The 1,153,433-nt window shown below is 37.6% G+C and overlaps 6 protein-coding genes, 2 long non-coding RNA genes, 2 other non-coding genes and 12 pseudogenes across 20 annotated transcripts; 7 read left to right on the forward strand and 15 right to left on the reverse strand.

Annotated features, from left to right (window-relative positions):
• Window positions 1–340: 340 nt before the first annotated feature.
• Window positions 341–87,666, reverse strand: LOC143674112 (uncharacterized; annotated as a pseudogene). The gene is made up of 6 exons (XR_013170874.1): window positions 87,553–87,666; window positions 7,778–7,863; window positions 6,008–6,134; window positions 4,440–4,535; window positions 3,839–3,921; window positions 341–3,405 (listed from the first exon to the last, which is right to left on the reverse strand). The product of XR_013170874.1 is annotated as an uncharacterized LOC143674112 (transcript).
• Window positions 42,405–44,465, reverse strand: LOC143674111 (T-complex protein 1 subunit delta pseudogene; annotated as a pseudogene).
• Window positions 81,834–187,135, reverse strand: LOC143674113 (uncharacterized). The gene is made up of 8 exons (XM_077149432.1): window positions 186,825–187,135; window positions 105,327–105,526; window positions 104,993–105,132; window positions 101,848–101,933; window positions 91,932–92,058; window positions 91,085–91,174; window positions 90,491–90,573; window positions 81,834–90,044 (listed from the first exon to the last, which is right to left on the reverse strand). Exons 4-8 carry the CDS (start codon window positions 101,857–101,859, stop codon window positions 88,986–88,988), a joined length of 1,371 nt encoding a protein of 456 aa, XP_077005547.1. The 5' UTR covers window positions 101,860–101,933; window positions 104,993–105,132; window positions 105,327–105,526; window positions 186,825–187,135; the 3' UTR covers window positions 81,834–88,985.
• Window positions 187,136–187,483: 348 nt separating this feature from the next.
• LOC143675315 (U6 spliceosomal RNA) lies at window positions 187,484–187,581 on the forward strand (annotated as a pseudogene).
• An 83,318-nt stretch (window positions 187,582–270,899) lies between these two features.
• Window positions 270,900–272,431, reverse strand: LOC143657731 (uncharacterized protein C9orf85 homolog pseudogene; annotated as a pseudogene).
• An 8,565-nt stretch (window positions 272,432–280,996) lies between these two features.
• LOC143657742 (forkhead box protein I3-like) lies at window positions 280,997–281,809 on the reverse strand (annotated as a pseudogene).
• Window positions 281,503–314,164, forward strand: LOC143674123 (uncharacterized). The gene is made up of 7 exons (XM_077149447.1): window positions 281,503–281,937; window positions 298,655–298,762; window positions 307,780–307,861; window positions 309,536–309,662; window positions 311,117–311,212; window positions 311,725–311,807; window positions 312,261–314,164. The coding sequence occupies exons 3-7, from the start codon at window positions 307,850–307,852 to the stop codon at window positions 313,626–313,628; spliced, it is 1,686 nt and encodes a 561-aa protein (XP_077005562.1). The 5' UTR covers window positions 281,503–281,937; window positions 298,655–298,762; window positions 307,780–307,849; the 3' UTR covers window positions 313,629–314,164.
• An 11-nt stretch (window positions 314,165–314,175) lies between these two features.
• Window positions 314,176–382,451, forward strand: LOC143674132 (uncharacterized). The gene is made up of 6 exons (XR_013170876.1): window positions 314,176–315,723; window positions 318,825–318,878; window positions 320,789–320,909; window positions 321,270–321,484; window positions 322,008–322,181; window positions 382,279–382,451. It is a non-coding gene; the product is annotated as an uncharacterized LOC143674132 (long non-coding RNA).
• Window positions 336,085–348,194, reverse strand: LOC143654383 (transcriptional coactivator YAP1 pseudogene; annotated as a pseudogene).
• LOC143675379 (U2 spliceosomal RNA) lies at window positions 354,011–354,201 on the reverse strand. Its single transcript, XR_013171605.1, has one exon. It is a non-coding gene; the product is annotated as a U2 spliceosomal RNA (small nuclear RNA).
• Window positions 382,452–382,663: 212 nt separating the features above from the next.
• Window positions 382,664–383,587, reverse strand: LOC143674130 (forkhead box protein I3 pseudogene; annotated as a pseudogene).
• Window positions 383,588–411,918: 28,331 nt separating this feature from the next.
• On the forward strand, window positions 411,919–494,209 carry LOC143674120 (uncharacterized). Its single transcript, XM_077149444.1, has 6 exons — window positions 411,919–431,581; window positions 487,810–487,895; window positions 489,440–489,566; window positions 491,238–491,330; window positions 491,846–491,928; window positions 492,377–494,209. The coding sequence occupies exons 2-6, from the start codon at window positions 487,884–487,886 to the stop codon at window positions 494,081–494,083; spliced, it is 2,022 nt and encodes a 673-aa protein (XP_077005559.1). The 5' UTR covers window positions 411,919–431,581; window positions 487,810–487,883; the 3' UTR covers window positions 494,084–494,209.
• Window positions 458,516–459,731, forward strand: LOC143674128 (glycerol-3-phosphate dehydrogenase 1-like protein pseudogene; annotated as a pseudogene).
• Window positions 494,210–500,097: 5,888 nt separating the features above from the next.
• On the reverse strand, window positions 500,098–514,872 carry LOC143674133 (uncharacterized). 2 transcript variants are annotated; one of them, XR_013170878.1, is made up of 4 exons: window positions 513,982–514,872; window positions 512,159–512,243; window positions 501,831–501,966; window positions 500,098–500,646 (listed from the first exon to the last, which is right to left on the reverse strand). It is a non-coding gene; the product is annotated as an uncharacterized LOC143674133 (long non-coding RNA). The 2 variants fall into 2 exon arrangements; XR_013170877.1 differs by lacking the exon at window positions 501,831–501,966 and having other exon boundaries at window positions 513,982–514,865.
• DOCK7 (dedicator of cytokinesis 7) lies at window positions 514,196–958,223 on the forward strand. 7 transcript variants are annotated; one of them, XM_077149435.1, is made up of 50 exons: window positions 514,196–514,647; window positions 580,995–581,100; window positions 631,324–631,499; window positions 631,684–631,752; window positions 635,593–635,722; window positions 635,822–636,034; window positions 638,289–638,374; window positions 638,999–639,065; window positions 640,018–640,167; window positions 656,659–656,739; window positions 658,425–658,590; window positions 682,265–682,407; window positions 702,409–702,502; window positions 703,215–703,377; window positions 735,584–735,701; window positions 738,926–738,996; window positions 742,585–742,723; window positions 743,245–743,346; window positions 747,784–747,870; window positions 751,615–751,846; window positions 755,145–755,309; window positions 757,066–757,235; window positions 765,842–765,934; window positions 767,130–767,219; window positions 768,170–768,265; window positions 769,998–770,138; window positions 770,221–770,334; window positions 771,820–771,990; window positions 774,036–774,175; window positions 783,081–783,250; window positions 784,215–784,369; window positions 818,395–818,577; window positions 818,687–818,822; window positions 830,850–830,946; window positions 832,219–832,315; window positions 839,253–839,387; window positions 840,311–840,463; window positions 877,011–877,169; window positions 877,841–877,941; window positions 878,852–879,044; window positions 887,996–888,139; window positions 890,451–890,582; window positions 892,075–892,089; window positions 905,057–905,191; window positions 909,940–910,029; window positions 910,146–910,382; window positions 911,229–911,372; window positions 926,629–926,735; window positions 950,520–950,687; window positions 953,867–958,222. In XM_077149435.1, exons 1-50 carry the CDS (start codon window positions 514,610–514,612, stop codon window positions 953,907–953,909), a joined length of 6,405 nt encoding a protein of 2,134 aa, XP_077005550.1. In that variant the 5' UTR covers window positions 514,196–514,609; the 3' UTR covers window positions 953,910–958,222. The 7 variants fall into 7 exon arrangements, with proteins under 7 accessions (XP_077005550.1, XP_077005551.1, XP_077005552.1 ...); XM_077149439.1 differs by lacking the exon at window positions 514,196–514,647 and adding an exon at window positions 550,056–550,150 and having other exon boundaries at window positions 953,867–958,223; XM_077149436.1 differs by lacking the exon at window positions 892,075–892,089.
• Window positions 607,001–608,659, reverse strand: LOC143674114 (asparagine--tRNA ligase, cytoplasmic pseudogene; annotated as a pseudogene).
• LOC143674115 (nuclear distribution protein nudE homolog 1 pseudogene) lies at window positions 613,233–614,305 on the reverse strand (annotated as a pseudogene).
• Window positions 719,122–727,251, reverse strand: ANGPTL3 (angiopoietin like 3). Its single transcript, XM_077149452.1, has 7 exons — window positions 726,663–727,251; window positions 725,917–726,027; window positions 724,085–724,199; window positions 723,046–723,159; window positions 722,509–722,604; window positions 719,676–719,942; window positions 719,122–719,344 (listed from the first exon to the last, which is right to left on the reverse strand). Exons 1-7 carry the CDS (start codon window positions 727,155–727,157, stop codon window positions 719,160–719,162), a joined length of 1,383 nt encoding a protein of 460 aa, XP_077005567.1. The 5' UTR covers window positions 727,158–727,251; the 3' UTR covers window positions 719,122–719,159.
• Window positions 873,684–874,784, reverse strand: LOC143674117 (heterogeneous nuclear ribonucleoprotein D-like pseudogene; annotated as a pseudogene).
• Window positions 905,277–910,033, forward strand: LOC143674129 (bifunctional methylenetetrahydrofolate dehydrogenase/cyclohydrolase, mitochondrial pseudogene; annotated as a pseudogene). Its single transcript, XR_013170875.1, has 2 exons — window positions 905,277–908,785; window positions 909,940–910,033. The product of XR_013170875.1 is annotated as a bifunctional methylenetetrahydrofolate dehydrogenase/cyclohydrolase, mitochondrial pseudogene (transcript).
• USP1 (ubiquitin specific peptidase 1) lies at window positions 955,830–969,972 on the reverse strand. 2 transcript variants are annotated; one of them, XM_077149443.1, is made up of 9 exons: window positions 969,822–969,972; window positions 966,627–966,861; window positions 965,020–965,140; window positions 964,422–964,529; window positions 963,448–963,608; window positions 961,802–962,499; window positions 960,890–961,060; window positions 959,159–959,360; window positions 955,830–958,087 (listed from the first exon to the last, which is right to left on the reverse strand). In XM_077149443.1, the coding sequence occupies exons 2-9, from the start codon at window positions 966,794–966,796 to the stop codon at window positions 957,352–957,354; spliced, it is 2,367 nt and encodes a 788-aa protein (XP_077005558.1). In that variant the 5' UTR covers window positions 966,797–966,861; window positions 969,822–969,972; the 3' UTR covers window positions 955,830–957,351. The 2 variants fall into 2 exon arrangements, with proteins under 2 accessions (XP_077005558.1, XP_077005557.1); XM_077149442.1 differs by having other exon boundaries at window positions 969,319–969,972.
• Window positions 969,973–1,036,035: 66,063 nt separating this feature from the next.
• TRNAG-GCC (transfer RNA glycine (anticodon GCC)) lies at window positions 1,036,036–1,036,106 on the reverse strand. The gene has a single exon. It is a non-coding gene; the product is annotated as a tRNA-Gly (tRNA).
• Between the last annotated feature and the right edge of the window lie 117,327 nt (window positions 1,036,107–1,153,433).

Below are 1,153,433 nucleotides of genomic sequence, written 5' to 3' on the forward strand. Positions count from 1 at the left end.
TAAGTCCTGAGATCTGTGGGATGGGTCGTCAGCTACCCCTTCTTCAGAACCCACACCCACCAAGCTATGTTTTTGTGGGTATACGACCAAGGGATCCCAAATGACAGCATATATGGGCTCTCCAATGGAGACCCTTGGGTACCATACAAATTAGGAGGATCCTTAGTTCAATAGGAAAAGTATCCTCCTTCCTATTGCTCTCCCCTCAATCTGAGATATGGACAGTAGAGGAGGTGGAGGAACTAATAGATCTCCTATCTCTCCATTTGTCTCTGATTGAGGAGTCAGGCCCTTGGGAGGGGCCTCTTCACCAAGACTTGACAAATTGAAAATGGTCTAAGGTGGGGCCAAAGACTCTGAACGTCCCCTAGGGACCACAGACTATATGCCCTACTGTGTATACTACTTGGGAGTATTGAAAAAAACCTCATAACACTTTTGGCTACAGGTACCAGGTCAGTTATCATTCAAGGAAATGCAGAGGGAAGAGGGTGGTGAGTAACATTTTGAGGTTTTGCACCTTCCACACAAGTATGTGGACAGAAGGCTACTGCAACCCTGTGTGTTAGTCTCTTCAGTCCTTTGACCACCTCTTTGGTCATGCTTTTCACCAAGGAATACATTGTAGGAATTGCACCATTCATGCACCATTGCACATCCCAATGTTGACTACAAGTACATGCTCCCCTATCCCAATAACTCTGGCTATCATGGATTGGGGAGTCAAAGACCATGCACCCACTGTGCTCCCACCTCCTTGCATTGCACAACAATGGCAACAGTATAATGGTGGGAAAAAGGACATTACTGACTTCATAAAAGAGATCCTATCTGCAGCTGTCCTCCACTCCACCATTTTTGCCTGTAATAGCCTTGTGTGGCCAGTGGAAAAGGCAAATGGAGTATGGTGGTTAATTAGACTATCAGTGCCTGAGTGAGAAGTGCCCCCTTTGGTACCTGCAGTCCCAGATATTTTGACCCTCATGAAAGCCACTATGGCCTCCACCAGGCAGTAACAATGATGTGGACCTCTGCTTGGCTCAGTGAACTACTGTATTCAAAATGCTCTCACACACCGAGAAAGATTCTAGTCACTGACATGAAGTATTTATTTCAACTAAATTAGAAACAAAGCAAACATATCTATTTCTACCTTTAGGATATTTGATCACTGACCCAGAAAATGTCCATCACTAACTTATTATAGGCAACCACAGGACCATATACATTTACTTTAGAAGGCTCCCAAATCACAGGCTTCATACTTACTATCCCCAAACCTATAGTATTTCCACTACTGGTCTCCATTTGCTCAAACACAATCCCTTTCAAAGACACAATAACTGATGATCATAGTCTTCCAAATATCTGAATAAATAATTACCCATGGAATACATTTTCAACCATCAATTTTCTGGAATCCCAAGGGGCATCATCTTCCAAGAAAGGATTTTTTCCCTCTTGTTTCATGTTTTCATGGTTAATCCTAAACTGAATTTTCTTTAGAACACCATAACCCGTGTTTAGCTATATGATAAAATACCCTAAACCCGTGTTTAGCTATATGATAAAACTCCCTAAAACTCCCTGTGGAGTTCATTCATTTTATTAAAGAATAAATTATAAATTAAGGCACTCACATTAAATAAAGACACAGAATTTCTCACATGCAATGTCTCAGTTTTGCTTATCAGAGTGGTAGAAGAGGACTCTCCAGTTCCCTTACATCTTGTGAGTTCTCTCATATGATATATCATTTGAACCATCTCCTATCAGGCTTTCATATATAGATGACATTCACATAAATTCTCTTCTGTGTGAATTTCCTTAGATTAACTGAAGTAGTACAGATGATTAAAGGGACTTCTATACCAATTAAAAATACACTGTTTCTTCAGTATGTGAGTTCTCTGGTGTGTTTAAAGATTAAAGCTATGGCTGAAGTCTCTTCCACATTAAAAACATTTATAATATGAGTACTGTCATTTCATCAAAGGCCAGAATATTGACTGAAGGCTTTCCCACATCTATGACACTTATAGGGTTGCTCTTCCAGTTTCAATAATCTCATGTCTCAGATTAGAAAAACTAATGTTTCTCCACATAGATGATATTCTTATGGTTTCTGTCCAGTGTCTTTTCTCTCATGTTGCCAGAAGGCAGAACCATGAGTGAAAGCTTTTCCACATGGATGACATTCATGGGGTTTCTCTCCAGTGTGAGTTCTCTTATGCCTTCTAAGACTAAAATTTTGACTAAAAGTTTTCCTATATACATGGCATGTATAGGGTTTTTCTCCAGTGTGAGTTCGCTGATGTTTTTGAAGATAAGAATTTTGAATGAAGGCTTTTCCACATACATGACATGTATGGGGCTTCTCTCCAGTGTTAATTTTCTCATGTTCTCTAAGACTTGAATATCACCCAAAGGCTTTCCCACAAAGATGGCATTCATGGGGTTTCTCTCCAGTGTGAGTTCTCTCATGTTTTCGAAGATAAGAACTTTGGCTGAAGGCTTTTCCACATAGATGACATTCATAGGGCCTCTCTCCAGTGTGAGTTCTCTCATGTCATCTGAGGATAAAATATTCACTGAAGGTTTTCCCACATAAATGACATTCATGGGGTTTCTCTCCAGTGTGAATTCTCTCATGTTGTCTCAGGCTACACTGTTTAAAGAAAGCTTTCCCACACAGATGATATTCATAGGGTTTCTCTCTAGTGTGGTATCTCTCATGTTGCTGAAGATAAGAACATTGACTGAAGGCTTTTCCACATACATGACACTGATAATATTTCTCTCCACTGTGAGTTCTCTTATGTTCTCTAAGATTAGAATATTGACTATAGGTTTCCCCACATAGATGACATTCATAGGATTTCTCTCCAGTGTGAGTTCTCTCATGTTCTCTAAGATAAGAATATTGATGGAAAGCTTTCCCACATAGATGACATTCAGGGGTTTAATCCCAGTGTGAGTTCTCCCATGTCATCTGAGGGAAGAGCACTGACTGAAAGCTTTCCCACATAGATGACATTCATAGGGTTTCTCTCCAGTGTGAGTTCTTTCATGTCATCTGAGGGTAGAGCATTGACTGAAGGTTTTTCCACAAAAATGGCATTCATATTGTTTCTTTCCAATGTACAGTCCATTGTATTGTCTGAGGCCAGAGCTTTTTAAAAAGCATTTAGGACTTTGATGACAATCATCTGATTTATATCTAGTGTGATTCTGCTTATATTCATTAAAAGATGACAGGGCACTGAGGACTTTTGCAAGTGGTTTGCTGAAATACAGTTTCTTTGTCATGTGAAATAATGCAGATTGAGTCACTGTGGGTCTGTGAGTGGTATCTTCTTGTAAATAATTACATTTAAAGCAATTCTTTTGAGTTTGAGATCTCTGCTGTAAGGAATAAGATGAGAAATTGTAAAACATTTGTCCGCATACAAAAATTTTCTCATTTTCCTACATAAGAAATCTGGATTAATCCTCCAGTCCTGGTCTCCAATTAAAATCTTTCCCATGTTAAGTTTACATAGAAATTATTCTCTTTTATGACCAGAGATTTTCTCTATTTCAGCACCGCAATAACTGAGTTATTCAATCACTTTCAAACATTATATACATGAACCTTGATTTTGCAATTATCTTTTAATAAACTCAGGTTAGAGTTTTGCATTCAGGTTAATTTTTCCTTAAATTCAAATTATCACACTTATTTGTTAGATTAGCATTTAATTCCAACATTAGTTAAACTTTTGTGATTGTTTTGAATTCCTAAATCATCCACTCCCAAGTGTCTATTTGGAAAACCAGGGTACACAGCAATATTTACCAATGATGTGATGTTAGTTGTGTCTTTCCTGCAGATAGGATACGTGAATTTCATTACTTCTTTTTTAAAGGTACTTTTCCTGCCTGTAAAAATTGGAAAAGAAACACAATAAATTTTTAGATTAGCATGAGGGTAATGAAAATGTTGGAAAGTCCCCAAAATCCCTGTCAGTATGTTCTAAGTATTGACACTTAGTTGGGAAAACAATCTATCTAATGAATACTCTGGGCAGAAAAAAGCATTACAGGATATTAGAAATCAGAAAAATTTTCAGAATTGAAATATAAGAAAAATTAAAAATTGGAATGTCAAGGAAGTAATAAGGGAAAATCTTCAGGAGAAGGATCAGGACAGGAAACTTATGTGAAAGTTTAACTCCAATAGTACATGAATATCCCTTTATCAAAGTCAAAGTCACATGAATAGAGCTTGATAAGTACAAGCAGTAATGACCACATATGAAGAAAATTTCCCCAATATCCTCACCTACATTTCATAAATCTTAATTCACTTACAGAAGCCTGAAATTAATATTTCCAACAGCTTATGAACTGACCAGGTCGCTTCTCTACTAACTGACCAGATTGCTCCTAGAGCTCACCTTGATTCTGGTCTTGGAGAAATCCTATTCCTTCTCTCCACACATGCACTTCTTGTGCCAACTGGGAAAGTGTATCCATTTTGGAGACCAGATATCCTGTTTGTAGGAAAGAAAATATCTTGCTTTTACTTGTATTAGTAACAGTGAAATAAATCAAGTCCATGGTAGGCTACCATAGAATAAGTTCAGCATTGAAGGTCAGCAAGGCAAAATTACTCTGAACACAGAACACTGACAATATTTTAGCAGCAAAGGGGTAATGTTTGACCCTGTGCTCATTATAGTGGGGACTTGTATTTGTTGTTGCTCATGCATAGTTTCAAAGAGATACTGCAGAATTCTCTAAATTCTAAATGGGGAGAACTGCTGTTTCTATAATGTTTGATAATTATATATATAATAATCCAATAAATGTAAAGTCTACCAGAACAATCTAAGTTCTGTGTGGAAAATGACATATGTGATGGTTTCACTGCTGTGTTTTAAAGATTCAGCAAAAGCCCTGGAATAGAGTAATTATTTTAAAATGTTTAGTGACATATTTATCCATACAAAAATTAACTCACTGAATTCCCAGCACTACTCCAACTATTGGACACTAAAATTTAAGAAAGATATTAAGTTGTACTCAAAAACATTAAATTCTGAACTAGGTTTTACTGAAGTAAAAATAAGGAAGGATAAATTCTATATAAATAGGAACTAACTCATATTCATTAGAAATTCACAGAGTTAGAATCTAGAATATAAGTTGGCAGGGGATGATTTAGGGGTAGAGAATGGGGAGTTGATAGTTAATTTATACAGAATTTCATTTTGGGTTGATTGTAAAGGTTTGGAAATGGATGATGATGATGGTAGCAAATTACTGCAACTGTAATTAATAGCACTGAATTGTATAAATATATGTGGTTAAAAGGGGAAATTTTAGGTCAGATACAACTATAATAAAAATTAATAGTTAAAAACAAGACTGCATAATACACTAATCATTATTATACATGATAGACTATCATTAATAGTATGAGTTTTTCATGAATTATAACAAATGTATGACACTAATACAAGGTATAAATAATAGGGTGGCATGTGGGAAAATACACTTAATGTCAACTATGCATGATATTTAATGATACTATTTTAGTAATATTTCATCAACTGTAACAAAGGTAGCTGCAATTTTAAAACTAGCACAATTATAAAGAAGTGCTGTCATCAGTTTTAATAAATGTTCCACACATCGCAAAATGGTGGTGATGGGGTGCTGTATGAGAATCCTGTATTTTATGCATGACTATTTTGTAAACCCACAATTACTCTAATAAGTTTTTTAACACATAAGGAAACAAATTTCATTTAAGCAGCTTTTTATGCTATAGAATAATAAAAATAACAACTATATTAAAAATATAAAGTGCAAAAATATAAAAGGATAAACAAAGATTATATAACAATATGGGGAAGCTGATCTCAATACTTGAATGAATAAATAGAAGATGATATATGATAAATACATAGGTATTTGCTAGATGATAGGTATTGAGGGTAGAAAATTGTGTGAGACTTACCCACTGAGAACAGATGATTAATATTCTCCAGCATCACTTCTCTAAACAGCTTTCTCTGGGATGTGTTTAGCAGGGCCCATTTTTCCTGGGTGAAGTGTACAGTTACATCTTTTAAGGTGACTAACTCCTAAATCACAGAAATTTGGGTTCACAAAGGGCCATCCGTACCAATGTCCTGAGTGTGTTGCTCAAAATGACAGCACTGAGGAAGGAGAGACTGTATATAAGGCTCAAAATGTACATGGAGTTACAGTATGATCACTTTCAATACTGAAGTGCCATCTGCCTTTCAAATATACTCAGACATATACACACTCTGAATATATAAAACTCCATTGTAAAGGAACATCACATAATATGTGGTATGATGTACAACTTGAAATTTCCTAATACCTGTAATTATGACTTCCTGGTGCTGATTAAAAACTTGTACTTGAGTATTCATAATAAAACACACTTTTCCACCAATTTCAAGTAAATCTACAGACTCAGCATAAGGCAAGAAATATCCATGATATGTCAATTCTCAACAATTACGATGGTTAGATTATTCCTTCATATAAATGTCCTCATCTGCCTCTAATTTACAAAATTGTTCAACAACACTTTAGGAGTTCTGACAGATCCAATGATCTAATGTATGAAGTGTTTCTATATAAACTCAATCCACAGATATATTATTCAGTAAAATGGCAGGGAATTTGAAGTAATATCCAGAATTCTTCAAAATTGAAGAGGTTTCATCAGAACTCTGGGTCAGTAAGTGCTAACTCTCTCAATTCTGTATAGCTCACATGTTCATTATAATACATAAGTACAAATGATTCAAGATAACAAATAGGGGCCACTTGTTTTACTGTTATACTGAAAGATGGCCCTAGCCTGATCATTCCTATGGAGGACACTCCCATTCTCAACTTTTTCTGGGGCTTATGAACACCAGTTTTCATTGTCTGTCTTGTATATTCATCTCATCTGTCTGTTCAAGATTAAATGAACCATTGCTCCTGGTCTCTCAAAATCTTGAAAACTTTTCACAATGGTATGAGTTTTTATTCTACCTAATATATTCCTCCTGAATGCACAAGCAAAATTGGAGAAATAATGCTTCCTATATATAGCATCCATTTATAAAATTTCTATAAAATTGATCTACAAAAATTGGAGTTGGGTAATTGGAAATAATAGTGGTAAGAATTTTAATTTTCCTTTTACTGAATCTTTCAAAATGTGCAAAAATATTATATCAAAACTTTAAGAAATTTAAAATTTGGGAAAATAAATAATGAGTCCTTCTTTCCTTTAATTTGCTAACCTTCTCTCTTGTGTTCCTGTTAACAATGCAAAACCCTACACCCCAGCTTCTATAATACTGGATTGATAGAATACAATTGCTGAAACATTAGCCTGCCTACTGATGGTTAACTTCTGGTCTTACTCATCTCTATCACTGTATATCTAAAACTATTTCAGGCACTAAAATGATTGAGTGCATGTTTCTACAATGAGGCCATGCATTGCATGAGAAAAAGGAAATATCTCTCATTTATTCACAATGAAGGTTGGAAAAACAATTTATTGTTGAGAAAAAAGATACTTGTTGATGAGTCCCAAATTTATCACAGCTATTCTAGAGTCCTGGGTAAACTTAAATGAAGCTCAGATACTTGAATAGCTGATTAAAGCACTTGGAATATCCATCCAATAGGAGAAAGCTTCCTATCTGCCAGCAATAGAGGTGTAATTTCAGCTAAAGGTTTCCCTACTCACCTGTGGTTGCATTGTCAAAAGCTCAGCTGACACCTGTCTTTCTCTGGGCTTTCTCTCACAACCAGACAAACAGTAGGTGAGCAAAGCTGAGAATGGAGAAAGAAGCCTTCAGATGCAAGTCTTGGCCACAATTTACAGAACCCCATGTTATGAATCCCAAACCCTTCATCTGGGAGTAACCCCACCCAATCAGCAAGAACAAGAAATGTGCTTCAAGAGAAACAGAGTGGACACTCCTCTCCCAGGCTCAAATGTAGGCATTCTTAGATTCTCTAGCTAAAAAAAGTTATGAATACCTCTATTTTATGGATAACAACATGAACATCATTGAATTGTATGTATCAATTAACCCATGGTCTTAAGAAAATTTCAATATCCTCCGTGGCTCTAACATAGGAATCCTTGACTCATGGCACACGTGGAATTAGGTCTCCACCAGAGAAAACAGCCTTGATTTCCTCATAAATAATTATTACTGGATTATGACTAGCATTGATTCTGTAACATACATCCTTGTCTTCTGGACTTTCACTCCTTTCCTGCTCTACCCTGTACCTGCCCTTCATGGTACACTTGTCCTAAATCATATTGGTTTTTCTACATGTGATGTCTAACTTTGTAATTCTCTCAACACTGAGTTCTAGATTGCACCCAAATGGACTTGGATATAAACCAAAAAGCTTAAGAATAAGTTATTTTAGAAGTGATTAATTCAAGTTTATGGTCAATTTAAGAGTGATATGTGGCTCTCATCATACAAATCTAGTCATGAAAATACCCTGCTTCATGTATGAAAAGCCCACAGCTAACACTTTTCTTAATGGTCATAGACTTAATGCTTTCCTTCTAAGATCAGGAACAATACAAGGGTGCCGACTGTCATAGCTGATATTCAAGATTGCACTGGAAGTTCCTGCAAGAGCAAGTAGCAAGAAAAAGAAATAAAAAGGTATGTAAACTGGAAAGGAAGAAGTGAATTTTTCCCTATTTGCAGAAATAATCCTTTATACAGAAAATCCTGAAAAATGGAGAACAAAGCTCCTAGAGCTAATAAATTAATTCAGCAAAGTGGTGGGGTACAAAATCTAAATCCAAAACCAGTAGTGTTTCTATACACAAGCAATGAACAACCAGAAGAAGAAATCAAGAAAACAATTTCATTATCAGAGCAACTGAAAATTCAAATAGCTAGGAATGAATCTACCAAGTATGTAAGGGTTTGTACACAGAAAACTACAAAGCGTTGCTAAAAGAAATCAAAGATGACATATATAAGTGGAAGGGCATTCTGTGTTCATTGAGGAAAAAGCTAAATATGATTAATATGTCAATACTACCCAAAGTTCTTCATAGAATCAAATTAATCCCAATTAAAATCCCACCACCTTAACTTGCAGAAATGGAAAAGCCAGCCATCAAATTGATATGGAAGGGTAAAAGAATATGTATAGCTAAAGCTCTCTTGAAAAAGAAGAATGAAGCTGGAGGACTGATACTTCTTAATCTCAAAATTTATTACAAAGCTACAGCAATCAAAACAGTACTGTACTAGCATAAGGACAGACAAACAGACAAACGAAATATAATTGAGAGTGCAGAAATTAACCCTCACATTTATGGCAAATTAAATTTTTGACAAGATAACAAAGACCATTTAATTGGGATAAATCTCCAACAATTAGTGCTTGGATAATTGGATCACCATTTGCAAAAAAGAAAAAAAGAAAGAAAGGAAGGAAAGAAGGAGGATACCTACCTCATGCCATACACAAAAATCAAGTAAGAAATTATCAAAGATATTTAATGTAAAGCTATGTCTATCAAACTACAGAAAATGTAGGAAAGCATGTTCAGGTCCTTTTTTTTAGGCAATGTTTTGTCAGACTTACTCCCAAGTACCAGCTACAAAAGAAAAAATAGTTAAATAGACAATAAAATTTTTTAAAACTTTGTTCCTCCAAGGACTTTATCATGAAAGTAAAATGGCAATCTACACAATGAAAGAAAATATTTGCAAATTGTATATATCCAACAAAGTGTTAATATTAAGCATATATAAACAAATCCTTCAACCTAATGATGAAAGGATAAAAACCCAACTGAAAAATGGTCAAAAGACTTGGTCAGATATCTCTCCAAAGAAGATATACAAACGTCAGGAAGCACTTGAAAAGATGCTCAACATCATTAGCCATCAGGGGTCTAAATTTAGAGTCAAAATTCCTAGTGCTTTCAAATATATTTAGTCACATGGCGGGCATCTGCTGGGCCTTTGCTCCTGGGCTCAGTTGTTTCCAGCAACCTGTGGTGGTTCCTCACTTTACTTCTCCGGGGTTGGCTTTCATTTCTTGGCTTTGCTTGGCTCTCTCCAAGGTTCTGGTTTGCTTAACATCACATGGCAATGTCTACTGGGATCCAAGCATCTCCAAACATCCATGTCTCTGTTCTCCACATGTCTGCATCCATGTCAGCTCTACTGTGAAGTTTCTGTCAGCTCTGAGACTTCCATCATTTCTCTAGGCTTTGTCATTTCTTTCAGCTCTGAGGCTTTTGTTGTTTCTCTAGGCTCTGCTCTGAAGTTTTTGTTGGCTCTGTCACTTCTGTTGCTTCCAACTCTCTCCAAAATGTTTCCTCTTTCAAAAGATTCCAATAAACTAATCAAGACACACCCAGAATGGGTGGGGTCACATCTACATCTAATCAAAAGCTTCTACATAGAAAAAAGAGGAGTGTCCGGCAGTTCACAAGGCAGCCATGATGGACTGAAGATGGAGAGAGTGGTCATAGTTCCGATGCAATAAAGATTTAGCCTCTTGTCTCCGGAGAAGATGGTGGCTTAGTAAGACGCGTGGATCTTAGTTCCTCCTCCAGAACAGCTACTAGGGGAGTAGAAATGATACAGAACAGCTCCCGGAGCCACAACAGAGATAAAAAAGACAGCATACGCCATCCTGGAATGGCTGACTGGTTGAGAGAACCCGCTCCGATGAGATCGCCGAGGGGCGCGGGCTTCTCCGGGCGGGGAGGCAAGTGGCTGGAGTCCCTCCCCTCCTCCTTCCCGGGCCAGCTGGAAGAATTGGGGAGGTGGTCCCCTCAAGCCACGGTGGTGGGCATCCCCACCACACGTGGCCCCCCAGACCAACTGAGAGAATAGGAGCAGAAATCCTTAGGCCATGGAGAACAGTGACCAGGGGGGTCCCTTCCAAACACGTGACTCCCTGGTCCGGCTGGGAATGGTGCACTCTCCTGGGCTGGGGCGGCTGGCGCTCTCCCGCCATGCCTGGCACCCCGGGCTGACTAGGAAATACGGACGGGCGCTCTCCCGGGCTGTGGCGGCCGGTGACTCTCCCCACGTTCGGATCCCCAGGCCGGCTGGCACTCTTCCAAGCCGCTTCAGCTGGTGAACCTTCCCCACGGAGAGAGTTTTCCAAAGTTAAAGGACCCACAGCACCTTTTACTGGTTGGACCCACAGACAAATGTGTGCCACGAGCGCCACCTACTGGGCAGGATAAGAAAAACAGAACCCAAAGATTTCACAGAAAAATCTTTCCACCTGTTGGGTCCAACACCCAGGGAAACCTGACTAAATGCTCAGATGCCAGTAGAAGATAATGGATCATGCTCAGAAAATTGAAAATATGGCCCAGTCAAAGGAACAAACCAAAAGTTCAAATGAGATACAGGAGCTGAGACAACTAATGCTGAATATACGAACAGAAATGGAAAACTTCTTCAAAAATGAAATCGATAAATTGAGGGAGGACATGAAGAAGACATGGGCTGAAAAAAGAAGAAATAGAAAAACTGAAAAAACAAATCACAGAACTTATGGAAGTGAAGGATAAAGTAGAAAAGATGGAAAAAACAATGGATACCTACAATGATAGATTTAAAGAGACAGAAGATAGAATTAGTGATTTGGAGGATGGAACATCTGAAATCCAAAAAGAAATAGAAACTATCGGGAAAAGAATGGAAAAATTTGAACGGGGATCAGGGAACTCAAGGACAATATGAACCGCACAAATATACGTGTTGTGGGTATCCCAGAAGGAGAAGAGAAGGGAAAAGGAGGAGAAAAACTAATGGAAGAAATTATCACTGAAAATTTCCCAACTCTTATAAAAGGCCTAAAATTACAAATCCAAGAAGTACAGCGCACCCCAAAGAGATTAGACCCAAATAGGCATTCTCCAAGACACTTACTAGTCAGAATGTCAGAGGTCAAAGAGAAAGAGAGGATCTTGAAAGCAGCAAGAGAAAAACAATCCATCACATACAAGGGAAACCCAATAAGACTATATGTAGATATCTCAGCAGAAACCATGGAAGCTAGAAGACAGTGGGATGATATATTTAAATTACTAAAAGAGAAAAACTGCCAAGCAAGACTCCTATATCCAGCAAAATTGTCCTTCAAAAATGAGGGAGAAATTAAAGCATGCTCAGACAAAAAGTCACTGAGAGAATTTGTGACCAAGAGACCAGCTCTGCAAGAAATACTAAAGGGAGCACTAGAGTCAGATACGAAAAGACAGAAGAGAGAGGTATGGAGAAGAGTGTAGAAAGAAGGAAAATCAGATATGATATATATAATACAAAAGGCAAAATGGTAGAGGAAAATATTATCCAAACAATAATAACACTAAATGTTAATGGACTGAATTTCCCAATCAAAAGACATAGACTGGCAGAATGGATTAAAAAAAAGGATCCTTCTATATGCTGTCTACAGGAAACACATCTTAGACCCAAAGATAAACATAGGTTGAAAGTGAAAGGTTGGGAAAAGATATTTCATGCAAATAACAACCAGAAAAGAGCAGGAGTGGCTATACTAATATCCAACAAATTAGACTTCAAATGTAAAACAGTTAAAAGAGACAAAGAAGGACACTACCTACTAATAAAAGGAACAATTAAACAAGAAGACATAACAATCATAAATATTTACGCACCATACCAGAATGCCCCAAAATACGTGAGGAATACACTGCAAACACTGAAAAGGGAAATAGACACATATACCATAATAGTTGGAGACTTCAATTCACCACTCTTATCAATGGACAGAACATCTAGAGAGAGGATCAATAAAGAAACAGAGAATCTGAATATTACAATAAATGAGCTACACATAACAGACATTTATGGACATTACATCCCACAACAGCAGGATACACCTTTTTCTCAAGTGCTCATGGATCATTCTCAAAGATAGACCATATGCTGGGTCACAAAGCAAGTCTTAACAAATTTAAAAAGATTGAAATCATACACAACAATTTCTCGGATCATAAAGGAATGAAGTTGGAAATCAATGATAGGCGGAGTGCCAGAAAAGTCACAAATACGTGGAGGCTCAACAACACACTCTTAAACAACGAGTGGGTCAAAGAAGAAATTGCAAGAGAAATTAGTAAATACCTCGAGGCAAATGAAAATGAAAACACAACATATCAAAACTTATGGGACGCAGCTAAGAGGGAAATTTATTGCCCTAAATGCCTATATCAGAAAAGAAGAAAAGGCAAAAATGCAGGAATTAACTGTCCACTTGGAAGAACTGGAGAAAGAACAGCAAACTAATCCCAAAGCAAGCAAAAGGAAAGAAATAACAAAGATTAGAGCAGAAATAAATGAAATTGAAAACATGAAAACAATAGAGAAAATCAATAAGACCAGAAGTTGGTTCTATGAGAAAATGAATAAGATTGATGGGCCCTTATCAAGATTGACAAAAAGAAGAAGAGAGAGGATGCAAATAAATAACATCAGAAATGGAAGAGGAGACATAACTACTGATCTCACAGAAATAAAGGAGGTAATAACAGGATACTATGAACAACTTTACACTAATAAATACAACAATTTAGATGAAATGGACGGGTTCCTGGAAAGACATGAACAACCACCTTTGACTCAAGAAGAAATAGATGACCTCAACAAACCAATCACAAGTAAAGAAATTGAATCAGTCATTCAAAACCTTCCTAAAAAGAAAAGTCCAGGACCAGACGGCTTCACATGTGAATTCTACCAAACATCCCAGAAAGAATTAGTACCAACTCTCCTCAAACTCTTCAAAAATATCGAAGTGGAGGGAAAACTACCTAATTCATTCTATGAAGCCAACATCACCCTCATACCAAAACCAGGCAAAGATATTACAAAAAAAGGAAACTACAGACCAATCCCTCTAATGAATATAGATGCAAAAATCCTCAATGAAATTCTAGCAAATCGTATTCAACAACACATTAAAAGAATTATACATCATGACCTAGTAGGATTCATCCCAGGTATGCAAGGATGGTTCAACATAAGAAAATCAATTAATGTAATACACCATATCAACAAATCAAAGTAGAAAAATCACATGATCATCTCAATTGATGAAGAGAAGGCACTTGACAAGATTCAACATCCTTTCCTGTTGAAAACACTTCAAAGGATAGGAATACAAGGGAACTTCCTTAAAATGATAAAGGGAATATATGAAAAACCCACAGCTAATATCATCCTCAATGGGGAAAAATTGAAAACTTTCCCCCTAATATCAGGAACAAGACAAGGATGTCCACTATCACCACTGTTATTCAACATCGTGTTGGAAGTTCTAGCCAGAGAAATTAGACAAGAAAAAGAAATACAAGGCATCAAAATTGGAAAGAAAGAAGTAAAACTATCACTGTTTGCAGATATGATACTATACGTCAAAGACCCTGAAAAATCCACAACAAAACTACTAGAGCTAATAAATGAGTACAGCAAGGTAGCAGATTACAAGATCAACATTCAAAAATCTGTAGCATTTCTATACACTAGTAATGAACAAACTGAGGGGGAAATCAAGAAATGAATCCCATTTACAATTGCAACTAAAAGAATAAAATACCTAGGAATAAATTTAACTAAAGAGACAAAAGACCTATTCAAAGAAAACTACAAGAAACTGTTAAAAGAAATCACAGAAGACCTAAATAGATGGAAGGGCATACCATATTCATGGATTACAAGACTAAATATAGTTAAGATGTCAATCCTACCTAAATTGATTTACAGATTCAATGCAATACCAATCAAAATCCCAACAACTTATTTTTCAGAAATAGAAAAACCAATAAGCAAATTTATCTGGAAGGGCAGGGTGCCCCGAATTGCTAAAAACATCTTGAGGAAAAAAAACGAAGCTGGAGGTCTCATGCTGCCTGACTTTAAGGCATATTATAAAGCCACAGTGGTCAAAACAGCATGATATTGGCATAAAGATAGATATATCGACCAATGGAATCGAATAGAGTGCTCAGATATAGACCCTCTCATCTATGGACATTTGATCTTTGATAAGGCAGTCAAGTCAACTCACCTGGGACAGAACAGTCTCTTCAATAAATGGTGCCTAGAGAACTGGATATCCATATGCAAAAGAATGAAAGAAGACCCATATCTCACACCCTATACAAAAGTTAACTCAAAATGGATCAAAGATCTAAACATTAAGTCTAAGACCATAAAACAGTTAGAGGAAAATGTTGGGAGATATTTTATGAAACTAACAATTGGAGGCAGTTTTATGGACCTTAAACCTAAAGCAAGAGCACTGAAGAAGGAAATAAATAAATGAGAGCTCCTCAAAATTAAACACTTTTGTGCATCAAAGAACTTCATCAAGAAAGTAGAAAGACAGCCTACACAATGGGAGACAATATTTGGAAATGACATATCAGATAAAGGTCTAGTATCCAGAATTTATAAAGAGATTGTTCAACTCAACAACAAAAAGACAGCCAACCCAATTACAAAATGGGAAAAAGACTTGAACAGACACCTCTCAGAAGAGGAAATACAAATGGCCAAAAGGCACATGAAGAGATGCTCAATGTCCCTGGCCATTAGAGAAATGCAAATCAAAACCACAATGAGATATCATCTCACACCCACCAGAATGGCCATTATCAACAAAACAGAAAATGACAAGTGCTGGAGAGGATGCGGAGAAAGAGGCACACTTATCCACTGTTGGTGGGAATGTCAAATGGTGCAACCACTATGGAAGGCAGTTTGGCGGTTCCTCAAAAAGCTGAATATAGAATTGCCATACGACCCAGCAATACCATTGCTAGGTATCTACTCAAAGGACTTAAGGGCAAAGACACAAACGGACATTTGCACACCAATGTTTATAGCAGTGTTATTTACAATTGCAAAGAGATGGAAACAGCCAAAATGTCCATTAACAGACGAGTGGCTAAACAAACTGTGGTATATACATATGATGGAATATTATGCAGCTTTAAGACAGGATAAACTTATGAAGCATGTAATAACATGGATGGACCTAGAGAACATTATGCTGAGTGAGTCTAGCCAAAAAATAAAGGACAAATACTGTATAGTCCCACTGATGTGAACCAACATTCGAGAATAAACTTGGAATATGTCTTTGGTAACAGAGACCAGCAGGAGTTAGAAACAGGGTAAGATAGTGGGTAATTGGAGCTGAAGGGATACAGACTGTGCAACAGGACTAGATACAAAAACTCAAAAATGGACAGCACAATAATACTTAATTGTAAAGTAATCATGTTAAAACACTGAATGAAGCTGCATCTGAGCTATAGGTTTTTGTTTTTGTTTTTGTTTGTTTTTGTCTGTCTGGTTGTTTGTCTTTTTTTTTTACTATTATTACTACTTTTATTTTTTTCTCTATATTAACATTCTATATCTTTTTCTGTTGTGTTGCTAGTTCTTCTAAACCGATGCAAATATACTAATAAATGATGATCATGCATCTATGTGATGATGTTTAGAATTACTGATTGCATATGTAGAATGGTATGATTTCTAAATGTTGGGTTAATTTCTGTTTTTCCGTTAACTAATTTTAAAAAAAGCTTCTACATACAATATGGAATCAGGATTAAAAGAAACAGCTGCTCCATGAGATTGAATCAGGATTAAAACATGGCTTTTCTGGGGTACATAATACTTTCAAACTGGCATAGTGGGGTTGGTCGCACAGTTTGAATGTAAGTATCAGCATGAATATGATTAAAAAGGAAAATGGTAGATTGTATACATGGTAACAGAATAAAATTTTTAAAAATCCATGGAACTACACTATGCAAACAGTGTAGTTTAAACTATGGACCTTAATAGTACAATTATAAAAATGTGGTACTATCAATTGCAACAAATGTTCCACATCATTGCATGGTATTGATGGGGAGGTGGTGTATGGGAATCCAGTATTTTATCCAGGATTGTGCTGTAAATCCACTTTTTCTAATAAAAAACTTATTTAATAAAACAAAAAAAATGGAAGTATTGACATAATGTTAGCACTCTATCCTGCATTCCCCAATGGATTAGACGTTTCAGAACCTCATAAGTTATAGAATGCAGTGATTTGAGAGAAAATTCATTTGCTTAGTCTGATTTTTAGTGATGTGGTAGCTGAAATCCTGTTCTGTGTTAATCATCATCAGCTGCAACATACCTACATCTTATTATTTATATATATAAAAGGATTTGTATGTTATAAATTCTCCTCTTAAACACCATTAATAATTACATGAATTGAACACACAAACACATAAATAATGATAATGTGTCATGAACAGTAGTAGGTTTAACTTACCCATTTCTACCTGAAGTCAGAAAAAAGGCCTCTATTACACATCCTTGGATATTTAAGGATTTTTAAAATTTAATCCTCACACTAACCTTGCCGATAAATGTTAATTTTATCCATTTAACAAATGACATAAGAAGAGGTTTAGACAAAATTATTAATGTAAGAAAAGTACATTTCTCAAAATAGACACAATTAGAGTTTGAATTTTTTCTTCCTGGCTCCCAGTCTCAAATTCTTAAGGGTTACCTGCCACATATAGGTTTTACATGCAATGTCACCTTTCATTTCAATCATCTGAGTCCTTAGTGTATTGTAAAAACTTCCTCTTCATATAGTTTGTTCACACAATTATACCCTATGGCCAGGTTTTCCTGTCACAAGGAACCCTCCATTACATTGAACATACTTCTCAAATATCACATTCCAGCACACCTAATTTTTACTACCTGGTGTAATCCACACTTCCTCATTTCATCTTATCCTTCCTGAGATCATTTCTCATGTCCTGGTGTGTACTTATAACTGTCAAAAAACACGTGAATATTTACCACATCTGTCCTGAGAGAAGGTGACTAATTAACTGTCTTTGTTTATTACTGAAACTGACACAGCCCAGTACTAAGCTATTGGTTCAGGTCTAAATGCAGAGTCAAAATTCCTAGTGCTTTCAAATATATCTAGCAAATCTACTACATCTTGATAATTAACTCATCTTTCCACATTCAACAAACACATCAAATCCAATAATTTGAATCACATATTCTCACATTTCATCTTACTTTCAGCAGGAGGGATTGTCTTATAATAATCAGATGAATGATGGAATTTGACAAGTCACTTCAGTTTTGTACCATAATCTGTACAATTCAGTATTCCAACATTCATACCCACTAGTTAGTCCTTCTCTGTTACTGAAGGGTCGTGTTGACCATGATTAAGTTCAATGTCTCCAATGGATTCCTATCTTTCCTCTCTTCAGAAACCATACCATTCCATCTGCTAAAACACACTCCACCCTCTGGACCTAAAAAGACATTTTCTTTCCATATGCAAAAAACATTAATTTCATCACAGTATCACAGAATGCTCAAATCATTCCAGTACCAGCACTAAGTAAAATCTCAATAAAATCAGTTACAGGTGTGGTTTGCCCTGAGGCAAAATTCCACTCCAGCGGTGGGCCTGTGAAACTGAGAACAAGTTATCTGCTTCCAATATACAAAGGAAGGATGGTCACAGAGTACACATTTCTATGGCCATAGAAAGACATTGGGAGGAAAAGTGAGATCACAGACACCAAACAGTCCTAAAACCTGCAAAACATACCACCCATTCCAACATCTTATGGAGAGGTCTTGTTTGGTCTAAATACTGAAAGCTCCAACATCTCCAAGCACTGGGGAGTGGCCATGCTCTAAGCCACGCCCTCCTGAAGCATCAGGGTAGTAGCCAGACTCTCCCCAATCTTCAGGGCAAAGTCAATCCCTTCAGAACTGTGAAGTGATGGCCACGCCTTCCTAATCTGTAGGGCATGTGCTCCACCTTCTCTGAAGCCAGGGGCAGCAGCACTCGTCACAACTGTTTGAGTTTGCTAGCTGTTGGAATGAAACACGCCAGAGATGGATTGGGTTTTAATAAAAGGGGATTTATTTCACTAGTTCTTCAGAGGAAAGGTAGCTAACTTTCAGCTGTGGTTCTTTCTTATGCAGGAAGGCACAGGGTGATCTCTGCTGGCCTTCTCTCCAGGCCTCTGGGTTCCAACAACTTTCTCTGGGGTGATTTCTTTCTGCATCTCCAAAGGCCTGGGCTGAGCTGTGAGTGCTGAGATGAGGCATGCTGAGCTGCTCTGGGCTGAGCTACATTGAGGTCTCTCATTTAAGCACCAGCCAATTAAATCAAATATCATTCATTGCAGCAGGCACACTCCTAGCTGACTGCAGATGTAATGAGCAACAGACGACATTCCCATACCATTGGCTTATGTCCACAGCAACAGAACTAGGCACCTTTACCTGGCAAAGCTGACACCTGAACCTAACTACCACAACAATGGGGCAGCTGAGCTCGCCTTAATCCCCCAGGCATCTGAGAGCTCTGGGGTGATAATACTTTTCCTGAACTATGGGACAGAAAGCCAATCCTCTCCAAGATCTGGGGCATACTCATACTTCCACACACATGGATGGTTCCATTCTACTGGCCTAAGGTATCTGAACTCCAGACCTCAGCTTCCATGGTTCTGCCTTTGAATTCATGTTTCCTTCAATCTGTCCCTTTTAGTCCAGACTGGCAGTTGTTTCATTCATACAGATCTTGCAAAAACTTTGTCAGTTTCACATGCAGCACACAGGGGTCTCAACCCATCAGACAACAGGACAAATTATAAATCTTTTCTGGCCAATTCTATCTTCAATCCTGACATGCACTGATATAGCTGATTGGCTTCATGTTCAGTTAAATCCTTACATGGGGCACAATTATCTGGGAACTCAACTTCTGGTTTCTTTGCACCCAAGAGCTCAGTTCTCAGCTTATCATTTTCCTCTCACACTTTACTATCTGCAAGGAGAAGCCAGGATGCATTTTTCACATTTGGTTTAGAAATTTTCTCAATTAAATATACAAGCTCATCACTTAAAAAATTTGCCATCCATGCAATACAGGGACTCAATTTTACTAAATTTTATGCCACTTTAAAACAAGGTCACCTTTCTTCAAGTTTGCAAAGACACATTTATCATTTCTGTCTAGGGCCTCATTGGAAGTTCCCTAAGCACCCATATTCCTACCAACAGTCTATTCAATGCAATCTAGTTCTTTTCTATCAATCTCCTCACAATTTTTCCAGAATCTTCTCCTTATCCATTTATAAAACTGTTCTAGCATTTTGACTATTTGCATCTTGCAGCACCCACTCTTCTGGTACCAAAATCTGTCTCAGATTGCTAAAGCTGCCAGAACACAACATAGCAGAAATGGATTGGCTTTTACAGTAAGGATTTTTAAACTTACAATTTGGAGTTCTTAGTCCATGAAAATGTCCAACTTAAGGCATCAAGAGGATGATACCTGAATACTAAAAACAGGCTGATGACACCTCTGTCACATGGGAAACACATGGCTAACATCTGTTGGTTTTTCTCTCCAGAATTTCATTCCTTTCAGTAACAGGCTTCAGTGGCTTCCTCTCTGAATTTCCATGGATCCTCTCTTAGCTTATTTTGGGCTCTTCTCTTTTTTGTGTGTCCTTTATCCTCTTATAAAGGACCCCAGCAAGTCCTTGAATGGGGTGTGGACATCTCAGTTAAAACAACCTAATCAAAAGTTCCTACCCACAATAGGTTGCACCCACAGAGATGTATTTAAAACACATGACCTTTTTGGGGAGTGCATAACAGCTTCACAATAGAACACACGTTATTGATTAAAATTGAAATCTTTACCAGTAAACTCTCCCTCTTATCACAAATGACATCATCATTTGAACTCATTATTTCCCTTCTGTTATGAAACAAAATGTCCTCTTTACCTATTTCCACTCTTGTGTTTGATCTCTCGTTCCTCTTTTCACAATCAAACAGGATAAGCTTTCCTCACAATGCCTCAGATGATGTCTTAGTAACACTGCTAATGACTTCCTTTTAAATAACTCATGCTACCATCCCCAATGAATTCCCAAAATATGAATCCAGTGTATGTTTCTGTCTATAATGTGGAACCAAAGAAGGATTGGGCCATGGTGTACTTTTGGAAACTTTATTTTTCCTAGACTTCTCTGACCACCACAGTCCCCTGACTATATTCAAACTATTCTAGTTAATCCTTCATCTTCTTCTCTGCATGGTACTTTTCACTCAGTATTACTGGGATCCTTGAAACTCAATCCTAGCTCCTCTCCATTCCCATTTCTATACAATTTCATGAAAATCTCATGCATTTATTCAGTTGCTTCAATTTATTCCATTATCATCTCTAAAATTACAGTGTAGATCTCTATATCCACATATAGAAGCACAAAAAAATGTATCAAAACATTCCTGTTGTTGTTGGGTATAATGTTCAGTAAATGTGAAGTCTAATTAATTTATCATATCATTCAAAATTGGTTTCTGTCTAGATGTTTTTTCCATTGGTGAGGGGGGGAATTGAAGTCTCCAACTATTATGGTAGAAGCATCTACTTCTCTATTCAGTGTTGTGTTTACCTCAGGTATTTTGAAGCACTCTGGCTCAGTGCATAAATACTTATGATTGTTATGTCTTCTTGTTGAATTGTTCCCTTTATTAATATATAATGTCCTTCTTTGTTTCTTTTAATCATTTTACATATGAAATCTAATTTGCCAGCAAAATAGCATAGCCACCTCTGCTCTTTTCTGATTGTTGTTTGCATGAAACATCTTTTTTCAACCTTTCACTTTCAGCCTACTTTTGTCCTTGTGTCTACAGTCTTCTGTAGACAGCACATATATGGGCCCTGTTTTTTAATCCATTCTGCCTGTCTATGTCTTTTGATTGGGAAGTCTAATCCATTAATATTTAATATTAACAATTGTAAAGGCAGTACTTCTACCATTTTGTCTTTGGGATTTTATATGTCATATCTACTTTTTTTCTCTCTTTTTACCTTTACTGATAGCCTGCATTTCTACACTCTTCTACAGACCTCTCTCTCTTGTCTTTTTCCTATCTGCTGGCAGTGCATTCTTTAATATTTCTTGTAGAGCCAATCTTTTAGTCACAAATTCTCTCCGTGAATATCTGAAAATACTTTAATCTCCCCTTCATTTTTGAAGGACAATTTCGCTGGGTATATAATTATTGGCTGGCAGTTTTTCTCTTTCAGAATTGTAAACATATCATACCACTGCCTTCTTGCCTCCATAGTTTCTTCTGAGAAATCCACACACAGTCTTACTGAGCTTCCTTTGTATATGATGTTTTCTTGCTGCTTTCAGAATTGTCTCTTTTTCTTTGACAAAGATCCAGAAATGGATAACTCAATACTAGCAAATGGTAGCACAACATTGTAAGTACACTGAATGAAGCTTGGCATGAGTATGGAGGGAGGAGTATGGGGGCATGTATGACAGCAGAAGGAAAGGCAGAAAAATGACAAGGATGGTATAACCTAGTGATGCCTAGAATGGGCAATAATGATGATTAAACATATAAATACAAGATGGTCTTGCATGAGTGAGAACAAATCAATGTCAAAATTGCAAGTGTTGAAAATGGGATAGTACAGAGGAAAAAATACAATAAATGCAAGCTAGGGTCTATAGTCAGCAGTACCATTGAAATATGCTTCCACTTAATGTAATGTTTGGCATTATGTCAAAACAAAATGTAAACAAGCAGAGGATATGGAGGAAGGGTATGGATTCTTTGCAGAAGAAAAGAAAATATCTTCATATAGATTATGATGGTGAAGGCATGGCTATTTAAATAGGTTACATTGTATAATGTACAAATAAAACTCTTTAAAAATTAACAGAGAGAAACAAATGCTAGAGAAAATGTAGAGAAAGAGATGTACCTATTTACTGTTGGTAGGGAAGCTGAGAGGTGCTGCCCCACCAGAATGCAGTGTGGTGGTTCCACAGGAGGCTAGAGGTGGGGTTAGCATATGATCCTACAACCCCGTTGCTTAGTATATACCTGGAAGAACTGAGAGTGGGGACACAAATGGACATTTGCATACTGGTGTTTATGGTAGCAGTGGGGGAGCCATGGTGTATCCATACAATGGACTATTGAGTGGCTGCAAGAAGGAATGAAGTTATAAGGTATGCAAATAAATAAACCTTGAGGTAAATAAACCTTGAGGACTGTATGTTGAACGAAATGACAGAAACAAAAAGATAAATATTATCATGCCTCACTCATATGGACTAACTATAATATCCAAACTTGGAGAACTGAAATCAAGATCATGAGTTATCAGGTTAGGGCCTATGGTAAATGTTACTAACTTTTAAGTTCTTACAGAAGTCACATCTATTCTGGAGTTGTAACTGTTATTTCTAAATCCTGAGATACTAAGTTATTTGTGTATAACCTGCTTGTTCCCGAAACCTGGGATACTTACGTGACACCTGAGACTCAAGAGTTGGACCTCTGAAGCTATGAAAGTCAGCATAACCCCATACAGCAACTGTTTGAAAAGCTGAAAAAGTGTTCTGACTTTGACTAAAGATATGAATGATGCTGATCTGGACAGGACAAAGGTAAATCAGAATACAGGGGAAAGGATGATATGGTCCATGTTTTAAAACTTCAACTTCTGCATGAGACCAAAGGGAAATATGTTCATTTAGTGCAAAATTTATACTTTGGGTAGTGCAACCTAATTTAACTTGTATGGTCAGTTTATTCAAATAGCATAATTATATGAAATCTTGAATAGAGTGTGAGGTGCTGCTGAGTTTGTACAGGTTAGTGTGATGTCTTGATATATTCCAGAGTAATTTGGACTGAGAATTAAAAAGTGCTTGCAAAGTCCCCCTGTGGGACTGGGGAGAAGGGAAGAAATATTAAACTTCCCCATCTGGGGAATTCCTGATATTCCCATGAGCCATGCAGACAACCAATAGATTGAGCCCTCAGTCATAATGTTCAACTCTATGAAACTTATTCTTGCACAGGGAAAACTAAGCCTATGTAAAATTATACCTAAGAGTCACCCCCAGAGAACTTCTTTCATGGCTTAAATATGGCCTCTTTCTCTAAGCCAACTCAGCAGGTCAAATCACTGCCCTTCCACATACATAGGACAAGACTCACAGGTGTGTAAATCTCCTTGGCAATGTAGGACAGGACTCCTAGGATGATCCGGAACTAGAATCATGGTATTGAGAATACCTTCTTGACCAAAAGGGGGAGGAGAGAAATGAGACAAAATAATTTCAGTGGCTGAGAGATTGCAAACAGAGTCGAGAGGTTATCTTAGAGATTATTCTCATGCATTATATAGATATCACCTTTTTAGTTTATGGCATATTAGTGTAGCTAGAGGGAAGTACGTGAAACTGTAGAGCTGTGTTCCAGTAGCCATGTTTCTTGAAGATGATCATATAATGATACAGCTTTTGCAATGTGATGGTGTGATTGTGAAAAACTTCTGTCTGATACTCCTTTTATCTATGGTATAGACAGATGAGCAAAATATATGGATAAGAAATAAATACTAGGGGGCAAAGGTTAAAATGAATTGAATAGATTGAAATACTAGTGGTCAATGAGAGGGAGGGGTAAGGGGTATGGCATGTATGAGTTTTTTCTTTTTTCTTTTTCATTTGCTAGAGAAATGCAAATGTTAAAAAAATTATCATAGCGATGAATACACAACTATATGATGATATTGTGAACAACTGATTGTACACCATGTACAAAATGTTTGTATGTCAAGAATGTTTCTATGTTTGTTTGTTGCTGACAATAAAAATATTTTTAAAAAAGTACCCAACCAGCAGTATTGAATGAGGATTAAAGGATATGGTTTTTCTGGGGTCCACCACACATACAAACTGGCACCCCTTCCCTCAGAAATCTAAAAATTTCTAATAATTTAGAAGTTACTCTGATTGTCCTGGATGTTAATTCTAAGGTAAGTAAAATCAAGGTATGCCATATTAGCAAAATATTTTCCTTCAATTTCAGTAAATTTTAGTTATGATTCCACCAGGCATCATAAGCAATGAACTTGAAATCACTGCTCAGAACTACACAAATTCATTTATGCCTAATTATTTCCACATTTACCATTATAATCAGTCTTCATTTCCACCATAATCCCCTCAAACACTTTCCCACATCATACTCAAGTTCCTTCAGTCTGTGTAGTATCATTTCCTCAAAGGCCCATTCCCTGAACTCCAACCTAAGTTGGCCTCCCCCTGCCAATTCCTGAAGCATTTATTCCTTCATCACTCATACAACTTTTCAGCATACATTTATTTGTTCATTTCTATCATTATGACTGGTCTAAGTGCATAAAACTATACCATGAATGATAATATTAGATGAGTTTCCTTTGAAAATTACTAAGGAATAAATGAGAAATTGTATTTTCACAATAACTTAACCTGATATCAGATGGCCTGGGTGCAATTGCCTGCAGTGCAATTTGCCAGTTTGTATGTGTGGTGGACCCCAGAAAAACCATATCATTTAATCCTCATTCAATACTGCTGGTTGGGTACTTTTTTAAAAATATTTTTATTGTCAGCAACAAAAAATTAAACAGCAGTTTCTGATTTAAAAAAAAAAAAAAAAGCCCTTTACAAAATGAATGAGGATCTACCTGCCTGGCTTAAATCTTTCCCTTACTCACCAGAACACAAACAGTCTGAAAAGGCAGGATCCAAGTGTTAATGAGTTAATGTGTCTTCACCACACCCTGGAGTTCAGAGCTTCTTTCGCTATATAAATAGCACGATTTTGATTAAGGGCTCTCTTTTTATGCAGTTGATAACCTCATTAGCCCTACAGTTTAAAAGACACATCTTGATTAACTCAGATGATAGTGAAGAAAATTTTAATCAAGGTATGCCTTCTTTAATGCAATATTTTTCCTCAGATTAGGTAATCCATGTAAATTCAATGAAAAAAAAAACAGGTTGTGTCATTCAATTCCTTCTAAAAGTCTCATAATTAACCTTCCTACCTTTCCCAAGTGGATTCAGTGTTTTGGATTTTGGTTATGCTGGATAGTACTCTAGAGCATTCACAGCAAGAAGATTCCCATGGATTTCTATTTCTAAGAGGAATTTAACTTCCCAGTATTCTTTCAGGCTGTAGGAATATGTTTAACTCTATTTAAGTAGGAACACTTCAGCTGAAAAAATATATTTAAGGGAAAACTTTGTTCTAGAGTGTGTATATTTTAGTACCAAGCAAGAGAAAGAACAGTATAGGTATTTTCATGTCAGATTTAGCTGATGTTTTAAGAACTGTAAAACCCTATAAGCTTCAGAATATTAGGGATTCCCAGAACAAATGATCTGATTTGATTCTCCTATGAACAAGATGGGCTTTAACTAATTTATAAAATAAAATTATGAGTCTTTAGATATATCTTGAGGTATGGAAGAATAAATTATTTCTGAAGCAATATCAAAGAACATATTTTTATTTTAGGCACAGGTATTTGATTCCAAATAAATATTTCTTCTTTTTAAATTCAGTCATCTGAAATTAAAAACTGCTGTAGTATTTACTACTTTAGTAGTATGCATTTTAGGTAACCAACTACAATATTTTCGTGGTTTTCTTCTATATTTCCATGTTTTCAACCTGGTTACCCTACAAACATTCTTGAGGTGAATGAAAATCTTTTTTTTATGTATGTTTGTATGTTGGAGGTCAATTCTGAGCTAGACCTCTCTAAGGGTATGGATTCATACTAGTAAATAAAACAGAGAGTCTTGCCCTATGTGGTTTATGAGATAATTTAAAGAAAATAATGCAAAGATTCTTTGCATATGTAATGCAGATATATCTTCTTTTTGGAAATGAAAAATCTCTTAGAAATACCAATACATTGCATGAAGAATTGCTCCAGGGTTTCTTTACTGAGCCACTGGGTGACAGATAAGTTCATTCAATCAGGTTTGGATTATTAAAAAAGAGCAAAATTTTCAAAAGGGGATGACTCCATTTAAGATTCTGATGAGGAAAGTCTGAGGCTCTCAGTGAAGAATTTATGTTCAGATCTGGAACTCAAATGTGAGGTTTGGACTACAAGGTATAAGTACTATAAGTGTGTAGGATAAATGATGTTAAAGGAATGGAAGATATGGCCCAAGTAGAAAGAAGTAAAGAAAAGGCTGGGACTGAGTCCTGAGGAGTCTTAGCATTTAATGTTTTGAAAAGACTTTGCCACTATGTAGAAAGTGGGGCCAAAATAATCCAAGAGAGTATTGTGATCTAGGAGTCCAGGACTGAGATGGAGTCTAGAAGGAAGAATCTTATAAGATGAGAGGCATTCAGTGGATTCACTGAGAAGGAGGTGAACTTCTCAAGGTAGTGGATTTAAATGGAGTATATATAAACTACATCACAGTGCCTTGAGGAGTAAGCAGGAGGTAAGGCTAAGTCCTTAATTGCTGTTCTTTGAAAAATGGTTGGCCTCAATTGGCAAGAGAGATGAAGTAACGGGGGAAGAATTACATACGAATAAAATTTAAATGTTTGAATATTTACTTTGATAAAATCAACATATGGAAATTAACAGTATTTATAAATGGTAATCGGGGTAAGACCAGCTCACATCCCATCATTCAGAGAAGTTCTCAAAATCCAAAAAATGAGAGGGAACATTGAGATCAATTCAATTCTGAGGCAAGTTCCACAGAAAAGAAACACTGTTTTTTTTTCCACAAAGTTCATAACTGTTTGGCATCTTTTTATATGGGAAAATGCAACCGCTATTTGTAGTCCTTTCGTGTAGGAAAAACTTTAAATAAATCTAATGAGTAATGCATTCCTGGGAACAAATCCTGATCATACAGTTTGCAGTTAGTGAGCCTAATCATGTTTTCATTCAATGAGATCATCCTGTTCACCATGATTGGATCTACAAGGTCAGGAAATACTTAAAATTCTCCTACGATATTGGAAAACAGTTAAAGCCACTGACAAGGATGCTTGAACAGCTAGTTGGGTAATTCAATAAAGACTTTACAGCTCATGCTATTTTATAAGTGTCAGGTCTCAGAAAAGGAGCTTTACATATAAAATGGACCCTGTAACCTGGAGGCCTCCCAGTTTCTCTCAACTTCTTTCCCTCAGTTTCTTTTGTAGAGCCTGATGTTTGAGAGACAGAGCAGTATGTCAGTAACAGAGCAGTGTGTCAGAACCCCAGCAACCAATCAAATCATAAATTAACAAGCCCCCATCCAATCAAGGGATGACACATCACCTAGGAGGCACTGTTCCCTCCCGACATCCCTGTACCTTTTAAACACAGCTCCCAGAACAAAGATCCAAAGTCATTTTCTCTTTCCTTTCACTGGGTCCCCAGGTGGGAGCCATTTTCAGGCTGCCATCTGCTTTCTCTCTTTCACTCTCTCACTTACCTTATCCCTGATTCCTCACCCCCAATAAACCTGTTAAGGTTTGACTCACTGTCCTGCATTAGTCTTTAATGACACCATGCCTAACATAATGGTGCTGAAACCCAGGACAGAAGTTAGACTGAGGCATAGCTTTCCAGTCCCTCAGGGTGATGGGACTATCTTCCATTTAACTCCATTCAGAGATCAGACTGAGGTTTGGGTGATAAGCCCCTCAGGATGATGGGACAACCTTTCAGTCAACCCCATCCCCTGAACCACACAGTGTTCAGGCTTCCACATGATTGATAGCTTGAGTTCACTGACTCAGACCATGTTGACATGACAATGGCCCACCTCAATGGCACTGAAACATCTACAATTAATTCGACCCTGGGTAAGTGATGTCTTTCTACCCAGATCCTCCCCTTGAGAGTTTTGTTTCCCATGGATGGCTGCCCTGCAGTGTTTGGGCCAACTTTAGTGCAGCACCCCAGTCTGAAATCTGAGTTCTCAGTCAAAACTTTTCAGCTCCAAGAGCAATTTTCCCCATTGTGGCACTCAAAAGTAGCCTGGGGAATGCCCTGAGGGAAAGACTGCATGCACTCTCCTGGTCCACAACAACAAACTGGTGATGCCTGCTTTGTTGTTATGACTGGATCATGGATCTGGGCAGTTAGTCTTGCTTAAAGCTATGCCTGCCCATAAGCCACCAATGGAGCTGGTAACTGTTAGACTTGAAGGAAGCCATTAAATGTAAGTCTCCACAAGTAAAACCTCCATAAGCCTCCTGTGTGCAGGGCCCCAAAAAGAGTCAGTGTGTCCCCAGACCCAAATCTCCAGGGAGACTGTAAGCCTTCAATGGAGATGGTAACTGTTAGCCTTGAAGGGAGCAATTAAACTTAAGTCTCCATGAGCAAACCTCTGTGATCCTCTTGCAAGCAAAATCCCTAGTACATAGCAAACTACCCCTCCATTTTATTTGAAATTTGGACTCTGCAATACAATTTGGCTTTAGAACAATAAAAACATTGGTCACAAGATTGCACTTTCAATTAGCACATTGTCTGATGCTCCCTGCACCCTACTCTCAAACTTAATATATTAAAATTTTGACCTTCCTCTACTGCTTCATCTCCTTCATGAAAAACCTTCTAAGCTTTCTGCCCCTCAGCAAATCTCTTTAACACTGAGGAGTCTTTCATAAAAAACCTTCTAAGCCTTCTGCCCCTCTCCGTATGGATGTATCCTTCAGTCAATTCTTCTTTGAACCTACTAACCATCCCCCCATCAAAGCCTAACAAAGTATTGGTTAATTATTAAGTTAGTGTGATAAGTGTTTTATGTCTGTTTAATTGTTAATTCATGTATTCAGTATGTGTTCTATACAGGATTTAAAGCCCTGGCCTAACTTTGTCTGCTAACTATACTCCTAAAAGATAAGTAATCTAACAATTAATTAATATTTAATGAAGTTAAATAAGCCTTTTAAAATACTAGCCAGTGTGTTACCTGGTTATAATAGGAATTAATATCTGTTTTAAGCAGTTAATGCATGAATATTAAGAAGTACACTCAGGGAGGGGGCCAAGATGGTGACTTAGCAATGTGCGTGTTTTAGTTCGTCCTCCAGAACAACTGCTAAATAACCAGAAACAGTACAGAACAGCTCCTGGAGCCATGATAGTGGCCAGACACACAGCATACTCCAGTCTGGACCAGCTGGACCGGCTGCGAGTCTCCAGAACCGTGAGTTCCCCAAGCCACAGTGCCTGGCACCCCTCCCGCACAGGCAGTTTCCCAGAGAGAAACAAAAGACACTCTAACAGTAGCAGGGACTGAGTCCAATCAAACACCAATTGTGGCATTAATAAACAAATTCTGACTACTAAAAATAGGCCCTAAGCTCAAGCAAAACCGGTCAAGGCGGAGGTCACTTATTGGGCTAACCAAAAAAGAGGAAAGGGGACAAAACAGAAGTTATTGTAGCTGTATCTATGGAGGCTTGGCTGCCTCTGGATTCAGCAGTGGGATTACTCAGGCTGCAACTGCCCCAGACACAGGCAGAAACAGACTGTTTCAGGGCTGTCTCCCACCAGTTCCCCAGGGGAGGGGTGAAGCCCAACTCAGGTGGAATCCCTCTTTCAAGGAATTCAGACCCCAGAGCTTGGAAATCTGAAACCATTAAAACCAGCCTACAACCTCTCCTCTGTCTCCACCATGCCCCCAGCAGGGAGAGCCTTCCAAAGTTAAAGGAGCTACAACATCTTTTGCTGGTGGTACCCGAAGACAGACAAGCACCACATACTGGGCAGGATAAGAAAAATGGAGCCCAGAGACTTCATAGGAAAGTCTTTCAACCTGCTGGGTCTCACCCTCAGGGAAAACTGACACAGGTGACTCCTTCCCCCTGATAGGAGGCCAGTTTAGTCCGGGAAAACCAGGCTGGAGTCTGTAATACCTATGTAGACCCTCCTAAGGGTGGGGACAGAAAAGGCACATTGAAAGCAGGACAAGAAACAAGAAAACAAAAACTGAAAAATTACCCACTGTTAAACAAAACTTAAGCTAGAGGCCCAGAAAAAGTTGAACTGAAGGTCAAAGAACAGATAGACAACAAACTCATCTAGCAAGAAAACCCTAGGTAAGATAAGTGAAAGCAATCTCCAGAATAAACTAATTAAGGTAATTAAATGTCCAGATGCCAGCAAAAAATAACAAATCACACCAGGAAAATTGAAGATATGCCTCAGTCAAAGGAACAAACCAATAGTTCAAATGAGATACAAGAGCTGAAACAACTAATTCAGAATATATGAACAGAAATGGAAAACCTCATTAAAAGCCAAATCAATGAATTGAGGGAGGACATGAAGAAGGCAAGGAAGGAACAAAAAGAAGGAATGGAAAGTCTGAAAAAACGAATCACAGAATTTATGGGAATGAAAGATACAGTAGAAGAGATGGAAAAAACAATGGAAACCTACAATGGTAGATTTCAAGAGACAGAGGTTAGGATTAGTGAACTGGAGGATGGAACATCTGAAATCCAAAAAGAAACAGAAACTATAGGGAAAAAATGGAAAAATATGAGCAAGGACTCAGGGAATTGAAAGACAATATGAAGCACACAAATATACGTGTTGTGGGTGTCCCAGAAGGAGAAGAGAAGGGAAAAGGAGGAGAAAAACTAATGGAAGAAATTATCACTGAAAATTTCCCAAGTCTTATGAAAGACCTAAAATTACAGATCCAAGAAGTGCAGTGCACCCCAAAGAGAATAGATCCAAATAGATGTTCTCCAAGACACTTACTAGTCAGAATGTCAGATGTCAAAGAGAAAGAGAGGATCTTGAAAGCAGCAAGAGAAAAGCAATCTATCACATACAAGGGAAACCCAATAAGACTATGTGTAGATTTCTCAGCAGACACCATGGAGGTGAGAAGACAGTGGGATGATATATTTACATTACTAAAAGAGAAAAACTGTCAACCAAGAATTCTATATCCAGCAAAATTGTCCTTCAAAAATGAGGGAGAAATTAAAGGATGCTCAGACAAAAAGTCACTGAGAGAATTTGTGACCAAGAGACCAGCTCTGCAAGAAATACTACAGGGAGCACTAGAGATAGATATGAAAAGATAGAAGAGAGAGGTATGGAAAGAGTGTAGAAAGAAGGAAAATTAGATATGGCATATAAAATACAAAAGGCAAAATGGTAGAGGAAAGTACTACACAAACAGTAATAACACTAAATATTAATGGACTGAATTCCCCAATCAAAAGACATAGATTGGCAGAATGGATTAAAAAACAGGATCCTTCTATATACTGACTACAGGAAACGCATCTTAGACCCAAAGATAAACATAGGTTGAAAGTGAAAGGTTGGGGAAAGATATTTCATGCAAATAACAACCAGAAAAGAGCAGGAGTAGCTATACTAATACACAACAAATTAGACTTCAATTGCAAAACAGTTAAAAGAGACAAAGAAGGATACTATCTACTAATAAAAGGAACAATTAAACAAGAAGACATAACAATCATAAATATTTATGCACTGAACCAGAATGCCCCAAAATATGTGAGGCAAACACTGCAAATACTGAAAAGGGAAATAGACACATCTACCATAACAGTTGGAGACTTCAATTCCCCACTCTCATCAATGGACAGAACATCTAGACAGAGGATCAATAAAGAAATAGAGAATTTGAATATGACAATAAATGAGCTAGATTTAACAGACATTTATAGGACATGAACCCCACAACAGCAGGATACACCTTTTTCTCAAGTGCTCATGGATCATTCTCAAAGATAGACCATATGCAGGGTCACAAAGCAAGTCTCAACAAATTTAAAAAGATTGAAATCATATACAACACTTTCTCAGATCATAAAGGAATGAAGTTGGAAATCAATAATAGGCAAAGTGCCAGAAAATTCACAAATATGTGCAGGCTCAACAACACACTCTTAAACAACCAGTGGGTCAAGGAAGAAATTACAAGAGAAATCAGTAAATATCTCGAGGCAAATGAAAATGAAAACACAACATATCAAAACTTATGGGATGCAGCAAAGGCAGTGCTAAGAGGGAAATTTATTGTCCTAAATGCCTATATCAAAAAAGAAGAAAGGGCAAAAATTCTGGAATTAACTGTCCACTTGGAAGAACTGGAGAAAGAACAGCAAACTAACCCCAAAGCAAGCAAAAGGAAAGAAATAACAAAGATTAGAGCAGAAATAAATGAAATTCAGAACATGAAAACAATTGAGAAAATCAATAAGACCAGAACTTGGTTCTATGAGAAAATCAATAAGATCGATGGGCCCTTAGCAAGATTGACAAAAAGAAGAAGAGAGAGGATGCAAATAAATAAGATCAGAAATGGAAGAGGAGACATAACCACTGACCTCACAGAAATAAAGGAGGTAATAACAGGATACTATGAACAACTTTATGCTAATAAATACAACAATGTAGATGAAATGAACAAGTTCCTAGAATGGCATGAACAACCAACTTTGACTCAATAAGAAATAGATGACCTCAACAAACCAATCACAAGTAAAGAAATTGAATCAGTCATTCAAAAGCTTACCAAAAGGAAAAGTCCAGGACCAGATGGCTTCACATGTGAATTCTACCAAACATTCCAGAAAGAATGAGTATCAACCCTGCTCAAACTCTTCAAAAAAATTGAAGTGGAGGGAAAGCTACCTAATTCATTCTATGAAGCCAACATCACCCTCATACCAAAACCAGGCAAAGACATTACAAAAAAAGGAAACTACAGACCAATCTCTCTAATGAATATAGACACAAAAATCCTCAACAAAATTCTAGCAAATCGAATCCAGCAACACATTAAAAGATTTATACATCATGACCAAGAAGGATTCATCCCAGGTATGCAAGGACGGTTCAACATAAGAAAATCAATTAATGTAATACACCATATCAACAAATCAAAGCAGAAAAATCACATGATCATCTCAATTGATGCAGAGAAGGCATTTGACAAGATTCAACATCCTTCCCTGTTGAAAACACTTCAAAGGATAGAATACAAGGGAACTTCCTTAAAATGATAAAGGGAATATATGAAAAATCCACAGCTAATATCATCCTCAATGGGGAAAAATTGAAAACTTTCCCCCTAATATCAGGAACAAGACAAGGATGTCCACTATCACCACTGTTATTCAACATCGTGTTGGAAGTTCTAGCCAGAGAAATTAGGCAAGAAAAAGAAATACAAGGCATCAAAATTGGAAAGGAAGAAGTAAAACTATCACTGTTTGTAGATATGATACTATACGTTGAAGACCCTGAAAAATGCACAGCAAAACTACTAGAGCTAATAAACGAGTACAGCAAAGTGACAGGTTAAAAGATCAGAATTCAAAAATCTGTAGTGTTTCTATACACTAGTAATGAACAAGCTGAGGGGGAAATCAAGAAACAAATTCCATTTACAATTGCAACTAAAAGAATAAAATACTTAGGAATAAATTTAACTAAAGAGACAAAAGACCTATTCAAAGAAAACTACAAGAAACTGTTAAAAGAAATCACAGAAGACCTAAATAGATGGAAGGGCATACCATATTCATGGATTAGAAGACTAAATATAGTTAAGATGTCAATTCTACCTAAATTGATTTACAGATTCAACCCAATACCAATCAAAATCCCAACAACTTATTTTTCAGAAATAGAAAAACCAATAAGCAAATTTATCTGGAAGGGTAGGGTGCACCGAATTGCTAAAAGTATCTTCAGGGAAAAAAACGAAGCTGGAGGTCTCATGCTGCCGGACTTTAAGGCATAGTACGAAGCCACAGTGGTCAAAACAGCATGGTACTGGCACAAAGATAGATATATTGAACAATGGAATTGAATAGAGTGCTCAGATATAGACTCTCTCATCTATGGACATTTGATCTTTGATAAGGCAGTCAAGCCAACACACCTGTGACAGAACAGTCTCTTCAATAAAGGGTGCCTAGAGAACTGGATATATATACGCAAAAGAATGAAAGAAGACCCATATCTCACACCCTATACAAAAGTTAACTCAAAATGGATCAAAGATCTAAACATTAGGTATAAGACCATAAAACAGTTAGAGGAAAATGTAGGGAGATATTTTATGAATCTTATCATTGGAGGCACGTTTATGGACCTTACACCTAAAGCAAGAGCACTGAAGAAAGAAAGAAAGAAATTGGAGCTCCTCAAAATTAAACACTTTTGTGCATCAAATAACTTCAACAAGAAAGTAAAAAGACAGCCTACACAATGGGAGACAATATTTGGAAACGACATATCAGATAAAGGTCTAGTATCCAGAATTTATAAAGAGATTGTTCAACTCAACAACAAAAAGACAGCCAATCCAATTACAAAATGGGAAAAAGACTTGAACAGACACCTCTCAGATGAGGAAATACAAATGGCCAAAAGGCACATGAAGAGATGCTCAATGTCCCTGGCCATTAGAGAAATGCAAATCAAAACCACAATGAGATATCATCTCACACCCACCAGAATGGCCATTATCAACAAAACAGAAAATGACAAGTGCTGGAGAGGATGTGGAGAAAGAGGCACACTTATTCACTGTTGGTGGGAATGTCAAATGGTGCAACCACTGTGGAAGGCAGTTTGGCGGTTCCTCAAAGAGCTGAATATAGAATTGCCATATGACCCAGCAATACCGTTGCTAGGTATCTACTTAAAGGACTTAAGGGCAAAGACACAAACGGACATTTGCACACCAATGTTTATAGCAGCATTATTTACAATTGCAAGGAGATGAAAACAGCCAAAATGTCCATCAACAGATGAGTGGCTAAACAAACTGTAGTATATACATACAATGGAATATTATGCAGCTCTAAGACAGAATAAACTTATGAAGTATGTAACAACATGGATGGACCTTGAGAACATTATGCTGAGTGAGACTAGCAAAAAACTAAAGGACAAATACTGTATGGTCTCACTGATATGAAATGACATTAATGAATAAACTTGGAATATGTCATGGGTAACAGAGACCATCAGGAGATAGAAATAGGGTAAGATAGTGGGTAATTGGAGCTGAAGGGATACAGACTGTGCAACAGGACTGGATACAAAAACTCAGAAATGGACAGCACAATACTACCTAACTGTAATTTAATTATGTTAAAACACTGAATGAAGCTGTATGTGAGAATGATAGAGGGAGGAGGGCTGGGGACATAAATGAAATCAGAAAGAAAGATAGATGTTAAAGATTGAGATGATATAATCTAGGAATGCCTAGAGTGTATAATAATAGTGAAATGTACAATGTACAAATTTTAAAAATGTTTTTGCATGAGGAAGAACAAAGGAATGTCATTATTGCAGGGTGTTGAAAATAGATGATAATTAATACTTAAAAATGTCACCTTATGTGTGAGACTAAAGCAAAAAATGTTTATTTGTTACAAAATTTAGATTTTGACTAGAGCATTTCCTAATATAACTGATGTAGATAGTTTGATTGAATGTCATAAGTACTTGGAATCTCAGGTAGCACATGAGATTTTGTTGGTTTGTCCAGAATGATTCCCCCGATGAATCCCAGAATGATGTGATCAGTGACTGGAAAAGTATTTGCAAGCCCCCTTCAGGGAATGGTGAGAGTGGGGAGAAATTCAACTTCCCCAACTTGAATTCTTGATATTCTCACAAGCAATGTGGACAACCAAAGCTATAGGCTTAGCCCCCAGTCTTGGAATTTGTTCATATGAAACTTAACCCCACAAAGGATAGGTCAAGTCTACTTAAAATTTAGGCCTAAGAGTCACCCCCAAGAGAGCCTCTTTTGTTGCTCAGACGTGGCCCCTCTCTCCAGCCAACATGACGAGCAGTCTCACCACCCTCCTCCTCTCTGCATGGGACATGACTCACAGGGGTGTGGACCTTCCTGGCAACGTGGGACAGAGATCCTGGAATGAGCTGAGACTCAGCATCAAGGGACTGAGAAAAACCCTAGAATGAGCTGAGAATTAATATCAAGGGATTGAGAGAAACTTCTCGACCAAAAGGGGGAAGAGTAAAATGAGACCAAGTGTCAATGGCTGAGAGATTCCAAACAGAGTTGAGAGGTTATCCTGGAGGTTATCCTTATGCACTGAGTAGATATCACCTTGTTGTTCAAGATGTAGTGGAGAGACTGGAGGGAACTGCCTGAAAATGTGGAGCTGTGTTCCAGTAGCCATGTTTCTTGATGATGATTGAACAATGATATAGCTTTCACAATGAGATTCTGTGAATGTGAAAACCCTGTGTCTGATGCTCCTTTTAGTTACTATATCAACAGAAGAGTAGAACATATGGAATAAAAATAAATAAGAGGAGGAACAAATGTTAAAATAAATTCTGTTTGAAATAGTGGTAAATGAAAGCGAGGGGTAAGGGGTATGGTATGTATAGTCTTTTTTTTTCTCTATTATCATTTCATTTCTTTTTCTGTTGTCTTTTTATTTCTTTTTCTTAATCGATGCAAATGTACTAAGAAATGATGAATATGCAACTATGTGATGAAATTAGGAATTACTGATTGTATATGTAGAATGGAATGATATCTAAATGTTTTGTTTGTTAATTTTTTTAATTAATAAAAAAGTTATAAAAAAAGAAGTATGCTCAGTCCTTTTATTAATAATATGTACTGCATTTATATTAGCCCAATGTTCATAACTGGTTATTAATTACAAAAATTCTTTTAAAAGAAAAACTTACGGCTGTATTAAAAAATTAAAAAGAATTTGGTTATGTCTATAAAAAAGGTTTCATTTCATAACATAATCTGACCTCACTATAATTTAAAATGAAAATACTACAATTATAATTAAAATTAAAGATATCACAGTTTAAAGCATTCTGCAAAAAATAAAAATTGTGTAAGATAACTTATTTAATGCTTTATTTGTCCCTGTCAAATGTATTTCTGAAGGGTGCATGGGTGGTTCAGTAGTAGAATGCTCATGTTCCATGTGGGAGACCTGGGTTCAATTCCTGGACCATGCACCACCACCAAAAAAAGTTTCTGTGTTTCTGTTGTCCTTAAAAAATAATGAATTTCCTATTTGTGTCTGTATGTATTTTCAATGTATAGTTTCATACTGCTGGATAGTAAAAGCAAATTAATATGAAAATTCTTAACAAGTTCTATTTAAACTACTTAAAAATAATTAGGTGGCTTCCGGGTCAAGATGGAAGCTTAACAATGTGCACATTTTCGTTCATCCTTCAGAACAACTACTAAATAACCAGAAACAGTATAGAATAGCTCCTGGGGCCACGTCAGTGACCGGACACACAGTGTACCCCAGTCGGGACCAGCAGGACCAGCTGCAAGCCTCCCCAGAACAATAAGTTCCCAATGCTGCAGCAGCTGGTGCCCCTACCACACAGGCTGCTTCCCAGAGGGGAAAGGAAAGAGACTTCACCAGCAGCAGGGACTGAGCACAATCAAACGCCAATTGTGGAATGAATTAAGAAATTCTGACTACTAAAAATAGGTCTACAGCTTAGGTGAACCTGGTCAAAGTGGAGGTTGCTCATTTTTGCCTCAGCACCAAGGGGGCAGTGCTGACAGAAAAAGGGGGAAAAGAAAAGAAGGAAACAGAGGTTTTTGTGGCTGTGTTTCCACAAAGGCTTGACTGCCTTTGCATATAGCATCATGACTTCTCAGGCTGCAAATGTCCCAGGCATAGGCAGAAGCAAACTTGTTTGGGTGGGGGCTTGTCTGCAGACTGTGCCTTCCCCAGGGGAGGGGTGAAGCCCAATTCAGGTGGAATCCCTCCCTCAAGGAATTCAGACACCACAGCTTGGTAATTTGAAGTCATTAAAACCAGCCTACAACCTACCCTCTGTCTCCACCACAGCCCCAGCAGGGAGAGTCCGTCAAAATTAAAGGTACTGCATCATCTTACGCTGGTGGGACCTGCAGGCAGACAAGCACCAAATACTGGGCAGGATAAGAAAAACAGAGCCCATAGACTTCACAGGAGAGTCTTTCAAACTGCTGGGTCTCACTCTCAGGGAAAACCAATGCAGGTGACTCTTTCTTCCTGATAGAAGGCCAGTTTGGTCTGGGAAAAATCTGGCTGGGGTCTATAATACCTAAGTAGACGCTCCTAAAGGTGGGGGTGGGGGGTAAAGGCACTATACAAGCAGGGCAAGAGACAAGGAAACGAGAACTGAAAAATCCTCCTCTGTTAAAACTTAAGCTAGAGGTCCAGATAAAGCTGAACTGAATGTTGAAGAACAGATAGACAACAAATTCATCCAGCAAGAAAACCTTAGGTAAAAGAAGTGAAAGCAATCTCCAGAATAAACTAATTAAGGTAATTAAATGCCTAGACTCCAGCAAAAAATAACAAATCACACTAGGAAAATAGAAGATATGGCCCAAAGGAACAAACCAACAATTCAAATGTCATACAGGAGCTGAAACAATTAATTCAGAATATACAAACAGACATGGGAAACCTCATCAAAAACCAAATCAATGAATTGAGTGAGGATATAAATAAGGCAAGGGATGAACAAAAAGAAGAAATTGAAAATCTGAAAAAACAAATCACAGAACTTATGGGAATTAAAAGCACGATAGAAGAGTTGAAAAACACAATGGAAACCTACAATGGTAGATTTCGAGAGGCAGAAGATAGGATTAGTGAACTGAATGATGGAACATCTGAAATCTGGTAAGGAAAAGAAAATATAGGGGAAAAAATGGAAAAATATGAGCAGGGACTCAGGTAACTGAAAGACAATATGAAGCGCACGAATATATGTGTTGTGGGTGTTCCGGAAGGAGAAGAGAAGGGAAAAGGAGGAGAAAAACTAATGGAGGAAATTATCACTGAAAATTTCCCAACTCTTATGAAAGGCTCAAAATTACAGATCCAAGAAGTGCAGTGTACCCCAAAGAGAATAGATCCAAATAGACATACTCCAAGACACTTACTAATCAGAATGTCAGAGGTCAAAGAGAAAGAGAGAATCTTGAAAACAGCAAGAGAAAGCAATCCATCACAAGGGAAGCCCAATAAGACTATGAGCAGATCTCTCAGCAGAAACCATGGAGGCAAGAAGACAGTGGGATGACATATTTAAATTACTAAAAGAGAAAAACTGCCAACCAAGAATTCTATATCCAGCAAAATTGTCCTTCAAAAATGAGGGAGAAATTAAAACATTTTCAGACAAAAAATCAATGAGAGAATTTGTGACCAAGAGACCACCTCTGCAAGAAATACTAAAGGGAGCACTAGAGACAGATATGAAGACAGAAGAGAAAAGAGTGTGGAGAAGAGCGCAGAAAGGAGACTATGAGTAAAGGTAAAAAGAAGGAAAATTAGATATGACATATAAAATCCAGAAGGCAAAATAGTAGAAGAAAGTACTACCCATGCAGTAATAACACTGAATGTTAATGGATTAAAATCCCCAATCAAAAGACATAGTCTGGCAGAATGGATTTAAAAACAGGACCCATCTATATGCTGTCTCTACTCAAAGAACATGAGGGCAAGGACACAAATGGACATTTGTACACCAATGTTTATAGCAGTATTATTTACAATTACCAAGAGATGGAACAGCCAAAATGTCCATTAAGAGATGGTTGGGTAAACAAACTGTGGCATATACATAAGATGGAATATTATGCAGCTTTAAGACAGAATAAAGTTATGAAGTATATAACAACATGGATGGACCTTAAGGACATTATGCTGAGTGAGATTAGCCAGAAACAAAAGGATGAAAACTGTATGGTCTCAGTGACATGAACTGACATTAGTGAATAAACTTGGAATATTTTGTTGGTAACAGAGACAATCAGGAGATAGAAATAGAGTAAGATATTGGGTAATTGGAACTGAAGGGATACAGATAGTGCTACAGGACTGAATATAAAAACTCATAAATGGACAGCATAATGTTACCTAACTGTAATACAATTATGTTAAAACACTGAATGAAGCTGCATGTGAGAATGATAGAGGAGGAGGGCTAGGGCATAAATAAAATCACAAAGAAAGATAGACAATAAAGATTGAGATGGTATAATCTAGGAATGCCTAGAGTGTATAATGATAGTGACTAAATGTACAAATTTAAAAAATGTTTTTGCATGAGGAAGAACAAAAGAATGTCATTACTGCAGGGTGCTGAAAATAGATGGTAATTAATATTTTAAAATTTCAACTTATGTGTGAGACTAAAGCAGAAAATGTTTATTTGGTACAAATTTATATTTTGATTAGTGCATCTCCTAATATAACTTATGTAGATAGTTAGTTGAACACCTTATGTACATGGAACTTCGTGTAGGATATGAGATTTTGCTGGTTTGTCCAGGTGATGCCCTGATGAATCCCAGAGTGATTTGATCAGTGAGTGGAAAAGTATTTGCAAAGTCCCCTTTGGGGAATGGTGAGAACAAGGGAAAGCTCAACTTCCCAAAGTTGAGTTCTTGATATTCTCACAAGCAGTGTGGACAACCAAAGCTATAGGCTGAGCTGTCAGTCCTGGGGTTTGTTCATGAAACAACCCCACAGGGAATAGGTCAAGACTACTTAAAATTAGGCCTAAGAGTCACCCCCAAGAGAACCTCTTTTGTTGCTCAGATGTGGCCTCTCTCTCCAGTGAACACAACAAGCAAACTCGACACCCTCCCCCATCTACATGGGACATGACTCACAGGGGTGTGGAACTTCCTGGCAACGTGGGACAGAAATCCTAGAATGAGCTGAGATTCAGATCAAGGGATTGAGAAAAACTCTAGAATGAGCTGAGACCCGGCATCAAGGGATTGAGAAAACCTTCTCAACCAAAAGGGGGAAGAGTGAAATGAGACAAAATGTCAATGGCTGAGAGATTCCAAACAGAGTCAAGAGGTTATCCTGGAGATCATTCTTACACATTAAGTAGATATCACCTTGTTATCCAAGATGTAATGGAGAGGCTGGAGGGAAATGCCTGAAAATGTAGAGCTGTGCTCCAGTAGCCATGTTTCTTGATGATGATTGTATAATGATATAGCTTTCACAATGTGACTGTGTGATTGGGAAAACCTTGTGTCTGATGCTCCTTTTATCTACCTTGTCAACAGATGAGTAGAACATATGGAATAAAAATAAATAACAGGGGGAAAAATGTTAAAATAAATTTAGTTTGAAATGCTAGTGACCGATGAAAGGGAGGGGTAAGGGGTATGGTATGTAAAAAAATTTTTTGTTTTTGTTTTATTTTTCTGTTGTCATTTTATTTTTTTTCTGAATTGATGCAAATGTTCTGGGAAATGATCATGATGATGAATATGCAACTATGTGATGATATTGTGAGTTGCTGAGTTTATGTTGTGGGAATGTTTGTGTTTTTTTTTTTTTATAAATCAACACGGTTTTTTTTTATTCCTCCATATATAGGTTTTTCAAGAGTATCAGGAAGAGCAGGATACTGAAGAGGGGCAATACGTTATTATGCTGTTTGAAACCAAATATTTAATATTTTCATTAAATGTGTCAATACAATTCCAAAACCAAATGTCAACTGGAAGCCCAAGCCCAGGATTTCATAGAGGAAACAGTCTTTCAAATAACAAGGAACATCAAGGTCATCTTCTTCCACTCCAGCTCTACTAACAGTGGCCAGTCAGCCAGTTTATCCAGATTATCGAGTGTTCACCACATCATCAATCTTCAGAATGCTCCGGACAGTTTCAGTTGGTAGGGTCAGGGCACTGACTGATACCAACAGAGGTTGGACAACCAGTTCCTCCAAAATGTTGGAGATTCCACCCTTTCGGACATTAATGCCTGTAGTTTTTTCTCCTTGAGCATGCTGGTTTCTTAGTTCTGTTACTGTAGAAATGGGATTCAGGCCTGCATTTTCAGCTAGTGTAGATGGAATGACCTCCATAGCATCTGCAAAAGCCTGAACACAGTAGGACTCCATACCACTCAAAGTTCGTGAATATTCAGTTAACCACAGGGCCAACTCTATTTCTGGAGCACCACCTCCTGCAATAAGAGCTCTCTTCTTCACTAAACCGTGAATAACACATAGGGCATCATGAATGGAGTGCTCAGCTTCTTCAATCACTAATTTGTTAGAACCACAAACAACAATCGTAACTGTTTTTCTGGGGCTTGCACAACCTGCAATCTTTAGCAGTTTGCCAGAATCATTTAAATTGACTTCCTCTGCTAGCTCAGCAGAACCCAGCATGTCAGTAGTGAACTGGTCAATATGAGCAACTGGCTTAGTTCCAATTGTCTTACAAATGAATTCAATGTCTTCTCTTTCAATATCTTTAACCACCATAATCTTCATTTTATTGAGGAAATGTAATGCAAGATCACTAAGCGCATCTCTGAGAATAGATTTCTATATGAGAAGAACATTACAGCTTGTTTTTTTAATTTGCTTCACTAAATTTAAAATATAGGATCTTTCCTCTCACAGTACTCGGTCCATCTGGGCATAGTCAGAAACCACTATTTGGTTGTCCATGTCTGTTTTTGGAGCAGATAAGCAAAACTGAATAAGCCCAATTTTAGCCTTTTCAACTCTAGTTATGCCAGAATTTGCCACTTTTTGGGTAAGAACCAGCCCTTCCACCAATTCACAGTCGTCAGTCGTTCCACCAAGTTTCTTAAGTATTTTAATATCTCTAAGATCTACACTAGAAGCTGTGGCTGGGTCAATCACTTTCATCACTGCATTTACACTCATTGGAGAAAGGAGAATTGAATACTGAGAGACAACCTTTGAGTTCAATGAAGTGGTTGCACTATTTAACAAAGTTTCTCTGTCACTCAGTTCCACAGGTCGAGACATGTCAGTCAGGATCTCAATACCCTTTTCCAAAGCCTTCTGGAATGACTCCGAAATGATGGTTGGATGAATCCCTTTCTGAAGAAGCTTGGTACAGGAATCCAAGAGAGAGCCAGCAATGATGACAACTGATGTGGTGCCATCTCCTGCTTCTATATCTTGAGCCTTAGACAGCTCCACCAGCATTCTGGCTGCTGGATGTAAAACTTGCATTTGTTTCAGAATCGTGGCACCATCATTTGAAATGGTCACATCACCTTTTCCATCTTGAATCATTTTATCCATTCCTTTTGGTCCAAGGCTTGTTCTAAGAGCATCAGCAACAGCTTTGGTCGCAGAAATGTTGCTGAAGCGTATCTGGGCCGGTTTGTCGCGGTCCTGATAGGTGCCCTTTCCGCGGCCGCCGGCAGCCCCAGCAGGCGCCCTGCTCCAGGGAGCCACGTTCTCCGGCATGGCAAGCTCGGTTGGATCTGTGCGGCTTCGGGAAGGTCGGATGGACGCGGAATCCGGCAGGCAGCGGAATCTGTGTTTCTTTCTTGTAATTTTTTATAATTAACAAAAAATTTTTAAAAATAATTAGGTGTCTGGTATAGATGTATAAACTGGTATTTCTGAAATTACAAAAAAAAAGACTTTAAATAGCAAGACAAAAATTTTAGTTTTATAATTACTGTAAACAAAATTGGGACATTACCAAAAAATCATCCCCCAAATTTCCTTAAGACAGCAGAAAAATGACAAAGAGCTTCCTCTGTAAAAAGCAAAGACCTTTTTTCCAATAGTGCTGGTCACAACTTTTACTAAAATGAATCTAATAATTAAAGGTAATTTAAAAACAGCACAGAAACTCTCAAAATCCCATGGCCCTTACCTAAAACTTTCAAACCCAAAAAGCTTGATATCTTTCTGTTGTGGGGTGCACCGAAAGAGAGACCATACAATTCAAAACTGCAAGCCAGTTTGGTGTCTTTATTAGTTGGCCAATGACTGCCTCAGAAACCTCCAAGAAAGAGGATTCAGAGAGCAGCCCCCAGAGGTTGTCAAGGTGTGCTTACAAAGGCTAAAATCATGCTGTGTTTTTTTTTTGCAGTTGCTAGCAAGCGAGCAGATCATAGAAGCAGAAGAATGCCATTAGCCATTGCCAAAACATATCCCATTCCCACAGTTCCTTAAGATTGGTTATTGTTTAACTCTCGGAGACATTCTGCCCCAATGGTGTGGGGACTTTTCCTGCTTGGGCCTGATTGATTGCTCCTGCTTGGGCCTGATTGATTGCTCCTGGCCCTCCACATTTCTGTCTATGCAACTGTCATGGTCAGGTTCATGTGTCAACTTGGCCACATGGTGGTACTTGTTTGTCCGTTTGGGCAATTGCTGGCCTATCTTTTGCTATGAAGACATTTCATAGAATTAAATCATGATCACATCAGCTACATCCACAGATGATTCCATTTGTAATCAGTCAAGGAGACTGTCTTCTTTAATGAGTGATGCTTAATCTAATCACTGGAAGCCTTTTCAGGAGGATTCAGAAGAGACATGTTCTCTTCCTACTTTGGCTGGCAAGCCTCTCCTGTAGAGTTCACCCGGACCCTCCATTGGAATCGTCAGCTTCACAGCCTGCCCTAAAGATTTTGGACTCTAGATTCCCATGGTTATGTGCACACTTTTATAAACATTATATTTATGAATATTTCCTTCTGATTCTGTTTCTCTAGAGAACCCTAACTAATTCAACTTGGTACCAGGAATGGTTCTTAAAAAATGGAATCTTAAAAATGGGATTTTATGAATGGTTTTCTACTCTGACTGAACTCAAAGGCACAAAGGACTCTGATTTGCATAATCAGGATAAAATTGCCAATCCATGGTGTGAGTTGGCAAAAGAAATAGTCAAAATATCACCATTCAATTATTCTAATGCTTCATTTGTACAAAGCCAGGCTCTGAGGGATAATGTTTTTAACACCTTTATGGAGTTTTGGGAAATAAGAAGTGTAGAGATGGTGCCTCACTGTTGATAGATACACTGTATACATTAATGAGTGACAGGGATGGGCTTAAGGCTTCCACGAGAAGCTTAAGCACTGTTTGACAAATGTAGAACTCTCTATGAGTGTCCTGAAGGAAAATCTTATTTCCTGTAGTTGTAGACTTGAGATCTCTGAAAATTAGACTCAGAATCTTACTGTTAGAACTTTACAATGTAAACTAAAATCTCAATCTCGCATGGTGTTTGCCGTTGAAGTGAGGGCATTGAATGGAAAGAAGTGGGGCCCTGGAAAATGGAATGGCAACATATGTATTGATAATGATGTCAGCAGTGAGGCTGAATCCCTAGGTCATGCTGAGTCTTCTCTAGATAACCCTATAATAGTCTGCCCTGAGGACATAGCTGCCCCACCTCCAGCTTGTCTTGAGGAGTTGGCCACTCAAACTCCACCTGAAGGTATTAGCCCTAGAGTGATTAATACTGTTTCACCAGATGAAACTGCAAATGGATGCCCTGAACCAAATGGCTTGGAAGAGACTTTTCATTCTTTTCATGACCCACTCTCACCACCCCTCATTTCTTCCAGACCTATAACTAGACTAAAGTCCCAACAGGCCCCTAAAGGTGAGGTACAAAGTATCACATGAGGAGGTACATTATACACCAAAAGAACTGTGTGAGTTTTCAAATTTATATAGACAGAAATCAGGTGAATATGTGCAGCAATGGATTTCAAGGGTTGGGATAATGGTGGGAGGGATATAAGGCTGGATCAGGCTGAATTTATTGATATGGGCCCACTAAGCAGAGATTCTGCATTCAGTGTTATAGCTCAACAGGATAGAAAAGGCGTTAACAGTTTGTTTGCATAGTTGGTTGAAACATGGATCAAAAGGTGGCCAACATTACCTGAGGATGAAATGCCAGAATTGCCCTGGTATAATGTAGATGAGGGGGTCCAGAGGTTTAGAGAGATTGGAATGTTAGAGTGGATTTATCATGCAAAGACATCCCAGGAATGTCTGGAGGATGCACCTTTTACCAGAACATTGAGAAATAAATTTCTGAGACCAGCACTATCATTCCTATAGAGCTCTGTAGTTGCACTTCTCTGTAGATCACATATTACTGTGGGGACTGCTGCCACTGAGCTGGAATCCTTAAACACAATGGGGATGACCAGATCCTGAGTTGGCAGAAGTCAGGTGACAGCACTTAGTTGCCAAAGACAGGGTGGATGTGGCTACTATAATAGACAGCAAACTCAAAGCAGGAGTCAAAATAATCTGACACACAGAGATTCATGGCATTGGCTAGTAAATTATGGGGTACCTAGAAATACAATGGATGGGCAGTCTACTAAACTATTGTTTGAGCTGTATAAAGAAAAGACTTCTAGGTCAAGTGAACAGAAGTCTAACCTGAATTACAAAAACACAGGGTCATGGCCCCTTAGTCAATTTCCAGACTTGAGACAGTTTACAAACCCAGAGTCCCTTGAATGAAGGGGAGGCCAGGTCCCTTTGGGGGGGAACGCTGTTACACTGTCACAAATCCATACTGTTAATCTTCCTCCAAGCCTTCCCCAAGGAGACCGATGGCCTTTTATCAGGGTAACTGTGAAATGCAGAAAAGGAAATGATCAGATATTTCAAGGATTATTAGACACTGGTTCAGAAGTATCATAATTCCAGGGGAACCAAAACGTCACTCTGGTCAACCAGTCAGAATGGGGGCTTATGGAGGTCAGGGGATTGATGGAGTTTTAGCTCAGGTCCATCTCACAGTGGGTCCAGTGCAGCTCCAGACCCATTCTGTACTTATTCCTCAGTTCCAGAATGCATAATTGGAATAGACATACTGAGCAACTGGCAGAATCCCCATATTGGCTCTCTAACTCATGCAGTGAGGGCTATTATGATAGGAAAAGCCAAGTTGAAGCCACTAGAATTGCCCCTACCTAGCAAAATAGTAAACCAGAAGCAATACCAGACTCTTGGAGTGATTGCAGAGATTACTGCCACTCTTAAGGACTTGAAGGATGCAGGGGTGGTGATTCCCACCACATTCCCATTCAACTCGATTTGGCCTGTGCAGAAAACAGGTAGGTTTTGGAGGATGACAGTGGATTATTGTAAACTCAACCAGGTGGTAACTCCAGTTGCAGCTGATGTTCCAGATGTGGTATCATTGCTTGAGCAAATCAATATATCCCCTGGTACCTGGTATGCAGCTATTGATCTGGCAACTGGATTTTTCTCAATAGCTGTTAGTAGGGACCACCAGAAAGTTTGCTTTCAGCTGGCAAGGTCAGCAATATACTATTCCTGTCCTATCTCAGGAGTATATCAACTCTCCAACCCTATGTCATAATCTTGTCTGTAAGACAAGATCATTTCTCCCTCCCACAAGACATCACACTGGTCCATTATATTGATGATAACATGTTGATTGGACCTAGTGAGCAAGAAATAGCAACTACTTGAGACTTACTGGGAATGCATTTGCATATCAGAGGATGTGAGATAAATCCAACAAAAATACAGGGGCCTTCCACCTAAGTGAAATTTCTAGGTGTCCAGTGGTGTGAGGCATGTCAAGATATCCCTTCTAAGGTGAAGGATAAGTTGCTGCATCTGGCCCCTCCTACAACCAAAAAAGAGGCATACCTAGGTGGTCTGTTCTGATTTTGGTGACAACATATTTCACATTTGGGTATGCGACATTGGCCCATTTATCAAGTGACCAGAAAAGTTGCTAATTTTGAGTGGGCACCTGAACAAGAGGAGGTTCTATGCCAGGTCAAGGCTGCTGTAGAAGCTGCTCTGACACTTGAACCATATGATCTGGCAGATCCAATGGTGCCGGAAGTCTCAGTGGCAAATAGAGATTTTGTTTGGAGCCTTTGGCAGGCCCCTACAGAAGAATCACATGTAGACCCTTAGGATTTTGGAGCAAAGCCTTACCATCTGCTGCAGATAACTACTCTCCTTTTGAGGAACAGCTCTTGGCCTGCTACTGGGCATTAGTAGAGACAAAACACTTAACCTTGGACCACCAAGTTACCATGAGACCTGAGCTGCCAATCATGAGTTGAGAGTTGCCTGACCCACCAAGCCATAAAGTTGGACATGTGCAGCAGCACTCCATCATAAAATGGAAGTGGTATATACGAGATAGGGCCAGTGCAGGTCCTGAAGGCACAAGTAAGTTACATGAGGAAGTAGTCTAAATGCCCATGGTCTCCACTCCTGCCACATTACCTTCTCTTTCCCAGACCAGAGCTATGACTTCATGGGGAGTTACTTACAGTGAATTGACTGAGGAAGAGAAAACTTGGGCCTGGTTTACAGATGGTTCAGCATGATATGCAGGTACCACCCAAAAGTGGACAGCTGCAGCACTACAACCCCTTTCTGGGGTGTCCTAAAAGGACAGTGGTGAGGGATAATCCTCCGAGTGGGCACAGCTTTGAGCAGTACACCAGGTTGTTCATTTTTGCTTGGAAGGAGAACTGGCCAGAGGTACATTTGTATACTGACTCATGGGCTGTTGCTAATGGTTTGGCTTGATGGTCAGGGACTTGGAAAGAACATAATTGGAAAACTGGTGACAAAGAGGCCTGGGGAAGAAGTATGTGGACAGACCTTTCTGAGTGGGCTAAAAACATGAATATATTTGTGTCCCATGTGAATGCTCACCAGAGGGTGACTTTAGCAGGGGAAGGCCTTAATAATCAAGTGGATAAGATGACCCATTCTGTGATACCAGTTAGCCTCTTTCCCTGGCAACTCCTTTGCCCAATGGGCTCATGAACAAAGTGGTCATGGTGATAGGGATGGAGGTTATGCATGGGTTCAGCAACATGGACTTCCACTCACCAAGGCTCACCTGGCTATAGCCACTGCTGAGTTCCCCATCTGCCAACAGCAAAGACCCACACTCAGCCCCTGATTGGCACCATTCCCCAAGGTGACCAGCAGGCGACATGGTGGCAGGTTGATTACATTGAATCACTCCCTTCATGGAAGGGGCATCTATTTGTTCTAACTGGAATAGACACATACTCTGGATATGGGTTTGCTTTCCCTGCATGCAATGTTTCTGCCAAAACTACCATCCATGGGCTTACAGAATCCCTTACCCATCGTCATGGTATTCCACACAGCTTTGCTTCTGATCAGAGAACACACTTCACAGCAAATGAAGTGCAGGAATGGGCACATGCTCATGGAATTCTGATTTTGCCATGTTCCCCATCTTGCAGAAGCGACTGGATTGACAGAATGGTGGAATGGCCTTTTGAAAATCCAATTACGGTGCCATCTATGTGGCAATACCTTGAACATCTGGGGTAATGTTCTCCAGGAAGCTGTGTGTGCTGTGAATCAGTGTCTGCTGTATGGTGCTGTTTCTCCCATAGCCAGGATCCATGAGTCCAGGAACCAAAGGGTGGAAATGGAAGTGGCACCACTCACTATTACCCCTAGTGATCCACTAGGAAAATTTTTACTTCCTGTCCCTGCAACCCTGAGCTCTGTTAATCTACAGGTTTTAGTTCTAAAAGGAGGAGTGCTTCCACCAGGAGAAACAATAATGATTCCATTAAACTGGGACCTGCTACCCGTTCCATTAAGACTGCCACCTGGTCACTTTGGGCTTCTCATGCCCCTGGATCAACAAGCCAAGAAGGGGATTACAATACTGGCTGGGGTGGTTGACCCTATCAGGAGGAAACAGGACTGCAACTACACAATAGAGGTAAAAAAAGAGTTATCCTGGAATATAGGAGATCCCCTAGGGTATCTTTTAGTACTACCATGCCCTGTAATTAAAATCAATGGAAAACTGCACAATCCAATCCAGATCGGGCTACCAATGGCTGTGAAACTTCAGGAATGAAGGTTTGGGTCACACCACCAGGCAAAGAACCACGGCCAGCTGAAATGCTTGCTGAGGGTAAAGGGAACATGGAATAGGTAGTGGAAGAAGGCAGTCATAAATATGAACTATGACCACGTGATCAGTTACAGAAACAAGGACTGTGATGCTGTTTTGTTCATGTTATACTATTTAAATTGTAAAATATCAAATTTTAGAATGAGTATTACCTGAGGACTTGCACCCTATTTTGGAGAGACTTAATGTGTTTCCAGTTACATGCAGGACAATTGAGTATTGTTAGGTGAGAAAAAATATGCCTTTTATTGTTTTCTATTTAGAAACTAGGTATGGTTTAAGGTGATGAGTATAGCTGCCAAGTAGACAAGGGGTGGACTATTATGGTCAGGTTCATATATCAACTTGTCCAAGTGGTGGTACCTATTTGTCTGGTTTTGCTATGAGGACATTTCATAGAATTAAATCATGATCATGTTGGCTGCATCCACAGCTGATTCCATTTCTAATAAGCCAAGGGGAGTGTCTTCTGCAATGACTGATGCTTAATCTAATAACTGAAAGACTTTTAAGGAGGATTCAGAAGAGACATGTTCTCTTCCTGCTTCAGCCGGCAAGCCTCTCCTGCAGAGTTCGTCCAGACCCTCCATTGGAATCATCAGTTTCACAGCCTGCCCTACAGATTTTGGATTCTATGTTCTCACAGTTATGTGAGACACTTTTATAAATTTTAAATTTACAAATATTTCCTGTTGATTCTGTTTCCCTAGAGAACCCTACCTAATACACTATGTTTCCAAAAATTTGTACATTTCATCTAAATTGTCCAGTTTGTGGGTATAGATGTTCATAGTATCATGGTATGACTTCTTTTATTTCTTCAGGGTCAGTGATAATGACCCCCCTCTCATTTCTGATTTTGTTTATTTGCATCCTCTCTCTTTACTTCATCAGTCTTGCTAGCGGCCCACCAATTTCATTGATTTTGTCAAAGAACCAGCTTTTGGTTTTATTGATTCTTTCAGTTGTTCTTTTGTTTTCCCATTCAGTTAACTCTCCTTTAATCCTTGTTATTTCTCTTCTTCTATTTGCTTTGGAGTTAGTTTGATGGTCTTTCTGAAGTTCCTCCAGGTGAGAAGTTAAGTCCTTGACTTTTGCTCTTTGTTGTTTATTAATATAGGCACTTAGAGCAATAAATGCCCCTCTCAGCACAGTCTTTGCTGCATCACATAAGATCTGACATGTTGTATTCTCATTTTCCTTCATCTCCAGATAACTACTGATTTCTCTAGCAATTTATTCTTTGACTCTTTGTTACTTGTGTGTTATTTAATCTCCACATATTTGTGAACATTCTCCTTCTTTGGTGGCTATAGAGATCCAGCTTCATTCCATTGTAACCAGAGAAAGTGCTTTGAATAATTTCAGTGTTTTAAAATTTATAAAGACCTGTTTTGTGCCCCAGCATATTATCTATCCTGGAGAATATTCCATGAGCACTAGAGAAGAATGTATATCCTTGTATTGGGGTGTAATGACATATATATATATATATATATATATATGTTAGCTTTTATTCATTTATCAAGTTGTTTAACATCTCTATTTCCTTGTTGATATTCTGTCTGGTTGTTCTATCTATAGAGGAGAGTGGTGTATTGAAGTCTCCTACTATTTTGTTGAAACATCTATTGCTCCCTCCACTTTTGCCAATATCTGACCCATGTACTTTGGAGCTCCTTGATTGGGAGCATAAACATTTATAATTGTTATTTCATCTTGGTGAATTGTCCCTTTAATTAATGTGTAGTATTGTTCTTTGTCTCTTATGGTATCTTTACATTTAAAGTCTATTTTGTCCAATAGCAGTGTAGCTACTCCTGCTTTCCTTTGGTTACAACTTGTGTGGAACATATTTTTCCATCCTTTCACTTTCAATCTATTTGTATCCTTGTGTCTATGATGAGTCTCTTATAAGCAGCATATAGCTGGATTATATTTCTTAATCTATTCTGCCAATCTGTATCTTTTAACTGGTAACTCTGCTAACATTCAAATTATTACTGAAAAGACGTTTCTTGAATCTACCACCTTATACTTTTTATTTTATTTGTCAGATCTATATATTATTTTCCCTCCTTCTCTTTTTATCCTTTAAGTTACCTTTACTGGTACTCTTCAATTCTGCACCCTCCTCCAGACCTCTCCCTCCTGTGTGATTTTTTCAACTAGTAGAGCTCCCTTTAGTATTTCTTGTAGGATCAGTCTCTTTTTGATGAACTCTTTCAGGATTTGTTTGTCTGTGAAAATTTTAATCTGTCCCATTCTCTGCTACTCTTCAACATTTGACAGACTGAATAGTATGTGTCTTGGGGAAGGCCTATTTGGATTTATTCTACTTGGAGTTCATTGACCTTCTGTGACTTGTATATTAGTGTCCTTTATAAGGGTTGAGATGTTTTCCCCCATTATATCCCGAACATCCCTTCTTAGCCCTTTACTCTTCTCTTCTCTTTCTGGGACAACCAATGATTCTTGTATTTGTACACTTTGCTTTGTCCATCATTTCCCTGAAATTCAATTCAAAATTTTCCATCTTTTTTACCATTTGTTCTTTTGAGTGTTCAAAATCATTTATTCTGCCACTAGTTTGCTTATTCTTTCTTCTACCTCTTCAAATCTGCTGTTGTGTGTCTATAGTATGTTTTTTTAATTTGGTCAACAGAATCTTTGATCTCTGTGATTATATGCTATTTTTCTATTTATTCTTTCAACTTCCTCTTTATGCTCTTCTACTGTCTTCTTGATTTCCTTTATGCCATTAGCCATCCTACTATTTTATTTAGTAGTTATATGAACATCTTTGATTAGTTGTTCCAGCATCTGTGACTCCTATGGTGTTTTAATTTGGTTATTAGATTGGGCTATATCTATCTGCATTGTGATATGCTTAGTGGTCATCTGTTGTTTTCATCGCATGTAAATATCTTGATTGATTTACTTTCAATGTTGATTTCCTTCAGTAGTCTAAAGCCTGGTGTTTGCAGGATGGATGGGTAACAGGATACAGGACAGAGGGCAGGGTAAAACAGTGCAGTGATGTATTGCAGCGCTAGGTGTAGGTTTTGGATGCTACACTGCTGTCTGTGAACATGGGCATCCAGTGGCCAGGGAGGATGTAGCTGTGTGGGTGCATGGGTCTGGAGGGGTGACCAGTTTGTGCTGGTTTCGGGCATAATCTTTGTACACATGTGCAGGGCTATGGCAGGGGGTAGTCATTATACCTGCATGGGCTGGAAGTGGATGTGACCCAGCTGTGCAGGTCAGCACTTTCCCAGACCTGGGGAGTGTACCTGGGGACTGTGTGCATGTGCAGGTCTAGGAGTGGCATAAACAGATGTTCCCAGAGCTGGGGAGTGTGACAGGGGTCTGTGAACATGCACAGGTCTAGGAGTGCCATAAACTGATATACTCATGTGCAGTGCTGGGGGGGAGGGGTTGCAGAGTGGGGCTGTGTGAGTGTATGGACTTGGGGTGGATGCAGCCTGGGTATAGAGGTAAGCGCTCATGGCCTTTATGCACTGGCAACAGCCTGTAGGGAGTAGGGAAGGAGAAATAGTGCTCAGGAAGGATTCTAGAGAGGTGGGTTGGGCTGCACTTGCTGTGGAGGTGTGGGGTGGGTACAGGCACAGGGGGTTGGTGGGGTGGGGGCACTTGGAGTTCAGGGAGTGGGGGAAGGTGATGGGGTTCAGATGCATGGGGTGTGAGGTGAGTAGTGGGTTATGGGGCTGCAGTGGTGAGGGTAGCGCATCCAAGGAACATGGCTTGGTTTACTTCCTTGTCCCTGTTTCTTCCTCTATGCACTCCTGTGGGCTCCAGGCTTTCACATTAGGCTCCAGTTATCTGCTTTTCAGTTCCTCAGCTTTTGCAACCAATACCGCCCTATGGGATGCAGAAGGCTACCCCAGGACAGTTGCACTCTGGAATCACCATCTCAGTCACCCTTCTATCCCTTCTCTTTTTCTTGGAGCAGGACTGAATGTTCTACCCTATTCTGCCATCTTCCAAGAACTAACTTCAGCACCATTTTTGAAAAATTTTCTTCTTTATTTTTCTTATTTTTATTAATAAAACCAATAAACATACAATATGAATGTTCTTTTTCAATGACATAGTTGTATATTCATAATCATGATCATTTCTTAGAAGATTTGCATCAATTCAGAAAAAGAAACAAAAAGAAAACAGAAAAAAACCCTTAGCCCTCTCTTTCATTGATCACTAACATTTCAATCTACTAAATTTATTTTAACATTTGTTCCCCTATTATTTATTTTTAATCCATACATTTCACTCATCTATCCATAAGGTAGATAAAAGCATCAGCCATAAGGTTTTCACAATCACAGTCACACTGCAAAAGCTATATCATTATACAATCACCATCAAAAACACGGTTACTGGAACACAGCTCTACATTTTCAGGCAGTTCTCTCCAGCCTTTCTGTTATGCCTTAACTAAAAAGATGATATCTATTTAATGCATAAAAATAACCTCCAGCATAACCTCTCAACTCTGTAATCTCTCAGTCATTGAAACTTTATTTCGTCTCATTTCTCTCTGCCCCCTTTCGGTTGAGAAGGTTTTCTCATTCCCCTGGTGCTGACTCCCAGCTCATTCTAGGATTTCTGTCCCACATTGCCAGGAAGGTCCACACCCCTGGGAGTCATGTCCCACGTAGACAGGGGGAGGGCATTGAGTTTGCTTGTCATGTTGGCTGAGAGAAAGAGGCCATATTTGAGCAACAAAAGAGGTTCTCTTGGGAGTGACTCTTAGGCCTAATTTGAAGTAGGCTTATCCTATCCTTTGCAGGGTTAAGTTTCACATAAACAAACCCCAAGACTGGGGGCTCAGCCTATTGCTTTGGTTGTCCCCACTGCTTGTGAGAATATCAAGAATTCTCAACTTGGGGAAGTTGAATTTTGCCCCTTTCTCACCATTCCCCCAAGGGGACTTTGCAAATGCTTTTTTATTTACTGTTTAAATCCTTCCAGGATTTATCAAGGCATCACTCTGGACAAACCTACAAAATCTCATGTGCTACTCAAGGTTCCATGTACTTATGGTGTTCAATTAAGCTGCCCACATAAGCTATATTAGGAAATGCACTAATTTATTTTGTACCAAATAAATATTTTTCACTTTAGTCTCATGCACAAGTTAAAGTTTTCAAATATTAACTACCATCTATTTTCAACACTGTGCATTATTGACATTCCTTTGTTCATCCTCATACAAAAACATTTTTAAATTTGTACATTTAGTCACTATCATCATACACTCTATGCATTCGTAGATTATACCATCTCTGTCTTTATCATATATCTTTCCTTCTGATTTCATTTGTGCCTCCAGCCCTCCTCCCTCTATCATTCTCACATTCAGCTCCATTCAGTGTTTTAACATTATTCTATTACAGTTCGGTAGTATTGTGCTATCCATTTCTGAATTTTTACAATCAGTTCTGTTGCACAATCTGTATCCTTTCAGTTCCAGTTACCCCATATCTACCCCATTTCTACCTCCTGATGACCTCTGTTCTTAACTGAAATTATCCAAGTTCATTCGTTAATGTTAGTTCATATCAGTGAGATCATACAGTATTTGCCTTTTTGTTTCTGGCTAATATCATTCAGCATAATGTCCTTAAAGTCCATATATGTTGTTACATAGTTCATAACTTTATTCTATCTTACAGCTGCATAATATTCCATCATATGTATATACCACAGCTTGTTTAGCCACTCATCTGTTGATGGACATTTTGGCTGTTTTCATCTCTTGGCAATTGTAAATAATGCTGCTATAAACATTGGGGTGCAAATGTCCATTTGTGTCTTTGCCCTCATGTCCTCTGAGTAGATACTTAGCAATGGTATTGCTGGGTCATATGGCAATTCTATACTTAGCTTCCTGAGGAACTGCCAAACTGCCTTCCACAGTGCTTGTACAATTTGACATTCCCACCAACAGTGGATAAGTGTGCCTCTTTCTCCACATCCTTTCCAGCACTTGTCACTTTCTGTTTTATTGATAAAATGGCCATTCTGGTGGGTATGAGATGATATCTCATTGTGGTTTTGATTTGTATTTCCCTAATAGTCAGGGAAGTTGAGCATCTTTTCATGTGCCTTTTGGCCATTTGTATTTCCTCTTCTGAGAAGTGCCTGTTCAAGTCTTTTGCCCATTTTGTAATTGGGTTGTTTGTCTTTTTGTTGTTGAGTTGAACAATCTCTTCATATATTCTGGATACTAGGCCTTTATCTGGTATATTGTTTCCAAATACTGTCTTCCTTTGTGTAGGCTGCCTTTTTACTTTGACGAAGTTCTTTGATGCACAAAAGTGTTTAATTTTGAGGAGTTCCAATTTCTTTCTTTCTTTCTTCAGTGCTCATGCTTTGGGTGTAAGGTCTAGGAAACCGCCTCCTATCTTAAGATTTATAAGGTATTTCCCTACATAAAATAGTCTTCTTTTTATTGTGAACTGTTACATATATACAAACAAGCAGTAAATTTCCAACTACATTTTAATGAGTAATTATAGAGCAAATTTTAAAGTTTGATATGGGTTACAGTTCTGTGATTTTTCATTTTTTCTTCTAGCTGCTCTGAGTCACTGGAAACCAACAGAAATATCAATATAATGATTCAGCAGTCATACTCATTTGTTAAATCCTGTCTTCTCTGAAATACTCCTCCTTCTCTTTAAATAACATTATATACATAAAAGCAATAAATTTCAAAGTACTTTGTAACAATTAGTTTTGAACAGGTTTCAGACTTTGGTATGGGTTACAATGCCACAATTTAAGGTCTTTACTCCTAGTTGCTCCGAGGTAGGAGACTAAAAGAACTATCAGTATAATGATTCAGCGATCATACTCATTTATTAAACCCAACCTCTGCATAACTCCACCAACACTTTTGATCTTTTTCCCACTTTTTAGGTGTATTTGGGTTATGCACACCTAACATTTTCATTTTGGAAGGGGATGTTGATAATATGGGATAGGAGGATGGAACTAGTTTATGCTCTAGAAAGGCTGGTTCCTCTGCATTTCAGGACTTATCTGATCAAGGGACCCGTCTGGAAGTTGCAGGTTTTGGAAAGTTATCTTAGTACATGAAATCTTTGTAGAAACTTATATAATGCTCTAGGTATCCTTTAGGATCAACTGGAATGGTTTTGGTTGGGGCTTGGCAATTAATAATAGGTAGCAATGTGTAACTGAATCATGCATAAAAGTGATCACCAGTGTAGCCTTCTGACTCTATTTGAACTCCATAGCCACTGATACCTTATTTGTTACACTTCTTTCTCCCCATTTTGTCAGAATGACATTGTTGATCCCACAGTGTCAGGGCCAGGCTCATCCCTGGGAGTCATCTTCCACTCTGCCAGAGACTTTCATCCTGGATTCCATGTCCCATATAGGGGGAAGGCAATGGTTTCACTTGCAGGGTTAGGCTTAGAGAGAGGCCACATCTGAGCAACAAAAGAGGTCCTCTGGAAGTAACCCTAAGGTATACCTATAGGTAGGCTAAACTTCTCTGCTACATACACAAGCTTCACAAGAACAAGCCTCAAGATCAAGGGTTTGGACAATTGATTTAGGTATCCATAATGTGTGGCACAGTATCCAGTGTTTTCCCAGTGGTAAAGTTTAATAGTTCCATATTTTTTCTCCCATCCCTCAAGGGACTTTGCCAATACTTTTTGATTATCTGCTTAATATCCTCTGGGATGTATCCAGGCATTATGTTAAGCCATATAGGATTAAAGGCTCTCATTCTTATTCTGGGTTTCCTATGTTTGGATTGTTTAAATGGTCTATACAGAAAGACTGAGTTAGATTATGTGCTATGAAAAATTTAGATTCTAGATCTGACAAACCTTTCTTCCTCTGGTTTCAAAGAGTAGGTGAAGTTCTAAAATATAGGCAATGTCTTCCTTACCCGCATATTATGAATTACCTTAATCTTGACCCAATCAGCTTCATTCTTATCTCTAAATACCAGGTTATACATGTATAAAACAGCCTCTCAAAATCCATAAACAACAAATACCACTCTAGACTAAATATGACTGCTAAGAGCTTACAATATAGGCCCCAGTTTTCTTATAGGTGTTTTCTGAATGAGATCACACAATATTCACTCTTTTGTTTCTGGCTTATTTTGCCTCACAAAATGTCTCACAAGTTCACTCACATCATTGCATGCCTCAACTTCATTTCTTTTTGTAGCAGCACCATGTTTGCTCATATATTTACACCATCATTCAACAATCTACTTCTCAGTCAGTCTATCTTTCAGCCACCTCCATCTACTGGGCCTTAGGTATAATGTCCAAAGTCAACAGTCCCCACCAACACTCTCAATTTTAGATAATTTCATTATTCCCAAGAGAAGCATAACCAATGAATACACCCTCACCAAATAGGGGGAGGTTTGGATTTTCTAACTGTTGTCCCTCTCCCTATTAGTTGAGTTGCCCTTTGACCTGGCAGTACCACTACTTGGCATATACCCAGAAGAGCTGAAAGCAGTGACACAGAGATTTGCACACCAATGTTCATATCAGCACTATTCACAATCACCAAAAGATGGAAACTATTCAGTCCCAGTTGAGTGAATTAAGCTATCTTGTCAAAATCAATTGACCATAGATGTGAGATTAGATTATCTCCACAGAGATGTGACACACCCAATTGTGGGTGTAATATTTTGATTAGATGGAAATGTGGCTCCACTGATTCTAGGTGGGTATTTACTAGATTACTGAGTCTTTAATAGGGGAAACATTTTGGAGAAACCTCAGAAATGACAGAAGCCTCAGAATTGACAGCAGAAATGACAGAGCCAACAGAAACTTCAGAGCAGAGCTGACACAGATACCAAAACTTGGAGAACAAAGACACAGATGTATGAATATGCTTGGAGCCCAGCAAACATCACCATGAGATGATAAGCAAGCCAGAGCCTGGAGAGAGCCAAGGGAAGCCAACAAATGAAAGCCAACCCTGGAGAAGCAAAGTGAGGAACCCCCCCATAGGAACAGAGGCTGAAAACAATGGAGCCCAGGATAAAGGGACCACCAGATGCCAGCCATATGACTTCCCAGTTGACAGAGGTTTTCCTGACCCATCAGCTTTCCTTAAAATTAGGTATCTTTCCCTGGATGCAATCATACAGTCACATTGTGAAAGCTATACCATTATACAATCATCTTCAAGAAACATGGCTATTGGAACATAACTTTACAGTTTCAGGCACTTCCCTCTAGCCTCTCTAATACACCTCAAACTAAAAAGGGGATAGCTATATAATGTGTAAGAATAACCTCCAGCATAAATTTTTGACTCTGTTTTAAATCTCTCAGACACTGATGCTTTGTTTTGTCTCATTTTGTTCTTCCCCCTTTCTGTCAAGAAGGTCTTTTCAATCCCTTGATGCTGAGTCCCAGCTCATTCTAGGATTTCTGTCCCACATTGCCAGGGAGATTTACACCCATGGGAGTCATGTCCCACAAAGAGAAAGGGAGGGCAGTGAGTTCGCTTGCCGTGTTGGCTGAGAGAGAGGACACACGTCATCTACGAAAGAGGTATTCTGGGGGTAACTCTTAGGCCTAATTTTTAGTAGGCTTAGACTATCTTTTGTGGGGATGAGTTTCATATGAATAAACCACAAGATTGAGGGCTTGGCCTGTTGATTTCGTTGTCCTGATGACCTCTGTTCTAAACTGAAATTCTCTAAGTTCATCATTAATGTAAATTCATATCAGTGAGTCCATGCAGTATTTGTCCTTTTGTTTCTGGCTAATCTCACTTAGCTTAATGTCCTCAAGGTCCATCCACATTGTTCCATGCTTCATGAATTTATTCTGTCTCATAGCTTTGTAATATTCCATTGTATGTATAAACCACAGCTTGTTTAGCCACTCATTTTTTGATGGACATTTGGGCTGTTTCCATCTCTTGACAATTGTAAATAATGCTACCATAAACATTGGGTGCAAGTGTCCATTTGTGTCCTTGCCCTCATGTCTTCTGAATAGATAGCTAGCAATGGTATTGTGGGTTCATATAACAATTCTATACTTAGTTTCCTCAGGAACCCCCAAACTGCCTTCCACAGTGGTTGTACCATTTTATATTCCCACTAATGGTGGATAAGTGTGTCTCTTTCTCCACATCCTCTCCAGCACTTGTCATATTTGTTTTATTAATAATGGCCATTCTGGTGAGTGTGAGATGATAACTCATTGTGGTTTTGATTTGAATTTCCCTAAAAGCCAGGGAAATTGAGCTTCTTTTCATGTACCTTTTATCTATTTGTATTTCCTCTTCTGAGAAGTGTCTGTTCATGTCTTTTGCCCATTTTGTAATTGGATTGTTTGTCTTTTTGTTGTTGAGTTGAACAATCTCTTTATATATTCTGGATACTAGACCTTTATCTGATATGTCATTTCCAAATCTCCCATTGTGTAGGTTTTTTACTTTCTTGACAAAGTTCTTTGATGCACAAAAGTGCTTAATTTTGAGGAGTTCCCATTTATCTATTTCTTTCTTCAGTGCTCATGCTTCAGGTGTCAGATCTAGAAAACCACCTCCTATTACAAGTTTTATATTTCCTTACATTTTCTTCTAAAAATGCTATGGTCTTAGCTCTAATGTTTAGGTCTTTGATCCATTTTGAGTTAATTTTTTATTAGGTTGTGAGATATGATCCTCTTTCATTCTTTTGCATATGGATATCCAGTTTTCCAAGCACCATTTATTGAAGAGACTGTTCTGTGCCTTATCAAAGATCAATTGTCCATAGATGAGAGGGTCAATATCTGAACACTATTTGATTCCATTGGTCTGTATGCCAGTACCATGCTGTTTTGACCACTGTAGCTTCATAATGTGCCTTAAAACCTCTAGGGAGGTTTTTAATGACTGATTCAATCTCTTTACTTGTGTTCGATTTGTTGAGATCTTCTATTTCTTCTTGAGTCAGTGTAGGTTGCTCGTGTGTTTCTTGGAAGTTGTCCATTTCATCTAAGTTGTCTTGTTTCTTAGCATGCAGTTGCTCATACTAGTCTTTTATGATCTTTCATTTCTGAGGGGTCAGCAGTAATGTTTCCCTTCCATTTCTGATTTTATTCATGTGCATCCTTTCTCTCTTTTTTCCTTTGTCAGTCTAGCTATGGCTCCATAAATTTTATTGATTTTCTCAATAAAAAAGTTCTTGTTTTGTTGATTCTATTTTTTTTTGTTGTTGTTGTTCTCAATTTCATTTACTTCTACTCTAATCATTGTTATGTCTTTCCTTCTGTTCACTTTGGAATTAGTTTGCTATTCTTTAGTTTAGCTTTATTTTTTGCCATTTTTTTGGTAATATAGTTGTACAATCATTATCAGAGATTAGGCCTACTGGAACACAGTTCAACAACTTCAATAGTTTCTTTCTGGGTAGTCTAAAACCGTTGGCTCTAAAAAGAAATATCTATATAATGAGTCAGTAGTCACAGTTATTTGTTAAATCTTAATGAAACCTCCTTCTTCTCATTTGATCTTTCTCTGAATCTTCAGGGATATCTGGACAATGACCATTTTAACTTCATGCTAGAAAGGGGTTGACCTTCTGGGGTAAAGCAATGAATCTCTTGTTGTTCCTGCAGAGCCTGGTACCTGTGTGTGCCAGAATTTATCTGGCCTAGGATCAATATGGAGGCCTTAAGTTTCTGAGAAATTCAACTTAGTAAGAACAACTTTTACGGAGACTGAGATAGAGACCAGGGCACAACCTACGGTTTTCAGGAATACTCTTTGTTGGGGCATGACATACCATGGTACTTCAAAATATCTCCCCAGAATGACTTGTTGACTCTATTTGAAATCTTAGGCACTGAAACTTTATTTTGCTTCATTTCTTTTTCCTTTTTTGGTTATCTTCAACCCCACAATCTCAGGTTAGGCTCAACGCTGGGAATTATATCCCATGTTTCTGGGGAGACTTACACCCTTGGGAGTCATGTCCCACATGGGGGAGGTTAGTGAGCTTTTTTATAGAGTGGGCATAGAGAGAGAAGCAACATCTGAGAAACAAAAGAGGCAGTGAAAATTTTACTTCTTCCTATATAATTTTGATACCTTTTATTACTTTTTCTTCCCTAATAGCTCTACCTAGAACTTCCAGCACAATGTTGAATAACAATGAGAACAGTGGGCATCTTTGTCTTGTTCCTGATCTTTAAGGGAAAGATTTCAGTTTTTCCCCATTGAGAATGATGCAAGCCTTGGGTTTTTCATATATTCTTTTTATCATGTTGAGGAAGTTTCCTTGTATTCCTATCCTTTGAAGCATTTTCATTAAGAATGCTGAATTTTGTCAAAGCCTTTTATGCATCAATCAAGATGATTATGTGTTTTTTAATCTTCAAGTTATTGATGTGATTAGTTGATGTGACATCAATTGATTTTCCTATGTTGAACCAGACTTGCATACATGAAATAAAAAACCCACTTCAACATGGTGCATAATTCTTTTAATGTGCTGCTGGATTTGATCTGCAAGTATCTGTTGAGGATTTTTGCATCTATATTCAGTAAAAAGATTAGTTTGTAATTTTATCTTGTAATATCTTTGTCTGGCTCTGGTATTAGAGTGATGTTGCCTTCACAAAATGAGTTAGGTAGCTTTCCCTCCTCTTCATTTTTTGAAGACTTTTGAGCAGGAATTTTACTAATTCTTTCTTGAATTCCTGGTAGAATTACCATGTGAAGTCTAACTGGTCTTGAATTTTCCTTCTTAGGAATTTATTAAATGAAAAATTCTATCTCCTTACTTGTGATTGGTTTGTGGAGGTCTATTCCTTTTTGAGTCAATGTTGGCTGTTCATGGTTTTCTAGGAAATTATCTTGTCCCAGTCATCTAGTTTGTTAGTACATAGTTGTGCATAGTATCCTCTCATTATCTGCTTTATATCTGTGGGGTCAGTAGTAATATCCTGCCTCCTATTTCTCATTTTATTTTTTTATATCTCATTTTATATATTTATGACAGTTTGTCTTTTTTATTAATACATAATGTCCTTCATTGTCTTGCTTAATTTCTCTTTACATTTGAAGTCTTATTTGACTGATATCAGTATAGCTACTTCTATATGGTAGGGGCTTTTGTTTGCAAATATCTTTTTCCAACCTTTCACTTGCAACCTGTTTTAGTTTTGGGGTCTCACATGAGTCTTTTGTAGACAGCATTCAGTTGGATCCTGTTTTTAATCTAACCTGACAATCTATAACTTTTGATTGGGAAGCTTAATCCATTAACATGTAATGTTATTAGTATAAAGGCAGTAATTTCTTCAACCATTGTTTATTTTGGATTTTATCTTTCATATCTTGTTTTTATCTCTCTTTTTACCGTATTAGTTACCCTTATTACTCATCTTTATTTCTGCATTCTCCTGCAAACTTCTCTCTCCAGTCTTTTCCTATCTGCCTATAGTGTTCCCTTTAGTATTTCTTGCAAAGCCAGTCTCTTATTCACAAATTCTCTCAATGACTGTTTGTCTGAAAATATTTTAAACACTCACCTTGTTTTTGAAGAACAGTTTTGTTGGATATGGAATTTTTGGTTGGCAATTTTTCTCTTTCAGAATCTTCAATATATCATACCACTGCCTTCTCACCTCCATGGTTTCTGCCGAGAGATGCATTTAGTCTTATGAGCTTTCCTCATATGTGATGGATAGATTTTTTTCTTGCTGATTTCAGAATTTCCTTTTTATCCTTGAAATTTGACAACTGGATTAGTAAGTGTCTTGGAGTAGGTAAATGTTGATATGTTCTGTTTGGGATACATGGCACTTCTTGGATATGTAATTTTATGTCTTTCATAAGAGTTAGTAAAAGTTCAGTGATTATTTCCTCTAATATTCTTTTTATATATTTACTGAGATATTGTGATACAAATACAGTCCATCCAAAGTACGCAACCAATGGTTCACAATATCATCACATAGTTGTGTATTCATCACCATCATCACTTTTTATAACATTTGCATCACTACAGAAAAAGAACTAAAAATACAAATGAAAAATCCATACATCCATACACATTACTCTACTCCTCATTGACTACTACTATTGTAATCTACCCAATTTTATTTACCCCTTATACTAACCTATTACTTACAAATTTTGTCCTTATTTTTTACTCATCTGCCATACCCTACATAAAGGGAGCATCAGAAACAAGATTTCCACAATCACAGGTCACACTGTAAATGCTGTATAGTTATACAATAATCTTCAAGAATCAAGGCTACAGCAACACAGTTTAACAGTTTCAGATACTTCCCTCTAGCCACTCCAATACACCATAAGCTAAAAAGGGATATGTATATAATGCAGACAAATACCCTTCAGGATAACGTTTAAACTCTGAAATTACTCAGCCACTAACATTAAATATCTTATGTCTTTCTTTCCCCATTTTGTCAGGAAGGCTTTCTCAATCTCATGATGCCAAGTTTCAGCTCATCTCCATGAATCATGTCCCATGTTGCCAGGGAGAGTTACACCCCCAGGAGTCATGTCCCATTGTAGGAGGGAGGGAGTGAGTTCACCTGCTGAGTTAGCTTAGAGAGAGAGGCCACGTCTGAGCAACAAAAGAGGTTCACTAGGGGTGACTCTTAGGCATAATCATAAGGAGGCTTAGCTTCTTCTTTTCAGGAATAAGTTTCATATGGGCAAGCCCCAATATTGATGGCTCAGACTATTGAATTGGTTGTCTCCACTGCTTGTGAGGATATCAGGAATTCCCCAGATGGAGAAATTTAATATTTCCTCCTTTCTCCCCAATCCCCCAAGGGAACTTTGCAAATACATTATTATTCTCTGCCCATATTACTCTGGGATGTATCAGGGCATCACAATAACCTTTAGAAACCAAAAGACCTCACTTCCTAGTCAAGAATCCATGTAATTATGGTGTTCAAATAAAGCTACCATAGAAATTAAATATATTGTGCCACTAAAAATATAAATTTTATACTAAATAAACATCCCTTCCTTTGGTCTCACAGAGAAGTTGAGGTTTTAAAATAACAATATCATTCTTTACCCTGTATTCTTACTTGCCTTAGTCCTATCCAGATCAGCTTCATTCATATCTCTAGTCAATGTCAGTTCATTTTTTTCAATTTTTTTGGCAGTTGCTGTATTGGTTAATGCTGGCTTTCATAGCTTCAGTGCTCTAACTCTGAGTCTCAGGTGCCACACAAATACCCAAAGTCCCAGTGAAAGACCAGATTATACACGAATAGCGCAGCATTTCAGAATTTAGAAATAACAGTTACAACTCTGAAATAGATGTGACTGCTGTAAGAGCTTACAATCTAGGAACCTTTACAATAGACCCCAACCTGATAACTCATGCTCTCAAACTCAATTCTAAGAGTTCATATATAATAGTTAGTCCAAGGAGTGAGCATATGATAATATGTCTTTTTTTAAAAATTCCATTCAACATACAATCCTCAAGGTTCATTCACCTAATTGCATGCCTCACAACTTCATTCCTTTTTGCAGCCCTCAGTGACCCATTTGTATGTAAACACCACTGTTTCCCCTACCATCCCTCATGTTGTATAATTCTTTTAATATGCTGCTGGATTCAATTTGCAAGTATCTTATTGAGTATTTTTGCACCTATATTCATTAAAGAGATTGCTCTATGTGGCAGTTTGAAGTGATTTTGTACCTCCTCCCTAAAAAAAAGCCATGCTCTTTAATCCTCATTCCATATTGATGGGTGGGATCTTTCTGATTGTTTCCATGGAGATGTGACCTACTCAGATGCAAGTGATAACTTTTGTTAGATGGTTTCCATGGAGATGCGCGATTGCTTACTGGAGCGCTTTAAGAGGGAACCATTTTGAAAAAGTTTTAGCACCAACACAGCCAACACAGCCAGACACAATTGGAGATGAAGAAAGTGTCCTTGGAAAGCTGTTGAAGAAAGCCTAGAGAGAAAGGTAGTAGATGACACCATGTGCCTTTTCACCTGCAATAGAAACCCCAAACATCATTGGCCTTCTTGAACTAAGGTATCTTTCCTTGGCTGCCTTAATTTGTACATTTTTATAGCCTTGCTTCAGTTTGGACATTTCATGGTCTTAGAACTGCAAACTTGAACCTTAATAAATTCCCCTTTTTAAAAGCTGCTCCGTTTGGGGTATATCACAATCTGGCAGCTTACAAACTAAAACAGTCTGTAATTTTCTTTTCTTGTAGTATTTTTGTTTGGATTTGCTATTAGGGTGATGTTGGTTTCACAGAATGAGTTAGGTAGTTTTCCATCCTCTCCAATTCTCTGAAGCAGGATTTGTACTAATTCCTTCTTGAATGCTTGATAGAATTCACATGTGAAGCCAACTGGTCCTGGGCTTTCCTTTTTTGGAGCTTCTTGATGACTGGTTCAAGCTCTTTACTTGTGATTGTTTTGTTGAGTAATCTATTTCTTCTAGAGTCAATGTTGGTTGTTCATGCTTTTACAGGGAGTTGTCCATTTCATCTATGGTTCCTAATTGGTTAGCATATAGTTGCCATAGTGTCCTCTTATTACCTTCTTTATTTCTGTGGGGTCAGTGGTTATGTTTCTTGTCCCATGTTTTATTTATTTGCATCCCCTCTTTTTTGTGAGCCCAACTCAGGGTATGCAGATTTTATTTTCAACCTCAAAGAACCAATTTCTCATTTTCTTAATTTTCCCTTGTTTTTCATATGCTCAGTTTCATTTATTTCTGCTCTCACATTGTTGTTTCTTTACTTTTCTTTGCTTTGGTGTTCATTTGCTATTCTTTCTCTAGTTCTTCCAGGTGAACAGGTAATTTCTCAATTTTGTCTCTTTTGTCTTTAATAATATAGGCATTTAGGACAATAAATTTACCTCTCAGCACTGCCTTTGCTGCATCCCATAAGTTTTGATATGCTGTTTTCATTTTCATTTGCCTCAAGATATTTACTTATTTCTCTTCTAATTTATTCCTTGTCTTACTGTTTGTTTAAGATTATGTTGTTTAGCCTCTATATGCTTGTGAATTTTCTGGCCCTCAACCTGTTATTGCTTTCCAACTTCATTCCATTATGATCCAAAAACTGGCTTTGTTTAATTTCTGTCTTTCAAAATTTATTGAGATTTGCTTTGTGACCCAGAATATTTCTATCCTTGAGAATGATCCATGAGCACTTGAGAAAAATGCGTATACTGTTGATGTGGATCATAATGTTCTATAAATGTCTGTTAAGTCTAGTTCATTTATCATATTATTCAAAATTTGTTTCCCAATGGATCCTCTGCCTAGATGTTCAGTTTATTAATGACAGTGGTGAACTGAAATCTACAACTATTACTGTAGAGGTGTCTAGTTCTCCCATCAGTGTGTCAGTGTATGCCTCACATATTTTGGGGGCACTCTGGCTTGGTGCATAAATATTCATAATTGTTAAGTCTTCTTGTTGAGCTGTTTCTTTTATTAATTTATAGTGTCCTTTTTTGTCTCTTTTATTTGTTTTACATATGAAGTCTAATTTGTCTGATATTAGTATAACTACCCCTGCTCCTTTTTGGCTGATGTTTGTAGCAAATACCTTTATCAAATCCGTCCATTTTGATGTTTTTTCCTTGGGTATAAAGTGAGTTTCCTGGAGACAGAAGATAGTTGGTTTCTGATTTTTAATTTGTTTTGCCAGTCTGAGTCTTCTGACTCAGTAGTTTAACCCATTAATCTTTAATATTACTGTAAAGGCAGTCCTTTATTCTACCATTTTGTCTTTGGGAATTTATATGTCATATTGTTTTTTCTCTTTTTACCCTTAATGATAACCTTCATATATATATATATATATATATATATATATATATAGATACACACACTCTTCATAAGACCTCTCTCTCCTGTCTTTTCCTATCTGCCTGTAGTGCTCCCTTTAGCACTTCTTGTAGAGCCTGTATCTTATTCATAAACTGTCTCAATGACTATTTGTCTGAAAATATTTAAAACTCTCCCCTCGATTTTTTCTCAGATGGTTCTGGGTCAAGATGGTGGCTTAACAACGTGCACGTTTTAGTTCATCCTCCAGAACAACTACTAAATAACCAGAAACAGTACAGAACAGCCCTGGGGCCACATCAGTGACCAGGCACACAGCATAGCCCAGTTTGGACCAGCTGGACCGGCTTTGAGCACCCCCCACAACCATGAGTTCCCAAAGCTGCGGTGGCCAGTGCCCCTCCCCCACAGGCTGCTTCCCAGAGGGGAAAGGAAAGGACTTTACCAGCAGCAGGGACTGGGAACAATCAAACACCAATTGTGGAACTAATTAACAAATTCTGACTACTAAAAATAGGTCCCCAGCTTAGGTGAACCTGATCAAAGCAGAGGTTGCTCATTTTTGCCCTGGCACCAAGGGGGCAGGACTGACAGAAAAAGGGGAAAAAGAAAAGAAGGAAACAGAGGTTTTTGTGGCTGTGTATCTAAAAAGGCTTGACTGCCTTTGGATACAGCGGCAGGCCTTTTCAGGCTGCAACTGCCCCAAGCATAGGCAGAAGTGAGCTCTTTTGGGTGCTTGCCTGGAGCCTGTGCCTTCCCCAGGGAAGGGGTGAAGCCCAACTCAGGTGGAATCCCTTCCTCAAGGAATTCAGACACCACAGCTTGGTAATTTGAAGCCATTAAAACCAGCCTACAATCTCTCCTCTCTCTCCACCATGCCCCCAGCTGGGAGAGTCTGCTAAAGTTAAAGGTACCACATCATCTTATGCTGGTGGGATCTGCAGTCAGACAAGCACCACACACAGGGCAGAATAAGAAAAACACAGTCCAGAGACTTCACAGGAAAGTCTTTCAACCTGCTGGGTCTCACCCTCAGAAAACTAACGCAGGTGACTCTTTCCTCTTGATAGGAGGCCACTTTTATCTGGGAAAATCTGGCTGGGGTCTATAATATCTAAGTAGACCCTCCTACGTGTGTGGGGGGGAAGGCACAACACAAGCAGGTCAAGAAACAAGAAAACAAGAACTAAAAAATTCTCCTCTGTTAAACAAAACTTAAGCTAAAGGTCCAGATAAAGCTGAATGGAATGTCAAAGAACAGAGAGACAACAAATTCATCCAGCAAGAAAAGCCTAGATAAAAGAAGTGAAAGCAATCTCTAGAATAAACTAATTAAGGTAATTAAATGCCTAGACACCAGCAAAAAATAACAAACCACACTAGGAAAATTGAAGATATAGCCCAGTCAAAGGAACAAACCAACAATTCAAATGACATACAGGAGCTGAAAGAATTAATTCAGAATGTACGAACAGACATGGAAAACCTCATCAAAAACCAAATCAATGAATTGAGGAAGGATATAAAGAAGGCAAGGAAAGAACAAAAAGAAGAACCTGAAAGTCTGAAAAAACAAATCACAGAACTTATGGGAATGAAAGACACAGTAGAAGAGATGAAAAAAACAATGGAAACCTACAATGGTAGATTTCGAGAGACAAAACATAGGATTTCAAAACTGGAGGACAGAACATCTGGAATCCGACAAGAAACAGAAACTATAGAAAAAAATGGAAAAATATGAGCAGGGACTCAGGGAATTGAAAGACAATATGAAGCTCATGAATATACGTGTTGTGGGTGTACCAGAAGGAGAAGAGAAGGGAAAAGGAGGAGAAAAACTAATGGGGGAAATTATCAATGAAAATTTCCCAACTCTTATGAAAGACTTAAGATTGCAGATCCAAGAGGTGCAGCGTACCCCAAAGAGAACAGATCCAAATAGACATACTCCAAGACATTTAATAATCAGAATGTCAGAGGTCAAAGAGAAAGAGAGGATCTTGAAAGCAGCAAGAGAAAAGCAATCCATCACATACAAGGGAAGCCCCATAAGACTATGTGCAGATCTCTCAGCAGAAACCATGGAGGCAAGAAGACAGTGGGATAATATATTTAAATTATTAAAAGAGAAAAACTGCTAACCAAGAATTCTATATCCAGCAAAACTGTCTTTCAAAAATGAGGGAGAAATTAAAACATTTTCAGACAAAAAATCACTGAGAGAATTTGTGACCAAGAGACCAGCTCTGCAAGAAATACTAAAGGGAACACTAGAGACAGATATGAAGACAGAAGGCAGAGGTGTGGAGAAGAGTGTAGAAAGGAAGATGATGAGCACAGGTAAAAAGAAGGAAAATTAGATATGACATATAAAATCCAGAAGGCAAAATAGTAGAAGAAAGTACTACCCATGCAGTAATGACATTGAATGTTAATGGATTAAACTCTCCAATCAAAAGACATAGTCTGGCAGAACGGATTAAAAAACAGGACCCATCTATATGCTGTCTCTACTCAAAGGACACGAGGCCAAGGACACAAATGGACATTTAGACATCAATGTTTATAGCAGCATTATTAACAATTACCAAGAGATGGCAACAGCCAAAATGTCCATCAACAGATAGTTGGCTAAACAAACTGTGACATTTACATAAGATGGAATATTATGCAGCGGTAAGACAGAATAAAATTATGAAGTACGTAACAACATGAATGGACCTTAAGGACAATATGCTGAGTGTGATTAGCCAGAAACAAAAGGACAAATACTGTATGGTCTCACTGATATGAACTGACATTAGTGAATAAACTTGGAATATTTCCTTGGTAACAGAGACCATCAGGAGATAGAAATACGGTGAGATATTGGGTAATTGGAGCTGAAGGGATACAGACTGTGCAACAGGACTGAATATAAAAACTCAGAAATGGACAGCACAATACTACCTAACTGTAATGTAATTATGTTAAAACACTGAATGAAGCTGTATGTGAGAATGATAGAGGGAGGAGGGCTGTGGACATAAATGAAATCAGAAAGGAAGATAGATGGTAAAGATCGAGATGGTATAATCTAGGAATGCCTAGAGTGTATAATAATAGTAAAATGTACAATGTGCAAATTTTAAAAATGTTTTTGCATGAGGAAGAACAAAGGAATGTCATTATTGCAGGGTGCTGAAAATAGATGATAATTAATACTTAAAAATGTCACCTTATGTGTGAGACTAAAGCAAAAAATGTTTATTTGTTACAAAATTTATATTTTGACTAGAGCATTTCCTAATATAACTCATGTAGATAGTTTGATTGAATGTCATAAGTACTTGGAATCTCAGGTAGGACATGAGATTTTGTCGGTTTGTCCAGAGTGATGCCCCGATGAATCCCAGAGTGATTTGGTCAGTAACTGGAAAAGTATTTGCAAGCCCTCTTCAGGGAATGGTGAGAGTGGGGAGAAATTCAACTTCCCCAAGTTGAATTCTTGATATTCCCACAAGCAGTGTGCACAACCAAAGCTATAGGCTGAGCCCCCAGTCTTGGGGTTTGTTCATATGAAACTTAACCCCACAAAGGATAGGTCAAGTCTACTTAAAATTTAGGCCTAAGAGTCACCCCCAAGAGAGCCTCTTTTGTTGCTCAGATGTGGCCTCTCTCTCCAGTCAACATGATGAGCAGTCTCACCACCCTCCCCCTCTCTGCATGAGACATGACTCCCAGGGATGTGGACTTTCCTGGAAACGTGGGACAGAGATCCTGGAATGAGCTGAGATTCAGCATCAAGGGACTGAGAAAAACCCTAGAATGAACTGAGAATTAACATCAAGGGATTGTGAGAACCTTCTCGACCAAAGCGGGAAGAGTGAAATGAGACTGTCAATGGCTGAGAGATTCCAAACAGAGTTGAGAGGTTATTCTGAAGGTTATTCTTATGCATTGAGTAGATATCACCCTGTTGTTCAAGATGTAGCGGAGAGGCTGGAGGGAACTGCCTGAACATGTAGAGCTGTGTTCCAGTAGCCATGTTTCTTGATGATGATTGAACAATGATATAGCTTTCACAATGAGACTCTGTGAATGTGAAAACCTTGTGTCTGATGCTCCTTTTAGCTATTACATCAACAGAAGAATAGAACATATGGAATAAAAATAAATTATAGGAGGAACACATGTTAAAATAAATTTAGTTCAAAGTGCTAGTGTTAAATGAAAGTGAGGGGTAAGGGGTATGGTATGTATAATATTTTTTTTCTCTGTTATTGTTCTATTTCTTTTTCTGTTGTCTTTTTATTTCTTTTTCTAAATCGATACAAATGTTCTAAGAAATGATGAATATGCATCTATGTGAAGATATTAAGAATTACTGATTGTATATGTAGAATGGAATGATATCTTAATGTTTTGTTTGTTAATTTTTAATTAATAAAAAAGTTAAATAACAACAACAACAAAAAAGACTCTCCCCTCATTTTTGAAGGAAAGTTTTGCTGTGTTAGAATTCTTGTTTGGCAATTTTCTCTTGCAGAATATTATACCACTGCCTTCTCACCTCCACAGTTTCTGCTGAGACATCGGCACAGTCTTATCAAGCTTCCCTTTTATGTGATGGATCACTTTTCTCTTGCTGCTTTCATAATTTTTTCCTGTGATATTGGACAATCTGATTAATAGGTGTCTTGGAGTATGTCTGTTTGGATCTATTATGTTTGGGGTACATTGCACTTCTTGGATCACAATTTTATGGGTTTTTTTCAGTGATTATTTCTTCCATTAGACTTTCTGCCCCTTTTTCCTTCTCTTCTCCTTCTGGGACATGTACAACACATATATTCATGCACTTCATGTTGTCATTCAATTCCCTGAGACCCTGCTCATATTATTCAATTATTTTCCCTATTTTTCCTTTTGTGCCTAAGAGTTCAGGTATCCCATCCTCTAGTTCACTCATCTTTTCTTCTGCCTCTTCAAATCTGCCATTTTTATTTTTAATCTCTTTTATTGTGCCTTTTGTACCCATATGTTCTGCAATTCATTTGTTCAAACTTTTGAGCTCTTGTTTACGTTCACCCAATGTCTTCTTTATTATCTTTCATCTCTTGCCATATCTTCCTTCAACTCATTGATTTGATTTGATGTGATTTCATGTCTGTTCAAATATCCTGAATTGTTTCAACTCCTGTGTCTCATTTAAAATGTTGGTTTCTTCCTTTGACTAGGCCGTATCTTCAATCTTCCTATTATGACTTATTTTTTGCTGGGGTCTAGGCATTTGATTTCCTTAATTAATTTATTCTGCAGGTTGTTTTCACTCTTTTACTTAGGGTTTTCTTGTTGGATGCTTTTGTTTCCTATATGCTCTTTGGCATTCAGTTCAACTTATTCTAGATGTCTAGCATAGGTTCCATTTAACTTATCAGAATTTTTCCTCAGGTGTGATTCATCCCAGCCCAAAGGAAAAAAGGTTTATTTTGTCCAGAACCTAAATTTTCTGTAGTGCATAATCTAACTCAACCTGTCTGGACACACCATTTGAACAATCCAAACACAGGGAAACCAGAATAAAAATGAGGGCCTTTAATCCTGTATAGCTTAATGTAATACCTGGGTAAATCCCAGAATATATTAAACAGATAATCAAAAAGTATTGAGGGGGCTGCAGAGGGGGAAAAAGTATTGGTAAAGTCCCTTAAGGGATGGGAGAAAAAAATATGGAACTATTAAACTTTACCATGGGGGAAACTCCTGATATTGTGTCAAACATTAGGGACACACAAATCAATAGGCCAAGACCTTGATCTTGAGGCCCATTCTTGTGGAGCTTATATATGCAGCAGAGGAGCTTAGCCTACCTATAGGTATGCCTAAGAGTTACTTCTGGAGGAGCTCTTATTCAGATATGGCCTCTATCTATAGAAGCCCAACTCTGCAAGTGAAATCATTGCCCTCTCCTCTACATGGGACATCCTGACAAAACATAGGGAAAAGAAGTGTAACAAATAAGGTATCAGTGACTGAGAGAGTTCAAATAGAGTTGAGACTACTCTGGAGGTCACTCTTATGCAAGCTTCAGTTAGACATGGCTATCATAACTTGTCAAAACAAAACCAAAACCATCTCTGACAATCCTAAAACACCAAGGGTATTACAGAAGATTCTACAAAGGTTCCATGCACTAGGGTAACTTTCCAGAACCTACCACCTCCAGCAGGGTCCCTGGACCAAAAAGAGATAGCCTCTCCAGAACATCAACTAGTTCTATCCCCCATCCCATATTACTGACAGCCCCTTCCAACATGAAAAATGTAGAATAGGCGTAACCCAAATACCCCTAAAGAGTGGGAGAAAGATCAAGGTGATGGTCAAATCAATATGACTGCTGAATCATTATCCTGAAATTCCTTTTAGTCTCCAGTATCTTAGAGCAGCTAGAAATAAAAATCTAAAATTGTGGAATTGTAGCCCATACCAAACTCTGAAATTTGTTCTACAACTTGTTGGGATGTGCTTTGAAATTTGATTTTTTGTATATGTTATTTTTCAAAAAAAGAAAAAAAAAGTCAATTGTTATGATAAGTGCACAGCTATATGATGATATAGTGAACCACTGATTATACACTTTGGAACATTATATGGAATGTGAATATATATGCCAATAAAAAATAAATATTAAAAAAAAGATGTGTTCTCTAAATAGAAGAAGTGTGAATATGGAACCATGGCCTTCCTATATTTTCCTCTGAGTTCCAATGTGCAGTTGAATGGGGCCTGTATTCAAAAAGATGAAATCTAATTTTTAAACTGTTTTTTTTAGATTGCTTGTTCTGCACTACCATCTTTATTACCAAATAGTACCACACAACTTAGAGTTATACTGCCCATTTTATTGCCTTTTAAAAACTTTCAAACTTCAGTGGCATATTTCAGCACCCTAGAATTGCTGAATATAAACTATATCTGAAGCTGAGATGGACAGAGTTGGAGACCACATACCTTGATCAATACCTTGATATCTGGGGCAATATTTGGCAAAATTCCAGCTCAGCCATCTAGTAGTGAAATGTCCTTGGAACAGTTATTTAACTTCTCCCTTCCTCCATTTGAGGGAAATAATAGAAACTAATTCATAAAGATTAAAAAGTTACATATAAAGTACTCAGGACTGTAATTAATACAAAATATCTTAAATTCTGTTAGCAAGGTAAGTGGCATTTTCTCACAAAATTGTAATACCAAACTCTGGATCTTGAAAATTAAGGAAGAATCCCAATCATTCTATTGCCTGAGGGACAGGGTTTCCATGGACAAACTGTCAAAAGGCAATGCAGCTGGTTGTGATGGTCTGAGACACAGCATGGAACAAAAATGCCACCCAACAGAAAAAGAGTCATCTGATCCCTGTCAATACAAATCCAAGTTTCACCAGACACAGATCCCCTGCTTTTAAGGAGGCCACCATCCAGTGTGTCCTACTAAATTAGGAACTCAAAGTTTCAAGATCTGAACTCAATGTAAAAACCCAGGGGTGCACACCTGTGTGGTAGGTTGAATTATGCACTGCAGAAAAAAAAATTTTATCTTAATCTATTCCTTTGGTGTGAACCAATTGTAAATTCAACTTGTTGAAGATACTATTTTTACATAAAATGTGACCCAGATAAATGCTGTTCTACCTTAATTCTATTAAAGGATGTTTTATAAAGAGGAAACCAGGTGGAGGAGAAACTAGATGGAAGTTGATGGAACTCAGAAAAGTAAAAAGATACCGACATGAGCATTGCCAGGTGATGGAAAATCCAAGGGCCCAAGTATAGCCAACATTTCACACCAGAATGTCATGGTTTTCAAAGAGAAAAACTGATTTCTTTGTTATCTTAATATTGAACTTCTCATAGCCCACAAACCATAAGCCAATAAATTTGCACTGTTTAAAATGAGCCATTTTGTGTTATTTGTGTCTATAGCTGGAAAGTAATACAACCCCTTATCTTATTTGAGGGCTCACTAAATACTTATTCAAGATGCTCAGTTATCCTCCAAATCTTGGGTATTTGGACTTTGCAATGTCTTGCTCAGAGTTACCATGTGTGCGAGTTGGATAGTATTATGTACCCCAGGAAAGCCATGTTTCAACCCTGACTCAGTCTTATGGGGGTAAGCCATTTCTTTTTGTTTTGCTTTGTTTTGTTTTGATCTTTTCTGAACCATTTCTTTTAATCTGATTCAATACTGTAGGATGGAAACTTTTGATAAAATTAGCTCTGTTGCCAATTAGCTCTATTCACACCCAAATGTGGGTGTGACTTTTGATTAGATGGAGATCTGACTCCACCCATTAGAGGTGGGCCTTGATTACTGGAATCTTTTAAAAGATGAAACATTTTGGAGAAATAACAAAAACCTCAGAGCTCAGAGAGACACTTGGAGAACAGAAACTTTACAGAGATAATCCAATCAGTTGAAAGCTTTTAAGGAAGAAGAGAAACTCATGGCTTCTTCAGCCAGCAAACCTCTCCGTGGTGTTCATCCAGACTCTTCATTAGAGCTGCCAGCTTCACAGCATGTCCTACAGATTTTGGACTCTTCCATTCCCACAGCTGTGTGAGACACCTTTATAAATCTCATATTTGTAGCTCTCTCTTATAAGTTCTCTTTCTTTAGAGAACCCTAACACATCATGTCTCTCAGATGTCTTCCCTGGTACTCTGTATTATTCGGATTAATATTTTTATGTAATGTAATGCACTGTTACTTTTTAATTGTTTAATCCCAAAACTAAAATGGTCTTTCAAACCACACTGTAATTGTAAGGGATGAAAATATATTTTTGTTTCCAATCTGCAACCCATCACTTTTGCTATATCCTGTTCCTGGGTCCCTTTGCATATGGCTATTTTTTCCTTTATTCTGAGGTGATTGCTGTTTACTCAATAAGTAAGAGGAGAAATTATTGACACTAAAGATATAATATGCCTCATACACTGAAAGCTATGATTGCATGGTTTAGGGACAACAAGCATTTTCTTCAGGAGCCTTTAAATGGGAAAGGTACCTGTTAACTAGCATTGTTTTTGAAAATGAATAAAAGGTATTGAAAAGGAAAGATTTCACTGGCTTCTAGCCATCTCACATAATGCAGAAAAAAATACATGACATATACTTTCCCACCTAAATACTTCATTAAATACTGAATTTATTGAATAGTAGAATGTGCCAAATGTAGAATGGTGAACTAAAAAAATGGAACTCATATGCATGAAGATAAAATTTCACATGAAGAAAAATACATCAAGATTCCATGGCTTTGGAAGACAGTTTGGCAGTTCCTCGGGAAGCTAAGTATAGAATTGCCATATCATCCAGTAATACCATTACTAGGTATTTATTCAGAGGACCTGAAGGCAAGGACACAAACAGATATTTTCACACCAGCATTATTTACAATTGCCAAGAGATGGAAACAACCCAAATGTCTATCAATTGATGAGTGGCTAAACAAGCTATGGTATATACATATAAGGAAATGTTATGCAGATGTAAGACAGAATAAAGTCATGAAGCATACAGCAATGTGGATGGACCTAGAGGACATTATATTGAGTGATATTAGCCAGAAACAAAAGGACAAATACTGTATGGTCTCACTAATATGAAGTAACATTCATGAGTGAACTTTGAGAGTTGAAGATAAGAATACAGTTTATCAGGAGATAGAAATAGGGTAGAGATTGGGATTTCATGCTGAAGGAATACAGATTGTGCAACACGGCTGATTGCAAACATTCAGAAATGGATAGCACAATACTACTTTATTGTACCACAATAATATAAATACACTGAACGAAGCTGAATGTGAGTTTGATTGAGGGAGAATGTCTAGGGGCATGTATGAAACCAGAAGGAGAGAGAGAGGATAAAGACTGAGATGGTATAATTTAGGAATATATAGAGTATACAGTGATGGTGATTAAATGTACAAATTAAAAAAATGCTTTTGCATGAGGGAGAACAAATGAGTGTCATTTCAACATTGCAAGGTGTTGAAAATGGATGGTATACAGGAAAAATTATAATCAATGTTACCTAGGGTCAATAGTCAACAGTAACATTTTAATAGGCTTCCACTGAATGTAACAAAGTCATTAGGTCAAAACTAAATGTCAACAGGTGGGAGGCATGGGGGAGGGGTATGGATTCTTTGTGGAAGGAAAGGAAATGTCTTCATATAGATTGTGGAGGTGAAGCTATGTCTCTTTACCTACATTGGTGTTCTAATTTGTTAGCTGCTGGAATGTGATATACCAGGAAAAAAAAGGAGGGAATTTATTAAGTTGCAAGTTTATAGTTCTAAGGCTGCTGAAATGTCCAAAGTAAAACAAGTCTGTAAAAATGTCCAAATTAAGGCACCAGAAAGAGGTTACCTTCACTCAAAGACTGATGAAGTTCACGGTTTGTCTTCCAGCTGGAAAGACACATGGCAAACATGGCAACATCTGCTAGCTTTCTCTCTAGGCTTCATGTTTCTTGAAGCTCACCCAGGAATGTTTTCCGAAGGTCTCTGCCTATGTGGGCCTTTGTGGTTCTCATAGCTCTAACAAGAGGACTCTCTCCAAAATGTTTCCTCTTTTAAAGGATTCCAGTAAACTTATCATGACCCACAACTGTATGGAAGCCAGCTAATCAAAAGTAACTATCCACAGTTGGGTGGACCACTTCTCCATTGAAACAATCAAAAAGCTCCCAGCCAGCAATATGGTATGAGGATTAAAGGACATGGCTAGGGTCCACCACAGATTCAAACCACCACAGTTGGATTGTATGTTGAAACTCTAAAAATTAAGAGATGGCAAGCCACAGTGGCTCAGCAGACAGAGTCCTCACTTACCATGCCAGACACCCAGGTTCAATTCCCAGTGCCTGCCCATGCAAAAAAAAAAAAAAAAAAAAAAAAGATTAACAGAGCTACAAGTGCTAGAGAAAAAGATACACTTATACATTGTTGTTGGTAGGGAAACTGAGAGGTGCAGCCCCTTGGAGGGCAGTGTGGGGGCTCCACAGGAGGCTAGGGATGGGGTTACCATATATTTCTGCAACCCCATTGCTCAGTATATATCTGGTGGAACTCCATATAGGGACAAAAATGGACATTTGCATCACTGCTGTTTATGACAGCAGTGCTCAAGATTCACAATGGACAATGGTGGCCTAAGAGTACAATGACTGAGGAATGGAAGGGGGAACTGGTATATACACACAATGGACTACTGAGTGGCCACAAAAAGGAATGAAGTTGTGAGTCATGCAACTAGGTGACTGAACCTTAAGGACAATATGTTGAATGAAATGCCAGAAACAAAAAGACAAATATTATCATGCCTCACTCAAATGTACTAACTATAATATAAAAACTTGGCAAACTGAAGTCAAGAGCATGAGTTATCAGGTTGGGCCCTATTGTAAAGGGTCCTAGATTGTAAGTTCTTATAGCAGTCACATATATTCAGGAGTTGTAACTGTTATTTCTAAATTCTGAGATACTGAGCTGTTTGTATATAACCTGGTCATTCCCAGAGACTTTGCATATTTACATGACACCTGAGACTCAGACTTAGAGCTCTGAAGCTATGAAAGTCAACAGTACCCCACATAGGAACTGTTTAAAAAGTTGGAAAGGTGATCAGATACGGAGTAGAAATATGAATGAAGCTAATCTGGATAGGGCTAAGGTAGAGCAGAACACAGGGTAAAGGATGATATTGACTATTGTAAAATTTTAACTTCTGTGTGAGACCAAAGGAAGAGATGTTTATTTGGTGCAAAATTTTATTTTGGGTAGCATATTACCTAACTTAACTTGTCTGGTCAGTTTATTTGAACACTGTAATTATATGAAATCTTTAATATGATGTAAGATCTTGTTGGTTTGTCTAGGTTAGTGTGATGCCCTGATGTATTCCAGAGTATCTTTGACAGTGAATTAAGAAGTATCTGCAAAGTCCCCTTGGGGGTCTAGGTAAAAAGGAGGAAATATTAAATTTCCCCATTTGGAGAATTTCTGATATTCTCACAAGGAGTAGAGACAATTGAATAGGCTGAGACCTCAATCTTGGAGTTCACCTCTATAAAACTCCTGGGACTCACTGGTACCCAGCATCATGGGATTGAGAAAGCCTTAACCAAAAGGGGCTAGAGAAAAATGAGATAAAATAAAGTTTCAGAGAATGAGAGATTTCAAGCAAAGTCAATAGGTTACTCTGGAAGTTATTCTTATGCATTCTATAGATATCACTTTTTAGTTTATGGTATATTGGAGTGGCTACAAGGAGTACCTGAAACTGTTGAGCTGTGTTCCAGTAACCTTGATTCCTGAAGATGATTGTATAATGACGTAACTTTTACAATGTGACTGTGTGATTGTGAAAACCTTGTGTCTGATGATCCCTTTATCCAGGGTATGGAAAAACGAGTTTAAAAAAAAGGATAAAAAATAGATGAATAAATATGGAGGATAAGGGATAAAATAAATTGGGTAGATTGAAACACTACTGGTCACAAAGAGGGAAGGGTAATGGGTATGGGATGTATGAGTGTTTTCTTTTATCTTCTTCTGGAGTGATGCAAATATTCTAAAAATGGTCATGGTAATGAATACACAACTACGTGATATTAATAGTGACTGATTGTACACTATGTATGGACTGTATGTGTGTGGATTATTTGCCAATAAGAATATTTTTAAAAAGAAAGGTTGTGGGCAGGCTGCAGTGGCTCAGCAGGCAGAGTTCTCACCTGCCATGTTGGAGACCCAGGTTCAATTCCCAGTGCCAGCCCATGCAAAAAAAAAAAAAGAAAGAAAGATTGCATGGCTTAGCCTAGAACAGACCAAGTCAATTTAATCTCCAGAAATTGCTATCTGAAGAGATTTCAGACACAAATCCATTCAATACTAAGTTTGTGTTCCTCGATGGATTTCCAGGAATGCTTGAAATTTTCCATTTATGAGAAATTATAAAACAGAATCTGTATGGATTATCCATTTCCTAAAGTATTAAAATGTATAAAATAGACAAAATATAAAAATATATATAAAAGAGACTATTCTTGTAGCAGCTCAGGAGGTGCAGAATTAGAAATTTGCAATGAGATAATTGTAGTTCTCAAGCAGCATAGGAGCGTCACAATTCAACATTTCTGAAAAATTATCAAATGAAACAAGTAGATTCTTTCTTCTTGCTTGCCTTGTTTTTTACTGTGGTAGGGGCAATCTAAAGACAACTAGCCACGTTTCCCTATGACCCATAAAAACACCCTGTGCTTGGGATGAGATGTCATCCTGACTCCTGGAATGGGATGATAAATGTGGGCAGGTTCCCTTGTTGGGGGTGCCTGGAGATAAAACACATCCAATTGCAGACTGGCCTCCTGGCTCAATCCAGCCCCTTTTGCTCAGTTCACATGCAAACATTCACCAGAGACTCCTTGGCTATGTATGTGCATTTTATGGCACTTGTCCCATCCCTAATGCTATATATGTCCCCAGGAGTAAGGTCCCTTACCTACAGCACATAGGAAAGAGGTAAGCATGGAAATTACCTGCATGTGGCTTCAGAGGGGATCTGCTGGCCATGGAGGCTGATACCCACTAGAAAAACTGATCTTGCTTTGTCTCTTCTGTATATGATTAACAAGTGTTCCATCCACTGCCTCTAAGTTGGTCTTTCGTTGGAAAATCCAACATCTGCATGGAATCAGTTGACATCCTTTAGGTAGGACTCCTAACCTGGAGGTGTAATAGGTGTCTCTTCCCCAAAAAAAGTTTGATGCAGTGAGCACACTCACCAACTAAGCACTGCATGGCATGGTGGAAGCATAAGGGCTGTTTAGTAATCATGGTGTGGTTAAGTCACCCTGCGTGATGCTAGGCTGACTGAGGTACTTGCCTCCTTCTAGCTGCATGGGGTACATGGGATGTGAGAAATACTAAGGATGAAATGGTGTGATGCTGAGAATGGAGATGTGAGACGTGGATCTTAGGAAGAGTAGGCCCACATTGTTTGTGGGCCTTCTATTAGAGCTGCATCTATTCAATAATGGGCCAATGCAGATTTGGGTGTCTAGAGAAAAATGGAATAGCCTTAGGTGCACACTTGCCCCCCTCCAAACAGTGGAGGCCCTGGGTCATGGCCAAGTTCTACATAACCCCTGGGGAATGTGTTTCACCTGCTGAGACTTGGGGCAGCAGCATTCTTCCAAAACAACAGGACAGCCATACTTCCCTCAATTTCCCAGGCATCTGAGAGCCCTGTGGTGGTAGCACTCTCCCTGAACAATGGAAGGGAAGGCCCACCCTCTACAAACTGTGGAAAACTCATCCTTTCCATGTACATAGTGGTTCTACAATTCTGGCCTGAGGTGTCTTACTCTGGGCTTCATCTTCTATTTTTTTTTTTTTTTTTGTCTTTAATCTCTCTCTCTTTTTTTAATCCCTTTTATTCCAGACTGGCAGTAGTTTCAAAAACTTGTCAATTTCATATACAGCACACAAGGTTCCCAACCATCAGACAATAATTGGATTTTCCACAAATCCCTTCTGGATAACTCCATCTCCAAGTCTGACATGCACTGAAATGGCTGACTGGTTAAACCCTTACATGTACTTCCATTCTTTGGAACTCATTTTCTGGAAACTCAGAATTTTCCAAACCATCAATGTCTGGCTTCTTTGTACTCAAGAGTTCAGCTCGCAGTTGATGCCTTTCCTCTCATATTTTACTATAACCTGCAAGGAGAAGTCAGGCTGCATTTTCTACATTTAGTTTGGGAATTTCCTCAGCTAGATAGCCAAGCTCATTGCTTTCAAATTTTCCCTTCCATCCAACACCAGGGCTCAATTTTGTCAAATTATCTGCACTTAAATACAAGGATTGTCTTTCTTCTAGCTGGCAGTTACCCTGCATAATTTCTAAGGCCTCAGTAGAAGTACTTTTAGTGTCCCTATTTCTATCAACAGTCTCTCCAAGGTAATCTAGGCCTTTTCTATCAAGTACTCAGAATTCTTCCAGAATCCTCCCCTTATCCATTTACAAAGTTGTTCCAGCACTTTTAGATTTGCAAACACATCAGAACACCACTCTCCTGGTATTACAATCTGTTTGTTTGCTAAAGCTGCCAGATTGCAGTGTACCAGAAATGGATTGTCTTTTACAATGGGGATATATTGGTTTACAAATTCACAGTCCTATGGCTATGAAAGCATCCAAATTAAGACATCATCGAGAGGAAACCTTCTCTGAAAAAAGGCTACTGGCATCTGGGAAACCTCAGCCACCTGTCAAGGCATATGGCCAGTGTCTGCTGGCCCTTCTCTCCCAGAGTTCATAGCTTTCAGGATCTGACTTCAATGGCTCTTTCAGTTTCTATGGGTTCTTGCTTGCTTACTTCTGGGCTTTTCTCTCTGAGCTGTCAGCTTTTCTCTTTTATCCTCATAAAGGACTGCAGTAAAGGTTTAAGACCAACCTTGAATTGGGTGGGTCACAACTCAATTCAAACAAATTAATCAAAAGATCCCATCTACAACAAGTCTGCATCCACAGGAATGGATTAAAGGAACATATTCTTTTTTGTGGTATATAAAAAGTTTCAAACCAGCACAGCCTGTATTCCATATTTCCTTTAAAAGAAAACTTTTAACAAAAAAAGTTTAAAAGAAAGCTTTTATGTGTACAGACAGAGTCTCACAGTCCCACTAGTGAGATTTATCCTTAGACCAATTTTAGGGAATAAGAGAGAAGTGAAAAATATAAACATTAGCAGTGCTTAGACACAGGTGGCCAAGTGACAGTAATCATGGGGCCCCACAGTGGGAATGGAAAGCTGGCAGCCCTGGACTGAAATTGGTAATCCATGGTAGGCAAATGAGTATGGGGTGGGCACATTTGGCTCACTTATGCTGCTGAGGATTGTGGGTCTCACTGGTGAATGTGTTATAGGGCTTGACGGTTTGGCCTTTTGCAGCATAAAACACCGCCATTCCTTGAGGGGGTTTGTGTACTCACAACAAAGTGTTCAAGCCAAATCCATGGGTTATAGTCTCTCTCTTTTGCCACTTGAATTACAAAAACCCTGCTGGGGTATTCCTGCTCAGGGGGAGAAAAAGAAATTACCCTATTGGTTCAGGATGTACTGCACACAGGAGTATTAAAAAACATCTCCTCACCATTTAAAAGCCTAGTATGCGCCTTTAAAAATAATCAGGAGACTAGAAATTAACAGAGCATTGCAGAAAAAATTTCTGAGGTGCTACCCTTGGGCCATACTTTATGTGACACCACTGTCACATAAGTATGTCAGTGAGGTGGTGGCAGCCCACGCAGGACTATTTTTAACCTGAATAATGAATTGTTATGAATCCCTTTGTGGGACAAAGATCAAGATCAAATAGCATTCATGTGGAATAGTCTACAGTATACACATCACTTGGTACCTCAGGGAAATTTCAATTCCTCTGCAGTATGTCACCAGTGGGTAGTGCTAGACTTGCAACAAGCATAATTACTGAAATAAGTACTTGTCATCCAATATATAATGAAATGGTTAGGCTTGCCTAATGAAAAGTTATTCACTTATGGTTAAAGTCCAGGAAAATGTTCCAATCAAGTCATCAGCTTTCCTCATGAAGACCAGCTGCCAGTGACCCTTGATTCCCCTGTTACATGGCAAAGCACATGGTGGTATCTGCTGGTCTTTCCCTCTTCAAGTTTTGTTGATCTCAACTTTTTGTTTATATGGATTTGTCTCAATTTCATTGTCTTATGTAGGACTTCAATAAGAGGATTAAAACCATTCAGATGGAGGTGTGTCACACTTTAACTGAAGTAGCCTCAATAAAGAATATACTTAAAATGAGTTTACACCAACAGGAATGGGTTAGGTTTAAGAACATGTTTTTCTGTGGTATATTCAGCTTCGAACCACCACAGCTTATAATCAGAGGCACAAACAAGGCAAAGTCAAACAGAAGACATTACTATTGGCAGCTCTACTACCAAAAGGGAGGTCCAGCAGCTGAAAAGTATGTTTCGGTAATAGAGAAAACATGTGCTACATCTAGACATTCATCTGGACTATCTAATTAATATCACCTACAATGTGGCTACCTTTGAATGGGGTCCCCAACAACAGCAGGTTATGCAAGCCATGAAACAGGTGGTGACACATTTTGCCACTGAGGCTAATGGAGCTTGTCTATGGAACTAAGGTGTTGATGACTCCTATACAGAGAAGGGAGTTTATAGCAAGAAGAAAATGCTAGCATAGTGTGCTGGCCCTTGGACTTTGGACATGAAAACTATCCTAGGTGACCACTAAATATCACCCACATCCCCTTAGAATGGCAGCTTTTAGGACTGTTATTGGGTCTTCATGGAATCTGAGCATTTAACCACTGATGTGCCCTCTGACTGTATGGCCAGAACTGTCCATCATCACATGGGCACTCACTAATATTACTAATAAAGTAGGACAGTTTCAACAAAGCATCATCAAATGGAAATAGTACATACAAGAACAAGCCCCAGCAGGACCTAAAGGAGTTAGCCAACTCCATGAATAAAGTTCTACATCGCTAGATGAGCCTAAAAGCCCACAGGGGATGGTCATGACCCTCCCCTGGCTAAGAAGAGTGGTCCAGATGATAGTAAGGGTTGGTTTGCAGAACAAACTGCCACTCATAGCTAAAGGGGTCCAATGGGCAAGTCACCATCTGTTACAAAGATGACCACATTTGATTAAGACTGGATGAGTGCAGCCAGTCTAATGGGTTAAACTCTACATGTTAGTGCTGGCTGTGAGGGTACTCCAACAAAAACTTTCTGCTACCTATGCATGGGCTCTTGGAAATGGAATACCCATATTGTCCAGTTACTGGAAAATGGAGTATAAGAAGCACCTCCACATGGGCACAGGGCCTATAGCAACAGCTTATTAGAAAGCAGATTAATCTGTTACCATTGTTGTCATCCATTGCAAAAGGCCATTTGAAGCAAAACACACAGAAGCCAGACTCAGGTGGAAGAATAAGCCAAATCATGAGAAATCACTCTAGAAGAGGCAAAGGCCAAAGGTACTGCAGTCATGTGACTCCTGACAATGAACTCAGACCAGACAGCATGGTGTGCTGAGCCTTACCATCTGAGGATTAGGTCCTGCATGAGGGTATCAAGTCAATCACCTTACACTGCTTATTTCTAGTCATGGGTTCCAAAGACAAAGGTGTCTCATGACATTAGACACATATTCTATATGTGGGACAGCAATTAACATGTAGCGTGTAGATGCCAGGACCACTGTTGCAGGTTTGGATAATATCTTGGCTATATGATCTGATATACAAAGACTCCAATCAGATCAAGATATCTCACTTATGCTCACATGCCAAGCAATGGACATGTTCCCATTGTGTAATATTGGCCTCTTATACTCCTTATGACCTTCAAGCAAATGGGGCAATAGAACATTGGAATTGTAACTCAAGTACCAATTATAGAAAGCCATGAGGAAGAACAGTTTATTGAGTGGTATCCCATTGTAATTAAGCTATCTGGACACTGGACACTGCATTCCAGTGTAAGGGGTATGTGACAATGGGTTCAAGGAAAGAAGAGCCATAAATTTTTAGACCTCAAAGTTCCCAAAGGCAGCCTAGTACAACTCCTTTGAAAGGCAACTTCTGGTATGCTATTGCACCTTGGTAATACTAAGAGATCTCATGTCATCCTGAGGCTAGGATTCCCCAAGATACCATAGGTACTAGAAAATCAGAACACTTACCAGGGTCCCCAGGAAGTTACATGGTTGCATGAGCAGTTGGCAGAAGTGCCCCACAACAGTGATCCTGTAGAAGGTCCTTCCCTACATGCATTGAAATCCAGAAGATACCAACTCACGGATGTCACATCAGACCCACCACATGCTCAGTGCTGGTTTACTGATGTATCAGCCAAGTGGAAGCCATCCAGCATCAATTGGGAGAAGGCCACTGTTTTCCTTGATTTTGGCAGATTATACACCACCTCTGGCACTGAAAAAAGTGCCCAATGGGCTTAATTAGTAGTTCTAAATTCTGACACCGTGAAATTGTGAGGTTAGGAATACATAGTACCTCTCATTAACTTTCTAACACATAGAAAACTTCATTTTTACTGTGGAAAATGTCACCTTACTAAATTACTAATTGCCTCCAATATTTTTGGAAATGTAATGGTGGCTCCTATATTTCCAATCATATCATCTTCAAACACAAGTAGTTTGCTTTTTCTTTAGTCTTTACTACACTACCTAAGCACTTGATCATATCTATTTATAGTGGAAGTGTTGAGAGAAAAACTTTTCATGATCTATATTTAGTGTTTCAATCACAAGGAGTTCATTCATTTTATTTAAAAGAGAAATTATAAACTAAGCACTCCCACATTGAGTAGAGACACAGGGTTTATCACATGTGATTTCTCAAGTTTTTCTTCAGTTAGGGTGGTAGATGAAGACTCTCCACTTTATAATGTGAACATAATATATTATAATGTGAATATTCATATAGCATATTACCAGACCATCTACTATGGGCCTTGATATATAGATGACACTCATATGGATTCTCTTCAGTATGAATTTCCTTAGATTAACTGAAATAGTACAGATGACTGAAGGCACTACCATACTGATTACAAACACTGATTACAAACATAGTGTTTCTTCAGTATGTGAGTTCTCTGGTGTGTATTAAGGTTAAATCTATAGCTGAAATCTCTTCATTATTCCAAACATTTATAGTGTGAACTCTCATTCTATCTAAGGTCAAAATATTGACTGAACACTTTTCCACACTGATGACTTTCACAGGATTTCTCTCAAGTTTGAAATAATTTCATGTTGTCTCAGTTTATAAAAAGTATTTTTTCCTATATAGATGGTATTCATATAGTTTCTGTCCACAGTGCATTCTCTCATGTTGCCTGAGATATATAAGGGCACACTTTTCTAGACAGATGGTTTTTCTATCCAGTGTGAGTACCCTCATGTTGTTGAAGATGAGACTATCAACTGAAGGCTTTCCCACACAGAGGACATTCATGTGATTTCTCTGCTGTATGAATTCTCTCATGCCGCTTAAGGTTAGAGGGATGAACGAAGGCTTTCCTACATAGACAGCATTCATAGTGTTTCTCCCCAGTGTGAATTCTCTCACGTTGTTTAAGATAGGAATATCAGCTGAAGGTTTTCCCACACTGGCAACATTCAGGAGGCTTCTGTTCAGAGTGAATTCTCTCATGTCGTTTAAAGGCAGAGCAACGAATGAAGGCTTTCCCACATGCATGGCATTCAAAGGATTTCTCTCCAGTGTGAGTTTTCTCATGTTTTTTGAGGGTTGACCAGTGACTGAAGGCATTCCCACACACACTGCATTCATATGGTTTCTCTCCAGTGTGAATTCTCTCATGTTTTCTAAGGTAGGAATATTGACTAAAGACTTTACCACACAGATGACATTTATGGGGTTTCTCTCCAATGTGTGATCTCTCATGTTGTCTAAGCTGAAAATATCGACTAAAAGATTTCTCACATACATGACATTTGTAGGGTTTCTTTCCAATGTGAGATCTCTCATGTTGTTTAAGTTGAGAATGTCGGCTGAAGGCTTTGCCACATAGAGGACATTCATAGGGTTTCTCCCCACTGTGCGTTCTCACATGTTGTCTAAGGTGAGAATATCGAATGAAAGCTTTCCCACACAGATGACATGCATAGGATTTCTCTCTAGTGTGAGTTCTTTCATGTTGTCGAAGATTAGAAGATTGACTGAAGGCTTTCCCACATACATGACACTCATAGGGTTTCTCTCCAGTGTGAGTTCTCTCATGTTTTATGAGATTACAAGATTGACTGAAGGCTTTTCCACATAGATGACATTCATATGGCTTCTCTCCAGTGTGAATTCTCTCATGCTGCCTAAGCTGAGAAATTTTAATGAAAGCTTTCCTACATACAAGGCATCCATATGGTTTATCTCCAATATGAATGCCATTGTATTGACTTTTCCTGGAGCTTGCATTAGCACTTTGATGACATTCATAAGATCTATTGCTAGTATGAATCTGCTTATGTTGATTAAAAGATGACTGTTCACTGAGGACTTCTCCATGTGACTTGCAGAAATGAGGTTTCTTTATCATGTGAATTAATGCATGTGGAGTCACTGTGGATCTGTGATCAGAATCTTCTTGCAAATCATTGCATTTAAAGGAATTATTTTGAGTATAAGAACTCTGCAATGGGGGAGTAAGATGAGAGACTGTAAAACATTTGTCCATACACATAAATTTCTTCATTTCCCTACATATGAATTCTAGACTAATCCTGTATTGACAGTCTCCAATTAAACTCTTCCCATTTTAGTTTCATATACACATTATTCTCCTTCATGACCAGAGATTTTCTCTATTACAGCATCCTAACTGAAAAGTTATATGATCAAGTTTGAACTTCATGTTTCAAAGTTTAAAATTGTGAATCATGTTTACACAATCATCTTTTTATAGTTAAGTTTTGTGTTCAGTTTACTATTTCCTGAAATTCAAATTATCACCAATTTTTGCTTGATTAGCATTTCATCCCAAAACTCATTAAAGTGAGATGATTGTACTGAATTCCTAGTTAATTCCATCCAGAGATATTTATTTGGAAAACTAGGATTCACATCAATGAAGCTTACCAATGACATGATGTTAGATGTGTCTTTCCTGCAGGTAGGTTGTACAAATAGCATTTCTTGTTTTTTAAAGGCACTTTTCCTGCCTGTAATTATTAGGAAAAAATACAATAAATTGTTAGAGTAGCAGCAGAATGAAAATTTTGGAAGGTCCCAAATATCCCTATCAGCATTTATCAAACGTTGTCATTTCATGGTTAAAGAATATTAAATTAATGAATATTCTAAGCAGAAGAAAACATTATAGAATATTAACAATCAGAATAGTCTCATGATTGAAATATGAGAAAAAAGAAGGTGGAATGTAAGGTAGGTGAAAAAAAGGAAAAATCTTCTAAGAATAGGACCAGGAAACATTCATTATGGGAAAACTAAATTTGAATAATACCTGAGTATTTTATTCCTAAAGTAAAGGATACATGAATAGAGCTTCATGAGAATGTGGAATAATGACATACAAAGAAAAATTCACCAATATCCTTGTCTATATTGCATAAATCATAACTCACTTAAGGAAACTGAAGGTGGCATTTCCAAGGACCTAATCACTAACTGATGAGGCCCCTCCTCTACTGAGGCAAGTTTCCGAGAGCTCACCTGGGATTTGGAGAAATCCTATTCCTTCTCTCCACACTTCCCCTCCTTGTATCAACTGAGAAAGTACATCTGATTTGAAGATCTGACATCCTGTGTGTAGGAAAAGATAAATAAATTTTGAGTTAAGTGTAAATAACGGTGCATTATCAAGTCCATGGCAAGCTACCAAAGAAAAGGATAAGCATTGAATGTCAGGAAGGCAAAAGTACTTTAAGCACAGAACGCTAAAAATATTTCACCAGCTATAGGATAAATTTTGACCTTGTTCCCATTACAGTGGGTATCTTAGGTTGTTGCTGCCCAGGCACAAGCACAAAGAGAAATGGCAGAATCCACTATATTCTATATGGTGAGAAATTCTGTTTCAAAAGTGGCTGATTATTTAAAAAAAATAATACAATAAACATAAACTCTGCTAAATCAACCCTAATTCTATATGGGAAATGATATACATGGTGTTCATTCTATTGTGTTCTGAAACCTCAGCATAACCCTTACAGCAGAATGTTTATTCACTTATTTATGCACTCAAACATTTTTAACTGACTTCTTAGCACTGTCCTTAGTGCTGGAGACAAAATTCAAGAATGATATTAACTTGTGCCAAAAAAAATTAACTTCTAGGAGGATGAAATACATATAAATAAAAAGTAAGGAAATACATTTCAGTTGTACATGTTATAAAATTAAATGATATAATCTATTAATAAAAATATAACAATATATATAAAAGGTTATACAACAATATGGAGAAGCTGACCTAGATACTTGAATAAATAAACAGAAGATGATATATGATAGATACACAGGTAGATTATCAATGATAGATAAATTTTGAGACACTCACCTACTGAGACAAGAAGCTTGATATTCTCCCGCATGACTTCTCTGAACAGCTTTCTCTGGGATGTGTCTAGCAGGGCCCACTCTTCCTGGGTGAAGTCCACAGCTACATCTTTGAAGGTCATTAACTTCTAAAATATCACAGAAATTTGGATTCAAACAGGGTCATCCTTACCAATGTCCTGAGTGCAATGCTCAAAATGAGAGCACTGAGGAAGTTGATGCTGTGTATATAGAGCTCAAAATGTTTTTGGAGTTCCAGTAAGATCACTCTCAATCTACTCTGGTTCCAAGATGGCGGTTTAGTGAGGTATGGAATTTAGTTCATCCCTCTGGAGCACCTATTAAATAGTCAGAAATGGTACAGAACAACTGTTGGAGCCACATTAATGACTGGACACAAAGCATACACCAGTCTGGAAAGCTGGACAAGCTGAAATCCCACCTAGAACTGAAGGTTCCCCAAGTTGTGGAGACTGGCATCCCTTCCCCACAGGTGGTTCCAAGAAGGGAAAGGAAAGAGACTTTAATAGCAGCAGGGGCTGAGCTCAAGCAAGCTCCAATTGTGGAATTAATTAATGAATTCTGACTACTGAAAATAGGTCCCAAAATCAGATAAACCATGAATAAGTGCTAAAGGTACTAGGAGTTTTTGCCCTGGCACAAAGTGGGCAGGGCTGGTGGGGGGCAAAAAACAGAGGTTTTCTTGGATCAGACAGCACAAAATAAATGAAAAGGGCTGGACCCTAAAAAGGTGGGGGGGGGGGCACACAGAACCTGGAGATACATAGAGCAACAAACCAACTCAAGCTATGGATGAACAAACCTGCGGAATGGGTGTCCTGCTCTGAAGAAGAATTTTTTTTTTGCTTTGTTTCTTCTGCTTAACTGCTCATTAGATAAAACTGCAATGATTCTCAGCTCCAACTGCCCAGGCAAGACAGAATTAAGCTTGTCTGAGAGACAAAGAGGCTGGTCAGGTGAAAGGAATTAATTCCCTGGAGGCTATGCCTTCCCCATGAGAGGGAAGGGGCCAAGCTCAGGTGGAATCCCTCCCTCAAGGAATTCAGACCCAAGGGACTGGAAAACTGAAGCAATTAAAGCCAGCCTACAACATCCCCTCTGCCTCAACCACAACCCTAGTAGGGAGAGTCTGCTGTAGTTAAAGGCACTGAATCATTTTATGATGGTTGGACCCGCAGACAGACAAACGCCACATATTGGGCAGGATAGGCAAAAAAGAGAGTCTAGAGGCTTCACAGGAAATTCTGTCAACCTGCTAGGTCTCACCCTCAGAGAAAATTGATGCAGATGAATGTTTCCTCTTGAGAGGAGGCCAGTCTGGTCTGGGAAAATCTGACTGGAGTCTACAATACATAAGTAGACCCTCCTAAGAAAAACAAAAAAAGACACCAGCTTATTCTAGACTTCCTAAAGGAAAAAAGTTTCCATACAGGCATGGCAAAAACCAGAAAAATAAGAACTGAAAAATTCTGATCCACTAAACAAAATCTATGCTAGAGGTCTAGAATGACAGGAACTGAATGTCAAAGAACAGATAAAAAACAAAGCTATCCAGTAAGAAAATCCTAGGTAAAAGTTTGAAAACAATACTCACAATAAACTAATTAAGGAAATTAAATGTCTACATGTCATCAAAAATAACGAGTCATACTAGGAAAATTGAAGATATGGCCCAGTTACAGGAACAAACCAACAATTCAAATGAGATACAGGAATTGAAACCATTAATTCAGGATGTTTGAACAGACATGGAAAACCTCATCAAAAATCAAATCAATGAATTGAGGGAGGATATAAAGAAGGCAAGCAATGAACAAAAAGAAGAAATAAAAAATCTGAAAAAATAATCACAGAACTTATGGGACTGAAAAGGTACAGTAGAAGAGATGAAAAAAATAAACAATGGAAACCCATAATGTTAGATTTCAAGAAGCAGAAGAAAGGATGGAACATCTGAAATCCAACAAACAAAAGAAATTATAGGGGAAAGAATGGGAAAATATGAGCAGGGAATTGAATAACAATATGAAATGCATGAAAATGTGTGGTGTGGGTGTCCAGAAAAAGAAGAGAAGGGAAAAGGAGGAGAAAGACCAATGGAGGAAATTATCACTGGAAATTTCCCAACTCTTATGAAAGACTTAAAATTAAAGATCCAAGAGTGCAGCATACCCCAAACAGAATAGATCCAAATAGACGTACCCCAAAGACACTTACTAACTAGAATGTCAGATGTCAAAGAGAAAGAAATTTGAAAGCAGCAAGAGTAAAACAATCCAGCACATAGAAAGGAAGCCTAATAAGACCCTGTGTAGATTTCTCAGCAGAAACCATGGAGGCAAGAAGACAGTATGATATATTTAAGATTCTAAAAGAGAAAAACTGCCAAACAAGAATTCTAAATCCAGCAAAACTGCCCTTCAAAAATGAGGGGAAAATTAAAATTTTTCAGACAAAAAATGACTGAGGGAATGTGTGACCAAGAGACTGGCTCTGCAAGGAATACTAAATGGAACACTAGAGGCAGATAAGAAAAGACAGGAAAAAGAGGCATGGAAAATAGTGTAGAAATAAAGATTATTGGTAAAGGTAAAAAGAGAAAAAAATTAGATATCAAATATAAAATCCAAAAGGCAAAATGGTAGAAGAAAGTACTGCCCTTACAGTAATGATACTAAGTTTTAATGGATTAAACTCCTAAATCAAAAGACAAAGAGTGGCAGAATGGATTAAAAAACAGGACCCATCTCTATGCTGACTACAGGAGATGTATTTTAGACACATGACTACAGGAGATGCATTTTAGACACATGGACAAACATAGGTTGAAAGTGAAAGCTTGGGAAAAGAGATTTCAAATCTCTTGTTATTTGCAAATAACAATCAGAAAAGAGCAGGAGTAGCTATACTAATATCTGACCAATTAGACTTCAAATGTAAAACAATTAAAAGAGACAAAGAAGGACACTATGTATTAATAAAAGGAACAATTCAACAAAACATAACAATCATAAATATTTATGCAGCAAGCCAGAGTGCTCTAAAATACATGAGGCAAACATTGACAACACTGAAAAGAGAAATAGACACGTCCACCATAATAGTTGGAGACTTAAATTCCCCGTTCTCATCAATGGATAGAATATCTAGACAGAGGATAAATAAAGAGACAGGGAATTTGAATAATACAATAAATGAACTAGACTTAAAAGACATTTATAGAATATTACACCCCACAACAGCAGGATATACCTTTCTATCAAGTGGTCATGGATCATTCTCAAGGACAGATCATATACTGGGTCACAAAGCAAGTCTGAATAAATTTAAAAAGACGGAAATCATACAAAAAACTTTCCCAGACCATAAAGGAATGAAGGTGGAAATCAATAATAGGCATAGGGCCAGCAAATTCACAAATACATGGAGGCTCAACAACACACTCTTAAACAACCAGTGGGTCAAGGAAGAAATTACAAGAGAAATCAGAAGATATCTTCAGGCAAATGAAAATGAAAACACGACATAAAAAATTTATGGGATACAGCAAAAGCAGTGCTAAGAGGGAAATTTATCACCTTAAATGACTATATCAAAAAAGAAAAAAGAGCAAAACTTGAGGAATTAACTGTTCATTTGGAAGAAAGAGCAGCAAACTAATACAAAAGCAAGCAAAGGAAAGAAACAACAAAGATTAGAGCAGAAATAAATGAAATTGAGACCAGAAAGACAATCAAGAAAACCAACAAAACCAGAAGTTCACTCTTTGAGAAAATCAATAAACTTGATGGACGTTTAGCAAGGTTGACAGAAAAAGAGAGAGGAGGCAAATAAATAAAATCAGAAATAGAAAAGGGGACATAACCACACAACTCATAGAAATAAAGGAGGTAATGAAAGGATACTATCAACAACTTTATGTTAATAAACTATACAATGTAGATGACATTAACAGCTTCCTAGAAAGGCATGAACAACGAACATTGACTTGAGAAGAAATAGACAACCTCAACAAGCCAATCACAAGTAAAGAAATTGAATCAGTCATTATGAAGCTCCCATAAAAGAAAAGTCCAGGACCAGATGGCTTCACATGTGAATTCTACCAAGCATTCAAGAAAGAATTAGTACCAAATTCTGCTCAAACTCTTCCAGAAAATTGAAGAGGAGGGAAAGCTACCTAACTCATACTATGAAGGCAACATCACCCTCATACCAAATCCAAACAAAGATACTACAAGAAAAGAAAATTACACACCAATCTTCTAATGAATATAGATGCAAAAATCCTCAACAGGGCAGGCCACGGTGGCTCAGCAGGCAAAGAGTTCTTGCCTGCCATGCCGGAGACCTGGGTTCGATTCCTGGTGCCTGCCCATGCAAAAAAAAAAAAAAAAAAAAAAAACCTCAACAAAGTTCTTGCAAATCAAATCCAGCAGCACATTACAAGAATTATACACCACGACCAAGTGGAATTTATCCCAGATATGCAAGGATGGTTCAATATAAGAAAATCAATTAGTGTAATACACCATACCAACAAATCAAAGCAGAAAAACCACATGATCATCTTAATTGATGCAGAAAAGGCTGACAGAGTTCAGTATCCTTTCTTAATGAAAATTTCAAAGGACAGGAATAGAAGGGAACCTTCTCAACATGATAAAGGGAATATATGAAAAACCCACAGCTAACATCATCCTCAATAGCAAAATACTGAAAGCTTTCCCCCTAAGATCAGGAACAAGACAAGGATGACCACTGTCACCATTGTTATTCAACATTGTGTTGGAAGTTCTAGCCAGAGCAATTAGACAAGAAAGAGAAATACAAGGCATCAAAATTGGAAAGGAAGAAGTAAAACTCTGTTTACAGATGATATGATACTATATGTTGAAACCAAAAAAAAATCCACAGCCAAATTACTAGAGCTAATAAATGAGTAAAGCAAAAGGGCAGGCTACAAGGATAACACTCAAAAATCTGCACTGGTTTTATATATTAGTAAGGAGCAATCTGAGGGTGAAATCAAGAAAAAAATTCCATTTACAATTGCAACAAAAAGAATGAAATATTTAGGAATAAATTTAACTAAGGGTACAAAAGACCTGCACAAAGAAAACTACAAGAAATTGCTTAAAAAAATCACAGAAGACCTAAATAAATGGAAGGGCATATCATGCTCATGGATTGGAAGACTAAATATAGTTAAGATGTCAATTCTACCTAAATTTATTTATACATTCAATTCAACACTAGTTAAAATCCCTAAAACTTACTTTGCAAAAATAGAAACACCAATAACCAAATTTATTTGGATGGGCTAAAAATATCTTGAGAAAGAAAAATGAAGTCAGAGGTCTCACATTCCCTGTCTTTAAGGCAAATTATGAAGCTACAGTGGTCAAAACAGCATGGTACTGTCATAGAGATAGATATATTGACCAATGGAATTGAATAGATTATTCAGATATAGACCCTCTCATCTATGGACAATTGATCTTTGATAAGGCAGTCAAGCCAACTCACCTGGGACAGAACAGTCATAAATGGTGCTTGGAGAACTGGATATCCATATGCAAAGCAATGAAAGAAGATCCATATTTCACACCTTATACAAAAATTAACTCAAAATGGATCAAGGACTTAAACACTCAAGATAAGACCATAAAACTTTTTAAAGAAAATGTAGGAAAATATCTTATAAAACTTGTGAAAGGAGGCAGTTCACTAGGTCTTATACCCAAAGCACAAACACTGAAGAAAGAAATAGATAAATGGGAATTCCTCAAAACTAAATACTTTTGTGCATCAAAGAACTTTGTCAAGAAAGTAAAAAGGCAGATTATACAATGGGAGACAATATTTGGAAATCACATACTAGATAAGGGTCTAGTATCCAGAATATAATAAAGAGATTGTTGAACTCAACAATAAAAAGACAAACAAACCAATTATAAAATGGGCAAAAGATATGAACAGACATTTCTCAGAAAATTAAATACAAATGGCTAAAAAGCACATGAAAAGATGCTCAACTTTCCTGGCTATTAGGAAAAAGCAAATCAAAACCACAATGAGATACCCAGAATGGCCATTATGAATAAAACAGAAAACAACAAGTGCTGGAGAGGATGTGGAGAAAAAGGCACACTTATCCACTGTTGGTTGTTGGTGGGAATGTAAAATGGTACACCAGCTATGGAAGGCAATTTGGCAGCTCCTCAGGAAGCTAAGTATAGAGTTGCCATATGATCCAGCAATACCATTGCTACATATCTATTCAGAGGACATGAGGGCAAGGAAACAAATGAACACTTGCACCCAAATGTTTATAGCAGCATTGTTTACAATTGCCAAGAGATGGAAACAGCCCAAATGTCCATCAACAAATGAGTGGCTAAACAAGCTGTGGTTTATACATATGATGGAATATTACACAGCTGACAGATAGAATAAAGTCATGAAGCATGTAACAACATGGATGGACCTTGAGGTCGTTATTCTGAGTGACATTAGCTAGAATCAAAAGGTCAAATACTGTACGGTCTCATTGATATGAACTAACATTAATGAGTGAACTTGGAGAATCTCAGTTAAGAACAGAAGTCCTCAGGAGATAGAAATAAGGTAGAGATTGGGTAATTGGAGCTGAAGGGATACAGTTTGTGCAACAGGAGTCATTGTAAAAATTCAGAAATTGATAGTGCAATACTACCTAACTGTAAGTACACTGAATGAAGTTGGATGTGAGAAAGATAGAGGGAGGAGGGCTGGGGGCACATATGAAACCAGAAGGAAAGATAGATGATAAAGACTGAGACAGTATAATCTAGGAATGCCTAGAATGTACAATGATAGTGACAAAATGTACAAATTAAAAAAATTTTTTGCATGAGGAAGAACAAAGGAATGTCAATACCACAGGGTGTTGAAAATAGATGGTCATTCATACTTTAAAACTTCAAGTTCCGTGTGAGACTAAAGCAAGAAATGTTTATTTGCTACAAAATTTATATTTCAACTAGTGCATTTTCTAATTTAACTTACATGGACAGTTTAATTGAACACCATAAGTACATGGTACCTTGAATAGGACATGAAATTTCATAGATTTGTCCAGATTAGTGTGATGCCCCAATAAATTTCAGAGGGATTTGAACAGTGAATAAAGAAGTATTTGCAAAGTCCCTTTGGGGGAATGGGGAGAAAGGGGGAAAAGTCAACTTCCTTTTTGGAGAATTTCTGATATTCTGGCAAGCAGTTGGGACAACCAAATCAATAGCCCAAGCCCTCAATCTTGGGGTTTGTTACCATGAAACTTATCCCCACAAAGGATAGGGTAAGCCTACTTAAAATTAGGCTTAAAGTCACCCCCAGAGAACCTCTTTTGTTGCTCAGATGTGGCCTCTCTCTCTCTCAGCCAACATGGCAAGTGAACTCACTGCCCTCCCTCTCTCTACATGGGACATGACTCCCAGGGGTGTTAACCTCCCTGACAAAGTGAGACAGAAATGCCAGAATGAGGTGGGACTCCACATCAAGGGATTGAGAAAATCTTTTTGACCAAATGAGGGAAGAAAGAAATGAGACAAAATAAAGTGTCAGTGCTGAGAGATTTAAAACTCAATTGATTTTAAATAACTTGATTTTAAATAACTCAAGAGGTTATTGGAGGCTATTCTTACTATATAGATAACCCATTTTTAGTTTAAGGTATATTTAGAGAGGCTAGAGGGAAATGCCTGTAACTGTAGAGCTGTGTTCCAGTAGCCATGGAAATTATTCTTATGCATTATATAAATATTCCTTTTCAATTTATTGTGTACTTGGCTAAAGGCAAGTACCTGAAACTGTAGAACTGTTCTTGAATAGCCTTGTTTCTTGAAGATGATTTTATAAAGATATTACATTTACAATGTGACTGTGTGATTGTGAATACTTTGTATCTGATGTTCCTTTTATCTAGGGCATGGACAGATGAGTAAAAAATATGAATAAAAAAATAAACAAATGGGGGGACAAAGGTTAAAACATATTGGGTAGAAAAAAATATATTGGGTAGATGAAATACTAGTGGTCAATGAGAGGGAGGGGTAAGGGGTACAGCATGTATGAGTTTTGCCTTTTTTTCTAGAGTGATGCAAATGTTCTGAAAAATGATCATGGTAAAGAATATACTACTCTGTGATGATGTTGTGAGCCACTGATTGTACACCATGTATGGACTGTTTGTACATTAAGAATGTTTGTGGTGGGCAGGCCACAGTGGCTCACTGGCAGAGTTCTCGCCTGCCATGCTGGAGACCCGGGTTCATTTCCCAGTGCCTGCCCATGTTACAAAAAAAAAAAAAAAGAATGTTTGTTATCTTGACTAGAAAAATATTTTTTAAAAAAATGATCACTCTCAATCCTGAACTGCCAACTGCCTTTCAGATACACTCACAGACACACGGAGACTCTGAATACACTCAATTCCAGTGTAAAGGAATATCACATGACATATATTGTGATCTACACCTAGAAAATCCCAACGGACTTGTAAGTATGACTTCCTGATGCTGATTATAATACTTGCTCTACAGCACGCATAATGAACACCCTCCTTTCCACCAATTTCAAGTAGATCTAAGACTCATCATAAGGCAAGCAATATCCATGATACATCACTTTTGAAAAATGACTGGTTAGATTATTCCTGTATATGGATGACCTCATTTTGTCTTATTTATAAAATTGTTTAACATTATGAGTTTGGACAGATCCAGTGAACTAATACATGTAGTGCTTTCTATCTAAATTCATTTCACTCGTCTATTATTCATTAAAATGGCAAGGAACGTTGAAGCAATATCTAGAATTCTGCAGAACTGAACAGGTTAGATAAAGAATTCTGTATCAATAAGTGCTGTCTTCCTAAATTCTATATAACTCAGTTGTACACTAAATGTGTAAGTACAGATAGTTCAAGATTCACAAGCCAGAGTCCCTTGAGACCGCTGAACTGAAAGATGGCCTAGGCACACCATTCCTGTGGTAGGAGACCTCCCATTCTAAACATTTTCTGGGGACTACAAATACCAGTTTTCACCTCCTCTATTGGTTAAAGATTAAAAGAGGCCCCTTCACTGTTTGTGGTCTCTCTCTTCAATCCTTCGCAAATTTTTACAGGGCTTTAAATTTTATTCTACCTAAGGAAACAACACTTCCTATTCATTGCATCTTTTTATAAAATTTGAATAAAGCTGACTTACAAAAATTGATTTTGGGCAATTGGGAACAACAGTTGTAAGGAGAATTTTAGATTTCTGTTTTGAAATCTTTCAAATTGGGCAGATACATTCTATCAACACTTTAAGAAATTTAAAATTGGGGGTAATAAATAAATGATTCTTCATTTATGTTTATTGCCTAACCTTCCCTTGTGCTCCTCTCAACAATGCACCATCCTACACCTCAGCACTTGTAATACTGGACTGATTGAATGCAGCTGCTAAATATTAGCCTCCTACTGACTGTTAACTTCTCTTATTCATCTCTATCAACTTTGTACATCCCTTGCCTAAGCCAATATCAGGAACTAACATGATCCATGACTGCATTACAGCTCCAAAGAATCTATGAGGTGGGTGAGAAAAAGAAAATATCTCTCAACTCTTCAGAGAATATGCAGACTTAATGGGGGCTGGAAAAAGCTATTTAATATTGGGAAGGAGATTACTGATTGATGAGCCCCAAATTTACCATAACTATTCTAGAGTTCAGATAACTTAACTGAAGCTCACATCCTTGAACAGCTTATGAATAGACTTGAAATACTTATACCAATAGGAGAAACATCCCCTTCTACTGGCAACAGAGGTGTAACTTCAGTAAAGGAAGAATACCCTACTCACCTGTGGTTGCATTGTCAATAGCTCAGCTGACAACTGTCTTCCTCTGGGTTTTCACTCATAACCAAACAAACAGTAGGTGAGGAAAGCTGAGAATGGAGAAAGAAGCCTTCAGGTTCATCTTGACCACAATTTCCAGACCCACCCATCATGAATTCCAAACTTTTCAGTGAGAGTAAACCCAGTCTAATCAACAGAGACATGAACTGCACACAAAGAGGAACAGGGAATGGTGTCTCCTCTCCCAGGGTAAAGATGTAGGAGGTGTTGGTTTCTCCGGCCTCGTTTTATGATAAGAACATGATAATCACAGAACTGTATGTATTATCTCACAGGGTTCAGAAACTCAATTCCCTCCCTACCTTAAAAACAGAGGAATCCCTGACACATATCACGTCTGGAATTAGATTGCCACTGCCAGACAAGGCAGTACGGAATTTTTCAGATATAATTATATCAGGTTTATGCACTACACTGGGTCTCTAACATCCATCACTGTCCTCTGGACTCTCACTGCCTCTCTGCTCTAACATGCACCTGCCTTTCTGGGTACACTAGTACTAAATTATCTCCGTTCTTTCACATGTGATGTTTAACAATGTAACTCCCTAAACATTGAGTTCTAAATCTCACATCAGTGGATTTGGATATTAACCAAGAAACAATGTATTTTATTATGGGGTTGATCTAGTCAAGGTCTTGATCAATTTTTAGCGATCAATGGCTACCATCATGGAAATTTAATCATGAAAATTGCATCAGAAAATAGCAGAAGTATATGGGTCATAATGTCACAATCTTCATAGAATTAGGAGGCTTAGAAGATATGGAAGGAAGGGAGATGAGAGAAAATTTGCTCAGTCTAATATTTTAGTGACACAGTAGCTGAAATCTTATCCTTTATTAATCATCATCAGCTGCAGCATCCCTACATTTCATTAACTATATATGTGAATGGATGTGTATACTGCAGCATCCCTACATTTCATTAACTATATATGTGAATGGATGTGTATACTGTCAATTCTCCTCTAAAACATCATTAATCATTACATGTATTTCATGCACAAATAATGATAATGTGTCATAAACAGACCAAGGATTTACTTACATATGTACCTAAAGTCCAATAAAAAAGTTGCATTAAATATGCTTGGAGAATTACATATTAAAAAAAATTTAATCCTCAAACTAACCCTGCCGATAAAAGTTAACTTAACCATTTAACAAATGACATAAAGAGAGACTCAGAAAGCTTTATTAATATGAGTAAATTAAATGGCTAGAAACCCACACACACCCACAGCTAGAGATTGAATTTTTTCTTCCTGCCTCTCAATCTCAAATTCCCAAAAGTGTACATGCCACACCCAGGCTTTACCTGGAAAGTCAGCACTCATTTCAATAATCAGAAGCCTAAACATGTTGTCAAAACCCTCCTGTTCTTATACATTGTGCACACAATTGCACACCAAACCCAGGTTCTCCTGACTCAAGAAAACCTGCATTGCATTGAACCCACTTCTCAAACATCAACTTTCACTTTATCTAATCTTTACTGCCCAGTGTAATTCACACTTACTCATTTCAGCATATACTTCCTGAGAACAATATTTCTGATGGCCCTGTGAGTATTTGCCCTAGCTGTGAATAAATATCTGGGTATTTACCAGATCTGCCCCCATGGTAGGTGACTCTAATTACCTGTCTTGTCCATTACTGCATTCATACCCATTAGTTATTCTTTCTCTATCACTGAAGGGGCAAGTTACCCCTTTTTGGAGTTGAATGTCTCCAACTGAATTCCTGTCTTTCCTGTTTCTTCAGAAACTGAATTATTCATTAAAATTGAAAACTTGAAGAGCAACCTCTCCCTTTTACCATAATCAATCCCCTCACTATTTAAACTCATTCTCTTATATCTTCAAACAAAATACTCTCTTGTATAGATTTCCGCTCTTATGACTGATATACTGTTCCTCCTTCCACAAACTACACAAGCAGTTTCACCTTTCCTCACACTGTTTTAAATGATGACTTCTAACATCACTATTGATTCCTCTCGAATAATCATGCTACCATCTCCTATGAGCTTCCCATAAACAAATCTGTGTCTCTCAGTATATAACTTAGAACTAAAGAAGAATTGGAACATGACCATTTTTGGTAACTTTCTTTTTCCTAGACTTCTTTGACATCTCAGTCCCCTGACTGTATTCAAGTTATTTTACTTACTCCTTCCTCCTGTGTTCTGCACGGTATTCCTCAAACAATATTATTAGAATATTTCAAGACTTGATACTATCCCCTCTTCATTCCCATTTCTATACACTGTCATGACCATCTCAGACATTTATATTCAATTGCTTTAAGGTATTCCACTATCATCTATAAAATGAAAGAATAGATCTCCATTTACAAAGGGAGAGACACAAAAAATCAAATATAACTTCATAATACCTGCCCCTGAAATCTAAAAATTTCTCCTCTTCTAGAGAATACTCTCTGCTTAACCTGGATGTAAATCAAGATGAATATAATAAAGGTATGCCACTTTAACAAACTATTTTCCTTGAATTTCAGGGAATTTTAGTTATGACTCAGCCAGCCAACTGAGGACTGAACTTGAAATCACTGCTCAGAACCACACAAATACATTTAAGTCTAGATAATATATCAACATCTTTCATTTCCACTACAATCCCCTCAAACACTCTGTCATATTTTACTCATATTCCTTCAGTCTGTTTTGTCATTTCTTCAGTGATCATTTCACTGAATCCCAACCTAAATTAGCCATTCCCCTCCCCTTCTTGTAGCTTGTATGACAACTCAAGTGTTCCTTCAGGTCATCGTTATTTTTCACTATACATTAATATGTCTGTTTGTTCACCTCTCTGTCTTTCCCTCCAGTTTAACTGCATAAAATATTCCTTGAACGATAATATTATCTGAGTTTCCCTTTGTAAATTACTAAAGAATTATAAATCCAGATAAATTATATTTCCACAGTAACTTAACCTGACTTCAGACAGCCTGGGCCTAACTACCTTTAGTCAAATTAAACAATAACTTCTGATTTTAATAGAATCAGTTACAATATAAATGAGGAATCTCCCACCTGGTCAAAATTCTCCCTCTTACTCACCAAAACCCGAATGGAAAAGCAAGGACCCAACTCTAAATGAGACTGCTTTCACCACACTGTGGAATTCAGCTTCTTTCTCTAGAAAAAGCACCATTTTGATAGGGGACTTTCTTTTTATGCAGTTGATAATGTCATCTGGCCTGTGATTTAAAAGACAAAGCATGATTAATTCAAATGGCTGTCTAGATAAAACTATTCAAAGCATGCCTTCTTTAATAAAATCTTTTCCTCAAATTAGGCAAATCATGTAGATGCAATTAAGGAAAGTGGACTGGGTCATTCAATTACTTCTAAAATTCTCAAAATCAACTGTGGTTTTAAAGGATGTACGTACCCTAGAAAAGCCATGTTGTAATTCTAATCCCATTTTGTAAAGGCAGCCATTTCTTCTAATCCCTGTTCAGTACTGTATGTTTGAAACTTTAATTTGATTGTCTCCCTGGAGATGTGGCTCAATCAAGAGTGGTTGTTAAAATGGATTAGAAGATGTGTCTCCGCACATTGCAGGTGGGTCTTGATTAGTTTACTGGAATCCTATAAAAGAGGAAGTATTTTGGAGAAACTCAGAGATTCTGAGAGCAGAGAATGACAGCTATGAGAAGCACAGAGTTCACCAGCCAGCGATGTTTGGAGATGAAGAAGGAAAATGCCTCCTGAGGAGCTTAATGAAGCAGGAAGTCAGGAGAGAAAGCTAGCAGATGATGCTGTGTTTGCCACGTGCCTTTCTAAATGAGAGAGAAACCCTGACTATGTTTGCCACATCCCATCTCACTTGAGAGAGAAACCCCGAACTTCATCAGCCTTCTTGAACGAAGGTATCTTTCCCTGGATGCCTTAGATTGGATTTCTATAGACTTGTTTTCATTGGGACATTATCTCAGCCTTAGAACTGTAAACTTGCAACTTATTAAATTCTGCTTTTTAAAAGTCATTCCATTTCTGGTATATTGCATTACAGCAGCTAGAAAACTAGAACATCAACCTTCCTGTCTTTTCCAAGAAGCCTCACAAATTTATGGATTTCGGCCATGGTAGGTAGTATTCCAGATATTCTACAGCAAAGAAGATTCCTGCTAATTTTATTTCCCGGAGGAATTGCAATCTACTAATATTCTCTCAGGCTGTAAGCATCAGTGTGATTCTATATACGTAAAAATATTTGTGCTGAAAAAATTATATACATGGAAAAACAATTTCACAGTACTAGAGTATGTGTACTTTACCACAAAGAAAGGGATAGACTGTAAGTTTCTTCATGTCAGATTTAGCTGATGTTCTAAGTGTAAAACACTAAAAGCATAAGTATTAGGGGTCCTAGAATAAATTAATTAGTGTATTTATTTTTCAATTAATATGGTCTTAACTAATTTTTTATATTAAAATTATGTCTTGAGAGCTATGTTGAGATGTACAAGAATAAATTAGTTCTAAAAGGAAATCAAGAATATTATGTTCACTTGAGGGGTACTTGTTTTCCAATAAATATTGTCTTTTCATCTTACCTTTCATATTCACGCTTCTAAAATTAAATAAAAATGTTTTGGTCTTTATTATTTTCACAGCATGCATTTAGATGATCAATTACTCCATGTTAATGGTTTTCTTATGTATTCCTATGTGTTTTCTGCCTAGTTACCCTACAATATTATGAAGGCAAGTGACAATTTCTTTCTTACATAAAGTGTACAGGTTGGAAGTCACCTCTGATACATATGTGTCCTAGGGCATGGGGTCATACTAGCAAGTAAAACAGAGTCTGGCCTTATGGAGTTTAAGAGCTACTTTAAAAGATCAATTCAAAGGGAAAAAATGCAAAAGTGTTTTGTGCACTTAATCTAGATACACTTCATTTTTAAAGATGGAAAAATCTCTCTAAGAAATACCAGTATTTTGTTGTGAAGAATTGCTCCAAACTTTCTTTTCTGAGCCACTGGGTGACAGGTAAGTTAGTCCTATCAGGTTTGTATTATGAAAGACAAGAAAGATATTCAAAAGACGGTGAATGCATCTAAGCTATTAATGAGAAAACTCTGAAATATCACTGTAAAATTTATGTTCAAGTCTGGAACTCAGATGTGATATTTGGACTTGAAAGTTTAAGCACCATAAATATAAAGATGATAAATGAACACAAAGGAATGGATGATACTGGCATAGTAGGAAAAGGAGAAGAAGGGCTGGAACTGAGTTCTAAGTTTCAATATTTAATGTTTCAGAAAGAACTTGCAAAATACATAGAAATGTGCCAGAAAAATCCATGTGCCTTGGGAGACCAGGACCGAGATGGATCCTAGGAGGAAATCCAGGAATTTGTTGGTGAATCTTGTAGGATTTATTGAGATATTCAGTGGATTTATTGAGATGGAAGTAACAAGCCCCAAAGGTGGTGGATTTAAGTGGAGATGGTACAAACTATACCAGACTGCATGGAGAAGTGAAATGAGGATAAACCCATCAATTGCTTTTCCTTGAAAAAGGTTGGCCTCAATTTCCAAGAGTTGAAGTAATTAGAGAAATTTAAAAATCATACCCCAATGAAGTTTGAATATTTTAATATACTACTTTGATAGAAAAAAATGTGTGGATATTTATAAAATAGCAATGGACTAAGGCCAGCTCACATCTTATTGTTTAGAAAATGCCCCATAATCCAAAAATAAGAGTGGACATTGAAGTCAACTCAAATCTGAAGCAAGTTCCAAAGAACATTAAAACTTGCCTACCAAAGTTCTGAACTATTCAGATTCTTCATCTATGAGAGAATTCACGCTCTATTTCTATTCTACTGAACAGGGAGAAACATTTCATAAATCTAGTGACTTATACATTCCAGGGAACTCACCTTGACTGAATTTACAAAATAAGCAAAAATTAAATCCTTGTATAATGTTGGAAGATGAAGATATAAAGCCATGGGGGATGATTTGAAAAACTAACTAATGAAATACTTTGCAGCTCATTCTTTGTGATAGAGATATACAAAGCGCTGGTGCTACAACAGGGAACTCTATATGCTGGGTCTATATGGACAAAGAGCTAGAACTCTCTGAAAGAATGCTGGAAGTAAAAAGAAATGGCATCACTGTCCTCCACCCTCACATGGGATATGACTCCAAGGGGTGTAAATCTCCCTGCCAACTTGGGACAGAATGAAGGGATGAGCTGGGACTCAACATCATATGATTGAGAAAGTCTTCTTGACCAAGAGGGGAAGGGAGAAATGAGACAAAGTTTCAGTGGCTGAGAGATTTCAAACAGAGTTAAGAGGTTATCCTGGAGGTTGTTCTTATGCATTATATAGATATCCCTTTCTAGTTTATGGTGTATTGGAGTGGCTGGAAGGAAGTACCTGAAACTGTTGAGCTGTGTTCCAGTAAACTTGATTTTTGAAGATGATTGTATAACGATATACTTTTTACAATGTGACTGTGTGGTTTGTGAAAATTTGTGTCTGATGCTCCTTTATCCAGGGTATGGACAGATGAGTAAAAATATATATGGATAAAAATAAATACTAGGGGGGATAAGAGGTAAAATAAATGGAGTAGATTGAAATACTAGTGGTCAACGAGAGGGAGGGTAAGGTATATGGGATGTATGAGTTTTTTCTTTTTTTTTTTATTTCTTTTCCTGGAGTGATGCAAATGTTCTAAAAATGATCATGAGATAAATACATAACTATGTGATGTACACCATGTATGAACTGTGTGTGTGTGTGAAGATTTGTCAATAAAGATAGTTTTTAAAAAATATCCCTTCTAGCCTCCAGTGTTTTGGAGCAACTAGAAGGAAAAACCTGAAATGTTGGAATGGAAGCACATGATAAACTCTGTATCTGTTCTGCAACCACTTGTTGAAGTGTGCTTTGAAAATTATTGCTTTTTCTTTCTTTGCTTTGTATTCATATTTTACAATGAAAACGTCAAAAAAAATTTTAAAAGGGTAAATGAAGAAATATGAAAATCTGTGATGGACATAAATGTTGTAATGAAAATAAAAACAGGTTACTGAGATGGAAGATGGGTGAGGGAAATGGTGGGTGAGAGAACATGCACCACTCACTAGGACATATTAAAGATGTTTACTAATTCTCCTAAGATGACAGAGGAAATCCATTTCATAAGTCTGCTTTTGCAGGGATAAAAATTAAAATTTAAGTACCTACCACAGTGTACTACATATCTTCATTGTTCACTTACTAACAATTTGATTTTATATTTGAGTGGAACCCAATTGTAGATGAATATTGTTGAAAGGTGTTATTGAGAGTCATGTATGTTACTAGAAGGAAAAACAGGTTAAAATATGGGATTGTACAGAATAGTGAAACTTGAGGTGGATGTTATTCAAGATAAACACTACAAATATAAATAAGTTTTTCATGAATTTATAGAATATATGACATTTACAAATAGTTAATTTTGGATTTTCTTTTTTTATGTGTTATTTTTCTTTCTGGAACAATGAAAATGGTCTAAAACTGGGAGTGAGGATTCCACAACTAGGTGATGAAACTGTGATATACCGTGATTCTATACTTTGGGTGAATGATATGGTATGTGGATATAGTTCAATAAACTTTCCAATTAATAAAGGGATGAAGAAATATGAAAATTTGTGATGGACAAATGAGGGAGGTAAGTGGTGGAGGAAAGGACATAGACAACACACTAGGACATGTTAAAGATGTTGTGCTGGTTTGAAATGATGTATGTATCCTAGAAAAGCCATGTTTTAAAACTAATCCCATTTTGTAAAGGCAGCAATTTCTTCTAATCCCTATTCAATATTGAATGCTTAAAACTGTAATTAGATCATCTCCCTGGAGATGTGATTTAATCAAGAGTGGTTGTTAAACTGGATTAGGTAGAGGCATGTCTCCACCCATTTGGGTGGGTCTTGATTAGTTTCTGAAGTCTATGAAAGAGGAAACATTTTGGAGAATGAGAGATTCAGAGAGAGCAGAGCAGAATGACATAGCCACAAGAAGCAGAGTCCACCAGCCAGCGACCTTTGGAGATGAAGAAGGAAAATGTCTCCTGGGGAGCTTCATAAAACAGGAAGCCAGGAGAAGAAGCTAGCAGATGATGCTGTGTTCACCATGTGCCCTTCCAGATGAGAGGAACCCTGTCTGTGTTCACCATATGCCTTTCCAGATGAGAGAGAAACTCTGACTGTGTTTGCCATGTGCCTTTTCACTTGAGAGAGAAATCCTGAACTTCACTGGCCTTCTTGAACCAAGGTATCTTTCCCTGGATGCCTTTGTTTGGACATTTCTACAGACTTGTTTTAATTAGGACATTTTCTCAGCCTTAGAACTGTAAACTAGTAACTTTAATTAAATTCCCCTTTTGTTCTACTTTGCTAGCTGCTGGAATGCGATATACCAGAATCAGAATGGCTTTTAAAAAGGGGAATTTAGTAAGTTGCCAGCTTGCAGTTCTAAGGCCAAGAAAATGGCCAATTAAAACAAGTCTATAGAAATGTCCAATCAAAGGCATCCAGTAAAATTTACCTTGGTTCAAGAAGGCCAATGATATTCAGGGTTTCTCTCTCATATGGAAAGGCACATGGCGAACACAGTCACAGTTTCTCCCTTGGCTGGAAGGGCACATGGTGAGCAAGGCATCATCTGCTACCTTCTCTCCTGGCTTCCTGTTTCATGAAGCTCCCCAGGAGGCATTTTCCTTCTTCATCTCCAAAGGTCACTGGCTTGTGGGCTCTCTGTTTCTCTTGGCTATGTCATTCTGCTCTGCTCTCTCTGAATCTCTCATTCTCCAAAATGTTTCCTCTTTTATAGGACTCCAGAAACTAAATGGGTGGAGATATGTCATCACCTAATCCAGCTTAACAACCATTCTTGACTAAATCACATCATCCACGGAGATGATCTGATTACAGTTTCAAACATACAGTATTGAATAGGGATTATTGTACCTTTACAAAATGGGATTTTGATTAAAACATGCTTTTCTAGGGTCCATACATCCTTTCAAACCAGAACATTCCACCCACTGGACCCTGAAAAGGACATGTTTTTCCCATATACAAAATTTATTAATTCCATTACAATATCAGAAAACTTTAAAGCATTTCAGTAACAATCAAATGCAATACAGGCTAAAACCAGTACAAAATCTCATCAAAGTTAGGTACAAGCATGTTCTGTACTCAGGCGAATTCTCCTCTGTCTCTGGGCCTTTGAAAACTCATAGCAAGTTCTTTGCTGCCAACATACAAAGGAAGAATAGTCATGGGATACATATACACATTTCCATAGGGAGGAAGGAACACTGGGGTCACCAGAACCATACAGTTTCAAAAACCTGCAAGGCAAAGTTCATTAGATTTCAAAGTCTGAGAGTCATTCATCTTCAGGGCTTTAGAAAGAGACAGCCCCACCCCTTCCAAAGGCCTATGCAGAGGCCTGCCTCTCTATGAATGCAACCTTGGGGGACATTGGGGAGACCACTTTTTTCTCGGCTCCACCCTCTCCAAGCATTAGGGCTGCACCCGGGCTCTCTACCATCTCCAGGGCACAGGCTCAACCCCACATGTGGTGGCAGCTAGGCTCTCCCCAAACCCCAAGGAATGTAAAAAACCATTCTGTTCCTAGTATATTGCATTCCGGCAGCTAGCAAACTACAGCAGATGTTCACTAACTTTTTAAGATAAAGTGGGAAATCCATCTCCTAAGTCTCTCCATGCAGGGGTAAAAATTTAAATTTAAGACTTTGTACAGTGTACTACATATCTTTGTTGTCTTACTAAGAATTTGAATTTATACTTGATTAGAATTCAAGGGTTTCACTTTTATTAACTCACTAATTTTAGTAGTTATAAATATAAATATGATTGCAAATATCACTAAAAAACATCATGGGATATGATAAGCTTATGGTGATGTATATAAGAAAATTTTCCTCTTATCGAAATATAGGCAATTGTTTTTATGATTATCTGCATATTTAATACAGAAGTTTCCCATATTGCACCACATACTTAGGGGAATGGACTTCAAAAGTCACCTGCACATTAAAATCTCCTGGGAACTTTAACAATTTCTGATATTTGGATCCTCTCATCAAACATTATCTCTGGGTGTGACTAGGAATAATTTCTGAGTTGGAATAGTCCATGTGTGATCACAATAGTCATCAATATTTGAGAACTTCTCTAAGGAACCTAACACCCTACAGAGGGCCTTAGTACTCACAATGTGTGACAAATGGATCTGTAGCATTAGCACGTCTGGGAACTTAGTAGAAAAACATAATCAAAGAATATACTCCAAACCTATGGAATCCAGATCTGCATTTTCATAAGATTCCAGCAGTTATATATACGTTGAAAACTGGCCAGTAATTGTTCACAATCCATATCTGGCCCAGAGGTGTATGGGAATCCTCTATTTTATGCATGATTATTCTCAAAAAAACACTTCTTTATTAAGAATATAAAACAAATTTTAAAACATTTTAATATGGGCAAAAAAATGAAGGGGAGTTAAGATATTCCCACATAAACAAAAGCTGAGAAAGTGTGTCACCACCATAACAGCTTTACAAGAAAGCCTACTTCAGGTTGAAATAAATGGACAGTAGATGAGATTGAACTTGGGTCACCAGTAAAGGAAATATCATGGAAATGTAATGTCATTACTGTTGTTTTGGGGGAGGGGTTTATAATCCATTTTTTATATTCAACATGATCTATAATATAAATGCCTGAAAATTAATGGCAAATAATGGTTTGAAATTTTATAAATAGCTAACTCATAAAAGACTTCATAATGGTGGGAGAGTGAAGGGGTATAACGATATAGAATGTTTTTGATATTGAAGTTAAGTTGATACAAAAAAAAAATTGTTACTAGGTTTGGGATGCTAAAGTCCCATCATAACCAGAGAAATGGTGGAAAAATATACACAGAATTCAGAAAGGTTTCTAGAGTGTTCACAATGCAATGGGTAAGAGACTATTTATTCAAGGAGGATGAATCATGAAAAGATGTTCAGTATCACTGGCCACTGGGGAAATGCAAATCAAAGCCATACTGAGACAGATACCAACTCACAGCCCTAAAAAGACAATTATCAAAAAATCGAAAGTAACTGGTATTGGTGAAGGCACAGACATATGGGAATCTTAATACACTGCTGGTGGAAATATAAAATAATGCAGCTGCTATGTGAGAAGTTTGGCAGTTTCTAAGGAAGTTGAGTATGGAAATACTATTTGACACAGCATTTACAATTCTAGGAATATACCAAAAGAATTGAAAGCAAAGACCAAGGCAAGTATTTGTAATTCAGAGTTAACAGCATGTTTTACAGTGGCCATGGTGTGGAAGCAACTCAAAAGTCCACTGCACATGAATGCATACACAAAATATGGTATATACAACTCATTGGAATATTGTTCAGCCTAGAGAGGAAGGATGTTAGGATACATACTGCTACAAGGAAACACAGAAGGACAGATATTTTATGATTCCACTTGTATGAAATAGCTATAGTGTGCAAATTTAGAGAGACAGAAAGTAGAGTACAGGTTGCAGGGGTAGGGGAGAAGGGAGAATAGGGAATTAATGCTGATGGGTACAGGGTTTTTTTGAGGTGATGAAAAATTTTAGGTAATGGGTGGTGATGAGGAATGCTGTGATTAATCCCACTAAACTGCATGTCTTCGAGTGGCTGAGATGTAAAAGTTCACCTTGAATATACATTTCTCAATCAATAAAGCAGTGAGAGAAAGAAAACAAAGGCAATACATGATCCGAGATTGGATTAAAAGACACTGGAGTAAATACCCAAAAAAGACATTATTGGGATATAAACAATACACATCAATTTAGCATTCACCCAGTTAACTAGATCCACTAACAGCTGAAGTTTTCCCACATTTTCTGTATTATTCTATCTACCTACCTATCTTCCTCTCAACATTGAGAGAATGCTTTCATACATTATTCTCCTTAAACACCTAATATTTCCATGTACATTTATTAACAAGAATATTTACTTATGTAACCACCTCACATGCAACTATCAAGTTCATGCATTTGTGTGGTACATCTCTTACAACTGATGAAAGCACATTTTTATACTTTTACTATTAACTATGACCCATGATTTAACTTAAGGTTCATTGTGCTGTGAATAAATTTTTTATTCTAGTCCCATATATACAACCTACAATTCACCTTTTTAATCATTCAAATCATGTGATGTTTATTACATTGACAATGATGTGCTACCATCACCACCACCCTTTATCAAATACTTTCCATCATCATATATAGAAACTCTACATTAAGCATTAACTTCCCATTCTCTACACCATCCTTATTCTAGATTCTGACTCTATGTGTCTGTTATTCTATTTATTTCAATCACTTCCTACATATCAGTGAGTACATAAAATATGTGTCCTTCTGTGTTGGGCTTATTTGATTCAACATGTCTTCAAGGTTCATCCATGTTTTCACATTTATAAGACCTTCATTCCATTTTATGACTGAGTAACATTCCATTGTGTATGTAGACAACATTTTGTTTATACATTCATCAGTTGATAGACTTGGGGTGCATCCATCTTTTGGTATTTGTGAATAATGCACTAGAATAACAGTGTTCAAGTATCTGTTCTAGTCCTTGTTCAAGATATCTGTTCATATCTTTTAGGTATATATGTAGAAGTGGGATTGAACAGGTCATGTGGTATTTCTATACATAACTTTTTGAGGAACAGCCAGTCTTCCACAGAGTCTGCACCATTTTAAATTCCCAACACAATGAATAACTAATCCTATTTCTCCATTCTCCCCAACACTTATAATATCCATTTTTTTCTTATAATAGCTTTTTCTGTGGATGTAAAGTGGCATTTAATTGTCATTTTGATTTGCATTTACCTAATGGCTAATGATGTTGGCATTTTTCCTTCAGTCCATCCTTGTTTTGTCCCTTTTAGTCCAGGCTGACAGTTATTTGATGCATACAGACCCAACAAAAAACTTATTGGTTTTCCATGTAGTGGACAGGTTTCAAAACCATCACACAGTAGGACTTTCCACTGGCCCTTTCTACATAACTGCACCTCCAACCTTGACATACATCAAAATAATTCAAGTTCAGCTAAACTCTCACATGGAGCACTATTCTCTGGGGCTTGCTTTCTAGAAACTCAAATTTTTCCAAGCCATCAATTCCTGGTTTCTTTGTGCCCAGAAGTTCAGATCTCAGCTTATCCCTCTCCTCTCACATTTTACTATAAGCTGCAAGGAGAAACAGGTTAACTTTCCATAGTTAGCTGGGAAATCTCCTTAGCTAAAGACTCAAGTTCATCACTTTTATGTTCAGCTTTCCATCAGACATCAAAACTCAATTTCACTAAGTTCTCTGCCAATTTTAAACAAGGACTTCATTTCCTCCAGTCTCCAATAACATATTCATCATTTTCTTCAAAGGCCTCATCAGAAGTACCTTTACATGCATTATTTCTAGTCTCTTCAAAGCAATCTAGGCCTTTTAAACTATCAAGCACCTCATAATTCTTCCAGCCTTTACTCATTATCCAAAATTCAAAGACATTTCCTCAATTTTGGTATTTATAGTAGCAGCACCCCCAACTACTGGTACCAGAATATAATTCAGTTTCCTATGCTACTCCTGCATATACCAGGAAATGGGCTGACTTAAATAATGGGAATTTATTTGCTCAGTGTTAGAATCAAGGAAAATGTCTGAAACATCATCAAGGTGATGCTTTCTTCTGGAAGACAAGCAATTGACAATCCTTGGCTCCTTTACCACATGGCATATTCTGCTGGTCTTTCTCTTCTCTTCTGCATTTTAGTGGTTTCAGCTTCTTGTTTCCAGATTTTCTCTCTGTCTTGCTTCTATGTATAAATGCCTTCAGTAATAGGATTAAGATGCATCCTGAATGAGATGAGTCACACCTTAACTGGAGTAGCCATATCAAACGTACTTACAATGTGTTCACACCCACAGGAATGGATTAACTTCAAGAACATGCTTATATGGAGAATACATAGATCAAAACCACAATTATAGAGTCTATACAGACTGTATTGCAGTTTAAATACTTGTTTTTAAAAAATATTTATACTTAAAATATGTCAGGGCGGGCCATGATGGTTCAGCAGACAGACTTCTTGCCTGCCATGCCAGAGACCCAGGTTCAATTGCTGGTGCTTGCCCATGCAAAAAAAAAGTATACATATGTTAGACTATCCTAATTTAATGGCCTCAATAACTTGAAGACACCACTCTATACATCTTGTCACCTGCTGGCATAATCTATTTCCCTCAAAATCCTTTGGAAGGATTAAAAATTAGCATTAAATATCCATCCTTTATCTTCGTGTTTTTTTTTTTTTTTTTTGCTCATCAAGCTTTAGTATAGTATCATAATTTCATGTAACTGATTTTCCATACTTGTGACTAAAAATTTCATCTGAGCACTACTGGTGAAATAAATATACCACTCCCCATTCTCATCTGCTGGTCTTCTATGTCCTGGGTCTATGGAGAAGAGATACGTCAGATTATTTCTCAGAAATGGATAATGAATGTATACTATGATTGATGCAATGCCAGAGGGAGGAAGTATTGATGTGACATAAAATTGGTAGTAAAGGAAATGGAAAGGTCTGTATACTATTATATTGCTTCTGGCTAGTTATGTTATATTTCCTAAGTTTTTAAAGTAACATTCACCCAGTCTCATACAGTCTTACATCCATGATGATTTAACTGGACCGTTGTAGGGGAGATGTTACTGGTGATTCATGATTACATAAGTATGGAATAATTCTGAAAGGCATCCCTGGACTGAATAAGAACAAATATATTTCATATGCAATATTTTCAATTATATTTAATGAAATGAATATTATTGGAGATTTTCACATTTTGAACTTCTTTAAAATAAAATAGTAGAAATAAAATATGATGGAGATGGAAACCAAGTAATAATTTTTCCTGTAGCACACAGTCAGAGAGAGAGCTCAGGTTTTAGGACAGCAGGATTCAATGATAGGTCAGTTGTGAACATGTCTGGAAATCTAAAGAAAAACCAGTGAGAAGATCTTGATAGAACACTGCTAAACCATTTAATATTATACTAGAAAGTTAACTTTAATGGATAATATAATAATTGCAATATTAATGGTAGAGTAATCAACTTTGAATTAAAATGTGCTATCTTAATGATTATCTTACAAATTTCCATTAACATCTTATGTTATCTAATATCCCTAATATTGTTATTAAATAAATTATTAAAATATAATAATTATGCATCATTACTATTAATATCCCAATAGTAATATCCCAATAATGTCTTTTTTGGGTATTTACTCCAGTGTCATTAAATCCAGTCTCAGATCGTGAGTGTGTGTGTACAAGTTTTTGTGATATGCTCACCTCAAAGACTATTACTATTAATTATAAGGTGTTATCTTGATGAATAGTATGATAAAAAAGTTAACCTTTGCAAAAGAATAGGTTATCTTTTATTTTTCACATAATAAAATCATTATCATTCACTCTATATTTATGAAGAAATTCACCATATTGGTTAATAACCTACACTGAAATCTGAAGTAATTTACACAAAGGTGTGCTATAATTATAATTATATACTATATTACAATTATAATTATAGTATTTGCTGTTAAAAGTGTCGTATTTGAATATTCAAATTATTGTCAACTCAACTATTTTAATCTAAAACTTCTAAACTGTGCCACAAAAGTATTGTCAAGTATTGATTATTTATTTTAAATTTCATAGTAACAGGTTACATTTCATTGTACACATTTCATTTTACATACAATTGTTTTAGAAAACTTTCCTCTGAATATTAACAATTTTGTTATATGTAAATGAATACAACATGAAATTTGCTGGATACTGGCCCCTAAGATAGAGTCTTAAATGAACATGAATCTATTCTTTATGTTCTCAGGATATGAGAAGACACAAATTATCATTAAAATTAATGATGCACATTATACAGAATTCCAGAAATATTATTTTTCCACTTCCTTAGCTCTTCTGAAAAGCTGTACACATTTCTATAAATAACCGGTTATATATTTTTTCAAATGTGATAATCTGGATTTAATAGTGATAACAAAAGATCACTATTGTCCTAAGACTGTGCTAGAAGGATGGTGCACTAGCATTTAGTATAACTGGTATCTTCCTGTGTTACTCTTTCTCTTTACTCACCTAAAAGAACTAAAGAAAGTCTGGGAAATAGACTGAAGATACAGCCTCCTGGAGAAGAAAAATCCCCACAGATCCCAGAAAAGTATCAGTAAAAATTGTTTCATCAAGGTAAACATTAAACAATTTAGAAAAGCTTACCCTATGAGAGTCAGTCCACTGTACTCAGATACGAGTGACTCCCATAGTCATTTTGGCACCCAGTCTTTGAGGTGAACATATCACAAAAACTTGTACACACACACTCTTCTTGGATCTGATGTGTAGTGTCATTTTACTCTATTACATGTGGTTTACAAATTTATTTGTAGAGTAAAAGGCAAAATTATTTTTTCTTTAAACTCTTTTATCAGTGTCATGAATGTTTTATACAAAATGATTTTCCTGATATAAATTTGTACTGCCTTTCCCTTACAATTTTGGATGTTCTCAAATATGCCATCTGGTAGATGCTGTGGCACATGAATATGGGTTGACTTTTCAGACTTTCCTGCTCCATCTCCCTCTCGAAGTAGGCAAAGGATAGGGGGAGGCTCAGCACTTCCCACTCAATCTCATGGGGTTGATATTTAAGCAGTTTCAGGGACTGAGCTGGGTGGTGTGGGGTGGGAGGGAGTGTCAGTGGGTAAACAAAATTTAAGGAGAGAGGAAGAAAGTGGTGTCTATTTGTGATGCAGGGAAGGGCCCTGGTAGGTAATCAGGAGAGACTGGGGCAGGGGCAGCCCTAACTGAATGGCCCAGGGCTCCCTAGTTGCATGGTCATGGGTTCATACCTTGCTGAATGTCAACAACCCAGGTTTCCCTCCTCCACCAGTTAGACTCACTGTGGACCCATTATTTTCTACAGCCTTTAATTTCCCTTATGTTTCTACCCTAGACCCAGACTCCAAAGAAGACACTCTCATTGCCCCAAGAGACAGGCTAATTTGTCAGCTCACCTCCCTGCCCCATGTCTCATTAAAACAGGTCAAAAGTTAAAAGTATGAGGGGACAAGATGGTGGTGAATGAAGTATGGAATATAGTCTGTCAGCAAGGGAAGCTAATAAATAGCTAGGAATGAACGAAATAACTGTTGGAGGGACATCAGTGACAGAAGACGCTTGTACCCAGTCTGCAACAGGTGGAACTGTTGAAATCCCATGCATGACAGTAAGTCTCCCAAGCCACAGAGGCTGGTGCCCCTATGGCAGATCATGGCAGGCTGGTTCCCCATGGAACTTTACTAGTTCCTTTAATAGTGGCAAAGAAGTTAGCTCAACCAAACTCCAACTGTGGAATTAAGTAACAAATTTAGACTGCAGAAAACAGATCCTGAGCACAGATAAAAATGGAGTAAGCACTAAAGGAACTGGGAGTGTTTGTCCCCACAGAGAGGGGGCAGGGCTGATGGGAAAAAAAGAAAAAACAAGCTTTTTGAGTTGGACAGTACAAAATACTAGAAAAGGGTTGAACACCAAGTAAAGGGGGCACATCGAGCCTGGGGACACAAATGCAGCATACCAACTCAGCTCTTGATTAGCAAACCTAGGGAACTGGCATCTGGCTCTGAAAAGACTCCTCCCCTCCCCATCCCTCGCTCTGCTTCTTTTTTTTTTTTTTTAATAACGTCTTAACAGCTCTTAAGCTAAGAACTACAGGCACACTCAGGCTTCAGCACTGTCCTAAACAAGGATGGAATTAAGGTATGTCTGAGAGACAAAGTAACTAGTCAGGTAAATGTGAATAATTACCTAATGGGTGGATCTTCTCACAGAAAAAGGGTTAGAGGCCTACCTCTAACATCTGTCTTTCTTGAGGGAATTCAGGCCCCAGGGACTGGAAAAACAGAAGCAACTTAATCCCACCTTCTACTTCAGCCTTTCTGAACCACACCAATGGCAGGGAGAGGCCAATTAGAATTAAAGGCATCACATCACTTTATGCTGGTGGGAATCTTCAGGCTGATAGGTGCCACAGGCTGGGAAGGTATAGGAAAAGCATGCACTTGAAAGGCTTATAGGAAAGTCTGACATGCTGGGTCTCACCCTCAGGGAAACACTGTCCTCCTGAGGCATGGCCTGGGTGGTCTGTGAAAATCTGACTGGGGTCAATCAGATCCGTGAAGACCCTCCTCAAAAAAATGTTCCATATAGGGAGGACAAGAACCAGAAAAATAAGAGCTGAAAACTTCTGATCAGTTAAATGGGAACTAGGGGTCTAGAGTAAGTTGAACTGAGTGGCAAAGAACAGATAGGGAACAAAGCCAATGAACAAGAAAACCCTAGGTAAAAGAGAGAAAATGACCTGCAGTATAAACTAATTGAGAACCAGCAAAAAAAAAAAGAGTGATACTAGGGAAATTGAAGATATGGCTCAGTCAAAGGAAAAGCTAACATTTCCAATGCTATACAGGAGTTGAAACAACTAATCCAAAATACTCAAAAACACATCAAATATCAAATCAGCAACTTGAGGGAAGATATGGCAAAAGAGATGAAGGATAAAAAGAAGACATTAAGCAAACATAAAAAAAAACTCAAAAGTGAAAAAAACAAATTACAGAACTTATTGGAATGAAAGTATAGAAGAGATAAAAAAAAAAAGAAGCAAAAAAGAGATAAAAAAAAAGATCTAAAATACAACAGATTTGAAGAGGCAGTAAAACGGATTAGTGAACTAGAGAACAGGACATCTGAAATCCTATACACAAAAGAACAGATAGGGAAAAGAATAGAAAAACATAAGCAAGTTTCAGGGCAATGAATGACAACATGAAGCACACGAATATATGTGTTATGGGTGTCTTAGAAGGAAAAGAAAATGGAAAAGGGGCAGAAAGACTTAGGGAAAAAACAATCACTGAAAATTTCCAATCTCATATGAAAGACATAAAATTACAAATCCAAGAAGTACAGAGTACCCCAAATAGAACAGATCCAAATAGACCTACACCAAGACACTTACTAATCAGATTGTCAAATGTCAAAGAGAAAGAGGATTCTGAAAACAGCAAGAGGAGAGCAATTCATCACATATGAGGGAAGCTCAATAAGACTATCTGTGAATTTCTCATCAGAAACCATGGAGGCAAGAAGACAGTGGTATGATATATAGATTCAAAAGAGATAAACTGCCAATCAACAATTCTATACCCAGGAAAACTGTTCTTCAAAAACAAGAGGGACAAATGAGTATGACTGCTGAACCAGTATACTGATATTTCTTTCTGTTTCTAGTGTCTCAGAGCAGCAAGAAGGAAAAACCTACAATTGTGAAAATGTAACCCAAAGCAAACTATGAAATCTGTTCTACAACTAATTGTTGCCATGTGCTTCGAAACTTACTTCTTCTGTATTTGTATTATTTTTCACAATAAAAAATTTTAGAAAAATACAAACAAAAAACCAAGGGGGAGTTTAAAATATTTTCAGACAAATAGTCACAGGGAGAGCTTGTAACTAAGAGACCAGCTCTATGAGAAATACTAGAGGAAGCACTACAGGGAAATAGGAAATGACAGGAGAACGAAGTCTGTAGAAAAGTACAGAAATGAAGACTATCATTAAAGGTGAAAAGAGGGAAAAAATTAGATATGACATATAAAATCCAAAAGGCAAAATGGTAAAAGAAAGTACTGCCTTAACAGTAAATAACATTAAATGATAATGTTATTTATTATTTAAACTCCCAACCAAAAGACAGATTGGCAGATGGGCTAAAAGCAAGACCCATCTATATGCTGTCTACAGGAGTCACTTTAGATTCAAGGACAAAAGCAGATTGAAAATGAAAGATTGGAAAAAGATATTTCATGCAAACCAGAAAAGAGCAGGGTAATATCCAACAAATTAGACTTCAAATGTAAAACAAATAAAAGAGACAAAGAAGGACACTATGTATTAATAAAAGAAACAGTTCAACAAGAAGAGATAAACAATTATAAATATATATGCACAGAGCCAGAGGGCCCCAAAATACGTGAGGCAAGCACTGACAATAACTGAAAGGAAAAGTCGACACACCACTACTATAATAATTGGAGACTTCAATTAACTAGTCTCATCAATGGATAGAACATCCAGACAGAGGAACCATAAAGAAACAGATTTTGAATAACACAATAAATGAACTAGATTTAAGAGACATTTACAAAACATTATATCATATAACAGCAGGACACACATTTTTCTGAAGTGCTCATGGATCATTCTCAAGGAGTGAGCATAGGCTGGGTCACAAAGCAAGTCTGAATAGATTTTAAAAGACTGAAATTATACAAAACACCTTCTCAGATCATAATAGAATGAAGTTAGAAATAAATAACAGGCAGAGGGACAGAAAATTCACAAATATATGGAGGCTAAACAACACACTCTTAAACAACCAGTGGATCAAGGAAGATATTACAAGATAAATCAGTAAGTATCTTGAAGCAAAGGAAAATGAAATAACACAACACTTACGGGGTGCAGAAAGGCAGTGCTAAGAGGGAAATTTATTGCTCTCAACACCTATATTATAAAAGAAGAGCAAACATTGAAGATCTAACTGCTGACCTGGAAGAACTAGCTAAGAAGAACAAACTAACCCCAAAGCAAACAGAAAGAAGGAAATAACAAAGATGCGAGGAGAAATAAACGAAATTGAGCATATGCAAACAATAGAGAAAATCAACAAAAGCAGACATTATTGGTTCTTTGATAAAATCAGTGAAATTCATGGACCCATACCTAGGCTGAACAAAAATAAAATAAGAAAAGGAAGATGCAAATACATAAAATCAGAAATGAGCAGGAGATGTAACCACTGAACCCCAGAAATAAAGGAGGTAGTGAGAGGATACTATGAGCAACTACATGCTAATGAACAAGACAATGCAAACATGAACAATTTCCCAGAAGAGCATGAACAACCAATAATGATTCGAGAAGAAATAGACAAACTCAACAAACCAATCATAAGTAAGGAGATTGATTCAGTCATCAGAAGCTCCCAAAAAAGAAAAGCTTGCAACCAGATGGCTTCATACATGAATTCTACCAAGCATTCAAGAATAAGTACCGATCCTGCTCAAACTCTTTTAAAAAACTGGAGGAAGTAAAGCTACCTTACTCATCCTATGAAATCAACCTCACCCTCATACCAAAGCCAAAGAAAATTACACACCAATTTATTTAATGGATATGGATGCAAAAATCCTCAACAAAATATTTGCAAATCAAATCCAGCAGCACATTAAAAGAATTATACAACATAACCAAGTATAATTAATTCCAGGTATGCAAGGCTGATTCAACACAAGAAAATTAATGTAATATACCATATCTAACAAGTCAAAGTGGAAAAACCATATGATCATTTCAATTGGTGTAGAAAAGGGATCTGACAAAATTCAACATCCTTTCTTGATGAAAATACTTCAAAGAGTAGGAACAGAAAAGAATCTCCTCAAAATGATATATAAAAAAGAATATATCATAAACTCACAGCTAACATCATACTCTATGGGGAAAGACTGAAAGGTTTCCAAGATAAGAAACAAGACAAGGATGCCCACTGTCACTATTGTTATGCAGCATTGTGCTGGAAGTTCTAGGCAAAATAATTAGACAAGAAAAAGAAGTAAAAGTCATCTAAATTGGAAAGGAAGAAGTAAATCCTTCACTGTCTGCAGATGGCATGATACTAAATATCAAACTTTCCAAAAGATCTATAGCAAAGCTACTAGAGCTAATAAATGAGTACAGCAAAGTGGCAGGGTACAAGATGAACCCCCCAAAATCAGTAGTATTTCTATACTCTAGTAATGAGTAATCTGATGAGAAAATCAAGAAAAAACATTCAATTCGCAGTAGCAACCAAAAGAACAAAAACTTAGAAGGAAATTTAACTAAAGACACAAAAGACCTATACCCAGAAAACTAGAATAACTAAAAGAAATCATGGAAGCCCCAAATGAATGGAAGGCCATACCATGTTCATGGATTGGAAGACTAAATATAGTTAAGATGTCAATTCTACCCAAATGATTTACAGATTCCATGCAATACCAATTAAAATGAAAACACCTTATTTTGCAAAAACAGAAAAAACAATAACCAAATTTATTTGGAAGGGTAGGGTACCTTGAATAGCTAAAAAAAATATCTTGAGAAAGAAAAATGAAGTGGGAGGTTTTACACTACCTGACTTTATAGCATGAGAGTTCAAACAGAGTGAAGAGGCGAATATGGAGGCTGCTCTTATGCAAGCTTCAGCTAGATATTGCTATTTATCATGATCTGCCAATCCCCAACCAGAATCACTCCCACTAACCCTAAAGAATACCTAGGACTTTATCTGAGATTCTACAAAGTTTCTATTCACTATGATATTTTCCAAAAACCTACAACCTCCAAATGTGTTCCTAGCCCAGATAAGTCCTGAAATCCAGAAGAGCCAGCCTCTCCAGAACATCAACTAGTTCCATCCCCTATCCCATATTCTTAACAGCCCCTTCTAACTTGAAAAATTTAGAATGGGCATAGCCCAAATACCCCTGAAGAGTTGGAGAAAGATAAAAAATGATGGTGCAGTCATACAGAGAACATAGGGCTTAACAAATAAGTATGACTGCTTGATCTTTGTATTGATATTTCTTTTAGTCTGCAGTATCTTGGAGCAGCTAGAAGTAAAAACCTAAAATTGTGGAATTGTAATCCTTACCAAAATTTCAAAAAATTTTTGAAATCTGTTCTAAAACTAATTGCTGCAATGTGCTTTCAAATTTATTATTTTGTATATATGTTCTCACACCAAAAAAGTCAATTGTGATGATAGATGCACAGCTATATGATGATAGTGTGAACCACTGACTGGACACTTTGGATGATTACATGGTATACGAATATATAATTGTGCTGGTTTGAAAGGATGTATGTACCCTAGAAAAGCCATGTTTTAATCCTAATCTCATTTTGTAAAGGCAACCATTTCTTCTAATCCCTTTTCAGTACTGTATGTTTGAAACTGTAATTACATCATCTCCCTGGTGTGATCTTGATGTGATTTTGAGTGATCAAGACTGGTTGTTAAAATGGATTAGGTGGAGATGTGTCTCTACCCATTTGGGTGGGTCTTGATTAGTTTGCTGGAATCCTATAAAAGAGGAAACATTTTGGAGAAAGGGAAATTCTGAGAGAGCAGAATGACATAGCCATGAGAAGCAGAGAGCCCACCAGTCAGTGATCTTTGAAAATGAAGGAGGAAAATGCTTCCAGGGGAGCTTCATGAAAGGAAGCTAGGAGATCAAGCTAGCAGATGATGCCATGTTCACCACATGCCTTTCCAGATGAGAAAGAAACCCTGACCCTGTTCACCATGTGCCTTCTCACTTGAGAGAGAGACACTGAACTTCAGCGGCCTTCTTGAACCAAGGTATCTTTCTCTGGATGCCTTTGATTGAACATTTCTATAGACTTGCTTTAATTGGGACATTATCTTGGCCTTAGAACTGTAATCTAGCAACTTATCAAATTCCCCTTTTAAAAATCCATTCTGTTTCTGGTATATTGAATTCTGGCAGCTAGCAAACTAAAACAATAGATATCTATAAAAAAATTTTAAATAGCATGATACTTGCATAATTATGGATATACTGACCAATGGAATTGAATTGAGTATTCAGAAATAGATCTTCTCATCCACAGACAATTGTTCTTTGACAAGGAGGTCAAGCCAATTCAACTGGGACATAGCCTCTTCAGTAAATAGTGTCTAGAGAACTGGAAATCTACATGAAAAGAATGAATGAGGACCCATGTCTCACACCCTATACAAAAATCAACTCAAAATGGATCAAAGACCTAAACATTAGAGTTAAGACCATAAAACTTTTAGAAGAAAATGAAGGGAAATATCTTAAAAATCTTGTGATAGATGGTTTACTAGGCCTTACACACAGAGCAATGAAGAAAGAAATAGATAAATGGGCTCTCATAAATATTAAACATGTTTGTGCATCAAAGAAAATTGTCAAGAAATTAAAATGGCAGCCTACACAATAGAAGACAATATTTGGAAACCACATATCATGTAAGGGTTTAATATCCAGAATATTTATAGATTCTACAATTCAACAACAAAAAGACAACCAACCCAATTAAAAATGGGCAAAAGAGGGAAGGACAAGAGTTAAAGGAAGGTTTAGATCTCCTATTTGGTGAGGCTGTGTTTATTGTTATTTTTCTCTTGAGAAAAATTAAATTATCTAAAATTGAGAGTTTTGAAGAGCTGCAGACTTGGGGCATAATACATGATGCCTAATGAATGTAGGTGGCTGAAGGATGCACTGACTGAGATAGATTGGCAAATGATGGTGTATACTTAAAATCAAATATTGTGAGTAAGTTGCTGGAGAGGATGTGAAGAAAGAGGCACACTTCATCAGTTGGTGGGAATGCTGAATGGTGCAACTGCCTTGGAAGGCAGTTTGGCAATTCCTCAGGAAACCAGTATAGATATGTGATATGATCCAGCAATCTGATTACTAGATATATATTCAGAGGAACTGAAGGCAAGAACACAAGTCAACGTTTGCACACCAATGTTTAATAGTGGTATTATTCACAACTGCCAAGAGACAGAAACAGCCCAAGTATTCATTAACAGATGAGTGGGTAAACAAAATATAGTATATACATATGATGGAATATTATGCAGCTGTAGGACAGAATAAAGTCATGAAGCATGTAACAATACGGATTAATCTTGAGGACATTAAGATGAATGAAATTAGCAAGAAATAAAAGGACAAATATCCTTTTATTGATATATGGGTCCTCATATTATGACTAATATGAACAAACATGAACATGAGTTAATTTTGAGAGTTAAAGTTAAGAACACATGTTATTATGACATAGAAAGAAGGTGGATTGGGGGCATTTAGGGCTAAAGAAGTACAGAACTTACAACAGGACTAATTGTAGAGATTCACAAATGGGTATCACAATACTATCTGATGGTAGCACAATAATATAAGTACATTGAATGCAGCTGATTATGAGTATGGTTCATGGAGAAGGACTTGGGGGCATGCATAACATGAGAAGGAAAGAGGATAAAGAAGATCAAGACTGAGATGGTATAACTTAGGAATGCCTAGAGTGGACAGTGATGGCAATTAAATGTAAAAATATAAGAATGCTTTTGCATGATGGGGAACAAATGAAAGTCAACATTGTAAGGTGCTGAAAATTGGACGGCACACATGAAAACATATAAATAAGGCAAACTAGGTTCTACAGTTTACACTGAAATAAGCTTCCACGGAATTTAACAAAGGCAATGTACAAAACTAAATAAGCAGAGAATTGGGGAGGACGTATGGGATTCCTTGTGGAAGGGAAGGAAACCTCATATAGATTGTGGTGGCAAAGGCATGGCTATATGATTTACACCAGGAACCACTGACTTTTTTACTTAGATTGGATTGTATGATGTGCAAACAAAACTGTTTCAAATGAATAGAGATAACATCTGCTGGAGAAAATGTAGAGAAAGGGAGGTAACCTAATTCACAGTTAGTAGGGAAGCAAAGTGTTGCAACCCCTCTAGTGGGCAGTGTGATTACAGAGGAGGCTGGGTGTGGGGTTGCCATAAGATCCTACAACCTCGTTGCTAGGTATATATACTTGGAGAAAATGAGTGGGGACAAGAACTGACATTTGCACACTGGTATTTATGGTGGCAGTAATAGCAATTCACAATGGATGGAGGTGGCCTAAAGCTACAATGATTGGGGAATGGAAGGAGGAATTGTGGTGTTCACGTACAACAGACTACTGAGCTGCTGCAAGAAGGAATGAAGTTGTGAAGCATGCAACTAGGTCAAAGAATCTTAAAGACAGTATGTTGAATGAAATGTCAGAAACAAAAAGACAATAATTATCATGCCTCGCTCATATGGACTATAATATACAAACTTGGAGAACTGAAGTCAAGAGCATGAGTTATCAGTTTGGGGCCTACTGTAAAAGTTCCTAGATTATAAACTCTTACAGCAGTCACACATATTCAGGAGTTGTAATTTTTAAATTCTGAAATGTCAAGTTTTTTGTGTATAACCTGAACATTCTCTGGGACTCTGGGTATTTGTGTGACACCTGAAACCCAGAGTAAGAGCTCTTAAGTTGTGATGGTCAGCACTATCCCACAGAGCAACTATTTAAAAAACTGAAAAAGTGATCAGACTTTGACTAGAGATATGAATGAAGCTGATACGGATAGGACTAAGGTAATTCAGAATATAAGGTTAAGGAAGACATTGACTATTTAAAACTTCAACTTCTTTGTGAGACCAAAAGAAGGGATATATCACTTGGTGCAAAATTTATGTTTTTGGTAGCACATAACTAATTAAGCTTATATGGACAAACTTATCAGGACAACATTACATGGAATCTTGAATGAGGAGTGTGACCTTGTTGCTTTGTACAAGTTAGTGCGATGCCTTGACACATCACAGAATAACTTGGCCAAGAAATAAAAAGGTATTTGCAAAGTCCCCTTGGGGAACTAGGGAAAAAGGAGGAAATACTAAACTTACCCATCTGGGGAATTCCTGATATTCTCACAAGTACTGGGAACAACCAACTCAATAGGCTGAGCCCCCCTCGATCTTGGGGCTTTCCCCTATGAATCTTATTCCAGGAAAGAAGCTAAGCCTACTTATAATTATGCATAAGACTGTGGCTTTGCCTGGGCCCTTAGCTCCTGGTCCACTACAGTGCTGATCAGTGAGGCTGTGTAGGTACCTAGTCTTTTCTGATGTTGTAACCCCTGCTCACTACCCAAATACAACCGTCCAATTATTATGTGTGCCTGATTCTAAGTAGATAGCAACCCCAACTGCACTCGCATGCAAGAAAGGGAACATAATGATCACTGAGAATTTAGGTCCCTTCCAATACTATTCCCTCCTTTCTTGCCAATACATTTAACTAAATATTTTTAATTCTTCCTCTGGTTACTTTTGAAAAATTTAAAATAATGTATGTTTAAACTTCTATTTCTTACTCCACTAACTTTAGAAACAAGATCACCCAACTCCCTACTTCAACCTCCTTAGCGCTTACATAATCATGATTAAATCTTCTTTGCTTTCACTATTTGATTCTAAAAGTTGACAGTCCTTAAAAAGTGTTTATATTATTGTGTTGAGTGAGCATTTTTCAATAAAGATTCAAGTAACTGTGCTATTAAAAAAAAGGGAACCTAGAAGTTGGAGCTCTTAGGCAAGGGTAACATATGGATGAGTGGTTCATTTATATCAAATCATCATGAAGATCTCTGTCTCATGTCCATTTTATAGATCTGCACCATTCCACATGCAACAGATGTTTTGAAATGTCTAGCTGAAGAGGTTTCTGACTACCTTTGTATTTTTAGCAAATCACATGCAAGATATACCAATGTTTGAAATTATAATGTATCTCCTTTTCTTTTCCAAAGTATCATATACTTCTCTCACTGGTGCTGTGGCTCTCTTCTAGCTGACAAGATGAAACAGGCCAGAGATAGATTCAGGGTATCTCCTATTTTACTCACTCCTCTACTTTCCCAGGAGGAGCCTCAAACAACCCAGAGAAAAGTAAGAATAACAGCTGGCATAACAAGAGAAATATGGCTTCAGGAAACACCTTGGACACAGTCCTAAAATTACAAGTCGGAAGGACTGGATGCAGAGGAATCTAATACTGTTGCCTGAAATTCCTGGTCCTAAATTCATGGGAATTCTCTGGATTACCCTGCTTTTGTACAGCTGAGGAGAATTTTAAAATAACTTAAGGTAAACAAACACACACACAAAACAGAATTAACCATTTTAAAGTCAGTAATTCAGTGGTCTTTTGTACATTCACGGCATTGTACAACACCAAATATTTCCATCACTACAAAGTAAATCCCCCAACCTATTAAGCAGTTTCTCTCAATTTCACTCTCTCCCTGGCCCTGGACAACCACCAATAGGCATGATGTTTCCACGTATTTATCAATTCTGGACATTCCATGTAAATGGAATTATACAATATATGAACTTTTTGTCAAGTTTCTTTCATCTAGCATGTCTTTGAGGTTCACTAATATAGCATGTATTAGTACTTTGTTTTTATGGCTTAATCACATTCCATTTTATATACACATTGTAATATGTTTAACTATTCACCATTAATGGACACATGAATTATCGCCAACTTTTGGCTTTTAAGCCTAACACGGCTATAAACATGCATGCACATGTATTTGTTTTGACTATCTGTTTTAAATTTGGGGGTATATGCCTATAGGTGAAACTGTTAATTTTTCTTTTGTATAATTGAGAAAGCCAAACTTTCCAAAGGGGCTGAACCATTTTATATTTCCATCAGCAATATGTGTTTCAATTTATTTACATCCTTCCAACACTTGTTATTTTCTATAGCTATCCTAATGTTTGTGAAGTGGAGCCACATTGTGGATTTTATTTGCCTTTCCCTGTTGATTAACAATGTTGAGCAACATTTTATGTTTTACTGGTCATGTCTATATCTCCTTTGAAGAAATGTCATTTAAGCCTTGCTCATTGAAAAAAAAAAAGACACTGAGTTGTCCTTGTATTGTTGAACGTAAGAATTCCTTTTATATTCTAGATCCAACACCTCCAACAGATATATAATTTGCAGACATTCTGTATCACAAAGTAAGTTGTCTTTTTCTTTTTTTATAGTCCTTCAATGCCCAAAGTTTATGTTTTGATGCAGTTCTATTTATGTAATTTTTTTTAGTTGTATTTTTGATGTCTTATCTAAGAATACATTGTATAATTCAAGGTCATGAAGATTTACTCCTATTTTCTTATGTATGCCTCTAAAACTTTTATGGATTTAGCTATTACATTTAGGTTATTGATCCTTTTTCAGTTAATTATTGTATATGGTGTGAAATAGTGGTCCAAATTCATTTCTTTGCATTTAGATATCCAGTTGTCCTAGCACAGTTGTTGAATAGACTCTTCTTTTCCCATTCAATGGTACTAGCATCTGGTGTCCTTGAAAAAAATCAACTGGCCATAGATCTATGAGTTTATTTTTGCATTCTCAATTTCATTGCATTAGTCTACATGTGTATGCTTACACCAGACCATTCTGTTAGTCATTATAACGTTGTAAAAAGATCTGAAATTAATAAGTGAAAGTCTTCTATCTTCTTTTCAAGATTGTTCTGGCTACTCAGGATGACCTGGAATTCTGTATGAATTCAAGGATTGGGTTTCCATTTCTGCAGAAAATGAAATAAGAATTTTAAAAGAAATTACACTGAAACTGTAAACTGCTTTGAGTAATACTACCATCTTAACAATACTAATTTTTAAAAAGTCTATCCATTTATTTAGGTTTTCTTTCATTTCTTTCAGCAATATTTTGTAACTTTGTGCCTATAAGTCTTTCACCCCCTTGGTTTACATTATTCATAGGTTTTAAAATTATTTACCACTTAAATTGAACTGTTTTCTTAATCTCCTTTTTGGGTTGTTCATTGCTAATGATAGCACAACTAATTTTTGTGTGCTGATCTGGTACTCCACTCTACTGAGTGTTATTAGCTTTAGTTATTTTATCTAGGAAAAAAAATGACAAGGAAGCATTATGTCTGATGGTGGTGTAAGGGAATAATTCAACACTGATCATGGGCAACCATCCCAGAACTTGTCCTCCATGCAGAAGGCAGCTCAGAGAACTCTCCTGCAAAACCCTGTGGGGAAATATTCACGTCTGATGACCTAGGGCAAAGGATAGCTGCCAACAGGACATAAAATGCAGTGTCCAGAATTGTGAGGAAACTGTTCATAGGGAAGATGGCACATTTTTATGCATGTCAACAGAGGAATTCCTAGGACCCAACACACACATCCAAGACAAGATGCATGTACCATGAGAATCAAGGAGGTCTCTTGGTTTTGTTTTGCGCTATCCTCTAAATTCTAAATTCACTGTATGGATAAGCGCTGAGGGAAAACATTCACACTGGTCTATCTGGAAACATTGGAAAGGATGTTTTATTCCCCCCCCCCACCTCTTTTTTTTTTAGCCCTTGGCATTCAAGGAAAGCTCTGCCATAAAACTAGCTGAACAACAACAACAAAAAACTAGCTGAACACAAGTTTACAGAACGTATCTTTCAAACTCAAAAGCCACCATAAGATAGCTACTGAAAACCTCTCCCCAGAGATTTAGCAAAAAAAGGGACAAATCTCACTTCTTCAGAACTCTGGAGGAAGGTGAAGATGGGAGAAGGACCCCATAAATGATGAGTCAAAGAGAAAAATATGTAGGAAATTTATGTCCCCTACTGTCTGGTTCTCTTCCCTTCCCCTCACAGTCCCATGCAACTCAGGAAATGTGCAGAGGTAGTGGCTGGGATTCTTCCCACTTCACTCTGGAGACACAGACTATAAATACAAAGCAGTGAGACAGATTCTCACCTGCATCCAGATACAGACCCAAGTCCATAGGGAACCACAGCAGGACTCAAGTCACAAGAGAAGGCAGAATACAAATGAGAACTGTGCTGGCTTGAAAGGATTATATACCCTAGAAAAGCCAAGTTTAAATCCTAATCAATCTTGTGAGAGCAACTTCTTTTTAATCACAATTCAATTATGTAGGTTGGAATCTTTTGATTAGATTATCTTCATAGAGATGTAGCTTGTGAGTATTAAATTGTGGTTATTAAACTTGGATTAGAGGGAGATGTGACTCCACCCATTCCAGGTGGGTCTTGATTGATTTTCTGGAATACTTCAAAAAAAGCAAGAATTTTGAAGTAAGCTTGAGAAAAGTAGAGCCACGAAGCAGAGAGCACATGCCACCAGAAACCTTTGGAAATGAAGAAGGAATATGCCCCCAGGGGAGTTTCATGAGAGAAGAAGCTGGGAGAGAAAGCAAGCAGACACCACCATGTTCACTGTGTGCACCACCATGTTCACTGTGTGCCTTTCCAGTTGAGAGAAACGTTGAACTTCATCGGTCTTCTTGAATCAAGGTATCTTTCCCTGGATGCCTTACATTGGACATTTCTATAGCCTTGTTTTAATTTGGACAATTTTATGGCCTAGGAATGGTAAACTAGCAACATTAAATTCCCCATTTTAAAAGCCATTCTGTTTCTGGTATATTACATTCCAGCAGCTAGCAAACTAGAACAAGCACCAAGGAGGAGTTTTCAAAATGGAGGATAAGGGAGGGAATGGCAAAATCTACTTCTTTTCCAAAAATAGCAAGTAGCCAGGCAGAACTTTGCAAATCAATTGTCTGGGGGTCCAGGGAACATGAGAGGACATTTCAAGGCCCAGGTCAGTGAGGCACAAAGAGCCTGAGAAAACATGGACAGAAACTGTAATTCCTGCTGTGGGTCCTTGTGCCCATCCTCTACCCTTGAGGGAAATAGCAGTGGGCAGCCCAATCTTTGCTGCAATAACAGCTGCTGACCTGGGTGGCCATGTGAGTTCTCTGCTGAAAGCAGAGAGGGGGACACAGCCCAATATTGAGCAAGATTTTGACCAGCAAAGTAAAAGCAAAGAAACCTGCAGTTTAAGCCCCACCCGGTGAGACACTGCAGAGCTCCAGGAGGTAAACAGTCGGGCTTTTCAGAGCTTTTCCAACCCTATTCCAAGCACACTGGAACTGATCTACACCCCATATTTGAGTATCTGGTGCTCTTTCAGCTGAGAAATACTGATGAACCAATGTCAAAGCAGTGCCCTAATACAAATCCAGACAAAAACTAATTCCTAGACAAAAGAAACAAACCAACCTTCAGAACAGGGCCCTCAAGATAATCAAATAACCAGATAGCAGCAAAAAGTCACAAGGTATACTAAAACTCAAAACAAAATGACCTACTTAAAGGAACAGACCAAAAAGTTGGAGAAGAACATAGAATCTGGAAAAACTAATCAAAGATGTGCAAACAAATCACTTAAATCAATTCAAAGAAATGAAAGAAAATGTGTATAAAGATATCAAGGACATTAAGAAGACACTATAAGAGCATAATGAACTTGAAAAAGAATTTATGAGAATATGTAACAGTACTGAATGGTGTGTGAATATGGTAGAAAAGGGAAGTTTGAAGTCATGTATGTCACCCATAGGAAAGTTAGAGGTTAAAACATGGAAATGTATAATACAATGAGCTTGCGACAGACAATGCTTGTCATTAACTGTACAAATATAAAAAGTTCTTTCACGAACTAGAACAAACATAAAACACTATTACAAGGAGTTAACAATAGAGTACATGGGAAAAACAGTACCTATTGCAAACTATGGACTATAGTTAACAATATTTTAATATTCTTTTTATCACCAGTAACGAATGCAACACTAATACTATGGGTTGACAATAGGGGTACATAAGAGATATGGGAGGATTTGGGTTTTCTTTATTTTTCTTTCTTTTCTGGAGTAATGAAAATTTTCTAAAATTGATCATGGGGATGTATGCATAACTATGTGATGATACTATAAGCTTGTGATGGTATACTTTAGATAGCTTGTATGGTGTGTGACTGTTTTGGAAGAAAATTGCATTAAAAAAAAAAAAGTCCTGTAGCTGCTCAGACAGTGAGGTAATCAACATGGCAAAACAAACTATCCTTTGGTAAAACCATCAGAGATTCAGTGAAAAATAGGTTAAATCTCACTTACTTAGAACTCTGGAAGAAGGAACAGACTGGAGAAGGATTCCACAAATAATGAACTGAGAGAGAATAATATCAGGTAGGAAAATTCTGTTCCAGTCCAGCCAGTCCTATTGCCAACAATCAGTCCCATGCAGTTTAGGAAGTGCCCAGAGGCAGTGGCCAGGATCCTTCCCACCTTCCCCTGGGGACATAAGATTATAAAAATACAAACAGCAGCGAGATAGATCCCCACGAATATCCAGACATAGGGAATCAAGTTTACAAAGACCCAGGGCAGAATACAAGATGCTGAGAAGTGTTAAATACAAAAGGTCCAAAAAAGGCGATTTGAAAATGGAGGATTTGGGAAGAAATGGCAGAACCTTCTTCTCTCCCAAAAGCAGTGAGTAAAAAGGCAGAAACTGCCCAAATCAACTGTTTTAAGATACAAGGAACAGGGGAAGACAATACAACACCCAGGGAAGTGCAGGATGAAGAGAATAAGAAACTGCAGTCAGAAACTGTAATTCCTTCCATGGTTCCTAATGCTGTTCTACCACTCTTGGGGGAAACAGCAACAAATTCTACCACTCTTGGGGGAAACAGCAACAAATGGCCCAGACCACGCCTGTTGGTGCTTTCACCCCAAGACTAGAAGGGGACAGAGCCGAACACTAAACCAGATAATGGTCAGTAAAGTGAAAGCATAGGATACCCACCTATGTTTTCAGCACTCCCATGTCAGAGGCTACTTGGTGCCACTGAGTCACATGAATTAGAGGTAAACTCAGAGACATAAAATCTAGAATATAAATTACTAGAATATAGAATGAGGCTAGAGAATGGGAAGCAGTTGCTTAATATGTGCAGAATTTTTAACTGTTGAATGCATGTTTGGAAGTGGATAAATGATGGTAGCACACTATTTTGAATGTAATTAACAGTGAAGTGTGGGTGAAAATGGTTGACAGGGGAAGGTTAGAGTAATGTATACAGAAGGAAAGTTAGAGGTTAAAACACAAAAATGTAAACATGGTGAATCCTGTGGCAGACAATGAGTGCAATTAACAATACAAATAGAAAACGTTCTTTCCTGATGCAGAATAAATTTGTATAACACTATTACAAGGAGCTAGTAAGAGTGGTATACGGGAAATGAACCTATTGCAAACTGTGGACTATAGAAACAGTAATATCTTAATATTCTTTCACCAACAATAACAAATATATACCATCGATGGTAGAGGCCAAGGATAGGGTGGGGATAAGGGGTATGGGATATTTTGGGTTTTCTTTTTCCTTTTTGTTGGAGTAATAAAAATGTCCTAAAATTGACTGTGGTGACAAATGCACAATTATGTGATGACACTATGAGCCATTGGTTGTATACTTTAAATTGTTTGTATGGTGTGTTAATAATCTCAATAAAATCACTTTTAAGCAAAAAATGATGAATGAGCTAGAGGAAAACATAGGCAAAAATGAAAGGAAATCAGGAAAATCACAGGTCAACACTTATTCAAGCAATTGGTCCTTGCTTGTTTATAAAAACACTATTAATTTTTGGATGCTGATCTTGGACCCTGCCACTTTGCTGAACTCATTTATTATCACCAGGAGCTTCATTATGTATTTTTCGTCGTGTTCTTCTATATAGAATCATATCATCTAAGTCTTGCTTCTTCCTTTCCAACTTGGATACCTTTTATTAAATTTCTTTTCTAACTGCTCAGGCAAGAACTTCTGATACAACATTGAATAACAGTGGTGGCACTGGCATATTTAGCTTCATTCTGATCTTAGAGAGAAAGCATTTGGTCTTTCACCATTAAGAAGGATGTTAGCTGTGGGTTTTTCATATATGCCCTTTACCATGTTAAAGAAGTTTCCTTCTATTCCTAGTATTCCAAGTGTTTCTATCATGAAGAGGTGCTGGATTTTGTCAAGTGCCTTTTCTGCAGCAATTGAGATTAGCACATATCTTTTTTAATTTCCTCCATTACATTAATGTGATGTTTTAGATTAATCAATTTTCTTATACTGAACCAAACTTGCATGCCAGGTTATGGCATGGATAAAATCCACTTTTTCGTGGTTGTTAGTCTGGAAGCTGCAGAATGTGATATACCAGAAATGGAATGGCCTTTTAAAAGGGAATTTAATAAGTTACAAGTTTACAGTTCTAAGAAAGTTAAAGTGTCCAAACTAAGGCATGAACAAGAGGTTACCTTCACTCAAGGAATGCTGATGGGTTTGCAATTTGTCAGCTGGGAAGTCACATGGCTGGCATCTGCTGGTCCCTTCCTCCTGGGCTCTGCTGCTATTAATTCTATTTTTTGGCATGGGCAGGCTCCAGGAATTGAACTCAAGTCTCTGGCATGGCAGGCGAGAACTCTGCCACTGAGCCACCATTGCCCAGCCCTGGGCTCTGCTGCTTTTAGCTTCTGTTCCTATGCGGGTTCCTCACTCTGCTTCTCTAGGACTGGTTTTCATCTCTTGGTTTCCCTTGGCTCTCCCACATTCTGGCTTGCTTAACATTTCATGGTGATGGCTGCTGGGCTTCAAGCATTTCCAAATGTCTGTGCCTCTATACTCTAAAGCAACTGTTCTCCAAGTGTCTAAATCTGTTCCCTCTGTTGGCTGAGGCTTCTGTCATTTCTGACTCCAAAACATTTCCACTTTTAAAGGATTCCAGTAAACTAATCAGGACCCACATGGAATATGTGGCATCAGAGTTCCAACTAATCAATGGCCACACCCACAACTGGACGCGCCACATCTCCGTGGAGATAATCTAATCAGGTTTCCACCCTACACTGCTGGATCAGGATTAAAAGAAACAGACGCCTCTACAAGACTGGATCAGGATTAAGACACGGCTTTTCTGGGGTACATAATACTTTCAAACTGGCACAATAGTGTTTAATTCTTTCATTAGGCAATTGGATTGGGTTTGCTAGTATTTATTGATGGTTCTTGCATCTATATTTATAAGAAACATTGGTCTGTAGTTTTCCTGTCTTAGGGTATCTTTATCTGACTTTGGTATGTGGTTCATGTTAGTCTCATAGAATGAATTAGGGAGTATTCCCTCTTCTTCAATATTTTTTGGGAGAGTTTGAGCAGAATTGGAGTTGTCTTAGAATGTTTGATAGAATTCCCTTCTGAAGCCATCTGGTCATGCCATATCTTTGTAAGGAGGTTTCTTATTACTGATCCATCTCTTTACTAGTAATTGCTTTGTTGAGATCTTCTATTTTTAATTGGTTAAGTGTAGGTAGTTTATGTGCTTCTATAAATTTGTGCACTTCAACTAGATTATCTTATTGGCATATAAATCTTCATAGTATTGTTCTATGCTTTTTATTTCAGCAGAGTAGGTAGTAATAGCCCCCTCTTCATTTATAATTTTCAGCATTTATATCCTCTTTCGGTCTTTGTCAGTCTACCAAAAGGTTTGTCAACTTTGTTGATCTTTTCAAAGAGCCAACATCTGGGTTTTTTTGTTGTTGTTCTTTCTTTTAATTTCTATTTCATTATTTTCTACTCTAATCTTTACTACTTCCTTCCTTCTGCTATGTTTATTTCCTCTTCTAATTTTAATTCTTCTAGTTTTCAGGTTAGAGCTCCAATTTGAAGTATTTCATTTTATTGTAAGCACTTAGAGCTATAAATTTGTCCCTCAGCATCGCCTGTGCCATTTCCAGATTTTTTTTTAAGAAAATAAACAATATACTTAGAATCACCAACAAAGGATATCTTAGTTAACCATAGGTATATTTAAATAAAGCATCCATATAATCATTGTAAACCCTGTGTTTGTGCAGCAAATTTCATGAACCAATTTAAGGCAACAAGGAAAAAAATCTACATATTTAGATAGCAAAGTTCTTAAATTCTAAGTATTAAAAACTAACAGACACAACTTTGATCAGCTGTCAAACCTGTGAATGTTCTCAAAATATCAAGTAGAGCTCTTACAAATATCTGCATTGCTATAGTAATTTCAGGAAAATATGAAGATATTTTTACAATTAATATATAGAAATCTTAACTACCTAAAATGGATAGTTAGCTTATCCACAGGCATCTGAAAAGAAAACCTAAGTTATCATCCTAAAGTCTGTGTGTACAATATGTTTCATACGCCAAATTAAAATTAAAGCAAGGAAAGAAAAAAATTTAAAAATATAGATATCAGAGTTACTTGACTTCTAAAATATTAAACTGTATCTTAATTACCATTTGATTAACTATCAAAACCATGTGCTTTCTCAAAATATCAAGTAAAATGTTATTACAAATATCAACTTTAACAGTAATGAGCTATGTTACTAAATATTTTCAAATTTTTTATTTCAGGAATTTGTTTTATCTAATATTACTATAAACTGCCTATAGATTTTTTTAAACCATTTTTAGTTGTAACAAAGAAAAGAAAGAAAAAAGCAGTAATTTTCAAAGCATACTTTAACAAGCAGCTACAGAACAGTTCCCACAGTTTGTCATGGGCTACCTAGGCCTAAACTCAGATTTTTCCTTCTAGCTGCTCCCAAACACTGGCAGCTTTAACAGAGTCATGATGGACTTCTACAGTATCTGTCTTTTTTTGTCTGACTTATTTCACTCAGCATAGGTCCTCAACGTTCATCCATGTTGTTATATTTCGGGACATCATTTTGTCTAAATGCTGCATAATATTCTATCGTATTTATATACCACATTGTTTATCCATTCTCTGTTGATGGGCACCTGGATTGTTTCCATCTCTTGGCAACTGTGAATAGTGCCACTATGAACAACAGTCTGAAAATGTCTGTTCGTGTCACAGCCCTGAACTCTTCTGGGTATATACCAAGTATCAGTATTTCCAGGTCATAGGGCACCTCAATATTTAGTTTTCTGAGGAATTCCCAAACTGATTTCCACAGTGGCTGAGCCACTTTACATTTCCATCAACAGTGAATAAGTCGTCCAATTTCTCCACATCTTCTCCAACACTTACAGTTTCTTGTTTGTTGAATAGTAGCCCTTCTTATAGGTGTGAGGTGATATCTCATTGTCATCTTAATTTGCATTCACTTATAGCCAATGAAGATGAGCAACTCTTCATATGTTTTTTAGCCATCTGTACTTGCTCTTCAGAAAAGTGCCTATTCATTTCCTCTGCCCATTTTATAACTGAGTTGTTTGTTCTTCTGCTGGTGAGCTGAGTAAGTAAATTCTTTATGTACAAATGATATCAAACATTTATCTGATATGTAGTTTCCAAATATTTTCTCCTATTGAGTTGGTTGCCTCTTCACCTTTCTAACAAAGTCTTTTGAGGCACAGAAGCTCTTGATCTTAAGGAGTATCTATTTGTCTATTTTTCCTTTCACTGCTTGTGCTTGAAATGTAAAGTTTAAGAAGCTACCTCCTATTACTAGATCTTGGAAATGTTCCTCTACATTTTTTTCAAGAATTTTTATGGTACTGGCTCTTACATTTAGATCTTTGATTCATTTTGAATTAATTTTTGTATAAGGTGTAAGGTAGGGATCCTCTTTCATTCCTTTGGCTATTGAAATCCAATTCTCCCATGCCCATTTATTTAAAACACTATTCTGTCCCAATTCAGTGGAAAAGGGGGCCTTAATGAAGATCAAATGTCCATAAATTTGGTGGTTAATCTCTGCACTCTCTGTTCTATTCAACAGGTCAGTCTTTCTGTCTTTGTGCCAGTACCAGGCAATTTTGACCACTGTGGCTTTATAGTGTAAAGCTTTAAAGCATACGTAAGCTTTAAAGTCAGGAAGTGATAGACCTCCCAGTTTACTCTTCTTTATTAGATATCTTTAGCTGTTCAAGGTCTCTTTCCCTTCAACACAAATTTGAATTTCTACAAATTTTTCCAAGTCTTCAGTGTAGGTTGTTGGGATTTTTATTTGTATTGCATTAACTCTGCAGATCAGTTTGGGTAGAACTGACACCCTGATGATATTCAACCTTCCCATCCAGAAGCATGAAATATCTTTCCATCTATTTAGGTCATTATTTTTCTTAGCAATTTTTTCATAATTTTCTGTGCATAAGTCCTTGACATACCTCATTAGGCTTATTCCTAGATAATTCTCCTGGTTGCTATTCCGAATGAATTCTTTCCTTAAATGTCACCTCAGATAGGTCATTGTTTGTGTATAAAAACACTACTGATTTTTCTACATTAATCTTGTATCCTGCCACTTCGCTGCATTTATTAGTTCAAGTAGTTTTACTGTAGATTTCTCAGGGTTTTCTAAGTATAGAATCGTGTCATCTGCAAACAATGCAAGTTTTACTTCTTCCCTTCCTATTTGGATGCCTTTTCTTTCTTTCTCCTGTCTAATTGCTCCAGCTAGTACTTCTAATACAATGTTGAATAACAGTGTTGACAATGGGCATCCTTGTCTCTTTTCCGATCTCAAGAGGAATGCTTTCAATTTCTCAACATTAAGTATGATGCTGGCTATGGGCTTATCATATATGCCCTTTATGATATCGAGACAGTTTCCTTCAATGCCTAATTTTTGAAGTGTTTTTGTGAAGAAAGAATGCTGGATTTTGTTGAATCCTTCTTCAGCATCAATAGTTATGATCATGTGATTTTTCCCTTTCAATTTGTTAATGTGCTGTATTACCTTGATCTTCTTATGTTGAACCACCCTTGCATTCCTGGTATGAATTGCACTTGATCTGATGTATGATTCTTTTAATGTGGTGCTGGATATGATTTGCTAGTATTTTGTTAAGAATTTTTGTATCTATGTTCATTAGGAAGACTGGTCTGTAGTTTTCTTTTCTTGAATCGTCTGTATCTGATTTTGGTATTAGAGTGATGTTAGCTTCATAAAATGAGTTAAGTAGCATTCCTTTTTCTTCAATTTTTTGGAAGAGTTTGAGAAGGATTGGTGCCAGTTCTTTTTGAAAAGTTTGATAAAATTCTCCTCTAAAGCCATCCCAGGTCCCATGTTTTTGTGTGGGAAGATTTTTGATGACTGATTTGATCTCTTTACTTGTAATTGATTCATTGAGATCTTCTATTTCTTGAGCCAGTATAGGTAATTCGTGTCTTTCTAGGAATTTGTCCATTTCATCTGTTATCTAACTTGTTGGCATATAGTTGTTCATAATATTCTCTCATGATTTTTTAAATTTCTTCATTCTCTGTGGTAACAACCCCCCTCTCATTTTTGATTTTGTTTGTGTCCTCTCTCTTCTTTTTAGTTGAGCTAGTGAACCATCAATTTCATTTATTTTCTCAGAGAACCAACTTTTAGTTTTGCTGATTCTTTCTATTATTTTATTGTTCTCCAGTTTATTTCTGCTTTATCTTTAAATTTCTCTTCCTTTATTTGCTTTGGGGTTTGTTTGCTGTCCTTCCTCTAAATTCTCCAGGTAAGCAGTTGAATCCTCAAGTTTTACTCATTCTTGTTTTCTAACATAGGCATTTATGGCAATAAATTTCCCTCTCAGCACTGCTTTGCCACATCCCATAAGTTTTGAAAAGTTGTATTCTCATTATCATTTGTCTCCAGATATTTACTGATTTCTCTAGCAATTTCCTTCTTGACCCACTGGCTATTTAAGTGTGTGTTGAATAATTTCCATATATTTTTTCAAGCTTTGGTTCTTTGATGATTACTAAGTGCCAACTTTATTTCACTGTGATCAGATAAAGTGCTTTGGATAATTTCAATCTTATTAAATTTATAGAGACTCCGTTTATGTCCCAATATATGATCTATCCTGGAGACTGTTTCATGTACAGTAGAGAAGAATGTGTATCCTGGTGTTTGGGGATATAATGATCTATATATGTCTATTAGATCTAATTCATTTATCTTATTGTTTAGGTTCTCTATTTCCTTGTTCAATCTCTGTGTGGTTGTTCTATCTATAGCAGACAGTGGTTGTACTGAAGTCTCCCACTATTACTGTTGATATATCTATAGCTCCCTTCAGTTTTTCCAATATGTGCCTCATGTACTTTGGAGCTCCTTGATTGGGAACATACACATTTATGATTGTTATTTCTTCCTGGTGAACTGTCCCTCTTATTAATATGTAGTGTCCTTCTTTATCTCTTATGACATCTTTACAATTAAAGTCTATTTTGTCTGCTATTAGTATAGCTACTCCTTTCTTTTGGTTACAGCTTGCATACAAGATCTTTTTCCATTCTTTCACTTTCAATCTAACTGTATCCTTGAGTCTAAGATGTGCCTCTTGTAAACAGCATATAGATGGATTATGTTTTTGATCAATCTATATCTTTTAATTGGTGATTTTAGTCCATTAACATTCAAAGTAATTACTGTAAGAGAAGTTCTTGATTCTACCACCTTGCCCTTTAGTTTTTATTTGTCAATCTGTATATTATTTTCCTTCTCTCTCTCTTCCTTTACTTATATTCTTCAATTCTGTGCCCTCTTCCAGACCTCCCTCTCCTGTCTTTATCAGCTGACAGGGCTCCCTTTAGTATTTCTTGTAGGGCTGGTCTCTTGTTGACTAGTTCTCTCAATCTTGCTTTATCTTTGGAGATTTTATTCTCTCCCTCAATTCTGAAGGATAACTTGGCTGGATAAAGAATTCTTGGTTGAAAACCTTTCCCCTACAGGATCTTAAAAATATACTACTGCCTTTTTGGTCCCATGGTGCCTATTGAGTAGTCTGAAGTCAGTCTTTTCCCTTGTATGTAGTAGATTGCTTTTCTCATGCTGCTTTCAGAACCTTCTGTTTCTCTTTAGCACCTGACAGTCTGATCAGTATGTGTCTTGGAGTGTGCTTGTTAAGATTTATTCTATTCGAAATTCGTAGGCTCTCTCTGATGTACATATTCCTCTCTTTTATAAGGGTTGTTAAGTTTTATCCAATTATATCTTCAAGTAATTTCCCCAACCCTTCTTCTCTTCTCCTTCTGGGACACTAATAATTCTTATATTTTTGTGCTTCTTGTTGTCCAACATTTCCCTAAGATCCAGTTGCATTTTTTCCATCTTTCTTGCCATTTGTTCTTTTGTGCACTCTAGTTCTATTGTCCCATTTTCTAGCTCACTTATTCTGCCTTCTGCTTCTTCGAATTTGCTATCATGTGCCTCCAGTATATTTTTTATTTGGTCTACTGTATCTTTCATTTCTGTAAGATTTGCCACTTTTCTATTTAACTTCCTGAATTCTTCTTTTGCTCTTCTAATGTCTCCCTAGTATCCTTTATTTCTTCATAAGTATTCTTGAGTAGTTGTTCCATATTCTGTGTGCCCTCTGAAATTTTGATTTGATCATTTGGCTGGGCCATTTCTGTTTGGATCTTCATGTGCTTTGTGGTTTTCTGTTGTTATTATGCTACTTTGAATGACTATCCAGTGTTCTTTCCTTTCAGTCTGAAGAATTCCATTTAGCGTTACAAGTAGGGCAGACCTAGTGACAAAGACCTTCCTCACTTTCTGTTTATCTTGGAATGTATTGATCTCACCCTCATTTTTTTTTTTCTTCACATTGGAAGGCACCAGGAATTGAACCCAGGTTTCTGACATGGCAGGTAAGAACTCTGCCACTGAGCCACTGTGCCACTGGTGCCTGCCCACGCCCTCATTTTTAAAATAAAACCTCACCATATATAAAATTCTTGATTGGCAGCTATTTCCTTTCTGCCCTTGAAGTATTTCAAACCACTATGTTCTTGCCTCCAGGGTTCTTGTGGCACATCAGCAATCTAATTGGGACTCCTTTGTATGCAACATGTTGCCCCTCTCTTGCAGCTTTCAGAATTCTCTCCCTGTCCTTTGCATTTGACAGTGTCATGAATATAGGTCTAGACGTATTCTCCTTCATGTTTAAACTGTTTGATGTTCTCTTAGCTTCTCTGATGTGCATTTTCCCATCCTTTTGTAGGTTTGGGAAGTTCTCCGTAATTATTTAACTGTTCCTTATGTACCTTTTTCTCTTTCTTCACCTTCTGAGATTCCCATAATGCATATATTCATACACTTGGCAGAGGTTTCTTACATTATCTAATTCTTATTATTTTTCTCTCAGCCTCATTCACTTCAAGTTTCTTCTCTGAATTCACTAATTCTTTCTTCTGTCAACTACAATCTGCTACCGAAAGCCCCCTGAATTTTTCACTTCAGTTACTGTGGTCTTAAACTCCAGTAGTTCTGCTTCGTGCCTTTTTAAAATTTTTCTCTTTACTAAGATTCTCATTTTGCTCATTTGCGTTATTACTGATATCCTTTAGTTGTTAATCTGTATTTCTCCTCATCTCCTTGATCATGTTTTACAAGTCTTTAGTATGTCCACATTCTAGTCTTATTCATTGCTGTTTTCTGGAATTGTATCATCTTCCTCTGAATGAAGCAACATTTGTTGCTCTGTCTCATTCTCTTGTTGCATACAGTATGTTTTTAACATTTTAAAATGTTAACTCTGGGAATATTCCCTGAGATGTCTTTTCATTGGCTTTGTAACCAGCTACTGTTAAGAAAGAGATATTCTTGAGCTTCAGCTCCCCTAACATGAAGCTCCACCCAAGCCATATGCAATGTGCAGTGTAAGTCAAGTGTTTTCTGGGTCTGTATCTCTTCCTGGGTTTTTGCTTGTTAGTTGTTTTGGAGTATCCCTGCTTAGAGGAGTTTGACTACCCACCCCCCACTCCTCCCACCCATTTCCCACTTTCCTTTCCCAGGTGTTTAGAGCATGTAAGCCTTTCCCCCAGGCTATCCACCACTAGTTTCTTAGACTCTTTTCATTGTTTCAAGCTGCTTTTCCTGGAGGACAATTTTGGTGGCAGTGGACATTCTAGAGAGATATTTCCCAAGTCAAACTTTCCCAACCAAAAGAGAGCCAGAGACCCATGGAGGGGGGGCAGACCAGTTCCAATTTGTTTTTGGGAGGCTATCAGGAAGGCACCAGGAGCCTCATCCACATAACCACAAAGCTTTCTTGACCTGCACATGTAGCCTTTGACTTTTTTCCCTACAGCCCTGAGGATGTATTGTATCTTCAATTTTCCTCCCCTGCCACCATTGTCTGGGGTGGGTCGGACCCCAGCAACTATCACAAGTTGCTAATCAAAAGCCAGGGTCAGCAAATGGCCATGCCCACCCCTTCTCTTGGGTAAAATGATTTCATGTACCTTTCTGCACCAGCGAAGTAGCCAGGGACTACACCACATGTTGGCCTGCAGCAAGACTGGGAGATGTGTTCCAGTAACCACCACACAGAGAGAGTACATTTTACTGCAATTTACCAGCCTTTTCCTCTTGTTCTTCCCTGCATGCTGTACAATGTTTTACAGGACTCTGGAGTCTCAAAATAGTTGCTCACAGGTCTTGCCTATTTAACAGATGTTATGGTGGGAGGACTGAATCCTAGAGCTCCCTACTCTGCCATTTTGCTACAGTCCTTCCCTTAGTATTAAGAGACAGTTTTGCTGGATATACAATTCTAGGTTGGCAATATTTTTCATTCAGCACTTTAATTTTGTCATACAACTGCCTTATAGCCACCATGGTTTCCTTTGAGAAAACAGCACTTAGTCTTGAGGCTCAAGAGATGCTGCTTCTCTCTTGTGACTTTCAGAATTCTCATCATCTTTGGCATTTGAAAGTTTATCATATGTCTTGCTGCTGGTCTACTTAATTTTAATCTGCTAGGAGTTTCTCGAGCACTCAAGTGCATGTATACGACTTGTTAAACTTGGGAACATTTAAACCATGTTTCTTTGAATATTCTGTCTGTCCCTGTCTCCCTTCCTTCTTCTGGGACTTCCACTGTGTATAGCGGCCTGACTAATGGTGTCCCACAGGTCTCCAAGGCTCTCTTCACTTTTATTATTGATTTCTTGTTCCTCAGAATTAAAAATTTCAATTGTCAAACCATCAAATTCAGTGATTCACTTTTCTGCCATCCCTGATCTGCTACTGGAATTAGTCTAGCAAATTTTGAATTTCTCTTATTGAGTTTTCAGCTGTTTGATTTCTTTCATGATTTTTATCTTTTTATTGACACTCTCTGTGTTCAACTATCACTTTCCTGATTTCCTTTATATCTTTGTCCACATTTCCCTTCAGTCTTTGAGCCTATTTAGGACCATTTTAAAAAGAACTTTGTCTGGTGTATATTATGTCAATCCTCCACTTGATCATTTCTAATGCTTTAATTTTTTCCTTTGCTTAGACCAACACTTTCTACTCCTTTGTATATTTTGTAGTCTTTTCTTGCAACCTAGATATTTTCATATCTTAAAGTACTATCTATGTGTAGAAGCCAAGAGCTTAAAGCAAGACCTACAGAATTTGTTGCAAGCTGCTGGCCTCAGGATGGTGGCAGTAAACTGTGGAGATTGTTATGTAGAGCAGTCTGGGAGGAACAGAATGTTTACCCAAAACAGTTATGTTAAGTATGAAGAAAACTGTGAGATAAGAATCTTGCTCCCTCGGGAAATGCCTGCATATCTATTGACATCCTGTGGTATATAACTAGGATCTGGTTGAGAATAAAATTGTCTGAAGTCTGTCTGAAGTAAACTCAAGCTTCAGACCCCCTGAGCCCGTCTGTGTCTTTCTTTCTTTCTTCATTTTTTTCTCATCATTCCTTAATATCCTTCGAGCTCCGTTTCAATAGGAAGCAACATTTAGCACCCAACATGGGGCTCGAAGAAGACTCCAAATCAATATTAAGGAACCAAGGAAAAGTCTCATTAGAGACATGTGTGTCCAGCCGATAGAAGAGGACTCGAGTCATATTGGTAAAGTATGCATTTTCCTTGGATCATCAGGGTAACGGGTAATCATAATAGGTGGCTGGAGGAGTATGTGTGTGTGTTAAAGCTACTGGGGTGCCTGTTAAAACATCTGAATTAGTAAGCTTATTTGATCTCATTCAAAAACATTGTTGTTGGTTTCAGCCTTAAGGCCATAATGTTTTAAATCTTAAGTAATGGAAATTCGTTATAAAGGCTTTGCAGTGAACATAAGACGGGGAAAATATTCCTGTTTCTATTTGGTTATTGTGTTCAGTCAGGCAATGAACTACCTGGCTCATGCTTTGTCTTAAACTCTAAGTTGTGTTTCTTCTCAACCTCCCACTACCACTTCTTACCCTGTTTTGACAGTTGCTTGAGCCAGACTCGGCAATTGGTGCCTGAACAGGGATCTAATAAGGGAACTCTTCAAGCATAAAGTGAGGAGATGCTCCAGGGACATCCACTACAAATACTACAGGCGGGCCTTTTTGGGTTGAGCAGTGGCCCTTATCTGTAGAGAGGTTTGAGGCTCTGACTCGGTTTATTTGGGAACAGTTTGGAGCAGGACGTTTAGAGGAGTGTTGTGGTTCTTGGAATTCTCCAATATTTATTGCAGGAGGGAGGTCAGGAAAATGGAGAATGTTGACTGATTTGATAAAAGTTGATACTGTGGTTCAGCCTATGGAGTCATTGCAGCCTGGCTTGCCCACACCAGTTGTAATTTCTAAGAACTGATTTATTATGATAGATTTTAAAAATTGCTCCTTTGCCATGCCTTTGGCAGAGCAGGATAAACAAAGATTGGTTTCTGGGCTTGTTCTTGATTGGCTGCCTTTATATAGGGATTCATGTACACCTAAGTCAGAAAGTGTTCAGTGAGAAAGGTGCCATATCAAACGGGGAACAGTGCTCATTGATGGTTCCTGTGGCAGGTTGGTCCCCAACAGGGTGTGCAGTTTGGGATTGTAGTTCTGACTCAAGGTATTCTGTTAGGTTACCTTTGTTTAGTCTGAATGATTATTCTATGAGATTTATACCAACACTACAGGTAAAGTCTTGTGACGGAGAGTGGGAAAGGTAGCCCCATCTTCTTTAGTTGGCTTAAATTCTTGGCAGGCAGTGGTTTGGAAACTGGCCATGAGTTTAGTTCCTATTCATATTTTAAAAAGAAATATATTTTAAGAACTTTAAAACTAAAAATTCTTGTTAAAAACTGTATATGGATACTTAATGCATATTTGAAACATTAACTAAAGTATTTTAAGTATTGAACATTCTAACAAATTTAATTTTGATGGTAATTACATATGTGGTAAAATATTTGTTCAAAGTAATGATTTAAGTATGAAAAATATGAAAGATGTATTTTTATTAATAGGAAAACAGAATAGTTTTATCCTAAAATGAATAACTGTTACTAAATGAGAAAAATATGGGACAGACTGGAAGATGGCAGCTTAGTAAGGTACGTGCGTCTTGGTTCCTCCTCCAGAGCAACTACTAAGTGAACAGAAACAGTGCAGAACAGCTCCCGGGGCCACGGCAGGGAATGGACACACAGCGTAAGCCAGTCTGGACTGGCTAGTCTGACTGCGAGACTCTGCTGCGGTGAGATCCCCGAGCGGCGCGTGATTCCCCGAGCCTCGGCAGCTGTGATGGCCGGAGTTCCTCCCTCCCTCCCTCCTTTCCGGGTCGGCTGAGAGTCTCGGAGAGGCAAGTTTCCCAAGCCGCGGCGGCCGGTGCCCCTCTTTTGCGGGCGGCTACCTGGACCAGCTACGAGTCTCGGATCAGAGGGCTACCCAAGCCACGGCGGCCGGCGCCCCTCTTTTGCGGGTGGCTTCCTGGACCAGCTACGAGTCTCGGATCAGAGAGCTACCAAAGCCGCGGTGGCCGGTAACCGGTGCCCCTTCCCTGCGGGCGGCTTCCTGGTCCGGTGGCGAATTCTCCAGGCCACGACTGCTGGCAACCGACGCCCCTCCCCGCGGGCGGCTTCCTGGTCCGGTGGTGAATTCCCTGGGCCGCTGCGGCCGGCGACCGACACCCCTTCCCCACGGGCGGCTTCCTGGTCCAGTGACGAATTCCCCGGGCCGCTGAGGCCAGTGACCGACACCCCTCCAGGGAGAGGGGGGAATTTCCAACAGTGGCAGAGACTGGGTCCAACCAAACACCAATAGGGGAATTAATAAAGGATCCACAGGGTCCCCTCAAGCCACGGCAGCTGACGCCACCACCACACGCGGCCCAACGGACCAACTGAGAGAACTGGATCGGAAATACCCCAGGCCGCGGAGAACGGTGACCGGGGCGATCCCTTCCAAACAAGTGAGACAAATGTGTGCCACGAGCGCCACCTACTGGGCAGGATAAGAAAAACAGAACCCAGAGATTTCACAGAAAAATCTTACAACCTTGTTGGGTCTGACACCCAGGGAAATCTGATTAAATGTCTAGATGCCAGCAGAAGATAACAGTCCATGCTCAGAAGACTGAGAATATGGCCCAGTCAAAGGAACAAACCAATAGTTCAAATGAGATACAGGAGCTGAGACAACTAATGTTGAATATACAAACAGAAATGGAAAACCTCTTCAAAAATGAAATTAATAAACTGAGGGAGGACACGAAGAAGATATGGGCTGAACAAAAAGAAGAAATAGAAAAACTGAAAAAACAAATCACAGAACTTATGGAAGTGAAGGATAAAGTAGAAAAGATGGAAAAAACAATGGATACCTACAATGATAGATTTAAAGAGACAGAAGATAGAATTAGTGATTTGGAGGATGGAACATCTGAATTCCAAAAAGAAACAGAAACTATAGGGAAAAGAATGGAAAAATTTGAACAGGGTATCAGGGAACTCAAGGACAATATGAACCGCACAAATATACGTGTTGTGGGTGTCCCAGAAGGAGAAGAGAAGGGAAAAGGAGGAGAAAAACTAATGGAAGAAATTATCACTGAAAATTTCCCAACTCTTATGAAAGACCTAAAATTACAGATCCAAGAAGTGCAGCGCACCCCAAAGAGATTAGACCCAAAGAGGCGTTCTCCAAGACACTTACCAGTTAGAATGTCAGAGGTCAAAGAGAAAGAGAGGATCTTGAAAGCAGCAAGAGAAAAACAATCCATCACACACAAGGGAAACCCAATAAGACTATGTGTAGATTTCTCAGCAGAAACCATGGAAGCTGGAAGACAGTGGGATGATATATTTAAATTCCTAAAAGAGAAAAACTGTCAACCAAGACTCCTATATCCAGCAAAATTGTCCTTCAAAACTGAGGGAGAAATTGAAACATTCTCAGACAAAAAGTCACTGAGAGAATTTGTGACCAAGAGACCAGCTCTGCAAGAAATACTAAAGGGAGCACTAGAGTCAGATACGAAAAGACAGAAGAGAGAGGTATGGAGAAGAGTGTAGAAAGAAGTAAAGTCAGATATGATATATATAATACAAAAGGCAAAATGGTAGAGGAAAATATTATCCAAACAGTAATAACACTAAATGTTAATGGACTGAATTCCCCAATCAAAAGACATAGACTGGCAGAATGGATTAAGAAACAGGATCCTTCTATATGCTGTCTACAGGAAACACATCTTAGACCCAAAGATAAACATAGGTTGAAAGTGAAAGGTTGGGAAAAGATATTTCATGCAAATAACAACCAGAAAACAGCAGGAGTGGCTATACTAATATCCAACAAATTAGACTTCAAATATAAAACAGTTAAAAGAGACAAAGAAGGACAATATATACTAATAAAAGGAACAATTAAACAAGAAGACATAACAATCATAAATATTTGCGCACCGAACTAGAATGCCTCAAAATACGTGAGGAATACATTGCAAACACTGAAAAGGGAAATAGATTCATATACCATAATAGTTGGAGACTTCAATTCACCACTGTCATCAATGGACAGAACATCTAGACAGAGGATCAATAAAGAAATAGAGAATCTGAATATTACTACAAATGAGCTAGACTTAACAGACATTTATAGGACATTACATCCCACAACAGCAGGATACACCTTTTTCTCAAGTGCTCATGGATCATTCTCAAAGATAGACCATATGTTGGGTCACAAAGCAAGTCTTAACAAATTTAAAAAGATTGAAATCATACACAACACTTTCTCGGATCATAAAGGAATGAAGTTGGAAATCAATAATAGGCCGAGTGCCAGAAAATTCACAAATAACGTGGAGGCTCAACAACACACTCTTAAACAATGAGAGGGTCAAAGTAGAAATTGCAAGAGAAATCAGTAAATACCTCGAGGCGAATGAAAATGAAAAGACAACATATCAAAACTTATGGGACGCAGCAAAGGAAGTGCTAAGAGGGAAATTTATTGCCCTAAATGCCTATCTCAGAAAAGAAGAACAGGCAAAAATGCAGGAATTAACTGTCCACTTGGAAGAACTGGAGAAAGAACAGCAAACTAATCCCAAAGCAAGCAAAAGGAAAGAAATAACAAAGATTAGAGTAGAAATAAATGAAATTGAAAACATGAAAACAATAGAGAAAATCAATAAGACCAGAAGTTGGTTCTATGAGAAAATGAATAAGATTGATGGGCCCTTAGCAAGATTGACAAAAAGAAGAAGAGAGAGGATGCAAATAAATAAGATCAGAAATGGAAGAGGAGACATAACTACTGACCTCACAGAAATAAAGGAGGTAATAACAGGATACTATGAACAACTTTACGCTAATAAATACAACAATTTAGAGGAAATGGACGGGTTCCTGGAAAGACATGAACAACCAACTCTGACTCAAGAAGACATAGATGACCTCAACAAACCAATCACAAGTAAAGAAATTGAATTAGTCATTCAAAAACTTCCTAAAAAGAAAAGTCCAGGACCAGACGGCTTCACATGTGAATTTTATCAAACATTCAAGAAAGAATTAGTACCAACTCTCCTCAAACTCTTCAAAAAAATTGAAGCAGAGGGAAAACTACCTAATTCATTCTATGAAGCCAACATCACCCTCATACCAAAACCAGGCAAAGATATTACAAAAAAAGAAAACTACAGGCCAATCTCTCTAATGAATATAGATGCAAAAATCCTCAATAAAATTCTAGCAAATCGTATCCAACAACACATGAAAGGAATTATACATCATGACCAAGTAGGATTCATCCCAGGTATGCAAGGATGGTTCAACATAAGAAAATCAATTAATGTAATACACCATATCAACAAATCAAAGCAGAAAAATCACATGATCATTTCAATTGATGAAGAGAAGGCACTTGACAAGATTCAACATCCTTTCCTGTTGAAAACACTTCAAAAGATAGGAATACAAGGAAACTTCCTTAAAATGATAGAGGGAATATATGAAAAACCCACAGCTAATATCATCCTCAATGGGGAAAAATTGAAAACTTTCCCCCTAAGATCAGGAACAAGACAAGGATGTCCACTATCACCACTATTATTCAACATTGTGTTGCAGGGCCTAGCCAGAGCAATTAGGCAAGAAAAAGAAATACAAGGCATCAAAATTGGAAAGGAAGAAGTAAAACTATCACTGTTTGCATATGATATGATACTCTACGTCGAAAACCCGGAAAAATCCACAACAAAACTACTAGAGCTAATAAATGAGTACAGCAAAGTAGCAGGTTACAAGATCAACGTTCAAAAATCTGTAGCTTTTCTATACACTAGTAATGAACAAGCTGAGGGGGAAATCAAGAAACGAATCCCATTTACAATTGCAACTAAAAGAATGAAATACCTAGGAATAAATTTAACTAAAGAGACAAAAAACCTATATAAAGAAAACTACAAAAAACTGTTAAAAGAAATCACAGAAGACCTAAATAGATGGAAGGGCATACCGTGTTCATGGATTGGAAGACTAAATATAGTTAAGAAATCAATCCTACTTAAATTGACTTACAGATTCAATGCAATACCAATCAAAATTCCTACAACTTATTTTTCAGAAATAGAAAACCAATAAGCAAATTTATCTGGAAGGGCAGGGTGCCCCGAATTGCTAAAAACATCTTGAGGGAAAAAAACGAAGCTGGAGGTCTCGCGTTGTGTGATTTTAAGGCATATTATGAAGCCACAGTGGTCAAAACAGCATGGTATTGGCATAAAGATAGATATATCGACCAATGGAATCGAATAGAGTGCTCAGATATAGACCCTCTCATCTACGGACATTTGATCTTTGATAAGGCAGTCAAGCCAACTCACCTGGGACAGAACAGTCTCTTCAATAAATGGTGCCAAGAGAACTGGATATTCATACGCAAAAGAATGAAAGAAGATCCATATCTCACACCCTATACAAAAGTTAACTCAAAATGGATCAAAGACCTAAACATTAGGTCTAAGACCATAAAACAGTTAGAGGAAAATGTAGGGAGATATCTTATGAATCTTACAATTGGAGGCGGTTTTATGGACCTTAAACATAAAGCAAGAGCATTGAAGAAGGAAAAAAAAAAAGGGAACTCCTCAAAATTAAACACTTTTGTGCATCAAAGAACTTCATCAAGAAAGTAGAAAGACAGCCTACACAATGGGAGACAATATTTGGAAATGACATATCAGATAAAGGTCTAGTATCCAGAATTTATAAAGAGATTGTTCAACTCAACAACAAAAAGACAGCCAACCCAATTACAAAATGGGAAAAAGACTTGAACAGACACCTCTCAGATGAGGAAATACAAATGGCCAAAAGGCACATGAAGAGATGCTCAATGTCCCTGGCCATTAGAGAAATGCAAATCAAAACCACAATGAGATATCATCTCACACCCACCAGAATGGCCATTATCAACAAAACAGAAAATGACAAGTGCTGGAGAGGATGTGGTGAAATAGGCACACTTATCCACTGTTGGTGGGAATGTTAAATGGTGCAACCACTGTGGAAGGCAGTTTGGCGGTTCCTCAAAAAGCTGAATATAGAATTGCCATACGACCCAGCAATACCATTGCTGGGAATCTACTCAAAGGACTTAAGGGCAAAAACTCAAACGGACATTTGCACACCAATGTTTATAGCAGCATTATTTACAATTGCAAAGAAATGGAAACAGCCAAAATGTCCATCAACCGACGAGTGGCTAAACAAACTGTGGTATATACATATGATGGAATATTATGCAGCTTTAAGACAGGATAAACTTATGAAGCATGTAATAACATGGATGGACCGAGAGAACATTATGCTGAGTGAGTCTAGCCAAAAACTAAAAGACAAATACTGTATGGTCCCAATGATGTGAATTGACATTCAAGAATAAACTTGGAATATGTCATTGGTAACAGAGTCCAGCAGGAGTTAGAAACAGGGTAAGATAATCGGTAATTGGAGCTGAAGGGATACAGACTGTACAACAGGACTAGATACAAAAACTCAAAAATGGACAGCACAATAAAACCTAATTGTAAAGTAATCATGTTAAAACACTGAATGAAGCTGCATTCGAGCTATAGGTTTTTGTTTTGTTTTGTTTTTACTACTATTACTTTTATTTTTTTCTCTATATTAACATCCTATATCTTTTTCGGTTGTGTTGCTAGTTCTTCTAAACCGATGCAAATGTACTAAGAAATGATGATCATGCATGTATGTGATGATGTTAAGAATTACTGATTGCATATGTAGAATGGTATGATTTCTAAATGTTGGGTTAATTTCTTTTTTTCCGTTAATTAATAAAAAAAAAAGTGGAAAAAAATATATATGGGACAAAGCTTAAACTAATATAATAAGTGCTGAGGGTTTATAAAAATGGAAATTCTGGTTAAAATCAAGAAAGATTTAATGAGTCTAAAATGACAATGTTTTCTTGGACTCTTAGGCTGTTCTAATGAAAAGATATAAAAAAAAATTTTTTTCTAAATAATTAGTTAAAAAGCAAAGAGTCTGTGTTTTATCAAAATAACTTATATTAACTTTTATCATGTTGTTATCTGTATAAAAAATACTGATTTTCTTCTGGGTATCATCATACTGGCAAAAACTGCTTCTTGCCCTAAACCAGGTGGCTTAATCTATTAATCTAAGTATTATTACTATAAATGAATCTATTACTGACTAAATAATATTCAAATCATTTAAATACCTAAATTCCTTTAAGCCAAAATACTTTAATGCTTTGTCCAGTGTTTATATAAACTATATATGTATAAACTAAATTTATCCCAAGATAACCATGGCTTATATTGGAAGCAGATCAGATTTGAGGGTTGAATGCAAGGAAAAAATATACTTGTGGAGTCTTTTTTGTTCACCTGATGTTGCCATTACATGCAACTGATATTGCTATCACATGACCTTGGTAAGAAATAGTTAAAATGTACACTCTACCTGGGAGGACTGACTATCCCCCCAGAAGGAGGTGTACTTTAATAAAGATATCTAGGTCCCAGGAAGCTCCTCTTGGTCCCTAGCCAGTTCCCAGAGGACCCAACTGGGCCCGGTCATGTAAGCAAATCGGAATTTGGCCACTATTATGAGAAAGTATCATAAAAACTGCATGAAATAAATTTAAAATTAGCAAAAATGCACAACCAATTATAAAGAATCCATATTCTTGCATTCTTTTTTAATCAATCCAATGAATTCAATTTTAAAAATCTGGTCATTTACTATGGGTACATGTCACTATTGACACTCTGCTTTCATTTTTGCTACCTGCCGCTTTAGGGATTCCTAATTATATGTTACAAAACTTGTTTGATATTTTACAAGGAGATTCTGATTTATTAAGCAAAAGGCAGTTAACAGCTGCAGCTGAATGAGAGTTACAATTAATTGAACAATGCATTCAAAAAGGACAGCTTGTTCAAATAGATCTAAAAAAGCCCGTTGATTTTATTATTTTCTTTACCTTGCAATCCCCCACAGGCCTATTTTAGCAAGATGGTGTTTTAAAATGGATTTTTTTACCAAACAATTGACAAAAATGTTTAAATACATATTTGCAAAAGATTATTTCTTTAATAGTCAAAGGTCACCAAAGATATTATCAATTAAGAGGTCATGATCCCTAATTGCATAGTGTGTGATCTCACAAAGGAAGAGGTTCAAAGTCTATATATTTTCAATACCTCTTGGCAAATAGCATTAAGTGACTTTAAAGGACAAATGAATAATCATTTGCTATGTCAAAACTTTTACAATTTTTAAAAAATGAACGCAATGGATTTTGCCTAAAATAGTTCCGGCTTCCCCGCTAGCTATTACTGTCTTTACTGATGATAATATTAATGGGAAGCCTGCATATGTCACCCCAGTGGAAAACAAGTTAGAAAATGCCTTATACCTCAGCCCAGGTACTGAATTAGCAGTTGTAATTCAAGTATTGCAAAGTTTTCCACAATCTCTTGATATTGTTTCTGATTTTGAATATGTTTACCAAACAGTTACTCACACTGAGACGGCTTCTTTGTTTAAAAGAAATGAATTGTCCTGAATGTTTTTACATTCACAAACATTAGTCAAAAGCTGAATTACTTCTCTTTTTATCATGCATATAAAGAGCTCAAACCAATCTTCCAGGTCCTTTATCATTACAAAATCAGCAAGCAGATACTCTTATGGGGGTAATGCAAAATCCCACAACATTTCACAAATTGACTCATATCAATAGCAAAGGGCTGTGAAAGAAATTTCCATCTTTTTTAAACAGCAAGCTCAGGACATTGTTAGGACTTGTCAAACCTGTGGGCCTTTAAATGCACTCCCATTTGCATCAGGGATTAATCCTAGAGGTCAAAAAGCAAATGAATTATAGCAAATGGATGTTACTCATATTTCACATTTTAGTAAAATGCAATATGTACATGTTATCATAGACACTTGTTCTCATTTCATGTGGGCTACCGCACAATCTGGAGATCGTTTTTGCCATGTTCAATCACATTTACTTAATGCTTTTGCTGTTGTGGGATGCCCTCAATCTATTAAAACGGACAATGGTCCTGCTTATACAGGAAAACAATTTCATAAATTTTGTACTACTTTTAATATTACTCATATTATAGGAATTCCACACAATCCCTCAGGGCAAGGAATTATTGAACGAGCAAACCGGACGCTAAAGTCTATGCTTTTAAAACAAAAAGGGGGAGACAATGATCAGGAGGATGATGTTATGAAAAGAAGTACTCCTAAAGATCAATTAGCAAAGGCATTGCTTACTCTAAATTTTTTAAACATTTATGATAATTCATCACAGACTCCAGCAGAACAACATTTTAGCAATTTGGAAAAGAAAAATGATATATCCCAAACAGAACTGCAGCTGCAGCCAATCTATTGGAAAGATGTTAAAGATGACTTCTGGAAACCAGGAATGGTAAAGGTGTGGGATAGGGGATTTGCTCTTGTCATTGCAGATGACGGAACTTCAGTTTGGATTCCCTCGAAGAGAATAAAACCCAGACATATCGACCTGGACAAAAAATAACTAAATGGGTAATGTATACTCTAGGACATACAATTTTGATTGCTGAAGGACAGGGACATATTTATACTTACTGGGATTATCTGTGAGCCCTAACATGGGCCAATCCAACTTTACCAAAATAACTTAAATACAAGTTTAGGATTCCCAGGTCCAGTAAGAAGAAAACTGGTGTCAAATTTAATTCCATTTTAAGAAGGACCTATATGCTTAACTCTATGGATACAAAGGATACTTGCCTGTTAGGTGGGAAAGAAAGTTGGAATGGATGGCAGTCATGTCATATGGATCGAGCAGTTATCATAATTAATGATTCCTATGGAATTGTAAGATTCCCCTGTGGGGTTGAAGATAACTGAGACTATATGGATAGGCAAGCTAAACCAGAGTTATTACATAGAGGATGATTTGTGCCATGATTTGGGATGATAAATACATTATTCAGAGAAATTTATGGGGAATTTTCCTAGGACTGGGGCCAATTTTCATAGTGAATTCTAGTAACTATAACTTCTCTTTAGCAGCCATAAACACTATATACAAATATGTATTAGAGATCCATATATACTTGTTAAAGTTCATATGCATATAAGAAATCAAACTTCTAATTGTGAAAATTATTCTCTATTCACTTGTCCCCAAGCATTTATGTTGCAGGAAAATGAGACGATTATAGCAGCAAGGAGAAGAGGTATTTGGCTGCCGGTGCAGATGTCAAGATCTTTGCAATCCTCTCCAGAAACACATATACTGATCCATTTGGCAAAAGAATATCTAAAAAAGACTAATAGACTAATTGGATTCATTATTGCATCTGTCATTGGAATCATTGGAAGCATCACAGTGGCTGCAGTCGCTGGAACAGCATTGCAACAAACTATACAGATGCAGCATTGTATAGTATAGATACATACTATCTATGTAGTATGTATACTACATACTATGTATACTATAGTGGCATAGACAATCTCATTGATGAGCAAACTAATAATAGACTAAATGATATAGAAATGACATTGGTTCATATTGAAGATCAAATGTATAATTTAAATTTTTTAAAAAGTTTAAAGTGTAAAAGGAAAGAGAGCAGTTTTTGTATTACCCTCTTTTAACATATGGCCTGTCTGAAATAGAATGCGAAAAGGGAAAAGGCATCTTTTAAGGCGTTCAGATAGTTTAAGTCCTGATAGCTTAGAATTACAAAAAAGGGGTATTAGAATGTAAATTAGAATAATCTACATGTAGCCTATGGAGGTAATGTTACACAATCACTTACCCAAGAGCTAAAAAATCTTAGGTTTGGGGCTGTTTATACTTCGCTTCCTCCTCAGCTGTGTTTAACAACAAAGAAAAAGGTGATTCTTGCAAAAACTCGCTGGCTCCCTCCTGAATCAAAGTCAGAGAGCTTGACTGGCAGCCAATGACGGGTAAGACCCTTCAGAGCCTAAGGGCAATCTAAGACAGGCGTGGTCACCTCTGCTTATAACAATGTGATTCTTGTGAATCAAAGTCAGAGAGCTTGACTGGCAGCCAATGACGGGTAAGACCCTTCAGAGCCTAAGGGCAACCTAAGACAGGTGCAGTCACCTCTGCTTATAGTCACCCTAAAAAGGTGATTCTTGTTTTCCTCGGCTTATAAAATAAAAGGGGGGAAATGTAGTAGCCAAGAGTTTAAAGCAAGACTTACAGAATTTGTTGCAAGCTGCTGGCCTCAGGATGGTGGCGGTAAACTGTGGAGATTGTTATGTAGAGCAGTCTGGGAGGAAGAGAATGTTTACCCAAAACAGTTATGTTAAGTATGAAGAACACTGTGAGATAAGAATCTTGCTCCCTCAGGAAATGCCTGCATATCTATTGACACCCTGTGGTATATAACTAGGATCTGGTTGAGAATAAAATTGTCCGAAGTCTGTCTGAAGTAAACTCAAGCTTCAGACCCCCTGAGCCCATCTGTGTCTTTCTTTCTTTCTTCCTTTCTTTTTTTCTCATCATTCCTTAATATCCTTCGAGCTCCGTTTCAATAGGAAGCAACATCTATGGAATTTAGACAAGGAGATATATGTTCCTTAAATTTGAATACAGCTAGTGCTATCACAGAGATTTCACTGCATTACAGGAGCTTACAAATGAAGAACAAGGAGAAGGAAACAAAAAAGCCACCTTTCTCAGTCTTGTCAGATTGATCTGTGCATGTACCTGCCTTCAAAACTTAGCTCTTTTAAAATAATTTTAGAGAATTGCCTGAGGCACAAGCATAACGTCCTCCCAGGTCTTTTCTGTACATGTGCCTTGTTCTGTGCTTATGTGCATAGCCCTGGGATTTTCCTGTTTACACAGACATGAATTTACCCTTTTCCTAAAAATCAATGTTTCCTTACATACCAGGAATTGCACTGTATGTCCCTACAGCCAGCAAATCTTTTCCCTATCTGCAAAACTACAGTTTTCTGCTAAAAAGCTATGTTAGATACCATTACATGCAGAACAAGTTCTGGGATGACAAGTCAGTAATAAGCTTGTGTGTGTGTATCCTTTCAGGTTGTCACCAAATAGACTGGCAAAAACATACATGCTCTCTGGATATGAACAATGGATACTCTGCTCACTTTGTAATTGGGAGCACTAATAGGCTACTGTGCTGGTTTGAAAGGAAGTATGCCCCCTAAGAAAAGTCATGTTTTAATATAAATCCCATTTCATAAAGGTAGAACAATCCCTATCCAATACTGTATATTTGAAACCGTAAAGAGATCATCTCCCTGGTTGATGTGATTTAATCAAGAATGGTTGTTAAGGGACTTCTGGAGAAGATGGCGGCTTAGTAAGACGCACGGGTCTTAGTTCCTCCTTCAGAACAGCTACTAGAGGAGTAGAAACGATACAGAACAGCTCCCAGAGCCACAACAGAGATCACGAAGACAGCGTACCCCATTCTGGAACGGCTGACTGTCTGGGAGAACCCGCTCCGGTGAGATTGCCGAGGGGCGTGGGCTTCCCTGGGCCGGGGCAGCAGGCGGCCGGAGTACCTTCCTCCCTCCTTCCCTGGCCAGCTGGGAGAATTGGACAGGTGGTCCCCTCAAGCAGCGGCGGCTGGCGCCCCCCCCACGTGCGGCCCCCCGGACCAGCTGGGAGAATTGGATCAGAGATCCCCAGGCCGCGAAGAACGGTGACCGGGGTCCCTTGCAAACACGTGGCTTCCCGGTCCGGCTGGGAATGGTGCACTCCCCCGGGCCGCGGCGGCTGGCACCCTCCCGCCACGCTTTGTGCCCCAGGCCAGCTAGGAGATTCGGACCGGTGCTCTCCCGCGCTGCGGCGGACGGCGACCCTCCCCACGTTCGGATCCACGGGCCAGCTGGGAGATTCAGATTGGCACTCTTCCAAGCCGCTTCGGCTGCCGAACCTCCCCCATGGCGAGAGTTTTCCAAAGTTAAAGGACCCACAGCACCTTTTACTGGTGGGACCCGCAGACAAACGAGTGCCACGAGCGCCACCTACTGGGCAGGATAAGAAAAAAAGAACCCAGAGATTTCACAAAAAATCTTTCAACCTGTTGGGTCCAACACCCAGGGAAATGTGACTAAATGCCCAGACGCCAGCAGAAGATAACGGATCACGCTCAGAAAATTGAAAATCTGGCCCAGTTAAAGGAACAAACCAATAGTTCAAATGAGATACAGGAGCTGAGACAACAAATGCTGAATATACGAACAGAAATGGAAAACCTCTTCAAAAATGAAATCGATAAATTGAGGGAGGACATGAGAAAGACATGGGCTGAACAAAAAGAAGAAATAGAAAAACTGAAAAAACAAATCACAGAACTTATGGAAGTGAAGGATAAAGTAGAAAAGATGGAAAAACAATGGATACCTACAATGATAGATTTAAAGAGACAGAAGATAGAATTAGTGATTTGGAGGATGGAACATCTGAATTCCAAAAAGAAACAGAAACTATAGGGAAAAGAATGGAAAAATTTGAACAGGGGATCAGGGAACTGAAGGACAATATGAAGCACACAAATATATGTGTGGTGGGTGTCCCAGAAGGAGAAGAGAAGGGAAAAGGAGGAGAAAAACTAATGGAAGAAATTATCACTGAAAATTTCCCAACTCTTATGAAAGACCTAAAATTACAGATCCAAGAAGTGCAGCGCACCCCAAAGAGATTAGACCCAAAGAGGCGTTCTCCAAGACACTTACCAGTTAGAATGTCAGAGGTCAAAGAGAAAGAGAGGATCTTGAAAGCAGCAAGAGAAAAACAATCCATCACACACAAGGGAAACCCAATAAGACTATGTGTAGATTTCTCAGCAGAAACCATGGAAGCTGGAAGACAGTGGGATGATATATTTAAATTCCTAAAAGAGAAAAACTGCCAACCAAGACTCCTATATCCAGCAAAATTGTCCTTCAAAACTGAGGGAGAAATTGAAACATTCTCAGACAAAAAGTCACTGAGAGAATTTGTGACCAAGAGACCAGCTCTGCAAGAAATACTAAAGGGAGCACTAGAGTCAGATACGAAAAGACAGAAGAGAGAGGTATGGAGAAGAGTGTAGAAAGAAGTAAAGTCAGATATGATATATATAATACAAAAGGCAAAATGGTAGAGGAAAATATTATCCAAACAGTAATAACACTAAATGTTAATGGACTGAATTCCCCAATCAAAAGACATAGACTGGCAGAATGGATTAAGAAACAGGATCCTTCTATATGCTGTCTACAGGAAACACATCTTAGACCCAAAGATAAACATAGGTTGAAAGTGAAAGGTTGGGAAAAGATATTTCATGCAAATAACAACCAGAAAACAGCAGGAGTGGCTATACTAATATCCAACAAATTAGACTTCAAATGTAAAACAGTTAAAAGAGACAAAGAAGGACAATATATACTAATAAAAGGAACAATTAAACAAGAAGACATAACAATCATAAATATTTGCGCACCGAACTGGAATGCCCATAAATACCCGAGGAATAAACTGAAAACACTGAAAAGGGAAATAGACACATATACCATAATAGTTGGAGACTTCAATTCACCACTCTCAAAAATGGACAGAACATCTAGACAGAAGATCAATAAAGAAATAGAGAATCTGAATATTACTATAAATGAGCTAGACTTAACAGACATTTATAGGACATTACATCCCACAACAGCAAGATACATCTTTTTCTCAAGTGCTCATGGATCATTCTCAAAGATAGACCATATGTTGGGTCACAAAGCAAGTCTTAACAAATTTAAAAAGATTGAAATCATACACAACACTTTCTCGGATCATAAAGGAATGAAGTTGGAAATCAATGATAGGCAGAGTGCCAGAAAATTCACAAATACCTGGAGGCTCAACAACACACTCTTAAACAACGAGGGGGTCAAAGAAGAAATTGCAAGAGAAATTAGTAAATACCTTGAAGCGAATGAAAACGAACAGACAACATATCAAAACCTATGGGACGCAGCAAAAGCAGTGCTAAGAGGGAAATTTATTGCCCTAAATGCCTATATCAGAAAAGAAGAAAAGGCAAAAATGCAGGAATTAACTGTCCACTTGGTAGAACTGGAGAAAGAACAGCAAACTAACCCAAAAGCAAGCAGAAGGAAAGAAATAACAAAGATTAGAGCAGAAATAAATGAAATTGAAAACATGGAAACAATAGAGAAAATCAATAAGACCAGAAGTTGGTTCTATGAGAAAATGAATAAGATTGATGGGCCCTTAGCAAGATTGACAAAAAGAAGAAGAGAGAGGATGCAAATAAATAAGATCAGAAATGGAAGAGGAGACATAACTACTGACCTCACAGAAATAAAGGAGGTAATAACAGGATACTATGAACACCTTTACGCTAATAAATACAACAATTTAGAGGAAATGGACAGGTTCCTGGAAAGACATGAACAACCAACTTTGACTCAAGAAGAAATAGACGACCTCAACAAACCAATCACAAGTAAAGAAATTGAATTAGTCATTCAAAAGCTTCCTAAAAAGAAAAGTCCAGGACCAGATGGTTTCACATGTGAATTCTACCAAACGTTCCAGAAAGAATTAGTATCAACTCTCTTCAAACTCTTCAAAAAAATCGAAGCAGAGGGAAAACTACCTAATTCATTCTATGAAGCCAACATCACCCTTATACCAAAACCAGGCAAAGATATTACAAAAAAAGAAAACTACAGACCAATCTCTCTAACGAATATAGATGCAAAAATCCTCAATAAAATTCTAGCAAATCGTATCCAACAACACATTAAAAGAATTATACATCATGACCAAGTAGGATTCATCCCAGGTATGCAAGGATGGTTCAACATAAGAAAATCAATTAATGTAATACACCATATCAACAAATCAAAGCAGAAAAATCACATGATCATCTCAATTGATGAAGAGAAGGCACTTGACAAGATTCAACATCCTATCCTGTTGAAAACACTTCAAAAGATAGGAATACAAGGGAACTTCCTTAAAATGATAGAGGGAATATATGAAAAACCCACAGCTAATATCATCCTCAATGGGGAAAAATTGAAAACTTTCCCCCTAAGATCAGGAACAAGACAAGGATGTCCACTATCACCACTATTATTCAACATTGTGTTGGAGGTTCTAGCCAGAGCAATTAGACAAGAAAAAGAAATACAAGGCATCAGAATTGGAAAGGAAGAAGTAAAACTATCACTGTTTGCAGACGATATGATACTATATGTCGAAAACCCAGAAAAATCCACAACAAAACTACTAGAGCTAATAAATGAGTACAGCAAAGTAGCAGGTTACAAGATCAACATTAAAAAATCTGTAGCATTTCTATACACTAGCAATGAACAAGCTGAGAGGGAAATCAAGAAACAAATCCCATTTACAATTGCAACTAAAAGAATAAAATACCTAGGAATAAATTTAACTAAAGAGACAAAAAACCTATACAAAGAAAACTTCAAAAAACTGTTAAAAGAAATCACAGAAGATCTAAATAGATGGAAGGGCATACCGTGTTCATGGATTGGAAGACTAAATATAGTTAAGATGTCAATCCTACCTAAATTGATTTACAGATTCAATGCAATACCAATCAAAATCCCAACAACTTATTTTTCAGAAATAGAAAAACCAATAAGCAAATTTATCTGGAAGGGCAGGGTGCTCCAAATTGCTAAAAACATCTTGAGGAAAAAAAACGAAGCTGGAGGTCTCGCGTTGCCTGACTTTAAGGCATATTATAAAGCCACAGTGGTCAAACAGCATGGTACTGGCATAAAGATAGATATATCGACCAATGGAATCGAATAGAGTGCTCAGATACAGACCCTCTCATCTACGGACATTTGATCTTTGATAAGGCAGTCAAGCCAACTCACCTGGGACAGAACAGTCTCTTCAATAAATGGTGCCTAGAGAACTGGATATCCATATGCAAAAGAATGAAAGAAGACCCGTATCTCACACCCTATACAAAAGTTAACTCAAAATGGATCAAAGATCTAAACATTAGGTCTAAGACCATAAAACAGTTAGAGGAAAATGTAGGGAGATATCTTATGAAACTTACAATTGGAGGCGGTTTTATGGACCTTAAACATAAAGCAAGAGCACTGAAGAAAGAAATAAATAAATGGGAGCTCCTCAAAATTAAACACTCTTGTGCATCAAAGAACTTCATCAAGAAAGTAGAAAGACAGCCTACCCAATGGGAGACAATATTTGGAAACGACATATCAGATAAAGGTCTAGTATCCAGAATTTATAAAGAGATTGTCCAACTCAACAACAAAAAGACAGCCAATCCAATTACAAAATGGGAAAAAGACTTGAACAGACACCTCTCAGATGAGGAAATACAAATGGCCAAAAGGCACATGAAGAGATGCTCAATATCCCTGGCCATTAGAGAAATGCAAATCAAAACCACAATGAGATATCATCTCACACCCACCAGAATGGCCATTATCAACAAAACAGAAAATGACAAGTGCTGGAGAGGATGCGGAGAAAGAGGCACACTTATCCACTGTTGGTGGAATGTCAAATGGTGCAACCACTGTGGAAGGCAGTTTGGCGGTTCCTCAAAAAGCTGAATATAGAATTGCCATACGACCCGGCAATACCATTGCTAGGTATCTACTCAAAGGACTTAAGGGCAAAGACACAAACGGACATTTGCACACCAATGTTTATAGCAGCGTTATTTACAATTGCAAAGAGATGGAAACAGCCAAAATGTCCATCAACAGACGAGTGGCTAAACAAACTGTGGTATATACATACGATGGAATATTATGCAGCTTTAAGACAGAATAAACTTATGAAGCATGTAATAACATGGATGGACCTAGAGAACATTATGCTGAGTGAGTCTAGCCAGAAACTAAAGGACAAATACTGTATGGTCCCACTGATGTGAACCGACATTCGAGAATAAACTTGGAATATGTCATTGGTAAGAGAGTCCAGCAGGAGTTAGAAACAGGGTAAGATAATGGGTAATTGGAGCTGAAGGGATACAGACTGTGCAACAGGACTAGATACAAAAACTCAAAAATGGACAGCACAATAATACCTAATTGTAAAGTAATCATGTTAAAACACTGAATGAAGCTGCATCTGAGCTATAGGTTTTTTTTTGTCTGTTTGTCTTTTTTTTCTTTTTCCTTTCGTTTTCTTTTTTTTACTATTATTATTTTTATTTTTGTTCTCTATATTAACATTCTATATCTTTTTCTGTTGTTTTGCTAGTTCTTTTCCTAAATCGATGCAAATGTACTAAGAAATGATGATCATGCATCTATGTGATGATGTTAAGAATTACTGATTGCATATGCAGAATGGAATGATTTCTAAATGTTGTGTTAATTTCTTTTTTTCTTTATTAAAAAAAAAAGAATGGTTGTTAAACTGGATTAGGGGATGACATCTCTCCACCCATTTGAGTGGGTCATGATTGGTTTATTGGAGTCCTATAAAAGAGGAAATATTTTGGAGAATGAGAGATTCAGAGAGAGCAGAACAACATAGCCACGAGAAGCAGAGTCCACAAGCCAGCGACCTTTGGAGATGAAGAAGGAAAATGCCTTCCGGGGAGCTTCATAAAACAGGAAGCTAGGAGAGAAAGTAGCAGATGATGCCTTGCTTGCCATGTGCCCTTCCAACCGAGAGAGAAACTGTGACTGTGTTCCCCATGTGCCTTTCCAGATGAGAGAGAAACCCTGAACTTCATTGGCCTTTTTGAACCAAGGTATCTTTCCCTGGGTGCCTTTGATTGGACATTTCTATAGACTTGTTTTAATTGGGACATTTTCTTGGCCTTAGAACTGTAAACTAGCAACTTATTAAATTCCCGTTTTAAAAAGCCATTCCATTTCTGGTATATTGCATTCCGGCAGCTAGCAAACTAGAACAGCTACTTTCTTAGCAAAGGGATTGGGGAGGGGCCAGCCAAGACACCATGAGAAATTACCATTTTTTCAAGTTGCCTTTTCTTTGATTGTTTACCTGTTACCATAATCTTTTAAGTCTTTTCTGGAGATTTGAGAAAGATAGTTCTGCCAGCTCATTTAATGTGTAAACTTCTTTGGGGGGACTGAGCCCTGGAACAGCTCGCTCCCCCATCTTGATTACCCTCAAAAGTGTTTTAAATCTTTACTCAAATTTCAGGACAGCAGATATTAGAACATGTTTAAATTCTAAGATGATGGGTCAGATTTTCAGGGAGTAATTTAAGATATAGTCTATAATTCATTACTGATATTGCAGGAAAAGTACAGAAATAAACACAAATTTATAAATGAAGAACATAACAGGATATGGATAATAACTCGCCTCTTATGGAAGAGATGATATAAGGAACAAATGCCAGTCTAGAAACATTTCAAATTTAATGGTCAAAATCACCTGCCTCTACAATTATCTTCTCATTTGAGAAATAGTTTCAAGCCATCTGCTTAATGTGAAAGGAAGGTGATTAATGTGAGGGGGCTGTGATCATGACAAAGTTTTAAAATCTAACAAAGGAGATGGAATTGATCTGTTAAGACTTATTTGGATTCACTGGAATTCTTGAGAAATGCACTAAACTGCCTGGCATAATAGCCTCAGATTCAGTGCAACACTTTCATGTACCCTGGTAGAAGGGTTTTCTCCTGGGAACCAGATATTTTAATCTAGTAGGACTTATCTCTTCAGGAACAATTGTTTCTACAGAGCCTTAAAAAACAGCTCTAAGAAATCTTCAATATACCATTTTGGTACCCACAGAAATAAGTAGCTGTTGCAGGTACATGAAGGACATCTAACCCTCAGAAGTACCAGAAAATGCCATACTTCAGAGACCAAAGAGATTTTAGAGTTCATAGCACCTGGAGGCTGGGGCTGGATATGATTCCTGATGCCAAGTATTACTGGTATTTGTAGAACCTAAGGACAAATTCAAGTACCATTTATATATGATCAACATATACCAGGTGTTTTAGTATCCTAGCTGCTAAAACAAATATCATACAGTGGGATGGATTTAACAATGTGAATTTATTGGCTCACAGTTTTGAGATTATAGAGCTTACTTCCTTCCTGCTGGAGTAAACTTTTGGCTGCTTGGCAAATTTGGGGTTTCCATGGAGTTTCTGTCACATGGCAATGTACGTAGTATCTTCTCCTTTTTCTTATGAGGTCCATTAATGTCCAGCTTGTGAATGCTCCCATGGCTTCTCCTTCTGTGCCAAATTTCTTTTCCTTTGAAGGTCTTTGGTCATATTGGATTAAGACCCACCCTCATTCATTCTGGTCACATCGTAACTAATGACATGTAATAGGAACTTTGAAGTTCCTATTACAAATGGGCTCACACCCACATGACCAGAGCAGGGACTTGAACGTGCCTTTTAGGCAGGACATGATTAAATCTCCAACATGAGGGAAGGTCAACTTCCTTCTCTCTCTTTTTACTTCTTCATCTGTAAAATGTGGATGATGTTTTAATCAACTCAAGTATTCTACATAATATAATCTGATACATGCAGAGTGCTTTGAAGTAGGCTTGATAAAAACTTATTAACATTGCTAGTTACAATAATAATAATAATAATAGTTGTTGTTGTTGCTGTTTTCACTCCCAGAAAACTCTGGGTTGTGCCATTCATGCCCTTGCTATGACAGCTATGAAATTTGAGCTCTAAGATTTTTTTATCAATTTAGAAAAATTCATATGCAAGTAGAACAGAATTTTGTAGAAATGTCTGATTAGTGATGAAAACATAGCAATCATAGAAAACAGGCCAATTCTTAGAGGGGGCGGGGTATAATCACAAATATTCAAATATTCTAAATATTACCAAACAATTCCAAGTCAATTATTTATTCCTGGAAGGAATAATTTTAACAAGATCAAAAACCTGACAGGACAAAGTAAGAAAACAGTCAATTTTGTGCAAATTCTTCCATTTTCAGCATTAGAAAATCTGAATTTGTTATGAAAATCGCTAAAAGGGATACTCATAATAGATGCCATAATTTAAACTAAGTAATCCAATCAATATTCTTAACAAATTAGATATGAAGCATGAAAACAATTCTGATAAAACATAAAAGGAAAACTTCTGAAATCATTAGATGGGTCCCTAAAGGGCACAGGACAAAAATATACTGTGTATATCTACAAAAAAATGACTTTCCTGATGAAAATTTACTGTCATTGCTGTGGCTTAATTGTTTTAAATGCTTTTGAGCCTAAAGTCAAGGTGTCCAAGAATTCATAAATTTAAACAGTTGGAATTTTTTGTCCCATTGTCACCCAACTCAACTAGTTAAGGTTTCTCTGGAAGGGTTTGGGTTAATGAACATCAATAGCTTTTATCTAATCATCTTTGAAGCTGACTCAGATAGCTGACTCCTTCACAGCTCTTCGAACACTTCCCTTAGGAGCGGTTTCCTTAGACATTAATCCCAAAACCTGGGCTTTACTAAATAACAAATGCCAAAACCAGTGTCTGTCATTCTGTTAATAAAGTTCCTGAACTTCTTCATATACCAGGTGAGACAGAGAGATCTGATACTGGACCTTTGGGAGTTTCCTGTTCGTGGGAGAAGGCAGTCAAGAAAAGTTTACTTTTAATAGTAAATGCTTTGATAAAGACAAGCATTGGTGAACTGTGGCTAGGCCCCAACACTGGACTTCGATATTCAATGAAGGCTTCCAGATTACTAACACCTAGGCCAGAATCTGAAAGAAGGCAATGCTGGAAGTTGCTCCAAAGCACTTCAACAAAAGACTGCATGGGATACATCACTAACAAAATTTTAGAGGTAGGAATCTCCCATTTGCATCACACACTATAAACCACTTAGACCTAGCAGACATATACAGAGCACTCCACACAACAGCAGCAGAATATACATTTGTCTTATGTGCACATGGGACCATTCTACAGGGTGGACCATAAGTCTGGTCATTCAATAAGTCCACATTTTTTAAAAAAAATAAACTCACACAAAACATCTTCTCTAACCATAATGCAATGAAACTCAAAATCAATAATAGAAGGAAAGTTGAAAAATTCACAAATATGGTGAAAATAAAGAACATATTTTTAAACAACCAGCAGGACGAATAATAAATCACAAGGGAAATTAGAAAATACTGTGAGCCGAATAAAAACTGTAACACAATATATCAAAACTTATGGGATGAAATAAAGGAGTGCTCAAAGAGAAATTATAGGTGGAAACATCTACTTTTATAAAGAAAACAAACCTAAGTTTATATCTTAAGGTATTAAAAAAAAGAAGAGTAAACTTAACTCAAAATAATGAGAAGGAAAGAAATAATAAAGATTTATACTGGACACAGATATAATAAAGAGAAAACGATAGAGAAAATCAACAAAATCAAAAGTTGGTACTTTGAAAGGATGCTGTGTTAGTTAGATTCAGTTGTCAACTTGGCCAGGTGAGCATACCTAGTCTTGTTGCTGCGGACATAAACCAATGGTACGTGAACCTCATCTGTTGCCAATTACATCTGTAGTCAGCTAGGAGGCGTGTCTGCTGTAATGAGTGACGTTTGACTTAATTGGCTGGTGCTTAAATGAGAGAACGCAATGTAGCACAGCCAAGCAGCTCGGCATTCCTCATCTCAGCACTCGCAGCTCAGCCCAGGCCCTTGGAGATGCAGAAAGCAGTCACCCCGGGGAAAGTTGTTGGAACCCAGGGGCCTGGAGAGAAGACCAGCAGAGACCATCCTGTGCCTTCCACATAAGAAAGAACCTCAGTGGAAAGTTAGCTGCCTTTCCTCTGAAGAACCAACAAAATAAATCCCCTTTTATTAAAAGCCAATCCGTCTCTGGTGTGTTGCATTCCGGCAGCTAGCAAACTAGAACAGATGCATACAATTTACAAATATTAACTAGATTGACAAGGGATAAAGAAAAATATGAATAACTAAAGTAAAAAACAAACTTAGACATTTCTACTGAATACAGAAATTAAAAGATTATAAAACAAGACTTTGGACAACTGAACACAAACAAATTTGATAACTCAGATGAAATGGAAATATTTCCAGAAATACACAAAATACAAAAACTGACTCAAGATGTATTAGAGTATCTTAACAGAGCTATAATGACCAAAATGAGTGAATCAGATATTGAAAACCTCCAATCAAAGAAAAATACAGAACAAGATGGCTTCATTGTTGAAATCTAAAATATTTAAAAGAAAAATTAACACCAATCCTTCTCAAACTATTCCAAAAAATAGAAGATAAGGGAATAATTCCTAACTAATTCTCCAGCAGTGACCTCAGGAATGCTAAGAGAAAGGCATCAAAACTACAGGCAGTTATCCCTCATGAATACAGATGCCAAAAACCTCAACAAAGAACCATCAAGCCAAGTCCAGCAGAACGTTAATAGGACTGTACATCATTAACAAGTGGGACTTATCTTTAGAATGCAAGGGATATGTCAACATATAGAAATCAAACAACATAATAAGCCACATTAATAGATGGAAAAAATAAGATCATCCATCTGGAGTCAGAAAAAAATTTTGACAAAATGCAACACCTTTCATGGTAAAAACAATAAACACACTAAGACTGGAAGGGAACTTCCTTAACCTGATAAAGGGGATTTGTGAAGAATCCACAGCTAGCATCATAAACAATGGAGAATGCATGAAAACTAGCCTCCTAATGTAAGGGATGGTGGACTCCTCCCACTCAAATAAGGAAGTATGGAAGCCCCTTTGTTTAAGTCTTGACCTCCTAACCTGGCCCACATTCTCCCCAAATCACATTAGTACTAGAATATGATAGGTGCTTAGGGTATAAAGCTTACTTGACTTGATTGATCCCCTCTACATAAGGGCAGTCAGATATGCAAATGAAGGATTCAACATACACTAATCTGTGACTGGTCAAAAACTAAATGAATAATTATGATAATAAGGTATAAAAACCTCACCTACTACTTTGCTAGTTTCCAAAACTAGATTGCAACTCCTAAGTAACCAGTCAATGGTGAACGGGGAGAAGGGACTCCTTTGCATTAGGAACCAAGACAAAAGGAGCCTGCACACTTCCATACTTTATACTCACTTGCTGCATGTTCCAGTGAGTACCCTTTCTCATGAGAAAGAAATAAAAGAGTTTCTGCCATAGTGTGTGAGCATCCGAAGAACTCACTTGAGCCCATAACAATGAGCTGGTAACACTGCTCCATACACTAAGATCAGGAAGAAGCCAAAGAAGCTAGATATTCTTGTCAGACCAATTTGGATATAAAGAGAAATAAAAGTCATACAAATTAGAAAGGAAGAAGTAAGCTTATCTCTATTGTGATATGACAAGATCTTATATAGAGAATACTATAGAAAACACATACACACTTGCACTTAAAACTCATGCAAGCACATGTTATACACACAGAGCTAATAAATGAATGCAGTAATGTTGTAAGGTACAAGAGTAAAATAATTATATCAGTTGCATTTATATATACAAATTATGAGGAGTCCAAAAAAGAAAATAAAAGAAAAAAAATTTAGTGTCATCAAAACTATTAAAATTCCTAGAATAAATTTAACCAAGGTATGCAAGAGTTGTATACTGATATCTATAAAATATTTTTGAAAGAAATTAAAGATGACCTAAATAAATAGAAAGACAACTCATTTCATGGACTGGGAGATTTAATACTTTCAGATGGCAAAACTCTCCTAAATGATTTAATTTTTTTTGAGGGGGGGGGTGCATTGTCTAGGAATCAAACCCGGGTCTCCCACAAGGAAGGCAAGCATTCTACCACTGAACTATTTGTGCACCCCTCCCCCAAATGATTTAGAGATACACTACAATACTTATAAAAATCCTAAAGGCCATTTTTAAAAGAAAATAACTGTAAAAGTTCACCCTTAAAATCATATGAAATTGGATTCCAGGAAGAAGGTGGGATAGGATAGGTCGAGTTCACCCCTGCTCCAAAGAACAGCTAGAGAAGGGACAGAAAATAGTCCAGGAGAGGGATTCCGGGATCTAAGTAACCTGGGAGGAACTTCTACATCACATAGAGAGGCCCTGGTTGAAAAGCAGAAAAACTGAGAAGTGCAGAACCAGAGACTGGCCAGCTAGTGCCAACAGCCTAGCTTGTCCATTTCAAAATGGAGGCCTGGAGACGTCAGGAGTACATGGACAGGGAGATGGGGACAAGTAAGTAAGCCAACCAGTGTTCCTTGCATCAGAACCCCATCACCCGCCCCTCCACCATAATCTAAGCACCCCCACCCCAAACCCCCTCTCCACGCATCCCTGCCCCACATCCCCATGCTGCGCTTGTGAATACAAGCCTGTTCAAGCCCAATCGACCACTCCTGCAGAAATGTATGGTCTTGCCCCACCCCTCTCAAGATCCGCAGACCCATGGTGAGCCCCTTGACACCCTCCTCCCCCTTCCAGCCCCCCTGCACGCACACACCTGCGCATCTGAGCTGCAGGCACTCACATTCGTACCTGGGCAATGCAGTCGCTCAATCCTGCCTGGCCCTCCCTGAGCTCTGCACACTCTCAAATAACCACCCAGCCCACCAGACATGTGCACACACATGCGCCCACTCACTTCACACTGCCTCAGCTCTGGGTAAGTGCTGACCTGCACAGCCGTCCTCAGCCCATGCAGACACATTCCCACCCCACTGCCCCTGAGCTCCGCACACATGCATACCAGGGTCCAGTCCCCCAGACCCACACACACCAGGGTCCTACCCCCCAGATCCACACACCAGGATAGCCACATCCTTCCTACTGGGCACCTATGTACCCGTGCACAGACCTCTTCACTCCTGCACCACTCCCCTGGCTTGCACATATACACACACTTGCCCCACCCACAGCACAAGTACCCTTCTCCCACACCTGGCAGGTGCTCTCAGCACATCTGCCCCACATATCCTCCACCTTACACAAGCAGGTACCCTCCCCACGCCCTGCAACCTACTCCACAACCGTCCTGCAAATACAGAACTTGAGACTACTGAAGGAAATTAACATCCAAAGTAACCCTGTCAAGATATTTACATGCAGCAAAGACAACAGAAGATCATTAACCATATAAAGATGCAGACAGATACAGTCCAGTCTTAATGACCAAATTAAAACACCACAGGAAACACAGACATGGAACAACTACTCAAAGATGTTCATAAAACTTTACTAAATAAAATCACTGGGATGGCTAATGATGTAGAGGAGATGAAGAAGACACAGAAGAGCATAAAGAGGAGTTTGAAAGAATAAGAGAAAAACAGTAGATATCACAGAGATTAAAGATGAAGTAGACCAAAACAAAATATACTAGAGACACACAACAGCAGATTTGAAGAGGCAGAAAAAGAATAAGTGAACTAGAGGACAGGACAGCTGATTTCAAACACATAAAAGAGCAAATGACAAAAAAGATAGAAAAATCTGATTGATAAGGGAAATGCAGATCTAGACTACAATGAGATGCCATCTCATGTCTATAGGAATGGCTGCTATTAAACAAACAGGAAACTACAACTGCTGCAAAGATGTGGAGAAATCGGGACGTTTATGCACTGCCGGTGGGAATGTATAATGGTACAGCCACTATAGAAGTGTGGCAGTTCCTTAGGAAACTAAATATTGAGTAGCCCTATGACACGGCAATAGCACTACTTGCTATATACACAGAAGAGCTGAAAGCAGTGACACAAACAGTGATTTGCACACTGATGTAGCAGCTCTATTCACAATCACCAAAAGATGGAAAGAATCCAAGTGCCCATCAACAGATGAATAGATCACCAAACTGTGGCATACATACAATGGAATATTCTGTAGCAGTAAGATAAAATGATGTCCTGAATCACATGACAAGATGGATGAGCTTGAGGATATAATGCTGAGTGAAATAAGCCAGACACAAAAGGATACCGTATGATTCCACCTTTATGACCATGGTAAAGATAAAATCACAGGCTTATAATACAGAATATAGGGGACCTAGAGGTACACAGAAGCTTGAAATGAGTGAACAGTTTGTTAATGAGGTTGAACTTAATTGTAAGGGAATAGATAGAAGTGAAGGTGGTAGACTAGTGAGTCTAGAAGTAATATTACCATACTGAACATAAACATAATTGAAAGGGGTTGTATAAACTCATGTGTCCCACAAATTAATACAACAAATATAAGTTCTTGCATGAACTACTGCAAAGGTATGAATCTTGCACAAAGAGTATATAATTTCTGGGTATAAGGTTAAAAATGCTATTGCATGCGATGTACTATGTTTAACAGGAAAACATCAACAGTACCACAGCAACACCAGGGGTAAATAATGGGGGAGGAACAACAGTTAAGGGGAGGTTTGGATTTTCTATTTGGTGAGAGTGTGTTATTGGCTATCATTCTCTTGGGAACAACGGAATTATCTAAAACTGAGAGTGTTGATGGCCTGTTGACTTTGGACACTGTACACAAGGCCAAGTATAAAGGAGGTGGCTGTAAGATGCACTGACTGAGAAGTAGACTGGCAAATGCTGATGTAAACATATGAACGAACATGGTGCTCCTACAAAAAGGAACGAAGTAATGAGTAATGCAACACTGTGAATGAAACTGTGGGACATTTAGTGAAGCAAAAAAAGCCAGAAACAAAACAGCAAATATTATATGATCTCATTTAGAAAATACTTATATGAAAACTGGGGCCTAGATTATAAATTCTTATAGCAGTCACATTTAGTCCAAAGTGGTAATTGTTACTTCTGGATTTGATGGGCTGTTTTATACATGTATAACCTAGTATTTAGAAAATGATGCCAATCAGTCAGGATTAAGGTAATTCAGAATACCAGGGTGTTCTAGCTTACTAGCTGCCAGAATGCAATATACCAGAAATGGAAAGGCTTTTAAAAAGGGGAATTATATTAAGTTGCTAATTCACAGTTCTAAGGTCATGAAAATGTCCAAATTAAGGTAACAACAAGAGTTTACAAGAAGGTAACAAAAGGTTACCTTCACTCAAGAAAGGCCGATGAAGCTCAAGGTTTCTCTCTCAACTAGAAAGGCACATGGGAAACATGGTGACCTCTGCTACTTTCTCTTCAGATTTCTTGTTTCATGAAGCTCTGCTGGGGGCATTCTTTTTCATCTCCAAAGGTCGCAGGCTGGTGGTCTCTGCAGTTCTCGTGGCTCTGTCATCATTCTAAAAGGGACTCTCTCCAAAATTCTTCATTTTTTAGAAGATTCCAGAAAACGAATCAAGACCCACCTGGAATGGGTAGAGTCATAACTCCATGGAAACCATCTAATCAAAAGTTACCACCCACAATTGGGTGGGTCACATCTTCATGGGGAAAATCTAAAAGCTCTCACCCAACAACACTGAACGAGATTAAAGAACATGGCTTTTCTGTGGTCCACAAATTCAAACCAGCACAAGGGATAAGGAAGACACTGACTGCATTTTAGAACTTCACCTACTCTTTGAGACCAAAGGAAAAAAGATCTATTATGTCCAGAACCTAAATTTTCTGTTGCACATAAACTAACTCAACATGGCTGGATAGATAATTTAAACAATCCAAATACAGGGAGCTCAAAATAAGAATGAGAGTTTTTAATCCTCTATAGCTTAAGGTAATGCCTGGATATATCCTAGAATATATTAAGCAGATAATCAAAAATTACTGGCAAAGTCATTTAAGGGATGGGGAGAAAAATTATGGAACTATTAAACTTCACTACTGGAGAAACCTGGGATACTGTGCCAAACATTAAAGACACCCAAATCAATAGGCCAAGCCTTTGATCCTGAGGCTTGTGCTTGTGAAGCTTATGTATGTAGTGAAGTTTAGCTTACCTATACATATGCCTATGAGTCACCTCCAGAGGACCTCTTTAGTTGCTCAGATGTGGCCTTTCTCTCTCTAAGCCCAACCCTGCAATTGAAACCACTGCCATCTCCCCTACATGGGACATCACATCCAGGGATAAAAGTCTCCCTAGCAGCATGGGAGCTGACCCCCCTGGGATAAGTCTCACCATGGCACCATGGGATCAACAATGATATCCTGACAAAAAGAGGGAAAAGAACTGTAGGAGCCAAGGGTTAAAACAAGACCTGCAGAATTTATTGGGAGCAGCTGGAGTCAGAGTGGTGGCAGGAAACTGAGGTGATTGTTATCTGCTTAATTGGAGGACAGTCTGAAAGGGAGAGAATGTTTATTTCTTCTTTAACCCCAAGGTCTTATTAGCTATCTCTTGTATGCAGGGAGTAATATACTGAAAAGTATGCACTCTGTTTTATCTCGAAATGTACATGCTTTTAGTCACATAAACCCTGCAGTATATAAGCAGGAATTAGTTAAGATAATTAGGATCTTTCTCCTAAAGAGTTGGAGAAAGATCAAATGCAATGGTGGAGTTACATAGAGAAGGTAGGGTTTAACAAATGAGTACTGAATAATTATACTGATATTTCTTTAGCCTCCAGTACCTTAGAGCAGTTAGAAATAAAAACCGAAATTGGAGAATCATAACCCATATCAAATTCTGAAACCTATTCTACAACTAACTGTTGCAATGCACTTTCAAATTTATTGCTTTTATGTATATATATTATTTAAAGAGGAGGAATATAACAAAGAAAATAGGATTTAACAAATGAGTACGATTGCTGAATCACTACACTGAATTTCTGTTAGTCTCCAGTGTTTTGGAGTAACTAGAAGAAAAAATGAAAAATTGTGGAACTGTAATCCTTACCAAACTTTATAATTTGTTCTATAAGTACTTGTTAAAACATACTTGAAAGTTTATTGCTTTTTTTTGGTATGTATTTCATGTAAAAAAAGTTGTAAAAAAAATCACTTGAAATTATAAAACTCTGAATAGTTAAAATGATATTGTAAAAAGGGGTGCATGGGCGGATCAGTGGTAGAATGCTAGCCTTTTAAGAGGGAGACTTGGGCTCAATTCCCAGACTATGCACCCAAAAAAAAAACAGCATGGTTCTGACATGAAGCTGGATATATTGACCAATGGAATCGAATAGAGTGTTCAGATATAGACCCTCTCATCTATGGACAACTGATCTTTGATAAGGCAATCAAGACAACTCACTTGGGACAGAACAGTCTCTTCAATAAATGGTGCCTAGAGAACTGGATATCCACATGCAAAAGAATGAAAGAGGATCCATATCTCATATCCTATACAAAAATTAACTCCAAATGGATCAAAGACCTAAACATTAGACCTAAGACCATAAAACTGTTAGAAGAAAATGTAGGGAAATATCTTATAAATCTTGTAACAGGAGGCGGTTTCCTAGACCTTACACCCCAAGCATGAGCACTGAAGAAAGAAAGAAAGAAATGGAAATTTCTCAAAATTAAACACTTTTGTGCATCAAAGAACTTCATCAAGAAAGTTAAAAGACAGTCTACACAATGGGACACAATATTTGGAAATGATATATCAGATAAAGGTCTAGTATCCAGAATATATAAAGAGATTGTTCAAGTCAACAACAAAAAGACAGACAACCCAATTACAAAATGGACAGACACTTCTCTCTCAGAAGAGAAAATACAAATGGCTAAAAGGCACATGAAAAGATGCTCAACTTCCCTAGCTGTTAGGCAATGCAATTCTAAACCACAATGAAATATCATCTCACACCCACCAGAATGGCCAATATCAATAAAACAGAAAATGACAAGTCCTGGAGAAGATGTGGAGAAAGAGGCACACTTATTCACTGTTGGTGGGAATGTCAAATGTGGAAGGCAGTTTGGCAGTTCCTCAGGAAGCTAAGTATAGAATTGCCATATGACCTGGCAATACCATTGCTAGGTATCTACTCAGAGGACATGAGGGCAAGGACACAAATGGACATTTGCACACCAATGTTTATAGCAGCATTATTTAAAACTGCCAAGAGATGGAAACAGCCAAAAAGCCCATCAACAGATAAGTGGCTAAACAAGCTGTGATATATACATATGATGGAATATGATGCAGCCATAAGACAGAATAAAGTTATGAAGTATGTAAGAATATGGATGAACCTTAAGGACATTATGTTGAGTGAGAGTGGCCAGAAACAAAAGGGCAAATACTGTATGGCCTCACTGATAAGAACTAACATTAATGAATGAACTTGGATAATTTCAGTTAAGAACAGAGGACATCAGGAGATAGAAATAGGGGAGATATTGGGTAATTGGAACTGAAGGGATACAGATTGTGCAATGGGTCTGATTATAAAAATTCAGAAATGGATAGCACAATACTATCTAACTGTAATACAAAAATGTTAGAACACTGAATGAGGCTGAATGTAAGAATGATAGAGGGAGGAGGGCTGGGGACACAAATGAAATCAGAAAGAAAGATATACAATAAAGACTAAGAGGGTATAATCTAGGAATGCCTAGAGTGTATAATGATAGTGACTAAATGTAAAAATTTAAAAATGTTTTTGTATGAGGAAGAACAAAGGAATGTCAATACTGTAGGGTGTTGAAAATAGATGGTAATTAATATTTTAAAACTTTAACTTACATGTGAGCCTAAAGCAAAAAATGTTTATTTGGTCAAAATTTATATTTTGACTAGTGCATTTCCTAATATAACTCATATGGACAGGTTAATTGAACACCGTCTAAGTACATGAAACCTTGAATAGGGCATGAGATTTTGTAGGTTTGTCAAGTGTGATGCCCCGATAAATCCCAGAGTGATTTGAACAGTGAGTAAAGAAGTATTTGCAAAGTCCCCTTGGGGAAATGGCGAGAAAGGGGGAAAATTCAACTTCCCCAATTGGAGAATTCCTGACATTCTCACAATCAGTGGGGACAACCAAATCAACATGCCAAGCCCTCAATCTTGTGGGAAACACAAGGATAGGCTAAGCCTAAGAGTCAACCCCAGAGAATTTCTTTTGTTGCTCCGATGTGGTCTATCTCTCTCTCAGTCAACACAGCAAGCAAACTCACTGCCCTCTCCCTCTCTACATGGGACATGACTCCCAGGGGTGTAAACTTCCCTGGCAACGTGGGACAGAAATCCTAGAATGAGCTGGGACTCAGCATCAAGGGATTGAGAAACCATCTCAACCAAAAAGGGGAAGAGAGAAATCAGACAAAGTAAAGTGTCAGTGGCTAAGAGATTTCAGAGTCGAGAGGTTATCCTGGAGGTGATTCTTACACATTATATAGATATCCCCTTTTTAGTTTAAGGTGTATTAGAGAGGCTAAGGCTAGACAAAAGTACCTAAAACTGTAAAGCTGTGTTCCAGTAGCCATGTTTCTTGAAGATGATTGTATAATGACATAGTTTTCGCAATGTGACTGTGCGATTGTGAAAACCTTGTGTCTGATGCTCTTTTTATCTATGGTACAGACAGATGAGTAAAAAATATGGATTAAAAATAAATAAGTAATAGGGGGAACAAATGTTAAAATAAATGGAGTGGTAAGGGGTATAGAAAAAAATAGGGGGAACAAAGGTTAAAATACATCAGGAGCTGGAAACATAAGCAGTCAATGAGAGGGAGGGGTAAAGGGTATGGTATGTTTGAGTTTTTTCTTTCTTCTTTTTATTTCTTTTTCTGAAGTGATGCAAATATTCTAAGAAATGATCATGGTGATGAATATACAACTATGTGATATTGTGCGTCACTGATTATATACCAAGAATGGAATGTTAAGAACGTTCGTGTTTGTATGCTGTTACGTTTCGTTAATAAAAATATTTTTTTAAAAAAATGGACATGTAAATACTGTCCTTTCTGCCATTTTACTGCCACCTCTGGTTCCCATCAAGACAAAAGCTCACATAAAAATAATTGAGGGGGGGACATGGTGGCTCAGCAGGCAGAGTTCTTGCCTGACATGCCAGAGCCCTGGGTTCAATTCCTGGTGCCTGCCCATGCAAAATAATAATAATAATGATAATAATAATTGAGACTGAATATTAAAAAAAAATGGTCTTGCAGATTTTCACACTGAAACAGCCTCAACTTTTATACATTAAAGTCTGTAATCTACAGCTGAGATTATAGACCTAAAGTAAAATTGTCTAAATTACCTGAAGTAAATAGCCTTCCCTGACTCAAAATTTTACCTCTGGCCATGATTAGTCACAGTATTTCTTGACATAAAATTGCTTCTGGAAGACCTATGTTTCTGTGAATAAAACTGAAACTGATCACTTAACTGTGATACCATAATATGACTCAATTTGTAATTCCTTAATGTACATGCCAAAGATTTTCTTCAATAGGTAAAGGACACCTTGCCTGACCCAAATGACCGATACCAATTAAGCATAACCTGGAACCAGGAGACTGGGTCTACTGAAAATGACTCCAACAAAAGACAGTCCAAGAACCTCATTAAAAGAGAACCTACCAATTGCTGCAAACTTCTGATGCTGCAACTAAATTACAGGGTGTTGAACCATGGGTCCACATATCTCAACTGAAAAAGGCTCCAGCAGAGTCCTGGACTTGTTTCAACTCTGGAGACTTACTAATCAAACTAGCCAGGAAGTAAAGTAGACCTTATCACGAGGTAGACTACTCATTCCCAAGATGATGGATCAAGTCCTCACATATTCTTTATGTTACTAATCCTTAAAATGAATAAAATATTTCGTATTCCCCTATGCTTTTTCCTTGCACTGGTCTAGAAAGGTAACCCATTGTCTACATCTCCTAAGCTATTTTAAAGGGAGGTAACCTCAGAGAATATTGGATTTTTTACTAAAGCCCTGATCCATGTACTATGCAGGGAATCCCATTTTTCTACCCATAACAAATTTATTTCTTGTCCCAAATGCTTCAGCTTTTGGAATCTAACTATACCATTTGTTTCATATCAAACACAAATACTAGACCCAAGGTCCTCTTTACCCTGCTTTAACCTTTCATGGCCCTATAACTTCACTATAGACACAACTAGTCTACAGAATTATACAGATATCATAGAAGAAATTGGAGACCTTAATATAATTGTGCACATGTCTCCATGAACTACAAATTACATTAAAAAATACATGTTCACTTTCAGGTTTGAGACCCTGACTATGTGAAAGATTAACAACACAGATAAACTTTTCACTGACTCCTTATCTGTACTACCAATATCACAGACTCTTGCTTAACTAAGGGCAAATTATAGTAATTGTAGTAATAGGTCTATAAACAATATCACCTTGGCTGGAGTTACATTGTTCTGCCAGGCTATCTTTTTTTACTTGAGGAGACTATAATAATGTATTTGCCTAGGTACTAAATTGCTTTAATAGCTTATAAATATCTAGGCAATGTGCACTTGGTCTCCTCACTGCTCCTTTAGGAATTTCATAATTAATCTGAGACTTCTCACTCAATTACTACTGAGACTGCTACACTCTCAGACAAAACAGGATTTACTCAGAGAGTTTACAATTCTGCATTTGTCTCTTTTGGCAAATAGTTTCTACCCTGGCTTTGTTAAGCATGAAAACATGATTAGAAATCTATCAATCTCAATAGGAGAACCTGCTGAATCAACTGATAGAGCTATAGCTACACATTACATACATTAGTTAATCTTGTTTTAGACAATAGCATTGTTGTCCTTCATTACTTATTACCTGAACAAGGAGGCATTTTTGTCATTGCCAACACCACCTGTTGTACTTGGATAAACACCTCTGGGAAAGTTAAGACACAATTGCATGAAATAACTAAATAAGTCACATGGCTCAAACATGTAAGGTTTTCCTCAGGGCCATTTTAAAATCACTTTCAGCTGGTTTAAGTCATGGGCTCTGAGCTTACACGCATAATAAGAGATGGGCATTTAGGCATTTTACTATTCACAGTACTCATTACAATCTCCCTGGTGCACTCTTCTCTCAAGAGTATTAAATAGGGGTACCCAGCTGCTTCTGGATCAGGAAATGCTTTCTTTATGCCTGGAATGAGAAAAAAATATATGAACAAAGGAAAAATGACATCATGACCACCTATTAGCCCAACACCAAAATAACCTGGATTACTACTACAAGACCTTGGGCAGCAAATAAGAGTGGTGCTCAATACCAAAAATTTTTAATCACAGCTCTCAATGGCTGAGGGCCAGATCAAAATGGTGGGAACTGTTATAAACTAAGTAGGCCCAAGATGGAGTCCTTCATGCTAAGCCCTGTGTCAGCAAACTGAAGTTTAACTAAATTCCTAGCTTTTATAAGTGCTTGTTCTCCTAGAACATGAAATCTGAGAACCACCTATCATAATCACCAGCTCCCTTTTCCTCTAACTCACGGTTAAGCCAAGGAAAATGTTCCTGTGCCAAGGAATAAGATTATTTTTCTTTAAGACTTCCTTATTCTGCCTGTGTAAACCTTGATCTTACTTTTCATCCCTCACCTTCATTTTATGGATTGGATGCTACTCAACGCTACTCAACTCATGAATTACTTAATAAAGCTCTGAGACACAAACAATTTCCTGTGGATTTTTTTTTTGGGGGGGGGCTCTGTTGTCAAATTAATTACTTGTTCTTCTCACTCTGGACTTCCAGATCTCTCTCTGGAAAGGACAGCTCTTTACATAGGCAAAATAATATCCAAAACATAAAACAGCAGGAATCTGAGATAGGATTCAAGACAACAACTGCATATGTTCACAGTGAAGAGAAATAAAAGGGCAGTTTTCCTCTTTCCTTTCATGAGAAAGTTATGAATGTTAATAAAGGCATGAGGCTCATTTCAGGGAAAAAGGTTTCCACATAGCAAAATCTTAATTTCCTCCACGTCCCAGAAAAAACAGTTTCCAGTACTGGTCTGTACAAGCAAATAAAAACACAGTGACACTAGTTTCACACAAATTTTAAGACTATAATTTAACTATTGTAACCGTCTTCTTTACTTCAAAAAAGTTTAACATCCTTTTATCTATAACAACCAGTACTCTGAAATTTCTCCCTTATGAAGTTTTAAAAAAACTTGGAGTTAAATTAATATGATTTCAAGGGCAAGAAAGGATATGCAAGACTTGTGTTTTCTCTATGTGTCACAAAAAAGGCAAGCATCCCTCCAACAGCACAGGTCCAAGCGTGCACAAAGCACTGGATATAGGACAGTGATTCATTAGGACTATCACAAAGGCAAGGAGTGTACAGCTTCAGCATAGGAAGACAGGTCCCTCTGAAGTCTGGCTTTTAATTGTACCAAGATCGCAGACAGATCTTAGGTCCCCAATACTGACAAGGTCAAAGCACTGTTTCAGAACAGTGTCAAGAGGGCAAATGTTGTTTAGTCAGTGAACACCACTACTCCATGATTTGTTAATGTCACGTTGCTAGTGGTAAAGGAATCAAGAAGCCTGGGTTTTGGAATCTCACAAACATTATTTACCCTATTATGTGCCCTATTTGTGTAGGGCAAATGATGTAAAATTAGGTAATAATGTCCCCAAACACCACTGTTGAGATTATCTAGTCTGACTTTAAAGCAGTACAAACTAGCTTCTTCCATGTAATAAGGCAGGTTTTACACTATTTCTCAAAAGTCAATTATATCTCTAACTCTAGCCTCAGTTTAACAGGTTTTTATAAAATAGACCTTTAGTATGTCAGAGTCAAGGTAAAATGAGATGAGGAGCAAGACACCCTCTAATCCAGAGTTCCTAGAATTGAAACTGCTTTAGAACCCAGCGGGCATACACATACTCAAGCCTTGGGGTCTGATATTATCAGTCTGTGCTGATTGTTTTTTCCCTTCCATTATATGTCCATCCTGTGTGGTTCAAGATTGCTGGATCCTCAGCTACTCAGATGGCCTGGGCATAGATCAGTTATATTGGAGAGGTTTTGTGAACTCCTGTACAGGCCTGGGTAGCACAGTCCCCTGAATCAGAGGAATCTTGGTCCAAAGATGCCCAATTTTTACAATGAGTTTCTGTCCTTATCCCCAAGTCCAGATTCGAAGGGGCTAGAATTTAGTTCAGATAAAGCTATGAAAAACCGAGAAGTGTACTGATTCCTTGTTTCTGGTTAAGGGAAAAGCAGGATGCCCTCCACATACTTAAGGTCAGCAGCCTAGAGACTGGAAATTTGTCCTAATTGATACATCAAGACAGTGAGGATGAGGTGAATGGTAGCTTAAATTAAATTTTCATTTTAAGTATGAGTGAAACCTATGGCCTAAAATAATGCATTAAAAAAACCTAAATTCATATGGCCCATACAAATTTAAAAAGGTTGCCAGATGACCAGTATCTGGAAGAATGATCCAGATATTTCTGTTCTTAATTACATAGTTATTTTTGTCATCAATAAGAAGGGAAATCCCCAATCCTAGGCAAGATCATACCCGATCTCAAATAAATTATGACAACCATGTCAGGATGTTTCAAAAAGGGCATTGGTGAGGTAAATGAATGCAAGTCCCAAATGTTAAACGCAAAGAGAGTGTTTGTGTACAAACTCCCTCAAAACCTATTCATTGCAAAACTTGAAGCTGTGTAATCTGCTGGAGAGTGGAGGGTTGAATGCACAGGTCAGAGTTCTGAGGTGGCCTGGCCTTTCTATGCTCTCATTTTCTACTCTGAAGTGCATTATAACCACTGATCCTTTGAGACTCCTTAAAGACGATTCTGAGTGACAACTTTTATAAGCTGTCACAGTTTGTCATGTTGCTTATCCTCTTTGCCTAAGATTTCTATCAATCTTATGTGAGAAATTACAAGTGAGTAAATTCAAAGTTCAAAGGATTTTGTCTGGTGTATAAAGTTAAAGCAGCATTTATTATAACCTGATAACCCTCTCCTTTGGGAAATTTTTTATCAAATTAGAAAAATGTTTGCAAATTGAGAAGAATCATAAGGAAGAACTTAAGTAGCAATCCAACAGACCAATACAAGTTTTCCCTACAATCACCCAGAATATGTGAGAGACAGCTCACAATTTTAATATGTCCAATCACCTAGAATCTGTGAGAGACTGCTCAAAATTTTAATACATATCATCCTCTTGAAATCTTAATGCATTATTACATCTCTATAAGTCGATTTTCATTGATTGAAGATAAAATAACATACTAAAAACTTTTACCTGGTATCAGCAAGCCGACCACCGGGGGCGACCAACCGCCCACGCCCCGTCTCCCTCCCCGACCAAGGACCGCCTGGAACCAAGCGGGCGGGATAGTGGCTTCCACGCTTCGGGGCGGCTCTCCGTGCCCCAGGCCAGGCCGACGACCCGCTCCCGCCAGCTTATGGGCAGCCTGCAGGTACGGTGCTTATGTTACCTAGGACCACACCATCGCCATCTTGGGCCACTCTCGGCCACCTCAAAGACCCAGGCTCCTTAAGCCGGCTCACTGGATGTGGGCACGGGCAGAAGCTCCCGGAAGTACCAAACTCTCGCGATAATAAATAGGTCTTTCTTCTAGCTCGTTGAAGGAGGAAGTCGTGGTATCGGGTTTTGCCCACACTCTGGTAGTGAAGCTGGGGAAAGAATTGCAGCCGACCTCCTGGGCGGATTAAACCAACGTAGTCGCAAGAAGCCATTTCCCCAACTAGCAAGAGGAGAAAAGTGACGACAGAACCGCCATATTTCATTGATTTTAAGAAGCATATTCTTTGCATTTTAACATCTCTAAAGTGTCAGGAGGCGAGTAACATGAATGATGTGTTCTGTTGAACTGGCAGCATTTTCTCTTTCGTACTGACTAAGGGAAGAATAGTGCATATTAAAACTGATGGCATCGTGCTCGCTTAGCAGCAGATAATAAAATTGAAACGATACGGAGATTAGTATGGCCCTGCTCAAAGATGACACGCAAATTCGTGAAGCATTCCATTTGTTATTATACCAAGAGCCATTGCTTGTGCAATTAGGATGGATTGTATGGTGTGTGAATAAAGTTGTTTAAAAAATAATAAATAATGGGGGGGAATAAGGGGTAAGGGATATTTTGGTTCTTTTTTAATTTTCATTTCTCTTTTTGGAGTAATGAGAATGTTTCGAAATTGTGATGATGAATGATTGTGATAATGAATGCACAACTATATGATGATAGTAAGCCATTGATTGTATACTTTGAATGGATTATACGGTGTGTGAATATATGTCAATTAGATTGTTAAGAATATATACTAATATACACTGAAAGCGAATACACATGTATGTGTATGCTTATATAGATATTAGTATCTAGTAAGTATTAGTGTATACTAATAAACACACACTTAAATATGCCCATGGATTATTTTATATTTTTATAGATATTTAATGTATTTTTATAGATATAAAGATATGAAATACATATATGTAAAGAGATCTTAAAACTGATGGCATCATAGATTTGATGAAAGAGTAGTAGAATTAAACCCAAGAGATGGGATGCTTAAAACCAATCTGTCTTGAAGGGTATGCAGCACAGCCCCCTTAGTCCAGGAACTATTTTTAAAAGGCTTAACATGGCCATCGGTGGTATTGGAAAAACTGCTTTAGACAGTTTCCATGTGCTGGACCCAATCCCAAACCTGAAATTCACTTAGGTGTCCCTGCCTTAGCAGACAGGGGAATTGAGGCCAGTGCCTGAGGTATTGTGTATAAGAATGCAGCTGGAAAAGGAGGAGACCCCAAACCTCTCTCCCTACCCATGCTGCTGGCAAGCATGGCGGCATGGCCCTCTGCCCCAGCAGTGACTGGGAAGTGAGCTCCAGGAGAGAAGCTCAGCACCCATCTGACTAGGGGAAGAGCCCTATTCTGAGGCTTCTCAGAGAGGAAGGTTCCTCTCTGAAGCAGCTCCCAGCTAAAAAGAAAAGCATAACCAGATCCTGATCCCCACCCTCCACCCCCAACAGAATCACATAGCCAGATCCTGACCTCAAAGCTCAGTAGCCCCAAGTACTAGGAGCATCTCACTGGTCATGCAAATGAAAATCCCATGGTCCTCAGACACCGAATAAGAGGGGGAAATGACAAAGGAAGAGGGTCTTAGAAGGAACAGAGAGAATAGGAAAAGCAAAGGAAAAGAAACTATAAACAATACCCACAAAGATATTAGAGATTTTTGCTTCCAAAAAACAAGAACAGGAGGCTATAAAGTAGCACTTGACAAAAAAGGAAGAGCTCTAACAATTAAAAATGTGAGAGGGAAATGAAGAATTCAATAGAAGGGTGAAAGATAAAGTTGAAATCCTCCCAACTGTATAACAACAACAAAACCAGAAAGCTAACCAACAGAAAATGTTACAGTAATCACTCTCCAGTGCTTAGAACCAACCTGGTGCATCCGATGGCTTCCACAATACTGAGCAATGAGGCTTGGACTCTCATTCAGCACGAGGGCAGCCACAGGCACCAACCTCTGGTCACAGACTACCCAGTGAAATTTGACGTTGATGTATAAATACGACACCCAGAATACTTGTGTGCTTGGCATTGTTCTTATTATTTTATGCATACTAACTCATGCAAAAACCCAGTGGAATGGGTACTGTTACTATTCCCCTTTTTACAAATGAGGAAATGTAGGCAGAGATGAGCATCACACAGCAAGAAGTGAAGGTGCACAAGCAAAATGGATCCAGAGCTCATGCCCTTCATATGCTAATCACTGCATTATTGCACCTCCCAAAAAATAAGTCCAAGACCTGATGATGAGAATTCCATAAAATAAGGAGAGAAGAGAAATCCACAAAGAAATACTTCAGGAAAATTTCCTAAATCTGAGGAGTGTGATCTTCAGGACTGAAAGGGCCCATGGAGAAAACAAGAGCAAGGATGAAAGGTATCGACACCAAGACATGTTGTTGCGAATTTCCAAAGCACTGAAGCAAAGAGGAGATACTATAAGTGTCCAAAGAAAGAAAAGAGAGTACAGACAAATGGTCAGAGTTCAAGAAGGCAGAAGACTGCTAGGGACTAGAAAATGGCACAATACCCTCGAAATTTGGGGGGACAATAATTTTCAACCTAGCCAAACGAACTTTGTACCTAGTTATACTTTTAAGCAAATGTGATGGTAGAATAAAGACAACCAGGAACCACACCACTAAATGTTGAAACTATGGAAAATAACAAGTATTGGAGAGAATGTGGAGAAATAGGAACACTCATTCCTTGTTGGTGGGAATATAAAATGTACAGCCATTGTGGAAGACAGTTTGCTGGATCTTCAGAAAGTGAAGTATAGAATTACCATATGATCCAGAAATCAAATTCTAGGTATTGAAACAGGGACTTGAACAGATATCTGCACATTGATGTTCATAGCAGTATTATTCATAACTGCCAAAAGGTAGAAGCAACCCAAGTGTCCATCAACTGAAGAATGAATAAACAAAATGCAGTAAATCCATATGTCTCAGCCCAATGGGACTTTTCCAGGTGATAGGCCAAAGAAAATGCCAGACACAGACTGATACATGAAATTTACTAAGGGAACTTTTGTACAGGAGAAATCAAACAGCTTCAAGGGCAGCAGTTTAGAGTGTGGAAGTCAGTGCTACACAAATAAGCAGAGTTTAACAGGGGCAGTTATATGGGACTGAGACAAAGACATTCCATTGAGTATGAGAGCATAGATATCCCAAGGGGTGTCTTGAGTGACATGGAGGGAGGGGAGAACAAAAAATTATAGGTTGCTTTGTAGATAATAGAACATCTTGAGGCTTTCCAGGAACATGCACTGCATAGATTAACATTCTATGCAAGGGGGGGGGGGGGTCTTGTGATTTAAGGGGCTTTGTTATTATAGCTTTAAGAATCTTTAGGGTATAGCTTCTGTTTAATGCATCTTGACCATTTATCCTCCCTCCAGAGACATTGTTTTTCTTCTGGCCTGTGCTTTGGTCATACTTGCTGCTGCATGCTTAAGACTTCATTTTCATCCTTTTTTTCTTTCCCTGGGCGGGGGGGGGGGGGGGGTCCTGATCCCTACGTTGCCACAATCCACCCCCACGCAACAGTTTGCATTGACCATAGGACAGACATTGCATTTATAATTCACAGTAACAGTACAGTAAACAACAGAATACAAGTAAACTACTACAGAACAAGAGTAATTATTATCCTGTTAATAATTATTATCCTATTAATAAATGGCATCTTGGCCGGATTAGAGAATTCTGCCATAGGGGCAGAGGATCATTAGACAAATTTCCAACATTTTGTATATGATTGGCAAATGTTTTAAAACTTGTGTGACACATTTTTTTTTGAAATATATATCTACAACATTGGATATTTATTAAAGCACAAGCACCACCTTGAGTTAACCTTCCTTCATTGTAAGTCTTAAAATTGTATAGATATCAACACTACTGGTCAATAAGAGGGAGGGGTAATGGGTATGGATATTTATTTTCTTCTCATTTTATTTTCCGGAGTAATACAAATGTTCTAAAAATGATCATGATGATGAATACACAGCTATGTGATGGTATTGTGAACCATGCACTGTCTACTTTGGATGGATTGTATGGTTACTGAAGTGATCTCAATAGAAATAATTTTTTTTTAGAAAATCCATTGTAGGGCATATCAGTCACACAATAAACATTAGATTCAAGTACAATTTAGCAAGAAATCTACTTAATCTCTGAAGAGTCCCAAAGGCTAAGAAAAATTATAGAGAAGGACAATGGGGCCATCTAGGAAGAAAGAGAAAAGTGAAAATTTTATCCATTCAGTCCTATCCTACAGTAAATGAGAACCTACATTAACGTCAACTTCCAAACATAGTCTCAAATTGTTTGCCAATGTTTGCAAAAATAAAGGGTAGGGAAATGAAGTCTTGTGACCCTGAAAGTTTGTGACCCTGAGAGACTACAGATTTCACTCCATGAATGACAAAGCTAAAGTTATTTCTACTCTTCCCCAACCTATCTAACTTGAGAACAGGGCATCCACTCATATAAGAAAGTGTTATGTATCAGAAATAGGATTTCAACCCTAGCACTGTGAAGTGCTATCGCTTATTGTGTGACCTGGGACAGACTACTTCCTCTCTTTCTGGATCTCAGTGCTCACATCTACTAAAGGAGTTTGGACCAATATCATCTCTCTGGACCTTTCCATTCTTAAGTATATTCTTTCCAAGACATTCCCAGGATATAAGAGAGATTGGAGGGGGGTTAAAAGGACCTGCCAAATGTGGAGCTTTTAGAAAATAGAAGAGACTTTCTTTCCAGATCATAGCTTGCAAGACACAGACAATTTATATATTAAAATTATTCTGCAAATTTTTCTCACCCTTAATTGTATATAAAGTTGCTGAAACATACTCAAATATACTTGAGAAGGGGCTGGATAAATCTTTTCTAGTTTGAAAAGTCAAGTTTTTCAACTTCTTCATTGAATGTAAAAGGCCCAAAGTGTTGTTGTGAATTTCCCAATAAGAAAAAAAACCTAGTTTATATATGAAAGTCTCAGCTAAGATGGACCCTACTCATAGCTTTTAGGCAAACATACTACTCAAAGCTTATAACTTGGGCCACGGTGGCTCAGCAGGTAGAGTTCTTGCCTGCCATGCCAGAGACCTGGGTTCAAATTCCTAGTGCCTGCCCATGCAAAAAAAAAAAAAAATCTTATAACTTAAGTTACCTCTCCAAGATGACTGAAATCTTATTTCCTTGTCACTAATTCCCAGCCTAAACCTGGTGTCATTTAGAGCAACATAATGCATTCCAACTCTGTGTAGCTAAGGGTAGGAAGATGTAAAAAAAAAAAGGGTGTGAGAATTAGGAACTTAAAGAGGAATAGGGAATAATGACAAGGTGACCAACATCTCTGCTCTCCTAGATCAAGTTCAATTGTGGGCAGTGGACTGAGGTAGCATAGAGAACTTGGAAAGGATAGTTAGGGAGTATTCTTTACTCATTACTTAGGTTATTACTTAGGTTAAAGAGTCCCTCACTAAGACTAGACAGGAGTCCTACCCTTACTTTCATTGCTTTAGTATGAGGAAGGGCCAGAGACTTACCCTGGAAGATCTTCACTCATGTTTTTTTAACAATTATATAATTGCTTAGTTCCTGACTTTGTGACCCCAGAGACTTCCATTACCTCTTTCCTCAGTCAAAATATAGGATATACTATGAATAATATAAAGAACACAGACCAAAAGGCAGGAGTTAAGATAACTGGGTTTAGGCTTAGTTCTACCAGTAATATCTCATGAGAGCTTAGATAAGTTGGCTGCAGTCTGGACATGTTTCCTCAGCTTTAAAAGGAGGGATCAGGACAAGTCATTCAATCACCAGAGCTCCTTATAGCCATAACAGACTATACATGTGTGACTCTACATGGACCCATCAGGGGCATGGGAAAGTAAGGATGAATTCCAGAAGGACTGCTCAGTAGTTTAGAGCATGTGACCTAGCTGTGAAATCTGAGTACCAGAGACTGTGTTCAGCAGCCTGACTTCTGTGGCAGGACTAGGGAGAGGGAGAGCCATGGCAGAGGAATAATGTGAAAGCGCCCTGGACTGGGAGTTAGGAGATCGCCATGGGCTTTAGTTTTACCATCTACAAGTGGTGACACTAATTTCTTCTCTGCCTATTTCATAAAGCTGATGTGAGACTCTAATAAGGTAATAAATAAAAAGTTGCTGAAAATGTTTGCATTGGTGGAGACTCCAGTGACTGCTATCCTCCATTTCCTCCACTCCCACTCCACTGCCTCTTTCACAAATGCCTACCTAGCCTGGCCAATTCCACTTTATTAAGAAATTCTCCTGCTCTAATTCTAAGTACTTTTCTGACCTAGTTCCTCCACCCCTTCTGCCTGTTCCAAGTGCTTCTTGGAACTGAACTCCAGGTGAAGTTGATACCTGTCCTCAAGAGGAATGGTTGGTTATAAGACTGAGTTTTTTCCTCCTTTTATGCAATTGTACTGATATATTCATATACCATATAATCACCCAAAGTCAGTGGTTCAAAGTATCATAATATAGTTGTACCTTCATCACCACAATCAATTTTTGAACATTTTCATTACTCAGAAAAATAAAAATAAAAAGAACACTCAAAGCATCCCAGATCCATTATTCGCCCCTATTCTCCATTTACTTATTTGAACTAACTTTTTAAATCTTCTGTCTATACTCTGGATAAAGGCAGTGTCAGCTACAAGGTTTTCACAATCGCATGGTCAAACTGTAAAAGCCATAGTTATACAATCATCTTCAAGAATCCAGGCTACTGGATTACAGTTCAACAGTTTCAGGTATTTCCTTCTATTTATTCTAATACACTTGTGCTGGTTTGAAAGGAAGCATGTCCCCTAAGAAAAGCCATGTTTTAATATAAGTCCCATTTCATAAAGGTAGAATAATCCCTATTTAATACTCTATATTTGAAACTGTAATGAGATCATCTCCCTGGTTGATGTGATTTAGTTAAGAATGGTTGTTAAACTGGATTAGGGGATGACATGTCTCCACCCATTTGAGTGGGTCTTGATTAGTTTCTGAAGTCCTATAAAAAGAGAATGAGAGATTCAGAGAGATTCAGAGAGAACAACACTACAAAGCAGAGAGTCCACCAGTCAGTGACCTTTGGAGATGAAGAAGGAAGACGCCTCCCAGGGAGCTTCATGAAATAGGAAGCCAGGAGACAAAGCCAGCAGATGATGCCGTATTCACCATGTGCCCTTCCAGCCGAGAGAGAAGCCCTGACTGTGTTCGCCATGTGCCATCTCACTTGAGAGAGAAACCCTGAACTTCATCGGCCTTCTTGAACCAAGGTATCTTTTCCCTGGATGCCTTTGATTGGACATTTCTATAGACTTGTTTTAATTGGGACATTTTCTTGGCCTTAGAACTGTAAACTAGCAACTCACTAAATTCCCCTTGTTAAAAGCCATTCCATTTCTGGTATATTGCATTCCAGCAGCTAGCAAACTAGAACAACACTAAAAACTAAAAATGGGTATCTATATAATCCATAAGAATAACCTACATATTGACCACTAGAATCTATTTGAAATCTCTCAGCCACTGAAACTTTATTTTGTTTCATTACTCTTCCCCATTTAGGTCAAGAAGGCTTTCTCAATCCCATAATGCCAGGACCAGGCTCATCCCAGGGAGTCATGCTCTACATTGTCAGGGAGATTTACACCTGGTAGTCATGTCCCACATAGTTGGGAGGCAGTGAGTTCACCTGTGGACTTGGCTTAGTGAAAGCAGCCACATCTGGGGAACAAAAGATGTTCTCTGGGGATAATCTTAGGCTTAGTCGTAAGTAGGATTAGCTTCTCCTTTGCAGGAATAAATTTCAAAAGGGCAAGCCCCAAGATTGAGGGCCTGCCCCCAAAAATGAGCACTCCCCAATATTTGCAAGAATATCACTTCTTCCTCAGGTGAGGAAGTTTAATATTTCCACCGTTTTCCCCAGTCCCTGAAGTGAACTTTGAAAATACTTTTTCATATTCTGCCCAGATTACTCTGGGTTGTTTCAGGGCATCACACCATTGCACCAAATAAACATCCCTTCCTTTGGTCTCACACAAAAATTGAAGCTTGGTATTGGCTTTTTTGTTGGTATTTTTTGTTTTTTGTTTTTTTGTTTTTATTTTTTTATTTTTGCATGGGCAGGCGTGGGAAAAGAACCTAGCTCTCCGGCATGGCAGGTGAGAAGTCTGCCACTGTGCCACCATTGCCATCCCAGAAGTTGAAGTTTTAAAACACAGTCAATATCATCCTTAACCCATTTGTCAAAGTTATCTTTGTCCTTACCAGATCAGCTTTATTCATAACTCTAATTGAAGTTTGATCACTTTTCTGCCTGTATGGGATAATTCTGACTTTCATAGCTGCAGAATTCTAACTCTGAATTTCAGATGTCACAAATACCCAAAGTTCCACGGAATGACCAGGTTATACAAAAAGAGCTCAGCATCTTAGAGTTTAGAAGTAACAGTTACAACTGTGGGATAGATGTCATTGTTAGGCCTGGAGGAGAGGACCCCTTCACCCCAGGATGTAACCTACCCCTGACAAATATTTCAGAAAGCCTCTCACACCCCAAACCGCTCCAGCCTGGCATCTCCTTCACCCTCCATCATCTCCTTCAACCTCCATCAGCTGCCTTCTTGTGATAACCTCCCACTACTCAGCCTCCACTCTTGGGCAAATGCACTCATGTAAACTCCCACATACACTGTCTGCCCTCCAACATTTACAACACTATGTGCCTAAGGCAGCATTTAAATTTTAAACTTTACCAATGGAAAGCTGCCAACTCCTAACTTAGCCCACTATTTCTGAAAACTAGCCAACAGAGGCCTGCCTAACCCTTGCTCCCCAACTCCTTAACCCTAAGCCTTAAACACCCTATCCCCCACCACCTTGGGGCAGTCGTTTCTCTCTTTCTCTCTTGAAATGCTGTACCAGTGGCTCTGCTTCTCCCTGAAATAAAGCCTTTGTCTGAACTCTTTATTCCTGCCTCATTCCTGGTGGGTTTGCTGAGTTTGCCTTTTATCTGGTGCTGAAACCTGGGACTCAGCGAGGCAGCCCCCAACCACATGGCCTTGCAACCTGGGAAGCAGTGGGCGGCAGCAGCTCATCCCAGACTCACTCCCATATCCTCGTTGGTGGGTCCTGGATGTAGTCCCCCTCTCAGTCTCTCCTAGCAATCTACAAGACAAGGGACTCCTAGACCCACTCCACCTTACAACTGGGGAAGTAGAGGGCAGCGGCATCTCACCCTGGGCTTACTCCCTAATCCTGATGGTCCAGTCAGGAACAAAAATCCCCAAATACCCCTCCAGACTCACCCTGCAAACTACACCTCTGTGGTTGTTAAGTTCAGGGGTCAACTTGGCCAGGTGAAGGTACCTAGTTCTATTGCTGTGGACATGAGCCAATGGTATGTGAACCATATTGTTGCTAATTACATCTGCAGTTGGCTAGGAGGCGTGCCTGCTGCAATGAATGATGCTTGATTTAATTGGCTGGTGTTTAAATGAGAGAGCTCAACATAGCACAGCCCAAGCAGCTCAGCATACCTCATCTCAGCACTCACAGCTCAGCCCAGGCCTTTGGAGAAGCAGAAATGAATCACTCTGGGGAAAGTTGTTGGAACTCAGAGGCCAGCAGAGATTGCCCTGTACCTTCCTATGTAAGAAGGAAGGTAACCTCAGTTAAAGTTAGCTGCCTTTCCTCTGAAGAGCTATACTTAACTAAATAAATCTCCTTTTATTTAAAGCCAATCCATCTCTGATGTGTTGCATTCCGGCAGCTAGCAAACTAGAATAGTCTCTGATGATGGCCAGGTCACCCATAAAAGGAAACTGGAACTTCACCCACCCCAGCTCACTAAACTGTAAGAACCAAAATATTAAGCCTACTTTGTCTATCCCTGTCACCATTCAGTCCCCATCTGGCTTGTCAAACTCTCTTCTGTTCTCAAAAGCCCTGGTACCAAGCTCTGACACAGCCCCAGCAATTCCTCTGGACAAAGGTATGCCTAGTCTCTAGATTGAACCCAGGATACTGGCTTCTCTCTATGAGACACTCTGATTTGTCATATTCCTTTTAAGCTTGGGGACACCCAGCTCTGGAGGAGACCTTTGCTGATTCCTTTTAAGTTGGAAAATGCCCGACTCCAAGGAAACTTTTCCTTCCCTTACATTGTAAAATGGATGCAAGACACTCCCTCAACAGCCACCGCCCTAGGGCGCAGACTTAAACAATACAAAACCTTAGGCTATCAATCAACTTAAGCATCTCATCTTCTATTGCAATACTGTCTGGCCATAATATAAACTATACAATAATTCACAGTGGCCGGAGAATGGGGCCTTTGATTATAAAATACTCCATAATCTTAACAATTACATTTATTGGACTGGAAAATGGAGTGCAGTTCCATATGTTCAGTCCTTCTTTTCTCTTCATTCTCACCTCTCTCTCTCTCTGTCTCTGTCTCTGTCTCTCTCTGTCTCTGTTTCTGTCTCTCTCTCTCTCTCTCTCTCTCTCCTCTTTCTGCATTTCCTGATCAACCTAACACATCCTTGTAGCCTGCACCCCCCTTCCCCCCCACACCTCCACCCAGCCACTGCTGACACTGGACACTGACACAAATCACAGTGCGGTAAGTTAGGGATTCTTCCACCAGAGGATCTTGCTCTTTCTCCCTCTCTCTCCTTTCTCCATTGTCCAGGTCCTCACCATCCCCAAGAGCCATGGCAGGCAGGATGCCCATGTCCTTGTGGGAAAAACCCCTTGGCTCTGGAAACATCCAGCTCCAAGCACAGTCCACCTTAAAGTTCCTTAGTCTTACCCACATCACCTAAAATGGGGAACTCAATTTCTGACCCCCTCAAAAAGAAACACCCTTAAGCTCTCTCCTCCATAACCTTAAAACTCTGTACCCAGAGGGAAACATCAGACCCAAAACTCATTTTCTATTCAGCCTCTGTATTGCCACAGTACAAATTAGATAATAAATTTTAATAGCATAAAAAATGACATTTCCAATTTTCAGACTCTCCAAAACTTAAAAAACTTCATCCAGTGCAGCAGTAGGTGGTCTGGAATTCCTTATGTTCATGTTTTCTTTTACCTTAGTAACCATACCTTTCTTTGCCAGTCCTGTTCCTCTTACCAAATTCTTCTCATACATCAAAAACCCTCTCAAAAACCTTCTTCTGGGCTTCCAAGAAGATGGCTGACTAGAGTAGCTCGAGATTAACTCTGCTCCATGGAAAAGTTAGACAGGAGGGCAACTGAGGTGGCAGTTCAGGAGTGCAGCTGAACTGGGAGAGCCTTCTGCACCACATGCAGCAGCCCTAGTTGCAAAGGCCAAGGAACTGAGAGACAGAAAGCTGCAGCCTGGCATGGAGGCACAAAGCCCACGGGAGTGCACAGATGGGAACATGGGACTAGGAAGTAAACCAGGCCACATTCCTTGGACGAGCTACCCTCACCAGTCAGCCCTATGACCAGCGACTTACCCCACACCCCACACATCTGAACCCCATGACCTGCTCCCATTCCCCATGGTCTGGGCACCCCCACCACACCAGCCCCCAGTTCATGTGACTGCCCCATACCCCACCCCAAGTGCAGCCCAACCCACCTCTCCTGCACCCTTCCCGAGCATTACCTCCCCCACCCCATTCTCTGCAGGCTGTTGCCAGTGCATATAGATTGTGGGTACTAACTTTCATACCTAGGATACCCTCACCCCCCACCCATAGTGTCGCACAACCTCACCCCACCCTCCGTGAGCTCAGCGCATCCATTTACAGTACTCCCAGACCCATGCATGCACACAGACCCCCAATCATTCAGCTCTGGGAACCACACTTCACAGCAGTCCTAGAGCCATACATGTGCACAGCTCTCAGCTTCACTTCCCAGCTCTGAGAAAGTGCCTACCAGCACAGCCAGGTCACATTTGCACCCAATCCATGAAAGTGTAATTCCAACCTGCTGCCACAGCTCTACACATGTGCACAAAGGGCCCCGTGCCTTAGACCAGCACACACCAGGGTTACGCACCCTGAGACTGGTGCACCAGCACAGCTACATCCTCCCTGGCCACTGGGTGCCCATGTTCACAATCATCAGTGTAACATCCCCAACCTGTGCCCATACCTGCCCTGAAAAAATCACCTTACTGAGTGGTCCACCCCATGTCCTGCTCCCTGCTATACTACCATTGTGCAAATACAAGGCCTTAGACTACTGAAAGAAATCAACTCCCAAAATAAATCAATCAAGATATTTACATGCAACAAAGGCAACAGAAGATTACTAAACATATCACAATGCAGACAGATATAGCCCTGCCTGATGACCAAATTAAAACGCCAGAGGGGATGCAGATGTTGGAACAACTAGTCAAAGATGTTCATACAACTCTACTTAATAAAATAAATGAGATAGCAAATGACATAAAGGAGATAAAAAAGACAGTAGAAGAGCACAAGGAGGAATTTGAAAGAATAAATAGAAAAAATAGCAGAAATTACAGAGATTAAAGACTCTGTTGACCAAATAAAAAACATACTAGAGGCATACAACGCCCGATTTGAAGAGACAGAAGAAAGAATAAGTGATATAGAGGACAGGATAAATGACTCCAAAGACTCAAAACAGCAAGTAGCAAAAAAGATGGAAAAAAATTGAATGGGAATTCAGGGAAATCATAGGCAAAACAAAGCACACAAATATAAGAATCATTGGTGTCCTGGAAGGAGAAGAGAGGAGCAAAGGGCTAGGAAGAGTAGTTGAGGATATAATGGAGGAAAACTTCCCAACACTCATAAAGTACATAAATATAAAAGTCAAAGAAGCCCAAAGAACTCCAAACAGAATAAATCCAAATAGGCCTTCCCCGAGGCACATACTAATCAATCTGTCAAATGTTGAAGAGAAGCAGAAAATGCTGAAAGTGGCAGGAGAAAAACAATGTACTACATACAAGGGAACTCAAATAAGATTGAGTTCAGACTATTCAACTAGCACCCTGGAGGCAAGAAGGCAGTGGTATGATATATTCAAAATATTGTGATGATAAAAAATATTTATTCTTTTTAACCTCTAATGTTCTGGAACAGCTAGAAAGAAAAATCTGATATGATGGTATGGTAGCCCATGACAAACTCTGGGCTCTCTCCTGTAACTACTTGTGGAAGAGTGCTTTGAAAACTGTTGCTTTTTTACTTCTTTGCCTTGTATATATGTTATATTATATAATTTAAAAAGTTAAAAAACAAAACAAACAACAACAACAAAAAAACTCTTCTTCTTCCTCCCTCCCCTCCCCTAAATCCTCTGAAAATTTTTACTTTGATCTGTTGGATTGTGCACCTCCTCTGTACATACCTCTTCTGTCTTCTCTGGACTCTGCCTCTACTCCACTTACTCCTCCCCATCCACTAATCTGCTTTCCACCCCACCATTCTCACCTCCTCATATCCACTCAAGAGGACTACGCCCTCCCCCTTCTTCATTGTCAACCCCTCTCTCTGCTGACACAAAGGCAGATCCTAATCCCCCACTTCTTAACTCTGCTACAGATGCTGCCTCCCCCCTCACCCCTCTGGGAAGCAGCAGAAGCTGAAGAAGTAATTAAAGTTCACGTTTTTTTTCACTCTCTGATTTCTTTCAAGATCATCTGTTGGTTTTGTTTTCTGAAGATTTAATATAAATTGACATTTTCTAGTTACTGTTCTGCTCAGTGGTCTCAGAGATTCCTGATTTTATAGTTTGATCTCAGTCATCAATTTTTAAAACTTTTTATAAATATTACAAATACTTCTTCTCTGTTCTCATTTTCTTCTTCTTCTGGTATCCCAATTTAATTAAAACAGCCTTTAAGATCTTTAACAATAGAGAGGAGGAAGCCAAATTAGAAAAGCACAAAACAGATCAGGCCAAAGCCTCCCTCCTAGCTGCTGCCCTCAGGCTCAAATCTCAGAAACCTAACCCCTCCTACCTCTATGCAAAGTAGCTGGTACTGAAGGCGTAGTCCACGTACAGGTCTCATTTTCTTAAGGAGATATGTCCCAAAATAGAGAAAAAGCTAGGTCTGTTTTCCACCAACCCTGCTCAATATATTAAAGAGTTGACATTCCTTTTACAATCTTGTGATCTTACCTGCCAAGATCTCCACATGATTCTTACCTCCACTTTACTTCCAGAGAAGGAAAGTGTCTGTCTGGCAAGTGGCATGACAACATGCAGACATGTTACACTCCACAGACAGCACCAAACCCTCCAAGGAACAAGCATACCCCAAATACATCCCAAATGACAATGTCAAATTAATCACCCTGACATACAAAAATGTAATCACGTCCAAACCTGTATCCTTGTAGGGCTTAAAAAGGCTTCCAAAAATGATTAATTTTGATAAACTTAAAGAAATCTTCCAGGGACCTGATAAAAACCCACCCCAATTTATGCCCAGGCTCACCGAAGCTCTGATCACACACCAGAAAGCCCTGAGGGGTGTCTGTGGTTAAATTCCTGTTTCATTTCCCAGCTACCTCAGATATAAGGTAAACACTTAAAAAATTTGAAGAGGGTCCCCTTACCCTACAACAAGATCTGATGGCTGCCACCTTTAAGGTTTTTAAAAACTGAGCAGAAACTATAAAAGAAGAAAAGAAAGTTAATCTTCAAGTGATAGCTATGGCCCATTCAGTCCACTGGCAAGCAAAAAACTTAGCCAGATTGGCCACCTGTTTCCCCCCCGGCCCCTGCATCAGATGTAACTCTATGGGACACTGGGCAAAGCAATGACCTAATCCCAAACTACCCACCAGGGCTTGCCCGCTATGCATACAAGCAGGTCACTGGAAAATGGACTGTCTCGGAACTCTTCCAAGTTTGCAGACACCCTCCCAAACTCCAGGGGCTAACTTGGGCATCCTCAACAAAGACAGACAGGGCCAAGGTCTTCACCAGCCCCCATGACCATGAACAACCAGGAGCCCTGGATAACTCTTCTTATCAAAGGTAAGTCTGTTACCTTTCTTTTGGACATGGGGGCCACATATTCAACTCCTAATGCTTATTCTGGCCAAACTAATATATCAGCCATTCAGGTCATGGGGGTGAACCCCCCCATGTGAAGAACCCCTTCACAACTTAGGTGCATCCCACCTTTAGCTTGCCAGCTCGAGGGCCACATCTTCACACATTCATTTCTAGTCATGCCACAGTGTCGTACACACCAACTTGACAGAGATATTCTCACCACCCTGTATACCACCACCAACATACTCCCATCACACACCCAGCTGCCAGCCAGTCTCTTCCTCCTCCTAGCTCTCATAGCCCCAGACCCTTCCCTGACAACCCTTCTTTCTCAGCCCATTCAAGCCTATGTATGGAAATCCTTTCCTTTTAAGCAACCTGCCTCACCCCTGAATTCCCCATGGGAAATTACTTTCTCACACTCTCTCAATGAAGAACACTTCTCCACCAAAACACAGAAAACAGGGCACAGATGAGGGATCTTAAAGATCTCATTATACAAAGGATAAAATTGGCTGTACATAAATCTCAGATCTTAGATAAAGCCTTTAAGGTGGCTCAAGGAAAAGACAAAATTCCCTCAGCTTACCTGCAAATGTTGAAGGACCAGGTAAGAAAATACTCAGAAATAAACCCTGATAGAACTGTGGCCCAAGGAATGCTAAAGGTCAGCTATGTGAAGGGGTCTTGGCCTGACATTCAGAAAAAGATCCAGAAAATAAATGGGTGGATGGGAAAAACACTGGAAGAGTTATTAAGAAAGTTTCAGAAAGTGTTTATGAAAGGGTAAGAGGAAAGAAGCAGAAAGCTAAAGTCATGATGAGTACAGTTGACCACATGGTCAAGAAGAGATTAGAGATAAAGTAGGCAGAAGCTAGCAGAGAAAGAGTCTGGGCCAAAGGGGATAAAGAAGTGAGAAGGGCACAGGACTCAGCAGGGTGTTATCACTGTGAGAAACTTTGTCATTTCAAAATACAACCATCTTACAGTGGCATTCAAATCAACATATACCAGAAAAACATTTCAACCCAACCCTTACTTGGAATGATTCAGACATTAACAAAACCCATGCTATGCACATAATTAGTAAAATTTACAGTGAAAATATCCTATTTTTTTAACAGCTTTTATAAACAAAGTGAACTATTTAATCTAGGAACCCAGTCAGGACCAATATATAACTTAACCAAATCAAAGCCTAAGAAAAAAACCCCAAGGTGTTTTCACTTTTCTTTTTTGTAATCTTCTCTGTCAAACAAAACTTACTTTTAGTGTCTCTACCCTCACTACTCTCCTCTATATTTAAATGTAGTTTATGACAGAACTCAAGCAGCCAAGATTTCTACCCACCCACATCTATATTTTATCCCCTCTGGACCTTCAACAACCCTAACACTTGTAGGTACTGGTGTTTATTTTCTATTTCATAACACTGTATATTTAATACTTCCTTGGGTATGTGCAGGAACCTGTACTATGATATCTATCATCCCTAATGTCACTATCTTAAAACTCTGAGAAATAGCCACTTATGGACAAATACCTAGCCTAGATTCCTTTCTCAAAAACTCACTCCAACCTCAAAAAATGGGGGAAAAAAAGCATTTCTGAGAAAATCTGGAATTTGGATTTCATGCTCATGACAATTCTATTTTAGAAAAACCTAGCATAGGACACATCATCTTTCATAGACTATTTTGGTTGGCAGGAATCCCACTATTAGAGCAGTCAATTTTAAGTATCTCCCTCTCACTACAACTATCCTGGAGTGCAACTGTCTAAGCCATTGATAACCAACAACAGAAAATATATAGTCTAGCTTCAGTTGTTCTACAAAACAGGAGAGCATAAGATGTTCTCACCATGGTTGCAGGAGGCACCTGTACAAGCATAAATGAAACCTGTTGCTTCTCTGTTAATAAAACTGGGCAGGTAAAAGAAAATCTTAAAAATTTAAAAGAAAGCATAAAAATCATTCAAAAAGCCCAGAATGCTAATTGTGGGAACCAGTCATGGCTATCTTCATTTCTCTCCTATTTCACTTCACCACTAAAATAATTTCTTGTATCCCTTATAACACCATTACTAATGTTTTTAGTTCTTCTCTTTGGCCCTTGTCTCTTACAGCTCTTTTTCCAGTTCGTACACTGGGTCATTTGGTTAATAAATCAAGAATACATGAATGATGTCTCCCAATATGAGAAGGAGCAGAAACAACTTTTCCCCTGTCCCATGGCACCTCTGGACATCCCCCCCCCAAATGCTCCCCTTAAGACAGCTGCACCCCATTTCAGCTGAAAGTAGTTACAGAAATTGGACTGACACCCCATTCCCCACCTAATACCAAAAAAGACTGGAATGTTAGGCCTGGAGGACAGGACCCCTTCCCCCCAGGATGTAACCTACCTCTGACAAATATTTCAGAAAACCTCTCTCACCCCAAACCGCACCAGCCTGGCATTTCCTTCACCCTCCATCAGCTGCCCTCTTGTGATAACCTCCCATTACTCAGCCTCCACTCTCCCACAAATGCACTCTTGTATAAACTCCCCTCCACACTGTCTGCCCTCTGGCATTTACAACCCTGAGTGCCTAAGGCAGCACTTAAATGTTAAACTTTACCAGTGGAAAACTGCCAACTCCTAACTTAGCCCACTATTTCTAAAAACTAGCCATTAGAAACCTGCCTAACCCTTGATCCCCAACTCCCTAACTCAAAGCTTTAAAAACCCTATCCCTCACCACCTCGGGACAGCCATTTATGTATCTCTCTTAAAATGCTGTACTGGTGGCTCTGTTTCTCCCTGAAATAAAGTCTTTGCCTAAACTCTTTGTCCCCACCTTATTCCTGGTGATTTTGCTGAGTTTGCCTTTCAGTCACTGCTGTAAGAGTTTACAATCTAGAAAACTTTACAATAGGCCTTCATCTGATAACCTGTGCTCTCAAATTCAATTCACAGAGTTTGTGCATTATAATTAGTACATATTAGTGAGTTGTTATATTTGTCTTTTCATTTCTGGCTTATTTCGTTCAACAGACTTCAAGGTTCATTCACATAGTTGCATGCCTCTCAACTTCATTTCTATTTGCAGCCACTCAATAGTCCACTGTAAGTATAACCACAGTTCTCCTTCCCATTTCTCATTCAATGTACCTTTAGGCCACAGCCATCCATTGCCAAAGGGGAGCACTGCAGTCATAAACACCAGTGTGTAAAATCCATTCATGTCCCAGTCCTCAGTTCTTCCAAGTATACATCTAACTATGGGGGTTACAGTATCATATGGCAACCCCACCTCTGGCCTCCTGTGGAGCCACCACTCTGCCCTTCAGAGGGATCGCACTACTCTACTTCCCTACCAACAGTGATTAGGTACATCTCTCTCTCCACATTTTCTCCAGTACTTGTATCTCTCTGCTCATTTTTAAACAGTTTATTCACACATCACACAATCCACTGAAAGTAAGAAATCAATGGATCCCAGTTAAACACATAGCCGTACTGTCACCATCAGAGTCTATATGGGGACATTTCCATTACTTCCAAAAAAGAATCCCTTCCCCTTCCTCCATATCCCCTCATTTTTTGACATTTAGCTTTGACATATTGCCTTTCTTACATTCAATGGAAGTGTATTACAATGTTACTGCTAATGATAGACACTAGTTTGCATTGATTGTATTTTTCCCCACATACCATCTCATTTTCAACATCTTGCAATGTTGACATTCATTTGTTCTCCCTCATACAAAAACATTCTTATATTTGCACACTTAATCATCATCATCTTCCACACTTGGCATCCCTAAATTGTATGATCCTTGTCATTATCCTGTCTTTCCTTCTGGTGTCATAGATGCCACCAGCCCTCCTTCCTCCACATTCATGTGTAGCTCCACTCAGTGTACTTACAATATTGTGATACTGTCAGATGATATTGTGATATCCATTTCTGGATCTTTACAATCAGTTCTGTTGAAAGTTTTGTACTCCATCAGCATCAAATGTCCAAGTCTCTGCCCTCTTTCTATTGCTTGATCACTTATGTTCTTAATGCAAACCCTCTAAGTTCACTCATTAATGTTATTTCACATTAGTGAGACCATACAATATTAGTCCTTTTATTTCTGGCTAAGTTCATTCACATAATCTCCTCAATGTTTATCCACATTGTTACATGCTACATGACTTTATTCTGTCTTAAAGCTGTGTAATATTCCATTGTTATTTATATACCAGTTTGTTTAGCCACTGGTCTATTGATGGGCATTTGAGTCATTTCCATCTCTTGGCAATTGTGAATAATGCCTCTGTAAACATTGGTGTGCAAATGTTTGTTTGTGTCCTGTCCTTCAGTTCCACCAAATATATACCTACTGATGGCAATATTCAATCATACGGCAATTCTATATATAGCTTCCTGAGGAACTACCAAACTGCCTTCCAGAGTGGTTGTACCTTCTACATTCCCACCAACAGTGCAAAAGTGTGCCTCTTTTTCCACATCCTCTCCAGCACATGTAGTTTCTTGGTTTGTTTTTAAATGACCATTCTAGTAGATGTGAGATAATATCTCATTTTGGTTTTTATTTATATTTCCCTGATAGCTGATAAAGTTCAACATCTTTTCATGTGTTTTGAGCCATTTGTATTTCCTCTTCTAAAAAACATCTGTCCGTGTCTTTCGCCCATTTTTAAATTGAGTTGTTTGTCTTTTTCTTGTTGAATTGTAGAATCAATTTATATATTCTGGATATTAAACCCTTATCTGGGCTATAGTTTCCAAATATTGTTTCCCATTACATAGGCTGCCTTTTTATTTTCCTGATCAAAATACTTTCATGCACAGAAGTGTTTAATTTTAAGGAGATCCCATTTGTCTATTTCCTTTTTCATTATTAGCACTTTGGGAGTAAGTTCTAAGAAACCAACACCTATCACAAGATCTGTAAAATATTTCTCTACATTTTCTTCTAAACTTTTATGGTCTTAGCTCTAATGTTTAGGTCTTTGATCCATTTTGAGTTAGTTTTTGTATAAGCTGTGAGACAGAGGTACTATTTTATTCTTTTGGATATGGATATCCAGTTCTTCAAACACCATTTGTTGCATTTGTTGAAGAGGTTATTCTATGTCCCAGTTGAGTTGACTTGACTGTCCTATCAAAGATAAATTGCTGTGGATATAAGGGTCCACCTCTGAATATTCAATTTTATTCTACTTGTCAGTACACCTATCTTTATGCCAGTATCATGCTGTTTTGACTACTGTAGCTCTGTGATATGCATTAAAATCCAGCAGTGCATTTATTTCAAAGCCATTCCTGCTTGAAGAAATTACCAGAGCAGAATTAAAAGAAAACCTTTTAACCCTCAAAGTTGCAAGTTTAACATCCCCCGGTACATCCTAAAAAAATTAAGTAGTTTCAAGAAAGTTCTTACTTATCTCATACAGGAGAAGATTCTTCACTTCTTGTCTACAAAAACTCTGATGGAATAGTTATAGGAGAGGATAAAATTTGCATAAAACACACTGCATTCCTACTGATATATCTTTCAGTCTCTAAGTTCCCTGGGTCCCTTTACATCTCCATGTCTATAATATCCATCATGGGAGAATACCTTGTTCTTTCCCACCCAAATCACTAGGTCCTACAACACAGCAAAAGGTTGGTGGAACAAGAATGCCTTGTTCCACAGCCAAGGGAATCCTGTTTCCATGAAAACCAAAAGCAGTTGCTTGCCTGCTCAGCAACTTGAAAATGAAAAGGAGCTTCCAAATAAAAGAAAAATAACCTAAGGATTGTACCATGGAAAATGAAGTTTCAAAAAGAACAGTTACAACAATATTTGGCTTAGAAAATTTTAAAAGGAAATATGCCTCAAAGATTAGTATGTGAGAAGAGTTTTTTTTCTTTAGTCTTAGAGTACCTTTAAAAAATATATTGGTACTGTAAAAGAGTGTTTGAACCATAATGAAATGTTTTACTCTTAACCCTTGATGTTTGAAGAGAATCTATATATATTTTAATATTATCGTGACAGGGAAATATATAAGAAAAAAATAATATTTTTGTGGTAGACCTTTTCTAAAAACTTTGTGAATAGGAAGCCAATTTGCCTTTTTCAGAGCATTTACCATTACATATTATGTTCACAATTTGAGTTTTATCTCTGTTGACACTGATTCAAATAGTTAAATCTAAGCATCATCAGAGATAATTTTGAACAATGTAATCTCAAATTTGAGGTAATTTTTTTATTAGACCGTGCTGGTTTGAAGCTATTATGTATCCCAGAAAAGCCATGTCCTTTAAACTTCATTCAATATTGCTGAGTGGGATATTTTTTATTATTTCCATGGAGATATGACCCACCTAATTGTGTGTGGTTACTTTTGATAAGATGATTTCCATGGAGATGTGTCTCCACCCATTCAAGGTGGGATTGCTTACTGGAGCTTTTAAGCAGGAACCATTTTGGAAAATGCTTTAGGGCCACCAGAGATAACAGAGCCCACACAGCCAGAGACCTTTGGAAGTGCATAAAGAAAACACCTCTGGGGAAGACATTGTAGAAGTCTGGAGAGAAAGCTAGCAGACATCGCCATGTATCTTTCCAGCTGAGAGAGAAACCCTTAATATCATCAGCCTTCTTGAGCCATGGTATCTTTCCCTGGATGCCTTAGTTTAGACATTTCTATAGCCTTGACTTAATTTGGACATTTTCACAGCCTTAAAACTGTAAACTTGCAACTTAATAAATTCCTTTTTAAAAGCTATTCCATTTCTGGTACATTGCATTCTGGCAATTTTGCAAACTAAAACATAGACACATTGAGATAATTTTATATTCTACTTTTTAAAGAAGGTTATTGCAGATCAATAAAGTTAACAACTGAGAAACCTTGGTGAAATTACATTGCCTAAGCCAAAAATAAAAATGAAAATAATAATAACCTGTATCTGAAATGTCACAAATTATATTTTCCTATTGGGAAGGCATGAGTTTTGTTTCAAAAAAAAAAAAACCTAACCAAAGCTACTTTGGGGGTAATAGTTTGGTGACAAATGCTGCTATCTCTTGGCACAATCCCAGCTGAGTGCTGGGATTGTGCCACTAGTTAAAGGAAAGAAATGAGTATTTTAACTAGAAATACACTAGTTAAAGGAAAGAAATGAGTATGTTCTCCAGAAAAATCTCACCATCACAATTGACAAAGTCAATGTATGATAAAACATAAGCTGTTGTTTTTTATTTTCTATTTTGATTGATTTAAATCTTCAAGGATCATATTTTGAACAAATGAATTTGTAAAAGGCCACGATCAGCTGATGTTACTAAAACCAATTTTGACTTAAGAAGGAACAGACTTGCTTAATTTTGTATACCTGTTATTTAATGTGCACTAAGATGTTCAGAAATATGTGTGTCATTCATAAAATACAAACTTTTCAGTCCAAAGAAATATGTGTTTTCTTTGAGGAAAATTTTTCAGGTGTTTAATATAAGTAGGTTGAAAAAATGCTCAATGATTTTAAATAGCAGTTAAAATAACAGTTGAGAATTTTTATTTTCAACTATCAAGTTCTGTTTCTTTTTTGGGGGGGTCTGTTATAAGATATTTTTACTTAATTAGCACTTATTAGAAAAGTTGTTTTTATGTATTTTAATGTATCATTTCCTTATCCTGCATTTCTTTTTTAAATAATTAAGCTTTTCTTTTATATTGAGTTCAATGATATTTTTATATCAATATCTAAGTCACTTTTCCACATATCCCAGAAATATTTCTGTTGTGAATAAATTGGCAGCAAAATGAGAGACTGCAAGGAGGAATTTCCTTGGAATTTGCTGTTTTTAAAAGGCTGGACAGTGATTGCTTCTGACTTCTGAATACCAGAAACTCCTGACTTTCTTTTTTTAATGTTTCTTTTAGTATAGTAAAATATGTGGTCTTGTGAGAAATTATTCTGAAATTACATTAATTGATATATATATATATAGTAAGTCAGTATTACTCCTTGTGTTTAGTCAAGCACATTTATAATATATATTTGATCATGAAAAACACTTCTACCTCCTTTCATAACCCTCTTCTCCCATGCTAACTTACTCTCACTCTGTTTCCATAGCACTCTCATCCTGTCATGCTTTAAATAACCTATTATTTATTTTGTATATCCCACTCCCACCTAGAATATAAGCTCCTTCATGGCTGGGATTATTTCATGTTTTCTCATATCTCCAATGTCAGCAACAGCAATTAAGCCTGGCACAAAGCAGGCCATCCATAAATACTGGCTGAATAAATAAATGAATGAACATAATTGGCAAAATCCCTACCATTCCTTCACTAGCAGAGCTCTGCCACTTGTTACCCCAGGCAGGTCAATGACAATACATCAAGGTGTAGTCAAAATTTATGTTAAAAGTTTTTTAAAATGTTACATGAAGCCTTGAATAGGGAATGAGATCTGGTGATTTGGTACAGCTTCAGTAATACTATGATGCATTCCAGAGTATTCTGGGCAAATAATAAAAAAGTATTGGCAAAGTCCCTTAAGGGATGGGAGAAAATATATGAAACTATTAAACTTCCCCTCCTGGGAATTTCCTGATATTCTCTGAAGCATTAGGGATTCCCAGTTTAATAAGCCAAGTCCTCATCTTGAGGCTGGCCCTTATGAAACTTATTTCTGTAATGGTGAAGCTAAGTCTACTTATTAACATGGCTAAGAGTCTATATCCAGAGAACCTCTTTTGTTACTCAGATGCGATTTCTATCTCTCTAAGCCAAACTCTGCAAATAAATGCATTACTCTTCCTCCTACATGGGACATGACTTTCAGGGATTAAGTCTCCCTGACAATTAGGAATATGACTCCCTGTGATGAGTCTGGTCTTACCATTGTGGGATTGAGAATACCTTCTGGCTAAAAAGGGGAAAAGAAATGGAACAAAATAAGATTTCAGTGGCTAAGAGATTTCAGATAGAGTTGAGAGGTCATTCTGGAGGTTACTCTTATGCAAACTTCAGTCAGATATTACAAATTGCCATGATACACCAAGCCCCAACCAATACTTTTCCTGAAAACCCAGGGCTCTGTCTAAGACTCCATAAAAATTTTATTTAAGTTTATTTTTCAGAAATTTAAAACCTCCAGATTGTTCCTATACCAGATAAACCCTGAAACTTAGAGGTACAAATCTCTCCCCCAGAACATCAACCACTTGCATTCCCCTACCCATAATGTTGACACTCCTTTTCAACATGAGGAAGTTAGAATGGCCATTTACCAACTATTCCTGAAGATTGAGAAAATGATCACACGAGAGGGAGGAGTTGAGCAGAGAGGTTAGGATTTAGCAAGTATCTGTCACTGCTAACTCATTGTGTAGATGTTTCTTTTTGGTGTCTAGTGTATTGGAATGGACAAAGAGCAATGCCTGAAATTGTGGAACTGTAATCCATATCATAGTTTGAAATTTGCTCTATTATTACTTGTTAAAGTGAGCTTTGAAATTTACCACCTTTCTGTATATGTGTTATATTTCACAAAAAAATTTTATAAAAAATATATTGAGGGTGGTGCGACAGTGGCTCAGTGGCTCAGTGGCAGAATTCTCGCTTGCCATGCCAGAGACCTGGGTTTGATTCCTGGAGCCTGCCCATGCAAAAAATATATACACATATTGAACCCTGTTTTTATCTCCTTGGCTGCTCAAGCAAATACCATGCAACAAATCTGCTTAAAAATGAAAATTTACTGGCTCACAGTTTTGAGAATAGGTAAAAATGTCCACATTGGGGCTTCATTGAGGCAATGCTTTCTCTCTGAAGACTAAGGCATTCACGGGCTGGCTGCTGACTATCCTTGCTCCTGGGCTTCTCTGTCTCATGGATATGCACATGACCCCTCTCTTCTGGGTCCTGTATATGTTCAGCTTCTGGCTTTCTCTCTCTCTCTCTGTTTGAATTTCATTCCACATATAAAAGACTCAAGTAATAGGATTAAGACCCATCCTGTTTGAGTTGGGCCTCACCTTAACTGAAGTAACTTTATCAAAAGGTACTACTTATAGTCAGATCATACCCATAGTAATAGATCAAGTTTAAGAATCTGTTTTTTCTGGAGTACACACAGCTCGTACTATGGACCAGGCACTGTGTTAAGTGTTATGTGTGAATTTTTCTTTTAATGGTCTTCACAACCCTGTCAGATGTCATCTTACCCTATTTTATAGATGGGAAAGCTGAGCTTTAGAATTGTCAGGGAAAGTCCCACTGGTGACATTGGGGCAATAGGACACAGGGAGCAATCGCCTCCTGGGGCAATTGGTGTCCTTAAGTACAGAGCTTCAGTGAATTAACCTCTCCAGAGAGTAAACCACCTGTTCTGGAAGGGAGATGTGATTTGAACTTCTGACCATTCTATATTCAGAATTCCAGTTAGTACTCTAATTTTCCACCCCACCTGTTCCACATGGATTACCTGATATATCCCGTTGTTCTAGGACACCAAAAGGGAGATTGCCACACAAGATAGTCACCTTGCTGCCAAAAGTGAATGGCTTTAGCACAAATATGCACTCTTGATGTTCAAATCCCCTCCAGTTGCAGCCTTTTGGCCTTTAAGACTTATGAACACAACACTTCTAGCAACTGTACTGCCCATCAGACACTATTGGAAGAATTTATCTCAGGCCTCCTTTTCTTTCATACTGTACTAAGTCATGACATAATCAAATGTCTCCCATACACTTGCATATACTCCAGGATAATGTACTGTTTTCCCACCAGCAGCATATGAGATCTGATTTCTCCATGTTCTCACCAACACATTATTTTCTTGTTTACTTTTTTCATGGTATTGACTCTAGTACTTGTGAAGTGATATGTTACTATAGTTTTGATTTGCATTTGCCTAACAACTAATGATGTCGAACATGTTACCAAGTGCCTATTGGTCATTTGTATATCTTGTATGTGGAAACATCTATTCAATTCCCTTGCCCTTTTTAACCTTGGGTTTTTTCTCTTTTAATTATTGCATTTTTGGAGTTCTTTATATATTCTTGGAACTAAACCCTTATCAGATATATGATTTAGAGTTACTTTTCAACAACTATTTAGCTTTATTTCTAGACTATCAGTCTATTCTATTCCTTTGGTCTATATGCCTGTCCTTAGGCCAGAGCAACACTGTTTTGATAATCATAGCTTTGTAGTAAGTTTTGAAATACAGAAGCATGAGTCCTCCTACTTGGTTCTTCTTTTGAAAAAGAGTCTTGGCTATGCAGAGCCTCTTGCAATTTCATACGAATTTGAGGATCTTCCTTTCCAGTTTTTAAAAAAAGTGGCTTTTGGAATTTTGATAGAGAATTCTATTGAATAAGTAGATTTCTTTGGGTAGTACAAACAATATAAAATAAGAAGCCTTCTTACCCATGAACAAAATTTGTTCTTCAATTTATTTAGGTCACCTTTAATATTATACAGCAATGTTTCTTAGAATTCAATGTTCAAGTCTTTAATCTCCTTGGTGAAATTTCTTCTCCAGCATTATATTTTTTCATATGATATGCTAAATGGAATTGTTTTCTTAATTTCCATTTTGAACTGTTCATTTCAGTTTTATAGAGACACAGTTGATTTCTGATTCCACTGCCATTTTACAGACCCACCGACCAGCACCAGGAATACAGGACAACTCGCAGCACAGCTCACAACAGATCATCGTGTTCTCTGGACAGCCCCAGAGAATTATTGGGGGAACTGTGGTCCAGCAATGCCTGCAACATGGCCCCATGTCCTTCCCTCCATCCACAACATCAACAGCATGGATGGAACCCTAAAGAAGACCAGTCTTTCCCGGGGCTACTTAAAACAGAGCTCTGTCCATGTTGGGAAGCTCCAAGAGGTAGATGACCAAGATAATTTTCCCTGCAAATGGGATGCTAGCTTATTGCTCTAGCAAAAGGTGGGGTCAGGGGGCAGGTGGAAGCTTCTTCAATGCTACAGGAAGATATATGCATATTTCCCAGAAGGAATCTCATTGAATCTCAAAGTAAATACCTAAGAGAGATACTCATTTCTCAGGAATTCAAGTAGGTTCACTGGAATTTGCACAGAGGATGAAGATCCTGAGTTCCACGAAGCCCAAAGAGATGATATGTGAAATCAGCAGCCATAAGGGAGACCTGAATGTATGGTGCCATGACATATCACACCAAGCTGTGGGATGTTTTGTAGGGCATGATGGAGGTGTACAGATGCCATGGTGAGGCATCAGTGGGGTTACACTGACAAGGACTCCACCACCTATATAGCCTTCAAAACACCAGCACCAAAACCACAAAGGAGTTTCTGATTTAGCAGAAATCCCAGAAATGTTTCAGATTCAAGATGATGGCCAGTATCCCTCACTAACTGGATATAAGAAGGACAGGAGGGAAGAAGAGGGCCCCAGGTGAAACATACCAGTCCAGTCTCTGGAGTTCCACCCAGAAGGCATGCAGAGTGGCCACTTCTTCTGGTTTCCTAGCCAGGTCCTGAGAGCCGTTTAAAACTGAATCTACTTTTCCAAATTGTTATCAATGGTTTTGAGGGCTCTGAAGGATCCAGATATCTTTTTACTTTTACCCCATGAGGACTCCACCATGGAAGTCTGCATACCCCCAAACTTCACTGAAGAAAGTCCTCCCAGATGAGTGTCCCACACATGTACAACAGCCCATAGTGCTTGGTCAGATCTCACTCATAGTCCAGTGCATCAAGCCTACTGCAGACCTCCAGGATCTTCTCTTGGAAATCCACAAAGCTTACAACTTTTATCCCACCTTTAAAGTTCCATGAGTGCAGCTAGGCCTCTCGAGGATTGAACATCTCTCATTGGTATTTGTTCTCCCATTCCTCTTGCTTCCGCTGGCACACCCCAAGCATATATTGCTGTAGATAATGTTCATAAACTAGCCCCTAACCAGCCCTGGCTGTTGCCAGAAGTATAGGCTGTTCTCACCACAGAGGGAAAATTCTGCTGGCCAACCATCAGGTGGTGTTGCTGCATATGGACAGAGTTTCTCTTACAAGCAGCTAGGGGGAAATTGGTTCCTTCAGGGTTTCCATCTCCACTGCAGCTGATGTAGACATAGGGTGAGGCCACAGGGCAAAGCTGGGGGTCTGTGCTGGGCTGTGGTTCCTCCAAGTAACTATCCATGAGGGACAGCCCCAAGACCTAGCTGGGCTACACCAAAGCTATTGGGGGTTCTTGGTAAAGTGGAACATAGCTGGGAAGCCTGTGGCTGAGTGGAAGTCTTGGAGGCTCCCGGCTTTGTTGTGCCTTGGCTTTCTCTGCCCTTCTCAATGAAGTTCTGAGCAAGGCAGATCATGAGAAGTGTGATACTATAGGGTTTCTGGGTGCAGATGAGGAGGTTGTTTGTAGAGGGGACTAGATAGGGCTTCTCCCACTCCTAGCTTGGCAAGGGGCTGGGTGGAACATTGTCTATGCCCCAGGCCTTCCTCCCTGAATTCTGGTTCTTCTCAGAGCACTTGAACTGCCTGTATTTTTAAATGTTTTTAGGTAAGGAACTGAGGGGAGAATTGTAGGTTCACTAAATCTCTACCACATTGGCTTGCAGACATACCATGCTATTCCACATAGTTTGGGGATGGAGTGCCACTGTGTTTCTGATTAGGTGAAGGCTGAGTCTATAGGGCAATGGTGGAATTGCTTCTATTTTGTGGCCAAGCAGTAGATAGGTTGCCATGACTTCTTCATGCTTTTCTTCACTCAGTAATTTCTTGATGTCTTCTCCAGTGTAATCCATGGATACCATTATTGCTGTGTGCAGGAGGTCCTGGTTATCTAGGAGGAGTTCCACATAGGGCTCTAGCTCTTGATTTTGTATTAGTTTGCTAATGCTGCTGGAATGTAATATACCAGAAATTGAGCAGCTTTTATAAAGGGAATTTATTATGTTACAAGTTTATAGTTCTAAGACCATGAAAATGTCTTAGAAATTAAGGCAACAAGAGGTTACCTTCACTCAAGAAAGGTTGATGCTGACCAGAACACTTCTGTCAGATAGGAAGACATGTCGGTGGCATCTGTTGGTCTTGTTCCTGGTTCTGTTGCTTCCAGTTACCGATGTCAGTGTGGTTTCCTCTCTAAGCATCTGTGGTTCCTTAGAGACACAACTCTTGGTTCCAGCTTGCTTAGCATCTCATGGGAAGGCACATGGTAACATCTGCTGGGCTATGCTTGTGTCTAGGTATCTTCTCTCTGTCAGCACTGCAAGCAACTCCAAACATCCATATTTCTGTCAGCTCTGAAGAAACTGTTCTCCAAGCATCTGCATCTGAGGTTTCTAAAAAATGTTTCCCCTTTTAAAGAACTCTAGTAAATTAACTAAGAACAACCCTGAATGGGTGAGTCACATCTCCATCTAATCAAAAGGTCACACCCACAACTGGGCATGCTATGTCTCCCTGGAAATAATCTAATCAGATGTTTCCAGCCTATAGTATCAATTCAGGATTAAAGGAAATGACTGCCCCCTCAAGATTGGATAAGAATTAAAACATGGCTTTTCTTGGGTACATAATAGTTTCAAATCAGCACAATGTTCATAGCCTGCATTTACCCATAGATCACTTGTGATGTACTGTAGCATTGCTCTCTTACAGGGGTCTTACAGGGTACAGTGGAGCATAGAACTCCCTACTCAATACCTGTTCACACACATCCTGGAAGCTGTGTAAATCGAGTGGTAGATACCCACTTACCACAGTGTAGTAGAATGGCTCTAATGCTCGAGACATCTGTGGTAGAGCCATCATGCATTTGTACCTGGAAAATGTAAGGGACAGTATATGGGAGAGTGCTACGTAAGCTTTCCAGCTTCTTGCTGCTGGTAAACTTATTGCTTCAGCCAAAATCTGCAAGTTTTATATTTCCATCCACACCCATAAGCAGATTTTCTGTCTTTAAGTCCCTGTGGGCAATACGCTTTGGGTTGGCAACATTACAGAGCAGATACTGCCTGTCAGAATTTGGCTCAGAAATTTCCATTGGGGAATTGGGGAGAAAGGAAGAAATATTCAACTTCCCCATTTGCACAATTCCTGATATTCTCACAAGCATTGGGGATAAAAAAAACCAATAGACTGAGCCCTCAATCTTGCTAAGCCTAGTTATAATTATGCCTAAGAGTCACCCTTGGAGAACCCCTTTTGTTGCTCAGAGGTGGCCTCTCTAAGTCAACTTAGCAGGTGAACTCACTGCCCTCCCCCATACATGGGACATGACTCCCACGTGTGTAAATCTCCCTGGCAATGGGGGACAGAACTCAGGATGAGCCAGGATCTGGCATCATGGGATTGACAAAGCCTTCTTGACCAAAAAGAGAAAGAGAGAAATGAGATAAAATAAAGTCTCAGTGGCTGAGAGATTTCAGACAGAGTGAGAGTTTATCCTGGAGGTTATTCTCATGCATTATATAGATATCCCTTTTTAGTTTATGGTGTATTGGAGTGGCTGGAGGGAAATACCTGAAACTGTTGAGCTATGTTCCAGTGGCCTTGATTATTGAAGAAGATTGTATAGTGATGTAGCTTTTACAATGTGACTGTGTTTGTGAAAACCTAGTGTTTGTTGCTCCTTTTATCTAGGGCTTGGAAAGATGAGCAAAGATATATGGATTAAAAAATAAATAAAGACTAGAGGAGATAAGGGATAAAATACATTTGGTAGATTGAAATACTAGTGGTCAATGAGAGGGAGGGGTAAAGGACATGGAATGTATGTGTTTTTCTTTTTTCTTTTTATTTCTTTTTCTGGAGTAATGCAAATGTTCTAAAACTGATCATGGTGATGAATATATGTTCTAGTTTGCTAGCTTCTGGGATGCAACACACCAGAGATGTATTGGTGTGTTAGTTAGTTTCAGTTGTCAACTTGCAAAGGTGAGCATACCTAGTCTTGTTGCTGCAGACATAAGCCAACGGTACGTGAACCTCATCTGTTGCCAATTACATCTTCAGTCAGCTAGGAGGCGTGTCTGCTGCAATGAGTGATGTTTGACTTAATTGGCTGGTGCTTAAATGAGAGATTGCAACGTAGCACTGCAAGCAGCTCGGCATTCCTCATCTCAGCACTTGCAGCTCAGCCCAGGCCTTTGGAGATACAGAAAGAAGTCACCCGGGGGAAAGTTGTTGGAACCCAGGGGCCTGGAGAGAAGACCAGCAGAGACCATCCTGTGCCTTCCACGTAAGAAAGAACCTCAGTGGAAAGTTAGCTGCCTTTCCTCTGAAGAACCAACAAAATAAATCCCCTTTTATTAAAAGCCAATCCATCTCTGGTGTGTTGCATTCCGGCAGCTAGTAAACTAGAACAATTGGCTTTCAATAAAAGGGTATTTATTTAATTAACAGATAGTTCTTCAGAGGAAAAGCAGCCAACTTTCAACTGAGGTTCTTTCTTACTTGGGAAGGCACAGGGTGATCTCTGCAGGCCTTCTCTCCAGGCCTCTGGGTTCCAACAACTTTCTCCGGGGTGATTCCTTTCTGCATCTCCAAAAGTTTGGGCTGAGCTGCGAGTGCTGAGATGAGGTATGCTGAGCTGTTTGGACTGTGCTACGTTGAGCTCTCTCATCTTAACACCAGCCAATTAAATCTAACATCATTCATTGCGGCAGGCACACCTCCTAGTCTACTGCATGTGTAATCAGCAACAAATGAGGTTCCCATGCCATTGGCTCATGTCCACAGCATTCGAACTAGGCACCTTCACCTGGCCAAGTTGACATCTGAACCTAACTACCACAATACACAACTACATGATGATATTGTGAGCCACTGATTGAACACCATGTACACCATGTATGGACTGTATATGTGTGAAGATGTGTCAATAAAAATATTTTTTAAAAAAAGAAATTAACAACAAACACAAAAAAAGAATTTGGATCGGGCTTCTTCTTCCATAGTGCCTTAAGCCACTAGATATAGAAAGAATTTTCCTACACTAGGATACTCCATGATGAGTATGATTTGTCATTCTTGATTATTTCAAATAATTTTATTATATTTGAATGTTTAAATGTCATCAATATGCTCACCTTGGGAGAGCCATACAGAGGTTAGTGGAGTTATCTTAATATTTTTGGATGATTTTTAAGGGTACCTCTTGTCATTGGACATAATACTGCCAGGTATGTTTCCTAACCAGAGGGAAATTTAGTTATGTCATCACCTTGAGCTCACTTGTCAAGTTCTTAAAATTAACATTGATACAAAGCTTTCAGTCTATATTTCAATTTCTTCATATTTCCCAATAATGTCCTTTTGAGCATTTCTCCACCTTTAATAAATTCTCTCCAGGATCACATATTTCATTTGTCATTGTCTCTCTTTCTTATTTTTCTTTTTTGGCATGGGCAGGCTCTGAGAACTAAACTTGGGTCTCTGGCATGGCAGGTGGGAATTGTCATTGTGTTTTTATTGCTCTTTCTTGATTTTGTTTTATTTTAAATTGGGGGATCACATATAAATTTTCCTTTCTCAACCACCCACTGGCATATCATTCATAGGGATTAGATCACATTCACAATATTGCAGTACCTTCTCCAGTATCTATTTTAAGGCTTTCCTATCTCCTAAACAGAAACCCATTATGCATAAAAATCTCTATTCCCTCTTTCTCCTGCCACTGGAAAGCTGTACTCTAATTTCTGTTTCTAAGACAGTGTACATTCTCAGATATAATATTTGCAGTTATCCTGGGGTTTCAATTTAAAAGTCTAAATCTATTTCAATCTCATTTGCTTTGATACCAAATCAATTCCAGTAGTATACACAAACTTTGTTCCTTCACCCCTCTGTCCCATCTTTATGTAGTTGTTGACATAAATTCCATCTTTATATGTTATGGTTCAAAACCAATAATTTGTCATTACATGTTTTGTATATGCCTTTTAAGTCCTATAGGAAATAAAAACTAGAGTTAAAAGCCAAAAACACAATAATATTGGCATTTATACATACCCATGTCATTACCCTAACTGGAATTTTATTTCTCCATGCAGTTTCACTATTTTGTTTATTGTTCTTTGAGTTCAACTTGAAGAATTCCTTTTAGCATCTCTTGTAGGGATTGATCTAGCAATTACCTCAGTTTTGTTTATCAAGAACATCTTAATTTCTCACTTTAAAAAACTTTTTTATTGTATAGTATAGCATATATACAAAGCAAAGAAATAAAAAAGCAATAGTTTTAGCACTCTTCAACAAATAGTTACAAGCAGATCTCAGAGTTCATCATGGACTACCATATGATCCTCTCATATTTTTCCTCCTAGCTGCTCCAGAATATAGGAGGCTAGAGGGCTTAAATATTTTTTTATCACCACAATCAACTTTTTTCCTTCTTTTTGTGAAAAATAACATATGTACAAAAAAGCTATAAATTTCAAAGCACAGCACCACAATTAGTTATAGAATGTACTTCAGAGTTTGACATGGGTTACAATCTCACCATTTTAGGTTTTTACTTCTAGCTGCTCTAAAATACTGGAGACTAAAAGAGATATCAATTTAATGATTCAGCATGCACATTCATTTGTTAAATCCTACCTTCTCTGTATAACTCCACCATCAGCTTCGATCTTTCCATCCTCTCTTTAGGGTTGTTTGGGCTATGATAATTCTAAATTTTTTATATTGGAAGGGTCTGTCACTAATATGTAGGGAGATGGAACTATCTGATGTTTTCTAGAGGCTGGTCTAGGCTTCAGGACTTATCTGGACCAGGGACCCATCTGGAACTTGTAGGTTTCTAGAAAGTTACTCTAGTGCCTGGAACCCTTGTGAAATCTTATAAATTGCCCTAGATGTTCTTTAGGATTGGCTGGAATGGTCCTGGTTGGAGGTTGGCAGGTAAAGATAAGTAGCAAGTTCTACCTGAAGCTTGCATAAGAGCAACCTTCAGACTAGCCTCTCGACTCTATTTGAACTCTCTTTGCCACTGATACTTCATTAATTACACTTCTTTCCCCCTTTTTGTCAGGGTGTAATTGTTGATCACATGGCACCAGGTCTGGATTCATCCCTGGGAGTCCTATACCATGTGGCCAGGGAGAATTTCACTCCTGAATATCATTACCCACATAGGGGGAAGGGCAATGGTTTCACTTGCAGAGTTGGGCTTAGAGAGACTGAGGCCACCTCTGAACAACAACAGAAGTCCTTCAGAAGTAACTCTTAGGCATGCCTATAGGTAGTTTAAGCTTCTATGTCACCTACATAAGCTTCACAAGAGTAAGTCTCATGATCAAGGGCATGGCCTATTGATTTGGGTGTCTGTAAAGTTTTACATAGTATCAGGGCATTCCCTGAAGATAAAGATTAATAGTTCCATAGTCTTTCTACCTGCTATCAGTTTTTCATATATTCCCTTTATCATATTTGTGGTAGTTACCTTTGATTCCTACCTTTTGGAGTCTCTTTATCAGAAAAAGATGCTGAATTTTATCAAATGCTTTTTCGGCATCAATTGAGATGATCATGTTATTTTTCCATTTTGATTTGTTAATGTGCAGTATTGCATGAATTGATTTTCTTGTGTTGAGCCATCCTTACATTCCTGGTATAAACCCCACTTGGTCTTGGTGTATAATCTTTTACTGTGTTGTTGGATTTGATTTGCTAATATCTGATTGAGAATTTTTGCATCTATGTTCATTAGGGAGATTGGCCTGTAGTTTTCCTTTCTTAAAGCATCTTTACCTGATTTTGGTTTTAAAATGATATTAGCTTCATAAAATGAGTTAGGTACAGTTCCCTTTTCCTCAATTTTTTTGGAAAAGCTTGAGCAGGATGTGTGTTAATTCTTTTTGGAATGTTTGATAAAATTCCCCTGTCAAGCCATCTGGCCCTGGGCTTTTCTTTGTAGGAAGATTTTTGATGACTGATTGAATCTCTTTACTAGTGATTAGCTTGTTGAGATCTTCTATTTCTTCCTGAGTCAGTACAATTGTTTGTGGTCCTCAGGAATTTTTCCTTTTCATCTAAGTTGTCTAATTTGTAGGTATATGGTTGTTCATAGTATCCTCTTATGATTTCTTTTATTTCTTCAGGGCCTGTGGTAATGCACTCCTCATTTCTGATTTTGTTTGTTTTCATCCTTTCTCTTTTTTCCTTTTTCAGTCTTACTAATGACCCATCAATTTTATTGATTTTCTCAAAGAACCAACTTTTGGTTTTATTGATTCTTTCTACTGTTCTTTTGTTCTCCCATTTATCTCTGCTTTAATCTTTGTTATTTCTCTTCTCCTATTTGCTTTGGAGTTAGTTTGCTGTTCATTGTTGAGTTTCTTCAGGTGTGCTGTGAAGTCCTTAATTTTTGCTCTTTCTTGTTTTTTAATATGGGCATTTAGGGCAATAAATTTCCCTCTCAGAACAGCCTTTGCCACATCCCGTAAATTCTGATAAATTGTATTCTCATTTTCATTCACCTCCAGATAGCTATTGATTTCTCTAATGATTTCTTCTTTGACCCAGTGTTTGTTTAAGAGTGTGTTATTTAATCTTCATATATTTGTGAATATTCTTGTTCTCTGGTGGTTATTGAAATCCATCTTCATTCCATTGTGATCAGAGAAAGTGCTTTGAATAATTTCAATGTTTTTAAATTTATAAAGACCCATTTTGTGCCCCAGCATATGATCTATCCTGGAGAATATTCCATAAGCACTAGAGAAGAATGTGTAACCTTATGCTTTGGGATACAATGACTTATATATGTCTGTTAGGTCTAATTCATTTATCAAGATATTTAACTTCTCTACTTCCTTGTTGAGCTTCTTATCTGGTTGTTCTGTCTATAGAGAAGAGTGATATAATAAAGTCTCTTACAATTATTGTTGAAACATCCATCACTCCCTTCTGTTTTGCCAATGTCTGTCTCAAACGCTTTGGAGCTCCTTGATTGGGAGCATAAACGTTTATGATCGTTATATCTTCTTGGGGAATTAACCCTTTAATTAGTATATAATGTCCTTCTTTGTCTCTTTTGATGTCTTTAAATTTAAAGTCTATTTTGTCCAATATTAGTATAGCTACTCCTGCTTTCTTTTGGTTACAACTTGCATGGAAATCTTTTTGCATCCTTTCATTTTCAATCTATTTGTATCATTGTGTCTAAGATGTGTCTCTTGTAAGTAGGATATAGCTGGATTATGTGTCTTAATCCATTCTGCCAATCTGTATCTTTTAATTGGTAAATTTAGTCCATTAACATTCAAAGTTATTACTGAAAAGACATTTCTTCAATCCACCATCATATCCTTTTTATTTTATTTGTCAGATCTATATATTCTCCCTTTTACTCTTTGCATTCTTTAAATTACCCTTAGTGGTACTCTTCAATTCTGTGCCCTCATCCAGACCTCCCTCTCCTGTCTTTTTTTTCAGCCAGCAGAACTCCTTTCAGTATTTCTTGTGTGGCCAGTCTCTTGTTGGCACATTCTTTCAAAACTTCTTAGTCTGTGAAAATGTTAATCTCACCCTCAGTTTTGAGGGACAGTTTGGCTGGGTACAGAATTCTTGGGTTGAAGTCTTTCTCTTTCAGGATCTTGAGCATATCATACCACTACCTTCTTGCCTCCAGGGTGCTAGTTGAGTAGTCTGAACTCAGTCTCATTTGGTTTCCCTTTTATGTTGAAGAATGTTCTTCTCTTGCTGCTTTCGGGATTTTCTCCTCCTCTTCAACATTTGACAGACTGATTAGTACATGTCTTGGGGAAGGCCTGTTTGGACTTATTCTGTTTGGGGTTTTTTGGGCTTCTTTGACTTGTCCTTTATGAGGATTGGAGTGTTTTCCCCTATTATGTCTGCAACTACTCTTCCTAGCCCTTTACTCCTCTCTTTCCTTCTGGGACACCAATGATTCTTACGTTTGTGCACTTTGTTTTTTTTCTATCATTTCCCTGAGATTCAATTCAGTTTTTTCCATCTTTTTTTGCCATTTGCTGTTTTAAGTCTTTGAAGTCAGTTATCCTGTCCTCTCTATCACTTATTCTTTATTCTGTCTCTTCAAATCTGGTATTGTGTGCCTCTAAAATGTTCTTTATTTGGTCAGCAGATTCTTTAATTTCTATAATGGCCACTATTTTTCTATGTATCCTTTCAAGTTCCTCTTTAAGCTCTTCTACTGCTTTCTTGATGTCCTTTATGTCATTTGCTATCCCACTTATTATATTAAGTAGAATTGTATGAACGTCTTTGATTAGTCATTCCAATGTCTGTGTCTCCTCTGGTGTTTTAATTTGGTCATTAGGCAGGGCTATATATCTATCTGCATTGTGATATACTTAGTGATCTTCTGCTGTCTTCATGGCATGTAAATATCTTGATTGATTTACTTTGGGAGTTGATTTCTTTCAGTAGTCTAAGGCTTTGTGTTTGCAGGATGGTTGTACAGCAGAAGCAGGGTATAAGGTGGGGCACTTAGGGTGGTGACATGTTTCAGGGTAGGTATAGGTGCAGGTTGGAGATGTTATGCTGATGCTTGTGAATGTGGACACTCAGCAGCCAGGGAGGATGTAGCTGTGTGGGTACACCAATATTTGGGGCAGAACCCTGGCATGCACTGGTCTAAGGCTTGGGGCCCTTTGTGCATATGCATAGAGCTGCGGCAGCAGGTCAGCATTATGCCTTCATGGATTGGGGGCGAATGTGACCTGGTTGTACAGATCAGCCCTTTCTCAGAGCTGGTAAGTGTGGTTGAGGGCCATGCACATGCATGGTTCTAGGATTGCTGTAAAGTGTGGTTCCCAGAGCTTAATGACATGATTGGGGGCCCATGCACACATGTGGGCCTAGGAGTGCCGTAAACTGATGTGCAGAGCTTGGGGGGAGGGGCTGGGGGAGGTTGTACAACCCTTTGGGCAGGGGGGCAGGGGTAGCCTGGGTATGGAGGTTAGTGCCCACAGCCTTTATGTGCTGGCAGCAGCCTGCAGGGAACAGGGAGGGGGAGGTAGTGCTTGCAAGGGGTGCAGGAAAGATGGGTTAGGATGTGCTTGGGGTGGAGGTGGGGCAGGTACATGCACTGGAGGCTGGTGAGGTGGGGGCACCTGGAACATGGGGAATGGGTGCGGGTGACCAGGTTTGGGTGCGTGGGGTGTAGGGTGAATCACTGGTCATGGGGCTGTGCTGGTGTGGGTAGCATATCCAAGGAAGGCAGCCTGACTTACTTCCTAGTCCCTAGCTCCTGTCTGTGCACTCCCACAGGCTCTGCACCTCCATGCCAGGCTCCAGCTTTCAGCCTCTCAATTCCTTGACCTCTGCAACCAAGGTGCCCTATGAGATGCAGAAGACTCCCCCATGTCAGCTACACTCCTGAATCGCAACCTCAGTTGCCATCCTGTCCCTTCTCTAACTTTTCCATGGAGCAGGTCTAATCTTGAGCTACTCTATTTGGCCATCTTCCCAGAAGTCAATTTCTCACTTACTTTTGAAAGACAGTTTTGCCATATAAAAAAATTCTTTGTTGGCAATTTTTTTCTTTCACCACCTTAAATATGTCATCTCCCTACCTTCTTGCCTCCATGGCTTCTGATGAGAAGTTCACAATCTTATTGGTGCTCCCTTGTTTATGACAAGTTGCTTCCCTCTCGAGGTCTGCAGAATTCTCTCTTTATTGTTTGCATTGACTCTAATAGGTTATGGAATGAATCTGTTTGCTTTATTCTACTTGGAGTTCATTGAGCATCTTAAATTAGTATATGAATGTCAATTGTTACATTTAGGAAGTTTTCAGCCATTATTTCTTCGAATATCCTCTCTGTACCTTTCTCTTTCTTCTCCTTCTGGGCCTCCTACAGTGCATATATTAGTACAAAAGAAGCAATTAAGATATCAATTGTTATTTCACTGATTGCAGAGGAAACATGAGCTAAGATGTTCTCATTGAGTGCAATTCAGATATACTATAGGTTTTCATTGGATATTTTTACTGCAAATTTTATTGCGATGTATTCACACACCATTTAACCCATCCAAAGTTCACAATCAATATCCCACATTATCATCACATAGGTGTGAACTCATTATCACAATCAATTTTAGAGAATTTTCATTACTCTAAAGATAAAAGTAACAAAGAGATATAAAAAAGAAAACCCCAAACACTTCTTACTACCCCTACTGTTGACCCCTAGTGTTTATGTGGTGCATTTATTACTAGTCATGAAAGAATATTAAGCTATTACTGTTAACTATAGTCTGTACTTTGCATTAGATATTGTTGCCATATACCACTCTTCTATTAATTCTTTGTACAACTGTCATCCATTTTTTCTCTAGTTCCTGAAAGAACTTATTTGTAATTATGGCCATAAACATCATCCATCATGAGGTTCACTGTACTATACATTCCCATATTTTAACTCCCAGTGTTCCTTCTGATGATATACATGACTCTAAACAACTACTTTCCACCATATTTGCATACAATTCAGCACTATTATTTATAATCCCAATAATGAGCTACCATCACCTCTATCCATTTACAAGCATTTAAGTTCAACAATGTTAAAAATTCTGTACATATTAGGTATCCACTCCCCATTCTGTAGCTTCTTCCTATCTCTTGGTAACCTATAATCTATCTTTTATAACTATGAGTTTACATATTCTAATTCATTCTTAGTAGTGAAATCATTCAGTATTTGTCTTTTTGTGTCTGACTTATTACATTCACATAATGTCCCCAAGGTTCATCCATGTTGTAGCATGCTTCAGGACTTCATTCCTTCTTACTGCTTAGTAATATTCCATCATATATATATATATATACCACATTTTAACTATCCAGTTATCAGGTTATGTGCACTTGGATTGTTCCCATCTTTTGAGAATTGTAAATAATGCAGCTATAATATTGGTGTGCCAATATCTGTTCACATCTCTGCTTTCAGATCTTCTGGGTATATATTGAGTTTATACTAAGTGTTTTAGTTTGTAAACTGCTGGATTGCAATATGCTAGGACTGGAATGGCTTTTAAAAGGGGAATTTAATATTACAAGTTTACAGTTCCAAACCTATAAAAATATTGAAGCCAAGACATCCAAGGAAAGAGACCTTAATTCAAGGAAGGTCAGTGGGTCAGGAACACCTCTGTCAGCTAGGTAATCACTTGGCTGGCATCTGCTGGTTTCATGATGGTGGGCTCCTTTGCTTTCAGCCTCTGTTCTTGTGGTCATTATTTGCTTTGCTTCTCTGGGGCTGGCTTTAATCTCTTGGCTTCCTTAGGCTTTCACCAGATTCTGGCTTCTTAACATTTCATGGCATCATCTGCTGGGCTGTAAGCATCCCCAAATATCCATGTGTCTGATCTCCAAGTGTCAATATCTATGTCAGCTCTGCTCTGAAGCTTCCGTTGGCTCTGTCATTTCTGCTCTGTCAGTTTTCTCCAAAATGTTACCTCTTTAAAAGGACTCCAGTAAACTAATCAAGACCAACCTGGAATGGGCACAGCCACCTCTCTGTGGAAATAATCTAATCAAAACTTTCTGTCCTACAATGCTGAATTAGGATTAAAAGAAATGGCTGCCTCCAGAAAATTAAATCAGGATTAAAACATGGCTTTTCTAAACCCTAGAATGAAATGAGACTCAGTATCAAGGGATTGAGAAAGCCTTCTCAACCAAAAGGGGGAAGAGTGAAATGAGACAAAGTGTCAATGACTGAGAGATTCAAAACAGAGTGGAGAGGTTATCCTGGAGGTTATTCTTATGCATTAAATAGATATCACATTTTTAGTGAAGGTGTAACAGAGAGGCTGGAGGGAACTGCCTGAAAATGTAGAGCTGTGTTCCAGTAGCCATGTGTCTTGAAGATGATTGTATAACAATATAGCTTTCACAGTGTGACTGTGTAATTGTGAAAACCTTGTGTCTGATGCTCCTTTTATCTACCTTGTCAACAGATGAGTAGAACATATGGAATAAAAATAAATAATAGGGGGAACAAATGTTAAAATAAATTTAGTTTCAAATGCTAATGATCAGTGAAAGGGAGGGGTATGGGGTATGGTGTGTATATATTTTTTTCTGTTTTCATTTTATTCCTTTTTCTGAATAGATGCAAATGTTCCAAGAAATTATCATGATGATAAATATGCAGCTATGTGATGATATTGTGAATTAGTGATTATGTATCTAGAATGGAATGATCAAAATAGGAATGTTTGCATTTATGTGATTTTTTTTGTATTTAAAAAAATAAAATTAAAAAAACATAGCTTTTCTGTGGTACATAATATTTTTAAACTGGCATGCTAAGTACAGATTGAGTAGAAGAAATGCCAGGTCAAAGCCAAACTCAATGTTTAGTTTTCTGAGGAACTGCCAAACCATTTTCCACAGTGGATGTACTGTTCTACATTCCCACCAGCAGTGAATAAGCATTCCTATTTCTCCACATCCTCTCCAATACTTGTAGTTTCCTCTTTGTTTAATAGTTTGATAGTTTGTTTAATGAGTGCAAGATGATAGCTCCTTGTGGCTTTGATTTCCATTTTCCTAATAGGTAGTGAATATGAGGATCTTTTCTTGTGCTTTTTAGTCATTTGTATTACCTCTTTGAAGAAATGTCTATTCATATCTTTTGCCCTTTTTATAATTGGGTTGTTTATCTTTTTATTGTTGAGTGCCCTGATACATATTACTCAACTGATAAACGTCCTTATGTGCATCTCAGGCACTTTTCAAAATTTTGACTCAAAGCCTTTTAAAACACCATCGTTTCAGAATCTGGATCTAAAAGTGGTTTTTTGTTTGTTTGTTTTTTACAAATTTGTAAGACTGCAAGTATCTGAATTTTCTCTACTCTGTTTTGTCTGCTGGCAAACAGGCCAATTCTTTCCTGAATGTCTCTCTTTCTCCCTCTTACTTTCTCTCCTTTACAAAATAGTAGCACCCACATATAATACTAAGGTTCTGTTTTTCAACATCTTCCTATTCAGCTACAAGTTCAATTGGTAAATGGTCTGCCAAATAATCACAAGCAACCAGTAATCATCAGCCAGTGTTTTGCCTTCTTTCCAGCCTCCCACATTAGTTTCCTCACTGCCCACCCCCAGATGGCTAAACCAATATTTTATGTTTATTTTCAGCAGCATTGCACTATTTTTTACCAATCTTTGCAGTAGTTAATATAGGTGTTTCTACACTGCAGTAGCACATTACCCTAAAAAATCTTAGTCACCTTTATATAAGAAAAGTTTTCATGTTCGCACCAGAGATGATGTGCCAGATGAGTCTCCAGTATATGTCTTCATCCCAATGTCACCTTCATTGTGAGCCTTCCTTGATCCCCCATTTAGTCTTTAACTGTCCCTTGCATAAGCAACCTGCCACCTGTCTCCATTGATATCTTTAAAAATCAACTGTGTATTGGGGAAAACTTCAAATATATACAAAATGGGTATTTTGTATATTCAGTGTCACTCATGGTATAGAAGTGTCATTGTGCTGCAATGATTACTAGATGTAAGAGTTCACAATGGCATTTAAGTGTGATGAAACCAACTCTGGGGGAAATGGCTGACTGGATTACAAAGAAATGCAAAGTAGCAAGATACCTTGTTTATTGCTGTATCTAATAAGCAAAATGAAAATGTAAGAGAGTGCTGGGAAAGATGTTGATACTGGGCATAGCTCGGAACCTAGACCATTGAAGCTATAGCCATGAGCCTCAGAGCCATTTCTAAAGGGACAAGTTGTGCTGAAATAACAGACAGGTAAGAAAACACACAACTGAAAGATAAAGCAGAAAATCAAGCATATTCCACTCATGCCCATAGAGTGGAAATGTTTACTCAGAAAGGGGATGAATAAAACAGAAAATGATGGGATGTAAAACAACAGTCTTGAAGCAGCCCTGTAAGAAGGTGGGTGGGCCCATGGCAGTCCCTGCTGGTCCCCCATCATTGAATGATGCTAAATAAATCAGCATTATTCACCTAGAATGAAGAATCCTAAAAGGTGTAAGGCAAAGATGACAATTGAAAAACTGACCTCCAATTACCTTGGGCATTAGTCCTTCATGCTAATCAAACAAGGACTGCTGAGAGTCCTTGGTCCCACCCCTGCTGTTGAACTGTCAAGGAGTGGACAAGAGATGTTTATGGGACTCTGACATGACAGCCCAATGTGCTGTGAATCCAAAGCTGGTTGGTGTAGTCTCTACACCAGGCTGGTGAGGCAATATTAGATTTAGAAAATATGTGAATATATTGGTGATGGGATGAAGGTAAAGATTTGGATGAAAATGGAATATTTGGCCATAACTTCTGGGAAGTGAACCCATTTCTTTTACTTCAATGCATTATGTGGAAAGCTATTTAGTTCAACTGGGAATGCTTCCCTTACATCATGTAGTAAAACAGAAGGCATGAAAATCAGCACTTGTGCTAATACTGGTTGAATAGGTGAAATGGGAGCCAACAAAACTGCCTGAGTCCACACAGGCCTCTGATTTTCTGTACAATAACCCTGTATGCAGTGCATACTGTAGTTTATGACAAAAGTCTGTGAGTGCTAACCAATGGTGACTGCTAGGATTTTGAACCATGAAATTTCCATTATTAACTTTTGTTGGACTTTGAGATTGCCCCTCTGATTGAAAGGCAAAAAATAATCTCAAACCTGAAATATCCATAATGTCTTTCATGATGTTGAAGAAATGCTGCCTTGGAGAAGATAGTTCCCAGGAGAGTTTCATATTAAGATGGAAATTGTTTACACTGGTATATGTTACTTGGGAAATACAAGGAGATGCTCATGAGCAAAGAGCTTCTTTACCACTGAGAATGATCACATGAGGACTTCTCTGATCCTATTGCCTGGAGAGAAAGCTCTCAGACACTGCCATGTTCTCTATGTGCCCTTAACAGCTCAGAGAGAAATGCTGAATGTCATCAGCATTCTTGAATCAAGGTATCTTTACCTGGATGCCTTAGATTGGACGCTTCTATAGACTTGCTTTAATTGGGACATTTTCATGGCCTTAGAACTGTAAACTTGTAACTTATTAAATTCCCCTTTTTAAAAGCCATTCCATTTCTGGTATATTGCATTCTGTCAGCTAGCAAACTAGAATAGATAGTGTCCTCTGAACATCTCTACATTGATCAAGAAAGAGCTGTTTATTTTATGGAAAGCAGTTCCAAAGTAAATTCCATTTGGAAGACAGCCACTCTGACTGAAGAATATAAAATAAATCAGCTCAGTGGGCTGAATTGCATTTCATTAGCACCTTTTTTTTTCTTTTACTAATTCATGGGTGGTGGCCAATGGCCTGACCATATGTTCAGGTACAAGTTGAACAAAAATCTGACCTATTAAAAGGAAGACTATATGGAGCACCCCCATGCAAATCACAGTGGGAATTTGCAGGGTGCATTAAAACAAGACATATCAATGACCATCAATAAAATCCCTTTCCAGGATCAATAGGTGACTGGAACTGGTGAAGCGGTGAACTGGTGAGGTGATAAGCTGAATGCTTGCTTGAAGTGGTCATCAGTCTCCAGGATATATGTGGATATTGTGAGAAGGGGTGTGTGGCTGCAGTAAAGAAAAGATGGGTAAATGTAGACATATTCTTCTGGTACACTCTGAGATGCAAAAATTTAAATAAGATCTTTTGTCTGTCAACAAGAGAGTAAGAATCTGTGATAACTATACTGGAAATTACCTAGGGAATGGGCCCTTCAGGCAAGTCAGACTGATGTCTGTAGACCTCGCAGACTAAAAATTGATCCTGTTAAGAATAGAGACTTACTCTGAACTGTGCTTATCTTACCTGGTGGTAGATGCAAATACTCATAATATACTGAAAAAACAAGGACAGAAAATACTTCACCTCTTTGGACAACCAAACAACATTTCTTCAAACCAAAGAACACATTTTCATCCTCAGAGGAATGAACTTAATCAAGATTTGAAATCTATATTTGAAACATTTGATAAATAGTGAAGGACTGGCTTACACATTAATGAATTTGTGTTTATTTCTACACATGAGAGGGGTCATAGGAGTGTTTCTAGTAAAGGCATTTAAAAACTCAACAATATGAGGGAGGAGGCTTGGGAGAAGGTGTTTGTATGCTTGTACAATTCTTCCCATGGGAGGAAGATGTTGACATGACCATGCTTTTTTTCTTTATTCTGCATAGTACCTCAACATTATTTTTTCTTACCTGATGCAGTAGTTCCTCAATCAGGGCTGCAGTTAGATGCAGGAAAAATTCTCAAGTGAGAAACTACAATCATACCTTTAAGTTTTTATATCAGAATTCCTATGGACCTGATGGGGTGGACTGTGCCTTCATTCCATATGTCAAATTTGGTGTCAACACATAGCCCACTAGTTATGTGCAACCCTATTCTCTATGGATGGGAGTGGACTTAGAGGCATTTGCTAGACTACCATTGTTGCTGGCAGTGTAGACCAGCACATTTGCCAAACCTAACATCCCTTCCAAAGGTGAAAAAGTTGGAGTAAAATTAAATAATAGAGAGTAGGACTAACCATAGCCTAGGGTAATGGAATGAATAAATGGCTTATATGGTGAAGGAAACCCAGTATTTCACTGGAATGTTAAGAAATGCTCAATAATACAAGATGTCTGAAAAGTTGAAGTAAAATACAAGACCACTGCTGATTGTGGAATATGACAATGTCAGATGGAATCCTGCAAACTTGAATGGCCGTGCTCCAGGAGACAATTTGGCCACTTAATAGGTTGATGAACTGGGCAATTTTCATGACAGAGTGAAACTCTAGTTACATGGAAGTCTATTTTGATTCTTCTTTTTCAGAAGAAGAAAAAACCTTTTTCAGGTTACATCTATTATACAGCAATATGATGTAACATTGGAATTTCTGGTAATTGATAATAATGATATTGATGGTCAGCTATGTTAAGAATTTGATTTAAGTTGCATCACATGACTATCAATGGAAAATAACTGGCTTGAGGAAGAACTGCATTTAGCTTACCATCAGCTGATTTCTGTGCTAAGTAGGTTTGCACATATTTATGGTAAGGTACTGATAGAGGTAATTAAAGGGAATGGCTTTATAGGACCAAATGGTTGTTTCCTTAAATTATTCCTACCCAATGCTGGTTCTGCCAGATGTTGCACATATCCCTAATGATACTTTTGCTGTGCCTATCACATGAATGCTATACTAAATTCATATGCTCAGACAAACATGATCTCCTTGCTGCAGAGAACCTTGACAAAAGGCCAGAGATGGCCTGTGTAGTAAATAATTTGTCCTAACCAAAAGCAAGTTCTGGTCCTTGTCCTCAGCTTCTTACAGGTAATCTATGTAATACCTTAGAAGAGTGTCTTTGTTTAGAGCAGGGTCTGGCTATGCTGGATCTTAGCATGCCTAATACTCTTAGGTTGGAGCTGGCCACCCAAGAAAAACCAACTAAATAATTTTGTGTAGGAACTCTGTTCACATGGGATCAGTCAGCCTGGACACTGAGTTCAACTATGTAGGTAATCAATCAATCATGCCTATGTAATGAAGTCCTAATAAAACAGTGTGCACTGATACATGTGTAGACCAGCACATTTTAATTTTAATTTCACATATTAATTCCGAGAGAGTAAGATGTCCTGAATTTGTAGAAGAGGACAATGGAATTTTCATATTTAGCTCTGCCTTATGCATCTTTTCCTTGGGTGGATTTTAATATGTATCTTTTACTTGTAATCAACTGAACCATGAGTATAATAGCTTAAAGTAAGTTCTCTGAGGACTTCTAGAGAAATTTCAATCCTGGGGATGGGTTTAGAAACTCCCCAAACTTGCAGTTGGTGTCAACAGTGACTGTAATCTTTGACAACTGTGCCTGCAAAATACGCAGTATGGTTACTTCTAGGAAAAAAGCAAAGAAAAACATTGAAGAAATTACGTCCCAACATTGTTTCATAATACTACCTAACATTAGGAAGCTCAGTGACTCACAAAGATAAACACAAACAAAATCACACAAATGTATATTATAATCAAACTGATGATAACTAAATACAAAAAGAAAATCTTAAAAGCAGCCAGAGACAAATATCACACTTACATAGGGCAAAACAAAGATAAAAATCACCACTGACTTCACTGCAGAAGCCAAATGGCAATAGAAAGTTACCCCTAAAATGTGGAAAGGAAAACACACCAAATCAAATTCAAACAAAACCATAATGTGCTGATTTGCTCAAGCACTGACACACATCTGGAATAGCAGCTGCAATAGGAGTCACCACTTAGTTAAGTTTATGATAATACACTGTTACCCACCAAGGTCCATCTGTTTTCTGCACATACCAAATAGGAAGATGAATGGGGATGTGGAGGGAATCACCAACCCTGCATCCTTCAAGACCTTAAGAGTGACACTAACCTCTACAGTCCCTCCAGGAATCAGTATTGCTTCTGATTCAATACTTTACTAGGTGGGGGCAGTTCTAGTGGCTTCCAATTGGCCATTCCTATCATAATAGCTCTAACTCCATGAATCAGAGAACCCAAGTGGGGATTCTGCCAGCTGCCGAATATGTTGATTCCAATTATGCATTCTGGAACTGGGGAAATAATGACAGAATGGGTCCAGGGACACACTGAACCTACTGTGAGCTGGACCTGAGCTAAAACTGCATTGAGCATCTGACCTCCACAAGCCCCTGTTGTGATTTGTGGACCAGAGTGATGTTTTGGGTCTCCTGGAATTAGTGTCACTTCTGAGTCAGTGTCTAATAATGCCTGAAATATCTGACCATTTTCTTTTCCCTAATGCACAGTCACACTGGTAAAAGGCCATAAGTCTCCATGGGGAAGGCTGAGAGGAAGGGTAACAGCGTAAATATGGGACATTGTAATGTGGTCTTTCCCCAAGGATACCCAGCCCTCCCCTCATTCAAGGGGCTCTGAGTCTGTAAACTGTTTCAAATCTGGGAATTGATAAAGGGGGCATGACTCTGTTTTTGTAATTCAAGTTAGACTTCTGTTCATTTGACCTAAAATTCTGCTTATGTGGCTCAAACAAGAATTCAGTAGCTACTGAATTCTTAGCAGAAAAATGCCATTAGCTGTTGTCAAAACACATCCCATTCTCTCAGTTTCCTAATATTGGTTATTGTTTAACTCTTGTGGACATTCCACCCCAATGTTGTGGAGACTTTCCTGGTTGGGCTTGATTCATTGCTCCTGGCCCTCCACATTCCCCACTGGTTTTATGAGAGAATCAAATCATTGTTTCTTTATTTTGATTATAAATTTGCTGATATTGGGTTCCAATGACTAATAATTTAATAGTTTGTATTTTTCTTTGCACGTATGTGGTTAGACAGTTGATTACTAGCCAATGCCACAAGTCTCTGCAAGTTAGATTTTATTTTGACTGCTACTTTGAGTCTACTGTCCATTATGATGCCATGCCCATCTTGCCTATGGTGATCAACTGTCACCACATAGCTTCTGCCAACTCAGGATCTGATCATCCCCTTTGTGTTTAATAATTCTAGCTCAGTGACAGGAATTCCCACAATAATATCTGACCTACAGAGAAGGGTGACTACAGAGCTCTTCAGGGATGATAGAGCTGGTCTCACAAATTTATTTCTCAAGGTTCTGGTGAAAGATATGAAAGGTTCTGGGGTATGTGAGCATGTCTTCCATGATAAACCCACTCTAACATTTCAATCTTTCTAAGTCTCTGGATCTACATTGGATGTTTCAGCCAACCATCCAAACAAACTGTTAACACTGTTTATTACCTCTCAAGCTACAACACTGAATGTAGAGTCTCTGCTTAGTGGGCCCATATCAATAAATTCAGCTTGATCCACTTTATATTTCTTCAACCACTATCCCACACACTTAATATCCATTCCCACACATATTCCCCTAATTCCTATCTATACTGATTGGAAAATTCATGCAGAACTTTTGGAGTATACCATACCTCTTGATGGGCCACACTTTGTACCTCACCTTTGGGACTTGTTAGGACATTAGCCTAGTTATAAGTCTTGAAGAAGAGAGGGGTGGTGGGGGTGCATAATGAAAAGAAATAGAAATGTCTTTCAAGCCTATTTCCTCAGGGCATTCCACTGCCGTTTCATCTGGGAAAACAGGATTAGTCACTACAGACAGATGCATGAGGGCTGTTTGCCCAGGGGAGGTGGTTACAAGGTTAGCAGGCACTGAAGGTTTAATCTCTGTAGGTGGATGCTGGATGGCACACTCCTCTGGGGAGGCTGGAGGTTTGGAAATCATTTCCTCAAGGCAAGCTGGATGTCAGAAAGCTCTTTCCTCAGGATAATCCATTACAAGTCTATATACTGTTGTGGGATGCACCAAAAGAGGGAACACATAATTCAAAACTGCAAGCCAATTTGGAGTCTTTATTAGCCAGCTGGCGACTGCCTCAGAAATTTCCAAGAAGGAAGATTCAGAGAGCAGCACCTAGAGGTTTTCAAGGTGTGCTTATGAAGGCTAAAATTATGTTGTGGTTTTGAAGTTGCTAGCAAACAAGCATATCATAGAAGTGGAAAAATGCCATTAGCTGTTGCCAAAACACATCCCATTCTCTCAGTTTCCTAATATTGGTTATTGTTTAACTCTTGGGGACATTCCACCCCAATGTTGTGGGGACTTTTCCTGCTTGGGCTTGATTCATTGCTCCTGGCCCTCCACAATACCAAAAGCTCAGTATATTCCGGGGATTCCATCTCCCCATCACTATCATTATCAAATCATATATCCCTATCACATGTGTCAGGATCCCATTCTTTTCCAATCAAAGACTTTACTTTAACAGCAGACACACTGAAAGTTTGAAGTTTGAGTTTACATTGTAAATCTGCTACTCACACAATGAGGCTAGGTCTGTCTGGCTTTCAGAAATCTCATGCCTGCAGCCAAAGGAAATAAGATTTTCTTTCAGAGCACACATGGAAACTTTGATATCATTTATGTGGTACTTAAGATGCAAATTTTAAGTCCTCAACTCATCCCTTTCTTTCATCACTGTATCCAGCATATCTAACAACAACCAACCAACATCTTTATACCTCAAAACTCTGTAAAGGTGTGAAAAACACTCTCACCCAGAGTCTTGTCCCACATGAGCATACAATTAACAGAATCTAAGGGTGATATTTTACATATTTATCTTGCCAACTCACTCCATAGACTGTAAGTGCCAACTAGATTACTGGAAACAGAGTCATTAGTGCCTCTGAGTCTAATCAGACTAGAAAACCAATTGTAAAATCCCATTTTTAAGATTCTGTTCCTCAAGAACCACTCCCGCTACTAATCCGTATTATTCAGGGTTCTCCAGAGAAACAGAACCAACAGGATAAATCTGTAAATATGAGATTTGTAAAGGAGCCACACACAATTGTGGGAATGGAAGAGAACAAAATCTGTAGGTCAGGCTGTGAAGCTGGTAGCTCTGATGAAGGATCTGGATGAACTCCACAGGAGAGGCTCACTGGCTGAAGAAGCAGTGAAAAGGTCTGCTTTCCTCCTTAAAATTCTTCAACTGATTGGATTATCTCATTGCTAGGAGACATGCCTTAGTTGATACAGATGTAATCAGCCACTGATGCAATCAACCAACTGATGATTTAATACACCAGCCTTCCAGGTTATCTGTATAAGGAAATAGTTTTTGCAACGTAAATGTGTGACTGTGGAAACATTGTGTCTGATGCTCCTTTTATCCAGGTATGAACAGATGAGTAAAAAATATATATGGATAAAATAAATAAATAAATAACAGTGAGGTTAAGGGGTAAAATAAATTGGGTAGACTGAAATACTAGTGGTCAATGAGAAGTAGGGGTAAAGGGTATGGGATGTATGAGGTTTTTCTTTTTATTTCTTTTTCTGGCATGATGCAAATGTTCTAAAAATGATCATGGTGATGAATACACAACTATATGATGATATTTTAAGCCAATTACTGTACACCATGTATGGGCTGTATGTGTGTGAATATTTCTCAGCAAAAATATTTTTTAAAGAATACTAAAGGGAGCACTACATGCAGATAGGAAAAGACAGGAGTAAGGTATTTGGAGAAGAGTGGAGAAATGAAGACTGTCAGTAAAGGTACAAAGAGAAAAAATTAGATATTACCAATTAAGTCCAAAAGACTAAAGATGATAGAAGAAAGTACTGCCTTTACAGTAATTTCATTAAGTGTTAACAGATTAAACTCCCTCTTCTAGTTTGCTAGCTGCCAGAATGCAATACACCAGAAATGGAATGGCTTTTAAAAGTGGGAATTTATTAAGTTGCAAGTTCACAGTTCTAAGGCCATGAAAATGTCCCAATTAAAGCAAGTCTGTCAAAATGTCCAAAGTAAGGCCCCAACAAGAGGTTGCCTTCATTCAATAAAGGCCAATGAAGTTCAGGGTTTCTCTCTCAACTGGAAAGGCACATGGCAAACATGGCAACATCTGCTAGCTTTCACTCTAGGCTTCTTGTTTTATGAAGTTCCCGCATGGGTGTACTCCTTCTTCCTCTCCAAAGGTCTCTGGCTGCATGGGCTGTGTGTGACTTCATCACTCTCTCATGGCCTGTCACTCTCTCCAATATTCTTCTTCTTTTTAGGATCCCAGTAAATTAATCAAGATCCAAGTGGAATGGGTGGAGTTACATCTCCCTCTAATGAAAGGTTAATACCCACAATTGGGTAAGTCACATCTCTGTGGAGATAACCTAATCAAGTTTCCAACCTAAAGTACTGGATAGGGATTAAAAAAATGGTTGCCCACACAAGATTGGATCAGGATAAATACATGGATTTTTCTATGGTGCATAATCCTTTCAAACCAGCACACTCTCCAATCAAAGGACATTGACTGAATGGGTTAAAAAACCAAACCCATTCGTATATTGTCTCCAGGAGATACACTTTAGACCCAAGGACAAAAACAGGCTGAACATGAAAAGTTGGAAAAAGATATTTCATGCAAACAACAACCAGAAAAGAGCAGGTAGCTACACTCATATTAGATAAATTAGACTTCAAATGTAAAATAATTAAAAGAGACAAATAAGGACCCTACATGTTAATAAAAAGAACAATACAACAAGAAAACATAACAATCATAAGATTTATGCACTGAGCCAGAGTGTTCAAAAATACACGAAGCAAACAATGATAACACTGAAAGGAGGATTAAACACCTCTTCTATAATAATTGGAGACTTTAATTTCCTGCTCTCATCAATGGATAGAACATTTAGACAGAGAATTCATAAGGAAACAGAGATTTTGAATAATGTGATAAATGAACTAGACGTAACTGACAGGTAGAGAACATTACACCGTAGGATGGCAGGATTCACATCTGGTGAAACAGGATTAGTTTCATGGATCACTGTCAAGGATAGACCATATCCTGAGTCACAAAGCAAGTCTCAATAAATTTAAAAAGATTGACATTAAACAAACCCTGTACCAGATCATAATAGAACAAAATTGGAAATCAATACTAGACAGCAGGCCAGAAAATTCACAAATATATGAAGGGTAAACAAAACATTCTTAAACAACCAGTGGGCCAAGGAAGAAATTACAAGAAAAATTAGACAATATTTCGAGGCAAATGAAAATGAAAACACAACATATAAAAATTGATGGGACACCACAAAGGTAGTGCTGAGAGGGAAATTTATTGCCTTAAAAGCCTAGGTAAAAAAGAAGAAAGAGCAAAAATTGAAAAATTAACAGTTCACCTGGAAGAACTACAGAAAGAACAGCAAACTAACCCCAAAGCAAACAAAAGGAAAGAAATGAAGATTAGAACAGAAATAAATGAATTTGGGAATATGAAAACAATAAAGTTAATCAACAAAACCTGAAGCTGATTCTTTGAGAAACTCTATAAAATCAATGAGCCCTTACCAAAAAAAATGAACTCACAAAAAAAGAGAGGGAGAAGAAACAAATAAATAAAATTAGAAATTGAAGAGGGAAGATAACCACTGACCATGTGGAAATAAGAGAGACAGTGAGAGCATAATATGAACAACTTTATGCTAATAAACTAGATAACATATGTGAACAACTTCCTAAAAGACATGAACAAATAACATTGACTCAAGAAGAAAAAGATGACCTCAACAACTCAATCACAAGAGACTGAATCAGTCATCAAAAAGCTACCCAAAAAGAAAAGTCCAGAACCCCATGACTTCACATGTGAATTCTACCAAGCATTCAAGAAAGAATTAACACCAATACTGCTTAAACTTTTCAAAAAAATTGAAGAGGAGGGAAAGCCACCTCATTCTATGAAACCAACATCACCCTAATACCATAGTCAGACAAAGATACTACAAGAAAAGAAAATTACAGACTAATCCCTTTAATGAATATGGATGCAAAAATTTCAACAAAATGCTTGCAAATTGGATCCAGCAGCACATTAAAAGAAGTATACATCATGAACAAGTGGGGTTTATCCCTGGTATGCGAGACTAGATCAACACAAGAAAATAAATTAATGTAGTACACCATATACACCATATCAATAACTCAAAGTGGAAAAACCACACAATCATCTTGATTGATGCAGAAAAGGTACTTGACAAAATTTATCATCCTTTCTTGAGGAAAACACTTAAAATGATAGGAATAGGAAGGAACTTCCACAATATGATAAAAGGACTATATGAAAAACCCACAGCTAACGTCATACTCTATAGTGGAAGACTGGAAGTTTCCCCTCTGAGATCAGGAACAAGACAAGGATGCCCACTCTCTCCATTGTTAGTCAACATTGTGCTGGAAGTTCTAGCCAGAGCAGTTTAGAAAAGAAAAAGAAAAAGAAATAAAAGGCATCCAAATTGGAAAGGAAGAAGTTAAACACTCACTATTTGCAGATGATATACTATATGTCAAAAATCTCAAAAAAGGGGCGGGCCGCGGTGGCTCAGCGGGCAAAGTGCTTGCCTGCTATGCCGGAGGACCTCGGTTCGATTCCCGGCCCCAGCCCATGTAACAAATACGGAGAAACAGAATACAATAAAAAACAAGAAAATGTTTAAAGATGTTTCCCTTTCTTCCTTCCTTCCTTCCTTCTCTCTGTCTTTCCTTTAAAAAAAAAAAAAAAAATCTCAAAAAAGTCTTCAGCGAAGCTGCTAGAGCTAATAAATGAGTACAAAAAAAGTCCCAGTTAATCTTTGATGTTATCAAAGATTAACATCCAAATTCAGTTGTCTTCTAGACACTAATAATGAGCAATCTGAGGAGGAAATCAAGACAAAAAATTCCATTTACAACAGCAACCAAAATAATCAAATATTTAGGAATAAATTTAAGGGCACAAAAGACTTAGACAAAGAAAATTGCTATAAATTGCTAAGAGAAATCATGGGAGACCTAAATAAATGGAAGGATGTACAATATTCATGGATTGGAAGATTTGATATAGTTACAATGTCAGTTCTACCCAAATTGATCTATAGATTCAATGCAATACCAATTAAGATCCCAACCATTTATTTTGCAGAAATAGAAAAACCAATAACCAAATTTATTTGGAAGAGCAGGGTGCCCAAATAGCTAAAAATATCTTAAGAAGAAAATGAAGTGGGAGATCTCACACTACTTGACTTTGAAGCATATTACAAAGCTACAGTGCTCAAAAGAGCATGATGTTGGCTTGAAGATAGATATCCTGACCAGTGGAATCAAACTCAGTGTTCAGAAAAAGACCGTCTCATTGATAAACAATTGATCCTTGGTAAGGTGGTCAAGCCAACCCAACTGGGTCAGAGCACTCTCTTTAATAAATGTGTTTGGAAAACTGGATATCCATATGCAAAAGAATGAAACAGGATCCAAATCTCACACCCTATACAAAAATTAACACAAAATGGATCAAAGATCTAAACATTCGAGTTAAGACCATAAAATGTTCAGAAGAAAAATGTGGGGAGATATCTTACAAATCTTGTGGTAGGAGGTGGTTTTTTCAAAGCAAGAGCAATGAAAAAAAACAAATATATGGGATCTCCTCACAATTAATCACTTTTGTGCATTAAAAACTTTATCAGGAAAGTAAAAAGGCAGCCTACACAATGGGAGACAATATTTGGAAACCACATATCAGATAAGGGTTTAATATCAGAATATATAAAAGAACTACAACTCAACAATAAAAAGACAAATGACCCAATTTGAAAATGGGCAAAGGACATGAACAGACTTTTTCAGAAGAGGAAATGCAAATGGCTAAAAGGCATATGAAAAGATGCTCAAGTTCACTAGCTACTAGGGAAATGCAAATTAAAACCACAATGAAATATCATCTCACACTCACTAGCATGGCCATTATAAAAAAAGAGAGAGAGAGAGAGAGAGAAAAAACTACAAATGCTGTAGAGGATGTGGAGAAAGAGGCTCACTTATCCACTGTTGATGGGAATGTAAAATGGAGCAACTGCTCTGGAAGGCAGTTTGGCAGTTCCTCAGGAAGCTGAGTAAAGAATTGCCATTTGATCCAGCAATCCTATTACTAGGTATATACTCAAAGGAACTGAAGGCAAGGACAGAAAATGACTTGCACACAGATGTTTATAGCAGCATTATTTATGATTGCAAAGAGATAGAACAGCCCAAATGTCCATCAATGGACAAGTGGCTAAACAAGCTGTGGTGTATATATATGATGGATTATTAGGCAGCTGTAAAAGAAAATAAAGTCATGACACATGTAAGAATGTGGATGAAACTTGAGGACATTATGCTGAGTGAAATTAGAAACAAAAAGACAAATACTATGGATCTCACTAATATGAACTAACATTAATAAGTGAACTTTGAGAGTTAAAATTAAGAACACAGGTTATTAGGAGATAAAAAGAAGGTAGAGATTGGGAATTTAGCTGTGAAGGAATACAGAATGTGCAATAAGACTGACTGTAAAAATTCAGAAATGGATAGCACAATAATATTTGATGGTAATACAATAACATAAGTACATTGAATGAAGCTGAATGTAAGTATAGATGAGAGAAAAGGGCTGGGGGCATGTGTGACACCAGAATGAAAGATGAAGGATAAAGACTGAGATGGTATGACTTATGAAATGCCTAGAGTGGACAGTAATGGAATTAAGTGCACACATATAAAAATGTTTTTGCATGAGGAAGAGCAAATGAATGTCAACAATGAAGGTGTTAAAGAGGGGGTGTTATGCATGAAAAAATATAATCAATGCAAGCTAGGGTCTATAGTTAATAGTAACATTGTAATATGCTTCCATTGAATGTAACAAAGGCATTATGCCAAAACCAAATTTCCACAAATGGGGGATATGGGAGAGGGGGTATGGATCCTTTGCAGAAGAAAAGGAAATGTCTTCATATGGATTATTGTGACGACATTATGTGGTGAAGGCATGGCTATTTACTAAGGTTGGATAATATGGTATGTGAATAAAGTTCTTTAAAATTAACAGAGGGTAATGGGTGCTAAAGAAAATGTGAAGAATGAGATATCCCTATTCACTGTGGGTAGGGAAGTTTAAAGGCACAGATCTCCAGAGGACAGTGTGGTGGTTCCACCATCAAATTCCACTCATTGCTAAGTATATAACTGGGGAAACTGAGAGTGGGAATAGGAATGGACATTTACACACTAGTATTTACAGTGGCAGTGTTTATGTTTCACAAAGGATGGAGGTGGCCTAAGGGTACAATGACTGAGGGATGGAAGGGTGAACTGTGGTGCATACATACAACAGACTATGGAGTGGTTGCAGAAAGGAACAAAGATGTGAGGCATGCAACTAGGTAGAAGAACCTTAAGGACAGCATGTTGAATGAAATATCAGAAACAAAAAGACAAATATGATCATGATTCACTCATATGGATAACTATAAAATACAAACTTGGAGAAATGAAGTCAAGAATCAAATTGTAGCCTATAGAAAAGTGTTTCAGATTGTAAGCTCTGACAGCAGTCACACATATTCAGGAGTTCTGTTATTCAAAATTCTGAGATACTGAGCTATTTGTGTATAACCTGATCATTCCCTGAAACTTGGGATATTATGTGACACCTGAGACTTAGATTTAGAGCACTGAAGTTATGAAAGTCAGCATTACCCAACAGCAAATGTTTAAATAATTGAAAAAGAGCTCAGACTTTGACTAGAGTTATGGCTGAAGCTGATCTTGATGTAACTAAGGTGAATCAGAATATGAGGTAAAGAAAAATATGATCCATATTTTAAAATTTCAACTTCTGTGTGCTGTTTTGGGTTTCCTGGAATTACTGTCAATTCTGAGCCAGCTTCCAATAATCCCCCAAATATATGATCATTTCCTCTTCCCAAGTGCACAATCACACTGCTAAATTGTGTAGGTCTCCATGGGGAAGACCAGGCAGAAGGTTAACAGGATAAATTTGGGGCAGTGTAAAGGGGTCTTTCACCAAGGATACCCAGCCCTCCCCTTATCCAAGGGACTCTGGGTCTGTAAACTGTCTCAAGTCTGGGAATTGATTAGGGGAGCATGACTCTGTTTTTGTAATTCAACTTAGACTTCTGTTCAATTGACCTAGAATTCTTCTATTTATACAGCTCAAATAAGAATTTAGTAGACTGTACTTAAAATTTAGGCCTAAGAGTCATCCCCAAGAGAGCCTCTTTTGTTGCTCAGATGTGGCCCCTCTCTCCAGCCAACATGATGAGCAGTCTCACCACCCTCCCCCTCTCTGCATGGGACATGACTCACAGGGGTGTGGACCTTCCTGGCAATGTGGGACAGAGATCCTGGAATGAGCTGAGACTCAGCATCAAGGGACTGAGAAAAACCCTAGAATGAGCTGAGAATTAACATCAAGGGATTGAGAGAAACTTCTCGACCAAAAGGGGGAAGAGTAAAATGAGACAAAGTGTGAATGGCTGAGAGATTCCAAACAGAGTTGAGAGGTTACCCTGGAGGTTATTCTTATGCATTAAGTAGATATCACCTTGTTGTTCAAGATGTAGTGGAGAGGCTGGAGGGAATTGCCTGAAAATGTAGTGCTGTGTTCCACTAGCCATGTTTCTTGATGATGATTGAACAATGATATAGCTTTCACAATGAGACTCTGTGAATGTGAAAACTGTGTGTCTGATGCTCCTTTTAGCTATTATATCAACAGAAGAGTAGAACATATGGAATAAAAATAAATAATAGGGGGAACAAATGTTAAAATAAATTTAGTTTGAAATGCTAGTGGTAAATGAAAGCAAGGGTAAGGGGTATGGTATGTGTAGTTTTTTCTCTATTATCATTTTATTTCTTTTTCTGTTGTCTTTTTATTTCTTTTTCTAAATCGATGCAAATGTACTAAGAAATGATGAATATGCAACTATGTGATAATATTAAGAATTACTGATTGCATATGTAGAATGGAATGATATCTTAATGTTTTGTTTGTTAAATTTTTTTTAATTAATAAAAAACATTAAAAAAAAGAATTTAGTAGGCTGCCCATCTATTTTACTTCTAGGTATCCCATGATCTTCTAGCCAATACCACAAGGCTCTGTGAGTCAGATTATTCTGAACTGCTGCTTTGAGTCTGCTGTCCTTTATTTGGTCACACCCACCTTGTCTATGATGATTAACTATTGCCACATGGCTTCTCCAACTCAGGATCCATTGCTTTTAAGGATTCTAGGTCAGTAACAGAAATTCCCACAGTAACATCTGACCTACAGAGAAGCGTGACTACAGAGTTCTTCAGGAATGATGGACTTATCTCACAAATTTATTTCTCAAGGTTCTGGTGAAAGATGTGTCCTCTAGACATTCCTAGGATGTGTGAGCAGGTCTTCCATAATAAGTCACTCTAACATTCCAATCTCTCTAAACCTCTGGATTCCCTCATCTACATTATATCAAGGAAGTTCTGGCATTTTGACCTCAGGTAGTGTCGGCCATCTTTGAATCTATGTTTCAGCCAACCTTCCAAACAAACTGTTAACACCATTTCTAAGCCCTCATGCTACAACATTGAATGCAGAATCTCTGCTTAGTAAGTCCATATCAATAAATTAAGTTTGATCCAACTTTACATTTCTTTCAGTTATCCCACAGCCTTAGTATACATTCCTACATGTATTCCCATGATTTCTGTTTATATTGATTGGAAAACTCATGCAGTTCTCTTGGAGCTATACCATAACTCCTAATGGGTCACACTGTACTGCACCTCTCAGGGCATGTCTAATTATAAGTCTTGAAGAAAAGTGGGATGGTGAAGTGGGTCATGAGAAGAAATTAAAGAATCTTTCAAGCCAATTACCTCAGAGCATTCCATTGCTGTTTCATCTGGTGAAACAGGATTATTCTCTCCAGACAGAGGAGTGAGGGCTGTTTTCCCAGTGGAGGTGGTTACAAGGTTAGCAGGCACAGGTTTAATCTCTCTAAGTGGATGTTAGATAGCACACTCCTCCAGGGAGACTAGAAGCTGGTAAGCTGTTTCCTCAAGGCAGGCTGGAGGTTGGGAAGCTCTTTCCAAAGAGCAGTCCGTTACAGGTCTATTTGGCAAAAGCTCAGCAGATTCCAGGGATTCCATCTCCCCATTGCTATCATTATCAAGCCATATATTCCCATCACATGTTTCAGGATCCCATTCTTTTCCAATCAAAGCCTTTACTTTAACACAGACACCCTGCAAGTTTAGATTTGAGTTTACATTGTAAGTCTGCTACTCACACAATGAGGCTCTCTGTCTGGTTTTCAGAGATCTCATATCTGCAACCACAGGAAATAAGATTTTCTTTCAGGGCAAACATGGAAGCTTTTACATTGTTCATATGGTACTCAAGGTACAAATTTGAAGCCTTCAGCTAATCCCTTTCCCTCATCACTGCATATCTAACAACAAGCAGCCAACATCATTATACCTTTTCATTCCACAAAACTCCATAAAGGAGTAAAGAATATTCTCACCCAGAGCCTAGCCCTGAATAAGTGTACAATTAGCAGAATCTAATGGTGATACTTTGAACATCTCTCTTGCCAACTCATCCCAGGGACCACCAGTGTCATCTTGATTATTGGAAACAGAGTAGAAAACCAATTTTTAAGTGGGTGCAAGGGTAGTTCATTGATATAATTCTCACCTGCCATGTGGGAAACCTGGGTTTGATTCCCGGTCTCACACACTTTCCAAAAACAAACAAGCAAAAGAAAGAAAGAAAAAACAAACAAACAAAAATTCAACAAATGGTGCTGCAATAACAGAATATGCACATGGAAAAAGAATGAAATGTGGCCCCAGGCAAATAGTATACCAAAAAAAAAAAAAAACCATTTTTAAGATTCTGCTTCTCAAGAACAACTGCTCATAGCAAGGTATGTTAGAGTTTTCTAGAGAAACAACCAACAGGAGAAATCTGTAAATATGAGATTTATAAAGGTGTCTCATGCAACCACGAGAATGGAGGAGTCCACAATCTGTAGGGCAGGCTGTGTAGCTGGCGGCTCCAATGAAGGATCTAGATGAACTCCACAAAAGAGGTTTATTGCCTGAAGAAGCAGAAAAGAGGCTCTTGTCTTTCTTAAAAGCCTTCAGCTGTTTGGATTTTCTCATTGTGGGAGACATGCCTTAGTTGATCACAGATGCAATTAACCACAGATGCGATCACCTGACTGATGATTTAATACACCAGCCTTCCAGTTTATCCACTAGCATAGAAGTATCCTTGTGGCAGTGGTCAGGCCAGTGCTTGCCTGACCAGACAACTGGGCATAATCACTTGGGCAAGTGGACATCAGAACTTAACCATCACACAAGGGATAGGATGTTTTGTGTGTTCTTTCTTACTTTTATCCTTTAAAAAAAACTGAAAAATGTTCAAAAATCAATTGTGATGATGAACACACAGCTGTATGATGATACTGTGAATCGCCAATTGTGTATTTGGATTATTATATGGTATGTGAATATATAATATTTCTCAATAAAATTGCATTTAAAAACTTAATTAGAACAATTGACAGTAACATTGAATATTCTTCCATTATTTGTAACAATGGCACTATACAAAAACTAAATGTTAATAATAGAGGGATATGAGTATGGGATCTTTTTCCTGAGGAAGAAATAAGAATGTTTCATATTAACTGTAATGGTGAATGCATAACTATATGAATATACCAAGAACGATTGATTGTACAACTAAAGAAGCCTTCTATGGTTTATGAATAAAACTGTTAAAAAAATAATAAGTGGGATAAAGGACATGGGATGTTTGGTATTTTCTTTTTTTATTTCTTTTTTGGTGTAATGAAAAGTTCTAAAATTCATTGTGGTGATTAATATACAACCATGTGATGATACTGTGAGCCATTGACTGCACACCTTGGATGAATTGTATGGTGTGTGAATACATCTCAATAAACTTGCATTTAAAAAGAAAATTTAATTATAAGAAATAAAACTTTGTCTAAGATGCATCTTTTGTAGACAGCATATAGTTGATTCAATTTTTTTATCCATTTAACCAATCTGTGTCTTTTTGTTTGTTTGTTTTGTTTTATATTTAAATATATTAAATTCTCCAGTCAAAAGCCAGGGATCAGAAGAACAGATAGAAAGCAAGACACAACCCTCTGCTATTTACAAGAAATTCATCTGAAATTTAAAAACTGAAAGTGAAAGGAGGGATACCATACACCCTTCAAAAGAAACAAAGAGGGGTGGTAGCTGTGCTACTATCAGACAAAACAGACTTCAATTACAAAATTGTAAAAGAGACAAAGAAAGTTACCATGTACAGTTAATGCAGTCAATTCCACAAGTAGACATAACATATAAATTTCTATGCCTTTAAAGGCTGAACTCCAAATTGAATGACGCAAATATTGACAGATTTGAGGAAAAAAGATTCTTCTAGTTTCAGTTCACGTCTCTTGATTAGGGAATGTAATCCACTGACATTCAATATTATAACTGCAATGGCAGTACTTACTTACATTTTATCTTTTGGCTTTCATGTCATATCTTATTTTGCTGGTTTGAAACTGTTATGTGCCCCAGAAAAGACAAGTTCTTTTAATCTTGATCCCATCATGTGGGGGCAGACCTATTGTTTAAGGAGAAAAATTTTGATTAGGTAGTTTCCATAGAGATGTGACACACCCAATTATGGATGTGACCTTTTGATGAGATGAGATGAGATTAGATGGAGGCATGGCATCACCACCATCACCACCACTGATTCAAGGTGGGTCTTGATTATTTTACTGGAGTCCTGGAAAGAGCCGACACAGGGAAACATTTTGGAAAAAGCCTAGATACACACATTTGGAGATACAGAGGAAAACACCAGAAGGACCCATAGGGTCTGCAAGAGGCATTTGAAACCAGAAGCCAGAAGAGGAGCCCAGCAGATGTCACCATGTGCCTTTCCATGAGATGCTAAGCAAGTCAAACACAAACTTTTGTCCTGGAGGAGCTAAGTGAGGGCCCACATATGCTTGGAGGGAAAGCCACGGAATCAGAAGCACAGAATAACGAACAAGGAGCAAGGACCTCAGCTGCCAGAAACAGTTAACAAACAATGCCCAGAACACAATTTGGTCTTTCTTTGAAGTCAAAGTATCAGTCTCCAGATGCTTTAGTTTGGACATTTGTAATGTCTTAGAATTGTAAACTTGTAACTTAATAAATCCCCTTTAAAAAAAGCCATTCCATTTCTGATATATTGTGTTCTGGCAACATTAGCAAACTAAAACACTTCTCTCTTTTTACCCTTTAAATTATGTTTACTGATAATTTTCATTTCTACACTTTTTTCCAAGCTTATTTCTCCTTTTTTTTCTTACAGCCTGCAGGGATCCCTTTAGTATTTCTTGTAGGGCAGGTCTCATGTTAATGAGCTCTCTCAGTTTTTGTTTATCTATGAATATCTGAAATACTCCCTTATTTTTGAAGGGCAGTTTTGCAGGATAGCGAATTCTTGGCTGGCAATATTTTTCTATCACTATCTTAAATATAATATACCACTGTCTTCTCACCTCTATGGTTTCTGATAAGAAATCAGAACCTATCCTTATTAGGTTGCATGCTATGAATTGCTTTGATCTTGCTGCTTTCAAAACTCCCATGTTATCTTTGGTATTTGATATTCTGAATCATATATGTCTTGGAGTAGGTCTATTTGGGATTATTTTATTTGGAGTACATTGCAATTCTTGGACTTGGTTATCTATGTTTTTCATAAATGTTAGGAAATTTTCACCCATTATTTTCTCAAATATTCTTTCCATCCCTTTTCTCTTCTCTTCTCATTCTGGAAGATCATGACATGTATATTTGTGCAATCATATCTGGGTATGATTGATTGAAGTTGAAAGGAAAAGTTTTGGGCTATATCTTATGTCAATAGAAGGAAAGTTAGAGGATGAAACATGGGACTGTATAACTATAATGAATCCTCTTGTCAATGATGAGTATGGTCAATAGTACAGATATAAGAATGTTCTTCCATGGGAGTAAGCCTGGGGTGAGCTGCCACTGTCCACTGCATCCCAGGTTCAAGGTCAGGGGGTTGGGAGTCGCCTCGTTCTGAGTCCCAGATTTCGGCAGCAGATGAAAGGCAAACTCACCAGGAACGAGGGGGAGCAAGGAGTTTGGGCAAAGGCTTTATTTCAGAGAGAAACAGAGCAACCCAGGCAGTGCTTTGAGAGAGAAACAGCTGCTCTGAGGTGGCAGGGGATAGAGTTTCTTGTAGCTTAACATTGGTGGTTGGGGACAAGGGTTGCATAAGTTTCTGTTGTTTAGCTTTCAGAATTACATTGGGATTGGGGGCAAGGGTTAGGTAAGTTTCTATTCTAGTTTACTGCACTCTTAGACCCACGCATGTGCATGGCTCTGAATCAGACACCCCAACTCTGGGAAAGTGCTGACCTGCACAGCTGTCTCACATCCACCCCCAGCCCATGCAGGCATAACGCCCACTTGTTGCCTTATCTCTGTGCATGCGCACAAAGGTACATGCACACAAAGAGCCCTGTACCCTAGACCAGAACACACCAGGGCTATGCTGCCCAGATCTGTGCATCCCACAGCCACATACTCCCCTACCACTAGCCACCCATGTTCACAGACACCAGCACAGCATCCCCAATCTGTGCCTATACCTGCACTGCAATGCATCACTGCACTGTTGCACCCAACCTGTACCCTACATCCTACAACACATCCATCCCACAAACACAAGGCTTTAGACTACTGAAGAAAATCAACTCCCAAAGTAAATCAATCAAGTTATTTACATGCGGTGAAAACAACAGAAGATTGCTAAGCATATCACAATGCAAACAGATATAGCCCAGTCTGACAACAAAATTAAAACACCAGAGGAAATATAGACATTGGAACAACTAATCAAATATGTTCATATAAGCTTACTAAATAAAATAAATGGAATGGCTAATGGCATACAAGGAGCTCAAGAAGACACTAGAAAAGCATAAAGAGAAATTTGAAAGAATAAATAGAAAGACAGCATATATCACACAGATTAAAGATTCTGTAGACCAAACAAAAAAACATACTAGAGACACACGAGAAGATCTGAAGAAGGCAGAAGAAAGAATAACTGAACTAGAGAACAGGACAAGTGATTTTGAACACTCAAAAGAGTAAATGGCAAAAAAAGATGGAAGTTTTTAAATAGGATCTCAGGGAAATGATGGACAAAACAAAATACATAAATATAAGAATCATTGGTATCCCAGAAGAAGAGAAGAGTAAAGGACTAGGAAGAGTATTTGAGGATATAATGGAAAACCTCCCAACCCTTATAAAGGATATAAATATACAAGTCAAAGAAGCCAAATAAATTTCAAACAGAATAAATCCAAATAGGCCTTCCCCAAGACACATACTAATCAGTCTTTCAAATATTGAAGAGAAGGAGAAAAATCTGGAAGCAGCAAGAGAAAAACAATCTACCACATACAAGGGAAACCACATAAGACTGAGTTCATGCTACTCAACTGGCACCATGGAAGCAAGAAGACAGTGTGGTATGATATATTTAAGATCCTGAAAGAGAGCCTTCAAGCCTACAATTCTGTACCCAACCAAATTGTCCTTCAAAACTGAGGGAGAGATTTAAATTTTCACAGGAAAAAAAACCCTGGAAGAATTTGTCAACAAGAGACCAGCCATACAAGAAACACTAAAGGGAGTTCTGCCAGTTGAAAAAAAAGACAGGAGAGAGAGGTTTGGAGGAGGGCACAGAATTAAAGAGTACCAGTAGGGGTAATATAAAGAATAAAAAGAGAAAAATGGTAAAGAACATATAGATTTGACAAATAAAATCTAAAATATAAGATGGTGGATTCAAGAAATGCCTTTTCAGCAATAACTATGAATGTTAGTGGACTAAACATACAATTAGAAGATATAGGTTAGCAGAATGGATTAAGAAATATAATCCAGCTATCTGCTGCTTACAAAACTGAAGGGAGCAATAGCTATTTCAACAACAATAATAGAATACTTCACTACACCACTCTCCTCTGTAGATAGAACAACCAGACAGAAGATCAACAAGGAAATAGAGAAGTTATACAGTTTGATAAATTAATTAGAACTAACAGACATATATGGGTCATTGCACCCCAAAACACCAGGATGTCCATTCTTCTCTAGTGCTCATGGTACACTCTCCAGGATAGATCATATGCTGAGGCACAAAACAGGTCTTTATAAATTTTAAAACATTGAAATTATTCAAAGTACTTTCTGTGATCACCGTGGAATGAAGCTGGATCTCAATAACCACCTAGGGAGGGGAACATTTACAAATCTATGGAGATTAAATAACACAACCTTAAACAACCAGTGTTTCAAAGAAAAAATTGCTAGAGAAAGCAGTACCTATCTGGAGATGAATGAAAACGAGAATACAACATATCAGAACTCATGGGATGTGGCAAAGGCTGTGCTGACAGGGAAATTTATTGACCTAAATGCCTATATTAAAAAAGAAGAAAGTGAAAAAATCAAAGACTGAACTGCTCACCTGGAGGAACTTGAGAAAGAATAGCAAACTAACCCCAAAGCAAATAGAAGAAGAGAAATAACAAATTTTAAAACAGAGCTAAATGAATGGAAGAGCAAAAGAACAATAGAAAGAATCAATAAAACCAAAAGTTGATTTTTGAGAAAATAAATTGATGGGTAACTAGCAAGACTGACAAAGAAAAAAAGAGAGAGGATGCAAATAAGGAAAATCAGAAATGATAAGGGGTGTATTACCACAGACCCTGAAGAAATAAAAGAAACATAAAAGGATACTATGAACAACTATATCCCAACAAACTAGACAACTTAGCTAAATGGGCAAATTCCTGGAAACACACAAACAAGCTACTCAAGAAGAACTAGAAGATCTCAACAAGCTAATTACAAGTAAAGAGATAAAATCAGTCATCAAAATATCTTCTTAAATCTTCTTTTCCAAAAAAAGAAAAGCCCAGAGCCACATGGTTTCATGGGAATTTTATCAAACATTCCATAAAGAACTAACACCAATCCTGCTCAAACTTTTCCCAAAAAATTGAGGAAAAAAGAACACAGCAAAACTGGATTTATAGAAGCTAATATCATTTTAATACCAAAACCGGATGTAGATGCTGTAAGAAAGGAAAACTACAGGCCAATCTCCCTAATGAATATAAATGCAAAAATTCTCAACAAAATATTAGCAAATTGAATCCAACAACACATTAAAAGAATTATACACCATGGCCAAGTGGGGTTTATTCCAGGAATGCAAAGATGGTTCCACACAAGAAAATCAATTAATATAATACAAATGGAAATGGAAAAATCACATAATCCTCTTGATTGATGCTGAAAAAGCATTTGACAAAATTCAGCATCTTTTTCTGATAAAAACTCTTCAAAAGATTGGAATCACAGGTAACTTCTTCAATATGATAAAGGGAATATATGAAAAACCAATAGCCAGCATTGTATTCAATGGAGAGAGACTGAAAGCTTTCCCCCTAAGATCAGGAACAAGACAAGGATGTCCACTGTTACCACTGTTATTCAACATTGTGCTAGAAGTTTTAGCTAGAGCAATCAGGCAGGACAAAGAAATAAAAGGTATCCAAATTGGAAAGAAGAAATAAAACTTTCATTATTCGCAGATGATATGATGCTATACTTGGAAGGTCCTGAGAAATCTACAGGAAAGTTACTTGAGCTAATAAATTCAGCAAGCTGGTGGGATATAAAACTAATGTGCAAAAACCAGTAATATTTCTATACACAAGCAAAGACTTAATTGAGGAGTCAGTTAAGGAATAAATCCCATTTAAAATAGCAACTAAAAGGATCAAGTACTTATGATGAACTTGACTAAGAATATAAAGGATTTGTACACAGAAAACTACATATCATTGCTGAGGGAATCAAAGAAGATCTAAATAGGTGGAAAGACATTCACTGCTCACAGATAGGAAGGCTAATTATAGTCAGACGTCAATTCTACCAAAGTTGATCTACAAATTCAATGCAGCATCAATCAAAATTTCAGCAACCTACTTTGAAGATTTGGAAAAGCTAATTACCAAATTCATCTGGAAGGGAAAGAGACCCCAAAAAACTAAAAGCATCCTAAAAAAAGAACAAAGTGGGAGGATTAACACTCCCTGATTTTAAAACCTGCTATAAAGCCACAGTGGTTAAAACAGCATGGTGCTGGCACAAAGATAGGAGCATTGGCCAATGGAATCAAATTGAGAGCGCAGAAATAGACCACCAAATCTATGGGGAATTTTTCACAAGACCCCCACATCCTCTGAACTGGGACAAAATAGTCTTTTCAATAAATGGGCATGGAAGAACTGGATATCAATAGCCAAAAGATTGAAAGAGGACCCTTATCTTACACTTTATACAAAAATTAACTCAAAGGGGATCAGACACCTAAACATAAGAACTAGTACCATTAAGCTTCTAGAAGAAAATGTAGGGAAACATTTTTAAGACTTAGTAGTAAGAAGTAGCTTCCTAAAATTTACACCCAAAGCACTAGCAACAAAATTAAAAATAGATTAATGGGAACTCCTCAAAATCAAATGCTTCTGCACCTCAAAAGACTTTGTCAAAAATGTGAAGAGGCAGCCAACTCAATGGGAGAAAATATTTGGAAATCACATATCAAACAAAGGTTTGATATCATGTATATACAAAAAAATTATACAACTCAATAACAAAAGAAGAAACAATCCAATTATAAAATGGTCTAAAAATATGAATAGGCATTTTTCTGAAGAGCAAATACAGATGACTCAAAAACACGTGAAGAGATGTTCATTTACAGTGGCTATATGGAAAATGCAGATCAAGACTACAATTTGATACCACCTCACACCTATAAGAATTGCTGCTATTAAACAAACAGGAAACTGTAAATGTTGAAGAGCATGTGGAGAAATTGGGACACTTATGCATTACTGGTGGGAATGTATAATGGTGCAGCCACTATGGAGACTGCCCGTTCCTTAGGAAACTAAATATCAAGTTGCCCTATGACCCAGTAATAGCACTACTCAGTATATGCCCAGAAGAGCTGAGAGCAATGACACAAACAGACATTTGCACACCAATGTTCACACCAGCATTATTCACAATTACCAAAAGATAGAAACAACCCAAATGCCCATCAATAGATGAGTAGATCAACAAAATGTGGTGTATACATACGATGGACTATTACACAGTAGTAAGATAAAATGATATCCTGAAGCACATGACAAGATGGATGAGCATTGAGGACATAACACTGAGTGAAATAAGCCAGACACAAAAGCATAGACGTTGTATAATTCCACTTTTATAACCTTGGAAAAGGTAAAAAAAAAAAAAAAAAAAGTGTATTTTTTTATTCTGTATTATAGGCATTTTTTTATCTGTATTATAAGAATAATAATACAGAATATAGGAGACTTAGAGATACATAGAAGTTAGAGATGGGTGAATGGTTAGCTAATGAGGTTGAACTCCAATGTAAGGGAGTTCAATGTTAGAAATGAAGGCAGTTCTCTAGTGGCTGTATAAGTAATATTACCATAGTGAGGATGAACCAGATTGAAAGAGGTTGTATAGACCTACATATCCCACTGATTAATGCCAGAAATACGAATTAGTTCTTGCAAGCATTACTTCAAAGGTATGATTCATGTACAAAAAGTGTTTAAGACCAGGATACAGGGGGAAACTGTTATTGCATGCTATGCACTATATTTAAAAAGAAAACATTAGCACTACCACAGCAGCAACAGAGGTACATAATGGGGAGGGGGACAAAGGTTAAGAAGAGGTTTAGATTTCCCGTTTGGTGGGGGTGTGTTTATTGGTTTTCTTTCTCTTGGGAACAATAAAAATTATCTAAAATTGAGAGCGCTGATGGACTGTGGATTGGGGGCATTATAGACTTTGGGCACTATACATTATCCCAGATGAATGCAGGTGACTGAGGGATGCACTGACTGAGAAGTAGATTGGTGAATGATGATGCATATTTATAAATGAATGTTGTGCTACTACAAAAAAGGAATGAAGTCCTGTGGTAAGCAAGGATGCAAATGAATATGTGGGGCATTTGGTGAGGTAAAATAAACTAGAAACAAAAGAATAACAATGGTATGGTCTCCTTTGGAAAACACTTAACAAGAAAACAGGAGCCTAGATTGTAAGCTTTTATAGGAGACATGTTTAGTCCAGAGTGGTAATTGTTATTTCTGGATTTTTAGAGGCTTTTACTTCTGGAAGACTTCTTTTGTTCCTCAGATGTGGCCTCAGTCTCTCCAAGCCCAACTCTGCAAGTGAAATATATATATATATATATTATATATATCCTGATGTTTAGAGATAAGAATGAAGCCAATCAGATTGGGGTTAATGTAATTCAGAACACAGGGGTAAGGAAGAAAATGTCTATATTTTAGAACCACACATATTCTTTGATACCAAAGGAAGAAAGGTTTATTTGTTCTGGAACCAAAATTTTCTGTAGCACATGATCTAACTCAACGTATCAGTATATCTCATTTGAACAGTTGAAACACGGGGAGCCCAGAATAAGAAAGAGGTCTTTAATCCTGTATAGCTTAATGTAATGCTGGATACATCCTATAGTATATTAAGCAGACAATCAGAAAATATTGGCAAAGTCCCTTGAGGGATGGGAGAAAAAATATGGAACTATTAAACTTTGCCATCAGGATATCCCCTGATACTGTGTCAAACTTTAGGGACAACCAAATCAATAGGCCATGCCCTTGATCTTGAGGCTTACTCTTGTAAAGTTTATGTAGGTAGTGGAGAAGCTTAGCTCACCTATAGGTGTGCCTAAGAGTTACTTCTGGAAGGCCTCTTTTGTTCCTCAAATGTAGCCTCAGTCTCTCCAAGCCCAACTCTGCAAGTGAAATCATTGTCATTCCCCCTACATGGGACATGACATCCAGGGGTGAAAGTCTTCCTGGTGATATGGGAGATGATTCCCAGGGATGAATCTGGTCCTGGCACTGTGGAATCAACAATTCCATCCTGACCAAAAGGGGGAAAAGAGAGGTAATTAATAAAGTATCAGTGACAGAGAGAATTCAAATAGAGTCGAGAGCCTACTCTGAACTTCAGTTAGACGTTGCTACCTATCATAAACTGCCAGCTTCCAACCAGTACCATTCCAGACAATACTAAAGAACACCTAGTGCAATGTATAAGATTCCACAAGGGTTCCATGCACTAGAGTAACTTTCCAGAAACCTACCACCTCCAGATGGGTGCGTGGGCCAGATAAGTCCTGAAACCTAGAGGGGCCAGCCTCTCCAGAACATCAGATAGTTCCATCTCCCTACCCCATATTATTGTCAGACCCTTCCAACATGAAAAAGTTAGAATGGCCATAGTCCAAATACCCCCAAATAGAGGGATAGAAAGATCAAAGCTGATGGTGAAATTATACAAAGAAGATAGGATTTAACAAATGAATATGATTGGCTGAATCATTAAATTGGTATCTCTTTTAGTCTCCAGTATCTTAGAGCAGCTAGAAGTAAAAACCTAAAATTGTGGAATTGTAAGCCATGTCAAACTCTGAAATATGAATTGTGGTGCTGTGCTTTGAAATTTATTGGAGTTTTTTTGTATGTATGTTATTTTTCACAAAAAAGAAAGAAAAAAGTTGATTGTGGTGATAAGGAAAATATTTAAGCCTTCTAGCCTCCTATATTCTGGAGCAGTTAGAAGGAAGTATCTGATAGTATTGTATGGTAGCTCGTGATAGACTCTGGGATCTGTCCTGTAACTACTTGTTGAATAGTGTTTTGAAAACTATTGCTTTTCTACTTCTTTGTTTTGTATATATGTTATAATATATAATAAAAAAGTAAAACAAAAAATAAAGCACATGAAGACATGTTCATTTTCATTGGCTATAAGGGAACTGCAGATTAAGACTACAATGAGATACACCTCACACCTATAGGAATGACTGCTATTAAACAAACAGGAAACTACAAATGTTGGGGAGGATGTGGAGAAATTGGGACACTTAAGCCCTGCTGGTGGGAATGTATAATGGTGCAGCCACTATGAAGACAGTTTGGCAGTTCCTTAGGAAACTAAATATTGAGTTGCCCTATTACCCAGCAACAGCACTACTTAGTATATACCCTGAAGAGCTGAAGGTAATGACACAAACAGACATTTCCATACTGATATTCATAGCAGCATTATTCCCAATTGCCAAAAAATGGAAACAAGCCAAATGCCCATCAACAGATGAGTAGATTAACAAAATGTGGTACAATGGACTATTATGCAACAGTAGGATGAAATGGTATCCTGAAGACAAGATGGATGAGCCTTGAAGACATAATGCTGAGTGAAATAAGCCAAACACAAAAGGATAGATACTATATGCCTTCACATTTATGACCATGGTAAAGATTTCTGGATTTCAAGCAACACTGCAGCTCATGGAAACAGGGCATAGGAAAAGTAAAATGTGTTTTTATTCAAGATTAGATTTGTCAATTTCTCAACCTTATAAGAATTCACTATTCTGGACATATTGAAAAATGAATAAATGGTAATTTTGTGGTGTTTTGAAACTATATGTATCCCCCAGAAAAGTGTGTTCTTAAAGTTAATCCATTCCTATGGGTGTAGACCCATTAAAAGTAGGATTTTTTAAAATGAAGCTACTTCAGCTAAGGTGTGACCAACCTCGTTCTGAACAGCTCTTAATCCTCTTACTAGCGTCCTTTATAAGGTAATGAAATTCATGCCAAGAAAGAGAAAGCCATGGAAGCAAGGAGCTGAACAACAATGGAACCTGGAAGAAAAGAGAGACCAGCAGATGCTGCCATGTGCCTTGCCATATGGCTAAGGAGTGAAGGATTGCTGGCAGTCAGTCTTCAGGAAGCAAGTATCATCTTAGTTATTCCCTAATTTGAACATTTGCCTCAGCCTTATTATTGTAAGATAATAAATCCCCATTTTCAAACCAAAAAAAATAAAATCAACAAACTAGAGACACCACAATGAATTTAAAGCCAACAAACAACAAACAGGAATAAATTTTAGCCAGACTTATATAAAATAAAGAAAAGAAAATTTGTTGAGATTCCTTTACTGTCACCATGGAAACCATGCAAGGGTGTGTGTGTGGGGGGGTGGGGAACTGTGAATTGGAGGGGCAAGAACTAAGGCAGTGAGAAGGAATCACAATCACCCTCAGAGTTCAGGTAGCCCCTGCTGGGCTTCTGAGACCACTTCTGTCTGAGCCCTTTTCTGGGACACTGGGTGGGTATCTGCCTTGCTTTGAGCTGGCAGTTGGATCCTGTCTGGGTTACCTTCCATAGCCTCAATAAAGTAACCAATAAACTGGGCATTTCATGCTTGGATAGGGGCAGAGCATGGATGGCAAGGAGGAAGGAAAAACTCTGTGTAAGTGTGGCCCCTGTAAAGGGAGTAAAGCAAGGGAGTTGTGTGGGGGAATGGGAGTGAGCAGGATGTCACAGACATCCCAATGAAAGGCACCTGGAGCCTCAGCCAAGGACTGGCCTATAGGCAGGGGCCTGTGGTGGATCAAGGAGTGTGGGGTCAGAGAGGAGGCTCTCTAGCTCTTATTCTTTCTGCTGGTCCATCCTTTCTGATGTCTTCAATGTTAGCTATGCTCAGGAGTCCCCTTCACCTGGCCTCAGCCTCTTGGACTTTAATGATCTGAGCCAAATTTCAGTGATTAAGCCTTATGGCCAGTGGGGGCCCTGCCACCAATATATGGTGAGCACTAAGCTTCCTGTGCTGTGCTGTCAGCTGCAACAAGGGTTCTCTTTATAAGGAGGCCTCCAGTTATCTGAATATAGACTAACCTTCAGTCATTTGGTCCACCCCTTAGCTAAAAATAATATCTTCAAACTATTTACAATGGGTTTGCATCCACAGGAATGTGCATTAAGATTAGGAATACATCTAAATTGGGGTCTATAATTTGATCTACCATAGCAATCAGTCCCCATCTCTATCCCTACAAAAATGCAAGGGCCTGATGTTTTTTATCCACCCTGTTTATGTTTTGCCTGTTCTAGAACTTCATATTAATGAAATCATACAGTATGTACTCTTTTAAGTAGGGCCTCTTTCATTCAGCATAAGGATGTTTGTATAAGCAATTAACAATATTTATTGCTTAGTAATGTTCAATTCTGCACTTTAGGTAAAATATTTGTTTATTTAAACTTCTATTCATGTGACCTATATTAGTCAGGGTTCCCCAGGAAAACAGATCCAACAAAATATATAGATCAGGATCTATGGCTATATACAGCTATCTAGCTACACATATATATAACGTAAATATTATGGTTTTTTTATATGAATTGACTAATGAAACTTGGGGGATTGACAAATCTGAATTCTTTAGGAAAGGCCACAAGGAGCAACTCCAATGTTGGTTTTGATGACCTCCCCAGGAAAATATAGGTGGCTGAGGTGAGATAGAAATTATTTTTTTCCAACTGCTGAAATCATTAGTTCTCCCTTTAAGACCTTCAAATGATTGGAGGAGACCTCTCTCATTACTGAAGGCAATTTCCTTTGTCAGAGGTAGATGTAATCAGCCATAGATGCAACCAATTGGCTAATTATTTAAATCCACAAAATATCCTCACAGTAACAATAAGACCAGTGTATAACATAACATGGCCAATTTGACATATGAACTTAATTATCAGAGTCCATCCCTTGTCAGATTAGAACCCATACATCTCCTCAAAGCACAGTTATTCTCAAAATACAATAGTCATAGTTTCACCTAAAATAATTCAATTGTCTTGTATACAGCATGAAACACACTCTTTCCCCAAAAAGGATTCAAGGACTTGAGTAACATTTACACTTAAACTTGATATCATGCAACTTAAATACTAATACATAAAGTTAATACATTTGTTATAGGATAAAGGGATGATAGAGAAGAAAATAAAGATATATTTTTATGCAAATGCAAACATATCTATGAAAAATACTATTAAAACACAAGTAAGAAATACTCATGACCATTACAGTCTTTCATTTATGTAACTGGTCATAAGGTTATTGTGAGTATTTATAACTACCTTCTTGCACTATGCATTACATATTACCTCTGCCCCCAGTAAGAATCTCAGATGGTCATGTTCCTTGCCATGATGGGGTGAACCAAACCTTCAATTCTGAAGTATCTGGGCCATTAGTGTTCCTGCTTAGATTGGGTTGTTTCAGTTTTCCTTTAACTTTAATCACAGAACATAGTAGTATTAAGAGACACCCTAAAGGAATCTCCTGTATTCCAGACAAGCTCTTCTTTACCTCCAGTATGCAGTAGTAGTCCTATATGATAAGTAGGATCAATCAATCTGGCCAGTGCAGTACTAATTCCCTTCCTTACCTGTTAATTCAGAGGTATGAGGACCCCAAAGTGGCAAGATGAAGTCTTACCTTCGAGATAAATGGGATCATTCTTTTGTCTCCTGGTAGAAGAACTCATCCTAAGACCTATACTATAGACCAGCAGAAGGTTGTGGGAAGAGGAAGCATAAATTTTCCACAAGATCACTATGGGATAATAATGAACAGTGTCACTCCCATTTCTACCCCTTCATTCATGGCTATTGGAGAACCACCACCACAGAGTGGACACTTACAGTGCATATACAGCTTCTTAGCAAACAACGACCCATCCCTGAAAAGTGTTGCCACAGAGGTAATATCATAGTTGGGTCTTCCAATGGCCATTCCACCATTCCATAAATCCAGCTGCTTCAAGATGATGGAGATCATGAAGACCGTGAACTCTATGAGCCTGTGCTTATTCCTTCACTTCATTTCCTGTGAAATGGGTTCCTTGATCAGAAGTGATGCTGTGTGGAATGCAATGAAGGTCAATAAGGCATCTGTAAGTCCATACATGATAGTTTTGGCAGAAGCATTGTATATAAGGAAAAATCCATACCCATAATATATTAATATTCCAGTTAGAATAAAATGCTCTCCCTCCATGATGGAAGTGGTTCAATGTAATCAACATGTCACAGCCAGTAGGCTGATCACCTCAGAGAATGATGGCATAGCAGGGATTGAGTGCTGGTCTTTGCTGGCAGATTGGGCACTCAGCAATGTCTTTAGCCTGGCTTGCCTTGATGAACAGAAGTCCATGTTGCTGATCATATCCATAACCTCCATCCCTATTACCATAGCCATTTTGTGAGTCCATTTGGCAATGACAGACATGCCTGGAGAGAGAGGCTAATTGGTATCCATAAAACAGGTCATCCTATCTACTTGATTATTAAAATCCTCTGATGAATGTGTCATCCTCCAGGAAGCACTCACATGGGACATATGTACCTTCATGAAGTTTGTCCATTCATAAAGATCTGTCCATATAGCCCTCTCCTAGGCCCATTTGTTACCAATTTTCCAATCATGACTCTTCTGAGACCCTGATTATTCAGGTAAACCACTGGTCACAGCCAATGTATACAACTGTATTTCCTTCCATTTCTCCTTGCAAACTAAATTAATAACCAGGTACACTGCTTGAGGTTCTCTCCATTGGTAGTATTTCTCTTCAACAGTTACAAAAAATAATGTCTTGGAAGTGGGGATGTAGTGTTGCAGGTGCCCAATTTTGAGTGATACATGTGTAACATGAATATAACTCTGTAAACCTGACTTCAGTATTCTCTTTCTTGGGCAAGTGATTGTAAGTTAATCCCCATGAAGCCATAGCTGAGGGCTAGGAAAGAGAAGGCAATGTAGTAGGAGTGGGGGCCATGGGTATCTGGGACACTTCCCCTTGTCACATTTTTGTACCCTCAGGGTCTGCTTGAAACTCACCTTGTATATACCACTTCTATTTGATGATAGAGTACTGCTGTGCATGCCCAAATCTATGGTTTGGTGGGTCAGACAATGCCCAGTACAAGACAGGCAACTCAGTTCTCATGTAACTTGCTGTCCCATAGTTAAGTATTTGATCCCTACTATGGTCCAGTAGCAGGCCAAAAGCTTTTTCTCAAAAGAAGAGCTGGTATCTGCAGAGGATGGCATAGTTTTGCTCCAAAATTTTAAAGGTCTGTGTTGGCATTCTCCTATGGGGAGAATCAAAGGCTCCAAACATCATCTGTATCTTCCACTGAATATTCCAGCACCATTGGATCTGCTGGATCATATAATCCAACTGGCAGAACAGCATTCACAGCATCCTAGACCTGTTTCAGGGCCTCCATTTGCTCAAGTCCCCAGTCTAAACTAGCAACATTTTTTTGGTCACTAGGTAATTGGGCCAGAGTAGCACACCCAATTAGAGAACACATTGCCTCTAAAATCCAAAGAGACCAACAAGTAGGGATGCAACAGCTTAGCTTTCACCTTATGAAGGATTTCTCAGTAGACATCACATGCATGGATGCCTATCAATGTCACTGAGGCAGAAGTCCCCTGAGTTTTTGTTGGATTTATCTACCACCCTCTGACACACAAATAATTTATCAATAAGACTATGTTAGTTGCTACTTCTTGCACACTAGGTCCATTCAGCATGATGCCATCTGTATAATAGAACATTGTGATATATGTGGAAGGGAAAGGCAGTCAAGGTCCCTGCAGACTAGACAATGATATGTGCACAGAAAGTTGATATTCCAGTGAAGTTGAATAGTGATGGTATATTGCACATCTTGACAACTGAAAGCAAACTGTTTGCTGGTGTTTTATTGACAAGTATTGTAACCAAGGGCCTTACTGAAATAGAGTCAGCTGAACATCTATCCAAGTTCAGTGGTCTCATCAAAGAAAGAGTTCAGAGACAGGAAGGCCAGTAGGAATAAGTAATAAAGTTTATTAACAAATGAAAGAGCACGTGTTAAAGAGTTTAATGTGGATGTCGTCAAGGAAGAGCCATTCTTCGAGTGGCAGTGGGTTAGTTTGTCATACAGGGGCATTTTTTTCCCTGATTTTCCTTCTCAACCTTTGAACACCAGTTGTCTTTTTTCAGGAAGAGATAGTTATTTGAGCTTATGACCTGTAAATATAGCCAAAATTTGTCTTTGGGCAGATGTTTAACAATCCTTATGACCCCATGTTTTCTGTCATTAAGAGTCTGCTTCAGGTTGATGATTTTACAATCTTTTATGGTTTGGGGAGGTTTCAATGATTTAGGGTGGTGTTATAGTTTGCTAGCTGCTGGAATGCAACACACCAGAGAGGAATTGGCTTTTAATAAAAGGGGATTTATTTTGTTAGTTCTTCAGAGGAAAGGCAGCTAATTTTCCTCTGAGGTTCTTTCTTACATGGGAAAGCACAGGATGGTCTTGCTGGCCTTCTCTCTAGGCCTCTGGGTTCTGACAACTTTCCCTGGGGTGATTCCTTTCTGCACCTCCAAAGGCCTGGGCTGAGCTGCAAGTGCTGAGATTAGGAATGCCAAGCTGCTTAGGCTGTGCTACGCTGTGCTCTCTCATTTAAGCACCAGCCAATTAAGTCAAACATCATTCATTGCAGCAGGCCTGCCTTCTAGCTGACTGCAGATATAATTAGCAACAGATGAAGTTCACGTACCATTGGCTCAAGTCCACAGCAACAGAACTAGGTGCCTTCACCTGGCCAAGTTGACAACTGAATCTAATTACCACAGGTGGTTTCAAGGCTTTAGGGGAAATTCTTATCCCATGAAGTTTGCAGCTGTGCATTAACTCTTTTATAACTGGATAGAGGACCAGGGACCACAGCCTTGAAACCCTATCTTAACCTGCCTCAGTGATGACAAAAAAGGATTTTCCAGATCAAGTGTTTTATACTAAGTACCAGAATGTCTTTACTTGCTCAAGCAGTTATATATGTCTGGAACATCAGCTGGAATTAGAGTTACCACTTGATTAAATTTATGACAATCCTTCTCATCATCAAAGACTCAAATGTGGTTTTTTTCCCCCCACAGTTGGGTGGGGATCACCACCCCTTCCTCCTTCAAGCTCTTGATGGTAGCACTAATCTTGGCAATCCATCCAGGAATGTGATAGGGGTTTTGATTTATTTTACTGAATAGAGGCAGTTCTAGGAGCTTACATTTGGCCTTTCCTACTATAATATCACATATTTCACAAAGAAAGAAACCAATGTGGGTATTCTGCCAGTTCCTAAGTATGTCTATTCAAATTATGCATTCCAAAACTGGGGGAATAACTATAGAATGAGTTTTGAGAAACAATGGACCTACTTTGACATGGACCTGACCTCATACTCCATGGATCACTTGAACTCAATTAGCCCTACTCAGACTGTGGAACACAGTGATGTTTTGTATTTCCTAGAATTAATGTCAGTTATGAGACAGTGTCGGGTAATCCCCCAAGTATCTGGTCATTTGCTTTTTCCCAATGTACAGTCACCTTGGTAAAAGACCATTAGCATCTTTGGGGAAAGCTGGGAGGAAGATTAACAATATACATTTTTGGCTGTGTAACAGGGTCCTTCACCAGAGGGACCTGACCTTCTCTTCATTCAAGGGATTCTGGGTCTATAAACTGTTTCAAATGTAGTTATTGATTGAGGGACTATGACTCTATGTTTTTGTGATTCAAGTTAGATTTTTTGTTCACTTGATCTTTGACTCTTATGCTTATGCAGATCAAGTAGGAAATTAGTAAACTGCCCATCTATTCTACTTCTAGGTACCTCATGATTAAAGTGCAAATGCCATACATGTCTTTGAATCAGACTATTCTGACTGCCACTTTCAATCTGCTGTCCATATGGTAGCCATGCCTACCTTATTTTTGCCAATTAAATTCTAACACTTGGCTAATGCTAAGGGCCTACAGTTTCATTGTCAGCCATTCCTTCAGTGATATCTGACCTACAGAGAAGAGCAAAGACAGAACTCTTTAGGGATGATGGAACTATTCTTACAAATTTATTCCTCACAGTCCTGGTGAAAGGTATGCCCTCTGGATATTCCTAGGGTGGGTTTAACAGGGCTTACATGTTAAATCCACTTTAACATTCCAATCTCTCTAAGCTTTTAGGTCCCTTCATCTACATTATACAAAGACAGTTCTGATATTTTGGCTTTGACAATGTACGCCAACTTTTTGTCCATGCTACAATCAACCTCTCAAGCAAACTGTTAGAACCCATTCTAACCTATCAATTCACAACACTGAATCAAGAATCTCTGTTTAGTGGGCCCATATCAGTAAATTCAACCTCATGCACATTTATATTCCTTCCACAATTATCCTACACCCTTAATATTCATTTCCATGCACATTCTGCTGATTTCTGTTTATAGAAATTGGAAAACTCATTCAAGTTTTTTGTTTTGTTTTGTTTTGTTCTTTGGAGAAAGTATAGCACAATTCCTCATGGGGCACACTATGAATCTCATGTTTTGGGAGTTTGGGGACTTTAGTTTAGTTATAGGTCTGGCAGTAAAGAAGGGCCACGGGACTGGTTTATGTCAAGGAATTAGCAGTGCCTTACAACCAAACCTCCTCAGGGTATTTCTTTACAGTTTCATCATATTAAGCAGGTATCCTCCTCAGACAGATGTCTGAGTGCTGTTTCCTCAGGCAAAGCAGTTATATGTTTATCTGGCATAGCAGGATTGATTCTTCGCATAGAGGCTGGATATCTAATTTCTCAGGGTAAACCATTATAAGTTTATCTGAAAAGAGGAATCAGCAGAACCTATTATTTCAATGTCTCTGCCTTTATTATTGTCACTCCATATGACCTCATTCCAATTTTCAGATCCCATTCCTATCCAATCAATGCCCGCATTTTAGCAGCAGACACACTGAAAAGTTGGGAATTCCATTTATGTTGTAATTCAGACACTCACACTTTGAAACTTTGTGTCAGGTTTTCAGAAATTTCATGTCTGTGACTTTGAGAAATAATAGATATTTTCAGGGCACATAGAGAAACTTTCCTGTCCTTTATCCACGCTTGAAGTGCCATGAAGACTTGAGCTCCTCCCTTTCTTTTACAACTGTATTCAGCATATTTAGGGGCAATCAGCCAACATCATTATACTTTTAAATACAGTGTCACACAGAACTTTGCTTCTTTAAAGTATTTGAGTAGCAATACCCAATGGTAATATTTCTTGTACTTCTATTGATAATTCTCACCATGGAGTATGAGTGATATCTTATTTATTAGAAATAGAGTCACTAGGGCCTTTTATTCTAATAAGAAAAGAGATCCATTTCCAAGAAACTGAGTGCAATTCAGATCTCTCATCCTTAAGATTTTGTTTCTCAACACCTTTGCACCAAATTGATATTAGTCAGAATCTACCAGGGAAAAATACCAACACATTCATTACATAACAGTATAAATATCATAATATTATTTTTCTAAGAATCAGCTCATGCAACTGCGGTGATTGATAAGTCCAAATTCCATAGGGTATGCCTCAAGCTGGATTACCAGTGTAGGTTTTGATGAATTTCCCATGAAATTCTCAAGCTGGCTCACTCAACTAAAGATAGAAATACTTCTTTCTGACTGCTGAAATCATCAGTTTTCCCTTTAAGGCCTTCAAATGATTGGATGAGATGTCTCTTATTGCTGAAGATAATCTCCTTGCTGACCATAGATGTAACCAGTCCTAGTTATGACCATCTGGCTAATATATCATTATATATATAATGCCTTATATATGGCATAATATATATATATATATATGCCTTCTACAAAGGGGACTTAGTAGGGTACAAATTTAGTGCTAGGCCATGAAAATGTCCAAATGAAGGCATCAACAAGAGAATGCCTTCAGTTAAGGAAGACCGATTGCATTCAGATTCCTCTGTCACATGGGAAGATACATGGTGATGTCTGTTGGCCCTCTCTCCCAGTTTCTGGTTTCAAACAGCTGTCTCAGATCCTGTTCCCAGTGGCATTCTCTCTAAGCATCTGTGGGTCCTCACTTAGCTTCCAGTGGGCAGACTCTGGGTTTCATTTCTTACCTTAGCATCTCCAAACATCTGTGTCTGGTTTCATCCCCAGGCATTCTGTGTCAGCTCTAAGCCCTTTCTCATAAAGGGCTCCAGGAAAAGATTAAGATACACCTGATTGGGTGGACCACATAGGTCTGCACCCATGAGATTGGATTAGAACATTAGAACATGACTTTTGGGGGGTACATAACAGTTTCAAACGAGCACAGATAGTAATGGCATATATATTTATCCCTTACTGAAGCTCTTTAGTCCTTCATGCAGCTTTGATCTATTGTCTATTGCCCTTTCCTTTCAATCTGCAAAACTCTTTTCAGAATCTCATGTAGGGGTGGCCTAGTGGCAAACTCTTATAGCTTCTGTTTCTCTGAGATTGTCTTAATCTCGCTCTCATTTTTGAAAGTTTTGCCATATATAGAATTCTTGGTTGGCAACTTTTGCTTTCAGCATTTTAAATATGTTATCCCACTGCCCTCTTCCTTCCATGATTTCTAACAAAAAATCAGCACTTAATCTTATTGTGACTCCCCCATAAGTGGCACATTGCTCCTCTCTTGCAGATTTAAGAATTCTCTTTATCTTTGGCATTCTAGAGTTGGATTATAATAGACTGTGGTGTGAGTATATTGGGTTTATCTTACTTGGAGTTTGTGCATTTTGGCTGCATATATTCACAACTTTTGTTAAATTTATGAAGTTTTCAGCCAGTGTTTCTTTGAGTATTCTCTCTCCTCTTTCTCTTTTTCTTCTCTCTTATATAGGACTCCTACAATGCATATATTTGCACACTTGATGAATAACCCACAGGTTCCTCAGTCTCTGTTCACTTTTCTTTATTCTTTCCACTCCACAGACTGAATTAATTCAATTGGCTTATCTTCAACTTATCTGACTGATTCAGTCTTCTCCACCCAGTTAATGGCAACTCCTATCTTTTCAATGATTCCTTGACAGCATTTTGACCATGCTTTTTCTGTCTTACTCTGCAGCCAGTTCATCAGGAAAGTTTCTGGGCCCTACCATCAAAACATACCCATCATCTGATTAATTCTTGCTACCCCCAACATTTTTTTCTGTTGCAAGTATCATTTTTTTTTGTCTGCATTACTGAGGATACCTCCTCACTTACACCCTTGTCTTTCTACTGTCCATTCTTATCACAGCAGCCAGAAAAATGCCTTTAGAAGGTAGGAAATAACAAATCATCAAGTTGACACAGGAAGATATAGAAATTTAAACAGCCATATCTATTTAAGAAATTGTATCTGCAATTAAAACATCCCTCAAAGGGGAAAAAGATTGGCCAGAATTTCATGTTCTCAGACTGACATTTAAACATTTGAACATGTTCTAGTTTCCTAGCTGCTGGAATGCAATATACCAGAAATAGAATGGCTTTTAAAAAGGGGAAATTAATAAATTGCCAGTTTATAGTTCTAAGGCCAAGAAAATTTCCCAACTAAACTAAGTCTATAGAAATGTCCAATCTAAGGCATCCAGGGAAAGATACCTTGGTTCAAGAAGGCCGATGAAGTTGAGGGTTTCTTTCTCAAGTGTAAGGGCACATGGTGAACACAGTCAGAGTTTCTCTCTCATCTGGAAAGGCACATAGTGAACATGGTCAGGGTTCCTTTCTCATCTGAAAGGGCACATGGTGAACATGGCATCATCTGCTAGCTTCTTCTCCTGGCTTCCTGTTTCATGAAGCTCCCCAGGAGGCATGTTCCTTCTTCATCTCCAAAGGTCACTGACTGGTGGACTCTGCTTCTCATGGCTATGTCATTCTGCTCTGCTCTTTCTGAATCTCTTATTCTCCAAAATGGTTCTTCTTTTATAGGACTTCAGAAACTAATCAAGACCTACCCAAATGGGTGGAGACATGCCTCTACCTAATCCAGTTTAACAATCACTCTTGATTAAATCACATCTCCAGGGCAGATGATCTAATTACAGTTTAAATGGCTGCCTTTACGAAATGGGATTAGGATTAAAGCATGGCTTTTCTAGGGTACATACATCATTTCAAATCAGCACAATCCACTTGATTGTCTTCTTCTGCATCATTTAAATCAATATCAAAATCTAAATCACTATCACTTTCTTCTTCTTTTCATCTGCAGCTTCTTCTATAGTTGAAACTTAAATTACTTTCATATCTTCTATCTTTGCTAGCTCTTTATTAAATGGAATAACAATGTCTTCTTTCCTTCCACATTTAGCACAAACTTCAAATTCATAGGCACAAGGTCTATTATGTGATAAGAATCCTTCACTGTCTTTTGCAAACATTTAACACATTTTTTAGGTTTTGATAATGGTTTGTATTTGCTGTATTTTACATGCCATTCAAGACCTTCTTTACAGTGCTGACATACTCCATCATGAAGTTTTGCACTGATTTTCTTGGTCTGAACATTCTTATCAAACTTGTCACCTTTGAAGTTAAAGGTATTTTGATGTCTCTGAGGTCTGAGCCACATTCCCTTTCTGAGAGTTCTTCACAGAAATCACAACCCCCTCCCACTAGATCATAAAAGATGTAGGGGAAAAAAATCACCATGGAATTTATGCTTCTGTCATTCCTGGCTAGTGATTTAAATCCACAAAATATCATTATATTAACAATCAGTTCAGTGCTTGCTTGACCAACTACTAGACACCATAACATGGCCAAATTGGCACATGAATTTCATCAGCGCATCTGGACTTTTCCTAGTCTTTCACTATTTATAAATATTCTATCAACATATATGTAACTATTGTTTAATGATATTCTCATTGCATATGGAGACAAATACTGCCCATTTATTGGGAATTTAAAGTGAAGATGAAGATATACTGATGGTCACATTAAGTCCAGCAGTTCCAAGAAATTCTCTGACATTAGTGATTTGTGCCACTGCTATGGCTTTTCTTCTGGTCATGGTGTAAATGAAGCCAGAATTGTTAGACCTTCTTACCCTATCTCTCTTTTACCCCCATATCCCTTTGTATAGCACAGAGATTACAACCTAAGCTCCTTTGGGGTGGAGAAAGGGGGCTGTTTTTCCAATTTTACCTTAAACCTGATGTGTTTATGAGCAGGCCTGAGAGAGGAACCAGATCAAATTACTCATTCAACATGTGAACATTTGTGCATCCATTCATATCTAAGATTCATTTTCCCATTTGCCAATAAAAGAATTATCTCTACTGCCTGGTTTTTTGCAGGTTCTGGCACACTGTGGGGTAAAAACTGAACCCATAAAATCAGAGATGTGATGGTCAAAGTGATGGTGGGATGTCCTTTCTTCCCTCTGTTCCCTCCAGCTCTAGTGTTGACTTTTGAAACCCTGGAGCTTCTGTGCAAGCTCCAGGCACATCCTGCACACTCCTTCTAATCAGTATCGAGCTCTAAAGAGCCAATGATGATCAGCAACGTGCAAGTTTTCTGTGCGGGGAATTCACCTACACTATGGCTTCTTCAGGATAATCCTCTAAAGTGTACCTCCATCTCACCAGCTTTTCGTTGGAATTGATTCTCAGAACACACTCAGAGAACAGTTTCATGTATGGTGTGTTTGTGTGTACATAACCTCAGTTAATACTTCTCATTACTCAGTACCTACAGTATTCATGGTTCTGTAATGTCTGTTTACTCAGCTTGTCATCTGTAATGACAAGCCAGTAAATATGTCTCATTAGACCCAGTTGACCTTGGAGATCCTTCCATCCTGGCTGCCTCTGCCATATTCTTCACACACATGGAGATGATGCACAGAAGCACTTAGGATGAGGGAGACCCAGAACAGCCACTTTAGGCAGGTTATGTGGTAGGGCACCAGGGAAATAATCTATGTTAACTATACTCACTGGAAAGGGGCCAAGAACTACGGGGTAGAATCAGAGACTCTTAAACTGTTGGCAAGGCTTAATGTGAGTGCCCTATTATCTTTCCCCACTTCCCAGTACTTCATTTCCTATAAAGCATTTAGGCCTTGGGCCACAGAGGCAACTCTAGGACATCTTTTAAACTATGCATCTTCCATTATTCCCACTGCCAACAGCCTAAAACTTAAGGAGTAATCTATTTTAGGTGTGATTTCTTTGTTGTTTAAGTTGTTTTCGTTCATATACAACACACCAACTGAAAGTGATCAAGTCATAGGCATTATGCTTTATAAGATATAGGAATTTAACTAAAAGGATAAAATAACTCAAAGTAGAATTTCAGATGCAAAAAAAAAATGTATGGACAGATATCAGCAAGATCATTGGGTATGAAGTTCCAACACCATAAAACAAGCTTAAAATGGCAGAGCCAACTGTATCAGCCCTCTGAAAATATTTTTTAATTTTACATGAACCAACCAAGTGGAGAATCAAGAAAAAAATCTACTGAAAAATCTTTGTCTATCTCTGGTGCTTTTATTATGTCTTGTACCACACACTTCCTGGTGGGAGCACAGTTCTGAAGCCTTAGAAGCTCATACATCAAGTGTGGCACCCTGGTTCCTGGTTCTAGAGGAAACAGAGGAGACCATACTTGCAAAATAGTGTGCATCTCTGTTCTAGCCCTCCATGTGGGTATCTGAAGATGTATGTTATCTCTGTTTCAAACATTTTGGAACATATTTGATCCAAGGTGTTTGTTATCTCTATTTCAAACATCTTGTAGCGTATTTGGTAGGAGAAGGAGTAGGCATTCCTCAAAAAATAATGTAAAGGAGGGATTACACTGCAACTGTCTTGGTCAGGATCCCTCTAATATCAAAATCATATAAAGAAGAAAAGAAAAGTACATACCAATAACTCTTACTATTAAAGGTGCAAAATTCTTCACCAAAAACTAACACATCAAATCCAACTAGACAATTAAAGGATCATACATCACAACCAAGGAGATTTTATTCCAGAAGTGCAACACAGGAAATCAAACAATGTAATACACCACATTAATGAAATGAAAAATAAAAACCACATCATGATCTCAATAGACATAGAAAAGGCATTTGGCAAAAAAACTCAATACAATTTCTTGATAAATACATTCAGAAAAACAGAAATAGAAGAGAGCCTCCTCAACATGATAGATGGCACATATGGAAATCCACAGCTAACACTGGCATATGTGGAAAATTCACAGCTAACATTATACTGAATGCTGGGAGGTAAAACCCTTTCCTGATAAGATCAGGAGCAAGACAAGGAAGTGCTAGCTTGAATAATTATGCAAAAGAAATAAATAAAAGGCATCCAAGTTGGAGAGGAAGAAGTAAAGCTATCCCTGTTCATAAATGACAAGATTCTATATCAAGAAAACCCCCCAAGAATCAACAAGAAAGCTACTAGACCTAACAGATGAATGCAGCAAAGTGGCATTCCGTAGCATCAATGCACAAAAGTCAGTGGTGTTTCTATATACCAGCAATGAACAATCTTAAAAGGAAATTTAAAAATCCATTTACAAAAACAACTAAAAAAATCAAATGTTTAAGAACAAATTTAACAAAGGATGTAGAGGACTTATATTTTGAAAATTGCAAAATATTGTTGAAAGAAATTAAAGATGATATGGAAAAACAGACCATGCTCATGGATTAGAAACTTAATATCATTAATATCATTTAGATATCAGTATTACCCTTAGTGATTTACTGATTTAACACAATCCCAATAAAAATTCCAGCAACCTTCTTCGAGGAAATGGAAAAGCTAATCATCAAATTCATATGCAAAGGCAGGGACCCTGAATAGCCAAAACCATCTTGAAAAGAAGTACAGGTTTCAAGGATTCATACTTTCTGATTTCAAAACTACAGTGTTCTAGTTTGCTAGGTGCCAGAATGCAATATACCAGAAACGGAATGGCTTTTAAAAAGGGGAATTTAATCAGATGCTTGTTTACAGTTCTAAGGCTGAGAAAATGTCCCAATTAAACAAGTCTATAGAACTGTCCAATCACAGGCATCCAGGGAAAGATGCCTTGATTTAAGAAGGCTGATGAAGTTCAGGGTTTCTCTCTCAAGTGAAAAGGCACATGGTGAACACAGTCACAGTTTCTCTCTTGGCTGGAAAGGCACATGGCGAGCAAGGCGTCATCTGCTAGCTTTCCCTCCTGGCTTCCTGTTTCATGAAGCTCCCCAAGAGGTGTTTTCCTTCTTCATCTCCAAAGATCGCTGACGTGTGGGCTCTCTGCTTCTCGTGGCTATGTCATTCTTCTCTGCTCTCTCTGAATCACCTCCATTCTCTAAAATGTTTCCTCCTTTATAGGACTCCAGAAACTCATCAAGATCCACCCAAATGGGTGGAGACATGTCGTCACCTAATCCAGTTTAACAACCACACTTGATTAAATCACATCTCCAGGGAGACGATCCAACTATAGCTTCAAACATACAATATTGAATAGGGATTATTCTGCCTTTATGAAATGGGATTTTGATTAAAACATGGCTTTTCTAGGGGACATACATCCCTTCAAAACAGCACATACAGTAATCAAGCCAGCACATACAGTGTGGTCCTGACACAAGGACAGATATATAGACCAAGGGAATAGAATTAAGAGTACAGAAATAAACCTACAGATCAATTATCAATTGACTTGTGAGAAGGGTGCCAAATCCACTCAATAGGGAAAGGATAGTCTCTTCAACGAATGGTGCTGAGAAAACTGGATATTCACATGCAAAAGAATGAAAGTGTGTCCCTATCTTAATAATATACAAAAAAATAATTCAAAATAGATCATGGACCTAAATTTAAGAGATAATCCTATAAAACTCTTAGAAGAAGATATAAGGGTAAATATTCATGACCTTGGATTTGGCAATAAATTCTTGGTTTATGACACTAGAACACAAACAACAAAATAAAAATAGGTAAAACAAAATAAAAATACACTGGGCTTCACTAATTTTAACATTTTTTTCGTCAAAGCACAATATCAAGAAAGTGAAAGGAAGGAAAGGGAGAAAAGATTTGCGAATAATATATATAAATTTCTAGTGTCCTGAATGTATGAAGAACACTTTCAATACAACATCAAAAAGACATACATACCAATTAAAAATGGATCAAAGGACCTGAATAGACATTACCTCCAAAATATATTTCCAAAATGGCCAATGTGCAAAAGAAAAGATGCTCAACAGCAATAATCATTAGAGAAATGCAAATTAAAATCACAGTGAGATACCCCTTCACACAACAGTATGTCTGTAATAATAATAGAGATGTTAGTAAAGGAAAATAAGTAGTATGGGTGAAGATGTGGAGACATTGGAGCTCATTTGCCTACCTTGATGGCAGGAATATAAAATGGTATAGCCACTGTGGAAAAATGTTTAGCAGTTTCTCAAAAAGTTAAACATAGAATTACCATAACAACTAGCAAATCCACTCCTAGCTATGTGTAGAAAAGAATTTTTTACGTGAATATTTGTAGAGGCTCCATCTATTCACAATAGCAAAAATGTGCAAATAACACAAATCTCCATTAGTGAATAAACAAAATGTGATATATCATTACAATGGATCCAGCTATATAACAAGAATAAAGCAATACATGCTGCAAAATAAATACATGTCAAAAAAATGAAGCTAGTTGATAAAAGCCAGGCACAAAAGATCACATATGGTATGGTCCATTTATATGAAATATTCAGAATAATTAAGCCCATAGAAACATAAAGAAGATTGTTTTTCACCAGGGCCTGGGTGTAGGGATGAATGAGGAGTAAATTGCTGACTGGATTTGGGGCTTCTGTGGGGGTGATAAATGTATTCTGGAATGAGATGGAGGAGATTGTTGTACAACATTATGAAGCTACTACTTGTAACTGAATTGTACACTTTTAAATGATTAATGTATCATTAGGTGAATATCAACTCAATAAGTTTTTAAAATTACTTCCAAATATCAATTGCCTTTCAAATATATTTGTACTTAACAAAAATTTTTTCTGGTATTTTGTGACTTTGATGTATGGAAAGTTGGCTATATTTATTATATAGAATTTGAACAATTTCATTTCAGCACATATATTGTGGACTATTGAAGAGAAAAATAGGAGAAGAAATCAAAGTAACAGCTTTGCAAAACACCTGCAGACTCAGAACACTGAGACCTGTGGGTTATGATGGAATGTTAACTTTAGAACACTTAAGTCAGTCAAGATTGAGAAACATCCACTTGGCTAACATAGATAGAGCAAAAACGTGCCTTTGTCCCATAATCCTTACCCCGATAATGAAGGAACAGGAACTTTCTGTCTGCACATACTGTTAAAGAATAAACACAAACAAAAAAATATTTCTGTGCACTCCCTGCTGTGAGAAAATAAATACAGTGCTGAGCAAGCATCCAGGGCTCTTGTCCTTTGAGACATGGGTCCCCTGCTCTCATCTTAAAAGACTCTTCTGTGTGAATGTCTTTATTTTTCAGATTCGTGGTGCTTTCCTCGACCCCTCGTGCTGAGGTAGTCTCAGCAGACTATGTATTATCTTAGACAGTTATGAATAAAGTGGAATTCTAGAAAATGTATCTTAGGTAATACAATGTACTTTTTACAGAATGAAGTTATTATAAGCACTACCTAATTTATTCTTATCAAAATAAGTATCTGCATTAATCAGAAGCAAATTAATATAAACACAGTGTGTTTGTGGTGTAACTTGTCTATTTTGAGTACCTCAGGTTCTCACATAGCTTTCTAATACCTTCGAAATGAGGCAACTTGCTTATGGTTTCATTAAATTCTATTTAAGCAATGTTTATGGTGATATTGTTCCATGCATTTTTTCCTATATTATATAAAATAAAATGGCCACGTTTTGGTGTTTCCATGGGTGAACCATATCCAAGAAATGACAAGAACTTTCTAAAACACAAAACAATTAACCAAAGGGACAGGGCCTTCTAAGTTCAGTAGACTTACAGTTTGAGCAACACTCAGACACTTAGTAATAAGTCAATCTCAGTCCACTACAGATAGACTATCAGAAAGGGATATATTTATCATACTAGCACTCATTTGTTCCCCATTGTGTAAGATCATTTTATGTAATAAGAAACTTGGCAATCCTTTATTTTTCTTTAAAAGTGGCTGCAGATGGACTGTATGTGAGTTAAGATTTCTCAATGAAAATAATAATAATAATAAAAGTGACTGTGACCAGAATGTTACTGAGATTCTCATTTCAAATTCTCTGAATTGGGAGCTTCCTCTTGGAGAAGCTTCTCTTTCAAGCCACTCTAGCCCAGAACTTCTGGATCTCATAATGCCCTGTATGAGACCCCCTTAGCTGAATTTGTTGAGTGGGCTTCAGGAAAGGAGACCTCAAGAAGCAGCATTTGAAAGACAAAGGGAAATGTGGAGGGACACAGCGAACTTTAGGGGGAGTGAGGGGAAGCAGGGGATGATTCCTTCCATTCCAGCATTTCCTTACTGCCATACCTTTCACTTTGTTGTTAATATGATGGCACTATTGTTAAGAAAAAGTTGGTCAATCCTGGCACATTTTTTTCCAGACTATCTTTTTCCATTTCTGGTGGCTATGAGGAGCTAAAACACACAATTTTTTTTAAAACTAATAGTGGCAAAATGGTCCACCACTTAAAAGTTTATTTTATATGATTTGCAGCATGCGATGTGCTTACTTGGGAACAAAAAGAACTTTGCCCCAGTTCACATTATACATTAATTTACAATGTAAAATTCTGTTAAAAACAATACTTATAGCTCAGATGACTTATCATGTCCAAAAATATCCAAAAACAGTTTTTTTATTAACAGTATGGGGGTAGTTGGTCTTTTTTATTATTGGTCAAAGGCCATGGATGCTTTTGCCCAACACATTCAATAACCAATTCCTGAGACACTGGGGTTTAAAAGAGAGAAAGAGTTTATTACTGGGTGCATAGGAGAGCATATGGTCTATCAATCCAAATCTGTCTCCCTGAACTACAGTAATTCTGATAGCTTTATTAGAGAAAACGATGGGCAGGGTTTAGGATAATGAGCACAGTGGCCCCAGATGATGTGATTAGAGGTTATCTAATTATTGAGCATGCACAGATTGATTACATGCTTAGCAGAACTGATGTAAGAAAATGGTGGAATGATGTATAGGTAACTTGTAGGTTAAAGTCTAAGCTACTGCACATGTCAGGCAGGCCCATTTGAATTAAGTCTAGCCTTGGTTATCAAGGTAACTTTGTTTTTTTTTTTTTTTTTAATATGGGCAGGCACCGGGAAGCGAACCCGGGTCCTCGGGCATGGCAGGCAAGCACTCTTACCTGCTGAGCCACTGTGGCCCACCCTCAAGGTAACTTTGGATTTGGGGTGGGTTAGTTCTGGGTCGACCCAAGACCCTTCATTAATAAACATTAGGAGCCGTCTTTAGTGAGCACAAGACTCTGAAGGTGAAAAACTAGATAACTGGGTGCAAATGAAGGTTAATCACAAGGATTTTATGATCACAGGGGCAGAAAATAAAGGCTATACAATCATTATCAGAGATCAAGGCAGCTAGGTTACAATTTAGAGATGCCAGGTATTTCCCTCTGTCTACTCCAATATATCAGAAAGCAAAAAGGAACACCTATATAATGAGTCAGCAGTCAAAATCATCCCTTAAATCCTGATTTTTTTGTTACATCTTTGGTTTTCTTTCTGCATGATTTCTTTAAAAAAAGTAATGCTGATGCAATTTATATCTGTCATGCCTGTTTGCCTCTTTGTATGTATATTTCAAAATAAAAAAGAAAATTTTAAGTACTTCTGTCTCAGAAAACAACATGTGGAATAGTTTAAATTTTTTAGTTTGTGCTCCTTTTTCTAAAAAAATTAAAAAATAGTAATATTCACATCAAAGGCCCAAAAACATGATACAAAGGCAATTTAAAAACATTATCTTCATCTTAATGGAACACTGCTGCACAACCATCCACATTTTAATGAACACTTTTTGAATAAATTCTTTCATTCAACAGCGGCTGCATGTTCACCATGTACCAGGTCTGTGTTGGTCACTGGGAGCGGTGACCACAAAAATCACAAAGATGGAGATATTTCTGAATGTTGAGAGTGCTAAAAATCAATTATAAATATATATTTTAAATTTTGACTGCAAATGATTTTATTGTATTAAAAACTATAAAAATCCATTCAAAAGTATTTTTAATAAACTTCTAATAACACTTTGTTAAAAAATGAAAACTCCAAGACCCATGCTAAAAGAGACAGGACACCAGGATGTCATAATCAGAACAATGGTCATCCTAGACCTTGGGAATAAGAGAGCAGGAATAAGGCAGAGGCAGTGTTCACCTTTACTGCTTAGGGAAACATTTCAAATGAGATCTAGCTCCATTCCTTTCTTGTACATTTATGTTTGTCTGTAGATGCTGCCTTCTTTGCTTTTTAGGAAGTAGAGCATAGAAGTTACCAGCACTAGCTCTGGAGTCAGACTGCCTGGATTTGATACTGGTTGCACAATTTACTATCTGTGTGGCATTGGGCAAGCTACTGAACATCTCAGAGCTTCATATGGAAAATGAGGGGTCACAATATCTTTTCTAAGGCTGTTGTGAGGTGTTTGGGACAGTGCCTGACACGCAGGGCTTATTGCAGTTGACCGTTCATTGCTAGTAGATATCTGCTATTATGTAAGACACTTGAGTATAAACAGAGGTGGTTCATGAGCTGGATTTAGCTCAAGGATTGGCAGTGTTTCCCAGTACAGTGTTTAAAAACTTTATAAATAGAGGCAAAGAACAAAATGTTGGAGGTTTCATATAAAATTACAGATATCTGACTTTTCTAGAAAAAGCAGAATGCTACCCCGCAGGAGATAATTAGCTATTCACAGCAGAATTCAGCTGTTCAGTCCCAACCACATTCCACACCTTCACTTGCCCTTTGTAAATGCTGTTATTTTTCCCACCCAGCAACTTCATTCGTTTATGTTGATTGGGTGACCCTTTATACACATTCGTGCTGGCAATCTTGGTATGCAGCGGCTCCACAGAAATAAACACCCTCAGGCCCTACCCCAGACCTACTGAGCCCGAATCTGCATTTTACGGGGCTCTCCAGGCAAACACATGAAAGTCTGAGAAGCTCCGCCCTAGACCTCAGAGCCTTCGGGTAGGTAGACTGAGGCTGCTGACCATGCTGAAGTTCTGGAAGGCGCTGCTCTGGCCCCCGCTGGCGCTGGCAGGGTAAATGCTGAAATCGGAAGACCTCAGGTTGTTGCTATTGCCTCTACTGTTACTGAGCTGCAAGGTGTTTGGAGAGGCCTGCGAGCTGAAGCTGGAGAGGGACGAGCCGCTGGAGTGCAGCTGGATGCTCTAGGTCCCCAAGTGGCTCCTGGAGGGAATGCTGACTGGGGTCTCCCGCTGTTGCTCACACTTAAGGTGCTCAGGCAGCTGAAAAAGGGGTGGAGGGGAACATGGCTCCTCTCGGCGAGCAGGCGGGACTCCTAGTGCCCTAGGAAAGGTCTGGGGTCTGGAAAGGCCTTAGCAAAGAGGAGGGCTGTTTCCTTCGGGCGTCCGCGCACCCCAGCCCAGGTCCTGAGAAGAGCTGTTCTTGCGACTTCTGGCCTCTGAGCGGCGCTTTCTCTTCCGGCGGAAGTTCCGTTGTCAGACCTTGTCTCGCAGTTTGGATACAGAGTCCAGTAATCTTTCCCGGGATTGCCCCCCTCAGGACACCTTCTCAAAGCAGGACACCTTCTCAAAGCAGGACACCTTCTCAAAGCAGTCGTGGCGGAGGGAGTTGTGCCAGCCGGCCCCGCTGAGCTGCTAGAAGGGGAAGGTGTGGGCAGGCAGCTGGTAGAATGTGGTTGAGCGTGAGCTTGCGATCCGCACGTCCTGTATGGCCATGACGAGAAGGGCGGGCGCACCAGTTTCCTGAGGTCCTCACGCTGGACACTGACAGCCAGTCAGCTCGCAGGTAGCTCCGGAGGGCTGCGTGAAGGGCAGCTGCCAGCAGCCGAAGGTGCGGGTGGCGGCGGCGGCTGTTGCCAGGACCCGGCCGCGCCTTCAGTGGGCGGCGCAGAGGAGCTCCCAGGTAGGCGGCGGCTGCGGGTTAGGCGACCACGCCAGGGCCGTTGAGCAAAAATAGAGATTGGTGGTGGCGGGCGGTGGCTGAAGTGGGGGCAGATGGGGGCAGGGCGGGCTGTGAGTACAAGCCGAAATTGTCGCCTCAGTAGATGTCGATGACCGTGTGCGAGCTAGGCTGGCGGCGTCGCCGCAGCGGGCGCGGGAGAACATCATCCATTTGGGGGCCAACCCACGGCCTGTCACGGCCCTCGCTGGGTGTGGGTTGTGCATAAATGTATGTTAAACTTAAAATGGAGTCCATAGGGCATTGAAGGCTGCCTGAGCCTGGGAGGGGCACAAGCAGAGCTGAACCTTAGAAAGTGTCTTCTTAGGGTAAGCTTGGTAATCAGTTGGGGTGAGGCAGAAATTTGGAAAAAAGGAAAAGCCTGAAGTCATCATGGTGTTCAGGGACGGCAGGGCTCCGGAGTGACTCATCTCAGGGATCCCAGCACTTGTCAAAGCTGTAGCAAATATTTGAGATACGAAAGTGGGTTCAAAACACAAAAAAGAGGCTATGATGCTGAATTAACACAGATTGCTGCCTCTGTCACATTAGAAGTGTCCCTGAAAAAAAATTAGAGGAAAACGTGGAATCTACAAATGCTCAAAAATGAGAAGTTTTTGGGAAGTTGATAGGCTCTTTTGGCCTGAGGTGTCCAAGTGTAAGTGCACGCACATGTGAGTGTGTATGCGCATGCTTGTGTTTGAATCTCTGCATGGGCGTGTGTATGTGGGGTGCATACATGTGTGCATTTCTTTGTAGTGAAGGTGGAGCATAGGATATCTCCTGAAGTCATGAGTAGGGAAGTTAAAGAAAAGTGTTTTAGTTCTGTGCTGGGCACTCCATATTGCCTGGTGAATATCATTGCCCTTAAGTATGAATCAGTGGCAAAGGCCCAGACCTCTGATCTGGATGTCAGCAGCACTAAGTCAGAACAGCACTAAATTCTTGTTGGTTAAAGAATCAGGAACAAGAACATGGGAGTGATGTCCCCAGGTGATGATTCACCCTCCCTTCACCAAGCCTCCAGAAACAGTGGGTTCTAGTTTAATCCCAATTCCACTAATGCGTGGGTCTTTGAAGGCAGTCCAGACCTGAAAATTCCCTGGTGCCTAAGTCCCCATATATGAGGGACCACACGGTCTTGGCTATGCCGCAGAACACAAGTGCTACTTCCTTCCTTTTTCAAGAGCTCACTGTTCCATGCCACAGGCCAGGGTCTGGTGTCCATCCTCTCCTAGTACATATACCGGGTAAGTGATACCACTGGGCGATAGGCAGTGAGCTCAGGAGCCAAGATATTAGACAATTGAGCAGTACACCTACTTCAAAGAGGAACAATGATGGGACAACATTTGACAGAGAGAGTAGAAGTCAGGGTTAAAATTATAAAATAATAATAATATATTGACAAATATGCATAAGCACAAATAGGAAATATTAACCATGTGAAACATGAAAAAATAACTGAAAAGAATCAAATGGAAATATTAAGTAAGAAAAATATTTTATTAATAGTCGTGGTGATTTATTTCTTGTAGAACATCGAGGTCAATGAGAAAAATGTTTGAATAGGGGCTTTTTTCACTTTTCCTTTATCTGTATATATTTGTTTGCAAGGGATATGTGTCAGTTCCCCACAATAATATTACATATACAAGTCAGTATCATTTATCAGACAGCCTACTCTTTATGACACCATCCTGTATGATTTTCATTTTTGTTTTTCTCAGTGTCTCTGTGATCCAGAGTGAGGATCAGGGTATATATAAAAAGTTATACCCCGCTTTCATTTTCAAGCTGCTATGAGAAATACCATACAATGGATTGGCTTAAACTATGGTATTTTATAGTCTGTCAGCTTAAGAGGCTGAAATGTTTGCTTCTTCCCAAAACTTGAGATCCTTGGCTTTTCTGTTACATGGCTATGACATTTGTTTTCTCTTCCAGCTTCTTTTTTTCTGTCTTCTGGATCCTTCCTGTGGTTTTCTCTAAATATGTCCAAATTTCTCTTTCTTATAAAGTACTCCTGTAATCTCTTGAAAGCCCTCCCTCGTTCAGTTAAGTCATGTCACACCCTCAGGGATGTGATTCAAGACCAAGAACGTGTTGAAAATGGGCTACACAGTAAATTGTGTTTTAAATTTTAAGTTGTGATTGAAATCCATCACTTAGCCTCATAATACTCAACCCAGCCACCCTAATTTGTATATTCACAAATAAAGCAGTCCATTTTCTCATTAATGACCTAGACTTGCAGGGAACAATTATCTTAGCAAGTAGTTGGAATGTGCTTAGGAATGTTATGAATCCAGGAACTAGAGATGAAGAGTAGAAGTCACAGTTTAGTTGATGAGGGAGGTTTATCAGAAGGTGTATTCAATCTATTTAGTTGTACAGGTGCTGGTATTGAAGATGATTCACAATATTGTGTGAACATTGGCAGGGAAATTCCCAGAATCCTGAATCACAATTGAATATCACACTTTTTTTTTTTTTTTTGGTTGAGTATTTTTCATTGCCTTCAATAGGATATAAACCCTGTGCAGATGGGAACATTGTCTCTTCTTAGAAATTTATGTTGTGGTAACATATGCAGCATAACATTTCCCATTTTAACAATTTTCAAGTATATAATTCAGAAGTGTTAGCTACATTCATAGTCTTCAATGTAATCACTACCATACCACTGTATTACCCAAATTTTTCCATTTCCCCAAAAGACAGTCTGTATCCATTAAGTGTTAAGTTCTCATGCTCCACATTTATACACACCCCTGGCCTGGTAACCAGTAATCTGTCTTTTGAATTTGCATATTCTGGTTATTTCTTATAGCTGTGATCATAGCATTAGTTATTTCATGCCTGGTTAACTTCACTCAATGTGATATCTTCAAACTTATTCTATGTTGTGTTATACCACCTCTCAGAACTTCGGTTCTTTTCATGGGTAAATAATACTCCTTTGTGCACATGTATCTCACTTTGTTAATCCATTTGTCCATTAATGGATACTGGGATTGATTCCACCTTTTATCTATTATGAATAAAGCTGCTATGAATATTGGTGTGCAAATATCTGTCTGAATCATTAATTTCAATTTTGGTAAATACCCAGAAGTGTTTTTGCTGGGTCATATGGTGATTTGAAGTTTAAGTTTATGAAGTACCTGCAAACTGTTTTCCACAATGGATGCACCCTTTTACATTCCAACCAAAAATGAATAAGTGTTCCTATTTCTCTGCATCCTCACCAAATATTATATTCTGTTTTTGAAACGATAGCCATTATAGTGGTTGTGAAGTGGTATCATATTTTCTTTTGCATTTCCATAATGGCTAATGATACTTAGTATCCTTTCATGTTTCTATTGGCAATTTTATAGGTTCTTTGGAAAAATGTTTACTCAAGATCTTGGCCCATTTTCAGTTGGAATGTTTGACTTGTTACTGAGTTATAGGAGTTCTTTATATATTCTGTATATTAAACCTTTATCTATTGGTTGAAAAGACAACCAATGTTGATAAAATGCTCTGATGTACAAAAGCTTTTAATTTTGATGAGTTCCCATAAATGTAATTTTTCTTTTGTTGCTCATGGTTTTGGTAGAAAATCTAAGACTCCATTGCCTAATAAAAGATCTTGAAGATATTCCCCTATTTTTCAACTAGGAATTTTATAAAATTGTATCCTTATATTGAGGGCATTAATCTATTTTGAGTTAACTCCTTGTATATGGTGTGGGATATGGGTCCACTTTCATTCCTTTGCACATAGATATCCAGTTTATCCGGAACCATTTGTTGAAGACTGTTCTTTCCCCGTTGAAAAGAATTGACAACCTTGTCAAATAGATGAGTTGGTTTATTTCTGAACTCTCAATTCTATTCCACTGGTCATTATGTGTGTCCTTGTGCAGTACTAGACTATATGTATTTCTGAGGCTTTATCATAATTTTTGAAATCAGAAAGTATGAATCCTCCAAATTTCTTCATCTTTGTAAAAATGGTTTTAACTATTTAGGGTCCTTTGTTCTTCTATATGAACTTGATGATTGGCTTTTCTGTTTATGTGAGAATGATATTGGAATTTCGAGTGAGATTTCATGGAATCTGTAAATTGTTTTGGATAGTATTGATATCCTAACAATATTAAGTCTTCCAATCCATGAACAGGGAATTTATTTCCATTTATTTAAGTCTTTTTTAACTTCCTCCAGCAGTGTTTTATAGTTTTCCATGTAATAGTCCTTTACATATTTGGTTTGCTGTATTCCTGGTATTTCAATTCTTAGTTGATATTATAAATGGAATTGTTTTCTTGATTTCCTTTTCAGATCGTTCATTGCTGGTGTATAGAAACACCACTGATTTTTTTCATGTTTTATTTTGTTTTTGTTTTTGTTTTTACCCCAACACTTTGCTGAATTTATTAGTTCTATTAATTTTCTTGTTAATACATTAGGATTTTCTATATATAAGGCCATGCTGTCTGTGAGTTGGGAAATTTGCTTCTTTTTTTCTGATTTAGGTGTATTTTATTCCTTTTATTTACCTAACTACTCTGGCTACCACTTCTACTACAATGTTGAGTAGCAGTGGTAAAAGTAGGTATCAGTGTCTTTTTCTGATCTAAGGGGAAAACTTTCAGTCTTACCCAATTTAGTATGATGTTAGCTATAGGTTTTTCATATATGCCCTTTATCATTTTGAGGGATGTTTTCTTTAATTCCAAAATTTCTTAGTGTTTTTATCAGGAAGATATGCTGGTTTTTGCCGAATGCATTTCATGTGTCAATTGAGATCTTTTTTTCCTTCTCCCTATTAATGTGGTGTATTACATTGATTGTATTAAGTTGAACCACGCTTGCATTCTTGAGGAAAATCTCACTTTATTGTGGTGTATAAACTTTAATGGGCTGTTGGATTTGTTTTTCTAGTATTCTTTTGAAGATTTTACTTTTTGTGTGTTTGCATCGTAGATCCTTTTGGAAGTAAAAAGTGAAATTATAAACCCAAAACACAGTAGTACTGTCACCTTTCATTATTTCTTTATGCCACCTTGGTCTGATATCGGAAGTCATTTCCTTCCAATATGAATAAGTCCCTATAGTATTTCTTGTCAAGACTACTGGTGACAAACTCCCTCAGATTTTGTTCATCTGGAAACGCCTTACCCTCATTCCCCCTTTTCTTCAATCAATCCCATGATGCCGGATCCTGGTTCAGCCCCAGGAATCATATCCCATGTTGCCAGGGAGATTTACATCCCTGGGAGTCATGTCCTTTGTAAGGAGGAGGGCAGTGAGTTCACCTGCCAAGTTGGCTTAGAGGGAAAGGCCACTTCTGAGCAACAGAAGTGGTCTAGTGGTGAGAAACTCTCAGATGTTGTTCATCTGGAAATACCTTAATCTTGCCCTCATTTTTTTTTTTTGTGTGTGTGTTCCTATTTCGCTTTATTTTTATTTATTTTTATTTTTATTTTTTTATTAATTAACAGAAAAAAAGAAATTAACCCAACATTTAGAAATCATACCATTCTACATATGCAATCAGTAATTCTTAACATCATCACATAGATGCATGATCATCGTTTCTTAGTACATTTCCATCAGTTTAGAAGAACTAGCAACACAACAGAAAAAGATATAGAATGTTAATATAGAAAAAAAATAAAAGTAATAATAATAGTAAAAAAACACAAAAAACCTATAGCTCAGATGCAGCTTCATTCAGTGTTTTAGCATGATTACTTTACAATTAGGTATTATTGTGCTGTCCATTTTTGAGTTTTTGTATCTAGTCCTGTTGCACAGTCTGTATCCCTTCAACTCCAATTACCCATTATCTTACCCTGTTTCTAACTGCTGCTGGTCTCTGTTACCAATGACATATTCCAAGTTTATTCTCGAATGTCCGTTCACATCAGTGGGACCATACAGTATTTGTCCTTTAGTTTTTGGCTAGACTCACTCAGCATAATGTTCTCTAGGTCCATCCATGTTATTACATGCTTCATAAGTTTATCCTGTCTTAAAGCTGCATAGTATTCCATCGTATGTATATACCACAGTTTGTTTAGCCACTCTTCTGTTGATGGACATTTTGGCTGTTTCCATCTCTTTGCAATTGTAAATAACGCTGCTATAAACATTGGTGTGCAAATGTCCGTTTGTGTCTTTGCCCTTAAGTCCTTTGAGTAGATACCCAGCAATGGTATTGCTGGGTCGTATGGCAATTCTATATTCAGCTTTTTGAGGAACCACCAAACTGCCTTCCACAGTGGTTGCACCATTAGACATTCCCAGCAACAGTGGATAAGTGTGCCTCTTTCTCCGCATCCTCTCCAGCACTTGTCATTTTCTGTTTTGTTGATAATGGCCATTCTGGTGGGTGTGAGATGATATCTCATTGTGGTTTTGATTTGCATTTCTCTAATGGCCAGGGACATTGAGCATCTCTTCATGTGCCTTTTGGCCATTTGTATTTCCTCTTCTGGTAGGTGTCTGTTCAAGTCTTTTTCCCATTTTGTAATTGGGTTGGCTGTCTTTTTGTTGTTGAGTTGAACAATCTCTTTATAAATTCTGGATACTAGACCTTTATCTGATATGTCATTTCCAAATATTGTCTCCCATTGTGTAGGCTGTCTTTCTACTTTCTTGATGAAGTTCTTTGATGCACAAAAGTGTTTAATTTTGAGGAGCTCCCATTTATTTATTTCCTTCTTCAGTTCTCTTGCTTTAGGTTTAAGGTCCATAAAACCGCCTCCAATTGTAAGTTTCATAAGATATCTCCCTACATTTTCCTCTAACTGTTTTATGGTCTTAGACCTAATGTTTAGATCTTTGATCCATTTTGAGTTAACTTTTGTATAGGATGTGAGATATGGGTCTTCTTTCATTCTTTTGCATATGGATATCCAGTTCTCGAGGCACCATTTATTGAAGAGACTGTTCTGTCCCAGGTGAGTTGGCTAGACTGCCTTATCAAAGATCAAATGTCCATAGATGAGGACATAGATTTCTTTTGTTGCTTGTGCTTTGGGTGTAAAATTTAGGAAGCTACCTCCTATTACTAGGTCTTGAAGATGTTTCCCTACGTTTTCTTCTAGAAGATTTATGGTGCTAGTTTTAATATATGAGTGTTGAGCTACTTTGAGTTAATTTTTGTGTAGGGTGTAAGATAGGGGTCTTCTTTCATTCTCTTGGCTATTGATATCCGGTTCTCAGTGCCCAATTATTGAAAAGACTGTTTTATCCCAGTTCAGAGGATTTGGGGGCCTTGTCAAAAATCCATTGACCACCTCCAGAGAACCTCTTTTGTTGCTCAGATGTGGCCTCCCTCTGTCAGCCAACATGACAAGCAAACTCACTGCCCTCACCCTCTCTACATGGGACATGACTCCCAGGGTTGTGTACCTTCCTAGCAATGTGGGACAGAAATCCTAGAATGAACTGGGACTCAGCATCAAGCGATTGAGAAAATCTTCATGACCAAAAGAGGGAGAATGAAATGAGACAAAATAAAGTGTCAGTGGCTGAGAGATTCCAAACAGAATCGAGAGGTTATCCTGCAGGTTATTCTTACGCAATATATAGATACATCCTTTTTAGTTAAAGTGTAATGGAGAGGCTGGAGGGAACTACCTGAAAATGTAAAGCTGTGTTCCAGTAGCCATGTTTCTTGAAGATGTGTGTATAATGATATATAGCTTTCACAATGTCACTGTGTGATTATGAAAACCTTGGGTCTGATGCTCCTTGTAGCTACCTTTTCAATGGATGAGTAAAACATATGGCTTAAAAATAAATAAATAATGGGGGGACAAATGTTAAAATAAATTTAGTAGATTGAAATGCTGGTGATCAGTGAGGGGGAGTGGGAGGGGTATGGTATGTGTGAATTTTTTTCTTTTTTCTTTTTATTTCTTTTTCCGAATTGATTCAAATGTTCTGAGAGGTGATTGTGGTGATGAATATACAACTATGTGATGATAATGTGAGTTATTGTTTATATACCAACAATGGTATGACCATATGGTAAGAATGTTCATGTTTATATGTTGTTATATTTAAAAAAATAAAAGGTTTTTTTTTCAATAAATCAGTTGACCATAGATTTGGTGGTCTATTTCTCCACTCTCAACTTGATTCCATTGGTCAGTGCTTCTATCTTTGTGCCAGTACCATGCTATTTTGACCACTGTGGCTTTATAATAGGTTTTAAAGTCAGGGAGTTTGTATCCCCCTACTTTGTTCTTATTTTTCAGAATGCTTTTAGCTATTCAGGGTCTCATTCCCTCCCAGATGAATTTGGTAGTTAGCTTTTTCAAATCTTCAAAGTAGGTTGTTGGAATTTTCATTGGTACTGTGTTGAATCTGTAGATCAATTTGGGAAGAATTGACATCTTAACTATATTTAGCCTTCCTAGCCATGAGCAGGGAATGTCTTTCCACCTATTTAGATCTCCTTTGATTTCTTTTAGCAATGTTATGTAGTTTTCTGTGTATAAGTTCTTTACATCCCTAGTTAAGTTCACTCCTAAGTATTCTTTTAGTTGCTCTTTTGAATGGAATACTTTCCTTAACTGACTCCTCAGCTAGGTCATTGCTTGTGTATAGAAATGTTACTGATATTTGCATATTAATTTTATATCCCACCACCTTGCTGAATTTGTTTATTAGCTCAAGTAACTTTGCTGTAGATTTCTCAGGATCTTCCAAATAAAGTATCATATCATCTGCAAATAATAAGAGTTTTACTTCTTCCTTTCCAGTTTGGATGCCTTTTATTTCTTTGTCCTGCCTGATTGCTCTAGCTAGAATTTCTAACACGATGTTGAATAATTGGTGACAGTGGGTATCCTTGTCTTTTACCTGATCTTAGGGGGAAGTCATTCAGTCTCTCTCCAGTGAATACGATGCTGGCTATTGGTTTTTCATATATTCCCTTTATCATATTGAGGTAGTTACCTTTGATTCCTATCTTTTGGAGTGTTTTTCTCAGAAAAGGATGCTGAATTTTGTTGAATGCGTTTTCAGCATCAATCGAGATGATCATGTAACTTTTCCCTTTTGATTTGTTAATGTGCTGTATTACATTAATTGATTTTTGTGTGTTGAACTATCCTTGCATTCCTGGTATAAACCCAAAGGGTCATGGTGTATAGTTCTTTTAATGTACTGTTGGTCTTAGTTCTTTCTGCAATGCTTGATAAAATTCCCCTGTGAGGCCAGTTAGCCCTGGGATTTTCTTTGTAGGGAGATTTTTGATGCTGATTGAATCTCTTTAGTTGTGATTGGTTTGTTGAGATCTTCTATTTCTTCCTGAGTCAGTGTAGCTTGTTTGTGTGTCTCCAGAAATTTGTCCATTTCATCTAAGTTGTCTAGATTGTTGGCTTATAGTTGTTCATAGTATCCTCTTATGATTTCTTTTATTTCTTCAAGGTCTGTGATAATGCACCCCTTCTCATTTCTGATTTTGTTTATTTGCATCCTTTCTCTTTTTTTCTTTGTCATTCTTGCTAGTGGCCTATCAATTTTATTGATTTTCTCAAAGAACCAACTTTTGGTTTTATTGATTCTTTCTATTGTTCTTTTGTTCTCCCATTCATTTATCTCTGCTTTAATCTTTGTTATTTCTCTTCTCCTATTTGCTTTGGGGTTAGTTTGCTGTTCTTTCTCAAGCTTCTCCAGGTTTGCTGTTAATTCCTCGATTTTTGCTCTTTCTTGTTTTTTAATATAAGCATTTAAGTCAATAAATTTCCCTCTCAGCACAGCCTTTGTTACATCCCGTAAGTTCTGAAAAGTTGTATTCTCATTTTCATTCATCTCCAGATAGGTACTGATTTCTCTAGCAATTTCTTCTTTGACACACTGGTTGTTTAATATTGTGTTATTTAATCTCCATATATTTGTGAGTGTTTTTGTTCTTTGGTGGTTATTGAGATCCAGCTTTATCCCATTGTGATCACAGAAAGGGCTTTGAATAATTTCAGTGTTTTTAAATTTATAAAGACCTGTTTTGTGCCCCAGCATATTATCTATCCTGGAGAATGTTCCATGAGCACTAGAGAGGAATGTATATTCTTGTGCTTTGGGATGCAGTGATCTATATATGTCTGTTAGGTCTACTTCCTTTATCAAGTTATTTAACTTCTCTCTTTCCTTGTTAATCTTCTGTCTGGTTGTTTTAGCTATAGAGGAGAGTGGTGCATTGAAATCTTCTGTTATTATTGTTGAAACATCTATTGCTCCCTTCCATTTTGCCAGTATCTGTCTCATGTACTTTGAAGCTCCTTGATAGGGGGTATAAACATTTATGACTGTTATATCTTCTTGGTGAATTGACCCTTTAATCAGTATATAGTGTCCTTCTTTGTCTCTTATGATGTCTTTACATTTAAAGTCTATTTTGTCTGATATTACTATAGCTACTCCTGCTTTCTTTTGGTTACAACTTGCATGGAAAATCTTTTCTTTCACTTTCAATCTATTTGTATCCTTGTCTTTGTGAGCAGCATATAGCTGGGTTATGTTTCTTAATCCAGTCTGCTAGTCTGTATCTTTTAATTGCTAAGTTTAGTCCATTAACATTCAAAGTTATTACTGAAAAGTCATTTCTTGATTCCACCATCTTATCTTTTTTATTTTATTTATCAGATCTATATATTCTTTTCCCTCTTTCTCTTTGTATTATTTAAATTACCCTTAGTGGTACTCTTCAATTCTGTGCCCTCCTCCAGACCTTCCTCTCCTGTCTTTTTTTTTCAGCCAGCAGAACTCCCTTTAGTATTTCTTGTAGGGCCAGTCTCTTGTTGACAGATTCTTTCAGGACATCTTTGCCTGTGAAAACTTTAATATCTCCCTCAATTTTGAAGGACAATTTGGCTGGGTACAGAATTTTTGGCTGGAAGTCTTTCTGTTTCAAGATCTTGAATATATCATACCAGTGCCTTCTCACCCCAGGGTGCTAGTTGAGTAGTCCAAACTCAGTCTTATTTGATTTCCCTTGCATGTGGTAGATTGTTTTTCTCTTGCTGCTTTCAGGATTTTCTGCTTCTCTTCAACATCTGACAAACTGATCAGTATGTGCCTTGGGAAAGGCCTATTTGGATTTAATCTGTTTGGAGTTCTTTGGGCTTCTTTGACTTTTATATTTTGTCCTTTAAGGGTGTTGGGAAGTTTTCCCCAGTTATATCATCAACTATTCTTCCTAGCCCTTTACTCCTCTCTTCTTCTTCTGGGACACCAGTGATTCTTGTATTTGAGTGCTTTGTTTTGTCTATCATTTCCCTGAGTTCCTATTGAATTTTTTCCGTCTTTTTTGCCATTTGCTGTTTTGAGTCTTTGAAGTCAGTTATCCTGTCTTCCATATCACTTATTCTTTCTTCTATCTCTTCAAATGTGGTGTCGTGGGCCTCTAGTATGTTTTTTATTTGGTCAACAGTCTTTAATCTCTGTGATTTCTGCTGTTTTTCTGTTTATTCTTTCAAATTCCTCTTTGTGCTCTTCTACTGTTTTCTTGATGTCCTTTATCTCATTTATGTTATTAAGTAGAATTGTATGAACATCTTTGATTAGTTGTTCCAAAGTATGTGTCTCCTCTTGTGTTTTAATTTGGCCATTAAGCAGGGCTGTATCTGTCTGCATCATGGTATGCTTAGTGATCTTCTCCTGTCTTCCTCGCATGTAAATATCTTGATTGGGAGTTGTTTTCTTTCAGTAGCCTAAGGTTTTGTGTTTGCAGGACAGTTGTACCTCAGGGAGCAGGGTATGGGGTGGAGTACTCAGTAAGGTGATTTGTTTCAGGGCAGGTATGAGCACAGGTTGGGGATGTTACGCTGATGCTTGTGAACGTGGGTGCCCAGTGGCCAGGGAGGATGTAGCTGTGTGGGTACACCAGTCTGGGGGGGTGTGACACTGGTGTGTACTGGTCTAAGGCATGGGCCCTTTCTGCACATGAGTAGAGCTGTGGCAGCAGGTCAGTGTTACACCTTTATGGATTGGGGGCAGATGTGACCCGGCTGTGCAGGTCAGCACTTTCTCAGAGCTGGGAAGGGAGGCTGAGGGCTGTGCACATGCATGGTTCTAGGACTGCTGTAAAGTGTGGTTCCCAGAGCTGAATGACATGATTGGGGGGCCATGTGCATGCATGGGCCTTGGAGTGCCGTTAACGGATGCGCTGAGCTCAGGGAGGGCAGGGTGAGGCTGTGCAACACTGTGGATGGAGAGCAGAAGTAGCCTAGGTATGGAGGTTAGTGCCAGCAATCTTAATGCTCTGGCAACAGCCTGCAAGGAACAGGAAGGGGGAGGTAGTTCTCAGGAGGGGTGCAGGAAAGGTAGGTTGGGCTATACTTGGGGTGGGGTTATGGGGCAAGTATGTGCACTGGGAGCTGGTGTGGTGGGGGTGCCTGGAGCACAGGGAATGGTAAAGGGTGATGGGGTTCAGGTGCATGGGGTGTGGGGTGTGGGGTGATTCGCCAATCACGGGGCTGCACTGGTAAGGGTAGTGCACCCAAGGAATGTGGCCTGGCTTACTCCCTAGTCCCGTGTTCCCATCCGCCCACTCCTGTGGGCTCTGTGGCTCTACACTTCTGCACCAGGCTCCAGCTTTTTGCCTCTCTGTTCCTCAGCCTCTGCAATCAGGGCTGCCACATGCAATGCAGAAGGCTCTCCTAGGTCAGCCCCACTCCTGAATTGCCACCTCAGTCACCCCCCCCCAGTCCCTTCTCTAACCTTTCCATGGAGTCATGCTAATCTCTAGTCAGCCATCTTCCCCGGAAGTCCAGTTTGCTTTTGAATCCCTCTTGGTGATTTTTAAATTTCTGTTATTGAGGGCTTCATCTCCAGTGTTTCTGTTTGGTTTCTTTTTTTCATAATTTCTATGTTAATTGAAATTCTCGTTTTGTTCATAAATTTCTTTCCTGATATCCTTTAGTTTTTGTCTAGGTTTTCCTCTAGCTCTTGAGCATATTTAAGATCATTTTAAAAAGCTTTTGTCTTTTGTGTCCAGTACCTGATCTTCCTTTATGTTGATGATGTTTTCTCTTGCTCATTTAAATGCCCATTTGTTTTAGTTTGTTCAAGGTACCAGAATGCAATATACCAGAAATACAATGGCTTTTAAAAAGGAAATTTATTATGTTGCAAGTTTACAGTTCTGAGGCCATGAATGTCCAAATTAAGACACCAACAAGAGGTTACCTTCACTCTGTCAGCTGGGAAGTCATATGGCTGTCATCTGGTGGGAACTTTGGCAGCTGGACACGTCCGTCAGCTGGGAAGGCACATAGCGACATCTGCTAGCTTTCTCTTTTCAATTCATAAGGCTTCACCTGGGGCATTTCCCTTCTGCATCTCCAAAGGTCTCTGGCTGTGTGGGCCCTAAAGCTTTTTCCGAAATGGTTCCATCTTAATGGGCTTCTGTAAGCAACCTCAGTTGAATAGGTGGAGACAGCTCTCCATGGAAATCACCTAATCAAAAGGTTTCACCCACAGTTGGGGGGGTTACAGTGCCATGGAAACAATAAAAAAGATCCCACCCAACCATACTGAATCAGGACTAAGGAATATGGCTTTTCTGGGGTATGCAACCGTTTCAATCTGGCACACCATTATTTCCTGTTTCTTTGTATGTCTTATAATCTATTGCTGTGTTAATTTACTAGCAGCCAGAATGTGATATTCTGTAACTGGAATGGCTTTTACAAAAGGGGAATTTAATAAGTTTCAAGTTTACAGTTCTAAGGAAGTGAAAGTGTCCAAATTAAGATACCAACAAGTGGTTGCCTTCACTCAAGAAAGGCTGATACTGGAGGTGGGGCAAGATGTGGCTTAGTGAGGTGTAGAATTTAGATGAGTAAAAAAAATATGGATAAAGAATAAATAAATACTAGGGGGGACAAAGGGAAAAATAAATTGGGTAGATGGAAATACTAGTGGTCAATGAGAGGGAGGGGGTAAGGGTTATGGTGTGTATGAGTTTTTTTTTTTTTCTGGAGTGATGCAGATGTTCTAAAAAATGATTATGGTGATGAATACACAACTATGTAATGATATTGTGATGCATTGATTGTACACCATGTATGGAATATATGTATGTGAAGATTTATCAATAAAAATATTTAAAAACAAAGGCTGATAATACCTGGAATAGCTCTGTCAGCTGGGAAGTCACTTGGCTGGCATCTGCTGGTCCCTTACTCCTGGGCTCCATTGCTTTCAGCCTCTGTTCCTGTGGGGTTCTTCACTTTGCTTCTCCAGGGCTGGCTTTTGTTTCTTGGCTTCCTTTGGTTCCCTACAGTTTTGACTTGCTTAACATCTCATGACAGCATCTGCTGGGCTCCAAGCATCTCCAAACATCTGTCTCTGTTCTCTACCAGTCAGCTCTGCTCTGAAGTTTCTGTCTGCTGTTTTGTTTCTGATTCTCTCCAAAATGTTTCCTCTTTTAATGGATTCCAGTAAACTAATCAAGACCTATCTAATAAAGAGGTCACAGTCCACATTGGGCATGCCACATCTCTGTGTAGATAATCTCATCAAAACTTTCCAACTCTACAGTATTGAATCAGAGTTCAAAGAAATGGCAAGATTGAATCAAGATTAAACCCTGGCTTTTCTAGGGTACATAATACTCTCAAACCAGCACATTTGTACATAGTACACTTGAATATTTCAACATGTTAACTATGGAATTTAGATCTTCATATTTCTGTTCCTTATGTTTGTATCTAGTCAGGGACATGGCAGCGATTCCCCTGAATGCCAGGAACAAATAGAAACAAACAAAGAATACTTTTTTCCCTGGACATTGCTCCATATTTACTGATGTTTTACTTCACAGTTTAGCCCTGATAATTATGAACCTGATCAACAGCCTGAGGTAATAGTGAAAGTTTCTTTCTCATGTTTTTGAAGTATATGTCTTATCCTATGCATGCACCACTGGCCTTAGAAATTCTCCTGTTCATATGGCTCCAAATGTCATCTGTGCTTCCTATAACATATTCTTTTCTCCTGATTTACAGTAATGTGTTGTATGTCTGAAAGTGATAATCCTTTCCTCCAGACCTCTGTGGTTTGAATGTTTCTTGCAGTGATTTAGCTGCAGGCAACTTGTACATGTAGTGCAAGTTATAGGGTGGAAGGCCAGGGACAAGTGTCTCCTTGTCCAGTCTTTCAGGCTGCCACCCAGTAGATTAGTACAGACATACAGCTACCCATTCTGTGCACAGGCTAGCCTGCATCCTCCAGAATCAGGACCATGGAAATAAATTGACAGCCCAGACTTGCTCTACACCAAGCCAGGGATTGGGTGAGGAATGGGCCAGCAATGGTCATGAAGTTTTTCTAACATTTATAAGTTGCTTGTTTTTGACTTAGCATTGACCCAGTTATTGCACCTCTTTAATTATTTTCTGGACTTCTGAGAAAGATGTTTTTTGCCTGTTCCTGCTAGTTCTTTCAAGATTCTTCTGAAGTATGGATCCCTGGAGCATCTTGTTCTGTCATGTTGACAATGGATCTCGCTTGAGTCTGCTAGATTTGGCCCCTGCTCTTTAAGCAACCCATCTGGCGTTTGGTATCCACTCAAAATCGTATCTTTTACCAGTTGGTTCCCAGGAAAATTTCAGATTTTGGTATACTGGAGACCTTCAATAAATGTTATTAATTATAATTTGTTCTAGTAAGAGAATGAGTTGATTTGTAGTGAAGACTCTTCTCCCATATGACATTTATGCCACTGTGCTTTGTGGATGCATGAATGTACCTACAATCTATTCTAAGCTATTCTGAAAACGAGGCCCTTCTTTCATCTGCAGTCATCTTCCACCGCCTTATTGCCTGGGATATCTCTGCTTTTGTTTCCTGTGCTTGTTTGGAGCTGTATGTACCCTAGATCCATTCCCATGAGTGAGAACTTATTGTAAGTAGGGCCTTTTGATGAGGTTACTTCAGTTAAGTTGTGGCCCACCTAAATCAGGTAGGGTCTTATTCCTGTTACTTCAAGTCCTTATTAGCAGAATGAAATTTAGAGAGAGAGAGAAAGCCACATAGGGAGAAGCCAGAAGCTGAACATTAATGGAACTCAAAAATAAGGGAGAGACCAGGAGATGCCACCATGTGCCTTGGCATGAGACAAGCCAAGGACTGAGGATCTCCAAAGCCAGCCCCAGAATGCCCAATGTCTTCAGAGAAAAAAATTTTCTTGATGACACCTTGATTTGGACTTTCTCTTAGCTTCAATTCTGTGAGCTAATAAATTCCCATTGTTTAAGCTGCTTATTCCATGGTATTTGCTTCAGCAGCCAGTGGAAAATGTAAGAAAAAAACCCACTGCTTTATATAGGATTTTGAGGAATTTTCCTGCCTAAGTATCCATAATGCACCAAAATTTATTTTTCTTTTAAAGTTAATTATTTTCAATGTGATTTTAAGCTGTGAGAGAAATAATGACATTTTGAAAGGAGAATTTATACACCACTAGCCTTTATTTGCAAACTGTCTCTTTACTATTCATCATTGTTTTGCACTGACTTAGGTTAACAGTACTTAATAATTATGGCATACCCTTTTGTGTTCTACATTTTTTGTTAATGTTTGTTGTGGTTTGCTAAAGCTGCCAGAATGCAATATACCAGAAATAGTTTGGCTTTTTCAATGGGGTTTTATTGCATTCCAGACTTACAGTTCTGAGCCCTTGAAAATGTCCAAGTTAAGGCATCAAGAGGAAGAACCATCTCTGAGCAAAAGATTGCTTACATCCACATTTCCTCTGTCACGTGGGAAGGTACGTTGTGATGTCTGCTGTTCTTCCTCTCCTGGGTTGGTTTCAATGGCTTTCTCTCTCCCTTCCAGAGTCTTTTCTCTGGATTTCATCTCTTAGCTTCTCTGAGTTTCATCTGTCTTTTATCCTCTCATAAAGGACTCCAGCAAGGGAATTATAACTCACCTTGAATGGGCTGGGTCACAGCTCCATGGAAACAACCTAATCAAATTGTCTCACCCACAATGGTTCTGCTCCCTCAAGAATGAATGAAGAGAACATGGTCTTTTCTGGGGTATATAACAGATTTAAGTCAGCGCAGCATTCAAAATTATTTTCTGTTTCCTGTCATCATTATTTTTAGAGTTGCATAAAGTAATAGATATTGACCAGCAAAATAGATTTTTCAGCAAAAAATTTTACTCACAATGTGTTTTCTGGTATTAATTAGTTGAATATCAAATTAAATATCATTGCTTATTTAGAGTTGCCAGATCCTTCACAATCCTTTTTTTTTTTTTTTTTTTTTTAGGATTTTTGTGTTTGAGAAGTTTACAATTTAGAAAAAAATCACACATAAAATAGAGTATTCCCACATACCACCTTTTTATTAACACTGCATTGGTGTGGTACATTTACTGAAAATGATGAAAGCACATTTTTATAATTGTACTATTAACTATGGTCCACAGTTTAACTTAGTGTTCACTGCGTTGAGCAAATACCATGGAATTAAAAAAAAAATTATTCTAGTAATATATATACAACCCAAAATTTCCCTTTTAACCATATTCAAATATATAATTCAGTGGCGTTAATTATGCTCATAGTTATTACTACCACCAACCATTAACAGAACTTTTACAGTGTCCCAATAGAGATTCTCCTACATTTTTTTCATTAATAGAATGTTAGGCATAATTCCAAATTCCTGGCTGAGTTCTACAATAAACGTTCTTTTTTAGTCTTCAATAGTTTTTATTTATTATTTATTTTTAAGATATTTTTATTATGAACAACAAACAAACATACAAACATTCTTGGCATGGTTACAGTCAATGGCTCACTATATCATCACATAGTTGTGTATTCATCATCATGATCATTTTTTTGAACCTTTGCATCTCTCCAGCAAAAGAAGGAAAAAAGGAAAAAACTCATAAATGCCATACCCCTTACCCTTCCCTTTCATTGCTCACTAGTATTTCAGTCTACTCAATTTATTTTAACATTTGTTCCCCCTATTATTTATTTTTAATCCATATGTTTTACTCATCTGACCATACCGTAGATAAAAGGAGCATCAGACACAAGGTGTTCACAATCATACAGTCACATTGCGGAAGCTATATCACTCTACAATCATCTTCAAGAAACATGGCTACTGGAACACAGCTCTACAATTTCAGACACTTCCCTCTAGCCTCCCTAATACACCTTAAACTAAAAAGGGGTTATCTATATAATACATAAGAATAACCTCCAGGATAACCTCTTAACTCGGTTTGATAGCTCTCAGTCACTGACACTTTATTTTGCCTCATTTCTCTCTTCCCCCTTTTAGTCGAGAAGGTTTTCTCAATTTCTTGATGCTGATTCCCAGCTCATTCTAGGATTTCTGTCCCGTGTTGCCCTGGGAGTTGTGTGCCATGTAGACAGGGGGAGGGCAGTGAGTTCACTTGCCATATCAGCTAAGAGAGAGAGAGAGGCCACATCTGCGCAACAAAAGAGGTTCTCTGGGGGTGACTCTTAGGCCTGATTTTAAGTAGGTGTAGCCTATCCTTTGTTGGGGTAAGTTCATAGGGGCAAGCCCCAAGATTAAGGGCTCAGCTTATTGATTTGGTTGTTCCCACTGCTTGCAAGAATATCAGGAATTCTCCAAATGGGGAAGTTGGATTTTCCCCCCTTTTTACCTATTCCCCAAAAGAACCCTGCAAGTACCTCTTTATTCACTGTTCAAATCACTCAGGGATTTATTGGGGCATCACACTAATCTGGACAAACCAACAAAATATCATTTCCTAGTCAAGGTTCTGTTTACTTATGGTGTTCAATTAAACTGTCCATATAAGTTAAATTAGGAACTGTACTAGTCAGAATATAAGTTTTCTACCAAATAAACATTTCTTGCTTTAGTCCAACAAAGAAGTTGAAGTTTTAAAATATGAATAACCATCTAGTTTCAGCACCCTGCTATGTTGACATCCCTTTGTTCTTTCTCATGGAAAAACACTTTTTAATTTGTACGTATTGTCGCTGTCATTGTATACTCTAGGCATTCCTAGATTATACCATATTAGTCTTTATTATCTATCTTTCCTTCAGGTTTCATGAGTGCCCCTAGCCCTTCTCCCTCTATCATTCTCATATTCATCTTCATCCAGTGTGCTTACATTATTGCGCTACAATCAGGTAGCATTGTGCTATCCGTTTCTGAATTTTTATAGTCAGTCGTGTTACATGCTCTGTATCCCTTCAGCTCCATTTACCCAATCTCTGCCCAATTTCTATCTCCTGATAACCTGTGTTATTAACTGAAATTCTCCAAGTTCACTCATTAATGTTAGTTCATATCAGTGAGACCATACAGTATTTGTCCTTTTGTTTCTGGCTAATCACACTCAGCATAATGTCCTCAAGGTCCATCTACGTTGTTACATTCTTCATGATTTTATTCTGTATTACAGCTGTGTAAGATTCCATCATATGTATACACCACAGCTTGTTTAGCCACTCATCTATTGATGCACATTTGGGCTGTTTCTATCTCTTGGCAATTGTAAATAATGCTGCTATAAACATTGGTGTGCAAATGTCCGTTTGTGTCCTTGCCCTCACATCCTCTGAATAGATACCTAGCAATGGTTTTGCTGGATCATATGACAATTCTATACTTAGCTTCCTGAGGAACCGCCAAACTGCCTTCTACAGTGGTTGTACCATTTTACATTCCCACCAGCAGTAGATAAGTGTGCATCTTTCTCCACATCCTCTCCAGCACTTGTCATTTTCTTTTTTTTTCATAATGACCATTCTAGTGGGTATCAGATGTTATCTCACTGTGGTTTTGATTTGCATTTCCCTAATAGCCAGGGAAATTAAGCATCTTTTAATGTGCCTTTTAGCCATTTGTATTTCCTCTTCTGAGAAGTGTCTGTTCATGTCTTTTGCCCGTTTTTTTAATTGGGTTGTTTGTCTTTTTGTTGTTGAGTTGAACAATCTCTTTGTATATTCTGAATACTAGACCCTTATCTGATACATGATTTCCAAAAATTGTTTCCCATTGTGTAGGCTGCCTTTTTACTTTCTTCACAAAGTTCTTTGATGCACAGAAGTATTTAATTTTGAGGAGTTCCCATTTATCTGTTTCTTCAGTACCCGTGCTTTGGGTGTAAGATTTAGGAAACCACCTCCTATTACAAGTTTTATAAGATATTTCCCTATGTTTTCTTCTAACAGTTTTATGGTCTTAGCTCTAATGTTTAGGTCTTTGATTCCTTTAGAGTTAATTTTTGTCTAGCGTGTGAGATATGGATCCTCTTTCATTCTTTTGCATGTGAATATCCAGTTCTCCAGGCACCATTTATTGAAGAGACTGTTCTGTCCCTGGTGAGTTGGCTTGACTGCCTTATCAAAGATCAATTGTCCATAGATGAGAGGGTCTATATCTGAACACTCTATTTCATTCCATTGGTCAGTATATCCATCTTTATGCCAGTACCATGCTGTTTTGACCATACAGTAAACATTTTTCAAAGATGTGTTTATGCTTTTAGTTTTGTAATAGCAACCCCTGTTATTTCACTTTAATTATAGCATTGTTATAGCCACATTGTAAGAAATACAGTGGTTCCTAAGGAATTAGAAAATAACGAAGACTTTTATCAGTTTCACTGGAAGAATTTTAAAGTGTGATACCTAGCATATTCTATATGTGTTACTTTGGTGGTTTGGAGCTATATGTACGCTGATAAAGCATGTTATTAAACTTAATCCATTCCTGTGGCTATGAACCCATTGTAAGTAGATTTTTTGATTAGGTTACTTCAGTTAAGTTGTGGCCAATCTCAGTAAGGATGATCTTAATCCTGTTTTTGAGATTTTTTTTTGTGATAAGAGGGAGAGGTTGCTGGCAAATATTTCATTTTTAATCAAAATATGTATGCTACTGTGAAACTGTGATGTACCCCAGAAAAGGCTGTGAGTTTTTGTTTTTGTTTTTGTTTTTTTGGCATGGGCAGGCACTGGGACTCAAACCTGGGTCTCCAGCATGGCAGGCGAGAACTCTGCCACTGAGCCACCATGGCTTGCCCGCTATGTGTTTTTAATACAGTCCTATGGGTGCGACCTATTGTGCATTGGACATTTTAATTAGGTTGTTTTAATTGAGATGTGCACCACCCCAATGACTTATTGGGGTCATTTCTAAGAGGATAAAGGACATGCAGAAAAAGACCAGAGACCTAAGAGAAGAGCCCAAGAGAAGCTAAGAGAGGAAACAGGGAAGATGGGAGAGGAAGCCACTGAAGCTAGTTGCTGAAAGCAGTTAAATCCAGGAGAGAAGGTCCATCAGATGCTGGCCATGTGCCTTCCCATGTCACAGAGGTGCCAGCAGCCTGTCTTTAGAATCCACGTATCATCATGTTGATGCCTTGAGTTGTACATTTTCATGGCCCAAGAAGTGTAAATCATAAATGAGTAAATCATTGTTTTAAAAGTCAACCCATTTGCTTTTATATTGCATTCCAGCAGCTTTAGCAAACTATAACAGATTTTGGTACCAGACAACTGAGATGCTATACGATGCAAATACTAAAAATGTTAGAACAGCTTTATCAATGGATAAGGAGAGTATTCTAGAAGAATAGTGAGGAGATTGATAGAAAAGACCTGGATTGCTTTGAAGACACTGTTGATAGAAATATGGTACTTAAGGAACTTCCAGTGAGGCCCTTGACAGAAACGATGAATGTGTCATTGCAAATTGCAGGAACAGTGACCCTTGTTTTGAAGTTGCAGAAAATTCAGCAAAATTGAAGCCTAATGGTGGGTGGAAAGCAGAATTTGAAAGTGACAAGCTTAGATATTTAACTGGGAAAATTCCCAAACTAAGGGTGGAAAATGCATTCTGGCTTCTCCTTGCAGCTTATAGTAAGATGTGAGATGAACGTGATCAGCTGAGAAATTAACTCTTGGGTGCAAAGAAACCAGAAATTGGTCATTTAGAAAATCCTGAACTTCCAGAAATTGAGTCACCAGATAACTGTGCCCCATGTGAGAATTTAACTGAATATGGAACCAGTGAGCCATATCAGTTCATGTCAGGATTGAAGATAGAGTTATCCAGAAATGATTTGTGGAAGATCCTGTTTTCTGAAGGTTGGGACCCTGTATGCTGCTTGTGAAACCACCAAAGTTTTTTCAAGATCTGTATGAATGGAACCACTGCCATCTGGATGAAAAGGGACAGTTTAAAGGAGAAATGAATTCAAAGACAGAACCATGGGAGCTGGAGTCTGGAGTCCAGATACCTCAGGCCAGTAGAGCAGACCCATTCATGTGTGTGGCAAGTATGCATGTGCCCCAGAGCTTGGAGAGGGTCAGCCATCGGCCCTATAGCTCAGGAAATCTGTTACTACCCCAGGGTTCGCAGATGCCTAGAGGACTGAGGAAAACTTGGCTGCCCCATTGTTTGTGAAGAGTGCTGCTGTCCCTGGCTTCATAAAAGGTAGAGCACATTACCCTCAGATTAGGAAGGCCTGGACATCACTTCACTGTTCTGGAGGAATTGAGCCTTTGCCCTGGAGATTGGTGAGAGTCTGGCTGCCACCCTGATGCTTCAGGAGGGTGTGGCTTAGAGCATGGCCATCTCCCCATTTCTTGAAGATGTTGGAGCACTCACTTCAGTGTTTGGGCAAGCAAGACCTCTGCAAAAGCCCTTGGAATGGGTGAGGCTGCCACTATCAAGCTCTGAGGATAAAACATCTTCCTACGGATGACTTTCAGACCTGGAAATCTAATGGAGTGTGCCTTGCAGGTTTTCAGGACTGGTGTTGTGTCTTCCTGTGACAATAGAAATGTGTACTCTGTAACAATCCTTCCTTTGTATATTGGAAGCAGATAATTTGTTCACATTTTCACAGGAACACAGCTGGAGGGGAATTTTGCTCCAGGACAGGGCATACCTGTAACTGATTTTGGTGAGATTTTACTTAATGCTGTTACTGAAATGATTTAATGTTTTTCTGATATTGTAATGAAATTAATGTATTTTGCATATGGAAAGAACATGTCTCCTGGGGGTTCAGAAGGTGAAGTGTGTTTTAGCAAGTGGAAACTATGGTTTCTGAAGAGAGGAAAACAGGAATTCAGTTGGAGATATTGAACTTAATCATGGTTAACATGACCCTTCAATGACAATAATGGGTTTGACTGCAGAAATAATGAATAGTACAGATTATGGTGCAACACTGAAGTGATTTATCAAATTGCGTCATTCATCTGATTATTATGAGGCAGTCCTTTCTGCTGAGAGTAAGGTGAAATGTGAGAATATGTGATGCAAAATTGGACTTGATGTGTTTATGGGATGTGGAAGAATGATTTAATTATCAAGATTAGTGAGTTTGCTAGATATGTTTGGAAGCAGTAGGAATTGTGACTCTGTATTTAGACCTGAAACAATAGCTTAATACTGGGCTGTGTCAGATTCAGTCATAAACAGAGACAATTCATCACATTCTTTCAGGGCAGATTTGGTAAATACTTAGATGTTTATTAATGGATGTGGTAAATACTTAAGGATATGAGAAATGCTGCTCTCAGGAAGGATATGCTGAAATGACTATGTGTGGATTATACCAGGTAGTAAGAATTAGGTGTGGTGGAAGGTGATATTTGGGAAGTGTGTTCAATGCAATGGAGGTTTCCTTGTGAACCTGGCCATTGGGGTGTAATTGTGTGAACAAATTATATGAAGAGGCAGTTTTGACAATAGACTGAGGACTCAGATTATTGAAATGAGAGGTGATATTGCATGTAAAACCTAGATGTGGCATGTAATCCTTAAAGAATTTGAGATTGGGACACAGGAACAAAAAATTCAAACTTTAGCTGTGTCTTTATGGAGAAACGTAATTTTCTCATATTAATAATGCTGTCTGAACCTCTATTTTATTTGTTAAATTAACCTTTATCTGCAAGATTAGTGTGAGGATTAAATTTTTAAAAATGTAAACATGGTAAATTTAATATATATGTTAATATATTTAATAAATACTTCAGGTAGATATGGGTAAGTTAAACCTACTTCTGTTTGTGGCATATTATCATTATTTTTCCATAAAATTCATGTAACTATTAATGATGTTCAAGAGGAGAATTTACAGAATACAAATCCTTTCACATATATAAGTAAATAAAGTGTAGGTATGTTACAGCTCATGATGATTAACACAGGACAAGATTTCAGTTTCCACTTCACTAAAAAAACTTTTTTTTTCCAAATGGTCATCGGTTTTCCAAACACTAATTGTTGAAGAGACTGTTTGTCCTATTTAAATGGTCTTTGCTGTCTTGTCAAAAATCAGCTTGCCATAAATGTGGGAGCTGATTTCTGAACTCTCAGTTATATCTTATTTGTTTGTATGTATGTCCTTATACCAGTACAATGCTGTTTTTCCTATGTATTTTTATTGACAAATCTTCACACACATACAGTCCATACCTGGTGTACAATCAATGGCACAGGGTACTATAATTTTAATTGGGATTGCATTGAATATATAAAGAACTTTGGTAGTACTGACATAGTAATGATAACTTTGTTTTCCCGCTAATGAACACAGGATGTCCTTCCATTTATTTATGTCATCTTTGATTTTTTTTTAGCAGTGTTTTGTAGTTTTCTATGTACAAGTCCTTACATCTTTGATTAAATTTTTTCCTAGATATTTGAATTTTTAATTGCTCTTTTAATGAAATTTTTTTCTTGATTTCTTCCTCTGATTGTTCATTGCTTATATAGGAACACTATTGTTTTTTGGGTTTGGATTTTGTACCCCACTACTTGCTGAATTCATTGATTAGGAGTTTTCTCTATTTTTCAGGAATTTCTGTGTCTAGGATCACACCATCTGCAAATAGGGAAAATTTCACTTCTTCACTTTCCGTTTGCATGCCTTTTATTTATTTTTCTTGCCAATTTCTCTTGCAAGAACTTCCAGTACAATGTTGAATAATAGTAGTGACAGTGGCACCCTTGTGTTGTTCCTGATCACAGAGGGAAAGCTTTCACTCTTTCTCTATTAAGTAGAATGCTAGTGTGGACTTTTCAAATATGAAACAGGTTATTTTCTTGACTATATTTGCATGATGGGAGCCATGGATCCCTCTAAATTGACCATGAACTCGAATTAATCAGTCCCATAATAAAATATTCTCAAGCTTTTTGATTTATATCCAAGTTCTTTAGGGTAGAATCTAGAACTCAGTGTTGAGAGAGTTACAAAGATAGATATGACATATAGAATAATTAAGATGATTTAGTACAAATTGTACCATGACGGGCAGGTGCAGGATAGAGCAGGAAGGGAGTGAGAGTCCAGAGGACAGAGATGGATGATACAGAACCAGTGCTAGTGCATAAACCAATGAGAATTATTTATAATAAATTCCAGACTGCTGTCTCTGGTGAGACCCAATTCCACATGTGACATGAATCAAGGATTCCTGTTAGAACCAGGGAGGATATTGAAATTCTCTCAACATTATGGACTAAATAATACATACAATTCAGTGATTTTCATATTTTTATCAGTACAATAGAGGTATTCATAACTTTTTAAGCTAAAGAATCTAAGAACCCCCACATTTTGATCCTGGGAGACGGGTGTACTCCCTCTACTTCTCTTGATGCATATTTCATGTTCTTGTTGAATGGGCTGGGGTTATTTCCAGGTGAAGAGTTTGGGATTCATAACAGATGGTTCTGGAAATTGTGACCAAGACTTGCATCTGAAGGCTTCTTTCTCCATTCTCAGCTTTGCTCACCTGCTGTTTGGTTGTGAGAGGAAACCCGGAGGAAGACAGTCGTCAGCTGAGCTATTGACAATGCAACCACGGGTGAGTTGGAAAATCTTTAACTGAAATTACTTCTCTGTTGCTGGCAGATAGGAAGGCTTCTCCTGTTCGATGGATATTCCCAGTGCTTTTGTCAGCTATTCAAGGACTTGAGCTTCAGTTAAGTTTACCCAGGACTCTAGAATAGCTGTGGTAAATTTGGGACTCATCAATAAGTAACCTCCTTCTCAGCGTTAAAATAGTTTATTCCAACCTCCATTAAGGCTTTATATTCTCTGAGTAGATGAGAGATATTTCCTTTTTCTCATGCAAACCTTGGCCTCATTGTAGAGTCATGCATTCAGGGACTATTTTAATGTCTGAAAATGTCTTAGGCACACAGTGAACAGAGGTGATAGACATGAGTAAGACCAGAAGTTAACCAGCAGTAGGCATACTAATGTTTCAATAGTTGCATTCAATCAATCCAGTGTTACAGTTGCTGGGGTATAATGCTGTGCATTGTTAACAGGAGCACATGAGAGAATGTTACCAAATTAAAGGAAAGAAGGAATCAGTTATTTATTTTTCACCAATTTAAATTTCTTAAAGTTTTGATAGAATTTATTTGTGCATTTTGAAAGATTGAATAAAAGGAAAATTAAAATTTTCCTTACGACTGTTGTTCCCAATTACCCAACTTCAATTTTTATAGATCAATTTTATTCAGATTTTATAAATAGATGCTATGTATAGGAAGTATTATTTCCTTAATTTTGGCTGTGCATTCAGGAGGAATATAATTGATGGAATAAAATTCATGCTCTGTGAAAAGTTTTCAAGATTTTCAGAGACCACAAGCAATGAAGGGGCTTCTTTCAATCTTGAACAGACAGATGAGATGAATATGCAAGACAGACAATGAAAACTAGTGTTCATTAGCACCAGAAAAAGTTGAGAATGGGAGTCTTCTATATAGGAGTGGTCAGGCCAGGGCCATCTTTTAGTACAACAGTCTCAGTAGTCCCTGCTTGTTATCTTGAATCATCTCTACTGATACATTATAGTGAACACCTGAGTTATGCAGAATTGAGAGAGGCAGCACTTACTGAACCAGAGTTCTCTATGAAACCTGTTCAGTTTTACAGAATTCTGGATATTGCTTAAAAGTTTCCTCCCATTTTAATGGATAATATGTATATGTGGATTGAGTTTATATAGAAAACACTTTCTACATTAGCTCGTTGGATCTGTCAAAACCCCTAAGGTATTGTTAAACAATTTTGTAAATTAGAGGCAAATGAGGTCATCTATACAGAGGAATAATCTAACTATAGTCATTGTTAAATATCATGGACATTTCTTGCCTTATAATGAGTCTATAAATTTACTTGAAATTGGAGGAAGAATGTTTTAGTTACGAATGCTCAAGTGCGAATTTGTAATCAGCACCATGAAGTCATAATTACAAATATTGAGAAATTTCAAGGTATGTATCATATCACATATTACGTTGTATTCCTTTACAGTGGAGTTTTATGTATTCACAGTGTGTATGTGTCTGAATGTATGTGAGATGCAGATGGCAGTTCAGTATTGAGAGTGAACTTACTATAACTCCAAACACATTTTGAGCTTTATTTATTTAGTCTCTGCTCCCTCAGTGCTGTCATTCTGAGCAACATACTCAGGACATTGGTAAGGATGGCCTTCTGTGAATGCAAATTTGTGATTTAGGAGTTAGTCACCTTAGAAGATATAGCTGTAGACTTCACCCAGGAGGAATGGGCCCTGCTAGACACATCCCAGAGAACGCTGTTCAGAGAAGTGATGCTGGACAATATTAATCATCTCTTCTCAGTGGGTGAGTCTCACAAAATTTTCTATTACTGATATGTATCTATCATCTATCTAATGTATCTAGCAAATACATGTTTATTTATCATGTATCATCTTCTATTTATTTATGAGTATCTAGATCAGCTTTTCCATATTGTTATATAATCATTGTTTATCCTTTTGTATTTTCTTATTTTTAGTATAGTTATGTAATTTTTATCTTATAATATACAATTGCCTAAATGAAATTTGTTTCCTTATGTGTTTAGAAACATAGAGAAGTTGTGGATTTATAGAACAGTCATGCATAAAACACAGGATTCTCACATAGCACCCCAACACCAATACCTTGCAATGTGTGGAACAGTTTTTACAAATGATGATAGCACTCTTTATAATTGTACTATTTTTTTAATGGCAGCTATCTGTGTTACAATTGATGAAATATTCTTAAAATAGTACTATTAATTATCATGTATAATTTACATTAGGTATATTTTCCCATATACCTCTCTTAGTAACACCATGTATTAGTGTCATACGTTTGTTATAATTCGTGAAAAAACATCATTATACTATTAATTATAGTTCATCTGTAATAAGGAAGACTGTATCATACAGTGTTGTGTTTTAACTTTTAATTTTTATTTTAGTGTTATATGACATTAAGTTCCCCCTTTTAACCACATACACCTATATGATTCAGTGCTTTTAATTACACTCACAGTAATATGCTCCCACCATCATCATCCATTTCCAAATCTTTGCAATCAACTTGAATTGAAATTCTGTACAAATTAAGTATCATCTCCCTATTCTCTAACCCCAAGCCATCCCCTGGTAACCTATATTCTAGATTCTAACTGTGAGTTTCTAAAATATATGAGTTAGTTCATATTTATATAGAATTTTATGCTTCCTTTTTACTTACATTTACCCCAATAGAATTTAATCTTCCTGAGCACAACTTAATATCTTTCTTAAATCTCAGTCTCTAGCACTCGGAGTAGTGCTGGAAACTCAATGAGTAATTCTCATATAAATAAATAAGTGGCTAAATATTTTTAAATAATTACTCTATTCCGATGGATTTGCTGAGTCTTCAGAATCCAGTAGTGAAACCATCACGTGTATCATTTTCCATATGCAATGTAGATTGTCCAGGTGGAGTTTATGTTTTCGGACTATTTTAAAATGTAATTATCAAACTGTGGAAAAGGAACTTCTTCCCATTTAGAATTTGGAGAAGTCTGCAATCTCTCTTTGAAACTATTCATGGGCAGCAACAACAGAAATATATAATGGGCACAAAGTCAGATGTTACCACTTTGCTGCTAAAATACTGTCAGTGCTGTGTATTCAAAGTAATTTTGCCTTGCTGACCTTCAACGTTGGCCCTATTCTATGGTAGCCTGCCATGGACTTGATGTTAGTTTACTAACACAAATAAAATTCGGATATCTGTTTTCCTATAAACAGGATATCAGGTCTCCAAATTGGATATGCTTTCCCAGTGGGCACAAGAAGAGGATGTATGGAGAGAAGGAGTAGGGTTTCTCCAATGCCAGAGTCCTGGTGAGTTCTAGGAGCCTTGCATCAGTAGAGGAAGGACCTGATAAGTTAATAGGTCATTGGAAATAGCAACTTCAAGTTTCTTTAAGTGAGTAAAGATTTATGAAATGTATGTGAGCGCATTGAGGATATTTTCTTCATATGTGGTCATTATTGCATATACTTATCAAGCTATATTCAAGTGACTTTGACTTTGGTAAAGGGCTATCCATGTATTATTGGAGTTAAAGTTTCACATAATGATCCTTGTCCTGGTCCTTCTCTTGAAGATTTACATTCATTACCTCCCTGACATCCCAACTTTTTATTTTTCTTATATTTCAATCCTGAAACTTTTTCTGATTTCTAATGTCCTGTAATGTTTTCTTCTGCCCAGAGTATTCATTAGATATTTTTTCCCAGCTAAGCATCAATGCTTAAAGCATACTTACAGGGATGTTTGGGACTTTCCAACATTTTCATTCCCCTCTTGCTAATCTAACAATTTATTGTGTTTTTTTTCCCAATTACAACAGGCAAGAAAAATACCTGTAAAAAAGAAGAAATGAAATTCATGCATCCTATCTGCAGGAAATACACTACTAGCATCATGTCATTGGTAAACATCATTGCTGTGTATCCTAGTTTTCCAAATAGACATTTGGGAGTGGAATAAATTAGAAATTCAATATAGTCAAAAGATTTAAGTAACGTTGGGGTTAAATGGTAATCCAACAAATTATTGTCTCAATTTGAATTTAAGGAAAAATTAACTTGAATTCAAAACTGTAACCTGAGATTATAAACAGATAATTGCATAAACATGGTTCACATATATAGTGTTTGAAACGTCATGAAATTCGGAATTGATTGAATACTCTGTAAATGGGATGCTATAATAGAGAAAATCTCTGGTCATGAAGGAGAATAATGTCTATATGAAACTAACATGGGAAAGGTTTTAATTTGGAGACCAGCACTGGAGGATTAATGTAGATTTCACATGTAGGAAAATGAAAAAAATTATGTGTATGGACAAATGTTTTACAGTTTCTCATCTTATTCCCCACAGCAGAATTCTCCCACTCAAAAGAATTCCTTTAATTATTTGCAAGAAGATACCACTCACAGATCCATAGTGACTCAACATGCATTAATTCACATGACAAAGAAACCATATTTCAGCAAACCACTTGCCAAAGTCCTTAGTACCCAGTCATCTTTTAATGAATATAAGCAGAATCACACTAGAAGTAAATCAGATGATTTTCATCAAAGCCCTAAGGCCTTTTTGGAAAGCTCTGGCCTCAGACAATACAGTGGAAGTCATATTGGAAAGAAACGATATGAATGCCATTTTTGTGGAAAAGCCTTCAGTCAATGCTCTACCCTCAGACGACATGAAAGAACTCACACGGGAGAGAAACCCTATGAATGTCATCTATGTGGGAAAGCCTTCAGTCAGTGCTCTTCCCTCAGACGACATGGGAGAACTCACACTGGTGTGAAACCCCATGAATGTCATCTATGTGGGAAAGCCTTCAGTCGATATTCTTATCTTAGAGAACATGAGAGAACTCACACTGGAGAGAAATCCTATGAATGTCATCTATGTGGGGAAACCTACAGTCAATATTCTAATCTTAGAGAACATAAGAGAACTCACAGTGGAGAGAAACATTATCAGTGTCATGTGTGTGGGAAAGCCTTCAGTAGACGTTCTTATCTTCGGCAACATGAGAAATATCACACTGGAGAGAAACCCTATGAATGTCATCTATGTGGGAAAGCCTTCATTAAACCATATATCCTGAGACTACATGAGAGAATTCACACTGGAGAGAAACCCTATGAATGTCATCTATGTGGAAAAGCCTTCAGTCAATATATTATTCTCAGACGACATGAGAGAACTCACACTGGAGAGAAACCCTATGAGTGCCATCTGTGTGGAAAAGCCTTCAGTCAAAGTTCTTATCTTCGAAAACATGAGAGATATCACACTGGAGAGAAACCTTATGAATGCCGGCTATGTGGGAAAGCCTTCATTAAACCGTACATCCTCAGACAACATGAGAGAACTCACAGTGGAGAGAAACCGCACGAATGTCACCTATGTGGAAAAGCCTTTGGGCGATATTCATATCTTAGAGAACATGAGAAAATTCACACCGGAGAGAAGCCCTATGCATGTCATCTGTGTGGAAAAGCCTTCATTCAAGGTTCTTATCTTCGAAAACATGAGAGAACTCACACTGGAGAGAAACCCTATACATGCCATTTATGTGGGAAAACTTTCAGTCAAAATTCTAGTCTTAGAAGACATAAGAGAACTCATACGGAAGAGAAACTCCATGAATGCCATCCTTGTGGGGAAGCTTTCACTCATAGTTCTGCCCTCTGGCAACATGATAGAACAGACACTGGACAGAAACCATAAGAATATCATCTATGTGGAGAAACATTAATTTTTCTAACCTCAGACTACATGAGACTATTCCAATTGAAAAGCAACCCTATTAATATCATTGAAGTGGGAAAGCCTTCAGTGAATATTCTGGACTTAGATGGAATGAGAGTACTCACACTATGTTTTGAATACAGAAGAGACTTCAGCCAAAGCCTTAGACTTTAAGCATACTAGAGAACTCACATACTGAAGAAACACTATGTTTGTAATTAATATGGAATCCGTGCCTTTAGTCATCTAAAGTTAATCTATGGAAATTTACACAGGAAAGTATTGATATGAATGCCATCTATATAGCAAAGCCCAATAAGAGATAGTTCAAATTATATACCTTATGAGAGAACTCACAGGATAAATTTAAGGGAAGTGGAGAGTCATCTTCTACCACTCTGATAAGCAAACTGGAGAAATTGCATGTGAGAAATCCTATATCTGTACTTAATGTGGGAGTGCCTTAAATTATAAATAAAATGAGTGAACTCCACAACGGGTGAATCACTAGGTCTGTAAACCTATCATATAGCTAAACATAGGCCCTGGAGTTGCTGAAGAAAATTCAATTTAGGATTAACTATGAAAACATGAAATAAGAGGTAAAAATCCTTACTAGGAGGATGAAATCCTTTGGAATTCTAGATAATTGGTGGTGAAGTATATTCAAAGGAAAATCAAGGGAAATAATTTATTCAGAGATAGAGACACTTATGGGCATCAGTTATTGTGTCTCTGTAAGGGATTGTATTTGAGGAGTTAGGACAAGTTATTTGTTATTGAAGACCTGAGTTGTGGAGATTAGTGGTGGAAATGTTATAGGTTTGGGGATAGGAGAAAGTATGAAGTCTGTTATTTGAAAGTCTTCTAGGGTAAATGAATATGGTTCTGTGGTTGCCTCTAGTGGATCAGTGATAGACATTTTTTTGATCAGTGATCAAATATCCTAGAGTAGGAACAGATATGTTTCCTTTTTTTCTAATTTAATAGGAAACTACTTCATTTCAGTGACTAGAATCTTTCTCATTGTGTCAGAGCATCCTGCACACAGTAGTTCACTGAGCCAAGCAGAGGTCCACATCATTATCATTGCCCCTGTGCCATGAGCATCAAAATGTCTGGGACTGCAGTTGCTAAAGGGGACACTTTTGCATTCAGACGCCAATAGTCTATAATTAGCCACCATGCTCCACTGGCCACACCAAGTAATCATAGGCAGAGGTGGTGGAGTGGAGGATAGCTGCAGATTGAACCTCTTTTATGCATTCTATAATGTCCTTTTCTCCACCCTTGCACTATTGCCACTGTTGTATAATGCAAGGAGGTGGAGCACAGGGATGCATTGTCTGTCACTCCCCCAACCATGAGAGCCAGAATTTGTTGGGGTGGGGAAGCATATACTTGTAGTTAACATTGGGATGTGCAGTGGTGCAAGATACCAATTCCTACAATGTATTCCATGGTGAGAAGCATGACCACAGAGGTGGCCAAAGGACAGAAGGGACTCACACACAGGGTATCAGTAACCTCCCATCCCTGTACCTGTGTGGAAGACATCAAACCTCCTAGTGCCCTGTCCCTTCTGCATTTCCTGGAATGATACAGACCTTGGGACCCATATGCAAAAGTGGTATAAAGTTTTGTTCCTTGTTCCCAAATAATACACACATTGGGGCAAATGGCCTATGGTCCCTGGGGGATGTTCAGGGTCTTTGGCCCCATCCTAGGCCATTTTCAATTTCTCAATTCTTTGTAAAGAGGCCTGTCGTAAGGTCCTGATTCCTCAGAGACAGAAAGAGAGGTGGGAGAACTACAAGTTCCTCCATTTCCTCTATTGTCTATTTCTGAGGATCCAGGGGAAGGAAACAGGAAGGGGAATACTGTTTCTATTGAGCTAGGTATCCTCCTTCTAATTAATGTTTTACCTAAGATTCTCTATTGGAATCTCATATATGACATCATTTGGAATCACTTGGTCTAGTAGCCCCAAGAACCGAGCCTAACCGGTATGGGCCCTGAGGAGGGGGTAGCTGATGACCCATCCTGTGGACTTAATGACTTGCTGGATTAACAGGCATGTTCCTACTACCCATCAGTCTGGTTCCTTTGTCAATTTTCTCAGTAGCCACACTTGTAGTATAGAGCAGGGAGGGTATGATAAACCTATTCCGTAATACCTCCCAGGGGAATATCTCAGAAGCAGAACGAGCATGAAGCCACACTCAGGAGGGGACTTTCTAATAAAATCATTATTGTCCCACCACAAACTGGGAATTTGGTGAGGGACTAAGTTCCTCCAGTGGGGTGGAATATCCATGCACTAAAACCAAGTTGTCCATGTAACCACAGCTTCTGCCTTGCTGCTGAAAGACTTAATTAGAACTCAGGGGAAGGTCACCCTTAGTGGTATATTCTCATCTGACTCCCTGAAGGATTCAGTTAAATAGAGGCTGCAGCCACATTGCAAAATCCTCCTTCCCCATCCCCCACCTACTCTCTTAACTGCAGCAGTTTGTTGGAGAACAGCCAGAGTTGGCTAAGACTTTTCCATCAGTCTCATTGATCAGGGTGGTAGTGATACCCTCATTTTAAAGTCAGGACAATCAAGAAGGAAGATCCTCTCTAGGCTTCTGTCCATACCTATCTTTCATATCCCATATCTTCTATATAAAATATCACAGTTTCATTTTTCCCATCTTAAGTTCTAATAGTGTAATGAATAATGACAATAGCCTCACAGTATAAGATCAGTCTGGGTGGCCTGATTTTAGGTATATCTGGTCCCAGAATAAAAACAAATATAGGAAGCCATGTGCCAGGGGGATCTATGCTGGATAGTGGAAGTCCTGAACTCATTGATCTCAGCATGGAAAGCAGTTTGTCAACTCCCTAGAACTCATTGGGGGATTCACAAAGTCCTATTTATTGCTACACTTCAGAGGATGGAGACTACATGCCCTAGGTTTCCCACCTGTGGGCCATTACATCTGCCCAGGATGGTAGGGCAGGGGCAAAACTTGAGTTTAGCCCACAAAACCATCAGTCCAATTTTTTCCACGATGCTCCTGTACAAAAGGAATGCAAGAATGATGAAAAGAATGGCCCAAAAAAGGAACTCACTCCACTCCATTCTCCCCCATGCACTCTGCTTGTAGCACCAAAATCTGTGAAGCAGGTTCACATTATGGAATCATAGGCTGAGGCACAGCAAAAACAGCACAACGATCCAAAAGATCAGGAGATTATGTCATGGCTGCTCTCCCAGGGAGGCCAACTGCTTGGGCCTGTTGGCAGTGTAGCATGGCAGTGTAGCATGTCCAACTTCTTATCAGAGAGGACAGACTCAGTACTTTTTGAGGGCTGAATATTTATATACCCCAGCAGTGGGTGGACCTGCCACTGAGAATTCCCACTGTGATAAGAGACATGAGGTATCTGCACACAGTAGAAAAGGAGGTGGGGTATGCAAATGCTGAGAGGTGGCCTCTAGTGTATCCTTGACTTACCCGGCATGCTAGATTCTCCAATGTGCCTGCTATAGTTACTAGTTACTGTATTTTGAACTACTTTGTATGTCCTGCAATAATGTTGTCTGTAGCAACATTAAATTTGGGCTCAAAGGAAACAATCCCTAGACTCAAACCACATCATTTTGTTATAGTAGTTATTAGGAACTTCCAGGAATGGCCTGGTAACATTTAGGTTTTCCATACATAGAGAGGGAGTAGTTATCACCAAAGGTTGTGGAACCCTTGGGCTTCAAAAGATGTCTTCCATGGCCAGTGGAGTCTATCCTACTGTCTATGTACAGCAGTTTCCTTGAGAAACCAGGCCATATATCCATTAGACCAGTGGGTTCCCCTATGTTGCTAATTTGGCTGGAATGATATGGAGTATTAGCTAAATGCTGACAGAGCTGACAAGGTTGCTTAGTTGGTGGCAGATAGAGACGATATCATTTAACATCTCTCCCCTTTACTTCTGGGGTTTCACTATGATCTTACCCAATGCATTGCCAAGGATGGCCACCCAGGTTGTCTGCCAAAGCTTTGAAGCCAAAATTTGTGCAAGGCCCCCTTACCTCTGTTGTTTAACCCTGACTTTGCAGCCATGATCCAATCTGGGGAAGAAAGTCTTATCATGATCAAATTTGATAGAGCCAATGATATTGCCTACCAGTACTGAAAGGTTAGGAGTCCCAGGTGCAACAAGAGCAACATAGTGTCTTGGCATTGTGTTTCCCCTACCCATGTTACCCTGTAGTTTTGTTCCACAGGAGGGAAGTATCTGTATCATCTCCAGTTTGGAATTATGAGGATGGGGGTTGGGGTGGGACCTTGCAGTAATACCACTGCCACCCAGCTCACAAATCACCCTCATGGATTGTGTTCTCAGTTGTTTACACTGAATTTGTAATTCTATGGGACTGACAAGTGCAGTTGGCCCCAGTGACAGAGCCTATGCCACTGCGTGTTGCATAGCCTCTAAAGCCTGCTGTTGCTAGGGGTCCCATTCAGAGATGGCCACCTCGTGGGTGCCGGTGCTGGTTTGAATCTGTTATTTACCCCAGAAAAGTCATATTCTTTAATCCATTCTTGGGGGGGGCAGACATATTGCAGGTGGGAGGTTTTTGGTTAGGCTGTTTCCATGGAAATGTGACCCATTCCATTTAAGGTGGGTCTTTAATCCCCTTGCTGGAGTCCTATATGAGAAAATAAGACATGAAACTCAGAGATCCAAGGAGAGAAGATAACAGAGAAAAAAAATGCCCAGATACATTTTGGAGACAGGCATTGAAACCAGAATCAGGAGAGAAGGGCCAGCAAATGTCACCATGTGCCTTGACAGGACTCCCTGAATGTCAGCAGCCTTTCCTTGAAGAAGGTATCTTCCTCCTGATTACTTAATTTGAATATTTCTATGGCCTTAGAACTATAAATTTATAAACTAATAAATCCCATTGGAAAAAGCCAACACATTTCTAATATATCACATTCCAGCAGTGTTAGCAAACCAAAGCAGTGACTAACTAGAAGAGCAAAAAGAATGCCCAGATGTGGCACATATTTTCTCTGGTAATCAAACATGACTTTCAGCTCTTTCCCACTCCTGGTAGCAGGAGTTGCCAATTACCATGACTTCTATTTGACTTTGGTGTGCTCCTCTGATTTCCAGCACCAGTACCCTAATGGAGCCTGCAATGTGGATGTCAGGAATATTGGATGACAGGTACTTCATGGGGTAATTGGGCTTATTGCAAGTCTAGCCCTACCTACTGCTGACATATTGCAGAGGAATTGATATAACTCTGAGGAAGCACATGAGATATATACTGTGGGCATTCCATACAAATGCAAATCATTCGATCTTTGTCACTCAAAGGTATGAGATAAAGGCATTATTCAGGTCAACAATGGCACACCAGACCCATGAGTACCCTGCCATGACATCAGTGACAGCAGTGGTGTCATGTAAAGCAGAGACCAAGGGCAGCACTTCAGCCTTTTAATCTATATTGATCTACTCTTAACCTCTAGGCTCCTGATGTCTTTATAAAGGGCAAAACTGGGCTATTAAATTATGACAGGATGATTCCTAATACTCCTATGGGCAGTACATTTTGAACCAATGGGGTAATTTCTATTTCCCTACCTGAACAGCAATACTAATTTTGTTTAATAACCCAGCAGGGCTTAGGTGGCAAATGGGATAAGCCATGCTTATGGCTTCTTGGTTGTGAAGAGGTATACCCCGTCAGGCAATGGTAGAGTTCCATGACGTAAACAGCCCAAATGTCAAGACCTATTTTGCATTCAGCAGTGAGAACCATGATCACTGTCACCAGAAATGACCCAAAAGGCCTCACCCATAAGTGCATATACATTGCCTTCCATGGGTCACCGAGTTCATTCCAAAACCCCACATTGCCACTAGTTTGCCCTTCCCACTATAGGTCTCCAGAATTTCTTTCAGTTGGCTACTAGTATCTAAGAGCACCATGAAAGTTTGATTCTCCCTGTTTTCCCTTCCACCCTAAAATTGGCATTTGGATACTTCTCCCTGGTTGGATTCTGAAACCATGAACACATCCCTAATTATTCTTTTTTAAAGGAAGTAATATTAGGATACAGGGAGAGAGAATCATCCTCTGTATCTGATTCATTAAGCTTGTAGTTAGAGTTGACTTCTTCAGTGTTCTGTTTAGGGCACAGAGAAGTTTTAGAAACACATACATCCCTCTCAGTACAGAGTCCAACGACTCAGAGGGCAACTCTGCAGTATTCTAAATCTTTACAGTCCTGCCATCCCTCTTCCTCTTGCTGTTTATGACTTCTACAAAGGCTTTCACTTCTAACTTAGAGGGACCCATTGCTGATAGCATTAGCATTAACAGTATTCTGGAGGAATCACATCAATTTCAGCTTTGTCTAGTTTTAGGAACCAAGACCACAGTGCCCTGAAGATGGGCCCCACCCCTTCCTTTGCCTTTGCTTGGTCATTCTTTGTCTCCCCTTTATAGTCCTTCAGTGCATCTTCTGTTGCCTAGCTTTCATCCATCGTTATTTGCTTCCATGACATGGCTGATTCTGTGGTGTTGCTTCTGGCCCGAAGTGGAATACTTTTTCACCATCTTTGCCACTATCATTCCCAGTGAAAACAAAAGGGGCAAGAGTGTCTTCCATTAGAGAGGCCCATGTCTCATGAAAGCCTCCAGGGCTGTTTGAGACTGGACAGTCTCATCCACACCCTGACTCCTGACAAGGAGTGAAATAATGTAGTCACATCTGTCACCTTAACCTGAACAGTAGCTATGGCTACATGAGCAGTTTGTTAGAGAAGTTCCCCCACTTAGAACAATGCTATCATGCTCCAAGCAACCCAGAGTAAAAATGGCATGGATTTCTGTCCCTGTCCTGTTGGTTGTGCTGTTCAATGTGGAAAGAAACTGTTTTCCCAGGGGATCAATAGATAACTTCCTGAGGCTGTGCCATTTAGCTCAATACATCTGAGTCTGTACTACCTCCTTATTGAAAGATGCAGTAAGTCACATGATACCCCTGGCTTTTGTCCATATCCATCTTTTAACTTCTGTATTTCTTTTGTGGAAAAATATCTCATTTTAAATATTTCATTTTCAGCAACAACATCAGCAGTTCTGCATGAGTCATAATTGATCTAACAACCTGGACTGGATGGTGCTCCCTGCATGAGGGTCTCAGTTTCCACCTGGGAGTCATTTGAGATCCTTGAGACACCATGGTATGTGGTATGGAAGTGTGCAGCCAGGTGTCAGGGTAACATTTCCCTACTCTCCCTAGGACCTGCTTCTCACATCTCCATCCTCAGCAACCACACCAGTCATCCTTGTTAACTGGGACGTTTCTTGTATCTCACTTTCTCAATTGTCCCCATGCCACTAGAGGGAGGCAAGCACTTCAGTCGGCTTGTCATCCCCCAGAGTGCCACTACCCCTCTGGAATTACTGAATCAAAGAATCCTTATTCCTCCACCATGCCATGGGATACTTTATTCACTGCACCAGGCTTTTGGGGAAGAGACACATATTTCAACCTCCAGGTCAGGAGTCCTACCTAAGAGATGTCAATTCACTCCATACAGATGTTGGGTTTGCCAAAAAAAGAACTGAATTACAGAGGCATTGGATGGAACAATGCTTACTGACAGAAAGAAGAGACAAAGCAGGATCACCTTCACCGTGAACGTCAGTCCCCCATGGCCAGCAGGTCCACTCTGCAGCCACAGGAAGATGGTCTACATGTATACTTCTCTTATGTACTGTTGTTAAGGGGCCACACTCCATCCTACTCAAACAGGTATAGCTTTACGGGGTGTGCCAGGTCCCCTAAAATGCACATAAATAGGCAAGGAGTCTCTATTGAATGATTACATATGCTCTGAGCATAAGGGAAAAGACTGAGCCAGCAGGTCACAATCTGCAAGCGGATGTGTATTATCTCCAGGCACCCCCGAGAAGGGAACCAGTCCGCATGTAACATCCTGCTACAGACTGGATTAACACATGTTGTCCCAAGCACAGGATTTATTTGTGGGTCACAGGAAAAGGTAGATAGTTGTACTTGGAACATCCCTTCAACACTAAAACAAGCAACAAGAAGAATAAAACAAGTTGCTTCAGGTAATAATTCTAACTGTGAAGTTCTGAAGCTACCTACAGATTACAGTTCTCTTGTTGCGAATTTCTAGTTCTCAACCTCCTGAGTTGCTGGCAGCATAGTTTGTAAGAGTGTACCTATTTAAAGTAGTATTTTTCATCCTTCAGGAAATGCAGCATAATCTCATGTATGTCTATTTAAAATAATATTTTTCATCCTTCAGGAAATGCAGTAAACCCAACAGAAATTGTTTTATAAGTTTCTCACAATTGGAAATTTTCAAGAATCCCTTGAAATCAACAGAGGAAACCATATTCTTGGTATTGAATGGATTTCTGTCTGAAATCTCTTGAGATGGCAAAGCTCTGGAAGTTAAGTTCACTTGATCAATTCAAGGGTAAGCCATATGATCTTTTTTTAAAATTTTTTTATTAATTAAAAAAATTAACAACAAACAAACAAAACAATAAGATATCATTCCATTCTACATATATAATCAGTAATTCTTAATATCATCACATAGTTGCATAGTCATCATTTCTTAGAACATTTGCATCAATTTAGAAAAAGAAATAAAAAGACAACAGAAAAAGAAATAAAATGATAATAGAGAAAAAAAAGTAATACATACCATACTCCTTACCCCTCGCTTTCATTTACCACTAGCATTTCAAACTAAATTTATTTTAACATTTGTTCCCCCTATTATTTATTTTTATTCCATATGTTCTACTCTTTTGTTGATACGGTAGATAAAAGGAGCATCAGACACAAAGTTTTCACACTCACAGAGTCACATTGTGAAAGCTATATCATTGTTCAATCATCATCAAGAAACATGGCTACTGGAACACAGCTCTACATTTTCAGGCAGTTCCCTCCAGCCTCTCCACTACATCTTGAACAACAAGGTGATGTCTACTTAATGCGTAAGAATAACCTCCAGGATAACTTCTCGACTCTGTTTGGAATCTCTCAGCCATTGGCACTTAGTCTCATTTCACTCTTCCCCCTTTTGGTCGAGAAGGTTCTCTCAATCCCTTGATGTTAATTCTCAGCTCATTCTAGAGTTTTTCTCAATCCCTTGATGCTGAGTCTCAGCTCATTCCAGGATCTCTGTCCCACGTTGCAGGAAGGAAGGTCCACACGCCTGAGAGTCATGTCCCACACAGAGAGGGGGAGGGTGGTAAGACTGCTCGTCATGTTGGCTGGAGAGAGAGGCCACATCTAAGCAACAAAAGAGGCTCTCTTGGGGGTGACTCTTAGTCCTAAATTTTAAGTAGACTTGACCTATATTTTGTGGGATTAAGCTTCATATGAACAAACCCCAAGACTGGGGGCTCAGCCTGTAGCTTTATTTGTCCACACTGCTTGTGAGAATATCAAGAATTCGACTTGGAGAAGTTGAATTTCTCCCCGCTCTCACCATTCCCCGAAGGGGGCTTGCAAATATTTTCCACTCACTGATCAAATCACTCTGGGATTCATCAGGGCATCACTCTGGACAAACCAACAAAATCTCATGTCCTACCTGAGATTCCAAGTACTTATGATGTTCAATCAAACTATCTACATAAGTTATATTAGAAAATGCTCTAGTCAAAATATAAATTTTGAAACAAATAAACATTTTTTGCTTTAGTCTCACACAGAAGGTAACATTTTAAAATATTAATTACCATCTATTTTCAGCACCCTGCAATAATGACATTCCTTTATTCTTCCTCATGCAAAAACATTTTTAAATTTTGTACATTGTACATTTCACTGTTGTTATACGTTCTAGGCATTCCTAGATTATACCATCTCAGTGTTTAGCATCTATTTTTCTTTCTGATTTCATTTATGTCCCCAGCCCTCCTCCCTCTATCATTCTCACATGCAGCTTCATTCGGTGTCTTAACATAATTATATTACAGTTAGGTAGTATTGTGCTGTCCATTTCTGAGTTTTTGTATCCAGTCCTGTTGCACAGTCTGTATCCCTTCACCTCCAATTACCCAATATCTTAGCCTATTTCTATTTCTTGATGATCTCTATTACCAATGACATATTCCAAGTTTATTCACTAATGTCGGTTCATATCAGTGAGACCATACAGTATTTGTCCTTTAGTTTTTGGCTACTCTCACTCAGCATAATGTTCTCAAGATCCATCCATGTTGTTACATACTTCATAAGTTTATTCCATCTTAAAGCTGCATAATTTTCCATCGTATTCATATACCACAGTTTGTTTAGCCACTTGTCTGTTGATGGACATTTTTGTTGTTTCCATCTCTTTGCGGTTGTAAATAATGCTGCCATAAACATAGGTGTGCAAGTGTCCATTTGTGTCTTTGCCCTTAAGTCCTCTGAGTAGATACCTAGCAGTGGTATTGCTGGGTCATATGGCAATTCTATATTCAGCTTTTTGAGGAACCACCAAACTGCCTTCCACAGCAGTTGCACCATTTGACATTCCCAGCAACAGTGGATAAGTGTGCCTCTTTCTCCACATCCTCTCCAGCACTTGTCATTTTCTGTTTTGTTGATAATGGCCATTCTGGTGGGTGTGAGATGATACCTCATTGTGGTTTTGATTTGCATTTCTCTAATGACCAGGGACGTTGAGCATCTCTTCATGTGCCTTTTGGCCATTTGTATTTCCTCTTCTGAGAAGTGTCAGTTCAAGTCTTTTTCCCGTTTTGTAATTGGATTGGCTGTCTTTTTGTTGTTGAGTTGAACAATCTCTTTATAAATTCTGGATACTAGACCTTTATCTGATATGTCGTTTCCAAATATTGTCTCCCATTGTGTAGGCTGCCTTTTTACTTTCTTGATGAAGTTCTTTGATGCACAAAAGTGTTTAATTTTGAGGAGCTCCCATTCATTTATTTCTTTCTTCAGTGCTCTTGCTTTAGGTGTAAGGTCTATAAAACTGCCTCCAATTATAAGATTTATAAGATGTCTCCCTACATTTTCCTCTAACTGTTTTATGTTCTTAGACCTGATATTTAGATCTCTGATCCATTTTGAGTTAACTTTTGTATAGGGTGTGAGATATGGTCCTCTTTCATTCTTTTGCATATGGATATCCAGTTCTCGAGGCAGCATTTATTGAAGAGACTGTTCTGTCCCAGGTGAGTTGGCTTGACTGCCTTATCAAAGATCAAATGTCCATAGATGAGAGGGTCTATATCTGAGCACTCTATTCAATTCCATTGGTCAATATATCTATCTTTATGCCAATACCATGTTTTTTTGACCACTGGCTTCATAATATGCCTTAAAGTCAGACAGTGTGAGACCTCCAGCTTCGGTTTTTTTTCCTCAAGATACCTTTAGCAATTCGGGGCACCCTGCCCTTCCAGATAAATTTGCTTATTGGTTTTTCTATTTCTGAAAAGTAAGTTATTGGGATTTTGATTGGTATTGCATTGAATCTGTAAATCAATTTAGGTAGGATTGACATCTTAACTATATTTAGTCTTCCAATCCATGAACACGGTATGCCCTTCCATCTGTTTAGGTCTTCTGTGATTTCTTTGAACAGTTTCTTGTAGTTTTTTTTGTATAGGTCTTTTGTATCTTTAGTTAAATTTGTTCCAAAGTATTTTATTCTTTTGGTTGCAATTGTAAATGGAATTCGTTTCTTGATTCCCCCTCAGATTGTTTATTACTAGTGTATAGAAACAGTACAGATTTTTGAATGTTGATCTTGTAACCTGCCACTTTGCTGTATTTGGTTATTAGCTCTAGTAGTTTTGCTGTGGATTTTTCAGGGTTTTTGATATATAATATCATATCATCTGCAAACACTGATAGTTTTTCTTCTTCCTTTCCAATTTTGATGCCTTGTATTTCTTTTTCTTGTCTAATTGCTCTGGCTAGAACTTCCAACACACTGTTGAATAATAGTGGTGAGAGTGGACATCCTTGTCTTGTTCCTGATCTTAGGGGGAAAGTTTTCAATTTTTGCCCATTGAGGATGATATTAGCTGTGGGTTTTTCATATATTCCCTTTATCATTTTAAGGAAGTTCCCTTATATTCCTATCCTTCGAAGTGTTTTCAACAAGACAGGATGTTGAATTTTGTCAAATGCCTTCTCTGCATCAATTGAGATGATCATGTGATTTTTCTGCTTTGATTTGTTGATGTGGTGTATTGCATTAATCGATTTTCTTATGTTGAACCATCCTTGCATACGTGGGATGAATCCTACTTGGTCATGATGTATAATTCTTTTAATGTGTTGCTGGATTCGATTTGCTAGAATTTTGTTGAGGATTTTTGCATCTATATACATTAGAGAGATTGGTCTGTAGTTTTCTTTTTTTGTAATATCTTTGCCTGGTTTTGGTATGAGGGTGATGTTGGCTTCATAGAATGAATTAGGTAGCTTTCCCTCCACTTCAATTTTTTTGAAGAGTTTGAGCAGGGTTGGTACTAATTCTTTCTGGAATGTTTGGTAGAATTCACATGTGACGCCGTCTGGTCCTGGACTTTTCTTTTAGGGAAGCTTTTTAATGACTGATTCAATTTCTTTACTTGTGATTGGTTTGTTGAGGTCATCTATTTCTTCTTGAGTCAAAGTTGGTTGTTCATGCCTTTCTAGGAACTTGTCCATTTCATCTACATTGTTGTATTTATTAGCATAAAGTTGTTCATAGTATCCTGTTATTACCTCCTTTATTTCTGTGGGATCAGTGGTTATGTTTCCTCTTCCATTTCTGATCTTATTTATTTGCGTCCTCTCTCTTCTTTTTGTCAGTCTTGCTAAGGGCCCATCAATTTTATTGATTTTGCTGGATATAGAATTCTTGGTTGGCAGTTTTTCTCTTTTAGTAATTTAAATATATCATCCCACTGTCTTCTCGCCTCCATGGTGTCTGCTGAGAAATCTACACATAGTCTTATTGGGTTTCCCTTGTATGTGGTGGATTGCTTTTCTCTTGCTGCTTTCAAGATCCTCTCTTTCTCTTTGACCTCTGACATTCTGACTAGTAAGTGTCTTGGAGTACATCTATCTGGATCTATTCTCTTTGTGGTGCGCTGCATTTCTTGGATCTGTAATTTTAGGTCTTTCATAAGAGTTGGGAAATTTTCAGTGATAATTTCTTCCATTAGTTTTTCTCCTCCTTTTCCCGTCTCTTCTCCTTCTGGGACACCCACAACATGTATATTTGTGCGCTTCATATTATCATTCAGTTCCCTGATTCCCTGCTCATTTTTTCCCATTCTTTTCCCTATAGTTTCTGTTTCTTTTTGGATTTCAGATGTTCCATCCTCCAGTTCACTAATCCTAACCTCTGTCTCTTGAAATCTACCAATACAGGTTTCCATTGTTTTTTTCATCTCTTCTACTGTATCTTTCATTCCCATAAATTCTGTGATTTGTTTTTTCAGATTTTCCATTTCTTCTTTTTTTTCATTCCTTGCCTTCTTCATATCTTCCTTCAATTCATTGATTTGGTTTTTGATGAGGTTTTCCATGTCTGTTCATATATTCTGAATTATTGTTTCAGCTCCTGTATCTCATTTGAACTATTGGTTTGTTCCTTTGTCTGGGCCTTATCTTCAATTTTCCTGATGTGATTTGTTATTTTTTGCTGGCGTCTAGACATTTAATTACCTTAATTAGTTTATTCTGGTGATTGTTTTCACTTATCTTACCTAGGGTTTTCTTGCTAGATGAGTTTGTTGTCTATGTGTTCTTTGACCTTCAGTTCAGCTTTTTCTGGGCCTCTAAGTTTAAGTTTTGTTTAACAAAGGAGAATTTTTCAGTTCTTGTTTTCTTGTTTCTTACCCTGCTTGTAAGGTGCCTTTTCCCTCCCCACCCTTAGGAGGGTCTGCGTAGGTAATACAGACTCCAGCCAGGTTTTCCCGGACTAAACTGGCCTCCTATCAGGGGGAAGGAGTCACCTGCATCACTTTTCCCTGAGGGTGAGACCCAGCAGGTTGAAAGATTTTCCTGTGAAGTCTCTGGGCTCTGTTTTTCTTATCCTGCCCAGTATGTGGCGCTTGTTTGCCTGCGGATACCACCAGCAAAAGATGTTGTGGCACCTTTAAGTTTGGAAGGCTCTCCCTGCTGGGGGCATGGTGGAGACAGAGGAGAGGTTGTAGGCTGGTTTTAATGGCTTCAGATTGCCAAGCCTTGGGTTCTGAATTCCTTGAGAGAGGGATTCCACCTGAGTTGGGCTTCACCCCTCCCCTGGGGAAGGAACAGGCGGGAGACAGCCCTGAAAGCAGTCCGTTTCTGCCTATGCCTGAGGCAGTTGCAGCCTTTGTAGTCCCGCTGCTGAATCCAGAGGCAGCCAAGCCTCCATAGAGACAGCCACAAAAACCTCCATTTCATCCCCTTTCCTCTTTTTCGGTTAGCCCAATAAGTGACCTCCGCCTTGACCAGGTTCGCCTGATTGGGAGCCTATTTTTCATAGTCAGAATTTGTTAATTAATGCCACAATTGGTTGGACTCAGTCCCTGCTACTGTTAGAGTGTCTTTGCTTTCCCTCTGGGAAGCCGCCTGTGGGGGAGGGGTGCTGGCCGCCGGCCACCACGGCTTGGGGAACTCATGCTTCAGGGGGGGCTCACAGCCGGTCCAGCTGGTCCCGACTGGGGTACGCTGTGTGTCTGGTCACTGTCGTGCTCCGGGAGCTGTTCTGTACTGTTTCTGGTTATTTAGTAGTTGTTCTGGAGGACGAACTAAAATGCGCACCTTGCTTAGCCACCATCTTGGCCCCTCCTCTCCTCCAGCCATATGATCCTGACATATTTTTCTTCATGTGAAATTTTAACTGTATGTGTATGATATGCATTTTTTAGTTCACCATTTTACAATTGGCAAATTCTGCTACTCAGTAAATTCAGTAGAACGTATAAGTGCTTAGGGACAGAAAAGAAATGTGAGGTATATTTTACTGTATTTTATGAAATGGCTAGCCATTGAAATCTTTCCCTTTCAGAATCCTTCATCCACTTTCACAAACAGCCCTCCTAATAAACAAGTTAATTCTCTGTTTAAATACTCCCCAAGAAAATTCTGGTTATTCCTAAAGCCTGCAACTACAGTTTTCTGCATATAAAGTGTATTGTAGCTTTAATATCAGTGTTTCTTCTATTCCCTGTAGAGTGATCAGAAATCTTATAATAAGGGAAATGGTTGATATAAGCAAGGAGACACCAGAACGGTAAACCACAGAACTGATAAGGCTGTAGCTTAGAAGCAAGAATATATCTTCAACCCTTACAATTAAATGTAATTAAATTAAATGTGACATCAGAGTCCATACTAGGTTTAGGATGAAATAATCAAAATGTAACTGAGATATTATACTAATACTTCCTGCACATATTGATAAGTAAGACACAGTACCAAGGAAGACTTATCTGAGAGACATGGGTATCCTGAGCAAGACATTGGAAGTCCAAATACCCAGAGTTCAGAGGACAGTGGAGCACCTTAAAGAAACTCAGCTATTTGAGTGAGACTTCAGAAATGACAGGGGATTATATTCATTTCCAGCTAGGGTCACAAATACCACAAAATGCATCAGCTTAAACAATGCAAATTTATTGGCTCATCATGGTTTGCATGCTACGAGAAGTCCAAAATTGAGACATCAACAGAATCAGCCTTACTCCCTGAAAGCCTTAGCATTGTAGAGCCAGTTCTGGTGATCCTTGATCTTTTGGTTTTCTGTCACATGTCAGTTAATATGGCAGTGTCTTCTCCTTTCTCATCTGGGTTCCATTGACTTCCATCTAGCTTCTCCACATGGCTGTCTCTTCGTAAAACCTCTGGTAATAGGATTAAGACACAGCCTCACTCCACAGGGCCATACCTTAATTAAAAATAACATCTTAAGGGTCCGGTGGTTCATGTCCACAGGTATGGATTAAAATTAAGAACACTTTTTTTGTGCAGTTCATAATTCAACCTACCACAAGGGTGCACACACTGTAGGGGTTTTTTTCCCTGTGTTTTTTTAATTACACAATTTTATTGGGATATATATTCACATACCATACAGTCGTCCAAAGTGTACAATCAGAATCATCATATTGCTGTACATTCACTATCATAATTGATTTTTGAACATTTTCATTAATCTAAAAACATAACATTAAAAGTAAAAATGAACACTCAAAACATCCCACACCTCCCATCACCCCCTATTATTTATTTATTTTTTTGTCTTTATTTTCTTACTTACCTGTCCGTACCCTAGATAAAGGGAATGTCAGTCACAAGGTTTTCACAATCACACAGCCACACCATAAAAGTTATACAGTTACCTTCTGGAATCAAGGCTACTGGATTACAGTTCAACAGTTGCAGGTATTTTCTTCTAGATACTCTAATACACCAAAAAATTGAAAAAGGATATTTATATACTGCATAAGAATAACTTCCAGAATGACTGCTTGATTATAATTGAAAGCGCTCATCCATTGAAACATTGAAACTTTATTTTCTTTAATTTCTCTTCCCCCGTTTGGTCAAGAAGTCTTTCTCAATCCCACAATTCCAGGGCCAGGCTCCTCCCTAGGAATCATGTCCCATGTTGTCAGGGAGATTTACATCACTGAGAATCATGTCCCATATTGTGGGAGGACAGTGAGTTCACCTGCAGAATTGGCTTAGGGAAGCCACATCTGAGCAACAAAAGAGGTTCTTTGGGAATGACTCTTAGACATAATCATAAGTAGGCTTAGCTTCTGCTCTGCAGTAATAAGATTCATAAGAGCATAAGGGCATGCCACAAGATCAAGGGTTTAGCCCATCAAATTGACAGTCCCTATTGCTTGCAAGAATATCAGATCTTCTTGAGATGGGGAAGTTTAATATTTCCATCTTTTTCATCCAGTCTAGTAAGAGAACTTTGCAAATAGATTTTTTATCTTCTGACCAGATTACTCTGTGATGTATTGGGTCATCACACTAAACCTGTACAAACCAACAAGGTCTCGCTCCCTTTTCACGGTACTGTGTAGTTATGGTGTTTGAGTAAATTGACCATACAAGTTAAATTAGGTAATATATTACTGAAAATATAAATGTTCACCCAATAAACACATCTCTTCCTTTGTTCTCACATAGAAGTTGAAGATTTAAAGCACAGTCAGTATCATCCTTTACCTTTTAGTGTAATTTACTTTAGACTTACCCAAATCAGCTTCATTCATATCTTTAATTGAAGTTTGATCTCTTTTTCAATTTTTTAAAGTTGCTATATGAGGTAATGCTGACTTTTATAGCTGATGAACTCTTACTCTGAGTCTGAGGTGTTACACAAATACCCAAAGTTCCAGGGAATGACCAAGATATACACAGGAGCTTAGCATCTCAGAATTTAGAAAAAAGTTACAACTCTGAAATGGATGTGATTGCTATAAGAGCTCACAATTTACAAACCTTAATGAAAGGCCTTTCCCTGATAATCTATGTTCACGAATTCAGATCTCATAGATTGCACATTACAGTTGGTCCAAATTAGTGAGGCATTATAATATTTGTCTTTTTGTTTCTGGTTTTTTTTTCACTCAACAGTCTGTCCTCAAGCTTCAGTCACCTGGTTGCATGCCTCACAATTTCATTACTTCTTGCAGTCACTCAATAGTCCATTGTGTGCATACACAACACTTCTCCTCTCCATTATTCAGCCAATGCACCCTTAGCCCACCTCCATCCATTGCAAATGGTGAACACTGCTGCCATAAATACCAGTGTGCAAATGTCCATTCCTATCCCAGCTCTCAGTTCCTCCAAGTATACACCTAACAACATGGTTGCAGGATCGTACAGCAACCCCACCTCCAGCCTCCTGTGGAACCACCACACTGACCTCCAGAGGACATTTAGTTTCAGGAGTAGTTTAGGAATGTAAAAACCCCTTGGTTTTACATTCATCTCAAATAAATCCTATGAGATGGCCACACTGGGTGGTTTCCTAGTCAAATGAAGGTGTGCAGCTGAGGAACTGTGTGTAGTGTATCTTCATCTGCTATTGCTAGAGACAAGGGACTAAAATGGCTTATTTTAAATTGAGACTTAGAAGTGCCAGGAATGAACTTGTATTTATAAGATTCAAGATAAATAGCCCTGGCATACACTGGAGTATAGAGGTCATTGAAACTCAGTAACAGAAGTGGAAGAAGTGAAGATGAAATTCAAAGATTCATCACTTGGCTATCCAACACTCAGCAATATTGAGCAGAATAGACTAAGTCTCTATAGCTTGCATGTTTTCCATATATAGACTATGCCAAGTTAATTTGTCTAATTGTTTTTTTATATAAGATATTTGGTCTGAACATGGAATATATATTGCCTAAAGCAAATATGTTTTTTTATGGTGATTACATTTGTAGGATTTTTTTTTTTTGAGTGACATTACACTTTCCATGTTGTGGCCCAGACCATCATAACCAACTGCATTGCCTATTGATTGTTTCTCCATGGAAGCCCTGGGCCCCATGCAAGTAGGGTGATTAGGGTTCTTAATATTTAAGAACAAGAGCTTCATGTATATAATACCCTTTGTGGGAGTATATCACCTTCCTTACTAAACTAATAATAGCAAACAGAAATTAAGGTATCATTAGGTATTACTTACAGTTCTGTATAATTTACATGTATTAAATTCATTTAACTTCTGGCAACTCTATGAATTAGTTTCTATTATATCCCCCAAATTGAGGAATAAAACAGTTACCTTGTTCCAAATAAATTCAGCTAATAGGTGGCTGAGCAAGAATTTTACCAAGTATTGTTCACAAGGCCAAGATATTAAATGCAATGTCCACATCATACGTACCACATACCTCTGGATAGATAAAGATATTTAGGCCCTACTGTGACCATCTAAGCGCCTTCTATATGTAGCTTCCATATATATTTTTGATTCAGAATTTTTTTAAAGTTTATAAAATTGGTTTATAGTAAAAGCAATTCAAGAATACCAAATTAAAGCAATACTTCATTGCTATGCAATACAATCAAGAAGCAGACACTTTTAAATTAGGAGAAAGGACATACGACAAGAAAGACCACATAAAGCTGTGATTCAAACTCAAAAAGAGAAAAGACTCTTGGGGTCTCCTTCAGGTCAATACAGAGGTGTGGTAAGATCAAAGCACTGTCAGGTACCACAGTATTACTACAAAATTTGGACATAACTAGATGAAGTTTAGGGAAAACGAAGATCTGCATATTGTTGTTTTATGGATGTACTTAAGTGATTGAAATTTTAGGAACTCCCTTTAATGGCAGTGAGATGTAAGACTAGTCATTATTGAAGAGAAATAAGCTTATAAATTTCTCTATCAAGGTCCTACTAAGTCTTCACCCCCTCCCTGCTTTCCCACCCCTCCCCTAATCTCAAACTATTCTGCTGATATATAGAATATACATCTTAATTTGTTGCTTGCTGGAAAATTGTAGGCATTCATTCCAAGTAGCTTTGATCTTCTGTATATTAAAAAAGCAAGGTGCTACACCATTCAACCACTCATTTAGGCATTGGAAGTAGAATTTCATTATTCCTAAAAAATCAGTGCATCTGCACAGTGGCCATTTCCCCTAGATTTAATTCAATACTTAATCTTTCTATTTTTTTAATAAAAGCCATAGAGTCAATTATTATGAATGATTGACCTATAAATCATTATATATGGCACGGCATTTTAAGTTTTAAAATAAAACTTCTTACTTTCAACTTTTGCACTCCTCTAAATCGAAAGGCCAAAATACTTAGATATTTTAATTAGAAAAAAATCCATCTTTCTAAGTTAAAGATTTTCATAGTAACTTTAGCAAGGAAAGAGATCATATGTCCATTATCAAACCCATGAAAATCAGGGCTTATCCTAGAAACATTGATGGACCCTTTACAGAGGTGTTAGCATGTACCATATAATTCACAATCATTACTTCATAGTGTATACTGAAGCATTGATTCATCCTCATTTTTTTCTTTTAAAAAATACTCTTTGGAAACCATTATTACACCTATAGACACATACTCTAGTTATATTTCTTCCTGTAAAGATATAATTTTAGTCATAGTTATCCCTATTTCTTTACTAACTCCAACTACAATATACAATTATAAATCTGATCACTTTACCAACCCTAACAATATTCTATAAACTGTCTAGGGTCAACTCTTAGCATATAGAAGTAAGAACAAGTCTTGTAAGAAAGAATATCCTTGTAGACAATTGTTAAATCTAGTGTTTTGTGTGTTGATTTAAATGACAACTGAAGCAGTCGAATTTACTTCCAGAGCTAGAATTTGCTTCAAAAGTACACTTCCAAAGCCAAATGAAGGTAAAACACTATGTAAAACTTACTTCTTTAATACACATTATGAGTCTACTCAATGATTTCCCATCAAGACTTAAAGTTAGTACAAGGGAATAACAAGGAGAAAATAAAGACATGTTTTGTTTGCTCCTTTCCAATTCATCTGATAACATTTTTTGTATAAAGAGGATATAAGGTACTCCTCTAGATACTATCCATAATAATAGACTTTTATGGAACACTAAACTACCTCAAACACTTGAAACTACCCCCAAAAGATTTAAACGGTCTGAAATATAAACTACTAGCTATATATTCTAAATGCACACATTCAAAGCTGCCGTTTAAAAATAAATTTTAAAGTAGGGATACCTAAAACTATAATATATTTTGCTATCACACTATCATAAAAATTTTAAGTGTGTGTGCATATATGCAGATCTCAAATAATCAAGATTTTAAAAAGACAGTTAAAAACTCATAAATGAAGATTTAACTTTCCCAAGCTACAAGTATAAAGATTTTCACTAATAGGGTAGTTTGCTTAATTCCCCACAAAACCAAGCAACCCTAAAAAATAAAAATAAAAAAACTGCATTAGAGTGTATGGCAATAATTAGTATATTTCTATAGAAATTGTCTTATGACTTAAAGTCCACTATGTGATTAATGATAGCACCAGGAGGACACAAAGCTGAAAGTAAAATGGTCCTCAGCCTTAGTTTCAACTATCTCTTCAAATCAGCATTAAGTATTTAATGTGAATGCAAAATTATTGGCTTTTCAAACTATCAAGTCATGCATTCCAACTGGCCAAAGGCAGCTGAATAAATAATTGCTTGAACTAACTATATTCTGTGACATGATGCATTTGACTGCCAAGTCTGAGTATTTAGATAAAATAACTGGTGAGCAACCAACTGTTCAAAAGGAGTGACATCCATCTCCCAAACAGGCTCCCTTTCTCCAGTCCCCCAAACAAACAGTAGTTATAGCAAAAGAAACAAAAAAAAAAAGGTTGTTATTTTAAAAAAAAATTCTTTAGAGTCAGCTGTGAAAGAGGTCAACAATACATTAATAGCAGCAATTGACAAGAAAGTAGATGCAAAAATCTTGCTGGACACTGGTTCATGTTTTTCTGTATTAGCCAGAAGATTTCAACTTATTTGGGAATTTCATGTGTGTGTGTGTGTGTGTGTATATATATATATATATATATATATATGTATATATATGGAGATATATATATCCTTAGATCCTTCACAGATTTAGAATTCAGTCTACCTAACGGCTCTGTAATCAGGTTGAAAAGCTTTCTTTATCTAGCTTGGTGGCAGCCAAAACAGATTCCATGCCTTTAAAGGTGACAGAACTCAAAGCTTCATGCAGACTTGGCATCAATTCTCCTATGTTCATTCCATCTCCTTCCAGGGTTCCAAGTCCCAGTAATGACTTAAGATTTGTCTGTGAAATGGCTCTGCTGAGGGTAGGGTGCTTTGGTTGATAGTATCTCCTGTATCAAGTTCATCAACACTAGGAAGTCATCTGGGGTTCAAGGTACACTGTAGCTGCTCATGCTTTGTCCACTGTCTCTACTCTCCTTTTATGAGTTCTAGTTGCCATTGTTAAGAAAGGGATGTGACCTATTGGTTGCCATCTTTCCAGTTCCTGAGATATCCCCAGAGAAGTTTCTGGATTTTGAGTCCCTCCATCCTTCTCCAGTGTTGGTAACTGGCTACAGAGAGCTAATTCCTACATTTTGGAGAATTTTCTGTGCTGGGATTGATATTTCTTGTTGCCTTTCTTCTTGCTGCTTCAGTTACAGTCTCTCTTTCTCCATCTGCAGTTACTGAAACCTCATCTGTTGCTTCTGATTGGAGTTCTTAGCACCCATGACTCCTCCCTGTAGGCTCTGGGGAACCAGGGACAGTGTTTCACTAGACCACTCTAATTTTCTGGTCCATGGCCAAATGAGGGTCAATCCTTGAGTCTAGTCAAGAAGTGGTCTTCTATGGTTTATATAGTAACTTTCTACATTCTGAGTCATGGCTTGTTCCCACCCATCAGGATGTGGCCCAGAGGCCAAATTTATCATTCTGCTGCATTAGTGGACTGGTAAAGACAATCTCATTCATCTGAGAGAGCATGGTCTTCCTGGGGTCCTTCCATGTCTTGTCTGATCACTGTGATTTAAGAAGTATCTCTGACCTAAAGATGTCTTTGCCATGTCTCAGCCTGCTGGCAGAGGTACATCATCAGGAATCTCAAAAGAAGACTGACAAAGGTGTTGAGCAATAGATGTAGCTTCTATGCTAGGGACTACTCTGGTGGGGGTCACTGTCCCAGGAGAAACTTATCTTCGCAGGGAAGCTAGAAAGGAATAAGCTCCAACATGCTGGGGAGTGCCTGCGTGGTGGTAGCCTGTTGGGAGTGAATTTGGGCTTCCATGGCTTGAAGAAGGAGTCAGGAAATTTCTGGAGCCTCTTGGGCAAGGGCTGGGGCACACATAGGCTGTCTTGGGACTCATAACTGCATTGAAGTGTGCCTCTAGATCAGCCTCCCAGGATGTACACGATCTGTTGCCTGGTGTGAGAAGCCTGTGGTGCAGCCTAGGATTCCTAAAATAAGCCAAGGATTCCTAAAGTTCAGATCAAGAAAGAGATTTCCTTCTCCTTAATTTCTATGTTCCGTCTGAGAAACATTTTCCTTCTAACAGTTCCTATTAACTAGGATCCTCCTATTTCTCAGTCATTAAACATTTTATAAATGTTATCTCATTGACTACAACCTTGAGAAAGAGGGATTATCATCCCATTTTACTGATGAATAAACACGACACAGAGTTGTTGATCAGTTTGTCTCAATCCTAAAAGAGAAAATGAGAGGGAAGGAATACAAGGGAAGTCATGGGATAATTTAGAGGGAAATAGATCATTTCCCTAGGAAATACTTCTAATGGTTGGAAATAATATCTTGATATAGGATGGAACTAATTGGTTATCACTTATGGACATTTGATGTATTCTAAATCCCAAATCCATCTTAAATGTATTATAATATATACATTATTTACTATATCAAATGAATTATTGGCTTTTGTTTCTGTCCAAGATGGAGTAGAGGGATTGGATTTAACCTCATGCTAGAACCAACTAATCCAGACAAAATATATGAAAACTGTTGTCGGATATTGGACATTAGGCTGCATGATTTAGTGGTCAATGAAACAGGAGAAACAAATGAGGTGAGATTGTAGTCACCTTGCTTGTGGCCTGCGGCAAGTTTTCAGATTGCACTACAAGATGAGGAAACCCAGGAAAAGTCCAGGGGTCTCTCTGCGATGGAACTGGGAGTCTGAGAAGGCCAAGCCAGCCAGAGTTCTCAGGACAGAGAGAGCCAGAAAAAGAGGGGTATTATACAGAGAAAGAGCTCTGTAAAAGTGAGGTAGGATCCCTGAAATCTTCAGCTGAGTAGTGATCGTCACAAATTAGCAAGAAAACTTTCTGAAATGGATATAAGCAATGAAAAGTTGGGTCTCTACAAAGAATGAAAAAATGCCATAAATAGTAAGTATGTGGATAAGCATAAAAGACAGTTTTCCATAATTATTGATCTCTTTACAAGAAAATTGAGTGATAATGCCAAGATGGTGGAGTAAGATGCTCCAGTGCTTCATCCCTCACACAGAAGTTTTAAGCAAGAAGCAAAAATTGGCAGAAACCCATTTTTCTCAGAGCTCCAGAAACCAGTTAAAAGACTGAAGTAACATGGCAGAGTAACAAAGACTTTTTAAAAATCTTTCTTAAATATGCTAAAGGATAATATGGACAAAGAAATAAAAGAAATCAGGAAAATGACATATAAACAAAATGAGAATTTTTTTCTTTATTAGAAAAGAACAACCATGCATAAAATACAGAATTCACATATACCACCCTATTATTGACACCTTACATTGGTGTAGAATATGTAGCAATTGATGATAGCATATTTTCATAATTGTACTATTAAATATAGTCCCTGGTTTGATATATGGTTTCTTGTCTGTGTAATGCAGTAAATTGGATTTTTTAAAAATTTTATTCTATTACCTTATATACAATCTTACATGACCCTTTTAATCACATTTTGATCTGTATTTCAGTGCTGTTAGATATGTTCACAATATTGTACTACTATCACTACCATCCATTACCAAAGCATTTTTATCACTCCAAATAGTAATCCTGTACATTTTAAACCTTAGCTTAACATTCCCAATCCCCACTCCATCCACCCTATATTCTAGATTTTGACTCTATGCGTATGCTTATTCTAATTATTTCAAAAAAGTGAGATAATGCAATATTGAACCTTTTGTGTTAGGCTTATTTCACACAACATGATGTCTTCAAGGTTCATCCATGTTGTTGCATGTACCAGGATTTCATTCCTTTTTATGGTGAATAATATTACGTTGTATATGTACACTACATTTTGTTTACTCATGATGGGCACTTGGGTTGTTTCCATCTTTTGACAAATGTGAATACTACTGCTATGAACAGTGGTGTGCAAATAGCTGTTCAAGTTCCTTCTTTCGATTCTTCTCGGTATATTCATCTTAGTTGGATTGCCAGGTCATAAAAATAATTGTATATTAGCTTTCTGTCTCCCAAAGCAGATGCACAATTTTACATTCCCACCAACAATGAATGAGTGTTCCTATTTCCAACTCTTGTTATTTTTCATAGTTCTTTTCTTAACTGCAGCTATTCTAATTGGTGTGAAAAGGTATCTCATTGTGGTTTTGATTTGCATTTCCTTGATGGTTAATGATTTTGAGCATCTTTTCATGTACTTTCTGGCCATTTGAATAACTCTTTGGAGAGATGTGTATTCAAGCCTTTTGCCCATTTTTCAATTGATGGCTTGTCTTTTTGGTTGATACACTGAAGAATTTATTTTTATATTCTGGATATTTAACCTTTAAGGATATGTAGTTTCCAGTTTTTTTCTCCTATTGTGTAGGTGGTCATTTTTTTTCATAATAAAGTCCTTTGAGGCTTCCACATTTTAAATTTTGATGAGGTCCCATTTATCCTTTTTTATTCTTTTGTTTCATATGCTTTGGTATAAAATCTAAGAAACCATTGCCCAACACAGGGTCCTGAAGATGCTTCCCTATTTTTTTTTCTAGGAGTTTAATAGTTCTGGTTTTTACATTTAAGTCTTTGATCTATTTTGAGGTTTTTTTAAAAAAAATCTTTTAAACAGCTTTATTGAGCCATCATTGACATACAGTAAACTGCACTCACATATTTAAATATTTGTAAAAGTTTGCCATATATATATACTTTTGAAACCATCACTGCAGGAAAGATAATAAGCATAGATTTCTCTTCCAAAAAGAAATTTCCACAGGGCCCTTATTTGTTTATTAGAGAAGTTGTGAGTTTACAGAGCAATCATGCGTAAAATACAGGATTTCCATTTACGACCCTGTTATTATCACCTTACGTTAGTGTAGAGTATTTGTACAACTGATGACAATGACCTTTTTTTTGCATGGAGCAGGCACCAGGAATCAAAACTGGGTCTCCCACATGGCAGGCAAGAACTCTGCCACTGAGCCACTGTGGCCCACCTGACAATGCCTTTTTATAATTGTGCCATTAATTATAGTCCACAGTTTAACTTATAGTTCACTGTGTAGTGCAATTCCATGTACTTTTTAATATTCTTTGTTCTGTTACAGAATATACAATCTAATATTTTCCTTTTTAGCCACATTCATATATATAGAAGTGGGATTGCCAGGACATATAAATATTTCTATACTTAGCTTTCTTTGGAACCACCAAACTGTCTTCCACAGGAGATACACCATTTTACATTGCCACCAGTAATGAATGAGTGTTCCTATTTCTCCATATCTGCTCCAAGACCTGTAAATCTCTGGATTTTTTTTTAACCAGCAGCCATTTTAATGAGTGTGAAATATTATCTCATTGTGATTTTGATTTCCATTTCTCCTGACTTTTGTAATCCTTCCTTTCTGTCCCTAAACCACTGATCTCTTTTTTGTCATTGTATGTGATTTGTTGTATGAAATATTAAATGATTGTAATTTTTTTATTTTTAAGCTTTATCTTATCATCCTTATCAAACCACATCAGAAAGCATATCAACAGTGCATCTTATAAGTCAGTTTACACATTTCAACAATGCGATTGTGTTTACAGAAAAAGTGCCCAGTCAAAAACTATACATAGCACAATTAATTGTAATTCAGTGTTCATACTTTTTAGATATATAGGAAAGTGATAAATAAAAGTTCTTTGCTATTTAGCAAGAAAAAGAAAAGCAAGTTCAAAAGACTTGAGTGGAAATCAGAAATTTAGGGATTTGAGAAAAAGATCTTGGTATCGACACACATCTACATTTATAGTTCCACTTAGTAAAAATGATTGTAATTTTAAGAATTTTATATAAATGGTATCACACAGTATGGACTGTTTTTTCCATGTGTTTTTTCAGGGGTTAAGTTGGATTTCCTCATTTGGCATCATAATTTTGAGATTCATCCATGTCCTTGCTTTTATCAGTAGTTAATTTCTTTCTATTGTTGGATTATATTCTGTTGTATGAATGTGACCTAATTTGTTTATCGATTCACCTATTGGTGAATATTTGAATATTATCAGCTTCATGCTATTACAGAAATATTTGTATGTAAGTCTTTTTTTTGGTTTGCTAAAGCTGTTGGAATGTGATATACCAGAAATGGAACAACTTTTAAAAGTGGAATTTATTAAGTTGCAAGTTTACAGTTCTATGGCCATGAAAATGCCCAAACTAAGGAACCCAGAGAAAGATAACTCCAAGGAAATGCTGATGGGAAGGCACATGGATGGTGTCTGCTGGTCCTTGTTCTTCGTTCTTTTGCTTCAAGCTTCTGATACCAGAGATTTCTTCTTTATGCATTTGTGGGCCTTCATTTAGCTCCTCCAGGACACAACTTTGGGTTTTGGCTTGCTTAACATCTCATGGGAAGGCACATAGCAAAGTCTACTTGGGCTCTGCTCATGTCTAGGTATCTGCTCTCTCTGTTGGCACTCCAAAAAACTCCAAACATCTGTGTTTGTCAGTTCTGAAGCAACTGTTCTACAAAGGTCTGCATCTGAGATCTCTCAAAAATGTTTTCCCTTTTAAAGAACTGTAATAGACTAATCAAGACCCACCTTGAATGGATGGAGTCACATCTATAGCAAATCAAAATGCTGTACTCACAAATACATGTGTCATTCTCCAAGGAAGTATTCTAACACACAACTGGGTGTGTCACATCATCATTGAAACAATCCAATCAAAGGTTTCCACCCTAAACAATAGGTCTGGCCCAAGAAGGTTGGAAAGGATTAAAGCATGGCTTTTCTGGGCAACTAATAGTTTCAAACTGGCACAGAATTTGTATAGGTATGTATTTCAGTTCTCTTTGATATATGTCTGGGAGTGGGATGGCTGGGTAATATGCTGGGACTATATGTAATTTTCTTAAAAGTTATGGACAAACTGAGGCTGGTATCACATCCATACTTAACCTGACAGGAGCATCCTGAGAAAGTATAATTATAGATCAATCTCAATTTTGAGCATAGATGCAAATATCCTGAACATTAGGGAACTAAATGTAGTCATTTTGAAAATGAATCACTTTTGTCTTAAGTTTATTCTAAAAATATATGGTTAGTTTATCATTAAACAAATCTATCATCTAATTCAGCAATTTGAGAATTAAAAAAGTAAATGTAATCACCTTAATAGAGACAGAAAAAAGTATTTGGTAAAACTCAGCAGTCAGTTATGATGAAAACTCCAAGCCACCTAGAAATAGATGATAACTTTTTAAACCTGATAAATGACATTCTTAAAAATTATAGTGGGGCAGAGCAAGATGGTGATGTAGTGAGGTGTGTAATTTAGTTACGCCTCTAGGGCAGCTAGTAAATAGAAGGGAAATGTCTGTAACAAGTTTGAGTGACTTCTGTAACTGGACATGCATTGTACACAAATCTGGAAAGGGTAGAAATAGCCAAGATCACAATGCAGAACTGTAAGTCTCCTAAGCCATGGAGGCTGGTGCTCCTCCCCCACTGGCATGACAGGCTGTCATGGGGAATTGGCTCACCAAAGGAAAAAGCAGACTCTACTAGGAGCAAGAAGGGTAGCTCAATCAAGCTTCATTTGCCGAATTAACAAATTCAGACTGCTGAACACAACCTCTGAGCACAGGTAAACCAGGAACAAGGACAAAATTAACCAGGAGATTTCACCCTGGCAGAAAGGAGGAAGGGCTGACAAAAAAAACAAAAAACAGAGGCTTTTGGAGGTGGATAATCCCAAAATGCTGGAAGATGGAAGGGATCCAAGAAAGGGGCACATAGACCAGGTACCAACTGTGTCTCTTGATTGGAAAATCCAGGGGTCTGGAAGCACTTCTGAAAACGTGTTTTTTCTCTCTCTCTCCATTTTATTTCTCTCTCTCTCTTTTTCCCCCCATTTTCAACAGCCGATTAGATAGAGAAGCAGACATTCTCAGGCTTCAACACTGTCCCAGGCAAGGGCAGAATTTAGGTATGTCTGACTGACAAAGTAATAAGTCAGGTGAAAGAGGTAATTTCCTAAAGGGTGTATCTTTAAGCGTTCTTTACTGGGAGTAAAGGAAGGTAGCTCAGCCAAGTTCCAATTGTGGTTTTAATCCCTCCAAAGAGTAGGTGGGCCTGACATAAAAAAAAATGAAATAAAAGTAAAATGAATAATAATAGAGGCTTTTGGAGTCAACCTAGCTCAGAGTACTGGAAATGAGCTGTGCTCCAAGAAGGGGGTACATAGAACTGGCTATCAACCACAGCCTTAACTGGTGAGACTTGGGGGCTGAGGACTGGCTCTGAAAAGGGATTTCCTTTTTTCCCATTTTTTTCTTATTTAAACTATTCTAAGAAGCTCATTAGAGAAAGCCTCAGGCATTTTCAGTTTCAGTGGGACCCAAGTAGGATGGAAGTAAGGTCTGAGAGACAAAGTAATGAGTTAAGTGGTTAGGATAATTCCCTAAAGGGAATCTTCTCCAAGAAAAAGGGAGGTGGGCCCAGCTCCAATGACAGTCCTTCTTCAGGGAATTCAGGCCTCAGGGACTGGAAAACATTCTGTGTTAGCCTCTATCTCAACCATGACCCTGGCAGGGAAGGGGCTGCTGAGACTTAAAGGCACTTCATCTGTTTACACTGGTGGGGAGTTGTGTAATGACAAGCACCACCTACTTAGTAGGATAGAAGAAGTACCTACTTAGTAGGATAGAGGCTTCACATGAAGGTCTGACAACCTGCTGGGTCTCATCCTGAGGTAATCTTGGTACTGATTATACCCTCTCCCTGAGACTCTTGGAAAATCTAATTGGGGTCAATCATATCTGGGGAGACCCTCCTGAAAAAAAAAAAAGGCTCCATATAAGCAGACAAAGAACCAGCAAAACAAAAACTGAAAAATTCTGATCAGTTCAATAGAACCTATGCAAGAAATCTAGAATGAGTTGAACTGAACACCAAAGAACAGATAGAGAACAAAGCCAACCAATAAGAAGACCCTTGCTAATACAGTTAAAAAGACCTCTAGAGTAAACTAACCAAGGAAATCAGATACCTAGACATCAGCAAAAAAATATGAGTCATACTAGGAAAAACAAAGATTGGCCCAGTCAAAGGAATGAGCTAACATTTCATATGAGATACAGTAATTGAAACAACTGATTAAAGATGTTCAAACAAACATGAACAATCAAATCAATGAGTCAAGGAAGATATGGCAAAAGAGATGAAGGATATAAAAAAGACTGGGAAAACATAAAGAAGAACTTGAAAGCTTGAAAAAGCAAGTGGCAGAAATTATAGGAATGAAAGGCACAATAGAAGAGATGAAAAACAAAATGGACACATACAACAGCAGGTTGGAGAGGCAGAAGAAAGGATTAGTGAACTAAAAGACAGGACATCTGAAATCCTATACACAAAAGAATAGGTGGAGAAAAGAATGGAAAAATTTGAGCAGGCTCTCGGGGAACTGAATGAAAACATAAAGAGCAGGAATATGCATTTTATGGGTTTCCAAGAAGGAGAAGAGAGGAGAAAGGGGGCAGAAAGAATAATGGAGAATATAATCACTGGAAATTTCTCATCTCTTGTAAAACACATACAATTACAGATCCAAGAAGTGCAGCATACCCCATACAGAACACATCAGAATAGATCTACTGCAAGACATTTACTAATCAGATTGTCAAATGTCAAAGACAAAGAGAATTCTGAAAGCAGCAAGAGAAAAGCAATCTATCACATACAAGGGAAGCTTGATAAGGCTATATCAGGATTTCTATAATGCGCAAAATCTGAGAATTGAATGACATAGGCTATTGGGGGAAGGCTTATGAACACTCTTACAGCAGTCACATCTATTCCTGAGTTGTAACAATTATTTCTAAATTCTGCTCTTGGTGTATAACTTGGTCATATCCTGGAACTTTGGGCATCTGTATGACACCTGGAACTGACAGAGTTCTGCCGGTATGAAAGTCAGCATTATCCCATTCAGCAACTTTTTAAAAAGTTGAAAAATGAGATCAGACTTCAATTAGAGATATGAATGAAGCTGATCTGGGTAGGACTAAGGTAAATCAGACCAAAGGGTAAAGGATAATATTGGCTATTTTAAAACTTCAACCTCTGTGTGAAACCAAAGGAAGAGATGTTTATTTGGTGTGAAAGTTATATTTTCTGTAGCACACTTTAACTTATATGGTCAGTTTATTTGAACACCATAATTACATTGAACCTTAATAGTGAGTGAGTTCTTGCTGGTTTGTACAGATTAGTGTGATGCCCTGATACATCCCAGAGTAATCTAGGCAGAAGATTAAAAAGTATCTGCTAATTCCCCTTGAGGGACTTGGGACAATGTGGAAATACTCAACTTCCTCACATGAGGAATTCCTGATATTCTCACAACTACTAGGGACAACCAATTTAATAGGCTAAACCCTTGAGCTTGGGACTTGTCCTTGTGAATCTTATTCCTGCCAAAGTGAAGATGAGCCTACTTATAATTATGCCTAAGTGCCACCCCCAGAAAACCTCTTTTGTTGCTCAGATGTGGCCTCAATCTGTAAGCCAACTCACTGACCTTCCCTGTATGTTGGGCATGACTCCCAGGGGTGTAAATGTCCCTGGAAATGTGGGACATGACTCCTGGGGAGGAGCTTGGGCCTGGCATTGTTGGATTGAGAAAGACATCTTGACCAAAAGGCAGAAGAGAAATGATACAAAATAAAGTTTCAGTGGCTCAGAGATTCAAATAGATTTGAGAGGTCACTCTGGAAGTTATTCTTATGCATTATATATATTTCCATATTTTAGCTTTTAGTTTATTAGAATAGCTAGAAGAAAATATCTGAAATTGTTAGACTGTAATCCAGTAGCCTTGATTCTTGGAGACGATTGTATGACTATATTCTTTCAAAGTGTCACTGTCTAATTGTGAAAACCTTGTGGCTGACACTGCCTTCATCCAGAGTATTTACAGATGAATAAAAAAGTAAGGACAAAAAATAAATAATGGGAGGGATAAGGGATATGGATGTTTTGGGTGTTGTTTTTATTTTTATTTTTATTCTAATTTTAATGATGATGCTTTAAACCATTGATTGTACACTTTGGATAAATTATATGGTATCTGAATATATTACAATAAAATTATATTAAAATTATGGTAAACTTTAAACTTTAATCAGAAATATTTAATAATTATATATGAAATACTGAAAACATTCTGCTTGAGATTGGTAACAAATCAGAGATGCCAACTCTCACCATCTCTAGACAATATTACAGGCTCCAGGATGCCTCATTCATTACCTTTTGCAGTCATACTAAAGAAGGAAATAAGAGAAATAATGATTGGAAAGGAAGACACAAAACTGTCATTATTCTCATAAGATATGATTGTGTACAAATATGAATTAGTTGATTATGATATACTTATTACAATCTATAGAGAAAAGACCTAAAAGATTGCACGGTATTAGAATTAAATGAAGAGACACACCATATAACATATGTTACATATAATGAGAAAAGAAGGGAATCAGTGAACAAACTCTTCACTATTTTTACACATGATGAATCCTTTTATATATATTTTTTACTTTACATAAGCCCTGGAATTTGATAGACAAATTAAACTTTATTGAGTAAATTTTATTTAAAAAAAATATTGACTAGCTTTACTTAGAGGTTCTGATAAGCATATAGTGTAACCCAAAACCAAAAACAGAAAAAATAAATGTTTTGGCTTTATGGACATACTTATGACAGCTCATGGAACTCAAGGGACCACTGAATTAGGAAAAAATCCTTGGATTTTTTTTTAGTTCATGCAATTAAAACATGGCAAAAATTTTTTTTTAGTTCATGCAGTTAAAAAAGACTTGGAAGCCATCAAGTTCAAATTTCTACCAAGGGCAAGAAACTCTTTGCAAATTACTTAAGTTATTTGCCTCTACTCCTATTGGCCTTATCTCAGAAAGAGCCCAATGTTTTTTCTATAGGAGAAAAAGGAAGAAAATGAAAAAAAAAAAGGGGGGGGGGGATATCATTTTGGGTCCTTAGGACAGTCACATAAGGACCTGGTAGGACTGGGAGAGGCCTTGAGCAGAAACACACACACACACACTCCCAACATACAAAATGTGAAATAACAGGTCATTGTTTAAGGGTAAAGTTTTAGGGCTGTGTGCTGGTTTTAAACTTTTATGTACCCCAGAAAAGCCATGTTTTAATCCTGATCAACTCTTGTGGAGAATCTTGCCTTCCCAGCCGACAGAAGTGTTCTGTATGACATCAGCCATTCTTGAGTGAAGGTAACTTCTTATTGATGCCTTAATTTGGAAATTTTCATGGCCTTAGAACTGTAAACTTGCAACTTGATAAATTCCATTTTTAAAAGCCATTCCATTTCTGGTATATTGCCATTAGGGCAGCTTTAAGAAACCAAAACAGGGTGGAAGGAGCTCAGAATGCCAGAGAATTCATTGTGTCTCAGGTCAAAATTCTTTTGTAGGGGACATAACATGATATGTAAACAGCTACTGAAAATCTCTTCCTGGAGATTCACCAACCAAAAAAAAAAAAAAAGAAAAAGGACAATTATGAATTTTTTCAGAACTCTGAATGAAGATATAGACTGAAGAATGACCCTAAAAATGCCAAATTGAAGAAAGAGTATTATCAGGTAGGACACCTCTGTACCAGAGGTCTGGTCCTCTCCCCTCCCCATCACACAGTTTCACATGCAGAAACAGCAGCTGGATACCTCCCATCAGGGACACAGAATATGAATTGTCACAGCATTGAAACAGACTCCACCATTTGGGAACCAAAGGGATGGGGGAGGGCATTTCAAGAGAGGGCTAAAGATTCTGAGAAAACATGAACAGAGTCTATATTTTCAGCCAATCCCTTATCCCTGAGGAAAACAGCAGTGAGTTGACTGATCCCTACCTGGGGACTGGCTGAACACCCACTCTGCTAGGGGAGTCCTCCTCTACAAAGAAAGTAGGGACAAAGCCACACATTCAGCCAGATTTTGACTGGCAAAGGGAGGTCACAGGATGCCTGCAGTTCTAGCCCCATGTGGCCAAATGTAGCATGGGCTGAGACAAACAGCTTCTGAGGATGATTAAATTATTGAATAGCACCATAAGCTGGGAAGACTGAAAGAGCAATGGAATTGAAGGGCTTACTCAGACAAACTTCAGGAAAAAATATTTCAGACCCATTACATCTGGTCTAGCACTCCTGCATGGGAACATACCGCTATTTGGCTGAGAAATAGAGAAGACCCAACTGTTAAAGCAGAGCCCTAAAACAAACCTAGGTCTAGCAGGCCAGTGAAAAACAGAGCACCACTAGGATCCAGCAGACTTATTTGTCCCACAAACACAGGCCTGGCTGTGGAACTTACCGCCAATCAAGTATTTACCTCCAATCCCTGAGGCAGACTGCTGTGGGGGTCTGGTTTTGGGGGAGACCATGGGCAGAGCCAATTTGATAGCTGGCTGGTGAGAGAGATGAACATATAGAGAACAAAGCTAACCAGCAGATAACCCTAGGCAAAAGAGATTAAACATCCTCCAGAATAAAATAAGCAAGAAAATCAGATACGTTGATACAAGCAGAAAATCATGACTCATGCAAGAAAGCATGATGATATAGCTGAACCAAAGGAATAAATAAACACTTCAACTGAGCTGCAGGAGTTGAAACAACTAATTAAAGATGTTCAAACAAATCTAAATGAATTCAGCAAGTTGAAGTAAAATATGGAAAAAGAGATTGAAGGATATGAAAAAGACACAGGGTGTTCATACAGAAGAACTTGAAAGCTTGAAAATACAAATGACAAAACTTATTGGAATTAAAAGCACAATAGAAGAGATGAAAAGCATGATGGAGACACAAAACAGCAGATATGAAGATGCATGAGGAAGTGTTAGTGAACTAGGGGGCAGGATATCTGAAATCCTACACACAAAAGAACAAATAGGGAAAAGAGTGGAAAAATATAAGCAGGGTCTCAGGGAACTGAATGACAACATAATGCACGTGAGTATACTTGTTATGGGTTTCCCTGAAGGAGAAGAGATGGGAAAGGGGGCAGAAAGAATACTGCAAGAAATGATCACTGAGAATTTTCCAACTCTCATGAAAGACATAAAATTTCAGATTCAAAAAGTGAAGCATAGTAAAACAGAATAGATCTGAGTACATCTACTCCAAGATACCTACTAATCTGATTGACAAATGTCAAAGACAGACAATTCTGAAAGCAGCAAGAGAAAAGCAATCCATCCCACACAAAGGAAGCTCAATAAGACTAGTTGTGATCTCTCAGTGGAAATCATGGAAGTGAGAAGGCAGGGGTATGATATATATTAGATAGTGAAAGAGAAAACTGCCAACCAAGAATTCCATATCTGGCAAAACTATTCTTCATAAATGAGGGAGAGTGTAAAATATTTACACATAAACCGACACTGAGAGAGTTCATGAACAAGAGACCTGCTATATAAGAAATATTAAAGAGAGTGCCACAGGCAGATAGGAAAAGTCAGCACCAGGAGAGAAAGATTTGGAAAGAGTGTAGAAATGAAGATTACCATGAAGGGTAACTAATAGGGTAAAAAGGGAAACACAAAATTAAAAATAGAATATATGAGAAAGAACACAAAAGACAAAATGGTAGAGGAAAGCACAGCCATACAGTAATAACAGTATATGTTAATGGATTAAACTCCACAATAAAAAGATATAGATTTGCAGAATAGATTTTAAAAACAAGATCCATCTACATGCCATCTACAAGAGACTCACCTAAGACCCAAGGACAAAAACAGATTGAATGAGAAAGGTCTTAAAAAGATATTTCATGCAAACAACAGCCAGAAAATAGTGGCTATACTAATATCAGACAAATTAATTATACTAATATCAGAAAACTTAGACTTCAAATGTAAAGCAAAGAGACACATAAGGACAGTATGTATTAGTAAAAGTAACAATTCAGCAGCAAGACATAACAATCATAAATATCTGAACCAGAGTGCCCCAAAATACATGTGGCAGATACTGACAACACTGAAGGGAGTAGACACTTTTTAAGTAGTAGTTGGAGACTTCAATATAGCAATCACATCAAAGGATAGGACCTCTAGACAAAGGATCAATTAGGAGACAGATTTTGAATATTACAATAGATGAACTAGACTTAACAGACATTTACAGAACATTGCACCCAACAACAGTAGGATACACATTTTTCTCAAGTACTCATGGATCATTCTCCAGGATAGATCATGTGTTGGGACACAGCAGGTGTCAGTAAATTTTAAAATATCAAATATATACAAAGCACTTTATTGTATCATAATGGAACGAACCTGGAAACAAACAAACAAACAAAAAACAGGTGGAAGGCTGGTAAATTCACAAATATATGGAGGCTAAACAACATACTACTAAACAACCAGTGAGTCAAGGAAGAAATTGCAATGTACAGTAAATACCTAAAAACAAATGAAAAATGAGAACACAACATGTCAAAACTTACGATGCAATAAAGACAGTGCTGAGAGGGAAATCTCTTGCCCTATACACATATATTAACAAAGAAGAGGGTGGTGTGTCGGTGGCCCAGTGGCAGATTTCTCGCCTGCCATGCCAGAGACCTGGCTTTGGCTACCGGTGCCTGCCCATGCAAAAAAAAAAAAAAAAAAAAAAAATTAAAATTAAAAAGAGGAAGAAGAAAGAGCAAAAATCAAGGAATTAACTGCTCACATGGAGGATCTAGAGAAAGAACAGCAAACTAACCCCAAAGCAAGCAGAATGAAAGAAATAACAATGATTAGAGAAGAAGTAAACGAAAATCTGAATATAAAAAAATGGAAAGAATAAAAAAAACCAGAAGTGGGTTCTCTGAGAAAATCAGAAATATCAATGGTCTCTTAGCTAGGCTGACAAAGAAAAAAGAGAGAAGACACAAATAAATAAAATCAGAAATGGGAGGGGGAACATAACTAGTTACCTGCAGAACTAAAGCAGATAATGAAAGGATATTATGAACAATTATTTGTGATCAAACTAGACAACCTAGACAAAATGGAAAACTACTTAGAAATGCATGAACAACCGACATTGATGAGAGAATACAGACCTCAACAGACCAATCACAAGTAAACAGATTAAATCAGTCATCAAAAATCTCCCCCCAAAATTTAAATTTTGGATCAAATAAACATCTCTTCCTTTGTTCTCCCGTAGAGGTTGAAGTTTTAAAATAAAGATAATATCATCTTTTAGCCTGCATTCTGATTTCTATACCATGCTATCTAATATAACCTGTCTGGTTTCTTTTAACAAACTAAATACATGTAACCTAGAATAGGGAGTAAGATCTCAATATCTTGTACAGGTCAATGTAATACCAGGATATATTTCAGAGTATTTGGGGAAGAAAATAAAAAAGCATTTGTAAAATACCTTTGAGGGATCAGGAAAAATGTGGATCTATATTACCTCCCCACCTGGGAAAATCCTGATATTCTCTCAGGCATTAAGGACTCTCAATAATCCAAGCCCTCGATCTTGAGGCTTGTCCTTAGGAAATTTATTTCTGCAATGATGAAGCCAGGCCTGCATGTAATTATGGCTAAGCATCACACACAGAGAGCCTCTTTTGTTGCTTAGATGTGAACTCTCAGCCAACTCTGCAAATAAACTCACTACCATCCCCTTTATGTGGGACATGTCTCCCAGGAGTGTAAATCTCTCTGGCAACATGGGACATGACTCCCAGAAATGAGCCCGGTCCTGACATTGTGAGATTGAGAAAACCTTCTTGACCAAAAGGAGACTATGGAACAGAATAATTTCAATGGCTAAAATATTTCAAATAGACTGAGAGGTTATTCTGCAGGTAACTCTTAGGCAAGCTGTGTTGGTTTGAAAGGACTATGTGCCCTAGAAAAACCATGTTTTAATCCTGATCCGTTTTGTGGAGGCAGCCATCTCTTTTAATCCCTATTCAATGCTGTAGGCTGGAAACTTGATTAGATTATATCCATGGAGATGTGACACACTCAATTGCAGGTATTAAACTTTGATTAGAGGGAGACATGACTCCATCCATTCAAGGTGGGTCTTGATCAATTTACTGGAATCCTTTAAAAGAGAAAACGTTTTGGAGAGAGACAGCAGGGCCATGAGAACCATGAAAGCCCACACAGCCAGAGACCTTTGGAGATGAAGAAGCCTGGAGAGAAGGTTAGCAGACATCACCATGTTTGCCATGTGCTTTTCCAGTTGAGAGACAAACGCTGAACTTCATTAGCCTTTTTTGAGTGAATGCAACTTCTTGTTGTCTGAATTTGGACATTTCTATAGCTTTCCTTTAACTTGGACATTTTCACAGGCTTAGAACTGTAAACTTGCAACTTAATAAATTCCCCTTTTAAAAAGCCATTCCATTTCTGGTATGTCACATTCCAACAGCTAGCAGACTAGAACACAAGCTTTAGTCAGATATTTCAAATGACCACACTGCCGTGTCTCAATCACAGTATTTGTGAAAACCCTAGGGAGTGCCCTGGGCTCTAGCTAGGTCTTTATAAATGTTTTTCCTGGTAAGAATTTTTTTTCAGAAACTTAAAGTTTCTAGACTAAATCTAAGCCAGATAAGTCTTGAAACCTGAGGTACCAGTCTCTCCAAGAACAACAACCAGGCTCATTCCTCTACCCCAGAACTTCAAAACTCCTTTCCAGCATGAAGAATTTAAAATAGTCATTGACCAGATATCCCTGAAAATTGAGAGAAAGATCATATTAGATGAAGGAGGTGTAACTGAGAAATTAGAATTTAACAAATGACTGTAACTACTGACTCAATATATAGATATTTCTTTTTAGAGTCTTCTGTTTTAGAATAGCCAGAAGGAAATAGCTGAAGTTGTTGAACTGTAATCCAGTAAGCCTGTTTTTTTATAATGATTGCATAACTATATTGCAAAAAAAGGTCAGTTCCCAGTGTTTGTATGGATCTAATTCTGGATGATTTGTTTTGTTCCACCGATTATTTACATATGTATGTCAATACTGCACTATCTTACTTAACCTACCTCTACTGTAAGTCTTAAAATTTGGTAGATTTCAATATTAGTGATCAATAAGTGGGAGGGGTAGATTGGAATGATTTCTAATTGTTTTGTTAATTCTTTTTTTAATTAATAAAAAAAAAGACATCAAAAAAAAAAATAAGTGGGAGGGGTAAGGGGTATGGGATGTTTGGACTTTTCATTTTTCTTTTGATTTCATTTTCTGGAATAATGCAAATGTTCTAAAAATGATCACAGTGATGAATACAAAATTATGTGATGATATTGTGAAACACTGACTGTATACTTTGGATAGATTGTATGGTGAGTGAAGATATCTCAATAAAAATACATAAAAATTCAAAAAAAATCCATCGTAGGGCATATCAATCACACAATAAACATTAGACTCAAGCGTAATTTAGCAAGAAATCTTCTTAATCTCTGAGAAGTCCCAAAGCCTAAAACAGATTATATAGAAGGACAATTGGGCCAACTAATAAGAAAAAGAAAGTAAAAATTTTATTCATTCATTCCTATCCTAGAGTAAATGAGAATCTCCATTAACTTACTGTCAACCTCCAACCATAATCTCAAAATGTTTGTCCATATTTATGAAAATAAAGGGTAGGGGAATGAAGACCTGTGATCTTCACTAGCACCTTAGCTGGTCATGGTCCTTGCCTGGTGGGGTGAACCAAACCTTTATTCCTGATGTTTCTGGGCCATTAGTCTTCCTTCCTAAATTAGGTTGTTGCAGTTGTCATTGATTTTAATCACAGGAAATGGTAGCATTGAGATACCTAAGGGATCTCCTGTGTTCCAGACAACCTCTTTTTTTTTTTTGGTGAGTGGAGAGTGAGTGAAGACAGAGGAAGGTGGCAGGTAAGGCAGAAGGTGAACGGAGAGTATGATGCTAGTAACAATGGGGGCTACAACCACCGGGAAGCATAAGACCTAGGATAGAACAGAGAGAGTGAGCCAGGAGCAGGTGACACAGTTCATGGCAACAAGGAGAAGGTCTCTCGCTGGAAGGACATGTCAATAGAAAGGAAAGAAAGAGACGAAGAAGAAACGACCATATAAACAGATCAGAGGAAAAAACACAAAGAGAGCTGTAGACATTCCAGTCTGGTGAAGAAAAGAACCAAAGGAGAAGAACAAGGAAAAAGCAAGTCTGTCTATTGGCACCGCAATTGAGTAAGGAGTGCACCGTTCCTGGAAGTACTGCAATACCAGGTTGATGCGTGGAGTGGATGGAGCAAGCTCCTATTCCATCTCCCTGTTCCAAAAATCCATTTAATATATTGTCCTCGGATAGAGGACGTATCAGATATTAAACTGATAAGAACAGATACTACACTTGATCTTAGCCAAAAGGCCGAGCAGCGATGACAAGCTCTTCTTTACCTCCAGGGTGTAGAAGTTGTCCTATTTCCCTCTGATAATTAGGCTTAATCAACCCAGCCAGCATGATATTAATTCCCTTATTTGCCTGTTAATTCAGAGGTATGAGGGGCCCAAAATAGAAAGATGAAGTATTACCTTCCAGGTAAATTGGATCATTGTTCTGTCTCCTGGTGGAAGCACTAATCCTTTTGGATCTAAAACTTAAAGACCAGGAGAGCTTAAGGTTGTGAGGACAGAAAGCACCTTTTTCCCCCATGGGGCCACTAGGGGTAATAGTGAACAGTGTCTGTTCTAGTTTTCTAGCTGCCAGAATGCAATATACCAGAAACTGAATGGCTTTTAAAGAGGGGAATTTAATGAGTTGCTAGTTTACAGTTCTAAGGCCAAGAAAATGTCCCAATTAAATCAAGTCTATAGAAATGTCCAATCAAAGGTATCCAGGGAAAGATACCTTGGTTCAAGTAGGCTGATGAAGTTCAGGGTCTCTCTCTCATCTGAGAAGGCACACGGTGAACAACACAGTCACGGTTTCTTCCTCAGCTGGAAGGGCACGTGGTGAGCACAGCATCATCTGCTAGCTTTCTCTCCTGGCTTCCTGTTTCATGAAGCTCCCCAGAAGGCATCTTCCTTCTTCATCTCCAAAGTGCTGGCTGATAGACTCTCTGCTTCATGGTGCTGTGGCATTCTCTGCTCTGTCCAAATCTCCTCCCTTCTGCAAAATGTTTCCTCTTTTATGGGATTCCAGAAATTTATCAAGACCCACCCAAATGGGTGAACACATGTCATCACCTAATCCAGCTTAACAACCACTCTTGATTAAATCAGATCTCCAGGGAGATGATCTGATTACAGTTTCAAACATACAGTATTAAATAGGGATTATTCTACCTTTATGAAATGGGATTTTGATTAAAACATGGCTTTTCTAGGGTACATACATCCTTTCAAACCAGTACAGTGTCATTCCCATTTCTACCCCTTGATTCATGGCTATTGGAGAAACAATGCCATAGACTGGATACGGACTTAGTGCATATACAGCCTCCTAGAGAACACTGACCCATCCCTGCAAGGAATTTCCATATGGCACCATAGTTGAGTCTTCAAAAGGCAAGTCCACCATTTCATAAATCTAGGTGCTTCATGATGATGGGGAATATGGTAAGACCAGTGAATCCCTTGAGCATTTGCCCATTCCTGCATTTCATTTGCTGTGAAGTGGGTTCATTTATCAGAAGCAATGCTGTGTGGAATGTCATGTAAGTCTATACATGGTAGTTTTGGCAAGGAGCACTGTGAGCAAGGAAGGAAATCCATATCCATAGTATGTGAATATTTCATTAGAATAAAATGCTGCCCTTTCCATGATGAAATTGGTCCAATGTAATCAATCTGTCACCAAGCAGCAGATTGATCACCTCAGAGAATGATACCATAGCAGCAACTGAGTGTTGGTCGCTACTGGCAGATTGGGCACTTAGCAGTGGCTTTAGACAAGCTGTCCTTGGTGAGAGGAAGTCCATGTTGTTGATCATATCCAGAACCTTCATCTCTACTACCATAGCTATGTTGTTCATGAGCCCATTGGGCAATGACAGGAATGACTAGGAAAGAAGCCAACTGGTACCCGCAAAACAGGTCATCCTATTCACTTAATCATTAAAATCTTGCTCTGATGATGTCATCCTCTGGAGAGCAGTCACATGGTAATACATATATCTTCATGTTTTTTTGTGTTCACGAAGCTCTGTCCATATAACTCCCTTCAAGACCCATTTTTCACCAATTTTCCACTAATGTCCCTTCTGAGACCTTGATCACCATATAAGCCACTGGCCACAGCCAATATATACAGATGTACCTCTTGCTATTTCTCCTTCCAAGCTAAAGGAACAAACAGGTACAATGATTGAAGTTCTCACCATGGAGAGGATTTCCCTTCAACAATCTCCTACAAGGATGTCTTAGAAGTGGGGCTATAGTGTTTCAGGTGTCCAGTTTTGAGTGGTACCTGTATAAAATGTAGACAAGTCTACAAGCCAGTCCAGAGTATTCTCTTCCTCAGTCAAGTAATTGTAGGGAAATCTCCATGAGGCCATGACTGAGGACTGGGAAATAGAAGGTAATGTGGCAGGAGTGGGGCCCATGGGATTTGGGGACAATTCCTCTTGTAACTTTTTGTGCCTACAGAACCTGCTTGAACCTGATCTTGTATATACAACGTCAACTTGCTGATAGAGTGCTGGTTTGCATGCCCAATTTTATGGCTTGGTGAATCATACTATTCCCATTACATGACAGGAAACAGGCCAAATGCTTTTTCTCAAAAGGAGAGTCATTATCTGCAGAGGATGGTAGGATTTTGCTACAAAATCCTAAGGTTCTCTGTTGTGATTCTCCTATAGGAGACTGTCAAAGGCCCCAAATAGCATCTGTTTTCCACTGAAACTTCCAGCACCATTCCATCTGCTGGATCCATGCTGGATCAAGTGGCAAAAGCTTCCACAGCAACCTGGATCTGTTGCAGGGCCTCCATTTGTTCCAGACCCTAGTCAAGAGTAGCAACTTTGGGGTCACTCAGCAAATGGGCCAGAGTAGCTCATCCAATTAGGGAATATGTTGCCTCCAAAATCCAACAAAGCCAATGTCTAAGGATGCAACAGCTTATCCTTCACCTTAGAAAGAGTATCTTAACATATCTCACACTGCTGGATGCCTAGAAATTTCAGTGAGGTGGAAGCCCCTGAGATTTTGTCGGATTTGCCTCCCACCTTCTGAAACACAAATAAGTCTAAAGTTCCTCCCAGGATGCTGGAGAGAACGCCAGTAGATGATGCCGTGTTCACCATGTGCCTTTCCACTTTCCATTTGAGAGAGAAACCCCGAACTTCATCAGCCTTCTTGAATTCAGATATCTTTCCCTGAATGACTTAGACTGTGATATTCCTATCAACTTGCTTAATTGGGACATTTCTGCAGCCTAAAACTGTTAACTTGAAACTTACAAAATTTCCCCTTTTAAAAGCTGTTCCATTTCTGGTATATTGCAATCTGTCAGCTAGCAGACTAGAACAGATTTTGGTACCAGAAAGCGGGGTGCTGCTGTGGTTTGCAAATAATAAACATGTTGGAATGGCTTTTTAAATGGATAAGGGGAAGATTTTGGAAGACTTGGAGGAGCTCGATAGGGAAGGCCTAGAATGCTTTGAAGAGACTGTTGGTAGAAATGTGGACTCTAAAGATACTGTTGATAAGTCTTTAAACTGAAATGTGGCACCTATTATTACAAATTGGAAGGAAGGCAATCTTTGTTTAAAAATAGCTGATAATCTGGCAAAATTGACTAGTGCTTTGCCTGGAAGGCAGATTTTAAAAGCCATGAACTTAGAAATTTAGGAGAAGAGATCTCCAAATTAAATGGAAAGTGCAGCCTGGTTTTTCCTCACAGCTTATAGTGAACTGTGACAGGAGAGGCATAAGCTGAGAACTGAACTCTTGGTTACAAAGAAACCAGAAATTGATGTTCTGGGAAATTCTGGGCTTCCAGGAAGGGAGACACCAGAGAGTGGTGCCCCCCATGAGGATTTAACCAAATGTGGAATCAGTCAGCCATTTCAGAGAGAGCCAGGATAGGACATGGAGTCCAGGAAGGATTTGTGGAAACGCCTTATGTCTGATGGGCATGATCTGAGGCTACTGCATAGAAAGCCAATGAGAGTGTTGTGGGATCTGTATAAAGAGAAGGCTGCCAGTCAGAACTGAGTTGGACAGAGAAGGGACACACTGGAGGAAATACAACTTCACAGGTAGAACCATGGAGGATGGGGTCTGAAGTAAAGAAGCCTAGGGTCAGGAGTGTGGACCCACCCAAGCACATGGAGAGGGTGAGTTTGCCCCAAAGACAGAGGATGGGCCTTCCACCTCATTGCTGTTGAAGAGTCATACCACTTCAGGCCTTGGAGAGGGTGAAGCAGATTCCTTGGACTTTGGGGAGACCCTAGCTGCCACTACATGGAGGGGTTGAACATGTGTCCCAGAGATGGCAGAGGGCCCAGGTGCAGTCCCGTACCTTGGAAAGGGTGGAGCTGAGAAAAAGATGGTTTCCCCAGTGTCCCCCAAGGTTGCATTCAAAGAGAGTCAGGCAGCTGTGTAGGTCCTTGGAAAGGGTGGGACTTCTGCTTTCTAAGGCCCCCAAAGATAAATGACTCTCAGACTTTGAAATCTGATGGCATTTGCCCTGCAGGTTTTTGAAACTACTTGGGTCCAGTGACCCCTGTGTTCTTTCCTCCCTATGGAAATGGTTATAGGTATCCTATGACTGTTCCTCCTTTGTATATTGGCAGCACGTAACTTGTTTTCAGTTTTTACAGGTCCAGAGCTGGAGGAGAATTTTACCATAGAAGAGACCATGCTTATAACTAACTTTGTTAGGAGTTTGCACTGTTTCTAACTTTGTATGTCATTTGTATTGCTACTGAAATAGTTTAAGAATTTCTGATATTGTGATGGAATTAATGTATTTTGTATATAGACAAAACATGTCTTTTTTAGGGTCCAGAGGGTGGAATGTGCCAGTTTGAAAGATGTATGTACCCCAGAAAAGCCATGTTTTAATCCTAATCCCATTTTGTAAAGGCAGCCATTTCTTCAAATCCCTGTTCAGTACTATATGTTGGAAACTTTAATTAGATTATCTCCATGGAGATGTGACTCGCTCTAGAGAGATGTGTCTCCACCCATTCCAGGTGGGTCTTGATTACTTTACCGGAATCCTATAAAAGAGGAAACATTTGGAGAAAGCTGGAGAATTTGAGAGAGCAGAAACCACTGCAGCACACAAAGCAGAGAGTCCACCAGCCAGCAACTTTTAGAGATGAAGGAAAATGCCTCCTAGGGAGCTGGAGAGAAAGCCAACAGATGATGCCATGCTTGCCATGTGCCATTCCAGCTGAGAGAGAAACCCTAACTGTGTTCATCATGTGCCTTTCCATTTGAGAGAGAAACCCTGAACTTCATCAGCCTTCTTGAACCAAGGTATCTTTCCCTGGATGTCTTAGATTGGACATTTCTATTGACTTGCTTTAATTGGGAAATTTCCACAGCCTAAAAACTGTTAAATTGCAACTTATTAAATTCCCCTTTTTAAAAGCTGTTCCATCTCTGCTATATTGCATTCCAGCAGCTAGCAGATTACGACAACCACATAATTAAAATGAAAAATAAAAACACATGATCATCTCAATAGACATAGAAAAGGCATTGGACGAAACTCAGTATACTTTCTTGATTAATACTGTGCAGGTTTGAAACTGTCATTACCCCATAAAAACCATGCTCTTTAATTCTCATTTAGTATTGCTGGGTGAGATCTTTTTTATTGTTTCCATGGAAATGTGACCCACCAAATTGTGGATGTTAACTTTTGATTAGTTGGCTTCTATGGAGATGTACCCCATTCATTCAAGGTGGGGTTGCTTAATGGAGCCCTTTAAGAAGAAATTATTTTGGAAAAAGCTTTAGTGCTGACAGAGCCCACACAGTCAGAGACCTTTCAAGATGCACAAGGAAAATGCCCCCAAGAAGCCTTATGAAATGAGGAGAGAAAGCTAGCAGACAATATCGTATGCCTTCCCAGAGGTTTCCAGATGCCAAGACTCCAGCAGATTCCAGCCACTTGCCTTCCCAGCTGACAGAAGTGTTCTAGCATCAGCTTTTCTTGAGTGAAGATAACCTCTTTTTGGTGCCTTAATTTGGACATTTTCACAGCCTTAGAATTGTAAATTTACAACTTAATAAATTCCTTTTTTAAAAGTTATTCCATTTCTGATATATTGCATTCCCGTAGCTTTAACAAACGAAAACAAATACATTCAGAAAAACAGGAATAGAAGAGAACTCCTTCAACATGACCAACGGCAGATATGGAAAATGCACAGCTAGGATACTCAATATTAGACTGCTGAAAGCTTTCCAGCTAAGTTTAGGAAAAGAGAAGGAAGACAGCTTGAATGATTCAGCAAAACAAAGAAATAAAAGGCTTCCAAATTGGAGAGGAAGAAGTAAAGCCATCACTGTTCATAGATTACATGATTCTATATGGAGAAAATCACCACTACAAGAAAGCTACTAGACATAACACATGAATTCAACAAAGTGGCAGACTTTGACATCAATACACAAAAGTCAGCGGTGGAGGTGGTGGTATAGAAGGAGGCTTAGTGAGGTGTGGAACTTAATTCATCCTCCAGAGCAACTAGTAAATAGCCAGGAACAGTACAGAATAACTGCTGGAGCCACATCAGTACCAGACACACAGCACACACCAGTCTGGACAACCCGGACCAGAACCCCCCCACCCAGAACCATGAGCCCCTCAAGTCATGGAGGCCAGTGCCCCTTCCCCACAGGCTGGTTCCCAGAGGGGAAAGGAAAGAGACTTTACTAACAGCAAGGGGCTTAGCTCAACCAAGCTCCAATTGTGGAATTAATTAACAAATTCTGAATAAAAATAGGCCCCCAGCTCAGCTGAACCTTGAGTAAAAGAAGAGGTTGCTGGTTTTTGCCCCGGCACAGAGGGCGCAGAGCTGATGGAAAAGGAAAAAAAAACAGAAGTTTTTTTGAATTTGAAAAGGCCTGGTCCCTGAAGGAAAGGAAGGGACAGAGAGGACCTGGAGATGCACAGAGCAGTGTACAAACTTAGGCTCTTGATTGGCAAACCTGAAGAATGGGTGTTCTGCTCTGAAAAGGATGTTTCTCTTTCATTTTTTTTTGTGGCTGTGTTTCTACAGCTTGACTATTCTTTGGATACAGCTGCAAGGCTTCTCCAGCTCCAACTGCCCAGGCATAGGGAGAATTAAGCTTGCTTGAGCATTTGCTGGAGATTGTGCCTTCCCAGGAGAGGGGTGGGGCCCAGCTCAGGTGGATTCCCTCCCTCAAGGAATTCAGACTCCAGACTCTGGAAAAGTGAAGTGATTAAAGCCAGCCTACAACCTCTCCTCTGTCTCAACCACACCTCCAGCAGAAAGAGTCTGCTAAAGTTAAAAGTACCACATCATCTTATGCTGGTAGGATCTGCAGGCAGAAAAGCACCACATACTGAGCAGCATAGGAAAAACGCACAGTTCAGAGGCTTCATAGGAGAGCCTTTCAGTCTGCTGGGTCTCACCCTCATGGAAAACTGACACAGGTGACTCTTTCCTCCTGAGAGGCCAGTTTGGTCTGGGAAAATCTGACTGGGGTCTATAATACCTATGTAGACCCTCCTAAGGGAGGAAAAACAGGCACCATACAGGCAGGGCAAGAAACAAGAAAACAAGAGCTGAAAAATTCTGATCTGTTAATCAAAACCTAAGCTAGAGGTCCAGAATAAGCTGAACCGAATGTCAAAGAACAGATAGACAACAAAGTTATCCAGCAAGAAAATCCTAGGTAAAAAAAAGTGAAAACAATCTTAAGAATAAACTAAATTAAGGTAACTAAATGCCTAGATGCCAGTAAAAAATAACGAATCATACTAAGAAAATTGAAGATATGGCCCAGTCAAAGGAACAAACCAACAATTCAAATGAGATACAGGAGTTGAAACAATTAATTCAGAATGTTCGAACAGACATGGAAAACTTCATCAAATATCAAATCAATGAATTGAGGGAGGATATAAAGAAGGCAAGGAATGAACAAAAAACAGAAATTGAAAGTGTGAAAACACAAATCACAGAACTTATGGGAATGAAAGGTACTTAGAAGAGATGAAAAAACAATGGAAACCTACAACGTCAGATTTCGAGAGGCAGAAGATGGAATTAGTGAACTGGAGGAGGGACATCTGAAATCTGACAAGCAAAACAAAATATAGGGAAAAGAATGGTAAAATATGAGCAGGGACTCAGAGAATTGAATGGCAACATGAAGCACATGAATATATGTGTTGTGGGTGTCACAGAAGAAGAGAAGGGAAAAGGAGGAGAAAAACTAATGGAGGAAATTATCACTGAAAATTTCCCAACTCTTATGAAAGACTTAAAATTACAGATCTAAGAAGTGCAGCATACCCCAAACAGAACAGATCCAAATAGACATACTCAAAGATACTTACTAATCAGAATGTCAGATGTCAAAGAGAAAGAGATAATCTTGAAAGCAGCAAGAGAAAAGCAATCCATCACATACAAGGGATGCCCAATATAACTATGCATAGATTTCTCATCAGAAACCATGGAAGTGAGAAAACAGTAGGATGATATATTTAAATTACTAAAAGAGAAAAACTGCCAACCAAGAATTCTATATCCAGCAAAATTGTCATTCAAAAATGAAGGAGACCATTGCTAGGTATCTACTCAAAGGACTTAAGGGCAAAGACACAAACGGACATTTGCACACCAATGTTTATAGCAGCGTTATTTACAATTGCAAAGAGATGGAAACAGCCAAAATGTCCATCAACAGACGAGTGGCTAAACAAACTGTGGTATATACATACGATGGAATATTATGCAGCTTTAAGACAGAATAAACTTATGAAGCATGTAATAACATGGATGGACCTAGAGAACATTATGCTGAGTGAGTCTAGCCAAAAACTAAAGGACAAATACTGTATGGTCCCACTGATGTGAACCGACATTCGAGAATAAATTTGGAATATGTCATTGGTAACAGAGACCAGCAGGAGTTAGAAACAGGGTAAGATAATGGGTAATTGGAGCTGAAGGGATACAGACTGTGCAACAGGACTAGATACAAAAACTCAAAAATGGACAGCACAATAATACCTAATTGTAATGTAATTATGTTAAAACACTGAATGAAGCTGCATCTGAGCTATAGTTTGTTTGTTTGTTTGTGTCTTTTGTTTTTTTATTATTATTATTTTCTCTATATTAACATTCTATATCTTTTTCTGTTGTTTTGCTAGTTCTTTTCCTAAATTGATGCAAATGTACTAAGAAATGATGATCATACATCTATGTGATGATGTTAAGAATTACTGATTGCATATGTAGAATGGAATGATTTCTAAAAAAAAATAAATAAAAATATTAAACTATTACTGTTAACTATAAAAAAATGGAGGAGAAATTAAAACATTTTCAGTCAAAAAATCACTGACAAAATTTGTGACCAAGAGACTGGCTCTGCAAGAAATACTAAAGGGGGACTTCCTGGAAGATGGCGGCTTAGTAAGACGCGCGGATCTTAGTTTCTTCTCCAAGACACCTACTAGGGGAGTAGAAACGATACAGAAAGCGCCCAAAGCCACAACAGAGATAAAAAAGACAGCGTACCCCATCCTGGAACGGCTGGCTGGCTGAGAGAAGCAGCTTGGGTGAGATCGCCGAGGCGTGCGGGCCTTACAGGGCGGGGTGGCAAGCGGCCGGAGTTACTCCCTTCCCCCTTCCCGGGCCGGCTGGGAGAATTGGAGAGGCGGTCCCCTGAAACCAAGGCGGCTGGCGCCCACACCATGCGCAGCCCCCGGAACAACTGAGAAAATTGGATCGGAAACCCCCAGGCCGCGGAGAACGGTGACGGGTGTGGGAGGCCCCTTCCAAACACGTGACTCCCGGGGAACGTGCACTCTCTCGGGCGGGCCACTGCCGCTGGCGCCCTCCCGCCACGCTTGTTGCCCAGGGCCGACTAGGAAATTCGGACGGGCTCTTTCCCTGGCTGCGGTGAACAGCAACCCTCCGTGCGTTCGGACCCCGGGCCGGCTCAAGCCGCTTCGGCTAGCGAACCCCCAGGACGGCAAAAGTTTTCCAAAGTTTAAGGTCCCACAGCACCTTTTACTGGTGGGACCCGCAGACAAACGTGTGCCACGAGCGCCACCTACTGGGCAGGATAAGAAAAACAGAACCCAGAGATTTCACAGAAAAATCTTCCAAACTTTTGGATCCAATACCCAGAGAAATCTGTCTAAATGCGCAGGCGCCAACAGAAGATAACGGATCACGCTCAAATAATTGAAAATATGGCCCAGTCAAAGGAACAAACCAATAGTTCAAATGAGATACAGGAGCTGAGACAACTAATTCTAAATATACGAGCAGAAATGGAAAACCTCTTCAGAAACGAAATCGATAAATTGAGGGAGGACATGAAGAAGACATGGGCTGAACATAAAGAAGAAATAGAAAAACTGAAAAAGCAAATCACAGAACTTATGGAAGTGAAGGACAAAGTAGAAAAGATAGAAGAAACAATGGATACCTACAATGATAGATTCAAAGAGACAGAAGATAGAATTAGTGATTTGGAGGATGGAACATCTGAATTCCAAAAACAAACAGAAACTATCGGGAAAAGAATGGAAAAATTTGAACAGGGTATCAGGGAACTCAAGGACAATATGAAGCGCACAAATATACGTGTTGTGGGTGTCCCAGAAGGAGAAGAGAAGGGAAAAGGAGGAGAAAAACTAATGGAAGAAATTTTCACTGAAAATTTCCCAACTCTTATGAAAGACCTAAAATTACAGATCCAAGAAGTGCAGCGCACCCCAAAGAGATTAGACCCAAATAGGCGTTCTCCAAGACACTTACTAGTTAGAATGTCAGAGGTCAAAGAGAAAGAGAGGATCTTGAAAGCAGCAAGAGAAAAACAATCCATCACATACAAGGGAAACCCAATAAGACTATGTGTAGATTTCTCAGCAGAAACCATGGAGGCTAGAAGACAGTGGGATGATATATTTAAAATACTAAAAGAGAAAAACTGCCAACCAAGACTCCTATATCCAGCAAAATTGTCCTTCAAAAATGAGGGAGAAATTAAAACATTCTCAGACAAAAAGTCACTGAGAGAATTTGTGACCAAGAGACCAGCTCTGCAAGAAATACTAAAGGGAGCACTAGAGTCAGAACCAAAAAGACAGAAGAGAGAGGTATGGAGAAGAGTGTAGAAAGAAGGAAAGTCAGATATGATATATATAACATAAAAGGCAAAATGTTAGAGGAAAATATTATCCAAACAGTAATAACACTAAATGTTAATGGACTGAATTCCCCAATCAAAAGACATAGATTGGCAGAATGGATTAAAAAACAGGATACTTCTATATGCTGTCTACAGGAAACACATCTTAGACCCAAAGATAAACATAGGTTGAAAGTGAAAGGTTGGGAAAAGCTATTTCATGCAAATAACAACCAGAAAATAGCAGGAGTGGCTATACTAATATCCAACAAGTTAGACTTCAAATGTAAAACAGTTAAAAGAGACAAAGAAGGACACTATATACTAATAAAAGGAACAATTAAACAAGAAGACATAACAATCATAAATATTTATGCACCAAACCAGAATGCCCCAAAATACGTGAGGAATACACTGCAAACACTGAAAAGGGAAATAGACACAAATACCATAATAGTTGGAGACTTCAATTCCCCACTCTCATCAATGGACAGAACATCTAGACAGAGGATCAATAAAGAAATAGAGAATCTGAATATTACCATAAATGAGCTAGACTTAACAGATATTTATAGGACATTACATCCCACAACAGCAGGATACACCTTTTTCTCAAGTGCTCATGGATCATTCTCAAAGATAGACCATATGCTGGGTCACAAAGCAAGTCTTAACAAATTTAAAAAGATTGAAATCATACACAACACTTTCTCGGATCATAAAGGAATGAAGTTGGAAATCAATAATAGGCAGAATGCCAGAAAATTCACAAATACCTGGAGGCTCAACAACACACTCTTAAACAACGAGTGGGTCAAAGAAGAAATTGCAAGAGAAATTAGTAAATACCTCGAGGCAAATGAAAATGAAAACACAACATATCAAAACTTATGGGATGCAGCAAAGGCAGTGCTAAGAGGGAAATTTATTGCCCTAAATGCCTATATCAGAAAAGAAGAAAAGGCAAAAATGCAGGAATTAACTGTTCAATTGGAAGAACTGGAGAAAGAACAGCAAACTAATCCCAAAGCAGGCAAAAGGAAAGAAATAACAAAGATCAGAGCAGAAATAAATGAAATTGAAAATATGAAAACAGTAGAGAAAATCAATAAGACCAGAAGTTGGTTCTATGAGAAAATCAATAAGATTGATGGGCCCCTATCAAGATTGACAAAAAGAAGAAGAGAGAGGATGCAAATAAATAAGATCAGAAATGGAAGAGGAGACATAACTACTGACCTCACAGAAATAAAGGAGGTAATAACAGGATACTATGAACAACTTTACGCTAATAAATACAACAATTTAGAGGAAATGGATGGGTTCCTGGAAAGACATGAACAACCAACTTTGACTCAAGAAGACATAGATGACCTCAACAAACCAATCACAAGTAAAGAAATTGAATTAGTCATTCAAAAGCTTCCTAAAAAGAAAAGTCCAGGACCAGATGGCTTCACATGTGAATTCTACCAAACGTTCCAGAAAGAATTAGTACCAATTCTCTTCAAACTCTTCAAAAAAATCGAAGTGGAGGGAAAACTACCTAATTCATTCTATGAAGCCAACATCACCCTCATACCAAAACCAGGCAAAGATATTACAAAAAAAGAAAACTACAGACCAATCTCTCTAATGAATACAGATGCAAAAATCCTCAATAAAATTCTAGCAAATCGTATCCAACAACACATTAAAAGAATTATACATCATGACCAAGTAGGATTCATCCCAGGTATGCAAGGATGGTTCAACATAAGAAAATCAATTAATGTAATACACCATATCAACAAATCAAAGCAGAAAAATCACATGATCATCTCAATTGATGCAGAGAAGGCATTCGACAAGATTCAACATCCTTTCCTGTTGAAAACACTTCAAAAGATAGGAATACAAGGGAACTTCCTTAAAATGATAGAGGGAATATATGAAAAACCCACAGCTAATATCATCCTCAATGGGGAAAAATTGAAAACTTTCCCCCTAAGATCAGGAACAAGACAAGGATGTCCACTCTCACCACTATTATTCAACAGTGTGTTGGAAGTTCTAGCCAGAGCAATTAGACAAGAAAAAGAAATACAAGGCATCAAAATTGGAAAGGAAGAAGTAAAACTATCACTGTTTGCAGACGATATGATACTATACGTCGAAAACCCGGAAAAATCCACAACAAAACTACTAGAGCTAATAAATGAGTACAGCTAAGTAGCAGGTTACAAGATCAACATTCAAAAATCTGTAGCATTTCTATACACTAGTAATGAACAAGCTGAGGGGGAAATCAAGAAACGAATCCCATTTACCATTGCAACTAAAAGAATAAAATACCTAGGAATAAATTTAACTAAAGAGACAAAAAACCTATATAAAGAAAACTACAAAAAACTGCTAAAAGAAATCACAGAAGACCTAAATAGATGGAAGGGCATACCGTGTTCATGGATTGGAAGACTAAATATAGTTAAGATGTCAATCCTACCTAAATTGATTTACAGATTCAATGCAATACCAATCAAAATCCCAACAACTTATTTTTCAGAAATAGAAAAACCAATAAGCAAATTTATCTGGAAGGGCAGGGTGCCCTGAATTGCTAAAAACATCTTGAGGAAAAAAACGAAGCTGGAGGTCTCGCGCTGCCTGACTTTAAGGCATATTATGAAGCCACAGTGGTCAAAACAGCATGGTATTGGCATAAAGATAGATATATCGACCAATGGAATCGAATAGAGTGCTCAGATATTGACCCTCTCATCTATGGACATTTGATCTTTGATAAGGCAGTCAAGCCAACTCACCTGGGACAGAGCAGTCTCTTCAATAAATGGTGCCTAGAGAACTGGATATCCATATGCAAAAGAATGAAAGAAGACCCATCTCTCACACCCTATACAAAAGTTAACTCAAAATGGATCAAAGATCTAAACATTAGGTCTAAGACCATAAAACAGTTAGAGGAAAATGTAGGGAGATATCTTATGGATCTTACAACTGGAGGCGGTTTTATGGACCTTAAACCTAAAGCAAGAGCACTGAAGAAGGAAATAAATAAATGGGAACTCCTCAAAATTAAACACTTTTGTGCATCAAAGAACTTCATCAAGAAAGTAGAAAGACAGCCTTCACAATGGGAGACAATATTTGGAAATGATATATCAGATAAAGGTCTAGTATCCAGAATTTATAAAGAGATTGTTCATCTCAACAACAAAAAGACAGCCAACCCAATTACAAAATGGGAAAAAGACTTGAACAGACACCTCTCAGAAGAGGAAATACGGATGGCCAAGAGGCACATGAAGAGATGCTCAATGTCCCTGGCTATTAGAGAAATGCAAATCAAAACCACAATGAGATATCATCTCACACCCACCAGAATGGCCATTATCAACAAAACAGAAAATGACAAGTGCTGGAGAGGATGCGGAGAAAGAGGCACACTTATCCACTGTTGGTGGGAATGTTAAATGGTGCAACCACTGTGGAAGGCAGTTTGGCGGTTCCTCAAAAAGCTGAATATAGAATTGCCATACGACCCAGCAATACCATTGCTAGGTATCTACTCAAAGGACTTAAGGGCAAAGACACAAACGGACATTTGCACACCAATGTTTATAGCAGCATTATTTACAATTGCAAAGAGATGGAAACAGCCAAAATCTCCATCAACAGAAGAGTGGCTAAACAAACTGTGGTATATACATACGATGGAATATTATGCAGCTTTAAGACAAGATAAACTTATGAACCATGTAATAACATGGATGGACCTAGAGAATATTATGCTGAGTGAATCCAGCCAAAAACTAAAGGACAAATACTGTATGGTCCCACTGATGTGAACGGACATTCGAGAATAAACTTGAAATATGTCATTGGTAACAGAGTTCAGCAGGAGTTAGAAACAGGGTAAGACAATGGGTAATTGAAGCTGAAGGGATACAGACTGTGCAACAGGACTAGATACAAAAACTCAAAAATGGACAGCACAATAATACCTAATTGTAAAGTAATCATGTTAAAACACTGAATGAAGCTGCATCTGAACTATAGGTTTTTGTTTTGTTTTGTTTTGTTTTGTTTTGATTTTACTATTATTACTTTTATTTTTTTCTCTATATTAACATTCTATATCTTTTTCGGTTATGTTGCTAGTTCTTCTAAACCAATGCAAATGTACTAAGAAATGATGATCATGCATCTATGTGATGATGTTAAGAATTAATGATTGCATATGTAGAATGGTATGATTTCTAAATGTTGGGTTAATTTCTTTTTTTCCGTTAATTAAAAAAAAAAAAAAAAAAAAAAGAGAAGGGATAATTGGAGCTGAAGGGATACAGACTGTACAACGGGACCGGATATAAAAACTTAGAAATGGACAGCACAATACTACCCAATTGTAATGCAATTATGTTAAAACACTGAATGAAGCTGCATGTGAGGTATAGGTTTTTTGTTTTTGTTTTTTTTGTTTTTTTTTCTTTCTATTATTGTTTTAATTCTTATTCTGTTGTCTTTTTATTTCTTTTTCTAAATCGATGCAAATGTACTAAGAAATGATGAATATGCAACTATGTGATGTTATTAAGAATTACTGATTGTACATGTAGATTGGAATGATTTCTAATTGTTTTGTTAATTCTTTTTTTAATTAATAAAAAAAAAGAAAAAAAAAGAAATACTAAAGGGAGCACTAGAGACAGATACAAAAAGACAGGAAAGAGAGGTGTAGAAATGAAGACTATCAGTAAAGGCAAAAAGAAGAAAAACAAAATATGACATATAAAATACAAAAGGCAAAATGGTAGAATTAAAAGTACTGCCCATACAGTAATAACACTAAATGTTAATGGATTAAACTCCCCAATCAAAAGACATTGACTGGCAGAATGGATTAAAAAACAGGACCCATCTATATGCTGTCCACAGGAAATGCATCTTAGACCCAAGGATAAACAAAGGTTGAAAGTGAAAGGTTGGCAAAAAATATTTCATGCAAATAGCAATCAGAAAAGAGCAAAAGTAGCTACACTAATGTCCAACAAATTAGACTTCAAATGTGAAACAGTTGAAAGAGACAAAGAAGGACACTATGTGTTAATAAAAGGAACAATTCAGTAAGAAGATATAGCAATCATAAATATTTAAGCACTGAGCCAGAATGTTCCAAAATACATGAGGCAAACACTGAAAACATTGGAAAGAAAAGTAGACACATCTACCATAATAGTTGGAGACTTCAATTCCCCACTCTAATCAATGGACAGAACATCTAGACAGAGGATGAATAAAGAAACAGAGACTTTGAATAGAACAATAAATGAGCTAGACTTAACAGACATTTATGGAACATTACACCCCACCACAGTAGAATAAACTTTTTTCTCAAGTGCTCATGGATTGTTCTCAAGGATAGATCATATGCTGGGTCACAAAGCAAGTCTCAATAAATTAAAAAAGATTGAAATAATACAAACCACTTTCTCAGATCATAAAGGAATGAAGTTGGAAATCAGTAATAGGCAGAGTGCCAAAAAATTCACAAATATGTGGAGGCCCAACAACACACTCTTAAACAACAGTTGGTCAAGGAAGAAATTACAAGAGAAATCCGTAAATATCTCGAGGGAAATTAAAATGAAAACACAACATATTAAAACTTACGGGATGCAGCAAAGGTAGTGCTAAGAGGGAAATTTATTGCCCTAAATGCATGTTTAAAAGAAGAAAGAGCAAACTTCGAGGAATTAACAGTCCACTTGGAAGAACTAGAGAAAGAACAGCAAACCTACCCCAAAGCAAGCAAAAGAAAAGAAATAATGAAGATTAGAGCAGAAATAAATGAAATTGAGAACATGAAAACAATGGAGAAAATAAAAAAAACCAGAAGTTGGTTCTATGAGAAAATCAATACGATTGATGGACCCTGAGCGAGGTTGACAAAAAAGAAGAAGAGAGATGAGGCAAATAATAAAATCAGAAATGGAAGAGGAGGTATAACCACTGACCCCATAGAAATAAAGGAGGTAATAAGAGGATACTGTGAAGAACTTTAATAAACTCGACAATGTAGATGAAATGGACAACTTCTAGGAAAGGCATGAACAACCAACATTAACTCGAGAAGAAATAGACGACCTCAAGAAACCAATCACAAGTAAAGAAATTGAATCAGTCATTAAGAAGCTCCCCCAAAAGAGAAGTCTAGGACTAGATGGCTTCACATGTGAATTCTACCAATATTCAAGAAAGAATTAGTACCAATCCTGCTCAAACTCTTCAAAAAAAATTGAAGAGGAGGGAAAGCTACCCCTAACTCATTCTACAAAGCCAACATCACCCTCATACCAAAGCCAGACAAAAATATTACAAAAAAAGAAAACTATAGATCAGTCTCTCTAATGAATATAGATGCAAAAATCCTCAACAAAATTCTAACAAATTGAATCCAGCAGCACATTAAAAGAATAATTCACCGTGACCAAGTAGGATTCATCCCAAGTATGCAAGGATGGTGCAATGTAAGAAAATCAATTCATGTAATACACCATATCAACAAATCAAAGCAGAAAAACCACAGAATCATCTCGATGGATACAGAAAAGGCATTTGACAAAATTCAACATCCTTTCCTATTGAAAACACTTCAAAGGATAGGAATAGAAGGGAACTTCCTCAACATGCTAAAGGGAATATATGAAAAACCCACGGCTACCATCATCCTCAATGGGGAAAAACTGAAAACTTTTCCCCTAAGATCAGGAACAAGACAAGGATGTCCACTATCACTGTTGTCATTCAAAATTGTGTTGGAAGTTCTTGCCAGAACAATTAAACAAGGAAAAGAAATACAGGGCATCAAAATTGGAAGGAAAGAAGTAAAACTCTCACTGTTTGCAGATGATATGATAGTATATGTCAAAAACCCCGAAAAATCCACAGCAAAACTATTAGAGCTAATAAATGAGTACAGCAGAGTGGCAGGTTACAAGATCAACACTCAAAAATCTGTAGTGTTTCTATACACTAGTAATGAGCAATCTGAGGGGGAAATCAAGAAACGAATTCCATTTATAATTGCAACCAAAAGAATAAAAAATTTAGGAATAAATTTAACTAAAGATACAAAAGACCTATAGAAAGAAAACTACAAGAAATTGCTCAAAGAAATCACAGAAGACCTAAATAGATGGAAGGGCATATCGTGTTCATGGATTCGAAGACTAAATATAGTTAACATATCAATTCCACCTAAATCAATGCAAGACCAATTAAAATCCAAAAAAAAAACTTACGTTGCAGAAATAGGAAAAACAATAACCAAATTTATCTGGAAGGGCAGGGTGCCCGAAATAGCTAAAAATATCCTGAGAAAGAATAATGAAGTTGGAGGTCTCACTCTACCTGACTTTAAGGTGTATCATGAAGATACAGTGGTGAAAACAGCATGGTGCTGGCATGAAGATAAATATACTGACCAATGGAATTGAATAGAGTGTTCAGATATAGACCCTCTCATCTATGGATGAACTATCTTTGATAAGGCAGTCAGGCCAACTCTTCTGGGACAGAACAATCTCTTCAATAAATGGTGTTCTGAGAACTGGATGTCCATATGCAAAAGAATGAAAGAGGATCCATATCTCACACACTATACAAAAATTAACTCAAGATGCATCAAAGACCTAAACATTAGAACTAAGGCCATAAAACCTTTAGAAGAAAAATACAGGGAAATATCTTATAAAACTTGTAATAAGAGGTGGTTTTCTAGATCTTACACCCAAAGCACAAGCATTGAAGAAAGAAAGAAAGAAATGGGAACTCCTCAAAATCAAACACTTTTGTGCATCAAAGAAATTTGTGAAGAAAGTAAAAAGGCAACCTACACAATGGGAGACAATATCTGGAAACAATATATCAGATAAGGGTCTAGTATCCAGAATATATAAAGAAATTGTTCAACTCAACAACAAAAAGACAAACAACCCAATTAAAAAATGGGCAAAAGGTGTGAACAGACACTTCTCAGAAGAGGAAATACAAATGGCTAAATGGCACCTGAAAAGATGCTCAGCTTCCCTGGCTATTAGGGAAATGCAAATCAAAACCACAATGAGATATCATCTCACACCCACCAGAATGGCCATTATCAGTAAAACAGAAAAAGACAAGGGCTGGAGAGAATGTGGAGCAAGAAGCACACTTATCCACTATTGGTTGAAATGTAAAATGGTACAACAGCTGTGGAAGGCAGTTTAGTGGTTCCTCAGGAAGCTTAATATAGAATTGTCATATGATCCGGCAATACCATTGTTAGGTATCTACTCAGAGGACATGAGGACAAGTACACTAATGGACAATTGCACAACAATGTTTATAACAGCATTATTAACAATTGCCATGGGATGGAAACAGCCAAAATGTCCATCAACAGATGAGTGGCTAAACAAGCTGTGGTATTCCACACTATGGAATAATACACAGCTGTAAGACAGAATAAAGTCATGAACCATTTAACAATTTGAGGCCATTGTGCTGAGTGAGATTAGCCAGAACCAAAAGGACAAATACTGTATGGTCTCATTGATATGAACAATATTAATGAATGAACTTGGAGAATTTCTGTTAAGAACAGAGGTCATCAGGAGATATAAATAGAGTAGAGATTGAGTAGTTGGAGCTGAAGGGATATAGATTGTGCAACAGGACTGATTGTAAAAATTCAGAAATGGATAGCACAATACTACCTGATTGTAACACAATAATGTAAGTACACTGAATAAAGTTGTTCAAGTTTGCTAGGTACTGGAATGCAATATACCAGAAACAGAATGGCTTTTTAAAAGGGGAACTTAATAAGTTTCTAGTTTATAGTTCTAAGGCCGAGAAAAGGTCTGAATTAAAACAATTCTATAGAAATGTCCAACCTAAGCCACCCAGGGAAACATACCTTGGTTCAAGAAGGCCAATGAAGTTCAACTTTTCTCTCTCAGTTGGAAGGGCATATGGCAAAAAAACATGGAGGCATCTCCTGGCTTTCTCGTGGATCTACCAAAGGGACTGTCTCCAAAATGTTTCCTCTTTTAAAAGATTCCAGTAAGCAACACCACTTTCAATGGGTACAGACACACCTCCATGGAAATCATCTAATCAAAAGTTACCACTCACAATTGGATGGGTCACATCACCATGGGAACAATCAAAATACTCCCACCTAGCAATATTGAGTGAGGATTAAAGGACATGGTTTTTCTGGAGTCCACCACAGATTCAAACCGGCACAGAAGCTGAATGTGAGAAGGATAGAGGGAGGAGGGCTGGAGGCACATATGAAACCAGAAGGAAAGATAGAGGATAAAGACTGATATGGTATAATCTAGGAATGCCTAGAGTGTACAATGATTGTGACTAAATGTACAAATTTAAAAATGTTTTTGCATGAGGAAGAAAAAAATAAAAAATAAAAGATTATAAAAATAAAAATATTTCCCATGATGAATCAACATTTATGTGAAGTTAAAAAAAAAAAAAGTCAGTGGTGTTATACACCAGCAATGAACAATCTGGAAAAGAAATTTTTTAAATTCCATTTACAATAGCAACTAAATGAATAAAATGTCTAAGAACTAATTCAACGAAGGATATAAAGGACTTGTATTTAGAAAACATCAAAATATTGTTGAAAGAAATTAAAGACAACTCAAATAATTGGAAAAACATCCCATGCTTGTGGATTAGAATACTTAAAATCATTATGCCATCACTAGTACCCTTAGTGATTTACTAATTGGGCTGGTTTGGATATATTATGTACCCCCAAAAAGCCATGTTTTAATCCTGACCCAATTTTGTGGGGACAGCTGTTTGTTTTAATTCTGATTCAATACTGTAGGCTGTAAACTGTTGATTAGATTATCTTCACAGAGATGTGACACACAATTGTAGGTTGAGTTTTTTATTAGACAGAGATGTGACTCCACCCATTCCAGGTAGGTCTTGATCAATTTACTAGAATCTGTAAAAGAGGAAACATTTTGGAGAAACCTCAGAAACCAGAGCTGATAGAAATTTCAAAGCAGAGCTGAACAGGCAGAGAACAGAGGCATGGATGTTTGGAGATGCCTGGATCCCAGCAGATGTTGCTGTGAGATGTTCAGCAAGCCAGAACTTGGAGAAAGTTAAGGGAAGCCAAGAGATGAGAGCCACCCCTAGAGAAGCAAAGTGAGGAACCCCCATGGGAACAGTGGCTGAAAGCAACAGAGCCTAGGAGTAAGGGACTCGCAGCCACATGATTCCCAGCTGACAAGGTGTTGCAGACCCATCAGCCTTCCTTGAATCAAGATATCTTTAATTCGATGTCTTGGTCTGGACATTTCCATGGCCTTGCAACTGTACACTTGTATCTTACTAATTTCCCTTTTAAAAGCCATAACATTCCTAGTACATAGCATTTTGGTAGCTTACAAACTAATACACTTATTTAACACAATCCCTATCAAAATTCCAGCAACCATCTTTGAGGAAATGGAAAAGTCAGTCATCAAATTCATATGGAAGAGCAGGGACCCTGAATAGCCCAAACCATTTTGAAAAAGAAGTACAAATTTGAAGGACCTAAACTTCCTGATTTCAAATTATTACAATGCTACAATTATCAAAACAGTGTGGTAATTGCAGAAGGTCAGATACATAGACCAAGGAATAGAATTGAGAGTAAAGAAGTAAACCTCCAGATCCATGATTAATTGATTTTTGACAAAGTTGCCAAGTCCACTCAATATGGAAAGAATATTCTCCTTAACAAATGGTGCTTGGAAAACTGGATATCCACATGCAAAAGAATAAAAGTGGATTCCTATCATAACAATGTACAAAAATTAATTCAAAATGGATCATGGATCTAAATTTAAGAATAATTCTATAAAACTCTTAGAAGAAGACAAAGAGGTAAATATTCATGACCTTGGATTTGGCAATAGAATCTTAGATATGACACCAGAACACAAACAAAAAATAAAAATAGATAAACTGAGTGGTTTAATCTGTAAACTGCCAGAATGCGATATACCAGAAACACAACAGCTTTTAAAAAGGAGAATTTATTAAGTTGCAAGTTTACAGTTCTAAGGCCATGAAAATGTCCAAATTAAGGCACCAATAAGAGGTTACCTTCACTCAAGAAAGGCTGATGAAGTTCAGCATTTCTCTCTCAGCTGGGAGTGCACATGGTGATGTCTGCTAGCTTTCTCTTCTCATTTCATAAGGCTTCTCTGGGGGCATTTTTCTACTTCATCTCCAAAGATGTGTGGGCTCTGGTGGCTCTGTTGGTTCTAAAGGTTTTTCCAAAATGGTTCCCTCTTAAAGGGCTCCAGTAAGAAACCTCACCTTGAATGGGTGGAGACACATCTCCATGGAAACACCTGATCAAAAGTTACTACCCACAGTTGGATGGGTCACAACCATGGAAATAATCAGAAAGTTCCACCCAGCACTACTGATGAGGATTAAAGAACATGGCTTTTCTGGGATACATAATAGCTTCAAACCGGCACTCTGGGCTTCATTAATATGAAATTTTTTTCATAAAAAATATATCAAGAAAGTGAAAGGAAATAAAGGGAGAAAATATTTGCAAATCATAATATAAATTTCTAGTATGCAGAATGTATAAAAACATTTAAATATAACATCCAAAAGATAAATATACCAATTAAAATTTGGTCTAAGGACTTGGATAGTACCCTAAAATATATTTTTAAAATGACCAATATGACATGAAAAGATTCTTAACATCGATATTTATTCAAACACTGTAAACTAAAATCACAATGTATTGCAGTTTGCTAGCTGCTGGAACACAACACACCAGAGATGGATTGGCTTTTAATAAAAGGGGATTTATTTCATTAGTTCTTCAGAGGAGAGGCAGCTAACTTTCAACTGAGAATCTTTCTTACATGTGAAAGCACAGGATGATCTCTGCTGGCTTTCTCTCCAGGCCTCTGGGTTCCAACAACTTTCCCTGGGGTAATTTCTTTCTGCATCTCCAAAGGCCCAGGCTGAGCTGCAAGTGCTGAGATGAGATATACTGAGCTGCTTGGACTGTGCTATGTTGAGCTCTCTCATTTAAGCACCAGTCAAAAATCAAACATCATTCATTGTAGCAGGCACACCTCCTAGCCAACTGCAGATGTAATCAGCAACAGTTGAGGTTCACATGCCATTGACTCATGTCCACAGCACTAGAACTAGGTATCTTCACCTGGCCCAGTTGACACCTGAATCCAACTACCACATGGTGAGATACCCCTTCACACTTTAATTTGGCTATAATAATAACAGTGAATTTAATAATGGAAATTAAGTAGTTTGGGTAAGAGAATGTGGGGAAATTGGAACCCTTCTACCTTGATGATGGGAATATAAAGTGGTGTAGGCACTGTGGAAAAATGTTTAGTAGTTCCTCAAAAAGTTAAACACAAAATTACCATATCAACTAGCAAATCCACTCCTAGTTATGTGTTGAAAATATCTGAAAACTGAAATTCAAACATTTTTATATGAATATTTCTAATCACAATAGCCAAAAAGTGCAAACAACCCAAGTTTCCATTAGTAGATAAACAAAATGTGATGTATCATTTTGATAGATCCAGCTATATAAAATTTCAGCTATATAAAAAGGTTAAAGTAGTAATATCTGCTACAACATAAATATATGTAAAAAAAAGAAAAAAAAAGCAGCTTATTGACAGAAGCCAGGCACAAAAGATCATATATACGATGACTCATTTATATGAAATATCCAGAATAACTAAATCCAAGAGACATAAAGAAGATTATTGGTTTCCAGGGCCTGGAGGTAGAGATGAATGAGGAGTACCTGCTTACTGGATATGTACCTTCCATGGGGGTGATAACTGTGTTCTGGAATGAGATAGAGGTGATGGTTGTACAACATTATGACCATACTAACTACAACTGAATTGTACACTTTAAAATGATTAATGTATTACTATGTAAATTTCACCTCAATAATTTTTTAAATTGCTCTCAAATATCAGTTGCCTTTCAAATATATCTATACTTAACAAAAATGTTTTCTGATCTTTTTATTTTGATGAATGAGAAAGTTGGCTGTATTTATGATGTAGAATTTGGACAATTTCATTTCAACACACATATAATAAAAAATATATATATTGTCTTAGTTATGAAGGAAATGGCATTCTAGAACATATATCTGGTAATTTTATAGAATCAAAGTTATTATAAGGATTATATCATTGATTCTTGTCAAAATCAATATTTCCATCAGATTAATAAAATTAATAAAAACCCAGCTATGTTTGTAATATAATTTCTCATTCTGAATATCTCAGGTTCTCATGAAGCATCCTAACACCTTCAAAGCAAAACATCTTGCTTCTGGTTTTATTAAGTTCTGTTTAAAAATAGTTTATAGAGATATTGTTCCATGTATTCTTTTCCTATGTCTAATAAAATAAAATGATCACAAACTTTGGTGTTTCCAGGGGCAATTCCTATCCAAGAAATGACAGGACCTTTCTAAAACACAAAACAACTGACCACAGGGACAGGGCCTTCTAAGATCCAATAGACTTGCAGTTTGAGCAACACTTAGACACATTATAATAAGCCAGTCTCAGTCCAGTAGTGATAGCTTACCAGAAATGGATACATGTATCATACGGACCAATATACATCTGTTCCCCATTGTGTAAGGCCTTCCTATATAATAAGAGACTTGTCACCAATCATTATAATTACCCACTTGGAAATCCTCTAAGTTTCCTTAACAGTGGCTGTGGCCAGATGGCCACTGAGGTTCTCATTCCAAATTTCCCAGATTGAGAGTTCCCTTGTGGAGCAGTTTCTCTTTCAACAGCACTGTAGCCCAGGGTTTCTGGACCCCATGGCTCCCTGGGGCAGAAATCTCTAGATGAATTTCTGTTGACTGGGTCTCAAGAAAGGAAACCTAAGGAGCAACATTTGAAAGACAAAAGGGAAAAGTAGAGGGAACCAGTGAACTTTAGAGGAAGTGAGGAGAAGCGGTTGATTCCTTCCCTTCCTGTGTTTCCTGTATTGCTGTTAAGCTTTCACTTTCTTCTTAATAGGATGGCACCATTGATAACAAAAAATTGGTCATTCCTGGCACATTTCTATCTAGAGAATACTTTTCAATCTGTGATGGCTATGAAAGAATAAAATGCACTTTTTTTTTTTAACTAAAAGTTGGGTGGGCCATGGTGGCTCAGCAGGCAGAGTTCTCGCCCGCCATGCCAGAGACCCGGGTTGGATTCCTGGTGCCTGCCCATACAAAAACCAAAAACAGCCATTCTAAACTAAAAGTGACAAGAAGTTGTACCACTTAAAATTTATTTTACATGACCTGCAGTGTGATTTCTTGTGGAAAAAAAAAACTTTGCCCCAGTTCACCTTATACATTAATTTACAATATAGAAGTGTGCTAAAACAATATTTATAGTTCATATGATTTATCACATCCAGAAATATCCATAGAAACTGTGTTTTTGTTGTTGTTGTTGTTTTGCATAGATGGTATGGGGTAAGTAGTCTGGTTTTCTTTCTGTATGATTTTTTAAAAAGTAATGCTAATGTAAAAAAAAAGTAATGCTGATGTAATTTATACCTCAGTAAAAGTGATTTATAATAGATCTTTTCTATATACACATACTTAAAAAGAAAAAAGAAAATTTTAAGTAATTCTCTTTTGGGAAATAACATGTGGGAAAGTTTGAATTTTTTAGTTTGTGCTTTTCCTAAAACATTTAAAAACTGGTAACACATCAGAGACCCAAAAGTATGATACAAAAGCAATTCAAAAACATTATCTTTAGGGCAGGCCACGGTGGCTCATCAGGCAGAGTTCTCACCTGCTATGCTGGACACCTGGGTCCAATTCCCAGTGCCTACCCATGCCAAAAAAAAAAAAAAAGGAAAAACATTATCTTCATCTTAATGGAATGCTGTTCCATAAGTTTAACAACTACCCACATTTTTTGAATTTTTAAAATGTTTGTTTTTAGGATGCATGGGTGGTTCAGTGATATAATGCTCACCTTTCATGTGGGAGACCTGGGTTTGATTCCTGTACCATGCACCCCCCCAAAAAAACTTGTTTTTTTATTGTTAAATATAACATATATACAAAGAAAAGAAAGAAAAAGCAATGATTTTCAAAGTACATTTCAACAAGTAGTTACAGAACAGATTTCAGAGTTTGTTATGGGTTACCATTCCACTATTTCAGATTTTTCATTCTAGCTGCTCCAAAACACTGGAGGCTCAAGAAAAATTTTTTTGCATGAAAAATAACATACATATATAAAAGCAATAAATTTCAGATCACATCACAACAATTACTTGTAGAACAGATTTCAGAGTTTGGTAAGGGTTACATTTACGTTTTTACTTCTAGCTGCTCTAAGATACTGGAGGCTAAAAGAAATATCAATATAATGATTTAGCAATCCTACTCATTTGTTAAACCCTACGTTTTCTGTATAACTCCACCATCGCCTTCGAGCTTCCTCCCACTTTTCAGAGGTATTTGGGCTATGCCTATTCTAACTTCTTCACATTGGAAGGGGCTGTTGATAACATGGGATAGGGGGAAGGAACAAGATGTTCTGGAGAGGCTGGCCCCTCTGCATTTCAAGACTTCTCTGGTCCAGGGACCCATCTGGAGGTTGTAGGTTTCTGGAAAGTTACCCTAGTGCATGGAAACTTTGTAGAATATTATAACACTCTAAGTGTTCTTTAGGATTGGCAGGAATGGTTTTGGTTTTAGTATGGCAAGTTATGGTAGGTAGCAATGTCTAACTGAAGCTTGTGGAAGAGTGACCTCCAGAGTAGCCTCTACAATTCTATTTCAACTCTCTCAGCCACTGATACCTTATTTGTTACACTTCTTTTTCCCCTTTCAGTCAGGATGAAATTGTTGGTCCCACAGTGCCATGGCTAGACTCATCCTTGGGAGTCATCTCCCACGCCACCAAGGAGACTTTCACCCCTGGACATCATGTCCCACATAGAGGGGAGGGCAATGATTTCACTTGCAGAGTTCAGCTTAGAGAGGGACCACATTAGCGCAACAAAAGAAGTCCTCCAGAGGGAACTCTTTTAGGCATTTCTATAGGCAGGTTAAGCTTTTCTGCTATATACATAAGCTTCACAAGAGCAAGCATCATGATCAAGAACTACCCATATTTTAATGAACATTTTAAAACAAATTATTTAATTCAACATATAGTGGTTGCATGCTCACTATGTACTGAGCCTCTGCTGGACACTGGGAGGGGTGGCCACAAAAATCACAAAGATGGAGATACTTCTGAGCAATAAGAGAGCTAAAAGTAAATTTTAAATGTTTTTTTTTTTTTTACTGAAAATGGTTTTATTTTAAAACAATAAAAATCCATTCAAAACTATTTTAAATAAAATTCGAATAATACTTTGTTAAAAAATGAAAAATTCAAGACCAATACTAAAGAAGACAGGACCAGCTGTTCATAAAACAAAACAACGGTCACCGTAGACCATGGGAATAGGGTAGCAGGAATAAGGCACAGTCAGTGTTCACCTTTGCTGCTTAGGGAAACATCTCAAAATGAGCTCTAGCTCCATTTCTGTCCCTGTGTATTTGCTTACCTTCAGATGCTGCCTTCTGTTTTTTAGGAACTAGAGGTAGAGTTTATGAGCATCAGCTCTGGAGTCAGACTGCATGGATTTGATCCTGGTTCCACAATTTACTACCTGTGTGGCCTTGGGGAAGCTACCTAACATCTCAGAGGTTCACTTCTTCATTTGGAAAATGCGGGTGGGGGGTGTCATAATATCTGTCTCCTAAGGCTGTTGTGAGGCATCTGAGACAATGGCTGACACATACTGCTTGCCTGAAGTTGACAGTTCGTTGATATTAGATTCTGCTATTATGTACCAGTCACTTTTGAGTTTAAGCAGAGGTGGCTCATGAGCTGGATTTAGCTCAAGGATTGGTGGTGTTTCCTAATAGTGTTTTAAAAACTTTAAAAAGGTAAAGAACAAAAAGTTGGAGCTTTCATACAAAAATCCAGATATCTTGATTTTCTAGAAAAATCAGAATGCTGTCGTGCAGGAGATAATAAGCTGTTCACAGAATTCAGCTGTTCAGTTCCAACTTCTCCTACTGCTTCACTGGCCCTTTGTAACTGCTGTTATTTTTCCTACCCAAGGACTTCATTCGTTTATGTAGACTGTGCTTGCAATTTTGGTATGCAGTGATTAGCAAAATAAACATGGTTTATGAGGCTGTTGTCCATGCTGAAGTGGCTGCTTTGCCCCCCCCCCCCCCACTCGCCCCCACACCCCCTACTCGTCCCCATCCCCCGGTTCTGGCAGAGAAAAGGCTGAAATAGGAAGATCTCAGGTTGTTGCTATTGCTCCTACTATTATTCAGCTGCAAGGTGTCTGCAAGGGTTCCAGAGCTGGAGCTGGGAAGGAAGCTACCTCTGGGGCGGCGTGGCGGGGTGGCGGAGTGGCGGGGTTGGGTGGGGTAAGGGGCAGCTGGATGCCCTGGGTCCCCAAATGGCTCCTGCCAGGGAGAGTTGGCTGGGATCTCCCGCTGCAGCTCATACATAAGGTGCTGAGGCTGCTGAAGAAGGGGTAGAGGGGAGTATGGTTTCTCCTAGCGAGGCGGCAGGACTCCTGGTGCCCTCGGAAGGCTCTGGAGGTTGGGAAGGCTTAGCCAACAGGAGAGTTGTTTCCTTTGGGCGTCCCGCTCACCCCAGCCCCAATCCTGAGAAGAGCTGTCCTTCCGACTTCTGGTCTCGGAGCGGCGCTTTCTCTTCCGGCGGAAGTTCCGTTGTCAGACCTTCTCTCGCTGTTTGGATACAGGATCCAGTCATTTCCTTTCCCGGGGTCGTGCACATCGCGAGCGCCTTCTCAAAGCAGTCGTTTGGATGACATCGTGGCGGAGGGAGTTGTGCCAACCGACCCTGCTGCGCTGGTAGAAGGGGAAGTTGTGGGCCGGAACCCGGTAGATGTGGCGGAGCATGAGCTTGGGCTCCTGCGCTCTCTGGATGGCCGTGGCGAGAAGGGCGGGTGCACCAGCTTCCTGAGGTCCTCACGCTGGACACCGACAGCCCGTCAGCTCGCAGGTCACCCCGCACGGCCTATGCGAAGGGCCGCTGCCCGCAGCCGAAGGTGCCCGCGGCGGTCGGCGACAGTTGCCAGGACCCGGCCGCGCCCCCAGGGGGCGGTGGCAGAGGGGCGCCCAGGTAGGCGGCGGCGGCGGGTGCGGCGTCCATGCGGGACCCGTTGAGACACAAGTAGGGGTTGGTGGTGGCGAGCGGCGGCGGCGGCGGATGGGGCAGGGCTGGCTGCGAGTGCAGGCCGAAGTTGTCGCCGCTGTAGAGGGCCATATCCGCGGCTCTGGGTGAGCGAGCAGGGCTGGCTTAGCCGCCGCCCTCGCGAGAGGACCGCATCCATTTGGAGGCCAACCCACGGCCCTACCACTGCCCTAGCTGCGTACGGGCTGCGCCTAAAAGCATTTTTAACATAAAATGGAGTCCATGGGGCATTGGAAGCTGCCTGAGCCTGGAAGAGGGCAAAAGGAGAGCTGAACCTAGAAAGTGACTTTGGGGGGCAGGCTTGGTAATCAGGTGGACTCAGAGCTTATATTTGGAATGTGGAAAAGCCCTCAGAGTCAGCCCGGTGTTCTGTGATCGCAGGGCTCAGGAGTAACTCATCTCAGGCGTCCCAGCACTTGTCAACCTGTAGCAAATATTTGAGGTGCCAAAATGGATTGAAAACACAAAAAAGAGTCCCATTTCCAAGCACGACGCTAAATTAAGAGTTTGCTGCCTCTGTCGCATGAAACGTGTCCCTGAAAAACAATGTAGAGGAAAACAGGAGCCTACAGACCCTAAATAATGAGAAGCTTTGGGGAGGAAGATAGGCTGTTTTGGCCTGAGATGTGCAAGTGTGTGTGTGCATGGTTGTGTTTGAGTGTGTGCATGGTCGGGGTAGTAGGGAAGTAGTGTATGCCTGTTTGTGTTCCTGTGTAGTGGAGGTGATGGCAGCACCTGGAGCATAGGGCCTCTCCTGAAGTCATGAGAAGGGAAGCAAAAGAAAAGTATTTTCAGTTCTGTGCTGAGTTCTCCATATTGCCTTGTGAATATCATTGCCCTGCTCTTTTTCTTGCCTTTATATCAGGAATCTGCGGCAAAGGCCCAGGCCTCTGATGTGGATGTCAACAGCACTAAGTCAGAGCAGCGCTAAATCCCTATTGGTTAAAGAATTGGGGTAAGAACTTGGGACTGATGTGCCAAGGTCATGATTCATCCTCCCTTCACCAAGCTTCCAGAACCAGTGGATTCTAGTTTAATCCCAATTCCACTTATGTGGGTAGGGGTCATTGAAGGGAGCCCAGACCTGAAAATTCCCTGGTGCATAAGACCCCATATATAAGGGACCACAGGGTCTTGGCATGCTGCAGAGTACTGCAGACTTGACATGGTGTAGAACACAAATGCTACTTCCTTCCTCTTTTAAGTACTTACCCTTCCCTGACAGGGGCTAGTGTCTGGCCTCCATCCTCTTCAGTACATATGTAGGGTAAATGTTACTGCTAGTCAATAGCCAATGAGTTCAGAGGCCAAGATATGAGACACCTGAGCAGTACACTACTTCAAAGAGGAACAATGATGGGACAGCATTTGACACCGAAAGCAGAAGTCTGAGTCAAAATTATAAAATAAAAATAATATACATTGACAAGTATACGAAAGCACAAACAGGAAGTACAAACTATGTGAAACATGAAAAAATGACTGAAATGAATCAAATGGAAATATTAAGTAAGAAAATATTTTATAATATTTAATACTTGTGGTCATTTATTTCTTATAATGCCTTGAGGTCAGTGAGAAAAATTTATGAATAGGGGCTTTTTTCTCTCTTCTTTTATGTATGCATTGTTTGCAAGGGATATGGCTCAGTTCCCCACATTAATGTTACAGAAACAAGTCAGTATCATTAATCAGACAGCCTACTCTGTATGATGCCATTCTCTATGATTTTCATTTTTGTTTTCCCCCATGTCTCTGTGATCCAGGGTAAGGATTGGGGTATATATAAAAAAATTATACCCTGCTTTCATTTTCCAGCTGCTATGGCAAATATCACTCAATGGGTTGGCTTAAACAATAGTAATTTATTACCTGTGAGTTTAAGAGGCTGAAAGATTAACTTCCTCCCAGGAACTGTAATGTTTGGCTGCCCAGCTGTCCTTGAGATGCTTGGTTTTCTTATTCCATGGTGATGACTTTTCCTTTCTCTTCCAATCTTTTTTTTTTTTTTTTACTTCTGGCTTCTGGATCCTTCTTGTGCTTTTCTCTAAATATGTCTACATTTTTTTTTCTTATACAGTATTCGTACAATCCATATGAAGGCCCACCTTCATTCACTTAAGACACACTTACTAAAAATAACATCTTCAAAGGGTACTGTTTACAATAGTTTCACACTCAGAGGGATGTGGGTTAAGACCAAGAATATGTTGAGAGTGGGCTACACAATTTAATCTATCACTTGGCCTCATGAAATTTTACTAATCAGTCCAGCTTCATAATTTGTATTTTCACAGAGTAGTCCATTTTGCAGGAAACAAGTATCCTAATAAGTAGCTGGAATGTGCTTAGGAATGTTATAAATTCAGGAATTAGAGATGAAGCGCAGAAGTCACAGTTTAGCTGGGGAGGCAGGTTTATCAGGTGTGTTCAGTCTAGTATTACAGGTGCTGGTATTGAAGATAGTGTCAACTTGGAATATTGGGAGAATATTGGTGGGGAAATTCCCCAGAATTCTGAATCATGATAGAATACCATACTTTTTTTCTTTTTTTGCTGAGTTTTTTCCATTACCTTCAATAGAATATAAACTCTATACAGATGGGAACACTGTATCTTCTTAAAAATTTATAGAGTGGTATCATATGTAGCATAAAATTTCCCGTTTTAACCATTTTCAAGTATACAATTCAGTCCTGTTAGTTACATTCACAATGTTGAATGTAATCACCAGCATACCACCATATTACCAAAACTTTTCCATTTTCCCCTTCCAAAAATCTGTGTCCATTAACTGTTAATTTTCCCTGCCCTACCTCCACCCTCACCCTTGATAACCAGTAATCTGTCTTTCTGAATTTGTGTATTCTAGTTATTTCCTATAGGTGTGGTCATAGCATTGATTCTTTTATCCCTGGTTGACTTCACTCAACATGATATCCTCAAGCTTTTTCCATGTTGTGGCACCTTTCAGAACTTCCTTCCTTTTTATGACTAAATAATATTCCATTGTATGCATCCCTCACTTTGTTCATCCATTGATAGACATTACAGTTGATTCCACCTTTTATTTATTATGAATAATGCTGCTGTAAATATTGGTGCACAGATAGATATTTGAGTCAGTGGTTTCCATATTTGGTATGTAGGTAGAAGTGTTTTTGCTGAATCATATGGTGCTTTAAAGTTTAACTGTACGAGGAACCCTGTCATGGTTAGGGACAGGTGTCAACTTGGCCAAGTTGTGGTACCTGTTCATCTGATTGGGCAAGCGCTAGCCTGTCTCTTGCAATGAGGACATTTCATAGGATTAGGTCATGATCACGTCAGCTACATCCACAGCTGATTCCATTTGTAATCAGCCAAAGGGGAGTGTCTTCTGCAATTAGTGATGCTAAATCCAATCATGGGAAGCCTTTTAAGGAGGACTCAGAGGAGACAGATTCCATTCCTGCTTTGGCTGGTGAGCCTCTCCTGTGGAGTTCATCCAGGCCATCCATTGGAGTCATCGGCTTCGCAGCCTGCCCTGTGGATTTTGGATTCTGCGTTCCTACGGTCACGTGAGACACTTTCATAAATTTTATATTTGCAAGTGTTCCCTGTTGATTCTGTTTCTCTAGAGAACCCTAACTAATACAAACCCCCAAATATTTTCCACAGTTGACACACCATTTTACATTCCCACCAAAAATGCATCGGTGTTCCTATTTCTCTGCATTCTCACCATATTATTTTTTGTTTTTAAAACAGTAGCCATTCTAGTGGTTGTGAAGTGGTATCACATTTTGTTTTGCATTTCCGTAATGGCCAATAATACTGAGAATCTTTCCAAGTTTTATTGGCCATTTTTTAGATTCTTTGGAAAAATGTTTATTCAAAACTTTGGCCCATTTTGCAGTTGGGATGTTTGACTTTTGTGGTTGAATTATGGGACTTTTTTTTTAATAGTGTATTTTTTGTTGTTTCCAACTTTTTATTTTGAAATAATTTCAAAGTTACAGAAAAGTTGCAAGCATAGTATGAGGAACTCCTGTATGTTCTTGACCCAGATTGTTAACATTTTTTCACATTTGCTTTATCATTCTCTCCTACTCTTTTGCCTCCTCCCCTCTCCTTTTTCACTTATATGTGACTTTTTTTTTCTGACTTGCTTTGAGAGTAAGTTGCAGACACCATGCTCCATCATTAACTCTAAAGACTTCAGTGTGTATTTTCCAAGAACGAGGACATTCACTTACAAAATCACAATACAGTAATCAAAATCAGGAAATTTAATATTGATACAATGTTGTTATCTACTCTGTAAAACTTACTTAAAATGTCAGTTGTCCCTAAAATATCCTTTATAGCAATTTTTGTTTTTCTGGACCAGAATCAGTGTTTCTTTTTCTTTTACAACATTGACAGTTGTGAATAGTACTGTTTCTTTTGCAAGATATCCTTCAATTTGGGTTTGTCTAATATTTCCTCATAATTAAATTTAGGTTATGCATTTTTGGTAAAAATACTGCATAATGACCCAGCAATACCAGTACTCGATATATACCCAGAAGAGTTGAGGGCAGTGACACGAACAGACATTTGCACACCAATGTTCATAGCAGCTCTATTCACTGGTGCCAAAAGGTGGAAACAATCCAGATGCCCATCAACAGTTGAGTGGATGCACAAAATGTAGTATATACATACGATGAAATATTATGCAGCAGTTAGACAAAATGATGTCCCAAAACATGACAGTGTGGATGAACCTTGAGGACATAATGCTAGTGAAATGAGTCAGACACAAAAGGACAGATACTGAATGATTTCATTATTACGACTCTGGTAAAACCTCCAGTGTTTTGGAATAGCTAGAAGGAAAAATCTGAGATAAGGGAATGGTAGCCCATGACAAACTCTGGGACCTGTTCTGTAGCTCCTTGTTGAAGTGTGCTTTGAAAATTATTGCTTTTTTTCTTTATTTGTTTTGTATATATATGTTATATTTTACAACAACAACAACAAAAAAGGTTTAAAAAAAACACCAAAAAAACCCATAGGCAGCTATAGTAATATTAGTTAAAATAAATTCCTGAAATCAAAAATTTGAAAATGTTTAGTAACATAGGTCCTAACTGTAGCAAAGTTGATATTTGTAATAACTTTTTGCTTGATATTTTGAGAATATACACAGTTTTGATAATTAATCAAATGGTATTTAAGATAGTGTTTAGTATTTAGAATCTAAGAAACTCTGATGTCTGTTTCTGTAAATTTTTTTCCTTTTTTGCTTTAATTTTGAATTGGGAGTTCTTTATATATTCTTTTATTAAACCTATATCAGATACATGATCTCCTTTTTTTTTTTTTTACCATTCTCTAGGTTGTCTTTTCACTATATTGATAAAGTGCTCTGATGCACAAAAGCTTTTAATTTTAATGAGCTCCTATTTATCTCAATATTCTTTTGTCACTTGTGATTTTGGTATAAAATCTAAGAATCCACTGTCTAATAAAAGATCTTAAAGATATTTCTCCATGTTTTCATCTAGGAATTTTATAAGATTGTGTGCTTATATTTAGGACTTTAATGTATATTGAATTAACTTCTTGTATATGGTGCGGGATATGGATCCACTTTCCTTCTTTTGCACATGAATATCAGTTTATCCAGTACTATTTGTTGAAAACTGTTCTTTCCCCATTGAAAAGAATTGGCATTCTTGTCAAATATGAGTTCACTATAGATGTGATGGCTCATATCTGAACTCTCAGTTCTATTCCATTGGTCTATATGTGTGCCCTTGTGCAGTACTAGACTATTTTTATTACTGAGACTTTGTATATGATTTGAAATCAGTAAGTATAAGTCTTCCAAAACTGTTCATCTTTTTGAAGCTGGTTTTAATTATTTAGGGTCCCTTGTTATTCTATATGAATTTGATGATTGGCTTTTCTGTTTCTGTGAGAATGATATTGGAATTCTAAATGGGATTTCATTGAATCTGTAAATTATTTTGGATGGTATTGACATTCTAACAATATTAAATTTTCTAATCCATGAACATGGAATATACTACCATTTATATAGGCCTTCTTTAATTTCTTTCAGCAATGTTTCACAGTTTCCCATGTAAAAGTCCTTTATATATTTGGCGTAATTTATTCCTAGATATTTCAATTCTTAGTTGATATTATGACTGAAATTGTTTTCTTGATTTCCTTATCAGATTGTTCATTGCTGGTGTATAGAAACACCACTGATTTTTTTCATGTTTTTTCTTTTATCCCCACCACTTTGCTGAATTTATTAGTTCTAGTAACTTTCTTGTAGACACATCAGTATTATCTATTTATAGGGTCATGCCATCTGTGAATGGTAAATATGATCTTCATTTGTGATTGATGATGTTTTATCTTGCTCATGCAAGTGACCATTGTTTCCTATTTCTTTGTTTGTCTTGTAATCTATTCTTGCACATGGTACATTTTAATATTTCAGTGTGTTACCTTTGGAATTTAGATCTTCATGTGTTTTTTGCTTATGTTTGTATCCAGCCAGGACATAATAAATATTCCCCTGATTGCCAGGAACTAACAAAAGCAAACAATTCAAAGAATACATTTTTTAAAAACTGCTCTATGTTGGCTGATGTTTTACTTTAGAGCTTAGCCTTTGCAGCTGTGAACCTGAACAGCAGCGTGAGATGATAGTAAAAAGTCCTCTGTCATGTTTTCTGAGCATATGTCTTGTCCTAGACATACACCAATGGCCTTAAAAATTCCCCGGTTCATATGGCTCCAGTTGTCCTCTCTGTTTCCTATAAAATATTTTTTTCTCCTGATTTGCAGTATTGTATGTCTTAAAGGTGATATTCCTTTTCCCCAGGCTTCTGTGGTTTGACTATTCCTTGCAATGACTTAGGTGCAGGCAATTTGTGTATGCAGTGCAAGTTGTAAGATGGTAAGTCAGAGGCAAGTGTCCTTGTTCAGTCCTTCAGGCTGCCACCCAATAGATCAGTACAGACATGTTGGTACCCCATTCTGTGCATAGGCTTACCTGTTTCCTCCAGAAGCAGGTCCATATACTGAGAGCCTGGACTTGCTCTGTACTAAGCCAGGGGTTGGATGAGGAGAGGGCCAGCAATGGCCAAGAGATTTTTTCTAACATTTATAAATTGCCTATTTTTTGATATAGCATTGACCCAATTACTGCATCCCTTTTTTTTCCTGGACTTCTGAGAAAGGTAGTTTTGCCTGTTCTGGCTAGTTCTTTCAAGATTCTGTGGGAGTATGGATTCCAGGAACATCTCATTCTGTCATATTGATGATGGCACACCCCTGTGTCTTAGTTTTAGTCCCTGCTCATTAAACAACCCATCTGATACATGGTATCCGCTCAATATTATATATGTTACCATTTAGTTCCAAGCAGAATTTCAGGTTTTGGAATTTTGGATGCCTTCAATAAATTTTGTTAATTATAATTTTGTTTTGTAGGAGAATAAGTTAATTTTTAGTGAAGACTCTTCTGCCTGACATTTACGCCCTTGTGCTTTGTGATTGCATGAATGTACCTGCCATCTGTTCTAAGGCATTCTGAAAATAAAGTTCTTCTTCCATCTGCAGTTATCTTCCACCTCCTCATTGCTTTTGCTTGCTGTGGTGGTTTGAATTCTAGAAAAGCATGTTCTTAAACTTAATCCATGCCTGTGGATGTGAACTCATTGTAAGTAGAAACTTTTAATGAGGTTACTTCAGTTAAAGTGTGTACCATCTCAATCAGGGAGAGTCTTAATCCTAAGCCTATTGGTAGAGTCCTTTATAAGCAGAATGAAATTCAGAGAGAGAGAAAGCCACATAGGGAGAAGTCAGAGCTGAACATCAATGGAACCCAAAGATATAGGAGAGACCGGGAGATGCCACCATGTGACATATGACAAAGTAAGGGCCAAGAATCACCAACAGCCAGCCCCAGAATGCTTCAGGGAAAAATAATGACCTTGATGACACCTTGATTGGTTCTTTCTCAGAGCCTCAATACTGTGAGCTAATAAATTCCTGTTGTTTAAGCAACCTATTCCATGGCATTTGCTTGAGCAGCCAAAGTATATTAAAATGATGGTATAAAACCACAACACAAAATTTTTTTAAGTAAGAAATGACCCATTGCTTTATTTTGGCTTCTGAGGGTTTTCCTGCCCAAGTATCCATAATACATAAGAAGTTACTTTTCTTTTAAAGTTACATTATTTTCAATCATGAGAGAAATAATGGTATTTAAAAGGAGAATTTGTGTACCACCAGACTTGATTTGCAAACTATTTTCATCAGTTTTGTACCCACATAGGTTAACTGTCCTTAATAGTTATGGCACAGAATCTTATGTTCTACATTTTAAAATTATTGTTTGTTTTGGTTTGCTAAGCTGCTAGAATGGGATATACCAGGAATATACCAATATACCAGAAATGGGTTGGCTTTTGTAATGGGGTTTTATTAGGTTACAAATTTACAGTTGTAAAGCCATAAATGTCCAAATTAAGGCATCAAGAGAAAGATATCTTCTCTGAGGGAAAGGCTGCTGACATCCGGGGTCCTCTGACCCACCTTGAATGGACTGGGCCACATCTCCCTGGAAACAACCTAATCAAAAGGTCCCACTTGCAAGGTCTGCACCCACAGGAATGGATTAAAAGAACATAGTCTTTTCTGTAGCATATTATAGATTCAGACCAGTACATTCTACCCTCAAAGACATGTTCTTTCTATATGCAGAATACATTCATTCCATCACAATATCACAAAAGCTTAAGTCATTTCAGTAACAATATTAATTATAAAGTCTCATCAAAATCAATTACGGGCATGCTTTGTTCTATGGCTAAATTCCCCTCTTGGTGTCAACCTATGAAACTTAGAAATATACAGAGGAGGGACAGTCATGAGATATAAATTCTGATTGCCACAGGGAGAAATAAGGGAAAATAAGGGTTACTGAACCTAAACAGTTCTGAAAACCTTCAGGGCAAACTTCATTAGATTTCAAAGTCTGAGAGTCATCTACCAGAGTCATCGACCATGCCAGAGCATGAGAGAGCAGCAGTCCCAAGGTCTTACACAGGTCTTACACAGTGGCCCTATTCTCTTCTAATACTGGAGTGAGGGTTCCAAGTTCTCCAAGCATTGGGGAGACCACCTTGTTCTTGGCCTCATCCTCCTCAAGCATCTGGGTGGTAGCTGGGCTCTCTGATATTTCTGTGGCACATACTCAACCTTTTCCAATCTGGGAGTGGTGGCCCGGCTCTCCTCAATCTCTGGGAAATGTATTCTGCCCTCTCTGAGGCCTGGGGTAACAGCATTCTTCCTGAACAACAGGGCTGCCAAGCTCACCTTAATTCTTCAGGCATCTGAGAAACTTAAGATGGCAGCACTCTTCCTGAACAATGGGGTGGAAAGTTCATTCTCTGCAAATTCCAGGGCAAACTCACCCTCTTCAAACGCATGGGTGGGTACACTCCTGTCCTGAGGTTTGTTGGCTCCAGACTTTAACTTTCATGGTTCTGCCATTGAAGTTATTTTTCTTCAATTTGTCCCATTTCTGTCCATTAGTGCAAGCTGGCAGTGGTTCCATTCATACAACTCTCACAAAAAAACTTGTCAATTTGGCATGCAGCACACAGGGGTCCCAATTGTCAGATAAAAGGACTTTCCACAAATCATTTCTGCATAACTCCTCTGATTGTAACTCACACTGAGATGGCTGACTGGTTAAATCCTCACATGGTGGCTTTATTCTCTGGGGACCACTTTCCCAAAACTCAGAAGGTTCAAATCATCAATTTCTAGTTCCTTTATACTGAAGAGTTTTGTTCTCAGCTTGTTTTCTCTCACATTTTTCTAAAAGCTACAAGAAGAATCCAGTCTGCATTTTCCACATTTAATTTGGAAATCTCTTCAGTTAAGTATCCCAGCTCATCGCTTTCAAATTCTGCCTTCCATCTGACACCAGGACTCGATTTTGCCAAATTCTCTGCCGCTTTAAAAACAAGGGTCATCTTTCTTTCAGTTTGAATGTGGTGACTCACACATTCATCATTTCTGTCTGAGCCCTTATTGAAAGCGTCTTTAGAATCTATATTTCTACCAACAGTCTCTTCAAAGCAATCTAGGCCTTTCCTATCAAGTGCCTCACAGTTCTTCCAGAACCATCCCCTTATCCATTTTAAAAGCCATTCCAACATGATTGATATTTTCAAATTCAGAAGCACCCCATTTCCCTGGTACCAAAATCTCTTCAGTTTGCTAAAGCTGCTAGAATGCAGTATACCAGAAATGAATTTGCTTTTCAATGGTATTTATTAAGTTACAAATTTGCAGTTCTAAGGACATGAAAATGTCCAAATTAAGGCAGTGTTCAAGGGGAAGACACCTTCTCTGAGGAAAGGCTACTGGCACCCAGGGTCCCTCTGTCATGTGGGAAAGCACATGGTGTCATCTGCTGGCCCTTTTTTCCTCAGTCGGTTTCAGTGGTTCTCTCTTTCTCCTCCAGATAGTTTGCCAGACCAGATAAGTCCTGAAATGCAGAGGGGCCTGCCTCTGCAGAACAATAGTCCCATCCCCCTATCCTATATTATCAACAGCCCCTTCCAATGTGAAAAAATAAGAATGGGCATAGCTCAAATACTCCTAAAGAGTGGGAGAAAGATCAAAGGTGATGTTGGAGTTATACAGAGAAAGTATGGTTTAACAAATAAGTATAACTGCTGAATCATTATATTGATACTTCTTTTAGTCTGCAGAGTTTTAGAGCATCTAGAAGTAAAAACCTAAAATTGTAGAATTGTAAGCTATACCAAACTCTGAAATCTGTTCCTCCACTAATTGTTGTGATGTGCTTTGAAATTTATTGCTTTTTTGGATATACATATATATATATTTTACTTTTTACAAAAAGGAAAAAAATTGATTGTGATAATAAAACACAGCTATATGATGACATTGTGAAGCATTGATTGTACACTTTGGATGATTACATGGCATGTGACTATATATCATAACAATAAAAAATAAATAATTAAAAAAGATCAAAGGAGACATACATGGAGTTATAAAAGAGAAGGTGTGATTTAAGAAATGAGTATGAATGCTGAATCATTATATTGATATTTCTTTTAGTCTCCAGTATCTTGGAGCAGCCAGAAGGAAACACCTAAATTGTGGAACTGTAACTCATACCAAACTCTGAAAACTGTTCTATAACTAATTGTAGTGGTATGCTTTGAAATTTATTGCTCTTTTGTATATATGTTACTCTTTACAGTAAAATAAAAATAATAAATAAATAAATTACATGGGGAAAGAAAAAATAAATTAAGGCAAACAAGGAAAAAATCTACAGATACAGATATAGTTTCTTGAATTCTAAATATTAAGTACTAATCTAAGTACCATTTGATTAGCTATCAAAACTGTGTGCATTCTTAAAATATAAAGTAGAAGGTTACTAGAAACATTAACATTGATATGGTAATGACCTATGTTACTGAATACTTTCAAGTTTTTTATTTCAGGAAAACATAAAGGTATAAATGTTTTGAAAATTAACATGAAAATCTTGTCTCTAATGTCATAAGATTCAAAATCTATTTAATAGCTGCTTGTGCTTTCTTTTTTTTTGGTTATAATTTGCATAGAGCATCTATTTCCATCCTTTTACTTTCAATCTATTTGTATCCTTGGGTCTAAGATAAGTCTTTTGTGAGCAGCATGTAAATAGATCATATTATTTATTCTGTTTTGTCAATCTGCATCTTTTAATTAGTCAGTTTAGTCCATTAACATTCAGTATTATTACTGTAAAAGCAGTTATTGGGTCTAGCATCTTACCCTATAGTTTTTATTTGTCAGATCTATATATTCCTTTCCATCTTTTACTTTTCAACCTCTAAATTACCCTTGCTAATACTCTTCAGTTCTGTACCCTCCTCCAGACTTCCTTCTTTGGTCTTTCTTCAGTTGACAGAGCTCCCTTTAATATTTCTTGTAGGGCAGGTCTCCTGTTGACAAATTCTTGCAGCCATTGTTGATGTGTGAAGATTTTAATCTCTCTGTCAATTTTGCAGGAAAACTTGGTAGGATAAAAAGTTATTGTCTAGAAATCTTTCTTGTTCAGAATCTTAAATATTTCATACCACTGCCTTCTCGCTTCCGTGGTGCCTGTTGAGTAGTCTGAGTTCAGTCTTATATAGTTTCCCTTGTATGTAATAAATCTCTTTTCTCTTGCTGCTTTCATGACTTTTTTACTTCTCTTTAAGATTTCACATTCTTACAAGTATATGTCTCAGAGTAAGCCTATTTGGATTTATTCTATTTGGGATTTGTTAGGCTTGTTTGGTTTGGATGTTTATGTCTTTTATAAAGGTTGGGGATTTTTCCCTCCTTGTATCTTCAGCTAGCCTTCCTATCCCTTTATTCTTCTCCCTCTGGGGCACCAATACTTCTTATATTTGCATGCTTCATGTTGTCTGTTATTTTCCTGAGATCAAGTTGCATTTTTTTCATCTTTCTTGCCATTTGTTCTTTTAAACATTCAAGTTCATTTGTCATGTCTTCTAATTTGCTTATTTCTTCTGTCTCTTGAATTCTACTGTTGCAAGTCTCTAATATGTTTTTAATTTGCTCTACAATATCTTTCATCTCTGTGATGTCTGATATTTTTCCATTTATTCTGTCAAATTCTTCTTTATGCTCTTCTAGTGTCTTCTTGCTATTGCTATCCTTTATATTGTTATGAACAACCTTAATTAGTTGTTCCAAATTCTGAGTCCCCTTGGATGGCATAATTTGGTCATTTGGCTGAGCCATATCTTTCCGGTCCTTCACATGTTTTATGATCTTCTGTTGTGGCTGGGGCATTTTTTAAGACAGCTGGGGCTGTCTTACTAAGGTTATTTTGCAGATTTATTTCCTTCCTTCATCTAAGATTTTGTATCTATGTGTATTAGCTTTGAAGGTCCCTTTTTGTATTTGGTTTCAGTCTTTCTCATGAGACCAAGTCCCTAAATTCTAGGAGGTGGGGGGGTTGGAATTCTAGTTAGGGTTTTGTTGAGAGCTAGGCAGATAGGTAATTTGTCAGACTGCAGTTTCTTCTCCTCCCCAGCAGATGGCTCTCTTCAGCCCTTCTTGTCCCCATAGGCCCACGTGGCCCTGACTGCAGGTATCGGCTGAATCAAGGGAAAACCTGATGGAACCCAGCCAGGGCCACTGACCCCAGCACATATCAAAATCTGCCAATGCTGGAGCTGGAAGACAAGTGGCATGCACCTCAGTGGAGACTTCTCCGTGTGGCCAAAGGACATAGTGGCCCCCAGACACCCCTCAGGGATGATCTCAGGCTGTGGGACCAGGTATTTCAGCTTCACCTGCCCACAGACAGTTGGGAAATGTCTGGAGGCAAGTCAGGTGACCTTCCTTCCACGCTCACCTACAATCTTCAGCCTCTGTGAGGGGAGGGGGAAGGGTAGCAGTACGAGAACCTATCAGGACTTTTCTGGTTGGATGTTGGACCAGCATACTCCACATCTCTCCCCTCCTCCATGAGGAAGCCCCCCCACCCTAAGTCCTTGCCAAAAAAACACAAAAAACAAAAAACAAAACAAAACACAAAAAACCAGGCACCCACAGCAGTGTGTCACAAGGGTGGGGAGTAGGAACTTGACCTTAACTAAGTGGAGTCTGTGCGCTGGAAAAGCATGTCTATTATCTTCCAAGTTCACCACAGGCACTCCCAGCTACAAAACTTAAGGGAAAATCTTCCCAAGTGATTTACTTAGGGTTCTATAGAGAAACAGAATCAACAGGAAGTATTTGTAAATATAAAATTTATAAAAGTGTCTCACATAACTCTGGGAACATAGAGTCCAAGATCTGTAGGGCAGGCTGTAAGCTGACAATTCTGATGGAGGGTCTGGATGAACTCCACAGGAGAGACTCACTGGCCAAAGCAGGAAGAGAGCCTGTTTCTTCTGAATCCTCCTTAAAAGGCTTCCAGTGATTAGATTAAGCATCATTCATTAAAGAAGACACTCCCCTTGGCTGATTACAAATGGAATCAGCTGTGGATGCAGCCGACATGATCATGATTTAATTCTATGAAATGTCCTCATTGCAACAGACAGGCCAGCACTTGCCCAACCAGACAAACAGGTACCTTCACTTGGCCAAGTTGACGCATGAAGCTGACCATGACACCAAGCCAGTTGCAGGGGTAGGCAGAGATGTGACCAAGCACATTCACCTCATTCTGTCAATCCCAACCTCTCCAGTTTGTCACTTAGGACCTCCCCATACAGGGTAAAAAACCCTCCATGATCACTTGCACCTAGGAACCACTGCCTTGGTCATTCTTCCATTACTTCTCTTGTGCAAGGAGTTAGAACTAACCCAGGCGTCCTATTTTGCCATCTTGCCAGAAGTCCCAGTAAGGCATTTTTGATACATGTGTTTCTGTTTCAGATTTATGATATAAACTCCAGTTATTTTACTTTAATTATAGCATTATTGTAAGAAATTTAATGGTGCCTAAGGAATTAGAAAATAATGAAGACTTTCATTAATTATACTGAAAGAGTTTTAGAGTGTGATACCACATGTGCTGGTTTGAAAGAATTATGAACCCCAGTAAAGCTATGTTTTAATTCTGAGCCATCTTGTGGAGGCAGCCATTTCTTTTAATCCCTTTCCAGCACTGTAGGTTGGAAACTTGATTAGATTACCTCCATAGAGATGTGACACACCCAATTGTGGGTATTAACCTTTGACTAGAGGGAGATGTGACTCCACCCACTCTGGGTGGGTCTTGATTAGTTTACTGGAATCCTTTAAAAGAGGAAACATTTTGGAGAAAGTGGGAGCCACCAGAGCAATAGAGCCATGAGAACCATGAGAGCCCACACAGCCAGAGACCTTTGGAGTTGAAGAAGGAAAACCCCTGGGGGAGTTTCATGAAAGAAAAAGCCTGGACAGAAAGCAGATGCAGCCAAGTTTGCCATGTGCCTTTCCATTTGAGAGAGAAACCCTGAACGTCATCGACCTTCTTGAACCAAGGTATCTTTTCCTGGATTCCTTAGATTGGACATTTCTATAGCTTTGCTTTTATTTTATTTGGACATTTACATAGCTTTTGAACTGTAAACTTGCAACTTAAGAAATTCCCCTTTTAAAAAAGCCATCCTGTTTCTGTTATTTCGCATTCCAGCACCTAGCAAACTAGGACACCGCTAATGTTCTATGTGTTACTCTGGTGCTTTGGTGAGGTAAATACCCTAGAAAAACATGTTTTTAAACTTAATCCATTCCTATGGATATGAACCCATTGTAAGCAGGATGTTTTAATGAGGTGCTTCAGTTAAGGTGTTGCCAACCTCAGTAAGAATGGGCCTTAATCTTGTTACTCAGTCCTTATAAGTGTAATGAAATTCAGACAGAGAAAAAGTCATGAAAAATGAGAAGCTGAAATTCAACATAATATGGAAGAGAATGAAGAGGTCTGTACATTGCCATTTGATAGAGGAGCCAAGGATCAAAGATAGTTGGCAGTTGGACCAGAATTCTGCTCTTAAGTAAGAAACCATCACCTTAGTGTAATGCGTTGATTTAGACTTTCCCTCAGCCTCAAAACCATGAGCTAAAAATTCCCGTTGTTTAAACGAACCCATTGTGTGATATTTGCTTGAGTAGCCAGGAAAACTGAGCCAGTTACTCTATGAGTAAGGAATTTGAATGTTTATTTCATTGAATTACATTCAGCATTAATAATCTATTATTCTTCTATAATCACTTCCTTTTGGTAAAGACTTTATTGCTTGATTTCCTGTTTTAATAGTTATTCCTAGTCCAGATTTTTTGTTCACACCAAGGCTGGAGCTGATGTGAAATTTCTTACAGTGTAATTAGAAACATAGGATTCCTCTAAGTGGAGTTTCCTCATGTTGTTTAAGGAGAAATTATAAATGAAGGCATTTCCACATTGATTACCTTCACATAGATATATTCCTCTCTGTGAATTCGCTGGTTAGTTTAAAGGTTAGAATTATGGCCCCAAACTTCCACATTGATTTCATTTATAGTGTAATTTCTCTCATGCCATCTAAGTTATAGTACCAGTTAGAAACTATTACGTACCCCAGAAAAGCCATATTTTAATCCTGATCCAGTCTGGTGGGGCCAGACCTATTATTTACAGTCAGAAACTTTGATTGGATTGTTTCCATGGAGATGTGACACACCCACTTGTGGGTGTGACCTTTTGGTTAGATTACTTCCATGGATATGTGACACACCTAATTGTGGTTGTGGCATTTTGATTAGGTGGAGGTATGACTTCACCCATTCAAGGTGGATCTTGATTTGTTTATGAGAGTCTTTTAAAAAGGGAAACATTTTGGAGAAACCTCAGATACAGATGCTTGGAAAATAATTGCCTCAGAGCTGACAGAGAAATGGATGTTTGTAGATGCTTGGAGTGCTGACAGAGCAGATGCCTAGACATGGACAGAGCCCAGCAGACATTGCCATGTGCCTTCCCATGAGATACTAAGCTAGAACCCAGAGTTGTATCTGGAGGAGCTAAGTGAAGGCCCATAGACACTTAGAGAGGAGACCTGGTATCAAAAGCTGGAAGCAATGGAACCGAAAACAACGACCAGCAGACACCAACCACAAGCCTTCCCATGTGACAGGCATCAGCCTTTCTTTGGAGTTAAGGTATTTTCCTCTGGATACCTTAGTTTGGACATTTCTGTGGTCTTAGAACTGTAAACTTGTAACTTAATAAATTTCCTTTATAAAAGCCATTCCTTTTCTGGTATATTGCATTCTGGCAGCTTTAGCAAACTAATGCAGTCCTGGATGTGGTTTCCCACAAGAATTAGTATGCTTATGTTCTTTAAGACCAGAGCTTTGACCAAAGGCTATCCTACGTAGGTAATATGAGATTTTCTTGCGAATTTGCCTATGTGACTAATGTTTGAAGGATGACTTTTGGCCCTTCCACATTGATTACAGGTATGTTTTCTTTCCTGTGTGGGTTTTTTTTGTGGAAGTAAAAGTGAGAGCTACAGCTGGTTTTCCACATTCATTGCATTTATAGGCTTTATCTTCTGCATGAATTCTCTGGTGTCTATAAAGGTACACTTTGTGCTTGAGGTGTTTCCCACATTCATTGAGAGCAATAACTGCAAGGATAACTTGTGTACATAATCCTGAAAGTCTTCATTTGTGGAGATGGGAAAGCTCGCTTGAAAATTACAGATATTGTAGCTAATATCTTAAAAATACGGTTGGACAAAGTCTCAAAATACTGATGTACATAAGAATAGTTTTAAGGATTTTTTTCAGCATTAAGAAATGTGTGTAATGTGCCTGAAACATCACAAAACCTGCTATGCTCCAGGAACTGAGAGCAGACTGCAAAACAATTGATGGGGTGGATTGTATTGGAGAGGGTAGCTGGCTAGTAAATTTCAGTTTCTGAAGGCCGTGGTAGGTTTAGAATCCTTCATCTAAGTTTAGTCATAATCCATTGAAGAATTTAAAGGAAGGTGATATGATTATATTTGCTTTTGTATACAAGTCTTTGTACCAGAGTGAAGTAATTAAGAGGGAATTTTAAGAAATATATGATGGTTATCTGGCATAGGATGTTGGTAGTGAAATTATAGGATGGAAGGGCATGGATAAAAGAGATTAGAAGAAAAAAAAACTAACAAAGCCTGATTAACAAAGCATCATTGAGCATGGATGATGTACTGTATGTATGCAGTTGTGAAAAATAGCAATTCTTACCCTTAAAGTGTTTAAAATCCAAATAAACTATTAAATTACAAGTTGTGTTAGTATATGACTGTGTAATATGAATGCTTTAGAAAAGAACTGAATTTTATATTTGGTTGGGGAAGGGCAGAAAAATCCTGATTATTAAAGTGTTACTCTAAAATAATAATTGTGATGATCATTAAGAAGTATGCTGGAAATCTGTGGTGGGTAATAGAGGAGAAAAAGGGGAAGAAGGAAGAATGTTCAATATCAAAAGATCAGCCTTACTTGGTACTTGAATTATATTGATGATTGATAGAAGGCAGTTACCATGTGGAACATACTTTGCACCAAAGTTTCTTTACTGAATCAATGGGTAACAGTTGAGGCCAATAATTGAGGTTTGTAGTATTATAGAAGAGCAGGGGTGATGAAAGGTGATGAGTCCTTATTGTATAACCTCATCTGGTTTGAGTAAGAACATGCATTTACTTTCATATACTTCTAAGAATATTTTCACACTGATTATCAAAGTTTTTATTTTTTGTTCCTCTTATTTGCAGAGGGGATGCTTTGTATTTCAGACATCCCAATCTGTACCTCTAATGAGCCCCACCTCATTCTGTTCCGTAGACCCTGGCATCACACCACTTAGCCATTCAACAATCCCATTAGAAGCCTGAACATGAAAAGTCCAGGCCTACACCATGATAACTTCTGAATCTAGCCCTTAGTCTCCTTTTAAAACCCTTGGCCGCATTCATGCTTCAGTTATGAGCCACCTCTGTGGTGTATGGGGAGGTCAAAGGAATTCTGTTTTACCACCAAGAGAGGGTTCTGAGACCCAGTCTATTACTTTCTTACCCAACTCCTCAAACTATGTGAGGTTAGGGACATCCACAGGGGCATAGTACTAATCTGGGTGAGAAAAGGCACAAAAATGTCTCTCTAAGAGCCCAAATTGGGATGCCAATTCCATTTAAAATATCATTTTCCAGGCTTGGTTTCTGTATATCAAGAGTGGGAGACAGAACTCTGTACTTAGTAGCCCTGTAAGTCTCCTCTGACCTTGTCTCCATATCATATGCTGCCTGGGAAGCAGCAGGATCCTTTGACCTTCTGTTTTCTTGACAGAAGTCTGTTCTCCTTTCTATCTGTCTTTCTTGACCTTAACGTCTGTTCCCCTTTCTATCTAGAGGCTTTCCTTGCTGGGCTGCAGCAGCTGTAGGTGAAGACTCACTCAATACCTATGACCTTAGGACTAGCAGTCAATATGGAGGTTGTTTTGTCCATTCAGAGAATGGGCAGCATGTATTTGGAAGTTCCATATGATGAGCCAATCCTGAGATGTTTGTGATATGGGAAGCTGTTAATTGGCCATTCTCCAAAGGTCTGGATATCTCTCTTTATTTTCCTTATTCATCTTTCCCAAACCTTTCTCATATTTTAAAATATGAGGTAATTCATATCTCATTTTTTGAATTTTAAGAAAATATATTATTAGGGAAAATACATTTAAAATAGTATCATTACAACATGTAATCCATATAAAATTTATTACTGAAGCATTTTATAATCTGGTGGGGACTAAGTCTACAAAATTTGGTTTGTTATTTTTCTTTATTTCATTCTTTTTCTTTAACATTTTTGATTGTGAAATATATTCAAAAAACAATAAATTACAAAGTACACTGTAACAAGTACTTATTATATATTTCTGAGGTTGGTATGGGTTACAGTTCCACAATTTGAGGTTTTTCCTTCTAGCTACTCAAAGACACTGGAGACTGAAAGAAATATTACTATAATGAGTGAGCAGTCATACTCATCTTTTAAATCTTCTCTGTCACAACTCCTCCTTCTCCTATGATCCTTCTCCCAATCTTTAGGGGTACTTGGACTGTGCCCATTCTAATTTTTTCATGTTGGGAAACAGGGTCAATAATAGGGGATATGGAAATGGAACTAGTTGTTCTTGGAGAGGCTGGCCCCTTTGGGTTACAGGACTTATCTAGCCTAGGAACCCATCTGGAGGTTGTAGGTTTTTGGAAAGTGATCTCAGATTGTGAAACTTTTGTACAATCTCAGATAAAGCCCTACGTGTTCTTTAGGTTGACAGGAATGGTTTTGGTTGGGATTTGGCAAACCCTGGTAATTAGCAATATGTAACTGAAGCTAGTGGAAAAGTAGCCTCCAGGATAGCCTCTTGACTCTAGTTGAACTCTCCTACTCACTGATGACCTTATTTTGTTACATTTCTTTTCCCTCTTTTGGTCAGAAAGACATTGTTAATCCCACAGTGCCAGGGCCAGGTTTATCCCTGGGAGTCATGTCCCACATTGCTAGGGAGGCTTTGTGAGGAGGAGGTGGTAATGACTTTACCTGTAGAGTTGGGCTTAGAGAGATAGAGGCCACATCTGAGCAACAAAAGAGATCTTCTGGAAGTAACCCTTAGGCATAACTATAGTTAGTCTTAGCTACATCACTACAGAAATAGGCTTCACAAGAGCAATTCTCAAGATCAAGGGCTTGGCCTATTGACTTGGGAGTTCCCAATATTTGAGACAGTATCAGGGGTTTCCCCCATAGTAAAGCTTTAAAATTCCATATTTTTTCTCCTGTCCCTCAAGGGACTTTGCCAATACTTTTTAATGATCTCCTTAACACACTCTGGGATGTATCTGGATATTACATTAAGCTATATAGAATTACAAGCTCTCATTCCCATTCTGGGCTCCATGTGTTTGGGTTGTTTAAAAGAGCTATCCAGATAGGTTGAGTTAGATTATGTGCTAAAGCAAATTTAGGTTTTGAACAAAATAAACCTCTCTTCCTTTTGTCTCAACCTGATCATCTTTGCTCTTATCTCTCATTGAAGCCTGATTCCAGTTTCCTGTTATTTAATAGTTGTTGCATGTAGCAGTGTTGACTTTCAGAGATGCAGAAGTCCAACTCTGTGTCTTAGGTGTCACACAGATAGCCAAAGCTCCAGGGAGTTAACAGGTTATACATATATAGTACACCATCTCAAAATCTAGAAATAACATTTACACCTCCAGACTAAATGTGACTGTTGTAAGAGCTTACAGTCTAGGCTCCAGTTTTCTTACAGGTATTTCAAAAGATACCAAACAATATTTGTTCTTTTGTTTCTGGCTTATTTTGAACTACATAATGTCCCCCAAATATTTATTTTTTCCAGGAACCACCAAACTGTCATCCATAGCAGCTGTACCATCACCCATTCCCGTTATCAATACATAAGCATTCCAATTTCTCCACATCTTCTCTGACATTTGTAGTCTTCTGTTTGTTTAGTAGCAGCCATTATTATAGGTGTGAATTATCTCATGTACTCTTGATCTGCAGTTCCCTTATAGCTAATGAAAATAAGCATCTCTTCATGTGCTTTTTAGCCATCTGTATTTACTCTTTGGAAAAATGTCTAGTTCTATTTTTAGGCCATTTCCTGGCTGTGAATAGTGGTGTGCAAATATCTGTTCAAGTCCCAGCTTTTAATTATTTTCTTTGTATATCCATTTGTGGGATTGCTGGGTCATATGGTAATTCTGTACTTAACTAAGAAACTGTCTTCTTGAGTAGCCGCCCCATTTTGTATTACCAACAATGAAAGCGTGTTCCTTGTTGTCCACATCCTTACAGCAACTGCGGTTTTCTGTTTTCCTAATAGTAACCATTCTTGTGGGTGTGAAATGAAATAACCATTCTTGTGGCTTTGATTTGTATTTCTGTAATAGCTATTAATGTTGAGCATCTCTTCATGTGCTTTTTGGCCATTGTTTATCTTCTTTGCGAAATACCTGTCTAAGTCTTTTGCCCATTTTTTTTAATTGGGTTGACTTTTTCATGTTGAGGTGTAAGATTTCTTTATATATTTTGAATCTTAGACCCTTATTGGACATTTGGTTTCCAAATGTTTTTCCTATTCAATCGGTTGTCAATTAACTTCCATGATGTTGCACAAAAGTTTTGAATTTTGGTCAGATCCCATTTATTTCTTCTTTTGTTGCTTGTGCTTTAAGTACGAAGTCTAAGAATCTTTGCCTAATATAAGGTCCTTAAAATGCTTCCTTCCCTACATTTTCTTCAAGGAGTTTGATAGTTCCAGCTCTTACATTTGTGTATTTAATCTACTTTGAGTTGCTATTTGTTGATAGATATTGCATATAGTGAGGTAAGAGTGCACATTCCTCTTTTTTGCATATAGAGGTTCAATTTCCCCAGCACCATTCATTGAAGAAACTATTCTTTTCCAGTTGAGTGGATGTGGCACCCTTGTCAATCAGTTGGGCATAAATTTGAGGGTTGATTTCTGAACTCTCAATTTGATTCCATTGGTCTATATGTCTGTCCTTGTGCTAGTACCATGTTATTAAAATAAATTTTAATATTGGGAAGTATAAGTTGTCTAACTTCATTCTTCTATTTCAAGATGGCCTTGGCTATTTGGGACCTCTTCCACTTACATATAAATGGGATGATTAGCTTTTCTGTCTTTGGAAAGATTGTTGGAATTTTGATTGGGATTATGTGAATTCTGTATATCACCTTGGGTAGAATTGACATCTGAACTACATTTCGTCTTTCAATCCATGAATATGTAAATGTCCTTTTATTTTTTTGCAATGGCAGGCACCAAGAAATGAACCCTGGTCTCTCACATGGCAGGTGAGAGTTCTGCTTGCTGAGCTGCTGTGGCCTGCCCATAAATATCCTTTTATTAGGTCTTTGATTTCTTTTAGCAGTGTTGTATTGTTTGTCATGTACAATTCCTTTTCCTCGTTGGTTATGTTTATGCCTAGATATTTGATACTCTTAGTTAGTATTTGTTCTAGTTTGCTAGCTACCAGAATGCAATATACCAGAAACAGAATGTTTTTTAAGAAAGGGAATTTAATAAGTTGCTAGTTCTAAGGCCAAGAAAATGTCCCAATTAAAACAAGTCTATAGATATGTCCAATCAAAGGTATCCATCTAGGGAAAGATACCTTGGTTCAAGAAGGCTGATGAAGTTCAGGGTTTCTCTCTCAAGTGAGAAGGCACATGGCAAACACAGTCAGGGCTTCTCTCTCAGCTGGAAGGGCACATGGCAAACACGATGTCATCTGCTAGCTTTCTTTCCTGGCTTCCAGTTTCATGAAGCTTCCCGGGGCGTTTTCCTTCTTCATCTCCAAAGGTTGCTGGCTTGTGGACTCTCTGCTTCGTGGGTGCTGTAGCATTCTCTGATCTCTCCAAATCTCTTCTCCAAAATATTTCCTCTTTTACAGGACTCCAGAAACTAATCAAGAGCTACCCAAATGGGTGGATACACATCTCCCCTAATCCAGTTTAACAACCACTCTTGATGGGGATACATCTCCAGGGAGATGATCTAATTACAGTTTCAAACTGTTCTAGTTTGCTAGCTGCCGGAATGCAATATACCAGAAACAGAACAGCTTTTAAAAAGGGGAATTTAATAAGTTGCTAGTTTACAGTTCTAAGGCCGAGAAAATATCCTGTGGTAGTTAGATTCAATTGTCAACTTGGCCAGGTGAACATGCCTAGTTCTGTTGCTGTGGACTTGAGCCAATGGTACGTGAACCTCATCTGTTGCTGATTTACACCTGCAGTCGGCTAGGAGGCATGCCTACTGCAATGAATGACTTTGACTTAATTGGCTCGTGCTTAAATGAGAGACCTCAACATAGCACAGCCCAAGCAGCTTGGCATTCCTCATCTCAGCACTTGCAGCTCAGCCCAGGACTTTGGAGATGCAGAAAAAAGTCACCCCGGGGAAAGTTGTTGGAACCCAGGGGCCTGGAGAGATGACCAGTAGAGACCATCCTGTGCCTTCCACGTAAGAAAGAACCTCAGTGGAAAGTTAGCTGCCTTTCCTCTGAAGAACTGACAAACTAAATCCCCTTCTATTAAAAGCCAATCCGTCTCTGGTGTGTTGCGTTCTGGCAGCTAGCAAACTAGAACATATCCCAATTAAAGGAAGTCTATAGAAATGTCCAATCAAAGGCATCCAGGTAAAGATACCTTGGTTCAAGAAGGCCGATGAAGTGCAGGGTTTCTATCTCAAGTGAGAAGGCACATGGCGAACACAGTCAGGGCTTCTCTCTCAGCTGGAAGGGCACATGGTGAACACGGTCAGGGTTCCTCTCTCATCTGGAAGGGCACATGGCAAACACGGCGTCATCTGCTAGCTTCTTCTCCTGGCTTCCTGTTTCATGAAGCTCCCCAGAGGCATTTTCCTTCTTCATCTCCAAAGGTCACTGGCTTGTGGACTCTCTGCTTTGTGATGCTGCAGCATTCTCTGCTCTGACTCTCTCATTCTCCAAAATATTTCCTCTTTTATAGAACTCCAATTTCCTTTTTGAATTTAATTTGGATGACTACATAATTTTTTCTTTCAACCTATTAATGTGATATATTACTGTTTCCATTTGCTAAAGCTGCCAAAATGCAATGTACCAGAAGTAGATCAGCTTACACAATGGTGGCTTATTAAAATAAAATTTACTGTTCTTAGGCTCTGAAAATATCCAACTCATGGCATCATCAAGATGATACCTGGACTCTGAAGACAACCTACTGGCATCTGGAGCTCCTCTGTCACATGGCAAAGCACATGGAAACATCTTCTGGTCCTTCTCTTTAAGCTTTTGTTGTTTTCAGCTTCTACCTTCAGTGACTCCCTCTCTCAGCTTCTCTGGTGCTCTTCTCTGAATTTCTCTTAATTTCACCTTATGGTTTATATATGTGTTTTATCCTCTTATAAAGGACTCCAGCAAGAGTATCAACACCCACCCTGAATGAGGTGGGTCACATCTCAGTTGAAATAGCCTAATCAAAATGTTCCACCCACAAAAGGTAAAAAACAGTGGAATGGATTAAAAGAACATGGCCTTTTTTTAGGGTACATACTAGCTTCAAACTACCACAATTACAGTAATGGATTTTCTCATGTTAAACCTCCCTTGTGTATCCGGAATATATCCCACTTGATCCTCATGCGTAATTCCCTTTAATGTGATGTTCTGTTTGCAGAATTGTTGAGGATTTTTGTATTATTTTTAAGGCATATTGCTCTGTGATTTTCTTGAGGTATCTTTATTTGGTTTTGGTATTGGATGATTTTGACCTCATAGAATGAGTTATAAAATGTTCCCTTCTCTGGTTTTTTTTGAAGAGTTTGGGCAGGATACATGTTTATTATTCTTGGGATGTTTTGTAGAAATGCACTAGTCCTTGGCATTTGTTTGTTTGGAGGTTTTTGATTGTTGATTATCATTGGTCTGCTGAAATCTTTCATTTCTTCTTGCTTACGTTGTTTATGTGATTCCAGGCATTTGTTCATTGATCCAGATTGCCAGATTTTGTCCATATTTTCCCCTTTTAATTTTCTTTATTTCTCTATGGCCAGTATAATGTCCCACTTGTCATTTGTGATTTTCGTTAGTTGTATCCTTTTTCTCCTTCTTGGAACTATGCCATTAGGAACATATATATTTATAATTTTAAGTTGTCCTATTGAACTGTACCCTTTATCAGTGTCTTCTTTGTTCCTCTTGAGAGTTACTGGCTGAAGGTCTTTTTTATCTGATATTAGGATAGCTACCCTAGCTCTCTTTTGGTTACTGTTTGCATGGTATATTTTTCTCATACTTTCATTTTCAAACTATTTGTGTTTCTGAATTTATGGTGAGTCTCTTGTAAATATCATATAGTTGGATCATGAATTTTTATTAATTTTGCCAATCTCTGCCTTTTGACTGGAAAGTTTAATCCATTTATATTAAAAAAATAACTACTGATAATGCAGAACTTCCTCCTGACTTTTTACTATTTGATCCTCATAAGTCTTAAACCTTTACTTGCCCTTCAATTTTTCCATAATGCTTACTTTCATGTTTACTTGATGTTTTTATATTATACCATTTTGAGTGTCTTCACATTTCCTTCTGTATGTATTTTTCAAGTATTTACTTCAATACCATAGGACTGGGTGGGCAGCGGTGGCTCAGTGGCAGAGTTCTTGCCTGCCATACCAGAGACCCGGGTTCGATTCCTGGTGGCTGCCCATGCCAAAAAAGAAAAAAAAAAAATACCACAGGACTTAAATCTTTAGCAATCACGTTTGATGTATTATCATCGTAACTTCAGTAGCACACACAGACACTATTGATATACCCCTTTGTTCCTACCTTTTTATTGTAATTGATATAGATTATAATTTTATATATTGTATGTTAAAAAATCATAGGTTTGTCATTAACTTATATGCATGTGCATTTGAGAACATATAAAGAAATAAAAAGTTGAATTACATGCCATAACATGTAATGTAATAGTACTGGCATTTATAACTATCCATAAGGTTACTTTTACCAGAAGTCTTTATTTCTTTATATGGCTGCAATTCACTGTCTAGTATCCTTTCCTTTCTGTCTGAAGAACTCTCTGTGGCAGTGTTTGTAGGGCAGGTCTAATGATCTCATTAGGCAATGTTTATAGAGAAGGTCTCATTCAGCTTTTGTTTATTTGGGAATGTCTTAATCTTCCCCTCTTTTTTTTTTTTGCATGGGCAGGCACTGGGAATTGAACCCAGGTTCTCCGGCATGGCAGGCAAGAACTCTACCTGCTGAGCCACTGTGGCCCACCCCTTCCCCTCATTTTTGAAAGACAGCCTCACTGAATATAAAATTCTTGCTAGACAATTGGTTTCTTTAAGCAATTTAAATATCTTGTTTCTCTGTCTTGCTTCCTTTTTTTAAAATGAGAAAGTGGTACTTAATCTTATTGGGATTCTTTTGTACCTAATATATTGTTTTTCTCTTGTAGCTTTCAGAAATTTTTCCTTTTCCTTTGCATTTGACAATTTCACTATTATTTATCTGGGCATTGTTCTCTTCATGTTTAACCTGTTTGGAATTTGTTAGTCTTGAAAGTGTCTATTCGTATGTTCCATTAAATTTTGGGAAGTTTCCTGCCATTATGTCTTTGAATATTCCTTTTGCCAATTTCTCTCTTTCCTCTCCTTTTGGGAGTTCTGTAACGTATATATTGGTATGCATGATGGTGTCTAACAGGTTTTATATGCTCTGTTTGCTGTTTTAAATTCTTTTTTTTTCCTTTCTGATCCTTAGCCTGAATCATTTAAAATGTCCTGTCTTTAGGGTCACTGGATCTTTTTCAGCCAACTACAATCTGCTGTTTAAACTCACTAGATAATTTTATCTTTCAGTTGCTATGATCTTCAACTCCAGTATTTCTGTTTGATTCCTTTTTAAGATTTCTCTTTATTGTAATGGTTGTATTGCTCATTATTTTCCTGATATCTTTTTGTTCTTTCTCTGTATGTTCCTTTATTTCCTTCAACATATTGAAGATTTTTTTTTAATACTCTGCCCAATTTATCCTAAGCCTGGTCCTCTTAGTTAATGGCTTCTGGATTTTTACCTTTTTCTTTGAATTGGTCATCATTTCCTGTGTCTTTGTTTTTCCTATAATCTTTTGTTACATACTTTGTATTCTAATATTTTAGTGGTTTAACTCTGGGATTTAGTCCCTGTACTATCCATTCCTCAAGTTAGTGTCTAGCTATCTATGAAATATATTTCCTTAAGTGCCAGAAGCTAATGAAAATAAACCAAAAAAATATGTAAAATCAAATTTAAAAGTCTTTCATATTGGTTCTGTGTTGCCTCATGTTTTCCTTCACAGCTTACCCTTTTATCAAGATCATTCTGATACTAAGGTGAAGAGCAAAGTCCCCTCAGCCTTTTTTGAGCCTGCATCTTTTCCTGGGTTTATGGTAACTTGTGCCCTAAGGAATTCCCTCATTCACTGGAATCCCCAAATTCCTTCTGTTCTCTGTGAAATAGAATTTCCCTCCTCTTAGGTATTCTATTTTATGCCTTAAAACCAGTAGTCCCTCACCCCTGGAAACTTTTACCTATTTCTTTCTTAATCTGCAAGTTCTTTTTCCCTGTAGTGCAAATTCTTGGAGGATGAGCCAGAGACCAGTATCACAGTTAAACCTTTCAGTCTTCTACCCGATAGATTGGCATTGACATACAGGTACCCAATATACACATAGGGATTACTCTGCTCTCTCTAGATCAGGGCCAGGAACCCTAGTGTGAGAACAGCACTGTCTTGTACTGGGAAGTGGGTGGTAGAGAGGCCAATAAGGGCTCCATGAGCTTCTACCATTTTTTTTTAACTGAAAATTTTATTGAGATATATTCACACACCATATATTCTGTCCCAAGTATACAAAGCCTCACAGTGTCATCACCTAGTTATGCAGTCATCCTCACAATCAATTTTAGAAAATTTTCATTACTCCAGAAAGAAAAATAAATCAATATAAAAAAAGAAAACCCAAAACACCCCATACGCCATACCTCTTATCTCCTCCCCCATTATAGACCCCTAGTATTGGTGTGGTACATTTGCTACTATTGATGAGAGAATATCACTGTTAACTATAGTCCATAGTTTGCAATAGGTGCTTTTTCCCCATATATATATAATATATATAATATAATATATTATTGTTATTATATTAATAATTAATATTATTAATTAATAATTAATACTCTATTATTAATTCTTTGTGCAAGGTCATACATTTGTTCTAGTAAATGAAAGAATATATTTCTATTTGTAGTGTTAATCATAAACATCATCCACCATAAGGTTTACTGTGTTAAACATTTCTATATTTTAACCTAGCTTTCTTTCTAGTAACATACATGACTCTAAATAACCCTTTCGGCCATATTCACATACAATTCAGCACTATTATAATTCCAATAATGAGCTACCATCATTTCTATCTATTTCCAAGCATTTATGTTCAACCTTGTTGAAAATTCTGTACATATTAGGCAATTGCTCCCCATTCTCTAGCTTCATTCTATCTCTTGGTAACCTATATTCTTAGTTTTATGACTAAGTTTTATGACTATGAGCTATATATTCTAATTAGTTCATATTGGTAGAATCATACAATATTTGTCCTTTTGTGTCTGACTTATTTCCCTCAGCATTATGTCCTCAGGGTTCATCCATGTTGTCATGCGCTTCAGGACTTCATTCCTGCTGAGGAAGTCATTTTTACTGCTGAGTAATATTCCATTGTATATATACTGTATTTTTTTATCCATTCATTAGTTTATGGACACTTGGATTGTTCCCATCTTTTGGCAATTGTGAATAGCGCCACTATAAACATCAGTGTGCAAATATCTGTTCACGTCCCTGATTTCAGAGCTTTCCATCATTTTTAAAGTTGAATTTTCTTATTTCATCCCTTACCCAGTTTCTGCAATCTTTTCAACTGTCTTCCAAAGTTTTAAGGATGATGTCTTTCCCTCTTGTTTAAAGATTCTACTTGGAAATTTACCCTGAGGCATCTTACACCATCATCTTGATTGAGAGGACATCTTTCATAGCTCATTTTGATGCTTATTCTCATGAACGTATAGTAAGGCAATGTACAGATATGGAAAATCCAAAAGTGAGTTCTCACTGGAGGTGGGACCCTGTAGGTAAGATATTCTGGGGAGGAGAAAGGACTAGAAAAACATGGGTAAAGGACACTGTTGCTGACAGGGCGACATGAGAATTGACAGACACAGATTTCTGAAAATGGGAGCAGGGGACCCTTGAACTTCTAGAGCCAAGAGCCCCTTGCTAGTTTTGCTCCAGCTATTTTTTAGTGGTTACTTCAAAAGGCAGGAGGAAGTAACATCAATTTACTCTTTAATGTTAATTACAATTATGCCAATATGTAAAATACAAGAAAATGCAAAACCTTTTAAGCTAAGTTGTTTATCTGTGAAATCTCTTCAAAGAATAGCACATTCTAGCCCCCAGCCCTTTTACCCTTCAAAGCTTCCTTGTAGGAGACCTGAAGGTCAACAGGTCTGTTTCCCACATGTCCCCTTTATGTTCTGTTTGTATAATTCTTGTAGAATCATGTAGGCTTGCATCTGTTCTTTTATAGAACAATGTTTTGTCTCATGCATCTGAGGACTAAAAAGAATAGAATTAATATTAAGCATATTATTCCAATAGCCTTAACATAAAATGTTTCTATGTTTGTAAAATTTAATGTTTAGTTTAAAGTTTGATTATTGATGTTCATGTATAGTCCATTCCATAGTGATATACTTCCTAGGCTCAATGGAATTTTCCAAAAAGAATCCTGTAACGTCATGTGATTTAAGGATGGCCACGGTGAGCTGAATCCTACACCCTTCCAATGAATAGATGTATTACTAGAGGTTTGGATTGAATGCTTGATTCCATCAGTGTTATTTTTTATAGTCCATTTTAATCATTTTGTATCACATAGTTTACTGGAGTTCCATTTACCAACTGTAAACCCCTTAGGGGACCAGTCAGTTACAATTCCATAGGAACCATTAAGTAGCAACTCCCCAAAAGATAATTGGCATTTCCTCTAAAAATTCTTTTGTTTTTGTGTCAATTCGTCTGGGAGAACAGTAGGGCAAATGTGGAGCCCCAGTAACTATAATTGTTTGCATCTACCATGGGAATTAGCATACTCACTGTGACCGTTATAAGCAAGATCATGGCTGTCATTAAATTAGGGCCATTAATTGGAAGTCCTTACTGTCGTACTTGATTTTCTGCTTCTTGACTAAGTTTCTTGGGTTGTCCCCAAGTGGGAGGGGTTGCTTCTCTTGTTCTTGGAGTGGGCCCGCAAGCTGTTGTTTTCAGGCTCCAATTCTGCATCTGAAATGTTCTTGATATAAGGTGTTAATTACTTTGGATGTTAATGGAAGAGTAATTGAATTTAAATGAAAACTATTGAATTGCTTAGCTGTTTTTCTGGCTATGGTGATAAGTAAAGCTATGAGATTTATATATAAAGTAATTGATTTTGATTTTATAGATAGGTTGTAAAGACTGATTCACATAATAATGACAGATGGTTGGACTATTTAGCATTCCTTGAGGTAACACAGTCCATTGATATTGAATAGAAGGAGACTTATTATTTATAGAAAGTAATGTGAAAGAAAACTTTTCTTTGTCTGAATCTGCTAGAGGAATAGAGAAGAAACAGTCTTGTATGTCTATAACTATTAAAGCCCAGTTGGCTGGAATCATATTAGAAGGTGGAAGACCTGGCTGTAAAGGCCCATAGGTTGTGTAACAGCATTAATGGCTCGTAAATCAGTTAACATCCACTGATTTCCTGATTTCTTTTTTATTGGAAATATTGGAGAATTCCAAGGACTAAAAGATTCTTCAAGATGTCCTAAACTGAATTGCTCCTGAACTAAAGAATGCAGTGCCTGTAATTTTTCTAAAGTCAAAGGCCACTACTCAATCCATACAGGCTTGCTAGTAAGCCATTTTAAAGGCACTGATGAATGTGGTTGTGCTTGAACAGTTTTATTTAATTTTGGAGAAATTTGTACTAGTTCTTTATTATCCTGCTGTTTAATGCCTAAACCCCTTTTTGGATCATATCCCATTTGTTGCATTATATTTTGACTTTGTATGCAGTATACTCTTTGTGTCAGTTTTGGAATTTTTATCATAGATCCCCACTGTTCTAATATGTCTCTTCCCCATAAATTAAGAGGAATTGGTGCTATCAATGGCTGAATTGTAGCTTTTTGTCCTTCTGGGCCTTCACAGGGTAATATATGAACACTTTGCATTAAATGTTGTAGAGTTCCCAGTCCAACCACAATGGCGTCAGCTGGCTGTAGGGGCAATTTTGTAGGCCAATGCTGATGACTAATAATTGTTACATCAGCTCTGGTATCAATTAAGCCAGTAAATTTATGTCCTTGAATAATAATTTCACACATAGGATTTGACTCTTTAAGACGTTCTGTGAGAAAAATTCCAGTTTTTCCTGTACTACCAAATCTGGCAGTTCCGCTAACACGTTTAGAATTTCCTATGGCAACATATGGTAATAGTAATAATTGAGCAATTCTGTCACCTTTAAGGGCAGTCCACAGCACTTTGGAGGACATAAGTACTTGTATTTCGCCTCCTTAATCAGAATCTGTTACTCTAGTATGAACCTGAGCACCATTTAAATTTAAACTACTATATCATAATAAAAGACCTATAATACCTTGAGGAAGAGGACCAAATAAACCTGTTGGAATTTTTATAGGGGCTGTGTTGGATTGTAAATAAATTTCCACAGCCTAGGTAATGTCTACAGCTGCACTGCCAGTAGTAGATGGGGAAAGATCTAATATGGAGCATCTGAGGGGGGCAGAGGAGGTACAGCTAAGTAAGACTGGAGTTTTTATGGGATATGCTCCCTTTTTTGTTGGGGCTAGGAGCTTGCCCCTTTGGCAGTTTCCCATCAGTGTGGATCCATCTTTATGAAACAAGGAGCGACATTGATTTGCCCAATGCTGTCCTTTTTGACATTTTGGACAAAGTCCTGGTTGTTTGGTAACAGAGCATGTAGGAGTCATTTTATTACATTCTTTTTCAGTATGTCCTGGCTTTCCACAGGAATAACATTTTCCAGGAAAATGAGAATGAACTTGCAGCCCTGCCATAACTTGAGCCATCATTTCTGCTTTATATCCTTTGGTACCAATATCCTGACACAGTCTGATATATCCAGAAAAATCTGTTTTTCATTTAAATGGAGCTATAGCTCGCTGACAATTTTTATTGGTATTTTCATAAGCCAATAATTGTAATAAAGTGTCGGAAGCATCTGGACTACTAACCTGTCTTTTAATAGCATCTTATAAATGAGCTGTGGAATCAGGATATGGCTTTTTAGGTCCTTATAAGATTTTTTGAAAAGATTGTTTAGAGTTCCCTTTACTTTCAATTTGTTCCCAAGCTCGAAGACAACATCTTCGTAATTGATCAATGGCTTGGTCATTCATGGTAGATTGATTAATAACAGAGGAATAAGGACCACTACCCATAAGATGTTCATAAGAAATATTAACACGCTCTTTCCTATTTCTATTAGCCTGAATCTCAGCATGCTCCATCCACCAAGTACGAAACTGTAAATATTCTCCTGGTCCTAATACCATCTGGGTTAGTGTAGTCCAGTCAGTAGGAATTAATCTAGAGCCATCTGCAAGTCCTTGTACAATCCCCTGGGTAAAAGGAGAATGTATCCCATAAGATTGAATAGATTTTTTAAGTTCCTTTATTATATTAAATGGTATTGATTTGTGAGTATAAGTATATACTCCATCTAGGTAAGCAGCATCCTGCCCAGGAGGTAATTCCCCCTTTACAATTACTCAGAAAGCAAAAGAAACATCAATTGCTTCAAGATCTCCTTGCTGTCTAGCTTTTGTGATTCCTTGCTGTACTCCTGACAGGGGAACAGACTGAGCTATTTGTATCTCTTTAAAGAACGAATTTGTATTATGATTTGGTAAAGGAGGACCTGATGGTTTTACTGATGAAGGCACAATAGGAGCCTTGGAAAAGAAAGTTTTTTTCTTCAAATTTAAATTCATTATTTCCTGGTATTGAAAATTTATCATTAGGGAACTCTTCCTCTTTTTCTTCATATTGTTCATTATCAGAATCATCCGTTTGTGAAGGTTCAAGAACAGATTTTATCAACATCCATGTGAACCAAATAGTAACGAGTAAAGAAACCCCTTTCAAATACAATTGTTTTAATTCTTTCCCTACTCTGTCCCAATCCTGCAATTCTAGTGATCCTAATGATCACTAGAACAATTGAACAACATGAACAATGTTGATCAGTGGTCTTTAAAAGTTCTAAAATTTTTTATTCATCCACTTTAGCTCCCCCGACTCTCGATAGTTGTCGAAGGAGACTAATATAAGGTCTATATTTATCTGTACCTTCTGTATTACCCCTGTAACCCTCCTTATATTCCTTGAGGTTGTTTCATACAGAAACCACTTACTCGCTGGCCAGACTTTCCCCCTTGAGTTTCCACGATGCTGGAAATTCCTTTTATTTTCTTCAAGCGATGCTTCTGTCAGGAGCTGTAGCAGCAGCTCTTTGAGCCCCACGTTGGGCATCAAATGTTGCTGACAGGGCAACGTGAGAATTAAGACAGACACAGATTTCTTCAAATGGGAGAGGGGACTCTTAAACTTCTAGAGCCAAGAGCCTTTGCTAGTTTTGCTCCAGTGGTTACTTCAAAAGGCAAGAGGAAGTAAGATCAAGTTAATCTTTAATGTTAATTACCATTACGCCAATATGTAAAATACAAGAAAATGCAAAATCTTTAAAGCTAAGTTGTTTATCTATGAAATCTCTTAGAAGAATAGCACATTCTACCCCCCAGCCCTTTTACCCTTCAAAGCTTCCTTGTAGGAGAGGAGCTGCCTGCAGTGTTCTGCAAGAGCTACGTGACCCAGTATTCAGGGTCACCATCTCAAGGGTTAGCCTGAAGGTCAAAAGGTCTGTTTCCCACAGGACACCAACAATATTTAACTATGTGGTAGAGCAGACACTGGAAACACAAGTTAAAAAAACAAGTAACAGGGAGTGCTGGTGTATGTCAATGTACTGGGATATGGAATGGAGACTCCAAAATAATTATGTTTGGCAATTTCACTTTGGAAACAAAATTTTGTCAGCTTAGAAGTCAGTTGCATGTATTATCCAGCATTATGGGAATGTTTTTATTTTTGTACCAGTTCTATATTAATTCATGTAATTCCCCAGTATAATCATTCTCTCAGGAAGGTATACATGTTTTCATGTTATACAGACAGCTCTGGCCATAGAAGCACAAAGAGGCCAAGTAAATTGTGGAAGTTCTCAGAAGTGGTGAGAGATAGTTCCGGGATATTGAACTGTGATCTGACTTCAGGGTCTAAACATTTAATGGCTCCATTATGTTTCTGTGGCTGAAGGTGTGTCAGAAAATGGAGATACCAGTGATTCCTGACTTAGAGAATGCTACGTGGGTAATAAACTAGTTAATCTAAAATAGGGCCAAGATGTCACCTGGCAAATGCTCAATCAGTATGGGTAGATCTTAATAACATCTTCATTATCATCATTTTCGTTATCATCAGCATCATTGTTGAGTAGACATTTCCCAACACCAGAAGATTATTGAATTGGCTCCTTCTGGAGTAGATGACTTGGGATCAAAAGTTCAGGCCATGGACTCAGCACATGTGGATCCACCCCACATGCTGGACAATGTGTAAATATAGAGAAGACCTTTCCTACTTCGTAGGACTTTTCAAAGATAGACATGTTAATGAGTGTAAGGTACTTAGACATGAAACACCATGAGCCATCACTGTTGATATTTACATCTGGGATAATAAAGGCAGGTTTCTGCTGATAAGTGGCATAAGGGCAAGAGTTCAAGATGCTTTGGATATGTCACTGACCCATCCTTTACATCTTCCTCACCCCCTGTCTTTGTGATTCCTTTCCCATGTGTGTCTCTCCTTCTGGGTCTGTCTGTTTATTGACTAGGTGGATCTTCTATAACTTTAACCTAGTAAATAATAATAAACAGTAAAGATAGAGAAAGCTATATAAAACAATGTTGCCTTGTGTTCTACAGAAAATGTGCTTAAAATGGCATGATAAAATCTGTGGAGCACAATTAAATTTAATGCAGTTATAAAACGATGGTGAGGTAAAAAGTGCAACAGTAACACCAGATATCCAGGCTCCTGACTAACAAGAGCCACAGATATCACAGGCTAGGATATCCACTAGACAATATAGAAATGAGAATGGTTACCCAGTGGTTCCTTCTTTCTTCTCAGGCTAGACTCCAGGAATCTGCATTTGTGACAAGTGAAACATGGATTCTGATGTGGGCTGGCATCTTGAACATTGTGAAGGCTGGTTGATAAGCTAAAGACCACTTAAATATAGATCTGTTCCCCATCAGACCAGGCCAGGGTATCACTCCCAAGGTACTCACTTTACCCTTTGAATTGAAGACACCAGCTGAACATGTACACCATTTATGGGGTACAAACTAGCCTATTTTCTCTCGTTTATACATTTCCATTTTACTGGGACTTCCTTCCTATTCCCAACTTTACCTTGTTGGACTTTTCCTCGTCTTTCTGGAATTTACTTATAAATATAATCTTGGAAGTGTTTCCTGAATATTCAGTCCAACATTGGTCCCTGTTCTGTGTACCTTCAGATTTTCCCATTGCTCCAGCAAAGCATGCACCACTCTTCACTCTGATTCCTACCTTGACTTTCTCCTCTTGACTGCATGAGCTGAATAGAATAGAACACAGATAGCACCTGTCTGGATCACTCTTGTACCGAGTGCCCACACAAAAAAATACACCATATAAAGAAACTCTAAATATGATCCATGTATGTATTAATGAATAATAGTTAGAAAAAGTCTTTGATTTAGACATATCAACATTGGGCTACACTTTCTACACATTAGCACTTTGGGGTCAATAATTCTGTCTACCCTTCTAACTGGCAAAGGGATGGGAAACACTTAAGTCTTCCACCTAAAATTTAAATGAACAGCACGGTGAAGGAAGATCCTCCTGTACTCTGCCCCCAACACTTCTAAAAACCAGGGCCTCCCAGTGAAGTTTCAGGATCTGAGGACTCTGTCTCCCTACTGACAGCTTCTCTCTTTACTAACAGTCTGTCTTCTAATGGGACTCTTTCTCAATTCAGTGACTAGAGTTACAAATTGATGTAAATACCAACTACTACAGGAAATGCTTGAGGAGACTTAAAGGCAGAAGTCTACTCTGGGTCCATAGAATTGTCCTGGGGCCAGTGTCCAATCAAGTAATACTGAGAATATGGTTAAAAGAAAGCTGAAGTGTGTTATTCAGACATGGGAGGTGAACTATGTGTCCACCATGTCCCCTGTCACTTACCCTTGTCATATTACAATACTGTGGTTTGAGACTCCCATCTCCATTGTGTGGACACCTACCAATGTCCATATGATAGGGAAGGGCTACATGTTTAGCCAAAGAGGATATGCTGGGGAAAAGAGAGGAATTTTCCTCTTTACTGCTTAATTTTTAGACTCTGGATTTAGGTACAGACTAAATCTCATTAAGATTTATTCCATAGTGATAACCTTTCTTCCAGTAAGCATTTTTCTGCAGACAAGTAATTATAAATGCTTGAGCACTTTAGAGAATTCAATAAAACAATGGCAATTTTAATTATATTTTAGTAAAGTTAGGTTTCAGTTTGCTAAGTCTTCAGAAATTGATCGGCTTTTTCAAAGGAGATTTATTAAGTTACAATTTTACAGTTTTAAGGCCATGGAAATGCCCAATTTAAGGCATCAGCAAGAGGATGCCTTCACACAAGAAGAGCCTATCATGTCCAGGGTTTCTCAGCAGACATCGCCATGTCTGCTGGCCCTTCTGTCCTGGGTTGGTTTCCAAATGGCTCTTTCAGCATCTGTGGGTCCTTCTGGCCTCTCCTGGGTTGTTTTCCCTCTCTGAGCACCTGTAGGTCCTCTCATACCTTCTCCGGGGCAAACTCTGGATTTCATCTCTTAGCTTCTTTCAGCTTTCTCCAGGTTCTGGGTCCTTTAGTTTCTGTGAATCCTTGCTTAGCATCAACCAGGAAAATTCTGTCTCCAAGCATCTGTGCTTTTTCTAAAAGGTTTCCCTCAACTCTGGTAAGCTGATTAAGACCCACCCTGAATAGGTGGTGTCACATCTCCATGGAAAAACCTAATCAAAAGATCCCACCAAGCAATAGTTCTGCACCCACAAGATTGGATTAGAAGAACATGGCTTTTCTGGCATACATAACAGTCTCAAACCAGTACAAGTTATTTTCAAAGATTATATCTACATATTAAAAGCAATCAGATTTGTCTGTTTTTAACTATATTGAATGTTGTGAATTATAATATCTAATTACATTTCTTTGGGACTGTTATTTCTATGAAAAACAAATGTCCATTGTTACAGGTAGATAAAATTTTAAAAGTCTGTTGGATTACTAGTTCAATTCTTTATGGTTCTCATCAATTTGCATATATTTTCCTAATTTGAAAGCATGGGAAGGTCATCAGGTCATAATAAATTCTGCTTGAAACCTTAATGTACATAAGACATAAGTCTGTTTACTTTGAATGTACTAATTCATCTTTTTTTTTTTTACCAAATATTGCATAGAGGATAGACATAATTATAGTTCACATAAAAAATGAGAAATGTTAGTGTTCTAGTTTGCTAAACTGCTGGATTGCAGTATACCATAAATGGAATGGCTTTTATAAAGGAAATTTAAGTTACTAGTTTACAGTTCTAAACCTATAAAATTGTCCAAACTAAGGTATCCAGGAAAAGATACCTTAATTCAAGGAAGGCTGATGGATTAGGAACACCTCTGTCAGCTGGGTAGTCATGTGGCTGGCATCTGTTGGTCCCTTGCTCCTGGGCTTCATTGCTTTCAGCCTCTGTTCCTGCGGAGGTCCTCACTTTGCTCCTCCAGGTCTATTTTTCACCTCTTCGCTTCCTTTGGCTCTCTCCAAGTTCTGACTTGCTTAACATCTCATGGCAACATCTGCTGGTTTCCAAACATCTCCAAACATCTATCTCTCTGTTCTCCAAGTGTTGGCATCTGTAGCAGATCTGCTCAGAAGTTCCTGTTGATTCTGTCATTTCTTGCTCTTTCTAAAATGTTTTATCTTTTAAAGGATTACGGTAAACCAATCAAGATGCACCTGGAATGGGTGGAGCCACATCTTCATCTAATCAAAAGGTCACACCCGCAATTGGGCACGCCACATCTCCAAGGAGATAATCTAATCAAATGTTTCCAGCATACATTATTGAATCAAGATTAAACAAAATGGTTGTTCACACAAGAATGGGTCAATATTTAAACATGGCTTTTCTCGGGTACATAAAATATTCAAAGTGGCACAGTTAGGCAAAGCAAGTATAGCAACCTGACCAACATCTGACAGTGTCGTAGTCAGGTTCATGTGTCAACTTGGCCAAGTGGTGGTACCTGTTTGTCTGGTTGGGCAAGTGCTGGCCTGTCTGTTGCAATGAGGACATTTCATAGAATTAGATGATGATCATGTCAGCTGCATCCACAGCTGATTCCATTTGTAATCAGCCAAGGGGAGTGTCTACTGCAATGAGTGATGCTCAATCTAATCACTTCCACTTAAAAGGAAGCGTTTTAAGGAGGATTCAGAAGAGACAGTCTCTCTTCTTGCTTCAGCCGGTGAGCCTTTCCTGTGGAGTTCATCCAGACCCTCCATTGGAATTGTCAGCTTCACTACCTGCCCTGCGGATTTTGGACTCTGCGTTCCCACAGTTATGTGAGATGCTTTTATAAATTTTATATTTGCAACTGTTTCCTGCTGATTCTGTTTCTCTAGAGAACCCTAACTAATAAAACTTGGTACCGAGAGTGGTTCTGAAGAAACAGATTCTTAAAAATGGGTTTTCATGAATGTTTTTGTACTCTGACTGGACTCAAAGGCACTAAGGATTATTAATAATAATAAAAAACAAATCAGAATGACACCCCCAATCCATGGAGTAAGTTGGCAAAAGAGATAGTCAAAATATCACCATTTGATTCTGCTAATGCTTCGCTTGTACGAAGCCAGGCTCTGGGGGATAATGTTTTTGAAACCTTACGGAGTTTTGTGGAAATAAGAGGTATAGAGATGTTGGCTGGCTGTTGTTAGATACACTGGATACATTAAGGAGTGAAAAGGATGGGCTTAAGGCTTCAAACGAGGGGCTTAAGCACCATCTGACAGATGTAGAAGTTTCTATGAGTATCCTAAAGGAAAATCTTATTTCCTATAGCCATAGACTTAAGATCTCCAAAAATCAAACTCAGAATCTTATTGTTAGAGTAGCAACTTTACAACATAAACTGAAATCTCAGTGTTGCATGGTGTCTGCCGTCAAAGTGAGGGCATTGATTGGAAAGGAGTGGGTCCCTGAAAAATGGAATGTGACATATGGATTGATAATGATGGCGGGGGTGAGGTTGAACCCCTAGGTCATGCTGAGTCTTCTCTAGATGACCCTGTAATAGTCTACTCTGAGGACATACCCACCCCACCTCCAGCCTTCCTTGAGGAGTTGGCCACCCAACCTTCTGCTGAAGGGATTAGCCCTAGAGTGACTAATCCTGTTTCACCAGGTAAAACTGCAAATGAATGCCCTGAAGCAAATGTCTTGGAAGATATTTCTAACTCTTTTCATGACCTACCCCCATGACCCCTCATTTCTTCCAGACCTATAACTAGACTAAAGTCCCAACAGGCCCCAAAGGTGAGGTACAAAGTATCACAAAGAACTGTATGAGTTTTCCAATTTAAATAGACAGAAATCAGGGGACTATGTGTGGCAATGGATTTTAAGGGTGTGAGATAATGGTGGGAGGAATATAAGGCTGGATCAGGCTGAATTTATTGATATGGGCCCACTAGTCAGAGATTCTGCATTCAATGTTATAGCTCAAGGGGATAGAAAAGGTATTAACTGTTTGGATGGTTGGTTGAAACGTGGATCAAAAGGTGGCTGACATTACCTGAGGTTGAAACGCCAGAACTGCCCTGGTATAGTGTAGATGAGGAGATCCAGAGGCTTAGAGAAATTGGAATGTTAGGGTGAATTTATCATACAAAATCTGCTCTTGCACCCCAGGAATGTCTGGAGGATGCAGCCTTTACCAGAACAGTGAGAAATAAATTTGTGAGACTAGCAGCATCATCCCTGAAGAGCTGTGTAGTTGCACTTCTCTGTAGGTCAGATATTACTGTGGCAACTGCTGTTGCTGAGCTGGAATCCTTAAACACAATGGGGATGACCAGATCCCGAGTTGGCAGAAGCCAGGTGGCAGCACTTAATCGCCAAAGACAGGGTAGACATGGCTGTTATAATAGACATCAAACTCAAAGCAGGAGTCAAAATTGTGTGAGTTGCAGAGATTTGTGGCAGTGGTTAGTATATCATGGAGTACCTAGAAATACAACAGAAGGGCATTCTACTAAATTCTTGCTCAAGCTGTATAAACAAAAGAGTTCTAGGTCAAGTGAACAGAAGTCTAACCTGTTTTGAATTACAAAAACACAGACCCAGAGCCCCTTGAATGAAGGGGAGGCCAGGTCCCTTTGGGGGAGAACCCTGTTACACTGCCACAGATTTATACTGTTAATCTTCCTCCAAGCCTTCCCCAAGGAGACTGATGGTCTTTTACCAGGGTAACTGTGCACTGGGGAAAAGGGAATGATCAGATATTTCAGGGATTATTATACAGTGGTTCAGAAGTGACATTAATTCCAGAGGACCCAAAATGTCACTCTGGTCCACCAGTCAGAGTGGGGGTTTATGGAGGCCAGGAGATCAATGGAGTTTTAGCTCAGGTCTGTCTCACAGTGGGTCCAGTGGGCCCTCAGACCCATTCTGTAGTTATTTCCTGAGTTCCAGAATGCTTAATTGGAATAGACATACCGAGCAACTGGCAGAAACCCCATATTGGCTCTCTAACTCATGCAGTGAGGGCTATTATGGTGGGAAAGGCCAAGTGGAAGCCACTAGAACTGCTCCTACCTAGCAAAATAGTAAATCAGAAGCAATACTGGATTCCTGGAGGGATTGCAGAGATTACTGCTACTCTTAAGGACTTGAAGGATGCAGGGGTGGTGATTCCCACCACATCCCCATTCAACTCTCCTATATTGGCCTGTGCAGAAAACAGATGAGTCTTGGAGGATGATAGTGGAATATCGTAAGCTCAACCAGGTGGTAACTCCAATTGCAGCTGCTGTTCCAGATGTGGTATCACTGCTTGAGCAAATCAATACATCCCATGGTACCCCGGTATGCAGCTATTGATCTGGCAAATGCTTTTTTCTTAATAGCTGTTAGTAAGGACCACCAGAAACCATTTGCTTTCAGCTGGCAAGGTCAACAATATACTTTCACTGTCCTACCTCAGGGATATATCAACCCCCCAGCCCTATGTCATAATCTTGTCGACAGGGACCTTGATCATTTCTCCCTCCCACAAGATATCACACTAGTCCATTATATTGATGATATCATGTTGATTGGACTTAGTGAGCAAGAAGTAGCAACTACTCTAGACTTAGTGGTAAGGCGTTTGCATGTCTAGAGAATGGGCAATAAATCCAACAAAAATATAGGGGCCTTCCACCTCAGTGAAATTTCTAGGTGTCCATTGGTGTGGGGCATGTTGAGATATCCCTTCTAAGGTGAAGGATAAATTGCTGCATCTGGCCCCTCCTATGACCAAAAAAGAGGCACAACACCTAGTTGGTCTCTTTGGATTTTGGCAACAACATATTTCTCATTTGGGTGTGCTACTCTGGCCCATTTATCGAGTGACCAGAAAAGCTGCTAATTTTGATTGTGGACCTGAACAAGAGGAGGCTCTGCGACACGTCTGGGCTGATGTACAAGCTGCTCTGCAGCTTGGGCCATATGATCCAGCAGATCCAATGGTGCTGGAAGTGTCAGTGGCAAATAGAGATGCTGTTTGGAGCCTTTGGCAGGCCCCTATAGGAGTATCACAATGCAGACCCTTAGGATTTTGGAGCAAAGCCTTACCATCTGATACAGATAACTACTCTCCTTTTGACAAACAGGTTTTAGCCTGCTACTGGGTCTTAGTAGAGATTGAACACTTAACCATGGGCCACCAAATTACCATGAGACCTGAGCTGCCTATCATGAGCTGGGTGTTGTCTGACCCACCAAGCCATAAAGTTGGACATGCACAGCAGTACTCTATTGTAAAATGGAAATGGTATATACGAGATAGGGCCAGAGCAGGTCCTGAAAGCACAAGTAAGTTACATGAGGAAGTGGTCCAAGTTACATGGTCTCCCCTCCTGCCACATTACGTTCTCTTTCCCAGACCAGAGCTATGGCCTCTTGAGGAGTTCCTTAAAGTGAATTGACTGAGGAAGAGAAAATTCGAGCCTGGTTTACAGATCATTCAGCACGATGTGCAGGTATCACCTGAAAGTGGACAGCTGCAGCACTACAACCCCTTTCTGGGTTGTCCTTGAAGAACAGTGGTGAGGGGCAATCCTCCCAGTGGGCAGAACTTCAAGCAGTGCACCTGGTTGTCCATTCTGCTTGGAAGGAGAACTGGCCAGAGGTGTATTTGTATACTGACTGATGGGGTGTTGGTAATGGTTTGGCTGGATGGTCAGGGACTTGGAAAGAACATAATTGGAAAATTGGTGACAAAGAGGTCTGGGGAAGAAGTATGTAGATAGACCTTTCTGATTGGGCTAAAAACATAAAGATATTTGTGTCCCTTGTGAATGCTTACCAGAGGGTGATTTCAGCAGAGGAAGGTTTTAATAATCAAGTGGATAAGATAACCCGTCTGTGGATACCAATCAGCCTCTTTCCCCAGCAACTCCTGTCATTGCCCAATGGGCTCATGAACAAAGTGGTCATGGTGGTAGGGATGGAGGTTATGCATGGGCTCAGCAACATGGACTTCCACTCACCAAGGTTGACTTGGCTATAGCCACTGCTGAGTGCCCTATCTGCCAGCAGCAGATAAGGCACCATTCCCTCAGGTGACCGATCAGCTACATGGTGGTAGGTTGATTACACTGGACCACTCCCTTCATGGAAGGGGCAGTGATTTGTTCTAACTGGAATAGACAGATACTCTTGATATGGGTTTGCTTTCCCTGCATGCAATGCTTCTGCCAAAACTACCATCCGTGGGCTTGCAGAGCACCTTATCCATCATCATGGAATTCCACACAGCATTGCTTCTGATCAAGGAACACACTTCACACCAAATGAAGTGCGGGAATGGGCACATGCTCATGGAATTCTCTGGTCTTACCATGTTCCCCATCATCTAGAAACAGCTGGATTGATAAAATGGTGGAATGGCCTTTTGAAAACCCAGTTATGGTGCCAACTAGGTGGCAATACCTTGAAGGGCTGGGGTAATGTTCTCCAGGAAGCTGTATATGCTCTGAATCAGCATCTGCTCTATGGGGTTGTTTCTCCAATAGCCAGGATCCATGGGTCCAGGAAACAAGGGGTGGAAATGGGAGTGGTACCACTCACTATTGCCCCTAGCAATCCACTATGAAAATTTTTGCTTCCTCTCCCTGCGACCTTTAACTCTACTGGTCTACAGATTTTAGTTCCAGAAGGGGTAATGATTTCATTGAACTGGAATCTAAGACTGCCACCTGGTCACTTTGGGCTACTTATGCCCCTGGATCAACAAGTGAAGAAGGGGATTACATTATTGTCTGGGCTGACTGACCCTGACAACAGTAGTTGGACTGCAACTACACAATGGAAGTAAAGAAGAGTTTTCTTGGAATATAGGAGATCCTCTAGTGCGTCTTTTAGTACTACTGTGCCCTGTGATTAAAATCAATGGAAAACTGCAACAACCCAGTTCCGGCAGGACTACCAATGGCTCTGAAACTTCAGGAATGAAGGTTTGAGTCACCCTACCAGGCAAAGAAGCATAGCCAGCTGAAATGCTTGCTGAGGGTAAAGGGATCATGGAGTGGGTAGTGGAAGAAGGTAGTGATAAATATGAACTATGACCATGTGATCAGTTACAGAAACAAGGACTGTAATGCTGTTTTGTTTGTGTTATACTCTTTAAGTTGTAAGATATAAAGTTTAAGAATGAATAATACCTAAGGACTTGTACCCTATTCTGGAGAGATTTAATGCGTTTCCAGTTATATGCAGGACAGTTGAATATTGTTAGGTGAAAACAAAAATGGGTGTTTTATTGTTTTTTATTTTGAATTTAGGTATGGTTTAAGGTGATACGTGTAGCTGCCAGGTTGAGAAGGGGTGAACTGTTATGGTCAGGTTCATGTGTCATCTTGGCCACTTTGTGGTACCTGTTTGTCTGGTTGGGCAAGTGCTGGCCTGTCTGTTGTGATGAGAACATTTCATAAAATTAAATCATGATCATGTCAGCTGCATCCACAGCTGATTCCATTTGTAATCAGCTAAGGGGTGTGTCTTCTGCAATGAGTGATGCTTAATGTAATCACTGGAAGCCTTTTAAGGAGGATTCAGAAGAGACAGGCTCTCTTCCTGCTTTAGCCAGCAAGCCCCTCCTGTGGAGTTCATCCAGACCCTCCATCGGAATCGCCAGCTTCACAACCTGCCCTGTGGATTTTGGACTCTGCGTTCCCACAGTTACGTGAGACACTTTTTAATAAATTTTATATTTGTGAGTGTTTCTTGTTGATTATGTTTCTCTAGAGAACCCTAACTATACAGACAGTTAATAAAATTTGCCATTCAGAGTCATCCTCAGGACGTCTCAGAGGAACAGGGATTTTAAACTCCAGTGATAGGTAGAATCCACTTATTATTTCCACTCCACAGATTAGAAAATAAATGTGAGTACAGAAAGGCTAAGCCACTCCAAAAACTCTTATCTATTCATTCAATCCTCCATTTTCTGACAGATTATCCTATTTCCACTTCTGTAGTGACAAGGTTTTGAGAGAATTAGTACACAAACCCTCTGTTCTCTTTTAAATTTGGACTTGTATTTCATTTTGCTCAGCCAATTCCTGTTTTGAAAGATCTTTACCATCCTCTTCTACAATGACATGGTCCTCTTTGGGTTTTTTTGTTTGAGATCAGGTACTGATGTCTGGGCTTAGTGATTTCCCTTCTAATTGATGACAGTAATAACTATGTAATTAAAGATAGAAATATCTGAATCTTCCAGATACTGGTCATCTGGTAACATTTTCTAATTAACATGGGCCATAGGTTTCACTCCTAATTAAAATGAAAATCTAATTTATACTACCATTCACTCCATCCTCCATATCTTGATTTATCAGGACAATTTCTGATCTTCAAGCTGGTGACAAGGGTAGTTGGACAGAGTCTAAATCCTCTAGATCACCTGATTAAGAAATAAATCTCAGTTTCTACTAGAAAACATAAAAGGAATCCAATTATTTCCTCACTCTTTTAATAATAGATAAGGCTGATGAGGCTGAGACACCCGATTCCTGGTATTCTAGGATTTCCATCCTGACAGACTCCTGGAACACATTTAGATACTTGAATCAATGTTTGATCCTACTTAACACTAAGGAGCGATGATGTTCAAACAGCAGTAAAAATCTCCATGACCAAGGTCTTCTCCCAGTTCTTGATTATCTCAGTCAGTGAGTTTTATTCCTCATTTCTGATATCCATATTGGGAAGCAGTGAAGCCCGTTGATCCCTTCCTTCTTAGGCAGAAGAAAACATTGGGAGCAAGAGGAGGCCACAAGAGAAGGGAGTCATACTGGTTTCCTCTGCTCCTCCTCTATGTTAAAAGTTAGGTTCACCCAAGGAATTACTGAATCAGTGGTGGGAGGAGCTATTGTAATTGGCTTCCTTAAAAGGGAACCTGGTGGCCCTGGTCCTAATAGTCTTACTCAAATATGCCAGCACATTCCTGCCCAGGAATGGTACAGGACTGTGACTTAGGTCCTTTGACACAGTCCTTCAACTCTTCACCCAGAGGTGGGCTTGAGCAGTCATGTGCTGACTGATAAGAGCCTCTGAGTAGATATTTAGAAGTTTTGTTAAGACAGCTGTGAAAACTTTGGTAGCTTGAAATACATATGTAGATGTATGTACGTGTGTGTGTGTACATATGTGTACATTGTGTAAATCAGAAAATAAAATAAAGCCATGTTGGGTATTTTTGGTAGCGGTGGTGTTCAGAAACCAGGTTATTAACATGACTGTGATATTCTCTTGATATCAATGATCCATTCTCTAATAAGACACAAAAATGTGTTTCCTTGCTAGCCATTGATGTTATTAAGAGATGATATAATCTCTAGCATTCATTAATGTAATAAGAAGGAATTAAAGAAAAAAACCTTAATAAATAGGACTTCAAAGTTGAGTTACAATACAATAAGTTTTGAGAAAAGAATGGAAAATTGACTTTTTTCCATTTTATGCTAAATGCTAAAACTTCAAGGGGAAAAACAAAGTAAAACCATTTCAGAGAAGAGAACCATTGAGATATAAAATAAAATAAAACAAACTGCTTAAAGTCACTCATATACATGAACAAACCTGACAGTTAGCAAAAGGAAAAAAAATAAAACCTTTCTAAATGAATAAGAGAGATCTTGAAAGCTATTGCAGACCCACAACTGAAAAAATCGGTATTACTAGTAAAGGTAACTAAGTGACATAGCTTTGGTGCCATTAGGATGGGTAAGTGCACAGTTCAGGCTTTCCTTTCAGACCTTTTAAATAGCCACTGCCTCGACTGAAAGGGGGAAGAGAGAAGAACAAAATAAAGTGTCAGTGGCTGAGAGATTCCAAACAGAGTCAAGAGGTTATCCTGGAGGTTATTCTTACACATTAAATAGATACCACATTTTTAGTTAAGGCATTACAGAGAGGCTGGAGGGAACTGCCTGAAAATGTAGAGCTGTGTTCCAGTAGCCATGTTTCTTTAAGATGATTGTATAATGACACAGTTTTCGCAGTGTAACTGTGTGATTGTGAAAACCTTGTGTCTGATGCTTCTTTTGTCTACCTTATGGAGAGATCAGTAAAACATATGGATTAAAAATAAATGAATAATAGGGGGAATGAATATTAAAATAAATTTAATAGATTGAAATGGTAGTGATCAATGAAAGGGAAGGGTAAGGGGTATGATATGTATGAATTTTTTCTGTTTTTATTTCTTTTTCTGAATTGATGCAAATGCTCTAAGAAATTATCATGATGATGAATATACAACTATGTGATAAAAAACGTTCATATTGTATTTGATTGGTTTTATTAATAAAAATTTTAAAAATAAATTGCTACTGCACTGTTTTGAAGCTATTATGTACCCAGAAAAGCCATGTCCTTTAATCCTCATTCAATATTGCTGGGTGGAGTCATTTTGATTTCCATGGAGATATGATGCACCCAATTGTGAGTGGTAACTTTATTAGATGATTTCCATGGAGATGTGTCACCATCTCTTCAAGGTGGGATTGCTTACTGGAGCCCTTTAAGAAGGAACCACTTTGGAAAAAACTTCAGAGTCAGGGACTTCTGGGCCAAGATAGCGGCTTAACAATGTGCGCATTTTAGTTCGTCCTGCAGAACAACTACTAAATAACCAGGAATAGTACAGAACAGCTCCTGGGGGCACATCAGTGACTGGACACACAGCGTACCCCAGTCTGGACCAGCTGGACTGGCTGCAAGCTCTCCCCCAGAACCGTGAGTACCCAAAGCTGCAGTGGCTGGCACCCCTCCCCCACAGGCTGCTTCCCAGAGGGGAAAGGAAAGAGACTTTACCAGCAGCAGGGACTGAGCACAATCAATTGCCAATTTTGGAATTAATTAACAAATTCTGACTACTAAAAATAGGCCTCCAGCTTAGGTGAACCTGGTCAAAGCAGAGGTTACTCATTTTTGCCCCAGCACCAAGGGGGTAGGGCTGACAGGAAAAGGGAAAAAAAAATAAAGAAGGAAACAGGTTTTTGTGGCTGTGTTTCTACAAAGGCTTGACTGCCTCTGGATATAGTAACAGGACTTCTCAGGCTGCAGCTGCCCCAGGCATAGGCAGAAGCGAGCTCATTTGGGGGCGTGTCTGGAGTCTGTGCCTTCCCCAGGGGAGGGGTGAAGCCCAACTCAGGTGGAATCCCTCCTTTAAGGAACTCAGACACCAGGGGTTGGTAATTTGAAGCCATTAAAACCAGCCTACAACCTCTCCTCTGTCTCCACCATGCCCACAGCAGGGAGAATCCACCAAAGTTAAAGGTACTGCATCATCTTATGCTGGTGCAACCTGCAGGCAGACAAGCACCACATACTGGACAGGATAAGAAAAACAGAGTCCATAGACTTCACAGGAAAGTCTTTCAACCTGCTGGGTCTCACCCTCAGGGAAAACCGATGCAGGTGACTCTTTCCTCCTGATAGGAGGCCAGTTTGGTCTGGGAAAATCCGGCTGGGGTCTACAATACCTAAGTAGACCCTCCTAAGGTGGGGGGGGGGGGGAGGCACCATACAAGCAGGGCAAGAAACAAGAAAACAAGAACTGAAAAATTCTCCTCTGTTAAACAAAACTTAAGCTAAAGGTCCAGATAAAGCTGAACTGAATGTCAAAAAACAGATAGATAACAAATTCATCCAGCAAGAAAACCCTAGGTAAAAGAAGTGAGAGCAATCTCCAGAATAAACTAATTAAGGCAATTAAATGCCTAGAAGCCAGCAAAAAAATAACAAATCACACTAGGAAAATTGAAGATGTGGCCCAGTCAAAGGAACAAACCAACAACTCAAATGACATACAGGAGCTGAAACAATTAATTCAGAATATATAAACAGACATGGAAAACCTCATTCAAAACCAAATCAGTGAATTGAGGGAGGATATAAAGAAGGCAAGGAATGAACAAAAAGAAGAAATGGAAAGTCTGAAAAAACAAATCACAGAACTTATGGGAATGAATGACACAGTAGAAGAGATGAAAAAAACAATGGAAACCTACAATGGTAGATTTCGAGAGAGAGAACATAGGATAGTGAACTGGAGGATGGAACATCTGAAATCTGGGAAGAAAGAGAAACTATAGGAAAAAAATGGAAAAATATGAGCAGGGACTCATGGAATTGAAAGACAATATGAAGCTCATGAATATACTTGTTATGGGTATCCCAGAAGGAGAAGAGAAGGGAAAAGGAGGAGAAAAACTAATGGAGGAAATTATCACTGAAAATTTCTCAACTCTTTTGAAAGACTTAAAATTACAGATCTGAGAAGCGCAGTGTACCCCAAAGAGAATAAATCGAAATAGACATACTCCAAGACATTTATTAATCAGAATGTCAGAGGTCAAAGAGAAAGAGAGAATCTTGAAAGCAGCAAGAGAAAAGCAATCCATCACATACAGGGGAAGCCCAATAAGACTATGCATAGATCTCTCAGCAGAAACCATGGAGGCAAGAAGACAGTGGGATGATATATTTAAAGTATTAAAAGAGAAAAACTGCCAACCAACAATTCTGTATCCAGCAAAATTGTCCTTCAGAAATGAGGGAGAAATTAAAATATTTTCAGACAAAAAAACCACTGAGAGAATTTGTGACCAATAGACCAGCTCTGCAAGAACTACTAAAGGGAGCTCTAGAGACAGATACGAAGACAGAAGAGAGGTATGGAGAAGAGTGTAGAAAGGAGAACTATGAGTAAAGGTAAAAAGAACGAAAATTAGATATGACATATAAAATCCAGAAGGCAAAATAGTAGAAGAAAGTACTACCTATGCAGTAATAACATGGATTACTGTTAATGGATTAAAGTCCCCAATCAAAAGACATAGTCTGGCAGAATGGATTAAAAAACAGGACCCAACTATATGCTATCTCTACTCAAAGGACATGAGGGCAAAGATACAAATGGACATTTGCACACCAATGTTTATAGCAGCATTATTTACAATTACCAAGAGATGGAAGCAGCCAAAATGTCCATCAACAGATGGTTGGCTAAACAAACTGTGGCATATACATAAGATGGAATATTATGCAGCTGTAAGACAGATAAAGTTATGAAGTATGTAACAACATGAATGGACCTTGAGAACATTATGCTGAGTGAGACTAGCCAAAAACCAAAGGACAAATACTGTATGGTCTCACTGATACGAACTGACATTAGTGAATAAAGTTGGAATATTTCATTGGTAACAGAGACCATCAGGAGATAGAAATAGGGTAAGATATTGGGTAATTGGAGCTGAAGGGATATAGACTGTGCAACAGGACTGGATACAAAAACTCAGAAATGAACAGCACAATACTACCTAACTGTAATACAATCATGTTAAAACACTGAATGAAGCTGCATGTGAGAATGATAGAGGGAGGAGGGCTGGGGCATAAATGAAATCACAAAGAAAAATAGATGATAAAGATTGAGATGGTATAATCTAGGAATGCCTAGAGTTTATAATGATTGTGACTAAATGTATAAATTTTAAAAATATTTTTGCATGAGAAAGAACAAAAGAATGTCATTACTGCAGTGTGCTGAAAATAGATGGTAATTAATATTTTAAAATTTCAACTTATGTGAGACTAAAGCAAAAAATGTTTATTTGGTTAAAAAAAAAAACAAAACACTTTAGAGTCACCTAAACCTACAGAGCCCACAGCACAGACACAGCCCCAGGGAAGCCATTGAAGATTCCTGAAGAGAAAGCTAGCAGACATCCTCATGTGCCTCTCCAGCTATGAGAGAAGCCCCAAATATCAGTGGCCTTCTTGAATCAAGGTATCTTTTCCTGGATGTCTTAATTTGGACATTTGTATAACCTTGCCATAATTTGGAAATTTTCATGGACTTAGAACTGTAAACTTGCAACTTAATAAATTCCCCCTTTTAAAAGCATTCTGGCAGCTTACAAACTAAAACAGATTTTGGTACTGGAGAAGTGGAATGCTGCTCCAGTTTGCAAATACTAGATATGTTGGAACATTTTGTTTGTTTTTGTTTTTGTGTGGGGAATGGATAAGTGGAAAGATTGTGGAGGAACTGTGAGGACCTTAACGGAAAAGTCCTGGAGTGCTATGAAGACCCTGTTGGTATATATAGAACCACTGCCACTCTGGACAAAAGAGGACAGAAAAGGACAAATTGGAGTTTGCAGATTGAGAGTCCTGGAAACTATGTTGAAACCAAGAAACCTTGGGCCAGGAGAGCAGACCCACCCATATATGTGGAGAGGGTGAGTTTGCCCAGAAGCAGAGGGCAGGCCTTCTGTTTTGTTGCTCAGGAAGAGTTGTGTTATCCCAGACATTGGAGAGGGTGTAGTGCATAAATTGGGGACTAGAGAGAGCATGGCTGCCACCCCATTGTTCTGGAGGGGTTGAGTGCATATACCCTCGAGATGGCAAAGATCCTGGATGCTTCCCCAAAAGCTTGGAGAGGGTTGAGCCAATAAAAAACTTGGTCTCCCCATTGTCCCCTCAAGATTGCAACCACCCCAGTGTTTGGAGAGAGCAAAGCCACTGTGTGTGTAGGCCCTTGGAATGTGTGGGACTGCCACTTTCTAAAGCTCTGAGGATGAATGACTCTCAAACTTTAAAATCCAGTGGGGTTTGCCCTGCAGGTTTTTAGTGCTGTTTGGGTTCAGTGACCCCTATGTTCTTCTCATTTCCCCCTAATGGTAATGACTACATGTATCATATAGCTGTCCCTTATTTGTATATTGGCATCAGATAATTTGAGTTTCACAGCTCAACAAAATTTTTGCCTTTTAAGTACGTTTTAAGGTGATGTGTATAGTTGCAGAGTTGACAGGGGGTGGACATGTGATAGTTAGGTTCAGGTGATGGTGCCTAGTTTTGTTGCTGCGTACTTGAAACATTAGCATGCAAAACTCTATGGCTGATTACATCTGCAGTTGGCTAAGATGAGTGCCTTCTGCAATGAGTGATGTTTAATTTAACTAGCTGGAGAATTAAAAGAGAGAGGTCAAAAGAGAACTCAGTGCAGTACAGCCCAGACAGCTCGGCATACCTTATCTCAGCACTCGCAGCTCAGCCCAGATGTTTGGAGATGCAAGAAGGAATTGGCCCAGGAAAGGCTGTTGGAACTCAGAAGCCAGGAGAGAAGGCCAACAGGCATTGCTGTGTGCCTTCCTATGTAACAGAGATCCACAGATGAAAGTTAGCTGCCTTTCCTCTGAAGAACCATAAATTTTTAACTAAACAAACCCCCTTTTATTAAAAGCTGTTTCATTTCTGGTATGTTGCATTCTGGCAGCTTTGGCACACTAAAACAGGCACCATGATGCAAGCATTTTGCTTCCTAATTTGGGCCTTAACATTTAAGAGCATTGCCTGCCATGCAGAGGCAGTCTGCTGGTTGCCCAGCCCTTGTTGGATTGTGTGGACAAATCTGCTGGGTACTGTGGTGTGATATTAAGGTCCTCTTTGTTTCCACAAAAACAAAAAAACTATGTGTCTGTCAACAAAAAATCTGATATCTGATACCCATTCAACTGTTATTAGTCTTCCTTTAAGTTCAGATATGCAGTGGGGAAAAGAGAATATGTTTAATGGGTCTTCTCAAATCCCAGCACCAACAATGGACTAGTTAAACAAAAAGAAATATTCTTGCCTTCTGCATAATAGCCATATATGGAAATGCAAAGACAAGCTACAGAATAAAAGAAAATAGCTTCAATATGAAGAAAGTATTGAACTGAAACAAATATATCTGCCAGTTAATACTGAAATGATAAATTTACATCACAGATTGGATCTTATATCAAAACCCATCCTATTCTAATGTTCACATCAAATACATCCATGGAAATTCAGTAATAATGAAAGTAGAATGAATTCAAGGCTTTACTGTGAAGCTGCCATTGTCTGGCAGCCAGTACTGTCTGTTCAATACCCAAGACCTTCAGTGTTACCACCTGTACAGAGCCACGTACAACACTGCTTGGGTCTGGACTTTGCTACAGAATCTGGGGAGCTAAAGGTCCTTGGAGCATCTGTAGTGCCAGGCTACCAGCAGACCCTGGTGGTGGAGGAATAGAACCTCTGATGAACTCTTATAATTTGCAGTAGCTAGAAAGTGTTCCTCATTAATATCTACCAGCAGTATGGTTACATCATTTCACTGTGGTGGCAGGGTCTAAGCTCTAGAATTCTATCAAGAAAAAGTACCTGGATCCCAGTCTTTCAATGGTTTCTAGACAACCAGAAGTGGTTGAGCCAAACATGCCTTTAGACAAGATGTACGTGCCCAGGGAAATGTACTGCCATGTATTCAGCTATGATTATGCCCCTCAAAGCCCTATGCCCTGACTCCTCCTCCATCAGACAATGGGCAACATCCTCTGGAAGCCAGTGATTCCAGAGCACAATTTTGTGCCTCACCAAGATGGAGGAAGGAAAGGCCAGTGTATCCTCCCCTGGCCACTAACAGAATGGTCAAGGTCCCAGTGGTAAAGGCTAAAGCTACCAAATGTCATCATGAATTATTTGATAACAAAAAGAGCCAGGAGGACATTCACCAAGTTGAGCAGCATTCACTGATAGCTCCAGGAGGTACTGGATACATACCCCACAGGGCTTTACCACCAAGAATGTTAAGTGCCTTTAAATGGCAGAAGCACTCCAAACATTAAAATTATAAAGTGGAGAGATGAAAAAGGGAGAAAAGCAGCTTATATCAGCTCATTCTATTCCAAGCACTAACCGCAGCCCCACTCTTCAATAAAGCTGAAACCCAGAGGCTCATATATTTCTGGCCCAAATTCTAGCACCATAGAACCTGGAATTGGGGATAACAAACTCATCATACAAAGTGAGCATCTTTGGACCAAGATTCTTCCAGAAGTCTGATTCAGGAGGCTTTGCTACCCAGGGCTATATAGAAGCTCTCTCCAATAGAACTGATCCATGTCCAAGCAACCTTCAAGCCAAGCTAGATGGGCATATAAATGGAAGGGAAGAAATGATCAGCATATACTCATAATCTTAACCCCTTGACTTGAATGCCCACTGAGTTCTAAAGCATTTTCTACTCCAGGGACTCTGGATAGATAGTGTTTTTGCTCCCCACTCCCTTTTTACCTTGAGTGTGACATGCAAAAGGTTTGTTTTATAAAAAGCTGTTAAACTGAGCTAGGTCTGGAAACAACTGAATTTTGAGAAACAGTGCAAAACTTGCCTTTATTGTGTGGAAGAAGCCATTTTAGAGTGCTTTAAAGTTAGACTAAATAATCTCAACAATGGTACTGGGGACTTCATTACCTAATTCCATGTCAGTTGCCCTAGACAAGAACATTAATCATTGTTTACCAGGTAAACAATGTTTGTGATGTTCCAGAATTCAGACTTCTTGATTCCTTTACCACTAACAACATGAGCATTGGCAAATCATGGAGTAGTGGTGTTCAATGACTAGTTTAAACAACCTTGGCCGTTTAGATTCTGTATTGGAATAGTTTTCTGGCCTTGTCAGTGAGGGGGACCTAAGATCTGTTTAAGATCTAGGTACAATTAAAAGCCAGACTTATCAGGGACCCCTCTTCTATGCTGAAACTGTGCTGTTCTTGCCTTTTTAAAGCTGTAATCAGTCACTATATTATGGAGCCAGTGATTCAAGCAGTATCTCTTGGGCCATTGCTCTTGGAGGGATACTTCTCCTTTATGTGTCACACAGAGCAAACATTAGTCTTGCATATCCTTTCTTGCACTTGCAATTTCATTGAAAACTTTGTAACGGAAAAAACTCAATATACTGGTTTGATATAAATAAAAGGATCGTGTTATTTGAAACTGTTGTGTACCCCAGAAAAGTCATGTTGTTTAATCCTAATTCAATACTGTTGAGTGAGATCTTTTTGATTAACTTGTTTTCTGGAGAGGTGACCCATCCAGTTGTGGGTGGGACCTTTTGATTAGGTGGTCTCCATGGAGATGTTTCTCTACCCATTCAAGGTGGCTCACTTAATGGAGTCCTTTAAGAGGGCACAATTTTAGAAAAATCTTAACAGCCCACAGATCCGATAGAGCCCACACAGCCACAGACCTTTGGAAGTGCATAAGGGAAACTTATGAAATGAGAAACCAGGAGAGAAAGCTAGCAATGCTTGCCATGTGTCTTCCCAGCTGACAGAGGTATCCAGAAGCCAAAGACCCCAGCAGACTCCAGTATGTGCTTTCACAGCTGACAGATGTTCCAGATGGCAGCAGCAGCCTTTCTTGAGTGAAGATAACCTCTTGTTAGTGCCTTCATTTGGACATTTTCATGGCTTTAGAACTGTAAACTTGCAACTTAATAAATTCTTTTTACAAAAGCAGTTCTGTTTCTGGTATACTGCATTCCAGCAGCTTTAGCAAACTAAAACAAGGATATTAAACTTAAAAAAAATTATTTCAGGTAATTGTGTCTCAACTTCCCCAGAAGTATGTACCCTAAAGTGCAATAAGTGCTGTTGGCAATGGCAAAAGACTTCTTGTTTAGCTAATGAGTAATCAAGTTACGACAATGTTATTGTGTAAAACAAGTTTAGCTAATGAATCTAAACTATTTAGTTGTTGTGCATATGTTTTAGCGGTTGATTAACCAATTTCTCCAATTGTTATTGATAGATTTCTAATCTTGTTTTCATTTATGTTAAACCAAAACCAAGGTAGCAGAAATCTGCCTAAAGGGGCAAACCCAGAATCCTAGGTTTTGCCTGAGAAATAGATTGAGGGAAGTAGTCTAGTGAAAACTTTCAGATTGATTATAAACTCCTAATAGAACAGTGAAAAGACCAAGTGCATGTTGCCCAGACGTTTACCAGCTATTAAGATAATATTGTGCCTCAGCAAATAACTTATCAAAACCTCCACAAGAAAACTATGTCCTGGCTGAGCAAAGTAAATCCACCCAAGTGCTGTTGTTTATAGGAACACATTAGTAGGAGTACTATCACTTATTCTTAGTAACCAAGGGTCTCTTGTGCTGAGCGTCCAAATGGGGAGATGACCTAAGTTTATTTATGTTGTGAGTCTATTTCAGAGCAAGAGTCTTAAAACTCAAAGTGGACATGCATTGTTCAGGCAACTTATAGTTAATAGAGGCATGTGGACTATTACAGTAAGGTCTCTAAACTCCTCAGTGATATCTGTATAATTCTCTAGACCAGTTGTATCTATAGTGAGGTTTTAGGTCCAGTAAAGCTTAAAGCAGGGTAAAGAGGACCTTGGGTCTAGTATTCATGTTTAATATGAAAGACATGGTGTAGTTTCAAATACAATAAAGATTTTGTATAAGAAATAAATTTATTATGGGTAGAGCAATGGGTTCCCCTGCAATGTACATAGATCTGGAAATATGGTGACAAGTCCAACATTCTATCAGGTTACCTCATTTTGAAGTGGCCTGGAATAAGTGAATTGTCTTTCCAGACCAGTGCAAGGGCAAAACATAGGGATATATAAAAAGGATTTTATGTCTTACAAATGTTAAGATAAATCTGTATGTGGACTTGATCTGTTACTTTGGGAATAAGTAGTCTACCTCATGACATCATCTACTTCACTTCCTAGCTACTTTAATTTTTAAGTCTCCAGAGTTAGAACAAGTCCAGAAGTCTGATAGAATCTTGGTTTTTTTTTTTTGTTTTTTTTTTGCTGTTTTTTTGACCCATGGCTCAATACCATGTAATCAATTGCAGTGTGAGAAGTTAGAAGCATTTGGCAGGGTTCCTTTTAATAAGGATCTAGGGCTGTCTTACATTGGTGTCATTTCTTTTTTTTTTTTATAACACTGACTTTTTTATTTAGTCAAAGGTGCTGGGGATATATAACTTTTCATTTCTTTTTTTTTTTTTTAATACTTGGGCAGGCACCAGGAATTGAACCCAGGTCTCTGGCATGGCAGGCAAGAGCTCTGCCACTGAGCCACTGTGGCCCACCCGGTGTCATTTCTTATAGACCCATAATCTGTTGCCAGATTAATGATTAATGGAGTGTCTGTCATGTGGGTCAGGAAAGGTGTCCTTTACCTGTTGAAGATAATCTTTGGCATAATGCAGTTAGGATTTGCAATTTTGATAATGTCACGTTGTGAGAAAAATAAGTGATCAGTTGTCAATTTTATTCCCAGAGACAGGTCTGGATATAACAATTTCATATGTTTCTCAAAGGGAATGGAATGAATGATCATCAGGGTGAAAGGTAAAAATTGTAGACCTTTGAAGGCCTGTTTCTTCAGATAATTTAGGGTTTTCATTTATGTCTGTAATCATAGCTATTAGTAGTGGCTGTTTTTGCATGAAAATCTGCAAGAGCATTTAAAAAATATATATTCAGACTCAATTCTTATTGTGTGAGCCTCTATAATGGTGGCAACTGTAGATGGATGTAAAACGGCAGAAAGGAGATCATTTACTTGTCACCATTTTTTACTCGTGTACCAGAGGAAGTGAGGAACCCTCTTTGTTTCCATAGCATGCTGAAATCATGGACTGCATCAAAAGCATATTTATTATCATTATTGATGTTAACAATTTCCTTCAGATAGAAAGCAGTTGGGTAAGAGCATAAAATTCATCCTGTTTTGCAGAAAAAAGTTGTGGAAGGTTCTAACCTCATTTGATAGTTCATAATGAGTGGTAAACTGCACACATTGCTTGAAATTTACCATTGAAATGTCTAGTACAAGAAGCATAATCAAATAGAATGATAATAGATTCGTTGTAAAAGCATGAATGGAGTCATTAATTGTGAGGTTACCAATTTACAGTCATAGGGTTTCCCTACATTGGATAGAAAAGTAGAAGGTTTAAGAACATTGCAGCACTTTAGGTGAAGATTGGAAGGTATAGGTAGAAGGATCTCATAAGAAGTGAGGTTTCTGTAGGAAAAATGTTGTGTCTGTTCAGAGTTAAGTTTGCTGAGGCTTTAACAAATTTGGCAGCTTCTGCTAAAGTTTTTACACAGTTTTGGTAAGTACAGGCAACTGTATCAAGTTGCAGACTGAAATAGGCAGTAGTTTTGGAATCTCCTTTGTGTTCTTGAGTTCACATTCTTAAGATTTGGCTATATAACCAGCAACTAAAATTATTACCTGTTAATAAGTAGGTCAGATTCTGATTGAACCTATGCAACTTATTTTACTATAGAGATAAGAATATTCAATAAGAGTTTTCAAATACAGGAGGGGTCAGGCAGAGAGATACAGATGAATGTTTTATGAATTACAAATAGTGGGAAGTAAGGAATTCTTTGTATCTAGAAAAGAGAACAGTAAAATATTAGCAATAATCATTCTTTATCAGTTCATATGATCCTAGGTAATTAATCCTTGTTTCATTTTGTCTTCTATTAGCAATCTCATGAACCCATCAGCTTCTTCACTAATAATTTAGGAGACCTTGACTCAGTTGAGAAGTATGGACTCAAAATTTTTTTTTTTTTTTGCATGGGCAGGCACTAGGAATCGAACCCAGGTCTCTAGCATGGCAGGCGAGAACTCTCTGTCTGCTGAGCCACCTTGGCCTGCCCGGTCTCAGAATTTTTAAGCAGTGCTGCTGGAACTTGGTGCCTCAGAGAACTTGGCATAGTCTTTTCCACAGGTCTCTGAGACAGTCCTTGTTGAACATGAAGCATACTGCCCTGTAGCTGACTGCAGGCGTGTTCAGGGAAGCATCAAAATAAAAACTCTCTGTAGATAACAAAAAATGCCCATGGTTAACTTATTGCTGGTTTACAAAAGTGAACAATCTGTTGAGCGCTCATGAGCCGTTACTGTAAGAATAACTGAACTTATCACCAATAATACTATTGTTTTCCAGCATCAGACACAACACATTAGTACTTGAACATGTCATGGACAATGAAGATACTGACAAATCTCTAAGACCTTTATACAATTTTTGAAATGTTTATTTTAATAGCATTTTATCCTAGAAATTTAAACAACAGAAAGTTACACTTTTTTATCTGATAATACTTTCCATTTACTTCACAACAAATCAAATAAAACAAAGTAATTTTAGCATCTCTCTTCTTACAAAGTGAAAGAGAAAATCCTTTTTGATTTTCCATACACCCCTTGGAATGAGCCTTTGAGATCAGTAACACATCATATATAGCTTGGTTTTGGGAAATAAAATGTTGAACATTGTCAGATTGTAACATTTTGTTAAGTAGGATCATGGGTCACTGTGAAACAATATTTAGTCCCCTACTTAAAGTGACAACAGAGATTTTAAATGTAAAGACGGGAGTTAAGATGATGGTAAAAAATAATTATTTCACAATGAGAAGACTTATTCTCTAAAATAGTAAAGGACAATAATATCAATGTAAAGCACAGGAAATATTCTGTTAATTAGAGAATCTTTGTCTTCTAAGCAGATTACTCAGATGAGTAAGAAAAACTTTTTATAAATTCTTATATAGAGTAGACAAATAATCCAAGAAAACTTTGTCATTTTAACAGAAAGAAAACCAAAATACTATTTTTGAATGAAGATACTGTTTTTAAGAAAATTCTTTAAAATTTTTATAAACCTTTCAAATCTTAACCAACCTTGACCATGCCAAATAAAATTACTTTTCTGCAAATCTTCTACAACTTTTTATCTAAATCTATTCAGGATTGTCCTGTTTCTCATTTCTGCAACAACCAGTCATTTTATTTTAAGACAAAGCTATTTTCTTTTCCCCTACATATGTAAGGTATGCAGGATGTGTTTTGTTATCAATATGTCTGGTGTACAACAAGCTCTGGTGTACATAGGATGGATTGTTAACACAGCTGTAAGACAGAATAAAGTCATGAAGCATGTAACAAAGTGGATGAACCTTGAAGACAGTATGGTGAGTGAAATTAGCCAGAAACAAAAGGACAAATACTGTCTGATCTAACTACTTTGAACTAAAATTAATGAATGAACTTTGAGAGTTGAAGTTAAGAATACAGCTTATCAGGAGATAGAAATAGGGTAGACACTGGGCATTTGATGCTGAAGGAATACAGATTGGGCAAAAGGACTGTGAAAATTCAGATATGGATGGCACAGTACTACTTGATTGTAGCACAATAATATAAGAGGACTGAATGAAGCTGAATATGAGTATGATTGAGGGAGAAGGACTGGGGGCACGTATGAAACCAGAAGGAAAGGTGGAAGATAAAGACTGAAACTATATGATTTAGGAATGCCTAGTGTGTACAGGGATGGTGATTAAGTGTACAAATTTAAGAATGTTTTTGCATGAGGGAGAACAAATGAATGTCAATATTGCCGGGTATTGAAAATAGATGGTATATGGGAAAAAGTACAATCAATGTAAGCTAGGGTCTACAGTCAACAGTAACATTGTAATATGCTTCCACTGAATGTAACAAAAGCATTATGCCAAAACTGAAATGCAACAGGTGGGGCTATTGGGAAAAGGGTATGGATTCTTTGTGGAAGAAAAGGAAATGTCTTCAGATAGAGTATAGTGGCAAAGGCATGCCTATATACTTAGGTTAGATTGTATGATATGTGAATAAAACTGTTTAAAAATGAACAGAGAGAAAGAAGTGCTAGAGAAAATGTGGAGAAAGTGATGTACCTATTCACTGTTGGTAGGGAAATGAGAGGTGCAGCTCCTTGGAGGGCAATGTGGTGGTTCCACAGGCAGATAGGGGCAGGTTTGCCACATGGTCCTGAAACCCTGTTGCTCAGTACATAACTGGAGGAACTGAGTGTGGGGACATGAATAGATATTTGCACACTGGTGTTTCTGCACACTGATGTTTCTGGGTGCAATGTTCCCAGTGTACAATGAATGGAGGTGGCCTAAGGGTACAATGATTGAGGAATGGCAGGGGGAACTATGGTGTATACACAAAATGGACTACTGAGCAGCTGTAAGAGGGAATGAAGTTATGAGGCATGCAACTAAGTGAATGAATCCTAAGAGCTATATGTTGAATGAAATGTCAGGAACAAAAAGACTAATATTATCATGCCTCAATCATATGGTCTAATATAAAAACTCACTAAACTAAAGTTGAGAGCATGGGTAATCAGGATGGGGCTTATTGTAAAGGGCCCTAGATTGTAAGCTCTTACAGCACTCATGTATATTCAGGAGGCATGACTATTCTGTATTCTGAGATGGTCTGTTCTAGAAACTTCAGGTATTTATGTGACACTGAGACTCAGAGCTCTGAAATTATGAAAGTCAGCTATGAAAAAGTGATTAGACATCAAGTAGCGATATGAATGAAACTGATCTGGATAGGGCTAAGGTATATCAGAATACAGGGTAAAAGATGATATTGTCCATATTTTAAAACTTTGTGAGACTAAAGGGAGAGATATTAATTGGGTGCAAAATTTGTATTTTCGGTAGTGCATTTCCTAATTTAATTCATATGGTCAGTTTAATTGAACACCATAGGTACATGGAATCTTGAACTAGGGTGTGAGATTTTGTTGGTTTGTCCAGGTTAGTGTGATGTCCTGATAAATCCCAGAGTGATTTGGGCAGTGAATAAAGAAGTATTTGCAAAGTCTTTAACTTATTTAAAGTTAAATAAGTAAAAGAATGGGGAGAAAGGAGGGAATATTCAACTTCCCCTTTGGAGAATTTCTGATATTCTCGCAAGTAGTTGCAACAACCAAATCAATAGGCCAAGCACTCAGTTTCATAGCTTGCTGCTATGAAACTTATTCCTGCAAAGGATAGGCTATGTCTACGTAAAATTTGGCCTAAGAATCACCCCCTAGGGAACCTCTTTTGTTGCTCAGATGTGCCCTCCCTCTCTAAGCCACCTCAGCAGTTGAACTCACTGCCTTCCCTCCTATGTGGGACATGGCAATGTGGGACAGAAATCCCAGGATGAGCCAGGACCTGGCATCAAGGAATTGAGAAAGACTTCTTGACCAAAAGGGAGAAGAGAGAAATGAGACAAAATAAAGTTTCAGTGGCTGACACGTTTCAGACAGATTCAAGAGATTATCCTGGTGATTATTCTTATGCATTATATAGATAATCCCTTTTTAGTTTAGGATATATTGGAGTGGCTAGAGGGAAGTACCTGAACCTGTTGAGCTGCGCTCCAGTTGCCTAGATTCTTGAAGACAATTGTATAAAGATATATAATGCTTACAACATGACTGTGTGATTGTGAAGACCTTGTGTCGATGCTCCTTATATCCACGGTATGAGTAGATGAGTAAAAAAATACATGGATAAAATAGTAAATAAGGAATAGGGTGACGAAGGGTAAAATAAATTGGGTAAATGGAAATACTAGTGGACAATGAGGGTATCACAGTAAAGCTTCTATAAATATATATTTTTAAACACACAGCTTGAAAACTGTCTTCAAACCAATATCCTTCAAAGTACAGTTATGCTGGGACAAGATGGCAGCATGCGGAGGTATGGAATTCAGTTAGTTCTCTTGAGCAGCAAGTAAATAGCCAGGAACTGTTGGGAGCAGGTATTTAGGGAACATCCATGACTGGTCACACATCATACACCAATCTGTAAAGGGTGGGAGGGCCTAGATCACAGGACAGAATTTTAAGTAAAGCCTGCAAACTCCTGAGGCTGATGTCTCTCCCCAACTGACATGGCAGCCTCTTTTCACAACATATCCCTGTGCAAAAAAAGCAGCAATCTCTACTAGGAGCAAGGGAAGATAGCTTAACCAAGCTCCAATTATGGTTTTAATTTACAAATTTGGACTGATGAATACAAGCCCTGAGCACAGATAAATACAGAGAAATCAGGAAAGGAATTATTAGATCTCTCCCTGCAGAAAGGAAGCAGGGCTGCCAGAGAAACAAACAAAATATCAGAGGCTTTTGGGGTCAGCCAAGCTCAGAATACTGGAAAATGGTGGTGCCCCAAGAAAAGGGGCATGTAGAGCCAGCTACCAACTCTGGCTCTTGACTTGCATACCTTTGGGGTTGGGGACTGGCTCTGAAATACCATTTCTTTATTTTTTAAAACTATTCTACATAGCTCATTACAGAGAGCCTCAGGCATTTTCAATTATCAGCACTCAACCAGGCAAGACTGGAGTTAAGATAGGTCTAAGAGACAAAGTGATGAGCCAGCTGAAAGAGATAATTCCGTAAATGGTCTATCTTTCCCCAAAGAACAGGTGTGGGGGCAAAGCTTTGCTCAAGTAGCAGCCCTCAACCAGGGAATTCAGACCTCAGGGACCGGAAAACAGAAACAGCTGAAGCTTGACTTCTACCTCATCCTCTGTCTCAACCATGCACATGGCAGGGACAAGGTCTGCTGAGAATTAAAGGCACTGCACCACTTTATACTGTGGGGAGTGACAAGCAGCACCTAGTAGGCAGGATAGGAAAGCATAGAATCTAGAGGCCTCAAATGAGTGTTTGACAACTTGCTGGGACTCATCTTGAGGGAAACTTGATACTGATATCTCCTCCTGAGTTCTGGGCCTGCTTTATCTTGGAAAATATGATTAGGGTTGAACATATCTGTGGAGACTCTCCTCAATAAAAAGGTTGCATTTAGACACAGCAAACCAGAAAAAGAAAGCTGAACAGTTCTGATCAATTAAACAGAAGCTAGGCTAGAGGTCTAGAATAAGTTGAACTGAATGATAAAGAACAGTTAGAGGACAAAGCCAACCAATAAGAAAACCCTAGGTGAAAGAGTGAAAATGACCTCCAGAATAAACTAGTCAAGGAAATCAAATGTCAAGACACCAATAAAATATTATGAATCATACCAGGAAAAACAAAGATATGCCCCCAGTCAGAGGAGCAAATTAACACTTCAAATGAGATATAGGAGTTGAAACAACTAATTAAAGATGTTCAAACAAACATGCTATAAAATAAAAAATAAAATCAATGAGTTGAGGGAAGATATCACAAAAGAGATGAAGGATATAAAGAAGACATTAGGAAACCATAAAGAAGAACTCAGAAGTTTGAAAAAACAAGTGGCAGAACTCATGGTAATGAAAGGCACACTAGAAGAGATGAAAAACAATGGAGACTTACAACAGCAGATTTGAAGAGTCAGAAGAAAGGATTGGTGAGCTAGAGAACAGAACATCTGAAATAGTAGATACAAAAGAATAGAAAAATATGAGCACAGGGTCTCAGGCAATTGAATGACAACATGAAGTGCATGAATGTATGTGTTCTGGGTGTTCCAGGATTAGAGAAGGGAAAAGAAGCAGAAAGACTAATGGAGGAAATAATCACTAGTTATTTCCCATCTCTTATGAAAGACATAAAACTATAGATCCAAAAAGCACAGAGTACCCTAAACTGAATGGATCCAAATAGACTGTGCTAGTTTGAAATTGTTATGTATCCCATAAAAGCCATTTTCTTTCATTCCTGATCTAGTCTATGCGGCCAGACCTATTGTTTATGGTGGATCCTTTCAGCAGATTGTTTCAATGGAGATTGGCCAACTCAACTGTTGTGAATTTTGATTAGATTACTTCTGTGGAGCTGTGGCACACCTAATTGTGGGTAAGACTTTTTGATTAGATGAACATGTGACTCTGCCCATTCAGGGTGGGTCTTGAGTAGTTTACTGGTGTCCTTTAAAAGGGGAGACATCATAGTTGCTTCAGAGCCAGTGTTGGAAATGCAGAAATCGAATGAGATGCCAGGAAATGAAAGAAATGACAACCAGAGTCAGCTCAGACACAGACGTTTGGAGATGCTTGGAGAGTCAAATAGAGACAGAGACCTTTTGAGATGCAGAAAAAAAAAAAAAACGCCTCTGGGGAATCTGTTTGAAGCCATAAGCCAAAGGACCAGAGGTGCCAGTCACATGCCTTTTCAGCTGACAAAGATGTTATGGACACATTGGCCTTTCTTGAGTCAAGGTATCTTTCTGTGGATGCCTTAATTTTGACCTTTTTTTTTTTTTTGGCCTTAGAACTGTAAACTTGTAAGTTAATAAACTTCCTTTATAAAAGCCAGCCCATTTCTGGTATATTGCATTCTGGCAGCATTTAGCAGACTAAAATATAGACTACTTCAAGACACTAATCAGACTGCCAAATGATAGAAAGAAAATTATGAAGGCAGCAAGAGAGAAGTGATCCATTACATACAGGAAGCTCAGTAAGACTATGTACAGATTTCTCAGCAGAAACTATGGAGGTGAGAAGGCAATGGTATGATATATTTAAGATACTGAAGAGAAAAACTGTCATCCAAGTATTTTATTCCCTACAAAACTGTCATTCAAAAATGACGGAAAGTTGGGTGGGCCATGGTGGCTCAGCATGGGTGGGCCACAGTGGCTCAGCTGGCAGAGTTCTCACCTGCCATGCAAGAGACTTGGGTTCAATTCCTGGTACTTGCCCATGCAAAAAAAAAAAAGAAAGAAAGGAAGGAAGAAAAAGGTAGAAATGATGGAAAGTTGAAAGTATTTTCAGACAAACAGACACCGGGAGAGTTTGTGAGTAAGAGACCTGCTCTACAGGAGATACTAAAGGGAGCACTACAGGCAGATAGGATAAGACAGGAGAGAGAGGTTTGAAGAATTTTCAGTAAAGGAAAAGAGAGAAAAAAAGATATGACATAAAATTCAAAGAAAACATGGTAGAAGAAAGTACTGCCTTTATAGTAATAATAACATTAAATGTTAGTGGATTAAACTCCCCCAATAAAAAGACATAGACTGCAGAAGGATTAAAAATCAGGACCCATTTATATCCTGTCTCCAAGAGACTCAGTTTAGACCCAAGGAAAAAAATATGTTGAAAGTGACATATTGGAAGGAGATATTTTACACAAACAACAATCAGAAAAGTGCAGGGGTAGGTATACTAATATCAGATAAATTAAGACTTCAAATGTAAAACAATTAAAAGACACTATGAAGGATACTATGTATTAATAAATGGAGCAATTCATCAAGAAGACATAACAATTATAAATATTTATGCACAGAGCCAACACTGAAGGGAGAAGTACACCTCTACAATAATAGTTGGAGATCTCAATCCACTGCTCTTGTCAATGGAGAGCAGAGCTAAACAGAGTATCAGTAAGGAAACAGAGATGTTGAATACCTCAATAGACTTTACAGAACATTATACCCCACAACAACAGGGTACCTTTTTTTCTCAAGTGCCCATGGATCATTCTCCAGGATAGATTATGTGTTGGGACAAAAAACAAGTCCCATTAAATTTTAAAAGATTGAAATTATACAAAACACTTTCTTGATCATAGTGAAATGAAATTGGAAATCAATAACTGTGGAAGAGTGGAAAATTCATAGAGATATGGAAGCTAAACAACACATTCCTAAACAACCAGTGGGTCTAGCAGAAATTGCAAGAGACATCAATAAATATCTCAAGGCAAATGAAAATGAATTCACAACATATCAAAACATACGAGAAGCAGCAAGGTGGTGTGAGAGGAAATTTATTGCCTTAAATGCCTATATTAGAAAAAAACAAAGAGCAAAAATCAAGGAATTAACTGTTGTGTTGGAGGAACTAGAAAAGTAAAAGCAAATTCATCCCAAAGCAAAGAGAAGGAAGAAATAATGACGATTAGAGCAGAAATAAATGAAATTGAGAAAATGAAAACAACAGAATCAATAAGCCACAAGGTTATTCTTTGAGAAAATCAATAAAATCGATGGACCCTTAGCTGGGGGCATGGAGAGCGAGGAAAGGAGACAGAATGAATACAATCAGAAATGGAAGAGGGGACATAACTATGATCAACTATATGATAACATACCAGACAACATAGACAAAATGGACAACTTCCTAGTAAAGCATGAACAACTGGTATTGACCTGAGAAGAAATATATGACATCTATAAACCAATCACAAGTAAAAAGATTCAATGAGTCACCAAAAAGTTCCTCAAAGAGAAAAGTTCAAGACCAGATGTCTTCACATGTGAATTCTAGCAATTGTTCAATAAAGAATGAGTACCATTCCTGCTCAAATTCTTCAAAAACAATTGAACAGTAGCAAAAGCTACCTATGTCATTCTGTGAAGCTGAGATCAATATAATACAAAAGATGACAAAGATCCTACAAGAAAAGAAAATTACAGACCAATCTCTTTAATGAATATACATGCAAAACTCCTCAGCAAAATACTTGCGCATTGAATCCAGTAGCGCATTAAAAGAATTATACACCATGACCAAATGGGATTTATCTCACATATGCAAGTCTGGTTCAACACAGGAGAACCAATTAATGTAATACACCACATAAATAAATCAAAGTGGAAAAACCACATGGTCATCTTGATAGATGCAGAAAAGGCACTTGACAAAATCCATCATCCTTTCTTGATGAAAACATTTTGAGGCATAGGAATACAAGGGAACTTCCTCAGTATGATAACAGGAATATGTGAAAGACTGAAAGTTTTCCCTTTAAGATCAAGAACAAGACAAGAATGCCCACTGTCACCATTGCTATTGAACATTGTGCTGGAAATTTTAGCTAGAGCAGTTAGGCAAGAAAAAGAAATCAATGGCATCTAAATTGAAAAGGAAGAAGTAAAACTCTCACTGTTTGGAGATGACATAATCCTATATGTAGAAAAACCCGAGAAGTTTACAGCAGCATTATTAGAGCAAATAAGTGAATACAGCAAAGTGGCAGGGTGGAAGAACAATACAGAAATTAGTAATTTTGCTATACACCAGTAGTGACCAATCCAAGGAAGAAATCAATAAAAAATGCCATTGACAATAGTCACAAAAATTAAATATGTAGGCATAAATTTAACCAAGGCCACAAAAGACCTATGCACAGAAAACCACAAGACTTGCTAAAAGATATCAAAGAAAACCTAAAGATTTGGAAGGACATACCATGTTCATGGATTGGAAGACTAATGTAGTTGAGATGTCAGTTCTACCCAAATTGATTTGTAGATTCAATGTAATAACAATTAAAATCCCAACAACTTACTTTGGAGAAATAGAGAAAACAACCAAATTTATTTTGAATTGCTGGGTGCCCCAAATAGCTAAAAATATCTTGAGAAGGAGAATGAAATGGGAGGTCTCACACTGCTTAACTTTAAAGCATATTACAAAGGTACAGTAGTCAAATAGCATGGTACTGGCATAAAGACAGATATACTGACCAATGGAATCAAATTGAGTGTTCAGAAATAGACCCTCTCATGTATGGACAGTTGATAATTGATAAGACTGTCAAGCCAACTCAACTGGAACAGAGCATCCTCTTCAGTAAATGGTGCTTGGAGAACTGAAAAGAATGATGGTGGACACTTATCTCACACCCTTTACAAAAACTAATTGAAAATGGATCAAAAACCTTAACATGAGAGCTAAGACCATAAATTGTTTAGAAGAAAATTTAGGGAAATATCTTAAAGATCTATGATAGGAGGTGGTTTTGTAGACTATGCCCAAAGTGTGAGCAATGAAAGAAGAACTAGATATAGTGATGAACACTTTTGTGCACCAAAGGACTTCGTCAGGAAAATAAAGAAGCAGCTTACACAATGGAGACAATATTTAGAAACAACATTTCAGAATAAAGAGATTCAACAGCTCGAAAACAAAAAGACAATCCAATGAAGAAATGGGCAAAAGACATGGACAGACAGTTTTCTGAAGAGGAAATACAGCTGGCTCAAAAACATGAAAAGACGCTCAACTTCACTGACTACTAGGGAAATGCAAATCAAAACCACAAGGAGATATCATCTCACTCCTATTAGAATGGCCATTGTCATAAAAACAAAATGACAAGGGCTGGAGAAGATGTGGAGAAAGAGGCAAACTTATACAATTGGTGAATGTTGTCACCATTGCAGAAAGAAATTTGGCAGTTCCTTAGGAAGCTAAATATGGAAGTGCCATATATTTCAGCAATCCCATTACTAGGTATATATTTAGAGGAACTGAGTACAGTAACATGAACATACATTTGCACACTGTTTATAGTGGCATTATTTACAATTACCAAGAAAGGGAAAGAGCCTAAATGTCCATCAACAGAGGAGTGGCTAAACAAACTGTGGTATATGCATGCAATGGAATATTATGCAGCTGTAAGAATAAAATCATGAAACACATAATGTGGATGAAACTTGAAGATATTATCCTGAGTGAAATTAGACAGAAATAAAAGGAAAAATGCTGTATGAGGTTTCATTAATATGAATTAACATTGTGTGTAAACTTTGAGAGTTATAGTGAAGAACACGGGTTAATCAGACAATAGAGGGTAGAGATTAGGTATGTAATGCTGATAGGGAACAGAATGTTCAACAAGACTGATTGTAAAGATCCAGAAATGGATATCACAGTACTATCTGATGGTAGCACAATATTGTAAGTAAATTGAATGAAGCTGAATGTGAGTATGGAGGGACGAGGGCTGTGGGCATGTATGACAACAGAAAAAAAAGAAGATAAAGTCTGGGACTGTATAACTTAGTGAAACCTAGAGTGAATGATGATGTTGATTAAGTGTACAAATACAAGAAAGTTTTTACATGGGTGACAACAAATGAATGTCAACATTGCAAGTTGTTCAAAATGGAATAGTATATGGGAAAAATACAATCATTGCCAACTAGAGTCTGTAGTTAACAGTAACATTGTAATATGCTTCCATTAGATGTAACAAAGGCAGTATACAAATCTAAATGTGAATAATGAGGGGTTGTAAGGATGCATATGGGATTCTGTTGTTGTTTCTATTGTTTCTCCTTTTTATTTCATTTATGTTTTTTGTCTTTTTTTTCCTCTCATTTCTCTCACTGAATGCATAACTATGTGATTATACCAGGAACCATTGATTGTTTACTTAGAATGGATTGCCTGGTGTGTGAATAAAACAGTTTAAAAAATTAACAGAAAGCTGTAAGTGCTGGAGAAAATGTGGAGAGAGAGAGAGAGAGATGTGAATAGATTCCCTATTCACTATTGGGAGGGAAGTAGAGTGGTTCAGCCCCTCTGGAGGATACTGTGGTAGTTCCATAGGAGGCTAAGTGTAGGATTGCCATATGATCCTGCAACCCAGTTGTGCTGGTTTGAAATTATGTATGTACCCTAGAGAAGCCATGTTTTGATCCTAAACCCATTTTGTAAATGTAGCTGTTTCTTCTAATCTCTATCCAGTATTGAATGTTTGAAACTGTAATTAGATCATCTCCCTGGAGATGTGATTTAATCAAGAGTGGTTGTTGAACTGGATTAGCTGGAGGCATGTCTCCACCCATTTGGGTGGGTCTTGAGTGGTTTACTGAAGTCCTATAAAAGAGGAAACATTTTGGAGAATGAGAGATTTGGAGAGCAGAGAATGTTGCAGCACCATGAAACAGAGAGTCCACCAAACAGCGCTTTGGAGATGAAGAAGAAAGATGCCTCCCAGGGAGCTTCATGAAACAGAAAGCCAGGAGAGAAAGCTAGCAGATGTTGCTGTGTTTGCTATATGCCCTTCCAGAAGAGAGAGGAACCTGACTGTGTTCACCATGTGCCTTTCCAGTTGAGAGAGAAACTCTGATTGTGTTCACCATGTGCCCTTCCACTTGAGAAAGAAACCCTGAACTTCATTGGCCCTCTTGAACCAAGGTATCTTTTCCTGGATGCCTTAGATTAGACATTTCTATAGACTTGCTTTAATTGGAACATTTTCTCGGCTTTAGAACTGTAAACTAGCAACTTACTAAATTCTCCTTTTTAAAAGCTGTTGCATTTCTGGTATATTGCATTCCGGCAGCTAGCAAACTAGAGCACCCGTTTTTAGGTATATACTTGGAATAACTGAAAGCAGAGACACAAATGATGAATGGGCATTTTCACACTGACGTTTACGGCAGCAGTATTAACTATTTGCATTGGATGGAAGTGGCCTAAGGGTACTTCAAAGGATGAATGAAGGGTGAACTGTGGTGGATACATACAATGGACTGTTGAGTGGCTGCAAGAAGGAATGAAGTTGTGAGGCATGCAACTAGATTAATGAACCTTGTGGACAGTATATTGAGGGAACTACACCAGAAACCAAAAGGCAAATATAATGTCTCACTAATAGGAACAAACTACAATAAGCAAACTCTGAGAATTGAACTTGAGGTCATAAGTTATCAGGGGAAAGCTTTTTGTAAAGGTTCCAAGATTGTAAGTTTTTATAGCAGTCACATCTATTCCTGAGCTTTAATGGTTATTTTTGGATTCTGAGATGCTGAACTCTTTGTGTATAACCTGGTCATTCCCTAGAACTTCGGTTGTCTGTGTGAACCTGAGACTCAGAGCTAGAGTTTTGCAGCTATGAAAATCAGCATTACCCCATACAGCCACTGTTTTAAAAGCTATAAAAGAGATCAGACTTCTGTTAGATGCAAGAATGAAGCTGATCTGGTTAGGACTAAGGTAAATCTGACTAAAGGGTAAAGGATTATATTGACTGTGTTTTAAACTTCAACTTTTTTGTGAGACCAGAGGAAGAGATGTTTATTTGCTGGAAAATTTATATTTTTGATAGCACACCATCTAATTTAACTTGTACAGTTAGCTTATTTGAATACTAATAAGATTAATGGAACCTTGAGTAGGGTGTGAGATCTTGTTGCTTTGTACAGATTAGTGTGATACCCTGATACATCCCAGAGTAATTGGGCAGAAAATTTTAAAAATGGTTAGAAAGTCCCATTGAGGACTGGGGAAAATGGGAAATGTTAAACTCTCCCACTTGGGGAATGTCTAATATTCTTGCAAGCATTGGGGACTACTGATTTAATAGGCCAACCCTCGATCTTGGGGCTTGCCTTTATGAAACTTACTCCTGAAGAATAGAAGCTAAGCCTACTTGTAATTATGCCCGAGTCACCCCCAGAGAACTTCTTTTGTTGCTCAGATATGGCCTTTCTCTCTAAGCCAACTCTGCAATTAAACTCATTGCCCACCCCCCTACATGGGAATGTCTTCCAGGGATGTAAATCTCCCTGGCAATGTGGGACATGACTCCAGGGGATGAACCTAGTCCTGTCAACATAGGATTGAGAATGCCTTCTTGACCAAAAGGTAGAAGAGAAATGAAACAAAATAAAGTTTCAATGGCTGAGGGATTTCAAATAACATTGAGAGTCATCCTTGGTGTTATTCTTATACATTATATAGTTATCTCTTTTTAGTTTTTAGTGTATTAGAATAACTAGAAGGAAATACCTGAAACTGTTGAACAGTAGTCCAGTAGGCTTGATTCTTGAAGATGGTATTATAACTATATTGCTTTTATCATATGACCATGTGATTATGGAAATCTTGTGAATGACACTCCTTTATCCAGCTTATGGACAGATGAGTAATTAAATAAAAACAAAAAATTAAATAATAGGGGGGATAAGGGATATAGGATGTTATGGGTTTGCTTTTATATTTTTATTTTTACTTTTTCTGAAGCAATGAAGATGTTCAAAAATTGCTTATGGTGATGAATGCGCAACTATTTAATGATACTGTGAACCATTGATTGTACACTTTGGGTAATTATGTGGTATTTGACTATATCTCCATTAAATTGCCTTAAAAAATAGATAGCCCAAGATGACAGAAATGTAGTAGGGCAAGAGAAGATTTGGAAACAGAATTAATATCTCTGATCTAATGGAAATATATTGAACCCTGTACCAGTACATTCTTTTCATATACAATCATGCCATGTGTAATTAAAAGTGAAATAAAGCAAAACACGAGTAATCTGTAAGTACAAGTTTACATGGTTCATCATCTTAAGTCTCTAGTAGATATAATGCTATATTATTTAATCAGAAAGCCATTATGAATTTAGGAAGAAAATATCCCATGTAGAATAAAATTCTACACTTATATTGTACTTAATACTGATAATTCCAAAGACATATCTGTTTTTTTATTTGTAATATTAAATTAGTCTTGGCTGTTAAAGTTTTGCCAAAATCATGTGAAATTTAATTTTTTTCAAAAATTTGATTTTAGTTCTTTGGATATTAGTTTTCATTGGAAATAGAAGTTTAGTTTCCTTAATTTCTGGAAGTGAAGGTATTAATTTATATGTAAGTGCTTATTTATTTATTTAGGGGGTGTGCACTTGAGTAGAGCTCTTTTAAGGAGTTTTATAAGTTAATTTGGTAATACCATTCAGAAGTAGGAAAATTACATCAAATTGAGCTTATAAAAAGCTTCAATTTAAAAAAATTAGCCATTATTCAGACAAAAAACTTAGAAATAAAAGAAAATACAGAAACCTCATGAGCTTGCAATTTCTTATTTGCCTGTTACAAAGAATCCTTTAGTGAAACTATTTTTTAGTCTTGTAAATTCTTAGTAAGCACTGAGAAAATGGAAATAGGCATTCCATTTAGCTGTTTAGTTTGGGAGCTCTTTCTCTGGAGTGCGTTTCTCAGCTGTGTAATTTCGTCTAATTGGATTTTCCTTATAATGGATATTGAAATTCTATAGTGCCTTTGATGAGATCTTTCCAGTTTATTAGATTGGCACAACTTCCAGCAAGTTTTTGTTTTTGTTTTGCATGGGCAGGCACCAGGAATCAAACTTGGGTCTCCAGCATGGCAGGCAAGAACTCTGCCTGCAGAGCCACTGTGGCCCACCCCAGCCCCATAAGTTTTAACATGTAATACACCAGAGTGCCAGAGTGTAGAGAATCAAAGTTTTTAGTGTTTTAAGATACCATCTTTATTATTTCACATCTTAACTTGTGCAAAGTAGAGAAACCAGCAGTAGGAAAAATGAAACTATGGTCTGCACCAAAAGATTAGAGACTCAGGCTCAAAATTTGAGCTTTCTCATCAGTAAGATTGACCCACTAACCTTTGGATGGAGAGCTAGCAAGATCAGAGTGGAGTTCAGATCTGAGAAGGAGTCACCCATGAACCTGGAGATGGAGAGGAGAACAGAGAACTCAAAGGGTTCAGTGGGCACTTTTGTTAACCTTTCTTGTCTCTACAGTCATCAGCAGTCCTCTTTGGATCCTCATGACCAAAATTGTCCAAAAAAAAAAAAAAACCAAGTAAGAAATTAATTAATTAATAATTTTGGATCGCACAGCTTTATTAAATGATTTGTGAATTGGTTAACATCCACAATGGAGGGGAGCTCTGGAGAGTAAGTGCAAGAAAGCTTATATACATAGAACACAGTAGTTTTAAAGAAAATTATCTTGTTAATTGATGTAGATACTTTTCCTTATTTTTTTAGCCTTGACTTAGAGAAAATAAGCTACAGAAAAAAAGTGGGGGGGACCTGATAAGTTATGGTTGGTTGTTCTTAGGTTTCTGATTCTGGGAGAAGGAGCACTTACAAGAGATGGGAACTTAGTTAAGGTTTGGTTTGCTGATATGGGGCTTAGCATAAGAAACTCCATTTCAGGCCTATATGACTTAACATATGTTTGTATCTCTTCTTGTTTTAACAATAAAAAGTCTTATGGTTTTCTCAAAAAAAAAAAAGAAGAAATTCCACAACTATCCAACAAAGTATATATTAAAATATCACACTCCACAAAACAAAATCTGTCTTTAAAGAGCACGTGGAACCCAGCTAACAAATGGCTCATACAATTAAATTGAGGAAAACCTCAAATATTTGAAAGAAATAATCAATATTCCCTATTCAAAAGGTTATAACATCTGAAAATGACAAACATGGAAATTATAATCTATGAATTGAAAATTAAAGGGAAATACTCTATAAATAACCTTGACACATATAAAAATGCACATTATAAAAATAGCAATGATGAGGTGACTAGCCATATACTGCTCAGGTTGCTACATTCTGCTCTGGCCATGCCAGCTGTGCCCCTGAAAGTGTGTCTCTTGGGCTGGCAACTAGGCCTCAGCTGTTGCAAAAATAATTGGTAAAAATGTCAGTAAGCTTCAGTAGTTTGCTTCCAAGGTCAAGATGTTGATCTTGGAAGAGATAGTTAATGGGAAAAAATGACAGACATCATAAATAATGCCCATGATAGTGTAAACTATCTCCCTGGACACAAGTTGTCAGAAAATACAGTTGCTGTCTCAAATCTCACCAAGACAGTATAGGATGTAGGCCTACAAGTGTTGTCATTCCTCACCAGTTCATTCACAAAATCTGTGATGAGATTACTGGGAAAGTGCCGAAAGAAGTTCTGGGAATCACCCTCACAAGAGGATAGATAAGAGCCCCGATGGGTTGAAACTCATTTCTGACATCATTCAAGAAAAGATGGGCATTGACATCAGTGTACTGATGGGAGCCAACATTGCCAGTGAAGTGGCTGCAGAGAAGTTCTGTGAGATCAACATCAAAGTAGTGGAGAATGGCTTTCTTTTCAAATAACTTCTGAAATCTCCAAATTTTCTAATTACTGTGGTTGATGATGCAGATAGTGTTGAACTTTGGGGTGCTCTTAAGATCATCTTAGCCATGGGAACAGGGTTCTGCAATGGCCTCTGCTGTGGAGATAACACCACTTTTGGTATGTTGTCTCCACCTCTTCCTCATGAAATGATTGCACCTGCAAGGGCCAGGTGTCCACAGCCACATTTCTAGAGAGCTATAGGGTGGCAGGTGATGAAGGTGCTCACCATCTTCTACAGAGGCTGAAACTGCAAGGTAGCTGTAGCATTTACCAGAATGGGAAAAACCATTGCAGAATTGGAGAAGGAGATGCTGAATGGGCAGAAACTCCAAAGATCTCAGAGTTCTGCCACAGTATACTGCATCATCAAAGAGAAAAGACTAGTAGACAACTTTCTGTTGTTTACTGCAGCATATCAGATCTGCTGTGGAGGAAAATCTGTTCAAGATATGTTGTCTTGTCTCCAGAGCCATCAGAGCATAAACAAAGTAAATCATGCAACATATTAAGGAAATTTGTGCCTTTACACTCAATCATTTGGGTTCAAATGGAAACCAGAACTTGGCAAGAAGATGTTTGCTTGAGTGTAATTCCACCAAGGATTTGTATGAATTTTTAGAGGTTCCTTTTTGAATTAGAAGAGTCAGTTTATAGGGAAATGCAGATCAAGACTACAATGAGGTACCACCTCACACCTATAGGAATGACTGCTATTAAACAAGCAGGAAACCACAAGTGTTGGAGATGGTGTGGAGAAATTGGGACCCTTATGCACTGCTGGTGGGAATGTATAATGGTATGGCCACTATGGAAGGCAGTCTGGTAGTTCCTTAGGAAACTAAATAGCAATTTGCCCTATAACTCAGCAATACCACTACTTGGCATATACCCAGAAGAGCTGAAAGCAGTGACATAAGCAGCCATTTGCACACTGATGAGCATGCACTCATCTCTAGTTTCTATGTATCTCTACATCCCCTGTATTCTGTATTATAAACTTCTGATTTTACCTCTACCATGCTTATAAAAGTGGAATCATACAGTATCTGTCTTTCTGATTCTGGCTTATTTCACTCAGCATTATGTCCTCAAGGCCAATCCATCTTGTCATGTGCTTCAGGACATCGTTTGTCTTACTGTGGCATAATGTTCCATAGTACATATATACTGCATTTTGTTAATCCACTCATCTGTTGATGGTCACCTGGATTGTTTCCAATTTTTGGCAATTATGAATAATGCTGCTATGACCATCAATGTGCAAATGGCTATAACTACTTGTTGAAGAGTGCTCTGAAAATTATTGCTTTTTTCTTTCTTTGTTTTGTATATATGTAATATTATACAATAAAAAAAGTTTCAAAAAATTAAAACCACACAAAATAACTTCTCCTACAATAATGGAATGAAAGTAAAAGTCAGTACAAGAAGGGAACCTAGAAAACACATATAAGTGGAAATTAACAACACATTTTTATGCAACTAGTAGGTTAAAAATCAGAAGGAAATTAGAAAATACTTTTAGATGAATTAAAAACACAACACAATATACCAAAACTCATGGGATGAAATAAACGTGCTCAGAGAAAATTTCATAGGTGTAAACATGTACTTTAGTAAAGAAGTTAAATAATCTAAAAACTAACTCTGTATCTTAAGAAAGTAAAAAATAAAACTAAACCCAAGGTTAGGAGAAGGAAGGACATAATAAAGATTAAAGGGGACATATTTGGAATAGGGAAGGAAGAATACAATACAAAAGAGCAACAAAACTAAAAGTTGGTTCTCTGAAAAATCAATAAAATTGTTAAACCTTTAACTTGACTGACAAGAAGAAAAAAAAAGAAACATGTATAACTAAAGTCAGAAATGAAATTATAGAAAATCAATTTCTGCATTATAACAATATAGAAATCAGAAGATTGTAGGAAGATAACATGAACTATTGAACACCAACAAGTTAGATAACCTAGGTGAAATAGAAAAACAAAATACAAAAAAGAAGCAACTCATGTAAATTGGGAAAGAAGAAATAGAACGATCTCTATTCTGAGATGCCATGATCATATACTGAAGATCTTACAGAATGCACACACACACACACACACACACATACACTCATGTACACACACTACACATCCTATTGGTACTAATAAATGAATGCAGTAAACTTGTATGGTACAAGAATAACTTGCATAAATGAATTGTATTTATGCATACAGATTGTGAGGAATCCCAAAAGAAAATTAAGAAAAACTTAATTTACAATGACATAAAAAAATTAGAATTCCTAGGTATAGATTTAACCAATGTATGTAAGATTTGTATGCTGGTATCTATAAAATACAGGTGAAAGAGATTTAAAAGGACCTAACTAAATGGAAAGACATCCCATTTAATGGATGAGGAGATTTAATATAGTTAAGGTGGCAATACTGCCCTAAATTCTTTGGAGTTATAGTTCAATGCCTACAAAAATCCCAAAGGCCAGTAAAAAAAAAAGAAATGTAAAAGATGACCCATCAAATTATATGGAATTATTAGAGACTCTGAGTATTCAAAATTATATTGAAAAAGAACAATTCTCTGTTCCAAAGCATAATACAAATACTGTAATATCAGCATAAAATAAACATAGAATAATGGAATATAATTGATACTCCAGAAATAAAGCCATGTATCTATGGTTAATTAATTTCCAACATGCATGGCACCAATGTCTTGCACTCAGGAAAGAACAGTATCTTCACAAAATGCTGGTAGAACTCGATATACACAGGTAAAGCATGAAGTTTGATCCTTATCTTACAATTTTTTTTAAATTAAGTCACTTAGCTAAATGTAAGAGCAAAATTGTAAAACTCTTACAGGATAATATAGGGGCAAATTTTCAAAACTTTGGATGTGGCAATTGATGTTTATGACATTAAAAGTATTATAAACAAAAGAAAATAGATAAGTAATATGTCACAAAAATGTAAAACTTTTGTTCATCAAAGAACCCTCTCAAGCAAGTGAAGACAACCTATAGAACTGAGGGGAAAAACTAAATTTAGCTAAGTAGGGCCTAATAACCAGAATATATAAATCAGCTGGTGAGACATGGCACAGTCCTGATTCAACTAAGGACCAGAGCATTTTCTTGCTGGAGCTTAGAAACTTACTGCTCCATTGATCCCATGAGCTGAGACTACAGCAAGAGACTGGTTTCCATTGTGGTTCCTGTTGTCTAATCCTCCATGTCTGAGTCTGGATATGGTACAGTTCTGGGCAAATTCTTGGCCAGCAAAGTTAACCCTCTCAGTCCCACAGCGTAGAGCCTTTTCATGAGGCTCATGACTCCATTAATCCCACCAACTAAGAGACTTTGACAAGAGACTAATCTCCACTACAGTTCACATCACACCTCCTCCACCTCCTGAGGCAAATAGATTCTGGGATAACTAGCTCTGATTCATCAGGCTACAGTGGGCTGTGAGATAAAGGGAGGCTCTCCACTCAGGAAAGGTAGTGGGTATGGCACAGTCCTGTTCCAGCTATTAGCTGGAGTTGGTGACCCTCTGGATCTTTCAGCTTTAAAACTACGCAGGGGCCAGGACACTCACACCTCCACTATTTACACAAAGAGAAGCTGTGGTGACACCACTGCAGCTTGAGGCATCCTTCCCCCAACCCTGACACCAACAGCCCCTAGCACACCTATGTCTTACCTGGTGTGCTGCAGTGGTCCAGGAGAGAAAGGGAGGCCTCCTGTCTCCACTGTGGGCCAATAAAATAAGATAGTGGGGGCTGAGAGCCTTAGTCCTTTCTGGACAGATTCCCTCAGCACTGTTGGGCCTTTATCCCCACTCACTGTAGAAATAGACATCAAATGGATGTTTAAAAAACAACAACTTACTCTTGTAGGCCTATAGGAAATAGGTCACTTAAAGAGCCCCATCTACTGGGAAGGCTGGAAAAGTGCAGTCTGAGAAGCTACTTTCTTGACCCTTCTCTAGGGCCCTTTGGTATGTGTCTGCATTCTTGGCATAAGACAGTGCCCCTGGTTTGGCTGTGAAGTACTAATGAACTTAGCACCAAAGGAAACCTTCAACATGAACCCAGTCAATAAAAAAATCTTAGATGAGAGGGAAACCAACTCTCAAAATAATCTTATCTATATAATCAAATGCCCAGAAAGTGGTAAAAACCTACAAGGCATGTTAAGAAGCAAAAAGATATGGCCAAATCAAACGATCAAATTAAAAATAAAAAAATACAAAATTTGGAGAAACAAATTAAAGATGGACCAACAAGTCTCCTAAATAATTTCAAAGAGATGTTTAAAGAGGTAAAGAATATTAAGATAGTAGAAGAACATAAAGAATAATTTGAAAGACTAAATAGAAAAAATGACAGATCTTACCAAAATGAATTATACAGTACATAAAATCAGAGCTATATAAGGGGGTGGGCCACGGCGGCTCAGCAAGCAAGAATGCTCACCTGCCATGCCAGAGGACCTGGGTTCGATTCCCGGTACCTGCCCATGTTAAAAACAAACAAACAAACAAAAAACTATATGAGGGATACAACAGCCGATTTGAAGAGGCAAAAGAAAGAGTATGTGAACTAGAAGACACAGCAACTGAACTTGAACATACAAAAGAAAAAAATGGAGAAAAAAAAGGAAATAAATTGAGCTGGATCTCAGGGAAATGATTCACAAAATGAAGTGCACAGTGAATGCACTGTGTCCCAGAAGGAGAAGAGAAGGGTAAAGGCCTAGGAACACTATTTGAGTATAACATGCCTGAAAAAATTCCCAACCCTCAAAAAGACATAAATATGCAAATCCAAGAAGCCCAGTGTTCTACAAATAGAAAAAAAATCAAAATATACCCACTTCACAAGATATATACTAATCAGATGGTCAAATGCCAAAGAGAAGGAGAGAACCCTAAAAGTAGAAAGAGAAAAGTGATTAACCACATACAAGGAAAGTCACATAAGGTTCGGCCTTGACTTCTCATCAGACGCCATGGAGGTGAGAAGGCAATGGTATGATATATTTAAGATACTGAAAGAGAAAATTGCCAGCCAAGAATTCTTTATCCTGGAAAGGTGTCCTTAAAAAGTGAGGGAGAGCTTAAAGTAATCACAGATACTTCCAGGTCAAGATGGCGGCTTAACAACATGTGAATTTTAGTTCGTCCTCCAGAACAACTACTAAATAACCAGAAACAGTACAGAGCAGCTCCCGGAGCCACGATAGTGACCAGACACACAGCGTACCCCAGTCTGGACCAGCTGGACCGGCTGTGAGCACCCCCCAGAATGGTGCATTCCCAAACCTGCGGCGGCAAGTGCCCCTCCCCCACAGGCCGCTTCCCAGATGGGAAAGGAAAAGACTTTACCAGCAGCAGAGACTGAGCACAATCAATTGCCAATTTTGGAATTAATTAACAAATTCTGACTACTAAACATAGGCCCCCAGCTTAGGTGAACCTGATCAAAGCGGAGGTTGCTCATTTTTGCCCTGGTGCCAAGGGGGCAGGACTGACAGAAAAAGGGGGAAAAAAAGAAGAAGAAAACAGAGGTTTTTGTGGCTATGTATCTACAAAGGCTTGACTGCAGCGGCAGGACTTTTCAGGCTGCAACTGCCCCAGGCATAGGCAGAAGTGAGCTCTTTTGGGGGCGTATCTGGAGCTAGTGCCTTCCGCAGGGGAGGGGTGAAGCCCCACCCAGGTGGAATCCCTCCATCAAGAAATTCAGACACCAGGGCTTGGTAATTTGAAGCCATTAAAACCAGCCTACAACCTCTCCTCTGTCTCCACCACACCCCCAGCAGGAAGAGTCTGCCAAAGTTAAAGGTACCGCATCATCTTATGCTGGTGGGACCTGCAGTCAGACAAGCGACACATACTGGGCAGGATAAGAAAAACAGAATCCAGAGACTTCACAGGAAAGTCTTTCAACCTGCTGGGTCTCACCCTCAGGGAAAACTGACGCAGGTGACTCTTTCCTCCTGATAGGAGGCCACTTTGGTTTGGGAAAATCTGGCTGGGGTCTATAATATCTAAGTAGACCCTCCTAAGTGTGTAGGGGGGAAAGGCACCACACAAGCAGGGCAAGAAACAAAAAAACAAGTACTGAAAAATTCTCCTCTGTTAAACAAAACTTAAGCTAAAGGTCCAGATAAAGTTGAACGGAATGTCAAAGAACAGATAGACAACAAATTCATCCAGCAAGAAAACCCTAAATAAAAGAAGTGAAAGCAATCTCCAGAATAAACTAATTAAGGTAATTAAATGCCTAGACGCCAGCAAAAAATAAGAAATCACACCAGGAAAATTGAAGATATGTCCCAGTCAAAGGAACAAACCAACAATTCAAATGACATACAGGAGCTTAAACAATTAATTCAGAATGTACGAACAGACATGGAAAACCTCATCAAAAACCAAATCAATGAATTGAGGGAGGATATAAAGAAGGCAAGGAAAGAACAAAAAGAAGAAACTGAAAGTCTGAAAAAACAAGTCACAGAACTTATGGGAATGAAAGACACAGTAGAAGAGATGAAAAAAACAATGGAAACCTACAATGGTAGATTTCGAGAGACAGAACATAGGATTTCTGAACTGGAGAATGGAACATCTGAAATCAGACAAGAAACAGAAACTATAGGGAAAAAAATGGAAAAATATGAGCAGGGACTCAGAGAATTGAAAGACAATATGAAGTGCATGAATATACGTGTTGTGGGTGTCCCAGAAGGAGAAGAGAAGGGAAAAGGAGGAGAAAAACTAATGGAGGAAATTATCACTGAAAATTTCCCAACTCTTATGAAAGATTTAAAATTACAGATCCAAGAAATGCAGCATACCCCGAAGAGAATAGATCCAAATAGACATGCTCCGAGACATTTAATAATCAGAATGTCAGAGGTCAAAGAGAAAGAGAGGATCTTGAAAGCAGCAAGAGAAAAGGAATCCATCACATACAAGGGAAGCCCAATAAGACTATGCGCAGATCTCTCAGCAGAAACCATGGAGGCAAGAAGACAGTGGGATAATATATTTAAATTATTAAAAGAGAAAAACTGCCAAGGAAGAATTCTATATCCAGCAAAACTGTCCTTCAAAAATGAGGGAGAAATTAAAACATTTTCAGACAAAAAACCACTGAGAGAATTTGTGACCAAGAGACCAGCTCTGCAAGAAATACTAAAGGGAACACTAGAGACAGATATGAAGACAGAAGAGAGGGGTGTGGAGAAGAGTGTAGAAAGGACGACTATGAGTAAAGGTAAAAAGAAGGAAAATTAGATATGACATATAAAATCCAGAAGGCAAAATAGTAGAAGAAAGTACTACCCATGCAGTAATAACACTGAATGTTAATGGATTAAACTCTCCAATCAAAAAACATAGTCTGGCAGAATGGATTAAAAAACAGGACCCATCTTTATGCTGTCTCTACTCAAAGGACACGAGGCCAAGGACACAAATGGACATTTACACACCAATGTTTATAGCAGCATTATTAACACTTACCAAGACATGGAAACAGCCAAAATGTCCATCAACAGACAGCTGGCTAAATAAACTGTGGCATTTACATAAGATGGAATATTATGCAGCTGTAAGACAGAATAAATTTATGAAGTATGTAACAACATGAATGGACCTTAAGGACATTATGCTGAGTGAGATTAGCCAGAAACAAAAGGACAAATACTGTATGGTCTCACTGATATGAACTGACATTAGTGAATAAACTTGGAATATTTCCTTTGTAACAGAGCCTATCAGGAGATAGAAATAGGGTAAGATATTGGGTAATTGGGGCTGAAGGGATAAAGATTGTGCAACAGGAGTGAATATAAAAACTCAGAAATGGACAGCACAATATTACCTAACTGTAATACAATTATGTTAAAACACTGAATGAAGCTCCATATGCGAATGATAGAGGGAGGAGGACTGGGTCATAAATGAAATCACAAAGAAAGATAGATGATAAAGATTGAGATGGTGTAATCTAGAAATGCCTAGAGTGTATAATGATAGTGACTAAATGTACAAATTTTAAAAATGTTTTTGCATGAAGAAGAACAAAAGAATGTCATTACTGAAGTGTGCTGAAAATAGATGGTAATTAATATTTTAAAATTTCAACTAATGTGTGAGACTAAAGCAAAAAATGTTTATTTGGTACAAATCTATACTTTGACTAGTGCATCTCCTAATATAACTTATGTAGATAGTTGATTGAACACCTTAAGTACATGGAACTTTGTATAGGACATGAGATTTTGTTGGTTTGTCCAGGTGATGCCCTGATGAATCCCAGAGTGATTTGATCAGAGAGTGGAAAAGTATTTGCAAAGCTATATAATGATATAGCTTTCACAGTGTGACTGTGTGATGGTGAAAACCTTGTGTCTGATGCTCCTTTTATCTACCTTGTCAACAGATGAGAGGAACATATGGAATAAAAATAAATAATAAGGGGAACAAATGTTAAAATAGATTTAGTTTGAAATGCTAGTGATCAATGAAAGGGATCAGTTAGGGGTATGGCCTATAAAATTCCCTTAGGGGAATGGTGAGAACCGGGGAAAACTCAACTTCCCCAAGTTGAATTCTTGATATTCTCACAAGCAGTGTGGACAACCAAAGCTATAGGCTCAGCCCCCAGTCTTGGGGTTTGTTCATATGAAACTTAATCCCACAGGAGATAGATCAAGCCTACTTAAAATTAAGCCTAAGAGTCACCCCCAAGAGAACCTCTTTTGTTGCTCAGATGTGGCCTCTCTCTCCAGCCAACACAGCAAGCAGACTCACCACCGTCCCCCTGTCTACGTGGGACATGACTACCAGGGGTGTGTATCTTCCTGGCAACGTGGGACGGAAATCCCAGAATGAGCTGAGATTTAGCATCAAGGGATTGAGAAAAACTCTATAATGAGCTGAGACCCAGCATCAAGGGATTGAGAAAACCTTCTTGAACAAAAGGGGGAAGACTGAAATGAGACAAAGTGTCAATGGCTGAGAGATTCCAAACAGAGTAGAGAGGTTAACCTGGAGGTTATTCTTATGCATTAAGTAGATATCACCTTATTTCCAAGATGTAATGGAGAGGCTGGAGGGAACTGCCTGAAAATGTAGAGCTGTGTTCTAGTAGCCATGTTTCTTGATGATGATTGTATAATGATATAGCTTTCACAGTGTGACTGTGTGATGGTGAAAACCTTGTGTCTGATGCTCCTTTTATCTACCTTGTCAACAGATGAGAGGAACATATGGAATAAAAATAAATAATAAGGGGAACAAATGTTAAAATAGATTTAGTTTGAAATGCTAGTGATCAATGAAAGGGATCAGTTAGGGGTATGGCCTATAAAATTTTTTTTTCTGTTTGTTATATTTTTCTGTTGTCTTTTTATTTCTTTTTCTGAATTGATGCTAATGTTCTGAGAAATGATCATAATGATGAATATGCAACTATGTGATGATATTGTGAATTGCTGAGTGTATGTCTTGGGAATGTTTGTTTCTTGTAATTTTTTTAAATAAAAAATTTAAAAAAAAAGATGTAATGGAGAGGCTGGAGGGAACTGTCTGAAAATTTAGAGCTGTGTTCCAGTAGCCATGTTTCTCAAGGATGATTGAATAATGATATAGCTGTCACAATGTGACTGTGTGATTGTGAAAACCTTGTGTCTGATGCTCCTTTTATCTACCTTGTCAACAAAGGAGTAGAACATATGGAATAAAAATAAATAATAGGGGGAACAAATGTTAAAATAAATTTAGTTTGAAATGCTAGTGATAAATGTGGGTGAAGGGTAAGGGGTATGGTATATATAATCTTTTTTTCTGTTATTGTTTTATTTCTTTTTCTGTTGTCTTTTTATTTCTTTTTCTGAATTGATGCAGATGTTCTAAGAAATGATGAATATGCAACTATGTGATGATATTGAGAATTACTGAATATACATGTAGAACAGAATTATATGTTAATGTTTTTGTTTGTTTGTTCTTAATTTTTTTAGTTAATAAATAAATTTAAAAAATAATAATAATCACAGATAAACCAAAGCTGAGAGAGTTGGTTAACAAGTGACTTTCCTGAAAGAATTACTAAAAGGGGAGTTCTGCCTGCTGAGAAAAAAAAGAAAGAAGCTTGGAGGAGAGTATAAAAGTAATGACCATCTGTAAGAGTAACTGAAAGGATGAAAAGAGAAAAATAGTAGATCTGACAAATAAAAGCCAAAGTATAAAATGGTCAAAATAAAGACAGCTATTACAGAATTAACAATGAATGTTAGTGGATTCAATTCCCCAGTCAAAAGACACAGGTCGGCAAAATGGATTTTTTAAAAAATGAGCCAGCTATATGCTGTTTACAAGAGACTCGTTTTAGGTGGAAATATACAAGTAGGTTGAAAAGTGAAAGGATGCAAAAAAAGATATTCCACATAATCAGGAGCCAGAAAAAAAGCTGGGGTAGCTATCGTAATGGACAAAATAGACTTTCAATGCAAAAATTTTATGAGAGAGATAAGAACACTGTATATTAATAAAAGGGGCAATTCACCAAGAAGAAATAACAGTCATAAATATTTATGTACCTAATCAATGTGCTCCAATGTACATGAGGCAAACAGTAGCAAAATTGAAGGAAATAATAGATATTGCCACAATAATAGTTGGAGACTTCAACACACCACTCTCTCAAATATAACATCTAGACGGAGGATCCAAAAGACCACAGAGAACCTGAATAATATGATACGTGAACTAGATCTAATAGACATATATAGAACATTGCAGCCCAAAACAGTAGGATATAAAATCTCAAGTGCTTATGGAACATTCTACAGGAGAGGCCACAGGCTGGGGCACCAAAGAGACCTTAATAAATTTTAAAGTATTGAAATATTATACAAAGAACTTTGATTATAATGGAATGAAGTGGAAAATCTGTTAGATCAGGAGAATCAGAAATTTCAAATATATGGGAGTTAAATAACATGCTCTTGAACAATCATTGTCAAGAAATTGCAAGAGAATGCATTAAATGTCTTGAGACAAATGAAAATGAGAACACAACATATCAAAACCTACAGGATGCAGCAAAGCCAGTGTAGAGAGGGAAATTAATAGCCCAAAATACATTAAAAATGAAGAAAGAGCTAAAACCAAAGACATTACCGAACAATTGGAGTAACTAGAGAAAGAACAGGAAACTAACCCCAAAGCAAGTGGAAGGAAAGATATAACAAAGATTAGAGTGGACATGAGTGTAATGGAGAACAAAAGAACAGCAGAATCAACAAAACCAAAATTTGGTGCTTTGAGATTAATAAAATCAACAAACCTTTAGCTAGACTGACAAAGACAGAAAGAGGGAAGATGCAGATAAATAAAATCAGAAGTGGGGGGGTGTGTCACTACCATGAATCCCAAAGAACTGAAAAGGATCATAAGGGCATACTATGAACAACTGAATGCCAAAAATTAGACAACTTAGATGAAATGGACAATTTCCTAGAATACTCAAGCAACCTGCATGCACTTGAGAAGAAATAGAGACCTCAACAAACCAAGCACAAGTAAAGAGATTGAATCAGAATTCAAAAAAACTCCCTACAAAGGAAAACCCAGCACCGGACAGCTTCACAGAGGCAAATTTTACCAAGCATTGCAAGAAGAATTAACACCAATCCTGCTCAACCTCTTCCAAAAAATTGAACAGAGAACACTACCTGACTCATTCTATGAAGCCAAGATCAACCTAATACCAAAGCCTGACAAAGATACTACAAGATTAAATTAAAAAAAAAAGATACTATAGGAAAACTATAGAGCACTCTCTCTAATGAATATGATGCAGAAATCCTCAACAAAAACTTATAAATCAAATCCAACAGCACATTAATAGAACTATACACAATGAACAAGTGAATTTTATTCCATATATGTAAGGGTGGTTTAACACATATCAGCAAGTCAAAAGGGTAGAACTGCCTCATCATCTTGATTGATTCAGAAAAGGGATTTGACAAAAGCTAGCATCATTTCTTAATAAAAACACTCCAGAAAGCAGGAATCAAAGGAAACACCCCCAATATGATGGAGGGCATATATGAATAACCCACAGCTAATATTGTTCTCAGTGGAGAGAGACTGTAAGTGTCCCCTCTTAAATCAGTTACAAGAGAAGGAGGCCCACTGTCACCAGTGTTAATCAGCATTGTGCTAGAAGTTCTAGGTAGAGCAACTAGGCAAGAAAAAGAAATAGGCATGCAAATCAGAAAGGAAGAAATAAAATTTTTACTATTTGCAGATGGCATGATCCTAGAAGTCCTAAGAATCTGCAACAGATACAAAAACTATTAAGCTAGTTCAGTAAAGGGTTAGGATACAAGATCAATACACAAAAGACAGTGGAGTTTCTATACACTAGTAATGAGGTATCTGAGGAGGTAATCAAGAATAAAATACATCTACAATAGCAACTAAAAGAATTAAATGCCTAGGAATAAACCTAACTAAGGATGTAAAGTACCTGTACACAGAGAACTGCAAACCATTGCTAAAAGACATCAAAGAAAACTTTATTTAATAAATGTAAAGACATCCCATGTTCATGGATTGGAAGGCTAAATGTCATTAAGATGTCATTTCTACCCAAATTGATCTACAGATTCAATGGAATACCAATCAAAATTTCAACAGCCTGTTTTACAGAGATGTTAAAACTATCAGATTTCTTTGGAAGGGAATCCTAGTTCAATAAGGCATGCCCTCAATCTTTTTTTTTATTAATTAAAATTTTTTTGTAAATACCAAAAAACACCAAACGCAAACATTCTTAACTTTTGATCATTCCATTCTACATATACAATCAGTAATTCACAATAGCATCACATAGTTGCATATTCATCATCATGATCATTTCTTGGAACATTTGCATCTATTCAGAAAAAGAAATAAAAAGAAAACAGAAAAAAAAACCATACATACCATACCCCTTACCCCTCCCTTTCATTGATCACTGGCATTTCAATCTAAATTTTTTTTAACATTTGTTCCCCCTATTATTTATTTTTATTCTATGTGTTTTACTCATCTGTTGATAAGGTAGATAAAAGGAGCATCAGACACAGGTTTTCACAATCACAGTCACATTGTGAAAGCTATATCACTATGCAATCATCTTCAAGAAACATGCATGCCCTCAATTTTGAGTCTTACCCTTATGAAACTAATTTCTTCAGTGTCAAAGGTAAGCCTACTTGTAATTATGCCTAAGTGCCAACCCCAGACCTCTTTTGTTGCTCAGATATGGTTTCTCCCTAAGCCAACTCTGCAGATAAACTCACTACTCTCCTTCCACCTATGTGGGACATGACTCCCAGGGTTGTAAGTCTCCCTGGCAATGTGGAACATGACTCCCAGTGATGAGCCTGGCCCTGGCATAGTGAGGTTGAGAATGCCTATTTGACAAAAAGGGGAGGAGGGAATAAATAAAACAAAGTAAAGTTTCAGAATAGCCAGAATTGTAGAACTTTAGTGTAGTAGCCTCCATCTTTGATAAAGATTATATAACTATATAGCCTTTATTATGTGACCATGTGATTGTAAAACCCATGTGACTGACACTCCCTTTATCCAGTGAAGAGTAACAAAATAAAGGCATGCATGAAATAAAGAAAATTATATTCAAATATCTCTTCTATATATAGTTGCAAAAATTCTCAACAAAATTCTTGCAAAACAAATCCAATAGAACATTAAAAGAATTACACACCATGACCAAGTGGGACTTATCCCAGGTGTGTAGGAGTGATCCAAAATAAGAAAAACAATGTAGTATACTTCATTAAAAGAATGAAGGGGAAAAAAACCTCACATAATTATCTTAAATGATGCAGAAAAGGCATTTAGCCAAATTCAGCACCTCTTCTTGAGAAAAACAGAACACTAGGAATAGAAAGAAATTTCCTTAACATGAAAAGGGCATGTGTGAAGACCCCCCACTTACCATTTGTGCTGGTTTGGAAGGATTTGTGTACACTAGAAAAGCCATGTTTTAATCCTGATCAATCTTGTGGGAGCAACAGTTTCTTCTAATCCCTATTCAGTACTGTATGTTGGGAACTTTAATTAGCTTGTCTCCATAGAGAAGTGACTCAGTCAAGTGTGGGTATTAAACTTGATTAGGTGGAGATGTGTCCCCACCCATTCCAGGTGAGACTCGATTGGTTTTACTGGAATCCTTTAAAAGAAGAAGTACTTTGGAAAAAGCTTGAGAACAATAAGAGAAAAAGCCACAAAATTCTGAGAGACAAAGTCTACCAGCCAGCAACCTTTGGAGATGAAGGAGAATGCCCCTGGAGGAGCTCCATGAAGCGAGAGGCCTGGAGAGGAAGCTAGCAGACGCCAAGTTCACCATGTGCCCTTCCACTTGAGAGAGAACCCTGAACTTCACTGGCCTTCTTGAATCAAGGTATCTTTCCCTAGATGCCTTAGATTGAACATTTCTAAAGACTTGCTTTAAGTGGGACATTTTCATGGCCTTAGAACTGTAAACTTGAAACATTAAATTCCCCTTTTTAGAAGGCATTCTGTTTCTGGTATATTTCATTCCAGCAGCTAGCAAACTAGAACACCATCCTTCTTAATTGTGAACGACCGAAAGCTTTTTTTCTGCAATCAGGAACAAGACAAGGATGCCCACTCTCACCAGTACTAGTCAGTATTGTACTGGAAGTTCTTGCAAGAGGAATTATGCAAGAAAATGAAAAACAAACAGAAAAAAGACATCCATATTGACAAGGAAGAAGTAAAACTTTCCCTCTCTTTGCAGCTATGGTCCTATATACTGAAAGTCTTGAAAAAATCCATAAGGAAGCTCTTAGATCTAATAAATGAATTCTGCAAAGTGGTGGGGTATAAGATTAACACTTACAAATCAGTAGTGCTTCTATACACAAGTAATGAAGAATCAAAAGAAGAAATCAAATGGCTTTTGCAGTGTGAGTGTGTAATTGTGAGAGCCTTGTGTCTAATGCTCCTTTTATCTTCCTTATTGGCAAATGAGTAAATCATATGGATTAAAAATGGATCAATAATAGGGGGAACAAATGTTAGAATAGATTTAGTGGATTGAAATGCTGGTGATGGATGGGAGGGAGGGGTAAGGGATATGGTATGTATGAAATTTTTTTCTGTTTTCTTTTTATTTCTTTTTCTGAATTGATGTGAGTGTTCTAAGAAGTGATCATGATGATGAATATACAACTATGTGATGATATTGTGAGTTACTGATTATATATGTAGAATGGAATGATCATATGGTAAGAATGTTTGTGCTTGTATGTTGGTATGTTTAATAAATAAAATTAAAAAATAAAAAAGAAATCAAGAAAAAGTTTCATTTATAATAGCAACTAAAAAAATAAAATATTTAGAAATAAATTTAACCAAGGATGAAAAGGACATGCACACAGAAAACTTCAAAGCAGTGCTTAAAGAAATCAAAGAAGGCCTAAATAAATTCAAGTAGAGTCCATGTGTATGGATTGGAAGTCTGGTTATTGTGAAGATGTCATTACTAACCAAAGCAATTTACAGACTCAATGCAGTCCCTATCAAATTCCACCATGCGTCTTTGCAGAAAATAAAAAGCCAGTTATTAAATTTATATGGAAGGGTAAGGAGCCCTGAATTACTAAAGCCATCTTGAAAAAGAATGAAATTGATAATATTCATACTTCCCAATTGTAAAAATTATTATAAAGCCATAGAAATAATAAAAAAAAAAAAAGCATGGTATTGCCACAAGGATAGACATAAAGGTCAGTAGAATTCAATGGAGAGCTTAGAAATCAACCCTCACATTCATGGCCGACTGATAAAAAGACATCCAAGTCCAATCTTGGGGGAAGAATAGTCACTTTAGCAAATGATACTTGAGAAACTGGATCTCCATTTGCAAAATAATGAAGGAAGAGCACTGACTCACTTTACACAAAAATCAACTCAAATAGGATCAAATATTTAACTATAAATGCCAGAACTATCAAACTCCTGGAAGAAAATTTGGGGAAGCATCTTTAAGACATTGCATTAGGCAGTGGATCTTTGACTTTATTCCAAAGGCATAAGCAACAAAAGAAAAAAAAATAGATAAAAAAGACCTCATCAAAATTTTAAAAACCTTCATGCAGCAAAGGACTTTATCATCAAAGTAATCAGAAAACATACTTAATGAAAGAAAATATTTGGAAACCACAAATCCAATAAAGGTTTAATATTCAGACTATACATACATATACATGCACACACACACACACACACACACACACACACACATAAATATATGTTTTTTTCATGGGCAGGTGCTGGGAAATGAAGCCGGGTCTCTGGCATGGCAGGCGAGAACTCTGCCTACTGAGCCACCATGGCCTGCCCCAGAATATATTTTTTAAATCCTTCAACTTATCAATAAAAAGACAAACAACCTATTTTAAATGTGAGTAAAAGACTTCAATAGACATATCTTCAAAGAAGATACACAAATGATCAAAAAGTACCTGAAAAGATACATTGATACCATTAGCAATTACGGTAATGCAAATAAAAATCACAATCAGATATCATTTAACTCCACTAGAATAACCACTATTAAAAATTGAAAACTGTAAGTTTTGAAAATGTAGAGAAATAGAAACATTCATTTATTGTTTGTGGGAATGTGATTTGGTGCAGCTGCTGTGGAAGAGAGATTGGCAGTTCCTCAGAAAGTTAAGTATAGAATTACCACGTAACTTAGTAATCCCACTACTTGGTATATACTAGAAAAAAATACTGAAAGCAGGGACTCAAAGAGATAATTGCACATGAGCGATCACAGCAGCATTATTTACAATTGTTAAAAATGGAAGCAATAAAAAAATGGAAGCAATCCAAGTGTCCATTGATCTGTGAATGGATAAAATGTGGTATATTCACATACAATGGACAATGGTTCAGTCATAAGAAGGAATGAAGTTCTGATATGTATGACAATATGGATGAAACTTGAAGACATGTTGAGTGAAATGTCAAACACAAAAGGACAAATACTGTATTATTTCACTGATGTGAAATAATTATAATAAGTAAACTCATAAAATCAGAATCTTGAAAATAGTTTACCATGGGCAATTTTAAAAGTAGGGAATGGGGATTAAGGCTCAAATACTACAGTTTCTATTTGGGTTGATAGTTAAGTTTTGGTAATAGATGGTGGTGACGATATTATAACATTGGGAATATAATTAACAGCCATGAATTATATTTGTATATGGTTAAAAGGGGAAATTTTAGGTTCTATGAATGTTACTGAAACAAAAATAAAAAAAAAAACATAGGATTTACAGTAGAATCTGTGGACACTTGTAAATGATGGATGTAGTTTATAGAACAGTTTTTAAATGTTCTCTCCTGAACTGTAACAATTTACTAATGTAAACTGTTAATAGGGTGGTATATGGAAACTTCATTTTATGCATGATGGTCCTCTAAACCCACAAGTTCTCTCATAAGAAAAATAAAGTTAAAAATAAAATTGGAGAAAAGTCTGAGGGAGAATTAAGACATTACCACATACATAAAAGTTTTGGGAGTTTGTCATCACTAAATCATCCCTAAAAGAAATGCCAAAGGAAGTTCTTCAGGTTGAAAGGAAAAGAAAGTGTATAATAGATGTAAGTTACATGAAGAAATAAAGATCTATAGTAAAGGAAACAAAATGGGTATAAATAAATGCCATTACTGTTTTTTGGTGTTATAATTTCTATATACTACAGACTCTAAAATGCAACTGTATGAAAAGTAATGAAAAATCAAAGGTTTAGAACTTATATAATTTGTGGCTGCAACAGCATAGCAATGGAGGACCATATGTGTATGATAGTTGAAATTAAGTTTCTATAAAATAAATGAGATTGTTATAGATCTAGGATGTTAAATTCCCATCATAACTAGAGAGAAAATAGTGGGGAAAATATGGACAGAAAGAAATGAGAAGCATTTCTAAAGTGTTCTCTAATAAAATTGGCAAGTGACTTTAATAGACATTAATTCATAGAGGATATACAAATAGCCAATGAACACGTAAAGATTGGTTCAGAATCATTGGCCATTGAGGAAATGCACATCAAAGCTACAGTGAAATACAGCTTCTAACCCAGTACAGTAATTACTATTTAAAAGTGGAAAGTAAAATAAATAATAATAATGGAAAGTAACGTGCTGCTGAGGACATACAGAAATGGGAACCATCATATATTATTGGTGGAAGTGTGAAATGATGCAACTACTGTATTAAAATGGGTTTTTTATGAAAACTAACTGACACATCAATTCTTTAGGTACATACCAAAAAATTGAAAACAGGTTCAGGGCAGATATTTTTACACCAATGTCAATAGCAGCATTTGTTTAGAATGCCAGGGAGTGGAGGTAATCATAAATGTTAGATTCAAAGAAAATGAAACAAGTTACAAAATGATGCAAGAGAAAGCATTGTACAAGCAAGAAATTTGCAAGCCAAACTTAACAATACATAATATTTGAACAATGATGAAAAATTGCAATAATTTCACTGAGATTGTGATGTCATTATTTTCAAGCTATTGGGGATGGCAGATTTGCTGTGGGAGTGCCAAAAAATGTGATATGTTAAGTATTTATTGGTAAAAATAAATTCATTAATGCATATAATGAAAACTCAGAGATATTTTTAAAAATTAAAATATTTAGAAACTTACATCTGAAAATGTGGAACAACAAGTCAGACTCCTGTCTTTCACCCTCAAATTGGCTTTATTATTCAGAATTTTCAATGAAGAATACTTTATTTTGAGCCAAAATACAAAGCAGAGCAAAGAATTTGGGAAACTGGAACCTTGGCACAGAACTCATGATACCTGAATTACGGTGTAGTCAAATCCCTGGGATAATCTTTCTCTAAAATGTCTTTTCTCTTTTCATCCCTGATTCATTTGGATATGAATGGAATGAGACAATGGCAGTATCCTCAATGATAGGGACAGATTTTATGAAAGGTGACTTGGAAGGTTGAAGCGAATTGTGAACCATTGCTAGCCATTGTTCATCATATATATGAATCACCTGAAATATAAAAATGCAGATTCTGATTCCATAGGTCAGGGGTGGGGCCTTTGATTATGCTTTTCACCAAGCTCCCAGAAGTGCTAATGGTGTAGATTCACTTACCACACATGAATACCAAGGCTCCATTTGGGACCTCAGGTTCTTTAAAGAATGTTTTCTCAAACTTTTATGCCTACTGGAATCATACATGGAGCTTTCAAACTCTCAACCACAGACCATACCAAGGAATGATAAAATCAGGATCTCCAGTGATAAGACCCAGGCATTAGAATTTGTTAAAGTTCCCAGTAGATTTCAGTGTCCAGAGGGTTTTGAGATCCATTCTCTTAGAGAGCGTGATGCAATATGGGAAACTCCTGTGTTAAAAATGCAAATATTCATAAGCATAATTGCATATTTTTAATAAAGGAAAATTATGCATATCAGCATTGGCTTATATATCACACCATATTTTTCTAGTAATATTTGCAACCATATTCAGATAAAATCCAGTAAGATTAGGGAATCAATGAAAGTAAAATCCCTCAATTCCACTCAAATATAAATTCAAAATTTTAGTAAGAAAACTGTCAACTTATGCACTACTTAGTACAAAAACCATCAACTTTTAAAGTACTAATGGTAGTTACTTAAATTTTTATTTTTACCCCACAAAAACAAGGTTATAAAATTGGCTTCTCATTTTATCTTATGAGAGTTTGTGACATCCTTAACACATCCAGAGACTACCGTGTGGCCTCAGCCCTAACACTTCCATTCTCCATGCTTCCTCTCAGTAACCTGTTTTATTTTTGTCATGTTAACGTCTGTGGTAGGTAGATTCAGATGTCAGCTTGGCTAGGTGAAGGTGCTTAGTTCATGTGGACATGAGCCAATGGCATGTGAACCTCATCTATTGTTGATTACATTTGCAGTTGGCTAGGAGGCGTGCTTGCTGCAATAAATGATGCTTGATTTAATTGGCTGGTGCTTAAATGAGAGACTCTATGTAGCACAGCCCAAGCAGCTCAGCATATCTCATCACAGCACTCGCAGCTCAGCCCAGGCCTTTGGAGATGCAGAAAGAAATCACCCTGGGGAAATTTGTTGAAACCCAGAGGCCTGGAGAGAACACCAGCAGAGATCACCCTGTGCCTTCCCGTGTAAGAAAGAACCTCAATTGAGAGTTAGTTGCCTTACCTTTGAAGAACTAACGAAATAAATCCCCTTTTATTAAAAGCCAATCCATCTCTGGTATGTTGCATTCTTGCAGCTAGCAAACTAGAGCAATGTCTGTCCAGATTTTCATCTTCTTTTTATTTTTAATCCCAGAAATCCTCCAGGGAATTTTAACTCTTTGTCCATATAAACCCACCATATCTGGTTCCCTGTTGTATCTCCATTACTTTGAATTTTTCCTGTTACAAAGAATGAACTGTAAATTATTTATTAAATTAATTAGCCTTTCAAGCATCCTGGTCAATGGCTTTATCTCTGTTTTCCAACCATGTAAGAAGATTTTAACTTTTTAATGTTCTTGTAAATCCAGTCAAGGTGAACAGGATGTAACTCATTGAAGGAAACTAATTAGGCTTGGTAACTGCAATCTGTGCAATCATGTTTTGTTCCCGGAAATGTATTAATCATTAGATTTATCAAATGTTTGTACCCATACAAAGGAAATACAAAAAGAGGTTACATTTACCCATATAAAAGCCAAACAGTCATGAGCTCTGGAAGAAGAGCAAAGTATTGCTTTTCTGTGGAACTTACCTCAGGATTGAATTGACCTCAATGTCCCCTCTTATTTTTTGCAATTTGGGGAGATCTCCAAATGATGGGATGTGAGCTAGTGCTTTGGTTTGTTAAACACTGCTAGGAAGCAATATAACAGAATGGCTTTTAAAAAGGGAATTTATGAAGTTGTAAGTTTAGAGATCTAAGGCCATAAAAATTTCCAAACTAAGGCATCCAGAGAAAGATACCTTGACTCAAGAAAGGTCAATGGGTCCAGAACACGTCTGTCAGTTGGGAAGGCACATGGGTGGTTTCAAACAGCTTCCCCGGGGGCATTTAGTCATTACATTTCCATGTCTGGGTCTCATGTTGGCGCTGAAGCAACTGTTCCCCAAGAATCTAGTAAACTAATCAAGACCCACCTTGCATGGTTGAAGTCACATCCGTAATCAAAAAGCAACACTTGCAGTTGTGCATGTTACATCCCCATGAAAGTAATCTAACCAAAAAGTCACACCCACATTTGAGTGGGTCAATCACCATGGAAACAATCTAATAGAAGAAGGTTTCTACCTTAAACAATAGGTTTGGCCCCACAAGATTTCATCAGGATTAAAACATGGCTTTTCTGGGGTACATAATAATTTCAAACTGGCACAGCTGGCCTTACGCCATTACCATTTATAAATTTCAATTTCCATACAATTCTTTTATCAAAGTAAATATTAAAATGTTTATATTTTATTGGTATGTGAATCTTTCCATTACTTCAGCTCTCTTGCCAACTGAGGCAATTAATGGACTTATTCTTACCTCCTGCTTCTTGTGATGGTAAGGTTCTGGTGTCTACTTGGCCAAAGGATTATGCCCAGTTGTCTGGTCAGGCAAGCATTGGCCTGACCAGTGCTACAAGGATATTTCTTGGTGGGTTGATAAATTAGAAGGCTGCTGTATTGAGTCATCAGTTAATTGCCTCTGTGGCTAATTATATCTGAGATCACCTCAGGTGTGTCTCCCACAATAAGATAATCCAGTCAGTGGACAGCTTTTAAGGAAGGAGAGGGACTCTTTCACTGCTTCCTCAACCAACTAGCCCCTCCTGTGGAGTTTGTCCAGACCCTTCAATGAAGCTGCCAATTCCACAGCCTGCCCAAGAAATTTTGGACTCTTCCACTCCCATGGTTGCATGAGACACCTTTATAAATATCATATTTACAGATCTTTCCTCTTGATTCTTTGAAGGATGTGGTGACCCAGACCTTCATTCCTGAATTTTCTGGTCCATTGGTAGTCCTGCCTGGATTGGGTTGTTGCAGTTTTCTATTGACTTTAATCAGAAGGCATGGTAGCACTAAAAGGTGCCCTAGGGGATCTCCTATATTTCAGGAAAATTCTTTACCTCCATTATATAGTTGCAGTCCTATTTCCCCTTGATAGTCAGGATCAATCACCCCAGACAGAACAGTAATCCACTTCTGTGCCTGTTGATTTAGTGGATGAGAAGCCTAAAGTGGCTAGGTGGCAGTCTTAATTTCTAGTTCAATGCAATTATTGTTTTGTCTCCTTAAAGTAGCACTCTTCCTTTTGGAGCTAAGACCTGTAGACCAGCAGAGCTTAAGGTTTCAGGGAAAGGAAGCAAAATTTTCCTAGTGGATCACTAGGGGTGATAGTGAATGGTGCCATACCATTTCCACCCCTTCATTCCATGAATCCCTGACTAACATAGGTTGCTATGTTACCAAAACTAACATAGGTTTCTGGTTCTTGAAAATCAGAATCTTATAAATGGGTTTCTACAATTGGTTTTGTACTCTGACTAGACTCAGAGGCACTAATGACTTGTTTCTAATAATCAAGATGGCTCTGACAGTCCATGGGATGGATTGGCAAAAGAAGTTCTTAAATATCACCACCAGATTCTACTAATTGTATGCTCATACAAGGCAAGGTGATGATATTTTTGATATCTTTACAGAGTTTTGTGGAATTAAGAGGTATAATGATGTTGGCTGGTTGCTGTTAGATACACTGGATACAGTGATGTGGGAATGGGATGAGCTGAGGGCTTCAAATTAGAAACTTCAGCACAGTATGAACAATGTAAAAGTTTCCATGTTTGCCCTGAAAGAAAATCTTATTTCCTGTGGTCGCAAGACTTGAGACAAAACCAGACACAAAGCCTCATTGTGCAAGTAGCAGATTTAGAACATAAACTAAAATCTCAACCTTGCAGTGTGTCTCCTTCCAAAGTTAAGGCTTTGATTGGAAAACAATGGGATCCTGAAATGTGGGATGGAAATATATGGCTTGATAATCATGGCAATGGGGAGAGGGGAGCCTTTGCTAGATAGATTTGTAATGGACTGCCCTGAGGACAGAGCTTCTTGACCTCCAGCCTGCCTTGAGGAAGCAGCTTCCTGACCTCCAGTCTCCTCAAAGGAGTCTGCCATCCAAACTCCACCTAATGAGATTAACCCTTCACAGCCTGCTAACCCTGTAACCATCTCCACTGGGAAAACAGGCTTCATGCCTCTGTCTGGAGCAACTAATCCTATTTCACCTGATGGAACTGTAACAGAATGTCCTGAGGTTTGAAAGACACTTGTATTTCTTCTCATGACCCATCCCCACCACCCCTTTTTCTTCAAGACCTATAACTAGACTGAAGTCCCAATAGGCCCCAAAAGGTAAAATACAAAGTGTGACCCATGAGAAAGTATGCTATAATACAAAAGAATGGCATTAATTTTCCAATCTATATAGACAGAAATCAGAGGAATGAATATGTGTGAGAATAGATATTAATTAAGCATGTGGGATAATGTGGAAGGAATATAAAGTTGGATCAAGCTGAATTTATTAATATGGGCCCACTAAGCAAAGGTTCTGCTAATTGTTTGGATGGTGTACTGAAATATGGATCCAAAGGTGGCCAACAGTACCAAGCTTGAAATGCCAGAACTGCCCTGGTATAATGTAGATGATGGGATCCAGAGGTTTAGAGAGATGGGATTTTAAAGTGGATTTATCGTGGAAGGCATGTTCACACACCCCAGGAATGTCCAGAGCACACATCTTTCACCAGAACCTTCAGAAGTAAATTCATAACACTAGGTCCATCATCCCTGAAGAGCTCTGTAGTCATCTTTCTCTGTAGGTCAGATATTACTGTGGAAACTGCTGTCACTGAATTGGAATCTTTAAACACAATGGGAATGATTTGATCCCAAATTGGGAGAAGCCATGTGGTGACAGCTAATCACCTTAGACAAAGTGGTTGTGATCACCATAATGGACAGTAGACTCAAAGCAGCAGTCAAAACAATCTGACTTGCAGAGACTTGTAGTGTTGGCTAGTAGTTCATGAGGTACTTAAAAGTAAAATATGTGGGCAGGCTACTAAATTCTTGTTTGACCTGTATAAGCAGAATTCTAAGTCAAGTGAACAGAAGTCTAACTTGAATTACAAAATCAGTGTATCACAGCCTCTTAATCAATTCCCAGACTTGAGACAGTTAAGCCCCTCGAATGAGGGGAGGGCTGGGTATCTTTGGGGAAGGATCCTTTTTCATCGCTCCAAATTTACAGTTAACCTTCCTCCCATCCTTCCCCAAGGAGACCTACAGCCTCTTAACAAGTTGACTGCACTGGGGCAAAGGGAATGAACACATATTTCAGCGGTTATTAGACACTGGCTCAGAAGTGACACTAATTCCAGGAGATCCAAAACATCACTCTGGTCTACCAGTCAGAGTACATAGGGGCTTATGGAGGTAGGGGAATGAAAGTCTGGCTCACCACACCACATGACCAGCTGAAGTGCTTGTTGAGGGTATAGGGAACATGGAATGGGTAGTAGAAGAAAGTAGTGATAAATACGAATTATGATCACATGACGAGTTACAGAAATGAGGACTGTGATTGAATATTTCCTCCCTGTTTTTTTTAGTATGTTTGTATTTGAACATAAACAAATATCTTGCTTTCTTCATCATATTACATAAGTTGTGTTGTTTATGTTATAGTATTTAAGTCAAAGTATATGAAGTTTAGGAGTAAATGTTACCTAAAGGCTATTCCAGAGAGATGTAGTGCATTTCTGGTTTCAGGACAGTTGAGTATTAGGTGAAACACACATCTCTTATTGTTTTCTATTTGGAAATTAAGAGTGTTTCAAGGTGATGTGTATGGCTGCCAAGTTGACAAGGGGTCAACTGTGATGGTTAGGTTCTGGTATCAACTTGACCAAATGATTATGCCCAATTGTCTTATCAGGCAAGCGCTGGCTTGACTGTTGCTGCAAGGATATTCATGCCTAGTTGATTAAATCATCAGTCAGTTGAATGCATCTGTGGCTGATTATATCTGAGATCAACCAAGGTGTGCCTCCTACAATGAGATAATCTAATCACCAGTCAGCTTTTAAGGAAGAATAGAGACTCCTTCACTGCTTCTTCAGCCAGCAAGCCTCTCCTGTGGAGTTCATCCAGACCCTTCATGTGAGCTGTCAGCATCTCAGCTTTCCCTTTGGATTTTGGATTCTTCCATTCCCATGGTTGCATGAGACACCTTTATAAATATCATATTTCCAGATCTCTCCTCTTGGTTCTGTTTCTCTAGAGAACCCTAATTAACACACCATCCCAGGCGTCTCAGACACTTGGAAGATTGGGGAGAATTTGGCTGCCCCATTGTTCAGGAAGAGTCCTGCCACCCCAAGCTTCAGAGAAAGTGGAACACATTCCCTGGGGAGTGGGGAGAGGCTGGCCACCATCCCACTGTTCTGAAGGGATTGTACCTGTGTCCCGGAGATTGAAGATTCTATCCACCACCCTGATGCTTGAGACACTTGGTGCCTAGAGCTTAGCCATCTCCCCAATACTTGAAGTTATTGGAGCCCTCATCCCAGTGTTTGAAGCAAGCGGGGCCTTTGCATAAACCCTTGGAAAGAGTGGATCTGCCACTCTATCAAGCCCCAAGAAAAAAACATCTTTCTATGGATGACTTTCAAAACTGGAAGTCTAGTGGAGTATGCCGTATTGGTTTTCAGGACTGTTTGGGACCCATGACCACCATTTTCCTCCCATTGCCTCTCTATGGCAATGGAAATATGTAATGTGTGACCATCCATCCTTTGCATACTGGAGGCAGATAATTTGTTCTAGGTTTCACAAGTCCACAGCTTTGGGGCATTTTGCACGAGAACAGACCATACCTTTAACTGATTTTGATGAGACATTTCTCTTAATACTGTTACTGAAATGGCTTTAGTCTTTTATTATATTGTAATGAAATTAATATTTTTTGTATATGAAGAAAACATGTCGTTTTTTGGGTCCCAAGGATGGAATGTGTTTTAGCAAACAGAAACAATATGGTTTCTGAAGAAAGCAGAAAGATGTGAATTCAGTTGGTGGCATTGAACTTATAATTGTGGATAACATGACCCCTCAATGAGAGAGAAGGAATAGTAGCATAAATGCAGGAAAAAAGTAATTTTACATATTGTACTGCAAAAGTAAGTTGATTTGTCCAATTATATCATCTGATTATTATGAGGTAATCCTAGATGCTGGAAATAAGGTGAAATGTGAGAATATGTAATTAAAAATTATGGTACTTGAAGTGTTTATGGAATGTGGAAGAATTATTTAGTCATCAAGATGTAGTGGATTTGCTAGATATATTTGAAAGCACTAGCAGTTGTGACTACATTTGGATCCGAAGTAACAGCTTAGTAGTGTTCTATTTTAGATTCAGTAATACACAAAAACAGGTAATTAGTCACCTCCTATTGGGACAGATGTGGTAAATACTCAGGTGTTTGCTGATAAATTGATAAAGATCATTTAACTATTTTTTATTTTGTTGCTGGGGTAAGTCTAACAAACCATTGCCTAAGAAAAGGTCCTGAAGATGCTTCCCTACATTTTCTTGTAGGAATTTGATATTTCTAGCCCTTATATTAAGGTCTTTGATAATCCTTTACTTGATTTTTGTAGATGGCATGATCTAGGCATCCACTTTTCTTTTTCCTTCATTTTTTTTCCCTTGGGAATGGCAACCCAGTTTCCTAAGCACTAATTGTTGAAGAGACTATTTATCCCAATTGAGTGGTGCTTGCTATCTTGCAAAAAATCATTTGGCAATTTGAGGGTAGATTCTGAGCTCTCTCAACTATATTTCCATTGTCTCTATGTCTGTCTTTGTGCCAGTACAATGCTGTTTTTATTACTGTGGCTTTATAATAAGTCTTAAGTTTGAGAAGTGTGAGACCTTTAACTTCACTCCTTTTTCAAGAGGGTTTTAGTGATTCAGGCCCCTTTACCATTCCATATAAATTTCTTGGCCAGCTTTTCCACTTCTGCAAAGAAGGGTGGTGGAATTTTAATTGGAACTGCATTGACTCTATAATAATTACTTTTAGTACTGACATATTAATGATATTTAGTTTTCCAATCCATGGACATGAAATATCCTTCCATTTATTTATTTAATCTTTAACTTCTTTTAGTAATGTATTATAGTTTTCTGTTTTCAAGTTCTTTGAATCCTTGGATAAATTTATTCCTAGATATTTGAATTTTTAATTGCTCTCATAATTAAATTCTTTTCTCGATTTCTTCTTCTGATTGTTCACTGTATATAGAAACACTTGTTTTTGAATTTTGATCTTGTACACCAACAATTTACTGAATTCATTTATTAGCAGTAGGAGCTTTGTTCTCAATTTTTTATGATTTTCTTTATATAGAATCATATCATCTGCAAACAGAGAAAGTTTCACTTCTTCCTTTCTAATTTGAGTACCTTTTATTTCTCTTGCCTAATTGCTCTGGCAAGAAATTCTAGTACAGTGTTGAATAACAGTAGCAACAGTCAGCATCCTTATGTTCCTGATCTTAGAAGGAAAGCTTTTAATTTTTGACCATTTTAAGTAGGGTGTTAGCTGTGGGCTTTTCATATATGAAGCAGAGTGTTTTCATGACTAGATATGCACAATGGGAGCCATTGATCCCTCTAAATAGACCAAGAACTTGAATTAATTAACCCCATAATTAAATATTCTTAAGTTTCTTAGTTTATATCCAAGTCTATTAGGATGCGATCTAGAACTTGGTGTTGAGGGAGTTACATTGTTAGACAACACATGTGGAAGAAACAATTGTACCCTGATGGGCATCTGCAGGGTAAAGCAGGAAGAGAGAGAGAGAGTCCAGAGGACATGGATGGATGCTACTGAATCAATGCTAGTGCATAAACCAATAATGATTATTTAGGAGAAAATCCAGACTACTTTCTCTGGTGGAGATCCAATTCCACATGTGACAGGAGACCCAGATTCCTATGTTGGATCCAGGAAGGATATGGAAAATTTCTCAACGGTATGGGCTAATTAATACTTACAATTCAACGATTTTCATGTTTTTATCCATACAATATATGGATATAGGTATTCATATATTTTATGAATAAAGGTATTCATATATTTTATAGTTAGAGAACCTAAGAATGCCTATATTTCGAGCCTGGGAGAGGAGTGCCCTCCCCTACTTCTCTTGAAGCACATTTTAAGTTCCTGTTGATTGTACTGGGGTTACTCCCAGTTGGAGTGTTTGGTATTCATAACAGGTAGTTCTTGAAATTGTGGCCAAGTCTTGAGTCTGAAGGCTTCTATCTCCATTTTCAGGTTCGGTCATCTACTGATTGTCTAGTTCTGAGAGAAAACCCAGAGGAAAACAGTTGTCAGCTGAGCTATTGACAATGCAGCCACGGGTGAGTAGGGAATCCTTTACATCTCTGTTGCCAGCAGAAAAGCAGGTTTATGCTATTGAATGGATATTCCGAGTGCTTTCCTCAGCTATTCAAAAATGTGAGCTTCAGTTACGTTTACCCAGAAATCTAGAAGAGTTATGGTAAATTTGGTACTCATCAATAAATAATCTCCTTCCCAACATTACAATAGATTTTTTCCAACCTCCATTAAGGCTGTATAGTCTCTGAATAGATAAGTGTTTCCTTTTTCTCATGCAACCCATGTCCTCATTGAAGAGATAGTCACTCATGGATCATTTTATTGCCTGAATTTGGCTTATGCACACACTAAACAGAGGTGATATGAGTAAGAACAGAAGTTAACTATCAGTAGGCAGGCTAATGTTTCAGTAGGTGCATTCAGTCAATTCAGTGTTACAGTTGCTGGGGTGCAGGGCTATGCATTGTTGAAAGAAGCACAAGAGAGAAGTTTAGCAAATTAAATGAAAGAAGGAACAATTCATTCATCATTTGCACATTTTGAAAGATTCCAAAAAGGAAAACTAAAATTTTCCTTGCCACTATTGTTCCCAATTACCCAACCTCAATTTTTTCAATTAACTTTATACAAATTTTATAAATGGATGCAATGTGTAAGAAGTACTTTTCCCTTAATTTTGGCTTGTGCATTCAGGAGGAATATAATAAAAGAATAAAATTCATACCCTTCTGAAAATATTTCAAGATTTTGAGAGACTAGAAGCAATGAAGGGGCTTCTTTTAATCTTGAACAGACAGATGAGATGAATATACAAGAAAGACATTGAAAACCACTGTTCATAGGCCCCAGAAATGGGAGAATGGGAGTTTTGTACCACAGGAGTGGTCAGGCTAGGGTCATTTTTCCCTAGAACAATCTCAGTGGTTCCTACTTGTTATATTGAATCATCTGTACTTAAACGTTATAATGAACACCTGAGTTATGTAGCATTGAGAGAGGCAGAACTCACTGAATCAGTTCTGGATAAAACCTGTTCAGCTTTGCAGAATTCTGGATACTGTTTCACACTTCCTTGCCACTTTGGTGAATAATATGCTTGTGGATTGAGTTCACAGATAAAACACTTCATACCTTAGCTTATTGAATCTGTCAAAACCCCTAAGGTATTGTTAAACTATTTTGTAAATTACAGGCAATTGAAGTCATCTATGTAGGAGAGTAATCTAAGTATAGTCAGTGTGAAAAATGACATATTGTGGATATCGCTTTCCTTATGATGAGTCTCTCTAGATTTACTTAAAATTGCTAGAAGAGTAGTTTAGTTATGAATGCTCAAGTATTCCTCTGAATACATAAAAATGGAGTTTTATGTATTCACAGTATGTGTGTATCTGATTGTGTGTGAAAGGCAGATGGCAGTTTAGCATTGAGAGTGGTCTTTCTGGAACTTCAAACACATGAGTTCTAGATACAAAACATCTGCTTCCTTGGTGCTGTCATTTTGAGCATCACATTCAGGATATTGTAAGGATGGCTCTCATGACCCCAAATTTCTGCAATTTAGGAGTTAGTCACCTTAGAAGATGTAGCTGTAAACTTCACCCAGGAAGAATGGGCCCTGCTAGATACATCCCAGAGAAAGCTCTTCAGAGAAGTGATGCTGGAGAATATCAATCATCTGTTCTCAGTGGGTGAGTCTCATGAAGTTTTCTGTCATTGAAATCTATCTATCAGCTATCTATCTACCAAATACCTATATATTTATCATGTATCATCTTCTGCTTATTTATTGAAATATCTAGATTAGTTTCTTCATATTGTGGTATATTTGTTTATTCTTTTATATTTTTATATTTTGAATACATTTATGTTATTTCATATAATTTTATAACCTACAACTACCTAAATGAAATTTATTTCCTTATGTGTGAGAAAAAAATTAAAATTAGAGAAGTTGTGGGCTTACAGAACAGTCATACATAAAATACAGGATTCTCATATAGCACCCCACCACTAGCACATTGCAATGGTGTGGAACATTTATTACCACCAGTGATAGCACTTTTATATAATTGTATTATTTTTTTAGTGGCAGCTACCTTAGTTATAGTTGATGAAATATTACTAAAATAGTACCATTAAATATCATACATAGTTGAGAAAATACACCTAATGTGAGAAATACATATTAGGTGTATTTTCCCAACTAATACACATTAGGTGTATTTTCTCATATACCAACCTATTATTAGCACCTTGTATTAGTGTCGTAAATTTGTTATAATTGATGAAAGAACATTCTTATACTATTAATTATAATCCAAGTTCTATAACAGGCATCACCATGTAATACAGTGCTATGTTTTAATATTTTATTTTTATTATTGTAACATATGATCTAAAGTTCACCATTTTAACCACATTTACCTATATAATTCAGTGTTGTTACACTTCCAGTCATGTACCCCCATCACCATTGTCCACTTCAAAGCCTTTATAATCAACCTAAATAGAAATTCTGTATAAATTAAACATCGACTCTCCATTCTCTACCCCTCAAACATCCCCTGGTAACCTGTATTGTAGATTCTAACTCTGTGAGTTTCTAACAAATATGGGTCAGTTCATATTTGTACAGAATTTCTGCTTCCTTTTTACTCACATCTAGTTTACCCCAATAGACTTTATCTTCTTGCACACAACTTAAATATCTTTCTTAAAACTCAATCTCCAACACTTGGAGTAGTGCTGTGAACTACATGAGTAATTGTTGTATGGATAAATATATAACTAAATATTTTATAATACTCTATTCCAAGGGCTCTTTTGAGTCTTCAGAGCACAGTAGTAAAACCGTCACATATATTTTTTCCACAATACAATTTAGATTGTTCTGGTGAAGTTTGTTTATTGAACTATTATTTATTTATTTAGTCATTCATTCATTCATTTACTTTTGGCATGGGCAGACTTCAGGAATTGAACCTGGGTCTACAGCATGGTAGGCAAGAATTCGCCACTGAGCCACTGTTGTACCAACCTGTTTATCAGATTATCTTTGAAAATAATTATCAGATATTGTGGAAACATAGAACTTCTACCCATTTAGAATTTGGAGGATCTTTCAGTCTCTTTTTGAATTTGTGCATGAGCAGCAACAACCAAAAGTCCCCATTTTAATGCACACAAGTTCAAACATTATCCCTTTGCTGGTAAAATACTGTTAATGTTGTGTGTTCAAAGTAATTTGCTTTGCTGAACTTCAGTGTGTCAGTTATTCTTTAGTAGGCTGCAGTGGAATTGGTGTTAGTTCACTGGTATTAACACAACTAAAATCCAGGTGCCTTTTTTCCTACAAACAGGATGTCAGGTCTCCAAATCAGATGTGCTTTCCCAGTTGCCACAAGACGAAGTGTGGAGAGAAGAAATAGGATTTCTCCAAAACCAGAGTGCAGGTGAGCACTAAGGACCTGTGCATCAGTAGAGTAGAGACCATGTCAGTAGTAGGTCCGTGGAAATACCAACTTCAGGTTTCTGTAAGTGAGTTAGGATTTCTGGAAATTAGGTGAGGATATTGGGGAAGTTGTCTTCATATGTGGTCATTATTCAGTATACTTATCAAGCTCTAGTCAAGCGACTTTGACTTTGGTAAGAGGATATTCATGTACCCTTGGAATTAAGCTTTCACATAATGATCCTTGTCCTGGCCCTACTCTTGAAGAGTTTCCCTCTATTTACCTCCCTTAACATCGCAAGTTTTAATTTTTCTTATATTTAAATTCTGAAAACTTTTTTGGTGTTGAATGTCCTGTAATGTTTTATTCTTCCCTGAGTATTCATTAATTAGATATTCTTTCCCAGATAATTGTCAATGGTTGAAACATACTGGTAGGGATATTTGGGACTTTCCAACATTTTCATTCCCCTCATGCTAATCTAACAATTTATTGCTTTTTTCCAATTATTACAGGCAGGAATAGTGCCTTTAAAAGAAAAGAAATTATATTCAAGCAAATGATCTGCAGGAAAGACACTTCTAACATCGTGTCACTGGTAAGGTTCATTGGTGTGAGCCCTTGTTTTCCAAATAGACACTTGGGAGTGGAATAAAATACGAATTTGGTACAAACACCTAACTGTAATTAATGTTAGGATTAAATGTTAATCCACAAAATCTCTTGGTACTTTGAATTTAGGGAAACATTAATACCTGAACACAGAACTCTAACCTGAGTTTATACAAAGATAATTGCATAAACATTGCTCACAATATTATCTTTGAAACATAATGAAGTTTGAAATTGGATAGCTTGTTATTGGGATGCTATAATAGAGAAAATGTGTGCCATAAAGGAGAATAATCTGAATATAAAACAAACATGGGGAAGAGCTTAATTGGAGGCTAGTACTGTATGGTCAGTCTAGAATTTCATATATAAGGAAATGAAGCATTTATGAATATGGACAAATGTTTTACAGTCTCTCATTTTCTTCCCCACAGCAGAGATCTCACACTCAAAAGAATTCCTTTAAGTGTAATTATTTGCAAGATTTCACTCACAGATCCACAGTGACTCAACATGCATTAATTCACATGACAAACAAACTGTATTTCAGCAAACCACCTACAAAAATCCTCAGTGACCTATCATCTTTCAATCAACATAAGCAGAATCACACTAGAATTACATCAGATGAATGTTATCAAAGTGCTAAGGCCTTTTTGGAAAGCTCTGGCCTCAGACAACACAATGAAACTCACATTGGAGAAAAACCATATGAATGCCATTTATGTGGGAAAGCCTTTAGTCAATGCTCTACACTTAGACGACATGAGAGAACTCACACTGGAGACAAACCCTATGAATGTCATCTATGTGGGAAAGCATTCATTCAGTGGTATATCCTCAGACGCCATGAGAGAACTCACACTGGAGAGAAACCCTATGAATGTCATCTATGTGGGAAAGCCTTCAGTCAGTGCTCTACCCTCAGACGACATGAGAGGACACACACTGGAGAGAAACCCCATGAATGTCATCTGTGTGGGAAAGCCTTCAGTCAATATTCTAATCTTAAAGAACATGAAAGAACTCACACTGGGGTGAAACCCCATGATTGCCATCTATGTGGGAAAGCCTTCAGTCGATATTCTTATCTTAGAGAACATGAGAGGACCCACACTGGAGAGAAACCCTATGAATGTCATCTATGTGGCAAAACCTGTAGTCGATATTCTAATCTCAGAGAACATGAGAGAACTCACACTGGAGAGAAGCCCTATCAATGTCATTTATGTGGAAAAGCATTCAGTCAAAGTTCTTATCTTCGACAACATGAGAGATATCACACTGGAGAGAAACCCTATGAATGTCATCTATGTGGGAAAGCCTTTATTCAATGCTCTACTCTCAGACGACATGAGAGAACTCACACTGGAGAGAAACCCCATGGATGTCATCTTTGTGGAAAAGCATTCAGTCAATATTCGACCCTTAGACAGCATGAGAGAACACACACTGGAGAGAAACCACATGAATGTCATCTATGTGGGAGAGCCTTCAGTCGATATTCTAATTTTAGACAACATGAGAGAACTCATACCGGGGAGAAACCCTATGAATGTCATCTATGTGGGAAAGCTTTCAGTCGATATTCTAATCTTAGAGAACATGAGAGAACCCACACTGGAGAGAAGCCCTATGAATGCCATCTATGTGGAAAAGCCTTCAGTCAAAGTTCTTATCTTCGACAACATGAGCGAAACCACACTGGAGAGAAATCCTATGAATGCCATCTATGTGGGAAAGCCTTCATTAAATGGTATATGCTCAAACATCATGAAAGAACTCACACTGGAGAGAAACCCCATGAATGTAATCTATGTGGCAAAGCCTTTGGGCGATATTCAAATCTTAGAGAACATGAGAAAACGCACACTGGAGAGAAGCCATATGCATGTCAACTATGTGGAAAAGCCTTTAGTCAAGGTTCTTATCTTCGACAACATGAGAGAACTCACACTGGAGAGAAACCCTATAAATGCCATTTATGTGGAAAAGCTTTCAGTCAAAAATCTAACCGTAGGCGACATGAGAGAACTCACACTGGAGAGAAACCCCATGAATATCATCCATGTGGGAAAGCTTTCACTCATATATCTGCCTTCTGGCAACATGAGAGAATGGACACTCAACAGGAACCATAAGAATATCATCTATATGGATAAACTTTAATTTTTCTAACCTTAGACAACATGAGATTATATAAATTGAAGGGAAACCCAATGAATGTGTGGGAAAGCCTTCAATCAATATTCTGACCTTAGACGAAATGACAGAATTCACACTATAAATGTTTTGAATATGGAAGAGATTTCAGCCATAACTTTAACCTTGAAACACACCAGAGAACTCACATAATGAAGAAACACTGTTTGTAATCAATATGGAAGTGCCTTTAGTCATCTGTAGTATGGTTAATGTAAGGAAATTCACAAAGGAGAGAATTCATATGAATGTCATCTATATGTAAAGCCTGATATGAGATAGTCCGAATGCTATACCATATGAGAAAACTTAGATAAATTAAGGGAAGTGGAGACTCCTCATCTGCCACTCTGATTAGCAAACCAGAGAAACAGCATGTGAGAAATTCCATGTTTGTACTTAATGTGGGAGTGCCTTAATTTATAATTGATTCTTTAAATAAAATGAATGAACACCACAGGGGTGAAACACTAGGTCTGCAATCATTGTGCACTATCATATAGCTAGACACAGACCCTGCTGTGTTAAAGAATACTCTGTTTATGATTAACTATGAGAAAATGAAACGAGCAAAAAATCCTTACTAGGAGAATGAAACCCCTCGGGGAAACTCCAGAAAATTGATGATGCAAAATTTATTCAAAAGAAAACTATGGGAAGTCATTTATTGAGAGATTGGGAAATTTATGGGCATCAATTCCTGTATTTCTGTAAGGGATAGTGTTTGAGGAGTTTGGACAAATTATTGGTTATTTAAGCACTGAATTATGGTAATCATTGGTAAAACTGCTATAGGTTTGACAGCAGGAGAAAGTGTGAAGTCTGTGATCTGGTAGTCTTCTAGGCTAAATGAATATGGTTCTGTGGTTGCCACTTATGGATCAGTGATGGCCATATTTCTGGTCAGTGATCAGATATCCAAAGGGTAGAAACAAATATGTTTTGCTTTGTTTCTGATCCTGGAGGAAGCAATACTTCATCTCAGTGACTAGAATCTTTATCAGTGTGTGAGGGTGTCCTGCATACAGTAGTTCATTGAGCCTAGCAAAGGTCCACATCATTGTCATTGCCAATGGGAGAACATGGGAGATTAAAGTATCCATCCTAAGGGGTTACACACAGCAGGGTGCTTAGTATAATTGCTTTGTAATGATAAAGTGATGCTTTTAAACTCTCTGAGTATAGGAAGGATAATTTCTTGAACTATTTAAGGCAAGGGAAAAAGTAGATTGCTATCAAGAAAATTGGAAAGAGCTATGTATCAATTATTTAGGCTATCTAGGGCTCTATCTAGGGCTCTCTAGATAGACAAATGGATGTATTTAATCTAAGTATGCTATCAGTGTTATTAAAGATATTCTTCCCCACTCCTGATGGTTCTTCCATTTGACATAAGTTGATTAGTTTATCTTGATTAGTTTATATGTTAGTATAAAGCTTGTTAGTATAAAGCATCTGATCTTCTGCCATCCTGCACTCATTCCAGCCTGGGGGTAAGAGGTAGAATATCTTATTTGATTAGTAATTTTGAAAAAAGGAATTGGGCATGAACAACTCAGTTTATTCCTCTTGGGGTATAGCTGAAGAGTGGGATCATGTGTTTTTCTCTCTGCTCCTCCTGGGATAGGCACTGCCCAGGTTAGGGGTGAGGGAGGGATCTGCCCAGGTCTAGCTCTACCTACATTTGTCCAGGTACCTCTAAATAATGCTGGGATCAATATTAGGAAGGCTATTTGTCCAGAGACATTAACCCTCCAACCTAACTTTTCTAAGTAATAAAGGTGATATTTTTGGTTCACATTGTCCTTACCCTTATGTCTTCTTTTCCCATTGATCCAAAATTTAGATGAGGAAAATGGGACATGTATTGCCTCCTCCAAATTAAGTAAAGATTGACACCAATACTTAAGTAAAGAAGAAGAAAAAAAAAAACAGGAAACTTAGGGGAAAGAGCCTATATTCTGGAGTTGGACCATGGTTTTTTACCTTGGCCCTGTCCTATACTGTCTGGTGTGGACTTGGTTAAGCCACTTAGCCACAGGAGTTTCTTCTAAGGTACCCTGGAGATAACATCTGTCTAGTATTGTTGTAAAGATAAAAGACAACAAATGTAAAATATCAAGCACAAAGCCTGACATTTAATAAATGCTAACTAGTAGTTGTGGTGGTAGCAATAGTAGTAGTGATTTGGGATATCCAGCACTGGCATAGTTTACAAAGTATTTCTGCATTCAGGGAGAGAGGAACTGGAGCGAGGATATTAAACTTATCGTTTCTTTAACAATTATATAAAAAATACATTTTTTCATTTAAATATTTTTGTTTTAAAATTTGGTCACTCAAAAATTTCTTTTTGAATTTAGGGGCTATATTGAGGACAACTGGAGTGAAAGTGATTCTTTCCAGCTTATTAATCTCTTTTGATTATCCTGGAGAAAAACTTTGCTGATAATAAAATCTTCCATAAGATCAGACATCATGAGAAGAGTGCTGGCAAAGAAACAAATCAGACAACTTAGTTTTATAGACTATTTGTGTCCCCTCATTGTTTAAAATAATATTCCATGTATGGAATTGTTTGTAAATCCACATAAGATGTCTGCTCCCTCAGAATCTTACTGAATGCAATTTTATCATCCTTTCCAATTTCTGCTGATTTAATTCATCATTGGCAAATATGAGGGTTTTATTTTGTGTGTATGGCTCCATAACAGATTTATGAAAAAAAAAACCCAGATATGTTTCTGTTATTTTCTGATACGTTTGCCAAGCTTCATGGGGTTTAGAGATTATCAAGTTTAGCTTAAATAAATGAAAGACACCTATATAAATTTGTGATCCATAACTCAGCTGTAAAATAATATAAATTGATTTAATTTAAATTACATATTTGTTATTAGGATTTTACATTTTCTTTGCTGCCCTGGAAGTTTATATTTAAAATATTTTCTCTGTAAATAGACTTTAGGTGTGAAGCAGGCAAGACTTTTCTTTTTGCCTACTAGTACTTTCATAGCTCATATCACTCTTTAACAACATCTACCCATCAGCAACAACACAAATAAAATTAGAATTAAAACTAAAACAATTCTTTTGTGCTGACAAGTGGAAACAGTATGTTTTTTGTAAAGCCCTAATGAGCTGTTTATAGGCTGTAAGAACTCCAGGCTTTAGTATTCTATTTTGGAGGGACCATATTAGGACCCAGCTTGAGAGAGAGAGGATTCTTTTGGACTGGGTGGTATACCTATAATGGAGGCTATGAATAAATCAAATAAATGACTGAAAGCATACATTTCTGGTCAATCCAGATAACCAAGGATACTTTAATAACTGAATTCAGTTTGACTATTTGTTAATAACAAAATCAACTAATTTTTTCTTTACTCTTAAGCAATATTGCTGAAATGAAACACTCTCTTATTGGCTCCCAGGAAGTCAGGTTTTCAGACCTCATTGTCAATAGCATCTTACCAATTTCATATGGATAATTAAAAAATACACATGGAGAAAAATAAATTTGGGACAACATATTTGCTGAACTAATTCTTTTAGCTATTATATTAATCAGAACTCTTTTAGTGGCAAGTATCAAAAACAACTCAATTGGTATAAGCAAAAACATGACTTTCTTGGCTTAGTCTAGCAGTATAATAATTTTAGGTATGGCTAGATCCAAGTGTTTAAACCAGTGCCATTCAAAATAAATAAAATGCAAGCCATAAATCTGAGCCAAATATGAAATTTGAATTCTATTAGTCACATGAAAAAGAAAAAGAAACAAGTAAAATTAAGTTTATCAATATATTAAGCTCAATAGGTTCAAAATATCATTTAAATATGCAATTGACATAAAAATTATTGAGGTCATTTCATTTTTTCATTCTAAATCTGAACTCTGGCATGTATTTTAAATATGGCTAGTAGATACTATATTGGGCAGTGCAGGCTCAAACAATGCATCAGGAAGATAATCTCTCATCATTGCTCTATTTTACTTTCCTCTCCATTGGCTTCATTCTCAGATAGACAAGATGACTAGTAGCTTTGGGTTTATAGCCTACCAGCTTAACAAATATAGTGAAAAAGCATTGTTCCAAACACTTCCAGCAAAAGTGTTGATCCGATGCTCTTTTGTCTGAACCAGATTATGTGACCCTTCTTGAATGAATCATGAATAACTGTGAGCAGAGGGTCATGATGCTCTGATTGATCAGGTCTGGTTATAAACCATTCCTGGTGTTAAAGAGTGCGCTCAGTGGTATCAATCCCAATTCATGGATGAATTGAAGGAGGCATTCTCCAAAGAAAGTAAGTGTGATGCTATCAAATGAAGAGAACAATTCCAGGTAACCCAAAACAGCTGCTCATCCACTATGCCTATTAACTTCTTTCTTCTGCATACAATAGAAGAAGATGATCAGCTCTGAATTCATTAATATCTCATATTTATATCTTATAGTTGTAGCTATCCTTCAAGGAATGTAATGTCAGGGGAGAAATCACATCCTTCCCTTACCTAACCTCTCTTCAACTCCCCCAAAGAAAAGAAAAAATCTAAATGGAATGTAGTTGCCTTCCATAGGAAGGATATAGGAATGGGTGAACAGTGAAAGAGAAGGTAGCAGGCTAACACTATTCTCTGGCCAGGTTACAGGGTCTGGCCAGGGACTGTCTTTAGGAAAGCCCATATCTTTTTTTTTTTTTTTTTTTTTTTCGCATGGGCAGACACTGAGAATTGAACTGGGGTCTCCGGCATGGCAGGCGAGAACTCTGCCACTGAGCCACCATGGCCCGCCCAAGCCCATATCTTTTTAACCATGAGTTTTCTTATGCACCTTCTCATAATCTCCAACTCTCTTGAGTCACCTCCCAGCCAATCTACTCTGGAAAGACTCTGCATTCTAGTAGCTACTGAACTACCAGAATATAAAATAAAACTTGAAATGACAGTTGTATTTCTATGAAGCAGGATTGACATTGGTGGTTGTTCAGGGTGCTGACCCACATGAAGTAAAGTTACATCTCCTGTGACCCAGGGGTAAATTAACTTCTAGTTTCTTAGAAAAATATGAGTGGCACAAAGGAGAAAACACAAGTGTAGAGCCACTCTTGAGAGTAGGGTAAAGATATACATCATCATTTTTATACTTTTGAGAAGAGACCTTGTAAGAAGTGAATTCCAAGGGAAACCTTGAACTTGAAGGAATATTAGAGAAGGCCACTGTGCTGGTTTGAAACTGTTATGTACCCCAGAAAAGCCATGTTCTTCTAATCCAGTCTTGTAGAGGCAGACCTATTGTTGGGTGGAATCTTTTGATTAGGTTGTTTCCATGGAGATGGGACCCTGCCCACTCAAGTTGGCTCTTAGTTTACTGGAGTCCTTTAAGAGGGAACCATCTTTGGAGAAGGCTCAGACACAGCTTGGAGATGCAGACAGAAAACTATCTCAGGAGATGCTAAAAGATGAAATCCAGAATTTGCCCTAAGAAACTAAGAAAGGATCCACAGATGCTTACATAAAGGAAGCACTGGACTTAGAAGCTGAAAGCAACAAACTGGGAGCACAGACCAGTAGATGCCAGTCACATGCCTTTCCAGCTGATGGAGGTGTTCCAAATGCCAGTGGCCTTTCTTCAGAATTCAGGTATCATCTTGGTGATGCCTTAATTCAGACAGATATGTGGCCTCAGAACTGTAAGTTTGTAGCCTAATAAATCCCCTTTATAAAAAGCCAATCTATTTCTGGTTATTGCATTACAGCAGCTTTAGCAAACCAAAACAGCCACCATGAAGGTAGAATGGAGATTCACTGTTTTTTTTTAATATCTAGGTGACTGTAGTAGTTTTTAGCCCCAGCTGTCTTTCTCCAGCTCAACAGCCTAGTATCTAGAGCCCAAAGAAACACTAGGTTTTGGATGACCCTAATTTACATATTACAGGAGCCATTCAATTTCCTCTTTTCTCACTGGTGAGTCTCCTAACAGAAAGACAGCTTTGCCTTTGTCCCTTTGTAAACTTTAACCAGCTGTGGCATATCAGTCTGGGGCCAATCAGGAGAGAGAAACCGCATGGCAATTTGAAGAGGGCAAGTTTAATAAAAACAATTATTAATTATAACGGGATTACAGCATGAAGGATTTACTAGTAAGAAGTAAAGAGAACACTAAAGAATATAAAATAGTAGGTATGAAGGGTAGAGCTGAGATGGTGGAGTGCCCAAGAATGACCCATCCCCGACTCACAGTACAGAGTAGACTTTTTTGGAGAGAGGATAGCTGTGGCTCATTGGATGGCAGAAGTGTCACTGTGGTGCTGCATTGGTGGAACTTGCTGGAAATTCGTCCTCTGGAACTTGTGAGAAATTTACCCACTGGGATGCTGGAAAAGCTGTCCACAGGTAGGTGCCTCACCCAAGGCACTCTATCTCAGGGGGGTGCCAGGGATAGCTGCTGGCCTCCATGGAAGTTGGGCATTGGAGAAGTTGTGAACACTGTAAGACCTGTTGAGAAAGCACACAGACCAGGAATGAAAATTCATTTTCTCCTACTCTGTCTTGCCATTCCCTTCTACTGACAAAACTTGTGCCAGCTGTCATAGGAAAAATATACTTAAAGGTCCCAGATCCATTTCTCAGGGAAAAGAATGAATTTGCAAGTAAGATGCTAAAAATTGATAACCAAGTTTTTCTGAAGTAGAAGCAAAATGACAATTTGTAGTGAGACATACTTCCATATGCAATCCCTACCACAGGCTGTAATTCTAACCTTTTCTACTCAAGAGGGCCTATCAGAATGCAAACAAATTAGTGATCTTATTACAGGGATACTTTTAAGACTTCAGATGAAATGCTGTAAAATATTCCCTTTGGTATACCTCACAAGTAATTAATTTTGTTGGACATTTAGATTGTTCCAGCTTTTCAATAGTATGACTAATGCTGCAAAATACAACTCCGCATTATGCCCTTATTTAGGATTGGGTTAGATTTAGATATATAATTGAGTTAGATTTAGATATATGAACATTTCTAAAACTAGTCACTATTTGCTTCCCTTAAACTGTTAGTAATATCTGCTACTTATTGAGCTCCTCCCATGTGCCAAGCACTATGGAAAGGGCTTTACTGCAAACATTATTTCATTTGTTCCTCACAATTACTCAATGAGGTAGATATTACTAATTTTGTTTCATTATCATCAGTTTCCTTATTTGAGGCTTAGACAAATAAGGCACAAGAGAATGGAAGACCTGGTCTCTGTTACTAGGACCAAGCAGACATAATTGACTAAAGAAGAGAGGGATTGGATCTGTGACCTAACTCCTGCTTATCCTTCAGTTTTCAGTTTACACATTACTGCCTGTGGTATTTTCTTCCCTAATCAGCTTTCTGTATGGCTAAATCCCTATTGCTTAGCAAAGAATTAACACATAGTGGTTGTTTGAATGGATATTCATTATCACAGAGGCTTTAAGGGAAAGTTTGGATACATAAGTATAAATTCATTATCAACAAGGGAAAATCTCAGTTACTGATTGTGGTAGGCTGAACTCTATATTACATCAGGGTTAATCCTTAATTAACCCTTAATTAACAACCTTTATCCAGTATGGCTGAAGTTCTTGTAAGCATAGGAAAGAAATTTGGTAACAGTCAGGAGAAGCCAGAGGAGAGAGAGAGATTACCATGTCATGGAGGCTGGGACGTATCCACAAGCCATAGAACACCCAGGATTTCTGGCAGGCCATCATCAGAATGCTACAGACTTCAGGAGAAAGCATGCCTTGGTGATTCCTGGATTTCGGACTCTAGTCTCCAAAACTGTGAGATAATAAATTTCTGTTGTTTTAGCCAACCAATGCGTGCAATTTGACATATAGCCCTGGCAAATGAAGACAGTGATCCACACAGTAGGTAAGATTTAAACACCCCCTTCTCCATGCTCTGACAAGTACAGAAAAGATATGGTAGGTGAGTTGCATCATTTGCTCAATAGAAAATAGCATCATTTATGCAATAGAACTATGTCTACATGAATGAACCGATAAAATGGAGTCATGAAAATAGCAGTGAAATGGAATATAGAGACTTGAGTTTTGTACCCTGTTCTGCCACTACCTGGATGATTTTAGGTGCAATCATTTCACTGCACTTCATTATATAGGGAAGGTAAAGAGCATGTACATTTTCAGAGTTGATGATCTTAAGGGGATGATTGGGTAATTCTATTAAAAATGTAATTTGAAAAAACATGCTAAATAAAAATGAATTTTTGTAGCAACACAAGTTCTTTCTACTTAAAGCTCTTATAATACTTTTGTGGAATCAATTATTTTCATAAAATATTTAAGGAATATCTTTTATAATCTTTGAGAAGTAGAGAATGTGAACTTCAGTAATAATAACTGACTTCTTAGAGCCCGTAGCAGGGACAGCAGCAGACCCAGAAACTGATTCAGAATTGCCTAGGTAGCATATTTAACCTATTGTAATTCCATCATGTGATACTGTAGCACCAAACCAGTAAAGTGGTAAACTAAAACAAATTGCAGGTAAGCAGCAAATACCAAAGTTCAGGTACACTAGGTAATTCTATTTTAAAATCACATAATTATAGGGCTTGCCATCATTCTTAAGGGGGTAATCATCTACTTTTCTCTAACTTTAAGTAAGGCTATGTATATCTAAGTAATCCCCAAACATAGCAACTTAGCAATTCTTTATAATGTTTGAACAAATAATTATTCTACAGTTCTTTTTCATACTTGTTCCAGTGACATTATAATAATAAGAGACTTCTAATTTATCTGAACAATCACCTAGTCTCATCATGTTATGTTATAGCTAAGGAAGGAAAGAACCAGAAATCTAGTGATTTGCTCAAAGTTGTGGACTAGTAGTGGCAGGAACAGAACTAAAACACAGCCTGCCCTTTTGACCCTTCCTAGCTCTGTAAACAACAGAACCATAAGGGGTAAATGTCTTCTATTCTGGTAGAATCGATATGGCAGTCTCTGCAGCATTTTCAAAGGGTCTGTAGTAGTCGCTATTGGTGTCCCCATACTGCATCCTATAGCTCAAAACTGATTTTAGCTTCCCAACTGAAGCACCAACCACATCTCTAAGGATTTTTTCCCCACTAGCTCAGCCTCAGGAAAATTACTTTTTAAATTATGTGACAAAAGTTAAACAGAGAAAAAAATAGGACAATCAAAACTTTTCTAAAAACTCCTTCCACTCAAGCTATAATCACAGTTATTTTTGCATATAATTTTCCAGATGCTTCTTTGTATATATACTTTTTTTAAAAAGTACACAATTCTGTTTATTCACAAGGCTTTGCTATCATCACCACTATCCATTACCAAAACTTTTCCATCATCCTGAACGGAAATTCTATTCCAATTAAGCATTAACTCTCATTTCCCACCTCCATTCCTGGCCCTGGTACCTGGTAATTTACTTTCTAGCTTCATAAATAGGCATATTCTAGTTATTTCATGTAAGTGAGCTCATTTAGTATTTGTCCTTTTGCGTCATGTTTATTTCAAGGTTCACCCGTGTAGTGTGGTATGTATCAGAGGTTCATTCTTTTTTTTTTAATTTTAAAGTTTTCCCTTTGAAATGCTTTCAAATTTACAGGGCAGTTACAAAAATAATACAAATTCCAAACAGAGAACACCAACATATCTCAACCCCGCCCCCCCCCAGAAACCCAGATCCACCAATTTTTAATCCATTTTCTCAACACTTGAACATAGGTTATATACACTGTGCTCCTTTAACACTTACTTCTGCCATGTACTTTTCCTAGGAACAGGATATTCACTTATGTAATCACCTTAAGTGCAGTTATCATATTCAAGAAATTTAACATTGCTATAAAGCTTACAGTCTATGTTCTATTTTTTTTCCAGATGTCCCAATAATGTCCTTTATTTATTTATTTATTTTTTTTATTAATTAAAAAAAATTAACTAACACAACATTAGAAATCAATCCATTCTACATATGCAATCAGTAATTCTTAATATCATCACATAGGTGTATGGTCATCATTTCTCAGTACATATGCATCGACTTAGAGAAAGAAATAGCACGACAACAGAAAAAGAAATAAAGTGATAACACAGAGAAAACACAAATAAAAATAAAAAGTACAAAAATATATAAGAGAAAGAAAAAAAAACAAAAAAAAAACTATAGATCAGATGCAGCTTCATTCAGCGTTCCAACATAATTACATTACAATTAGGCAGTATTGTGCTGACCTTTTTTTTTTTAGACATCATACCATTCTACATATGCAATCAATAATTCTTAACATCATCACATAGATGCATGATCATCGTTTCTTAGTACATTTGCATCGGTTTAGAAGAACTAGCAGTATAACAGAGAAAAATATAGAATGTTAATATAGAGAAAAAAAAATAAAAGTAATAATAATAAGAACAAAACAAACAAAACAAAACAAAACAAGAACCTATCGCTCGGATGCAGCTTCGTTCAGTATTTTAACATGATTACTTTACAATTAGGTATTATTGTGCTGTCCATTTTTGAGTTTTTGTATCTAGTCCTATTGCACAGTCTGTATTCCATCAGCTCCAATTACCCATTATCTTACCCTGTTTCTAACTCCTGCTGAACTCTGTTACCAATGACATATTCCAAGTTTATTCTCGAGTGTCGATTCACATCATTGGGACCATACAGTATTTGTCTTTTAGTTTTTGGCTAGACTCACTCAGCATAATGTTCTCTAGGTCCATCCATTTTATTACATGCTTCATAAGTTTATCCTGCCTTAAAGCTGCATAATATTCCATCGTATGTATATACCACAGTTTGTTTAGCCACTCGTCTGTTGATGGACATTTTGGCTGTTTCCATCTCTTTGCAATTGTAAATAACGCTGCTATAAACATTGGTGTGCAAATGTCTGTTTGAGTTTTTGCCTTTAATTCCTTTGAGTAGATTCCCAGCAATGGTATTGCTGGGTCGTATGGCAATTCTATATTCAGTTTTTTGAGGAACCGCCAAACAGCTTTCCACAGTGGTTGCACCATTTGACATTCCCACCAACAGTGGATAAGTGTGCCTCTTTCACCGCATCCTCTCCAGCACTTGTCATTTTCTGTTTTGTTGATAATGGCCATTCTGGTGGGTGTGAGATGATATCTCATTGTGGTTTTGATTTGCATTTCTCTAATGGCCAGGGACATTGAGCATCTCTTCATGTGTCTTTTGGCCATTTGTATTTCCTCCTCTGAGAGGTGTCTATTCAAGTCTTTTTCCCATTTTGTAATTGGGTTGGCTATCTTTTTGTTGTTGAGTTGAACAATCTCATTATAAATTCTGGATACTAGACCTTTATCTGATATGTCGTTTCCAAATATTGATTCCCATTGTGTAGGCTGTCTTTCTACTTTCTTGATGAAGTTCTTTGATGCACAAAAGTGTTTAATTTTGAGGAGTTCCCATTTATTTATTTCCTTCTTCAGTGCTCTTGCTTTAGGTGTAAGGTCCATAAAACCGCCTCCAATTGTAAGATTCATAAGATATCTCCCTACATTTTCCTCTAACTGTTCTATGGTCTTAGACCTAATGTTTAGATCTTTGATCCATTTTGAGTTAACTTTTGTGTAGGGTGTGAGATATGGGTCTTCTTTCATTCTTTTGCATATGGATATCCAGTTCTCTAGGCACCATTTATTGAAGAGACTGTTCTGTCCCAGGTGACTTGGCTTGACTGCCTTATCAAAGATCAAATGTCCATAGATGAGAGGGTCTATATCTGAGCACTCTATTCGATTCCATTGGTCGATATATCTATCTTTATGCCAATACCATGCTGTTTTGACCACTGTGGCTTCATAATATGCCTTAAAGTCAGGCAGTGCAAGACCTCCAGCTTCGTTTTTTTTTCCTCAAGATGTTTTTAGCAATTCGGGGCACCCTGCCCTTCCAGATAAATTTGCTTATTGGTTTTTCTATTTCTGAAAAATAAGTTGTTGGGATTTTGATTGGTATTGCATTGAATCTGTAAATCAATTTAGGTAGGATTGACATCTTAACTATATTTAGTCTTCCAATCCATGAACACGGTATGCCCTTCCATCTGTTTAGGTCTTCTGTGATTTCTTTTAGCAGTTTTTTGTAGTTTTCTTTATATAGGTTTTTTGTCTCTTTAGTTAAATTTATTCCTAGGTATTTTATTCTTTTAGTTGCAATTGTAAATGGGATTCGTTTCTTGATTTCCCCCTCCGCTTGTTCATTGCTAGTGTATAGAAATGCTACAGATTTTTGAATGTTGATCTTGTAACCTGCTACTTTGCTGTACTCATTTATTAGCTCTAGTAGTTTTGTTGTGGATTTTTCCGGGTTTTCGATGTATATTATCATATCGTCTGCAAACAGTGATAGTTTTACTTCTTCCTTTCCAATTTTGATGCCTTGTATTTCTTTTTCTTGTCTAATTGCTCTGGCTAGAACCTCCAACACAATGTTGAATAATAGTGGTGATAGTGGACATCCTTGTCTTGTTCCTGATCTTAGGGGGAACGTTTTCAATTTTTCCCCATTAAGGATGATATTAGCTGTGGGTTTTTCATATATTCCCTCTATCATTTTAAGGAAGTTCCCTTGTATTCCTATCCTTTGAAGTGTTTTCAACAGGAAAGGATGTTGAATCTTGTCAAATGCCTTCTCTGCATCAATTGAGATGATCATGTGATTTTTCTGCTTTGATTTGTTGATATGGTGTATTACATTAATTGATTTTCTTATGTTGAACCATCCTTGCATACCTGGGATGAATCCTACTTGGTCATGATGAATAATTCTTTTAATGTGTTGTTGGATACGATTTGCTAGAATTTTATTGAGGATTTTTGCATCTATATTCATTAGAGAGATCGGCCTGTAGTTTTCTTTTCTTGTAATATCTTTGCCTGGTTTTGGTATGAGGGTAATGTTGGCGTCATAGAATGAATTAGGTAGTTTTCCCTCCACTTCGATTTTTTTGAAGAGTTTGAGGAGAGTTGGTACTAATTCTTTCTGGAATGTTTGATAGACTTCACATGTGAAGCCGTCTGGTCCTGGACTTTTCTTTTTAGGAAGCTTTTGAATGACTGCTTCAATTTCTTTACTTGTGATTGGTTTGTTGAGGTCCTCTATCTCTTCTTGAGTCAAAGTTGGTTGTTCATGTCTTTCCAGGAACCCGTCCATTTCATCTAAATTGTTGTATTTATTAGCGTAAAGTTGTTCATAGTATCCTGTTATTACCTCCTTTATTTCTGTGAGGTCAGTAGTTATGTCTCCTCTTCCATTTCTGATCTTATTTATTTGCATCCTCTCTCTTCTTCTTTTTGTCAATCTTGCTAAGGGCCCATCAATCTTATTGATTTTCTCATAGAACCAACTTCTGGCCTTATTGATTTTCTTTATTGTTTTCATGTTTTCAATTTCATTTATTTGTGTTCTAATCTTTGTTATTTATTTCCTTTTGCTTGCTTTGGGGTTAGCTTGCTGTTCTTTCTCCAGTTCTTCCAAATGGATAGTTAATTCCTGAATTTTTGCCTTTTCTTCTTTTCTGATATAGGCATTTAGAGCAATAAATTTCCCTCTTAGCACTGCCTTTGCTGCGTCCCATAAGTTTTGATATGTTGTGTTTTCATTTTCATTCACCTCGAGGTATTTGCTAATTTCTCTAGCAATTTCTTCTTTGACCCACTCGTTGTTTAGGAGTGTGTTGTTGCGCCTCCACGTATTTGTGAATTTTCTGGCACTCTGCCTATTATTGATTTCCAACATCATTCCTTTATGGTCCGAGAAAGTGTTGTGTAAGATTTCAATCTTTTTAAATTTGTTAAGACTTGCTTTGTGACCCAGCATATGGTCTATCTTTGAGAATGATCCATGAGCACTTGAGAAAAAGGTGTATCCTGCTGTTGTGGGATGTAATGTCCTATAAATGTCTATTAAGTCTAGTTCATTTATAGTAATATTCAGATTCTCTATTTCTTTGTTGATCCTCTGTCTAGATGTTCTGTCCATTGATGAGAGTGGTGAGTTGAAGTCTCCAACTATCATGGTATATGAGTCTATTTCCCTTTTCAGTGTTTGCAGTGTATTCCTCACGTATTTTGGGGCATTCTGGTTCGGTGCGTAGATATTTATGATTGTTATGTCTTCTTGTTTAATTGTTCCTTTTATTAGTATATAGTGTCCTTCTTTGTCTCTTTTAACTGTTTTACATTTGAAGTCTAATTTGTTGGATATTAGTATAGCCACTCCTGCTCTTTTCTGGTTGTTATTTGCATGAAATATCTTTTCCCAACCTTTCACTTTCAACCTATGTTTATCTTTGGGTCTAAGATGTGTTTCCTGTAGACAGCATATAGAAGGATCCTGTTTTTTAATCCATTCTGCCAATCTATGTCTTTTGATTGGGGAATTCAGTCCATTGACATTTAGTGTTATTACTGTTTGGATAATATTTTCCTCTAACATTTTGCCTTTTGTATTATATATATCATATCTGATTTTCCTTCTTTCTACACTCTTTTCCATATCTCTCTCTTCTGTCTTTTTGTATCTGAGTCTAGTGCTCCCTTTAGTATTTCTTGCAGAGCTGGTCTCTTGGTCACAAATTCTTTCAGTGACATTTGTCTGAGAATGTTTTAATTTCTCCCTCATTTTTGAAGGATAATTTTGCTGGATATAGGAGTCTTGGTTGGCAGTTTTTCTCTTTTAGTATTTTAAATATATCATCCCACTGTCTTCTAGCTTCCATGGTTTCTGCTGAGAAATCTACACATAGTCTTATTGGGTTTCCCTTGTATGTAATGGATTGTTTTTCTCTTGCTGCTTTCAAGATCCTCTCTTTCTCTTTGACCTCTGACATTCTAACTAGTAAGTGTCTTGGAGAACGCCTATTTGGGTCTAATCTCTTTGGGGTGCGCTGCACTTCTTGGATCTGTAATTTTAGGTCTTTCATAAGAGTTGGGAAATCTTCAGTGATAATTTCTTCCATTAGTTTTTCTCCTCCTTTTCCCTTCTCTTCTCCTTCTGGGACACCCACAGCATGTATATTTTGTGCGGTTCATATTGTCCTTGAGTTCCCTGATACCCTGTTCAAATTTTTCCATTCTTTTCCCTATAGTTTCTGTTTCTTTTTGGAATTCAGATGTTCCATCCTCCAAATCACTAATTCTATCTTCTGTCTCTTTAAATCTATCATTGTAGCTATCCATTATTTTTTCTATGTTTGCTACTTTATCCTTCACTTCCATAAGTTCTGCGATTTGTTTTTTCAGTTTTTCTATTTCTTCTTTATGTTCAGCCCATGTCCTCTTCATGTCCTCCCTCAATTTATTGATTTCATTTTTGAAGAGGTTTTCCATTTCTGTTCGTATATTCAGCATTAGTTGTCTCAGCTCTTGTGTCTCATTTGAGCTATTGGTTTGTTCCTTTGACTGAGCCATATTCTCAATCTTTTGAGCGTTGACAGTTATCTTCTGCTGCTGGCGTCTGGGCATTTATTCAGATTTCTCTGGGTGTTGGACCCAGCAAGGTTGTAAGATTTTTCTGTGAAATCTGTTTTTCTTATCTTGCCCAGTACGTGGCGCACGTGGCACACGTTTGTCTCAAGTGTTTGTAATGGGTCTCCCCCAGTCACCGATCTCCGTGGCCTGGGGATTTCGGATCCAATTCTCTCTGTTGGTTCAGGTGCCGCGCGTGGTGGGGGTGTCAGCTGCCGCGGCTTGAGGGGACCCTGTGGCTGGTTGCGGGCCGCAGCGGGCCTGGGGGATTCCCCACCGGACCAGGAAGCCTCCCGTGGTGGGGGGGCTACCGCGGCTTGGATAGCCCTCCTATCCGAGACTCGTATCCACGGACTCGAAGCAGAGACTCGAAGCCGCCCGCAAAAGAGGGGTGCCACCTGCCTCGGCTTGGGAAACTTGCTTCTCCAATACTCTCAGCCGGCCCGGAAAGGAGGGAGGGAGTAGCTCGGACCACTGCAGCTGCCGCTGATCGGGAAATCGCGCGCCACTCGGGGGTCTCACCGCAGCCGAGTCTCGCAGTCAGTCTAGCCAGCCCAGACTTTGGATAGCCCTCTGATCTGAGATTCGTAGCCGCGGACTCAAAGCCGAGACTCGAAGCCGCCCGCAAAAGAAGGGTGCCGCCTGCCTCGGCTTGGGAAACTTGCTTCTCCGATACTCTCAGCCGGCCTGCCTAAATTTTTGAAGACTTGAAGATTTTCTTCTTTCACCGTGGCAGGAGTCCATGCAAAATTTGTAAACAGCCATAGGAACGAAACAACTTGAATTCCTGAAAGAAAAACTGCGCTTCCAGCGCACGAGGTGTCCTCCTACTCCCAGGACTCGTCGCGCACGCCGAGCACCACCAACTGGTTAGTCCCCCTCCTCCTCCCCGCCGCAGCCCAATAATGTCCTTTTGAGCCTTCTCTCCTCCCTTGTTAGATCCCATTCAGGATTATATACTTTATTTAATTGTCATTGTCTCTATAGTTGCTCTTCATTTTTTTTTTAATTGTAGGAACATATTTACACCACAAACTTTCCTATCCCAACGACTCCCAATATACCATTCAGTGGGATAAATCACATTCATAGTATTGCAGTACCTTCGCACATTCCATTACTAAAACTTTCCCAGCCCCACACAGACACCCTACATCCCTTTTGCAACAAATCTCTAATCCCACTGCCCCATGCCCTGGCATATTGTCTGCTATTTTCTTTGTAGTTACCATGGGGCTTAGATTTAACATCCTAAATCTGTAACAATCTGCTTTGACACCAACTTAACTTCAATAGCATGCTCAAAGTATGTTCCCATACCCCTGTGTAATCTTGTGAGCTGCTGGCAGGCGACATACCAGAACTGGAATGCCTTTTACAAAAGGGGAATTCATGAAATTGCAAATTTACAGTTCTAAGAAGTGAAAGTGTCCAAATTAAGGCACCAAAAAAGGTTACTTTAATTCAAGGAAAGTCCATGTGTTGAAAACACCTTTGTCAGCTGGGTAGTCACATGGCTAGCATCTGCTTCTACCAGTTCTGACTTGCATCTTATGGTGACATCTATGGGGCTCCAAGAATCTTCAAACATCTGTGTCTCTTCTCCATGAGTCTGAATCTGTGTCAGCTCTGCTGTGAAGTTTCTGTCAGCTCTGAGGCTTCTGCTGTTTCTCTCATTTCCCAAGGCTCAGTCATTTCTGAGGTTTCTCCAAAATGTTTCCTCATTTAAAGAATTCTAGTAAACTAATCAAGACCCACCTGGAATGGGTAGAGTCACATCTCCAGCTAATCAAAAGTTAGTACCCACAATTGGGAGTGTCACATCTCCATGGAGATAATCTAATCAAAAGAGTCCGACCTGCATTATTAGATCAGGATTAAAGGAAATGGCTGCTCCCACAAGATTGGATCAGGATTAAAAATGGCTTTTCTGGGGTACATAGTTTCAAACCGGCATAATCTCTCTCTCCAACCATCTTTATGTATTTCTTGTAACAAATTACATATTATATATTATGAATACCAAACCACTGATTTATTGTTACATTTTAGCATTTGCCTCTTCAAATCCTGTAGGATGTAAAAAGTGGAATTACAAACAAAAATATAACAGTACTGCCATTTATAATTAACGCTGTTGTTACTCTTACTAGAGATATATATTTGCTCAAGCCTTCAAAAAGGAACAAATCCCTGTGCTATCAAAAATTCCCAAAGAGAACACATTCTGCCTACAAAGTCAGACTTTATCCTCATGACACAAAAACTCTGCCCCTTATGTTTCAGTTTGCTCAAGTTGCCTGTTCTAGTTTGCTAGCTGCTGGAATGCAATATACCCGAAATGGAATGACTTTTTAAAAGGGGAATTTAATAAGTTGCAAGTTAACAGTTTTTAGGCCATGAAAATGTCCCAATTAAAGCAAGTGTATAGAAATGTCCAGTCTAAGGCATCCAGGAAAAGATACCTTGATTCAAGAAGGCTGATGAAGTTCAGGGTTTCTCTTCATCTGGAAAGGCACAGGGCAAACATGATCAGGGTTTCTCTCTCAGCTGGAAGTACAGTAAATGCAATTTTTAGTTCTAATTGGACCCAACTGTCTTGTTTTTTCTTTCTGTGCCTTATTCCTAAAGTCATCATAGAAGCCAGGGGAATATGCTATTCTTTTTGACCAGACCTAGGTCATATGCTCACCTTTGAAACTGGAGTGGGGGAATCAGTTACGTAGATATAATGTGGATTGAGACAGGTGGAGGTGGAGTAGGGAGCATGGATGCTGCTCAAAGCAAGTCTACTGTAACTCCCAAGCAAAGTTCCATGTATTTCCCTGAGATTATACCACTGAGGGCCATCAACATCTGCCTACACTGGATTTGGCCTGTGAATACCAGCTCTTCCCCTGAGGCGGGGGCCTCCCTTTTTGCTTGGAGTTTTTGAGACTCTACCCTGTATACAACCTCTTCCTGCCCTAAATATTTCTAGCAGGAAGAAATATTTCAAGCTGCACAGTGCATGCAATGTCATTTTCAGACATGTAGGCAACTAGTGAGTCATGTATACAAAGAACTATTCAAGGCAAAATGTGGTCAGCTTTCTAAGAATAGTGAAATAGTGAATAGCGCAGAGATAAAGGCATACAACATCTGCCTGGGAGTATCAGAGCAGACAATGTACTCAGGAACTATCAAGCAGTCAGAACAAACTCAAGTGTAGGATGAATAACGACAACAATGATAATTATAAAGCAATTAATACATAAATTATTTCCCCATTTTGGAATAAGTTCAAGTAACCTGCCCAAGGTCAAAAAGAAGAATATGACTGGCCTCCTATAATGGAGGTTTTTATACGCCAGGATAGTGTTTGTGTTGACTTAAGAGTTCTTTGAGTAGCTGTCTCACCTTTCCTAATGGACTCAAACTTCCTGAGAGCAGGATTTTATCTAGCTTACCCAGTACACAAATGTCTTAAAAGTAGTGTGTTAGTGGAATAAGCATTGTTATACGAATGAACTAATTCTTCTCACGGTGGTTAGGTGGTTAGAACTCTAGACAGAAAGTTAGTGTGGCATGGATCTGATTGAGGCTCTCACCATTGACTCAGTGTGCGATTATGGACAAGTGACCTAATGGCTCTGTGTTACAGATTTTCAAACTGTAATACAGAGGAAAGCAAGTATCCAACGTACTTCACGAGGACACAATGAGATTAAATATAATAAATATACATATAAAATTCTTGTAATATTTAAGAGCAAAGGCACTTCAAGAAACCAAGGTATTTTTATTAGTTTCAGCGAAACTTCAGTAAGTGGCAAATATACATTTGACGTTATGCATATTTAGACACTATGGGATTACAACAGAATAATAAGACACAATCTCTGCCAGTCCCTATTTTATAGGATATTATGGGCAAGATCAATTTGAGTAGTAAACAGATTATTTACTAGAACATCAAAATGAAAAATTATATTAGAGCACATCCGCTATATATATATGTGTGTGTGTACATACACACACACATACACAAGTAAAATGAGACCCAAATGGGGTAAATAATGGACTCAGGAATAGTAAGCAAAACACTTGTCCTCAAAGAGGAGGCCTGGGCTTTGGGTTTGAATGTCGCGAGGAGCTCCCAAATCTGTGCCACCTGGGGCCAGCCGCCAAATTTCCTTCCCTCTAAAATGGGGATAATAACAGAACCTACTTCAAAAAGCTGTTGTGAAAATTAAGGAAAATCTGAATCTACTGCCTAGCTAAGCACCTCAAGTGAAGTTATCGTTACCTCTGCAGGAGAAAAGTCTTTTCTGCTTTTTTTTTTCTGTAAGGAAAATCATCCTTCCAGCTAAACCCCGTTCACAAGGCCGAAACAGAAAAAGTGCTTTGAACTACTTATAGATGCACGCTTCAGGAACACGAACCTCGTCATTCCCGGCGGCAAAGTCCAGCCTCTCTTGGCAAAGCCCATCGTTTATTTTCTTCCTCTTCCTTTTCGGGAAAGGCAAGGTCTTCCTACGCGTTCGGTTATCTCATTTTCCTGCCTCGAAGGGTCGCTGGTTACTCTGTGGCTTCCCTCGCCGCCGGTTTTGGCCTCGGGACCCCGGGGCTGAGACTGGTCAGGGCGTGAGTTTCGGTCTCTTCAAGCTCCATGCTTCGCCTTCACTCCGGCTCGCCGTAGCTGCCGCGGAAGCGGTGGCTCCCGCCGGGATTCACACAGTGGGGCGGGGGGGAGGAGCGATTTCTCTGTGCGCTAGTCTAAGGAGAATTACGGCAGGACTCCTTCCCCGCTCCGGCAGTCAGTCCCAGCCTCCCGGGTCCGGAGCCGGGACCTACGGAGACCTCGAGGGAGGGAGTGCAAGCGAGGAGGCGAGCGTCCCAGCCGCACCCTTACAGCCGCCGCCTCCTCACCAGCCATGGCCGAACGCCGTGCCTTCGCCCAGAAGATCAGTAGGTAAATCTCGCCGCCTGTTAGAGGAAGAACCGGGGAGTCCTCCACGACCAGGCCTAGGTGGCGGGTGGGTGTGGCGACGCGGGCGCCGGGATCCCGAGGCCTGGTTCTCGGCGGGGCTGAGGAGTGAGGGAGTCTCGCGGCTGCTATGGACGCCGCCGAGGCCTCACGCGGCCGTCAGATCCTGGCCTTCAGCCGGCGCCGGCGGGATCGCAGCAGGCCCCAGACGCCGGCATGCCCACCTCTGCTCGTTCCTGGTTGGCCTAGCCAGGAGTTTCCCTTGGGTTTATTGTAGGGTGGAGGAGGGAGCTCCGTGGCCGGAGGGTAGGCGCATCCTAAATTCTTTGTGTCTCCACCCGCGGGCTGGCCTGGTGCCGCTGCAGCATTTCGCCCCCTCCGTCCTCTCTACCCACCTTCAGTTCGCCCCCGTTAGGGTGCCAGGGTCCGCCCTCCTTTCCACTCCAACAAAAGGAGCGGCGCTCGGGAGGCTCTGACTGGTGAGGGCCACCGCTCTTTCATGTCTCTCTCCTTTCTTGAGAAATCCTATAGGAATCCACTTTGTACCCAGGAGCTCAGTTTAAAGTGGGCTTGTGCACCCAGAATTTAAAATGTATGACTACAATGAAAAATTAGAGAGCTGTGGGCTGCAGATTAGGCCAGCAGTTGCCGAATTTTTGACGAATTGTAGCTTGTAGCTTCATTTTACGAGCATGTGAATTTAAATGTGCGTCTGTGTTTCTTGTATCATCAGAGACATTGTTTTGTATCCTCTGGTCCTTTGACTCCTGTTTTAGGAGTTTGGAAGTAAGTGATCAAGGGTGAGATTGCTGAGCCTTTTACTTACTTCTGGACAATTGATTGCTAACAACTCTGTCTCTTACCAGCAAAAGTACGATAGAGGTTTCTAATATTTGCAGAATTTCTTTGTAGAATATGCTAATGTGTAAGACATTAGACGTATTTGGTTCCAATAAGACCTTATTTCTACTTAATTTTATAATTCTGCAAGGCTATCCCAATTTGCATTTTCTGTTGTTTCTGTACAAATGATATCTTTTATTCTTATGGTTTGTCCAGCTCCATCAGATGGCAAACTCCATGAATGAAGAGCAAATATATGTATTTATTTCATATTTAACACCCTAATATGCACTCTATTGATAAGCAACAATGTTTTCAGAAATAAACTTTTGATTCTTTTAAAGAGAAATTAATACTAATAATGCATGTCAAGTAACAGAGATGCTCATTTCTGTGATGTCCTAAGGAAAAAGCAAACATTCAAATATACTTTTGTGACAATTGTATTTTGCATGGCTCTCATCTTTTTAGTTTGTTGACATTTCTTAAAAGTTTTTGGGCCTGTTAAACAGTGCTTTCTTAACTGCCTGATCTTTCATACTGTTCCTCTATTGAATTTTGGTATATTCTTCATTTAAAACTAAACTCTTTGATTTAAGCTTTGTTTTTTATTTATATCCTTTCTAGCTTTAAAACACTTTTGAAGTGTAGTGTCACATTGACATGGGTTCAAATCCTGTCTGTTATTTTCTGACTTGGGACCTAGGACAAGTTATTTACTCTCCCTAGGTTATATCTGGAAAATGGGGATAATAATAGTACCAAGCTCATTAAATGACATAATTTTCAGGCTGTGCTTAACATAGTGCATGGCCTATACTAGCTGTCACTGAACATTTATTATAATGATTAGTATATCCTAGGGTGTTATGATGGACTTAACTGAAATTATTACTTTTGTTCATTACTTTTCTGTGAAATAATTGGGTCTTATTTTTGAAGGCAATATAATTTTGAAAATATGTAGTATGGGCATCTCTGTTACTTGACATGCATTATTAGTATTAATTTCTCTTTAAAAGAATCAAAAGTTTATTTCTGAAAACATTGTTGCTTATCAATAGAGTGCATATTAGGGTGTTAAATATGAAATAAATACATATATTTGCTCTTCATTCATGGAGTTTGCCATCTGATGGAGCTGGACAAACCATAAGAATAAAAGATATCATTTGTACAGAAACAACAGAAAATGCAAATTGGGATAGCCTTGCAGAATTATAAAATTAAGTAGATAGGGATGAAGAGACATGCACAGATAGGAGAGATACTTAAGAAGTAGAAATAGCAGTGATTGATGATTGATTGGATATGGAAGGCAGTGAGCACTGAGAAATCTAGAGTGACATCCAGGTTTCTCGCTGGAGCTGTCAGATGGATAATGGAGGAGGTCTTTGAGGTAAGGCAGTACAAGAAGGAGGAATTTGAGACTGGGAAATGAGGTGGGGTAGAGATGATGATTCAGTTTTGGACATGCTGATTTGGAGGTGCTTGTAGATCATTCAAAGAGAAATATCCATTAAGTTGTTGGTGCAGGTTTAGGATATAAAGCAGAAATTGGGCTGGAGATCCAGATTTGAGAGTCTTAAGCAAAGAGACTATAATTAAAGTAGGGGGGAGTGAATGAGATCATCCTGGGAAAACATGCAGGCTTTCTTGAAAAGAGAGCCAAAAACAGAACTACTCTAGGTGATGAATTATTATCAGATTATTGTGAATGTAGGATATTTTGCTCATTGTAAGTAAATATAACTGAACAATACTTAGGCTTGTTTTGCTTCAGGTGATGAATTATTATCAGATTATTGTGAGTGTAAGATATTTTCCTCACTGTAACTAAATATGACTGAACAATACTTATCATTGTTTTGCTTCTTAGTTGCCTGCTGTATGTATCACAAACTATGGAGACAAACTGCCTGCATTTGATATCCTAGCACTACTAGTTAAGTGTTTAAATTTGGGCAAGTAATCTCATCTCACTCTCCTTCATTTTTCCTATCCATGAATGGGGGATAGAAATAGAACCTAATTTATAGGGTTTCTGTGAGGGCTAAATAAATAAATTCTAAACCTGTGAAGTGTTTAGAACAATGCTTTGTACATAGTAAGTGCCCAGTAAGTGTCACCTTTTTAAAAAAATGTATTATTACAGTATTTATAATGTGCTTAGGACCTTCTATTGGAAATGCTAATCCTTTCCATGAAATTTGTTGCTCTGGAAAAAGCCTGTTGCTGTTTAAAATGTTTTTTTAAAAAAGCTTCGTGATTGTCCAGAAACGTTGACTTTTAAAAAGAACTATACTGATCTCTTTTCTGACTCAGTTACTTTCTAGTCTTTTGCATTTAGTGCTGTTATTTTTAGTGGCTGTAGCTTGGTGATTTCTCAGAGCTCTTAATCTTAATAATACAATAATTTTGTATTATTGATGGAACTACCTCAGTTTATCACAGAAGAGCAATATGTAAATTTCGTCAACATCAAGTAATCACCTCTTTACTTGTCTGTCTTACCTAATTTTTGAGTACAAAATCCACACCATATTAACTATTATAATCATCCCCTAGCCTATAATGGGTACTCAGTAAACATTTAAAGCACATTGTAGATTAATGACCTAAGATTTTGAGTTAATTTGTACTGTCTTTTGGTTTTCAGCAGTTATTTGTGTACAGTTAAAACAATTTTACTACATTCTTATTTTCGTACTCTAGAGAGGAAGAAAAACATAGTAAAAAATGTAATCTCTGGAGTCAGACAACTCAGATTTAAATTCTGCCTATTCCACGTAGTGAATGTGTAATTTTGGGCAGTTGATCTAACCTCCCTGTCTGTCTCTTGGCATCCTCATCTGTAAAATGGAATATTAGCCTCATAGAATTATTGTGAAGATTGAATGAGTTAATACAGATAAAACACGTAGAACTGTGCTTGGATGTTATAAACATTCAGTACATATTAGCTATTATAATTATTATTCCCATATTATTATTTTTTATCTTAATTATTTTTTATTTTTTTAAACATAACAGCATAGAAACATGAACATTCTTAGCATATGAACATTCCATTCTTGGTATATAATCAGTGACTCACAATATCATCACATAGTTGTATATTCATCACCGTGATCATTTCTTAGGACATTTGCATTACTCCAGAAAAAGAAATAAAAAGAAAAAACTTATGCATACCATACCCATTAGCCCTCTCTCTCATTGATTGCTACTATTTCCATCTACTCAATATATTTTAACCTGTGTTCCTCCTATTTTTTTTCTATACCCCTTACCACTCCCTTTCACTGATCACTGGTATTTCAATCTACTCAATTTATTTTAGCATTTGTTCCCCCTATTATTTATTTATTTTTAATCCATATGTTTTGCTCATCTGTCCATACCATAGATAAAAGGAGCATCAGACACAAGATTTTCACAATCACACAGTCACATTACGAAAGCTATATCATTATACAATCATCTTCAAGAAACATGGCTACTGGAACACAACTCTACAGTTTCAGGTACTTACCTCTAGCCTCTCTGATACACCTTAAACCAAAAAGGGGAAAATCTATATAATGCATAAGAATAACCTCCAGGATAACCTCTCAACTCTGTTTGAAATCTCTCAGTCATTGACACTTTATTTTGTCTCATTTCTCTCTTCTCCCTTTTGGTCGAAAAGGTTTTCTCAATCCCTTCATGCTGAGTCCCAGCTCATTCTAGGATTTCTGTCCCATGTTGCCAAGGAGATTTATACCCCTGGGAGTAATGTCCCATAGAAAGCAGGAGGGCAGTGAGTTTGCTTGCTGTGTTGGCTGAGAGAGAGATAGGTCATAACTTATGTTTTATACCTGATTTTAAGTAGGGTTGGCTTATCCTTTGCAGGGGTAAGTTTCATATGAACAAACCCCAAGATTGAGGACTTGGCCTATTACATTGGTTGTCCCCACTGCTTGCGAGAATATCAGGAGTTCTCCAAATGGGGAAGTTGAATTTTTCCTCTTTCTTGCCATACCCCTAAGGGGACTTTCCAAATACTTCTTTATTCACTGTTCAAATCACTCTGGGATTTATCAGGGCATCACACTGGACAAACCTACAAAATCTTATGCCCTAGTCAAGGTTCCATGCACTTATGGTATTCAATTAACCTGTCCACATAAGTTACATTAGGAAATACACTAGTCAAAATATAAATTTTGTACCAAATAAACATTTTTTTGCTTTAGTCTCTCACAGAAATTGAAGATTTAAAATATGAATGACCATCTATTTTCAATACCCTGCAATATTGACATTCCTTTGTTTTTCCTCAGGCAAAAAACATTTTTTAAAACTTTTTATTAATTAAAAAAAATTACAAGAAAGAAACACAAACATTCCCAACACATACACTCAGCAATTCACAGTACCATCACATAGTTGCATATTCATCATCATGTCATTTCCCAGAACATTTGCATCAATTCGGAAAAAGAAATTAAAAGACAACAGAAAAAGAAATAAAATGATAACAGAAAAAAAGATTATACATACCATACCCCTTACCCCTCGCTTTCATTTATCACTAGCATTTCAAACTAAATTTATTTTAATGTTTGTTCCCCTAGGATTTATTTTTATTCCATATGTTCTACTAGTCTGTTGACAAGGTAGATAAAAGGAGCATCAGACACAAGGTTTTCACAATCACAGAGTCACATTGTGAAAGCTATATCATTGTTCAATCATCATCAAGAAACATGGCTACTGGAACACAGCTCTACATTTTCAGGCAGTTCCCTCCAGCCTCTCCACTACATCTTGGACAACAAAGTGATATCTACTTAATGTGTAAGAATAACCTCCAGGATAACCTCTCGACTCTGTTTGGAATCTCTCAGCCATTGACACTTAGTCTCATTTCACTCTTCCCCCTTTTGGTCGAGAAGTTTCTCTAAATCCCTTGATGTTAAGTCTCAGCTCATTCTAGGGTTTTTCTCAATCCCTTGATGCTGAGCCTCAGCTCACTCCAGGATCTCCGTCCCACATTGCCAGGAAGATCCACACCCCTGGGAGTCATGTCCCACGCAGAGAAGGGGAGGGTGTTGAGACTGCTCATTGTGTTGGCTGGAGAGAGAGGCCACATCTGAGCAACAAAAGAGGCTCTCCTGGGGGTGACTCCTAGGCCTAAATTTTAAGTAGACTTGACTTATCCTTTGTGGGGTTTAGTTTCATATGAACAAACCCCAAGACTGGGGGCTCAGCCTATAGCTTTGGTTGTCCACACTGCTTGTGATCCCTCATTTTTGAAGGACAGTTTTGCTGGATATAGAATTCTTCCTTGGCAGTTTTTCTCTTTTAATAATTTAAATATATCATCCCACTGTCTTCTTGCCTCCATGGTTTCTGCTGAGAGATCTATGCATAGTCTTATTGGGCTTCCCTGGTATGATGGATTGCTTTTCTCTGGCTGCTTTCAAGATTCTCTCTTTCTCTTTCACCTCTGACATTCTGAGTAGTAAATGTTTCGGAGTATGTCTATTTGGATCTATTCTCTTTGGAGTACGCTGCACTTCTTGGATCTGTAATTTTAAGTCTTTCATAAGGGTTGGGAAATTTTCAGTGATAATTTCCTCCATTAGTTTTTCTCCTCCTTTTCCCTTCTCTTCTCCTTCTGGTATATCCACAACACGTATATACGTTTGCTTCATATTATCTTTCAATTCCCTGAGTCCCTGCTCATATTTTTCTATTTTTTTCCCTATATTTTCTTTTTCTTACCAGATTTCAGATGTTCCGTCCTCCAGTTTAGAAATCCTATGTTCTGTCTCTCGAAATCTACCATTGTAGGTTTCCATTGTTTCTTTCATCTCTTCTGCCTTGCCTTTTCTTCCCATAAGTTCTGTGATTTGTTTTTTCAGACTTTCCATTTCTTCTTTTTGTTCATTCCTTGCCTTCTTTCTATCCTCCCTCAATTCATTGATTTGGTTTTAGATGAGGTTTTCCATGTCTGTTTGTACATTCTGAATTAATTGTTCCAGCTCCTGTATGTCATTTGAATTGTTGGTTTGTTCCTTTGACTGGGACATATCTTTAATTTTCCTGGTGTGATTTCTTTTTTTTTCCTGGCTTCTAGGCATTAATTACCTTAATTAGTTTATTCTGGAGATTGCTTTCACTTCTTTTATCTAGTGTTTTCTTGCTGGATGAATTTGTTGTCTTTCTGTTCTTTGACATTCAGTTCAGCTTTATCTGGACCTCTAGCTTAAGTTTTGTTTAACAGAGGAGAAATTTTCAGTTCTTATTTTCTTGTTGCTTGCCCTGCTTGTATGGTGCCTTCCCCCCACCCTAAGGAGGGTCTGCTTAGGTATTGTAGACCCCAGCCGGATTCTCCGAGACCAAACTGGACTCCTATCAGGAGGAAACAATCACCTGCGTCAGTTTTCCCTGAGGGTGAGACCCAGCAGATTGAAAGACTTCCCTGTGAAGTCTCTGGACTCTGTTTTTCTTATCCTGTCCTGTAGGTGGCACTTGTCTGCCTGCAGGTCCCACCAGCATAAGATGATGTGGTACCTTTGACTTTGGCAGACTCTCCCTGCTGGGGGTGTGGTGGAGACAGAGGAGAGGCTGTAGGCTGGTTTTAATGGCTTCAAATTACCAAGCTGTGGTGTCTGAATCCCTTGAGGGAGGGATTCCACCTGAGTTGGGCTTCACCCCTCCCCTAGGGAAGGCACAGGCTCCAGACAAGTCTCCAAAAAAGCTCACTTCTGCCTATGCCTGGGGCAGTTGCAGCCTGAGAAGTCCTGCCACTATATCCAAAAGCAGTCAAGCCTTTGTAGAAACACAGCCACAAAAACCTCTGTTTCCTTCTTTTTTTTTCCCCCTTTTTCCGTCAGCCCTGCCCCCTTGGCACCGGGGCAAAAATGAGCAACCTCAGCTTTGACCAGGTTCACCTAAGCTGTGGGCCTATTTTTAGTAGTCAGAATTTGTTAATTAATTCCACAGTTGGCATTTGATTGTGCTCGGTCCCTTCTGCTGGTAAAGTTCTTTTCCTTTCCCCTCTGGGAAGCAGCCTGTGGGGGAGGGGCGCCGGCCGCTGCTGCTTTGTGAACTCACGGTTCTGTGGGGGCTCGCAGCCAGTCCAGCTGGTCCAGACTGGGGTACACTGTGTGTCTGGTCACTGATGTGGCCCCAGGAGCTGTTCTGTACTGTTTCTGGTTATTTAGTAGTTGTTCTAGAGGACGAACTAAAATGCACACATTGTTAAGCCGCCATTTTGACCCGGAACCAAAAACATTTTTTAATGTATACATTTGGTTACTATCATTGTATACTCTAGGCATTCCTAGATTATACCATCTCAGTCTTTATCGTTTGTCTTTCCTTCTGGTTTCATATATGCCACAGCCCTCCTCCCTCTATCTTTCTCACATTCAACTTCACTCAGTTTTCTTACATTATTGTGCTACAATCAAGTAGTATTGTGCTATCCATTTGTGAATTTTTACAATCAGTTCTGTTGCACAATCTGTAACCCTTCATCTCCAGTTACCCAATATCTACCTTATTTCTATCTCCTGATGTCTTCTGTTCTTTTTTTCTTTCATTTTTATTTTTTTTAATACCAGAAAACACCAAACACAAACATTCTAACTTTTCATCATTCCGTTCTATTTATATAATCAGTAATTCACAATATCATCACATAGTTGCATATTCATCATCATGATCATTTCTTGGAACATTTGCACCTATTCAGAAAAAGAAATAAAAAGAAAACAGAAAAATTCATACATACCATACCCCCACCCCGCCCCCTCCCCAATCACCAGCATTTCAATCGAAATTTATTTTTAACATTTATGACTTCTGTTCTTAACTGAAGTTCTCCAAGTTCATTCATTAATGTTAGTTCATATAAGTGAGACCATACAGTAGTTGAACTTTTGTTTCTCGCTAATCTCACTCAACCTAATGTCCTCAATGTTGTTACATGCTTCATGACTTTATTCTGTCTTACAGCTGTGTATTATTACATTGTGGTATATACCACAGCTTGTTTAGCCACTCGTCTGTTGATGGACATTTTGGCTGTTTCTATCTCTTGGCAGTTGTAAATAATGCTGCTATAAACATTGGTGTGCAAATGTCCATTTATGTACTTGCCCTCATGTCCTCTGAATAGATACCTAGCAATGGCATTTCCAGGTCATATGGCAGTTCTATACTTAGGTTCCTGAGGAACCACCAAACTGCCTTCCACAGTCGTTGTACCATTTGACATTCCCACCAACAGTGAGTAAATGTGCATCTTTCTCCACATCCTCTTCAGCACTTGTTTTCTGTTTTATTGATAATGGCCATTCTGGTGGGTGTGAGATGAAATCTCATTGTGGTTTTTTTTTTTATTAATTAAAAAAAATTAACTAACACAACATTTAGAAATCATTCCATTCTACATATGCAATCAGTAATTCTTAATATCATCACATAGATGTATGATCATCATTTCTTAGTACATTTGCATCGATTTAGGAAAAGAACTAGCAAAACAACAGAAAAAGATATAGAATGATAATATAGAGAAAAAATAAAAATAATAATAAAAATAAAAAATATATAAAATAAAAATAAAAAAGGAAAAAGAAAAAAAGAAAAACACAAACAAACAAACAAACAAAACACTATAGCTCAGATGCAGCTTCATTCAGTGTTTTAACATAATTACATTACAATTAGGTAGTATTGTGCTGTCCATTTTTGAGTTTTTGTATCTGGTGCTGTTGCACAGTCTGTATCCCTTCAGCTCCAATTGCCCATTATCTTGCCCTGTTTCTAACTCCTGCTGGTCTCTGTTACCGATGACATATTCCAAGTTTATTCTCGAATGTCGGTTCACATCAGTGGGACCATAAGTATTTGTCCTTTAGTTTTTGGCTAGACTCACTCAGCATAATGTTCTCTAGGTCCATCCATGTTATTACATGCTTCATAAGTTTATCTTGTCTTAAAGCTGCATAATATTCCATCGTATGTATATACTACAGTTTGTTTAGCCACTCGTCTGTTGATGGACATTTTGGCTGTTTCCATCTCTTTGCAATTGTAAATAATGCTGCTATAAACATTGCTGTGCAAATGTCCGTTTGTGTCTTTGCCCTTAAGTCCTTTGAGTAGATACCTAGCAATGGTATTGCTGGGTCGTATGGCAATTCTATATTCAGTTTTTTGAGGAACCGCCAAACTGCCTTCCACAGTGGTTGCACCATCTGACATTCCCACCAACAGTGAATAAGTGTGCCTCTTTCTCCGCATCCTCTCCAGCACTTGTCATTTTCGGTTTTGTTGATAATGGCCATTCTGGTGGGTGTGAGATGATATCTCATTGTGGTTTTGATTTGCATTTCTCTAATGGCCAGGGACATTGAGCATCTCTTCATGTGCCTTTTGGCCATTTGTATTTCCTCTTCTGAGAGGTGTCTGTTCAAGTCTTTTTCCCATTTTGTAATTGGATTGGCTGTCTTTTTGTTGTTGAGTTGAACAATCTCTTTATAAATTCTGGATACTGGACCTTTATCCGATATGTCGTTTCCAAATATTGTCTCCCATTGTGTAGGCTGTCTTTCCCCTTTCTTGATGAAGTTCTTTGATGCACAAAAGTGTTTACTTTTGAGGAGCTCCCATTTATTTATTTCTTTCTTCAGTGCTCTTGCTTTAGGTTTAAGGTCCATAAAACCGCCTCCAATTGTAAGTTTCATAAGATATCTCCCTACATTTTCCTCTAACTGTTTTATGGTCTTAGACCTAGTGTTTAGATCTTTGATCCATTTTGAGTTAACTTTTGTATAGGGTGTGAGATACGGGTCCTCTTTCATTCTTTTGCATATATATGGATATCCAGTTCTCTAGGCACCATTTATTGAAGAGACTGTTCTGTCCCAGGTGACTTGGCTTGACTGCCTTATGAAAGATCAACTGTCCATAGATGAGAGGGTCTGTATCTGAGCACTCTGTTCGATTCCATTGGTCGATATATCTATCTTTATGCCAGTACCATGCTGTTTTGACCACTGTGGCTTCATAATATGCCTTAAAGTCAGGCAGTGCAAGACCTCCAGCTTCGTTTTTTTTCCTCAAGATATTTTTAGCAATTCGGGGCACCCTGCCCTTCCAAATAAATTTGCTTATTGGTTTTTCTATTTCTGAAAAATAAGTTGTTGGGATTTTGATTGGTATTGCATTGAATCTGTAAATCAATTTAGGTAGGATTGACATCTTAACTATATTTAGTCTTCCAATCCATGAACACGGTATGCCCTTCCATCTATTTAGGTCTTCTGTGATTTCTTTTAGCAGTTTTTTTTTTTTTTTTTTTTTTTAAATTTTTTTATTAATCAAAAAAAAGAAAAGAAATTAACACAACATTTAGAAATCATTCCATTCTACACATGCACTCAGTAATTCTTAGTATCATCACATAGATGTATGATCATCATTTCTTAGTACATTTGCATCGATTTAGGAAAAGAACTAGCAAAACAGCAGAAAAAGATATAGAATGTTAATATAGAGAAGAGAATTAAAATAATAATACTAATAATATATATATATATAAAAAGGAAGAAGAAAAAAACAAAAACAAAAGATACAAACACACAAACAAACAAAAAACCATATTTCAGGTGCAGCTTCATTCAGTGTTCCAACCTAGTTACATTACACTTAGGTATTATTGTGCTGTCCATTTTTGAGTTTTTGTATCTAGTCCTGTTGCACAGTCTGTATCCCTTCAGCTCCAATTACCCATTATCTTACCCTGTTTCTAACTCCTGCTGGTCTCTGTTACCAATGATATAGTCCAAGCTGATTCTCGAATGTCGGTTCACTTCAGTGGGACCATACAGTATTTGTCCTTTAGTTTTTGGCTAGACTCACTCAGCATAATGTTCTCTAGGTCCATCCATATTATTACATGCTTCATAAGTTTAGTCTGTCTTAAAGCTGCATAATATTCCATCGTAGGTATACGCCACAGTTTGTTTAGCCACTCGTCTGTTGATGAACATTTTGGCTGTTTCCATCTCTTTGCAATTGTAGATAATGCTGCTATAAACACTGGTGTGCAAATGTCCGTCTGTGTCTTTGCCCTTAAGTCCTTTGAGTAGATACCTAGCAGTGGTATTGCTGGGTCGTAATCCATTCTGCCATTCTATGTCTTTTGATTGGGAAATTCAGTCCATTGACTTTTAGTGTTATTACTGTTTGGATAATATTTTCCTCTACCATTTTGGCTTTTGTATTATATATATCATATCTGATTTTCCTTCTTTCTACACTTTAGTCCATACCTCTCTCTTCTGTCTTTTCGTATCTGACTCTAGTGCTCCCTTTAGTATTTCTTGCAGAGCTGGTCTCTTGGTCACAAATTCTCTCAGTGACTTTTTGTCTATAAATGTTTTAATTTCTCCTTCATTTTTGAAGGACAATTTTGCTGGATATAGGAGTCTTGGTTGGCAGTTTTTCTCTTTTAGTAATTTAAATATATCATCCCACTGTCTTCTAGCTTCCATGGTTTCTGCTGAGAAATCTACACATAGTCTTATTGGGTTTCCCTTGTATGTGACAGATTGTTTTTCTCTTGCTGGTTTCAAGATCCTCTCTTTCTCTTTGACCTCTGACATTCTAACTAGTAAATGTCTTGGAGAACGCCTATTTGGGTCTATTCTCTTTGGGGTGCGCTGCACTTCTTGGATCTGCAAATTTAGGTCTTTCATAAGAGTTGGGAAATTTTCAGTGATAATTTCTTCCATTAGTTTTTCTCCTCCTTTTCCCTTCTCTTCTCCTTCTGGGACATCCACAACACGTATATTTGTGCGCTTCATATTGTCATTCAGTTCCCTGATTCCCTGCTCAAGTTTTTCCATTCTTTTCCCTATAGTTTCTGTTTCTTTTTGGAATTCAGTTGTTCCATCCTCCAGTTCACTAATTGTAGCTTCTGTCTCTTTAGATCTACCATTGTAGGTATCCATTGTTTTTTCCATTTTTTCTTCTTTGTCCTTCACTCCCACAAGTTCTGTGATTTGTTTTTTCAGATTTTCTATTTCTTCTTTTTGTTCAGCCCATATCTTCTTCATGTCCTCCCTCAATTTATTGATTTGGTTTTTGAAGAGTTTTTCCATTTCTGTTCGTATATTCAGCATTAGTTGTCTCAGCTCCTGTATCTCATTTGAACTATTGGTTTGTTCCTTTGATTGGGCCATATCTTCAATTTTCCGAGCGTCATCCATTATTTTCTGCTGGTGTCTGGGCTTTTGATCAGATTTCCCTGGGTGTGGGACCCAGCTGGTTGAAAGGTTTTTCTGTGGAATCTCTGGGCTCTGTTTTTCTTTTCCTGCCCAGTAGGTGGCGCTCGTGGCGGTCGTTTGTCTGCGGGGCAGTCGGCCCGGGAAACCGCGCGTGGAGGCGGGGGTCGCTGGCCGTGGCTTGGGGGAGTGCCGGTCCAAATTGCCCAGCTGGCCCGAGACGCCAAGCGTGACGGGAGGGCCCCGCTATCCAATGTTCCCAGTCAGACCGGGGAGCCACGTGCGTGGAGGGGACCCCAGACGCCAGCCACCCCAGCCGGGAAAACGTGCACCCCTCGGGTATCTCACAGCAGTGGATTCTCCCTACCCGTTCAGCCGTTCCAGAATGGGGTACGCTGTCTTTTTTGGTCTCTGTCGTGACTCCGGGAGCTGTTTTGTATTGTTTCTGTTTCTTTAGTTGCTTTTCTGGAGGAGGAACTAAGACCCGCGCGTCTTACTAAGCCGCCATCTTCTCCGGAAGTCTCCTCTTTTAGCAGTTTTTTGTAGTTTTCTTTATATAGGTTTTTTGTCTCTTTAGTTAAATTTATTCCTAGGTATTTTATTCTTTTAGTTGCAATTGTAAATGGGATTCGTTTCTTGATTTCCCCCTCCGCTTGTTCATTGCTAGTGTATAGAAATGCTACAGATTTTTGAATGTTGATCTTGTAACCTGCTACTTTACTGTACTCATTTATTAGCTCTAGTAGTTTTGTTGTGGATTTTTCCGGGTTTTCGACGTATAGTATCATATCGTCTGCAAACAGTGATACTTTTACTTCTTCCTTTCCAATTTTGATGCCTTGTATTTCTTTTTCTTGTCTAATTGGTCTGTCTAGAACCTCCAACACGATGTTGAGTAATAGTGGTGATAATGGACATCCTTGTCTTGTTCCTGATCTTAGGAGGAAATTTTTCAGTTTTTCCCCATTGAGGATGATATTAGCTGTGGGTTTTTCATATATTCCCTCTATCATTTTAAGGTAGTTCCCTTGTATTCCTATCTTTTGAAGTGTTTTCAACAGGAAAGGATGTTGAATCTTGTCAAGTGCCTTCTCTGCATCAATTGAGATGATCATGTGATTTTTCTGCTTTGATTTGTTGATATGGTGTATTACATTAATTGATTTTCTTATGTTGAAGCATCCTTGCATACCTGGGATGAATCCTACTTGTTCATGATGTATAATTCTTTTAATGTGTTGTTAGATTCGATATGCTAGAATTTTGTTGGGGATTTTTGCATCTATTTTCATTAGAGAGATTGGTCTGTAGTTTTCTTTTTTTGTAATATCTTTGCCTGGTTTTGGTATGAGGGTGATGTTGGCTTCATAGAATGAATTAGGTAGCTTTCCCTCCACTTCGATTTTTTTGAAGAGTTTGAGGAGGGTTGGTACTAATTCTTTCTGGAATGCTTGGTAGAATTCACATGTGAATCCGTTTGGTCCTGGACTTTTCTTTTTGGGAAGCTTTTTAATGACTGATTCAATTTCTTTACTTGTGATTGGTTTGTTGAGGTCGTCTATTTCTTCTTGAGTCAAAGTTGGTTGTTCATGCCTTTCCAGGAACCTGTCCATTTCATCTAAATTGTTGTATTTATTAGTGTAAAGTTGTTCATAGTATCCTGTTATTACCTCCGTTATTTCTGTGAGGTTAGAGGTTCTGTCGCCTCTTCCATTTCTGATCTTATTTATTTGCGTCCTCTCTCTTCTTCTTTTTGTCAGTCTTGCTAAGGGCCCATCAATCTTATTGATTTTCTCATAGAACCAACTTCTGGTCTTATTGATTTTCGCTTTTGTTTTCATGTTTTCAATTTCATTTATTTCTGCTCTAATCTTTGTTATTTCTTTCCTTTTGCTTGCTTTGGGGTTAGTTTGCTGTTCTTTCTCCAGTTCTTCCAAGTGGACAGTTAATTCCTGAATTTTTGCCTTTTCTTCTTTTCTGATATAGGCATTTAGGGCAATAAATTTCCCTCCTAGCACTGCCTTTGCTGTGTCCCATAGGTTTTGATATGTTATGTTTTCGTTTTCATTTGCCTCGAGATATTTACTAATTTCTCTTGCAATTTCTTCCTTGACTCACTGGTTGTTTAAGAGTGTGTTGTTGAGCCTCCACGTATTTGTGAATTTTCTGGCACTACGCCTATTATTGATTTCCAACTTCATTCCTTTATGATCCGAGAAAGGGTTGTGTGTGATTTCAATCTTTTTAAATTTGTTAAGACTTGCTTTATGACCCAGCATATGGTCTATCTTTGAGAATGATCCATGAGCACTTGAAAAAAAAGGTGTATCCTGCTGTTGGGGGATGTAATGTCCTATAGATGTCTGTTAAGTCTAGCTCATTTATAGTAATATTCAGATTCTCTATTTCTTTATTGATCCTCTGTCTAGATGTTCTGTCCATTGATGAGAGTGGTGAATTGAAGTCTCCAACTATTATGGTATATGTGTCTATTTCCCTTTTCAGTGTTTGCAGTGTATTCCTCACGTATTTTGGGGCATTCTGGTTCGGTGTGTAAATATTTATGATTGTTATGTCTTCTTGTTTAATTGTTCCTTTTATTAGTAGATAGTGTCCTTCTTTGTCTCTTTTAACTGTTTTACATTTGAAGTCTAATTTGTTGGATATTAGTATAGCCACTCCTGCTCTTTTCTGGTTGTTATTTGCATGAAATATCTTTTCCCAACCTTTCACTTTCAACCTATGTTTATCTTTGGGTCTAAGATATGCTTCCTGCAGTCAGCATGTAGAAGGATCCTGTTTTTTAATCCATTCTGCCAGTCTGTGTCTTTTGATTGGTAAATTCAGTCCATTAACATTTAGTGTTATTACTGTTTGGATAATATTTTCCTCTACCATTTTGCCTTTTGTATTATATATATCATATCTGATTTTCCTTCTTTCTGCACTCTTCTCCATACCTCTCTCTTCTGTCTTTTCGTATCTGACTCTAGTGCTCCCTTTAGTATTTCTTGCAGAGCTGGTCTCTTGGTCACAAATTCTCTCAGTGACTTTTTGTCTGAACATGTTTTAATTTCTCCCTCATTTTTAAAGGCCAATTTTGCTGGATATAGAAGTCTTGGTTGGCAGTTTTTCTCTTTTAGTAATTTAAATATATCATCCCAGTGTCTTCTAGCTTTCATGGTTTCTGCTGAGATATCTACACATAGTCTTTTGGGTTTCCCTTGTATGTGATGGTATGTTTTTCTCTTGCTGCTTTTAAGATCCTCTCTTTCTCTTTGACCTCTGACATTCTAACTAGTAAGTGTCTGGAGAACGCCTATTTGGGTCTAATCTCTTTGGGGTGCACTACACTTCTTGGATCTGTAATTTTAGGTCTTTCGTAAGAGTTGGGAAATTTTCAGTGATAATTTCTTCCATTAGTTTTTCTCCTCCTTTTCCCTTCTCTTCTCCTTCTGGGACACCCACAACACGTATATTTGTGCGCTTCATATTATCATTCAGTTCCCTGATCCCCTGTTCAAATTTTTCCATTCTTTTCCCTATAGTTTCTGTTTCTTTTTGGAATTCAGATATTCCATTCTCTAGTTCACTAATTCTAGCCTCTGTCTCTTTAAATCTACCATTGTAGGTATCCATTGTTTTTTCCATCTTTTCTACTTTGTCCTTCAATCCCATAATTTCTGTGATTTGTTTTTTCAGACTTTCCATTTCTTCTTTTTGTTCAGCCCATGTCTTCTTCATGTCCTCCCTCAATTTATTGATTTGGTTTTTGAAGAGGTTTTCCATTTCTGTTCGTATATTCAGAATTAGTTGTCTCAGCTCCTGTATCTCATTTGAACTATTGGTTTGTTCCTTTGACTAGGCCATATCTTTAGTTTTCCTGGCATGATCCGTTATTTTTTGCTGGCATCTGAGCATTTAATCAGATTTCCCTGGATTTGTGTCCCAGCAGGTTGAAAGATTTTTCTGTGAAATCTCTGGGCTCTGTTTTTCTCATCCTGCCCAGTGTGTGGCTCTCGTCTGTCTGTGGGTCCCACCAGTAAAAGATGCTGTGGCTCCTTTAACTTTGGAAGACTCTCGCTGTGGGGGAGGGTCGCCAGCCGAAGCGGCTTGGGTGAGAGCCGATCCAAATCTCCCAGCCGGCCCGGGAATCCGTGCGTGGGGGGGGGGGGCGCCGGCCGCCACGGCTTGGGGGAGTGCCGATCCAAAGTTCCCATCTGGACCAGGAAGCCAGGCGTGGCGGGGGACGCCGACCGCCACGGCTTGGGGGAGTGCCGACCCAAAGTTCCCAGCTGGACCAGGAAGCCATGTGTGTGTAAAGGACCCCCGTCGCTGACCTCCGCGGCTTGGGGGGACCTCCGATCCAAATCTCCCAGCCGTCCCGGGAGTCCGTGTGTTGAGGGGGGAAGTGCCAGCCACCGCGGCTTGAGGGGACTGCTTGTCGAAATGTCCCAGCCAACCCAGGAAGGAGGGAGGGAGGGGCTCTGGCCGCCAGCCACCACTGCCCGGGGAAGCGCGCGCCCCTCGGGGATCTCACCGCAGTGGATTCTCCCAGGCGGTTCAGCTGTTCCAGAATGGGGTACGCTGTGTTTGGAAGCCGCGCATTGGGGGGGGCGCGCCGGCCACCACGGCTCAAGGGACTGCCAGTCCAAATCTCTCAGCCGGCCCAGGAAGGAGGTAGGGAGGGGCTCCGGCTGCCAGCCACCACGTCTCGGGGAAGTGCGCACCCCTCGGGGATCTCACCACAGCGGATATCCCTGCCGGTTCAGCCGTTCCAGAATGGGGTACGCTGTGTTTGGAAGCCGTGCGTGGTGGGGGCACCGGCTGCCGCGGCTTGAGGGACTGCTGGTCCAAATCTCTCCTCATTGTGGTTTTGAGTTGCATTTCCCTAATAGTTGGGGAAGTTGAGCATCTTTTCACGTGCCTTTTGGCCATGTGTATTTCCTCTTCTGCGAAGTATCTGTTTAAGTCTTTTGCCCATTTTGTAACTGGGTTTTCTGTCTTTTTGTTGATGAATGGAACAATCTCTTTATATATTCTGGATACTAGACCCTTTTCTGATATGTTGTTTCCAAATATTGTGTGCCATTGTGTAGGCTGTTTTTTTACTTTCTTGATGGAGTTTTTTTATGCACGAAAATGTTTAATCTTGAGGAGTTCCCATTTATCTGTTGCTTTCTTCAGTGCTCGTACTTTGGGTGTCAGATCTAGAAAACCACCTTCTATTACAGGTTTTATAAGATATTTCCCTTCATTTTCTTTGAAAAGTGTTATGGTCTTAGCTTTAATGTTTAGGTCTTTGATCCATTTTGAGTTAATATTTGTATAGAGTGTGAAATACGGATCCTTTCTCATTCTTTTGCATGTGAATATCCAATTCTCCAAGCACCATTTATTGAAGAGACTGTTCTGTCCCAGGTGAGTTGGCTTGTCTGCCTTATCAAAGAATAATTATCTATAGATGAGAGGTTCTATTTCTGAACACTCTGTTCGATTCCATTGGTCAGTATATCTATCTTTATGCCAGTACCATGCTGTTTTAACCACTGTAGCTTCATAATTGCCTTACAGTCAGGTAGTGTGAGACCTCCGACTTCATTTTTTTTTTCCTCAGGATACTTTTAGCTATTCGGGGCACCCTGCACTTCCAGATGAATTTGGTTATTGGTTTTTCTATTTCTGCAAAGTAAGTTTTTGATTCCCATATTATTTGCTAAGATTATTCCCATTTTCTGGGTGGGAAATTGAGGCCTTGAGAGAGAGAGATTATTTGCCTAAATTAGGACTCAAGCTCTAGTCTTCTGAGTTCAGATCTTTACAAATTTGACTATATTTTTTCTCTGCAAAAATATTTTCAGTAGTAGTTCCGCGTGTTCTAACAAAGCACTGTCAGCCTCTCAAAAGTTATGCTTGCTTGCTTAATTTAGTTAATGGGGTATCTGTTTTGCTGTGTAAGTAGCAGAATTTAATGAAAGATTTTCATCAGATCTTTATTTTTAAGGAAAATCTTTTCCCTAGGTATATGCTTTTAATTATCTCAGTTGTTTTTAGTCTTATATTTGTTTATAATTCTGGCCTGTTAGGTCCAATCTTTGAATCATCCCAGTTCAGTTTATTCAACTTATCTCCTTCCTGATCAAACTAAATGCTTCCCACGTATCGTCCATTTCCACGCTGCCTCCTTCTTCAGTCTGAATATATCACTTACCATTTGTTGTAGTCACCTCTCTAATTCTTAATGCTGAATATCTAACCTCTTTCTTGCTTCTGAGTTTCAGAGTACTGTTAGAGAGAGTTCCTATCCAGGGTTGATTTTTTACTGATAAATATCTTTGAATTTGTGCATGAGGTTTATTCCAAATAACTTGTCTTATTTGCTGTCTTTATTTACCTACCTCATCTTTTACTGAAAAGTTTGGGACCATCTAACATTAGTTCTTCATTTTAACCTCAGCATATGGCTGTCCCAAAATGTCATTTAATTATCTTTCCCTTGAGCCTAAAAGTTCTCTTTTCCCTAAAGTTTAACCTGTTCAGTTGTACCTGAAACCCCATACCTAGCCACCTTCACTTAGAATCTTGATCGCACTATTTTCCCTTTCCTTTCTAGCACCTTCAAACTGTTGCTTTTTTTTATCCTTAAACCATAAGGTTTGTTTTCACATAATAAAACAAAAGACTTTGAATCCTTTACCATTTCACTGCTAACCAATCTTTCCATTTTTTTCCCTAGTCATGTTTTTCACATATGTGTGGTATAGTCATGATTGCTTCCCATTTCTCCTATCAATGCTTGGGCCATATAGTTTTGCTTACCATCCTACCTTGTATATTCTTGAATTAGAGAATTGGGAATCCTTGACAGTTTTCCTTTTCTTTGTCACTGATTTCATGAGTTGCTGGTTTTTTATTATTTCAGAATTTCTTGAATTTGCTATTCCTCTCTTTACTTTTTACTGCTTTTCAGAGTTCTTTTTTCTGCATGTGTGTTTCCAGTAACATTTTTTTAAAAGTTCTGTTATGGTGAAAAATATACAAAACAAAATTTCTCATTTAGAACACTGCATATGCACAATTTAGTGTTATTAATTACTTTCATAATATCGCATTGTAATCACCACCCATTATCTAGTGTTCATTACCCTAGAGAAAGATACTGTAGCCATTAAGCAATAATTCTCCATTACCTACCTTCCTAGCCCCGACTAATCTCTAATCTACTTTTTGTCTCTGTCAATTTCACGTAAGTGAAGTCATGCAAGGTATGTCATTTTATGTCTGGCTTATTTCACTCAACATGATGTCTTCAGGATTTTTCCATGTTGAAGCATGTATCAGAACTTCATTCCTTTTTAAAGCTGAATAATATTCTATCGAATGACTCTACTACATTTTCTTTATCCATTCTTCAATGATGGACACTTAGATTACTTCCAACTTTTGACCATTGTAAATAATGTTGCTAAAAGCATTGGTGTACAAGTATTTGTTCAAGTATTTATTTTCAATTCTTTTGGGCATATATACCTAAAAATGTAATCGGCAGTTCATTGGTACCTCTGTGTTTAACTTTCTGAGGAATTGCTGTACTCTTTTCCACAGTAGCTGCACCATTTTGCATTTCCACTATCAGTGTATTAAGGTTTCTGTATTTTTGTATCCTCACAACATTTGTTATTTTCTGTGTTTAACTTTCTGAGGAATTGCTATACTCTTTTCCACAGTAGCTGCACCATTTTGCATTTCCACTATCAGTGTACTAAGGTTTCTGTTTCTTTGTATCCTCACAACATTTGTTATTTTCAATTTTGTAAAATAATAGCCACCCGTGTGTATGTGAAGTGGTATCTCATTGTGGTTTTGATTTGCACTTCCCTAATCACTAATGATGTTGAATATCTTTTGATGTGCTTATTGGCTCTGCCTGTTTGAATCTGTTGTGTACACCAGAAAAGTCATGTCATTCAGTATTGCTGGGTGAGATCTTTTTGATTGTTTCAATGGGGATGTGACCCACCCAAGTGAGGGTGGTAATTTTTGATTAGCTGTTTCCATGGAGATGTGACTCCATCCATTGAAGTTGGGGTTGCTTACTGGAGTCCTTTAAGAGGGAACCATTTTGGAAAAAGGTTTAGATCCAACAGAGCCAACAGAACCAACAGAGCCCACATAGCCAGAGACCATTGGAGATGAAGAAAGAAAATAGCCCTGAGAAAGCCTTTGAAGAAGCCTGGAAAGAAAGCTAGTAGATATCACCATGTGCCTTTCCAGCTGAGAAAGAAACCTTGATCATTATTGGCCTTCTTGAGCCAAGGTATCTTTCCATGGTTGCCTTAGTTTGGAGGTTTTTATAGCCTTGCCTTAATTTTGGACATTTTCATGGCCTTAGAACTATAAACTTGCAACTTAATAAATTCTCCTTTTAGGTCATTCTGTCTTTGGTATATTGCATTCTGGCAACTTTTACAAACTAAAACATTGGCAAGTTGTATCTCTGTTTTTAAGAAATCCTTTGCTCGTTTCAAAATTAGTTTTTTTTCTTTTTGCTGTTGATCTGTAGGAGTTTATTTTAGGTTTGTTAAGCTGCTAGAATGTAGTATATATACCAGAAATGGGTTAGGTTTTTTTTTTTTTTTTAGTTTTTTTGTTGTAAAAATAACATCTATACAAAACAGAGAAGAAAAGAATTGTAATTTTTTTAAATTAAATTTTTTTTTATCATTTGTTCCCCCTATTATTCATCTTTATTCCATACGTTTTACTCGTCGGTTGATAAGGTAGATAAAAGGAGCATCAGACACAAATTTTCACGATCATACAGTCACAGTCACATTGTGAAAGCTATATCATTATACAATCATCTTCAAGAAACATGGCTATTGGAACACAGCTCCATCTTTTCAGGTACTTCCCTCCAGGCTCTCCACTTCATCTTGACTAACAAGGTGATATCTATTTAATGTGTGAGAATAAGCTCCAGGATAACCTCTTGACTCTGTTTGGAATCTCTCACCCATTGACACTTTATTTTGTCTCATTTCACTCTTCCCCCTTTTGGTTGAGAAGGTTTTCTTAATCCCCTGATGCTGAGTCTCAGCTCATTCCAGGGTTTCTGTTCGACGTTGCCAGGAAGGTCCACACCCCTGGGAGTCAAGTCCCACATAGACAGGGGGAGGGTGGTGAGTTTGCATGTTGTGTTGGCTGGAGAGAGAGGCCACATCTGAGCAACAAAAGAGGTTCTCTTGGGGGTGACTCTTAGGCTTAATTTTAAGTAGGCTTTAATATGTGGGGTTAAGTTTTATATGAACAAACCCCAAGATTGGGGGCTCAGCGTGTAGCTTTGGTTGTCCCCACTGCTTGTGAAAATATCAAGAATTCAATTTAGAGAAGTTGAATTTTCCCCCTTTCTCATCATTCCCCAAAGGGGACTTTGCAAATACTTTTTTATTCACTGTTCAAATCACTCTCGGATTCATCGGGACATTACTCTGGACAAACCAACAAAATCTCATGTCCTACTCAAGGTTCCATGTACTTATGGTGTTTAGTTAAGCTGTCTATTAGGAAATGCACTAGTCAAAATATAAATTTTGTACCAAATAAACATTTTTTGCTTTAGTCTCACACATAAGTTGAAGTTTTAAAATATTAATTACCATCTATTTTCTGCACTCTGCAGTAATGACATTCCTTTGTTCTTCCTCATGCAAAAACATTTTTAAATGTGTACACTTAGGCACTATCACTATATACTCTAGGCGTTCCTAGATTATACCATCTAAGTCTTTATCATCTATGTTTCTTTCTGATTTTATTTGTGCCCCCAGTTCTCCCTCTATCATTCTCACATTCATCTTCATTCAGTGTTTTAACATAATTGTATTACAATTAGGTAGTATTGTGCTGTCCATATCTGAGTTTTTGCATTCAGTCCTGTTGCACAAGCTATATCCCTTCAGCTCCAATTACCCAATATCTTACCCTATTTCTACCTCCTGATGGTCTCTGTTACCAGTGAAATTCTCCAGGTTTATTCACTAATGTCAGTTCATATCAGTGAGACCATACAGTATTTGTCCTTTTATTTCTGGCTAGTCTCACTCAGCATAATGTCCTCAAGGTCCATCAATACTGTTACATACTTCATAACTTTATTCTATCTTATGGCTGCATAATATTCCATCGTATGTATATACCACAGGTTGTTTAGCCACTCATCTGTTGATGGACATTTTGGCTGTTTCCATCTCTTCGCAAATTTAAATAATGCCGCTATAAACATTGGTGTGCAAATGTCTGTTTTGTCCTTGCCCTCATGTCCTGTGAGTAGATACCTAGCAATGGTATTGCCAGGTCGTATGGCAATTCTACTTTTAGCTTTCTGAGGAACCGCCAAACTGCCTTCCACAGCAGTTGTACCATTTGATATTCCCACCAACAGTGGATAACTGTACCTCTTTCTCCACATCTTCTCCAGCATTTGTCATTTTCTGTTTTATTGATAATGGCTATTCTGGTGGGTGTGAGATGATATCTCATTGTGGTTTTGATTTGCATTTCTCTAATTGAGAGGGAAGTTGAGCATCTCTTCATGTGCCTTTGGCCATTTGTATTTCCTGTTCTGAGAAGTGTCTGTTCAAGTCTTTTGCCCATTTTGTAATTGGATTGGCTGTCTTTTTGTTGTTGTTGAGTTGAACAGTCTCTTTATAAATTCTGGATACTAGACCTTTATCTGATATATCATTTCCAAATATTGTTTCCCATTGTGTAGGCTGTCTTTTTAATTTCTTTTTTTTTAAATTTTTTTTATTAATCAAAAAAAAGAAAAGAAATTAACACAACATTTAGAAATCATTCCATTCTACACATGCACTCAGTAATTCTTAGTATCATCACATAGATGTATGATCATCATTTCTTAGTACATTTGCATCGATTTAGGAAAAGAACTAGCAAAACAGCAGAAAAAGATATAGAATGTTAATATAGAGAAGAGAATTAAAATAATAATACTAATATATATATATATAAAAAGGAAGAAGAAAAAAACAAAAACAAAAGATACAAACACACAAACAAACAAACAAAAAACCATATTTCAGGTGCAGCTTCATTCAGTGTTCCAACCTAGTTACATTACACTTAGGTATTATTGTGCTGTCCATTTTTGAGTTTTTGTATCTAGTCCTGTTGCACAGTCTGTATCCCTTCAGCTCCAATTACCCATTATCTTACCCTGTTTCTAACTCCTGCTGGTCTCTGTTACCAATGATATAGTCCAAGCTGATTCTCGAATGTCGGTTCACTTCAGTGGGACCATACAGTATTTGTCCTTTAGTTTTTGGCTAGACTCACTCAGCATAATGTTCTCTAGGTCCATCCATATTATTACATGCTTCATAAGTTTAGTCTGTCTTAAAGCTGCATAATATTCCATCGTAGGTATACGCCACAGTTTGTTTAGCCACTCGTCTGTTGATGAACATTTTGGCTGTTTCCATCTCTTTGCAATTGTAGATAATGCTGCTATAAACACTGGTGTGCAAATGTCCGTCTGTGTCTTTGCCCTTAAGTCCTTTGAGTAGATACCTAGCAGTGGTATTGCTGGGTCGTAATCCATTCTGCCATTCTATGTCTTTTGATTGGGAAATTCAGTCCATTGACTTTTAGTGTTATTACTGTTTGGATAATATTTTCCTCTACCATTTTGGCTTTTGTATTATATATATCATATCTGATTTTCCTTCTTTCTACACTTTAGTCCATACCTCTCTCTTCTGTCTTTTCGTATCTGACTCTAGTGCTCCCTTTAGTATTTCTTGCAGAGCTGGTCTCTTGGTCACAAATTCTCTCAGTGACTTTTTGTCTATAAATGTTTTAATTTCTCCTTCATTTTTGGAGGACAAATTTGCTGGATATAGAAGTCTTGGTTGGCAGTTTTTCTCTTTTAGTAATTTAAATATATCATCCCACTGTCTTCTAGCTTCCGTGGTTTCTGCTGAGAAATCTACACATAGTCTTATTGGGTTTCCCTTGTATGTGACAGATTGTTTTTCTCTTGCTGCTTTCAAGATCCTCTCTTTCTCTTTGACCTCTGACATTCTAACTAGTAAGTGTCTTGGAGAACGCCTATTTGGGTCTATTCTCTTTGGGGTGCACTGCACTTCTTGGATCTGCAAATTTAGGTCTTTCATAAGAGTTGGGAAATTTTCAGTGATAATTTCTTCCATTAGTTTTTCTCCTCCTTTCCCCTTCTCTTCTCCTTCTGGGACACCCACAACACGTATATTTGTGCACTTCATATTGTCATTCAGTTCCCTGATCCCCTGCTCAAGTTTTTCCATTCTTTTCCCTATAGTTTCTGTTTCTTTTTGGAATTCAGATGTTCCATCCTCCAGTTCACTAATTGTAGCTTCTGTCTCTTTAGATCTACCATTGTAGGTATCCATTGTTTTTTCCATCTTTTCTACTTTGTCCTTCAATCCCATAAGTTCTGTGATTTGTTTTTTCAGATTTTCTATTTCTTCTTTTTTTCAGCCCATGTCTTCTTCATGTCCTCCCTCAATTTATTGATTTGGTTTTTGAAGAGTTTTTCCATTTCTGTTCGTATATTCAGCATTAGTTGTCTCAGCTCCTGTATCTCATTTGAACTATTGGTTTGTTCCTTTGACTGGGCCATATCTTCAATTTTTCGAGTGTCATCCATTATTTTCTGCTGGTGTCTGGGCATTTGATCAGATTTCCCTGGGTGTGGGACCCAGCTGATTGAAAGGTTTTTCTGTGAAATCTCTGGGCTCTGTTTTTCTTTTCCTGCCCAGTAGGTGGCGATCGTGGTGCTCGTCTGTCTGCGGGGCCCACCAGTAAAAGATGCTGTGACTCCTTTAACTTGCCAATCCGAATCTCGCAGTCGGCCCGGGAAACCGCGCATGGAGTGGGGGGTCACTGGCCACCGCGGCTTGGGGGAGTGCCGGTCCAAATTGCCCAGCGGCCCGAGACGCCAAGCGTGGCGGGAGGGCCCCGCTATCCAACGTTCCCAGTCAGACCCGGGAGCCACGTGCGTGAAGGGGACCCCAGTCGCCAGCCGCCCCGGCCGGGAAAACGCGCGCCCCTCGGGTATCTCACCACAACAGATTCTCCCTGCCTGTTCAGCCGTTTCAGAGTGGGGTACGCTGTCTTTTTGGTCTCTGTCGTGGCTCCAGGAGCTGTTTCGTATTGTTTCTGTTTCTTTAGTTGCTTTTCTGGAGGAGGAACTAAGACCCGGGCGTCTTACTAAGCCGCCATCTTCTCCGGAAGTCCTCTTTTTAATTTCTTGATGGAATTCTTTAATGTGCAAAAGTGTTTAATTTTGAGGAGTTCCTGTTTCTTTCTTTCTTTCTTTCTTTCTTCAGTGCTCTTGCTTTGGGTGTAAGGTCTAGGAAACTGCCTCCTAGTATAAGATTTATAAGATATTTCCCTACATTTTCTTCTCACAGTTTTATGGTCTTAGATCTAATGTTTAGGTCTTTGATCCATTTTGAGTTAATTTTTGTATAGGGTGTGAGATATGGGTCCACTTTCATTCTTTTGCATGTGGATATCCAGTTCTCTGGGCACCATTCATTGAAGAGACTGTTTTGTCCTAGGTGAGGTGGCTTGACTGCCTTATCAAAGACCAATTGTCCATAGATGAGAGGATCTATATCTGAACACTATTCTATTCCATTGGTCAGTATATTCTGTTTTTATGCCAGTACCATGCTGTTTTGACCACTGTAGCTTCATAATATGCCTTAAGGTCGGGTAGCATGAGACCTCCGATTTCATTTTTTTTTTCTTAGAATACTTTTAACTATTCGGGGCACCCTGCCCTTCCAGATGAATTTGGTTATTGTTTTTTCTATTTCTGAAAAGTAAGTTATTGGGATTTTAATTGGTATTGCAGTGAATCTGTAAATCAATTTAGGTATAATTGACAAGTATATTTAGTGTTCCAATTCAGGAACACAGTATGCCCTTCCATATATTTAGGTCTTCTGTGATTTCTTTTCACAATTTATTGTAATTTTCTTTGTATTGGTCTTTTGTCTCTTTAGTTAAATTTATTTCTAAATATTTTATTCTTTTGGATGCAATTGTAAATGTAATTCTTTTCTTGATTTTCCCCTCAGATTATTCATTACTAGTATATAGAAACACTGTAGAGTTTTGAGTGCTGATCTTCTAACCTGCCACTTTGCTGTATTCATTTATTAGCTCTAGTAGTTTTGCTGTGGATTTTTTTGCGTTTACGACAAATGGCATTATATCATCTGCAAACAGTGAGAGTTTTACTTCTTCTTTTCCAGTTTTGATGCCTTGTATTTTTTTTCTTGTCTAATTGCTCTGTCTAGAACTTCCAACACACTGTTGAATAACAGTGGTGATAGTGGACATCCTTGTCTTGTTCCTGATCTTAGGGGAAAGTTTTCAGTTTTTCCCTATTGAGGGTGATGTCACCTGTGGGTTTTTCATGTATTCCCTTTATCATTTTGAGGAAGTTCCCTACTATTCCTATCCTTTGAAGTGTATTCAACAGGAGAGGATGTTGAATTTTGTCAAATGCCTTTTCTCCATCCATCGAGATGATCAAGTGGTTTTTCTGCTTTAATGTGTTGATATAGTATATTACATTAATTGATTTTCTTATGTTGAACCATCCTTGCATACCTGGGATGTATCCTATTTGCTCATGATGTATAATTCTTTTAACGTGTTGCTGGATTCTATTTGCTAGAATTTTGTTGAGGATTTTTGCATTTATATTCATTAGAGAGATTGGTCTGTAATTTTCTTTTTTTGTAATATCTTTGTTGGCTTTGGTATGAGGGTGATGTTGGCTTCGTAGAATGAGTTAGGTAGCTTTCCCTCCTCTTCAATTTTTTTGAAGAGTTTGAGCAGGATTGGTACAAATTCTTTCTGGAATGTTTGGTAAAGTTCAACTGTGAAGCCATCTGGTCCCCATTTTCTTGTTGGTAAGCTTTTTAATGACTGATTTAACTTCTTTACTTGTGATCGGTTTGTTGAGGTCATCTGTTTCTTCTCAAGTCAAAGTTGGTTGTTCATGCCTTTCTAGAAAGTTGTCCATTTCATCTGCATTATCGTTTTATTAACATAAGGTTGTTCCTAGTATCTTGTCATTACTTCCTTTATTTCAGTGGGGTCAGTGATTATGTCTCCTCTTCCATTTCTGATCTTATTTATTTGCATCCTCTCCCTTCTTCTTTTTGTCAGTCTTGCTAAGGGTCCATCAGTCTTACTGATTTTCTCATAGAGCCAGCTTCTGGTTTTGTTGATTTTCTCAATTGTTTTCATGTTCTCAATTTCATTTATTTCTGCTCTAATGTTCATTATTTCTTTCCTTTTTCTTGCTTTGGGGTTAGTTTGTTGTTCTTTCTCTACTTCTTCCAAGTGGACTGTTAATTCCTCGATTTTTGCCCTTTCTTCTTTTTTGATATAGGCATTTAGGGCAATAAATTTCCATCTTAGCACTGCCTTTACTGCATCCTCTAAGTTTTGATATGTTGAGTTTTCGTTTTCATTTGCCTTGAGATATTTACTGATTTCTCTTGTAATTTCTTCCTTGACCCACTGGCTATTTAACAGTGTGTTGTTGAGCCTCCACATATTTATGAATTTTCTGGCACTCTGCCTATTATTGATTTCCAACTTCATTCCTTTATGATCTGTGAATGTATTTTGTATGATTTCAGTCTTTTTAAATTTATTGAGACTAGCTTTGTGACCCAGCATATGGTCTATCCTTGAGAATGATCCATGAGCACTTGAGAAAAAGGTGTATCCTGCTGTTGTGGGGTGTAATGTTCTATAAATGTCTGTTAAGTCTAGCTCATTTATTGTATTATTAAAATTCTCTGTTTCTTTATTGATCCTCTGTCTAGATGTTCTGTCAATTGATGAGAGTGTGGAAGTGAAGTCTCCAACTGTTGTGGTAGATGTGTCCGTTTCTCTTTTCAGTGTTTGCTTCGTGTATTTTGGAGCATTCTGGCTCCGTGCACAAATATTTATGATTGTTATGTCTTCTTGTTGAATTGTTCCTTTTATTAATATATAGTGTCCTTCTTTGTCTCTTTTAACTGTTTTACATTTGAAGTCTAATTTGTTAGGTATTAGTATATAGCTAGTCCTGCTCTTTTCTGATTGTTATTTGCATGAAATATCTTTTCCCAACCTTGCACTTTCAACCTATGTTTATCCTTGGGTCTAAGATGTGTTTCCTGTAGACAGCCTGTAGATGGGTCCTATTTTTTAATCCATTCTGCCAGTCTATGTCTTTTGGTTTGGAAATCCATTGACATGGATAATATAGTGTTATTACTGTATGGGCAGTACTTTCTTCTACTATTTTGCCTTTTGGATTTTATATGTCATATCTAATTTTTCTTCTTTTTACCTTTACTGATAGTCTTCTTTTCTACACTCTTCTCTACACCTCTACCTTCTGTCTTTTTGTATCTATCTCTAGTGCTTCCTTTAGTATTTCTTGCAGAAGTGGTCTCTTGGTTACAAATTCTCTCAGTGATTTTTTTGTCTGAAAATGTTTTAATTTCTCCCTCATTTTTGAAGGACAATTTTTTTAATTTTGTTTTTTGAAATAAGCATCAAATCAACGCAAGCATTCCTATTTTGATTTTTCCATTCTACATATATAATCAGTAATTCACAATATCATCACATAGTTGCATGATCATCATCTAGATCATTTCTTAGAACATTTGCATCGATTCAGAAAAAGAAATAGAACAAAAACAGAAAAAAAATTTACATACCATACCCCTTACCCCTCCCTTTCACTGATCACTAGCATTTGAAACTAAATTTTAACATTTTATTTTAACATTTGTTACCCCTATTATTTATTTTTATTCCATATGTTCTACTCATCTGTTGACGAGGTAGACAAAAGGAGCATCAGACACAAGCTTTTCATAATCACACAGTCACATTGTGACAGCTATATCATTATACAATCATCAGGAAACATGGCTGCTGGAGCACAGCTCTACAGTTTCAGGCAGTTCCCTCCAGCCTCTCCATTACATCTTGAATAACAAGGTGATATCTACGAAATGCGTAAGAATAATGTCCAGGGTAACCTCTCAACTCTGTTTGGAATCTCTCAGCCATTGACACTTTGTCTCATTTCACTCTTCCCCCTTTTGGTTGAGAAGGCTTTCTCAATCCCTTGATCCTGAGTCTCAGCTCATTCTAGGGGTTTTCTCAATCCCGTGATGTTGAGTCTCAGCTCATTCTAGGATTTCTGTCCCACATTGCCAGGAAGGTCCACATCGCTGGGAGTCGTGTTCCACGTAGTTACGGGGTGGGTGGTGAGTTTGCTTGTTGTGTTGGCTGGAGAGAAAGAGGCTACATCTGAGCAATGAAAGAGGCTTTCTTGGGGGTGACTCTTAGACCTAATTTTAAGTAGGCTTGACCTTTCCTTTGTGGGGTTAAGTTTCATATGAATACACCCCAAGAGTGGGGACTCAGCATGTAGCTTTGGTTGTCCCCACTGCTTGTGAGAATATCAAGAATTCAACTTGGAGAAGTTGAATTTTTCCCCATTCTCACCATTCCGTGAAGGGGACTTTGCAAATACTTTTTTATTCACTGTTCAAATCACTCTGGGATTCATCGGGGCATCACTTCGTACAAACCATCAAAATCTCATGTCCTACCCACGGTTCCATGTACTTATGGTGTTCAACCAAGCTATCTACATAAGTCATATTAGGAAATGCACTAGTCAAAATATAAATTGAGGGACAATTTTGCTGGATATAGAATTCTTGGTTTGGCAGTTTTTCTGTTTTAGTAATTTAAATGTATCATCCCATTGTCTTCTCGCCTCCATGGTTTCTGCTGAGAAATCTACACATAGTCTTATTGGGCTTCCCTTGTATGTGATGGATTGCTTTTCTCTTGCTGCTTTCAAGATTCTCTCTTTCTCTTTCACCTCTGACATTCTGATTAGTAAGTGTCTTGGAGTTTGTCTATTTGGATCTATTCTCTTTGGGGTATGCTGCGCTTCTTGGATCTGTAATTTTAACTCTTTCATAAGAGTTGGGAAATTTTCAGTGATAATTTCCTCTATTAGTTTTTCTCTTCCTTTTGCTTTCTGTCCTCCTTCTTGGACACCCACGACACGTATGTTCGTGTGCTTCGTATTGTGATTCAATTCCCTGAGTCTCTGCTCATATTTTTCCATTTTTTTCCCTCTAGTTTCTGTTTCTTGTCAGATTTCAGATGTTCCATTCTCAAGTTCACTAATCCTATCTTCTGCCTATCAAAATCTAATATTGTAGGTTTCCATTGTATTTTTCATCTCTGCTACTGTGCCTTTCATTCACATAAGTTCTGTGTTTGTTTTTCAGACTTTTGATTTCTTCTTTTTGTTCATTCCTTGCTTTCTGCATATCCTCCCTGAATTCATTGATTTGATTTTTGATGAGGTTTTCTGTGTCTGTTCATACATTCTCAATTAATTGTTTCAACTCCTGTATCTCATTTAAATTGTTGGTGTGTTCCTGTGACTGGGCCATATCTTCAGTTTTCCTAGTGTGATTTGTTATTTTTTGCCGGTGTTTAGGCATTTAATTACCTTAATTAGTTTATTCTGGAGATTGCTTTCACTTCTTTTATCTAGGGTTTTCTTGCTGGATGAATTTATTGTCTCTTTGTTCTTTCACATTCAGTTCAGCAAAAGCTGGACCACTAGCTTAGGTTTTGTTTAACAGAGGAGAATTTTTCAGTTTTTGTTTTCTTGTTTTTTGCCCTACTTGTATGGTGCCTTTTCCCCTCCACCTTTAGGAGTGTCTGCTTTGGTAGTATATACCCCAGCCGGATTTTCCCAGAGCAAACTGGCCTCCTGTTAGGAGGAAAGAGTCACCTGCATCATTTTTCCTTGAGGCTGAGACTGTGGAGGTTGAAAGACTTTCCTGTGAGGTCTCTGGGCTCTGTTTTTCTTATCCTGCCCAGTATGTGACGCTTGTCTGCCTGTAGGTCCCACCAGCATAAGATGATGTGGTACCTTTAACTTTGGTAGACTTTCCCTGCTAGGGGCATGGTGGAGATAGAGGAGAGGTTGTAACCTGGTTTTAATGGCTTCAAATTACCAAGTCTTGGGGGTCTGAATTCCTTGAGGGAGGGATTCCACCTGAGTTGTGTCTCACCCCTCCGCTTGGGAAGGCACCAGCTCCAGACAAACTCTTAAACATACTTGTTTCTGCTTATGCCTGGGGCAGTTGCAGCCTGAGAAGGCCTGCCACTGTATCCAAGGGCAGCCCAGCCTCCGTAGAAATACAGCCACAAAAACCTCTTTTTATTTTTCTTTTTCTGTCAGCCCTGCCCCCTTGGTGGTGGGGCAGAAATGAACGACCTCTGCTTTGACCAGGTTCACCTGAGCTGGGGGCCTACTTTTAGTAGTCAGCATTTGTGAATTAATTCCACACTTGAAGCTTAGTTGTGCTCAGCCCCTCCTGCTGGTCAAATCGCTTTCCTTTCCCCTTTGGGAAGCAGCCTGTTGGGGAGGGGCGCTGGTGCCACGTCTTGGGGAACTCAAGGTTCTGGGGGGCTCGCAGCCAGTCCAGCTGGTCCAGAGTGGGGTATGCTGTGTGTCTGGTCACTGACGTGGCCCCAGGACCTGTTCTGTACTGTTCCTGGTTATTTAGTAGCTGTTCTGAAGGACGAAGTAAATCCTACACTTTGCTAAGGTGCTATCTTGGCACCAGGCTCCAAAAATTTGTATTTTTTGTGTCACCTTATGTATGAGACTAAAGCAAAAAATGTTTATTTGTTACAAAATTTAGATTTTGACTAGAGCATTTCCTAATATAACCCATGTAGATAGTTTGATTGAATGTCATAAGTACTTGGAATTTCAGGTAGCACATGACATTTTGTTGGTTTGTCCAGAGTGATCCCCCGATGAATCCCAGAATGATTTGATCAGTGACTGGAAAAGTATTTGCAAGCCCCCTTCGGGGAATGGTGAGAGTGGAGAGAAGTTCAACTTCCCCAAGTTGAATTCTTGATATTCTCACAAGCAGTGTGGACAACCAAAGCTATAGGCTGAGCCCCCAGTCTTCGGGTTTGTTGACATGAAACTTAACCCCACAAAGGATAGGTCAAGTCTACTTAAAATTTAGGCCTAAGAGTCACCCCCAAGAGAGCCTCTTTTGTTGCTCAGATGTGGCCTCTCTCTCCAGCCAATATGATGAGCATTCTCACCACCCTCCCCCTCTCTGCGTGGGACATGACTCCCAGGGGTGCAGACCTTCCTGGCAACGTGGGGCAAAGATCCTGGAATGAGCTGAGACTCAGCATCAAAGGACTGAGAAAAACCCTAGAATGAGCTGAGAATTAACATCAAGGGATTGAGAGAACCTTCTGGACCAAAAGGGGAAAGAGTGAAATGAGACAAAGTATCAATGGCTGAGAGATTCCAGAGTCGAGAGGTTCTCTTGGAGGTTATTCTTACGCATTAAGTAGATATCACCTTGTTGTCCAAGATGTAGTGGAGAGGCTGGAGGGAATTGCCTGAAAATGTAGTGCTGTGTTCCAGTAGCCATGTTTCTTGATGATGATTGAACAGTGATATAGCTTTCACAGTGAGACTCTGTGAATGTGAAAACCTTATGTCCGATGCTCCTTTTAGCTACTATGTCAACAGAAGAGTAGAACATATGGAATAAAAATAAATAATGGGGGAACAAATGTTGAAGTAAATTCAGTTTGAAATAGTGGTAAATGAAAGCGAGGGGTAAGGGGTATGGTACGTATAGTTTTTTTTTTCTCTATTATCATTTTATTTCTTTTTCTGTTGTCTTTTTATTTCTTTTTCTAAATTGATGCAGATGTACTAAGAAATGATGAATATGCAACTATGTGATGATATTAAGAATTACTGATTGTATATGGAGAATGGAATGATATTTAAATGTTTTGTTTGTTAATTTTTTTAATTAATAAAAAAAGTTTAAAAATTTGTAATTTTTGAAGTACTCTTCAACAAGTAGTTACGAAACAGATCCCAGGTTTTGTTAAGAGCTGCTATTCTACTGTCACAAATTTTTCCTTCCATTTGCTCCCAAACACTGGAAGATAGAAGGAATATTAATATAGTAACTCAGCAGTGATACTCATCTGTCAAATCCTAGTCTCTCTGTTATACCTTCTCCTTCAATCCGTTTTCCAATCTATAAGAATCTTTGGGCAGTGCCCATTCTGACTTCTTCGTGTTGAGAAGGGGTGTTGACACTGAAGAATAGGGGAATATAATTCATTGATAATCTCGGAGACGTTTGTCCCTCTGGGCCTCAGGACCCAGGAACCCTCTGGGAATTAGTGATTTCAAGAAAGCAAACTAGTGCATGAAACCCCTATAGATTCTCAGTTCAAACCCTAGATGTTCTCAGAAGTCAATAGAAGTGATATTGGTTGGGGTTTAGCAAACCATGGCAATCAGCACTATCTAACTAAAGCTTTCATAATAACAGCCTCCAGAATAGCCTCTTGACTCCATTTGATCCTTCTTGGCCACTCATGCTTTATTTTATTACAGTTCTTTTCCCCTCCTTGGTCTGGAAGGTGTTGTTGATCCCATGGGGTCAGGACCAGACTCATCCCTGGGAACCATGCCCCATGCCGCCAGAGAGACCCTCAACCTTCAGTGTCATGTCCCACATGGTGGGGAAGGCAGTGTCTTTCTTGCAGAGTTGGGCCTAGAGAGAGAGAGAGAGGCCATATCTGAGCCACAAAGAAAGGGGTTTTTGGAAGCAACTGCTAGGCCTCCCCATGGATGGTCTTAGCTTCTCCCCCACAGAGGCAGGCTTCATAAGGGCAAGACTCAAAATCAAGGGCCTGCCCCATTTTTCTGGAAGTCTCCAATGGCTGAGAGGGTACCTGGGGCTTCCCACATTAGAAAGTTTAATAGTTCCATGTATAAATATATTTTTACCCTTGGACCCTCAAAGAACTCCACAACACCTCCCAGTGTGGTTTTCTGTTTGTTTAATAGCAGCCATCCTTAGAGGTGTGAGGTGATATCTCATTGTAGTCTTGATTTGCATTTCACTTATAGCTAGTGAAAATGAGCATCTCTTCATGTGCTTTTTAGCCATCTGTATTTGCTCTTCAAGAAAGTTCCTGTTTTTTTTCTCTGCCTGTTTTATAATTGAATTGTTTGTTCTTTTGTTTTTGAGCTGTATAATTTTTTGTGTACACAGGAAATCAAGCCTTTATCTGATATGTGGTTTCCGAATATTTCTTCCATTTTGTTGGCTCCCTCTTAACCTTTTTTGACAAAGTTCTTTGAGGTAAGAAGCTCTTAATCTTGAGTAGTTCGCATTTGTCTATTTTTTCTATCACTGCTTGTGCTTTACGTCTAAAGTTTTAAGAAGCTACTTCCTATTACTAGATCTTGAAGGTGTTTGTCTGCTATTTTGTTTTAGAAGTTTTATGGTACTGGCTTTTGCATTTAGGTCTTTAATCCATTTTGAATTACTTTTTTTATAGGGTATAAGGTAAGGGTCCTCTTATATTCTCTTGGCTATTGATATCCAATTTTCCCATACCTATGTATAAAATATATAGAGGTATAAAGATATATAAAAATATAAATATAATAAATATATAAAGGTATAAACTTTATTGAAAAGACTATTCTGTGCTAGTTCAGTGGATTTGAAAATAAATTTTCAAATAATTGAAAATAATTTGAAAATAAATTAACCATAGATTTGGTGGTCTATTTCTTTGATTCTATTCTGTTGGTCAGTCCTTCTTTCTTTGTGCCTGTTTCATGCTGTTTTGACCACTGTGGTCTTATAGTAAATTTAAAGTCAGGAAATGGTAGTACTCTTCACTTCACTCTCCTATTTTAGGGTATCTTTAGCTATTTAATATCTCATTCCCTTCCAAATACATTTGATAACTAGTTTTTCCAGGCCTTCAAAGTAGGTTGTTGGAATTTTGATTGATATTCCATTGAATTTGTAGATCAGTTTGGGTAGAATTGACATGTTAACAACATTCAACCTTCCTGACCATGAGCATAGAATGTCTTTATATCTATTTAGGTCATTTTTTATTTCTTTTAGCAATGCTTTGTAATTTTCTGTATATAACTCCTTCACATTCCTAATTAGGCTTATTCCTAGATAACTGATTCTTTTGGTCTCTGTTTTGAATGAAAAATTTTCCTTAATTGTATCCTTAGTTCGTTGTTTGTGTATAGAAACATTACTGAGTTTTCTACATTAATCTTGTGTCATGCCACCTTGTTGAATTTATTAGCTCAAGTAGCTTTTTTTTATTTTTTATTTTTTTATTTTTAAATTTATTAATTTAAAAAAATTTAACAAATGAAATAAAACATTAACATAGATAAACAGTAATTCACAATATTGTCACTTAGTTGCATATTCATGATTTCTTAGAACATTTGCATCCATTCAGAAAAAGAAATAAAAACACAATAGAAAAAGAAATACAACGAAAACAGAAAAAAAAAAGATTATACCTACCATACCCCTTACCCCTTGCTTTCACTGATCACTAGCATTTCAAACTAAATATATTTTAACGTTTGTTCCTCCTATTATTTATTTTTATTCCATATGTTCTACTCTTTTGTTGATATGGTAGATAAAAGGAGCATCAGACACAAAGTTTTCACAATCACACAGTCACATTGTGAAAGCTATATCATTGTTCAATCATCTTCAAGAAACGTGGCTACTGGAACACAGCTCTACATTTTCAGGGCATTCCCTCCAGCCTCTCCATTACATCTTGAATAACAAGGTGATATCTACTCAATGCGTAAGAATAACCTCCAGGATAACCTCTCGACTCTGTTTGGAATCTCTCAGCCATTGACACTTTGTCTCATTTCACTCTTCCCCCTTTTGGTTGAGAAGATTTTCTCAATCCCTTGAGGCTGAGTTTTAGCTCATTCTAGGGTTTTTCTCAATCCCTTGATGCTGAATCTCAGTCAAGTAGCTTTTTTAAAAAAAAAATTTTTTCATTGAGGAATCTTCATACACATACAGACCATCCAAGTATATAATCAGAGGCTCACAGTATCATCACAAAGTTATTTGTTCATCATCATGATCATTTTTAGAACATTTGCATCACTCCAGAAAAAGAAAAAGAAAAAACACATACATCCCCTATTGTGCTGGTTTGAAAGGAATATGCCCCCTAGAAAAACCATGTTTTAATCAAAATGCCATTTCATAAAGGTAGAATAATCCCTATTCAATACTGTATGGTTGAAATTGTAATCATATCATCTCCCTGGATAATGTGATTTAGTTAAGGGTGGTTGTTAAGCTGGATTAGGTGACGACATGTGTCTACCCTTTTGGGTGAGTATTGATTGTTTTATTGGAGTCCAGTAAAAGAGGAAACATTTTGGAGAATGAGATTCAGAGAGAGCAGAGCAGAACAACATAGCTACAAGAAGCCGAAGTCTACCAGCCAGCGACCTTTGGAGATGAGGAAGGGAAATGCCTCCTGGGGAGCTTCATGAAACAGGTAGCCAGGAGAAGAAGCTGGCAGATGACACCCTGTTCACCATGTGCTCTTCCAGATGAGAGAGAAACTGTGACCATGTTCACCGTGTGCCTTTCCAGATGAGAAAGAAACTCTGACCGTGTTTACCATGTGCCCTTCCACTTGAGAAAGAAACCCTGAACTTCATCAGCCTTCTTGAACCAAGGTATCTTTCCCTGGATGCCTTTGATTGGACATTTCTATAGACTTGTTTTAATTGGGACATTTTCTCAGCCTTAGAACTGTAAACTAGCAACTTATTAAATTCCCCCTTTTAAAAACCATTCCGTTTCTGGTATATTGCATTCCAGCAGCTAGCAAACTAGAACAGATTTTGGTACCAGCAAGTGGGGCGCTTCTGCTGTGACTTGCAAATATCAAACATGTTGGAACGGCTTTTTATATGGATAAGGGGAAGATTCTGGAAGAGTTGTGAGGAGCTTGATAGAGTAGGCCTAGAATGCTTTGAAGAAACTGTTGGTAGAAATATGAACTCTAAAGATACTGCTGAGCAGGCTTTAGACAGAAATGAGGCATGTGCTATTGCAAACTGTAAGGAAGGCGATCATTGTTTTAAAATAGATAATCTGGCAAAATTGACTAGTGGTTTTGGCTGGAAGGCAAATTTTCAAAGTCATGAACTTGGGTATTTAGCAGTAGAGATCTCCAAATTAAATATGGAAAGTTCAGCCTTGTTTTTCCTCACAGCTTATAGTGAAATGCGGCAGGAGAGAGAGAAGCTGAAAACTGAACTCTTGGGTACAGAGAAACCAGAAATTGATGTCCTGAAAAATTCTGGGCTTCCAGGAAGGGAGACCCCAGAGAATAGTGCCCTGTGTGAGGGTTTAACCAAATGTGAAACCAGTCAGCCATTTCAGAGAAAGTCAGGATTGGACTTAGAGTTATCCAGGAAGGATTTGTGGAAACTCCTTATGTCTGATGGGCATGATCCAAGGCTACTGCATAGAAAGCCAACGAGAGTGCTGTGAGACCTGTATAAACAGAGCTGCTGCCAGTCTGGACTGGGGGGTTTAGAGAAGGGACACATTGAAGGAAAAATAACTTCAGAGGTAAGACCGTGGAGACTGAGGTCTGAAGTCAGGGAGCCTCAGGCCAGGAGAGCGGACCCACCCAAGCCCACTGAGAGGGTGAATTTGCCCCAAAGGCAGAGAATGGGCCTTCCACTTGGTTGCAGTTGAAAAGTCATGCCGCCTCAGGCCTTGGAGAGGGTGAAACACATTCCTTGGGGTTTGGGGAGAGCTTGGCTGCCACCACATGGAGGGGTTGAGCATGTGCCCCAGAGATGGCAGAGAGTCTGGGTGCGGCCCCAATGCTTGGAGAGGGTGGAGCCTATAAAAAAGGTGGTCTCCCCAGTATCTCCCAAGGTTGCATTCAGAGAGAGGCAAGCTTCTGTGTAGGTCCTTGGAAAGGGTGGGACTGCCGCTTTCAGAAGCCCTGAAGATAAATGACTCTCAGACTTTGAAATCTAATGGACTTTGCCCTGTGGATTTTCAAAACTGTATGGGTCTGGTGACCCCTGTGTTCCTTCCTCCCTATGGAAATATGTATATATATCCCATGACTGGTCCTCCTTTGTATGTTGGCAGCAAATAACTTGTTATAAGTTTTCAAAGGTCCAGAGCCAGAGAACTGTGCCTTAGAACAGACCAGGCCTGTAACTAACTTTGATAGGAGTTTATACTGTTTCTAACTTTGTATTTCATTTGTATTGCTCATGAAATGGTTTAAGGATTTCTGATATTATTATGAAATTAATGTGTTTTGTATATGGGAAAAATGTGTCTTTTTAGGGGCCAGAGGGTGGAATGTGCTGGTTTGAAAGAAATATGCCCCATAGAAAAGCCATGTTTTAATCAAACTCCCATTTCATAAAGTTAGAATAATCCCTATTCAAGAGTGGTTGTTAAACTGGATTAGGTGATGACATGTCGCCACCCATTTGAGTGGGTCTTGATTGGTTTATTGGAGTCCTGTAAACAAGGAAACATTTTGGAGAATGAGAGATTCAGAGAGAGCAGAGCAGAATAACATAGCTACAAGAAACTAAAGTCCACCAGCCAGCGACCTTTGGAGATATAGAAGGGAAATTCTTCCTGGGAAGCTTCATGAAACAGGAAGCCAGGAGAAGAAGCTGGCAGATGACACCGTGTTCACCATGTGCTCTTCCAGATGAGAGAAAAACTGTGACCATGTTCACCATATGCCTTTCCAGATGAGAAAGAAACTCTGACTATGTTTACCATGTGCCCTTCCACTTGAGAGAGAAACCCTGAACTTCATCAGCCTTCTTGAACCAAGGTATCTTTCCCTGGATGCCTTTGATTGGACATTTCTATAGACTTGTTTTAATTGGGACATTTTCTCAGCCTTAGAACTGTAAACTAGCAACTTATTAAATTCCCCCTTTTAAAAGCCATTCCATTTCTGGTATATTTTATTCTGACAGCTAACAAACTAGAACACCTATCCTTTACCACTCCCTCTCATTGACCATTAGTATTTCAGTCTACCCAATTTTCTGTTTACCCTCTACACCCCCCCATTATTTATTTGTTTATTTTTCCTCATTGTTTTTAACTCATCTACCCATATCCTGAATAAAAGAAGCATCAGACACAAGGTTTTTACAAACACACAATCACATTCTAAAAGCTATATAGTTCTACAGTCTTCTTCAAGAATCAAGGCTACTGGTACACAGTTCAGTAGTCTCAAGTAATTCCCTCTAGCCACTCCATTGCATCATAATCTGAAATGTGATATCTGTATAATACATAAGAATAACCTCCAGGATAACCTCTTGGCTCTGTTTGAAATCTCTCAGCCACTGAAACTTTATTTGGTCTCATTTCTCTCTTCCCCCCTTTTTGTCATAAGGCTTTCTCAATCCCTATGATGCTGGGTCCAGGCTTATCCTGGGAGTTCTGTCCCACGTTGCCAGGGAGATTTACCACCCTGGGAATCATGTCCTGTGTATGGGGGGATGGCTATGAGTCTACCTACCAAATTGGCTTAGAGAAAGAGGCCACATATGAGCAACAGAAGAGACTTTCTGGGGCATAACTAGGCATAATTACAAATAGGTTTAGAATCTCATTTGCAGGATTAAACTTCTTAGGGTCAAATCCCAAGATTGAGGGCTCAGCATACTGAATTGGTTATCCTTAGTGCTTGCAGGAATATCAGGATTTCCCCAGATGGGGAAATTGAACATTTCCTCCTTTCTCCCCAATCCCCCAAGAAGGCTTTGCAAATACTTTTTTTTATTCACTGCCCTGATTACTCTGGAATATATCAGGGCATCACACTGACCTGTACAAACCAACAAGATTCCTTGTAATTATGGTGTTTAAATAAACTGACAATGCAAGTTAAATTAGATAATGTGCTACCCAAAATAAAAAATTTGCACCAAATAAACATCTCTTCCTTTGGCCCACACAAAAATCGATGTTTTAAAATGTGGACCATATCATCCTTTACCTTGTATTCTGATTACCTTAGTCTTATCTTAATCAGCTTCCTTCATATCTATAGTCAAAGTCTGATCACTTTTTCAACTGTTTTAACAGTTACTATATGGGGTAATGCTGACTTTCATCCCTTCAGAGCTCTAACTCTGAGTCTCAGGTATCACACAAATACCTAAAGTTTTAGGGAATGACCAGGTTATAACAAATAGTTCAGTATCTCAGACTTTAGAAATTAACAGTTACAACTCCTGAATATATGTGACTGCTGTAAGAGCCTACAATTTAGGACCCTTCACCATAGCCCCCATCCTGATAACCCATGCATCTATTTTGTATGATGTACTCAAGTTGCTTTGTGGTAGATTTCTCAGGGTTTTCTAAGTATAGGATCATGTCATCTGCAAATAATGAAAATTTTCCTTCTTCCTTTCCTATCTGGATGCCTTTTATTTCTTACCCTAATTGCTCCAGCTAGAACTTCTTGTACAGTGTTGAATAATATTGGTAACATTGGGCATCCTTGTCTCCTTCCTGATCTTAGGGGGAATGCTTTAAGTCCCTTACCATTAAGCGTAATGCTGGCTATGGGTTTTTCATATATGCCCTTTATGATACTGAGGAAGTTTCCTTCAGTTCCTACCTTGAAGTGTTTTTATCAGAAAAGGGTGGTAAATTTTGTCAAATGCTTTTTCAGCGTCAGTTGATAATGATCATGTGATTTTTCCCTTTTGATTTGTTAATGTACTGTATTACATTGATTTTCTTGTGTTGAACCACCCTTGCATTCCTGGTATAAACCCCTGTTGGCTGTAGTATATAATTCTTTTTGTGTTTTGTTAGATTTGATTTGCTACTATTTTGTGAAAAATGTTTACATCTATGTTCACTAAGGAGATTGGTCTGTAGTTTTCCTTTCTTGTAGTATCTTTATCTGGTTTTGGTATTAGAGTGATGTTAGTTTCATGAAATGAGTTAGGTAGCATTCCTTTTTCCTCAGTTTTTTGGAAGAGTTTGAGCAGGATTGATGTTAGCTCTTTTTGGAATGTTTGATAAAATTCCCTATGAAGCCATCTGGGTCTAGGCTTTTCTTTGTAGGAAGAATTTTCATGACTGATTGAATCCCTTTACTTGTAATTGGTTTGTTGAGATCTTCTGTTTCTTCTTGAGTCTCTGTAGGTAGTTTGTGTGCTTCTAGGAATTTGTCCATTTCATCTATGTTTGGTTTGTTGGCATATAATTATTCTTAGTATTCACTTAAGATTTTTTTTTTTTTTTTTTTTTTTTTTTTTTTTTTTTTTTTTTTTGCATAGGCGGGCACCGGAAATTGAACCCAGGTCTCTGGCATGGCAGGTAGGAATTCTGCCACTGAGCCACCATTGCACTGCCTTCTCTTAAGATTTTTGAAATTCCTTCCGGATCCATGGTAGTGACTCCCCTCTCATTTCTGATTTTGTTTATTTACAACCTCTCTCTTTTTTTCTTCATTAGTCTAGCTAGGGGTCCATTGATTTCATTGATTTTTCTCAAAGAACCAAGTTTTGAATATGTCGATTCTTTCTGTTGTTTTCTTGTTGTTCAATTTGTTTATTTCTTCTTCAATCTTTGTTATTTCTCTTCTTTTATTTGCTTTGGGGTTAGTTTGTTATTCTTTCTCTTAATTCTCTAGTTGTCGATTTTTGTTCATTATTCTTTTGTAATATAGGCAATTAAGGCAATAAGTATCCTTCTCTGCACTGCCTTTGGCACATTCTATAAATTCTGATGTAGTGTATTCTCATTATCATTTTTCTCCAGATATTTGCTGATATCTCTAGCAATTTCTTCTTTGACCCACTGATTATTTAAGAGTGTGTAATTTAATCTCTATATATTTGTGAAAGCTCTGTTTTTTTTTTGTGATTATTAATCCCCAGTTTCATTGTATTATAGTTAGAGAAGGTGCTTTGGATAATTTCAATCTTATTGCATTTATAAAGACTCATACTGTGTCCCAGCTTATGATCTATCCTGGAGAATGTTGCATGAGCAGTAGAGAAGAATATACATCCTAGTATTTTGTAGTGTAATGATCCATATATGTCTATTTGGTCTAATTCATTTATCACATTCTTTAGGTTCTTTATTTTCTTGTTGGTCTCTCAATGATTTTTCTGTATGCAATGGAAAATGGTGCATTGAAGTTTCCCACTATTATTGTTGGAATGTCTGTAGCTTCCTTCAGTTTTGTCAATGTTTGCTTCATGTACTTTGGAGCTCCTGAATGGGGATGTAGGCATTTATGATTGTTAATTTCCTCTTTGTGAATTTTCTCTTTTAGTAATATGTATTGTCCTTCTTTGTCTGTTATGATGTCTTTATATTTAAAGTCTATTTTATCTGATATTAGTATAGCTACTTCCACTTTCTTTTGTTTTCAGCTTGCATAGAAAATTTTTTTCCATCCTTTTACTTTCAATCTAATTGTGTCCCTGATTCTAAGATGTGTCTCTTGTAAACGGCTGTAGGTGGACCATATTTTTTAGGTAATTCTGTTCCTCTGTATCTTTTAATTGGTGAGTTTAGTCTGTTAACCTTCAAAGTTATTACTGTAAAAGTTTTTGAATTATCATTTTTTCCTTTAATTTTTATTCATCAGATCTATATATTCTTTTCTCTCTTTTTATCCTTGAAATTACTGTTACTGGTATTCTTCAATTCTGTGCCCTTTTCCAGAGCCCCCTCTCTTTCTTTTTTTTTTTTTTTATGATAGGACTCCCTTTATTCTTCTTGTAGGGTAGGTCTCTTGTTGAATATTTCTCTAAGTCTTTGTTTGTATTTGAAGATTTTAATCTCTCTCTCAGTTTTGAAGGACAACCTGGCTGGATAAATAATTATTGCTTGAAGCACTTGTTTAGGATCTTAAATATATCTTACCATTGCCTTCTTGCTTCCTTGGTGTCTTTTGAGTAGTCTGAACTCAGTCTTTTGTGTTTTCCCTTGTATGTAGTAGATCACTTTTCCTGTGCAGCTCTCAGGCCTTTCTGTTTCTCTTCAACATTGACAGTTTGATTAGTATGTGTCTTGGAGTTTGCCTATTTGTATTTATTCTGTTTGGACTTCATTGGGCCTCTTTGATTTGTGTATTGATGTCTTTTATAAGGGTTGGGAAGTTTTTCCCCAATTATATCTTCAACTAACTTTCCCAGCCCTTTTCTCCTTCTGGGACACTTATGATTCTTATATTTGTGGCCTCTTAGTTCATCAGTTCCCTAAGATCCACTTCCAATTTTTACGCCTTTCTTGCTATTTGTTCTTTTGTGCACTCTAGTTCAATTGCTCTCTCTTTTAGCTTACTTATTCTTCCTTCTGCTTCTTTGAATGTGCTCTCATCTGTCTCAGGTATATTTCTGATTTGGTCTACTATATCCTTCATCTCTGTAAGATCTGCCATTTTTCTATTTAATCTTTTGAATTATTCTTTATGGTCTGCTAGTGTCTCCTGATATACTTTATTTCTTTATAAATATCCATGAGTAGTTGTTCATATTCTGTGACCCCTCTGCCATTTTAATCTGATCTATTGATTGGGCCATTTCTGTTTGGATCTTCATATGCTTTGTGGTTTTTCTGTTGTTTTGGAGGCATTAGTGTCCTTCATTTGTCTAAAATTTTGTGTTTACTTGGTTTTGTGTTAAAGGTTTCCTTTTGCTATTAGTTTGTCAGTAATTCCCTGCCAAATGAAGGCCCAGATCTGATGTAGGGGTACAGTTCTACTTGAGAGTCTATTAATAGGTAGGCCTGGGTGCATGAGTGCTTCAGTGACAGAATGCCCACCTACCACACAGGAGACCTGGCTCAACTCCCAGCACATGCACCCAAAAAGTAGAATAAAAATATGAAAAAAAACAACAACCCAATAACAAAAACACATGTCTCACTACTATTAGGCTCCAAAGTCACAAAGGGACACCCCAAGATATATTGGGAGTGAACTCAGGCTTGTGCCTTCAGAAGGGAGAGAAAATGATTTTTAAAAATTAAGTAAATAATGTACAACAAAGTATAATAATAAAAAGCAAAAAATATGAAATAGAAAAATAAAAAATAAAAATGCATATATAAAAATATATATACAAATTAAGGAAATAAAAAGTAACAGTACTAAAAAATGTAGAAAAAAATATATTTAAAACAAAGGTAGAAAAGAAAATGGAAAAAGAAATAAAAAACCTAGGCAGATAGGGAGTCCACTTCCCAGCACTTACCACTTTTTACTAGTAGTTGGTACCCCTGAGGCACCTCCTCTCCTCAGTCCTGCGCCTTCCCAACTGCAGCAGCTGACCAGCACTTACTGCTGCTCATCAGTAGTTGCCACTCCTGGGGTACCTCTTCTTTCAGGCCTGTGCCTCCCTGACTGTGGCAGTATCTGGAGTGATGGCCTGCACGGTGGGGCGTTTGCTCCCAGCCTGCAGCATGGGGATGGCTAGTCCTGGTGCAGGGGATGGGGAAGCTGACCGCAGCACCCAGTGCCCAGCAGATCTGCCACATGCTGTGCCTAACAGGTTGACTATTTGTGTCTGCTGGCTGGGTGACTACTCCCAGAGCCTGACGGTGCAACTCTTGGCCGTGGCTGGTCAGGCCCTCCTCTGGACTCCCTGCAGGTACTTTCAGCTATGGAGCCATCCAGAGAGGTTTCCCCAACCAGCAGCTAGGGCAGGCTGGAGCGGAGGGATAGTCACTTCCCTCTGATTGGCCCCTCTCCACATGCTGCCTACTGCTTCTGGTGGGCACCATAGCAGATTTGACCCAACCCACTCTCTCCATCCAGATCCTCCTCCCCCACCTGGCCTTGATTTTTCTCAAAGAACCAAGTTTTGAATATGTTGATTCTTTCTGTTGTTTTCTTGTCGTTCAATTTGTTTATTTCTTCTTCAATCTTTGTTATTTCTCTTCTTTTATTTGCTTTGGGGTTAGTTTGTTGTTCTTTCTGTTAATTCTCTAGTCATCAATTTTTGTTCATTATTCTTTTGTAATATAGGCAATTAGGACAATAAGTATCCTTCTCTGCACTGCCTTTGGCACATTCCATAAGTTCTGATGTAGTGTATTCTCATATCATCACTCCAGCATCTGGAGTCATGGCCTGTGCTGTGGGGTGTTTGCTCCCAGCCTGCAGCATGGGGATAGCTAGTCCTGGTGCAGGGGGCGGGGAAGCTGACTGCAGCACCCATCACTCCAGATGCCACACCCTGGAGATCCTCTGAGATAACTCATTCCCCAGGACCACAGTCCTGGGTCATTCTCTTCCCCTTCCCTATCTGGTCCCACAGAGCAGGGGTAAATTCATTCCCTTGTTGGCTTTGCAAAGGTGATTTTTGAGGGTATAAATTTACAGTTCTAAGGCCATGAAAATGTCTAAATTAAGGCATCAAAAGGAAGATACCTTTTTTCAGGAAAGGCTGCTGGTTTCTGGGGTTCTTCTTCCACATGGGAAGGCAAGTGGGAGTGTCCACTGGTCCTTTTCTCCAAAATAGCACTGGGCGTATGTCTCTTAGCTTCTCTAAGCTGTTTCCAAAATGTCTTTGTGGGTGTTTTCTTTCTCTGAGCTCTCTTTCTCCCTGGGCTTTCTTAAAAGGACTCTAGTAAAGGATTAAGACCCACCTTGAATGGGCTGGGTCACATCTCCATGGAAACAACCTAATCAAAAGGTCACCCCTACAAGAATGGAGTAGGAGAAGGTAGGCTTTTCTGGGTTACATATCAGATTCAAACCAGCATGGGGTTCCTTATATATTCTGGATATTAAGCCTTTATCAGATATGTGGTTTCCAGATATATTCTCCCATTCTGTAGGTGTCTTTTCACTTTCTTGGTAATGTCTTTTGATGCACAGAAGGCTTTCAGTTTGGTCTTATCCAGTTTATCAGTTTTTTTTCTGTTGCTAGTGCTTTTTCTGTAAAATGTAAGAATCCACTTCTTAGTACAAGGTCCTGCAGATTTTCACTGATTTTCTTGTAACAGTTTTATAATTTTAGGTCTTACATTTAGGTCCTTGGTCCGTTGTGAGTTAACTTTTGTATATGGTTTGAAGTAGGGGTCTGATTTCATTATTTTGCATGAAATAATGCACTGATTGTTGAAGAGGTGGTCCCAGCACTATTTGTTGAAGAGGCTGTTCTTTCCCCATTGAGTTGAGTTGGCACCTGTTTTGGAAATCAGTTGGCCAGTCATGTGTGGGTTTATTTCTAAACTCTTAATTCTGTTTCATTGGTCTGTTTGTCCTTTTGCCAGTACCACAATGTTTTGATTACTATAGCTTTGTAATAAGTTTTTCTAATTGAGTAGTGATGTGAGTCTTCTCGCTTTGTTCTTTTCAAGATAGTGTTGGCTATTTGGGGCCCCTTGCAGTTCTGCCTGAATTTGATGATTGAGTTTTCCATTTCTGCAAAAATGGAATTTTGATCAGGATTGTGTTGAATCTTTAAATCACTTCTGTAGCATTGACAGTCTTAACAATATTAAATCTTTCAATCCATTAACACAAGAGTCTTTTTACTTTTTTTTTTGACTTTAATTTCTTTCTGTAATGGTTTGCAGTTTTCAGTGTACATGTCTTTTATGTCCTTGGTTAAATTTGTTCCTAGAGATTTTATTATTTTATATGTTATTATAAGTAGGATTGTTTCCCTAATTTCTTTTTTGAATGTTCATTGCTGGTATATAGAAGCACACCTGATTTTTGTTTGCTGACCTTGTGTTTTGCAACATTACTGAATTTATTAGCTCTAGTAGCTTTGTTTTAGATTTTTCAGGCCTTTCTGTATATCTAGAATCATGTCATCTGCAAATAGTTTTACTTCTTCATTTCTGATTTGGATTTTTTTTTTCTTGCCTAACTTCTTTGGCCAGAACTTTCAGTACAGTGTTGAATAACAGTGGTGACAGTGGGCATCCTTGTCTTTTTCTTGATTTTACAGGGAAAGCTTTCAGTCTTTTACATTTGTGTATGATGTTAATTGTGAGTTTCTCATAAGTGTCCTTTATCATTTTGAGGAAGTTTCCTTTTATTTCTCTTTTTTAAAGTTTTTTTTTTTTTGTCAAGACAGGGTACTTGATTTTGTCAAATGATTTTCTGCATTGCTTGAGATGATTGTGGTTTTATCCCTTAGTTTTTGTTGATATGTATTACATTAATTGATTTCCATTATTGAACCACCCTTGAATACTTGGGATAAAACCCACTTGATCAGGGCATATCATTCTTTTCATGTGCTGTTGGATTTGACTTATAAGTATTTTATTTAGGATTTTTGCATCTATATTTATTAGAGCAATTGATCTGTAATTTTATTTTATTTTCTTTATCTGGCTTTGGTTTTGGGGTGATGTTGGCCTCATAGAATGATCTAGGTAGTGTTCCCTCCTGTTTGATTTTATGGAAGACGTTAAGCAGGATCGGAATTAATTCTTCATGGACTGTTTGGTAGAATTCACCTTTGAAGACATGTGGTCTTTTTTGATGGCTGATTCAGTCTCTTTACTTGTCTGTTGAAATCTTGTTTCCTCTTGAGTCAGTGTATGTTGTTTGTGGGTTTCTAGGAATTTGTCCATTTCATCTGGGTTCTCTAATTTGTTGGCATAACAGTTATTCATGGTATCTTTTTAGGATCATTTTTATGTTTTTGGCATCAATAGTAGTGTCCCCCCTCATTTCTGATTTTATTTATTTGTAACTTCTTTCTTTTATTCCTTGTCAATCTAGCTAAGGACTTGTCAATTTTATTGATCTTTTCAAAGAACCCTTTTGGTACTGCCTTTAGTACATCCCATAAATTTTGATATGTTGCATTTTCAGTTTCATTTGCCTCAAGATGTTTACTGATTTCTCCTGTAATTTCTTCCTTGACCCACTGGTTGTTTGAGAATGTGTTGTTGAGCTTCCATGTAATTGTGAATATTCTGGCTCTCTGCCTTTTACTGATTTCCAACTTCATTCCTTTACGATCTGAGAAGGTGTTTTGTATGATTTTAATCTTTTTGAATTTATTGAGAATTGCCTTGTGACCCAGCATATGGTCTATCCTTGAGAATGATCTGTGAGCGCTTGAGAAACGGTGTATCCTCCTGTTGTGGGGTGTTATGTTCTATAGATGTCTGTGAAGTTTCCTTCGTTTATTGTATTATTCAAATTGTCTGTTTCTTTATTGATCCTCTGTCTAGATGTTCTATCCCTTGATGAGAGTGTGGAAGTGAAGTCTCCAACTATTATGGTAGAGGTGGTAGAGGTGTCCGTTTCTCTTTTCAGTGTTTGCTTCATGTATTTTTGGAGCACTCTGACTTGGTGTATAAACATTTATGATTGGTATGTCTTCTTGTTGAATTGTTCCTTTTATTAGTAGTGCCCTTCTTTGTCTCTTTTAATTGTTTTACATTTGATGTCTAATTTGTTGGAAATTTGTATAGCTAATCTGCTATTTTTTTATTGCATTTGCATGAAATATCTTTTCCAAACCCTTCACATTTTGCCTATGTTTGTCCTTGGGTCTAAAATACGTCTCCTGTAGACAGCATATAGATGGGTCCTGTTTTTAAATCCATTTTGCTAGTCTATGCTTTTTGATTGGGAAGTTTAACCCATTAACATTTAGTGTTATTACTGTCAGGGCAGTATTTACTTCTACCATTTTGTCTTTTGGATTTTATATGTTACCTAATTTTTCCTCTTTTTGCCTTTACTGATAGTCTTCATTTCTACACTCTTCTCCACTCCTTTCTCTCCTGTTTTTTTCCTATCTGCCACTTATGGTCCCTTTAGTATTTCTTGCAGAGCCAGTGTCTTGGTCACAAATTATCTCAGTGATTTATTTTGCCCAAAAATGTTTACTGTCTCCCTCATTTTTGAAGGACAATTTTGCTGGATATAGAATTCTTGGTTGGCAGTTTTTCTCTTTTAGAATCTTTAATATGTGTATTAGTTAGGGTTCTCTAGAGAAACAGAACCAACAGGGAACACTTGCAAATATAAAATTTATGAAAGTGTCTCACGTGACCGTAGGAACGCAGAGTCCAAAATCCACAGGGCAGGCTGCGAAGCCGATGACTCCAATGGATGGCCTGGATGAACTCCACAGGAGAGGCTCACCAGCCAAAGCAGGAATGGAATCTGTCTCCTCTGAGTCCTCCTTAAAAGGCTTCCCATGATTGGATTTAGCATCACTAATTGCAGAAGACACTCCCCTTTGGCTGATTACAAATGGAATCAGCTGTGGATGTAGCTGACGTGATCATGACCTAATCCTATGAAATGTCCTCATTGCAACAGACAGGCCAGCGCTTGCCCAATCAGATGAACAGGTACCACAACTTGGCCAAGTTGACACCTGTCCCTAACCATGACAATATGTCATACCTGTGTCTTCTTGCCTCCATGGTTTCTGCTGAGACATCTTTGCATAGTCTTATTGGGCTTCCCTTATATGTGATGGATTGCTTTTCTCTTGCTGCTTTTGAAACACTTTCTTTCTCTTTGACATCTGATATTCGGGTTAGTAAGTGTCTTAGAGTACATTCTGTTTGAGGTATGCTGCACTTCATGGATCTGTAATTTTAAGTCTTTCTTAAGAGTTGGAAAATTTCCAGTGATAATTTCCTCTATTAGTCTTTCTCCTTTTTCCCTTCTCTTCTCCTTCTGGGACACCCACATCATGTATATTCTTATTTCATGTTTTTGTTCAATTCCTGATTCCCTGCTCCTATTTTTCCATTCTTTTCCCTGTATTTTCTTTTGCTTGTCGGACTTGAGATGTCCCATCCTCCAGTTCAATAATCCTTTCTTCTATCTCTTGAAATCTAACATTATAGGTTTACATTTTTTTTTTCAATTCTTCTACTGTGCCTTCATTCCCATAAGTTCTGTGATTTCTTTTTTCAGACTTTTGATTTCTTGTTTTTCTTTACCCAGTGTGTTTTTTATGTCTTCCCTCAAGTCATTGATTTGATTGTTTTTTAATTAATTAATTTTTTAAACTTGAAACATACAGACATGAACATTCTTACCATATGATCATTCCATTCCTGATATATAATCAATAACTCACAGTATCTTCCCACAGTTTTATATTCATCATCACAATCATTTCTTAGAACATTTGCATCAATTCAGAAAAAGAAACAAAAAGAAAAAAAAAAATTCATACATACTGTACCCGTTACCCCTCCCTTTCTTTGGTCACTAGCATTTCAATCTACTCAATTTATTTTAACATTTGTTCCCCTTATTATTTATTTATTTTTAATCCATATGTTTTAACTCATCTGTCCATAAGGTAGATAAAAGGAGCATCAGACACAAGGTTTTCACAATCACAAAGTCAAACTATGAAAGCTATATCATATAGTCATCTTCAAGTAACATAGCTACTGGAACACAGTTCTACATTTTCAGGCGCTTCCCTCCAGTCTCTCCATTACATTTTTATTTTTTTCCTTGTTTTTAAATTAATAAAACCAATCAACATACAATATAAACATTCTTTTTTTGTTTTCATCACATAGTTGTATATTCATCATCATGATCATTTCTTAGAACATTTGCATCAATTCAGAAAAAGAAATAAAAACAGGCAAAAATTCATACATACCATACCCCTTACCCCTCCCTTTCATTGATCACTAGCATTTCAATCTGCTAAATTTATTTTAACATTTGTTCCCCCTGTTATTTATTTTTAATCCATATGTTTTCCTCATCTGTCCATAAGGTAGATAAAAGAATCATCAGACATAAGGTTTTCACAATCACACAGTCACATTGCAAAAGCTGTATCATTACACAATCATCTTCAAGAAACATGGCTACTGGAACACAGCTCTACCTTTTCAGGCACTTCCCTCCAGCCTCTCTGTTATGCCTTAGCTAAAAAGGTGATACCTATTTAATGCGTAAGAATAACCTCCAGTGTATCCTCTCGACTCTGTTTGGAATCTCTCAGCCATTGACAGTTTATTTTGTCTCATTTCTCTCTTCCCCCTTTTGGTCAAGAAGGTTTTCTCAGTCCCTTGGTGCTGAGTCCCAGCTCATTCCAGGATTTCTATTCCATGTTGCCAGGAAGGTCCACACCCCTGGGAGTCATGTCCCATGTAGAGAGGGGGAGGATGGTGAGTTTGCTTATTTTCTTGGCTGGGAGAGAGGCCACATCTGAGCAACAAAAGAGGTTCTCTTGGGGGTGACTCTTAGGCCTAATTTTAAGTAGGCTTAGCGTATCCTTTGTGGGGTTAAGTTTCATATGAACAAACCCCAGGATTGGGGCTCAGCCTATTGCTTTGGTTGTCCCCACTGCTTGTGAGAATATCAAGAATTCTCCAATTGGGGAAGTTGAATTTTCTCCCTTTCTCACCATCCCCGCAAGGGGACTTTGCAAATACTTTTTTCTTCACTGTTCAAATCACTCTGGAATTTATTGGGGCATCACTCTGGACAAACCTACAAAATCTTATGCCCTACTCATGTAGGTTCTTGTACTTATGGCTTTCAACTAAGCTGTCCGCACAAGTTACATCAAAAACTGCACAAGTCAAAATATATATTTTTTTTTGCTTTAATAAATTTTTTTTGCTTTAATTTCACACATTAAGTTGAAATTTTAAAATATTAATTACCATCTGTTTTCAACACCCTGCAGTATTGACATTCCTTTGTTCTTCCTCATGCAAAAACATTTTTAAGTTTGTACATTTAGTCACTATCATTATACACTAGGCATTCCTTGATTATACCATTTCAGTCTTTATCGTCTTTCTTTCTGATTTCATTTGTGCCCCCAGCCCTCCTCCCTCTATCATTCTCACATTCATATTCATTCAGTGTTCTAACATTATTGTCTAATAAACATCTTTTAACATTTGATCAAGCATGCAGAATATCAGAAAGATAAAAGATTTGAACAACGCAATTTATTGACTTGATCAGTGGACATATTAAAACACTACACTCAGAAATTGGAGAAGACACATTATTTTCAAGCATTATTTTCAAATATAGGAAACATGTTTGTCCATAAAGGAGGTACTTAAATGTGAATATCAAACTTTTAAAACTTTTAAGAAGAAACTATAACATACTATATTTATGATCTCAGGGTAGAGAAGGTAATAATTTTTTCAACAGTATAATGAAGCATGTATCATAAACAGATTGATAAAGTTGATTACGTTAAAATTAAGAACTTTTATTAATCAAAAGACTCTATATAAAAAAGACACTCAGTATCAGTTGCATCTCACCCATCCCCATCTCCTTATGCTTTATCCCTTCCCTCCAATACAGAAGTTGCTTTCCTCATTAAGGCTGCTTGCTGGAAACCTTACAGGTCTGTTTTCAGTTGTAAGTCACTGTTAGGTCCCCATCAAGGTATTGAGGATGTTCCCAGTGAGAGTGCTGCCCATGGTAGCTACCAAGCTCCTATCTCTACAGAACCAGTGACATTTAAATTCAACAATTCTGCTATCCCAAGATTCTGGGAAATCAAAATGTAGTTCATTAGAAACAAAGGCAGTCAGTCACCGCTCAGGCATCTGGGTGTCAACTCATGACTCTGAAGAGAGAACAAGATCTAATTCCTGCACTTCTTGAAGTTGGTATTGATGCCTCTTAATCTCATAAGAGAAATAACCATTGCTGCCTATGTCTGTTCGCCCTTCTTTTCATAGCAGCGCCTTGAATTTCCTCCCAAGAACCATTCTTTCCCCACTCAGTTGCACATGCCCACTGTGGAGACAGTGGCCTGAACAAATGTGACATCTGGTACCATTTTTATAGCACAAGAGAGTTGGGGCTAAACCAAAGCAAGCAGAACCTGGAAATGCAGAGGAAAACAAAACAGAGTCTAGCAGTATTGTGTTCCTTCATCAAGCCACACCTGAAACCAAGCCTAGTTACAATAGGTGAATTCATTCATTCAGAAATGTTTGTGGAATACTTCTATGTACTATCCTCTCTACAAAAGCCAGAGACACAATGCAGTCCTTGTTCTCAAAATGGTTTGCCCAAATGTAAAAAGGCAGTGGCCATTCACTGTGATAAGTACTGAAACAAGGGCGTGACAGAGCAGCATGGGGTTCTCCTAGAACAGAGATCTAACTCAAAGGAATGAGTTCTGTTTTGTAGGGGAGGAAGTGTTTGAGATATTTGGCTAGATTTTTCCTGTGGTCAGTTACATGTATATTCACTGATTACTGTAAAGAGCACTGGCAGTCATGCACATGAGCCGTCCTAACCTCTCAGCTCTGTAATGTATCCTAGATGAGGAGTTTTATTCTCCAGGCTGCCCTCTTCCATAGCACACCAGGAGCTTAGATTTTGCTACCTATCATGGTTTGCCAACCCCCAACCAAAACCATTCCTACCAATCCTAAAGAATACCTAGGACCCTATCTGAGGTTCTACAAAGCTTCCATGCACTATAATTACTTTCCAGAAATCTATAACTGCCAGATGGGTTCCTAGGTCAGATAAGTCCTGAAACCCAGAGGGGCCAGCCTCTCCAGAACATCAACTAGTTCCATCCCGCATCCCATATTCTTTTTTTTTTTTTTTTTTTTTTTTTTTTTTTTTTTTTAAAGGAAAGACAGAGAGAAGGAAGGAAGGATAGAAGGAAGGAAAGAAGGAAGAAAGGGAAACATTTTCTTGTTTTATTGTATTCTGTTTCTCCGATTTTTGTTACATGGGCTGGGGCCGGGAATCGAACCGAGGTCCTCCGGCATAGCAGGCAAGCACTTTGCCCGCTGAGCCACCGCGGCCCGCCCCGCATCCCATATTCTTGACAGGCCCTTCCAAAATGGAAAAGTTAGAATGGGCAGAGCCCAAATACCCCTAAAGATTGGGAGAACAATCAAAGGAGAAGGTGGAGTTATACAGAGAAGATAGGAGTTATCAAGTGAGTATGATTGCTGAATCATTATACTGATATTTCTTTTTGTTTCCAGTGTCTTGAAGCAGTTAGGAGTAAAAACCTAAAAGTGTGTTTTTATAACTCATACATTGCGGTGTGCTTTGACATTTATTGCTTTTTAGTATATGGTTTTTTTTTCACAATAAATAAAAGAAGCCAGTCACAAAAGGTTACATATTGTATGAGTTTATTTATATATTATGTTCAGAATAGGCAGCTCTAGAGAAACAAAAGTAGATTAGTAGTTAGTGTGGGTGAGATGGGGAATTGTGGGTGACAACTAAAGCATATGAATTTCTTTTGGGGGCGATGAAAATATCCTAATATTGATTGTGGTTATCTCTGTGAATATACTAAAAGTCACTGAATTACACACTTTGGGTGAATATATGCTATGTGAATTATATCTCAGTAAAGCTGCTGGAGTATTGCTGAAAGAAATTCTTTAGGCTCAAGAGAAATACCAGTGGAAAGTGATCTTCTGGAGGGACTGAAGAATATAAAAAATGAGAGTGGAGTATTCAGATTTTATTGCAAAATTACAGAAGTTCAGAACAAAATCTAAGCTCCTGTTTATTTGTTTTGAATCTGCAGATTTTATTGAGATATATTAAATAGCATATATTCTATCCCAAATAAATACTCAGTGCCTCACAGTATTCTAACTTAGTTTTACCATTATTATCCATCTCAATTTTAGACAATTTTCATTCCTCAAAAACAAACAAAAAAATAGACACACCACACCAGAGAAAACCCCAAACATCCCATAACTCATCCCCTGCCCCAGTTATATACCTATGGTAATATTGTGGTACAAGTGAGGTTGTCCTTTTGAATATAGCATACAACTGGTAGTTTTTTGCTATACCACTCTATTATTAACTTCTTTGTACAAGTGTCATGCCTTTGATGTAGTTCATGCAAGAACATATATATTTGTAGTGCCCAGCTGTGAGATACATGACTTTAAACAACCCCTTTGAATTATATTCACCTTCATTCAGTATGGCACTGTTATTGTAGAAGTGTCCATTGATCCCTTCAACTTTGCCTCTTTTTACATCGTGTACTTTGGAGCTCCTTGATTGGGTGCATAAACATGATTGTTATTTCTTCTTGGTAAATTGTCCTTTTTATTACTAGTGTCCTTCCTTGTCTCTTATGACATCTTTGCAATTTATAGTCTGTTTTGTCTGATATTAGTATAGCTACCCTTGTTTTGGTTATATTTAGGTGGAATACTTTTTTCCATCCTTTCACTTTCAATCTATTTGTATCTTTGGGTTTAAGATGAGTCTCTTGTAAAAATAGCATATAGATGGATCATACTTTTTAATCTCTTCTGCCGGACTGTATCTTTTAATTGGGGAGTTTAATCCATTCACGAACTTATTACTGTAAAGGTGGTATTTGAACCAACCATGCTATCCTTTTTTTATTTGTGAGATCTATTTTTCCCTGCTCTCTCTTTATCCTTTAAGTTGCCTTACTTCAATTCTGTGCTCTTCTTCAGAGATGTCTTCTTCCTTTTTTTTTTATCCACCTGACAGAGCTCCCTTTAGTATTTTTTGCGGGGCAAGTCTCTTGTTAACAAATTTTCTCAACATTTGTTTGTGAAAATTTTAAACTCTCCTTCACTTTTTTTTTTTTCATGGGTAAGCACCGGGAATCGAACCCAGGTCTCCAGCATGACAGGCAAGAACTCTGCCTGCTGAGCCACCATGGCCTGCCCTCTCCTTCGCTTTTGAAGGACACTTTTGCTGGATAGAGAATTATTGGTTGACAGTTTTCTCTTTCAGAATCTTAAATATGGCATAGCACTGCCTTCCTGCCTTCATGGTGCTTATTGAGCAATCACTACTTAGTCTTATATGACTTCTCTTATATGTAGTGAATTCTTTTTTCTTGCTGCTTTCAGGACTTTCTCTTTCTCTTCAGTATTTGACAATCTGATTAGTATGTGTCTATTTGAATTTATTCTATTTAGAGTTCATTGGGCTTCTTTGATTTGCATATGTATGTCTTTTTTGGGGATTGGGAAGTTTTCCCCAGTTAACTCCACAAATACTCATTGTAGCCCTGTTACTCTTCTCATTCTGGGACACCAGTGATTTTTATATTTGTGTGCTTCATGTTGTCCATTATTTCCTTGAGATCCAACTCAAAAATTTCCATCTTTTCACCATTTGTTCATTTCTGTGTTTGCCTTCAATTGATAGTTCTTTCTTCTGCTTCTTCAGATCTGCAGTTGTGTGTCTCTAGTATATTTTTAATTTGATCTCCAGTATTTTTCATTTCCATAAGCTCTGCTATTTTTCTATTTGCTCTTTCAAATTCTTCTTTATGTTTTTCTGATGTCTTCTTGATATCCTTTATGTCTTTAGCCAACCCATTGAAATTATTTTGGAGATTTATATGTACTGCTTTGATTAGTTTATTCAAATTCTTTTTATCCTCTGGCTTTTTAATTTTGTCATTTGGTTTGGCCATATCTTCTTGAATCTTCCTGTGCTTTGTTATTTTCTTCTGATTTCTTCTCTGATTATCTTGATAAGGTTCTTTTGAAAGTTGATTTCCCTAGCTCCCCAACGATTTTATAGTTGATTGAGTTTGTGTTGAAGTTCTCCTTTGGCTTTTGGTTTATCAGTAATTCCCAGTCAGACCAAGTCCACAGTCTCCTATGGGAGATGTAAGTCTATTTGAACATCTGTAGAAGATTTGGCAGGTCAGCAGTTTGCCAGAGTGCACTTTCCATGTCATCCAGCAGATGGCACCCTCGGGCCACCTCTTCCCCACAAGCCCACTTTTCCCTGATGTGGCAGCCGGCTGTGCAGGGTCCAAACCAGCTGAAAATCCAGTCAGTGTAGCAGGTTTCCATGAGTGCTGGAGACTACCGGTCCTGGAGGGGTGGGGGTGGGGGGCTGGGCACTGTGCACCTCAGAGAGACTCCGCTTGAGAGAGAGATGGGGTGGTGATTTCCGTACTTCCGAGTGGAAAAACCTCAGGCTGTGGGGCTGTTTCACCTTTCGCATCCCTTAGCCAGCTTGGAAGTGTTCTGTTATTCAGTGGCCTACAAGATTCTTGCCAGCTGTACACCCTGTGTACCTGTGGGCCATTGGGATGGGGGAGGAGCTCTTTGTGCTTCAGTGTCTCTCCCTCACATGTTCTTTCCTTTTCACCTGTGCAAGCTGTGAGCACTGTGGGCCTCCATGGAAAAGGGATAAAGGCAGCAGTACATAATGTCTCTCTCACCTGCTAATTGTCTGATCAGCTCTGTTCTGCATCCCCTCTCCTTCCAAGGGGAGGGTTGCCTGGTCTTCTCTCAAACCAGGTGCCCACAGTGGCCTTCCTCAGGGTTGGGAACTGGCACTGCACCCCACTGCAAGGTCTCTGGGTGTGATTAATATAAGTCTCTTGACATCTGGGTTCCTACATGAGCTCTCCCAGCTGTGAGACTGAAATATGACTCCCCAACTGGTTGCAGAGATGGGAATGCAGGCAGGAGTAGCTCTTCCCACATCTACTCTGGCATAGCAGCCAGACCCAGAGAGAGTCATGATTAAATAAATTCACCTTATCCTTTCAGTCATAATTTTTCTGCTATTTTGTCCTGGTTGTCCCTTACATAATGTGGAAATCCCTTCTCGCCCGTCAGACCCTACAGCTGCCGTCCTGGTTGTTTTCTGCCTTTTCTCTAGTTATTCCATGGTGGAGAATTTAGCTCTGCCTCTCCTGTTCTGCCATCTTCTTAGAAGTCTCCATTTTTTATTATTTAAGTAAAAATAGGGAACTGTTTTCTGGGGCATGATGAGAAACCATTAATATTAAGACGATTAGAAAAGTTATTTCTTCCTACTTCTTTTTTTTTTTTTTTCCAGTGTTTTTTTTTTTTTTTTATTAACGGAAAGAAAAAAAACAAAGAAATTAACACAACATTTAGAAATCATACCATTCTACATATGCACTCAGTAATTCTTAACATCATCACATAGATGCATGATCATTGTTTCTTAGTACATTTGCTTCGGTTTAGAGGAACTAGCAACACAACAGAAAGAGATATAAAATGTTAATATAAAGAAAAGAAATAAAAGTAGTAGTAATAGTAAAAAACAACAACAACAAACAAACCAACAAGCAAACAAAAACAAAAAAAACCCTATAGCTCAGATGCAGCTTCATTCAGTATTTTAACATGATTACTTTACAATTAGGTATTATTGTGCTGTCCATTTTTGAGTTTTTGTATCTAGTCCTGTTGCACAGTCTGCATCCCTTCAGCTTCAATTACCCATTGTCTTACCCTGTTTCTAACTCCTGCTGAACTCTGTTACCAATGACATATTTCAAGTTTATTCTCGAATGTCCGTTCACATCAGTGGGACCATACAGTATTTGTCCTTTAGTTTTTGGCTGGATTCACTCAGCATAATATTCTCTAGGTCCATCCATGTTATTACATGGTTCATAAGTTTATCTTGTCTTAAAGCTGCATAATATTCCATCGTATGTATATACCACAGTTTGTTTAGCCACTCTTCTGTTGATGGAGATTTTGGCTGTTTCCATCTCTTTGCAATTGTAAATAACGCTGCTATAAACATTGGTGTGCAAATGTCCGTTTGTGTCTTTGCCCTTAAGTCCTTTGAGTAGATACCTAGCAATGGTATTGCTGGGTCGTATGGCAATTCTATATTCAGCTTTTTGAGGAACCGCCAAACTGCCTTCCACAGTGGTTGCACCCTTTGACATTCCCACCAACAGTGGATAAGTGTGCCTCTTTCTCCGCATCCTCTCCAGCACTTGTCATTTTCTGTTTTGTTGATAATGGCCATTCTGGTGGGTGTGAGATGATATCTCATTGTGGTTTTGATTTGCATTTCTCTAATGGCCAGGGACATTGAGCATCTCTTCATGTGCCTCTTGGCCATCCGTATTTCTTCTTCTGGTAGGTGTCTGTTTAAGTCTTTTTCCCATTTTGTAATTGGGTTGGCTGTCTTTTTGTTGTTGAGTTGAATAATCTCTTTATAAATTCTGGATACTAGACCTTTATCTGATATGTCGTTTCCAAATATTGTCTCCCATTGTGTAGGCTGTCTTTCTACTTTCTTGATGAAGTTCTCTGATGCACAAAAGTGTTTAATTTTGAGGAGCTCCCATTTATTTATTTCCTTCTTCAGTGTTCTTGCTTTAGGTTTAAGGTCCATAAAACCACCTCCAGTTGTAAGATCCATAAGATATCTCCCAACATTTTCCTCTGTTTTATGGTCTTATACCTAATGTTTAGATCTTTGATCCATTTTGAGTTAACTTTTGTATAGGGTGTGAGAGATGGGTCTTCTTTCATTCTTTTGCATATGGATATCCAGTTCTCTAGGCACCATTTATTGAAGAGACTGTTCTGTCCCAGGTGAGTTGGCTTGACTGCCTTATCAAAGATCAAATGTCCATAGATGAGAGGGTCTATATCTGAGCACTCTATTCGATTCCATTGGTCGATATATCTATCTTTATGCCAATACCATGCTGTTTTGACCACTGCGGCTTCATAATATGCCTTAAAGTCAGGCAGCGCGAGACCTCCAGCTTCGTTTTTTTCCTCAAGATGTTTTTAGCAATTCGGGGCACCCTGCCCTTCCAGATAAATTTGCTTATTGGTTTTTCTATTTCTGAAAAATAAGTTGTTGGGATTTTGATTGGTATTGCATTGAATCTGTAAATCAATTTAGGTAGGATTGACATCTTAACTATATTTAGTCTTCCAATCCATGAACACGGTATGCCCTTCCATCTATTTAGGTCTTCTGTGATTTCTTTTAACAGTTTTTTGTAGTTTTCTTTATATAGGTTTTTTGTCTCTTTGGTTAAATTTATTCCTAGGTATTTTATTCTTTTAGTTGCGATTGTAAATGGGATTCGTTTCTTGATTTCCGCCTCAGCTTGTTCATTACTAGTGTATAGAAAAGCTACAGATTTTTGAATGTTGATCTTGTAGCCTGCTACTTTGCTGTACTCATTTATTAGCTCTAGTAATTTTGTTGTGGATTTTTCTGGGTTTTCTACATATAGTATCATATCGTCTGCAAACAGTGATAGTTTTACTTCTTCCTTTCCAATTTTGATGCCTTGTATTTCTTTTTCTTGCCTAATTGCTCTGGCTAGAACTTCTAACACAATGTTGAATAATAGTGGTGATAATGGACATCCTTCTCTTGTTCCTGATCTTAGGGGGAAAGTTTTCAATTTTTCCCCATTGAGGATGATATTAGCTGTGGGTTTTTCGTATATTCCCTCTATCATTTTAAGGAAGTTCCCTTGTATTCCTACCTTTTGAAGTGTTTTCAGCAGGAAAGGATGTTGAATCTTGTCAAATGCCTTCTCTGCATCAATTGAGATGATCATGTGATTTTTCTGCTTTGATTTGTTGATATGGTGTATTACATTAATTGATTTTCTTATGTTGAACCATCCTTGCATACCTGGGATGAATCCTACTTGGTCATGATGTATAATTCTTTTAATGTGTTGTTGGATACGATTTGCTAGAATTTTATTGAGGATTTTTGCATCTGCATTCATTAGAGAGATTGGTCTGTAGTTTTCTTTTTTTGTAATATCTTTGCCTGGTTTTGGTATGAGGGTGATGTTGGCTTCATAGAATGAATTAGGTAGTTTTCCCTCCACTTCGATTATGTTGAAGAGTTTGAGGAGAGTAGGTACTAATTCTTTCTGGAATGTTTGATAGAATTCACATGTGAAGCCGTCTGGTCCTGGACTTTTCTTTTTAGGGAGCTTTTGAATGACTGATTCAATTTCTTTACTTGTGATTGGTTTGATGAGGTCGTCTATTTCTTCTTGAGTCAAAGTGGTTGTTCATGTCTTTCCAGGAACCTGTCCATTTCTTCTAAATTGTTGTATTTATTAGCGTAAAGTTGTTCATAGTATCCTGTTATTACCTCCTTTATTTCTGTGAGGTCAGTAGTTATGTCTCCTCTTTCATTTCTAATCTTATTTATTTGCATCCTCTCTCTTCTTCTTTTTGTCAATCTTGCTAAGGGCCCATCAATCTTGTTGATTTTCTCATAGAACCAACTTCTGGTCTTATTGATTTTCTCTATTGTTTTCATGTTTTCAATTTCATTTATTTCTGCTCTAATCTTTGTTATTTCTTTCCTTTTGCTTGCTTTGGGATTAGTTTGCTGTTCTTTCTCCAGTTCTTCCAAGTGGACAGTTAATTCCTGCATTTTTGCCTTTTCTTCTTTTCTGATAAAAGCATTTAGGGCAATAAATTTCCCTCTTAGCACTGCCTTTGCTGCGTCCCATAAGTTTTGATATGTTGTGTCTTCATTTTCATTTGCCTCTAGGTATTTACTAATTTCTCTAGCAATTTCTTCTTTGACCCACTCGTTGTTTAGGAGTGTGTTGTTGAGCCTCCACCTATTTGTGAATTTTCTGGCACTCTGCCTATTATTGATTTCCAACATCATTCCTTTATGGTCTGAGAAAGTGTTGTGTAAGATTTCAATCTTTTTAAATTTGTTAAGACTTGCTTTGTGACCCAGCATATGGTCTATCTTTGAGAATGATCCATGAGCACTTGAGAAAAAGGTGTATCCTGCTGTTGTGGGATGTAATGTCCTATAAATGTCTATTAAGTCTAGTTCATTTATAGTAATATTCAGATTCTCTATTTCTTTGTTGATCCTCTGTCTAGATGTTCTGTCCATTGATGAGAGTGGTGAGTTGAAGTCTCCAACTATTATGGTATATGAGTCTATTTCCCTTTTCAGTGTTTGCAGTGTATTCCTCACGTATTTTGGGGCATTCTGGTTCGGTGCGTAAATATTTATGATTGTTATGTCTTCTTGTTTAATTGTTCCTTTTATTAGTATATAGTGTCCTTCTTTGTCTCTTTTAACTGTTTTACATTTGAAGTCTAATTTGTTGGATATTAGTATAGCCACTCCTGCTCTTTTCTGGTTGTTATTTGCATGAAATATCTTTTCCCAACCTTTCACTTTCAACCTATGTTTATCTTTGGGTCTAAGATGTGTTTCCTGTAGACAGCATATAGAAGGATCCTGTTTTTTAATCCATTCTGCCAATCTATGTCTTTTGATTGGGGAATTCAGTCCATTGACATTTAGTGTTATTACTGTTTGGATAATATTTTCCTCTAACATTTTGCCTTTTGTATTATATATATCATATCTGACTTTCCTTCTTTCTACACTCTTTTCCATATCTCTCTCTTCTGTCTTTTTGTATCTGAGTCTAGTGCTCCCTTTAGTATTTCTTGCAGAGCTGGTCTCTTGGTCACAAATTCTTTCAGTGACTTTTTGTCTGAGAATGTTTTAATTTCTCCCTCATTTTTGAAGGATAATTTTGCTGGATATAGGAGTCTTGGTTGGCAGTTTTTCTCTTTTAGTATTTTAAATATATCATCCCACTGTCTTCTAGCTTCCATGGTTTCTGCTGAGAAATCTACACATAGTCTTATTGGGTTTCCCTTGTATGTAATGGATTGTTTTTCTCTTGCTGCTTTCAAGATCCTCTCTTTCTCTTTGACCTCTGACATTCTAACTAGTAAGTGTCTTGGAGAACGCCTATTTGGGTCTAATCTCTTTGGGGTGCGCTGCACTTCTTGGATCTGTAATTTTAGGTCTTTCATAAGAGTTGGGAAATTTTCAGTGATAATTTCTTCCATTAGTTTTTCTCCTCCTTTTCCCTTCTCTTCTCCTTCTGGGATACCCACTACACGTATATTTGTACGGTTCACATTGTCCTTGAGTTCCCTGATACCTTGTTCAAATTTTTCCATTCTTTTCCGGATAGTTTCTGTTTCTTTTTGGAATTCAGATGTTTCATCCTCCAAATCACTAATTCTATCTTCTGTTTCTTTAAATCTGTCATTGTAGGTATCCATTGTTTTTTCCATCTTTTCTACTTTATCTTTCACTTCCATAAGTTCTGTGATTTGTTTTTTCAGTTTTTCTATTTCTTCTTTATGTTCAGCCCATGTCTTCTTCATGTCCTCCCTCAATTTATCGATTTCGTTTTTGAAGAGGTTTTCCATTTCTGTTCGTATATTCAGCATTAGTTGTTTCAGCTCCTGTATCTCATTTGAACTATTGGTTTCTTCGTTTGACTGGGCCATATGTTCAATTTTCTGAGCGTGATCCGTTATCTTCTGCTGGCGTCTGGGCATTTAGTCAGATTTCCCCGGGTGTTCGACCCCACAGGTTGAAAGATTTTTCTGTGCAATCTCTGGGTTCTGTTCTTCCTATCCTGCCCAGTAGGTGGCGCTCGTGACACACGCCTGTCTGTGGGTTCCACCAGCGAAAGTTGCTGTGGGTCCCTCAACTCTGGAAAACTCTCGCCGTAGGGGAGGTTCGGCAACCGAAGCGTCTTGGAAGAATGCCAGCCGGCCCGGGGTTCCAAACGCGGGGAGGGTCGCCGGCCGTCGCAGCCAGGAGAGCGTCCGGCCAAATTAGCCAGTCGGCCCGGGGCACCAAGCGTGGCGGGAGGGCGCCAGCTGTCGCAGCCCGGGAGAGTGCACTGTTCCCATCCGACGGGGGAGTCACGTGTTTGGAAGGGATCCCCCGGTCACTGTTCTCCGCAGTCTGGGGATTTCCGACCCAACTATCTCAGTTGTTCCGGGGGGCCTCGTGTGGTGGGGGCACCAGCCGCCGCGGCCTAAGGGGACCGCCTGTCCAATTCTACCAGCTGGCCCAGGAAGGTGGAAGGGAGGAACTCCGGTCGCTTGCCGTCCCACCCAGGAAAGCCCGTGCCCCTTGGTGATCTCACCGGAGCTGGTTCTCCCAGATAGTCAGCCGTTCCAGGATGGGGTACGCTGTCCCTTTGATCTCCCTCGTGGCTCCGGGAGCTGCTCTGTATTATCTCCACTCCCCCAGTAGCTGTTCTGGAGGAGGACAGGTGAGGGCGGCAAGGCTGTCGAGGCTGGTGGCGGAGGAGCACGGTGAAGGCGGGGGAAGAGGGCACCGTGGTGGTTGGAGAGCAGCCGGAGCAGGAGGGGGAGAAAGAGGGGGGAGAAGGAGGGCGGGCGGCTCGGCTGCTGCGGGGTGTGGGCGCCGCGCGGCGGGCCGGCGGAGAAAGGGGGGAGAAGGAGGGCGGGCGGCTCGGCTGCTGCGGGGCGTGGGCGCCGCGCGGCGGGCCGGCGGAGAAAGAGAGGGGAGAAGGAGGGCGGGTGGCTCGGCTGCTGCGGGGCGTGGGCGCCGCACGGCGGGCCGACGGAGAAAGCTCTTCCTACTTCTTATATGTTCATTTGTTTATTAAGTATTTTAGAATTAATTTTATATTTTTAAAATATGTAAACTTTAATAGACCAACATATGTTCCTTGATATGCCATATATAAATGCCCTGTATAAGTTGGCTTTCACTCTGTGCCCTACATCAGCATTTCAAAGATGTTTTACTGTCATAAACTGGAAAGTGTTTCCTGAAGTAGTTTATGAATTTATAGCCATAGTTGATCTGATGGTTAATTTCCTATGTCATCTTACTTAGGTTATGGTGTCCAGTTTGTTGGTCAAGCCAGTGCTGGCCTGATTATTTCTAGGAGGGTATTTAAATTGTTTTAGTGGATTTAAATCATTCCTCAACTGATTGCATATATGGTTAATAACATCTACTATGATAAAAGGAGATTGCCTTTAGTGTTGAGAGTAGTCTCCTCATCCATTCATTTGGAAGTCTTAACGTGAGAACTGAGCATTTTAGCAGTCAGAAAGAAGAATTTCTATCTCAACCCTTTTTTTCCCTGGAGAATTCAACATCACTGTCAATGGAGTTTCCAATCTGCAGCTTCTCCTGGGGAATTTATATTCATCTTCAAGTTTCCACCTTGCATCTGTCCTGTGGAATTCGAACTTGCTGATCCCCACAGTTCCATGAATCAATTCCTATAAAACTCCCTTTATATGTGTGTGTGTGTGCGTGTGTGTGTGTGTGTGTGTGTGTGTGTATAATGTGGGCATACTGTTTCTCTGGAGAACCTAGACTAATACAGTCAATATATTGAGATTGTATTGTATTTTAAATGAAATTTTAATATACCTATCTGTACCCCTTTGCTCCCCATTTTAAACTAAGTAAAAAACATTTTTTGGTTTTTTTTTTTTTTAAATAATGTATTTGCTTTCTTTGCTGTAGAACTGTGGCAGCTGAAGTTAGGAAGCAGATTTCTGGACAATACAGTGGCTCTCCCCAATTGCTTAAAAACCTCAATATTGTCGGCAATATTACCCATCACACCACAGTAAGTAGCATATTTAAAATATAGTATTTTATTAGTGTATTGTTGACTAGGCTATGAAAAAATATTGGGAAGATTAGAGCCATTATATTGGGTTCCGTCACTAATGGCACATCTTTACTTGTTGCTACCTTACTTTCTTTTGATATTTGAGTTGGGGATGGTGGTGTTAGGTGGTATTATGGGAGTATTTCCAAGTCAACTCTGAGACTCCATATTCAGGATTTAATCCACCTTGAGATTTTACATTTAGACCTTTCTACACCTGGAGTGATTCATTATATGAAAATTTAGCTGTCTATTCTAGAAATAGGCACTGAAGTAAATATTAAATAATTATGTGGGTTTGAAGTCTTCTGTCCCCTTTAATAAAATGTAGTATGTATTTATATATCATTTCTGTGAGCTATACTGTGTCAGGGGCAGAAATGTATGCTTTCTTCTTAAAGAAATGTCGTAAGGATAACTACTTTTGATGAATACTGACATTTTTCAGTTAGTAGAAACATGCATTGTAAGTATACCTCCTTATGTCAAAGAACAGATAGATAACAAATTCATCCAGCAAGAAAACCCTAGATAAAAGAAGTAAAAGCAATCTCCAAAATAAACTAATTAAGGTAATTAAATGCCTAGACGCCAGCAAAAAATAACAAATCACACTAGGAAAATTGAAGATATGGCCCAGTGAAAGGAACAAACCAACAATTCAAATGACATACAGGAGCTGAAACAATTAATTCAGAATGTATGAACAGACATGGAAAACCTCATCAAAAACCAAATCAGTGAATTGAGGGAGGATATAAAGAAGGCAAGGAAAGAACAAAAAGAAGAAACTGAAAGTCTGAAAAAACAAATCACAGAACTTATGGGAATGAAAGACACAGTAGAAGAGATGAAAAAAACAATGGAAACCTACAATGGTAGATTTTGGGAGACAGAACATAGGATTTCTAAACTGCAGGACGGAACATCTGAAATCCAAGAAGAAATAGAAACTAGAGGAAAAAAAAATGGAAAAATATGAGCAGGGACTCAGGGAATTGAAAGACAATATGAAGTGCACGAATATACGTGTTGTGGGTGTCCCAGAAGGAAAAGAGAAGGGCAAAGGAGGAGAAAAACTAATGGAGGAAATTATCACTGAAAATTTCCCAACTCTTATAAAAGACCTAAAATTACAGATCCAAGTGCAACGTACCCCAAAGAGAATAGATCCAAATAGACATACTCCAAGACATTTAATAATCAGAATGTCATAGGTCAAAGAGAAAGAGAGGATCTTGAAAGCCGCAAGAGAAAAGCATCCACCACATACAAGGGAAGCCCAATAAGACTATGTGCCGATCTCTCCGCAGAAACCATGGAGACGAGAAGACAGTGGGATAATATATTTAAATTATTAAAAGAGAAAAACTACCAACCAAGAATTCTATATCCAACAAAATTGTCCTTCAGAAATGAGGGAGAAATTAAAACATTTTCAGACAAAAAATCACTGAGAGAATTTGTGACCAAGAGACCAGCTCTGTAAGAAATACTAAAGGGAATGCTAGTGACAGATACGAAGACAGAAGAGAGAGGTGTGGAGAAGAGTGTAGAAAGGAAGACTATGAGTAAAGGTAAAAAGAAGGAAAATTAGATATGACATAAAATCCAGAAGGCAAAATAGTAAAAGAAAGTACTACCCTTGCAGTAATAACACTGAATATTAATGGATTAAAAGACATAGTCTGGCAGAATGGATTAACAAACAGGACCCATCTATATGCTGTCTCTACTTAAAGGACATGAGGCCAAGGACACAAATAGACATTTACACACCAATGTTTATAGCAGCATTATTAACACTTACCAAGAGATGGAAACAGCCAAAATGTCCATCAACAGACAGTTGACTAAACAAACTGTGACATTTACATAAGATGGAATATTATGCAGCTGTAAGACAGAATAAAGTTATGAAGTATGTAACAACATGAATGGACCTAAAGGACATTATGCTGAGTGTGATTAGCCAGAAACAAAAGGACAAATACTGTATGGTCTCACTGATATGAACTGACATTAGTGAATAAACTTGGAATATTTCCTTGGTAACAGAGACCATCAGGAGATAGAAATAGGGTAAGATATTGGGTAATTGGAGCTGAAGGGATACAGATTGTGCAACAGGAGTGAATATAAAAACTCAGAAATGGACAGCACAATATTACCTAACTAATACAATTATGTTAAAACACTGAATGAAACTGCATATGAGAATGATAGAGGGAGGAGAGCTGGGGCATAAATGAAATCACAAAGAAAGATAGACGATAAATATTGAAATGGTGTAATCTAGGAATGCCTAGAGTGTATAATGATAGTGACTAAATGTAGAAATTAAAAAAATTTTTTTGAATGAGGAAGAACAAAAGAATGTCATTACTGCAGTGTGCTGAAAATAGATGGTAATTAATATTTTAAAATTTCAACTAATGTGTGAGACTAAAGCAAAAAATGTTTATTTGGTACAAATCTATACTTTGACTAGTGCATCTCCTAATATAACTTATGTAGATAGTTGATTGAACACCTTAAGTACATGGAACTTTGTATAGGACATGAGATTTTGTTGGTTTGTCCAGGTGATGTCCTGTTGAATGCCAGAGTGATTTGATCAGTGAGTGGAAAAGTATTTGCAAAGTCCCCTTCGGGGAATGATGAAAACGGGGGAAAACTCAACTTCCCCAAGTTGAATTCTTGATATTCTCACAAGCAGTGTGGACAACCAAAGCTATAGGCTGAGCCCCCAGTCTTGGGGTTTGTTCATATGAAACTTAACCCCACAGGGGATAGGTCAAGCCTGCTTAAAATTAAGCCTGAGAGTCACCCCCAAGAGAACCTCTTTTGTTGCTCAGATGTGACCTCTCTCTCCAGCCAACACAGCAAGCAGACTCACCACCCTCCCCCTGTCTACGTGGGACATGACTACCAGGGGTGTGGATCTTCCTGGCAACATGGGGCAGAAATACCAGAATGAGCTGAGATTCAGCATCAACAGATTGAGAAAAACTCTAGGATGAGCTGAGACCCAGCATCAAGGGATTGAGAAAACCTTGTTGACCAAAAGGGGGAAGAGTGAAATGAGACAAAGTGTCAATGGCTGAGAGATTCCAAACAGAGTCGAGAGGTTATCCTGGAGGTTATTCTTAACGCATTAAGTAGATATCACCTTGTTGTCCAAGATGTCGTGGAGAGGCTGGAGGGAACTGCCTGAAAATGTAGAGCTGTGTTCCAGTAGCCATGTTTCTTGATGATGATTGAACAATGATATAGCTTTCACAATGTGACTCTGATTGTGAAAACCTTGTGTCTGATGCTCCTTTTATCTACCTTGTCAGCAGATGAGTAGAACATATGAAATAAAAATTAAATAATAGGGGGAACAAATGTTAAAATAGATTTAGTTTGAAATGCTAGTGATCAGTGAAAGGGATCAGTAAAGGGTATGGCATGTAAAATTTTTTTTTCTTCTGTTTGTTATATTTTTCTGTTGTCTTTTTATTTCTTTTTCTGAATTGATGCTAATGTTCTGGGAAATGATCATGATGATGAATATGCAACTATGTGATGATATTATGAATTGCTGAGTGTGTTTGTTGGGAATGTTTGTGCTTCTTGTGATTTTTTTTAATTAATAAAAAATTGAAAAAAAAGAAAGTATACCTCCTTTATGTTTAAATGAGATAATTGTTTTTTCTTCAAATGCAGTGGAAAATGGAAAAGTAAATGAGTAACTTGGATGGAATTATGTGTTAATACTTGCCACTTAAATATGATATGCCAGGGAAGTAGCAGTTTGATTTGTTTGTAATGATATTATTAAAATGCTTATGTTATTAAGATTTTTATAAATGGATTTTACTATTAATAATGGTAATATGATTGATAAATTTTTTAACATATGAATTTCTAGGAGATTTTAACATACATAGAGATAATGCTTCCATTACCTTCTCAGTATCCTGAACTTGAATAATATCTCTTTTGGTGATACTACCCTGCATTTACCTCAACTACTCCTACAGTCTTATCCTATATATATATTCATTACAAACAACTGCAACTTCTTCATAATCTCAGTTTTAATCTTCATAATCTCATTTCCTACTCTCTGACCATCCCCTCTTATCTTTCTTTTTCTCTTGTTTTGGTACCCTGACTCCAACTGTCCTTCAATCCCACCAGGACCTATAATCCACAGTCCTACTACCTTCTCCTGTCTCTCACCCTTCATGTCTTCTCTTCTCCTCTTAACAAATTTAAATCCTTTGGTTGATCATTTTAACTACATCCATGCATATATTCTTTACTACCTTACCTGCCTTTCCTGTCATTATACTCCTTGGCACAGCCTCAATCTTGTTTAAATCCAACTCTTTGCTAACTTTATACCTGTGTAGTTGAATGTGGGAGGAGAAAAACACACAACCCTTTAAATGTATGGCCGTGAAATCATACAGGCAATGACATTGCCGGACAAACATATTTCCCACTGTATTCTCCCATTATATTATTTCATGCCTCTTACTCTCTCCTTAGAACCTGAACAGCTCTTCTCCATTTTCATTCTTAAGATAATTTTGCTTCCTATTTCACTGGGAAAATCAAAGCAAGCAGAAGAGAATTTCTCCCATTTTAAAAGATCCTACTTTTTATCCCACTTTTCCCACTAGTTGCCATACCACACATTTCTTTGCTCTCCTTTGCAACAAAATTCCTTAAAAGGATGTTCAATGCCTGCTGACTTCAGTTTCTCTCATACTTTGTCTGCAATAATATTTTTTAAATTATGGAAATCTCAGAATATATACAGAATTAGAAAATTTAGTGTAAACATGAACGTTTTCTTACTTAATCACGATGCTGATAAGCACTTAACCAAATTAACAAGTAATTCCTTTGTATCATGTACTATATAGTGCATATTAAATTTCCTTGACATCTCATACATGTATGTTTACATTTGGTTTATTTAAACTAGTATCCACACTAGATCCACAGATTGATTTGGTTAAAGGTGCGATGGTGGCCCAGTGGTAGAATTCTCACCTGCCATGCCAGAGACCTGGGTTCGGTTCCCGGTGCCTGCCCATGTGCAAAAAAAAACAACTAAAGCAGAACTCCTTTCAAGATGGCAGAGTGAGATGTTCCAAGGTGCCAATCCCTCACAGAAGCTTTGAACAACCAACAAGAACTGGTAGAAACATCTCTCTCAAAGCTCCAGAAAACAGTTAAAGAATTGCAGGAACAGGGCTGGTATTGAAGCAAGAGAAACGGGTGGGCCATGGTGGCTCAGCAGGCAGAGTTCTTGTCTGCCTTGCCAGAGACCTGGGTTTGATTCCGGGTGCCTGCCTATGCAAAAAAATAAAACAAAGAAACAGGCAACTTGAAAGTGGTAGGATCTTGTGGAGCCCTGGCTGGCCTCTCTCTTACCCATCACTGGCTTAGTGTGATGCTGCCCTGCCCTCCAGGACAGATCTGTCAGTCCCGGTTCCAGGGGAAGCAGAGTAGCCCCCGTGTACAGGCTGGGAGCATGTATGTCTGGCCCCCTTGTCTAGTGGTGGCCTGAGGGATTCACCATCCCAGAACTTGCCCTGCATATAATAGGGAGCTCAAGGAGCTCTCCTGCAGAATGCTGTGGGAGAGCAAATCAAATTGTGCTGCCTGGGTCAAAGTATTTCTGGCTGTAGGACATACTGCCAGTGCCTAGAAGGGACACAGTAGGAAAACTGTGCCCTAGGGAAGAGGGGACAGTTTGAACCAGGTAAATGGGGAAATTCCTATGACCATACAGTAATACCCAAGAAGCATACACAGAAAGAACTAGGAAGGCGCCTATTCTTTGACCTGGAATTGTGCTCTAAACTGATTCTATGGATAAACCCTCTAGAAGGAAACTTGCACAGGTCAGTTGACAGGACTGGAAAGGGTGTGTTTTTTTTCCTTTCCTTTTTTTTCTTCTTGTTAGCTCCTACCATTAAAGGACACTCTGTCATAATTCTAGCTGGATACAAGCTTAAGGAACAGACACCTCAGAGTCTAATTTGCAGTGATAAGACCCTAAAGTATCAAAATATCTAGGTGTCAACAGAAGGTCATAAAAACATGCGAAGAGATAGGACATGATGGCCCAAGTAAAGGAGAAGATTAAAGCATTAGAAACCATCAGTGAGGAGTACCAAATATGGGACATAACAGACAAAAACTAAAATAAGAAAAGCTCCTAAATCTACTCAAGGAGCTAAAGGAAAACATGGACAAAAAACTAAAGGAAATCAGGAAGAAAATGAGAATATCAATAAAGAGATGAAAGTTATGAAAAGGAACCAAAAAACTGAAGACCATGTTAACAGAAATTTAAAATTCCCTAGAGGGCTCAACAGTATATTGGAACTATCTGAAGAAAGCATCGAGGAATTTGAAGATAAAGCAATGGAAATCATTCAGAGTGTGAAGGAGAAAGACGAAAGATTGAAGAAAACTGAACAGAGCCTGAGGAACATGTGGGATACCATCAAGCATACCATTATACACATTGTAGGAGTCCCAGAAGGAGAAGAAATATCAGAGCAGAAAAAATATACAAAGAAATAATGGTTGAAATGTTTTCAAATTTAACCAAAGACATGAATATACACATCCAAGATGCTCACCGAATTCCAAACAAGAAAAACCCAAAAGACCCTCAGTGTGGCATATCATAATCAAACTGCCGAATGCCAAAGATAAAGAAAATTCTGAAAGCCGCAAGACAGAAGCAACAGGTCACCTACAGGGGAGCCTCAATAAAATTAAATGCTGATTTCTCACCAGAAACCATAGAGGCAAGAAAGCAGTGGGAGGACCTTTGTAAAATGCTAAAAGCAAAAAATTGCCAACCAAGAATATGTCTAGCAAAATTACCGTTCAAAAATAAGTGAGATACTAAGACATTCCCGATGAACAAAAGTTGAGGGAGTTCATCACCACTAGACTGACCTTTTAAGAAATGCCAAAGTGAGTTCTGCAGGTTGAAAGAAAGGACAATGGAAGTTGCATGAAGAAATAAAAATCTCTGATAAGGGTAGAGACATGGGTAAATATAAATGCCAGTACTGTTGTATTGTACTGGTTTGTAACTCCACTTTTTATTTCCAAAAGGATCTGAAAAGGCTAATGCATAAAATGTGGTGATAAATAATTGGTTTGGGACTCAAAAATTTAAACAGGTAATTTAAGAACCAAATAAAGGGGGAGTGGAGGCATGATGGTGGTATTGTGGAATGTGGAATTTAGTTCATCCTTCCCAGCAGCTAGTAAATAATCAGGAATAGTATAGAACAACTGCTGGGGTAGCATCAGTGACTGAACACACAGCGTACACCAGTCTGGACCAGGTGGAATAGTTGAGATCTTACAAAGAACCGTAAGTACCACAGGCCATAGAGGCTGTGTTCGTCCTCCATAAGTATGGCAGTCTCGTTCCCCAAGGGGAAAGGAAATAGATTTTACTAGCAGTAAGGGCTTAGCTCAAGCATGCTCCAGTTGAGGCGTACTTAGTAAATTCTGACAACTGAAAACAGGCCCCAAGCACAGATAAACCTGGAATAAACCCTAAAGGTACTAGGAGTTTTTGCCCTGGCAGAGAGCGGGCAGGGCTGATGGTGGGGGGGAAAAAAAGGAGGCATTTTTGAGTTGTACAGCACAAAATATTGGAAAAGGGCTGGATCCCAAGAAAAGCAGACACATAGCACCTGCAGATACATAGGGCCACATACCAACTCAAGTTCTTGACTGACAAGCCTGAGGAGCTGGGTCCAGCTCTGAAAAACTGTTTTTTTTGGGGGGGGGGGCCTTAAACAGCTCATAAGACGTTTTAGAGAACTGGAAGCACTCTCAGGTTCTAGCACTGCCCCATGCAAAGGCAGAATTATGTGTGTCTGAGAGACAAAGTAAGTAGGTAAGATGAGTTAATTCCCTAAAGGGTGTATTTTATCCAAGAAAAAGGGGTTGGTGTCCAGCTCAACGGGAATCCATACTTCAAGGAATTCAGGCTGCAGGGACTGGAAAATGGAGGCAATCAAAGCCATCATACTACCTCACCTCCATCTCAGCTATACCCCTGACTGGGAGAGTCTGCTGAAATTAAAGGCACAGCATCATGGGCAGACAAGTACTACATGCTGGGCGGGGTAGGAAAAGCACAGAGTCTACAGGCTTCATAGGAAAGTCTGATAATTTGCTGTTCTCACTGTCATGGAAAACTGATGCTGGATACTCTTTCCTCTTGAGACATGGGCATATTTGGTCTGGGAAAATCTGATTAGGGTCAATAATATCTGAGGAGACCCTCTTCACAAGTTTCCTTATAGTCAGGGCAAGAAACAGAAAAACAAGAACTGAAAAATTCTGATCGGTTAAACAGAACCTATGCTAGGGGTTTAGAATAAGTTGAACTGAACGTCAAACAGATAGATAACAAAGCCATCAAGCAAGAAAACCCTAGGTAAAAGAGTGAAAACAACTTCCAGAATAAACTAATTAAGGAAGTCAAATGCCTAGACGCCAGCAAAAACATAACAAGTCTTACTAGGAAAATCAAAGATATGGCAGAGTCAAAGAAAAAACCCAAGCACTTCAAATGAGATATGGGAGTTGAAATAACTAATTCAGGATGCTCAAACAGACATGGAAAATCTTTTCAAAAATCAAATCAGTGAGTTGAGGGAGGATATAAAAAGAAGACATTGGGCAAACAGAAAGAACTTGAAAGTTTGAAAAAACAAATCACAGCATCTATGGGAATGAAGGTATAATAGAAGAGATAAAAAGAAAACAGTGGAAACCTATAACCATAGATTTGATGAGGCAGAATAAGGGATTAGTGGACTAGAGGGCTGGACATCTGAAATCCTAAACACTAAAGAAAATATAGGGAAAAGAACGGAAAAATATGAGTAGCAACTCACGGAATTGAATGACAACGTGAAGAGTAAGAATATATGTTGTGGGTGTCCCAGAAGGAGAAGAGAAAGGAAAAGGAGAAAGACTAATGGAGGGAATAATCACTGAAAATTTCCCAATGCGTATGAAAGACATAAAATTACAGACCCAAAAAAGCTCAGCATACTCCAAACAGAATAGCTCCAAATAGATGTACTTCAAGACACTTACTAATCAGATTGTCGGATGGCAAAGACAGAGAATTTTGAAAGTAGCAAGAGAAAAGCTATCCATTGCATACAAGGAATGCAATGTGGATTTCTCAGTAGAAGCCATTTAAGCAAAAACACAGTGATATGATATATTTATGATTTTAAAAGAGAAAAACTGCCACCAAGAATAATGCACCCATCCAAATTGTCCTTCGAAAATGAAGGGGAGATTAAAGTGAGAGAATCTGTGCCTAAGAGACCAGCTCTGCAAGAAATACTAAAAGAAGAACTACAGGCATATAGGAATAGAAGGAAGGGAGAAGTTTGGAGAAGAGTTTAGAAATGAATAGTATCAGTGTAGGTAAGAAGAGAAGAAAAATTAGATTTGACATATAAAATCCAAAAGACAAAATGGTAGAAGAAAGTACTACCTTTACAGTAGTAACATTAAATGTTGATGCATTAAACTCCCCAATCAAAAGACATAGACTGGCAGAGTGGAATAAAAAACAGGACTCATCTGTAAGCTGTCTGCAGGAGATTTGTTTTAAACCCAAGGACAAAAGTAGGCCGAAAGTGAAAGATTGGAAAAAGATATTTATTGTGATTAACAATCAGAAATGAACAAGAGTAGCTATACTAATATCCAGCAAATCAAACTTTCAATGTAAATCAGTTGAAAGAGACAAGGAAGGACACTTTGTATTAATAAAGGGAACAACTCAACAAGAAGATATAACAATCGTAGATATTTATGCATCGAGCCAGAGTGCTCCAAAATACATGAGCCAAACACTGAAGGTAGAAGTAGACATGTGTACCATAATAGTTGGAGACTTCAATTTCCCACTCTCATCAATGAGTAGAACATCTAGACAGAGGATCAGTAAGAAAACAGAGATTTTGAGTAATACAATAAATGGACTAGACATAACAGACATTTGCAGAACATTACACCCCACAGCAGTAGGATGCATATTTTTCTCAAGTGTTAATGGCTCATTCTCAAAGATAGATCATATGCAGAGTTACAAACCAATTCTCAATAAATTTGAAAAGGTTAGAATCATACAAAACACTTTCTTGGATCATAATGAAATGAAGTTGGAATTAACAGGCAGAGAGCCAGCAAATTCACAAATATATGGAGGCTAAACAACACACTGTTAAAACAACCAGTGGATCAAGGAAGGAAGAAATGATAAGAAAGATCATTAATATCTCGAGGGTTTCATATGTGAATTCTACGAAGCATTCAAGAAAGAATTAGTACCAATCCTGCTCAGACTCTTCAAAAAAATTGAAAATGAGGGAAAGCTATCTAACTCATTCTAAGAAGCCAGCATCACCCTAATACAAAAACCTGAGAAAGATACTACAAGAAAAGAAATTTACAGACCAATCTCTCTAATGAATATAGATATAAAAACCCTTACCAAAAATGTGTGAATAGAATCCAGCAGCACACTAAAAGAATTATACACCATGACCAAGTGGGATTTATTCCAGGTATGCAAGGCTGGTTCAACATAAGAAAATCAATTAATGTAATACATATTAACAAATCATAGCGGAAAAATCACACGATTATCTTGATTGGTGCAGAAAACTCATTTCACAAAATCCAATATCATGCTTGATGAAAAAACTTCAAAGGATCGGAATAGAAGGGAACTTCCTCAACATGATGAACGGAATATATGAAAAACCCACAGCTAACATCATCCTCGATGGGGGAAAGAATGAAAGCTTTCCCTCTAGGATCAGGAACAAGACAAGGATGCCTACTGTCTACTGTTATTCAACATTGTGTTGGAAGTTCTAGCCAGAGCAGTTAGACAAGAAAAAGAAATAAAAGGCATCCAAATTGGAAAGGAAGAAGTAAAACTGTCACTGTTTACAGATGACATGATACTCATATGTCAAAAATCCTGAAAAATCTACAACAAAGCTACTAGAGCTAATAACTGAGTACAGCAAAGTGGTAGGGTACAAGAGTAACATCAAAAAATCAGTAGTGTTTCTATACAGTAGTTATGAGCAATCTGAGGGAGAAATAAAAAAAATCCATTTATACCAGCAACCAAAAGACTCATGTTTTGAAAGAAATTTAAGGATACAAAAGACCTATGCCCAGAAAACAACAAGAAATGGCTAAAAGAAATCATGGAAGACCCAAATAATTGAGAGAGTGTACTGTGTCCATGGATTTGGAAGAGTAAATATAGTTAAGATGTCAATTCTATGCGAATTAATTTATAGATTCAATGCAATACCAATTAAAATCCCAACAACTTACTTTACAGAAATAGAAAAAGCAATGACCAAATTTATTTGGAAAGACAGGGTGCCCCAAATAGCTAAAAATATCTTGAGAAAGAAAAATGAAATGGATGTTCTCATATTACCTGACCTTAAAGCATATTATGCAGCTACAGTGGTCAAAACAGCATGGAACTGGCATAAAGATAGCTACACTGACCAATGGAGTTGAATTGAGCATTCAGAAATAGATCCTCTCATCTGTGGATAATTGATCTTTGATAACACGGTCAAGCCAACCCATGGGACAGCACAGTCTCTTCAATAAATGGTATGTGGAGAACTGGATATCCATATGGAAATGAATGTAAGAGGACCCATATCTCACCCTTTATAGAAAAATTAACTCTAAGTGGATCAAAGACGTAGACATTCAAGCTAAGAGATAAAGATTTTAGAAGAAACTGTAGGTAAATATCTTATAAATCTTGTGATAGGAGGCAGTTTCCCATTCCTTACACCCAAAGCATGAATATTGAAAAAGAAATAGCTAAGTATGGTCTCCTAAAAATGGTCTCTGACACCTTTCTGTGTCAGAGAATTTTATTAGGGTAGTAAAAATGCAGCCTTCGCAATGGGAGATAATATTTGGAACCCACATATCAGATAAAGTTATAGTACACAGAACGTATAATGATTTCTTCAATGCAACAACAAAAAGACAAACAACCAATTTAAAAAAATGGGTGAAAGATATGAACAGACAGTTTTCAGGAGAGGAAAGACAATGATTAAAAAGTACATGAAAAGATGATCAATTCACTGGCTATTAGGGAAATTCAAACCAAAACCACAATGAGATATCATCTGACACTAACATGAATGGCTGTTATAAAAAAAAACCCAAAATAAAATAGAAAACAACAAGTGCTGGAGAGAATGTGAAGAAAGAGACACACTTATCCATTGTTGGTGGGAATGTAAAATGGAGGAACTGCTCTGGAAGGCAGTTTTGCATTTCCTCAGGAAGCTAAGTATAAAATTACCATATGATGCAGCAATCTGAATAGGTATATATTCAGAGGATCTGAAGGCAAGGCCACAAATGGAAATTTGTACACCAGTTTTTATAGCAGCATTATTTACAATTGTTAAGAGACAGAAACAGCCCAAGTGTCCATCAGCAGATTAATAGCTAAACAAGCTTTGGTATATATATATATAATGGAGTATTACACAGCTGTAAGACAGAATAAAGTTATGAAGCATTTAACAACATGGATGAACCTTAAGGACATTTTGCTGAGTGAAATTAGCCAGAAAGAAAGGACAAATATATATATATAATGGAGTATTACACAGCTGTAAGACAGAATAAAGTTATGAAGCATTTAACAACATGGATGAACCTTAAGGACATTTTGCTGAGTGAAATTAGCCAGAAAGAAAGGACAAATACTATTTGGTCTCAGTAATATGACTAACATAAATGAGTGAACTTTGAGAGGTGGAATTAAGAACATAGTTATCAGGAGACTGAAATAGGGTAGAGACTGGGCATTTGGTGCTAAAGGAATACAGATTGTGCAACAGGTCTGTCTATAAAAATTCAGAAATGGATAGCACAATATTACCTGATTGTCTCACAATAAGTATACTGAATGAAGCTGAAGGTGAAGAGCTGGGGACACATATAAAAGTAGTAGGGAGGGCGGGCCGCGGTGGCTCAGCGGGCAAAGTGCTTGCCTGCTATGCCGGAGGACCTCGGTTCGATTCCCAGCCCCAGCCCATGTAACAAAAACGGAGAAACAGAATACAATAAAACAAGAAAATGTTTAAAGATGTTTCCCTTTCTTCCTTCCTTCCTTCCTTCTATCCTTCCTTCCTTCTCTCTGTCTTTCCTTTAAAAAAAAAAAAAAAAAAAAAAAAAGTAGTAGGGAAATTTAAAGACTGAGACGGTATAACTTAGGAATGCCTAGAGTGGACAATGATGGTGATAAATATAGAAATAATAAACGTTTTTGCATAAGGGAGAAGAAATGATTGTCAACATTGCAAGGTGTTGAAAATTACCACATGATGCAGTAATCTGAATAGATATATATTCAGGAAAAAGTATACAGGAAAAAGTATAATCAGTGCAAGCTAGGGTCTGTAGTGAACAGTAACATTGTAATATGCTTCCACTGAATGTAACAAAGACATTATGCCAAAACTAAATATCCATACTTGTGGGCATGGGGGAGGGTTATGGATTCTTTGTGGAAGAAAAGGAAATGTCTTCATATGGATTATGGTGTTGATGGCATGTCTTTTATACATAGGTTGGATTGTATGATATGCGACTAAAATGTTTAAAAATGAACACATGGAAGCAAGTAGTAGAAAAAATGTGGAGAAAGAGATTATCTATTCACTGTTGGTAGGGAAAATGAGAGGTACAGCCCCTTGGAAGACAGAATGGTGGTTCCATAGGAGGCTAGGTGTGGAGTTTACTTATGATCCTGTAACACCATTGCTGTTTATATACCTGGAGGATCTGAGTGTGGGGATACGAATGGACATTTGCACACTGGTGTTTATGGTGGCAGTTTTGCGATCATAATGGATGGAGGTGGCCTAAGGGTACAATGACTAAGCAATAGAAGAATGAACTGTGATTTCTACATACAACAGACTCCTGAGCATAGGAAGGAATAAAGTTTTGAGGCATGGAACTAGGTGAATGAACCTTAAGGACTTTATGTTGAATGAAATGTCAGAAACAAAACGATGAATATTATCATGCCTCACTCATATGGACTAAGTATATGTATTAGCTAGGGTACTCTAGAGAAACAGAATCAGCAGAGAATATCTGTAGATATAAGCTTTATAAAAATGTCTCATGTAACGATGGGAATGTAGAGTCCAAAATCTGTAGGGCAGGCTGTGCTGCTGACGACCGATGAAGGGTCTGGATGAACTCCACCAAAGAGGCTCACCGGACGAAGCAGGAAGAGAAACTCTCTCTTCTGAATCCCCCTTAAAAACCTTCCAGTGATTAGATTAAGTGTTACTCATTGCAGAAGACTATCTCCTTTTGGCTGAATACAAATGCAATCAGCTGTGGATGCAGCCAACATGATCATGATTTCATGCTGTGAAATTTCTTATAGCAACAAACAGGCCAGCACTTGGCTAACCAAACAAATGGGCACCACCACCTGGCAAAGTTGACACATAAACCTGACCATGACAGTCCACCCCTTGTCAACTTGGCAGCTATACATATCACCCTAAACCATTCTTAATCTCTGATATAAAACAATGAAAGACACATTTTTCCTCACCTAACAATACTCAACTGTCCCACGTACAGCTGGTAATGCATTAAATCTCCCCATAATTGGGTGCAAGTCCTTGGGTAATATTCATTCTTAAACTTGATATCTTGCAACTTAAGTACTATAAAATGAACAAAATAGCATTCTACTCCTCTTTTCTGTAACTGATCACATGGTTGTAGTTCATATTTATCACCACCTTCTTCCACTACCGATTCCATGTTCCTTTTACTCTCAGCAAGCACTTCACCTGGCTCTGGTTCTTTGCCTGGTGGGGTGATCCAAACCTTCATTCCTGAAGTTTCAGAGCCATTGGTAGTCCTGCCTGGACTGGGTTGTTGCAATTTTCCATTGATTTTAATCTCAGGGCATGGTAGTACTAAAAGGTGCCCTAGGGGATCTCCTATTGCAAGAAAACTCTTCTTTACCTCCATTGTTGTAGTTGCAGTCCTGTTTGCCTCTGATAGTCAGGGTCAGTCACCCCAGCCAGTAAAATAATCCCCTTCTTGTCTTGTTGATCCAGGGGCATGAGTAGCCCAAAGTGAACAGGTGGCAGTCTTAGATTCCAGTTCAGTGGAATCATTGTTGTTTCTCCTGGTGGAAGTACTCTCCCTTCTGGAACTAAAATCTGTAGACCAGTAGAGCTCAAGGTTGCAAGGAGAGGAAGCAAAAATTTTCCTAGCAGATCGCCAGGGGTAATAGTGAGTGGTACCACTCTCATTTTCACCCCTTGGTTCCTGGACCCATGGATCCTGGCTATGGGAGAAACAATGCCATATAGTGGACACTGATTCAGAGCATATACAGCCACCTGGAGAATAATACCCCAGCCCTGCAAGGTATTGCCACCTAGTTGGCACTGTAGTTGAGTTTTCAAAAGGGCGTTCCACCATTCTATCAATCCTGCTACTGCTGAGTGATGGTAAGACCAGAGAATTCCATGAGCATGTGCCCATTCCTGCACTTTATTTGCAGTGAAGTGGGTTCCTTGATCAGAAACAATGTTGTGTGGAAACCACAATAATGGATAAGGCATTCTGTAAGTCCACGGATGGTAGTTTTGGCCAGAAGCATTGTGTGCAGGAAAAACAAACCCATAACCAGATTATGTGTCTATTTCAGTTGGAACAAATCGCTGCCCCTTCCATGAAGAGAGTGGTCCAATGTAATCAACCTGTCACCATGTAGCCGGCTTGTCACCTTGGGGAATGATGCCATATTGGGGTCTGAGTGAGGGTCTCTGCTGCTGGCAGATTAGGCATTCAGCAGTGGCTATAGCTGGTCAGCCTTGGTGAGTGGAAGTTCATGTTGCTGAACCCATGCATAACCTCCATCTGTACCATGATAACGACTTTGTTCATGAGCCCTTTGGGCAGTGACAGGAGTTGCTGGGGAAAGTGGCTGACTGGTATCCACTGAACGGGTTATCTTATCCACTTCATCATTAATATCTTCCTCTGCTGAAGTCACCCTCTTGTGCACATTCACATGGGACACAAATATGTTCATGTTTTTAGCCCACTCAGAAAGATCTATCCACATTCCTCTTCCCCAGACTCTGTCACCAATTTTCCAATTCTGGTCTTTCCACGTCCCTGACCATCCACCCAAACCATTAACAACAGCCCTTGTATACTTGAGTCAGTATACAAACACACCTCTGGCCAGTTCTTCTTCCAAGCAGATGAACAACCAGGTGCACTGCTTGAAGTTCTGCCCACTGTGTGGATTTCCCCTCACCACTGTCCTTCAGGGACATCCCAGAAAGCATCTGGAGTGCTGTAGCTGTCCACTTTCAGGTGGTACCTGCATATTGTGCTGAACCATCTGTAAACCAGGCTCGAGTTTTTTCTTCCTTAGTCAGTTCACTGTACGAAACTCCCCAAAAGGCCATAGCTCTGATCTGGGAAAGAGAAGGTAATGTGGCAGGAGTGGAGACAATGGGCAGTTGGGCCACTTACTCATGTATTTACTTGTGCCTTCAGGATCTTTTCTGCCCCTATCTCGTATATGCCATTTCCATTTTACGATGGAGTGCTGCTCTGAACATCCAACTTTATGTCTTGGTGGGTCAGATAACACCTAGCTCATCATAGGCACTCAGGTCTCATGGTAACTTGGTGGCCCATGGTTAAGCATTCAGTCTCTACTAAGGCCCAGAAGCAGGCCAAAAGCTGTTTTTCAAAAGAAGAGTAGTTATCTGCAGGAGATGGTTAGGCTTTGCTCCAAAATCCTGAGGGTCTACATGTGATTCTCCTATAGGGGCCTGCCAAAGGCTCCAAACAGCACCCCTATTTGCCACTGATACTTCCAGCACCATTGGATCTGCTGGATCATGTGGTCCAGTTGACAGAGCAGCTTGCTCCAGCAATGATACCACATCTGGAACAGCAGCTGCAATTGGAGTTATCACCTGGTTGAGTTTTCAGTAAGCCACTGTCATCCTCCAAGTACCATCTGTTTTCTGCTCAGGCCAAATAGGAGAGTTGAATGGGAATGTGGTGGGAATCACCACCCCTGTATCCTTCAAGTCCTTAAGAGTAGTGGTAATCTCTGCAATCCCTCATAGTAATCTGGTATTGCTTCTGATTTACTATTTTGCTAGGTAGGGGCAATTCTAGTAGTTTCCACTTGGCCTTTCCCGCAATGATAGCCCTCACTGCCCGAGTTAGAGAGCCTGTGTGGGGATTCTGCTAGTTGCTCAGTATGTCTATTCCAATTATACATTCTGAAACTGGGGAAATAACAACAGAATGGGGCCGGGACCCACTGGACCCACTGTGAGACAGATCTGAGCTAAAACTCCACCGATCTCCTGGCCTCCATAAGCCCCCACTCTGAACTGGTGTACCAGAGTGACGTTTTGAGTCCCCCGGAATTAATGTCAGTTCTGAACCAGTGTCTAATAATCCCCCAAATATCTGATCACTTCCTTTTTCCCCAATGCACAGTTACCCTTGTAAAAGGCCGTTGGTCTCCTTGGGGAAGACTTGGAGGAAGATTAACAGTATAAATTTGTGGCAGTGTAACAGGGTCTTCCCCCCTTCGTTCAAGGGGCTCTGGGTCTGTAAACTCTCTCAAGTCTGGAAATTGATTACGGGACTGTGATTCTCTGTTTTTGTAATTCAGGTTAGACTCCTGTTCGCTTGACCTAGAACTCTTGTTATACAGCTCAGAGAAGAATTTAGTAGACTGCCCATCTGTTGTACTACTGGGTTCCTCATGATTTGCTAGCCAGTGTCAGAGATCTCTGTGAGTCAGATAATTTTGACTTCTGTTTTGAGTCTGCTGTCTATTATGATAACCACACCCACCTTGTCTTTGGTGATTAAGTGCTGCCACCTGGCTTCTGCCAACTCGGAATCTGGTCATCCCCATTGTGGTAAGGATCCCAGCTCAGTGACAGCAGTTTCTACAGTAATATCTGTCCTACAGAGAAGTTTAACTACAGAGCTCTTCAGGGATCACAGTTAGTCTCACAAATTTATTTCTCACTGTTCAGGTAAAAGGTGCATCCTCCGGACATTCCTGGGGTTTAAGAGCAGGTTTTGCATGATGAATCTACTCTAACATTCCAATCTCTCTAAACCTCTGGATCCCCTCATCTATATTGTACCAGGGCAGTTCTGGCATTTCAACATCAGGTAATGTTGGCCACATTTTGATCCTTGTTTCAGCCCACCATCCAAACAAACCGTTCATGCCTTTTCTAACCCCTAGAGCTAAAACATTGAATGCAGAAGCTCTGCTTAATAGGCCCATATCAATAAATTCAGCCTGATCCAGCTTTATAATCCTCCCACCATTGTCTCACATCCTTAAAACCATTGGCACACATACTCCTGTAATTTCTATCGATATACATTGGAAAACTCACACAGTTCTTTTGGAGTATAATGTACATCCTCATGAGTGATAGTTTGTACCTCACCTTTTGGGGCCTATTGGGACTTTAGTTATAGATCTGGAAGAAATGAGGGGTGGTGGGGCTGGGTCATGAAAAGAATTAGAAGTATCTTCCAAGCCATGTGCTTTAGGGTATTCGTTTGTCATTTCATCTGGTCAAAGGTGATTAATCATTCTAGGGCTAATTCCTTCAGGTGGAGGTTGGGTGTCCAACTCTTCAGGGCAGGCTGGAGGTGGGGTGGCTATGTCCTCAGGGCAGACTATTACAGAGTTATCTAGAGAAAACTAAGCATGACATAGGGTTTCATCATCTGTATGGATGTCAATCCATATGTCGCCATCCCATTTTTCAGAGTCCCACTCCTTTCCACTCAATGCCCTCACTTTAATGGCAGACACCATGCAAGATTGAAATTTCAGTTTATGTTGTAAAGTTACTACTCTAACAGTAAGATTCTGAGTCTGATTTTTGGAGATCTCAAGTCTATGGTAGCTACAGGCAATAAGATTTTCCTTTAGGACACTTAAAGAAACGTTTACCGTCCAGTGATTAGATTAAGGTTGCTCATTGCAGAAGACACCTCCCCTTTGCTGATTACAAATGGAATCAGCTGTGGATACAGCCAACATGATCATGATTTAATTCTGTGAAATGTCCTCATAGCAGCAGGCAGGCCAGCACTTGCCCAACCAGACAAACGAACACCACCACCTGGCCAAGTTGACGCATGAACCTAACCAGGACAGTATAATATGAAAACTTGGTGAACTGAATTCAAGAGCATAGGTTATCAGGTTGGGGGCTATTGCAAAAGGTCTTAGGTTCTAATCTTACAGCAGTCATATATTCAGGAGTTGTAATATTTATTTCTAAATTCTGAGATACTGAGCTGTTTGTATATAACCTAGTTCTTCCTAGAAACTTTAGGTATTCATGTGACACCTGAGATTCAGAGTTAAAGCTCTGAAGATATAAAAATTAGCAGCATCCCATCTAGGAACTGTTTAAAAAGTTGAAAAAGGGATCAGACTTTTACTAGAGATATGAATGAAGCTGATCTGGATAGGACCGGGGTAGATCAGAATGCAGGGTAAAGAATGATATCATCCATTTTTCAAAAGCGCACCTTCTGTGTAAGACCAAAGGGAGAGATGTTTAGTTGGTATAAATTTTTATTTTGGGTTGCACATGATCTAATTTAACTTGTACTGTTTACTTGAACGCGATAAGTATGTGGCATCTTGAATTACCCTTTGGTTTGTCCTGGTTAGTATCGTGCCAGAATGAATGTATCCCAGAGTAATTTGGGCAGTGACTAAGGAAGTATTTGCAAAGTCCCCTTTGTGGACTGGAGAGATAGGAGGAAATATGCAACTTCCCCATTTGGAGAATTCCTGATATTCTTGCAAGCAGTGGTAACAAACAAATCAGTAGGCTGAGCCTTCAATCTTGGGGTTTCACCCTATGAAACTTATTCCTGCAAAGGCTAGGCTAGGCATAATTAAAATAATGCCTGAGAGTCACCCCAGAGAACCTCTTTTGTTGCTCAGTTGTGTCTTTCTCTCTAAGCCTACTTTGCAGGTAAACTCACTGCCCTCCCCCACCCACACATAGAATATGACTCCCAAGTATATAAATCTCCCTGGCAACATGGGATACAATTCCTGGTGTGAGCCAAGACCTGGCATCATGGCATCGAGAAAGCTTTCTTAACCAAAAGAGGGAAGAAAGAAATGAGTGGCTGAGAGATTTCAAACAGATTTGAAAGGTTATCCTGGAGGTTATTTGTATGCATTTATAAATATCCCTTTTTAGTTTATGGTGTTTTGGAGTTGCTGGAGGGCAGTACCTGAACCTGTTTAGCTGTGTTCCAGTAGCCTTGATTCTTTAAGACATTTGTATAAAGATATAGCTTTTACAATGTGACTTTGTAATTGTGAAAACCTTGTATTTGATGATCCTTTTATCCAGAGTATGGACAGATGAGCAAAAAAGGTGGGTATAAAATAAATAATATGGGCACTAAGGGTTAAAATAAATTGGGTAGATTGGAATAGTAGTGGTCAGTGGGAGGGAGGTTAAGGAGTGTGGGGTGTATAAGTATTTTTCTTTTTTTCTTTCTTTTTCTGAGATGATGAAATTTTCTGAAAACGATCTTGGTGATGAGTACACAAGTATGTGGTTATATTGTGAGCCATCGATTGTATACCCTGTATGAACTACATGTGTGTGAAGATTTTTCAATAATATATTAAAAAAATAATATGAGGGAAACTCAAGTTGAGGAATATATTACAATATAACTGGTTTTGACTCCAAAAAATGTCATTGTAGTTCATCCCTATGAAACTTGTTTATGCAAAGGAAAAACTAAGCTTACTTACAGTTATGCCTAAGAGTCAGCCCCTGAGAACATCTTTTGTTGTTCAGATGTGGCTTCTCTTTCTAAGCCAACACGGCAAGTGAACCCACTGCCCCCCACCCCCCATGTGGGACATGACTCCCAGGGGTGTAAATCTTCCTGGCAACATGGGACAGAAATCCTGGGATGAACTAGGACCCCGTGTCAAGGGATTGAGAAAACCTTCTTGACCAAAAGGTGGAAGAGAGAAATGAGACAAAATAAACTGTCAGTGGCTGAGAGATTTCAATCAGAGTTGAGAGGTTATCTTGGAGATCATTCTTGTGCAATATATAGATATCCCTTTTCAGTTTTTGGTGTATATGAGTAGCAGAGAGAAAAGTATCTGAAACTGTAGAGCTGTTTTCTAGTAGCCTTGTTTCTTGAAGATGATTTTATAATGAAATAGCTTTTGCAGTGTGACAGTGTGATTGTCACAGTGTGAAAACCTTGTGTCTGATGGTCCCTTTATCTAGGGTATGGATAGATGAGTAAAAAATATGGATAATAAGGCAGTGCAATGGTGGCTCAATGGCAGAATTCTTGCTTGCCATGCCAGAGACCTGGGTTTGATCCTGGAGCCTGCCAATGTCAAAAAAAAAAAAAAAAAAAAGTTAAAAAAAATAAAGAGTGGTGCAGGGTAATTCAGTGGTAGAATTCTCGCCTGCCATAAGGGAGATGTGGGTTTGATTCCCAGTCCATGCATTCCCACACCCCCCCCCAAAAAAGTAAAAAACAAAAAACTCAACAAAATGAATGCTGCAATAATGGGATATTCACATGGAAAAATAATGAAATGTGATCCCACCATGCAGCATTCAAAAAAATAAAAAATAGTAACAGGGGAACAAAGGTTAAAATAAATTAGGTAATAGACAAACTAAGGGCCAGCGAGAGGGAGGTGTAAGGGGTATGGTATATATGAGGTTTTTCTTCTTTCTTTCCTTTTTTTTTTTTTTTTTGCATGAGCAGGCGTTGGAAATCAAACCCGGGTCTCCGGCATGGCAGTTGAGAACTCTGCCACTGTGCCACCCTCACACTGCCCTCTTCTTTCTTTTTATTTCTTTTTCTGGAGTCATGTAAATTTTCTAGGAAGTGATCATGGTGATGGATACACAATTATGTGATGCTATTGCGAGCCATTGATTGTATACCATGTATGGGATGTTTGTATGTTCAGAATGTTTGTGTTTGTATGTTATTTTATCAATAAAAATATTAAACAGAAAGGTCATTGTAAGGAACAGTAAAGAAAGACTGAGAAACACTTCCAGTTTCAAGACCAAAGAGACATGACAGCTAAATGTACTAGATTGGATCCTGAATCAAGAAAAAAATTTTCTGTAAGTTATATAATTAGAGCAGCTCATGAAACTGGAATAGATTTCATGTTTTTGCTAAGATGTTCACCAAATTTTTTCCTTATCTTTAAAGTTCAATAATTTTATTTGAATATGTTTCAAATCATCACATGGTCAGGCTGTTTTTCTCTGAGTTCTAGTATTTCTGGTTTATAAATTTCTTTCATAGATATAATTTATTCATCAATATATTTACTTTTTTGAATGTTGACTTAGGGCTCTCATCTATTCTGTGCACATTTTTTTTCTTTTTTGGGTGAATTTTCATTGTCTCTGGGAAAATTTACTGCTTGCTTTCCGTTTTTTTTTTCTTAACATTTTTTTGTTGTGAGAAATAACATATATACCAAAAAGCCAAATACATTTTAATAAGTAGTTATCCAACAGATTTTAAAGTTTTGTATGGCTTACAGTTCCACAGTTTTTCATTTTTTCTTCTAGCTTCTCTAAGGTACTGGAAACCAAAAGAAATATCAATATATTGATTTAGTAGTCATGTTCATTTATTAAATCCTTTCTTCTCTATTATGCACTTCCTTTTTTTCTTTTCTGTGAAAAATAACATATATACAAAAAAGCAATAAATTTCACTACATTGCAACAATTACTTGTAAAATAGATTTCAGAGTTTGTTATGAATTCCAGTTCCACAATTTTAGGTTTTTATTTCTAGCTGCTTTAAGGTACTGGTGACTAAAAGAAATATCCACATACTCTTGATGGTGAAGTTATACAGAGAAGGTCTGGTTTAACAAATGAGTGAGTGCTGAATCAGTATATTACGTGCTTTACTTTTTTTAACAGCATTAATGTGTGAAGACAGATCCAATTTCTTTTTGCTTATTTGTATTAAAATGAGATAGATTCTCCTGAACTAGTAGCAATAAGTTCTTGGTAAGGGTGTGGGATAAGGTTATGGACCAGAGTAGGTTTTCTAGTTTCTCACCTGAAGGCTATGTAGCCATAGTCCGGCTTGTAGGGCCTACCCTGGTTGAGGAGGTTTTGTGACTTCAATCCTGTGTTTTACAGATGGCCTCTGTTTTCCACTGACTTTTTATTTCCTAACGTTTTATTATGAAGAATTTGAAGCATACAGAAAACTTTCAGAAATACTGAAATAACTGTATAGAGAACCCTTTATATCTACTACTAAGATTTGTAATTAACATTTTGCTCTCTAGATATTATTACATAGCTCTCTTTCCATTCATCTATTGATCAGCTTTTTTGTGCATTTTAAAGTAAGTTGCACACATCAGTATATTTCATCTCTAAATGCTTCAGCATATATATTATTAATTCAGTATTTGCTTTTTTAAAAACTTTTTTATTGTGTAGTATAACACATATACAAGCAAAGAAATAAAAAAGCAACAGTTTTCAAAGCGCTGTTCAAGTAGTTACAGGGCAGATCCCAGAGTTTGTCATGGGCTACCATATGATCCTCTCAGATTTTTCCTTCTAGCTTCTCCAGAACATAGGAGGCTAGAAGACTTAAATATTTTTTGTTATCACAATTGACTTTTTTTCATTCTTTTTTTGTGAAAAATAACATATATACAAAACAATAAATTTTAAAGCACAGCACCACAATTAGTTGTAGAACATATTTCAGAGTTTGACATGGGTTACAATTCCACAATTTTAGATTTTTCCTTGTAGCTGCTCTACGATACTGAAAACTAAAAGAGGTATCAATTTAATGATTCAGCATTCGTATTCATTTGTTAAGTTCTGTCTTTACTGTATAACTCCACCATCACCTTTGATCTTTCCATTCCTCTCTTTATGGGTGTTTGGGCTATGGCCATTCTAAATTTTACATATTGTAAATGTTTTTCACTTACGTGGGGTAGGGAGATGGAACTATCTGATGTTCTGGAGAGGCTGGGCCCTCTAGGTTTTAGGACTTATCTGGACCAGCGACCCATGTGGAGGTTGTAGGTTTCTGGAAAGTTACTGTAGTGCATGGAACCCTTGTGGAATCTTATACAATAGTTGCTTTTTTTTTTTTTTAACATAAAATATATATACAGTGAAGCACAGAAATCAAATCTCAAATATACTACCCAATGGATTTTTTTTTTTTGTATGCTGTAGGGTGGGGGTCACATTTCATTCTTTTTTCCATCTACCTATTCCATTATTACTGAACCATTTGTTGAATTTTATTTTTCCTATTGTTTTGTTTGTTTGTTTGTTTGTTTGTTTTGGTCAGTGCATGGGCTGGGAATCGAACCCGGGTCTCCTGCATGTATAAGAATTCTATCACTGAACTACCCTTGCACCCTCTACCGAATGAGTTTTGGCATCACCCCCAGAGAATTCTCTCATGTCCCTTCCCCATCAATTCCTGCCCCTACCCTTCCTGAGACAGTCACTATTCTGATATATTTTCATTTTAGTTTAGACTGCATATAAATGGAATCATATAATCTATACCCCTCTGGTACTGGCTGTTTTTGCTCATCATGTTTTATGAGATTCATCCATTTGTGTGAATGCATGATTTGTTCCTTTTTAAAATTTTTAAATTTGTGTCCGTATATTTATTACTGGAAATACAGCCTATTAAGAATATGTGACATACATTTTTGGGGAAGAATTAACTAAATCTGAAAAGAAATCGTTTGGGAAACCTGCCGGGAGTTAATGTAACAGATTAGATCAGAGTACACGGTGGGGATAACTCAAACAGCCACTTACAGTTATTACTAAGATTCTAGCTATAGATTATTTTAGAACTCAGTCATTTTTAATTACCTAGGAAGATCAGTCCCCCTCTTTAGCATAAATTAATGCTGGGATAAATGTGAATCATTTAACTACTAAAATAGAATCATCTCTTGCTTTAAATTCCTTAAGACAATTCCATTTTTACAGATTCTTTATCATTCACATGCCTCAGAATTATAAGCAGGTATACAGGTTTAGAAAAGATTAATAATGGATTAAAAAGATAGTTAATTTGATCCCATGTTCTACTGTCGAATTTTATACAATTCTAAAATTAGCAGATTTTCATACCCATATTAATATTTCCTCAGGGTTTTTAACTTGTTGATAGAATAAAGTTATATAAATTAAATTCCAGTTACACTTACAAGGACAGAAAGATTAAGTTACCGGGGTGTCTTAGAACATCATTAAACATTGTTTAATTAAAAACACTGTATTTGGATACCAAAGTGCTAAAATGAATCTATATCTGCAGGGTTATATGCTACATATTTTCCCAAAACTCTATAATGGATTTTGTTTTCTTAAAATGACAACATCAATATTACTTGATGTTCAAGTAATTTGGGCTACTTTTTATGGAATTAGGCATAGAAAACAGAAAGGAAACAGAAAGTTATACCCTAATGGAACAAAAAAGGAAGATTTTGACTTTGTTTTTTAAGAGACAGTCTGTTTCTCTCATGAACCTTGTCCTTTTCTAATGCTTCAGAAGAAATTGGTTATGGCTTGCAGTGCTGGGCGAATTGAGGGTATAAGCATACATCTCAGATGTGATACTTATTCCGAATCCAGGTTAAAATAGTTCAAAGCCCAATCCATATCCTCCGGGAGGATATCTTTTCTGATCTGTGTATAGGTAATAGAGTATGGTATCAATGCCTTCCTTTTTATAGCCTGCCAGCATTCTTCACTATCCTGGATATGCATCGAGCCTCCCACAGTCTCAGCAACATTAGGCATAAATATGTTGACAGACTCAGTGAGGCGGGAATCCTCAAGACATTGCTGCATATAGAAGATTTGTTCTCTACAGGAAGCTGACACAGCAGGATTGGCTCATTAATCGTGCCTGTCAGTCTCTCAGGAGCCTCTGGGATATCTTCTCCAAATTCATAGAAAATTCCATCTTATTTCTTTATATTGCGTTCTTTTATCTGTACAATGGCATTTGAATACTTCATCTGTTTGAAAGGCCGTTTGGAGGGCATGAAGTCTGGGTTAAACTCTTATGCTATGCTTGCTGCTGGTGATTTCAAGACTCTATCTACCAAGTCACAAATCAAGTCTTCCAGTTGGTTCAGAAGCTCCTCAAGGGTCAGGAAAAGGTACTCTGCTTCAACATGAGTATATTCTGCCAGGTGCCTGCATGTCTTGGATTGTTGTGCCCTGTAGGAATGGACAATGTAGAGCATTTCACCCAGGGCCGGGATGCAGGTCTCCAGGTACAACTGAGAGGACTGACTAAAAAATTCCTCCTCCCCAAAACAGTCAAGCGTAAAAGAGTGTAGCACCACCTTCCACTTGTGTTTGTACTAATTTCAGAGGAGTGATTTCATAGTATTCCATATCAAAGAAGTGGTCTCTAAAGCATCTGGTGATCAAGAACCAGGTTTTTTAGATTTTGAACATTTTTTTTCCCCTCAGATCATCTTGTGTCTCTTGTTAAGCTAGACATCAACATCAAACTCTTCATTGATCAGGTTATCAACTCCTCCAGCAGGGGTCAAGCCGATTAGTTTCAAAGGTCAGAATTCAACTCATGGCCTCCTGGAGCCTGTTAGCCCTTTGGCATGAGATTTAGAGTTCCATACACAGTCTCACTGTTCTTGGAGGACAGGACCACCCTGTTGTAACACCGAAATAGATCATTTGACAAGATATACTGCTGATAATCCTTAACATCCCGTAACACTAAAAACATTAGATTCTTTCCTTGCCTATGCAGCCTGTGAACCCAGCCAAACAGCTTTACTTTTTGACCTCTGTGAGTTTCTAACACATGAATATTCACACATTTTGGTTCTGGAAGACTTTGGATCATTTTCATTGGTAATCTGTTTTCTTCCAGATTCTTTTCTCTTCGCAAATTGTGTTTTGCCTCTTTCTTTTCATGGGATTCATTCTTCGTTTGTTTGCTATGGCACATTTTTCTTAAGTTCTTCATTTGTGGTTTGGAAACAGCACATCTCTTTTTCTTTTTGTGAATATACATAAATTGTAGGAAATAGTTCTTTTCCTACTATCATCAGAGTCTTCTGACCCATTTTAAAAGGTTTCTCCTTCATACCATCACCGGTAGCATCACTTCCTTCTTGATCCAAGGCATACAATTCTCCTAGTACCATCCCCATGGTGGCCCTGGTCACCTCCAAGGGCATCGTCTTCAATTAACACTGCTGCCGCCCTGTCACCCCAGCATGCACCTGCAGCTTCCTCCAATTTGTTCCTTTTTATTGCTGAATAATCCATTATATGAACATACCATAGTTTATTCATCCATTCTGCTTTCAGTGGACACTTGTTCTGCTTCCAGTTTTGGCTATAATGAAGTAATGCTTCTGTGAACATTCTTACATGTCTTTTTGTGGCTATGTGTCTCTATTTCAGTAGTAAATGCCTAGGAGTAGAATTGCTGGGTCATGGGTCAGTTTTGCATTTAATGGATTGTGTGTTTGGTGTCAAGTCTAAGAATCCTTTGCATAGCCCTAGATTCCTAGATACCTGTGCCAGGTTGAATCAGTTATATAACCCAGATAACCCATGTTTTTTAATCCTTATGCTGTCTTCTGGAGGCAGCCATTTTAAAAATCCTACTTCGGTATTGGTGGAAACTATTGACTAGAGTATCTCCATGGAAATGTGACATTCCCAGTTGTGGGTGTGACTTTCTGATTTGATGGAGATGTGACTCCACCCATTCAAGGTGGATCTTGATTAATTTACTACAGTCTTTAAAAGGAGGAAGCAATTTGGAGAAACCTTAGAAAAGACTGAGCAGATTGAGATGCTTGGAGATGCTTTAGAGCTGACAGGCAGAGCTGATGTAGACATTTGGGAATTGAGACAGAAATAACCCAGCTGGTAAGCAGGTACTCTCAGAAATAGCCAGAACCTGAAGAGATGAAATCTCTGGCCTCAGCAGATGCTAAGCTAAGAGACGAAACCCAGAGTTTTGTCCCAGAACAGCTAAGTGAATGCTCACAGATGTTTAGAGAAGAAATCACTGGCATCAGAAGCTAGAAGCAATGGAACCAGGGAAAAGGACCAGCAGATGCAAGCCATGTGCCTTCCCAGATCATCATTCCTTGAACCAAGGTATCTTTCTCTGGATACCTTAGTTAGGACGTATTTATGGCCTTAGAACTGTAAACTTGTAACTTATTAAATTCCCTTTTTAAAAGTGATTTCATTTCTGGTACTTTGGATTTCAGCAGCTTAACAGACTAATACATGGCCCCTGTTGTTTTCTGGTTGTTGTTTGTGTGAAATATCTTTTACCAACTGTTCATTTTCAATGTTTTCAGTTGTCCTTGGTTCTAAAGTGAGTCTCCTGTAGACAGATTATAGATGAATCCTGATTTTTAATCCATTTTGCGAGTTTATGTCTTTTGATTAGGGAGTTTAATCCATTAACATTTAATGTTATTACTATAAAGACAGTATTTTCTAATACCATTTTGTGTTTTGGATTTTATATATCATTTTTTTTCTCTTTTTACCTTTATTGATAATCTTCATTTCTACACCCTTCTCCAGACCTCTCCTGTATTTTCCTATCTGCCTGTAGTGCTCCCTTTAGTATTCTTGTAGAACCGCTCTATCACAGATTATCTCAGTGACTGTTTGTCTGAAAATATTTTAATCTCCCACTCATTTTTGGTTTTTTTTTTCATTTTTTAAATTCCTGTTAATCAAGGAAAAAAGGTTGCATAAAATCCAATCTGTTCTACAAATGTAAGTGGCCTTTCCAGTACATAACATTTCAGATATCAAAGTATATGGTAAACAGATAAGGAGATGGTAATGTACCTCCTATGTACAGTACAATATTTTAAATCATAAGCTCCATAAAGTACAACTGACAAGTGATTCACAGTGCATCCATACATTGGCTTATCAAAACTCTCAGTTGAACAACTCAACTACAGCTTATCAATTAATTTAATAATGCAGTCCAAAAATACTCAGATCAAATAAATATATTTAATCAAAATAATTTCCTTTATTCAAACTTTTTTCCATTTTAAATTAAACCTTTCATCTAACCCTTCACACCCACCTCGCTTTTCCCTTCTCCATACCTTCCATCTCTAAAAGAAAGTCTCAAGATCTGCATTGGTGCTATAAATATAAATGCTACCTATGAAGCATTAAATTAAGTTTCTTTTTTCTTCAAACTTTTCTCCTTTTGTCTAACAATCTGTCAGGCTTCTGACCGAAGACCAAATAGTTAAGTTCTTATGCTGCATGCCAGCACTACTCCACCAAACAAAAACCTATAATTTCTGCTCTGTACTGAGGAATGGGAAAGCAAAGGTACCCCCACCCCTCGCCTGAACCCCTTAAATCTACGACTATACAGGGGTAGTTGTTCACTGCTGTAGTTACCAAAAAATATACTCAACCTTCCATATAAGCTCAGTGCACTTTAGGAAATCAGAAATCACCTGGAAGCAATTTAGTACATAGATTGGCTTTATAAAACCTTTTTTTCTTTAACAACAGCATTAAACTTAGTGACAGGACACTGCCATGATTAATACCATTTCAACCCACTCAGAATTCAGTCTTTCACATTATAATCAAGATTCTTTTACTGTGCCTTTCATTCCCATAAGTTCTGTTATTTGTTTTTTCAGACTTTTGATTTCTTTTTGTTCATCCCTTGCCTTCTTTATATCCTCCCTCAACTCATTGATTTGATTTTTGAAGAGATTTTGCATGTCTGTTCTAAATTCTTGAATTAGTTGTTTCAACTCCCGTATCTCATTTGAAATGTTGGTTTGTTCCTTTGACTGGGCCATATCTCCTGTTTTCCTAATATGACTTGTTATTTTTTTCTGTTATCTAGGCATTTGATTTCCTTAATAAGGTTATTGTGAAGATTGTTCATCAGTCCATTTGCATGAGGAGTCTGAGGCAGAAAAAAGTTTGTTTCAATTGCTCTGATGTGCTTGGTTGAGATAGCTGCTATTGCACATTGATGGCAGATTAAAGAATGACGGGACTTGGTACACTAGTCCAGGCATTGGATTCGGGTAATATTAACTGTTTAGCTGAAGGTATCCATTAGTCCCACAGCTGCACCTTCACCCACAGGAACCACACGGACTTAAGCCTACCTGCTGGGGTGGCAGTATTGTCCCACTAGCGTTTATATTTCCCACAGCACTGATGTAAGATATACTGTCACTCTCACTCTGTGTAGTACTGTGTGTCAATGCAGGGGTAGGGGACAGTTGTTCCTTTTTTTTTTTGGACATTGATGTCTCTTGATTTTATTGTTCTTTTATAAAAATAAAAGGTTATCATTTAGTGATACAGGTTAAGAAGTTTTCTTAGGAGAACAAACCTGGCACTGTGATTTTTCTGCTGAATTTCAGTAGCACTTAAAAAGCTAGATTCTTTTTTTTTTTTTTTTTACTATTGCACTTTCTTATATTTATTATCTCTTATTTAGATGTTTTTGATTATGGTTTCATATCTTTTTATCTTATTTTTAAAAATTTTTATTCTGGCAACTTATTCCAACATAAAATTTTTCATTTTTGCCATTTTCAAATGTTAAAGTAAACTGGCTGTCAACATTGGCCTGCAATGGCAATCCCCCTTTTCTAAAAAAGTGACAGGAACTTTTTGTACCCCAAAATTGGAACAAATGGTGCAAAAGTTACAGTTTAAGCAAAATGAGCTTGTTTCAATGTAATAGAAATAACCTATCAGAAATAGATACGTATGAAAAAGCTAGATTCTTAACTCAAATGTATTTTTGTGGTTCTTTGGGAAAATAACTTAGTAATAAAAGGAAGGTAAGTGAGCTGTGCACGTGCTCCTGAAATTAGTGAGTGCTTTTTACTTGCATCTGGAAGTGTCAGTTCATAAACCAACAGTGATGACGCAATACACCTTTGAGTGTTGGCAATCCTGTATTCATTTCCTTGTTTGAAAAGGAAGCTTCCAATGACAGTCCTCATGCTGTGATCCTATCTGAAGGTTACCCCAATTAGTTCATTATGCTGTGAATAGGGAAGTCCTGTTCTGATGAGCTCATTACTGAAGCCACTCTGCCCCGGTGACCTTCAGCCTTTCCCAAGTCAGGGAGACTAATGGTCAGGATTTACCTAAAGAGAACATAAATTTTTGAGGAACCCTAGTCTACATAAAATTCACTCTGCAACTTGACCATGCCTCTAAATTTCTAAGTGCCTCAAGGAGAGGCAGATTAAAAAATCTCAGAGGTACACTACCTTGGTTTAAGAAAAAGGCACAGGCCTCCTCTACTCCTCACTCCTAGACATGACCTAAGTACTCCTATCCTAACTCTGCCATAAAGCACTGGAGATTTTGTCCTGGATGTCAGCTCCACCTGAGCGGGGTTGGGCATGAGCCTCTGTGATGGTCTCAGACTCCCAGGTTTAAGGAGTCTCTGGATGTTAAAAATGCCTCTCAAGACCAACCAAGACTCTTGGTTTCACTCAAATCTGGCCTCATAGCCAATGTCTCAGAGTTATTCCCAGAGGATCCAGTCTGTCTCTGTCCTTTTGAGAGGGAGGTTTGGAGAGCATCAGACATTTCAAGGGACAAATATCAGGGGCTGTGGTGATGGCCTCAAGTCATTTGCTTAGAACACAAAGCTAACTACGGTGACTGCTTGCTATCACTTTTCTCAAACTAACTTACAAAAATAGTTTAAATAGAGGAAGAAAAGTTAACAAGAACAACTCCTGAACAAATACCAAGGGCTCTGGCTTCCATGGTTTTCCTAAAGCAATATTTTGACTACACCCTGGGCTGATGGCAGTGATGATGAGGAAATATTTGAAGGCATCTTCCCAAATTCCAGGCGCTTTTCCAACCCTTTTTCACCCACAGGCACACTGGTGCTGCTTGGCTGCTTGCCACTGCCATCTCTGCTCTTGTCCCCCATCCTGAGGCTGGGACACTTGCTCGGTTTAGGGACTGATCATGCACAAAGTTCCAACAGGATACAAGTTTGGACTCCAATACCTCTACTTTGCACAGCAGATCTCCCACAATGTTGAGAGCAGATATTTGGGCTGCAGTTGTGAGAGGGGTCCCACTGGAAGAATCATCCAGACCGTGTCGGAATGTCGCTGGTGTGTTTAAACTTGAGCTGGGTCCTCGGTGACCGCTGGGAGTGGATGGCAGAGAGCCAGTGGCCTGGACGACAGTGTCCGTCCTCTCAGTTTCCATCGAGCTGGGCATGGGGGTCCTGGGTTTCTCCTGCTTCTGCTGCATGGCCAATTCTTGCTGCAAATCTCTGGCCTCATCCTTGAGTTGCTGAATAGAGTCTAGGAGATTCTCCTTCTCATCAAGTTCGCTCTCCAAGAAGGCATTTCTTTCAATGGCTTGATTCAAGCGCTGCTCAGAGTCTTCCAGAGACATGATTGTGGCCTGCTTTTCTCTTTCCAAGTCATCATTTCTTGTTCCAGCTCACAGATGTACTTCTGCAGTTGGTCTTTAATTGCTTTAGGCTGTGCAAGGTCATCCTCTAAGACTGAGATGTGCCAGTAGCCCTCCGAATGCTGCATTTCAAACTTCTCCTTGATGGTTTCTAGCTCTATACAAAGACGGTTATTTTCTGACAGGAGGTCCCTGTTCCTGGTTTCAATTTGTTGCAACTGTGTCTCCAATTCAGCCTCATATTCTCAACTTCCCTCTTGGAATTCTCGGAGTTCCTCTTGTGTATTCTCTGCCCTCTGCTTGTAGGTCATAGCCAGATCTTTCCAATAGTTAGCTTCTTCCTCCTCAGAGCTGAAAGTCTTCTTTCCTTAGTCCTCCATTATAAAAGATCTACTCTTCTTGTATGTTGTGTCTAGGTTTGGTGAGGTGGTAGGAGGTAAGCCTGGAGCTGCCAATAGTCATCATCATAAGGGGAGAAACTCCCCGGCTCGGGAAGCGGGGACAAGCTCCATTTGTTTTTGAAGGACAGTTTTCCTGGATATAGGAGTTTTGGTTGGCAGTTTTTCTCTTTCAGAATCTTAAATATATCATACCACTGCCTTCTTGGCTCCATGGTTTCTGATATCAGCACATAGTCTTATTGAGCTTCCCTTGTATGTGATAGGTTGCTTTTCTCTTGCTGTTTTCAAAATTCTCTGTCTTAGACATTTGACAGTCTTATTAGTAAGTGTCTTGGAGTAGGTCTATTTCAGTCTTTTCTCTTTGGGGTACACTGTACTTCTTGAATTTGTAATTTTAATGTCCTTTATATGAGATCGGACATTTTCAGTGATTATTTCCTCTATTAGTCTTTCTACTCCTTTTCGCTTCTCTTCTCCATCTGGGACACTCATAACAACATTGAGCTTCATGTTGTCATTCAATTCCCTGAGACCCTGCTCTTATTTTTCCATTCTTTTCCCTGTGTTTTGTTTTGTGTCAGATTTCAGATGCCCTGTCCTCTAGTTCACTGATCCTCTCTTCTGCTTCTTCAAATCAACCAAAGTAGGTCTCCTTTTTTTTTTTTCATTTTTTCTATTGTGCCTTTCATTCCCATAAGTTCTGCAATTTGTCTTTTCAAACATTTGAGTTCTTTGCCCTGTGTCTTCTTTCTATCCATCATCTCTTTTGCCATCTCTTCCCTCAACTTGTTGATTTGATTTTTGATAAGATTTTGCATGTCTGTTCTAACATTTTGAATTAGTTGTTTCAACTCCTGTATCTCAGTGAAATGTTGGTTTGTTCCTTTGACTGGGCCATATCTTCTGTTTTCCTAGTATGACTTGTTATTTTTTGCTGTCACCTAGGCATTTAATTTCCTTAATTAGGTTATTGTGAAGGTCATTTTCACTTTTTACCTGAGGTTTTCTTGTTGAATGGCTTTGTTTGCTACCTGTTTTTTGGTATTCAGTTCAAGTTATTGTAGACTTCTAGCATCAGTTCTGTTTAACTGATCGGAACTTTCCAGCTCTTGATCTCTTCAGAAATGATTGAATGCAGTCAGATTTTCCCAGACCAGATGGTTTCATTCTTCGGAGGAGAGAGTAGCCAGTATCAAGTTTCCCTGAGGGTGAGACACAACAGCTTGTCAAACTTTTCCTGTGAAGCCTCCAGACTCTGCTTTTCTCCCTATCCTGCCCAACATGTGGTGTTTGTCTGCCTGCAATTTCCCACTAGTATAAAGTGATGTGGTGCCTCCCCTTGCTAGTGGTGTGGTTTAGACAGGCTGAGGTAGAGAGTAGGTGTGCTAGTTTGAAAGGATATATGTACCCTAGAAAAGCCACATTTTAATCCTAATTAATCTTGTGGGAGCAGTGGTTTCTTCTAATCCTTATTCAGCACTATAGGCTGATAATTTGATTAGGTTATCTCCATGGCGATGTGACTCAATCAATTGTGGTTATTAAACTTGATTAGATGGAGATGATCTCCACCCGTTCTATGTGAGTCTTGATTAGTTTAGTGGAATCCTTTAAAAGAGGAAGCATTTTGGAGAAGGCTTCAGAATGACATAGCCACGAGAAGCAGAGAGTCCAGCAGCCAGAGTCCTTTGGAGCTGAAGAATGAAAATCCCTCCTGGGGAGCTTCGTTAAGCAGGAGGCTTGGAGAAAAAGCTAGCAGATGCCGCCATGTTGGCCATGTGTCCTTCCAGCTGAAGAAAGAAATGCTGAACATCATTGGCCTTTTGAACCAAGGTATCTTTCTCTGGATGCCTTAGATTGGACATTTCTATAGACTTGTTTTAATTTGAACAATTTCACAGCCTTAGAACTATAAACTAGCAACTTATTAAATTCCCCTAATTAAAAGCCATTCCATTTCTGGTATATTGCATTCTGGCAGCTAGTAAACTAGAATAGCAGGCTTAGGCTGCTTCTGTTTTCCAGCCCTTGGGGCCTGAATTTCCTGAGGAAGGGCCTCCCCTTGAGCTGTAACTGTCCCCTCCTTTTCTTGGGGAAGATACGCCCTTTAGGGAATTATCTGCATTTATCTTACTTTTTAATTTTCTCTCAGATATGCCTGAATTCCACCCTCACCTGAAGCAGTGCTGAAGCTTGAGAGTACCCTCGCTTTTGTCTAATAAGCTTTCATGAAGTAAAAAAAGAAAAAAGGCAAAAAAAAAGAAAAAAAAAAACCTTGTCAGAGCCAGACCCAGATCCTCAGATTTGCCAATCAAGAGCTGGAGTTGCTGTGTGGCTGTATGTGCCTCCAGGCTCTATGTGCCCCCTTTTGTTAGGTTCCCACCCTTATTCAATATTTTGTGGTATACAACTCAAAAAGCCTCTGGCTTTTTTTTTTCTTTCTCTCCATTAGCCTCACCCCCTCTCTGCTGGTATGAAAACTCCTAGTTCCTTTAGTGCTTTTTCCAGGTTTATCTGTGCTTGCCTGTTTTTTTAGCAGTCGGAATTTATTAATTAATTCTGCAGTTGGGGCTTGGTTGAGGTAACATCTTTGCTACTCGTTAAGTCTGTTTCCTTTTATTCTCAGGGAATCAGCCTGCCATGCCCATGGCATGGGGTGGGGTGCTAGCCTCTGTATTTTTGGAAACTTACGGTTTTGTGTGGGATCTCAGCTGTTCCACCCATCCCAGACTGGCGTAGTATATGTCTGGTCACTGACATTCCCCCAACAGTTCCATACAGTTCCTGGCTATTTATTAGCTGTTCTGGAGGATGAAGTAAATTACACAGTTTACTGTGCTGCTGTCCTGCCTCACGTCCCAGCAGTAACTTCTTGCAAAAGTATAATTCACTGTCACAGTCAGAATATTGACTTGGATACTGTCAAGATACAGAACAATTCCTTACTGTAAGAATCTGTATATTGCCATTTTATAACTGCATCTACTTCCATTCTGCCCCCCACCTCTCTCCCACTACTCAGTCCTAACCCATGGCAACTACTAATTTAGTTTTCATTTTTACAGTTTTGTCATTTCATGAGTTTTATATAAATGAAATGAAACAGTGCATAGCCTTTTAGAGTTGGCTTTTTTTCACTGAGCACAATTCTCTGAGGAATCGTCCAACTTGTAATATCAACTGTTTATTCTTTTTATTGTTGAGTAGTATTCCATGGAATGGATATTACACAGTTTGTTTAATCATTCACCTGTTAAAGATATCAGGTTGGTTACCAGTTTTAGCCATTATAAATAAACATACTATGAATATTTTTGTACTTTTTTTTTCTTTTAATTTGGAAATGCTTTCAAAGTTATAGGACAGTTAGAAAAATAATATAAACCCCATACAGAGAACTTTGGCATACCCTTATCTCCAAGTTATCCAGATTCACCAATTTTTGTCACGTTTCTCATATCATTCTATCTACATCAGCCTGTCAATCATTTATCTGTTTGTCAGTCCATTTTCTGAATACTCGACTGTAGGTTGGATGCTGTATGCTCCTTGAATACTTAATACTGCCATGTATATTTCTTCAAAACAATGTTTTTCACTTATATAATCACCCTACATGCAGTATCAATTTCAGGAATGTTAACATTCCATTTACAGCTTACTGTCTATGTACGAATCTTTTTATGTTTTCCAGTAATGCCCTTTTTTTTTGAAAAAAGTTTTCTTTTAGGGAAGTTGTGGATTTACACAACAATAATATGTAAAATACAGGATTCCCATATACCACCCTACCACCAATACTTGTGTAGCTGTGGAAAATGTACTATTTTTGAACATTAGTTACATTTGTTAAAATTGATGAAAGATTATTAAACTGGTACTGTAGCTATTCATAGTTCATGTACGGGTATTTTTTCCCCATATTCCCAACTTATAATTGCTATTATGTTTCATGTATGCCTTTATTTTATTACTCATCTACCAATACACTGCATAAAAAGGGAGTCTCGGTTACAGGATTTTTAGAATCAACCATCACATGATAAAAGATATATAGTTAGATAGCCATTATCAGAGATCAGAGGCTACTGGATTACAGTTCAACAATTTCAAATATTTCCTTCTGGCTATTCTATACACTAGAAACTAAAAAGAAATGTATATAATGAGTCAGTTATAATCATTTGTTAAATTCTACTTTCTCTGTTACATGTCCTCCCTCTCATTTGATCTTTTTTTTTTCAGTCTTCAAGGATATCTGGGCAATGACCATTTTAACTTCTTCATGCTGGAAATGGGTGTTGATCCTGTGGGCTAGAGGAATTAAACTGGTTGATGTTCTTGGAGAAGCTGTTGCCTCTGGGTTTCAGGTCTTATCTGGCATAGGAACAATCTGGAAGCCTTAACTTTCTGACAGAATAAATTTACTATGTAAAACTTTTATAGATAGAGTACAGGGTATTCTTTAGGATTGCAGTAATACTATTGATTGGGACTTGGCATACTGTGGCAATTTGCAATATCTGACTGAAGCTTGTATAAGAGTAACCTCCAGAATGAACTCTCAACTCTATTTGAAATCTCTTTGCTGCTGAAACTTTATTTTGTTTCATTTCTTTTCTGCCTTTTGGTCAAGACAGCTGTCTTGAGTCCATGATGCAAGGGCCAATCTCATCCCTGGAGTCATGTCCCATGTTAACAGGGAAGATTTAGACCCCTCAGAGACGTGTTCCATATAGTGAGGAGGGTATTGGGAGTATTTGCAGAGTTGGCTTAGAGAGCAAGACCACATCTGAGCAACAAAAGAGGGTTTGTGTGTGTGTATGGGGGGGGTTACTCTTAGACATAATTATAAGTAGGCTTAGTTAACCATTGGAGAAATAAGTTTTGTAAGGGGAAGCCTCAAGATTGAGGGCTTGCTTATTAAATTGGAAGTCCTTAATGCTTGAGAGAATATCAAGAATTATCCAGGTGAGGAAATTTAATATTTCTACATTTTTTTCTCAGTCCCTCAAGGGGACTTTGCAAATATTTTTTTATTTTTTGCCCAGAATACTCTAAGAATGTATTATAGTATTATATTAATCTTTTCAGACTAAAAAGTTCTCATCCCTTTTCTTGGTTCCATGTGATTAAGTTGTTTAAATAAATTGACCATACAGGTTAGATAGTGTGCTACAGAAAATTCATATTTTGGACAAAATAAACATCTCTTCCTTTAGTCTCACACAAAATTTGAAATTTTAAAATACAGACAGTATCATCCTTTACCCAGTATTCTGATGTACCTTCTTCCTAACCAGATCCACATCATTCGTTTCTCTACTTGAAGTCTGATATCTTTTTCAGTTTCTTTAACAGTTGCTGTATAGGGTAGTATTGACTTTCACAGCTGCTGACATCTTACTCTGAGTCTCAGGCATCATAGAGTTACCTAACGTTCCCAGGGAACTCCAGGTTATACCCAAAGAGCACAGCAACTCAGAATTTACGAATAACAGTTAAAACTCAGGAATAAATGTGATTAATGTAAGAGCTTATAGTCTAGAAACCTTTATAATGAGCTTTATTGAACATTCTCTACTCTTTTTTTTATTAATTAAAAAAATTAACAAACAAAACATTTAGAAATCATTCCATTCTACATATATAATCAGTAATTCTTAATATCATCACATAGTTGCATATTCATCATTTCTTAGTACATTTGCATCTATTTAGAAAAAGAAATAAAAAGACAATGGAAAAAGAAATAAAATGATAATAGAGGGAAAAAAAAACTATACGTACCATACCCCTTACCCATTGCTTTCATTTACCACAATTTCAAACTGAATTTATTTTAACATTTGTTCCCCCTATTATTTATTTTTATTCCATATATTCTATTCTTCTGTTGATATAGTAGCTAAAAAGAGCATCAGACATAAGGTTTTCCATTCTCTACTCTTAATCATTGATTACCCAAACTCTGCCCACCTTCTACCTCCTGATAACCTATGCTCTTGAATTCAATTCTCAGAGTTTGTTCATTATAGTTAGTTTTTATCAATGAGACTGTGTTAGTTAGATTCAGTTGTCAACTTGGCCAGGTGAGCATACCTAGTCTTGTTGCTGCGGACACAAGCCAACCGTACGTGAACCTCATCTGTTGCCAATTACATCTGCAGTCAGCTAGGAGGCGTGTCTGCTGCAATGAGTGATGTTTGCCTTAATTGGCTGGTGCTTAAATGAGAGATTGCAACATAGCAGTGCTAAGCAGCTCGGCATTCCTCATCTCAGCACTTGCAGCTCAGCCCAGGCCTTTGGAGAAGTCACCCCGGGGAAAGTTGTTGGAACCCAGGGGCCTGGAGAGAAGACCAGCAGAGACCATCCTGTGCCTTCCATGTAAGAAAAGAGCCTCAGTGGAAAGTTAGCTGCCTTTCCTCTGAAGAACCAACAAAATAAATCCTCTTTTATTAAAAGCCAATCCGTCTCTGGTGTGTTGCATTCCGGCAGCTAGCAAACTAGAACAGAGACCATACAATATTTGTCCTTTCATTTTTGGCTTAGTTCATTCAACATAAGTCCTCATGGTTCATTCACCTAGTTGCATGCCTCACAACTGCATTTTTTTCTGCAGCCACTCAATATTCTGTCGTGTGTATACACCACAGTTTAGCTGTCCTTTTATCAGTTCATGTACCCTTAGGCTATCTCTGTCTCTTTGCATTTATAATTAATGCCATCAGAACATCAGTGTGCAAATGTCTGTTCATGTCCCTGCTTTCTACTCTTCCAAATATATACCTAATAACGGGATTGCAGGATATGGCAACCCTATACTCATCCTCCTGTGTTGAGTATAGGGTTTGGAGGGAAGTAGATTGCACCATTCTACTTCCCTCCAAACATTGAGTAGGTATATACATCTTCAGCACTTGAGTCTTTCTATTTTTTAAACATTTTTATTCACATTCCAAACAATTCATCCTAAGTGCATGATCAGTGGCTCCTGGTGTACTCACATAGTTACACATTTACCTCTACAATTTATATGAGAACAATTCCATTTCTTCCGCAAAGAAAGAAAAAAGAGCAACAACAAAGAACAAAAATCCCATACCCCCTCCATTATATCAACCTCTTATGGACCTTTAGCTTTGGTATATTGCCTTTGTTACAGTTAAAGAATATTACAGTGTTATTGTTAACTATAAACTCTAGATTACCTTAATTCAATTTTTTTCCATGTACCATCCCATTTTTTTTGTATGCTGTATAGTAGAGGTCACATTTCTTCTTTTTTTCCATGTGATTATCCCATTATTGCAGCACCATTTGTTGAATTATTTTTGTGTGTGTGGGGGCAGAGTGTATGGGCTGGGAATCGAACTTGGATCTCCTGCATAGCAGAGAAGCATTCTACCACTGAACTACCCTTGCACCCTTCCCCCCATCATCCCATTTTTAATACCTTGTAGTGGTGACATTTATTTATTCTCCCTCAGATAAAAACTTTTTTATATTTGTACATTTAATCACCATCATTGTCCATGCTACGTTTCACTAAGTTATACAATCCCAGTTTTTATCTTCTGTCTTTTCCTTCTGGTGTCATATATGTCCCTAGTTTTCCTCTTTCAGCCATACTCACACTCAGCTTTGTTTGGTGTATTTACCATTTTGTGTTACCACCCCACTGAATTGTGCTATCCACTTCTGAATCTTTATTATCAGTCTTGTTAAACATTCTGTACTACTTTTGTATCAAATGCCCGGCCCTCTTTCTATCTTCTGATGAAAACTGTGTTCTAAACTTCAGCTCTCAGAGTTTGTTCATTATAGTTAGTTCATATCAATGAAACCATAGTGTATTTGTCCTTTTGTTTCTGGTTTGTGTTGCTTAACATAATGTCTTTAAGGTTCATCCACATTGTTGCATGCATCATAACTTTATTCAGTTTTACAGCTGTGTAATACTCCATCATATAAACATACCACAGTTTATTCACTCGTCAGTTGATGGGCATTTGGGCTGTTTCCATCTTTTCGAAATCATGCTAATAGTGTTATAAATATTGGTGTGCAAATGTCTGTTCTTGTTCCTACCTTCAGTTCCTCCTAGTGTATACCTAGTAATGGGATTGGTGGGTCATATGACAGTTCTACACTTAGCTTCCTGAGGAGCTGCCTAACTGCCTGACAGAGTGGCTACACCATTCTGCATTCCCACCCACAATGAATAGCTATACCTATTTCTCCACATCCTCTTCAGCACTTGTAGTTTTCTGTTTTTGAAAATGGCCATTCTCGTAGATGTAGGATGATCTCTCATTGTGGTTTTGATTTGAATTCCTCTGATGGTTAGTGAAGTTAACTATCTTTTCATATGCTTTTAAGCCATTTGTTTTTCGTCTTTGGAAAAGTGTCTTTCCATGTCTCTTGTCCATTTTTCAATTGGATTGTTGAATTGTAGAATCTGTTTATATTCTGGATATTAAACACCTATCGTATATATGGTTTCCAAATAATGCCATTGCATAGGCTGCCTTTTTACTTTCCTGACAAAGTCCTTTCATGCAAAAAAGTATTCAGTTTTGAGGAGATTTCTTCTTTCATTGCCTGTGTTTTAGATGTAAGATCTTGGAAATCAGCTGTAACCATAGGATCTTTAAGATATTTCCCTTTCTTCTAAATGTCTTATGGTCTTAGCTCTAATATTTAGGTCTTGATCATTTTGAGCTATTTTTGTATAAGGTGTGAACTAGGGGTCCCTTTTCATTCTTTTGGATATGGAATATCCAGTTTTCCAAACACCATTTGCTGAAGAGGCTGCTGTGTCCCAGTTGAGTGAACTTGGTTGCCTTAAGTTGAGTGGACTTATGAAAAACAGTTGTTCATAGATCAGAGGGTCTGTTTCTGAACGCTGAGTTCAATTCTGTTGGTCAGTATATCTATCTTTATGCCAAGCTGTTTTGACTGGTGTAGCTTTGTTATATGCTTTAAAGTCAGGTAGTGTGAGACCTGCTACTTCATTTTTCTTTCTCAAGTTATTTTCAGCTATATTGGGCACCCTACCTTTCTAAAAACATTTGAGTATTAGATTTTCTATTTCTACAAAATAAATTGCCAGCATTTTAATTGGTATTGCATTGAAATTATAAATCAATTTGGATCAAATTGACATCTTAAATATATTTTGTCTTCCAATCCATGAACCTGGTATCTCTTACATTTATTTAAGTCTTCCTTGATTTCTTTTAGCAATATTTTGTAGCTTTCTGTGTATAGGTTGAATACTGTTTTTTTTGCATATGTGAACATAAAGTTTCATTTCTTTGAGATAAGTGACCCAAAGGGCATTTGAGAGTCATATGGTAGTTTCATGTTTGTTTTAAGACACTGACAAATTGTTTATGGAAATGTTTGCACCATTTTACTTTCCCACCAGTAATGCCTGTGCGACCTATTTTTTTGGCATCCTCACCAGCATTTGGTATTGTCAGTCTTATATTTTAGGTACTCATATTGGTTTATAGTCATATCTCATGTTGTTTCTTTTTAAAATGTTTTTTATTGTAAAATCTAACATATATACAAAGAAAAGAAAGAAAAAGCAATAATTGTCACACTATACTTCAACAAATAGTTACAGAACAGATTTCAGAATTTGTTCTGGGTCACCGTTTCACTATTTCAGATTTTTCCTTCTAGCTGCTGCATAACACTGGAGACTAAAAGTGATTCAGCAGTATTACTCACTTGTTAATTTTCTCTTTAATCCTTCTCCCAGTCTATAGGGATCTTTAGGCAATGGCCATTCTGACTTCTTCATGTTGAGAATGGGTGTCAACACTAAAGGACAGGGGGATGCAATGAATCGATAATCTTGGAGAGGCTGGTCCCTCTGGGTTTCAGGATTTATCTGGCCTGGAAAGACTCTGGAAAATATGAGTTCCAGGAAAAGAAACTTAGTGCATAAAACTTTTTGTAGAGTCTCTGTTCGAGCCCTAAGTTTTCCTAAGATTTAAAAGAAGTGATATTGGCTGGGTTTTAGCAAGTCGCGGCGATTAGCAGTATTAATCTGAAGCTTGCTTAAGAGTTGCCTCTAGAATAGCCACTTGACTGTATTTGATCTCTGTTGGTCATTGATGCCTAATGTTATTAAATTTCTTTATCCTCTGTTGGTTAGAAAGGCATTGTTGATCTGAAGGTGCCAGAGCCACACTCATTCCCAGGAGTCATGTCCCACATTGCTTTCACCCAAGAGTATGGGCTCTATAGGGAGTAGGGTGGTGACTTTAGTTACTGAGTTGGGCTTAGAAAGAGAGAGGTTCATCTGATCAACAAAAGAGGTTTCCTGGAAGCAACTTAAGCCTCGTTATAGGCAGCCTCATCTTGTTCACCATAGAAATAAATTTCATGAGGGTAAACCTCAGAATCCAGGGCTTGACCTATTTTCCTGGGAGTCCCCAGTGGTTGGGAGGGTACAAGGGGTTTCCCAGATAGGAAAGTTCAGTAGTTCCACATACTTTTTTTGCTTTGGACCCTTAAGGAACTCTACCAATACATTAAAATTATCAGCCCACCATAGTCTGAGACATATCCAGGTATTACATTAACCAATACAGAATTACAAGGCTTTATTTGCTTTCTGGACTCCAGGAGTTTGGATTGTTTATATGAGCTATCCTAACAGGTTGATTTAGATTGTATGTTACAGAAAATTTAGGTTCTATACACAATAAACCTCTCTGCCTTTGGTCTCATACAGTAGGTGAAGGTCTAGAGTTCATACACATACAGTCTTTTATTCTGAATTACCTTGGTCCCAGCTAGATTGCCTTCATTTTTATCTCTAATTGAGGCCTGATCTCTTTTTTCGTTACTTTAACTGTTATCATATATAACTATGTTAATTTTCAGGGCTGTGGCACTCTATTTTGGGGTCTTAAGTGTCACAGAATTACTTACAGTTCTGGGGAAATGCCAGCTGATACACATATAGCTCAGTGTCTCAGAGTCTAGAAATACACTTCCAACTTTAAACTAAGTGTGGCTGCTACAAGGACTTATAATCTGTGGTCCGATTTTCTTATAAGTATTTTCTGAAAGAGACCTTAGCATATTCGTTCTTTTGTTTCTGGCTTATTTTGTAGTACACATTGTCCCCAAGGTTTATTCAGTTGACTGCATGCCTCTTGCCATCCTTCCTTTTTTGTAGCCATACCATAGTGCATCATATAAATATATCACAGCTCACCATTGTGCTTCTCAAACATTGTGCCTTTCAGCTCCCTCAATCTATTGGGCATTATGGATAATGTCCAAAATAAACACACCTGTCTTACAGTTTCCTCACTTGTTTGTACAATCAGCAGCACTAATTTTAGGCAATTTTTGTTGGTCTATAGTGATAAAGAGCCAGCAGACACAGTGTTACCAAATAGCAAATCAAAACTATCCTTTATCACTTGCCCTCCCCCCTAACTAGTTGCTCATGGTATTGCTGTGGTACTCTTAAGGGCTTCTTGTTAATTATTGGCCATAACATGCATTTTAATTTTTCCCCATGCCCCTTTACTATTGATTCTTTGTCTACCATTGAACCTTTGAGATATTTCATGGGAGAACTTATTTATAATTGTAGATTTAATCAGTGGGATACCTGGCACTATTTATCCCCTTTCAACCATATTCACCTTTTATATGTAATGTTACTTATAACCCCACTAATTAGTTACCATCATTTCTGTCTGTTCCCTTGCTTTAAGGTTCAGCCTCATTGGGTAGCCTTTCCCCCATCTCTAGCTTTTGTGTACCTCAAGGTCTGCCATATTCTACAGTGTAGCATCTGAGGTTACTTTTACCCATGTCATAATAGAGAAATCATGCAGTATTTGTCCTTTTGTGTCTGATTTATTTCACTCAACATTATGTCTTCAAGGTTCATCCGAGTTTTCATATACTTTGGGATCTCATTTCATTTTACTGCTGCATAATATTCCATTGTGTGTATATACCACATTTTGTTTATCCACTCCTCTGTTGATGGGAACTTAGATTGTTTCCATCTTTTGGCAATTATGAATAGTGCTGCAATGAACATAGGTGTGCAAATGTCTATATAACTGCTTTCAGGTCTTTTGTGTATATACCGAGTGTCTGTATTGCCAGATCATAGGGCAACTCAATATTTAGTTTTCTGAGGAATGCCAAACCATCTTCCACAGTGCACCATGAATACATGTTCCAATTTTTCTCCATCCTCTCTAACATTTGTAGTTTTCTGTTTAATAACAGCCATCCTTAAAGGTGTGAGGTGATATTTCATTGTAGTCTTGATTTGCATTTCACTTATAGCTAGTGAAAATGAGCATTTCTTCCTGTGCTTTTTAGCCTTCTGTATTCGCTCTTCCGAAAAGTGCCTATTCATATCCTCTGCCCATTTTAAAATTCGGTTGTTGGCTTTTGAGCTGTGTAATTTCTTTATTTATAGAAGATATTAAGCCTTTATCTGATATGTGGTTTCCAAATATTTTCTCCCGTTGAGTTGGCTTCCTCTTCCTTTTTGACCAAGTCCTTAGAGACACAGAAGCTCTTGATCTTAAGAAGTTCCCATTTGTCTATTTTTTTTCTTTTGTTGCTTGTGCTTTACATACAAAGTTTAAGAAGCTACCTAATACTACTAGATCTTGAAGATGATTTCCCTTCATTTGTTTTAGTCGTTTTGTGATACTGGCCCTTACATTTAGGTCTTTAATCATTTTGAATTATTTTTGTATAGGGTGTAAGTTAGGGGCCCTCTTTCATTCTTCTGGTTATTGATATCCATTTCTCCTGTGCCTGTTTATTGAACTGTCCCAGTTCACTGCATTTTGGGGCCTTATCGAAGGTCAAGAATTCATAGATCTGATGGCCTATCTCCACACTCTCGATTTGATTCCATTGGTCAATACTTCTGTCTTTGTGTCATTAATAGTACCATGCTGTTTTGACCACTGTGGCTTTATAATATGCTTTAAAGACTTGGAGGCATGAGACCTCCCTGCCCATTCTTCTTTTTAAAGGTGCTTTTGGATAGCTAAGTCCTCTTGCCCTTAAAAATAATTTGATAACAAACTTTTCAAAGTCTTCAAAGTATGTTGTTATGATTTTGATTGGTGTTGCATTGAATCTGTAAATCAATTTGGGCAGAATTGAATCTTAACAATATTCAGCCTTCTATCCATGAGCATGGAATGTCTTTCCCTCTATTTAGGTCATTTTAAAATTTCTTTTAGCAATGTTTCTTTTCTTTTTAATCTTTAAAACAAAAGAAATTTATTTCTTATAAATTATTTCTTAGTACTTGACAAGAAAAGCTATGTATTGTTTTTCTTTTTTAACTTTTTAAAAATGTTGAAGTATAATATACAAAAACAATAAATTTCTAAGTACATTTTAACAAATAGTTATGGAACAGATTTTAAAGTTTCGTATGAATTACAGTTCTATGATTTTTTGTTTTTTTCTCCTGGCTGCTCCCAGACACTGGAGACCAACAGAAATATCAATGTTATGATTCAGCAGTCATACTCATTTGTTAAATCCTGTCTTCTCTGTTATACTCCTCCTTCTATTTAAATAGCATATATACATAAAACAATAAATTTCAAAGTACATCTCAAATTAGTTGTAGAACAGATTTCAGAGTTTGGTATAGGTTACAATTCCACAATTTTATGTTTTTATTTCTAGCTACTCTAAGGTACTGCAGGCTAAAAGAAATATTAGTATAATGATTTAGCACTCACATGCATTTTTTAAGCCCTACCTTCTCTGTATAACTCCACTATCACCTTTGAGCTTTCTCCCACTCTTTAGGGGTGTCTGGGCTATGCCTATTCTAACTTTTTCATGTTAGAAGAGGCTGTCAGTGATATTGGATAGGGGGATGCAACTAATTGATATTCTGGAAGGGCCCTTCTACATTTCAGGACTTAATTTGTTCCAGCTTCATCTGGAAGTTGTAGGTTCTGGAAAGTTACCCTAGTGCATGGGACCTTTGTTGACTCTTATCTAATAACCTAGGTATTCTTTGGGATTGTCAGGAATGGTTTTGGTTGGGTTTTGACAAGTTATGATACATAGCAATGTCTAACTGAAGCATCTGTAAGAATGACCTCCAGTGTAGCCTCTCAACTTTATTTGATCTCTCTCAGGCAGTGATACCTTATTTGTTACACTTCTTTTCCCCCTTTTTGTCAGGATGGCATTTCTTTTTGCAATGTTTTGTAATTTTCTATGTATGAGTCCTTGACATCCCAGATTAGGCTTATTCTTAGATACTTAATTCTTTTGGTCGGTGTGTTGGTTTGAAAATATTATGTACCCCAGAAAAGTAATATTCTTTATCCTGAGTCAGTCTAGTGGAGCAGCCCTTTCTTTTAATCCCTATTCAGCACTGTAGTTTGGGGCTTGATTAGATTATCTCCATGGAATGTGGCACACCCAGTGTGGGTGTGACCTTTGATTAGATGAAGGTATGACTCCATCAATTCCAGGTGGGTCTTGATTAGTTTACTGGAATCTTTTAAAAGCAGAAACATTTTGGAGAGAGTCAGAGCTTACAGAAATGACAGAAACCACAGAGCTGACTGAGACAGCCAACAGAAACTTCAGAGCATACCTGACATAGATTGCAACATTTGGAAAATAAGGGACACAGATGTTTGGAGATACTTGGACCCTAGCAGACATCACCATGGGATGTTAAATAAGCCAGAACCTGGAGAGAGCCAAGGGAAGCCAAGAGATGAAACCAGCCCCAGAGAAGCAAAGTGAGAAACTTCCACATGGACAGAGAGACTGAAAGCAACGGAACCTCTGAAGAAGGGACCAGCAGATGCCAGTCACGTGACTTCCCAGCTGACAGAGGTGTTCCAGACCAATCGACCTTCCTTGAGTGAAAGTAACCTCTTGGTGCCTTAATTTGGACACTTTACTTCCTTGAACTGCAAACTTGTAACTTATTAAATTCCCCTCTATAAAAGCCATTCTAGTTCCAGTGTGTTGTATTCCCACAGCTAGCAAAGTAACACAGTCAGTATTTTGAATCAAATTCTTTTCTTGTTGGTATTTTGAATCAAATTCTTTTCTTAAGTGTCTCCTCAGATCAGACATTTCTTGTGTATAGAATTATAACTGATTTTTGTCCATCAATCTCGTATTTCACCACTTTGCTAAACTTATTAACTCAGTTAACTTTGTCATAGATTTCTCAGGGTTTTCCAAGTATAGGATCATATTATCTGCAAATAATGAAAGATTTGCTTCTTCCTTTCCTATTTGGATACCTTTTTTTTTTTTTTGCGTGGGCAGGCATCAGAAATTGAACCCAGATCTCTGACACGGCAGGCAACAACAACAGCTCTGCCTGCTGAGCCATTGTGGCCTGCCCTATTTGGATACCTTTTATTTCTTTCTCCCGTCTAATGCCTCCATATAGGACTTCTAATACAAAGTTGAGTGAAAGTGATGGCAATGTGGTTACCCTTGTCTCGTTCCCGATATTAAGGAAAATGCCTTCTATCTTTCATTATTAAATATGACACTCACTATGGTTTTTTCATATATGCCCTTTATGATATTGAGGAAGTTTTATTGAATATCTCTTAAATGTTGCTAGTCTAACTAGGTGTTCAGTTAGTTAGAACTAGGTGTTCAGTTCAAAGATGCATACATTAAAGCACCTTCTACTTAGCAACGCATATCTGTATAGAGTTAGGTTTCATTGTTTTTACCTCAGTTGAACATCTTAAGAAATAACATATTCTTATTTTCCTTGGTTTACAACTGTACATTGGCTTCATGGCTTTATCTGAATACTTCTTCTTTCTTGGATTAGATAAGAAGTATGGTATCTTATCAAAAAGTATGTTTCTTCCTGGTTTAGGAATGCTGTGATCTGTTATTGCTAATAGATACTTTTAACAGGATTTCTGTTTTCATTTCCTATGACTGCTGTAACAAATTACCACAAAATGGTGGCTTAAAACAACAGAAATGTGTTCTCTTATGGTTCTGGAGTCCAGACGTCTGAAATCAGTTTCACTGAGCCTAAAACAATATGCTGGCAGGGCAGCACTCTGGAGGCTCTTAGGGAGAATCCATTCCTTGTCTCTTCCTGATTCTGGAAGAATGGCGAGTTGGCTGCTAGAATTACTTATCTTGGGCCATATCACTCCAATCACCTAGGCCAGCATCCTCAAATATCTCTTTGCTCCTTGTTTACCTGGCCTTTTCCTCTCTGCGTGATCCAAATCACCCTCTGCTCTTTCTTATAAGGATATATACGATTGCAGTTAGGATCCACCTCTGGAGTTCAGGATAACCTTCCCATCTCAAAATCCTTCATTATATCTGCAGATTCCTCTCCTTCTATCACCCCTCTTTTGTTGTTGTTGTTGTTGTAGTAGTTAAAATTCACAGGTTTCAGAAATTAGGCTATATATATCTTTTGGAGGACCATTTTTCAGGTCACCACAGTCTGGTTATACTCTTTTTATTAGGATAATCAATAATAACAAATCTTGAGTAAAAGAGTGTTTAGAAATTTAGCAATGTAAATTCCAAAGATAAAAAAATGAAAAAAGAGTGTTTAGAAATTTAGCAATGTAAATTCCAAAGATAAAAAAATGAAAAGAATCCCTTCTATTGAGCACTTTATAAGTTGTAATGTATTATAAAACTGTTGATTATTCTTACTGTTTTTGTATGAGAGGTTTGGGTAAGTCCTAATTAAGAAGTTTAAAAGAAAGTTTGTCCAAAAGCATGAAGTTCAATAAGCTTGCTAATCCCATGTGGTTTCTTTAGTGCATCTAGCTGAATATCTTTTGAAATTTTAGAAAGAACTAGTTGAAAAGCATGTTATACTTAACAAAAAATAATTTCTTCCCTGCTCAAATTTTTGTTACTTTTATGTCCACCTCTTCCTTTCTGTCTACCTCCCATACCCATCCCTGTTTGTAAAGGTGCCCCTTACTGAAGCAGTGGATCCAATAGATTTGGAAGATTACCTCATTACTCATCCATTAGCTGTTGATGCTGGGCCTTTAAGGGATATGATTGAATTTCCTCCAGATGATATTGAAGTTGTCTATAGTCCTAGGGACTGCAGGACCCTTGTTTCAGCTGTACCTGAAGAAAGGTAAGGAAATATTTACCTATTTTTTATTTTAGCACGAATATGGAAGGCTACCTTCCTTGTTTCATTTAGATCTATTTCTTGTTGTGTTGTCATTTCCTAATATAAGAACAAGTACTAAGCAACCAAAATCATAAATATCAGTGCCTTCCTATCTAAATAACAAATATATTCTCTTTTAATATAGTGAAATGGATCCACATGTTAGAGATTGTATAAGAAGTTATACTGAAGACTGGGCAATTGTGATCAGAAAGTAAGTTATATGTTTATTGTAACATTTAAAAATTCTACTAAGTATTTTTATATGGATTAAGATAGATTAAGAATAATTATGAAATCTGAAAATTCATTTCAAAAATTAGTAGAAAGCAAAAGAAGAACTTTTATATATAGACATTTCCTCCTTAGAAGTTCCATAACTACTTTTACTTACTTTCCCTGTTGAATATTAGTTTTGTGTGGATAGTATTTCTGTATTATTATATATCATTATTAATAATATATGATGATAATGATTTTGAAGTCTAAATTCTTTTAGGAAATCCTTGGTAGAAATTGATAAATGATTTCTATTTTTTTCATAATTAATACAATTTAGTGAAGCGTAATAGCTAAGTTCAGTTTTACAGCCATTTTTCTAGATTAAACAGTTTGAAAAGTCTTTGCCCTTTATTAGCTAATCGAATATTTGTAAGCCCTTGCCCTCTACATCGAATCTACTAAATACTTGTTAAAAAATAATGTTTTTTTCCTACCGCACAAAATTTATTTTTCTAATCGACCAGGTTTGCAATACCAGGTCAGATTAAGACACCAAATAAAACTACTTTTCCTTTACTAATTTACATCATGACCGGAGTAGTAAAGAATTCTGTAATGACATTATTGTTTTCACAGAGGAAGTAATCTATACTAAATAGCAGTAGCAAATGTGACTTATTCATTGCTTATTCTTTTCCTCTCATGGTCGTTATCTTATTTCACTGGATTTAATATTGTGTGAAGTATCACTTGGGAGATACTGTTGACATGCTTTTTTAGCTTTAGTGTGACTTAATAAAAGCACAGTCTGGTGCTTTTCATAAGGAAGGGCTTTATTTATAGGCTCAATTTTGATAATTATCTCAGTGAGATTTTAGACATTATGGAAGAAAACTGTTCCTCTTTCAGATAATTCAGAAGTCTTTACCTTTATGTTGGAAACATATAACCAGAACTCTTAATAAAAGGAAAGGTTAGTTGCAAAATATATTGAATTCAGAATCATGGAATCTGCTACTTTTTTCAAATCATGGGCTTGCTGACCTTAGTTTAGGCAAAAGCCTGAGGAAAAGACAAGAGAGTGAGGAAATTAACATTTATTGATTACTTACTGTGTGCTAGACATTTTATTAGCAATTTACACTCATCTAATTTCTAACAGATAAGATAGCTCAGGCTTAGATTAGTTAAGTACCTTCTATGAAGTTCCACAGACCAAAAAGTGGTATGCATTTTCTGTTACACTAGACATTATTCATTATCAGCAGTGGTAAGTGGAGGACAAAAGGGGTACCGTTGGTGGGCTAGAAGTTATAAGGTATATCTGAAAGATGGAAAATAGTTCTGATTGGAACTGAACAGAAAAAACACAGTATGAAATAATCTAAAGGGGAAATTTGTGCAGAACCTTCAGTAGTACTTTGAGCTCACGAACAATGAATGTAGGCAATGAAAGGGGTTCCTAGGGCGACTGTTGGGGTGTTTGGTTGCTTTTAAACCCCTGTACTACTTGAGCACAGCTTTGGTAGCAAAGGTGTCTGCTTTTTTTTTGGCAAAGTAATTATGGAGCTTGGGCTAATAGGATAGTGCCCAGAATGACTGATAACATTCTTGGAGAAAGAGGGAACTCTCATACCCAGATTTAGGTACTGGTAGATTCTGCTTGGTTGCATAACGACTGGATAGGGACATGGGTAAGCAGAGACAATGTTTCCAGACAGGGAATACAAATTCAAAAATGAGTATAGAATCCAGGATTGCCCAATATTTGGGGAAAACTAAAATGAAACACAGTTATAAAATCAGAAATAAGAGAACTAACAATTGAAGAAATCATTAAAAGAGCAACAGGTCAAGACCAATTGGTGTAATTAACTTCCTCAAAGAAATACAAATGGATATTGTAACCATAAAAAAAATGAAGTACTTCTCTTTGGGAATTAAAATTTTGATTAGTGAAAAAATATAAAACTGCAGAAGATGGACACAATAGCACAATGGATGTAGCTGAAAAGTAAAATAGTAAAAAAGTAAAATAGTGAACTATAAGGTGAAACCATGAAATTTTTTCACAGAAGGATGAAGGGGCAGAAAGTACTTCATTTATTTATTCATTGAGCAAATACTTATTGAGAGTCTAACATGTACCAGGCACTAAGCATTGATGATACAGCAGTAAACAAAACCAGTTCCCTGGCCTCATGGAGCTTACATTCTAGTGCAACGTGAAGGCAATAAACAATAAGCAAACACAACTAAATTCATAATAGATACAGTAGAGGTATGTCTTATGGAGAAAAATAAAGTAGGGCAAGAAGGATTGGGTAGGCCAAGTATTGGGACTGAATTTTCTATTTTCTGTAAGTAATTAGAGAAGGCCTTATTAATCAGATGAATTTTGGTAGAAACTTGAACGGAATAAAGGAGTGAACCCTAAGGTTATCTGTAGGAAGAGTTTATTAGGCAGAGGAAAGAGTAGTACATGCAAAGGCCCCATCTTGGACGCATGCTGGGAATGTTTAAAGAATAGCAAGGAGGTCAGTGTGTCTGGAGCAGAATAAATGAGAATTAGAATGCCAAGAGATGAGATCAGAGAAGTGTAGGGTGGTTTTGGATGAAAAATCATGTAAGGCCTTACAATAGCAACTGACCAGAGGACAAAATGATAATATAAGAAAGAAATATTGATCATGAATCATTCTTCCCAGCTGCCTGGAGTTTTATATTGTCAGTTTTTTAGGATATAAAAGAGGCAGAATACAACATTATTCTGATATATCAGAAAAGCTTAGATAGGCAACTTCATACATTAAGGCATTTTAGACATTTCATGAAAGTAAAATACATGCTTCTGAATTATTATACTTTTCATGATCTTATATTGAGTGTCTTTATTTTAGTTCTTCCTTTATTCTACTTCTTTATTCAGTTCTTCCTGAGAAAAATCTTCTTTGTGCTTATGCTGTCTGTGATGTTAACATTATGGAGGTTTATGCTGTTTTAATAACTTTAGCAATAAGACCATTAAATATGGTCCTTTACTGTTTCATGAATTGGCTAATAGAAAGAACAATATTATACCATCTTCTGGTAATCATAATTGGTTTTCCCACAGTTAAAATATTCCTGCTGTTTGACTACATGAAATTTTGAATCTCTTTGATGTGTTCTTAGTGTCTTTGATGTGCTTGGACATTGGGTTGCTAGGAAAGAAGGTTACATTAATTTAACTATTGTTCTTAGCTATGTACATATAATATATACATATATGTTAATTAAGCAATATATACAATGGAGGTTTTAGATTTTGCTGTTTTTCATTTTACATGTCTCAGTTGAAAGTTTAAGATATTTTATACATACTGAGCTATAGAAAAACTTATTTTTTTGGCTATTTAAGATTTTAAGATTCAGTGCTATGTATAGATATATAGATATTTTTGCCTTCTCTTTTTAAAATTTGTAATATTATTGCAATGTGTATTTTCTGCTTTCACATTTTATTCTGTAACCTGGCTTCCCAATTTTTTTCTTTTTACTGACCAGTTCTCTGAATTAAAAGTACATCTTAAATTATATATATATGGTTGGCATGGGAGAAGAAGAAAATGATTTGTTTCTGGAAACTCATAATCTGCTCTCTAGCTGCATTAAAGTAATTTTAAATGCATGTCTTCTTAAACTGCTGTTAACATATTTATCACTTTGATAGAATGGATCCTTATTAGGTAAAGAAATAATGTAGAGAACAGTTGAATTATTACATAAAAATGCTGAAAAAGTGAGAATTTAAAAAAATTGAGATTTATTTAACTGTTTTATTTTGAATTAGGTATCACAAACTCGGAACAGGATTTAATCCCAATACATTAGATAAGCAGAAAGAAAGGCAAAAAGGTTTGCCGAAACAGGTCTTTGAATCTGATGAAGCTCCAGATGGCAGCAACTACCAGGATGAGCAAGTAATACTTAAAAAATGTATATTTGTGACTATAAGATGTTATTTTAAAAGTAATTAATTTTAAAATTAATTAATTTATATTTATTGTTTTATATCACAGGATGATCTTAAAAGACGTTCAATGTCAATAGATGATACCCCAAGGGGTAGTTGGGCCTGCAGTATTTTTGATTTGAAAAATTCACTTCCTGATGCTTTGCTTCCCAATTTACTTGATCGAACTCCAAATGAAGAAATTGACCATCAAAATGATGACCAAAGGAAATCAAACCGTCACAAGGAACTTTTTGCTTTGCATCCATCACCAGATGAGGTACAGATATTTGGATATAAAGAAACAGATGATTACTAAGACAGGTATTTTGGGAGATGGATTATATATACTAGACTTACCATAATATAGAAAATAATACTTAACTGAAGCATAGCTATCATTTCTGTAAATGAAATATACTTTTTCTTAGTAGTAAATTCATTCTCCTTAAAGGGTACATTCTGTGAATTAAGTACACGTATGACCTAAAACTTCTGTTTGTGAATAAATAGGTCATTCTTTTCTATGTTAATTTTTTTTTTTTACAGCTTACAACAACAATAAACATTTATTACCTCACAATTTCTATGGATTATGGGTTTGAGAGTAGCTTAGCAGGGTGGTTTTGGGTCACAGTCTCTTGAGCTAGCAGTCATTATATCAGCTGGACATGTATTCACTGGAAGGATTGACTAAAGCTGGAGGATCTACCTCTAAGATGTCTCACTCACGTGACTGGCAAATTGATGTTGGCTGTTGATAGAAAGCATCAGGACCTCACAATCTTGGACCTCTCTATAGGGCTTTTCCTATGTCTTCATGACATGGAAGTTGGCTTCCTTCAGAGCAAATGCTATAAGACACAGTTTCTGGAATGTCTTTTAAAACTGAACCTCAGAAGTCATCTGTCACTTCTGTCACTTCTTATTGGTTATACTGATCAGCCCTATTTTACGGAGAGTGGGGCACCATAAGGTAATGAATAACAGGAAGTAAATATCATTGGGAGTCATCTTTGAGACTGCATAATAGGAGTTTCTGCTGTTTTCTATTTGTAAGTGTTTGTTTGCTAAAGCTGACAAAATGCAATATACCAAAAATGAAAAGTCTTTTTTAAAGGCTTTTAACAATGGGGAAGTATTAGCCTACAAGTTTAAAGTTCTTAGGCTGTGAAAAATGTCTAAATTAAGGCATCAACAGGATGATGCCCGTTCCCTGAAGAAAGGCTCCTGGTGATCCAGGACACCTCTGTCACATGGGAAGGCACTTGTGCTTTGATATCTGCTGGTCTCTCTTTTCTCCTGGGTTTCTTTGCTTTCAGCTTCTAGCTTCATTGGTGTCCTCTGTGAGCTTCTGCATGTTTCTCTGTTTTAGTGTCTGTCTCTCTGTCTTTTCCCAGGTTTTTTTCTGTGTCTTCTTGTCTTTTATCCTTTAAAGGACTCTAGTAGGAAGATAAATGCCCATCCTGGGGTACTCCTCAACTAAAATAAACTAGTCAAAAGGTTGTGACACCCACAATAGATTTATAGCCACAAGAATAGATTAGCTTTAAGAACATGTTATTTTCTGGGATATGTATAGCTTCAAACCATCACAGTGAGATAGTATATATTTGTGGCTACAGGGGAGAATGGTGGGTAGATTGTGTATTGTTCCCCCAGAACACTCCCTTCTTCAATATGCATTCATCATCTTTGCTGCATACAAACTCCCTTTCTTTCTTTCTTATATTATTTATTAATGCCTGTGGGCCAGGCAACTTGGCTTAGTTTTGTTCTGTTCTGCTCTACTCTGTGTACTTGCTCACATTTCATTTGCCAAGCAAGTCACATACCTGGACCTGGAAGTATAGTCGGCATACAGAGCATGGCAAGAAAGGGAATATGATCTTCCATACCTCCTGTAGGAGGCAGAATAATGCTCTCTCCCAAAGTTTCCCATGCCCTGACTTGTGAAAGTTCTGAATTTATGTTACATGGCAAAGAGGAGTTAAGTTTGCAGAATTAATGTTGAAAACCAGCTGACTTTAAGATAGGGAGATTATCCTGGATTCTCTTGGTGGGCCCAATCTAATCCACTTTAAAAATGGAAGAGGGAGACTGCAGAGGAGATTCAGAGAGATGCCAGTGTTAGAAGGTGTTTTAATTTCCTGATTGCTAAAGCAAATTGGATTTGTTTAAACAGCAGAATTTATTGGCTCATGGTCTTTAGACTAGGAGATGTCCAAAATCAAGGCATCGTCAAGGTAGTGCTTTACTTCAGAAGACTGTGGCATTCTGGGGCTTGCTGCCAGTGATACTTGGTCTTTGATTTTTCTGTCACATGTGATGTACATGACAACCTCTCCTGGCTTTTCTGTACCATTGACTTCCAGCTTATGACTGCTCCCTCAGACTTCTCTCTGTGGCCTTTTCTGTGTTCAATTTTGAGGATTAAAAATACAAGCTTAGTAAAATAAATTCTTAAAAAATAAATTGTGAAAGGTAGAAATATGATGAGCCCATTTATTTTCTTGTTGCTTCACAATTTGTAGGAAGAACCAATTGAACGGCTTAGTGTGCCAGATGTGCCCAAAGAACATTTTGGTCAAAGACTTCTTGTAAAATGTTTATCCCTGAAGTGAGTATTTATTTCATTTACTGTATTTCTTTAATTTTCTAAGGTGATATATTGAATACTAGTGTAACAAAATCTTAGTAGATTTTTATATTTGTATTTGTATTCTTTTGAGATGATGAACCAAAACAAAGTTTACCATTTTAACCATCTTTTAAATTGTACAATTCAGTGGCATTAATTGCTTTTACAATGTGTTGCTACCATCACTACCTTCCGTTACTAAAAGCTTTTCATCATCCAGAGCAGAAACTCTTGACTCATTAGGTAGTAACTCCCTATTCTTCCATCCCCAGTACCTAGTAACCTCTAATGTATTTTTTGTCTCTAAGAATGTGCTTATTCTAGATATATCATATAAATGGATCATACAATATTTGTCCTCTCGTGTCTGGCATACTACACTTAGCATAATCTTTCCAAGATTCATCCGTGAGATACCACACATTAGAGCCTCTTTCCTTTTTTTTTTAAACCTCATTCCTTTTAATGGCTGAATAGTATTACATTGTTTGTATTACCACATTTTGTTTATCCGTTCATCTACTCGGCATCCTTGTTGAAAAATCAGTGACCATAGATGTGAGTTATATTTATTTTAAGTTACTTTATCTTTTTTTTTTTAAGGTTTGAAATTGAAATTGAACCTATTTTTGCAAGTTTGGCTTTATATGATGTTAAGGAAAAGAAAAAGGTAAGGTTATATAATTTGAACATAGCCTGTCACAAATGATAGGTTTCAGAAATTTGTTTTTAACTTTTATAGAAGATAAGCAGTGTTTTTGAGAATTATTAAAAATGTAATTTTCACAAAAAATAGAAATTTAATTTACAAATAAAGATATTAAGATTTGACAAATATTTTCTCTCTTTATAAAACAGTTTTACTCTTTTACTCAGTTTTAAGTGTTGCAAAAGCAAATAGAAGCGTAGTTCTTTAATGTGAGAACTAGAAAAGATAATACAAAAAGAGCATTTTAGGCAAATTGTATTTAAAGATGAGAATGATAATGAGAGTAAATTTTGAATATGTGTAATTTACAAATTCACATTAGCTAAAAGCTAAGTTATGTATATTTCATATATTCTGTCCTGAATTAATGCCTTTAGTTTTACTATCATATCTTTCTTACACTTACGAATTTTTCAGAGCACTATTTCATACAGCATTTCTTTAATATTCTAAGTTTAATGTGTTGTAGAAACTTCCAGGCCGTCAGTGTCTTGCTGTCAACATATATTATGGTTTTCTGCAATAGAACTGTTCTCTAGCAACTTCTATTTGCTAAATCAAACTGCTAAGATACTGCTTATATACTTTTTAAAAACTTAGTTTGGGGCAACTTATCTCAGTGATAATTTGCTGTATTATTTATTAGAGGTTATGTTACATTTATAATAAAAGAGTTTATAATATGATTCTTTAGAATCTGTTTATTATATTTGCCGAAAAGTATGCATGTTTCTTTTTTTGATTTAGACAGATAAAAGCTGGTTTCAGTGAAACATAAGATAAACTATACTTAAAGTATAGTGTTGCAATATCTGTAATCTTTTAAAACTGAATAATTATGATTTTTGCAAGTTTTTGTAAAAAGCACAAATTTTTAAATGTAATGTATGAATCTTTTTTTTTCTTTTTTTAGATTTCAGAAAACTTTTATTTTGACCTTAATTCTGAGCAGATGAAAGGATTGTTACGTCCACATGTGCCACCTGCTGCCATTACCACCCTGGCAAGATCAGCTATTTTTTCTATCACTTATCCATCCCAGGATGTTTTTCTTGTAATAAAGGTAAAAATAATGTTAATATGTTTATTTATATGTAATTATCTATATACTTGTCTGCCTGGCAATAATGCAAACTTGTCATAGGCAAGGATTTTACTTTTGTTTACTTTTTAATCTTAATATTCTTTATTTTGTTTTGTTTCTTAAATTTATTTATTAATTAAAAAAAATTAACAGACCAAATGAAACGTTAACATATATAATCAGTAATTCACAATATCATCACTTGGTTGCAGATTCATCATTTCTTAGAACATTTGCATTAATTCAGAAAAAGAAATAAAAAGACAATAGAAAAAGAAATAAAACAAAAACAGAAAAGAAAAAAAAAAGATTATTCTTACTGTACCTCTTACCCCTCGCTTTCATTGATCACTAGCATTTCAAACTAAATTTATTTTAACATTTTCCCCCTATTATTTAGTTTTATTCCATATGTTCTACTCGTTTGTTGACAAGGTAGATAAAAGGAGCACCAGACACAAGGTTTTCACAATCTCACAGTCACAGTGTGACAGCTGTATCATTATTCAGTCATCCTTAAGGAACATGGCTACTGGAACACACCTCTACATTTTCAGGCAGTTCCCTTCAGCCTCTCCATTACATCTTGAATAACAAGATGATATCTACATAATGCGTAAGAATAACCTCCAGGTTAACCGCTTGACTGTGTTTGGAATCTCTCAGCCATTGACACTTTGTCTCATTTCCCTCTTCCCCCTTTTGGTCAAGAACGTTTTCTCAATCCCTTGATGCTAAGTCTTCAGCTCATTCTACAGTTTTTCTTAATCCCTTCATGCTGAGTCTCAGCTCATTCTAGGATTTCTGTCCCACATTGCCAGGAAGGTACACACCCCTGGGAGTCATGTCCCATGTAGACGCGGGGGGGGGGGGGGGGTGGTGAGATTGCTTGTTGTGTTGGCTGGAGAGAGAGGCCACATCTGAGCAACAAAAGAGGCTCTCTTGGGGGTGACTCTTAGGCCTAAATTTTAAGTAGACTTGACCTATCCTTTTTGGGGTTAGGTTTCATATGAACAAACCCCAAGACTTGGGGCTCAGCCTATAGCTTTGGTTGTTCACACTGCTTGTGAGAATATCAAGAATTCAACTTGGGGAAGTTGAATTTCTCCCTGTTCTCACCATTTCCCGAAGGACGCTTTGCAAATACTTTTCCACTCACTGATCGAATCGCTGTGGGATTCACCAGGGCATCACTCTGGACAAACCAACAAAATCTCATGTCCTACCTGAGATTCCAAGTACTTATGGTGTTCAATCAAACTATCTACATAAGTTATATTAGGAAATGCACTAGTCAAAATATAAATTTTGTTCCAAATAAACATTTTTTGCTTTAGCCTCACACATAAGGTGACATTTTAAAATATTAATTACCATCTATTTTCAGCACCCTGCAATAATGACATTCCTTTGTTCTTCCTCATGCAAAAACATTTTTAAAATTTGTACATTTAGTCACTATTATTATACACTCTAGGCATTCCTAGATTATACCAATCAATCTTTAACATCTATCTTTCTTTCTGATTTCATTTATGTCCCCAGCCCTCCTCCCTCTATGATTCTCACATACAGCTTCATTCAGTATTTTAACATAATTGTATTACAGTTAGTTAGTATTGTGCTGTCCATTTCTGAGTTTTTGTATTCAATCCTGCTGCACAGTCTGTATCCCTTCAGCTCCAGTTACCCAATATCTTACTCTATCTCCTGAAGGTCTCTGTTATCAATGAAATATTCCAAGTTTATTCACTAATGTCAATTCATATCAGTGAGACCATGCAGTATTTGTCCTTTTGTTTCTGGCTAGTCTAATTCAGCATAATGTTCTGAAGGTCCATCCATGTTGTTACATACTTCATAACTTTATTCTGTCTTAAAGCTGCATAGTATTCAATCGTATGTATATACCACAGTTTGTTTAGCCACTCATCTGTTGATGGACATTTTGGCTGTTTCCATCTTTTCGCAGTTGTAAATAATGCTGCTATAAACATTGGTGTGCAAATGTCCATTTGTGTCTTTGCCCTTATGTCCTTTGCGTACATACCTAGCAATGGTATTGCCAGGTCCTATGGCGATTCTGTGTTCAGCTTTTTGAGGAACCGCCAAACTGCCTTCTACAGCGGTTGCACCATTTGAGATTCCCACCAACAGTGAATAAGTGTGCCTCTTTCTCCACATCCTCTCCAGCACTTGTTTTCTGTTTTATAGATAATGGCCATTCTGGTGGGGGTGAGATGATACCTCACTGTGGTTTTGATTTGCATTTCTCTAATGGCCAGGGAAGTTGAGCATCTCTTCATGTGCCATTTGGCCATTTGTATTTCCTATTCTGAGAAGTGTCTGTTCAAGTCTTTTTCCCATTTTGTAATTGGATTGGCTGTCTTTTTGTTGTTGAGTTGAACAATCTCTTTATAAATTCTGGATACTAGACCTTTATCTGGCATGTCATTTCCAAATATTGTCTCCCATTGTGTAGGCTGTCATTTTACTTTCTAGATGAAGTTCTTTGATGCACAAAATGTTTAATTTTGAGGAAGTCCCATTTCTTTCTTTCTTTCTTCAGTGCTGTTCCTTTGGGTGTAAGGTCTATAAAACCACCTCCAATTATAAGATTTATAAGATATTTTCCTACATTTTCCTCTAACTGTTTTGTGGACTTAATGTTTAGATCTTTGATCCATTTTGAGTTAACTTTTGTAAAGGGTGTGAGAGATGGGTCCTCTTCATTCTTTTGTGTATGGATATCTACTTCTCTGGGCACCATTTATTGAGGAGACTGTTCTGTCCCAGGTGAGTTGGCTTGACTGCCTTATCAAAGATCAAATGTCCATAGATGAGAGGGTCTATATCTGAACACTCTATTCGATTCCATTAGTCAGTATATCTATCTTTATGCCAATACCATGCTGTTTTGACCACTGTGGCTTCATAATATGCCTTAAAGTCAAGCAACGTGATACCTCCAGCTTCGTTTTTTTTCCTCAAGATACTTTTAGCAATTCGGGGCACCCTGCCCTTCCAGATAAATTTGCTTATTGGTTTTTCTATTTCTGGAAAGTAAGTTGTTGGGATTTTGATTGGTATTGGGTTGAATCTGTAAATCAATTTAGGTAGAATTGACATCTTAACTATATTTAGTCTTCTAATCCATGAACACAGTATGTCCTTCCATCTATTTAGGTCTTCTGTGATTTCTTTTAAGAATTTCTTGTAGTTTTCTTTGTATAGGTCTTTTGTTTCTTTAGTTAAATTTATTCCTAAGTATTTTATTCTTTTGTTTGTAATTGTAAATGGAATTCGTTTCTTGATTTCCCCCTCAGATTGTTCATTACTAGTGTATAGAAACAATACAGATTTTTGAATGTCGATCTTGTAACCTGCCACTTTGCTGTATTCGTTTATTAGCTCTAGTAGTTTTGCTGTGGATTTTTCAGGGTTTTTGACATATAATATCATATCATCTGCAAACAGTGATAGTTTTACTTATTCCTTTCCAATTTTGATGCCTTGTATTTCTTTTTCTTGTCTAATTGCTCTGGCTAGAACTTCCAACACGATGTTGAATGACAGTGGTGATAGTGGACATCCCTGCCTTGTTCCTGATCTTAGGGGGAAAATTTTCAGTTTTTCCCCATTGAGGATGATATTAGCTGTGGGTTTTTCATATATTCCCTTTATCATTTTAAGGAAGTTCCCTTGTATTCCTATCCTTTGAAGTGTTTTCAACAGGAAAGAGTGTTGAATTTTGTCAAATGCCTTCTCTGCATCAATTGAGATGATCATGTGATTTTTCTGCTTCAATTTGTTGATATGGTGTATTACATTAATTGATTGTCTTATGTTGAACCATCCTTGCATACCTGGGATGAATCCTATTTGGTCATGATGTATAATTCTTTTAATGTGTTGCTGGATTCTATTTGCTAGAATTTTGTTGAGGAATTTTGCACCTATATTCATTAGAGAGATTGGTCTGTAGTTTTCTTTTTTTGTAATATCTTTGCCTGGTTTTGGTATAAGGGTGATGTTGGCTTCATAGAATGAATTAGGTAGCTATCCCTCCACTTCAATTTTTCTAACGAGTTTGAGTAGGCTTGGTACTAATTCTTTCTGGAATGTTTGGTAGAATTCACTTGTGAAGCCGTCTGGTCCTGGATTTTTCTTTTTCGGAAGCTTTTTAATTACTGATTCAATTTCTTTACTTGTGATTGGTTTGTTGAGGTCATCTATTTCTTCTTGAGTCAAAGTTGGTTGTTCATGCCTTTCTAGGAACTTGTCCATTTCATCTACATTGTTGTATTTATTAGCATAAAGTTGTTCATAGTATCCTGTTATTACCTCCTTTATTTCTGTGGGATCAGTGGTTATGTCTCCTCTTCCATTTCTGATCTTATTTATTTGTGTCCTCTCTCTTCTTTTTGTCAGTCTTGCAAAAGGCCCGTCAATCTTATTGATTTTCTCATAGAACCAACTTCTGATTTTATTGTTTTTCTCAATTGTTTTCATGTTCTGAATTTCATTTATTTCTGCTCTAATCTTTGTTATTTCTTTCCTTTTGCTTGCTTTGGGGTTAGTTTGCTGTTCTTTCTCCAGTTCTTCCAAATGGTCAGTTAATTCCTGAATTTTTGCCTTTTCTTCTTTTTTGATATAGGCATTTAGTGCAATAAATTTCCCTCTTAGCACTGCCTTTGCTGCATCCCATAAGTTTTGATATGTTGTGTTTTCATTTTCATTTGTCTCGAGATATTTACTGATTTCTCTTGTAATTTCTTCCTTGACCCACTGGTTGTTTAAGAGTGTGTTGTTGAGCCTCCACGTATTTGTGAATTTTCTGACACTCTGCCTATTATTGATTTCCAACTTCATTCCTTTATGATCTGAGAAAGTGTTGTGTATGATTTCAAGCTTTTTAAATTTATTGAGACTTGCTTTGTGACCCAGCATATGGTCTGTCTTTGAGAATGATCCATGAGCACTTGAGAAAAAGGTGTATCCTGCTGCTGTGGGGTGTAATGTCCTATAAATGTCTGTCAAGTCTAGCTCATTTATTATAATATTCAAATTCTCTGTTTCTTTATTGATCCTGTGTCTAGATATTCTGTCCATTGATGACAGTGAGGAGTTTAAGTCTCCAACTATTATGGTATATGTGTCTGTTTCCCTTTTCAGTGTTTGCACTATTTACCTCATGTATTTTGGGGCATTCTGGTTCTGTGCATAAATAATTATGATTGTTATGTCTTCTTGTTGAATTGTGCCTTTTATTAGTATATAGTATCCTTCTTTGTCTCTTTTAACTGTTTTACATTTGAAGTCTAATTTGTTGGATATTAGTATAGCTACTCCTGCTCTTTTCTGGTTGTTATTTACATGAAATATCTTTTCCCAACCCTTCACTTTCAACCAATGTTTATCTTTGGGTCTAAGATGTGTTTCCTGTAGACAGCATATAGAAGGATCCCGTTTTTTAATCCATTCTGCCAGTCTGTGTCTTTTGATTGGGGAGTTCAGTACATTAACATTTAGTGTTATTACTGTTTGGATAATATTTTCCTCTACCATTTTGCCTTTTGTATTAAATATATCATATCTGATTTTCCTTCTTTCTACACTCTTCTCCACACCTCTCTCTTCTGTCTTTTCGTATCTGTCCCTAGTACTCCCTTTAGTATTTCTTGCAAAGCTGGTCTCTTGGTCACAAATTCTCTCAGTGACTTTTTGTCTGAGAATGTTTTAATTTCTCCCTCATTTTTGAAGGACAATTTTGCTGAGTATAGAATTCTTGGTTGACAGTTTTTCTCTTTTAGTAATTTAAATATATCATCCCACTGTCTTCTCGCTTCCATGATTTTCTGCTGAGAAATCTACACATAGTCTTATTGGGTTTCCCTTGTATGTGATGGATTACTTTTCTGTTGCTGCTTTCAAGATCCTTTCTTTCTCTTTGACCTCTGACATACTGAGTATTAAGTGTCTTGGAGAATGTCTATTTGCATCTTTTCTCTTTGGGGTGCACTGCACTTCTTGGGTCTGTAATTTTAGGTCTTTCAGAAGAGTCGGGAACTTTTTAGTGATAATATCTTCCATTAGTTTTTCTCCTCCTTTTCCCTTCTCTTCTTCTTCTGAGACACCCACAACACGTATATTTGTGCGCTTCATATTATCATTCATTTCCCTGAGTCTCTGCTCATATTTTTCCATTCTTTTCCCTATAGTTTCTGTTTCTTTTTGGATTTCAGATGTTCTGTCCTCCAGTTCACTAATCCTATCCTCTGTCTCTTGAAATCTGCCATTGTAGGTTTCCATTTTTTTTTCATCTTTTCTCCTGTGCCTTTCATTCCCATAAATTCTGTGATTTGTTTTTTCAGACTTTCCATTTCTTCTTTTTGTTCATTCCTTGCCTTCTTCAAATCCTCCCTTAATTCATTGTTTTGGTTTTTGATGAGGTTTTCCATGTGTGTTTGTGTATTCTGAATTGTTTCAGTTCTTGTATCTCATTTGAAATATTGATTTGTTCCTTTGAGTGGGCCATATCTTTAATTTTCCTGGTGTGATTTGTTATTTTTTCGTTCGTGTCTAGACATTTAATTACCTTAATTAGTTTATTCTGGAAATTGCTTTCACTTCTTTTACCTAGGGTTTTCTTGCTGGATTAATTTGTTGTCTCTCTGTTCTTTGACATTCAGTTCAGCTTTTTCTGGACCTCTAGCTTAGGTTTTGTTTAACAGAGGATAATTTTTCGGTTCTCGTTTTCTTGTTTCTTGCCCTGCTTCTATGTTGCCCCCCCCCCCCCGCCACCCTTAGAAGGGTCTTTGTAGGTATTATAGACTCCAGCCTGGTTTTCCCGGACTAAACTGGCCTCTTATCAGGGGGAAGGCATCACAAGCGTCAGTTTTCCCTGAGGGTGAGACCCAATAGGTTAAAAGACTTTCCTGTGAAGTCTCTGGACTCGGTTTTTCTTATCCTGCCCAGTATGTGGTCCTTGTCTGCCTGCGGGTCCCACCAGCATAAGATTATGTGGTACCTTTAACTTTGGAAGATTCTTCCTGCTGGGGGCGTGGTGGAGACAGGAGAGATTTTAGACTGGTTTTAATGGCTTTATATTACCAGCCCTGGTTTCTGAAATCCTTGAGGGAGGGATTCCACTTGAGTTGGGCTTCACCCCTCCCCTGGGGAAGGCATAGGCAGGAGACAAACCCTGAAAGCAGCTTGTGTCTTCCTATGCCTGGGGCAGTTGCAGCCTGAGAAATCCTGTTGCTGATTCCAGAGGCTGTCAAGCCTTTGTAGAAACACAGCCACAAAAACCTCTGTTTCTTTTCTTTTTTTTTTTTTTTCCCGTTAGCCCAATGAGCGACCTCTGCTTTGGCCAGGTTCACCTGAGCTGGGGGCCTATTTTTAGTAGTCAGAATTTGTTAATTAATGCCACAATTGGTGTTTGGTTGGACTCAGCCTTCCTTTCCCCTCTCGGAAACAGCCTGTGGGGGAGTGGCGCCGGCCTTGGCGGCTTGGGGAACTCACGGTTCTGGGGAGGCCTGCAGCCGGTCCAGCTGGTCCAGACTGGGGTACGCTGTGTGTCCTGTCACTGACCTGACTCCGGGAGCTGTTCTGTACTGTTTCTAGTTATTTAGTAGTTGTTCTGGAGGACTAACTAAAATGCGCACATTGCTAAGCCGCCATCTTGGCCCCTTATCAGTTCCTAAGTTTTATAAATACTAAAGTTAAATTCCAGAGGTCATGGAACATTATGATTCACTCTCCGGCGTGATGAAAATATGTATCTTGAGCTCAATGGTGATTACCATCCATATATGGATGAATATATATGTAAGAATTCCCTAAGTTATTTATCTCAGATGTGCAAGAGCAGTAGGGGAAACAGCAGTGTTTTCAATAAATAGTACTGAGCCATTTTGTCATCCACATGTGCGGGTTAAAATCAATCTTCATTTGTACCTCACTGTCAGAAGTCTGTTTCATATGATTGCCATAAATCAAGTGTTTATATTTGTGAGATTCTTTTTCTAGAGTCATCTTTTGTTCCACTGGTCTTCCTGTCTTACTTAAAAACAATACTACATGGTAAGGTTCACAAAATGTATACTTCCATTAATTTCCGTAAAGTGAATTCAGTCATATATCAGCATCCAGATCAAGATATAAAACATTACCAGTTCCCTAATAGCCTCCTTTGTGCCCACTCCTGCTAAAGTATTATTGCCATAAGTTAGTTTTGCTTCTTTTTGAACTTCATAGAAAAGGAATCATAATAGTATATATATTCTGTTATATCTGGCATCCTAAAAAATTAGACTGTGGAATCATCTGTTTCTTACATGTAACAATTTGCTGTTTTTATTCTGTATAATACTTTGTTATATGAATATATATCATGGTTTATTTGTCTTGTTTTATTGCTGGTGGCCATATTATTTTTTTACTAGTGTTAAGTGATGCTGCTGAATATATTCTTATACATTTTTATAAAAATTAAGCTAATTTCTTTGACTAATTTAAAACTTTTCATTTTATAATACTTTCAGGATTACAGAACAATGAAAAAAATATATATACACCATACAGATCACTCCAACACACCTTTATTCTACAGGATAACCACATCCATGCATTTTAATAATTTGCCACTTTTACTGTATCATTCTACCTGTCAATTTATCTGCCTGTTTATTTATCAGCATTTTCTGAACACTTGATGTAGTTTGTAGAAGTAATGCCCCTTGAGTATTTAATACAGCCATGTACATGATACTTATGCATCCACCTTAAATGTAGTTGTCAAGTGCAAGAAATCTAGTATATCAAGCTTATAAACCATATTCTAATTTTTCCGAATAATGTCCTTTCTTAAAAAAAAAAGTTATTTTAATAAATTAACTTCTTAATGGTTTTTGTCCTTTGTGACTACAATATATTCTAGACTTGATATTAAATCAAGCATATACTGCTTTTGGATGGTTTCTTTCAAGTCCGCAACTTTTTTTAAGAAATTAGAGTATATAAAGTAGGGTATATTTAGTTAGTAGAAAACCTTAATAGATTCATAGCAATACAAAATTTTGAAGATTTTATCAAAGAATTTCTTCAGAAAGAAGCTTTAGACCCACGTGGTTTTCTGGATAAGTTCTTTCAATTTTTCAAGCACCTCAATGTTGTGTTCGTTGCAGAGCAAGGATGAGACCAGTGAGATGGATGGATAAAAGGAGACCAGCGGGCTACTGCTCGCTCAGGCAAATAGCAGCCTCACTGTTAACTCCAAGACCTTTTATTTTAGTTTCTTGTACAAACAACAGCTTTGAGTACGAGCACAAACACAAGGGAGCCTTGAGACTTATTTTGTTACATTCTTTAAGCAAAATAGCCAGCCTTATTTACAGCCCAGTATTCAGAACTCCTTATTCTCAAACAGTTCAAGGAACTGTTTGCAGTTCCTTTGCCTGAGATACCCGCTTGCAGGTCATCCTCAGGTCAAGTTTGTCCTTCTCTTAATTCCTTAACCCTTCACCTCAATAAGTCCTTTTGACCCTATTCTCCTTCCTTATTTGATCCCATCCAGAATCATATTGCATTGAATTGTCATTGCTCTTTAGCTGTTCTTTCTCATTTTTTTGTGTGTTCTGTAGGAATATATATATATATATACAACTTTCTCCCATCTCAACCTCTCCCAAGCATACCATTAAGTGAGATTAATTATATTCATTATGTTCTGGTACCCTCATGACCGTCCATTACTAAAACTTTCCTGTTTCTCCAAATGGAAATTCTAACCCATTTTATATTATCTCCTCACTTTCCCTGCTTCTTGCCCCTGGTGATCTGTACTAATTTCTGTCTCTGTAAGCTTACATATTTCCTGATTATTTCTTTGTAGTTACCATGGGACTTAAATTTAATACCCTAAATTTATAACAATCTCGTTTGCTTTAATGTCAGTTATCTTCAATAGTGTACACAAAGTATGTTTCTATACTCTTCTGTCCCCCTACCTCTATGTAGTTCTTGTAGCATGTTTGTACATTATGGATCCCAAACCACTGACTTATCATTACATTTTACGCATTTGCCTTTTAGATTCTGTAGGAAGTAAAAAGTAAAGTTACAAACCAAAAATACAATAATACTGGCATTTATATTTACCCTTACCAGAGACATTTAATTCTCCATGTAGCTTCACTCTGTTATCTATTGTGCTTTCCTTTCAACCTGCAGAACTTCCTTTAGCATCTTTTGTAGCGCTGGTTTTTATTTATTATTTTATTCCCTCAGTTTTTATTTATCTCAGAATGTTTTAATCACTCCTTCATTTTTGAAAGATTGTTTTGTTGGGCGTAAAATTCTTGGTTGGCAATTTTTTTGCTGTCTGCCATGTAAATCTATCAATCCACTGTCTCTTGCCTTCATGGTTTCCAGTGAGAAATAGCGCTTCATTTCGTTGAGGCTCACTTGTTACGTGACATGTTGCTTCTCACAACTTTCAGATTCAACAGTTTGATTTTAATATACCATGGTATGGGTCTCTTTTGCTTTACCCTATTTGGAATTCACTGCATGTCTTGGATATTTATATTCATGTCTAGCATTAAATTTGGGGTGTTTTCAGCCATTATTTCTTTGACTTTCTCTCTGCTCATTTCTCTCTTTCTTCTCCTTCTGTGACTCCCACAATTTATATTTTAATACACTTGATGATATCGCACAGATTCCTCAGGCTCTGTTTATTTTTCTTCTTTCTCTCCACTCCTCAGACTAAATTATTTTGGTTGTCTTATATCTGTAGTCAATGATTCTCTCTTCCACCTGCTCCAATCTGCTGTTGAACCCCTCCTTTATTTATGATTTCTAATGCTTTAATCATCTTTGCTTGGGCCATCACTTCTTGTTTTTTGTACATTTGTTACTTGTTGTTGAAATGTGGACATTTCATATTTTAATGTGTTATTGCAGAAATTTATACTCTGAGTTTTCTGTTCCTGAAGCTTGGACCCAGTTAGTGTTCTGACAGTTTTCCTTAAATGCTGGGAGGTGACAAAAGATAAAAGAAGGAAAAAAAGAAAACACATACCCAGTCTGCACATTGACCTGCAAGTGTTCTTCTTGAGGGCTTATATGTATGATGAACTTAGAGAATAGTTTCCACTGGAGGTATAGGGGCCTCCCTATTCCTTTTTATGCATGAGTCTTGTCATGGGCATGCATGTGTGACCCTGGGAATTCCCCTGTTTTTATGGATACAGAAAACCCTTCTCCCATGGGTAACTTTCTTTATGGTCCCTAGGTACTGCACTGTATTTCCTACAGCCAGCAGTCCCTTTCCTGCAGCAGCAAAACTTGACTATTTTCCCTTTGATAGGAGAGACTGCAAACTTCCTTCTGTGAACTGCCTTCTCCATGCAAATACTTCTGCATGCATGCGAGTACTCCAATTTGCCACCAGGCAGATTGGGTCAGACATATGTGCATGTGTTCGAATATGTGCATATGTGTTATTCAACTCTCTCTGTAACCAGGACCAGGCACTCATTGTGGGAGTGAGAGCTGGTTTATTTTGAGTTGGTGAGTTACTGAAAAGGGGCCAGCCCTGGCACCACAAGGTTCTACTGCTTTAATGTCCACCTCTTTACTGCAGCCTTTAACTATTTTCTGGAGCTTTGTAAGAGAAGTTTCTATTGGGTTGTTCAAGAGAAACAGATGTTGCAGGGATGTTACAGGGATGGAGCCCTGCAACATCTTATGCCATCCTGATTGGGGTGTGGATTTGGTTGGAAAATTTTTCACTCTAATATCTTTTGTAACTTTAGAATTTTTATCTATATGAATGTTTATATTCATAAACAATACTGAGTCATCACAAGGAAATGTGAAAATAAAAACATTATTCATAATTTTAGTGCCAAATATAACCAGTATTATCAGTTTAATGAATGTTCTCTAGTAATATTCCTTTGTATCTATAGACATACAGATCATTCTACATTTTTTTAACTTGCTCCTTAATCAACAATATGTCATAAACCTCACTCTGTCAGCAGATTTAAATATGCATCTTTTAAAAATCGTTTCATGGTATTACATTTTATGGATATACCATATTTATTTTTCAGTGTCCTGTGCATAAACATTTACGTATTTATGTTTTTCCAAACATTATAAATAGACACATGTTTATATAATTGTACTTGTGGCTACTAAAAATACCACCCTAGAAGTGAATCTAGGTGAAAAGATAGGCACATTTGAAATTTTGATACTTGTTAACCAACTTTGTTTTAGCAATTTACATGTGCAATATTAAGATACTAAATAAACATTTTTTCACACCATTTCTATTCTCCAAAATAATGCTTTTAAAATAGAAAATATTCTCCAATCTAATTTTAAAAATCTTTGTTTTAAAGTGTGCTTTTTTCCAGTTTCTAGTGAAATTGGTTATACTTTAATCTATTTGTTGTTTATTCATAGTGTTTACTTTCTAAACTCTTATATGCTCATTTTATATTGAAATGTTTGCATTTTTCTTATTTGTAGGATTTGGGTTGTATATTAAATTTTGGTCATGCACCCATATATAGTGCAAAATTTCACATTTTAACCACTTTTTCATATATTCAATACAGTGATATTAATTACATTCACAATATTGTGTGCTGTCATCACCACCCATCCCTTACCAAAATTTTTTTATCACTGCAGACAAACTCTGTACCCAATAAATAGTTATTCCCCACCCCACTCCAGTCCCAATAATTTGTAATCTATCTTCTGTCTTTATGAATTTGTTTATTTTAGTTATTGCATATAAGTAAAATTATACAGTATTTATCCTTTTGTGTCTAGCTTATTTCATAAACATGATGTCTTCAAGGTTCATACATGTTGTAGTATATATTATAACTTCATTCCTTTTTATAGTTGAGTAATGTTCCATTGAATGTCTATAACACATTATGTTTATCCATTCATCTGTGATGGACACTTGGATTGCATTCACTTTTTAGTTGTGAAAAATGATGCTGTAAATATTGTTGTAAAACTATCAATTCAAGTGTCAATTTTCAGTTTTTTAGAATATGTTCTAGGTGTGAAATTGCCTGGTCAGATTGTAATTCTATGTTAAATTTTTTAAAGAACTGCCAAATTGTTTTCCATAGCAGTGCCATCAGTTTACGTTCCCATTGACAATATATGAGGTTTCCCAGGATTTTTTGCATCTTTCCCAATACTTGGTATTTTATCCAATGTGTGGGATGTATCATGTTTTTGATGTACATTTCCTTAATGATAATGATGTTGATCATATTTTCATGGGTTTATTGGTCATTTGGTGAAGTATCTATTCAAGTTCTTTTCCCATTTTTTAATTGTATTTGCCTTTTTGTTGTGGAGTTTTCAGAGTTCTTTGTATATTTTGAATATTAAAACCCAATGAGATACATGATTTTCAATTATTTTCTCCCTGTGTGTACGTTGTTTATTCAGTTTCTTTATAATCTGAATAATTTAATGTTAATGTGTTTCAGATTTTTTTTATTGGTCTTTAAGGTAGGCAAATGGATTATTTACTTGCCCTATGGAGACTTTAAATATGACATAGTTAGTGTGTCATTATGCTTTTTCTTTTTTTAAGGAAAGCATATTTATAGTATAATTAGAAAAGGAGTAAACAATGATCAAATTATATTTGATGATATTTAAGGATTATTGTTGATTTTTTATGTCCTATTATGTATTTAAGTTATGTTTAAAGGGGTAATCTGTGTTTTCTAGAGTACATACAGATATATATATATATTTAACTTTTTTCTATTGTATAAAATAGCAAATATATAAAGCAAAGAAAGAAAAAAGCGAGTCTTCAAAGCACCCTTCAAAAAGTAGTCACAGGACAAATCCCAGAGTTTGTCATGGGCTATCATACCATTCTCTCAGATTTTTCCTTCTAGCTGCTCCAGAATATAGGAGACTAGAAAGAATATATATACATATATATATATTTATATATTTGGCATGAGCAGGCTCCAGGAATCGAACCCAGGTCTGCAGCATGACAGGGGAGAATTTTGCCATTGAGCCACCATTGCCCACCTGGAATAAATTTTTTTTTATCATCACAATTGACTTTTTGTAAAAAATAACATATATACAAAAAAGCAATAAATTTCAAAGCACAACACAACAATTAGTTGTAGACCAGATTTCAGAGTTTGGTATGAGTTACAGTTCCACAATTTTAGGTTTTTCTACTTGCTGCTCTAAGATACTGGAGACTAAAAGAAATACCAATTTAATGATTTAGCAATCATATTCGTTTGTTAAACCCTATAATTCTACCATCGTCTTTGATCTTTCCATCCCACTCTTTAGGAGTATTTAGGCTACGGTCATTCTAACTTTTTCATGTTGGAAGGGGCTGTCAGTAATATGGGGTAGGGAGATGGAACTAGCTGATGTCCTAGAGAGGCTGGGGCCTCTAGGTTTCAGGACTTATCTGGTTCAGGGACCCATCTAGAGGTCGTAGGTTTCTGAAAAGTTACCCTAGTGCATCGAACCTTTGTAGAATCTTATATATTGCCCTAGGTGTTTTCCAGGATTAACTGGATTGGTCATGGTTGGGTTCTGGCAAGTTCTGATAGGTAGCAAGGTCTAACTGAAGCTTGCATAAGAGTGACCTCCAGAGTAGCATCTTGACTCTATTTGAACTCTCTCAACCACTGATACTTTATTAGTCACACTTCTTTTCCCTCCTCTGGTCAGGATGGAACCATCGATTCCACGGTGTCAGGGCCAGATTCTTCCCTGGGGGTCAGCTCCTATGCCACCAGGGAGGCCTTCACCCTTGGTTGTCATGTCCCATGTAGGGGGAAGGGCAATATTTCGCTTAGAGAGAGTGAGCCCACATCTAAGCAATGAAAGAGGTCCTCCAGAAACAACTCTTAGGTATACCAAATGTAGGCTAAACTTCTCTGCTGCTTACATAAGCTTCACATGAGTAAACCTCAAGATCAAGGGCATGACCTATTGATTTGGGTGTCCCTAATGTTAGACATAGTATCAGGATTCCCTGATGATAAAGTTTAATAGTTCCGTATTTTTTCTCCCATCGCTCAAGGGACTTTGCCAATAATTTTTGATTATCTAATTAATATATTCTAGGATGCATCCAGCCCTGTATTAAGCTCTACAGGATTAAAGGCCCTCATTCTTATTCTGGGTTCCTTGTTTTTCAGTTGTTCAAATGAGCTATCAAGACAGGTTGGGTTAGATTATGTGCTCCAGAAAAAATTCTGGACAAAATAAACCTTTCTTCCTTTGGTCTCAAAGAGGAGGTGCAGTTCTAAAATAAAAGCAATATCTTCTTACCCCTATGTTCTGAATTACCTTAATCTGACTTGATTGGCTTCATTCTCATCTCTAAATAACAGGTTATAGATATATAAAATAGCCTCTCAAAATCCAGGAATAATAATTTTCACTCCGGACTTAATGTGTCTGCTATAAGAGCTTACAATCTAGGCCCCTGTTTTCTTATAAGTGTTTCCGAAAGGAGATCATACAATAATTGTTCTTTTGCTTCTGGCTTATTTTGCCTCATCAAATGTCCCACAGATTCATTCACATTGTTGCATGCCTCACAATTTCATTCCTTTTTGTAGCAGTACAATATTCAGTCATGCATACACCATCATTCGCCAATCTACTTCTCATTCAGTGCATCCACTTCTCAGTCAGTGCATCCATTATGCTTTTATAATAGATTTTTTCTATTTTTAATAAAAGATTTTGCCACTTCTTGATTATAAAAATATTCACTGAATTTTCCTCTTGCACTTTGAAGACTTTCTTTTTTATGTTTCAGTATTTAGTACTTTCAGAATTTATTTTGAAGACAGTATTGAGGTTTGGTTCTGGCACTTTAAAATTTCCATACAGGTACCTGTTTTCCAATACCATTTATTGAGTAATGACTGCTGCCATCCCCAATATTTAGGTCTTTTAATTGAAGTAAATATACATAAAATACAAAAATTTTAAGCATACAACTCAGTGAATTTAGATAGGTGGATACTCCTTTGTAATCACATTCTTTTCACTGGCTTGTTCTTTTTCAGTCTTGTTAATTTGTATGAGCTCTTTAAATATATCTACTGCTAACTAAATTTGAAGTAATTACTTACTATGTGTTAGATTCCTATGTGCTTGACTCTGCCTGGACTTTCATCCTATTTTATTTAAACATCTTTTTAAAAATCCTTAAACATTTTATAGGGGGATGGTGAGACATTTGATAGAAATATGGTAAATGGAATCTATTTTATTGACAACTTTTATTTTTTGTGGGTTTCCGTTTTTAAAATTGTAATTTTGCATTTTTATGCTATATTAAATGGATATGAATTTATGACTTAAAAAAAAAACCTAATTAGTATTGCCGTTTTGGGGCTTTGGCAGCTGGAAAAAGTCCTACAGCAAGGAGACATCGGAGAATGTGCAGAACCATACATGATTTTCAAGGAAGCAGATGCCTCCAAGGTAAGATGTCATGTGTTTTGTTTCAGCCACATTATTACTATTTGGGAGAGTAATTTGATGAGTATTGTATACAGCATGTTAAAGAATTTCAGTGCTAGTTCTTTAATTCATTGGTCAACCTATCTTCCTTTGTTCTTTATTTCCTTTGCTACCTAGCTTATGTCATATGCTGTGCTATTCTTTAAAATCTCCCTACCTCAAAAGTAATTGATTTTTTGAAAATGTTTTTTCTTCAAGATATCTAATTTAATTCTGTTTAACTCAAATAGTTAAAAATTTTCCTTGAATATCCAAAGTACTGATATTGATGGAACCTTTCCTAGAAAAACAACTATTCTTGGCCTCTGTCTGGCTATAAATGATTAAGGTGTTTAGTAAAGATAGAAAATACTTTCTCTGGTTTGCCATCAGTTTACTAATTTCTTCAATTTGCATAAATTTAGGGAAAATTTGGTGACCCATTATTACCATATACCAGACACACAGAGTTAGCTACAAGAATAATAAGTGATCCTTGGTTCTTTGAACGCAAGATTGTACATTTCAAAAGATTGTACATTTCAAACAGCTAGAAGAGTTACGCTTGAAGAATATTGTTTGAAGGGAAAAGATGTTTTTCCTTTCTACTTGTCTGAGCTCCAGTTCCAGGTAGACCTTGCACATAATATTTCTCTATGATTGGCTCTCTCGTTGAACTCATTCCTAAAGCTTTCTGACTTTTCCCAGGTTATTATTTTACATATTCATTTTACAAGTTAAATATTCCTTGTTATAGTAATCTCATAGTTGTTAGAGCAGCTTATTCCACTCTTCACTGACATATCTACCTATGCTAATAAATTAAAGTGTATTGATATCTAGGCTCATAAAGCAAGAACCTATTTTGATGTTATTTAGACACAGCAATTTAAACAGTGCTACCATTTAGCTGTCCTTCCATCTTTTCCCGGACCTTATTCTCATAATTAGACACTGTCATTAGAGTATACCTCACTGGCATCATATATAGGAAGAATATTTGGGAGATGTATATAGGTTTTCATTGGCTTTTGCAGGGCCACTTTAATGTTTGTTTCAGGGGTAGCCTAAAAGCTAAGTCAGTCTCAAGATGTCTTCCAAATATGCATGTACACTTTGGACAATAAATCTTTTTCTGTGGGTTAATCCTCTTATAATACTTTTTTCTTTGCTTGATTTGTAGCAATGTTTTATTTATCATTGGTCCATTTGTGCCCCACCCCAACTCAAGATTACCGTAAATTAGGGATTATTTCATATTGATTTATTGCTTCCATCTTCTTCAGAGAATTCTACAAGTCATACCCTAGAGTAGATTTGAGGTTAGCAGTTGCTGACATGGCTTATTTTCCTTTCCTAAAATAGAACTGACAATACATAAATATGCTTAGCACTTGTACTCCTTTGTTTTCTCCCAAGATGAGATAATCACAATTTACTCTGTATGGACAGAGTAAATTTTAAAGATTTACTCTGTCCATACATTTGTTTAATGGGTTGCAGTTGTTTAATGGTTAAGTTTATACAGTGTTTATTAATCTATGAATGGTAGATGGCTGCTTTTCCATCTTTGCAGAGAATTGAAAATTCCCTTTAGGTAGTATGTTTTAGCCTATGATTGATTTCTTCTAAGCATAATTATAAATGCATAATGTACTGTTTTGCAGAACAAGGAAAAACTGGAGAAGTTGAAAAGTCAAGCAGATCAGTTTTGCCAAAGACTTGGGAAATATCGCATGCCTTTTGCTTGGACTGCAATCCATTTAATGAATATTGTTAGCAGTGCTGGGAGTTTGGAAAGAGATTCTACAGAAGTGGAACTCAGCACTGGAGGTAAGACTATTTTATCTATAAAATTATTCTAAATATATAATAATTTTCCTTTTCTTACATGAGCTTTTTATTTGCAGACTTTACAATGTGATGAGGTATAAAATGGAATTTCTTTTTTTGCCTTCTTTTTTCTTTAAAAAATGTTCAATTTAGGGTTTTTCAGTATATTCACATGGTTGGATACCATCACCACAATCTAACTTTAGAATGTTTTCATACTCATTGATAGTTGCTCCCCATTCCCTTTCAGTCTCCATACCCAGTCCTACCACACCACTAATCTATTTTCTGTTTCCATAGATTTGTCTATGCTGGACATTTCATATAACTGGAATCATAAAATATGTGGTCTTTTGCAGTTGGCTTCTTTCATTTAGAATGATGTTTTAAAGGTTCATGCATGCATATTTTAACATATATCAGTACTTCATTTTTTATTGCCAAATAATATTCCATTTTATAGCTATACCAAATTTTATTTAAACATTCAAAACAGTTGATAGACATTTGGGTTGTTCTCACTTTCTAGTTAATGCAAATAATGCTGCTGTGAACATTCATGTACACATTTTATTGGACAGTGTGTATTCATTTCTCTATGAGTTGAATTGCTGGGTCATGTGGGAAACTGTATGTTTAACCTTTTGAGAAACTGCCAGATTGTTTCCCAAAGCAGATGTACCATTTTAAAATCTTTACTGGTAGTCTGTGAACATTCCAGTTTTTCCATATCGTTTCCAACACTCATCTTTTGATTATAGTGTGTGCATGAATTACTGTCTCATTGTGTTTGCATTTAACTTTCCCTGATGACTAATTATGTTGAGCATCATTTTCTTTGCCTATTGGCTATTCATATATTTTCTTTGGAGAAAAATCTAGTCTAGTTCTTTGCCTATTTTTTAATTAACTTATTTATCTTTTTCTTGTTCAGTTGTAAGAATTCTTTATATATTTTGAGACTAGCTCCTTATCAGAAATGTGATTTGTAAATATTTTTTCCTATAGCTTGTTTTTATACTTTATTCTCCTTTTGAGCAAAAAAGTTTTTGATTTTGAGGTAACCCATTTTATCTGTTTTATGTTCTTGCTTTGGCTTTTGACATCATATCTAAGACTCCATTGTTAAATGCAGGAAAATGGAGATTTACTTCTCTGTTTTATTCTAAGAATTTTATAATTCTAATTCTTTCTTTTAGATCTATAAACCACTTTTAGCTAATTTTTCATGGTATGCGGTATGGGTCCCTCCTCATTCTTTTACAAGTAGATATTCAATTGTGCCAGCACCATTTATTGAAAAGGCTCTGCTTTCCCCATTGTATTGCCTTGGCACTTTTGTTGAAAATCAATTGACTGTAGATATATGTGTTTATGATTGGACTTTCAATTCTATTTCATTGAAATGTTGCCTGTTCTTATGTCATCACTACACTGTCTTGATTATTGTAGCTTTGTGGTAAATTGTGAAATTGGGAAGTGTGAGTCCTTCAGTTTTGCTTTTTTGTTTTCAAGATGTTTTGGCCATTCTGGGTTCTTTGCATTTTCACTTGACTTTTAAGATCAGCTGTCAGTACCTTTTTTTTTTAAATTTCTTACTAATTTTAAAAAAGAATTACGAGAAACACAAACATTCCTAATATATGCTCATTCCGTTCTACATATATAATCACTAATTCACAATATCATCACATACTTGCATATTCATCATCATGATCATTTCTTAGAACATTTGCATCAATTTTTCAGAAAAAGAAATAAAAAGACTACAGAAAAATAGAACGAAAACAGAAAAAAAGCTTTTACATACGGTACCCCTTACCCCTTCCTTTCATTGATCACTATCATTTCAAACTAAATTTATTTTAGCATTTGTTCCCCCTATTATTTATTTTTATTCCATATGTTCTACTCATCTGTTGACAAGGTAGATAAAAGGAGCATCAGACACAAGGTTTTCACAATCACACAGTCACATTGTGAAAGCTATATCATTATACAATCATCATCAAGAAACATGGCTACTGGAACACAGCTGTACATTTTTAGGCAGTTCCCTCCAGCCTCTCCATTACATCTTGGATAACAAGGTGATACCTACTTAATGTGTAAGAATAACCTCTAGGATAACCTCTCAACTCCGTTGGAATCTCTCAGCCATTGACATTTTGTCTCATTTCACTCTTCTCCCTTTTGGTCAAGAAGGTTTTCTCAGTCCCTTGATGCTGAATCTCAGCTCATTCAGGGATTTCTGTCCCACGTTGCCAGGAAGGTCCACACCCCTGGTAGTCATGTCCCACGTAGACAGGGAAAGGATGGTGAGTTTGCTTGTTGCGTTGGCTGGAGAGAGAGGCCACATCTGAGCAACAAAAAGAGGCTCTCTTGGGGGTGATTCTTAGGCCTAAGCTGTCAATATCTTAAAAAAAAAAAAAAGACAGCTCGGATTGTGATAGGAATTGCATTGAATTTGGAGATTGGTTTGGAGAGTATTGCCATCATAACATTTTAAGTCTTGTAATGAACATATTCCCCCCCCATTTATTTAAATCCATTTAAATTACTTTCAGTAGTGTTTTGTAGCTTTCAGTACGTAAATTCCTTTACTTCTTTTGTTAAATTTGTACCCAAGTATTTTATTGTTTTCTGATGTTATTGTAAATGGAATTGTTTCCTTAATTTCATTTTCAGAATGTTCATTTCAAATATATTTAAATACAATTGACAATTGTAAATTGATCCTATGTCCCCCATTCTTGTAGAACTCAATTAATTTCAATTATTATTTTGTGTGTGGTTTCTTTAGGATTGTTTCTATATGAGATCATGTCATCTACAAATAGAAGCAGTTTAACTTTTTCTTTTCCAATATGGATGCCTTTTATGTCTTTTTCTTTTCTTGTAGTTCTGACGTGCATCTCCTATAAGATGTTAAATAGAAGTGGTGAGAGTGAATATCCATGTCTTCTTTCTGACCTTCGGGAGAAAGCATTAAGTCTGTCATCATCAAGTATGATGTTAGCTGTGGCTTTTTCATATATGTAGCTGATAAGGAAATTCCTTTCTATTCTTAATTTGTTGAGGGTTTTTATCATAAAAGGCTGTGGATTTTGTCAATTGCTTTTTCTGCATCTTTTAAGATGATTCATGTGGCTTTTGTCTTGTATTCTTTTTTTTTTTCCTGTATTCTTTTAATATGGCATATTGCATTAAGTAATTGATTTCTGGATGTTAAACAAGTATTATATTTTGCAGATAACTCTCACTTAGTCATATATGTAATCTTTTTTTATGTCTTGCTGAAGTCTAATTGCTACTATTTTTTTCGTTTTTAGGTTTTCTGTGTGTATATTCGTGAGAGATATTGCCAGATGATTTTCCATTCTTATGTTATCTTTGTCTTGATTTTTGGTATTAGGGTAATACTGGCCTCATGGAATGAGTTTGGAAGTATTCCGTCTGTGTTTTGGAGGCATTTGTGAAGGATTGGTATTGATTATTCTCTGAATGTTTGAAAGAATTCATCAATGAAGTTGTCTTAGTCTAGTCTTTTCTTTGTGCTGAGTTTGTTTCATTACTAATTAGATATTACTTTATAGGTCTATTCAGATTCCTTCTTTCTTCTTGAAATCAGTTTCAGTACTTTGTATCTTTGAGGGAATCTGTCCATTTCATCTAAATTTAAAAATTTTTGACCTACAGTTGTTTTTAGTATTCCATTATAATCCTTTTTATAGCTGTGAAGTCCATAGTGATGCCCTTTTTTCCATTCATGATTTTAATAATGTGAATTGTTTATATATTTTCCCTCATCAGTTTTGCTAAAGGCTTGTCATTTTTGTTTATCTTTTCAAAGAAGCAGTTGTTTTGGTTTGTTAATCACCTCTATTTTTTTCTAGTTTCTATTTCATTTATTTCCACTCTTCTGTAGTCTTTTTTATATCCTTAAGCAGTCATTGTGCAACCTGCCACCCCTCCCTAGGCTCGCCCAGGGTTGTGGGCCCAGAATGTTCCTGTATTTGAAGACTGGGCATTGAGTCTATGGCTAGACCTAGATTTTTCTTTCATTTTTGGAGTAATCTTTCCCCATTCTGGGACACAGTGAACCTCTCTGTTTTGCTTAAGCATAACCACCATGTAGTACTTAACCATTTTGACTAGTGTATCTGTTCTTGGAGGGAAAAAAAAGGAATCTTCCCCACTGTGATATGAGAGGACTTTGTGCAGGCCATCAACTTCTGTTGGCTGTCAGGAGGGACCCACTGGCCATGGGAGACTGATGTTCCTACTGAAGCTGGCCTTGTTCTATCTCCTTTCTATGTGAGCAAAGATTGGTCCTAGACAGTGCGTGTGATGTGTCTTCTTTGGCAACTGTGATACTGCAATACTATGGAGAAGTGTTTGCACTTCTCCACTATGAGTTTTGCCATCCTCTGTACATGCAGTAAGGCTTCTCCTCTGGGATTGATAGCTAGAGCTTAATTTTAGACATTTTCTTTTACTTGCTTTGGGTGTTGTTTGCTCTTCTTTTCTAGCTTTCTGAGGTGAAGGGTTAAGTTATTGATTTGAGATCATTATTCTGTTTTTAAAATATAGACATTTATAGCTATGAACTTTCCTTTGAGCACTGTTTTAGCTATATCTCATACATTTTGGAATATTGTGTTTTTGTTTTCATTCATCTTAAGTATTTTCTAATTTCCCTTTGGTTTCCTCTTTGGTCAGTGGACCAAAGAAGAAATATAGAATGTGCTAACTGTTATATATTTGGTTTCTTAAATTTCCTTTTTAGTAATGTTCAGAGAACATACTTTGTATGATTTTAATACTGTTAAATGTATTGTGCCTTGTCTCATGGATTAGCATATGGTCTGTTTTTAAGAATGTTCTAGGTACACTTAAGAAGAATGTATATTCTACTGCTATTCAGTGGAATGCTCTATAGATGTCAGTTTGGTATATTTGTTTTTAGATTGCTTTGAAAGGCATATAAATCCTTGTTAATCCTTTTCCTACTTGTTCTATTGATATTCAATAATAAGTTATGTTGGAAAGACCTTAATACAATCTCAAGTGCTTAAGATTGAGCAAGGGGCCATTATATGATGATCAAAATTTTCACAATTATGAATATTTCCAAGTAAACATAGTTGCTCTATAGCTGCTCTTCATAGCCCATCTTTGGTCATGTACATAGATCTTTCTGTGATATTCTTTCTTTAAACTGGTCTTGAAATATTTTTATGCAAAGAAATCCACAAAATTTAGTTGTAGTGATTCATTACTGATCTTCCAGAAATAAATTGTTCTGTTATAATCAGTGTGCTGACTCAATAATTTTTAAAACATAATAACATACAAACACAAACATTCTTACCATATGATCATTCCGTTCCTGGTATATAATCAATAACTCACAATTTTATCACATAGTTGTATATTCATCACCATGATCATTTCTTAGAACATTTCCATCAATTCAGAAAAATAAAAAAGAAAAAATCTCATGCATACTACATACTCCTCCCTCTCATTGACTTCTAGTATATCCATGTACCCAATATATTTTAACCTTTGTTTCCCCTATTTTTTTCTATACCACTTTTCACTCCCTTTCATTCATCAGCAGCATTTCAATCTACTCAATATATTTTAACATTTGTTCCCCCTATTATTTATTTATTTTTAATCCTTGTGTTTTACTTTTCTGTTGATACTGTAGATAAAAGGAGCATCAGACACAGGGTTTTCACAATCACACAGTCACATTGTGAAAGCTATATCATTATGCAATCACGTTCAAGAAACACGGCTACTGGAACACAGCTCTACATTTTCAGGCACTTCCCTACAGCCTTTCCAGTATACCTTAACTAAAAAGTGGAAATCTATATAATGTATAAGGTTAACCTCCAGGATAACCTCTCTACTCTTTTTGAAATCTCTCAGCCATTGACACTTTATTTTGTCTCACTTCTCTCCTACCCCTTTTGGTCGAGAAGGTTTTCTCAATCCCTTGATGCTGATTCCCAGCTCATTGTAGGATTTCTGTCTCACGTTGCCAGGAAGGTTTAACCCCCTGGGAGTCATGTCCCATGTAGACATGACAAGTTTGCTTGTCATGTTGACTGACAGAGCATATCTGAGCAACAGAAGAGGTTGTCTGGGGGTGACCCTTAGGCCTAATTTTAAGTAGGCTTAGCCTGTCCTTGGCAGGGATAAGTTTCATATGAACAAATTCCAAGATTGAGGGCTTGGCCTATTGCTTTGGTTGTCCCCACTGCTTGTGACAGTATCAGGAATTCTCCAAATGGGGAAGCTGAATTTTCCCCCTTACTCATCATTCCCTCAAGGGAACTTGGCAAATACTTTTTTATTTACTGTTCAGATCACTCTGGGATTTATTGGAGCATCACTCTGGACAAACCTACAAAATCTCATGCCCTATTCAAAGTTCTGTGTGCCCTATTAAACTGTCCACATAAATTATATTAGGAAATGCATTAGTCCAATTATAAATTTTGCATGCAATATTTTTTCTTTAGTCTTACACATAAGTTAAAGTTTTAAAATAATGAATGACCATCTGTTTTCAACACCCTACAATATTGACATTCCTTTGTTCTTCCTCATGCAAAAACATTTTTTAATATGTGCATTTAGTCACTATCATTATACACTCTAGGCATTCCTAGATTATACCATCTCAGTCTTTATCATCTATGTTTCTTTATGATTTCATTTGTACCCCCAGCCCTCCTCTGTCTGTTATTCTCACATTCAGCTTCATTCAGTGTTTTAACATAATTGTAGTAAAAGTTAGGTAGTGTTATGCTGTCCATTTCTGAGTTTTAACATTCAGTCCTGTTGCACAATCTGTATCCCTTCAGCAGCAATAACCCAATATCTACCCTATTTCTATCTCCTCATGGTCTCTATTCTTACCTGAAATTCTCCAAATTCATTCACTAATGTTAGTTCATATCAGTGAGACCATACAGTATTTGTCCTTTTGTTTTTGGCTAATCTCACTTACCATAATGTCCTCAATGTTGTTACATACTTCATAAATTTATTCTGTCTTACAGCTGCATAATATTCCATCATATGTATATACCACAGGTTGTTTAACCACTCATCTATTGATGGACATTTGGGCTGTTTCCATCTCTTGGCAATTGTAAATAATGCTGCTATAAACATTGATGTGCAAATGTCTGTTTATGTCCTTGCCCTCACATCCTCTGAGTCTATACCTAGCAATGGTATTGCTGGATCGTATGGCAGTTCTATATTTAGCTTCCTGAGGAACTGCCAAACTGCCTTCCACAGTGGTTGTATCATTTGACATTCCCACTAACAGTCTATAAGTGTGCCTCTTTCTCCCCATCTTCTCCAGCACTTGCCCTTTTCTGTTTTATTGATAATGGCCATTCTGGTGGGTTTAAGATGATATCTCATTGGATTTTGATTTGCATTTCCCTAATAGCCAGGGAAGTTGAGCATCTTTTCATGTGCCCTTTAGCCATCTGTATTTCCTCTTCTGTGAAGTGTCAGTTCATGTCTTTTGCCCATTTTGTAATTGGATTGTCTTTCTTTTTGTTATTGAGTTGCACAATCTCTTTATAAATTCTAGATACTAGACCTTTATCTGAGATGTTGTTTTCAAATATTGTCTTTCATTGTGTCGGCTGCCTTTTTACTTTCTTGATGAAGTTCTTTGATGTGCAAAAGTGTTTAATTTTGAGGAGTTCCTATTTATTTATTTATTTTTTCAATGCTCTTGCTTTGGGTGTAAGATCTAGAAAACCGCCTTCAAGTATAAGATTTATAAGATATTTCCCTACATTTTCTTCTAACAGTATTATGGTCTTAGAAATAATGTTTCGGTCTTTGATCCATTTTGAGTTAACTTTTGTATAGGGTGTGAGATATGGGTCCTTTTTCATTGTTTTGCATGTGAATATCCAGTTCTCAAGGCACCATTTATTGCAGAGACTATTCTGTACCAGGTGAGTTGGCTTGACTGCCTTATCAAAGATCAGTTGTCCATAGATGAGAATAGGATTCCATTGGTCAGTATATCTGTCTTTATGCCAGTACCATACTGTTTTGATCACTGTAGCTTCATAATAGGCCTTAAGGTCAGATAGCGTGAGACCTCCGACTGCATCTTTTTTTCTCAGGATACTTTTAGCTATTTGGGGCACCCTGCCCTTACAGATAAATTTGGTTATTGGTTTTTCTATTTCTGAAAAGTAAGTTTTTGGGATTTTGATGGTATTGCGTTGAATCTGTAAATCAATTTAGGTAGAATTGACATCTTAACTATATTTAATCTTCCAGTCCATGAATGCGGTATGCCCTTCCATCTATTTAGGTCTTCTGTGATTTTTTTTAAACAATTTCTTACAGTTTTCTTTGTATAGGTCTTATTCTCTTTAGTTAAATTTATTCCTAAATATTTTCTTCCTTTGGTGGCAATTGTAAATGAAATTCTTTTCTTGATTTCCCCCTCAGATTTATCATTACTAGTGTATAGCAACACTACAGATTTTTGAGTGTTGACCTTGTAACCTGCCACTTTGCTGTACTTATTTATTAGCTCTGGTACTTTTGCTGTGGATTTTCTGGGGTTTTTGACATATGGTATCATATCATCTGCAAACAATGAGAGTTTACGTCTTCCTTTCCAATTTTGATGCCTTGTATTTCTTTTTCTTGTCTAATTACTCTGGCTAGAACTTCCAACACAATGTTGAATAACAGTGGTGATAGTGGACATCGTTGTCTTGTTCCTGATCTTAGGGGGATGTTTTCAGTTTTTCCCCGTTGAGGATTATATTAGCTGTGGGTTTTTCTTGTATTCCCTTTATCATTTTGAGGAAGTTCCGTTCTATTCCTATCCTTTGAAGTGTTTTGAACAGGAAAGGGTGTTCAATTTTGTCAAATGCCTTTTCTGCATCCATCAAACCATTTGATCAAATGGTTTTTCTGCTTTGATTTGTTGATATGTATTACATCAATTGTTTTTCTTATGTTGAGCCATCATTGCATATCTAGAATGAATCGTACTTGCTCATGATGTATAATTCTTTTAATGTGTTGCTGGATTCGAGTTGCTACAATTTGTTGAGGATTTTTGCATCTATATTCATCGGAGGATTGGCCTGTAGTTTTCTTTTTTTGTAATATCTTTGTCTGGCTTTGGTATGAGGGTGATGTTGGCTTCGTACAATGAGTTAGTAGCTTTCCCTCTTCTTCAGGTTTTTTGAAGAGTTTGAGCAGGATTGGTACTAATTCTTTCTGGAATTTTTGGTAGAATTCACATGTGAAGCCATTCGGTCCTGGACTTTACTTTTTGGTGAGCTTCTTAGTGACTGATTCAATTTCTTTACATTTGGTTGGCTTGTTGAGGTCGTCTGTTTCTTCTCGAGAGAAAGTTGGTTGTTGTTGCCTTTCTAGAAAATTGTCCATTTCATCTACATTATTGTATTTATTAGCATAAAGTCGTTCATAGTGTCCTGTCTTTACTTCCTTTATTTCTGTGGGGTCAGTGGTTAAGTCTCCCCTTCCATTTCTGATCTTATTTATTTGCATCCTCTCTTTTTTACTTTCTGTCTGTCTTGCTAAGACTCCATCAATCTTCTTGATTTTTTCATAAAGCCAGCTTCTGGTTTTCTTGATTTTCTCAATTGTTTTCATGTTCTCAATTTCATTTATTTCTGCTCTAATGTTCATTATTTCTTTCCTTTTGTTTGCTTTGGGGTTAGTTTGCTGTTCTTTCTCCAGTTCTTTCAAGTGGACAGTTAATTCCTCGATTTTTGTCTTTTCTTCTTTCTGCCTTTGCCGTGTCCCATAAGTTTTGATATGTTGTGTTTTCATTTTCATTTGCCTCGAGATATTTACTGATTTCTCTTGTAATTTCTTCCTTGACCCACTGGTTGTTTAAGAGTGTGTTGTTGACCCTCCACATATTTGTGAATTTTCTGGCACTCTGCCTATTATTGATTTCCAACTTCATTCCTTTATGATTTGAGAAATTGTTTTGTAGGATTTCAGTCTTTTTAACTTTATTGAGACTTCCTTTGTGACCCAGTGTATGGTCTATCCTTGAAAGTGATCCATGAGTACTTGATAAAAAGGTGTATCCTGCTGTTGTGGGCTGCAGTGTTCTATAAACGTCTGTCAAGTCTAGCTCCTTTATTGTATTATTCAAATTCTCTGTTTCTTTATTGAGCCTCTCTCTAGATGTTCTGTCCATTGATGAGAGTGGTGAATTGAAGTCTCCAACTATTATGGTAGATATGTACATTTCTCTTTTCAGTGTTTTCCTCATGTACTTTGGAGCATTCTCGCTCATTGCATAAATATTTATGATTTTTATGTTTTCTTGCTGACTTCCTTTTATTAATGCATGGTATCCTTCTTTGTCTCTTTTAACTGTTTTACATTTGAAGTCTAATTTGTTGGATATTAGTATAGCCACTCCTGCTCTTTTCTGGTTGTTATTTGCATGAAATATCTTTTCCCAACCTTTCACTTTCAACCTATGTTTATCTTTGGGTCTAAGATGTGTTTCCTGTAGACAGCATATAGAAGGATCCTGTTTTTAATCCATTCTGCCAGTCTATGTCTTTTGATTGGGGAATTCAGTCCATTAACATTTAGTGTTATTACTGTTTGGATAATATTTTCCTCTACCATTTTGCCTTTTGTATTAAATATACCGTATCTGATTTTCCTTCTTTCTACACTCTTCTCCATACCTCTCTTTTCTGTCTTTTCGGTTCTGACTCTAGTGCTCCCTTTAGTATTTCTTGCAGAGCTGGTCTCTTGGTCACAAATTCTCTCAGTGACTTTTTGTCTGAGAATGTTTTAATTTCTCCCTCATTTTTGAAGGATAATTTTGCCAGATATAGGAGTCTTGGTTGGCAGTTTTTCTCTTTTAGTAATTTAAATATATCATCCCACTGTCTTCTAGCCGCCATGGTTTCTGCTGAGAAATCTACACATAGTCTTATTGGGTTTCCCTTGTATGTGATGGATTGTTTTTCTCTTGCTGCTTTCAAGATCCTCTCTTTCTCTTTGACCTCTGACATTCTAACTAGTAAGTGTCTTGGAGAATGCCTGTTTGGGTCTAATCTCTTTGGGGTGCGCTGCACTTCTTGGATCTGTAATTTTAGGTCTTTCATAAGAGTTGGGAAATTTTCAGTGAAAATTTCTTCCATTAGTTTTTCTCCTCCTTTTCCCTTCTCTTCTCCTTCTGGGACACCCACAACACGTATATTTGTGCGGTTCATATTGTCCTTGAGTTCCCTGATACCCTGTTCAAATTTTTCCATTCTTTTCCCGATAGTTTCTGTTTCTTTTTGGAATTCAGATGTTCCAACCTCCAAATCGTTAATTCTATCTTCTGTCTCTTTAATTCTATCATTGTAGGTATCCATTGTTTTTTCTATCTTTTCTACTTTATCCTTCACTTCCATAAGTTCTGTGATTTGTTTTTTCAGTTTTTCTATTTCTTCTTTTTGTTCAGCCCATGTCTTCTTCATGTCCTCCCTCAATTTATCGATTTCGTTTTTGAAGAGGTTTTCCATTTCTGTTCGTATATTCAGCATTAGTTGTCTCAGCTCTTGTATCTCATTTGAACTATTGATTTGTTCCTTTTACTGGGCCATATTCTCAATCTTCTGAGCGTGGACCGTTATCTTCTACTGCTGGGGTCTGGGCATTTAGTCAGATTTCCCTGGGTGTCGGACCCAACAAGGTTGTAAGAATTTTCTCTGAAATCTGTGTGTTCTGTTTTTCTTATCCTGCCCAGTAGGTGGCGCTCGTGGCACACGTTTGTCTCACGTGTTTGTAAGGGATCGCCCCGGTCACCGATCTCCACGGCCTGGGGATTTCCGATCCAATTCTCTCAGTTGGTTCGGGGGACCGCGCGTGGTGGGGGCGTCAGCCGCCGCAGCTTGAGGGGACCCTGTGGCTCTTTTATTAATTCCCCTATTGGTTCTTGGTTGGACCCAGTCCCTGCCACTGTCGGAAATTCCCTCCTCTCCCTGGAGGGGTGTCAGTTGCCGGACACAGCGAGCCCGGGGAATTCGCCACCGGACCAGGAAGTTGCCCGCGGGGGAGGGGCATCGGTCACTGACCGCCGCGGCCTGGGGAATTCGCCACCGGACAAGGAAGCCGCCCGCGGGGGAGGGCCTCCGCGGCTTGGGTAGCCCTCTGATCCGAGACTCATAGCCGGTCCAGGAAGTTGCCCACAAAAGAGGGGCACCACCTGCCGCGGCTTGGGAAACTTGCCTCTCCGAGACTCTCAGCCGGCCCGGGAAAGAGGGAGGGAGGATCTCCGGCCGCCACAGCTGCCGCTGCTCAGGAAATCGCGCGCCGCTCGGGGATCTCACAGCAGCCGAGTCTCGCAGTCAGACTAGCCAGTCCAGACTGGGGTATGCTGTGTGTCCATTCCCTGCCGTGACCCCGGGAGCTGTTCTGCACTGTTTCTGTTCACCTAGTAGTTGCTCTGGAGGAGGAACTAAGACGCCCGTACCTTACTAAGCCGCCATCTTGGCCCTGGGTCCTGTTTTTTAATCCATTCTACCAGTCTATGTCTTTTGATTGGAGAGTTTAATCCATTAATATTCAGTGTTAATACTGTATGGGTTGTACTTTCTTCTACTGTTTTGCCCTTTGGATTTTATATGTCATATCTAATTTTCCATCTTTTTACCTTTCCTCATAGTCTTCCTTTCTACACTCTTCTCCACACCTCTCTCTCATCTTTTCATATCTGTCTCAAGTGCTCCCTTTAGTATTTCTTGTAGAGCTGGCCTCTCAGTGATTTTTTGCCTGAAAATGTTTTAATATCTCTCTCATTTTTGAAGGGCAATTTGCTGGATATAGAATTCTTGGTTGGCAGTTTTTCTCTTTTAGTAATTTAAATATATCATCCGACTGTCTTCTCACCTCCATGGTTTCTGCTGAGAAATCTACGCATAGTCTTATTGGGCTTCCTTTCTATGTGTTGGATTGCTTTTCTCTTGCTGCTTTTAAGATTCTGTCTTCCTCTTTCATCTCTGACATTCTGATTAGTTTAAGTGTCTTGGAGTATGTCTATTGGATCTATTCTCTTTGGGATACGCTGCACTTCTTGGATCTGTTATTTTAAGACTTTCATAAAACTTGGGAAATTTTCGGTGATAATTTCCTTCAGTAGTTTTTCTCCTCCTTTTCCCTTCTCTTCTCCTTCTGGGACACCCACGACACGTATATTCATGTGATTCATATTGTCATTCAAGTCCCTGAGTCCCTGCTCATATTTTTCCCTATATTTTCTTTGCTTGTTGGATTTCAGATGTTCCATCCTCCAATTCACTAATCCTGTCTTCTGTCTCTCAAAATCTAACATTGTAGGTTTCCATTGTTTTTTTCATCTCTTTTACTCTGCCTTTCTCTACCATGAGTTCTGTGATTGTTTTCTCAGACTTTTGATTTCTTCTTTTTGTTCATTACTTGCCTTCTTTATATCCTCTCTCAATTCGTTGATTTGATTTTTGATGAGGTTTTCCATGTCTGTTTGTATATTCTGAATTCATTATTTCAACTCCTGTATTTTGTTTGAATTGTTGGCTGGGCCATATCTTCAATTTTCCTAGTGTTATTTATTATTTTTTGCTGGCATCTAGGCATTTAATTACCATAATGAGTTTATTCTGGAGATTGTTTTCACTTCTTCTACCTAGGGTTTTCTTGCTGGATGAATATGTTGTCTGTCTGTTCTTTGGCTTTCAGTTCAGCTTTTTCTGGACCTCTATGTTAGGTTTTGTTTAAAAGCTTGTTTTCTTGTTTATTATCCTCAGTCTATGGGTCCTTTTTCCCCCTATCCATAGGAGGGCCTACTTAGGAATTATAGAACCCAGCCAGATTTTCCCAGTCCAGACTGGCCTCCTGTCAGGAGGAAAGAGTCACCTGTGTCAGTTTTCACTGAAGGTGAGACCTAGCAGGTTGAAAGACTTTCCTCTGAATTCTTTTGACTCTGTTTTTCTTATCCTGCCCTGTATGTGGTGCTTGTCTGCCTGCAGGTCCCACCAGCATAAGATGATGTGGTACCTTTAACTTCGGCAGACTCTCCCTGCTGCGGAAATGGTGGAGACTGAGCAGAGGTTGTAGGCTGGTTTTAATCGCTTCAAATTACCAAGCCCTCGTGTCTGAATTCCTTAAGGGAGGGATTCCCCCTGAGTTGGGCTTCACCCCTCCCCTGGGGAAGGCACATTGGGAGACACGCCCTGAAAGCAGCTTGTATCTGCCTATGCCAGGGGCAGTTGCAGCTTGAGAAGCCCTACCACTGTATCCAAGGGCAGCTAAGCCTCCATAGAAATACAGCCACAAAAAGGTCTGGTTTTTTTCCCCTTTTTCTGTCAGCCCTGCCCCCTTTGTGCCTGGGCAAAAATGTGCGACCTCTGCTTTGACCAGGTTAACCTGAGCTGGGGGCCTATTTTTAGTAGTCAGAATTTGTGAATTAATTCTACACTTGAAGCTTAGTTGTGTTCAGCCCCTGCTGATGATAAAATCTCTTTCCTTTCCCCTCTGGGAAGCAGCTTGTGGGGGGAGGGGTGCTGTCCGCCAAGGTTTCAGGAATTCACGGTTTTGTAGGGGCTCACAGCCTGTCCAGCTAGTTCAGACTGCGGTATGCTGTGTGTCTGGTCACTGATGTGGCCCCAAGAGCTGTTCTGTAGTGTTCTTGGTTATTTAGTAGCTGTTCTGGAGGACGAACTAAATCACGTACCTTCCTAAGCCGCCATCTTGGCACCTCCCTCATCTCTCTCCATTACATCTTTTTTTTTTTCATTTTTAAAAAAAATTTATTTTAACATTTGTTCCCACTATTATTTATTTATTTTTAACCCATATGTTTTGCTCATCTGTTCATAAGGTAGATAAAAGAAACATCAGACACAAGGTTTTCATAATCACACAGTCACATTGTGGAAGCTATATCATTATACAGTCATCTTCAAGAAACATGGCTACTAGAACACAGTTCTACATTTTGAGGCACTTCCCTCCAACCTCTCCATTACACCTAACTAAAAAGGTGATATCTATATAATACATAAGAATAACTTCCAGGATAACCTCTTGACTCTGTTTCGAATATCTTTAACCATTGACACTTTGTCTCATTTCTCTCTTCCCCCTTTTGATCGAGAAGGTTTTCTCAATCCCTTGATGCTGAGTACCAGCTCATTCTAGGATTTCTGTCCCACTTTGCCAGGAAGGTCCACACCCCTGGTAGTCATATCCCACATAGACTGGGGGAGGGTGGTGAGTCTGCTTGCTGTGTTGGCTGGAGAGAGAGGCCACATCTGAGCAACAAAAGAGGTTCTCTTGGGGGTGACTCTTAGGCTTAATTTTAAGTAGGCTTGACCTATCCCCTGGGGGGTTAAGTTTCATATGAACAAACCCCAAGACTGGGGGTCAGCCTATAGCTTTGGTTGTCCACACTGCCTGTGAGAACATCAAAAATTCAACTTGGGGAAGTTGAGTCTTCCCCTGTTCTCACCATTCCCCAAAGGGGACCCTGCAATCACTCTTTCACTCACTGATCAAATCACTCTGGGATTCATCAGGGCATCACCTGGACAAACCAACAAAATCTCATGTCCTATACAAAGTTCCATGTACTTAAGGCGTTCAATCAACTATCCACATAAGTTGTACTAGGAGATGCACCAGTCAAAGTATAGATTTGTACCAAAAAAAACATTTCTTGCTCCAGTCTCACACATCAGTCGAAATTTAAAATATTAAGTACCATCCATTCTCAGCACACTACAGTAATGACGTTCCTCTGTTCTTCCTCATGCAAAAACACCTTTCAAATTTGTACATTTATTCACTATCATCACACACTCAATACATTCCTAGATCACACCATCTCAATCTTTATCCTCTATCTTCCTTTGTGATTTCATTTATGCCCCAGCCCTCCTCCCTCTATCATTCTCATATGCAGCTTCATTCAGTGTTTTAACATAATTGTATTACAGTTAGGTAATATTGTAATGTCCATTTCTGAGTTTTTATATTCAGTCCTGTTGCACAATCTGTATCCCTTCAGCTCCAATTACCCAATATCTTACCCTATTTCTATCTCCTGATGGTCTCTGTTACCAAGGAAATATTCCAAGTTTATTCACTAATGTCAGTTCATATCAGTGAGACCATACAGTATTTGTCCTTTTGTTTCTGACTAATCACACTCAGCATAATGTCCTTTAGGTCCATTCATGTTGTTACATACTTCATAACTTTATTCTGTCTTACAACTGCATAATATTCCATCTTATGTAAATGTCACAGTTTGTTTAGCCAACTATCTGTTGATGGACATTTTGGCTGTTTCCATCTCTTGGTAATTGTTAATAATGCTGCTATAAACATTGGTGTGTAAATGTCCACTTGTGTTCTTGGCCTCATGTCCTTTGAGTAGAGACAGCATATAGATGGGTCCTGTTTTTTAATCCATTCTACCAGTCTATGTCTTTTGATTGGAGAGTTTAATCCATTAGCATTCAGTGTTATTACTGCATGGGTAGTACTTTCTTCTACGATTTTGCCTTCTGGATTTTATATGTCATATCTAATTTTCCTTCTTTTTACCTTTACTCATAGTTTTCCTTTCTACACTCTTCTCCACACCTCTCTCTTCTGTCTTCGTATCTGTCTCTAGTGTTCTCTTTAGTATTTCTTGCAGAGCTGATCTTTCGGTCACAAATTCTCTCAGTGAATTTTTGTCTGAAAATGTTTTAATTTCTCCCTCATTTTTGAAGGACAATTTTGCTGGATATAGAATTCTTGGTTGGCAGGTTTTCTCTTTTAATAATTTAAATATATCCTCCCACTGTCTTCTTGTCTCCATGGTTTCTGCTGCGAGATCTGCACATAGTCTTATTGGGTGTTCTAGTTTGCTAGCTGCCAGAATGCAACACACCAGAGACGGATTGGCTTTTAATAAAAGGGGATTTATTTTGTTGGTTCTTCAGAGGAAAGGCAGCTAACTTTCCCCTGAGGTTCTTTCTTACGTGGAAGGCACAGGGTGGTCTCTGCTGGTCTTCTCTCCAGGCCCCTGGGTTCCAACAACTTTCCCCGGGGTGATTTCTTTCTCTATCTCCAAAGGCCTGGGCTGAGCTGCGAGTGCCGAGATGAGGAATGCCGAGCCGCTTAGCAGCGCTACGTTGGCAATCTCTTATTTCAGCATCAGCCAATTAAGTCAAATGTCACTCATTGCAGCAGACACGCCTCCTAGCTGACTGCAGATGTAATTGGCAACAGATGAGGTTCACGTACCGTTGGCTTATGTCCGCAGCAACAAGACTAGGTATGCTCACCTGGCCAAGTTGACAACTGAATCTAACTTAACACATGTCCATCCCTTGTCAACTTGACAACTTCAAGCATCGCCTTACACAGATGTAAAAAAAAATTCTCTTGCTGTGGACCTGTGAAACTCAAAACAAGTTCCCTGGTACCAAGAAGCAAAGGAGGATATTCACAGGATATAGATTGTCATTTCCATAGGGAGAAACTGGAACACCTGCAGGGCAAGCGCCATGGAATCTCAAAGTCTGAAAGTCATTTATCCTTCGGCTTTAGAAAGTGGCAGTCCCACCCCTTCCAAGGGCCTATGCAGTGGCCCTCCTCTTTCCAAATCAACCTCGGGGAACATCGAGGAGACCACCTCTGGGGTCCACTCTCTCCAGGCATCAGGGCCACCCCTGGGCTTTCTGCCATTTCTGGGGCACACGCTCAACCCCTCCACATGGTGGCAGCCAGGCTCTCCCAGTCCCCCAAGGAGTGTGCTACACCTTTTCCAGGCCTGAGGCTGTACAACTGTTCCACTGCAATGAGAGGGGAGACTCATCCTCGCCCTTCAGGGTAAACTCACCCTCTCCACGCATACAGGTGCGTCCACTCTCCTGGCCGAGGTTTCTTGGCTTCAGACCCGAACTTCCATGGTTCTCACTCTGCAAACTCCAATCTCTCCCTTTTGTGTCCTCCTTTGTCAAGATTGGCAGTGGTTTCATTTACACCAACAGTCTCTTCAAGCCCTCCAGGACTTCTCCATCAATCTCTTCACAGTTCCTCCAAAGTCTTCCCCTTAGCCATCCAAAACACCATTCAAACATATCTGGCATTTGCAAACCGCGTTGACAACTGAATCTAACTAACACATTGGGCTTCTCTTGTGTGTGATGGATTGCTTTTCTCTTGCTGCTTTCAAGATCCTCTCTTTCTCTTTGACCTCTGACATTCTGATTATTAAATGTCTTTGAGTATGTCTGTTTGGATCTGTTCTCTTTGGGGTACATTGCACTTCTTGGATCTGTAATTTTAAGTCTTTCATGAGAGTTGGGAAATTTTCAGTGATGCTTTCCTCCATTAGTTCTTCTCCTCCATTTTTCTTCTCTTCTCCTTTTGGGACACCCACAACATGTACATTCGTGCGATTCATGTTGTCATTCTATTCCCTGAATTCCTACCCATATTCTTCCATTCTTTTCCCTGTATTTTCTTTTGCTTGTCGGACTTAAGATGTCCCATTCTCCAATTCACAAATCCTATCTTCTCCCTCCTGAAATCTAACATTGTAGGTTTTCATTGTTTTTTTTCATGTCTTCTACTGTGCCTTTCATTCCCATATGTTCTGTGATTGTTTTTTTCAGACTCTTGATTTTTATTTTTTGTTCATTCTTTGCTTTCTTTATATCCTCCCTCAATTCATAGATTAGATTTTTTATGAGGTTTTCCCTGTCTGTTCGAACATTTTGAATTGATTGTTTCAACTCCCTTATTTCATTGGAATTGTTGGTGTGTTCCCTTATCTAGGCCATATCTTCAATCTTCCTCGAATGATTCATTTTTTTGCTGGCTTCTAGGTGTTTAAATTATTTATTTAGTTTATTCTGGAGTTTGTTTTTATTTTTTTTACCAAGGATTTTCTTCCTTGATAACTGTGTTGTCTATCTGTTCTTTAACATTCAGTTTAGCTTGTTCTAGAACTCTAGGTTAGGTTTTGTTTAATAGATCAGAGTTTTCAGGTCTTCTTTTCTTGTTCCTTGCCCTCCCCGTATGGTGCTTTTTCCCCCCTTCAGAGTGTCTACTTAGATATTATAGATCCCAGTCACATTTTCCCAGACCATACTGGCCTTCTCTCATTAGGAAAGAGTCACCTGCGTCAGTTATCCCTCAGGGTTTGACCTGGTGGATTGCAAGCCTTTCCTATGAAGCCTCTGGAATCTGTGTTTTTCTATCTTGTCCGGTATGTGGTGCTCGTGTGCCTGCGGGCCCTACCATACTAAGATGATGTGGTACCTTAACTTCAGTAGACTCTCCCTGCTGGGGGCATGGTTGAGATAGAGGACATGTTGTAGGCTTGCTTTAATCACTTTAGTTTTCCAGACCCTGGGGTCTGAATTCCTTGAGGGAGGAATTCTCCCTGAAGTGGGCCTCACCCCTCTCCTGGGGAAGGCAAGCCTCCAGACAAACTCTGAAACAAGCTTAATTCTCCCCATGTCTGGAGCAGATGGAGTCTGAGAAGCCCTGCAACTGTATCCAAAGAGAGTCAAGCCGTAGAAACATAGCCACAAAAAAGAAAAGAAAAAAATCATCCTTTTCCAAGCAGGATCCCCATTCCTCGGGTTTGCCAATCAAGAGCCTAAGTTAGTATGTTGCTTTGTGCAACTGTAGATCCCATGTGACCACTCCTTTCCTTCAGGGCCCAGACTGTTTCAAGTATTTTGTGCTATCTGATCCAAAAATCCTCTGGTTTTCTTTCTTTCTTTTGTTTTTTTTTTTTTTCCTTTTTCCGTCCGCCTTGCCTCCTTTACACCAGGGCAAAAACCAACACACTCAGCTTTTACTTGAGATTCAGCTGAGCTGGAGGCCTATTTTTGGTAGTCAGGATTAGTTAATTGACTCCACAATTGGAGCTTGGTTGTGCTCAGCCCCTGCTGCTAGTTAAGTCTCTTTCCTATCCCTTCTGGGAAGGAACCTGACGGAGCGGGATGCTTGCCACCACGGCTTGGGGAATTCATGGTTCTGAGTGGGCTTGCAGCCAATGCAGCTTTTTCAGAGGAGGCATGCTGTTTGCCTGGTTACTGACATGCCCCAGCAGTTGTTCTTCACTACTTTTCCTGGCTATTTACTTGCTGCTCTGGAGGACGAACTAAATCCCACTCCTCACTATACCACCATTCTGACTTTTCCCCCTTGATAATTTTCAGCATTACTGGATTCTTTCCTGTGTTTGAAGAGTTTGAGGAGAATTGGTACTAATTCTTTCTGGAACGTTTGGTAGAATTCACATGTGAAGCCATCTGGTCCTGGACTTTTCTTTTTAGGAAGATTTTGAATGACTAATTCAATTTCTTTACTTGTGATTGGTTTGTTGAGGTCATCTATGTCTTCTTGAGTCAAAGTTGGTTGTTCATGTCTTTCCAGGAACCCGTCCATTTCATCTATATTGTTGTATTTATTAGCGTAAAGTTGTTCATAGTATCCTGTTATTACCTCCTTTATTTCTGTGAGGTCACTAGTTATGTCTCCTCTTCAATTTCTGATCTTATTTATTTGCATCCTCTCTCTTCTTGTTTTTGTCAATCTTGATAAGGGCCCATCAATCTTATTGATTTTCTCATAGAACCAACTTCTGGTCTTATTGATTTTCTCTATTGTTTTCATGTTTTCAATTTCATTTATTTCTGCTCTGATCTTTGTTATTTCTTTCCTTTTGCTTGCTTTGGGATTAGTTTGTTGTTCTTTCTCCAGTTCTTCCAAGTGAACAGTTAATTCCTGCATTTTTGCCTTTTCTTCTTTTCTGATATAGGCATTTAGGGCAATAAATTTCCCTCTTAGCACTGCCTTTGCTGCATCCCATAAGTTTTGATATGTGGTGTTTTCATTTTCATTTGCCTCGAGGTATTTACTAATTTCTCTTGCAATTTCTTCTTTGACCCACTCGTTCTTTAAGAGTGTGTTGTTGAGCCTCCACGTATTTATGAATTTTCTGGCATTCCGCCTATTATTGATTTCCAACTTCATTCCTTTATGATCCGAGAAAGTGTTGTGTATAATTTCAATCTTTTTAAATTTGTTAAGACTTGCTTTGTGACCCAGCATATGGTCTATCTTTGAGAATGATCCATGAGCACTTGAGAAAAAGGTGTATCCTGCTGTTGTGGAATGTAATGTCCTATAAATGTCTGTTAAGTCTAGCTCCTTTATAGTAATATTCAGATTCTCTATTTCTTTATTGATCCTCTGTCTAGATGTTCTGTCCATTGATGAGAGTGGTGAATTGAAGTCTCCAACTATTATGGTATTTGTGTCTATTTCCCTTTTCAGTGTTTGCAGTGTATTCCTCACGTATTTTGGGGCATTCTGGTTCGGTGCGTAAATATTTATGATTGTTATGTCTTCTTGTTTAATTGTTCCTTTTATTAGTATATAGTGTCCTTCTTTGTCTCTTTTAACTGTTTTACATTTGAAGTCTAACTTGTTGGATATTAGTATAGCCACTCCTGCTCTTTTCTGGTTGTTATTTGCATGAAATATCTTTTCCCAACCTTTCACTTTCAACCTATGTTTATCTTTGGGTCTAAGATGTGTTTCCTGTAGACAGCATATAGAAGGATCCTGTTTTTTAATCCATTCTGCCAGTCTATGTCTTTTGATTGGGGAATTCAGTCCATTAACATTTAGTGTTATTACTGTTTGGATAATATTTTCCTCTACCATTTTGCCTTTTGTATTATATATATCATATCTGGCTTTCCTTCTTTCTACACTCTTCTCCATACCTCTCTCTTCTGTCTTTTCGGTTCTGACTCTAGTGCTCCCTTTAGTATTTCTTGCAGAGCTGGTCTCTTGGTCACAAATTCTCTCAGTGACTTTTTGTCTGAGAATGTTTTAATTTCTCCCTCATTTTTGAAGGATAATTTTGCCGGATATAGGAGTCTTGGTTGGCAGTTTTTCTCTTTTAGTAATTTAAATATATCATCCCACTGTCTTCTAGCCGCCATGGTTTCTGCTGAGAAATCTACACATAGTCTTATTGGGTTTCCCTTGTATGTGATGGATTGTTTTTCTCTTGCTGCTTTCAAGATCCTCTCTTTCTCTTTGACCTCTGACATTCTAACTAGTAAGTGTCTTGGAGAACGCCTATTTGGGTCTAATCTCTTTGGGGTACACTGTACTTCTTGGATCTGTAATTTTAGGTCTTTCATAAGAGTTGGGAAATTTTCAGTGAAAATTTCTTCCATTAGTTTTTCTCCTCCTTTTCCCTTCTCTTCTCCTTCTGGGACACCCACAACACGTATATTTGTGCGGTTCATATTGTCCTTGAGTTCCCTGATACCCTGTTCAAATTTTTCCATTCTTTTCCCGATAGTTTCTGTTTGTTTTTGGAATTCAGATGTTCCATCCTCCAAATCACTAATTCTATCTTCTGTCTCTTTGAATCTATCATTGTACGTATCCATTGTTTTTTCTATCTTTTCTACTTTGTCCTTCACTTCCATAAGTTCTGTGATTTGTTTTTTCAGTTTTTCTATTTCTTCTTTTTGTTCAGCCCATGTCTTCTTCATGTCCTCCCTCAATTTATTGATTTCGTTTTTGAAGAGTTTTTCCATTTCTGTTCGTATATTCAGCATTAGTTGTCTCAGTTCCTGTATCTCATTTGAACTATTGGTTTGTTCCTTTGACTGGGCCATGTTTTCAATTATTTGAGTGTGATCCGTTATCTTCTGTTGGCGTCTTCGCATTTAGACAGATTGCCCTGGGTATTGGATCCAAAAGTTTGGAAGATTTTTCTGTGAAATCTCTGGGTTCTGTTTTTCTTATCCTGCCCAGTAGGTGGCGCTCGTGGCACACGTTTGTCTGCGGGTCCCACCGGTAAAAGGTGCTGTGGGACCTTTAACTTTGGAAAACTCTCGCCGTCCGGGAGGTTCGCTAGCCGAAGCGGCTTGGAAGAGTGCGAGCAGGCCCGGGTTCTGAACGCGGGGAGGGTTGCTGGCCGCCGCAGTCCAGGAAAGCGCCCGTCCGAATTTCCTAGTCAGCCCGGGGCGACAAGCGTGGTGGGAGGGCTCCAGCGGCAGCGGCCCGCCCGGGAGAGTGCACCGTTCCCGGGGAGTCACGGGTTTGGAAGGGGCCTCCCCCACCCGTCACCGTTCTCCGCGGCCTGGGGATTTCCGATCCAATTCTCTCAGTTGGTCCAGGGGCCCGCGCGTGGTGTGTGCGCCAGCCGCCGCGGTTTCAGGGGACCGCCTCTCCAATTCTCCCAGCCGGCCCGGGAAGGGGGAAGGGAGTGACTCCGGCCGCTTGCCGCCCCGCCCGGTGAAGCCCGCGCGCCTCGGTGATCTCACCCGAGCGGCTTTTCTCAGCCAGCCAGCCGTTCCAGGATGGGGTACGCTGTCTTTTTTTTCTCTGTTGTGGCTTTGGGAGCTGTTCTGTATTGTTTCTACTCCCCTAGTAGCTGTCCTGGAGAAGAAACTAAGATCCGCGCGTCTTACTAAGCCACCATCTTCTCCGGAAGTCCTCTTTCCTGTGTTTGGACAGATAGTTTTTAAAACAAATTTTAAATATTGTGAAAATCAATATCTTACTTTTTTCTTGATAGAACGAAAAGGATCTTGGTCAGAGAGGAGAAATTCTAGTATTGTTGGCAGACGATCTCTTGAAAGGACAACAAGTGGCGATGATGCTTGTAATTTGACCAGCTTTCGACCTGCTACTCTCACAGTGACCAATTTTTTTAAACAGGTATTGTTCTGTCACGTAGGAATTCTGATTGGATGTTTTTACATAAATTTCTTGCATTGTCACAAAAATAAGTACATGTACTTATTGATTGTGATTTTGGGAATAAAAAAACTTTAAGAATAAATATAATTATGCCTAAAAATATATATCCACATAATACCTATTGTATTTGTTTTATCATTATTTTATTTAGATGTTGCATTGACTAATATACCAAACTCAGTCACCTATATCTACATCATATTTCTCAGGTGTCATGTTGAAATATTTATTAAACATTAATGGCTTATGAAATTTCTTTGTTGAAATGAATGGGTGATTACATCTTTTTGCCCCACACAAATTTTTCTGGCCTTAACTACTAAATCCATGTTATATGGAATCGTACTTTTGGACTTGAATAGGGCATTGTTGTGCTAAATCTTGTTCAGTATTACTTTTAGAGGTGACTTTATAGACCCAAGAGATTCTCAATGCTATTTTATTCTTTGAAAATTATTTGGTCTACTTCAAATCATCAAGTAACTGTATTTTTCAAATGTATGTATTACCATTACTGGTAATCAATTTACTAGATAACACTCAGCATAAAAAAAAGCAAGTAGAATGAAACAAGAACTACTAGGGCATTGCACATAGTGAAGGTAAATAGTACTTATATGAACCTTTCTTCAACAGGTTTTTTCCATATTTTCAGGTGTGTTTATTTGTGCATAATGGATTGATATTTAAAATAGATTTTATACTGTGACTCAAGATCTGGAAATTTTGAAAGTCTTTGTCTTATATGACAAAAACTTTATAAAAATGGGTAGAAACTTGTAGTAGCGTGATAAACTAGAGAAGGGTTCCGTCCATGTGTTTTGGATCAGGTTAAAGGAAGATTGTAGGAATTGTCTCAAGATTCTCCCTCCTGAGAAATCAGTGAGTGTTACTCTAAATAAAAGCATGTAATCCTCACCTACAACATTTTATAATTTGAGAGGGCAAGGGTCCAAAGTAGGATGCACCATTATTTGAGAGTATTCCAATTAAAACCTCTTTACTGTACATATCAGTAGCATCATACAGAGATACTCTAAGAAAATGAAATGAAAACTGTAACAGATGATAAGCTTCTGAAGTACTGTATGGGCAGTGGTGCCAAAAAAGAGTCCTGAGGAGGCACAGAGTTACTTGAATAAAGACACTGGCCAAAGATGGCTATGAAAATAGATACAGTGACAGGATCTTGCCACATATGACCGTACCCTTGCTTTCCACTTCTTCAGCTGCTGTGTCACTCCTGCTGCTGTTTTGATAGTTCACTATCCATCTCTTGAGACTGCTATATCACTGAATTTGTACCACAAATTTAAATTAAAAAGACATCTATCCCTCTTTCAATCCACCCACCAACCCATTTATCCAATAAGTAATTTTTGAGCATTCACCATGTACCAGGCAGTATTGAAGACAGGCAACTGGAAACCAGCACAAAGTGATTATGAGAATATAAAAATAAATGATTGCTGGAAACATGAAGTAATGGAAAACATTTAAAGTATACTTTGTAAAGTTCTGTGTTTTTTTTTTTAACCATGAGCATTACTACCTTTATAAGTTTTTTTTTAAATGGTTAGTAAAATACACATTAGGCACACAAAAGAAATTTAAAAAGGAAAGATCACTATTTTGAAAAAGTAGAATTCAAAGCTCAATTTCTCCTAAATGAGACAAAGAATGCAGTTTTTCAAAATTGATGAAAGATTACTGCTCACTATGGGATATAATAATCATGATTATTTATGTACACATATAAAATATTCAGTTGAAATTTATGGCTGCCCTGGGGTGAGCCTGGAATATTTAGGGGAAAATAAGGCTGAGGTACACTGAGTCACAGGAAGAGAAATAAAAGATGAAAACAGATTTTTTAAAGTTGGGAAGGGATCAAATTGTTTAGGGCCCTAATATGAACAGAAAATCTTTAAAAGAAGAAATAGAAATGATAATAAAGATGAAAAATTTCAACTCAGTTTGGATGAAATGCAGTGTTAAAATTTGCTTTTACTTATTAAATTATCAAAACTTTTACAATGACTCAGCGTTCCAGGACGGTAGCAGAATAGAGAGTTCCGAGAAGATGATGAACTAGGATAGGTCGAGTTCACCCCTGCTACAAGAAACAGCTAGAGAAAGGACAGGAAAGGCAACTAAGACAGTCATTCTAGGGTGTAAGTGACCTGGAAGGGTCTCCTACACCACATAAGGAGGCCCTGGTTACAGAACTGAAGAACTGAGATGCAGAGAACCAGAGACCATCTAGCTGGTGCAAACAGCCTAATGTGCCCCTTTCCAAATGGAAGTCCATAGTCCTTAGAACTGAATGGTACAAAAATTGAGGATTTAGCTGCTCACCTGGAGTAACTTGAGAAAGAGCAGCAAACTAATCCCAAAGAAAATAGAAGAAGATGCATAACAAAGATTAAAGCAAAGTTAAGTGAATGGGAGAGGAAGAGAACAGTAGAGAGAATCAGTAAAGCCAGAAGTTGTTTCTTTGAGAATATCAGCATAATCTACCGGCCATTAGGAAGACTGACAAAGAAAAAAAAGAGGATGCAAATAAACAAAATCAGAAATGCGAGGGGGGTTATTACCACAGACTCTGAAGAAATAAAAGGAATCATAAGACCATCCTATGAACAACGATGTGCCAGCAAACTAGACAACTTAGATGAAATGGACAAGTTCCTAGAAACACACAAACAAGATACACTGACTCAGGAAGAAATAGAATATTTCAACAAACCAATTGCAAGTAGAGATTCAATTAGTCATCAAAAATCTTCCTACAAAGAAAAGCCCATGAGTCCCCGATCTTGGGGTTTGTTCATATGAAACTTAAACCTGCAAAGGATAGGCTGAGCCTACTTAAAATTAGCCCTAAGAGTCACCCCCAAGAGAATCTCTTTTTTTGCTCAGATGTGGCCTCTCTCTCTCAGCCAACATGACAAGCAAACTCACTGCCCTCCCCCTCTCCACGTGGGACATGACTCCCAGGGGTGTGGACCTTCTTGGCAACATGGGACAGAAATCCTAGAATGAGCTGGGACTCAGCACCAAGGGATTGAGAAAGTCTTCTCAACTGAAAGGGGGAAGAGAGAAATGAGACAAAATACAGTGTCAGTGGCTGAGAGGTTCCAAGCAGAGTTGAGAGGTTATCCTGGAGGTTATTCTTATGCATTAAATAGATATCACCTTTTTAGTCAAGGTATATTGGAGAGGCTGGAGGGAAGTGCCTGAAAATGCAGTGCTGTGTTCCAGTAGCCATGCTTCTTGAAGATGATTGATTAATGATATAACTTTTGCAATGTGACTGTGTGATTGTGAAAACCTAGTGTCTGATACTTCTTTTATCTACCTTATGGACAGATGAGTAAAATATGTGGATTAAAAATAAATAAATAATAGGGGAAAAATGATAAAATATATTTAGTAGATTGGAATGCTAATGATCGACAAAAGGGGTAAGGGGTATGGTATGTACGAATTTTTTTTCTGTTTTCTTTTTATTTCTTTTTCTGAATTGATGTAAATGTTCTAAGAAGTGATCATGATGAATATACAGCTATATGATGATATTGTGAATTACTGAATGATCATATGGTAAGAATGTTTGTGTTTGTATGTTGGGACATTTAATAAATAAAATAAATTACAAAAAAGAAAAGCTCAGGGCCCAATGGCTTCACAGGGGAATTTTATCAAACATTCCATAAAGAACTAACCAATCCTCCTCAGACTTTTCCAAAAATTAAGGAAAAGGAACACTACCTAACTCGTTTTATGAAGCTAACATCATTTTAATACCAAAACCAGTAAAGATGCTACAAGAAAAGAAAACTACAGGCCAATCTCCCTAATGAACATAAATGCAAAAATTCTCAACAAAATATTAACAAATCAAATCCAACGGCACTTTAAAAGTATTGTACACCTTGACTAAGTGAGGTTATACCAGAAATGCAAGGTTGGTTCAACACAAGAAAATCAGTTAATGTAATACAGCACGTTAATGAATTGCAAGGGAAAAATCACATGATCATCTCCAATGATGTTGAAAAGCATTCAACAAAATTCAACATCCTTTTCTGACAAAAACACTTCAAAAGATAGGACTCAAAGGTAACTTTCTCAGTATGATAAAGAGCATATATGAAAAAATGAAAGCTTTCCCCCTAAGATTGGGAACAAGACAAGGATGACATCGGTCACCACTATTATTCAGCGTTGTACTAGAAGTTCTAGCTAGGGCAATCAGGCAGGACAGAAAAATAAAAGGCATCAATATTGGAATGGAAGAATTAAAGCTTTTATTGTTTGCAAATGACATGATCCTATACTTGGAAAATCCTGAGATCTGCAACAAAGTTACTTGAGCTAATAAATTCAGCAAGGTGGTGGGATATAAAATTAACTACAAAAATCAATAATGTTTCTACACACAAGCAAAGACCTGAGGAGTCAGGTAAGGATAAAATTCCACTCAAAACAGCAACTAAAAGAAACAAGTACCTAGGAATAAACTTAACTAGGGATGTAAAGGACTTGTACACAAAAACTACATAACATTGCTAAAAGAAATCAAAGAAGATCTAAATAGGTGGAAAGGCATTCCCTGCTCATAGATAATTAAGTTAAATATAGTTAAGATGTCAATTCTACCCAAATTGATCTACAGATTTAAAGCAGTATGATTCAAAATTCCAACAACCTACTTTGAAGACTTACCAAATTCATCTGGTAGGGAAATAGATTGTGAATAGTTAAAAGCATCTGAAAAATGTAGAAGGAAGTGAGAGGATTAACACTCCCCAATTATAAAGCTTGTTATAAGGCCATAGTGGTCAAAATAGCATGGTACTGGCACAAAGATAGAAGTATTGACCAATGGAATCGAATTGAGACTGCAGAAATAGACCACCAAATCTGTGGTAATTGATTTTTGATAAGGACCCCAAATCCAGTGAACTGGGACAAAATTGTCCTTTCAATAAATGGGCATGGGACAACTGGTTATCAATAGCCAAAAGAATGAAAGAGGACCCTTACCTCTCACACCCTATACAAAAATTAAGACAAAGTGGATCAAACACAAAAATATAAGAACTAATACCAGGTTAGGCCATGGTGACTCAGTGGCAGAGTTCTCACCTTCCATGCCAGATACCCACATTTGATTCCTGGTGCCTACCCATGAAAAAAAGATAAAAAAAGAACTAATACCATAAAGGTTCTAGAAGAAAATGTAGGGAAACATCTTCAAGAGCTAGTAATAAATTTTCTTAAACTTTACAACCAAAAACTTTACACAAGCCACAAAAGAAAAAATAGATACATGGTGTTGGGCATAGAGTTGTTAAAGAATCTAAGCATGACAGCCAATCAAAGCAGGATAGGTTTATTGAGAAAGTGACAGAGTGAGAGCCAACGCACAGGAAGGAGAAGGCTCTGACCATCATTCTGGGGGCCAGTTTTTTAAAGGGAGTGAGGTGGAAAGACCTCAGGCATCACTGGGAGATATCAGACTGCTGCAGATCATGACTTCATGCTCATGGTTATCTGGTCTGGCCTCTGGCGGGTGGGGCCTTGGCACGTCCGTTCTTGTCTATCTTGCCAGAACATAGAGTCCTGTCAGATAGCTGCTTGAGGGAGAGAAAGTGAGGGGGCCCCCATGCCACAGAATCCATTTTGCATGTCAAGTTTTATTTTTTGATACCTGACATTCTGGCCTTTTTATTTTAGTAAAATTGAATGGAGATGGGGTTATGTTTGGGGGGGATGCCTTAGCTCAGCTCGAAGTAATTTTTGGAGAGAGCAGGGACATTGTGTTTTTTCACTAGCTGCTTCCTGCTGTCAAAAGGGTGCTTGTTGGAGGGTGCATGGGTGGTTCGGTGGTAAAATGCTCACCTTGCATGTGGGAGACCCAGGTTTGGTTCTGGACCATGCACTCCCCCCCCCCCCCCTAGAAAAAAGGGACGGCATAGTTGGGGGAAGACAAGATTGCTTGGAGCTGAGCAGTGGCATTATTTATTGGGTTTCTGGGCATCTGATTGGGATGGGCTGATAGTGATGTTTTTGCTGTGAAAGGAGCAGGTCTTGTAAAAGGAGTATGTTTTCAGAATTTCTCTGGTTGGTCATGGCTGTTACTGACCTGCAAATAAAACTCATTAAACATTGTAAGAGGCGGGGGCTAAGAGGAAGATTAACAGGAGAATAATTAAGGGCCCAGTGATGGGGAGCAGGACAGCTTGTAGGGATGTGAAGAAGAATGAAATTTTGAGAGAAAGTTTTCTAGCCAGAATAAATTCGTATCTGCCTTTGCTAAGCTATTACTTCTTATGGACACATTTTTTTTTTTTTAGTAGTTTTAAATTTTGTTCTACTTTCCCTGTATTATTGATGTAAAAATAGCAAATTTCATTTACTGTAGCACAGCTTCCTCCCGCTGTTGCTGGTAGGACATCCAGAGCTCTTCTACTTTGTAGAATTGCTTTGGCTAAACTGTTCAAAGATTGTTCCTGTTCTTCTCAAGCTTGGATGGTAGCATTCCGTGATTGCTGCATCATTCGAGATATGTTTAAAATACAGGCTTCTAGTATGTGGATGCCAACAAACCAAAAAAGCTCCAATATATAGTGTGAGTTGGGTGTTCTACAATGTGGTTGAAGCAACTTCAGACATGCCTATGGGTTCATTTTAGGGGCTCGTTGAGGTGGTTTTCAAGAAAATAGCCAAGGTTGGGAACTTGCCCTGAGGAAGCCATTTCAGAAGGTGTTAAGATTTGGGCTGCAGGGTTTAATGTAACAGTAGTGTAGTTTCCTGTCCAGTCCTTAGAAAGGAATAAGTAAGATGTGTTTCCATGTAAGAAATAATATCCTGTGCCTATTAAAGAAAGAGCTAAAGGGGGCCCTTTGGGCAGGAAAGGCAGCAATAGCTACCCATGTGGTGGCTAGTGTTAACAGAGTGGAAAACAGTTTGAACATGGGCAGCTGAAATGCTACAGCAAGTGAGTGGGGGGTGAAGCTATTCCAGCCTGTATAACATTCATTTTCACGTAAGGGAGAATAGGGCTTATGAAGCTAAATTCCTTGAGGTGCTAGGTTTTGGCATAGTGTATTGTGGAAAAGGACGTGGAGTAAATTGCTTTACTTTGATACTGCTGGGAATGAGGCTTTTGTAGTTGGGTTAGTGGGGCCTTCTATTACTTTACAGGTGCTAGTTTTAATATAGACAAAGAGTTTAGAATTACAATTTTACAGGGTTTTAGCAGGAGACTTTGAATACTTGACTGTTCTGATGTAGTTATTTTATTTCCAGTGATTTTGTGATGGTTAGATCAAAAAGTTGACCTGAACAAGTTCCCAGCCCAAGTGTTGGGGTATTATTTAAAGGGCTAGGTGATAAGATTATATCCTCGGTGTAGTGACCTGTAGCATTATATAATTTGGTGCCCCAAAATAGAATGGTAGTTTGGCTACTTAGTATGGTGAAATGGTTTAGGGGGTTGGGCACCCACTTAAGGAGGCCTGAGTTAAAAGTTAGGGTATAATTATAAAAGGAAGCATTAAGATCTCCTAAATAAGTAGTTTGTGGATTGGAAGAATAGTGGGAGAAGCATAGATAGGGTTTGTCTGTTAGTTGGTGTACTGTTTCCATGGGACCTGGACCTTATGGTTTTTCTGGTTTTGGGTCTTTCTCTGATACCAGTTTTCCCTCACCTACTATTTTAGGCTTAATTACTTTGGTTTGATCACCTTCATAATATTGAGGAGTAATTGTAGACATCATTTCTATGCTTACTGGAAAGGCTGAAATAGAGAAAGAAGTAGAGTGTATAGACTCTGGACATATCTAGCAGTTTGTTTTGTTAAGGGTAGTGGCAGTTCTTTGGATAACAGATGCAAATGGGTGTTGAAGTTGATAGGACAGTTCTGTAATTATAAAGAAGGATATTGTAAGCTGGAAAAGTAGCATGGTGAAGAGACACTAATCAAGCAAGAGATCAGCTGTTAGTATGATGAGAATGAAGGAGTATAAGGTAATTTGATTAGGGGTGAAATCTTGTCAATCTCCCAGAAGTCAAAGGTCGATAATGAATTCTAAAAGGGTGTGAGAGTGAGGGGACTTTGCCAGGCCACATTGTTAGAGATTATTTGCAGAAAGATGAGAATGGAGGAAAAATCACTTATAAGGCCAGAGGACTGAAAATACCCTAGCACTGGAAAGAGGAGGAAGAATTATTTTGCTGCGGATATTTCCACCGCCAAATTTGGGTGAAGTTAGTTTCTGGAAAATAGATAAGGCAGATATCTTCTGGGAGGGCTAAAATTGCTGGGTGAAGAACAAATGCAAATGTAAGGATAAAAACTGCCAGGCCACAGATACAGCAGGCTAAAGTATTCATCCTCTGTTGGAGCTGGTCTTTGAGATCCTAAGTTTAAGTGCTCCAGTAGGTGTGCACGAAAATTGTTGGTTGAGGTCCCTCGTCTGGTTGGTGTGGACGTTGAGATCCATCTCATCTAGTTGTTGAGTCAGATGAAGCCTGAAGAGATGAGCCCAGAATGTTAATCCTGATAATTTAGCTGCTGTTGGAGTGGTGAGTAAAACCAAGTATGGTCCTCTCTTAGAGGAAGTTAGAGAGTTTGGTTGAAGGGTTTTTAGATATACATAGTGTCCTAGAGTTATATGAGAGTTAATGGGGCCTTGAGTAGCTTGAGGCAGACTTGCATTTGCATAATCTCTAAGTGTTGCTCTAATTTGGGTTAAAATAGGGAGGCAGTCTCCATATGAGGAGACTGTAGGAGAGAGATTGCAGAGTAGTAAAGGCCTTCCTTACATTATTTTGAAAGGGCTTAACATTTGGGGCTTACTTGGGGCACTTCAAATTTAAGTCGTGCAATTGATAAAAGTTTAATCCATGGTAATTGAGTCTGGGTCCTTAGCTTAGTTAAATGCGTTTAATTATGCCATTCATTCATTATACTTTGCCCGATGACTGGTGTCAGTATGAGGTGTGTAATTGCCAATGTATACCTAGGGTTTGTGACACCTGTTGAGTAAATTGAGAAGTAAAGGCAGGGCTGTTGTCTGATTGTATTGATGTTGGGAGGCCAAATCTAGGAAAATGCTTTGCAATAAAACAGTAGGTACTTCAGAAGTTTTTTCTGAGGTGGTAGGAAGGCTTCAACCCATCCTGAAAAAGTATCCACAAAAACTAAAATATATTTAAATTTTTTAATTGGTGGAAGATTAGTAAAGTCAATTTGCCAGTCCTGCCCAGGGATTTGTCTTCTTCCCAGATCTTTGAATAGTAGCCATTCTAGTGGGAAATGGCATCTAATTGTGGTTTTCACTTGTATTTCCTAATGGCTTATGTTGCTGAACTGCTTATCGTGTGCTTTTTTGACTCTTTGTATATCTTGGGAGAAATGTCCATTCAAGTCTTTTTTGCCCATTTTTTAATTTGTTTCCTGGTTTTTTTGTGCTAGAATTTAAGGGTTTCTTTATTCATCTGGATATTAAACCCTTATTAGATATGTGGTTTGCAAATATTTGCTGCCATTATGACAGTGTCATTCATATTCATGATAAGGTTCTATTTATTTTTTCTTCTGTTGCTTGTGCTTTGGGTTTAAAGTAAAAATAAATAACCATTATCTAACACAAGATGCTGAAGATGCTTCCCTGTGTTTTTTCTAGGACTTTGATAGTTCTGTCTCTTATATTTAATTTTTTGAAATATTTTTAATTTACTTTTGTCTGTGGCTTGAGGTAGTGGTCACCCTTGCAAGTGGAGATCCAGTTTTTCCAGTGCCATTTGTTAAAGAGACTATTCATTCTCAATTGTGCAGTCTTTGTTTTCTTGTCAAAAATCAGTTGGCTGTACAGGTGAGGTTTGGTTTTTGAGCTCTCAGTTTGATTCTATGGGTTTGTTTATCTGTCCTTGTGCCAGTAGCATGTTGCTTTGATTGCTGTGGTGAAGTATGAATCTTCTGACCTCATTCTTCTTTTTCATGATGCATGTGGCTATTCTGGGCCCCTTATACTTCCATATTAATTTAATGATTGGCTTTTACATTTTTGCAGAGAAGATTGATTGAATTTTGGTTGGGATTGTGCTGGAGCTGTAAATTACTGAGGGTAGAATTGACATCTTAGCAATATTTAATTGTCCAGATCATAAACATGTCTTTCCATTTATTTAGGCCTTCTTATTTAGATTTGTTTTAGCAACATTTTGTAGCTTTCTGTGTCAAATCCTCTACATCCTTGGTTAGATTTATCACTAAATATTTCATTCCTTCAGTTGCTAATATAAATGGAATTTATTTCTTTATTTCATATTCTGATTCTTCCATTTCTTGTATATAGAGACACTACTTAGATTTAATCTTGTAGTCTGCTACTTTGCTGAATTCCTTTATTAGCTCTAGGAACTTTGTTGTGGATTTTCCAGCAATTTCTAGTGTAGGCTGCTGGAATGCATATACCAGAGAGGAATTAGCTTCTATAATGGAGATTTATTTAGTTACAATTATACTAATTTGGGAAGGCACATGGCAACATTTGCTGGCGCTTTCTTCCAGCTTCTGGGTTCAGGTGGCTTTCTCTGGGGCATTTCCTTTCTGCATCTTCATATGTCTTGTGTGAGCCAGCTCTAAGCACTGGGCTGCTGAGTACTCTTCTGACCTCTTTCTTTTAAGCCTCTAGCTAATTAAATTACATCTGCCATCAGCTAAGCAGGTGCCTCCTGCAATGAGTAACATTTAATTTAATCAGCTGTAGATGAATTTCAGGTCCTGATGATTTAAGTCCACAGCAATGAAAAAACCGGGCACTATCACCTGACCAAGCTGACACCTGAACCTAACTACTACAGTAGGATAATGTCGTTTGAAAATAGTGAAAGTTTTACTTTTTCCTTTCCAATTTGGTTGCTTTTTATTTCCTTTTCTTGCCTAATTGCTATGGCTATAACTTCTAGTACAGTGTTGAGGAACAGTGGTGACACTGGGTATCCTTGTCTTGTACCAGATCTTAGTGGGAAAGCTTGTGGTCTGTCATCATTAAGGATGATGTTAGCTGTGGGTTTTTCATGTCTGCCCTTTATCATGTTGGACAAGTTTTCTTCTATTCTCATTTTTAAAAGTGTGGGATAAGAACAGATGTGGGATATTGTCAGATTGTCAAATGCGTTTTCTTTCTCAATTAAGATGGTCATGTGTTTTTTCCTTTTGATTTTGTTAATGTTGTGTATTACATTATTGATGTTCTTACATGAACCACACTCAAATACATGGAAAAATACCACTGTATCATGGTGTATAATTCTTTGATGTGCTGTTAGACCTGATTTGCAAGTATTTTGTTGATGACTTTTGCATATATATTCATAAGAAAAATTGGTCTTGTGATGATTAGATTCTAGTCTCAGCTTGTCCAAGTGATTATGCCAGTTGGCCTTACTGTTGCTGCAAGGATATTTTGTGGCTGGTTGATAAACTGGAAGGCTGATGTATCAGATCATCAGTGAGTTGATTGCTGAAGGCTTTTAAGGATGAAGAGCGATTCTTTCACTGCTTCTTCAGCCAGCAAACCTCTCCTGTGAAGTTCGTCCAGACCTTTCATTTGAGCCACTAGCCTCACAGGCTGCCCTTTTGATTTTGGACTCTTTCATTCCTACAGTTACATGAGACAACTTTATAAATCTCGTAATTACAGATCTCTCCTGTTGGTTCTGTTTTTTCTAGAGGACCCTGACTAACACAGCTTGGTACCAGGAGTGGTTCCGAGAAACAGAATTTAAAAATAGGTTTTTACAATTGATTTTCTACTCTGATGAGACTCAGAGGCACTAATAACTCTGTTTCCAATATTCAAGGTGGCACTGACAGTCCATGGGAAAGTTGGCAAAAGAGATACTCATAATATCACCTTTAGATTCTGCTAATTTTATGCTTATACCAGGCAAGGCTCTGGGTGAGAATGTTTTTGACATCTTTACAGAGTTTTGTGGAATTAAGAGGTATAATGATTTTGGCTGGTTGCTGTTAGATACGCTGGATACAGTGATAAGGGAAAGAGATGAGCTGATGGCTTCAGATTTGCACCTTAAGCACTCTGTGAATAATGTAAAGATTTGTATGTGTGCGCTGAAAGAAAATCTTATTTATGGTAGTTGCAGACTTGAGATCTTGAAAACTGGACATAAATCCTTATTCTGTGAGTAGCAGATTTACAACATAAATGAAAATCTCAACCTAGCAGGGTGTCTGCTATTTAAAGTTAGGGCTTTGATATGTGTACGAAGATTTACCAATAAAGATTAAAAAAAAATAATAAGTTAGGGCTTTAATTGTAAAAGAAGGGGACCCAGAAATGTGGAATGGTGATACATGGCTTGATAATGATGGCGATGGGGAGATGGGATCCCTGGAATCTGCTACACCTTTGCTAGATAGACCTGTAATGGACTGCCCTGAGAAAAGAACTTCCCAACCTCTAGCCTGCCTTGAGGAAACGCCCTTCTGGCCTCCAGTCTCCCCAGAGAAGTCTGCTATCCAAACCCCACCTAACCAGATTAACCCTTCACTGCCTGCCAGCCCTGTAACCATATCCCATGGGGAAATAACCCTCATTCTTCTGTCTGAAGTGACTAATCCTCTTTCACCAGATGGAAACTGCAAAGGAATGCTCTGAGGTAACTGGTTTGAAAGACACTTCTACTTCTTTTCATGACCCATCCCATCACCCCTCTTTTCTTCAAGACCTATAACTAGACTAAAGTCTCAACAGGCCCCAAAAGGTGAGGTATAAAGTGTGACCCATAGGAGGTACACTATACTCTAAAAGAACTGTATGAGATTTCTTTTGGAGTAATCTCCGAAAGAGATTTGGAGAAATCCCCAGTCATGCATGTCTGGGGAAGAAATATGTGGATAGACTTTTCTGAGTGGGCAAAGAACATTAAGATATTTGTGTCCCATGTGAATGCTCACAAAAGGTGACTTCAGCAGAGGAAAGTTTTAATCAAGTGGATAACATGTCCCTTCCTGTCGATACAAGTCATCCTCTTTCTTCAGCCACTGCTGCCATTGTTGAATGGGCTCATGAACAAAGTGGGCATGGTGGTAGGGATGGAGCTAATACATGGTGTGGCCATTTGACAGTATCATGAACCCCAGAAAAGCCATGTTTCGATTCTGATTCAGTCTTCTTGGGGGCAAACGTTTCTTTTAATCCTGATTTAATAATGTAGGTTGTAATCTTTTGATTTGATGGTCTCCATGGAGATGTGACGCACCCAGGTGTAGGTGTTAACTTTTGATTAGTTGGAGATGTGACTCCACTCATTCCAGGTGAGACTTGATTAGATTACTGGAATCCTTTAGATTTGGAGAATCTGGCCTTTGGAGAAAGCCAGAGTGACAGAGCCATGAGAAATATAGACGCCTCAGAGCTGACATAGCAGTGCTGACAGAACAGAGCTGGCACAGATGCTGACATGTGGAGATGCTTGGAGCCTGGCAGATGTTACCAAGTTCCTTCCCATGAGATGTTAAGCAAGCTGGATCCTGGTGAGAGCCAAGGGAAGCCAAGAGATGAAACCTAGCCCTGGGGAAGCAAAGTGAGGAACCCCCACAGAAACAGAAGCTGAAAGCAGCTGAACCCAGGAGCAAGGGGCCAGCAGATGCTAGCCACATGACTTCCCAGCTGATAGAGCTTTTCCAGACAGTAGTAGTCTTACTTGTGTCAAGGTAACCTCTTGTTGCTACCTTAATTTGGAAATTTTCACTTCTGTGGAACTGTAAACTTGTAAACTTATTAAATTCCCCTTTTTGAAGGCCGTTTCAGTTCTGGTATATCATGTCCGGCTTCCTAACTAACAGACATGGCTCAACAACATGGATTTCCACTCACCAAAGCCGACCTGGCTAAGGCCACTGCCGAGTGCCCAATCTGCCAGCAGTAGAGACCACACTATGTCCATGGTATGACACCATTCCCTGAAGTGATCAGCCTGCTACCTGGTGTTAGGTTGATTACATTGAACCACTTCCTTCATGGAAGGGGGAGCAGTTTTTCTTACTGAAATGAACAGTAAGAAAATGGATATGGGTTTGCATTCCCTGCACATAGTGCTTCTGTAAAAACTATCGTCCGTGAACTTACAGAATGCCTTATCCACCATCATAATATTCCACAAAGCATTGCTTCTGACCAAGGAACCCACTTCACAGCAAATGAAGTGCAGGAATGGGTACATGCTTATGAAATTCTTTGGTCTTACCACATTCCCCATCATCCAGAGGCAACTGGGTTGATAGAATGATGGAATGGTCTTTTGAAGACCCAATTACGGTGCCAACTAGATGGCAATAGCTTGCAGGGCTGGGGCAACATTCTCCAGGAGGCTGTGCATCTACTATATGGTGCTATTTCTTCCATAGCCAGGATACACAGGTCCAGGAATCAAGCGGTGGAAATGGGAGTGACAGCACTCACTATCACCCCTAGAGATCCAGTAGGGTAATTTTTGCTACCTGTCCCTGTGACCTTAAGTTCTACCTGGTCTACAGGTCCTAAGGGAGGAGTGCTTCTACCAGGATTCACAACAATGATTCCATTGAACTGGAAGTTAAAGCTGCCACCTGGCCACTTTAGGCTTCTTATGCCACTGAATCAGCAGGCATGAAAGGCGATTACTGTTCTGTCTGGGGTGATTGATCCTGCTATCAAGGGGAAATAGGACTGCAACTATACAATGGATGTAAAGAAGAGTTTTCTGGGAATACAGGAGATCCACTAGGGTATCTTTTAGTACTACATGTTCTGTGATAAAAGTCAACAGAAAACTGTGAAGCCGAATCCAGGCAGGAGTACCAGTGACCCAGAAACTTCAGGAATGAAGGTCTGGGTCACCCCACCCCGGCAAAGAACCATGGCCAGCTGAAGTGCTTGCTAAAGGCTAAAGAGAACATGAAATGTGTACTAGAAGAAGATAGTGATAAATATGAACTGTGACCATGTGACCAGTTATAGAAATGAAGACTGTGATTACATGAATATTTCTTCCCTTTTTTGTTATGAGTATGTTTGTATTTGTACATAAGCAAATATCTTCTTTTCTTATCCTATGACGTAAGTCGTATTGTTCATGTTATAGTATTTATGGCATAGGATATGAAGTTTAAGAGTTGTACGCAGGACAGTTGAATATTGTTAGGTGAAACATATGTCTCTTATTGTGTTGTATTTGGAAAGGAAGCCTGTTTGAAGGTGATGGGTATAGCTGCCAATTCAAATGGGCATAATCCCTTAGTCAGAACCTAGCCATCAATGTGTCTACCATCAAATTGAAAAGGGACTACCACCCCTTTTCAAATTGGCAGCTATATCCACCAAAGGGGTGGTAGTCCCTTTTCAATTTGATGGTAGACACATTGATGGCTAAGTTCTGACCAAGGGATTATGCCCATTTGTTTGGTCTGGCAAACACGGCCTGGCCGTTTCTGCAAGGACGTTTCTGGCTGGTTGTTAAACTGGAATAGGCTGATTTGTTACATCATCAGTCAGTTGATTGCATCTGTGGTGTGGCTGATTACATCTGTAATCAACTATGGCGTGTCTCCCACAATGAAGTAATTCAATCAGGTAAAAGACTTAAGGAAGAAAAGAGACTCTTTCACTGCTTCTTCTGCTAGCGAGCCTCTCCTGTAGAGTTCATCTAGAGCCTTCATTGGAGCCACCAGCTTCACAGCCTGCCCTATGGATTTTGGACTCTCGAAGAGTCTCACAATTACATGAGACACCTTTATCTCATATTTACAGATCTCTCCTGTTGGTTCTTTTTCTCTGAAGAACTCTGACTAACACAGGTTTGTAATTTTCTTTTCTTGTAATATCTTTATCTGGCTTTGGTATTAGGATGAATTTGGTAGTATTCTCTGCTCTTCGGGTTTTCAAGAGTTTGAACAGTATTGGTATGCTGCATCTGGGTGTGCTTCTCTTTAAGTTTATCCTGTTTTGGTTCTTTTGAAGATTTTACTATCATGTCCATGTCTTTTTAAATTTGTGAAGTATCTGCCATTATATCTTTTAATATTCTTCTGCCCCTTTCTGTCTTTCTACTCCTTCTGGAATCTCATAATGCACATATAATGGTTCTACAGTTCTCTTAGGCAGTTTTCTTTTTTAAATAGTTCTTTCTGCGTCACAACCTGAATCATTTCAATTACATTGTTAGTGGTGGCTCTAATTCTTTATTCTGCTCACTTCAAATCTGTTGTTGAATTCCTCTAGGGAATTTTTCATTTCCTTTATTATAGTTTTTAATTCCATTATTTCTATTTGGTTCCTATTGAGAGGCTCAAAGTGATTTTTACATCTTTCATTCCTCATATCCTTTAGTTTTTTCTCTTTATTTTCTTTACCTTCTTTTAAATATTGATGATCATTTTTTAAAGTCTTTGTCTGATATGAACAAAGTCTGATCCTCTTTACTGATGCTTTCTCAATTTTTTCTTGTTCCTTTGCACTGGCTATCACTTTCTGTTTCCTTGGTTTGTAATCTGTTGTTGCACACTATACATTTTAATATTTTAAAGTATTAAGTCTGGGATTTTGTCCCTGAGCTGCCTGTTCTTTAAATTTATATCTAGCTAGTGATATTGTAGAAACTTCCATGAATTTGAGGAGCTAACAAAACCAGACAAGCATAAGCCAAAAGTGCCTTTCACAGCTCCGCAAATTGGCTTTGCTTTGGCTGCTGGTTTCTTTTCTTCAGAGCTTAGCCCTCTTAACAAGCTCAACCCAAGCAGATATTACTATGTGCATAGTCCTTTCCATCTTATCTGAGCCTGTTTGGAGCTTGCTTCTTCTCCTTGCCTTAAAAATGGCTTGTTTACAGGAATTCAAATGCCCTCTCTACTCATTATGATTTAGACTTTCATCTACCTCTTGTTGTGATATTGTAGGACTTAAATGCAGATAATGCTTTCCTTCATGCTGCTTTGACCTAATTGTATTTTACATTGCTTTTGTTGTCTAGAAGTTGCTTCTCTGCCTTCAGGACAAGTTCTGGGGTGGTGAGCCTGAGAAATGTTTACCGGTTCTATCGTTCAGGCTTCCATGCATCCAAGAATTTGCCTAGAGCTTACAATGCACCCTCTTAAACAGGGCCAGGAACCTACCATGGGAGCACAGGAAGGAGTTGAGTCAGGTGTAGCAAGGGTGTAACGGACTTTGTCTACCAATTTTGAAGTTGTGTTTTCTTTATTCTGTACCTTTTCAGTTACTACACCCTTTTAACTGCTTTCCAAAGGTTTGAGAAGATGACCACCAGTTTTTGGTAGTTGTTCAACCATCTGTGAGGGAACATTAGCCCAGCATGGCTTATGCCACTCAGTTGGTCCACTGAAGTCTGAAAGAGGCATTCATTAGTACTGCTGGTCGAAGTGTACATCAGTATAAACTTTCTCGATGGTGTGTGACAATGTTTTTCAAGACCCATAATTGAAATAATTTGATCCTAGAAATTATCTTAAGGAAATAATCAGAACTATAAATGTAGATTTATACCAAAGAATACATATTTATATCAGTTATTCTCTCTGTAATGTATAACATTTAGATCAATACAAAAAATTAGGAATTTGTACTTAAATGTCTACAATTAGGGCTAATAAATTATCCTACATCAATTTGATGGAATATTATGGAGCCATTTAAATAATGTTTAAAATATAAAAGCCTAAGACAAAATTGTATTTAGAAAATGGCAATCATTACATGTTTGTACTTAAACAAAATGATAACAATTGCATGAAAATATATAGACAATATACTAAAATGATATAAAATGCATATTAAATTAAAAAATTTTTGGTGATAGCAGAAAACAAATACAAATAAACCAACACAGTAGTTTTAGAGACACTTGTTGTTTCTTTATACAGGTGTATAAATTGTCTATTTCCTACGTGGCTGTTATGGATGGAATCATGTCCTCCAAAAAGATTTGTTCGAGTCCTAACCTCTGGTCCTGTGGATGTCAGCCCATTTCTAAATATGATCTTTCAAAATGTTGTTAGTTATGATGAGACTAAGCTTAGTCAGAGTGGACCTTAATTATAAATATGACTGGGATCCTTTTAAGCAGAGGAAACTTAGACATAGTCAAAAGTAGGAGACAGAAGGATAAAGTTGGCTGCACTGTGGTGGAGGCAGAGATTGAACTATGTATTGCTGGTGAACCACCACCAGAATGCTGCAGACTTTGGAGAAACTGTAGCTTGCTAATACCTTGATTTTGAACTTCTGCCCTTCAAAACTGAAAGACAATAAACTCCTGTTATTTAAGCCATCCAGTCTGTGCTATTTGTTATAGCAGTCCTGGCATAATAGACAGTGACACATTAACAGTCAGCATGTAAAATGGAGGAGGGAGTATTAAGTAGGTGGTCCCACTGAACTAGGCTTGTTCTCATGTTTGGATGTTGCTTAGGGTTCAGTTATTCTAGACTGACTTATGCTATGTTTCATATGTCTTTTGCTTTCTACTCCTGTCCTCTTGCAAGGTAAGTTTGGTCATGGTCTCAAAGCCATGGCAGAAATTCAAGTAAAGAAAAAGCTCAATTGTGCAAGTTTTTTTTTCTGTTTCTTGTTTTCATTGCATTGTTTGTTGGTCAAAGGAAATCACATAGCCTAGTCTAGGCAAGTGTAGGGGGACAGAGGGAATAATGAATGGAGGCCAGTAATAAAATCAGTTGTATAGATTAAGTAGACAAAAATAAAGTCTTGAGATCATCTCAATGTATTATAAAGTTCATTTGAAGATTTATATTATTTCTTTATCCAAAAGAGAAAATATATTGTTTCAACAACTGATGGAATGTTTACAATATTTAGTCATATTTTAGGTTACTGAAAAAATCTTAATGACATCAAATTCTCTAACTAAATAAAACTGAACACCATTTATAAAAGTATTAGTGGAAATGTCCAACCTCTTAGAAACTGAAAATCATTTTCCTAAGTAATGGGATAAAAAAAAGATCAAATATTTACCCTTGTGAGAACATAATAGGTAATAAATGGGATATGGCTCAAAGAGAGCTCATAGTAATAATGTATCCTGAAATATGGTCATTGCCAGATAATATATGAAGAAAATAGATGAATTATGCATTAAAACCTTAAAATAATAAAAACAGGATTGGATTAATAATATCTAAAGACTATCTTGAATAAAAGAATAAAAATAACCCTTAACTATTTTAATTTTAAAATATTAACATTAAATTTGAATATGTAATTTGATAAAATTCATTTACAATTGTCTTTCCGCATTGATGGAGGTCTCTTAGGAGTTTTCTTCCTATGTTATAATCAAGATACTTGTGCATTTCGGAAACAGTAGAGATGTGTAGCTGTTCATCTCATTTTTTAAAAAACTTTAGCAAATGCTACTGATTTTACATTTGCCTATGTTTCCCTTTGAATTTGGTGATATAAAGTTGAAATAGAAATATGAATTTAGGTTTAACAAGTTCATAATACTGTGATATGTATTTTTATAGTAGTGTACTTTTTTGCTGTGTTTTATGTCTGTAGCCTTATTTTTCCTCTTTTTTTCATCTCCCTCTAACATGAATTAACTTGAATTGATATTACAGGTATCCTCTAATATCTTATAGGCATTAATAATGGACTATGAATAAATACATAAAATAAACAGATAATAGGATCATAAATGATGATAAAATTGGAAAGCACGAAAGATATGAGGAAATAAATAAGGATAATATTTATTTTTCATCATAATCCTATTAATTTAATTTTGTTTTTCATTCTGGCTAAATTGTGAGGACAGAGTTATTAGTAGGGAATATACATTTATTTTAAATCTTGTATGTTTGTTTTATTGAATACTTTTTCCTTCCTCTGTGAAATTAGGAAGGAGACCGCTTAAGTGACGAAGATTTGTACAAGTTTCTTGCTGATATGAGAAGGCCATCTTCTGTCTTGCGGCGACTAAGACCCATTACAGGTATTATTTCTTAATTTTTAATAGTATGATTAAAACTCTTTTCATAGCTGTCATGTTGTTTTGGTTGTAATTATTAATCCCTTTTGCTTTCACTTATCTGGTTCGTATTGTTCTATGCTTAGAGTCTGTCAGTCTTCTCCTTTATCTCATTAATTAGTATCATGGTTTAACATTTATATGCAGGATTTACCACCTTTGATAATTTGAATATTGAAATGAGAAATATGAATAACACAATGTCCTAAAATTATTTTCTCAAGGAGTAAAAAAAAAAAATACATGGGATGGAATATTAAGAAACAGATTCATAAATGGTTTGAGCAAACCATTCCAGAGTAAAACTGTTTTGAAGTCTGCCACATTTAAATTAAATCTTTTACTCTTTAAAATGTTGGCTTATTCTGTTAGATTCCTCCATCTTTCTGATTTCCTCCTTTTTCTTTCTTGCCTCTTCCTTCCCTCCTTTCCTATTTAGTCATTCATTCAGGAAGTGTTTGTTAATTAGCAAGCATTCCATTGGTGTTAGTAATTTTATAGGTTTGGAACTTGGGAAATTGAAATACTTCAGAGGCTTGGATGCTAGTACTTTGATTTCTGTTGTATTCTTCCCAGGCTTCTAGCAAAAATAGAATCTAAAATTTTCAAAAGACATTTTTAACACCGAGATTTTACTTATTATGTTTACTTAGTTCTTTTATGTTTTAATTTACAGCTCAGCTGAAGATAGACATTTCTCCTGCACCAGAAAATCCACATTATTGCCTAACTCCAGAACTGCTTCAAGTCAAGCTTTATCCTGACAGTAGAGTTAGACCTACCAGAGAAATTTTAGAGTTTCCTGCTAGGGATGTCTACGTTCCAAACACTACTTATAGGTAAGACATTTTAATTTTGGAGAATTCTGAAATAAGGTATGTATATTCTAATTTTAAAGTAGAACTAAAACAAAATTTTACACCAGTCTTGTGTCATTTGTTTCATTACTTAGTCTACAATTTAATTTTGTTTATTAGTAATTGACATGTATTGAACATTTACTATGTGTCAAGTATAATATTAATTGGCTTATATATAGTATCTTATGTAATCCTCAGAATATGAGATAAATGCTTACTTCCATTTTAAAGATAAGTTAACTGAGGGATGGAAAGGTTTACAGTTTTGTGGTACATTACGTAGTGTGGTGGCATTTGAATGCTGGGCTGCTGGATTAAAACATTTGAGTTCTATATAGTGTTCTTTTTTAACTTTTTTTATTGTGATACATAACATATATAGAAAAGTGATAAATTTCAAAGTACAGTTTAATAAGTAGTCATAGGGCAGATTTCAAAGTATGTATGGTTATAGTTCCAAAATTTCAGATATTTTCTGCTGCCTGTCCTAATATACTAGAAATATCAGTATAGTGATTCAGTTATCATAATCATTTGTTTAATCCTGTCTTCTTTGTTATAACTCCTTCCTCTCATTTTATCCTTTTTCCAGTCTCAAAGGATAATTGGGCAATGATCACTCTAACTTCTTTATGTTGAAAAGAGGTGATGACCTTTTGGGATAGGGGGATACAACTGGTTGATTTTCTTGGAGAGACTGGTGCTTCTGGGTTTTAGGGCTTATCTGGCATAGAAACAATCCAGAAGTTTTATGTCTCTGAAAAATAAACTTAGTGAGTGAAACATTTTAAAGCCTCAGATAGCACCCTGGGTATTCTTTAGAGTTTTCAGGAATACTTTTGGCTGGGTCTTGGCATACAGTGGCAATTGCACCATCTAACTGAAGCTTGCTTAATAGTAACCTCCAGAATAGCCTCTCTACCCTATTTGAAATTTCTTAGCCAGTGATGCCTTATGGTGTTACATTTCTTTTCCCCCCTTTTGGTCAGGTAGGCATTGCCGTTCCCACCATGCCAGAGCCAGGCTCATCCCTGGGAGTCATGTCCCACGTTGCCAGGGAGACTGACCTCTGGAAGATATTTCTCATATAAGGGGCAGGGTAATGAGTTTACTTGCTCAGTAGGCTTAGAGAGAGAGAGGCCACATCCGAGCAACAAATGAGATTCTCTAGAAGTGACTCTTAGGCATAATTATAGATAGGTTTAGCTTCCTCATTAGAGAAATAAGTTTCATAAGAGAAAGTTTCAAGATCAAGGGCTTGGCTTATTAACTTGGGAGTCCTTAATATTAGAGAGAGTATCAAGGTTCTTCCAGGTAGGGAAGGGTAATAGTACTATATTTTTTCCTCCAATTCCTCAAGAAACTTTATTATCTGTGCAAAAACTTTAGTATCTGTGTAACATACTCTAGAATGTGTCAAGGTATTGCACTAAGCTATACAGAATTAAAAGATCTCATTCCCAATTCTACATTCCATGTGTTTAGGTTGTTTAAATGAACTAGCCAGACAGGATAAGTTAGATTGTGTGCTACAGAAAATTTAAGTTTTGGACAAAATAAAGTTCTCTTCCTATGGTTTCATACAGTAAATGAAGTTCTAAAATATAGACAATATTATCTATATAAAAAATATTATCAAACTAAAAAAAAGTAAGAAAAAATATTATCTATATTGAAAAAAGAAAGTGAGGAAGAGCTTAAAATTCTTACGGATAAACAAACACTGAAATAGTCTGTTAATAAGTGACCTACCCTGAAAGAAATACTTAAGGGAGGTCTGTTGACTGAAAAAAATAAAAATAAAAAAGGCAGGAGAGAGGCTTGGAGGAGAGTATAGAAGTGATGATTATCAGCAAGGCTAACTGAAAAGGATAAAAAGAGAAAAATAATAGATCCGAGAAGAAAAGCCAAAGAATAAAATAGTTGAAATAAGTACAGCTGTTACAGTGATAACATTGAATGTTAATGGATTAAACTCCCTAATCAAAAGATAGATTGGCAGAATAGATTAAAAAATATATATGATCCAACTATTTGCTGTTTACAAGAAACTCATTTTAGACCCAAAGACACAAATAGGTTGAAAGTAAACTGATGGATTAAGATATTCCGTACAAGCAGTAAATAACAACAACAAAAAACCTGGGGTAGCTGTGCTCATATCAGATAAAATAGACTTTAAGTGCAAAAATGTTATAAGAGGAAAAGAAGGACAGTATGTATTAATAAAAGGGACAATTCACCAAGAAGAAATAAACAATCCTAAGTATTTATGCTCCTAATCATGGCATGTTCATGTACATGAGGTAGTAATTGGCAAAATAGAAGGGCGTAGTAGACATCTCTGTGATAATAGTGGGAGACTCAGCACACCACTTTAGGCACTGTACGCTAGACTGATAAAGCCAAAAAGAGAGGAGATGCAAATAATCAAAATCAGAAATTAGAGAAGGTTCATTACCGCAGACCTCACAGAAATAAAAAAGATCATAAGGGATACTATGAACAACTGTATGTCAACAAACTGGAGTACTTAGATGAAATGGACCACTTCCTAGAAACATGCAAAAATCCTTCACTGACTCAAGAAGAAATAGAAGACCTCAACAAACTAATCAGAAGTAAAGAGATTAAATCAGTCATCGCAGGTCTTCCAGAAGAAAAGCCCAGGACCAGAGGTCTTCATAGGGGAATTTTCCCAAGCATTCTAAGGAGAATTAACACTGTTTCTGCTTAAAACTTTTCCAAAAAATTGAAGAAGAGGGAATAGTACCTAACTCATTCTATGAAGCCAAATCACCCTAATACCAAAGTCTGCTAAAGGTACAAGAAAAGAAAACTACAGAACAATATTTCTAATGAAAGATTAGAAAAATCCTCAACAAAATACTTGCAAATTGAATCCAACAGCACATTAAAAGAATTATATGCTGGGACCAAGTGGGTTTTATCCCAGGTAGTCAAGGCTGGTTCAACACAGGAAAATCAATTAATGTAATAACAGCTTATGAACAAATCGAAAGGTAACAACCACATAGTCATCTCAATTGATACAGAAAAGGCATTTGACAAAATCCAGCATCCTTTCTTCATAAAACCACTTCAAAAGGCAAGAATCGAAGCAAACTTCCTCAGCACGGTAAATGGTATATATGAAAAACCCATAGCTAATATCATACTGAACTGTGAGAGATTGAAAACTCTCTCTCCTAGATTGGGAATGAGACAAGGATACATACTGTTACCACTATTCTTCAACATATGCTAGAAATTCTAACTAGAGCAAATAGCTGTAGAGTAAGAAAAAGAAATAAAAGGCATTCAAATGTAGGTGACATGATCCTATATTTTAGATCATCCTGAAAACTACGACAAAGCTACTTGAGCTCAGCAAAATGACAGGGTACTAGAGCAACATGCAAAAATCAGTAGGGTTTCTAAACAGTAATAATGAGGTATACATGAAGGTAATCAAGAAAAAAATCCTATTTACAATAGTAACTGTAAGGATTAAATATTTAAGAATGAACTCAACTAAAGATGTAACAGACCTGTACACAGATATTCCATGCAAGCAGTAAACAAAAAAAAACCTGGGATAGCTATACTCCTATCAGATAAAATAGGCTTTAAATGCAAAAAATGTTATAAGAGGAATAGAAGGACACTATATATTAATAAAAGGGACAATTCACCAAGAAGAAATAAATAATCCTAAATATTTATGCACCTAATCATGGCATGTCCAAGTACATGAGGTCATAACTGGCAAAATAGAAATCTCTACAATAATAGTGGGAGACTTCAACACACCACTTAAGGCACTATACGCCAGACTGGAATTTCTACAATGCTAGTAGAAATCAAAGAAGACCTAAAAGAATGGAAGAACATCTGTGCCCATGAGTTAGAAGGCTTAAGATGTCAATTCTACCCAAATTGATCTACAGATTCAATGCAATACCAATCAAAATTCCAACTGTCTACTTTGCAGAAATGGAAAAGCTGATTTTCAGATTTATTTGGAAGGGTAAGAGGCCTCAAACAGCCACAAATATCTTGGAAAAAGAAAAAAAGAATGAACTAGGAGGACTCATGCTGTGGACTTTAAAGTGTGTTATAAAACCAATGTGGTAAAAAAATAATATATTGGCATAAAGATAGACTTATTGATAAGTGGAACCAAATTGAGCGTTCTTGAATAGATCTCAAATTTATGGTCAGTTGATTTTTGACAAGGCTCCCAAATCCACTCAACTGGGACAAAGTAGACTTCGATAAATGGTGTTGGGAGAACTGGATATCCATATCCAGAATAGTGAAATAGGATCCCTGTCTCACACCGTATATAAGAACTAACTCAAAATGGATCAAAGACCTAAATATAAGAGACAGTATCATAGAACTTTTTTATCAGCAATAAAAAGCCGAACAGCACAGTTTTAAAATGAACAAAGGACATAAATAGACATTTTTTCCAAAGAGGAAATACAAAGGCTAAAAAGCAAATGGGAAGATGCTCAGCTTCACTAGTTATTAGGTAAATGCCAATCAAAATCACAATGAGATACCATTTCACACCAACTAGAATACCACTTTTAAGCAAACCGGAAACCATGAGTGTTGGAGAGGATATGCAGAAATAGGACCTCTTATTCATTGCTGGTGGGGAATATGAAGTGGTACATCTGCTGTGGAAGGCAGTTTGGTGGTTTCTCAGAAAGCTAAGTATGGAGGTGCCTTATGATCCAGCAATCCTGGTACTCAGTATATACCCAGAAGATCTGAAAGCAGGGCTGTGAACAGACATTTGCACACCAATGTTCATTGTTCACAATTGCCAAAAAATGGAAACAACCCAGTGTCCATCAACCAATGAATGGATATACAAGATATGGTATATACATACAATGGAATATTATTCATCTGTGAGAAGGAATGAAGTCCTGATAGATACATCATGGATGAACTTTTTTATTGTTTAATATATATATACTAAGCAAAGAAAGAAAAAAGCAGTAGTTTTCAAAACTTCAGCAAGTAGTTACAGGACAGATCCCAGAGTTTGTCATGGGCTACGATACCATCAACATGGATGAATTTTGAGGATATTATATTGAGTGATAAAAGACAAACAGAAAATGGCAGATATTGTATGATCTCACTAATACATGAGCTAATTATAATATTTTAACTCAGAGACATAAAACTTAGAAAATTTATTACCAAGGGATAGAATGAGACTAAAGAATGGGGAGTAGTTGCATAATATGTGCAGAATTTTAACTAGGTTGAACTTAAACATTTGGAAATGGATAGAGGTGACAGGTAGCACATTATTCTGAGAATAATTAATAGTGCTGATTTGTGAGTCAGTGTGTATGTAAGGGGGTAGTTTTGTATGTCACCAAAAGGAGAGCTAGAGTTTAAAACGAGAATATATAATGTTGTATCTTCTGGTGGGTAGTGACTGTGATTAACAGTACAAATATGAAAAAGTTTTCATGAACTAGAACAAATGTATGACACTATTGCAAGGAGTTAATAGGAAGGGCATCTTGGAGATTGCAAACTATGGTCTATATCTGGCAGTAATATCTTAATATTCTATCATCAACAGCAATAAATGTACCACATCGATACTAGGGGTCAGCAATAGGGGAGATAAGAGGCATGGGCTGTTTTGGGTTTTCTTTTATTTTTTATCTTATTGTTTTTGAAGTAATGATTGGAATATTTAGAAATTCTCTGATGAACAAAAGTTGAGGAGGTTTCTCACTTCTAAACTGGGTCTGCAAGGGATGTTAAAAGAGTTCTTCAAGTTGACAGGAAAAGACAATAGTAAATTGAAACTGCATGAAAAAATAAAGATCTTTGGTCAGTGTTCTCGTTTGCTAGCTGCCAGAATGCAATATACCAGAAACAGAATGACATTTAAAAGGGGGAATTTAATAAGTTGCTAGTTTATGATTCTAAGGCCAAGAAAATGTCCCAATTAAAACAAGTCTATAGAAATGTCCAATCCAAGGCATACAGGGAAAGATACCTTGATTCAAGGAGGCCAGTGATGTTCAGTGTTTCTCTCTCAGCTGGAAGGGCACATGGCGAACATGGCTGAATCTTCTGGCCTCTTGTTTCATGAAGCTCCCTGCAAGGTGTTTTCCTTCTTCAGCTCCAAAGGACACTGGCTGGTGAACTCTCTGCTTCTCGTGGCTATGTCATTCTGAATTTTTCTCCAAAATGCTTCCTCTTTTAAAGGATTCCAGTAAACTAATCAAGACCCATATAGAATGGGTAGAGACACTTCCCCATCTAATCAAGTTTAATACCCACAATTGATTGAGTCACATCTCCACGAAAATAACTTAATCATGTTTCCAGCCTATGGTACTGAACAGGGATTAGAAGAAACCATTCTCCCACAAGACTGATTAGGATTGAAACGTGGCTTTTCATACCAAAGACACAAATAGAGAAGGTAAAGACCAGTTCATCATAGATGTAGGTCAGAAATATTTTGGGGCTACTATGTCTTGTGGCATGATCTGTACAGCTTCTAATGCTGAAGATGAACTACAGCATGTTCAGCAGAGATTTCTTGAAGGAATCACATATATGAATTCACAAGGTACAAAAGGGTATGTAATAAAAGTATGTCCTCCAACCCTTCTACTGAGCCTCATGTCCTCCTCCAAACACCCAGTTCCTATCTCTGGAGGCATCCAACGTTAACAGTTTCCTCTGCATATTTTCCAAAGATATACTCTGTATATACAAGCAAATATCATCACTTGATTTTTAACGTTTTTATGGTGTATCTTGCTACATAGAAAATTTAAAAGTTTTACATTAAAAAAAGCCATAAGGAAAGAGTGGCATCACTGTCTTGCTTTGTGCCCAACAACAGCAATCTATTTATTATTGCTTTTGCACCATTAACACAAATGTCAACAGTTAAAAAAAAAACAAAAAAAAAAGCATGGCTTTTCAAGGCTACATAAGTCCTTTATAACCAGCATGGTCAGTGTAATGACATTGTTATATATAAATGACAGAACTGTTGGATTTTTGATTTGTAGCTCTGCTTTGTACTTCCTATGGGATGTAAAAGGCAAATGCATAAAATATAATGATAAAACAATGATTTAAGAATCATAAACATATAACTTGTACACGAACTACATAAACATGCTAGGACAGGGGTATGGGGTCATATTTTTTGTATACTATTGAAATTAAGTTGGTATCAAAGTAAACAAAATTCTTATAAATTTAGGTTGTTATATTTAAGCCCCATGGTGTAAGTACACAGAAAATATTCAGAGAACATGCAAGCTCATAGAGACAGACGTTAGAGTTCAGGTTGCCAGCAGCACGGGACAGGGAAAATGGTGAGTTAATGCAAAAGGGGTATAATGCTTCTGATGGGGAAGATGGTAAAGTTTTAGTAATGGAAGGCATAAGGGTACTGTAATATTGTGAATATGATTAATCCTGTTGATAGATACGCTTGGAATGGTTGCAGTGGGTCAATTTATGCTGTTTTTTTTTTTTTTTTTTGCTTCCACAAATAAAAGAAAAAAGAAAAAGAGAGGTAATGACATACATGATCCTGGATGGGATCTGTCACGGGAGGAGAACGACTTAAAGGGACATTACTAGGACATACGTAAAAATTGGAATATAGACTGTAAGCTTTACATCAGTGTTAAATTTCTTGAACTTGATAATAGGGCAGTATTAGTTTGTTAAGCAACTTGAATGCAATATACCAGAAATGGAACTTTTAAAAAGGGAATTTAGTAAGTTGCAAATTTACAGCTCTAAGGTCATAAACACGTCCTAACCCAAGGCATCTGGAAAAGATACCTTGGCTCAAGGAAGGGCGATCTAGGAAGGCATGTGGCTGGCATCTGCTGGTCCTTGTTCCTGTTTCGTTGATGCCAGTTTTTTCCTCTCTAAGCATCTGTGGGCATTCACTTAGCTGCTCCGTGATATCACTCTGAGTTTCATCTCTTAGCTTAGCATCTGATGGGGCCAGAGATTTCTTTTCTTCAGATTCTAGCTATTTCAGTGAGTCCTTGATTAGCACGTGGTTGTTTCTGTGTCAGTGTCTAAATGTCTACATGGCTCTGCTCTGAGCTCTCTCCAAAATGTTTCCTCTTTTAAAGACTCCAGTAAACAAATCAAGATCCACCTGGAAGGATGGAATCACATCTCCATCTACTCAAAAGGTCACACCCAGAATAAGGCATGTCATATCTTCGTGGAAATAATCTAATCAAAACTTTATGCCCTGTAATATTAGATTTGGATTAAAAGAAGTGGCTGCCCGCCCACCCCCCCCAAAAAATTGCATCAGATTTAAAACATGACTTTTCTGGGGTATATCATACTTTCAAACCTGCACAGGTACTTAAAGTGGTTCCATAAGTGAATCCTCTTGTTCTTGGGATATATATATGGCAATATTAAGTGTTCAAGGAACATGATGTATACAACTTACACTGAAATATTCAGAAAATTGAATCCTGGATCGATAGAAAGGTGGCTGGGAAGGAGGGAGGGAGGGAAGAAGGAAAGAAGGAAAAGATGCAGCAAATGTAGAAAATTATTACAATTGTTCTGTTCATTGGATCTGCCTGTATCTCGGGGGTAGTGGTATGGGGTTTGTATTATATTTGTAACTGTTTAATGAGTTTGAAGGTATTTTATAATAAAATGTAAAAAAAAAAAAAAAAAGTAGGACATGGAATGCAGAAATGATTATATAACCTCAGATTTGTATTGAACAATTTTGAGTTTACTGTCAACTCTATTTTTCATTTAGTATAGCAATCCCATCTAGAAGATTCCTGGCTCATCTGTCTTTTCTTTGCTTTAATTATTCCTGAGATAACTTGGAGTTGTAAACCATTTTCTATCAGAATTTTAACAATATGATTATATTTTTTTTATGTTTTTTTTTAAGTTGTGAAATGTAACATATGTACAAAAAAGTAATAAATTTCCAAGTACATTTTAACAGGTAGTTATAGAGCAGATTTTAAAGTTTGGTATTGGTTATAGTTCCATGACCTTTCATTTTTTCTTGTAGCTGCTCCAAGACACTGGCAACCAAAAGAAATATCAATATAATGACTCAGCAGTCATACTCATTTGTTAAATCCTATCTTCTCTGATAAGGACCAGATAAGTCCTGAAATGTGGAAGGGCCAGCCTCTCCAGAATATCAACCAGCTGCATCCCTTTCCCATTATTATCAACAGCTCCTTCCAACATGAAAAAGTTAGAATGGGCATTACATGTTTATGATTCTCAAGTCACTGTTTTATCATTACATTTTATGCATTTGCCTTTTACGTCCTGTAGGAAGTACAAAGTGGAGTTATAAATAAAAAAATACAATAAATAAAAAAAGGAGGAGTATATTATATATATAGAAGTATATTATATAACTTCCTGTGAGAGCATATTTAGCCTTGTTTTGTAATTTTTAAATGTGTTGGAGTTAACCTAAGTGTAATACAGGCATAATAATTTGTATAAATGATATTCTAGACTCCTGTGTCTATGAATTAATGGATATTAGAGCCAATATAGAAAATATAGACATGTTACAGAACTCTCTGGGTATTTTTCTCCTGGGTATTGGGTGGAGAATGCCTATGAAATAAGAAGATATGTTGCTAAATTAGGTAGCAATTTGTTTTCTTTTACATGTGTATCCAGTCTGAATGTATCAGGTACTCTTCCTCAAGAGAATGGAAAAAACACCGCAAAAAGTTTAGGTAGATTTTATAAATTTTAAATTAACTGTTTTTATGGAAATTTTATAAACATGTGTTATTAACTGCTAAAGACAACTTGTTTGTTTCGGTTTCAGTTTGGCTTTTATTTTTGAATGTTTTCACTTGAAGTAGTTAACATGGGTAAGGCTTAACTGATAGACCAATAACTATAATTACTTTCTATTCTAGGATAAACCTTTCAAGTATAAGAATGAATCATAGTATATTTGCTTAAGAATGATCTTGAGAGATCTTATAAAGTATCTTGGATTCTTTATTTTGGACTATATTGAAACACTATTAATTAGTAGACATTATTAGTGAAATTAATGTTGCAGGTAGAGCCTTAAAAATGAGTCATTCGCTGTGTGAATAAGAATTTTTCTTCTCTCATGAATGAGCAGTTTATTCCAGAAGAGTAGTAGAATCATTTATGTTCATCCATAACTTTAGGCTTATTTATTGAATAGGAACACTTCTTTAGGCTTCCATATGTTTCATCAAAATAAATTGGTTTTTGCTTATACTATTGCATACTTAGTTTTCCTTATGTACAGCCTTGTAAGGAATTCATAAAATATAAAAGCAAACATTGTTAAATTGTGATGTAGAATGTCAAGGTTGTTAAATTTCACAGTTCATGGAGATAATCACAGTGCTCTGTGAGTATCATGATAACCAGTGAGAAATGAACAAGCAGGAAGAGAACATAATTTTGCTTAAGAAAGAGATTAGTAATTATGTAGAAGAAGGGTGTCCTCTGGGAGGTAATGAAAGTTATGTACATGGGAATACAGAAGTAGAATTATGCTTTTAGTCCATTTTTTCCCATGGGGTTTCCAATGGGATTTTTTCCCATTGCTACTTTGTCAACAACGTTTCTTTTTATTTTTTAAAAGATTCAGTGATAAGGCTGACTTTGTACTATTTTTTTTGTAATCAGTCTGCCAGTTTTATAAAGAAATAATAGCTTTCATGTTTCTTGAAATGGCTTGATTATTTTTGCATTTTATGAAAAATCGGGAGATGGGTTTTTGCATCCAATATTTTGGACCTATGTTTTATTTTTAGGAATTTAAAACTGATGCTTGAATTAAGCTTCCTTTTTATAACATGGGAATAATAAAAGTACCTTTATCTTAGGTATTTAGGAGTATTAAATGGGATAATTAATGTGAAGCTTTTTGTAAATTGTGTGACATCTATTAAATGGTAGATCAAAGTACATCTTTATTGTTATCACTGGCTTTATTAGGTTACATTTACCCATGCATTGCATAGCTTGGGAGAGACTGGTTTGGAAACGTCAGTGTATTAGGCTTTTGGGGTATAATTAGAAAAGAATAATTTTAAAAAGAAGTTATCAATATCAGTATTGGCCTGCTTGGTAATACTACTTGTACTTTCATGCTCATAGAACATGAAAACCAGATCATATAGATTGCTTATTCTGCTTAGTAATATTTTTAAAGAATTTGATTTCATGGACAGCTTATATTTTTAGGATTTTATAGTTTATAAAAAAACCTTTTACACTCCTCGGCCCCAGGCCTCTGCACTTGACTCACCCCTGGCCCACACGCACCTCCTCCACTCCGAGGTGCATCCACCCCACTGTTGTGTACGACTGTCTGGGCCAAATGCTACAGCTGCTGTGCCCCGAGGCCACCGCCCTGGGCTCAGCCAACTGTGCGACACTACAGCAAGGTGCCAGCTGAGCACGAGGACAACCCTAGCCTCTTCAACATGGTGGAGGGCTTCTTTAACCGCGGTGCCAACATAGTGGCAAGCTGGTGGAGGACCTCAAGACCCACGAGATCGAGAAGAAGAAGCAAAAACCGGGTACATGGCATCCTGCAGATCGTCAAGCTCCACAACCTCATACTGAACCTCTCCTTCCCTATCTGGCGCGACAACAGCTCCTGGGAAGTCATCGAGGGCTGCCGTGCCCAGCATAGCTAGCATCGCAGGCTCTGCAGTTGAGGCGTTTATTACAGCACAGATGTGAGTGTGAAGTGAAAGCCTTGGCTTCTCTGATGAGAAGAGGCAGATAATAGGTACTCAATAAATACTGGTTAATGACTATATCTTTTACTAATGAGTGAATAAAGTGATCTCCATAAACTATGCTGTTAGCAGGAAAAGGTATAAGGATATAAATATGCTGTTTCTGGGATGACAATGTGTAAATGGATTATGCTGCAGTAGGTGACTCTGCAGTGAGAAATGTGTATACTTGGTCTCAGTATAAAGTACATTGGTTTAGCATAAACCAACTTGTTATAGAAATTTTCCAGTACTTCACTAAGGGCAGTATATTGACTGCCTGATGCTCCTGGAGTTTTTCTGACTGTTCTTATACTTTTTAAGGTTCCTTTTCAGCCTTCTCTTCAGTTGTTGAGTGCCAGTTTCTTGTATTGTTGCAGGGTTTCAGAGTAAGGACCTACCAGTTATTAGTGTTTTTGTAGAAGTGAGATAATCTGTACCTTAAAGTACAAATAGACCTAACCAGGCAGAAAGGTGTGTGGAAGCATTCTAGGCCAATGGGATGGCATTAGGAAAGTAGAAAGGGAATATTTAAAAGTAGACCATTTTGTTTATTAGCTCAGAGGATTTATATAGTCTAAGTAATGGATAGAGGTAATTTGCGGTCAGATTTTCGGGACCCTTCAATACCTGGAAGTGATTTGGATTTTGTTCTCTAGATCTATGCTCTTCTAATTGGGGTCAGATACATATGAGGGCCAGCTATATATGCAAGTCCACAGCATAAACAAGACCCATTTTCCAGGATTATTACTTTTTAGAAGATGGTGGGAGGAGGTATCTGTCTTTATATGAAGAGAGATTTATGGAGTAGAAGACATAATTCATGTACAATTTAAAAATAAGATTCAAAGATACAAGAGAAAGTTCTAAAAGAAATTTGTGGTTGGGAACATGGATGGTTCAGTGGTAGAATGCTTGCCTTCAATGTGTGCTAGTTTGAAAGGATGTATGGACCCTAGAAAAGCCATATTTTAATCAAAATCCTATTTCATAACGGCAGAATAATCCCTATCTAATACCGTATGTTTGAATCTGTAATTAGATCATCTCCCTGGAGATGTAACCTAATCAAGAGTGGTTGTTAAGCTGTATCAGGTGATGACATGTCTCCACCCATTGGGTGGGTCTTGATTGGTTTACTGGAGTCCTATAAAAGAGGAAACATTTTGGAGAATGAGAGATTCAGAGAGAGCAGAGCAGAACGACACAGCCATGAGAAGCAGAGTCCACCAGCCAGCGACCTTTGGAGATGAAGAAGGAAAATGCCTCCTGGGGAGCTTCATGAAACAGAAAGCCAGGAGAAGAAGCTAGCAGATGGCACTGTGTTCGCCACGTGCCCTTACAGATGAGAGAGGAACCCTGACTGTGTTCACCATATGCCTTTTCAGATGAGAGAGAAACCGTGAACTTCATCAGCCTTCTTAAACCAAAGTATCTTTCCCTGGATGGATACCTTTGATTGGACGTTTCTGTAAACTTGTTTTAATTGGGATATTTTCTCGGCCTTAGAATGGTAAACTTATTAGCAACTTATTAAATTCCCCTTTTTAAAAGCCATTCTGTTTCTGGTATATTGCATTCTGGCAGCCAGTAAACTAGAACAATGTGGGAGACCCAGGTTCCATTCCTGGACTATGCACCACCCCCCAAGAAAAGAAAGAAATTTGTGTTATGGCAAGCCATCTCAGACTGACTCCAGAATCTCTAAGGATATGTTTTCATTTCCTTCAACTGTATGGCTTTATAGGCAAGTTTGAAAAACCCAGGTCAGAGTAGTATGCAGCCCTTGTAAATTTATTTTTAAAAGATTGAGGGAACAGACACCAAATTAGGAGGCCAGGCAAGAGACTATATAGATAATCTAGAATTCAAGTTAAAGACACTGCTTGGTAGGATTTCAGCAGTAGAAATAGGAAGTGTCTCAGATTTAGAGCAAAGACGGATTATATCAGACTTCGGCAGGTTATAATACAGGAGAGATGGTAGATCTGGGATGACTATGTGGATTTGAGAAGTTTATACATGGAAAATAATGAGTCTATGAAAGTAGTTAAAATTTCTGTTGGTTAGAATAGAAGAAAGGATTGAAGAATGTTTATGGTTCAACAGTGCTAAATAGGAGGAGGGAGTAGAGCTACAAGAGAAGAATCTAGGTGAGGAAAATCTAAGGAGATTGTAGTAGTATTAAGGAAGCAAAATAAAGGTCAAGTTTGGAAAAAAGATGATTGTCACCAGTAAGTAGTATAGAGATCAGTGAGAATATGGACTGAGAAAAGACCATTAGATTTGATAATTTTAGTTAGTGGTGAAATTAGGAAACTTTTTGTAAAGTAGTGAGAATAAAAGGAACAGTTTTGTGAACTATAAAAAAAGTTCTTTTTCATTCTATACCAGAATTATCTTCTCAACCTCAGCTTTACATGGGAAAAAAATTAACTTGGTACTCCTTTTAGGAAAAAATAAAACATTCTGTGTGAAATTGGAAAAAATGGAAAACTAAAAGAGGAAGCAATTAGTTTATTAAATAATGAATTATTTTACATTTGAGAGCTTCCAACTTTTTAGGGAAAAAAAGTCAGGTTGTCATTCTGTCTCTAAAAAGTCAATATAAACTAGACAACTAAGGCTGTGACTCTGAAAACTATATCCTATTCTTGTTCTTTTGTATTTTCTGGAACAAAATATTACTTATATAGGATCTGTATAGATCATACATGTATCTTTTATAATGACATATATTTGACATACATAATGCTGAGTATTTGACTAATGAAAATCATTATTTGATTTGATGTACTATATCATTTCTTAGAGGTAGCTTCTTTAAACAATGACTTAGAAATAAATACTGACAAGTGATACTATGGTTAAAAATTTTGCATCTTATAATCCTTGGAAATTTATTTATAATCCTTGGAAATATATTTAAATTGGAAATAATTGTTTTATTGTGACGTTTATAAAATATAAGAATTTAAATTTCTATAATATAGAGGACTTAGTATTTAGTTATTGAATTTAAAAATATTACACATACATATCTATCTACTTGAAAACCTGTAAAAAAAAGTATTAAACTCACGCTGTCTCCAGGGAGAATAATTATTATTAAACTTTAATTTGCTACCGTAAATACAAAGTCTGAGATCACTTTACATTTATTTGTTTTTACAGTATTAAATGTTAAAACATATAAAATGCATATACTATAGATAAGTTAACTATGTTAAGATACAGTGATACCTGGTATTAAAGTCAATATGACTTAGTAATCATGATCTACTGCATTTGAGAAGAACATTGAACCTGTTTCAATATAGTATTTTATCCTGCTTCATTTGGCATCATAAAGTATATCAAACATTTTATTCAAATTATTTTATAGTAAAAGGAAGCTTCTGTTTTAAAATTTATTATTACATATTTTCATATGTACTCCTGAAGTGATTGAATTCTAGTTTTAAAATTAATAATATTACAGAATTTAACGACTTTGCAGTTATCAATCCTTTATATTTATTCAAGTTTAAAATTTTAACAAGAAAGCTAGTTATTTTAAACTGAGGAAATTGTGAAATTAGCCCACAGGTGGTTCTTTAAATAAGTCTTTCTTCATTTAAGTTTTTATTTTAAAATGTTATTTAAAAGTTTATCCATTGGTTATCATTTAGATTTTGACTATCTAAAATTGATTCCCATATCATAAAACATTTGAAAACATGGTATAGAAATTTTGGTTGAGGAAGGTAAATCGTATTCTTTGAGATAATGTGATAATAGGTTTAACCTCAAATTGACAGTGATTTTAAAATAAAAAATCTATTTTCAAGTCTTCTTTTTAAATTTAATACCAGATTGTTAAACCACAATAATTAGACTGAACTTAATGTTTAATTTATTGACTTTTTAATTTGCCTCATTTCATTTAACGCTTTCCAGATCTGTTGGATGTATCAACATTTTAGTTGATTTGATAGAGTAGATCTTTCCATTCTGAGACTTCCAACATATTCCTCTTCTCCTTTCTGGCTTAGTTTTTGATCTTGGTTTGTTATATTTACCATTTAGGTGATTTTCCTCACATACATCATGCCACCACCAACCTCCTACAGAAGACAGATATGCAGTTTAGGATACAAAAGCATAGTAGTAGCAGCATAGTAGTATAATTACTGTTACTATATTCCCCATGAGTATATCTTCATTTCTCATGTATATGACAGTTTTAGATGTACTAATGCAAAATTTTAAATAATCTGTAAAAATTTCATGTATATCAAAAATACATTTTCTGAGGAGGACTAGAGATAAAATACCCAGTTGAAATAGAATCAAATTAACACTGTTCGTACTATAGTTAAAAGATTTTTGCCTTTAGAAACATTTCTAAATGTGATTCAGATTGAAAATAATATATTGATATTAGAAAAAGGATACCTGAGTAATTTTCTGGACAGTTGAGATGTCTTTTTGCTTTGTGATCCCATGTAGAAAACGCCAATTCTTTGTGTTCTGGGAATGCACTGGGGACATTGCCAGTAATCTCAACTAGGTGTAGTGTATAGTCAGTTTGATGATTTCCCAAATGAAAAGAATATTCAATATAATGCTTGTTGTCTTTCCAGTCTTCTAGCTCAATTCGTAAAATGTAATTCGATTGCTTTACTATGGAGTATATCTTTTCTAGGCCCAACCAAAATTCTCCTGGAAAGAGAAGTGTCAGAAATATGTGGGTTGTTAACTACAGATTGGGTAATGACAGTTTTTTTAAGTTTTTTTTTTATTGGTATAGTAGATGAATTGTTTAAGTCTTGAATCCCTTGATAATTTTACAATCTCTTTTTTAAACAATTTGATAGATTATATAGAGATGCAGAATGAAAACTGTAGGATGTTAATAAGCCTGCTTAAAGTCTGATAATCCTTTCTAAAAAGGATTTTAGTCATATTTCATATGTGAAACATATGAGGCTATTATAAATAATTTCAGGTCTGTTTATTGGTAGACTAGGACTCACTTAAAAGTCCTTGTATGTACTGACTTTACTGTCTCCTATTTATTAATACTCATGTACTACCAAGAGATTTGTTAAATATTCCCGGGGACTTGGATAAGGGTAATGTCATTTTTCTCAAAAAATGGGTTTGGTTTTTGATATTTGCTTGATGTATATGTTTTCTTTGTAGGAAAAAGAGGGAATGCATTTTTAAAACATTTTAAATTATAAAGCATGTTCTTTACTTTTCTAATTTTCTAATGATTTGGAATTAAAAATTAAATAACAAATAGGAGATCTCAAGATCTCTTTTATAGATATCATAATCCTTTTAAATAAAGTAATTAATTTTGAAAACCGAGTTTTTCCTTATTACTCCTGAATTAGTGAGAGACTTCATTTTAAGGATTGCTGGTAAACGCAGCTACAAAGGACTTGCTTTCTTATTTGAAATGAGTGAATACTTTGGATATTACTGTTAGCCTTTTAAATTTATGGGTTACATTCACTCTTTGAGGAAGATTTGAAGCTCTAAAATATATTAGTAAATATACCTTTTAGGTAGGGTTTAAATATAAACTGTTTTAAATGTTTGAAAAGTACTGAGATTTTGATAATTTGATATAAAAATGAATGTTTCCATTTAATGAGTGCTTGTTTATCATTCATAGACTTTTATAACATGCTTTTCTGTTAATATTTTAATTTGCTCATTTTGTTTTTATCTTATTTATTTTGTGATCAAAATAGAAAAATTTACATTAACTAGTTTATTTTAAACCATACATTTTATAATATAATTTATAATATTTAAATAAATTCATTTTTAAAATTTTGCGCTGATAGTTCCTGTCCCAACCTTCAAATAATTGATATACAAAATGTTAATAAGAAAGTAGAATGACTAAGTTTTAGGGATAATTCTCTTTGTAGCTCAAACATAGCATTTATCACATCAAAACACATAGAACTTAATTAAAGTTGTTTTTAACATTAAAATCATTATAACTCACCGAATTAAATTCTGATAAGTATAATTAAGAATAGATAAATAATCGTGATAAATTTATTTTAAATAATGATAGCTTTAATAAAGTACAATTACTAACAGATGTATAATTATTAATACATTCTATGAAGTTTAGGACAGTTTCTCAATCTTTGCTACATACCCAGTATCCATTCCCTAATAGGCTCTTTTTTTTCCTTAGGTATTAAAAAATTTGAGCTATTTTATTAGGATGAAAACTAACAGTTAAACGCCTGCTTACTTTATATACACATACCTGGTTGCTATATAAACAACCTCATATTTTAAAAATATTTATTCTGTTAACATATATAACACAAAATTTCCCATTTAAATCACTTTCATGTGTGCAATTCAGTAGTATTAATTGCATTCCCAATATGGTCCCACCATCACCACCATCCATTACCAAAACGTTTTCATCATCCCAAAAAGAAACTCTGTACCCATTAAGCAACAATACCCCATTCCCGTCCCCCCTGGCCCCCAGTAACTTGTAATTAACTTCATGTTTCTATGGATTTGATTATTCTAGGCATTTCATAAAAGTTAAATCATACAATAGCTGTCCTTTTGTGCCTGATTAATTTCATTTCAAAATGCTGTCTTCAAGCTTCATCCATGTTGCCGTATGTATTATATCTTCTGAATTGGATTTGTCTCTGGATACCCTGTAATCCCTTGAGTACCAGATGCCACCTCTGAACTAGACTGAGCTCACCTCCAAATAGGTGCAGCCAAGGCTCAGACCTCAAGAGACCCCGAAACCCCCTGATCTTCAAGTTCTAGGCATTATAGATGGAAACCCAATGGAAGGGTACTGGGGAGATCCCTGCTCACCAACCTGCAGGAGCCCTGGCACCACCCAGGGTAAGTGACATTCTCCCCTGTGTGAAAATGTTAAGGAAGTGGATGACTTTTGAAAACTGGAGGACCAACATGGGAGCAAGAGAGGTATGACAAGGAAAATCAGCACTTTCCCTTGGTAGAGAACTAGGCCCTGCTTGGCCCCAGTCCTGATTTCCCAAGACCTAGTGATGTTTTCTGTCCTCTGATCCTTTCTTTCCCTGGGGGACTGAGGAAATGCTTGTTTTCTTTGACTCCCCCTAAACTATCAGCTCTATGTCTGAGAGCTCAATTGAGCTTCCTTCATGTCTTGTATGTTTCTTGTATACCCCAATAGGCTCTTAATAAATATTTTTAACTTGACAAATGAATGAATTAATAAATGAATTCATCTTACCATGAAGGTTCCCAAAACCATATTTGTAGTTCTCCCAAGTTTCATTGAAATTTTGTGATCCATCTATTCGATGTTGAATTAATGTCCATGAACTACCTGAATATGATAGACAAAATTGTGTAGTTTTAGTAGATGTTGGCAAATGTAAAAAGCACTGTTTGTTTTTTTTTTGGTTTGTTTTTAATCAGTGGCTTTACAAATAATACTTCATTCAAGTTGTTATGGTTATGGTGACAACATTTTATTATTTATTATGGTCCCCAAAAGTTAAGGAAAATGCAGTCATTGAATTTTATTGTCAATAGTAAACTTATTGACAGTAGTTACTTCAGATTATTTTATAGGAAAGAAATGGGAAATGAATGTATTATAAATACAGAAATAAGACTTGACAAATATAAGTACTATATTACAGTATTCATGTTATATATATTTCACTTTACAGTTATTCAGAACAAAGATACAGAATTAGTCTTGCTAATAGGTAGTGAGTAACTTGAACTAATTGCTATCCATTTTTTCCCTAGGCTATTTTACCTGCTTTAACATCACAGTAGACATTAAAAACTTGAGAGTTGTTGGGTCTAATGGCATACATGCCACTTCTCTGTTCACCTCTGTTATAAATGGTGGTACAATCAACAGGAATGCCTATAATTAACAAAATGTTATTACATAAGATATAGTAATAAGAATGATATCTTTTGGGTTTGAGATTTTGCTTGACATTTTATAGAATTGTGACTATAGTTTTTTTCAGTAATGGTTGTACTAAAGTGTTTTTATCGGGTGACATGTTCTGCAAAAACAATTTTTTTTAAGAAGAGTGACTCAATAAGACTTCTAAACACTTTTTTTTTGCTGGATATAAGAAAAATATAAAGTAACAAAAGTAACACATAAGAGATATACAGTGCTTGGTAATCAGCGAGTAGTCAATAAATATATGAGAAAACTAACAAAACCTTTTCTGTTTATGAATCACGTAAGAAATAAAATGTGTTTTGAGAGTATACTATTTCGTTGAGGTTTGGTCGGAAGTGGAGAATTTTTCCTTTCCAACTTTTTCTTTTACTAATGAAAAATTTCAAAAAAACAGAAGAGTAGAAATGTTAAAGAAAACACTAGGTTCTTTATACTTATATTCAGCAATTGGTAACGTTTTGTCATATTTGCTTTATAAACACACACATGTACCCACACACACATTTTGCTGTGCTGTTTAAAAGTAATTTGCAAACATCATGACTTTTACCCCTTAAATGTTTCAACATATATCTGTTCAACGTAAGGTTATTCACCTACATAACTACAGTGCCATTATTACATCTAAGAAAATTAATTTGATACTATCTGTTACCAAGTTCTGACAGTCTTAAAAATATCTTTTTTTTTTTTTTAATAAAAACCAGGATCAAATTTAGGCTGAAGCATTGTATTTGGTGGTTATGTCTTTACTCACTGTTAGTCTAACACAGGCCTGACAATAGGGATATTTTAATGGGAATTTCAAAAACAGAGGTGAATTTAACAAAACTTAATAGTTTCAAGAAGGAGTTCCACCAAATTATCTTACCATCATGTTCTACTTTTTTTGTTTCATTCAACCGAAGTAAAGGAGTAGTTCTTGGTGCTCTTGGTTTGGAATAAAGAAAATTTTCTGTGGGTTCTTGAATACCAGTCCTTCTCAGCTGATAAAAGAATAGAAATATTTTTCAAAAAATGGACTGAATGTACAATTAGGGGAAACCTAAGTAAATATCAAAAGAACAGTTTATGTGTATCTTGTCTTTTAGTTCACAGTGTTATTATCTTTCACTTCACAATCTGTTATTGTTTTTCAAGTTAAGAGGGATAGTGTTATCCTTTATTATACAGATATCTCAAACTGTTTAATCAGACATGTTATTTAATGAGTTAAAAAGAAAAAAGATAGAGAAAGCAAGGCAAAAAACATAGATTGGCCAAAAGAACAGAGGCTTTGCTTTGCTTAGACTATCTCAATCTTCTGTTTATATGAATAGAATATACTTAATATTCTATACAATAAAAGGCAGATATTAAATTTAATGATTATCAGTTGTATGTCGTACTGATTTTCAGATCTGCCATCGAGACATAGCACATAAATTAAATAAGGCTGCTTTCTTGATAATTTTTGACCCATCATACCTGCAGAGGTATGATAGGCAATTTTATTTTCTTGCTTTCAATATAGCCAATATTTTTTTTTGGTTTAGCAATAGCAGTTTATTTTTATTAAAGCTTCATTTAATCATTGTAAAAGATATAGTTAAAAAGAAGTTTAGAAAAATAACGTATATAATAAGGAAATTATGGGAATCAAAAGTAGGTGGCAAAAAAATGTTCTTTTAGGGAAATTGGTATAACCTATTAAAATTATGATTCATAAAATTACAGAAACAATGATGTTGATTTAGTGGAAATGCATAATAACATTTGTTTTATAGTTCTTGAGAACAAATGTTTACCAACTTTTATGTGAGTTTGTATTATTTTTGAAACCTTTTAATGGCTGTTTAAGGATGCCATTAAGTAATTTTAAAATATCTTACTAGAAATGAATGCTTAGATTATGACATAGCTTTACACTACTCTCTCCCTTAATTACCAGTTTACCTTTTAGATTAATTGCATTGCTAGGTGTTGAACTTTAATTATTGAGTGCATAGTTTCTTATAATATTAGTTATAGCAAAGGTTCATTGATGTATGTGTGCTGAATATAAGATTACCTTTATTAATTCAGCAAGTATTTATTGAGCACCTTTTATGTGTCAGGCAGTGTTCTATGTTCTGGGGCTATGGCAGTAAATGTGATGGAAAAAATCTCTGCATTCATGGAGTTTGCATTCTAGTGCAGAAACAAAGTAAGCTATGTATTATGTTAAATAGGAGTAAGCATTAAGGAAAAAAACAGAAACAGTGAGAGAGGGAAAACATGGCAACATGTTAGATGCGTTTGAGTAACCGTGAGGAAATGAAGAGTCAGGTTGCTTTAGGTTTTATGGGCCCTTAAGAGTGAGATGAGATGCCAGTGTGGGGTTTTGAGAAAGAGAAACATGATCTAATTTAAATTTTAATAGACTATTCTGACTGCTGTATTGAGGATGTACTTTATATCAATTAATTCATTTTTTCCTCACAATTCTATAAGATATGTTCTGTTATTATCTTCATAGACTGTGTGAGGAAAATGAAAGACAGGGAGTTTAATAATTTAGTCAAGGATACACAGTAAATTTTAGAGCCAGATTCAAATCTGGATAGTTTATTAGCTTCAGAGCCTACTATCTTACAATTATGCTGATGTTATCATTTTACTCACTATCCTATTAAAGCTAAATTTATATAAAAGATTGGACATCCTGTAAAAATATTGACTTACCTTATTTTCTATTTCTTTGATTTGATTATGCTGTTGGTTTAATTGTCTGTATTGTTCTTCCATGGTCTGGAGGAGGTCTTTGATGTTATTGTCTTGCTGTTCTACAAAAGTCTGGGCATGGATTATAGGTCAGTTAAAAGTTTCTTCCCTTTACCACTTTGCTCCTTCCTTTCCTTCACTTTTGTAAAATTAGAATTTTTATTTCCAATTATACTCATTACAGTCTAGTTTTTAATCTTGGTGGATTAGAAAAATGAATATTGGCAGTCATTTTCCTTTGTGTACTTCTTTCAAATAGTACATACTTTTGTTCTTATGTTTTATTTGAATTTTTGAAATTTAAATGATTTTACATAATGAAAAAAATATGGTATTTTAATAGGAATAAATCTTTACTGTTTATTACTTTTATTTGATTTCAACATGAGCATGGCTTTACATTTAAATTCCTTTAACTTTTTACTTTATCTGCAGTAATTGGTAATATTGCAATAATTTATCTTCTTAAATTTTATTATTTAACTGATTTGTAATTTTCATACAAAATGTGAAGGTTTTTTCATATATAAGTTAGTGTTAACATAAAAACCAACTTGCAATAGCAAGTGGGAAATTTTATTTTCTGGTAGCTATTTTCTTTGATAGTATCTTTGCAACACAGTATTTCAAATAGCATATCTTAGAAACATCATTTAAAAGATGCAATTTGAAAACAACACCATGAACCCTCCTTAGTTTCTACTTACTTTAAGTGACGTTACCTCTGAGTAGTCCTGAATTTCAGGTTGATTTTGAATTAAATTAGTTAATTGTTCCTCCAAATATCTCACTTTTTGTTGAAGTAGAAATTTTTCTTCCTGGAGGCTTTCAAGTTTTGAGTTGAGTTCAAGTGACATATTCTTCACTTCTTCATTTTTGATTTGTAGTTTGGATGTAGTTTTTCTAAGTTCCTTTTCTTCTTTTTTTATCTCATTGGTTTGCAGTGATAGGTCATAAAAAGACTTATCAAATATGTTCAATTTTTGAAATATGTCATTAATTTGGCCCTTAGTCTTATGGACAAAGTCTTTAAGACCATGCCCCAACTGGAGGAGGCCATTGGCTAAAATTTTTACATCGTCTAACATAGCAAATCTTGATTTTGTTTCAGGAGATACAGAATCAAATGATGAATAGTCTTGGCCAATTCTGGAGGAAAGAACTAGAGGAGCAATAAAAAGAAATAGATGAATCATGTGCATTTTTATCCTAATTATTTAATTTTCAAGCAGTTTGGAAGTAACTTTTTCCTGTAAGCAGACCTCGATTTCTAAACTCTATATATACTGCTATTTACCACATAAAAAGTAAGGTGGGCAAGTGAATCTAGTTAATAATTAAACCGTGTAAACTTGTACAAGTGTAACCTTTTTCCACATTGTGTTAGATCATTGCTAAATGAAATTAAAGAAACTAGCAACTAAATAGGTTAGTTGAGTTATTGCATTTAATTTTACTACATTACAAACTGTACTTTCATTGTTATGGGACCTACCTATTTTTATTTTTCATGGCTTTAAAAGAGATTTGTGAAGTCAAATCAAAGTCTTTTGAGTTGTAAATTAATCACTAAAGTTGAGATAAAATTAATTAATTAAGTATGCCTTTCCCAAATTGTATTTCTAGTTCTTGTGGAAATAGTGACCCATCTGACAATATGCCTTTTCTGCATTCCAGCAGGTGGTATTAATAGCTCTCAAAGTTGCATTCTGATAGTACTCTGTATAAGTTAATATATAACTATTTGTTTGTTACTGTAATTCATCAGTATGTCTGTTTACCTCAAATTATAACACTTATCTATATGTACATAATCCTGTACATAATAAGTGCATTAAAAGGCATTTCACTCCTTTTTCCACTGTATTTTAGTTCTCTATTTATGTTCCAGCTTCTTTTCCATATATGTACTGATAGACCAGTGATATGTGGTTTTCAAATATCAAACCAGAATTAAATCTTCAATACTTTCAATGTCAGGAACTGGTATATCTGTCATAAGTTATTTTGAAGTTTGTAAGCTTGGTAACAATTTTGATGATATAAATTTAGCCTGAAAACCAAAACATCAATAGTATATCTAAAAATAAATGTTCCACTCTGCTTTCAACCTTTGTTAAAAGAAGAAATACTCAATGCTTTGACTAAGTAACAAATGATTATCTAAGAACTTTTTGAGAAAATAACAACTCCTTTAAAAATGTCCGATCTTGACAAGTTAATATAGTGAAGTTGTTAAAAATGTGGGTTCTGAATTCAGATTGCTTCCTGAGTTCAAAAGTCAAATGTCACTGTCCAGCCTTGAACAAGTTATTTAACCTCCCCATGCCTTAGTTTCTTCATCTGTAAAATTGAAGTAAAAAAAGTGCCTACTTCATGAAACTTTGAGAATTAAAAGAAATGCACTAAGTGTAAAACACTTAAAACAGTATCTGATGAATAGGAAATTCTTAAAATATTAGTTGTTATATCACCTGAAATTAATTTTTAAGCTGCGTATAATGTGTGTATAATCAACTCTTACCTAATAGATATATTTCAGAAAAAATACCTTTTAATAAAGGGAAACGTTTTGATGTAAATTAATTTCAGTTCAAATTGTAAATTATCAAGCAAGATTTTACAAAATGAACCATTTCTAATATTCTGTTGTTGGAAATGCCACTTCCTGGTATAAAATAAAGGGCTCTCTCTTTTAATGATTTAGGATTAAGGGCTTTTTAGTATAATAGCTGCAGTAGAAGTAATATTATATAATGGTTAAGAGCATGATCCTGGAGTGAGACTGCCTGAATTGGATTCCTGGCTCTGCTTTTCTTCAGCTCTGTTGACCCTTGATCAGATTACTCAGCGTCTCTGCATATCTGTTTTCTTACCTGTCAAGTGAAGATAATATCTACTTTATAGGGTTGTGTAAGGATTAAATATTAATCTTTTCAAATCATTTAGAATGTTATCTGGATTATAGTTAAGGATTAGACCAACATTGTATATTAGATATTTTCGTAATTAGAAACTATCAATGCATTTACTTCCAAATTATTATATTTTATGGGTGCAGCTTATCATATCTCATGTTAAGATCATGTAAATTGGGAAATATTGCTAGAAAATAGGTTTTCTGAGTTTTATATCAATGTTTTGGCTTCTTGGGATTTTGTAAGTTCAAAGGCTTGTATCTTTCGATTAGCCTGTGTATACTTTTTCTAAGCGTCTAGTACAGAACCGTGGAAGTATGTCTATTTGCAGCAGAAATAAAGAATACAAGTAAATAAAACAAAAACTTCTACTAATGAAGATGTAAAACAAAAAATGTTTCTTCCTCATTTTAATCTTACTCTTCCACTGGTACATATAATGATATTATAAAAGTGTATATTGAATTAGAGAATGAATTTGAACTTTATCTTCTTTAAAGCGAAAAGTTTTAAGTGTAATCATTGGTCACGAAGGGCGTGTTTCGAAATTCTCTTAACTAAGTTGTCTGCTTGTCTGCTTTTCTAGCTTAAAATTATTGACCCTGATATTTCATCCACCTGCTAGTTGATGGATAATTGAGATGGGCCACCTTCTCCCTATTACATTATGAGATGTTTATTGACACTGTCTATATCTCTGTTTTCTTTATATTCCATACTGTCTTAACACTGTGCTTTTTTGTGGAAACCCATTATATATAAATAAGAGAGTGATAAACATCTAGGAGTTTTCCAAGCAGAAAGCTTGCATAGCAGGCATTCATCCCCTTTTGATATAGGAGGTTCCTTTTTAAGAGATGGAAATTTGAAGAGTAGTCCCTTCCAGTTCATGAAAATAATTGGAGCAATAATACCAAAGAGAGATGTATGAAGGAATTTCCTTCTATGTTGATTTGAATACAAACACATTTTTATATAATTCATACACTTCCTTACATGCAATGATGATAGATAAAGGTTTATATAATCTTGTCTCTGGGTAAACGTGTTGGATAATTTTTTTCTTGTAGTAGTTTCATTTATTTCATGTTATTAAATAAATCAAGTAAGTTATTTGCCTACTTACAAACTTCATAAAAGTTCCAGCATGGGGAAATGTAATAAAGTTCATAATTTTATAAATAATTTTATGTCAACATTTTAATCCTTTCTGTCTGAGCCTTTTTGAATACACGTTGTTAAAGGCAGAATCCAATTTTTGATTGAACTTGTTATTTACATAAAACCCTGATCAAATGTAATAGCAACATTATAATCATTAAAATTTTTAAGCCAAAGAAAATTAACTCTGAAGTTAAAAGCAAAATGAAATCCTAATCTAAGGATTGCTAGTTTTTTAAAATCAATACACAAACTTTCTTAGCTACTGATTATTTAGGGACATTTAAGAGTCTTGTTTGACTTCCAAGCAAAGCAAAGTCCTTTATCCTCCCCCAGTTTGTGCAATCTCATGGAGATATGATTTCCAAATAAAACACAGGGCATTTTGACTCTTTTGAAAATAGTATTCCTTTTCATTTTTTCCTTTAAACTATCATCATTTGTTTTTTAATTAATATGTTTGATAGAAGGATTCTAAAATTAACTGCTTGAGGAACACAATGTATAAATAAAAATGGCTATAGTAATTAAAATAAATAAAAATGTCAGAGTAATACATTTCATTCAATTCCCTTTTCCTCTCTGTCCAGAACAGCACTGTTAAATAGAAATGCAATGTGGAGCTACATATGTAGTTTAAAAATTTTAGTGGCCACGTTAAAAAGTTAAAAGGAAACAGGCGGAATTAATTTTAATAATATATTTTATTTAAGCTAGTATATCAAAATATTATTTCAACATGTTCTAAATATAAATTATTCATTAGATAGTTCATATTCTTTTTTCATATCAGGTCTTCAAAGTCTGGTGTATAGTTTATACTTTTATCACATCTCAAAACTACACACATTTCAGCTTCTCAGTAATCTCACTAGACTATTTTATTAGACAGCGTAAGTTCGAAGAATGAAAGAACTTTGAAGGAATCGTTTTATATATTTATTTTATTTTCTTTCATGTTAATTTTTTATAGATATTGGATTTATTTATGCTGAAAGTACATACTTTGACTTACCAGGTTTATTTGGGTATTTCTTAGTGGAGTAAGTAATCAGTTGAAAAACAATCCGGATTCAGCTGCCTGCCTTTCACCTTTAGTGACTGTTTGAGTTTAAAACTACCAATTGTTTTTCCAGTTGTTAAATTGGAAATCAAACGTAGTTTATAGATGACATTCAGTCAATTCCCATTTAATCTGGAATCCAGATTCCCATAGTGTTAAGTAACTAAATTTTTGTGTGCATTCTGAACTCTTCTGTAATTCACTCATTTAGTAAATATGAGACACTGTTTTAGGCATTCGGTTAACTAAATAGAGAAGATCTCTGCCCTCATGGAGTTTTAGCTCTATGAGAAGAGATGTATAAACAAGTAACAAATAAATGAACAAGACTATTACAAAGTCTTTTGGTGTAGTGAATGAAATAACAAAGTGATATGATGAGAGTGAGGTAAAGGTAAGGCTTTCCGAGACTCGAACGATGGGAAGGCGCCAACTATGTCTATATCTACAAAGCTGGGGCATATATGTTCCCAGTAATCCCTGTGCACACATTCTAAGAGAGGAAAAAGATAGTTATGCTTGTTGTTCTGTGGGTTTTACACATCTAGCTTACTTGCAAATTTTTCATTAAAATTTTGTGGGCAAATTGTTTAACCTCAGTTTTTCTTATGGTCTCCTATGACGTTCTACATTCATAGCACTTATCATGCTACATTATAATTATTTACTTGCTGATTCCCCAGTTAGTCCATCACTTCTATGAAGTCAAGGATTTTGCCTTTGATTTTGTTTCCACCTATTGCATTATTTTTCTCCCATTCAAAGCTATATTTAGCAGAATTTCATTTGTTTATTTCATTTCCTTACATTCTACTTCCTTAATCTACTCCTAGCTGGTTTCAGCCTGAGATTAACCATGACTTTCATGTTCTAAATTCAATGGACTTTTTTCATTTCTTACTTTTCTTTAGCCCCCGACTAGCGTTTGATTCTTAACAATTTTGTTGTCCATATATTTTCTTCTTTTGGCTTCCATGACACTGCAGTGTCATAATTTTCTTTCTGCCTCTCTTTGGGTACCTGCTCAATCTTCTTTGCAGAGTCAGCCTCATCTAACTAACCACAGAATCTTGGTGTTCCTTATGACTTCATTCTTGGAATAACACAAATGAGTAATTAAGTGATATTCTAATTCCCTAATAGTTGATATCCTTCTTACCCTGGATTCTCAGCATGATGCAAGATTGAAAAGATTAAATAAAAATGCTGGAGCCATGAATTTGAAGTGGAAATATTAGTATGAAATTCAGAATGTATTTCATGTTAAAAGAATCCCACCCCCTCCACCCCCCCCCCCCCCCAACCCTAAGTCTTTCTGTTTAAATGGCCTAGAAAAAAAACTAACCCACAATGACTGCTAGATTGTGATTTGGAAAACTAATTCCGTTTTCAAAGAACCATAGCTCCTTGGAGAAATGACCAATTCCAGGTAAGAAATGAACAAAAAAGACCTGGGACATCTTGTCATAATAGAAAGCAAGAAGCCATTAAAGTCCACTAGGATAGAATTAAAAAGACTCAAGAGACAGTTTGAATTGGTTTCATTTACCAAAGAAGGAACAGTTTGAACACTAATAAAGATGCTAACTGCAGTGTATTTGATCCACAAGTTCATAAATGATGCTAAAGAAAAAAGACATAGTTGATCCCTTTTAGAGGCATTTAGTGAGTAAATGCCTGGCAGATAATGGGAAACTGGCAGTTTGATTAGCAAACTGAGCAGATAATGGGAAAGAATCAAGTACAATAAGAATTGTACCACTGGCTAAACATATAGTAGATAAGAGAAAACATTTTTTATAGAGGTATTCCAGCTTTCAAATAAAGAAGGAATGTAGAATGTTATCTTTTGGCAAACCCTAATGAGTTACTAGACATTGGCCATCAGTGTCTACTAAATTACACACAGAAGAGAAACAACTAAACATTTCCCCCCTGATTGGAAGAACACAGTACCATTTGTGAAGTGATCTTGCCAAAAAATTTGATTAAGGCTCTAGATTCTACTCCCGTTTTACACAAACATAGAGGAACATGTTAAATGACACCACAGGGATGTAATTGATAAAATCTAGGCTCTGGAAAAATCTACAGAAGAAACAAGCCAGTTTCTTCAACAAATAAATTGCAAAGGTAGAAGAGATAAAAAAATTATATGGATGAAAGGACTTCCCCTGGCCTCTGCATACTTCTGTCATAACACTACATTGTTTCAAAATAGTCTTTTTATAGTCATTTCTGTCCCATTAGACCATTTGTTCTCCAAGACCAGGAAATGGCTTCTTAATCTTCCTTTATTTCTCTGGTACCAAACACAATACCTGATATTTTGTGGGAAATAAATATTTACTATACAGCTTTAGTGGTTAGTCAGTCATAGTAAACTTTTTTATCTTTGGTTTTTTGATTAGCAAACTGAGCATAACATTTCCATATTTGCCTTTTGCATTTTTCTCTTTTAAGTACGACTGACTGACTCATCTACCCACCTACCATGGAAAGTACTGCTTTTTATGATTGTAAAGATAATAGATTTTTCACTGTTAAAAAAAAATTCAAGTCAAATAGAAAAGTTTTAAGAAAAGAGAAAGTAAAGCCATGACAACTCTGAGATAACCACTGCTAATATTTAAGAAATATCCTTAAAGATTTCATCCCACTCCCTTATACATACACACACAGAGTTTTTCATAAACATGTTCTCTTTGGAACTTGCTTTTTTCTGCCTATTGAACATACTGTGTCTCTCTTTCCACATCAGTAATACAGCTGTACATCATCATTTTTGGGATACCATATTATTTATTCTTAAGTATCTGTCTTAATTAACCAATCCAATACTGATGAGCATTGTTTCTTTATAATTTTTTGTATTATTTCCATTATAGAAATGTAGTGAACTTATTGGAGCACACACCTTAACATCTATGCACTTACCTCCATAGAATAGAGGTGCATTTGTTGGGTCAAAGGGTGTGTTCATTTAAAATTTCTGTCTTACACTACCACCCTTCAGAAAATGTAAATCTATTTTCATTGCCCACAAGTTGACTAATGTTACTTAAAGCCTTGTTCCTCAACTCTCAGCACTAGTCTTCAGGTTAAATATACTCATTCTCTTAGCGCTTTTCTTTTTTCTTTATTTATTTCTGTCCTCTGTATTGGCAGTAGGAGCTATTAAAATTTGCATAAGATGTGTGATTCTAAAGTGGACATGAAGTAAATAAATGCATACTAGCATATGATTGCTTTATAGCAGCTATCTAATATTTATTATACCTGCCATTTGTCATATGTGATTTGAACAAAAGTATGGAATATTATAGAAAAGCCACATTTATAAATGTCATCCTATTTATATTTGTTTGGGTGAAACTAAGATAATATTAGAAATGTCTTTTAACCTCTTAATATAATTTCAGTGCATACCCATTTATTTCCCAGAAGCCTCTTGGAGAGGAAAGAGTATGAGTTTTGAAGTGTGACTGACCTAAATTCCAATTTCAGCTCTGCCATTTACTTGTACCAAGTGAGAATCATCCAGTTTTTCTTGGCCTTAATTCCTTTGCAAAACTGGTATATATTTGTGTTCTAGTTTGCTAGCTGCTGGAATGCAAAATAGAAATGGAATGGCTTTTAAAAGGGGAAATTTAATAGTTTACAGTTCTCAGGCTGAGAGAATGTCCCAGTTAAAGCAAGTCTATAGGAATGTCCAGTCTAAGGCATCCAGGGAAAGATACCTTGATTCAAGAAGGCCGATTAAATTTCGGGGTTTCTCTCTCAAGTGAAAGGGCATGTGGCAAACACAGTCGAAGTTTCTCTCTCATCTGGAAAGACACATGGTGAACACAGTTAGGGTTCCTCTCTCATCTGTAAGGGCACATGGCTAACACGGCATCATCTGCTAGCTTCTTCTCCTGGCTTCCTGTTTCATGAAGCTCCCTGGGAGGCATTTTCCTTCTTCATCTCTAAAGGTTGCTGGCTCGTGGACTCTCTGCTTTGTGGTGCTGCAGCGTTCTCTGCTCTCTCCAAATCTCTTTCATTCTCCAAAATGTTTCCTCTTTTATAGAACTCCAGAAATTTAATCAAGATCCACCCAAATTGGTGGGGACATGTCATCATCTAATGCAGCTTAACAACCACTTTTGATTTAATCACATCTCCAGCGAGATGATCTGATTACAGTTTCAAACATATAGTATTGAATAGGGATTATTCTACCTTTATGAAATGGGATTTAGATTAAAACATGGCTTTTCTAGGGGACATACATCATTTCAAACCAGCACAATTTGGTGACTATGATTGAATTATTCCTTTAAGGCTAAATTAAAGCTTTATATGTGAAAATGCCTACCACAGTAGCGAGCAAATATTAACAATTCAGTATTGATTCATCTATTTCTTTTGTGATACTTAGTGCTACATAGTGTTTTTAAATATGTATTCACCACGATTTATACTATTTACACTATTGCCTTTACAGGAATCTTCTCTATATATACCCTCAGAGTCTCAATTTTGCCAACCGTCAAGGTTCTGCCAGAAATATAACAGTAAAAGTCCAGTTTATGTATGGGGAGGATCCAACCAATACCATGCCGGTAAGGAATGTTTTTTATTTATCCTATTCCTCAAATATAGTTCAAATTGACATTTTAAAAATATTAGCCGATTGGAAGCTCCAAAATCAGAATTAATGTCATCTTTCAAACCAAATTTCTAATAATTTCCTACATAGAAAGTACTGAGTGAACTTAAAGTCTTATTTATTTATTGAGAACTTATTATATGCTAGGCACTCCCAGAGATACAAAGACAAAGAAGACTTGTAATCTAGAAGATATAAAGCAAATAAAGATATGTAATTCTAAAACAGGTGCTTTCAAAAGAGTGTCAGATCAAAATCACCTAAGGAACTTTACTAAAGAACAGGTTCTTTTTCTCTACTCTTGACATATATGATTCTGATTTTCCTCACTCCTTTAGAATGAAAGGCCGGGTAATAGAGGTGGGGGTTGATGGGTGATATGTGATACTGTGTTATAGTTTGAAAATGTTCCCCAGGTGAGTCTAATATATACTGTTCCCCTCATTTGGTTGAGAAGCTCTGGTGGTAGTTCTCAACCTTGGCTGTGCATTATACTGGGATTGTTTAAAAATAGGCTGAATCGCAGTCCAATTAACTCATAATCTGAGTGTTGGAACCTGGTATCAGTATTTTTAAATCTCCCCAATGAATACATTGCACAGCCTGTGTTAAGAACCAAGGTATGTGCTCATAACTAGAAGATGGTACAGGGATTCAAAGGCATAGGTATTAAGAGGTGAGAGAGTATACCTTGCTGATACAAGCAGGTATCACATGGAGGAAATATATCTGGGCTGAAATTTGAAGGATGGTTACAATATCAATGGTAGTAGGTCTGGAGAGTAGAGAAAAGAAAGAATTTCAGTTGGAGGAATGTTCATAAACAGAGGTATGGTGATGAATTGTGAGTGACCCATAGCCATGAAAGAGAAATTAGAAACAGGAGGTTGGAGCCAGGCTTGTAAGGCTTTCACTGCCCAAATTGTCATTTAGGATATGTAGAAAACTAATAAGTGAACATTCTATGAATGTAGATTTTTGGCTCAACTAAAGTTAGTAACATATTGAACACTGTGGCTCTAGATGTTCAACCTCTGAGAACTCTAGTAGAATGCAAATGAACCTAGAATTGATGCATTATTAATAGTCTTATTTTGTTCTTCTATGTTGGTCAATTGTATTAAATTCTTTTCCACATTTAATCTAGGAAAGATTATTTATTTTCTTCTTCCCTGACCCCTCATTTTCATCAGCATTTATAGTTCTCCCTTGACTTATGACAGTGGTTAACAAAGTACTCATCTTTGTATTTTCCTATTTCAGATCCTTCCATGAAATGCATGCTGAATAAATATTTGTTTATAAGTGCAGAATTTACTTTTGAAGTTTGGAATTAGTATTTCATGCTCTTTAGCCTCTTCATTTATGTGGCTGAAAGAATGAATGTACTATCATAGTTGATGAAAATATAATGGATTGTAAAAATAGATGCTTTATCAGACTCTGTGAATTGCTATATGAATTTAACCTTATGAAAAATGTGGTATATGTAAAGTAATCTGTTTCAGTTGTTTGCCTAAGAAACTCTTACTTGTCTTAGCTTATGTTTTACCTCATTTGTAGAGCCCACCTATACCACCCCATGTTGGTCCTTCGGTGCTGTTAATATAGCATCTTCTCTTTTCTTACTTGGGCCTTATCACTTTATGATTATGTGTTTATTTCTTTGCCCATATACTGTGAGTTCCTTGAGGGCAGGGACCATTAATACTTATATCTTGATACCTAGCACAATGTTTGCCACATAATTGATGCTCATTCCATGTTGCTGAATGATTAAAAATAACTGCCATATGGTTTATAAAGGAAAACTTTTCACTTTATATCATTCATGTTGTGGAAATAAATGGGTTATTTTGTTATAGCAGTAGCTTCCCAGAGGATAGAAAGGTGCTGTATTCTTTTTATTTGTTTATTATATTATTTGTCACATGTAAATATAATACAAGTAAATATAAATATAATATAATAAAAAGAAAATAAATATGTTTATGTGAATGGCTGTTTTGAAAAATTGTATTAACATTGTGTGTACTTTTTTTTAAATCAGGATTATTCATATTAGTCCTAAGATAATTTTTTGATCGTATAATGCTGGTATGATAAAATTGTAAATTTCATAATCTTGGTAGTAGAGCAAAATTTTATGAGAACAGAGTAAGGCATGCTTAGCAAATTGATGAAATTAGACTTCTCTAGGATGGTCATAATTATTTTAATTTTTCATATCCTTAAAATAAAAGGTGTTGCTTGAAATGCACAAATAATCATTAATACGTCATTTTTAATTTAAGGATGGTGTCAGTTACTTTGCATAAGGAATATATTTTGCTAGCTGTTTTACTATTTGTTTTGATGGAAGGGTGATGGCTGGGCAGATTTAAGAGTGCAATGTATAGCTAGATAACATGGTAAGCCACAGAGGTTCACGTAGGAATCATAGCTATGACTATGACATCTTAAGCCATTTATCTAATCAGCTGCCCTAATTAACCATGGTATTCCTGTCAGAATTCAAGAGGCAAATCTACAAGATTGGATTATTTTAACTCTAAACTTAGACTTCTTCTGAAAGTAGTACTGTATTTTTTTTTAAGTGTGCTGGATTGAAAAAAAACCAAATATGTGAGAATATGTGTACAGTTCCTCCTCCATTTTAGAGTAGCTTGCAAAGACTACTAGAAGCAAAGGATACAACGTAGCTTAACCTAACATAGGATTTAAAAAATATCATTTAGAAATAATGTGTATTTGACTTTCAGAAAGACTTTATTGTTTTAATGGAGAAGCATCCAATTTGTGTAGTAGATTTATGCCACTATTCTAGGGTCATATTACTTCTATAAGTTCCAAATGATATGCTACATACAAATTTAAAAATGAGTTCTTTAAGAAAAAGAAAGAAATGTACTTTATTGCCCAGTAGATATAAATATAATTGAAAGAAATTTTTTAAATGTTTGAATGTCAGATGGGTCTCTCATTGAAAAGAATTTTATAGTTAAGCATTTGAACTTATTAATGAACGTCAATAGGCACATTGGTCCTTGTGCTCTTCGTTGGGCTGATTTTGCCCATTGTTCTCAAGCAATTATTAAATCATACAAATTCTTACGTAGATATAAAACATCCAGCATTTATTACAACAAAGTTTCAACATGCTGTTATTTGTTACAGGTAATCTTTGGTAAATCTAGCTGTTCAGAATTTTCAAAGGAAGCCTATACAGCCGTAGTATATCATAACAGGTACTGAATTCAAATATTTCTTTGAAAGTTACTCACTTCTCAGTGGCATTGTTAGCACTCACGATAGTGTGTTTACCAAATGCTTTGCTGCACTGGCGTGCCAAATTCCAACACAGCTGACAGCAAAGTTATAATTTTCAACATATTAGATGGACAGTCATTTTCTGCAAACATCTTTTTTATCTTATTCTATGATTCTTTCATTTTTATTATATTGTTATTGATTATCGTTGCGGCCTCTGCTCTTTTAGTCTTTCCCCATTATTCTTTCCTGACACTTCGTAGTTTCACTTGTCTCTACTCAGCCTGGACCCATTAGGCAGTTAAATTGGTCATGTTCTTAACATCCATTAATCCTTTGAGTAATGACTTTCTATTTTATTTCTTTAGACATTTGCTAATTTTGGATAACCTTTAGTTTCTGCCCTCTTCCTTTTTGGATTATTGAATGCTGTTGGAGAACTACAAAATGATACTAATCGGGACTGTCACAAATGATATTTTACCATATCATGAGGCTACAGCAATTCATTTTATTTTATCTCCTTTTGGTGTTACCATTCTTTGGTAATTTTAATTTTGTCATTGTTTTTGTTTTTGTTTTTTCCTACCCTAACCCTTGACAGAAGCTACTTGAAACCTTTTTCCCACTTTCTCAAGCTCCTACCTCTTTTCTGTTTGCTTTTCTTTCAGCATGCCCACTTTTACATTGATTGAGATTATCTAACTTGACATCTATCAGCTTCTCAACTCTTCACCTCAAATTATTTTCATAGTGATCTAACTTTCCTTCTGTTTCAAAGGTAGTAATGGCCCACTCCCTTATTAATGGAAATCTTTTCACCTATACCTTCAAACGATCCCATCTAGCTCCTTCCAGTCATTTATCTTTTCTTTTACATTGTCTTCTGCTTCACTAACTCCATCTCTTATTTTTAAATAGAAACATGTTTCCCCTTCTTAAGCAAAAAATTACTTCTTCAGTGCTATTGTATAGCATGTTTTTTCCTTGCCCTTTTAAAACTTTCTTCCTTTTTACCTTCATTTTATGACCCTATATGAGTTTCCTTCTACCTCTTTGAATACTTCTTTTTCTGTAGTAATTATTCTCCTTCTTTTAAGCATAGGCATTCCACAAGGCTTGGCCCTTAACCTTCTTTCTCTCTGTATTCTCTCTCTCAGTAATTTGCTCCTTCTTTAATTTTACCTTTATGTGACTTGTTCACAACTCTTTATTTTTAGTCAAACCTTGCTTCTGAAGTACAGACCTATTTTCAGTAGTCACTGGGTATTCTTATTTAGTGCCCTACTACCTTCTCAATCCTCCTGTCTTTTCCTTAGCAACATCCTGACCCTATCTTCCTTCTGATTTCTTTATTTCTGTTAATGGTACCACCATTTTCCCAGTTACTCTAGCTAAAAATTTAAGGCATCCTTGCTTTCCCTCTTCTTTTTTTTAATACTCAAGCAACTGTTAAGTCTTGATAATTGTCTGTGTCTGTAAGTACTGAACCTGTTCTGTACTGTTCTGTTCCAGGGGCTTTCTTCCATCTTTTCTCTTTTATAATAAATTTTCCCTGTTTTTACTGAACTCCTACTCATTCTTTAGGGCCCATAAAATATATCACTCCCTTAATGACAGTTTCCTGATCTCATACCTGAAGTTATCTGTTCAGCTCTATTTTTGAAGCCTTATCCCTACACACTCTCATACCAGAGGTCAGTAATCTTTATCTGCAAAGGACCAGATTATATACATTTTAAGTTTTGTGGGCCGTATGGTCTCTGTTGCAACTACTCTACTCTGCCATTTTAGCGCAAAAGCAGCCATAGGCAATAACTTTATTGTGAATGAATGGGGGTAACTGTGCCTTCCAATAAAACTTTATTTATCGATACTGACATTTTTACGTCATGAGAGATTGTTCTTCCTTTCAATTTTTCAGTCATTTAAAAATGTAAAACTAAGCTTGCAGGCTGTACAAAATCAGGCAATGGACTGGATTTGCCCTATGGTCCATAGTTTGCTGACCCCTGCTTTATGGCATAGCTGTGTATATGTGTACATCTTATCTTCCTACAATTTAGTAAATTATAATTTAATAAACTTTTTGAGGGTAATTAAATTTTTTATATTCATCTTTAAAACCACCCCAAAAGTAACACAAAGTTTAGCCTAGAGGCAGGCAATTAAAAATAGTTGTTGCCTGCCTCATAGATGTTTGATTTTCCACAAAGCCTTCATATTATGAGATTTTTTTTTTTGGACAGAAATGAACTAAAACACTCAATGCCAGAAGCTGTTGTTGAAGAATGTAGTAATTTTTAAGAGTATCTCAGTTTGTGGCTAGATCTTTATTTTTGCCACTCTTGGCATTAATGAAATTAAAATGACAGTACCGTCTGACATTGCTGGTAAATTAAACTTTCCAATAATTTAGTGGTGATTGGTGAGATTAATAATCTGTAACATCTTTTCATCCACTACAGTCATCAAGTTCTCAGATGGCTAGCGTTAGCTACCTTTCTTGTTGGTTTTAAGATCCTTATTGTGGTTAAAGCTCTGATCAAATCTACAACAAATCTAAGCCTTTTGGGGGCTTATTTGTAATGAAAGGATACTTGACCTATTATCGCCTTTAAAAACCATAATTGATGGGACAACTTTCACTTAAAAATAGTTGCAACCATATGGTTTGGATGGATTTTTGTCACATATTACTCTGAGAGATGCTAATATGGAAATTTGAGATGCTATAGTTCTATCCCTTTTAAGTCTATATCATCACCGCAGTCTTGCTTTCCTATAAAATGCCATTAGGGTCCATACTCAACGAATATTGGTATGAAAATAGTATTTTGTTTGATCAAGTATGGTAGTTATTGTATTCTTACAGTGACTAAGAACACTTCCAAATTGTAAAACAGATGCAACTTGTGAGTGTTCCCTAATTTTTTTTTCCTTTTTTTTGAGCATTTAGTCAATACACTAATCCATGTTTTGATAATATTTTTTATTTCTTCAATGATGGACTATTTGTTATAAAATATTCCATAGAGAGCTCAATTTGATGTTATCTTAAAGATACCTTTTAAAATTGTTTACGAAAGAATGATACAAATTAGACTTATTGTGGTGTTCTTCTATAAAAGCAAAAACATTTTTCTGTGGTATGGTTTAAAAATATACATCTATAAAAATGCATTTTTTCCAATATAATGTGTAACAGACTTAATTTATAAACATAAAAAGCTCTTTTCTAGTCTCTTCTTGTACACAGTTTTCATTCTAGGGAAGATGCCAGCATCAATGAGGTGATTTTTAATAAAATTTCAAAAAGGAGAATTACTCGGTCCATTAATAAATATGGGATGAGGAATTTCAGAAACAGTGGCAGCTGCCTCATCTGGAAATAGAATTTGGTTATTTAGACATTGGGAATAAAGGAAAATATTTTGGAGTAGAGGAATATTTTATCATAAACCTAAAATTTATTTAAAATTGCTCAGACATACAAATGAGATAATTATTTCTTTTGAACAAATTACTGACTCTTTATTGATCTGTTTTGTTTTGTTTGTATCAAGGTCTCCTGATTTTCATGAAGAAATCAAAGTTAAACTCCCTGCTACTTTAACAGACCATCATCACTTGCTTTTTACTTTCTATCATGTTAGTTGTCAACAAAAACAAAATACTCCTCTTGAAACCCCAGTTGGATATACAGTAAGTCCATTTTGTTATATAATTAGCTCTTTGGTCTTAAAAATAGTTTTAAATTTATATGAAAATAATAATAATATTTAAGATATAGTTGGTAGTCATTATTATTTGAGTATTTCTCCGTTTTTTCAATAAAATCATGGCTCTATTCCAAAGAGAAAATCAACATTTGGTTCAATTTTTACGTGTGTCTCCTGCAGTTTGTGATACAGATTTTTCTAAATCAGTTCACTTTGTGGCCTTCTTCTAGTACCAGCTCTCCTTGGATAATAAGAACCCCCTATTGAGTTAAATATTACATAGTTAGTAATAATAATGTTTTAGGGGTCCTGCCTAATAAAGTATGATCCTCTAGAAAAATTCTTTTTGGAGAAGACCTGTTATTATTCTTATATAATTAAGTCCTCTTGTTACTTGATGATATTAGACAAATTTGGCTTATATCAAGTTTTTAAATAGGTTTTCCAAGTAATTGTTTCTATAATAAATACTTAAAGTAATATTGTTTCCTTTTTATTTAAAAGTGGATACCAATGCTACAGAATGGACGATTGAAGACTGGTCAGTTTTGCCTACCTGTCTCATTGGAAAAACCCCCACAGGCTTATTCTGTTTTGTCTCCTGAGGTTAGTATCTCTCATGTTGAAGTTCTTCAGATTGAAAGTAATAGGTTTTTCATTACAAAAATGTTTTTACCAAACAAGGCTTCGCGTTTCTTCTACCTGTAAGTGTGTATATAACAGGGTAATGTCATTTCCCCTATGATTTAAAGTTCCTCTGTATAAAATTCTCTTATTTTTTTAAAAATATGTGTTCATTTCAAAACCAAAGTGATGCATGAAATATAAACTCAAAGAATTTTCACAATGTAACATGACAGTCATCTTTGAATAAATGAATATTTCTTTTCCTACTGTTAGCATTTCACTGAAAGACTGGAGGGAAGAGAACAGATTTAAATTAGTTTCGGAGAACTTTTTATAATTAATGATCATGTGAAAGAAAATAAAGTAGCTCTAAAAATGCAACCCATGACTATTGTTCTGACCTTATTTCTCAGTATTCGCTCTTACTCACTATGCTCTAACCACATAGCCATTACTTCTTCAAATATTCTTTCTACCCTTTATTTTCTTTCTGGAAGTCCCATAATGCCCGCATAATGTCCCACAGGCCTCTTTTTTCCTTTTTGCTTCTTAGACTGAATAATTTCAGTTGTCTTATCTTGAAGTTCACTGATCTGCCAGTCCCAATCAGCTGTTGATCCCCTCTAGGAAATTTTTTATTTCAATTATTGTGATCTTTAGCTCCAGTATTTCTGTTTTGTTCTTTTTAATGCTTTCTGTCTCTGTTAAAATTCTCATTTTGTTTATATATCATCCATTGCTTCTTTGTGTTTCCTTTTAGCTCTTTGAGTATATTTAAGATCATTTTCAAAAAGTCTTTGTCTGGTATATCTAGTCTGGTTTTCTTCTTTGATTTTTTTGCATGCCTTGTAATCTTTTGTTGTGTACTGTACATTTTGATATTCTATTGTATTACTCTGGAATTTATTCCCCGAGGTGTCTGTTCTTAAGCTTGTATCCAGGTAGTGTTATGGCAGAGATTTCTTTGAATGCCCAGAGCTAAGGAAAATAAAATTAAAAAGAACACATTTCACAGTGTTTACAAATGGGCTTTTTGTTTGCTGGTGCTCTCCTTTAGAGCTTAGCCTTCCTAGCAGTGAACCTGAAGAACAGTCCAAGGCGAAAAAGTGAGGCCCTCTCTGTCTTTTCTGAGCTTGTGCCAGTGTCCTGGGCATGTGCTTGTGGCCTTAGGAATCCCCCTGTTTACAGGATTCTGAATGTTTCTGTTTTCCCTCTAGAAAATAGTCTTTTCCTAGTTCTGGCACTCTATGGTATGTCTTAAATCCAGTTTTCTTACACTGATTTAGCTGCTCAGTAAGCTTCTTCTGCGTGTAAGGCAAGTTCTGGGATGGAAAGCCAGAGGTGAGTTTCATGGTTCAGTTTTTCAGGCTGTCACCAGACAGATTGGTAGAGATATACATGCACCCTAGGTCATGCATAGTGTTTACTCTGCTCCCTCTGGAACCAAGACCAGGCACCTGCACCAAGCATGTATACTGCATGTGCCCCAAACTGTGGATGGGCTAGGAGAAAGGCCAACAAAGGTACCACATGGGTTTCTTATCATTTATAAGTTGCCCTATTGCCCTTTTCTTGATTTGGCACTTGCTTAGTTACTGCAACCCTATTTTCTGGAACTCTGGGAAAGATGCTTCTGATTTTTGCTTGTTATTAAAAAATTCTGTGGTGAAATGGAACCCTGGAATGTCTCACTCTGTCATCTTAGCTACTTGATTCTCACTTCCACTTCTTCTGTGGCTCCATGCCCACAAAGTTCTTTTCCTCATGATCCAGGGTACGTCTTTTCAGATTTATGTCCTGTAGAAAGAGAGTACTTCTTTCATGATGCAGTTTATATTTACTTTCCTGGCTTTTTTTTTAATAGTTGGTGACCTTCCTATGTACATGAATTTCAACAGTTCTTTGGGTTTTATAATGTGAGACTTACCATATAAATATGTTTAGATATTGATAACCTAATTTCTATAACTAGTGAACTGTTTCTTTATGATACTTGACTGGATGCATCATTTTCTTCTTAAAACTGGGCAAAGAGGAAGTTACACCTTTGTATAATTTTGTTATACTTTTTCTTCTTGGTTTCAGCCTCTTTCCCCCTTAAATATAGGAGTTCCTTTCACTCTACCCTGTAAGCGCTCTTCTTGGATAGGACCACTGACTGCAGTTCATGTGAATGACACTCCCAGAGTGGTGTAGTGTATACCCTGCAAAATAATGCATGATGTTCTTGACTCCTACTGTTAGTTGATGAACCCCAAATCTACAACTCTGCTTGTCCTTATTTGTCTGGTAATTAAAAATTCCTTGCTACATTTCTACTAGGCTTTTCTCAGATATGTCACGCTTAAAATGTCCAAAATTTAAGTCATTCTTATAGAATAATGTTGTAACTTTTGGTGAGGTAAAAACCTTGGGCACCAATATGCTTCAATAGCATGAAATTACTCTGGCAAATTTGCCTTAGATCAGGTGTCTTCAGCTGTTCAGAATGTGTGTATATTGAACTCCACAAAGCAGATTTATACTTATCAAATTCACAGAAGATGGCAGCATAAACTAGTATGGCAGTTCATCACCAAGATTTTCTCCTGGTCTTGCCCATCGTAATTACCTGTATCTTAAGATAGTATTTTGTTTCTTTGTTCTTGCCTGATTTTTGTCACAGTGAAAAATATATGTACCCTTTCACCAATGAATTGTATTTATAGAAGTTTATTCTGTAGATATATTTGCATATGTACATGCAAAATTCAGCATATAGAGTGTTTTTAAACATAATAGTGGTTACATCAATAGGTGGATGCTTCTCCTTTCCAATTTATTATTTTATTTCATAATATAATGAACTGATGAACGTACCACCCAGTCTGATAGCTAGAACACTGACAATAACTGACATATCTTAGTTGCTCCTCTGCTGTTCTCTATACTTATTCCCTCTAGCTGAATAAAACTAGTGTTTTAAAACTACTTTCAAGTAATTCCTTGTTTTTTTTTTCATAATGGCGATCTTAAAGTTCTTATCAAATCTGTCCAACATATGTGTCATTTTAGTAGTGGCTTCTGTGGATTGTCTTTTCTCATTTAAGTTGAGATTTTCCTGGTTCTTGGTAGGATGTGCAATTTTTTTCTTGTACAGTCTGCATTTTGAGTATTATGTTAGGAGACTTTCCAGTTTCTTCATTCTGCCTCTTTTAACTCTGAGAGTGGGAGGACAGGGGTGACGAGCTCATTATTGAGTGAATGTGAGATTTGAGCCTCCCCGCTAGGCCTCTTTGGCTGTGGCAGGTAGGAGCACCTTGTTCCTGCTTCCCACCTTACCTCCACTGATGCTATGATTGGGTGGAATTCTGGCTTCCCACTCTGTCTTCTCTGATACTACCCCACTGTGTGTATTGAGAGGAAGGGTTTTAAGAGCACCCTTCACTGCTTAGCAAGGTTGGAAGCCCAGTCCCTGCAATCAACCTATGGGGATGGAAGTGGAAATGTGGTTTATTTTGTGGTGTTTGGCTGGAGTAGTACAATTATCGTCTAAAAATTTTGTGTCTTGATTAGCTTGCACCTTTCCTGGTCCTTTGGCTAGAGAGAATAGGCATTTCTTGAGAGTTGTTTTTGTTTGTTTTTTGTCTGTTCCCACTGGCCTTTTTGTGTTACTAGCTTCTCTAACACATAGTCTAGGATATATAAGGCAGAAATAAAACTCAAGGAACTCTGCGTTTTAGTTCTTGGTCTGAGATCCCAAGACCATCTGCATTCTTCTATCCACCTTTCAGAGTATTTATGTTTGTTTTTTTGTATCATATTCATGCTTTTTAGCTGTACTTAGCAGGAAAAATAGGGAGAACTGATATATCCTTTTTTAAAAAATATTTTCTAATGAAATAAGTTTAATTTACAAGTTAGATCAGGAAAAAATGTTTTCTAATCTTTAAAATAAGCTTTGTTTATTTGTGAAAATTTTAAAGCCTGATTAAAACATAATGAAATGTTTAAAATGAAGAGTTAGTAATATAAACCATTAAAATGATATAGATGTGTATTTATTGACATGAAGAGAGATTCATAATGTACTGTGTCAAAAACAGCCTTCAAAATAATATATTTAGTATCACCTATAGAAAGATGTGCATGAAAATATCTGCGTAGGGAAAAACTTGGGATGATATAAAAGGATATATCTTTGGCAAGATAGAATTTTGGGTGTTTCTTTTCTGCTTTTTGCTTTTTGAATCTTTAAATTATTTTGTGGGGAACATATGTTGATTTTGTACTAAGAACAAAAGAAATTTGAAATACATTTACAGTGAATAAAAGTATATTACAGCAGTATTGTTTCTCATTAAGATATTTTTATACTTTTGTTTTTGTAATTCATAATCTAATTAAATGTTTGTGATCATTATATTTAATATACAGGTTCCTCTACCTGGCATGAAATGGGTAGATAATCATAAAGGTGTTTTTAATGTTGAAGTTGTTGCTGTTTCCTCCATCCATACACAAGTAAGTGAGTTTTAATAATTTTTATGATAAAGTTTCACTTGAATGAATTGGACAAATTATCTTGGACTTTTATCAAGTTTGGTATCTGCTCTAAGACTTAGGTATATGTGTCAGTTAAAAAGTATAGATTTATAAGTTGCTTTTAAAGGACTCAGCAAAGCTGTTTTTCAAAATGTCATTTACTTCTTTTAAACCCACATGTGATTTTTTTCTTTAGTTTCTGGTACATGGCAGAATAGAGTTGAAAAGTATTCATCAACTTATTTTATATCTCATAAACTCAGTTTTTCAAATGGAAAGATCTCTTAGTTATCATTTTCTCCAAATTCTTTATTCTTCATGAAACATGTCAAACTTTCCTCAGAATTTTTGTACTTGTTACTTCTCTGGCCCTGGGATGTTTTTTCTCCTGCTATTCATGTGCTTCTCTTCATTAAGATTTCTCCTGACCTTGTAGAGGCTTCTCTGATGACTCTTTTTAGAAATTTAGTAATCCCATAGGTCAATACCGTCTTACCTTGCACTAATCATTAATTTTGCTTCTCTCCCCTCTCTCTTGCACCTTTAATCTCTCTCACTGTCTCTCTCTCTCTCTGTCTCTCTCTCTCTGTGTATGTGTGTACATGCATGTTTATTTATTGGGGTTTTATTTCTTGTGAGGTCCAGGGATGTTATCTGTCGAGGAAAGAGCCTTAGCTTCAAGGACCTTACAGTGTATTGGGGAAAATAATTACAATGCAATAAAATTAGTCCTGTTAGAAACTTTTTTTTTTTTTTTTTTTTTTTTTTTTGCCATGGGTGGCTCCAGGAATCAAACCCAAGTCTCTGGCATGGCAGGTGAGAATTCTACCACTGAGCCACTATTGTACCTCCTAGTACTATGTTAGATAGATTAGCTAAATGCTTTTAAATACAGAAGAGAGAGTTTTCTATTCTGGGGACTGAGATGTTGTATTGATAAGTAGACATTTACTATATAGAGAAAGGAAGGATTGGCAACTCAGATGATCAAATAGCAAGAGCAAACTGACAGTTGTCTTTGTTTATGGATAGGCATGTAATTTATTGCGAATAAAATTTAAAGTATGGGGGAAATCATGATAGATGAAGATAGTAACAGATTATGAGGAACTTTGAATGCTATAGAGTTTAGAGTCCAAGATATAGTGATTTCACTGACCTAAAGTGGGAATATGAGAGAAGTAAATTTGTGGACATGCTAAGGGAAAGCAGGTATGGAGCTATAATGGGTTTAATTTTGAATATGTTGACTTTGAATTGCCTGTGCATTTCAGATGAAGATATCCAGTAGACAGTTGTAATTAATCTGAAGTTTGAAACCAGAGGTAACAAAATAAATGTCATAGCTGAAACTATCCTGGTCCATGTGATTTTCCAGGGAGAAGGCAAGGGAGAAAGGAAAGAATGTTTAAATAGAATTCCGGAGTTCACCAATATGAAAAAGAGTGTGAGGTTCCCGGGAGCTCCCACAGGTTTGATTCTCTAAGAGAACTCAAAGGACTCAGCATATACTTGTATTCAAAGCTATGATTTATTTTAACAGAAGAATGCAAAGCAACGTCTGTAAAAGAAGAAGCATATAGGATGAAGCCAGAGGAAACAAGGTGCAAGCATTTCATATTCCCAGAAAGAAAGGAAGTGTTAGCATAAACCATATTGTTTGTACAAACAATTTAGGCCCAGTAAACCACTTTTATCAGTCAGGGTGTGGAAACTTAGAAAATCTAAGTTCTCAGATGCCAAACAAGGGCCAACTTTATAAGCAGCCTTTCAAAGGATAGCCTTAAGCCTGCTATGTTAGCTCTTTTCTTCACAAGTAGGGTAGGGAGAAATAAGAAGATGCATAAGAAGCATCTCTTTACTATGTTACAAACAAATTGTAATATTTAGGTTTTCTTCAGCAGTATATAGGCAGGCCATGGTAGAAGAATGACTCCAGTGGAGTTTTCCCTTTTCTGATGTTACTTGTTGTGTCTATGTCTCCTGTATTCCTTATATCTCAATAATAAAGGCTGACATTAACATATCCTGTCAAAACATATTCTTTCCTTTAATGAAAGTATTGTTAGTTATCACACTGATTCTTCTTAAATATACGAATTATTTTTCATGTTTATTTTTTCCTAGTGCTATAATCCTGTTACTTTTCTTTTTTTTTTACAGTTCTCAGAATGATTTATCTCTTACTCTTAACTTTGTTTTTAAGGATGCAGATGCATATGTTATACTTATGTGACAAAGCAGGATTGTAGGAAAATAATATTATATAGATAATTTTAGCATCTATAAAATGGAGGGAAGAAATAAAGACAAATCTGTACTAGTGTAGCATCTGGCCTTTATAGTCCTTAAGATTCATACACAAAAGTTTATAAATTTTGTGACTATGTAAAAGAATTGACCATGTATTGTAGCTTTTTAAGAGAAACATTTGAAGAAAATAAATGTTTTGTTGTTTTCTTGTAGCTCTTTGAAATATACTAGAAATATAGTTAAAACGCTGTAAAACATTTTTTATTCATTTAAATACAGGTGTCAAATTAGAGCAATATTAGAATTTTAAATGTGAAGCTGTACAGTGTTACTCCTTTTTTAAAAAAATTATTTTCATTTTTTATGAAAATTTTTTTTTCATAAATAATGTCTATGAAATATTATTTACAAAAAATATTTCAAGTAAAAGTATTTTCAAAGCTCTTTTCTGCCACATCTTAATGTTCTGAACTGCAGCACCTGGCCATTTCTAGATATAAAGGAGTTTGGGAGAGCAAGCATCTACCCTGGGAACAGGCACATAACTACTTTAAGTATGACTCTGTAAGACTGTGGTTCTGTTTGCAGTAAAGAAGGAGTTTTAATTACAGCCGTCAGTATTTAGTCAGGAGACAGAAACCACCAGTAATTTGAATGAAGAATATTTAACATATAATTTTTAATTAAATGGAGTTAAAGAGGATTCTATGATTGTAATAAAGATAACAGAAGTAGAAAGTGGCAAGAGAGTAGCTTAGATACCTAAAGGTAGACCCTGAAGACTGAGACTAAACCTCTGAAGAGAGAATGTGGTTGCTACAGGAACATAATGCCTGCCACACTGTGGTATTGAAGAAACTTGATGGAGGACACCTGCTGTGAACTATGAGCGCTACCACCTCTGTGGTTAATGCTGGGATCACCACTCCCCTTACCTCCCAGCCACTGCATTCACATCTGCTAACCACCATTAGGAAAACAAACATACCAAAAAAACAAGAAGTAAGTCCTTTGTAGTTTTTGAAGCCTGGCATTGTCCTTTCAGCAGCCTCCATTGGCAGAGCCTAACCTCAAGCCAGCTGATAAAGAATAAATGTAGTTTGAAGAATCTAGGTCCAGTATCACAAATAAGAAAATGATGGTGGGTGCTGAGAGCAGTAAATTAATAATAGGCACAGGTTGGTTACTGACATATTTGCCACAATAATTGAGCTCCAAACTAATAATGCACAGTTTTGCTTAAAAAAAAAGTCCTTATTATCAGATTTATTGAGTAAACAGTAGTATTTGAAGTGGGTATTTTACAAAAATAAGTGAGAATACATACAGTTTTTACTTAAAAATAATACTTATACTTTTTTATATTATAATTTAATATGAATATTATAATTTTTGTGATTTATAGTCCTTTACAATTGGAAAATTTAATAAATAATAAATGTTTAGTGCTTTTTTCATTCTTTGTTTTAGGATCCTTATCTTGACAAGTTTTTTGCTCTTGTTAATGCTCTGGATGAGCACATGTTTCCAGTACGAATAGGGGACATGCGAATCATGGAAAATAACTTAGAAAGTGAATTGAAGAGCAGTATTTTGGCATTGAATTCATCTCAGTTGGAACCAGTGGTCCGATTTCTTCATCTTCTGCTTGATAAACTGATTCTTTTAGTTGTTAGACCTCCAGTCATTGCCGGCCAAATAGGTAATTTACTTATATTTGGGGAATCTTGAAGTTTATAATTTTGCATTTCTAACTTTTCTAGGAATGGAACCATGTTTCCTACTTGCTATCTACAAGGGCTATGTTTCTTTCTTTCTTTTTAAATAGTTATTTACTTGTTTCTATTGCCAGAAAATGGGTACTTTCTTTTGTTTATTTTTATAAAACCTACATATAGACTTCTACTCAAGTTATAGAAATAAATTAGTTTATTCTTTCACCAAATATTTATTAAACAATTATTATGTACCAGATATTGATAGGCACTTGCCAAAGCATAATTCCTGGCTTCAAGGATTCTCATAAACTACTTAGGGAAATAGGACAGATAATGTTACGTTCTACAGCGTGTATAATCTACCTAGTCTGAATTTTCTCTCATCTGTTATACTCTACTTAATATAACTCTCTTTCCTCCACTTACTCAAGATACCTGAATTCTCTTTTTTTTTTTGTAACGTCCTGAAAGAAGAGGTGATTCCCATCTTTTCCCCCAAGGTTTTCCCCCTACTTTTGCTCACAGCTTTTTTTCAAGTTCTGCCAAGATGACCTTGAAAGAAATTTCAGCTAACCTATTGTAGAAATTTTGTGCTGAGTGATGGCATGAAGGAGATGAATATTCATTTTCTTGGATTTTTTTAGGGGAGACTTATAAAGAGTGAAACACTTATTCTTGAGTCAGGCATTTAAAGATGAATAGGAATTGGAGAGGTAAAAACTATTCTAGGAAAATGAAAAAGCATGTGTATAATACACAGATAGGTGAAAGAAGTTGGAAATTTGAGGGTAGTTTTGAGTAATTAGTTATAAGTTGGAGGGTTGGTAAGTAGAGATGATGTTGAAGGGAAAGATGAAGTAACATCTTTCCATGTCCCTTTAGAGAATTCAAACTAATATTTAGTAAAGAATCAGTAGCATTTTAAGGGTCTAGTCTTAATTAGGAAAGTAATATGACCCAGTTTGCATTTTAAAAAGATGGCTATGCTGTGTGGAGATAGATTGAAAGTTGGAAAATCTGAAGGTAGGGAGACAAATTAGAGTACTTACAGAATTTCATACAAAAATGATGAGGTAGATGAAAGAACAACAACAAAAAATCTGTTAACAGCTTTCAAGATTTAAAAAACTGAAGAACCTAGGTTGAGTAATCCAGATCTGCAGTTAAATAGAAAATAAAATACCAGTGCTTTTCATTAGTAGGTGGTTCTTTTCTTTCACAAATTTTTCCCTGTTCAGAACAGAAAACACTTACTGGAAAAGTAAGTAGTATCATCATTTTACATATATGCTGAGAAAAAATGTAAAAAATTACTCTGTAAATTTAAGCATTTAGAAAATAAAACAATGTACAAAAAAAATGATGAGGTGCTGATAAAAGGCAGGTGACAGAGCAATAGAAAAGAGGGTGGATTAAGAGGTATTATAGAGATGGGGGTACTGTTAAATAAGTCATAGGAGAGGAAGGTTGTAAGAAAATATTGTTAGCATTGTTGGAGACTGTATGAGTAAAACAACAATAATAATAATAACAGCAAACATTTAACTATGTCCCAGACATAGTGCTATGTGCTTTATATTAACATATAAAATCCTCATAGCAATTTATGTGGTAGGTATTATTATTAACACATTTCATGAATGACTAAAGCCATGAGCAAAACACTTAAAAAATTTGCTAAGGGTGCACGGGTAGTTCAGTGGTTGAACTACCACTTTCGTGCAGGAGACCCGGGTTCGATTCCTGGACCATGCACTCAAAAAATAAAACAAACAACAACAACAACAAAAAAATTTGCTAAAGTCACGCAGCTTGTGGTAGAGCTAAAATTTGAATCTGCTTTAAATTAACTCCAGAGCCTTGCTGTTATCTCCTGTACTTGAGACATGTCCTCTGGTGAAATGAATAACAACAACTTTAGTCAAGATAGAAAACAAATTACAGGGAATTAAGAAGTAAGTGGTAGACGATGACAGAAATATAAGAACGTATTACTTTTTTAGGAAATTAGGAAGAGGAAGAAGGGTTCTGTAGGAAATAAGAATGGAGAGATTTTAGCATACTTATTGCTGAGGGGAATTAATGGGGTAAGGAGAAAAATATAAGATATAATAGAAGGGTTTGTTAATGAAGCTAGTATATAAAATGAAGGAAAACTGAATGATTACTCATATAGCTGAGGAATACTGCTCCCTTTGAAAGGAGTTAAAGGTGGTTTTAGATTGTGATAAATTTGTAACAGAAAATCTAGAATTATTTGTGCTGTATACATTTTTTCTGTGAGATAGAAAAGTAGATTTGCTAAGACAGTTAATAGATAGACCTGAATTTTGAGAAGGATTCTAGTGGTTTGGAATGGCTTTATATGAGTAAAAAGAAAAGGAATTTATCAAGAATGCAGTTAGGATTGCTAAACTTCACTCAGGTTTCTCTGTTTCCAGTCTTCTTTCCCTAGTTCAGAGTATATAGATTAATATTCCTAACGACCACTTTATCTTTATAAATTTTAATTGGTCTAATTATTTGTTCATAATTTCCTGTCTTGATTAAATAAATCATAGAATCTGAAACTCTTATTTCTCAGTACATTGTAGATGTTCAGCTTGCACATTTATTCCATGTGCTACCAAAATTTCATAGTTTTGCCAAAGTTCTTGTTATATATTGACTTGAATGTCTGAGCAGATATATCTTAGCCTGGATTTTAAGGACTTATACATTCTTGTCTCGACTTATTATTCTCCCTTCTCCCCCTACCATCTTCCAATCCTTTTACAACTCACTCAGTCAATCAAATTGCTTATCTGCTATTCCCTTTTCTTAGGTTGTATTTTTAATAATCTATTTTTATTATTGATATGCTAACAATTTTAACAAACATAATGTGTTCATTATATGATGTTTAAGTTTTTGGTGTCATCTTTAAAATGAGAAATTGCTTTTCCAAGTTACTATAAAGCATAAATTTCTGTTTTCTAATCACATGCTGTGTATTGTTTTACAAAATATGGGGTATCTGTTAGGTAATGTTCTTTGACTAATGAAACCCATGTGAATTTCATGTTAAGTTGGTAAGATGAAATTTTTCTGTCCATTTAGCTTAGAAAGCATTTTTGGTTTCAGTTAATAAAAGATGCCATTAAAATCAACATCAATTATCTTTATATGCTTACTGTGTATAATCACTATGCTTTAAGAATTTAGAGATAACAAAACCTTGATCTTCTTGAAACTTACAGTCTAAAAAAATTAAACCAAAAATGTTTTCCTTCTTCTTAAAAGTTAACCTAGGTCAAGCATCTTTTGAAGCTATGGCATCAATTATAAATAGACTCCACAAAAACTTGGAAGGAAATCATGACCAGCACGGCAGAAACAGCCTTCTTGCATCATATATCTATTACGTTTTTCGCCTACCAAATACTTACCCTAATTCACCATCACCAGGTAGTTTATTCTTTTACTGTGAAACTGTCTTGCATAGCTATTTAACCATGGCAGGATTGAGTTAATCTTTTAGTTGATAGCGTGACCCATTCATTCAGTAGGAAACATTCATTGAATTCCTGCTAAATGCCAGGCACTCTGCTAAGTGTTGGAATTAGAAGGATAAATAACTTATATTTGTAGGCATCATTATTTATACAGCTTCTTTTAATTCAATTTAGAGATTTTGGTTGAGTTAATTCTTGGAAATGAACCTCAAAAACAACCTTTTATGTCTCCGGAGGCCTTTTAGCATTCCTTGTTAAGATAAGATATATGGGATCCTACCTTTGTTTTTTATTCAAAGTGCTATGAGTTAGAAATATAATGGCTCAGTATTTTCTTGATAACCCTGTGAAGCCTACAGCAATATAAGGAATTGTTCTCTAGAAAAGTTCTGATCTCTTCATGGTAAATAAGATAAAATAGACTTTTTGAGTAGAACATAAAGGTAGTTGCTTTTTATATATAAGACATTGGCATAGAGATGGTGGTCATGATGGGGATGTCTTAGTTTTGAATGCCTCTTTAGTTAATCTTTCAGTTAGCTAATCATTATATTGTGCATACCTTTCAACCTGTTCACATATTTGTCTTTATGAGACCTCATTCATCACTACCGAATATGGTAAGTGCGCTTTTCCAGCTATTAGCAATGTTAGTATTAATTATGGTGACAAATAATTATGATGTTCATTATGTAAATTGGGAAAATTAATAATCTGACTATATTTTAGCCCACTTAATTTCTTTATTTAATTACAGAAAGAGAAGCAATTGACTCTGATATCCTGTTTCATAATTTCCTGTCTTGATTTTTAAATCAGTATTTGAGGCTCTGAGTGTCTGATTATGGAGTCTATGTAATGGTTCCTCCATTTACTCTTTTATTCAGTACAGTATTAAAATTCCACAGATTTTACGAAGCATCTTTTTTGCATGTCAACATGAAAGACTATAAATTATTTAGTTGATAGATATATATCATTTGCAAATAGGACACTGAGAAAGATTTCTAAAAGTAAAAATAGGGTAGATTGTAGTTATAATTGCTGGACATTTTTATATTCGTAAAACGTGATTTGAAGATGTTGTCTGGCTTGATTTTAATCAGGCAAAAAGAGACTAATTGATTTTCATATAACCTGGGCTCTTAGAATTATCTTTAGTTTTTTGTATGTATATTATGAAGATGCCATTTTTGTTGAATTTTCACTGAGTGAGATAGAAAAATAAAGCATAGTCTCATTTAAGAGATATAGATAGTAAATTCCCTGATGTAGACAATCAGTTGGCTCACTCTCTAATAACCTGAGTATCAAGAGGCAGAGCAGGAGGGGTGAGGGAAAAAGGAAAAAGCTGGCACATTTTCATTTCTAGATACACCTATATTTAAGTGAAGATAGTGTGCATCAGTATCTATGTGTTTCCTATTAATTCTGTTTTTTATTGTACATGTAATGTATAATCAAGAAAAATTTAAGAAATAATGATTTTATTTATAATTCATATGGGTTTATCAACTATTGAAAAATAAAGTATCTTTTGCATTGCTATCATTAAGACCTGAATTTTTTTTTCCCTTATTCATAATATTTTTTCATTTAGAAACATAAGCAATTCATGATCTTTGTGGAATTTTATAAAGTTTCAGAGATGTTTTTCAGGTCCTTTACTGACTAATTTTAATTATGTTTCATTTTATATGCAACTCTAGGTCCTGGGGGTTTGGGCGGATCAGTGCATTATGCCACAATGGCTAGATCTGCTGTGAGACCTGCAAGCCTTAATTTAAATCGCTCCCGGAGCCTTAGTAATAGTAATCCAGATATATCTGGTACTCCCACATCACCAGATGATGAAGTACGGTCAATCATTGGCTGTAAGGTAAACTGAAATTTGTGTCTATAAATTTGGTTTTCAGTTTACAGACATATGGAAAATGTCCAATTTTTAATTTATTCTTTATTTTTAAATGTATTTGAGTTAGAAATAAGCAAGAAATTATATGTGCGTATTCTATTAGTTTTGTATTTCTGTTAAATGTACTTGCTATTACAAACTGGTTTATGTATCTGTTAAAAAATTTCTGCCAAATTTTAACGTTTGTTCGGAATCACTTTTTTTCTCCTTCAGTGTTTTTTTATTGAGATGTAATCATCTAAATTGTACAATCAATGGTTTGCAATATCATCATAAAAGTTTGCATTCATCATTACAATAGATATTTGAACATTATTACTCCAGAACAATAAAAATAAGAATAAAAATAAAAGTACAGAAGAGTACCCAAAACATCTCATAACCTCCATACCCCCTATTCTTTATTTATTTTTTTATTTTTTTCCTTACTCATCTGGCCATGTACCTGATGAAGGGAGTGTTAGTCACAAGATTTTCACACTCACACATTCACACCTTTAAAAGCTCTATGATTATTTAATCATCTTCAGGAATCAAGGCTATTGGATTACAGTCAAACAGTTTCAGGATTTTCCTCTAGCTACTCCAGTATACCAAAATTGAAAAGAGATATCTATATGCTGCCTAAGAATAATATCCAGAAAGACCTCTTGACTGTATTTGAAATCTCTCAGCCACTGAAACCTTATTTTGTTTCATTTCTCTTTCTCCTTTTGGTCAAGAAGCCTTTCATATTCTCACAATGCCAGGGCCAGGCTCATTCCTGGGAGTCATGTCCCATGTAGGGTGGAGGGTAGTGAGTTCACCTGTTACGTGGAGAGATAGGCCATATCTGAGGAACAAAAGAGGTTCTCTGGAGGTGACTCTTAGACGTAATCATGAGTAGGTTTAGCTTCTCCTTTGTAGGTGTAAGTTTCATAAGGGCAATCCTCAAGATCAAGGGCCTGCTGCATCAAATTGGCAGTCCCCAATGCTTGTAAGAATATTGGGTCTTCTCCAGGTGGGGAAGTTTAAAATTTCCACCTTTTTCCCAGGTCCCACAGGGGACTTTGCAAATACATTTTAATCTTCTGCCCAGATTACTCTATAATCAGCCTATACAAACCAGCAAGATCTCACTCCCTATTCATGATTCTGTGTGATTATGGTGTTCAAATAAGCTGACCATACAAGTTAAATTAGATAGTGTGCTACTGAAAATAGAAGTTTTGTTCCAAATAAACATCCCTTCTTTTTTCAATAAGAAATTGAAATTTTAAAATACAGTCAATATCATCCTTTACTCTTTTGTCTAATTTATCTTAGTCCTACCCAAATCAGCTTCATTCTTATCTTTGATTGAAATCTGATCACTTTGTCAGTGTTTTGAACAGTTACTGTATGGGGTCTTGCTAACTTTCATAGCTACAGAGTTCTAATTCTTTGTCTCGGGTGTCATGTAAATACCCAAAGTTTCAGAATCACTTTTTTTGTTAACATTTTTTATTGTAAAATATAACATATATACAAAGCAAAGAAAGAAAAAAAAAACAACTTTCAAAGCACACTTCAATAAATAGTTACAGAACAGATCTAAGAGTTTTTCATGGGCTACTATTCTACCGTCTTAGATTTTTCCTTCCAGCTGTTCCCAAACATTGGACCCTAGAAGGAATATTATAGTGAATCAGCAGTCATACTTGTCTGCCAAATTCTATTCTCTCTGTTATATCTCCTTCTTTGATCATTCTCCTGATCTATAGGGATCTTTGGGTAATGTCTGTTCTGACTTTTTCATGTTGAGAAGGGGTGTCAACACTAAAAGATAGTGGGATATAATTAATTGATAATCTTGGAGAGGTTAGTCCTGGGTTGAATGGGTCCTCTGGGCCTCAGGACCCATCTGACCCAGGAACCCTCCAGAAATTAGCAGATCCAGGAAAGTCTCCTTTGTGCATGAAACCCCTAGAGAGTCTCAGTTCAAGCCCTAGGTGTTCTCAAGAGTCAACAGGAATGATGTTGGTTGGGGTATAGCAAACCATGGCAATCAGCACTATCTAACTGAAGTTTGCATAAGAGCAGCCTCCAGAACAGCCTCGTAACTCCGTTTGATCTCTCTTGGTTACAGACACTTTACTTTATTATACCTTTCCCATTCCCTCACCCCCATCCTTGGGTCTTGTGATCACTTTTGATTCTTACTTACTAGCTTACTTTTGTCTGTTTGACACTCTCATTATGTGAAAAATGGCTAGCTGAATTTTCTGTAGAATTTAAAAGAAACTTATATGACTGCTATATAGAAGAGACATGTCATCGTTGATTTAAAATATGAGCCCCTGTTTCTCCAAAAAATACCCTACACAGTGATTAGCCTTTTTTGGCAATGGAACCACATTTCACATGGAAAATTCTATGTGAGGGTAGAAAAATTCAGTTTATTTAATGATAATAAATGATTTTCCTAAACGACAGGAGAAGCCAAGTAATATAAGAACCAGCTGTTTTATTTGAACAGTCTGTCTCTATTACCCTTTATTAGAGATTTACATATTCTTAAATATATTTATAGATAGATATATAGATTTATATTTATTATATTTTATATGGAAAGTACAAAAGTGACTCAAAGTTTACGCAAGCTGGACAAAAGCATGGTAGAATCTGAGGCCAAGAGATCTGGTCACATTTGTGTTTTGGCCAAATCATTTCAAACTCTTTTTTCTGTAATGTTTTTATTGAGATGTCTTCACACACATTCAGTCCATCCAAAGTATACATCAGTGGCTCACAGTATCATTACATAGTTGTGCATTCATCACCATGATCATTTTTAGAATATTTGCATTACTCCAGAAAAAGAAATGGAAAGAAAATCTACCCAGTTTTGTTTACCCCTTATCACCCTTTCTCCATATTATTATTATTATATATTTTTTGGTCCTTGCTATTTAACTCATCTGTTCATAAACAGGATAAAAGGATCATCAGACACAAGGTCAAACTTATTTTTCCTGTAGAAAGATTTTGTTAAAGAATTATAGCCAGTTTTTCTGGTATTTTTAGATTCTTAATTAGGACATGGGGAAGAATTAATAAATATTCCATAGTCTGTGTTTAACCGTTAGCCTGGGCTGTAATAGAATCTTTAAAGGTCTGAATTTTTGTTTATTACTTGAAGTATTTGAACATTGATGAAAAACATCAGGGCTACAAATATCTATTCATATATTTATAGAAGTTTTACATTTAGAAGCTTCTGATGAACTTTAAACCTTGCTTATTTTTTAATGACTTGTAATTTCTCACAGTTCAAAAATATATTTTCATAGTCTCTTAATTTAAATAACATATTAAATTTTTTTAAATAACTAATTAAATTTTTTCACATTTTACAAACTCCCTGAAAGTAATGTGCAGATGTCTTATACTGCAAAGTAACCTGAGTAATATGGCAATTAAAAAAGTTAAGACATTTCTTTCGCACACGTATCTCCACATGTATCAGCTGGCTAGGAGGTGTTTAGAAGTAGAACTTAGTGTTTTTTATTCTTGTTTTCATCCTTGATCCTTTCTTATTATGAAAGAGGGAGAACTTAGCATTATTTAGATACTGTAAAACATAGCTCTTCAATAGAATAAATCTGATTTGTGAGTTAAAAGGAAGTTTCCTATCAAGAGCTATAGACAGCATTTTCTTCAAGTTACTGCTTTTATAATATCTCTTAATTTCTGCAAGATTTGCATTAAGCATCATTTAGCATAATTCCAGAGTTATCCTTTATATGAAGTGTTTAATAGGTTATAATGTCAGGTTTAAGAAAAGGGTATTTACAGATAGTGGGATGATTGTTTGCCTTTTTCAAGAAGTTCCTACAAAATGGTACATTATGACTAACACACGCATATATGTATATACACACACTTGTGAGAAACTTGTCACAAGATTAGAATTGCGTTGTCTGAATCAAGTTTTATTTAAATGGTTTTTATGTTATTTTATCTTTTTTGTTACAGAACTTTAGATACCTACCTTCATTTTTGGACTATCATTTACTCATAATCCTTAATAATGATGGTGTATTAGTCAGAGTTCTCCAGGGAATCAGAACCAAGCTATGAATTCCAATAATTGTTTCATTAAATTCCCCAGGAGAAGCTGGATGTATGACGTAAGAGACAGAAATTCAGTCTGAGCATCAGTTCTCTCTTTAAGGCCTCTATCTGATTGGATGAGACCTCTCTCATTGCTGAAGGCAATTTCCCTTGTTGATTGTAGATGTAATCAGCCACAGATACAATTCACTGACGGATGATTTAAATCCATGAAATCCTCACAGGAACAATCAGACCAATGCTTGCTTGACCAAATAGACACCATAGCCTAGCCAAGTTGACAGATGTCAACAGATGGTGTATAATTTTATTTCATTACATATATGGAAAGAATCTGAAGTTTGTTTATATCTACTCTTTAGTCAGACTATATTTATTGGCCTGGTGATTCTAGGAACTCTTCCTTTCTAATGATCCTGTCTTCCATTCTGCCTGAATTCCATGACCATACACTAGATCTTGTCATTACCAATAAATTTAACCCTCATAATCTCAAATTCATGCATTTTTTTCTCTGACCACTACCTCCTATCTTTCCTTCTGATATCCCAACTCCAACAATTCCTTTCCTCCCCTACAACTTACAGTCTCTTGACTCTTTGACCTTTTTGCTCTTCCTCATCTCCTTAATATTCTCTGTTCCTCCTTACGCTTCTTAAGGAGGATCAGTCATTATAATTCCTCATTATAACCAAACCTCAATTCCTTGATCCTTCTCTCACTTTTTACGTCCTTAGCCAAACCTCAAACCATAGTTAAACTGAATTGACCATATCATGTTGGTACCTGCACAGCTGAACATGGCTTAGAAAAAAACATGAAAACTGGTGTCATTTGAAATGTAGGGCCATTAGCTTCAAGAGAGCCCTCAATGCTGTCATGGAGTGATACTATATTTCTATGTTCTGTTCAGTTTCCCACCATCCTACTTAACAGTTCCATGCCTCTGTTCTTAATTGCAAACCTCCCAACTCTTCTTTCTTTGTTATCTCCTACTTCTTTAAGAAAAATCAAAGCCATCAGAAGAAACTTTCAGACTTTTACTATGTATCTATTTACCTGCTTCCATCTATTATATACTGCTTAGTACTGTGCCTTTCTGCCTGTTGCTTTAGATAATTCATTCTTTTAATCCATTTCCTCCACCCATATACAAGCTCTCCCTCTGTCTAATGTACTTAAGATCTTTACTCTAGCAATTCTTCTGTTTATCTCCTACATCATCGGTTTCTCCCTATTTACTGGATCATTCCCATCTCCATACAGATCTGCTATTATTTCTTCCATTTTGAAAAATCCTGTTAAGTATTTCTGCTGCTAGCTTCTTCACCATTTCTCTGCTACCTTTTGTGGTAGAATTCTGTAGAAGAGGCCTCTCTACTTGATATCGCTAACTGTATAATTCCAATTCTCTTAACCCTACTTGAATCAAGTATTTCTCCCACCTTCCACTAAACTACCCTTGTTAAGCTCAACAGTTCTCTCCATGTTTCTAAATCCACTGGTTAATTCTCAGAACTCAGTTACTTTACCTAATAGCGGCTTTTGACACATTTAAATTCTTTCTCTTTGTCCTGTCCTTTTTACTTGGTTTCTGGGCCACTGCACTTCTTGCTTCTTACGTCACTGGATCTTCCTGTTCAGTCTCTTTTGTAGATACTTCTTTTCAGAAAACATCTCTTGATCTGGAAGTGCCCAGATCTTCTTTCTGTTTCTTCCCTTTACTTCTGTCTACTTTCTTTTTAACACTCACTCAGTTGGTGGTCTTTTCAAGTCCCATGGCTTTAAATACCATTATATGCTGATGATTCCCAAAATTGTATTTCCAGTGTGAATCTCTCTGTTGTAAACTCAGTTTCCTTTTCTAAGTCCTTTTGTATAGGTTTGGATATATTTTAAAGGAAGAACTTCTCCTACCACTATCTTGGTTTGAGCTACCATTTTCTCTTCTAAATGGTGATGGCCTTTCAAATGGTCTCTTTGCTTCCACCACCCCTACCCTCCTATGGTCTGTTCACAACATAGCAACCAGAATGTTGCTTTAAAAACTTAAGTCAAATTATATCATTCTTCTAAGCAAGATCCTCCTGTGACTAACTTCCTTATCTACTTTAAATCTTTACTCAGAGGGTCATTGTCCCTATGAGGTCAACTCTGAGTACCTTATTTAAATATACAACTTCCTCCTTACTCCCAGGTTTGACCCTGGGACTTCAATCCCTTTATTTTTTTTGTTTTTTTTTCTCCTAATAACACTTACTGCCTTTTAATCTAGCATATTAATTATTTATTTATTATGTTTTTTTTAAGATTTGTCTCCCTTTACCAGACTATAAACTCCATGAAGGCAAGGATTTTTGTTTATTGATGTAAACAAAGCACCTACAATAATGCCCATCATATTTAAGGTGCTCAATAAATATTTGTCCAATGAATGAATGTTAGTAAGCATTGAGTATACTTAGCAAGGATAAACTTCTTCTTTAAAAGTTGCATGCTTTTGTTTGCCTTCTTACTATCAACATATACTTTTTTTATTTGTTTAACTATAATTCCAAATTTAAAAAATTTTATTAAAGAAGTTGTGGGTTTACAGAGCAATCATACATAAAATATAAGATTCTCATATAGCACCCTATTAGTAACACCTCCATTGGTGTGGTACATTTGTTCCAACTGATGATAGCATATTTTTTATAATTGTACTATTAACTGTAGTCCATGGGTTAACTTAGGTCTCTTTGTTTGTGTTGTATAGTTTCAGTGCTATTTAAAAAAATTTTTTTCTAGTACCTTTTTTTTCTAAACTTAGATAAGTTGTGAGTTTACAAAATAATCATGCATAAAATGTAGAATTGCTATACATCACACCAACAACACCACCTTGCATTAGTGTGGAATATTTGTTACTATTGAAGATAGCACTTTTTTCTAGTTGTACTTTTTTTTTTTAACGGTAGCTATACCTTTGTTACAACTGATAAAAGATTATTAAAGTAGTTCTGTTTGTTATCCATTATTTACCTTAGGTATATTTTTCTCATATGTCACTGTATTATTACTACCTTGTATTAGTGTTATATATTTGTTCTAACTTGATGAGCTTGCTTATTATAATTAGTTTGTAACAGTGAGATAATACAATATTTGTCCTTTTCTGTTAGCTTATTTCACTCAACATAATGTCCTCAGGTTTCATCCATATTGTTGCATGCATCAGAACTTCATTCCATATTATTCCATCATATGTATATACCACATTTTGTTTATCTGTTCATCAGTTGATGAACACTTGGGTGACTTCCATTTTTTGGCAACTGTGAATAATTGCACTATGAACATGAGTGTGCAAATAATCTATATGAGTCCCTGCTTTAAATTCTTTAAAGTATATACCTAGCATTGAGATTATTGGGTCACATGATAATTCTATACTTAACTTTCTGAGGAACTGCTAGACTATCTTCCACAGTGACTGTACCATTTTACATTCCCACCAGCGATGACTGAGCATTCCTGTTTGTCCACATCCTCTCCAGCATTTGTAATTTTCTGTTTTGTTTTTTTTTAAATAGTAGCTGTTCTAGTGGGCATGAAATGTTCTGTCATAGTTTATATTTGCACTTCCTTAATAGCTAGTGATGTTGATTGTCTTTTCATGTGTTTTTTGGCCGTTTGTGTATCTTCTTTGGAGAGATATTTGTTGAAGTCTTTTGCCCATTTTTAAATTGAGTTCTTTTTCTATTAGTTTTTGAGTTGAAGGATTTTTAATATATTTTAGATATCATGCCCTTATAGGATGTGTGGTTTGCAAGTATTTACTCTCATTGCATAGATTGTCATTTTACTTTCACAGTAGAGTCCTTTTGGGCACAAACATTTTTAGTTTGTATGAGGTCCCATTTATTTGTTTTTTTCTTTTGTTATTTGTGCTTTGATTGTAAAGTCCAAGAAACCATTGTGTAATACAAGGTCTTGAAGATGCTTCCTTATGTTTTCTTCTAGGAGTTGGATAGTTCTGCCTTTTTTATTTAGGTCTTTGATCCATTTTGAATAGATTCTTTTAGAAAAGAATGGGAATGTTTTTCTTCTTCCATTTCCTCCTTTAAACCCTGGTTGGATTCAGAGAAAATTGTCTGTTACCTATCTAGTACTGCCTTTAAAGGTTGTGATATAACACTGTGGGAATTTTAGCCATTGGTACTTTATGGTGACCCCTTTATGTAATGAGAAATTACCTTTAAGTGTTATCTATCTTTGATATCTTACTGATTTTTTGAAAAATTATTTTGTATAATAAGATAATTTGAGTGAACTAATACTGTATAGGTGTCTACAGATATTGGTTGCTTTAACAGTACTAATTAAAAACATGTTTGCAATGGAAAATCTAGATTTCTTTAAAAATTAATTTATTATGGCATGCAACATGTAATATTTCTTTCCTTTCCAACTGCTTTCTATTATATGCTTAGGGTTTAGATCGCTCCAATTCCTGGGTTAACACTGGTGGTCCAAAAGCTGCCCCATGGGGATCCAACCCCAGTCCAAGTACAGAATCAACACAGGTGGTGTTTACATTAGAGGTTTCTTTATTGGCTGCTGATGTTTCCCTTTAGAACATTACTTTTTAGTATATACTATGATTTCAGTGGCTTGCTATTTTAATCATTAAAAAGTCTGTACTTTTGTTTATTTAGCACATTTTCCAACTACTATGCATGAATACCACCAGTTGTACCAGTAATGCTCTCTGCTCCTATTTCCTATCTTCTCTATCTACCTTTTTTCCTTATATACCCTGTCATTATTTAAGTGCCTGCTGCTTATTCAGTTGATGGCTTTTATAACAGTTTCTATTTTATGGGTAGCACATATTTAGTAGGAACTTTTGAATTTTTATGTGAAAAATACCCTCACAGTTTTCCATTTGTTTTTGGTTTAAAGTATAGCTATTGTATCATTTGCATTTAGCATTTACTATCATGTCATTTTTTCCCATAAACCATGGAACAGAAAGACTTATATGTAGAAATTAAATGTGGATCATATATGAAAATTAATCCCCATGCTTTAAGATTAAATGTCAGAAGCAAAAATCCATTTTAATTTGTACTCTGTTGCAAAGTATGAAATTTATTTTAACTTATTAATTAGGTTTTTCTTAGTTAGGTCTAGTTGCTTGATAGCTAATACTGCATGATGCCTCAAAATATACTTCTCATCTGTGCATTGAGTTTGAAGGAAAATTCTCTTGTTCTTGAAAAAAATGTTAACTGCATGTTTAATATTATAAGTGATTTATATTAATGGCAAACCTGAACAGTTGTTTTTGATAATAGTGAAAAATAGAAAAAAATAATTCTAAACTTTTTTATTGAATATAAAACTTTTTATTTCATCTCTGATCTGAGGCAGTTTGAGAAGTATGTTTTTACTTTTTGTATTTCCTTACTAGATAAATGCATGTTTACAGATCACACAGATAAAAGTTTCATTCTTTGCAACACTCTGAATATTATACAATCATTAAAATGCTCACCTTTTTAAAGACTAAAAAATATATAGAAGCCATTTTGATACTTCTAATACATTGTAAGTAAAGCAGCTTAAAATGGTGAAAATGAGATGAGCAATAAAATAGATAGTAGTTGAAACCACAGTAAAACTCTATTTTTAAAATTGTACATAATCCTTGAACTGCATAATCATCCACAGCAAACTTTAATGTTATCTCGCCATTCACTCATCTTCACTCCATAGGCCATGGATCGAAGTTGTAATCGTATGTCTTCGCACACAGAGACGTCAAGTTTCTTACAAACATTAACGGGACGCTTACCAACTAAAAAGGTAGATTCGTATGAAGATAGTTTATATGGGGGGAAATGATTGCAACTGTTAAATAGATGTAAGATTTCTTTGTATAAGAAATCATCTTTATAGCATGAGAAATCAATTATTGCCTTGTGTTTTAAAATATACCTGAGCAAGCAGTGCTTGCATGATGCCTTTTGGGGTATGCCTCTCTGGCATAGGTTCTTTTATATTATGATAATATTTATACCATTTGGGATTGACTATTTTCACAGTTTAATGAATTCAAATTTGATCATTAGATTTTAGCGCCAAAAATGTATCAACTCTTAATTCTGTTTCTGTAACTGCTTCTGTTTTGTTTTAAATCTCCAGGGAAAGGAAGATGAGTTAGAAAAATTATCACTCTTAGTAAGATTTGTTGATTTGCTTCCCTTATGCACAGTTTTGTTAGTCCTTTCTCATATTAATATATGCTAATTTACAAATGCTTTGTATGCAATATCCATTATAAAAGTTCTTCTTTTTTGAAAAAAGACTTTAAGAACCTGAAAACTTGAAAATTAATGACTTATATCAAAGTTAAAATTTTTAAAGTGTTTTCCTAAATTGTACAAGCAAATCTCACAAATGTGTTTGTATCTGTTAAGATATGTATTTAAGGTGCAAACAAGATTCTTTGTAACTGTGAGTTTTATGTTTATTTCTGTTTGCAAGTACAATTTAGGATGCTATTTTCCACCGTCTTTTTAAAATTATATTTTACTCCAAGATAATGAATAATTTTTTCAGCTGTTCAGCATACCTCTGTCTTATATGTATAAATAGTCGTTTCGTTAATGGATGTCTTCACTGCATCATTGAATGGTTCACATGTCTTATTTTGCTTATTCTCATTATGTCTTCATTTTTATTTTCATTATTATTTAGTTTATATTATAAGCAGATTTGACCTTAATAATGACTTTGGATTTACTTCTGAATAGCTTTTTCATGAGGAGTTGGCTTTGCAATGGGTTGTTTGCAGCGGCAGTGTTCGGGAGGCAGCCTTGCAACAAGCCTGGTTCTTTTTTGAGTTGATGGTGAGCAAACTAAACATATTCTCTAATTTTTTTTTTTCTTGAGTGAACAATTTTATGGTAGTTCATTTTTCTAATCCTAAGAATCCTTTTCTATTGCTATCTGTTGTGCCTCCAGGACAAAATTACATGAGCTGCATCTCTTAAAAGATACTTTGGACTCCCAGCACTGTTTAGATAGAATTAGTGTGAGGTTCTTTTTTTTTTTTTTTGTGAAGTTCATTTAACTCCGTGTTTTCAAAGATTGTTGTAGAAAGTAGTCATTGTTTTAAGGAAACTTGTGACACATCCTTTCCTAGTCTGAACATGCAGATGTTTAATGGCAGTACTATAGATTTTATTCCAAACCCACCAGTATTACTATGTTTAGAAAGCTTACCTCTGGGAAATGCCAGTTACTTCCCTAAAAAGAACAAAACAAAAAACGCTTTTTGTATAATTCAATAAATGGTATTAAAACTGAACGAACAGATTAATATTACTAAAAAGACATGAATAGACATATATGTATATAGAAATATGCAAGAGCACTAAACTTTTTTTAATAAGTACTCACGATATGCTAGCACTGCCCTATGGGCTAGGTAACATTGAAGCATAAAGAGGGTGAGTAATTTGTGACATAATGCAGCTTGTATTTTATAGAGCTAGGATTCAGACCTAGGCATTCTGGCTCTTTCAACCTTTCACTTAACCATAGAGTCTCTAAAAGCTAAAATAAATAGGAAACAAAGAGGAAAAAAACAACCAAAGAAAGGAAAGAAACAAAGGGAGCTCCAGATTATTTTATAGGGTTTATTCTCAGCATTGAATTTATCTGTATTGAGAGTAACAAGATATCTTTCTCTAGAGATTTACTAATCTACAGAAAAGATAAATTGGGGGCCACAGATAAGGAAGAAGCAACTCATTTCTTTCTCTAAAGCATAAACATCATGTTTTTAATAAATGTTCTTTTAATATAAGATCAAAATTGTAATTTTGGCTTATTTTTTGATAATCCTAAATGTATGTTCAGATGTCATAATTATAAAGTAGTCAAAAGACTTCAGTTTAAGACTAGATCCTGTTTTTTAATAACTGTAGGACCTTCCTTCAATTTCCCTGAATTTCAAATTCTTTATTACTGTTACCTCAGTGTTGTGATAATAATCTGTATGTAGAAGTATTTTGTAAGCTTAAATCACTCCATTAAATTTTTTTTTACATGGGCAGGCACCGGAAATCGAACCCGGGTCCTCTGGCATGGCAGGCAAGCATCCTTGCCTGCTGAGCCACCGTGGCCCGCCCCACTCCGCTAAATTTTAACAAACATTTTATTATCAATATTTATTCATCCAATATTTATTGAACTATATGCCATATTATGCTGGATGATGAACACTACAGTGAAGATAAGGTTTCTAACCTCACAGTTCTTACAGTTTGGTAGTTATGCAATGGCAAATCACTGAGTCTTGGCAAACTTCCATTAAAAAATTTTCATACACAACTTTGTTCCTATTGCTAAGATAATTTTATGAAGGTGATTCAGTGATTGAGGTATCTTGTGTTTGGTATTTCTTGGAGGCATGCAAAATATGAACTTTTTCAAAATATTAGAGGAGTTAAATGTATTTCAGTTGTCTTTAAATCACATAGTATAGGCAAAAAATAGGCCTAATGTTTAAAGTTGTTGTAACTGTTAATTAAATCCATTAATAATTCAAACTAATACTGTATATGTTTTTTTCAGGTAAAGAGCATGGTACACCATTTATATTTTAATGATAAACTTGATGGTCCAAGGAAAAATCGTTTTCCAGAACGTTTCATGGATGACATTGCAGCTCTTATAAGCACAATTGCTAGTGATATAGTTTCACGATTTCAGAAGGTAATAATAACTTATTTTTTCTCTTTCAAACTAAGATTAAACTATCATACTTTAATATTTTCCTTTTTATTCTGTTTCTGAGGACACAGAAATGGTTGAGAGACTCAACACAAGCCTTGCATTCTTTCTCAATGATCTGTTATCTGTTATGGACAGAGGATTTGTCTTTAGCCTTATAAAATCCTGCTATAAACAGGTAATACATAAATAGTAATCAAATAATTTAAACTCTGTATTCTTTCTTTCAGGGCTGTAGCTAAGTGACCTTCAAGAATATATCCATTTAGTTATGTTTAAAAATGTAGGATATTTGAATTATTAAGTCAGGAATAAATTATATTTGTTTCTTCAGCATACAAAGATATGGGAAGGTGATGCCAATATAGTTGGCTTTTCCTTGAGTTGTATTGGCTGACTGACGACCACTTTTTAATTCCCATTCTGGATAGACCATCAAGTCAACAGTCTAAATGTAAAGCAGCCCCACAATGCCATGGAAGAATAGCATTTATCCTGAATGAAAAGTTAACCAAATATTTTGCGTTTTAAGTAATTTTTAAAGCAACTGCATTTTGCCATGTATTATTCCCATTGCAACCTTGAAATTTGTAGAGTTAGGAATCATAGACAGTTATATAGACCCGAGTCCCAAATGTCACTCAGAATATGTTGGAACTTTTCCACAAAAGCTGATTTTGTTTTAAAACTTTTATTAGCTGATCAATGAAATCTGTCTTTTGGAAAACATTAATTATTGGTCCTAATGGGCCACTTGAGTAGTGAGCTGTATAATCATTGCAGAATTATTTTGGGAACTTTAAAAAAAAAAATTAAAGTGTCTCAGGTTCCATTCCGCAACTATTGAGAAGTTTGAGTCTTGGAGGAGTGAAATGTAGAACACAGTATTTGTGAAACATTTCATAGCTGGTCACAAATTGGTTTTTGGGAACAGCTGATCAAAAATGCTCTTTGGCAGTCTAATATTTAGAATTTTGAAGATCCGTTCTATAGAATGCCATTACTGTTTGTTTCTTCTTATGGTCAGAGAAGTTAAAAACTATGCTAGAGCACTGACCCACTTGCAGATATTTATAATACTAAGTATTATTTTTACTTTTCTCCCAAATTTCATGTACTATTGCTAATAAAACTTGTCTTTTCTTTATTCTTCAAATATTGAAGACTATTTGCCAAGCATTGGGCTAGACCATAGGGATACTAAAGCTTTTAAGTCAGTTTATAGTATGTCTCCTCTAATAACTTATGGTGTAGTTAAGAAAATGAACAAAGAGCAGGCAATTAAAATAACAAGTAAATACAAAGTGCTATGAAAAGAATGGTTAATTTCTTTTGAGTGATAGATATGTAGTTATTTTGTTGATGTATGCAGTTCATTATAAAGTGCATCTTTGAGAAATAGAAACATTATTGCTATCTTGGAACTATGAGAATGTGGCTTTTAGGTTAGTCAAATGTGATTTATAGCATAAAGCTTGTAGTTCTGAATTTCATATTTTAGCAACTCTAGACAAAGCTGATGCTTATTATTTAAACCCAAAACTGCCTGCTGAGTAAAAACTTACTGCTGAGTACTGTTATTTAATTCTTTATTCCTTTATTCTTTGTATTAGAGAAATCAAATATATTTTTGGTGTTCTCTTATTTATGCAATGCTTACAAGGTATCCTCAAGGCTTTATTCATTACCGAACCCAAGTGTCCTGGTGTCTTTGAGGTTGGATTTTCTGAGAATCATCTGCAGTCATGAGCACTATGTTACATTAAATTTACCCTGCAGTTTACTTACTCCACCTGCATCTCCATCACCTTCAGTTTCTTCTGCAACATCTCAGGTATGCAAAATGTATGATTATATGTGTGTGTGTGTGTGTATTAATATATATATACACACACACACTATTGTGTAGTCTATATTTGTGAAAAAAATATGAGCACTGAGAAAACATAACTAATACTCTTTGAATAGTAACTGGATGATAGGATCAGTTCTGAGTGCTTTGAAAGTATAAACCTATTTAATCATTAGAGCAACTCTATGACTTATTATTCCTCTTTTACAGATGTAAAATACAGAAAAGGTTTGTAACTTACTCAAGGTCATACAAAACAATGTGACAGAGCCAGGCTTTGAACCAAGTTACATGCTGACTCTGTTCTAGTGTCCAGGCTTTTATTCAATATGTTTTATTGTCTGTTACAGATTCATGCACATGTACTTGAATTCACCTACATAAACTCACCTATTTGTATGCCTTCATGAGTTGGGTTCTCTGGAAGGTGACATTAAGATGGAATTTGGGGTGCAAGATGTTTATCGGTGGTCAATACCTGTGAAAGAAAGGGGATAAAGCATAACTGAGCAGAGAAAGAAGTCAAACTGCAACACAGGACTGACAAAGCCCTAAACAATTCTCTTACATCCAGAAAAAATCCAAAGGAAACTAGATGAATATTTATAGGTTTTCATTGCATGGCACTTGAAATAGCTAGTATTTTCCCTAACTACTGTAACAATAGCTAAGGGCTGTTGTAACAATTCTTGGCCCTGTTGTACAAATTGAGAGTAAGGGATTTTATGGTTTACAGTGTTAAAGAAGCCTATATTTTATTCCTTCCTCGTAAAATACTCTCTCGGCTACATTATTCCTGAGGCAAAACACTTTCTTAACCTGGAGTTGTCTAAAATAAAATTGATCTTAAGCTCTTAATTTTATTTTTGAAATATTTAATTCCTGAATCAGTTAAAATATAATTTCTTAGGATAGATCTCAGCTTCATATGTTTAAAAGAAAATTTTAAACTTCAGTTAGAAAAACTAGAAAACATCAGATATCTCCCATAACTCTTCTTTTTGCCTTTATAAAAGTCTCATGAATCAGTCTATTTCCACATACTCTTCCACGTGACTAGCACACACTTCTGTCTCTAGTGGAGGAGTCTGGTCTTTGGTTTTCTTCCCCTTTCGCCTGCCAAAGTGGGGCTTTATTGTCAGAGACAAATTAATCGTAGGTTCAGTTCCTAAAACCTTTAATGAGACACATCTGTTTATATATGACTCCCTACTGATCATCACATTCAGCCAGAAACCCATAGAATTTTTTCCATTATCTTATTCCCTACATTTTTATATAACCATGTATCTTTCAGATTCTGACAGACTTCTCTCTTTTCTGCAGAGAGGAGGAAGTAGAAATTTTACATACTTGTTAGAAAGATGATTTCTCCATAGAAAAAAATTTTAAATCTATTACTTATGTTTAGGGAAACACCCAACATTTGGAGGGTCACTGAATACGGATTATAGAAAAGTGAGTTTGAGGATGCTCTTATCGTGAAGTATACCTTGTAAGATATTAATTTTGCAGTATTAAAAAACTTCTAAAACTTTTCAGTTAATGAGTGGACTGAAAAATGGTAGTAGTTTTCCAAAGATAGAATGTCCTCTGAAAAACAGTTAAGTATTTGAAATTTCTCTGGAAGCCTTGACTGTGAATATTTCTACTGCACTGTGAGATGAACACTTAAATATAAAACATTTGGATTTAAGTGAATTCTTTTTTCCTTCAGACTATCATTGAAAGTCTAACTATCATTGATTAAGTAAGAGAATAAAAGTGAAAACAATGCAAAAGGTTCATATGAGAAAAAGGAAATAAAAATAATTAGAAGTATTATTTCATCATAACTTCCTATGTTAAAAGTAACAGCAATTATTTTATGTCAATGCTAATAATAGTAATATTAAAGAAACTACCCCTAGTTTAAGTTTATCTCATTTTCAGATAATACTTACATTTCATCTGGTATAATACTGTTTGTCTGTAGGATATTTTGTTATACAGCTATTTTAATTTTTTTCTACCCCACTCCTCAACAGAGTTCTGGATTTTCTACAAATGTACAGGACCAGAAGATTGCGAATATGTTCGAGTTGTCTGTGCCTTTCCGCCAACAGCATTATTTGGCAGGGCTTGTTTTAACTGAATTGGCTATCATTTTAGACCCTGAAGCTGAAGGGTGAGTAAACCAGTTTCTTTGTTAATGATACCTTTTTAAAAAAATTATTAGAGAAGTTGTAGGTTACAAAAAAATCATGCCAAAAATTCAGAGTTCCTGTTATACACTGTACATCCTTGGATTGGTATGGATGGTATGTTTGTTGCAATTGATGAAAGAATATTTTTATAATTGTACTATTAACTGTAGTCCATAGTATACATGTTGTACAGTGATAAGGTGGTGTTTTTTTTTCAGTTTTTCTTTTAGTGACATATATACAATCTGAAATTTATCCCTTTAACCATATTCAAATAAATAATTCAGTGGTATTAATTACATTCACAATGTAGTGCTATACTGTTACCATTCCATATTACCAAAACTTTTCCATATCCCCACCAGAAATTCTGTACCAATTTTGCTTTAACTCCTCATTCCCCTACCCTCTCCCCAGCCCCTGGTAACCTGTATTCCAGTTTCTACTCTTTGAATTTGCTAATTCTAATAATGTTATATTAGTGAGATCATACAATATTTATCCTTTTGTTTCTGGCATATCACACAGAACATGATGTCTTCAGGGTTCATCCATGTTGTCTTCTGATGAAATCCTTTGATGCAGAGGTTTTCATTTTGATGAGGTCCCATTTATCTACTTTTTTTTTTTTTCTCATGCTTCTGGAGTAAGGTCTAAGAAACCATTGGTTAACACAAGGTTGTAAAGATGTTTCCCTACATTTTCTTCTAGGAGTTTTATAGCGCTCTTATATTTAGGTCTTTGATCCATTTTGAGTTAATTTTTGTTTATGATATGTGGTAGAGGTTACTCTTCATTCTTCTCCGTATGGATATCCAGTTTTCTCAGCACCATTTGTTGCAGAGACTGTTGTTTCCCAATTGAGTAGACTTGACACCCTTGTCAAAAATTAATTGGCCACTGCCAGAGACCTGGGTTCAATTCCCAGTGCCTGCCCATGCAAAAAAAAAAAATTTAATTGGCCATAGAACTTTTAGTTTGATTATATTTTTCCATATATCTGTCCTTGTGCTAATACCATGCTGTTTTGATCTCTGTAGGTTTGTAATAAGTTTTAAAATCAGGAAGTGTGAGTATTCCAACTTCATTTTTTTGAAGATGGTTTGTCCCTTGATGATTGGCTTTTCCATTTCTTCAAAAAAAAGGCTGGAATTGCATTGAATCTGCAAAGTGCTTTGGATAGAATTGATGTCTTGACAATATTTAGTCTTCTAATCCATGAGCATGGAATATCATTTCATTTATTTAGGTCCTCTTTAATTTCTTTTAGCAGTGTTTTGTATTTTTCTGGATAGGAGTCCTTTATATCCTGGATTAAATTTATTCCTTGATATTTGATTCTTTTAGTTGTTATTATAAATGGAATTTTTTCCCTAAGTTCCTCTTTGGATTGTTCATTACTGGTGAATGAAACACTACCAATTTTTGCATGTTGGTCTTCACCCTACCACACATTAGTCAGAATCAATGTCAGGTGGAATGCCATGACAGTGAATAAGGCATTATGTACGTCCACAGATGGTAGTTTTGGCAGAAGCATTGTGTATAGGGAAGGTAACCCCATATCCCGAATATGTGTCAGTTCTAGTTAGAGTGAAACACTGCCCCTTTCAGGATGAAAGCAGTCCAAACTAATCAACCTGCCATCAGTTAGCAGGCTGATCACCTTAGGGAGTAATGCCGTATTGGAAGGCTGAGTGTGGGTCTCTGCTGCTGGCAGACTGGGCACTTAGCAGTGGCTGTAGCCAGTTTGGCCTTGGTGAGTAGAAGTCCACACTGCTCAACCCATGCATAACCTCCATCCCTACCACCGTGGCCCCATGGTGTTCATGAGCCCATTGGGCGGTGACAGGAGTCACTGGAGGAAAAAGCCAACTGGTATACAAAGAATGGGTAATCTTATCCACTTGACTATTAAAATCTTCCTCTGTTGAAATCACACTCTGGTGAACATTCACATGGGACACAAATATCTTATGTTTTTTGTCCACTATGAAAGGGCTAGCCACATACCTTTTCCCTAGACCTCTTTGTCACCAGTTTTCCAATTGTGTTCCTTTCAAGTCTGGGACCATACAACCAAACTATTGGCGACAGCCCATTGATCAGTATAATGCACCTCCAATCATTTCTCCTTGAACAACCCAGTGCAGTCTTGGAGGTTCAGCCCACTGGGAGGATTTTCCCTTCACCACTGTCCTTCAGGGCTGTCCCAGAAAGGGCTGTAATGTTATACCTCTCCACTTTTGAGTGGTACCTGTATATCCTGCTGAACCATCTGTAAACCAGGCCCAAGTTTTCTCTTTCTCAATCAACATCTTATAAGGAACTTCTCATGTAACTTACTTGTCCTTTTAGGACCTGCTTGAACCCTATTTCATGTATGTCACTTTCATATTATATTAGCGTGCTGCTGTGCCTGCTCAACTAATCCTTACATTCTAGAACAGGGGAAATAGCCACAAAATAGGTATGGGCACCCACTGGACCCAATGTGAGCCAGAACTGAGCTAAAATTCCATTGATCAAAGTAGAGCAGGTTTAATCTCTTTAGGTGGAAGCTGGATGGCTGGTTCCTCGGAGCACCCTGGGGGTGGCATAGCTGATTCTTCAGAGCAGGTTTATCTGGCAAAGACTCGGCATTAACAACGCATGTGTCACCATTCCAATTTTCGGTATCCCTTTGCTTTCCAACTATTGCCCTCACTTAAACAGGAGATGCCATGCAAGTATGGGAATTTGGTTTACATTGTAATTCAGCACTCCTACAGTGAGGCTCTAGGTCTAGTTTTTATAAATCTCAAATCTGCTGCTACATGAAATAAGATTTTATTTCAGGTAACATAAGAAACTTTTATGGCCTTCATTTGGTACTAAAATTTGAAGGCTTGAGCTCATCCCTTTCTTTTATAACTTTCCAGCATGTTTTGGAACCACCAGCTAACATCATCATATCTTTTATACACACAAAACCCTGTTATGGTTTCAAAAACTCTCTCCCCCCAAGCCTTGCCTCTTATAAATATTTGAATAGCTTGATTCCAGTGGTGATATTTTGTGGATCTCTAATGCCAGCTCACGCGATGGACTATCAGTGCCATCTTGATTATCAGAAATGGAGTCGTTAGTATCTTTGAACCTACTCTGATTAGAGAACCAATTAGAAAATACCCAGAACCATTTCATGAATCCTGTCCTTGAGATTCTGTTTCTCAAGAACCACTCCCAACACTAAAGCTGTATTAGTCAAGGTTCTCTAGAAAACCAACAGGAGATAATTGTAAATATTATGGGATTTTTGTAAGAATTGCCTCACATGCCTGGGGATGGGCAAATCCACATTCTGTAGGGCAGGCGGCAAGCTGGGAATTCTATTCTGATGGTGGTTTTTGATGAATTCCCCAGGAGACGCTGACTGGCTGAAGTAGAAATAGAAATTCTCTCTTACTACTGAAATCGTCATTTTTCGGACTGTCTTCCATAGCAGTTGTACCATTAAACATTCCCACCAGCAGTGCATAAGTGTCCCAATTTCTCCTCCAACATTTGTAGTTTACTGTTTGTTTAATAACAACCATTTTTATTGTATGTATCTTATTGTAGTCTTTATCTACATTTCCATTATAGCTAATGAGAATGAACATCTCTTCATGTGCTTTTTAGCCATCTGTAATTGCTCTTCAGAAAAATGTCTGCTCATATCTTTAGCCTCTGTATGCATGATTTCTTTATGTATACAGGATATCAAACCTTTATCCGATGTGTGATTTACACATGTTTTTTCTCATTGAGTTGGGTGCCAGTTTACCTTTTTTGACAAAGTCTTTTATTGAAGCACAAAAGCATTTGATTTTGAGGAGTTCTCTCATTTATCAATTTTTTCTTTTGTTGCTTGTGCTTTGGGTATAAAGTTTAGGACGCTGTCTCCTATTACTAGGTCTTGAAACTATTTCCCTATATTTTCTTCTAGGAGTTTACATGTTTGATCCAATTTGAGTTAATTTTTTTGTAGAGTGTAAGGTAAGGGCCCTCTTTCATTCTTCTGGCTATTGATATCTCCCGTGCCCATTTATTGAAAAGACTATTTTATTCCAGTTCAGTGGATTTGGGGGCCTTGTCAAAGATCAGTTTACCAGAGATTTGGTGGTCTATTATTGTACTCTTGATTCAATTCCATTGGTCAATACTTCTGTCTTTGTGCCAGTACCATGCTGTTTTATTATAAAGCCACACTGGCTTTATAATAAGTTTTAAAATCAGGAAGTTAATCCTCCCACTTCATTCTTCTTTTTTAGGATACTTTTAGCTATTCAGGTTCTCTTTTCCTTCCAGATGAATTTGGTAACTAGCTTTTCCAAATCTTCAAAGTAGGTTGATGGAATTTGTATTGGTACTGTATTGACTCTATAGATTATAATGAGTAGAATGTTAACTACATTTAATCTTCATATCATGAGCATGGAATGTCTTTCCACCTATTTAGATCTTCTTTGATTTCTTTTAACAATTTTATGTAGTTCTCCTTTTATGAGTCCTTTACATCCCTAGATACTTGATTTTTTCAGTTGCTATTTTGAATGGAATTTTTTCCTTCACTGACTGCTCGGTTAGGTCATTGCTTGTATATAGAAACATTACTGATTTTTGCACATTAATTTTATAACCTGCCACCTTGCTGAATTTGTTTATTAGCTCAAGTACCTTTGTTGTAGATTTCTCAGATTTTCCAAGTATAGTACCATGTCATCTGCAAATAATGAAAGTTTTACTTCTTCCTTTGCAATTTGGATGGCTTTCATTTCTTTTTCCTACCAGAATGCTCTTTCTAGAACTTCTAGTACAATGTTGAATAATAGTGGTGAAAATGTTCACTAATATATGGCACTTGTGCCATGGGTTAGGGCAAGAGTGTGCACATGTGCAGGGTAGGTGTGTGGGGTGCAGAAATCAAGAGGTCTATGCATAGATACCTGGGTACCCGACAGGGAGGATGTGGCTCTATAGTTGCATGGATTTGGGGGGCAAGACCCTGGTGTGTGTGGGTCTGGGAAGCAGGGACCTGGTGTGCATGGGTTTAGAGTACTGGGCCCTGGTGTGCATGTATGCAGAGCTCAGGGGCAGCAGGGTGAGATTGTGTCTGTGTGCACTGGGGACAGGTATGGCCTGGATGCACAGGTCAGTGCTTGCCTAGAGCTGACAGGGCATGGTGTACATGGGTGGGTGTGCGTGCTCACATCTTGGGGACCGGATGCTGATGTGCACATGGGCAGAGCTCCGTGGAGGGCCGGATGGGGTTGAGTGACTGTATGAGCTGGGTACTGGTGCATCCCGGGTATGAAGGTGAACGTAGTAGCCTGGATGTGCAGGTGACTGCCTGCAGGGTGTAGGGCGGGGGAGATGGGATTGAGTGGCTAGCTGCCGTATGTAGGTCTTGGGAGGGTCGGGGCGAGACTGTGCACTTGTGTGGGAGAGGTGGGTTGGTCTGGGATGGGCTTTTGTGCATGCATATGACGGGTTTGTGGGGACGGTGATGCTTGCAGCTCAGTTGAAGTGTGGGTGACAAGATTTAGGTCCGTGGGTTGGGGGGGCATCATAGATTACAAGGTATGGCCATGCGCATGAGTGTAGCGCTTTCAAGGAACACAGCTTCGCTTACTTCCCTGTTCCTGTCTCCCTGTCCATGCACTCCTGACGGCTCCAGGTCTCTATCTGAAAATGGACAGGCTAGGCTGTTTGCACTATTCAGCCAGCCTCCGGTTCTCTCCATCTCAATTCTGCTTTTTCAACTAGGGCCTCCGGGTCACTTACACCCTGGAATCACTCTCCCAGTTTTTTTTCTGTCCCTTCTCTAGCTGTTCTTTGGAGCAGGGGTGAACTTGACCTTTCCTGTTCTACCATTTTCCTGTAAGCTTTCCTTCTTCGTGTTTTAACATAAATATTTCAGGCAATACATTTCCCTCAGAACCATGCTTTTGTTTCTTCCCGTAAGTTTTGGCATGTTGTGTTTTCACTTCTATTCATCTCAAGATATTTTCTGATTTCCCTTGTGATTTCTTTGACCCACTGATTATTTTAAAATGTGCTATTTAAAGTCCATATATTTGTAAATTTTTCAGTGTTCCATCTATTAATGATTTGTAGCTTCATTCCATTGTGGTCATAGAAGATGGTTTTTATAGTTTCACTCTTCTTAGATTGCAAGAAACAAAAAACCTCAGTTAAAGCTGTCTTCACTAATAAGAGGAAATTATCTCATGATTGGAAGAAATACAGAGTTTTTTAGCATAGTACAATCAGTAGCTTAATGATGGCTTCAAGGTTCTGGTTCTTTACTTCTCAGCTGTACTAGAAGCTTCAGCTTCATCCTAAACCTAGAGCCTCTTTTTTTTTTTAATTAATTTTTAAATTTTTTTTTAAAATACCAAAAAAACACCAAACAGATGCAAACATTCGTAACTTTTGATCATTCCGTTCTACATATATCATCAGTGATTCACAGTGTCATCACAGAGTTGCATATTCATCATCATGATCGTTTCTTGAAACATTTGCATCTATTCAGAAAAAGAAATAAAAAGAAAACAGAATCATACATACCATACCCGCCACACCTCCCCCTCACCGATCACCAGCATTTTACTCTAAATTTATTTTAATATTTTCCCCCTATTATTGATCTTTATTCCATATGTTTTACTCATCTGTTGACCAGGTAGATGAAAGGAGCATCAGACACAAGGTTTTCACAATCACACAGTCACATTGTGAAAGCTATATCATTTGTACAATAGTCTTCAGGAAACATGGCTACTGGAACACAGCTCCACGTTTTTAGGCAGTTCCCTTCAGCCTCTCCACTACATCTTGAGTAACAAGGTGGTATCTATTTAATGTGTAAGAATAGCCTCCAGGATAACCTCTCGACTCTGTTTGGAATCTCTCAGCCATTGACACTTATTTTGTCTCATTTCACTCTTTTGGTCGAGGAGGTTTTCTCAGTCCCCTGATGCTGAGTCTCAGCTGATTCTGGGGGTTTTCCCTAGAGCCTCTTTTAAGTATAAGGTATTAGTCACTGGCAATGAAGTTTAAATCCTTACTTGTTCATGTCCAGGAGGATAAAAGCCCAGTTTCCAAGCAGGCAATGTAAATCTTCCCTTTAGACTGATTTGGCACACCTGTCTAGTAATCTGTGCTTTGGTAATAAACATAGGGAGTGTGAGGAATTTGGAAAATTTTTAGAGAAATTACTGGAAAAATTGCATAGCATAGGAGTTGGCAGAGATAGCCAGAAAATGAAGTCTGAGAGATGTCTATTAGATGTAGTTCTTGACAATCTCTAAAAATATACTTTCTGAATAAAAATCTGGAAAGGAGAAGAGGGAATCTTCATCTAGATTTCTTATATAGCTTTATAAAATAGTTGAAAAGATCAAGGGCTTGGGAGTAAGATTGCTTAGTTTCAAATCCCAGACTGTAAACTACTGTTTGATCTTAAAAGATAATTTTTTTAAAAAGTAATATTTACTGTTCAACACACTATTCCTAACTTGTTTCATAGATTATGTAACTTAGTTCTCAGCCATTTTATGAGGTAAGTTTATGTTACAATCCTCAAATCGTAGGGAAATTGAGACTTAGAAAGATTAAATTCTTCTTAAAAGTCATTTAGCTATTAAATAATGAATCTACTACAGTACCATGTTGTAAGTATTCAAAACTGTTCGCTTCAAAAAAAAGAAAGTAGATTAATGAGAAAGTAAATGGCCACTTAGTATAGACTCTATACTTGGGAACTTTATTACTGAAGTAATTATAATGTAGTAGTTTATTACTGGTGATGATTTTGTATAAGCTGGAGGAAACTAGGTTCAATTGAAGATATATTTGCAAGAGAGTAAAGCCTTATTTGAAGAAAGAGGGGAAAATTTTAGCAAGAGCAGACATGGAAGTTATTAAAAAAAAAAGATAGGATTCTTGAATATGTAGAGGAATAACCTTCTGAGAGAAGGTACAACTTTTCTGATACAAAGGGAAAGATGATTTGTTAGGTATAGAAATGGAGATGTATCGAAAGATCTGGCTAGAGCAAATTCAGAATGGCCTTATTCTCTTATAGGAAATTGGAATCTTCTAATGATATTATTGGCAAGAGGCCTAAGGAGAGAGAATGGGATCTCAGATTAATACTGGGTATAGCATTAAGGGCCAATTGAAGTTTGAATGGGTGAATTTTTTATTGGAATGGCTTGCATCTAATCCATTGGAATGCCTTTAGTCTAAGAAGAGAGGCAAAAGACAATGTGAAAGTGAGACTGCCCTCATTTAGCTCATTTTTAACTTTGAGGGCATCGGAGTCCAGAAAATGAAATGTATTAGCAAGGAAGGAGTTCAGTTTAAATAGACAGCCACAGGCAACCCCAACTTGTGGATTACATAATCCATTAGGTAAAGGATTTTTTTGTTTTGTCCTTCAAATAAAGGTTAAAAAAAAATCTTTTGGTAAATGTGAAAAGATCTGATTTTATCAAATAAAATTTACAGCTGCTTAAAATTGACTTTTTGTCTTTGCTTTAATATATAACTATAGGTGGTCTTAAGTTCTTTAATATTCAAATGTAGTAATAAGTAATAAGGAGTTAATGGATTCAGATTTATGTTTTACTGAATTCATGTAGCATTTCCTTTCTCCTCAGTTCTTATTTTTTTGCAGAGACACATCCATTAACTTTAAAATAAGAAATGTTGCATAGGAATACATGAAAAGATATGATAAAGTTAAGAAGTTGAACAAAATTCATTTAGTACCATGCCATAATGTTTGCTTTAAAGATGTAAACTGATCTCGTGGCCTCACTTCTACTTCTTCTTCTTCTTCTTTTTAAATAGTCTGTTTGGATTGCATAAGAAAGTCATCAGTATGGTACACAATTTACTATCCAGTCACGACTCAGACCCACGGTTCTCTGACCCGCAGATAAAGGCCAGGGTGGCCATGTTGTATCTACCTCTGATTGGCATTATTATGGAAACTGTACCTCAGCTTTATGATTTTACAGGTATTTAGCATATTCAAGATATATTTTAATGACAAAGACCGATGTTTAAAAGTGTTAGAAAATCTCCCAAGGATAAACATCTTATTTTAGGAAAAGCAAATATAATTTAAAGTACACTGATAAAAGTGACCTGGAAATGCTAAACCACATTACTGAGAAACTTTTGACTGTGAGAGAATTCATTGCAAAATTCCTGTAAGTAGTTCTTTTAGTGGATTTTAAAATAAAATTTTTTAGTGATTCTATACCTATTTTTTTTAAGGAAATTGTGTGTGTAGTGATGTCTATCACCATCAGTCTCAGTAATATTTGGATATTTAATTGGAATTAACATTCACCTGAATATCAAGAATTGTGTTTATTGCTAACTTTGAATTAATGAATTGGAGTTTTGTTGCTTTTTTTAAACTAGAAACCACAAACTTTTATTGCTCTGACTTTGCATGTTTATAATTTATTTACATTCTTTGATTTACCACAAAGAAAGCATTGTAGGTTGCATTAAATTAACAGTTAACCGGATAAATTACTTCCAGTTCAATTAAAACAAAAACAGACATATATAGAGTACCTAGTATGTGCTAAGAGACACAGATGGCAGGTGAGACAAATATAACCAACTCCTTACTTTTAAGGTGATTTATAGTTCAGTAAGTTTCCTAAAATTTTACTCACTAAAATGGGTTTCCTTACTTGAAGAAAGAAATGTTTGTATTGTTATGTCTTATTTTACTAGCCAGTTAGAGTTCTCTACAAAATCATAAATACAACTATAGTTATGAGTAAGTGGTTAAAATATTCTTTTATTAACTTACAAAATAGAAATAAATCATGGTAAATATTACATGTTAGCAGATTTCTCTTTTAAAGAATAATGGAGAATAGGAAAGGGAATTGCATGCTCAAGAATTGTTAGTTGAGTTGACTGTAATTTTATTTAATTTTTTGAAATATTTTTCTCCAGAAAGTCACAGTCAGCGAGGAAGACCAGTTTGTGTGGCTACTGATGATTACGAAAGTGAAAGCGGAAACATGATAAGTCAGACAGTTGCCATGGCAATTGCAGGAACATCAGTTCCTCAACTGACAAGACCCGGCAGTTTCCTCCTCGCATCAACGGTAAAAACAATCGTAAAGAAATATTTTCTAGAAAGACAAATATCCACAAGGATGCATCCTTAAATACCTGAGGTTGTTATGTTAGCTGATGCGAAAGTGCTCTGAATTTCATTTATATGGAAACATCTAAGGTTCAGAGAATATTACCTATCGTATACCAAGTTATTTTAAGACCTTTAACATTTGTGGTATAAAATAATCCTTTATTCTGTCATTCAGAACTTTGAAAACTACCTTATTAAACCTCTCCCATTACTCTTTATTTTTATTAATCCATTTTGTTCTTTATCCTTAAAAGGAATATTTTCAGTTGTTTAGCAGTTGAGATTTTTTAAATTTTAAATTTAAATTTTAAAATTTAAAATTTAAATTTTAAAAATATTGATATTTACTTTCTCTCACTTTTCCTCCTTTAAAGAGGGAAGGAAGTGAGGCTGGGGAAAAGCAATATGCCAATAAGCAAGGTGACGATCTAAAGATTTTAAATGACTTTGTTTCAAAAACTGCAGTAATATTTATGGAAGCTGACCTATTTGGTAACTTTTTTAAAGAAACAACTTAACATATATTTACATAGCAGGACATTCACCCATTTTAAGATACAGTTTGTGGTGTTCAGTATATTTAGAGAATTGTGCAACTATCACTACATTCTAATTGTAGAACATTTCCAACACCTGAAAAAGAAACCTTCTGCCCATTAAGAGCCAAATTTTCCCCTATTACTACCAGTAGGCAGCAACTAATCATACATGGAATTATACAATATGTGGGGTTTTTTTCATTTTTAATTTAATTTTATTTATTTATTTTTAAGATATTTTTATTTAAAAATCTTCACACACATACAGTCTATACATGGTGTACAATCAGTAGCACACAGTATCATCACATAGTTGTGTATTCATCACCATGATCATTTTTAGAACATTTGCATCACTCCAGAAAAAGAAATTAAAAAAAATCATACACCCCATACGCTTTACCCCTTCCTCTTGTTGACCACTAGTATTTTCATCTACCCAGTTTTTTTTACCCCTTATCCCCATTATTAATTTATTTCTCATCCGTAATTTTTTACTCATCTCTGCATACCTTGGATAAAAGGACCATCAGACACAAGGTTTTCACAATCTCACAGTCACATTGTAAAAGTTATATCATTATACAATTGTCTTTAAGAATCAAGGCTACTGGAACACGGCTCAACAGTTTCAGGTACTTCCCTCCGGCACTCCAAAACACCATAAACTAAAAAGGAATAGCTATATAATGCATACAAATAACATCCAGAATAAGCTCTCACTATGTTTGAAATCTCTCAGCCACTGGAACTTTGTCTCATTTCTCTCTTCCTCCTTTTGGTCAAGAAGACTTTCTCAATCACATGATGCCGGGCCTTGGAGAATCTCGGCAATTCTGTCCCATGTTTATACCCCTGGGAGTCATGTCCCACATAGTAGGGGACCCCAGACCTTAGTCTCTGTGGTTCTGCCTCTGAAGACATTTTTCTTTCACTTTTTCCCTTTTCTGTCCTTTTTAGTCCAGACTTGTAGTAGTTCTGTTTAAACAAATCCCATAACACTCTTGGTTTTCTAGGCATTATGCTGGGATCATCCCTATCAGACAAAAGGACTTTCCACAAATCCTTTCTGGATAACACCATCACCAATCCTCACTTCTCCTGTTATGGCGGAGTATGTCCATGCTCAGATAAATCTTCACGTGGGGCCCTGTTCACTGGGGTCTCACTTTCTCGAAGTCCAGAATTTTCCAGAACACCAATTTCTTCTTTCTTTGTACCCAAGAATTGAGTTCTCAACTTATCTCTTTCCTCTCACATTTTACTATAAGCTTCAGGGAGCAGCCAGACTGTATTTTCCACATTTAGGTTGGAAATTTCTTCTGCTAAATATCCAAGTTCATCACTCTCAAATTCTGCCTTCCTTCTACAAGGAATGCCTTCTGTTCTAGTTTTGCAAGCTGCCAGAATTTGATATACCAGAAGCAGAACACCTTTTAAAAGGGAGGAATTTATTAAGTTGCAAGTTTTCAATTCTAAGGCTGTACTAAGATCCAATATTAAAGCAAGGCTTTAGAAATGTCCAATCTAAGGTATCCAGGGAAAGATACCTTGGTTTAAGACAGCTGATGTCATTCAGGGTTTCTCTCAACTGGAAAGGCACATGGTGAACATAGTGACGTCTGCTAGCTTTCTCTCCAGGCTTCTTGTTTCATGAAGCTCCTCTGGGAGTGTTTTCCTTCTTTATCTCCAAAGGTCTCTGGCTCTGTGGGCTTTCATGATTCTTGTGGCTCTCTCCAAAATGTTTTCTCTTTTAAAGGATTCCAGTGAACTGATCAAGACCCATCTAGAATGGGTAGAGTCACATCTTCCTTCTAATTAAAGGTTAATACCCACAATTGGGCGAGTCACATCTCTGTGGAGATAATCTAGTCAAGTTTCTAACCTACAGTACTGAATAGTGATTTAAAGAAATGGCTTCCTCCACAAAATAGATCAGAATTAAAACATGCTTTTCTAGGGTACATGATCCTTTCCAACTGGCACACCTTCCTTCCAGTTTGGAACATGTTCATCATTTCCGTCTAAAGCCTCATCAGAGGTATCTTTAGAGTCCACATTTCTAACATGCATCTCTTCAGAGCATTCTAGGCCTTCTCTATCAAGCTCCTCACAACTCTTCCAAAATCTTCTCCTCATCCATTTAAAAGCTATACCAACATATTTGCTATTACAAACTACAGCAGCACCCCACTTCTCTAGTACAAAATCTGTGTTAGTTTTCAAGCTGCTGGAATGTTATATACCAGAACTGGAACAGCTTTTACAAAGGGGAATTTAAAAAGTTACAAGTTTACAGTTCGAAGGAAGTGAAAGTGTCCAAATGAAGGCACCAATACGAGGTTATCCTCACTCAAGAAAGGCTGGTGGGTCTAGAACAGCCCTGTCAGCTGGGAAGTCAGATGACTGGCATCTTCTGGTCCCCTGCTCCTGGGCCCCGTTGCTTTCAGCCTCTGTTCCTGTGCGGGTCTTCACTTTACTTTTCCAGGGCTCGCTTTCATCTCTTGGATTCCCTTGACTTTCTCCAGGTTCTGGCTTGCTAAACATCTCATAACAACATCAGCTGGGTTTCAAGCATCTCCAGGCATCCATGTCTCTGTTCTCTGTGTGTCTTCATCTGTGTCAGCTCTGCTGCGACGTTTCTGAGGCTCTGAGGCTTCTGTCATTTCTGGTGCTCTCCAAAATGTTTCCTCTTTTAAAGGATTCCAGTAAATTAATCAGGATCCACCTAGAATGGGTGAAAATCACATCTCCACCTAATGAACAGGTCACACTCAAAATTGGGCATGCCACATCTCTGTGGAGATAATCTAATAAAAATTTTCCAACCTGCAGTATTGAATCAAGACCAAAAGAAATGGTTGCTCCCACAAGATTGGATCAGGATTAAAACATGGCTTTTCTAGGGTACATGATACTTTCAAACCAGCACATATGACAGTTCTATACTTAACTTCCTGAAGAACAACAAACTGCCCTCCGGAGCAGGTGTATCATTTCACATTCCCACCAACAGTGGATAAGTGTGCCTCTTTCTCCACATCCTCTCCAGCATTTGTCATTTTCTGTTCTTTTGATAATGGCCATTCTAGTAGGTGTGAGATGATACCTCGTTGTGGTTTTGATTTGCATTTCCCTAATACTCAATGTATAAAGTATCATTTCATATGCCTTTTAGCCATTTTTGTTTCCTCTTCTGAGATGTATCTGTTCATGTCTTTTGCCCATGTTTTAATTGGGTCATTTGTCTCTTTGTAGTTGAGTTGAAGAATCTCTATATATTCTGAATCTCTATATATTCTAAAGTCTTATCTAATATGTGGTTTCTAAATATTGTGCCCCATTACATGGGCTGCCTTTTATCTTCCTGACAAAGTTCTTTGATTGCACAAAAGTGTTTAATTTTGCGGAACTCCCATTTATGTAGATATTTATATAGACTTTATATAAGACTTTAGTATTCAGAATATATAGAGATTCTTCAACTCAACTACAAAGAGACAAATGACCCAATTAAAACATGGGCAAAAATTTCTTTTTCCAATGTTCATGCTTTGGGTGTAAGGTCTAGGAAACTACTGCTTAATATAAGGTTTATAGTATATTTCCCCATATTTTCTTCTAAGACTTTTATGGTCTTAGCTCTAGTGTTTAGGTCTTTCATCCATTTGTGGTTAATTTTTGTATAGGGTATGAGATATAGATCCTTTTTCATTCTTTTGCAGATGGATACCCAATTCTCAACACCGTTTATTGAAGAGGGTACTCTATTACAGTTGGGTTGGCTTGACCACCTTATCAAAGATCAATTGTCCATAGATAAGAGGTCTATTTATTTTAACAGTTTGATATCATTGGTTAGTATATCTATCTTTTTGCCAGTTGACCATGCTGTTTTGACCACTGTAGCTTCCCACTTCATTTTTCTTTCTTAAGATATTTTTAACTATTTGGGGCATCCTGCCCTTTCAAATAAATTTGGTTATTGGTTTTTGTATTTCTGCAGAGTAAGTTGTTGGGATTTTAGTGTTACTGCATTGAATCTATAAACCCCTTTGGGTAGACTTGACATCTTAGCTATATTTAGTCCTCCAATCCATGAACATGGTATGCCCTTCCATTTATTTAGGTCTTTCATGATTTCTTTTAGCAATTTCTTGTCATTTTCTGTCTATAGGTCTTTTGTATCCTTAGTTAAATTTGTTTCTAAATATTTGATTATTTTGATTTCTATTGTAAATAGAATTTTTTTTTCTTGATTTTCTCCTCAGATTGCTCATTATTAGTGTACAGAGACACTACTGATTTTTGGTTATTCATCTTGTAGTCTCCCACTTTGCTGTACTCATTCATTAGCTCTAGTAGATTTGCTGTAGATTTTTCAGGATTTTCAACCTATAATATCATGTCATCTGCAAACAGTGAGAGTTTTACTTCTTCCTTTCCAATTTGAATGCCTTTTATTTCTTTTTGTTATCTAATTACTCTGTCTAGAACTTCCAGCACAGTGTTCAATAACAATGGTGACAGTGGTTATCTTTGTCTTGTTCCTGATCTTGTAGGGAAAGCTTTCATTCTTTCCCCCATTGAGTATAATATTAGCTGTGTGTTTTTCATATATTCCCTTTATCATGTTAAGGGATTTCCCTTCTATTCCTACCCTTTGAAGTGTTTTATCAAGAAAGGATGAATATGTGATCTTTTGCGTCTGACTACTTTCACTTAATTTTTTTTGAGATTTACCCTTGATGAGTCTCAAATTCATCATATATGTATCTATAGTTCATTCCTTTTTATTTCAAAATAGTATTCTCTTGTATAGATATGCCACATTTTTTAGTCCACTCATCAGTTACTGGCGACTTGGATCATTTCCACATTTTTGTTTATATGAGTAATGCTGCTGTGAAGGTTCATATACAAACATTATGACATTGTTTTCATTTCTCTTGAGTAGATAAGTAGGACTGCATTTGCTGAGTTATGTACCATTTCTGTGATTTAAAATATTGAGAAACTGCTAAACTCTTTTTCATTGTGACCATTTTACATTCCCCCCAGCAAAGAATAAGGGTTCCTATTTCTCCGTATCCTTCCAATACTTGTTATTATGTGTCTTTTTTAGTATAGCTACCCATCTGGGCATGAAGTGGTATCTAATTTTGGTTTTGTTTTACTTCTTATGACTAATGATATTGAGCATCTTTTCATATGCTCTCTTGGCCATTTGTACCTCTTCTTTGGAAAAAAGTTTATTCAAATCATTTGCCATTTTTTAAAACTTTGTATTTTTGAAATACTTTTTAAAATCTTTCATGATAGTTGCAAAAACAATACAAAGCCCATACAGACAACTCCAACATACCCTCCCCACCACCTAGATATCCAGAGCCACCAGCTTTTAACATGTTGCCACATTTGCTGTATCGTTCTGTCCATACCTCCATCCATCCGTTTGTCTTTCTGTCTACTTACCTGTTTTCTAGATATTTATGTGTTGGTTATAGATTCTTTGAACATGCTTTTTGGACACTTGATAACTTCCATTTATATATATATTTAAGAACAAAAATATTTACTTATGTAACCATCTTAGGTACAGTTATCAAGTTCAAGAATTTAACATTGATATAAAACGCACAGTCTAAATGTCAGTGTTTTCTCATGTCCCAATAATGTCCTTTTGTGTATTTTCTCCTGAAGGGATCATGTATTGTGTTTAATGATCATTGTCTCTTGTCTTTTTTTTTTTCTTTTACTGTGGAAACATAAATACAATATAAACTTTCCCACCTCAACCACCCCATACGTGTAATTCAGTGGGATCAATCATTTACAATATCATGCTATCCTTACCACTGTCCATTACCAGGACTTTCCGATCACCACAAAGGGAAACCTGCACTGATTAAACATTAGCTTCCCATTCCTTCTCCCTCTGCCCTTAGTACACTGTACTCTACTTTCTGTCTCTATAAATTTGCATATTCTAGTTATTTCATATAATTGAAATTATACAATATCTGTCTCTTTGTGTCTGTCACTTAACAGATGTCTTTGGGATTCCTCCATGTTGTAGCATGTATCAGAACTTCATCCTTTTTATGACTTAATAATATTTTGTTGTATATATATGCCACGTATTGCTTATCCACTCATTTATTGAGAGACTTTTGGTTTTCTTCTACCTTTTGGCTATTGTGAATAATGCTGCTTATGAATATGATTTTGCAAATATCTGTCCAAGTCCCTGCTTTCAATTATTTTGGGTACATCCCCGGAAATTGATATTGCCAGGTCATGTGGTAGTATTATTGTTTACTTTTTTTGAGGAAGCACCAAACTGTTTCCACAGTAGCTGCACCATTTTACATTTCCAGCAACAATGTACTAAGGTCCTTATTTCCCCACATTCTTTCAGCATTTATTTGCAGATTTTTTTAAGTAATAGCCATTCTAGTGTGTATGAGATGATAATTACGGTTTTGATTTGCATTTCTCTAATGGCTAGAGATGTTGAGTATCTTTCATGGGTTTACTGACCATTTGTATATGTTCTTTGGAAAAATGTCTATTCATGTCCTTTGCCTATTTTTAAATTGGGTTTTTTTTTCTTTTTGTTGTTGAGTGTAAGAGTTCTTTATAATTTTTTGTTTTAAACCTTTATTAGATACATTGTTTCCAAATATTTTCTCCTATTCTCCTATAGGTTGTTTTTTCACTTTCTTAACATCCTTTGATGCACAAAAGTTTTTAATTTTGATGACGTTAAATAATCTTTTTTCTTGTGTTGTCTGTGTTGTTGTTTTTACCCTGGGTTATTTCTCTTGTTACTGAGTTATTATTATTTTTATATATTCTTCATGCTTGACCCTTATCAGATATATAATTTGAAGTCTTTTCTCCCATTATGTAAGTTTTCTTTTTATTTTCTTGATAACGTCATTTGATGCATAAAAGTTTTAAATTTGACAGAATTCTGTTTATCTCTTTTTTGTTTGGTTGCTCATGCTTTCCTTGGTTGCTCAGGATCCTTTGTCAAATCCAAAGTCATAAACATTTGCTTCTTTGTTTTCTTCTAAAAGTTTTATGATTTTAGACTATATATTTAAGTCCTTGATCCAGTTTAAATGAGGGAGGGTTCCAACTTTATTTTTTTGCAGGTTGATACCCAGTTGTCCCAACACCATTTGTTGAAAAGACTACTCTTTTCCCCCATTCAACTTCCTTTGGCACCTTGTTAAAAAATCACTTGACTGTATGTGTAAGGATTTATTTTTGGGCTCTCAATTCCATTCCATACATCTATATGGCTATCCTTTTGCCATTTACCCTTATCTAAAACTTCTTCAGTGTAGAGAAAGAGATGGAGACATAAATTTGCTTATTTTATTCCATCTTAAGGTTATTACATTTTTTTTCTCATGAGAGTATATTTCATTCTTTCAGGGAAGATTTACCAAGTGGGTTTTTTTTTGAGCCTAGAATTGAGGCAGGAACTATGGAGCTAAAAATTAAGTGAAACATAATTTTTTTTCAGTTTATAATGTGAGTTCCTGCTTTGTCCAAGAACAAACTTACCTAGATTTCATACCAAATAAAATATGACCCCGAATATGGAGGCCTCTGACTTTAGAGTCCATTGTTCTAGATCAAAGTCTAGTCAAGTTGCATGTTTTTTTCCCTGTGATTTTTTCTTTTATTTTCGTGTTTTAGTTTCTTTTTTTAAATTTATTTATTAATTAAAAAAATAAAGAAAATAAAGCAACATACATAATCAGTAATTCACAATATCATCACTTAGTTGCATATTCATCATTTCTTAGAACATTTGCATTAATCCAGAAAAAGAAATAAAAAGACAATAGAAAAAGAAATAAAATGAACACAGGAAAGAAAAAAAAAAAGATTATACCTACCATACCCCTTACCCCTTGCTTTCATTGATCACTAGCCTTTAAACTAAAACAATCACACAGTCGCATTGTGACAGCTGTATCATTATTCAGTCATCCTCAAGTAACATGGCTACTGGAACACAGCTCTACATTTTCAGGCAGTTCCCTCCAGCCTCTCCATTACATCTTGAATAACAAGATGATATCTACTTGATGCATAAGAATAACCTCCAGGATAACCTCTCGATTCTGTTTGGAATCTCTCAGCCATTGACACTTTGTCTCATTTCCCTCTTCCCCCTTTTGTTCGAGAAGGTTTTCTCAATCCCTTGATGCTAAGTCTCAGCTCATTCTAGGGTTTTTCTCAATCCCTTGATGCTGAGTCTCCATTCATTCCAAGATCTCTGTCCCACGTTGCCAGGAAGGTCCACACCCCTGGGAGTCATGTCCCACGTAGAGAGGGGTAGGGTGGTGAGACTGCTCGTTGAAGTTGCATGTTTTTTAATAATTATTTTTATTGTGTAAAATTATCATCATATAAATATATATAAAGTATATGCACAAAGTATAATAATAGAACAAACTGCAGTGTACCTACCCCAGCTTTACAAATGGAACATTGAAAATACCTTTGAAGCTCTACGTCTGTTCTTTTCAGTCTGTCCCTTCATTTTCTCAAAAATCACCATTATTCTCAATTTTGTTAATCTTACTTTTCATATTTTCAAACTTTTCTAATGTGAAAAATAATAAACTTGTGGGTGCATGGATAGTTCAGTGGTAGAATTCTCGCCTGCCATGTGGGAGATACAGGTTCGATTCCTGGCCCATGCACATCCCCCTGCCAAAAAAATTTCAACAAATGGTGCTGCAATAATGGGATAGTCACATGGAAAAAGAATGAAATGTGACCTCCACCATACTGCTAACAATAAATATATATATATATTAAAGTTGAAAAATATATATATAAAGTTGAAAATATGTATGTAATATATATATATTAAAGTTACATATGAAACATATGCAGAAGTTTATAAATATTATAAAGTGAGCGCGGTTACCACTCAGGACAAAAATATAGAAAATTGTCTACATTCCAGAAATCCTTACCATGTACTTTCTCAACCACAACTACCTCCCACCCCCAGCTACCCAATATCCTGACTAATAAAGTAATTACTTTGTTTTGTTTATAGGTTTACTATCTAAATATGTATCCTTCAACTCTATAGTTTGTTTTTATATTATGTTCTTAATATTCAACCAGTTCTATGTAGCTAAAATTCAGTTCATTTTCTTTGCTCTCTGATGTTTCATTGTGTGAATAAAGTCAATTAATTTTTTCTTTCTATTGATAGATGTATGAGTAGTTTCTGATTTTTGATTCTTACAAATAGCAGTCTGACAAATGTACTTTTACTTATATCCTGTATGCATGTATATTTTCATTTAGGGTATATTCCAAGGAATGGAATTTGCTGAATGTGTGTATCTACCCCAATATTTTTCCAAAGGGTTTGTGTCAATATATATTTCATATTATGTACCTATAATATGAGAGTTCTCATTCTTTTACCTGTTCCTTAGCACTTAGAATTGTCAGGCTTAAATTTTTGTCAGTCTAGTCATTTATAGTTGTATCTCATTTTAGCTTTTAGCCCTTGAAGGTCTGAGAGTGAGCACTTTTTCTTATGCATGTTGACCATTTGGATTATCTTTGCAGAAGGGCATTGAGATTTTTTTCCTGTTTTCCACTGGGAAGTCTGCTTTTGTTTATTGTTTGCAGTCTGCTTTTCAAGAATATTTATTGATTGGTAATACCAAACCAGTATTATCTCATCCTAGTTTAACTTGTTCCCCATCCCTACTCTCAATTGACAACTTTGCTTCCTCCTTTGCTCTCTCAGTTCTTATTTTTCCCTTAGTTTTCACGCGGAAATTTTTCAGTTCTTTGTTAACTGTTTAATACTTTTAACAAAATGATCCTTTAATAATTTAGCCTGACGTTTTTTCCTTTACACTTTTATCATGAAAATCTTGTATCAACTTTCAGTTTCTCAATTAAACCCACCTTTGTTGTGATTGTATAATGGTGGATTTGGTTTGCTAATATTTTGTTTAGAATTTGTGCATCTATGTTCAGAAATGAAATAAACTAAATCATTCTCATAATGTTCTTTTCAAGTTTTGGTGTCAAGTTTAGGATAACCAATTAAACTGATCTAAAGAGTGTTCCCTTCTATTCTCTGAAAGCACTTATTTAAAATTGGAATTTGTTTCTTCAGACATTTGGAGAACTTGTAAATGAAGCCATGTGGGCCTGCAATTTGTGTTTTTGAAAGTTCTTTAAGATTCAATTTCTTCAATGACTACTAAACCATTCAACTTCTCTATTCCTACATTATGTTCGATAGATGTTATTCTAGTAGTTTTTCATTAAGTTTTTCAGATTTCTTGGCATATAAAGTTATTCCTGATATCCTTTATGATTTTATAAATGGCTGGAACATCTGTAGTGTAAACTTTTTCATTTATGTGGCTGACTTTTCATAACTTTTTCATCTTTCTTAATCAGTCTCATCAAAAATGTGATAAATCTCTTTATAAAGAACCATTTTAGGGTTTTTTAACCTAAAATTTTTAGATGATTGCCTATCTTATTAGTTTCATCCTTTCTTCCTCAATATGTATTTTAAGCCTAAAAATTTACCTTTAATTATTGTTTTAGTTAAATACCACAGATTATATGTAGTACCACTCAGAAATATTTCTAAAATCATTATGAATTCCTGTTAGGCCCTTGGGCTGTTTAACAAAGTGTTTTATTTTTTAATTTCCATAATAGGAATTTTCTATTTATCCTTTTGCTTCTGCTTTTGACCTACTTACATGATCAGAGAACTGAGTCTGTAAGATTTCCGTTTGAAAAGAATGTAGTTGCAAAGAGTACATATTCTTCAATTGTTGGTTTGCAGGGTTATGTGTATGTCTAATTATGTACAATTTGTTAAGTCATGTTGAATTCATCTTTGTCTTTACTGAGCTTTTGTCTGCTTATGATAATCTCCCACAACCATTGTGGTTTTGTTACTTTCTATTTGTCATTTTGTCAGATTTCATTTTATTTCTTTTGAAGGCCATAATATGAAGTATTTAACAATTTTAAATTATTATATATTTTTGGTGAGCTACAGCTACACTGTCTATCAACATAAACTAATACTTTTATCTCTAAAGCTTATCTTGTATAATATTAGTATAACTTTGCTAGCTGTTTTTTTTGGTCTAGTATATAGATTCCATCCTTTAAATTTCAATGTTTTTTGTAACTATGTTTTAAATATATCTTTTAGCAGTTCAGCTTGTAGTTTCACTTTATTTTGTATTTTTAATCTGTTCTGTTGCCTTTTTCACTAATGTTATGAACCATTTACATTTACTGTAGTTAAATTTAATGTATCAACATTTTATTTTGCACTTCCAATTGTCCCACCTGTTATAGTTCATTTTTTTACTCATTTATTGTCTTCTTTCAGATTTTTTGTCCTCATTCCATTTTTCCCTGTCCACTTTTTCTTCTCTGCTTGGTTATAAGTTGTATTTTCCGTTTCTTTTTTTCACATGGGTGCATTAGAAATGCTTCCTTAAATTATTCAGTGTAATTTAATCAATATCTTTACTTTCACAATGGGTAATATAAAAATCTTAGGAGAGGTTAATTTCACTTCTCTCAAATACTATTTTCATGTATTCTTAATTTTACATATCATTAAATTCCACAAGGCATTATTATTATTGCTATGATTATATGCAATTGATTATCATTTAGATGTGCCCATGTTTTCACCGCTTTATTTCTTTTTCATTCTTACCTGAATTTCTAACCTTCCTAGATCCTTTTTCTTCTTTGTGAAATATATATTTTAGTTCTATGGTAATGGCTTGCTCTTTATAATTAGAATTCTCCCTATTCATTTGAAAAAAATGCATTTATTTGAACCTTTGTTCTTTTTTTATTTATTTTAAGATATAGAATTCTGGGTCTACTCTTTTTTCTTTCAGCCCTTTGAGGACATCATTCCTACTGTCTTCTTATTTCCATTGTTGCTTTTGATAAGTCAACTGTGATCTAACTATTGCTTCTTTGAAGGTAATCTGTCTTTTTTTTTTCTTTGATTCTTTATGATAGCCTTCTTAGGATTGATTTTCTATGGTTTCACTTAGTTGAGTCTAGTGACTCAGTATATATTTGGTATTTGTTGGACTTCTTAAATCTGTGATTCAGTATTTTTCTTCAGTTCTTTAAAATTCTTAGCCATTATTTGCCCCAATATTTCTTTTCCTCCATTTTATCTCACCTCTTTTAATATTCCCAGGAAGCATGTTAGTCTTTTTTTATTGTATTCCCTATGTCTCTTATCTTCTTTATATTCTGTGTTTTTGTCTGCCTGACTTTGTGCTACATAGTTCCTTTTCATTTATTTTACAGTTTTCTAATGGTCTCTGTAACTATATCTGATTTTATATCAAACCAATCCATTGAGTGCCTAAGTTTGTTTATTGTGTAAATGTATTCCTGTTTTTTGAAAGAATACTTTTTCTTCTATGTCTTTCAAATTCATTTCTCTTTATACTTTCTAATCCCTGTCAAAAAATTATTTGGGGCTTAAAATTATCCGCTTTATTGTGGTAACATATGTAACATTAAACTTTCCGTTTATCTATTTTTAAGTGTAAAATCCAGTGGCTATAGTTACACTTAAAATATTGAGCTGCCATCAACACCATACATTACCAAAACTTTTCCATCACCCCAAGTGAAACTGTGTATTACTTAGTATTACTGCCATTCCTACCCCCAACCCCTGCTACTAGTAACCTATGTTCTAATTTTTGACTTTATGAATTTGGATATTATTATTTAATACAAGTGAGATCATACAATAATTGTCCTTTTGTATCTAGCTTATTTTACTCTATGTGATTTCCTCAAGGTTCATCCATATTATAGCATATAATCTTGACTTCATTCTTTTTTATGGTGACTAATACTCCATTGTATGTGTATACACATTTTGTTTATCCATTCATCTGTCAATTGACACTTGGTTTTTGTGCTCCTTTTGGCTATTGTGCATAACGCTGCTATGAACATTGGTGTAAAAATATCTGAGTTCCTGCTTCCATTTCTCTTGAATATTTATCCTGGAGTGGGATCCCTGTCAATGATTTTAAGCTTGGGTTTTTTGTGGGGTGTGTTGGAGAGTGTAGAAAGTGTAGTTGTTATAGCTCTCTGATGATGTCAATATCTCAAGTCTTGTGTATCTGTTCCCATTGTCCTTTTTACCATTTATAATGTATTGTTTCCGTATGTCCCTTGTTCTTTGGGTACATTACTTTGTATATGCGGTATTACTTGTTAATATGAGGACTGGGATTAAGGTTTTTTCCCTTTCAAAGATTTGTTGGTTGGTAATACCAGACCAGTATTATCTCAATCCTAGTTTAATTTGTTTTCCATCTTCAGTCTCAGTTGACAACCTTGCTTCCTCCTTCACTCATTGAGTTCTTTTCCCTTCTCATCCCCCACCCTGACTCCCAAACTTTCTTTCTTTCTTTAGAGAATTTGTGGGTTTACAGAGAAATCATGCATGAAATATAGGATTCCAGTATACCACCCTATTATTAACACCTTGCATTGGTGTGGAACATTTGTTACAATACATGAAAAAACGTTTTTATAATTGTACTATTAAGTGTAGTCCATGGTATAACAAGTTTGTGTAGTTTCATTCCATGAATTTGTTTTTTAATTTTAATTTTCTTACCATATATACAACCTAACATTTCTCCTTATAACCACATTCAGATAAATAATTCAGTACTGTTAATTAAGTTCACAGTGTTGTTCTACCATCACCACCATCCATTACCAAGACATTTCCATTGTTCCAAATAGTAACCATGAACATTTTAAGCCTACTTTCCCATTCCCTATCCCCACTCAATCCCCTGGTAAACTATATTCTTGATTCTAACTCTGTAAGTGTGTTTATTCTAATTATTTCATATCACTGAGGTACAGTATTTGTCCTTTTCACTCAACGTGATACCTCCATGATTCAAACATGCTGTCTCATGTATCAGGACTTCATTCCTTTTTACAGCTGAATAATTTCCCATTGTATGTATATACCACATTTTATTTACCCATTCAATGGTTGATGGACAGTTAGGCTGCTTCCATTTTTTGGTAATTGTGAACAATGCCAATATGAACATTGGTGTGCAAATATCTGTTTGAGTTCCTGATTTCAGTTCTTTTGAGTATGTGCATAGAGGGGGATTGCCAGGTCCTGTGGTAATTCTGTACTTTCTGAGAAACCAGCAAACTGTTTTCCATATTGAAATAGATGGTAATTAATATTTTAAAAATTTACCTTATATGTGAGACTAAAGCAGAAAATGTTTATTTGCTACAAAATTTATATTTTGACTAGTGCATTTCCTAATATAACTTATGTAGACAGCTTAAATGAACACCATAAGTACATGAAACCTTGAGTAGGACCTGAGATTTTGTTGATTTGTCCAGAGTGATGCCCCAATAAATCCCAGAGTGATTTGAACAGTGAATAAAAAAGTATTTGCAAAGTCCCCTTTGGGGAATGGTGAGAAAGGGGGGAAATTCAACTTCCCCAAGTTGAATTCTTGATATTCTCACAAGCAGTGTGGACAATCAAAGCTATAGGCTGAGCCCCAATCTTGGGGTTTGTTCATATGAAACTTAACCCAACAAAGGGTAGGTCAAGTCTACTTAAAATTAGGCCTAAGAGTCACCCCCAAGAGAACCTCTTTTGTTGCTCAGATGTGGCCTCTCTCTCCAGCCAACACAACAAACAAACTCACCACCTTCCCCCTGTCTACATGGGACATGACTCCCACAAGTGTGGACCTTCCCGGCAATGTGAGACAGAAATTCTGGAATGAGCTGAGACACAGCATCAGGGGATTGAGAAAACCTTCTCGACCAAAACGGGAAATTGTGAAATGAGACAAAATAAGTGTCAATGGCTGAGAGATGCCAAACAGAGTTGAGAGGTTATCCTGGAGATTATTCTTACGCATTAAATAGATACCACCTTATTAGTCAAGATGTAGTGGGGAGGCTAAAGGGAACTGCCTGAAAATGTGGAGCTGTGTTCAAATAGCCATGTTTCTTGAAGATGATTGTATAAATGATATAGCTTTCACAGTGTGACTGTGTGATTGTGTAAACCTTGTGTCTGATGCCCCTTTTATCTACCTTATTAACGGATGAGTAAAACATATGGAATAAAGGTAAATAATAGGGGGAACAAATGTTAAAATAAATTTAGAGTAAAAGGCTGGTGATCAGTGAGGGGGAGGGGTAAGGGGTATGGTATGTATGAATTCTTTTCTGTTTTCTTTTTATTTCTTTTTCTGAATAGATGCAAATGTTCCAAGAAATGATCATGTTGATGAATATGCAACTCTGTAATGGTACTGTGAATTACTGATTATGTATGTAGAACGGAATGATCAAAAATTATGAGTGTTTGCATTCATTTGGTGTTTTTGGTATTTAATAAAAATTTTTAAATTAATAAAATTTAAAAAAAAGCTGTCTTCCATATTGGCTGCACTATTTTACATTGCTGCCAGCAATGATTGAGTGTTTCTCCACATCTTCTCCTACACTTTTATTTTGTTTTGTTTTTTTCTTATAAGATCCTCTATGGGCTGCTTTTGTTTTTCTTTTGGGTGCATGTTCTGGGAATCGAGCTTGGGTCTCCCACATGGAAGGTGAACATTCCATATTTTCTGTTTTTTAATAGTCATTCTAAATGGTATGAAATGGTTTCTCATTGTGGTTTTGATTTACATTTCCCTGATGGTTAATAATGGTGGGTGTTTTTTCATGTGCTTTCTGGCCATTTGTACCTCTTTTCTTCTTTGCAGAGATGTCAAAGCAAGCCTTTTGTCCATATTTAAATTGGGTTGTTGGTCTTTCTGGTGTTAAGTTGAAGGATTTCTTTATATGTTCTGAATATTAAACTTTTATTGAATATGTGTTTAGAAATATTTTCTCCCATTGTGTAAGTTGTTGTTTTACTTTCATGATAAAGTCCTTTAAGGCACAGAAGTTTTTAATTTGGATGAGGTTCCATTTATCTTTGTTTTGTTTTGTCGTTTGTACTTTGAGAGTAAAGTTAATGAAACCTTTGCCTAACACATGATCACGAAGAAACTTTTGTACATTTTCTTCTAGGAATTTATAGTTCTGGCTCTTATTTTGACATCTTTGATCCACCTTCAGGTGATTTTTGTAGATGGTGTGAGGTGGGGTCCTCCTCTTTTTTTTCAAATAGAAATCCAGTTTCCCCAACTGGAATAGCTGAAGAGACTATTCTTTCCCAGTTGCATGGTCTTTGCCTCCTTTTGAAAAATCATTTGGCCATAAATGTGAGAGTTGGTTTCTGAGCTCTCAATTTGATTCCATTGGTCTATCTGTCCCTGTGCCACTACCATACTGTATGATACTTCTGATATGCCATTTAGCCCTAGTCTTTTTTATTTTTTCACCAGAATGATAGATATTTAATGTCTTTTTCAGGTAAACAGTTCACATACCTGATATTTTGTAAACATATAATAGTATCATTTATTTAAAAAAAAAATTTTTATCGTCACATGGTTGTATATTCGTCATGATCCCTTCTTAGAACATTTGTTATCAATTCAGAAAAAGAAATAAAAAGAAAACAGAAAAAAAATCATATATACCATACCCCTTGCCCCCCTCCCTTTCATTGATCACTAGCATTTCAATCTACTAAATTTATTTTAACATTTGTTCCCCCTGGTATTTATTTATTTTTAATCCATATGTTTTAATCATCTGTCCATAAGGTAGATAAAAGAAGCATCAGACACAAGTTTTCACAATCACACCAGTTACATTGCTAAAGCTATATCATTATATAATCATCAAGAAACAGGGCTACTGGAACACAACTCTACATTTTCAGGCTGTTCCCTCCAGCCTCTCAGTTACAGCTTAACTTAACTGTGGTATCTATTTAATGCACAAGAATCATCTTCAGGATAACCTCTCGACTCTGTTTGGAATCGCTCAGCCATTGACACTTTATTTTGTCTCATTTCTCTCTTCCCCCTGATCTTTTCTTTCAGGAGAGGTTTTTGATGACTCATTCAATCCCTTTACTGATTTTGGTTTGTTGAGATCTTCTCTTTCTTCTTAAGTAGGTAGTTTGCATGTTTCTAAGAATTTGTCCATTCTTTTAGTTTTCTAGTTCACTGACATATAGTTGTTTGTGATAACTTCTTATAGTCCTTTTTATTTCAGTGGGGTTGGTATTAATGTCCCCCTTTTCATTTCTGATTTTCATTATTTGTATCCTTTCTCCTTTTTTGCCAGTGTAGTTAAAGGTTTGGCCCTCTATTGATCTTTTCAAAGAAATAAATTGATTCTTTGCATAGTTTTTTAGTTTGTTTCTTTTCTGTTTCATTTATCATGATTATAATCTTTGTTATTTCCTTCCTTCTGCTTGCTTTGGGTTTAGTTTGCTTTTCTTTTTCTTGTTCTTCCAATTTTGAGGTTAAGTCTGTGATTTGAAGTCTTTCTTCTTTTTTAATGTAAGCATTTGGAGCTATAATTTTCCAATTTGGCATTGCCTTTACTGCATCTCAGAAGTTTTGGAAAGTTGTATCTTCATTTTCATCACCTCAAAATATTTCCAAACTTCCTCTTTATCCCATTGGTTGTTAAGAACGTATTGTTTGTTTTCCACATATTTGTGAATTTTCCATTTCTTTCTCCGTTATTGATTTCTAGCTTCATTGTGCTCAGAGAAGATACATTGAATGATTTCAGTATTTTTTAATATCTTGTGGCTTGTTTTGAGGCCTTACGTGTGGTATTTCCTGGAAAATGATCTATGTGTACTTGGGAAGAATATGTAATCTGTTTTTTGGGGTGAAGTATTCCATATATATCAGTTAGATTTAGTTGATTTAAAGTCTCGTTCAAGTCTTATACTTCCTTATTGATCTTCTGCCTAGATGTTCTGTCCATTATTGAGATGATTTTTGTGTTTAAGTCTCCTATTATTAATGTAGGTCCCTTCAGCTGTGTCAGTCTCATTTCTCTCTTCCCCCTGATCTTTTCTTTCAGGGGAGGTTTTTGATGACTCATTCAATACCTTTACTGATTTTGGTTTGTTGAGATCTTCTCTTTCTTCTTAAGTAGGTAGTTTGCATGTTTCTAAGAATTTGTCCATTCTTTTAGTTTTCTAGTTTATTGACATATAGTTGTTCGTGATAACTTCTTATAGTCCTTTTTATTCCAGTGGGGTTGGTATTAATGTCCCCCTTTTCATTTCTGATTTTCATTATTTGTATCCTTTCTCTCCTTTTTTCTACCTTATTGCTATTTAACCTTTGTAAGTTTTGCACCTTTTTGACCTTTGTTTCTTCTGTTAATGCCTACTTTTATATTTATTTGCTTTTTTTTTTTTTTTTTTGGTACCATATTGAGAGCCTTCTTTTTTCTCTCTGGATATATTTTTCATATATACTGTGAAGTTAAAATGCAATATCTTAAATATGTTACAGTCATACATGATTTGATACCAACTTGACTTCAATAGTATACACATATACTTTGCCTATACTTCTCCATCCTCTACCTTCTTTTGTACTTGTCACCATTTATATCTTTGTATATTTTATATTTAAAACCATCAATTTATCATTGAATTTATCATTAAATTTCAGTTGATGAACTCCCTTTAGCATAACTTGTAAACAGGTCTAGTTGTGAGGAACTCACATCCACCTTTGTTTATCTAGGAATTTCTTAATCTTGCCCTCATTTTTGAGAGAAAGTCTTGCTGGATATAAAATTCTCGATTGGTACTTGTTTGCTTTTAGTACTTACAGTATTTAATATGCTTTCTTTGCCTTCTTGCCTCCATGGTTTCTGATAGGAAATCTGCACTCAATCTAATAGGGGTTCCCTTGTATATAATGCATTGCTTTTCTTTTGCAGCTTTCAAAATTCTCTCCTTGTCCTTTGCATTCATTAGTATGATCATTATATGACAGGGTGTATTTTTCTTCATGTTTATTCTGTTTGGTGTGTTCTATACTTCTTGGCTGTGCATATTCACATATTTTGCCAAATTTAGGAAGGTCTCTGTTTTTATTTCTTTGAATATTCCTTCTTCTCCTCTCTCTTTTTTCCATCAGGGACTCCCATAATGCATAAATTGCTGCCCTTGATGGTATCCAAAAGTTTTTTTAGGCTATTTTTACTTTTAATATTTCTTTTTTTTTCCTGCTCCTCTGCCTGACTCCGTTCAATTGCTTTGTCTTCAATTTCACTGATTCTATTTTTTTGCCAGCTCTAAGTTGCTACTCAAACCCACCTGAGAATTTTTCATTTCCATTTTGTTGTCTTCAATTCCTGTAGTTCTATGTGGTTGCTTTTTTTTTTTTTTTTTTTTTAAAGGAAGGAAAGACAGAGAAGGAAGGAAGGATGGAAGGAAGGAAGGGAGGAAGAAAGGGAAACATTTTTAAACATTTTCTTGTTTTATTATATTTTTGTTTGTTTGTTTTTTTTTTTTTTACATGGGCTGGGGCCGGGAATCGAACCGGGGTCCTCCGGCACGGCAGGCAAGCACTCTTGCCCGCTGAGCCACCGCGGCCCGCCCTATGTGGTTGCTTTTTAAAATTTCTTTCTCTTTACTTAGATTCTCATATTGTGTGTTCATTGTTTTCCTGATATCCTTTACATATTTTCTCTGTATTTTCGTTTTTCTTCTTTTTTTTTTGCATGCTATAGGGTGAGGGTTGTATTTCATTCTTTTTCTAGTGACTATCCCATTATTGCCGTACCATTTGTTGAATTTTGGGGTAGAATCAAACTCATGTCTCCCGCATGGCAAGTGAGAATTCTACCAATGAACTACCCTTGCATGCCCCTCTACTGGAGCATTCTTAAAATCTTTTTTGGTATATCCAAATTAGGTCTTCTTTATTGTTTTTTTCTGAATTCTTGGCCTCTTGGTTTTGATGTGCCTTCATTTTCTTTTCTTAGTTTTGTACTGTTTGTAGCACACTGCACATTATAATATTTTAGAAGGTTACTCTAGGATTTTTTCCTGAGATGTCTATTTCTTGATTTTGTAAACACCTCGTGATAAGACAGAGATTTTCTTAATTTTCAGCCTTGCCTAAGAGACTAGGCAAACTAGGAAGGTCTGCCCAAGGCAAATACAGTGTACAAGTTCCTCCTTGTTTTTTCTGGGCCTGCATCTTACACTTGGCTTTGGCTTGTTAGTTTTGTTTTGTTTTGTTTTGAGCTGGAGTACCCCTGTTTACAGGAGTTTGAATGCCCTCTCTATTTCTAAGGAGATAGACCTTCCTCTCCCAGGTGTTTAAAGCAGGAAAGACTTTACCCCAGACTGTCAATCTCTATAATTTCATACACTCTTTCCAATGTCTCAAGCTGCTTTCACCTGAAGGGCAAATTCTGTGAGTTGTGGGCATGCCATAGAGGGGCTGTACCCTACATGACTTGCCACGAGTGTGAGGGATGGGCACCAGTAATTCTGCGTGAAGATAGCAATTTTCTGGTCTTTACTGTAATTTAACAGCTTCTTCCTCTGGCTTTTCACCTGGTGTTCTAAAATGTTTTCCTGGTCTCTGGAAGTTTCAAAATAGTTGTTTCAGACAGTTCCTCATTGTTTAATATTTTTCATGGTTGACAAACTGAATCCTGGTACTCTTTCCTCTGTCATCTTCCCACAATCCTCTTTTTCCTTTAGTTGATTTTTTAAATCTGCCACCTATTATTTATTTATTTATTGTCCTTATCTTTTTTTTTTACTCATCTCTCCCCACACTGGATAAAGGATGTGCCAGCCATAAGATTTTCACAATCACATGGTCACCCTGTAAAAGCAATATAGTTATATAGTTGTCTTCAAGAATGGAGGCTACTGGATTACAGTTTATCAGTTTAAGGTGTCTCCTTCTAGCCATTCTTATACACTAAAAACTAAAGAGAATTGTCTATATAATGCATAAGACTAACCTCCAGAAGGACCTTTTGAATCTATTTGAAATCTTCCAACCACGGAAACTTTGTTTTGTTTCATTTCTCTTCCCCCTTTCGTCAAGAAGGCTCTCTCAATCCCAGGCCACCATGTCCATCCCGAGGAGTCATGTCCCCTGTTACCAGGGACATTTAAACCCCTGGGAATCATATCCCACATGGAGGGGAGGATGGTGAGTTTATCTAGAATTGGCTTAGAGAAAGAGGCCATATCTGAGCAACAAAATAGTTTCTGTGGGGCTGATTCTCTCGCTGCTTTCAAGATCCTCTCTTTCTCTTTGACCTCTGACATTCTAACTAGTAAGTGTCTTGGGGAACGCCTATTTGTGTCTAATCTCTTTGGGGTGCGCTGCACTTCTTGGATCTGTAATTTTAGGTCTTTCATAAGAGTTGGGAAATTTTCAGTGATAATTTCTTCCATTAGTTTTTCTCCTCCTTTTCCCTTCTCTTCTGCTTCTGGGATACCCACTACACGTATATTTGTACAGTTCACATTGTCCTTGAGTTCCCTGATACCTTGTTCAAATTTTTCCATTCTTTTCCGGATCGTTTCTGTTTCTTTTTGGAATTCAGATGTTTCATCCTCCAAATCACTAATTCTATCTTCTGTCTCTTTAAATCTGTCATTGTAGGTATCCATTGTTTTTTCCATCTTTTCTACTTTATCTTTCACTTCCATAAGTTCTGTGATTTGTTTTTTCAGTTTTTCTATTTCTTCTTTATGTTCAGCCCATGTCTTCTTCATGTCCTCCCTCAATTTATCGATTTCGTTTTTGAAGAGGTTTTCCATTTCTGTTCATATATTCAGCATTAGTTGTTTCAGCTCCTGTATCTCATTTGAACTATTGGTTTCTTCGTTTGACTGGGCCATATGTTCAGTTTTCTGAGCGTGATCCGTTATCTTCTGCTGGCGTCTGGGCATTTAGTCAGATTTCCCTGGGTGTTCGACCCCACAGGTTGAAAGATTTTTCTGTGCAATCTCTGGGTTCTGTTTTTCTTATCCTGCCCAGTAGGTGGCGCTCGTGGCACACGTTTGTCTACGCGTTCCACCAGTGAAAGTTGCTGTGGGTCCTTTAACTCTGGAAAATTCTCGCTGTAGGGGAGGTTCGGCAGCCGAAGCGTCTTGGAAGAATGCCAGCCAGCCTGGGGTTCCGAATGCGGGGAGGGTCGCCGGCCGCCGCAGCACGGGAGAGCGTCCGGCCGAATTAGCTAGTCGGCCCGGGGCACCAAGCGTGGCGGGAGGGCGCCAGCTGTCGCAGCCCGGGAGAGTGCACTGTTCCCAGCCGACGGGGGAGTCACGTGTTTGGAAGGGATCCCCCGGTCACTGTTCTCCGCAGTCTGGGGATTTCTGACCCAACTATCTCAGTTGTTCCGGGGGGCCTCGCGTGGTGGGGGCACCAGCCGCCGCGGCCTAAGGGGACCGCCTGTCCAATTCTACCAGCTGGCCTGGGAAGGTGGAAGGGAGGGACTCTGGTCGCTTGCCGTCCCACCCAGGAAAGCCCGTTCCCCTTGGTGATCTCACCGGAGCTGGTTCTCCCAGATAGTCAGCCATTCCAGGATGGGGTACGCCGTCCCTTTGATCTCCCTCGTGGCTCCGGGAGCTGCTCTGTATTATCTCCACTCCCCAGTAGCTGTTCTGGAGGAGGAAGAGTGAGGGCGGCAAGGCTGTCGAGGCTGGTGGCAGAGGAGCCGGTGAAGGCGGGGGAAGAGGGCACCGTGGTGGTTGGAGAGCGGCCGGAGCAGGAGGGGGAAGAGGGGGGAGAAGGAGGGCGGGCGGGTCGGCTGCTGTGGGGCGTGGGCGCCGCACGGCGGGCCGGCGGATAAAGAGGGGGGAGAAGGAGGGCGGGCGGGTCGGCTGCTGCGGGGCGTGGGCGCCGCACGGCGGGCCGGCGGAGAAAGAGAGGGGAGAAGGAGGGCGGGCGGGCGCGTGTGTGGGGCTGATTCTTAGCTATAATTGTAAGTAGTCTTAGCTTCTCCTTTGCAGGAATAAGTTCATAAGGACAAGCCATATGCTCAAGCGTTTTCCTTTGATCTTGACCCAGAAATTTTTCAATTTTTTTCTAGCTGTTTGATGCTTTTAACAATAGCTTTTTTCTTTTTCAAATTATGAAAAATTTAAAATATATAGAAAAGTTGAAGGAATATGAACACCCATTTACCCCACTCCCTGTCATAATCTGAACATGTTTACTTTACCAAGCTTTTTTTTTTAATTGTTAAAAGGAAATTGATTCTCCTGTTTTCTCCTCTCTGGTTACTTGGCCTGGCCGCATTGCCATCCATCTTCTGGTCCTCTAGATCTCTCGCTACCTCATTGCAGGGCCTTTGTGATGAAAATGCCAGGAAAGATTTAAAGACACTGCCAGCTTTTCCAACCAAAGCTCTTCAGGAACATCCATCCCTTGCTTATTGTGAGGACAGAGTAATTGAGCATTATTTGAAAATCAAAGGTCTGACTCGAGGTCAAACAGTGGTCCAGTACATGAAAATAGTAGAAGCTCTACCAACTTATGGAGTCCATTACTATGCAGTAAAGGATAAACAAGGAATTCCTTGGTGGCTTAGAATCAGCTATAAAGGAATCGGCCAGTATGATTTACAAGATAAGGTGAAGCCTCGGAAAACAAGAGGGAGCTTGCGACTTCCAGAGAAGATGGCGGCTTAGTAAGATGCGCGGGTCTTAGTTCCTCCTCCAGAACAGCTACTAGAGAAGTAGAAATGATTCAGAACAGCTCCCGGAGCCACGACAGAGACCAAGAAGACAGAGTACCTCATTCTGGAACGGCTAACTGGCTGGGAGAGCCCACTCCGGTGAGATCGCCGAGGGGCGCGGGCTTCCCCGGGCCGGGACGGCAGGCAGCTGGAGTCCCTCCCTCCCTCCTTCCCGGGCCGGCTGGGAGAATTGGACAGGCGGTCCCCTCAAGCTGCGGTGGCTGGCGACCCCCCCCACGCACGGCCCCCCGGACCAGCTGGGAGAATTGGATCGGAGATCCCCAAGCCGTGGAGAACGGCGACTGGGGTCCCTTCCAAACACGTGGCTTCCCGGTCCGGCTGGGAACAGTGGACAGACACTTCCCCAAGCCACGGTGGCTGGCGCCCCCCCGCCACGCTTGGCGCCCCGGCCAGCTGGGAAATTTGGTCAGGCATTCCCCCAAGCCGCGGAGGCTGGCGACCTTCCCCACGCACGGATCCCCGGGCCGGCTGGGAGATTCGGATTGCACTACCCCAAGCCGCTTCGGCTGGCGACCCCCCCCTACAGCGAAGTTAAAGGAGCCACAGCATCTTTTACTGGTGGGACCCGAAGACAGATGAGCGCCATGAGCGCCACCTACTGGGCAGGATAAGAAAAACAGAGCCCAGAGATTTCACAGAAAAATCTTACAACCTGCGGGGTCTTACACCCAGGGAAATCTGATTAAATGCCCAGATGCCAGCAGAAAATAATGGATCACGCACAGAAAATTGAAAATATAGCCCAGTCAAAGGAACAAACCAACAGTTCAAATGAGATACAGAAGCTGAGACAACTAATGCTGAATGTACAAACAGAAATGGAAAACCTCTTCAAAAACCAAATCAATAAATTGAGGGAGGACATGAAGAAGACATGGGCTGAACAAAAAGAAGAAATAGAGAAACTGAAGAAACAAATCACAGAACTTATGGGAGTGAAGGACAAAGTAGTAAAGCTGGAAAAAACAATGGATACCTACAATGGTAGTTTTAAAGAGACAGAAGCTAGAATTAGTGAATTGGAGGATGGAACATCTGAATTCCAAAAAGAAACAGAAACTATCGGGAAAAGAATGGAAAAATTTGAACAGGGAATCAGGGAACTGAAGGACAATATGAAGCGCACAAATATACGTGTTGTGGGTGTCCCAGAAGGAGAAGAGAAGGGAAAAAGAGGAGAAAAACTAATGGAAGAAATTTTCACTGAAAATTTCCCAACTCGTATGAAAGACCTAAAATTATAGATCCAAGAACTACAGCACGCCCCAAAGAGATTAGACCCAAATAGGCGTTCTCGAAGACACTTATTAGTTAGAATGTCAGAGGTCAAAGAAAAAGAGAGGATCTTGAAAGCAGCAAGAGAAAAACAATCCATCACATACAAGGGAAACCCAATAAGACTATGTGTAGATTTCTCAGCAGAAACCATGGCAGCTAGAAGACAGTGGGATGATATATTTAAATTACTAAAAGAGAAAAACTGCCAACCAAGACTCCTATATCCAGCAAAATTGTCCTTCAAAAATGAGGGAGAAATTAAAACATGCTCAGACAAAAAGTCACTGAAAGAATTTGTGACCAAGAGACCAGCTCTGCAAGAAATACTAAAGGGAGCACTAGAGTCAGATACGAAAAGACAGAAGAGAGAGGTATGGAGAAGAGTGTAGAAAGAAGGAAAATCAGATATGATATATATAATACAAAAGGCAAAATGGTAGAGGAAAATATTATCCAAACAGTAATAACACTAAATGTTAATGGACTGAATTCCCCAATCAAAAGACATAGACTGGCAGAATGGATTAAAAACAGGATCCTTCTATATGCTGTCTACAGGAAACACATCTTAGACCCAAAGATAAACATAGGTTGAAAGTGAAAGGTTGGGAAAAGATATTTCATGCAAATAACAACCAGAAAAGAGCAGGAGTGGCTATACTAATATCCAACAAATTGGACTTCAAATGTAAAACAGTTAAAAGAGACAAAGAAGGACACTATATACTAATAAAAGGAACAATTAAACAAGAAGACATAACAATCATAAATATTTATGCACCGAACCAGAATGCCCCAAAATACGTGAGGAATATACTGCAAACACTGAAAAGAGAAATAGACACATATACCATAATACTTGGAGACTTCAATTCACCACTCTCATCAATGGACAGAACATCTAGACAGAGGATCAATAAAGAAATAGAGAATCTGAATATTACAATAAATGAGCTAGACTTAACAGACATTTATAGGACATTACATCCCACAACAGCAGGATACACCTTTTTCTCAAGTGCGCATGGATCATTCTCAAAGATATACCATATGCTGGGTCACAAAGCAAGTCTTAACAAATTTTAAAAGATTGAAATCATACACAGCACTTTCTCGGATCATAAAGGAATGAAGTTGGAAATCAATAATAGACGGAGTGCCAGAAAATTCACAAATACATGGAGGCTCAACTACACACTCTTAAACAGCGAGTGGGTCAAAGAAGAAATTGCAAGAGAAATTATTAAATACCTCGAGGCAAATGAAAACGAAAATACAACATATCAAAACTTATGGGACTCAGCAAAGGCAGTGCTAAGAGGAAAATTTATTGCCCTAAATGCCCATATCAGAAAAGAAGAAAAGGCAGAAATTCAGGAATTAACTGTCCACTTGGAAGAACTGGAGAAAGAACAGCAAACTAACCGCAAAGCAAGCAAAAGGAAAGAAATAACAAAGATTAGAGCAGAAATAAATGAAATTGAAAACATGAAAACAGTAGAGAAAATCAATAAGACCAGAAGTTGGTTCTATGAGAAAATCAATCAGATTGATGGGCCCTTATCAAGATTGACAAAAAGAAGAAGAGAGAGGATGCAAATAAATAAGATCAGAAATGGAAGAGGAGACATAACCACTGACCTCACAGAAATAAAGGAGGTAATAACAGGATACTATGAACAACTTTACGCTAATAAATACAACAATTTAGATGAAATAGACGGGTTCCTGGAAAGACATGAACAACCAACTTTAACTCAAGAAGAAATAGATGACCTCAACAAACCAATCACAAGTAAAGAAATTGAATCAGTCATTCAAAAGCTTCCTAAAAAGAAAAGTCCAGGACCAGACGGCTTCACATGTGAATTTTATCAAACATTCCAGAAAGAATTAGTACCAACTCTCCTCAAACTCTTAAAAAAAATTGAAGCGGAGGGAAAGCTACCTAATTCATTCTATGAGGCCAACATCATCCTCATACCAAAACCAGGCAAAGATATTGCAAAAAAAGAAAACTACCGGCCAATCTCTCTAATGAATATAGATGCAAAAATCCTCAACAAAATTCTAGCAAATCGAATCCAACAACACATTAAAAGAATTATACGTCATGACCAAGTAGGATTCATCCCAGGTATGCAAGGATGGTTCAACATAAGAAAATCAATTAATGTAATACACCATATCAACAAATCAAAGCAGAAAAATCACATGATCATCTCAGTTAATGCAGAGAAGGCATTTGACAAGATTCAACATCCTTTCCTGTTGAAAACACTTCAAAGGATAGGAATATAAGGGAAGTTCCTTAAAATGATAAAGGGAATATATGAAAAACCCACAGCTAATATCATCCTCAATGGGGAAAAATTGAAAACTTTCCCCCTAAGATCAGGAACAAGAAAAGGATATCCATTATCACCACTATTATTCAACATCGTGTTGGAGGTTCTAGCCAGAGCAATTAAACAAGAAAAAGAAATACAAGGCATCAAAATTGGAAAGGAAGAAATAAAACTGTCACTGTTTGCAGACGATATGATACTATACGTCGAAAACCCGGAAAAATCCACAACAAAACTACTAGAGCTAATAAATAAGGACAGCAAAGTAGCAGGTTACAAGATCAACATTCAAAAATCTGTAGCATTTCTATACACTAGTAATGAACAAGCTGAGGGGGAAATCAAGAAACGAATCCCATTTACAATTGCGACTAAAAGAATAAAATACCTAGGAATAAATTTAACTAAAGAGACAAAAAACTTATACAAAGAAAACTACAAAAAACTGTTAAAAGAAATCACAGAAGACCTAAATAGATGGAAGGGCATACCGTGTTCATGGATTGAAAGACTAAATATAGTTAAGATGTCAATCCTACCTAAATTGATTTACAGATTCAATGCAATACCAATCAAAATCCCAACAACTTATTTTTCAGAAATAGAAAAACCAATAAGCAAATTTATCTGGAAGGGCAGGGTGCCCTGAATTGCTAAAGGTATCTTGAGGAAAAAAAACGAAGCTGGAGATCTCACGCTGCCTGACTTTAAGGCATATTATGAAGCCGTAGTGGTCAAAACAGCATGGTATTGGCATAAAGATAGATATATCGACCAATGGATTCAAATAGAGTGCTCAGATATAGACCCTCTCATCTATGGACATTTGATCTTTGATACGGCAGTTCAGCCAACTCACCTGGGACTGAACAATCTCTTCAATAAATGGTGCCTAGAGAACTGGATATCCATATGCAAAAGAATGAACGAAGACCCGTATCTCACACCCTATACAAAAGTTAACTCAAAATGGATCAAAGATCTAAACATTAGGTCTAAGACCATAAAACAGTTAGAGGAAAATGTAGGGAGGTATCTTATGAAACTTACAATTGGAGGTGGTTTTATGGACCTTAAACCTAAAGCAAGAGCACTGAAGAAAGAAATAAATAAATAGGAGCTCCTCAAAATTAAACACTTTTGTGCATCAAAGAACTTCATCAAGAAAATAGAAAGACAGCCTACACAATGGGAGGCAATATTTGGAAATTATATATCAGATAAAGGTCTAGTATCCAGAATTTATAAAGAGATTGTCCAACTCAACAACAAAAAGACAGCCAACCCAATTACAAAATGGGAAAAAGACTTGAACAGACACCTCTCAGAAGAGGAAATACAAATGGCCAAAAGGCACATGAAGAGATGCTCAATGTCCCTGGTCATTAGAGAAATGCAAATCAAAACCACAATGAGATATCATCTCACACCCACCAGAATGGCCATTATCAACAAAACAGAAAATGACAAGTGCTGGAGAGGATGCAGAGAAAGAGGCACGCTCATCCACTGTTGGTGGGAATGTCAAATGGTGCAACCACTGTGGAAGGCAGTTTGGCGGTTCCTCAAAAAACTGAATTTAGAATTGCCATACAACCCAGCAATACCATTGCTAGGTATCTACTCAAAGGACTTAAGGGCAAAGACACAAACGGACATTTGCACACCAATGTTTATAGCAGCGTTATTTACAATTGCAAAGAGATGGAAACAGCCAAAATTTCCATCAACTGTGGTATATACATACGATGGAATATTATGCAGCTTTAAGACAGAATAAACTTATGAAGCATGTAATAACATGGATGGACCTAGAGAACATTATGCTGAGTGAGTCTAGCCAAAAACTAAAGGACAAATACTGTATGATCCCACTGATGTGAACCGACATTCGAGAATAAACTTGGAATATGTCATTGGTAACAGAGACCAACAGAACTTAGAAACAGGGTAAGATAACAGGTAATTGGAGCTGAAGGGATACAGACTGTGTAACAGGACTAGATACAAAAACTCAAAAATGGACAGCACATTGTAAAGTAATCATGTTAAAACACTGAATGAAGCTGCATCTGAGCTATAAGTTTTTTTGTTTGTTTGTCTCTTTGTTTGTTTGTGTCTTTTTCTTTTTTTACTATTATTATTATTTTTATTTTTTTCTCTATATTAACATTCTATGTCTTTTTCTGTTGTTTTGCTAGTTCTTTTCCTAAATCGATGCAAATGTACTAAGAAATGATGATCATGCATCTATGTGATGATGTTAAGAAGTACTGATTGCATATGTAGAATGGAATGATTTCTAAATGTTGTATTAATTTCTTTTTTTCTTTAATTAATAAAAAAAATTAAAAAATAAAATAAGGGGGAAAAAAAAGCAAATTGAAGGTGAGACTTTATCCCTAAATTTTTCAGCATGTATTTCCTGAGAAAATGGACATTCTAATGCATATTCATTACATCATTATCACATTAAAGGAAATTAGCAATTATTTCTTAATGTCATCTGATAAAAATTCCATATTCACATTTCCCCAAATTGTCTTGAAATAGCCTTTTAAAGCTATTTTTCCAAACCATGAACCACCTAAGCTTCATGTATTTCATTTGATTATGTCTCTTTTATATTTTTTAGTTTAGAAAACTTCTCCCATTTTGGTTTTCCCTGGCATTGACTTTTTGAAGAGATGAGATCATGTGATCTGTTGGGTGTCCCACATATTTCATCTGCCCTAATTGTTGCCTCGGAGTGCTACTGAGCTATTTCTCTAGCTTTGTATATCCCATGCATTAGAAGTTAAGTCTGATACCTAAATTGGATTTAGGTTCAGTATTTTTGGCTGAAGTGTCCTGTATATGTTGTAAACTTCATTACATTACATCAATAGGCATTTAATTTCAAGTTTTCTCTCTGGTTATAATGCTAAGTTTTGTTTAAAGTGGTGACTGCTATCAAAGACCATAAAGATGGGTGGGCCACGATGGCTCAGCAGGGCAAAGTTCTCACCTGCCATGCTAGAGACCCGGGTTCAATTCCCGTTGCCTGCCCATGAAAAATAAAATACATAAAGATGCATGTTCCTAAACTTGTTCATAAGGAACATGTTTTTGCCTTTTACAATTAACAAGTTGCCTGTGAAGTGAGAATTTAGGAACCACACAAATACTTGGTTTTCAAACAACCTTTTACTTAATGTTTTAACATATTTTCATAATCCCTGCCTGAATCGCTTTTTTTCCCTAAGAGTTGAAAAAATTCTAATTTTGTAACTTTGAGTGTTCTTTCTTGAAGAAAAACTGACATCTTTACATCACTGAATCTTTTTTCATTTTTGTCTGACTTAAAAATATTTCACTTTGTTATTGGAAATTTGTGTGGAGATATTAGAAATCTCAGGTTATGCCTGGTTGTCAAGTTCAGATTATTTTTTGTTATAAAACAGGTAATTGAGGGGATGCAAAGGTAGTTCCATGGTAGAATTCTCACCTGCCATGTGGAAGACCTGGGTTTGATCCCGATACATGCACTTCCCCCCAAAAAGCAAACTAACAAACAAACAAAAATTCAACAAATGGTGCTGCAATAACAGGATAGTCACATGGAAAAATAATGAAATGTGATCCCTCCATACAGAATGCAAAAAAAAAGTAGGTAATTGAGAATTCAGGTAGTATATGTACACATCTGAAAATTCTGCTGTTAGAAAGTACCAACTTTTTAAAGAACAAGCATTTTCACTATGAGAAACATTGTAGGTTTGGGTGTAGGAGGGTCAAATTGACATATTTCCTTGTCAGATACACTGAAATATTCTTCTTAAGTAAGTATATAGGTGAACTTACTTACATGTGTATGCTTCTATGAGAGGCTATAAGCATAGTGGATAAAAGCTCCATTTAGGAGCCTCACTGTCTGTGTTTGAATCAGAGTTCCACCATTTACTACAAAATTTGGTAATATTTATACATAGTACTTAATTTCTTAGTGGCTTAGTTTCTGTATCTTTAAGATGGAGTAAGCATTCAATACATGTAATTCATTCCTCACAAGAACATTATGAAGTGTGAGTACTACTAGTATTATCATCTGTACATTACAGATGGGAAAACTGAGACAGAAAATAATTTGTCCAATCACACAACATTAAGTGGGGAAACTGGGCTCCAGAGCCTAAACTCCTACCCATTATGCTATACTGCCAATAAATGGCCTACACACACACAGAACCCTCTAATATTTCCTACCAAAGTAGCACTGCTACTATAGGAAAAATGAAGGATGTGCATTTAGAACATCTCCACAGATGTTCTAAGAGGCAAGAATGAAATGACTCAGGAAGCTGGATTAAGGGCCCTGGCTTAGATTTTGGATAGAAAAGCTACCCTAAAAGGGTAACCATCCCTAGGAGTGACTTTCTATTATCATTTCATCCCAAAATGCCTGAAAAATAATCTTTTTAAGTGGTCACTTATTAATTTAAAAATTTGTTGATCTAAACTATAAATAAAACAGGAAAATAAGCACAAGGCTAAGTTAGAGAATGGTAATAATAATTGAAATGATTCAATCTGTTAATATTTCTGGATCTACAAAGGAGAATTAATAACACTATGCCTTAGCATATAGAGTATGAGATTCAGATGACACAGACTAACCTTAGTATAAGGGAGCAGATATTCTAGAATGGGGATCCTTCCCCCTTCTCTATGAGCTTTAATCTAAAAACAGTTCATACAATGCAGAAGTAAGCAGCTGTTTAAGAAAAATGGGTAGTATTCCCTCTTCATTCATACGACTAATCTTTCTTCCATCTTTCAGACTTGGCAATAAACTCTGATTTACATTTTTCATTAAGTGTAGATCTTCTCAGCCAAAGTCAAATGAAGAATGAAATGACCTGCTAATTCAAGCAAGAAAAATCTCAGTTCCTTGCCCCCAAGAATTTTCAAAAATTAATGTTTTAGTATGACACCTGATCATTATATTGATATTTCTTTCCGTCTCCAGTGTTTTGGAGCAGCTAGAAGGGAAAACCTAAAATTGTGAAACTGTAACCCGTATCAAACTCTGAAATCTTTCTATAACTACTTGTTATGATATACTTTGAAATATTTTGCTTCTTTGTGTCATTCTATTTCACAATTAAAAGTTAAAAAAAAAAGATGGAGTGAGTAATAATATTTGTTTCTTTGGGTTGTTACAAGGGATAAGTAAGTTAATATGTGTAAAGTGTTTAGTACAGTGCCTGGTACAGAGTAAGCAATTATGTAAATATTAGCTGCTATGGTTATCATTATCCAGTATACAGGTAAGATTAGGATTCTACTTGAGTTCATGACTTCAGCAGTTAAGTATGTTCACCTTTCCTCTGTCCTTCCTCTCAACACCCCTGCACTGCTTTCTTCTTTTTATTCAAAATGTTTATTAACATTAAACATTAAATGTAGTATAATGGAAAAGAGCATAGACTTTGGAGTTTGATAAATGTGGACTAAAACTTTGGCTTACCATGTATCTTGGCCAAGTTGCTCACTCTCTCTCTAGCCTTCAGTTTCCTTATCTGTAAACTAAGAGTAATAATAGTTAATACTATTTCTTAAGATTGTTGTGAGATTCAGTAAGGTAAAGTGATTAACATAGTGTATAGCACATTTAAATTTTTGCTGTTTTTGGTCATCTTCAAAGTTGTTATCATTATCATTATTGTCGTCCTATGTCCTTATCTGTAAAATTGAGATAATACAACGTGCTTGGTAATATTGTTGGAAGATTAAATGAAATAATATATGTAAAGTACTTATTATGATGACCAAGACAGAGTGTATATCCAATAAATGCTACAAGGTTCTATATGATTATTTTATATAAACTATTTTATTGTCTAAATAAAATGGTTTTACAAAAATATTTTATTTTTAAGCAATTATTTTTAGAAAAAAACAATTGATAACTAAAAAGCGGGAAATAATCATTGATTATTGAGCCTCGGTTTCAGTGTACTACTCTTTATTTTCAGAGTGGCAGGCAACATACTACCTTTTCAGCAGAGTCAAGTCGGAGCCTTTTGATCTGTCTACTATGGGTTCTCAAGAATGCAGATGAGACAGTTCTACAAAAGTGGTTTACAGACCTCTCAGTTCTACAGCTAAACCGGCTATTAGATTTGCTTTATCTCTGTGTATCTTGCTTTGAGTACAAAGTAAGTAATTATCATACCATTGCAAAGAATAATAAGAAAGGTAACAGTGTTGGAAAAGGAAAAAGAAAATTTCCTCAATACCTCGTCTTTTCTAATGTTTAAATTTTAGGGAAAGAAAGTATTTGAAAGAATGAATAGTTTGACCTTTAAGAAATCAAAAGACATGAGAGCAAAGCTTGAAGAAGCTATTCTTGGGAGCATAGGAGCTAGGCAAGAAATGGTACGTCGAAGCCGAGGACAGCTTGGTATGTAAACATTATCTTCTTCTGGCGAAAATATTTTAAATTTCTTTAAACTCTATATTATAATGTCGTTGTTGCAAGCCTTTAATGAAAATTCTGTACTTTTAAAGAGCATTCATTTCATATGTAACTTTTAACCATTTCTCTGCAGGAATTTGTTAAATTCTGCTTAAAATAGAATGAACATACTTCCTGATTTGTTCTGAATATTCTCAGTTTATGCCTGTGTTCTTGTGTGAATATTAATAGCATATAGTGTCTTGGTTTTCACATTTAATTAATATACCTTAGATTTAAGGCAAGGTTTTTGCCCATTAAGTTCAAAAATCAAGGAGAGAAAACAGTTTAGTAGTATTTGATGACCTAGTCCTAATCTCAGGTCTGTTACCCAGTAGCCATATAACGTTTGTCCAGTCACTTAATCTCCCACCTTCCTTTTCCTCTCCTACTTGCTATTGTTATGAGAATGGAAAGATAGCATAACTTAGTGGAGATCATGAATGTATATATATTTTGTAAATTCTGAAGTGGCATACAAATGACATTACTGCTGATAGCTTCTTAAGGTAAGTGATAGGACTTATATCTGTGTACATGACATTCTAGCAGTCCAATATATATTTCTTCACTTAAGATATGAATATATATATGCATGGATATTTTCTAACCCTTGTTTCCTGTTACACAAAGGATGTTGGCATAATGTTTATTTATTTAGCTATCTTATGCTATGTATAAATGTTCGGAATTTAAAAATGAATAAAACACAGGGCAGTGCAGTGGTGGCTCAGTGGCAGAATTCTCATCTGCCATACCGGAGACCCAGGTTCAATTCCCGGAGCCTGCCCATACAAAAAAAAAAAAAAAAGAAGAAGAAGGTATAGTCTTTGCCTTTGAGGAAATTAATAGAGATCATTTTTTCATGTGAGTTATATACAGTTTGCAATATGCATCTTGGCTTTCTTTACTTTTTTTTTTTAATGTTTTTTATTGTGAAACAGCATATATACAAAGCAAAGAAAGAAAAAGCAATAATTTTCAAAGTACACGTCAATAGATTTTAGAGTTTGTTATGAGTTACCATTCCATTCTTTCAGATTCTTCCTGCTAGCTGCTCCAAAACACTGGCGGCTAAAAGAGGTATCAATATAGTGATTCAGCAGCCATGCTCATTTATTTAATCTGATTTTCTCTGTAATAACTCCTCCTTCTCCTTTGATCTTTCTCCCAATCTATAGGGACTGTAGGCAATGCCCATTCTGATTTTTTAATAATGAAAAGGAGTATCAACATATACTAGAGGGTAGGGTGATATAATTAGATGATAATCTTGGAGAGGCTGGACCCGATGGGTATCAGAGTTTATCTGACCTAGGAATCCTCTGGAAATTATAGGTTTCAGAAAAGCAAACTTAGTGCATGAAACTTTTATAGAGTCTCGGTTCAAACTCTGGTGTTCTTAAGAGTTAACAGGAGTGATGTTCGTTGGTGTTTAGCAACTATGGCTATTAGCACTATCTAACTGAAGCATGCATAAGAGTAGCATAAGAATAGCTCTTAACCTCTTGTTGCTCAGATGTGGCCTATCTCTCAACCAACATGGCAAGAAAATTCACTGCCCTCCCTGTCTCTGCGTGAGACATGACTCCCAGGGATGTAAACCTCCCTGGCAACGTGGGATAGAAATCCTAGAATAAGCTGGGACTCAGTATCAAGGGATTGAGAAAACCTTCTCAACCGCAAGAAGGAAAAGAGAAATGAAGCAAAATAAAGTGTCTCTGGCTGAGAGATTTCAAACAGAGTCAAGAGGTTATCCTGGAGATTATTCTTAGGCTTTATGTAGATATCCCCTTTTTAGTATAAAGTATATTAGAAAGGCTAGAGGGAAGTGCCTGAAACTGTAGAGCTGTGTTCCAGTAGTCAAGTTTCTTTGAGATGATTGTATAATGATACAGCTTTCGCAAAGTGACTGTGTGATTTTGAAAACCTTGTGTCTGATGCTCCTTTTGTCTACAGTATGGACAGATGAGTAAAAAATATGAATTAAAACTAAGTAATTGGGGAACAAATGTTAACATAAGTTGGGCAGAGGGAAATACTCGTGGTCAATGAGAGGGAGGAGTAAGGGCTATGGTATGTATGAGTTTTTTCTTTTTTCTTTTTATTTCTTTTTCTGGAGTGATGCAAATGTTCTAAGAAATTATCATGGTGATGAATATACAACTATGTGATGATATTATGAGCCATTGATTGCACACCAAGTAAGGAATGTTCATATATTAAGAATGTTTGTGTTTGTATGTGGTTTGGTTTATCAATAATAATTTTAAAAAAAGAATAGCTTCTTGACCATTTCATCACTCTTAGCCACTGATGTCTTATTTTATTGCACTTCTTTCCCCACTGTTGGTCAGGAAGGCATTATTGATCCCACAGTGCCAGGGCCAGTCTCAACCCTGGGAGTTACGCCCCACATTGTCAAGGAGATTTCACCCCTGAATGCCATATCCCATGTAGAGGGGAAGGTAATGATTTTCATTGCAGAGTTAGGCTTAGAGAGAGGCCACATCTGAGCAACAAAAGAGATTCCCTGGAAGCAGCTCTAGGCCTCATTATAGGTAGTCTTAGCTTCCCCACTATAGAAATAAGTTTCTTAAGAGCAAGCCTCAAAATCAAGGGCTAGGCCTATTTTCCTGGGAGTTCCCAATGGTTGAGAGGGTACCTGGGGTTTCCCAGATGTTAAAGTTTAATAGTTTCTTTTTTTTTTCCTTCAAAAACTCAAAGGACACTACAAATACCTTTTAATTACCAGCCTACCATAGTCTGAGATGTATCCAGGTATTACATTTAAGCTGTACAGAATTAGAAGGTCTCATTCCTGTACTGGAGTCCAGGAGTTGTTTAAATTAGCTATCCAAACAAGTTGATTTAGAGTGTGTGTTCAAGAAAATTTAGATTCTAGTTAAAATAAATGTCTCTCCCTTTGGTCTCCTAGGCGAAGATCCTAGAGTGCATCACTATCATCTTTTACACTGTATTCTGATTTACTATAGTCACAGCCAGATTGGCTTCATTTTTATCTCTAATTGAGGCCTGATCTCTTTTTCAGTTACTTTAACTGTTATATATAGCTACACTAACTTTCAGGAAGGCAGCAATCCATTTCTAGGTCTTAGGTGTTCACAGACTTACTCAAAGTTTCAGGGAAATATCAGCTAATACATGTTAGCTATCTCAGAATCTAGAAATACACTTACAACTTCACAGTAAGTGAGGCTGCTATAAGGGCTTACAATCTAGACCCCAATTTTCTTATAAGTATTTTCTGGAAGAGACCTTAGCATATTTGTTGTTTTGTTTCTGGCTTATTTTGCACAATACAAGTTTATTCAATTCATTGCATGCCTTTCAATGTCCTTCCTTTTTGTAACCGTACCATATTCCATCTTATATATGTATCACAGGTCGCCGTTCTGTTTCTTTCTTTATGCCCTTTGGCTCCATCCCTCTACTGGGCATCATGGATAATGTCCAAAATAAACAAACCATGCATTATAGTATCCTCACTTGGTTGTACAATCAGCAGCACTCTCAATTTTAGATCATTTTCATTGCTCCATAAAGACAGAAGAACAGACATATACAACCTCACCGAATACAAATCAAAACTACTCCTTATCACTTGTTCCTCCCCCATAATTTGTTCTCCCTAGTAGTACTGTGGAACTTTTGATGTCTACCTATTAACTGCCATAGAATGCATTTTTAGTTTTCCCCCTATATCTCTGTACTATTGACTCTTTGTCTAGTATCAAGCCTTTAAAATAGTTCGTGCCAGGTGGTGCAACGGTGGCTCAGTGGCAGAGTTCTTGCCTGCCAAGCCGAAGACCCGGGTCGATTCCCAGAGCATGCCCATGTCAAAAAAAAAAAAAAAATAGTTCATGCCAGAATTTATTTATAATTGTAGATTGAATCAGTGGAATACATGGTACCATACTTCCCCTTTCAATCATATTCACCTCCAATATGTCAGTGTTACTTATAATCCCACCACTTAGTTACCATCACTTCTAGTCATGCCCTTGCATTTAATTTCAACCTCATTGGGTAGCCTTTCCCCCATCTCTAGCTTTTGTATACCTCTAGGTCTGCTATATTCTACAGTATAACCTCTGAGCTTACCTACAGTATCTGTCCTTTTTGTCTGACTTATTTCACTCAACATTATGTCCTCAAGGTTCATTCATGTTGTTATAAGCTTCGGGACTTCATTTTGTCTTACTGCTGCATAATATTCCATCATATACCTATACCATATTTTGTTTATCCGCTTTCTTTGCTGATGGGCACTTGGACTGTTTCCACCTTTTGGCAGTTGTGAATAGTGTCACTATGAGCATCAATGTGCAAATGTCTGTCCATGTCATTACTTTCAGCTCTTCTGGGAACCATACCAAGTATTGGTATTGCCAAGTCATAAGCAACCTAATATTTAGCTTTCTGAGGAATCACCAAACTATTTTCCACAGCAGCTGCACCATTATACATTCCCACCAGCAATGAATAGTGTTCCAGTTTCTCCACAGCCTCTCCAACATTTGTAAATTTCTTTTTAATAGCAGCCATTCTTAGACCTCTAAGGTGATATCTCATTGTCACATTCATTTGCATTTCCCTTATAGCTAATAAAAGTGAGCATTTCTTCCTGTACTTTTTAGCCATTTGTATTTGCTGTTCAGAAATGTGTTTGTTTATACCCTCTATCCAATTTATAATTGGGTTGTTTGTTCTTTTGTTGTTAAGGGGCATGATTTCTTTATGTACAGAGGATTTGAAGCTTTTATCCAATATGTGGTTTCCAACTCATTTCACCCATTGAGTTAGCTACCTCTTCACCTTTTCGACAAAGTCCTTTGAGGCACAGAAGCTCTTGATCTTAAGGAGTTCCCATTTGTCTTTTTTTTCTTTCGCTGCTTGTGCTTTAGTATATTATATTTTATATATTTTATATTTTAATAAACTACCTTCCTATTACCAGATCTTGAAGATGTTTCCCTACATTTTCTTCTAGAAGTTTTATGGTACTGGCTTTTACATTTAGGTCTTTAAACTATTTTCAATTATTTTTTGTGTGGATTGTAATTTTTCATTCTTTTGGCTATAGGTATACAAATCTGCCATGCCCATTTATTGAAAAGACTATTCTGTTCTAGTTCAGTGAATGTGGGGGTCTTATTGAGGAACAATTGTCCATAGATTTTGTGGTCTATCTCTGCACCCTCGATTCAATTCTGTTGGTTAATACTTCTATCTTTGTGCTAGTACCATGTTGTTTTGACTACTGTGGCTTTATAGTAAGCTTTAAAGTCAGGAAGTGATAATCCTCCCACTTTGCCCATCTTTTTTAGGTTATCTTTAGCTATTTGTGGTCTCTTTCCCTTCCAAATAAATTTGATAACTACTTTTTCCAAGTCTTCAAAGTAGGTTGTTGGAATTTTGATTGGTATTGCATGGAATCTGTAGATCAATTTGGGTAGAACTGACATATTAACAACATTCAAGCTTCCTATCCATGAACATGGAATGCCTTTCCATCTATTTAGGTCATTTTTTATTTCTTTTAGCAGTGTTTTGTAGTTTTCTTTGTACAAGCTCTTGACATTCTTGGTTAGGCTTATTCCTAGAACCTGATTCTTTTGGTCACTATTTTGAATGGAATTTTTTGGTAATAGTCTCCTCAGATAGGTTATTACTTGTATATAGAAGCATTACTGATTTTTTGTACGTTAATCTTGTATCCCACCACTTTGCTGAATTTGTGCATTAGCTCAGGTAGCTTTGTCATAGGTTTCTCCGGGTTTTCTAACTATGGGATCATGTCATCTTCAAATAATAAGTTTTACCTTTTCCTTTTCTATGTGGATACTTTTTATTTCTTTCTCCTTTGTAATTGCTCCAGCTAAAATTTCTAGTACAATGTTGAATAATAGCGGTGACAATGGACATCCTTATCTCATTCCCGATCTTAGAGGAATGATTTCAATCTCTCACCATCAAATATAATGCTGGCTATGGGTTTTTCATGTATGCTCTTTTAGGATATTGTGAAAGTTTTTCAATTCCTACCTTTTGAAGTGTTTTTATCAGGAAGGGATGCTGAACTTTGTTGAGTGCTTTTTCAGTATCAATTGATATGATCATGTGATTTGTCCCTACCAATTTGTTAATGCAAATTGATATTACATTGATTGATTTTGTTGTGTTGAACTACCCTTGCGTTTCTGGTATAAACCCCACTTGGACATGATATATAATTTTAATGTGTCGTTGGATTTGATTTGCTAGTATTTTGTTGATAGTTTTTGCATCTATGTTCATTAGGGAGATTGATTTGTATTTTTCTTTTCTTGTAGCATCTTTACCTAGGTTTGGTATTAGAGTGATGCTAGCTTCATAAAATGAGATTGGTAGTGTTCCTTTTTCCTCAGTTTTCGGTTGAATTTGAGCAGGAGTGGTGTTAGTACTTTTTGGAATGTTAGATAAAATTCTCCTGTGAAGCTGTCTGCTCGTCGGTTTTCTTTGTGGAAAGATTTTTGATGACCGATTGAATCTCTTTACTTGTAATCTGTTTGTTGAGATCTTCTATTTCCTCTTGAATCAGTTTAGATAGTTTGTGTGTTTCTAGGAATTTGCCCATTTCATCTAAGTTGTCTAGTTTGTTGGCATAAAGTTTGTTCACAGTATCTTCTTATGATTTTTAAAATTTCTTCAGGATGCATAGTGACCCACCTCTCATTTCTGATTTTGTTAATTTCCATCCTCTGTCTTTTTTTTTCTCTGTCAGTCTAGCTCGCAGGCTGTTGATTTTATTGATTTTCTCAAAGAACCAGTTTATGGTTTTGTCAACTCTTTCTATTGTTTTTTTGTTCACCAGTTTGTTTATTTCTGCTTTAGTCTTTGTTATTTCTCCTTTTTTATTTGATTAGAGTTTAATTTGTTGTTCTTCAGTTTCTCCAGGTCGTATGTGCTTATTCTTGTTTTTAATATTGCCACTTAGGGCAATAAATTTCCCTCTCAGCATTGCCTTTGCTGCATCCCATATATTGTACTCACATTATCATTCATCTCCAGATATTTACCAGTTTCTCTTGCAATTTCTTCTAGACCTCTGATTGTTTATGAGTGTGTTGTTTAATCTCCATATGTTTGTGAAAGCTCTGATTCTTTGGTGATTATTAATTTCCAGCTTTATAATGTTGTGGTAAGAAGAAGTGCTTTGGATCATTGGAATCTTATTATATTTATAAAGACTTATTTTGTGTCCCAGCATATGATCTATCCTGCAGAATGCTCCATGTGTGCTAGAGAATGTATCTTCTCGTGTTTTGGGGTGTAATGACCTATATATTTCTATTAGGTCTACTTCATTTATCACATTGTTTACATTTTCTGTTTCCTTGTTGAGTCTGTCTGGTTGTTCTATCTATAGTAGAAAGTGGTGTACTGAAGTCTCCGCTGTTATTGTTGAAATGTCTATAGCTCCCTTCAGTTTTGCCAATGTTTGCCTCATGTACTTTGGAGCTCCCTTATTAGGAGCATAAACATTCATGATTGTTATTTCCTCTTGATGAATTGTCCATTATTTTTAGTATGTAGTGCCCTTCTTTACCTCTTATGACATCTGTACATTTAAAATCTATTTTATCTGATATTAATATAGGTACTCTTGGTTTCTTTTGGTTACAACTTGAATAGAACATTTCACTTTGTCTGTTTGTGTCCTTGGGTCTAAGATGTGTCTCTTGTAAACAGCATATAGATAGATTATATTTTTTTATCAGTTCTGCCAATTTCTTTTAATTGGTGAGTTTAGTACATTAACATTCAAAGTTATTATTTTAAAAGCAGTTCTTGAATCTACCATCTTATCCTTTAGTTTTTAATTTGTCAGATCTATATATCCTTTTCCCTCTCTCTTTTATCCTTTCGGTTATTGTTACTGGAATCTTCATTTCTGTGCCCTCCTTCAGACCTCCCTCTTCTGTCTTTTTTTTTTTTTCTGACAAGACTCCCTTTAGTATTTCTCATATGGCAGGTCTCTTATTGTTAAGTTCTCTTAGTCTTTTTGTTTGTCTTTGTAGATTTTCATTTCTTTCTCAATTTTGAAGGACAGCTTTGTGGATAAAGAATTCTTGGCTGAAAGCCTTTCTCATTCAGAATCTTAAATATATCATGCCACTGCCTTCTTGCCTCCATGGTACCTATTGAGTAGTCCAAACCCAGTTTTATGTATTTTCCTTTGTATGTAGAAGATCACTTTTTTCATGCTGGCTTCAGGACTTTCTGCTTCTCTTCAACATTTGACAGTTTGATTACTGTGTGTCTTAAAGTAAACCTATTTTGATTTCTTCTAGTGTGGGGTTTATTGGACTTTTTTGATTTGCTTATTTATATCTTTTATAAGAGTTCAGAACTTTTCCCCAATTATATCTTCAACTAGCCTTCCCAGCCCTTTACTTTTCTCTTCTACTTCTGGGACATATATATGTGTGCCTTTTGCTGTCCATTGTCTCCCTAAGATCCAGTTCTATTTTTTCTGTCTTTCTTGCCATGTGTTCTTCTGTGTCCTTTAGTTTGCTTGTTCTGTCTCCTAGCTTATTTATTCTTCTTTCTCCTTTGAATCTGCTATCGTGTGTCTCTAGTATATTTCTGATTTGGTCTACTGTATCTTTCATGTCTTTGAGGTCTGCCATTTTTCTTTTTAATCTTTCAAATTCTTCTTTATGCTTTTCTAGTGTCTTCCTGATGTCCTTTATTTCTTTATAATTATTCTTGAATAGTTCTGGATTCTGTATCCTCTTCTGTGTTTTGATTTGGTTATTTGGCTCGGCCATTTCTACCTGGATCTGTGTGTCTTTTGTGATTTTCTTTTGTATTGGGGGCATTTGATTATCTTAATAAGGTTATTTTGGAAGTTGATTTCCTCCTCTGTCTAAAATTTTGTATTTACTCGGTTTTGTGTTGAAGGTTTCATTTTGCACTTGGTTTGTCAGTGATTCCCTACCAAACCAAGGCCCAGATCTCATATAGAGGATACGATTCTACTTGAGGACCTATTAAAAGCTAGGCAAGGTTGCAAGTGTAGTTCAGTGGCAGAACGTTTGTCTGTCACATAGGAGACCTGGGTGTAGTTCCCAGCCCATGCAGCCAACAACAACAACAAAAAGAGGAAATAAAATAGGATAACATACCTCAGCAATAGTAGTCCTGAAGTAAGAAGACTCCTCAAGATATATTAGGAATGAACTTAGACTGGTGCCCATAGAAGGGAGAGAAAATAAAAGAAAAAACTAATTATAAAAAAAATAAATACATAAAAATGTGTATAGGTAAAAATACATTAATAATAATCAAAATATATAGAAAAATATATATATATATATTTAAAAATACCTAGGCACATAGTGAGTTTGCCAGACTGCACTTACTGATTCTTCTCAGTAGGAGGCCCTCCTGAGGTACCTCTTCCCCTCAGGTCCTCCCATCCCTGACTGCAGCAGCCAGCCAAGAGGATGGTTTGCATGAGCGAAGGGCTATTCCCAGCACATGGCGGTAGGAGGGCCGGTTCCAGTGCATAGGAGCCGATCACAGCTTCTGCAGTAGCAGCTGATCACAGCACCCAGCAGATCTGCTGTTCACCACACCCTACAGGATAGCTGTTTGCAGCATCTGGCTAGATGACTGCTACCAGTGCCCCAGGGATGGCAGTTTTTCTCAGTGAAAGGCTAGGTGCTTCTCTCGGCTTCCCACAGGTGCTGTTGACTCCAAAGCCACTTGGGGAGGGTTCCCCATCCGGTCTCTGAGGCAGGATGGAGTCAAGAGACAGTCACTTCCCTCAGATCTGCACTTCCCCACGCACCACCACCCACCTCCATTGGAGGTCAAGGCCAGTCAGAAGCCCCTGTTTTCCCTATCCTGATCTGCGCACATCTCCTCCCTGTAAAATGTTAAAGACCCTCTTTCTTCTATCACTCACCTCCCAGAACTGCAGTGCAGTCACTTTTTTCCCATTCTCTGTCTTTTTCTATGGAGCAGGTGCAAATCCAGCCTACCCTACTTGACCATCTTCCAAGAAGTCCTCTGGGTTTCCTTTTATGTCCTTTATTATATAAAACAACCCTATTAAATTTTTTTTTTACTGAGGTCTTTTTTTATGACTAAAACTTCAAGGATAAGTATTCTCATTTTTAGATAAACTAAAACTCAAAGAAGTACTTACCTTTTCCAAGATCATATCACTAAGTGGCATTTCCAAGATCTTTTGACTTCCAGTTTAGTGTTCTTTGTCTTATATCACCACTCTTTGAAATGTTTCTGATTGTAAAGAGTGCAATTCTTAACAATGGATATTTGTTACATTGCTAATCCTGTGGCCTCAGGACAGCTATCATTGTTTGAATATAAGAATTGATGTTTTTGTGTTAAGAAAATTAAGCTTTTGTGTTCTTCTACATTTGAACATCTAAGCTAAGCCATCTAATGGTAGACATTCTTAACTAAGGAGATGAAAGACTTATTTTGTGGAAAAAAAGTTAATGATGAAATATAAATAAATCCCAGAGACTTAGTTTGTTAAATGTTTTATATTATGTAATATTTTATATCTATTTTGTTTTCTTTCTCAAAATTTGTTAAAATTAGAATTTCAAAGCAAAAAAAAATGGGAAACGAAAGAAAAAGAAAAGAAATCAGAAGAAACATTCAGACACATTCCTTGTTATATACTAAATATTTGTTTTTCAGTATTTTTCTCTGTTTGAGCTCTGAATTTTTAGTTTCACTATTCTTCCATCCACCCAACCAAATTTAAAATCTCATCTTTTTTTTTTTTCATGAGCAGACTCGGAGAATCAAACCCAGGTCTCTGGCATGGCAGGTGAGGGTTCTGCCACTGAGCCACCATTGCACCCACCCCTCATCTTATTTTAAAAGTCCTAGTTGTCTAGTTCAAAGCCTGTATTAATTCCATCATTTAAATGTATGTTTGTTTATTTCTCCACAATTCTCCATGCCTCTCCACTTCTAATGGATTTGTATGAATCAGTTCTATTGCTTATACCCTTCAAAGGTGTCCTTGCCATTCATTTTGCTTGTAGTTCCAGAAACCTCTTGGGAGAAAGCTACCTTCTCCCTCTTGTCCTGCCTAATGTAGACCCAAAGGAAGAATCATTCTTATTTTGTTTATTTACTAAAAAACAATGTAGGGCGGGCCACAGTGGCTCATTGGCAGAGTTCTCACCTGCCATGCCTGAGACCCAAGTTCTATTCCCAGTGCCTGCCCATGTGAACAAAAAACAATGTATTGGGCTCTTCATATATACCAGACACTTTGTCAAACCTATGCATAAGTAGTGGACAAGATAGACATCATCTCTGTTCTTAAGTACCTTATATTTTTATGGTCACATGCACCATGAAGAGAAATAAATTAAAAGGATACGAAGTGTTGGAGAGTGGAGGAGGACATGTCTGAGGAGGGACTGATGATTGGCCAGAGCCCTGAATGAAGAGTTAATTATGCAAAAAATTGTGAAAGATCAATCAGGTAGAAGGGAGAACAAAAATTGCATAGGTTCTAAATCAGGAGCATGTATAGTATCAAGGAGTAGCTATTAGAACAGAATAACTGCAATGATGTAAGCAAAAGACAAAAAGTAGTAGAGAATGAGAATTTTGTAGGACTTCAAAAGCCTTGGTAAAGATTTTGAATAAAATCAATGTTAAAAACTTGGCTTATTTTTAAAAGTGTTTTTTATATTCAATGCAGCAAAATACTGCATTGAATATAAAAAATTGTCACTATTTTGAAAATTTTAATAAAAAGTAGTTGTTAACCAGGTTTTCCACTTGTATGTTAGGATTAGAGGCTATGTACAAAATTAATACCATCCTTTATATATTTGCAAATATTCATACATTGTAGTCCAGCAAAACAAGTTTTTTTAATTTGTTGTAAAATTTATTTGACAGAGAGAAGTCCATCCGGAAGTGCCTTTGGAAGTCAAGAAAATCTGAGGTGGAGGAAAGATATGACTCACTGGCGTCAAAACACAGAGAAACTTGATAAGTAATATAACCTTACATTCTGTGTTAGTGATGGCCTTTTTAGATTTTAACTGTAACAAAAAATAATTAATTTGATGTTATTTTTTATATGTGTTAGATATTCAAATGTTAGAAAACAAAGTCATTATATTTAATTTTTTAATTTTAAATATAAAAAGGTTTGTGGGGGAAGCAATTTTCATTGTAGTATGGTAAAACAAATGGTTACATTTTGAACCACATTTTCCTCAATAAATCCTTTTGGAAAAGGATTCACATCTATTTTCTGAACATATTTCAGGTCTCATACTGAACTCAATCTTTCAAAGATTATGGAGAATTAGAAAGCTGATATTCAGTCTAACCTACTTTGCCATCTTCCGCTTGCTGTGTTTTGAGGAAGAATTTGTAGTATTTTCCTAATTATTTTTCTTTTTTAACCATTTTGTTATTTTTGTGTTTCTTTACAAAATTTCACTGTAAATTTTAAATTTGAGCATCATGTATGCTTTTCTCATTTAACTCCAAGAAAATGTAAATTCATGAAGTATTCTCTTTAATGGAGGCAATAAACAGACTTGCAGATCTAAGAGCTTTGAAATTTAACATCTAGTATGTCCTTGTACTTTCAGTTCAATTTATGTGTTGTGTTTTCTACTAATATATATTGTATGACTAATGTCAACTTTACCCATGTACCTTATAAGGTTATTCTTAATTTATAAAAATTTAATTATAGAATTCTTAAATTGCGATGTTCAAGTAAAGCACTTTAATACAACAAATTGTTATGTTTGTAATGGGTGAATACATTCATGTCTTCCTGAAAAGTTAAATTATCTCCTGAGAGTAGATGTATCAAAAATTTTGGGAAACTGTATGCAAACTTAGAAAAAAAACCTAATTTTACTCTGAATAAATCATTAAAATCCTTTCAATACTGGTTTATCTGAAGCAGCCCTAAGTACAAACTCATACAGCACCACCTTGTGTCAGTGTCAGTCCTATGTGTGCTGCACATCTGGTTAAAAGCTTATGCTTTTAGTGGCACTGTGGTTCTGTGATGGGGTGAAAAATATGTTTACTGCTATGGTTGACAAAATGAAGAATAAAATAAAACAATTTTAATATGTTAAATGTCTTTTTCCTTATTATTATATTCTTTCATTTAGACAAATATTGAATATAGTTTCAAGCTTTTTCATTTCTATAAATCCTTACGTGTTTTTTGAATTATGAATCTACTGGGTTTTTTTAAAAGTTCAACATCATATCTGACAATATTTTGTATTAGGTCAAGAGCAGAGATTGAACACGAAGCACTGATTGATGGAAATCTGGCAACTGAAGCAAACCTAACCATTTTGGATACATTAGAGATTGTTGTCCAAGTAAGTAACACAAAGAAGAGGAACTTAATGTACAGATTTGGTAAATTTGGGGGGTGGGGGGCAGCCATATAATTTTAATTTTGAACCAAAAGTTCAATTCTAAGCATTTTGTGATTCTTTTACTGTAATTAAAAATTTTATCTACTCCCACAGCTTTGACTATTTATTCTGTAAGAATGAATATAAAACCTGTATCTCTCCATCTCTCTACCCTTTAAGATTTCATCCTGCATTTCCAGATGTCCAGAGTATTTATAGTTGGATGTTCTGTCAACATACCATACTCAACTTGCATGTATAGCCATAGCTACAAATAGATGGAAGCTGGGTTATTTAGAGCCTTCTCCATACCACAGCAATTGTTTTAGGCTCTTTATAATTATCTAACTTAGTTTTAATAATAGCCCTTTAGGTAGTAATTATCTTGTTAGTAACAATAATGGTCCATTTGATCCTCAAAAGAAATTCATGCAGTTGAAACTACTAATATCCCCGTCTTGTAAATGAGAACTTTGAGGCACAGAGATGTTGAAGAATTTCCTACGATCCATATCTAGTAAGTAGAGGAGCCAGGATTTAAATCAATTACTGAGACATGTCTACTCCATTCCTTTTCTGTTACTACCACTCCTAAGTTCTTGTTTGAAAGCTTATACAGTAGCCACCTACTTCATGACAATCTTCTTTTTTTTTTTAGCAGTTTTATCCATATTATCCATCCAAAGTGTACAGTCAGTGGCTTTCAGTCTAGTCAGAGTTGTGCATTCAGCACCACATTCAATTTGAGATCATTTTCATTGCCCCAAAAAGAAAAGTCCCAGACCTCTTAAACCTGTCTTATTATTGACACTTAACATTGGTACAGTGCCTATGTTACAGTTGATGAAAGAATATTACCATATTACTATTAACTATAATCCACAGTTTTTATGTTGTTTTTTCCCATATACCACTGTTATTAATACCTTGTGACAGTGACATACATTTGTTCTAATTCATGAAAAAATATTATATTTGTACAATTAACCACAGTTATCATCCGCAACAAGGTTCATTATCTTATATAGTCCATTTTTATCCTCTAGCTTTCCTTCTAGTAACATACACAACCCTAAACTTCCCCCTTTCAACCACAATTACACCCATTGTTCAGCATCGTTAATTACACTCACAATAATGAGCTACCATCACCTCTATCCATTTCAAAACCTTTACAATCAGCCTCATTAAAAATTCTGCACAAACTATGCATCACATCCTCATTCTCTGTCCTCATTCTGTCTCCTGGTAACCTATACTCTATTTTAACTTGATGATTTTGCTCATTATGATTAATTTATATTAATGAGACCATACAGTGTTTGTCCATTTCTTATTTCACTCAACATCATGTCCTCAAGGTTCATCCATGTTGTTGCATGCATCAGTACTTCATTCCTTCTTACAGATTAATAATATTTCATCTTATGTATATATATATCTTGTTTATCCATACATCTCTTGATGGACACTTCAGTTGTTTCCATCTTTTGACAATTGTGAATAACGTGGCTGTGGACATCAGTGTGCAAAATCTATTTGCATCCCTGCTTTCAGTTCTTTTGAGTATATACCTAGTAGCAGAATTGCCGGACCATATGGCAGTTCTATACTTAGCTTCCTGAATAATCAATCACCAAACTGTCTTCCATAGTAGCTGCACCATTCTGCATTCCCACCAATAGTCAATAAGTGTTCCTATTTCTCCAACATCCTCTCAAGCTCTTGTAGTTACTTTTTTAATAGTGCCTAGTCTAGTAAGTGTGAAATGATGTTGTGATTTTGATTTACATTTTCCTAATAACTAGTGATGTTGAGCATCGTTTCACTTGCTTTTTTAGCCGTTTGTATAGGCCCGTTGGAAAAGTGTGTATTCAAGTCTTTTGCCCATTTTTTTAATGCAATTTTATTGAGATATATTTAAACACCATATGATCCATCTGAAGTATACAATCCATGGCTCACAGTATCATCACATAATTGTGCGTATATTATCATTATCAATTTTAGAACATTTTCATTACGCCAGAAAAGAAAAACTCAAATCCTCCCATACCGTTTATCCCCCCATTATTGACCCATAGTACTGATGTGGTACATTTGTTATTGTTGATGAAAGAAGTTTTAAAATATTACTGTTTTAACTGTAGTCCATAATTTGCAATCGGTACATTTTTTGTGTATACTCCTCTATTATTAAATTCTTGTAATAGTGTTGTACATTTGTTCTGGTTCATGAAAATGCTTTTTTTATATTTGTACAGTTAATCACAGACATTGTCCACCACAGGATTCACTGTGTTATATATTCGCATGTTTTAATCTCCACCTTTCCTTCTGGTGACGTGCATGACTCTAAACTTCCCCTTTCCACCGCATTCACACACCATTCAATACTGTTAATTATTCTCAAAATAACATACTACCATCCCCTCTGTCTATTTCCAGACATTTTAGTTCAACCTAATTAAGCATTCCGCATATTTAGCAATCAATCCCCATTCTTTAGCTTCATTCTATACCCTGTTAACCTATATTCTGTCCTCTATTTCTATGCAGTTATATTCTACAATTAGTTCATATCAATGAAATCATACATCTGTCCTTTTGTGTCTGACTTATTTCACTTAACATGACGTCTTAAATGTTCATCCATGTTGTCACATGCCTCAAGGCTTCATTCCTTCCTACTGCTGATAATATTCCATAATATGTATGTACCACAAAATTTTGTTTATTCATTCATCTATTGATGAACAATTGTGTTGTTTCCATCTTTGGCAATTGTGAATAATGTTGCTATGAATATCAGTGTGCAAATGTCTGTTCACATCCTACTTTTAGATCTTCTGGGAATATCCCGAGTAGTGAAATTGCTGGGTCATAAGGTATTTCTGTACTTAGCTTCCTGAGTAACCCCCAAACCATCATACACAGCACCTGAGTAACCCCCAAACCATCATACACAGCATCTGTACCATTTACATTCCCACCAGCAACAAGTAAGTGTTCCAGTTTGTCCATATCTTTTCCCATACATGTAGTTCCTTTTTAGCTATCTGTATTTACTCTTTGGAAAAATGTCTATTCCTATCTTTTGCCCAGTTTTTAAATTAGGTTGTTTATCTTTTTTATTGTTAAGTTATAGGATTTCTCTAAATATTCTGGATATCAAACCCTTATTGGTGATTCGCTTTTCAAATATTTCTCCCATTGAAGTGATTACCTTTTCACCCTTTGACAAGTCCTTTGAAGCACTGAAGTATTTGATTTTGAGGAGTTCCCATTTATCTATTTTTTCTTTCGTTGCTTGTGCTTGATTGTGAAGTCCAAGAAACCACCACATATCACCATATCTTGAAGATTCACATTTTCTTCTAGGAATTTTGTGGTACTGTTTCTTATATTTAGGTCTTTGATCCATTTCGAGTTAATTTTTGTGTAGGGTTTGAGGTCGGGTCTTTTTCATTCTTTCAGATGTGGATATTCAGTTCTCCCAGCACCTTTTGTTGAAGACACAGTTCTGTCCCAGCTGAGTAGATCTGGGAGCCTTCTCAAAAATCATTTAATCATAGATGTGAGGGTCTGTTTTTAAACTCTCAATTCAATTCCATTGATCGATATATCTATTTTTATACCAGTACTGTGCTATTTTAACCATGGCCTCTTACCCTTACAAATAAATTTGATGTTTGGCTTTTCCATTAGTGCAAAATAGGCTGTTGGCATTTTCATTGGGATTGCGCTAAATCTTTTTCATTGGGATTGCACTGAATTTGCTAATCAGTCTGGGTAGAATTGTCATCTTAATGATATTTAGTCTTCCATCCATGAACACAGAATGTTCTTCCATTTATTTAATTTTTGTTTGATTTCTTTTAGCAATATTTTGTTGTTTTCTGTGTACAGGTCCTTTACACCCTTGGTTAAATTTATTCCTTTTAGTTGCTGTTGTAAATAGAATTTTCTTTCTTAATTTCCTCCTCAGATTGCTCATTACTAGTGTGTAGAAACACTGCTGATTTTTGCATGTTGATCCTGCCACTTTGAGGAACTCATTTATTAGATCTAGTAGCTTTGTTGATTTTTTGGAGGACTTTGTAAATATAAGTCCATGTCCTCTGCAAAGAGTGAAAATTTTACTTTTTCCTTTCTGATTTTTTTTCTTGCCTGATTGGTCTAGCTAGAACTTTTTTGTTTTTTTACATGGGCAGGCACTGGGAATAGAACCCGGGTCCTCGGGAATGGCAGGCAAGCACTCTTACCTGCTGAGCCGCCGTGGCCCGCCCTAGCTAGAACTTCTTGTACAATGTTGAATAACATTGCTGCTGATTGGCATCTTGTCTCATTCCCAGTCTTACAGGGAAGACTTTCAGTTTTTCACCTTTGGGTACCATGTTAACTGTGGGTTTTTCACATATGCCCTTTATCATGTTGAGGAATTTTCCTTCTATTTCTATCTTTCAAAGTATTTTCATCAGGAAAGGATGCTGAATTTTGTCAAATGCCTTTCCTATGTTATTTGAGATGATCATTTGTTTTTTTCTCCTTCAGTTTATTAATGTGGTGTATTACATTAATTGGTTTTCTTGTGTTGAACCACCCTTGAATACCTGTGATAAAACCCACTGGATCATGGTGTATAATTCTTTTAATATCCTATTTGATTTATTAGTTTTTTGTTGAGGATTTTTTAAATCTACATTTATTGGAGAAATTGGTCTGTAGTTTTCATTTCTTGTAGTATTTCTGTCCAGTTTTGGTATTAAGGTGGTATTAATTTGGTATTAATTCCATGGTGGCTTCATGGAATGAGTTAGGTAGTGTTCCCTTCTCTTTGGGTATTTGGATGAGTTTCAGCAGGACTGGTATGAAGTTTTCTTGAAATGAATGGTAGAATTCACTTGTGATACCATCTGGTCCTGGAACTTTCTGTCATAAGGTATTTGATGACTGTTTCAATCTTTTTACTTGTGATTGGTTTTCTGAGGTCTTCGCATCCAGAGTAGTCAATGTAGGTTGTCATGAGTTTCTAGGAAATTGTCCGTTTCATCTAAGTTTATTGTTATATAGTTATGATCTTTTTTATTTCTATGGGGTCTTTAGTTAAATCCCCCGTCTCATTTTTTATTTTATTTGCATCATCTCTTTGTCACACTCACTAAGGGTTTATCAGTTTCTGTGATTTTTAAAAGAACTAATTTTGGTTTCATTGATTCTCTATTGTTTTCCTATTCTCAATTTCATTTGTTTCTCCTTTAATCTTTGTTATTTTTTTCCTCCTGCTTGCTTTGGGATTAGTTTGCTGTTCTTTTCTCATTTCTACAGGTGTGTTGTTAGGTATTCAATTTCTACTCTTTCTTCTTTTTTAAATGTAGGTGCTTCAGGCTATAAATTTCTCTTTCAGCACTGCCGTCACTGCATTTCATAAGTTTTGATGAGTTGTGTTCTCATTTTCATTCATCTCGAGGTATTTACTGATTTCCTTTGTAATTTATTCATTGACCCACTGATTGTTAAAAGGTGTGTTGTTTAACTTCTGTATATGTGTGAATTTTCCATTTCTCTGTCCATTATTGATTTCCAGCTTCATTCCAATATGATCAGAGAAAGTGCTTTGTATAATTTCAATGTGCTAAAATTTGTTGAGACCTGTTTTGTGACCCAATATGTATTCTATCTTGGAGCACTTGAGAAAAATGTATATCCTATTTTGGGGTGCAGTGTTATATATATGTCTGTTAGGTCTAATTCATTTATCGTATTTTTCAAGTTCTCTGTTTCCTTATTGATCCTCTTGCTAGATATTCTATTGGTAAGAGTGGTTTTGAAGTTTCCAACAATTATTGTAGAGACCTCTATTTCTCCCTTCAGTTTTGCCAGTTTTTGCCTCATGTATTTTGGGGCATCCTGGTTAGGTGCATAAATATTATTTGTTATTTCTTCTTGGAGGATTATCCCTTTTATTAATGTATAATTTTCTTCTCTGCCTCTTTTCACATTTTTGCATTTAAAGTCTATTTTGTCTGATATTAGTGAAGCTACTCCAACTATTTTTTGGTTACTGTTTGCATGACACTCACTATTATGTTCTCCCCTGTCTAATCCAGTCTATGCATTCCCATGAGATTTTTCTTCTTCAAATATTTTACCATTCATTACTTTGATTAAAAATTTTAAAACAGAAAAAAATTTGGTATTTCTTGATTGCATTAAGAAAAAATAGGAAATTCTTCAAACTTTCAAGGCTCTTTATATGTTGGTACTCTTGTTAGTTGGGATAAGTCTAAGCTACCATTACCAATAGAAACAAAATCAGTCCAACATTCCTAACCAAAGATTGTTGCTGGAACTCTGACCATCAGTCTATTTTCAGTCAACAGGATGGAAGAAAGAGCAAGGACAGGGCACACTAATTCCTTTAAAGGCATGACCAAAAAGATTAGACTTTTCATTTGTTCACACCTATCTGTAAGTTGTATTACCAAACACCCAGCTAAAACTCAGGATTTCTGTTATTAAATAAAGAAGGAAAGAATTGTTATTGGTGTATAACCGGCAGTCTCTGCACAGGCACCTCTGTAGTTTTTTCAGCTTTTTTCTAATTATTTTCCCCATGAACTTTGAATCAATCCAAATTTGTTTACTAATTTTCCCAAGACACACTTTATGCTTTCTGATTATGTCTTTGTTCCTCTTTTTTTCCATCATTCAAATCTTATCCATTCTTTTTACCTTTTTCTTCTCCTTGCTGAATCCTACCAGCTCCTTCTATTTAAAGTCCTCTTGGATCTTATGTCATCATTTTCCTATTATTTTTAATTTGCTATATATATAAAATCTTCCTAACCAAGCTACAGGTGCCTCTCTATTTTATTTATTTATCTTTAAATTTCAGACAGTTTCCGTAGCAGAATCCAAGGAGAGCATTCTTGGTGGTGTACTAAAAGTGCTACTACATAGCATGGCTTGTAACCAAAGTGCAGTTTATCTGCAACACTGTTTTGCTACACAGAGAGCCCTGGTCTCAAAGGTAAGTTATTGTGCACCACCAGTCTTACCAGACTTGTTTCCTTTATTAATATTGTCTAAGATCATTTGATATAGCCTTTGATCTATCCAATAATAGATCAATAATTCCATTGGTTATTTTTAATTAAAATAATAACCTAGGACCTTGAATTTTCTTTGCCTTCTTACTACTGCCTGTCCTTTGGACATTTTTATTTCTTTGTATCACCTTTAACCAGTTTCTGGTTTTAAAACATACTAGTTTTGATATGGATTAGGACCTGAAATTAATAGTTGAACCTAAATTTCTCTTTTTTATCCCCTCCCTTTTTCTGTCTGTTCTTCAATACTTTAATTTTTAAGGAAATCAATGTATTAGTAATTCAGCATGTTGAAATTAATTTATTCTTTGGTGCATAAAAAAGAAGGTACTTCTGTGTGCTCAACTACTTTATATATCTAATTCCAATGTTTCTTGTCTCTGGAAATTTGTATATTCTTAAATCTTGAAGGTACCTACTTCATATTAGTCATCCTATAAGATGGAATGCAGAGCTGTTGATGAAACTCATCCAGAGGAAATAACTTGCATACTATTTTGTGATAATTAAAAACATAATTATTATATATTGCGTACTATACTAAATGTTCCGTACACTTTATCTAATTTAAACCTCACAACACCTCCATGCAGATAATATGATCAGGCCCATTTTATGGATGAGAGGACTTACCCAAAGTCAACTACTAACTAGTTAGTGGCATAATCAATATTTGAACCCAGTTTTTCTGACTCTGTTTTTCACACTGTTAGCCATTAGCTAATATTGTCCATTAACCATTCTAATCTAGGAGCTATATTAACTAATCTCTAGTTCAGAGTATATTAGCATATCTCTGAAAGTTTTACTGCACAAATTCAGTGTTGGTATTGTTTCTTTACAGTTCCCTGAACTCTTATTTGAAGAAGAGACAGAGCAGTGTGCTGATTTATGCCTCCGACTTCTCCGACACTGTAGTAGTAGTATCAGTACAATACGGTCACATGCTAGTGCCTCTCTTTATCTACTAATGAGACAAAACTTTGAGATTGGAAATGTAAGTATTTCATCATGAACATGATTCTCTGAATTTATAATGAAATAGAACTTCTGCAGCTATTTTTTAAATACTTTACTTTTGTGGTCTGGGAGTTTTTTGTATATTTTTGGCCTAATCTTAGGCTATCTTTCTGTCTTATGCTAGGAATAACTTTAAAAGCTCTAAATCTCCAATTTTGCTTCCTGTGCTAAAAATAACATATAGTAGTGTAGACTTAGGATATAATTGTGCTTTGAACTATTTTAAATTTAATTATTATCCCTAAGTAAAAGAAATAAAGCTGTAAATGTCTTGGTTCAATACCATTTTGTGATCATATGTCACAGTCTTTTTTTTTATATAAATATTTTTATTTTATAAAAGAATATTCAGCAGATATGTTACAGTCATGCTGTTTTCATGACATAAAGTTAGCACTAACGAGTTTTCCTTGGTCATCATTTAATCAAAGTTTATGTTATTGTAACATTAATATGCCCTGCACATAACCAATTTCAAAATTAAGTATTTAGACTTTCCTTATTAAAATCAAATTAAACAATATCTGTTATGTCACAATCTTTGAAGAGTTCTATTTTTAATTTGTTTTTTATTTGCATATGTTTTCCTAACTTTTTGAGTCAGATGTTTAGTTAATTTATTTTTATTTGTGTAGATATTTATGGATTTTCTTTGAGCATAGCTTTTGGTATCTTATGGGTTCCAATATATAGTATTTTCAGAATTCTTATAATTTCAATATGTATTTTATCGTTAACACAAGAGTTGACAGCCTTTTTGTTTTAGAGTTTCTATATTAATGTTTAGTGTTATTGCATTGTGGTAATACGGTATATATACTATTTTTTCTTTTGTTGTTTGTGTGTGTTTGTTTATGAGCACTTGAGTTGACTACTTCAATTTTGTCCTCAAAACTATGGGGAAGGGTGCATGAGTGGTTCAGTGGTAGAATGCTTGCCTTCTATGAAGGAGACCTGGGTTCGATTCCTGGACCATGTATCCCAAAAACAAACAATCACAAAGCTATGAGGAGTTGTTGAAGTATTTTAAGGAAAGGAGTGATTTGTTCATGTTTCCATTTTATAAACATTTCTCTGATGTTTATGTGGGAATTAGAGTTGGGGTGTATTCTAGTTTGCTAGCTGGGATGCAGTACATCAGAAACAGAACGGCTTTCAAAAGGGGGATTTTATTAAGTTTCAAGTTTATAGTTCTAGGGCTGTGAAAATGCCCCAATTAAAGCACGTCTATAAAAATGTCCAAATCAAGAATAGGGTGGCTTCACTCAAGAAAGGCTGATGAAATTCAGGGTTTCTCTCTCAACTGGAAAGTTCAGGGTTTTCCTCTCTCAAAGCCATGGACGTTGCACATGGCATAGCAATATTTGGTAGCTTTCTCTCCAGGCTTCCTGTTTCATGAAACTCCTCCAGGGGTGTATTCCTTCTTCATCTCCAAAGGTCTCTAGCTGCACGGTCTCTCATGGTTCTCGTTGCTTTCTTGAAAATGCTTCCTCTTTTAAAGGGCTCCAGTAAACTAATCAAGGCCCCCCTGAAATGGGTGGAGTCACTTCTCCCTCTAATCAAAGGTTAATGCTCACAACTGGGTGTGTCACAGCTCTGTGGAGATAATCTAATCAAGTCTCCAGCATATATTGCTGAATAAGGGTTAAAAGAAGCAGCTACCACCATGAGATGGATCGAGATTAAAATATGACCTTTCTAGGGTACATAATCTCTTCAAACCAGCACAGTGGGTAAGAGAAAAGGCAGAAAAATAGATTAGGAAATAATAACAATAATCCATATAAGAAATGATAAGAAACTAAAGCAGTGGCATTGGGAATAGAAAAAGAGCAGACTGGAACAGATTAAGGGATTTTATAGATTAAATTTATGGTATGAATAATGAGAGGGAGAACAAGTAGGGAATGACTTCTAAATTTTTGCCCTGGATGACAACATGGATAATGCTACTACATTTATTTAGCTAATCAGTGGGAAGAGAAGGTATTCAATTTGAGACATTTAGATAGTACTATCTAGTAAAATATAACAATCTGGAAGTCAAATTGTAAACAAGGCAACATAGGACATCCCCTGGAAAAGTCTTCCCTCAGAAACAACTAATAAAAAGACACTCCCACTTGCTTGGAACTCTGCAGGAAGATAGAGACTGGAGAAGGATTCTGAACACTGAATCGAAAAAAATGAAAGATAAACACACACACACACACACACACACAGAAAAAAGGTAGGTGATTGTGGCCCAGACCATTCCGTCTAAATCCGACCACGTTGCTCACCCCTATGCAGCTTAGGTTGCACAACTCAGTGACACTCTGCCATGTTTTCAGACCATATAATTACTTACATAGATATAACCCCATACATATCCAGACACCGGTACCCAGGGTAGAACTCTGGTGGCTGGTGAGCAAGTATATACAAAAGGGCCCCCAGGAGCTAAAAGATACCCCAGCAAAACTGTTGACAAAAGTTGCACACACTAAACCCAATTTCTGTTGCTGGATGACGTAAATGAAAAATAAACGGACCTTCTTGAACATTGAGCTACACTATCACAGAAGTAACCAGAAGCAGAAAAGACTCACAGAAATAAAGGGTGGAAATTGAACTCCTGGAAGTCAGCATGGGCCCCAGAACTGAAAGGAGTAATGCAAAAGGGACCCTGAGTGAGGGAGAGAACTTAAGCAAATCATAGGAACTGGGAGAAAGCTCTGCCCAAAAACAAACATTACGAATAAGGATTTACAGAGTAGAAGGAAGGAAAGGAAACTTTCTCCTGGAGGTGAAACTGTTTCACATCAAGGGAAGTTTTAAAAGTTGTACTGCATATCCAGATCAAGAATCAAGTGCAGAAGACCTGAGGAAATCTAAACAGTTAATCAGAGGCTATTCTAAATGTCCAATATAAGTTTTATCAAATATCACAGAAGAACCTTAACTCATCCACAAAAAAACCTTATGCAAAAGGGAAAAACTGACCCTCAGAGTTAGCACATCAGAATAACCAGATGCCCTGATATCAGCAAAATATTACAAACCATGTCAAGAAGCAAGAAGATATGTCTGAATTGAGGGAACAAATTAAAACTTCAGTAAAGATACAAGACTTTGGAACAACTAATCAAAGAAGTTCAAACAAATCTCCTAAATCAATCCAAAGGAAATGATAGAAATAAACTAGTGATGAATATAGAGCTAAAGGATATTAGTAAGACAAATGTGTAGCAAAAATGAAGAATTGGAAAGTTAAAAATGAAAATAACAAAGATCAGCACCCAAAAATCAGTAGTGTTTCTGTATACTACTAATGAGTATTCTGAGGAGGAAATCAAGAAAAAAATTCTGTTTACAATAGCAACCAGAAGGATGAAATGTTTAGGAATTAATTTAGCTAAGGACAAAAAAGACATACACAGAAAACTATAAGAAATTGCTCAAAGAACTCATGGAAGACCTAAATAAATGGAAGGGCATACTATGTTCATGGATTAGAAGACTAAATATAGTTAGATGTCAAATCTACCCAAATTGATACATAGATTCAATGCAAAACCAATTAAAATCCCAACAACTTGCTTTGCTGAAATAGGAAAAACAATAACCAAATTTATTTGAATGAGTAGTTTGCCCAAAATAGCAAAAAATATCTAGAGAAAGAAAAATGAAGTGGGAGGTCTCACACTACCTGACTTTAAAGCATATTACAAAGCTATAGTGATCAAAACAGCATGGTATTGGCATAAAGATGGATATACTGACCAATGGCATCAAGCTGAATGTTAAAAAAATATAGAACCTCTAATCTACAGACAGTTGATCTTTGATAAAGTTGATCTCCAGACAATCCAACCCAACTGGGACAGAGCAGCCTCTTCATAAATAGTGTTTGGAGAACTGGATAGCTATATGCAAAAGAAGGAAAGAGGTCCCATATCTAACACCCTATAGAAAAATTAACTCAAAATGGATCAAAGACCTAAACATTATAACTAAGACTATAAAACTTTTAGGAGAAAATGAAGAAAAATATTTTATAAATCTCGTGATAGGCCTTAGGTTTCTTAGACCTTAAAGACCCAAAGTGCGAGCAGTGAAAAAGGAAAATAAATAACTGGAAGCTCCTCAAGATTAAACACTTTTGTGTATCAAAGAACTTTGTCAGAAAATTAAAGGCAGCCTATGCAATTGGAGACAAAATTTGGCAACCATATATCAGATAAGGGTTTAATATCCAGAATATATAAAGAGATTCTTGAGCTCAACAACAAAAAGATAAACAACCTAATTTAAAAGTGAAGAAAAGACATGGACAGGCACTTTTCAGAAGAAGTACAAATGGCTAAAAGGCATATGAAAAGATGCTCAACTTCACTGGCTTTTAGGGAAATGCAAATCAAAACAATGAGATATTTCACACCCATCAGAATGGTCATTATCAAAAAAAACTGAAAACGACAAGTGCAGAGAGGATATGAAGAAAGAGGCACACTTATTCACTGTTGGTGGAAATGTACACTGGTACAACTATTATAGAAGGCAATTTGGCTGTTCCTCAGGAAGCTAAGTATAGAATTGCCATATGATCTGGCAATGCCATTGCTAGGTATCTACTCAGAGGACATGAGGGCAAGGATACAAACAGACATTTTCACAATGATGTTTATAGCAGCATTATCTATGATTGCCAAGAGATGGAAACAGCCCAAATACCCATCACTGGACAAGTGGCTAAACAAACTGTGAAATACATATAAGACAGAATAAAGTCATGAAGCATGTAACAACATGGATGAACTGATAGGACATTATGCTGAGTGAAACTTCGCCAGAAACAAAAGGGTAAATACTATATGGTCCCACTAATATGAATTAACATTAACTAGTAAATTTTGAGAGTTAAAGTTAAGAACACAGATTATCAGGTGATGGAAAAGAGGGTAGAGATTGGGCATTTGATGCTGAAGGAGTACAGAATGTTCAACAGTACTGATTGTAAACATCCGGAAATGGATTGCACAATATTATCTGATGGTAGCCCAATAATATAAGTACACTGAATGGAACTGAGTATGTGTATGGCTGAAGGAGGAAGACTGGGGACTTGTATGACACCAGAAGGAAACATAGAGAATAAAGACTGAGATGGTATAACTTAGCAATGCCTAGAGTGGGCAATAATGGTGATTAGAAATACAAATATAAGAATGTTTTTGCAAGAGGGAGAACAAATGAAGGTCACATTGCAAGGTGTTGAAAATAGGATAGTATACAGGAAAAAATACAATCAATACAAACTAGAATCTGTGATTAACAGTAACATTTTACTGTACTTCCATTAAATGTAACAAAGGCAATATGCCAAAGCTACATGTCAGTAAGCAGAGATATGGGGGAGGGGTGTGAGATTGTTTGGGGAGGAAAAGGAAATATCCTCATATAGATTGTGGTTATGAAGGCATGGCTTTGTGATTATACTGGGAACCATTGATTTTCTACTTAGATTGGATTGTATGATGTATAAATAAAACGGTTTAATAATGAACAGCGAGAAACAAGGGTCAAACAACTGAGGAATGGAAGAGGAAACTTTGGTGTAATACATACAATAGACTACTGGGGGGCTGCAGGAAGGAATGAAGTTGTGAGGCATGCAACTAGGTGAATGATCCTTGAGGACAGAATGTAGAATGAAATGTCAGAAACCAAAATACAAATATTATCATGCCTTACGCATATGGACTAAGTATTATATGCAAACTCAGAGAATTGAAGTTGAGAGCATGTGTTACCAGGTTAAGACCTTTTGTAAATGGTCCTAGATTGTAAACTCTTAGAGCAGTCACATCTATTCTAGAACTGTTATTTCTAAATTCTGAGGTGCTGAACTGTTTGTGTGTAATCTGGTTGGTCCCTGGAACTTTGGGTATTTATGTGACACCTGAGACTTGAGTTAGAGCACTGAAGCTATGAAAGTCAACATTACCCCATACAGCAACTGTTGAAAAAGTGATCAGACTTCAACTGGAAATATGAATAAAGCTGATCTGGATAGAACTAGCATTAATCAGAATACAGGATAAAGGATAATATCGTCTGTATTTTAAATTTTCAGTCCCCGTGTGAGACCAAAAGAAGATATGGTTATTTCATACAAAATTTCTATTTTTGGTAGCACACTATCTAATTTAACTTGTATGGTCAGTTTATCCAAGCACCATAATTATATAGACTCTTGAATAGGGCATGAGATCTTGTTGGTTTGAATAGGTTAGTGTGATGCTCTGATACATCCCAAAATAATTTGGGCAGAGAATATAAAAGTATTTGCAAAGTCTTCTTGAGGGATTGGGGAAAAAGGAGGAAATATTAAACTTCCCCACCTGGGGAAATTCCTGATATTCTTGCAAACTTTGGGGACAAACAGTTTAATATTCTGAGCCCTCAATCTTGGGGCTTACCCCTATGAAAGGTATTCGTGCAAAGGAGAAACTAAGCCTACTTATAATTATACCTAAGAATCACTCCCAGAGAACTTTTGTGGTTCAGATGTGGCCTCTCTTGAAGTAGTGAAAGCTCTGATCACTCAAAAAAGTACCTGAGCCTCTGAGAAGTGGACAAAACTTTATTGCTGGCAGGCCCAGAGGACTCTCTGTCCAAAGTCTGAGCCCCGAATATTCTGTTTCTAGAGTATGTAGGCTAGTAAGCAAGGTGGGAGTCACTATGGGAATGAGCAGTAAACACTGGAAAGGTATGGAATTTCTTTAGTCTGAGATGTAACATGTGCAGAGAACCCCTGTTCTGCGGACATGACCCAAGGCAGGGTCTGCGGATGTGGCCAAGGACGGACAGATGCCGCAAACGTTTTGTTTTACTCCCTGCTTTTTACATATTTTAGAAGTACATAATTTCATACATAAATTCATAAGGTGATACGCACAAATACACATAAATTCATAAAGTTATACGACAATAATACTGAGGTGATACACATGAATTCATAAAATTATACAATAATACTGAGGCTAAATTTGTAAACTGCCTCATTCCCCTCTTTGGATGATATTATTCATCACATTTTATTTTATAAGCCAGCACCATTTTCATTTATAGAGACTAGCTCATGTCCATGATAATTTGTGGGGCTCAGGTTCCTGAGATGAAGAAGGTGGGAGGCAGTTTTTCTGTCTATTGTGGCTTCTGTTGTTTGATTTACACTTCTAAATAAGCAAGGGACTAGGCAAGGTAAAATAAGTATAGCATTTACAACTCTTATTATCATTGTCGCAATTTTGAACCACGGTCTGAAAAACAATGAGTCATGCCATGAGGTCCAAGAGCTATCCACTCCTGAATTTATAGCTAATTCTTCAGAGAGGGCCATGGGTCCTTTCAGGGCCCTTGTGACTGACCCATTTGGGGCCCTGTTGTTGGGGATGGAGGTACAGCAACTTCCACCTGGCATTACACAGATCCCTCCTTTTTCTGCCAACATCATGTCTAGTACCAGCCTGTTTTCCCAGGCTACCTTGCTGATAGCAGCTAACTGCTCAGGCAGACCTCTAACAGCATCTTTAGTATAATTTATGAACTTTTACTGATTGTAATAAATTTAATTAACACAGTCTAATTTTTATTTACCATTACCCACCAAAATAAGAAAGACTCAAACCCAGCGGCTATTTAGTTGTGAGCCTTATTTTGGTCAGAAACTCCTCTCGGGACTCTGATTGCATCTCTGTACATACTAGAGTCAAAGGAGCCCTCCAGGACTTCCCACTTTTCTGTAGACCCGGGTGCCAGTCTGTGTTCTTGAGTTTGGTTTAGGTATGCGACTCTAAATGGCATGGCAAACTGCACTAAGGTACAGGTCCCCTCCCAGTCCAGCAGAGTTTGTTTTAAAATGTTTCCTCCGCATGACCACCAAAGGTCTGCCCTGAGCACTGTCAGGTTACAGTATTTTGGATCCCCAGTGACATTCCAGGTCTGGGGAAAGTTACCTGAGGTCCCTTTTTGTTTTGTTTACACATCATGAAATACACACTGTGTGATTCCAGTAGCCTCCTTGGGCCAGTGGAATTCCTTTTCTTTCAAACTTTTTGGCTGGAGGAAATAGTGTGGCCATGGCACTGCAGTTGTTCCCTGTGGAGTTTAGGAAGAGGGAAACCACACACTTAAATTCTGCCTCATGCTTATCAAGTCTTAAAGGAAAAGGGACTACCAGGGCGCCAGGATGGCCAATAGTACAGGCATAACAATAGCTTTTTCCCCAAACTGTACACAGTGTATATCACCCATTCCCACCAGGCATTGGTTTCACTATATCCTGTTATTACTGTCAAACTTTCTTTTGCATCTTTGATTGTCACAATACAAAATGTTACTGCTGGGAGATTTGGAATCAGGTGGGGTGGTGGACTTGAGGCATTTTCCTGAGGCTCAGCCTGGGTTGGTGGGCTTAAGGCATTTGCCTGTGATTCGAACTGAATGGGTCTAGGAGGGAGAACGGATGGAGCTACTAGATCTCAAAAGCGACTGGTTGGGTCTCTGCCAGTAATGTCTGCCCAGATTCCAAAAGTGCAGTTATGCTTTTTGTGTTCTGGCCTTGGCAAGACAATAATGAGGGGATTGCATTGGTTTATGTGGCATTCACCATTCACATGCCCTTTAGAAAATTTGAGAGATCTTAGTGAGTAAAAATTTTCCCTTGTATCTGGCTCATCATCCCCACCAGTCCACACATCACACTGTCCTGTTTTTCCATTATTCCCCCAAGGGGCAGTCCACCCTCTAAATTGTGAGGTCCTTCAGACCATGTACTAGGAGCCACAAGGGTAGGGTACCCACGTTTCCACAGCATATCCCTGTGACTCAGGACACAGATATTTCTGATGAGCTCAACACTCGCTGATTACCCAGATTTCCACAAGAAATTCCCTTGAGTGCACAGAAGTCTGCTGAATGACCTGAGAGTTGCTCCCCTCAGGGACAGTGATGGCAGTAAGGGCAGCAGTTGCTTGACAGAGAGTGCCCAGGAGGCAAAAGAAGAGTATCATTTTAGAGGTATTTTCAGTCTGAATTACCTGGATATAAAGAGTCCCACCAAATTAAAGTTAGTTCTTGGGAAAAATTCCAGGTGACCAACTTCTAGGAGGGCTAATACTGCTAAGTGAAAAACAAACACAAAGAATAAGAGAAAGACAATTAGTCCACAGACCCAGCAGGCTGGGATATCCATGCATCTATTCCTCAATCTCCTTCTGTGTGTAGATCATTCAGCTTCTGGGGTGACTGAAGCAAGGCTCAAAGATCTTCTCAGGCTCCGGCGCTGGCCCTGCATAGACCAGTTTCTGAAGCAGTGGGGCCTGGGCAGGTGGTTTTCTAATGCAAAGTCAGACGCAGTGGGTTCTCTGGGTCAATTTGGCACTTCCAAAACAAAATTAAGCCATTTCCAGGCTTTAGCCTGGAGTGGTAGATCCAGGGGGCTATCTCGGCAACCTTAACAGCTGTAGGAGTAGAAAGGGGGACCATATAAGGCCCTAACCAAGAAGGCCCTAAAAAGATTTTTCCAATCTTTTACCCTGACTAGTGATCCCAGGGTAAAGGAGTGCGCAGAGGGTGTTCATTGTAGTGGGAATCTTTCATTTACCCAGTTGTGCAACTGAGACAGAGTGGAACTTAGGCCCTGGAGCTGCCTTGATTTGATATAGGACATGAAGGGTTAATTGTTGGCCAAAAGTTAACTTCTCAGCATCATGGGTTAGAATGGCAGCCACAGCAATGGCTCACAGACCAGGAGGCCATCCTTTGGCCACCGAGTCTATCTGTTTCTATAAGTAAGCTACCGGACGATCTCAGGAGCCTAGTTCTGAACGAGGACCCCTACATTCATGAACGACAGGATGAAAGGTTTGTCAGTGTCTGGGAGACCCAAGGCTGGAGCTTGGGTGAGTTCCTTTTTTAAAGTTTCAAAGGCCCTTTGTGGTTCACTCCCCAGGGCAGAGGCAAATTTTCAGCTCTAGCCTCATACAAGGGCCTAGCAACTGCAGTGAAGTTAGAGACCCAGATATGCCAGAACCCTGCAGCTCTTAGTAATTCTCGCAGAGATGTGGGGGTAAGAATTTGACAGACGGCTTGCTCTCTTTCAAACCCCTGGGTGCTGAGTGCCTTGAGCAATGTGAAATCTGAGGAATTTCACCTGTTTCTTGCAAATCTGGGTCTTTTTTTTAAGAGACCTTATAGCCTTTTTGTTTTAAGTGGGTCAGGTGTGCTTTGATACCTTCTAGACAGTCTTGTGAGGTGGTGCTGGCTAAGAGTAGATCATTCACATATTGGAGTAAAACACTATTTATATTTTTTATCATGGAATTCCTGCAAGTCCTTTCCTAGGGTCTGGCTAAATATAGTGGGAGGCAGGCTCATCCAGGTGAATTGTTTTTTTCCAGTGCGTGGATGTTCTCATTCAAAGGCAAAAAAGGGTTGGCTGAGTGGTGTCAGATGAGCACAGAAGAAAGCATCTTTTAGGCCAAGGCAGGAGAAAAATGATGCTGTTGCAGGAATTAGGCTCAATAGAGTATACAAGTTTGGTACTACAGGATGTAGTGTAACAGTGACTTTGTTGATGGCCCCCAAATCTTGAACAGGGCAGTAATCATTGGTCAAGTTTCCATACCGGTAGCAGAGGAGTGTTCCTCAGGGACTGGCACTCCTGGAGTATACTGTGAACAAGCAGCCAGTCAATGTGTGCCTGAATTCCTACCTGTGTTACCCGGGGGACTGGATATTGTTTAAGACACACTGGGATGACTCCCGGATGGAGTTCCATGAGGACCAGAGGGGCATTTTCCGCTAACCCCAGTGGACTGTTTTCTGCCCAAACATGAGGATCAACTCCTGGCATTTGTGGATGGTTAGGCTGGTTTTGGTTTTCTTTGATGAGAAAGAGGCACCACTCTTCTATCTGGAGGGCTGTCAGGGTCACCGTGATTTTTCTTTCTGAGTTTTTTAGTGTGAGGAAGCATTCTCCTTCTGCACAGAAACTTATCTGGGCCTGGAGCTTTGTCAGGAAATCTCAGCCCAGAAGGGCAGTTAGGAAGGTAAAGAAATTGATGAGAAACTTCACAAAATCCAGTAGACCCAGTTGGGTTAAAAAGGGATGTTGAGCCGAGACGCCAGTAGCCCCAATAATGGTGGTTTACCTTTTAGTTTTAGGTCCAATTTGCTGCATGATAACAGAATGTCTTGCTCCTATGTCTACCATAAAGTCCGTTTTTCGGCCCTCTACTGTCATCGTGACCATGGGCTCCCCAGGGCCAAGTATGAAGGGGCCTGGTCTCTCAGTCCGAACTGTCTTCAAGGCCTGCTAGGCCTACAAAATTAGTAGCTATGGGCTTCTCATAACTAGTGGGGTGCTTTCTTCCCATTTTCTGTTTTCTTGTTGGGGCATTCTGCTTTTCAGTGGAGCTGCTCTCCTCCATTTTCCAGGCAACCCCCCATAAGTGGGTGTTTTATTTTCTAGCTCTGGATGCTTGAAGGTTCCAGGTTTTGAGACTGGGGGCTTACTGGTGCCCTGGATAAATGCTAAAACAAGGCAGTCTGCTTTTCTCTGTGCCTCTTGGTCTTGGTTCATGTAGTCTTTTGTAGCCACTTCAAGGAGCTGGGATATATTCATTCCAGAAAACCCTTCTAATTTCTGCAGCTTTCTTCGGATAGGACCTTGGGCTTGCCCGACAAATGCAGAGTTGACAAGTTTTTGGTTTTCTGGTGCCTCAGGGTTAAAAGGGAGTATACAGTCTAAAGGCTTCATAGAGACACTCATGGAACTGGCTAGGGGCTTCATCTGGCTTTTGCAGGACTGCAGCAATTTTTGACACATTTATTGTTTTTCTGGCCCCCTTTTTCATGCCTTGAATGAGTGCATCTTGGTAGAAATACAAACTGTTCCTGTCAGCTTCGGTATTCAGGTCCCACCACAGGTCAGCATCTGGGAAGGAGATTTGAGTGTATTAGGATGCATTCATTACCCCTGCAGGAGCATTTTCTTCTAACCACTTTAGGGCAGCTTGTGAAATTAGTCTGCGCTCTTCTGTGTTGAAGACGGTGATGCAGAGCTGACAGCAATCAACTGGAGCAGTTTGATCATAGCCTGGGGCTTCTCAGTATAGGAAGGAGTATGGTTTTTCCAGTTTATGAGGTCAGAAATTGAAAAAGGCTGGTAGATGAACATGTGCTGGCCTCCCTGCAAGTCATAGTAAAACAGTGCCTGGGTTTCCTGCAGGGGTAGCTGTAAAGCCCCTGGGGCACCACAGGAGCAAAGGTTCCAGGTTTGTGGGATCTCTGGAGAGAGTTTGGGTGAACTGGGACCCGGTGAGATGGGAAACGGCTGTGGCGAACTGACTGGGGTCCCTGATGAGGTGGAGTTCTCAGTAGAGGGCGTGGGGTAGCTGACGGTGCCTCTGGAACCAAAGCCAGTGCTTGTGGTGGCAGTCGGGGGGCTGGAGCTGAGTTGAGTAAGGTGGAGGCAATGGATTTTCTTCTGCAGCTGGGAGGACTGGAGGTTTTTCCGGGGTTGAAGACTTAGGAAGTTAGGGGTAAAGAGTCTCTGTCAGCAGCGGGGAGGGTGCTGAGGCTCCGATGATCACGTCCTGATGTGCACAGTCACTGAAAGCTTCTGTGGGCAGCAGGGAGGGAGCCGAAGCTCAGGCATCTGCGTTGGGACACACGCAGTTGCTGGGAGCTGGGGCCAAGAGCGGAGACAACTTCTCTGTCTCTTTGTCTAGATGGTCAGGGTGCTTTTCCTTTAGCAGTGGAGAGCTTTCTAGGGTTGGAAATTTTGTGGCTGCACAGGCTAACTTCTTTGCAGCAACCACTCCAAGGAGCAAAATGCCCAGGTTGGCACGGACCACTAGCACTGTCGCATGGCTTTCAATGCAAGCTTTTAGCCATGGTAGTGAATTTTGAACAATTTGGAGTCAGGAGTCAATATATGGAAATTGGTTAGGGTGTCTAGGCTGTCCTGTGACAACTTGCCACCCGGCTTGGATCACTTGGGGGTCAAATGACCCCTCGGATAGACATCCCACTCCAAAAGAGGGCCAGTCCAATTGGCAAAATTTGCACAGCTCCTGGGGCTTGAGCTTCACTCCATAGTCTCCAGAAAAACCTTTCCTAAAGTTCTTAATGAGGCACGCTAAAGAGGTTTTGCTTTCAGTACCACCGATAGTGATCCTTCTGGGGCACCAGATAATAATTAAACAAATAAACAAGACGACAATTGCTTCTTCTGTCTCTGGCCACTTCCCGCAAGGGAGAATTTAGGGTTCTGTTAGCATAAGGCAGGTTGGTATAAACTTCCATCCCAGACTCTAATGAACGCTTTCATTCACTGAGAGGTTATTCTGGAAGTTATTCTTATGCATTATATAAATATCCCCTTTTTACCTTTCAGCGTATTAGTGTAGCTGAAAGAAAATCCCTGAAACAGTTGAACCGCATTCCAGTAGCTTTGATTCTTGAAGATGATTGTATAGGTATATAGCTTTTACAGTGTGACCATGTGATTATGAAAACCTTATGGTTGACACTCCATTTATCTAGGGTATAGCAGATGAGCAAAAGAAATAAGGACGGATATGCACATGGATAAATGCATTCATGTACATGTGCACATACACACATACAAACAAAGTTGTGCTGGTTTGAAGCCATGTTCTTTAGTCCTCATTCAATATTGCTGGGTGGGATCATTTTGATAATTTCCATGGAAATGAGTCTCCACTATTCAAGGTGGGTTTCCTTATTAGAGCACCTAAGACAGAACCATTTTGGAAAAAGCTTCAGTGCCAACAGAACCCACACAACCAGAGATCTTTTGAGATGCAGAAGGAAAACACCCCTGAGGAAGCCTTATGAAATGAGAAGAAAATGCTAGCAGACATCACCATATGCCTTCCCAGCTGAGAGAGTTGTCCAGAAGCCAGAGACCCCAGCAGAAGGGAGCCATGTCCTGTCTCAACTGACAGAGGTATTCTGGATGGTGTCAGCCTCTCTTGAGTGAAGGTGACCCCTTGTTGGTACCTTAATTTGGACATTTTTATGACCTTAGAGCTATAAACTTGCAATTTAATAAATTTCCTTTTTAGAAAGCCACTCCATAACTAGTATATTGCATTCCAGCAGCTTTAGCAAACTAAAACAGGAATGGATAAGGGATAAAAAAAAAAAATTGGGTAGATTGCAATATTAGAGGTCAAGGAGAAGGAGGGGTAAGGGGCATGGAACACACAGTGTTTTTCTTTTGTCTTTTCATCTCTTTTTCTGGAGTGATGCAAATGCTCTAAGATGATCATGGTAATGAATACACAACTATATGATGATTTCGTGAGTCATTGATTGTATACTTTGGATGGACTATTAGGTTTTTGAAGGTATATCAGTAAAGATATTTTTAAAAATAAAAAAAAAAATGACAGCATTTATGGGGATCAAAGGTACAATAATGGAGATTAAAAAAACACTAGAGTGTATGATTGTAGAATCATTATATTGGTATTTTTTTCCATCTCCAGTATCTTAGATAAGGTAGAAGTAAAAACTTAATTGTGTAATCGTAACCCATATCAAACTGAAATCTGTTCTATAACTAATGTGCTTTGAAATGTATTTGTTTTTTGTATATATGTTATTTTCCACAAAAGAAAAAAAAGGTCGATTGTGATGATAAATGCACAACTATATGAGGCATTCATACAGTCAACTACTAGAGACAATCAACAGGCAGAATAAAGAATCAGCAAACTAGAAGACACACATTGAAATCATGCAGACAGAAGAAAGATAGAGAAAAGAATAGAAAAAATTGAGCAGTGTCTAAAGAATTTGTGTGACAGCACAAATCTCACCAACGTGCACATCATGGGAGTCCTAGAAGGAGAAAAGAAGGGAAACGGAACAGATAGAATATCTGAGACTATAATGGCTAAAATTTTCCAAATTCCTGTGAAAGATATACATATCCAAGAAGCACCACAATTCCAAGCACGGAAACCTCCAGACATATAATAATCAGGATGGCAAATGTCACAGTTAAAGAGAGAACCTGAAAGCAGCAAAAGAAAATTTGTCACATACAGGGGACCCTCAGTAAGACTAGGTGCCGATTTTTCCCCAGAAACCATGAAGGCAAGAAGGCAGTGGTATGAAATATTTAAAGTACTGAAAAAGAAAAACTGAAAGTCAAAAAAATTTTTATCCAGCAAAACTGCCCTCAAAAAAGTAGGAGAGTTTAAAATATTCACAGATAATCATAAACTGAGAGAACTTATCACCAAAAGGCCTGCCCTACAAGAATTGCTAAAAAGAATTCTTCACAATGAAAAGAAAAGACAGTGGCTTGGATCTATATAAAGAGGTGAAGATAGTCAGTCAAGGTAACTAAATGGATAAATGCAAAACCCAGTAGTATTGTATCCTTAAAATATAACTCTACTTTTTAATTCCTGTAAGAATTCAAATACAATTGAATAAGAAATGCTCATATCCCCTGATAATGGACATGCAAAACATGAAGGGATAATGTCTGACAAATTCAGCATAAAGAGAGGAAATGTAGGGATATGGGAGCAGAGAATGTGTATGCTGTTGAATCTAAGATGGTATTTTTTCAAATTATTTGGCAGTAACTTAGGGTATATAATACATACCCCAGGGTAACTACAAATAAAGTATTTTAAAAATATACAGAGGTGGGGAGGGGCCAAGATGGCGGCTTAGCAATGTGCGCGTTTTAGTTCGTCCTCCAGAACAACTACTAAATAACCGAAACAGTACTGAACAGCTCCCAGAGCCACGATAGTGACTGGACACACAGTGTACCCCAGTCTGGACCAGCTGGACCGGCTGCAAGTCTCCGGAACCGTGAGTTCCCCAAGCCGCGGCGGCCGGCGCCCCTCCCCCACAGGTGGCTTCCCAGAGGGAAAAGAAAGACACTCTAACAGTAGCAGGGACTGAGTCCAACCAAACACGAATTGTGGCATCAATAAACAAATTCTGACTACTAAAAACAGGCCCCCAGCTCAGGCGAAACTGGTCAAGGCAGAGGTCACTTATTGGGCTAACCGAAAAAGAGGAAAGGGGACCAAACGGAGGTTTTTATGGCTGTTTCTATGGAGGCTTGGCTGCCTCTGGATTCAGCGGTGGGACTACTCGGACTGCAGCTGCCCCAGGCATAGGCAGAAACAGACTGCTTTCAGGGCTGTCTCCCACCTGTGCCTTCCCCGGGGGGGGGGGGGGGTGAAGCCCAACTTAGATGGAATCCCTCTCTCAAGGAATTCAGACCCCAGGGTTGGGCAATTTGAAGCCATTAAAACCAGCCTACAACCTCTCCTCTGTCTCCACCACGCCCCCAGCACGGAGAGCCTTCCAAAGTTAAAGGAGCCACAACATCTTTTGCCACATACTGGGCAGGATAAGAGGCAGAGCCCAGAGACTTCACAGGAAAGTCAACCTGCTGGGTCTCACCCTCAGGGAACACTGACGCAGGTGATTCCTTCCCCCTGATAGGAGGCCAGGTTAGTCCAGGAAAAACCCGGCTGGAGTCTATAATACCTATGTAGACCCTCCTAAGGGTGGGGAGGGAAAAGGCACCTTACAAGCAGGACAAGAAACAGAAAGCAAGAACTGAAAAATTACCCTCTGTTAAACAAAACTTAAGCTAGAGGCCCAGAAAAAGCTGAGCTGAAGGTCAAAGAACAGATAGACAACAAACTCATCTAGCAAGAAAACCCTAGCTAAGATAAGTGAAAGCAATCTCCAGAATAAACTAATTAAGGTAATTAAATGTCTAGACACAAGCAAAAAATAACAAATCACACCAGGAAAATTGAAGACATGGCCCAGTCAAAGGAACAAACCAATAGTTCAAATGAGATACAGGAGCTAAACAATTAATTCAGAATATACGAACAGACATGGAAAACCTCATCAAAAACCAAATCAATGAATTGAGGGAGGACATGAAGAAGGCAAGGAATGAACAAAAAGAAGAAATGGTAAGTCTGAAAAAACAAATCACAGAACTTATGGGAATGAAAGATACAGTAGAAGAGATTTAAAAAACAATGGAAACCTACAATGGTAGATTTCAAGAGACAGAGGTTAGGATTAGTGAACTGGAGGATGGAACTATAGGGAAAAGAATGGAAAAATATGAGCAGGGACTCAGGGAACTGAATGATAATATGAAGTGCACAAATATATGTGTTGTGGGTATCCCAGAAGGAGAAGAGAAGGGAAAAGGAGGAGGAAAAACTAATGGAAGAAATTATCACCGAAAATTTCCCAAATCTTATGAAAGACCTAAAATTACAGATCCAAGAAGTGCAGCGCACCACAAAGAGAATAGATCCAAATAGACGTTCTCCAAGACACTTACTAGTCAGAATGTCAGAGGTCAAAGAGAAAAAGAGGATCTTGAAAGCAGCAAGAGAAAAGCAATCCATCACGTACAAGGGAAACCTGATAAGACTATGTGTAGATTTCTCATCAGAAACCATGGAGGCGAGAAGGCAGTGGGATGATATATTTAAATTACTAAAAGAGAAATGCTGCCAATCAAGAATTCTATACCCAGCAAAATTGTCCTTCAAAAATGAGGGAGAAATTAAAACATTTTCAGACAAAAAATCACTGAGAGAATTTGTGACCAAGAGACCAGCTCTGCAAGAAATACTAAAGGGAGCACTAGAGACAGATACGAAAAGACAGAAGAGAGAGGTGTGGAGAAGAGTGTAGAAGGAAGAAAAATTAGATATCACATATAAAATACAAAAGGCAAAATGGTAGAAGAAAGTACTACCCATACAGTAATAACACTAAATGTTAATGGATTGAACTCCCCAATCAAAAGCCATAGAATGGCAGAATGGATTACAAAACAGGATCCTTCTATATTCTGTCTACAGGAAACACATCTTAGACCCAAAGATAAACATAGGCTGAAAGTGAAAGGTTGGGAAAAGGTATTCCATGCAAATAGTAATCAGAAAAGAGCAACAAATTAGACTTCAAATGTAAAACAGTTAAAAGAGACAAAGAAGGATACTATGTACTAATAAAAGGAACAATTCAACCTGAAGACATAACAATCATAAATATTTATGCATCAAACCAGAATGCCCCAAAATACGTGAGTGAGGCAAACACTGCAAACACTGAAAAGGGAAATAGACACATCTACCAGAATAGTTGGAGATTTCAATTCCCCACTCTCATCAATGGACAGAACATCTAGACAGAGGATCAATAAAGAAACGGAGAATTTGAATATTATAATAAATGAGCTAGACTTAACAGACATTTATAGGACATTACACCCCACAACAACAAGATACACCTTTTTCTCAAGTGCTCATGGATCATTCTCAAAGACAGACCATATGCTGGGTCACAAAGCAAGTCTCAACATATTTAAAAAGATTGAAATCATACAAAACACTTTCTCAGATCATAAGGGAATGAAGTTGGAAGTTAATAATAGGTAAAGCACCAGAAAATTCACAAATATGTGGGGGCTCAACAACACACTCTTAAACAACCAGTGGGTCAAGGAAGAAATTACAAGAGAAATCAGTAAATATCTCAAGGCAAATGAAAATGAAAACACAACATAACAAACCTTATGGGATGCAGCAAAGGCAGTGCTAAGAGGGAAATTTATTGCCCTAAATGCCTATATCAAAAAAGAAGAAAGGGCAAAAATGCTGGAATTAACTGTCCACTTGGAAGAACTGGAGAAAGAATAGCAAACTAACCCCAAAGCAAGCAAAAGGAAATAAATAACAAAGATTAGAGCACAAATAAACGAAATTGAGAACATGAAAACAATTGAGAAGATCAATAAAACCAGAAGTTGGTTCTATGAGAAAATCAACAAGATTGATGGGCCCTTCGCAAGATTGACAAAAAGAAGAAGAGAGAGGACACAAATAAATAAGATCAGAAATGGAAGAGGAGACATAACCACTGACCCCACAGAAATAAAGAAGGTAATAATAGGATACTATGAACAACTTTATGCTAATAAATACAACAATGTAGATGAAATGGACAACTTCCGAGAAAGGCATGAACAACCAACTTTGACTCTAGAAGAAATAGATGACCTCAACAAACCAATCACAACTAAAGAAATTGAATCAGTCATTAAAAAGCTTCCCAAAAAGAAAAGTCCAAGACCAGACGGCTTCACATGTCAATTCTACCAAGCATTCCAGAAAGAATTAGTACCAATCTTGCGCAAACTCTTCACAAAAATTGAAGTGGATGGAAAGCTACCTAATTCATTCTATGAAGCCAACATCACCCTTATACCAAAACCAGGCAAAGATATTACAAAAAAAGAAAACTACAGACCAATCTCTCTAATGAATATAAATGCAAAAATCCTCAACAAAATTCTAGCAAATCGAATCCAGCAACACATTAAAAGAATTATACATCATAACCAAGTAGGATTCATTCCAGGTATGCAAGGATGATTCAACATAAGAAAATCAATTAATGTAATACACCATATCAACAAATCAAAGCAGAGAAAACACATGATCATCTCAATTGATGCAGAGAAGGCATTTGACAAAATTCAACATCCTATCCTATTGAAAACACTTCAAAGGATAGGAATACAAGGGAATTTCCTTGAAATGATAAAGGGAATATATGAAAAACCCACAGTTAATATCGTCCTCAATAGGGAAAAACTGAAAATTTTCCCCCTAAGATCAGGAACAAGACAAGATTGTCCACTATCACCACTGTTATTCAACATTGTGTTGGAAGTTCTAGCCAGAGCAATTAGACAAGAAAAAGAAATACAAGGCATCAAAATTGGAAAGGAAGAAGTAAAACTATCACTGTTTCCAGATGATATGATACTATATGTCGAAAACCCTGAAAAATCCACAGCAAAACTACTAGAGCTAATAAACGAGTACAGCAAAGTAGCAGATTACAAGATCAACATTCAAAAATCTGCGGTGTTTCTATACACTAGTAATAAGCAGTCTGAGGGGGAAATCAAGAAACGAATTCCATTTACAATTGCAACCAAAAGAATAAAATACTTAGGAATAAATTTAACTACAGAAACAAAAGACCTATACAAAGAAAACTACAAGAAATTGTTAAAAGAAATCACAGAATACCTAAATAGATGGAAGGGCATACCGTGTTCATGGATTGGAAGACTAAATATAGTTAAGATGTCAATTCTCCCTAAATTGATTTACAGATTCAACGCAATCCCAATCAAAATCCCAACAACTTACTTTTCAGAAATAGAAAAACCAATAAGCAAATTTATCTGGAAGGGCAGGGTGCCCCAAATTGCTAAAAGTATCTTGAGGAAAACAAACGAAGCTGGAGGTCTCACGCTGCCTGCCTTTAAGGCATATTATGAAGCCCCAGTGGTCAAAACAGCATGGTATTGGCATGAAGATAGATATATCGACCAATGGAATCGAATAGAGTGCTCAGATATAGACCCTCTCATCTATGGACATTTGATCTTTGATAAGGCAGTCAAGCCAACTCACCTGGGACAGAACAGTCTCTTCAATAAATGGTGCCTAGAGAACTGGATATCCATATGCAGAAGAATGAAAGAGGACCCGTATCTCACACCCTATACAAAAGTTAACTCAAAATGGATCAAAGATCTAAACATTAGGTCTAAGACCATAAAACAGTTAGAGGAAAATGTAGGGAAGTATCTTATAAAACTCCTACTTGAAGGTGGTTTTAGAGACCTTATACCCAAAGCAAGAGTACTGAAGAAATAAATAAATAAATGGGAATTCCTCAAAATTGAACACTTTCGTGCATCAAAGAACTTCATCAAGAATGTAAAAAGACAGCCTCCACAATGGGAGACAGTATTTGGAAACAATATTTCAGATAAAGGTCTAGTATCCAGAATATATAAACAGACTCTTCAACTCAACAACAAAAACACAGCCAATCCAATTACAAAATGGGGAAAAGACTTGAACAGACACTTCTCAGAAGAGGAAATACAAATGGCCAAAAGGCACATGAAGAGATGCTCAATGTCCCTGGCCATTAGAGAAATGCAAATCAAAACCACAATGAGATATCATCTCACCCCCACCAGAATGGCCATTATCAACAAAACAGAAAATGACAAGTGCTGGGGAGGATGTGGAGAAAAAGGCACACTTAATTCACTGTTGGTGGGAATGTCAAATGGTGCAACCACTGTGGAAGGCAGTTTGGCGGTCCCTCAAAAAGCTGAATATAGAATTGCCATATAACCCAGTAATTCCATTGCTAGGTATCTACTCAGAGGACTTAAGGGCAAAGACACAAACGGACACCTGCACACCAATATTTATAGCAGCATTATTTACAATTGCAAGGAGATGAAAACGGCCAAAATGTCCATCAACAGACGAGTGGCTAACAAAATGTGGTATATACAAACGATGGAATATTATGCAGCTTTAAGACAGAATAAACTTTTGAAGTATGTAACAAATGGATGGACCTTGAGAACATTATACTGAGTGAGGCTAGGCAAAAACTAAAGGACAAATACTGTATGGTCTCACTGATATGAACTGACATTAGTGAATAAATTTGGAATATGTCATTGGTAACAGAGACCATCAGAAGATAGAAGTAGGGTAAAATATTGGGTAATTGGAGCTGAAGGGATACAGACTGTGCAACAGGACTGGATACAAAAACTCAGAAATGGAAAGCACAATACTACCTAACTGTAATATAATTATGTTAGAACACTGAATGAAGCTGCATGTGAGAATGATAGAGGGAGGAGGGCTGGGACATTGAAATCAGAAAGATAGATGTTAAAGATCGAGATGGTATAATCTAGAAATGCCTGGAGTGTATAATAATAGTGAAATGTACAATGTACAAATTTTAAGAATGTTTCTGCATGAGGAAGAACAAAGGAATGTCATTATTGCAGGGTGCTGAAAATAGATGATAATACTTAAAAATGTCACCTTATGTGTGAGACTAAAGCAAAAAAATGTTTGTTACAAAATTTATATTTTGACTTGAGCATTTCCTAATATAACTCATGTAGATAGTTTGATTGAATGTCATAAGTACTTGGAATCTCAGGTAGGACATGAGATTTTGTTGGTTTGTCCAGAGTGATGCCCCGATGAATCCCAGATTGATTTGATCAGTGACTGGAAAAGTATTTGCAAGCCCTGTTCGGGGAATGGTGAGAGCGGGGAGAAATTCAACTTCCCCAGGTTGAATTCTTGATATTCTCACAAGCAGTGTGGACAACCAAAGCTATAGGCTGAGCCCCCAGTCTTGAGGTTTGTTCATATGAAACTTAACCCCAAAAAGGATAGGTCAAGTCTACTTAAATTTAGGCCTAAGAGTCACCCCCAGGAGAGCCTCTTTTGTTGCTTAGATGTGGCCTCCCTCACCAGCCAACATGACGAGCAGTCTCACCACCCTCCCCCTCTCTGCGTGGGACATGACTCCCAGGGGTGTGGACCTTCCTGGCAACGTGGGACAGAGATCTTAGAATGAGCTGAGACTCAGCATCAAGGGACTGAGAAAAACCCTAGAATGAGCTGAGAATTAACATCAAGGGACTGAGAGAACCTTCTCAACCAAAGGGGGAAGAGTGAAATGAGACAAAGTGTCAATGGCTGAGAGATTCCGAACAGAGTCCAGAGGTTATCATAGAGGTTATTCTTATGCATTAAGTAGATATCACCATGTTATTCAAGATATAATGGAGAGGTTGGAGGGAACTGTCTGAAAATGTAGAGCTGTGTTCCAGTAGCCATGTTTCTTGATGATGATTGAACAATGATGTAGCTTTCACAATGAGACTCTGTGAATGTGAAAACCTTGTGTCTGATGCTCCTCTTAGCTACTATATCAACAGAAGAGTAGAACACATGGAATAAAAATAAATAATAGGGAGAACAAATGTTAAATTTAGTTTGAAATGCTAGTGGTAAATGAAAGGGAGGAGTAAGGGGTATGGTATGTATAATCTTTTTTTTCTGTTATCGTTTTATTTCTTTTTCTGTTGTCTTTATTTCATTTTCTAAATCGATGCAAATGTTCTAAGAAATTATGAATATGCAGCTATGTGATGATATTAAGAATTACTGATTGCATATGTAGAATGGAATGATATCTTAATGTTTTGTTTGTTCATTTTTTTTTAATTAATAAAAAAAAGTTAAGGGCGGGCCGCGGTGGCTCAGCGGGCAAAGTGCTTGCCTGCCATGCCGGAGGACCTCAGTTCGATTCCCGGCCCCAGCCCATGTAAAAAACAAACAAACAAACAAAATACAATAAAACAAGAAAATGTTTAAAGATGTTTCCCTTTCTTCCTCCCTTCCTTCCTTCCATCCTTCCTTCCTTCTCTCTGTCTTTCCTTCCCTTCCTCCCTCTCTCTAAAAAAAAAAAAAAAAAAAAAGTTAAAAAAAAAAAATATATATATATATACACAGAAACCCGATGAGAAAAGGATCGGTGAGATACATCAAAAAAGTTCAGTTAGGGGGAGTCCAAGATGGCGTCTTAGTAAGGTACATGCGTCTTAGTTCCTCCGACTCCAAATCAACTAATAGGTGAACAGAAATGGTACAGAACAGCTCCCGGGGCTACAGCAGGGAATGGACACACAGCGTAACCCAGTCTGGGCTGGTTAGTCTGACTGCGAAACTCGGCTGCGATGAGTGAGATCCCCGAGCGGCGGGCGATTTACCGAGCAGCCGCAGCTGCGGCGGTCCGAGCTAATCCCTCCCTCCTTCCCGGGCTGGCTGAGGGACGCGGAGAGACAAGCTTCCCAGCCAAGGCAGCCGGCGCCACACTTTTGCGGGCGGCTTCGAGTCTCGGCTTCGAGTCCGCGACTACGAGTCTCGCATCAGAGGGCTATCCAACGTCTGGGCTGGCAAGTCTGATTGTGAGATTTGGCGGCGGCGAGACCCCCGAGCAGCCGCAGCTGCGGCGGTCCCAGCTAATCCCTCCCTCCTCCCTGGGCTGGCTGAGAGACTCAGAGAGACAAGCTTCCCAGCCAAGGCGGCCGGCGCCACACTTTTGCGGACGGCTTCGAGTCTCGGCTTCGAGTCCGCAGCTACGAGTCTCGGATCAGAGGGCTATCCAAAGTCTGGGCTGGCAAGTCTGACTGCGACTCTTGGCTGCGGCGAGACCCCCGAGCAGCGCGTGATTTGCCGAGCAGCCGCAGCTGCGGCGGTCCGAGCTAATCCCTCCCTCCTTCCCGGGCTGGCTGAGAGTATCGGAGAAGCAAGTTTCCCAAGCCGAGGCAGGCGGCGCCCTTCTTTTGTGGGCGGCTTTGAGTCTCGGCTTTGAGTCCGCGGCTACGAATCTCAGATCAGAGGGCTATCCAAAGTCTGGGCTGGCTAGACTGACTGCGAGACTCGGCTGCGGTGAGACCCCCGAGCCGCGCGTGATTTCCCGATCAGCGGCAGCTGCGGTGGTCCGAGCTACTCCCTCCCTCCTTTCCGGGCCGGCTGAGAGTATTGGAGAAGCAAGTTTCCCAAGCCGAGGCTGGCGGCACCCCTCTTTTGCGGGCGGCTTCGAGTCTCTGCTTCGAGTCCGCGGATACGAGTCTCGGATAGGAGGGCTATCCAAGCCGCGGTAGCCCCCCCCCCCCCCACGGGAGGCTTCCTGGTCCAGTGGGGAATCCCCCAGGCCCACTGAAGCCCGCAACCAGCCACAGGGTCCCCTCAAGCCGCGGCAGCTGACGCCCCCACCACGCGCAGCCCCTGAACCAACGGAGAGAATTGGATCCGAAATCCCCAGGCCACGGAGATCGGTGACTGGGGGAGACCCATTCCAAACACTTGAGACAAACGTGTTCCACGTGCGCCACATACTGGGCAAGATAAGAAAAACAGATCCCAGAGATTTCACAGAAAAATATTACAACCTTGCTGGGTCCAACACCCAGAGAAATCTGAATAAATGCCCAGACGCCAGCAGCAGAAGATAACTGTCCACGCTCAAAAGATTGAGAATATGGCTCAGTCAAAGGAACAAACCAATAGCTCAAATGAGACACAAGAGCTGAGACAACTAATGCTGAATATACGAACAGAAATGGAAAACCTCTTCAAAAATGAAATCGATAAATTGAGGGAGGACATGAAGAGGACATGGGCTGAACATAAAGAAGAATAGAAAAACTGAAAAAACAAATCGCAGAACTTATGGAAGTGAAGGATAAAGTAGCAAACATAGAAAAAATAATGGATAGCTACAATGATAGATTTAAAGAGACAGAAGATAGAATTAGTGAATTGGAGGATGGAACATCTGAATTCCAAAAAGAAACAGAAACTATAGGGAAAAGAATGGAAAAATTTGAACAGGGTATCAGGGAACTCAAGGACAATATGAACCGCACAAATATATGTGTTGTGGGTGTCCCAGAAGGAGAAGAGAAGGGAAAAGGAGGAGAAAAACTAATGGAAGAAATTATCACTGAAAATTTCCCAACTCTTATGAAAGACCTAAAATTACAGATCCAAGAAGTGCAGCGCACCCCAAAGAGATTAGACCCAAATAGGCGTTCTCCAAGACACTTACTAGTTAGAATGTCAGAGGTCAAAGAGAAAGAGAAGATCTTGAAAGCAGCAAGAGCAAAACAATCCATTACATACAAGGGAAACCCAATAAGACTTTGTGTACATTTCTCAGCAGAAACCATGGAAGCTAGAAGACAGTGGGATGATATATTTAAAATACTAAAAGAGAAAAACTGCCAACCAAGACTCCTATATCCAGCAAAATTATCCTTCAAAAATGAGGGAGAAATTAAAACATTCTCAGACAAAAAGTCACTGAGAGAATTTGTGACCAAGAGACCAGCTCTGCAAGAAATACTAAAGGGAGCACTACAGTCAGATACAAAAAGACAGAAGAGAGAGGTGTGGAGAAGAGTGCAGAAAGAAGGAAAATCAGATATGATATATATAATACAAAAGGCAAAATTATAGAGGAAAATATTATCCAAAGAGTAATAACACTAAATGTCAATGGACTGAATTCCCCAATCAAAAGACACAGATTGGCAGAATGGATTAAAAAACAGGATCCTTCTATATGCTGTCTACAGGAAACACATCTTAGACCCAAAGATAAACATAGGTTGAAAGTGAAAGGTTGGGAAAAGATATTTCATGCAAATAACAACCAGAAAAGAGCAGGAGTGGCTATACTAATATCCAACAAATTAGACTTCAAATGTAAAACAGTTAAAAGAGACAAAGAAGGACACTATATATTAATAAAAGGAAAAATTAAACAAGAAGACATAACAATCATAAATATTTACGCACCGAATCATAATGCCCCAAAATACGTGAGGAATATACTGCAAACACTGAAAAGGGAAATAGACTCATATACCATAATAGTTGGAGACTTCAACTCACCACTCTCATCAATGGACAGAACATCTAGACAGAGGATCAACAAAGAAATAGAGAATCTGAATATTACTATAAATGAACTAGACTTAATAGACATTTATAGGACATTACATCCCACAACAGCAGGATACACCTTTTTCTCAAGTGCTCATGGATCATTCTCAAAGATAGACCATATGCTGGGTCACAAAGCAAGTCTTAACAAATTTAAAAAGATTGAAATCTTACACAACACTTTCTCGGACCATAAAGGAATGATGTTGGAAATCAATAATAGGCAGAGTGCCAGAAAATTCACAAATACGTGGAGGCTCAACAACACACTCCTAAACAACGAGTGGTTCAAAGAAGAAATTGCTAGAGAAATTAGCAAATACCTCGAGGCGAATGAAAATGAAAACACAACATATCAAAACTTATGGGACGCAGCAAAGGCAGTGCTAAGAGGGAAATTTATTGCTCTAAATGCCTATATCAGAAAAGAAGAAAAGGCAAAAATTCAGGAATTAACTATCCATTTGGAAGAACTGGAGAAAGAACAGCAAGCTAACCCCAAAGCAAGCAAAAGGAAAGAAATAACAAAGATTAGAGCAGAAATAAATGAAATTGAAAACATGAAAACAATAGAGAAAATCAATAAGGCCAGAAGTTGGTTCTATGAGAAAATCAATAAGATTGATGGGCCCTTAGCAAGATTGACAAAAAGAAGAAGAGAGAGGATGCAAATAAATAAGATCAGAAATGGAAGAGGAGACATAACTACTGACCTCACAGAAATAAAGGAGGTAATAACAGGATACTATGAACAACTTTACGCTAATAAATACAACAATTTAGAGGAAATGGACGGGTTCCTGGAAAGACATGAACAACCAACTTTGACTCAAGAAGACATAGATGACCTCAACAAACCAATCACAAGTAAAGAAATTGAAGTAGTCATTCAAAAGCTTCCTAAAAAGAAAAGTCCAGGACTAGACGGCTTCACATGTGAATTCTATCAAACATTCCAGAAAGAATTAGTACCAACTCTCCTCAAACTCTTCAAAAAAATCGAAGTGGAGGGAAAACTACCTAATTCATTCTATGACGCCAACATCACCCTCATACCAAAACCAGGCAAAGATATTACAAGAAAAGAAAACTACAGGCCGATCTCTCTAATGAATATAGATGCAAAAATCCTCAATAAAATTCTAGCAAATCGTATCCAACAACACATTAAAAGAATTATACATCATGACCAAGTAGGATTCATCCCAGGTATGCAAGGATGCTTCAACATAAGAAAATCAATTAATGTAATACACCATATCAACAAATCAAAGCAGAAAAATCACATGATCATCTCAATTGATGCAGAGAAGGCATTTGACAAGATTCAACATCCTTTCCTGTTGAAAACACTTCAAAGGATAGGAATACAAGGGAACTTCCTTAAAATGATAGAGGGAATATATGAAAAACCCACAGCTAATATCATCCTTAATGGGGAAAAATTGAAAACGTTCCCCCTAAGATCAGGAACAAGATAAGGATGTCCACTATCACCACTATTATTCAACATTGTGTTGGAGGTTCTAGCCAGAGCAATTAGACAAGAAAAAGAAATACAAGGCATCAAAATTGGAAAGGAAGAAGTAAAACTATCACTGTTTGCAGATGATATGATACTATACGTCGAAAACCCGGAAAAATTCACAACAAAACTACTAGAGCTAATAAATGAGTACAGCAAAGTAGCAGGTTACAAGATCAACATTCAAAAATCTGTAGCATTTCTATACACTAGCAATGAACAAGCGGAGGGGGGAATCAAGAAACGAATCCCATTTACAATTGCAACTAAAAGAATAAAATACCTAGGAATTAATTTAACTAAAGAGACAAAATACCTATATAAAGAAAACTACAAAAAACTGCTAAAAGAAATCACAGAAGACCTAAACAGATTGAAGGGCATACCGTGTTCATGGATTGGAAGACTAAATATAGTTAAGATGTCAATCCTACCTAAATTGATTTACAGATTCAATGCAATATACCAATCAAAATCCCAACAACGTATTTTTCAGAAATAGAAAAACCAATAAGCAAATTTATCTGGAAGGGCAGGGTGCCCCGAATTGCTAAAAACATCTTGAGGAAAAAAAACGAAGCTGGAGGTCTTGCACTGCCTGACTTTAAGGCATATTATGAAGCCGTAGTGGTCAAAACAGCATGGTATTGGCATAAAGATAGATATATCGACCAATGGAATCGAACAGAGTGCTCAGATATAGACCCTCTCATCTATGGACATTTGATCTTTGATAAGGCAGTCAAGCCAACTCACCTGGGACAGAACAGTCTCTTCAATAAATGGTGCCTAGAGAACTGGATATCCATATGCAAAAGAATGAAAGAAGACCCATCTCTCACACCCTACACAAAAGTTAACTCAAAATGGATCAAAGATCTAAACATTAGGTCTAAGACCATAGAACAGTTAGAGGAAAATGTCGGGAGATATCTTATGAATCTTACAATTGGAGGCGGTTTTATGGACCTTACACCTAAAGCAAGAACACTGAAGAAGGAAATAAATAAATGGGAACTCCTCAAAATTAAACACTTTTGTGCATCAAAGAACTTCATCAAGAAAGTAGAAAGACAGCCTACACAATGGGAATCAATATTTGGAAACGACATCAGATAAAGGTCTAGTATCCAGAATTTATAATGAGATTGTTCAACTCAACAACAAAAAGATAGCCAACCCAATTACAAAATGGGAAAAAGACTTGAATAGACACCTCTCAGAGGAGGAAATACAAATGGCCAAAAGACACATGAAGAGATGCTCAATGTCCCTGGCCATTAGAGAAATGCAAATCAAAACCACAATGAGATATCATCTCACACCCACCAGAATGGCCATTATCAACAAAACAGAAAATGACAAGTGCTGGAGAGGATGCGGTGAAAGAGGCACACTTATCCACTGTTGGTGGGAATGCCAAATGGTGCAACCACTGTGGAAAACAGTTTGGCGGTTCCTCAAAAAGCTGAATATAGAATTGCCATACAACCCAGCAATACCATTGCTGGGAATCTACTCAAAGGAATTAAGGGCAATAACTCAAACAGACATTTGCACACCAATGTTTATAGCAGCGTTATTTACAATTGCAAAGAGATGGAAACAGCCAAAATGTCCATCAACAGACGAGTGGCTAAACAAACTGTGGTATATACATACGATGGAATATTATGCAGCTTTAAGGCAGGATAAACTTATGAAGTTTATCCTGCCTTAAACTTCATAAGTTTAAGGCAGGATAAAGTTTAAGGCACGATGGATGGACCTAGAGAACATTATGCTGAGTGAGTCTAGCCAAAAACTAAAAGACAAATACTCTATGGTCCCAATGATGTGAATCGACACTCGAGAATAAACTTGGAATATGTCATTGGTAACAGAGTTCAGCAGGAGTTAGAAACAGGGTAAGATAATGGGTAATTGGAACTGATGGAATACAGACTGTGCAATAGGACTAGATACAAAAACTCAAAAATTGACAGCACAATAATACCTAATTGTAAAGTAATCATGTTAAAATACTGAACGAAGCTGCATCCGAGCGATAGGTTCTTGTTTTGTTTTGTTTTGTTTGTTTTGTTCTTATTATTATTACTTTGATTTTTTTTTCTCTATATTAACATTCTTTATTTTTTTCTGTTATACTGCTAGTTCTTCTAAACCGATGCAAATGTACTAAGAAACGATGATCATGCATCTATGTGGTGATGTTAAGAATTACTGATTGCATATGCAGAATGGTATGATGTCTAAAAAAAAAAATGGTCAGCACAATACTGCCTAACTGTAATGTAATTATGTTGGAACGCTGAATGAAGCTGCATCTGATCTATAGTTTTTTTTTGTTTTTTTTTCTTTCTCTTATATATTTTTGTACTTTTTATTTTTATTTGTGTTTTCTCTGTGTGATCACTTTATTTCTTTTTCTGTTGTCGTGCTATTTCTTTCTCTAAATCGATGCATATGTACTGAGAAATGATGACAATACACCTATGTGATGATATTAAGAATTACTGATTGCATATGTAGAATGGATTGATTTCTAATGTTGTGTTAGTTAATTTTTTTTAATTAATAAAAAAAAAAGTTCAGTTAGACAGAAAAGGAAGCTGCAGTAACAGAAAAGAGAGACCAAAAAATATAAGATTTATAAAATCCAAAGGACAAAATAGCTGAAATAAATACTGCCTTTACATAATGACATCGAATGTCAATTGATTGAACTCCCCAATCATGACACAGATTGGCAGAATTAGTTTAAAAGCACAATCCGACTCTGTGCTGTTCATAAGAAACTCACTTTAGACCCATACACACAAATAGGTTGAAAGTGAAAGGATGGAACAAACTAATCCTTGCAGATAATAGCAAATGAGAGCTGGGGTAGCATAATAGACATTAAAAACTGTTCTGAGAGACAAAGGAGGTTACTATATCTTGGTGGATCAGTCCACCAAGAAGTAATAACAATCTTCGATATTTATGCAACTAATCACAGATGCCCCAAAATACGTGAGGCAAACACTTGTAAAACTGAAGGAAGATATAGGCACATCAATAGTAATGGTTAGAGACTGCAATACAACACTTTCATCAGTAGATAAATATCTAGACACATAATCAATAAGGAAACAGAATTTGAATATCATCAGTGAACTCATGGAACATTGAACATTGTGCCACATGGAACATTGCGCCACAAACAACAGGGTGCATGTTCTTCTCCAGTGTTCACGGATCATTCTTCAGGATAGATCACATGTTGCATCACAAAACAAGTCTCAGTAAATTTAAAACAACTGAAATTATACAAAGCATCTTCTCTTACAACAACGGAATCAAGCTGGAAATCAACAGGCAAAGAAGTGGAAAATCCACAAATATGTGAAAGTTAAATAACACACTCTTAAACAAAATCAGTGAGTCAAAGAAGAAATCAATATTTTGTACTTTTTCCCATTTATCTCTTTGTACATGTTATGCCCCAAAATGTAGATTTATCATTACTTTTATGCATTTGCTTTTTTGCACCTGTAGGAAATAAGAAGTGTAGTTACATAACAAACAATATGCTACAATAGTACTGGCATTTTTAATTACCAAAGGGCTTGTTTTTTGTTTTTTGTTTTTTATTTTTTTATTAATTAACGGAAAAAAAGAAATTAACCCAACATTTAGAAATCATACCATTCTACTTATGCAATCAGTAATTCTTAACATCATCACATAGATGCATGATCATCATTTCTTAGTACATTTGCATCGGTTTAGAAGAACTAGCAGCAACACAACAGAAAATGATATAGAATGTTAATATAGAGAAAAAAATAAAGTAATAATAATAGTAAAAAAAAAAAACCTATAGCTCAGATGCAGCTTCATTCAGTGTTTTAACATGATTACTTTATAATTAGGTATTATTGTGCTGTCCATTTTTGAGTTTTTGTATCTAGTCCTGCTGCACAGTCTGTATCCCTTCAGCTCAAAGGGCTTGCTTTTACCATGGGTCTTTATTTCTTTATGCTTTGAACCACTGGTCTAGTGTCTGTTTCTTTCAGCCGGAAGAATTCCCTTTAGCGTTTCTTGAAGTGGTGATGAACTCCCTCAGTTTTTGTTTATCTGAGAATGTCTTACTTGCTCCCTAATTTTTGAAAGAAAATCTCCCTGGTTATCAAATTCTTGGCTGGATGCAGCTGACATGATCATGATTTAATTCTGTGAAATGTCCTCATCGCAACAGACAGGCCAGCACTTGCCCAACCAGACAAACAGGTGGCACCACTTGGCCAAGTTGACGCATGAACCTAACCATGACAATCAGTAATTTTAAAATGTCTGAATTCTTAGATTTTGAATTGATACCAATTTATACTTTGATTTTTAAATGTATTTTTCAATTTAACCTTTGAAATGTAGGAAAAGATACATCTATTAATTTTATAGAATATAAGCTTAAAATATTTAATAATTTAAAGTATTTGAGTCCTAAAAATTAAAAAAAAGGGGGGGGGGAAGAGATTGGAAATCATTCCAATGATATATTATGCAGCATATCATAGTGCATAAGAGCCAAACTGCTTGGCTTTGAGTCCCACCTCCCACTTAGCAGTTCTGGAATCCTGAGCCAATTACATAACATCTTCAGGCCTTGTTTAGTATAAAGAGTAAATAAATTAGCATTTGTAAATTGTAAAGTATTTAGCAAAGTGCCTGTCACATAATGAGTGCTTTAGAGTATTTATAAAAGAAAATAAGTTCTCATAAGAAAAAAAGCAAGTCAATCAAGTGTCGTGTTTATAAATGTAGGTTACTTCATTTGATGGAATGCTTTTCACCTTAAAGGCATTGTAGCATTTGGTTAAAAGCACAGCCTCTGAAGTCAGATTGCTCATGTCTGCATACCAGCTCTGCTACTTAGTGGCTGTTTTACTCTGTGCATCACTTTCTCATCTGTAAAATTGAGTATTACCTACTTCAGTAAGGTTGCTTTGAATAGTGAATATTTGTAGAACACTCAGAATAGTGCTTGGTTAACTACAGAATAACAAGTATATGAAAATAAATGAAAGGAAATGTTTGTAAACTAAATTTCCAACTGGATTATTTTATCTATTTTTTTTTTTACAATCACATAAGGAAGCATTTATTTGAGGTTTAACGTGAAATCATACAAATAAAATTTGTATAAACAAATCCACACTGAGGCATAACACAGATAGCAAAGGACAAAGTAAAAACAAAGAAAACTAAATGGCAGCTATATACAGTTGGACAGTTGTGTCTTGTACGCTAGAAAGTCTTTTACAAAATAATCATCTTAGATCAACAGAAGACCAATCTTCAACACCGTCCTGCAAGATGGGTTACTTTAGCATTTCCTCCTCTTTTCTCCAAGGTCCTCCTTTAGTATGGCTGGTAATTGTTTTGGTGATTGCCACCCCCACGCGATGCCTTGCCATATGTGCTCTGTTGGCCACTGTAGTCTGTATATCCCTGTCCATATCCATAGTTTCCATAGTTATACCCAGTATAATCATATCCGCCATAGCCACTATAGTTCTGATCACCACCATAGGCACTACTGTAATTTCCATATCCTTGATCATAATAGTTATTAAATCCTTGGTTCCAGTTTTGGCCCTGACCTCGTCCACGACCCCTAGTACCACCTCGTCCAGTAGCTGCAGCTCCTCTTCCTCCTTTCTGTTGTTGCTGTTGCTGCCTATATACCTCTTTGGGTTGTGCAACCTTAATTTCACACTTCCCAGAACCAATTTGATGATATCTGCTTTCTAGTAATTTTTTTACTGGCTCTTCATCTGTATACGTGATAAAACAAAATCCTCTTCTTTCATTTGTTTTTGTATCCATGGGAAGTTCAATATTTTCAATCTCTCCAAATGCTCCAAAATATTCTTTTATTTGCTCTTCAGAAGTATCTGGACTCAATCCACCCACAAAAACTTTTTTGGGGGATTCTTTCCCTTTTAAAGCCTTCACCCTTTTGGGGTCTATCAATTTGCCATCCAGTTTGTGTTCTTTCAGTTCCAAAACTTTATCAACACTAGCAGCATCCTTGAAAAGTACAAATCCAAATCCTCTTGATCTTCCAGTGACTGGATCTGTTTTAATTGTGCAGTCTACAACCTCTCCAAATGAGACAAATACTCAGTCAGATCTTTCTTGCTTGTATCCCAGCTCAAGCCTCCAATAAACATTTTATCAAAACAGTGACAGCTTGTTCTCCACACTGCATAACACAAAGTTTAAACGAAACCAGCAAAACATGGTAAAGGTTCTGCCCAGATTCTTTTTAGCTCAGACACCACTTCTTAAACGGATCCTTCCCAATTCAGTAACAACCTCTTCCTTCTCCGTCAACACAACCTTCCACCATAAATACTCAAGACAATACTTTCTGGAGACCTGAGTACCAATCTTCTACCGGTCCCCAAAGTAGAAGTTTCTTAAGCTTTCCCCAGGAAAACCGCGTGGAGCAGTAATGGAAACACAATGAAGAGCTTATCTGTTTTTTCCGCTAAGATGTAATTGTTGGATTAAATTTCTTCAGAGAAATTCCTATCCTGGGTTGTCAGCACTCTGTATATTAATCCCAAATGTAATTAATTCATTCTAAATATTTGATTTCAGGGAAATTTCAAATGGCTGCAATGTGTATTACTTAATAAACATTTTCTGTTTATTTTAGTTTGTTAATACTGCCAGAAATGCAGTATACCAGAAATGGGTTGGCTTTTATGAAGGTGATTTATTAAGTTACAAATTTACTGTTCTAAGGCCATTAAAATGTTCAAACTAAGGCATCCAGATAAAGATACCTTGACTCAAGAAAGGGCCAATGCAACGTGGGACAGAAATCCTAGAATGAGCTGAGACTCAGCATCAAGGGATTGAGAAAAACCCTAGAATGAGCTGAGACTCAGCAGGAACGGATTGAGATAAACTTCTCTACTGAAAGGGGGAAGAGTGAAATGAGACAAAGTGTCAATGGCTGAGAGATTCCGAACAGAGTCCAGAGGTTATCCTGGAGGTTATTCTTATACATTAAGTAGATATCACCGTGTTATTCAAGATGTAGTGGAGAAGCTGGAGGGAACTGCCTGAAAATGTAGAGCTGTATTCCAGTAGCCATGTTTCTTGATGATGATTGAATAATGATATAGCTTTCACAGTGTAACTGTGTGATTGTGAAAACCTTGTGTCTGATGCTCCTTTTATCTACCCTGACAACAGACGAGTAGAACATATGGAATAAAGATGAATAATAGGGGGAACAAATGTTGAAATAAATTTAGTTTGAAATGCTAGTGACCAATGAAAGGGAGGGATAAGGGGTGTGGTATGTATAATCTCTTTTTTTTTTTCTGTTTTTGTTTTGTTTCTTTTTCTGTTGTCTTTTTATTTCTTTTTCTGAACCGATGCAAATGTTCTAAGAAATTATTATGATGATGAATATGCAACTATGTGATGATATTGTGAATTACTGATTATATATGTAGAACAGAATGATCATATGGTAAGAGTGTTTTTGTTCGTTTGTTGTTAATTTTTTTTAATTTAATAAATTTTAAAAAATACTGACAAAGTTAAAAAAAAGAAAGGGCCAATGATGTTCAGGGTTTCTCTGTCAACCGGGGAGCACTTGGCTACGAAAATCTGCTAGGTTTCTCACCAGGCTTCTCCTTTCAAAAGGCTTCCCCAGGGGTATTTTCTTTCTGTTTCTCCAAATGTATCTCTCTGTGTCAGCTCTGAAGCTTTTTCCAAAATAGTTTCCTCTTAAAGACTCCAGTAAGCAACCCGCCTTGAATGGGTGGAGACACAGCTCCATTGAAACCACCTGATCAAAAGGTCCTATCCACAAATGGGTGGGTCACATCTTTGTGGAAACAACCTAATCAAAAAGATCCTACCCAATGATATTGAATCAGGATTAAAGAGCATGGCTTTTCTGGGTACGCAACAGCCTCATACTAAGCATACTATTAAAATATTCTCCCATACCAAAATTTTCAACATATAGTTGAATTTTGTTAATATTTCTAAAATGGAATGTATATGCCTTTTTAAAACACTCCGCCAATAAATAAAATTGGTCATTTCTTTAAAAAAATAAACTAAAACATAATGTCCTGGAATTCTAAAGAAAAGAAATATGAGCTAAAGACATGGAAGAGGCCACTTAGACTGTATGAGGTGGGATGAAAAGGATTTGGGGGTAGCATATTGTTCTCAGTAAAATTCTAAGTTTTTATGTCCTTTTTAAAATAAGATTTGAATATGCATATTCTGCTACTTGTTTGTTTTTTAAAAAAATGTATTTTACTTACAATGGTATCTTTCATTACATGTTCATGTCTGTTAGCAAGGGGAAAAAGCAGAATGTTTTTCCCCAAAGATTTCTTATATTAAATATTGACCCAACAATTTCTTTGTTACAGAACTTTGCCAGGGTTAAAATGCAGGTAACCATGTCACTGTCCTCCTTGGTGGGCACATCTCAGAATTTTAATGAAGAATTCTTAAGACGTTCTCTAAAGACTATATTGACATATGCTGAAGAAGATCTGGAATTGAGGGAAACAACATTTCCTGATCAGGTCAGAAATGCCACTTTCTAGATCATTAACTAAAATAGGATCGTAAATAGTTATTTTCCAGATTATTAAGTCAAAGTCTGGATTTTACTGGGTATATTTCTCTGTCAGTCTGCATATCATATGCCATAGATAGGACTGAATCATTTTCTTTCTTTCTTTTTTTTATATGAGCCACTCTTTCTTCTTGGGATAATTAATATCTTTGATGTTTAATTTGCATATTTGTAACAAATAGAACAGTAGATTTAGGCATCATTGACAAATAGCTTTATGATGAAATATTATTCCCACTTATTAATCAAACAGCGATTTACCTTAAAAAACTGAAGTTTCTACAGACTCCCTTTCAGTAAAATCGGAGACATAGGAGAGAATTTTCCTTTTGTGTTCTTTCCTTATATCCCTGTATTTTCTTATATCTCTATATTTTATTTCTACCTATAGTTCTGTTTCCATGCAAAAGAACTGAAAAGGAAAAAACATACATAATGTGCTGAGGCATTTATATAGTTTACCCACAATACCCCAACATACCTACGCTCTGTAGAACTATATCAATGTCATATTGTCTTTAAATCTCTAGATGCTTATTTAAAATTCCTCCGATCTAATTTAATAATTGTGAATGACTGACAGTTAAAGAACATTTTTCATATAATTCTCTGCTGCAGGTCCAAGATTTGGTTTTCAATCTCCATATGATCCTTTCTGATACTGTTAAAATGAAGGAACACCAGGAGGATCCTGAAATGTTGATTGATCTAATGTACAGGTAGCATTTGTTTGATTCATTTAAACCTTGTATAATGGGCTTAAGAAAACATTTTATGAAAAAATAGAATTATTTAAGTGATTTTCTAATGTTAGAATGAAAAGTCAAAATACACTTTTTTCAGATTGCTTTTCCAGATCCCCTGTGACACTTTTTTTTTTAAGAACTACACAAGAACAGTTCAGTATATTTACTACTTATCAAAACAAGAGGACGTAAAAAAAATAGTCATAGCATATATTTATCACCCCTGGCTTCCTGGGCCCATAGCTTCCTAAGAAGCCCATAGGACCCGTATTTTATATATAAAAATTAATCTTTTCAGGAGAAAATACGGTATATTCATGTATAATAACATTAATTTTCTTCATTTTAAATGTAGTTATGCCTAGAAAATAATGTTTTTAGGAGCACATTTTGAAAATCTGTGACTCCTGTTGTATCTAGAAGGTATAAATAAAATTTGAGAATTTTTCTTTGTCGTATGACTATCTCTTTTAATAATTTGAGGGCTCATTAAATGTACAAATAAAGCAATTTATCCTCTTTAAAGTAAAGATTATATAATGAAACTACCTTTTTAAAATCTCTTTTTCCTCAAGTATAAAATTTCTCTGTATTCTCATGATGAAACAGAAATTCTCATAGTTTTTCACTGACTGTTTCCTTAGTGGCGAGATTTTACTCTAGCAGGTCTCCTTTTAATTCTTTTTTTTTTCCCCAAAACTGATCCTTTCCCCATGGCTCCACAGTTATATCTGCAAGCATACAAAGACATTTTTATACCCCTCAAAAACTTGTCTTGATAGGTTTGTGTGCAATAACAGAAACGTTTTTAGGTAAACACTATATAAACTCCCTACCAGCTTGAAAAGCAAACTTAATTGAGAAGAATTTTTGTTCCAATTAGAATTGCCAAGGGCTACCAGACTTCTCCAGACCTTCGGTTGACCTGGTTACAGAATATGGCTGGCAAACACTCTGAACGAAGCAATCATGCTGAAGCTGCACAGTGTCTAGTCCATTCAGCAGCCCTTGTTGCTGAATATTTGAGCATGCTGGAAGACCGGAAATATCTTCCTGTGGGATGTGTAACCTTTCAGGTAGGAATGTGCCAGATATACATTAAGTATCCTTTTTTGGTACAGATTTTTCACTCACTAGTTTATAGATTCATTCTGTTTGGAAGGAAAGTGTAAAGACTTAGGTGATGCTTCACAAGTTGAATTAACATTTCAATACCATTAATAAAATTTGAAGGGTACTCCGTTACTTCTCTTTCCAGTTTCACACTCTGAATTATCAGTGCCATATATATTTCTCTGTCTTCACTGCTTTGTCCACTTATCCCTTCCACATTGCGACTTTCCCCATCACAGTTTCAGTATATCATGGATTGTGATAAGAAGTTATGTGGGGAGACTTCCGGAGAAGATGGCGGTTTAGTAAGACGCGCGGATCTTAGTTTCTTCTCTAGGACAGCTACTAGGGGAGTAGAAACGATACAGAACAGCGCCCAAAGCCACAACAGAGATAAAAAAGACAGCGTACCCCATCCTGGAACGGCTGGCTGGCTGACAGAAGCCACTCGGGTGAGATCGCCGAGGCGCGCAGACTTCACCGGGCAGGGCGGCAAGCAGCCGGAGTCACTCCCTTCCCCCTTCCCGGGCCGGCTGGGAGAATTGGAGAGGCGGTCCCCTGAAACCGCGGCGGCTGGCGCACACACCACGCGCGGCCCCCCGGACCAACTGAGAGAATTGGATCGGAAATCCCCAGGCCGCGGAGAACGGTGACGGGTTGGGGAGGCCCCTTCCAAACCCATGACTCCCCGGGAACATGTACTCTCCCGGGCGCGTTGCTGCCGCTGGCGCCCTCCCGCCACGCTTGTCGCCCCGGGCCGACTAGGAAATTCGGACGGGCGCTTTCCCGGGCTGCGGCGGCCAGCGACCCTCCCCGCGTTCGGACCCAGGGCCGCTCGCACTCTTCCAAGCCGCTTCGGCTAGCGAACCTCCCGGATGGCGAGAGTTTTCCAAAGTTAAAGGTCCCACAGCACCTGTTACTGGTGGGACCCGCAGACAAACGTGTGCCACGAGCACCACCTACTGGGCAGGATAAGAAAAACAGAACCCAGAGATTTCACAGAAAAATCTTCTAAACTTTTGGATCCAATACCCAGGGAAATCTGTCTAAATGCGCAGATGCCAACAGAAGATAACGGATCACGCTCAAATAATTGAAAATATGGCCCAGTCAAAGGAACAAACCAATAGTTCAAATGAGATACAGGAGCTGAGACAACTAATGCTGAATATACGAACAGAAATGGAAAACCTCTTCAAAAACGAAATCGATAAATTGAGGGAGGACATGAAGAAGACATGGGCTGAACATAAAGAAGAAATAGAAAAACTGAAAAAACAAATCACAGATCTTATGGAAGTGAAGGACAAAGTAGAAGAGATAGAAAAAACAATGGATACCTACAATGATAGATTAAAAGAGACAGAAGATAGAATTAGTGATTTGGAGGATGGAACATCTAAATCCCAAAAAAAACAGAAACTATCGGGAAACGAATGGAAAAATTTGAACAGGGTATCAGGGAACTCAAGGACAATATGAAGCGCACAAATATACGTGTTGTGGGTGTCCCGGAAGGAGAAGAGAAAGGAAAAGGAGGAGAAAAACTAATGGAAGAAATTTTCACTGAAAATTTCCCAACTCTTATGAAAGACCTAAAATTACAGATCCAAGAAGTACAGCACGCCCCAAAGAGATTAGACCCAAATAGGCGTTCTCCAAGACACTTACTAGTTAGAATGTCAGAGGTCAAAGAGAAAGAGAGGATCTTGAAAGCAGCAAGAGAAAAACAATCCATCACATACAAGGGAAAACCAATAAGACTATGTGTAGATTTCTCAGCAGAAACCATGGAGGCTAGAAGACAGTGGGATGATATATTTAAATTACTAAAAGAGAAAAACTGCCAACCAAGACTCCTATATCCAGCAAAATTGTCCTTCAAAAATGAGGGAGAAATTAAAACATTCTCAGACAAAAAGTCACTGAGAGAATTTGTGACCAAGAGACCAGCTCTGCAAGAAATACTAAAGGTAGCACTAGAGTCAGAACCGAAAAGACAGAAGAGAGAGGTATGGAGAAGAGTGTAGAAAGAAGGAAAGTCAGATATGATATATATAATACAAAAGGCAAAATGGTAGAGGAAAATATTATCCAAAGAGTAATAACACTAAATGTTAATGGGCTGAATTCCCCAATCAAAAGACATAGATTGGCAGAATGGATTAAAAAACAGGATCCTTCTATATGCTGTCTACAGGAAACACATCTTAGACCCAAAGATAAACATAGGTTGAAAGTGAAAGGTTGGGAAAAGATATTTCATGCAAATAACAACCAGAAAATAGCAGGAGTGGCTATACTAATATCCAACAAGTTAGACTTCAAATGTAAAACAGTTAAAAGAGACAAAGAAGGACACTATATACTAATAAAAGGAACAATTAAACAAGAACACATAACAATCATAAATATTTACGCACCGAACCAGAATGCCCCAAAATACGTGAGGAATACACTGCAAACACTGAAAAGGGAAATAGACACAAATACCATAATAGTTGGAGACTTCAATTCCCCACTCTCATCAATGGGCAGAACATCTAGACAGAGGATCAATAAAGAAATAGAGAATCTGAATATTACTATAAAGGAGCTAGACTTAACAGACATTTATAGGACATTACATCCCACAACAGCAGGATACACCTTTTTCTCAAGTGCTCATGGATCATTCTCAAAGATAGACCATATGCTGGGTCACAAAGCAAGTCTTAACAAATTTAAAAAGATTGAAATCATACACAACACTTTCTTGGATCATAAGGAATGAAGTTGGAAATCAATAATAGGCGGAATGCCAGAAAATTCACAAATATGTGGAGGCTCAACAACACACTCTTAAACAACGAGTGGGTCAAAGAAGAAATTGCTAGAGAAATTAGTAAATACCTCGAGGCGAATGAAAATGAAAACACAACATATCAAAACTTATGGGATGCAGCAAAGGCAGTGCTAAGAGGGAAATTTATTGCCCAAAATGCCTATATCAGAAAAGAAGAAAAGGCAAAAATGCAGGAATTAACTGTTCACTTGGAAGAACTGGAGAAAGAACAGCAAACTAATCCCAAAGCAAGCAAAAGGAAAGAAATAACAAAGATTAGAGCAGAAATAAATGAAATTGAAAACATGAAAACAATAGAGAAAATCAACAAGACCAGAAGTTGCTTCTATGAGAAAATCAATTAAATTGATGGGCCCCTATCAAGATTGACAAAAAGAAGAAGAGAGAGGATGCAAATAAATAAGATCAGAAATGGAAGAGGAGACATAACTACTGACCTCACAGAAATAAAGGAGGTAATAACAGGATACTATGAACAACTTTACGCTAATAAATACAACAATTTAGATGAAATGGACGGGTTCCTGGAAAGGCATGAACAACCAACTTTGACTCAAGAAGACATAGATGTCTCAACAAACCAATCACAAGTAAAGAAATTGAATTAGTCATTCAAAATCTTCCTAAAAAGAAAAGTCCAGGACCAGATGGCTTCACATGTGAATTCTACCAAACGTTCCAGAAAGAATTAGTACCAATTCTCCTCAAACTCTTCAAAAAAATCGAAGTGGAGGGAAAACTACCTAATTCATTCTATGAAGCCAACATCACCCTCATACCAAAACCAGGCAAAGATATTACAAAAAAAGAAAACTACAGACCAATCTCTCTAATGAATATAGATGCAAAAATTCTCAATAAAATTCTAGCAAATCGTATCCAACAACACATTAAAAGAATTATACATCATGACCAAGTAGGATTCATCCCAGGTATGCAAGGATGGTTCAACATAAGAAAATCAATTAATGTAATACACCATATCAACAAATCAAAGCAGAAAAATCACATGATCATCTCAATTGATGCAGAGAAGGCATTTGACAAGATTCAACAACCTTTCCTGTTGAAAACACTTCAAAAGATAGGAATAAAAGAGAACTTCCTTAAAATGATAGAGGGAATATATGAAAAACCCACAGCTAATATCATCCTCAATGGGGAAAAATTGAAAACTTTCCCCCTAAGATCAGGAACAAGACAAGGATGTCCACTATCACCACTATTATTCAACATTGTGTTGGAGGTTCTAGCCAGAGCAATTAGACAAGAAAAAGAAATACAAGGCATCAAAATTGGAAAGGAAGAAATAAAACTCTCACTGTTTGCAGACGATATGATACTATACATCGAAAACCCGGAAAAATCCACAACAAAACTACTAGAGCTAATAAATGAGTACAGCAAAGTAGCAGGTTACAAGATCAACATTCAAAAATCTGTAGCATTTCTATACACTAGTAATGAACAAGCTGAGGCGGAAATCAAGAAACGAATCCCATTTACAATCGCAACTAAAAGAATAAAATACCTAGGAATAAATTTAACTAAAGAGACAAAAAACCTATATAAAGAAAACTACAGAAAACTGTTAAAAGAAATCACAGAAGACCTAAATAGATGGAAGGGCATACCGTGTTCATGGATTGGAGGACTAAATATAGTTAAGATGTCAATCCTACCTAAATTGATTTACAGATTCAATGCAATACCAATCAAAATCCCAACAACTTATTTTTCAGAAATAGAAAAACCAATAAGCAAATTTATCTGGAAGGGCAGGGTGCCCCGAATTGCTAAAAACATCTTGAGGGAAAAAAACAAAGCTGGAGGTCTAGCGATGCCGGACTTTAAGGCATATTATGAAGCCACAGTGGTCAAAACAGCATGGTATTGGCATAAAGATAGATATATCGACCAATGGAATCTAATAGAGTGCTCAGATATAGACCCTCTCATCTATGGACATTTGATCTTTGATAAGGCAGTCCAGCCAACTCACCTGGGACAGAACAGTCTCTTCAATAAATGGTGCCTAGAGAACTGGATATCCATATGCAAAAGAATGAAAGAAGACCCATCTCTCACACCCTATACAAAAGTTAACTCAAAATGGATCAAAGATCTAAACATTAGGTCTAAGACCATAAAACAGTTAGAGGAAAATGTTGGGAGATATCTTATGGATCTTACTACTGGAGGCGGTTTTATGGACCTTACACCTAAAGCAAGAACACTGAAGAAGGAAATAAATAAATGGGAGCTCCTCAAAATTAAACACTTTTGTGCATCAAAGAACTTCATCAAGAAAGTAGAAAGACAGCCTACACAATGGGAGACAATATTTGGAAATGATATATCAGATAAAGGTCTAGTATCCAGAATTTATAAAGAGATTGTTCATCTCAACAACAAAAAGACAGCCAACCCAATTACAAAATGGGAAAAAGACTTGAACAGACACCTATCAGAAGAGGAAATACAAATGACCAAAAGGCACATGAAGAGATGCTCAATGTCCCTGGCCATTAGAGAAATGCAAATCAAAACCACAATGAGATATCATCTCACACCCACCAGAATGGCCATTATCAACAAAACAGAAAATGACAAGTGCTGGAGAGGATGCGGAGAAAGAGGCACACTTATCCACTGTTGGTGGGAATGTCAAATGGTGCAACCACTGTGGAAGGCAGTTTGGCGGTTCCTCAAAAAGCTGAATATAGAATTGCCATACGACCCAGCAATACCATTGCTGGGAATCTACTCAGAGGACTTAAGGGCAAAGACACAAACGGACATTTGCACACCAATGTTTATAGCAGCGTTATTTACAATTGCAAAGAGATGGAAACAGCCGAAATCTCCATCAACAGAAGAGTGGCTAAACAAACTGTGGTATATACATACGATGGAATACTATGCAGCTTTAAGACAGGATAAACTTATGAAGCATGTAATAACATGGATGGACCTAGAGAACATTATGCTGAGTGAGTCTAGCCAAAAACTAAAGGACAAATACTGTATGGTCCCAGTGATGTGAACAGATATTCGAGAATAAATTTGGAATATGTCATTGGTAACAGAGTCCAGCAGGAGGTAGAAACAGGGTAAGATAATGGGCAATTGGAGTTGAAGGGATACAGACTGTACAACAGGACTAGATACAAAAACTCAAAAATGGATAGCACAATAATACCTAATTGTAAAGTAATTTTGTTAAAACACTGAATGAAGCTGCATCTTAGCTATAGGTTTTTGTTTTGTTTTGTTTTGTTTTGTTTTGATTTTACTATTATTACTTTTATTTTTGTCTCTATATTAACATTCTATATCTTTTTCGGTTATGTTGCTAGCTCTTCTAAACCGATGCAAATGTACTAAGAAATGATGATCATGCATCTATGTGATGAGGTTAAGAATTATTGATTGCATATGTAGAATGGTATGATTTCTAAATGTTGGGTTAATTTCTTTTTTTCCGTTAATTAAAACAAAAAAAAAAGAGAGAGAAGGGGTAATTGGAGCTGAAGGGATACAGACTGTACAATGGGACTGGATATAAAAACTCAGAAATGGACAGCACAATACTACCCAATTGTAATGCAATTATGTTAAAACACTGAATGAAGCTGCATGTGAGGTATAGGTTTTTTGTTTTTGTTTTTTTTTTCTTTCTATTATTGTTTTAATTCTTATTCTGTTGTCTTTTTATTTCTTTTTCTAAATCGATGCAAATGTACTAAGAAATGATGAATATGCAACTATGTGATGTTATTAAGAATTACTGATTGTACATGTAGAATGGAATGATTTCTAATTGTTTTGTTAATTTTTTTTTAATTAATAATAAAAAAAAAGATGCAATGGAGAAACTGGAGGGAACAGCCTGAAAATGTAAAAAAAAAAAAAAAGTTATGTGGGAATTTTAAGGGAATTTTGCAGAAACTGCAGATGATACATGAAGACCAGCAGATGGTACAAGGCTAGATATGTAGAGATAGCTTAAAAAGTTTAGTAACTCATAAATGCATAAAATTTATGTAGTGTTCTGTGCAATATTACTTGTACAATATTTATTTTACTGCTTAATAACATAGATGAAAACTACACATTTTTTTTCTTAAAACTAAATCTGTAGTGAAATGTACTGCGGTCCTATGCACCAGTATGCATGGGGATACCAAACATGTTTATTGCAGTCTCTCATGTGACATCTCACAGTGATCTAGCAGTGATCTTTGCATTTCAAGTTTCTCATATTTTGTGTCATTTATGTGCCACAAACTCTATTAAAAATCATGGGTCCCGAGCATTGTGTTCCTAGTGGTTCAAAAAATGATCCCAAGAAACAGGACAGTGATAAACTTGAAAAAAAAAAGCAGAATTATTAGATATGCTTCATTCAGGGAAAACGGCTGCTGCAGTTGGGCATTACAGCATTGATGACTCCACCATAAGGCATATCAAGAAAAAAGGAGGGCAGGCCATGTTGGCTCAGTGGCAGAGTTCTCGCCTGTCATGCTGGAGACCTAGGTTCGGTTCCCAGTGCCTGCCCAGGCAACAAAAAGAACAAAGAAGGAAATCCGTGAAGCCTTTGCTGCAGCTACACCAGCAACTGCAAAGCATTTGCTTAAACCACAAGATCTGCGTCTCTCAAGTAGAAAATGCAGCATTCTTTTGGGTGCAAGGTTGTTATTAAAAAAAAAAAAAGAGAGACACTCTAATAGACTCTGGCATCATACAAGAAAAGTGTAAGTCCTTATATGATTTTCTAAAAGAAGATGAAGGTGAAGGGTCTGCCCGTATGGATTTTCAGGCCTCAGAGACTGGTTTGAAATTTCAAGTAAAAAGTTTAGCCTTTGCAATGTGAAAGTAACAGGAGGGGTTGCATCTGCCAATCAAGAAGCAGCTAGGAAGTTTCCTGAATCCCTGAAAAACAATTTGTAACGCAGATTTTCTAGATCGCAGGCGCACCGCATCCCTAACCGCCGTGTTGTGGAAGGGATAACTTAATCAATTATGGATTTTATAACATCTGTAAAATGGTATTATACTCCAAATACTGAGAATAAGAATACAGTGGAAATTCTTAATTGACTTTCACTTACACACCAAATAAACCCATGTCGTCCATTCCGTATATAAAATATACTAACACCATGACTCACAGATGATAGATTACTTCCTTAGTAATGTTACATATCTCTGATCTCACTAGGGTAAGTTATGTTTCTCTAAAATCTGTTAATACCAGGCTCGGGAAATTACAAAATGTAGTTAACTCTAATGACAACTGATGAATTGTGAGTATAGAAAGAAAGTGAATTCTTCTTTCACTGAAAACTGACTTGAATGTTTTGCAAAGATTCAATAAAGGTGAGTCTTCAGAACAATAGCTGTTATACCAGTTTGGGGCAAAGCAAATATAAAAGATTGGGGAAAATATTTAAAATCTAGGAGAATTTAACAGTTTTTAAGTTCAGGTTTTTACTAGAGACCTGTACACAAAGAAGAAGCCTTGGACTCCCTTCAAAACTTGACAAATGACTGTACATCAAGTGAATATATTTAGGTTAAAATATATAAGGTATGTATATATTATGTCTTTTAGAAATAATGGCTAATCCCAATCTCACTGGGTAAGAGGATTTTACTATACCTGATTTTTTATATTAGTTCAGTGAATAATGTTAGACAAGACAAAAGACCATTTTCAAATCTTAATTTCCCTCATAGATTGAGAAGTATAATTAAAAAATTTTTAAACTATTTAAATTTCCTCAGATACTAGGTTATATCACTGTTTTCTCTAACCTATGATTTTTCTTAATTTTCTTTCTCACAACTTTTTATTAATGTAAAAGGTATCAAGTAATAGTGTTGCCAGTTTATTGTCTTCCTTGAAATGCAGAAAGTTTTTGGAGATTTGTCTTTTATATTTACTTCAGCTGGGCTTTTTTTTTTTAAACTGAAACTAATAATCATATTTCATCTTTAATTACTTCCTCACACACATACTAAGAAATTAATTCCATTTCACAAACCTTTCTCTTTTTCCACCAGAATATTTCATCCAATGTTTTGGAAGAATCTGCAGTCTCAGATGATGTGGTATCTCCAGATGAAGAAGGTATCTGCTCTGGAAAGTACTTTACTGAGTCAGGACTTGTGGGATTACTCGAACAAGCAGCTGCTTCTTTCTCAATGGTAGATGACTCTTGTTAATTCTCTTTCCACAATTTTGTACCTCTGAATCATCAGTGGCATGTATTTTTATTCTGTGTGTCTTCTGACCCTGCTATTCCATTAAGATACTTTCCTCCAAGTACTTTAAGAACTATCTAGGAATAGATTTTCTAGTTCATCATTTCTTACTCCATTTTTATCTTAATAGTCTATCAACTTCCTGCAAATGGTTCTCATTTGCTTGTTTATGAACCAGCACTTATCCACAGCACATATTTTTTTGGCTTATAAAACATTTACCAGTAAATATTTTCTAAAGCCTTAAAATTAAAATAGAGTGAAACAAAAACCTCCACATGATTTAGGTTTAGGTTTGGGTATACAAACATGGCTCTAGAAATAGAGCTTATCCATTGGATGAAAGGGAAAATATTCTTTTGAGTGTGTTGGTCTTTGCTCTGGTGCCCAGAATAATTATGGCCGCTCATCCCATTGGTCACACAGTTAAGCTTTATTAGGTAGATATTGGAATCCTGAAGCTTATTATCAACTACATCCTGGACCTTGCCTGACCTATCCTGACCTTCCTTGCCTGACCTATCCTACCGTGCTATATAACTCCACCCCTTTTTCCCTCTCATCAGTATGTGGTGGAACCTGGGCAGGATGTTTATTGGAGAAAGGAAAGATAGGTAGCAGAATCCCTGCCTCCTTCCTTGAACCATAGTGACAGGGTCACATACTTTCTCTTACTTCTATTCTGGGTGTTTATTTTTGCAGCACTAGAGTTTAGGAGACAGATTTATATTAGGATAAGAGGGAAGCTTAAGGAAAGTATGCACTGCTGCCTTCCTTCTCCATTGTGTTTCTGTTGGGAATTGGTTTTTTACTTCCCCCCTGACTTTACCCCTGCCCTGCAATATATTGGTTAAGGGCAAACTTTAGAAGTCAGACAAAGTTCATATCCTGGCTTTGCTACAGTACTAACTTTATCACTTGAGGTACAAGTTATTCAAGATATTGGCACTTCCCTTTACTCATCTTTTAAATGCATATAATAATAGTACCTACCTTACAGATTTGTTGTCAGGATTAAATGAGTTATATGTGTGAAGTGCCCAGCACCTAACTAAGTGCTAGTATGTTTGCCCTCATTGTCATCATCATTATTACTGGCACTTAGAACCATTCCATTTAAACATAATGATTCTGAGACTTTTATATGTTTTTCCAGACTTATATGTTAGATGTTGGTCCTCTTTAAAATTTCTTGCCTTTAAAGACTTTGCCTAACCCATTTGCTCCCATAGATCCTTGCTCCTTGAGTTTTAATTTAACTGGTCTGAGCTAGCAAGGGAGAATATTTTTTTGCTTCCTATGGAATATTTTAATAAATACACACTGTATGTGTGTGCTTGTAATTTTAACAATTCACAGTAGTAGATTTAGATTGGGAAAGACTACCCTATGTTATACAAGTTCTTTTATAGCTATATATAATTATGGATCTAATTCTTTTTAAAAATAATGTTAATCTTAAGATAATTATCGGAGCATTTTAATTACACTAAATATATTTTGATATTACAGCTACAGTATTGATTAACTGAGCTTCTGTGAATTGACAGTAAAAGGACCATATGGTTGATAAAATATATTTGCTACTTTGTGAAGCAGTGAGAACTCATGATGTTTGGAAAATATCTCTCTTCTTTCACTTCAGCCACCTATCCGTTATTAAGGATAAGGGAATGGAGCAGCAGCACAAACATATCTCATTCCTCACTCTTTAACCACAGCAACCATTGGCCAACTAACTAACACACAATGTAAGAAAATTTGATGGTTCGGAAACTTCTCATGGTTTGTTCAAGATCAGTGATTTTTCTGTAGGAGATTTCATAAATTGAGGAGTGTCTGTGCCAATTTAATATTTCAGAAGAATGAATGATTTCGGTTTACCAGAAGGCCAAGGGTTATCTGATTATAAGAAAAGTGGCTATTTGTGAATAATATAATATTGGATTTCTTTTTTTTCCCTCTACTCATGATTGGTCTCTTCAAAAGTTCATATGCATATTTAAATATAAACATGCAAACACAAATACATGCATATCTATCCATTCAGATAGGCTATATTTTTTTCAATAATATTCTTTTATTAAACCTTAGTAAAATTAAAATGTGTAGTGCTTCCACATTGTTTGTTTTTATGTCTTTATTGGAAAACATCAGTGTTATTGTCTTAGTAGAAATGTTGAGAATTCATAAATTGTAATTCTACTTTCCTACTGATGCAAGAGAAAACATCTTATAAACATTATTTTTATAGGCTGGCATGTATGAAGCAGTTAATGAGGTTTATAAAGTACTTATTCCTATTCATGAAGCTAATCGAGATGCAAAGAAATTATCCACGATTCATGGTAAACTTCAAGAAGCATTCAGCAAAATTGTTCATCAGGTAATGATTCTAATTTCTGGTTTCAGTATAAATGGAGAAAACTGCCTGAAAACATTAGTATTGCTTTATACTGGTGTCAGACTAGAGCCCATGAAAAGACCATTTTAATCAGTTTACAAATGAGCAATGTCAAAATGATGATTCATAGCCAAAGCAAGATTCATTAACAAAAACTGAATTTACCTAATGTAGGTTATGATTATTATATGCTTTCCATATAGCCTTTTTTTTTTTTGGTTGAACTTTTAAAAATTATTTCTAGTAAAGAAATTTTTTTAAATGATGTATCTGTTTCACAGTATAGGTTATAATTATGAATCTGATTTTTAAATTGATTTCTATTCAAGTTAATTTTTTATTGAATGACATAAACATTTAATAAACTCGTAATATTTTTAATTAATTCAACTGGACTTTAACTGTTTTCTTAGTTGTTTGCATTTGATCATCCTTTGATATACTTCTAATGTGAAAAAATATTGAGTGAAAATTTTTAAATGGTCATCTTTTTTATTTCATTATAATACTATTATCTCAGTACCTGATCTTGGCAGTTCATTATGGAGTCCACATATTATCACCAAAATTAAAATCAAATTAAACTTAATTTTAAAATGAAGTAAGCTACCAGTAATTGGTTTCCCAGAAACTAAATCCTTGGCTCCATTGAAATACTTTGAAATATCCTGTTGAGCCTCTTCCTTCTCCACTTTTCTGATCCCTTTCCCTTACTATTATCTCCTACTGCCATCGTCTAAGAAGGAGGTAGCGCTCTATCCACTTAGGTATTCAGTACCAGTACTACTTTGTTGTCTGTCAACTTTACCTCCTCTTTATTGCCACAGGCTAAGCATGTTCTGTATCAGTTTATATATCCTGGAAAACTTCAACAGTCTTAAAATAGGGCTGCTGTACTGTTAAGCCAGAATTTTATTGTCATCTACTTAAATATTGAAGTTGCAAAAGATTTATTAGGTTTCATGATCATAACTGGTAGGTCTTTTTATAATAATTTGTACATTTACTGTCAAAGGGGCTTCATTCTATCCTCTAGAGGCTAGAATGCAAATAGCAAATTATAGATGTCAGGTCTGGAACATCTAGAGCTACTAGTTTCCAAAAAACTTTCATTCACTTCTGTTAATGGCATTTGAGCAAAATTGCAATTTGTATTCCAACTTAACCTGAGTTGCTCAGTGAAGTGTGGTTTACCTTAGTTAGAAATCGAATTTAGAAACTGAAATGGAATAGTTATCTGGCTCTCTTTCCCCAAAAATTTATTAAAATTTTTAAAAGGTGAAAATTTAATTACTAGGATTTGAACAAGTAACTTATAAAATTATTGCAGTTCTTAAATAAAGAATATTGTTTTAAAGTATCTGGTGCCTTCTGTTAATGGAGAGTAATTTATTTGGTATATGGTGCTTACACTACTGAACCTCCTCTGCCCTTTTTTTTTATGACCTGCCCTTTTTTACTTTTTATTATACAGAGTACTGGCTGGGAGGTAGGTAATGTTTTAGTTAGTTAAAGACTAATAGTTTGATTTGATCAGATTTCTTATGCCAATGCTTTGCCCATATGTGCTAGCTGTGGGCATTCTGTTGCTGTCTGCTATCAACTGAATTCATTAACCAAAGAAATTTTGTTAAAATAATGTAAGTTATTTTAAGAAATTTATTATTAAGAGGTTGTAGGCAGTGCATGGAAATCGATATGTTACACTAATGAGATTCTTTGGTAAATGAGCCACTTTATCATCACTTTAGTTTGTTTTTATCCTTTGAAGCATTTTCTTTCATCAACATTTACACGCTTTCTTTTTTTTAACCATGTTGTTTCACCTCATTTTACAGAGGTCGATTTATGTGTTATTGCTCAGAGGTGCACATAGAAAATACTGTATTTCATCTAATCTAAGGTGGCCCCAATTGTAAGATATACCATTATTTTATGTAACTCTAAAAGAGAAAATTAAAAAACAGACATGTGTGTTAAACCAGAATATCCTGTCAGCTGAAAGATGAATACCAGTTACAGAGATAATAATTTTGTGGACAAAAACATACATCTTAGAATTGATGAAATACAGTAATTGTTGGTTTGATCTTGCATTACTTCACTGTAACTATAAGCACTGCTGAGGAAAGAAATTCACTTTTGGTCATTTAAATTTAGTTGGAAGGAAGGGATGAAGCACTTGAGACTTGAAATTTAACTTGTCTTCATAATTCTGACAGTTTTTCATGTATTAGGATTTAATGAAGTCCGTGTGTGCTTTCTTTTATGCAGTAGTTAGGCTCCTGAAAAGTTGTATATAATAACAATCTTACTTGAAAAATGCCAGGAAGAATTGTTTCATTGTTTCAAATCTTCAGGTAAAGGAAAGTATTCTATAAAACATACCTGAGTTTATTTTGATAAGGTAAAGCAAGGTACTGTTAACTCAGGTTTTTTTTAACACTTGGCATATTTGTAAAGTTGTCTGCTTTGCCTGTCACTTTGCAGTCAGGTTTATAATGACTTAACAGCTTAGACGTTCTCTGGTTTTCACTGCAATTCTTGTTTGGGGACCCAAACAAAATATTTAGGCATAAATATAACTACTGGGTTTTCTTTCATTTCTAAATTAGCACTCACCTTTTGCTTTTTTTCAGATGAAGCCAGTACTTTTATATCTATCTTAATTCTCTAAATTAAATGTATATGATCTTGTTAATACCTGAGTACTCATTTCTGCAGCTTAATTAAGACATGTGTAAAGAGACTTGGCCATGTTTATCTATGAATCATAAAATTCCGTATGGATTTCCTGACATAAAATAGAATTAGCTAAAAATTAGGCATAAAAGAATATATTGAAACCTCTGAGCAGTTTGTTACTAGTCTGCTTGATGCTAAATCGACCCCTGAAAGGTATAATTTTCACTGGTTATGATATTAATATTATTCCATCATGTTTATTGCATGGTAAAAACTGCACAGACTTTATTTTCTTTTTTATCTTCTTGTCACTTACTTTTACTGGTCCTTTAGCTTTGTAGCTTCTAAATTTGTTGCATGTTTGTTTTTTATGTTTGTTTGTTTTTTGCTTTTTCTTTGTAAAATTTCAATGGATGCTTAAAAATGTGTTTGCTACCATTTGCTGCTTATTTGTTTTGAAATTTCCCTAATTAAAATACTTTCTGTTTTCTCTTCTCTTGCCCCTGGTTGCTGACCCTACTCCCTACTTTTACTATTGTCTATTGTGGTAAGTTCCTACCTTGTGGATAATTTTTTTTTTTGATTCTGTAAAATCTCCAGAAATTTCATTTTATCTGAAAGCTATGCCAGCTAATTTCCTAGATCTCACAGAACTCTTACTGATTGAAATACAGTGAGGATAATTTATGCATTATGAAGAGGCTCTTTGAATTGATAACTCACTTCCTGACTTACCATAAAAGCCTTTTGAAGCAATGTGTTTCATTTTTCATTGTGCTTCTTGATTTTGTACAAATGACTTGAGTTGGCAAAGCTTTTTAGCGAGCTGTATATGGGTGTATGTAAAAGATAACTCTAAATTTTGATAGTTAGCCATTTGGTAACATATTATCCTTGCAAAATATATAAAAGGTCATGAACTCTTCTTGAATCATAGTGGCTGTTATCTGCTCTGCCAATTTCAGTTCCTTAATAGCTGTTTAGTGTTCACTTTTATTTTCTCTTTTCTTAAAAGACCTCTTCTTTTTCTTGAAATAGTGGGAAATGAAGTTCATATTAATCATTTGTTTCTTATGACTACATTTTTAATTATTTTTAGGGAAAACAAAATGTTATTGAGTTTCTATATGGAAGTTTTTGTAATCATTTCATATTTTATGAGTATGTGTATGTTTTCTTTAAAAAGATTCATTTATCAAATAGTGATTTATATCAAGATGTAGACTAATTTGAGTTTTGATATGTCCTAAGAATCAATCTCCAAACATTGATAACATAGACACATGACACTTTTTTCCATATTGTAAGAGAAATCCACTACCCTAATAGGTGTATCTTGTAGTCTTTGGAAAGGCTAGAGTAGATATGCTTAACCTTGTTAAGCTTGGTTAATCTTAACTCTTTACTGGGTAATTAAAGAAATGTAGGGTACCCTAATTTTTGAGATTGAAGTCATGCAAAGTAACAATATCTTTTCTATAATCAATGGGCTGGATGAACATGAATTTGAACCAGTATTTTACTTTATGTATGCTCGGAAATACAGGCCGTATGTCTGGCTCAGTGGCTTCTGTTGAATTTTTATATACTTTAATCCACACTCTAGCTGAATGAAATAAAATAACTCATTCATGTAAAGAAAGATTGAACAAAATTAGGAATAGTAAATTACAATGGAGGGAATAAAAACTCCGAAATGCAGGTGTGTTGGTTTGAAACTGTTATGTACCCCAGAAAAGCCATGTTCCTAATCCAGTCTTGTGGGGGCAGACCTATCATAGTGTGGGACCTTTTGATTAGGTTGTTTCCATGGAGATGCGACCTTGCCCCTTCAAGGTGGGTCATAATCTACTTACGGGTGTCCTTTAAGATGGAGACATTTTGGAGAAAACAGACAGATGCTTGGAGAGCCAATACAGAGTACAGAGAGACACAGATGTTTGATGCTGCTGAGCAGATAGATGAAATCCAGAGAAGATAAAAAAAAGAAAAAGGACCCACAGATCCTTAGCAAGAAATAGCCACTGGATCCAGCCAGCACAACAAGCAAACTCACCACCCTCCCCCTGTCTACATGGGACATGACTCCCAAGGGTGTGGACCTTCCTGGCAGCGTGGGACAGAAATCCCAGAATGAGCTGAGACTCAGCATCAAGGGATTGAGAAAACTTTCTCGACCAAAAGGGGGAAGAATGAAGTGAGACAAAGTGTCAATGGCTGAGAGATTCCAAACAGAGTCGAGAGGTTATCCTGTCGGTTACTCTTACGCATTAGATAGATATCACCTTGTTATTCAAGGCATAGTGGAGAGGCTGGAGGGAACTGCCTGAAAATGTAGAACTGTGTTCCAATAGCCATGTTTCTTGAGGATGATTGAATAATGATATAGCTTTCCAATGTGACTGTGTGATTGTGAAAACCTTGTGTCTGATGCTCCTTTTATCTACCATGTCAGCAAACGAGTAGAACATATGAAATAAAAATAAGTTATGGGGGAACAAATGTTAAAATAAATTTAGTTTGAAATACTAGTGATAAATGAAAGCGAGGGGTAAGGAGTATGGTATGTATAATCTTTTTTTTCTGTTATTGTTTTATTTCTTCTTTGGTTGTCTTTTTATTTCTTTTTCTGAATTGATGCAAATATTCTAAGAAATTATATGCAAATATGTGATGATATTGAGAATTACTGAATATATATGTAGAACGGAATTATATGTTAATGTTTTTGTTCTTAATTTTTTTTAATTAATAAATAAATTTAAAAAAAAAGAAATAGCCACTGGAATCAGAAGTTGAAAGGAACAAACAAGGAGCAAGAATTTGAAGATGCCAGCCACATGCCTTCCCAACGGACAAAGGTGATCCACCTGTCAGCTGCCTTTCCTCCAAGAAGATATCCTCTTATTGGTGCCTTAATTTGGATATTTTCATGGCCTTGGAATTGTAACTTGTAGCTTAATAAATCCCCTTTATAAAAGCCAGTTCATTTCTGGTGTATTGCATTCCAGCAGCAATAACAAACCAAAATGGATTTTGGTACCAGGGATGGGATGCTGCAGTTTGCAAATACCAAAAATGCTGAAATGTCTTTTTAAATAGATAAGGGGAAGATTCTGAAAGAATGGTAATATGATTGATAGAAAAGGCTCTGACCTGAATTACTTTGAAGAAGCTGTTGGTAGAAGTAGAGATCTAAAGCTTCTTCCAGTAAGGCCTTAGACAGAAATGATGAATGTATCATTGTAAACTGGAAAAAAAGGCAATCTTTGTTTTACAGTTGCAGAGAATTTGGCAAAATTGAGTCCTCGTGTTAGATGGAAGGTAAGGTAATGAGCTTGTATATCTAGCTGAGAAAATTTCCAAACTGAATGTAGAAAATGCAGCCTGGTTTCTCCTTGCAGCTTACAGTGAAATGAGGCAGAAAAGGGATAAGCTGGAACTAAACTCTTGGATACAAAGAAACAAGAAATTGATAGTCTAGAAAATTCTAGGCTTCCAGAAAATGAGACCCCAGAAGTTAGTGCCCCACCTGAATATTTACTCAAACATGGAACCAGTCAGGCATTCCAACACAACCCAGGAATGGAGATGAAGTTTTCCAGAAGGATTTGTGAAAAGTTCTATTGTCTGATGGTTGTGATCCTTGTATACTGCATGGGAAACTGATAAGTTTGTTGCAAGCACTGTATGAACGGAACCATGCCCAATCTGGACAGAAAGGAACAGAAAATGGGACAGAGAAAGAAAAATGACTTCGAAGGCAGAACCATGGACGCTAACGTCTGGAGCCAAGAAATCTCAAGCCAGGAAAGCAGACCCATCTATCCATTTGGAAAGGGTGAGTTTGCCCTTGGGGCAGAACGCAGGTCTTACTACTCTATGTTCAGGAAGTTTTTCCACCTTAGACCTCAGAGAGGTTGGAGAATATTCCCTGAGTATTGGGGAGAGTCTGGCTACCACCCCACTATTCTGAATGTGTTGAGTGTGTGACTGGGAGATGGCAGAGAGTCCAGGTGTGACCCAGATGTTTTTGTTTTGGGTTTTTAAAATATTTTTATTGAGATATCTTCATACACATACAGTCCATCCAAAGTATGCAATCAGTGGCTCACAATGTCATCACATAGTTGTGTGTTCATCACCATGATCATTTTTAGAACATTTGCATCACTCCAGAAAAAAGAAGTAAAAAGAGAAAAGAAAAAACTCATACATCCCATACCCCTTACCCCTCCCTTTCATTGACCACTGGTATTTCGATCTGCCAATTTTTTTTTTACCCTTTATCTCACCCCTGTTATTTATTTATTATCCTTATTTTTTTTCACTCCTCTGTCCATACCGTGGATAAAAGGAGCATCAGACACAAGGTTTTCACAATCACACAGACACATTGTAAAAGCTATACAGTTATACAGCTGTCTTGAAGAATCAAGGCTACTGGAACACAGTTCAACAATTTCAGGAACTTCCCTTAGCCACTCTAATATACCATAAACTAAAAAAGGCTATCTGTATAATGTATAAAAATAACCTCGAGGATAACCTCTCGGTGCCATTTGAAATCTCTCAACCACTGAAACTTTATTTCGTCTCAATTCTCTCGTCCCCCTTGTGGTTAAGAAGACTTTCTCAATCTCATGATCCTGAGTCCTAGCACATCCTAAGAGACCTGTCCCACATTGCCAAGGAGATTTATACCCCTGGGAGTCATGTCCCATGTAGAAGGGGTGGAGGGGAGTGAGTTCACCTGCCAAATTGGCTTAGAGAGAGAGGCCACATCTGAGCAACAAAAGAGGTTCTTTGGGGATGGACTCTTAGGGATAATTATAAGTAGGCTTAACTTCTCCTTTGCAGGAATTAGTTTCATAGGAACTAACCCCAAGATTGAGGACTCAACCTATTGAATTCGTTGTCCCCACTGCTTGCAAGAATATCAGGAATTCCCCAGATGGGGGAGTTTAATATTTCCTCCTTTCTCCCAGGCCCCCAAGGGGGACTTTGCAAATACTTTTTTTATTCTGATCTTAAATTACTCTGGGATAGGAGTCGGGGCATCACTAATGTACAAACCAATCAGATCTCAAGCCCTATTCAAGATTCCATGTAATTATGGTATTCAAATAAACTGACCATGCAAGTTAAATTAGATAATGTGCTACCCAAAATAGAATTTTGGACCAAATAGACATCTCTCCTTTTGACCTCACATCAAAGTTGAAAAAGTTTTAAAATGTGGACCCTGTCATCCTTTACCCTATATTTTGATCCACCATAATCTCATCCAGATCAGCTTCATTCATATCTCTAGTCAAAGTCTGATCACTTTTTCAGTTTTTTTAACAGTTGCTTTATGGGGTAAAGCTGAATTTCATAGCTTCAGTGCTCTAACTCTGAGTCTCAGGTGTCACATTTATATACCTGAAGTTTCAGGAAGCAACCAGGTTATACACAAGTAGTTCAGTATCTCAGACTTTAGAAATAACAGTTAAATTGTTGAATATGTGGCTGCTGTAAGAGCCTACAACCTAGGATCCTTTACAATAGCCCCCAACCTGCTAACCCATGCTCTTGACTGCAGTCTCCGAGTTTGTGTATTATACTTAGTCCATAGGAGTGAGGCATGATAATATTTGTCTTTCTGTTCCTGAAATTTCATTCAACATACTGTCCTCAAGGTTCATTCACCTAGTTGCATACTTCACAACATCATTCCTTCTTGCAGCCCCTCAATAGTTCATTGTATGTATACACCATAGATCCGCTTCCATTCCTCAGTCATTGTGCCCGTACGCAACCTCCATCCACTGTGAATCAAAACACTGCCACCATAAATATCAGTATGCAAATGTCCATTCCTGTCCCCAATCAGTTCCTCCAGGTTTATACCTAGTAACAGGTTGCAGGACCATATTAGCAACCCAACCCTAGCTTCCTGTGAAACTACCACACTACCCTCTAGAGGGCTGCACTTCTCAGCTTACCTACCAACAATAAATAAGTACATCTCTTTCTCCATATTTTCTCTAGTACTTGTTTCTCTCTGTTCATTTTTAAACAGTTTTATTCACATGTCATACAATCCAATCTAAGTAAATAACCATGCCTTTAACCACCATAATCTGTATGAAGACATTTCCTTTTATTCCATCTGAATCCATACCCTTCCACCTTATCCTTTGCCTGTTGACGTTTGGTTTTGGCATAATGCCTTTGTTAAATTCAGAAGAAGCATATTACAATATTATTGTTGACTATAGACCCAGCCTGCATTGATTGTATTTTTTTCCAGTACACAGTCCCATCCTCGGCATCCTGCAATGTTGACATTCCTTTATTCTCCCTCATGCAAAAATGTCTCCATCATTGTAGATTCAATCACCATCCATGTCTACTCTAGACATTCCTAAGTTACACAGTCTCAGTCCCTATCATCTGTCTTTCCTTCTGGTGTCATTTATGCCCCCAGCCCTTCTCCCTCAACCATACTCACATTCAGCTTCATTCAGTGTACTTTTATTATTGTGCTGCCAACAGATAGTGTTGTTCTATCCATTTCTAAATTTTTACAAGTCCAATAACCCAGATGTTTGAGGAGGGTAGGACCGAGAACAAGGTGATGTCCCCAATGCTTGGATATGTTAAAATCCTCATCCTAATGTTTGGAGAGAGAAAGTCTGCTGTATAAACCCTTGGAAAGGGTGCGACTAGGGCTTTCTGAAGCCCCAAGGAGAAAGCATTCTATAAATGACTCTCAGACTTTGAAATCTAATGGAATATGCCCTGCAGATTTTCAGAATTGTTTGGGTCTGGTGACCCCTGTTTTCCTTTCAGTTTTTCCCGTTGGAAATCGAAATGTTTATCCTATGATTGTACCTCCTTTGAATATTGGCAGCACATAACTTGTTCTGTGTTTCACAGGTCCACAGCCAGAAGAGAATTTTTGCTTTAGGACAGACCATGTTTGTGACTAACTTGATGAAATTTTGTATTGTTTCTGACTTTGTATTATTTCTGACTTTGCATTTGTATTGTTACTGAAATGGTTCAATGGTTTGTGATATTGTAATGGAATGATTGTATTTTGTATTTGGAAAGAACATGTCTTTTGGGGATCCAGAGGGGGGAATGTGCTTGTTTGAGACTGTTACATACCCCAGAAAAGCCATGCTCATCTAATCTTTTTGTGGGGGCAGACCTATGGCTGCCTTTCCTCTGAGAAGATATCCTTTTGTTGGTGCCTTAATTTGAACATTTTCATGGCCTTAGAATTGTAACTTGTAACTTAATAAATGCTCTTTATAAAAGCCAATCCAGTTCTGTATATTGGATTCTGACAGCATTAGCAAACTGAAACAGTGGGGAAAAAAATTCCCGAGAGGGAAAAACATAATCAAAACAAGTGTTTTGAGTTAGCTGAGTAGACAGATGTGGCACTCTAAAGAAGAAATTAGACCATTGTAGGTATGAAAAATCCACAAGTCTTTACCTCAGGAAGGCGAAGTTAGATCTAAAGAAATCTAAGGAAAACAGTGAGAAGAATCTTATCATCTCTTGGAGGAGATACTTTCTGATATTTGGTGACTCCCATGACTTAGCACCTGGTGAGACATGCCATACCAATGATTATCTTCTACCGCTTATGCCAGTTTTAAAGAGAAAATGAAAGATATAATTTACTATGTTAGATGATATTAAATATCTTTTTGCTTTTGGGGCTGGGATCTGTAAGGGTCAAAATTGAACTTTTGATAAAAAGTGAAGTAGGATATATATTAGAAGAGTATGTTTGGTAAGTTAACAACCCATCTGATCTTAATGCTGGAGTACATAGGAAGAAAATGTAAGTGTGCAAAAACAATTATAGTAGAAAATAATGCTGTAATACAGAGGAAGACAAAATATAGAGAAGGAAGCAATTCTCAAGAATTCTCAGGGAAAACTTCAAAGAAGTGGAAAATGGTTCAGGGATCATTCTAATGTCCTGTTTGTAAAGAGAGTATGGGGAATATATAGCTTAATTAAGAAATTGGGCTCAGCTGTCATGATATCAGGGTTTAACTCCTAGCTCCACCACTTACTTAACATTGAGACCTTGGGCAAGTTACTTTTCCTCATCTGTAAAAAGGCAATAAAAATAATGATAAGTTAAAGGGTTGTGGTAAGAATGGACATAATGCATATGAGTAGTTAGCCAGTGTCTGGCACATTGTAAGTACTCAGAAAAAAATGTTGGAGATCATTATTTTTGTTGTTGTTGCTATGATGATTATTATTATCATCATTATTATAATTTATCTTACTTGAAATCATAACACAATTTGGTTAATAAAATCTGAGGTGTTTTTTCCAAAACTAGGATCTATGTCTATAATGGACCAATAAAAGTGTGTGTGTTCTTTAAGGGGGATAGATCTAATTAGAAGGAAAATGAAATTACTGGTGGTGCTTATATGCCTATATGGAAATAAGTTAAATTGAGGGAAGCGTAGTGGGAAACATTTGAGTGATGATAAAAGAAGTTGTAGAAGAAATCTCATTGTGGAAATGTACAATTAACCCAACAGAATTTTTCTTACTAAATAAAGATAACAAAACTAAATGTAAGTTATATTTGTCATAAATGACTTTAACCATTTAGACCCATGCTATATGAGTTTGCTTGTCTGGGATACAATTTTATCACTCAGAAGATTGTGGAAGCAATAAGTAGTATTAGTAAGGAAGGCTAAGCTGGAATATGGAGGCAATGGAAAGTTTAGAATGAATTCATAACAGTAAAAGATGGCAATGCTAGAAAAACAGGCTAGAATACCGGAAAACGTTTTTGCTCTTGTTTTTTTAATTTAAAGGTAAAAACGGTATCATTCTGTGGTTCAAAATAAAGATGAAGTGATGATTTTCCTGAAGGGGAAGTTATGATTATGCTTTCATGAACTGATAGAGCCAGTAGTTTGACACTAGAGAATTCTTTCTCAGTTGAAAATAAATATACTCAGATTCTTTGCCTTTTTACTTCTCTAGCCTTATCCTTTGTTGTTCCTTCCCCTTTTTAGTACACATAAAAATTTTAATCCCATTAATTTCAAACTGTTTCCTGTTCTCTCCTTTGGTCACTCTGCTCTAGCCACAGTGGCCCCCTGCCTGTTCCTCACAGTAGGCAAGCGCCTGCCTTTGGGGCCTTTGCTCTGTTTCCTCTACCTAGAATGCCCTTCCCCCAGAGATGAAAAACTCTCTTCCTTCAAGTATTTGCTCAAATGTCACCTTCTGATGAGATCTACCCCTTTTTTACCCTCTTTTAAGTTGCTATCCTCACCAAGCCCTCCTGATCTTCCTTACCTTTTTCTTTCTTCCCAAGTGCTTTGTATCCTCCAACATACTAAATAATTTACTTATATTTTTGCTCATTGTCTTTTATGCCTACCAGAGTGTAAAGTCCTAAGAGGGCAAGTGTCTTTGTCTGTTTTGTTCACTAAGTAATCACAAATGTCTAGAGAAGTTTACTGACACGTAGAAGGCACTCGGTAAATATTTGTTGAATGGATGAATGAGTACTTTCTCTTATATACATTCATGTTTCATGACTTTATATCTTGCTTATATTTTTTCCTTCTGCTGGAATGTGCTTTTCTTCCCTCCCTTGTACACTTAGCCAATTCTTTTGAGTGGTAGAACACTATTTATGTGTCACCTCTTTTTGTGACCTGACTCTAATTGGATTTTTCCTTTGATAATATATACTGTTCTTTACATATGTATGTAAAAAAAAATCACATATTTGTACATAATGATATAGCACATTCCTTTTGTATTATAATTACTCAAATACATGTCTGATTCTCCTGAGTTCTTGATAGCAAGAACTAAATATTACTTTATTTTCCTATTATTGAGGATGAACTGTGGCTTCGCATAGTAAGTACTCAGTAATGTTTTTTCTTTGAACTGAATGTTGGTCTGAGAAAGTATATAAAACTTAAAATGGCTACTTAGTAACGAGTTCAATTTTAAACTGCATTAATAAAATTTACTGTCCAGATCCAGGGAAGCCATGAGCCTCCTCATGGTTTCACTAATCTGCTCACATCGGCAGTGTTATGTCTGCTTCTGGAATATCACACTTTAAAAAGACTACATTGACTAATAAAATGCAAACGGGATAGTAATTCCTGTCATATGGGGGTTAATTGAGAACTGGAAAATTTAGCTAAGGGAAACATATCCTAATAAATGTCTTCAAATATTTAAAGGGTCAAAGTATTAAAAAATTAGCAATATATACTGCTGTGCTTTAAATTGGAAACCTTTGAGAAGATTACACCATAATAATATTTAATACTGGCTATTTTAAGAAGTAGGAATGTGTATGTATATATTTGTGTGTCATGTTTTGAAAATAACAATCACAAAAACTAAGTAATTTTCTCAAATGTTTTTATATTTTCCATTCAGTGCTTTTATTCCTTAATTATCTCAAATTTTATTATAATATCCCATTGACTTGTTTCTGGTTTTAATCAGAATTTGGTTGAATTTATTTAATCCATCTAAAGAGATTGTATTTACTATGGAAATCAATTAATTTTATGTCTCTTAAATTTTAAGATAAAATAAATGCAGAAAAATGTTATTTTTTTAAAAATTAGAAAACGCACATTTCTTCAACTCCAAATACATTTTTCTTTAAAATTTTATCTTTACCTAACAAAAATATGGGTTTTTAAAAACAAAAATCACTGTACTTTTTTTTTTTGCTCTTTCAGACTGTTAAATTAAGAATCATTTGGCTTACTTATCTATACCATTTGTGACATATTTACATAATCTTTACCTTTCCAGTAAGAACTGAATACTGGAAAAAATAAGTATTAAGCAAATTTAGGCTGAAAGAGAATTCAGAGATATGTAAATCCTTGTATGTGGATAGGAGCTCCCACAAAGTCCTTCTGAAATAGTTTTGTATCTGAATTGTAAGAACTGAATAGAATGCTTCCAAATATTTAAATATTTATCTTTATTGAAGGCACTTGTTTTCAAATTCTCTATGTGAAAGTTAAAGTACCCTTAGTGAGCTTTTTACTTGAAATGAATGTGTGGGTGGCTTTTGGGCTTTAGAATAACCAGTTTATCTCAAACAAAATTATTTTTAATTCATATGTATTTTTCCTTTATTTCATTTTTAGTTTCTTTCCCCCTCATTAATATTTTTATCAGTGGAATGATATACATTTTAGATCTTTATGGTTCAGTGCTTTGTTAATTCTAGATATTTATGATTACCTAATGTATGCTTGGCTCCTGACTTTTGTGATTGCTTTTAATGCATGTAAAGATACTATATAAGAGCTTAGGGTAACTAAAAAAATATATTAATATTTTAAAATTTAACTTTATTTACTATGCTCTAATTTCGGGACATTTAAGACATATTCCATGTTATACCAACATCTTTTCTTGCATTAAGGAAAATAATTTATCTCAGTTGTATGGATTTAAAGCATAGACCATTGTAATTTAGTCACTTAGTACAAATCCTGAAAAACATACTGTATGTCATTTAGTCATGTGGTATAAGCCTTCACACATAATGTTGCTTGTTAGAAATAATGAAAAATGAAAGATTATTTACTTTTGTTTTTGACCTTCATTAAATTGTAATTTTGAGTTAAAACTTCTTGTAATGTTTTGGAAATTTTATACTATAGCATAATGTTTTTTTTTAAAAAAAAAGACTTTGAATTAAAGTTTCTTCATTTTCCTATATACAGGATGGTAAGCGGATGTTTGGTACCTACTTTCGTGTTGGTTTTTATGGAACCAAGTTCGGGGATTTGGATGAACAAGAATTTGTTTACAAGGAACCTGCAATAACCAAACTTGCAGAGATATCTCACAGATTGGAGGTGAATGCTGTGGTGGTTCATAAAATGCATCCTTAATACATATTCTTTATGATGAGTAAATTTGCAGATCCATATTGAATCATTTTATAAGCCAGAGCCTGTCAAACTATTCTCTTACAGGATAAGGAATTTTGATAGGTTTAAGTAGTACTTTCAAATACTTGTATTATCTTTTATGGCAAGAGTAAAGTAATATAATTAACTTTATTTTAAGGGTCCATTTTCACTTATTTCAGAAACCTATATATGCTTCAGAATTCTTGTGATTTGGGAAAAAAAAAGTATTATCCATATTTTGTAGGAAAAAATAGGGATTTAAGTAGCAACCCATGGTAAAACTAGAACTGAACCCAGAGAAATTTCTCACCAAGTGAGTCTTTTTGGTTTAGCTGGTTCCTAGTGAAATATTAGAACCTAAAGGTTTGAAATCACACTTTAAAAATATCTTAGTGACTCTCTTTAAAGAATCCCAAGAATGATTGGTTTTCATATTTATGAGTCTCATCAACCTTTTCTGTTATGATTATTCTTTCCATCTTTCTCTATTCTGGCTACTCAAAGTGTGGCCCAGGACCAGAAACATTGCTGTTTGAAATGCAGAATCTCAGGCCAAACCCCAGACCTTCTGAAGCAAAATGCGCATTTTAACAAGATCCCCCAGATGACTTGCAGTCACATCAGAGTTAGAGAAGGACTGTTCTAGGCTAGTTTTTATTCTCAATTGATACTAATTTCTTGAGTGGTATATTCCTATTTGTGATTACATTGTGCTCAACTTTCATAAATTAGCTCAAATTGTAACCATTTTTTTCAAGGGCCAATTAAGTCTTTGGAAATATTAATAAAGACTATTTCCCAAACCTGCCTATTCATGAAAATGATCTTTGGCCTCAGGGCAGGAATTCTTCATTGAAGATTCTGATTTTGTAGGTCTGGCATAGAACCAGAAATTTTTTTTTAATAAAATTTCCCACAGATTGTTATGATCAAGCAAGTATTATCCTTGGGAAAGCATCGATTAGAAGATACAAGTTTGAATGAAAAAAATCAAACTGATTTGTTTTGTGGATCCCCAAGACCACTCATATGTTCAATGGTTCACTGGAAGGACTCTATATATAGTTGTGCTCAAGCTAAAATTTATTACAAGAGGATACATGGCAGGATCAAAAGGAAAAAAAAGGCATAGCTGTTCTGGAGAAATCCATGCACAGAGGTGTCTTATGCTTTCTCCTTCTCATGAGCAGACATATGCTGCCTTCGCCAACGGCAAAAAATATAGCACGTCCACAATGTTTCTGTTCAGGGAAACATGGAGACATAGCATCCAAGGTTCTCACTGGGTGCTGGTCATATGGGCATTCTCTGCTAGCAAATACCAAAATTCCAGAAGGGAAGGAGGTATTAAACATGAATTAACAGCATAGTTTACACAGTCTAAGCATAGTGAACAATCCTTATCGGTTGATACTGGTTCAAGTACCAAGTTCCAAGACAGGAACCTTGCAGGCAGACCCTTTTACAGATAGCATCTTCAGACCTGCTATGTTAACTCTCTAATGTGCATGATTATTAAAATAATATCTGTGCATTTAAAAAGGAAGAAAATTAAAGTAATACAAAAAAGTTGCCTTCATGTTTAGTTCTGCCTCAATTGGGAGTAAAGTTTTTATTTTGAATTTAATTGAATCTTAAAGTAAAAAGACTCATTTTCTTTGTTTTTTAAGTTAAAGCAATACCTGAGATTCCAATCTCAACCCAGCCCAGCCCTTCCAATAAAAGCTTCTTAAATGAGTTGTGCTTTGGATTGGTCTCATCAAATGATGTTTGAGCCCCAGAAATTAGATTTAGACACAAAATTTCGAATTTGTTTACTATAGCTTTCCTCTTTTCATTGGAAGTTTTCTCCATATTTTTTTAAAAAGCAAGACATAAACTCTACCTTCATGCCAGTATTTTATTTTTCCTTTTTAAATAACCCCATTCATGCCTACCTCTTTATTCAGTGTCATATAGAAAAATCACATTCTGTCACAAAGCCATTTTTTAGGCCTAACATTTTGCCTTTTCAAAATCTAACCTATACAGCTCCCAGCACAGGGAATGGTACCAGCTGTGACTGTGCTCTCTCTTCTTTTCCCCCTGGCCACCTGGTTGCTCCAGCCCGCACAGAGCTGCTGCCTCTGCCATCACCCCTTTCACCACTCAGCAGTTTGAAGTGAGGCTATATTTCCAGAAAGAAACTTGCCCAGCAGATCAAGCAGGAAGTGTGATAGGAGGTGGAAGAGTAGTTGGCCTTGGGTAACAGGAAGTTACACTGGAGTGTGGTTCTGGTTGGCGAGATTCCCCCCATCACCTCCTATATCCTCAACAAGACCTGGGCAGCCAATAGGAACCATCAGTGAAATGATTTTGAAACCAGTTTCTATTTCAGAGGAAGAATTGTTGAATTGGATCAATAAGCTAAATTATGATGACAGTGTAGATGGCTTCCTTGTTCAAGTGCGCCATCCAGAACATATTGATGAAAAGTTTGTAGTGCTCTATTTCCAGACAAGGGTGTTGATGACTTTCATATGATTAAAATAAGGTGAATGTGTTTAGACAAGTATTACATGTTCCCCACTACCCCATGGGGTGTTTGGGAAATAATTAAGCAAACTGGAATTCCAAGCTAGGGAAGAATGTGGTTGTGCTGGAAGGTCAGAGAATGTTGGAATGCCCATTATAATGTCACTATACTCAGATGGAGCACATGAACATCAGGTGCTACCACTGTTACAACATCTCATCGCTACACTCCCAAAAAAACAGTTAAAAAAATACAGTGCTTGTGGATATTGTGGTATCTGCTGCAGGCATTCCAAATCTAATCACAGCAGATATGATCAAAGAAAAAGCAGCAGTTACTGATGTGGAGATAAACAGAGTTGAAGATCCTGTAACCTCTAAACCCAAGTTGGTTGGAGATCTGGATTTTGAAGTCAGGAAGGAAGCCAGTACATCACTCCAGTCCCTGGGGGCATCGGTCCTATGACAGTGGCAATACTAATGAAAAATACCATTATTGCTGCAAGAAAACTCCTGAAGCTTGAGTGGGAAGTGCTGAAGTCTAAAGAGCTTGAAGGAGCAACCAATTTACTGTTTTATCTTCTCTTTATGAGCAGCCCTCCAGGCCAGTTCAAGAAGCAAAGCAGGCCAACAGACATGCAAATTTTTTTATTCTACTTAAAGGGTTTTAAATGGTGCTTTGTATTTATTGAAAGCTTAAATAAGTTGGTGTTTGTGCAAACAGGTTTCACCTAGGAGCACTCCAGTACCCTATTAGGCCATGGGACCCAGGAAAAGCTGTTCTCTGGGTCCCAAGCCATATAATCACAGGACATTGTCACATTGCGAATGACACTAAACTTTGTGAGGCCACTACGGTTGTTAAAATTTGCCTTTTCTAGATTGCATTTCTCAAGCGCTACTCTAGTAAGAGTTGATACCCACATTAAATTCCAAACTTGTTGAGTTCAACTAATCAAAGGAAAAACGTGTTGCCAGGGGAAATGAAGAGAGCAATAAACAGGAAGAAATTATAACAATTGAGTAAGAAAAAAGTTACCCTGGTTTATACATATATTCATTGACAGTCAGATTTATCTAAATAAAACAACTGGGTAGGAAAGAAAAAACTACATGATAATAGTATTCCTAAACTGCCATTTTATGGCTTAATTCCTGGGAAAATGTTTAGGATTCTATCTGTTACTAACTCTCATGTTATATAACTATTCAGTGAGATCTCCCCATGTTAGTTTTCTGGGATTGAAATGGGTTATATTATAAATTATTCATGTGTGTTGTCATATTTGGATTTGCTGTATCTTTAAACGTCATTGTTAATTTTTTTACTACTAATGAGTATCTCTGGTTTTTGGGGGGTATCTTGAAACCTATTTTTGAAAAACAAAACAGATACAGAGTTGGGTTTAATAATCATGAGGGCAGCTTTACGTATGCAACTTATTTTTTCACCAAAGAATTGCAGTAGCTGTTTGCTTTTCTCTTTGAACTTGTTGGTTTCCCTAAAAGTTTTTAAGAGCTTGCGTTAATATTGAATTTGACCAGATTATTCTGATTAAAACTTTTTTTTTAATTAGAAAAAAATCTATCCCATACAAACCCTCAGCAGATCAGTGCATTTATTTGAAACTTCTGGAATGATATATTAAATCATTCATAACAATGACTATTTGACCCACAATTTGCAAGAAACCAGGCCACAGCAAATTCAAAAGTGAGATTCTGTACATCAAGGATACTGAATTTCTTTTATCTTTGCTTTCTTTTCCCTTTTCATTTTTCTTGAGGAACTCTTGGTGAATGCTGTAGTTTTGTTTTCTTATATGTTGTGGTATTTAAAGTGAATAGATAGAAGGGTGGGCCACAGTGGCTCAGCAGGCAGTTTTCGCCTGCCATGCCCAGAAACCCAGGTTTGATTCCCAATGCCTGCCTATGCAAAAAAAAAAACGGGATAAAGCGAGTAGATAGGAATGATATCAAATAAAATATACTGAGAATATGCTAATTCGATAAGCTAATATAATTTTTTAAACCTAGTTTTTATTTTGTAATTATTGACATGGTTGGGCAAGAATTTAGTAAATGCCTTAATTATTCTCACTAGTCTCCATAAGAGGCCTTCTCTGTTTTCTAATTCTGTTAATTTTGTGTAAAAGATTTATTTTTCTTTATTGTAGGGATTTTATGGAGAAAGATTTGGAGAAGATGTGGTTGAAGTAATCAAGGACTCTAATCCTGTAGACAAGTGTAAATTAGATCCTAACAAGGTATGGTTGACTAGACAGTAATGCCATTTGGGCCCATCCTTAAAACCCTCTGTATATTTTTTGAGAAAGACTAAATGATGATTTAACAGGAAATAAAGGACTTCTTCCTTCTCCAGGCATATATCCAGATTACTTATGTGGAGCCATACTTTGATACATATGAGATGAAGGACAGAATCACGTATTTTGACAAAAATTATAATCTTCGCCGTTTCATGTACTGTACACCCTTCACTTTAGATGGTCGTGCGCATGGAGAACTTCATGAGCAATTCAAGCGGAAGACAATTCTTACTACTTCACATGCATTTCCTTATATTAAAACAAGGGTCAATGTCACTCACAAAGAGGAGGTAAGTCCACAAGTGGGGAAATAGGAATTAGTGAAATAAATATGCTGGAACCATGTAATAATAATATGAATGTAACAGGAGATACGTTAACATACTAGAACTTTACCCACTTTTGAATCATTAAGTTTTGGCTTCTTTTTTTTTTTAACATGGGCAGGCACCGGGAATCAAACCCGGGTCCTCGGGCATGGCAGGCAAGCATTCTTACCTACTGAGCCACTGTGGCCCGCCCAAAAATGGCTTCATTTTTAAGACTCGCATTCGCCCTCACCTTACACTTTAAAGGGCTGATTTTTCTTACTTCTATATTCAAAGTTTGGAGTTTATTTAATAAAGGTGCATAACTAGACTTACTGTTTTTTTAGTCTTAATTGATTAAATATAAAGTTGTTTTAGCTTGCCGAGGCTGCTATGACAAATACCAGAGCTGGCTGGCTTAACAATGAGAAATTATTGTCTCAGAGTTTTGGGAGTTTCTAGCCATACCAAAATCATGGTATGACTAGATCATTCTTTCTTCTGGAGACTATAGCATTCTTGGGATGGCTTGCCAGTAACCTTGGCATTCTTTGACTTGTAGATACATCTCTGCCTCCATTACATGGCAATCTCTCTCTCCTGATAACTGACTGTGTCTAAATTTCCTCTGCTTTTAAAGGCCCCAGACATAGGAATTAAGACCACTCTAATTCAGTTTGACATCATCCACATATGATCTTTGGCAGTCGTATTTGCAAATGAGTTTACGTGCATAGGACCAGGGTTTAGAACTTGAACAAGTCTTTGTGAGGGACATAATTAAATCTTATCACAAAGCATCAACCTAACAGATGCTATTTCACCCAGATCATCTTGACACCAATTGAAGTTGCTATTGAAGACATGCAGAAAAAGACACAGGAATTGGCATTTGCAACACATCAGGATCCAGCAGACCCCAAAATGCTTCAGATGGTACTGCAGGGATCTGTAGGCACAACAGTCAATCAGGTCAGTGATTTCTGTTACCACTGTATGATTTAAGTAACAACTTACATGGAATTTGTAATTTAACTATTATATTTTACAAAGATCACAAATAACAGCTAAGTTAAGTGAGAAGGATATGGGTGCAAAAGACACTGAAAGTGCAAATGTAGGTAAACTAAAAAACAAAAATGTTTTATTATAATTTCGTTTTTTAAGGTATGCACACATGACTTATGTACAGCCTATCTTGTTCTACCAATCTACTCTTAAACATTCTATTAAGAAGGAATTGATTGACTTCCGGAGAAGATGGCAGCTTAGTAAGACGCACGGATCTTAGTTTCTTCTTCAGGACAGCTACTAGGGGAGTAGAAACGATACAGAACAGCGCCCAAAGCCACAACAGAGATAAAAAAAGACAGCGTACCCCATCCTGGAACGGCTGGCTGGCTGAGAGAAGCCGCTCGGGTGAGACCGCCAAGGCGCGCGGGCTTCACCGGGTGGGGCGGCAAGCGGCCGGAGTCACTCCCTTCCCCCTTCCCGGGCCGGCTGGGAGAATTGGAGAGGCGGTCCCCTGAAACCGCGGCGGCTGGTGCCCACACCACGCGCGGCCCCCTGGACCAACTGAGAGAATTGGATCGGAAATCCCCAGGCCGCGGAGAACAGTGACGGGTGGGGGAGACCCCTTCCAAACCCGTGACTCCCCGGGAACGTGCACTCTCCCGGGCGGGACGCCGCCGCTGGCGCCCTCCCGCCACGCTTGTAGCCTGGGCGACTAGGAAATTCGGACGGGCGCTTTCCCGGGCTGCGGCGGCCAGCAAACCTCCCCACATTCGGACCCCGGGCCGGCTCGAACCCTTCCAAGCCGCTTCGGCTAGCGAACCTCCCGGATGGCGAGAGTTTTCCAAAGTTAAAGGTCCCACAGCACCTGTTACTGGTGGGACCCGCAGACAAACGTATGCCACGAGCGCCACCTACTGAGCAGGTTAAGAAAAACAGAACCCAGAGATTTCACAGAAAAATCTTCCAAACTTTTGGATCCAATACCCAGGGAAATCTGTCTAAATGCGCAGACGCCAACAGAAGATAACGAATCACGCTCAAATAATTGAAAATATGGCCCAGTCAAAGGAACAAACCAATAGTTCAAATGAGATACAAGAGCTGAGACAACTAATGCTGAATATACGAACAGAAATGGAAAACCTCTTCAAAAACGAAATCGATAAATTGAGGGAGGACATGAAGAAGACATGGGCTGAACATAAAGAAGAAATAGAAAAACTGAAAAAACAAATCACAGAACTTATGGAAGTGAAGGACAAAGTAGAAGAGATAGAAAAAACAATGGATACCTACAATGATAGATTCAAAGAGACAGAAGATAGAATTAGTGATTTGGAGGATGGAACATCTGAATTCCAAAAACAAACAGAAACTATCGGGAAAAGAATGGAAAAATTTGAACAGGGTATCAGGGAACTCAAGGACAATATGAAGCGCACAAATATACGTGTTGTGGGTGTCCCAGAAGGAGAAGAGAAGGGAAAAGGAGGAGAAAAACTAATGGAAGAAATTTTCACTGAAAATTTCCCAACTCTTATGAAAGACCTAAAATTACAGATCCAAGAAGTGCAGTGCACCCCAAAGAGATTAGACCCAAATAGGCGTTCTCCAAGACACTTACTACTTAGAATGTCAGAGGTCAAAGAGAAAGAGAGGATCTTGAAAGCAGCAAGAGAAAAACAATCTATCACATAAAAGGGAAAACCAATAAGACTATGTGTAGATTTCTCAGCAGAAACCATGGCGGCTAGAAGACAGTGGGATGATATATTTAAATTACTAAAAGAGAAAAACTGCCAACCAAGACTCCTATATCCAGCAAAATTGTCCTTCAAAAATGAGGGAGAAATTAAAACATTCTCAGACAAAAAGTCACTGACAGAATTTGTGACCAAGAGACCAGCTCTGCAAGAAATACTAAAGGGAGCACTAGAGTCAGAACCGAAAAGACAGAAGAGAGAGGTAAGGAGAAGAGTGTAGAAAGAAGGAAAGTCAGATATGATATATATAATACAAAAGGCAAAATGGTAGAGGAAAATATTATCCAAAGAGTAATAACACTAAATGTTAATGGACTGAATTCCCCAATCAAAAGACATAGATTGGCAGAATGGATTAAAAAACAGGATCCTTCTATATGCTGTCTACAGGAAACACATCTTAGACCCAAAGATAAACATAGGTTGAAAGTGAAAGGTTGGGAAAAGATATTTCATGCAAATAACAACCAGAAAATAGCAGGAGTGGCTATACTAATATCCAACAAATTAGACTTCAAATGTAAAACAGTTAAAAGAGACAAAGAAGGACACTATATACTAATAAAAGGAACAATTAAACAAGAACACATAACAATCATAAATATTTACGCACCGAACCAGAATGCCCCAAAATACGTGAGGAATACCCTGCAAACACTGAAAAAGAAAATAGACACAAATACCATAATACTTGGAGACTTCAATTCCCCACTCTCATCAATGGACAGAACATCTAGACAGAGGATCAATAAAGAAATAGAGAATCTGAATATTACTATAAAGGAGCTAGACTTAACAGACATTTATAGGACATTAAATCCCACAACAGCAGGATACACCTTTTTCTCAAGTGCTCATGGATCATTCTCAAAGATAGACCATATGCTGGGTCACAAAGCAAGTCTTAACAAATTTAAAAAGATTGAAATCATACACAACACTTTCTCGGATCATAAAGGAATGAAGTTGGAAATCAATAATAGGCGGAATGCCAGAAAATTCACAAATACGTGGAGGCTCAACAACACACTCTTAAACAACGAGTGGGTCAAAGAAGAAATTGCAAGAGAAATTAGTAAATACCTCGAGGCGAATGAAAATGAAAACACAACATATCAAAACTTATGGGATGCAGCAAAGGCAGTGCTAAGAGGGAAATTTATTGCCCTAAATGCCTATATCAGAAAAGAAGAAAAGGCAAAAATGCAAGAATTAACTGTTCACTTGGAAGAACTGGAGAAAGAACAGCAAACTAATCCCAAAGCAAGCAAAAGGAAAGAAATAACAAAGATCAGAGCAAAAATAAATGAAATTGAAAACATAAAAACAATAGAGAAAATCAGTAAGACCAGAAGTTGGTTCTATGAGAAAATCAATCAGATTGATGGGCCCTTATCAAGATTGACAAAAAGAAGAAGAGAGAGGATGCAAATAAATAAGATCAGAAATGGAAGAGGAGACATAACTACTGACCTCACAGAAATAAAGGAGGTAGTTACAGGATACTATGAACAACTTTACGCTAATAAATACAACAATTTAGATGAAATGGACGGGTTCCTGGAAAGACATGAACAACCAACTTTGACTCAAGAAGACATAGATGTCTCAACAAACCAATCACAAGTAAAGAAATTGAATTAGTCATTCAAAAGCTTCCTAAAAAGAAAAGTCCAGGACCAGATGGCTTCACATGTGAATTCTACCAAACGTTCCAGAAAGAATTAGTACCAATTCTCCTCAAACTCTTCAAAAAAATCGAAGTGGAGGGAAAACTTCCTAATTCATTCTGTGAAGCCAACATCACCCTCATACCAAAACCAGGCAAAGATATTACAAAAAAAGAAAACTACAGACCAATCTCTCTAATGAATATAGATGCAAAAATCCTCAATAAAATTCTAGGAAATCGTATCCAACAACACATTAAAAGAATTATACATCATGACCAAGTAGGATTCATCCCAGGTATGCAAGGATGGTTCAACATAAGAAAATCAATTAATGTAATACACCATATCAACAAATCAAAGCAGAAAAATCACATGATCATCTCAATTGATGCAGAGAAGGCATTTGACAAGATTCAACATCCTTTCCTGTTGAAAACACTTCAAAAGATAGGAATACAAGGGAACTTCCTTAAAATGATTGAGGGAATATATGAAAAACCCACAGCTAATATCATCCTCAATGGGGAAAAATTGAAAACTTTCCCCCTAAGATCAGGAACAAGACAAGGATGTCCACTATCACCACTATTATTCAACATTGTGTTGGAGGTTCTAGCCAGAGCAATTAGACAAGAAAAAGAAATACAAGGCATCAAAATTGGAAAGGAAGAAATAAAACTCTCACTGTTTGCAGACGATATGATACTATACATCGAAAACCCGGAAAAATCCACAACAAAACTACTAGAGCTAATAAATGAGTACAGCAAAGTAGCAGGTTACAAGATCAACATTCAAAAATCTGTAGCATTTCTATACACTAGTAATGAACAAGCTGAGGCGGAAATCAAGAAACGAATCCCATTTACAATCGCAACTAAAAGAATAAAATACCTAGGAATAAATTTAACTAAAGAGACAAAAAACCTATATAAAGAAAACTACAGAAAACTGTTAAAAGAAATCACAGAAGACCTAAATAGATGGAAGGGCATACCGTGTTCATGGATTGGAGGACTAAATATAGTTAAGATGTCAATCCTACCTAAATTGATTTACAGATTCAATGCAATACCAATCAAAATCCCAACAACTTATTTTTCAGAAATAGAAAAACCAATAAGCAAATTTATCTGGAAGGGCAGGGTGCCCCGAATTGCTAAAAACATCTTGAGGGAAAAAAACAAAGCTGGAGGTCTAGCGATGCCGGACTTTAAGGCATATTATGAAGCCACAGTGGTCAAAACAGCATGGTATTGGCATAAAGATAGATATATCGACCAATGGAATCTAATAGAGTGCTCAGATATAGACCCTCTCATCTATGGACATTTGATCTTTGATAAGGCAGTCCAGCCAACTCACCTGGGACAGAACAGTCTCTTCAATAAATGGTGCCTAGAGAACTGGATATCCATATGCAAAAGAATGAAAGAAGACCCATCTCTCACACCCTATACAAAAGTTAACTCAAAATGGATCAAAGATCTAAACATTAGGTCTAAGACCATAAAACAGTTAGAGGAAAATGTTGGGAGATATCTTATGGATCTTACTACTGGAGGCGGTTTTATGGACCTTAAACCTAAAGCAAGAACACTGAAGAAGGAAATAAATAAATGGGAGCTCCTCAAAATTAAACACTTTTGTGCATCAAAGAACTTCATCAAGAAAGTAGAAAGACAGCCTACACAATGGGAGACAATATTTGGAAATGATATATCAGATAAAGGTCTAGTATCCAGAATTTATAAAGAGATTGTTCATCTCAACAACAAAAAGACAGCCAACCCAATTACAAAATGGGAAAAAGACTTGAACAGACACCTATCAGAAGAGGAAATACAAATGACCAAAAGGCACATGAAGAGATGCTCAATGTCCCTGGCCATTAGAGAAATGCAAATCAAAACCACAATGAGATATCATCTCACACCCACCAGAATGGCCATTATCAACAAAACAGAAAATGACAAGTGCTGGAGAGGATGCGGAGAAAGAGGCACACTTATCCACTGTTGGTGGGAATGTCAAATGGTGCAACCACTGTGGAAGGCAGTTTGGCGGTTCCTCAAAAAGCTGAATATAGAATTGCCATACGACCCAGCAATACCATTGCTGGGAATCTACTCAGAGGACTTAAGGGCAAAGACACAAACGGACATTTGCACACCAATGTTTATAGCAGCGTTATTTACAATTGCAAAGAGATGGAAACAGCCGAAATCTCCATCAACAGAAGAGTGGCTAAACAAACTGTGGTATATACATACGATGGAATACTATGCAGCTTTAAGACAGGATAAACTTATGAAGCATGTAATAACATGGATGGACCTAGAGAACATTATGCTGAGTGAGTCTAGCCAAAAACTAAAGGACAAATACTGTATGGTCCCAGTGATGTGAACAGACATTCGAGAATAAATTTGGAATATGTCATTGGTAACAGAGTCCAGCAGGAGGTAGAAACAGGGTAAGATAATGGGCAATTGGAGTTGAAGGAATACAGACTGTGCAACAGGACTAGATACAAAAACTCAAAAATGGACAACACAATAATACCTAATTGTAAAGTAATCTTGTTAAAACACTGAATGAAGCTGCATCTGAGCTATAGGTTTTTGTTTTGTTTTGTTTTGTTTTGTTTTGACTTTACTATTATTACTTATATTTTTGTCTCTATATTAACATTCTATATCTTTTTCGGATATGTTGCTAGTTTTTCTAAACCGATGCAAATGTACTAAGAAATGATGATCATGCATCTATGTGATGAGGTTAAGAATTATTGATTGCATATGTAGAATGGTATGATTTCTAAATGTTGGGTTAATTTCTTTTTTTCCGTTTATTAAAAAAAAAAAAAAAGAAGGGGTAATTGGTACTGAAGGGATACAGACTGTACAACAGGACTGGATATAAAAACTCAGAAATGGACAGCACAGTACTACCCAATTGTAATGCAATTATGTTAAAACACTGAATGAAGCTGCATGTGAGGTATAGGTTTTTTGTTTTTTTTTTTCTTTCGATTAATGTTTTAATTCTTATTCTGTTGTCTTTTTATTTCTTTTTCTAAATCGATGCAAATGTACTAAGAAATGATGAATATGCAACTATGTGATGTTATTAAGAATTAGTGATTGTACATGTAGAATGGAATGATTTCTAATTGTTTTGTTAATTCTTTTTTTAATTAATAAAAAAAATAAAAAAATAAAAAAATAAATAATAATAATAATAATAAATAAATAAATAAATAAAAAAGAAGGAATTGATTAACCTAAAGTGACCTTTCTTTTAAAAGCTTGTACTGAAAGAATGTCATTTAAAAGGAGGGCTCATTTTCAGAGCTATGTACATGCATGTGAACTCCCACTATCTTAGATACTCCCTAATGTTATTTTCTACAAATAATTCTCTTTTACAATGAATTGTGAGGATTAAATTTTGTACACATACAAAATATTGTTGTTGTGTTGTTATATGCAGGTAAGAAACCATCCCTAGTTTCATCTTGTAGTTAATTCATCCCGATTCTCTTCTGATTAATTTAGACATGACCCCAACCTTAGGAATATTCTAAAGTAAGGGAAAAACCAGAAAGGCTTCAAGTAAGACTTCATGTACCTTTTTTTGTGTGTTAAACATACTGTTCTAGTCTGCTAGCTGCCAGAATGTAGCACAGCAGAGACGGATTGGCTTTTAATAAAAGGGGATTTCATTAGTTCTTCAGAGGAAAGGCAGTGAACTTTCAACTGAGGTTCTTTCTTATGTGGGAAGACACAGGGTGATCTATGCTGGCCTTCTCTCCAGGCCTCTGGGTTCCAACAACTTTCCCCAGGGTGTTTTCTTTCTGCGTCTCCAAAGGCTTGGGCTGAGCTATGAGTACTGAGATGAGGTATGCTGAGCTGCTTGGGCTGTGCTATGTTGAGCTCTCTCATTTAAGCACCAGCCAATTAAATCAAACATCATTCATTACAGCAGGCACGCCTCTTAGCTGACTGCAGATGTAATGAGCAACAGATGAGGTTCACATACCATTGGCTCATGTCCACAGCAACAGAACTAGGCACGTTCACCTGGCCAAGTTGACACCTGAGCCTAACTACCACACATACCAACATACAAATATGGACTTCTTACCATATGATCATTCCACTCTTGATATATAATCAATAACTCACAATATCATCACAGTTGTATATTCATCATCATGATCATTTCTTAGGACATTTGCATCAATTCAGAAAAAGAAATAAAAAGAAAACATAAAAAATTTCATACATACCAAAGCCCTTACCCCTCCCTTTCATTGATCACTAGCATTTCAATCTACTAAATTTATTTTAACATTTGTTCCCCCTATTATTTATTTACATTTTACTCATCTGTCCATAAGGTAGATAAAAGGAGCATCAGACACAAGGTTTTCACAATCACACAAGACTTCATATATCTTAATGATTTTTTAGGTTAAAAGAGCAAAGACAAAAAAATGTGCTATTAAAGCTGAAGTAAATACCTTAAGGCCTTTAGCACCTCTGGTTTGAAGGGAAAGCCTCCAAATGATATAACTTACTTTTTACTCTCAAAAGATCTTCTTCAAACTTACAGTAGGAGCGTGGGACATGACTCCCAGGGGTGTGGACCTTCCTGGCAATGTGGGACAGAGATCATGGAATGAGCTGAGACTCAGCATCAAGGGATTGAGAAGAACCCTAGAATGAGCTGAGAATTAACATCAAAGGATTGAGAGAACCTTCTCGACCAAAAGGGGGAAGAGTGAAATGAGACTAAGTGTCAATGACTGAGAGATTCCAAACAGAGTCGAGAGGTTATCCTGGAGGTTATTCTTATGCATTAAGTAGATATCACCTTGTTATTCAAGATGTAGTGGAGAGGCTGGAGGGAACTGCCTGAAAATGTAGAGCTGTGTTCCAGTAGTCATGTTTCTTAATGATGATTGAACAATGATATAGCTTTCACAATGTGACTCTGTGATTGTGAAAACCTGTGTCTGATACTCCTGTTATCTACCCTATCAACAGACAAGTAGAACATATGGAATAAAAATAAATAATAGGGGGAACAAATGTTAAAATAAATTTAGTTTGAAATGCTAGTGATAAATGAAAGCGAGGGGTAAGGGGTATGGTATGTATAATCTTTTTTTTTCTGTTATCAATTTATTTCTTTTTCTGTTGTCTTTTTATTTCTTTTTCTAAATCGATGCAAAAATTCTAAGAAATGATGAATATGCAACTTTGTGATGATATTAAGAATCACTGATTATGTATGTAGAATGGAATGATATGTTAATGTTTTTGTTATTGTTAATTTTTTTAATTAATAAATAAAAAGAAAAAAACTTACAGTAGGAGGGACACATTTGGAATACTGAGGGAAGTTGCATTAGCAAATTGAAGTCTGAAGATCAGTGGATTGACAGAACTTTTACATCTAGGTTAAATTAAAGAATATAAGAAATGTAAGGGAAATTGCACTAATGAACAGAATTCTCAGTCCTTGAGCTATTTCTTTGAGATAAGAACGTATTATTATTATTATTATTATTATTATTATTATTATTATTATTATTATTAGAGAAGTTATAAATTTAAAGAAAATTATGTATAAAATACACCAAGGAATTGATGAAAGTTTGATTGGACTGCATTGAATCTGTAAATCGCTTTGGGTAGAACTGACATCTTAACATTATGTAGTCTTCCAATCCATGAACACAAAATGTCCTTCCATTTATTTAGGTCTAGTTTGATTTCTTTTGGCAATGTTTTATAGCTTTCTGTGGGCAAGTCTTTAAAATCCTTGGTTAGATTTCTTTCTAAGTACTTGATTCTTTTACTTGTAAATGGAATGTTTCTCGATTTTTTTCCTTCAGTTTGTTCATCACTAGTGTATAAAAACAGACCAAGCCCTGTTGATCTTATACCCCACCACTTTCCTGATTTTGGTCTGTTGATCTTCTACCCTACCTCTTTCCTGAATTTGTTTATTCTAGCAGCTTATTTTGGATTTTTCAGTTTTTTGTGTATATCAGGTCATGTCATCTGCACATAAGAAAGTTTCACTTCTTCCTTTCCAATTTGGATGCTTTTCTTTCTTTCTCTCATCTAATTGCCCTAACTAAAACTTCCAGTACAATGCTAGATAACAGTGGTGACAGTGGACATACTTGTTTTGTCCTAATCTTAGAGGGAAAGTTTCGAGTCTTTCACCATTGATTATAATGTTTCCGGTGGGTTTTTCATATATGCCCTTTTTCATATAGAAGGAGTTTCTGTCTATTCCTATTTTTCAAAGTGTTTTTATCAAGAAAGGATGGTGGATTTTGTCAAATGCCTTTTCTGCATCAATTGAGATTGTCATGTGATTATTTCCCTTCATCCTGTTAATGTGATGTGTTACACTAAATGATTTTCTTATGTTGACCCACCCTTGCATACTTGGGATAAAGCCCACTTGATCCTGGTGTACAGTTCTTTTGATGTGCAGTTGGATTCAGTTTGCTGAAGATTTTTGTATATATATTCATAAAGGGATATTGATCTTTAGTTTTCTTTTCTTGTGGTATCTTTATCTGGCTTTGTTATGAGAGTGATATTGGTCATAGCATGAGTTAGGAGCGTTCCCTTCTCTTCAATATTTCAGAAAGTGTATTAGTTTGTTAAGCTGCCAGAATGCAGTATGGTAGAAATAAAGTAGCTTTTATAAAGGGATTTTAAAAAGTTACAAGTTTACGGTTCTAAGGCCAATAAATGTCCAAATTAAGATACCAACAAGAAATCACCTTCATTCAAAAAAGGCTGATGCCATCCAGAACACCTCTGTCAGCTAAGAAGACACATGGCTGGCATCTGCTGGTCCTGGTTCCCAATTCCATTGCTTCCAGCCTCTGATGCCAGTGGTTGCCTCTCTAAGCATCTGTGAGCCTTCATTTAGCTTCTCCAGGACTCAACTCTGGGTTCTGGCTTGCTTAGCATCTCATGGGGAGGTACATGGTGATATCTGCTGTTCTCTGCCCTTGTTTAGGTGTCTGCTCTCTCTGTCAGCACTCCAAACAACCCTAAACATCCATGTGACTGTCAGTTCTAAAGCAGTCTACAAGCTTCTGCATCTGTGATTTCTTCAAAATGTTTTCCCTTTTAAAGGGCTCCAATAAATATAATCAAGACCCATCTTGAATGGATGGAGTCACATCTCCATCTAACCAAAAGGCCACACCCACAAATGGGCATGTCGCATCTCCATGGAGATAATCTGATCAGAGGAATTTATGCCCTGTAATATTGAATCAGGTTTAAAAGACATGGCTTTTCTGGGATACACAGTACTTTCGAACTAGCATAGAAGGGTTTGATCAAGATTGGTGTTGATTTTTGGAGTATGTGGTTAAATTCACTGGTAAAGCCATCCTGGGCTTCTTTCTTCTGAGATTCTTTATTACTGTTTGAATATCTTTACTACTTGAACTGTTGAGAGTTCTGTTTCTTTTTGAACAGTGTAATAGATTGTTTGTTTCTAGGAATTTGTCCATTTCAACTGGGTTAATTTATTATCTAATTTATTGATATATAATTGTTTATAATATCCTCTTATAGTCCTTTTTATTTCTGTGGGGTTGGTAATTTTGTACTGCTTTTCATTTCTCATTATGGTTGTTGTGTCCAGTCTCCTTTTTCTTTATCAGTCTAGCTGAAGGATCATCTATTTTATTGATCTTTGAAAGAACCAATTTTTGGTTTTGTTGATTCTCTTTATTGTTTTTTAATTCTCTACTTTATTTCTCTCAGCTCTAGTCTTTGCTTTTTCCTTCCTTGGATTTAGTTTTTTGTTTTTTTTTTAATTGACACATAGTCCATACATGGTATACATTCAGTGGTTCACAGTCTCATCGCATAGTTGTATATTCATCATCATAATCATTTTTTAAAACATTAGCATCAGTCCAGTAAAAGAAATAAAAAGAAAAAAGAAAAGCTCATACATATCATGCCCCTTACCCCTCCCATCATTGACCACTAGTATTTAGTTCTTTTTTTAGATCCATCAATTTTGAGATTAGATAGCTGATTTGCAGTCTCTCTTCTTTTTCAATGTAAGCATTTAGAGATATAAATTTCCCTCTGAGCACTGCCTTTGATATGTTGTATCTTCATTTTCATTGTCTCAAGATATTTCCTAATTTCCCTTGTGAATTCTTCTATGACCCATTGATTCGGAGTATTTTGTTTAATTTTCACGTATTGGTGAATTTTCCAGTTCTCTGTCTATTACTGATTTCTCACTTCATTCCATTATTGTCAAAGATACATTGTATGATTTCAGGGTCTTTGAATTTATTGAGACTTGTTTTATGACCCTACAAGAATGATTCTGGAGAACGACCCACATACAGTAGAAACAAATTTGTTTTCTGCTGCTGTTGATTAAAATATTCTATATATGGCTATTAGGTCTATCTGGTTTAGAGTACCGTTCCATTTTTTTATTTCCTTGTTGATCTTTTGTCATTATTGAAAATGGTCTGTTGAGTCTCCTATTCATGTAAAAACATCTGTTTCCCTTCAAATCTGTCAGTATTTGCTTCATGTATTTTGGAGTTCGGTTGTTAGGTGCATATATATTTATAATTCTTGTCCTTTTGAATTGACCCCTTCATCAGTATATAATGAAATTATTTTTCCTTCATGACAGTTTTTGATTCAGTCTATTTTATCTGATATCAGTACAGCCACCCCAACTTTCTTTTTTTTTTTACCCCAACTTTCTTTTGATTACTACTTGCATGATGCATTTTCACCCATCCTTTCACTTTCAACCTACTTTCATCTTTTAATTTAAGGTGAGTCTCTTGTAAACAGCATATTGTTGGGTTATGCTTTTTTATCCATTCTGCCCGTCCCTCCCTTTTAACTTGAGAGTTTAATCCATGTACATTTAAAATAACTACTGATTATGCAGGGTTTTCGGTTTTCTTCTGCCATTTTGCTATTTAGCCTTTATAAAGTCCTTATACCTTTTTTGACCCAAAATTCGTCTGTTGATACCTAACTCCATATTTATTTGTTTTGTTTTTTATTTTTTGCATTGTACCACTTTGAGTCCCTTCTCATTTCTTTCTGAATATATTTTTCATGTATTATCTTTGTGTTTACCATGGGGTTAAAATTCAATATCCTAAATCTGTTGCAATCAGATTAGATTTGATGCCAACTTATCTTCAGTAGCATACACATACACTATTCTTCTCTTTCTCTATTCCCCACCTTTTTGTGTGTACTTTTCACAAATTATAGTACCTTTTTACATTATGTCTCCTAAACCATCCGTTTGTTATTTCTTTTTTTGTATTTATTTTTCAGTACATAAGAAGCAAGAAATGGAATTGCATAATAAAAAATTCAATAGATCTGGCATTTATAATTACCCATATGGTTAACTTTACTGGAGGTCTTTATTTGTTCATGCTGCTATGTCCCACTGTCTCGTGTCCTTTCATTTCAGTTTGAAGAACTCCCTTTGGCATTGCTTGTAGGGCAGGTCTTGTTGTGATGAACTCCCTCAGCTTTTGTTTATCTGGGAATGTCTTACTCTCTCCCACATTTTTTAAAGAAAGTCTTGCCAGATATAAAATTCTTGGTTGGCAATTGCTTTCTTTATATATTTTGTACCACTGCTTTCTTTCATCTATGATTTCTGTTGAAAAATCAACAAATCTTATTGGGATTTCCAAGTAAAACCTCTATCTGGTTGCTTTTTTCTTGCAGCTTTCAGAACTGGGTTCATTGGACTTCTAGAATGTGCATATTCTTGTCGTTTGTTAAATCTGGAAAATTTTCTGCCATTAGTTCTTTGATTATTCCTTCTGCCACTTTCTCTCTGTCTCTCCTTCTCTCACTCCTGTAATGTGAACATTGGCATGCTTGATATGGTGCCTCACAGGTCTCTCAGGCTCTGTGTATTCTTTTTTGTTCCTTTTTCTTTCTACTTCTCAGCCTGAAATAATTTCAGTTGTCTTATCTTTGAGATCAGTAATTCTTTGTTCTGTCACCTCCAGTCTGTTGTTGAAACCACCTACGGAAATTTTCATTTTACTTATTGTGTTCTTTAACTCCAGTATTTCGCTGGAGAGAGTCCATATTCTTCATTCATTATTTGCCTCTTGTCCTTTCGTTCCTTCTCCATGCTTTCCTTTATGTCTTTGAGTGTATTGAACATCAATTCTTTAAAGTCTTTTTCTTGCAAGTCCAAAGTTTGGTTGTCTTTGTTGAAGGTTTCTGGATTTTTATTTTGTTCCTTTGTATGAGCTATCATTTCCTGTTTGTTTGTCTTGTAATGTTCTGTTACACACTGTACATTTTAATATTTTAAATTGTTAACTCTGGAATTTACTCCCTCAGCTGTCTGATCTTTATGTTTGTATCAAGCTAATGATATGATAGAGCTTTTCTTAAATACAGAAGCTAATCAAAACAAAACCAAAGCAAAAGGTATATTTCATTGTCTTGGTTCTGCTTCACTTGTGGTCTCTTTCAGAGCTTAGCCCTCTGATCAAGATCACCTTATGGCAAAAATGGCAAGTGCAGCGTCTTCTCTGCCACATATGAGCCTGAGTAGAACCTGAACTATGGAGCTTGCTTCTTTTCCTGAGCTACTGCTTGCACCTTCTCCCACTCCTGGGTACTCTCTTGAGTGACTTAATACAAGTTGTTCTTTACCCCAGGCTGCTTCAACTTGTTGTTTCTCACACTGTTCTAGCTATCTACAAGTGGCTTCTCTACCCTCAGAACAACTCTGGGAGGGTGAGCCTGAAGCCCTTTTCCTGGCTCAGTCTCTCAGACTTCACCTGATAGATTGGCACTGACATACATGTTCCTCACTATGCACACTAGGCCTACTCTGTTGCTTCTGAACAGGACCAGTGATCCACAATGGAAGTTGAAGCTTCACCCTGCATTATGGAAAGGGGAGGGTTCAGTAAGGGCTCTAGGAGCTTCTTTTATGGTATTTGAAGCTGGTTATTGCAGCTAACTTGTCTGGTTAGTGCAGCCCTTTAGCTTTATCCAGTAGTTTTTAATGCAGACTTTAGCTGTTTTCTGTGGTTTTGAAAAAGGTTACTATCCTTATGATTCATCTGCCACCTTTACCTGAGGGGCTTGCAATAATGGCCTCTCTCTGATCTGGTCTCCAGTCATCTGAACTAGCTGATCAAAGGTAGAACTCTTCAGTCAGACCACCTGCCCCCACTTCCACCCTGAGTTTGTCTCTCTAGGCCTTTATGTCTCACCCTCATAACAGTAAGCTGCACTAGAGGCCCAAGTTCCAGTCCTCACTGCTGCCTGCCATGAAGCTAGAGGAAAAAGTATAGTAACTGCTTCAGGAAGGGTGAAACTCACTGGTATTTATGTCAGTTAACCAACCTCTTCCTCTCACTTCTCTCTGGATTCTGTATAACCTTTCTCTAGACTCTGGAGTTTCAGTCCCTATCAGTTCAATAGTCTGATTCCTGTAGTATCCTACTCTGCCATCTTCCCATAATCCTCTCCCAGGAATGCAGATGTGATATTAGGAAAAACTAGAAACGTATTTCCAGGGTCTGTCTCTGAAAAGTTTTAACATAGACAGAGATATGCCACCATGTTTATATGCAGCCATTCCAGACCTAGGAGTACCACTTGAGTAAATTCTGCCTCTATGATTCTGGAAAAGATAAAAACACATTCTTTGTTTTATTTTCTTATTATACAGGGACCTCTGGAAGTTGCCCAAGTTTTCCTATCTGAAATACCCAGTGACCCAAAGCTCTTCAGACATCATAATAAACTACGACTCTGCTTCAAAGATTTTACTAAAAGGTATTTAAGGCTTCTGCATAAAGACCTTCGGATTGGAAATATCCAATACTACAATACTACAACATTGAAAAGAGTAAATATTGGGAAGTGGTTCACAATGAGAAATAATATGTGTAGCATTTACTATTCTTCAATAGTATATATTATTCCTCTCCACACACATACACCCTAATAATGCCATATTTGTAATTTTAAAGATCTGAAAAACCAAGACTCAGAAAGTTTTTTAAGTGAAACTATTAGAATATTTAACTTGAGAGCTATTATTTGTTGTGAACCTTCAATGTGTGAACTTCTGCTTCTCTTCTCAAGAAGCCAACAAGCAACAAACTTGGAAGCAAAAGATTTCCCTCCTACAGGGTAGTTGTACAAATTAGGTGAAATAATATGTGAGGGTTTCAGGGGCTACCAATGTCATCCCAGGACACAGAGGACTCACAAGACTCAGCATATAGTTTATACTTATGGTTATGATTTATTGATGGAGAGATACAAAATAGAATCAGGACAGAGTAAAAATGGCGTGAAGTCTAGAGGAAACCATGCACAAGCTTCTAACCATCCTCTCCCAGTGGAATTACAAAGAATATGCTTGACTCCTGCAGCAATGAGCTGTGGCAACACATGAAATGTTGCTACCACGGAAGCTCATTAAACACTCAGTGCCCAAGATTTCTACTGGGAACTGGTTGTATAAGTACGTTCTGGTACCAACTACCAAAATTCCAGACTCCCAAAAGGAAAGCAGGAGTTCAGCATAAACCAAGCCATTTATATAAACAGATCAGGCACAGTGAGCCACTCTTAACAACTTTGAGGATGGAAGGAACCCCTCCCAGATCCAAATTCCCACTCACCAACTAAGGGCCGACCTTGCAAACAGATCTTTCTATGCATGTAGTCTCAAGCCTCCTATGTTAATGCTTTTTGGCACAGTGGGAAAATTTCTAGACTAGAAATTTGGTACATAATAAGTAGGTGTTCAGTAAATATTAAATTTTGAAACAATGGGGAAAGTTGTCATTTATCAACTTGCTACTTGATTCCTGTTTTATTAGCATTATGAACACAAAAGAGGGAATGATTAATTCTACTTGGTGATGTCAGGGATTATTTCACACAGGAGTTATATTTGATATGGCACTTGGAAACTCTCTTAGTTTCCAGGACTGCTTTGACAAATACCACATAATTGGTTACCTGAAACATTGGGAATTTATTGTCATTAAGATATTGGTAGTCTTACTTTCTCCTAGAGTATCTATCATTCTGGCCACCTCTGTCACATTGGGTTCTCTCTCTTCTGTGTCTGCTCCTCTGGTTTCCACTGACTTCTGATTTTTACTTTCCTATCCAATTTCCTTCCCTATCCAACTTCAGCCGTACTGAACTAAGTAAAGCCCATCCTCATTCAGTTTGGCCACACCTTAACTAGAGTGACATAGTCAAAGGTTCTATTTACATATGGGTTCACACCCACCAGAACATGGATTAAGATTTGAACATGTCTTTTGGAGGTATGTGATTCGTGCCCTCACTGCAGTGTTAGTTTTTCAGGCAGAAAAGAGGGGAAAGCTTATATCGAATAGAAAGAACAGTATGAGCGAACTTCAGAATCTTTTCTGGGAAATGGTGAGCAGTCTAGTGAAGCTCGAACCTTGGAATATATGATGACAAGTAGTCAAACAAAAAACAATGTACAAAAGTAAAATAGGACCAGATTCAAAGAGTCTTGCATTCTATTAAGTAAGTAACTTGTTAATAACCTTACAAACCAAAGTCAGAACTCAGTCTTTGACTCTCTAGACATTGTGGTTTTACTTATTGAACCATTCATTGAATGATTAAGAGCAGAAATTATTTTACTTTGTATCAGTTGTTATGTGGGGGAGGGGGAGGTTCCTTTAACTTTTTTTTTCAGTTATGCCTGTTATAGTTTTTTACAGAAAAAGCTTACAGAACGCACGAAGTTCCTATATACCCTCTTCCTGCCCAACCCTGCCCCCTGCATACACAGTTTTCCTTACTACTAACAATTTTGCATTCCTCTGGTACTTTAGTTATAGTCAGTGAAACACTATTATAATTATATTATTAACTATTGGGGTCATAGTTTACATTAGGTTTCATCTTTGTGTTGTGCAGTTCTATCGGTTTTTTTAAATTTTTATTCTGGTAACATGTATAATATAAAATTTATCATCTTAACCACTTTCATGTATGCAATTCAATAGTATTAATTATAGTCACAATGTTAATTATGCTGCCATCACCACCATCCATCACCAAAACATTTCTGTCACTCCAAACAGGGACTTAGTTTTTTGCGTGGGCAGACACCGGGTTTCAAACCCCAGTCTCCAGCATGGCAGGCGAGAACTCTGCCTGCTGAGCCACCATGGCCTGCCCACAGGAACTCTATTAAGGTATTAATTCCCCATTCACTACCCTGCTACCCCTGCCCCTGGTAACCTTTTAATTTCTGACTATGAATTTGCAAATTCTCATTATTTCATATACGTAAGATCATACAGTATTTGTTATATGCGTCTGTTTTATTTCACTCAGCATGTTTTCAAGGTCCCTGTTGTCACATGTATCACAACTTCATTCTTTTTTACAGTTATATACTGTTCCACTATATGTAGATACCATATTTTATTTTTCTGTTCTTCTGTTGCTAGATACTTAGGTTGCTTTCACATTTGACTGCTGTGAATAATACTGCTATGAACATTGGTGTGCAAATATCTGTTCAAGTTCCTACTTTCAGTTCTTCTGGGTATATGCCTAGGAGTGGGATTGCTGAGTCATATTCCTTAACTTTCTGAGGAACTACCAAACTGTTTTCCACAGTGGCTGTATTGCATCTATTTGTCATCAGAAAAATATGTGTATTGCTAATTTGTTCAGATATTTTTAGATGATTTTGCCTTTGTTCTTATTGTAATAGCTGTCATGATTTGCTAGCAATTTCTCCTGCCTGAATATGGTAATATCTAAAAGAAAACCTTAAAGAAATGTCATAGGAAGTAAGGTATTTTATTATCTGATCATTTGGTTAGATGGCTTTCTAGAATTTGGTTTTAAGAAACAACAGGAAACTCAACTTCCAATATTTGGGGTAGATGAACTATGATAGGAGAAGAGAAAACCTTGCTTCCTACCAATATGCATGACTGATTGCTAACATTAATGTTATTCTTTGTGGGGTTTCAGAAAACTAAAGCAGCAACAAGAAAAATCCCTCCTGTCTTTGTGAGCCAGATGATCTAAAAACAATACCTACTTCTTTAGTTCATAGGCATTTAGTAATAGACAATCAGATACTTCTTCCTCTGTTATTATTTTGAAATATTTTACCATGATTATAATTCTGAACAATGACTTCTTCTTTGTATGTCTTTATTATGGAGTAATGATTTCCTATAGTCAACAGGTCTAAAATGTTACCGTAAATAAAATTTTCCCCTTTTAAATTACAAAAACAAACAACATCAACAAAGAAACAACTCCATAAACACTAATGTTCATAGCAGCTGCATCAATATGAATTGGTAGAAACAACCCAAGTGTCCATTAACAGATAAATGGATAAACAGAATGTAATATGTACATATTATGGAGTATTATTCAGCCATAAAAAGGAATGAAGTTCTGAATGAAGTTTCAGTGGATGAACATTGAAAATATGCTAAGTGAAATAAGCCAGAAACAAGAGGACAAATATTGTATGATTCCACTTAATATGAAATATCTATAATAAACAAATTGATAGAGAAAGAAAGTTAATTAGAGTTTGCTAGGGACTGATGAGGGGATGGGGATAGTTAGGGAGTTATTGTTTAAGGACTAAAGAGTTTCTATTTTGGGTGATAAAACAGTTTTGACAATAAGTAGTGTTGATGGTAGTACAGTATTCTAAATGTAATTAATTCCATTGAATTGTGTGCTTAAAAATGGTTAAAATGGCAAATTGTGTTATATATATATATATTATCACTATAACAAGAAGAACAAAAACCAACTATGTATAATATAAACCTTACAAAGTCAGAGCCAATATTACATTTAGATTTTTGTGTCAGTATACATATGTATTTGATCATTGTTCAGTCATAATATATGTAGAACCTTAAATTCTTATTTTGAATGTAAAACTATTATTCTATTGATTATATTAATTCATCAGACTAATATTTAATTTGAATTTAATTTGTTTTCTAATTTAATTTGAACTTAAATGTTGGTGTGAATCTTTTTTCTTTTGTTGAATTATTCCTTTAAGATAAAAATTCAAGCCTAAGGTTACTGAGCCAAAATGCATGAGCATATGTTGTATATTCCCAGAAGGTCATAAGTGTTTACTGTGCTGCCAGTAATGTAAATGTATTAGTCTCAATATACTTTCTCTAATACCATTTAAATAGTTTTAAATGGAATTTCAATTTGCATTTCTTCTATTACTAAATTCATGAACACTCTTCCATGTGTTTACATTTTGGAGTTTTGTCTTTAAAACTTGTTATCATGGTCATGTTCATGTGTTATTTTGGCCAGATGGTGGTACCCGTATTTCTGATTGGGCAAGTGCTGGCTTGTCTATGAAATGCTATGAGGACATTTCATAGAATTAGATCATGATCAGCACATTGGCTGCATCCACAGCTGATTCCATTTGTAATCAGCCAATGGGAGTGTCTTCTGCAATGAGTGATGCTTAATCTAATCACTGTGAGTCTTTTAAGGAGGATGCAGAAGAGACAGGCTCTCTTCCTGCTTTGGCTGGTGAGCCTCTCCTGTGCAGTTCATCTAGACCCTCTGTTCTAGTTTGCTAGGTGCCAGAATGCAGTATACCAGAAACAGAACAGCTTTTAAAAAGGGGAATTTAATAAGTTGCTAGTTTACAGTTCTAAGGCCAAGAAAATGTACCAATTAAAACAAGTCCAAAGAAATGTCCAATCTAAGGTATCCAGGGAAAGATACCTTGGTTCAAGAAGGCCGATGAAGTTCAGGGTTTCTCTCTCAAGTGGAAGGGCACATGGCGAACACAGTCAGAGTTTCTCTCTCATCTGGAAAGGCACGTGGTGAACACGGTCAGGGTTCCTTTCTCTTCTGGAAGGGCACATGGTGAACACAATGTCATCTGCTAGCTTCTTCTGGCTTCCTGTTTTATGATGCTCCCCAGGAGGCATTTTCCTTCTTCTGTCTCCAAAGGTCGCTGGCTTGTGGACTCTTTGCTTCTCGTGGCTATGTCGTTCTCTGCTCTCTCAGAATCTCTCTCATTCTCCAAAATGTTTCCTCTTTTATAGGACTCCAGAAACTAATCAGGACCCACCCAAATGGGTGGAGACAAGCCTCCAACTAATCCATCTTAACAACCACTCTTGATTAAATCTCATCTCCAGGGAGATCATCTAATTACAGTTTGAAACATACAGTGGTGAATAGGGATTAGAAGAAGCGGCTGCCTTTACAAAATGGGATTAGGATTAAAACATGGCTTTTCTAGGGTACATACATCATTTCAAACCAGCACACCCTCCATCAGAGTCATCAGCTTCACAGCCTGCCCTACGGATTTTGGACTCTGTTCCCTCAGTTACATGAGACACTTTTATAAATTTTGTATTTACAGATATTTCCTGTTGATTCTGTTTCTCTAGAGAACCCTAATTAATAAGCTGTATAGCTTGATACCAGGAGTGTTTGTTAAGAAACAGAATCTTAAAAATGAGTTTTTATAATTGGTTTTCTACTCTGACTGGACTCAAAAGCACTAAGGACTCTGATTCCCATAATCAGAATAATACTGCCAATCCATGGGGTGAGTTGGCAAAAGAGATAGTCAAAATATCACTATTTGAGTCTTCTAATGCTTTGCTTGCGTGAAGCCAGGCTCTGGGTGATGTTTTTGACACCTTTACAAAGTTTTGTGGAAATAGGAATAGAGATGTTGGCTGGTTGTTGTTAGATACACTGTATACATTAATGAGTAATGAGAAACTTAAGCACCGTCTGACAGATAGAAACAATTCTGTGAGTGTCCTGAAGGAAAATCTTATTTCCTGTAGCTGTAGACTTGAGATCTCCGAAAATCAGACTCAGAATCTTATTGTTAGAGTAGTAACTTCACAACATAAACTGAAATCTCAATCTTGCACAGTGTCTGCCATTGATTAGAAAGGAATGGGACCCTGAGAAGTGGAATGGTGACATATGTATTGACAGTGATGTCAGGAGAGGTTCAAACCCTAGTTCATGCTGAGTCTTCTCTAGATAACCCTGTAATAGTCTGCCCTGAGCACATAGCCGTTCCACTTCCAGCCTGCCCTGAGGAGTTGGCCCCCCAACCTCCACCTAAAGAGATTATCCCTAGAGTGATTAATCTTGGTTCCACCAGAATAACTGCAAATGAATGCCCTGAAGCAAATTGCTTGGAAGACACTTCTACTTCCTTTCATGACCCAGCGCCACCATCCCTCATTTCTTCCATACCTGTAACTAGATCGAAGTTCCAACAGGCCCCAAAAGATGAGATACAAAATGTCACCCATGAGGAGGTATGTTATACTCCAAAAGAACTGTGTGAGTTTTCCAATTTGTATAGACAGAAACCAGGGAAATATGTGTGGCAATAGATTTTAAAGGTGTGGCATAATGGTGGGAGGAACATAAGGATGGATCAGGCTTAATTTATTGATATGGGCCCACAAAGCAGAGATTGTGCGTTCAGTTTTATAGCTTGAGGGGTTAGAAAAGGCATTAACTGTTCGGATGGTTGGCTGAAACATAGATCAAAAGGTGGCCAACATTACCTGAGGTTGAAATGCCAGAACTGCCCTGATATAATGTAGATGAAGGGATCCAGAGGCTTAAAGAGATTGGAACATTAGAGTGGATTTATCATGCAAAGCCTGTTCTTACACTCCAGGAATGTCTAAAGGATGTACCTTTTACCAGAACTGTGAGAAATAAATTTGTGAGACTAGCGCCATCATCCCTGAAGAGCTCTGTAGTTACACTTCTCTATAGATCAGGTATTACTGTGGGAACTGCTGTCACTGAGCTGGAATCCTTAAGCACAATGGGGATGACCAGATCCCAAGTTGGCAGAAGCCAGATAGCAGCACTTAATCACCAAAGACAAGGCGGACATGACTATCATAATAGACAGCAAACTGAAACTAGGAGTCAAAATAATCTGACTCATAGAGACTTGTGGCATTGGCTAGTAAATCATGGGGTACCTAGAAGTAGAATAGATAGGCAGTCTACTAAATTCTTGTTTGAGCTATATAAACAAGAGTTCTAGGTCAAGTGAAAAGAAATCTAACATGAATTACAAAAGCAAAGAGTCACGGCCCCTTAATCAATTTCCAGACTTGAGACAGTTAACAGACCCAGAGTCCCTTGAATGAAAGGAAAACCAGGTCCCTATGGGTGAGGACCCTGTTACACTGTCATAAATTTATTCTGTTAATCTTCCTCTAAGCCTTCCCCAAGGAGACCACCCCTCTTTTAACAGGGTAACTACATTGGGGGAAAGGAAATGATCAGATATTTCGGGGATTGTAAGGCACTGGTTCAGAAGTGACATTAATTCCGGAGGACCCAAAATGTCACTCTGGTCCACCAGTCAGAGTGGGGATTTACAGAGGCCAGGTGATTGTGGAGTTTTAGCTCAAGTCTGTCTAACAGTGGGCCCCTGGGCCCATTCTGTTATTTCTCCAGTTCCAGAATGTATAACTGGAATAGACATACTGAGCAACTGGTAGAATCCCCACATTGTCTCTCTAACTCATGCAGTGAGGGCTATTATTGTGGGAAAGGCCAAGTGGAAGCCACTAGAATTGCCCCTACCTAGCGAAATAGTAAATCAGAAGCAATACCGGATTCCTGGAGGGATTGCAGAGATTACTGCCACTCTTAAGAACTTGAAGGATACAGGGGTGGTAATTCCCACCACATCCCCATTCAACTCTCCTGTTTAGCCTGTGCGGGAAACAGATGGGTCTTGGAGGATGACAGTGGATTATCGTAAACTCAACCAGGTGGTAACTCCAATTGCAGCTGCTGTTCCAAATGTATCATTGCTTGAGCAAATCAATATATCCCTGGTACCTGGTATGCAGCTATTGATCTGGCAAATGTTTTTTTTCTCAATAGCGGTTGGTAAGGACCACCAGAAACAGTTTGCTTTCAGCTGGCAAGGTCAGCAGTATACTTTCTCTGTCCTACCTCAGGGGTATATAAACTCTCCAGCCTTTTGTCATAATGTTGTCTGTAGGGACCTTAATCATTTCTCCCTCCCACAAGACATCACACTGGTCCATTATATTGATGATATCAAGTTGATTGGACTTAATGAGCAAGAAGTAACAACTTCTCTAGACTTATTGGTAAGGCATTTGCATGTCAGACGATGGGAGATAAATCCAACAAAAATACAGGGGTCTTCCACTTCAGTGAAATTTTTAGGTGTCCGGTAGTGTGGGGTATGTCGAGATATCCCTTCTAAGGTGAAAGATAAGTTGCTGCATCTGGCCCCTCCTACAACCAAAAAAGAGGCACAACACCTAGTTGGTCTCTTTGGATTTTGGTGACAACATATTCCTCATTTGGGTGTGCTACTCCAGCCCATTTATCAAGTGACCAGAAAAGCTTCTAATTTTGAATGGGGACCTGATGAAGAGGAAGCTCTGCGACGGGTCCAGGCTGCTGTACAAGCCCCTGTACAAGCTGCTCACTTGCACCATGTGATCCAGCAGATCCAATGGTGCTGGAAGTGTCAGTGGCAAATAGAGATGCTGTCTGGAGCCTTTGGCAGGTCCCTATAGGAGAATCACAACATAGACCCTTAGGATTTTGGAGCAAAGCCTTACCATCTGCTGCAGATAGCTACTCTCCTTTTGAGAAACAGATTTGGCCTGCTACTGGGCCTTAGTTGAGACTGAATGCTTAACCTTGGGCCACCAAGTTACCATGGTAACTCTGACCAGCAGAGGAAAGTTTTAATAATCAAGTGGATAAGATGACCCTTTCTGTCGGTATCAGTCAGCCTCTTTCCCCAGCAATTCCTGTCATTGCCCAATGGGCTCATGAACAAAGAGGTCATTGTGGTAGGAATGGAGGTTATGCATGAGCTCAGCAAAATGGACTTTCATTCCCCAAGGCTGACCTGGCTACAGCCACTGCTGAGTGCCCAATATGCCAGCAGAAGAGACCACACTCAGCCTCCAATATGGCACCATTTCCTGAGATGACCAGCTGGCTATATGACAGCAGGTTGATTACATTAGACCACTCCCTTCATGGAAGGGGCAGTGATTTCTTCTAACTGGAATAGACACATACTCTGGATTTGGTTTGCTTTCCCTGTATGCAATGCCTCTGCCAAAACTACCATCCCTGGACTCACAGAATACCTTATTCATCATCATAGTATTCCACACAGCATTCCTTCTGATCAAGGAACACACTTCACAGCAAATGAAGTGTGGGAATGGGCACATGTTCATGGAATTCTCTGGTCTTACCACGTTTCCCATCATCCAGCAGCAGCTGGATTGATAGAACGATGGAATAGCCTTTTGAAAACTCAATTACAGTGTCAACTAGGTGGCAATACCTTCCAGTGCTAGAGTAATGTTCTCCAGGAAGCTGTGTATGCTCTGAATAAGCATCTACTGTATGGTGCTATTTCTCCCGTAGCCAAGATCCATGGGCCCAGGAACCAAGGGGTGGAAACAGGAGTGGCACTACCCACTATTACCCCGAGTCATCCACTAGGAAAATTTTTGTTTCCTGTCCCTGCAGCCTTGATCTCTGGTGGTCTACAGGTTTTAGTTCCAAAAGGGGGAGTGCTTCCACCAGGAGAAACAACAGTGTTTCCATTGAACTGGAATCTAAGACTGCCACCTGGTTACTTTGGACTACTCGTGCCCTTGGATCTGTAAGCCAAGAAGAGAATTATATTACTGGCTGGCATGATTGACCCTGACTATCAGGGGTAAATAGGACTGCAGCTACACAATGGAGGTAAAGAGAGTTTTCCTGGAATATAGGAGATCCCTTAGGGCATCTTTTAATACTTACCATGCCCTGTGATTAAAATCAATGGAAAGCTGCAACAACCCAATCCAGGCAGAACTACCAGTGGCTCTGAAACTTCAGAAGTGAAGGTTTGGGTCCCCCACCAGCAAAGAACCATGGCTAGCTGAAGTGCTTGCTGAGGGTAAAGGAAACATTGAATGGATAGTCGAAGAAGGTCGTGATCCATATGAACTAGGAACACGTGATCAGTTAACAGAAATGAGGATTGTGATACTATTTTGTTCATGTTGTAGTATTAAGTTGTAAAATATGAAGTTTAAGAATGGATATTACCCAAGGACTTGCACCCTATTCTGGGGATATTTAATGTGTTTCCAGTTGTATGCAGAACAATTGAGTATTGTCACGCAAGGAAAAAATGTGTCTTTTATTGTTTTCTAGTTAGAAATTAAGTATGGTTTAAGGTGATGTGTGTATCTGACAAGTTGACAAGGGATGGACTGTCATGGTCAGGTTCACGTGTCAACTTGGGCAGGTGGTGGTACCCACTTGTCTGGTTGGGCAAGTGCTGTCCTGTCTGTTGCTATGAGGACATTTCATAGAATTAAATCATAATCACGTTGGCTGCATCCACAGCTGATTCCATTTGTAATCAGCCAAGGGAAGTGTCTTCTGTAATGAGTGATGCTTAATTTAATCACTGGAAGCCTTTTAAGGAGAATTCAGGCTCTCTTCCTGCTTTGGCCCATGAACCTTTGTTGTGCAGTTCGTCCAGATCCTCCATCGGAGTCATCAGCTTCAGAGCCTGCCCTACGAATTTTGGACTCTACATTCCCAGGGTTATGTGAGACACTTTTATAAATTTTGTATCTACAGATATTTCCCATTAATCTGTTTCTCTAGAGCACCCTAAGTAAGAAATTTGTTTTCTTATATATTAAATAGGTTTAAAAGAATACTTATACATTAGCTATTAAAGAATAGGAAGAAAAAAGTCATGTACCTACCATGAAGCTTAAGAAATAGAGCATTGTCATTATTTGATGTCTTCTCCTTGCATACTTTTCTCTGTCATCTCCCTCTCTTCCTTCAAAGGTAACCACTATCCTGAATTTCCTATTTATCATCTCCTTTCTTGTCGTTATAGCCTTACCATAACAGATGCATAGCCTTACCATAACAGATGCATCCTTAAACAATATACTGTTTTCTTTTACATGTTTTTAATTCTGTGTAAATGGAATCACCAGGTATATATTTTTCTCTGACTTGCTATTTTCAATGTTAGATGTATTGTTCTAGTTTGTCAGCTGCCAGAATGTGATATGCCAGAAACGAACAGGTTTTATAAGAGGGGAATTTATTAAGTTGCTAGTTTACAGTTCTACAACCATGAAAATTTCCCAGTTAAAGCATGTCTATAAAAATGTGCAAATTAAGGCACCAACAGGAGGCTACCTTCACTCAAGAAAGGCCAATGAAGTTCAGGACTTCTCTCTCAACTGGAAATGCACATAGCAAACATGGGGACCTCTGCTAGCTTTCTCTCCAGGCTTCTTGTTTCATGAAGCTCCCCCAGGGGCATTTTCTTTCTTCATCTCCAAAGGTCTCTGGCTGTGTAGCTCCTTCTTTTTCCTGAATGGATGGAGACACACCTACATAGACATCATCTCATCAAAAATTACCACCCATGGGTGCACAGGTGGTTCAGTGGTAGAATGCTTCCCTTCCATGCGGGAGACCTGGGTTTAATTCCCAGACTATACACCCCCCAAAAAACAAACAAAAGTTATCACCCATAATTGGGTGGGTCACATCTCCATGGATAATTTAAAAACTCCCACCCAGCAATACTGAATGAGAATGAAAAGACATGGCTTTTCTGGGGTTCACAAATTCAAACCAGCCATGTATCTATGATAAATGTTGCAATAGTTGATTTATTTTAATATATTTAATATATTCCATTGCCAGTATTTGTTCATTCTTCTGTTGGAGAACATTTTCTTTTATAGCCGATGTTTTTTATGTCTTGTTTAAGAAAAAGTTTTTACCCTGAGTTCCTAATGATATTCTAATATATTGACTTATAAAAGGTTAAATATAGGTTTAAAAAGAGAAGACAAAAAAGTTTTGCCATTTATTTTTTTATTTTTTAGTCCACTTGCAATTGGTTTTGTGTATCATTCAGGGTAGCAATCCGGTTTGATTTTGTCCACATCGATAAGCCAGTTATCTCAGCACCACTTATTGAATATGGTGTGAGGCATAAGGGTCAGATTTATTTTCCAATAAGGCCATCCAGTTGACCCAGCACCACTTCTTTAAAAGATTGCCCTTCTCCAGTGCTTTGCATAATCATTGCTATTATAAATCAAGTGTCCAAGTTTGTATGGGTCTGTTTCTAGGATCACATTCTCAAAACCAGGGATTAGGAATTGAAGATATCTTTTTGTGGATGTAATTTGATCCATAACAATAATCAAGGCCTTTTCATTATTCCAAACAGAAAATCTGTACTGGTTATCAATAACTCCCCATTCCTTCCTCCCTCTAGCCCCTTATAACTTGTGCTTTTTGTTTCTGTGAATTAATTTATACTAGATATTTTATATTTTCCAACAATAATTGTACTTCCTTTGTTTGGCATATTCCACTAACATAGTCAGTTCAAGATTGGTCCATGTTGTAGCATGTATCAAAATGCTATTCCTTTTTGTGGCTGAACAATATTCCACTGTACCTATATACCACATTTTGTTTATCCATTTATTTGTTGATAGACACTTGGGTTGTTTCATGTTTTAGCTATTAAGAATAATGCTGCTATCAATATCAGTGTATTACTCATCCAAGTTCCTATTTTCAATTTGTAGGAAATTTTCCTATAAGTAGAATCACTGGGTGTGCTGATTTGAAAGAATGTATGTACCCTAGAAAAGCCATGTTTTAATCCTAATCCCATTTTGTAAAGGCAGCCATTTCTTCTAATCCCTATTTAGTACTATATGTTTGAATCTGTAAGTAGATCATCTCCCTGGAGATGTGACTCAATCAAGAGTGGTTGTTAAGCTGGATTAGGTAGAGATGTGTCTCCACCCATTTGAATGGGTCTTGATTAGTTTACTGGAATCCTGTAAAAGAGGAAACATTTTGGAGAAAGCAAGAGATTCAGAGAGAGAGCAGAGAATGCTGCAGCACCACAAAGCAGAGAGTCCACCAGCCAGTGACCTTTGGAGATGAAAAAGGAAAACGCCTCCCAAGGAGTTTTATGAAACAGAAAGTCAGGAGAGAAAGCTAACAGATGATGCCGTGTTTGCCATGTGCCCTTCCAGCCAAGAGAGAAACCCCGACTCTGTTTGCCATTTGCCTTCTCAATTGAGAGAGAAACCCTGGACCTCATTGGCCTTCTTTGAACCAAGGTATCCCCTGGATGCCTCTCACTGGACATTTCTATAGGCTTGTTTTAATTGGGACATTATCTCGGCCTTAGAACTGTAAATTAGCAACTTATTAAATTCCCCTTTTAAAAAGCCATCCTGTTTCTGTTATATTACATTCTGTCAGCTAGCAAACTAGAACAGAGGAATGGGGTGCTGCTGCAGTTTGCAAATATCAAACATATTGGAATGGCTATTTAAATAGATAAGGGGAAGATTCTGGAGGAGTTGTGAGGAACTTGATAGAGAAGACCTAGAATACTTTGAAGAGACTGTTGGTAGAAACGTGGACTCTGAAAATACTTTTGATAAGGCCTTAGATAGAAATGAGGCATGCGTTATTGCAAATTGGAAGGAAGGTAAACCTTGTTTTAACATAGCAGATAATCTGGCAGAATTGACTTGTGTGGCCTTGGCTGGAAGGCAAAGTTTAAAAGTCATGAACTTGGATATTTAGCAGAAGAGATCTCCAAATTAAATGTAGAAAGTGCAGCCTGATTTCTCCTCACAGCTTATAGTGAGGTGCGACAGGGGAGAGATAAGGTGAAAGCTAAACTGTTGGGTACAAAGAAACCAGAAATTGAAGTTCTGGAGAATTCTGGGCTTCCCAGAAGGGAGACCCCAGAGAACAGTGTGCCACATGAGGACTTGACCAAATGTGGAACCAGTCAGCCATTTCAGAGAAAGCCAGGATTAAACATGGGGTAATCCAGGAAGGATTTGTCAAAACTCCTTATGTCTGATGGGCATGATCTAAGACTACTGCATAGAAAGCCAACAGGAGTATTGTGGGATCTGTATAAAGAGAACCACTGCCAGTTGGGACTGAGAGGGACAGAGAAGGGACACACTGGAGGAAAAATAGCTTCAAGAGGCAAAACCATGGAGGCCAGGGTCTGAAGTCAAGAAGCCTTGGACCGGCGGGCCGCGGTGGCTCAGCGGGCAAGAGTGCTTGCCTGCCGTGCCGGAGGACCCCGGTTCGATTCCCGGCCCCAGCCCATGTAAAAAAACAAACAAACAAACAAAATATAATAAAACAAGAAAATGTTTAAAAATGTTTCCCTTTCTTCCTCCCTTCCTTCCTTCCATCCTTCCTTCCTTCTCTGTCTTTCCTTCCTTCCTTTCCTCCCTAAAAAAAAAAAAAAAAAAGAAGCCTTGGACCAGGAAAGTGGGCCCACCCAAGCCCGTGGAGAGGATGAGTTTGCCCCAGTGGCAGAAGAAAAGCCTTCCACCTCGTTGCAGTGGAAGAGGTGTGCCACCTCAGCCTTGCAGAAGGTGAAGCACATTCCTTGGGGGTTGGGGAAAGCCTGGCTGCCACTATATGGAGGGGTTGAGTGTGTGCCCCAGAGATGGCAGAGAGCCCAGGTGCAGCCCCGATGCTTAGAGAGAGTGGAGCTGAGAAAAAGGTGGTATCCCCAATATCCCCCAAGGTTGCATTTGGAGGGAGGCAGGCCTCTGCATAGGCCCTTGAAAGAGTTGGACTACACTTTCTAAAGCCCCGAAGAAAAATGACTCTCAGACTTTGAAATCTAATGGAGTTCGCCCTGTGGGTTTTCGAAGCTGTATGGGTCCGGGGACCCCTGTGTTCCTTTCTCCCTGTGGAAATGGGTATATGTATTCCATGACTGTTCCTCCTTTGTATTTTGGCAGCAAATAACTTGTTTTTAGTTTTTAAAGGTCCAGAGCCAGAGGAGAACTTTGCCTTAGAGCAGAACATGCCTGCAACTAACTTTGATAGGAGTTCATACTGTTTCTAACTTTGTATTTCGTTTGTATTGCTACTGAAATGGTTTAAGCATTTCTGATATTGTGATGGAATGAATGTATTTTGTATACAGGACAAACATTTCTTTTTTAGGGTCCAGAAGGTAGAATGTGCTGGTTTGAAAGGATATATGTACCCTAGAAAAGCCATGTTTTAATCCTAATCCCATTTTGTAAAGGCAGCCATTTCTTCTAATCCCTATTCAGTACTGTATGTTTGAATCTGTAATTAGATCATCTCCCTGGAGATGTGACTCAATCAAGAGTGGTTGTTAAACTGGATTAGGTGGAGACGTGTCTCCACCCATTGAGGTGGGTCTTGATTAGTTTACTGGAATCCTACAAAAGAGGAAATATTTTGGAGAAAGCAAGAGATTCAGAGAGAGCAGAGAATGCTGCAGCACCACAAAGCAGAGAGTCCACCGGCCAGCAACCTTTGGAGATGAAGAAGGAAAATGCCTCCCAGGGAGATTCCTGAAACAGAAGCCAGAAAGAAAGCCAGCAGATGATGCCATGTTTGCCATGTGCCCTTCCAGCCAAGAGAAAAACCCTGACTGTGTTTGCCATGTGCCTTCTCATTTGAGAGAGAAACCCTTAACTTCATCAGCCTTCTTGAACCAAGGTGTCTTTCCCTGTATGCCTTTGACTGGACATTTCTATAGACTTGCTTTAATTGGGACATTTTCTCAGCCTTAGAACTGTAAACTAGCAAATTATTAAATTCCCCTTTTAAAAAGTCATTCTGTTTCTGGTATATTGCATTCCAGCAGCTAACAAACTAGAACCCTGGGTCATATGATAATTCTTTGTTTAATTTTTTGAGAAACTGCCAAATTGTTTTCTTCAATGGCTACGTTTTACATTCCCACCAACAATATACAAGTATTCCAATTTCTCCAAGTTCTCAACGCACTTGTTATTTTTATTTTTTGACTTTTAGTAAAAGTGATCCTTGTGGGTGTAAAGTGGTATCTTATTGTGGTTCTGATTTACATTCCTTTAATTGCTAATGATATTGAGCAGCTTTTCAGTGCTTATTGGCCATTTGTATATCTTCTTTGAAGAAATGCTTTTGAAGTCCTTTGCCCATTTATTAATGAGGTTGTTTGTCATTTTGTTGTTGAGTTGTAGAATTTTTTTATGTGTTATGGATGTGGATACTAGTCCTTATCAGATATATGATTTGCAAATATTATTTCCATTTTGTGAATTTTCTTTCCAATTTGATAATGTACTCTGTTGCCTATTAAAAATTAAATTAAATTTTTAAATTTTGTCAAAGTCCAATTTATCTAATTTTTCATTGTTGCTGGTGTTTTTAGTATCTTATTAAGAATCCGTTCCCAAATAAAGGCTCCAGAAGATTTTCCCCTATATTTTCTTTTAAGAGTTCTATGATTAAAACTAAATACAGCTTTTATATTTAGGTCCTTGATCCATATTGAGTTAATTTTTGTTTGGTTTGAAGTAGGAGTCCAGTTTCATTCTTTTGCATGTAGGTATCCAGTTTTTTCAGCACTATTTATTAAAGAGACTATTCGTCCCCCATTGAGTAGACTTGCTACATTTGTAAAATATCAATTGGCCATAGATTGTGGTTTATTTCTATGCTCTGAATTCTATTCCATTGGTCTCTATGTCTGTCTTTATGTGAGTATCACTCTGTTTTGACTACTGTAGCTTTGTAGTAAGTTTTGAAATCAGGTTGTTTGAGTCCTCCAACCTTGCTCTTTTCTTTCTTTTTTTTTTTTTCCCCTAAGATTGTTTTGGCAACTTGGGGTCCCTTGAAATTTTATATGTATTTGTGAATCAGCTCTTCCTTTCTACAAAAAGTGTAGCTGGAATTTTGATAGGGATTACATTGAATCTATAGATCATTTTGGCTAGTATTGACATCTTTACAATATTATGTCTTCCAGTCCATAAACATCTTTTGAGCATCTTTTCATGTACTTATTGGCCCCTGAATGTTCCAGTGTTCCAGTATTTCTATTTATTTATCTTCTTTAATTTCATTCAGTAATGTTTTATAATTTTGGCTGTACAAATCTTTCACATCCTTGGTCAATGTTATTCATAAGCGTTTTATTCTTTTAAATACTATTGTAAACAGAATTCTTTTCTTGATTTCCTTTTTGAATTGTTCATTGCTTGTATATAGAAACACAGCTGATTTTTACATCTTGATCTGATACCCCACAACATTGCTGAATTTGTTTATTTGCTCAAGTAGCATTTTTGCATATTGTTTAGGATTTTCTACATAAAGGATCATGTCATGTACAAATGAAGATAGTTTGGTCTTCTTTTCCAGTTTGGATGCTGTTTTGATTTGCTGAAGCTGCAGAATGCAATAGAACAAAAATGGGCTTGCTTTTATAATGGGGATTTATTAGTTTATAAATTGGCAGTTCTAAGGCCATAAAAATGTCCCAATTAAGGTATCAACAGAATGATATCTGGACTCTGAAGAAAGGCCTCCAGCAACTAGGACACCTCAGTCAACTGTAAAGGCACATGGCTGACATCTGCTGGTGCCTTGCTCCTGAGTTCCATTGCTCTCAAGTTCTACTTTCAGTGGCTTTGCCTCTGAGTATTTGTGCATCCTTACTTGCTTCTCTGGGGACACCTGTCTGAGCTTTCTGTGTCCTGTGAGTCTCCTCTTAGAATTTCCAGGATGTCTTCTCTCTCTGGGTTTCTCTTAAAGGATTCCAGTAAATGAATTAAGACCCACCTTGAATGAGTGGGGTCATAACTCTATGGAAACAATTTAATCAAAAGGTTCCACCCAACAATAGGTGTGCCTCCACAAGAATGGATTAGAAGAACATGCCTTTTCTGGGGTCCTTAACAGAGTCAAACCAGCACAGATGTTTTTGTTTTTGTTTTTTCTTACTTAATTGCTCTGACTAAAACCTCCAGTATAAGGTTAAATAGCAATGGTAAAAGCCAGTATCTTTTATCTTGTTCCTGATCTTGCAGGGACAGTTTTCAGTCTTTTATTATTGCGTTATGATATCTGTTTTTCATAGATGCTGTGCTTGTTTAAAAGGATGTATGCCCCCTAGAAAAGCCATGTTTTAATCAAAATCCCATTTCGTAAGGGTAGAATAATCCCTATTCAGTACTGTATGTTTGAAACTGTAATCAGATCATCTCCCTGGATGATGTGATTTAGTCGAGTACTTGTTAAGTTGGATTTGGTGATGACATGTCTCCACCCATTTGGATGGGTCTTGATTGGTTTATTGGAGACCTATAAAAGAGGAAACATTTTGGAGAATGGACATTCAGAGAGAGCAGAACAGAACGACATAGCCACCAGAAGCAGAGTCCACCAGCCAGCGACCTTTAGAGATGAAGAAGGAAAATGTCTCCCAGGGAGCTTCATGAAACAGGAAGCAAGGAGAAGAAGCTAACAGATGACACCATGTTTGCCATGTGCCCTTCCAGATGAGAGAAAAACTGTGACTGTGTTTGCCATGTGCCTTCTCATTTGAAAGAGAAACCCTGAACTTCATCAGCCTTGTTGAACCAAGGTATCTTTCCCTGGATGCCTTAGATTGGACATTTCTATAGATTTGTGATTGGGACATTTTCTCAGCCTTAGAACAGTAAACTAACAGTGATTCCCTATATTATGTTTAGGAAGTTCCCTTCTATTCCTAGTTTTCTGAGTGTTTTTATCAAGAAAGCATGCTACATTTTGTCAAGTGCCTTTTCTGTGTCAAATTGTGATTATGATCCTGAGGGTTTTTTCCATTGTCATATTAATATGGTTATTACATTGATTTTCTTATGTTGGACCACACTTGAATTCCTGACAAAAAAAAGCCACTTGGTCATGGTGTATAATCCATGTGCTTTTTTGTTGGATTCTGTATGCTAGTATTTTGTTGAATGGTATTTACATCTGTATTCAAAAGGGATATTGTTGTGGTAGTTAGGTTCAGTTGTCAACTTGGCCAGGTGACGATGCCTAGTTCTGTTGCTGTGGCCTTGAATCATTAGCATATGGAACTCATCTATGACTGATTATACACCTGCAGTCGGCTGAGGGGCATACCTTCCCAAATGAGTGATGTTTAATTTAATTTACTGGAGGCTTAAAAGAGAGAGCTCAATGCAACTCAGCCCAGATGTTTGTAGGTGTAGAAAGGAATCACCTCAGCTGAAGCTATTGGAACCTGGAAGCCAGAAGGGAAGGCCAGCTGACGTTACCCTGTACCTTCCCATGTAACAGAGAACCTCAGGTGAAAGTTAGCTGGTTTCCTCTGAAGAACTATAAGTTTTTAACTAAATACATCCCCTTTTATTAAAAGCTAATCCATCTCTGATGTGTTACATTCTGGCCGCTTTAGCAGACTAAAACATTAGTCTATGATCTTTTCTTCTGTTGTCTCTATCATTATCAGACTTTGATATTGTATAAAGCTGGTCTCATATAAAGAGTTGTAAAATATTCCCTCCTTTTCACTTTTTTTGGAAGAGTTTGAATAGGGTTGGTGTAAATTCTTCTTTGGTTGTTGGCTAGAATTCTTTAATTATGCTATCTGATCCTTGCCTTTCCTTTTTGGAAAGTTTTTTATTAATGATTCAATCTTTTTACTTGTAAGTGTTAAGATTTTGTATTTATTTTTTAGTCAGGTAAATTTTGTTTCTAAGAATTTGTCCATTTCATCTAGGTTATCTAATTTGTTGGTGTACAGTTGTTCATAACATTCTTCTATAAGGTTAGTGGGAATGTCCCCCTTTCATTTATGATTTTAATCATTTGCATCTTCTTTTTATTTTTTTATTTTTTATTTTTGCCAGTCTAACTAAAGTTGCATCAGTTTTACTGATCTTTTCAAAGAACCAGCCTTTGGTTTTGTTGATTCTCACTGGCTTTTCTATTCTCTATTTCACTTATCTCCTCTTTAATCTTTTTTTACTTCCTTCTTTCTGCTCACTTTTGGATTACTTTGTGCCCCTTCTTCTAGTTACACAAGGTGGGAAGTTAGGTTATTGTTTTGAGACCTTTCTTCTCTTATAATGTAGGCATTTACAGCCATAAATTTCTATCTGTAGAATTGGAATCCTTTGTTATATCCTATGAGTTTGGGTATGTTGTGTTTTTGTTTTCATTTATCTGTGTGTACTTGGTAATTTCCCTTGTGATTTCTTCTTGATCCACTGGTTAAGAGTAGATTATTTAATTTCCACATATTTTGGAATTTTCCAATTTTCCTTCTGTTATTGATTTACAACTTCATTCCATTTGGTCCAGAGAAGATATGTTGCATGATTTTAATCTTTTTAATTTACTGGGACTGTTTTGTGGCTTTATATATAGTATATCCTGGAGAATAATCCGTGTGCACTTGAGAGGAGTGTGTATTCTGCTGTTCTTGAGCCAAGTGTATGATATAAATCTGTTAGGTCTAGTTGGCCTAGTATTTAAAAACTCCTTAATTAAATCGTCTATTCCATAGATGATATTCTGACTAAACATCCTCTTGATTATTGAAAATGGTGTATGGACATATCCTCTTATCTGTGTAAAAAATCTGTTTCTCCCTTCAGTTCTGTCATGCTTATTTCATATATTAAACTTTAGGGTCATGTATTGGTGTATATATGTTGTGTTATTTTTCTTGATGAATTGACCTTTCCATCAATACATATGTCCTTCTTTATCTCTTGTAAATTTTTTTACTTGAATTCCATATTATATTACTATAACCATCCTAGCTCTCTTTTGGATATTATTTTCAAGGAATATTTTTTCAGTGCTTTCACTTTCAGCCTATTTGTATCTTTGATTTTAGATTAACCTCTTCTAGACAAAATATGGTTGAGTCATGTTTTCTATCCATTCTACGAATCTCTGCCATTTGGAGAGTTTAATATATATACATTTAAAGTAGCTTACTGATATTGAAGGACCTACTTCTGTCATTTTGCTATTTTGTCTTTGTAAATCTTGTGTCTTTTCTGACCTTTCTTCTGTTAATGCCTACTTTCATATTTATTTGTTCTTTATATATGTATATAAAAGATATATATATCTTATATATATATATAAATTTATATAAATAAATTTATATAATAAATATATTTATAATATATATAAAACTTACATATGTTATATATAAATATATATACCATTTTGCATCCCTTTCTTTCTGAATTTTGCATTTACCATGGGGTTGAAATTTCACTTCCTAAATCTATGAAAGTTATATTTGATTTTATACAAGCTTATCTCCAATAACATATACATATACTGTTCTATACCCCCTCTGTTCTTCACATTTTTTTGTACTTGTTTTACATTATATGTTTGTATATCATATATCGTACAAAGGACTCTGCATTGGGAATACTAGACGTCACTGTGCCAAGCCAGAGATGGGGTGGTAGATTTAGGGGTAATAAAAGTACTGTAAGGTTTTCCTGCCATTTTTATTTTTAAGTTGCCTTTTTCTTGATTCAGCATTGCCATGTGTCTGTAAGCCTTTGACTGTTTTTCAGGGTTCTGAGATATTGGTTCTACCAATTTTTGTTTTTCATTGTTTCTGTGTGGAGCACAGTATTTTATAGATGTTTACTCCACCATCTTGTTAATGTTAATCCCTGCAGGTTTTTTATAGATATTTTTCACTAGGTTAAGAAAGTTCCCATCTATTTGTACTTATGGTGGGGGCTTTGATCACAAATTTTTTCATTTCTAAAACGCTTTTTTCTGTATTTCCTTTAGGCTTTACTATGATTGGTTACATTTGTTGATTTTCTATTAATCCAACTGTTTTAGTTTGCTAAAGCTACCAGAATACAATATAGCAGAAATGGATTGGCTTTCACAAAGGGGATTTATTAAGTTACAAATTACACTAATTAGCGATGGAAATGTCCAAAATAGGGCATCAACAAGAGGATACCTTCACTTAAGAAAGACCCATCTCTCTGGGGTTTCTCTGTCATATGGGAAGTCACGTGGTGATGTCTGCTGGCCCTTCTCTCCTGGGTTGGTTTTTAAAATTGCTCCCTCAGCTTCTGTGGGTTCTTCTGGCCTCTCCTAGTGCATTTTCATCTCTGTTCTCTGTATCGGATATGAGATCTCTCTGTTCTCTTTTATTTTATTCATAGAGGGCTTCAGAAAGCAAATTAATATCCACCTTGAATTGTATAGATCTCATCTCCATGAAAACAGTTTAATCAAAAGGTCCCACCCACAACAGGTCTGACCCCAAAAGACTGGATTAGAAGAGCATGACTTTTCTGGGGTACATAACAGTTTCAAACCAGCACACCAATCTTTCATTTTTTTTCCAAGAATTAACAACTGGTCATGGTGTGTGTGTGTGAGAGAGAGAGCTTATACATTGGTAGCAGTTTCCTATTATTTTGTTAAGGGGTTTTGCTACAGTTTCAGTAAGATTAAAGTATAACTTTCTATTCTTATAGTCCCCATTCAGTTTAGGATCCCCGTCTTGAAAAATAAGTTGAGAACTTTCTCAGGGTTAATACTTTTGTTCACTTACACTCGGGAATAGTTTTTATATACTACAGAATAGTTGTATTACATTGAGATTAGAATGTTTAATAGATCTTGCATGTTAGTTTTGTGTGTATGTGAAGAGATTTGTGACTTTACTGATAGAATTTATTTGTTCTAGGATTATTTGTTTTTTCTTGAGTTTTAGTAAATTATATTTATCTAGAAAAGTATAATTTCAAGTTTGCATTAAGTTGTACATAGTATCCTGTCTTTTGAAATCTCTGCTGTTTTTTAGTTTATGTCCCATTTTAAATTTCCTCTGATGGATATTTAGGCTTTTTCTCATTTAATGTTGCTAGAAGTTAGTTTGTTTTATTAATTTTTTTGAAGAACTTTTATTTTTCTTGATCCTCTCATATTTTAAAATTTCATTAATTTATGTGTTGTTGCCTTAGGCTTTGAGTTATTGTTCTAAATTGCTTAGCTCTTTGAGTTATTGTTCTAAATTGCTTAGCTCTTTAATTTTAGCCTTCCATGTAGGACTATATATATTCCTCTAAGTATTACTTGATCTGCATCCCATAAGTGTTGATATGTATTTATTGTTTTTTTTTCATCCTTTCCTCGTTTATCTATTGAGGTTCAGTTATTTTTCTTAAATATTTGAATAAGTAAGAGAAGAAATTATCAAGATCCATTCACTTAAAAAACATTTATTTGAACATAGAAATTTTCATTACATCTGGTCTCATTGGATATAAATGGTTATGATTATATCCTTTTAAGAGCTTCTAGTCTAATTGTGATGTGTAGAGGAAAAAATACTTCAGCTTTAATACTAAAAGTTTATGTATAGTTTGCAAATTAAATAAAAGCTAGAAGTTGAACGTTTCTAAGATTTTAAAGAAATTCAGTAGAATTTCCCTGACTTAAAAACCAAAAACCAAGAAAAATTGAATATCCTTATCATGGTGAACATATATATATGTAGCACTAAGTAATGCCAGAAGGAATGTTTTGATAACACACTGTTTTTCCTAGGTGTGAGGATGCCTTAAGAAAAAATAAGAGCTTAATTGGACCAGATCAAAAGGAATATCAAAGGGAACTGGAGAGAAACTATCATCGCCTTAAAGAGGCCTTACAGCCTCTGATAAACAGAAAGATCCCTCAGTTATATAAAACAGTATTGCCTGTCACCTGCCACAGGTATGCTTATTTTTCTATTATTTTGGAGATCTTTTAAAACATGAAATCTGCTAAAGTTGTTTTAGTAGTTAATTAGTATTTTCTTGTAACCTTTTTTATTACATAGATTCAGTTCCATGTTCCTTTAAACCTAATAAGTTCTGTTTGTAAAAGCTTTCCTCACCCATATGTTAATCAGCCTACAAGGTAAAAGTTCTGTCATTAATTTGAGAATCATAATGTTGTGTTAAGCACTCATACTAACTAAGATGTAATACATAATAAGTCTAGACTCCTAAAACCCTTTTAATGTCCTGTCACACTTTTTGTAGTTTTGTGGGAGAATTTACTAGAATGTATTGGGATGAATGCCAAGCATTCATTTCCCTAGTCATGACAGTAACATATATAGTATATTCCTCTAGAATTGTTTTGAAGCAGCCATCCCAGTATCGAGAAGACTTTAGTATTTTTCCTCCACTTTCTAAGTGTGACAAATTAAATCAGAAACTGAAATAACTAGGAACTATCTGCAATTAAATCCTACTTCAACTTAAGCAGGTAATTCAATCCAATTTTTAGATTTCTCATCTGTATAATAAGATGATAGTACTTACCTTGAAGGGGTTGTTATGGTTACAGATGTAAAGTTCTTAGGACAGTACCTAACATTTAACACCTGAATTCTGGAAAGGGCATGGTAGCTGCTAAATTAAACTGCCATTTTATTGCATTTTGAAATCCAAATATACATAAAACTATCACATTATTTTGGCACTAATATTTTACCACTCTTTTCTTTGAATTAATAAGAGTAAAGCTGTTAACTTGAAAGGCCTTTTGATTTTATTTACATGAAAACAGGATGTTGCTACATGGTTATATATACTGCAGAGTAAAGTTAATTTGGCTATTTATTCCTTTAGGAAGTGTCCTAATATTTACCTCTAGATACCTGAAAATAGCATTTATTCACATATTCATTAAAAGAAATGTTTAAGCATTAAGTGCCTGCTTTATGCCAGGCTGTATGATAGGTGAGGATTAATGTAAATGAACAAGAAAGATATGGTCCCTGCTATCACCAAACTCAAAGTCTAGTGGGAAGACACACACGAACATGGAGTTATATAAGTACTATAGTGCTAAAAATAGAGTGCTAATGGAATACATAGATGGGGAGGAACACCTAAACCCAGGTCGGGGTATCTGGAGTCTCCTTGTAGGAAATGAGATTTGATACTTGATGGATGTCTCAGGGTGGAGATAGAGGCTGGGGAAGGAAAACAGGGATTGGGTGAGTAGCTATTCTTGATAAAAGAAAATGATGGTGGGGGGAGGTGAATTTTAGTAGAAAATTGGCTTAACTTACTTTTTAAATTGACCTTTTGCCTTTACTGACTGTGATTAGTGCTTATTTCATTTATCAGAAGCTTCTGAGTTAAAAAATAATAATAATAAGCAGTATTTAGGGAGTGCAGTTGAAATACAGTTTCAACTGACATAAAAAATCTCTGTAAGTGAACTTCCTCATTATTGCCCATATTTAATTGAGAGGGTACTAGGATTTAAATTTGGCAATGAACTTTCTTAGTCTGCCTCATTAGTGAGACGTGATCAATTTCAAGTTCTTATTTCCCATGTTGCTTCGGTTCTCTCTGAGTCTCTCCCTCACCCTCAAAGCTTTTTATTTTTAACACAAGGGAAGCTTAAGTTAGAGGTATGTTAAATCTGAAAGAAGTAATGTGTGCTGCCTACAGGGTATCATTCATCTCACCAGAGATCCCTCAGGAAGTTAGTTTCTGCCAGTAATCAATGCCTTCCTTGCTTGTTATCATGGTTCCTACAATGGTAAGCCAATTTGGCTCAACAGCCAGCTGCCTTCCATGTTTTCAACAGGGAGAATTTAGATCACCTTCCTGTACAGGAACAGAGGGACACCAGGGGGATTATTTTAGACCTTCTCTCTGCCAAACCCTTTTGCTTCCACCACCCTATACTGACAGGAGACACTCTAGAAGGTAGTTTCCTCTCAGAATTCTCAATGAGAAGCAACACTTTTTATTTTCCTTTCATTCTTTTTTTAGAATTTCTGCCTTCTTCCTGCTTCCACTCCCCTGTCCCAAACTTTACCCTCACCCCATGGTCAGACATCCATGAGGTAGCCAGGCATTAGTTTCCTAATCCTAGTCTCATTTCCTTTAGATCTCTCCACCTCCTCTCAGTTGAAAAACTGTATGCTTCCTAGCTGAGCTACTTTCCCTTATACTATCCATGTCCTGTGTTTTACCTTCCTCTTTGATCTATTTTATGAACAGTTCTCCAAGCTTAAAATTCTTAGTATGTGCAGGGAACTTTCTGGAATTTAGAAACTAGGATTGCTTACTTACCCTTGGGACCAAAAGAGTTTCCAGATTCAAAGCTAAACATGATCTCTTTATACCCAGCCTTCTCTCCTTTACTGGAAATATCAAATTCTCATGACTTAAACTTAATGAAGAGTAAGCAAAAGAAACCAGTTTAAGAATAAAAGGAAAATACATTGAGGCATTTCAAAAATAGTCCCTTTACCATTAAGTTCTAAAAATATAGAAAATAAAATTTCCTTAGAGGAATTTGAATTGAATTTTTTATTTTGCTGATTTACAAAATTTGAAATATTATCTTAACAGTAGATTTATAAGTATTAAGAGTGCAGAAAGGGGATGGGCCACGGTGGCTCAGTGGCAGAATTCTCGCCTGCCATGCCAGAGACCCTGGTTCGTTTCCTGGTGCCTGCCCATGCCAAAAAAAAAAAAAAAAAGAGTGCAGAAAGGACCTGCAACCAAAAAGTTTGAGAATCACTGGTTTAAGACTGGGTTTGAAAAAGTTATTTTAAAGAAGCCACCTATACTTTGTCATTTAATAGCCTCAAATAAATCTTTGCCTGAACTTCCCCCCATTATCTTAGTTCCTTGTCTTATTCACCACAGCATCTGCACCTATTAATTCATAAACGATCAGTGGACTTGGCAAAGTGTTTTTTTTTTATTTTTTGTCACAGAGACATCAACAAACGAGAAGTACATGGCAAAATATGTAGGATAAGCATCTAAAATGCGAGTTAGTTGTTAGTGGTGACAGCTCTGGCAGAAAAGCATCTAAAACATTTTAAAGGATTATGTGAAAATTGTTTACTTATATATTTATTTTTTCTCCAGAGATTCCTTCAGTCGAATGAGCCTTCGCAAAATGGATCTCTAAAATAAAAGCACTTGCTTTATTCATTTGAAAAGAGCCATGTATTCAACACCGAGTGTGAAAAGAAGAGCTACTGAAAAAATAAGACTTGGGAATTAATTCTGGAAGTTATAACACTAATTTGCTCATTGAAGAATGCAATGACCAAAAGATCAGATTGCTAAATGTAGACTGTTAAGTTTTTTGAGAATCATGGCTATGGTTTCCAATGTTCTGGTAATATGCTGTTGTCTTTTTTAAAGACATTTTAATGACTCAAAGGTACACTTTACATTTACCATTATTTATAGTATAGCTGTTAAATTTATTTACTGTAAGTTCATATTTTTTAATTTATATTACCATTTATAGATTCATTTTAGAAACATTTTAAATGTAGTAATGCTTATTTTAAAGGTACTATTAAATGTGACTGTTTACACTAATTCTCCTGAGTGGGACTTAAAGAATTTTTCCTTATTGACAGAGGTAGAGATTATATTGGAGTTGATTACGTTGATTACAAGAACTAGTTCCAAAGCTAGCAAAATGAAAATCAAGATAGTCACTTTATGAGCCCATAGAAGAGCCCCAAAATAAATGAAAGTAAATTGATGAATTTGTATATAGATATCAGTAACTGGTTTGTGAAGTCGTATACCTGGGTTTCTATTTTCAATAAAGAAACCCCACCCCACCCCCACAAATTGAGAATTGCAGCTACAACATCACCTGATAAAACTTGTTTGTGGTGATTAAATATGGGAATAGCTAATCCCAGTCTGGAATAGCTAACACCAGTGACAACAGCCTGCCTGATTTTTTACTTTCAATCTGGTACAAGTGATACTAAAATGATCCATTTCAAATTAAACCAGTCATCATCAGTTTTTAATAATCTAAATTAGTAATAAGAAATCCAATTTAAAGCTGTATTACATCAACATAAAGGTAATACTGAGATCCAGATTATCTTAATCTCAGTGGAATGAGAAGTCACATACTTATTGACACTTGGTCAGACTTTACAAACATGTAAAAAGTAACTTTAATCAGAATTAAGAATTAATGCATTTAAAATTATGACTTTGTTTTATGAAAAACTAATGCAGAGGGTTGCACAGGTAGTTAAGTGGTTAGAATGCCTGCCTTTAATGAGGGAGACCCGGGTTCAATTCCCAGACCATGCACCCAAAAAAAATAAGAAACAATGCAGAAAAAGATTTGAGAAATACATTTCAATTACCTGATAAGTTTTTTCAAGACAATACACATTTTGATTTCTGGTAGTATTTTGAACAGTGTTTTGTTTTTTTAACATACTATTGTGCTTATAGAATAAATCATGTAGAGTCTGTCCCTTTGACCTACTGACCAAGGTTACTTGATTCACTTAACAAGAACTGATCAAATAGTGCCTTCATTCTGTGATTGATAAAAGATTTTTAAAATGTCTTAATTCTCCCAACAGCATCGGTAACAGTTGATTTTTACCCCTCTTCCTATTTGTATTACCTTTACAATAGGCAATCATGTCTCAGATTCCTCATAGCTACATCAGTTCAAAGACTGTGAATCATAAAGGTTTTGAGGATGAGTTATAAAATGGTGGGCCAAAAGAGCTATCTGCTGAGGAGTCAGAAGGGTGCATAACCTCCAAAATCTATTTGGAAAAAAAGGATCTAAATGGACAGGAAAGGCAAGGAGTCAAGAATAGAAACTGATTTTAAAAAGTGGTATCTAGGTACTTTCCACTTCTCCTTTGTAGGTGGGGGTTAGGAGACAGCTACAAGGGAGAATATTAAATAGCCCATAGGTGACTCCTTATTCATTAGGTTACATTTATCTAAGAGGCTGGATCGTTTTGCATAAGCATCAGTGACAATACCAAGTACTTTTAAGATTTATATAAATGATTTAATTATCACACAATACTAAGTATTTTATTTTGAGTCAAAAAAGCCTTCCTCTTCCTCAAAATAAAAACATTGGCATACTTTCTAACTTCTCATGTATTTCAGTTTTCTTAAAATGCAAAATTTCTCACATCAGGTCTGTTTACACTAGTGGTTCTCTTATCTTTTAAATATTATATAGGTCCAGGTTCTATTCTAGACCTACTCCGTCAGAAGCCTATATGGGTAGTACTCAGGGCTGTTTCTTGATTTTGAAAGCTCCATTAATAATTCTGAATGTAGAATGGATAAGATAGTAAGACTTTATTATCACACCATCTTGTGGATGAATGATGAGACATTATGTAACCATGTACTAATTAATTTATTAGTTCCAAGGCATTGATAATTGTTGAAAGGGTATAACAGTGTTATTCTAATAGCTTTTACATATTTAGTCTTTTATAAGAAATACTCTTAGTACCAACAATTTATTTCACAAGTTGTAAGATAATTGGTCATTTACCAATTTAGTGTACTATATTTATAATAAAAATCTAACCAAGTTTTTATGTGTCCCCAAACATTAAGTTCTCCTAGTTTGGATTCCATAAAGTTAGATGTCTATTTTAAAGGTCAACCAAGATGCGACAATTTTTATTGTAAACTTTTAAGATGACAACTTGGATGGACCAAGCACAAATCCTATTTGAAAAAATCACCTCCACTGTCAGAAAGTAGCAAGCATTATTAAAGGTAATTGTGCATGTTTATTTTCTATCTGTATATACAGACACACATATACTTTGTATACATATTAAACAGTTCAAATTTTATTGACCTCCCAAGTTTTTAAAAAGTTAAATTTAAGGTCAGAACTCTAAGTTTGATATATTATATACAGATCGTGCAGAATATGACTATGAAGAGATACAAATTAGTTCATGCCCCAAAAGATTAGTTTACTAGAGTACAGAATCATCTTCATAAATACATATAAAATTCTTCTAAAGAAAGGAAGGGACTGTCCAGATTTTCTGAGACACTTTCAAGTGTTTCAAGGCACAAACTAAACACATTGTGAATACACACAACTAGACTCTTTATGCCTCTGATACAGCCCATTCACATCTGTGTTATAAAAAACTAAATGTACTGAATGAGATTCTGCTTCTTAGCTGAAAAACCACAGGACCTATAAACATGTGGATAATTAATTACTCCAAAATATGGAGAATACAAATACAATCACTTTATTTTAAAAAGCAAACACAAAAAGATAGGTGTAAATTCAAAAGTGTTTAAATGCTTCTGTTTTGAATAATTCGTTTAAGTATCTATACAAGTTTGTTCCCAGAAGCTAATGCATTACTAGTCTCTAGTTAAGGAAAGTGAATTCTAAAAATTAACATGGTTTCCAGTAATTCAAATTTCACTATTTATTTAAAAACCTAGAGAGACCAATAATTCCAGTAGCTTCCAAAGATAAGCCAAAGACTCTTTGCTGTAATTACATTTACCAATGTTTGTCCAGGTCTGTTTTATATATACAGAAGGAAAATACACTCATTCTATAATTTCTTATAAAATAACAAGTACGGAGTAGATGTAGGAGATGTAGAAGGGGAAAGAGAATTCAAAAAGTCCTTCTCTTCAGTAACTTTCACTTCAGAATCATCAAAAAGCAACCACTTCCCTTCATACTCTTTTAAGCTTTGCACTACATATGAAATTTTGTTCTCAAATCCAGTAATATTAATGCCTGTTTGGTTAATGGATTCCTTGTTTCTATCAGATTCATGGATCCCATTAGTACTGTTAGTCTCAGAATTTCTATTTTCAGCAAATACTGTACTAGCAACCTTATCAGGATTAGATGTTTTGTTGTATAGCTCATAATCTGCCTTGCTCTTTTGTCCTCCAAGAAGTCCAATAGCTTCTATATTTTTTTTGTTCAAAACTTTACTTGGCTGTGTATTTCCACTGACTCTAATTGACACTTCTTCATCGTCATAATTTTCAGCCACTCCTCTTGCTTCCTCCTCATTCAATGGCTCAGGCTTACCTATTTCACACATTTGGTCAACCACAAAATTTCCCTTATCTAGTTCTAAACTGTTAAGATCAGTGACTTTAACAGAAGCAGTGTAATGTCCACTACTAATTGTAATGCCACTGTGCATCACAACTGCAAATAATCCATAGCTGTCATTGGTTGGTTTCGTGCTCCATTCTTCTAGTGACAATTTCAGGGGTGTCAATAAAGGAGTGTTGATCTTGGAAAGTCCACCACCAAAACAATCAAACCTTTGGAATGAAAAAAAAAAAGTTTTTTTTTTCCTGGAGTTCCATTTTTAAATACAAAGTTTTATACCCATTGTTGAAGTCAACAAGTCTGGATGAATATTTATTTTTACTGCTTATATAAATAAACAAAACAAAAAACAAGACCTCCATTTTGTGTAATATTTGGGTGTTTCTGTAGAAGGTATATGGCATTTTCCCCATTATTCTCTTTACCTAATTTTTTAAAATAAGAAAATAACAAATGGCATTTTAAAAAATACACTGAACTATAAGAAAATCCAGTGTTTTTGTTACATTTCACATTTAGTAAGTCATTTTAAGGTGAAGTATTCTCTACCAAAATTTGGAAATAAAAATAAATAATATTAAACAAAAAAAAGTCCACTGGATAAAGAGAAGGTTATATTGGAAAGTCTTGTGGTAATTTCCACAAGTCATTAAAATACATCAGAAAAAAAATCTATAATGATACTATTTATACATGCCAAAAAGTCAGATGATCCAAAAAAGAATTTGCATTTTTTATAATTTAGCATTTTTAAAATATCTTTAAGACATTTAAATTCTTAACTATAGAAAAAAATTTCTTAAATTGTTCAAAGACTACTTGGATTCGTGGTTTATCTTAAAACTAATTTTAAAAGAACTTTGCCTTTTCTTCCTGAAAAAACACACACAAAAAAAAACACTTAACAGGGCGGTGTGAAGGTGGCTCAGTGGCAGAATTCTCACCTGCCATGCCAGAGACCTGGGTTCAAGACCTGGGTTCAATTCCCGGTACCTGCCCATATAAAAAAAACTCAGCATATAAAAAATTTGTTCCTGGCTTTAGTTAGTTGTGCTAAAACTGAATTCTGCTAAGAAGAACAAAAATAAGAAAAGTAAAGAATTCACACTTAACAGAAAATCTTTAAAAGGGAAACTCTTAATAACAGAACAAAACTTTTCTAAGGCAATCTTTACAGTGTACATTTCAGTACTTTACATTTCTGCTATTAAAGTACTTTGATCAAAACTTCCCTATTATATAGCAGCTCATTTTCTTCATATAGCTTAATTTACAATACTCACTCCAAGCCACTAGCAGCAAAGCACTTCAAATGAATGGTTATAACTTCAGGCATTTTATCAAACAATAGACTTCGCTCAGCTTCAGTATAATGATGGCAATTTTCACAGAAATATTTATCCTCTCCTACAATCCTCTCCACTGAAGCAAATTGTGAAATTGCCCATCTCAGTGTCTTCATTTCCGTTTTTGGCTCTGGAGAAACTATAAAAGAGAACGAATGAATGTATCTCAGACATTCAAAAATTATTAAGTCCCATGTTCAAAATTAGCATTAATAAATTTCAGTTGATTAACTCATTCCCAAATAAGAACTAAGATATTTTTACTTTTCAGTTTCAGAAACTGCAATCATAAACTCATCCTCAACAGGGTACATTATCTTTTAAATATTTACATTTGGTCAAACAATAAATATTTGTGAAAAGGACAGCATTATCTGATAAGATAGACCTATTCTATAGCTCAGCCTAAAATATTAATTTATAATAAATACCCAATTTTCAGTATCTGAATAGGTAAATCAGTCTCATGATTATTTCCCATGACCTTTCCATACTTTTAACTTTATTGCACTAGACACTACAGTGGCTCAAATGTTTACTGTGATAATTATGATGAAAGGGATTGCTCATGATAAATAATTATAGTTGCATCTTACGATAATTAAACTTGAAAGTATTTTGAAGATTTTTAGTTAAAAGCCATTTAGAAGAGTCAAGAGTAGCCTACTCTGGAGGCTACTCTTATGCAAGCTTCTGCTAGATATTGCTACTTATCAGTTTGCCAAACCCCAACCAAAACCATTCCTGCCAACCATAAAGAACACCTAGAGCTCTATCTGAGATTCTACAAACATTCCATGCACTATGATTACTTTCCAGAAACCTACAACCTCCAGATGGATTCCTAGGCCAGATAAGTCTTGAAACCCAGAGGGGAAGCCTCTCCAGAACATCAACTAGTTCCATCCCCAAATCCCATATTATCAACAGCCCTTTTTCCAATATAAAAAAAATTAGAATGGGCATAGCCCCAACAGCCCTAAAGATTGGGAGAAAAATCAAAGGAGAACATGGAATTATAACAGAGAAGATAGGACTTAACAAAGAAATATGGCTGCTAAATCATTACATTGATATTTTAGTCTCCAGTGTCTTGGAGCACCTAGAAGGAAAAACTGTTGAACTGAAACCCATGCTAAACTCTGAAATCTGTTCTATAACTAATTGTTGTGGTGGGTGCTTTGAAATTTGCTTTTTTGTACATATTTTTTACAAAAAAAAAAAAAAAGAATAGGGCTGGGGGGAAGCTATTTAGAGGGTTAGTTAAATAACTTTTTCAGAAGGCTTTAAAAAAGGGGGGGGAAATAGATTATACAAGAAAGGCAAGCAAAAAGAAGCCACTTACTAAATCAAGGGACAACAAATGAAGATGGAGTATCACTATTAGAAAAAAGTTAACAAAAACGATCTCAGCAACTCTAAAATATTTGGGTCCCCAAAAGTTATTAACTTATTAAAGCATTTCATTTTTCTATTTTAACACCCCATATCAAAAGATGCTGTATTTCTCCAATGATAACTATTAACAAATAAAGCGATATAAAGGAAAAATTTTATTAGACCGAGAGCGTTGAAAGCCAGCTCTTTTCTCCCTAATTATAAGCTTACATTAGATGGTATATTGTCAAAGAATAATAGCTATTCCAAGGTCCATACAATTTTGCTTACTTTCAGAACTCTCCTCTACTTTGGAAAGCTCATCTTCTTGTACTGGTACACTGATGTCCTGAAAATCTTCTCTTCTTTCTGTTAAACTTTCACATTCCAAGCAACGAGTTCTTAATACCAGCTGACCTTGAAATAATTTCTCCACTAATTCAAAACCAATTTGCTCCACACCTAGAAAAGAATAGTAAAAATATTCCTCTATACTAATGAACTTTTCAGCATGATCCAAGTCACTAATAGTCCATTTAAATAAATTATATCATCAATAAAACCCCATTTCATATATCAGCTTACTTACTGGGATTAAGAAATGCCTTATTTGTAGAAGGTAAAGTACCTGGAGAGATGAGTTTTGAGTATGAATTACTATCTTCTCTAAAGAGAAGTCAAAATCGTATCTTCCTAATCCCCTTTTCCAAAGACAGCCCCATAGAATTAACTCCAGGATCAGAATAATACTTTTGTAAAACCACAACTACATTTATCAATACTAAACATTTCCCCTGAGATCTAAAATATGGACAAATCTTGGTGGAAATTTAGTCCACCAAGTAAGACATAACTACTTCATTTGCTAACAATTATTAAATGCAATTACTTTCATGACTTTATGTCAAATACTGTTTTGGTAAGAGGGCAAAATATAATCTTTGTCCATTAAAACATTTACCAACCCTAGCTTATAAAACAAAAATTATCATTACTCTGTCCTTGAGATTAATGAGATTTTATAGAACACATCTAAGTATAAAACTTAAAACACAAGTCACATTTAGCATTAAATTTTTCTTTTAAATAGCAAAAACTTTAGCCATATAGATTGTATTTTACATGTGTCTAATGAGAGAAAATGCCAATTCTACAATTGTTAATCATCCTATATATCCATTCCCAAGAATAAATTATACTGACCTTTGTTTATAGGCTTAACTTCATTAACATTAATGGGTTTAACATTATTCCTTGGAGACTCAAGTCCACAACCATTAACATTTACAGTGTTACCATTTTCACACTTCCCCAAGTCCTCTTCAAAATCATATTCATTTTCTTTAGACTGTCCTTTAGCTCCTTGGCTTGTTGTTATTTTTCCCAGACTACAAAATTTAGAAAGAATGCTGGGCTGCTTAGTTGCAGACTTTAACCAATTTATTTTGACCCTTGATTTCTTTTGTGAGTGCCTTGCACTCTCATTTTCAGAACCATACTTGGGGATTATTTTAGGAGGAATCTCTAACATATCACCGGTAGCTTTTCTTTTTGATCTAGTTTGTCTCTGGTTCTCTTCCAATGACTGATGTTCCTTGGATACTTTAGCTTTTTTCTTCATGTTACCAAATTCAGTGTCACTTTTTCTTTTTCCATTTCCTTTTTGGAGTTTTTCTTTATAATCTTCAAAATGCCTCATATTGTCAATTTCTCTGCTGTTAATACCACTCATTTCTTCTTTCTGATTAGGGTTTTCTTCTACTTTAGTAGATAATTCTGCCACATTTTTTACTTCTTCATTTTTTAAGAGTTGGCATGTTTCTTGAATATTTCCCAAAATACACTGTAATACTTCTTGTGCATCATGCTGTAGATATCCTTCATACATAGGGTTGAGTTCCCTGTAATAAAAATGTTCATCTCATCTACTGTAGTTTAGAAGATATAATACATAAAAGAAAACCTTTCTATATCACTTACAGAGACATCATAAGTAAATTCATTAAAAAACCCCAAAACATTAATTCAGCTACAAATTTAAAATAAAGGAACTGAGACTGAGAGGTTAAGTAACTTGTCCAAGGTCACAAAGCTAGTTAAGATTCACTGCCAGGATTCAAACCAATTTATTTTAACCAAGTACAAACCTGCTCTTGGCCACTGTTTAAGAAATGTCTAGCAATGTATTGCACCTAGGTCTGCTCTTCAACTAAATGATTACATGTATTGTCTTTAAGATTTACCTTATTTGCATCTGTGTATGTGTATATTCTGGATAAGGCTGTTTAATATATAAAGGATAAATTTTCATTTTTTAAGACAACACTATAAAACAATCTAGTTCAATTAACTAATAGTCACACAAAACAAAAATAGGAAAATATTTGGAATTCACAACTTTTATGTAAAATATATTTTGAAGTAATATATCCTAATCAGAAAGGATCATCCTAATCTGATCCTTTGGGACCAAATGTGTCAAGGAATTCAGAAATTTTCAGATTTATAAAGATAACATGGCATGTAAGTAAAATATATACCACCAACAATGGGATATAGGGTATTGTTCCCAAATTAAACATATTTCTACAGAAAATATGAATATTCACATTAAGGATAAATATGAATGAAGACTATAACAGCGTCATATAAATTCAAGTCTGATGAGTTAAACACCAAACTTATGAACAGATTTTCACTTTTTAGAGCCTCTGAGATGAAAAGGACTGTGAACTGGTAGAATTCTATTTCTCCTTGTCTTTTCTACCCTGCTTATTCATATATCACTTTCCTCAAGACAAGAAACAAGTAGCTAACTTGGAATACTAAAATTATATTATAGGCTATACCTGAGTGTGTTAAGCAGTCGCCTTGGCTGAGTAGCAAGTTCATCAGTGTATTTCTCTGGATTTAAGAGAAAACTAGCCTGAAGCTGTTCGACTGAAATGATTAAGGACTGTAAACTGCATATTAGTTCATAACTTGCCAAAGAATCTTCTTTGCAATTTCCCTGTCAAGAAAGAAACACACAAACCAATCTTTTCATTTATGAACAATCAAGTTCCTTCTCCCTTCTTGTCTTTTTCTCACTAATAAATACTAGCTTTTCAAAATTTAATTTCATGACAGCACTAATTTCAGGTGGTACTCAAATAATTTAATTTTAAGAATATTTTTTGGTTACTTTCTATGTGGATGATACTGGTTTTCTAATTAAGAAAGTCAAAAACTTCTTCAAATATATTTACTTAAATTTAAAAATTGAGTCAATTTTAAGAAACAGATAAAGGTGGTAAAAAAGTATAACAAATTGTGTCAATGGTACTCAAATGACAAAAGTTTGGTAAACAATGAATTAAACAACTGCAGAAACCACAACATAAAAGATGATAATCTAGGGCGGGCCGCGGTGGCTCAGCGGGCGGAGTGCTTGCCTGCTGTGCCGGAGGACCTCGGTTCGATTCCCGGCCCCAGCCCATGTAACAAAAACGGAGAAACAGAATACAATAAAACAAGAAAATGTTTGAAAATGTTTCCCTTTCTTCCTTCCTTCTATCCTTCCTTCCTTCTCTCTGTCTTTAAAAAAAAAAAAAAAGATGATAATCTAGTCAGCTATGTTGCAAGAATAAAGAATAACCTTTCAGATAACATAAATTACTGAGAAATTCTATTCTCATTATAGCTTGTTGTAACCAAAAACTAATTTTCTTTTTCACCCACCTCCTCCCACATTCTCTGTTTATCTGTAATTTTTTCATTTCTAAGCAAGCAAATTTCCATTAATTTAGTTTAGCTTTCATTTTCTGGGTTTTGTTATTTTTACCTTATCTACTTTTTGGTTGGCTTCGTCCTTTAGAGCTTCTTTCTTTCTTGAAATAATATTAAATAAGTGCTTCACTCCAGATTTAAAACCAGGACAAAAATACAATACCTGTAAACAAGTGAGACCATCTTAAAGTGTTCACAGGAAAAAACAGCAACACTAGCATGCTTTTTGTAAAGCACTTTTAACTGTGTGCTACCTAAATGTCTAAGGTTAAGCTCTGCGTCAGAACTGTTTACGTCATCAGTAGTATCCCAGTCTTCCCTCATTGGCAGCAAAGCACTAAGCCTGGGCTGATACTGCTAAGACTTGTGGTTACAAGGACACAATATAAAACATAATATTCCAAGGGTTCAGTTACATATCACCAAAGAACCAGGAATCAAAACTACAGGTTTGCCATCTTCCCCTTAAACAAGGTCCAATAAATTTTGCATACAACTTAGAATTACTATTTTAGGCTATTTAGGATTAGTCACAAAGGCAAAGACAGTATGAAAAATGAAAGTCCCCCAATAATCTTGACATTCTCAGAAACACTACATTACACCATTCCTTGCCTACTAAACTTCTATTACACAGCAAACTGTCAATTTACCTGAAGTATACTATTAAGATAACAAGTATTGCCGAGATTATTCAATCCCACAAATGGTAGCAAGTTCTCTCTCTTCTCACAGTTTATGGGGGAGGACTGTGCTGCAGGAACAACTTGATCACTATTAAGTATAGAGGGAAAAAGGTATAATGAAGTAGTTATCATAAAGAAACAAAATATAAATACTATTTCCCTAGATTTAGTCTTTCCCCAAAAGTTGCATGATCTGAAAATTATGCAGATTTTATTCAGATGACATTTTGAGAGGAAATCTGTAAAGGGTCATACCCAGAATATCCAGAATAAAAAAAATATTACACTGAACAGGCCTCAAAACAATTCTCCAAAAGGTTATTAACCCCATTTTAAAGAGCAGAAAACTGAGTAACTGCTACTGTGATTTGTTCAGCCAACATGAAATGTTAATCATGTAGTTTAACTCTGAATAGAAATCTGGGAATAACTTGACTACAACACATTTGGAGAGGCTGCACTACCTAAGTAGTCAGATAATTAAAGAATAAGAAGAAAGGGAGTCTATGAAAAGAATTATATAGCTATCCCTCACTTAAAAGTTATAATTTATAATAATATATAATAAAAATTTATAATTCTCTTACTTCACTTTAACAAATAGTAGGGCCTTCCTGCATTTTTTTTTTTTACTGCTGTTGGCTATTACTCTAGCATTTGAAACTTTATAAGCATGAATGCACAAATGCTTGATAAACAAAAAGTTCATACACAATCTTGATTACTGATATTAAGAAATCACACAAGGGACCAAATCCACTTTAGTCACCCAACAGAGTCCCTATTTGTTAAAGAGAGAAGTACTGTCTATTGGTAGAGTATTTTGTTCTGATTTATTTTTAATCACTAAAGAATTTGCATAAAAAACATTTCTTATTTTAATTATAATTTGCAATTTTATGCCAACAGGTCTAGTAATTCATATACTAGGTATAACTACAAAGTTAAAATAGTCAGTTCAACTGTCAAGTCTTCTGAACAAAAAAATTAGCTACTGTTTTACCCTTACACAAATGCGTTACACTACAAATAATCAAGTTTAAACTGAAAAATAATTTTAGTCAATAAATATTTCCCCAAATTAGCCTAACTAGTTGACTGAGCACAATTTTGTTAACATCTTTCTTTTACTTTTTTTATTAATTAAAAAAAATTACAAGAAACACAAACATTCCCAACACATACACTCAGCAATTCACGATATCATCACATAGCTGCATATTCATCATGATCATTTCCCAGAACATTAGCATCAATTCAGAAAAAGAAATAAAAAGACAACAGAAAAATATAACAAACAGAAAAAAAAATTTTTTACAGGCCATACCCCTTACTGATCCCTTTCAATGGTCACTATTTGTTAACATTTTAACAAACATTTTTAACAGTTAACATTACAGATGCAATCCCTGTGGGGAACCACCAGTTTTGCTCTGTTCCTTCTAGAAAGTCCACAAACTTATCTGTGGACTATCAGATAAGAATGTCTAGAGATATGAACCCAAGTACATGGCTTCTTCATTTGATGAGGAATTAAAAAAAGTACATAAATATACTTAAAACAGGATACATACATTTCAGAGCCTCTATATTCAGAAGCTTTTTCTTCATTTTCTTGAGAATCTGTGAAATCCAAAGCTCTTTTAGTTTCCTTTTTCTGGAAAAACTTCAAGGAAAGTCTGTTTTTCTTTGATGGACTACCTCTTGAAAGCCCATTACTTTCACTAGGTATGACACCAGGCATTTTCTCTTCAAATCCCAAAAGTTGACAATTAATTTCTACGGGAAAGGTGGAATCACCAACTATATCTGTTAATCACAGAGAAAGCGCTTCATTAGATTTCAGTTATCAGTTGCAGGCAACAAAACCACCAATTTTGAAAACAAATCTGGCAAGGTTAGAACTTCATATATGAAAAACTAATGCCCAGCAGTAACAGGCACTCAACGTTTGCTGCCTAAATGAAGGACCTTGCCATATTGTCCTCAGACTTTCTGAATATCAGATACTGAACCTAGCAGCCTACTATTAGATTAAGGATCCCCATCACAAATACAACATTTAGTAGAACCTATGGTAAACTAATAGTAAGGAATAAAAACATTTTCCTCAAATAGCGTAGTGTCACTGTTAAATTTCTGGAATTCGATAATTATATTATGGGTATGTAAAATAATGTCCTTGTTTTTATGAGATAGCATTAAAAGTTTTTGGAAATGCAAGAATATGATGTTGGTAACTTAACTCTAAAATATTCCAGCAGTAAAATATACAAGTGAATAAATGAAAATCTGTATATGAATACGTATATACATTTATGTATATATGCGTATAAAGAGACAAGGAACACAAATGTGGCAAAACATTGACAACTGTTGAATCTAGCTTCATTGTACTGTTCTTGCAATTATTCTCTAGGTTTGAATATTTTCCAAAATAAAAAAAATATTTGACTTAGAAAAAAACATTTTCCTCATAATGTATTAAATCCTGCAGAAAATACTGACTGAGCAATTACCATCTCTAGTTCTAAAGCCCTCTAAAGTAGTGCTGGACATAAACAAGTCCCCCCTCCAATGGCCTTTTCCAGATGTTAATGTGAGTTAATATATGAAATAAAGATTTTAAAAAGCATATTTAAAGTATAATTTGCATATGAGAAAAGGCATAGATCTTGTGTTCAATTACACTTAACTTCAGTGAAAGGTAATAAATTATGCAAAGTTGTAGGTTGTGTAAACAATTTGCACTCTGCATATATCAAATTTTTATGTGTTCTAAACCACAATATTCTACTCAGTTTCCAAGCACTCTTTTCAATCTATGGTTTTTTTAAAAAAGCTACTTTCAGCAGGAAAAATATGATTTGGTTTTCTCTTTGCAACCTTTCCTACTTTTCCTGTTTTAAAATAAAACATTTATATGCAAAAGCATGGGGACATTTATGGTAACTATTTTATACATCATTCCAAGTTTCCATTTCGGCATCTGGGGGGAAACTGTGATTGCAGTATTATCAGAAAATTATTTAGAAACCATAACCTCAATAACGAATTACAAAAGTACATTCAAATTAATAAGATGCACAAAAAAATTCATTCAAATTCCATCTGTAAGCATTACACTCCACTGACCTGGGAATTTGCAACACTGAACTCAATGGTGAAACCACATTCTTGAGACCCAAACTCGAAGAACTAGACAGCTGACCAATTTCCCCATCCTGTCTCCAACTCAAAATTATTCTCCTGACCACCTAATGCTACTTACGAAATGCTACAATATAACAAACCAGTCTGAGCTAAATTGTCAGGGATCTCTAAACATTAATGGTTTTCTTAAAAGGATTTTCTTCGGAGCCAATTTCATCAAAACAGAAACTGCATTCTCTAAGTAACAAAGTCATCGTCTTTAAATAAATAGAAGGGAAAAATGATCAAGCATCTGAAATAAGGTATCATCATCCTTATCAATAAGCCAACCTTCCTGGTTCCCTCAAAGCAATAATCAAATACTTAGCATTACCTAGAATATAACATCTTGCTGCCTGGCTTTCCTTATAACTGGGTTGTTCCATCTAAAATGTTTCTCCTAAAACTATACATCAAGTTTCGAAGTAAAGAGAATGAACCGAACATTAATTGTTCTTGAACAAATGACAGCGTAAACACTAAGTACCACTGGTTATGTTTTGTTGATTTCTTTATAAGATGACAGACGCAATTCTTATTTTTCAAGAAACATATATAACAGTTTATATATAATAGTCTCAGCAAAGGTTTCAGATACGTGGTCACTTGCTAAACCCGTCTGGAAAAAATAAGAAGTGGAAAAAATGCGCGGTAAAATAAGGCAATTACACAGCCATAGGACAACGTGAGTGAAAACATTTCTTCTCCCTATCCCACCACTCTAGAGAACAGGAAGGACACTGAAAAGATGACAAGAGACGTGTCAAAGGATGTCTATGCCCTTTCAGGCACAAGCACTAGGCAAGGTGGGACGCTGGCCTTTGGCCCTCACTACCGTTCACTTAAAAACGCTTGACCCCTTCACCAGAAGAGTTGGCCTGATTATGCCCAGCCCGCACCTGCCTTCGTGAGTTCCCAGCGGCGACGGGAAGGGGCGCCCCTCCCGGTGCACTGAAGGCTTGGCTAGCAGCTCAGTAAAACCTCAGGACCTGTCCCGGAGCAGACCCACTCGGGCGCCAGTCAAACTTGTCTCCGCGCCCGGGCACCGGCCCCTCCTTCCCAGGCCGTCCTTACCTGGTCATGACCCAAAGCGAAGTCCGCGGCGGTGACGCCGACGATTCCAACCCGAATGGGTTTGAATGCGACAGGTGAGTCCCTGCCGCGAGCCCGCTGGATCTCCGACCCAAGGAAAGGCTGTTCGGCTCGCCCTCCCCGCGGGGAAGTGACCATTCGCTCTCAAGAGCGGGAACCTGGGCCGCCACTCGGTCCTGCTTTGCGTCCGCACCAACTACATCCCCAGTGCGGTGGCCGCCTAGGGCCGCCCTGGGAGGGAAAGGAGCGCAGAACAGGTCCCGCTTGCGAAACCCCTGATCCGCTAGGGTCTTCCCCACTCCACCACAGAGGGGAACTTGGCGCGTTTTCCTCAGTCTCAGGACCCCCGTGTTTTAGCCCCCGCCCGCGCCAGCGCTGCTATTGAAGGCGGCGTCCTTCGAAAATGCCAGTTCTAGTCTCCACGCTGCATAAACGCGAAAGGCAAGAGTCACCTCGCGACCGCCACTCGCCCCTCTGGCACTCACGGGCTCCGGAACCAGCTGGAACGGTAGTTTCCCCAAGATCCTAACGGGTTCTGTAGTTTGAAACAGCGCAGGCACAGTCAAGGGCAGCTCGCGAGGGTCCTCGCTGAGGGCGCGCGCGAGGTGCTGGAGGCCTGGCTGGCGGGCTCGAGCCTCACACCCTTTTTTTTTTTTTTTTTTTTTTTTTTTTTTTAACCATTCGGGCGCGCGAGTTGGGATAAAAGCTTACGGGTCGGGAGACAGGACAGAGAGACCAGGGGGCGGGCCCTTTCGCGAGAAGGACCCGCCAGGTGCTTAAATCCACCAATCCGTGACGGTGGGTTACAAAAAATTAGCCCCACCACCACCAGGAGGAGCCAATCAAAAGTATCTAGTTAAAAACCAATTGGATGGGCGGGGAAGGGAAGTCCAGCCAATACCAAAAAAGAAGAGAGGAGGGCTCCGGCCAATCATTATTGGACATGCAGAGTGTGCCTAAGCGGCAGTTTCCCTCCTTCCGCTCGCATTGGCGATCGAGTGCGCGCTTTCGCTGCGACTGTTGTATTTTGCTTCGCAGTTTGTTAATCCTGGACCGTGGGACGCCACTGAGGGTGCGGTTTCCGAAGTGAGGCCCTCACAATAAACCCCGCCCCCTGTCGTGCGTACCCAGTCGGCGGGGTAACCTGGCAGACTGGTTTTGGAAAATGGCTGACCAATTTGCTGTCGTTCTGTACCAGGGCTTTCATTTCGGGATCGCAGCCCTGGCCCAGGGCCGTCCCAATAAACATAGCCTTGCCGTTGAAAACAGTAAATTCTCAGCCGGACATCGTTAGAGCTGAGATCACTTCTTCGCACCCTCCAGGCCCCATTTTCTTTTTTTCACTCCTTCCATTTTCCCCGCCGCGAGAGAATGTTAAGACCCAGCTCTAGCTAGGAGAGTGTCAAGGGATTTCAGCGAAAGCTCTACCAAAGCGCTCAAAAGCGACAACGCAGGTCTCACCCGTGTGCTTCCTTCTGTGTTTGCATGGTTAACGAAGTGAGGTGACCTCAGAAAGCAAGTGCTGCTGTTAAGCAGGATAAATTCAATTCAAATCATTTAATCAAGTATGATTTTAGGCGCCTGCTCAAGTGCCGGGCATTTTCCTAGGCGTTAAGGATACGGCAGTGAGTAAATTAACATTCCCTTCTCTAAAGAAACCTTACATTGGACGGAGAGAAGCATTAATCCATCTAAAATGTTAGGAAATAATGCAACCGATAGGGTAAAGAGATGAAAAGCGTGCTGCTTTAAGTCTGTCAAGACGTCTTTGAGTTGACATTTGAGAAGAGAGCGAATGTTAAGTGGGACTACGGAGGAAACAGTGAGTGAGCCTGAGTAAGAAAGTAGCCTTGATAAGCACAGTGAACCTGGGTAAGAAAATAGTAGGAAAGAGAATGAGATAGGCGAGGCTCTGTACAAATAGGGTAAGGAGATATGATTTTATTTTTAAGTATGATGGGGAATTACTAGATTGTTTACAACTGGGAAGTGGCATATTCAAAGTGGCTCTGATGGGTAGACTGTTGAACCTCAAGAGTGGAAATAGAAATGTCAGCTAGGAAGCTATTTTATTAGTCCAGGGATAAGTTATGTTGGCTTGGAATAAAACAAGTGGAAGTATTGAGAACTAATTAAAATTCAGGATATATTTTAGAGTAGAACCCGCAAGTTCTGCTGATGGATTGGCTGTGTGGTATGTGAGAAAAAAAAGAGACAGATCACCAAAACTGCTTTTTGTTTTTGTTTACCGGAGCAATTGAGTAGTGGTTGATCCTTACTGAAATGCGGAACACAGCTTCAGGTATTCGGTATGCATGAGTGATTTTGCAAATGTATTCTTTTCTATTCCATACATAAGAAAGGATCAGAGAGAGTTGGCTTCCCACTGAACAGGCAAAAATACTTATTTCCAGTTTTGCCCGCGGGCTGTTAAAACTCCTTCCCTCTATGGTAAAATAGCTTGAAAAGGATATGAACCTTCTGGACATCCGCAGAGCATCGCAATGATCCATTATATCAATGACATCATGCTGATTGGGTAGGGTATGCAAAATATGGTTTAAGTATATCAGAAAAATTAAAGGACAAAGTGTACAAGTGTAGTGGAGATGGGGAAGAGGAGTGTGCAAAAGAGAGATGAATCATTTTCCAAACTGAGAAGTCAATAGATAACCACTAACCAAAACATCAAGCAATAGAAACATGAACAAGGTGTTTAGAAACGTGGAGGGAAATTGCAAAGAATCAGCTAAAAGTTAAAGTGGTTGCCTTTAGGAAATGGGAAGTCTTGTTGGAATCTTTGAATCTTTAAATCACGTGCAAGTGTAACTGGAAAAAAAGCAAAATACTTAAAAATAAAACTGTGAATAAATTTTTTTCTTATTTCATTCCCTAGAAAAGGTCAGAGCCAATAAGCTCACTGGAGTGGAATTATTTTGGGTCAGGGTGACAATTCTTTTGACCCTCACTGTTTTTTAGGTCCGAGTTAAAGGAAGACTAGATATGTGAGCCCTTGGCCTTCATCCAGCATTTTTAGCAACAATCAGACTCTAAACAACTGGTGAAACCATGACCCAATAATTAAATTTTAAAAAAGGGTGGGTAGTATCTCCACATATAGTCTGTTGAAAGGGTAAGATCTATAAACTGCAGGTTCAGGTGGGAGGGTCTTTCATGCCTCTGAACGGAATGTCTTGCCCCACTTCCTTAATGTTTATTAACAATTTAGTAGATGAATGTCCGGTAAGTGGGTGGGTGATGAGGGAGTAGCAGGAAGTCTCATAAACCTGTTTATATTCCATGGGAAGAGAGTCTTGTCTTTCTCATCCCATTAACACTCTGTTGTCCTTTGTATGCTTGATCCATCTTGAGAATACATCTACAATTAAGTTTACAATATTTTTCTTAACTGAATAAAATTTTTTGAGGAAAAAATGAATTCTTACTCTTGAATATCATTCTACACTCATGGGTTTTTTTTTTTTTTTTTTTTTTACTTTTTTTTATTGTGAAAAATAACATATATAAAAAAGCGATACATTTCAAAGCACACCACAATTAGTTATAGAGCAGATTTCAGAATTTGGTATGGGCTACAATTCCACAATTCTAGGTTTTTCCTTCTGGCTGCTCCAAGACACTGGAGACTAAAAGAAATATCAATATAATGATCCAGGAGTCATGCTCATTTGTTAAATCCTATCTTCTCTGTTATAACTCCACCTTCCACTTTGATCTTTTTTTAAGTTGTTTTTTATCGGCATATATATTCACATACAATGTAGTCATCCATTCCTCAAGAAGTCTAAATCCATCTTCTTCACATGGAGACAGTAGAGGCATTCCAAGAGGGCAAGTCTCAGTGCACAAATGTATACCAAGTGTCTACCTGTATCTCTGAACCTTTTGCCAAAGCAAATCCCATGGCAGAATATTTCCACTACTTTACCTTTAGGAAGCAAATCTGACTCTTTGCAAATAATAAAATATCCCCAATTTGTATTCCCAGTTTTATCATACCCGTCAGATCAAAATCATGTTAAAAAAATTAAAGTTCATTTTAAAAGAAATTTTTAATTTGACATTAAATAAGGAATTTTCCATAGTAAAAAATACTCTTATAAATTAGCTTTATCATACATTGTATTACCTTTGAACTTAAACATTTAATTAAAAGTTTCCAAGATTTGGAATTACAAAGTTTACATCAAAAACACAACACAGCCGCCCGACCTCCTCCCCCCCTCTCTTTCTCCGCCGGCCCGCCGCGCGGCGCCCACGCCCCGCAGCAGCCGAGCCGCCTGACCTCCTCCCCCCCCCTCTTTCTCCGCCGGCCCGCCGCGCGGCGCCCACGCCCCGCAGCAGCCAAGCCGCCCGACCTCCTCCCCCCTTCTCTTTCTCCGCCGGCCCGCCGCGCAGCGCCCACGCCCCGCAGCAGCCGAGCCGCCCGACCTCCTCCCCCCCTCTCTTTCTCCGCCGGCCCGCCGCGCGGCGCCCACGCCCCGCAGCAGCCGAGCCGCCCGACCTCCTTCCCCCCCCTCCTCCCCCTCCTGCTCCGGCTGCTCTCCAACCACCACGGTGCCCTCTTCCCCCGCCTTCATCGTGCTCCTCCGCCACCAGCCTCGACAGCCTTGCTGCCCTCACCTTTCCTCCTCCAGAACAGCTACTGGGGGAGTGGAGATAATACAGAGCAGCTCCCGGAGCCACGAGGGAGATCAAAGGGACAGCGTACCCCATCCTGGAACGGCTGACTATCTGGGAGAACCAGCTCCGGTGAGATCACCAAGGGGCACGGGCTTTCCTGGGTGGGACGGCAAGCGACCGGAGTCCCTCCCTTCCACCTTCCCAGGCCAGCTGGTAGAATTGGACAGGCGGTCCCCTTAGGCCACGGCGGCTGGTGCCCCCACCACACGAGGCCCCCCGGAACAACTGAGATAGTTGGGTCGGAAATCCCCAGACTGCGGAGAACAGTGACCGGGGGATCCCTTCCAAACACGTGACTCCCCCGTCGGCTGGGAACAGTGCACTCTCCCGGGCTGCGACAGCTGGCGCCCTCCCGCCACGCTTGGTGCCCCGGGCCGACTAGCTAATTTGGCCGGACGCTCTCCTGTGCTGCGACGGCCGGCGACCCTCCCCGCATTTGGAACCCCAGGCCGGCTGGCATTCTTCCAAGACGCTTAGGCTGCCGAACCTCCCCTACGGCGAGAATTTTCCAGAGTTAAAGGACCTACAGCAACTTTCACTGGTGGAACCCACAGACAAACGTGTGCCACGAGCGCCACCTACTGGGCAGGATAAGAAAAACAGAACCAAGAGATTGCACAGAAAAATCTTTCAACCTGTGGGGTCGAACACCCGGGGAAATCTGACTAAATGCCCAGACGCCAGCAGAAGATAACGGATCACGCTCAGAAAATGGAACATATGGCCCAGTCAAACGAAGAAACCAATAGTTCAAATGAGATACAGGAGCTGAAACAACTAATGCTGAATATACGAACAGAAATGGAAAACCTCTTCAAAAACGAAATCGATAAATTGAGGGAGGACATGAAGAAGACATGGGCTGAACATAAAGAAGAAATAGAAAAACTGAAAAAACAAATCACAGAACTTATGGAAGTGAAAGATAAAGTAGAAAAGATGGAAAAAACAATGGATACCTACAATGACAGATTTAAAGAAATAGAAGATAGAATTAGTGATTTGGAGGATGAAACATCTGAATTCCAAAAAGAAACAGAAACTATCCGGAAAAGAATGGAAAAATTTGAACAAGGTATCAGGGAACTCAAGGACAATGTGAACCGTACAAATATACGTGTAGTGGGTATCCCAGAAGGAGAAGAGAAGGGAAAAGGAGGAGAAAAACTAATGGAAGAAATTATCACTGAAAATTTCCCAACTCTTATGAAAGACCTAAAATTACAGATCCAAGAAGTGCAGCACACCCCAAAGAGATTAGACACAAATAGGCGTTCCCCAAGACACTTACTAGTTAGAATGTCAGAGGTCAAAGAGAAAGAGAGGATCTTGAAGGCAGCGAGAGAAAAACAATCCGTCACATACAAGGGAAACCCAATAAGACTATGTGTAGATTTCTCAGCAGAAACCATGGAAGCTAGAAGACAGTGGGATGATATATTTAAGTTACTAAAAGAGAAAAACTGCCAGCCAAGACTCCTATATCCAGCAAAATTGTCCTTCAAAAATGAGGGAGAAATTAAAACATTCTCAGACAAAAAGTCACTAAGAGAATTTGTGACCAAGAGACCAGCTCTGCAAGAAATACTAAAGGAAGCACTAGAGTCAGATACAAAAAGACAGAAGAGAGAGACATGGAGAAAAGTGTAGAAAGAAGGAAAGTCAGATATGATATATATAATACAAAAGGCAAAATGGTAGAGGAAAATATTATCCAAACAGTAATAACTCTAAATGTCAATGGACTGAATTCCCCAATTAAAAGACATAGACTGGCAGAATGGATTAAAAAACAGGATCTTTCTATATGCTGTCTACAGGAAACACATCTTAGACCCAAAGATAAATATAGGTTGAAAGTGAAAGGTTGGGAAAAGATATTTGTGCAAACAACAACCAGAAAAGAGCAGGAGTGGCTATACTAATATCCAACAAATTAGACTTCAAATGTAAAACAGTTAAAAGAGACAAAGAAGGACACTATATACTAATAAAAGGAACAATTAAACAAGAAGACATAACAATCATAAATATTTACGCACCGAACCAGAATGCCCCAAAATACGTGAGGAATACACTGCAAACACTGAAAAGGGAAATAGACACATATACCATAATAGTTGGAGACTTCAATTCACCACTCTCATCAATGGACAGAACATCTACACAGAGGATCAATAAAGAAATAGAGAACCTGAATATTACTATAAATGAACTTGACTTAACAGACATTTATAGGACATTACATCCCACAACAGCAGGATACACCTTTTTTTCAAGTGCTCATGGATCATTCTCAAAGATAGACCATATGCTGGGTCACAAAGCAAGTCTTAACAAATTTAAAAAGATTGAAATCATACACAACACTTTCTCGGATCATAAAGGAATGAAGTTGGAAATCAATAATAGGCAGAGTGCCAGAAAATTCACAAATACGTGGAGGCTCAACAACACACTCTTAAACAACAAGTGGGTCAAAGAAGAAATTGCAAGAGAAATTAGTAAATACCTAGAGGCAAATGAAAATGAAGACACAACATATCAAAACTTATGGGACGCAGCGAAGGCAGTGCTAAGAGGGAAATTTATTGCCCTAAATGCCTTTATCAGAAAAGAAAAAAAGGCAAAAATGCAGGAATTAACTGTCCACTTGGAAGAACTGGAGAAAGAACAGCAAACTAATCCCAAAGCAAGCAAAAGGAAAGAAATAACAAAGATTAGAGCAGAAATAAATGAAATTGAAAACATGAAAACAATAGAGAAAATCAATAAGACCAGAAGTTGGTTCTATGAGAAAATCAACAAGATTGATGGGCCCTTAGCAAGATTGACAAAAAGAAGAAGAGAGAGGATGCAAATAAATAAGATTAGAAATGAAAGAGGAGACATAACTACTGACCTCACAGAAATAAAGGAGGTAATAACAGGATACTATGAACAACTTTACGCTAATAAATACAACAATTTAGAAGAAATGGACAGGTTCCTGGAAAGACATGAACAACCAACTTTGACTCAAGAAGAAATAGACGACCTCAACAAACCAATCACAAGTAAAGAGATTGAATTAGTTATTCAAAAGCTCCCTAAAAAGAAAAGTCCAGGACCAGACGGCTTCACATGTGAATTCTATCAAACATTCCAGAAAGAATTAGTACTTACTCTCCTCAAACTCTTCAACATAATCGAAGTGGAGGGAAAACTACCTAATTCATTCTATGAAGCCAACATCACCCTCATACCAAAACCAGGCAAAGATATTACAAAAAAAGAAAACTACAGACCAATCTCTCTAATGAATACAGATGCAAAAATCCTCAATAAAATTCTAGCAAATCGTATCCAACAACACATTAAAAGAATTATACATCATGACCAAGTAGGATTCATCCCAGGTATGCAAGGATGGTTCAACATAAGAAAATCAATTAATGTAATACACCATATCAACAAATCAAAGCAGAAAAATCACATGATCATCTCAATTGATGCAGAGAAGGCATTTGACAAGATTCAACATCCTTTCCTGCTGAAAACACTTCAAAAGATAGGAATACAAGGGAACTTCCTTAAAATGATAGAGGGAATATATGAAAAACCCACAGCTAATATCATCCTCAATGGGGAAAAATTGAAAACTTTCCCCCTAAGATCAGGAACAAGACAAGGATGTCCACTATCACCACTATTATTCAACATTGTATTGGAAGTTCTAGCCAGAGCAATTAGGCAAGAAAAAGAAATACAAGGCATCAAAATTGGAAAGGAAGAAGTAAAACTATCACTGTTTGCAGACGATATGATACTATATGTAGAAAACCCAGAAAAATCCACAACAAAATTACTAGAGCTAATAAATGAGTACAGCAAAGTAGCAGGCTACAAGATCAACATTCAAAAATCTGTAGCTTTTCTATACACTAGTAATGAACAAGCTGAGGGGGAAATCAAGAAACGAATCCCATTTACAATCACAACTAAAAGAATAAAATACCTAGGAATAAATTTAACCAAAGAGACAAAAAACCTATATAAAGAAAACTACAAAAAACTGTTAAAAGAAATCACAGAAGACCTAAATAGATGGAAGGGCATACCGTGTTCATGGATTGGAAGACTAAATATAGTTAAGATGTCAATCCTACCTAAATTGATTTACAGGTTCAATGCAATACCAATCAAAATCCCAACAACTTATTTTTCAGAAATAGAAAAACCAATAAGCAAATTTATCTGGAAGGGCAGGGTACCCCGAATTGCTAAAAACATCTTGAGGAAAAAAAACGAAGCTGGAGGTCTCGCGCTGCCTGACTTTAAGGCATATTATGAAGCCACAGTGGTCAAAACAGCATGGTATTGGCATAAAGATAGATATATCGACCAATGGAATCGAATAGAGTGCTCAGATATAGACCCTCTCATCTATGGACATTTGATCTTTGATAAGGCAGTCAAGCCAACTCACCTGGGACAGAACAGTCTCTTCAATAAATGGTGCCTAGAGAACTGGATATCCATATGCAAAAGAATGAAAGAAGACCCATCTCTCACACCCTATACAAAAGTTAACTCAAAATGGATCAAAGATCTAAACATTAGGTCTAAGACCATAAAACAGTTAGAGGAAAATGTTGGGAGATATCTTATGGATCTTACAACTGGAGGTGGTTTTATGGACCTTAAACCTAAAGCAAGAACACTGAAGAAGGAAATAAATAAATGGGAGCTCCTCAAAATTAAACACTTTTGTGCATCAGAGAACTTCATCAAGAAAGTAGAAAGACAGCCTACACAATGGGAGACAATATTTGGAAATGACATATCAGATAAAGGTCTAATATCCAGAATTTATAAAGAGATTATTCAACTCAACAACAAAAAGACAGCCAACCCAATTACAAAATGGGAAAAAGACTTAAACAGACACCTACCAGAAGAAGAAATACGGATGGCCAAGAGGCACATGAAGAGATGCTCAATGTCCCTGGCCATTAGAGAAATGCAAATCAAAACCACAATGAGATATCATCTCACACCCACCAGAATGGCCATTATCAACAAAACAGAAATGACAAGTGCTGGAGAGGATGCGGAGAAAGAGGCACACTTATTCACTGTTGGTGGGAATGTCAAAGGGTGCAACCACTGTGGAAGGCGGTTTGGCGGTTCCTCAAAAAGCTGAATATAGAATTGCCATACGACCCAGCAATACCATTGCTAGGTATCTACTCAAAGGACTTAAGGGCAAAGACACAAACGGACATTTGCACACCAATGTTTATAGCAGCGTTATTTACAATTGCAAAGAGATGGAAACAGCCAAAATCTCCATCAACAGAAGAGTGGCTAAACAAACTGTGGTATATACATACGATGGAATATTATGCAGCTTTAAGACAAGATAAACTTATGAACCATGTAATAACATGGATGGACCTAGAGAATATTATGCTGAGTGAATCCAGCCAAAAACTAAAGGACAAATACTGTATGGTCCCACTGATGTGAACGGACATTCGAGAATAAACTTGAAATATGTCATTGGTAACAGAGTTCAGCAGGAGTTAGAAACAGGGTAAGACAATGGGTAATTGAAGCTGAAGGGATACAGACTGTGCAACAGGACTAGATACAAAAACTCAAAAATGGACAGCACAATAATACCTAATTGTAAAGTAATCATGTTAAAATATTGAATGAAGCTGCATCTGAGCTATAGGGTTTTTTTTGTTTTTGTTTGCTTGTTGGTTTGTTTGTTGTTGTTGTTTTTTACTATTACTACTACTTTTATTTCTTTTCTTTATATTAACATTTTATATCTTTTTCTGTTGTGTTGCTAGTTCCTCTAAACCGATGCAAGTGTACTAAGAAACAATGATCATGCATCTATGTGATGATGTTAAGAATTACTGAGTGCATATGTAGAATGGTATGATTTCTAAATGTTGTGTTAATTTCTTTTTTTTTTTTCTTTCCGTTAATAAAAAAAAAAAAAAAAAACACAACACAGAGGAACTTACATATGATTTTTTTTCCTCCAGAAAAAGAGAAAGGGATGAATAGTTCCCTTATTCTCAGTGCAAAAACCATGGTCTTTGGAATCAGGATTCAAGTGATGCCTTTTTTCTTCACTTAAGAACTAGGCATGAAGGAATTGTGTATGTTACCATATGTGTAGGCATGTATATGTGTGTGCACAATCATAAGTGTATTATTATTATACCATAATAAGAATTTTTTGCTATATGCTGTCTTTTTTTTTTTTGAGGGGGGGAACATGGGAGTTAAATCATTTTCCTCTGTAAGATTATTCCAAAAAACAAAATAATTAGATAAAACAATTCCTAGTAACACCTTATCTTTTAAGAATTTATCAAAATAGTGTGATTGTGAAAACCTTGTTTCTGATGCTTCTTTTATCTACTTTATGGACAGATGAGTAAAACATATGCGTTAAAAATAAATAAATAATAGGGGAAACAAATGTTAGAATTAATTTAGTAAATTGAAATGCTAATGATCAATGAAAGGAAGGGGTAAGGGGTCTGGAATATGTTCTAGTTTGCTAGCTGCCGGAATGCAATATACCAGAAACAGAATGGCTTTTTAAAAGGGGAATTTAATAAGTTGCTAGTTTACAGTTCCAAGGCAGAGAAAATGTTGCAGTTAAAACAAGTCTATTGAAATGTCCAATCAAAAGCATCCATCCAGGGAAAGATACCTTGGTTCAAGAAGGCCAATGAAGTTCAGGGTTTCTATCTCAAGTGAGAAGGCACATGGTGAACAGTCAGGGCTTCTCTCTCATCTGGAAGGGCACATGGTGAGCACAGCATCATATGCTAGCTTTCTCTCCTGCCTTGGGTTTCATGAAACTCCCCGGGAGGCATTTTCCTTCTTCATCTCCGAAGGTTGCTGACCCGTGGACTCTCTGCTTAGTGGTGCTCTCTCCGAATCTCCTTCATTCTCCAAAATGTTTCCTCTTTCATAGAGCTCCAGAAACTAATCAAGACCCACCCAAATGGGTGGGGACATGTTGTCACCTAATCCAGTTTAACAACCACTCTTGATTAAATCACATCTCCAGGGAGATGATCTGATTACAGTTTCAAACATACAGTATTGAATAGGGATTATTCTACCTTTATGAAATGGATTTTGATTAAAACATGGCTTTTCTAGGGGACATACATCCTTTCAAACCAGCACAGTATGTATGTATTTTTTTCTGTTTTCTTTTTATTTCTCTTTCTGAATTGATACAAATGTTCTAAGAAATTATCATGATGAATATACAACTACGTGATGAGAAAAAAAGAATTTTCATATTGTATGTTGATTGGTTTTATTAATAAAAATTTTTTAAAAAGAGGAACTCAAACAGTTGGTGGATATAAAAGTTGATACAGCTACTTTAGAGATAACTTGGCATTATCTAATAAAGTTGAAGATGGGCACACCCTTTCTGCATTCAGCCTTTCTCAAATGGGGAACAGTCTCAACATGAGAAAAGTAAGCCCTACAGAAAATGATTCAAGTGACTATTTTCTCAGTTCTTCCAAGGATGGTACATAGCTAAAATCAGTGGCCTGCTGGCAGATGTTTCACAACAGGCTGGAAGGCTGGAGTGGAAGGGAAGCCCTTATTTATAGCTTTTGCCAATTTCTGTAGTTTAAAATCTCCACCATAGCTGGTTTAAGCCTCCCAAATGAACTCAGATTTGGAAAAAGATGCCCACAACCTCTTAGGAGCAGATTATCAGTCTTTAACTCCAGCCTTGACTTGAACCATTCTAACTGCATAGGACACATTACATACAATGACAGTTTTAGAGCATTGGGACTAAATTCTCTCTGGGAATTATGGATTAGAAGGGTTAAATCTAGAATCTGGAGAAACTCTTGTTTTTATCCCCATGAAGACATAAAGGGATGTTTACAGCAGCATTATTTGTAGCAATAAAATTGTGGTATGTTAATCATAAAACATTGATTAACATTAAAATGTTAAGATGAGAATGAATTAATGTATTTGACTATGTGGTTAAAAAGAACTAATGCTAGAAATATCAACATGCTTAAATCTCAAAAACATAATGTTGACTTTTAAAAAGCAAGTTGCAAAACATTACTACATACTGATTACAATTATTGAATAAAAGTATATTAGAGATAAAAAACAAATTCATAGTCTTGGCCAAGATGGCAGCTCGGCGAGGTGTGGGATTTAGTAAATGCTCCAGAGCAGCTAATAAATAGCCAGGAACACTGCGGAACAGCTGCTGTGCTGGGGCCGTATCAGTGACCAGACACACAGAGTACACCAGTTTGGACCAGAACTGTGAGTCCCCCAAGCCACAGCAGCCAGCGCCCCTCCCCCACAGGTTGCTTCCCAGAGGGGAAAGGAAAGAGAGTTTACCAGCAGCAGGGGCTGAGAGCAACCAAACTCCAATTGTGGAATTAATTAACAAATTCTGATTACTAAAAATAAGCCCCCAGCTCAGCTGAACCTGAGTAAAAGCGCAGGTCGCTGGTTTTTGCCCCAGCGCAGAAGGGACAGTGCTAATGGAAAAAAAATAAAAGGTTTTTTTGGACTCGAAAAGGTCTGGGCCCTGAAGGAAAGAAGGGGGCACATAAGACCTGGAGATACACAGAGCAACGTACCAACTTAAGCTCTTGATTGGCAAATCCAAGGAACTGGGGTCCTGTTTTGAAAAGAACTTTTCTCTTCCATTTTGGTGACTGTGTTTCTATGGCTTGACTGCTCTTTGGATACAGCTGCAAGGCTTCTCTGGCTCCACTGCCCCAGGCATAGGCAGAATTGAGCTCATTGAAGTGTTTGTCTGAAGCCTGTGCCTTCCCCAGGAGAGGGGTGGGGTCCAGCCCAGGTGGAATCCCTCCCCCAAGGAGTTCAGACCCCAGGGTCTGGAAAAGTGAAGCAATTAAAACCAGACTACAACCTCTCCTCTGTCTTCACCACACCCCCAGTAGGGAGACTCTGCTGAAGTTAAACGTATCACATCACCTTATGCTGGTGGGACCTGGAGAACTGGATATGCACATGCAAAAGAATCAAAGAGGACCCATATCTCACACCCTATACAAAAATTAACTCAAAATGGATCAAAGACCTAAACATTAGGTATGAGACTATAAAACTGTTAGAAGAAAATGTAGAGAAATATCTTTATAAATCTTATAAGAGGAGGCAGTTTCCTAGACCTTACAACCAATGTATGAGCATTGAAGAAAGAAAGAAATGGGAACTCCTCAAAATTAAACATTTTTGTGCATCAAAGAACTTCATCAAGAAAGTAAAAAGACAGCCTACACAATGGGAGACAGTATTTGGAAACAATATATCAGATAAAGGTCTAGTATCCAGAATATATAAACAGACTCTTCAACTCAACAACAAAAAGACAGACAACCCAATTACAAAATGAGCAAAAGACTTGAACAGACACTTCTCAGAAGAGGAAATACAAATGGCCAAAAGGCACATGAAAAGATGCTCAACTTCCCTGGGTATTAGAGAAATGCAAATCAAAACCACGATGAGATATCATCTCACACCCACCAGAATGGCCATTATCAATAAAACAGACAAGTGTTGGAGAGAATGTGGAGAAAGAGGCACACTTATCCACTGTTGGTGGGAATGTCAAATGGTACAACCACTGTGGAAAGCAGTTTGGTGGTTCCTCAAAAAGCTAAATATAGAATTGCCATATGACCCGGCAATACCATCGCTAGGTATCTACTCAGAGGATGTGCTGGTTTGAAAGGAAGTGTGCCCCCTAAGAAAAGCCATGTTTTAATATAAGTCCCATTTCATAAAGGTAGAATAATCTCTATTCAGTACTCCCGGGGAGCTTCATGAAATAGGAAGCCAGGAGAGAAAGCTAGCAGATGACACTGTATTCGCCATGTGCCCTTCCAGCTGAGAGAGAAGCCCTGACTGTGTTCGCCATGTGCCGTCTCACTTGAGAGAGATACCCTGAACTTCATTGGCCTTCTAGAACCAAGGTATCTTTCCCTGGATGGATGCTTTTGACTGGACATTTCTATAGACTTGTTTTAATTGGACATTTTCTCGGCCTTAGAACTGTAAACTAGCAACTCATTAAACTGCCCTTTTTAAAAGCCATTCTGTTTCTGGTATATTGCATTCCGGCAGCTAGCAAACTAGAACAGAGGACATGAGGGCAAGGACACAAATGGACATTTGCACACCAATGTTTATAACAGCATTATTTACATTTGCAAAGATATGGAAACAGCAAAATTGTCCATCAACAGACAAGTGGCTTAACAAGCTGTGGTATATACAGATGGTGCAAGATTATGCAGCTGTAAGACAGAATAAAGTTATGAAGTATGTAACAACATGGATGAACCTTAAGGACATTATGCTGAGTGAGATTAGCCAGAAACAAAAAGACAAATACTGTATGGTCTCACTGATATGAACTAACATTAATGAATGAACTTGGAGAATTTCAATTAAGAACAGAGGTCATCAGGAGATAGAAATAGGATAGTATTGGGTAATTGGAACTGAAGAGATACAGATTGTGCAATGCAACTGATTATAAAAATTCAGAAATGGATAGCACAGTACTACCTACCTGTAATACAATAATGTTAGAACACTGAATGAAGCTGAATGTAAGAAGGATAGAGGGAGGCCTACTTAAAATTAGGTGTAAGAGTCACCCCCAAGAGAACCTCTTCTGTTGCTCAGATGTGATCTTGCTCTCTCAGCCAACACAACAAGTAAACTCACTGCCCTCCCCATCACAACATAGGGCATGACTCCCAGCGGTGTGGACCTTCCTGTCAATTTGGAACAGAAATTCAAGAATGAGCTGGGACTCAACACTAAGGGATTGAGTAAGCCTTCTCCACTGAAAGGGGGAAGACAGAAATGAGTCAAAATGAAGTGTCAATGGCTGAGAGATTCCAAACCAAGTCGAGAGTGTGTCCTGAAGGTTATTCTTATGCATTAAATAGATATCACCTTTTTAGTTAAGGCATAAAGGAGAGGCTGGAGGGAACTGCCTGAAAATGGAGAGCTGTGTTCCAGTAGCCATGTTTCTTGAAGATGATTGTATAATGATATAGCTTTCACAGTGTGACTGTGTGATTGTGAAAACCTTGTATCTGATGCTTCTTTTATCTACCTTATGGACAGATGTCATGGTCAGGTTCATGTGCCAACTTGGCCAAATGGTGGTACCTGTTTGTCTGGTTGGGCAAGTGCTAGCCTGTCTGTTGCAATGAGGACATTTCATAGAATCATGATCACGTTAGTTGCATCCACAGCTGATTCCATTTGTAATCAGCCAACGGGAATGTCTTCTGCAATGAGTGATGTTTAATCTGATCACTGGAAGCATTTTAAGGAGGATTCAGAAGAGACAGGCTCTCTTCCTGCTTCAGCTGGTGAGCCTTTCCTGTGGAATTCGTCCACACCCTCCATTGGAATCATCGGCTTCACAGCCTGCCCTGCGAATTTTGGACACTGTGTTCCCACAGTCACGTGAGACACTTTTATAAATTTTATATTTGCGAGTGTTCCCTGTTGATTCTGTTTCTCTAGAGAACCTCCAGTTTCTCCCTATGGAAATGAAAACCTGCATCCTGTGAATATCCTCCTTTGCATATTTGCACCAGGTTACTTGTTTTGAGATTCATACGTCCACGGTTAGAAGAGAATTTTTTGCACCTTAATATTGTTTAAGCTGATGAGTGTACTTGCCAAGTTGACAAGGGGTGGACATGTGGTAGTTAAATTCAGGTGTCAACTTGGCTAGATGAAGGCTTAGTTCTATTGCTATGGACATGAGCCAATGGCATGTGAACCTCATCTGTTGTTGATTACATCTGCAGTCGGCTAGGAGGTGTGCCTGCTACAATGGATGATGTTTGATTTAATTGGCTGGTGCTCAAATGAGAGCTACTCAATGTAGCACAGCCCAAGCAGCTCAGCATACCTCATCTCAGCACTCGCAGCTCAGCCCAGGCCTTTGGAGATGCAGAAAGAAATCACCTTGGGGAAAGTTGTTGGAACCCAGAGGCCTGGAGAAGAGGCCAGCAGAGATCACTCTGTGCCTTCCTACGTAAGAAAGACCCTCAGTTGAAAGTTAGTTGCCTTTCCTCTGAAGAACTAATAAAATAAATCCCCTTTTATTAAATGCCAACCCATGTCTGGTGTGTTGCATTCTGGTAGCTAGCAAACTAGAACGGACTGTGTGATTGTGAAAACCTTGTGTCTGATGCTTCTTTTATCTAACTTATGGACAGATGAGTAAAACATATTGATTAAAAATAAATAATAATAGGGGGAACAAATGTCAAAATAAATTTAGTAGATTGAAATGCTAGTGATCAATGAATGGGAGGGGTAAGGGGTATGGTATGTATGATTTTTTTTATGTTTTCTTTTTCTAAATTGATGTAAATGTTCTAAGAAATGAGCATGATGATGAATATACAACTATGTGATGAAAAAAGAATGTTCATGCTGTATGTTGATTGGTTTTATTAATAAAAATGAAAAATAAAAAACAAATTCATAAAAAAATTCAGATGCATGATTATCTCTGGGAAAAGGAAGAGAGTAATGGAATTAGGGAAAGGTGCACAGGTGGTTTCCATTGTTTCCATGTTTAATTTGTTGGTTTTCAAAACATTAAAAGCAAATAAAACGTTGTATTAAACAATCTTTAAAAAAGATTTATCAAAATAACAATAAAAGAATGTTTTTAGGTTTGTACATAAAGCATGCTTATTCATATTTATTCTTTCAAATACATTTTGAAATAATTTATATTTACACCTTTTGCCAGTGGAAGATTTATGTTTTGAATTAGAAGTTTTATTTGGCTACTTGGAAGGAAACTTTTCTAAAAAATCAATTTTGAGGTCTTGAGATCTCAAATGTTCTTTACAGAACATGTGCACATTACACAGCTTTAAGATCATGCTCTTTCTCAGCTTGATTGTTTTAAAGCAAACAACAATTAATTAACCTTAGTTACTCTTGGCTTAATTTTTTTTTAATTTCCCCCTCATTTTGAATTTTAAATCCACAATCATTTCTGCCATCTCTTGATCACCCTCCTGTCTTTTTGTCAGTTGGGGATATAAGGAACAGGTTGTGCTGGCTACCCAGCTTTCCTGAAGAACCTTGGGAGTCTTGAAGATTCAACTGAGATGTCTATAAGTACTTCGTTGTTTCCTCATACATTAAAAAGTCCACTCCATTTGACTTTCTTGAAGTGTCCTGCTCCCTTTAACTTCAAATACATCCCTAAGACAGCAACAACTTGTCCCAAATTGTCCCTAGTATACCAATTCCGATATTTATGAATTGACAAGGTTTATGTATACATTTAAAATGTTAATATCCTTGAACGACCTTATACATCTGAAATCTCACAAGAGAATTGTGATACTCTGGGACTACTCATTCTTGGTTTACCTAGGGAATTTCCTCAATTCACCTAGGGGACAAACACAATCAAGTTCAGTCTATTCTTACCTCAAAGTGTTTTTTTAGTTTAAGGACCAGACTTTCCAAATGCTCATCCCTAAAGGCCCTTTAGAGTAAGGCAGTTACTACTGTCTAGCAGGTATGCCCTGGTGAGAATTCAGAAATGTTCCCTGTGAGTCCACATTTTTGTACCTCTTGCCTTGGTGTCTTTACATCCTCAGAAGTGCTTACACCTGAACTCTTATAGAGAGACCTGCTCATTGATATTACATTTTCCTTAAGTCTAAATACTATTTTTATGCTTTTCTTCACTAAGAATTAGTCTAGCAAAAGGCATCATTCTGGACCAGAGTTAGTCAGGCAGGCTGGTCCTCATGAAAGGACCCAGCAGTGATTTCAAAGAGCCCATGGTCTTCAGTGCCAATGCTTGATATTCCATCCAGTTTGTTGAACAAAGTAACTCTTAAGTCAAGGGACCACAAATTGTTGAGGTAAATCAGGCTTCATACCTCTTAATTAAGATCTGATAGGCAGTATTCTATTTGGCTAACATTTCAACAGTTGCTGGGGGTAAACAGAAAAGATTAGCACTGAGAACATCTCATTCTTAGAGAAGAGACAATTTTTATAGTGAAAAGTCACATAAAATGTATAGTTTTGATATGTTTGCATTTCAGTCTTTTACATAAAGCTTGGGATCATCTGATAAAAGCTCCACAAGCATTGTCAACAAACAGCCACATTTATTAGAAAGCCCTCATGCTCTTTGTACAGGCCTTTTTTAAACAGACCTAGTATAAGTCTAGTTAACACAACTGTATCTTGAATATTCTTGAAAAAGCAGATTTTCTTTTATGGAAAAGGAATATGGAGAACAACAGAAGTTTCAGAATTTTTCCAGAAATTGCCCACAACAGATTTATACCCACTATAGTAACTTTGGTTATTGCCCTGGACTTCTTCCTCTTCCTTACCCATTTAATTAACTCTCCAAATATTTTTTATTCATTATAAACTATTTGAAAGATAATGAAAGAATGTAGGAAACATTTATGTAAATTGTGAAGCATAATAATAAGCACACACAGAGCACCAACCAACTTAAAAATTGAGTATCGTTAATAGCACTGAAGCCCCTCATGAGACCTCTATCCTCTTCATCCCCCACCTTTATTTAGTGCATAACTACTAAACTATTATTTTGAATGTAGTTTTTTTCATTCTCTTCTTTATAATTCCACCAAATATATATTGTCACTTGAGATAAACAATTGTGCTGTTATGTTTGTTTTTTGTTTTTTGTTTTTTTCATAAGAATATTTTTTATTGTATATTAAATATCATGTCATTTTTTCACTGTTACAAATACGTAGATGAATGATGATACATAATTTATGTTTTATGTTTTGCAGGTATGATGTATTTACACATGCAGTTAATACCAATGTCATGCTACATTTCCTTAGGAGATGCCCATCAAAAACAAAATGTGAGCAAAATGTGAGCAGCTTATCTACGGTAGAAAAATACTTCTGGAAGGTGGAATATATACTTACTTGCACCCTGCACATTCAGTATTAACAATATTAGACTTAACTTAGGTTCCTGGGTCATGTTCCCTTTTCTTTTTTAATAATTCAAATAATTTGACCAACACAATTATATCAGAAAAAGATTTTTCTTTCTTATCTCCCCCCACCCAGTTTTGGTACGTAAGAAAGAACATAAATATGCCAGGAGCCAGTAGCTGATAGTAAGGGGCCACAATCTCAAAACAGAAATGGTATTTAACAGTGATACCATTTAAAAAGCAAAATATTAGAAAAATACTTGGAAGCTGAGCATAAATCAAAGTTCAGTACAATGATTTTTCTGGGTATTGGATGTCTTACGGCATCACCTACACCGCCAAGAAACGAGACACTGCTTTGAGAAGATAAAGTTAATGCTAAAATTATTTCAGTTGGAATTCTAGATGCTAAAAGACCATTTATTTTAAGTATTTTATTTTCATAACATAAATAATCTGTACATATCCTGTGTAGTTATAGATTTTCAACTTTTGCTATATTTTTACAAATGCTTAAATTTAAAATTTTACATTCATAAAAAATTATATATTTATTGAGCCATAAAGTTGCAATGAGGCACAATAAATAAAATAGACTATTTGTCCAATTATATTTTGGCTCAAAGTTAACCATGAAATTAAAACTACTTAGACATAATTATCTAGGAAGGTAAAGGGTGTAGAATAAAACTCCACCCCCTCCGACTTCCCCCCCCAAATATGGCAGCTTGGAGTGTGGGGAAAATATCAGCCAAATAAACAATTCAAACCTACAATATTAAGTTACATATTATTTAAATACAGTGTTTTTTTTTAAATAAAACAAAAAGAACATGCATGTTATGGCAGATGTGAAGGCTTGAAAGAGTTAACACTATGCTCATGCTAAAGTGGCTACTGCTGATCTCTGCAGGGCTATCTGTCTCCTTAGGATTTGTTGGCTGAGCCAGAGGAACGAGGGAGCTTCATGGACATGCGGCTTTTACTAGTTCGAGGGGACATTGGAGAAGCTAGGTCAGCCCCATCTACCTGTGTTGCTGTTGGAGTTTCAGTGGGTAGAATCTCTGTGTAGGAGCCTTCAGATAAACAGAACTGATATTTAATGATCAACATCAGATGGTAAATGATGGTAGGGAGCTGGAGAAAAAACCTGTGCTGCAAAATCTTCAAATGTTGTGGGTTCTAAATGGTGCTGGACAATTGTTTGTAGATATCGTGCTCTCTCCTCATAGAAGTTTTGATACAATGGAATCAGTGATTTCAAAGCCAGGCATGCATTTATAGCTGTAGCTCGAACCATAATGGGTAGCACTTTTCCATTCGCAATAGCACCATCAAAAAGTGGACCAAAGAAAGGAACCTCTGGTTTTTTCATTATCTGGATACTGAACATGTGGTTTTTCATTGGATATATTATAATAAGGACATCTCCAAATTCTGTAGGAATAATTCCTCTCCTATAGTCTCTGGTATGCTCTGACCAAACAATGTGCACTTCATCATTTCCTAAATGTCTCAACTTGGTTCAAGAAGGCCGATGAAGTTCAGGGTTTCTCTCTCAAGTGAGAAGGCACATGGTGAATACAGTCAGGGCTTCTCTCTCGGCTGGAAGGGCACATGGCGAATACAGCATCATCTGCTAGCGTCTTCTCCTAGCTTCCTGTTACATGAAGCTCCCCGGGAGGCATTTTCCTTCTTCATCTCCAAAGGTTGCTGGCTCGTGGACTCTCTGCATCTCATGGCTACATCGTTCTGCTCTCTCTGAATGTTATGTTTGTTTTTGAAGTTTATTTAAGTATTATCGTTCTATGACTTGAGTTTTGTATTTAACATTATGTTTGAGAAATTCAACTAGACAAGTTTATTAGGTTTATTTTCTATCTTCCATATTGCTACAGGCAACAGTATTACTGAGCATTTTGCCACTATACTGCTTTCAGGTCTCTACCTGTGTGTAACAAACTACCCCAAAACAAAATGGCTTAAAACCACAAAAATTTTATTTGCTTACAATTCTATAGATCACGAAATTGGGCAGAGTTGGGCTGTGTAGTTCTTTTGCTCCAAATGGCATTGACAGGTGTCTCTCATAAAGTTGCAGTCAGATGGCAGCCAAGATTGCTTTGCTTGTGGTCTGATGCTTTGGAAGGGATGGTTGAAAGACGAATCTGTCTCTCTCTACATGGTTTTCTTCACACAGCTAGAGTGGGATCCCGTTAATAGTGATTCGACCCCAAGAGAGAGTGGAGAGAGTGTTCCAAGGAGCAAATGAAGAATCGGCAGCTCTCTTAAATCCCAGTCTTAGAAATTACAAGGTGTTATTTCCACCACATTCTATTAGGCAAAATAAGTCGCAGGGTCAGGCCAGACTCAAGAGGAGAAGAAATAGAATCTGTATAAGCTACACAGGACTTTTAATGGAAATTTACAAGCTGATTCTTTAAATTTATATGGATATGTAAAGGCCAGAAACAGACAAGACAGGGTCTTAAAACAGGGTATAAGTACTTGCTCTGCCAGATATCAAGATTTATTACAAAGCAGGTTCCTCTGTGCACCGGCATTCCTACCTCTGTTCCATGTATGCCTCTGTGGTATCTGATGACTTTATCATTCCCTTCCCACACTGATTTCATCTTCCTTTCCTAATCCCAGGCTCCTATTTCTGGTCTTATGCTCCCATTTTGTTCTTTTTTTTTTCTTTTAATTTTTTAATTTTATTTTTTTAAATACCAAACAAATGCAAACATTCCTATTTTGATCATTCCATTCTACATATATAATCAGTAATTCACATTATCATCAAATAGTTGCATATGCATCATCATTATCATTTCTTGGAACATTTGCATCTATTCAGAAAAAGAAATAAAACAAAAACAGAAAGAAAATTTATACATACCATACCCCTTACCCCTCCCTTTCATTGATCACTAGCATTCCAAACTAAATTTATTTTAACATTTGTTTCCCCTATCATTCATCTTCATTCCATATGTTCTACTCATCTGTTGACAAGGTAGATAAAAGGAGCATCAGACACAAGATTTTCACAATCACACAGTCACATTGTGAAAGCTATATCATTATACAATCATCTTCAAGAAACATGGCTGCTGGAATACAGCTCCACATTTTCAGGCAGTTCCCTCCAGCCTCTCCATTCCATCTTGATAACAAGGTGATAATTACTTAATGTGTAAGAATAACCTCCAGGTTAACCTCTTGACTCTGTTTGGAATCTCTCAGCCATTGACACTTTGTCTCATTTCATGTTTCCCCCTTTTGGTTGAGAAGGTTTGCTCAATTCCTTGATGCTGAGTCTCAGCTCATTCTAGGGTTTTTCTCAATCCCTTGATGCTGAGTCTCAGTTCATTCTGGGATTTCTGATCCACATTGCCAGGAAGGTCCACACCCCTGGAAACCATGTCCAACATAGACAGGGGGAGTGTGGTGAGTTTGCTTGTTGTGTTGGCTGGAGAGAGAGACCACATCTGAGCAACAAAAGAGGTTCTCTTGGGGATGACTCTTAGGCCTAATTTTAAGTAGGCTTGACCTATCCTTTGTGGGGTTAAGTTTCATATGAACAAACCCCAAGACTGGGGGCTCAGCCTATAGTCTTGGCCATCCACACTGCCTGTGAGAATATCAAGAATTCAACTTGAGGAGGTTGAATTTTCCCCCTTTCTCACCATTCCCTGAAGGGGACCTTGCAAATACTTTTTTATTCACTGTTCAAATCACTCTGGGATTTATCAGGGCATCACTCTGGACAAACCCACAAAATCTCGTGTCCACTCAAGGTTCCATGTAGTTATGCTGTTCAATTAAGCTGTCTACATAAGTTATATTAGGAAATTCACCAGTCAAAATATAAATTTTGTACCAAATAAACATTTTTTGCTTTAGTCTCACACATAAGTTGAAATTTTAAAATATTAATTACCATCTATTTTCAGCACCCTGCAGTAATGACATTCCTTGGTTCTTCCTCATGCAAAAACATTTTTAAAATTTGTACATTTAGTCACTATCAGTATACACTTTAGGCATTCCTAGATTATACCACCTCAATCTTTATCATCAATCTTTCCTTCTGATTTCATTTCTGCCCCCAGCCCTCCTCCCTCTATCATTCTCACATTCAGCTTCGTTCAATGTTTTAACATAATTGTATTACAGTTAGGTAGTATTGTGCTGTCCATTTCTGAGTTTTTAAATTCAGTCCTGTTGCACAATCTGTACCCCTTCAGTTCCAATTACCCAACATCTTACCCTATATCTATTTCCTGATGGTCTCTGTTACCAACGAAATTTTCCAAGTTCATTCACTGATGTCAGTTCATATTAGTGAGACCATACAGTATTTGCCTTTTGTGTCTGGCTAATCTCACTCAGCATAATGTCCTTAACGTCCATCCATGTTGTTACATACTTCATAACTTTATTCTGTCTTACAGCTGCATAATATTGCACCATATGTATATACCACAGTTTGTTTAGCCACTTCTCTGTTGATGGACATTTTGACTGTTTCCATATCTTCGAAATTGTAAATAATGCTGCTATAAACATTGATGTGCAAATGTCTGTTTGTGTCCTCACCCTCATGTCCTCTGAGTAGATACTTAGCAATGGCATTGCCAGGTCATATGGCATTTCTATATTTAACTTTTTGAGGAACCGCCAAACTCCCTTCCACAGTGGTTGTACCATTTGATATTCCCACCTACAGTGGATAACTGTGTCTCTCTCTCCACATCCTTTCCAGCACTTGTCATTTTCTGTTTTATTGTTAATGGCCATTCTGGTGGGTGTGAGATGATATCTCATCGTGATTTTGATTTGCATTTCTCTAATAGCCAGGGAAGTCGAGCATCTCTTCCTGTGCCTTTTGGCCATTTGTATTCCCTCCTCTGAGAAATGTCTGTTCAAGTCTTTTGCCCATTTTGTAATTGGGTTGTCTGTCTTTTTGTTGTTGAGTTGAAGAGTCTGTTTATAAATTCTTGATATAGAACTTTATCTGATATGTTGTTCCCAAATATTGTCTCCCATTGTGTAGGCTGTCTTTTTACTTTCTCAACGAAGTTCTTTGATGCACAAAAGTGTTTAATTTTGAGAAGTTCCCATTTCTTTCTTTCTTCAATGCTCATTCTTTGGGTGTAAGGTCTAAGAAACCACCCCCTATTATAAGATTTATAAGATATTACTCTACATTTTCTTCTAATGGTTTTACGGTCTTAGATCTGATGTTTAGGTCTTTGATCCATTATGAGTTAATTTTTGTACAGGGTGTAAGATATGGATCCTCTTTCATTTTTTTGTATATGGATATCCTGTTCTCAAGGCACTATTTATTGGATAGACTGTTCTGTCCCAGGTGAGTTAGTTTGACTGCCTTATCAAAGATCAGTTGTCCATAGAAGAGAGGGTCTATATCTGAACACTCTACTCTATTCCAATGGTAAGGATATCTATCTTTATGCCAGTACCATGCTGTTTTGACCACTGTAGCTTCGTAATACACCTTAAAGTCAGGTAGTGTGAGACCTCTGGCTTCAGTTTTCTTTCTCAGGATACTTTTAGCTATTCGGGGCACCCTGCCCTTACAGATAAATTTGGTTATTGGTTTTTCTATTTCTGAAAAGTAAGTTTTGGCGATTTTAATTGATATTGCATTGAATCTGTAAATCAGTTTAGGTAGAATTGACATCTTAACTGTACTTAGTCTTCCAATCCATGAACATGATATGTCCTTCCATTTATTTAGGTCTTCTGTGATTCCCTTTAACAATTTCTTGTAGTTTTCTTTGCATGGGTCTTTTATCTCTTTAGTTAAATTTATTCCTAAATATTTTATTCTTTTGGTTGCAGTTGTAAATGAAATTTTTTTTGTTGATTCCCCCTCAGATTGTTCATTACTAGTGTATAGAAACACTACAGATTTTTGAGTGTTGATCTTGTAACCTGCCACATTGCTGTACTCATTTATTAGCTCTAGTAGTTTTGCTGTGGGTTTTTCGGGGTTTTCAACATATAGTATCATATCATCTGCAAACAGTGAGAGTTTTACTTATTTCTTTCCGATTTTGATGCCTTCTATTTCCTTTTCCTGTCTAATTGCTCTAGAACTTCCAGCACAATGTTGAATAACAGTGGTGATTGTGGACATCCTTGTCTTGTTCCTGATCTTAGAGGGAAAGTTTTCTGTTTTTCCCCATTGAGGATGAGGTTAGCTGTGGGTTTTTCATATATTCCCTTCATCATTTTGAGGAAGTTCCCTTCTATTCCTATCCTTTGAAGTGTTTTCAACAGGAAAGGATGTTGAATTTTGCCAAATACCTTTTCTGCATCCATCAAGAAAATCAAGTAGTTTTTCTGCTTTCATTTGTTGATATAGTGTATTACATTAATTGATTTTCTTATGTTGAACCATCCTTGCATACCTGGGATGAATCCTACTTGGTCATGATGTATAATTCTTTTAATGTGTTCCTGGATTCAATTTGCTAGAATTTTGTTGAGGATTTTTGCATCTATATTCATTAGAGAGATTGGTCTGCAATTTTCTTTTTTTTGTAATATCTTTGTCTGGCTTTGGTATGAGGGTTATGTTGGCTTCGTAGAATGAGTTAGGTAGACTTCCCTCCTCCTCAAATTTTTGAAGAGTTTGAGCAGGATTGGTACTAATTCTTTCTGGAATGTTTGGTAGAATTCACCTGTGGAGCCATCTGGTCCTGGACTTTTCTTTTTGGGGAGCTTCTTAATGACTGATTCAATTTCTTTACTTGTGATTGGTTTGTTGAGGTCATCTATTTCTTCTTGAGTTGAAGCTGGTTGTTCATGCATTTCTAGAAAGTTGTCCATTTCATCTACATTGCTGTATTTATTAGCATAAAGTTGTTCATAGTATCCTGTTATTACTTCCTTTATTTCTGTGGGGTCAGTGGTTATGTGTCCTCTTCCATTTCTGATCTTATTTATTTGCATCCTCTCTCTTCTTCTTTTTGGATCTCTGGCTAAGGGTCCATCAATCTTATTGATTTTCTCATAAAACCAGCTTCTGGTTTTGTTGATTTTCTCAATTGTTTTCATGTTCTCAATTTCATTTATTTCTGCTCTAGTCTTCATTATTTCTTTCCTTTTGCTTGCTTTGGGGGTTAGTTTGCTGTTTTTTCTCCAGTTCTTCCAAGTGGACAGTTAATTCCTGAATTTTTGCCCTTTCTTCTTTTTTGATACAGGCATTTAGGGCAATAAATTTCCCTCTTAGCACTGCCTTTGCTGCATCCCATAAGTTTTGATATGCTTCATTTTCATTTTCATTTGCCTTGAGATATTTACTGATTTCTCTTGTAATTTCTTCCTTGACCCACTGGTTGTTTAAGAGTGTGTTGTTGAGCCCCCACATATTTGTGAATTTTCTGGTACTTTGCCTATTATTGATTTCCAATTTCATTCCTTTATGATATGAGAAAGTGTTTGGTATGATTTCAATCTTTTTTAATTTATTGAGACTTGCTTTGTGACCCAGCATATGGTCTATCCTTGAGAATGATCCATGAGCACTTGAGAAAAAGGTGTATCATGCTGCTGTGGGGTGTAATGTTCTATAAATGTCTGTTAAGTCTAGCTCATTTATTGTATTATTCAAATTCTCTGTTTCTTTATTCATCCTTTGTCTAGATGTTCTGTCAATTGATGAGAGTGTGGAATTGAAGTCTCCAACTATTATGGTAGATGTGTCTACTTTTCTTTCCAATGTTTTCAGTGTTTGCACCATGTATTTTGGAGCATTCTGACTCGGTGCATAAATATTTATGATTGTTATGTCTTCTTGCTGAATTGTTCCTTTTATTAATACATAGTATTCTTCTTTGTCTCTTTTAACTGGTTTATATTTGAAGTCTAGTTTGTTGGATATTAGTATAGCTACTCCTGCTCTTTTCTGATTGTTATTTGTATGAAATATCTTTTCCTAACCTTTCACTTTCAACCTATGTTTATCCTTGATATAAGATGTGTTTCCTGTAGACAGCTATATAGATGGGTCCTGTTTTTTTTTTAATCCATTCTGCCAGTCTATGTCTTTTGATTGGGGAGTTTAATCATTAACATTTAGTGTTATTACTGTATGGGTAGTACTTTCTTCTACCATTTTGCCTTTTGGATTTTATATGTCATATCTAATTTTCCCTTTTTTTACCTTTACTCATAGTCTTCATTTCTACACTCTTCTCCACACCTCTCTCTCCTGTCTTTTCATATCTGTCTCTAGTGCTCCCTTTAGTATTTCTTGCAGAGCTGGTCTCTCGGTCACAAATTCTCTCAGTGATTTTTTAATTTCTCCCTCATTTTTGAAGGACAGTTTTGCTGGATATAGAATTCTTGGTTGGCAGTTTTTCTGTTTTAGTAATTTAAATATATCATCCCACTGTCTTCTTGCCTCCATGGTTTCTGCTGAGAAATCTATGCATAGTCTTACTGGGCTTCTCTTGTAGGTGATGGATTGCCCTTCTCTTGCTGCTTTCAAGATTCTCTGTTTCTCTTTAACCTCTGGCATTCCGATTGGTAAGTATCTTGGAGTATGTCTATTTGGATCTATTCTCTCTGGAGTTTGCTGCACCTCTTGGATCTGTAATTTGAAGTCTTTCATAAGAGTTGGGAAATTTTCAATGATAATTTCCTCCATTAGTTTTTCTCCTCCTTTTCCCTTCTCTTCTCCTTCTGGAACACCCACAACATGTATATTCGTGCTCTTCATATTGTCATTCAATTCCCTGAGTCCCTGCTCATATTTTTCCATTTTTTCCCTATCTTTTCTTTTGCTTGTTGGATTTCAGATGTTCCATCCTCCAGTTCACTAATCCTATCATCTGACTCTCAAAATCTACCATTGTAGTTTTTCATTTTTTTGTCTCTTCTACCATGCCTTTGATTCCCATAAGTTCTGTGTTTGTTTTCTCAGACTTTCAATTTCTTCTTTTTGTTCATTCCTTGCTTTCTTCATATCCTCCCTCAATTCATTGATTTGATTTTTGATGAGGTTTTCCATGTCTGTTAGTATATTCTGAGTTAATTGTTTCAACTCCTGTATCTCATTTGAATTGCTGGTTTGTTCCTTTGACTGGGCCATATCTTCAATTTTCCTAATGTGATTTGTTATTTTTTGCTGGTGTCTAGGCATTTAATTACCTTAATTAGTTTATTCTGGAGATTGCTTTCACTTCTTTTACCTAGGGTTTTCTTACTGGATGAATTTGTTATCTGTCTGTTCGTTGACATTCAGTTCAGCTTTTTTCTGGACCTCTAGCTTAGGTTTTGTTTAACAGAGGAGAATTTTTCAGTTCTTGTTTTCTTGTTACTTGCCCTGCCTCTTAGGTGCCTCTTTCCCCTCACCCTTAGGAGGGTATACTTCAGTATTATAGACCCCAGTCACATAGTCCCAGACCAAACTGGCCTCCTGTCAGGAGGAAAAAGTCACCTGTGTCAGTTTTCTCTGAGGGTGAGACCCAGCAGGTTGAAATACTTTCCTGTGAAGCCTCTGGACACTGCTTTTCTTATCCTGCCCAGTATGTGGCACTTGTCTGCATGCAGGTCCCACCAGCATAATATGATGCAGTACCTTTAACTTTGGTGGACTCTCCCTGCTGGGGGTGTGGTGGAGACAGAGGAGAGGTTGTAGGCTGGTATTTTTGTTGTTGTTGTTGTTTTTTATTAATTAAAAAAAATTACAAGAATTAAACACAAATATTCTTAATATATGCTCATTCTGTTTTACATATATAGTCAGTAATTCACAATATCACATAGTTGCATATTCATCATCACAATCATTTCTTAGAACATTTTCATCAATTCAGAAAAGAAATAAAAGACAACAGAAAAAGAAAATGAAAACAGAGGGAAAAAAATTATATACCATACCCCTTATCCCTCCCTTTCATTTGATCACTAGCATTGCAAACTAAATTTATTTTAACATTTGTTCCCCCTATTATTTATTTTTATTCCATATGTTCTCCTCATCTGTTGATAAGGTAGATAAAAGGAGCATCAGACACAAGGTTTTCACAATCACACAGTCACATTGTGAAAACTATATCATTATTCAATCATCATCAAGAAACGTGGCTATTGGAACACAGCTCTACATTTTCAGACAGCTCCCTCCAGTCTCTCCATTACATCTTGGATAACAAGGTGATATCTACTTAATGTGTAAGAATAACCTCCAGGATAACCTCTCGACTCTGCTTGGAATCTCTTAGCTATCGACACTTTGTCTCATTTCACTCTTCCCCCTTTTAGTCCAGAAGGTTTTCTCAATCCCTTGATGCTGGGTCTCAGCTCATTCTACAGTTTGTCTAAATCCCTTGATTCTGAGTCTCAGCTCATTCTGGGATTTCTGTTCCACATTGCCAGGAAGGTCCACACCCCTGGGAGTCATGTCCCACATAGGTGGGGGACGGTGGTGAATTTGCTTATTGTGTTGGCTGGAGAAAGAGACCACATCTGAGCAACAAAAGAGGTTCTCTTGGGGGTGACTCTTAGTCCTAATTTTAAGTAGTCTTGACCTATCCTTTGTGGGGTTAAGTTTCATATGAACAAACCCCAAGACTGGGGGCTCAGCCTATAGCTTTGGTTGTCCACACTTTTTGTGAGAATATCAAGAATTCAACTTGGGGAGGTTGAATTTTCCCCCATTCTCACCATTCCCTGAAGGGGACTTTGCAAATATTTCTCCACTCATTGATCAAATCACTCTGGGATTCATTGTGGCATCACTCTGGACAAACCAAGAAAATCTCATGTCCTACCCAAGGTTCCATGTACTTATGTTGTTCAACCAACTATCTACATAAGTTATATTAGGAGATGTACTAATCAAAATATAAATTTTGTACCATATAAACATTTTTTGCTTTAGTCTCACACATAAGTTGAAATTTTAAAATATTAATTACCATCTATTTTCTGCACCCTGCAGTAATGACATTACTTGGTTCTTCCTCATGCAAAAACATTTTTTAAATTTGTACATCTAGTTACTATCATTATACACTCTAGGCATTCCTAGATTATACCACCTCAATCTTTATCGTCTATCTTTCTTTGTGGTTTCATTTACGCCCCCAGCCCTCCTCCCTCTATCATTCTCACATTCAGCTACATTCAGTGTTTTAACATAATTGTATTACAGTTAGGTGGTATTGTGCTGTCCATTTCTGAGTTTTTATGTTCAGTCCTGTTGCACAATCTGTATCCCTTCAGCTCCAATTACCCAATGTCTCACCCTATTTCTATCTCCTCCTGATGGTCTCTGTTACCAAAAAATATTCCAGGTTTATTCACTAATGTCAGTTCATATCAGTGAGACCATACAGTAATTGTCCTTTTGTTTTTGTCTAATCTCACTCAGCATAATGTCCTTAAGGTCCATCCATGTTGTTACATATTTCACAACTTTATTCTGTCTTACAGCTGCATAATATTCCATCATAAGTATAGGCCACAGTTATAGCCTATAATATATAATATGCATCATATGTATAGGCTAAACAACAGCTGTTTAGCCACCCATCTGTTGATGGATATTTTGAATGTTTCCATCTCTCAGTAATTGTAAATAATGCTGCTATAAACATTGGTGTGCAAATGTCCGTTTGTGTCCTTGCCCTCATGTCCTTTGAGTAGACACAGCATATAGATGAGTCCTGTTTTTTAATCCATTCTCCCAAACTATGCCTTTTGATTGGGGAATTTAATCCATTAACATTTAGTGTTATTACTGCATGGGTAGTACTTTCTTCTACTGTTTTGCCTTCTGGGTTTTATATGTCATATCTAATTTTCCTTCTTTTTACCTTTACTCATAATCTTCCTTTCTACACTCTTCTCCATTCCTCTCTCTTCTGTCTTTTTGTATCTGTCTCTAGTGTTCCCTTTAGTATTTCTTGCAGAACTTCACAAATTCTCTTAGTGATTTTTTTGGTATGAAAATGTTTTAATTTCTCCCTCATTTTTGAAGGACAATTTTGCTGGATATAGAATTCTTGGTTGGCAGTTTTTCTTTTTTAATAATTTAAGTATATCATCCTACTGTCTTCTTGCCTCCATGGTTTCTGCTGAGAGATCTACACATAGTATTGGGCTTCCCTCTTCTCTTGCTGCTTTCAAGAGTCTCTCTTTCTCTTTGACCTCTGACCTTCTGATTAGTAAATGTCTTGGAGTACGTCTGTTTGGATCTATTCTCTTTGGGGTACGCTGCAATTCTTGGATCTGTAATTTTAAGTCTTTCATAAGAGTTGGGAAATTTTCGGTGATAATTTCCCCCATTAGTTTTTCTCCTCCTTTTCCCTTCACTTCTCCTTTGGGACACCCACAACACGTATATTCATGAGCTTCATATTGTCATTCAATTCCCTGAGTCCCTGCTCATATTTTTCCCTATATTTTCTTTTTCTTGCCAGATTTCAGATGTTCCATCCTCCAGTTCACTAATCCTATGTTCTGTCTCTCGAAAACTACCATTGTAGGTTTCCATTGTTTTTTTCATCTCTTCAACCATGATTTTCAGTCCCATAAGTTCTGTGATTTTTTTTTCAGACTTTCAGTTTCTTATTTTTGTTCATTCCTTGCCTTCTTTATATCCTCCCTCAATTCATTGATTTGATTTTTGATGAGGTTTTCCATGTCTGTTAGTATATTCTGAATTAAATGTTTCAGCTCCTGTATCTCATTTGAATTGTTGGTTTGTTCCTTTGACTGGGCCATATCTTCAATTTTCCTAATGTGATTTGTTATTTTTTGCTGGTGTCTAGGCATTTAATTACCTTAATTAGTTTATTCTGGAGATTGCTTTCACTTCTTTTACCTAGAGTTTTCTTGCTGGATGAATTTGTTGCCTATTTGTTCTTTGACCCTCAGTTCAGCTTTTTCTCGACCTCTAGCTTAGTTTATGTTTAACAGAGGAAAAGTTTTTGGTTCTTGTTTCCTTGTTTCTTGCCCTGCTTGTATGGTGCCCTTTTCCCCCCACCCTTAGGAGGGTCTACTTAAGTCTTATAGACCCCAGCCAAATTTTCCCAGACCAAATTGGCCTCCTGTCAGAAGGAAAGAGTCACCTGCATCAGTTTTCCCTGAGGGTGAGACCCAGCAGGTTGAAAGACTTTCCTGCAAAGTCTCTGGACTCTGTTTTTCTTATCCTGTCCAGTAGGTGGTGCTTGTCTGCCTGCAGGTCCCACCAGCATAAGACAATGTGGTACCTTTAACTTTGGTGGACTCTCCCTGCTGGGGGTGTGGTGGAGACAGAGGAGAGGTTGTAGGCTGGTTTTAATGGCTTCTAATTACTAAGCCCTGGTGTCTGAATTCCTTGAGGGAGGGATTCTACCTGAGTTGGGCTTCACCCCTCCCCTGGGGAGGGCACAGGCTCCAGACAAGCCCTCAAACAAGCTAGTTTCTGCCTATGCCTAGGGCATTTGCAGCCTGAGAAGTCCTGCCATTGTATCCAAAGGCAGTCAAGACTTTGTAGAAACACAGCCACAAAAACCTCCATTTCTTCCTTCTTTTTTTTTTCTTTCTCCATCAGCCCTGCCCCCTTGGCACTGGGGCAAAAATGAGCGACCTCTGCTTTGACCAGGTTGTCCTGAGCTGGGGGCCTATTTTTAGCGGTCAGAATTTGTCAATTAATTACACAATTGGCGTTTTGTTGGGCTCAGCCCCTGCTGCTGGTAAATTCTCCCTCCTTTCCCCTCTGGGAAGCAGCCTGTGGGGGAGGGGCACTGACTGCCGCCACATGGAGAACTCATGGTTCTGGAGGGGCTCACAGCCAGTCCAGCTAGTCCAGACTGGGGTACGCTGTGTCTCTGGTCACTGACATGGACTCAGGAGCTGTTCTGTACTGTCCCTGATTATTTAGTAGCTATTCTGGAGGATGAACTAAATTGCACACCTTGCTAAGCTGCCATCTTGGTATCTCCCTCTCCCATTTTGTTCTTGACCCCATTATGTTTCCCTTCTCTGCTTATAGCTCAGCTAATCATTTAAGGGAGAGAGAGAGTATTTGTGTGTGTATTTGTGTCTGCATGTGAGATTGTATTTAATATTTTATTGGTATTTTTAGCTGACATCCAGCAGAAGAATTTCAGGATCTCTATTGTTCCATATTGCCAAAATGGGCATCACAAATATCTTTTCAATCTGTCTCATTCTGTCCATCTCCACAGGCTCATCTCAGATTGTACTCTCTACTTCCACACTCTCCTAACAAGTCTCTGTTATTTAATCTCTTTCCCAGCTGACCCATTCTCTCCATTACCACTAGAGTTGTCTTCCTAAGGTACATATCCATGCACAATAATGTCCTAATTCCTGCGCATGGTATGCAAGCCCTTCTGTGATCTGGGTTTTATCCTTTTTCCCCAGTCTAATGTCTCATCACTTCTCTCTTCCTGCCCTACTCTTCAAATTTCCCAGTGGTCTCTGGTGTTTCAAAATCTGTGTTTTCCCTTGCTAATTTCTTTGCTCAGAACACTCTTCTTTTTTTTCCTATTTCCAACCCCATTTCCACTTGATAACCTTGAAAACTTCTTAACTTCAACACAATCTTCTTCTTGATAAACCCTTCATTGTCCTTTCTCTCTCTCAGCACTCTCAGTTCAGTGATGCACAGGAGTGTCAAAATTAATAAGATCAAATTACACCCTTAAGAAACTCACATTTCAGTAGGAGGACTTGCTAAGTCATAAGATAAATATACTATATTTATATTATCATTTATCATGGTCAGGTTCATGTGTCAACTTGGCCAGGTGGTGGTACCTGGTTGTCTGGTCAGGCAAGGGCTGGCCTGTCTGTTGCTCTGAGGGTATTTCATGGACTTAAATCATGATCACTTTAGCTGCATCCACAGCTAAGGGGAGTGTCTTCTACAATGAGTGATGCTTAATCTAATCACCAAAAGGAGGATTCAGAAGAGATAATTACTCTTCCTGCTTCAGCCAGCCAACCTCTCCTGAGAGTTCGTTGAGGACCTTCATTGGAGCTGCCAGCTTGCAGCCTGCCCTACAGACCTTGTGCTTTACATCCCCACGGTTACATGAGGTGCTTTTATAAATTTTGTATTTACAGATATCTCCTGCTGATTCTGTTTCTCTAGTGAACCCTAGCTAATACAGCTTGGTTCCAAGAGTTGTGTAATTTGGAGTTCTCTGTAAGGGGGTTATGTTATTTTTGTAACTCTCCTGCAACTTTGAAGATATTTTAAAACAGAGCATTGAAAATTACAAATAAATAAGTGAGTAAGTAAGTAAATAAGTAAGTAAAGTTGGGATGGCTCTTCACATCCTGCTAGAAGCTGCTGTGAAGTCAGAAGCCACTGTTGCCACAGGGCTCAAGCAAAAACCTGGATCCACACTGGCCCCTGGGGTATCTGCCTTTCTATGATAAACCCACACAAAAGAAAGCCAGCACAAAAACAAAAACAAAAAAACCTGTACTTGTGTTTTCTTCCCAGCTGCTGGTGCAAGGCTGGAGGCAGCTGCTTCCCAGCAGGCTAAAACTGAAGCTAGTGTGTGCATTTGGCCTTTGGGGATCCCCTAGACAAACCTTGACCTCCAACCACATCTTTTGGGGGACAAAGTTTCCTCTGCATCACCAGGCCCTGAACAAGCCCCGACTGGGTGGCAGCCATGCTGTGGTGCCTTAGTTAGCACGATTAGCCATTATGAGGATGAGGAAGATGTGCTGGTTGCTGGTTTGTGCTCCTTCACTTACAAAAGTTGTCAATCTAATTTGAGCAATAGGGTCAATAGATGTCTCCACACTAATACATTTTTTGCAAATATGCCTCTATTCACCAAACATATTTGGTATTTAAGATATTTAACTAGAATTCTGTAGTGTTGCCTATATGATATTTTTCCCCCTCAGGATATTCATTCATGCCTGCAGCTATTTTTGACTATGTATTAATATGCCATCTAATGTGTTATGTGATGTTTATATATTGATGAAAAAAAAACCCAGAAATGATCATTGTTCTCATGTAGCACAAGCATGCATTAAGGATTGTGACATTTAATCTTGACATTTGCACTTTTTCTAAAATGCAACAGACTTAATAAACAAATTTAGAATCATGCAAAATAGTGTGACAGAGACATAGTCTACTCGTATGCATCAACTTTGTAATTTCTTATTTTAGATGGACTATCTGTATATATATAAATATATATATAGCAGAATTTATATTTATTATTGCCTTAAAATAGAAGAAGCTTGAAATAATTGCCATACTCTATTCAGATTGAGAATATATTAACATATTAACTATATATTTCAAAGGTGCTTTATAATCCGTGGTTGAAGAAATGCCTTATGCCCTTTACAAATAACAAAAAGTTAGCCAAGCTTATCTGCCTGGTATGTGGATTGATAAACTTACATTGTTTCATAAATAACCTAACATCAGGTGAAGGGATGCTGAATAACATTTGCCTCCTAGCATTCTCCTCAATATAGTTTTCAGCCTAAGAATATTTAAATTATCATCTCTTTTCATGGTCTTCAGTGAGACAAAATTGAAGATCAATTTAAAACAACGCAACATAAAATTGACTTAACACCAAAGAGAATGATGTCGTAGAAAAAGAGGAAAACAGAGATATTTGATTTATGTATAAATACATAGATACTAATTACAAAGCAAGGAAGAAATATTCATATCATTACAGTCCTCATTTCTATAACTAATTAGTAACAGAATACTCCAGAAATCCTATTTTAAAATTACTCATTTAATCTGCAGTGTACAATTAAATAGACTAAAAGGCTAAGCTGGATTGATAGAACAGTGGAATGGCCTTTTGAAAACTCACAGTGCCAACTAAGTGGCAATATCTTGCAAGGCTGGGGTTATATTCTCCAGGAGGCTGTGTATGTTCTGAATCAGCATCCACTGTATGGTGCTGTTTCTCCCATAGCCAAATACATGGGTCCATGAACCAAGGGGTGGAAATGGGCATGACACCATTCACTATTACCCCTAGTGATCCACTAGGAAAATTTTTGCTTCCTGTCCATGTGACCTTGAGCTCTGCTGATCTACAGGTTTTAGATCCAGAAGGGAGGGTACTTCCACCAGGAGAAACAGTAATAATTATATTGAACTGGAATCTCAGACTGCCACCTGGTCACTTTGGGCTACACATGCCCTTGGATCAACAAGCCAAGAGGGGGATTACATTACTGGCTGGAGTGATTGACCCTGACTATCAGGGGGAAATAGGACTGCAACTACACAATAGAAGTAAAGAGGAGTTTTCCTGGAATATAGGCAATCCTCTTGGGTGTCTCTTACTACTGCCATGCCCTGTGATAAATCACTGGAAAACTGCAACAACCCAACACAGGCAGGACTACCAATAACTCTGAAACTTATGAAGGTTTGGTACCCCATCAGGCAAAGAACCACAGCCAGTTGAAGTGCTTGCTGACGATAAATGAAACATGAAAAAGGTAGTGGAAGAAGGAAGTGATAAATATGAACTATGACTATGTGATCAGTTACAGAAATGAGGACTGTAATGGTATGAATGTTTCTTCCTTGCTTTGTAATTAGTATCTACATATTTATACATAAATCAAATATCTTTGTTTTCCTCTTTATTTTATTCCCTTTATCATATGATGTAAGTTGTTTTGTTCACATTTATAGTATTGCTGTAATAGTTTAAGAGTTTAAGAGTGAATATTACCCAAGGACTTGCACCCTATTCTGGGGAGATTTAATGCATTTCTGGTGTATATGGATGATTAAGTATTGTTAGGTGAGGAAAAAATGTGTCTGTTATTGTTTTCTATTTAGAGATTAAGTATGGTTTAAGTTGATGTGTATAACTGCCAAGTTGACAAGGGGTGGACTGTCATGGGCAGGTTCATGTGTCAGCTTGGCCAGGTGGTGGTGCCTAGTCTGGCTGAGCAAGAGCTGGCCTGTCTGATGCTATGAGGACATTTCATGGACTTATATCATGATCACGTTGGTTGCATCCACAGCTGACTGCATTTGCAATCAGCTAAGGGGAGTGCCTTCTGCAATTAGTGACACTTAATCACTGGAAGCTTTTAAGGAGGATTTGGGAGAGACAATCACTCTTCCTACTTCAGCCAGCCAGCCTCTCCTGAGAGTTCATTGAGGACCTTCATTGGAGCTGCCAGCTTGTGGCCTGCCCTACAGACCTTGTACTCTACATCGCCATGGTCATGTGAGACATGTATAAATTTTATATTTACAGATATCTCCCACTGATTCTGTTACTCTAGAGAACTCTAGCTAATACACCATTTTACATTGCATTTACTCCTATTAGGATGCTCTACACTGTGCATTTAGTTCTTTGTGTAGATGAATATCTAGGTCTCTTGATGTTTATATTTCTATTACAAATTTGTTTGTTTCATTCTGATTTTATACAAAAGGAAAACATAATTTGTTTATATGTCTGCCTCCCCTACTAGGCTCTGGGTTCCTTTTGAAAATGAACTCTGTATCATTTATCTTTGTGCACACAGTAGACAGTCAATAAACAAAAGGACAGATAAGTAAATTTCTGCTTGTTCGGTTATTCTATAGTCCAAATGTCAGCCCCACAGAATCTTGCACAGAACTATTTCTCCCTTATCCCTTTTCTGGTTTAACTTCATATGGGCTTCCATTATTGCATTTAACATTATACTATTTTTATAGTTTGTTCTCCATTCAGATAATTGTTTAAAACTCTATATCCCCAGTGTCTAGTGCTTGGCATAAAGAAAGTGATCAATGAATATTGAATAGAGATTTTTATGTACTAACTCATAAATGCTAGGCCACTGAGTCTTAGAAATGTTAACTACTTAAAACATTCAAAGTTAAAGATAATATTTCTTAATTTAAAATTTAAAACTTCTTAATTAAAAGAACTTTCTAGTTAAAAGGAAGAACAACATGCACAAATGTTTGGTCAGGTAACTAATTAACTAGTTAAAAGTTAAAGAGAACTTTTAAGCTTTTAATTTTTTAACTTAGTTAACTGAAAAGAAATATCATCTGAGTTTCATCCATCAGAAAGCTCTCTGGAACAAGTGATACTTTGAACAAAATCAAAACATTAGGACTATCTGACACATGCTATTAAGTTTTCCAACACGAGGTGGCACTCACCTCATAGTGTTGACCCATCTTTAACCACTAGTTTTCCAAAAGATAACTGACTTGGGGATGGAAAGAAGTGATTTCCTATATTTAATATGTATCCTGAGAGCAGAGTATGTAAGTGTTATAAGAATAAAAAATAAGTGTTGTTAATATTTTATCTGTTGGTTAGTACTCCAGGCATTTTAGCAAGTTTCTTTGCCCAAGTGGTTTAATCAATAAACTGCTTAGAAAAGGAGAAGATAAGAGTGGCAATTTAACAATATGTGAAGTTGTTTAATGGAGTGTTTGAAAGTGAGGAGTAGAGGTAGATCAACTGTTATATAAAATAGGGTTATTAATACCCCTATTTAAAAAATTAAAAAATATTTTTTTATTGAAAAAGTTTAACATATAAACATACAAACATTCTTAACATACAAACATTCCATACATGGTGTACAATCAATGGTTCACAATATCATCACATCATTGTGTATTCATCACAATGATCATTTTTTTTTAACATTTGCGTCTCTCCAGCAAAAGTAATGAAAAAGAAAAAAACTCATACATACCATACCCCTTACCCCTCATGCTAATTGACAACTAGTATTTCAATCTACTCAACTTATTTTAACCTTTGTTCCCCCATTACTTATTTATTTTTTATCCATATTTTTTTACTCACCTGTCCATACCCTAGATAAAAGGAGCATCAGACACAATTAAAAGCTTAAAAGTTCTCTTTAACTTTTAACTAGTTAATTAGTTACCTGACCAAACATTTGTGCATGTTGTTCTTCTTTTTAACTAGAAAGTTCTGTCTTTTAATTAAGAAGTTTTAAAATTTAAATTAAGTAGTATAATCTTTAACTTTGAATGTTTTAAGTAGTTAACATTTCTACGACTCAGTGGCCTAGCATTTATGAGCTAGAACATAAAATCTCTATTCAATATTCATTGAATCACTTTCTTTATGCCAGGCACAAGGTTTTCACAATCACACAGTCACATTCTAAAAGCTATTTTATTATACAGTCATCTTCAAGAAACAAGACTACTGGAACACAGTTTCAGGTACTTCCCTCTAGCCACTCCAGTACACCATTAACTAAAAATGGATATCTATATAATGTGTAAGAATGGCCACCAGGAAAACCTCTCGACTCTGTTTGAAATCTCTCAGCCACTGAAAATTTCTTTTGTCTCATTTCTCTCTTACCCCTTTTGGTCAAGAAGTGTTTTGCAAACCCTTGATGCAAGATCCTGGCTTATCCCAGGATTTCTGTCCCACATTGCCAGAAATATCTTTACACCCCAGGGATTCATGTCCCATGTGTGGGCTGGGGGTAGAGCAGTGAGTTCACTTGCTGTGTTGGTTTAGAGAGAGAGAGAGAGGCCACATTTGAACAGCAAAAGAGTTTCTTTGGGAAAACCCCTATTTTTAAAATGTTTGTTGAGTGCTTACTATGTGCAGACAGTAGGTTTAACCCTTTATATGGATAGTTGTTCTAGTTTGCTAGCTGCCAGAATGCAACACACCAGAGATGGATTGGCTTTTAATAAAAGGGGATTTATTTTGTTAGTTCTTCAGAGGAAAGGCAGCTAACTTTCCTCTGAGGTTCTTTCTTTTGTGGGAAGGCTCAGGGTAATCTATGCTGGCCTTCTCTCCAGGCCTCTGGGTTCCAACAACTTTCCCAGGGTGATTTCTTTCTGCATCTCCAAAGGCCTGGGCTGAGCTGCGAGTGCTGAGATGAGGTATGCCGAGCTGCTTGGGCTGTGCTATGTTGTGCTCTCTCATTTAAGCACCAGCCAATTAAGTCAAATGTCATTCATTGCAGCAGACACACCTCCTAGCCGACTACACATGTAATCAGCAACAGATGAGGTTCACATAACATTGGCTAGCAACAGAACTAGGTGCCTTCACCAGGCCAAGTTGACAACTGAATGTAACTACCACAACAGTTTAATTTAATCATCCCAACAATCCTATTTTAAGTAGGAGTTTGGCAGTTTAAAAACAAAACCTTCCTCAAAACCCTACATCCCTCTCGAGACACTGTTCTTGTCCCTTCTGCACAGCCAAACTCCTGCTCAATATCTGCTTTCTCTATTTCTTCACCTCCCACTCTCTCTTCTCTCTTCATTGTGGCTTCCACCGACTTTGTTGAACCAGAACAGTTTTCTCCAAGGTAATATTTTCTTTCCACACTGTGAACTTCCTTATTCACTTCCCTTGGCTTCCCAATTTGCTTCCTTCCTCTCTAGCAGCACCTCTTCAGTTTTTGGTGGTGGTGGTATTTGTTTTCTGCTTGGCTGACAAGTGCTCTTCAAGGCTTAGTCCTAGACCTCTTCTCCCTCCGTCTTCTTTCCTAACATGAGCTCATTCACACAGGCATCACTTGCCACCTCTATATAGCTATATAGCTGATGCACATGTTCTTACTTTGGGAGTCCTGACTTTGGGAGCCAGTATATATAAGCACCTACTTGATACCTCCACTCAAATGTGTCAAAGGTACCTCCAGCCAAGAACCAAGCACATGATCGTCACCTTCCCATAATAGTTTGTTCTCTAACTAGTAAGTGTCATCACCATCCAGCTGGTAATGTAGCCTGAAACTTAGATTGATGACTCTTTCAGTTTACTAAAACTGCCAAAATGCAATTTACCAGAAATGGATTGGCTTTTATAAAGGCGATATAATAAGTTACAAGTTGCAAGTCTAAGGCCATGAAAGTGTCCAAATTAAGACACCAACAAGAGGTTACCTTCTCAGAGGAAAGGCAGCTGGCTTCGGGTTCCTCTGTCAGCTGGGAAGGCACTCTCTTAGCTTGTGTCATCTCAAGATGTCTGTGTCCTCTCTAAAATGTCCCTCTCTTAAAGGAGTAAGCAGATTAAGACCCACCTTGACCTTGGAGGCAGGGTCACACCTCCCACCTTGACCTTGGAGGCAGGGTCACACCTCCCTGGAAGCAACCTGATCAAAAAAGCCCACCCAAGAATAGGTCTGCCCTCACATAATTGGATTAAATAGACATGGCTTTTCTGGGGTACACTGACAGTTTCAAACCAGCACAATGACCCTCTATAACCTCCATTTTATCAACTCCAATATCCAATTATCACCCACTCTGGTTGATTTTGCCTCATAAGCATTTTTCAATATATCTGTCTGTCTCTAGCTCTCCTGTCACCATTCTACTCTAAGTAACATTCTTCACCTCCAGGCTGTTCTCACATCCAATCATGATACCCCAGAGGCCTGGAGGAGGGTCAAGATCAGACAGATATCAGGATAAGTGGGGACTGTCAATAGGTGGGGCAGCACAGCAGAAAGTCTTAGTTAAAGCAAATACTCAAAGTCATACAATTCAACTATCATAGAGGAGAGTCAGGGCTGAGAAGAGGCATGGGAGGCCTTGTCCCTAATAAGTTAACAAAGTTCTTTTCTCTCTCCGAACCTCAGTTGTCCTCATGTATTCCACAAGGATATTTTACTTTTCACATTTTGTGTTTCTGTGGTTCTAATAAATGCTGTACAAATTGATCAGGTGGGAAAGTCTTATAAGGTCTAGGGCCATAACCCACAAATAATCTCTCTATAGTTCCCCAGTTGGGTAAATTCCATCTGGTACTTAATCCCTTGGTTTATGAGGATTTGCTAGTCCTGTTCAGATGCAAATCTATCTATTCATTTGTAGAAGTGTAAATTTCACAACAAGGGTGGGCTTCATGGATATATGACCTGCATGGTCAGTAACATAGCACCCCATACTGAGAGGGGCCCTGTGATGGTTTGAAGTTATTATGTACCCCACAAAGGATCATGTTTTTTTTAATCCATTCCTGTGGGTGTAGACCTGTTGTGGGTGAGGCCCTTTGATTAGGTTATTTCATTTCAGATGTGACCCACCTCATTCAAGGTGAGTCTTAATTCTCTTACTGGAGTCCTTTATAAGAGAATAAATGGCATACAGAGAAGTTAAGAGAAAAGCCCAAGCAAAGCTAAGACATACAGAAACTAAGCTCAGAAAGAAAGCCACAGGCAGAGCAGCCAGAAGCTAAAAGCAACAAAACCCAAGAGAGAAGGACTAGTATATATTATCATGTACCTTCCCATGTGACAGAGGAGTCCTTGATCTCCAGCAACCTTTCTTCAGAAAGAAATCATCTCACGGATGCCTTTATTTGGACATTTTTTACAGCCTCAGACCTAAACTTATAAGGTAATAAATTCCTATTGCAAAAGACATCCCATTTCTGGTATATTGCATCCTGGGCAACATTAGCGCTGCCCCATGCTTGGCTTAATGCTCTCCTGTCACCATCTTGAAATTCTTAATAATTTTATCTTTGAACTCTTAAATTTTGTAAGAGAAGTCCAGTGGGACAATGAAGCATGAGTAGGAGCCAAGGAGATACATGCCATATACTTGTCCACCGTTCCTTGTCACTCCATTGGCATATAGAGCTTGCAGTACCCCATAAGCACAGAAATCTGATGCACCCATAATGCATGGGTGCTCAGTAAGACAACATAAGTACAAGGTAAATGTTATAGAAAGCCACCATGTTATAGAAAGAAAGGGAAAGATAGAGTGACTCAGTTTCTTTTCCTTTCAGTTCTTCCTTACTTATCAGTAAGACAAAGACAGTGTTGGTAGAATGTGTATGTATATCAAAGAGTAAAATAAAAACAGTTTTGTGCTGTGTTTCCATTGTTGTTGTAAAAATGATATACATAAGCATGTATATTTAAAATATAAGTTGTTTAATTTTGGTGATTCTACATAAAAGTTTAATGTTCTTACATTTGCATTTAAAACTAGCATTGCACAATATAAAGAGGAATGGTAAAAAAATTAATTTTAATTTTTCTTTACTTAGCTTGACATTAAATAGCAAGTAAAAAGTACCATGAAAAGTTGAGAGACCATAGAATAAAGGAAAGAGCTTTATACTTTAGTAACTTCTAACAGCAACTTTTTCTTACCCTTTGAACAAGGGACCTAGCATTTTGTTTTTCACTTTTTTCTGAAAAAAAAATTACATAACCAACCATTCAGAGACATGACTAAGGGTGCTAAAATATAGCTGTATTTTCTATAACTCAATTTGACTTCTGACTCTAAGCCCCCATTCTGACTGGTGCAAAACCTCAATTAATCCCATTTAGGGAAACTCAGTCAAATTCAGTGATTTGTTTGATGTCTTAGTTTTTTTGTTTGTTTGTTTCTTGTGAAATATATATACAAAAAAGCAATAAATTTCGAAGTACATTTTAACAAGTAATTATAGAACATTTCAAAGTTTAGTATGGGTCACAGTTCCACAATTTCAGGGGTTTTTTCCTTCTAGCTGTTCCAAGACACTGGAAACAAAAAAGAAAAATCAATATAGTAATTCATATCACTTCTTAAATCCAAACTTTTCTGTTATAACCTCTCCTTCTCCCAATCTTTAAAAATATTTGTTATGCCCATTCTAACTTTTTTCATGTTGAAAAAGGTAGTCTACAATATGGGATGGGGGATGGAATTGGTTAATGTTCTTGGAGAATCTAGCACCTTTGGTCAGGACTCATCTGGTCTAGGAACCATTTGAAGTTTTTAGGTTCTGAAGAGTAAATTAGTATGTGCAATTTTGTAGTATCTCAGATAAAGCCCTGGGTATTCTTTAGGGTTAACAGGAATTATGTTGGTTGGGTTTGGTAATTCGTAGCAATTAGTGATTTCAAGCTGAAGTTTGCATAAGAGTGGCCTCCAGAATAGTCTCTCAACACTATCTGAACTCTCTTGGCCCATGAAACCTTATTTTGTTACATTTCTTTTCCCCATTTTGGTCAGGAAGACATTGCCAATCCCATGGTGCCAGAGCCAGGCTCATCCCTGGGAGTCATGTCCCACATTGCCATGGAGATTCACAGTCCTGGATGTCATGTCCCATGTAGTGGGAAAGGAAGGGTAATGATTTTACTTGCAGAGTTGGGCTTTGAGAGAGAGATAGAGACCACATCTGAGCAATAATAGAGGTTCTCTGGAAGTAACTCTTAGGAATAATTATAGGTAGACTTAGCTTCTCCACTACAGAAATAAGTTTCATAAAAACAAGCCTCAAGATCAGGGGCTTGGCCTACTAACTTGGGAGTCCCTAGTGTTTAAAATAGTATCCAGGGTTTCCCCAGTAGGAAAGTTTAATAGTTGCTTTTTTCTTTCCAAGGGACATTGCCTGTACTTTTTAATTATCTGCCCTTCATACTCCGGGATGTATCTGGATATTACATTAAGCTATACAGAATTACAAGTGCTCTTTCCCATTCTGGGCTCCATATATTTGGGTTGTTTTAATGAACTATCCAGATGGTTGAGTTAGATTGTGTGCTACAGAAAATTTAGCTTTTGGACAAAATCAAGCTCTCTTCCTTTGGTCTCGTACAGTAGGTGAAGTTCTAAAATACAGACACTGTCATCCTTTACCCCTTATTTTGATTTACCTTAGTCCCAACCAGATCAGCTTATTCTTATCTCTAATGAAGCCTCATCTGTCTTTTGGTTTCTTTAACAGTTGTTGACTTTCAGAACTGCAGAACTCCAGCTCTGAGTCTTAGGCTCAAATAGTACCCAAAGTTCCAGAGAAATACCAGGTTACACACATATAGCACAGCATCTCAGAATCTAAAAATAACACAATGCTCAAGAATAAATGTGATTGCTATAAGAGCTTACAATCTAGGCCCAAATTTTGTTATGAGTATTCTCTAAAACAGACCATACAATATTTGTCCTTTTGTTTCTGGCTTATTTTGCACAACATAATGTACTCAAGGTTCATTCACCTTGTTGCCTGCCTCACAACTTCATTCCTTTCTGTAGCCATACAATATTCCATCATGTGTATGCACCACAGTTCACCTTTCTGCTTCTCAGTCATTGTATCCTTTGACTACCTCCCATCCATTGGGCATTATGCATAATGTCCAAAATAAACAATTCACGTCTCAAAGTCTCCTCACTTAGTGGTACAGTCATCATCACACTGAATTTTAGATACTTTTCATTGCTCCAAAGAGAAAAATAAAAGATAAACACATCTTCACCAAAGAGAAAATCCAAAACTCTCCTTAACTCTTTTCCTCTCCTTCAACTATTTACCCCTAGTATTGTTGTGGTACTGGTGATGTCTTCCTGTTAATTATAGGCCATAGGATGCTATAATAGTTTCCCCTCTATACCTCTCTATTATCGATTTTTTTGTACATGATTCATACCTTTGAAGTGGATCATGCAAAAACTTATTTATATTTGTTGTGTTAACCAGTAAGATACATGCCTCTATTCAACCCCTCTCAATCATATTCACCTTCAATATGGCAATATTACTTATAAACCCACTCTATGCATGCCCATACATTTAAGTTCAACCCCATTAGGCAACCATTCACCTATCTCTAGCTTCTGTGTATCTATAAGTTCCCTATATTCTACATTATAAGATTCTGAGTTTACCTTTATCAGGGTCATATTAGCAAAATCCTACAGAATCTATCCTTTTGTGTCTGGCTTATTTCACTCAGCCTTAAGATTTATCCATGTTGTCATATGCTTCAGGACCTCATTTCATGTTGCCTCAGTTTTAAAACTCAGTTAATTATTCTGAGTGCTACTCATCCTGCCCCATCTTTGCCCCTGGGTGCCATCCAGGTTCTGGCAGACTTGTGTGGCATCCAAGCATCAAAAGAAGAAGGAGATTTCTGGTTTGTGGTTGTCCTTGTCTGGGATCTGCTGCTGCTGTCAGTCTTGTGTCAAATCTTTGTTTATCATCTTCTATATGCACTGTGTTTGATGAGATAATAACAACAAATGGAGGCCCCTTCTAAATTTTTTATTTAGACATGCCACTGTCCTATGAGGTAGGAACTATCATTACATCCATTTTACAGGTGAGAAAACTGAGTCACAGAGAAGTGAGGTAAGTGCCCAAGAATGCACAGGTAGGAAGTGGCAGACACATTGGCTCTAAAACCTGCTCTTTTACCAAGACCGCACTGGCTGTCAATCTGGTGTTCCCCTAGGACCCTGTTTGGTTATGATGAATGTTTTGCTGTAGGGGAGAAGGTGTGTGTTGGTTTGAAACTGTTATGTATCCCAGAAAAGCCACGTTCTTTTAATCCATTCTTGTGGGGACAGATCTATTTTTGAGTGGAACCTCTTGATTAGGTTGTTTCCATGGAGATGTGACCCTACCCATTCAAGGTGGGTCTTAATCCACTTTTTGGTGTCCTTTAAGAGGGAAACATTGTGAAGAAAGCACAGATTCTTGGTGACAGAAAACACCCCAGTAGATACTGAGCTAAGAGATCCAGAGTTTGCCCCAGAGAAGCTAAGAGAGGATCCACAGATACTTAGAAAGAGAAATGTCCCAGAGACACTAAGAGAAGACCCACAAGACAGAGAGAAAGCCACTGGAACCAGAAGCTGGAGCAAGGACCAGCAGATGCCAGCCATTGTGCCTTCCCAGCTGACAGAGGTGTTCCAGATGTTGGTGGCCTTTCTTCAGAGTCCAGGTACCATCTTGTTGATGCCTTAATCTGGATGTTTTCATGGCTTTAGCACTGCAAATTTGTAGCCTAATAAATCCCCTTTATAAAAGCCAATCCATTTCTGGTATATTGCATTCTGGTGGCTTTAGCAAACTGAAACGAGGTACTACAGAGATCAAGTTTATTTGGTGAATGCTTCCAGCAAACATTATCCAAGAGAGACAAGATGGGAAAAGTGTTGTGACAAGAAACCCTAGGAGGCCTTCAGAGCTAGATAAAGAGTCTCACATAGGAAAGGCAGGGCTCTAGGGATACGTGAAGGGCTGTCCTCAGCCATTCAGCACCCATAGATTAGTACTTCAGAGTTGATAGAACCATTGCTATCCTCATGGCCTGCCACCAGTATCTCTACTTCTTCCTCTGTCATCTTCTCACCCTGTGTGATCAGGACATGTCATATATCAGCACCCATGATGGTGCCATTCCCTTCCTTATCAAACACCTGAACCTTCAACATAGTCCTCATAGGTGCCCTGGTCCTTGTTCTTGGCTACAGTCTACAGCATGGCCAGAGAGTGCTCAAGGTGTCCTGCACCTTCCCATTCATTTCATTACTCTCGGGGTTCCCCAGGACCACATGCACCTCAGCATTAGTAGGGTTCTGGCCCAGGGCCCTCATCACATCCCTACACTGGCTGCACAGGATCCTGCAATCACCTGTTCAAGATGCAAGAAGGTCTGCTTGAATTCTGCCACCTGGTCCTCTTTGAGGTATGCATCTTGACTGCTCAACTCTGCAGGACCTGTGCTTGTTATGAGTACCAATAGCAGCAAAAGACTGCTAAACTTGATTTGTTCATTTTAAAAAAGAATTTTTGCAACTGTCTTCATAAGAGAGATTGGCCTATAATTTTATTTTCTTGCACATTTCTTATTTTAGGGGGTGGGTGTCAAAGTTATGCTAGTTTTATAAAATGAGTTGGTTAGCTATTCTTCTTTTTCTATTCTCTGAAAAAAATTTTAAGAGCTTATTCTGTGGAGATTTGGTAGAGCTTGCATATAAAACTGACTGGTCTGGTGGTTTGAGTGGGGAATAAACCTATTTAACTAGCTTCCACCAAGCCAGTATTCTGTGCTATACTTGAGACAGCAACCGCATGCAGAAAGCTCTGACTGGTGCCTGGCCCCTACTTTCAAAGATGCAAAGTGGCAGGTGGTGTGCGGGTGGTAGTGCAGTTTTTGTTAGGACCAGCCTATGCAGTGGTTCAATGCTTTTCCTACTTGTTTGGGCCCCAGCTGTTTTGATGGCATACAATCTCTGGAGAATTTTGGAGCTACCTAATGCTTTTAATGGCTCCTTTCTGCTTAAATTAGCTTCAGTAGATTCTATTGTCTTTCACAAAGAATAAACCTTAGGGCTTAGTCTTTTTTTGTATATTTATACTTTATTTAGTAGTGGTTTTTACCCTATTAGAGCTATCATTTTTAATGGGAGTATATTCAAATATATCAGCCTATGTCAATACATGCTTCAAGGGATGTGTTTTACCCACTCCAAGGCCTGAGGCGGCATGACTCTTTCACTGCAAGGAGGTGGAAGGGCCATGCTCTGCCTTAGGGGCAAACTCACCCTCTCTACATGCTTGGGTGGGTCCGCTCTCCTGGCCTGAGGCTTCTTGACTTCAGACCCAGGCCTCCATGGTTTTGCCTCTGAAGTTATTTTTCTTCCAATGTGTCCTTTCTCTGTCACTCTCAGTCCCAACTGGCAGTGGTTCTCTTTATACAGATCCCACAACACTGTTGTTGGCTTTCTATGCAGTAGTCTCAGATCATACCCATCAGACATAAAGAGTTTCCACAAATCCTTCCTGGATAACTCCATGTCCATTCCTGGCTTTCTCTGAAATGGCTGACTGGTTCCACATTTGGTGAAATCCTCACATGGGGCAACACTCTCTGGGATCTCCCCTCCTGGAAGCCCAGAATTTTCCAGAACATTAATTTCTGGTTTCTTGGAAATCTTGGAACCCAAGAGTTCAATTCTCAGCTTATCTCTCTCTTGTTGCATTTCACTATAAGCTGCAAGGAGAAACCAGGCTGCAATTTCCACATTTAATTTGGAGATCTCTTCTGCTAAATATACAAGTTCATGGCTTTTAAACTTTGCCTTCCAGCCAAAGCCACTAGTCAACTTTGCCAGATTATCTGCCATTTTAAAACAAGGATCACCTTCCTTCCAGTCTGCAATAATACGTGCCTCATTTCTGTCTAAAGCCTGGTTAGAGGTATCTTTAGAGTCCACATTTCTACCAACAGTCTCTTCAAAGCATTCTAGGCCTTCTCTATCAAGCTCCTTATGACTTCTCTAAAATCTTCCCCTTATCCACTTAAGAAAACCATTCCAACATGTGTGGTATTTGCAAACCACAGCAGCACCCCACTCCCAGTACCAAAGTCTGTTCTAGTTTGCTAGCTGCCAGAATGCAATATACCAGAAACGAAATGGCTTTTAAAAAGGGGAATTTAGTAAGTTGCTAGTTTACAGCTCTAAGGCTGAAAAAATGTCCCAATTAAAACAAGTCTATCGAAATGTCCAATCCAAGGCATCCAGGGAAAGATACCTTGGTTCAAGAAGGCCGATGATTCAGGATTTCTCTCTCAAGTGAGAAGGCACATGGTTAACACTGTCAGGGTTTCTCTCTTATCTGGAAAGGCATATGATGAACATGGAGTAATCTGCTAGCTTTCTCTCCTGGTTTCCTGTTTCATGAAGCTCCCTAGTAGGCATTTTCCTTCTTCATAGGTCACTGGCTGGTGGACTCTGCTTCTTGTGGCTGAATTGTTCTGTTCTCTCAGAATCTCCCACTTTCTCCAAAATATTTCCTTTTTTATAGGATTCCAGTAAAGTAATCAATACCCACCTAGAATGGGTGGAGACACATCTCCACCTAATCCAGCTTAACAACCACTCTTGATTGAGTCACATTTCCAGGAAGATGATCTGATTAAAGTTTCAAATGTACAGTACTGAATAGGGATGAGAAGAAATGGCTGCCTTTACAAAATGGGATTAGGATTAAAACATGGCTTTTCTAAGGTACATACATCCTTTCAAACCTGCACACGGCCAGTCAGAGAATTTTTTAAATAATATTATTCCACAGGGGCTGGGCTTCAGCTCTTAGCATTCTGGTTTTACAAAATAATTCTGTCCTCCTTCCAAAATTTACCTTAATAGTCACATAGATTTCATATAAAGCATTTTGGCTCTCAGTTCTATCACAGTCATGAATCCACCATTACACTCCCTATCCCAACACAAGTATTTCTCAGGACTCTTCTGTAGCACTTGGAATGGACTGAGATTACCTTTTGAGCCTACCCTCTGTTCATTCTGGAACCAATACCCCCAGCAGGTTTTGGATTATCATCATCACAAGTTCTCTTGTTCAACTTAGACTTTGCAGAAAAGAAGTGTCATTTTGGTTGTATAGACACAGAAATTCTATGCTCACAAGATTCCACAAGGACGCTAGCATAGGCAAGGTGTATAGTTTCCCACCAAGACTTTCTTAATTTCCTGCAGTTAGTTCCCTTTGCGGTAGCCAGTGGTTTTCCACAGTCCACAGGCAAGGTACAGCTGGGGAACAGCTGGATAGTCCTTCCTCACCCATCAGTCAACTATCAAGATCCCTAAGGTTGTAATAGTCAGGAACGAACTTTCCACAATACCCAGGGTTGGACTCTTTGCTAAGGAACATTAGCATCGTAATAGCATGTGAGTCATCTAGATTGGGACTTTCAGTTAGTTGTGCTGCTTAGATTTTCACCAGGAAGGATGCTAGAACATTCTAACACGTTTCCATCAATGGCATATATAACCCTTTTAAGAACGTCAATTCCATGGTGACAGAGGAAAAGTAATGTGGTTGAGCAGGGGATAGTAAACTGCATCTTGCAGGCCAAATTTGTCCAGCATCTGTTTTTTCTTTTCTTTTTTCTTTCTTTCTATTTTTTTTTAAGCTGTATATGATTTTAATTTTTTTTTAAATTTAATTTGAAATGTTACCTAATGTTAAATTTAATTTGAAATGTTACCTAATGTCTTAGGTAAAACAGAGTCCTCTGAAAGGTGATTTTTAATATTTGTAAGGCATTTTCACATGGTTTTTTTTTCACATGGGTAGGCAGCAGGAATCGAACCCAGGTCTCTGGCATGGCAAGTGAGAACTCTGCCTGCTGAGCCACCGTGGCCTACCCCTTTCCTTTCTTTTTTAACAACATTCTACAAGGTAGATATGATCACCATTTCTATTTGATACAAGAGCAGACAGAGGCTAAGAAAGTGACTTGCTCAAGGCTGTGAAATTCCAGCATCCCAGCGTCAGAACCTTAATTCCTTCCATTTCAAATCCATTATTTACATTGGGTTTATTGGAAACTGAAAGGTTTAAGAAGTGAAAGGGTGAGAAAGAAGAAAGGTACACCAGGAAATTTAAAGTGGGGGGGGGTGTTATTTCTGCACTCCTGGGCAGAATTCACCAAACCCAAGATGGAGGGAGGTGAGTGCGCACGTGGGCTTCAGCGCAGGCAGCTTTTAAGGATGGAGGTCAGGTGACATCCAGAAGGGGCAGTTCATTAGTTCCAGAAGTCAGGTTGGGAGGGGTGACACAGCCTCTGCAGCTCCAGCTGCATTGCCCTTCCCCATTCCCCCGACCTAACAGAAACCAAGTTAGAAAACAAGGAAGAAAAGAAGGAAGGAGAGAAGGAGGGAGGGAAGGAGGAAGGAAGGAAGAAAGAAGAAAGGAAGGAAGGGAGGGAGGGAGGGGGGAAGTTTTTGAAATGAGGGCCTAACTAAAGAAACATTTAAATTCAAATAGTGTGCCCTTGAGCCCCTTGATCAGAAAACCAAGGCCTATGGTACTGCAACAAACTGGAGAATTAAACATACATAGACTTTTCTATGAAGAGATACAGACTAGCAGGAAAAAAATCACTAAGTGAAGCATAAAATTAGATATAAAGAGGTGAAGGCCTCTACAAGGAGAGATACTGGGATATGCCTACAAATTGCAAAAGGGAACAGAATCAGAGAAACACAAAAGAAAACCCCCAGTACTATAAGACACCAACCAGCAGTGCCACAGTTTCTCAAAACATACTTGTTCTAGTTTGCTAGCTGCCGGAATGCAACACACCAGAGACGGATTGGCTTTTAATAAAAGGGGATTTATTTTGTTGGTTCTTCAGAGGAAAGGCAGCTAACTTTCCACTGAGGCTCTTTTCTTACGTGGAAGGCACAAGATGGTCTCTGCTGGTCATCTCTCCAGGCCCCTGGGTTCCAACAACTTTCCCCGGGGTGACTTCTCCAAAGGCCTGGGCTGAGCTGCAAGTGCTGAGATGAGGAATGCCAAGCTGCTTAGCACTGCTATGTTGCAATCTCTCATTTAAGCACCAGCCAATTAAGTCAAACATCACTCATTGCAGCAGACACGCCTCCTAACCGACTGCAGATGTAATTGACAACAGATGAGGTTCACGTACTGTTGGCTTGTGTCTGCAGCAACAAGACTAGGTATGCTCACCTGGCCAAGTTGACAACTGAATCTAACTAACACAATACTGAAGATAAATTTATAGAAAAGCAAGTTTATAATTTGTGTCAACAATAACAAGAATCATAAACTACACATCCCACCTATAGGGAAATAGCAAAGTTTTGGCCATTTACTGAAATTTAAAACTTAAGTCAATCATCATTTGTTGTAATAAATATGTTCAAAATTTTTGATAGTAGTGGCTTCAATAGCACAATATCAAATGTAAATAGCATTTTACAATCCAACACAAAAAATTAAAAACACACTTATTAATCACAGTTATAAATCATTCCCAAGTTCTATTTCTCAGTATGTTAATATTAATATTTTACCACAAAAGGACCATAAATTAAGCAATCCATTTTATACAAATAAAAAGACACTTGAACATATTGTCCCAAAATTCTAATACAACAATCTATTTATATATTTTTCCTTACCTCATTTCCATACAGGGAAATCACTTGCTCACAGTCAGTTTTGCTTCAGGAGGAGGCTACTCTTGAAAGATGTTCTAGAGAAGAGACTTGATTGTTAGCATCTCCTAGAACATGCTGATGAGCCCCTAGGGGGAGAAAGAGCTTGGGGAAGTGCCCACAGACTGACGTTTTACCCTGGAGGAAACCAGGAAGTGTTTCTCTTTTGAAGAAACACTGTCTTCGGTGTTTTCATTTTTGTTCCCTCAGGGTTCCAGGAAAGTGGCTGAAGTGGCTCCCCGGGAGAACCCAGGGGCTATGTCATTGCTGGGCTCTGATGGGGGCAGCAGGACTGAGTGTTCTCCCCAACTCTGAGCTGACACATATCCCAGGCACAGGAGATGTCCCCTGGAGACCCTCCACCCTTTCAGAGAAACCCCCTGCTGGTGTGGGAGAAGCAGAAGGAGCATGAAGGGGAGATGGAAACTTACTTGACTTTCACCTCCTTGTTTATTGTGTGGTTAGTTATTTTAATGCCTCTCTCCTCTCTAGGTTGTAAGTTCCTTGGGGTCATCTTGTTCACCCCTGTACCTTCAGTGCTCAGAGCAGTGGATACTCAGTAAACTCTGTTAAAAGAATAAATAAATGGATGGATCAGTAGACAGATGAATGGATGGGTGACTCAATAGACACTTGAATGGATGGATGGATCAACAGACAGATGTATGCATGAATGGTTGAATAGGTAAATAGATGGATGATGGATGGATGGATGGATGGATGGATCAATAGACTGATAGATGGATGAAGAATGCCACGCTTGCCCCCTTGAAAGCTCACAGACCAGTTGAAATGTCAAGATACACCTAAAAAATTTTGCCAGTATAAAAGACAATCTTTGCTTAAGCATCCAATTGAGGTATAATTTGTGGAGTCTATGCTGTGGGAAGGCCACGAGCATACTCCTTGCAGACCTCCAACTACAGGGAACATAGTTAACTCTGGACTCCAGCTGCCATGTCCTGAAATTCATTACTGCTAGAGCTACACTTTCTGCAGTCATGGCCAGCCAGTGACTGAGCACAGCAGGATTATCAGGGCACAGTCTTTCTTGTGAGACAGTAGACTCCTCTGACTGAAGAGTCCCTGGTAGCTGTGCCAAACCTTCCTTAAACTGCCAGTCTAGGATGATTTCACCCAACTTTTTTCACTTGGAGCCAGACTTGCTTCAAGGTCTGACAGCTGTCTCAACTTTTGTGGCTCCCTCTTCTTTCTATCTCACATAGGCATTTCCCCTAACAAAATCCTTGCAGGTTTAATCCCATCTTGGCATTTACTTCTCAGAGGACCCAGATCAGCACAGCTGATCTTTAAAGAATTCATTGTTGGCTAGGGAAGTCAGAGCAGGCTTATTGAAAGAGGTGGCTCTTCATGGACTTTCATAACAGGGTACAGCTGAGAGACAGCCAGATTCCTGGTCAGGGTGGTAGAAGGCACAGATTAAACTGCTGGCTCTATGAAGAAAAATGCTGTCTGCCTTCTTCGCTGAAAATCTGCACTTAACACAGGCTCAGCACCTAGAGGTCCTTCACTGAATCTGGTAGAATAAATGAATGAGCAAAGACTCCTCCTCACTCCCTAATACACCAGAATGCCTCATGTTTGCCTAGACAAGGGACAGTCTTGGGACTTGAGACAAATCAATCTGACACTCTTCCTAGAATTTGAATTTTGCATGGAGAGTAATTAAAAACAGTTGGAGCTGATTCATATCCAATGCCTGATCCCAGAAGAATCTGTTCATTAATGTCTGTTACCTGAACTCCTGGACTTCCCTTTTTCCTGTTCAGGGTTGGAATCTTGGCTGCAACACATGCCAACTGTAGAACCTTGGGCAAGTTCCTTGGCTTTTTTGAGCCTCAATTTTGTCATCTGCAAGTAGGGATAACAATACCGACAGCATAGGATGGTTGGGTTCCATGAAGGAATGCATGTCAGGTGCTTAGTGCAGGGATTTATACACACTACCCTCTCCATAAAGGCCATTGTACTATACTTGAGTATAGATATTTTTAGTTCCTAAGCTCAGAGAAAAGAGACTGGCCCACATTCACACAAGCAGCCAGTGCAGAGCTGGATCAGAACCAGATTGCTCCACTCCTGTTCCCCTGCTTCAGGGAGGAAGAAATGTCATGGGAGGCCCTTGCCTGCTAATTCCAGTGGACAAAAGAGTTTTTGCATCAACTATTTGGACATCTTGCCTCCGAGCCCATTCTTGGTTAAGAGAGAGCTCTTTAGTGCCTGATCATTCTTCTTTAGCCATGAGGATGCTTTAAGAAAGGGTCAGCTTTGTCTCAACATGGGAAATAGAGAGGACAGGGAAGCCCTATTCCAAAGACAGCTTAGAATCAGCTTTGAGCATTTCTTGGGCTACATCTTCCTAGCCTATAGGATTTTTTGGTGAAGATTTCAGGGGTATTGTCTATAAGCACTGGCGTGGTGCCTGGCACATAGTGAAAACAAAATTGATTGATTGTTGCGGTCATTATCATTATCATCCTCATCACAATTGATAGGTGCTGTAGACATGTGAATTTCAAGGATTTTGAAATGATCCATCAAATCCACCCCCTTCAACCCACCCCTAAATGTTGCCCCATCTGCTCCTGGAGCCTGAAATTTCTTTAATGTCCAAACCATTTTCTCCCATCACTCCTTGGGACTGGAGCAGAAATGTTGCCTAGGGAAACCGGAGGCAGCCTCAGAGTCTGAGTGGGTGGGTTCTCCCCTAAGCCACAGTCCTGATCTCTCTGGGATTGGCGCCCATCACTCTCAGCCCCTTCCCTCAGTAGACTCTACTTTCTTAAGATGGTATTTTAGTTCACTAAAACTGATGAGATACAATACACCATAAATGGACTGGCTTTTGACAATGGGGATTTATTTTATTAGCTTACAAGTTTACAGTTCTGAGGCTGTGAAAATGTCCAAATCAAGGTATCAACAAGATAATACGTTTTTCCCTGAAGGCTAGCTACTGATGATCCTCAACTCTGCTGGTCTCTCCTTCTCTTATGGGTTTTGTTGCTTCCAGCTTCTGGCTTCAGTGGCTTCCTCTCTGTTTTCTATGTGCCATCTCTCAGCTTCAATGACTTTCCTCTTTAAAATTCCCTGGTTTTTTTTTTCTATTCCAGTATATTTTTATAAATAATGTTTTATTGAAACACAGCTATGCACATTCACTCATGAATTGTCTGTGGCTCCTTTTATACTAAACAGCAGAGTTAAGCCATTGTGTTAGAGACCATCTGGCCCACAAAGTTTAAAATATTTAGTCTGGCCTTTTGCAGAAAAAGTTTGCCAACCCCTGTGGTTTGAGCAATTTGCTTTCTTTCTTCTAACAATTAATGGACTTAAGCTATCCAACATATTACCCCATGGCTCTCAAATTTTTCTCTGATGGCCAATTATATATAATTATTCTTAGCCAATTTTTACTACAATATTTTGGGCTGTATAGTTGATTATTAGGTTCCTTAGATTATGTCCACACATGGCACAACTTATAACTGAAGGACTCCATTCATTAGCAGTAGGATGTTATTCCATGCATCTGCTGGGATGCAAATTAGTGCTAGAAGCAAGTACAGTCCATGCCTCACCTTCTGACTGGGTGAATTACATATCCAAGGTCCCTTCCCTGACCCCTGGTCTTTATAAACTGTTCAATTACTAATTGGTAATTTCAGGGTTTCTTGTTCCTACCTCAGCTTCCTGGACCACAATAATCAAAGAATCCCAGTACCATGTAGGATTTGCAGAGATTTTATTTCAAATCATGAATACAACATAAAATCCATCTTCCCACTTGACTCAAATTTTTTTCTAATTGATTTTTAAGTTAATTTTTAAATTTTTAAAACATAACAAACACAAACATTCTTATCATATGATTATTCCATTCTACATATATGATCAATAATTCACAATATCATTACATAGTTGTATATTCATCATCATGATCATTTCTTAGAACATTTCTATCAATTCAGAAAAAGAAATAAAAAGAAAACAGAAAATAATTCATACATTCCATAACTCATACCCTGCCCTTTCATTGGTCACTGGCATTTCAATCTACTAAGTTTATTTTAACATTTATTCCCCCATTACTTATTTTTAATCTGTATGTTTAACTCATCTGTCAAAAAGGTAGATAAAAGGAGCATCAAACACAAGGTTTTCACAATCACACAGTCACATTGTGAAATCTATATCATTATACAATCTTCATCAAGAAACGTGGCTACTGGAACACAGCTCTACATTTTCAGGCAATTTCCACCAGCCTCTCCATTACACCTTAACTAAAATGTGATATCTATTTAATGTGTAAGAATAACCTCCAGGATAACCTCTCAACTCTGTTTGGGATCTCCCCCAAAGTTCCCCCAAGGGGACTTTGCAAATACTTTTTTACTCACTGTTCAAATCACTCTGGGATTTATTGGGGCATCTGGACAAACTTACAAAATCTCATGCCCTACCCAGGGTTCCATGTAACTTATGGTGTTCAATTAAGCTGTCCATATAAGTTATATTAGGAACTGCACTAGTCAAAATATGAATTTTTTACCAAATAAACATTTTTTGGTTTATTGACTCAAGTTTTAATTACCAAAATAACATATATTAAAAAGCACATAAAAAAGAAAACCAATAGCCAAAACTCAACTTTCACTTTTGTAATCTCTAGAACTGTATTTTTCAGCTTTCATTTTATGATTACCCCTTAAAGAATCTTTTTAGAAAAATGTTTCTGAATCATCCCCCACCCTCAAAATTTTAATATCAGACATATTGTTTATATATTTATGTACAATGGCCCTATGGATGTCATCAAACCATTATTATATTTAAGATTGTTTTCATCCCCAATGAGCTCCAAAACAATTAGATAAAAAATCTTTACAAATAATTTTTCCACAGATCATCACTTTTACTCCATAACCCTCATTTCTTTATCTGATGAGAGATACTGCTGATTCTGTGGCTCCTTTTCCTGGACCAAAGACCCCACTATACTTGCCCCCTTTGGTGTGATTGATCAGGGGCTGGTATGGGCACAAGCCCCCTTGTATGGTAGAGGCCAGAGCTCTTCTCAGGATACCAATAACAGCCTCTTATTCTCAGGTCTGGCTCACTTCTCTCCATTCAGTTTGGGATCCAGTCAGCGATCTTTGTTTTGCCAGCTCTGCTTAATTCCCTAACAGTTTCAAAATGCTGGGGAATCAGTCCAGGTTGGAGCTAAGCACAATGTGAATACAAACATTTCCTGTGTAAATTGAAGCTATATAGTCTCTTCAGGAAAAAAACCCCAAATTGGCATATACTCAAAGGCAGTTTTCCTTTGGGTACCTGTCATGGTCATGTTCATGTGTCAACTTGGCCAAGTGGTGGTACCTGTTTATATGGTTGGGCAAGTGCGGGCCTGTCTGTTGCTATGAGGACATTTTATAGAATTAAATCATCATCACGTTGGCTGCATCCACAGCTGATTCCATTTAAATCAGCCAAGGGGAGTGTCTTCTGCAATGAGTGATGCCAAATCTAATCACTGGAAGCCTTTTAAGGAGGATTCAGAAGAGCTAGGCTCTCTTCCTGCTTCAGCTGGTGAGACTCTCCTGTGGAGTTTGTCCAGACCCTCCATTGGAATCTTTGGCTTCATAGCCTGCCCTGCAGATTTTGGACTCTGTGTTCCTGTGGTTATGTGAGACACTTTTATAAATTTTATATTTGTGAGTGTTTCCTGTTGATTCTGTTTCTCTAGAGAACCCTAACTAATACAACTTGGTACCAGGAGTGGTTCTTAAGAAACAGAATCTTAAAAATGGGTTTTTATGAATGGTTTTCTACTCTGACCGGACTCAAAGGACTAAGGACTCTGATTCCCATAATCAGAATGATACTCCCAATCCATGAACTGAGTTGGCAAAAGAGATAGTCAAAATATCACCATTTAATTCTCCTAATGCTTCGCTTATATGAAGTCAGGATCTGGGGGATAATGTTTTTGACACCTTTACGGAGTTTTGTGGAAATAAGAGGTATAGAGATGTTGGCTGGTTGCTGTTAGATACACTGTATACATTAATGAGTAAAAGGGATGGGCTTAAGGTTTCAAACGAGAAGCTTAAGCACCGTCTGACAGATGTAGAAGTTTCTATGAGTATCCTGAAGGAAAATGTTATTTACTGTAGCCAGAGACTTGAGAGCTCTGAAAATGAGACTCAGAATCTTATTGTTAGAGTAGCAACTTTACAACGTAAACTGAAATCTCAATGTTGCGTGGTGTCTGCCGTCAAAGTGAGGGCACTGATTGGAAAGAATTGGGACCCTGAAAAATGAGATGGTGACATATGGATTGATAATGATATCGGGGTTGAGGTTGAAACCCTAGTTCATGCTGAGTCTTCTCTATAACCCTGTAATAGTCTGCCCTGAGGACATAGCCGCCCCACCTCCAGCCTGTCTTGAGAAGTTGGCCACCCAACTTCTCCCAAAGGGATTAGCCCTAGAGTAATTAATCCTGTTTTACCAGATGAAACTGCAAATGAATGCCCTGAAGCAAATGGCTTGGAAGATATTTCTAATTCTTTTCATGACCAACCCCCAACATCCCTCATTTCTTCCAGACCTATAACTAGACTAAAGTTCCAACAAGCCACTAAAGGTAAAGTAAAAAATATCACACATGAGGAGGTACGTTATACTCCAACCATGTAAGTTTTCCAATTTATATAGACAGAAATCAGGGGAATATATGTGGCAATGGATTTTAAGAGTGTGGGATAATGGTTGGAGGAATATAAGGCTGGATCAGGCTGAATTTATTGATATGGGTCCATTAAGCAGAGATTTTGCATTCAATATTATAGCTTGAGGGGATAGAAAAGGCATTAGCAGTTTGTTTGGATGGTTGGTTGAAACATGGATAAAAAGGTGGCTGACATTACCGACACTGAAATGCCAGAACTGCCCTAGTATAATGTACATGAGGGGATCCAGAGGCTTAGAGAGAATGGAATGTTAGAATGTATTTATCCTGCAAAACCTGCTCTTATACCCCAGGAATGTCTGGAGGATGCACCTTTTACCAGAACTGTGAGAAATAAATTTGTGAGACAAGCACCATCATCTCTGAAGGGTTGCACTTCTCTGTAGGTCAGATATTACTGTAGGAACTGCTGTCACTGAGCTGGGAACCTTAAAAACAATGGGGATGGCTGGATCCTGAGTTGGCAAAAGCCAGGTGGCAGCACTTAATCACCAAAGACAGGGTAGACATGGCTATTATAATAGACAGCAAACTCAAAGCAGGAGTCAAAATTATATGACTCGCAGAGGTTTGTGGCATTGGCTAGTATGTCATGGGGTACCTAGAAATACAATAGATGGGCAGTCTACTAAATTCTAGTTTGAGCTATATAAACAAAAGAATTCTAGGTCAAGTGAACAGAAGTCTAACCTGAATTACAAAACCACAGACCCAGAGCCCCTTAAATGAAGGGGAGGCCAGGTCCCTTTGGGGGAGAGCCCTGTCACACTGCCACAGATTTATACTGTTAATCTTCCTCCAAGCCTTCCCCAAGGAGACTGATGGCCTTTTACCAAGGTAACTGTGCATTGGGGAAAAGGAAATGATCAGATATTTAAGGGATTATTAGACACTGGTTCAGAAGTGACATTAATTCCAGAGGACCCAAAATGTCACTCTGGTCTACCAGTCAGCGTGGGGGCTTCTGAAGGCCAGGAGATCAATGGAGTTTTAGCTCAGGTCTGTCTCACAGTGGGTCCAGTGGGCCCTCAGACCCATTCTGTAGTGATTTCTCAAGTTCCAGAATGCATAATTGGAATAGACATACTAAGCAACTGGCAGAATCCCCACATTGGCTCTCTAACTCATGCAGTGAGGGATATTATAGTTGGAAAGGCCAAGTGGAAGCCACTATAACTTCCTCTACCTAGGAAAATAGTAAATCAGAAGCAATATCAGATTCCTGGAGGGATTGCAGAGATTACTGCTACTCTTAAGGACTTGAAGGATGCAAGGGTGGTGATTCCCACCACATTCCCATTCAACTCTCCTATATTGGCCTGTACAGAAAACCTATGAGTCTTGGAGGATGATAGTGGATTATTGTAAGCTCAACCAGGTGGTAACTCCAACTGCAGCTGCTGTTCCAGATATGGTATCATTGCTTGAGCAAATCAATACATCCCCTGGTACCCTGATATGCAGCTATTGATCTGGCAAATGCTTTTTTCTCAATAGCTGTTAGTAAGGACCACCAGAAACAGTTTGCTTTCAGCTGGCAAGGTCAACAATATACTTTCACTGTCCTACCTGAGGGGTATATCAACTCCCCAGCCCTATGTCATAATCCTGTCCACAGGAAACTTGATCATTTCTCCCTCCCACAACACATCACACTGGTCCATTATATTGATGATATCATGTTGATTGGACCTAGTGAGCAAGAAGTAGCAAGTACTCTAGACTTACTAGTAAGGCATTTGTGTGTCAGAGGATGGGAGATAAATCCAACAAAAATACAGGGGACTTCCACCTCAGTGAAACTTCTAGGTGTGCAGTGGTGTGGGGCATGTTGAGATATCCCTTCTAAGGTGAAGAATAAGTTGCTGCATCCGGTCCCTCCTATGACAAAAAAGAGGTACAGCACCCAGTTTGTCTTTGTGGATTTTGGTAACAACATATTTCTCATTTGGGTGTGCTACTCCAGCCCATTTATTAAATGACCAGAAAAGCTGCTAATTTTGAGTGGGGACCTGATCAAGAGGAGGCTCTGCGACAGGTCCAGGCTGCTGTACAAGCTGCTCTGCCACTTGGGCCATATGATCTAGCAGATCCAATGGTGCTGGAAGTGTCAATGGCAAAAAGAGATGCTGTTTGGAGACTTTGGCAGGCCCCTATAGGAGAATCACAATGCAAACCCTTGGGACTTTGGAGCAAAGCCTTACCATCTGCTGCAAATAACTACTCTCCTTTTGAGAAACAGCTTTTGGCCTGCTACTGGGCCTTAGTAGAGACTGAATGCTTAACCATGGGCCACCAAGTTACCATGAGACCTGAGTTGCCTCTCATGAGCTGAGTGTGGTCAGACCCACCAAGCCATAAAGTTAGGTGTGTGCAGCAGCACTCTATTGTAAAATGGAAATGACATATACAAGATAGGGCCAGAGCAGGTCCTAAAGGCACAAGTAAGTTACATGAGGAAGTGGCCCAAATGCCCATGATCTCGGCTCCTGCCACAATATCTTCTCTTTCCCAGACCAGAGCTATGGCCTCTTGGGGAATTCCTTACAGTGAATTGACTGAGGAAGAGAAAACTCTGGCCTGGTTTACAGATGGTTCAGCACGATATGCAGATACCACCCGAACGTGAACAGCTGCAGCACTACAACTACTTTCTGGGATGTCCTTGAAGGACAGTGGTGAAGGGAAATCCTCCCAGTGGGCAGAACTTCGAGCAGTGCACCTGGTTGTTCATTTTGATTGGAAGGAGAACTGGCCAGAGGTGCGTTTGTATACTGACTCATGGACTGTTGCTTATGGTTTGGCTGGATGGTCAGGGACTTGGAAAGACCATAATTGGAAAATTGGTGACAAAGTGGTCTTGGGGAAAAGTATGTGGATAGACCTTTCTGAGTGGGCTAAAAACATGAATATATTTGTGTCCCATGTGAATGCGCACCAGAAGGTGACTTCAGTAGAGGAAAGTTTTAATAATCAAGTGGATAAGACGATCTGTTCAGTGGGTACCAGTCAGCCTCTTTCCCCAGCAACTCCTGTCATTGCCCAATGGGCTCATGAACAGAATGATCATGGTGGTAGGGATGGAAGTTATGTATGGGCTTAGCAACATGTATGTATGGGCTCAGTAACATGGACTTTCACTCACCAAGGCTGACTTGGCTGCAGCCACTGCTGAGTGCCCAATCTGCCAGCAACAGAAATGGCACCATTCCCCGAGGTAACCAGCGAGCTACATGGTGGTAGGTTGATTATTGGACCACTCCCTTCATGGAAGGGGCAGTAATTTGTCCTAACTGGAATAGACACATACTCTAGATATGGGTTTGCTTTCCCTGCATGCAATGCTTCTGCCAAAACTACCATCTGTGGGCTTACAGAATGCCATTTTCATCATCATGGTATTCTACACAGCATTGCTTCTGATCAAGGAACACACTTCACAGCAAATGAAGTGTGGGAATGACCACATGCTGATGGAATTCTCTGGTCTTACCATGTTCCCCATCATCCAGAAGCAGCTGGATTGATAGAACAGTGGAATGGCCTTTTGAAAACTCAATTATGGTCAAACTAGGTGACAATACCTGGAAGAGCTGGGGTAATGTCCTTCAGGAAGCTGTATATGCTCCGAATCAGTGTCTGCTGTGTGGTACTGTTTCTCCCATAGCCAGTATCCATGGTTCCAGGAATCAAGAGGTGGAAATGGGAGTGGTGCCACGCACTATTACCCCTAGTGATCCACTAGGAAAATTTTTGCTTTCTGTCCCTGAAAATCTGAGCTCTGCTGGTCTACAGGTTTTTGTTCCAAAGGGGGGAGTGTTTCCACCAGGAGAAACAACAATGATTCCATTGAACTGGAATCTAAGACTGCCACCTAGTTGCTTTGGGCTACTCATGTCCCTGGATCAACAAGCCAAGAAGGGGATTACATTATTGGCAGGGGTGATTAACCCTGACTATTCGGGGGAAATAGGACTGCAACTACACAATGGAGGTAAAGTAGAGTTTTCTTGGAATATAGGAGATCCCCTAGGGCATCTTTTAGTACTACCATGCCCTGTGATTAAAATCAGTGGAAAACTGCAACAGCGCAATCCAGGCAGGACTATCAATGGCTCTAAAACTTCAGGAATGAAGGTTTGGGTCACCCCACCAGGCAAAGAACCATGGCCAACTGAAGTGCTTGCTGAGGGTAAAGGGAACATGGGATGGGTAGTGGAAGAAAGTAGTGGTAAATATGAACTATGAACACATGATCAGTTACAGAAATAAGGACTGTAATGCTGTTTTGTTCATGTTATACTATTTAAATTGTAAGATATCAAGTTTAAGAAAGAATATTACCCAAGGACTTGCACCCTATTCTGGAGAGATTTAATATGTTTCCAGTTATATGCAGGATAGTTGAGTATTGTTGGGTGAAAGGAAAAAATGTGTGTTTTATTGTTTTTATTTAGAAATTAGGTATGGTTTAAGGTGATATGTATAACTGCCAAGTTGACAAGGGGTGGACTGTCATGGTCAGGTTCATGTGTCAACTTGACCAAGTGGTGATATCTGTTTATGTAGTTGCGCAAGTGCTGGCCTGTCTGTTGCGATGAGGACATTTTATAGAATTAAATCATGATCTTGTCAGCTGCATCCACAGCTGATTCCATTTGTAATCAGCCAAGGGGCATGTCTTCTGCAATGAGTGATGTTTAATCTAATCACTGGAAGCCTTTTAAGGAGGATTCAGAAGAGACAGTCTCTTTCTGCTTTGGCTGGCAAGCTGTCCTGTGGAGTTCATCCAGACTCTCCATCAGAATTGTTGGCTTCACAGCCTTCATTGCATATTTTGGACTCTGTATTACATGGTTATGTGAGACACTTTTATAAATTTTATATTTGCGAGTGTTTCCTGTTGATTCTGTTTCTCTAGAGAACTCTAATACAGTATCTCTCAACCAATGTAGTCCTAAGTGAAGGCTTATTAGGTCAAAAGCTATTGTGTTTTATCTAGAGTGGAGACTAAAATAAAACCAGTGGAGAGGAGTAGGAGGATGGAGGGATTCAACAGAGATATAGCCAAGAAAAATATAAAACTTATAGATTACCTCATGTGTTTGAACATCGTGAAAGGAGAAGTATACTTCAGTCCCAGAGTTTGAAAATTAAATAGTGATGGTTACCTAGAAAACAAAGCAAACAAAACCAAGGAAGTTATTATCTTGAGAGAAAACAAAAAGTTGTATAAGAAAGAAAGTGAATCATAATATACTGTGTGCTTCATCTAGAAATAATATTTACATAGTTCTATAATGAATATTTATTCATTAATTGAATATTTATTTTAGGTTAGGGTGTATTTTTTCTCCTCCATAATTCCAATTGCCAATCTCTTCCTCCAGCAGTACTCAGCTACCATTTAGCACATTCTAATACTCCTCATATAAAAATTATGTAGACTGTCCATTTATTCCCACACTATGCTATGAATTCCCATAATCTTTCAACTAATGCCATAATTTCTTGAAGGAAAGGCCTCAATCAGTAGCTTTCTCTCCATCTGGGGACACTTCTTCATATAAAAAAAATACATATACCCCTGAGGGGTGTCAGCCCATGATGCCAAGCACTGAGACATCCTTGGCCCTGAAAGTAAGCCAGGTCTATGTGTGAACAGCCCTGAGACTCCCAGTTTATAGAAATGGAATCTCCTGGAGTAACATGGTATAATTAGACAGGGGAGGATGAAGAGATATCAGGGTTATTTTAACTGGGGCTTTAGGAACCTGGAAAAACCATCTAAATATTCTCTTGCCATATATATATTAGTATCCTATGGCTGCAATAACAAAGCTTTACAAATTTAGTGGCTTAAACCCCCCCAATTTATTCTCTTATCATTCTTAAGGTCAAACGTCTGCAATGGATCTCATGGGGCTAAACTTGATGTGTTGTTGGCAAGGTTGAATTTCTTCTGGAGGCTCTAGGGGAGCATCCATTTCCTTGCCTTTTCCACCTTCTGGAGTCTGTCCACATTCCTTGGCTAGTGGCCTTCTTCCACCTTCAAAATCAACAATTGCAACTCCAACCTCTGCTTCCATAAATACATCTCCTCTGACTGTAACCCTTCTCCCTACCTTTTGTAAGGACACTTGGATTGCATCTGTCCCTCCAGGATAATCTAGGACAATTTCTCCATCCCAAAATCATTTGCATAATCACATCTGCAAATCTCTTTTTTATACTTTTTGTATGCTGTATGCCAGGGCTCACATTTCATTGTTTTTCCATCGAGTATCCCCTTATTGCAACACCATTTGTTGAATTTTTATTTGTTTGTTTGGTTGCTTGCTCATTTTTGGACAGTGCATGGGCTGGGAATTGAACCCAGGTCTCCTGCATGGCAGGCAAGAATTCTACCACTGAACTACCCTTGCACCTCCTAAAAATCTCTTTTATTGTGTAATGTAGCATAGGTTCCCAGGATTAGGATGTGGGCATCTTTTGGGGGCATTATTTAATCTACCACTCCCTGCCTCATAAAAAAGGGATCCAGTTAGCAGGTCTGGTTGTGGGGTTTTAAAGAGTTGTGACCTCTACCCTCTCACTCTAAGTCTAGAGAAGGTTACCAGGGTCCTTGATCAATGGTTTCTTCACAGCCTATCCTCCTCAATAGCTCCAATCCAGATATCATTCACAGCCCACCTGAGCCCTTGCTTGCACAAGAGTTTTGTTTAGACTTAAAATTCCAACATCTCTGCAGATCTGCAGTTCCCAAAATAAATTTCTGGAGCTGTGCCTCAGCCAACTGAGCATACCACTGAGAGCCTTATAGGGTGGCTTGGGGGATAAGAGACATTTTATTTGGCCTCTACTATGTGACACCCTCTCCTTTTTACTTCTCCCATTGCTCTCTCTGAAAACTGCACTTACTTTGAGTTGCTGAGATTTAAAAACCCCGTTCTCCTTCCCATAGATTGCTTGAAGTCAGGGTATCCTGTACTAGCTAAGTGCTTGTGCTAGCAAGACCTTCCCCTTCTATTAGTCAGGGTTCTCCAGAGAAACAGAACCTACAGGAGATATAGAAAGATGGATAAATAGATAGAAAGAAAGAAAAATAGATAGATAGTAAGATATAGACACATTGTGTAGTACATAGGTAGTATATAAAGATATATAATATATACGTAAATATTTAGAGATTTATTATAGGAATTGGCTCATGTGACTGTGGGTATTGGCAAGTCCAAATTCCATAGGACAGACTGCACATTTGAAAGGAAAGTTGAATTCCCCAGGAGAAGCCACAAGTTAAAAACTCCAACAAAAGTTATGTCAAATTCCCTAGGAGAAGCTGGATGGCTAAAGTTGAGACAAGAATTCTACTTTCTGACTTCTGAAATCCTCAGTTTTGTCTTTTAAGACCATCAACTGATTGGATGAGTAGACTACCCTTATTGCTGAGGAAAATCTCCTTTGGTTGTAAATGCAATCAACTGACTATAGATGAAATTCATCTATAAAATACCCTCACGGTAACAGTTAGGCTCATACTTGCTTGACTAAACCACTAGACACCATAACCTAGTCAAGTTGATGCATGAAATTAACCATCCCAAAGGCCCCTGGCCCCACCTTGAGGAGACAAAGAGCTATGAAAGAAGAAGGCCCCAAACCTCCCTCCTTGGTTGACTTTCTCTTCTGTCTTTCTTTTGCCACTTGAGCTCTTCTTCAAGTTACTTAGTCTTGTGGTATACCAACTGGGGCTCCCTAATGCTAGTAAAAAGTTTACATTTTAAATCTTTGTAACCCAGGGTGTAGGAAAGGTCCAGAATTCCTGCAACTGGCACCTCTACCAGAAGATGGATTTTAGTGTGGTATAGATGCATGTACTAGAAAGCTCTAGAGGTGGAGTGAAGTTTAAAGTATTTGATAATGTGTTGGATAGTGTTGTTTCTGAATTGAAACCGTGTTCTACTGCCTTTAAGAGTGATCAGGAAAACTACCTGAGTTTCATTGAGAGATGTGGGAAGAATTTCACTCAACGAATCAATTTAAAAGGATGATAGAAAACAAAATGTAATTGCATTCTGACTACATGAAATGAGTTTGGATTGTCTTGTTCAACATGACCAATACACTAATTTTCTTTATAAGGAATCAGTGTGAAAAATTTCAAGTGATAACCAATGAACAGTTCACTTACTAGCAGATTCTCTAGATATTCCCTAACATCATTTTCATTAACAGCCTTTCAAAATGTTGCAAATGTATGCCTGTTGGAAAATGTATTTAAGTGACCTCTCCTTCCAAATAACAGCCCCCCCCACCTCATTCCATGCTACTTGATCACTTTGGTGGGGGACAAAAAGGAACAGATCTGCAACTGCACTTCCTTTTTAGAAAACAATTGGGCCAGTGTCAGGGATAGACCATCTGGGCCTGGTACAGAGGCAGCTTTCTTCCACGGGGAATGCTGAGCACATGGACACTGTGACCTTGTAGCTGCTATTCCTGTCCCTTCTAGGATTTTCTGTTCCAGGGCCCTGCAGTAGGACCTTCAGGTCAGCCTTATCCTTTGGCAGCTGACTGGGTTCTAGGTCCCCATGGCAGCTTTGTCTCCTCAGATTGGGGCCTAGAATTATTTCCCTCTCCCTAGCCCAGCCTCGGACACTGGCAAGGGAGCAGAAAGATACTTGAGTTATGAGTGTGTTTTATGAGTGTCTTAAAAGATAAAATAATTTGACTGAAAGTCTCACAATGGATTTAAATTGTGGTCTTCCTGAATTCAGAGTACCGTATCCTTTCCCCACACCCTTCTGCTGTCCATATTATCAAGTCTAGCAGCTGGGAATTGGAAGGAAAGAGAGTTTCAGAAAGAAATAAAGTATTACTCACAGACCAGTGGTTTCCTAAGTGTACTTCAAAGAACACTGGATAACTTGTTGCCAAATAGTTTGACAGGTGCTTTACTCTCTAAAATGCATTTTAGTACATTAAAGACTCTAAGAAGTAATTATTTAAATCTAAATAATTTTAACTCTTTTCTCTAATATATCATGAAAGCTTTTTTGTTCATGTAACATCTATTACATGATACAGATTTTGTATTCTTTGAAACATGCTAAATTTCAACCATTGTCCACTTGTTGATGATGAGTACTTTGAATAGCAACTGTGAAGTAATGGATGGCAGTTGAAGCCCTAAGAATGGACAATACCACCCAGGAAGACAAAGTAGACCTGAGAGTCTGACAGATTCAGGATGTGAAGGAACTTTCTGAAATTATTTAAAATGCATTTAGGCATTTTTCAGGGGACAGTGTCCCATAGCCTTCAACATATTTTCAAAGGTATCCTTGAAAACAGAAGTTTAAGAACCTTTTGGTGTAGAATGAGAAGAGGTGGATCAAGAGTGGAGTCTATAAGAAGAGTCACCTGAGAAGTCTGATACCTTTCAGTGGTGGGTGCAAAAGCAGGACGCAGGAGCTGCCAGATCAACAGCAGAAGGGAAGATCAGCAATTTTCTAGTAGCAGAGATCAAGTAGGATTTGGTCTATTAGGATTTGACAATTAGGAGGTCACTAGTGGACGCATCAAAAGCAGGATCAATAAGGTGTGGAAGTGAGCAGGTGGAACAGCTTGGGAAGAAGTAGTAGTGGGTATGAGAAGAGGCAAATTCCGTCAAGATGCTTGCAGTCAAGGCTGGACTAAGATTAGGTGTTTATTTTAGTTTGAGATTGAGCTTAATAAAAGCAGTTTGGTATCCAAGGTCCACTCCTGAAGACACTGTTTTTAAAAGAAAACCAGAGGGACAGGCCACAGTGACTCAGCAGCAGAGTTCTTGCCTGCCATGCCAGAGACCTGGGTTTGATTCCCAGTTCCTGCCTGCCCATGCAAACAAAAAAAAAAAGAAAGAAAGAAAATAGAAAAGCAGAACCCACAAACTGAAAGATAAAATAATTTATCTTGGTGAATAAAAAAAGATAACTCATGAATCTCATCAACACACACACAAAAAGCAGCAAGTGGAAGTGAGAAGGACAGGTCACAATAAAGATAAATTTTGAAGGTGAGAATGGGCAGGGCTTGAATTTAAATGGGATCTAAAAGAAAGAGGACATAAGGATGATTTGGATGCTTTTGACTTAAACAACTGGGATAATGGTGATGCCTTTTACAAGGTTGGGGAAAACTGAGGGAAGAACAGATTTGGGAGGACAGAGTGGTAACTGAGAGGTCCGTTCTGGATATCTTGGATTATCTTAAGTTTCATGTACCTATCAGATGCTCAAGTGGAAATGTCAAGATGGAAATAAGCGTCTGGAGTTTGAGGAGGGAATAGGGCTGGAGATAGAATTTGGGAGTCATTATATTTAGAGGAGATTTGAGCTCTGAACCTTGATTAGATCAAAGACTAGGCACTCAGCCACTCCTGTATTTAGAGGTTCAGGAAGAGAAGGAATCTTGCACTGGACCAAATAAAATTCAAACTGATCTTCTATCCCTAGGAGGAGCACTCCTGGAGAAACTGCTTTTTTTTTTTCCCATGGGCAAGTGCCGGGAATCAAACCCAGGCCTCTGGCATGGCAGGCAAGAATTCCACCACTGAGTGACCATCACACCATCCCAAGAAGCTGCTTTGGGGGTACAGTACTTATAAACATTTCAACAGCCACTGGGCCAATGTTTCCTTATCACTATTGCCTGGACATTGGCATTTGGCAGCAATTTAACAGTAAATCCTTCTTTTCACAGACAAAATAGTGTTCCTTTACAATGAATAAATTCCCTTGAATGGAGTTATAGAAATGATTGTTTGATTAATTGTTTGCCCAAATTAAACAACACTTTCCATGGGACAGGCTGAGCATGATCTTAACTTTGAAAGACACACTGAGTGATCATAGAGGCACTAAAAGGAACTCATAATTTTTACCCATAAGCATCTTAGAGAATCAGTATTTATATTCTTTCCCTTGAGGGGAAACAAAGAGAAAGAGAGAAACTTGGCATACTTTCATTTCTCTCCCATAACTCCACATCTTGTGTTTAGATCATCTAGAATTTTAATACCAGATTTTTCCCTCACTAGTCATCATAGTTCTTTATATTTAACTATAAATTATTTGTATTTCTTTGCTGTAGTGGTTTGAAGCCAATACATTCAAATCATGTTCTTTTACTCCATTCTTGTGGGTATAAATCTGTTGTGAGTGGTACCTTTTGATTAGGTTATTTCAACTGAGATGTGACCCATCTCATTCAGGGTGGGTTTTAATCCTCTGACTGGAGTCCTTTACAAGAGGATGAAGAACACACATAAAAAGCCCAGAGAGTTCAGAGAAGCCTCAGAGAAGCTGAGAGACAAGGGCACACCCTCAGATGCCAAAAGAGGAAGCCACTGAAGTCAGAAGCTAAAAGCAATGAAACCCAGGAGGGAAGAATCAGCAGGCATGAGACATGTGCCTTCCCATGTGACAGAGGTGTCCTAGATGCTGGCAGCCTTTCTTAAAAGAAGGCATTGTCCTGTTAATGTCTAAATTTGAACATTTTCATGGCCTTAGAATTGTAAATTTGTAAGCTAATAAATCCCCATTGTAAAAGCCAACCCATTTCTGGTATAGTATATTCTGCCAGCTTTAGCAAGCCAAAATATTTGCTTACCACTCTTTCTTATTTTCTTAATTTTTCCCTTTCTTGTACTAATTTTATCTTGCTGGAGAACATCCTTTAGAAATTCTTGCAGAAAGCATCCACGAGTAGTTAACTTTCAGTATCCTTCATGTCTGAAAGTGTTTTTATGTTGTCCTCATACTTGAATGCTATTTTGGCATTCAAAATAATTTTTCCCTAAGAATGCTGAAGATAATTCCATCATTAATTCTAGCTAGCATCCTGTTTGCTGAAAAGAAATCTAGCATCAATCTGATACTCAGCACTTTGGAGGGCCTTATTGTTTCTTTCTTGATCATGTATGTGTGCATGCTAATCTGTTAAAAATTTGTTCAAGTGTCTCAGTCTGAAAACTTATGCTTCTCTTCCCTGGAAATATTTTTCCAATTATTTAGTTATTTCCTTCCCTCCATTTTTTTTGTACATTTCTTCTGGAATTTTTATTAGTTAGGTATTACAACTTTGTATTTATTATCCACGTCTTTTAACTTTTTTTCATTGTTTTTATCTCATTGTCCTTGGCAGCTCATTCTAAAGGAATCAGTCCCTCAGCTTAATATTCACTAATTTACTTTCCATTTTCAGCCTATACATTTGGTAATGTGCTTTGCCATTCATTTTTAAGGCATTTTTTTCATGATCTTTTCTAATTTTCTATATAACACAAGATATCAAGTTCTGGAGGGTCCCCACAACTTTGTTAGCAGGAGTGGCAGTGGCCAGTAGCCCAACTTAGCCAAAGTTCACACCACCTGGCAGATGCCTTTCTTGCCACCTTGACAACCAAGATGGTCAGCCCACCTGAAGGGGTGGTGAGGAAGGAACCCAAGGGGATATCAGCAAGGCTGTTGGTTAAGCCTGCTGCTGTGAAAGTGGAAGTAAAGCCACAAGGGGCAACAGGAAAGGATAAATCTTCAGACAAAAATGGCAACCAAAAGGAAAAATGAGACCAAAGGGAAAAAAGGCCAAAATGGCTAACTGAGAAACTAAATATCTACCTTCAAAAATTGAAGGAACTAAAAATAAGGGAAGTTCTACTGCTGATGAAACAGGAGATGAAGTCAAGTCTGATTAATGTTATATATCTTGTCTTATCAGTGGTCCATATAATTCCCTTCTTGTACAATCCAGAGGAATATTTTTTAATCACTATTTTGTAAATTCAAGTTTTTCAATAGCTCTAGAAGCATTTTTAAGAAGGAAATTGGAATCCCATCTCATTCCATTTTTAAAGTGTAAATACTGTGGGTTTTTTTTGTTCTTGGCAGTGGGAGGTGTCTGGTCTGGGAATCCAACCTGGGTCTCCTGCATGGAAAGTGAGCATTCTACCATTGAACCACCCATGCACCCAATACTCTGTTTTGTTGGGGTTTTTTTTAACTTTTTAATTTTTGAAAAATAAAACAAACAAACACAAACATTCTTAACATATGATCATTCTGTTCTACATATATAATCAGTAATTCACAATATCATCACATAGTTGCATATTCATCATCATGATCATTTCTTAGAACATTTGTATCAATTCAAAAAAGAAATAAAAAGACAACAGAAAAAAATTCATACATACCATACCCCTTACCCCCCTTCATTGATCACTAGCATTTCAATCTACAAATTTATTTTAATATTTGTTCCCCGTTATTTATTTTTATTCATTGTGTTTTGCTCAACTGTTGATAAGGTAGACAAAAGGAGCATCTGACACAAGGTTTTCCAATCACACAGTCACATTGTAAAAGCTTTATCATTATACAATCATCTTCAAGAAACATGGCTACTGGAACACAGCTCTACGTTTTCAGGCAGTTTCTTCCAGCCTCTCCATTACATCTTGACTAACAAGGTGATATCTATTTAATGCATAAGAATAACCTTCAGGATAACCTCTCAACTCTGCTTGGAATTTCTCAGCCATTGACACTTTGTCTCAATTCACTCTTCCCCCTTTTGGTCGAGAAGGTTTTCTCAGTCCCTTGATGCTGGGTCTCAGCTCATTCTAGGGTTTCTGTCCCACATTGCCAGGAAGGTCCACACCCCTGGGAGTCATGTCCCACATAGACAGGGGGAGGCTGGTGAGTTTGCTTGTTGTGTTGGTAGGAGAGAGAGGCCACATCTGAGCAACAAAAGAGGTTCTCTTGGGGGTGACTCTTAGGCCTAGTGTTAAGTAGGCTTGACCTATCCTTTGCAGGGTTAAGTTTCATATGAACAAACCCCAAGACTGGGGGCTCAGCCTATAGCTTTGATTGTCCACACTGCTTGTGAGAATATCAAGAATGCAACTTGGGGAGGTTGAAATTTCCCCCTTTCACACCATTCCCGAAGGGGGCCTTGCAAATGCTTTTTTATTCACCATTCAAATCACTCTGGGATTTATCAGGGCATCACTTTGGAAAAACCCACAAAATCTCATGTCCTACTCAAGGTTCCATGTACTTATGGTGTTCAATTAAGCTGTCTACATAAGTTGTATTAGGAAATGCACTAGTCAAAATATATATTTTGTACCAAATAAACATTTTTTGCTTTAGTCTCACACATAAGTTGAAATTTTAAAATATTAATTACCATCTATTTTCAGCACCCTGCAGTAATGGTTGGTTCTTCCTCCTGCAAAAACATTTTTAAAATTTGTACATTTAGTCACTATCATTATACACTTTAGGCATTCCTAGATTTTACCATCTCAGTCTTTATCTATCTTTCCTTCTGATTTCATTTGTGCCCCCAGCCCTCCTCCCTCTATCATTCTCATGTTCAGCTTCTGTTCAATGTTTTAACATAATTGTATTACAGTTAGGCAGTATTGTGTTGTCCATTTCTGAGTATTTACATTCAGTCCTGTTGCACAATCTATACCCCTTCAGCTCCAATTACCCAATATCTTACCCTATTTGTATCTCCTGATGGTCTCTGTTACCAACTAAATTTTCCAAGTTCATTCACTGATGTCAGTTCATATTAGTGAGACCATACAGTATTTGCCTTTTGTGTCTGGCTAATCTCACTCAGCATAATGTCCTTAACGTCCGTCCATGTTGTTACATACTTCATAACTTTGTTCTGTCTTACAGCTGCATAATATTGCACCATATGTATATACCACAGTTTGTTTAGCCACTTGTCTGTTGATGGACATTTTGGCTGTTTCCATCTCTTCAAAATTGTAAATAATGCTGCTATAAACATTGATGTGCAAATGTCCGTTTGTGTCCTTGCCCTCATGTCCTCTGAGTAGATACCTAGCAATGGTATTGCCGGGTCATATGGCATTTCTATATTTAGATTTTTTTTTTTTACTTTTTTTTATTAATTAAAAAAAGAATTAACAAAACAATTAGAAATCATTCCATTCTACATGTACAATCAGTAATTCTTAATAACATCACATAGTTGCATATTCATCATTTCTTAGTACATTTGCATCGATTTAGAAAAAGAAATAAAAAGACAACAGAATAAGAATTAAAACGATAATAGAAAGAAAAAAAAAAACCTATACCTCACATGCAGCTTCATTCAGTGTTTTAACATAATTGCATTACAATTAGGTAGTATTGTGCTGTCCATTTCTGAGTTTTTATATCCAGTCCCGTTGTACAGTCTGTATCCCTTCAGCTCCAATTACCCCTTCTCTCTCTCTTTTTTTTTTTAATTAACGGAAAAAAAGAAATTAACCCAAGATTTAGAAATCATACCATTCTACATATGCAATCAGTAATTCTTAACATCATCACATAGATGCATGATCATCATTTCTTAGTACATTTGCATCGGTTTAGAAGAACTAGCAACATAACCGAAAAAGATATAGAATGTTAATATAGAGAAAAAAATAAAAGTAATAATAGTAAAATCAAAACAAAACAAAACAAAAACCTATAGCTCAGATGCAGCTTCATTCAGTGTTTTAACATGATTACTTTACAATTAGGTATTATTGTGCTGTCCATTTTTGAGTTTTTGTATCTAGTCCTGTTACACCGTCTGTATCCCTTCAACTCCAATTGCCCATTATCTTACCCTGTTTCTACCTCCTGCTGGACTCTGTTACCAATGACATATTCCAAATTTATTCTCGAATGTCTGTTCACATCAGTGGGACCATACAGTATTTGTCCTTTAGTTTTTGGCTAGACTCATTCAGCATAATGTTCTCTAGGTCCATCCATGTTATTACATGCTTCATAAGTTTATCCTGTCTTAAAGCTGCATAGTATTCCATCGTATGTATATACCACAGTTTGTTTAGCCACTCTTCTGTTGATGGAGATTTCGGCTGTTTCCATCTCTTTGCAATTGTAAATAACGCTGCTATAAACATTGGTGTGCAAATGTCCGTTTGTGTCCTTGCCCTTATGTCCTCTGAGTAGATACCTAGCAATGGTATTGCCGGGTCGTATGGCATTTCTATATTCAGCTTTTTGAGGAACCTCCAAACTGCCTTCCACAGTGGTTGTACCATTTGATATCCCCACCAACAGTGGATACTGTGCCTCTCCATATCCTCTCCAGCACTTGTCATTTTCTGTTTTATTGATAATGGCCATTCTGCTGGGTGTGAGATGATATCTCATCGTGGTTTTGATTTGCATTTCTCTAATAGCCAGGGAAGTTGAGCATCTCTTCATGTGCCTTTTGGTCATTTGTGTTCTCTCTTCTGAGAAGTGTCTCTTCAAGTCTTTTGCCCATTTTGTAATTGGGTTGTCTGTCTTTTTGTTTTTGAGTTGAAAGTTCTGTTTATAAATTCTTGATACTAGACCTTTACCTGATGTGTTGCTTCCAAATATTGTCTCCCATTGTGTAGGCTGTCTTTTTACTTTCTTGATGAAGTTCTTTGATGCACAAAAGTGTTTGATTTTGAGAAGTTCCCATTTCTTTCTTTCTTTCTTCAATGCTCATTCTTTGGGTGTAAGGTCCAAGAAACTGCCTCCTATTATAAGATTTATAAGATATTTCCCTACATTTTCTTCTAACAGTTTTATGGTCTTGATCTAATGTTTAGGCTTTTGATTCATTTTTGTATAGGTTGTGAGATATGTATGCTCTTTCATTTTTTTGCATATGGATATCCAGGCACCATTTATTGAATAGACTGTTCTGTCCCAGTTGAGTTGGTTTGACTGCCTTATCAAAGATCAATTCTCCATAGAAGAGAGGGTCTATATCTGAACACTCTATTCTATTCCATTGGTCAGTATATCTATCTTTATACCAGTACCGTGCTGTTTTGACCACTGTAGCTTCATAATATGCCTTAAAGTCAGGTAGTGTGAGACCTCCGGCTTCAGTTTTCCTTCTCAGGATACTTTTAGCTATTCGGGGCACCCTGCCCTTACAGATAAATTTGGTTATTCGTTTTTCTATTGCTAAAAAGTAAGTTTTGGATATTTTAATTGATATTGCACTGAATCTGTAAATCAATTTAGGTAGAATTGATATCTTAACTGTACTTAGTCTTCCAATCCATGAACACGGTATGCCCTTCCATTTTATTTAGGTCTACTGTGATTCCTTTTAACAATTTCTTGTAGTTTTCTTTGTACAGGTCTTTTATCTCTTTAGTTAAATTTATTCCTAAATATTTTATTCTTTTGGTTGCAATTGTAAATGGAATTTTTTCATGATTCCCCCTCAGATTGTTCATTACTAGTGTATAGAAACACTACAGATTTTTGAGTGTTGATCTTGTAACCTGCTGCTTTGCTGTACTCATTTATTAGCTCTAGTAGTTTTGCTGTGGGCTTTTTGGGGTTTTCAACATATAGTATCATATCATCTGCAAACAGTGAGAGTTTTACTTATTTCTTTCTGATTTTGATGCCTTGTATTTCTTTTCTTGTCTAATTGCTCTAGGACTTCCAACACAATGTTGAATAACAGTGGTGATCGTGGACATCCTTGTCTTGTTCCTGATCTTAGAGGGAAAGTTTTCAGTTTTTCCCCATTGAGAATAACGTTAGCTGTGGGTTTTTCATATATTCCCTTCATCATTTTGAGGAAGTTCCCTTCTATTCCTATCCTTTGAAGTGTTTTTAACAGGAAAGGATGTTGAGTTTTGCCAAATGCCTTTTCTGCATCAATCGAAATGATCATGTGGTTTTTCTGCTTTGATTTGTCGATAGGATGTATTATATTAATTGATTTTCTTATGTTGAACCATCCTTGCATACCTGGAATGAATCCTGCTTGGTCATGGTGTATAATTCTTTTAATGTGTTCCTGGATTTGATTTGCTAGAATTTTGTTGAGGATTTTTGCATCCATATTCATTAGAGATATTGGTCTGTAGTTTTCTTCTCTCTTTTTTTTTTTTTGTAATATCTTTATCTGACCTTGGTATGAGGGTGATGTTGGCTTTGTAGAATGAGTTCAATTTTCCTGAAGAGTTTGAGCAGGATTGGTACTAATTTTTCCTGGAATGTTTGGTAGAATTCCCATGTGGAGTCATGTGAATGACTTGTCCTGGACTTGTCTTTTTGGGGAGCTTCTTAACAGTTAATTCCTCAATTTTTGCCCTTTCTTCCTTTTTGATATAAGCATTTGGGGCAATAAATTTCCTTCTTTGCACTGCTTGTCCTGCATCCCATAAATTTTGATATGTTGCATTTTCATTTTCATTTGCCTTGATATATTTACTCATTTCTCATGTAATTTCTTCCTTGGCCCAGTGGTTGTTTAAGAGTGTGTTGTTAAGCCTCCTTGTATTCATGAATTTTCTGGCACTCTGCCTATTATTGATTTCCAACTTCATTCTTTTATGGTCTGAGAAAGTGTTTTGTATGATTTCAATCTTTTCAAATTTATTGAGACTTGCTTTGTGACCCAGCATATGGTCTATCCTTAAGAACGATCCATGAGCACTTGAGAAAAAGGTGTATCCTGCTGTTCCGGGGTGTAATGTTCTATGAATGTCTGTTAAGTCTTGTTTGTTTATTGCATTATTCAAATTCTCTGTTTCTTTATGATCCTCTGTCTAGATGCTCTGCCAATTGATGAAAGTGGGGTGTTTAAGTCTCTAACTATTATGGTAGATGTGTCTATTTCTCTTTTCAGCACTTGCCTCATGTATTTTGGAGCACTCTGACTCAGTGCATAAATACTTATGATTGTTATGTCTTCTTGCTGAATTGTTCCTTTTATTAATATATAGTGTCCTTCTTTGTCTCTTTTAATTGTTTTACATTTGAAGTCTAATTTGTTGGATATTGGTATAGCAACTCCCACTCTTTTCTAATTATTGTTTGCATGAAATATCTTTTCTCAACCTTTCACTTGCAACCCATGTTTATCCTTGGGTCTAAAATATGTCTCCTGTTGACAGCATATTAATGGGTCCTGTTTTTGAATCCATTTTGCCAGTCCATTTCTTTTGATTGGGGAGTTTACTCTATTAACATTTAGTGTTATTACTGTAAGGGCACTATGTTCTTCTACCATTTTGCCTTTTGGATTTTGTATGTCATATCTAATTTTTCTTCTTTTTACCTTTACTGATAGTCTTCATTTCTACACTCTTCTCTCCACCTCTCTCTCTCTCTCTCCTGTCTTTTCCTATCTGTCTCTAGTGCTCCCTTTAGTATTTCTTGCAGAGCCAGTCTCTTGGTCACAAATTCTCTCAGTGATTTCTTGTCTAAAAATGTTTTAGTTTCCCCATCATTTTTGAAGGACAATTTTGCTGGATATAGAACTCTTGGTTGGAAGTTTTTCTCTTTTTGTATCTTAAATATGCCATACCATTGTCTTCTTGCCTCCATGGTTTTTGCTGAGAAATCTACACATAGTCTGGTTGGGCTTACCTTGTATGTGATGGATTGCTTTTCTCTTGCTGCTTTCAACATTCTCTCTTTCTCTTTGACATCTGACTTTCTGATTAGTAAGTGTCTTGGAGTATGTCTATTTGGATGAACTGTTTGGATCTGCAATTTTAAGTCTTTCATAAGAGTTGGGAAATTTTCTGTGATAATTTCCTCCATTAGTTTTCTCCTCCTTTTCCCTTCTTTTCTACTTCTGGAACACCCAAAACACATATATTCATGCACTCCATGTTGTCATTCAATTCCCTGAATCCCTGCTCATATTTTTCCATTCTTTTCCCTATCTTTTCTTTTGCTTGTTGGATTTTAGATGTTCCATCCTCCAGTTCACTAATTCTATCGTCTGCCTCCTGAAATCTGACTCTGTAGGTTTCCATTGTTTTTTTTTCATATCTTCTACTGTGCCTTTCATTTCAATAAATTTTGTGATTTGTCTTCTCAGACTTTTGATTTCTTCTTTTTGTTCATTCCTTGCCTTCTTTATATCCTCCCTCAATTCATTGTTTTGATTTTTGATGATGTTTTCCATTTCTGTTTGAACATTCTGAATTAATTGTTTCAATTCTTGTATTTCATTTGAATTGTTGGTTTGTTCCTTTGACGGGGCCATATCTTCAATTTTCCAAGTGTGATTTTTTTTTTTTGCTGGCATCTAGGCATTTAATCACCTTAATTAGTTTATTCTGGAGATTGCTTTTACTTCTTTTACCTAGGATTTTCTTGCTGGATGAGTTTGTTGTCTATCTGTTCTTTAGCATTCAGTTCAGCTTATTCTGGACCACTACCTTAGGTTTTGTTTAACAGAGAAGAATTTTTCAGTTCTTGTTTTCTTGTTTCTTGCCCTGCCTGTATGGTGCCTTTTTTCCCACCTTAGAAGGGTCTACTTAGATATTATAGACCCCAGCCAGTTTTTCCCAGACCAAACTGGCCTCCTGTCAGGAGGAGAGAGTCACCTGCATCAGTTTTCCCTGAGGTTGAGACCCAGCAGGTTGAAAGACTTCCCTATGAAGTCTCTTGACTCTGTGTTTTTCCTATCCTGCCCAGTACATGGTGCTTTTCTGCTGTGGGTCCCACCAGCATAAGGTGATGTGGTACCTTTAACTTCAGCAGACTCTCCCTGCTTGGGACATGGTTGAGAAAGAGGAGAGGTTGTAGGCCGGCTTTAATCACTTCAATTTCCAAGATCCTGGGATCTGAATTCGTTGAGGGAGGGAACCCACCTGAGCTGGGCCCCACCCTTCTCCTGGGGAAAGCACAGGCTCCAGATAAGCTCTCAAACAAGCTTGTTTGTGCCTATGCCTGGGGCAGTTGGAGCCTGAGAAGTGTTGTAGCTGTATCCAAAGGTAGTCAAGTCATAGAAACACAGTCACAAAAAAGAAAAAGAAAAATCCTTCTCAGAGCAGGACCCCCATTCCTTGGGTTTGCCAATCAAGAGCATAAATTGTTACGTTGCTTTGTGTACCTTCAGATACTATGTGCCCCCTCCTTTCCTTCAGGGCCCAGACCCTTTCAAGTATTATGTGCTATCCAATCCAAAACACCTCTGTTTCCTTTTTTCCTTTTCCATCAGCCCTGTCCTCTCGGTGCCAGGGCAAAAATCAGCAGCCTCTGCTTTGACTCCATGTTCAACTGAGCTGGGGGCCTATTTTTAGTAGTCAGAATTTGTGAATTAATTCCATAATTGGAGCTTAGTTTGCACTCAGCCCCTCCTACTGTAAAGTCCTTTTTCCCCCTCTGGGAAGCAGCCTGTGGGGGAGAGGTGCTGGCCGCCATAGCTTGGGGAACTTACGGTTCTGGGTAGGCTCGCAGCCAGTCCAGCTGGTCCAGACTGGTGTATGCTGTGTGTCTGGTCACTGATGTATAGCCCAGCAGTTGTTCTGTACTGTTCCTGGCTATTTAGTAGCTGCTCTGGAGGACAAACTAAATCTCACACCTTGCTAAGCCACCATCTTGGCACTCCCAATACTGTGTTTTTAAGACATGAAATCATTTGCTGGTTTTTAATTTCTTGGCACAATCAGAAAAGTTGGATATTGAGTTATGGGAGGCTTTGACTGTCTTGGATATCAACTAAACGTTCCATAAGTTGGGGGTGGACAGTTTTTATAGCCTATAATACATCACATAGTAAATGGCAATTTGGAGTCACAGTCATGCATTTAATATGTCACAAACATTTTAAATTACTCCTATTTCCATGCTGCTTTTTGGAGTTGTTTCTTAAAGAAAACTGCTCCCTGATCTTGACTCTTCCTGTCAGAACAGTGTGTACTCTTTACATCTTTGGTGGTGGTAGTCCAGTTTTCCTAATAATCTTATTATGTGCTATGAAATATCAGAAAGTAGAGTATGCAGTTTGTATGATATTCAATTGTGAATTACTGGGACTTACAATGTAACAACTTCTCAAACTTTGAAGATATTAGTATTGATATCTTCTTAAGGAAAACGTTCCTCCAAATTTTAAACTGGAAAGTCATTGGAATAATTTTAGGAAAGAACTACATGGCTTTTAGATTTTCAGTACATACATTAAGATAAATAATTGTGTACAAATTATTCATTATGTCTGTGTGCTGATCCTCAAAACAACTAATATAATCTCAACTATGATGGGACAAAATATTTTCTAGCATCTTCTGTTTGCTGTCCTAGTTGTGTTTTAACTGTTAATGTTGTTTATGAATTCCTCAAAATAATAACTAGTTTGTGAATGACATTCTTTTCTTTGTCCTTTTCCTTACCTTGTCTTTCTTTTATGGCTTTCCTTTTATTGTCTTTCTTCAATTGTTTCTTATGTATCTAGGGACTTTGAGTGGGAGGAAAGAAAAAGGCATATGCTAAAATTTCTCTTTTGATCCAATCTCTCAAGCAGTGGATGAAGATACTTTTTTAGCTATCATATCAAAGAACCCAAATAACAGTAGCTTAAACAAAATAGATATTTATTTCACTCTTCCTTAACACTACAAGCATACCTTAACACTACAAGCATAAGCTCTCCAAGGCTGATATGATGGCTCCAAGGAATCTCTTCCATTCAAGAGATTCCTCTGCCATATCTCGGCATATGGCCTTTGTCTGGATGGTCATGGATGACTCTTAACCATGTTTGCTGGGTCCTCATTTCAGTGAGTGTAAAGGAGGTAAAAAGAGAAGTGGAGTATATGCCCAATCCCTTTAAAAGCCCTATCTATTGTTTTGTTCACAGTCCATTGGACAAAACTTGGGAAATATGGCCACAACTTTTCACATGGTCACACCTACTTGGCAAATATTCTGGGCTGTCATGAGCCTACCCAAACCTAGGGGTTGGTATTACTAAAAGAAGAAGGGGAGAATGGATATTGAAAGGAAACCAATGGTCTCTGCCAACTTTTTAGTACCAACATTTAGGTAAAATTATTAGCCTCCATTTGTGGTTATGATAAAATTGAAGTTCAGAGAGATTAAGCAACTTGCCCAAGGTGAACGATCATAAGGAGCTTATTTAAGCTTCAAATCTCATGCTCATTCAGGACATTTGGCCATGCAGGTGATCCCCAGCGTGACTCATGGGATGCCATTCTCATGAACTATAACTTCACGCATCACCTGGATTTGTGTGTTGCATTATTTGTACAACCATATGAAGCAACCTGTGCCCTTTAATATATCTTACTTCCTGTCTCCCTATAAATTTCCTTGGCATCTTCCTTACAGAGTTCTACTTTTAATGTAAATATTTAAGTCCTTCCAAAGCCTCCTGATAAAAGGTTTATCAAGGGGATTATAAGCTTGAACCTTGGAGTCAAACAAATTTGTTCAAGTCATAGCTCAGGCTCTTACCAGTTGTAACCCCTTTAAGCTTTGGTTTCTTCATATGTGAAATGAGGAAAATAAGAGCAGGTACCTGAGAGGGAAGTTATCAGTATTAAATAAATGAAGGCATTTAAAAAGTTTAGCATGCTTTACCTAAACATTTTAGCCTGGAATTAGCTCATTTATGTTTTTAAACTGCAACTTCCCCAGCCTAGACCTTGGCTCTCAGAAGAGATTAAAGTTTTTATGGAAAGGATGGAAATCAAATTCAATTCAAATCTACCAGCAAATTAAAGAAAAGGGCACCTGAATCAGGAATCATTGTGCAGAATAAAGATCCATAGCTTAGCATGTGAAGAGAACAACTTGGTTGGCTTTGGGTCTGTTTCTCATTCCGTTCATGAAAATGCTTGTTTTATTTCAAGTTTTTTAAAAAAGTTGTTTAAAAAGGGGAGTCAATTGTCATTAATTCGGTTTTGTTTCTATTTTGTCTGTGCATGTAAGGAATTCCAAGTCTTTGTGAAAAAGGAAACATTGAAACTTTCTAAGATCTAAGATATTGGCTCAATAATTCCATTGTGGGGGAGGGTATTAGAAATTAAAAGACGTGGCCCAAGGGGTTGAAATGTATGTACAACTTAGTTACCATATATCCTGTTTCCTCCCCACTGTTGGACTAAGGGTCTAACAAAAGATTCTCCTACATACCTGAAAATAAAATGAGGTTTTGGCTAGAGTGCCTATGATAAATTGACCCAATATGTTTGTTTTTAACTTCTGTCAAAAGTGCATGATTTCCTGATTTGTCTTCTTCACTCTCTAAAAAAAAAAAATGGGAGGAAAGAGGCCAGTCCTGAAAAGGGGGAGGTGCTGGCCAGGAGCCCAGGATCTTCCCTCTGATCTCCAAAGGAAATGTGAAGATGGCCTGAGTTTTAAAGGAAGACAGGGAAACAAATCTTGTGTTCTGGAGTCTCATGTCCTCTGTGACTACTCTCAAGAAACCATAACTTGATGTTGAAAAAAGTTGCTTTTGAATGTTTATTTGGTTCACTTATTTTTAAAGACCCTCAGTAAACTGTGAGATAAAGAGCAAGGTCATGCCTGCTTATGCCACCCCCATCCATCTGTCATCCCATGGGAATGAAAATAAATGATGACTTCTTTGATCACCTTTTAGGATTGTACAAGGTAAAATCTTCCAAGAGATGAAATATCAACCTCACTTAAGCATTTTTTTATTTTGGAAAAGTTTGCTATATGCAAAAATAGAGAGAATGGTGTAATGAACCTCCAGATACCATCATGCAGTTTTAACAATTATCAACTCATGGCCTATCTCCTTTCCTCTATTACCCTTGACTTGGATTATTTTGAAGCAAATCTCAAGCATTTTACCATCTTTCCCAAAAATACTTCAGTGTGAATATTTAAAATAAAGGACTATTTTTAATATAACCAGAACCATTCATACACTTAAAAAATTAATAGTCTTTACTACCATTCAGTCGGTTTTCATATTCCTTGATTATAACAGTTTTACTATTTTTAGTTAGAATCAGGATCCAGATAAAATCCATATATTATAAGCTGTTGATGTGTTTATGTCTATTTTTTCAACTTTTTATTTTGAACTTAAAACTTACAGGCAGTTGCAAGAATAATGTAAGACCTTTACAGCAAACTCCAGCATACTCACCACCGAGATGCATAACTTTTAACATTTTGCACATTTGCCTATCTATTCATCTATTTGTCTGTCTATCTGTGCTGGTTTGAGAGGCTGTACGGGCCCTAGAAAAACCATGTTTTAATCAAAATCTCATTTCATAAAGGTAGAATAATCCCTACTCAATATTGTATGTTTGAAACTGTAATCAGATCATCTCCCTGGATGATGTAATTTAATCAAGAGTGGTTGCTAAACTGGATTAGGTGATGACATGTCTCCACCCATTTGGGTGGGTCTTGATTGACTTATTGGAGTCCTATAGAAGAGGAAATGTTTTGGAGAATGGGAGATTCAGAGAGAGCAGAGAATGCTGCAGCACCACGAAGCAGAGAGTCCACAAGCCAGTGACCTTTGGAGATGAAGAAGGAAAATGCCTCCCGGGGAGCTTCATGAAACTGGAAGCCAGGAGAAGAAGCTAGCAGATGATGCTGTGTTCACCATCTGCCCTTCCAAATGAGAGAGGAACCCTGACTGTGTTCACCATGTGCCCTTCCACTTGAGAAAGAAACCCTGAACTTCATCAGCCTTCTTGAACCAAGGTATCTTTCCCTGGATGCCTTAGATTGGACATTTCTATAGACTTGTTTTAATTGGGACATTTTCTCAGCCTTAGAACTGTAAACTAGCAATTTATCATATTCCCCTTTTTAAAAGCCATTCTGTTTCTGGTATATTGCATTCTGACAGCTAGCAAACTAGAACAGCTGCCTTTACTCTGAAGAACTAACAAAATAAATCCCTTTTTATTAAAAGCCAATCTGTCTCTGGTGTGTTGCATTCCAGCAGCTAGCAAACTAGACCAAACTAGAACACTACCTATCTATCATCTATCCATCTTCTAAGCATTTGGGAGTAATTTTTATACATAGTCCTCCTTGAATACTTAATACTTCCTTGTATATGTCCTAAGGACAAGAATATTTACTTGTGTGGCCATCTTAAGTACAATTATCAAGAAATTTAACATTGATATAACACAATATATATTCCTATTTTTGCTTTGTCCCAATAATATCCTTTTGGCATTTTCTCCTTCATTATTAAATCCTGTTCAGGGTCATGTATCATTAGTTGTTATTTTCTCTTTAGGCTCTCTTTTTTAAATAATGGAAACATAAAACAACATAAAATTTCCCATCATAACCCTTCCAAGCACATAATTCAGTGGGATTAATAATATTCACAGTGTGATGCTACCCTCACCACCATCCATTAACAGAACTATCCCAACACCCCAAAAAGAAACCGTGCACCCATTACATTAATTACCCATTTCCCTTCCCCTACCCCTGATTACCTGTACTCTGCTTTCTTTCTATATGAATTTGCATATTCTTGTTATTTCATATATGTGAAATCATGCAATTTCTGTCTCTTGTGTCCGACTTTTTTCACCCAACATAATGTCTTAAAGGCTTATTAATGTTGTAGCATGCATTAGAGCTTCATTTCTTTTTATGGTTGAATAATATTTCATTGTATATATATATGTCACATTTTGGTATCCACTCATCTGATGATGGATATTTGGATTGTGTGCTGCTTTGAAAATATTGTGTACCCCAGAAAGGTCGTGTTTTGATCCTGACCCAATCTTATGGAAGCAGCCATTTCTTTAAATCCTCATTCAATACCGTAGGGTGGAAACTTTTGATTAGATTATCTCCACAGAGATGTGACATGCCCAATTGCGGGTATGACCTTTTGATTAGATGGAGATGTGACTCCGCCCATTTCAGGTAGGTCTTGATTAGTTTAATGGAATCCTTTAAAGGAGGAAACATTTTGGAGAGAGTTAGAAATGACAGAGCTGACAGAAACTTCAGAGCAGAGCTGACACAGATGCTGAAACTTGGAGAACAGAGACACAGATATTTGGAGATGCTTGGAGCCTTGCAGATGTCGCCATGAGATGTTAAGCAAGCCAGAACCCAGAGAGAGCCAAGGGAGGCCAAGAGATGAAAGCCAGCCCCAGAGAAGCAAAGTAAGGAACCCCCACATGAACAGAGTCTGAAAGCAGCAGAGCCCAGGATCAAGGGACCACCAGATGCCAGCCATGTGACTTCCCAGCTGACAGTGGTATTCTAGACCCATTGCCCTTCCTTGAACTAAGATGTCTTTACCTGGATGCCTTAGTTTGGATATTTTTATAGGCTTAGAACTGTAAATTTGTAGCTTATTAAATTCCCTTTTTAAGAACCATTCCAATTCTGGTATATAGCATTCCAGCAGCTTACAAACAAATACAGATTGCGTCTGTTTTTTGGTCATTGCAATTAATGCTGCTATGAACAGATACTGTTTAAGCCTATTTCAATCTACAAGCCAGCACTTCCTCCTTTATTTTTTCTTGCAATTTATTTTTTGGCAAAACTGGGGCAATATCTTATAGAGATTTTCATACATTCTGTATTTTTTATGATTGATTACATCTTTCTGTCACCCATGTATGTCCTTTAAATTCATATTTAGAGGTAGAGACTTGATCAGATTCCAATTTAAGAACTACACAACACAAACAGGAAACTTTAATGAAACTATGGACTATAATTAATAGTATAACTATAATAATATTATTTCATCTATTGTAACAAATGACCAATGCAAAGTTATAATATTATGGGGGGGTGGGTATATGGAAACTGTATTTTCTGAAAGATTTTTCTGTAAACCTACAACTTCTTTGAAAAAAACAAAAACAAAAATCAATTAAGGAATATTAACAACCAAATGTAAAGTATGGAACTTGTTTAGATCCTGAATCAAGCAAATCAACTGCAAGAACAAAGTCGTTTGTGAGACAATTGCAGAAATTGGGGTATGGACTGGTTCTTAAGTGACACCATAGAGTGATGGCTATTTTTGTTATATATGATAATTGACAACTGTTTTGTGATTATGAAAGAAAATGTCCCTACTTTTTAGGGATGCATAATGAAACCTTTAGGGATGAAAGGACTTGGTGCCTGGAATTTGTTTTAGTTTTTTTTTTTTTTTTTTTACACAAGCAGGCTCTGGGAATTGAACGTGGGTCTCTGGCATGGCAGGGAAGAATTCTGCCACTGAGCCACCTTTGCATCACCCTTTAGTTTTTTTTATTATATGTATTTTTCTACTTTGAAAGGTAAATGAAATGTGCTTTAATTTTAAATGTGAAATACTGTAGCAGAGGAATAAAAAGGGTAGAAGAAACAATTAATAATAATAATACTTCAGATGTGGTGTGGACTTACATCATGAGGTCCATCATGTCTGGTTTTCTCTTGTTTTGTGACATTAGCAGCTATCAATGATCATTATATTGATTCATTAGGAAATGCAAATTGGTATTAGCCAAAGTATATCATTTCCTTATCATTTACTTAGCTGAAATATTCTTTTTTCTTTTAAAGGTTTTATTTATTTTAAAACCTTTATAGAATTACATTAATAATACATTCCAATTGTACAATGAGAGGCAATAGAGCATAATGATTAGGAGTATGGGCTCCAGAACCAGGCACAGCTCAAATTCTAGCTCTGTGACCTTGGGCAAATTAAATTGTTTGAGCCTTAGTTTCTCTGTGTAATGTAATAATTGTTTTTGCTTCACAGATTGCTTGTGTGGATTAAATGACTTAAATGTAAAATGTCTTTTTCAAAATTTCTTTTTTAGAGTAGTTGTAGTTGTAGTTTTACTGCTTTTTAATTTTTTTATGATTTTAGAAAAATCATGCAGAAAGCACAGAGTTCCCTATCAAACACACATTTTTTCCTTATTAACATTTTGTATTAGTGTGGTACATCTGTTATAATTTATGAATCAATAGTGAGACACTTTTAAAGAGAATCTTTTCTTTACCCACTATTTGGCTACCCTAAATACAAATTGTCTAGGAAAGACAGGCTAAATGCTTGATTCTTGTGATATTTAGGTTCAGGTGTCAACTTTGTCCAGGTGATGATGCCCCGTTGTTCTGTTGCTGTGGATTTAAATTATCAGGATGTGAAATTCATCTGTGGCTGATTACATCCACAGGCGACTAAGGGGAGTTCCTTCCACAATGAGTAATATTTAATTTAATTCACTGGAGGCTTAAAAGAGAGAGGTCCAAAGGGAGTTCAACACAGAACAGCTCAAGCAGATCAACATACCTCATCTCAGCACTCACAGGTCAGCCTACACGTTTGGAGTTGCAGAAAGGAACCACCCCTGGGAAAGCCACTGGAACCCAGAAGCCAGGACAATAGGCCTGCAGACATTTCCATGTGCCTTCATGTGACAGGGAAACTCAGATGAAAGCTAGTTGTCTTTCCCCTGAAGAACTAGAAATATTTAACTAAACAAATCCCCTTATTAAAAGCCAATCCATCTCTGATGTGTTGCATTTTGACAGCTTTAGCAAATTAAAACAATTCTTTTCCCTTTTTTAAAACCACTTTTCAAAATAATAAGCTAATTCTCTATGATTCTCCAAATATGACCAATACATTTTTTGGCCAATGAGATTTTTAAAGAACTCTAATACATTCATGGATTTTAAAATATGTTTGATGGTTTCAATCCATTCTTATTGATATTTAAATTGTTCCACTTTGGCTAGTGGGAGTCTCTCCCAGTTAATTTCTGAATCTTTCAAAAACAACCCTAGTGGTCTTTGATATTGTCCTTGCTTTCTAGCATGCATGATCCAGGCTTATTATAATCTTCTGCCCCAGATCCCAATATCAGCCATTTCTCAAAAGAGCCTTTAACGAAGATAGATTCAGAGCTAACAGTCTGAGTACTAGGTGTATTCATTCTACTGGGTTGGCTATCTGTTGCTAGACCTTTTCAGGAGAGAGAAGTAGGAAATATATTTTTTTTAAATAAAATATATCATGAAGTCATACTCATTTCAAATTCAGAACCTCAGGGTTTTCCGTTGACCTCACCAGTCTTAATAATATTTTCTTTCTCCAGCATCAATTTTTTTTCTCACACACTGTTTAGAGAAAGAGATTGCAAAATCTTCTGTGAACAGAACACTATGTTGCTTTTCTCCCTAAATGGATCATTATTTGGGGCAGGGGCATGTGCAACTTAAAATTGTAAATTTTAAACCGAAGTGACTACTTTGGATCTCTCCTCTACATTTTCTTTGAGAGAAACTAAATTCACAAGATCTTTTAGCCCATTGCCTTCAGATTCTCTCAAAGGATAGTTGGAAAACCAGCCCACATACTTTCAAACAGTTCCAACAAATGATTGAATCCTGCTGGGGGTACCAACTGGCTTTCAGAAAGCAAAAGAACACGACCAGACATGGAGCTTCTAGGAGTTTGAGGTCTGACCAAAGGTTATCACCTTATTTATCTCAGGGGCCATAAGTAAAATTATGAGGTTCTGAAACCATTTCTAGGTTTTGAAATGAATAAATCTGAGGTTTGGGTTGAAGACAGTCACTAGGACTCTCTGTGATACACTTATTTAGGAAAATATATCAAAATATTAAAGGGAGAAGTGTTCAAAGCTTTAATGAGCACAAAACAGTAGGGTTTGTTTTTCTCACAAGGCTTATCCTTTTGTGGACTTGTGAGAAGTAGATATCTTTTTTATACAAATTTATCCAAATGCCTCCCCATCATAAGAGAAAAACTGCAAAAGAAAATGTTCCCAGGATCTTGACTACAGTGGCTTCTTTGAAGGGACTGGTAGCTCTCCCACCTCACAGAATCATAGAATTATAGAATGTTAGGGTTGGATAGTCCTTTAGTTGTGTAGTCTAGTTTTCCCAAACATCCTTAAAGTCAAGGGCCTAGAGCCCTTGCTTAAAAAAAAAAAAAGGAGCCAAGATGGTGGTTCAGCAATGTGCACGTTTTAGTTCATCCTCCAGAACAACTACTAAATACCGAGAAACAGTACAGAACAGCTCCTGGGGCCACGTCAGTGACCGGACATACAGCATACCCCAGTCTGGACCAGCTGGACTGGCTGGGAGCGTCCCAAACCATGAGTTCCCCAAGCCACAGTGGCTGGCACCCTTCCCCCACAGGCTGCTTCCCAGAGGGGAAAGGAAAGAGACTTTACCAGCAGCAGGGGCTGAGCCCAACCAAATACCAATTGTGGAATTAATTAACAAATTCTGACAACTAAATATAGGCCCCCAGCTCAGGTGAACCTGGTCAAAGCAGAGGTCGCTCATTTTTGCTCTGGTGCCAAGGGGGCAGGGCTGACAGAACAAGGGGAAAAAAAAAGGAAACAGAGGATTTTGTGGCTATGTTTCTACAAAGGCTTGACTGCCTTTCGATACAGCAGCAGGGCTTCTCAGGCTGCAACTGCCCCAGGCATAGGCAGAAATAAGCCCATTTGAGGGCTTGTCTGGAGCCTGTGCCTTCCTCAGGGGAGGGGTGAAGCCCAACTCAGGTGGAATCCCTCCCTCAAGGAATTCAGACACCAGGGCTTGGTAATTTGAAATCATTAAAACCAGCCTACAACCTCTCCTCTGTCTCCACCACGTCCCCAGCAGGGAGAGTGTGCCAAAGTTAAAGGTACCACATCATCTTATGCTGGTGGGACTTGCAGGCAGACAAGGACCACATACTGGGTAGGGTAAGAAAAACAGAGCCCAGAGACTTCACAGGAAAGTGTTTCAACCTACTGGGTCTCACCCTCAGGGAAAACCAACGCAGGTGACTCTTCCCTCTGATAGGAGGCCAGTTTGGTCTGGGAAAATCCAGCTGGAGTCTATAATACCTAAGTAGACCCTCCTAAGGCGGGGGGGGGGGGGAGGGTTGGGGGGGGAGGCACCATACAAGTAGGGCAAGAAACAAGAAAACAAGAATCGAAAAATTCTCCTCTGTTAAACATAAACTAAGCTAGAGGTCCAGAAAAAGCTGAACTGAGGGTCAAAGAACAAATAGACAACAAATTCATTCAGCAAGAAAAACCCTAAGTAAAAGAAGTGAAAGCAATCTTCAGAATAAAGTAATTAAGGTAATTAAATACCTAGACATCAGCAAAAAATAACAAATCACACCAGGAAAATTGAAGATATGGCCCAGTCAAAGGAACAAACCAACAATTCAAATGACATACAGGAGCTGAAACAATTAATTCAGAATATATGAACAGACATGGAAAACCTCATCAAACACCAAATCAATGAATTGAGGGAGAATATAAAGAAGGCAAGGAATGAACAAAAAGAAGAAATCAAAAGTCTGAAAAAATGAATTACAGAATTTATGGGAATGAAAGATGGTAGAAGAGATGAAAAACAATGGAAACCTACAATGGTAGATTTCAAGAGGTAGAACATAGGATTAGTGAACTGAAGAACAGAACATCTGAAATCTGACAAGAAAAACAAACTATAGGGGAAAAATGAAAAAATATGAGCAGGGACTCAGGGAATTGAATGACAATAAGAAGTGCATGAATATACATGTTGTGAGTATCTCAGAAGGAGAAGAGAAGGGAAAAGGAGGAGAAAAACTAATGGAGGAAATTATCACTGAAAATTTCCCAAATCTTATGAAAGACTTAAAATTACAGATCCAAGAAGTGCAGCATACCCCAAAGAGAATAGATCCAAATAGATGTACTCTAAGACATTTACTAATCAGAATGTCAGAGGTCAAAGGGAAAGAGATAATCTTGAAAGCAGCAAGAGAAAAACAATCACATACAAAGGAAGCCCAGTAAGACTATGCATAGATTTCTCAGCAGAAACCATGGAGGCGAGAAGACAGTGGGATGATATATTTAAATTATTAAAAGAGAAAGACTGCCAACCAAGAATTCTTATCCAGCAAAATTGTCTTTCAAAAATGAGGGAGATATTAAAACATTTTCAGACCAAAAATCATTGAGAGAATTTGTAACCAAGAGACCAGCTCTGCAATAACTGCTAAAGGGAGCACTAGAGACAGATACAAAAAGACCGAAGAGAGGTGTGTGGAGAAGAGTGTAGAAAGGAAGACTATGAGTAAAGGTAAAAAGAAGGAAAATTAGATATGATATACAAAATACAAAAGGCAAAATGGTAGAAGAAAGTACTACCTGTGCAGTAATAACACTAAATGTTAATGGATTAAACTCCCCAATCAAAAGACATAGACTGGCAGAATGGATTAAAAACAGGGCCCATCTATATGCTGTCTCCACTCAAAGGACATGAGGACAAGGACACAAATGGACATTTGCACACCAATGTTTATAGAAGCATTATTTACAATTTTGAAGAGATGGAAACAGCCAAGATGTCCATCAACAGACAGGTGGCTAAACAAACTGTGGCATATACATACGATGGAATATTATGCAGCTATAAGACAGAATAAAGTTATGAAGTATGTAACAACATGGATGGACCTTAAGGATATTATGCTGAGTGAGATTAGCCAAAAAAAAAGGACAAATACTGTATGGTCTCACTAATATGAACTGACATTAGTGAATAAACTTGGAAAATTTCGTTGGTGACAGAGACCATCAGGAGATAGGAATAGAGTAAGATATTGGGTAAGTAGAGCTGAAGGGATACAGATTGTGCAACAGGACTGAATATAAAAATTCAGAAATGGACAGCACACTACCTAACTGTAATACAATTATGTTAAAACACTGAATGAAGCTGAATTTGAGAATGATAGAGGGAGGAGGGCTAGGGGCACAAATGAAATCAGAAGAAAAGATAGATGATAAAGACTAAGATTATATAATCCAGGAATGCCTAAAATGTATAATAATAGTGACTAAATGTACAAATTTTAAAAGTGTTTTTGCATGAGGAAGAACAAAGGAATGTCATTAGTGCAAGGTACTGAAAATAGATGGTAATTAATATTTTAAGATTTCAACTTATGTGTGAGCCTAAAGCAAAAAATGTTTATTTGGCACAAAATATATATTTTGACTAGTGCATTTCCTAATATAACTTATGTAGATAATTGGTTGAACAACATGAGTACATGAAAACTTGGGTAAGACATGAGATTTTGTTGGTTTGTCCAGAGTGATGCCCTGATGAATCCCAGAGTGATTTGATCAGGAGTGGAAAAGTATTTGCAAAGTCCCCTTTGGGGAATGGTGAGAACGGGGGAAAATTCAACCTCCCCAAGTTGAATTCTTGATATTCTCACAAGCAATGTGGACAACCAAAGCTATAGGCTGAGCCCCCAGTCTTGGGGTTTGTTCATATGAAACTTAACCCCAAGGGGATAGGTCAAGCCTACTTAAAATTAGGCCTAAGTGTCACCCCCAAGAGAATCTCTTTTGTTGCTCAGATGTGGCCTCTCTCTCCAGCCACACAACAAGCAAACTCACCACCCTCCCCCTGTCTATGTGGGACATGACTCCCAGGGGTGTGGACCTTCCTGGCAACATGGGACAGAAATCCTAGAATGAGCTGAGACTCAGCATCAAGGGATTGAGAAAAACGCTAGAATGAGCTGAGAATTAACATCACGGGATTGAGAAAACCTTCTCGACCAAAAGGGGGAAGAGTGAAATGAGACAAAGTGGCAACGGCTGTGAGGGAACTGCCTGAAAATGTAGAGCTGTGTTCCAGTAGCCATGTTTCTTGAAAATGATTGTATAATGTTATAGCTTTCACCATGTGACTGTGTGATTGTGAAAACCTTGTGTCTGATGCTCCTTTTATCTACCCTGACAACAGATGAGTAGAACATATGGAATAAAAATAAATAATAGGGAAACAAATGTTAAAATAAATTTAGTTTGAGGGTGGGCCATGGTGACTCAGCAGGCAGGAATGCTTCCTTGCGATGCCAGAGGACCGGGGTTCGATTCCCCGTGCCTGCCCATGTTAATAAATAAATAAATAAATAAATAAATAAATAAATTTAGTTAGAAATGCTAGTGATCAATGAAAGGGAGGAGTAAGGGGTATGGTATGTATAATTTCTTTTTCTGTTTTCGTTTTATTTTTCTGTTGTCTTTTTATTTCTTTTTCTGAATTGATGTAAATGTTCTAAGAAATTATCATGACGATGAATATGCAACTATGTGATGATATTGTGAATTACTGATTATATATGTAGAACGAAATGATCATGTGTTAAGAATGTTTGTGTTTCTTTCTTTTAATATTTTTTTTAAAAATTTAAAAATAAAAAACAAGAAGAGCAAATAAACAAAAAATGCAATAAACAAACAAAAGTCAGATTACTGGGCCCTACCCCAGATCCATTTAATTAGAATTTCCATGGAGTGATTCGTAATCTGAATATTTAATAACTATGCCTAGGAGTCTTATCTGTGCAGACATTTGGAAAGATTTTAATCCAGCACTCTCATGTTTCAGATGAAGATCCATGGACAGGTAGTGGTTCATCAACGTCACCCAGCTGGCAGAGAACAGTTGATATTCCTGCAGGACAAGTGCTCCACAGTTTACTACCCACTAAGCATCCATATATGGAGGGCCACAAGTATTTCTTTAACATGTTGGTTGTGTAGTTGCCCAGTAGATTCACAGATGAAGAAGATTATATAAGTAAGTATTTATGGATCTGGCTAATTCCATATAAGGAAAACTTTTTAATTCACTGTGCTTTTGATTAGCTTTCTATTCTCAGAAATTAGGACTCAAAAAAGTCTTTATAACAGGAAAAAGCATTTTCCAGACTGGACTTTATTCGGGCATGTAAGACTTTTTTTCGGTGGGGTGGGGTGGGGAATGTAAGACTTTAAAATACAAATGCATCTTATTGTACACAGAGCCCCAGTGAGTCAGAAGGCCTTGTTTAAAGAAAAACTAACATTTAAAATAGAAAGCAAAATACAAGGATTATTTTTCCCTTACCTTGGATATTACCTAGAGATTACTCACCTATCTCAGTGTATACTTATTACATTAGATCTCATTTGTCATGAGAAACACTGTTCTAGAGATATGAATAGATGTGCTGCCCAAAATTGTTCTCCCTGATCAAAGTTTGGGGAATGCTGCATTAAGTTACTCTTCCTAGGTAATACATAACGCACATTAGCTACTGCTGTTAGCTAGACCAAATGGCAGAATAAGGAATAGAACATCTAGACCATGGCACAACAAGGAATCCCTTGAATGGAAGGCAGACCTTTGAGTGCTGGTTGTCCCTCCCCTGTCCTAGGAACTCAAGGGGCAGCAAGTCCAGTTCTGCTCTCCTCTGGTTTGGTAGGATTCACATTCCCTGTGGACTGCGTTGACCTCCAAATTTCAGGCATGCCCCTGTGAGAAAGAAGGGAGGCATTATCTATTATTACCTACTCTCTATTAGCCTATGCTCTTGTAGATCACTGCTTGTCTGTGGCCTCTGCTAAGATGTTCTGCTACTAAATCTAGTACTTGTTTGTTTTCCCAGTGTCATGGTCAGGTTCATGTGTCAACTTGGCCAAGTGGTGGTACCTGTTTGTCTGGTTGGGCAAGTGCTGGCCTGTCTGTTGCAATGAGGACATTTCATAAAATTAAATCATGATAATGTCAGCTACATTCACAGCTGATTCCATTTGTAATCAGCCAAAGGGGAGTGTCTTCTACAATGAGTAATGCTTAATCTGATCACCGGAAGCCTTTTAAGGAGGATTCAGAAGAGACAGGCTCTTCCTGTTTCGGCTGGTGAGCCTCTCCTGTTGCGTTTGTCCAGACCCTCCACCGGAATCCACAGCCTGCCCTGAGGATTTCGGACTCTGCATTTCCATGGTCACATGAGACACTTTTATAAATTTTATATTTGCGAGTGTTCTCTGTTGATTCTGCTTCTCAAAAAAACCTTAACTAATACACCCAATTTCCAGGAAAATATGTTCAATTCAGGGTAGAATTATTGATTTTATTTTAATTTCTTCTGTAATTTATTCTTAAATCTCCTGCCCTGCTATCCTTGTCTATATTAGAGTACAGTATAAAGTGATGTAGGATTTCACACATGTATTAGTCAGGCTTCTCCAGAGAAATGAAAATGACAGGATATACATGCATTATTATATAATTTAGCTCAAATGACTGAGGAGGTTGGAAGTCCAAATTGCATAGAACATGCTGCAAGCTGCAAACTCCCATAAAGTTGAGGTTGAATTCCAGAGGAAGCTGACTGGCTGAAGTAGAGACAGAAATTCTTTCTTGCTTCTGAAATCCTCAGTTCTAGCTTTTTAGTCCTCCGACTGCTTGGAGAGGAGATTCCACATGTTGCTGAGGGCAATCTTCTTTGTTGGTTGGAGATGCAATCAGCTATTGATGCAGCCTATTATAGATGCAAATCCATCTATGAAAAACTGCACGATAACCATAGGCCAGTGCTTGCTTGACCAAACACCTGGACACCATAACCTAGCCAAGTTGACACATGAAACTGACCATTACAGCATACAGTGATGTTATTAATTATTTTCAATTCAACAGATCATAGTTGTTCTTGTCCCGCCAAGAACCCTGTGATCCACTGAGGCTTTTCCCCATCAGGACCCACAGTTGAATTCTTTGCTACTTTCCTTTATTGAGGGCTGGCACCAAAGGCCATCACTTGGGTTGTGGCTGTGCAGCAACTGCACCAGCTCTCATGACGACATTGTTCAACATGTCACCCAATACCCTTTCTACGTGAAACCAAACTGTAAACTGAGAGTTGAGTGTCAGGAACAAGTGTGTATTTTGAAGAACTGAAAAGCATCTGGCATATGTAGATGTTTTCTAGATCTTATTTATAAGCACAGGAGTAAGAGTTTGCCTGGTTCAGGTAAGGGAAGGGAGAGCATGGCTTCTTTTTTAAAATCAGATATGATATAATATTATGTTTTCTGCTTTGTCTTGGTTGCTCTGTTTGATGCAGTAACTTTTCTATTCTCAATAATAGGCCCCCTTCCCATGAGGGCTTTAATTTACTTTATTTACATGTGTTTGTGATGTTCACTTAGAATATATAATCTTAACAATGATCTTCCCTGTGGCAATACTTTTCTCTGTTTTATACCCAAGACAACTGTAGAGCAGAGAGGCCAAGTAACTTGCCCAAGGTCACGAAGATGGTAAATGGCAGTCATCCTCAAGCATCCAACTCTGGTATGGATTTAACCACTGCACATTCTGCTTCCTCTCCCAGCCAGCATTTACTGAGCGCTTCCCACATGCCAGGCTCACCATGTGAAAGGGCATGACCTGCAGCATCTCATTTAAGTCCTCCAACATTGGCATGAGGTAGTCCTATTTTACACAGACAGGCTAGCTTACCTACCCCACCCCCCACCCCCCAAGGTCACACAGCTACTAAGTGGCAAAGCAGGGCCTCAAACCTAGGTCGTTGAATACAAGAAGCCCACAAGAACCATGAGAAACCGTCACTACACTAAATGCCCTCCTAAGCCTCTGCTTTACTTTTTTTTTTGGGCATGGGCAGGCACTGGGAATCAAACCCGGGTCTCCAGCATGGCAGGCAAAAACTCTGCCTGCTGAGCCACCATGACCTGCCCTCTGCTTTACTTTTATACATATTGTTAATTAGAACACTTGGCAAAGAAATATCTCTTACCATTATGAAGTACAGTGGCTCTAATATAAAAGTCAAATATGAAGTCATCTGCAAATGAAAAGTATGGTCAAAACGTATACACTTTTTCCTCTTTGACTATGATGGTTAGCTACATCCCTTGGAAACTTTTAATAGAATTCATGGGTGAGGAACAGAAGATCTTGTGTTCAAAGGGGCCAAAATAATGAATGAAGCCACAAAAGTCCTTATACATATCCATCTTTACTAAGATTAAACCAATAGAGACACTATACTAAATAGATTAGCTGTGCCATTTTCCTGACCTTGGAAAATCATCAAATGCCTGGTTGGCTTCACCACTCATTTGCTAGGAAAACATGGCAGCTGCCGTAAGATGTGGATGGATTTGTACTTCAAGTACATTCACTGTGAAAGTTTTGATAATGTGGAGTAAAATACAAATACATGTGTGAGGCCTAGATTTTCTCTTAGAGAGTAAAATTTGTATCCATAAAGGGATTGCTACATCAATAAGTCTGGGCCACATATGTGACATGCTTGCTGACATTGCTATCTGCCTCCTGGAGGTGAAAACAGTTGCAAGGAATGGAACCAGGAAAGGTCTGCCTTGCTCTGGGCTCACTTTTCAGGTCTAAGATGTTGTGAGATGAATCTAACTCACCCTAAGTGCTCAGGCCAAACTATTTCACCAGTATCCACAGACCACAAAAAGATACATCCTGAGAAGCAACATCTTTTAAGTATAGGCCACTCCAAATTGTTTCATAAAAACCTTAAGGTTTTGACCTACTAATCAAAGACATAAATGATTAAGGCATTACCCAAGCAGCTCAGTTACAGGAAAAGCCAGGCATTTCAATGAGTCACTGCTGTTGCCATTTGGTTTCTTAGAGAAGCAGACTCTGAGACCTTTGGGATCAACCCCTGTGAAATGGAAGAGAAAGGAGGAGGAGTGGGCAGAGAGAGCCATCAAGCTGTGTTGCAGGCTCAGCAACCTCAACTGAACCTCTCCCTGACTTCTAGGTACTCCACAGCTGAATTGGCCTGTCAGAATCGTCTGGCCTTGGGCAGAAATGGCCTGGTCAACCCATAAGGGATATGGGCTGTCCCTCGAAGGGCATGACCTTGGGGGATGCATCTCTCAGCAACCAAGTCAATACCTGAAGGAGCCAACAGCTGTCTGCTAATCATTTTCACCAGCAGGGGCAACAAACCCCCTCTGGAAGGGGATCTTAGTGGCATAACTCTGTATCCATCAGAGTTACCGTGATGATCTTTCACTCAGTTACACATTCATTGTTACACTTCTCTAAGGGAACTCCTTAGTGGAGAAAGTCTTCTAATATATACTTTTACCCACTTCCTCCAGCTTTGCAGAGCCTTTCCAAGAATCTGGAGGCCTCTGAACTCTCATGTCTGGTTTAGTAAGGAGTTTTGATGATATTTTATGTAGAATGAGGACAAATCATGCTCAGTGAACCAACAATTTTCCAAAGTAGGGAGAGGGGAGAAAAATTGTTATGACTCATTTGAATATATTACTTGATAATGTTGATATATTTTACTTTTCAAAACTGGGAGAAATTAAACCAAACTATAGTTGTGGGTTGATAGATATATAGGTGAAATATCAGGCTAATATAGTGTTAGTTTTCTTTTTTTTTGACATCCTTAAAAATTTGTTGCATGGAGATTTTCAAACAGATACAAAAGTAAGGAGAATAATATAACAAACTCACAGGTACCTATAACTCTGATTCAATACATATCAATACAAGGCCGATTTTATTTCATTTGTATTTTTAGTCACCCACAATGAATTATTTCGGAGGAAGTCCCAAACTTCATATTTTATCTGTAATTATTTCAGTATGTATCTCTAAAACATAAGGAAACTAAAAAACTACAATATCATTAATATGCATGAAATATTAAGAATAACTTCTTAAAAAAATAGGGGAAACAAAGGCTAAAATATATTGGGTAGATGGAAATACTAGCAGTCAATGAGAGGGAGGGATAAGGAGTATGGTATGTATGAACTTTTTTCTTTTTTCTTTTTATTTCTTTTCTGAATTGGTGCAAATGTTCTAAGAAATTATCATGGTGATGAATATACAACTATGTGATGATATTGTGAGTTACTGATTATATACCAAGAATGGAATGATCATATGTTAAGAATGTTCATGTTCGTATGTTGTTATGCTTAAAAAAATTTTTTTTTTAAGTATAACTTCTTAGTATTATCAAATATACATTCAGTAATCACAGTTTTACTATTCTCCTAGAGATATTTTTTGACAATTTGTTTGTTAGATCCAGGATCCAAATAAGATCTATACATTGAAGTTGAGTATGTCTCTTAATTTCCTTTAATTGTTTCTTCTTTAATTTCCTTTCCTCTCTTTTTTTATTCCTTGCAATTTTTTGTTGTTGAAGAAAACAAGTTATTTGTCCTATAGGATGTTCTACAGTTTGTATTTTGCTGATCATATCCCATGGAATCATTTAAACATGTTCCCCTTTGCCTTGTGGTCTCTGTAACTGATAGTTAAAGAGGCTTGATAAGATTCAGGCTTGACAATTTCCTTTTTCTGGCAAGGCTACTTTATCAGTGGCTGTTATGGGTTGAATTATGCCCTGTTGAAAGATAAATTGAAGTCTTAATCCCCATTAATCCCAGAATGTGACCTTATTTAGAAATTGGGTCTTTACAGATAGATTCAGGCAAGTTAAAATGAGGTGAGCCCCTAAGCTGATATACCTGGTATAAGAAGGGGAGGGAAACCATGCCAGAAACAGAGAGGATGGCCAGGAGATGACAGAGAGAGACTGAGTTATGCCACGAGCCAAGGAATGCAGAGGATTGTTAGCCACCGCCAGAAGCCAGGAAAGAAGCATGGAAAAGATTCTTTCCCACAGACTTCAGAGGGAGCATGGCCCTTCTGATTCTTTGATTTTGGACCTGTGGCCTCCAGAACTGTGAGACAATACATTTCTGCTGTTTTAAGCCATCCAAATTCGTAGTACTTTATTTGTAGCATTTTATTGGAGCAGCCCTCGAAAACTTAGCCAGAAATGTTGTGTATGTCCGTCATAGGGTTTGTAATATCTAGATGTTTGCTTTTCATAATGTTAGCAGCTATTGATGATCATTGCTTGCACACAGTAATTCACTAGGAGTTGCAAAGTGGCAGAACTCTGATTCTATAATTTCTTTTTATGTTAGCTGAGATACTTCTATAAAGAGAAACCTCTCATCAACAATTTTATAATTAAAATAGCTCTATATACAGTGTAGTATGTTGTTTTAAGAATGGTAGAATTCTTAATTCTTGTCCATAATTTACCATTTTCAAAGTATTAAGATGGTTCTCTTGCATCTCCCAAAATAATCAAAGTAGTCAAATAATTGTGTTTTAAAGTCAGTTGGAATACTTTTTCTCCAAAAAGTAAAAAAATTTGGTTATACCACAGACTTTACAATATGAGATTTGTAAATTCCTTCGTTTTTCTTTTATTTTCCTCAAATTTAGCAAGGTGGAGAAAAGTATGCTACCATTTATCTAAGAAAAAATTATTTGCTATATAAGCACAAACTGGAAGGATAAAACATTTTTTAAAAAAAGGTTACCAATGGGGAGAGCATGAAAAAGCATAGAAGAGAGAGGGATAAGTCTATTTGTTTTATAGATGTGACTTTAGAGCCATGTTCATATTTTACGTAATTATAAAATGAAAAAAAATCCCTATAACTCAAAGGAGCGAAACTTTTGAAGTTTGCTTGTATCATTTCAGAACTGGGAGGCCCTCAGCATGTCATTTAATCCAAGTAGGGCTCAGGGTCCTCATCTCTAAATTTGGGGTAATGATAGTGAGTCCTTCAGTAGGTTAATATGAAGACTAAATGAACTAATGCATCTTAGGTATACTTAATGCAGTGCCAGGCACAAAGCAAGTGTCTAAAATAAATTAACTGTTACTTGTAACCCTAAAACTTGAAACAGAAAAATTTGTAACTAAGTACCCATTTTATATAAAGATTCTCCATGAGGTCTTTCTAAATTCTGGAATTCCCCAGAATATTTAAATGAGATTTCATTTGCAAACATTTCGTCTTTCAGAAATGGGTCTGCTACGGCCTTGAGAAGGGAGTATGTTCTCTACAAGCCTGACACAGAAAGTCTGATTAGGACTGGAGTCGGAGATGACATTAATTCCTTCCCACTCCAGTGAAGGTTGCAAATTTCCCATCTCCTTGAATGGGAAAGAAGCTTCTAGAACTCCACACACTCAGCAGGGTAGGACTTTCCTGATGGAGAGCGTGAGACTTGGTTGGATCAAGGCCCTTGGTGAAAGGAAAGTCCCTTCCTGTCAGGGACCTCTGAAATAGCAAGTGGCCTCTGACACAACTGTCCCCAAACCTGGCGACTGACTTAGGCCACTCTGAGAGATGGTGAGTGTCAACCCTGTGAGATGGAGGTAGACCTTCTCCCCAGAGTGGTAAAGGGAGTCTATTCACAGAGGTGGATCCAAGATTGCAGGAGGCCTAAAGTTTATTAGGGAACTGTCTGTAGGAAGTGAAAGAAGGGGCCTATCTTTAGGAAAAAGGATAAAAATTTAAAATTCCAAATTAGCTATCAAAATGACTATTTAGAATAAAAAAGAAATCACTATAAATCAGACAGTTTAAGAATCTGACAAATAACACAACATCACAAAATCCAGAAAAAATGTAATATTTCTGTTAATTAACTGCCTGCCATACCTTAACAGTATATTTTTTTCCTAAAAGTTTTGGTTTGATGCTTTGTGATCAAACCTCTATGATTTTCCATAGAGAAAATGTAATTTTCTGTCAAGAGAATAGGAAGAAAGCACCATCTTTCTTCTAACATGTTTCTCCTCCATGACTTGCATACTTATGAGCCTTGTCCCTTCTTGGGAGACTGAGTTTCCTTCCACAAACATGTGGTTGGCAAGAGGGCAATTCCTGCTCAGGAAATCTAGCAGTAACTAAACTATGCACCGTAGTAATTTGACACACATCAAAACATCCCTTTAAGCCCAGCCCAAAGGTATCCCCACTTTTCTTCTCTTACCTGGATCCTAAAATTGTTCCCAGATACCCCAAAGCTCCCTAGCACAAGGAAAATTTATAGGGAGGGGGTAGCCGTAGTGGAAAGAGACAATTAGCTTAACCAATTACAGATAAAATATTGTACTTTTGCAAAATTTTAAAACACATGACCATGTAAACACACTGTTAGAGATTGTCCCAGGACTTTGAAAGGGTCTCTGCAAATGAAGAACTCTGAAGCTTAAGCTTTGTTGGCTTTGTGGTAAATCTGCTTCTACTTATCAGGAGAGCTCAATTTTCAAAGGATTTTCTAGGAAATACTTTTATAGAACAGGGCCTCATTTCTCAATTTATTAGCATGTGGGTTGAGGTATTTCCCTGCATGCAGTTTTCTAAAAATGGAAAGACACCACATTTTAAAGTAAAAAGCTACGTTTGATGGCTGATGAGGGCAGTGTGGCTGGTGGCGCCAGCTGCTTCCAGAATAATTTTGAAGGTGCAACAGCCATGTTAGGGTGGGCCCTGGGAGGCCAAGTTCCTGTCCCTCCCTCCAGCCCCCACCAGAGAGCTATAATTACACAGGAAAAGTTTCAACTGGAGAATTTTGGATATGCTCCCTCTATGGCCCTACTAATATCCTCTTTGTTATCATGCCTTGGGCTCCCAGCCAGGAGAAGCACCTGGTATAATTTTATTTATCACTAAATCCTTAATATCCCCTGGGAGTGTCAGGACTCTTCATTCCAGGAGAGTTTTGTTACAAACTACTCATCTCGGACCTGGGCCCAAGCTTTTTTTCTTTTTTCTTTTTTAATGGCTAAACGATTACCTTAAGTTAGATCAGTTAAAAATCATAGTATTCTTAATTGAATTTTATTTATGGTTAAAGGTAGCTGCTTGGAAAACACATGATTTTAAAAAAAAAAACAGGAAATGACTAATGAATTAATTGGAAATTATTATTAGAATTAATGATGCTTTCAGAACTGCCCTTGTGAGCTCTGCAACAAACTCCTTTTTGTTTGAATTTCAAAAAATCACTCCAGAACAGTGGTCTGAAGTTCCTTAGATGCGTATCTCTATAATGAACAGGAGGTTTGAAAATATGCCCTGCTTCTTCAGCAGACTTTATTGCTTTTCAAGATGGAAAGTTTCTCAAGCTTACAAAAAACAACCATCACCATTTTCCTCTTTAATTCCCATGCCTCTGATAGAAACACACATTGTAAGAACAAGTAGTTGGATATACCCTTTTTTTAAATATGCATTTTTAAAATTTATTTATTTTTGTTTTTTTAAATCATAAACTTTAGTAACAAGCAGTATTTCAAGTAATTTCATTTGCTCTTACCCTATCAAAGATAGTGTAGTATAAAATTTGTTATTTAGAGCAGCTTAGGTTTACAGAAAAGTCATGCAGAAAATACAGAGTTCCCATATACCCCCTAATACATACATACACAATTTTCTCTATTATTGACATTTTTCATTAGCCTGGTTCATATGTTATAATTGAAGAACCAATATTATTGTAAATATATTAGCTAAAGTCCATAGTTTACATTTGGATTTACTCTTTATGTTGTACAGTCCTACAGATTTGTCTGTTTTTTAAAAGAATTATTGTGGTAGCATATATAAACATGCAATTCCCTGTTTTAACCATTTTCAAGTATACAATTCAGTGTTAATTATGTTCACAATGTCATGCTTACATCATTATCCATTACCAGATGGGTGGAGTCTTAATGGCTTCCTTTGGTTGTAGCTGTGTGATTGGGCAGAAAGAACATTCACTAAGAAAAAGTGAGATTGCATCTACATTTTCATGAGTAAGGAATACAATACAAGTGCTCATAGCCAATACTTGGTGAAGTACACATGCTGCTATCGGATCACATAATAGCTGCATTCACACAATTTTTTGTTCAATATTTATTTTCCCTGCTAAAGTGTAAGCTTCACATGGGCAAGACTTAATTTTTCTGATTCACCTCTGTATCCTTAGACTCTGGCACATAATAGATGCTAAAATATATGTTGGGTAAGCACTGTCAAGTTTCCAAAGAGTGATGGTAGGGAAGAAAATGTATTATTTTTGGATAAATTTTTATTTTGAAATAATTCCAAACTTACAGAAAAAGTTCATGATCTACTGGTTACCCTTCTTTCAAATTCCCCAATTATTAACATTTACCGCTTGCTTTATCATTCCATAGCTAAACAGATATAAATACATGCATGTGCTCGTACGTAGAGATACGGATATATACACATACGTATGTATGTGCACACACACAGGAAAAGGTTTTTTTCCTAAACCATTACAGAGTAAATTGCAAACATGATACCCTGAATACTTCAGTGTATAATTCTAAAGAACAAGAACATTCTTGCATAATTACCAAGCAAGCCTGAAAATCAAGAAATTAACAGATAATATTATCTAATCTACAGATTCTATTCAAAATTTGCTAATTGTCTTAATGCTCTGTAATATTAAAAGAAAAACATTTTTTTAAGGCTCCAAATCAGAATTACACATTGCTTTTACTGATCATGTCTCTTTAGTCTCCTTTGATCTAGAACAATCCCTAAGTCTCTCTTAATCTTTCATGGCCTTGACATTTTTGAAGAGTATAAGCCAATTATTTTGTAGAGTATCCTTCAAATCAGGTTCATCTGATATTCCCTCATGTTTCCATTCCAATTTTGCATCTTTGGCAGGAACCCCAGAGAAGTGATATTGGATCTTTCACAGTGCATCATATCTAGAGGCACCTATGTCAATTTATTCCATTAATTTGATCACTTGAGTAAGGTGGTGTCTGCCAGATTCCTCCATTTTAAAAGTTTCTATTTTTTCCTTTGTAAGCAATAGTAATTGAGTCCATGTAAATATCCTGTTCCTCATCAAACTTTAACTCACTAGTTTTAGCATCCATTGATAATTCTCATTTGTATTAATTGCAATTATGGTAGTTGCCATATAGTTTTTTTCCTAATTCCATCATACCTTCTACATTTGTTAGTTGAAGCTGTTTCTCACCTATCTATTTACTGATGTATTTATTTATATCAGCATGGACTCAAATTATTATTTTAGTCAATGGATTATAATCTGTTAATCATATTCTCCCAGATTTGGCCAATTGGAGCTACTTCAAGCTGGCTCCCATGTTCTTTTGACATGTCCCTACTATTATTATTTAGAAGTGTGAAATACATGCAGCATGAATTTTACCTTTTTAACTATTTTAAAGTGTACGATTCATTGACATTAAGTATTCACAATGTTGCACAACCATCACCACCCTGTGGAGTGCATCATGGGAAACGCAGTTGCAGATACCACAAAACCTTTCAGCAAATAACCTTTATTACTTACACAGCACAAAGGAGCCAAAAGAGCAGGAGAAGAGAGCCCTTCTTGGCTGGTCCCCTGGGGAGACCAATGGCTGGGGTCAGGGTCAGTGGATGACAGCTCTGCACACCCTGCTTTGCATTGGATAAGAAAGATATCTGTGCTACCCAAGAGTTAGGTCTTTATACGCCAGGGGGAGGAGGCCCTGCCACTTAGCAAAAGCATGCATGAAGCAACCTTTGTGCAGAATTCCTGCCCTGATAAGCGGCTGGGGCTACTTCTTTCTGGTTTTGGGTTCAAGGTACCATCAGGCCATTCCATTAGACCTACTATGTAACTCCTGGGTTGTGAAGTGGAAATGTACTGAAACATCTGCACACAAAGAAAAGAAGGTGGGGTAGGTGAGGGCAGGGAGATGGTTGCTGAGAGTGTGTGTGACTTCCCCAGCACTACCTTGTCCCAGAACTTTTTCATTATCCCAAATGGAAACCTCATACCCATTAAGCAGTTTTTCCCCAATCCTCTCTTTCTCCCCTCAGCCTCTGGCAACCACTGATTAGCTTTCTGTCTCTAATGGATTCATCTCTTTTAAATGCTTCATACAATGGAATCATACAATATATGGCTTTTTGTATCTGACTTCCTTCACTTAGCATAATGTTTTTGAGGTTCATTCACATTTAGCATGTATCAGTACTTTGTTCCTTTTCATGGCTGACTAATAGTCCATTGTATATATCATATTTTATTTTCCTCTTCAGCCACTGATAGACATTTGGGTTGTTTCCACCTTTTGGCTATAGTGAATAGAGCTGATACAAACATTCATGTTCAGGTTTTTCTTTGGAGTCCTCAATTTCTTTGGAGTCTATCCCTAGCAGTGGAACTGTTGGGCTATATGGTAATTGTGTGTTTCCCCATTATATATTTTTTTCCATCATTATTTTTTAATGTTACGTTTCTCTCTAACACAGCAAGGTGTTCAGGCTCAACCTGAACTTTCTCTGACCAGCTCTTGAATAACCCATTCTTTCAGAGACCTGGTTCCTTTTAATGGAGAATGGGCCTCAGTTTACTTTTTTTATGGTAAAAAGCAAACAAACAAACATATTTAGAATTAGCCAGCTGGAATCAGTTTAGATGATCCCAGTTTTGGCAGGAGCCAGTGTAACATATGCCTTCTTCTCTCCGTCAGACCTGATCAAGGTATTGGCATTGGCCACGCCAATGTTGAGAGCTTCTTCTCTGCCTGTTTGATCTGATGCTTGTTGGCCTTGACATCCACAATGAATTTGAGTGTGCTGTTACCTTCAGTCTTCTTTATGGCTGACTCAATGGCCGGTGGTACTTGATGATGGCATAGTGGTCAAGTTTGTCTCTCCTGAGGGTGCTCTTCTGAGGATATTTGGGTTTGTCTTCTGAGGCACAGGGTCTTGGGCCATCAGAAAATGGGTGAAGTGCAGATCTTTTTTTGTGTGTGTAGCTGTGGATACCTTTCAGTACTGCTTTCTTCACTTCCAAAGCCTCTGCTTCGGCTTAGGTTTTGGAAGGGACAGGGGCTTCCTTCTTTGTTTTCAGCATCATGTTCACGAAAAGGGCCTCAGTTTATTTTTAAAATAGAAAAAGGCCTCAGTTTACTTTTAAAATAGAAAAAATGATAACATGCAACTATTCAATAAATATGATTAATTTTTTTGGAGGGTGCATGGTCCAGGAATCAAACCTGGATCTCCAGTATGGAAGGTGAGCATTCTACCACTGAACCATCCATGCACCTATTATAATTAATATTTAAAACATACTCTGGGGTGAGCCGCAGAGGTTCAATTCCCAGTACCTGCCCATGTAAAACAAAACAAAACAAAACATACTCTGATCTGTATCACTGCCAGTTAAAGAGAGATACAAAGCTTAATTCATTAAGACAGTAATACGAATACAGATTTATGCAAGTATATACAAAAAAACAGAAGTAGTTGAGGCACATATGAGACCTCAGAGTTTAATAGAATAGGCATTAACAATGGACTATTCAAATAACGTTTTTTAAATATTAAAAAAATCAACTAAGTTGCCTTCCTCTCACAATTCAAAATAAAAATCTCTCAGTATATAAAACCATGTACTATACAAATAAAACTTCAGAATTATTAGAAGAAAATTTAGAAAACTATATTAAGAATACAGAGGTACTTCAGGATTTCTTAAATAAGCACGAAGTATATAGAAATTCATAATTGTTCATCTTTTTTGTTTATCTCAAATTCTAGCTTATATGATATTGTCTTCATATCAACTTTTTTTTTATTTGTACATTTCCAGTATATTGGAAATGACTTTTCCTGTACTTTTATTGTAAGTAATTTTGTATCACTTCATTGAGTCATGATTCTTATAAGCAAAATCTACAGCTGGATTTTTGTTTTTGTTTTTTAAAAGTTCTGAAATTGTCTTTTAATAAATTTGTTTAATCCATTTACATTTAATTAGAAATATATGAATTTATTTCTAATATCCTATATGGTTTTGTTATCATACTTTTTTCCATGAATTTTTTCTTTTCTTTCTTGACTTCTTGCATTGATCATTTGTGTTTTTCTAGGAATTTTTCCAATTTATCTAAGTTGTCTAATTTGCTGGCATAAAGTTATTAATATTTACTTGTAATCCTTTTAAATTCTGTAGGGTCTGCAACTTCATTCCTGATTTTAGAAATGTATGTCTTTTTTTTCTTGGTCAGTCTTGCCAAAAATGTTTATCAATTTTATTGATCCTAGCAAAGAACCAAGTTTTGGTTTCTGATTTTATTTATTGTTTTTCTGTTTTTATTTCAGTAATGTCTCTTATTTCATTAATGTCTCCTTTGACCTTTATTATGTCCTTTCTTCTACTTAGTGTGGGTTTAACTTGCTTAGGTTATTGATTTTAAAGTTTCTCCTTTATAAAAGCATTAAAATAATAAATCTTCCTCTAAGCCCTGATTTAGCAGCATCCTAATCATTGTGATAAAGTGTGGTTTCATTTTCATTCAGTTAAAGGTATTTTTAAAATTTGCACCTGAGTTCTTTAGAAATGTGTAGTTTAATTTCCTCTTATTGAAAATTTCCCATATTTCTTTCTGTCATTGATTTCTAGTTTAATTCTATTATGATCAGAAAACATACTTTGTATAATTTTGATTCTTTTAAATCTATTCAGATTTGTTTTATGGCCTGGTACATGGTCTATTGAGGAAAAATATTCCATACACATGAAAAGAATATGTTTACTGCTGTTGTTAGTTAGAGTGACTACATATGTGTTCTAGTGTGCTAGCTGCCAAAATGTGATATACCAGAAACAGAATGGCTTTTAGAGGGGAGAATTTATTAAGCTGCAAGTTTACAGTTCTAAGGCCTTGCAAATGCCCCAATTAAAGCAAGTCTTAAGACACCAACAAGAGGTTACCTTCAATCAAGAAAGGCCGATGACGTTCAGGGCTTCTCTCCCAACTGGAAAGGCACATGGCGAACCTGGTAACGTCTGCTAGCTTTCCCTTCAGGCTTGCTGTCTCATGAAGCTTTCCAGGGGTTGCATTCCTTCTTCATCTCTAAAGGTCTCTTGGCTGTGTGGGCTCTCTGCTTCATACCTCTTTCCAAAATCCTTCCTCTTTTAAAGGATTCCAGTAAACTAATCAAGACCCAGCTGGATTGGATGGAGTCACACCTCCCTCCAATCAAAGGTTAACACTCACAATTGGGCGCGTCACATCTCTGTGGAGATAATCTAATCAAATTTCCAACCTACAGTACTGAATAGGGATTAAAAGAAAGGCTGCCTCCACAGCATGGATCAGGCTTTAAACATGGCTTTTCTAAAATACACAGTCCTGTCAAACCTGCACACTATATAAGTCAGGTTAATTGGTTGATGACACTATTCAAGTCTTCTATATCCTTACTGATTTCCTGTCTACTGGTTCTATCAATTATGGAGAGAGAAGTACTGAAACCTCCAGCTATAAATTTGAATCGTCTATTTCTCTTCCCAATTATGTCAGTTTTTGCTTTATGTATTTTGCTGCTCTATTAATGCATACAATTTTATCATTCTAGTTGTAATTGATGTATTACCCTTTTATCATTATGAAATGTCTTTCTTTGTCTCTAATAATGTTCCTTGTCTAAATTCTATTTCCTCTGATGTTAATATATCCATTTATAGTTGTTTGCATGGAATGCCTTTTATAACCTTTTCCTTCCAATCTATTTATATCTTTGTATATAAATTATGTCTTGTAGACAGCATATAGTTGGAATTTCTTTTTTAAAACTCATTATGAGAAAATTTCTGCTTTTCTTTGGAGTGCTTAGTTCATTCACATTTACTTTGTTACTGATATAGTTCATTTACATTTAACATTTTGCTATTTGTTTTCGATATGTCTCATATTTTTGTTGTTGTTCCACTTTTCCTGCCTTCTTTTATGTTAAGCAAATATTTTTGTTTTCTTAATATTTTAAAAGTTTGTATGTGTATGTATGTGTGTGGTTGCTGTAGGGCTTATAATATGCATATTTAACTTACCACAACCTACTTTAGGTTACTATTGACTTATTTCTGGTAAAAATAGCAACTTTGCTCTAGTATAGCTTCATATGCTTCCTACACCTTTGTGCTTTTATTGTCATATATTTTGTATCTATATAAACTCAGTGTGGTAGACTGACTTGTGTACCCCAATTTGGACATGTTCTTGGTGTTGGCCTGCACTCTGGTGGGTGTGGACCCTTTATAAATACGATCTCTTCAAGATGATCCTTCAGTGAAGGTGTGGCCCAACTGAATCAGGATGGGCTTTAATCTGGATTCTGGAGGGCTTTAAAATCAGAGTGAAAGTCAGATGGAGAGAAAAGCCACAAGGAGCAGCCAAACGGTGGAAGTCAATGGAACACAGAAAAGAAAGGAGGAGACACCACTGTGTAAATTGCCATATGATTGAAAAGCCAAGGAAACCCAAAATTGCCAGCCAGTGAGGAGATACTGACCATAGAAAGAAGCAAGCTTTCTTGTTTCTGTAATCATGAGCCAATAAATTCCTGCTATTAAGTCAACCATTGTATGGTATTTGTTTTAGCAGCTGAGAAACTAAAACACTCAACAATACAGAGTTATAAGTAAGACTTTAAACAAATTTGGATTTAAGTAACACTCTGGGGTGGGCCATGTGGTTCAGCAGGTAGAGTTCTCACCTGCTATGCCTGAGACCCGGGTTCAATTCCCGGTTCCTGCCCATGTGGGGGGCAGGAGTGGGGGAGTTGCAGTCTGGTGTCAATTGCTTTTAGCATAAAGCAATTGTCTTTAGTATTTCTTTTAGGGTTGATCTACTAGTATGAATTATCTCAGTTGTTTTTTGTTTTTTGTTTTTTTAATCTTGGATTGTCTTTATTTTACCTTCTTTTTTTTTATCTTCATTTTTGAAAGAGAATTTTGCTGGATATAGATTTATTTCCTGGCAGTATTTTTTTCTGCACTTAGAAAATGTCATTCTATCAGACCTCAAAAATATTGCATAATGCCCTTTTGCTGTTCCAAAATAGAGTTCATAAATAATATAACTTGTCCATACCCATGATTTTTAAAAGAGAATGAGATGCCTAAATGTTATAAAATGAGGAAAAAAGGGAGTATTTTTTTAATTAATGTGTATTTCAATATTTTAAAACTTGGAAATGTTTCCAATTGGTGACTGAATCAGGGTCACCAATTATTTGAGGGTCAGTGTCAAATAATTATAATCCAGTTTTTCATGTGCCTGAATGTCCAGCAGACATCTGAAAATCATGCAGTTTATGGAGCATTCTTCATTAGCAGAACTGACATCACGTATCCTTGGTCTCCCTCACCCACAAAACAATGCCAGTAGTGCTTCACAGTCACCATTACAACTTTTAACATCCCTATAAATTTCCAGAATTGTCCTTAAAGAGCAACATCCCCCCCTCCTTGAACCATCCCCTGTCCCCCATGCAGGGGATTTTGTGGATGATTGATTGTGGTCTTAAGGGGGCACATAGTGTATTTGGCCGTTGATAAAGGTTGGGTGTTGGGGTCAGTGGGGAGGACCCTGTAGAGGGTTACAAGTCTGGGATGTATGGCCCCTGTTCAAGGCGTAGGGTCATCGGATGAGCAGGTTAAGACTTTTACACAGAGGATTCTGTTAAGAGTGTTGAAAATGGTAGTTATATAAACATAAGGCTTTGTTTGATTTTTAACAATGCAAGATAACATAGGAAGATCCTTTTAACACTTTTAACAGGAGAGGAATTCGATTAAACCCTTCTGTATTTTATGAATATTCCCTTGTTAATTGAGTTTTAAAAATTTCTGACAGAAGTTTTTTTACGTAGGAAGGGATACTTACAGTTGCTTCATTTTCAATGAAGTTGTAAGTTTTAAAACATAGCTTTTTCTTTTTTAAAAAAATTTTTATTAATTAAAACAAAATTATAAGAAACACAAACATTCCCAACACATACACTCAACAATTCACAATATCATCACATAGTTGCATATTCATCATCATGATCATTTCCCAGAATATTAGCATCAATTCAGAAAAAGAAATAAAAACAACAGAAAAATATAAAAAAGAGAGAAAAAAATTTTTATATGCCATACCCCTTACTGATCCCTTTCATTGTTCACTAGCATTTCAAACTAAATCTATTTCAACATTTGTTCCCCCTATTATTTATTTTTATTCCATATGTTCCTCTCATCTGTTGACAAGGTAGATAAAAGGAGCATCAGACACAAGGTTTTCACAATCACACAGCCACATGGTGAAAGCTATATCATTATACAATCATCATCAAGAAACATGGCTACTGGAACACAGCTCTGCGTTTTCAGGCAGTTCCCTCCAGCCTCTCCATTACATCTTCGATAACAAGGGGATATCTACTTAATGCATAAGAATAACCTCCAGGATAACCTCTCGACTCTGTTTGGAATCTCTCAGCCATTGACACTTTGTCTCATTTCACTCTTCCCCTTTTTGGTCGAGAAGTTTTTCTCAATCCCTTGATGCTGGGTCTCAGCTCATTCTAGAGTTTTTCTCAATCTGTTGATGCTGAATCTCAGCTCATTCTGGGATTTCTGTCCCACGTTGCTAGGAAGATCCACACCCCTGGTAGTCATGTCCCACATAGACAGGGGGAGGGTGGTGAGTCTGCTTGCTGTGTTGGCTGGAGACAGAGGCCACATCTGAGCAACAAAAGAGGTTCTCTTGGGGGTGACTCTTAGGCTTAATTTTAAGTAGGCTTGACCTATCCCCTGTGGGGTTAAGTTTCATATGAACAAACCCAAGACTGGGGGCTCAGCCTATAGCTTTAGTTGTCCACACTGCTTGTGAGAATATCAAGAATTCAACTTGGGGAAGTTGAGTTTTTCCCCATTCTTACCATTCCCCGAAGGGGATTTTGCAAATACTTTTCCGCTCACTGATCAAATCACTCTGGATTCATCAGGGCATCACCTGGACAAACCAACAAAATCTCATGTCCTATACAAAGTTCCATGTACTTAAGGTGTTCAATCAACTATCTACATAAGTTATATTAGGAGATGCACTAGTCAAAGTGTAGATTTGTACCAAATAAACATTTTTTGCTTTGGTCTCACACATTAGTTGAAATTTTTAAATATTAAGTACCATCTATTTTCAGCACACTGCAGTAATGACATTCTTTTGTTCTTCCTCATGTAAAAACATTTTTTAAATTTCTACATTTAGTCACTATCATTATACACTGTAGGCATTCCTAGATTACACCATCTCAATCTTTATTGTCTATCTTTCTTTGTGATTTCATTTATGCCCCAGCCCTCCTCCCTCTATCATTCTCATATACAGCTTCATTCAGTGTTTTAACATAATTACATTACTGTTAGGTAATATTGTGCTGTCCATTTCTGAGTTTTTATATTCACTCCTGTTGCACAATCTCTATCCCTTCAGCTCCAATTACCCAATATCTTACCCTATTTCTATCTCCTGATGGTCTCTGTTACCAAGGAAATATTCCAAGTTTGTTCACTAATGTCAGTTCATATCAGTGAGACCATACAGTATTTGTCCTTTTGTTTCTGGCTAATCACACTCAGCATAATGTCTTTAAGGCTCATTCATGTTGTTACATACTTCATAACTTTATTCTGTCTTACAGCTGCATAATATTCCATTTTATGTAAATGTCACAGTTTGTTTAGCCAACTGTCTGTTGATGGACATTTTGGCTGTTTCCATCTCTTGGTAATTGTAAATAATGCTGCTATAAACATTGGTGTGTAAATGTCCATTTGTGTCCTTGGCCTTGCGTCCTTTGAGTAGATACAGCATATAGATGGGTCCTGTTTTTTAATCCATTCTGCCAGACTATGTCTTTTGATTGGAGAGTTTAATCCGTTAACATTCAGTGTTATTACTGCATGGGTAGTACTTTCTTCTACTTTTTTGCCTTCTGGATTTTATATGTCATATCTAATTTTCCTTCTTTTTACCTTTACTCATAGTCTTCCTTTCTACACTCTTCTCCACACCTCTCTCTTCTGTCTTCGTATCTGTCTCTAGTGTTCCCTTTAGTATTTCTTGCAGAGCTGGTCTCTTGGTCACAAATTCTCTCAGTGATTTTTCGTCTGAAAATGTTTTAATTTCTCCCTCATTTTTGAAGGACAATTTTGCTGGATATAGAATTCTTGGTTGGTGGTTTTTCTCTTTTAATAATTTAAATATATTATCCCACTGTCTTCTCACCTCCATGGTTTCTGCTGAGAGATCTGCGCATAGTCTTATTGGGCTTCCCTTGTATGTGATGGATTGCTTTTCTCTTGCTGCTTTCAAGATCCTCTCTCTCTCTTTGATCTCTGACATTCTGATTATTAAATGTCTTGGAGCATGTCTGTTTGGATCTATTCTCTTTGGGGTACGCTGCACTTCTTGGATCTGTAATTTTAAGTCTTTCATAAGAGTTGGGAAATTTACAGTGATAATTTCCTCCATTAGTTTTTCTCCTCCTTTTTCCTTCTCTTCTCCTTCTGGGACACCCACAACACGTATATTCATGTGCTTCATATTGTCTTTCAATTCCCTGAGTCCCTGCTCATATTTTTCCATTTTTTTCCCTATAGTTTCTGTTGTTTGTCGGATTTCAGATGTTCCGTCCTGCAGTTCAGAAATCCTATGTTCTGTCTCTTGAAATCTACCATTGTAGGTTTCCATTGTTTTTTTCATCTCTTCTACTGTGTCTTTCATTCCCATAAGTTCTGTGATTTGTTTTTTCAGACTTTCAGTTTCTTCTTTTTGTTCTTTCCTTGCCTTCTTTATGTCCTCCCTCAATTTATTGATTTGGTTTTTGATGAGGTTTTCCATGTCTGTTCATACATTCTGAATTAATTGTTTCAGCTCCTGTGTGTCATTTGAATTGCTGGTTTGTTCCTTTGACTGGGCCATATCTTCAATTTTCCTAGTGTGATTTGTTATTTTTTGCTGGTGTCTAGGCATTTAATTACATTAATTAATTTATTCTGGAGATTGCTTTCACTTCTTTTATCTAGGGTTTTCTTGCTGGATGAATTTGTTGTCTATCTGTTCTTTGACATTCCGTTCAGCTTTATCTGGACCTTTAGCTTAAGTTTTGTTTAACAGAGGAGAATTTTTCGGTTCTTGTTTTCTTGTTTCTTGCCCTGCTTGTGTGGTGCCTTCCCCCCCCACACACACACACACACTTAGGAGGGTCTACTTAGATATTATAGACCCCAGCCAGATTTTCCCAGGCCAAACCGGCCTCCTATCAGGAGGAAAGAGTCACCTGTATCAGTTTTCCCTGAGGGTGGGACCCAGCAGGTTGAAAGACTTTCTTGTGAAGTCTCTGGACTCTGTTTTTCTTTTCCTGCCCAGTATGTGGTGCTTGTCTGGCTGCAGGTCCCACTAGCATAAGATGATGCAGTACCTTTAACTTTGGCAGACTCTCCCTACTGGGGGTGTGGTGGAGACAGAGGAGAGGTTGTAGGCTGGTTTTAATGGCTTCAAATTACCAAGCCCTGGTGTCTGAATTCCTTGATGGAGGGATTCCACCTGGGTGGGGCTTCAGCCCTCCCCTGGGGAAGGCACAGTCTCCAGATAAGCCTCAAAAAAGCTCACTTCTGCCTATGCCTGGGGCAGTTGCAGCCTGAAAAGTCCTACCGCTGTATCCAGAGGCAGTCAAGTCTTTGTAGATACACAGCCACAAAAACCTCTGTTTCCTTCTTTTTTTCCCCCTTTTTCTATCAGCCCTGCCCCCTTGGCACCAGGGCAAAAATGAGCAACCCCCACTTTGATCAGGTTCACCTAAGCTGGGGGCCTATTTTTAGTAGTCAGAATTTGTTAATTAGTTCCACAATTGGTGTTTGATTGTGCCCAGTCCGTGCTGCTGGTAAAGTCCTTTCCTTTCCCCTCTGGGAAGTGGCCTGTGGGGGAAGGGCACTGGCCGCTGCAGCTTTGGGAACTCATGGTTCTGGGAGGTGCTTGCAGCTGGTCCAGCTCGTCCAGACTGGGGTATGCTGTGTGTCCGGTTACTATCATGGTGCCGGAAGCTGTTCTGTACTGTTTCTGGTTATTTAGTAGTTGTTCTGGAGGATAAACTAAAATGCGTACGTTGTTAAGCTGCCATCTTGACCCGGAACATAGCTTTTTCTTAAACTGATAAGCTCTATGTAGCAATCTATTTATTTTATTCATAAATCCATTAATGAATATTTTGAATTATATAATGAATATTTTATTTTATACATAGTATAAAATAGCATTACATTCACTTTTCCTTTAATTAAAGCTCAATTGCATTTAACAGGTACTATTTACTTAACCAATTAATCTCATTAAACTATCATGATTAATTAAATTTCCTTAAACATTTAAAATTATAGCCCTAAATTGTATATTTTTTATTCTCTCAAGCATATCAGATACCCAGCAAGGCAGACTTACTGATAAGACCAACAGAAAACATTCATCAACAAGGAAACTCTAATTAGAGACCTAATAAGCCTCAAAAGACCTAAATACATTTCAATCTTTTAGATAGACAAACACTGTTCATAAAAATCCAACAAATTTTCATGCATCTTTAAAGTAAAATAAGAGTAATAATAATTAAACATTCCAAATTAAAATCACACATCTAAAATATTATGTTTTCTTAAATGTTCCAAACATCTTAAAAATTCATTGCATACAATTTTCTGTGATGGTTATAAAACTTTGCATGAAAGTATTTATCCCATGGGTTTAATTTATGTTATCATCTTTGTATTTCATAAACTTTCCTGGGTGGCAAAGTCACTTCCCCAAATATAGGGAGCATCTGTAGTATTTCAGTCCAGCTGAGTGGCTTTGCCCAACAGTGAGGTTATGGATTTAAGTTCAAAGTCAGAGCCTGCAAATCAGTCTGGGCACCACTTCCAGTCTGAGGCTTCCCAAGGCTGAATTTACTACCCTAACCTTTTCTTAAGATCATGAGAATTTAAAGTCTCAAATTTTCTATGACTTGGTAGCATACATTATAAAAGACATCATTCCCCCTACTCACATTTTAAAATGTTTACTGTAGCGTCATCCACAGATCTCTATTGCCTGATAGGATTCCATGCTCTTAACATATTTTATTTCCTTACCTGTATCACTGATATAATTTTTATAATTATTTATTGCTATACCTCTTCATGTTCCACCTGAATCCTGTATAATCTAGCATAGCTCCTGAAGCAATTGTTTCAATTCATTCATTCAACTAGCATGTATTGAGCACTTCCTATATGCCAGGCACTATTCTAGACTCTGGAAATACAGCAGAGAACAAAATAGAAGGAAAAAATAAATCCCTGCCCTACTGGAGCTTCCTTTCTAATGGACAGTTACTATCCAACCATCTTGTGCTACTATTTTGAGTCACAGACTATGTCACTGTAAATCCCAATGGACTCAACACATTATAATAATACAGTAAATGCTATTGTTTCTGGGGGTTTGCTGGGAGCCCAGCATTATCCTAAGTGCTTGACATGTGTCTCTCATGAAATCCTCACTACAGCCCTATGTTGGCTGGTGGTAATACTAGCTCCATTTCATAAACAGGAAGTAGTCACACCAATGTTCAGTCATTTGCCTACATCACATAAGTACTAAATTACAAGGCCTGGATTCTAAATCAGTTTTCTGACATAATTAACTGCAATGCCACATTGCCTCCCAGAGTAGAATAGAGTAAAATAAATGCACCCCCCACCCGAAAAAAAAATCACATAGGAAATTTTGCAGCCATAACCAGCTGGTTACATTGGTATGTATTGACATATCATCTGTTTATCTCCTACACCCTACCCCACCCTCATGTCATTTTTCTGCTTTGGCTGATTGGAGTATTTGCTGCTCTTTCATTTCTATAGTATTCTTAATTTAAACCAACTGTATGACAGGTGTCTGGAGCCAGATGCTGTCAGGAAACACTTGCCCTAAATTTGCTAGCGGAATAATGGAATTAGATGAATCCAAAAGGGAAAAAATATGTGATGTCCATGATCCATCTCCACCTACCCCTTCCGTGGATGATCAAAGGAAGACCAAAGCCAACAGGTGCCCTGGTGGGAAAGCTGCAGGGCCTATTTGTACATCAGCTATCGCCTGGAAAATTAGACAGATGCAGTTTCAGTTGGATTCCCTCCCCCTGAAGGACATGGCCAAGGTCACTGAATTAAATTACTAATAAAGCCAAGCTACTGGCTCCCAAAGCCCACGTCTTTACTGTTCTGTGAGAATGAAAGTTCTCAAATTTCTTTGCATTGGATGGACAAGTAGGGTCTGAGGAGCAATGATAACAACTTCTAAAACCCCCCAGAAACTGGGCACTTTGAGCCAGACTCTGCCTAACGTTTTCTAGGTATTGTCTCTTTTAAACCTCACGCTCGCTTGATGAGGTTGGTAATTTTATGGATGAGGGAGCTGAGACTCAAAGCAGGAGTGTCTCTCCCACCTCAACCCAGACTCATACTTCTGTTCAAGCACCTATTATGCTGTATTGCAATATTATATTTTCCTTGATTAAAAGTGGGGCTTAACTGTGATGTGACTCTGCTACCTAGAAACCTGAATGAGTAAGATTTGGAAAACCTGTCATTTCAGAGTTGTGTGCAGTTTTCAGTCTTCTGTGAAGTGGAAGTTTGACTTCTCCTTTGGAGAAGAATGTTCCTTTGTTTTGGAAAAATCTCTACCTTTTAGGTGTAAGGCCAACTAGGTTGTAAGTCCATCCATCCATGCTAGAGGAAAATTGGGAAGAAACCATTTATAGATGCTTTGGACTGCAAAGTCAATGCCCTGGTTAGTGATGTTAAATATTGTGCATAGTTGTAACTAAACCATCTTATAGTTCTTGCTTTTTGGGGAACAGAGGGGAAGATATGCTTTTTGGCTATGTTTAAATTGAGCTGTCTTTACTGCTGAAGTGCTGCCTGCCCTTGATGGGCCTGGACCAGGGCCCCTACTGTTGTAGGAAGTGGGGAACAGAGAACAGAAACTGCATTGGCAGGATTCCTGGGACTTGGACATGTGCAGAAAATCCCAGAAGCACTTCAACTTCCTGGGGCAAAGCATGCCTGATGATAGAGAGAGGGCAGCCTCCCTTTCTCCACCTGTAACCCAACATCACTCCGGAACCTCAGGCAGTGGTTGCTTGGGGGCACCAGGAGACAGCACTCTTGAAGTAGCAATGAGAATTTCATGAAGAGCTTTCAGCAGTGGCCAAGGAAGTTCTCTCTCTGCAAACAGCTTCCAGAACAGTAGGCATCAGCCAGGATGAGCCAAAATAGGCAAAACAGGATGCAAGAGCCCTTTGGGCACTCCCTAAATGGAAGTGTATGAGGCCCTTAAAAATAAAAAACAATTTTTTGAATATAATTAAGCAAAGCCACAGCAAAAAAAAAAAAAAAAAATCAGTGACCTTTTCATGTTTTCTTAGTACTACTTTGAAACTAAAGTATAATTCTGTCTCAATAACTCTGAAATGATTTTTGATGAGGACAAATAAGCTGGCAGAAATTCTAGCCCTTGGATTTGGGCATTAAAAATAGTATGACTGCTGCTTTTCATACTCATGAACTGGTGAATGTGAATTTAGCAGTTACTCAGGCTTGTCCTAACCTGTGCGAGTTAAGACTAGATTCAGGTACACATGACAGAAAAATCTCAAAATACCAGTGGCTTAGACAATGTGGACATTGTTGTAGTCATGGCCCCCAAAGAATCACGTCTCTCTGTAACTATTCTTCTCCTCCCACACTGACTTTGAGGTTGGCCATGTGACCTACTTAAACGGATAGCAAATTAACAGATGTGAAAAAGCAGAGACTTGAAAAGCCGTTGCACACTGGGGCATTCCTTCTATTGCCTTACTTTGAGCCCTGAGACTGCCCCCTAGAGTGGTATAGGCCAGCTTCTGGAGGGTAAGTCCCTATGGGGCCAAGATGAGCCGTACCAGTTGACATGCCCTGGACCACTTAGGCCATCCAGGTCCAGCCATTCCTCAAATTGACCATGAAGACCAGCCAAGCTACCCAGCTAAGCTGTAAGGTCACAAACTGAACATGATAATTTTGGGTTTTTTTTTAAATAAAACTTTATTGAGATACATTCACATATCATACAATCATCCAAAGTATACAATTGTTGGCTCACAGTATGATGGTTGTGCATTCATCACCACAAGCAATTTAAAAACATTTTCATTATTTCAAAAGTAAAAATAAGGAAGGATACCCAAAACATCCCATAGCCCTTATCCCCTAATTATTAATTTATATGTTTTTCTTTATTTTCTTACTTATCTGCCTATAGACTGGATAAAGGAAGTGTCTGTCAGTCACAAGGTTTTCACAATCACATGGTCATGCCATAAAAGCCATATGATTATATACTCATGATCAAGAATCAAGGCTACTGGATTCAGTTCAATGATTTCAGATATTTCTTTCTAGCTATTCTAATACAATAGAAACTAAAAATTAATATCTATGTAATGCATAAGGATAGCCTCCAGAATAACCTCTTGACTCTATTTAAAAATCTCTTAGCCACTGAATCTGTATTTTGTTCCATTTCTTTTTCCTCTTTTGGTCATGAAGCTTTTCTCAGTCCCATTATGTCAGGGACTGACTCTCAAGCTCATGCCTGAGAGTCATGTCCATGTTGCTAGGAAGTCATGTCCCATGTAGCAGGGAGGGTATTGCGTTTATTTGAAAAGTTAGCTTAGAGAGATAGAGGCCACATCTGAGGAACAAAAGAAGTTCATCTGGGGGTGACCCTTGCCCATAATTATAAGTAGGCTTAGCTTCTCCTTTGCTGGAATAAGTTTTAAAAGAGCAAGTCCCAAGATCAAGGGCTTGGCTTATTAAATTGGTAGTCCTAATGCTGGCATGAATATCAGGAATTCCTCACATGGGGAAGTTTAATATTTCCACATTTCCCCCCAGTCCCTCAATGGGACTTTCAAATACTTTTTTATTGTTTGCCCAAATTACTCTGGATGTACTGCGGTATTACATTAGTCTGTGAAAATAACAAGTTCTCATTCCCTATTCAAGGTTCCATGTAATTGTGTTGTTGGAATAAACTGACCATACAGATTAAATTAGCTAGTGTACTATGGACAATATAAATTTTGTACCAAATAAATATGTCTTCCTTTGTTTTTACACAGAAGTTGAAGTTTTAAAATACAGTCAATATCATCCTTTACCCTGTATTATGATTTACCTTAGTCTCAACCAGATCAACTTTATTCCCACCTCTAATTGAAGTCTGATCTCTTTTTCGGTCTCTTTAACAGTTGTTATATGGGGTAATGCTGACTTTCAGAGCTGCAGAACTCTCTAAGTCCCAGGTGTCACACAGATACCCAAAGTTCTAGGGAACATCAGGTTCTACACAAATCACTCAGCATCTCAGAATTTAAATATAACAGTTAAAACTCAGGAATAGATGTGACTGCTGTAAGAGTTTACAATCTAGGAACTTTTACAATAAGCCATATTGAATGTTCTATACTCCTTAATCATTGATTGCTCAAAGTCTGCACGCATTCTATCAGCTGATAACCTATGCTCTTGAATTCAATTTTCAGAGTTCTCCATATTACAGTTAGTCCATATTAGTGAGACCTTACAATATTTGCCGTTTTATTTCTGGCTTATTTCCCTCAACATAATGACTTCAATTTCATTTTCTTAGTTGCATGTCTGACAACTTCATTCCTTATTGCAGCCATTCAATATTCCATTGTATATATACACTATAGTTTGCCCTTCCATTTATCAGTCGATGAACCCTTAGGCCATGTGCTGGTTTAAAAATATTATGTTCCCCAGAAAAGCCATGTTTAAGCCTCATCTACTCTTTTGGGGGCAGCTGTTTCTCTTAGCCCTGATTCAATCTTCTGGCAGTCATTTCTTTTAATCCTGATTCGATACTGTAGATTGGAAGCTTTCTATTAGATTATCTCCATGGAAATATGACACGCCCAATTTTGGGTGTAATCTTTTGATTTGATGGAGATGTGACTCCGCCTATTCTGAGTGGGTCTTGATTAGATTATTAGAGTCTCTAAAAAGGAAAACATTTTGGAGAAATGTCAGAAGTAACAGAAACCTCAGAGCCAACAGAGAGAGTAGAGACAGGGATGTTTGGAGATGCCTGGAACCCAGCAGATGTTGCTGTATGTCTTCACGTGAGATGTTAAGCAAGACAGAAACTAGAGAGAGCCAAGGAAAGCCAAGAGATGAAAGCCAGCCCCAGAGAAACAAAGTGAGGAACCTCCACAGGAACAGAGGCTGAAGGCATCAGAGCCCAGGAGGAAGGGACAGCAGATGCCAGCCATGTGACCACCCAGCTGACAGAGATGTTCCCAACCCATCTGCCTTCCTTTAATTAAGGCAATCTCTTGTTGCTGCCTTAATTTGATACTTTTACTGCCTTAGAACTGTAAACTTATTAAATTCCTCTTTTTAAAAGCCATTCTAGTTCTTGTATATCACATTCTGGCATTTTGCAAACTAACACAGGCCACCTCCATCCTTTGCAAATCATGTATACTGGCACCATAGACACCAGTGTGCAAATGTCCACTTGTGACCCTGCTCTCAGTTCCTCCAAATATATAGATAGTAATCGGGTTGCAGGATCATATGGCAACCCTATACTTAGCCTCCTGTGGCACCACTGCACTGCCCTCCAGGGGGCTGAACCATTCTACTTCTCTACCAACAGTGAGTAGGTACATCACTCTCTCTACATTTTCTCCAGCACTTGTGCGTTAGTCAGGGTTCTCTAGAGAAACAGAATGAACAGAATAGATCTGTAAATATGAGATTTTAAAGGTGCCTCACACAACTGTGCTAAAGGAAGAGTCCAAAATTCACAGGGCAGCCTGTGAAGATGGTGGCTCTGATGAAGAGACTGGACTAACTCCATAGGAGAGGCTTGCTGGCTAAAGAAGCAGTTAAGGAATCCCTCTTTTTCCTTAAAAGCCTTCAACTGATTGGATTATCTCATTGTGGGAGATACATCTTAGTTGATCCCAGATGTAATCAACTGACTGATAAATTTAATCAACCAGCCATGTAATGTCCTTGCAGCAATCACTTGCCTGACCAGACGACTGGGCATACTCATTTGGCCAAGTTGACACCAGAACAGAAAGAACAGAACCATCACAACTTGTATCTTTCTGTTTATTTTTTAACCAGTTTTATTTATACACCATGCAATCCATCCTAAGTAAACACTCAATGGCTCCCAGTATAATCACATAGTTATGCATTCACTACCACAATCTATATGAGAACATTTCTTCTGCAAAGAAAGAAAAGAAAAAAAGAGACATATTTTAAAAAAATAAACAGGAGAAGCAGCAACACCACCAAGAATCCCATAGCTCTTCTTTATATCCCCTTCTTATTGACATCTAGCTTTGGTATACTGCCTTTGTTGCAATTAATGGAAGTGTGTTACAGTGTTACTGTTAACTATAGACTCTAGTTTATATTGATTGTATTTTCCATTTACCATCCCATTTTCAACACCTTGCAATGGTGACATTCATTTGTTATCCCTCATAAAAAAATTTTCTTATGTTTGTACATTTAATCACCGTCATTGTCCACTTTACGTTTCACTAAAACGTACAGTCCGGGTTTTAATCCTCTATTTTTCTTTCTGGTGTCATGCATGTCCTGGCATTCCCATTCAACCATACTCACACTCAGCCCTGTTCATTATACTTAAAATATTGTGCTCTCTTTTTACCATTACTTATTTCTGCACTCTTCTCCAATGCTCTCTCTCTCTCCTGTCTTTTCTTATCTGCCTGTAGTGCTCCCTTTAGTATATCTTGTAGAGCAGGTCTCTTGTTCACAAATTCTCTATGTCTGTTTGTCTGAAAATATTTTAAACTCTCCCTCATTTTTGGAGGACAGTTTTTCTGGATATAGAATTCTTGGTTGGAAGTTTTTCTCTTTCAGATTCTTAAATACATTATACCACTACCTTCTTGCCTCCATGGTTTCTGCTAAGAAATCCACACATAGTCTTATCAAGCTTCTCTTGTATATAATAGATTGCTTTTCTCCTGCTGCTTTCAGAATTCTCTTTGTCTTTGAAATTTGACAATCTGATTAATACATATCTTGGGGTATATCTATTTGGATCTATTCTGTTTGGGGTATGCTGCATTTCTTGAATATATAATTCTATGTATTTCATAAGAGATGGGAAATTTTCAATGATTATTTCCCCTATTAGCCTTTCTGCCCCTTATCCTTTCTTTCCTTCTTGGAAACCCATAACACATATATTCATGTGCTTCATGTTGTCATTCAATTCCCTGAGACCCTGCTCATATTTTTCATTCTTTTCCCTATTTGTTTTTGTGAGTGCAGAATTTCAGATGTCATGCCCTCTAGTTCACTAATCCTTTCTTTTGCCTCTTCAAATCTGCTGTTGTTGGTTTCTGTTGTGCTTTTCATTTCTGCTATTGTGTCTTTCATTCCCATAAGTTTTGCTATTTGTTTCTTCAAGCATTTTGGTTCTTCTTTATGGTTGCCCAATGTCTTCTTTATATTCCTCATCTCCTTTGCAATATCTGCAGCCAACTCATTGATTTGATTTAGCATGTTTGTTTGAACATCTTTAATTAGTTGTTTTAATTCCCGTGAAGTGTTAATTTGTTCCTTTGACTGAGTCATATCTTTTGTTTTTCCTAGTATGACTCATAATTTTTTGCTGGCATCTAGGCATCAGATTTTCTTCATTAATTTATTCTTGAGGTCGTTTTTACTCTTTTACCTAGGGTTTTCTTGTTGGTTGGTTATGTTCTTTATCTGTTATTTAACATTCAATTTAACTTATTTTAGACCTCTAGTTTAGCTTCTGTTTGACTGATAGAAATTTTTGGCTCTTGTTTTTATGGTTCTTGCCCTGCCAGATAGGATCAACCCCAATCAGATTTTCCCAGATAAGACAGGCCTAGGAAGAGGGTGTAATCCATATCAATTGCCCCTGAACATGAGACCCAGCAGTCTGCCAATCTTTTCTGTGAAGCCTCTTTATACTGTGTTTTTTCTGTCTTGTCCAGCAGATGGCACTTGTCAGCCCATAGTTCTCCACTGTCATAAAGTGGTGCAGTGTACCTTTAGTTCTCAGTAGACCCTGTCCCTGACAAAGATGTAGTTGAAACAGAGGCTGAGGTAGAAGGCAGACTTAAGCTATTTCTGTTTTCCAACCCCTGGAGTCTGAATTCACTAAATGAGAACTGCCACATGAGCTGGACCCCACATCCCCTTTTCTTGGGGAAGGTATGCCCTTTAAGGGATTATCACCTCTACCTGACCAGTTATGTGGTCTCTCAGAGAATCTTTTTTTTTTTCTGTCACTTTCTTTATGTGGGTTTGGAAACTCAAATGCAGCCTGACTGTATCTTCTAAAATAATTTTTTCTATAAAGGGCCAGAGAGTAAATATTTCAGGCTTGAGGTACAGATGGTCTCTGTCTAATGACTCAACTCTGCCTTTATGATACAGAAGCAGCCATAGATGATATTTATATGAAGGACTGTAGCCGTGGTTCTATGAAACATTAGTTATGGATGTGGCAATCTTATTCTTTCAATTTTTTTTTTTTTACATTTAAACATTTTTAACTTTTTTATTGTATAGTATAACATATATACAAAGCAAAGAGATAAAAAGGCAATAGTTTTCAAAGCACTCTTCAAAAAGTGATAACAAGATAGATCCCAAAGTTTGTTATGGGCTACCATACAATCCGCTCATATTTTTCCTACTAGCTGTTCCAGAATATAGGAGGGTAGAGGGCTTAAATACTTTTTCATCATTGCAATCAACTTTTTTTTCCTTCTTTTTTTGTGAACAATAACATATATACAAAAAAAAAAAAGCTATAAATTTCCAAACGCAGCACCACAAATAGTTTTAGAACATATTTCAGACTTTGATGTGGGTTACAATTTCACAATTTCAAGTTTTTACTTCTAGCTACTCTAAAATACCAGAGACTAAAAGAGATCTCAATTTAATGAGTCAGCATTCATATTCATTTGTTAAGTCCTATCTTCTATGTATAATTCCACCATCAACTTAGATCTTTCCATACCTCTTTCTGGGGTAGTTTGAGCTATGGCAATTTTGAATGTTTGATATTGGAAGGGTCTGTCACAAATATGGGGTAGGGAGATGGAACTATCTGATGTTCTGGAGAACCTGGGCTAGGTTTCAGGACTTATCTGGACCAGGGACCCATCTGGAGGTTGTAGGTTTCTGGAAAGTTACTTTAGTGCCTGGAATCTTATATATTACCCTAGGTGTTCTTTTGGATTGGGGGGAATGATCCTGGTTGGGGGCTGGTAGGTTATGATAGGTAGCAAAGTCTACCTGAAGTTTTCAAAAGAGCAACCTCTGGAGTAGCCTCTCGACTCTGATGCTTTATTTTTTTACATTTCTTTTCCCCCTTTGGTCAGGATGTAATTGTTGATCCCATGGTGCCAGGTCTGGATTCATCCCTGGGAGTCATCTCCCACATTGCCAGGGAGACTTTCATCCTGCTCAGAGACTCTTAAATCCACCTTTGCCTGGGTCAGTGCTGACAACTGAAATGCCTGAGGCTTTCTAATGTGCTACTTAGAATAGTTTTTAAAAAATAAGAAATCACTTTTCTGAGCCAGTCCCCAGCCCTCAAGTTTCACCATCAAGAGCTGGAATTGGTATCTGGCCCTATGTGGTCCTTTTCTTGGAGCCTAGCCCTTTTCCAGTACTCTGAACTTAGCTGACTCCAAGAGCCTCCATTTTTTCCCCTTCCATCAGCCCTGCATTCTCTCTGCCAGGAGTTCACAGAGTTCCTTTCCTGCTTGTTCAGGGTCTATCTGTGCTCAGAGCTTGTATTCAACAGTCCGAATTTGTTCATTAAAAACACAGTTGGAGTTTGGTTGAGATACTTTCCCTTGCTCCTAGTAGAAACTGCTTCTTTTTCCCATGGGGAAGTATTTCCAACAGAGCCTGTTGTTCCAGTGGGGGGTGGGCATCAGCTTCCACAGTATGGGAGCTTTAATTATGGTTCTGTGCAGTGATCTGGCCTGTTTTAGTTTCTAAGCTGCTGGAATGCAATACACCAGAAATGGAACAGCTTTTAAAAAGGGAATTTATTAAGTTGCAAGTTTACAGTTCTAAGGACATGAAAATGTCCAAATTAAGGCATCCAAAGAAAAATATGCTAACTCCAAAGAAAGGACTGATGAAGTTTGGGGTTTCTCTCTTAGCTAGAAGGGCAAATGGTGACATCTGCTAGCTTTCTCTCCTTATTTCATAAGGCTTCCCAGGGGTGTTTTCCTTCTGTATCTCCAAAGGTCTCGGGCTATGTGGGCTCAGTTGGCTCTGAGGTTTCTCCAAAATAGTTCCCTCTTAAAGGGCTCCAGTTAACAGCTCCACTTTGAATGGGTGGAGACACATCTCCATGGTAACTATATAAAGTTACAACCCACAGTTGAGTGGGTCCTATCCCAATGCAAACAATAAAAAAGATCCCACCCAGCAATTTTAATGAGGATTAAAGAACATAGCCTTTCTGGGATACATGACAGTTTCAAATGGGCATACTCCACCCTTTGAACACTAAAAAGACATGTTCTTTCCAAATGCAAAATACATTAATTCCACAACAATATCTTAAAGTCTTATATCATTTCAGTAACAATACAAATGAGATACAAAGTCAAAACCATTACAAAACCTCATCAAAGTCAGTTACAGGCATGGCCTTTCATAAGGCAACATTCATCTCTGGCTATGGACCTGTAAAAATTCAGAACAAGTTATCTTCTGCCAATATACAAAGGAGAGAGAGTGGTAGATACATATTCCCATTTCCATAGGGAGAAGTTGGAAGGAGCACAGAGGTCACTAGACCCAGACAGTTCTGAAAACCTGCAGAGCAAACACCATTAGATTTCAAAGTCTGAGACTCATTTATTCTTGGGGCTTTAACAGCAGTCCCACCCTTTCCAAGGGTTTATGCAGTGGCCTGGTTCTCTCCAAATGCAACCTTAGGGGACATTGGGGAGACCATCTTTTTCTCAGTCCCGTCCTCTCTAAGCATTAGGGCTCCGTGCCATCTCCAGAGCACACACTCAACCCCTCCAGAACAGTGGGGTAGCAGCCTGGCTTTCTCCAATCCCCAGGGAAAGTGCTCTACCCTTTCCAAGGCCTGAAGCAGCACAAATCTTCCTGAAATTTGATGTTGAAGGCCCACTCTCTGCCTTCAGGGCAACCTCACCCTCTCCAAGTGCTTGGGTGGGTCTGCACTCCTGGCCTGAGGTTTCTTGGCTTCAGACCTCAACTTTCATGGTTCTGCCTTTGAAGTTATTTTTCTTTAATTTGTCTCTTTTCTGTTTCCTTAGTCCAGGCTGGCAGTGGTTCTGTTTATACAGATTCCACAACACTCCTGTTGATTTTCTACATAGTAAACTGGGATCATAACCATCAGACAATAAGACTTTCCATAAATCCTTCCTAGATATCTCTATCTCCAATCCTGGCTTTTTCTGAAATGGCTGGCTGATTCCATATTTCATAAAGTCCTCACATAGGGCACTATTCTTTGGGGTCTCCCTTTCTGGAAGCCCAGAATTGTCCAGACCAACAATTTCTGGTTTCTCTGTACCCAAGATTTCAGTTCTCAGCTTATCTCTTTCCTGTTGCATTTCACAAAAAATTGCAAGGAAAAGTCAGGCTGCATTTTCTGTGTTTAGTTTGGAAATTTCTTCTGCTAAATATCCAAGTTCATTATTCTCAAATTTTGCCTTCCATCCACAAAGAAACCTTTCTTCCACTTTGGAACACCATCTTCATCATTTCTGTCTAAAGCCCCATCAGAGGTATCTTCAGAGTCCACATTTCTACAAATAACCTTTTCATAGCATTCTAGGCCTTCTCTATTAAACTCCTCACAATTCTTCCAGAATCTTCCCCTTATCCATTTAAAAAACTGCTTCAATATGCTTGATATTTGCAAACTTCAGCACCCCACTCCTGGTACCAAAATCTGAGTTAGTTTGTTAAGCTTCTGGAATGCTATATACCAGAAATAGAACAGCTTTTAAAGGGGGAATTTATTAAGTTGCAAATTCACAATCCTAAGCCCATAAAAATGTCCAAACTAAGACACCCAGGTAAAGAAACCTTAATTCAAGGAAGGCTGATAGATCTGAAATACCTCTGTCAGCTGGGAAGTCACATGGCTGGCATCTGCTGGTCCCTTGCTCCTGGGCTCCATTGTTTTCAGCCTCTGTTCTTGTAGAGATTACTCACTTTGCTTCTCTGGGACTGGCTTTCATCTCTTGGTTTCCCTTGGATCGCTCCAGATTCTGGCTTACTTAATATCTCATAGGAAGCCACATGGTAATGTATGCTGGGCTCCAAGCATCTCCAAACATCCATATCTCTGCTCTCCAAGTGTCAGCATCTATATCAGCTCTGCACTTAAGTTTCTGGTGGCCCTGTTGTTTTTCTCTCTGTTGGCTCAGGTTTCTCCAAAATGTTTCCCCTTTTAAAGGACTCCAGTAATCTAATCAAGAGCCATCTTTAACGGGCAGAGTCACACCTCCATCTAATCAAAAGATCACACCCAACAATTGGGCATGCCCCCTCTCAATGGAACTATCCTACAATATTGTTGAATCTGGATTAGAAGAAATAGCTGTCCCCACAAGATTGAATCGAGATTAAAACATGGCTTTTCTGGGACATATAATACTTTCAAGCAGGCATATGACCCTTCCACTCATTCCAGACTGGTGTATGATGTGTGTCCAATCATGGATATCCCCAAATTCGTTGTTCCAGACAGTTCCTGGCCATTTACTAGCTGCTCTAGAGAACAGACTAAATCTCACACCCCTCTACACCACCATCTTGCCCCGCCTCTCTGATTATTGTTTTAAACCACTAATATGCAGTATTTTGTCATGGAGCAAATGGATATTTAAAATAAAGAAATTTGTCTTCTTTCTCTTATAAACAAAAATTATAAAACCCAAGGATGATATGGCACTTTCTTGTTAGGGACTAAAGCTTTTTTCATCTTATTATTCTTTCATCTTCCCTATATGACTTCTACTTAATGGTGTGAGATTGCTGCCTAAGCTCTGGCCATTATAGTTTGGTTTCTAGCAGGAAGGACGGGAGGCAGAGAATTGGCGTATGCCTCTTCTCTTTTACTGACACACCCCAGAAGTTTCACATGCAACTTCTGCTTACACCCCATTGGCCAGAACTTAATCAGTAGTCAGTCACAAGAGAGACTGGGAAATGTAGTCTTACTTCTGCAAACCATGGGGCCCACTAAAAATCCAGGAGTGTTTTTTAAAAAAAAAAAAGGAAAGAAAAACGGAATTTGAGGCAAATGAAAGATCTCTACTTAACAACCCTCTGCAGTGAACTTCTGCAGCACAGGGTTGAATCTCTAGCATTTAACAGTATTCACTAATGCTGGTGGAAAGCTGCTGAGTATTTCAGTTTACCAGAAATGGGATGGCTTTTATAAAGGGATTCTAATATGTTACAAGTTTTCAGTTCTAAGGAATGAAAGTGTTCAAATTAAAGCATCAACAAGAGATTACCTTAATTCAAGGAAGGCTGATGGGTCTAGAATACCTCTGTCACCTGTGAAGTCACATGGCTAGATCCCTTGCTCTTGGGATCCATTGCTTTCAGCCTCTGATCCTGTGGGGATTCCTCAATTTGCTTCTCCGGGGCTGGCTTTCATCTCTTGGCTTCCCTTGGCTCTCTCCAGATTCTGGCTTGCTTAACATTTCATGGCCTCATATGCTGGGCTCCAAGCATCTCCAAACATCTCTATCTCTGTTCTCCAAGTGTCAGCATCTGTGTCAGCTCTGTTCTGAAGTTTCTGTCAGCTCTTTCTCTCGTAGCCTCTGAGCTCTCTCCAAAATGTTTCCTCTTTTAAAGGATTCTAGTGAGCTAATCAGGACCCATGTGAATGGATGGAGTCATATCTCCATCTAACCAAAAGTCCATACCCACAATTGAGTGCATCACATCTCTGTGGAGATAATTTAATTAAAATTTTCCACCCTGCAGTATTGAATTATGATTAAAAGAAATAGCTGCCCCCACAAGATTGGATCTGGATTAAAACATGGCTTTTCTGGGGTACATAATACTTTCAAACTGGCAACTGAGTAAATAAAAAACTCTCTATTCCCCCAGACCACTGAGGCACTTACAAGTTTAAGAATTATACTCCACCTCCAAGAGATGGTTGGTATTGCTATGCTGTGGTGATTTGAAGCTTTATATACCCCAGAAAAACATTTTCTTAAATTAATTTACTCCTATGACTGTAAGCCCATTGTAAGTAGTGTCTTTTGATGATACTACTTCACTTAAGGTGTGACCCACCTCTATCGGGATGGGTCTTAATCCTATTACTGGGATCCTTTATAATCTAGAATGAATTCAGACATGAGAGAGAAAGGCACAGAAGTAAAAGCTGAAATTCAGTGGAACCTGGAAGAGAATGAAGAGACCAGCAGAGGCTGCCACATGCTTTGCCATGTGATAGAGGACCCAAGGATCACAGAGAACAGCCTCAGAACACCAAAGTCTTCAGGGAGAAACCATTGCTTTGATGATGTCTTGATTTGGACATTTTTCTGGCCACAAAACCATAAGCAAATAAATTCCCATTGTTCAAGTTGAACCAATTCATGGTATTTGCTTGAGCAGTCTAAGTAACTAAAACGCCTACTATTAGTGACTAGATACAGATCTGATAGAAAATCTTCAGAACATAGGATGGAGAACATGGGCCTCTGAGTCTGAAAGACCTGGGTTCAAATTCTGTTTCTGTCACTAATTTCCTGTGTGATCTTAGGCAAAGTGCATGACCCACTGACACCCATTATCTTTATCTTTAAGTGATGATTAAAATTTTTACCTCACATGTTTTTCATGAGAACTAAATATGAATGGGTGCATGCTTATTCATTCCAGTGTGTATATGTTCAGCATATATCCATATAGATACACATAATATATTATGCATCAAACATATAATATATATATATATATATATGCAATTTCCTAAAAGTGCCACAAGGTCCATGGAAAACAGGAACCTGGCCAAAAAAACATGTACCCTGAGCCCAATTATAGAATGAGTATGCTTTGGTAGTAGTGATTTCCCTATCTCTGGAATGCCCAAGCAAAAGGCTGTGATTCTGATGATGGAGAGGGAGGTGAAGAGGATTCTCCATATGGGCTATTTGACTCCCATGAGGGGAAATCTCTCAGCCACTAAAAGAAACTTTCAGGACCCATGAAATGGTTATTTTAAGGAGAGAGGGCCTCATTTTAATACCTCTTTGTGCTTAATTTTGAGTTTTGTTAGTTTTTCCATTAAGCAATTTTGTGAGCATAATAGGAAATTCTCTTATGTGTGCTTTTGGGCCAATGTAAACACATTGAGGGGGATGTAAAGACACAGAGCCCAAATGTGTTTGGATTGGCCTACAGCACTCATCTTTGTCACAAGTTACTGTTTATCTTCCTGAGAGCTCTCAGAAAGGTAAAGTCTGAGCATGTATTTCTGCTCTGAATATGTATGGAAGACTAAATAATAGCCCCAAAAGATATCCAGGTCCTAATTGCTGAAACCTGTGACTGTAACTTTATATGGCAAAAGATACTTTGCTGTTGTGATTAAGTTAAGGAATTTGAGATGGGGAGATTATCTTAGCATATGGGATGGCTACTAAATGCAATCACAAGTATACTTATGAGCAAGAGGTAGAGAGATATTTGACACAGATGAAGAAGACAATGTGACCACTGAAGTTAAGATGTTATTCTTTCTTTGAAGATGGATAAAGGGGTCACAAACCAAGGAATGCAGCTCTGGGGGATAAAAACAAATTCTTTCCTAGAATCTCCAGAGGAAGTGCTGCCTTGCCAACACCTTAATTTCAGTTCAGTGTAACTGATTTCAGACTTCTGATATCTAGAACTGTAAGAGAATGAATATGTCCTATTCCAAGCAAAAGTTTGTGTCAATTTGTTACAGCAGCCATAAGAAACTAATCCAATTTCTCATTTTTCCAAATTCACTGTTAATTTTATTGCCTCCCACAAGCTTTCATATGCAATAATTTTTATAGCAGTTATCTTGAGATATAATTCACATACCATACAATTCACTTCTTCAAAGTGTGCAATTCAGTGGCTTTTAGCATATTCACAGAGCTATACAACCAATACGACATTTAATTTTAGAACATTTGCATCACCCACAAGAAATCTCATACCTATTAGCAGTTAATCCATATAACCTCCCCCACCCCTTAAACCCTCCCCTCAGTCCATGGTAATCACCAATCTACTTTTTGTCTCCATGAATTTGCCTGGTTTGGACAGTTCATATGAAAAATCAGATAATGTATGGTCCTTTCTAACTGCTTTCTTTAGTTTAGCATCGTGTTTTTAGGGTTCATCCATGTAGCATGCCATACTTCATTTCTTTTTATTGCCAAATAGTATTCCATTGTATGGACATTTCACAATTTACACATTTGTTAGTATTGGTGTTGTTTCCACTTTTTGGCTATTGTGAATAATGCTGCTCTGAATATTTGTATACAAGTTGTTGTATGGTCATATGTTTTCATTTATCTTGGATACATGCTTAGGACTGTAATTGCTAGATCATATGGTAACTTTATGTTTAACATTTTTACATTTTTTTTATGGGCAGGCACTGGGAATCAAAACTGCTGTGTTTAACCTTTTGAGGACATGTAATATAGCATTTTTATGAGGGGTTAATTCAAATTATTTTTAAATTTACCATATGATAGCTTCTCAGACCACAATATTTTAAAAGGAAATTTAAATTTCCAAATGAATGAGGATTTTCAAATTCTTTTTATTTTGAAATGATTATACACTCATAAAAAGACAGGTGCCATGGACACATCACCCAGGTTCCCCCAGTGCTTACTGTTCTTACTGAGATTTAATAGAGTCTCTTGAATAAATGTCTCTTCATTTGCTGTATGTCTTTGAATCAATTTCCAGAGACTTTAAGTGGTTGTCTTTTAGAAATAATTCTTAGTAATTAAATAGTTATTTTGCTAGGGAGAGAGGGTCTACTGAGCTCCTCACATAGTCTCTCCGGATATTCTTCCAATGTCTGTCTTTTACTTGGTGTGTTTAGTCTATTTACATTTATTGTGATTGTTACTATATTAGTATTCATTTTAATTTGTGCCTTCTGTTTGCCCTAAATTTTTATGTTTTTTCCTCTTTAAAAATGACCAAGAGGCTTATGTGTGCATGTCTGTTTTTTCATCCCATTCAATAGTTTTTCTAGTAGTTACCCTTTACATTTTAACATGCATACTCATTTTAATGAATTTTAGAATCAATTCATTTCATAACTTCTTCCAAGATAAGATAGGGATCTTGAAACTTTTAACTCTAAACATTTATTTCCCAATTACTTATTATGTTTGACCCCGTTTTAGTTTCCTGGCTGCTGAGACAAATACAATGTAATATGTTAGCTTAAACAATGGGAATTCATTGGCTCATGGATTTGAAATTAGAAGAAGTTAAAAATCAAGGCGTCATCACGATGATGCTTTCTCCTAGAAGAGTGTGGCATTCTGGAGCTGACTGCTAGTGATCCTTGGTCCTTGATTTTTCTGTCATGTATCAGTGCATGTGGTGACATCTCCTGGTTTCTCAGGGTTCCACTGACTTCTAAGTTCTTCTTGTAGCTTTCTCTCTGTGTGTCTAAATTTCATTCTGCTTATAAAGGACTCCAGTAATAGGATTAAGATCCATCTTCTAGATTATTTAAACAACCCAAACACATGGATCCAAGAATGGGAATGAGGGCTTAATGTAATAATGCCCAGATACATCCCAGAGTGTTGGCAAAGTCCCTTGAGAAACTGGAGAAACAATATGGAGCTATTAAACTTTACCACTGGGGAAACCCCTTACACTGTCTCAAACATTAGGGACTCCCAAATCAATAGGCCAAGCCCTTGATCTTGAGACTTGCTCTTATGAAGCTTATTTATACAACAAAAAAGCTAAGCCTACCTATAGTTATGCCTAAGAGTTACTTCCAGAGGACTTCTTTTATTGCTCAGATGTGGCCTTTCTCTCTCTAAGCTCAACTCTGCAAGTAAAATCATAACCCACTCCCCTATGTGGGTCATGACATCCAGGGGTGAAAGTCTTCCTGGCAAATTGTATATGACTCCCAGGGATGAGCCTGGCCCTGGAACTATGGGATCAACAATGCCTTCTTGACCAAAAAGGGGGAAAAAGTTGTAACAAATAATGTATCAGTGTCTGAGAGAGTTCAAATAGGCTACTCTGGAGGCTACTCTTATGCAAGCTTTAGGTAGATATTGCCATTTATCATGGTTTGCTAAACCCCAACTGAAACCATTCTTGCTAATCCTAAAGAAGACCTAGAGCTCTATCTGAGATTCTACAAAGATTCCATTCACTGTGATTAATTTCCAGAAACCTACAACCTCCAGATGGGTGCCTAGGCCAGATAAGTCCTAAAGCCTAGAGGAGCCAGCCTCTCCAGAACATCAACTAATTCCATCCCCCTTTCCTATATCATCCACAGCCCTTTCTGACATAAAAAGGTTGAAATGGGCATAGCCTAAATATTCCTAAAGATCGGGAGAAAGATGAAAGTGTAATGTGGAGTTATAACAGAGAAGATAGGATTTAACAAACGAGTATGACTGCCTGAATCATTATATTGATATTTCTTTGAGTCTCTGGTGTCTTGGAGCAGCTAGAAGGAAAAATATAGAATTGTGGAACTGTAACCCATGCCAAACTCTGAAATCTGTTCTATAACTGATTGCTGTGGTGTGCTTTGAAATTTATTGCTTTTTTTTGTATATATGTTATTATTTGCAATTTAAAAAAAGTTAGTTGGGCCACACCTTAACTGAAATAACTTCATCAAAAGATTTTATTTACAATGGGTTCACACCCACAGAGATGGATTAACATTAAGAACATGTTTTTCTAGGTACATAGCTCCAAGTCTTGCAGACCCCTTTTTAAAAATAAATCTCTGGCACAGAAATATTTTTTTACTGTAAATCTTAGTTCAAAACAGACTCATCATCAATTTGTATGTTTCCATTTGTTTATAATTTATAAAATTATAATCCTAATGTAAATAGCATCTTTGAAATTATGTTTTCTAGTTGTTTGTATCTGTTACATAGAAACGCAGTTGACTTTTGCATGTTGATCTTTTTGCTTGTTTGTTTGTTTTCTTTTAAGCCATGGGTTTATCGCACCACAATCAGAAGTTGAACTTATCATTGACATGCATTTCATATTTCTCTTCATGGTTGAGAAAAGGGGTACAATTTTTTCTTGAAGAGGATATTGGTATGTGAAATCAGCATTTGTCTAATGGTCACTGAGGGTAGCTGAGTTGTGCTATCTCACTGCCTTTCCTTTAGAGGAAAGGGCTTAACCCTGGACTCACAATGAGAGAACAGAACTTTTGAGTGCCTCGGAAGAATTAGTTATCATAATTAGAAAAATTGAAGACTTAAAACTACCCCCCGACACAGCCGTATATGTATTGTCACTGTTCACCTGAGGCTACTTAAACACAGTTTGGAAAGTTATACACATTTTACATTTTACAAGATGTTTTCACATGTTTGGTCAAACCTTACACCTTTGTTAGATAGGCATTGGAATCTTCACTTTATAGGCTGAGGTGAAGTAAGACAGAATTTGTGGCTCGCAGGTCTGGGAACCTTATTAATAATGTACTTCACTTAATCCTCATGACAACCTTGGTAAAATGGAGATTATCTTCATTAGATAAAAGAGGAAATAAGCTCAGAGTGTTGAAGTATTTGACCCAAGAAGTGGCAGAGTTGTCTTTCGACCTTCATCTGTTAGTCAAGGATGTTTCCATTTGACATGTATCTTTCTTTTTTTTTTTTTGCTTCTTTTAAAACTTTTTTTATTGTGTAACATAACATATATACAAAGCAAAGAAATAAAAAGCAATAGTTTTCAAAGCACTCTTCAAAAAGCAGTTACAAGATAGATCCCAGAGTTTGTCATGGGCTACCATATGATCCTCTCATACTTTTCCTTCTATCTGCTCCAGAATATAAGAGGCTAGAGGGCTTAAGTACTTTTTTGCCATCACAATCAACATTTTTCCTTTTTGTGGACAATAATGTATATACAAAAAAGCTATAAACTTCCAAGCACAGCACCACAATTAGTTGCAGAACATATTTCAAACTTTGACATGGGTTACAATTTCACAATTTTAGGTTTTTATTTCTTGCTGCTCCAAGATAATGGAGACTAAAAGAGACATCAATTTAAAGATTCAGCATTCATATTTATTTGTTAAGTCCTATTTTCTATGTATAATTACACCATCAACTTTGATCTTTCCATACCTCTCATTGGGGTTGTTTGGGCTTTGACAATTCTAAATGTTTGATATAGGAAGGGTATGCCACTAATGTGGGATAGGGAGATGGAACTATCTGATGTTCTGGAAAGGTTGCACTAGGTTTTAGGATGTATCTGGAGGTTGTAGGTTTCTGGAAAGTTACTGTAGTGCCTGGAACCCTTGTGGAATCTTATAAATTGCCCTAGGTGTTCTTTAGGATTGGCTGGAATGGTCCTGGTTGGAGGTTGGCATTTTATGATAGGTAGCAAAGTCTCCCTGAAGAGCAACCTCCAGATCACCCTCTCAACTCTATTTGAACTCTCTCTGCCACTGATACTTTATTAATTACACTTCTTTTCCCCCATTTGATCAGGATGCAATTGTTGATCCCATGGTGCCAGGTCTGGATTCATCCCTGGGAGTCCTCTCCCAAGTCACCAGGGAGACTTTCACCCTTGAATGTCATGTCCCACGTAGGGGGGAGGGCAATGATTTCACTTGCGGAGTTGGGCTTAGAGAGACTGAGGCCACATCTGAGCAATGACAGAGGTCCTCCAGAAGTAACTCTTAGGCATGCCTATAGGTAGTCTAAGCTTCTATGCTACCTACATAAGCTTCATGAGAGTAAGCCTCCTGATCGAGGGCATGGCCTATTAATTTGGGTGTCCCTAAAGTTTGACACAGTATCAGGGGATTCCCTGATGGTAAGCTTTAATAGTTCCATAGTCTTTCTCCCCTCCCTCAGGGGACTTTGCCAATACTTTTTGATTATCTGCTTAATATACTCTAGGATGTTTCCAGGCATTACAATAATCTAAACAGGAGTAAAGGACCTCTAAGACCTCTTTCTCATTCTGTGCTCTCTGTGTTTCAGTTGTTCAAATGAACTATACAGATAGGTTGAATTAGATTATGCACTACAGAAAATTTCATTTCCAAACCAAATAAACCTTTCTTCCATTGGCTTCAATGAGTATGTGTGGTTCTAATATATAGATACTGTCTCCTTACCCCTATGTTCTGAATCACTTTAACCCCAACCTGTTCAGTTTTGTTCTTATCTCTAAATATCAGGTTACATATATATATATAAAACAGCCTCTCAAAATCCAGAAATAATAATCACCACTCCAGATTTAATGTGTCTGCTCTAAAACCTTACAATCTAGGCCCCCATTTTCTTATAAGCATTTTCTAAAAGTGACCATCCTATTGTTATTTTTTTGTTTCTGGCTTATTTTGTCTCACCAAATGTCCCACATGTTCATTCATATCATTGCCTGCCTCATGACATTGTTCATTTTTGTAGCAGCACAGCCTTCATTCATAAGTATGCACCATCATTTGCCATTCTACTTCTCCGTCTGCTTTCATGAGGCATCATGTAGAAGGCCCAAAGTCCACAGTCCATCAAATTCTCAATTTTAGATAATTTCATTGTTCCCAAGATGTTGATCTTTTTTTGTTTTGTTTTGTTTTTGTTTTCATTTTTGTATGTTGATCTTGTATCAAGCCACCTTACTAACTTTCTTATTCATTCTAACAATTAGACAATCATACACCCTGTAATATTTTATTTCCTCCTATCCAATACTAAACCCTATAATTTTTTTCATGTTATATTACACTGGTCATGACCTCTACTACAGTGTTGAGTGGAAAATGGTGATACCAGCATTCTTGCTATGCTCTTGGTTTTTAAAGTATATGCTTCTAACTTTTCACCAACATTTAGGATAATATATATAAATATTTATAATATAAATATCTTTTATGAGATTAATAAAACTCCCTTCTGTTCCTAGTTCACTAAATTTATCATGCTTATTTTTGAGCAAATATTTCTCTGCCTTATTTAGGTGATAAAATTAGAATGATAATATGGATGATCTGGGTTTTCTCTTCTAGTCTATTAACAGGTCAAGTTACATTTACAGATTTTTAATATTAAACCAACCTGTATTCCTGGAACAAATCCAACTTTTCCATAGTGCATCGCCTTTTTACTCTACTGGGTTCAGTTTGCTAATATTATGTTTACAATTTTTGCAGTTGTGTTTGCCAGTAAATAGGTCTGTGGTTTTTTTTCTCATGCTGTTCTTGGCTGATTTTGCTACCAAGATCATGTAGGCCTTAAAGGATGAATTAGGGTTAGGGTATATTTTCTTTCTTTCTTTTTTTTGGAAGAGGTGAAATAAGATTGGAATGATCTACTCATGAAAAATTTTGTAGAACTCCCCTATAAAACCATCTGGACCTAATTTTTTTATATGAGAAGACTTTTAACTACTCTTTGAGTTCCTTTACTAGCTAATGATTAGTAAGTTTTAATATGTTGTATTTTTCTACTAATTTGTGGGTTTGTTCAAATTTTTATATTCGATGATATAAAGTTGTTGACAGTAAGCTCTTATCTTTTAAATTTCATCTTTTTATGTAATGTTGCTCCATTTTTATCTATAATATTATTAATACATCTTTTTCTTAATAAATATGTTAGAAAGTGATATATTGAACACAAATGAGTTGAAATATCTCTAAATCCTGGGATAGATGGGACAGGATTTTCCCTTGGACTTCCAATTTTGGGGCTGAAGAAGAAAGATGAAAAATAATAGTATGTAGAAAATAACTAAATCAAAGCCAGCAGACCATAAACCAGTATAAATAGTGGAGAAATGGTATGAGTGGATCTTTGGAGAATGTGTTTAAGGATAGGAGTCAGTGGAGGTGAGGCCCTGGGAACTTCCTGAGCTGTGGGAACATGGGCTCTGTTACTTTTGGATATTGGAAATGTGCAGGTATAGTGACCACAAGCTCTGCCTGTTGCTATTTTCCTAGAACCTTTCCATGTCTGACACCACCATCTTACTTTGACCCTCAGGAGCCTTAACAAGGATTTGATCTAGTTGCCTGAGTAAGATGGCATAAACCACACCTCCAGGTCTCAATACGAGGGGTACCTTTTGAGTACAGAGGACATCATGCTCCAGATATCTGACCCAAGATAGCCAATCAGGTTCTCTATTTAAGTCATCCAAATTAAGGCACAGAGAAATGGCATCCTTTTGCAGTGTGACATGGACTCATAAGAAGTAGACTTAGGAACTTGATGGCACCATTTTAGGGCAGCCATGATGGGCCTTGAACCATGCACACAGAAGAAGGTTTTCCTGCCTTTTGGGTTGCAAGAAGAGGTAGATTTAATGTGGAGAAAACAAAGTTTAAACTTGGAGGCCTTTCATAGTGTGAACCCTTCCAAGGACCTTGTGTTGGTTTGAAGTTGCATGTATCCCAAAAAAACATGTTCTTAACTCTAATTCATTCCTGTGGGTGTAAACCCATTGTGTGTAGGGCCTTTTGATGAGGTTACTTCAGTTAAGGTATGGACCCAATCAATCAGGATGGGTCTTAATCCTATTACTGGAGTCCTTTATAAGCAGAATGAAATTCAGACACATGGCGGGAAGACACAGGAAGGAAGAAGCTGAACAGCAACAGAATGTGAAAGAGACCAGGAAATGCCTTCATGTGCCTTGCCATGTGATTAGCTTAAGACCAAGGATCACTGACTCCAAGTGCAAGGATTAATTAATTGAGTAGTTAATTAATGCAAAAAAGAATAATGAGCAAGGAAACTGTATGCAAATCTAAACAATTGTCTCTATGTAATAATGCTAATATCTGATTGAGAGGAGGGAAGGTGAAGTGAAAGAAGACAGGAAAACAATCCCAAATGTAGAAGCAATGCGTCACAATGCGTAGTTGGAATTTACCAGTCTGCATTGACTAATGACAAAGCCCTGTTCTAAATGGTTTACATGCATTAACTCATTTAAACCTCACATGGGGTAGGTAGTATAATATTCACCATTTTACAGATGAGGATACTGAGGTACAAAGTTAAGTCTATTGTTCAAGATCACCCTACTAGTAAGCAAACCCTTGAAATCTGGCTCCAGAGTCTTTAATTTCACATTGTTCCTCATGAAAATCCTGAAAGATCATCCTAATACTTTCAGACTCTTTTCAGAAAGATGTAGGAATCATAAAAGAAAAGACAGATATGTTGGGCTACATATCTATACAACACCCTATTCACATTTAGCAGAAAATAAGACTGAAGTGCAAAGAGTCTAAATTACTTGTTCAAGGTCACAGAGCAGTTGGCTCAGCCAGGACAGAATCCATCCTCTGATCCCCTATCCTGTGAGCTCTCTCCAGCATCAGGCAATCATGGCCAAACTCCTGCATGCTCCCCACTAGTACACATCATAGAACAGCACTTAGCAATATAACTAGAGCCATTTTCATATTTATGTTTATGCCTGCATGAGAGGTGATGGAAGAATATGACAAAGAAAACTATACAATGGTAGATAAGAAAATACAATCACAAAAGGGTGGTCAGGAATGGGGTGAGGGGCAGACAGACAGTGGATGGAAGACAATAATTACATTTCCAGGAATGCTCTGATTCTTGTAACCAAATCCTTCGTGGTCTCTTGGCAATGTTCAGACTGCAGAGAAATGCATAATATGCAGAATTAGTGATGCAGTGGTTCTCTGGCAGTGTTTTGTGCAGGGCTGGTAGTGCTTATGTTTGCAAATACTCAAAACCCAGATGAATTGAGCTGGGTGAGCCAGAGTTCACTCCATATGGTCAGATCTAGTCGTTCAACTTCAATTCAATCAACATTTAATGAATATCTATGTGCAGTCTGTTGGGATGTCAATAAATACTCTGGTTCTCACCTCAAGGGCATAAGGTCAAATTTTACTTCCCCTCTCCCTCAGTTTTGGCAAATGAAGGAAAAGAGGAAGTAAAATGTGTCCAATTGGGGGAAAGTGTTCCCTTTCCCTTTTCCAACCTCAGCGATTGCATAAGTACATAACAAGGTGAAGCCTCCATCACTTAAATCCAGGCGTGACTACAATGAGCAGAACTTCTTTCCCACCTGCACTAGATGAGTAACATGAGTGAGAAATAAACTTTTATTGTGTTAAGCCACTGTGATTTGGGCATTGTTTGCTGCTACAGTATAACTTCACCTAATTTGGCTGATATGATAGGTGACCTGCCTTAGACTAAGTGAGTACTTTATTTATTTTTTTGTATGCTATATGGTGGGGTCACATTTCATTATTTTTCCATGTGAGTATCCCATTATTGCAGCACCGTTTGCTGAATTTTTTGTTGTTGTTGTTGTTTGTTTGTTTTTGGGAAGTGCATGAACCAGAAATAGAACCCAGGTCTCCTGCATGGCAGTGAGAATTCTACCACTGAACTACTCTTACAGCCCCTAAGTGAGTACTTTAATTTAGAGAATAAACTCTAAAGCCTGGATTTCAATCCTGATTAGCTACTTCCCCACAGTTTGATCTTGGGCAAATCAATTAACTTCTCTGGGTCTCATTTCCCACATTTGTAAAATGAGAATAGTAATAGAACCCACCCCAGAGGGTTTGTATGAGATTAAACTAAATGAGCAACTTAGTCCAGTACTGGGCACATAGTAAGCCCTCAAAAATGTTTGATGCTGCTGCTGCTGATGTCACTTAATTTTCACAACGGCTGTATGTAAGACAGGTGGTTGTGTTAAGCTGCTTTGATTTTGGCATTGTTACTGCGTAACCTTCCCTGAGCCATATAAATGAAAAGAGTTTTGTGTTTAGAGTCTAGCACTACCCATCAATCCACATTTGAGGCATGTTTACATCTCCTTGAAAGCTGCCAGCTCCAATATCCAGGCACTTCTCTTTCTGCCCTTATCTGTCCTCTAGATGGCTCATTCTCTTGTTCAATCTCTCCAGCAACCCAATCCATGTAAAAGATCCTCCTGGGCAGAAATGCAGAGCTGCAGCAACCAATCCTTGTCCTTCAGTGAGTGAAGGTTCTGCTCACACACCTAAAATGCAGGCCAGGAATCCAACAATTAGACTTGAGCTCCATTTGATTCCTTTCTGCACCAGACTCACTTCTTAGTTTGCCAAAATGAAACAATTTATTTAAATTAAAATATCCAGAAGGTACAACAGGGTATAGAGTAGTCTCCTCCCAGCCTGCCCTCTAGACTCCCAGTTCCCCTCCCCAGAGGCAAACATGGTGACCAGTTTCCTCAAAGTGGGTTTTAAAATTAGGTCTTTGTTTCTTTCTCTGACTGCACCAACTGACTGCGCTGCTTCTGGGGTTAATATCCTCAGTGTCTACTGCTGCACCCACTGTTCTCTCCCTGTGCCAGCACCCATCTAAAGTGCCTCTTTCCCTCTTTCCGGCCGGCTAATCCTGCCCATCCTGCTGGGCTTTTTTCAAGCTACCCTATCCAGGAAGGATTTTTCAGCAGTTCCAGCTGTTACTCGTCTCTTTACTTCCCAACAACAGGATTTCCTATTTATGTCACATATGAGGACATTTTATCTTATTCAATTTATCAGATGCTACTTTCTAGTTGTTTGGTGCAGACTACCTTCACATCCCCAACCAACTGAGGGCTGATTCTCCATGCATGTGGCTTCCTCTATCGCCTATACCCTGATGACTCCGTATCTCCTCTCCTGCACTTCAGACTTACATTTTTACTTGAAATTGTATATCTCTCCAGTTGTCCTATAGGAACATCCAAAACTGAACTCATCCTCTTTGCCTTTGACTTATTCAACTTCTGAAACCCTTCTTTGAACAGAGGGCATCAACATCTGTTTAGTCACCTAGACTCTAACAAACCCCACGTGAAATTCCCACCCAGGATGGCATGTGTGTGGAATGATGAGATTAGGAGCACCCCAAACCCTGTTAATTCTATATCAGAAATGTCTCTCAAATGCAGCCCTTTCTCTGCACTCCCACTCTCTTGCCCATGCTTGAGTTCCCACCATCTATTGCCTGGTTTACTAAAACTGCTTCCAAATTGATTTCTCTCCATGTAGACTCTGTTGCCTGCAATTCAGCTTCTCCTCTCCTGCCAGTTTTATCTTTCTAAAACACGGTAGTAATCTATCACTTCCCTGTTCAAAAAGCATTTGCCTTCTAGTGTTTCCAAATTCACCTCCTGTACCCACACCCTCAACTACCCCTGCCCTTCCCACCTCTGCAATTTGGTACAGACTGATGTTTCATTGCCAGGCTTTTATTCCTTTTATTCCATTAACTTTCCTCCTTCCTCTCTCATGTCCACCCTTATCCAAATCCCAAGGCCCAGCACAAATGTCATCTCTTCCATGAAGCTTTTCTCTGCATCGCCAACCCTGACCCCCAGCTGGGCAGAATTAACTACTTTATCCTCTTTGCCCCCAGACACTGTGTTCTTGCAGCTTATACATCACATCGATAACCATACCTGCCCAAGTGGGAGCAGATATCATTCATGCCTTTTAGCATTCTCCATGCCCAACATGGTGCCTGGTTGATGAAGAGAGAGAAATCCAACCTATTTCTACTAGACATATTAATTAATAAAATTAATCAGATGCATGCTTTTTAAATGTGTAAGGAACGAGGTTGTGATGCATAATTTTTTAGCTTTCTTGAGGTGCTAAAATTCTCATTTCATTCTCCTCAGTGTCTTTAACAGTTACCTTTATCCTCACTTGCTCCTCTTTACTCCTCCTTACTTCTCTTCCTTTCCTCCTTTTATCCATCTCTCCGCCCCTCCCTCCTTTCCTTCCCTTCTCCTTTCCTTCCTCCCTTCATTCCTTTCTTCCTCCCTTTCAGCCTCCCTTCTGCCTTCAAACAGTTCCTGAGGTCCCTCTATGTGCCAGGCCCTGGGCTAAGCACTAGGGATACAGAAGACAATAAATAATCTTTTCTGCTTTCCCCAAGCTCATAGCTTAACAAGGAGGGCAGGAATGTTTAATTCAGATGTCAGGCACCCACTTCCCTTACTGAAGGTTGTTTTCTATAACTTACAGATCAAACAGGTTTGGTCCTGCTGTCTCTCTCCAGTTTGCTCACTATGGACAGTATCATGCATATTTCCCAGGTGCTCCCTGTCCCTCCGTGAGCTGCCCTCCTTCCTTCTGGCCATTACTCTGGCTCATGATCAGTTCAGTAGAATGGTGCCCCTCCCCACTGACACCAGGAAGGAGACTGGGACAGGGAGGCTCCCTCTCCTGAATGCCCTCATCTTTTAGATCTTCCCAAGGCAACCCTTTCAGCTGTACAGGTATACATGATTTCGCTAGAGGAAGTTGGGCTTTCTGCTCAGGTTTGTAAGTCCCTTAGACTTGGACACTTCTGGTGAGCACTCCCTGCTCCTGGCCTGGTTCCCTTTGCTCCAGGTTTGTGTCTTCTCTCCCAAACACTATCTGTCTGAATCTGCACCCATGTTTCTCAGAAGACCTGTATTCCCATCTTCAGGGAAAGTTATCACTCCATGAATCCATGTATCCCCACCGCTCCCCAGGTAATGCCCAAATCTAAGTCATTCACTTCAGGGTAGGGCCCCAGGCCTCCAGCCAGTAACTGACAAGACTCAAGAACCATCTGAGGAAAAGGGGAGCTCCAGGTCCCATGGTCAAGGGTGAGTAAGTATCTTCCAGATTGTTCTTCCTTTTCCACATTCTGCCAGAGTAAGCATTAAACATTCTCAGCCAATTATAAGCGGTCTGTCAAAATTAGGCAAGTACCTGTTTCATAATGACAATTTTTAACTTTTTTGAAACAATTTAGTCATTGTAACCCTTACTGAAGAAAGATTTCTGTAATTGCCAGAATACCTTGGCCGTTTCTGAAGTCAGCAAACTCCGTTACTGTGAAGGGGAACATTCACTTCCTTTTCAGCTCTAGGGGCCAATCAGTTTAATAAAGGAACAAATGATACCCTCCAATGGCTGCTCCTGGTGTGACTCCAGGAAATGTATGTCTCAGTATGTTTACTATTGCAACTTGAGCATCCTGTTCAGTGAATAGCATATGGTTAGTGTCTCAGTTTCCTGGTTGCTGTGAAAAATACCACACAATGGGTTGGCTTAAACAATGGGAATTAATTGTACCAGAGGCTAACAGGCAGGCTTCTTCCCAGAGTTGGTAGCACTATGACTGCCTAGCAAGCCTTGGGCTCCTTGGCTTTGGTGTCACATGGCAATATCATCACCTTCTCTTCTGGGTTCTGCTGACTTCCAGCTTCTTGCTGAACATCAGAAATGTCTCTCAAATGCAGCCTTTCCTCTCCACTCCCACTCTCTTGCCCATGCTTGGGTTCCCACCATCTCTTGCTTGGTTTACCAAAGTTGCATCTAAATTGATTTCCCTCCAGGTAAGCTCTATTGCCTGCAATTCAGCTTCTCCTCTCCTGCCAGTTTAATCTTTCAAAAATACAGTAGTTATCATATCACTTCCCTGTTCAAAAACCATTTGCCAATAAAGTGCCAGTGGCAGAGAGAGTTCAAATAGAGTCGAAAAACCCTGTGGTTTTTCTCTACAAGGCCTGGTTTTAATTTGCTAAAGCTGACAAAGTGCAATATACCAGAAATGGCTTTTACAATGGGGATTTATTAATTTACAAGTTTACATTTCTGAGGCCATTAAAAATGTCAAATCAAGGCATAAAAGGGCAATGCTTTCTCCCTAAAGATGGGTTACCAGCAATCCTCAACTGGACCCTCTCTTCCAGATTTCATTGCCTTCAGCTTCTGGCTTTTCTCTCTCAGCTTCTCTGGGGCTTTTTTCTGTATCTTTTCTCTCGCTTTTGTCCTCTTACAAAGGACTCCAGTTGGACGATTAAGACCCACTTTGAATGAGGTGGGTCACACGTCAATTTAAGATCTTACACTGGGTCTGCATCCACAGTAATGGACTAAGATTAAGACCATGATCTTTTCTGGGGTACGTGATTTGATATACCACAGTCAGTGTCAACAGTTAAAACTGTCCCAATCTCAGTAAATGGCACCACTTCCTACCCAGTTGCTTAGGAGAAAAACCCTGACTCTTCTTTTTCTCCCATATCCTATATCCAATTCATCAGCAAATCCTGTTGGCTCTAGCTTCAAAACATATCCCAAATTTGACCACTTCTATCCACTGTCACCATTACTCACCCTTATCCAAGCATGATCATCTCTCACTGAAATTCCCTGTAGGAACCTACTAAGTTATCTGTGTGCATTCACATTTGTTGCCCCAGAGTCTATGTTGTGTGCAGCAGCCAAAGTGGTAATTTTTATCACAGAAATCATACCATGTTCTCTCTCTTCCTTCCCCTTATATTTAGAATAAAATCCATGGTTCTTCCAATGGCCTGCAAGTCCTATACAGTCAGATGCACTCTCTGATGTTGCTCGTTGCACCCTAGCCACACTGGCCTTCTTGCTGTTGCCCAAACATTAGTCTTAGTCTTACTTCAGAGCCTTTGCACTGCCTGTTCCTTCTGCTTTTGCCACATAATCACATGGTTTGTTCCTTATTTAATTTAAATCGCTACTGAAATGTCACCTCCCCAGAGTGACTTCTCCAAACACTCTACAATAGCAGTCTCCCTGATCATTTTTCTTCCTTTCATTTATTACCTGCCATGATATAGTAAATCTTTTTATTTATTTGCTACATGGCTCATGCCAAGAATGTAAACTCAATGAGAACAGACACTTTTCTTGTGCTGGAATGATACCTGATGCATAGTAGGTTCTCAATAAATACTTGTTGAGTGAATGGATTAATGGATGGTGGATGGATGATCAAAAGAGTTCAGAGGCACTTTATCTGGACCTTAGAGAACGAGAAAAATTCCATCCTTATCTTAATAATCTCTGATATTTTAACACTCCCTTCAATCATGAATGTAGACAACAAATTGCTGTTATATTAACAGTATATATGACTTTGTTGTAAAAGGAACCACTGATTTTCAAATCATATTACCATTATAAGTAAGAAAATATTATTTTATGTTCATTAATACTTACGATTTCAGTAGGTATTAGACCCTTTGCCAGATCTTATGTTATTAGTAAGTAATTACACATATTATTTTAATGTGCTCATAAAAACACCTCTGCATCACAATTTAAAAAAAATTTTTGTCTAATTGATCTTCTTCGAAATCCTGTGATCTTTATTTTCTGCATTTAAAAACATTCTGAGAAGAGGTTCATAAGCCTCTTGTGACTATCAACAGGGTTCATAGCACTGCAGAGGTTAAGAATCCTAGACACGCTTCAGGTCAAGGCCACATTCTGGTGCTTACTGAGGGCTGTGAATTTACATGAAGAGCAGAACTGTGGTTGTCATCCAAACCAGCCTGCAAGATGTGGCGCTAACAACCACACAAAGGTCTCCTTGCTCTGAGTACACTCCCCTCCCCCAAGGTTATGCCCCAAACCACTCCCCTGTGGGTCCCCTCAGTCATCTAGCAGAAATAATACTTGGCAGAAAGGCTCAGATGGATTCCATACAGTATGTCAAGTGCAGACCAGTGTGGAGCTCTCTCACAGAACTGGGCGGTGCTCTTCAAAGTGTGGTCTGGAGACCAATTCCATCTGAAAACTGGTACTGAGCAAAGTACAAATGAGCAAAGTACAAAAATTCAGGGTAGGGGTGGGCCATAGTGGCTCAGCAGGTAAGAATGCTTGCCTGCCATGCCTGAGGACCTGGGTTCGATTCCCGGTGCCTGCCCATGTAAAAAAAAAAAAAAAGAGAAATTCAAGGTAAAGGTTTGGAACCCTATAGTGATTTGCAGAAGGATTTATTTCTATAGGTTATAAAAAATTTTTAAATTAAGACTAGTAGTTTATGTCTTTTTTTAATTTTATTTTATAAAATCACCAATTTGTGATGGATTGGAAATTTACAAAAGCAAAAACTAAAGAACAACAATGAAACTAGCCCTTTCCCTAGAGAGGCTTAGAATTGCCATTTTGGAGGATAAGTGAACAGAGACTGGGGAAAAGAGTCATAAAGAAAAACTGGTAAATGTTCTGAGGAACCTAAGAATAAATGCTGGAGACGCAAGACCATCAGACTAGCAGAAGAGGGAAAGTAGTAGGGAAGAAGCATTTGAGCTAATTTTTGGCAGATGTCTTTAGGTGGATAATTTGCTTTCTATGGTGTCCCAAGCAACTTCAGCATGAGCTGTGCAAGGAATGTAAAGTAAAAGTTTTTCTCCTAATGCAGAGAAACTTGTATGCGTGTGTCTGCAAGGAGTGAGGGCAACATCTTGTGGGAAGAGAGACTGGAAGTATTTGTTGGGGGGAAATCATGAATGATACTGGAAACATTCTGAGGATGTGAGACATTTCAGTCAACCATGAAACACCATGGACCTATTTTAAAGAGAAAATGAAATGATCATATCTGAATTTTAGATGGTTATATTTTATTGAACCAACTAAATTTTAAAAGTTCCAATGCACTAACTCTTTCAGAGAAGGGAATTTCCCTTTTTCATTAGAATGTGCAAATATTTAGAGAATGAGTTCCATGCCTGGATGAACACATGCAAGGATGTGCATGAATGAGGAGTGTTCTGGGAAGTCAAGATGCCCCTCCATCCTCCCGTCCCCTCACCTTCCTCTCCTGGCCTCTCTTATCCTCTTCCCTTCTATGGTGGGCTGAATAATGACCCCCACCTCTACCACACAAAGATGTCCACATCCCAATCCCCAGTTACCTTATACAGCAATTTTTTAAAAATATGGGACTTTGCATGTGTGATTAAATGGGAAGATTATCCTGTATTATCCATTGAGTGCAATACAATCACAAGGGTCCTTGTTAGAGGGAGGTGGGAAGAGGATTAGAGTCAGTAGTAGATGTGACAGTGGAAGCAAGAGGTTGGAGCTACAATCCAAGGGATGCAGGCAGCCTCTAGAAATGGGAAAAAGTAAGGAAACAGACTTCAGATCCCTGGAACCTCCAGAAGAAACCAGTCTTGCCAACATTCCCTTGATGTTAGCCTGGTTAAACTGATACTTAGGATTTCTGACCTCCAGAACTGTAAGAGAATAAATTTGTGCTGTTTTAAACCACTAGTTTTGTGGTAATTTGTTTCTGCCTCCATAAGAAGCTAGTATGCCATCTCGCCTTTCCTCTCTGCTCTCTATGTCTTTTCCTCTTTCTTCTCCTCTCCTCTCCTCTCTCTTCTGTCTTATTCTCTCCCTCATTCCCCTCCTATGCAATGCTGTCCAATGGTATTCTCTGTGATAATGAAAATGTCCTGTGTCTGCACATGTGGCTTTTGAGTCCTTGCAATATGGCTAGTATGACTGAAGAATTGAATTCTTAATTTTATTTAATTAAAAAATTTTAATTTAATAGCCATTTGTGTCTATTTGATACTGCATTGGACAATGCAGCAACTTTTACCACAATGACATCAGAGAAGAAAAATATAGATGTTAAGAAATCTTCAGATAGGTGTCACAGCATAGTTTATTAATGTGTGTAGTTAGGATAATGAATACTTCTTTTTTTTTTTAACCCAACTTTGTATGTTTTAGTCTATTTGTGGCCCCTGGGAGCCAGGAGCATAAGGTTCTTGCCCCAGATTTGAAGGGTTCATTACCATAACAGATCACCACCAAGGAGGGACAAGAGCTAATGTTCATTGAATAATAGCAAAGTGTCAGGTAAGAAATGTTAAACATTTTTATAAATTAACACATTTGAATTAGGCATTTTTATTCTTATGTCTTGCATATTCTTTATGTGAGTCACTGATGTTGTGGGGTTAGGGAAGGAATTTGAAGTCAGTTCTAAGGCCAAATATCTTTCCACAGCCCCACTCCACCCTCCTGCACAACTTTGAGCATCCGTTTCCTCTCCAGTGAGTGAGAGACCAGCAGTCCTCATGGTGTCTGTCCTCTGAGAAGGTTAAGAGGTCTGAATGAGGGAATAACCCTGAAACACTGACAAGTCAAAGTGCTGAGTGTGCACAAAACAGAGCACCAAGTCCCCAGATGGTTCTGCACTCTAATCGTGAAAATACAAAAAATTTTCCATTTACAAAATGCCAAAGGCCCAGTCTGTTTTAATCATGTAAAAACCAATATCAGCTTGAGAAGGTTATCACTGTCTTTCCAATTCCAGTCAACATTAAAAATGCAAATATTTGCTATTTAAATATAGCCCTTGGCCACCAGTGCACAGCATTCAGGACACAGGGTAAACCACAGCAAGCAGTCATTTCCCACCAAGGATTCTGCCTTAACCTGAGCTGGAAGGAGGTAAAGGACAAGCAGAAAATTCTGCGTCAAGCTCTTTAAACAGACTTCTTCTTGATATGAGATAAGGAAACCATTTCCACCCCATGAAGGTCTGGGTCCTTAGAGGTTGCCCAAGTCCAACTACCTAATCAGACAACCATTCACTGGGGGCTGGGACCCTGCTGATCTTCTGTGTCTATTGTTTTCCCAGTACCTGGTCCACTGCCCACTACGTAATAAGGATTCAAGGAATATTTGTCGAATGGGTGAATTAATTCATTCACCATCTCTTCTAAGATATTCTACCATGTCCCAGACCCTGTGTTAAACCTTTAAAGTGATACAGAAATAAGCCATTTGGGGAAATCAATCCCAAGTAATTATTATCTAAGAAATATGAGAAGATGTAAAAATAATTATAACACAAAATAGCATCAAGTTCACCTTAATTCTGGAGGTCTGTTAACAACCAGTGTTTGAAAATGTGCCCAACTAAGAACACTTGTATGGCTGGACAGCAGGATTGTGGATGTTCTGGTGAGGTCAGCAACAGGAGCTTTTCAGGATCCTCCAAGAACCATTCCCAGGGTGGACTGTGCACTTTGTCTCCTCCACTCAGATGGGTGCTCCATGAGGGCTGGACTGTGGTTTAGCATAAAGAATTGTTAACTAGCCATATAGTTGTTAACTAAGTAACTGAAACAGTAAAACAAGAACTCTAAGTTATCACAAAGACAGCAACTGCAAACAGCAGCTACCACTCTAAGGCTGTGGGGCTAAAGGAAAAAAAGTCAGAATTGTTAAGACTTAATAACTATGCTACGTAAGCAGTGACCCTTAAGTTAAACCATGTTCTACAGTTATAGTATGATTATTAAACTGTGCTATCATCAATCATAACAAATATTCCACACCAATGCAATGTGTTAATAATAGGGTAGTCAATGGGAATACTGTACTTTATGCATGATTGTTCTGTAAACTCACAACTTCTCTAAAAACAGAAAAAGAAGAGTTTAGAAGCTTGGTGGAAACTGAAACACAGACCACTGAGGAGGGCACACTGATGTCTCTGAGTTGGATGTCATGAAGCTGATTCTACTACTGTTGGAAAAACTGCAAACTAGATCCAACTGTTGGTACAGGATACTGCCAGGGTGAAAAAGCATTGTTAGGGTGATGCTTATGGAAAGAAAACAGACAGGAAGTTCCCAAGAAGCAGACAGGAAGGAGCAAGTCTCTTCTTCCCCATCCAGGTAGGTAGGCTCCCTATAACACTCCCATTGGTAGAAGCTATGAGGAAAACAGCTGGCAGAGCAGAAATGTGGTTTGCAGAGACCCAGTCCCAGCATTGCAAAGCTGAACACAGGAGGGCTTTGGAGCTGAGACACCAAGGCTTAATACCTGATACCTCAGTTGTCCCACCAATACTGTGAAGCAACCATGCTATTACTCACATTTCACAGATGAGAAACTGAGAGTCTAGAGAGGCAAGATGACATGCCTAATAAGTGAAGTGGCAGAGGCTTGATTTGAAGACAGGTATGTCTAGCCCTGATTTGAAACCAGGTCTTTGTTTTTAATGCCAATACTGTGTCAACTCTCTTTCCCAATTTTAGGTTAAGAAGGTCTCATGGGATATTTGTGTGGACTAGGGGACCAAGATGATGGCTTAGCAATGTGTGTGTTTTAGTTCGTCCTCCAGAACAACTACTAAATGACCAGAAACAGTACAGAACAGCTCCTGGGCCACATCAGTGACTGGACACACAGCATACCCCAGTCTGGACCAGCTGGACTGGCTGCGAGCCTCCCAGAACCATGAGTTCCCCAAGCTGTGGCAGCTGGTGCCCCTCGCCCACAGGCTGCTTCCCAGGGGCAAAGGAAAGAGACTTTAACAGCAGCAGAGGCTGAGCCCAACCAAACACCAATTGTGGCATTAACCAACAAATTCTGACTACTAAAAATATCCTCCAGCTCAGGTAAACCTGGTCAAAGCAGAGGTTGCTCATTTCTGCCCTGGTGCCAAGGGGGCAGCACTGATGGAAAAAGAAAAGAAAAAGGAAACAGAGGTTTTTGTGGCTGTGTTCCTAAAAAGGTTTGACTGCCTCTGGATTCAGCAGCAGGACTTCTCAGGCTGCAACTTCCCCAGGCATAGGCAGAAACAAGCTCCTTTCAGGGCTTGTCTTGAGCCTGTGCCTTGTCCAGGGGAGGGGTGAAGCCCAACTCAGGTGAAATACCTCCCTCAAGGAATTCAGACACCAGGGCTTGGTAATTTGAAGCCATTAAAACCAGCCTACAACTTCTGCTCTGTCTCCACCACGCCCCCAGCAGGGAGAGTATTATCTTATCATCTTATGCTTACCTGCAGGCAGACAAGTGCCACATACTGGGCAGGATAAGAAAAAGAGAGCCCAGAGACTTCACAGGAAAGCCTTTCAACCTGCTGGGTCTCACCCTCAGGGAGAACCAACTCAGGTGACTCCTTTCCCCTGATAGGAGGCCAGTTTTGTCTGGGAAAACCCAGCTAGGGTCTATAATACCTAAGTAGACCCTCCTAAGGGTGGGGGGGGGGGGGAAGACACCATACAAGTAGGGCAAGAAACAAGAAAACAAGAACTGAAAAATTCTCCTCTGTTAAACATAAACTAAGCTAGAGGTCCAGAAAAAGCTGAACTGAATGTCAAAGAACAAATAGACAACAAATACATCCAGCAAGAAAACCCTAAGTAAAAGAAGTGAAAGCAATCTCCAGAATAAACTAGTGGAGGCAATTAAATGTCTAGATGCCAGCAAAAAAATAACAAATCACACCAGGAAAATTGAAGATATGGCCCAGTCAAAGGAACAAACCAACAATCCAAATGAGATACAGGAGCTGAAACAATTAATTCAGAATATACAAACAGACATGGAAAACCTCATCAAAAACCAAATCAATGAATTGAGGGATGATATGAAGAAGGCAAGGAATGAACAAAAAGAAGAAATGGAAATTCTGAAAAAACAAATCACAGAACTTATTGGAATGAAAGCACAGTAGAAGAGATGAAAAACTGGAAAACTACAATGGTAGATTTCAAGAGGCAGAGGATAGGATTCGTGAACTGGAGGATGGAACATCTGAAATCCGAAAAGAAAAAGAAACTATAGGGGAAAAATGGAAAAATATGAGCAGGGACTTGGGGAATTGAATGACAATATGAAGCACACAAATATACATGTTGTGTGTGTCCCAGAAGGAAGAGAGAAGGGAAAAGGAGGAGAAAAACTAATGGAGGAAATTATCACTGAAAATTTCCCAACTCTTATGGAAGACCTAAAATTACAGATCCAAGAAATGCAGCGTACCCCAAAGAGAATAGATCCAAATAGACATACTCCAAGACACTTACTAATCAGAATGTCAGAGGTCAAAGAGAAAGAGAGGATCTTGAAAGCAGCAAGAGAAAAGCAATCCATCATATACAAGGGAAACCCAATAAGACTATGTGTAGATTTCTCAGCAGAAACCATGGAGGTGAGAAGACAGTGGAATGATATATTAAATTACTAAAAGAGAAAAACTTCCAACCAAGAATTCTATATCCAGCAAAATTGTCCTTCAAAAACGAAGACAAAACATTTTCAGAGAAAATTAAAACATTTCAGAGAAAAAAATCACTGAGAGAATTTGTCACCAAGCGACCAGCTCTGCAAGAACTACTAAAGGGAGCACTAGAGACAGATACAAAATGACAAAAGAGAAAGGTGTGGAGAAGAGTGTAGAAAGGAAGACTAAGAGTAAAGGAAAAAAGAAGGAAAATTAGAAAGGACATACAAAATCCAAAAGGCAAAATGGTAGAAGAAAGTACTATCCATACAGTAATAACACTAAATGTTAATGGATTGAATGCCCCAATCAAAAGACATAAACTGGCAGAATGGATTAAAAAACAGGACCCATCTATATGCTGTCTACAGGGAACACATCTTAGACCCAAAGATAAACATAGGTTGAAAGTGAAAGGTTGGGAAAAGATATTTCATGCAAATAACAACCAGAAAAGCTCAGGAGTAGCTATACTAATATTACACCAAATTAGACTTCAAATGTAAAACAGTTAAAAGAGACAAAGAAGGAAACCATGTACTAATAAAAGGAACAATTCAGCATGAAGACATGACAATCATAAATATTTATGCACTGAACTAGAATGCTCCAAAATAATGTGGCAAATACTGAAAACACTGAAAAGAGAAATAGGCACATCTACCATAATAGTTGGAGACTTCAATTCCCCACTCTCATCAATGGACAGAACATCTAGACAGAAGATCAATAAAGAAACAGATAATTTGAATATTACAATAAATGAGCTAGACTTAGTAGACATTTATAGAACATTACACCCCACAACACCAGGACACACCTTTTTCTCAAGTGCTCATGGATCATTCTCAAGGATAGACCATATGCTGGGTCACAAAGCAAGTCTCAATAAATTTAAAAAGATTGAAATCATACAAAACACTTTCTCAGATCATAAAGGAATGAAGTTGGAAATCAATAATAGGCAGAGTGCCAGAAAATTCAGAAATATGTGGGGGCTCAATAACACACTCTTAAACAACCAGTGGATCGAGGAAAAAATTACAAGAGAAATGAGTAAATATCTCGAGGCAAATGAAAATGAAAACACAACATATCAAAGCTTATGGGATGCAGCAAAGGCAGTGCTAAGGGGGAAGTTTATTGCCCTAAATGCCTATACCAAAAAAGAAGAAAGGACAAAAATTGAGGAGTTAACAGTCCACTTGGAAGAACTAGAGAAAGAACAAACTAAACCCAAAGCAAATAAAAGGAAAGGAGTAATGAAGATTAGAGCAGAAATAAATGAAATTGAGAACATGAAAACAATTGAGAAAATCAATAAAATCAAAAGTTGGTTCTATGAGAAAATCAATAAGATTGACAAAAAGAAGAAGAGAGAGGATGCAAATAAATAAGATCAGAAATGGAAGAGGAGATATAACCACTGACCCCACAGAAATAAAGGAAGTACTAACAGGATACTATGAACAACTCTATGCTAATAAATACAACAATGTAGATGAAATGGACAACTTCCTAGAAAGGCATGAACAACTAACTTTGATTTGAGAAGAAATAGACAACCTCAACAAACCAATCACAAGTAAAGAAATGGAATTAGTCATTAAGAAGCTCCTCCAAAAGAAAAGTCCAAGACCAGATGGCTTGACAAGTGAATTCTACCAAACATTCCAGAAAGAATTAGGACCAATTCTGCTCAAATTCTTCAAAAAAATTGAAGAAGAGGGACAGCTACCTAATTGATTCTATGAAGCCAACATCACCCTCATACCAAAGCCAGATAAAGATATTATGAAAAAAGAAAACTAAAGACCAGTCTCTCTAATGAATATAGAAGCCAAAATCCTCAAAAAAATTCTAGCAAATCGAATCCAGCAACACATTAAAAGAGTTATACATCTCTTTTAACCAAGTAGGATTCATCCTAGGTATGCAAGGATGGTTCAACATAAGAAAATGAATTGATGAATACACCATATCAACAAATCAAAGCAGAAAAATCACATGATCATCTCAATTGATGCAGAGAAGGCATTTGACAAGATTCAACATCCTTTCTTGTTGAAAACATTTCAAAGGATTGGAATAGAAGGGAACTTCGTTAAAATGATAAAGGGAATATATGAAAAACCCACAGCTAAATATCATCCTCAATGGGGAAAAATTGAAAAATTTCCCCCTAAGATCAGGAACAAGACAAGGATGTCCACCGTCACCACTGTTATTCAACATTGTGTTGGAAGTTCTAGTCAGAGCAATTAGACAAGAAAAAGAAATACAAGGCATCAAAATTGGAAAGGAATAAGTAAAACTCTCACTGTTTGCAGATGATATGATACTATATGTTGAAAACCCCAATAAATCACAGCAAAACTACTAGAGCTAATAAACGAGTATGGCAAAGTGCCAGGTTACAAGATCAACACTCAAAAATATGTAGTGTTTCTATACCCTAGAACTGAATAATCTGAGGGGGAAATCAAGAAACGAATTCCATTTACAACTGCAACCAAAAGAATAAAATATTTAGGAATAAATTTAACTAAAGAGAAAAAAGACCTATACAAAGAAAACTACAAGAAACTGTTAAAAGAAATCACAGAAGACCTAAGTAGATGGAAGGGTATACCGTGTTCATGGACTGGAAGACTAAATGTAGTTAAGATGTCAATTCTACCTAAATTGATTTACAGATTCAATGCGATACCAATCAAAATCCCAACAACTTACTTTTCAGAAATAGAAAAACCAATAAGCAAATTTATCTGGAAGGGCAGGGTGCCCCGAATTGCTAAAAGTATTCTGAGCAAAAAAAAATGAATCTGGAGGTCTCACGCTGCCTGACTTTAAGGAATATTATGAAGCTACAGTGGTCAAAACAGCATGGTACTGGCATAAAGATAGATATATGGACCAATGGAATCGAATGGAGTGTTCAGATATAGACCCTCTCATCTATGGAAGATTGATCTTTGATAAGACAGTGAAACCACCTCACCTGGGACAGAACAGTCTCTTCAATAAATGGTGCCTAGAGAACTGGATATCCATATGCAAAAGAATGAAAGAGGACCCATATCCCACACCCTATACAAAAGTTAACTCAAAATGGATCAAAGATCTAAACTTTAGGTCTAAGACCATAAAACTGTTAGAGGAAAATATAGGGAAGTATCTTATAAAACTCATACTTGGAGGTGGTTTTAGAGACCTTACACCCAAAGCAAGAGCACTGAGGAAATAAATAAATAAATAAATGGGAACTCCTCAAAATTGAACACTTTTGTGCATCAAAGAACTTCATCAAGAAAGTAAAAAGACAGCCTACACAATGGGAGACAATATTTTGAAATGACATATCAGATAAAAGTCTAGTATCCAGAATTTATAAAGAGATTGTTCAACTCAACAACAAAAACACAGCCAACCCAATTACAAAATGGGAAAAAGACTTGAACAGTTACTTCTCAGAAGAGGAAATACAAATGGCCAAAAGGCACATGAAGAGATGCTCAACTTCCCTGGCCACTAGAGAAATGCAAGTCAAAACCACAATGAGATATCATCTTACACCCACCAGAATGGCCATTATCAACAAAACAGAAAATGACAAGTGCTGGGGAGGATGTAGAGAAAGATGCACACTTATTCACTGTTGGTGGGAATGTCAAATGGTGCAACCAGTGTGGAAGAGTTTGGCGGTTCCTCAAAAAGCTGAATATAGAATTTCCATATACACAGCAATACCATTGCTAGGTATCTACTCAGAGAACATAAGGGCAAAGACACAAACGGACATTTGCACACCAATGTTTATAGCAGCATTATTTACAATCGCAAGGAGATGGAAACAGCCAAAATGTCCATCAACAGACAAGTGGCTAAACAAACTGTGGTATATACATATGGCGGGATATTATGCAGCTTTAAGACAGAATAAAGTTATGAAGTACATAACAACATGGATGGACCTTGGGGACATTATGCTGAGTGAGATTAGCCAAAAATAAAAGGACAAATACTGTATGGTCTCACTGATATGAACTGACATTGGTGAATAAACTTAGAATATTTATTGGTAACAGAGATCATCAGGAGATAGAAATAGGGTAAGATATTGGGTAATTGGAGCTGAAGGGATACAGATTGTGCAACAGGACTGAATATAAAAACTCATAAATGGACAGCACAATATTACCTAACTGTGATACAATTATGTTAAGACACTGAATGAAGCTGCATATGAGAATAATAGAGGGAGGAGGGCTGGGACATAAAAGAAATTACAAAGAAAGGTAGACGATAAAGATTGAGATGGTATAATCTAGGAATGCTTAGAGTGTATAATGATAGTGACTAAATGTACAAATTTTAAAAAATGTTTTGCATGAGGAAGAAGCAAGGAATGTCATTGCTGCAGGGTGCTGAAAATAGATGGTAATTAATATTTTAAAATTTCACCTTATGTGTGAGACTAAAGCAAAAAAATATTTATTTTGTACAAAATTTACATTTTGAATAGTGCACCTCCTAATGTAACTTATGTTGATAGCTTGATTGAACACCATAAATACTTGAAATCTTGGTTAGGACATGAGATTTTGTTGGTTTGTCCAGAGTGATGCCCCAATGAATCCCAGAGTGATTTGATCAGTGAGTGGAAAAGTATTTTCAAAGTCCCCTTTGGTTAATGGTGAGAATGGGGAGAAATTCAACTTCCCCAAATTGAAGTCTTGGTATTCTCACAAGCAGTGTGGACAACCAAAGCTATAGGCTGAGCCCCCAGTCTTGGGGTTTGTTCATATTAAACTTAACCCTGCAAAGGATAGGTCAAGCCTACTTAAAATTAGGCCTAAGAGTCACCCCCAAGAGAACCTCTTTTGTTGCTCAGATGTGACCTCTTTCTCCAGCCAACACAACAAGCAAACTCACCACACTCCCCCGTCTATGTGGGACATGACTCCCAGGGGTGTGGACCTTCCTGGAAATGTGGGACAGAAATCCTGGAATGAGCTGAGACTCAGCATCAAGAGATTGAGAAAAACCCTAGAATGAGCTGAGACTCAGCATCAAGTGATTGAGAAAACCTTCCTGACTAAAAGGGGGAAGAGTGAAATGAGACAAAGTGTCAATGGCTGAGAGATTCCAAACAGAGTCGAGAGGTTATCCTGGAGGTTATTCTTATGCATTAAGAAGATATCACCTTGTTATTCAAGATGTAGTGGAGAGGCTGGAGGAAACTGCCTGAAAATGTAGAGCTGTGTTCCAATAGTCGTGTTTCTTGATGATGATTGTATAATGATAAAGCTTTCACAATGTGACTGTGTGATTATGAAAACCTTGTGTCTGATGCTCCTTTTATCTACCATGTCAACAGACGAGTAGAACATATGGAATAAAAATAAGGAATACGGGGAACAAATGTTAAAATAAATTTAGTTTGAAATGCTAGTGATAAATGAAAGTGAGGGGTAAGAGGTATGGTATGTATAATGTTTTTTTTTCTGTTATTTTACTTCTTTTTTGGTTGTCTTTTTAATTCTTTTTCTGAATTGATGCAGATGTTTTAAGAAATTATGAATATGCAACTATGTGATGATATTGACCATTACTGATTATATATGTAGAATGGAATAATACGTTAATGTTTTTGTTTGTTCTTAATTTTTTTTAATTAATAAAGAAATTTTTGGACTTCCTGGAAGATGGCGGCTTAGTAAGACGCGCGGATCTTAGTTTCTTCTCCAGGACACCTACTAGGGGAGTAGAAACAATACAGAAAGCGCCCAAAGCCACAACAGAGATAAAAAAGACAGTGTACCCCATCCTGGAACGGCTGGCTGGCTGAGAGAAGCAGCTCGGGTGAGATCGCCGAGGCGCGCGGGCCTTACCGGGCGGGGTGGCAAGCGGCCGGAGTTACTCCCTTCCCCCTTCCCGGGCCGGCTGGGAGAATTGGAGAGGTGGTCCCCTGAAACCAAGGCGACTGGTGCCCACACCACGCACAGCCCCCGGACCAACTGAGAGAATTGGATCGGAAACCCCCAGGCCGCGGAGAACGGTGACCCCGTGACTCCCGGGGAACGTGCACTCTCTCGGGCGGGCCGCTGCCGCTGGCGCCCTCCCGCCATGCTTGTTGCCCAGGGCCGACTAGGAAATTCGGACGGGCTCTTTCCCTGGCTGCGGCGACCAGCAACCCTCCCTGCGTTCGGACCCCGGCCGGCTCAAGCCGCTTCGGCTAGCGAACCCCCAGGACGGCGAGAGTTTTCCAAAGTTTAAGGTCCCACAGCACCTTTTACTGGTGGGACCCGCAGACAAACGTGTGCCACGAGCGCCACCTACTGGGCAGGATAAGAAAAACAGAACCCAGAGATTTCACAGAAAAATATTACAACCTTGCTGGGTCCAACACCAAGAGAAATCTGAATAAATGCCCAGACGCCAGCAGCAGAAGATAACTGTCCACGCTCAAAAGATTGAGAATATGGCTCAGTCAAAGGAACAAACCAATAGCTCAAATGAGACACAAGAGCTGAGACAACTAATGCTGAATATACGAACAGAAATGGAAAACCTCTTCAAAAATGAAATCGATAAATTGAGGGAGGACATGAAGAAGACATGGGCTGAACATAAAGAAGAAATAGAAAAACTGAAAAAACAAATCGCAGAACTTATGGAAGTGAAGGATAAAGTAGCAAACATAGAAAAAATAATGGATAGCTACAATGATAGATTTAAAGAGACAGAAGATAGAATTAGTGATTTGGAGGATGGAACATCTGAATTCCAAAAAGAAACAGAAACTATAGGGAAAAGAATGGAAAAATTTGAACAGGGTATCAGGGAACTCAAGGACAATATGAACCGCACAAATATACGTGTTGTGGGTGTCCCAGAAGGAGAAGAGAAGGGAAAAGGAGGAGAAAAACTAATGGAAGAAATTATCACTGAAAATTTCCCAACTCTTATGAAAGACCTAAAATTACAGATCCAAGAAGTGCAGCGCACCCCAAAGAGATTAGACCCAAATAGGCGTTCTCCAAGACACTTACTAGTTAGAATGTCAGAGGTCAAAGAGAAAGAGAAGATCTTGAAAGCAGCAAGAGAAAAACAATCCATTACATACAAGGGAAACCCAATAAGACTTTGTGTAGATTTCTCAGCAGAAACCATGGAAGCTAGAAGACAGTGGGATGATATATTTAAAATACTAACAGAGAAAAACTGCCAACCAAGACTCCTATATCCAGCAAAATTATCCTTCAAAAATGAGGGAGAAATTAAAACATTCTCAGACAAAAAGTCACTGAGAGAATTTGTGACCAAGAGACCAGCTCTGCAAGAAATACTAAAGGGAGCACTAGAGTCAGATACAAAAAGACAGAAGAGAGAGATATGGAAAAGAGTGTAGAAAGAAGGAAAATCAGATATGATATATATAATACAAAAGGCAAAATGTTAGAGGAAAATATTATCCAAACAGTAATAACACTAAATGTCAATGGATTGAATTCCCCAATCAAAAGACATAGATTGGCAGAATGGATTAAAAAACAGGATCCTTCTATATGCTGTCTACAGGAAACACATCTTAGACCCAAAGATAAACATAGGTTGAAAGTGAAAGGTTGGGAAAAGATATTTCATGCAAATAACAACCAGAAAAGAGCAGGAGTGGCTATACTAATATCCAACAAATTAGACTTCAAATGTAAAACAGTTAAAAGAGACAAAGAAGGACACTATATACTAATAAAAGGAACAATTAAACAAGAAAACATAACAATCATAAATATTTACGCACCGAATCAGAATGCCCCAAAATACGTGAGGAATATACTGCAAACACTGAAAAGGGAAATAGACTCATATACCATAATAGTTGGAGACTTCAACTCACCACTCTCATCAAGGGACAGAACATCTAGACAGAGGATCAACAAAGAAATAGAGAATCTGAATATTACTATAAATGAACTAGACTTAATAGACATTTATAGGACATTACATCCCACAACAGCAGGATACACCTTTTTCTCAAGTGCTCATGGATCATTCTCAAAGATAGACCATATGCTGGGTCACAAAGCAAGTCTTAACAAATTTAAAAAGATTGAAATCTTACACAACACTTTCTCGGACCATAAAGGAATGATGTTGGAAATCAATAATAGGCAGAGTGCCAGAAAATTCACAAATACGTGGAGGCTCAACAACACACTCCTAAACAACGACTGGGTCAAAGAAGAAATTGCAAGAGAAATTAGCAAATACCTCGAGGCGAATGAAAATGAAAACACAACATATCAAAACTTATGGGACGCAGCAAAGGCAGTGCTAAGAGGGAAATTTATTGCTCTAAATGCCTATATCAGAAAAGAAGAAAGGGCAAAAATTCAGGAATTAACTATCCATTTGGAAGAACTGGAGAAAGAACAGCAAGCTAACCCCAAAGCAAGCAAAAGGAAAGAAATAACAAAGATTAGAGCACAAATAAATGAAATTGAAAACATGAAAACAATAGAGAAAATCAATAAGGCCAGAAGTTGGTTCTATGAGAAAATCAATAAGATTGATGGGCCCTTAGCAAGATTGACAAAAAGAAGAAGAGAGAGGATGCAAATAAATAAGATCAGAAATGGAAGAGGAGACATAACTACTGACCTCACAGAAATAAAGGACGTAATAACAGGATACTATGAACAATTTTACGCTAATAAATACAACAATTTAGAGGAAATGGACGGGTTCCTGGAAAGACATGAACAACCAACTTTGACTCAAGAAGACATAGATGACCTCAAGAAACCAATCACAAGTAAAGAAATTGAATTAGTCATTCAAAAGCTTCCTAAAAAGAAAAGTCCAGGACCAGATGGCTTCACATGTGAATTCTACCAAACGTTCCAGAAAGAATTAGTACCAATTCTCTTCAAACTCTTCAAAAAAATCGAAGTGGAGGGAAAACTACCTAATTCATTCTATGAAGCCAACATCACCCTCATACCAAAACCAGGCAAAGATATTACAAAAAAAGAAAACTACAGACCAATCTCTCTAATGAATACAGATGCAAAAATCCTCAATAAAATTCTAGCAAATCGTATCCAACAACACATTAAAAGAATTATTCATCATGACCAAGTAGGATTCATCCCAGGTATGCAAGGATGGTTCAACATAAGAAAATCAATTAATGTAATACACCATATCAACAAATCAAAGCAGAAAAATCACATGATCATCTCAATTGATGCAGAGAAGGCATTTGACAAGATTCAACATCCTTTCCTGTTGAAAACACTTCAAAAGATAGGAATACAAGGGAACTTCCTTAAAATGATAGAGGGAATATATGAAAAACCCACAGCTAATATCATCCTCAATGGGGAAAAATTGAAAACTTTCCCCCTAAGATCAGGAACAAGACAAGGATGTCCACTATCACCACTATTATTCAACATTGTGTTGGAGGTTCTAGCCAGAGCAATTAGACAAGAAAAAGAAATACAAGGCATCAAAATTGGAAAGGAAGAAGTAAAACTATCACTGTTTGCAGACGATATGATACTATACGTCGAAAACCCGGAAAAATCCACAACAAAACTACTAGAGCTAATAAATGAGTACAGCAAAGTAGCAGGTTACAAGATCAACATTCAAAAATCTGTAGCATTTCTATACACTAGTAATGAACAAGCTGAGGGGGAAATCAAGAAACGAATCCCATTTACAATTGCAACTAAAAGAATAAAATACCTAGGAATAAATTTAACTAAAGAGACAAAAAACCTATATAAAGAAAACTACAAAAAACTGCTAAAAGAAATCACAGAAGACCTAAATAGATGGAAGGGCATACCGTGTTCATGGATTGGAAGACTAAATATAGTTAAGATGTCAATCCTACCTAAATTGATTTACAGATTCAATGCAATACCAATCAAAATCCCAACAACTTATTTTTCAGAAATAGAAAAACCAATAAGCAAATTTATCTGGAAGGGCAGGGTGCCCCGAATTGCTAAAAACATCTTGAGGAAAAAAAACGAAGCTGGAGGTCTCGCGCTGCCTGACTTTAAGGCATATTATGAAGCCACAGTGGTCAAAACAGCATGGTATTGGCATAAAGATAGATATATCGACCAATGGAATCGAATAGAGTGCTCAGATATAGACCCTCTCATCTATGGACATTTGATCTTCGATAAGGCAGTCAAGCCAACTCACCTGGGACAGAACAGTCTCTTCAATAAATGGTGCCTAGAGAACTGGATATCCATATGCAAAAGAATGAAAGAAGACCCATCTCTCACACCCTATACAAAAGTTAACTCAAAATGGATCAAAGATCTAAACATTAGGTCTAAGACCATAAAACAGTTAGAGGAAAATGTTGGGAGATATCTTATGGATCTTACAACTGGAGGCGGTTTTATGGAGCTTAAACCTAAAGCAAGAGCACTGAAGAAGGAAATAAATAAATGGGAACTCCTCAAAATTAAACACTTTTGTGCATCAAAGAACTTCATCAAGAAAGTAGAAAGACAGCCTTCACAATGGGAGACAATATTTGGAAATGATATATCAGATAAAGGTCTAGTATCCAGAATTTATAAAGAGATTGTTCATCTCAACAACAAAAAGACAGCCAACCCAATTACAAAATGGGAAAAAGACTTGAACAGACACCTCTCAGAAGAGGAAATACGGATGGCCAAGAGGCACATGAAGAGATGCTCAATGTCCCTGGCCATTAGAGAAATGCAAATCAAAACCACAATGAGATATCATCTCACACCCACCAGAATGGCCATTATCAACAAAACAGAAAATGACAAGTGCTGGAGAGGATGCGGAGAAAGAGGCACACTTATCCACTGTTGGTGGGAATGTCAAAGGGTGCAACCACTGTGGAAGGCAGTTTGGCGGTTCCTCAAAAAGCTGAATATAGAATTGCCATACGACCCAGCAATACCATTGCTAGGTATCTACTCAAAGGACTTAAGGGCAAAGACACAAACGGACATTTGCACACCAATGTTTATAGCAGCATTATTTACAATTGCAAAGAGATGGAAACAGCCAAAATCTCCATCAACAGAAGAGTGGCTAAACAAACTGTGGTATATACATACGATGGAATATTATGCAGCTTTAAGACAAGATAAACTTATGAACCATGTAATAACATGGATGGACCTAGAGAATATTATGCTGAGTGAATCCAGCCAAAAACTAAAGGACAAATACTGTATGGTCCCACTGATGTGAACGGACATTCGAGAATAAACTTGAAATATGTCATTGGTAACAGAGTTCAGCAGGAGTTAGAAACAGGGTAAGACAATGGGTAATTGAAGCTGAAGAGATACAGACTGTGCAACAGGACTAGATACAAAAACTCAAAAATGGACAGCACAATAATACCTAATTGTAAAGTAATCATGTTAAAACACTGAATGAAGCTGCATCTGAGCTATAGGTTTTTGTTTCGTTTTGTTTTGTTTTGTTTTGATTTTACTATTATTACTTTTATTTTTTTCTCTATATTAACATTCTATATCTTTTTCGGTTATGTTGCTAGTTCTTCTAAACCAATGCAAATGTACTAAGAAATGATGATCATGCATCTATGTGATGATGTTAAGAATTAATGATTGCATGTGTAGAATGGTATGATCTCTAAATGTTGGGTTAATTTCTTTTTTTCCGTTAATTAAAAAAAAAAAAAAAGAGAAGGGATAATTGGAGATGAAGGGATACAGACTGTACAACGGGACTGGATATAAAAACTCAGAAATGGACAGCACAATACTACCCAATTGTAATGCAATTATGTTAAAACACTGAATGAAGCTGCATGTGAGGTATAGGTTTTTTGTTTTTGTTTTTTTTTTCTTTCTATTATTGTTTTAATTCTTATTCTGTTGTCTTTTTATTTCTTTTTCTAAATTGATGCAAATGTACTAAGAAATGATGAATATGCAACTATGTGATGTTATTAAGAATTACTGATTGTACATGTAGATTGGAATGATTTCTAATTGTTTTGTTAATTCTTTTTTTAATTAATAAAAAAAAATCTTGAAAAAAAATAATAAAGAAATTTTTAAAAAAAGAAGGTCTCATGGAGGGGGTGGTGAGGTAGAACAGATTTGAAGTCCCAGCAGTCAATTGGTTTGGCAGCTGAAGGTAAGGCAGTTTGGGCTGAGGATTCAGGCATCACCTACAAGGACAGGGAAACAGGAGTGGAGCAGATGTCTCCCAATATGCTATTAAGTGTCCATAAGCCCCTTTATGAAGTTCATAGGTCTTGACGCTAACCCTGCCAGCTTCACAAGAGAAAAAATCTCTCACTTTGCTGTCCTTTGAAAAACATTAATTACCCCACAAACTCTTCTCCAACATTCAAGACCAAGCTTAGTTGCTACCTCGCCTGAAAAGCCATCCATGCCCTTATGGTGCTCTGTCACAGGAATTAGTACTGACCCTTGGATGAGTTTGGTTGTTTGTATGCCACAATAGATTTGGGGCTTCTTGAGATTATGGACTCCTTGAGGAGGGTGCAGCATAGGCTCTAGATTAGACATTATAGTCCATGGCCACATAACAAATGTCTGCTATGGGCCAGAATTAACATGCTTTAATTCCTCTCAAACTATTGGACAGTGTTGGGAACTGAATCATGAACCCTGCAAAAGACACATTCAAAGCTTAATCTGTATTCCCATGAATATGAACCTATTTGTAAACAGGACCCTTTGAAGATGCTATTATTAGCTAAGGGATGGTCAAATTGAGGGCAGGAATTTCCAAAGAAAGGAAATTCTGATGCAGTCATATAGAAGCCAGAAGTTGGTAGAAGCCAGAAGTCAGAGAAAGCCACAAAAGACCAAGGACGTCACCATGAGATGGAAGACTGCCATCACCAGAAAGGGTGACCTTGCTGACATATTTTTGTTTTTTACATTTTTTTAATGAGGAATATATGGGGTAGGGGAAGAATGATAGGGCATTTGAGGGCAAAGTTTTTTACATTTTTATTGAGAAATCTTCACACACATACAGTCCATACATGGTATACAAACAATGGCTCACAATATCATCACATAGTTGTATATTCATCACCATTATCATTTTTAGGATATTTGCATCATTCCAGAAAATGAAATAAAAAAAAAAGCTCATACACTCCTACCCCTTACCCTTCCCTCTCATTGACCACTAGCATTTCAATCTGCCCAAATTATTTACTTATTTATTTAAATAGACAGTAAATAGGTACATCTCTTTCTCCATTTTTTCTCTAGCACTTGCTTCTCTCTGTTTGTTTTTAAACAATTTTATTCTCACATCATACAATCCAACCTAAATAAATGGACATGATTTTGCCACCATAATCAATATGAAGACATTTCCTTTTCCTCCACAAAGAATACATAAGGGTTGGGCCACGGTGGCTCAGCAGGCAGAGTTCTTGCCTGTCATGCTGGAGACCCAGGTTCGATTCCTGGTTCCTACCCATGCAAAAAAGAAAGACTACATACACCTCCCCCATAACCCCTTCTTGTTGACATTTAGTTTGGGCATAATGTTTTGTACATTCAGTGGAAGCATATTACAATGTTACTGTTGACTATAGACCCTAACTTGCATTAACTGTACTTTTTTCCTGTATACCATTCATTTTCAACACCTTACAGTGTTGGCATTCATTTGCTCTCCCTCATGCAAAAGCCTTTTTGTATTTGTATATTTAATCATCATCATTGTCCACTTTAGGCATTCTTAAATTATACTGTCTCAACCTTTATCCCCTATCTTTCTTCTGGCTTCATATGTGCCCCCAGTCTTTCTCTCTCAGCCATACTCACATTCAGCTTCATTCAGTGTATTTATATTATTTTGCTTCAATCAGGTAGTATTGTGTTATCCATTTCTACATTTTTACAATAGTCCTGTTGCACACTCTATATTCCTTCAGCACCAAATGACCGATCTCTACCCTATTTCTCTCTCTTGATAACCCGTGTTCTTGACATCTACTCTCAAAGTTCACTGATTAATGTTAGTTCATATTAGTGAGACCATACAGTATTTATCATTTTGTTTCTGGCTAATTTCACTCAGCATAGTGTCCTCGAGGTTCACCCACATTGTTACATCTTCATGACTTTATTCTGTCTTACAGTTGTGTAATATTCCATTGCATATATACCACAGTTTAGTCACTCATCTGTTGATGGACATTTGGGCTGTTTACATCTCTTAGCAGTTGTAAATAATGCTACTATAAACATTGGTGTGCAAATGTCCATTTGTGTCTTTGCTTTCAGTTCCTCTGAATATATACTTAGTAATGGGATTGCTGGATAATATAGCAATTCTATAACTTAGTTTCCTGAGGAACTGCCAAACTGCTTTCCACAACGGTTGTACCATTTTACATTCCCACCAACAGTGGATAAATGTGCCTCTTACTCCACATCTTCTTCAGAAACAGTCATTTTCTGTTTTTTGATAATGGCCATCCTAGTGAGTGTGAGATGATATCTCATTGTGGTTTTGATTTGCATTTCTTTAATAGCCAGGAAAGTTGAGCATCTTTCCATGTACCTTTTAGCCATTTGTATTTCCTCTTTTGAAAAATATCTGTTCATGTCCTTTGCCCATTTTTTAATTGGGTTGTTTGTCTTTTTGCTGCTGAGCTGAAGACTCTCTTCATATATTCTAGATATTAAATGCTTATCTGATATATAGGTTCCAAATATTGTCTCCCATTGCATAGGCTGCATTTTTAGTTTCCTGACAAAGTTTTTTGATGCACAAAAGTGTTCAATTTTGAGGAGAACCCATTTATCTATTTCTTTTTTCAATGTTTATGCTTTGAGTGTAAGGTCTAGTAAACTGCCTCCTGTTACAAGATTTATAAGATACTTCTTTCCATTTTCTTCCAAAAGTTTTATGGGCTTAGCTCTAATGTTTATGTCTTTGATCCACTTTGAGTTAATTTTTGTATAAGTGTGAGATATAGATTCTCTTTCATTTCTTTCCATTTGGATATCCAGTTCTCCAAATACCATTTATTCAAGAAGCTGTTCTGCTCCAGGTGGGTTGACTTGACTGCCTTATCAAAGATCAATTGTCAATAAATGAGAGGGTCTATTTCTGAATACTCAATTTGATTCCATTGGTCAGTGTCATGGTCAGGTTCATGTGTCAACTTGGCCAGATGATGGTACCTGTTTATATGGTTGGGCAAGTGCTGGTCTGTATGTTGCCTTGAGGACATTTTATAGAATTAAATCATGACCATGTCAGCTGCATCCACAGCTGATTTCATTTAAATCAGCCAAGGGGAGGGTCTTTTGCAATGAGTGATGCTTAATCTAATCACTGGAAGTCTTTTAAGGAGGATTCATAAGAGACAGGCTCTCTTCCTGCTTTGGCCAGCGAGCCTCTCCTGTGGGGTTCATACAGACTGTCCATCAAAATAGTCAGCTTCACAGCCTGCCCTACAGACTTTGGACTGTATTTTCCCATGGTTACAGGAGACACTTTTTAAAATTGTATATTTATAAGTATTTCCTGTTGATTCTGTTTCTCTAGAAAACCCTAACTAATGCAACTTGGTACCAGGAGTGGTTCTTAAGAAACAGAATCTTAAAAATGGGTTTTTATGAATGGTTTTCTACTCTTACTGGACTCAAAGGCACTAAGGACTCTGATTCCCATAATCAGAATGACACTGCCAATCTATGGAGTGAGTTGGCAAAAGAGATAGTCAAAATATCACCATTCAATTCTTCTAACGCTTTGCTTATATGAAGCCAGGCTCTCAGGGATAATGTTTTTGACACCTTTACAGAGTCTTGTAGAAATAGGAGGTTTAGATGTTGGCTGGTTGTTCTTAGATACACTGGATACATTAATGAGTGAAAGGGAAGGACTTAAGGCTTCAAACAAGAAGCTTAAGTGCTGTCTGACAGAGGTAGAAGTTTCTATGAGTGTCCTGAAGGAAAATCTTATTTCCTGTAGCTGTAGACTTGAGATCTCTGAAAATCAGACTCAGAATCTTATTGTTAGAGTAGCAACTTGACAAGGTAAACTGAAAATCTCAATCTTGCATGGTTTCTGCCATTAAAGTGAGGGCATTGATTGGAAAGGAGTGGGACCCTGAAAAATGGGATGGTGACATATAGATTGATAATGATATCAGGGGTAAGGTTGAAACCCTGGGTCATGCTGAGTCTTCTCTAGATAACCCTGCAATAGTCTGCCCTGAGGACATAGCCACCCCACCTCCAGCCTGCCTTGAGGAGTTGGCCACCCAACCTCCACCTGAAGGGATTAGCCTTAGAGTGATTAATCCTGTTTCACCAGATGAAACTGCAAATGAATGCCCTGAAGCAAATGGCTTGGAAGATATTTCTAATTCTTTTCATGACCAACCCCCACCACTCCTTATTTCTTCCAGACCTAAAACTAGACTAAAGTCCCAACAAGCCCCTAAAGGTGAGGTACATTGTATCACACACAAGGAGGTACATTATATTCCAAAAGAACTGTGTGAGTTTTCCAATTTATATAGACAGAAACCAGGGGAATATGTGTGGCAATGGATTTTAAGAGTGTGGGATAATGGTGGGAGGAATATAAGGCTAGATTAGACTGAATTTATTGATATGGGCCCACTAAGCAGAGATTCTGCATTCAGTATTATAGCTTGAGGGGTTAGGAAAGGCATTAGCAGTTTGTTTGGATGGTTGGTTGAAGCATAGATCAATAGGTGGCCGACTGTCTGCTTTAAAAGGATGTATGTGCCCTAGAAAAGCCATGTTGTAATAAAATCCCATTACATAAAGGTAAAATAATCCCTATTCAATACTGTATGTTTGTAACTGTAATCAGATCATCTCCTTGGAGATGTGATTTAATCAAGAGTGGTTGTTAAACTGGATTAGGTGATGACATGTCTCCACCAATTTGGGTGGGTCTTGAGAAGTTTCTAGAGTCCTATAAAGGAGGAAACATTTTGGAGAATGAAAGATTCAGAGAGAGCAGAGAATACCACAGCACCATGAAGCAGAGTCCATAAGGCAACGACCTTTGAAGATGAAGAAGGAAAATGCCTTCCAGGGAGCTTCATGAAACTGGAAGCCAGGAGAGAAAGCTAGAATCTGACACTGTGTTCACCATGTGCTCTTCCAGCTGAGAGAGAAGCCCTGACCATGTTCACCATGTGCCTTTACACTTGAGAGACAGAGAGAAAGCCTGAACTTCATCAGCCTTGTTGAACCATGGTATCTTTCTCTGGATGCCTTTGATTGGACATTTCCAGAGACTAGTTTTAACTGGGACATTTTCTTAGCCTTAGAACTGTAAACAAGCAACTTATTCAATTCCCCCTTTTAAAAGCCATTCCGTTTCTGGTATATTGCATTCTGGCAGCTAGCAAACTAGAAGACCAACAACACCTGATGTTGAAATGCCAGAAGTACCCTGGTATAATGTAGATGAGAGGATCCAGAGGCTTAGAGAGATTGAAACATTAGAGAGCATTTATCATGCAAAGCCTGCTCTTACACCACAGGAATGTCCGGAGGATGCACCTTCTACCAAAACAGTGAGAAATAAATTTATGAGACTAGTGTCATCACCCTTGGAAAGCTCTGTAGTTGCACTTTTCTGTAGGTCAGATATTACTGTGGGGAACTGCTGTCACTGAGCTGGAATCCATAAACACGATGGGGATGATCTGTTCCTGGATGATCAGTTCCTGGATAATCAGAAACCAGGTGGCAACACTTAATTGCCAAAGACAGAGTGGACATGGCTGTTAAAATAGACAGCAAACGCAAAGCAGGAGTCAAAATAATCTGACCCGCACAGATTTGTGGCATTGGCTAGTAAATTATGGGGTACCTAGAAATACAATAGATGGGCAGTCTACTAAATTCTTGTTTGAGTTGTATAAACAAAAGAGTTCTAGGTCAAATGAACAGAAGTCTAACCTGAACTACAAAAACACAGACCCAGAGCCCCATGAATGAAGGGGAGGCCAGGTCCCTTTGGGGGAGAACCCTGTTACACTGCCACAGATTTATACTGTTAATCTTCCTCCAAGCCTTCCCCAAGGATACCAATGGCCTTTCACCAAGGTAACTGTGCATTGGGGAAAAGGAAATGATCAGATATTTTGGGGATTATTAAACACTGGTTCAGAAGTGACAGTAATCCCAGGGAACCCAAAACATCACTCTGGTCCACCAGTCAGAGTGGGGGCTTCTGGAGGCCAGGAGATCAATGGAGTTTTAGCTCAGGTCCATCTCACAGTGGGTCCAGTGGGCTCCCAGACCCATTCTGTAGTTATTTCCCCAGTTCCAGAATGTGTAATTGGAATAGACCTAATGAGTAACTGGCAAAATCCCCACATTGGCTCTCTAATTCATGCAGTGAGGGCTATTATGGTGGGAAAGGCCAAGTGGAAGTCACTAGAACTGCCCCTACTGAACAAAATAGTAAATCAGAAGCAATACCAGATTCCTGGTGGGATTGCAGAGATTATTGCCACTCTTAAGGACTTGAAGAACACAGGGGTGGGGATTCCCATCACATCCCCATTATACTCTCCTATTTGGCCTGTGCAGAAAGCAGATGGTTCTTGGAGGATGACAGTGAATTATCATAAGCTCAACCAGGTGGCAACTCCAATTGCAGCTGCTGTTCCAGATATGATATCATTGCTTGAGCAAATCAATACATTCCCTGGTACCTGGTATGCAGCTATTGATCTGACAAATGCTTTTTTCTCAATAGCTGTTAGTAAGGACCACCAGAAACAGTTTGCTTTCAGCTGGCAAGGTCAGTAATATACTTTCATGGTCCTACCTCAGGGGTATATCAACTCTCCAGCCCTATGTCATAATCTTGTCCACAACCTCCTTGATCCTTTCTCCCTCCCACAAAACATCACACTGGTCCATTATATTGATGATATCATGTTGATTGGACCTAGTGAGCAAGAAGAAGCAACTACTCTAGACTTACTGGTAAGGCGCTTGTACTGTCAGAGGATGGGAGATAAATCCAACAAATATACAGGGGACTTCCACCTCACTGAAATTTCTAGGTGTCTGGTGGTGTGGGGCCTGTCGAGATATCCCTTCTAAGGTGAAGGATAAGTTGCTGCATATGGCCCTTCCTATGACCAAAAAAGAGACACAATTCCTAGTTGGTCTCTTTGGATTTTGGTGACAATGTATTCCTCATTTGGGTGTGCTATTCCAGACCATTTATTGAGTGACAAGAAAAGCTGCTAATTTTGAGTGGGGTCCTGAACAAGAGGAGGCTCTGCAACAGGCCCAGGCTGCTGTACAAGCTGCTCTGCCACTTGGACCATATGATCAAGAAGATCCAATGGTGCTGAAATTGTCAGTGGCAAAAAGGAGTTGCTGTTTGGAGCCTGTTGCTGTTTGGAGCCTCTGGCAGGCCCCTATAGGAGAATCACAATGCAGACCATTAGGATTTTGGAGCAAAACCTTACCATCTGCTGCAGATAACTACTCTCCTTTTGAAAAACAGCTTTTGACCTGCTACTGGGCCTTAGTAGAGACTGAATGCTTAACCATGGGCCACCAAGTTACTATGAGACCTGAGTTGTCTATCATGAGTTGAGTGTTCTCTGACCCACCAAGCCATAAAGTTGGGTGTGCGCAGCAGCACTCTATTGTAAAATGGAAATGGTATATACAAGATAGGGCCAGAGCAGGTCCTGAAGGTATAAGTAAGTTACATGAGGAAGTGGCCCAAATGCCCATGGTCACCACTCCTGCCACATTACCTTCTCTTTCCCAGACAAGAGCTATGGCCTCTTGGGGAGTTACTTCCAGTGAATTGACAGAGGAAGAGAAAACTCGGGCCTGGTTTACAGATGGTTCAGCATGATACGCAGGTACCACCTGAACGTGGACAGCTGCAGCACTACAACTGCTTTCTGGGTGTCCTTGAAGGACAGTGGTGAAGGTAAATCCTCCCAGTGGGCAGAACTTCGAGCAGTGCACCTGGTTGTTCATTTTGCTTGGAAGGAGAATTGGCCAGAGGTGCGTTTGTATACTGACTTATAGGTTGTTGTTAATGGTTTGGCTGGATGGTCAGGGACTTGGAAAGACCATAATTGGAAAATTGATGACAAAGTGGTCTCGGTAAAAAGTATGTGGATAGACCTTTCTGAGTGGGCTAAAAACATGAACATATTTGTGTCCCATGTGAATGCACACCAGAGGGTGACTTCAATAGAGGAAAGTTTTAATAATCAAGTGGATAAGATGAACCATTCTGTGGATACCAGTCAGCCTCTTTCCCCAGCAACTCCTGTCATTGATCAATGGGCTCATGAACAAAGTGGTCATGGTGGTAGAGATGGAGGTTATGCATGGGCTCAGCAACATGGACTTTCACTCACCAAGGTTGACTTGGCTACAGCCACTGCTGAGTGCCCAGTCTACCAGCAGCAGAGACCCATACTCAGCCCCCCCAATATGGCACCATTCCCATGACCTGCTGGCTACATGACAGCAGGTTGATTACATTGGACCACTCCCTTCATGGAAGAGGCAATGATTTGTTCTAACTGGAATAGACACATACTCTGGATTATGGGTTTGCTCTCCCTGCACGTAGTGCTTCTGCCAAAACTAACATCCATGGGCTTACAAAATGCCTTATCCATCATTTTGGTATTCCGTACAGCATTGCTTCTGTTCAAGGAACACACTTCACAGCAAATGAAGTGCGGGAATGGGCACATGCTCATGGAATTTTCTGGTCTTACCATGTTCCCCATCATCCAGAAGCAGCTGGATTGACAGAACGATGGAATGGCCTTTTGAAAACTCAATTATGGTACCAATAGGTGACAATACCTTGAGAGGCTGGGGTAGTGTTCTCCAGGAAGCTGTATATTATCTGAATCATCATCCGCTGTATGGCAGTGTTTCTCCCATAACCAGGATTCATGGGTCCAGGAACCAAGGGGTGGAAATGGGAGTGGTACCACTCACTATTACCCATAGCGACCCACTAGGAAATTTTTACTTCCTGTCCTGTGACCCTGAACTCTGGTGTCTACAGGTTTTAGTTCCAAAAGGGGGAGTGTATGCACCAGGAGGAACAACAAGGATTCCATTGAACTGGAATCTAAGACTGCCACCTAGTCACTTTGGGCTACTCATGTCCCTGGATCAACAAGCCAAGAAGGGGGATTACATTATTGTCTGGGGTGATTGAACCTGACTATCAGGGGGAAATAGGACTGCAACTACACAGTGGACGTAAACAAGATTTTTCTTGGAGTATAGGAGATCCCCTAGGGCATCTTTTAGTACTACCATGCCTATGATTAAAATCAGTGGAAAACTGCAACAGCCCAATCCAGGCAGGACTATCAATGGCTCTGAAACTTCAGGAATGAAGGTTTGGGTCACCCCACCAGGCAAAGAACCATGACCAGCTGAAGTGCTTGCTGAGGGTAAAGGGAACATGGAATGTGTAGTGGAAGAAGGTAGTGATAAATGTGAACTACGACCACATGATCAGTTACAGAAATGAGGGTTGTGATGCTGTTTTGTTCCTGTTATACTATTTAAGTTGTATGATATCGAGTTTAAGAATGAATATTATCCAAGGACCTGCACCCCATTCTGGAGGGAGTTACTGTGTTTCCAGTTATATGCAGGACAGTTGAGTATTGTTAGGTGAAAGAAAAAAATGTGTATTTTAATGTTTTTTTATTCAAAATTAGGCATGGTTTAAGATGATATATATAGCTGCCAAGTTGACAAGGGGTGGACTGTCATGGTCAGTGTCATGTGTCAATGTGACCAAGTGGTGGTACCTGTTTGTCTGGTTGGGCAAGTGCTGGCCTGTCTGTTGCAATGGGGACATTTTGTAGAATTAAATCATGATCATGTCAGCTGCATCCACAGCTGATTCCATTTGTAATCAGCCAAGGGGAGTGTCTTCTGCAATGACTGATGCTCAATCTAATCACTGGAAGCCTTTTAAGGAAGATTCAGAAGATACAGGCTGTCTTCCTGCTTCAGCTGGTGAGTCTTTCCTGTGGAGTTCATCCAGACCCTCCATTGGAATCACTGGCTGCACAGCCTGCCCTGCAGATTTTGGATTCTGCATTCCCACAGTCACGTGTGATGCTTATAAATTTTACATTTGCGAGTGTTTCCTGTTGATTTTGTTTCTCTAGAGAACTCTAATACAGTTACTATTGTAAATGGAATTTTTTCTTGATTTTCTTCTCAGATTTCTCATCAGTATTGTATAGAAACACTATGGATTTTGGGGTGTTGATCGTGTGTCCTGCCACTTTGCTGTTCTCAATTTATTAGCTCTAGTAGCTTTGCTGTAGAGTTTTTAAGATTTTCAACATGTACTATCATGTCATCTGTAAACAGTGAGATTTACTTCTTCCTTCCCGTTTTGAATGCTTTTTTTTTCTTTTTCTCGTCTGATTGCTCTGGCTAAAACATCCAGCACAATGTTGAATAGCAATGGTGACAGTGTGCATCCTTGTCTTTTTCCTGATCTTAAAGGGAAATCTTTCAGTCTTTCCTCATTGAGGGTGATATTAGCTGTGGGTATTCCTTATATATTTTTTATCATGTTGAGGAGGTTCCCTCTATTCCTATGATGATGATTTTTGTCACATGCCTTTTCTGCATCAATTGAGATGATCATGTGGTTTTTCTGCTTTGATTTGTTGATATGGTGCATTACATTAATTGACCTTCTTATGCTGACCCAGCCTTGCATACCTGGAATAAGTCCCACTTGGCCATGGTGTATAATTCTTTTAATGTGCTGCTGGATTCAATTTGCAAGTATTTTGTTGAGGATTTTTGCATCTATATTCACTAAAAAGATGGGTCTGTAATTGTATTTTCTTGTGGTATCTTTGTCTGGCTTCAGTATTACGGTAATGGTGACTTTATAGAATGAGTTAGGTCACTTTCCCTCCTCTTCAATTTTTGTGAGGAGTTTGAGCAGCATTGGTACTAATTATTTCTTGAATGCATGGTAGAATTTGCATATGAAGCCATCTGATCCTGGGCTTTTCTTTTTGGGGAGCTTCCTGATGACAGAGCAAATCTTTTTCCTTTGACTGGTTTGCTGAGGTCATATATTTATTCTTGAATTAATGTTGGTTGTTTATCCCTTTATAGGAAGTTGTTCATTTCATCTACTTTCTCTAGTTTATTAGCATAAAGTCACTCATAGTATTGTCTCAATATCTCTTTTATTTTTGTGGGGTCAGTGGTTATGTCTCCTCTTCTATTTCTGATTTTACTTGTTTGCATCTTCTCTCCCTGCATCCCTTCCTCCCTCCCTCCCTCCCTCCCTCCCTCCCTCCTTCCCTGCCTCTCTCTGTCAACCTAGCTAAATGTCCATTGATTTTATTGATTTTCTCAGAGAACCAACTTCTAGTTTTGTTGATTTTCTCACCTGTTTTCATGTTCTCAATTTCATTTATTTCTACTCCCATCTTCATTATTTCTTTCCTTTTGTTTACTTTGGGGTTAGTTTGCTATTCCTCCTCTACTTCTTCCAAGTGAATAGTTATTGCCTCAATTTTTGTTCTTTCTTCTTTTTTAATATAATTTAAAGCAATAAATTTCCTTCTCAGCACTGCCTTTGCTGCATCCTATAAATTTTGATATGTTGTGTTTTCATTTTCATTTGCCTTGAGATATTTACTGATTTCTCTTGTAATTTCTTCCTTGACCCACTTGTTGTTTAACAGTGTGTTGTTTAGCCTCCATATTTTTGTGAATTTTCTGGCCCTCTGCCTGTTATTGATTTCCAACTTCATTCCATTTAATCAAAGAAAGTGCTTTATATTATTTCCATCTTTTTAAACTTATTGAGACTTGCTTTGTGACCCAGCTTTTTAGACCAAATCCTGGGGATCTATCCTTGAAAATGATCCACAAGCACTTGAGAAAAATGTTTATCCTGCTGTTGTAGGATGCAATTTTCTGTAAATGTCAGTTAAGTCTATTCATTTATTGTATTTTTCAAATTCTCTGTTGCTTGATGATCCTCTGTCTAGATGTTCTGTCCATTGATGAGAGTGGGGAATTGAAGTCTCCAAATATTATGTTGGAAATAGATGTGTCTATTTCTCTTTTCAGTGTTTTCCTCGTGTATTTTGGAGCACTCTGGCTTGATGCATGAATATTTATGATTGTTATGTCTTCTTGTTGAATTGTTCCTTTTATTAATACATGGTGTCCTTCTTTGTCTTTTTAAATTGTTTTACATCTGAGGTCTAATTTGTCAAATATTAGTATAGCTACCCCTTCTCTTTTCTGGTTGTTGTTTGTATGAAATATCTTTTCCCAACTTCCACTTTCAATCTATTTTTGTCCTTGGGTATAAAGTGTGTCTCCTATAAACAGCATATAGATGGGTCCTGTTTTTTTTTTTTTTAATCCATCCTGTCAGTCTATGTCTCTTGATTGCAGAGTTTAACCAATTAACATTTAATGTTATTACTATAAAGGCAGTATTTTCTTCTACCACCTGTCTTTTGGATTTTATATCATATCTACATTTCCCCCCTCTTTTTACCTTTACTGATAGTCTCCGTATCTACACTCTTTTCCAGTGCTCTCTCTCCTGTCTTTTCCTATCTGCTTATAGTGATTTTTTAGTATTTCTGATAGAGTTAGTCTCTTAGTCACAAATTCTCTCAGTGACTGTTTTTCTGAAGATATTTTAATCTCCCCCTTGTTTTGAAGGACAGTTTTACTGGGTATAGAATTCTTGGTTGGAACTTTTTCTCTTTCGGAATGTTAAATATTTCATACCACTGCCTTCTTGCTTCCAGGGTTTCTTCTGAGAAATCCACACATAGTACATTGAGTTTCCTTGTATATGATGGATTGCTTTTCTCTTTTTCTTTCAAAGATTTCTTTGAAGTCTTGCTGATTTCAAAATTCTCTCTTTGTCTTTAACATTTCACAATCTGATTAGTAAGTATCTTGGAGTATGTCTAATTGGACTATTCCATTTGAGGTACACTGCACTTCTTGGATCTGTCATTTTATGTCATTCATTAGAGATGGGAAATTTTCAGTGATTACTTCCTCCATTAGCCTTTCTGCTCCTTTTTCCTTCTCTTCTCCTTTTGGGACATCCACAACATGTATAATCATGCACTTCCCATTGTCATTCAGTTCCCTGAGACTCTGCTCATACTTTTCCATATATTTTCTTTTGTGTGTATGATTTCAGATGTCCACCCCTTTAGTTCATTAATCCTTTCTTCTGCCTCTTCGAATCTATTGTGGATTTCCTTATTTTTTCTTAACCTCTTCTTTTGTGCCTTTCATTCCCATAAGTTCTCTGATTTGTTTTTTTGAACTTTGGAGTTCTGCTTTATATTTTCCCAGTGTCTTTTTTATCTCCACCCTCAACTCATTGATTTGATTTTCAATGATATTTTGCATGTCTTTTTGACACCCTGAATTAGTGTTTCAATTCTTAGTTTGTTCCTTTGACTAGACCATATTTTCAATTTTCCTGGTATGACTTGTTATTTTTTACTGGCATCTAGGGATTTGATTTTCTTATTTGTTTTATTCTGTAGGTTGTTTTCACTCTTTAACCTAGGGTTTTCTTACTGGATGGCTTCGTTCTTTATCTGTACTTTGATACTCACTTCAACTTATTCTAGACCTCTATCATAGGTTCTGTTTAACTGATAAGAATTTTTCAAGTTCTTGTTTTTATGTTTCTTGCCCTGCCTATGTGGAGCCTGCTTTGTGAGGGGGGCCTCCTCAGACATTATTGACCCCCATCAGATTTTCTCAGACAAGACTGGCATCCTCTCAGGAGGAGAGAGTAGGCAGTATCAGTCTTCCCTGAGGGTGAGACCCAGCAGGTTGTCACATTTTCCTATGAAGCCTCTAAACTCTGCTTTTTGTATCCTGCCCAGCATGTGGCACTTGCTTGCCCACAGCTTCCCACCAGCATAAAGTGATGCAGTGCCTTTAATTTCAGAAGACTCTCCCTACCAGAGGCATGGTTAAGACAGAGACTGCAGTGATAGATTGCTTCTGTTTCTTGGGGCCTGAATTCCCTGAAGGAGGACCTTCATTTGAACTGGGCTTCACCCTCCTTTTCTTGGGGAAGATACACCCTTTAGAGAATAAACCTCTTTGGAGCCTGAGAGTGCTTAGAGTTATATCTAATGAGCTGTTAAGAGGTAGAAAGAAAGAAGAAGACTTTTTCAGAGCCAGACCCCTGCTCCCCAGGTTTGCCAATCAAGAGCTTTAGTTGGGGTGGAGAATCTGGGCCAAGATAGCGGTTTAGTGAGGTTTTGGATTTAGTTCATCTTCCAGAGAAGCTAGTAAATAGCCAGGAACAGTATGGAACAACTTCTGGGGCCACATCAGTGACCAGACACACTGTACACCAGTGTAGACAAGCTGGATCAGTTTTGATCCCACCAAAAACTGTGAGTCCCCCAAGTGATGGAGACTGGTGCCCCTCCCTGACAGACTGGTTCCCAGAGGGGAAAGGAAAGAGACTTTACTAGCAAAGGCCCTGAGTTCAACCAAACTTCAATTGTGGAATTAATTAACAATTTCTGACTACTAAAAATAGGCCCCCAGGTCAGCTGAACCTTGAATAAAAGCTGAGGTTGCTGGTTTTTCCGCAGCACAGAGTGGGCAGGGCTGATGGAAAAAGAAAAAAACAACAACAGGGTTTTTTGGGTCAGACAGTACAAAATACTTGAAAGGATCTGGGCCCTGAAGGAAAGGAAGGGGCACATAGAACCTGGAGATACACAGAGCAATGTACCAACTTAAACTCTTGATTGGCAAACCTGAGGAACAGGCTCTGAGCAGAATAAGCTCTGAGAAGGATT

This window comes from Tamandua tetradactyla, chromosome 2 (assembly GCF_023851605.1).
Source record: "Tamandua tetradactyla isolate mTamTet1 chromosome 2, mTamTet1.pri, whole genome shotgun sequence".
Taxonomy (NCBI): domain Eukaryota; kingdom Metazoa; phylum Chordata; class Mammalia; order Pilosa; family Myrmecophagidae; genus Tamandua; species Tamandua tetradactyla.

Bases quoted from the DNA above. Each gene is read 5' to 3' on its own strand.
- LOC143674113 (XM_077149432.1), bottom strand. The intron at 91,175-91,931 runs GTGAGTGTCTCA...TCCTACACACAG, and splicing joins CAAGCTTCTTGTCTCAGTAG to GATGTCAGATCTTCAAATCA. The intron at 90,574-91,084 runs GTGAGCTCTCGG...TAATAATTACAG, and splicing joins AGGATTTCTCCAAATCCCAG to GCAGGAAAAGTGCCTTTAAA.
- LOC143674123 (XM_077149447.1), top strand. The intron at 309,663-311,116 runs GTGAGTCTCACA...TCCTATAAACAG, and splicing joins TAATCATCTCTTCTCAGTGG to GATATCAGGTCTCCAAATTG. The intron at 311,213-311,724 runs GTGAGTTCTAGG...CAATTACAACAG, and splicing joins TCTCCAATGCCAGAGTCCTG to GCAAGAAAAATACCTGTAAA.
- LOC143674120 (XM_077149444.1), top strand. The intron at 491,331-491,845 runs GTGAGCACTAAG...CAATTATTACAG, and splicing joins TCTCCAAAACCAGAGTGCAG to GCAGGAATAGTGCCTTTAAA. The intron at 491,929-492,376 runs GTAAGGTTCATT...TCTTCCCCACAG, and splicing joins CTTCTAACATCGTGTCACTG to CAGAGATCTCACACTCAAAA.
- DOCK7 (XM_077149435.1), top strand. From the start codon at position 514,610: ATGGCCGAACGCCGTGCCTTCGCCCAGAAGATCAGTAG. The intron at 832,316-839,252 runs GTAAGTAACACA...TTTAAATTTCAG, and splicing joins CATTAGAGATTGTTGTCCAA to ACAGTTTCCGTAGCAGAATC. The intron at 839,388-840,310 runs GTAAGTTATTGT...GTTTCTTTACAG, and splicing joins AGAGAGCCCTGGTCTCAAAG to TTCCCTGAACTCTTATTTGA.
- ANGPTL3 (XM_077149452.1), bottom strand. From the start codon at position 727,157: ATGCACATGATTCATCTATTTCTTTTTATTGCTCCTCTAGTTCTTTCC. The intron at 726,028-726,662 runs GTAAGTAGAAAC...ATCCATGCCCAG, and splicing joins CAGAGGTAACGTCACTTAAA to ACTTTTGTAGAACAGCAAGA. The intron at 723,160-724,084 runs GTAAGATAATTT...TGTTAATTATAG, and splicing joins AAAAAAAGTAGAACATGATG to GCATTCCTGTTGATTGTACC.
- USP1 (XM_077149443.1), bottom strand. From the start codon at position 966,796: ATGCCTGGTGTCATACCTAGTGAAAGTAATGGGCTTTCAAGAGGTAGT. The intron at 961,061-961,801 runs GTCAGTATAATT...ATTCTTTTCTAG, and splicing joins AGTTAAGCCTATAAACAAAG to GTGTGGAGCAAATTGGTTTT. The intron at 958,088-959,158 runs GTGAGTATTGTA...TTCATTCCAAAG, and splicing joins TTTGCTGCTAGTGGCTTGGA to GTTTGATTGTTTTGGTGGTG.